At 36.4% G+C, this 1,118,100-nt stretch overlaps 1 protein-coding gene, 1 non-coding gene and 3 pseudogenes across 51 annotated transcripts; 2 read left to right on the forward strand and 3 right to left on the reverse strand.

Annotated features, from left to right (window-relative positions):
- Positions 1-114,642: 114,642 nt before the first annotated feature.
- On the reverse strand, positions 114,643-118,782 carry LOC100451591 (neugrin-like; annotated as a pseudogene).
- Positions 118,783-145,622: 26,840 nt separating this feature from the next.
- Positions 145,623-146,934, forward strand: LOC100449743 (keratin, type I cytoskeletal 19-like; annotated as a pseudogene).
- A 66,024-nt stretch (positions 146,935-212,958) lies between these two features.
- Positions 212,959-213,095, reverse strand: LOC112131725 (U4 spliceosomal RNA). Its single transcript, XR_002913694.1, has one exon. It is a non-coding gene; the product is annotated as a U4 spliceosomal RNA (small nuclear RNA).
- Positions 213,096-456,170: 243,075 nt separating this feature from the next.
- Positions 456,171-969,097, forward strand: RIMS1 (regulating synaptic membrane exocytosis 1). 50 transcript variants are annotated; one of them, XM_054557696.2, is made up of 33 exons: positions 456,171-456,653; positions 538,357-538,437; positions 664,438-664,651; positions 667,461-667,472; positions 742,798-743,138; positions 745,495-746,360; positions 799,427-799,494; positions 801,274-801,384; positions 803,503-803,602; positions 807,990-808,113; positions 811,497-811,543; positions 813,730-813,842; positions 816,025-816,155; positions 816,616-816,787; positions 816,910-817,063; positions 818,462-818,533; positions 825,526-825,682; positions 826,394-826,519; positions 828,113-828,175; positions 832,437-832,514; positions 833,422-833,511; positions 851,163-851,234; positions 857,817-857,999; positions 859,072-859,184; positions 863,053-863,082; positions 875,311-875,423; positions 881,538-881,704; positions 901,377-901,585; positions 956,830-956,968; positions 958,921-959,033; positions 964,520-964,621; positions 965,252-965,391; positions 966,792-969,097. In XM_054557696.2, the coding sequence occupies exons 1-33, from the start codon at positions 456,490-456,492 to the stop codon at positions 967,008-967,010; spliced, it is 4,884 nt and encodes a 1,627-aa protein (XP_054413671.2). In that variant the 5' UTR covers positions 456,171-456,489; the 3' UTR covers positions 967,011-969,097. The 50 variants fall into 50 exon arrangements, with proteins under 50 accessions (XP_054413671.2, XP_054413673.2, XP_054413685.2 ...); XM_054557692.2 differs by having other exon boundaries at positions 456,173-456,653; positions 901,350-901,585; XM_054557693.2 differs by having other exon boundaries at positions 456,173-456,653; positions 825,529-825,682; positions 901,350-901,585.
- LOC103890931 (forkhead box protein H1-like) lies at positions 884,631-885,420 on the reverse strand (annotated as a pseudogene).
- Positions 969,098-1,118,100: the final 149,003 nt, after the last annotated feature.

Here is a 1,118,100-nt window from a genome sequence, read left to right on the forward strand (position 1 = left end):
AGTTCTTAAAATAGAGGTCAGTATATCTGTAGATTCATCTTTACAAATTATAAATTTTAACCAAATATCTGTTTATCCAGCGCTAAGAGAGATGTGTCACAGTCACCCATAAGAAGGTACTTTCCTTTCACATTTCTAACATTTCTAACATCCTTGATTTATGTATGTTGATATTATACTAATCAGCTTATAAAGTTGAATAACTATTATATTTTCCTTGTGAAGCATATTTGTATTAATATGTAATGACCCTCTTGGTTATCATTAATATCTTTTGCCTTTGTGTCTTTTCTGAAATTAGTATTTCCTGTTTTCTTTTGTGAATGTCTGATGTATATTTGCTCATTCTTTTATTTTTAACTTGTGCATATTATTTTGTCTTAGAGTGGCTTTCTAACTATCATGTAGTTCAATGTTTTTTAAACTGGATTTAAAGTATTTTTAATTATTCACAATTGTTACTATAACTAATATATTTACTCATATTTCTTTTCTCTGGGCTTGTGATTTTTCTCATGTTTTCTTAGTTATATTGCCTATGGCTTATAAGCTTTTATACTTTCTAGTATTTAGTTGTATTAAAGATTACCTTTGGGTTTTTCAAAATTGTGCTTTAATTTATATTTTCTAATGATTAGGATTATAAAAGAAAAGAGATTTTGTCTCCTTTCAGACAAAATGAGGAAGTTAGCTGTTTCCTTCTCTGCTTTGTCTTTCTTCACTTATGTGTTTCTCTTAATCTACAATTTTAGACCCAGATAAATGTCATTAAATTATTTTTTACTTTCTCTGTCTCCCTTCTGTTTCATAACCATATTAGCAATAGTTATTGAGATTTACCTTTCTGTTTACTGTTTTTGATGACTTCCTCTGCTTGAAGTCTTCATTAGGATTCATTGCTTCGTTCACAGAAGCACAACTTTAATATTGTCAAAAACCATACTTGGCTAGTTTGTTTTCCAAGCTCTTGCAAACCCAGGGATATAATTCTCTTTCCTTCATACCTGAGGGTCAAATTCTCTGAGAACACAGTTCTTCAGACTTTTATCCTCACAATTTTTTCCCTAAGACATGTTGCTGTGTTGTTTTCTATAATTTTGTTTGTGGAGAATAAAGTCTTATAAATAGCATGTGTTTCAATTTTATCAGAAATTATTATTTTTTCTTTCTTGGATGCTTAAAATAAGTTTTTTAAATAATTAACTTCAAGAGAAGAAGGCGAATCATGGCAGACGGGAGGCAGGACTAGATTGCAGATCCCACTCGGACGGACAGAGCAGCATGTGAAGTCTCTCATTATGAACTCTTTCTCCAGAACGGCTATAGGAATAAATCAAGAAAGCCGAAGGGAACCCACAGACCCTCAGAAGGAAGCAGATTGCTCCTGAAGAACTCAGGAGACACCCCAAATACTGTGCTGGTATCCATTGCTGAGAGACTCACAAGCAGTTCACATCACAGGACTCTGCTCAGAAAACCCCCGGTACCAGCCCAGAGCCAGGTAAACTTGCTGGGTGGCTAGATCCAGAAGAGAGGTAACAATCACTACAGCTCAGCTCTCAGGAAGCCACATTCATAGGAAAAGGAGGAGAGTACTACATCAAGGGAACACCCCGTGGGACAAAAGAATCTGAATAACAGCCTTGAGCCCTAGACCTTCCCTCTGACACAGCCTACCCAAATGAGAAGGAACCAGAAACTAACTCTGGTAGTATAACACAACAAGGTTCCTGAACACCCCTGCAAAATCACACTAGCTCACCAGCAATGGATCCAAGCCAAGAAGAAATCCCTGATTTACCTGTAAAAGAATTTGGGAAGTCAGTTATTAAGCTAATCAAGGAGACACCAGAGAACGGCAAAGCCCAATTTAAGGAAACTTTTAAAATGACACGGGAAATGAGGAGAGAAATTTTCAATGAAATACATAGCATAAATTAAAAAAATCAAAACTTCGGGAAACAATGGACGCACTTAGAGAAATGCAAAATGCTCTGGAAAGTCTCTGCAACAGAATCGAACAAGCAGAAGAAAGAACTTCAGAGCTCGAAGACAAGGTTTTCAAAATAACCCAATCCAAAAAAGACAAAGAAAAAAAGAATAAGAAAATATGAACAAAACCTCCAAGAAGTCTGGGATTATGTCAAATGACCAAACCTAAGAATAATCAGCATTCGTGAGGAAGAAGAGAAATTTAAAAGTTTGGAGAACATTTTTGGGGGAATAATCGAGGAAAACTTCTGTGGGCTTGCTAGACATCCAAATACAAGAAGCTCAAACAACACCTGGAAAATTCATCTCAAAAAGATCATCACCTAGGCACATTGTCATCATGTTATCTAAAGTTAAGATGAAGGAAAGAATCTTAAGAGCTGTGAGGCAAAAGCACCAAATAACCTATAAATGAAAGCCTATTAGATTAACAGCAGATTTCTCAGCAGAAACCTTACAAGCTAGAAGGGACTGGGGCCCTATCTTTAGCCTCCTTAAACAAAACAATTATTAGCCAAGAATTTTGTATCCGGTGAAACTAAGATTCATAAATGAAGGAAAGATACAGTCTTTTTCAGACAAACAAATGCTGAGAGAATTCACCACTACCAAGCCAGGACTACAAGAACTGCTAAAAGGAGCCCTAAATCTTGAAGCAAATCCTAGAAACACATCAAAACAGAACCTCTTTAAAGCATAACTCTTGCAGGACCTATGAAAAAATACAATTAAAAATAAAAACAAAAAACCAAGGCTTACAGGCAACAAATAACACAATGAATGGAAGTGTACCTGACGTCTCAATACTAACGTTGAATGTAAATGGCCTAAAGGCTCCACTTAAAAAATAGGGAATTGCAGAATGGATAATAATTCACCAACCATCTATCTGCTGTCTTCAAGAGACTCACCTAACACATAAGGACTCACATAAACTTAAGGTAAAGGGGTGAAAAAAGACATTCCATGCAAATGGACACAAAAGCGAGTAGGAGTAGCTATTCTTATATCAGATGAAACAAACTTTAAAGCAACAGCAGTTAAAAAGACAAAGAGGGACATTATATAATGATAAAGGGCCTTGTCCAACAGGAAAATATCAAAATCCTAAATATATTATGCACCTAATACTGGAGCTCCCAAACTTATAAAACAATTACTAAGAAATGAGATAGACAGCAACACAATAATACTGGAGGACTTCAGTACTTCACTAACAACATTAGACAGGTCACCAAGACAGAAAATCAACAAAGAAATAATGGATTTAAATTATACCCTGGAACAAATGGACTTAATGGATATTTACAGAACATTCTATCCAACAACCCAGAATATATATTCTATTCATCAGCACATGGAATTTTCTCCAAGATAGATCATATGATAGGCCACAAATAAGCCTCAAAAATTTTAAGAAAATTGAAATTATATCAAGTACATTCTCAGACCACAGTGAAATAAAACTGGAAATCAACTCTAAAAGGAACCTTCAAAACTATGCAAATATATGGAAATTAAATAACCTGCTTCTGAATGATCATTGGGTCAACAATGAAATCAAGTTGAAAATTAAAAAATTCTTCAAACTGAATGACCATAGTGACATAACCTATCAAAACCTCTGGGTTACAGCAAAGACAGTGCTAAGAGGAAAGTTCATAGCCCTAAACGCCTTCATAGAAAAGTCTGAAAGAGTGCAAACAGACAATCTAAGGTCATACCTCAAGGAACTAGGGAAACAAGAACAAACGAAATCCAAATCCAGCAGAATAAAGGAAATAACCAAGATCAGAGCAGAACTAAATGAAATTGAAATGAAAAAATAATATAAAAGATAAGTGAAACCAAAAGGTGGTTCTTTGAAATGATAAATAAAATTGATAGACCATTAGCAAGGTTAACCAAGAAAAGAAGACAGAAAATACAAATAAGCTCAACTAGAAACAAAACAGGAGATACTGCAACTGACACTGCAGAAATACAAAAGATCATTCAAGGTTACTATAAACACCTTTATGTGCCTAAACTAGAAAACCAAGAGGAGATGGATAAATTCCTGGAATGATACAACCCTCCTAGCTTAAGTCAGGAAGAATTAGATATCCTGAACAGACCAATAACAAGTAGTGAGTTTGAAATTGTAATAAAAAAAATTACCCACAAAAAAGTCCAGGGCCAGATGAATTCACAGAAGAATTCTACCAGACATTCAAAGAAGAATTGGTACTAATCTTATTGACACTATTCCACAAGATAGAGAAAGAGGGAATCTTCCTTAATTCATTCTATGAAGCCAGTATTGCCCTAATGCAAAAACCAGGAAAGGACATAATCAAAAAAGAAAACTGCAGACCAATATCCCTGATGAACCTAGGTGCAAAAATCCTTAACAAAATACTAGCTAACTGAATCCAACAACATATCGAAAAGATAATCCATCATGATCAAGCAGGTTTCACACCAGGGATGCAGGGATGGTTTAACATACACAAGTCAATAAATATGATACACCACATAAACAGAATTAAAAACAAAAATCACATGATCATCTCAACAGACTCAGAAAAAACATTTGACAAAATCCAGCATCGCTTTATGATTAAAACTCTCAGAAAAATCAGCATACAAGGGACATACCTCAATGTAATAAAAGCCATCTGTGACAAACCCACAGCCAACATTATACTGAATGGGGAAAAGTTGAAAGCATTCCCTCTGAGAACTGAAATGAGACAAGGATGCCCACACTTATCACTTCTCTTCAACATAGTACTGGAAGTTCCAGCCAAAGCAATTAGACAAGAGAAAGAAATAAAGGGCATCCAAATTGGTAAAGAGGAAGTCAGAATGTCACTGTTTGCTGATGATATGATTGTTTACCTTGAAAACCCTAAGGACTCCTTGAGAAAGCTCCTAGAACTGATAAAAGAATTCAGCAAAGTTTCTGTATACAAGATTAATGTACACAAATGAATAGCTCTCCTATACACCAACAGCAAACAAGCAGAGAATCAAATCAAGAACTCAACCCCTTATACAATAGCTGCAAAAAAATATATAATACTTACGAATATACCTAACCAAGGAAGTGAAATGCCTCTACAAGGAAAACTATAAAACACTGCTGAAAGAAAACATAAATGACACAAATGGAAATGCATCCCATGCTCATGAATGGATAGAATCACTATTGTGAAAATGACCATACTGCTGTGTCCAGAGTTGGTTCCTTCCAGTGGGTTCGTGGTCTCGCTGATGTCAAGAATGAAGCTGCGGACCTTCACAGTGAGTGTTACAGCTCTTAAAGCTGGCACAGACCCAAAGAGTGAGCAGCAGCAAAATTTATTGCAGAGAGCGAAAGAACAAAGCTTCCACAGCATGGAAGGGGACCTGAGCAGAGTGCTGCTGTTGGCTGGGTTGGCCAGCTTTGATTCCCTTATTTGTCCCTGCCCATGTTCTGCTGATTGGTCCATTTTACAGAGTGTTGATTGGTCCATTTTACAGAGTGCTGATTGGTCCATTTTACAGAGTGCTGATTGGTCCATTTTACGGAGTGCTGATTGGTCCATTTTACAAACCTCTAGCTAGCTACAGAGTGCTGATTGGTGCATTTTTACAGAGCACTGATTGGTGCATTTTACAAACCTCTAGCTAGCTACAGAGTGCTGATTGGTGCATTTTACAATCCTCTTGTAAGACAGAAAAGTTCTCCAAGTCCCCACTCAACCCAGGAAGTCCAGCTGGCTTCACCTCTCACTGCCAAAAGCAATCTACACATTTCATGGAATTCCCATCAAAATATCACCATCATTCTTCACAGAACTAGAAAAAACAATTTTAAAATTCATATGGAACCAAAAAAGAGCCTGCGTAGCTGAAGAAAGACTAAGCAAAAAGAACAAATCTGGAGGCATCACATTACCTGATTTCAAACTACACTGTAAGGCCGTAGTCACCCAAACTGCATGGTACTGGTAGAAAAATAGGCACATAGACCATTGGAACAGAATAGAGAATCCAGAAATAAACTCAAATACTTACAGCCAACTGATCTTTGACAAAGCAAACAAAAACATAAAGTGGGGAAAGGAAACCCTATTCAACAATGGTGCTGGGATAATTGGTAAGCCACATGTAGGAGAATGAAACTGTATCCTCATCTCTCACCTTATATAAAAATCAACTCAAGATGGATTAAGGATTTAAATCTAGGACCTGAAACTCTAAAATTTCTAGAAGATAACATCGGAAAAACCCTTCTAGACATTGGCTTAGGCAAGGATTTCATGACCAACAATCCAAAAGCAAATGCAACAAAAACAAAGATAAATAGCTGGGACTGAATTAAACTAAAGAGCTTTTGCACAGCAAAAGGAACAGACAGCAGAGTAAACAGACAACCCACAGAGTGGGAGAAAATCTTCACAATCTATATATCTGATAAAGGATTAATATCCAGAATCTACAACAAACTCAAACAAATCACCAAGAAAAAAACAATATCATCAAAAAGTGGGCTAAGGACATGAATAGACAATTCTCAAAAGAAGATATTCAAATGGCCAACAAACATATGAAAAAATGCTCAACATCACTAATGATCAGGGAAATGCAAATCAAAACCACAATGCAATAGCACCTTACTCCTGCAAGGATGACCATAATCAAAAAATCAAAAAATAATAGATGTTGGCGTGGATGCAGTGAACAGGGAGCACTTCTACACTGCTGATGGGAATGTGAACTAGTACAACCACTATGTAAAACAGTGAAGAAATTCCTTAAAGAACTAAAAGTAGAACTACCCCATTTAATCCAGCAATCCCATTACTGTGTATCTACCCAGAGGAAAAGAAGTGATTATACAAAGAAGATAGTTGCACAATCATGTTTATAGCAGCAAATTCACGATCGCAAAACTGTGGAACCAACCCAAATGCCCATCAATCCACGAATGAATAAACTGTGGTATATAAATATATGATGGAACACTAACTCATCCATAAAAAGGAATGAATTAATGGCATTCGCAGCAACCTGATTGAGATTGGAGAGTATATTTTATATATACATATTTTTTTATTATTTTTATTTTTATTTTTTTTGAGACGGAGTCTCGCTCTGTCACCCAGGCTGGAGTGAAGTGGTGCAATCTCAGCTCACTACAACCTCCACCTCCCTGGTTCAAGCAATTCTCCTGCCTCAGCCTCCTGAGCAGCTGGGATTACAGCTGTATGCCACCAGGCCTGCCTAATTTTTTTTGTATTTTTAGCAGAGATGGGGTTTCACCATGTTGGCCAGGATGGTCTCGAACTCCTGACCTCAGGCAATCTGCTTGCCTCAGCCTCCCAAAGTGCTGGGATTATAGGCGTGCACCACCGTGCCTGGTCTGGAGAGTGTTATTCTAAGTGAAGTAACTCAGGAATGGAAAAACCAAACACTATATGTTCTCACTCGTAAGTGGGAGCTAAGCTATAAGGATGCAAAAGTATAAGAAGGACACAATGGAGTTTGAGGACTCAGGGGGAAAGAGTGGGAAGGGTGTGAGGGATAAAAGACTACACATTGGGTACAGTGTATACCGCTAGCATGATGGGTGCACCAAAATTTCACAAGTCACCACTCGAGAACTTATGTAATGAAACACCAGCTATTCCCCCAATAACTTATGGAAATAAAAAATTTTAAAAAATTAACTTTATTTTTTAACAGAACATAACTCAAGGTAGTTGTATTTTATTTCTTTCCCATTGATTTCTGCCCTTAATATAATGAACATTTTTTACCTTCCTTCTCAGGTCCTTTAATGGTGTTATTTATGTACAGTTTTCTTTTTCCATCTGGGACATTTTTCATTATTGCATCTATTCAAATTGCTTGTGTTTCTTTTTCTTGAGATTATCTGTAACTCTTAGGTTAAACTTTGGTTCTTCATCTTCCGTGACTACCATCTTCTTTCCGAGGATATTTCCATCTTTTTCATTTTAGTCTGCTTTCTGGGGAAACTACTCAGGCATGTCCTTAGAATTCCTGATTTGATTTTCCACAGTGCAAATTCTGGGACATATTGCTTTTCTTATGAATTTAATTCAACTATTGAATATTTTAACTGCTCAAAAATACGCTCATTTATCTAATACTTTATTGATGAACACTGGGGTTGTTGTGAGAGTTTTTGCTATTACAAATTGCTATAAACACACATGTGTAACTCCTGGTGCACTTAAACAAGAGTATCTCTAGGGGTTCTTGTCTGAGTGGAATTTCTGAGTTTTACAAGTGCATTTTTAATGTACTCATATGTCTTTTTTTAAATCACTCACATCTCTTTTACTCTTATCTCACTTTCTTTTCTTTTATTCTCTTTATAAATTTCTGCCCAATTAATACCGTATTTTCTAATTGACAGTTCTGCTGCTTATGATGAAGTTTTCTTCCTAATCGTCAAATCCTGACTTTCTGTCCAGCTGGAAAGTTGTAGTACATGAAAAAGTAAAATTCCTAGCATTTTCCTCTTTCTGCCCAATTGTTTGATATTCCTGGAGGTTTCTCTCAAATCCTGGCACAGGTTTAGCTGACAGTCTTAGTTTCCTTTCCTTGTATTTTCATCTTTTTCTTTAACTTTAAACAAATTTAGGTGAGAAGTTGGGAAAAGCTTCACAGGCACTGCTATTTGGGTTTTTCCTTAAAACCAGACCCTTCGTATATTTCAAAAGCATCCTTTCAAGCCAGAGAGACTTGCTTGTTGCCCTGATACGTGAATTCTGGAGGGCACTTTGGAATTTTGTATCCATATTACTCAATTATACAATCAATGAGGAAAATGAATAATTCAAAGATTTGATCATCACTCACATACTAGTGTTTTTTTTTGTTTTTTTGTTTTTTTCCAGCTTGGTGCTTCCTGCTGACCTACTTCCTTATAAAATAACACAACAATCAGCTGGTCATGCAGATCTTATTGAAACTAACAAAGAGTGCCATCTGTCGTTGTGTATGATATGTTCTTCAGTATCAATCTTAGAATGCATTGTGGTACTCAAAGCATTTCACAGTTTCATTTTATTTTAATATTTTTTAATATCTTAGTGTCACTGTAAAGAAAACTTAAACCATTTCGATCTGAAAGATGATCAACATGAGACAAAAAGCAATGGCATTGTGTTATAATCAAACAGCCACTCCAAAAATCAACACTGTAATCCAAGTCACATGATTTCTAAGCTGATGCTTTTCCCTTTTTCTTAGCATCTGAGCACTATTCCCTTTTATAACCAGTATTTATAACCATTTGTGAAGTGCATCTCTGACCAGTGCAGCTCCCTCTGAGATGTCTGCTCTCTCTGCAAAGCGTACCTTTGCAAGTGTTCCTTGAGAAGTAAGTAGTCAAGGGAAAGAGTTACATATTCAGCCAAGGATGACACTCTCATATTTATTGTTTTAAGAATAATCAATATTATTGATTACATATTTTTATTTGATAAGCGAGCAGGTATTTTAATGATCTTTTAGATATCTTTTTTATTAGAGAAGTATTACTTGTTTTCACGCAGCATAGTCTAGCTTGTCCAGAAAAATAGAAAGAGAGCTTAATGGAGACCTGTCATCTTCGAGAAAAAATATGCAAAAATATTTGACTCTTTATTACATTTCTAAAAGTTTTAGTTTTTTTTTGAGTAATTTATACTCGGGAGAGATACATGAATCTTTAGTAGTTTGTGGCAAGTAGATAGACTTTATTAACAAAAGGGTATTTATTCCTTCCTATTGAGAAATAGAGATCTAGACAAATATGGGGATAACTTTAGCCAACTTATCCTTGGTAGATGAAACAGTTCTGAGTTCATATGAGATAAATTAGCAGACACTTTCTCAAAAGAATGAATACAATAATACTAAGAGAAACAACAAACAACTAACTTTTTTTTTTTTTTTTTTTGAGACGGAGTCTTGCTTTGTCACCCAGGCTGGAGTGCAGTAGTGTGATCTGGGCTGACTGCTACCTCCGCTTCCTGGGTTCATGCAATTCTCCTGCCTCAGCCTTCTGAGTAGTTGGGATTACAGGCGTGCGCCACCATGTCCAGCTAATTTTTGTATTTTTAGTAAAGATGGGGGTTTCACCATGTTGGCCAGGATGGTCTTGATCTCTTTACCTCATGATCCGCCCACCTTAGCCTCCCAAAGTGCTGGGATTACAGGCGTGAGCCACTGCGCATGGCCACAACTCACATTATTTGTGTGCTTACTACATGTCAGGTTCTTTTCTACATAAATTGTAACTTATTTAATCCTCAGTACCCCAAATGAGGTAGCGAACATTATCTTCATTTTACAGATGAGAAAAATGATAAGAAACCTTCCCAAGATCTCACAGCAAGTGTCTTGTGGAGCCAGAAATCACACACAGGCAGTCTAACATCAGGGCCTACACAATACCCATCATGCCATCCTCCCTGCAAACAGTGAGCCAAGAGATTTTTCAATCCTGTTTTGTAAACAAGCTGTTAACTTTAGCCAACTTATCCTTGGTAGATGAAACAGTGCTCATTTCATATGAGAGAAATTAACAGACACTTTCTCAAAAGAAGAAAATACAATGAAAAGGAATAGTGCTAAAGAGGACATGCTTATGAAGATTAACCCAAAAGATGTGTCTCTTTGACACATCTTTCCACATTCTTCCATTTGTTTGACTCCACTGGGATTTGCCCAGTCCCCAGTGTAACTTTTGCTTCTTTGGCTTACTCAGCAGCCTTCAAAATGGGAAACATTATGAAAAGAAGCACAAGTGTCAGAGCAGCCAGCTGGCAGAGGGAAATTCCAGTCATATTGTGCATCCTCTTGTGAGCTTTTTGTTTCAGTTGTTCTTTGGCACACACAAGTCAAAATTTCAGCTGGCTGTCTGCTTCTTGGTGTATGACAACTACACAATATTTGAAATGTCTAAACACAGCTAACCAGATCTGGTCTTTATCTGATCAAGCTCTAGTGTTTGAAAAAATTATATGCCAACGTGTGGGTCATAGGTTGTTGAGAAATAGTTATAAGAGAATAGGAAAGAACAATCTCTTTATTTTGTGGCTTTGGGTTGCCAATAGGTTAAAGGCTGAGAAACAAGCCCCAAACATAGCTCTATTGTATCATAACCATACTCAGAACTTCTCTGTGGCTCTGCAGGGCCTAGAGCATAAAGCCAAGGCATGTCACTTGGCATTTGAGTGTTCGTGGTCTGCTGATAGGCTCCATCTAGTATCATCCCTTGCACATGCTGGGCTTGTATACAGAGGCTACTAACTGTTGCAGCTCTGCTGTTGGCTGCACACACATGCAGTCTCATTCAATGCTTATGCTTTGATAGATGTTAAAACTTTTTGATCTCACTCCTTCTTTGCATATGCTTCATATACCATACTTTTTAGGTGAAATCTTACTCATTTCTTCACTTAGACATTATGCCTTTTAAGATCATTTGTTCTTGTTCATTCCATTTTACATCTATCGCAATGCTTAGTGCTTTCTGGGCCATAGTAAGTACTAAACAAATTTGCAATATGAATGAAAGCATCATAAATGCTTCTTTCTTTCTTTCTCTCTCTGCCTCCCTCCCTCCCTCCCTCTCCCTCTCTCTCCTTCCTTCCTTCCTTCCTTTCTTTCTTTCTCTCTCTCTCTTTCTTTCTTTCTTTCTCTCTCTCTCTCTTTCTCTCTCTTTCTTTCTTTCTTTCTTTCTTTCTTTCTTTCTTTCTTTCTTTCTTTCTTTCTTTCTTTCTTTCTTTCTTTCTTTCTTTCTTTTCTTTCTTTCTTTCTTTCTTCTTTCGACAGAATCTTGCTATGTTGTCCAAGCTGGTCGACTCCTAGGCTCAAGCTTCCCCCTCAGCTTCCTGTGTAGTTGAGACTACAGGTACACAACACCACACTGGCTCTGCTTCTTATCTTTCCCTAAGAAGGGAAAACAACTGTGGATATCTGTTGGGGGAGAAGGGGCAGGGAGGGCAAGGATGGGAATGTTAGCTTGAGAAGGAAGCATGTGTATGTCCCCCAGTCCTGCTGGCACAGAAATTTTCCAAAGCTGTGGAAGTGCAAGGGAAACCGTGAAATGGTTCTGTTTCTTAGTGAGTAGGAAGAAGAGAGATCCTCCTCCAAAACTCAGATAGTTTTTGTGGAAGGGGAAAAAATTAGGCCAGCATACAGGATCCAAGGAAAGAAAAATATGGGGATCTCACCATTGAGAAACATGCAGGAGTTTCACCGTCCAGGAGGATAACATGGGCACTAGAGCTCTAACCCCCATGACAAGCAAACACCTTGTCTGCCCAAGGGTGGTGAAATGAAGATAGCTGGTATTTATTAAATATTTACTAGTACCATCTGAAAATAATATTAAAAGTCAACCTCAGACTTTAATGCCAGGCTGCTTGGATTCAAATTCTGGTTCTGCTACTCACTGGGTGTGCTATCAACCTCATGAGATAGTCAAGAGGATTATAAAATAAACACAAATTTATAGAATGCTGAGAAGACAGGCTAGTATGTAGCAAATAACATATAGGCATGTATTAAATTGAAAATGTGAAGACATTATTTCCCAAGAAACCCTGTTTTATGTAGTAGTTTTGTGTAGTTCATCATAATTTTATAGCAGCTTCAAAACTGATGGTAATAAAAGCTGACCATCTGTATACCCTATGACTCAGCAACTCCTCTTTTAGGTATATACCCAACAGAAATGTGTATGTACAAACACCAAATGCAGGTACTAGAATAGTCATAGCAGTACTCACATAATAGCCCCAAACTGGGAACTACTCAAATGCCCCTAACAATAAAATGAGAGAACAAATTGTATATTCACACCACAGCATACCCTACAGGAATGAAAACAAAAGATCTACCTCTACTTGTGACAATATGGATGAATCTCACAAACATGTGGAGTGTAAAAAAAAAAACCTAGACACACAAAATAATATATACTGTATGATTCCATTTACATAAAGTACAAAAATAAGCAAAACTAATCTCTGCTGTTAGGAATGAGGATAATTATTATCCTTGTGTACAGGGAGGCTATTGGAGTGCTGGTGACCTTTTGCTTTTTGATCTGAGTGTTGGTTACACAGGAGCACTCATTTTGTGAAAATTCATTGAGCTGTGATATGTTTATGTGTACTTTGGGTATGAATGTTCCACTTCAATTACAATTTTTACAAAGTAATGTGACAATGAAAGCAAAGTAAAACCTATTATGATCAAGATTTAGTAAATAATCATAGATCAATATATCAATGAGGAAGGTGATCAGAAAGATAATCAATAAATCTTTGGGGCGTGAAGATGGAGACCTGTTAGAGCTGAGAACCAACCAAAGAAGGATTTGCACTGAACAGCTTAGCAATGAACATTCTTCCAGAGAGGCTATTTGAGAGGTGCTCCCACATTGAGCTGCCTCACAAGAGCAAGACATCAACTGAGAAGACATCCCTAGGGACCATAAAGTTCTCCCTGATCAACAGAGAGGACATTTCCTTGAGACCTGGTAGATGTGACAGAACATCAGTTTGAATAGATCATTAAAACTATTAATGATCATTAAAACTATTAATGCCAACAGGCCGGGCACAGTGGCTCACGCCTGTAATCCCAACACTTTGGGAGGCCAAGGCGGGTGGATCACCTGAGGTCAGGAGTTTGAGACCAACCTGGCCAACATGGTGAAACCCTGTCTCTACTAAAAATACAAAAATTAGCTGAGCATGGTGGTGCACGCCTGGAGTCCCAGATATTCGGGAGGCTGAGGCAGGAGAATTGCTTGAACCTAGGAGGCACAGGTTGTAGTGAGCTGAGATCACACCACTGCACTCCAGCCTGGGAAACAAGAGTGAAACTTGGTCTCAAAAAAATAAAAATAATAAAAAATAAATAAAACTGTCCAACAAAGAAAGTGTATTAGGCCATTCTTACATTGATATAAAGAAATACCTGAGACTGGGTAATTTATAAGAAAAGAGGTTTAATTGGCTCACAGTTCTGCCGGCTATAGAGGAAGCATGACATCAGCATCTGCTTTTGGGGAGGCCTCAGGAAACTTACAATTATAGTGGAAGACAAAGCAGGAGCTTACACAACACATGGTGAAAGCAGGAGGTTGGGTGGGGAAGTGCCACACACTTTTAAATGACCAGATCACATGTGAACTCAGAGTGAGAGCTCAGTTATCACCAAAGGGATGGCCCGAGCACTCATGATGGGTCTGCCCCCAAGATCAAAACATCTCCCACAGGGTTCACTTCCAACACTGGGGATTACATTTCAACATGAGATTTGGGTGGGGACAAATATCCACACTATATCAGAAAGCATCAAAGCAATACAGACAATCTACTCACAAGGAAAATTGTGTTGGTACCACTGGGTTTTGTATCAGAAAACAAAAATGGGAACTCACTAGAAGTACTTTATGGAATTATGACCAAAAATGCTCTGGCTCCATAAAAGCTGGTGAAAGTGATCCTATTCACCAACTTAGACTGTGAACTATATGTGCATATATATGCGTGTGGTGTGCATAGCATATGAATGAACACACATAAATAGATAAAACATTGCCCTGAAACATCTTCTTAAGAGATGTCGTTACAAAAGATGGTATTTGAGGTAGGCTCTATATAGTATCAGTATAGGTCTATTCTATAGTCAGGGACATAATAGGTTAACAAAGTTCAGTAGGTTGGTCTGGGAGCCTAAAGCACCTCCATATCTTTCCATCATTCAAACATATATGCATTTATCAAACTGAAATATGAACATATTATTCTACACCATTGTATCAGTGAACTAATGAACTATAAATTCTAAGTTAGAAATGATGAAATACCAACACATATTTTGGAACTGCTTTTACTACCAATAAAGACACTGGCAAGATGCTAGTTTAGCCATTTGGAGAGAGTTGGTGTCGTGTTATTTCTGTTAGTATTCCAAATATTCATCAGAATGTTTTAGCCCCGTTGTTTTAATCTTTATAACTTTAAAGAATAAAAGGAATTTATGTCATAAGAAAGCCTACCAACTAAGACTTCAATACTTCAATCCTGTCTGTATAGTGGCAACCACTGGTTAATAGGGAATTGATAGAAGCAAGGCTTTTGGCTACTAAATTGTATTAAAACTTATAGGTGAGTTTTATTTCATTCTTTTGTGGCCACCTAAAATTTATATCACTTTTACTACTTTCAAATATTTTAATTTTACTTAAGTTCAGGGGGTTTGATGGTGGCATTGGAGAAGGTGTTATACTAATACAACTTTCCTCCACTTAATTCCATTATCCCTATTTAACCTCTTCACATCCATCTCCCAGTGCTCATAGTTAAATCTGTTCTTTCTGCAACTGCCTTCTCTGACTGTTCTTGCTGCCTTAAGGGCCTTTTAGCATAGCAATCCCTGTGTCCAGTCAATAGCCATTCTATCTTCTCACACTTATTCACAGATAAATACACCTAAGGAGTTATTATTTATTGTCACAAAAGCAACTAAACAAGTTTCATGTGAGAGCATTATTTGTCCTAAAATAAGTTAATATAGTTTCTTTCTTTTCTAAAAATGCCATTGCTAGTGATACAAATAACACAGATGTTCAGAAAATATTGAGTAGGTTGTGAGTTATGTCTGTAATTGTACAGCTTATTAATATGTTCTTTCCCCTGAAGAGTGACTTCAAGAATTCCAAAGTGTTATGTGATTAGATAAAAGGGTGAAAAGGACAGTTTGCTGGTTTTGTATAGAAGAAGCATACCATTCCTCATGGAGGAAATGGTAATTCAGAGGAGAATCCAGTGGAGGAAGGCAGGTGAGTGATGCAAGCCTATGGAGATGGAAGAGCCCTGGCTTTTAAGCTAGTTGTCCAGTGATCAAATATAGTAGTTAGTAATTAAAATCTGGTTGGCTCTTTTTTTTTGAAACAGTCTTGCTCTGTCACCCAGGCTGGAGTGCAGTGGTGTGATCTCCACTCAATGCAACCTCTGCCTCCTCAGCTCAAGTTATCCTCATGCCTCAGCCACCTGAGTAGCTAGGACTGCAGGCATCTGCCACCACGTCCAGCTAATTTTTGTATTATTATTATTTTTTTTGTAGAGACAGTGTTTCACTGTTGCCCAGGCTGTCCAGAGCTCAGGTGATCCCCCCTTGGCCTCCCCAAAATGCTGAGATTACAGGCAGGAGCCACTGTGCCAGGCCAAAATCTGGTTGGCTCTTGATAATTATTTCTTGATTGACTGGATGGAAAAATAATTGAATAAATAAAAGAAGTGGATTTATCTCAAACAAAGGCTTTGATCTGTTGATGAAGAACTTATTTTCTTATCTATTATGTGTGGATCTTAGATTAAATCGTCAGAAAGTTAAGCTCAGAACCTATTATTTGCTGTATTCTAGATTTCCTTTTTTGTTTTGTTTTGTTTTTGTTTTTTGAGACAGAGTTTCAATCTTGTCACCCAGGCTGAAGTGCAATGGCACGATCTTGGCTCACTGCAACCTCCGCCTCCCAGGTTCAAGTGATTCTTCTGCCTCAGCATCCTGAGTAGCTGGGATTTTGGGAGCCTGCCACCACACCCAGATAATTTTTGTATTTTTATTAGAGACTGGGTTTCACCATGTTGGCCAGACTGATCTCGAACTCCTGACCTCAGGTGATCTGCCCGCCTCGGTCTCCCAAAGTTCTGGGATTCCAAGCGTGAGCCACTGCACCCAGCCTAGATTTTCAATCAAGAATATGCTCAATATTTCAAGAGACTCAGAAGATCTTTGTGAAGTACATATATATTTTGTTGATATATACAAATATGTCCAAGTAAAAATTCATATGAACAACATTTAAACCAATTTTATTGCTTCAATAAAGTATAATTTTGATGAGCATAAACTTTAAGTATAATGTGAACAAAATAATTAATTATTTTAAAGGAATTTTATTAAAGAGGTTGGATGTCCATTTGTAGACACATTTCAGTTCTTTCTGATACTAGCATTTCCAAAAAGACTTAAATGACCTGTAAGACTATTGAAAAACTGACAGCTTATTATTAGCTTACCCTACCCAGTAGAGAAGATGATTATTTATTATGTACCATATACTTGACACATTTAAGCAATCCTTACTTCTTATAATTACTCTCTGTTAAGTATTATAATTTCTATTTTACAGATAAGAAATCAAATTCACTAAGTAACTTGTAAAGGATACAATACCTAAGTGGAAGAAACAGGATTCGACCTAGGTCCACCTGCTTCCAAAACCTATTTAGTTTTTATTGCACAATGCTGTCTCTACAGTCAGATGAATGTTAGATGAATGAAGGCACACACATATACACATACGCACACACATAAATAGCAAATTTCCTTACTTCTGTCCTAATCCAAAACTTGTACTGGCAGCAAAAGCATACAGGTGCTGTAATTATGTAGGCAAGAAAATAAAACCTAGAGAAAGCATATTCTGAATAGGAGAGAACATGGTTTATTCTTGTAATCACTTAACTGAATGCAGTCATTCCATTGTGATTCAGATTCTAATTGAAGCACCGTAGAAGTTTAGAAACTGTGTTAATCGTTTTTTTTTCACTTACCTTTTCCTTTGTCAATGTCATAGGGTGCTAGAAATCACTCCACTCCGAAGGATTCCCTTATCTTCATAGCCCAGTTTCTCCGACACCGTGTTTATTCTTATGATGACCATGGAGGTGGGGGGACTTGACAAGACCCCTTTTGCACTTTTATTGTCAATGGAATTTAATAGAACAACTTCTTTGAGGCTCTTCAAACATGAACTCTCCATTTCAAACTGCTTCCGAGTATGTCACTACTAAATAGAAATTTCTAGGGAAAGAAATGAACCATATGCTGCTTTTCCCTTCAGCTTATTTTAACCGTATGGTACTAGAAATGGGAATGTAACAGTGCTATTAATTTAAACTCCCCGTGTTTCCAGCACCACTGTTCCCCAGTTAATTTAAAGAAATCTTTACTACTGGCCTGGAAAAACTGTCTTTGCCAAATAATGAAGAAGCAACGTGAGGCGAGAACATGTAACTGAAAAGTGCACTCAAGTGGGCCTGAACCTGAGAACGCCACTCTAAACCCAGAGTTCACAGAACTCGTATTGAACTATTGCAAGGATTCTGTGTTTGCACTTAATTCTGGCTTGGAACAGAGCTCACAGGTTGTCACTGATATCCTACTCACTGTTTTTAACAAAAGGGCTGAGTCTGGAGCATTATCCTTCATTTGAATTACACATACTGAGTACTTCAAAAGCTACAGAAGTTATTTGAGGTAACTATAAAAATGTTTTTATTTTAGTTTTATTAAAAAGCATAAACATGTTTTCAACACTGGAAGAATGACAACATATCTTCCACATAAATTCAGTAGGATACTAAGTTTTTTTAAAAAATTATAAAATAAAAGTTTGTTCATCTTAGAAATTAGAAAAAACTTAAGAAATTAGTCACACAGAGATGCAATGTCCACTCTTCAAATATAACTGTTGATTTAAATTTTAAAAAGATAAAAGATAATATAAATTAATTTCATGTCAACTAAAAAGTATAACTCAGAGCCTTTGCAAATTTCATATTCGTGTCTGTTCTTTGCTTTTCATTTTGTTCAGGGCGTATTGGGACGCTGAGATTGGTCTATGTCCCCATCCAAATCTCATGTGGAATTGTAATCCCCATGTGTTCAATGTGGGGCCTGGTGGGAGGTGATTGGATCATGGGGGTGGTTTCTAATGGTTTAGCAACACCCCCCTAGTGCTGTCACATGATAGAGTTCTTACAAGAGATCTGGCTGTTTAAATGTGTGCAGCACTTCCCCCTTCTCTCTCTCTCTCTCCTGCCATTTTGTGAGAAGGTGCTTGTTCCCCTTTGCTTTCTGCCATGATTACAAATTTTCTAAGGCCTCCAGTCATGCTTCCTGTTAAGCCTGAGGAACTGTGAGTCAATTAAACTTCTTTTCTTCATGGATGACCTAGTCTCAGGTAGTTCTTTATAGCAGTCTGAGAACAGACTAATACAGACACAAATAAGGTTTTCATTTTTTATTTTAATGTCATGTTTATCAATATTTTTCTTTAAGAGTTTTGGCTTATTAAGCCCCATTTAAGAAATTCTCCCCTACTTTAAACTCATAAACATGTTTAAATTTTTTTTTTCTTCTAAAAGTTTTAGTTTTCACTTGTAGGTATTTAATAAGCCCGAAATTTATTTTCCTGTATAGTAGGGATTTATATCTGATTCCCCCTCACTGCCACGAGAAAAACCAATTGTTGCTGCATCATTTATTGGATAATTCATAATTCCCAACTAATTTGTAATGACAATTCTGTTGCACAACTTTATTTGAGATATGTCTGAATCTATTTCCGATCTCTGTGTTCTGTACTCTTTGTCAATTTGTCTGTCCTTGGCTTAATATATTACCTTTTAAATCATTATAAATATAGAAATTGCTATCTTATAGGACAAATCCCCATTTAATGCTCATCTTCAGAGTTGTCTTGGCTATTCCTGGCCCTTTAGTTTTCCAGATGAATTTTATGATAACAATGTCAAGTTTCTTAAAAATGTGTTAGAGTTTTACTATAATCGTATTGCATTTATAGATAAATTTTGGGGAAATTCTTTTTTAACTTCATATTATTGAGTCTCTCCATCCATATTTTGTTAGAACCCAAGCACCTATAGCATCTATCTTAGTGGTTATTGCTAGTGTATTGAGTTGCTATTTATTTTGTATGCTGATTAGATAAGCAGAAAACTTTCCTGATTTCTCAATATTTAAAATATTTTTTATATTTCTATGGCTTTTCCATGCAATCACATCATCTGCAAATAAAGATAGTCATATCCTTCTTTCTAATACTTGTATCTTTTATTTCTTTTGCTTATCTTATTGCAATGGATAGGACTTTCAATAAAACGTTGAATAAAATGGTGATAGTAGTCTCTTTTATCTTGTTTCTGATTTAAAATAATGCCCGTAAGTTTTACAATTAAGGACAATGTTTGTTTTAGGTTTTTAATAGATTTTTTAAGTTAGGATAAGGAAATAGCCTTCTCTTCTGAGTTTATTAAATTTTTTTATTATAAATGTAATTTTAAAAAATTTGTATATGTTTCCAGCATTTACCTAGATGCTTCTGTAGTTTCTGCCCTTTACTTATTACTCTTGGCACCTAGGGGTGCCAACATGGTTCAGCATCATAAAATATCATGATATATTCATGATATATTTATTTTTAATAGATAGCTTAGTTACATTTGCTTGCATTTTATTTAATATTTTGGAATCTGTATTTATAAGTGAAATACTTATGTACAATTTATAAGTGAAATGCTTTCTTGTGTATTCCTTGCCAGGTATTGATTATTGTTTTGTTGCGATTATTCTTGTGGTTTTCTACAACAGTTTATATAAAACAATAATAATATTTTCCTTGGAGTCAAGATTACTACTAATGCAATTTGGACCTCAGCCCTTTTGTGAGAATATAAAAATAATCTCACTATTAACAATATAATTCCATTAAGGTTTGTTGCTTTATTGTGGTTCTCCTTTTTGTCTTGAGTTTCCATTAGTGATTTATATTTTCCCAAATACTATTCATTCCATCAAAGTTGTACAATTTGCTAAAAACTTTCCCTAGTATATCATATGACTGTTTAAAATCTTTCTAATACCTGCAATTAGTCCTTTTTTAATTTTTAAGATAGTTTATCATATCACCTCTCTGTTTCTTAAATAGTATTTCCGGAGGGTCTAGCTAGTTTTCCTGATTCATTCTATTGTTTCTTAGCTTTTGTATTAGTCCATTTTCACACGGCTATAAAGATACTACCTGCTATAAAGACAGGGTAATTTATAAACAAAAGAGGTTTAATTGACTCACAGTTCTGCATGGCTGGGGAGGCCTCAGAAAACTTACAATCATGGTGGAAGACAAAGGGAAAGGAGGGCATCTTCTTCACAAGGCAGCAGGAGAGAGAGTGAGCCAGGGGAAACTGCACCTTTTAAACCATCAGACCTCATGAGAACTAATTCACTATTATAAGCCCAGCATGGGGGAAACCATCCCCATAATCCAATCATCTCCCACCAGATCCCTCCCTCAACACGTGGGGATTACAATTCTTGATGAGATTTAAGTGGGGATGCAGAGCAAAACCATATCATTTATATATGTATATATGTATATATTATATATATTGTGTATTTTATATATATACACACATATGTACATATATATAACCGATATGGTTTTGCTCTGTGTATACATGTATATATGTATATGTATATTTAATGTATACATATACATATATAATATCTATATATTATATATATTATGTATTATATATATATATACATATATATATATATATATATATTTTTTTTTTCTGAGATGGAGTCTCACTCTGTCACCCAGGCTGGAGTGCAGTGGTGTGATCTTGGCTCACTGCCACCTCTGCCTCCCAGGTTCAAGCAATTCTCCTGCCTCAGCCTCCTGAGTAGCTCGGATTACAGGCATGTGCCACCGCATCCAGCTAATTTTTGTATTTTTAGTAGAGACGGGGTTTACCGTGTTGGCCAGGTTGGTCTCAAACTCCTGACCTTGTGATCCAACTGCCTTGGACTCCCAAAGTGCTGGGGTTACAGGCATGGGCCACCACGCCCAGCTAAGTTTTATATATACATTTTTTGCTTTCATTTTTATTATTTTTTTTTTACTTTCTTTATGTTTACTTTGCTGTTCTTTTTTAGTTTTTTGAATTGAATACACTGGATATTTTGAAATTCTTTTTCATATTGTTTTGTTTTAATACATGCACTTATGTCTATGAATGTACATTGGCTTTATCACACACATTTTTTATATAGTACATAAAAATTCATTCTAAAAATTTTGTAATTTTCATTTCCATTTCCTCTTTGATTCAAGGATTATGTAGGAGTTTTAGTTTCTAATATATATTTTATTATATTTTTATTCATAATTTATAATTGTTATCAAAGAATGTGTTTTGTATAATATAATTTCTTTACAGTGTACTGGAACCTACTTTGTGAACAATATTGTTCCTGTGTACTGAAATTTTCTTTTTCTATTTTCTGGGTTATATGTAGATAATATACATATATCATCAATGTTGTTCATATTGTATGTTTTATATATTTGCTGTTTTTATTTTTTAGATATTTACTAATTTGTTATATACTTAATCCCTCAGTTTCTAGTAAAAGTATGTTAAACTCCTATACTATGATTGTAATTTGCAGAGTTTCTCCTTGTTATTCTTCATGGTCTAATTGTCTTTGATAATTCTTCCTATCAGTTAGGGTGTGATCAGAAAATCAGGAAGACTTTGAGTAATGTTGAGGAAGGGATTAATTATAAGTGTTGGACCATAAACAACTGTGGGCTCTGGCTAAACTGTCTGTGCTGCTGCTTGTCTGGGGCTGCACCTAAAGGCAGCAGGGCCAACAGGAAGGAAAGTGGACATGAAATGGGGAGAGCAAGAATAAAACAGAAGCTGTGAGAAGACAATGAAAACTCAGAGGACACACTGGAAACTGTGTCTGTCTCACTGCCTTCAGGCCTCCACATTTGATGATATTAATCACCTGTAGGGGAAGCTGAAGCCCTTTGCCACAGAGCTGCACATGTTGGTGCAGAAGTCACAGAAGCTGTGGGAAGAGGTCCAGCAAGAGTCAGAGGAGCTCTGGGACCAGCTGCTGCCCCAGGTGCTGCAACAGCTGAGCTGCAGAGCATGAATATGGTTGTTACTTAACTCCTGCCTTCCAAATTTCATGCAAATTTCTATTGAGGCCAGCCCTAATCTGGAAGCATACAGGGATAGGGATTCTGGAAAGTCTAGTTTCAGATTAGCTAAAATGACTGCACAAAGCCAACACAGTTTCCTCACTATTTAGTTTCTTTCTTTATTCTTTTAAATGCTTTTAGCCTTTAACTATTCTGTTTGATATTAATGTTCTTACACTACTTTCTTTTGTTTAGGTTTTGCTTCATAGAAGTTTCTCATCCCTTTATTTAACTTTCTATTTGTATTAGACATGAAAATCTCATATCTCCTGCTCAGGGAGCATAATCAACCAGGTGTCCCAGCTGCTGTTCTTCTGGGTCTGCCACTGTGTTCATGTTAAGGCCACATTTCCCACAGGCTACTCAAGCAGCAACTGAGCATAACAGGAGAACTAATGCAGGTCCGTTTCTGGAACACATGGAACTCCACAACCAAGTGACTTTGTCCTAAGGACTCCCAATTAGAGTGTCAAAAATGCCTTGGAACTGGATTGTGGTTTAAGACTCTTCCTATTCAATCCTACCTTCCCTCTCCCTTTCACAGGGGTCAGACCTGCATGACAGGCTGAAGAGTTCCTTCTCCTCTTCTCCCTTTTACTTGTCCAATAAATTTCTTACACATCTAATTTTGTCTCGGTGTCTACTTCTTGGAGAACCTGAACTAATGCACTGTGTATGTGTCATTTGTAAAGCATGTTTTAAGAGGTCTATGTTTAATTTTATTTTAATCTGACAAATTTTTCTTTTAATGGATAAGTTTAATCTCATCTTATCTACTTGTGGTTTATGATATGTTTAGTTTTACTATTATATTGTTTTCTCTTTGCCAGCCTACTTCTTTACCTTTAGTTTTCCCCTTTCCTGTTTTCAATTTGACTGCTTAAATCCTAACAGGAAAAGCATGGGCTACTAAAATAACAAAGCTTAAACTATCAGTGGCTTCAATTCAAAGTTATTTCTCACCCATTTTGCATGATCATTGTACATTGGCTTATTTAGTCTCTCAGAAACCCAAACCAGTGAAGGCTCCATCTCAACACGCACTTCCCTAAGAAAGGCAAATAAAAGAGAATATGCCAAACACTCACTGGCTCTTCAAGCTTCCATCTAGAAGTGACACAGGGCACTTCCACCCCCATTGACTACAAGTAGTTACTTGGCCACTAAATTCAAGTATTATAGTTACCTGAATACCTAAATTCAAATGGGCAAGGAAATGCAATGCTATCATGTGCCCAGGTAGAAAAGGATATTTGTGTATAGTCCTATTGAATACCTTTATCCCCCTCTGTTGGGTTGAAAACAATACAAGATATTCTTATGCTTTTAATGGTTGTTCTTAAATATGCTTTAAACCTATCTACTTAACTACACAATTGGCCTCCATATCTGTGGGTTCTGCATCTGTGGATTCAACCATGCATGAATTGAAAATATTTGAAAGAAAGACATCTGTACTGAACATGTGCAGAGTTTTTCTTGTCGTTATTCTCCAAAACAATAGAGTAAAACAAGTATTTACGTAACACTTATGTTGTGTGCGATATTTCAAGTTATCTAGAGATGATTTAAAGTATACAGGAGGATGTTCATAGGTTATATATAAATATCACACTGTTTTATGTCAGAGACCTGAACATCAATGGGTTTTGGTATCCACAGGAAATCCTGGCACTAATCCCTCACAAATACTGCAGGATTATTGTATTTCACTTTTTTAAACAAAGTCTAAAGGTATATAATATTTTAATCTTGTATCCAAATTCAAGAAAACATTAATGGGGTTTAACTATCTCTCTTTTTTTCTTTGCTTAAAATAAATAATTTATCAGTTTTCTTCTTGATTGTGTTTTTATATTCATGGGCACATTTTAAATTTCAAGATTCTAATCTTTTTTCATATCTCCAGTTCCTATTACATTTCTGCCTAATTTTGTTTCATAATTTAATGATTCTTTACATTAGGGGTCTACAAACTGTGGCCCATGGTCTATATCTGGGTCACTGCTAGTTTCTGTAAGTAAAGGTTTATTGAAACACACACATGCTTATTCATTTATGTACAGAGTGTCCCCAACTTACTATGGTTCAATTTACAGTTTTTTGACTTTCCAATAGTGCTTCCAGCTATGTATAATATATTAATGGTACTACCCATATAACTCTTCTGTTTTTCACTTTCAGTACAGTATTTAATAAACCACATGAGATATTTAACACTTTATTATAAAATAGGCTTTGTGTTAGATAATTTCCAAATGTAGGCTAATGTTTAAGTGTTCTGGGTATGTTTATGATAGAATAAGCTAAGCTATCATGTCTGGTGGGCTAGGTGTATTAAATCCATTTTTGACTTAAGCTATTTTCAGCCTATGATGGATTTATCAAGACATAACCACATCATAGATTGAGGAGGATCTTTATGTCTATGGTTGCTTTCTTGCTATAATAGCACAGTTGAGTAGTAAAAAAAAAGACTGTGTGGCCAGCAAAGACAAAAAGTATTTACCACCTAGCACCTTACAAAAAAAATTTGCACACCCCTGCTTTAAATGAGTTATGGACTTTCATTTTAAAATTTTGATCACTTTAAACATACTTTAAAACAACTCTTTTTCAGACTGTTGTACAACATTAATTTCATCTGGAGGGCTGTTTTCCCTAGAATTGCATTTCCTCGTGGGTTTTAGAACTTTGAAATATGGGCTCATTTTGAGAAGTGTTTTGTTTGTTAAATATTATTCTTCCCTTTTTCTCTCTTCCAGTGTCTTTCCTCTCTCCTGTCTAGCCGTTTTGTAGTTATCACCACTGGGTCTCAGCACTGCAGTATAGAAACTGGTCCTGCAATGGCAGTTTCGATTGATGAGGTTTTCCTTCTTGATGACTATAGGATTCTTGTGAATCCGGTCATCAAACCAGGAGAGTCGTTTGTGTAGTCAAAAGATTCTTTCCTCCTTCAGCATCCCTATATTCACAGCTTGCTGTAATGCTTAGCCACTGTTAATAATCAGTAGTATGTTCTGAGCCGCTTTTGATCAGAGAAGAGGGCAGACTCACCATAGCCACTAACTTCAATTGATACCTGGTTCAAATCTCTGCTTTGAACCAAGAGAGCAAGCACCTGCTCAGTGTTGCCTGCTTCTAAACTAGGACCCTACCAGATCTGTAACTTATTCTGGTTCATCTATTTTTATTTCTGCTGTTTCTGAGCCACAGAATTGTTTATCGTATTTTTTAATCTTGGACGTAGTGTTTGGCTTTCTTTTAAAAAAATTTCAACATGTTATTGGCACAAATTTGGAGCAGAGGGATGCATCAAAGCATGAACTGATGGCACTACCTTGACTGAAAATCTCCATTACATAGTTGATGTGATGATATAATGGTATCTGTTTATAGTATCTATTTACTGGGTAATTAAAATCATAAGCATTGAGTTTAAATGAAGCTACTTGAGTGACTGATGAAGAAGTAAATTCAGAGTTACTTTTCACAGGGGATACATCACGTTTTGCAAACTGCGGGATTTAAGTAGAAGTATTAAAGTAAATCAAATCTTTAATTCAGCAGAATAGAACTATCTTTATAAAAAGTAATATAAAATTGATTTCAAAAGAAAATCATAGTTCTGCATCTGAGAAGACAAAAGAAAAACAAAATCAGTTAGTAGAGTTTTACGTTTTGTCAAGGCAAAGAGGCAAAAACAATTATATGGACAGAGAGTAAGGTATGATCTAAGCTACTAGCAATATTCACGAGTTGTTTTTTCATTTCATCTGAAGTCTTTCATTTTAGAGCTCTAGTGGTTAATGTTCAGCTGTTAGTTTATTACTTAATGGTTTAAAAGGACAAAAGGAGTAATAACTCATTTTTTTGAGACTGAATTTTATTTTCTTATACAATCTCCTTTGTTTCTGTTTTTGATTTCTGGATTAACCTGGAGAGTCATAGTTGAACCACTGGTGGAAGGAGACTGAGTCCCTCCATCAATGCCTGACTAGAAACATCCAGATTGGACTGTTAGATAAGTGAGAAATAAACTGATGTTTTGCCTAAGATCTGGTGGTGTATTGTTACTGTAACTAGTGTTGCCTTAATTAATGCAATGCTAGATGATACATTTCTATCCTGCACCTGTTCTCTTAGCAGATTTTTAAAAGACTTGGAACCAACCCAAATGTCCAACAATGATAGACTGGATTAAGAAAATGTGGCACATATGCACCATGGAATACTATGCAGCCATAAAAAATGATGAGTTCATGTCCTTTGTAGGGACATGGATGAAGCTGGAAATCATCATTCTCAGCAAACTATCGCAAGGAGAAAAAACCAAACACCGCATGTTCTCATAGGTGGGAAGTGAACAATGAGAACACATGGACACAGGAAGGGGAACATCACACACCGGGGCCTGTTGTGGGGTGGGGGGAGGGGGGATGGATAGTGTTAGGAGATATACCTAATGCTAAATGACGAGTTAATGGGTGCAGCACACCAACATGGCACATGTATACATATGCAACAAACCTGCATGTTGTGCACATGTACCCTAAAACTTAAAGTATAATAATAATAAAAAAAATTAAAAAAAATGTTTTCAGCTTAAATACATGGTTTTCAATAGCTCTAATTTTTGTATGTCAGAGGAAATCAGAAAATTTATCTTATATTTATAAAAGTTATTTCCACATAATCAACCAGTAAGTTTTTAAAACTGAAAATAAGCTTTATTTTGGTCATGAAAGGCTAATTTTAATTTGCTTTCCATTAAAGCAAAACAAAGATGCATTTTAGATGGCTCTTTGGTCATCTGTTTCTATTCAATGGTTGCTTATTACTTAATCTTAGTTTCAAAACTGAAATGGTATTTGAATAAAGTCTATCCAAATTTGAAAGTTGTCATTGGGATGAATATGCTGTGTAGTCGACCAAGAACAGGCTTTGCCTAGTGAAGCTTGAGAAAGATTATTTTAGAACTAATAAAATAAAGGAGTTTCAACAAATCTGAACAATGTGTACCACACTCTCTTGAAACTGCTTATCTACTTCTTCAAACAGATATTTATTGAGCAATTTCCACGTATAAACTACCATGCTGGGCCCTGTAGGCAAAGAAAAAGAAATATGATTCACTCTCTCACAGCCTCCAGGATCTTAAATTGTGGAAACAAGAGATACTCAAATATGTTACATGAGATAGTAAATGTCATACATGAGATAGTATGATAAATGTCAAGAGTGCTAGAGCAATAAGTAATGCAGAAAAATAATCCGGAAAAGGGATATGGAAATTCCAGCTGAGGTAATTAGAGGTTTAGCTTGAAAAAGGGGATGATTGGTACATTTGTAACAGGTTGAACAGCATACCCAAACTCTATGAAACAGGGTGAGATGGTTTGTGGCAAGGGTGTCTTTAGACCCCTTGATTCCAATCATGAGGTTGAGGCATTCTTATCAAATTTTGCAGAGACATGATTCTGTCATTGGATGACAAATCTATTATCCCTAAAAAGTAGACATTTAGGTTTCCTACTACATATTGAGCCTGAAATAAAATTATTTTACACATTATAATGAAGATAATAATAACTCTAGATTTAGAATTGGAAAACTTATGGTCGGGTTTTTACTTCATAGGATAAGCTGAGATAGTCACTTAATGTCTCTGAACCTCAGTTTTTTATGTAAACTGGGGATAAATATTTCTACCCTTTTTATGTGAATAGTAGTTATGAAGAGCAAATGAGAAATGTGTAGGAAAGTGTTTTTTAGACTGTCAAAGGCTATGAAAATGTAAAGGGGGTAATGGATGTGTGGTGGATTAAAGAGGAACACAGATTTCTGTGACACTTATCTCATTAAAAGGCAGAGTCTTTACCCTGTCCCTTGACTTGAGAAAGAGGGGCTGGTGACTGTTTGGAGTAATAGAACACAGTGGAAGTGATGCTGTGGCAGCTTCTTGGGTCATGCTTTAAGAGATTAGCAGGTTCTATGTGCTGTATTATAGGAATTTTTGCTCTTAAAACTGAGCAACCATGCTGTCAGGAAGCCCAAGAAGCCCGTGTGAGAGAAACTGAGGAGTCCCAAACTAACTATCTCAGCTAAGTCCCAGCCAACAGCTATCACCAACTTGCCACTTATGTGACTGAACAGTGAATTATTTAGCCCTACTCTAGCTGCTTTGGCTGACATTCTGTGGAAAACAAATGCACTTCCCCTGTCATGCCCTGTGTAAATTGCAGATTTGTCAGTAAAACAAATGACTGTCGCTGTTTTAAAGCATTAAGTTTTGGGGTAGTTTGACAGTCAGCAATGAATTACTAGAACATGATATTTAGTAAATGAATTACTATATTATTTCAGAGTGTACTATAACTCATCATACATATTTTATTTGCTTCTACTATAATTTTTATGATATAGTTTGGGGTGTCTTCACAACAAATATGCTCCAGAGGGAAGAAAAGAGGCTTTAGCTAGTTCAGGCTTCCTATAAGCACCTCCCTCATTTAACTCTTACAATGGATTGAATAATTCTTAAAATTTTTTATGGAGGAGCAGGATGAGACATGAAGCTTGTGGTAACATCTAACAGAAAAAAAAATCACAACAGAAAGGCTGGAGAAAAGTCATGACCTCTTCATCAGTATACCATTCTTCTTTTCAAAATAGTTCATGGTTTGCTAGAGATACTTTGTAGAAATTGAGCATCTGAATATGAAACACCAGACAACCATATGACCTGAGATGTGTAATGTATGTTTCACTGGATATTGTCTGATATACCCAAAAAACTTCTTTCAACATTTCCTTAAGTGAATGTCTTCTAAAGCCAAATTCTCTCAAGTTGTATCTATCTTAAAATATCTCTATTTCACCTTAATTTTGGAAGAATGTTTTTGTGGGATACAGAATTCTAAATTGATAGTGTAATTCTTTCTTTCAGCATTTTAAAGGTGTCATGCCATTGTCAGTTAACTTCCATTGTTTCTGTTAACAAGTCTGCCATATTCTTCTTTTTCTTTTTCTTCTAAATGTAGTGTGTGTATGCGTGTGTGTGTGTGTGTTATGTGTGCATATGCATGTGTGTGGTGGCTGCTTTTAAGATTTTCTTTTTATCTTAGTTTTCTTGAGGCTTGACTTTGTATTTATACGGTTTGAGGTTCACTACATATTTGGTTTTGGATCTGTGGGTTGATAACTTCCATCAGTTTTGGATGTTTCTTAGCCAATGTCTCTTCAAATTATTTCTTTGGCACCATTTTATTTCTGTTCTACTTTTAGGAATACAATACACATATGTTGACCATTTGATACAGTGCCACAGACTGGGGATTGGTTGCTTTTCTCAGTTCCTAATTTTTTTTTCTTTTTTCATTCTAGTTTAGGTAATTCCAATTCACTTTTCCTTTCTTTTGCTTTTTCTAGGCTGCTGTAAAACAAATCAAATAAATTCTTCATTTATGCTATTGGGTTTCCAAATCCTAGGATTTTTCTTTGTTTTTATGTTCCCAGTACTCTACTAAAATGAAATCTGGCATCTGTTCCCACATGTGAACCATGTTTTCCATTAGTTTTTCTTAAAAAAATTTAACATTTTCATATCAGATCTTTTATTTGCTAATTCTAATATCGTGGTCACATTTGGGTCCACTACTAGTGATTATTTATTGAATTGATTATGGGTCATATTACTCTTTTTGTTTTTATACCACACAATTTTTTATGCCAGAAATTGTGTGTAAAAGTATATATCTATTATTTACTCAAGGAAAAGAAATGTCTGTTCTTGTGACTGGCTGCAAGTGATGAAGCTAAAGCAATCTGATGTATGATTGAGCTGGGTCTGAGGTTTGTTGTAGCTTTTGTTAGATCTGTTAATTCACCATATGTTTCAAATGTTTCACAGGCAGCATTGGAACTAGTTTATCTGGGCACTGTATAATTCTGGAAATGTCTTTATGTTTTACATCCCAGTGACTATATTACCCAGATTTGGGGATTCCTGTGGTGGTCTTTTGTCTCTTTAGCTCTGCTTCTGACTTTCTAAGCCTCACAAAATCTATTCATACTTTGCTGCTTTGCCCTTAGGTTTTGGCATGCTAATATCTTGCACTCAAGTAAGGCTCTGAATGACTTGTGGCTGATATTTCTCAGTTCAACTATTGTGCCTCCAGCTTTTGGTTTCTGTGTAATTGATCCACTTTAGAGGAAATATCTTTCTACCTTCTTTCCCTGTTCCCAGACATTGGAGAAGCACTGTTGTGCACTCATTAAGGGCCTGAGGTGCAGGAAGCTCTCTCTGCCCTCTTGCTGCACTCCTGTTCTTCTGCAAGCTACTGCATGTGTTCAGTGAAGGTATTGTGAAATAAGACTGGCAACTGGGTGTGTAAGTGCACTCTCACAGACCTCCTTGGAATCTCATACATCAGGCTAGCCACACATAGCTATTAAACCTTTATTAAAATTTTGGCTAGCTTCTCCTTACCTCTGTCTATAGCGGGTTTGCTCTTTCTCCTTACATACTCACAGATTTTGGGTTCTTCTCTCATAGAAAGGGCTTTTCTCTTTCTGGAATTTAATTTATTTAGATTTTGTTTTTGTCTTCAGCAATCTAATGCAAAAAAAAAATCATACCTTTATAACTTCTCTGGCTTGTTTCCTTTGTTAGGGTGACAGCAGTGGTCTCTTGACTTTATACATCCTAATCAGAAGCTCTCATATCTTTATAATACATTTCTTTCCTCCTTTAATTTTTCAGGGTTATTTTTGATGTTTGTAAACAATGCCAAATATTGATATTATTCATCATGTGTTAATAAACAAAGATGTAGAACTTAATCACAATCACATAATTGAATTATAAAAATTTTTGGCCAGGCATGGTGGCTCGTGCCTGTAATCCTAGCATTTGGGAGTCTGAGGCAGGTGGATCACGAGGTCAGGAGATCAAGACCATCCTGGCTAACACGGTGAAACCTTGTCTCTACTAAAAATACAAAAACAAAATTAGCCGGGCGTGGTGGCCGGCGCCTGTAGTGCCAGCTACTTGGGAGGCTGAGGCAGGAGAATGGCATGAACCTGGGCGGTGGAGCGTGCAGTGAGCCGAGATTGCACCACTGCACTCCAGCCTGGGCGACAGAGCGAGACTCCATTTCAAAAAAAAAAAAAAATTTAATTTCAGGAAACATTCAAATAATTATTTTAGGCATTACCATAACTAAGCAATATGAGTATGACTGATGCCTCTTCCAGATCTTAAATCTTTTAATTCAAGTAAAATCCATTACTTTTGATTTGTTCTGAAGGAAGTTTTTAAAAAATTACAACTGAAACACCCTTCTTCATAAATACATTCAAATAATCTCTTTATATAGCTTCATACTTAGTAAACTTTTAATTTATTATGTATTAGTATGTATTATATATAATATTTTATATACACACAAATATTTATGCCTTCATTCCTTTTTCTATCTCTCTTCTAGAACTTCTACCATTTCCTAAATCTCTATGACTATAGAAAGACCAAAATAAGGCATTATGTTTAAGAGAGAGAGTGCATGCAAGAGAGAGCACGCACAATATATTTAGTAATTTTATTTTCCTTTGTAAAATTGCTATTTCCTCCAAAGATCAATGAATATGCCACAGAAGAGGTGCCATTACTTTAAGTTACCATGTATTGCTCTTGTGTATAGATACTTAATCCTCTATTGTGTCAGTGGTTCTTGTTTATAAGGTTTGCTGCCCTCACATTAAAGGAAAACGTAAATGTTATCAAAATACTTGTAATCTGTAGAGTAATTTCACTGATTGAAAGTGGCTAATTTGTGGCTGAACAGAAAAATCAACTGTGAACAAATAATATTCATTCTGGTGCCTTTCTTTTTGCAAGAAATACCAATTATTCTGGATTAAGAGTTAGTCATAAAATAGTATTACACAGTGGGTAGAAGAGTCCCATATATATACACACATGTGCATGAACAAGAAACACATGTTCTGTCGGATAGTACAAATAAGGCTGGGCATCTTAGTTGTAATAATGTGACTCCAAATTTTTCTAATCAAAAGTGGAATGGATTGGTTAGTGCTGGTCATGCTGAGATCAATAGGTCTATCTTAGTTGCTTCATATATAAAATCTTATTCAATCATAGGTAAAATGGCAATACAAAATAACACAAGAGCTCTAATAAAGTCTATGCCATTCATTGCTTTTTGATATGAGCTGCTTTATATTCTGATTATGTTGCTGCTATAAAATGAACAAAGAGTAACATGGAATTTGATAAAGACAAGAAAACTTTTATTAAACTTTTACAACAGTGAGATAAATTATTCATGCAATTGCATGAATAATGGTATCCATGCTGATTAAATCAGCTAAGAGGAAGCAAAATATTCACGTGCATGGCATGAGTTCCATTTTCAAATAGTTCTGAAATGAAAGTGCAATATAAAACAACACAGTAGTTGGTCCCCCAAAAATGGAAAGAAAAAAATGTGGAGTACAGTATTAATTCAAAAGGGGAGAGAAAAGTTTAAAGCACTTGCGCTTCTGAAATCCACTAGCCAGAAGGAATGTTCAAAGACAGAAAAAATAATCCACGACTTCAAAGGAATTTAATGAAAGAGAAATAGCAAAGATGACGAGGGTGCAAGAGGGACAGACCTAGGGCTTAGAGGAGGGAGAGAATGAGTATTTATCCAATGAACCATTCATAGCCTATTCTATCTGAGGCTTGAATAAAATAGGATTCTCTCCAAATTAAGCTGTTGGGCACATGCCAGCATTTTGGGATGATCTGAGAAAGAAGCTGCTGCTGGTAACAAATGAGGTGTCTTCTACATCTCCCCTGCCTCATGTTTTGAAATTTGTGACTATCACTTGTCCTTTCATCAAGACGTTCGCAAAAGGAAAGTGTCAGAGTTCATACTTCTCTTTCCACATCACTGAGCACATGAAATGGAGGAGAAAACCCTTGCCACCCACAGAATTCCAAAGAGCTGAGTGCATGCTGCAGAACACACTGGAAAAGTAGGAAGAGAGAAAAAATAGCTCATAAATGAGCCCAGTAGAGAAGGGGGGAGGAAAAAGAGGCAGGCGGGGAAAGAGACTGACCAAAATGGTAAAATTCCTTACCAATGATGATGCACAAATCCACCCTCAGAAGGCAGCGTGCTTTTCACTAGTGAGTGGTCCATCTGATTGGAGTGATTGACATATACATGTAGGGAGGACTGGAGACCCCTCGTGTGAACCTTCAGCCTTACTGGCTGCTTGTGGCCCGTCCATTATGATTGACTGGTTTGGCTGTCCTGATTGGTCAGTGCCTGTGCCCTGTCCATTCTGATTGGCTGGTTCAGCTGTCCTGACTGGTCGGAGCCTGTGCCCTGCTACCTGTTCCTTAGAATAATTATCACCTCTGTTGTTAGTCCAAGCCGCTAAGAGAGCCCCGAAGCATTCTCTCACCACTGAGGGTACCTCTCCAGTTTCTCCCTGTGTTCCTCCTTCTGTGCTGCCATGTCCTCCTCCCTCCTCATTTGCCTTCTCTTCTGACTAGATGTTCATCTTTCTGGAGGCATCTGCCAGTCTCTGGGGCCTCTTAGTCCTCTGGAGTAAAGACAGAAAGGTAACCCAAGAACATGCACTTGAACTTTGTTGCTCCTTAGGAGAGACATAGTGTAATGTATACTTATTTTAGTCTTACCTTAACTTTCTTTTGAAAAAAGCCATCTGTTGTCACCCAAGTGCTTCTCGTTTCTCTGGTTTCCAAGGCTCCCCTTTCTTTTGATAGTAACAGCCAGCTGAGTTCCCAACCTGCCTGACTGTAGGAATTCTAGGGCTGCTCCCCAACATTTCTGGGAATCCCTAGTGAGTGTCTAAATGCTGCATAAAGCTTCTCTGGCTTCCACTTGTCACCTGCTACCAGGGACCACCACTCTAAGGCCACACCCCACCGATTATCTCATTACGCTTTTCTAAGCTGCAGCCACTATTCCTTTATTTCCCAAACACAAAGATATCGTGTTTGACAAAGTAAATGCAGACTTGTAAGATATGATAGGGGATTTATAATGCAGAAGGGAACACCACTTTTAAAAAGTTTGTATAAATTTAAGGGGTGCAAGTGCGATTTTGTTACCTTACTATATTGTGTAGTGGTGAACTCAGGGCTTTTAGTATATCCACCACCAGAATAGTGTGCCTTGTATCCATTAAGTAATTTCTCATCACCCACCCCCCTCTCACCCTCCCCACTCTTCCTAGTCTCCCATGCCTATCATTCCACACTCCATGTCCGTGTGTATACAGTATTTAGCTCCCACTTAGAAGTTAGAACATGCAGTATTTGGCTTTCTGTTTCTGAGCTGGGAAAAAGAGTTTAACCTATCACTGTCAGAGTCTATATTATTTTTCAAAGGACCCCTTTGGTCTCTCCTTCTTGTCCCTGACAGCTGCCACAGTGTGGCGCCCAACCATGGTCCATAGTTTCTTTCTTAGGTCCTCTCCTTCTAAAATATAGAGCCCCAACTCCCTATATCTGGGCCTATAAGAGGAAACATTATTGGATATTATAATGGTCCTAGAAGTGTCCAAGAAGGCAACCATTGCTTGAAAAACAAAACAAAACAAAACCAGAACACAGAATGTATAAATTCCATTCAAAAGTATGGCATTTGAATGTTTCACCAGTCAGAACTTTCTCAAGGACTAAGTAAATTCATTACACGTGCATGACTTAAAAAGGCCCTACAGAATGGTCTCTCTCACACAAAGCAAGACTGCATGAAAGACAAATTTCAGCTCAACCCTTAGAGTCTCAGAAAGTTGGGAAATCTTTAGATCCAGTTTCAAGGACACCACCTCTTACACGTAATGGGTTTTTAAGTGATGCTACTGCTGAAGAGAAGATGAAAATACCTTCGTTAAATAAAAAACTTGTAACATAATGCTGAAACAGAATCATTTAGAGGCTAGTGATCCCTTTCTTCTTCTTCATTTTTATTTTTTGAGTTGGAGTCTCACTCTGTCTCCCAGGCTGGAGTACAGTGGCGCGATCTCAGTTTACTGCACCCTCTGCCTCTCAGGTTCAAATGATTCTCCTGCCTCAGTCCCCTGAATAGCCGCGATTACAGGCGCATACCACCACGCCTGGCTAAGTTTTGTATTTTTAGTAGTGACGGGGTTTTGCCATGTAGGCCAGGCTGGTCTTGAACTCCTGACCTCAAGTGATCTGCCTGCCTCAGCCTCCCAAAGTGCTGGGATTACAGGCATGTATCACTGTGCCCATTCCATTTCTTCTTATACACCAAACTCTACTGCCACTAGTGGTGACTCTGTTATGTAATGGTGCTGCCTCTAAGAAAGAAGAATGACCTTTCTCAAATTACGGAGCTGAAGTAGAATTTCCTTCTCTCATGTTATCATGTTGGATCTAGTGAGTGTGATAAAATTAAATAATTAACAATATTTCTTCAGTCCTACATGTGTCAGGCATTGTGCTGGGAGTTCGGGATAAAAAGATAATAAAAGTGATGTCACTATCTTTAAATTGCTTCCAGTCCAATAGGAGAAACAGACTTAGAGGTATATATTGTCAGTAGTGAAATTGTATATAGGGTACAATGAATGCATTGTCAGTTCTGGGAGGCAGGAACAGAGGAAGAAAGATCTTTATTGAGTAGGTCATGTTTGAGTCCTGTTAATAAATGGTGCTTTCCAGGAGGACAATGTTAGGGGTGTTGGGGGTGCATTTTCAGATGTGTCTGCAGTGAAGTGTGTGACAAAGCATGCATGTGAACCCTTGCCTAATTTTATCGGACAACCTTCAACTTTCTCCACTTACTGGGACTCTCCCATTGTAATTAGATTGGCTAATTATGTCAGTGATAGATCTATATTTACTCAGGAAAGCCATGACTGAACTAAGTTATAAGTCCTGTCTGTCAAACTGCACAATATAGAGTCAAGTTGCTAATTTCAGAATTTATAACATATACTGTTTTTCCATGTGAACTTATTCATAGAAGGGAAAATTTTTAAGATGCTATCCCAGTATAAATTTATACATGCTCCACAGCTTGAAATGTATTTCCACTATGTAAATAAAATTTATGAAGGATGTGATAATTATTATGCACTGCAAGTCTGTATCAAAACATCTCATGTACCCCATAAATGTATATACCTACTATGAACTTATAAAAATTAAAATTAAAAATTAAAAAAATTATGAAGAATAAAAGCTAGGTGAAATGTGTCTAATATATTAAATTTCAAATGTCCCTTGTCCTATGGTAGAGGTCTGTAGAAAATTCTAGAATTTGCATAGGCTGTATCCTTCACTGTATGTAAGTGTGCTAGTTTCTATTATACCTGTGATATTTTAATGAGAGATCCAGGTCTCATCAGTAAAGAAATGGGTTTTGGCTCACACCTTGACTATATATAAAATGAACTTTCTTAGTGTCCGTATCTCTGCAGTAAGTATACTTTTAGGTAGAAATAAACCTGCGTCTAATTGTGATTAAGGTAAAAAGTTGTGGAAAGCAGTGAAGAAAGGGGTTGCTCCCTTTACAATTAACCAGTCACAATATATTCAGCAGCCTTTATATGCTCAGTACTTTGCTAGGCTCTTTAAGAGATGAAAAGAAAAGTTGGTCAAATAGCAGGCCATTCTTTTATCCACATCCCTTTTCTGGGTTCCCATATCTTTCAGTAAAAATCAAATGCTACGGGGCACTGCACAATTTGTGCTCTAACCCCTGTATCTCAATGTGACCTCATTTCTTTCTGCCTTTCCTCTAGCTTAGGGCATTTTGGCCATACTGAACCCCTTGCTTTCCTCGAACATGAGAACATTCTTCTGCTGTGGAGGGCTATGATGCTGGTCTTTCCATCTCCAAGCCCTTTTCCCTGATATCCTCATGGCTTACCTCCTTGGGTCCTACCTCAAATGTCATCTTAGTAAAGGCTCCCCCACACAGTATTTAAAATTTCAACATAGCACCCACCCCCATTATTCTGCACTTCTTTCTTCATCCCCTGCTTCAAATTTCTTCATTGCCCTCATCACTATCTATCATACTAAGTATTTTTTTCTCTTTCGTTTATTGACTCTCCCTAGAATGTAGGACAAAGATCTTTTAACATTTGTTCCCACTGCTGCATGCCCAGAGCCTGGAACAGTATCTGGCACATCATAGGAGCTCAACGAATTGTTAATTCAATGGATAAGTTTAGTTGCTGCTCTCAAGAAGTGTGGTGCAAGGCTTAAAATTGAGGCTCAATATTATGTGCTGCCTTGACCTCTGGTAAAATTGGTAGGATCTCAAATGGTCTAAGCATTGTTCCCATTCTTGTTCCTGTGGATATTGTCCCCCTAGTCAAACAACCCTCCTTATCAAACAGTCTGGATGCATTTCCTGCTTATTTCTGACTAGTGGGTTCCAGTTGTGGAATTGTTCAAACAAATCACTCATATACTCTCATGGGAGTCCGGGGGCACCTCATCCTCTTGATAGTACAAAGCCTGCCTCCCACAGTCCTTGTCATCCACTCTTTTCCTGAGCACAGGCTCCATGTGACCCTGTTGGCATGGTGTCCCTCTCACGTGGTCTGTGAGTACATATGACTAATACACTGCTGTTGATCTCACTTGTCCAGTGTGAAGTATTATGTGTTTGGCCATTCCCATAACACTACAGAGAAATCCTTTCCTCACCAATGGAGTGAATAGGAGGCAATTTTAAAATGAGGAATTGCAACATAGTGTGTGAGGCAAGATATATGCAGGAATCAAGAATAGAATTAGGAGTGTCCAAGCAAGTGGTAAATTATGTGATGCTAACTGAAAGTACCATGGAAATTCAGAAATGTTTGTATACATAAATAATTTTAGTTTGGTAAACAAAATATTTAATGAAAAAAGTTTAAAGACTTTGAAATAGGAATAAAAAAGATTAGCAAGTGTTCTATTTAGTGCATTCTTCTGGGTTATCTCTGCCTTCCACTGTCTTTGGACTACTTTACAACTCAGAAAGTTGTTGAAAACTGGTAAAAATGCATATGACTCTTGCCCATAGAAATAAAAATTAATTATATCTGCTAAAATGCAATAGTCTATTGCCCTATGAACAGACCCACTTTGCATCTGTTTGTTATTTCACTTCAAAGTTCCTTACTGTATATTTATTTGTATGAATGGGTATATATATATATATATATATATATATATATATATATATATCTCCTTGGGATTCTTCTTTGAACCAGTTGTAACATTTTCCTTATTAATTGATGAGGGAAATAAAGTTTGTGACACATGTTCATTTTATACTTTATAAGAGTCATTATTTTATCCTTTAAACAATCATCCTTTAACCATGCCATTTCTACTAAAACATGAAAAATAGTGTTTTTTATCCTTATTCTTGTCATTAGCCAGAGAACACTTAACATTTTGAACAATATGGTAAATTATAACGAAATTAAGCATGGAACATTATGATTATGTCTACCTGAAAGCAAACATCTGGATGAAACGTGAACATTTCAGGCAGCCAAAATTCAGATGGCTGGATCTCAGTAGATGAAACATCTGGATTTTGTGAATTGATTAATTTCCATCCGGCTTTTCTATTTTGGCTTCATTAAGACATAGCTTTTGTCCTGACCCCAAACTTTTTCCTGGCACTATGCAAACAGCATTCTCTGTTGTGTAGAAAGAATTTATATTTATTTTGTTTTCTACCTTTTTTCATGCCTCCACATGGCATACAAGCTAATAGCTTCTATTTTTACTTAATTATTACTTAAAACTATTGTTTGAAGCCATCAATGAGGACAAAGGAAAATAAAGACTAGTTTGTATTTAGTGTACCTGAGAAGTAATTTTATTCTGGTCTTTGGCCATGCAATTATAGGGAGACCATTTCATTTATTTTTGTATAATTGTGTGGGTTCCCCTTACATGAGAACTATTTCTGCTTCATATTCCTCTATATATATACAAACAAAAAATGTATTTGGTATTTAGTGTCACGTTCCTGCAAAGAGAAAAAGAAGGAAAAAATCTGCAAAACATTTAAGACTCATGACCCACTTTAAAAACATACCTGGATACATCACATGAACTCAAGACCATGACTATGGAGGAAGGTAATGACCCGAAAGTATAACTGGACCTGAAAGTACAATGGAGCATCCCTTTTAGTTCCTTGAATATTGATTCTATGTAGTCAAAGCCAAACTGTAAAATCGATGACTTTCATTTTTATTTTCTATTACGGATTTAACACTTGGCAACTCTTACAACAACAACAACAGCAACAGGGAAAAACAACAACAACAACAGCAACAACCAAAGAGTGCAAAAAGAACTAATGCAGTGAGTTGTCCCAGTTTATATTCAGTTCCAGTTTATATTCAGTTTTGTCAGTTTGACCTTCACAGGTCTGTAATTACGGTAATCACAGAGTACTGAACGTGCTAACAATCAAAGCATCCCAATTTGAACAGTTCAACAATAGCCTTTTTAATAGGGGTAAAACCGTGCCAGAAAAACTGCAAGGCTGCTTCAGCCTTTTCTGAAGATGCTGGATAATGGGGAACAGGTATCAAACAACTCACCTCTTAAAAATATGCTGCACAGAGAGATTGACTCCAGCTGTTACTGACAGAACCACTACATGGCTACAAAGGGGGTTGTCTTCATCCCTTTGTGGCTCTGATTCTTCCTAATGTTGCCCAATGATGTGGACAAAGTATTATTTCCTTTAAGACCCTCACTTTGAACACCCAACAGTGCCTATGACATTTTTAAAGGTCCAAAAAAAATCTAGCAAAATAGGTAAGAATAAGTTCAGCTAATATGCATTGCTGGTATTAGGAACTTTTTCTCCCTAAGTTAGAGGGAGAACCTCACTGATTTACAAGCTTCTTAACCTCATGCTTGCTCTCTCTCTCTTTTTTTAAATTTCTTCTCCTAGTTGCCACGGATTTACTCTGAATTATCTATTATATCTTTCTCAATACTCTTTGGACAAAAATAGACATTTTTAAGACTCTGGCTAAGATTAGGAGAATAATCTTTGGTTATGAAACAGTGCTTGTGGTTCATGTTATTGTTGTTTTATATTTGTTAACTGGTTATTATATGAATTACAATCTATATACCTGTTCTTGTAACAATTTTAGAATGTCCAGGTTCAAAAGAAATTAGAAACCATCTAGCCTACACTTTTATTTTTTCCTTTTCGCTCATGGATATTTTTAAACAAATTAAATCAGTGTATAAAAACAGGTAAAATCAAAGCTTCTCTGAGCCCAGATGTCCAGATTCTCATCTGCTAAGAGTCTCTTTTATCAATGGTCCCTATCCCATGACAGGTATAACAGAACTCCAAAGCTCCATGGAACCCAGCTTTAAAGCCTATGAGTTAATCCAGGCTTTCAATGGCTGGAGAGATAAAGTGACTTAGCCAAGGTTACTCCTAACTTCTGGATTCACATTTCTCTAACCTGCTGAGTCAACCTGAAGTGAGCACCAAAAATATTTTAGCAAGCACTTACTTGTCACTCTGTAACATTTTTCCACTGGCTTACCCTGACTGTTCTACTCCTAAAGACAATCAAGTACTTTCTCAGTGCCTTTGGCTACAGTGGCAGCAGGACTAGTCAAATCAACACTGTGGGGTAGTGCCCACCTTCCAGAACCAGCTTTGGTTAGAAAAGGGAGGGGATGATCATAGGATTTATGGCGCTAAAAATGAGAACCACTTTTCACTGAGGGTAAGCCATGCACACACACTGTGGGATGCTTGTCTAGGTTCAGAAATAACCTCCCGAAAGCCTGACCTCTCTCACTGCCAGAGTGCAGTGTGTGGGGGCCAAATAAGAACATTGCAAACTTTGTATCTCCACTGTATTTGTCTGAAGGTGTGGAAAATTACCCTGCTTGCCTGGGCCACTCAGACTGTCTTTGTTAAACGATCTCACAAGCCCTGTAGAAAGTGGTTAGATAGCGAATTCACTGGAGATCCTTATACTTTTATTAAGACTCACCTCTTATTTACTATCAAGGAAGATAATGACTGGGGCCACTTAAATATGAAGGCTGTATGTTGCACTACTTCTGAGTCCAGAAGAGCCATTAAACTAGGAGCAGTTTAGGTTAAATTGACTGTCACAACAAAGTCAATGTCACAACAAAGAGACAGACAGGGGAAAGGAGAACTAATGTTTATTGAGCACCTACTGTGCAACACTCACTCTTCTAATATATTTCCCCTACTAGTTCTGCAATTCCCCAAGTACTCGTGGTCCTGAGTTAAGGCATTAAAAATCACAATTAAATGCAAATGTTATCAAAGCACCTTATTGCATCCAGCCCAGCTTAGTTAAATGGCACCAATATCCACCCAGTTGCTGAAGCCAAAATCTTAGAGTTATCCTTGATTCTCTCCATCCATTCATATAATTTATTATTAAGATGCATCAAATCCACCTTAAAACATCCCAGATCTGCCTTCTTGCCTCCATCATCATGACCTCTCACCTGGGTTGCTACGGTGCCTTTCTACTTAGTCCATTTGCTTTACACACTTTATGAATACTTATAATAACCCAGTATGAGAGCCACTGTTACAGCCCTGTGAAACACAAATATCAGGAGCACAGAGGATCAGGATCACAGACCTATAGCTACCTGGGTATTAGGTCTGTCTGGCAACACTCACTGCAGAGTCACTTAATAGAATTTTGAAAGAAGTTAAGTAATGTTAGTCATTTTGAAATTCACAATTCACAGACTATAAAGAGAAATAAGAGTTCATAAGACTGCCTTGTCTATGTTCCTCAAAACACAACAATTTAATCAAAGGCAAAAAAAAATACCACTTGAAGGTCCCAGCTTGCTAATGTATTGTTAAATAAATTACCACCTTTGAGGACTAAGCCAAATGTGCAATTTGTAAGCCAAATGTAGCACTTTTTTTTTTTTTCCAGGATGAGTGGGTCAAAATACATTGGTAATTAGAACAAAAGAAAACTTCAGTGTTTCTAAAATACAGCTGAATGAATTCCCCCAAATTAAGTTATATTATTTATTTTGAGGAAATAACAAACTTTAGCTAGCTATTGAACAAACTTTTTCTATATGCATCTAGTAGCTAATGTTTCCAAAGGAAGGAAATAGTTATGAATATTGTATGAAATGTTTTGCTCTGACACTCTGATATTCTGAAGTCCTTATACTAATCACTACTTGGTACTGCTCTATTTATGTCTGTTGTCTCAAAGTGGTGGAAAAGTGGCCTGTAGGAATGAGGAAAACTGATGTACAAAGTGAGGAAGGAAATTTTAAATACAAAGCAATTTCACTAATAAAATGCTCAAGCAGTCTAGAGTAATTTGGGTACTTGGTGAATCATTGCTTAGCAATTCATGAATACTGTGGGTGCTTGGAATTCAATTCCATTGTCCTCTATCTGAATTGCTTTGAAAAAGGTCACATGAGAAGGAAAGGAAGTTTTGACTTTCACATGCCTGTTATTGCTAAGGAAACCACTTCCTCAGTATTCACATATTCAGCATGTCTCTAGTTTTGGCTTCCATACAAATTACATCTTGGTATTGCATTAAGAAACAAACAAGGGTGGAGAATATTTTAAAAACTCAACTCAACTATGATATGTTCACAGAACAAAAAGAGGAGGCCTTTCAGACGCCCTTTCTTTTCTGAAGTTCTCTAGGTATGGCTGGATGGAGCCTCTAAGACCTAACAGGATGTCTGAGATTCCAGGGAAGTGGCCTGTGATCTGTCAGTAAACAAATAAGAAGCTAATACAGCTTTGTTTTGTTTTCTGATTGGCATGGTTCTGAACTATCTCCTACTTGTAGTTGCAGACAAAGAAACAGGAGATGAATTACCATGTTCTAGGACTTTGTGTTCCTTTCCAATTCAAACTGCAATAAGAAATAAAAATGGTTAGGCTTCCAGTGTGTAGATTATATAACGTGTCTCCTCTCTTTTGTGGTTTTGTCTTGTTTTGTTTTTTGCCTTTTAAAGAGAAAAATGAATAAAATGAAGGGATATTTTAGAATGATTGGCTCCCTCAATGGGCCTTATTGCAAGTACAGCTGAACTCTGGCTCTTTTGGTTCAAGAATATCTTTACTATTTGACGGTTTCATTGCTTTTATTTGTATTTCTATTTTTGACCCAAACAGAAAGATCTTGTATAAGCTACCTGTTTATCCATTGTAGAAATGCAACTATTTTCAATTCTCCCTGCTGCTGAGAATACTAATGAGGACCCAGAAGATCACAATTCTGAGATATCTGAGATCTATCTGCCTGAATAGCCTGGTTCTCTCTCCCAGCATTAGGATTTATAGTTCATCTTCTGCCTTTTTGTTTTCAAACTTGTTCATGAATCATAGGTTCAGAACAAAACTGTACTGTTATTAAGAGCAATCTGCAAACAACTACTCTATAGTGAACTTATAACAGAAGAGTGCTCATTTGATATTACATGGTGGCAACTATGAAAGAGGCAACTGTTAGTTATAATAAAGCTGGAAGGCATAGGATTAGGTGAGTATTTGGGAAATTTTATACTAACAGAGTTAATATCAAGTGGACACCTAAAACATTTAAAATGCATGGCCTTAGAAATCATGAATTTAATTTTTATTTTTAGTATACAAGAAAGGAATATATTTATCGATTCATAGAGGAAGTACAGAAAGAAACTTAGTTATTAATTTATTCATGATCCTCTATGCATATGTCCCAGATATTGCACCAAAGCACTCTTATTTCTGGGTTGAGTCTATGAAAAATTTGTAACCACGATTGTACATCTTGATTTCAATATGAACTGGGATGATGATAATCATGATGATGATAATGATGATGATGATATTTCTGTAATAATAATAATAGCTAATGTATATTGAGAATTTACTAAGAACTAGTCATTGGGGTAAGCATTTTACATATATCATCTCATTTAATCCTCACAACAACCCTGTGAGATTAGTACTATTATCCCTGATCTTCATTAGAAGAACTGAGGCTCAGAGAGATTAAATAAATGCTGAAGTTCATTCATCTAGTAAGCAACAGGGCTAAGATTTGAAAACTGGTCATCTCTCCCAGTCTGACTTCTTAATCATTAGGTGTCTGTAAAGAGAAAGCCTTTCACATAGACTAATTTGAGATGCCAAAAGCTAAAGGAAGGAAAGGATCCCACCCCTTCCTGCCCCAGCAAGTGCATGTGTATTGCTTGTATGTGATTGCTTTGAACTTAAAGAGGCGGATACCACAGTCCTCTGGATAGGGAAGGGGTTATCCCCAGCATCATTCATCCAAGAAAGGGGAGGCGTTGTGTAAGAGAAAGAGGGAGAATTTGAACACCAGGCTAGATGAAAGGAGAGGTCTTGGACTGAGTGTTTGGACGGTGGATGTGCTAAACAGTGACTCCCAACATCCTACTATCTCCACCTCCTGAGGAAGGATAAGGAATTTAAAAGAGATCTGTAGTGGACAGAAAGTTGGGGAAAAGTTATGTCTTGGTAAACTAAAAAATTAAGTTTCATGGTATGTCTTACATCTGTTTCATATTTAAATGTTCATGCTGTGTCAAAGACATGCTCAAAGATACCAAAGGAAGAGTCATATTTGGATCAAGCATTAAAGGAAAATCAGGATTTCCCCTTCCTTCTTGCTCTTTGGGCCAAAGAGAAGATTTTGCCAAGTGGAGGGGTGAATCTAGCAGGAAAAGGTCATATCACCTCATGCCATTGAGGAGGTCCAGCTTTCATTGCCAAATTCAGAAAATCAGTTTTTCTTTCTTTCTTTTTTTTTTTTAAAGGAAGGAAGCATTCTCTCCACAGCATTTCAAAAGTATTTCCCCTACTATTTCTGCAATCTCCTAAATATTCATGTTCCTGCTAAAGACATTAAAGGCCACAATTAAATGCAAATGTTATCAAAACACCTTAGCTGACATTTAGCCCAGCTTAGTTAAATGGCACCAATCTCCACCCAGTAGCTGAAGCCAACGTCTTAGAGTTATTCTTGATTCCCTCATCTTTTCATGAAATGTATCATTAAGATGTGTCAAACCCACCTTAAAACATCCCAAACCTGCCCTCTTCTCTCCATCATCCCGACCTCTTACCTGGGCTGCTGCAGTGCATTTCTCCTGGGTCCATTTCCTTCCATACTTGTCCCCTCTTAATTCATTCTCCACAGTTCAGTTAGGGTGAACTTTTTACAACTTAATGAAATCACATCCCTCTGGTGCTCCAAATCCTCTAGTGTTTTCCCATTTAGAATAAATCCCAAACTGCTTACCCTAGCTTATAAAGCCTTCTATGATCTGGACCTGCCTATTCTTCAAAAGGCTTCTATTACTTGCCCCTTCAACCACCATACTCTACTGCGGACTATGGGCTGTTCTTCAAATGTGCCAAGCTCATTCCTGTGGTAGGGCACTCTGCACAAGTTGTTTTCCCTCCCTAGATTTTCTTTCTCCCTGTCTTCACATGGCTGGTCCCTTGTTGTTCAGATTTTACTTTTACTGTTAGCTCTTCAGAGAAGACTTCTTCAGCCTCCCCACTAATGTGGCTGAGTCACTCACATCATTGTCTGTTCCTCCTGCTAGAAGGGGCTTTATGAGAGAGGGTGCTACATCTGTCTTGTTCACTGTAGTATACTTGAGGCTGAGAAATGTGCTGCCACGTTGGAAAATTTCTCTGAGTACCGGTGAAAGGAGAAACACACACTTATTATTAGCCATTATGATTCAGATCAATTCACATTATACCCAAGGAGGAATAGGACAGGGAAGTTTTTTATTGGGCGTGAGGAGGATGGAGATGATAATCAAATTGCATTTGTTTCACAGTTAACATAGCTAGCCCTAAAGAATGACAATAAAGATATTGATATTCAGGATTTTAAAGTTACTGTTTCCACCCCAGCAGTGACTACTACATAATCTAAACTACAGGTGCTAATTAATTCACTGTCTACATGTACGACTCAGGATTGGCTAGGATAGCATGGTGGCAACATGTAACCCCCAAACCTCTCAGTGACTTAAACAGTTGAAGTTTATTTCTTGCTAATGATGTATATTCATTACCTCCACATATTGTGGGCCCTCAGTGACCCAATCAGATGGAGGAGCTACCATCCTGAACTTGTGTGTGGTTGTGCCAAAAGGAAAGGGTAAGAGAGTGTGCAGTGAATTACACCCATCTCACCTCTGCTCACATTTTATTTGCCAGAGCAAGTCATGTTACCAGGAAAATTTGGCTGGGTGGGGAAATGCAGAATAGCACTAATGACTACCACTGGACATCTGTCTAGCTAACAAACATAAAGTTTTCTTTTCTTCCTTCATGATATGTACATTTACTGCCTCCCAGAGGCAGAACACGCTAAAGTGCCATTCAGTCACAGCACCATGCAGGTCCAGTGTGGTTCCTTATGACCCAGAGATCTATGAACTATAAGACAAGTTATCTGTCCCCTATACATCTGATATGCAATGGCAAAAACAAGAGCATGATAACTTCATAAATACTCCCATTCAGAAAGGGAAGGAAAGGGAGATACACAGCAATCACTGATCCATAGAAACCAAAAGAACATGCTGGGCAGAAGGGATGGTCCCCAGGTGATGGGAAATATTGCTTGATTAGGCTCCAAGTCTTCAACTCAAGAGAGATGAGCAGCTTTCCTACATTTGGCCTACAGAAGACTGGGGGCTCCAGGACCATCTTAAATCTCACACAGTCACTTTGTCAGTCCAGGCTTGTTTCTTTTTCACCAGTATGTCTTTTTAAAATATTGAATAAGTTTCTGTGTTGGTTATTCTCTGCCCCATTAAATATATTCCCTTCTCTGCCTTATTCTGTGTCCCAGGAGCTGACCTCTATGGACTGCATTATCCAGAATTCCTTATACTCTGGATTTTTGTTGGTTGGGCAAGTGGGAGACAGAGGTAGGAAATTGGAGGGCAGGATTTGAGAGGGAGAGAGGTTGCTGTATTTATCCCTATCCTGACATTCCCTTCCTCAACCCTGTCACAATCCTGGCAGTGGCTGCCTTACTCAGCTGGTCTTAACTCCTGTCTAAAGGCTTTTCTTCCCTGGCTCCAGACCTCACCAGGATCCTTCCCCACAGTGCTGTCCCTTTGTCCTTGAGGTCTAGGGGTGGCAAAGGTTTCCTGTGGTTGCTAATTCCTGAGTACCTCATCATTCCTAATTGGTACCTTACCTCTGATATGTTTCTGTAGACTACCTCTTTATTACATTTCCTTCAGTTACATAATTTGTGTATGCCACCTACTTCCTGCCAAATTGACAAAGCTTCATTTCTATTCGATTCAAACAACTAGATGTGTCAATGGCCACCCAAAGGTCTTCTCTTGACATATTTCTTAGATGTACCATATTTATATTCTTCATTGCTCCTATGCCTCTCTCTTCCTCTTGACTTAATTTTGAAATCTTTGATGTCTGTGATACCTGGTCCAGCTGAACTGAACCCATTTACTGGTTTTTGTGGAAACATCTTATTTCATTCAGTGATGTGATGGACGTTACCTTTTTTATTTTTTGAGACAGTGTCTTGCTCTGTCACCCAGGCTGGAATGCAGTGGAGGTATCTCCACTCATGAAACCTCTGCCTGCTGGGTTCAAGAGATTCTCCTGCTTCAGCCTCCTGAGTAGCTGGGATTACAGGTGTGTGCCACCAGGCCCTCCTAATTTTTGTGTTTTTAGTAGAGATGGCATTTCACCATGTTGGCCAGGCTGGTCTTGAACTCCTAGCCTCAAGTGAGCCACCTGCCTCAGCCTCCCAAAGTGCTGAGATTACAGGTGTGAGCCACCACAACTGGTGGCCATTTCCTTTTATTAGTTGGTTAGGGCTGCTATCACAACATTTTAGACTGAGTGGTGTAAACCACAGAAATGTATATTCTCACAGTTCTGGAAGCTGAAAGTCTAAGATCAAGGTGTTGGCAGTTTGCTTTCTCTTGTGGTCTCTCTCCTGGGCTTGCAGATGCTTGTCTTCTTGCTGTATCCTTACATGGTCTATTCTCTGTGTATGTATTTCTAGTGTATCAGGGTTCTCCAGAGAAACTGAACCCATAGGGAATCTATCTGTCTGTCTGTCTGTCTGTCTATCTATCTATCTATCTATCTATCATACAGGACTGGCTCACATGATTATGGAGACAGAGAAGTCCACAATCTGCCATCTACAAGCTGAAGACTTAGGAAAGTGGGTGATACAATTCAATCTGAGTTCAAAGGCCTGAGAACCTGGGGAGCCAATGATGCAAATCCCAGTCCTAGGGCAGAAGATAAGATGAGATGTCTCAGCTTAAGCAGAGAGTCAGGAAAAATGGGTTGAATTCCCCCTTCCTTTGCCTTTTGTTCTATTCAGGCCCACAACACATAGAATGACATCCAGCCTCATTGGGAGGGCAATCAACTTTGCTGATTCCGCTGATTCCAGTGCTAGTCTCATTGAGAAACACTCTCCCAGACACACTCAGAAACAATGTTTAATATGGGTCACCCAGTGGGCCACTCAAATTGGTACATAGAACAACTCTCACACCCAGTGTTTCTCTCTCCTTATAAGAACTAGATTGGATCAGGGCCCCACCCAAACAGCTTCTTTTAACTTAATCACCCTTTTAAAGGCCATATTTCCAAATAGGGTTACATTCTGAGATGCTAGAGGTTGGAACTTCAACATGTGAATCTTGAAGGGTATACAATTCATCCCATAACATCCTTGATATGATCCTTGACCCAAGGCAGAATTCCAGGTGACCTTTGCTTCAAAGCCTCTAGTTTCGTCTTTTAAGTGTTGAAGAGATAAAATCACCTTCTGCAATCCTGCAGGTTCCCAAATTCCTGGACACTTCCTTTTTTTTTTGAGACAGTCTTTCTCTGTCGCCCAGGTTGTAGTGCAGTGACGCGACCTTGGCTCACTCCAACCTCCCCTCCCGGGTTCAAGCAATTCTAGTGCCTCAGCCTCCCGAGTATCTGGGACTACAGGTGCGCATCACCATGCCCGGCTAATTTTTGTATTTTAGCAGAGATGGGGGGGTGGTTTCACTATGGTGCCCAGGGTGGCCTCAAACTCCTGAGCTCAAGTGATCTGCCTGCCTTGGCCTCCCAAAGTGCTAGGATTACAGGCATGAGCCACTGCGCCCAGTCCCTATTTTCTTTTATTGATGTTTGCAACCTCCCTGATGGTTTTTGAAGTCATCTCTTTTTGTGGTGCCCTGTCAAATACAGTCATGCATCGTTTAATGACAGGGATATGTTCTGAGAAATGCATTGTTTGATGATTTTGTTGTTGTGTGAACATTACGGATGTACTTACACAAACCTAGATGGTAGAGCCTACTACACACCTAGGCTATATGGTATAGGCTATTGCTCCTAGGCTATAAACCTGGACAGCATGTTACTGTACTGAATGCTGTAGGCAATTATAATGCAGTGGTAGGTATTTGTATATTTAAACATATCTAAATATAGAAAATGCACAGTAAAAATACATTACAATCGTATAGGACCACTGTTACATATGTGGTCTATTGTTGACTGAAATACCATTATGCAGTACATGACTGTACAGCCAATTATAATCAATACATACCACTAACACTGTTTTCCTATCTTATTCTCTAGAGCTACATTTTCTATCTTCCATATTATCCCAGGCAACAGTTTTACCAACTGTTTTGCTACTGCATTACAATGATCACTATCATTCTCGTCTCCAGTGGCAGTTTGCTTGCTGTCTACTGCCCAGCTGTTAGTCTCTACCATATATTTTAGGCTTATTTGCTATGGTAGCACTCATGTCTAGGTACTTATTTCTGTATCATTCAAGATAGATGTTTTGCTGCCATAAAAATACACATTCCTTTCTTGCTTTGTTACTTGTCTGTCAGGTCTAAAATGGGTCTCTGGTAGTCACCCAGGGACCCAGACTGATGGAGAACCATATTCCTGAACATGCCCATGTGCCATGCCAGAGGGATAAGAGAGCCACTGCATCTTAAAACCTCTCCTCAGATATAGCACACGTCACCTTTTAAAAATAGCTCTTTCACCAAGTGAGTCACTTGGGTGCTTTTCATTTAAAAGGGGCAGGAAACTACAGCCTTACCATATGCTTGGGAAGAAAACCCCAAATTTTACGTGAACAGCACTAATGATTTCTGCACAGCACCAATGCCCAATACTTGGTATTTACTTCTGGAAATTTAGAAAAAGTAAACATTTAAGATCATCTGTGGCATATATCATAGGTCCATGACAGTATTTTTGTTTTATAGATTCTGGGCCACTATTTCTCCCCTCACACACACAAAAACAATATCCAGTTCCCTAAGGCCACAGAATTACATATTCAGCTCTATGGGTGTCAGCTGCCTATTGTGTGTCATTTGGTAATTTCCATACCTTTTCTTTTTTACAACTAAAGAAGTCCAAAAAGAGGTGTAAAAAGTCAGGTGAAACTCTCTTATGCTTTATTGTTCTTATGATACATATGATATGTGTCTTATTCCTTTCCAAATGCACTTTAAAGTGAAGTCATATTTCAGTTTGTCATTTCCATAAAGCAAGAAAGATAACATTTATTGTCATGCACGGCCAAGCAGACTGGCAGATGCCACTAACAAATGGTAAAAGATTCTTCTACGGCTCATTATTTCTATAAAGACTCTATTTTTTGGTTATTATTTCTGAAAAAGAACATAAACCCAGCTATAAATGACAAAAAAATACAGTGGCCATCAAACCCAATTACAGTGTGTCTTTAGGGAGCTAGTGAATAAGTGAAGTTAATCACAATACCTCATATTCTGAAAAGACCTCATCACCCAGGGTACCGATTAAAGTAGTTTCCAGTCTAAAATAGATGTGTCTGTAACAGGAATCACTAACAATGGGTTAAAAATAGAACCAGGTACAAAACCTACAGTGGAAGAGTATGCATAAAATTAGATTGTTTTGATTAGGTACATCCTTTTCTCAGAAGCTTCTCCAAGAATAAATTACTTTGCTAAAAGTCTTTTCCCTATTATTCCATCCCTGTCTCTGACTCCAAGTGATTTTTCTAAAATACAAATCTGATCTTGTCGTTTCTCTACTTAAAATTAGTCCATACAGAACTAGGTTGCTATCAGGAAAGAGTCCTGACTCCTTAACTCCTCAAGGTTTAATGCCTTAACCTCTGTAGACCAGCCTATTAATGTCTGCTCTGGATTGAATGTTTGTGTCCCCCCACAAATTTATATCCTAACTCCCAAGACGATGCTAGTAGGAGGTTAGGCTTTTGGGAGGTGATAAGGTCATGAGGGCAGGGCCTCATTAATGGGATTAGTGCTCTTTAAAAGAGGGCTCAGAGAGCTTGTTTGTGCCTCTACCATTTGAGGACACAGTGAGAAGGCGCCATCTATGAACCAGAAAGAGGGCCTTCACCAGACACTAACTCTGTCAGCTTCTTGGTCTTGGGCTTCCCAGCCTCCAGAACTGTGAGAAATATATTTCTGTTACTTTGTTTTGGTACTTTGTAACAAAGCAGTCTCAACAGACTAAGACAATGTTCCTCTTCATACACTGGTGTCCAGCCATTGAGCTAATTGCTATGTTTCAGCACTGTTAAATTAAGTTTAGCCTTAAGCTGCCTCCTTATGTATTTTAAGTTGGGTCTAAAGCTTTCTCTGAACATCGTGAACTATAACCTACCAGGAGTTGTTTACAGACTGTAGTCTATGCCTGTGCCAATCACCAAGTTCCTCAAAGGTGGCCAGCTGTTCAAATTGTGTTCAGATAAGGCAAACGTCAAGCTGTAACCAATCCAGCTGTCTCTGTATCTTACTTTCCTTTTCTGTGTGTCATTTTCCTTTTTCTGTCCATAACTCTTCTTCCACCATGTGGCTGTGCTGGAGTCTCTGAGCCAACTCTGGCTCGACAGGCTGCCTGACTTGTGAATCATTCTTTGCTCAATTAAACTCTTTTAAATTTAATTTGGCTATAGTTTTTCTTTTAACAGCTGCATCCTTAACATTTGCTCATCTCTTGAAGCTCTACTTAAATGTTCCCTCTGCTCACACGTCCCCTTTGTTTTTAATTCCTCTAGGCCCTATCATCACCTCTAAGTATTTATTATTCATTATTGAGGTGGGTAATTTACATGTTTCTTCAGTTTTCTAGATTTGGGGCAACTTGGGTACAGCAATTTTGTCTTATAAAATAAATGCATATGTGTTTATAGCCCATCCCATTTTTACAAAGGCTTTAAGGAGAACAGTCTTACTTATGTCTCTTGTTTTTTTCTATCCTAAGAGAAATACTCATTTTTTTTCTCATGTAACTTAGGCTATGGTGTTAAGTCAGATTACAGTAAAACAAATTTCTCACAGGGAGAATTTGTTTTTTTAATATATATAGTTTATAAAGGTTTGCAAAGGTATTCTACTAAGGTCGCATGTCTGAGGTCAAGCCCTTGAAGAAAGAAATGTTTGTGTCTCAGCATGTAGGTTGGCAGTATCTTATTTTCCAAATGAATGTTGGTGTTAACCATCCCATGAAAATACTCTTTCTAAAAACACAACTTGTAGAGTTATATTATATTCTGTCAAAATGTGTCTTAAGTATTATATGGAATGCCCACGAGGTCCCTTGGTTGGGGCCATTGTATGATTCTCTCTCGTATGCACAACATGGGGGAGATGCAGTTGGGGAGGTGTACCATGAAACTATATGTATTTTAAGTTGGGCCTAAAGGTTTCTTTTTACATCATGAACTATAACCTAAATGGAGTTGTATACAGCCTGTAGTTGACAATATCCCCGTGTTGTATGTATATCTGGATATACTCACTGTATTTACTTTAAGTTAATTCACAGTTCTTAGTGGAGCATGACTTTGATTGTCAGTGCCATTCCAAATCCCTTTCCTGATTCGCTCCGCCTACTGCCTACATCCTCCCCTGATTTACAGGTTCCTGACTGCTCTTCTGATGTCTTTTTATAGTTCTCAATCAATTTAATGAAAGAAATTTATGTGACAAAAGTTTTGAAAATCAGCCTTGCCTGACTTTCCCTTGCCTTGTTCTTCTGCATTGGCAACATGGTCATTCTCTGAGTGCTTTTTTTTTCTTTCACATATTTGCCTGGAGCTCTGGCTTTTTTTTTATTTCACATATTTGCCCTGAGCTCTGGCTTTTTTTTTTTCTTTCACATATTTTTTTTCTTTCACATATTTGCTCTGATCAGGGGAAGCTTTGACTGCCCTCGCCTTCCTGACTGTTGACTCACAGGTTTACTCCATCCATAGAACTCTTTGGATTTAAGTGGCCCCCTGCTTTACTGGTACTTCTGGTTTCAGTATGTTTTTGGTCCTACCACCACCAGACACTCCTAATCCCTTCCATATCTTTTCAGAGATCCTTGTCCTGATATATTGATTTATCGTGCAATCCTGGGTAATTTATTTAACCTTTCTGTTTCTTAGTTTTCCTGTTTTATAAAGATGAGCCTTGATAAGCCCCAAACTGCCTTCACATACCTCGTGAGGATCAAGTAAGATAAAGTTTGTGAAAACACTTTGTTGAGTGAAAAGTGCTAAACTAACATAAGATATTATTTTTATTGCAATACTGTTTTCATTGAAACATCATTCATAGATGCCATTGTCTTTATACAGAGCTATATGGTTTTAAAAATATTGATTTCTAGTTGGATAGACTAGGATATATGTAAGAAGGAAAATAGTGGTAACTATTGTTGTTGACCATATACCATTTGCCAAGTACTGTGCTAGGTGTTTTCGGTCTTTTCTATTTTAATCTTTACATCTATTCTGCAAGGTAGGTTTTACAGAGACTCAGAGACATGAAGTATCTTGTCCAAAAGTGTATAGTTTGTAAGTCACAGAACAAAGGAGTGTGTTCACTTCTGTTTTATTGCAGAGCTGTGATGTTCAACATATGCCTTCCTTGAGATGCTGATATATCCCAAATAATTTTTGCATTTTTTTCTGGTAATATCATGAATATGTTTCCATCCTATGTACTCCCTGCTCATGACAATCATGGTGTATTGGGCAGCCTTTTAGGATGCTAACCAACAATCCCCACCTCCTGGTAATAAGATTCTGTAGTCTACTCCCCTTGAGTGTGGGCTGGACTTAGTAACTTGCTTTTAATGAATAGAATACAACAAAGATGATGGGATATCACTTCTGAAATTAGTTTACAAGAGACCGTGACTTCTGTCTTGCTGGCATTCGCTTGCTTCCTCAGTTTAAGGAAACTAACTGCAGTATTCTGAATTACCCTATGGAAAAGCTCATACGGCAGAGAACTGGTGGCAGCCTCTGACAACAGCTGCCAAGGACCTGAATCCTGCTAACAACTGGTGAATGATGTTGGAATCAGATCTTATCCCAGCTGAATCTTGAGATGACTGGAGATACAGCTGACACCTCGATTTTATCCTGTAAGAGACCATGAGCTAGATAGAGGACCCAGCTAAGCCATGCCTAGATTTCTGAACTACATAATTGTGAGATAGTAAATGTTGTTTTATCCAGCTACTACATTTCAGGGTCATTTGATACACAGCAATAGATATCCAATACACATGGTATGTACCAATAAGCATTATTTATGAGACTCTACTGTACAAATTACTGATGAATAAAGAAATTATCTCTGACATGTTCAATTTTCTCACCTAACAAGCAATACCTAATAATAGCTGAAATTGGTACTCATGTCACTCTGAGTCTATGGCATTACTTACTATGCCATGCTGCTGTGCAAGGGCCTTTAGTGGAGGATGAGGGTGGCAAGGCTGCTGTTTTAATGCTCAATGTACAAGTGAAAACAAGTATGAATGTTGTATCTGAAGATAGATTGGTAGCAAATACTTTATAGGCTGTGTGTCTTAGGCGGCTTCTCAAATAATAACAGTTAAGTTAGCTGTTGCTCTGCTTGGATATATAGGTACTATGACCAAAAACAGAGATTAGTTTTTTTTTCTGAAAGGAGTCAGATAGTACATATTTTAGGCATGGCAAGCTACATATGGCCTGTGTTGCATATTATTCTTTCTATTTTTAAAATAAGCCTTTAAATTTTTAAAAGATTTCTCAGCTCAGAGGTCTTATAAAAACAGTCTATAGGTCATATTTGGCACAAGCTGTAGTTTGCCACCCCAGACTAAAGTTAAGGTAACCCTCAAAGACCATGGATTAATTTAAGTATAGTTCTTTATAGGATTCCAAGAGGGAATTAAGCCCCATTGTCCTAAGGCATCTATTGCATGTAATAAATTAACTTACCTTCTGTGGATCTTGAATGGTGTTTGCTATAAAAATACTTGAAAAGATTGAGTAAATAATCACTCAGAATATTTTTGTGCTTTGTGCTTCAGATGACAAGCTCTGGTTAGGAAAAGCTAGTGGCACACATACTCATATGATTATTTATTCAACTATCATTAAATAAGCAGTAACTATATGCTAAGTGTTACATTATGTGCTGTGAAATTATCTCAAAAACATCACCATCACACAGAGTGAACTGCAAGAAATTATGAAAATAACTTAATTTCTGAAGTCATGCTCTAGCAGAAACAATGTGATGAGCCTAATAACTATTTTTCTTTCACTTATGTAATAACCTTGCTACAGGATAAGAGCATTTTTTTTCCTCCATGAGGCTGTGATCTGTGCTGACCTATTGATAGTTGTCTGAGAAATAATAAGACCCCCTAGCAATATATGTCTTTAGTAGACCCAGATTAGACCCAATCTTTACCCTGTCACTATGTTACTTCCAGCAATTACTTAACCTCTCCAAGATACCATCTCACCATCAAATGGAGAAAATAATAATACTTATTTCAGTGGATTGTTGTATGAATTTAAATGAGACAAAACATGTAAAGCACTTGGGCGTAATGCTTCACAAGTAGAAAAAGCTCTGCAGACGTACAGGCATACCTTGTTTTCTTGTGCTTCACAGATACTGTGTTTTTTACAAATTGAAGATTTGTGGTAACTTTTCATTGTTCAAGTCTATTGGTGCTATTTTTCCAACAGCATGTGCTCACTGCATGTCTCTCTGTCACATATTAGTAACTACTGCACTATTTGAATAATATTGAAAATTTTGAAATTATTTATATGAAATAATTTTGAAAAAGTTAACAATAATCTTCAAATAATTATGATTAAATTATTATATAAATAAAAATTATTTCTTAATAATGAAAAAATATTTTTCATTATTATTGTGGTGATCTGTGTTCATTGATCTTTGATATTACCATTGTAATAGTTTTGGGGCACCATGAACTGCCATAATTGATTAACATAATTGATCAATGTTGTGTGTGTTCTGACTGCTCCACTAAATGGCCATTTCCCCATCTCTCTCCCTCTCCTCAGGCCTCTCTGAGACACAACAATATTGATATTGGCCAATTAATAACCACACAATGGCTTCTAAGTGTTTAAGGGAAAGGAAGAGTTGCATGTCTCTTACTTTAAATAAAAAGCTATGTCGAAAGCTAAGATAGGCCAAAAGCTAGGTCCCTTGCACCAGTTAGTCAGGTTGTGAACATAAAGAAAAACTTTCTGAAGGAAATTAAACATGTTACTCCAGTGAATACATGAATGCCAAGAAAGAAAAACAGTCTAATTGCTGATATGGAGAAAGTTTGATGGTCTGGATAGAAGACTGAACCAGCCACAATATTCTGTTAAGCCAAAGCTTAATCCAGATCAAGGTCCCAACTCTTCAGTTCTATGAAGGCTGAGAGAGATGAGGAAGCTGCAGAAGAAAAGTTTGAAGCTAACAGAGGTTGGTTCATGAGGTTTAATAAAAGAAACCATCTTTATAACATAAAAGGGTAGAGCCGAGCTGATGTAGAAACTATAGCAAGTTATTCAGAAGATCTAGCTAAGATAATTTATGAACGTGGCTACACTAAACAACAGATTTCCAAAGAAGACAAAAAAGCCCTCTATTGGAAGAAGATGCCATCTAGGACTCTTATAGGTAGAGAAAATAAGTCAATGCCTGGTTTCAAAGCTCCACAGGATAGGCTGACTCTCTTGTTAGGGGCTAATGCATCTTGGTGACTTCAAGTTGATGCCAGTGCTCATTTGCCATTCCAAAAATCTGAAGGCCCTTAAGAATTATGCCAAATCTATTCTGCCTGTGCTTTATAAGTGGAACAACAAAGCCTAGGTGAAGGAAATCTGTTAACAGCATAGTTTACTGAATATCTTCATCTCACTGTTCAGACACATTGCTCAGAAAAAAAGATTCCTTTCAAAACATTACTGCTCATTGACAATGCACCTGGTCACCTAAGACCTCTGATGGAGATGTATAAGGAGATTAATGTTATTTTCATGCTGCTAACACAATGTCCTTTCTGCAGCCCATGGGTTAAGTAGTAATTTTGGCTTTCAAGTCTTATTTTTTAAGAAATGCATTTCATAAGACTATAGCTGCCATAGATAGTGATTTCTCGATGGATCTGGGCAAATTGAAAACCTTCTGGAAAGGATTTGCCATTCTAGATGTCAGAAAGACCATTTGTAATTTATGGGAGGAGGTCAAAATATCAACATTAACAGGAGTTTGGAAGAAGTTGATTTCAACCTCCATGGATGCTTTTGAGGATTCAAGACTTCAGTGTAGGAAGGAACTGTAGATGTGGTGGAAATAGCAAGAGAACTGATACTATAAGTTCAGCTGAAAGATTGGACTGGATTCCTTCAATCTCATGTTAAAACTTGAATGGATAAGAAGTTGCTTCTTGTGGCTGAGCAAAGAAAGTGGTTTCTTGAGATAGAATCTACTCTTGGTGAAGATACTGTGAACAGTGTTGAAATGACAACAAGGAATTTGGAATACTACATAAACTTAGTTGATTAACCAGTGGCAGGTTTTAAGAGGATTGACTCCAATTTTGAAAGAAGTTCTCTTGTGGGTAAAATGTTATCAAATAGCATCATACACTACAGGGAAATCTTTTGTGAAAGGGAAATTCAATCAATGTGACAAACTTCATTGTTGTCTTGTTTTTAAAAAGTGCTGTAGCCACCCCAACTTTTAGCAACCACCACCCTGATCAGCAGTGGTCGTCGAGGCATGACCCTCCACCAGCAAAATATTAGGACCCATTCAAAGCTCAGATGATCATTAGAATTTTTTAGCAATAAAGTATTCTAAAATTAAGATATGTACATTTTTTAGACATAATGCTATTGCACACTTAATAGATTGCAGTATAGTATAAACATAACTTTTAAATGCACTGGGAAACCAAAAAAAATAGTATGGCTCCTTTTATTGTAATGTGTACTTTATTGCAGTGGTCCAGAACTGAACCCACAATAACTTCAAGTTATGCCTTGTAACTATTATTGTTTTCAGGCTCACTTCCATGATGTCAGGGGCATCAGATACATGCTCTTATGTTTTCTAAAGTCAGATCCAATACTACAGCCAATAATTCTGTAGGAGATGTATTAATAGAAAGGAAAAATCTATAGTTTTCTCTAATTGCATTGGTCTTCTCAGAGAACTGGGCACAGCTATGGGGGGTAAAAAATGCCTAACAGACAATCTCACATCTTGAAAATATTTTGTTTTAGAAGGATAGTTTGATTTTTTTCCTCAATGTAATAAGTTGGCTGCAAAGAATGGGGAAGGAAGGTGGGGGAGGCATCAAATTTCTGATTTTTATTTTTTGTTGTTGTTTATTTTTAGAGCTTCTCTCTTACAGAAAAAAAGTGTTTTCTTTTTTGGATTCTGAAGCAAAAGTAACAGAACCAAGCCTTAGTGAATTCTTACACTGTGCCAGGCTCTGAATGCTTCATGCTCAAACAGCCCTCTGAAATAGGAAAGCTTTTATCCTTCATAGTTTTATAAATATGAAATTTGATTCACAGATTGCCTATGGAACTTACCCAAGGTCATCTGGCCTGTGTATCAGTAGCCCAACTATGAATCCAGGTAGGTTTACTTCAGAGCCCAGCTCTTAATTCCAATACTGTACCACTGTTATATAATAGAAAGATTTTCTGAGTTACAGATGCAATTTTAAATGTTCTTGTAGTCACACTTGAAAAAGGAAAAAAGAAACAGGTGCAATTAATTTTAATAATATATTTTATAGAACCAACTATGTCTAAAATATGACCATTTCAATATGTAATCAATATAAACATTTTAATGAGATATTTTATATTTGTTCATACTTCATTTTTAAATCCAATGTGTACTAAATGCTTCTGCAGATCTCAATTTGGACTTGCCACATTTAAAACCTTCATAGCCACACAGGGCTGGTGGCCGCCCCACAGAAAGCACAGCTTCACCACCTGTGCAGCTAAAGTCAGTTGACATTCTATTTATATCTTCTATGTTTACATAATCTTTATTCTTTTTGTTTTGGTATCTTCAAGAATGTAGAGACCAGAGCACTAAAACTGAAAGTAACTTTGGGGGCCGGCGGGGAAGGAAGAAAACCCGTAGTAATATTGTTATTGTCTAGGGGTTTCTAATAATGCCTGCGGCAACTGATGTTCTTAAGTGCCTTTTCTCAGATTTCTGAAATCTTTTGAGCTCCACTGCATGCCCATTTAAGAACATGAGGCTCATTTACCATATTTCCCCCTTGGCCAAGCAGAAATCTAAAAATAAACTCTTAGTTCTTAGGGTTGACCTAACTCTTTATATAAATATCCGTTTGCAGTTGTTATTTTAGAAAAAAATTCAATCCCCTAAGTCTTTTGGTTGTAAAAACTTTAGGAAACTGACTTCTCTCCTGAACACTTCCTTCCTCTAAACCACATAGTTTGGGATGTGGGGAAAGGAAGCAACAGTCACATTTTATTTTGTTTTTTGATTTTTCCCACAAGAGAACAAAAGAGACAACCCCCACTCCACAAAATTTTTCTGCCATTTCCCTTTTCACCACCAAATTTTAAATGATGATTAGTGTGTGAAAAATTGGTCCCTTGATATAAAGTTGAACTGTAAACTTTGTAGAGCTTTGGTCTAAAAAAGAACATCTTATCAAGTTTGGAAGTGCCCTATGGAAAACTGCCATGTCACATTTTCCCCTATCTGTATCTCTGCCAATGTTTCCCCAACACCTGATGCACAGCAGACAGCAATAGAGAGTGCTTGTTGAAGTAAATTTATTTTAATTAATTGGGGGAAATTCAATACAAGTTTTGGATTCACTATTTTAAAAGAAAGTGGTTTGTTATTTCCAAGTATATTGATGGAAACAGGAGAAATATTTGGATGAGAAAGGAATGATTTGTGAGGAAGAAATGACCTAAAGATGAGTTGGAAACTACTGGAACTTACAAGGCTCATCAGCTTCTAGGAGGTTCCTCCTTGAACCTATCTTTAAATGAAATTTTAATATAAACAAAATAAAAATTAAAAATAAAACAAAATATTTAAAAATACGTGTACAATTTTGGTCAAGAGAGATGTTAAGGTAGGTAGGAAACTTAGCAAGAAAACATGGTTATATTTAACTGGATTAGAATGAAGGAATATATATATGTGTGTGTACGTATATACATATATAATCATGCATTACTTAACAATGGGGATACATTTTGAAAAATAAATCATGAGGTGATTCCACCACTGTGCAAACATCGTAGAGTGCTTACACAAACTTAGATGGTATAGCCTACTACATGCCTATATGGCATAGCCTATTGCTCCTAGGCTGTAAACCTTTATGGCTTGTGTCTTTACTGAATACTGTATGCAATTGTAACAGAGTGGTAAGTTTTTGATATGTAAACATATCTGAATATAAAAAAGGTAGTGCAAACATACAGTATTATAATCTTATAGGACCAATAATCTTACAGGAACACCATCGTATAAGAGGCCCATCATTAACTGAAATGTCATTATGCAGTGCATAACTGTGTGTGTGTGTGTGTGTATTTGTGTGTATTTAAAGACATATCTTATACAAAGCAATGGATTGAGAAAAATATATGCAATCAGAATGCCATCAGAAGGCATGTAAGTTATATCCCTAATGTACAAATGACTTCTAAAAGAAGTTGTAAATAAAGAAAAGAAAATGGGCCACAAACATTTTATTTTCACTAGTGAATCAAGGAAATGAAAAATATAAGAAAATTAGATGGAATATTTCACACACCAGATAAGCAAAAATTTAAAGAAGAAAAGGTAACACTCTCCAACATTAGTGAAGTAGGCCCTCTACCTAGCTGCTGGGAGTGTGAATTGCTCAAACCTTTTTAGAAATCAAACTGGAAATGGCTATTAAAATTTAAAACATCATATACTTTTATTTAGCAATCCCAATTGAGGAATTACCAGTACTTAAACACATGTCTATTAAAGGGTTTATTACTTGTAAAGTAAAAGCTCTGTAATAAACAGATGATTTTTCAGGTGGCAAAAACCTGAAAACAAGTTGAATGTTCATGACCAGGGAAATAGTTGAATAAATTATGATATGGTCATAACATGGGACATTATAGATCTATTAAAAATAATGATGGCCGGGCACAGTGGCTCATGCCTGTGATCTCAGCACTTTGGGAGGCCAAGGCAGGCGGATCACGAGGTCAGGAGTTTGAGATCAGACTGGTCAACATGGTGAAATCCCATCTCTACTAAAAATACAAAAATTAGCTGGGTGTGGTGGCGCGTGCCTGTAATCCCAGCTATTCAGGAGGCTGGGGCAGGAGAATCACTTGAACCCAGGAGGTGGAGGTTGCAGTGAGCCAAGACTGTACCACTGCACTCCAGCCTGGGCAACAGAACAAGACTCCATCTCAAAAAAAAAAAAAAAAATAAAATAAAATAAATAAATAAATAAATAAATAAATAAAATAAAAATAAAAATAATGAGATTTTGATGCATTATATAGGATGGTTAGTTTTGAGTGGCAGGACTCTGAGATTCTCCTGGCTTTCCCCAAATCACAATCTGGAGAAGAAAAGAGGGGCTTCCTCTTCCTGTCTCAAAAGCTATGCCTACCAAGCCTCAGCCTTCCCATCCATACACAAGTTTTTCTCTCAGTATCCAGTGGCCATGATTGGGACATTAAGTCTCTGTTTCAGGCCCAGTGTGGTGACTCACACTTGTAATCCCAGCAGGTGGAATGTGGAAAGCTGAGGCAGGAGGATCACTTGAGCCCAGGAGTTGGAGGCTGCAGTGAGCTATGATCACACCACTCACTCCAGCCTGGGCAACAGAGCCAGACCCTGTCTCTAAAACAAAACAACCAACAAGCCTGAGCTTCAGCAGCATTAGTGGTGGGAAATCAGGCCTTCCATGGCATCTTCCCAGTGGGAGGTAACTTTCACTGTGTGGTTTGAGGGACAAATCAACAGGGCACCCAGGAAGGTCTGTCCCATCCTGGTTTGAGAGGGCCCACTGTGCCCTCATCCAAAAGGAAGATCTAAGTACACACTTGGCTTGGGTTCCCCCCACTCCAATTATCTTCTGGTTTCAGTCAGCCTGAGTGCCTGGCATTGATTAGGCACCCCAAATCTATTGCTTTTTCCTTTCATCTCATGCTTTTTAAAACTATTACAGAACTATATTTTAAAAAAAACTGTTAATGTTAATTGAATATAAAATCCTAATGAGTTTAATTTGGTTATATAGTTATTTTAAGGTAGTGGAAATACAAAATGACACCATAATTTTAAAAACTGGTGGAAGGGTCAATAAGTCATCTGGCCTTATTTGATTAGAATGCTCAGAGAATTTTTACCTGAAAACATAAAGTGTAATTTAAAAAAAAAGCCAAAAAACGATTTTAAGTAAATATAGTAGACTTTGTAGAGATTTCCATGGACCGATAGCTACCAACAACATTAACACTAGCTATTTTTGCTCAAAACATTTTATCAAAGTGTCTTTCATACCTGTGTGTAGGTTGTATAAAACCATAATTACTATTAAGGTCATATCTTCTTATATATATCTTAGAATTTAAAGTGATATTAATAAGCTGGATAATCTCCTTTAGGTAATGAATTCAACTTCAAAGAACATTTGGTGGCTTCAAATAAGAGTCTTCCTTTTAGGACATTGATTTGTCACTGTTCCAAAGTATGTGATGTTGACTTTGAAGGCAATTCCAAAAGAGGAGTTTCCAAAAATATTTGGACAATGATAACATCAATCAAATTAACCCACAGCCTCTCAAGATGACTACTTAGACTGAAACAGCATTTATTTAAATGCAAAACTCTGGCATGTTTGTTAAAAATTAGTAACAATATATAATCAGACTGGAGAGAGAGTGAAAGAAAATAATTGAAAGTGGCTGGGCATTGTGGCTCATACCTGTAATCCTAGCATTTTGGGAGGCTGAGGTGGGAGACCACTTGAGCCTAGGAGTTCAAGGTTGCGGGGAGCTATGATGGCACTCTGCACTCCTGCCAGGGTGAGAGAATGACACCCTGTCTCTAAAACAAACAAACAACAAACAAAAGAAAGAAAGAAGGCAGTTGAAACAATTCAGGAGTGGGGAAGCTTCCACCTTCTTGTGGTGAGGCATCAAAAATTTTAATGGTTTCTGCTGTTAAAATCTCCATTTTCCTGGCCTTGTTCTAAAATACTAGGGACTATGTTTCTATTTTTATTTATTTCTATGCTTACATTTTCAGGCCAGCAGTTAAATTCCTTTATTCATTCATTTTTACATCATTTCAAATAGAGTGTTTTAGGCAAAACTCCTCTCTAATTTTATTCCATAAAGTTGCTCTCTTCTTGAGAGTCCATAATTATAGTTTCAGGGCAGATAATGTTTTCCAATAAAGATTAAAATGAGTATTTTTTTCGGGTTTCCACCCTGGGCTGCTGTGTGTCCTACAACTCCAGGGGTAGGCTTGCCTTGCTCTTTTCAGATGACCCTGCACACACCACTTACTCCCAGTACACACAAATGGTACTCCCTGGGCCTGGCGATGCAGTAGCTTTGTCATACCTAATGTTATTTGTTGTGCTATATGTTTAAATATTTAAAGTCTGAGATCCAAAGGGGAGCTTCCATAGCCATAATTATAATTTTTGTATGGTTCTAAATACTTTGTCCATGATACTTCAAAAGTGATGTTCATGCCTAATGAGATTATTGTAAATAAATTATATTTTATTTTTACAGAAGAGTATGTTATGTATAAAATATTAAGCTAGAAAAAGATGCCACTTATTTTCAAAAAGATGTATCAAAGAGGGCAAACGTGGAGCACAGATGTCAATCATGGAGTCAGGCAACTTCTTCATTGATTGCTTCATGAAAACACATGGTGTTTAGAGGATTTCTGTCCAAGTAAAGCCATTTAATAAATAACTCCTATCCCAGAAATAGTGTTCAGAAATCTCCATTCTGATTTTCAATAGTCCCCAGCTTCTCTTGCAGTTCAGTTGGCCTAGATGAATGCTCCACCAATGACCACAAGCAGAGGAACAAAGCGAGCTTCAGGCCAAGGCTGCTAATGGTCTCAGTAGGTTCCCTCCATGTCTCTTCCCTGCTGTAGCAGCCCAGGAGACTCTATGCTCCAGACTTTGTCGCTCCAAGATAGAGAAAGGCTTCCTGACAGCATCAGACCGTGATGTGAGCTGATCTAGAGGAAAACCTTTGTTGGATTACTCTACTGAGATTTGAGGGTCAATTTGAGACCATTAAGGCCCAGCCCATCCTAAGATAACAAAAGATATGGTATTTGTAGATAGGGTATTTGATCAAATTATTACAAAACAATATGATCTGGGAAAACATGATCATTGTCACCTTTTAATTCTCAGCCTTTAGAGATTGTTGTGTAGTGTGTTTCACTTCAGAGATTTATTAAATAATCTGTGGAATGAGTACGTAACTACAAAATATACTATACATTCTGCCACTTTCAAAGAATCATGGTATAATAAAGTATCCAGCATTTTAAATTATATGGAAGAGAATTCACTTTACCATATATCTTAGATTCTAAGTCACACCTGATTCCACATCTTAACCCTCTAACATTCAGATACATCTTACACACAGTAGCATCTTAGATTTGATGAAAGATTTTATTTTTTAGCACTTGGAAGCATATTTAGATCCTCTATAACCTTCAGTTTATTATTATGTAACTAGATTATCATTAACCTGTAATAATACTTGTCAATAGAGTGTCAGACCATGATCTTTTTATGTTGCAACAGGCACCATAAAGCTGTTTCTTGTACCTGTTCTGAATGTTCCATCCTGACTAACTGTCCACTTTTTGGAGTTCTGATCCTATCACGTGTTTCTTCCATTTTTACCCTTGCTTTTCACATGAGACTTTGCCCTCTGCATTGCTTTTCCAGCTACAACTTTTGTATCTTAACCACATTCTTCTTAAAATGTGGTCTCATAGAAGATTCAGTTTCCTCCTCTTCTTGCTCACCTTGGGCCTTGGACCCAGGGGCCATGCTCCTTTGTGCTCAGTGAGGCCTCTTATTGCTGAGTCTTCTGTGTTTATTCAAGCCCCATGGTTCTTCAACATAAAAACCTCAGTGCAGTTGGGGAGAAGGTAGTAACAGCAATAGATTGCAAAAAACATCATTGCCTTCTTTGCCAAAGTTAGGTTTAATAATCAAACTTCATAACACACTGGAAATTCCAGGAATACTTGAATTATCAAGCAATTCTCACAATTATTGGCCTCTTCAGAGGACCCAGAATCCCCAGGTAAATACAGTCTGAAAACCTTGTTCATAAGTTTATCATTTAACAAATAGGCACCTTTAAACTTACCACACATAGTTTTATAGACTCAGCCTTGAAGCCACTAGCTGATACTCTGAGATCCTGTAGGAAATTATTACTTCATAAAGGTACTTTTTCCCCTAGAGAACTAGGATTAATATTTCAATAATTTTTTTGAAAATACCATAGTAGTAATTTTTTTCCTTAGCGAAAATAAACTGAAGTGGGACCCAAAAAAATCCTAAATGTTTATTAACAAAATAATAATTATGTATGTTATTTTCAAACTTTGTGATCAAATGAAATTATTAAAATAAAAACTAGAAAGCCAATGTTGATACATGAAAGATTACCATGAAATAATGTAAAAGAAAGCAGAGCTAGAGTTTTCTCTACTTTGAGGTTAAAATCACAGCCATAGTTCCAGAGTAAGGACTTTAGCTGTGGGGGCTGCTTTGAATTCAACTTCATCAAAATATTCTCTATTTTTTTAGATGGACTAACTGGGGAATGAGTGCTGTTGGGGATTCTATTTCTATGACAACTTAAATAGTGATTCCAGAGAGGGAATAGTTGAACATATTGGAGTTCGTGACTGGTCCTATCACTGAGACTCAAAAGAAATATGGGCTAGGGAGGATGGAGAGGGTACAAGGGTTGTACACGTTGCTATTGGGAAGTTCACCAAATAAGCCAGAGAGAGCACCATGATTTATAAGCTTGGTGCAGAGACACTGGTAGAGGTTTGGGTGAGAGGGGAAGACAGGAGGCAAGGGTAGAGGCCATTTTGATTGCAATATTTAGTGAATATCCCTTGGATTTTCTTCAAACTCAACCTCTTTCCATAGCCTTTTTTCCCCATTCCCAAGCACTTGTGCCAAGTTTGAAGAGAAGCTAAAAATGGAAAAGAAGTCACATAAATGAGCTGAACAGTGTGTGTGTGTGTTTGTGTGTCTGTGTGTGTATGTGTGTGTGCTACAAAGAAGGTAAGAACTTTCTGTCTTGTATTCTAAAAAGAAGTTTTGATAATGTTAAGAGTAGAACCATTTTTCTATTCAGAGCAGTAAATGCTGGTATAGAAGTGAGGCCAGACTCATTTCTATTACAGAGACTCAAGCTGTGGTCAGAACAGATGCAATTAGACACAAGAGAGGAATGGCATGGCCATTTGGAAACACATGGTTCCTGAATTAAATGGGAGAATACCTATTTTGCCACTGCATTTTTAATGTGTATATTTACTACATACGGTCTAGGGAAACATGAGTTATATCACTACATAAAGATACACATAGCAGAAGACGCCGACTAGGACTATTCTCAAAGTCCTGGAACATGTGAGAGTACTTTGAAGTTGTAGACTGTATACATTAGTTGTTAAAAACTTGGGCTTTAGAACAAGACTACCTGGGTTTGAGTCCTGGTTGCACCACTTCCTGATGTAACCTTCAGCAGATTCCATAAACTTCTTTGTGCTTCAGTTTCTTCATCTTTAAAATGTGGTTGTGTGAGAATTAAATATGCTAATACATATAACACGATAAGAACGGTTTCTGGCACACAAAGTTTAGCTGTGAGGTGGTAATAATGATTGTGATGATGACAATGACTAGGGCTCAAAGCTGATGAAATAAAGGCCAATTCATGACCTGTATTTCAAAGAAAATATCCAACAATTGGATCTAGGCATCTCTATAACTCATTTAGAAGTCTGGCCTTGTAAGCTTCAGTGACTACGTGAAAACTCTTTGCCTTCTCTCACAGACATATTACATACACACACACACACACACACACACACACACATATATATATTTGAGACAGAGTCTTGCTCTGTTGCTCAGGCTGAAGTGCAGTGGCATGATCTTGGCTCACTGCAACCTCTGCCTCCTGAGGTTCAAGCAATTCTCCTGCCTCAGCCTTCCAAGTAGTTGTGATTACAGGTGTCTGCCACCATGCCTAGCTAATTTTTGTATTTTTAGTAGAGACAGGGTTTCACCGTGCTGGCCAGGCTGGTCTTGAACTCCTGACCTTGTGATCTGCCCACCTTGGCCTCCCAAAATGCTGGGATTACAAGCATGAGCCACTGTGCCCGGCCTACGTATATTATTTGGGGGTACTTCTGGGTACTGTTAACAGAATGCAGAACAGTCGTAACACAATAGTGATTTATATTTTGCTCACATAAAATCCATGTGTGTGTTATTGGTCAGCAATGGCTTTTCTCTATGGAGTCAATTAGGAATCAAAGCTTTTTGCATTCTGTGTCTTGACCATCCCCCAGGGCATTAAAGTCCTCTTCATCCAACTGCAGAAGAGAGCAGAGAGAAGTTACCAGCTTCTTAAAGGCTTGGGCCTGGTGCAGATACATCACCTTCATTTGTATTTCATTGGTAAGACCAAGTCTCATGGTCCTACCTACATGACAGGGGGGCTGGGAAACACAGTCTCTGAATGGGTCATGGTCTCTTAGAGACATATATACATCATGAAAGGGGAGCATGCATTTTCATAGGCAGCTGGCTCTCCCTTCAACAAAAGCAAAGAGGGAGAGAGATTTGAAGAGAAATCGTGAATTGCAAGAAGGGGACAACAGGCATCTCATTCTTGACTAAGTGTTTATTGAGCTGCAGAACTGGTAGAGCCACCTGACACATCCCCCAAGACAGAAGGTGAGGGAGATCTCAGGAGATCTTGATGTTTGTTCCCTGGAGTTAGGGGTCCAAATGTGAACATGAAGACTGGTGCTTATTTCTCACCTGGTCATTTCATAAGGCAGAAGCCTCACTGGAGTAGCTGAATCAGTGGAGTCACCAGGGTTGTAGGTTACATGGGAGGAACATGAAGGGAACATGGCCACCTGATGGACTAACTCCTAGTCCATCTGGGGTCCCACACAAGGACCTCAGGAGCTGCCATGGCTCAAGATCCTGTCTCAAAGAAACAACAACAACAAAAGAAGGTGCATAACACTCGAGAAAGAGGCAGCAGAAGATACAGATGATATGGAGCTGTTCGGATGATGCCTTCCCTTGTGGAGGGGTTTGGAGGCATAGGTCCCTGTTGTAGCCAAAAGAGAGATGTGGTTGATCCTCTCTGAAGGGTTATTAAGTAAAGGAGAGATCACAGCAAAGCTGAAGAGTGCCTCTAAAAAATCGTGCATAACAACAATTATGTAGAGAGTCTCACATTGGTGGAGACTTCAAGGAGTAGATTCTAGGGTCACCTTCACTCAGCATCGGGCAGCCAGCTATGTATGACCCCTGCCATTTCTTCTATTTCTCCTTCCCATGTGACAGCTCACTGGAAGAGGGATGGGATGAGTAAAAGAGCAGACCATGTCTCTTAAGAACTACAGATCCCCCAGGTTAAAGACTAAGCCTTAGCTATGGGGAGGAAGAAATACAACAGTAGAATTTGAAATGTGAAGAGTTGAATGAGGCTGTTCTAATATCTAAAAGGGACCAGAAAGCTACAACATCTTCCAGAGATACAATTAGGAGATTAAAAAAAATCTTCAGATTATGGTTAAGTACAGTGATGGGAACAAAACAAAAATCAGACCCCCTACCAACATATCAAGTATGTCCATATCAAGACAAAACTGCTGAGTAAACAAGTTTCCTAAACGCGTAAGTATAAAAGCCGGCATGCGGACTAGAAGACACCGTTTTCTCTCTACTGTCTGAACTGATTGACTCATATGGAGTCCATTGACTCTTATTTGCCAGCATGGGTTTACCGTAGAGAGGAAGGGACTGTGTGCCTGTTAAGCTTTGTAACATATCAGAGACCAGGTGGTATTATTGTGGGGCATTTGTAACTGAGTACATCAAAGTGCAGACAGAGAGAGGAAGAAACTATTTTTCTTTTTCCATATGGCATTGAGAGCCTTGGTGCTCGTAGGATTGACAGAGACCTGTTCTTTGGAGGAGCAGAGACCAGGGAAAATCTTGAGAATTTAAATATTGAAGAGGGATATTTTAGGATCCAGGAACTCCTTCACAAGCAAGTGAGGCCTTAAAGCTAATGAAATTCAGTTTAATGATTTAAATGTTTTCATTTATATCTATAAACTGGTGAGGCATTAGGACATATGGAGTTCAAGGATGAATAATTAAGAGGAATATTTATTCATCATTCATTTTTATCAAAATATTGAATACCTACTATGTGTCACACACAACGTTAGATGTAGGGCATGCAATCGAGGGTAAAAATTTCATGTTCAGCTGGGCTAAATTTGTGAAAACAAGTATAGAGAGCTTTAAATAGGTTACCTGATCTGGCCTGAGGGTGGAAGAGGATGGCTCAAGGAAGTGACACAAATGTTCAGTGTGTTAGGGTAATGGGAAACAGTGTTTTTATGTTTAGAAGTTTCTTTAATGTTTTAATGCTCTTTCATAATAAATAATAATCATAAAATAAAAGAAACGAAAATCTTGACATAGTGAAAGAAATGAAAACTGCTTTAAAAGAACCTCACATTTCTCCTTATAGTCTAAGTAAATTAAAAATTGTTTAACTCTCTGATGAAAGGTCTTCGTCACCTAATTTCTACTTTTACTTCTTAATCCAAAGCATCTTCCACTTGTTCATTTCCCCTTTCTTTTATTCCATTTCATGTTGGGTCCTGCCATATCTTGTTCACTTCCCCCTTGAAACAAATCACCTTAAATATTTCTTCTTGGCCTATTCTGTAATTTCAAAATCCTAAGTAGTTTCAGAGGAAGAATATTAAACAAAGTTGTGGATCTGTCACCTTTTCTTGTTATATCCTGAAAAGTTAAGAAAAAGATGGCTGCTGTGGCTTTTAAGAATAAATCAAATTAGCTGAGGAACTCAACAGGCAGGAGTGCTTTGAAAGCAAATGATGAATCTCTCATGATTCTCAAGTAAAGCCTGAGAAAGTAGATTTAAATGCCCAGGTGTACTATAGAAGAAGCTGAAAAAAACACTGACACAGGCATTCAAACTGAATCAGAGCATCCTCAATTCACACCTATTTTTTAAACCCATGCATGCACGCACACACACACACACACACACACACGTTACATGGAACATTTCCTACTAGCCTATAGACTGAATATAGGCTAAAAAGGTAGAACTATTAATAAATTTAGACCTTAATATTAACTGAAACATTTAGGTGGTGAGTGGTATAAAATTTTCCTCCTGAAAATTAGAGTTTTCTCTTCATTTCAATATAATAGCAATGAGCAGTCCACCTCAATGCTGTATATGTGACTCTTCTAGCTTCATTATATAGATATCAATCTAATTGCAGGAATATTAAAAATATCAAAGACAAATAATAATATTCTCATGGACTCACTTAGGTGCTTGAATTGAGGCAGCCCTCAAAATTTTTCGTAATGCCGTCCAACTTCTATTGACTCAGGACAGAGTTCCTGACAGTGGCTGTCAAGAAAGTAATGGGACCTTTGGCTGGCGTGGTGGCTCATGCCTGTAATCCCAGAACTTTGGGAGGCTGAGGTGAGTGGATCACTTGAGGCCAGGAGTTTGAGACCAGCCTGGGCAGCATGTATAAACCCTGTGTCTACTAAAAATACAAAAATTAGACAAGTGCGGTTGTGGGTGACTGTAATCCCAGCTACTCGGGAGACTGAGGCATGAGAATTTTTTGAACCCAGGATGTGAAGGTTGCAGTGATCCAATACATGCCACTGCACTCCAGTCTGGGCAACAGAGTGAGGCTGTCTCAAAAATAACAATAAAAATAAAGAAATGGGAATTTTGAATATGATTTCAAAGCATAGGAAAAAGTATGGAGTAAAGAAGAAAAAACACAGATAAGGAGGAAACACTAGAAAGTTCATTTCCTCTATATTGACTGGATAAAATAAATAACAGTAATTGTAGATACTGCATTTGCTGATTATAAAACAACTATTTTGCTTTCTACACAAAATAGCTTTTTCTTCTGAGTTGTATGCTAAGCAAGAAGTCTCTGCTTAGGAAACCTATTTGTAAGATGTATTTCAGTAGGGAAAGAACCAACTAAAACATGAAAAAATTATTTTATAAAACTCAATAAAATACTTGTGATTTTGCAAAAAAAGTGGACTTTCATGAATGCTTAATGCAGTATTCAAAATATGGAAAAAATTTTTGTCTCTCTTTTCACTTAATATGGTATCAAGAGCATTTTCTTAAGTCTCAACCTTAACTATGTACCTTCTTAACATGTGTATTTCTTCAAACCCAGTATATAGCTGCAAGTGTGGGCTAGATTTGGGGGATATAAAAAATGTGGAGAAACATTTCTGTTAATTGGTTTGTTGGACACCGTTGGATACTGTAAGATACTGTTACACAGCATAAGATAAAGACTGACAGATGGAAACCCAAAATATTGGGAAAGTTGACGTTTGTTCTTTGTGAGAAAGAAGTATTCTGCTAACTGACCCTCAGAGACTTATCCACTCTATTTATAATGCTGGAGCCTAGTGAGCCTCCTCAGCTTGTGGGGTAGGGGGGCGTTGGCTTGCTAGATAGGATTTAAGAATGAAGGAGCAGAGGGTCTCTTTCTTCCAAAAATGATGGCGGGTGAAACTGAGCTCAGCATGCCAAATTTACCCTTAAATTCCCAGTATGATAGATAACTCTGCTCCCCAGGAGAAAGGGAGTAAAGGAACAGAAAGAGGGCAGAAGTGTTTAGGGAAAATCTCTCCTCATAGAAACCAGAACAGCTGAGAAAATGTGTTTCTCTCTAGCGGAAATGGCTCTTTAATCCCCTTGGATTTTTTCATTCAACACTCTTGGTGGCTTCAGCACATGGTTCAAGGTGGCTTTGAGGGATTAAGCATCAAAAATGTAAGAAGTGTAATGCAGTGTAATTGGTAGCACTGTTTTGTATTGCTTTGAATCCTAATGTTTTCTTTTGGGTCCTATGCCCAGAGCTGTGTTAATATGCTTGAATGTTTTAAGCTTATTATAGCTAGCCACCACTGGTAAGAATGCTGACAAATAAGCCACTAAGATCCACATACTTGACTTCAAATGGTCTAGTTCCACAAACAAATCAATGACACTTTGTCTTGCTTTATAGATGTTTGTTCAAATATATCAGTTACATCACTGTTCAGAATTTTATACCCCAGAGTTTATTCTAAAGACAGATGAAAGATATGTTTCTGAGTTCTTAGAAGTATGGGAAATGTGTTATTCATACAAGATACAAACAATAACATTTCTGTAGACATTTACTTTTCTGTTACTATGTATAATGTGTGTGTATATATATAAAATACAGGTTGCTAAGTGTATTGTCCACTATGAGGACCAAGTGGGTTATGATTGCCAAAGTTGAAGCTGTTTTAGTAAGAAAAACAATTAGTGAGAGATCTCAAAGTTAAACTGTCTCTATGCCAAATAAAAAAAATGTTTTTTGCAAAACCTACTAATCTTAGTTTTCAAATGATATTGAAAAAACAAACATGCCTGAAGTACAAATGTGATAGGTGTTATTGCCTCAATTCTTACTGGCTTCTGATAAACAAGTTTTAAAACAAAAGCAGAGAGAATATTAAATGACATCTTATGATGAAGGAGTCTTACCAAGAGTCTTTTGCATTTAGTGATTTGGTGGCCTTTGAAGATTTCTTACAATTTAGGGAGGGGAATTGTTCTTGGCTGAGGTCCATGAGTACATGCGGAGACTGAGAGAGGCTGACCAGAATTCTAAAATAAGTCTGTGTTTATAGTACTCACAAATCACAGCTGACTTGTGGTTGGGGCTGTTACCCTTCATTTCTAGAAAGGTACAAGGGTGCCCTCTGGGGCCCTGGTGAGAAAGTTTTTCCTCACACTTTCTTGAATTATCTGGGCCATCAAATCAGAAACCTCAGAGACTATTGGCAAGGTTTTAGCCAGCTGAAGTGGAGCCTGTGAGGTGGTAGCAACAGCATGATCAGCTGAAGTCGGGATTGCCAGTAATTGCCAATTCCACCTCCAATTGTCCTCTAGGCCCTTCTAACAATGTGTGGCATTGCCATGCTGGCCTGCCTATCCCTCAATCAGAATGCCAAACTGCTGTTTAATGACAGGTTGACTTGTGTTGTGACTCTTTTGGCAATAATAATAATGTTCTTTGCAAAACCACACAATACTGTTTCTTAAAGTGCCCTCAAATTACATCATTTGTTGCATTAGCCAGAGACTACAGAATCTGAAGAACATTACAGATGATCTAATTTAACCCATTCTGTTAAAAAGGAAATGGAGGGTGAGGACTAATGTGACACAACTTTACTACCACGAGATTTGAATCCAGAATTTGCTATTCTGAATCCAAATTGAGTGAAGTTTCCATTACACAATGTTTACAGCAAATGTGGGAATGAGACAGGATAGATATTATTCCCATTTTATAGATGAAGCTATTGAAGATCATGAAGGTTAAGTGACTTATACATGGGCACATGACCAAGTCAGGACAAAACTAAGAAGGAACTCACTTCCTTTGACTCCCAGTTAGTGTTTTTTACAACACACATATGCATGAACACAAACTCAGAAACTGAGACACAAATCTTCCATTAACCAGCTGGTCGACTATTAATCATTTACTGAGCATCAGATATTTTCCTGGTTAGTAGGGATATTTTTAAACAGGACAGAGTCAGGATTTCCAGGGTGTGTAAGCCAGCATCCAAAGTGCCCCCCAAGTGATTTTTGTCTCTTTATATATATCTCATATGAATATATATTCATATATATTCAATATATATATTCATATATATTGAATATATATTCATATGATATATATATTTTATTTATATATATATATATATATATATTCATGCCCTAGTCTAGTCCTTTCTCACACTGAATAGGGATGACCTGTATAAACTATAGGACAGTGCTGGAACAACCATGTGTTACTTCCAAATCTAGATAAAAAAGCACATTGTGATTTCTGCCTTGCTTTCTCTTGGATCACTTGCTCTTGGAGAATCCAGCTGCCATATTGTGAGGACGCTCCAGCAGCCCGGTGGAGAAATCCATGTGGCAAGGAATTTAGACCTCTGTCTGGTCACCAGCATAAACCTGCCTACCATGTGTGTCAGCCATCTTAAAATCAGATTTTCTAGCCCCAGTCAAGTCTTCAGATGACTGCAGCCCTGGCTGACATCTAACTGCAACCTCGTATGAGACTCTGAGGCAGAACAACCCAACTAAGCCACTCCCAAATTCTTAACTCACAAAAAAGTATGTGAGATAATAAATGATTGTTGTTGTTTCAAGCTGCAAAGTTTTACATAATTATGCAGTGATTGATAACTAATATTGAGGAAGTGATAAACACATAATAAATAAAATAATTTCAGGTGTCAGTAAGTATTATGAAGAAGATAAAGGAGAACAATACGATAGAGGAATGGGGGAAAAGCTGCTTTGCTAAGGCTGGGAACCTCTCTGAGGAAGTAACACTTGAGTTGAGACAAGACTGAGCATAAAGAAGCAATCAGGGCTGGGTGCGGTGGCTCATGCCTGTAATCCTAGCACTTTGGGAGACTGAGGCAGGAGAATTGCTTGAGGCCAGGAGTTCAAGACCTCAAGAACAACTTGGCCAACATAGCGAGACCCTGTCTCTTAAAAAGAAATCAATCATGAAAAGATCTGAAGGAAAAGAAACCCAGAAAGAAGCAGGAGTAAGGACAAAGACCCTGAGTCAGGAAGATTGGCATGTTTGAAGCACAGAAAGCCACCCAATTTGGCTGGAGGATGATGAATTGGGGAGAAAGTTGAGCAAGGTAAAATCAGAGATATAGGCAGGGGCTAATCACAAAAAGCCCTGAAATAATGGGAAGTCATTGGAGGATTTGTGGCTAGAGGAGGCACATGATCTGATTTAAACGCTGGAAAGATCTTTCTGGCTGTGTGTAGGCACTGGATAGTCGGAGGGTGGGAACGCATACAGAAAGAGAAATTAGAGGCTGTTGCAGCTGTTCTGAAGAGTGATAGTTGCCAATTGAACTAGGGTGGCAGCAGTGAAGTGGTAAGAACTGGTTGGACTTGGTATATATTTTGAAGATAGGGCTGACAGGACTTGCTAATGGAATTGGTGTGGGGTATGTGGGAAAGGGAAATTAAGGACAACTCAGCTGTGAGCCACGTGGTTGAGAAACCACTGCTGACTTTAGGTTTTTCATGTGAAAAAAAAAAAAAGGTAATAACTGGACCTATCTTTGTGATATGACATACTTTATGGGACATTTCTTTAAAAAGCATTCAGCATTCAGCAGCTTCAAGAGATTCTTACTGCTCATGACCTCACTCAAGTTTGTTAGAGTTGTTTTGCTTGGGAAAGGCAGCAAATACTGGCAGATACCTGGCTGTGTGAAATGAACTCCTTTCTCTTAAATTTTTATGTCTTATGGACACTTTTATTTAAGACTTTCTGAGTTCTAGTTATAGTTACTTCTTCATGAAGATAACACTAAAAAGCAGCTTATTTCTCTATTGCTACGTTCTTTCTGCATAGAAAATATGGTCCTGATAAATATGAAAATCAAAAGGCAGTTTTCACTGGAATACAATCAAGCCTTGTGAAAAATCTTAGGCATTCAGTACCTATTTTTAATGTCAGCACGTATTTTTAACAATAACACCTCATGATTTGAAAATGATAAGGCACACAACTATGGGTACTGTTTATGTTTGAAAACTAATAGCAAGTTCTCTTATACTTTATCCTACAAGGCAAAGACCAGCATGGGTCACTGTGGCCATATTATGTTACAGCCCCGTAAATCAGCTGTTCCCTCACTCATTCACACACACAGATCCCAGCTACTTAATATACAGTTAAGCACATTCTCTAAAACAAAATTAAAATTCATTCAAATGCCGAACAGATGTGAATAAAAAGAAGAGGGTAGTTTAGAAATATTTCTGTTGCTATCAGCAATTATTTTGTTCCATGAATGGCATTGGCTATTGGTGTGGAATGTGAATAAAGCTGGTTTGGTTACTGTGGGAGTTGGAACAACAGCAAGTTTCCCATTCTCAGTCCATGAGATTGTTTATTGAAAGTTCGTTATGCTTTTCAAGCTATATTTTAAATAAAGCATCAAATTAAAAAATATTTTATATAGATAAGAAAAGGATTTTGTTCTACACATTCATATAGATATGGTCATATACAAAATGCTACAAAAGCTGATTTTTAGAATACATTTTTTGAAATATTCCTAAACCTAAAAATAACTACAGCAATAAAAATTATTGCTATCTTTATTAATACAAAAATATTCCCTTGAACCACATTCAAACAGACAAATTAAATAATTAGAAATTGGTTTGTACTTGTAAGGTACATTTTATTTAAATACTACTATTAGTTTACTGGAAAATTAGAAAACATAAATGTACTCCAGCAAATCAATTATGTATACCAGTGATTTTAAAAATGCAGGGTAATATGAAGAAATCTGGTGGGTGGAAATGAACTTTCTAAGTACAAAATTTTTATTAATAGAGGCATCATTTTATAAGGAGTCCATCCAAATGAAATGTCAACCAACTCATGGGAAAGACCAACACGATGATCAAAGGAGACCAAGGAAGTGAATATTACACTTGAAATTAAAACATGATTCTAATAGAAAAACTGGAATCAGAAAGGCTGACATCTCATATTAACCATGAATGACACTGGGCTACGTATATATCTAACTTACAAGGAAATAAAACATTGTGTAATATAACTATATTAGTCAGAGTTCCCCAGGGAAACGGAACCAATAGGATGTGTATATATATATATAGAGAGAGAGAGAGAGAGAGAGAGAGTGATTTATTTTAAGGAATTGGCTCAGTGTGATTGTGTAGCCTGACGAATCCAAAATCTACAGGATAGGCCAGCAGTCTAGACACCCAGGAAAAAGTTGATATTGCAGTTTGAGGCTGAAGGCAGCCTTTTTGTAGAATTTCCTCTTCCTTAGGAGAGGTCAGTTTTTTTTTTTCTTAAGACTTTTAATGATTGAATGAGGCTCACTCACATTATGGAGGATAATCTGCTTTACTCAAAGCTTACTTACTGATTTAAATGTTAATCTCATGTAGAAAATGCCTTCGCAGCAAAATCCAGATGTGTTTGACCAGACACCTGGGAACTGTGGCCTAGCCAAGTTGACACATAAGATTAACCATTACAAGAATATGATAAATCAGTTCTCTCACACATTGATGGTGAATGTACTAACTCTTCAATAATTCAAACAATTTGAATGTTTTATCAAGTTTCAAGATATTTACAGTTTTTTTAAACCAAATAGTTACATTTCTATTCTATGGAAGTAAACCTAAGTGCATACACAAAGAGCATAAATCATAAAGGAAAAGATTAATAAGTGCAATATATTAAAATTAAAAATTTGTGTGACATTAGACATCATATACAGGTTGAAAGTAAGTAATAAGGCCGGGTGCGGTGGCTCACACCTGTAATCCCAGCACTTTGGGAGGCCGAGGCAGGAGGATCACGTTAGTTCAGGAGTTCGAGACCAGCCTGACTAATATGGTGAAACCGTGTCTCTACTAAAAATACAAAAATTAGCCAGGTGTGGTGGCATGCGCCTGTAGTCCCAGCTGCTCAGGAGGCTGAGACAGGAGAATTGCTTGAACCTGGGAGGCAGAGGTCCCAGTGAACCAAGATTGTGCCACTGCACTCCAGCCTGGGGGACAGACAGAGACGCCGTCTCAAAAAAAAAAAAGAAAAAAAAAAGGAAAGTAAGTAATCAAACAGGAAAGGTATGTGGGACACATACAGCAGACAAAAGATTAGTAACCAGAGTACATACAGAGCTCTTACACTCCTACAGTCAACGAGAAAAAGATTTAAAATCCAATGGAAAATGAGCAAAGGTTAAAGGGTAATTCTTGAAAGAGGACACCTGAGTAACTAGCAATCATTTGAAAGAATATGCAGCCTAAATTGTAATTAGAGAAATACAAATTAAGACAACAGTCAATTTTCAAACTATCAGAAAGACCAAAATTAAAAGTTTAACAATGCCAGCTGTTGGTAAGAATATAAATTGTCATAACCACATTGGAGAATAGTTTACCAATACCTAGGACAACTGAAGATGTGTATACCTTAAAACCTTAAAATTCTCCTCCTAGTTCTATGTAATGTAAGGAAATGTTGGCACATGAACATAGATATGCAGAAAGAATATCTATTATTTGTAGTATTATTTATAAATTCAGAAAAGAGCAAATAATTTATGTATCCATCAGCAGAAAAATACATATAGCTTGATATAGTTAGCAAATAAAATATTGTATGGTAATTTAAATAAACTAGATTCATATATATCAGCATGGGTTTATCATGAAAACATGTCATGTGAAAAAAGCAAGTTACAAAATTATATATATCATATGCTTTCCCTTATCACAACTTTAAACACATTTAGTTGAGAAAGTCGACTAAAAGTTTAAGAAATTATATCACTATATTATAGCATAGTATGCTATACTATACTATACAGGCATATGTAGTAAGATTATTTTTTAAAAGAGAGCAAAACATCCACCAACATTAAAATATTGTTTATCTTTAAAAAGATGGTGAGGGCAATGGGTGGCTGTGTGTGCATGTGGGCACTCATACTGTGTAAAAAGAAGAGAGTGAGGATGTACAGAAGGGCTTTAACTGAATATGTAATGTTTTATTTTTTTAAACAAAAACAAGTTAAGCAAATATGGCAAAGTAATATGTTAAGAATGTACAACACCAAGAGTGAACACTAAGGTAAGCTTCGGGCTCTAGGTGATAACGATGCATCATTCTAAGTTCATGGATGTTTAAACATGTACCACTTTGGTGCCGAATGTTAATAGTAAGGGAGGCATATGCAGGGGCAGAAGGTATATGTGAACTCTGTACTTTCTGTTCAATTTTGCTGTGAAACTAAAACTGCTCTAAAAGTAGTTTACTAATTGAAAATAATGTTAGGTGATGTTTACACTTTAAAAATTATTATTTGGACATAGACAAATATTTGAAAAATTTAATAACAATATTAGTTTTAGGTCACTTCAAAATTTTATTTCAGGTGCATGCATTACTGCTATGTTAAATATAAATAAACTTGAAAATTTACTTCTCAAAAAGCTAAGATTGATATTTCTTGAGGGGAGGTCATTTTAGATGATATACATGTATTTATCATATATATGTAAATATATATATGTGTATATGTATGTGTATGTATATACAGTCATACGTCACTTAATGACAGGGGCAGTTCTGAGAAATGCATCATTAGAAGATTTTGTCTTTGTGCAAACATCACAGAATGGTACGTACACAAACTTAGATGGTATAGCCTACTACACACTGAGGCTCTATAGAATAGCCTAAGCTCCAAACCTGGATAACATGTTACTGTACTGAATATTGTAGGCAAATGTAACACAATGGTAAGTATTCATGCATCTAAACATATTTAAAAATAGAAAAGATACAGTAAAATTACAGAGTTAGGATGAATAATGGTACATCTATTTAGGGCACTTAATAGGAATGAAGCTCTCAGGACTGGAAATTGCTCTGGGTAAGCTGGTGAGTGACTGGAGAGTGAATGGGAAGGCCTAGGATGTTACTGTAGATGATATAAACACTATACATTTAGACCACACTATATTTATAAAAACAGTTTTCCTTCTTCAATAATAAATTAACTTTAGCTTACTGTAGCTTTTTTACTTTGTAAACTTAAATTTTTTTAACTATTAAACTGTCTTGTAAATATTTAGCTTAAAACACAAACACATTGTACTTCTATACAAAAATGTTTCCTTTCTTTATATCCATTTTCTGTAAGTTTTTGGTTTTCAAATTTTATTATTACTTTTTAAAAACTACTTAAGCTTTTTTGTTAAAAACTAAGGCACAAACACACATTAGTGTAGTCCTACACAGAGTCAGGATCATGAATATCACTGTCTTTCACCTCCACATCTTGTCTTACTGGAAGGTCTTCAGGGATAATACCACACGTGGAGCTGTCATCTTCCATGATGATAATGACTTCTGGGATCCTCTCTGAAGGACTTGCCTGAGGTTGCTTTACAGTTAACCTTTTAAAAAAAATAAATAGAAGGAGTATTCTCTAAAATAATGACTAAAAGCATAGCATAGGAAATACATAAACCAGTCACATAATCTTTATTATCAAGTATTCTGTACTGCACATAATTGTATGTGTTATAATTTTATATAACTGGTGGTGCAGTAGGTTTGTTTACTCCTTTATCACCAAACACATATGGGTAATGGGTTATGCTATGATGTTATGACATACCTAGGTAGGAATTTTTCAGCTTCATTATAATCTCATGGGACTGCCATTGTAGATGTGGCCCCTTGATGACCAAACATTGTCATGAGGTATGTGACTATACATACACACACACACACACACACACACACATAAATACATACACATACAAACATATTTTGCATTTTAGTAACATACTTTTCGGTTTTGCAACTTAAAATATTAATGTTTAAACTTTTTAGGTCAAATATGAGTGGTGTATGTATCAAGTATTTGCTTTATCATCTTTGTAAGGAAAAACATGCGATTTCCTCAAAGCTTTTAGTTGACTTTCTCACTCTACAGCTCTCATAGGATTCTATAGTTTATTCCCAAACTTCAGTCACTGTTTCTTGTTGCCAGCTAAATAGGAACCTCAAGATAATGACAAAATTACATATGATTGCTAGAAACAAATAAATCTCTTTATTGTTCATAACAGAAAAGTTACTTAGCTTTTGAACAGAAAAGTTTCAGGATATTCCAGCGCAATAGTTCTATAGCTGCAGTTTTTTAAAATTCTGGTTGGGTGCATTGGCTCACGCCTGTAATCCCGGCACTTTGGGAGGCCGAGGCAGGTGGATCCTGAGGTCAGGTGTTCGAGACCAGCCTGGCCAACATAGTGAAACCCCATCTCTACTAAAAATACAAAATTTAGCTGGGCATGGTGGCGGGCACCTGTAATCCCAGCTACTCGGGAGGCTGTGGCAGGAGAATCGTTTGAACCCGGGAGCCGGAGGTTGCAGTGAGCCGAGATTGTGCCATTGCACTCCAGCCTAGGTGACAGGGCGAGACTCCATCCCCCTCCCCCGCAAAAAATATCCTAATGCCTAGGGACATCTCATACCAGTATATCAATCTCAGAGTAGGATCTGGCATCAGTATTTTTTAAACTTCCTAGGTACGCAACCAAAAATCTTTTGACAATGTGTAATTCAGAACCATAACTTTTCTTCTTCTCTCTTGAAGAAAGATATGTCATATGAGATTTTAAAATTAGATTCCTATAGCAGCCATGATAATGCCTAAAATTGGTATGGTCTTCACAGCTTTGAACCTTATGAACTCTATAAATCTTTGAATTCATAATGGGTCAGGAGCATGACCCCTTATCTTGTTAGATTTATCTTATGAATACTGCTTTACTTATGTATGCTTTTTGTTGCTAATGGCAACAGCATCTAATATTTCAAGTTTTGGCCAAAAATAATATCACAAAAATAGGTTATTTTGAAAAAAGTTACAAATACTTACCCAGAGGGACTTTTAAGAATGATTAGTTCTTAGGTAAAACTGAAAATCTGCAGTTAAGAAACCTCATTTATTTAAATATCTGGATGATATTTATAACATTTTTTTATAAACATAGTGATTAAAATTTTCACTTAAGTTTTCATCATTTCCTGGCAGTTGGGCTTATGTTTACCATTGATTTGTGTTTTTGTTTCATGTATAAAACAATAAAACCAGAAATGGGTGATGGTTTAGATACTTCAAAAGGCAAACTATCCCTGGTGCATAATGTATTTCATGGAAGCTTAGTTACTACTGTTGAACATTGTAATTCAGTTTCAAGAACTGCTGAGAGACAGAATCTTATTCTGGATTTCTGACATGTGGTTATACAGTTGTGTGTCCCTCAGTATGTACACAGGTGTCATGATATGCACTGAAGTATAAAATCTCATTTATGGTATAATGATGTACTTTATATACAGCCTCTCTTATCATTTGAGAAACTGATCTTGTAACTAAATCACCACCAACTTAAAGGTCTCAAAAGGTGGGTCAGACATACGCTGGGGTGAAATATGCAATTACTGATGGAGCATAATTCCAGTGATAATAGAAAGCTATTGTTTCTTCATTCATGTATTCATTTGTTTACTAAAATTAAATTGATTGAGCACCTATTTCGTACCCTATTTTGTATTGCAAATTATTTATTTTGCAACATTATTGCCCCTTAGGAAAAAGGGATTGAATCTCCTTCATTTCAATGAAATGGAAATTTGACATTGACTAGCAGAAAACCTTTGTAATAATTATTTGCCTGTTGGCATAAATTTGCTTCACAGATTAGTTAGCTACTACAGAGGAAAACAAAGTTCAAGGATCTGTGAGGGGAAAGTGAAGCATTCCTCCACAACTATTTCACATATTTAAAGATTTTTCTGTTTTGTGAAAACCCTTCTCCTCTTTTAATATATCCCATAGTCATGTTATAATTTTTTTGCTTCTATTTGCTGTCAACCTTATGAAAGAAGTGTTCTATTATGCTGTTTTCATATCCTCATTAACAATTCACTTTCAAAAATTAATTATTGATTTTGTAAAGATGACAAATGGTTATTATAGAAGGAAATATAAGCAATATTGAAAACTTAGAAAAATAATCTTACCCCTAATTTTCCACCTCCTCAAAATCACAATCATAAACATTTAAGAAGTGTTACTTAGGAAATCTCTCTATGCATAAATCAATAGGGAGATAAATTTTAAAATATTAGAAAAATAGGATTATATTATTTATGGTCTTTTCAAATTCAAGATATTCAATATTTATTTTTCTTATCAACTCAATAAGTGAAATATTTCATATACAATAAACTCCATCCATGTAGGTGCACAGCTTGATAAGTTTTGACAGTTATACACACCCATGAAACTACCATCACAATAAAGACACAGCAAACTTGCATCAATCCCAAAAGATTCCTCACTCCCCATTCCATGTCTCTCTGCTCTCTATCCTAGGCAACAACTGATGTGATTTTTTTGTCACTATAGATTCATTTACATTTTATATAAATGGAATTATAGAGACCGTACTGTTCTTTGTCTTTCATGGAGAAGTTTTCTGAATATAATGTTGCATAAATGTCAATTAGATCCATGTGGTAATGCTTTCTAGTTCTTCTATGTTTCCAATGAATTTTCAGTCTCAATTTTCTATCAATTGTTTAGACAAGAGTGTAACATTCTCCTCTCAAAATTGTGGAAATAGTTATTCCACTAATTCTATTAATTTTTGCTTCATGTGTTTTGAGGCTCTGTCGTTTGGCACATATCCATGTATTATTTTTATGTCCTACTGATGAACTGAATCTTTTTTATTACAAAATGTTTCTCTTTATATTTAGTAGTACTCTTTGTCATGAAGTCTATTTTTGAATTTTTTTCTGGTATCATTTCTCTTTAGCTTGATGAATTCCCTTCAATACAGATCTGGAGGCAATAAGTTCCCTTACAATTTTTATTTGTTTTACAATCTGAAAATATCTTTATTTCACCTTCATTCTTGCTGGATTTAGAATTTTGGATCAACAGTTTATTTTCTTTCAGTACATTAAGAACATTGTTTTATTGGTCTCTGGTTTTTATGGTTTCTGCTGAGAGGCAAGTGACCATTTAAATCATTATTTTCCCATATGTAAAGTGACAATTTTCTGTAGCCATTTTTAAGATATACTTGTTATCTTTGGTTTCCAAAAGTTGGACCATCATGTTCTTAGCCATGGTTTTCTTCTAACTAATCCTGTTTGTAGTTTACTGAGCTTCTTGAATATGTAAATTTATGGTTTTTGCCATTTTTTAATGCTTTCAGGCATTATATCTATAAATATTTTGTATTTGCATTTGAGAACGTCCATCCCCAATCTCTGTCTCCTTTTTGGGACTCTAGCTACCCATATAAAGACCTTCAGAAATTGTGCAGCAGATTACTGAGGCTCTGTTCTTGCTTAGTATAATTTCTCATTCTCTCTTCTTCCTCCTCTTTTTCCTCCTCTTGCTTCCTGTTTTTCTCATTGAATAATTTTTATTGATCCATCTTTAAGTTCACTTACTCTTTCTTGTGTAATTTCCATTCTGCTATTAAGATTTTCAAGTAAATTCTTCTCACTTATGAACATATTTTTCTTTACTTAACTGAACAGAATTATAATAGCTGTTTTGTAGTCCTTACCTGATAATTCCAACATCTGGGTCATCTCAGAGTTGGCATTTGTTGATCGTCTTTTTCCTCAGCAATGGGTCATATTTTCTGGACTTTTGTTGAATAATTTTGGATTGTACCCTGGACATTATAAATATTATGTTTTATAGACTCTAGAATCCATCATATTGCTTTAAAGAGTGTTGAAGTTTTTGTTTTAGTCGCTAGTTGATTTGGTTGGACTCAAACTGTATACTTTCATGTCTGCAGTTGTTGACAGCTCAAATATAAGTTACTTCTTAGCTGCAAATTACTTTCTGCTTGTTTCATAAGTGTTTATTTCAGAGATTATCCAGAGACGAGCTAAATTTAAGCATCAAGTTCGGTTTTTGCTTTTCTGGCTCTCCCCTTTCTCAGGTTTCCTTTTCACTCTCCAGCAGGTTTGGTTGTTTTGGGGTCTTTTCTCTGGGCATAAAAAAGATGAGGAATGTTTCTATAAGAGTTTTAGCCATTTTTTCTAATCATTCAAGTTTGATTATGTAGTCATTGTTGACTCCATCTCTTTTAAAAATCTATTATCACTTGTTTCACAAGTACAAATTGTTGTTTCTTTTCTCCGTCAGCTGACTCCCAATGATGGGTGATCCATTTTACTCTGTGAATTGTAATTTCTGTCATAGATTGTATGAGAAACCTTAGAGCGTAATTAGTGTTTGCTTCTGCAGGGGACTAATGGATTTTCACTGGTTCCAGATCGTTTTTAAGTTAATTTCTCAGAAGGGGGTTTCTGTACCATATGGGTTGCTTTAATACTAACTACACATACATGTGGCACAGGCCTGATTTTCTTATTTCTCACAGTTAATTATTTTTTACCCACGGACCTGGTATTTTGACAAGCTTTCCAATTGCTTTCCAGAGTCTGGTAGGTGCTGGTTTTCTCATATCTGTTTTGCCTATAGGGTGACCCTTCTTGATTCTAGGACTTCAGCTCCAGCTCTCAGTGAGCTTCCTAGGGCAAGTGTTACTATTCACCCTGATTCTCGTGTTAAACCTTCAGATTTAACTCCCTATTACCACTCTGACTTTTAGTTCAGCTCAGCTATGGATTTACTTTTGTGGTTGTGGTATATTTCTCAGTGGTAAAAATGGAAGAGGAGTATTTCACTTGGCATCTTACTCTACTATATTGACTAGAAGCCTCTTTTCTATTCTTCTCTCACTTGTAGTCAATTAATGAAGCCTGGCTTTTATTCCTCTCATAACCTTTCCCATATTTTATGTTTCCTTTTATTTTCACTCTGGTTCTCAAGCCCCAGTCCAGGCTCTTGTCATATCACACTGGACTAGCGCATTCATTTTCTAATTCCTTTTCCTATTGCCATCGTATCTACTGAAATTTATTTCAGATACTGCTATCATAACACTTGTCGTAAAAATTGACTGATCATGTCACTTCTCTCTACACAAGTCTTTAATGGCCCTTCAGTGCCAAGTCCAAACTCTGTTTCCAGCATAACATGACTGAAACCTCTCTTTCTAACCATATCTTTCATTACTCTCAGCACAAACTCTGGGTTTCAGGTGAAGTTTCTCTATTCATTTAGTCCCTTTAGTCTGTTTGGTCATGCAGCTTCCTCACTACTACTTTACTTCTGTTCTTATTGTATCCCAAATGTGGACAAATGTAAAGTTCCTTCCCCCAGTTTCCAAATAATATTGACAAAGTTGAAGTCTCTCTCCTTCTAAGGGTTCTTTTCTGAGAGTCTCCCACGGGTCCATGTAAATTCTACTAGTTGCTTCGCAAGTCTTTTTCAGTGTTTTTTTTTTTCTTCTCTCTCTCTCTGGAAGCTCCTTGACAGCTGGAAGGGAGGTAAGAAACTTTACTGTATGAGGAAAATTTGACTTGTAACATTTATTTTTCATAGTTACAAAGTGTCTTGCACGTAAGTATTTCTTGATATAGAAAGTGAGAAGGTGAACTTTGATATGAGAATAAAGGGTGTAAAAAGGAACAAGAAGTATAATAATAATTGTCACTGAAATCCGGAAGAGACTTGAGACAATGTCTTAAGAATACAAGTGGCTGAAAATCCTAGGCACTTGATTTTCACCTACTTGATTAGCCATTGTGCTTGGGGCAAGCCTCAGAAGCTACATGGAGGCATAGTTACTTCAAAAAAACCAAAAACCAAACAAACAAAAAAGCCACAAAGACGCAAGCACCAAACACACGGCTCAATTCTAGTGGAACTTATTTTTTAAGAAAAACATAAAATTGTAAGTTGCTTTAAATAGTCATTGCTTTTGCTATTCTCATTTTTAACTTTTTTTAAACAAAAGAGAAGCAAACAAACAAGATAACCTACGAGAAAGTGCATCATACAGATACATTTTATCCATCAGTATCTAATCCTTGATAAAAACAATGACTTTTTTGCTTTGTGGCAGAATGTGTAAAAAATAGCTCAGGTTTTGGCTGACCACAGCTCAGTATCAGCATATAAAATAGTGTGGCAAAAGAAAAAATAACTGGACAGCATTGAACAATTCATACTTAGATCTGGGGACATGATCTTACTATACACTATACTCCATGTAGAAATTTCTAGAAGCACAAAAACTTTAACATTACTTAGAAACATAAGCACACAGTTGAATTTGTTTCTTGAAATACAACATCCAGGTAGGTGGAGATACGTGCCCCAGGGCAGTGGTTTGATAAACATGTTGGTAATTTTCTCATGTTAGAGATGGCGAAAGGTATTTAAAGAGAATTAATTTTCTCTTTTGCAGAAGAGGGAATAAGGTGGCAATGTGTTGCTCTAAGGTGCCATACAAGGACCACTGTGAGTTGTTCTAAAGAGGCAGTTTTCAGCTAGGTATGACAAGACTATAGACATCATGATGCTCACTAAATAGTTGCTCCCCTATATTTCCGAGTCCTCCTGAATTTACATAGTGTGTGTGTCTTGTTCTGGATAATGAAATGTGAGCAGAAGAGAGGAGTGTGACCTCTAGCTTAAACAGTAAATGCCATGAGTGATTTTCCAGTCACTCTCCCATCAAGAAATTGTTCCATAATGACACCAACCACAAAATCCTGCAGCCTTGTCAGCTAGAATCTAAGAGTAGCTGTTTGAGCAGACTCCGCCCAAACTGCTACCATCACATCCCTTACACCTCACAAAACACTTATAGCAACATAGGCGTGGTTCTTTTAAGCCACTGGAATTTACTACCTGCAGATTAATAGAAGACAGTGAATCTCAACTATCTTTTATTAAGAAGACTTTAAAGACTTTTTTTCCTAATTGCTGCTCACCCTTACTTCACAATGAAGTTTTTATAATAATAATAATAATAATAATAATAACAATAATAATAATAATAATCAGCCTGTTACCCAGCTGGAGTGCAGTGGTGTGATCATAGCTCACTGTAACCTCAAACTCCTGGGCTTAAGCAGTCCTCCTGCCTCAGCCTCTGGAGTAGCTAGAACTACAGGCATGCACCACCACCCCTGGCTAATTTTTGTTTTTGTTTTTCTTTTTTTTTAGAGACGGAGTTTTGATTTGTTGCCCAGGCTCGTCTTGAGCTCCTGGCTTCAATAGATCCTCCCATTTATGACCTTCTAAAGTGTTGGGATTACAGATGTGAGCCGGTGTTCCTTGCTTGCAGTTAAGTTTTAATAGTACAGATATACTGCAGATGTATATGTTTATGCACATATATTTACACAAAAAGTAAAATTATTTTGGATTAACCCTAAGAACCAATTCTCCCCCTGCTGAGGGCAATATAATCCCAAGAATGCAAGATAACCTATAACAACTAAACTGGTTCAGTAGTGGAGTGCACTATCCTTGAGAAGAGCTTCCCATAACAGGGATTGCTCAGCCAGAGGACATCTGTCGAAGATACTAAGGGCATGCTTCCCATTGCAGCTTCTTGAATTCTTTAAAATTCTTGTAGTATTTGACTTCTTCCTTGTTCCTGGCATATTGTCTTCTGACTTCTGCCATGGTAAACCACATAGCTCTGATGTTTCTATCTTTTATGTCTTCTCTTTCTTTCTGTGCATCTCAACTGCGAGTCTTTTATGAGGCTCAGTCCCTCACAGCTGTTTTTCTCTCTATATATGCATAACTAATTCAGTCTCAAGGTTCATATTCAGCTCTATGTATATAAATTCCCTGACCTCTCATTTGAACTTCAAGTTCGTTTCTCCAATTATTTAAGATGTCTCTACTTAGGTGTCCAGTTTTCATTGCACAAGTCCCCCTGTTTCCAGAAACCCAGCTCTTTCTTCCTACTTATTGAAATTCGCTGAAGCCACAATCCATGTGGACTGGCCTGAGCTTGGGGTCACAGCACTGGAACACATCCAGTGGCAAAAGTATTTTCAAAGTGGTTAAAATTATTTTTTATGGTTGTTAAACATCATGACATAATATGTGTCCACATAAATGCTTCTTAAAATCCTATTTTCCTTTCCTATCTACTTTGCCTGCATACCATGCAGCTATTCCCAAGTATTTCTTTTCCATAAAATTCCTTCAGCCATTCTAGGTCATTTCTCTTTCTCTCCTCTCTTAATTCTGCATCATGAAAGTTTAAATTGCTGTTTGGCACAAAGTTGGGAACATGTGTATGCCAAGTTTGCCATTAATGTTACCTATTTCTATCACCAATTGTTGACAGACACCAGCCATCACTTTTTAGCTATATTTTAAAGCTATATTTGATCAAACCCCTAATCAACACCTGTTGGAGTGTCGGCCCACCATGCAAGCACTCCCTTAGCTGCCTCCCTCCATCATACTGAGGAGCTCTTCGTAGTCACTTTCTACAACATTATCATTTGGGTCTGGTTACAGATAATTAGACCCAGACTCAAAGTGGACCAATCGGAATATGCTTCCAGAGAATTTTCAAAATAGGACCAAGGGATAACTTATCTTGCAAGCTGGATATGTAACTTGTAAGCTCAAGAACTGGCAGAAGTCAAGAGGAAACACTCATGATTTTCAGAGTGGGGCTACCCCTCTTCTGGCCTCCATACGTCTGTTAGAAAGGTTGAAATGACATCCCTTCCACATGAGGGGCGAGTCTGCCCCTCGAAGGCTTTTTGCCCCATTTGCAGAACTTAGCAGTAAACCCAGGTACTCAGTGCAAACCTAACCCTGTATAGAGTCCATTATTCCATCAGCAGGCGTCAAGGGGGAGACCTAACTATCTAGGCTCTCCTTCAAGATCCTTCTCTTTCTTTCTTAATACTCGTAGCTTCGATGGGCCCAACAGGAAAACTCTTACCATTCCTGTTTATGTCAACTACCACTGGAAGCTGCCATGGTGCTATACTTTCCTTTTCTAACTCCACCTTCAACCTTCCCTCAATACCTAAAATCCTTTCACTGTGCCCTCTGGAGCTTTTGCTTAGTCATCAGCATAAATCTTTGTCCCCAGTTTCTTTGCTGATAATATTCCCTTGATGTTGTTGATGTAGCTGATATCTGGTTCTTCCCTGAGGTCATGTTTTCCTTCATACCTTGGTCTTGGGAGGGGGCATAGATATCTTTCTTGCTCTTCATTGCTGCTTCTAGACCTTTGACTCTTTCTCTGTTCTAAAAATCTCTGGGACTGAATTTCCTATCAGATTCTAGTATCTACTCTTTGCATCAGTCATTGACCAGCCTCTGCCTCACTGTCCTTCTTTCTTAAAGACTCCCAGATTACTGCTGGTCTCCAGAACACATTCCCGTCACATTCCTCAATGATTTCAAAACTCCAACTTTCTGGCCTTTCAGGAAACTGACCTCTTCTCCACTCATAAACTTCCTTTTAAATTCTCAGTTTCCTCTTTTCGTAAAATAGATATAATAATGACTTCGTCTTAGAATTATAAGAAGTATTAAGAGATGTTGAAAAAACTAGCTACAAAAGGCTGCCTGAAGTTGAATCTGAATGACTTACCATTTTTAGCTTGGAAAATGTGCCTTAGATAAAATTTCATGCAGAGGGCTAAAGTATATAAAAGTGGAGCTGCTTTTGTCGAAATGAGGGAGGTGATGAGAATGGAGAGTTCTGTGGAGCATGGCCAGTTAAGTATGGAGGCCCTAGAACAGAATTTCTAGAGCTTGGCCCAGAACAGGTTGGAAACCACTGAACTTCAAGCTGTTTAATTCTTGATCTTTTCTGTGTATGACCTACATATCAATTAGAGTCATTTACCTAAAAATATACTTTATTGCTTCATAAACACTTTTTCAGAAAAGAAAGATTGAACTACTAATCTTGGCTATTATGGGTAGTTAATAAATGAAAGTTGGTCCTATGATAAACTTTTTGGTATTTTTGAAAAACTTTTATATATGAAAAACAATAGAGTTAACTTTTTCTTCTTTAAACTTTGAAACAATCAAATTTTGGGGATTGGAGCTTGAAAATGTTTATCTCTTATGTTAAATTACTACACTTCCTTATGTTGGTTGATCATTATATAATGTATTAGAGTTTATTTTTTGCCTTACCTGGAAAAATTTATATAAGGTGTTCTTAGCTTATCTTTTTTTTCAGGTACAATTATCTTAATACCTTTTTAATTGGCTAATGTTGCTTTATCCTGATGATTTTGGTGACATATATTTTATTATGAAAACTTCAAATGTTTTAGCAATAGAAAATATGTAGATTAAAATTAACATGATCTAAATAATAATGTGTAACTAACTGTAGAACAACCATACCTAAATTTTGTTAGTAATTCATATTTTTAAACTATTTACAATACATTTAAACTTTCAGCAGTTGAAAATACCGCACACATTTTCCTTTTACAACTGTTTTGGAAGAAAACACTCATTTATTCAATAGTACGTCCTTAGGAATTCCAGAAATATTAATGTCCTTAGTAAAAATGGCTATACCTAGTCAGTCATTAAAGCCATCTTTTGATCACAGAAAAAAAAATAGAAACATTCTATTCTGTTCGGCTCTGAGTGATAAGAAGTTACTATTTTAGAATACTTGTAAAACAGGTTTTAGTTTTGTAATGTTTAATGTTCCTGTCAAGAAAAAGAGTGTCAGCTTTTTGGACAAAGTGCCAATAAACAACATGAAAAATATGTTGTTTTATTATTACATCATTAAAAAACTATAGTTCTTATAACTGACAACTCACTGTGAACATATATTACATTGTAACATAGATTAATAGTATCCTACAATAGTTTTATAAGAATCTATCTTTTGATAGATGTATTTAAAATGATACATTTAAAAGTTGACATTATGTAACAAATAACATTAATCCAAGTTTGCCATGTAAACACTACTGTAAGCACATATCCCTCTTGAAAAGCATTCATAGAGATAAAAGAATTATAGAGTTTTAAAAAAGACTGGCATTGAACTTTGAATTTTAAGTACAAAAGAACAAATACCAGTTATAATAAGTAGAAATAGGCACAGAGAAGATAATTTCAACACCTAAAAACAGATTAGATCATAAAAACTAACATTAGTTAATGGATTATAACTAAGCAATATTTTGCTTTAAAGGGAAGGCGGGGAGAAAAGTTGACCTTTTGTGTTTGTTTGAGTAAATGTATATTTGGCACATTTCCAAAAAGATTTTGGGTGGAAGAAAATAGCTACAAAGAAGCCTATGTTTAAATATCACAGTTGTGACATAAACTGACAAACACCAGGCCCTTCAGCCTGTCACTCTCCTAGCTGAAGAAGACAAAGCAGGGACCTGAGTGAAGAGTGGCAAGTCCGTCAGGACGCACAATTTTCTGGCTTTTGTCATTATGTCACACATTGTATTTCTTTTAAAATATGCTTTTTTATTTTATACAAACCTTTCACAGATCTGGGGCATGTGACAAGCAGCCTAGAAAATAAAAAAATAAAAACAAAGGCAGTGGTGAAATTTAAAAATATATCCCTTAATCAATCACGTTAGGTGACACAAGACATGTCAGTGTGGGCAGCATGCTAATGCTGCTGTTAGGGAGACAAGGAGAGGAGCAGAAGACTTTAATGACTACACTTTTACGTTTTTGATCTGTCTGAAATCAAGCTATATTTTTGTAGTTTATTTCTATCTCAATATCTCTACCAACATCAGTTGGTGAAAGTAATGAGAAACAATAGGTCACAGATTGCAAAAAAAAATTGCAGCATAAAACACTATGTTTGGCCATTTCACCCAGTGTTTATTCCTAATATTTTAGGAATGATTGCCTGACCCAGAATAGTGTAACTTTGTTACTGAACACCAAAGGGTAGAAGCATCCGCTCTGGTAATGACATCAATCATCCCTGAAACACTTCTTAGATTTGGCAATTCGAATGCCCATTCTCTGGCATAGAGTACTGTATACAAAGTAAGAACCTGACACATACCTGACCAAAATTCACTCTTGGACTTTAACGTAGGAAACAATGAATTACTTAGGTCTTTGATCTAAAGGCCTCAGTTATTCAAATCACTATAATTGCAGCTATCAGGACTGTATTCACAACTGACAGAATAAAACTCAAACTGACTTAGGGCATTTATTGTCTTATGTTTCTGAAAACTTTAGATATCTGCAGCCAGAGGCCAGATCCAAGCCACCAAATGATGTCATCTAGTATCCCTTTTTAAATCTTTTGATTCTGTTTTCCTGTGTTTCCCTCTTTATCACATTGGTTCCTCCCATGCACTGGCAAAAATAGTGACTAGCAGATCCAGGCTCACTTCCTAGCAACTCGGCAACCCCAACCAAAAGAGACCTTTTTTTCCCAAAAATTCCAGCAAAATATATCAGATCACATTCATTAGACAGATTTGTTTTATTTGTTCATCTTGAACTAATCATCATGGTCAGAGGATGAAAGAGCTGATTAGCTGGGCCTGTGTCACATTCCCACCATCTCAATATCTTGGAGGAGCTGGAGGGCCTGGGGAGGGATGAATGTTTGGACTAGGTCAAACTCACACAAACAACAGGTTGAGAGTGGGAGAGCCTGGTTTGCCAATGGAAAATGACTACCAAAATAATCTAACCTTATTATCCCTAGTGTGACTCATCCTTTTTATTTTCAAGATGTCTTTGGACGTCTTTCCTTAAAAGAACCACATCTGATTAGTTAAATAACTCTCAAAATGTTCCAGAGCTTCATTGTACAAATAACCGATTTACAAATTTCTGTATTTTACACAGGCACAAATCAGTACTGTTTGCATGAATCCCATCAATTAAGGATTAGTTTCTACTCTTCATATATTTTACACCCTTGTGAAGAAAACTTAGCAAGCCACACAGCTGTGTGTAACCAGACCAAGTATTCTATTGAATGAATGCAATCTAGTTATTGTTCCTTTTGTATACGTAATACAGTCCTTTACTCATCTTAGCTAAGTGAAAAAAAAGAGGCTGTGTTAGTCTGGATCCAGTCAGGAGAAAGCAACCATGAAGTAAGTTGAACAGGGAAAGTTTCATATAAAGAATTATTAACTAGAACAGGGATTAGAATACAAGGGGTTGGGCAATAAGAACTGGAAAGAATTGGAAAGAATATATGAATAACAGTATAAGGAGAGACTGCTCTCGGGCTGAGAGAGCTCAGGTTGGAGCGCGCCTTCAGGCTGAGAGAGCTCAGGTGCTAGATCCAGACTTGGTTGGGAAGGATCACTTCCCTGGCTCACTGGCTGACAGAGGAGCTGCTGTGGTGTCTTGGCAGAACTTGTTGGCAATCCACCCTCCAGAGAGCCGGAAAAGCTGTTCCTGGGGAGTTAGTTCACAGGAGGAGCTCCATAACAAACCATATAAAGGGACAGTGGGCGAGGAGGCTGAGTGCGCTGACTACCATACCCTGCAGGAACTGCACGCAGGAGATGCCGCACATGCCACAGGAGTTGGAAGCGCTCTGCTACAAATTCACTGCGTGGGAGGGGAGGGTTGCTGGAAAGAGCTACTGGCTGCTGAGTGCTGCTGACTACTGTAGACTGCAGAAACTGGACATTAGTGATGCTGTGAGTACCATAAGCACCCAGTGCTGGAACCTGCCGAGTGAGTACCCTGGAACCAGGAAGCAAAATTCTTTTTCTCCTGCAGTGTCTCTCTAACACCTTCTACTCATAAAGCTTCAGGGCCAGCTGATGTATATATATATTTAAAGGGCCCAAATCCGTTTTTATAGCCGAAAAACCAGGTGAATTTGGACCTGAGAGGCAATAAATAAATAATCAGCACAGAGGTATTGAAAAGCCATATTTTGACACTGGTGCTGTAATACTATCTAAACTATGCATACCTTTTATTTTCCTTATTTTCTTAAGTTTCTCTTCTTATTAAGATAGTGAGAATAAACATATAATTCCATTCCTCAGGCAGTGAGTGCATCGATGATTCTAAACATCACTTGGCCAGCTGTGGAGGAAGAATTCGTGAGAAGCCGTCTGAGTAGCTCTCAGAAGCAAGCATGAAGTTCCAGACAATTTTAATTTTATATAGTAGTTTTCTTAACAACCCATGGGAAGTTATTTACACTTTAAATTTAGAGAAACTGATTCTCAGAAGGTTTTAATAACCTTTACCATATATTCAACTCAGCTTATGGTAGGGCTAATTATTAGTATATATTAAATTTGGGGACGTAAAAACAATGGTTCTTAAACTTCCAAAAATGTTATTTTGATTTTCAAGTATAATATACAAACATATTTTAAGTGCACAACTTGATGAATTTTCAAAAACTGAACCCACTTGTGTGACTAGTACACAGTTTCATAAATGATTAAGGTGCTAGAAGCTCTTTTCAGAATCCAAAGAAAGTTGAAGCCTCTTGTTCTAAAATAGGCACTAACACAAAACAATTAGCTTGAAATTTCAAAATTTTCACAGAACAGCAGGAAAGAATGCCCGTGTTTATTTAATAATAAAATCTAAGTAGATTTTCCCTACGAGAATACAACAGCCTAACTCATTTGGTTTTAGTTTCTTAGTTCAAAGAACAGGAACAAATGATAATACAGTGCTAACCTCATTGATTTTTGATATCACTAAATAATTTATGTTGAGTTTTACATTTTAATTGGTAATACATATTAAATAATAAATTGGTACTAATTATATTGCCTTGATTAAAAAGTAATGGATTTTGTTGCTGTTTTTCATAAAAAATATATTAATATATTTTTAGATGAATACAAATTTTTCTCAGAAGATAGTTGAGAAATTATCTTCATTTTTCTAAACTGGATTTTTGGCTCTTTTTCAATTTCAACTTACAATTAATCATATACACTTTGGAAGAAATTAATCACAGGTAGAAACTGTAACTGTCTATAGATTAAATATATAAGAATTTAGGATTATATTCTAAATTCTTCAATATTTGGACCCAATCGGACATTTTCTTTTTTTTTTTTTTTTCCAATCGGACATTTTCAATTCAAGAAAGCATAGTGTATTAATCATAAACACATTATTGACTGGGAATTATTACTTTGGCCACCAGATGGAGCCAGTATTGTTTCAGAAATGCAATGAATCCTGATATTTTTCACATTTTCCCACTCTAACCCAACCTAAAGGTTTTAAATTTGCTTCTAAATTTGGTCAGGAATTACAGAACTACTATTATTAATAAAATATATTATTATTATTAAAAGCTATAATCATTATTTTCTATAAACAAACACCTAAATTTCCTATGTGTAAAATGAAAGAACTGTTTTTGGTACCTATTAGATCTCTTCCTAATTTAGAATTCTCTAATACATGCTGAGAATATTTTCATAGTAACATTTAAATTCCATTATGCTACCTTGATGGCATTCTTTGATATTTTATTATTCACAATCATGGAAGTCACTACCGATATTATAAATGAGAACTTAAAGCATACATTAGGTAATAAGATGGGGAGAAACAGAGGTGGAATAGAAAAGATTCTTACTGGTATTTATTATGAAAGTCCACTGAATGTCTAAACAAAGTTCAAAATGTAGAGCCACCTGGTCCAAGAGAATGTAAATTTGTGTGTCTATGGTCCCAGTCTGAGGCCTCTGCAAGCTCTGAATAACCCAATGTCAATTCTCATCAGAAAGATCTAGGGAGGTAACACTGAAATGTTAAAGTTATTTGCAAAAGTTGGAATGTTTAAACATTATCCTCTGTTCAAATTGGATTTTTAAAAATTTGATATTCATGAGAACTTATGATATATTGAAGAAAACACATGTTCATATATGCATAAATGCATGTATGTATGTATCTCTCTAATGTTGGTTTCTCCTGTTCCTTTGTTTTCCTTTCCCACGTTTGGTGCATAATAAATACCTATCTTCCAAGCAGTTGATTCACATATGTATATTCTTAATATTTCAACCTAACTCTTTTGGTTTCTCCTGTTCCTTTGTTTTCCTTTCCCACGTTTGGTGCATAATAAATACCTATCTTCCAAGAAGCTGATTCATATATGTATATTCTTAATATTTCAACCTCACTTTTTTTGTCACATACGCTAATGAAATCATCGCTGATACCATATTTGAATATGAAGTTGCTGGTGAAAGGGAAAATTTGAGCTGAGAGAAGAAATACCCTCACAGTAACAGAAAAGAGTTAATACAAAATGAGGCCATGGCAGCATTTTAGGAAGATTGTGTACACATTGGTGGCCAGGTGGTGACAGAGCTCAGCAACCTTTCAAAGCCAGTAACTCAGGGGAGTGGAATTCACACAATTAGTCTAAGCATGTAGTGTGAGAAATGATTTGACAATATGTGAAAGGCAAGAACAGGATGCTGTAATTGATTTCACCGATAAGAGGGCAGAAGGGAAGTTGTAGGTGAACAATAAGAGAAGTTGAGCTTTTGATGTTATATAAACTTAATGGGCATAGTTCAGAAATGGCATGTGGTCTCTAGGTTACTGTCAATTACAATATAAAAATAAGGAATGGTTGCTGTTGCTAGGACTGTACCTAAATAGAATTGTGCTATGATTAGGCTAATGAAATATAAAATCTGTTTTGGGGACTCATTCTCTAAACGTGAAATTAGGGGGTGTGAGAAAGGATGAAAAGGAACAAGGAAGTCGAGCTAATGGCTAAGAATATAGACTCAGAGGTGTTATTGTGAGTTCTAATTCCTGTGCTGCCACTTTCAAGGTGGGTGAATTCAACTTTCTACATCTATGTTTTCTTATCTGGAAAAATGGAATGAAAGTGATATTATTGCAAGCAGTTGTTAAGATTAATTGAGATTATATGAAACAATAGTCCTCAATTTGTGATATATGCTTGGTAATGTAATGATAATGGTAGTGAATAGTATTAATATCTCCAGATTATTTTTTTCCAGGAGATACTTGGATGGCACTGAGCAGCAAAGAACACCTCAGAGGAGGCAGTTTATCCTATTTACTTACTGGAGGAAATAGCAAATGGCTAAGATTTGCCAAAGGACTAAGTGCCTCTTACTATGGCAGGAAAAAGTATTCCATTCAGGTAATGAAGTCCCCTGGGGAAATACTAAGAGGAGAAGAGCTGCTACCATCCAGGATATACATTTTCTAAGTGGCTTGCCTGTGGGCCCACTTTCCTGTTTAGTAGCAGGGATCCTTCAGAAATGTTGCTCAAGGACTAGGAAGATTGGACAAATGTCCCACCTACTGTATCTGTCTAAATCTTTATAGCTTGGGAAAGTGTCTAATTCTTAACAGAGCATTTCATTGATAAGGAAATTTTACTTACAAAGGAAAAAGAAAGACACAAATATAATTATCTACCAGAAATATAGTTCTGCTAAAAGTAGAATTTCTGAAAATTCTTGATTTTTCATGAGGACCTTTGATTGCTCAGAAGGTAGAAGGAGCAATGAAAAGATTAGAAACTTCAGAGTTTGGACAGGTAATGTGCTATGGATAGCAAACAAGTAGATGGCAAAGAATGGGTCAGGGAGGAGTTCTGGCACTTGTGGGACCCCAATTATTCTAGTCATGAAGGAGAAAATGTGAGCCTGATTCATATAGAAGCCCCATAACTACAGTGGGATACAAGCTAATGGAAAATGACTTATCAGGGGTTTATAAATATGGGGTATGTCCATTGGTTTGGAGTCTTGGTCTTTAAAAAACCTAAGGAGCAACAATTTATGATGTCATATTGGAAAAACCAAAGTAAACTTATGAACTTTAAAGGAATATTCTCTCCAGGTCTATATGAAAAGTGGCCAAGAGGAGCAGTGGTGTATTTGCCCACCACTGACATGGGAATCCACATAGCTATGTGCACAGATTTGGTCTCTTATATTGTCTTCACAGAGAAATGCCAGCATTCCTAGGGAAGTAGCTGATTCCATATCTTAGGCAATGGAAAATTCAAAATAAGCAAAGACCATCTTACTATTGCTGGAAAGCAAGAAATCTTTTCAAGGATGTTGGGGGTAGTGCTAAAAAAATAAAAGGGCAGCTTAATGAAGCTCCTTTTGATGAAGTTGTGACAATCCGATTTGAGTTAATGGAAATAAGTGTTTTTTAATTCTTGAAAATTTAAGAAATGTCAATATAAGGGGCACAATAATTCGAAGAGAAAAGAAAATCTGTTTTAATGTTTATTTTTTGTTTTAAGTTCTGGGGTACATGTGCAAGATGTGCAGGTTTCTGACATAGGTAAGCATGCGTCATGGTGGTTTGCTGCACCCATCAACCCATCACCTAGGTATTAAGCCCAGCATGGATTAGCTATTTTTCCTAATGCTCTCCTACCCCCCATGGCACCACCTGACAGGTCCCTGTGTGTGTTGCTCCCTTCCCTGTGTCCATGTGATCTCATTGTTCAGTTCCCACCTATAAGTGAGAAGAAATAAAAATTTAATGGTATTTGTTGTATTGTCTTTAATTAGTAGAGAATATTTATATATGAATATCTTGATTTATTATTAAATTTATATTTATAAAGTATAGATATGCATTTCTTTTATTCTATGTAATTCGGAAGTGAGTGAGTCAAATAGATGTGAGAAATGTAGTAACTGGACCAAGAACTTTTGGTACTACTGAATACATTGAACAACCAGATACAACAGGGTCCCACATTCAGAAGGGTTGGTTCACGCAATAACCAAGTAGAAAGAAATCAGCACTAGGGGTACTAAGACTGCTAATTAACTAACAAGAGATATAGGAATAAACAACTGAGCAAACCCTATGACTTATTTTCTATGAGATGAAACCTCAATGGTGCCTCTAATAATATGCCATAACAAAACATATGTGAGTTTCTGATAATGTTAGCAGTTCAGGTCTATACAAAATGATGAGATGAGTTATAAAACACTGGCCATGCAAGATTGAAAAGGAAATGCAGAAGAGAATGTGAGATGCTAGGTTGCAAAAATCCTAGGTGAAAAAAATGAAGTTAAAAAGACTTAGTGAGCTAAAATATAAGATTTAACTATAAAAAGCAAAACAAACAATTCAGAGAGATGACTAGTAGCTCACATGTGACTCATTTTGGCAGAAGTAGGCAGATTCTTTGCCCAGCCAAAAAGCAATTGGTTGGTTACCCAAATCCTAGAACCTCAGCAAATCTGAGATGTTAACTGGAGGAAGAGGAAGCAGGTTCAGTTTCAAAAACATGCTATCATACAAGAAGGTATAAAAACAAAAATGAGAAAAATATAAAATAATGAAGAAATACTGAGAAAAAATAAACTCAGAGTCCAGCTTTTTACAAAATAGGTGTAAGTGTAGCAATACATTTTATACTCATTGGATTTGTACACATTTTGTCTCTTGTTTTTGGAGTTTAAAAATATTCAAAAGAATTAGTCATAGTAGAATTATAATTATTGTTAAAATAATGGAAGAGATTTTAATTAAGTAAAGCTTTAATCAATGTTTAACTGTTTAAGGAAATTTAATTTTCATAGTTTTGGAAATGAAGTATAAGTTTAATAAATTGGACATTAAATAAAAAAAAAGTGATGGTAAGTGCTCTTTTCAAATAACAAAAAGCCCTCCCAGATATTAACTAAGCTAGTCATTAAGTTAAATTAATAAAATCTTTAATTTAAACCAATAATTTGATTCCAACACTGCAGAAATAGGACTACCAGAAACCAAGTAGTGGGCACTGTCATTAGTAACTGGCCTGGTGTTCACAGTGGGGTGGGAGAGTGGGTCAGATTGGGGGTGGAACAAGGAATGGGACTACAGGTAGAGAAGCTTCGCCCAGTGTTATACTTTCTGCCATTATTGGTAGGAATTGGTGAGAAGTGGTTTGGGAGGGTGGCTTCCTTTTCATAAAAAAAAAATATTTCAAGAATGATTTAGGAAGGATTTCTTTTTTCTCTGTCTTTTGGAATAGTTTCAGCAGGATTTTGAAAAATAAAGATATACAAACAACCAACAAACATGAAAAACATGCTCAAAGTCACTAATCATCAGGGAAATTCAAATTAAAACCACAGTGAGATATTAGGTTGTTGCAAAAGTAATTGTGGTTTTTGCAATTACTTTTAAGGCAAAACTGCAATTACTTTTGCACCAATCTAATACCACCTTACTTCTGCAAGAATGTCCACAATTAAAAAGTCAAAAAACAATAGATGTTGGCATGGATGTGGTGAAAATTGAACACTTTTACACTGCTAGTAGGAATGTAAATTAGTACAACCACTATGAAAAACAGTATGGAGATTTCTTAAAGAAATAAAAGTAGACCAGCCTGACCAACATGAAGAAACCCTGTCTTGACTAAAAATACCAAATTAGCCAGGTGTGGTAGCCGCGCCTGTAATCCCAGCTACTCGGAAGGCTGAGGCAGGAGAATCACTTGAACCCCGGAGGCGGAGGTTGCAGTGAGCTGAGATGGCGCCATTGCACTCCAGCCTGGGCAACAAGAGTGAAACTCCATCTCAAAAAAAAAAAAAAAAAAAAAAAAAAAAAATTAGTAATAGCTAAAAGTAGAACTACCATTTGATCCAGCTACCCCATTACTGGGTATCTATCAAAAAGAAAGGAAGTCATTGTATTAATATAAAAAAGATACATGCACACACGTTTATAACAGCACAATTCACAATTACAAATACATGGAAGCAACTTAAGGGCCAATTAACCAATGAATGGATAAAGAAAATATGGTATACATACACCATGAAATGCTACTCAGCCATAACAAGGAACAAAATAATGTTTTCTGCAGCAACTTGCATGCAGTCGGAGGCCATTATTCTAAGTGAAGTAACTCAGGAATGGAAAATCAAATAGCGTATGTTCTCACTTAAAAGTGGGAGCTAAGCTTGAGGACGCCAAAGTATAAGAATGTTATGATGGACTTTGGGGACTCAGTGGGGAAGGTTGAAAGGGGATGGGGGACAAAATACTACATATTGGGTACAGTGTACACTGCTTGAGTGACAAGAGTGCACTAAAATCTCAGAAATCACCAATAAAGACCCATCTATTTAACCAAAACATACCTGTTCCCCAAAAACAATTGACATAAAAAAATCATTTCAAGCTCTTCCTGAAGATGGGTAATAATAAGGTGAGGGTTGTTCCTTTTTCATGTGTTGGTTCTCATTTATCTGAATGTGAAATATGGTTCTTGTGGGGCTAGAATATACGTAGGTCAGACGGGGTGAGAGGTGAAGAGGCAAATGCCAGGTCCAGCCACTCCCAGACATTATACAAGGACAGATCTGAGTGACAGGATTTTGAGGCATATTCTTGAAGCTGCCCTGTATTCTGCATGAGCAGCTTTTTGATTCAGATTCTAAATTTAATGCTTGATCTGTCATCCCAACAAACAGCATCATTACTCACTTTTCCGCCTTGGATTGCAAAGATTTTCAGCAGTTTGAATTGAGTAACAAGAAGATTCTTACTATTTGCTGCTCAGAACTAGTCTCAGGAATGTCAATCGTTATTTTTCAATATAAGAGGGCTGTGTGGTCAAAAAATTTTGGAAACTACTAGATGAAACATGATTAAAACTATTTTCTTTATGGTAAGACTTTCTTTGGGTGAGGACTCATTTGTAAGGTAGCCACTTGTAAGACCGGGCCTCTGCAGAACATATTTTGGAAATTGCAGCTACTTCCGGTTTCCTTCCCATTCACAGTGCTCTGAAGTCTGGTTGGGGGCAAAGAGTGGATCAGTAAACAAAAAGTAACAAACAAGCAAAAAAGAGCCAAAGGTAAACATGATCTATTATTTGCATGATAGTGAATAACAGACAAAGCAAAATAAAACAAAACAACCTCCTCTCCTCTCCACTGGACAAGCAAACGGAAACAATGAAAACATGATCTAAGGTAGTAGAGACATCTGGCTTCACGAGGGTCTTTGTTGCTTGTGAAACATATGCAGGCACTGGGGTCTAGACCCTGCCTGCCCAGCTAAACTAATAGTGCCTTGAAGGATTATGTTGAGGGCTAAATGAGATTATACAATGTGAAATGTCGAATACAGTGCCTGTTACATGATAGATGATGTTCAAGAGATGGTAGCTATTCTTGTAATTTTCATATAATCACATTACATTAAAATGTTCTTTTTTGATATAATAAATGCCTTTGAAAAAATAAAATTTCTTCAAATATTTACACTATGAGTACAACCAGTGTCTCTAAATCTAGTTTACTGAAATTAAAGTAATACTGTTGATAAATTTCCCAAAATGTCTAGGTAAGTCTCAGTTTTAGATGCGTGCTTTAATTTGATTAAAGAAAAACTCCTAGCAGAGCCAGGATATGTTTAAGAGAGACTGTCCACTAAAAGGGTTCAAATTTCGGGGAAAACTCTGCAGCACAGGCATAGGCTCCACTGGCCCAGACTCTTCCAACTACTAGGGATTGATTGATCTCTCAGGGTTGTACTGAGAATATGGGAGCTCAGAAAGACTCAAGTACAAAACTGGACTAACAATGCATTTACAATAAAAACAATAACTGCTGAATGGACTAGGTTCCTAGATTCTTGTGTTTTCTGGCTGGTGTAGCCTTTCTCTGAAGTCAACATGAGAGAAGGCTAAATTGTTTTCTGAAGTTGGCTTGATAAGTGAATCACAGAAGGGAAGTAGCTTATAATGACAACTTGTTTGGTGTCTACCATGTGCCAGATGCTCTGCAACAGTATCTCATTTAATAGCTTCACAAACATTCTGTGCGTTTGGTACCATTTGAGCCCCATTTTACCATGGAGAAAACTGAGAGATAAAGTAAACTACCAATGAAGACATGGCTAGTAAGGCCTGAAACTTTTCAGGCCAAAAGCTTTGGCGTTGTTCTTGACAGCTGTCTCTCTAACATTCCACATCCAATCTTTCAGGAAATCATATTTTTCTCTCCTTTCGAAATATATCCAGAATGACTTCCTACCACTTTCATTACTTCCATCCCAGACCCTGCCACTGTCATCTCACACTTGAATTACTGCAGGCATCCTTACAATGGCCTACAGTAACCTCTTCTTTTGATTGTATCTCTTGCTACTTTTCCATGTCTTCACTCAACTCCTGTCACCCTGGCCTTCTTGACATTCCTCAAAAGTACCAGCAATGTTCCTATCTTTGAGGCAGTTGCAATAGCTATTCCCTGCATAGAGTGTTATCCTTCAGATAGCCACTTGCAGACTTCCTTGCCACCTTCAGATCATTTCTCAAATATCGCTTTTCAACAAAAACTCCTTGATCATTCAAATTAATTATATCTTGTTTCTTGTTTTCATTTTTGTAGTACTTATTTGGTTTCTGAAATACTATATGATTTACCTGTTATGCTTAATGCTTATTGTCATCTGTTACATAGAGTAGGGGGCTCTCTGTTTTGCTCACTGACACACCCTAAGTGTCTAGAAAAGGTATTTGGCACATAGTAGGTGCTAAGGAAATATTTGTATGGTGGATGAAAGGCTTACCGGATTGCAAAGCCCGTGATCCTTCTGCTGTATGGCCATCATCTCAATGAAAGAGAACCAACCAGTCAGATATTCTGTTCAAAGACCCTCTTATCCAGAGACTTCTTAGATGAATAATACCAAAGTTTTTATTTCTAATTTTGCTTCTATAGCAGATCAGTACTTTTCTGACAAAATTTTCATTTATATAAAGAAAAATTTTTAAATATATAACAGCCAATCCTGGCATACTTGAAGCTAGTATCTTTAAGGTAATTTTGTGTATCTGTGTTTCCTGTTGAGAATCATCTCAGGTCCTAGTTTTTGAGCAGGGGCATGTTGCACAGCACACTGAAACTGCCAATTAAATTGCTGATATCCTAGTACCCATAAGCCATTGAAATGTACCAAATTTACAACGTTGTATTCAAAGTAAAGTTTACCAACACCTAGGAAAAACATTAATTTTTTTTTTGATCAAACCTTTTGTCCAGGTTTTTGGGTTGCTACATTTGGTTATAATGCACATTGGTAACAGTTTTCTTTGCATATTTTGAACAGATGAGAAAATTAAGGCACCATTAAGAAAAGTAAAACTAAGAGGGCAGTGAGAAAGAAAATGATATTTGAATTCCCAGCTCTGGCTGTGGCAAACAAAACAACAACAACAACAACAACAACAACAACAAATTAGCCTCTTTTCGTGGACTTCCCAATTAATTACATGAGCCAAATAAATCCCTCCCCAGCAAACTCCCCCACCATCCCACTGTTTAACAAAACTGGTTTAATTTGGGATTTCTTTCTCTTGCAACTGAAAAGTCCTGACTAATAAAACAAGGTTCCACAGTAGAATCACCTCAATGTCCTGCATCTCATTCAATTACATATAGAATTCATGTATAAAATAATGACCTGATGCTCTGAAATAAAAATCAAAAATCAATATTAATCAATTATGTTTTAGTTTCTTCTTTTGCCCCTTATCTTCTTCCCTCTTCTCTTTGCTTCCCATTTTTCCTACTCTGTTAGCCCATCTTTATTCCAAAAGGTTTTAAACTGGCTGCATCCACTACATAAAAAGGAAGAAAAGTGGATATTACGAGCAGATATTTGTGTCAATGATTATAACAACACATTTTCTGATTATTCTTCAGCTATCAAGAAATTAAATAAACCAGTATTCCCATTCCTCAAATGCCCTGTTATCTGGCTAACAAATTTTCCTAGCAAGTAAGGAGTCATTCCATCATTCCATAAGGTTTTTTGTTTTTTGTTTTTTGTTTGTTGTTTTTGCACTTTGCCACTTACTAGTTGTGTTACCTGTTTAAATTATTTAACCTTCTGAAACTTGGTTTTCTTATCCCTAAATGAGAATTATGAAATCTGCCTGGAACGCTCCCAAAGTGTAATAATGTAATAAGACAGTAGATACTGGTCTGAAGTAGATGCTCAATAAATGGCAGTTATTTTTATATTATCTCTATGACATTACTTTTGCTCACTATTTTTAGAATCAGGAAGGAGAATGACATAAAGGTGTTCTTACTCAGTCTTTAAGAATAGCTAAGGAAAATAGGACATTGCTAAGTAAGCAAGAAAACTCCTGTTCCTGTTTCATGCTTACACTTGCAACAATGTAAAAAAGCTAAAAATTAAGTTTATTTTATGGTAACCTCCCAATTTTCTAGCCCTGTACCAGTGATTTCCTATGTTTCTCTTATTTTAAAGATTCGATCTGAAAGATAAAACCAGTGAGGTGTATCGGCGGAAGCGACAAAGTCCTAAGGGAAAGAATGTTCTTTACTCCCATGCAGATTCAGCATCCCTTTTCTATAACAGAGCAAATCGAGCTTTACTGGGTTAGCTCCACATTTGACTGCAGATACTGTCCCTTAAGCTAGATTTTTACCAACCACAATAATGGCATCTATTTCTCTTGCATCATTTCCATTCAACAAATATACATATTTTCAATGGCCTAAAACTCCAAGTATGCAAAGCATGCAGGCAGGAAGGGTGAAAGAATGCTGAAAGAGGATTGTGAAGCAAACATGGCATGACTTTGTTTTATCGGTTTTTCTTAGTCAGTCTCTTTTGGATGTTTTTTTTTCTTCTTCCAGTGACTGATTAAATGTTCATGTCTATAGCAATGAGGACCCTTAAAATTAACTGAATATCTTAAAGTACAGAGTTTTTCATAACCATGCAATATGTCTTGAATTACTCTTTTATTTTTCTCATAATAGGTATCAGTACAAAAATAATGTTTTACATTTGCACAGTGCTCAGAGATTTACAAAATGCCTTCATGCACTTTATCTCATTTTATCCTTCTAATAAAATAATAATGGAGGTAGAGTTTGCCTGCATCTCTCTCTCTGTTTTAAAGTTGTCAAATTTGAGGTTTAATGTGTGTAAATATTTGGCCAAAGGTCACAAAGTGTGTAAGTGACATATTTGGTATCGATTTCTGGGCCTAAGTGCAGCACCGTTTTTTGCTATAGCATATTTCAAGGGTTTTTTGTTTGTTTGTTTGTTTTTCTCGTTTACCTATTTTATCTATTTTAACACACTAAACTTGAATATCTTCTTTGTGCTAGTAAAGTCTTGTTTTTCAGATGAATTCAGAACTCCTTTGTTTTCATTTGAATGAAGGAGTCCATTTACTTTCCTACCAAATCAAGCTCCTGTAAGATACTGATTTGCCTCATCATCTTTTAGTAAGCTGAAAGTGGTTATTTTGGAAGTATCAATAGCTAGCTTACAGCACACTTACTCCACTTCCTTACCTACTAAAATCTTAATTTAGTTGTATGTAGTGAGGGCATAAGACTATGCAGCAAATTCTGCACATTCTTGGGGCATGTGTTTTAGAGTAGCTGTGAATAAATGGGGAAATCTCATGAAAGTTTTCCTGTCCTAAATTATTGAAGATTGATAAAGTGAGAGAGAGAGAGAGAGAGAGAAGTTCCATGTATGCATTACCTCTTTATCCATGTTTTCTTTTTTCTTCTTTAGTTGGGTAGTGATAAAAACTGGATGATGATATAGTATGCTGAAATAGAATGTCTGGAAAGATTTTTCTGGACTAAGGATGCTGAACCGAAAATAAGAGAAGTGCTAATATTTCTTATAATCCAGGTTTTGCATAATACTCCCCTCTATGCACCTGGTTCCCCTCCTTATTCCCCCACTCTTTTTTTCAATAATGGACCTTCTTTTGATATCCAGATGGTCTCTCTCTCTCTCTTTCTCTCTCTAGCAACAGTATATTATTAGTTGTTACTCAAGAGTAAATTCAGCCTTCTATACTTTCAGACCTAATGGTCCGAGGAGTCAACAAACTCATCTGGAACAAGTGCTGGATATTCCAGTACGTCTCAGCTCAGCTGAGTGTTCTTGCTCTGGCTCTGTTATTGTTAACAGAGTTCGTGTGGAAGTCATAAGTATCAAAAAACAAATGAAAATGCAAGAGCAGCATGAGACTCAGTGAGATGATTAAACTTTTGTATAATTGAAATTTCAGAAATGCGGAAGAGAGAAGACGAGGCAGAAGGAATATCTATAGACATAACTATGTTAAATTCTCCAAAGTAAAGATTCAGGAAGTGCAAGTGCTGCCAAATTTAAGCAAATTCATGTTGTATTAAAATGGCTAAAAATCAAAGACAACGCTAAGGAAAATAAGGCATTAAGGAACCACTGGTAAGAAACAGAACTGACCTCTATCACAGAAAATTCCCCATTCCCAGAGTTGTGGGCATTGACAAGTGCCTGGCAGGATTGCGTAATTGTTATAAATCAGTGACTGCTATGATGCCTCTGTTGCTCTCTCTTTGGAATGTGAGAGTCTGATTGAAGTTATCATCTCTGCATCTCACCAATGTATTTTGGATGTGTGGCATGAAAATAACTACTTAGTTCACCGATCCATGGCTTAAGAAGAGCTTCTCTCAAAATGCTGCCCTTGAGATATTTCACCTAAGAAGACTCGTTTGCATCAGGACCTCATGCAGATGACTATAGCCTGGACTTTAAGCCTGATGCAGTGATTGGATGAGATTTTGGGGGTCTTCAGAGGCAGTGAGTAAATCTGGTGTGTGGAAGAGATGTGAATCCATGGGGCCAACAGAAAGGCTAGGATAGATTTTTACACTAATGCCCCCAGTGAATCAAGCCTCCCAGTATCCAGGTGGCATTAAAAGTAGGTATCTTAGTTAGCTAGGGCTACCATAACAATATATTGTAATGTAGATGCCTTAAACAACATACATTTATTTTCTTACAGTTCTGGAGCCTGGAGATCTGAGACCAGGATGATATAGCATGGTTCTGGTGAAGGCTTGCTTCCTGGCTTGCAGATACCTACTTACTCTCTCTGTCCTCACATGGTAGAGAGATAAAAAGAGAGAGCAAGCTCTCTGGCATCTCTTCTTGTAAGGACACCGATCCCACCATGAGGGCACCACTGCTCTCATGGCCTCATCTGACCCCAACTATCTCCCAAAGGCTCTGTCTCCAAATACCATCCATTAGGGATTAGGACTTCAACACATGAATTTGAGGGAAACAGCACTCAGTCCACAGCAGTGGGGGAAGAACAAAAAACAAGGAATCAACGCAACAAATAGAAAATAGTTATAAAGACAATAGATATTAATCCTCTTATATCAATAATCACTTTAAATGTGAGAGGTCTAAATATATCAACTAAAAGACAAAGATTGTCAGAATGGATTACAAAAAAAGAAAAAAAAAAGACCCAAGTAAATGTTGTCTGCAAGGAATGAATCTATGTTAAATATAAAACTCAGATAAGTTAAAAGTAAAGGAATGGAGGAATAAATACGATCCTGACGCTCATCAAAAGAAAGCTGGAAGAGCCACATTAATATCACACAAAGTGGATTTCAGAACAAGGAAGATTATTAGGGATATTAGAGGAGCATTACATAATGATACAGGAGTCCCTTCTCTAAGAAGATATAACAACGCTAAACTTTCCTGAACCTGGGAACAGACTGACAAAATACATGAGGCAAAAACTAATAAAACTGAAATGAGAAAGAAAATATTCCACCATGACAGTTGGTAATACATTTCTAGAAGTACACATAAACTAACAAAGTGATTTTCAGTTGAGAGAGGAACTGTGAATCTGGGCATAAAGACAGGAGAGTGATTTACTTTTTATTTTATGTCATTTTTTTAACTTTTCACTTCTGTATCCTTTATATCTACTTGTGTTAAAAATGAATACATAAAAAAGAAGGAAAAAGTCTTTGGAATGGGACTTAAATTCAAATAACAATTCTGCCACATAATTAGTGCCTCAGTTTTCTTATCTGTGGAATATGAACTAGAGTATCACTCTTCCAAAATTGCTGTGATGATTGAGGTAGATATGTATGTCAAATGTGGATGACAGTGCCAGACCCTTGATAAGCTCTTGATAACTACTACTTTTATCTTAGGTATGATTCACATAAAATTTAACTGTGGTTGTTTAGCAGCAAAGGTCTCTGCTAATTATTTTTTAGTGGCCTAGGTTCTGTAAATTGTATTGTGTATGTTAATTCTGTAACCTCCTGCTACTCAAGTTGGATGATTCATATGCACAGAACTCAGGAATTTATTCTCATGTCACCAACTGACATCAGTGCATTAGACACCAAAGCACGTATTATTTGCGTCATCTTAATTGTGTCATTTTAATTGACACATAATAATTACACATATTTATGGGGCACAATGTGATGTTTCAATACATGTATACATTGTGTAAATGATCAAATTAGGGTAATTAACATATCCATCATCTCAAACATTTACCATTCTTCTGTGGTGAGAACATTGAAAATCCTCTCTATTCTGTTTCATTGGTTTATGTTTCTGTTTTTATGCCAGTACTATGCATCTTTGGTTACAACAGCTTTGTAGTATATTTTGAAATCAGGTAGTATGATGCCTCCAGTTTTGTTATTTTACTCAAGATGCCTTTGGCTATTTGGGGTCTTTTGTGATTCCATATGAATTTTAGAATTGTTTTTCTATTTCTGTGAAGAATGTCATTGATATTTTGATAGGCATTGCACAGAACCTATAGATTGCTTTAAGTAGTATGACATTTTAAAAACATTAATTTTTCCAATCCATGAACATGGGATATTTTTCTATTTATGTGTCCTCCTAAATTTCTTCCATAAGTGTTTTCTGGTTTTCATTATAAAGATCTTTTACCTTCTTGGTTAAATATATTCCTAGGTTTATTTTTGTAGTTATTGTAAATGAGATTGTTTCTTGATTTCGTTTTCAGATACCTTGCTATTGGTGTATACAAATGCTACTTATTTTTATAGGTTGATTTTGTATTATGCAGTTTTACTGAATTCATGTATTAGTTCTAACAGTTTTTGGTGGAGTTGTTAGAGTTTTCTATATATAAAGTCGTGTAATCTGCAAACAGAGACAATTTGACTTCTTCTTTTCCCATTTGTTTATTTCTCCTGCCTAGTTGCTCTGGCTAAGACTTCCAGTACTGTGTTGAATAGAAGTGGTGAAAGTGGTTGTCCTTGTTTTATTCCAGATCTCAAAGGAAAAGCTCTCAGCTTTTTCTCATTCAGTATGATGTTACCTGTGAGTCTGTCATATATGGCCTTTACTGCATTGGGATACATGCTTTCTATACCTCATTTGTTGAGAGTTTTTTTTTTTTTAATCATGAATGGATGTTGAATTTTGTCAATTTTTTTCACCATCTATGGAAATGATCATAGGGTTTTTGTCCTTCTTTCTGCTAATGTGATGCATCACATTATTGATTTGCATATGTTGAACAAGTCCTGCATCCCTTGGATGAATCCCACTTGATCATAGTGAATGATCTTTTTGATATTCTGTTGAATTCAGTTTGCTAGTATTTTGTTGAGGATTTTTGCTTGTATGTTCATCAGGAAACTCTAGTTTTTTTTTTTTTAATTGTATCCTTGTCTGATTTTGGTATGAGGATAATACTGACCTCACAGAATAAGTTTGGAAGTATTCTCTTCAATTTTCTAGCATAGTTTGAGAATAATTTGTATTAGGTTTTCTTTAAATATTTGGTAGAATTCAGCAGTGAAGCTGTCAGGTCCCAGGCTTTTTGTTGATGAGAGACTTTTTATTACTGCTTCTATTTCCTCATCATTATTGGTCTGTTTAGATTTCCTTCTCTTCATAATCCAATCTAGGTAAATTGTATGTGTCTAGGAATTTATATATTTCTTCTGGTTATTCAGTTTTTTGATGTATAATTATTCAAGTCTGATTTTATTTATTTGTGTCTTTCTTCTTTTTTTTTTTTTTTTTTTTTGGTTTAGCTAATTAGTTGTTCTTTTTTTTTTTTTTTTTTTTTTTGTCATTTTAGATAGAGTCTCACTCTGTCACCCAGGCTGGAGTGCAGTGGCATGATGTCTGCTCACTGCAACCTCTGCTTGCCGGGTTCAAGTGATGCTTGTGCCTCAGACTCCTGAGTAGCTGGGACTGCAGGCGTGCACCACCACGCCCCGCTAATTTTTGTATTTTTAGTAAAGACAGGGTTTCACCACGTTGGCCAGGCTGGTCTCGAACTTCTGACCTCAACTGATCCGCCTGCCTCAGCCTCCCAAAGTGCTGGGATTATAGGCGTGAGCCACCGTAACTGGTCAAGAATTGTTCATTTTGTTTATCTTTTCTAAAAAACGGAGTCTTTGTTAATCTTTTGTATTGTTTTTCTAGTGTCTATTTCATTTATTTCTGCTCTGGTCTTTATTATTTTCTTTCTTCTCCTATTTTTTAGTTTAGTTTGTTCTTATTTTTGTCCAGTTTCTTGAGTTACAACATTAAGTTGTTTATTAGAGATTTTTTTTTTAATGAAGCTGTTTATTGGTGTAAACTCCCTTTTATAACAGTTTCTGCTATATCCCATAGGTTTTAGTATGTTATTTTTTCCATTTTCTTTTTTTGCAAGAAAATATTAAATTCACCTTCTAATTTCTTCTTTGATCCATTGTTTATTTAGGAGCTTGTTTTTAAATTTCCATGTATTTGCAAAGTTTGTGAAGCTCCTCCTGGTATTGTTTCTATTTTCATATCATTGTGGTCAGAAAATATACTTGATATGATCTCTATTTCCTTAAATTTGTTAGACTTGTTTTGTAGCCTAACATATTTATCCTGGAGAATATTCCATTTGCAGTTGAGAAGAATGTGTATTCCACAGTTATTTCATTGAATGTTCTGTAAATGTCTGTTAGGTTCATTTGGTCTGAACAGCAGTCAAAATCCAATGTTTCTATGTTGATTTTCTGCCTGGATGATCTGTCCATTATTGAAAATGGGGTGTTGACATCCCCTATTTTTTTCCCACTTCCTCCCAAACACATGTTGCAAGTATCACAGAAAATTGTAACAACACATGCGACACGGGCTGGTTTTCAACACATAGTGAGCCCAAGCACGAAGGGTGAGTACTGAAGATCTACAGAGGTCAGACTGGGAGCCCTGACACAGGAAGTTTGAATATCTCAAAACAGCTTTTTCCTCCCACAGTCCAGGCTCATCACTTCTTGCTAATCTAAGGTGGTTTATCCACATACAGAAATATAGGCTGCTCCATATATGTTAATAATTGCTCAGCTGTGTTTCACGAGGGATCTCCACAAGCCAAGCCCCAGCTCAAATTCTGTACAGGAAGTTCCTGTTGCTGTCAAAGAACTCTCTCCTCCTTTGCACTACTTTGCTGCTGAAGTGACCTGGCTCCCCTGCTTTCAACTTCTCCAGCTTCTGATCACTTGGCAGCCTACCATCGTCAGTTCTTCTGGTGCTCTCAGAAGCACTGGAGTACTTCTGCAGCTCTCTCTGATGACCTAGGGCTGCAGCAAGAAGCACATAGCTGTCCTTCTCCAGATTCTGGCTTCCTTTATTCCTTTCCTTCCATCTCCTTGGTACATTTGTCCTGTGAGTGTTTGACTCTATCACTTTCAAAGCTATGGTATGATTCGGGTCTTTGGATGAGGCTTCATGCTCTGGCATAAGCAAAGAGCCTGAGACAGAGTGGCCTGCAGGGAGTGGCTTTGAGGTATTTCCAGAGCCCTGGAGCTGCTGGAGCAAGTGGGCAACCCCAGTTTTCTTAAGGACTTTTTGATCCTGCTTCAGTTTGGGTACAAACTTGCTCCAATGTGGGTACAAACTTGCTTTTTAAAACTCTTGAGATCACATCAGTGCTGACATCAAAGCCTTCAGCCAACCTGGGAACTGACCAGGACTCTGCAAATTCCTTATGTAAATACCGGATCTACTCCATGGGTTCCCATGTCAGGGTTCTGGGCAGAGCACCAGGTGTCTCCATTTGCCTCCAAATTTTCTGGAATTGGATTGCTTTTTTCTGTCATTGCAGGGTGCTAGGGTAGAGAGCCAATGGCAGAAGCCATGTGTGGAAGCAGGATGGATGTTTGAAGAGCCTCCAGCTAAATCATGGAGCACCTAGCCCTCTTCTCTTTGATAGCAAGGGCAATTGGGCTGTGTCTGCCAGCTTGGAGCTGCTCTGTAAACCCAGAAACCTAACACCTAGAACAATAACTGCCTGTAAGCATGCTGAACTCTCTAAACTGGTGATGAAATATGTCACTAGTGAAGGGACTAGTGGTCCCAGGGGAGCTGGACACCTGACACTGTGCTCTGGACATTGGGTAAGAAGAAACAAGGGCCCCTGTGCATGTAGCAGCAGGACACCTGGAACCAAGGGGGTGTGGCCTGGGGTGCCAGGGCATGAGGCCCTGCTTCAAGCTGAGGGCCCAGGGAGGAGCCGGTACCTCTCCACCTCCTGTAGCTTCCATTCCTCTGGCTCCTAGTCAGAATTGGGGTCCAGCTCCCAGATGATAGGGCCTGGGCCTGCCACCCCCTAGATCATGAACCCACAGTGAGCAATGGCAACACAGACATTCAAGTCCAGCTAGAGACTCAGAGTAACCACTGTGTCAATGCGTACTAGCCTTCAGCATCCTACAACATGGCAGTAGCCTGACATCTCCTCTTATTGTTGTATTGTAGCCTCTTTAAATCTACTAATATTTGCTTTATATATTTGGGTGCACTGATGTTGGGTGCATAAATATTTATGATTGTTATATCCTCTTGCCGAACCAATTCCTTTATCATTATATAATGATAAATATTTTGTTTCTACAGTTTTGGATTTAAAGTTAATTTTATTTGATATAAATGTAGCTTATATTCATCCCTTCACTTTCAGTCTATGTGTGGTCTTACAGGTGAAGTGAGTTCTTGTAAGCAGCATATAGTTAAGTCTTGATTTTTTAAAGAAACATTTAACCACTATATATCTTTTAATTGAATAATTTAATTCATTTATATTCAAGGTTATTATTGATTGGTAAGGACTTACTCTTGCCATTTTGTTAAGTGTTTTCTGGTTGTTTCGTTCTTTCTTTCTTTCTCTTTCTTTCATTCGTTCGTTCATTCATTCATTAATTCGTTCATTTATCTTTCTGGCTTGCTGGTTTTCTGTAGTGCTAAGCTTTGATTTTTATTCTCTTTCTCACATTTATGGACTTCAGTATGTAAAACATCCTTGTATCACTGGTATAAAACCCACTTGATCATGGTGTATTATCTTTTTGATATGCTGTTGGATGCAGTTAGCTAGTATTTAGTATTTTGCTGAGGATTTTTGCGTCTATGTTCATCAGGGATATTGGTCTGTAGTTTTCCTTTTTTGTCGTCCTTTTCTGATTTTTGTATTAGGGCGGTACTGGCTTCATAGAATGATTTAGGGAGGGCTCTCTATTTCACTATCTTTTGGAATAGTTTCAGAAAGATTGGTACCAATGCTTTGAATAGCTGGTAGAATTCAGTTGTGAACCCATCTGGTCCTGGACTTTTTGTTGTTGTTGGCAATTTTTTTTTTATTACTGATTTAATCTCACCATTTGTTATTGGTCTGGTCAGAGTTTCTATTTCTTTCTGATTTAATTAGAAGGGTTGTATATATTTCCAGGATTTATCTATCTCCTCTAGATTTTCTAGTTTGTGCATGTAAAGGTGTTCATAGTAGCCTTGAATAATTTTTTATATTTCTGTGGTATCAGTTGTAATATATCTCATTTTGTTTCTAATTGAACTTATTTGGATCTTCTCTCTTCTTTTCTTCTTTAGTCTTGCTAGTGGTCTATCAATTTTGTTTATCTTTTCAGAGAACCAGCTTTTTCTTTCATTTATTTTTTATATTTTTTTATTTCAATTTCACTTAGTTCTGCTGTGGTATTTGTTATACCTTTTCTCCTGCTGGGCTTCAGTTTAGCTTGTTCTTATTTCTCTAGTTCCTTGGGGTGTGACCTTAAATGGTCCATTTGTGCTCTTTCAGACTTTGATATAGGCAGTTAATGCTGTGAACTTTCCTCTTAGCAACATTTTTGCTGTATCCCAGAAGTTTTGATGAGTTGTGTCACTCACTATTACTGTTCAGCTCAAAGTGTTTTTAAATTTCTGTCTTGATTTTATTGTTGACTCAAAGATCATTCAAGAGCAGATTATTTAATTTCCAAATATTTGTATAGTTTTGAAGGTTCCTTTTGGAGTTAATTTCCACTTTTATTCCACTGTGGTGTGAGAGGACATGATACAATTTTGATTTTCTTTTTTTTTTTTTAAGACAGAATTTCTGTCTGTCATCCAGGCTGGAGTGCAGTTGTGCGATCTTGGCTCACTGCAACCTCTGCCTCCCGGATTCAAGTGATTCTCCTATCTCAGCCTCCCTGAGTAGCTGTGACTACAGGCGTGTGCCACCACCCCAGCCTAATTTTTTTTTTTTTTTTGTATTTTTAGTAGAGATGAGGTTTTGCCATGTTGGCCAGGCTGGTCTTGAACTCCTGACCTCAGGGGATCCACCCACCTTGGCCTCCCAAAGTGCTGGGATTACAGGTGTGAGCCACCATGCCTGGCCAATTTTGATTTTCTTAAATTTATTGAGACTTGTTTTGTCACCCATCACATGGTGTATCTTGAAGGATGTTTCATATGCTCATGAAAAGAATGTATATTCTGCAGTTGTAGGCTAGAATGTTCTGTAAATATCTGTTAAGTCCATTTGTTCTAGGGTAGTTTAAATTCATTGTTTCTTTGTTTACTTTCTGTCTTGTTGACCTGTCTAGTGCTGTCAGTGGAGTATTGAAGTTCCCCACTATTATTGTGTTGCTGTCTATCTCATTTCTTAGGTATAGTAGTCATTGTTTTATGAATTTGGGAGCTCAAGTGTTTTTTATATATATATAAAATATCACAATCCTAAATAAATATTAAATAAATATATATATTTATTTAGGATTGTGATATTTTCCTGTTGGACTAATCCTTTATCATTATATAATGTCTGGGTTTTTTTTTTTTTTACTCTTTTTGCTTCAAGTTTGTTTTGTCTGATATAAGAATAGCTACTCCTGCTTGCTTTAGGTTTTCATTTAGTGGAGTATTTTTTTCCACCCCTTTACCTTAAGTTTATGTGAGCTTGTATGTGTTAGATAGTTTCTTAGAGACAGAAGATACTTGCTGGGTGGATTTTTATCCTTTCTGCAATTTGGATCTTTTAAGTGGAGTATTTAGGCCATTTACTTCACTCAACATTAGTATTGACATGTAGGGTACTGTTATATTCATCATGTTAGTTGTTGTCTTAGTATCTTGTGTTTTGTGTGTGAGTTATTGTTCTATAGGCCTTGTAAAATTTATGCTTTAAGGAGATAATATGGTTTGGTTCTGTGTACCCACCCAAATCTCACCTTGAATTGTATTAATCCTCATGTTTCAAGGGTGGGAGCAGGTAGTGATAATTGAATCATGGGCACAGTTTCCCCTGTTGGTCTCATGATAGTGAGCGAGTTTTCATGAGATTTGATGGTTTTATAAAGGGCTTCCCCCTTCACTTGGCAGTCATTCTGTCTCCTGCCACCCCATGAAGAGGTGCTTCCGACATTATTGTAAGTTTCCTGAGACCTCCCAAGCCATGCCTAACTGTGAGTCAATTAAACCTCTTTTCTTTATAAATAACCCAGTCTTGGGTATTTCTTCATTGTAGCTTGATAATGGATTAATGCATTAAATTGATACTGCAGAGAGTAGGGTGCTGCTATAAGAATACCCAAAAATGTGGAAGTGACTTTGGAACTGGGAAACAGGCAGAGGTTGAAACAGTTTAGAAGGCTCGAAAGAAGACAGGAAAATGTGGGAAAGCTTGGAACTTCCTAGACACTTGGAGGGCTCAGAAGATAGAAAGATGTAGGAAAGTTTTGAACTTCCTAGACACTTGCTATGTGGCTTTGACCAAAACGCTGATAGTGATGTGGACAATGAAGTCCAGGCTGAGGTAGTCTCAGATGGAGATGAGGAACTTGTTGGGAACTGGAATAATGGTGATTCTTGCTACTCTTTAGCAAAGAGACTGATGGCATTTTGCCCCTGCCCTAGAGTTCTTTGGAACTTTGTCCTTGAGAGAGATCACTTAGTATATCTGGCAGAAGAAATTTCCAAGCAGCAAAGCATTCAAGAAGAAGCAGAGCATAAAAGTTTGGAAAATTTGCACCTTGATGATGCAATAGAAGAGAAAAACCCTTTTTCTTGGGTGAAATTCAAGTCTGCTGCAGAAATTTGCATAAGTAATGAGGAGCCAAATGTTAATCACCAAGACAATGGGGAAAATGTTTCCACGACATATCAGGGACTTTCACGGCAGCCCCTCCCATCACAGGCCAGGATGCCTAGGAAATAAAAATGGTTTCATGGGATGGTCCCACGGTTCCCTGGTGTGTGCAGCCTAGGGACTTCGTGCCCTGTGTCCTAGGTGCTCCAGCCATGGCTAAAAGGGGCCAAGATACAGTTCTGGCCATGGTTTCAGAGAGTGCAAGCCCCAAACCTTGGCAGCTTCCATGTGGTGTTGAGCCTGTGGGCACACAGAAGTCAAGAACTGAGGTTTGGGAATTTCCACCTAGATGTCAGAAGATGTGTGACAATTCCAGGATGTCCAGACAGAAGTTTGCTGCAGGGAAGGAGCCCTCATGGAGAACCTGTGCTAGGGCAGTGCAGAGGAAATGTAGGGTTGAGGCTCCCACACTGAAGCACTGCCTAGTGGAGCTGTGATAAGAGGGCCACCATCCTCCAGACCCTAGAATGGTAGATCCACCGACAGCTTGCACTGTGTGCTGGAAGAGTCACAGACACTCAGTGCCAGCCCATGAAAGCAGCTGGGAGAGGGGCTGTTCCCTGCAAAGCCACAGAGGAGGAGCTTCCCAAGGCCATGGGAGCCAACCTCTTGTATCAGCATTACCTGGATGTGAGACATGGGTCAAAGGAGATCATTTTGGAACTTTAAGGTTAGAAGACTGCCCTACTGGATTTCAGACTTGTATGGGCCTGTAGCCCCTTTGTTTTGGCCTATTTCTCCTTTTTAGAGTGGGCATATTCACCCAATGTCTGTACCCCCATTTTATCAAAGAAGTAAATAACTTGCTTTTGATTTTACAGGCTAATAGACAGAAGGGACTTGCCTTGTCTCAGATGAGACTTTGGAATTGGACTTTTGAATTAAATCTGGAATGAGTTAAGGCTTTGGGGCAATTTGGGGAAAAACATGATTAGTTTTGAAAACTTGCCTTGTCTCAGGTGAGACTTTGGATTATGCACTTTTGAGTTAATGAGTTAAGAATTTGGGGGACTGTTGAAAGGGCATGATTGTGTTTTGAAATGTGAGGACATGAGATTTGGGAGACGACAGGTGTGGAATAATATGGTTTGGCTCTGTGTCCTCACCCAAATTTCACCTTGAATTGTAATAATCCCCATGGGTCAAGGGTGAGACCAGGTGGAGATAATTGAATCATGGACAGTTTTCCCCATGATGTTCTTGTGATAGCGAGTGAGTTCGCATGAGATCTGATGGTTTTATAAGGGGCTTCCCTCTTCTCTCAGCCCTCATTCTCCTGCTCCCCTGTGAAGAGGTGCCTTCCACCATGATTGTAAGTTTCCTGAGGCCTCCCCAGCCACGAAGAAGTGTGAGTCAATTAAATCTGTGTTCTTTATAAATTATCCATTCCCAGGTATTACTCCAGAGAAGCATGAGAATGGACTAATACAGGAAGTTCTATTTTGGTGTACTTCAAGGTTTTGTTCCAAGATTTAGAACTCCTTTTAGCATTTTTTGTAATTCTTGGTTAGTAGTGGTGAATTCTCTCAGCCTTTGTCTGAAAAAGACTTTATCTCTCCTTCATTTATGAAGTTTTTTTCATTTATTAAAATCTTTTTTCTTTGTCTTTGTCTGATTGGGTTAATTCTAAAGACTGCCTTCAAGCTCTGAAGTTTATTCTTCTACTTGTTCTAGTTTAGTGTTGAAACTTTCCAGTGCAGTTTGTATTTCTCTAAGTTTGTCTTTTATTTCCAGAAGTCGTGATTGTTTTTTCTTATAAGATCTATTTTTCTGGAGAATTTTTCATCCATATCTTGTATTGTTTTTTAAATTTCTTTAAGTTGTTTTTCACCCTTCTCTGGTATCCCCTTGAGTAGCTTAATAAACAACCTTCTGAATTATTTATCTGGCAATTCAGAGATATCTTCTTTGTTTGGATCCATTGCTGGGGAGCCTGTATAATTTTTTGTGGGTGTTACAGAGCCCTGTTTTGTCATCTCACCAGAATTACTTTTCTGGTTCCTTCTCATTTGAGTGAACTATTTTATTAGGAAGTCTGGAACTCAAGGCCTGCTGTTCAGATTCTCTTGTCCCACAGGGTGATTCCTTGATATGGTGCTCTCCCCCTTCCCCTGGCGATGGGGCTTCCTAAGAGCCAGACTGCAATGAGTGTTATTGCTCTTCTGGCTCTAGCCACCCAGTGGGGCTACTGGGCTCTGGGCTGGTGCTGGGGAATGTCTGCAAAGAGTACTGTGATGTGATCTGTCTTCAGGTCTCCCAGCCATGGATACCAGCACCTGCTCTAGTGGAGGTGACGTAGACTCTGTGAGAGTCCTTGGTTGTAGATATGTTTAGTGTTCTGGCTTTCTCTAATGCTGGTTATGCTAGCGGTGAATTTGTTGTGTGGACACACTCAACACCTCCAGTTGGCCAGGCATGGTGGCTCACGCCTGTAATCCCAGCACTTTGGGAGGCCGAGGTGGGTGGGTCACCTGAGGTCAGGAGTTTGAGAACCCTGGCCAATGTGGCAAAACCTCGTCTCTACTAAAAATACAAAAAATAGCCAGGTGTGGTGGTGTGTGCCTGTAGTCCCACCTACTGGGGAAGCTGAGGCAGGAGAATCACTTGAACCCAGTAGGTGGAGGTTGCAGTGAGTGGAGATCATGCCACTGCATTCCAGCCTGGACAACAGACAAAGAATCTGTCTCAGAAGAAAAAAAAAAAAAAAAAAAACCTCTGGTTATCCAGGATGTTGCAGGTAGTGGCATTAGTTGTTGTCTTCTTCCTAGGATCAGGGTTATTCTGTCATGAGTTGCTATAATCACCTAAGTTGGTTAGTCTCCAGTCAGGATTTGGCACTTTCAAGAGAGCACCAGCTGCAGCCAGGACTTCTTTGTTATTATAATGTTTCTGTAAGTAGATCCAAGATAAGGGGGCACACCAAGCCATGCAGGACCACATGCAGAAGCACCAGATTGGTCAGAAAGCTGAGGGCACATGATGATTTTTATGTGGACACATCACCCAATTTTATTTGTCCATTTATAGGCTTCTCAGGATCCTGGCATCTTAGCTATGGATATCCCAATACCTGCCAGTCACAGCACCACAGATGTTGGGTGTCTAGGAGCAGAGAACTCAGAGCAGTGATGACAAGATATAACTATTTCTTTTTTCTTTCAGCACTTTGATTATATAGTCCTATTGTCTCCTGGCCTACAAGGTTCTGCTGAGAAATGTACTCATAGTCTAATGGGGATTCCGTTATATCTGACTTGACACTTTTCTCTTGCTAATGTTAGAATTCTGTCTTTGTCTCTGACTTTTGAAGTTTGATCATAATGTCCCTTGGGGATGACCCGTTTGCATTGAATTTGACCATTAAGCTTCCTAGGTCTGATGTCTATATCTTTCAGAAGATTCGGGAAATTTTAAGCTATTATTTTGTTAAATAAGCTTCCTGCGCCTTTCCCTATCTCCTCCTCCTGAAAATTGCATAGTGAATAATTACTTAATGGTGTCTTATAAGATCTGTAGGCATTCTTTATTCTTTTTAATTTTTGTTTTCTCTGAATGGGTTATCTCAAAAGATCTGTCTTTAAATTCAAAAATTCCCTTTTTTTTTTGCTTGATCCAGTCTGCAGTTGTAGGTGGTAGTTGTATTGAGTTGTATTGTTCCTTTCATTTATTGAATTCTTCAGCTCCAAGAATTCTGTTTAGTTCCTTAGAATAATATCTGTCTCTTTGTTGACTTTCTCATTCAGATTATGAATTGTTTTCATCATTTCATTTCACGTATTCTCTTGTGTCTCATTGAGTTTCCTTAAAATTATTATTTTAAACTCCCTTCAGGCATTTCCTAAATTTTCTTTTGCTTTTTGAGGTCAGTTATCAGAGAATTATTGTGCTTCTTTGAGGGTGTTGTTTTCTTGCTTTTTTGCTTCTTGTGTCCCTATCTTGATATCCACACATCTGGTGGGACAGTTGTTTCTTGTATTTTTATGGGGTAGCTTTTTTAGAGAAAGTTTTTTTTTCCTTGAAGATGTTCCTAGGATGTCAGTTGAGTAGTGTGAATTGGCCTTGGTTCTAGGTAGGTGCAAAGTATGCTTATGGGGTTTCTTCAGCTGTAATCAATGCCAGTGATGCCTGTGAGTTTCTCAGTGGCCTCGGCTATAGAAGTTTGTGGTAGCAGTGGTATGGCTTTGCTGGGGCCAGGACAGTGGGCTGCTTCTCAAACAAAGGGGGCTCAGTGGCTTTGCCTTAGCATCCCTGTTGTGCAGAACCACCCGTACACTGGAGAATAGGATACTACATGGGCTTGGGTGCTGGGCTTACAGCTGTTATACTGCCTAGCTTCCAATTATTGATATTGTGGCACTGTAGCCAGGTGTGTGAGCATGGTGGAAAGTCAGTGCAGCCTCAGAAATGGAGAAGCACAGTGGCTACTGTCCCCCTGAGCAGAATGTACTCTAGCAGTGACTTCAGTTTCAGTTTGGCAGTGTGCCATAGCAGCTTGCATCATAGTGGGGTTGATGGGTCCTGGGAGTTTGGGGTGGGTTCCTCCTCTGGAATAATGCAGCCATGTGAACTCCAGGCAGTTCCCTAAACTGGGCTCAGGGCCTTGTATTACTGCGGAATTGTCCAGTAGTAGAGACTTCAGGTATCTACAGTGGTAATGGAGTGGCAAACGGAGGGGGCCTCCTGTTTACCTTTTCACTGAATGGAGAAGTCTTTCTTAGTTTGGAGCTGATCTCAACTAGGGAGATGGGATGGAAGAGGTGTGTCATTTTCTTCCCTTCTCTATGCTGCCAATCTGAGTTTCTGTTCTCCATATCATTTTCTCTACTCTCCTCCACCCCCACCCATACTCCAGTGCTCTCCTTTAGACTCTAGCTGAAATGTAGTTGCTTATTTATTGTTTTGGTCCTTTTTTGAGGTGACAAGCATTAGGCACCTTTAGTCAGCCATCTTGCTGACATTACTCATCATCTTCATTTTTGATTGGGTTTAGTGCCCGGTTCACTAAGACCTTATCACCTCTGCCATCTGTTGGGCAGAGCTCTTAGTAATGAATACCTGCAGATCCTTACATGGTTTTTTTTTTTTTTTATTTGCTCAAGCTTCATAGGGCAAAGTGTAGAGCAAAACGGAGCAAAATCTAAGAGTGCAGGCAGGAAATAAGAGGTAAAATAATTGGACAGATTTTCTGGTTGGCTCAAATTTTTTTTTCGAGATCAATTCCAAAATTATTTGCTTAATGGTTTAGGTATTGCAGGACAATATTTGTTTAGACGTAACATTGTAGTAAATTGAATCAATACATAATCACTCTTAAGTCACTTCCATTTACAATGTATACAAAATGTAAGAAAGGTAGCGTAAGTTGGGCCAGGCATGGTGGCTCACGCCTGTAATTCCAGCACTTTGGGAGGCCAAGGCAGGTGGATCACGAGGTCAGGAGATGGAGACCATCCTGGCTAACATGGTGAAACCCCGTCTCTACTAAAAATACAAAAAATTAGCTGGGTGTGGTGGCCGGCACCTGTAGTCCCAGCTACTCAGGAGGCTGAGGCAGGAGAATGGCGTGAATCCGGGAGGTGGAGCTTGCAGTGAGTCAAGATCGTGCCACTGCACTCCAACCTGGGGACAGAGCAAGACTCCGTCTCAAAAAAAAAAAAAAAAAAAGTAGTGTAAGTTAAAACAGGTGTAATAATCATAGTCACTATTCAAAAGCACAATATAGAATTTGACCATGAAAAGAAATTACATCACTTTGAGTAAACTTTTGAAGCTTTTTGACATTTTGAAGCTAAGAATTTATAAAAGGTTAAAGGATCCAAAATTAATTCTAAATAAAGGTTGGTTCATGCATTTTAAGGCAGGTCAGCCTTATATAAATGTACTGTGACCAGACGATGCTGCTAGTGTTGTGGTATGAAATGTTTAAAAAGGAAAAATCTTTGTGCTTTGTTGATTCAGAACTATTTATAATGTGCTATCTTTTCCTGTTATCCCCTATTACTTGTGTCTTTGTATTGTCCTTGAATTCTCAAAGGTGACAGCTTATTGAGGTTTATCTTTGTATTTGGCAATTTTCTTCTTACTTCTACATGTCTAAAGTAACCATATTTTTAATTTTAAAAAATCATGAGGAAGTTATGCTTTCAATCGAGATGTAATAACAGGAACTGGATTTACAGTCTGGCCAAAACAAAAAAATGTACAAATATGAAACAATGGTTTTCAATATATTGGACATCAGGCAATGCATCATAGTGATTCCTGGGAGAGAGGAAATGAACAAGGTGTACAACATTAGAACCTTGAGAGTGTTTCCAGGTTGTGGTGTAGGGAGGGGAACCCAGTGATCTCCCTGGGTTGAGGAGACAGAGCTAGCAGTCCAAGAGAATATAGTTACTAGAGTTTGCTGGATGAGAGTGCTGGATAAGACAGATCTGTACAGAGAAATAACTCTGAAGATCTGAAGAAGGTATTCTTTGGTATCTTTGGATATTAGCATTGCAGAAGGAAACATAGTGAACTTGAAGTTAAAGTTAAAGAGTCCTGGCCGGGCGTGGTGGCTCACGCCTGTAATCCCAGCAGTTTGGGAGGCTGAGGCAGGTGGATCCCGAGGTCAGGAGATCGAGACCATCCTGGCTAACATGGTGAAACCCCGTCTCTACTAAAAATACAAAAAATTAGCCAGGCGTGGTGGCGGGCGCCTGTAGTCCCAGCTAATCGGGAGGCTGAGGTAGGAGAATGGCGTGAACCCAGGAGGCGGAGCTTGCAGTGAGCCGAGATCGTGCCACTGCACTCCAGCCTGGGCGACAGAGCGAGACTCCGTCTGAAAAAAAAAGAAAAAAAGAGTCCTGATCGGTGTATTCAAGTGAGCAAACTACTCAAGGTCCAGAAAATAACACCTTGAAAGGATTAGAGGGAATAGCACCCAGCAATTACACAGGGCTAAGAATAGTGCCAGTTTCTACCTGCTGGAATAAAAAATCTGTACTTAATAGGGCATTGAGTAAAGTACACAGGGCCTTTCTTCAGTTGTAGGAAATAGCCATAGACTGAGCACGGCTCCAGTCCTGCATAACAAATCTTAAAAGCAGAATCTGACTTACTCAAACTGTTTGCAGAGAATTGTATCCTAGAACAAAAGCTAAGAATATTTATAGCAATACAAAAAATTCAGTACTCGACAAGGTAACACAATGTCTGGCATCCAATAAAAATTATTATGCATGCAAGAAGCAGAAAATCAAGGTCCATAATGAAAAGAATAAGCAATTGAAACTGACCAAGAATTGAAATCGAAAATAGAATAGCAGAAGAGGATATTAAACAATTATTATGGTTGTATATAATATGTTCCAAAAGTTAAGTGAATACATGTAAGATATAAAAAATGCCCAAGTCAAATTTCTAGAGATGAAGACTAAAACGTGTGAGTTGAAAAGTATGATAGATAGGACTGATGACAAATTAGCATTGCAGAAGAAAATATAGTGAACTTGAAGTTAAAGCAATAGAAATAATTTAAAGTAAAACACACAGAGGAAAAAGAATCAAATAACAAAGTACAGGAACTTGATAAGCTGTAGAGAAATATTAAGTGATCTATGTATGCAATTAGAATCCCTGAAGAGAGAGAAAATTTTAAAAAATTTGGAGAAATAATGGTCAAGATTTTTCTAAATTGATAAAAGCCATAAACCCACATATTCAAGAAATTCAATAAATCCCAATCACAAAAATTATGAAGAAAATTGCAAGAAAGCACATTTTTATCAGATTGCTAAAACTACTGGGAAGAGAAAATCTTAAGATCAGCCAGAACAAAAAAGACACATAAGAGAAACAAAGAATGACAGATTTTTATTTTCATCAACAATGCAAGTGAGAAGACAGTGAAGCAACATTTTTATGTGTTATATAAGAAAAAACATTAACCCCAAATTCCATAGTAAAAATATATTTGAAAACTTAAATGAAATAAAAATTTCATAGAATATTTTAAAAAGCTGAAAAAATTCATCATTAGCAGGTCTGCAATACAGGAAGCATCAAAAAAAGTCCTTTAGTGAGAGGGAGAAATATATCAAATGGAAATACAGATTTACACAAAGAAACAGCAAGCACTGAAAATTATAACTGCATGAATAAGTATATGAGATTTTTTTTCCTATCGTAAAAAATCTCTTCAAAAAATAATTGGCTGTTAAAACAAAAACAATAGCAAAGTAGTGTGGAGTTTATAGCATTTGAAAATGTAAAACATATTGTAATAATAACACAAAAGCAAGGATGAGAGTTAGAGTAATGTACCACTGTAACATTCTTATACTATAACAAAGTAGTATAATATAACTTGAAAATATACTGTGATAAGTTAAAGATGTATACTATAAATCCTACAGCCACTACTAAAATAAAAAGTAAAGAGCTAGATCTAATAAGCCAATTGAAGATGTAATTGAATCATTTAAAACGTTAAATTAATTCAGAAAGGGAAGAAAAAGAAAAAAACAGACGGAATAAATATAAAACAAATATCAAAATTATAGGTTTAAATCTGACCATATCAATAATAATATTTAATGTAGATTATCTAAATACTTCAATTAAATCAGCAGTTATCAGACTGGATAACAAACCAAGACCCAGCTCTATGCTGCCTACAAAAAAACACCCTTTAAAAATAAAGATACAAATAGGTAAAAATAAATAAATGAAATAAATGAAAGCATAGAAAACATATATCATATGAACATTAACTAAGAAAACCTGGAATGGATATATTAGTGTCAGAAAAACTCTTGCTCTGAACTCTATGTATAAATATATTTATGGATAAAGAAAGTTATTTCATAATGATAAAGGATCAATTCTTTAGGAAAACTTAGAAATGCAAAATATTTTCATGCATCTAATAACAGCTTCAAAATACATGAAGCAAAACTCATAGATGGAATCTATTAAAAGAAATACCAGGACTAATAAATGCTATTGGCAAGGTTACAGGATACAGGATCACATTTAAAAAAATCAATTGTGTATACTAGCAATAAAAAAATCTGATATTACAATTTAAAATATCATTTAAAATGGCATCAAAATATTTAATACCTGGAAATAAATCTGACAGAAGATGCCCTAAATCCACATACTGAAAATTGCAAAACGTAGCTGAGAGAAATTCAAGAAGCCCTAAGTAAATAGGGAAACATAATATGTCTATGAGTTCAGAGGCTCAATATTGTTAAGATGTTAAATCTCCCAAATCGGTTTACAGAATCAGTTCAATAAAAATGCCAGACGGGTTTTTGTTTTTGTTTTGCAGAAGTTCAGAAACTGGCATTAAAATTCATGTGAAAATGCAGAGGGTTGAGAATAGACCAAACAACCTTGAAAAAGAAGGAAGTTGTAGAATTAAAATTACCCGACTTCAAGAATACTTATAAAGCTACAGTAATGAAGACAGTGTGGTATTGGCATAAAGAGAGGGAAATAGAATAATGGAAAAGAATAGAGAACTCAAAAATAGATTCACACATGTATGAACAAAGGCTATTCAACAAAGGTGAAGCGTAAATTCAGTGGAGAAAGAATATTGTTTGCACTGAATGATACTGAAAAAAGACCATATCCATATGCCCAAAGAAAACTTCTATTTATATCTCATAACAGATATAAAAGTTTACTCAAAATGGATTATAAAACTAAATGTAAAACTCAAACCAGGCAACTTATAGGAGTAAGCATATGAGAAAATATTTGTTACTTTGGGTTAGGCAGAAGTTGCTAAGATAATAAACCAAAACTATAATTAATTTGACTTCATCTAAATTTAAAACTGCTCTTTCAAAGATACTGTTGAGAGAATGGAAAAAGAAAGCCACATATTTTGAGAAAGTATTTTCAAATATAATAAAAGTATTGTTTCCAGATTACACAAAGAACTCTCAAACTCAATGTTAAGAAAATGCTATAGGGTGAATGTTTGTGCACCCACTCCCAACTCATATCTTGAAATCTTAACCCCTATTGTGATGGTTTACCAATAGGTGATAAATGCTCTCATAAAAGACATTTAGGAGGGCTCCCTCACCCTTTCTGCCATGTGAGGATATAGGGAGAAGATGACTGTGAAATAAGCAGCAGGCCCTCACCAGCCACTAAATCTGCTGGTGCCTGGGACTTCCTAGCCTCCAGAATTATGAGAAATAAATTTTTGTTGTTTTTTGCCACCCAGTCTATAATATTTTGTTATAGTATTCCAAATGTGTTAAGACAGAAAACAACCTAAGGTAAAAATTGGAAAAATGCTTGGAGAGACATTTCAGTAATCAAGATATAAGGATGGCAAGAAAGCACACACAAAAAAGATGTTGACCATCAGTGGTCATGAAAGAAATGCAAATAAAAACGACACTATACCATTATAAACCTTTTACAATGGTTAAAATAAAAAAGACAAACTAAACTTACCAAGTGTTGGCATGCATGTGAAAGAACTAGAACTCATGCATTGCTGGTGGGAATGTAAAAAGTTGCAAATACTTTGGAAAACAATTTGGTACTTTCTTTAAAAGTTAAATAGATACAGTACTTCTCTCTTATCTTCAGTCTTGTTTCCCACAGTTCCAGTTGTCTGCAGTTAACTGTGGTCCAAAAATATTAAGTGAAAAACTTTAGAAATAAACAATTCATAAGTTTTAAATCACGAATTGCACACCATTCTGAGTAGCATGATGAAATCTTTACCACTCTGCCCTGTTCTGCCTAAGACATGAATCACCCCTTTGTCCAGTATTTGTGTGCTGTATACACTACATGCCCATCAGTCACTTAGTAGCCTCCGTGGTCCCTAGCTGATGACTGACAGTTGTGGGAGTTAGAAAGTCTTGCCTGCCATTGCAGAGGTCTCTTGCCATACAAGGTTTCATGAAGCAGGACTTTGACTGAAATCCTACACATGTCTGGCTTCTTTCTGTCCTTTTCCTTGATTGCCTCACCCTCTTTCCTATTTTGTTGGGAATGCTTCCTTCAAAAATCGCTCGCACAAGAATCTTCATTTCAGAATCTGATTTTGGGCAGCCAGATTCAGGATAGTCCTCGTAAGTAAATGGGGATGGCAAAACGTACCTTGCAAATTTGTTGCTGGAACCATGATATCAGGTCTAAAGCTGCTGACACACAGGGCCTTCATTAAATAGCAAACATCCTCCACTTGTTACCTAGTGCAAGTTAGCTTAGCCTAAATACAGCATAATAGTACAGAGAAATATTGTCAAATAGGAAAAAATCATGAGCTTTCTAATCAGAGCCTACTTGGGCTCAAATCTCAGCCATGTCATTTGCTAGCTATGTTGCTTCATAAGTTACTTCATTACTTTGTACCCCTTTTTTTTCTGTAAAATGGGGATAATAACACCCAAGGTTGATAGAAGTATGTCCTGTGTTATAACTGAGACTTAGGTCTGGCATGAGTTAAGCAATATTCCCTCTTCCCTAAGTATCTATTTAAATATCCTGCTTTATCTTTGAAATGAGAAAACTTATAGGAAATACAAATATGAAATGCAAAAACAAACAAACAAACAAAAACAATAAACCAAACAAACAAAACCAAAAATCCCTGAACTTTGTTCACAACCAAGATTCAGACACGAAGAATTTTTAGCTGGCTTGGGCAAAGTGTGACAAAAAAGACAATTTTGGTGATGTGATTTTGGAAGCCCTGAGAATTTATAAAGGGGAGAAGTATAATACAATGAATCCACTTTATTCAGCAATGGGAAGTGCCGTGAGAGGACTAGTCATTCTGGACAGAGCTCAGGAAATGATTACAAAAAGTTCTGACTCAAGAGTTTCCTGAGAGTTGAAGGTGCTCTCGCACTTTGTAATACTTTAGGTTCCAACTAACTATTCTGTTCCATTCCCCAGAGCATTCCTCAGTGGAGCTGTGGTGGTTTCCATTTCAGTCCTTTCATGTTACCAAATGACAGGAGCCATCTCAGGAGCAGAGGTGAATTGATAGGATTCTTTTCTTTTTAACCGTGGTAAGAATACTTAGCATAAGACCTGCCCTCTTAACAAATGTTTAAGTGTGCAATACATTGTAATTTATCAGAGGTACATGTTGTACAGGGAATCTTTAGAGCTTATTCATCTTATTTAATGGAAACTTTAATCCTATTGATTAATAACTTCCCATTTCATCCTCCCTTCGGCCCCTGGTAACCAACATTCCACGCTTTGATTCTATGAGTTTGACCACTCTAGATACCCTATATAATTGGAATCTTATGGTATTTATCTTTCTGTGACTGGCTTATTTCACTTAGCATAAAGTCCTCAAGGCTCATCCATGTTGTCCATTTTGTGGAATTTTTTTTTTTTTTTTTTTGAGACGGAGTTTCACTCTTGTTGCCCAGGCTGGAGTACAATGGCGCAATCTCGGCTCACCACAACCTCCGCCTCCTGGGTTCAAGCTATTCTCCTGCCTCAGCCTCCCAAGTAGCTGAGATTACAGGCATGCACCACCACGCTTGGTTAATTTTGTATTTTCAGTAGAGACGGGGTTTCTCCATGTTGGTCAGGCTGGTCTCGAACTCCCGACCTCAGGTGATCCACCCACCTTGGCCTCTCAAAGCACTGGGATTACAGATGTGAGCCACCGCATCCAGCCAGAATTTCATTTTTTTTTTAATGTTGAATAGTATCCCATTATATGTATATGCCACATTTTCTTTATTGATTCATATTTCAATAAACACTTAGGCTGTTTCTACATCTTGATTATTATAAATAGTGCTGCAGTGAATATGGGAGTGCAGGTATCTCATTGGGATCCTGATTTCAGTTCTTTCAGATAAGTACCCAGTCATGGGATTGCTGGATTGGATGGTAGTTACGTTTTTAATATTTTGAGGAACCTCCATACTGTTTTCCATAGTGGCTGCACCATTTTACATTCCTCCCAACAGGGTGCAAGGGTTCCAATTTCTCCACATTCTTACCAACACTTGTTGTCTTTTGTTTTTATGATAATAGCCATCCTTACAGAGGTGAGAGGATATATCATTGTGGTTTTGATTTGCATCTCCCTGATGAATAGTGACATTGAGCATCTTTTTATATATTTGTCGTCCATTTATATATATTTGGAGAAATGTCTATTTAAGTTTTTAGCCCAATTTTAAATCAAGTTATTAGTTCCTTATATATATTTTGGAGATTAATGCCTATCAGATATATAGTCTGCAAATATTTCCTCCTACTCCATAGGTTGCTTTTTTTTTTTTTTTTTTTTTGAGACAGAGTCTTGCTGTGTCATTCAGGCTGGGGTGCAGTGGTACACTCTTGGCTCACTGTAACCTCTGCTTCTTGGGTTCAAGCAATTGCCATGCTTCAGCCTTCCAAGAAGCTGTGTTTACAGGCGTGCACCACCACACCTGGCTAATTTTTGTATTTTTAGTAGAGATGGGGTTTTGCTATGTTGCCCAGGCTAGTCTTGAACTCCTGGCCTCAAGCAATCCACCTGCCTTGGCCTCCCAAAATGCTGAGATTACAGACATGGGCCAAGAGCCCTGCCTAGGTTGCATTTTCATTCTGGGAAGATTTTGCTCTTCGTGGACGCAGAGGTCGGGGAGGCAGAGGCATCTAGGGCAGTGCAGAGGGCAGGCAAAACTGGTGAAAGATGAAGGGAAGAAGCCAATGATAGGTTATCACTCAGTGGGTTCATGAACACATATTGTACATACTATATATTCAGCAATAACATGAATGGAGGTTTTCAAGAGATTAGGAATTCTGTACTGAGCAGGTGGGACACAGAGAAACAAGATTGGATATTAACATTAATATAGCCTCATTCTTATCCATGGGCATTTGACACCTAGGTACATTCATGTTACGTAAGAATCAAGTGAGAAAATAACTATAAAAGGCTTAGTACTAGCCTAACTATACTAGGCACTTATTTTCTTTATTGCTTGCTCTCTTGTATCTTACACATATAAGAGCAAGCTATATATGTATGTGTGTGTGTATATACATATACATACCCACACACACATATATATACACTCATAATATTCTAATTGACATTTTTAGAAGAAATAAAATGGCATGAAAGGTATTAAAGAGGCTAGAAAATAACAGGAAAAAGTACTCACTTCTAAATTAGATGAACATATTTTATCACATAAGCTTCATGAAGAAAAAGCCTGTAATAAGGTTTAATACTTGAACCTAAATTTCTTCAATAATTCATAATAGAAAAGCCTTGCAAAATATGGTATCATGCCCAGATTTATTACTTTAAAATATGAATAAGAATATTCACTTTTTTAACCTCTCCTCCCAAATGAGCCATTTAGAAACAGTGCATCAGTCTAGAACACAACAGTTTGCAGCCTGTATTTCACAGAGCCTTAGGGTTTCCCAAAAAAGGTATGAAAGGTGTGAAATTGTTAAAAGAAAGCATTGGTGAAAGGTGAATGATCCCTTTACACTTTTTCTGTTTTAAGTATTGTGACTCAAGGCAAGATTTCATTTGAAAAAATAATTCTGCTGTTGAAAAATAAAGAGAACAAAAAGAAGAGGAATAAAAGCCTTCGTTATAACAGAGAGATCATTGACTAGGAATCAAGACATGGGATATAATCTAGCCACGTGATTTTAGGTGAATAATTTACATTTTGAATTTTGACCTGCAAAGATTAAGAGCAACATAGCTTCTTTAACACTATTAAAGGCACTAGAATGGATTAACAAGTGATGCTAGTTTCAGCTTAAAAAAATAGTTTGAATTTCAATTTCTTAGATATGTTCAAATGACTATAATTAAAACATCTATACCAAGTATTTGTTTTTAAAATTATGCTAATATTAATACCTTGCCTATCAATAAAAGTTACTATTTATTGAAGTATTATTTCATTTAACTGAATTCTTCCCAGAACCCTATGAGTTGCTATTATCTCCATTTTATTAATAAAGGACAGTGAAGCTCTGAGATATTCAAAGATTTGCCGAAATTAATTGTTCTCCAGGCCTTTATGAGTGATGAGTCTCTCCTTTCTACCCCACAGGCAGCCTTCTTTTAGGATCATTTTGGACCAGCAGTGGAATTTATTTGTGGAATAAATACCTGAGTGTCAAGGATACTTTGGGTTTCTGTAATTTAATGAATCAGTATGTATTGGAATCAGTCTTAGTAAGAACATATACATGATGAACATACGGTCAAGATTTTCTTGAACAGACTCCATTCCAAGTGTTTTCCACCTGCTTTATTAAAGTATAATTGAGAAATAAAAAATGTACGTATTTACAATGTACAATATGATGCTTTGATATCTGTATACGTTTTGAAATTATTAAATCAACCTTATTAGCAACCTTATTAGCAACCTTTATCTCACATACCTATTTTTTTGTGATGAGAACTATTAAAATCTAATTTCTTAGCAATTTCAAGTATACAACACATTATTATGAATTATAGTGACTATACTGTACAATAGATCTTCAGAATGTATTTATCTTAACTGAGACTTTGTACTCTTTAACCAGCATCTCCCCTCTTTCCACGCCCACAACCCTTGGCAACCACCATTCTAGTCTCTGCTTCTGTAAGTTTGACATTTTTAGATTCCATATATAAGTGAGATAATGAATTGCAACTGTTTCTCCCCATTTGTTCACTAAAGGCAGAATTTCATTAAATATAACTTGCTTGGCTAGATAAGTGGGAGAGCAGAGCTGAGATTCAAACCTTCATCAGGTTCAAATAGCTATGCTATTAATATTTGGCTTCCCAATACTTTCTTATCCAGTGAGTTTTAACACAACTTACTATCAACACTTTAATTCCAAAATAGTAATCCAGTTACAAAAATCAAACTAAAAGGATCTTAAGACATTGAGCTTCTTCCTCTCCCTTTCAGACTTGATTTGTTTAAACGCTGCATCATTAATCCTAACAGAGATCTTATGTCTGAGCAAATTCTAAACTATTCAGTAACTATATTAACTCATTCTCTAAATTGTGGTGTCTGGATTAATGAGGTATATTTCTATGTACATAGAGTTATGTAAAGTGCTGTGCATCAATAAAATACATTTATACAATTTATTAGGCTTTCTTATTCTTGGGTTGTTCCTTACTGGATAAATTACATTAAATGATGAATTTACTCTCACTATTTGAGACAATGGGAAGATGAACATCTTTGAAACATAGCTCAAAGTTATAACATTCAGTCAATCACACAGTTTATTGTTACTTTAATTTTGCTTCTGAGATGGTAAGTTATTTTTCCTGATTGTTAATCCAATATTATAGCTGGGTCTAAACTCTCACAGATCCCCTAAGCCTAAATATTTAACGTATTAGGCTGGTTACAATGCAAAATGGCAGAGCTGCAGACTTCCAGCCTAAGGCTGCAGTTTAGATTTTCTTCTTTCTTTTTTTTTTCCTGTATATTAAACATCACAGCAGGGTCCTGTTGACAATTAATGTTTATTGGTTATGGGGTATCTGTTTTACAGTGAGAGAAAAACTCTGCACACCACTAGGTACACAGCAAAAAGACTGCTATAATGAAATATTTTATAATTGGGTTGTATTTTATAATACCCAAAACTGACATAGGAAGAATTAGAGTTCAGACATTTACTCTCAAAATTCAGAATTGGATTAGTTACTAGTGCTACTAACATTCCCTTACCTTATTCATTTCCAAAATGATTATAAATATTTATTATTATGGCAGCTGTCCTCCAAAGAGCCTAAGGCACTTTGCACAGAATAATAATTCTCTCCCTGCCTCTGGGAAAAGGGGAGGAAGCTTACCAGAAACTGCTCTCACCCTAGTTCTTTCTATTCCATAGTCTCAATGACCTAAGTAATATAATGGAAGATCTGGATTTCTAACCCAATAGGCCAATGGTTATGCATTAAATCAAACATATTACAGTACTATATAATTACATGAACCTGATATACTGAAAGGTAAGATATATTTATTAATATTATTAAATGTTTCAGGAAAAGTAGTTTTGCATGAGTGTTTAAAAGCTTGGGTTCTCTTTTCAGACTATCTGAATTTGAATTCAGGGACCAGAACAAATAGTTTTGGTAGATTAATTACAGCGAATGTATATGAGATCATGTCTCTCTCTCTCTCCCCTCATTTTCTCTTCATTATTCCCACTTCTCCCTGTTTCTTTATAAGGAACACTATGAAGAAACACTCTACCGTGAGTCACAGTGGAGTTGGTGCGGCATTCCAGTGAACATAAGGCCACCCAACTTCTAATTACAGCTCTGCATCCCAATCCATTGCATAATTTTGCTTCAGTACAATAAGGGGGTTGGGCTAGGCCACTAAATGTTTGTTTTCTTTCAGACTACATGGGAATAAATTAACATGGTTTTTCTTTGTTCATTCAGAACCTGTGTTACCCACTCAGCTACCTACTTAAACAGGCTCTGGAAATATTACTCACCTGCATTCCCACAGAATCCCCACATTTTTGTCTGGGAATGATTGGCAAAGAAAACACATTATTTTTGTAATTTGTGGGTGAACCAGGCTCCTCCAGTTGTAGAAAATTTTGTAATTTAAATCAAATTAAATTTAATATGCATTAGTTTTTAAATTTAAGGAGTATGCTCCTTCCGGCGGTTAAAAAAAATTGTAACTTAATTAAATACATTCACATTCCCATCCTAGGTCTGAACAAAATTTCTAATTCTGGAACTATCTTTATATATGTATGTATATATTATTAATATCAATAGTGATATCTTTACTCTTGTTTTTTTTCCCAGCTTGTGATTAAGTTTTGCCAAAATCTCTGGCTGTCATACCTACTTCTATTGTTTAGCTGTATCTCTTTCAGTTTTCTTTCCCCTATCTTTTATAAATAAAACATGATCCTTAAGAATGAAATATTATTAATGCTGTGTTATTAGACTGAAGGCAGCTCAATATTTCATACACATGTCTTATAATGAATGAAATACAGCCACACAGAGATGTCCACAAAGCGAGCACATAACATAGAAACATGTATTCATACCGAGGATAGAATGCTGAACAGGAATTCTAGTAGCTATATTTTGTGATTTTGTTTTCCCTTTTGCAACTAACCTGGGATAAATGATTTAATGTTGTGTCTCAATCTTCCATTTGTAGAGGAAAACCAATAGCAAACCTGTTTAAACTGCAAGATGAGAGTTGGTGCTGCACAACTTTGGCACTGGTAAATCATTTTCTTAGTAAACCTGAAAACAGGCTGAATCTTGAAGCAGTTAAACTTGAGGATAATCATTTACCTTATCCAAAAGATATATCATTTATTTGTGGAACTCCACACTATGAATGTCAGTGGACACATGTATGAAGAAATATATTGTGGACAAGTACAGGGGACAAAAGTATAGTAAATATACTATACAACAAAGCAGAAGATGATCTGTGCTTCAACACTAGCATCAAGTTCTACAGAAATTGAAAGGTAGAAGCCTCAAGGAACAATTTTACTATTTCGCTGGCAATGTAACCAGAATAACCTGAATTGGCAAATTAAAGGAGTAAATTACCAAATATCAAATACTGCAAAAAAATTAGGTTATATTGTACTTTCCTGAAGATCCTTCTTGAGATTATATGGGTCACATGTTGGATGGCCATGTACTTTATCTTTCAAAACAGGGACACTTTTGAGAGTGAAAGAAGATATATTAATTACTCTGGATAACAGGTATAAACTAGGACTGTCTTGGGCAATCTGGGATGTAGTGTTAAGTTTGAAACTGAACACAGTTAGAGACATTAACATACTTGCAAGCTAACAAATTAGCCTGCCACCATATGTCTCCATATGTGCATACATGTATGTGTGTACGCACATATTTATGTGTGTGTGCATGCGTTTACACTCTAACAGAAATACAAGACCTCTAGTCAGATCTGAAAATAGATCTCTTATCTCTCTTAATAGAGCACCTTTGGTCAGTTCCCACACCCCAATTCCCCATGTGGCAATTTCGTGAGAGCCAGATATACCTGCACAGGTGGTAGAAGAGAGAACACCACATTGTGAAACTCAGAACTTACATAGGGCAGCTAGCATGCCTGCACATCCTCTTTGCTGGGGAGGGAAAGAAAGAGTTAGAGAGATAGAGATAGAGATAACTTTGCTCTGGAATGTGAACCAATCCTATCTGGGGACAGAAGGGGAAGGTGTCTATTTCATCACCTTCACCACTCTGGAATGTAAGCGAGTGACTCCTAGGAGCTAAATATCTATGGGTCTCTGGAGGCATCTATCTTTAAGATTGCTATCCAGTTATCTGGGTTTTTTTGTTGTTGTTGGTTTTGTTTTTTTGTTGAGATGGAGTTTTGCTTGTCACCCAGGCTGGAGTGCAGTGGTGCAATCTTGGCTCACTACAGCCTCCATCTCCCGGGTTCCAGCGATTCTCCTGCCTCAGCCTCCTGGGTAGCTGGGATTACAGGCACGTGCCACCATGCCTGGCTAATTTTTGTATTTTTAGTAGAGATGGGGTTTTGCCATGTTGGCCAGGCTGGTCTCGAACTCCTGACCTCAAGTGATCTGGCCACCTCAGCCTCCAAAATTGCTAGGATTACAGGCGTGAGCCACCGTGCCTGGCCTCAATTATCTGTTAAGCCAGGTGCCAGTGCTCTTTGCTCAGCAACGTTACAGTATTTATGAAACATTGTCTGCCAATTGTCACCCTAGTTGAATATCACTGGGTGCATGACTATCTTCTCAAAACCAAAGACAGTTACAGTTAATTTCATAATTTTCAGTGAAACCTAATGCTTCGCTAGGTTTCTCAGATAGCTTATTTGGGGCTAATTTATGTATTTATATCTGAATTGCACATCCAGAGTGAATCCAGTTGAATTCCCCACAGATTTCTGAGATGAGAAACATAGGCATTAGGTCTATTTTTGGTAGTAAAGTACAGAAATCTGATTTGAGCTAGCTTAAGACTCCAAAATAGAATTTGTTATAAGGCCATTGGGTGTCAGAAAACCTAAGGGAAAGACGAGCTGAAAGGAAGGATTCTGCTGCTCTGCATCTTTTTTCTGGTGCTTCTGCCTCATTCTTCTCTCTCATTGCAGATCAGCTCCCTTTGTGTCTCTGTCTATATGGCTTAATATGTAAAATAAAGAATACTTTTGTTTCAAAAAGTCCTAACATAGCTTTTAATGCATATTTTACATATCTCTCTGTCTTAGGCTTTGTGGCAAGAAAAAAAGATTCAATCAAATTACTTTGGGCCATTCGTGTAATAACAAGGGAGGCCCTGTGGAGCTTAAAGAAGCAAGACTCATGGGTTTCCAGATAGGCAGAATCTAACACTGAGTCAGAAACTGGAACTGGGTTAACTTTTAGCCCCTAGGAACTTAGATATTGTTCATCTTTTGCGTTTAACATAATTCAGAAACACACTCTGTACTGGTGCTACCCAACAATAGCCACATTACCATGGGGCCATCTTTCTGAACGTTGCCACCTGAGCACCCTGGCCTCCCTTTGTATGTCTCCAGCTTCTGGTAAGAACTACTCAAGTCTCCTTTTAGTGGCATCTTTAGGATTTCTGTATGGCTGAGACTTAAGGGCAGGCATGAGGTTTGAAAAGGGCCTTAAAATGATGTTTTCATTATTAATAAAATTGCCTACTTTAAGGAATTGAGGTGGGGAGTGATAAAGATTATGGAGCAGGAGTGAGTCTCTTTCCCAAGCCAATGTCAGGTCTAAAAATGTACACATTTCTGAAAGAGAAAATCTGATTGGAATAGAAAGTGGCTGTCATCTCTGGGTAGACCTTTTGCACTGCCCTCAAGTCGTATGCTCGCTCCCTGGCCTAATCAGGAGTGTCCAGAAAGGCATGGTCACATGGCATAGTTCAGGATTATTTCCATAGGAGCTGCCTGGACCGTATTACCCAAGTTTCCTGTATCATCGCCACTGGTGTTCCTCTGATTAAAGCAGAGGGAAGCTTATTTGTAAGAGTACCAAGTCATAGACTTGAACCCCAGCTATATGGTTTGAAGGGCTGGTGACTTTAGACAAGTTATTTCCTGTTGGTGAGGCTCCATTTTCTTGTGTTTAAGATGGAGATACTGACCCCAGTTGAGAACAGTAGTGAAGACAAAATGAGACAGTGGATATAAAAGAATTGTGTGGTTGGTAAAGCCTTGTGAAAGTAAAGGGTTAACATTTGCAATGCTGTAAAACTTTCAGAAGACTTGGTTAATATTAATAATTAAATAGCCAACACTTCCTGAATGCTTCTGCTCCAAAAACTGTGTGCATATTATTTTAATTAGTCATCATAATTACTGTATGGGGTACATATTATTATTGTTTTTATTTTCAGATGACAAATCTAATGTACACAGGGGCTAAGTAACTTGCCCAAGGTCACACGGCCAGTAAGTAAAGTTATGATTTAAACCCAGATAGTCTGGCTCCAAAACCAGTACTCTGTTCTACCTAGATCTCTAAGACTCTAATGAAGTTTCATGGTAACAAACAATATAAAAATATAAATTAATCCATAGGTAGAAAAATCAACTTCTGTACTGTCCTAAGGAGCTAGAGCTAACCTTAAGAAACTAAGATTCTTGTATGAGAAGAGCGTCTAATTTATACACAGCGAATCAGGCCACAGTTGTGTCACTTGCTGGTTTAAAAAGATTACTTCCATTTTTTTTTTTGTTCGTTTTCACATTTAGATTAGGAGGCTTTCCTTATTCTGTCAGAAATACTCACAGGTGTTAGTGAACACTGTTGGGTGTGCTTCTGGATTAAAGAAGTGCTAGGCCAGCAAATTAAATCTTTTGATCTTTTGTAAAGAAAATAGCTCTATAATTGTAAACTCTTTCTGTTAAGAAATTCTGTGCCCTTCAACCATAAGCGATCATAGGCCCTTATAAACATTGATTTTTTTGAATTCCACAGTTTGTAATTTCCCGAGTTAATATCTTGATGTATACATATAGAGTTTCTGAAAATAACACAGAAAAATTCTACTGCTCAAAACTGGTTCCATAATAATTATGCAGCTTTTTATAATTGAAAGGTTAGATAGACAGTTTTGTTCTTTTAATTTTCATTTATTTTTGTTTTAAAAAATTAACATATATTTCATATTAATGCATAGTTATTTTTAAGTTAAGGGGTCTAAATACTTTGCATGATTCTCACTGTCCATGAAGATATAGTACAAAAGTAGTAAGAAAACACTAGTGAATAGTAATTCACTAGTATTGTTATTGTTTTAATAGCTAACAATCGTCACAGGTTTACTATGTTTTAGGCACTGTTTTAAATGTTTCTGTATGTAATTATTTTAATCTGCGCAGCTTTAAATCACTGGGGTGACAGAGATTACTAGTTTTCCCTCCAGTTTCTGTTCTCCTCTCTTGCTATAGTGATAAAGTTTTAGCAAGGCATGTGGCATCCCTTGAAACTAGATGTGGCTATTGACTAGGTTCTGGCCAACGGGATTGTGAGTGGGAGTGATGTGGGAACTTCTGGATCATACTCCTAAAGGAAATGAGGACATATTCCCTTTTTTCTTATCCTCTTCTGCTATCTAGAATGCAGATATCCTGGTGGCAGCTGGAATAGCCATCATGGTCCATGAGATGGAAACCACCTTTTGAGAGAACAGAATAAAAAGACACAAGGAGTCAAACTCCACAGAATCATGGTGCCACCGTATCAGCCCTTGACACCTGTATTGAAGAGAAGCAAACTTCTATTTCATTTAAGTGGCTATTACTTTTGTTCTTATTATTATATAGCCAAACCACTACCGTAACTACTGAAGTCGATACCATCATCATTCTCATTTTAAAGCTGGATAAACTGAGACACACAGATCTTAAGTGATGGAGTGGCAGAGCCAGGGTTTGAACCAGAGAATCTGGCTTCAGAGTCTTCCCTCTTAACCACAGCCCTCTACTTTTTTACTTTTTCTGATCAGATACTATGCATATTTGTGTTTAATTAATTTTAACATGTGATTTTCTGCCATTTGTGACTTAGGGATGGGAGGATGAGAAGTGTTTTCTTTTTGGTGTTTTTGTTGTTGTTGTTGTTGTTTTGCCTTTCTGCATTTTCTATCAGTGAAGAGGTCATGTTGAAATCAATCTGGATGTGTCTAGATTCATGCAGGGAAGGATGGTGAGGCTGACAATGGAACCAGAAACAGGGAGGCACAAGCGATGATGTGCAGAAGATAGGGATGGGGAGGTAATGAAATGGAGACGGGAATGTGATTAAAGACAGCCAATTTCTGCACAGCTGATATAGAAAGCAAATAACAAGTGTGTGATAAAGAGGAAGGAGATAAAGTAAGTATTTTCATATCACTGATAGATCTGGCCCCATGTCAGGTGCAGTCAAGGTTGCCTGCATCTTGCAGTTGGTCCTACTAGCTGCAGGTACCCTGGGACAACAATGATCCTGCAGCCTAAAGAAACGCATAATGTTCTCGAAACTTGAGTTTCAGTGTGACCTTCTCCACAGGAATCTTTTCAGCTTTAGGCCTTCTGGGGAGGCCTCAGAGCAGCATTTCCTGAAGCTTCATTTAAAGACACTGTTTCGCTCCCCTGTCTGTCCTGGCTTCTTCTCCTTCTGTCAGCTTTGTGGCAGCAAAGGCAAGATAACGCTTGGTATTAGAAAGGTATGATGCCTAAAATTAGAAGACTCCGAAATAATTTCAAATTGACCCCTCACTTTTCATACAGGTTGACCTAAATTTCATTTCAGAAGAGAGATTCTTCCACTCACCACATAATTTTTTAGCATGTTTCTTCACTTTTCTCTATTTCATTTTCCTTAGGTGTGAACAAAAGACTTGAACTAAGTGAGTGCTGAGGGCATTTACAGGAATAGCCTTCCATGGTTTGCCCTTCTCCATAGCTTTGAATTTCCAAACCACTGAAAAAGAAGTCATAAACCATGCATTTTCTTCAATACTTCCTTACTCTTCACTGCCTCAGTTACTTAGATAATGGGAAGTTGTGTGTGTTCATGCCTTTGTCTAAGAAATCATGAAAGAGGAAGTGTCTCATTAGAAAAGGTGACTTCTATTTACTTACATTGCGACTAAGGCAAAAAGACAATTCCATCTTTAGGAAAGTGGATCTGTTCCAGGGAGAACAATGAGAAGATGTATCTGGACTCCACATTTCTGCCATCTGGGCTTGCTCTCTCATTGAAAGGAGAATTTCCTAACTTCTAACTTCATAAACGTTGCTCTAGGAGAGAAGTAGTAATGACCCTCACTGACAAAGAATGCAATACAATTCAGAATATGCTTGATGCAAATCATCATCAAGTTGACAGTGCTTTATACTTGGCAAAGTGCTCTCACAGTACAAGTCCCCCTGCCCAATGTGGGCAAAACACAATGAATAAAATACGATCCCCGCTCAGAAGGGGCCTATAATCCAGGGTAGAAAATAGACACACATATATAAATAATTCTAACTCAAGACATACCCCATTTCTGCATTATTAGAAGTACAAAGAAAATGCTAGCAGAACAGCAGAGGGAGAGGTTACTCCCCATAGGGCTGTAAATGAAGGTTTCTTGAAAAAGTGAGAACGTGTCAAGGCTATTGCTAATAGCAAACATAACAGGTTACTTTACTTATTTCTTTAATTTCTTTTGATTTTTACAATAACCCAAATGGGGATGTAGAAGATGAAGAAAAAATTGGAAAATGCAGGAAATTTGTTGTCTTATGGTTACAGATAGAAGGGGTTGATGCTGCTATTCACCCCAGAGAAAACCACAGAGTTGCCTGTGTGAGAAGCATCTAGATTTTAGAGCACTTCCTATAATTGGAGAGTGTGCCCGATGACTTTTGACTTGTAGGCACATAAAGTGAATTTTATGCATGCTTCAATCTATATTATAAGTCTGACCATACCTAACTTGCTTATCAACAGTAGTAATTTTAGTATAATGAGAATATGTGATTTTTCCTTTTATTATTTTCCAAATACAATTTAAGGGTAAACCTTTAATCGAGATAGAAAATAAATAAAAAGAAATAAAAAATTAAAAAGGAATAGTGACAGAGTAAAAGCAAGAGAGTGAGACATGAAAATGTTTTTCATATATAGGTTTCTTACATTTCATTATTTTGTGAATGAATATATTGCAGTGCTTATCTTGATTCTTGAGAGTGCATATTGTTATTAGCAGACTGTCAGCTGGTGGAAAGGGTACAGATCCGGAGACTTAGAAAGCTTTGATTTTAATCCTGGCTCTCTTGCAAAAAGGAAAAAGAAAAGAAACAAAAAAAATCTTTTGGTAATATGCAGTTATGTGCGTCCGCCATCTTTCTTCTTCACTATAGTTCTGTGCTTTTTTTTTTTTTTTTTTTTTTTTAGATGGAGTCTCGCTTTGTCGCCAGGCTGGAGTGCAGTGGCAACTGATGTTGGCTCACTGCAACCTCTGCCTCCCGGGTTCAAGCCATTCTCCTGCCTCAGCCTCCTGATTAGCTGGGGTAGCTGGGACTACAGGCGCGCACCACCACGCCCAACTAATTTTTGTGTTTTTAGTAGAGATGGGGTTTCACCATGTTGGCCAGGATGCTCTCGATCTCCTGACCTCGTGATCCGCCCGCCTCGGCCTCCCAAAGTGCTGGGATTACAGGCGTGAGACACCGCTGCCGGCCAGTTCTGTGATCTTAATAAGCCACTTAACCTCCGCCTTAGGTAGCTTATCTGTTGAGCGGTCATTTCCCTCGTCAAGTGCTTGTACAACATTGATAAACATATAATCTGATATTTATGTAAAGTGGCCATTTAAAAAAAAAATGTATGGCTCCTCCCTCGAATCGCAGCCTCTGGGACCAGGGTCGCTCTGTCCGTGCTCCGCCTCGTCATGACTTCCCACAGCTATCGCCAGTCGTCGGCCAAGTAGTCCTGCCGGGGCCTGGGTGGTGGCTCCGTGAGTTTTGCGGCGGAGGTTGCCTTTCGCGCGCTCAGCATGCACTGGGGCTCCAGCGGCTGCGGCGTGTCCGTGTCCTCTGCCCGCCTCGTGTCTGTCCTCGTCCTCCTTGGGGGGCTACGGCGGCGTCTTGGCCGCGTCCCACGGGCTGCTGGCGGGCAACGAGAAGCTCAATATGCAGAACCTCAACGACCCTCTGTTCTCCTACCTGCACAAGGTGCGCGCCCTGGAGGCAGCCAACGGCGAGCTGGAGATGAAGATCCGCGACTGGTACCAGAAGCAGGGGCCCGGGCCCTCCCGTGACTACAGCCACTACTACAAGACCATCCAGGACCTGCGGGGCAAGATTCTTGGTGCCACCATTGAGAACTCCAGGATTGTCCTGGAGATCGACAACGCCCGTCTGGCTGCAGATGACTTCCGAACCAAGATTGAGACGGAGCAGGCTCTGCGCATGAGCGCGGAGGCCGACATCAGCGGCCTGCGCAGGGAGCTGGATGAGCTGACCCTGTGGCCATTACCGACCTGGAGATGCAGATCGAAGGCCTGAAGGAAGAGCTGGCCTACCTGAAGAAGAACCATGAGGAGGAAATCAGTGGGCTGAGGGGCCAAGTGGGAGGCCAGGTCAGTGTGGAGGTGGATTCGGCTCAGGGCACCGATCTCGCCAAGATCCTGAGTGACATGCGAAGCCAATACGAGGTCATGGCGGAGCAGAACTGGAAGGATGCTGAAGGCTGGTTCACCAGCCGGACTGAAGAATTCAACCGGGAGGTCGCTGGCCACACGGATCAGCTCCAGATGAGCCGATCCAAGGTCGCTGACCTGCGGCGCACCCTCCAGGGTCTTGAGCTGCAGTCACGGCTGAGCATGAAAGCCGCCTGGGAAGGCACACTGGCAGAAACGGAGGCGCGCTTTGGAGCCCAGCTGGCGCAGATCCAGCCGCTGATCAACTGTATTGAAGCCCAGCTGGGCGATGTGCGAGCTGATGGTGAGCGGCAGAATCAGGATTACCAGCAGTTCATGGACATCAAGTCGCGGCTGGAGCAGGAGATCTCCTCCTACCGCAGCCTGCTCGAGGGCCAGGAAGATCACTACAACAACCTGTCCGCTTCCAAGGTCCTCTGAGGCAGCAGGCTAAGGGGCTGCTGCTGTCCTTCGGAGGGTGTCTCCTGGGTAGGGGGATGGGAAGGAAGGAACCCTTACCCCCTGCTCTTCGCCTGATCTGCCAATAAAATTTTATGGTCCAAGGGGGAAAATATATATATTTTTATATATATGTGTGTGTGTGTATATATATATATGAAAAAACAATACATGCTCGTTGTAAAAATGTGGAAAACATGGCGAACTAATCAGAAATTCATAAATATCACCCGTGACTTTACCACCCAGGGAGATCCACGTTGCTTGCACTTTGTTGAATCTGCTTCCCATTTGTACTTCTGTTTCTGCATTTCTCCAGGCTAAGAAAGGTGAAAGCAGGGAATCCATCTGCCTTTATCCGACTCAACAATCCTGGTCAGGCAAGGAGGCACTTAAGGTTCTGTTGAGTGGATAGGAAATAAGCATGGTTTCCTTATTCTCTCTCTCTCTCTTTTTTTTTTTTTTTTTTGAGATGGAGTCTTGCTCCAGGCAGTGCAGTGGCATGATCTCGGCTCACTGCAACCTCCGCCTCCTGGGTTCAGGCAATTCTCCTGCCTCAGTCTCCCGAGTAGCTGGGATTACAGGCACATCACCACGCCTGGCTAATTTTTGTATTTTTAGTAGAGACGAGGTTTCACCATGCTGGCTAGGCTGGTCTTGAACTCCTGACCTCAGGGGATCCGCCCGCCTCAGCCTCCCCAAGTGCTGAGATTACAGGCGTGAACAGTTGCACCTGGCCATTTCCTTATTATCTTTTTCAAAACTCTTATTTGTGACTCAGGCTGAATTTATTCCATGCCTTAAATATAGGCCTTTCTCAAAACTTGGTACCTCTTGATTTTTTTCAGGGCCTGGCTCCTGTGTACCATTTAGTCTCCCAGTTATCTTGTGAGGCTTCTAGGACAGACTTCCCCTGCCCTGGTGCATACTTGTAGAATGATAGAGTGGTGGATGTAGACAGGCCCAGGGAATCTTCTGCTCTCTTCTTTAGTTTCCAAGGGGGAAATCCAAGGCATCCAGAGGGAACTAGATCAAAGTTATAGAGAAGGTTCTCTGCGGAGCCTGGACTCACCTTGAAACTCCTATAGCCGCCAACCCAGAACAGAACATCTAGAACCTGATGATAGAGTCGATCTGAGATATTCCTGTCCTTGTGTAGAGAAGTCAACTAGAGTTTAATTTATATCTCTACTCCAACTTATGAAGCATTTCTTTGCTGATACAAGGTCTGATTTAGATTTTTTAGGCTTTTCTCCCCACTAACACTACCAAGAAGAGTCCTTAGGAGTCATCCTCATAGCTGTAACATTGGCCTCTGTTGACCTTAAGTTTTCCTCTCAGAATACCCTGAGCTGCTTCATTTGCATTATTTCAGTCTTATTTTTCTGTTTTTAGTATTACATGTTCTGTCACCTGTACACATTTTTGTGAGCATAGTCTTTAACACAGGAATAACCAGGAAAGATCTGAAGAATCCCAGTCAGCAGCCACGGTATGTAGTAATTCATGTTAGCGCCTGAAATAATTGTGTTCATTTTAACAGAATTGATATAGTTTAGGCATAAATCTGTGTTGTTTTGGTGCTCAGCTCTACAAAAAACGTCCCCCTTACAATTAATTATAAGAAATTTTCAGGTTATAAGAAATAATCCTCTGAAGTGTATTTTCGGTGTGGAAAGGCAGGGAGAGTCCATCTTCCATTCATCCTGAGTCTTCTGTCAATTGCTTCCTATGAAGATGCCAGTCTCTCAGTGATCTTGATTACAGGCTTGATTCTCAAGGCCCAAGAGCGGCTGAGCACATTAAAACACACACTTTGGATGCTAAACAAACCACACAGTAATTCTGGGAGAGTTTTAGAAACATTTCTGCTTTGTAAAGGGCTTCAATCACATAATCTTCCATTTTTGTTTCTTTGTTATACTTTTTTTGTTTCTATTTTAATTTACAAATTAAAACTGTATACATTTATGGTACACAACATAATGTTTTGAAATATGTATATATTGTGAAATGGCTAAATCAAGCTAATTAGTATGCGCATTACCCCGCATACTTATTAATTTGTGGTGAGAATACTTAAAATCCACTCTCAGCAATTTTCAAGTACACAATACATTGTTATTAAGTACAGTCCCCATGTTGTACAATAGCAGCCTCTTCAATAAATGATGTTGGAAAACTGAATAGTACTAGGCCCTTATCTCACACTATATACAAAAATCAACTCAAAAATAGAGACTTAAATGTAAGATCCGAAACTGTAAAGCTACTAGGAAAAAAAATTATGTTTTTAAGAATTTTTGTGCAATTTTTGTGTTATTATTTTTCAATATGGTGCACTTCCATATAATATGTGCAGATCGTTAGTACTGTATTCAAGTGTCAGGAGATTTTAATAAAGTAAGGAGATATATATTAAAGGCCACATATCTTCAAACACATTATGCCCTTCAAATTACTTCCTCTCAATCCTAGCAATGACCGAAATTAATTTTTGGTCATTGGGAAGAATGTGGCGATGCCTCTTTTAGCAGCAGGCACCAGTTGCAACACGACATTGACCATGCAACATCAACTGAAGCAGCCGCCAACTCGCTAGCCAGGGGCGCTGGTGGGTCTCCGGCTCCCCCATTGCACTCCGCGCGCAGCGGCGGCGTTTCAGTAACCCAGGCCGGCCAGTCGCTCCTTCCCTCCCAGTTCATCCAGGACCTTGCGCTCGCGGAGCCAGTCTCCGCGCTGGCGCCGCCCCACTGTAGCTTTCCAGCTGAGCTTTTTAGCCTCTGGTCCCCGCGCAGCGAAATGAGCTTGGGGAAGGGAGCAAGTGGCGGCGGCGGCGGCGGCAGCCTAAGAGGCAGAAGGGAAGAAAGGTGCAAGGCCTGCGAGAGTTCCCCATTGAAGGAATTCCATTTTGTGCCTCTAGACCGTGGGAAGCTGGGGTCTCCCAGGGTGGAACTACGGGGCGCTCTCCTCCCCAAAACGCAGAGGACAGGCAGCACCAGTTGCAGGAAGTAACGCGGACCCATTTCCCACTCGCCACCAGAGTTCAGTTTGGCAGAATTCTAACCCCACTTCCAAGAACCCACCATTGGCCCCTCTGATTGATTATGATGATTCACTAATTTTCTGTTTAAAATCTGCAGCATTTTCCCAATGTCGGCGCTTCTAAATAATTTATCCCCCCTGGACCGTTACGGAACCTCCATGACCGACCTACCTCTCAGCCCCTTATTTATAGCGTCCTCAAGTACAAGGTGTTTTAAAATCCTCAAAAACGTGGCTGGCTCTTTGAATGCATTTGGGGCAGCCGCTTTCTGGTATTGGTGTGTTAGACTTCTGTCAAAAATACAATTACAATGCAGTTTAAAAATATTGGGTTTTAGCCTTTTTTCCTCCCAGTAATGTACAGCATGAATCACTCTAGGAGCATAGTCTGGAATTTTTACCATGTTAATTAACATAATTTCCTCATCACTTCTGTGAGTCACGATCATATGAAAACTGCTGAGAGTTAGAAATAAGGTAAAATGCAACACACCTTTTCTAAATGGAGATCCCAACGTCCTCCTCCCCACCCATTACAATTTATCTGGGGATTAATGGGTAAGAGTTTAAAACCTTGTGACTATTAGCAATGGGAGCAACTCGTGAAAAAAGTTGCTAATTTGATTTGGTTCGGCGCTTTATCAATTCAGCTAATTCGAAAAATAATGTTAAACATAATGCTGAAATGTAAGTAATGCCTTTTGCTGCCAGGGAGCAAAATCCAAGTGGGGTGTGGTTAGAGATGAAAATACAGACAATAGAAGATTGTGGGTCAGGGTAAGATATCGAAAGGACCTGGAGTTTCCAGTTCCCCTCCCTCTCCCGGAAGAGAAGTTCAGCTGAAGGTGTCCCGTTGTCTGCCCATCTTAGCAGGTGACATTTGGGGAAGCCTCCTTCCAGGGGCTGTGAGATTCCAAGGCACCTCCTGCCAGGGTTGCTTCCACCTAACAGTCTTTTCATTGTTCAATGCCCCTTGTTACTTCTCTTGCTGACCATAGGGCTTGGCCCATCTTCTTAGGCTTCCTGGAGCAGAAAAGGCAAGAATGTTCCAGCTTCTCCTGTCCTGTCTCCAAACAACTGTCCCGATCTTTTAAATATTTTGAAGATTTCCAACTCCATCATATAAATATAGAAATTGGAACAATTCTACATCCAACCACATCCTTGGGTTTGAATTCTGGCCCTGTCACTTACAACTGTGAAAGTTTGGACAAGTTATGAAATCATTTCAAGCCTATTTTCTACATTTGTAAAATGGCAATAGTAATAGTGCCTATTTCATAAGGTTGTGGTGAGAATTAAATGAGATATTACATGTAAAGCCCATGCTCATCACATGATGAGCTATCAATAAATATTATTTCTTTTATTTTGTTGTTGGCTTCACTTCTTAAAAGCTGTGTTATTTTGGGCACAGTTCATTCATCAAATGGAAGAGGGCCAGGTAATAGTAAAATCTATTGTTGGTGTTGTTGTGAAGATTACATTAATGAATGAAAAGCATTTAGAACAAGACTGGGCTTATACTAAATGCTAAAGAATGTTAACTAAACTTTATTCCATTCATTGATATTTAGATCTAGACCCTTAATTAATGGTGGACACAGAAGGAACATAGAGTCAGTTCTCTTTTCTGTTCTCTAGGTGTTCAGTGGTGAAGAAAGGAGCACACAGTCTTCCTTCAAGAAGGCCCAGACTGCTGTTCTCCTCAGTGTCCACTATCTACTTCCAACCTGCTTTCCAGGCTCCACCGCTAGGTCTTGCTCTGACCCAAGGGAGGGACTAAATGGAGGTAGAGTTAGTGTTTGTTTTGGCCCTTACTTGAGGACTGGAAGACATGCAGGGGACACCTATTCCGAAGATGTATGGGACATTAGGACATTAGGACACCATCCTAAATGTATGGGATATGGAGTGATCTTGGGCTTTTGGTGTTCTTAAGGGACACTTATGCTTCCCCCTTCAGGCTGACTGGTTGTGGATATCTATTTTCTAGTCTTGATTACTTCACTTTGAGGCTCTAGCACTTGCTAAATCACACAAGCCCTTGGGAGGATGTATGCTGTTAAGTTGTCTTCAGTCAACATTCCTCAATTCCTGCAGCCAGGATTGACTGAGCATCTGGTATGGAAGGTTGGGTATTAGAGGCCAGATATATGGTGAAGAGAGCAGATCTGGTAAGCCCCCTTTACAGACATCAAGGGCATCCTTATGGCCCTTTATTGGCATTTGCTTTGCAGATTATGTAGTGGTGCAGGTACAGTGAACCTAAAGGTGCTGGGTTTTCATGAAGGAGAGAAGGCCGGCCAACCAGATGAGAGGAGTGAAAGAATGGTACCCAAAAGGTCCTTCTTGACATTTTTTTCTAACTGAGTTTTCACAGCTGGCTGCTTAAACACCAGGTAGGGCATGAGAGACAGGTGTCTCTTCTGCCACTTATCTACAGTTTCCTAATTGCACCAAAGCATACTTCATATACACTTTCGAGAGGCAAAGCTCAGCATTTTAGTCTAATGGCCTGAGGAAACAGATACCCCTTGATCTGGAAAACGCTGATTCTTGCTCTTAGGGCTCAATGTCGCTCTCTATAGCTGTTTTGAAAATAGCATCACAATTGCTCACTTGGCATCAGGAATGGGGTGGTGATAGGGTTGATGAGAAAGAATGTGTTTCTACTACAAGTTAAAATATTTTAAAAATATTTGGATGTCAGATCTCCTTGGCTGCCAAATTCTTGGTTCAACTTTCTCTTTATTTTCACTAAAACTGAAGCTTTTCTAAAGACAGAAGGCAGAGTACTTCCTGACATCTAGTACTAGATTTTTGCCTTTCTGGCTAATGCTTTAGGGTTAAAACAGAATATATTTTGGCCATGTGGTTATCTGAGGAAAACTTTTGGTCATGTTTAGTTTGTGGAAAGAAAATTTTTTATCCCTTTTTAAGGATGATGAAGGATGGAAATGAGAACCAACTCCCTAGAAAAATCTGCAAGACGGCCTGTGAGATACAGATACTTGCCTCCTAAATGTAGGCAGACTGCTGAGTGTTTTAGATCCAGTGATTACACAATCTGTTACAACATAAATAGATATCAATTTTAAACTAAAAATGGATTTTGCTAGTGGGTCATGTGTAACAGCTCTCTCCAAATGAAAAAAAATTCTGATTGTAGTTAACTATGAGAATTTTAGCAGACTAGGACTATGAAAAAGATTAAAGAATCTGTTTTCCATACAGTATATCTTTCTAAACCAAAACCAAACAGCTATATGTGCATTAATTTATTGAATAATCCTGGGAAAGGTCTCAGTTATGCTGGTGATTATATCTGTATAGAAATGGTTGAGAACTAAGACACTTTTTTCTTAAAACTATGCTTTTACTTTCATGGAAACTAACCCAGTGCACACTTAATTGGGTTGTTTGGTAGGCAAGATTTTAATCAGCACTATTGTAGGAGAGAGTCAAATTCTTGGCAGGGCCTGGAAAAGAGGGTCTGAGGTCCATGGATACATCCATAAGTATACTTATCAGATTTAATGTATAACACACAATATATGTGGGAATTGCACCGTCTATTTGGAAACAGCAGCATTGCTAATATCCAAAGAAATGAGAGAAAGGCTTTGGCCTAAGTTCCTGGAACATTTGTGTGATTGCTGTTTTGAGTTCCAGGAATAATTTTACAAAAGGTAAACGGCTTCAGAAAGACCACCTATCCCTACCCTACAGTGTTTAGTTAAATAATTCATAACTTTCAGCCACATTTAATTTTCCACCTCATTACTCCTAAAAATGCTATCTCATATGGAATAATGACTTTGTGTTTATTTGCTGAGTAGACAGATTAAGTCAGAATAAAGTCAGAATTAGGGCTCTAAATTTGCAAATGTAGAAAACTGTTATTTAAACAATCTAAAAAGAAAATAAGAGACTTAATTTATTATATAGCATTTAATTATGCTATTTAAGAATGTTCACACAAATTTAAAACAGAATTTCTTAACCTGGGTCTGTGAACTATAGATCAATTGCTAGGCCACACAAGGTCTGTGAATTACTGATATTATAAGCAGAATTTCAAATGTGTGTTCATATGTGCTCTTTATTGGATATAGATTTTCTCACATGAGATTGCCAATGGTGTTCAAGAATTTTAAGAAACCCATTTAAAAACCACCAGTTTAAATGAGCCATGCATGCCAAATTTTAAGTAAAAAAAATATATGTAGATAATTTGTAAAAGTTTCCATAGAATTAATCTTCTTTTAAATGATAATTGAAGGGTATCTGAGAGCATCTCTTCAAATAAATATTTTTCTTAAGTGATTATTACAAGCAAAGAATGCATTATGCTTTCTTGGCATAAGGTACTGGTTCCAACATTTAAGGCATGGACTTTGTCACACTGAGTAGTAACATTCATTTGTAAAATTGATAGCATGAAAAAATAGAACAAACTTGCTATCTCAGGGAACTGAATATTTGGATTATTGAAGAATTATATAATGTGATAAACATGGATAATTTTTTTTAGCAATTTAGTACATATCTCTCACTTTTGATAAGTACTTCAGAGTTTCCCAATCACTTTCATATCCACTATCTTGTTTGAGCTTCACAACTACCTCATCATGCATAGATTGTGGGAATTATAATCCTCTTGTTTTTTGATAAGCAAAGAGAGGTTGTTGCATGAGTTCACCACAGCTAATATTAGCCAGATTTCAATGTAGGTCTCCTGACTTCTAAAATTGTGGATTTTTAAAACGGCAACTTATTCTTTCTCTATGTGTAACAATAGAAGCTATTATTCTTTAATAACTCAGAGTAGAGGGCACTCTCAGGATCACATGTTGATTGTTACTTTGACTGTTGTTATCACTACATAGTTCAAAATAAAACTTCCCATGATTTAAGGCTTCTGATAATTTGGAGTCTAAGCATGGTGATAAACACTATCTCAGGACTGTTTTCTAATAAATGTAATTGTTAACAAAGCTCACTTTGAAAGCGGCAAGTTTCAGACTCATTCATAGTCATATCAGTAAAATCATTAATTTAATCATATAGTTCCTGCCTTACCCACTCTAACACATATCCACATTTTGTTTATATGTAACATATAACAAGAAAAGATATTCATCTCTGCAAAAAACAGCATAAAATAAATATGTTTATGGAATAGGGACATTAGAAAAATTTTCAGGTGATTTACATAGGCATGTTTTGTATTATAAAATTCTAAGTTTGGTTCAAAATTATTGACTGAGTGCTTAAATTATCAGGCACTGTGACAGGCTTTAGGCATACAATGGTGAATATGATGAATCTTGGTACAAGTTCTCAAGGCACTTGTATTTGATGGAGAATTGGGACTCTAAGATCCGGATTGTGTCCACTGATTTTTTTATATACAATATTTGTATAGTGAATATGTGTGAATTTGTAGAAGTCAGGATATCGGGAAATTGGTAGAGACCTCTTTCTACCAATTAGTTTCATGTTGTAGATGGAAGCTACAGAATTCGTGTTTGGTCTTTCTAGATGCCTGTCCTTTGTAAAGAAGAAAACTTTTCCTATTGAGGATAACAAGTTCTCTGGTATGAAGGATCTTTCAGCAGGGATTTGACAAGCTCTTGGAGAGTTGTGGAGGAAAATTCAAGCATAAGTGAGCAGTCATTATAAGGAAAATTACAATTTTCCTCCAATTAGAGATCTCATGACTTCTGACAAACCCTTTGAACTTAACGCAGCCTTAGGTTTCTTCAACTTATGAAATGAATTAAATCTATTTTGTCTATCTACATTATAGGATTGTGATAGCTCTCTAAATAATTTAACAAATATATATTAATGTATAATTGCTGAAGACTAGCAATTTGCCTTGCCCATTTTTTGCTTATAGTTTTGTTTTCTAGAAAAATATCAATAGTTTATATTCTTCCCCAACCAAAAAAAGAGCCCAGATTTTTAATTTCTTGATAAAATCTCATTATTTTGGAAAAAATTATTAAATATAGACTCATTAAATTTACCTTCGTTGTTGGTTTGTTGACAATAATTGGAGGGAAAATAAGTCTTATTAAGTTATAATTTACATGCAATCAAATTCATGCTTTGTAAGTGACAAATGATTTTTAGTACATTTATAGAATTGTGCACCCATCTAGTTTTAGAACCTCCTACCATCCCCAAAATATCCTTCAAACACACTTGTAACCATTCCTTGTTCCTTAGCCCCAGGAAACCACTGATTTGCTTACCGCTTTTATAGACTTGCTGTTACTGGAAATTTCAGATAAGTGAAATTATGCAATCTGTAGTCTTTATAGTATGACTCCCTCTACTTAGCATAATGTTTTTGAGAATCACCCATGTTATAGCATTTATAAGTGTTTCTTTCATTTTAATTCCTGAACGTATTGTGTGGTATCAATATATACATTTTGTTGATACATTCACTACTTTATGGGCATTGAATTGTTTTCAGTTTTTAGCTACTGTGAATAATGATGTTGTGAACATTCACATACAACCGTGTGGACGTAAGTTTTCATTTCTCTTGGGTAGATAGACACTTTGGAGTAGAATTACTGGAATTTACAGTAAGTTCATTTTTAATATTTTTAAAAATTGCCATATTATTTGTTCAAGTAGCTGTATCATTTTACATTTCCACCAGCAATGCATGAGGTTGCCAGTTTTTTCACATCTTTGCCAACACTCAGCATTGTCAGTCTTTTTGATTATAACCATTCTAGTTGATACATAGTGGTATCTTATGTGGTTTTAATTTTCATTTTTCTAATGACTAATGATTTTGAACATCTTTTTACATGCTAATTATCCATTTGTATATATTATTTGGCAAAATGTTGTTTCAAATTTTTTGCCTTTATTTTAATTTGGTTGCTTATCTTATTATTATTGAGTTGTAGAACTTCTTTATGTATTCTGAATACAAGCTCTTTATCAGATATATAATTTAAAATATTTTCTCCTGATCTGTGACTTGTCTTAATTTTCTCAACAGCGCTTTTGGAAGAGGATACTTTAATTATGATGAAGTGCAATTTATTAATTTTGGTTTCAGAGATTTGGCTTTTGGAGTTCAATGTAGTCACTCTTTGCCTAATCCCAGTTATCAAAGATTTTGCATGTTTTCTCTATGAAGTTTTATATTTGTAGGTTTTACATTTACGTCTATGATTCATTTTGAATTGATATTTGAAAATAATGTAAGGTATTTAGAAAATTGGTCAGGAAGACACTTTAGGAGATTGGAAAATAGTGCCTTTAGCGAGTAAAGGTGTAAGAAACAAACTGCCTAAATGAACTCTTATCTTTTCTATTAAAAAATGGGGACATTCTTATTACAAAAGAAGATTGGAAGGGACTTCTGATTTGCAACATTGGAGTAGTAAGGACCAGATTTACCCTCTAACCTGAAACAACAACAACAAAAGGCAAAAATATACAAAACAATGTTTTTTAAGATACTGGACTTCGGGCAACAAAATATAGTGACCATTGAGAGACAGGAAAATGACGTGAACCTTATGATTTCCCCAGTTTACTGCCTTGACAGAAATTCCAGATCTTGGGCAAGGAGGGAGAAACCAAGTGGAGCCCAGCAGATTTTCTCAACTAGGAAGAGCAAAGCAGTTAGAATTCTTAGAAGACACTCCTGGAAAACAGAAAGATACATAGGGAGAGAATTCTAGGTATTTGCAAACAGTCTCCTACAGTTTTCAGCTGAGTACTGTTTAGTGCATGAATGTGAGACAACTATGCTAGGCCAGAAAAAGAACTATCCAAAAGGTTTAGCTATAACAGTTCATGTGGCTCATATCAGACCCTAAATGGTGTTTGTTCACACTAGACAGACTAGACAGTCTCATAATCCACATTGCATTAGAGAATAATTAGCTCTAAACTAAATATAACCCAGTCCCACCTAACAAATATAAAAAGCAAGGCCCAAGAGGATCAAACTGTTTCCAAGTAACTTAACTGCACCACAGGAAAAAAAAACCCTTAAGTACTATTTATAGGAATACAAAAATATCCAGCAACAAACAAGGTAAAATTCATAATTCTTGAGACCTAATAAATAATGACTGATCATGCCAAGAAGGAAGAAAATAGGACGTATGATGAGAAAAAAATTAATCTATCAAAATTGACCCAGAACTGATGTTAAAATTTTCATATGAGAACATTAAAACAGCTATTATAACTTTATTTCATACATCTATAAGTTAAGCAAAAACATAGACAATATAAAGAAAAAGACCCAAATCAAATGTCTAGAGAAGAAAACTACAAAATGGGAGAAAAAAATATACAGTGGGATGGCATTATGGCAGATTAAACATTGTAGAAGAAAAGATTGATGATTTTAAAGATATAGCAATATTAACTAACCAAAATAAAACAGAGACAAAAATAATAATTTTAAAAAAATAATCTGAGCATCAGTGAGTTGTGGGACAACTTCAAACAAAATCCTTGAATGTGAGGAAAACAGAGAGATCGAAAGTATTTGAAGAAAAATGGCCAAAATTTTTCGAAATTTGTTGAAAACCATGCACTGACATATCCAAGAAGTTCAATCAACTTGAAACACAAGAAACGTAGACTACATCAAAGCACATCACAATCAAGTTGCTCAAAGCCAGAGATAAAGAGAAAAATCTTAAAAGCAACCAGAGAATAAACACACACACACACACACACACACACACACACACACACACACACGACACAGAGTAACAAATATAAGTTTGACATCAATATGTCATCAGAAGCAATGGAAGCAAGAAGACAGTAACACGACATGTTAAAAATACTGGAAGACAGAAAACAAAACAACAACAACAATAAAACTCTGGAATTCTATACCTAGAATTCACAATGGAGACAAAATAAAGTCCTCTTCATACCTATGAAAGCTAAAATAATTCATCACCTGCAGACCCTCACTACAAGAAATGTTATATAAACTCCTTCAGGAATAAGGAAGATGGTACAGGTAGAAATATGAGTGGGTGATCTAAACAGAAGAGGAGAACCAGACACAGTAACTGTATTTATGTACATGAACTGTTACCACGAATCCTTTTGGATAGTTATTTTTTTGGTCAAGTGTAGTTTCCTTGCATTCATGCAATGAACATTAGGAGACAGCTGAATACTGGAGGGGACTGTTTGCAAATATGCAGAATTTTTTCTCTGTGTATCTTTCTGCTCTCCAGTACTCTCTTCCAAGAATTCTAACTGCCTTCTTCTCCCCAGTTTAGAGAGAACTCCACTTGGTTTCTCCCTCTCTGCTCCATGATCTGGAATTTATATTAAGGCAATACACTAGGGCAGTCATAAGCCTCACCCCATTCATTTCCTGCCTCTCAGTGGTCACTGTATTTTGTTGCCGAAAAGTCTAGTATCTTGAAAAGCATTGTTTTATACATTTTGCCTTTTTGTTGTTGTTGTTGCTCCAGGTTAGAGGGTAAATCTGGTCCCTACTACTCCAACGTTGCAAATCAGAGGTCCCTCCCAATCTTCTTTGGTGACAGGAATTTTCTCATTTTCCAATAGACAAGGTAAGGGCTTATTTGAGCACATAATGTGTTCCTTATACATTTGCTTGCTAGAGATACAGTTTTCCAAGTTATTCTCCTGAGGAGTTTTCCTGATCAATTTTCTAAACAGTGGCAAAATATCTTTCCTTTGACCCCTATTGATCCTTTTAAGAATACAACAATTTAATTGATAACATTCCTTTTATTATAGAGTTTTCAATTAGTCTTGGCAGCTTTCTTTTTATTGCTTTTCTCCTCTACGACTGGATTGCAGTCCCAGCAGAGGAGCCCCACTCCTTTTGTCAAATATGCTTCTGAAAAAAAGCTTTTTGGGGCTAACTAGCCTATAGATGGTTTCTTCCAGCTGCAATTTAAAGTGTTGATCTGAAAGGAGAGCCTAATTTATTTGATTTCTGATTTCTATGATAGTATAAGTCTCCCTAAGCACTGTAAAGAGTTAAGGTCAGCTGCAGCTAATCATCGCAGGATTTGAATTTCAAAAAAATGGAAATGGAAGGTTTTTATTGAAAGCCCTTAGATCTTTTGCTTCCTTTCCAAGACGTACAAGAACACTTTTTTTTTCATTCTCAGGGCAGAATGAAATAATTATTCAGTCTTGTCCTAAAGGAGTAAGAGTTTAGCTAATATCCATTTAAAAATATTTCCTTTTCTTAGCATTATAGTCCTCATTGAATTTAGCGAGGATTACTGAGCTCTTGTTTTTATTTTTGTTTTTTATTTTTCCTTTTGTAAAATAGGTCAGGCTCCTTAGAGGCAAGTAATTCATTAAAATAGTTGTCTAACATGTGAAGTTTAAAAGACATCTGTTTAAGAGGACTAGACAAGGGGAAAAGGGAGGAAATGACCTATATATATATTAAGGTTTCTGCATACAAATATGCCCACTCATTCTGTGGATGAAGACTTACTGGCAAATCCATTAGAGCTGCAGGGGCAGCCAGGGCTCTGAGCCAGTTTGCCTGGATTCAAGTCCTGGTTCTTGCCCTTATTAGCTGAGCAATCTTGGCCAAGTTACATATTAAATAATTTCTGTGTATTTCCATTTCCCCAGTAGTAGGTGGGGGTAGTAAAATCACCTCTTTCATAGATTTGATATGAGGATAATTCAAGTTAATATTTATAAAGCACTTAGAATAATTCTTTGTACACAAAACATACTGTATAAGTGTCATATAAAATATGCATTTTAAAATATATTTACTGGGAAATATAACCATTTGTTGACCCAAGAATCACCCCATATTTGGAACTGTCATTTATGCAAATGTTATGAAAGTTGAGCTCTAGTAGGAAATTTAATTCAAATATCTGTAAAAGTATTTACATACAAAAGACTATTGTTTCCTACATATAGGAGCTTATAACAAAACATTTTAAAACTCAAAAGTGTATTGAGGGCACTCCAGGTATTAAGCACAATGCAAGGCACTAAGAATTTAAAGATGCATAAGGCCCAACCTTCATTTAAAGAACACTGCAGTTAAACAGACAAATAATTAGATCATTTAAAAATAATATACAGGTGCAGTACCAACAATGTTTCCAAAGAGTACCAGGTAAGAGCACCTAATCGCAGGAGTATGGGGGTGGGGGTATTGGGAAAATAGGCCAAAGAAAGCTAACTGGAATTGTTGAGTGTAAATCAGGCCATGAGGCAGGAAAGGGTATTCTGGGCAGAGGGAGAGAATCGTCGTTGTGATCCAAATAACAAAGTCAGTCATATGTTCAGCATTGCTGCAGCTCCTGATGGGTCACTAGGTTTTGGGACTAGACTCAAGCTCTGAACTTTAAGATACAATTTTATTATTTCTCCCACATGTGAGCTCAGTCTCAGTGTTGACCCATAATAACTAGATTCATAAGAAGCTGATTTTCAGCCATGTATCACATATGACTATACACAGAATTTGAAATCTTGCACAATAGCCAACTGACCATATGTTCACAGAGCCTCCAATTTTTAGCCTGTTTGTTGAACTCATTTAGGAAATCAAATTAGAGATCAGAATGTTGATCACTCAGCATCAAAATGGAACAAAGGTCATAGACATTCTTGGGACACATTTCCAACAACCCAGGTTAGTGGATGCCCTTCACTTTTTCAATTTTCAAATAGCTCAACCTCAATGACACCTATTGCTCCTTGAGGGTTAGAAGAAGCATCCTCTTCTGGAGAGAACTGAATAAAATCTGTTAACTTACTGCTTTATGGCTCTCTACTTTTACAATTTGTGCAGGATTATGGATTTAAGATACCATATTTCAGGCTATTATATTACAATATGATTGACTTGGCAACAGCTTTCTCTAATATCAAATCAATAATTATGTATGTTGTTGTAAAGAAATGCTATGTATTCTCGATTGGATATGGTGGATTCTTTTCTAGACAAAAAAATAAATAAATAAAAAACCTTTCCCATTGTAAGTTAATTCTGCCATGTTGATATTCATCAACTGTTGATTTTTGTTAGATTTCAAAACTCAGAAAATTTTTCTTTATCTTATCTCTCAATTCAGAGGCTTTTAAAATTTTTAATTTACTTTTACTTTTGTAGCTGACTGCTGACTGACTAATGCATTTTTACTTCTAGGGCCAGGCAATGAAAGAACTCTTAAATACGCATCTCTGGTATGCAGAGAGTATTAGAATCAAAGCTGAGAAATGAAAACCAAAACACTATGAGAGAGAAAGTTATTATACTTCATTTTCAAACTTCAGACATAGAAGAGAAACCCCAAATGTAGTATATTTTCATTTCTTGCATCTTTCTTCTTTGGTAGTCACCCAGGCGAAATTCATGCCCTGTCCTCTTCGACACCTTTAAGTCAATTTCTTACCATATAAACTCATTAAAAGTTGTTCATGTTTTTTGAAATTTTGTCTTGCATTTAATAAATCAATAAGTAATGATTTCCTGAGTTGAACTTTGCAATATCTACCAAAGAGGAAAGAATCATCTGTGAAAAACATAGTCATAGTTCTTTGTCATTATGGATCTCAGATTATTATTGGGGAGACAAAATACATATATGAAAAGATATCAAATTTTTTAAAATTAAAAATCAGTATGTAAAAATTGCTTTACTAGAGAATATAATCACCCGCATTTCAAAATTAAAAAAAAAAGAGTTATAACACGGGTTTAGAGTAGTTTGGAAGCTTTAATAATTCAGGTGGGACTGGTGGTGACTCTTAAAGCATGGATAGATTAACCAACAAGTGGCACAGATTTTAGAAAAAGATGAGCATGAGAACAAGCAGAGATAGAAATGAGTGTATGTTTTTGTGTGTGTGTGTCTGTGTTGACGAGCAGGCTATAATAAATATCCCTATTGGGAGAAAGAATGTTCCTGTTCTGAAAGACAGGTAAATATATTTGAATATGTAAAAATAGCTATCATTTATAAAGTGCTTACAATGCTAAGTGTCCTACATAAATGATCTCTCTTCATCTTTAACCAAAAATCTGTGAAGTAGATAGCACCGTTTTCCTCTCCATTTTACTGATGAGGAAGCTGGGGCTTAGTGCCTAAGGTCACACAGCCAAAGAATAGTGGAGCCAAGATTGGTACTTAGAAAGCTTGACTGCTGAGTGTAGGATACTTTTAAAGGAGAATCAGGCCACATATTTAATGACCTTAATTATAAGAAACATGAATTCCAACCTGATATTTTAAAGTAACAGAAGACCATTATAGTTCTGAGTGACATAATGAAACTGACATCTAAAGATGAGTTGTCTATCAGAGGTACAGGGAGTGATTTGGGATGAGCTCATGAAATCAACAGGGAGAAAGGGGTAAAAGTGAGGACAACTCAATAATAAAAATTATCACCACTTCCTTATGTCTCTGCATTGTTTGTAGTACTGACAGATGTTGGGGTATAGTAAAAAGTTGGGCAGCACAGCCTGCACTCCTCCCAGCACTACTCATTCCCCCATTGAGCTCTGTCTGAGGTAGCTGAAGGAGCTAGACTGGGCCCCATGTGTGAGGTAATTTAAGGTTTGAGTAATTTGGCCAGCTGTGGAGATATTATTTTGTGAGCCAGGAAATAAAATGAATAATACTCTAGATATCTGGAGTGGGTGTAATTCATTGCTTAAGCATGCATGATACTCACCTCAAGGCTCATTAGACCTGGCTATAATTCAGGATATGCCCTCATTTTTATTGACAGACACCATGGCCATGAATGTGTTTCCGGTCTGCTAAGCATGGCAGTATGATATGATTTCTGACTTTCTCTTTTCTTCTTCTACTTACTCCTTGGCTTTTAACTAAATTCTACTATACAATAGTCATTTTGACTGATTCGTGCTTTTAATGTTTTCAAAAATTTCAATGTGCTTTGACACTGGTAGTTCTGTAAAACAATGATGTAAGTAGAGAATTAAGTCCAAGCAGCAACACATTTTTTCTTTTGAATTCAGCAGACAGAAATATTTTAACTTCCTAGCCTGTGCAATATAGAAAAATGTTCATGTTTAAAAAAGGAAAAAACAACTGAAGTATACAGGCACTATAGTCCCTGAAATTTTCCGTAACAAAAGCAACAAAATAAGAATGCCTTCATGTTGTAGATAGCCATATTTTAAAACTCAATGAGCAGTATTATTGCCAAGAGTAATTAAGTTATTCAGATTTTGACCATATGGCATATAGCTACAATAACTGTTTTAATGTCCCTTTTTACTAATTCTATCATCTATGCTACTTTGTACTTTGGAAGCTGTTTCTATTGATTATTTTTTCCTTCATTATATGGGTTGTATTTCTCACTTCTTTGTATATCTGTAATTTTTGACTGGATGACAGATGTGAATTTCATGTTGTTCAGTGCTGATATTATTTTTGTTTTCTTTTAAATATTCTTAAGCTTTCTTCTGGGTTGCAGTTAAGTTACTTGGAAACAGTCTGATCCCTAAAGTTGCTCCTTTTAAGCTTTGTTAGGTGAGACCAGAGTATTAAATTTAGGACAAAATATTCCTCACTACTGGGGCAATATTCTTCCAAATACTCTGCCTAATGCCTATTTTATTATGATTTTTCCCCCTATTTTGGCTGGAGGGAATATGAACTATTTCCCACCTTGTGTGAGCTCTGGAGGTTCTCCCGCTTGCTCCTTGCTACTAGTTCTCTCCCTGCTCAGGTGGCTTCCTCACACACAGGTGCTCATCAGTACCCAGCTGAAGCCCTCTACCAATCTCTGGATCTCTCTCTCTCTCGCTCTCTCTTTTTTCTCTCTCTTTCTCTCTCTGTTTTTCTCTTTCTCTTTCTCTCTCACCCTCTCTGTGCAACTCTCTTCGTCATTCTCCCCTCTCTGTGCAACTCTTTCCTATCCAGTATTTTGCTCTGCAAATTCCATCCACCTTTGCCTCTGAATTCTCAACTCTGTCTCCTCAGTGCAGGAAGACCTTCAGACTCCCAGCACGGTGGCCAGGAAACACTCTGCAAGCAGTAAGTGGGGACATCCTGGGGCTCACTTAGTTTGTTTCCCATCTCTCAGAGATCTTTCTCACACTGTCTGTTTTTTGATGTCTAAAATATATTTAGACTAGTTTCTTAGTTGTCTAATGATAGTGAGTATATCTGGTCCCGGTTACCTGTCTTGATTGGGAGTGAAAGTACAGTTATTCAAATCTTTAAATATGTCAAAAAATAAAGTAAAAATTTGAAAACTTTTGGTGCTTACAGTAAATTGTTAGAGACTTACTTGTGCTCAAAATTCAATCTGGACTCACTTAGAAGATATCCTGCAAGCCCTGTGAGCGGAGGATCTCTTCCAGATTCTCGTTATGTCTCTTCACAGTGAAAATTGATGTTAAAATTATATTGTCCTACATATCAAATTTTTGTGAGGAGAAATGAGCCAAAAAAAGAAAAAAAAAGGAATTTCCAGAACAGCAATTGTGGAAGTCTGTTAACCACATTTGGGATCGAAACAGTGGTGATATGTATATTTATATATATACGAAAACCTACATACTTTGTTTGGAGTGGTGTTATAACTGATTACTGACAATAAAATGTTTGAGTGCAGTGGGTGTTATGATTAATTGGGTTTTTGGCTAAATTAATATTAGTTGGATACCTCTTGTTTTATTCCTTGCATTGAAAATTTTTCTAATATTGATTAATTTATATTCCCGGTAACTAGAGAAAATTTGATGTAATTATGCTTTTGTGAACTTAAGTTTATATTTTTCATATATCTATGATTCAAGTAGTGTATCTAGGTCAAAGTGTTGAACATCAGTAATCACTTTGTAGCACTGTAGATGTGGCTAATGTGGTTTCACTGGGGCTCAATTGTCAGTATATTGATTAGATAAAAGATATTCAACATCTAGACAACCAGACACAGATATATTCCCACATCGGGGCTGGCATATAGTCCAGAGGAGGTTCCAGGAGAGCAAACAGGAAAGGTCTTGGCTAGTGGGGAGGTGACAACTAAGAATCCAACAGGAAGTAATTGATGACTTACAGGTGGGAAGGAAGGTCTGGCAGTAAATAGAACACTCCAGATCCAGGAAGACTGTAACTTTTGGAAGACCTGGATGTAGGTAACCTGGGAAAACACATGGAAATTAGAACATTAGTCTCAGAAGAAGATGGAGTACAGAGGGACAGGCAAGGCACTATTCTCCAAGGAACTGGGAGAATGAGAAGAGGGGACTTAGATAAACACAAGAGTAGAAGTACCCAATGGTATTATAAAATGACTTGATTAAAGTCGTATTTGCTACAGGAATGAGAATGTAGTTTCCTCGGCACCTTGCCTATGGCTATGGATCTGATCTGTTAAAGTGGGGTCACACCTAAACATGTAAATGACTGTAGACACCCATGTGAGAGACCTTAAAAAGAATGAGCCAGCCAGTTTGTTATAATGTTGGAGAATGTGCTGCGTGTACCATTCCTAACCCTTTAAATCAACTCCACATAACTCCACAAACATGCTGAGAGGGTGTTAAAAGCTGTCGGGGCTTATCACATGGGGAATCAATCCAAACCTCCTCTCTTTCACCTGCTTGCAATATTCCCTCATAGCAGCTCTCCTTGTGTTTCAGGACTTCAAATCCTCCAACTACATACTCTCAATTTTTCTTTTGACACTCGGCACCTTGCCCTTGATTAAGGTTTTTGTTTGGCCTGGTCTTTCTGAGCATGTTGGGCCTCCCTCCAGGACATTGCTTTGGAAATTCACTCTCTGATCCCTTCCTGTAGACCTTGTATGCCATCAAAGACCCTGTGGCACTGATTGGCGTGTGTCCTTTAACCCCTTGATCAGTGGACAGTCTTGACACTGAGTTATATCCTAGAAATGACTTATTTGAATAAATACCTGAGGTAAATTTGTTCTCTTTGGTTTGGTTCAACACCCTTATATTAAATATCTCTTGTGAGTCAGGGCAGTGACCTAGGTCCTGGAACTGCAAAGATCAGCCTCCACAGCTGAGGAGGTTGCAGTTTAGGGTGAAGAACACACAGGTAGCAGATAATTACATTAGGATGTGACGAGTGCTTTGAAGAAATCCACAGATGCATTTGCTAAGAAGAGGGGGCCGTTTAACTAGGAGGAGAGAGACATTTAACCCAGTATGGAGAAGAAGAGGTGGTTAGAAAATAGGAATGGTTTTCCCATTTGCCTCTTTGTGTTAACAAAAAGAGCATGGGAAAATTCTCATCAAATAGTTTTACCAGATGATCATAAGAAGTCTAATAATGGATTCAAAATACAGAACCATCTACAAAATACTTTGAGTGGACAGTTTTCATCATAGTGCTCTTGGGGTGTGGTTAGAGCCTAGTTTTAGAAATTACCAATCATTTGGGGTGCTGAACATAATTTCCAGCTCTATCATTCCCGGCTGCATTCATGTCTCCAAGCCTTGGTGTGTCCTGTGCGAGTATAGATAATAGTTACTTTGCAAGTGTGTCGGTTATTAATTTATTGCCTTTCATTTCCACATGCACTCTTCAGCATATGTTCTGTGATAACAGGAGTTTTTAAAGCATTTCTAACTTAAATTGAGCACAATGCTAGGTTTTCTTAATAGAGGATGCTGGAAGGACAATGGGAAGGAAGAGGTTTCCTGCAATTTCTGGTGTGGGATGGGGAGATGAGCAGTGTGGGTGCGAGGACATCTGGTAGAGACTGTCCCAGCCACAGGCTCAGGATGCAGTCTCTCTGTGATCTTGCAGCCTAGGCCTGACAATGCCCATTCTGCAGCTCACTTTACATGGAACCTGGAGCACTGTGCAGCTTGTATGCAGCTGCCAGGGCCCAGAGACTCACAAAACAGGTAGTCATTCCTTCTGTGTTCTCTGCCACATTCCCTGCACTCTGAAGGCCTAGCGGGTGCCCAGATTCCCACTGCACATTCATTCCATCAGTTCCTGCTCACGTGCCCACTACTTACACTCTGGAAGGTGGCCTGTCATTTGCCCGGCAACTCTAGACCAATTGTGGCCTGGCTAAATTATCAAATGTATCCACTGTCTAGTGGTTGAACCACCCGTTCTCTAACAAAGTCTTACCCTCTTCCAAATTTCTTTTATTGGTTACTGTCAGTCCTGGAGTACTATATAAAATTTCTTCTTATCTTTTAGTTTCTACTTTCTTATAGTTTAATTATTCTTTATATTCAACTTTCCCTGTTTAACCATTATATGGTTTCTATCTCCTGACTGGACCTGGACTGCAGCAGGATTTATCATGAGGAGTACATGAAGTAACATTTGGCATAATAAATGATGACAATTATAGCTAATCTTGTTATGTCTTCCTTCTCTCCAACAAAATCCTAAAATTCGCTTGCAAAAATATGTGTATGTGTGTTTAAGGACTTGTCTGTGGGTATGACTAAGTTCATTCAATGCTAGTTGTGCTTGTCCTTCAGTGTGCTGCACTGTAACTTATTACCAGAAATGTAGATTTGAGGGCTTTAAAATGTAGATTTTAAAGGAAGCTTTAAGATCATCTAGTTCAACTCCATAGAAAGAAATTGATTAACAGGAAAGCCAAGATTCTTGCTCAACATCACAGTGAATTCTGGGTGTACCTGTAAAAGAAGCCATCTATCTTGACAACCAGTCCAGGGTTTTCTCTATAGCTGGAATTTATTCTCTATATGAGTTTTAAAGACAGAATAATCTAGATGGCTGTATTAGTTTCCTAGGGCTGCCATAACAAATCACTACAAACTGGGTGGTTTAAAAAAATGGAAATTTATTGTCTCACAGTTTTGGAGGCCAGAAGTTGAACACCTGGCAGGGCTGTACTCTCTCAGGGGCTCTTTGCCTCTCCCAGCTTCTGGTGGCTGCCCCTGTTCCTGGGCTTATGGCTGTATCACTGCCTCCATCTTCACATTATCTTCTCCTTTATATACCTGTCTTCTCTGCTTTGTATCATTTATAAGGATGCTTGTCATTGGATTTAGGTTTTATCTGAATAACCCAAAGTGATCTCCTTATCTCAAGATCCTTAACTTAATTACATCTGCAAAGACCCTTTCTCCAAATAAGGCAGCATGCACAAGTTCTGGAGACTAAGATGCACACATACCTTTATTAGGGCCACCATTCAGCCCTGTACAATGTTCTGTGTGTTTTTTTCATTTTTCTTTCTTTTTCTTTTCTTTTTTTTTTTTTTTTTTTTTTTATTGAGACGACGTCTCACTCTGTCGCCCAGGCTGGAGTGCAGTGGCGTGATCTCAGCTTACTGCAACTTCTGCCTCCTGGGTTCGAGCGAGTCTCCTGCCTCAGCCTCCTGAGTAGCTGGGATTACAGGCGCTTGCTACCATGCCTGGCTAATTTTTTTGTATTTTTAGCGGAGGCGGGGTTGCACCATATTAGTCAGGCTGGTGTTGAACTCCTGACCTTGTGATCCACCCGCCTCGGCCTCCCAAAGTGCTGGGATTACAGGCATGAGCCACCGTGCCCATCGTGTTTTCTGTTTTTAAAATAGATTTAGATCCCTAAGGTCCAGGATGCAGTGCTTCATTAACTCAGTTAATAAAATACAGAAATGTTTTTCCAATAGTTATTTATTCCACGGGCATATTATTTACCAAAGTGATTCGCTTAGGTTTTGTAATAGTAGTCATTTTATGTGAACTTAGTGTGGGAAACACTTCGTCATTTTTCTATTATGTATCATAACTAGGTGTTTCACATAGCTGACAGGCTGATCCTAATGCGAACTTATGTATGAGGAGAAGCTGGCCATGACACACCGTTGTGTAATATCTTCCCCACACCATCAGGCAGGGGCTTTTACTAATATCTGAGGTTAAGCTTTAGAGAACATACCTAAATCTCTAAGAACTTACATAAAGCATTAGAAAATCCAAGGAGAATTTTGAGCCAGTGATCACATGGACCAGTCTGTTGGCTACATTTTATAGAGATTTAACTACAAAACTTTCCGTCAGGGGTTCAAATATAACCCATTATTTCTCTCTGTGTTAAGCTGACATGCTGTGGAAGAGTTCCTCTTATATCTTACAACTTTGCCCCTTTTTCTTTCTCTTACATCACTTTATGTTTAATCCCATTTAGGTGGAAGTGTTTTTTTTTTAATATTCATTGAATTAAATGAGGTTAATTTTGGGCATAATAATAGACTCTGCTTGAGCGGAAGGAATAGGTGCTGTGGTTGTGGAAGAGAGAAGAAGACATGTTCTCACATAAGAATGTTGATTAAAAAATATGTATTAGATTCAGGATAATTGCTAGTAATTAATTCTAGAATGTAGACAGCAGGGAATGCAAGCTCACTCACCCTCCTATTACCCAAACTGGATAAGTCTTCATAAAATTATGCTTTGTGATAGGCCATTTATTTCCATTTCTTACTGGTACTGGTGGCAAAAAAAAAAAAAAAAGAAAAAAGAGATATGATTTCTAAAAAATGTACTGGTGACTATCTTTTCTCTCACATATGTTTGTCTTTATTATTTTGGGATATGCTAGGAGTGATGACTTTTTCTAAACTAAGTTTAGGAACTTAAGATACAAATTAAGTTAGATTGGCTGAAAGCTAAATTCAGATGATTATATTTGCCAAACTTAATGTCAAAACACAAGTTGTTTCTTCTTTTCTTGCAGCGGCTAAAAACAAAAACAAAAGCTAAACTCTGCCTTCTAAAAAATGGAATTCCCTACAGAGAAGATTCCCTGTATGTTTTTCTTTCTGACATTTAGATGACATTGAGTATCACTGACTCTTCTTACACGTTTTCTATCAAGAAAAACTCAGAATTTCCTTCATAAAGGACAAAGCCATGAGTATTCTTGATACACAAATGCTTTAGAATCTGCTTGCTTTCTCTTGAAAGTGCTATTTCAAAGCTCTTATAATTCTTATGACTTCAGGTAGAAAATCTCAATCAGGATGTTCTCTTTAACATTTGCAAATATCTTTTCTGCAGGAAGACAATAGCAGTGGCATGGTCAGAGATTGGGGGGTGAACCTCGCAGCATATCAGAGAGTAGCCATTTGTGTTTGGGAACCTGGAAAGCTTTGTCGTGTCACTTTTCACAGTGCAACTGATGAATGGATTAGCAGAATGATAAATTGATGAAATGACAATGGAAGAAAAGAAAGAAATGGGTCTGAAAATAGAGATTCTCTGGTTTGACTGAAAAATACTGTTTATGCTTTCTAATACTGTACTGTCTGCCCTTTGCCTTCTCCTTTCCGTTGCCCACTCTCCTCTCCTCTTCCATCCTGGTCGCAATCTTTCACAGCTCCTCCTCCACTGCATGCTGACAAAGTCTACATATTCATTCAGCCAGCAAATACTTGTTGGGTTTAATCATGTGTTCTGCACTATGTTACATGGTGGCTATAGAGTAATGAATAAACAAGAAGGTGGCTCACATGGAGCTTTTAGTCTAGCAGGGAAGTTAGATCCTGAACTAGCAGTTCTGTGTGACACAAAGTGGAAGAGTTCTTCACCAGAGTTCCAGAGAGCTGTTCCCTGTAAGGGAAGAGCTTCAGCAAGGTAGACCAGATTCTATACACGGGGCTGAGAATAGGACAGAGGTTCCCAAGCCCAGTGGCCAAGTGGAGGGCAGAATGGAAGATGGGCAATAAAGGCTCTGGAAGAAAGTGAAGAGACTTTTTGTAGCCACCTAGATTGAGAAGTTTTAAGAAGACAGACAAACATCTAAACTGTTTTTTTGGAAAGCTCTCTGCATGAAGCACTATGTAAAATCCCTGGGCTTTTAGGGTAATACAAATAAAGATTTAAAAAAATATATTCTGGCTGGGTGTGGTGGCTCATGCCTGTAATCCCAGCACTTTGGGAGGCAGAGGCGGGAGAATCACAAGGTCAGGAGTTTGAGACCAGCGTGGCCAATATGGTGAAACCCCATCTCTACTAAAAGTACAAAAATTAGCCAGGTATGGTGGCACATGCCTGTAACTCCCATCCTCGGGAGGCTGAGGGAGGAAAATTGCTTGAACCCAGGAGGTGGAGGTTGTAGTGAGCCGAGATTGTGCCACTGCACTACAGCCTGGGTGACAGAGCGAGACTCCATCTAAAAAAAAAAAAATTATATATATATGTTCTCCAGGGTTTCCAGAATGGGATTTGCATTTGTTTGTTTCCAGGTAACAACCAGCACTACTGTGCTGAGAGGAGGAAAGGGGGTCGGGCTGGCCTATAGACTGTCATCTCATCAGCACTAGGCTTGCTCATTGACTCTCACTCTGGCTCTCTCTCTCTCTCTCGCTTTCTCTCCCTCTCTCCCTCTCTCCCTCTCCTGCTCTCTCTTCCTCTCTCCCTTTCCTTCTCTCACTCTTCTTCTCTTCTCTTTCCCCTACCTAGTGTTCTTAGCTGGTGCTTATTTGTCAGCTGAGTTTCATCCTAAAGAAATAAACCTCTTTTCCAATAATTCCTGCAAAAGTTCTACTAAAACTTTCAATTAGCCCAGCTGTGCTACACATCCGTCCCAGAAGCAATCACATAGGCAGGGTATGTAAAACTTTGAAGGGCCTCCCTAGAGTTGGGAGTTGCAATTTATTGAATTATGAAACATCCAAATAATTACTTACTAAGTATGCATGAAATGTTTGAAAAATATTTAGGAAAGATGAATGTTAACATAAATGATTAACAATATTTACAGCAGTACACACAATTATATAGGCTGTGTGTCATTCCCAATCTTCTATTTATAAATATTATTGCTACTCAAAGCAGTAAAAGAAAAGGAAATGGAAAAAAACGTTAATCTCTAGAGTAGATGAAATTAAGAGTGTTGTCTTTACATTTTGTTAAATTTTTACATTTAAAAATGATGCAGATTATTTAAATAACAAGAAAAAAGAAATAATAAAAGTTGCAATGACTGTTCAGATTTATAATAGCAACATTGAAGAAAATCTTGTTTTGCCCTAATATAGCATATCCCATGCTAATAAACTATAGTAATTTTTTTTGCTGTTGTTAATAGCTAATTGTCATTCTTCCATTGTTTTCTATTTCTTGTAACATCTTTCTACTATTTATTGATTTAGTGGCCTTGTTCTTGGCATTTCTTTGATAATACATAAAGTATCAATTTTTTTTCTCTTCTTACCTACATATCTTGACTTCTGTTGCTTTTACTTTAAGCCTGTCACTTTCAGACCTGTTATTCACTTTAGAACCTGTTTCTTTCTTCTTTTTAATTTTTTTTCTATTTGGGGGAAAGAACTCTGCCCTCACATAGTAACTCAGAAATCTAAGAATACAGAATATAAACCTCAGTTACTTACTGTGTAGTTTTTTATGTTCTCAAGTAATTCCTTTAAGGTTTATGGCTGGAAGATCCTCTGGAGAGATCATAGTTCAACCCATTTATTCTTTCTTTGTATCTTGCATTAAAAAGGGAATAAACTAAGGTTTAGAGGGGCTAAGCAATGGCTGAAAGTCAGAGTTAGTTAACTGCTGAGCTGTCTAGGACTCCAGATAGCTAACCCAGTATTCTTTCTTTATATGCTGCTCCTGACTTCTTTCCTCTGCAATTTCCTAACCCGTAAAATGGCATTAAGTTTTGTCTCCCTAATAGAAAGCAGGTTATTGTACCATGAACGTCTCTCTGCAGATGAGAGTGTTGTCATTCAATACTGTCATTCAATGTGGATACAAAAGGCAAAATCTGAAGAGACATATGTAATATCAGAACCAAATACTAGAATGTAGGTTATATTTAACGCTGTCAACAAATTTACTTCAAATTATTTTAATGCCAAGTACATTGTGTAAGTGTTCCTACTCTGATTGTGCAAATTTGACTATGACAGAAACTGTACTCATGAGCTTCCTCTACAATCCCCAAAGCTGTACCATCTAGCCTGTTGAATGAGATGAAACCCAGGTGGTTTTACTTTCTCCTCTTTCTCTCTGATGCTTTTTATTCAATCCACTATACTTGATCTATATTAGTTTTAACTTCAAATTGTCTCTTGCAACCATTCACTTTGTTGCCTCCCTCACCCCTGCCCCTTTCTCACCAATCTCAGACCTGTTATCTCTTGTAGAGGCTCCTGCAGAACCCCCTGACGTCCACCTTTCACTCACGGTGGTCTTTGAGAAATGCAAATCTGCTCACTAGATTCTCCTGCTGACAAGTTCAATGTCTTCCTTTGCTCTAATGATAAAGGGAAATACTCAGCATGACCCTCAAGGCCTGCTCTGTTATCTTTAGAATCTAACTCTGCTCTTCCTCTTCCTGGCTTTCAGCCTCTGGTACTTACTGTGCTCTCCCCTCCTTCCCACCCCAAGGTTCGTGCATATGTTGTTTTCTCTACCTAGGCTACGATTCTCTCACTCTTTTCCTCAAAGAACCCCTACTCAGTCTTCAGATATTTGCTCAATCTCTTCTTCCTCCCTCTGGGAAGCCTTCTTAGTCCATCCTGCAATGGGAAAAAAATCACTGTTAGATGCTGTTATGGCTCCTTTGTCTTTTCCTTTCCTTTTCTTTTCCACTACTGTGATTTTCCATTTATTTGTGAGCTAATTTGATTAATGTTTTGTTTCCATTAGACCACTGTTTCTAGTTTTTACTCATAGCATTTAGAGGACACTCAGTAACCAATGATTGAATCAGTGAATGTGTATTTAATATTCTGCAAGTGTTACATTTATATCAGAGCCAGCCAGCCTATACATTTTCCTGCTGCATCTTATTTAGGAAGGGGGCTGGTTTCCATAAAAATCGGAATTTATCTTTTAGCTTTCAAGGAAATGCTGGAGAAAATCATGCAACTCTGTGGGCTGTTGACCCCCAAGATATGTGCTGTCCAAGCTTAACATGGATGCTCCATGACAGTTAGCAATCCTTGGCACATACTTGTTCAGCACACTCTTCCATTCATTCCAACTGTTCTTCCAAATCCAATTGTTCTCTTTAAGTTGCCTACTCTGCCTCCACGGTCTTCATCATTCTTAACTGGAGAGATCTCACCTGAAATTAGTGAATCTATCAAGACTCAAATCTCTTCCTATACACATATCTGCAACTGTGCCTGTCTTTATCCACTTCCCTCCCATCCAAGACTAATCCATGCTCACATGTTCTAAATCCCACGTTTTCTTATTCCCTTTAGAGACTCACTAGACCAATTCACCAGTCTTTCTTCTGTATTTCCAACTTTCTTTCTACTGGCTCTAACCCTCCAACATTTGTCCTTATAATAAAAAATGTTACAAACAAAACATAATCTATAAATATATCATAAGTAAAACCAGAAACCTCTTTGTAAAATGTAAGAAAATTAGATGCACCTTATCCTAAAAAATTGAATGTTTGAATTTGACAAACAATATCTATATCAGTGATGGATAATACTTTCTCTTTCATTCTGTTCTAGCAACACCGGCGTCTTTGCTATTCCTTGAACACCAGAGTACATTCTCAATAGAGGGCCATTCTCCCTTTCCCTGTAACACCTTCCTCCAGATAACTTAATGGTCTCTACCTTTATTCTGGTGTCTTTTCCAATGTCACTTCATCAGTGAGGCTTTCTATGACCAACATATATTAACCAGCCCCTCCCCAAGCCCCCATCCTCCATTTCTACTCCAGGTTCCTGATCTTCCTTATAGTGCTTTATTTTGTGGCCACAATATAGTATTTGTCCCAAGCTCTTCTCCTCTAAGAAGACTTGCTTTTCTAAAAAAAAAGATTCACTTTTATTTGCTAATTGATTAATATCTTCTTATCCTTTAAAACTACTTTATGTCAATCCTAGGATTTGGAAACACCCCTTTCTGCCCACACTCTGCCATCTGTCCACTAAGCATTGTTTTTAGTAGTTCCTCATGGTGGCGTCTCCTATCCCCACACTGCATCTTCCCTCCTGACTGGACATTGCTGCTTGGCTGGCTTCCTTATTTAACACTGCTCTTACATGCACCCCATCCACTCCATTGGTTTCCACAGTTCCATGCTGGTACACGTTGCTGTAGAAAGGCCCAGGAACTGTGTCTGCCAGCTTTTGCACTGCACATCAGTGCTTACCCTAAGGTGGGTGTTAAGACACTGCTCAGGGCTAGTTGATTCATCTCCATAAGTCACTTTTCTTGCAGTGACTCTCCCAACCTCTGCAATCCCCTTGAAGATTCACTTCTGCTCTGTCTCTGAAAAGGCCAATTTCGCTTTTACCTTACCACTGGATAAAGACTACCAATTCCTTGATTTATACCTTCTACACAAAAGATAACATGCACATGCACACAAATTTTTAAAAATGATCCTCTGTATTTGTTCTTCTCTTTGTTGGCTCTTACCTTGGTGGAAGTAGTTCCCTGCCTTGTGATTTGATACAATATCATTTGATCATCTGTTTGTTTTATTCCAGCCTCACTCACTCTCTTATTACAATGATTCCCTTTTGCAACCTCTGAAGGGACATTGTAAAAGATAAATAACCCCCAGCTCCAAACCAAAAACAGAACAAAATTCCATTAATTCTCTCCATTATGGGCAGGGGGATTTTCCCAGACACAATCTGACCACGTGTCTACCTCCTTTCCTGCCCCTCACCTCAGCACATTTGAAGGCTTAGGATACATTTGAAATTCCCTCACATAATCTGTATAGTTACTCTCTCCTCAACTGTTTTAAGCTGTTCACACATTGCTATAACTAAATACCTGAAACTGGGTAATTTATAAAGAAAAAAGGTTTAATTGGATCACAGTTCTGCAAGCTCTACAGGAAGCATGGTGCTGGCATCATTTTGGCTCCTGGGGAGATCTCAGCAAACTTACAATCATGGCAAAAAGACAAAGGGGGAGCAGGCATGACACATGGTGAAACAGGAGCAAGAAGGAGAGCGGGGAGGTGCCATACTTTCAAACAACAAGCTCTCACAAGAACTCACTCACTATTGTGAGAACAGAACCATGTGGAATGGTGCTAAACCATTCATGAGAAATCCACCTCCACGATCCAACCACCTCCCACCAGGCCCCACCTCCAATATTGGGGATTACAATTCAACATGAGATTAGGGCAGGGACACACATCCAAACTATATCACCAACTCTCTTCCTTTGACGGGTATACACACTTTTCTCTTATTTGTGATAGTCTAACTTCCCAAAAGAATAAGCTACATATTCAAAATCACTTCCCAATTCCTCCTTAATGCTTTTTTTCAGCATTCTACTGAGACTGCTCTTGAAAAGGTCACTAGAGATCCAAATAATGAGTCACAGCAAAACTAGTGGCCTGCTCTCTATCCTCATTGTCCATTCAAATGTTTGAAGGTGCTGTCCAACATTTCTTCTTAAATGCCTTCTTTTCTACTGACTTTCAAAGAATAAATTATTTTTTCATTACTTTCCTTCTGTCTCTGAGTTCACTTTTCTTAAGGTGTTCTTTCTGGGTCATCTTTCTTTCTCCACCTCCTACAAATAGTTATTCTTCCAAAGTTATCTTTTCTATGTATTTCCCTCTCTACACACCTGACTGGATGATGACTTTATTGCCTTCCCTGTGTTCCCAGATACCTTCGCATTTGAAAGATTTCACTTAGTCAAATCAAATCTGCCTGGTGCTAGTTCTACATATAGATAGTTCTAGAAATGCATACTATATCCCCCGATATGGTTTAGCTCCATGTCCCCACCCAAATCTCATCTTGTAGCTTCCATAATTCCCATGTATTCTGGGGGGCACCTGGTGGGAGATAACTGGATCATGGGGGCGGGTCTTTCCCATGCTGTTCTCATGATAGTGAATAAATCTCACAAGATCTAATGGTTTTAAAAATGGGAGTTTCTCTGCACAAGCTCTCTCTCTGCCTGCTGCCATCCATGTAAGATGTGATTTACTCCCCCTTGCCTTCTGTCATGATTGTGAGGCCTCCCCAGCCATGTGGAACTGTAAGTCTATTAAAACTCTTTCTTTTGTAAATTGCCCAGTCTTGGGTATGTTTTTATCAGCAGCATGAAAATGGATTAATACACTCCTTTAGTTCATTCCAGGACTCTTTATAGAAGGAACTGAGCTTTAATAACATTTATAGCTTCTTATATGCCCATCAATGTGCATGTATATTCTACATGCTTAGTATTGTTTGAATAAAATTAATGGAGTTTGGGCAAGCCAAGGTCATGCACTAGACAGCATTATCCTATTCCAGGACCACAGCTTAAGTCAGGGGCTTCATAGTTTTGCATTTTCTGCATCAAAGGGTGTAATAATTAACAAATATGGACTAGTAAATAAAATTTAATCACAGATCTTGGCAAAATAAATCAAAATTATGTAGTCTGTAGTCAGCAGTCAAGTTTCATTAGGAATTGAGCTGAAAAAATGCTTATTATTTTTCTAATACACAAAGTAGAATCCATCTATTGTTTGATCAATCAACCAGTCAAGGAAATCACAGAGTTTTTATTTTTTATTTTTTTGCCTTGTTTTGTTTTTCTTTAGTATTATGTTAGCCTCTTGACTGTCTTTTAGTTCTGCCCATCAATCAAGGAGCTGGGAGATATAAAATAATACTATTTTCCCTAGCTACAATAACAATGTGCCAGCTATGAGTGGAATAACTCCATCTAATCCTCACAACGCAGCATGTAAAATGTTATAATCTCCATTTTACAAATGAATAAAATGAGGCTTATGAAGGTAAAATAACTTGCTCAAGGTAAAACAGCTAAGAGGCAAAGCTAGAAAAGAATGAGGTGGTATGTGACTACAATGCCCATGATGTTAAACAGTATGATTTCTAAGTAAGGATAAGAAACCAAGGGCTAGTCCTTCCCTGCAGAGGGGTTCTGTTTGGCTATGGGAGTGTTTACATATATTTCCATTTAATTTGAATGTTTTAGGTTGGGTGTGCCCCAGGCCTAGAATTCCTTCATGAAGATCACCTGGCTGATTTCTACATCCACCTAACACCTTTAGTCATGCGAACTCTCCACCTCCATGATGAGGCATTCTCTCTGCCTTTACTGAGTTTGTATTAGAACCGAGGGGAGAAGGATAGAAATGAAGAAAATATATCAATATAACAGTTCTAGTAGATGTTATGAAATATTTTAAGGTTCCCCATAGGTGAAGGGAATGCATATGGAACTGAAGCTCACATTTATCCAGCCGTGTACTAGAAACAGTGCTGTTTTATAATCATCATTTATACTTCCCAATAATTGTCTGAGGTGGGGCTTTTAAAATCACCTTTTATCAATGAGGTGCCTGGATTCTGGAGAGTTTAGGTCATTTCCCAAGACCACACAGCTGGTAATAGAGGCAAGACTCAAACACAAGCTACCAGACTCTAATCCAAGATGATAAACAGTCTTTCATGCTGCTTCTGATTTGATCCATTATGGCAAAAAATGGGCATATACGGGCACTTCTGGTGGGATTTTGAAAAGTAACATTTTATCAAAGCATAATATATCTGCAGAAAGGTACACCTATCAGAATGTATTCTGCATTAACTTTTTACAAACTGACTATACTCCGACAATGAGGACCAGATGAGCAAATAGAACATTACCCCCAATTATTCCCACTCTCAAGCTGAAGCCCCCAGTTGTTCCCACTCTCAAGGCTAAACACTGTCCTGATATTTAATAGCAGAAACAGTTTTACCTATTTCTCTGATAAACAGACTCACACAGTACATCCTCTTTTGGCTTTTGTTTTTCTCATGTATTGTTTGTGAAGTTTATCCATATTGTTGCATGTATTTATAGATCAGTTCTTTTAATATGGTGAAGTTGATTGGGATTTTATTATTATGTTTTACTTTTGTATTACATAAAGATACCACTGATTGCTTTCTCTCTTGATGCAGAAGAAAATTGATGTTTAACCAGAGATTCTCAAAATACTATTATTTAAGCAGATGCAAAAAGTATTAAAAGGTGAGAGCAGCTTATGCTAGGATATTATCTGCGTGTTTTTGTAAATTTATAGTAGTTTTGATGGAGACTGTCACAGTCTATTTTGGAAGATTATATATTATCACTTAGTTTTTATAACCTCCTATGCATACTTATTTTGTTTAATGGAAATTTTTATTCACTTTTTTTGAAAGAGTCTTCATATTTGAAATGAGTCATATAAAATAAGATGGAAAATACCATAAGCAAAATTAATCATAAATATTTACAAAGTAAAGTAAATCTCACATCTATGTTTTTAAATAGATTCCATAAAAAAATAGGGATGATAAACATAAGAGTGAATAATATGTTTTTACTTACATTCTTTGAATTGTATAATCATTTAAATTATTTTGCCTTTAATCAGCTTATTTTTAATTCAAAAGTTTCTTCAAACAGTCCTTCAACTACTCATATATACACCTGGAGGAAACTAAAGATTTATATTTCATCATCAATAAAATTTTCCTTTCATTAAGATGCTCTCTCCTTTGGGCTTTTCATCCTATCTCTATAGCCCTCTACTCCTCCACCCAGAAGTATATGTTAAACAAAAATAACAAAAACAACAAAAACAGATGATCTTCCAGTTATAGACTTGTTTTTTCAGCAAGACCTAGCAAAGGCACAGAAAATGCATGGCATACAGTAATTATTATTTTATAGTAACGTCTCCACTGATTGCCTTGTTTTACTCTCTGGTGCATGTACACAATCCTACTTTGAATCACTCTCCTGGTTCTGATCCAAACTCTGGTTTGGTTGCCGGTTTCCAGAAAGGCCCCAGGCCAGACTTGCTTCTACTCTGCTTCTAGTCTTGCTTTAATTCTTCTGGGTTAGATCTCCTGCCATCTCCACAGCCTTCTCTGCCAGATCCTGGTGTTTTCAACATGATGTTGAACCTCCTGGCTATGTCAGTCCTCTTCCGGTCCATGGCCTGAAAGCAGCTGATTGGTTATCAGCCTGGGAGTTTGGTTTTCTTCAGAGATGACTTGAGAAAATTATTCTGCTTGCCTGTCACACTACAGCAGTGGTCATAACTCTGGCTAGCGATTATAATTAAGTAGGGTGCTTTAAGAAAGTTCTGAAACCCAGATCCCAACCGCAGAGATTCTGAATTGTTATGGGGTGTGACCTGGATATTGAGATTTTAAAAATGTATGCAGCCAAGTTTGAGAAGCATTTGTGTTCCTCTTTTCTCTGAAGAATAGGGTACTTTAAATATGAGACAGATTTCTGTTTTGACAAGACTTTGGGGGCAGTATTTAGCTGTTTTCTTTTTGCTGGCACCTTCCTCCTGCTATCTAATTTTTTGGCCCAACTCTGATTAAGAATACACTTGTATTCTCATCTGAGTTCTTAATCCTCTTACCTATTTGGACTTTCCTCCAACTGCCTGATTTCTATTTTAGAATCACACTTAATGTGAAATGAAGTGGTATTCTAAAATAGAAATCTATATGAAGTGGTATTCCAGGAGCACCCATTCCCTGCTCTCCCTGTAGACCAAGCCCTGATCCTCTCCCTGTGGTTCCTCTGTGAACCCTTGGACCCAGCGGCCTTCCTGGATCTCCCCTATACCTTGTATTGTTAAGCTCTGTTTGGTTCATTTCACCTCTTGTTGTTTGCCTCTGACACTAAACTTTCTTTATGTTGTGGCATAACTTTGAGGTGCAAAGCTGGGGAGTGTGTACAGTGCATTGCAGGATGTCGAGTGCAGAACTTCCCACTAGGATTTCTCCAGGTCTATTAGTGATTATGTTCTCATCATCTGTTTTTTCTGACATAGACCCTAACATGGATTAAGTTCTTTTTTTGTTTGTTTTGTTTTGTTTTGAGACAGAGTCTCACACTGTCACCCAGGCTGGAGTGCAGTGGCATGATCTCGGCTCACTGCAACCTCCGCCTCCCGGGTTCAAGCAGTTCTCTGCCTCAGCCTCCCAAGTAGCTGGGATTACAGGTGCTCACCACCATGCCTGGCTAAATTTTTTTGTATTTTTAGTAGAGATGGGGTTTCACCATCTTGGCCAGGCTGGTCTTGAACTCCAGACCTTGTGATCCACCTGCCTCAGCCTCCCAGCATGCTGGGATTATAGGCATGAGACACTGAGCCTGGCCTGAAGTTCTTAACAACATGAATTTATTAACTTATTCACAGACATTCATTGAGTATCTTGTGAGTCTATTTTTAGTTTTATAAAGCAATCAAGGGCTGACACATAGAGTCTGTTAGTTATTATTGTATTTTCATCTAGCAGTAAAGATGTCCATAGTGGATAAACATTATCTTAGAGAGTCAATTTGCTGATGACTGCCAATTTAAAGATACAACAGAAGTAGTCATCAATATCTCTGATACTATCAAAACATATTCTAAAATCTAGATTGCTTGAGCAGGGTAATGGGTACTAGTACTACAAAATGAAAGTGACCCTTTTAAAATTAGTGTTTTGATTCATGCAACAAACATTAATTGAGCATTTATTATATGACAGATATTGCTTCTGCCCTTAAAAATATACAGAATGTGATGTACAGACATCTAAAAAAATAGTAACAGAGTATGTATCACATATACACACATGTATGAGAGAGGAGGATAATAGATAATGTGGTAGAAGCACAAAGCCCTCAAGAAAGTAACTGTACTTGGGAAGAGGGGCAGTTGGAAAAGTCTTAACAAGGAGGCACCATTTAAACTATCTCTTGTAAAATTTTAGCAGGTGTGAAGAAGAAAAGCATAGTCATTCCAGACACAGGACACCAAGTGTAAGGGAACAGGGCAGTGGGAAGGCTGCTAGGAGCATGAGTGGCTCAAGAGAAGTATGTACCCAGTACATAGCTCTGAGTAGATACCCTTAGAAGGGTATCAAATGAATGACAGTTAGGAAAGATTCCTGAAGGAATTCACTAGGTGGCACTCTTTCTTCTTTCGCAGTGTCTTCATAATAAGCGGCAGAATATTTGGAATTACTGATGAATTTTTGAGTTTCCTCCAGGTGTGTGGTGTAAATAGATACAACCTGAGACAGTATAGCCTTTCTGTCTCTGTAGATGCTTCAGGGAATGCCAAGAATGAGGATTCTCAAGTGGCATGAAAAACACTAACAGAATCATTGATTAAGATGCTTGCATGTGTGATAATCTGGAATTCTTTTTCCTTGTTAGGTTTTTGTCTGTATTTGCAATTCTTCCATTTCAGTCCTTCATTTAAAGTTTTCCACTCCTGGAGAATGTTTGTAAAAATATTTTTTTCATATATCAACTACTGACTCTATTAGAATCGAAACTTATTTCACTTTTCATTTTGCAAACAAGAATATTAAAACCTAATAAATCTAGTCTATGTTTCAATAATCTCAGTCATAAATAGAAGATTTCATGGAAAAGGATTTTATTAATATATAGCTAATAATTTTTAATTACAATGAACTCAAGGTCTTCTAGAAATAGTTGAAATATATAAAATTCATAAATAAAATTCATACTGGGTCACATGTTAATTTTGAAATATACAGCTTCACAAATCAATTAATTCGATATTATTTTTGCCATTGATTTTGACATCTTTGGAGAGAGACTGGCAGGTATTTGAATAACATGTGCAGTGAAGTGACAATTAAATCTAAAATTCTCTGGAATAATTACACTTCCAATTATCCTTAATAGTGCTGCCGATCACATTTTGTTGTTGTTGCTTCTTAATAAAACAAAAAATATTGTCCTGATGTGTCCTTTCCAGGTTCATCTTCTTAAAATTTTTTTAACTTTTTAGAAAAACTATTAAAAGTAGTTGCAATAGAAATTCACATTATAGCAAGGTAATTTTTTAATGGAATTCTGATAAGAAAGTGGCAACAGTGTTTTCTAAGATTCCCAGTTAAACTTGCCAACATTCTCATTGAGGATTAAATAATAAAGCTAGGAGAGGATAAATAAAGAAAATAAATTTTAAAAATCAAATCTTAAAGAGAAAGTCTTTGTGTAGTATTTCTATGTATTAGATACATGATTATGGAGAGTTTATTTTACATGTAGTAGAATATAATAAGCATTGTGAAAGGAAAAGAAACAAAAGAAAATACACAAAGTTTGTTTTTCCATTTTCTTATTGTTTGCACCTAAAGCAGATCTTAGAGATTGATTGCAAACTTGTCTGGAAATTTCCTTGGGGTGAAATACTGATAACTATTTTGAAAGGCAGCTTTCTTTCACATGTAGGATTACATGGCTGACTCCTTCACTTCCGATTGCAACTCTCCCTGTATCTCCCTTATGATCCACGATCTATGTATGAACAAGCTATGCCCTTGACATAGACTGTTCTTGAGTCCCAGAATGCCATCCCTGATTTCCCAGTGAACTGTTCTTCAAGGCTCAAGTTGAACATCACCTTCTTTTAAAATGTCCTAGAATTCTCCTCTCTGTTCTCCCAGTCTGCTTCCATCCTGCCAAAGATAGTTACTTGTTGTAGAGGTGAATGCTAATGCTTTTTACCTTTGGGCTCATCTTCTTCTTCTTAGGTGCCCATTAAATGATTTCCTAGTTCTTGCAGTTGAGGGGTACCACTTTGATTGTAGCCAATTGAATATGGATGGAAGGGATAAATGCTGCTCTAATATTTCATAAAAGGCTCTCACATGCAAGACTTCACTCTCTTGCCCTTCTGACCCTGAAGACTATTTATTGAAGATGATTGCACCACAAAATGGGAAGAACTTGTGTCCCTGTGTTACTGCTTGGATTTAGTCCACTATGAAGAGAGAATGAAAGTTCAATGTATTAAGCCACACAATATTCTGATCTATTATACAAGCTAGTATGACTGAGGCTCTTTGTCCTCACTCCATTCCTTGTTCCCAGTTCTCCCCTCCTCTCAAACTACTTTCACTAAGATCTTCAATGGCCTATTTATTGCTAAATCCAATGATCACTTTCAGTTGTTGGGCTTTTCATTTTTGGATTACTCCTAAAGCAACATCTAACCCTTACTCCTGAGCTTACATGGTGCATTAAGTACTTGATGTGGTTTGGCTTTGTGTCTCCACCCAAATCTCATCTTGAATTGTAATCCTGTAATTCCCACATGTTGTGGGAAGAATCTGGTGGGAGGTAATTGAATCATGGGGGCAGTTTCCCTCATGCTGTTCACATGATAGTGAGTGAGTTCTCATGAGATCTGATGGTTTTTTAAGGGGCTTTTCCCTCTTTGCTCGACTCTCCTTCTTCCTGCTGCTACGTGAATAAGGATGTGTTTGTTTCCCCATCCACAATGACTGTAAGTTTTCTGAGGCCTCCCCAGCCATACTGAACTTTGAGTCAATTAAACCTCTTTCCTCTATAAATTACCCACTCTCACATATGTCTTCATTAGCAGCATGAGAAAGGACTAACACAGTAAACTGGTATCACAGAGAGTGGGGTACTGCTACAAGGATACCCAAAATTGTGGAAGTAACTTTGGAACTGGGTAACAGGCAGACTTTGGAACAGTTTAGAGGGTTCAGAAGAAGACATAAATATGTAGGAATATTTGGAACTTCCCAGAGGCTTGGAAGGCTCAGAAGACAGCAAGGTGTGGGAAAGTTTGGAACTTCCTAGAGATTGTTGAATGGTTTTGACCAAAATGCTGATAGTGCTATGGACAATGAATTCTAGGCTGAGATGGTCTCAGACAGAGAGGGACTTCTTCGGAACTGGAGCAAAGGTGATTCTGCTATGCTTTTGCAAAGAGACTAGTGGAAGTTTGCCCCATCCTAGAGATCTGTAGAACTTTGAACTTGAGAGAGATGATTTAGGGTAACTGGCAGAAGAAATTCCTAAACAGCAAAGCATTCAAGAGGAAGCAGAGCATAAAAGTTTGGAAAATTTGCAGCCTGATGATGCAATAGAAAATAAAAACCAATCTTTGGGGAGAAATTCAAGCTGGCTGCAGAAATTTGCATAAGTAATGAGGAGATGAATGTTAATCACCAAGACAATGGAGATAATGTCTCAGACCTTCCCAGCAGCCCCTCCCATCACAGGCCTGGAGGCCTATGAGGGAAAAGTGGTTTTCTGGGCCAGACCCAGGGCCTCTCTGCTCTGTGCAGCCTCAGGTCATGGTGGCCTGTGTCCCAGCTGCTTCAGCTCCAGCTGTGACTGAAAAGAGTCAAGGTACAACTCGGGCCATTGCTTCAGAGGGCGCAAGCCCCAAACCTTGGCAGCTTACATGTGGTGTTGAGCCTATGGGTGCACAGAGGTAAAGAATTGAGGTTTGGGAACCTCCGCCTAGATTTCAGAGGAGGTATGGAAACTCCTGGATGTCCAGGTATAAGTTTACTGCAGGGGTGGAGCCCTCATGGAGAACCTCTGCTATGGCAGTGCAGAAGCTAAATGTGGGGTCAAATCCACCACACAGCAGTCCCCCCCTGTGGTACTGCCTAATGTAGCTGTGAGAAGAGGGCCACCATCCTACAGACCCCAAAATGGTATGTCCACTAACAGCTTGCACTGTGTACCTGGAAATGCCACAGGCACCAAATGCCAGCCTGTGAAAGCAGCTGGGAGGGGTGCTGTACCCTGCAAAGCCACAGGAGCAGAGCTGCCCGAGGACATGGGAGCCCACTTCTTGCATCAGAGTGATATGTGGATGTGAGACACAGAGTCAAAGGAAATCATTTTGAAGCTTTAAGGTTTAATGACTGCCCTATTGGATTGTGAGTTGCATGGCGCCTGTAGCCTCTTTGCTTTGGCCAATTTCTCCCACTTTAAATGGGTGTGTTTACCCAATGCCTGTACCCCATTGTATCTAAGAAATAACTAGCTTGATTTGGTTTTACAGGCTCATAGGTGGAAGGGACTTGCCCTTGTCTCAGATGACATTTTAGACTTGGACTTTTGGGTTAATGCTGGAATGAGTTAAGAATTGGGGGAACCGTTGGGAAGGCATGGTTGTGTTTTGAAATGTGAGGACATGAGATTTGGAAGGGACCAGGGACAGAATGATATAGTTTGGCTTTGTGTCCCCAACCAAATTTCATCTTGACTTGTAATCCCATAATTCCCACGTGTTGTAGTATGGACCTGGTGGTAGGTAATTGAATCATGGGATGGTTCCCCCATACTGCTCTCATGATAGTGAGTGAATTACTATGAGATCTGATGGTTTTATAAGGGCCTTTTTCCTCTTTGCTTGGCACTTCTTCCTGCTGCCATGTGAAGAAGGACATGTTTGCTTCCCCTTCCGCCATGATTGTATGTTTCCTAAGGCCTCCTCATCCCTGTGAACTGTGAGTCAATTAAACCTCTTTCCTTTATAAATTACCCAGTCTTGGGTATGTCTTTATTAGCAGTGTGAGAACAGGCTAACATAGTACTTATTTGAAATCTTTTCCTAAATGTCTCTAAAATAGCTTGAATTGAATTCACCATCTTCCTTTCCAAATTGGCTTCTCCTCCAGTGTCCTTATCTCAGTTACTGTTTCCCTCTAATCAATCCAGGAACCCCACCTTCTCTCTATATTGTCTATCCAATGAATTTGAAATACTATTAATTCCATCTTCTAAGCATCTCTACATACATCAGTTTTCTCCCATTTGATGACCATCACCCTAATCTACCATACCAGCTTATCTATTTAGACCAGTGAAGTCACCTAAGCATTGGTTCCCCCAGAGTTTAAAGTAGTCTGTAGTCTGCCCTGAATCAGGATGATGAAATTCCAAAAATTCAAATCTGTCTATTTAAAACTCGTCAGTAATTTCCCCTTGCCTTTATGGTAAAGCCCTTGTTTTTTCCAGCCCTTCCATGTCCTGTGCCTGCATACCTTTCCAGTATATTCCTCTTTCCACTCACTGTATATGTTTCTAAGATAATAAACTTTTCTCAGATGTTACTACATTCAATTCTATCTGGCCTCTAGACCTCCAGACATGCCAATTCTTTTGCCTCAGGTTTGGTAAAATCCTAGTCATTCTTCAGGTAAAAGCTTAAAGATACTTTCTTCAGGGATGCCTGCTGGGTCTCCTAGACTACATCTCTTCCCAGAATGCTCCTTGTATTACATATATATCTTTAGTACTTGTACTTTTCACCACTCTATCATAGTATCTTTGTGCAGTGACTAGCCCAAAGGAGAAAAATAAAGGTTAACTAATTTAATTATTTTACTTATGAGATGGTAACATAAATGGTACTTTCATGTATATTTCTTCCGCTGTATTTTTTTGAAATCTCTGAAGTCAGAGGCCAGAATTTTCATTGTTAGTGTAGTATCTGGCACAGAGATGATATTTAAAAGCATTGAATGAATGAATGATTGAATTAGAAAAAGGGATGCTTGTGTTTGTCCCCTGTACCAAGAGGTAGGCTGTGGCAGTTAAGTGTGATCAGGGTTATGACTGTGGAGGTATAGAGTGCCAAGAGACTATAATCTCTCTGTCAGGGGCAGGCTCAGGAGGAAATGTACATGCTCTTTAGAGCTCTACTCATCATGTGTATAAAACTGGAATATGAACTACAAATGTATGAGTATTTGTGGGCAGGTTTTTTTCTGATCCCTTAATAGAAGATATTGATGGAGCAAATGAGGAGTGAGGGAAAAGCCTTCACTGCTTGGGTAAAAGCTTTTAGTGCAGAGTTGAAAATGAGGTGTGAAGAATGAAGCTTCAGGCCTGGTATGAGAGAAAAGACAAGTGAAGTGCAAGAAGAATGGGGCTGTACAAGGGAATTTTAAGAGCTTGTGGTTTACAAATTTATGTTAATTGAGGAACATAAATAATGATTTTAATGAATAAGTGCTTCAGATATTGGGCTGTTTGAATTAATATAACTCCATACTGAGTGGGGGATCATATAAAACCAAGGGGTTTAGAAAAGAAAAAAAAGAGCACTTTTTTTTTCTTTTTTGAGAGGGAGTCTCACTCTGTCACCAGGCTAGAGTGCAGTGGCATGATCTCAGTTCACTGCAAACTCCTCCTCCCAGGTTCAAGTGATTCTCCTGCCTCAGCCTCCTGAGTAGCTGGGACTACAGACATGTGCCACCATGTCCAGCTTATTTTTGTATTTTTAGTAGAGATTGGGTTTCCCTATGTTGGCCAGGGTGGTCTTGATCTCTTGACCTCGTGATCCACCCGCTTTGGCCTCCCAAAGTGCTGGGATTACAGGCGTGAGCCACTGCGCCCAGTCAAAAAGCACGTCTTAATTGAAATTTTGTTTTTTTAATTGAAAAATAACAATTGTACATATTATGGGGTGCAGTGTGATGTTTTTACATGTCTACAATATATGATGATCAAATTAGGGTAATTAGCATATTTATCAGGTCAAACATTTGTCATTTCTTTGTGGTGAGAACATTCAAAATCTTCTCTCCAAGCTATTTTGATATGTACAGTATATTATTTTAAATTACAGCCACTCTATGTACAATGGAACACTAGAACTTATTTCTTTTATCTAACTATAACATTGTACCCATTGACCAACCTCCCCCCATTACCCCTCCTCCCTGTCCTTGCCAGACTCTGGAAACCACCATTGTAATCTCTACTTCTACCAGATTCACTTCTTTAGATTCTACATATGAATAAGATCATGTAGTATTTGTCTTTCTGTGTCTGGCTTATCCTACCTAACATAACATCCCCCAGGCTCATCCATGTTGCTCTAAACTACAGAATTCCATTCTTTTTTAACGGCTGAATAGTATTCCATTGTGCAAATATATTAGTATCCATTCATCTGTTGATGGACACTTAGGTTGATTACAAATCTTGGCTATTGTGAATAGTGCTGCAATAAACATGATAGTTTAGATGTCTCCTCAATATACTGATTTCATTTCCTTTGAATGTATGCTAAGTGGGATTGCTGGATGATATGGTATTTAATTTTTTGAGGAACCTCCATACTGTTTTCCATAATGGCTGTACTAGTTTACATTCCCACCCACAGTGTCTGAGTTCCCTTTTCTCTAAATCCTCACCAGCATTTGTTCTTTTTTGTCTTTTTATTCCCACACTGTGAATATATTTAGTTTATTTGGCCTTTTATTTCCAGAACAAAGAGAGTAGAGACAAAAATGTATAAGTGAAGAAGGTATTCAGTATTCAGCTCAACTCTTAGTTTTTCTTTTTCCTTTAAAAAATCATTTAGAGGAGAACAGAATAACCTGAGAAATAGGACAGAAAATTATGCAAAAACAAAGAGATTCTCCCCACACACACTATTTAATAAAGATTGGATCAAAATAACCAACCAAGCACACACACCTACACCCTACCAACCACCAAAAATCTTACAAAATGATAAAGGAGATACTTTTAAAAAGTCAAAAATACCCTCGGAAAACAAGAAAAATTGCCGTCAACAAACCAGAAATGTTAAGAAAAGATAGAATGGAGAAAAATTACATCACAGAAAAATAAAATGAAAAGAAAATTCAACTTAAATCATATGGAGGAGGCATCTAAGGCAAACATTGGAGCAGTTGGGGAGAGGGTGTACAAGCTGACAGTTAAGAGATAAAGAAGTGGGGAGAAGAAACTGAGGAATTGGTCAGGGAAAGTAATTGACGAAAGAGATTTGGAGTAGCTAGGCTAGTCAACTCCTTCCTCCTCCCTACCTGGTTCTAAATTGGTGCACAGGAAGCTACAGACTGCCAGGAAGAACAGGCATCTCCCACTTTTTGAAGATGAGCTATTAATACACTCTTGCTTTGATTTTGGAGTTTTTAAAATTAACACATAATTCTACATATTTATGGGATACAGAGTGATATTGTCTTACTTTATATAATGTGTAATGTATAAGGTGTAAATATTCACCTCAAACATTTATTATTTGTGTTAGGAACATTCAAAATCCTCTTTTTGCTATTTGAAACTATATAGTAAATTATCCTCAGCTATAGTCACCCTACAGTATTATAAAACACTAGAACTTATTCCCCTTCTCTAGCTGCAATTTTATATTATTAACCAAACTCTCCCTACCTTGCTTACATCCCAGCCTCTAATAAGCACAGTTGTACTCTCCACTTTTATGAGCTCAACTTTTTTAGCTCCCACATATGACTGAGAAAATGTGGTATTTATCTTTCTGTGCCTGACTTATTTCATTTACCATAATATCCTCTAGGCTCATCCATGTTGCCATGAGTGACAGAATTTTATTCTTTTTTATGGCCAAATAGTATTCCATTGTGTATATACATACTACATTCTCTTTACCCATTCATCTGTTGATGGACACTTAGGTTGCTTCCAAATCTTTGCTATTGTGAATAGTGATGCAATAAACAGGGGTTGTATATATCTCTTTCTTCATAGCTTGTGGTATGGATTTAAGTCTTTAATACACTTTGATTTGATTTTTGTATATGATGAGAGATAGGGGTATAGTCTCATTCTTCTTCACATGGATATTCAGTTTTCCCAGGACAATTTATTGAGGTGTTTGTCCCTTCCTCAGTGTATGCTTTTGGCACTTTTGTCAAAGAATGAGTTTACTGTAGATGTATGGGTTTATTTCTGGGTTCTCTATTCTGTTGCATTGGTCTATCTGTCTTTTTTTTTTTATCCCAGTCCCATGCTGTTTTAGTTACTATAGCCCTGTAGTATAAATGAAAGTCAGGTATTATGCTTCCTCCAGTTGTGTTCTTTTTGCTCAGAATGGCTTTGGCTATTCTTAGTCTTTTATGGTTCTATATAAATATTAGAATTATTTTTTCTATTTCTGTGGAGAATGTCATTGGTATTTTGACAGAAATTGCATTGAATATGTAGATTACTTTGGGTAGTATGGATATTTTAACAATATTGATTCTTTAAGTCCATGAACATGGAATAGCTTTTTTGATTTCAGTTTCAGATAGTTTGGTGTTGGCATATAGAAATGCTACTGATTTTTGTATGTTTATTTTGTATCCTGCAACTTTACTGAATTTATCAGCTCTAATAGTTTTTTGGTAAAGTCTTTAGTTTTTCCCAAATATAAGATCATATCATCTTCAAACAAGGATAGTTTGACTTCTTGCTTTTCAATTTAGATGGCTTTTATGGCTTTCTCATGTATAAATGCAAAATCTTTCCATTAGTTCCCATTTAGTATGATACTAGCTGTGGGTCTGTCATATATGGCTTTTATTGTGTTGAGGTATGTTCCTTCTATGCCCAGTTTTTTGAGGCTTTTTTTTTTTAAATCACGAAGGATGTTGAATTTTATCAAATGCTTTTTCAGCATCAATTGAAATGATTATATGGTTCTTGTCTTTCATTCTGTTGATATGATGTATCACATCGATTGATTTGTATATGTTGAACCATCCTTGCATCCCTGTGATAAACCTCACTTGGTAATGATGAATGATCTTTTAAATGTGTTGTTAAATTTAGTTTGCTGGTGTTTTATTGAGGTTTTTGCACCAATATTTATCAGAGATATTGGCCTGTAATTTTCTTTTTTTGATGTGTTTTAGTCTGGTTTTGGTATCAGGGTGATACTGGCCTCATAGAATGAGTTTGGAAGCATTCCCTCTGCCTCTATTTTTCAGAACAGTTTGAGTAGAATTGGTATTAGTTCTTCTTTAAATGTTTGGTAAAATTCAGCAGTGAAACTGTCATGTCCCAGACTTTTCTTTGCTGGGAGACTTTTTATTATGGCTTTGATCTCATTAATTGTTAATGGCCTATTCAGGTGTTAGGTTTCTCCATGGTTCAGTCTTGGTAGGTTGTATGTGTCTAGGAATTTATCCATTTCTTCTTGATTTTCCAATTTATTGGCAGATTGTTGTTCATAGTAGCCACTAATGATCCTTTTTTCTGCAGTATCCACTGTAAAGTCTCCTTCTTCATCTCTGAATTTATTTATTTGGGTATTCTCTCTCTTTTTCTGAATCTTGCTAAAGTTTTGTGGTTTTGCTTATCTTTTAAAAAATCAACTTTTCATTTTGTTGATCTTTTATATCTTTTGTTTCAATTTCATTTATTTCTGCTCTGATTTCTATTATTTCTTTTCTTCTACTAGTTTTGGGTTTGGCTTGCTCTTGCTTTTCTGATTCTTTAAGATGTATTGTTAGATTGTTTATTTTATGTTTTTCTACTGTTTTGCTATAGGCATTTATAGCTATAAACTTTTCTGTTAATACTGCTTTCACTGTATCCCACAGGTGTTGGTATATTGTATTTCCATTTTCATTTGTTTCAAGGAATTTTTCAATTTCCTTCTCAATGTCTTCATTGACCCACTGGTCATTTGGGAGAATATTGTTTCATTTTCATGTATTGGTATAGTTTCCAAAGTTCCTCTTATTATTGATTACTGGTGTATTCCATTGTGATCAGAAAAAATACTTGATGTGATTTCAATTTTTTGAATTTTTAAGACTTTTTTGTGGCTTAACATATGGTCTATCCTTGAGAATGATCCATGTGCTGAGGAGAAGAATGTGTATTCTGCAGCCATTGGATAAAATGTTCTGTAAATATCTCTTATGTACATTTGATGTATAGTGCTCATTAAGTCTGGTATTTCTTTGCTAATTTTTTGTCTGGATGACCTGTCAATTTCTGAAAATGGGGTGTTGAAGTCTCCAGCTATTATCATATTGGGGTCAATCTCTTTCAAGCTGTAACAATATTTGCTTTATATATCTGGATGATCCACAGTTGGGTGCATATATATTTATAATTGTTATACCCCCTTGCCAAATTGACCTTTTTATTGTTATATAATGACCTTCTTTTTCTCTTTTTATAGTTTTTGTCTTAAAATCTATCTTTTTCTGATTAAAGTATAGCTGCTCTTGCTCTTTTTTGATTTCTATTGGCATGGAATATCTTTTTCCATCCCTTTAGTTTCAGTCTGTGTGTGTGTTTATAGGTGAAGTGTGTATCTTATAAGCAACAGATCAATGGGGCTTATTTTTTAGTCCATTTAGCCATTCTATGTCATTTATTTGGAGCAGTTAGTCTATTTGCATTCAATGTTATTATTGATAAGGTCTTACTACTGCCATTTTGTTATTTGTTTCCTGGTTGTTTTGTAGTCTTCTCTTCATTCCATCTTTCCTTCCTGTCTTTCTTTTTGTGAAGGCGATTTTCTCTGGCAGTGTGTTTTAATTTCCTGCTTTTTTGTGCGTGTGTTTTATGTTTTTTGAGTTGAGATTACCATATGGCTTGCAAATAACGTCTTATAACCCATTATTTTAAACTGATAACAACTTAATGGTGATTTCAAAAAGAAACTAACAAGCAAGCAAAGAGTAAACTAATTAAAATTCTACCCTTTAATTTCAGCACCCCTGCTTTTTTACTTTTTGTTGTTTCTATTTATATTTTATTATACTTTGTATGGGTTGAAAATTTGTGGTTATTAATTTTGATAGATTCTTCTTTAATCTTTCTACTCAAGATATTAGTAATTTACACACCACAATTACAGTGTTATAATATTCTGTGTTTGTCTGCTTACTTCTAATAACCAATGAATTTTGTACCTTCAGATGCTTTTTTTTGCTAATTAGCATCCGTTTCTTTCAGATTGAAGAAATCCCTTTAGCATTTCTTATCAGACAGATGCAGTGTTAATGGAGTTCCTCAGCTTTTGTTTGTCTGAGAAAGTCTTTATTTCTCCTTCATCTTTGCAGAATATGTTCACTAGATATACTATCCCAGGATAAAAGTGAGTGTGTGTGTTTTTTTTTTCCTTTAGCACTTCAAATATGTTATGCCACTCTCCCCTGTCCTGTTAAGTTTCCACTGAAGTTTGCTTCCAGACATGTTGGAACTCCTATGTATATTATTTGTTTCTTTTCCCTTACTGCTTTTAGGATCCTTTCTTTATCCTTGATCTTTGGGAGTGTGACTATTAAATGTCTTCAGGCAGCCTTCCTTGGGTTAAATCTGCTAGGTATTCTATAACTTTCTTGTGTTTGAACATTGATATATATCTCTAGGTTTCAGAAGTTATCTGTCTCTGTCCCTTTAAATAAACTTTCTACCCCTATCTATCTCTCTACCCCCCTTTAAGGCCAATAACTCTTAGATTTGCCCTCTTGAGGCTACTTTCTGAGTTTCATAGGCATGCTTTATTCTTTTTTTCTTTTGTCTCATCTGACTGTATTTTCAAATAGTCTGTATTCAAGCTCACTAATTCTTTCTTCTGTTTGATCAGTTCTGCTGTTCAGAGACTCCAATACATTCTCTAATATGTGAATTGAATTTTTCAGTGCCAGAATTCCTGCTTGATTCTTTTAAATTATTTTAATATCTTTGTTAAATTTATTTGATAGCATTCTGAATTCCTTCTCTGTGTTGTCTTGAATTTCAATGAGCTTCCTTAACACAACTATTTTGAATTCTCTGTATGAAAGATCATATATCTCTTTCACTTTGTGATTGGTTGCTGGTGCCTTATTTAGTTGGTTTGGTGAGATCATGATTTTTCTGTATGGTCTTTATGCTTGTGGATGTTGGTTGGTGTCTGGGCTTCAGTGGCTTGGGTATTTATTATCATTTTTGTGGTCTGGGCTTCTGTATGCTCATCCTTCTTGGGAAGGCTTTCCAGGTATTTGAAGGGACTTGGGTGCTGTGATCTACATCTGTTGTCACTGCAGCTATATCTGCCTTAGGGGGCACCTCAAGCCCATAATTCTGTGGCTCTTGCAGACTCATAGATCTACCATCTTGGAGGCCTTGAGTAGAATCAAGAGCTTCCCCTGGATTACTAGGCAGAGACTCTTGTTCTCATCCCTGACTTTCTCCCCAAAATATGAAGTTTTGCTCTCCATGCTAAGCTGCCTGCAGCCTGGTGGGGGAGGAGTGACACACGACCCCTGTTGCCGCCACCACTGGGGCTGCACTGGGTCAGACCTGAAGTCTACATATCACTGGGTGTCACCCAAGGCCTGCCAGGATCACTTCCTGGTTACCACCAATGTTACTTGAAGGCTCTAGGACTCTACAATCAGCAAGTGATGAATCCAGCCAGGCTTGTGGCCCTACCTTCAGGGCAGCAAGCTCCCTCTTTGTCTAAGGAAGGTCCAGAAATGCTGTCCTGGAGCCATAGCCTGGAGCCAGTAACCTTAGGAATTTACTTGGTGCTCTATTCTACTACAGCTGAGCTGGCACCCAAACCACATGGCAAAGTCCTTCTTACTCTTCCCTCTCCTTTCCATCAGCAGAAGGAGCCTCTTTCTGTGGCCAGCACTGCCCCAGGGCCATAGCAAGTACTACCTGGCTACTGCCAGTTTTCACTCAAGGACAAAGGGCCATTCAGCCAGCTTGTGGTGAATGCTGCTAGGCATGAGTTTCTTACTTCAGGGCAGTGGACTACCCTCTGGCCCAGAGTCAATCAGGAGTCAAGGCCTGGAATTGAGTACCCCAGGAGCCTGCTTGGTGCTCTTCCTCACTGTGGCTGAACTGATAATCAAGCTGCAAGGCCGCAAGGCTGCAAGGCTAAGTTCCCCTAATTCTTCTCTCTCCTTTTCTCAAGCCAAATGAGTCTCTTCTCATGGCCACCACATCTGTGAATGTGCTGGGTAACACAAAAAGTCAGCATAGTGCAGGGTCTCATTCAAGGCCTGCAGTGAGTACTGCCTGGGTAACACTGATGTTTATTCAAGGCCTAAGGCTTTTTAGTCAGCAGGTTATGAATCCTGCCAGGACTCAGTCCTTCCCTTTAAGACAGTGGGTACCCTTCTAGCCTAGGGTGTGTCTAGAAATGTCCAGGAGCTAGGGCTTAGAATGGGGGCCTCAGGAATCTGCCAGGTGCCCTATTCTACAATGGCTGAGCTGGTATCCAACTTGCAAGACAAAATCCTCTTTACTATTCCCCTCCACTCCTCAAGCAGAAGGAAGGTGTCTCTCCTGGAGCTGTGAGCTGTGCTGCCTGAGGCTGGGAGAGGGGCAACACAAGCACTTGCCTGGTTACACTCACCAATGGCTCACTAGCTTGCATGCATCCCAAATTCACTGGCTTTGAGCCTAGCACAGCACCAGGACATGTCTAGGAATTGCAGCTCTTTTCTATACCGCCTTTCAAGTGTATTTAGGATCTCAGAGCACTTTAGCCAGTAGTGTCAGGGCTTTTGGGAACTCACATTCCAACCACTGGGATAGATGATTTCCCTCTGGCTAGGGCTGGTCTAAATGGTCACCAGCCCTGTGGCCTCTGTAGTCACTGGCAATTTCTGCCCTGTGTTGCTTTCCACTCTGATAGGCAGCACTGAGTTCCAATGCAAAGTCCCACAATCACTGTGCTCTCCCTCACTCAAGTGCACAGATTCTCTCTGCACCACACAGCTGCTGCTGCTCCAGGGGGTTGGGGGAAGAGTGGTGTTGGCAATTCAAGTCTGTCTTTTCTTCCCTTTCCAGTGCTTCTTTTATTGATGTAATGTTAAAACCAGGTACTGTGGTCATTCACCTGATTTTTGGTTCTTATAAAAGTGCTTTCTTTTGTAGATGGTTGTTCAATTTGGTGTTCCTGCACAGAGAGGGGCAGCATTTGCTGGAGGCTTCTATTCAGTCATCTTGCTCTGCTTCCCAGTCTTTTTTATTGTTTTGGTAATAGTCCTCTCGATTGGGTTGAGATGAATCTACTTGTGCTTTTAATTTGCATTTCCCTGATGATTAATGGCAGTGAACTTTTTTTTTCATATAGTTGTTGACCATTTGTATGTCATCTTTTGAGAAATGTCTATTCAGATCCTTTGCCCATTTTTAATTGGTTTATTTGTGGGGTTTTCCTCTTTTGCTGTTGAGTTGTTTGATTTCCTTGTATATTCTTAAAAGTAATCCTTGTCAGATACATAGTTTACACAATTGTCTGCCATTCTGTAGCTTGTCTCTTCATTCTGTTGATTATTTCCTTTTCTGTGCAGAAGCTTTGTAATTTGATCTAATCTCATTTGTCTATTTTTGCTTTTGTTTCTTGTGCTTTTGAAGTCTAGTCTAATCTTAAAAATCCTTGCTCAGACCAATATCATAAAGCATTTCTTCTGTGTTTGCTTCTAGTAGTTTCATAGTGTTAGATCTTACATTTAAACCTTATTCCTTATTGAGTTTATTTTTGTGAGTGATGAGAAATAGAGACCTAGTTTCATTCTTCTGCATATGAGTGTTCAATTTTTCACAAATTCTTAACAAAATATTAACAAACTGAATCCAACGGTACCTCAAAAATATTTTTCACCATGATCAAGTGGGATTATTCCAGAGATTGAAGGATGATTCAACATATGCAAATCAATAAACATGATACATCATATTAACAGAATAAAGGACAAAAGCCATATTATTATCTCAACAGATGCAGATAAAGCATTTGATATAATTCAACATTCCTTTATGATAAAAACTCTGCACAAATTAAAAATAGAAGGAACATGTCTCAACACAGTTAAGGTCATACGTGACAAACCCACAGCTAACATATTGAATGGGAAAAGTTGAAAGCTTTTCCTCTAAAATTTGAAATAAGAGAAGAATGCCCATTCTCATCACTCTTATTCAATATAGTACTGGAAGACTTAGCAAGAGCAATTAGGCAAGATTAAGAAATAAAGGGCACCTAAATTGGAAAGGAAGAAGTCAAATTGTCCTCTTTGCAGATTACATGACCTTATGTATAGAAAATCTGACAGACTCCACAAAAAACTCTTAGAAATAACAAGAAAGATCAGTAAATTTGTGGGACACAAAATGAACATCCCCCAAATTAGTACCTTTTCTAAATGCCAATAGCAAACTATTTGAAAAGGAAATCAAGAGAACAATCCCACTGATAATAGCTATAAAAAATACAATACCTAGGAATAAATTTAATCAAGGGGGTAGAAGATCTCTACATTAAAAACTATAAAATATTGATTAAATAAATTAAAGAGGACACAAATAAATGAAAAGATATCTTGCATTCATGGATTGGAAGAATTAATATTTTTTAAATGTCCATATTACCCAAAGTAATCTACAGCTTCAGTGTAATCCCTATGAAAACAACAAAGATTTTCTTCACAGATATAGAAAAACAATCCTAAAATTTATATGGAACCACAAAAGACTCAGAATAGCTAAAGCAATCTTGAACAAAAGAACAAAGCTGGAGGCATCACACTACCTGACTTCAAAATATGCTGCAAAGGAATAGTAACCAAAACTGCATGGTACTGGCATAAAAACAGACATAGAGACCAAAGGTACAGCATAGTGAACCTAGAAATAAATCTGTGCATTTGTAGTCAACTGATTTCTGACAAAGGCTCCAAGGGCACACACTGGGGGAAAGGACAGTGTCATCAAAAACAAAAACAAACAAAAAATAAACACTTCTTACTGATATTCTCACATAGCTGTCTCATTTGATCTGCATTGAAATCTGATGAGTAGTGTGGATTAGTATTATTATATCATTTTATGCACATAAATTAAGACATTGAGGAGTCGGGTGGCCTAATCAAATTCACAGATAGTACATGAAAAATGGGAAGTCAGCCAGGTCTTCCCACGTTAATCCCACACACCACATGTTCTCTAGTGCCCTCTATGCTACCACTGAAAAAAAGAAGACATAATTTTTATTATTTTATGATTAAGCTTTTAAAAATGAAAATGGTCAGAATAAAAAAATTATTACTTAGGAAAAGAATATTTAAAAAGGCACATAGAACTTTATGAAACAAATCTTGCCTTTAAATACTTGGAATACCAAACTCATGGCCTATTTGCTAACAGAGGAACCTATTTCTATTTAAGCATGTTTCTTTCTCTAGGCTACCACATTAACTGAGCTTATGTATTTATACATTAATTATTTCATCTATTCAACAAACATTTATGAGCACCCGTTGATACCAACCAGAAGAATAAAAGATAAATAAGATGGAGTACCTGTTCTCAAGAAGTTTACTAATAGCAGGCAAGAAGATGTATTAATAGACAGTGAAACATAGTAACATCAAATGCATTGATAGAAAATAGACACAGTGCTATAGGAGCACCAACACGAGTCATATAATTCATTCTGGAATTGGGATCATGAAAGATTTTCTTAGAAGTTGACCTGAGCTCATTCATAGGTTAAAGAAGTAAGACAGTAAGACCAACATAAGTGTAGAGTATAGTTAGAGAGGAAAGACACGTGTGTTTGTGAGTATGTGTGTGTGTATTTCAACTATAATCAAGTGTATGTCTTGCAGAAGCATAATTACAAAATAAGGGGTGCGGAAAACATGACCAAAATATGAAAGGTCTTGTATGTCATCCTGCCAAGGAGTTCCAGCTTTATGGTAGAGATTCACAATGGAGGAATCATTAAAGAACATGTCATTAATATATTTGCATTCAGATAGGTGTCCCTGGCTATTGAGTGAAAAAAAAATGGACTTAAATAGCTGGACTGGAAGTATTTTAATTATCTTTAGGACAGGTTATCCTCTGAAGCAAATACTAATCTAATTCATATATTCATGTGAATGAAACAATGGCAAAACAAATGAATAACAACAAACATTACAAGAGTAGAATATAAGTCCATTTTTCTCATATTTTATAGTTTTGTTTACATAAACAGTATCTGAGGATTTCGAGACTTTAGATTCTGTGAATTTCAAGTTCATTGGGTAAGAGTAAATAAGTGATTAAATGATGAAAAACAGGTATTCAACAATAATATAATTAAAAAGAGACCTTAACTGCTCAATACACAAAAGGTAATTTTTAATAAGAAGGTGTTTCTGAAAATAATCTGTAAGGAGGAATTTAAAAGAAGGATGCTGGGAGCCTGTGATATGAGATGGTGAGTGATTAAGGTTGACAGATGAGGGCATACCAAGCTGGTGTAGCACCTGGACATCTGGATCACATGATTGAAGGTTTTTATCTAAATGGATTTCTGCTCGTGAAAGAGCTCTAGTATCTTGAGACAATAGAGGATTAAGAATTCAACCAATGCTTCAAAATGAGAGGACTAGAAGGAGTTAATATAATGGACAAAGTTTTATTTCTCTTATATTTTTCACACATAAAATGATGAATACAGATATACCTTGGATTTAAAATCCCACAAGGAAATTGTATACTATATTTGGGATGACAAATTGTTTTCTATTGATCAGTGTTTCTAGGACCAGAGAAGTAGGCAAGAAGAAAGATCAATCTCAAGCTTTAAAAGCTCAGACTGAGTTTCTGCAGATGGTATTAAGTGTCTTTCTGAATGATAGTAGTTGCTCCAGTATAAAAAATGATATCGTTGAAAATACTCAAAAGACAAAAAAATAGTGAATATTTTATCCAAATTTTGCCCTAAAGATAATTGTAGCTCTGTATTGCTTGACATGCTGTTACAAGCAAAAATAAAATTTTAGGACATAAGAGAGTTTTGAGGGAGTTCCCCTTGGCTCTTTCTATGGATCAAGTGAGGAGTCTCAAGGAGTAACTTGCATTTAAAGTTACTGCTAAAAGGAAAAATATTCCTTTTAAGGAAAAATACCATATTCATCCAAAATTGATCTTTTAAAAATTCTATATCTAGCTGTCCTGACCACTTTAATTGTTCTTAAACTTTGTTGGACATCAGAATCACTTGAACTTGTTGAATAAATATCTCTGAGCTCCACCCAGAAACTAGAGTTGGATATGAGGGAATGTCTCAGAGATAATATATGCTTTGTGAGATATAAAAAGAGCATTTTTTTTACATTGGTGAGTTATGGCATAGTGCAATAAAGTAAGTTTTAAAAACTGATGGCTACTGTCCGTTGCCTTTGGTCCGGTAACACATATATACTTTTTCAATTTTGTTGAAAAGGGAATTTAAAGGAAAGGTTAGTAATAGTTAGTGTAGTCACAGATTATTAATCACGGCAGTTAAAGTTAGTTAAATTTTAGGATTCAGTTGTCCAAAGAGAAAATAATAGTTATGATAACATTTGAACTTTTGCCATGGTTGTTATCTGAGACTTGCTCTTTGTAGAAATATAGGTCTGAAGTGGGAGAAGTGGTCTTAAGTCTGTAGCTTTGGATAGGAACCACAACTAAGAAGAGGATAAATTTAAACAATACATACAATTTGAAATCATTGACACAGACATTTGAAAGCTAGGAGAGGGAAATGTCAAAGATTACTAAGGTTTTTGGTTATGACTGCCCTCTGGAGAAGGGAGCCTGCCTGTATCTCCTGAATACAGCAAACATCAGGGGTCTAGAAATTATCACAGTTGCCTAACACAGTCAAATTTCTGTATTTGATGGAAATTTATTTATCTTGGGGATTGTTATAAAGTTGTTGTAGTTCTTTGTATTTTGTATTCTACAATTGTTACATACAAATTGACTTGAGTACTAGTTTCCTGTTTTTAAAAAATTGTTTATTTCTACTTAGCACTGAAAGGAAGTTAAGTTAAAGATTGTTGATTACGTAGTCATTCTTTGTTAGGATTAATTGTCTTTGGGCATTTGAGCACCTCCCTCAAATAATGACTAAATAGAACTTAAAAATAACTTCAAAAATTCACAAAATTAGGTGTTCTGGACTGCCTTTACTTGCTTTTAGGAGGTGCACACATTGGAACATGGAAATGAATTTTATATAAATATCTGTTCTTTCTCTGTGTGTGTTCTTTGGCCAATATTATATTTGTGTGATATTTATGAGATAGAGGAAATTGATTAACTATCAAAAAAAAGATTAAAAAGGAAATGACACACTTTCTAGAACACTCTGTGATAGCCTGTGAGTTTCAGAACATCAAGCTTGTTTTCACAATGAAAACTTTCATTTCCTGTATTAAAAAATAGACCATAGTACAATGACTCCAGAGAAGAGCTTAAAAAAAGAAGTGCCTTCCTAAGTGATTTTTAGTGATCTTGTAAGAAAATATATTATAAAATAAGAAATAAAACTTTTCATAATCACACATGCATTTTTTATTTCCATATTTTTTTACCAATAAATTACTCCAATCTGCAGGAGTTTAACAGTAATATTTTTGTGTTTCTCCATGTAGGCTACACAGAGGATAAATAAAGAAGTAGGTTGATTATAGAAGTAGGTAACACCAACCTACACAAAAGAGTGTGGTATGACTCACAGTCTCACTGAGTGATTCCGCTTTCTTCATTCCTTAGGTAAGGAACCTGTTTCACCTTTGTGCATTCTAAAATACACTGGTTTGCCCAACTGCCTCCCCTTTGTTTGTCACCCACTTGACTGGCCTAATTGTATGATCAATGATGGCTATGCACGTGTCTCTTGGTATGTATTCTGAGGGGCACAACCTTTGCAGTAGTTCAAGCCTTCTGAAAACACAAACACCAGGATAACAGCATTAACAGCATGGCAAGATATTATGGAAGATGTGGAGAGTCAGAGAAAGGGAAGAAGCATCTAGAATGAAAGAGTAGGTGAGTTCAGAAGATTTTATCAAAGGGACAGCAAATGAAGGGGTAAAAACACACATGGAATGACAAATGCTGAAAAAGGTGAAAGCCTGGAGTCTTCCCTGTCTTTTATCCCCATGAGTCCCAGACAATATATGATACATAGTGTTAACCTGTGCTCAGCAGCATCCTCACTTTTGGTACTTGGTATTCTTTATTGTGTAAAGAAATTATCTGCAGGCACATATCTTTTCTGGAGGAAGTATTCAGGTAAAGGATTCTTCAACTTGACTATTAGCACCAGACTTTTAGCAAACGCCATCATTTTTTGCCTTACGCATTTCCCAGCCAGCTTTCATTTTCAAGGGAAATAGAAGGTTAGGTTCTGCAAATTGAGGTAACATACCTTCTGAGCTTTTGAGGTTTTGAGGGAAATATAGTACAGCATCAACTTAACTCTGAGGTGGGGTGGGGGGCGGTCAAACATTGATTAAATTACTAATGTACTTGTTTATAGAATATATATGTAAGTTTATACTAAATACTAATATACTGATATGGGATAATATGTACATATACATTTTAAGATGAAATAGAAAACTTTAAATAAAGTTTAAACTGAGAGTTTAAAAGATAAAAATTAAAGAAATAGTTGGAAGCAGAATCAGAATAACACCCTACAAAGTACAACAAAGTAGAAGAAAATGAGAAAACAAGAGGGGATAAAAGAATATAAATATATTTTAAAAGCAAGTAAATGGCATTAGTCCTTAGCAGAATTAAACTGTTTTTCTATCTTATTTTTCTTTGTTTCACTGGTATATTAATTCTATTAAAGGTACAATTCTGTACTTTCATTTTTTTCTTTGTATACAGCTTTTGTCGTCAGATCACATTTACCAATTTTACTCAATATCTAATTGTAAGATTTTAGTTTCATCTCTTTTTTCTCTTTTATGAATTAATTTTGTATGTTCACATTATCTTGTTTGTTTAATTTTATTTTCTAAATTTTGCCATACATAGAGATACAAATGATTTTGTATCCAGCCATGTTGCTAAATTCACTTATTAATTATAATGGTTTGTAGATTCTTTTGACTCTTTCTATATATACAAAATTAAGAATAATAAAGACCTTTTTCCAAATTTTTAGGATTTAAACATTTTTGTTCTAACCTTATTTCACTGATTAGGACCTCAAGTATAATATTGAACAAAAATGGCAATAGAAGGCATATTCTATATGATGTCAATTCTTTGATATTTTTGGAAAGTTGTTCTATGGTTCAAACAATCAGTTTGGGTAAATATACCAAACGTGCTTGAGAAAAATGCCAATATCAAGGGCAGTATTGTAGATGTCTCAATTAAGGCAAGTTTATCAAATTTAGGGATGTTCAAGTCATCTGTGTCTTTATTGCTTTTGTATTTACCTCTTCTGTCGGTTACCAAGAGTGATGTGTTAAATCTTCCAACTGTAATTTTGGATTTCCCTATTTTTTTCTTTTTTTATTTCTGATTTTTAAATTCATGTTTTAAAATTTTTATTCTATTTTTGACAAATAATTGTATATATTTATGGGATAAATTATATATATACATAAATATGTATATATTCATGCATCATATGCAATGTGATGTTTTGATATATTCACATTGTAGAATGATTACATAAGCTAATTAAAATATTACCTCACTTATGTTTTTTGGTGTGGTGAGAACATTTATAATCTACTCTTTTAGCAGTTTTGAAACTTACAATACATTATTATCAACTATAGTTATCATTCTGTACAAAAGATCACTAAAATTTATTCCTCCTAAGTGAAACTTTGTAACCTTTGACCAACATCTCTCTTCTCTCCATCTAACTTTCTCCCCAGCACCTGGTAACCACTATTCTATTCTCTACTTCTTTTTTTTTTTTTTCCTGAGATGGAGTCTTGCTCAGTCACCCAGGCTGGAGTGCAGTGGTGGGATCTCGGCTCACCGCAAGCTCCGCCTCCCAGTTCACGCCATTCTCCTTCCTCAGCCTCCCCAGTAGCTGGGACTACAGGCGCCCGCCACCACACCCGGCTAATTTTTTTTTTGTATTTTTAGTAGAGATGGGGTTTCACCATGTTAGCCAGGATGGTCTCCATCTCATGACCTCGTGATCCATCTGCCTCGGCCTCCCAAAGTGCTGGGATTACAGGCGTGAGCCACCACGCTTGGCCTCTATTCTCTACTTCTATGAATTCGGCTTGTTTACGTTCCAAGTATAAGTGAGATTATTTGGTATTTGTCTTTCTGTGCCTGGTTCATTTCACTTAACATAATATTTTCTAGTTTCATCCATGTTGTCACAAATGGCACTATTTCCTTCTTTTCTAAGGCTAATTAATAATCCGTTATGTATATATGCCACATTTTTTCTTTATTCATTCATCTGTTGATGGACACATAGGTTGTATCTCTATTTTGGCTATTGTGAATAATGCTGCAATGAGCATGGGTGTGCAGATATCTGTTTAATATACTGATTTCAATTCTTTAAGGTACTGTCTTCGTCTTTTTAGTGCTGCTATAACAGAATACCACAGACTGAGTAATTTATAACGAATAGAAATTTATTTCTTACAGTTCTGGAGGCTGGAAAGTCTAAGACCAAAGTGCCAGCATCTGATGAGGGCCTTCTTGCTGCATCATCCCATGTGGAAAAGCAAAAAAAAGGAGAGGAAGTGGGAAAGGGAGAGGAGGAAATAGAGAGTGGGAAAGGGTGACGGGGAGAGAGGGAGTGAGAAAGGGAGAAGGGGAGAGAGGGAATGAGAAAGGGAGAGAGGGAGTGAGAAAGGGAGGGGGGAGAGAAGGAACGAGAAAGGGATGGGGAGAGAAGGAGTGAGAAAGGGAGAGAGGGAGTGAGAAAGGGAGTGGGGAGAGAGGGAGCAGGAAAGGGAGAGAGGGAGTAAGAAAGGGAGTGGGGAGAGAGGTAGTAGGAAAGAGAGAGAGGGAGAGAGAGAAGAGAACTGAACTTATTATTCTCACTCCCAATGTGACAGACCCATTACTTAAAAAAAAAAAAAAAAAAAAAAAAAAAAAAAAAAAAAAAAAGCAGCATTAGGCTATTCATCAAGGTTCTATCTTCTAACATCGTCACATTGAGGATCAAGTTTTCCACAGAAAAACTTTGGGGGAACACATTCACATCATATCATCTGCCTCTGGTCCCCCAAATTCATGTCCTTCTCATGTGCAAACTACATTCATTCTATTCCAATAGCCCCCCAAAGTCTTAACTCATTCTAGCATGAACTCAAAAGTCCAAAGTCTCCTTTAAAATCAGATATAAATGAGACTCAAAACATGATTCATTCTGAGACGAGTTCTCCTCCATCTGTGAGACTGAAATAAAAATGTATCCACTTCTAAAATACAATGGAGGGACAGGCTAGACATTTCCATTTCAAAAGGGATAAATAAGTGAAAAGAAAGGGGAAACTGGTTCCAAGTAAGTCCTAATGCCAACATGACAAACAGCATGAAATCTTAAGACTCCAGAATAATCTTTAACTCTTTGTGTTACCTCTGGGCACACTGGAGCAAGGGTTTCGCCCCCAAAGGCTTGGATAGCCCTGCCCCCCATGGCTTTGCTGGGCTCAGCCCATGAGGCAGCTCTTATGGGGAGTCTCATCCCTGCAGCTCTCCCAGACTGGAGTTTCAAGCTTGTAGCTTTACGGCTCTGTGGTTTCAGGGGTGGTCCCATCCCCACCACTTTACTAAGCCTAGTGGGAACTCTGAAGTGGCTTCAACCTTACAGCTCTGCTGGGAATTGCCCTAGTGGGAACTCTGTGGTGGCACCCCTCCTGCAGCAGGATTTTGCCTAAGCCCCCAGGCTGCCTGATACATCCTTTAAAATCCAGGTGGCTGCCATGGCCCAACAGCCCACACAATCTGTGGGCATGTAGAATTAGCACTATGTGGATGCTGCCAAAGTTTATTGCTTGCACTCTCCACAGTAGCAGTCCAAGCTGCACCTAGGCCCAGTTAAGCCATGGCTGGAGTGACTGAGGGGTGCTGTGCCAGAATGTGGGGAGCAGAGATGAGACATGAGGTGGCACAGGGCAACAAACGCTGAGGTCTCAATGGTGCCTCTCTGAAAACCTTGCCCCAAGGCCTTGCTCTGGGCCTGTGATCAGAGGTGCAGCCTCAAAGATCTCTGAAATGCTTCCTGGCTTATTCTCCCATTGTCTTGATGAAAAACAACAGCCTCTCTTTTCTATACCAATTTTTTTCTTAGTCCATTTTGTGTTACTATAACAGAATATCACAGGTTAGGTAATTAATAATAAATAGAAATTTATTTCTCATAGTTCTGGAGGCTGGGAAGTCCAAGATCAAGGTGCCAGTATCTTGAGAGAGACACACACACAGAGAAATAGCAAACTATGCACCCAACAGGGGCTAATATCCAGAATTTACAAAGGATTCAAACAACTAAAAAAATCCATTAAAAATAGGGAAAGGACATGAATAAACATTTTTCAAAAGAAGACATACAAATGACCAATGAGCATATGGAGAATGCTCAACATCACTAATAACCAGAGAAATACAAATTAAAACCACGAGATACTATTTTACATCAGTCAGATTGGCCATTACTAAAAAGTCAAAAAATAACATGCTGGAGAGGATGTGGAGAAAAGAAAGGCTAATACACTGTGGATGGGAATGTGAATTAGTACAACCTCTATGGAAAATAGTATGGAGATTTCTCAAAGAACTAAACGTAGAACTACCAGTTGATCCAGCAATCCCACTATTAGGTATCTATCCCTAAGGGAAATAAATCATTATATCACAAGGATACCTGCACCCATATGTTTATAATGGCACTATTCACCATAGCAAAGATATGGAATCAACCTAAGTGTCCATCAGTGGATGACTAGATAAGAAAAATGTGGTATATACATGCAACGGGATACAATGCAACCATAAAAAATGAAATCATTTCTTTTGCAGCAATGTGGATGGAACTGGAGGTCATTATCTTCAGTGAAACAACTCAGACACAGAAAGACAAACACTGCATATTCTCACTTATAAGTGGGAGCTAAACAATGTGTACACATGGATGCAAGAGTGTGGAATGTTAGACAATGGATACTTCCAAGGTTGCAAGGTATGGGAGGAGGTTGTATGATGAGAAACTACTTAGTTGGTACACTGTACATTATTCAAGCGATGGATATCCTAAAAGCTTTGAGTTCACCACTAACTACACAACCTATCCATGTAACAAAATGACACTTGTAGCCCATAAAATTATACAAATTGAAAAAAAAACCTTTTTAATGATATAGAATTTCAAAGTTATTTTCTTTAATCTCTTTAATAATATAATTTTCTTTTGTTTTATATAATTTCTTCTGAGAAGTTGGTTTTTAGCAGCGTCATTGTTCATTTGAAGGTAATATGCCATTTTCCTTTGACTGCTTTAAATGCTATTGTTTTGTTTTGTTTTTGACTTTCAGAAGTTCAACTATGAGGCACCTCTGTGTGATTTTCTTTTAGTTTAAATTTATTCTTCTACAGATTTGTAGATTTCTGAATCTGTAGCGTGATGTCTTTCATCATTTTGGAAAATGTTTGGTCATTTTATGTATTACTTCTGTCATAATTCTCTATCGCCTGTACTGGGACTACAGTTGCACATATACTAGGACTTTTCACTATGTCTCACATTTTTCTCAAGTTGGTTTTTAAAGTTTTTAAAATATTTTTTAGTTTGGTTTAATCTGGACATTTTCTATTGACTGGTCTTGCAGTTTGCTATCCTTTTCTTCTACTGCAATAAATCTGTAATTTTGTTTCTAAAAATTAGCGTTGCCCTTTGCATTTGATTACATTTTAATAATTTTTTTGTAGATTTGATTTGACTTTTTAGTAGAGTCCAATGTTGTGGTGAAATTTTCCATCTTTTCATTTATTTTCCTGAGCATTTAATTAGTTATTTTAAAGTCCCCTCTGACAACTTCAGTATCTTGATCACCTAATATTGGTGAAAAATAGATCGCCACATATTTTTACTGACTTTTTTTCTCTTGGGTTTGCTAATCCTGTCTTATTTCTTGACATTCCTATGTGTTATAGAAGATTGAATAATAAAAAATATTAGAGATATTTGGAGGCATTGGCTGCTGCTTTACTCTTCCAGAGAGAATTTATTTTGCTTTCTCACAGGCAGTTAAAGTACAGGAAGCTGGACTGGAATTAATTCAGTTTTGTGAGATCCACTCTGTCTCCAACTTATTTTCACTCCTATGATACTGTTTTTTCCAGCATTTGCCTATAAATCTTAGATGTTGATCAGTGCCCCTTCTCCTTAGAGAGCTCTGGACTCTATTTTTTTTTCCTGTCTTTATTATTTTTCCAAGATCTCTGCTCATCTTTCCAGAGAACTAGACACTGTTTTGTACTTGGCATCTCTTCCTCAAGCTTCTATGCTGCACAACAGATAGCACATTCCTTCAAGGGAAACACGAGTCAAGGTATTGGGCTCCCCAACTGTGTTTTGTTTCTCTCTGGATTAATTTTTCTTCAAGTCCAACCTGCATGGATATCCCTGAACTCCAAGTTCTGCCTTCCCAGCCTCCCCAAAATCTCATCTCAGGTTTCTGTTAGCAAGCTCTTTCTGCTTTTCTTTTCTTTTTTTTTCCTTCTGCTTAAAAAATAGCAAATGTCTCAAGTGAAAAAGTGCTACAGAGTATAATGTTCACCTAAATGAGTTTCTTCTCGCTCTGAAGTTCTGTGTCTCATGTCCTGTCTCCTCTGGTCTCTCATTCATTCCTTCCAATAGATGTTTTTGTGCTTAGTCTAAATTTTCTAATGGTTCATTATGGGAGTATTGGTCAGTATCAGCTATTCCACCCATACTGAAAGCAGGAATTTTTGTTGTTGTTGTTTGTATTTTCTGTTCTTAAATTTCCATTTGGTTCTTTTTTATATGTGTGTTTTTTTTTTCTGAGAATGTTTGTGTTTTTTTTTTTATTTCAAGAGGGTTCATAGTTGCTTTTTGAGGTATTTTTAAAAAATTATAGATGCTTTAAAATCTGGTCAGATCATTCCAGTATCTGCGCTGTGTTGATGTTGTGTCTGTTGATTGGTTTTTCTCATTAAACTTGACATTGTTCTGGTTCTTGGCATGACAAGTTACTTTTTATTGTATTTAGATCGTGTTACTCTTTAATACCAGGCTGGCATGGCAGTCAGGCCCCTCTCACACACAAAGCCTCCACAGACACCTACCATCCAAGAGGGAGCACCATGTAGTTGCTACTGGGTTGTGGTGGTAATGTCTGCTGACAGTCCTGGTGTCAGCTGCTGCAAATGACAGGGTGGGGGAGGGCACATTTTTTTTCTCTGGAGTGTTTCTGGTGTCACCCAAGAGGTTATGCCCTGCATAGGCACTCCCTTCCAGGTCCTTTGGCTAAAGAAAATAGGCTTATTTTGTTTTGTTTTGTTGCTTGGTTTTTGTTTTGTTTTGGTTTTTGGGGGTGTACACTTACCATTCTTTCTAGCTTGTGAAATTTTCCATTGTCCAGGCTAGGATATTTAGGAGGCAGAAAACATCCTGCCAGTTTGTTCCTTGAGTATAACATCTATAAGAAGGATGCCTTCTTTTCTTCACATTTCAGAATTTTCTTATGTTTGTTTTACATATTTTTTCCCGGGTTTTTAGGTGTTATTAGGTGAGAGGTATAGGGTGAAATGTATCTACTACCTTTAGATAGGATGACATGGAAATCTTCATTATAATTTTTTAACATTTATTTTCCATTTAAACATTATTTTGTAAACTTTTAGCCCTCTAGCATCATGTAGAATGAAATTTTTACAGTGATCTTGCTCCTGGGTGGAAAGGAGCAGTCAGGACAGAGCATTATACAAATTACTTAGATTCTGGCCCCTCAGCTCGTATGCAGAGGATAGAATCCTGGAGACCAGCATTCTTTTTTTTTCTTTTGTAAAATGAGGCTGACTGTCCTTATTTTTCTCAATATAAAATCTTTTTTTTACTAGAGTAAATTTTTAAAATTCGTATAATTCTAATAAAAGTTTTAAAATTGTTCCAGATTCCCAAATCCAAGCATAAAAAATATATTTTCTCTTGGTATATTTCATTACATTATTTTAAAGTTACTTAATATTTTTTAAATTTTAATTTCTAATCTCTCGAAACTTCTTCATTAGCAATTAAACATGTATACATCTTTTATTAAAATTAAACAATAACAGCGTATTTCCAGACTTTGTTTTCTTCTTTGGCTACCATCTAGTTCCTATTCCACTTGCTAGCCAATTTGTCAAAGTATTTAAGTTTCCACTTCATCTTGTGTCACTTCACAAGCTGTTGCTGTCTGGATGCTCTTCAGACCCCTGAATCTTAGCTCCGCAGGGTCACCAATTACCCCCCTTCTCCTAAATGTGGTGGACACTTTCTAGCCTGTACCTTGCTTGAACTCTGCATTTGATTACTGTTTGACATTTCCTACTCCTTTCAGTTTTTTACTTTAAGTAAAACAAACAACTTTATTTTTTCCAAGATGACTTTTTAATTTTTTTAATCAGAAATACAAATTCATGTAAAACATTTACACGATACTTAAGAGAAACTCAAATCTGCTTTCCCAGTGTACTACTCCAGAGGAGGGCACAATTAGGTTTCTGCTTATAATTTCATTAGATAAAAACTTTATATTTGACATAATACTATTTTGGTACACTTAAAAATGTTCTTCTAACTCATGGTAATTTTTTTTATTGCCCTTTGGCCATCCCCCTTCAAATGATGTGAGCCCATGTCTTCAGAGAATAAAAGAATTTTAAAAATCATTCCTCAGTTTTCTGAGTTTCAAAATAGCTATTGAAACACATGTTAAAATAATAGTTTTAAGAAAAAAGGATTCAAGTTATGAATTTAGTCTATTTGAGTTATGTCCTCAGTGTTTTTTGTCTCACAAAATGATGCTCTCATCTGTACAGTTGTGTAATCCGGAAATCTGGAAGTCATTGAAGCTCCTCACTCACTCTTATCCTCAAGTCCCATTAATTATAGAGTGCTACCAGTAGTATTTTCTAAATATCACTAAATTATTCTAGTTTTCTTTCATCTTTACTGCCATCACCCTAAACTATTAGAATCTACTGTCTGGATTTCATTCTATAGTAGATACTACTCTTGTAAATCTCCATCCAAAGCGTATGTATCTGGCTCACCTCAAAACTATTTCCATATTTGCAGCTAGAATGATGCTTTCAGAGTGCAAATGTTATTGTATTTTAAAACTTTTTAAACTCTTCAGAAATTTTTTTATTGCTTTAAGAATGGAATTTTTTAAATCCCAATCTTGGCTTACAAAGCCCTGCATGTTATGCCCCGATTTTCACTCTCCAGCCTCATTATTCATTCTCTATTACCTTACTCTCAGCTATAGTTGTACTGGTTTCTCACTTCTTCCTGATATGGTCTGGACCTATTCACACACACTGAATTGACTTCCTGCTCTTTCCTCAAAGTGCATTCTTAAATCATTTATCTTTTCTGATTTTTATTACATATTCTAATTTTTCTGGTATATTTTTAAAATTTCCAAATCATTTTATTATCTTGATACTTTCTAGAACTGATTTTCTTCTTTTTTAAACAATCAGTCTCCTTAGAGACTGTCAAAAATTACCAATGTCAACTATATTGCAAGTCATCATGACAGGGTTTTGGGAAAGGTTTTCAATGAGCAATAATTGCATCTCAGACCTCAGTGGCTGTGATACTACCACTGTGCAAAGCTAGAACTGATTTTCTATAATTTTCAAATATAAAATTGTATTATTCTTAAGTAACATTACCTACTTTACAATATTTATTCCATCTGATTTCTTCCTTCTTATTTAATTATATTGTTTAATACTTTCAGAACAATATTCAGTAATAATGGAAAGAGCAGGCATCTCTCCTGATTTTCTAACGTGTATGCAACCATCATACTCTCTGTCTCTCACACACACAAACACACACACACACACACACATAGCGAGAGAGAGAGAGAAGAGTTAACATGGCAAACCTGAGACTGCCATCTGTAGAAAGACTTGCTTGCAAGGTTGGCCCTTGGGTGGCATCTGGATCATGGTAGGATTCCTACCATTTCCTGTTAAGAATACTTTATATGCCTAAACTGTGCAAACAATATGGTTTATGCTGAACATCTTTCCTTCTGAGGTTTTAGAAAATGCTAGGCAGACAGTGTCTGTGTGACCAGCTCCCAATAAAAAACTGGGGCCTTGAGCTTCTAATGAACATCTCTGGTAGACATTTCACTTGTGTTGTTATAACTCATTGCTGGAGGAATTTAGCTCATCCTGTCTGACTCCACTGGGAGAGGACCCTGGATTTCACCCCGTGCCCTTTTTTCCTTTGCTAGTTTCATTTTATATCCTTTCACCATAATAAATCACAGCTGTGAGAATATACAACTATATGCCGAGTCCTGTGAGTTCTCCTAGTAAATTATCAAAACTAGAGTGGTCTTAGAGACTCCCAAAACACACAACACCTGCATATATACACACATATAAATACACATGCATATATACATATGTATGATTATGTTAAAGGAGTACTCGCCATTAAAATATTCATTAGATTCTACCAGTGACTTTTTCTCACCTGTTGATATGATTATATCATTTTTCTCCTTTGACTTATTAGTATATATTTTATAAATTGATTTCTTATCACCAAGTCATTCTTGTTTCCTGATGCTCTCTCTTCTTGACTTCTGTGACAATGCTGTACACTGGATTATTTCCCTCCTTCTTTGAAGGCTATTTCCATCTCCTTCCTGCATGAGTTTCTCTTTCTTTCTTTTTGTGTCCTTTAGGTATGTTTGTGCCTTGCCCTCGGCTCTTTTTTTTTCTTATTTTTTAATTATAAAGACCATAATTAAAAATTATAATTTAATTCTCAGACTCTCTTATGCATATTCATTATTTGAAGTATGGCCCATATGCATATGACATATCAAACTCTGTTTCCAGCAGCTCTGACCCCTTTCTGCATTTCAGATGCATAGATCGAATTTCCTCCTGGGCATCACCCCTAGATATCTCATTCTCACTACAAACTCAATGTATTTAAAATTGAACTCATTATCTTTCCCTCACTTACTTCTCTGTTTTCAATCTCAGTTAATTACACTAAGCTATAAAACTGGGCTTTATCCTTGACTCCTTTCCCTCACTCATCCCACACAAATTATCATTCTCCAAGTTCAGTTGATTCTATACATCTTTCAAGTTCATGTAGTTTGCTCCCCCTCCGCTTGTACTGGCTCTAGTATGGGCTCCTTCAACTTTGCTGCTGTTATTAATAAAGTCTCTCACTGGGCCATCTGACCCCAGGCTGCCCATCAGCCAATACATTATTTACAGGGAATTTATGGATTTTTGTAACTTACAAATTTGATCACCTCTCTCCCCTGCCCAAACTTATCATAGTTCTCCATTGCCACTCATAAGACTAACAGTTTTTACTCTGGCTTATAAAGTTCTTCATATCCCCTAACACATTAAGTTATAACCCCTTAAAAACACACAACTTCAAATAGCCGCACTAAAGTACTTTCTGGAGAAAAATTAACTGGACATGCTTTTCTGATGTTTCTCCAAGTTTGAGTTGGGATCTCTTTCAGGATGCTCTCCTATCATGCACACATGTGTACTGTAGCACCACGAACATGGATTTGAATTGCCTTTATTCTCTAAGCTAGAAGAGCTGTGAGAGCAAGAACTATGCATGCCAATGTTGCCACCTTATGGTGAGTGTTCAATGCATACGTGTTGAGTGAGTCAGTGAATGGTGATACCATAAATGTAGTTTTGATTCCTGCTTTATTTAACATCACCATCAATGTTCCTAGCTCCCCACAGGACTTTCAGAGGGAAACTACTCTTAACCCAAGCTGAAAGGCAATGATAAACAGCCATATCTGGAAACATGTGAGCATGTGTGTTAGCCTTCCTATTGGCAGAAAGAGAATTAATGGGATGGCTTTGGGAGAAAAAGAGATGCAGAGTGGACAGATTAGCAGCTTCTCTCCCAATTCCTGATGGCTTTTTAAATCCTTGCTAGTTTTACTTCACGTGTATCCTTATGAAAAAATTCCCCTTACTTGAGATAACTTGAGTGGAACTCTTTTCCTTGTAATGAGAAAAAGAGAAAACAGTAAGTGTTTTTCTCATGTCATTTAAAGTTCTATAAAACCCCTTTAAGAACTGAATATATTCGAAAGATGGCCGAATAGGAACAGCTCCGGTCTACAGCTCCCAGCGTGAGCGACGCAGAAGACAGGTGATTTCTGCATTTCCATCTGAGGTACCGGGTTCATCTCACTAGGGAGTGCCAGACAGTGGGCGCAGGACAGTGGGTGCAGCGCACCGTGCACAAGCCAAAGCAGGGTGAGGCATTGCCTCACTCGGGAAGTGCAAGGGGTCAGGGAGTTCCGTTTCCTGGTCAAGGAAAGGGGTGACAGACGGCACCTGGAAAATCGGGCCACTACTACCCGAATACTGCGCTTTTCCAATGGGCTTAGGAAACGGGGCACCAGGAGATTATATCCCTCACCTGACTCAGAGGGTCCTACACCCATGGAGTCTCGCTGATTGCTAGCACAGCAGCCTGAGATCAAACTGCAAGGCAGCAGCGAGGCTGGGGGAGGGGTGCCCGCCATTGCCCAGGCTCGCTTAGGTAAACAAAGCAGCCCGGAAGCTTGAACTGGGTGGAGCCCACCACAGCTCAAGGAGGCCTGCCTGCCTTTGTAGGCTCCACCTCTGGGGGCAGGGCACAGACAAACAAAAAGCAATAACCTCTGCAGACTTAAATGTCCCTGTCTGACAGCTTTGAGGAGAGCAGTGGTTCTCCCAGCACACAGCTGGAGATCTGAAAACGGGCAGACTGCCTCCTCAAGTGGGTCCCTGACCCCTCACCCTGGAGCTGCCTAACTGGGAGGCACCCCCCAGTATGGGCAGACTGACCCTCACACAGCTGGGTACTCCTCTGAGACAAAACTTCCAGAGGAACGATCAGACAGCAGCATACGCAGATCACGAAAATCCACTGTTCTGCAGACACCGCTGCTGATACCCAGGCAAACAGGGTCTGGAGTGGACCTCTAGCAAACTCCAACAGACCTGCAGCTGAGGGTCCTGTCTGTTAGAAGGAAAACTAACAAACAGAAAGGACGTCCACAGCAAAAACCCATCTGTACAACACCATCATCAAAGACCAAAAGTAGTTAAAATGACAAAGATGGGGAAAAAACAGAGCAGAAAAACTGGAAACTCTAAAAAGCAGAGCGCCTCTCCTCCTCCAAAGGAACGCAGTTCCTCACCAGCAATGGAACAAAGCTGGATGGAGAATGACTTTGACGAGTTGAGAGAAGAAAGGTTCAGACGATCAAACTACTCTGAGCTACAGGAGAAAATTCAAACCAAAGGCAAAGAAGTTGAAAACTTCGAAAAAACTTTAGAAGAATGTATAACTAGAATAACCAATACAGAGAAGTGCTTAAAGGAGCTGATGGAGCTGAAAGCCAAGGCTTGATAACTATGTGAAGAATGCAGAAGCCTCAGGAGCCGATGCGACCAACTGGAAGAAAGGCTATCAGTGATGGAAGATGAAATGAATGAAATGAAGCGAGAAGGGAAGTTTAGAGAAAAAAGAATAAAAAGAAATGAACAAAGCCTCCAAGAAATATGGGACTATGTGAAAAGACCAAATCTACGTCAGATTGGTGTACCTCAAAGTGACAGGGAGAATGGAACCAAGTTGGAAAACACTGCAAGATATTATCCAGGAGAACTTCCCCAATCTAGCAAGGCAGGCCAACATTCAGATACAGGAAATACAGAGAACACTACAAAGATACTCCTCGAGAAGAGCAACTCCAAGGCACATAATTGTCAGATTCACCAAAGTTGAAATGAAGGAAAAAATGTTAAGGGCAGCCAGAGAGAAAGGTCGGGTTACCCACAAAGGGAAGCCCATCAGACTAACAGCAGATCTCTCGGCAGAAACCCTACAAGCTAGAAGAGAGTGGGGGCCAATAGTCAACATTCTTAAAGAAAAGAATTTTCAACCCAGAATTTCATATCCAGCCAAATTAAGCTTCATAAGTGAAGGAGAAATAAAATCCTTTACAGACAAGCAAATGCTGAGAGATTTTGTCACCACCAGGCCTGCCCTAATAGAGCTCCTGAAGGAAGCATTAAACATGAAAAGGCACAACTGGTACCAGCCACTGCAAAATCATGCCAAAATGTAAAGACCATCAAGACTAGAAAGAAACTGTATCAACTAACGAGCAAAATAACCAGCTAACATCATAATGACAGGATCAAATTCACACATAACAATATTAACTTTAAATGTAAATGGACTAAATGCTCCAATTAAAAGACACAGACTGGCAAATTGGATAAAGAGATAGGACCCATCAGTGTGCTGTATTCAGGAAACCCATCTCACGTGCAGAGACACATATAGGCTCAAAATAAAAGGATGGAGGAAGATCTACCAATAAAATGGAAAACGAAAAAAGGCAGGGGTTGCAATCCTAGTCTCTGATAAAACACACTTTAGACCAACAAAGATCAAAAGAGACAAAGAAGGCCATTACATAATGGTAAAGGGATCAATTCAACAACAAGAGCTAACTATCCTAAATATATATGCACCCAATACAGGAGCACCCAGATTCATAAAGCAAGTCCTGAGTGACCTACAAAGAGACTTAGACTCCCACACAATAATAATGGGAGACTTTAACACCCCACTGTCAACATTAGACAGATCAACGAGACAGAAAGTTCAAAAGGATACCCAGGAATTGAACTCAGCTCTGCACCAAGTGGACCTAATAGACATCTACAGAACTCTCCACCCCAAATCAACAGAATATACATTTTTTTCAGCACCATACCACACCTATTCCAAAATTGACCACATAGTTGGAAGTAAAGCTCTCCTCAGCAAATGTAAAAGAACAGAAATTATAACAAACTGTCTCTCAGACCACAGTGCAATCAAATTAGAACTCAGGATTAAGAAACTCACTCAAAACCGCTCAACTACATGGAAACAGAACAACCTGCTCCTGAATGACTACTGGGTACATAACGAAATGAAAGCAGAAATAAAGATGTTCTTTGAAACCAACGAGAACAAGGACACAACATACCAGACTCTCTGGGACACATTCAAAGCAGTGTGTAGAGGGAAATTTATAGCACTAAATGCCCACAAGAGAAAGCAGGAAAGATCAAAAATTGACACCCTACCATCACAATTAAAAGAACTAGAAAAGCAAGAGCAAACACATTCAAAAGCTAGCAGAAGGCAAGAAATAACTAAAATCAGAGCAGAACTGAAGGAAATAGAGACACAAAAAACCCTTCAAAAAATTAATGAATCCAGGAGCTGGTTTTTTGAAAGGATCAACAAAATTGATGGACCGCTAGCAAGACTAATAAAGAAAAAAAGAGAGAAGAATGAAATAGATGCAATAAAAAATGATAAACGGGATATCACCACCGATCCCACAGAAATACAAACTACCATCAGAGAATACTACAAACACCTCAACGCAAATAAACTAGAAAATCTAGAAGAAATGGATAAATTCCTCGCACATACACTCTCCCAAGACTAAACCAGGAAGAAGTTGAATCTCTGAATAGACCAATAACAGGATCTGAAATTGTGGCAATAATCAATGGCTTACCAACCAAAAAGGGTCCAGGACCAGATGGATTCACAGCCGAATTCTACCAGAGGTACAAGGAGGAACTGGTACCATTCCTTCTGAAACTATTCCAATCAATAGAAGAAGAGGGAATCCTCCCTAACTCATTTTATGAGGCCAGCATCATCCTGATACCAAAGCCGGGCAGAGACACAACCAAAAAAGAGAATTTTAGACCAATATCCTTGATGAACATTGATGCAAAAATCCTCAATAAAATACTGGCAAACCAAATCCAGCAGCACATCAAAAAGCTTATCCACCATGATGAAGTGGGCTTCATCCCTAGGATGAAAGGCTGGTTCAATATACGCAAATCAATAAATGTAATCCAGCATAGAAACAGAACCAAAGACAAAAACTACATGATTATCTCAATAGATGCAGAAAAGACCTTTGACAAAATTCAACAACCTTCATGCTAAAAACTCTCAATAAATTAGGTATTGATGGGACGTATCTCAAAATAATAAGAGCTATCTATGACAAACCCACAGCCAATATCATACTGAATGGGCAAAAACTGGAAGCATTCCCTTTGAAAACTGGCACAAGACAGGGATGCCCTCTCTCACCACTCCTATTCAACATAGTGTTGGAAGTTCTGGCCAGGGCAATTAGGCAGGAGAAGGAAATAAAGTGTATTCAATTAGGAAAAGAGGAAGTCAAATTGTCCCTGTTTGCAGATGACATGATTGTATATCTAGAAAACCCCATTGTCTCAGCCCAAAATCTCCTTAAGCTGATAGGCAACTTCAGCAAAGTCTCAGGATACAAAATCAATGTACAAAAATCACAAGCATTCTTATACACCAATAACAGACAAACAGAGAGCTAAATCATGAGTGAACTCCCATTCACAATTGCTTCAAAGAGAATAAAATACCTAGGAATCCAACTTACAAGGGACGTGAAGGACCTCTTCAAGGAGAACTACAAACCACTGCTCAATGAAATAAAAGAGGATACAAACAAATGGAAGAACATTCCATGCTCATGGGTAGGAAGAATCAATATCATGAAAATGGCCATACTGCCCAAGGTAATTTATAGATTCAATGCCATTCCCACCAAGCTACCAATGACTTTCTTCACAGAATTGGAAACAACTACTTTAAAGTTCACATGGAACCAAAAAAGAGCCCACATCGCCAAGTCAATCCTAAGCCAAAAGAACAAAGCTGGAGGCATCACACTACCTGACTTCAAACTATTTTGCAAGGCTACAGTAACCAAAACAGCATGGTACTGGTACCAAAACAGAGATATAGATCAATGGAACAGAACAGAGCCCTCAGAAATAACACCGCATATCTACAACTATCTGATCTTTGACAAACCTGAGAAAAACAAGCAATGGGGAAAGGATTCCCTATTTAATAAATGGTGCTGCGAAAACTGGCTAGCCATATGTAGAAAGCTGAAACTGGATCCCTTGCTTACACCTTATACAAAAGTTAATTCGAGATGGATTAAAGACTTAAACGTTAGACCTAAAACCATAAAAACCCTAGAAGAAAACCTAGGCATTACCATTCAGGACATAGGCATGGGCAAGGACTTCTTGTTTAAAACACCAAAAGCAATGGCAACAAAAGCCAAAATTGACAAATGGGATCTAATTAAACTAAAGAGCTTCTGTACAGCAAAAGAAACTACCATCAGAGTGAACAGGCAACCTACAAAATGGGGGAAAATTTTCGCAACCTACTCATCTGACAAAGGGCTAATATCCAGAATCTACAATGAACTCAAACAAATTTACAAGAAAAAAACGAACAACCCCATCAAAAAGTGGGCGAAGGATATGAACAGACACTTCTCAAAAGAAGACATTTATGCAGCCAAAAGACACATGAAAAAATGCTCATCATCACTGGCCATCAGAGAAATGCAAATCAAAACCACAATGAGATACCATCTCACACCAGTTAGAATGGCAATCATTAAAAAGTCAGGAAACAACAGGTGCTGGAGAGGATGTGGAGAAATAAGAACACTTTTACACTGTTGGTGGGACTGTAACTAATTCAACCATTGTGGAAGTCAGTGTGGCGATTCCTCAGGGATCTAGAACTAGAAATACCATTTGACCCAGCCATCCCATTACTGGGTATATACCCAAAGGACTATAAATCATGCTGCTATAAAGACACATGCACACGTATGTTTATTGCGGCACTATTCACAATAGCAAAGACTTGGAACTAACCCAAATGTCCAACAATGATAGACTGGATTAAGAAAATGTGGCACATATACACCATGGAATACTATGCAGCCATAAAAATGATGAGTTCATATCCTTTGTAGGGACATGGATGAAATTGGAAATCATCATTCTCAGTAAACTATCGCAAGGACAAAAAACCAAACACTGCATGTTCTTACTCATAGATGGGAATTGAACAATGAGAACACATGGACGCAGGAAGGGGAACATCAGACTCTGGGGACTGTTGTGGGGTGGGGGGAGCGGGGAGGGATAGCATTAGGAGATATAAATAATGCTAAATGGCAAGTTAATGGGTGCAGCACACCAGCATGGCACATGTATACATATATAACTAACCTGCACATTGTGCACATGTAGCCTAAAACTTAAAATATAATAATAATAATAATAATAATAAAAGAACTGAATATATTCAATACAAATTAATGACTATTTTACACTTTATGGATGTTTATTCAATTATTTTTTATTATAAATATCTGTCATATATATTTTTGTACTTAAAAATCTTCGTGTGTATTTAAAACTATTTCTTTAGTGTATAGTCTTAAAAATGGCGTTCTGGATGAAATATGATTTTTGGAAAGCTATTGGTAAATATGGTCAAATTATCTAAATTGCTTTCTGGAAATTTTCTACTAATTAATCTTCCACTAAAAGGGGTTTACTTTTAAAGTTTTTATTGCAATTAAAAGAGTTAAACCCTTTGCGAATAGATAGTCATGGGCTGCAAAGTCAAGCTGGCTATTCAAACTCAGTGACAGGTTTTTATTTTTTTCCTCTCAACCCACTTTCTGCTGCTCTCCCATTTCACATACACAATGTGAGATGCAGGTCAGGTGAGATAAGGGTATTAGGCATGACTTACCAAAGCTATAGGCACAGGATAGCTAGCTGACTTCTAGTATGGTAATAACAATATTGGTGTTACTATTTCTATTCCTACTTGCTTTTGGCACAAATGACAGCCAGTTCTGCAAATGCTAAAGCTGTTTTCCACTGCCAACATGTTCTACTAATGATCACTGCAAAATGCCAGCTGCAGCTATGGAAGGGAGTATTTTTCTGATTTTCCTGACTTTAGGAACAGAAAGAAGAAACAGTACCAAATGAATGTGAATTGGAAGCCAGTTAGGTAGCAGTCTTTCCTTCTCTGGTTCCATACCTTCTACCCAAAGCTGTCACACTGCACTTCTAGGGTTAAAATTCCCCATTTGCCCTCTACCCAGGTTTTTCTGCTTAGACTGAGGATTGCATCCTCATTACATTCAGAAATGGGTGGGTCTGATCATTACATTCCTATGAAAATAGGAGAAAAGTGCCAACTCTCCTTCTCCTACACTACCCTGCTCACTAACATCTTTTGAAATTTCTGAAAGGTTTGGAAGAGGAATTGATGCTTCAGACAGTCTTCATTTGGTTTCCTCTGATCTCTGGAAATGGTACTGATCAGGACCACACTGAGGAAGCACAAATGCTGCTTGGAATTAATAGCCAGAACAAAACTCAACCAGTGACAAGGAAATTACCTCTCTGAGAAGAGTTCTGGGAATGGGAGTGGGCAGGTTAATTGCACTCCACAATCCCAAGGCCACCTGGCCATAGCATTCATATTTATTTCAGCCGTGGCCCTGTCATGTTGATTACATAGTTAAAACCAAGATTGTTTTGCATAGGTTTTCTGGATCAGCTCAGCTGCTTAGCTACTCATAAGCACTAATGACCTGGAATCAGAGTGACAGGAGAGTCTCAGGCCCCGTTCCTCTACTGTGAGCTCCTGCCAATGTCTTTTTTTCTTCAAAAGAGCAACTAGAAAATAGGAAATTTGTCTTAATGTTGTATTTTATGTACATTTTGTCTTTAATAATAAAATGTGTATACTGCTCGAGGGCTTACTCTGTGCTAGAAGCCCTGTGTACATGAGCTTCAATTCTTACAACCCTGCTAGATATTTTGGTTTCCATTTTGAAGGTGAGAAAACCAAATCTCCGAGAGTTTAAGGAATTTCCCAAGGCCACAAAGCTAAAGCTGCTAAAGCCAAGATTTGATTCCAGTCTGCCTGATGACATGAGTTGGGCTTGTCCTCCCTGAAAACACTTCCCACAGTCTCCATTCGCAGCTTCCATGAGAGCAGTGGGTGTATCTTGTCCAGTATTAGTGACCAGCATGATAGAAGGAAGCACAGAGAGCAGTGGTTCAGGCTAAGAATGGCAGCTAAATACATTAGTTGCCATTAGTGTTGGAAAAGAGATATGGTATTTACATTTAGCTAGAGATTTTAACATAAAGGAAGTTCATTATACTTAAAGCTGACTATTAAAACTTCACAGTAAAAATCTAAACTGCTTCACTTTCCCATTGGCCCAGTGGCTCTAACTCCTCTCTTGTTCTCCCAGTCCACACTAGCAAGGATCGAGGGTGCTCCTCAGGCTGTGTAAATCAGATCATGTCACTCCTTCACTTACAACCCTTCAGTGATTTCCCATTACCTTAAAGATTAATTCCAAACTCCATAAAATAGCAAATTAAGTTCTTAACTTTTACTATTCCCTCATTTTCTTCTCCAACTCCTCTTATTCTACCCATATTGAATTACCTGAAGTTCCTTGATCAAACTCTTTGTCTGTGTCTCTGAGTCATTATATATGCAGTTGTTTCTAGCAGTAGTGTCTGCACTCACTCAATTCATCCCTCATCCCATTTCTCTCCTCCAAAACTCAGTCATGTCAGAGTCAACTACTCTCAGAAGCACTCCCTGACTACTTATCCTCAGTTCCTCTCATGAGGCCTGGCTATGCACTCCTTTTCTGTTGCTCTAGCTTTCCATACTGACCGTCATCAGTGCACCTTATAAGATGGCATTGGGCTACTTGACTTCTCTCTGACTAGACTGTAGACTCGGAAATATGTTTTGCTCAGTATCACATATTAAGCAGTAATAATAAATACTAAATTTAAGAATAAGGCTACGTTAGGCTCTCTCCAGCAGTTCCTAAATTCTTACCTTCCTTGGTTCAGAGAGGTAAAAGATTTCTGGATTACCACTTTTCCTGAAAGATATAACTAATGTAGAATCAGTTCAATTTCAAATATTTACTGAATTTTTACAGCAAGCTTCTCTTGGAGTCCTATTTCTCCATGGTAAATAGAAATACTGTTTATCTAAAATATGGGGCTTATAGAATAGGTTACAAGCAACAGTTTTTGAAACAAAAATTTGTTCCAAATAATGTAAACCATATATTATATGCCAAATTGATCACATGCAGCAATATATAACATAAAGACCTGAGTCAGTCTGTGCACTGATATTTGCTTTGATACTAAGTGCAATGAGTGGGTGATAAGATCCTCTGGAGGAGTCAAATAACGGATGTCAAATATCTGCTTAAAATATATCTTCATGTAAGGCAAACATTTGAAAACAATATGAGTTTATTTGGCTTCAGATATATTCTTTCTTTATACTTTTGGTCTATGTAAGTGAGAGAAGGAGTAAAGAATAATATTAGTTTAATAAAAAGTTTTGGTTGAGCTTGAAATGAACATGTAAATAATTCAAATGCCTTATTCATGGGCAATACTTGTGTATTCTGTTTAGCCTAAGTAATTTAAAATGTGGAGCTGCACTGTATTCGTTTATACATAAATATCAATTACAAGTGATTGAACCATGGGATTTGACTTAGAGAGAAAGTCTAGGTTTTCAGTTCACACCCTATCACAGGCAATGTGGTCTGCAAATGGATTTTAGTATAGACCCCCAGAGAAAGAATAATGGTAAAGCATATGAGTTTCTTCCACATTCATGGGGATTCCACTCATTCACATCATCCACAATGTACTTTTCTTAGAAGAGTGCTTTAAGGATCCCTCTTTTAGAATAAAACAGCATAATTCCTTATTGCAGAAAGGAGTGAAGAGTATCATATATGAGTTTTGTCTTCAAAGTAATTTTCAATTGTTAACACATTAAACTAAATGTATGTATGGATTATTTGTACAAGCATTTCACATTTAAGAGTCAAAAACAAACAAAAAGAGTAGAGTTGGTCAATGTGGTCAAAAAGTAAGCAACCTTTACTAGGGTTAAATAACTTGATTCTAGATGGCTTACCCTGCATTTCTCAACCTTTTTAAATGATTGTCCCACTGGACTAAAATGATTGTATAGAGTTTAACTTTTTCTGCTTGCATTATGAGCTTCATATTATTTGTTTCCCACCTGTAACAACATATTACTAGTACAGCACTATGAGCTTCATATTATTTGTTTCTAACTCTTAACATATTACTGGTCCTGTTTTTGCAAACTGTGTAGTACCATCACCCTACTACCTTGAAAATCACACGTCAACTTTTACATGCACAGAAGCTAACCCACCACTCAACCAACCACTAGACATCAAAAGATAAGATTTAGATGGGAAAGTATTTCATGGTGTCAGTTTCCTATCCAAAGTTATTATGTAGTTCTAAGGATATTTCCTTTCTGGTCCAAAAGATTTATTAAGGGAGGGGTATTCAATCCTGTAGGAGGTGAACCCTATCCTGTAGGAGGGGTTCCATGAAGTGACTGACACCTCAAAAAGGTATTCATGGTGTTCACTTCCTTAAAGAGAACAGGGTGCAGATGTAGGAAGATTAGGAAGGCGCCCAGTTATACAATTATATTGTCAGCTTTTCCCTTAAACTTCAAGAACTGATGCTTTGTTTCTATAAATGCTTACTTCAAATCTTGTGGCCACACAAACTTTCACTTTTAAATATCATAAAAATATCTATTGCTATGTTTTTAAAAATAAAATACAAAAAATCTTCATGCCATAAAAGTTGAATTTAGGTACATGATAAGACTTCATTAAGTCCACCCTAGCTAACAATCCTGATTAAAGACTTGAAATTTAAAAGATGAATATTTTAGCCATTTTCCCCCTTGAGAACTTTCAATGTGGTAATCTGTTAACTGTTTCATTAGGTGAGCAATATAATCAGAGACCCATAGTAGCTATAGAAATTAATAAGTTTGATGATTCAGGAATCCCCTTGAAGTAGAAATAATGACTAAACTGAATAATCTACATTGATTAGTTTTGCTTGTATAATAACATCTCTTGGGATCATAATATAAAACTTATCACTCCAGTATTTTTCATTAATTCATTTCTTGTATATTCCAGTACCCAAAAGCAATTCTGCAAATGCAGTTTACCACTTTATTCTTTTTTTTTTTTTTAAAAAAATTGCTTTTGGCTTTGTTCCTCGGGGACTTTTAGATCTTATAATGAAAACTCATTATGTAAATCTCAAAGCAAAATCAAAAGCTGTTTAAAATATGTGGGCCATCTCTCTGATTCTTGAATTACATGATGAAGCACTGTACACATCGTGTGGACTCTGTCAGTGAATCCACAATAGCCACTTCATTAGAAATAAAGCTATTATGCATTGTGAAGAATATGAACATATTAGGCAAAAATTCTGAACTCAGGGAGCTTACAATCTTTGATTTTTAGAAGACAACATATAAAACAATAAGTTTTGAATAATATGTGGAAGATTGGTGTGATTAAAATACAAAACGTAATTTGTGTACTCAAAAGAATATTGTCATTCAAAGGGTCACTTTGGCAAACTAAGTCCATAGGAACTGCCACAGCATAACAAATTTGGAATGCTGTCACATGGATTTGCTTTCAGAGTAAGTTACAAAACCACATGAGACTACCTGTCTCTTATTGACATACTTTTTTAAAACCTGAAGATACTATTGCCCAGTTTCATTGACTTGACTTTTACTGATTTTTCAACTGATTCAAAAATCACATTTTTAATATCCTCATCCTGAGGATTAAGTTAACCTTTATGGTCTTAAAGCTTGAACCTTACATTTGTTTTATCTGAGTTCCTTCCTCAGGAAATGACCTTCAGGCCTCTCAAAAAAGTACCAAAAAACTGAAACTCACCAGTTTGCCACATAAAATGAGATGCTCAACCCCTTATTCATCATGATTGCTTCCTTGCCCTTCCCTAGTGCCTGTTTTCTTACACATTATTACATTTCTTCCCTGCTATATAAACCCCTAGTTTTAGTTGGTCAGGGAGATGGATTTGAGACTGAGCTCCTTTCTCCTTGACTGCAGCACCAGATTAAAGCCTTCTTCCTTGGCAGTACCCATCTTCTCAGTCACTGGCTTTCTGTGCAGTGAGCAGCAGGACCTAGACTGAACCCCTGGTGTTTCAGCAACACAATAAGGATAAGTTTGTGAATTATCTTTGAAAATGTATGATATCTTAAGGTGGCAAATTTGTATTTCTAATATTTGCATAAAATGTATGTATATATTTATATAACACATACATATTTGTATGATAGAGAACAATCTTACAGGATTTTAGATGGATGAGATTTTGATAGCAGACAGAAGGGAGGAGAAGGCATTCCTGATAGAGAAAAAAATTAAAGGAATAGTGGAAGGAATTAAATAATGTTTCTAATCACAGGGAGGACACCAGTGAACATTTCAAAGGTTGATTGAAAAGTGATTTTGACATATTTCATAAAGAGGGTAAAAAAGAAGGGCAAAAAAGATCAAGCAAAGATTTCTAGCTTTGGTTGTTAGTGCCCATTATAGAATGAGAGGTGTTGACTCTAAAGTAAAGATGGTGATTTTGCGTTTAAAAACATGGAATAACCATTACACTTTATAATTTAAAGAGATGAACTTAATTATATGTGAATTATATCTCAATAAAGGTTTCATTAAAATAATAACAATGAGCTTAATCATTTAGTGCTTTTAAAAACTTTAACATTAAAATATTTACCTGAAATTATATATTAATAGGAAGGCTAGCTCTACCTGAATAAACCTAATGTGAACTCCCTGGAGTGTAGTCCCTTTTCCACATCTAATCTCTACACATTAGAGAAAAGGCATGGGCTATTGAAAACCTTAAATTATACAAAAAAAATTAAATAACACAAAAATCCATTTATATTTATGAAACAATTGCTACTGATTTTAATTTCTAATATTTTATAGTAAAGTGAAAGCATTATGAATCTGAAATACTTCTTGTTTATATAAGATCTTCAAATTTTCAAATTAACAGTAAACTAGTTATAAAAATCCTGAACAATATAAATATTTTATATGTTTTTAAAACCAGTAGGAATCTGGTAGGTCAATATGCACTTTCATTATTTCAAATTTTTACTTAAGAACTTTAACTATCCATCTTTGTCAAGGACAGAGTATTTTAAGTTTACCAATACATGAACAATGAACAGATGTTATAGAAAATAGTACATCATTCCCAAATTAGTAAGTAAACAATTCTTGCCTCATGAAAAAGTCTTGTTCTGAAGTGATTCTATTTCTCACGATCATAATCACATTGATGGTTTATAATAACCAAAACAAGCCTATTGTGTTGTTCTTTTTATGTTTATTACAGAAGACCTATAGGTTTTTATTTTTTGCTATTGTTAATTTGTTTCATTATCTATGATATAAAAATAAGGAGGAGCTATGAGACTGCAATAATTGGGTTTAGTCTATAGTTTGCTTTGTTGCCAGGCTTTATATTTGGGATGTCAGGAGACACCATTCTTTGTTGCCTAGTCTTTACTGCCTCCATCTTTATTGGCCTAGTCAGTAACTAGTCTGGTATTTTGTTTATTCATCTTAGTGTTGAAGTCCTCCTTGGACATGAAGACCTGCTCTAAATTGAAGCCAATTTGATAGGGAATTCTCATACTTTGTTTAATTCTTACAAAGTTGTTCTGAGAGGGTGGATCTTTTTGAGACATGGTTTTTTGTTCCACCACTTGCAATGGCAGATTCTACCTTCCAATGGGTTAGTCTACCTGTTAAGATACTGACTTCTGATGCAACATGGATGAACCTCATAAACATATCCTATGTTGTATTAACTAGGGTTCTCCAGAAAAATGACAAAAAAATAGAATATATACGAACAGATAATTGAGAGAGGATTTATTAGGTGAAGTGGCTCACATGATTTTGAAGGCAGAGAAGTCCCATGACATGCCATTTGCAAGCTGAAGAACCAAAGAAGATGGTAGGGTGGCTGAGTCCACTTTTCAAGTCAACCAGGGGAGCTGATGGTGATTCTCAGTTTGAGACCAAAAGCTGGTGGGGAAGGGTAGTGGCTAGTGCGAGTCCCAGAGTCAAAAGGCCAGAGAACCTGAAGTTCTAATGTCCATGTGATATAGTTTGGCTATGTCCCCACCTAAATCTCATCTTGAATTGTAACTCCCATAATTCCCACATGTCATGGGAGGAACCCAGTGGGAGGTAATTGAATCATGAAGGCAGGTGTTTCCCGTGCTGTTCTCGTGATAGTGAATAAGTCTCACAAGATCTGATGGTTTTAAAAATGGGAGTTTCCCTGCATAGGCTCTCTCTCTCTTTGCCTGCCTCCATCCATGTAAGATGTGACTTGCTCTTCCTTGCCCTCTGCCACGATTGTGAGGCTCCCTACTAAGCCATGTGGAACTGTAAGTCCATTATACCTTTTTCTTTTGTGAATTTTGTGTTTTAAAACCATCAGTCTTGGGTATGTCTTTATCAGCAGTGTGAAAACGGACTAATACACTATGGTCAAGAGAAAATGCATGACTCAACCCTCAGCCTATTCAGTGAGGGTGAATCATTTTACTCAATCCATTTATTTATTCTTCTGGAAACACTCTCACAGACATACACAGAAATGATGTTTACCAGCCATTTGGGTATCCCTTAATTCACTCAAGATGACACCTAAAGCTAACCATCACATAAGTGAAAGAATCTTGTCACACAGACCACATAGTATATGATTTTGACACTTAATAGTCACATCTATAGAAACAGAAAGTAGATTGGTGCTTGCTTAAGGCTGTGACAATGGGGACAGAGGAAAGGGTGATGGCTAAAAGATAACGGATTTCTTGGTGAAGTGACAAAAATGATTTAAAGTTGTGATGATAGTTGCATATATCTGTGAATATATTAAAAACATAAAATTGCATATTTTAAATGGGTGAATTGTGTGGTATGTGAGTTATATCTCAATAAAGACATTTACAATTAAGATAAATGAGAACAAGGAAACATGAAAAAAAAGATTGATCTCTGTAGGAACAAAGTCTGAATTTGCCACATTACTGCATGGGATTCCTAGTTACCCCCTGAACCACTGTTTTCCCTTATCCATACCCCTACACACAAACACACACCCCTTGAGCTAGCTGCCTGCATTGGTTTCTCTGCTTTTCCTTATTTTGCTTGGTTCCAGTTTCCTTCCTTTTGTTCAGGTTCACTGCTCCTAGGGCCCCAGTACCTCCAGTGGTTGTGTCCTCTGCGTATTTCTTTGCAATGTCTGCACTCTTCTCACTGCCCCTGTGAATTATCTAAGATGTAGCACAACGTCTAGTCAAGTTTAAGGCTGTAGTAACTATTTTACCTCATGATAGAAGTAATATTTTAGTTGGACCTTGATGGGGTTACTCTGCCCATAGATATGGAGAAGGGTCTATACTCCAGGCAGCAAAAGTCATGATAAGGAAAGGCGTGCTGTATTAAAAAAAAATAAAAAAAAGAAACAAACAAAACCAAGAACCTTGTTAAAGCAAAGTGTAGATGAGATGGATATTAGAAAAAGAGGCACAGCCGCAAGTGTGAGAGGTCTGGTATCTCATGTTGAGAACAGTAGGGAGGTTGTTAACCTTAGTGGAGAATTCCTGAATATCTGATAACTGAGTCAAATACAGGAGAAATGTTTGCCTGTGTATTATGACAGTGCCTCTTCATGGCATCAAATTCTATTCTGTGTTTGCACCATATGGTCACACAAAACTAATCTTCTCTTGAAATGATCATTTTATGTTTTAAAACCATCATTAATTTAATTTTTATTCAACTCTAATGGTTATCATGAGTCACATTCATTATCATCATCATTATTATATAAGTTTTTGTGTTAAATGTATTAACTAGGCTTTTAAATTTCTAGCTAAATATTTTATCCCAGAACCTTAGGTTTCATGCTGGTTATTTTGTAGCCATGACTGAGCACCCTAAAAGCTTCAAAAGTTTTGGCACACCGGTTGCATAAATTAGAGATAAATAGCTTCTTTAAAAATTAAAAAATAATGACAAACTATAAAGTAAAATTGCTAAGCAAAACTAATATAAAACTCTTAGGAATCATATTGATCAGATTGTCAGACTGGTTAATTTGCATATCATAGCCACATCAACAAGGTGTCTTTTAGTTATGGGCTCCCTGTAATGTTTTATCTGATACCATTTTAATAAGATTCTGACAGGATCCAAAGAATCAGTTTTGTTCACTGCCACTCTATTTTCTTTCAACCTATTTAGGTAATTATTAATTTAGCTATGCTAATGATCATTGTTCTATTTACAAGCAGTCTTTAGAACATTCTCAAGTGGAAATGATCACTATCTCCCCTTAAGTCCCAGATGTTTCTGTTGTCACACATTACACCTTTCACATCCTACTTTGTATCTAGTTATTGTGCACCTTATCTCTTCCACTACTGACATGCTGCTTGAGGTCCAGAACCACATTGTTTTTCCATTCTCCATTGTGCCTATCAGAGCACCAGGAAAAAGTAGGCACTGAAGTGTCTTTAAACATGAATGACAAAACAGTATCACTACATTTTCCTCATGATCCTGTTTTAAGCTCCCATCAGCCAAGCATTGAGAGTCCTTTAGAAATTGTTACTATCCCCCACATTTTAATGTGAATTATCAAATGCTATTTTGGAAAAAAACACTATCTTAACAGGGTGAGGAGTAGACACATATATATCCTCTGTATAAACATACCATATATATATTTATATACAGTATGTATTTATATATAATATATATTTGAATTTATATATATCCTTAAGAATACATATGTACTTAAATATTATTAGGGAGTGCTACAGACATGTTTTATATGATTTAGTTACTAATTCTCAAAAGTGAACTAAAAAAAAATTTTCAGAGAAAGACTGGAAATTCATATATTTCAAGCAAACAATTTGGGTTTGTCTGTTGTGACAAGAAGAATGTGTCTGTTTGGGCTGCTTTAAATTTATATTGATAACAGATGAGTTCCTTTAAGTTAAGGTCATGGGTCAAATTTATTAATGTGCTCTTTCCCTAATCAAAATTATGTGTACATTTTGGTTGACAATTTGTGAACTATTTATTTTGACTTATTCAATGATTTGTTAATTCAACTGCTTTAAGCTTTTAAAACTCTCAGTTTCTATATAAAACTATGGCTCATGATCTTGGGATATAGCCATGTGTTGTAATTGTTTTTAGTGCCTCGTTGTCAAGTGACACAAAGAAGAATTTGATGGCAGGCTTTGGAATTCTTTTCCTGTAAGCTGATATGCAACGCATTCCAAAATAGAATGTCTGATATGTCCATAATTGGTAATGAATTTAGGTTACAAAATATTATTGCTATATTTATATGTTAGCCAACAGAAGGAAGCAAATTCTATATCTCTCCAATCTTCATCAAGATTTGATGGGTAATTTGGTTGGCCCTAAGGGTTTCTTGGCTGGTGAACAACCTTGGCTAATGGGAAAAAATTCCTTTGAAATACTGTGGATTTTTTTCATCAATTAGTCAAAGACAATGAATTGAGGATAGAGGATAAATCAGTGAAGAGATGGACCATTGCAAAGGAAGGAGAATCTTGCAGCATAACGACTTTGGGAAATAAGAAACTATAAACCTATGTATTTGAGGATTTGAGGGCTGAAATGAAAATTGAAAGGAAAGGATAGACCTCTATGAATGATTAATCAAAAAACATAAAACTTAGCCAGAAGTAGTAAAGTTCAAAGTCATTATTGAAAGTAAGAATGTATAATTTTTTAAGTTAAAATCTATGGCAAAATATCATAGAACTTGGAAAATAATGTATCATTTTGGTGCTGCTAAGAGGACATTGAACTAGAGAAAAAAAATTTCAGAATTTAATTTTGATGAGTATGTTTCTGTCATTGTAACTTTGCCGATTATTGTGGTTTGATATTTTTATGCAAAAAAATAGGAAAATCAGAGAAATTAGAACACTAATCCCAATAAAATGTTTAAAAAATAGTTTCTAAAATGGCTTCCCAATTTGAATGAAAGTAAAATTCAAACTATTAACTGTGAATGAAAACCCCACCATGATCTGGCTTTGCTTCTTTACCAAGCTTTTTGCCCCGATCTCCTACACCCATCCCTTAGTCCAGCTGCACTGGCCATCTCTGCTATTCCTAGGACATGTCAAGCATATTCCCACCTTAGGGCCTGGCTATGCTTTCCCGGCGGAACACTTTTCTCCATAATTTTGGCATGGCCAGCTCCTTTATTGCCTTCGGATCTCTGCTCCAATGCCACTTTATTGATGCATCTTTCCTGACATGACTAAATAAAATAACACTCTCCTTTCCATTTCTACCCCCTTTACCTTGTTTCTTTTTTTTCATGGCATTCAACGCCCCTGACACATTATTTGCTCATGTAAATATTTATCTCCCACATGTAATGTAAGCTCCATGAGGGCATGAACTTTGATTCATTACTGTCTCCAGTACATGAAACAGCACTTGGCATATAGTAGATCCTCAATAAATATTTGTCAAATAAATGAATGATAAGTAGTAATATATACAACCTATTGTTTTAGAACTCCCTTAAAATAACATTCATAAAGGAACAAATGCTCCTGGTTATTTGTGAGAGCTTGTTGAAGGCAGGAGTAGAGCCATATTTGTCTGCTGATCTCTAGCATCCCACAGTTCTGGAAAAGAAACAGAATGAACCAGCACAGGCAGACAGTTTAAAATGAACATCAGTGAATAGTTGGAAGAAGCAGTGACACAGATAACCTGAAAGAGCGAGCAATCCTAGAATCTTCAGAGTTGTACAAAGATAATCACATGCACACACATACAGAATTGGTGCAAATCTTCCTCTCTGAAAAAAGAATTATTCATAGAGAGAGAGAACCTTCTTTCTCTGCTCATTGTTGCACATCCAGTCTGAACATTTTAATAGGGACTTACAGAGTGGGTAGTGAGATGCAATACTTCTTAATTTACTAAGAATTATCTGTAGAGTAAAATATGCATGTTCATTGATTTACAGCCATGACCCAAGTCTAATTTTTTTATACCTTTTAATCTCGGGTGATTTTCACAGAGTGTTTTACAGACACTAATCACTATGAGATAACCACAAAAAAATGAATTTTTATTCAAATAATGTTAGAAAAGGCTGGGTTAAGCAAAGTTAAACAGGTTTCCATGACAAGAATTCTCAGGATCCTTAAAATATACCTTGTGAATCAGAAAGAAACAGGCATCTAGATTGGCTCTATGCAGCTGTTTCTGACTGAATACCATGTGTTATCTTTCAGTCTCTTTTTCCAGTGTTTATAACATTTGTAATTTAAAAAGTAGAATGTTCTCATTCTATAACCAGCACACAAAGTAGTTGAGCCAGCTCCAGGCAACCTCAACCTTTATTTCGTTTGTTATTTATCTGTCTTAGATAGAACTGGTTTAAAACTTTTAAAAATTTGTTGGAGAAGATTAGTACCGTAATGTAAACTTTTTTTAATTCAAGAAAATATTGTGCATCTTTATTGGTTCTGAGGAGACAAAACTCTGGGAGGAGAGTTTTAAAGTTCAGGGGACTTTGGATTGATTCTTCCAGGCCTGTCAACCAAGTGTTAGTGGTTTTCCTGCTTCCTCCCTAGTTGCGTGACAATAGACAATGTGGATAAGAGGTCTGATGTCAGGGAGTGCTCCTTTTGTACATACTATGTGGGCAATCTTCACCAGACCGACTTGCCTGGTCTCCAACCTCACCCTTTATATACTCTTCCCCATTAAGAAGGTATGTTGTGTCTCTTTGGAGACTCACAAAGGGGTGATAATCTATCGAAATGCCACAGTTTGGGGATTGCATTTCTCTTCTTCCAGACTAGCATGAGGTAAAGATCTAGGCAATTGTATCTGCTCTGGAGACCCATATGTTTCCTCCAGTGACCCATTCCAACATCTTTATAGAAAGTACCAAATTCCTAGTGATAAATGGTAGATATGTTATTCTTCCCAATTTAAAAAAAACAAATAAACTATTTTTTGCACAGGTTTAGAGGTACAGAAAAATTCCAATAGTTCAGATAGTTACCACATACCCCACATCCAGTTTCCCTATTACTAACTTCTTATCATCAGTATGGTACATTTATTCCAATTAAAGAACCAATATTGATATATTATTTTTAAGTAATGCCCATATTGGATTCAGATTTCCTTACTTTTCACCTAAGGTCTTTTTCTGTTCCAGGATCCTATCCAGGATATCACATCACCTTAAGTCATCGTGTCTCCTTAGGCTCCTCTTGGCTGTGACAATTTCTCAGGTGATCCTCGTTCTTGATGACTGAGAGCTCTGAGGAATACCAGTTAGATAAATTGTAAGATGCCCTCCTGTTGGGATGAGCTCAGGTTTTTCTCATGACTAGACTGGGGCAATGTGTTTTGGACAGAAAAACTATAAAAATACCATTCTTATCACATCATATTCAAAGTACTTACTATCAAAATGACTTTTCACTGTTGATGCTGATCTTGATCACCTGGCTGAAGTAATGTTTGTCAAGTTTTTCCACTGAAATGTTACTCTTTTCCCCCCTTTTTATAAGGTATCACAGGCAGCCTCATTGATTGTGCTTCACTTCATTGCAGTCTGTAGATGTCGCATTTTTTATAAAGTAATGGCTTGTGTAAACCCTGCACCAAGCAAGTCTATCAGCTCCACTTTTCTAACAGTATGTGCTCACTTCATGTCTCTGGGTTACATTTTGGTCCTTCTCACAATATTTCAAATTTTCATTATTATTTTATCTGTTATGGTGATCTGTGATCAGTGATTGTTAATTCACCCATCTTTGATATTATTATTGTAATTGTTTTAGGGTACCATGACCCATGCACATATAAGATGATGAACTTAATTGCTAAACGTTGGGAGTGTTCTGACTGCTTCAGTGACTGGCCATTTCCCCATCTCTCTCTCTCTCTTCAGGCATCCCTATTCCCTGAGACACAATAATATTGAAATTAGTCCTATTAACAAAATTCCAGTGGCCTCTCAGTGAAAGGAAGAGTCACATGTCTTTCACTTTATTAAAAGCTAGAAATGATTAAGGTTAGTGAGAAGGCCATGTAGAAAGCCAAGACAGGCTGAAAGCTAGACCTCATGGGCCAAAAGTTAGCCAAGCGGTGAATGCAAAGAAAATGTTTTTTGAAGGAAATTAAAAGTGCTACTCTAGTAAACACACAAATGATAAGAAAGCAAAACAGCCTTATTGCTGATATGGAGAAAGTTCAGGTGGTCTGGATAGAAGATCAAATCAGCCACAATACTCCCTTAAGCCAAAGCCTAAACCAGCATAAGACATTTCAAGTCTATGAAGGTTGAGAAAGGTAAGGAAACTGCAGAAGAAAAGTTTGAAGCTAGCAGAGGTTGGTTCATGAGATTTAAGGAAAGAAGCAGTTTCCATAAAGGTGTAAGGTGAAAGAGCAAGTGCTGATGGAGAAACTGCAATAAGTTATCCAGAATATCTAGCTTAGATAATTGATAAAAGTGGCTACAGTAAACAGCATATTTTTAATCTAAACGAAACAGCCTTCTATTGGATAAAGATATCATCTAGTACTTTCATAGCTAGGAGAAGTCAATGCCTGGTTTCAAATCTTCACAGGACAGTCTGACTCCCTTGTTTGGAGCTAATGAAGCTGGTGACTTTTAAGTTGAAGTCAGTGCTCCTTTATCATTATGAAAATCCTAGGGCCATTAAGAATTACAGTACTTTACCTGTGCTCTATAAAGAGAAAAAAAGAAGCTTGGATGACAGCACATCTGTTTATGCCATGGTTTCCTAAATATTTTAAACCACATTAATTGTTTGGAAGAATTTGATGACTGGGGGAGAGGGGCTCAAAACTTCAATGGAGGAAGTCACTACAGATGTGGGAGAAATAGCAAGGGAATTAGAAGTTGGGCCTGAAGATGTGACTGAATTGCTGCAGTCTCACCATCAAACTTGAATGGATAAAGAGTTGCTTCTTATGGAGGAGCAAATAAAATGGTTTCTTGAGATGGAATCTACCCATACTGAAGATTCTGTGAACATTGTTGAAATGACAACAAAGGATTTACAATATTACAGAAACTTAGCTGGTAAAGCAGTGGCAGGATTTGAGAGGTTTCACTAAAATGTTGACAGTTCTTTCAGGAGTAAAATGCTATCAAACAGCATTGTATGCTATAGAGAAAGGAAGAGTCACTTGCTGTGGTAAACTTCATTGTTGTTTTATTTCAAGAAATTGCCATAGCCACTCAGCCTTCATCATCTGCTACTGTGATCAGTCAGCAGTGATCAATGTCAAGGCAAGACCCTCAAACCGCAAAAACAGTGTGACTCACTGAAGAGTCAGATGATCATTAGCAATTTTGGGGAATAAAGTATTTTTAAATTAAGGTATATACATTTTTTAGACATAATGTTGTTGCACAATTTAAGAGACCATAGTATAATATAAACATAACTTTCACATGCAGTGCAAACCAAAAAATTCCTATGACTCTCTTTATTGTGACATTCTTCCATTGCAGTGATCTGGAACTGAACCTGCAGTATCTCTAAGGTAGGCGTCTGTTTCTAGAGAAGTCATTGTGTACAATTCACATTTAGGGAGTGGCACGACCTCCTTGAGGACTGAGTATATTCTGTTCAATTTTACCACCAGGCCTTATATATGTTTGTTTTTATGCAACATTTTACAAGGGTTGTGCTAAGTTATTGATGACGTTTATGCACTTACAAGACAACTGGCATACTATTGTGACTTGGGTAAAGGTGCAGAACTGGGTAAAGAAAGAAAATGTTCTTTTCATTTACTGGACACTTTGTGGACAGTATGACCTTGGCCACAAACATAATGCTGTGGGTATCAAAGATCTGCTCTCCAGAAGGTTATAGTTAAGTACAATAAACTAACACAGTTTTTTAGATAGAAAATCTGTATGAAGGTATAGGCAAGAAGTTTAAGACATAAATAATTTTTTTTTTTCTGCCTGGAGTCAAATTCCCATAGGGTATTTCCATGTCTCTCAGTCTACTAGGAATTTAGTGTAAATAGACATGAGAAGGTAGGTCTTCCAATTAGCCAGATGTGACCCCGTTGATGTCCTAGAGGAGAGGCATGGTATATAACCCTTAGCTTTTGCTGGTGGGTTCCCAAAGGGCCTGAGGGCAGCATGATCCCTTGAGGCCCCTGTGATATAAGCCACAGAATGACTGGGCCAGTGAAAAAGTATTCTTCCATTTTACCCAAATGACTTTTTCACAAGCTGCCTAAGTTTATTTATATCTTCCATTTGGCCTAAAATAGTAATTTTGCTTCATTTCTTTAGGCTTTACAGCCTCAATTATATATCCTTGACAAGAAGTTCCCAAAGAGTATTTCAGATCACCAGGTCACAGGATGTCAATATAGAGTATACAAAAAAAAAAATGATTTCTGTAAGTAAATAATCTTGAAGTTTCATTAGCCTTAGTGAACTTAAGGTTTATTTTCACTCTTTTCTTTTGCTTAATTAGACCTAAAATAAACACAGCTAGAACCAAAAGTATACTAATTGAATTCCAAATTATTCCTTTTTTTCTTTTCCCACACTGAAAGAAGCTTAGTTCTGTATGGTGTCCAGGTTGGCCCATAATGGCTGCTGAGTAAATTTTGATTGTTATAAACCAACTACAGTGATTCAGCCCCACCAGCCCAGAGTTTGTTTAGGGTAGATTCTGCCACATTTCTGACTGGGACTTAGAGGGAGTAAGCTGAGAAGGCTTTAGTTTCCCAAAGCCTTAAATTAGATGAATAAGGAAGAGATTTTGGATATCATCCTTTATGAATTGGTGCCTGGTCTGCTGTGGCTATTTGTGAGCACAAAGGGCACTTGCTTGGGGGCAGTCAGACACGCTGAAGATGGCAGAACAGAAAGATGAAAAGAACTTTGCTGCTTATAATGTCACTGAATGACCAAACTGACAAATCCTGGAGCCATTTGTGAGATGACAAGTTTTCCTTCTTGTTGTTTTAGCCAGTTGGGTCAATAGCCAGTTATTTTCCATTTGTAGCAAAAGCATGCTACAAGATTCTAGGGTTGTATTCATGTAAACCACACACATGAAGGGATTTAGAGCTATTTAAGATAGTTCAAAGGTAATGTTGTCTCTTAGTTTTGCAATATGTGCAGACTTTAGAACCTCATCTCTGCTAAGAGGAAATGCCACAGAATAGGTTTATTGAAGAGAGTTCTTCTTGGTAGTGTCTATCTTGTTGTCTTAGACATATTTTGGGTTAATGTCCTAACATATGTTTCCTTTGGGAAATTTTTCTCCTGATTATAGTGGTGAGACTCATTGTATCTCAGTAGCCTTAACCCCTAGTTATAGTTTTCTTTGAGATAGAAAGGAAAAAAGTGTTTTTCCTACTCTCAAATTCACCACTTAACACTTTTGACACCGGATATGTGGGAGTTTTTCACCACACACCAAACAATTCTCCAGTGTATACTGACTGGATGTTTTACAATTTAACTTAATTCTGACACTATTCACTTGGAGTTAGAATAAGATCGTACAAGTTAAGGGTTCATTCCCACAAGACTGCCCCCTCTTCACATGCCAGTTGCAAGTAGTAGTAAGTTGTCCCTCATACTTTTGACTGACCAGCTATAAACTGGAGTAACCATTACTCCTTAACTTCAATTAATTTGCTAGGACAACTCACAGAACTCAGGGAAACATTTACTTATGTTTATCAGTTTAATATAAAGAATATTACACAAGATACAGAACAACAGATAAAGAGCTTCATAGGACTAGTTATGTGGGAAGGGGCGTGGAAGCCCTCTGCGTAAGACACCCTTCAGGCACCTTCATGCGTTTAGCTATAGGGAACCTCTCTTTTTACATTTTTATGGAGGCTTCATTATATAAGCATGATTGATTATATCGCTGACCATTGATGATCAACTCAACCTTTAGTACCTCTCCCCTCCCCAGAGGTCTGAGAGTAGGGCTGAGAGTTCCAGCCTTTAATCACATAGTTCATTCTTCTGGCAACCAGCTCCTCCCATCCTATCCGGGAGCCCACCAAGTGTTACCTCATTAGAATAAAAGATACTTATATAATTGAGGAAATTCCAAGGGACCTAGGAGCTCTATGCCAGATACTCCTATCACTCAGAAAATTGCCGAGGAGTTAGGAGCTCTGTGTCAGGAACTAGGTCAGAGACCAAATATTAGAACAAAAGATTCTCCTAACACCCCTATCTGCAACAAAGGGCAAAGACCAAATATATATTTCTTATTATATCACAATATTACAAGTTTAGACTGAGATGCATGCCTGGCCCAAGCTGGGCCACTTAGGCCCAAATACTTCCAAGCATTCTCTTCAGGGCAGTTGGATTTGGGTCTTCGAGGCGTGGGTCAGTTTTTATTAGCTCTTGAACTGAGAAGTGATGCAAATTAAGATCTGGGTCAATCATGCTTGGCCTTGTGCATGTCAAAGTAGAGAAAGCAATTTTTTTAGAAAAAGAGAAAACTAAAGGGAGAAAAGCAGAAATAAGAGACCATGACACTTCAAAAAGACAAAGAGTAATTTTGGGTTCTTTATTATCCAGTTTCTGGATCGATTTGCTTCTGAAGGCTAGCCTTGGGTTCCATGAGATAAATTTATGCTTGCTAATGTTTCACTCTTTTTGTGAAAAATCAGAGGCTTATGTTACTTGCAACCTTTTAATACTTGACCAAAATACTTGTGAGCTGAAAGAGACATAACAGGATTTAATTTTTCCTGTTTCGGTAATGCCTCAGCAATTCACATTCATTTATGGCACTAATTTCAAACTACCTGGTATTAGAGCTACAAGATGATGTTTGTAAACTATTTTGATAGTGTGTGAGTTTAAGAGCAAAGATTTGCCTTATTCATGTTTTTACTCATTAAATCTGGAGGTATTATTCTTTGCCTATAATAAGAATTTAAAATATTTGTTGAAAGGTAACGATAGCCTAAAGAAAGAGAAAATATTTTCACTGATCCAAATTTAGTATTTATTTCAGGTATTTTATGAATAGCTCAACTGCTGAATAAAGACACATCTTAATAGAAATTATTTGCTTATCCAAAGTTATGTAATACAATTAAATCCTTTTTTCAGGATTAATCAACACTGTTACCCAAGGAATATTTCAAAATCATAACGGAAGCCATTGTAAGGTTTTTGCATATTGTTGGAGATTAAATAGTTCTTTTTAAAGCAAACATGTTCCTTTTTAATTAACTTGAGAACAATAAATTCCAAATGAGATTTTACTGACAATGATCTTAGAATATTCTACTAAGAGGAGGCATTGCTGTAGGGGTAGTATTGCTCTAATTACCCTTCCTTTAAGCCGTGCATGAATTATTCTCTTTGAATAGTGAGAGTCAAACCCTGCAAATACTGTGAGCAAGATGGGCTTAGAGTTCCCCTTACCTTGATTAAACATTGGATAATCTTCTTCCCAACTCTAGGCCTCTGATCTCCATTTGCTTAGAGTGTTTACTGTAGAAAACTTGTCATTGCAAATTGTTTCTCTGCCCCTCTGAAAGGTTTATAATGTCCCAGCCTCTTGCCAGTTTTGCAAGTCAGGAATGTCTTTCTGAAGAACCTGTAAGCTATCCCTTTAAAGTGTAATTAAGGAAGGTAGTGCAAGTGGCTATGGCTGGGATATCAGATATCGCCCAGTATTGATGCGAGGGTAGGAGCCTAGCTTCCTTGGGAATTTTATCTTGAAGATAAGAGAAAGTTTACATCTCTTTTAGGTAAGGCCAGTTAGCAAACATAGATATCCTACAATGCCTTTCCTCTCCCCATAGCTCTTAAAAACTCTACAGTGCCCCTTTTTATTTGGCAGAGTTGAATTCAGACTGGATTCTGGTAGTCTTCCTTGTCTTTTTAACTTAGTCCAGTGAAATTTTTGCTTTGACAGTTTGGAGAAAAGAAAACAGTAATTTCCCTCAGCAGTGTTTATAAAATGCTTTTGGGAAATTATCATTATTGAACATTTTCAATTTTGAGATATTTAATTGCCCTGTACAATTTATTTGTGAGGTAGCAATAGATTCCCCTTAAATAAGGATATGCTAATAGGCTGTACATCACTTGCTGTCAGAGAACGCCCTTCCCAGATTTTACTGCTGCCCAGTTGGGTGGGGGGAATGGCTCAGATTCCCTGGTAGTGCTGAGGTGTCTGGAGTTTCTGGAGTCATTTGCTTCCAAGACTCAGGGTGCACTCAAAGAGATCACTTTGTTAATAAGCAAGGATTGTCCTATTGAAATCTACCATTGCATACTTTCTGATTTTTACTGATTGTAATGCTTACCTTCTAAATGCTGCAGGCTTCAATAAGTTTTGATAATGGACATTCCCGTCTGTGTCAAGTATTTTCCCCTGCTTTGATAAGAGCTCCTTTTCATGTGAGCACAGATTTGTTAGGGAACCTGCTGTAAGCAAATGACTACGCTGCTCGCAGGACTCTCACCTTCCAACTTTGTTTACCTACTCAAGTACCTGGCTTTTATGGGTGGCCCCCTTTTCCTGGGATTTCCCATCAGAAAGACTGTCTGAGGGCTGGATTGGAGAACTGCTCACAGATGAGAGGCAGTAGAAGGAAGAAGAGGATTTGCAAAGGAGTGTCAAGGAAAAAAGGGTTGGAGGCTAAATGAGAAGAAAGTTACTACACGACATGGAAGAAAACTAGGGGAGCTGGAAGGGATCTTTGACCACAGAATACTTGAGAAAACAAGAGCTTTTTAAAAGAAAATTTTACAGTAAGGAAAAACACAAAAGATAATAAGACACACATTCTCACCACTCAAGATTATTATCTATGAACATAGGATCACATTTGTTTGCACCTATCACTGCATTCAAGAACACAGTTGAATCTAATGAGTTAACTGATAAACACTTCACCTCTATTCCTGTGATACTACCTATTCTAAAGTGTATTAAAAAAGAATTAAAGAATCATATAAAATTGGACCGTAATAATAGGAGTATTAGAATTAGAAAAATGTTTTTATGTAATAGGCATTCATCACTTTTTGAATCTTTGGAATTTTTCAAAGGTTTATTCTAAATTTTAAGAAGTATTTTTAATTTAGAATATCCAAATACCCGGACTGAAATATTTTCTATTCCCCTTCAAGTTTATTTTGACTAATTGCTACTTAGTGAGAGGTTTTAAACATAATGAGATGATAGTATTTTTAATTACTTAAAAGGTGGCCTGTCTGCTGGATCTGGTCCAAGAGAAACTTATGATGGAAGATGCATGGCAAAGCCTGTGGAAGATGAGGGTGAAGCCCCTGAGCGTGGAAGATTAGAGAGAATGATAGGAATCCTGGACAGTAGTGTGGCAGAAGAGGGATTTGGAGAAGAACACATATGGAATGTAATATTAACTAAGCTGATTTCTTTGGGGTGTGCTTTTAAACCATCCCCCTTAAAATCTTCAGGAGAATCTACTGAAAAAATATATAGGAAATAAAATCTATATTTCTTGCTGCTGCTTTTGATAAGAAAGGATTTTTTTGTAGTGAATAAAGATAAGCTAAAGCTGTCTACAACAGAAGTTACACCTGAGCCAGCTGCATGAGAGTTACCTCTAAAAGACTTTGTGCAGAACTCCTTCACCATGTACAAATGGAAAAGCAAATCAATTGGTCATATTTAATGAGTACCTACACTGCATGAAATTTTTAATGGAATTTTGTATCTGATAAGAACTAACATATGCTGTTGACACTATTTATCTTACACACTGAATAAGATGGTTTGTTCCATCATTTGTATACACTCTGGCTAGACATAAATATATAAGCATGGCTTTCTTATTCTTTGATTATGGAATTACCCATTTGCTCAGCTAACATTTATTAACCATATACTATGCTAGATGTAATAGTGCCAGAGATGGTTTCCTCAAGTTGCTCATGATTGAGGAGTTGGGACAGACATCTAAACAGGTGATTATGGTACAACACAACCTGTGAAATCATAGATGAATTTTTTAAAGTGTTGTATAAGCATGGGAAAAGAGAGTAGTAGTTGGATGTAGAGCAGGTTAAGAAAAATATTAAATATTTTATCTGCATATTCTATTACATTCTAAACCAGAACTTCCCTGCAACTTTCATAAAGCCTTTCCAATTAATATTTAGGGACAAGAACTGTTCTAATAACACAGATATCATTTGTTAGAATGTGACTGTTTTTTGTTTTCTGGTCAGTTAACAAACATTGGCATTCACATACTAGTTGCAGAGCTTGGCACCCAAATTTTGGAATGGAGAGGAGATCAAAGCAATCTGCTCCAAAATGAAGCCAACAAGATATTTCTGCCAAGAGATGATGGCAGTGCTCTAAATGGAATCTTCTTGTGATGGTAGAACTATTTCTCACTTTCCTTTCCTTTATAGCATATCTTGTTTACATTTGGTTAATAAATGCAAATGTAATTACCACCACAGAGCGGGCTGCTTTAAACAAGTCTATTTCCAGAGAATTTCATTTAGGCTCTGTTGACCCACATTTATCTATGGAATGCCATCACTGTGTTATCCACATTTCATGCATCTAGATGTCACCTAGTAACAGGACTACTGAAAACATATTTGGTTTTCATGTGAGGTGTATGTTCATTTAGGCAGGTATTATAATTTCTGTGTTAGCTGTTGAATTCTGTAAATTAATCACGGCCTTGTGTACAAGTTCAAAAACCTGAAGACCAATAACTGATTATCTCTGCTCTCCAAGCTGAGGCAAAAGAAATATTTTTAGATAAGGATAATATGCAGGTATGTAAAGATTTAAAATTAAATAGTAGCAATAAAAATTTTAATTAAAAAAATTAAGGAAAAATTGTGGTATAAGGAGGTTAGAGGATGCAAAGCACAGGATAATACATTGGAATCTTGGATACAAGATCATAAGAGAGAGAAGGAAATGTCCTCTCAGTAGAATACCATCTACAGATGTGGTTGGTTGGTTGTTGCTGCTGTTGGTGGTAGTGGTAATGTTTTCTTTCTGTCAGTATTTTGATTCCTACTTTAGATAATTTAAAGTTTAACTTCTTGATTAGGATCATTTGTCATCCTGATTAATCATACTCTAATATCCCTGAACAAGTACAATTTCCTCAGTACCAGTGGGACCCACACTTTAGTTGGCTCTAGAAATATCTGTGGGTGCTTAACTGAAAATGCAGATTTCCAAGTTTCTTCTTTGAAATTCTGCATCAACATACCAAGAGTGGGGCCTCTGAAGCTGCATCTCTATGAATATCCCTAGGAGATTTTACCTTTATTTATTGTTAATATATTTGGTATACATTTATATATGGCATCTGTATTGCTTCTTTTTTTTTTTTTTTTTTTTTTTTTTTTTTTTTTTGAGATGGAGTTTTGCTGTTGTTGCCCAGGCTGGAGTGCAATGGCATGATCAACTTCCGCCTCCGGGTTCAAGCAATTCTCCTGCTTGAGCCTTCTGAGTAGCTTGGATTATAGGCACCCACCATCACGCCCGGCTAATTTTTTGTATTTTTAGTAGAGACGGGGTTTCACCATGTTGGTCAGGCTTGTCTCGAACTCCTGACCTCAGGTGATCCAACCACCTAGGCCTCCCAAAAAGTGCTGAGATTACAGGCGTGAGCCACTGCACCCAGCCTGCTTCTTTTTGTAGATTACTATTTTGTGTCCTTTGCCAAGTTTTTACTTTCTTTTTACTAATTTATAGAGAATCTTACAAAACATATATCATCTTGATATATATCTATATCTTGATATTGATCTATGGCATATTCCATTATTTAGAGAGAACTAGAGCAATTGGTTTCAGTGGGATTATGTCTTTGAAATATTAGCAAAATTTTAACTAAGTTTCCCCTGGCATTTTCTGTTCCCCTTTGTTCCTCTATCGTCAATTCAAGGTGAGAGGTTATTCTGGATTCATGGCTTTAGATTGCTAAAGAATGTGTTGGCAAAAAGCAGCAGAGGAGGAGCTATTTCTGGCTTTTAAATTTCAAGGGTTCAGGCCCTGCCAGTAATAGAAAGGACTAAGGGTAGCAAACAATAAACTTGAGACAAAAATATGATGCAGTCTTTCTGCATTCGAATTTTAGGGGAAAAAAACTAAGGGGAGAGAAGGAACTCTTAGTTTCCTTCTGACTTGGAAAGGAAACTAAAGGTTCTTGGGGACCAGGAGGCAGCCTGTGAGGAATGGGCCTTGTTCCTTCCCTCCCCAGGAGTGAGTGCAGGAACGGAACCCCTGACAGGCCTGAGAGAAGAGAGAACTTGTGTCCCCTCTTCTTGGCTGATTTGTTAGTTGATCCCTGGGGATGAGACATGTCCCAAGAAATAATTTCGGTGATGTCCCTAGGAACACAAGACCCCAGCTAACCTCATAAAGTTTCTAGTTCTCCATATATGGTGGGAGGACAGAATGAGTTCTTTATTCTTGAGAGCTGAGAAAAAGTAGCAGAGGTTGAAACTGAACTGTGAAGAACTTGTAGATAGGAATAAAAGATGACCTGATAGCTAATTATGTGAAACAACAGTTGAGGATCTCGACCTCTTGTGCTCCCTTCATCCCATATCTTATCAATGTGCAAACTTGATCCTCTGGTTTGATGCAGAGCCAACTTCAGGAAGAATGCAGAGAGAGGATAAAAATATAAATTAAATCAATTTCTGGAAACTAGACAAAGGTGTAATCTGTGTACACCTATTCTGTGTACAGTGCTTAGCCTGGTAAGATGTCATCTTAAAATTGTAATGGAAGGCCAGGCGCGGTGGCTCACGCCTGTAATCCTAGCACTTTGAGAAGCCAAGGAGGGGGGATTACTTGAGGCCAGAAGTTCCAGACCAGCCTGGCCAACATGGCAAAACCCCATCTCTACTAAAAACACAAAATAAAATAAAAATTAGCCAGACATGGTGGCACACGCCTGTAATCCCAGCTACTCAGGAGGCTGAGGCACAAGAATTGCTTGAACCTGGGAGGCAGAGGTTGCAGTGAGCCGAGATCATGCCACTGTACTCCAGCCTGGGCAACAGAGAGAGACTCTGCCTCAAAAGAAAAAAAAAAAGAAAAAAGAACTGCAATGGAAGCCAGGTGCAGATGCAGAGAGGAGGCATGTTAAGAAGCACTCCAGAACCTGGAACACTCGATTCCTTTCTAGATCACCCCTGATTTCAAACAGCTTTGTGTTAGTTGCATTATGAAAGTCCCATCTTTATCCTGGTTACCACTGTGAGAGATGGCAGAGTGAGGTTTTCAAAACAGGTTATTATCACATTTGTGGCAAAGCTTTGTCTGCTCTGTTAGCCCCAGGTCTGACCTTGTGAAATCAGTTGGGTATTTACGGAGTGAGCCACTGAATCTCCTACATCACCTTCTTTTATCTTGTTCTCTTTCTTGATTCTTTTTTATTGGGTCTATAATTCTTTGGTGCAGGTTCAGTTTATAATTCTCTGGTGCAGGTTAGTTACCTGGGCTGATTCACCAGGAGGCCAGCTTCTGTCTCCTAATCTAAGGCTGTATTTCCTGATTTAAGATCAGAGATTGGCAAACATGTTCTTCAAAGACCCAGATAGCAAATATTTTAGGCTTTACAGGTTACATGGTCTCTTTGGCCACTCTTCATCTCTGCTATTGCAGCACAAAAACAGTCATGGACAGTATGTAAATGATAGGTAGGCATGGTTTTGTCCCAATAAAACTCCATTTACAAAGCAAGCAGCTGGCCAGATTTGGCCAGTGAGCTTAGTTTGCCAACTCCTGTCTTAGTAACTCCCTCCATTTTTTTATCTAAGAAGCTGCTTGTTGGAAATCAGGACTTGAACTATGGTAGAGGGAATATTCAAATGTAATCTGTTCACCTTTCCAAACGAGGTACTGGAATGAGCTTGCACAGCACCACACTGACTAGACTATTGGTGTTATTTAAGGTTGACTAACACAAACTTTGAGAAGTGGGTTGAGCTCTGATCCTAACTATAGGAGTCAGACAGTCCACATTAATGGGGATAAGATCCTGGGGTGGTAGCGCACATCTGTAGTCACAGCTACTTGGGAGGCTAAGGTGGGAGGATTGTTTGAGACCAAGAGTTTGAGACTGCAGTGAGCTATGATTGTGCTACTGCACTCTAGCCCAGGTGACAGAGTGAGACCCCATCTCCCCAATCAGCCTAAGGCATGGACAGCATCTTCTCTCCTGAGGTATGAGCATGTGGGGAGTGGGCTTGGGTTACACCTCATTTCTGATATATGGAGAGTCCTGTTGGGAAGGGTTGAGGGCCCCTCACTGTGTGTGATCTTCTTGGGTCCTGGTAGGTCCTTAAGGTGGGGTTTGAGATCCTTTCTGGGCTGCCCTTCCCTTATCCCTGAGTTCTCAGAGAGACATAATAAATGTCATAGTTGTTCTCGGTTGTGCTGGGGCAACAGAGGAGAAAGTGCCTCCTCCATAGACCAGAGGGGCACTTCAGTCATGGTCACTAGTTGTTCTGAAGGACAACCATCTGTAGCCAAGCGAGCGAGTGGCTGTGGGAGCCAGGGGAGATGGAAAGCGGCTGAAAGGCTCTCCTGGAGCATGTGTGGGCTCCTGGAAACTTCCAGAACAGCTGCTAGAAACTCAGAGCAGAGCAAACTTTTGACAAACACACCAGTGGGGACTTGAGTTACAATTGGAATATAAAAAGAAATATAAGCTCATTTCATATTCAGCAGCTGATGAGGGCACTGAAATAGGTTAAAACTGCTTTCTAAAGCCCACGGGTATATTTATCAACATACATATATTGTATTACGAGTTTGGTTTGTTGTGGACACCTGTGGTCCGTTTTATATGGGAATTTTCTCCAAATATTTAGGATTCAAACTTTTCACTGTTATAAACTTTATAACTATCATTGTGAATACCGTGTAGTCTGTTTTTAAAATGAAGTCCTTGAGATACATTCCTAGAAAGAGATCTGCTGAGTTAAATTACATGAACCTTTTTAAGATTCCTGGTATGCAATACCATCTTGTTTCTGACAGAGTGTGAAAGTGCCTGTCTCATTTAGCCTTCACCAACACTGGATATTTGGAGAGGTTTTTGCTAACTCAATAGATATTTTAATTTTATTTATTTGATTACTAATTAAGTTGAATACTTTATGTGTTTTTAACTATGTGTATGTTATTTACTTTTTGAATTGGCACGCATCATTAGCTTTGTTCTCCAGGTGAGGAAGCTAAGGCTGAGAAAGCTTAAGTGACTTGCCTGGGGTCAAACACAGAAAGTTGTAGTCCTGGGATGCCAGTCTAAATTCTGGTTCTTATTCAGTGCTCATTTCATTGTTCAATAATATCCTGAAAGAAGAAGAAATACGGCTTTCTCAATTTTCTGTTTCTGATACTCACAAAGCATTCTTTTTTATTATTATTAATTCCTGGAAATTGCAACTGACACCAAAAATCTCAGGAGAAATTTATTATAAGAGCGTACAAAGCCTCATTCAAAGATGAAGGTCAACAGAGACAAAGTAGATACAATTTCAATCTGTTTTAATGAATCAAGACTGATGGAATGAATTCCCTTTTGTGAAAGAAAAAAAAGACTGTTACTGTGGTTTCCTTTCAAAAGAAGATTTTATTCGGTCTTTGATTAGACTAAAGAGAACATAATATTTCAAGGACAAAATTCACCTTTCTCCAGATGTAGAATCATTTTTTTTCATTTGGAATCCATACTTATTTTCTATTAAAAATTAAATTTGTGGGAAAGTAGAATTGGGGTTATGTCAAAAAACATAGAAGAAAAGACTAAGAAAGTCCTTCAGCAAAAGCCGAAAGAAGTCTTCACTCAAATTGATCCTTTCTGTTGAGTCCTCTCCCTTCTCAACTATAAAGAGCTGTTTGAAGTTCTTGTCCCGAGACTCTTGTTTCTCCTTCTGCCTCATCCTCTGATGTCCCTCCAGTCTGTAACTCTTGCTTCCAACTTTTAATTTCCCTTGTTTTTTAAAATTAAAGTTTTTTTGTGTGTGTATATTTAAGGCATACAATATGCTGTTTGTGGATACACATAGATAGTAAAAATAGTTACCATAGTGAAGCAAATTAACATATCCATGATCTCACATAGTAATCCATTTTATCACATTTTCTCCCCTGGGGAATTCTTCTCAAAAGATTTCTGGACTGGGGCAGCTGCTATGGGTGCTTTCCCAGCCTGCTCACTTGGGATCCCAGACAAACATTCACTTCTAGCAGATGCTGCTGCTGAAAATTCCTACTGCCCCAAGCCTCTGAATTTCCTGGGCACCTTTCCCTCTTCTACTGTGGTGCACATTTCCTTTCCATCATCATCATCTGCTGTGAATCTTTTCATGAGACCTCTCCTTTCAGTTCAGGTATGAAGGCTCAGGGGTGCATGAGTGGAACTTCTCTGTAGAAATGACTTGGGTGTGCAGGACTTTTGGTTCTGGCAAGGGGAAAAAGTAGCATCCAGGAGGAAGGTCAAGGACTTTTCCCAGGTCCATGTCTAGTTTGAGCCTGTGTGAAACAGCCAGAGATCTCGGAGACTCATATGAGGGCTAAGCCTTTTTCAAAAGTGTGAAACCAGATGGAAAGTTGGGGTCAGGCTTAAGTTGGTGAAAAGCAATGACTTGAGAACCTAATGGATGGTGCTCTGGCCGTAACAGGAAGCTGTTGAAGATCCAGAGACTTGGAAAGGTATCTTTCAAGTATCTTTTAAAGGTAAAAAACATTTGCCATAAGCAACTATGTTACTTTGTTGGCCCACTGGTGTTAGGAACACTTTGAAGTGGGTTTAAGGGTATGGCGTGGGTACATGTGTTAAGACCAATTCATATTTTGTGGGACAAATTATTTTCTATTTACTATTGAAGATTATCTTTAAGTACCAAAGCAATGGAAGTTCTTCAAAAGCAATTGTGAATAAAAATTAATTTAAACAAATTATTAACTGGTACCTGCAGTCAACATTTTCATTATTTAATGCTTTCTTGATTTTCAAGAAACTCACAAGTTCTTGTTTGAATTGCCTGACTCTTTTATGCTTTAAAATATTAAACTCCAAGTTCCGGTATGCTTCAATTTGGATTTTTTTGTTTGTCTCTTAACTATTTTTCTTGTCTCACATAGGAAAATTGGTAAATTTACCAATGCACATAGGTAAATTTACCATGCACATAGGTAAATTTTATTTTAAAGCAAAAATTTTAGATGATCTATCTAGAAAGATCAAATTATTTCCTAAATATATTCCTCTTGCCTTAATAGCAGAATTTTAATAGTGCATAAATCAAAGTATATGAAAATAAAGATTACATTAGAATATGAAATAACTGGAGAATTAAGACTTCAGAGTTAAAGTTAAGTATTGGTCTTCTGAACCTCATTTTAGTTATGTAGAAACAACTAATGCGATATTAATTCTGGTTACTATTATTCTTGTGTCAGTTCCAGCAGGAAAAGTACCAATCCCAAAAACTTTTAAAAAGTTTTCTTTTAATTAAAAATCATATTGAAAAAATGTTTTATATGGCATATTGATTTGTGACATCCTAAGATTAAAATGTTTAATCTAATATTAATATATTTAAAAATAATAAATACATAAATTTTAAACATTTGTGGAGATAAATCTAGAACTTTCAATTGCATGTGTTACAAACATCTATAGTTGAAAAGTTATTCCAATGTAAATGTTCTAAAGGAGAGCATGTTGGGAGTATAGGTTTGTCATTGTAGTTAACAAAACTATGTGATTTTGCTTTAATTGAAATTTTATTAACAAAGTTCTCCTGAAATGATGAGCTTTCTTAATTTGGCAACATCCAATATCAATTTAAGAACTTCCAATGACTTCTCACTTATTGGCTCCTTGCCTAGGTCTTTAATTTAATCAACAAATATTGATTTCATAATAAAGGAAAAAAAGTCCTGAATGTTTCAATGGTTAATGAGAAAATAGAAAATAATTTCTTGTCTGTTTAAGAGAATAATGAGGTATTGAGAGGTGACAGCATGCTGGCAGCCCTCACAGCCCTCCGTTGCTATCCGCGCCTCCTCTGCCTGGGCTCCCACTTTGGTGGCACTTGAGGAGCCCTTCAGCCAGCCGCTGCACTGTGGGAGCCCCCTTCTGGGCTGGCCAAGGCTGGAGCCGGCTCCCTCAGCTTGCGGGGAGGTGTGGAGGGAGAGGCGCGAGCGGGAACCGGGGCTGCACGCGGTGCTTGCGGGCCAGCGGGAGTTCAGGGTGGGTGTTGGCTTGGCGGACCCCACACTCGTAGCGGCAGGCCGGCTGGGGCAGTGAGGGGCTTAGCACCTGGGCCAGCAGCTGCTGTACTCAATTTCTTGCCAGGCCTTAGCTGCCTTCCTGCGGGGCAGGGCTCAGGACCTGCAGCCCACCATGCCTGAGCGCCCCTTTCTCCGTGGGCTCCTGTGTGGCCGGAGCCTCCCTGAGCGCTGCCCCCTGCTCCACAGCGCCCAGTCCCATCGACCACCCAAGGACTGAGGAGTGCGAGTGCACTGCGCGGGACTGGCAGGCAGCTCCACCGGCAGCCCTGGTGCAGGATCCACTGGGTGAAGCCAGCTGGGCTCCTGAGTCTGGTGGGGACTTGGAGAACCTTTATGTCTAGCTAAGGGATTGTAAATACACCAAGTGGCAGTCTGTATCTAGCTCAAGGTTTGTAAACACACCAGTCAGCACCCTGTGTCTAGCTCAGGGTTTGTGAATGCACCAGTGGACACTCTGTATCTAGCTACTCTTGTGGGGACTTGGAGAACGTTTGTGTAGACACTCTGTATCTAGCTAATCTGGTGGGAACAGTGGCAAACCTTTGTGTCTAGCTCAGGGATTGCAAAGGCACCAATCAGTGCCCTGGCAAAACAGACCACTCCGCTCTACCAATCAGCAGGATGTGGGTGGGGCCAGATAAGAGAATAAAAGCAGGCTGCCTGAGCCAGCAGTGGCAACCTGGTGGGGTCCCATTCCAGACTGTGGAAGCTTTGTTCTTTTGCTCTTTGCAATAAATCTTGCTGCTGCTCAGTCTTTGGGGCTACACTGCCTTTATGAGCTGTAACACCGCGAAGGTCTACAGCTTCACTCCTGAAGCCAGCGAGACCATGAACCCACCGGGAGGAATGAACAACTCCAGAGGCGCCACCTTAAGAGCTGTAACACTGGCTGTGAGGGTCCCTGGCTTCATTCATTAGCTAGTGAGACCGCGAACCCCACCAGAAGGAAGAAAGTCTGAACACATCCGAACATCAGAAGGAACAAACTCCAGACATGCCGCCTTTAAGAACTGTAACACTCACCGCGAGGGTCCACGGCTTCATTCTTGAAGTCAGTGAGACCAAGAACCCACCAATTCCAGACACGGTATCCTTGCTGCAAGGGACTTTAGAAATAACAGAGAGTTGGAGCAGTGAGGGACATCACAGCTTGAGACTTATGAGTATAAACTTTTGGATAGAACAAAGGCCCATATCCTAATCTGCCACTCATCAGCTGTATCACCTTAGGTGAGACTCAGTTTCACCACCTGTAAAACAGAGATACTAACAGTCTCCTTCTCGAGGGATTTTTGCACGTATCAAATGTGATAATATGTGTAATTGTGCTTGGCCTAAAGTAAGTACTCAATTCATTATAGGTTTTATTATTATCATGAATGAGACTTTCTTCATTTTATTAGATGAGGAAGTTGAGGTCCAGGAAGATAAAAGCTCAAGGTATTTCAGCTTATGTCTTTCATTCTATGTTAGATTTACAGACTCTAACCTGGTTAGCTAATTGAAATAAGAATTACAATCTGAACACTGGGGTCTCCAAACATTCCCTAACATATCTCTCTCTGTCTCTCCACAAATATAAATATAAGGCTATTAAACACTTGAGGAGGGCAAACTCAAATCACATTTCCGCAAAGCAAAGTAGAGCTATACAAACACATACTCACACACATATATTGAGAAAAAAATGCATTATGTACATTTGCTATGTCATTATAGAACAATTATTACCTGATGATGGACAGAATGTTTTGTATATATTTTTATGAATGTTCTGTTCTAGAGACATCTGTAAGATAGCCAAATCTAGCAATTGTCCAAGGCTCGGGACACCTGTATTCTAGCTTTGGTACCCTTTCTAAGCTATGTGACATAAACAAGAAAATTAACCTTCGTTAGTCCTTATGTTCTCATCTATATGGGGGAATGATTATGTTTACCTCCCAGTGCTGTTATAAAGTTCAATGCTTTTAAGGGTATAAATATGGATTTCAAACTCTAAACACTATACAACTGAAAAGGATTAGTGAACAAGCTTTAAACCCCAGTGGGTAGCAGGTAATTATGAAAGTTTATATAAAAACATGTTTCAGTTAACAAGATGAAAGGAAAGCATAGATTTTTGAGCTAAGGGGAAAATATATCAATAGATTTGAAAATTTTATTTTAGCCTGATCTGCCTTGATAGTGTTGTAATTTAAGACTGATTTTTCCCTGTAATTCTATGCTGTTTTATTTGCAGTACAGCCTTCCAAATAATTTTATGTTTTGACTTCAACCCAATGTATAATTTATAGCTAAAAACCAACCCATTTGAAATAAACTTACTTACAAGCAGTTGTTCATAACTCTTATGTGTAAGCTGATAATTTTAGGAAAATTAAAACTTTTACTTTGATTCTGAGGGTACATGTGCAGATTTGTTACATGAATATATTGCATGATGCTGATGCCTGGGGTAAAAATGATCCTGTTACCCAGGTAGGGAGCATAGCACCCCCTAGTAAGTTTTTCAATTCTTCCCCCCTTCTCATCCTCCTCCCTCTAGTAGTCCCCAGTGTCTCTGGTTGTCATCTTTGTGTCCATATGTACCCAGTGTTTAGCTCCCACTTATAATCAAGAATAGCCAGTATTTGGTTTTCTGCAAAGGACATGGTTTAGTTCTTTTTTTGTGTGTGTGGCTGTATTCCATGGTACCTGTATTCCACAATTTCTTTATTGAATCTGCCATTGATGGGCACCTAGGTTGATTCCATGCCTTTGCTATTGTTAATAGTGCTGCAATAATAAGTGCATATGTCTTTCTGGTGGAAATATTTATTTTCTTTTGGATATATATCCAGTAATGGGATTGCTGGGTCAAGTGGTAGTGCTAAGTTCTTTGAGAAATCTCAAAACTGCTTGCCACAATGGTTGAACTAAAATATATTCCCACAAGCAGTGTTCCCTTTTCACATAGCCTCGCAAAAGTCTGTTGTTTTGGGGCTTTTTTTTTTTGTATTTAATGTTACAAAAGGGTTTATTAATGCCTTAAAAACACAAAAGTTCTTGAACATACATTTATTATCTGGAGGAATAAATGCACTCCAAATGCTTATCATCAGAACTCTGGAAAAAGACGTTTAAGTTCTGGACTTTTTGGTAATAGCTGCTCTGATGGGTGTGAGATGCTATCTCATTGTGGTTTTGATTTGCATTTTTTTTGATGATTAGTGATGCTGAGCATTTTTTTAAATATGTGTGCATGTCTTCTTTTGAGATGTGTCCATTCATTTTTTTTGCTCTCTTTTTAATGGGGTTATTTTTTATTGTTGAATTGTTTAAGTTCCTTGTGGATTCTGGATAGCAGACCTTTTTGGACGCACAGTTTGTGAATATTTTCTCCCATTTTCTAGGTTGTCTGTTTACTCTGTTGGTAGTTTCTTTTGTTGTGCTTAAGCTCTTTAGTTTAATTAGATCCCACTTGTCAATTTTTGTTTTTGTTTGTTTTTCCTCAAAAAGCATTTAGGATTTAGTCATAAATTCCTTGCCAAAGCTGATGTCCAAGTTGGCCTTTCATAGGTTTTCTTCTTGGATTCTTATACTTTGAGGTCTTACATCTACATCTTTAATCCATCTTGAGTTAAATTCTGCATATAATGAAAGGTAGGAATCCAGCTTCATTCTTCTGCATATGGCTAGCCGCTATCCCAGCACTATTTATTGAATAGAGAGTCCTTCCTCCATTGTTTATTTTTGTCAACATTGTTGAAGATGTGATGACTGTGTAGCTGTGTGGCTTTATTTCTTAGGTTCTCTATTCTGTTCCACTGGTCTATGTGTCTTTGTATCAGTACTATGCTATTTTGGTGACTACAGCCTTTTATAATACCTTTTGTAATTGCATAGTTTGAAGTAAGGTAATGTGAAGTTTCCACCTTTTTTGTGTGTGTTTGTTTGTTGTATAAGCAGATAATTTTGAAGACAAAGAGGAAAAAAGATAACCAAACTTGCAAGTTTGAGAAGTGTGGAAGAAGAGAATAAGTAGTGTAGATCAGAAAAAGGAGAGTGGAAAAGATTTAAGAGGACAAATGATGTCCTTAATCTTTTCAGTGATGTTGAATTTGACTTTGTCATTAGTCATTGTGATGAAATCAGTTAGATATTGGGACCTAAAATGTTGTGATTATGTAGATGGCAATTTAACAGTTATGAGATGAAATCACCTTAGAACAAAGTAAGGAAAATAACAAAGGCCAGAGACTGAGAAAGGAAACATCATTATATTATTTCTAAGCAGTAATGAAAGATGTGAAAAGACAACCAGCAGAGGATATAATCGCTAAATCCAGGGCAATAGCAAGAATGTGGAAGCTTAAAGGAATGAAAGAAGGGGAATGAGGCCAGGTGCGATAGCTCACGCCTGTAATCCCAGCAGTTTGGGAGGCTGAGGCAGGTGGATCACGAAGTCAGGAGATCGAGACCATCCTGGCTAACACGGTGAAACCCCGTCTCTACTAAAAATACAAAAAATTAGCTGGGCGCGGTGGTGGGCACCTGTAGTCTCAGCTACTCAGGAGGCTGAGGCAGGAGAATGGCGTGAACCCGGGAGGCGGAGGTTGCAGTGAGCTGAGATCGTACCACTGCGCTCCAGCCTGGGGGACAGAGCGAGACTCTGTCTCAAAAAAAATAAAATAAAAAAAAAAGTAGTTACTCAGCAAATAGCCATTCTTTGATTAACTCACTCTCAATACTCTCAATACATATAAAATAAACACCTACTAGTAGCCAGGCACCACTCTGCATCCTGAGTACGGCAGTGAACAACACAGACACAAGATCCTGATCTTGTGTTGCAAGAATTTTGGTGGGAACACACAAACAATAAGCAAACAAATATGTATGTCAGTTAGTTATAAGGGCTGTGGAGAAAAGCAGAATAAAGAGGGATGGGGTGAGAATCAATGTTTAGACAGGTGGTTAGGAAAGACCACTCTAATGGAAGGTATTTGAAGAGAAACATGTAGGAGCAGAGAAATAGCCACGTCGTTATCTAGGAGAAGAATATGCTAGCTAGGAGGAACAAGAGCATGCTTGGAATATTTAGAATTGTGAAGGTGGAGAAACAGGAGATAGGAGAGTATGTAGAGGGCTTTAGAGGTTACTGTAGGACTTACTTGGAAGAAGATCAAAAGCTATTGGAGAGTTTTGAACAGAGGCATGAAATGATCTGATTTATATTTTTAAAAGATTGTTTTAGCTCTTGTGTGGAGAATAGATTGTAGGAGGAAAGGCAGAATTAGGAAGACCAGTTATAGTGATAAACAAATGCTAGACAGGAGTGATTTGGAGCCCAGTGATAGGATAAATGTGATAAGTGGTCATAATCAAGATAGGTTTTGAGCATAGAGCCTACAGGATTTGTCAGTCGACTGACTAAGGAGCAAAATCCAGGAAAATAGCAAGAATATGGATGCTGTTGGATTAAAGGAATAAAAGAAGAGGAATGAAGCAGAGTAAGAGGCAGAGAGAGAAAGATGCACAATATATGGAGGATATGTTCCATAAATAGAAACATAGGCATTTTGTAGAGCTATTTGATTTCATCCAGTTATGATCAAGGAGAAGGTTCAGAAGGAAATCAGATTATTTCACTCCTCTGTTCGAAACTCTCCAATAGCTTCTGATATTTTTCCAAGTAAATACTATAGCAAGGAGGAAGAGAAGAATAAGTCAAGGATGATTTCAAAGTTCAGGGCCTGAGCAACTGGGTGAAGTGTAGAATCAAATACTAATCTAAGGAACACCCAATGCAAGGGTCAAGTTTTGATGATGGGTTTGGGAATGATCAGGAGAATAGGTTTGGGTGTGCTAAGTTGGAGATGCCTATTTGACATACAGGACTCCAGAGTTCAAGTGAAAAGTATTGAGTGGAAATTTAATTTTAGACGTGTTTGGCATTACAGATGATATTTAAAGCAATTGGACTGGATGCACCATCTAGAACATGTGTGTGGCTGAAGAAGAGAAGAAGCTCAAAGGTCTGATTCTTTCAGGATCCTAAGGAGGCTCTCCAGCATCTGAAAGTTGAGAAAGTAAGGAGGATTCAGTAAAGGAGGACTGGCAGAAAACACTAGTGTGTTAGGAGTTGAAGAAACTGTTTGAAGGTGGGCTTGATGACCTGTGTCAGATATTGAGTGACCATTCCATTTAGCAGCATGGATGTGAATGATGATCTTGACAAGAGGAGATTGGTGGAACAATGGTCATGAGTCTTACTGGAGAGTATTCAAGAGAGAACAGCATTAATGGAAGTACAGACAGAGGAGTCACCACTTTCCAGAGTTTTGCTGTATAAGGAGGCAGAGAAAGGAGAATAGTTTTTTAGAGAAGGATTAGAATAAGTTGAGTTTAAGTATCATTTCAAAACATTTTTTATAACTCAGATAATACATATGATTGGGAGTGATAATATAAGAAACCTAGTTATGTTATTTTCAGGTATTCCAGGTGCTTCATTTGCATTTCTGAAAATAAATTTATGTTTTTTATGCACATATTATGCTTAAAATTCACTGTGAAAATTTGCCCAAAGCACTGACAATGCTTCTGTCTTTTTTCATCCAAATCACTTATGATCTTTGTATCTAAATATTACATATACTTTAACTTGCTACAGGTAATTTCATTTGTCTTTGAAAGTACAACCCAGAACATTTTTAAATCATGAAGATTGTGTTAGACATTGTTAGCTGCCTGCCAGCAGCCATATCTCCTTCTTTTTTAATAGAATTCCAGTTTTGTATAGAATGGCAAGCTGTTTAGATCCAAGTAATGAAAATTCCATTCCCCTTTGCCAGATATCATATGTTTGCATTAATAGCTGCAGTAGCCATCTTGTTATCATGAGGGGAAAATCCAATCAGCTGAGGATGGCAGAGGAGAAGGATAGTAAGAGACTTGGTTTTGTGTGATACTGTTGCAGTTCCGTACCAAATCAGTAAACCCTCACCACTAGTCTTACATATATAAGATAATTAAATGTCTTTATTGATTAAGTCATACTTCCTAGGGAAGTAAAAGCTGTCACTTGTAGCTGAGAACATACGTAACTGATACAATTTTGACTTTAATTGGTGGCTAAAAATCAAAGGTGGAAGTAGCTTAGATTTCTTACTGAAAAACATCCTTTATTTCCATTGTGGTGCTTTCATCTAAAGGAGTCTATAAATGCTTTAATAATAATAATAATAATATCAACAGTAATGGTAGCTACAGCTTATATAGTACCTACTTATATGTTCCAAGCACTGTGCTAAGTACCTTAGTTATATCATTTCATTTAACCCAATAAGGCAAATCATATGTTTTCCATTTTACAGATGAGAAGAGAGAGGCACAGAAAAATTAACAACTAACCTTCCCAAGGTTATACAACTAGTTATTAGCAAAGTTGAGATTAGAACCTGTGATGTCTGCCCCTGAAGTGTGTACTCACATGGCCAAGACTCCCAAGGGTTATGAAGAGAATCTCTGCTTGCCCCGTCTTCAACTTTTCCCCCTTACTTTCCCATTGTGTTCCTATATTCAACAAGTTCTAATTGCCAGTTACCCTACCTAATTTTTTCTTTTTCTTATTAACGTATCTTAATCATCTTATTCCTATTGTAGGGTGGAACAAATTCTTTATTTTCCAGGAAGAAGGGGCTTGAATGCAAGTATCCTCTCTTCTTGATACTTTGGGCTAGTCCACACGTTCTTGGACCTTCTTTCCACTTAGCAATTTTGTGTGATTATCAGTGCTGATTATTCTTCCATTTTCTTGGTGAAAGTAGTATGTTTCCTGTTATTATATCAATTTTCTCTGTCAAGCAGCACTGCTAACATAGATTGTAAGGAATACATAGAATATATATGGGCAGCCAAAAAATAGAATGTCTGCATATATCCATAGCAACTGATATACATCATGTACAACCACTAAATAGGATATTTCAATGGACATGTGTATATTCTATAAATTATGTGTTTTAAGGTATAATAATATAAATTAGCTACCTATACACATTATACATACTGGGTATATTGTCAGTTAATTTTTACAAATCCCTATGACATATTTTTAGCCCTCATTATATAGAGGCTCAGAGAGGTTATGTAACTTGTCCAAGATCACACTGTTACTAAACAGCTATATCATCTCACCATAAACTTCTATGACATCTGGTACATCTTCCTAATGGTTATCCTCAATTGTAATGTGTACTTATTTTTATGATTGTTTGATTATTGTTTTACTCATCTATAAGGCAGAGCTTATGTCTTTTTTTGCTTAGCATTTTATTACCATATCCAAAAACAATGACTGATGCATAGTAGCTAGCTGCTCATGAGATATTGAAAAAAATTAAATTGTAAAATTATATTATTGTATTAAAGTAAAATATTTTTATACCTTTTTAAAAGTAAAATATAACATAAATTAAAGTTCCAGAGCCTATATTCAGACAAAATCTGACTCCAAATCCAGTCTTCTCTGGCTAGCTTACCGCTCTTCCTTTCAAAGTATCTTTATTTTAATTAATTAATTAATTAATTTATTTATTTATTTTTTGAGATGGAGTTTTGCTCTTGTTGCCCAGGCTGGAGTGCAATAGCGTGATCTTGGCTCACCGCAACCTCCGCCTCCTGGGTTCAAGCAGTTCTCCTGCCTCAGCCTCCTGAGTAGCTGGGATTACAGGCATGCGCCACCATGCCCAGCTAATTTTTTGTTTTTGTATTTTTAGTAGAGACAGGGTTTCTCTATGTTGGTCAGGTTGGTCTTGAACTCCCAACCTCAGGTGATAAGCCTGCCTCGGCCTCCCAAAGTGCTGGGATTACAAGCGTGAGCCACCGGGCCCGGTCCTTCCTTTCAAAGTATCTAAGAAATCATCTTAGTTACTACAACAGGGGTGCCATCTAAGTTCAAGGCGTCAAGTCAAGCATATACCCTGCCACTCTCTCCATCTGTTCCCATGACATACATTGCTGAACAGTCATCGCCCCCTTTCCCACTGAGCCTAGATTTGTATTCAGAATTCTTCTCCACTCAAGACTTTAGACAATCACTACCTCTCAATTGTTGTTGACTAAGATATAAATCTAGAGGATAACTGAAATAAAAGTTTGTCCAATTAAATTTATAGTTGCTATTCCACAAGCTATTCCAATACTGTGGGGGGTGGGGGTGCAGTCAGAACACTAATATTAGGAACAATTAATTGTATTATATCATCACATTTATTAACAAATTCTGAAAGTGGAAAATATCTATCTATTTACCTATCTATACATATGTGGAGGGTGAGAGAAAGAAAACACATGTTACCCTTCTGACAGAATCCCCCAGAAATCCCTTCTCTCAACACATAGGCCCGAAATGATATGGGCCAGAATAATAGGTGCTCCTTTATCTCAAGTGAGTTATGTTTTTTCATAAAGATGTCTGTACAGGGAAACTGTTGTCTCGATTGGTCTTTGCTTCACATAACGATTTGTCCTTTCAGGAAGACTGCCCATCGATTTTGTCACACACCCATAGTAGGCAAAACCAGCCTCAAAATGGTTGCCATGCTCACAGTTCCCTTCTGAGGAAACTTGCACATTTCCCGATGAGGGAAGTATCCCTAGGTAGTCCCTTAATAAGCTACCTGACTGGTACTGCATGACCTCAGCCTTGATCACAAGTGATGAAATTGGATGTGGATATTGATGTAAGGAAAGTACAGTAATAGGCTGCGAAAATGGCTTTGAGGTCAAGTAACCTGGGGATTATCTCAGAAACTTTAAATGAGAGATACTGAGAAAGTTGAGGGTGTTAGCAGTAGAAGCAGATGCTGAAAAGACACAGAGAGACAAAACAGTAGGCAGAAGTCATGAGGCAATGGGCTTAGCAAGAACGTGTTTTTTAAATTCGTATGTCTGTACAAAAAAATAAAAAAGTCAAGGCATATACGTCTAATTGGTCTAATGTCCTGAGAAGTAATATTCTGTGTTAATGTGCTAAGACATGTTTTACATAAACCGGGACTTTTTTTACAGTATCTTTAACCACGAATTAATTTCAATAATGTTCCTCCAGCAATTTCCAAAATATAAAATTAAAATTTATATTTTTTACAATTTCCAGATTTGGCTGTCTTTACCTTTCTAACAGTTAGTTCCTATTTGATTTGTATTCCTGAGAAAACACTTCATCTGTTTATAAATTCTCAGAACTTTATGTGTGCAGTTCCCAGGGTGTTCTGCAGGTTATAATGCCAAATGTTTGAATTGGTCAGTAATGACAAAGGATGTTGAGTACTTTAGGAAATGGAATTCTAACTTAAGAGACGCAGTACGTCACAGAGGAAGAGAGAAGGAGATGGTCATTGATTAGGTGTTGGATGAGTGTATGGTAATGATTTGGGTAAATGGGATTTGCTAATTTTCTGTCTGAGTAAATACACTAATAAGACTCACTTAGGTGGCTGTTAATCAGCATTTCTGTTAGCAATATGACTGAGAAATATTGATTTGGCTGTGATTGTAGACATCCAATAAATGTTGTGTGGTCTCATGACTGGTTTGTTGCCACAGGGTATATCTGGCATAAATCAGGGTAATCAGGAAGCAATAGAAACACGTTAGACAATTCAACATTATCTGATGTCTTTTGCAATCAGCAATATCATCATTACTTATATTTTTTTTACTAATTAATGTGTCAAGATATTTTGAATTTAATATATTTTTATTTGAGGCTAATCATGACAATTTTCTAGTATTAATTAATTTAATTGATTCAATTTAATTCTCTTTTTCTAATATATATCTCTATTTTATTTGGTTTTCTTGCTAATTTTTGTTTTGTTCTATAGGGGGTAGTAGTTATAACTTTTGTTAATATTTTATAGACACTTTTCGTTATCTTTGATTTTCATTATCTTTGGTTAAATATTTTTTTCTTGATTAAAATGCAACAGATTTTTATTGAAGAAAAGTTAGAAAATGCAGAGAAGTAGGAAATGAAAATAAAAATTCTTGAAGTAATAAAGATGGCCAGTCTTTGTTCTGGAACATAATAAATTATTATAATAGTTGGAAGAAAATAAGATGAATTTGGGTGTTAGAGAGCTAATATTTATTTCACTTTCATATTTAATAGACATAAGTTACAAGGGTAATCATATGTTTTTAAACTATAAGATGCAAAATAATTTGTACCAACCTCTTCTATTCTGAATATTAATTAGCTATTTTTACTGGTAAAAATATGAGCAACAAGATTAACTTCAAGTTTGGAAGAAGGAAAGTTAATAAAAATAAGAGCAGAATTAGAAAATTTATATATAATAGTAAAGATCAATTACAAGGAGTAATTACAAGGAGTAATAATTTTTCCTTAATATCTATTCTATTTTTATTCTTATTAATACAGCATCCAATATTTAGATAGGCATAAGGTGGCCTAGAATAATAAATGCAATTGCAACTAGGTATAGTTATGGGAATACACTTTGGTAATAAATGCAATTGCAACTAGGTATAGTTATGGGAATCGATTCTGGCCAATCATGAGTAAGTGGACATGTTCTGTAGAAGCTTTGGAGAATTTTCCTTCAAAGGGAGCTACTGAATGTCTTTGCTCCTTTCTTACTTCGCTTTTCCTCTCTTTTGGACCATGAGAACAAAGGTAAAATGATGTACTGGAATAAACCTAATACTTAAGGTCTCCATGAATAAAGGCACTAGTCTGATTTAAAGATCCCTCTCTGAACTTTCTGGAAGACAGGGATAAAATTCTACATTTATCAAGCAACTGTTAATTGGAATTTCCTTGTTACTGTCATCTAAGCTAATTCTGCCTCATAAAATCAACAAAGCTAAAGAATGGCTCCTTGAAAAGTAATATATTTGCAAATCTCTAGGTACATTCACCCCCCTTTCCAAAAAAAAGGAAAACAAAAAAATGAGAGAAAGAAAGAAGGCTCAAATCTGCAACATGAGGGAATACAAACGGGTACCTAAGTTCTACTGGCATTAGGAAGATAAAAAGAAGATATAGAAAAAGTTGTATCAGTAAGCTTGAAAATATAGATGAAATTCTAATAATTTTATTATCAAATTGACTTAAGAAAAGATAGAAATCTTGAATAGTCTTATAACCATTAAGGAAATTTAATCAGTATTTTAAAACTTCCCCATAAATAAACCACCGAAACTATTTTATATGTAAGTTCTACAAAATATTTAAGGCATAGAATATTAGTCAATTTTTGCCAGGTTATACTACATACAAGAAATCTTAAAGTAGCAGTGTCTTATGCAGCATGTCATATTTCTTGCTCACATGATAATATTATTTTGCTGCAGCTTTGCTGTAGCTCTTCTCTAGCTGTGCTTTAGAATCATGTCTTCTACATGTGTCTTCTAATTCTGGGACTCAAACTGAGGAAACTTTCTCTATCCTGGATATGCCTTTCTCACCATAGGGGACACAGGAAGAAGAAAGACTGCATATGTATCCAGTTGTATTATGGCTCCTTCTTGGATGTGGCACATATTACATACACTCACATTTCATTAGACTGAGCAAGTCACGTGACCAAGTCCACAGCAGTGGGGTCAGAAAGCATACTGTTTTCAGAAAGTACAGGGCTAGGGAAGAGAGATATTTTTGAAAATAGAACAATGGACTATAATATAGCAAAACCTAATATTTAGATGAACTCAGTGTACAAACAAAAGTAAAAACCCTCCAACTTGCTTTGAGAAGATATTACAAAATTGAAACTGAAAACAAGCAGGAGCAGTATAAGAGAGAAATATGACAGCCAATCTTACTCATTAATACAGATACAAAAATTCCAAACCAGACCACAAACCAATACAGCAATATTTGAAAAGATAATATTTGATGACAAAGTTGTTTTATGCCAAGAGTGCAAGTTTTGATTAACACTAGAAAAGTAAAATAATGTAGTTTACCATATTAACTGATGAAAGAAAAAAATACTACCATCGTGATAGATGCAGGGAAATTATTTGATACAATTCTCTTTTTTCAAAAAAAATTTATTTTTTAACTTTTACATTTAGGGGTACATGTGCAGGTTTGTTACACAGGTAAACTTGTGTCATGGGGGTTTGTTGTAGAGATTATTTCATCACCCAAGTGTTAAGTGTAGTACCCATTAGTTATTTTTCCTGATCCTCTCCCTTCTCCCATCCTCCACCCTCCTATAGAGAGGCCTAGAGAGTGTCGTTCCACTCTATGTGTCCAAGTGTTCTCATCATTTAGCTCCCACTTATAAGTGAGAATATGTGGTATTTGGTTTTCTGTTCCTGCGTTAGTTTGATAATGGCCTCCAGCCCCATCCATGTTCCTGCAAAGGACATGATCTTGTTCTTGTGAATAAAATTCAAAATTGAATATTTCAATTAAAAATATTAGCAAATGAAGAATAAATGAGAACTTCTAAATTTTTAATTAAGAAATTTTTCCTTATGAAAAAAGTTTAAACTTACCAAAAACTTGCAAAAGGATTTCTGTATACACTTTCTCAGCTTATCCAAATGTTAAGATCTTACATAACCAAAGTGCAACTATCAAAACACAGAAGTTAACATCAATACAATACTTATTGAGTAATCTACGGTCCTTATTCAAGTGTCATCAATTATCCCACTAATTTACTTTCTCTGAGACAGAATTTAATCCAGAACCAGAGACTGATTTATTTTTCATCTCTCCTTTGTCACTATTCGTTTCTCAGTTTTTTCTTTGCTTTTATAAACTTGATACTTTTGAAGAATAATGGCCAGTTACAGGCACACCTCGTTTTACTGCATATTGCTTTATTGCGCTTCACAGATAACTGTGTTTTTTACAAACTGAAGTTTTGTGACAACCCTGCATTGAGAAAGTCTATTGGTATAATGTTTATAGTAGCATATGCTCACTTCATGTTTCTGTGTCACATTTTGGTAATTTTTGGAATATTTTATATTTTTTCATTTCATATGCTACAGTGATCTATGATCAATGATCTTTGATGTCACTGTTAATTATTTAGAGGTTCTGTGAGCAATGCCCATATAAAACTGCAAACTTACTAAATATTGTATGTGTTCTGACTACTCCACTGACTGGTTTTCTCTGTCTCTCTCTCTTTTCTTGGGCTTTCTATTCCCTGAGACACAACAGTATGGAAATTAGGCCAGTTATCAACCCTACAATGTCCTCTAAGTGTTCAAGTGAAAGGAAGAGTTTCAGGTCTCTCACTTTAAATCAAAAGCTAAAAATAATTAAACTTAGTGAGAAGGGCATGTAGAAAGTTGAAATGGGCTGAAAGCTAGACCTCTTGCACCAGGTAGCCAAGTTGTGAATGTAAAGGAAAAGTTCATGAAAAAAATTCAAAGTGCTACTTCAGTGAACATGAATGATAAGAAAGTAAGTAGCCTTATTGCTGATATGGAGAAAGTTTAAGTGGTTTGGATAGAAGACCAAACCAGCCATAACATTCCCTTAAGCCAAAGCCTAACCCAGAGAAAGACCTTAAATCTCTTCAATTCTGTGAAGGCTGAGAAAGATGAGGAAGCTGCAGAATAAAAGTTTGAAGCTAGCAGAGATTGGTGTGGGAGGTTTAAAGAAAGAAGCTCTCTACAGAACATGAAAGTGCAAGGTGAAACAGCAAGTGCTGGTAGAGAAGCTGCAGCAAGTTATCTGAAGATCTAGCTAAGACAATTGATAAAGGTGGCTACACTAAACAGATTTTTACTTTAGATAAATTTACCTTTTATTGGAAGGAACTGCCATCCAGGACTTTCATAGCTAGAAAGGAGAAGTCAATGCCTAGCTTCAAATGACAGGTTAACTTTCTTAGTAGGGGCTAATGCAGCTGGCGACTTTAAGTTGAAACCAATTCTCATTTACCATTCTGAGAATCCTAGGGCTTCTTTAAGAATTACTCTAAATCTACTCTGCCTGTGTTCTATAAATGAAACAACTTGACCCAGCATATGTTTACAGCATAGTTACCAAATATTTTAAGCCCACTGTTGAGACCTGCTACTAGGGAAAAAAGATTCCTTTCAAAATATTAATGCTCATTGACAATGCACCTGGTCATCCAAAAGTTGGGATGGAGATGTAGAAGGAATGCACCTGGTCATCCAAAAGCTGTGATGGGGGTGTAGAAGGAAATTAATGTTGCTTTAATGCAACATCCATTCTGTAGCCCATGGACCAAAGAGTAATTTTGACTGTCAAGTCTTATTATTTAAGAAATATTTTTGTAAGGCTATAGCTACCATAGATAATGATTCCTCTGATGGATCTGGGCAAAGTAAATCGAAAACCTCTAAAAATGTCTCACCCTTCTAGACACCAGTAAGAACGTTCATGGTTCATGGGAGGAGGTCAAGTATCAACCTTAACAGGAACTTGGAAGAAGTTGCTTCCAACTCTCATGGATGACTTTGAGGACTTCAAGACTTTGGTGGAGAAAGTCACTGCAAATGTAAATGATTGTTACCAGAGACTTAGAAGGGTAACAGGGAGGTGGGGATAAATTGGAGATAGTTAATGGGTAGAAAAATGCAGTTAGAGAGAATAAATAAGATCTAGTATTTCATAGCACAATAGGGTGACTATAGTTAATAATAATATCATATATTTTAAAATAATTAAGTGTAGAATCAAAATATTTCTAACACAAAGAAATGATAAATGCTTGAAGTGATGAACACTTCAATTATCCTGATTTCTTCATAACACATTATATACCTGTATCAAAACATCACATATAGCCCATGAATATATACAACTATTATGTATTGATAATAATTAAACATAATAAAAAAGAAATAATAGAATTAAAACTGAAGCCTGAACATATGACTGAATTGCTGCAATCTCATGACTCAATGTAACAGATGAGGAGTTTCTTCTTATGGATGAGCAAAGAAAGCGGTTTCTTGAGATAAAGTCAACTCCCAGTGAAGATTCTGTGAGCATTGTTGAAATGACAACAAAGGTTTAAAATATTACATAAATGTAGTTGATAAAGCAGTAGCAAGGTTTGAGAGGATTAACTCCAATTTTGAAAGAAATCTACTTTGAGTAAAATTGTATCAAACAGTATGGGATGCTGCACAGAAATCTTTTGTAAAAGGAGAATCAATCTATGCAGTAAACTTCTTCATTGTTGTTTTATTTTAAGAAATTGCCACAATCACTCAGCCTTCAACAGCTACCATCCTGACAAGTCAGCAGCCAGCATCATGGAAGCAGGACCCTCTACCAGCAAAAAGATTATGACTCACTGCAGGCTGGGATGATTGTTACTGTTTTTTATTTTTTTTTTAGCAATGAAGTAAGTTTTAATTAAAGCATGTATATTGTTCTTGTAGACATAATGCTATTGTACACTTAATAGACTACAATATAGTGTAAACATAACTTTTGTATGCACTAGGAAGCCAAAATATTCTTGTGACTCCCTTTATCATTATATTTACTTTATTGCAGTGATCTGGAACCAAACCCACAATATCCTGAGGTGTGTCTGTATTTTGTACCATGTTCCTTAATTTAGGTTTGAGTTATGACTCCCAATTGTTAAACTCAGGTTTCACATTTTTAGCAAGAACATCACAGAGGCGAGGTACCATCTGTGTACATCCTACTAGGAAACTTACGATATTGATATGTCTCATTAATGAGAATGTTATCTTTATTCAACTCATTAAGGTAGAGTTTGCTGGGGTTTTTTTCATTGTAAAGATACTATCTTCCTCTTTCTAAATAGGTGTCTTGTGGAAATACTTTTTGATTGTGTAAATATTCTGTTTCCCACCACACTTTTGCCCGCAATTTTCAATATCCATTGATGATGCTTGACTGCAAAAAATTATTACTGTGGGATTTGCTAAAATGGTCATCTTTGATTTTCAAGATTATATCTTTGTCTAATAATTGAAATTCAACTGTGAGGAAGAGCTTCTATTCCTCCCCTTTTATTTATTAATTCATGTATTTATATTCAATACAGACGTGAATATTTGTATACTCTCTGGGTTATAATTCATTACTCTCATTATATCTTTTATTCTTCAAATTGTACTAGTTTTGATAATTGGGTGCCACTTCAAGTTCACTCCTATGACCTTTTAAAATATCCTCATCATTTTTTGGAGCACTTTCCTCTTCTCTAGGCTGAAAAGGTGTTCCAGGCTCATCATGTACTTTATGTGTCCAGCCTGAGAATCAGCCATTTCTTCAAGGAACTCTAGTTCTTTTTATTGGAGAATGATAATTAGAATTGAAGATCTGGGTGCAAGATGTACTTGGTGTTACTGGTATTACTGTTTTTAGGCCTCCATCAGCAAAACTGTGCTAGAAAGTATAACTACGAATATATATTAATATTTACACACATGTCTGCTTATAAATATATATTTAAATGTATATTAAAATCATGAGTTCATGCTGATTATTCCAATCCCATCTCTGAATGTATTCTAGCCTCTGCCCTGTCTCCTGAGGATCTGGGTGAGAATTAAATCCTAGTTTCTTCCCATTTCAGGTGGCTGCCCAGCATTGCTAGAGTTCCTTGGCTGTAGCCACATCACTCCAGTCTCTTTTTATGCCTTCCCATCACCTTGTTCTCTGTGTGTCTGAGTGAAACTCCAGGCTGCCTCTTTCTTAGAAGGACCTTTGTGATTACATTTAAGGCCTAATCAGATAATCCAGAATAATCTTCCCACCTAAACATTATAAATAATATTTATAAACCCTTTTCCCAACTAAGGTAATAATCACAGGTTCCGGGGATTAGGGCATGAACAAATCTGTGGGAGCCATTATTAGCCGGCCACAGTAACCAGTCTCACTAATTTCTGGTTTTATCTTTTCTGTTCTTTTTTTTTAGTTTTTCTAGACATGAAAAGATATATAAATTTTCTTTTTCCTCTTTCTTTTAATAGTAAAGGTAGCGTACAATAGATAACCTTTTACATTTTACTTTTTTCATTCAACAATATATCTGATAAATAAGTTCGTATCTATTCATAGAGGTATTTTATTTTTTACAGCTTCATATAACTCCACTTTGTGGATCTACTATGGTTTTTTAATCCATTCTCCTATATAAGGATATTTAGGTTGTTACTAATAATTTACAATTTCAAATAGTGCTGCATATGTATTTTGGTGTTGCTGGAGATGTATCTTCAGGGTGAACTCCTACAAGTAGAATAGCTAGGTCAAAAGATAAGGGTATATATAATATTGCTGGTATTTCCAAATTCCCCTTGAGAAGCATCACACAGGTTTGCATTCTTACCACCAATATACGTCAGTTCCTGTTTCCCCAGTAGCTTCCCCGCAGATTATATTGTCATACTTTTTAATGGTCACAAGCCTGATAAGAAATGTTTTAATTTTCATCTCGTTAGTCATGAGTGAGGTTGAACATCTTTCCATGTATTTAAGGGCAATTTTAATATCTTTTTATTTTTAATTGTCTTTTCATGCATAAGGGAACTTCTGTGGCCAGGTAAACTGTGCCTCTAAATAAATCTGGAGGCACATCAAATTAATAAATAATTGCTTAAAGTATTTCATTTTAGATTAGAAAGAATAAAAGAATGATATTATCACTTTTATTCAACATTGAATTAATTGTCCTGGCTAGCGAGGAAAAGCATGAAAAAAATAAAAGTAAAAGGATTAGGAAGGAAGAAAATAAAACCATCATTATTCATAGGTAACACAGTTGTCTGTATAGACAAACAGAAAACACTCACCGGTAATATATTAGAGCTATTGAGGAGATTTAACAATGTTTCTAGTTATAGAATCTAAGACAATTGCATTTATAAATATAAAAAAATGTAATTTATAAAAACATACAATTAAAACTGAATAAAATGTTAAATGCCTAGAAATAATTCAACTTAAACTTTGAAGGCATTTATTGAGAAAATTATAAATTTCATATTTTATTGAAAGTCATTAAGGAAGATCTGATGAATGGAGACATGTTTATGGCTAGAAGACACATTATATAAAATATAACTATTCTTCTCAGGTTGAGAAGTACTAGATTCTGTTCAAAATCCCAAGCCATTGCAGTGCAACTTGTCTAGCTGAGCCTTACATTTACATGGAAGAGCAAAGACATTCCTGAAGAATTAAGAACCAGATGGAGCACTGGTCCTGTGAGACACCACGACTTCACAGAAGAGGAAACCCAAGTGGTTAATAAGCATGGGAAAAGATGCCCAATTTCACCCATATTCAGGAAAGTGTATATCAAAAATTTTAAGATATCATACCACATTTATCTAGTTAGCACAAATGATAAAGATGAACAACCATAAATAGAAAGCAAGTGGATACTTTATACCTTGCTGGTGACAATGTAAAATTTAAAAAGATAGTCTAAAGTATTTGATTGTATCGAAAGAAGGTAAAAATGGGCATGTATTTTCATTGGAGAAATTCCATTTTGAGACACATACCTAAAATAAATTATTTGATATATATACTCAAAGATAAGTACAGTAATGCTCCTAATAGCAACATTTTTAAGAATAAAACATTGGTTAACAACCCAAATTTTCTTCTGCCAAGGAATAAACTATTGTATCGTCAGACAATAGCAAATTTATATAGTGGTGAAGATAAATGACCTTCAGCTGTAAGTGTCAATGTGGATAAATCTCAAGAACAATACTGAGCAAAAATCAAGCTGCAGAAGAACATATATTCTATAGAGTTCATAAACAGATAAAGATAATGTATTGTTTAAGGATACATTGCTAGGGATATGTGGTAAAACTATTTTTGAAAAGTAAGGATATGATAAACACAAACTTCTTGATAGTGACTACATTCAGATGTTGGGGGAGAGAGTAGGGTGATATCAGGAAAGGTCACACAAAATTTTAAGGTTCTAGAGTGTTTTATTGCTTAAAACGGACATACTCATCACACCTTACATATATGCCACACATACTTTTGTGAATATATAAAACCTGGAAAAAATAAGCATTGAATATGTAAAACCTGGAAAAATACAGATATTAATTGGAAGCATCAACATGACTCATTATTCTTTGAGAAAATGGTTATTTACATGTTTTTTTATGAGAGGGCTGATAGCTCCTCTGTTCCTCCTCCACTTATCATTGGCACATACACTTATTCACCGCTGGCTGATTATGTTGGCCTAGAATATCGTTCTCCACTGAAAAAAAAAATCCAGACTCAGAATCCAATTTTATGTCTTGGGACAAGCAAAGCCCAGATGAACTGTGACATTTTAACAGAAAGCAAGAAACTTTCAGAGAGACAGAGGAAGAGCCTTCAGCAGTGTCAGGAAAGACAAAACAGGAAGTGAATGCTGCTGGTTTCCTAATACTGATAATTTGAATGTCTAAAGGAAAACAATACCATTATTTTGAACCAATCGAGTTTGGAAAAGGTCATGAGTCCATAATAACGCTTAAAAAGAGTAAAATGCTATAAGCTGCTGGAGAAGATCATGTAGGTCAATAGGAGTCAATTTAGTAGGAGCCCAGTTTCTCACAGATGAAAAAATGGGTTAAGTCAAATGATTAAAGGGAAAGTGGACTAAAAGTGGACTACTTTTATTTAATTAGAACAATACTATCCTCTCATTGACTAGTTCAAGTAGTTATTGAAGTGTTAGTAAGAAGCATTTGCTCTACTCTGGCTGAAGTATAAGACGTGTCTTATAATGACAAAGAAAGATGAGCCTGCTGAGTTAATACTGTGAGATATTGATCTGAGACCAGAGGCTGGATTGCAAGTGCAGGCTTTAGGCATGGCAGAAGAGATATACACCTGAGTGCTGAACTTTCGGGAATAAGCTGCAATGTACTTCACCTGGTGAGCAGGCAGGTGTGGAGCCAGTATGCACAACAGTTGAGGCGCTCTCAGGAGCTTCATGGAATGCTCAGTCCCATCAGGTGGAATTCTTGCCCTTTTATATAGCTGTGAAGGTAGCATTGTTGTGTCCCTGTTCTGCAGATGTATCTATTATATACTTTACTTGCATTAAAGTGTATGCATTCTTGGCTTGGGTCTGCTTTTTCATCAATCACTGACATGATTGTGTCAGCTCTGCATGTTCCAAAAACACTAGTTCTAAGGCACTTTGAAAAGTGTTATTAAAAATAAAAAGTATTGTGAGATCAAATAAAACTGGAAAATTCTGTGCCAGTCAGCATTAAACAGGAGTCATTGAGACTTCCTGGAGCCTTTAATAATTATTGTGAATCTCCATAAAAGGAATTGCATGTAGTCAAAATTTTCTACCCTGATTTTACCATTAATTCCATATATCAAGCAGACTTTCTTCTGATTCATGTTCAGAAAAATGTATTACGAAAACTGTAAGACTGTTCACTATATGGATCATTCCTTTCCCTTCACTGTAAATACCATATTTCCCTTCCTGAAGACATACAGCATCCTGTCCGGTTGCATAAACCAAGTGGAAAATTTGTATTTCTGGGAACTTCTCCCTGCATTACACTGGATTCCTAATCATCTCCTTCCTGGGCCACAAGAAAACAATTTTCCATTCCATTAAAGATTAGAATTTTGGATTTGTTGATAAAATTACTGGTAACATTGTTTGGGCACATATGAAAGGATAGAAACCATTAATAATAGATAACTTATTGGGGACATTGGAGCAGGCCCTTGTTATCTTCAGAGAAGACACTTTTCTAATAGAGAATGGGATCCTTGGACTTAGAAATGATAAGCTAAAGTACAAAGCACCAATACATTCATTTATTTGGAGGGCATGATTTTGGGCTATTACATTAGGCTAGGCATTGAGTCTTACCTAGAGATGCAAAGATGTACCCAAGGACCTCACTCACAGACCAGTAGGGCCTGAGGAACCAGCACAATCATCAGGACAGGAGATGCATCCATGACAGGTATGTCAAGGAAGCTACTGGCATACAAGAAGGAAGGCACGCAGACTAGAGGGGAACTGATTGTCATTCTGACCAACTTAGAGATCTTCTTTGACTGACCCCCTGTCATGTTGTCATTAGGTCTAATAGCTCATAAATATGTCTAAAAGGAACTCTGGTCCCTATTTTCCAACCACCTTCTAACCCTATTCCTTTTCTATTCTTTCTTATCTAATGAAGTAAATGCCACTGCCCTCCACCCATAAACTTGAGCCAAAACCCAATGAAACGTCCTTGAAGGTTCTCTTTCTAGGATAAATTTTACTTCACTGTCCCAATATAATGCAAATCTTACTGTTCTGTGATGAATATGTATCTTTAATATGTCAGCCACTCCTAACAGATTAAACACAGGTCATCCTATGTTTAACCTCTGTAATCTTTTCTCAGGAATGCAGAAATAACCTCCTAGTCTCTCTGACTCCACTCTTGTCAACCCATCTCTTCCTTCTACATTCAAATCTATTCCCTCTATCATTTGGTAAAATTGCATATGAAGGCATGTTATCCTTAAATGTTATAGTTTGATGTTTTGTCATTACCTTTAGAGTAAAATCCTCAGTGTTTACTCAAAGCCCTAACACCTTGAGTCTGGCCCCTGCCCCGTTCTTCAGCATCATTTCCTATCACTTTCACCATTGCCTACGAGACTCCTGTTTCTCCAACACATGATCCTCTGTCCTGTCTCTGTTTGTTTACATTTGCTGTTCACTTTCCTGGCTCAGATCTATCTTTTGGGTGGCAGCTGAAATGTCATATCCTAAGCTGCATTCTCCCTGACCATCCCATATCTCCTCTCCACCCTACCCAACTACTCATGGTCACATTACCCTCTTTCTTTCCTTCACTGCACTTGTCACAATCTGAAATAATATTGTTTGTATGTTCCTGTTTTTTCATTTGTATTGTTTTGTTTTTGTCTATTTCCCCTTGATTAGAATGCAAGCTCCACTATGTAAGGCAATTTATCGATGTGGCTGTCTTCTACATCCCCAGCACCTTGCACAAATAGATGCTCAATGAATTCCTGGTGATTGAATGTGGAAGAATTGAGAGACCTGACTGCATCAGTCCATTGGGAAGGCTGGTCAATATAGTAAAGCAGGAGCAACAAAAATATCTACAGTACTCATTATTTATTGAATGTACTTTTATGCAAGTTATGATTATAGCTACTCTAAACACATTATCTGACTTAACTTTTATAACAACACTGTGAATTAGATATTATTATAGATAATGCAGTTGAGGCTCAGAGAGGTTAAGAAATTTGTCTGAAAATAACTTGTAAGTAGAAGAGAAGGGATTGAAACATAAGTCTGACTTTAACATTTGTACTCCTGATCGCTCTTGCATCCAAGTTTCCACAGAGCAACTGGTGGGAGAGATTTGAGGAATCCATCAGTGATGTGATGACCATTCTATTGGAATTCCTGCCATCCAGGTTCCTCCTTGGGAGGTAATCTATTTGTATAATTAAGGCACAATAAACAAGCTTGTTAAACTATTAGCTAAATTAGTTCATTTGTCTGATTTATCACTTTCTCCTTTCATCTGATACAGAATATTGATCCAAGTGAAATGAACATGGTAAGATTGAATTTGATAAGGAAGATTGCTGGTAGGGGGAAATTTAGAAGCTTAATCAAGTAGAAGAAGGAGAGACTGGGAAACTTAATAGGGAAATAGATAAATGAATAAATGTTACCATTTATTCATTTTTGTTAAATTATTCTTCTACTTGATTAAACTTCTGTATTCTCCCAAATATAGACTTGAGTTTCCATATTAAAATAATATTATTACAGATTTTGTAGCAAGAAGGAACCCACATGAAATCATGCTGTCCACTTTTGTACCTTCAGCAAGCTAAGGTATTATTAACTATATTTTGCCTGGCAAAGCCCAGAAAAGTTAAATATTTGCCCACATTTGGCCTGAAGTAAGGGGCATGTCTATAGAGAGGTCTCTGAGTTCTAGGTGAAGCGCTTCTTCTAGAGATCAGGTTCTTTATAAAATATAGATGGCAGAATGTCCTCTTCTTACCCCTTGGATGTCCAAGTCCTAATCCCTAGAACACATCAATATGCTACCCTACGTGACAAAAAGAACTTTGCAGATGTGATTAAAATGAAAGACTCTGAAATGGGAACGTTATTCTGAAGTATGCAGATGGACTCATTTTAACCCATGAATTTTTTTTTTTTTTTTTTTTTTTGAGACAGAGTCTCGCTTTGTCGCCCAGGCTGGAGTGCAGTGGCGTGATCTCCGCTCACTGCAAATTCTGCCTTCTGGGTTCACATCATTCTCCTGCCTCAGCCTCCCAAGTAGCTGGGACTACAGGTGCCCACCACCACACCTGGCTAGTTGTTTTGTATTTTTAGTAGAGACGGGATTTCACTGTGTTGGCCACAATGGTCTCGATCTCCTGACCTCGTGATCCACCCGCCTCGGCCTCCCAAAGTGCTGGGATTACAGGCGTGAGCCACCACGCCCAGCCTAACCCGTGAATTCTTAAAAGCAGAGGACCTCTTCCTTGTGTAGTCAGAGGGAGCCATGACTACATAAGAAGAGTTGGAGAGATACAAACTTGTTGGCTCTGAAGATGGAGAGAGGACCATGGTCTGAGAAATATGAGTAGCTTCTAGAAGCTAGAAAAGGCAAAGACTTCTCCACTAGAACCTCCAAAAAGGAATGAGGGCTGGTGATACCTAGAATTTAGCCCTTGAATTTGGACTTTTTTTTTTTTTTTTTTTTTTTAAGACGGAGTCTTGCTCTGTCGCCCAGGCTGGAGTGCAATGGCGGGATCTCGACTCACTGCAAGCTCTGCCTCCTGGGTTCACGCCATTCTCCTGCCTCAGCCTCCCCAGTAGCTGGGACTACAGGCACCCGCCACCACGCCCGGCTAATTTTTTTTGTATTTTTAGTAGAGGTGGGGTTTCACCGTGTTAGCCAGGATGGTCTTGATCTCCTGACTTCGTGATCCGCCTGCCTCAGCCTCCCAAAGTACTGGGATTACAGGCGTGAGCCACTGCACCCGGCCAGAATTTAGACTTTTAACCTATAGAACCTACATAATTTTTTTTTTTTAATTGGGACAGAGTCTCATTCTGTAGACAGGCTGGAGTGCAGTGGCGTGATCTTGGCTCACTGCAACCTCTGCCTCCTGGGTTCAAGTGATTCTCACCTCACCCTCCTGAGTTGCTGGGATTACAGGCACGTGCCACCACACCCAGCTATTTTTTCATTTTTTATTTTTAGTAGAGACAGGCTTTCACCTTGTTGGCCTGGATGGTCTCGATCTCCTGACCTCATGATCCACCTGCCTCGGCCTCCCAAAGTGCTGGGATTACAGGTGTGAGCCACCACACCTGGCCATAAATGTATGTTTTTAAGCTATGAAGATTGTGGTAATTGTTATGGAAGCAGTAGAAAACTAATATATAGAAAATTAGAATTGTAAACTATTACAAACATTTTACATAGAAGGACTCAAAAGACAGCACATTTCAGTAACTCAGGTTGAAGGCCTGCATGACTTTATTACCCTCAGGATGCTCTCAAGTAAAAACATTCATTCAGTGAACATGGGTTACCTTCTTGCTTGTTGAAGGGGCTCATTCAGCTAGAGTTCAAAGCCTAAATAACACAAATTCCTCTTTCACAAAAGAACACAAACATATTTCTTCCTTTGTCAGATGATGAGAGACAAAATTTCATGAGGGAAACTATGGCTCTGATTCTAGCCAGCAGGCTTTGCTTATTGTTTGTTTTGTTTTGCTTGTAATATGGTTAGTTAATATCTCATCCTTATCATGAATTTGAGTCAGTTAATGAGAATTTAGAATTTTCATACTATTAAAAGATCAAGTGAGAGTTTAAATTCAATCTGTATTTTTACAAACCTACCTGCTTTTGGTTAATTTCCTGTTTATTTTTAAGACTATGTGGGGGTTATTATTGCTTCACCTCATTCATTGTAGAAAGTACAATCTCCTGATTTTTAATTCATATTCTTTTCCTCCTTCCCCCAGAAGAAAACAGAAAACAGCTATACTGAGAATTAGAACTGTTCAGGCTCAAGACATTTAATTAAACAATGCATTTTATTATTTCTAATCACGTTGAATTAATCTTCTTAGTTCTGCCTTTATATTAGTCAGAGAAAGCTGGGCTATGTTATAGTAATAAATAATCAGCGGCTAAATGCAACAAAAGTTATTTATCATTCAAAGTCTACAGTATTCCTAAATCAGGTTCCTGTATGTAGTAAGTTAAAAAAAACCCAGATTTTGTTTTCCAAACTGTGGCTTAACATCTCATTTCAAGACCTCCATGTCTGTCTAGGCAAGAGAAAAGAGAGTGAGATTATTCTGGTGCACCAGCTTTTAAATGCATTGGTCTTGAAGTGGCATGTGTCATGTCTGCCTTGTATATTAATAGCAACCCTAACTTCATAGTAGCTGGGAAATTAAGAGGCGTATATGGGATTCAATGAGAAATATACACCTGCCACAGTCTTTCAAGTCCTAATATTCAGTTTCACAAAAATGTCCCTATTACATGTAAAATTACTATTGGGAATTTAAGAACAAGAAATGTTGTAAGTTGCATGTTGTCATAAGGCACCAGTTTGTCTGTCTTTATCGTAAAAGCTCAAGCACAAGGAAGGAAAGTGAAAAAAAAAACTAATAAATACAAAAGTTAGATCTGAGGCCCCTCAGTTATAAATGAAAGCAGAGCATATGCAATATGTATTAATAGAAAGAGCATTGGTGAGGAGTTGGCTTCTGTTTCTAGCTCTGCACATAATAGTGCTTGGTAAATACTTGAATGAATTAATAAACTGCCATTGTAATCAGGATAAAGCCTCTTGATTCTTGTATTTTTATCTATAAAATGAGGATTCTGGTTGGCCAATATAAACTTTTCCCATGTCTAAAACTCTATTAATTGCAGAATTAGAACAACCCAAACTTCAAAGTGAATAATCCTAATGATTTATTTAAAGCAATCATTTTCAAAGTCTGTGGACCTCTGCGGGTTTCTGAGACATTTTCAGAATTCTATGAAATTAATATCACACATGAGTAAAAGGTCCATTCAAAGTGAAAGGTAGACTGCTCAATTTTAATGTAATAGAGTGTGAAAGTTGATCATAATGATTTTAGATTCCACATTGCAAGTAATCTTTAAGAAATTACTACCTATTAAGTGTTGATGTAGTATTAATGAAGGATATCCATGATTATTTGAAAAGGCTCAAATTCTTTTCCTTTTTTAGACTACATATCTCTGTGAAGTCAGATTTTCTTCATGTACTTTAACCAAAACAACAAGCCACATTAGATTTAATTTAGGATCAGTTATGAGAATCCAGCTGTCTTCTATTAAGCCAGGCATGAAAGAGATTAGCAAAAATGTAAAACAACACCACTCTTCTCACTTGCTTTTTTTGAAAATATAGTTAATTTTCATAAAAATACAAAATTTATGTTAATATGTAATGGGTTTGTTATTATTTTTAAATGAATTAAGAAATCTGTATGTGAAACCACTCACTTTTAATCTCTACTATGGTACCTATTCATGTTTAATCTAATAATCTAATCTCTAAAATGGTACATATATCAAGAAATATAATGTATTTAAACAAAAACTCTTTGGGTGCTTTAACACTGTTAAAAGTGTAAGAAGGTCCCGAAGAGAAAAAATTGGAGAATGACTTGTTTAGAGTGTGAGTATAGCATTTGACATTGAAAACAACATGTCCTCAAATGTGAATTTTTTTCCATTATAATTAGAGGGTTTTCATTTGTTTGTTTTTGAGACAGAGCATTGCTCTGTCACCCAGGCTGAAGTGCAGAGGTGCGATCACGGCTCATGGCAGCCTCTGGACCCACTGAACGAACTCTCACTCAGCCACTTCCGGGCTCAAGCGATTTTCTCACCTCAGCCTCTTGAGTATGTGGCTATAGGTATGTACCACTATGCCTAGCCTACGGATATGTTTTTAAAGGCACATAAAGAAATAATACTGTATTCCAATTGAGGAATGTGGAATAATTTACAGAATGCTTTTATATACTTTTCTCCTCTGATATGCATTTTCTCTTTCTTTACTAAGAAAGCTAAAACCTGGAAATGGGGGAGGTTTCAATCTTATCAGCTATAATGAACTACCCAGACTCCCTTGAAGATAAGTCAGTAGTTACCAGCCAATAAAACAGAATTGATGTAATTGAAAGTTACTGAGTGAGACTTTGGAAGTTTTTAAAGGACAGGGATTTTACTTGTTTTCTTTTTTTACTCTTGTTCCTTTTGCTATTTGCCCTTCTCCTTTTGCAAGGGACTATGATGTATTTGCCGGAACTCAGCATCCATATTACCAGCATGAGGACAAGGTTCATAACATAAGGATGAAAGAATAAAAAAGTAGAAGCAGCTTTAGCCCCTGATAATATCAAACCACCACACAAATCTGGACCAGCCTACTCAGTGTATTTTTGTTCTCAAAGAAAGAAACAAGTTCTTATATTGCTTAAATCATTGGTATTTGTGATTTCTCAACTGAGTTCTTAACTAATGCACAGGTATTATCTCACTTAGTTTCAATAATTCCTGAGGAGATCAATAAGAAAGTTGTTCTAGGGCTGCCATATTAAAGTATTGCAAACTGGTTGGTTTAAACAACAGAAAAACTTACCGTCTTACAGTTCTGGAGTCTGGAAGCCTGAAATTAAGGTCTGTGCAGGGCTGGTTCGCTCTGTGAGCTGTGAGACAGAATCTGTTCTATGCCTATTCCCCAGCTTCTGGCAGTTTGCTAGCAATCTTTGGCATTCTTTGGCTTGTAGATGCTTCAACCCAATCTCAGCTGTAATATTCACGGGTTCTTCCTGTGTGCATGTCTCTGTGTCCAAATTTTCATTTTTTTTTTTTTAAAGAACACTGGTTATACTGGAGGAAGGCCCAAACTAATGACATTATTTTAACTTTAAATTATGGTTAAATAAGGTTAAAACATTATTTTAACCTTAAATAAATGGAATAAAAACTATTACCTCTGTAAAGACCCAGCCTTCAAATAAAGTCACGTTCTGAGTTACTGGGGTTTAGGACATATTTGGGAGGGGGTCACAATTCAAGTGATAATAGTACCCAAAGTCCAAGTCTTTGCTAGTGTGAATAGTGCCGCAATAAACATACGTGTGCATGTGTCTTTATAGCAGCATGATTTATAATCCTTTGGGTATATAACCAGTAATGGGATGGCTGGGTCAAATGGTATTTCTAGTTCTAGATCCCTGAGGAATCACCACACTGACTTCCACAATGGTTGAACTAGTTTACAGTCCCACCAACAGTGTAAAAGTGTTCCTATTTCTCCACATCCTCTCCAGCACCTGTTGTTTCCTGACTTTTTAATGATTGCCATTATAACTGGTGTGAGATGGTATCTCATTGTGGTTTTGATTTGCATTTCTTTGATGGCCAGTGATGATGAGCATTTTTTCATGTGTTTTTGGAACCAACCCAAATGTCCAACAATGATAGACTGGATTAAGAAAATGTGGCACGTATACACCATGGAATACTATGCAGCCATAAAAATGGTGAGTTCATGTCCTTTGTAGGGACATGGATGAAACTGGAAACCATCATTCTCAGCAAACTATCGCAAAGACAAAAAACCAAACACTGCATGTTCTCACTCATAGGCAGGAATTGAACAATGAGAACACATGGACACAGGAAGGGGAACATCACACTCTGGGGACTGTTGTGGGGTGGGGGGAGGGGGAAGGGATAGCATTAGGAGGTATACCTAATGTTAAATGACGAGTTAATGGGTGCAGCACACCAACATGGCACATGTATACATATGTAACAAACCTGCACATTGTGTACATGTACCCTAAAACTTAAAGTGTAATAATAATAAAATTTAAAAAAAAAAGAAAAAAAAATTGTACCCAAAGTCACATAGCTATTAATTGGCAGGATACTGTAATCTTCTAACTTTAAGTCCAATGCATTTTCTTCTAAAATGATGTTTTTTAAAGTATGAATCACCTTTGCTGGAACTACTTGAACATGCACCTGTGCTTATGGTGTTAAAATTCAGATTCCTAAGCTCTGCTTCAGGCCTACTGAGTCAAATACTTTGAGTGTGAAAGCCTTGAACTTTATTTGTTAATATGTAGTAACATTGATTTTGGGGGGTATGAAGTTCTAAGAGGCTTAATACATGTACAGATTCATGGAACCACCACCATAATCAGGATGCAGAACTGTTTCCTCATTCCCCAAAAGGTCCCTATATTATTCCTTTGTGATTACATCCCTATAACTAACCCCTACAACCACTGCTCTGTTCTCCATTACTATGGTTTTTGTCAAGAATATAAATAAATGGAAATATATAACATCTTACATTTGGGAACTGGCTCCATCTCCTCGTGATGCCTTTGAGATTTATCCAAGCCGTTGCATGTATCCATGGTGCCTCCCCCTTGGTTGCTGAGGAGCACTCCACTGTGGTGATGGAGGAGGGTTGGTTGATCCATTCATCCATTACAGCACATTTGCTTTGTTCCTAGGTTTGGACAATTATGAATAAAGCTGCTATATACATTTATGTACAGGTTTTTTTGAGAATATAAATTTTCATTTCTCCAGGGTAAATAACCACGAGTGGGTTTGCTGGGTCATACAAAAAGTTTATGTCTAACTTTATGAGAAGCTGCCAAGTTGTTTTCCAAGGTGGCTATACCATTTTGCTCTTGAATCAGATTTTTAAAAATAGCATTTTAGGTGATTCTTAGGAATAGGGCAGTTTAAAAATTCCTCACAAATGCCTCTAGTGGCTCATCCAGAGAGGAAATCTATTAGTTAATAAGATTATGGTAAAATAGGATTTGTTTTTTCCTAAAGGAGTGTGAACTTTCTGTATCAAGAAAATTATAATCTATGTACAGAATTCTGTACTTTTCACTAATCTCCATTTCACTAATTTTCACTAATCTCCAAAGGCAAGAATAAAAATACTCACAGACAATATGCCTTCACATCTAATAATAACTTGTTCTTTATTATGAAAATGCTTATTAGAGCAGTTTCAAAATGAACTATCTTAAAATACACAGAGAGTGCAGGTTATGTATAAATATTGTGCTGAATAATTAACCCAGAATTTTCTCAAGAAGTATATATTATTTATAAAAACTGTCTCAGGTATGTTTTTAATTTTTAGGATTTCCTTAAATAAATGGAATAAAAACTGATTTGAGACCTACAACAATAAAGATGTAAACTCTTACTAATTCTTGGTTTTTAAAATCTCCTACAGACTGAAATTTGTCTATTCTGTGGGATACTGTTAATCACTACTTCATACACACAATAGAATTTGCCAGGTATAAACATAATAAACATCTTTGGACCTTATACCTAGTAGTAGAGTAACATTGATCTAAATCAGTATCTCATACAAAATGCAAGTGGGCCAGCAAAAAATCATTAAGGGCTAGCTAAGATTGTTTAAAGAAAATAACCTAGACTCCTGGGTACACTCTTTGGGTAACATTGAGTCCTACCTCTATTATTGTAATCAATTTGGTATCATACATATTCTGTAGAATAGTTAATTTTTTGAGGGCATGAAGTTGACTGAAATTTTCATATATTTTGTTGTAACTGAGAAATGTAACATGCAAAATAACTTCTGGTAGAAATATATTCTGCAATGTGCCATATGGGAGACTAACATGGAAGAAAAATTGATAATAATAAGAGACTGTTCTCCTTTCAGGTGTGTATTTTGTGGCTCTCATTAGTCCTTGCATTAGCCAAATTACCTTCATCTATGCTTCTTTTCCCTATATTTGGAACCAACTAACATTATTGAAAATTGCCCAAACCATCTCTCTTGTTGGGTTTTTGGGGGAATTATTAATGAATGTAAAGTGCTTTGTAAATTTAATATACTATTTAAGTACTAAAAATGTCTTTTGTTGCTCAATGAAAAGATCTAATCATTACAGAAAATTAAATTTTGTTTTCATTTATTAGATTATATTTTTGCAAAAGCATCATATGGTTAAATGTTGACGGTGTATTTTTTCATAAAGGTTTCAACTTTTATACACTTTTGTCATGAATGCTTGAAGAACAACCCTTCAATAGCTACTAGATTTCATCAGAAGAGTTTCTAAATGTGTTTGATGGCAAGCATTAACACTATGGAAAAGAATATACCCTCTTGGACATTATAAAAGCATCCGAACTACTGTATGATTTATTTGCTTATATGCTAAGTTACCTTAATGTTTTTGGTGAATAAGTAGCATGTCAACATATGGCCTATGGCCTGGTTTATGATTTTTTTTTTTTTTTTGAGACAGAGTCTCACTCTGTCCCCCAGGCTGGAGTGCAGTGGCACAATCTTGGCTCACTGCAACCTCCACCTCCTGGGTTCAAGGGATTCTCCTCCCTCAGCCTCCTGAGTATCTAGGACTACATGTACATGCCATCACACCTGGCTAATTTTTTTAGTTTAGTAGAGACGGGGTTTCACTATGTTGGCCCAGCTAGTCTTGAACTCCTGACCTCAGGTGATCCGCCCACCTCAGCCTCCCAAAATGAGGGTTTTATTAGTGTACCAGTGCTGGACATATTGATTACTGGTTTGTCGCTAAGTCATACTTAATATCTCTGAGCCTCAATTTCCTATATATGATGTGAAGATTGATATTTTACTTCATAGACTTACTGACAAGGCCAACTGTTATTGCAGAATTCAGTTTACTTGATCTTGGAAAACTTTCTGCTTGGAAGCTATTTAAGAAAGATTAAAATTAGCTATTCAAAAATTTACCCATTTGATATTTTCTACAATTTTCAGAGAGAACATATTTAAAATATTTTGTGCTTGTTATGAAGTGTCATTAAATAAATATTCCTCAGACAATCTCTAAATACTAGTGAAGTTTATATTTGCTGCTTAAAGGGCAAACACAGAAACCTAGGAGCATAGAACTGGACATATAAATGGTGCTCAATAACTGTATTAATAAATGAAAAAAGGGATTTAAAATAATTGAGTTCAGCTATCAAGCCAAGTATAATGATACGTCTTCACATTTGTAAGTGATATGAAATAAAATCCTGTAATAAGCAAATTGAAACCCCTGTATCCACACTGAAATTACTAAAATGGAAGAGACTAGAATTATAAAATATGGCCTACTTATTATTGTTCCAATCATATACAGTTTGCCTGTCAATGGATGGCCTTAAATGGATGCCAGTAGGAAGATAAGAGCACCTAAATCTCAGAATTAGCCAACAGGGTAAGGCAATGACCATTGCTGATATTCTTATGCCTGAACATAAATTCTTTGTTTCAGTAGATCAATGTACATGTGTTCAAATGATCAACAGAGAGAAAAAGCAACATGTCTACAGTAAATCAAAAAGATCAAACAAAAACAATCTCTGAAGAAAATGTTCTCTATAAAATGTCAAAGCTTGACAGGGCAAGGGTGCTAAGAATTGAATACACTATCCTAGAAAAGTATTTCTTATTGTTTAGCAATTTCTAAGTTTCATTGAATCTAAGATGCCATTTATTGAAAGGCACACTATTATTTTACATGTGACTAAGGAACAAAAAGTCACTACCAATTGTAATTATAGGATGTTATTAGTTATATAAATTTCAGACATAAAAAATGTGTATCATAGAATGAACAAAATACAGTATGCAAAGCACTAATTGGAGATAAAGAAATACTGATCAGGAAAAAAAAAAATAACAACAATGGTCAAAGCCAGAACACTTTGAGCAACAAAGTAATGTATTATGTTGGTGCAAAAGCTATTGCGGTTTTTGCCATTACTTTCAATGGCAAAAACAATAACATTTGCACCAACCTAATAATACTATATAATGGCCCAAAGTATAAAATAAATATCCGTAAGTCCATACTTATATAAATAATTGAATAAATAAATTGGGGAGAATAGAGAAATATGCCTTGCAGGAAAATTCCAAGTAATTTATGTAGGTACACTGCCATCAAGGAGGTAGCACATAACTCTCTACTGTTTTTGGTTTGTTTGTTTCTTTTAGACCGAGTGTCACGTTGTCATCCAGGCTGCTTGAGTGCAGTGGCACGATCTCAGCTCACTGCAGCCTCTGCCTCCTGGGTTCAAATGATTCTCCTGCCTCGGCCTCCCAAGTAGCTGGAATTACAGGTGTGCAGCACCACACCCGGCTAATTTGTGTATTTTTAGTAGAGACAGGGTTTCACCGCATTGGCCAGGCTGGTCTTGAACTCCTGGCCGCAAGTGATCCACCCGCTTCAGCCTCTCTCTACTTCTTAAGTGTGAGAGAAGTCCCTATGCACAGTGCATAGGGACTTCCTTCAAAGAAGTACTGCATGGAAAGGAGTAAAAAACTTTGTAGTAGAGAAACTTGACAAACACTACCTCAGCCAGGTAATCGAAGTCAGCATCAACAGTGATATGTCATGTTGATAGTGCATACCCTTAATATGATGTGATGAAAATGACAGTTTACCTCTGTGGTCTTCCTTCCCCAAAGCCATAACTTCAGTTTCATTAAGAAAACAGCAGCAAACCCCAGTAGAAGGGCATCTTACGATATACCTGACCCATACTCCTCAAAACTCTCAAAGACAAGGAAAGCTTGAGAAACTAACAGTCAAGAAGAGCCTAAGGATACAGGATCACTAAATGTAATATGGTATGCTGTATGGGATTCTGGAGGAGAAAAATCACATTAGGTGAATGGTGAGGAAATCTGAATAAAGTATGAATTTTAGTTAATAATGTATCATTGTTAATAATTAATTGTAACAAATGTACCACACTAATGTAAGCTGTTAATAATAGGTAAAATGGGGTTTGGGGGAGATGGGAACTCTGCACTATCTTTGCAATTTTTCTGCAAATCTAAAACTGTTCTAAAATAAAAAGGGTGCTTCAAAATATGCATTGCAGAATCAAGAAAATGCAGTGTATAAAGCACTCATTGGGGATAACAAATACTGCCCTCCCATCTTCTGTCAGAAGAAAAACACTGGGAATGTGATATTGATTGGTGTATTTGCACCTAACGGATCCTTAATGAATTTGCCAAGGATAATTAATAAATATGCTAGTTCATGTTGTGAGCGTAAGTGAAAAATATAGTTCTTATATTCCTCGAGCAAATTCATTTTTCAAAGCATCATGCTAGGCACTTAATTATTTAATGATCACATCAAACCCATGGGGATTATGCCTTTAAAAAATAAAAAAAACTAGGATCTAAGCTGTTAAGAAATGTGTTTGCTAGGGCTGCCATAAAAAAGTACCACAGACTGGGTGGGTTATTTTCTCACAGTTCTAAAGTTCAGAAGTCTGAGATCAAGGTGTTGGCAGGGTTTATTTCTTCTGGGGCCTTCCTCGGGTTTTCAGTTGGCTGTCCTAATTTCCTCTTCTTGAAAGGACACTAGTCATATTAGATTAGGGCCCACATGAATAATTTCATTTTAACTTAATTACCTTTTTAAAGATTGTATCTCCACAGTCACATTCTGAAGTATTAAGAGTTAGGATGTCAAGTTATGCATTTTGTTGGGGGACACAATTTAGCCCATAACAATGTCCACACTGATCTCTTTGACTACTACCCTCACCCAGTGATGGAGGTGTGATTCTAATCGAGATCTTTAGTACTCCAAAGCTGGTGCTCATTTCTTTATAGTATCATAGTGGTCACCAGCCATGGTTTATTTATATCTCCTAGAATACTTCAGCCACAGGAGAAGCTAAATTCGTCCAGCTTTGTTTTATCTTTTTTTTTTTTTTACATGATTATCCACAGTAAACATTTTACTTAAAAGTGGGAACTAGTGCTATAGTGATATAGTAGATTCCAAGACAGACCTACATTTAGATACTGTTCTGCTACTCTATACTGTGCTCTGTTTCTCCCAAGATTTTTAGTGAGCATTAAATGAGATACAGATAAACACTTGGCTTGAAACAAAAGATGATCAGCATTTCCGTTATTAAGAGAAAATAGTATTATAGAAAATCTACCTCTCAAGTCAGTACAGTAAATACATGAGGAGTTCAGTGAAATGTTCTTTAAGAATTTGGTAGTGAAAGAAATATGATTGCCTTTTGAGAGTTAAACTTTAAAATCATCACATAATGGATAAAAACAGTCTCTTCTAGCAGCAGGAGTTGACGTAATACGACTGGAGCTATTAATACAGCTAACGGAAGGATGTGTCACTCCAAGGTAGGGGGTTGGACAGCCCATGGGAGCTTAGGAAAAGGAGTCACAGAGACAAATATTAGCAGAACCCATCTGGGTACTTTCGGGAAAAAGGAAATTTGAGCCAGTAGATTTTTAAAAATATTAAATTCCCATTGCCAAGTTTCCAACTGTGGGATTAATACTTTAGCCCATTTTAGTCTTAAACTATAAAACATTCACACATTCCAAAGAGCTTCTTGTGCTTGAAAACCAATTTTACCTGATCTCAGTATGATATAGATGTGCTTACAGAGATTGTGTGGGTCTATCATGCTAACCTGGGTAGTTAACAACCTGTTGTTTTTTTTACTGTAATTAAATAGACCTTTACGTATTTGGTTAGTGTGACTGAGCAATGGATCCATTATTTGTGTACTTAGAAAGTCTGGTTTCTGTCTCTGAATGAATATGAACCCAATTCTTCCATATTTTGAGTTTAACCTATAAGGGCTAAGATTTAGGGTTATTAGATTTAGCGAAAAGAATATAGAATACCCAGTTACATTTGAGTTTCAGATAAACAATGGATTTTTTTTTCAGTATAAGTATGTTTCAGACAAAATTTGGGATATGCTTAATGTGAAAAGTATTGAATGTTCATTTGAAATTGAAATCTAACTGGCCATTCTGTACTTTACCTGACAACTCTAGAGAGACCTCTTTTAATACAGCTCCTAGTATTAATATACTTAAAGCCCTTAGCACAGACTCACACATAAACACTATAAATGGTAACACATTTCGTGTCTTATGTAAACAAAGTTATAGTATATGAAAAGTAATTACCTTTGTTGATACCTATTAACTAAATAGAAGGCCCATAAACCTGTGCCCTTTTACTCTTCACAATGGAGACCTCAAAGGTCGGTTATTGACCCTTCTGTTTAAGCAAGATCATCTTGCTTGTATTTTGCCCATGAAGTTTCCAAATAATAAAATATTTATGAAATGGCCAAAAACTTTTGCTTCCTCTCTAAACCTGAGTGATTATAAAATAGTCTAAACTCTTCCTTTCAACATTCCTTCCTGCTGGCTGGGACGGACTTATGGTGCACCTTAACCCAAGAGTCCCAGGGTTTAAAAAGTGCTTCTTTTCAACCGAGCCATACTACTTCTAATCACTTTCTATTAGCACAGGGGGCGTGGCATGAACGTGTAACTGACATGAACTGCTCTAAAACTTGTGTAGGCAATTTTCCTTCAAGGTAAATGAATGTCGGTGTAGGAGAGGATTAACATTTTTCCTTCATCTATCCTAGGTTCATAGCTGAGGCCCCTATAACAAAAGACAGATTGGCAAAAGAATAGCATACCGATTTATTTAATTTGTATATAATACACAAATTTGTATGTGATACAGGAGACTTCATAAGGAAATAAAGACTCAAAGCACAGTTAAACATGACTGTATTTTATTGAAGATTTGAAGAGTGGACCACCGTGGAGAAATACGATGGAATAAAGCGGATATAATCTAATGGAAACTAGGGGAGATTTAGAAAAGCCTGTTCAGATTCCTCTCTGTGTCCTTTCATCTTCAAAGATAAGGATGGTCCTTTCCTCTGGATATAGGGAGAGCATTTCTCACAAGAGGGTCTTATGACTTGCTTTAGGGGAAGGTCAGAAAAACCTTCCTAGGTGTTATGACCTGTTTTACAAGAAGACGGTAGAGGAAGATGAGAATGAACTTCCTACCTTGTGGTTTTCTCAAATTCCTCAGCTTCAGCTATTTTAGGGTAGCATGCCCTGGACCTCATCATTGGAAGAGTGAGTAAGGCTTGGCACAAAGAAGCAGCTATAATCTAGGCTTTCCAAAGCCCTAAGAGACTTCTGAAATAAAATAAGAAAATCTTGATGAGTAATTCAATATTCCTTTCTTTCCACATTTGTCTGCTACACCAGAAATTTTCGTAAGATTAAAAGCTGTTAACTGATCTTTTCAATTACTTGGTTTATTAAGCTATCCAGGCAGCAACTTTCTCTAGATAATTTGTGTCAAACTAATCAATACATTCTTCCATTTGTTTTTCCTTCTTTTGCATTGTTCTTTAAGGAAACCTCTAATGTCATAAAATACACCAATGGGTCCACTCTCTGCTAGATGGAATCTACTTAAAATGGGCCACATGGAGCAAAAATCTGCCATTCTAAAGCAACGCTCTATGTAGTTCCTGGCTTGGACACATATGACCATGTGAAAATGACCAGCAAAAATATATGGTTAAGTTAGAGTTGGGGAAGCACTGTTTTTTTTCCTAACTATAGTTTTTAATATCTTTTTTCCTCTTTTATGAAAAGATAATGACGTTATCAAAAAGTAAATGCACAAAACATGAGGAGAGGAGCAGAAAAGATATCTATTGGGTACTGAGCTTAATACCTGGGTGATGAAATAATATGTACAACAAACCCCCAGGACACACGTTTACCTCCGTAACAAACCTTCATGTGTACCCCCAAACCTAAAATAAAAATTTAAGAAAGAATGTGTGCTTTATATTATCACTCAGCACTCTACATCCATGTATGCATCTATTTTAACCTAACAATAATTTGAAAGGAAAAATAATGTATCGTAAAGCAAATTTTCATTGATGGGAATTATATGTAGAAACTCTGGCCTTTCTTTTCTAGCCTGCTTTAAAGGCTAGCTTTCCTCCTGTTACTTAATTCAACAAATAAGATAAAATGGTGGTTTAAATTATGTGTCTTGTGGAGTGATTTCGTTGGCAAAGTCAGAGTGTGTGCATTCCTTAGGAAATAATTACCCTGACAACAACAAGCACTTACTCGGCTTCTTTTACAGAGACTCACAAGATGCTTTACAATTAAAACACAGCAAACCGACCTACTTTCTTAAGGGTGTTCAGGAATAGGGATGAACAGATATGTCTTTAGTTTTAAGTCCAGATAGAAGAGTACTATGAATAGAATCTGCAAAGAAATTTTAGGACTCCAAGAGCCTGGAGCTCATGAGTGGGATAAAGCAAATAGCCTGCTGACTCTGACCTTAATGATCAACCAGGCACATATGGTCATCACAGAAGATCTAACAAATTTCCTGGGACTCATTCATTAGCCAAGTCATCAGTGACTGATACACCATTTAAGTTGGTATTGGGTTTTATGGGGATTTAATTCTGGAATGTATAACTGGAGGGCTCAGCCACCTGAGCCAGGCAGCCAAAACCACCGACTGAGGACTACTCCATCTTAAGCTCCAGGTCACAATAGATTCTTTTATCACTGATGATGGAGGCCAACTTGTACTCTGAAGTAGAGTGTGTAGGGGGTAGGAGAGAGATGTCTACAAGATAACAGCCCGAGCTGAGGTCAGAGCACTTACGGAGTAGAACACCCTGGAGCCAGCAGTATATTAAATAGCACCCTGGAGAGGCTTTTGTCACCAACAGTTCCAAAGGCTTTATCTATCTGACTTTTTATGCCAAAGCAGCTTTAGCCAAGTTGATCAGGCATCCACTTTGAATGTTGAGGGCATTTATCATCTCTGGCTGGCCTTCCTTACCATTAGGATTCTCTTACTGAGAGAAGGAAGAACCTGAACATTTCTTAGGGGTTTGGGCTCAGCCTTCTGGTATTCCTTGCAGAGGCTCCAGGCCCCTAAAGGCGTAGTCATCCTCAGATACGTGCAGACGGTCAGCCTGTACTATTTTAGTATGGAAATTACGGTTGATAAAAATCAAGTGTTACTCCTAAATTTATGTTTTAATAACAAACATAAAAAATATTTCGACATCAGGGTAGATCAGTAGTTTTCAACCAAGGGAAATTTTGTCTTTTCAATTACTTGGTTTTTGATTTACAGGGGATATTCAGCAATGTCTGGAGACATTTTTCATTGTCACTACTCAGAGTGCTACTGGCTTCCAGTTGGTGTAGGCCAAGAATGCTCCTAAATATCCTACAATGCACAGGACAGGCCCCCACAACAAAGAATTATCTGGCCTGAAATGCTGATAGTGTTCCAGTAGAGAGAACCTAGATTAGATTATGTTGCATTCAAATTATTTTGATCTAGTTGGGGATACACATAAATTGAGAAAGTTTCAAGATAGTGAAATTATGACATAAATTAGAACATGGGGCATATGCTGCAGGATTTGATAGAAGAGTCCAACCAGGATTTTATAAAATGTGTAGAGAAGCTTTCAGGGAGGAGATAAGATTTCAGCTGGACTTCAACAATTGTAATACATAAGCAGCAAGGAGCCAAGAAGAAACAGCATATCACCCCCAGAGAGAAGCAGTCAAAAGTGCAGCATAATGATACCATTTTTCCAGTTCCATGTGAATACACAGAGTATTAGGGAGCCTCCAGGAATTTTCCTGTGATTGAGTGCCTCACTTCCCTTTTCTGTCCCTTCCATATCCCAGGAAGTACACCTAATGGAGAGATAAGGCAGAGAGCAGGTACTGGGTGGGGATTGTGGAATAACTTGCCAATAGCATGATGGTGCCAAGAGTGCTGCCAGTAAGGTGACCATGCCAACAGCCATGCAGGCTTTTTGATCTTCAAGAAGACTTAACTGCCAGTACATTTGTGCTTCAGTCAGTATGGGCTACTATAACAGAACTTCATAAACTGTGTGGCTTGTAAACAATGAACATTTATTTTGCACAGTTCTGGAGGCTGGGAAGTTCAAGATCAAGGCAATGGCAGATTTGGTGTCTGGTGAGGGCCTGCTTCTAGGTTCATAAATAGCATCTTCTTCCTGTGTCTTCACATGGTAGTAGAGGTAAGGGAGCTCTCTGGGTACTTTTTTTCTTTTTTTAATCAGGAGCACTAATCCCATTCATGAAGTCTCCACCCTCATGATCTAATCATCTCTTAAAGGCTCCACATCCAAACACTATCACATTGGGGATTAGGCGTCAATGTGTGAATTTGGGTAGGACATAAATATTCAGTCTATAGCAATTTGGTAGTTTACTAATTAATGTGCATCTCAATTTTTTCAGGCCTTTTACGTTTCCTATAGTTGAGGATATGGGGCTCTGCCTCACTCACATGGGTTTATTAACAGCATCTGTCATGTATTTCTTTGTCCTGTTTAGTAGCAAAAGTCATAGGGGTCTCAACCATTCTGATATTTCAATTGGTCTGAAGAAAGAAGACTTTCTTTCATCCTTCATAATCAATACATGTAGACACAGCAAAGTGGGGACAAGGTCAGGAAAACGTGACTTTGAAACTGGAGATAATAATGAATGAAGTTATCCTTTTGCAGATGGAATTTATCCTACTCTAGTGTAGGTGGTAACATATTCCAAGTCTCTATTTAATAGATCAGAATATATGTCCAGGTAGAAGGGTTTCACTTCAACAAATACATCAAAACTGTTTTCTACAAGATACTGTGTTGGGCTACATGACTAGAATTAAGTATGTGATAAGTAGTGCTAGTAGTAACTGGTAGTAAGTGGATCTTAGGTAATAAAAATCAGAGGATCTGACTGGCAATTTGCTACCAGGAGGTTAGTGGTCTATATGAAGTGCACAGAAAAGAAAGCCAAAGGACAAGTATTTGGTAGTTCATATTCACTAGTGTTCAGAAACGGAATACTTTAATTCTAGAAACTCATTACCTATTCTCGAGTTAATTAGAAACACTCCTCCTAAGTAAGATGGGTCATTTCAAGTACTTTGTGACCATCTTTCCCCAATTTGTTTTGATGCTGTTTTGTTTAGCGATCCTCTGACCTTGAATTTGTTTCTTTCAACAGCCTTGCCTAGTAGAGGGAAATGCCCTGAATAGTAACAGGCTTCAGCTCTCAAGTTAAAAACCTCTACCAAGACTTTCCACTTACAAAATACTTGAACTTTTGCATGAGCTTATTGTACATGGTTGCAAATCTGGTGAGGCTGAGTGAACAGTGATTTTTATCAATGCATTCTATGGAAAAGGAAAGTGAGAAGGCAGATTGGTTTCTTGAAGTTAGTCAGTTAATCTGCACCAGAGTTGAAACTGAAAAGCAAGTCTACCTACTCTTTCCATGATACTAAGAACCTAAGAGAATTGATAACAGAAAGATCAAGAGGTGAAAGAATGAGCCCTAGAGACAAAAAATGTGACGGCTTCCCTCTGACACTTCTCTCAACCTATACTCCTGGCAGTTTTGCTGCCCTGTCTCCTTGTGGTTTCTAGGACTTTGGTTTCTATTCAGGAGCCTGTTGGGTGATTCACATTTCTCTCTTGCACCCTGGAGTCATTGGGGATGGCATCAGAGATGAGGGGAAGAGAAACTGTGGCATCTCTAGAGACATGCTTAGAAAAAGGAAGATTCTTCCACGTGGCCTGTAAGAGGAAGTAACACTCAAAGAGGTGAATGCCAGAGTGGCCTGGGGAGGCAGATATTTTGAATCTTAAGCTTATTATGTCTTTCTGAATTTTTACGTTTGGACAAATTGCTGTGTCTCTCTGCCTTGGTATTGTTGTTTGTAATTCTAGAATGAGAATGCAAAAGTGCTAAAAGGAATACTAGATGCTTTACTTTTAAAAATCCTGAGCTAACAAGTAAATTTGCTGGAAGGAATTGGATTTCTCAGATCGTTTTGAGATTTGGCCAATCATTCATTTCATATACTCACCACATTTAATTAACCAGATATAGTAATCATTGTAAGCCCTAGAAAAACATTTTCTGCCTTCTTTTTTTCTTAATAGTTAATTGATCCAATTCCTTTGGGAGAGTGACATACATGAGACTCTTTTTGGGACTTAGCTTTCTTTCCAAATTTTAAATATCACATATTATTGTCAAATATGCTATAATAAGAAATTCTGAAAAATAAATCTTTAAAGAAAATTCTGTAATAGAAGGATTGTGGATAAATTCATCGTACTTAAGACAGTAACTTAATTTTCAAAACAATTCAGTAACATGTTTCGGGGGAATTTTACATTAACTTTCGTAGTGATATATAAAAAGTAGAGTAGGAGTTTGAGAAGTGGAATTATTATTTTTATTATTACTTTTGAGGCAGAGTTTCACTCTTGTGGCCCAGGCTGGAGTGCAATAACACTATCTCAGCTCACCACACCTCCGCCTCCCAGGTTCAAGCTATTCTCTTGCCTCAGCCTCCCTAGTAGCTGGGACTACAGGCACATGCCACCATTCCTGGCTAATTTTTGTATTTTTAGAAGAGACAGGCTTGTCTCTTCTAAAAGGATACCATGTTGGCCAGGCTTGTCTCAAACTCCTAAGCTCAGGTGATTCACCTGCCTCGCCTCCCAAAGTGTTGGGATTACAGGCGTGAGCCACCACTCCTGGCCAATAAATACCTGCTCCTTACTCTTATTAGTTGTAATATTTGGTCTGAGAAGTGGAATTATTAAAGTGCCACAAAGTCTTAGGCAAAGAGATAAAAAACCTCAGGAAAGTGAATCCCTGCCAGTAACAAGTCAATTATTCTTTTTTGCTTTAAACTGGCAGTTATTAGATTCCAAATTTACGTAATAGCTTTAGGGAAAACCACATTTGTTTATACTTATGTATCTTAGATGCAAAGGTTTGTCACCTGGTTTCAGCTTGAAGCGATTCCTTTGAGCTTTGAGCTTTTCTCCTTAAAGCAGCAACAATGTGGAATGTCAAAACTTAATTTTTTGTGTGAAGTACCACGTGCCTCTGGAGCTGCCTAGGTTCCATGACTATGTACTTCATGTTCTGCCAATTTTGATTCATTTTTATTCCTTATGAAATCTCTGTACCAGAAGATTTAGGAATAAAAAGACTTGCAACAATAACTTGTTACTGCACAAGAAGCAGAAACTGCTGCTGCCTTACTGTTTTTTTCTTCCCTAATTCAAGAAAGAAAAATGTTCTGAAATTGTATACCATAAAGCCTCCAAAGAACTTTTGCCTGTATCAAGACCCAAATTCAAAAGCCACAAACTGGAAAATTAAAACTTTAAAATACCCTTGACTAGTGTTTGTTGTCTAAATTTAACTGCAGTACATGGACAGGTTTTTAATTAGGAAAGTGTGAAAACATAGAATCTTAAGCAAATTTCTTATTTTGGACTATTGTTGTGACGCTGAGGATGAAAGTTCGCAAGAACGTGCCTTAGTTTTGTAAAACTTTTTCTGAGAGAAAAGAATTGGGGTGTGATACATTTCTATTCATTTCAATATTGTATGCGTGTTTTTAATACCACATGGCAGGCTCATCAATTGCTTGCTGGAAAGCAGATTCTTCTTGCTGTGAATCTGATTCCCGAGACTCTCTTGATTCATTTAATGGTTTATGCTAGGTAAATATTTCTTGAAATTTTCCTTTTCTTTGAGTGTGGTCAACAGCAGGCAAGCAACAACACAGTATTATCGTCTAAAAATTTCAGACAGGTAGATGTGATCATATTCAGGTACCATATACTTTTAGAAAATAATTTATTTGGATGTTTTAGAATAAGGGATGTTCCATTAATATGATACAATAAAGAGGAAAGATAAGAAACTATTGATCATATTTCAGTGGCTAGAACCTCAAAATCTTGGAAATGGTAAGAGATGCTCCTACTAATCTGCTATTCCATTCTGAGAAATGTCTTTCTTGGCACAGTCACACTTGGGAGCACTCAAATGAATTCAACAGAATTGAATTTAAAGTACTTTAGTAAGTATAGTGGAGGACACAAAAGTTAAGACAATGTACTTACTGTATTCTCCCATAGTGTGCTTTGAATGACACTGACTTAAGAATTCAATAAAAGCACTTATATTTATTATTTTTGGACTGCTTTTTCCTTCCTAATAAACTGCAAGTGCTTTGCACAGGAAAGCAGGATCTTGCATATCTCTGTCACCAACAGGTAGTACAGTGGTAGACTCATAGTAGACACTTGAGTGTTTGTAGAGTAAATGCCAAATTTTGTTTTGTAATAGGAAGATAACTGTTCTTATGTTAATACATTTAAATGTAGTTTCTTCTATTAACCAACCTTGCTAGGCCTGCTAGATTAAAATAATAATAAAGAAAAAGAATTCCAGCTCTCCCCTCATTAAACCAAGATATACCATGTTTACTAGGGGGTAATATCTAAAAGCAATTATTAATATTTCTCTTTTACTGTGCTTTCATGACTATGAATGTCACCCTAATTGCCCAGAGCCATCTTTTGGAAGAAAAACTTAGGGTAGGTGCTTAGGGTGGTTTGCTACATCGATGGATATAATGACTGCTTTCAATTCATTTTTGATATCCATAATAATAATGACTTTTAATCAAAGATGTAAATTCCTAATTAGAAATTCTTGTTCCATTATTTCCTATGCAGCAATAGAAATAACAATTTACTGTATATTAAATTTAATTTACACATATAATCTTTTACAATCTCCCAATCACTCTGAGGATAGAAATTATTATCCCAATGTTTGCAACAAACTGACTTTCCAAGATTTCAGGTAAATTGCCAAATATTACAACTAGTAAGAGTAAGGAGCAGGTATTTATTGGCCAGGAGTGGTGGCTCACGCCTGTAATCCCAGCATTTTGGGAGGCCGAGGTGGGCAGATCACTTGAGGTCAGGAGTTCAAGACCAGCCTGGCCAACATGACGAAACCTTGTCTCTACTAAAAATATAAAAATTATCCAGGTGTGGTGGCGGGTGCCTGTAATCCCAGCTACTAGGGAAGATGAGGCAGGAGAATCACTTGAACCTCGGAGGCGGAGGTTGCAGTGAGCCAAGATTGCACCACTGCACTCCAGCCTGGGGGACAAGAGCAAGACTCCGTCTCAAAAAAAAAAAAAAAGGGGGGGCAAGTATTGATTAAATAAATCGTAATCATAAGTCAAGAACTTCCATAAGTGATTTGAATTAACCTTCAAGACAACCCTATCAAGTGAATATTCATATGTCTATTTTATAGAGAAGAAAAAATAAGTAATTTGCTTTAAGAATGCATAGCAAGATTAGAACCCAGGTCTGATTTAATTTAAAAGCTGCTGTTCTTTCCACTTTCTATTTTGCCTTATAATTGTGTCTGTGTGAAGATCAATTTTACCACTGTTTAATGTATAATGTATTAGAAAGCCTCATATATTATTGGAAGGATGAAACAGCAAATTAAAACAACAAATTGCAACACAGTCTAAACTTACTGAGTTCTTATTATTCCATGTTTAATTCTCCTATCTTGTAGGAATGAAATGAGCTAATATATTAAAAGTGAAAAAATAGGCCTGACACATAGTACATGTTTAAATCATTTCACTTTTCTCTTCCTCTATAAACTTAGAATATAGAGAGATAAATGGACAGACAGGTATGCACACATAAACACATACTCCTCTATATATCTCTATATTATATATACCTTTATATAGCATATAATACATATAATTTAAAAACCATGAAATAGTATTATAAAATTATAAAGGCTAAAAATAAAATATTTGAACTACTTACATTTTCATTTTTTAATGTAATGCAAAATACTTTGTATATAAGTGAAAAATAATTTAAAATGAAATTCTTACAAAGAATACTTAACGACCACGTAAATAAAAAGAAATATCACAGTTTGATCAAGCCTAAAACCATTCAATTAAGTTATTAAAATTACAAAGCTTTATTTTAGTGTTATTTGACTATATATTATTATTGTTGATGTAAAATAAATGGTATTGGCTATAGTCAGGAAAAAGAGCTTAATGTTATTTGAAAATCAAAATGTTAGTTCTCACTCCTAAGTGGGAGTTGAACAATGAGAACACAGGGACACAGGGAGGGGAACATCACTCACTGGGGCCTGTCAGGGGGTCGGGGCCAAGGGGAGGGAGAGCATTAGGACAAATACCTAATGCTTGCGGGGCTTAAAACCTAGATAATGGGTTGATGGGTGCAGCAAACCACCAAGGCACATGTATAACTATGTAACAAATCTTCATGTTCTGCACATGTATCCCATAACTTAAAGTAAGATAAAAAAAATCAAAATGTTTTAAAACATACCAAATTATGAGTTTGAAAAAACCTATAATTGGAGAAAATATACTCTGATAAATGCCCACAGCAAAAACACTCTGAAATGCTGGACAATGGGATGTCTGGATGGCCCTCTTGCTCCCTGGGACTTCAGCCAGTCCATATGGTCATCTAATAGGAAGCCTGAAGACTGTGGGTGATCTTGCAGACCATATGTGCTGCAATACCTAGGAAAAACTGGGGCTTGGCTAATGACGTGGCAAAAACCTAAATTTAGATTTAACTTGTTTTTATTGAGCAGAACCCAAACCTCATTGGTATTTTTGCACATTGCTTGCTTTGTTTATCAATAAATTTGAAATGAGGCTGCAAAAATATAGCCCTTTCAACTATAGACATGCTTCAAATGACCTATTTTGGAATGAAATGCCTTTCATTCTACAGAAATATTTTAAAAGCCAAAAGAAATAATGTTGTTGCAATTCTCCTTGTGCTGAGAACTATTAAGACTGGAGCCCACCAGTGGGTTGGCATTATAATTGCATCTGTAAATGATCCAGGGTACCTGTCTAAACCAAGATTGTCCTCTAATCTTAGAGCTGACATTAAAGAAAAGAAAACAAAAACCACGAATGTGTAGTTGCTAGGATTCTAGAAGTCCCTGGGGAGTGCTTAAACTCAGGAATGGGCAAGAAGAAGGTCAAAATAGTTGGAAAATAAAGATCTGATGAGATGATCATCAAAATCATGAGATACAGCATTCTCCCTAAATCTTCACTCTGTTGTCTATCCTTAGATAAGCATCCTGTTTAGTGAGAGTCAATTTCATTTGAATACTTCACCTTCTTTATGTCGTTTTAGCACCACTTACAAATACAGCAAAATTTATTACCAGGAAATACAGTAAGGGAGACAGGGACAAGTAAGATGGAATTTAGGGGGTGTGATATTCTGAGCTGTGTTCTCTGTTTAAACTCACCAATTAATTTTTTGCTTAACCTCCAATTTTATGTTGATTAATACACATCAATGAAGTACCAATATTAAGAAGCTTACTTTCAACTCAAGATTAATGCAAGATACATTACAAAATGGAGGAAAATTCCTCTACACAAAAGATAAGCAAGGAAATACTTTAAGATGACAGATGCACTTATTTTGAAGAAATTCTACACCTCCAACAAGAGAGATGGGTGTTTTCCATCAACAGAACTACTTTTCTAGCTCAGTATCTTTGTGAACAATTTGCACTGGATTAAGAGGTATTAATTCTGATCCTCCTTCTTAGGTTTCACATGTCAAAGACTACATCTGATGTTTAGAAGGAAATTGAAATTCCAATTAAGTTTATGTAAATGTCAACATCTATTTAATTTATTTTTACAGGTTAGAAATCAAACGGGTGTGGGGCTTTCAGTTGGTATTGTGTTGCTTTAAATTTCTGTTTGTTCCAGATTATGATTTCAAAACTGATAAATATGCCAAGGAGATGCCACATTTAATTCAGCACTGTGTTGTCAGATTGTTAGGAAGCAATTTTTATTTTCTTGAACAGAAGTGAGATCACTTGAGTAATATTAACTTTAATGTTCAAAATTGGCCTGGGTTACCCTCAACATCACACCTGATGCAAGATTACAAAATGGGAGAACTAATGCTTAGGTGTTTAGAGGGTTCTGAACATGTCAAGCACTAAATTCTCTGTTAATTTATCAGCAGGCTATTTGATTATCACCAAGTAACAAATTTTTTTCTATATTTGTGGAAACTAATATAGAGAATGATACTGAGACCACAAATTGCTTCTCCATGTAGCAATGGTGTCATAAAGATGAGAAATATATTTCTGTTACTGGTTTTAAACCTTGAAGGCTGAATTTCACACTGAACAGAAACTCGTATATAGTTTAGATGAGCCACTATAGTTAAGAGGACAAAATAATACTTTAATTCAATATAGAGACAATAAAAAAGAACAATGAGCAATTAGAACCATGAAATCATGGTCATTGAGCTACATATAAAAATGAAATTAATATTCCAGATGATAGGAATTTCTGTAACAAAAGTCCTGTGGGTATTCTCCCTGAAAATGTTGTGGAAGGGTCCCAATAGGAATAGATTTACTGATCCATTAGCAAATATTTATTTTATTTATCGACCAAAGACAATTCAAGAGACAAAAACCGCATCAGTTATGTAAACAGAGAGAATTTTATATAAAGAATGATTAATTAAGTATCCAGTTTTTAACTAGATACCTAGTTCATGTCACAATTATTGTAATGAGCACCAAGGACAAAGTGGCACTCGAGAGAGCCTGACTTACAGAAAGCTATGATGATGTTTAATAAAACAGGATAATCCCAGAGGCAAGATAGATGGGAACCAAATGAGGGTTTTGTTTAATCTATACAACCCAAAGAAATCAAGGTGGATGTTTAAGGGGCTGAGGCAGTACCCAATAAACTATTACAGTTCCCTTGATCAGTTTATATACTTGGGCTAGTTTTCAGACTCAGAAGCCACAACTGAAGGAGAGGCTGAGTTTCTAGGAGGAAGAATTCTGCAACACTATGACAATTGCATGTAGAGTAATTATCCCTGCTTTCCTCTCCCAAAAGGACCTTCCAGCATTTACTCAGGTTATCATACATTGGTTAAAAGACAGTGTTAACAGCTTTGAGAACTATTCAACACTATATTTGAGTTGACACTTATTCCTGGAAACCCACCAAAATTTTGTCATCTTGTTCCTTCTCTTAGAGTAGAAGGTACATGGGCAACAGGTAATGAATGGAGTTTTGGCTCAGGTCCACACAGCTCACAGTGGGCTGTCTATATCCACCCACCCACTCAGGGATCATTTTCCTGGTTTGTCAATGTATTTTACAGTGGACATATTTTGTAGTTACAGAAACTCACACTGGTTCTTTGACCTGTGGAGTAGGAACTATCACAGGAGCCAGGTAGAAACTTTTTTTTTTTTTTTTGAGACAGAGTTCCACTCTTGTCACTCAGGCTGGAGTGCAATGGCACGATCTCAGCTCACTGAAACTTCCGCTTCCTGGGTTCAAACAATTCTCCTGTCTTAGCCTCCCGAGTAGCTGGGATTACAGGCGCCCACCATCATGCCAAGCTAATTTTTGTATTTTTAGTAGAGACAGGGTTTCACCATGTTGGCCAGGCTAGTCTTGAACTCCTGACCTCAGGTGATCTTCCCGCCTCAGCCTCCCAAAGTGCTGCCCCATCCCCACTTCCCAAATCAAGATAGTAAATCAAAAACAATGTTGCAACCTGAGGAGACATCAGGGATTAGTGCCTCCCATAAGGACCTTAATATACAAGGAAGGGATTTGCCATCATATCTTCACTAATTCACCACCTGTCCCCTGTGTAAATGGCATGGATACTAGAGGGTAGCAGTGGAATACTAGAAACTTAGCCAAACAAATAGTATCATTTATACCTGCTGTGCTAGATATGATAGCTTTGCTAGAACAGATTAATACAAATTAGATATACCAAATACAAATTTGCTAGAACAAATTAACACAAATTCAGGATCATACTACATCTCTCAGTTCTCACAGCTAAGAAGGTAGCATAATGCCCTAGAAGCTTCCTTGGCTTCTCAAGTTCTGGAGGGGGCATATTACTCACGTAGGAGTAGTGCTTAGACCCATTTACTGAGTGACATAGAGGGCTAGCTTTGAGAAAGGCTCATAAGAGAAAAGGGATCTAGGAGTTAATGGTTGTAGTCCAGATGCTCCTGTCACATAGACCTTGTGACCTAGCAGATCTCATCCCTTAGAGGCAACCATGATGGGAAAAGTTGCCACCGTGGAGTTCATGGCAAGCCCAGATATTAGAATCACAAGATAGAACTCAAGAGTTTTGGAGCAAAACCCTGTCATCTGCAGCAGAAAATTTGAAACTATTCAAAAATCAGCTCCCAGCATGCTATTGCATCCTGATGGAAACAGAGTCCCTGGCCATGGAATAAGTAACCATGTGTCCTTAACTGTTCATTATGAGCTAGATTCTACAGGGTTGCATGGGCCTTGTAGCAATCTTTTATAGCACAGAAGTATTGTATCTACTACTGGGCACAAACAAGGCAAGAGGCACAGAGTGTGAAGATCTTTGCATTATATATTAACAAACACCAGAGACACATTATCTCCAAAAGTGTGTAATGAGTCAGCTAGTTGTCATACAATCTCTGTTACAGCTACCCCAGTGTTGGCCCCATGGGAGCATAAAGAGAGTATTGCGGTGCAGGGATAAAGGCTATCCAATTGTACTACTCTGTTATTGTATAAATGATAGTGTGTCCTCCAAGATTCATGTTGAAACTTAATTCTCAATGCAAAGTATTAAGAGGTATGGCCTTTGGAAGGTGCTTAAGTCACCTCCATCCTGAATGGAACCTATTATCATGAATGGGATTAGCATCCTTATAAAAGGGCTCAATGTCGAAAGGAGTATTTTCTTGCCCTTCTGCTGTCTGCCATGTGAGGACACAGCAACAAGGTGCCATCTTGCAAGCAGTAGCAGCCCTAACCAGGCACTGAATTTGCTGGTATTTTGACCTTAAACTTCTCAGCCTCCAGAACCGTAAGAAATAAATTTCGGTTTTTTATAAATTATCCAGTCTAAGGTATTTTGTTATAGCAGAAAAAATAGACTAAGACAAACTCTCATACACTTAAGCTGACAACGCTGCTGCTGTCAAGTGTTCAGTTTGCCAAGCAACACTGAACATCCCAAGCTCCTGATATGGCACCATCCTTTGAGAACACCAGCCAGCCACTTAGTAGAAAGTTGATGTTATTGAACCCCTTCTACTCTCCTACAGACAGCAATTCATCTTGACTAAAATTAATGAATATATCAGCAATCTGTTTGGCTTTCCTGCCTTTAGGATTCAAACACCAGTACTATTTAAGCTTACAGAGTGTTCAATTCAAAAATATAGGAAACTGCCTAACATTGCACAAAACCACAGGACCTATAGGACCACTACAGGACCATGAGATCCACTGTTTCTATCACATACTGCACCATGTAGAAGCTGCTGGCCTGATAGAGTGATGGCCTCTAGAAGTGCTGGTAGGTGATTGGTAAAGAAGCCAACAACAAAACCTCCAAAACCTGTATGGTTAACTAATTTGGGTAAACTCAACATTCTCTTTCTCTTGTATTTGTAGAATACAGAGGTTCTCAGATTTGGCTGCACATTTAAGTCATGTAGAAAAGCTTAAAAAATCTGGATGTTCATGCTATACATCATACCAATTAAGTCAGAACTTCTGGGGGTCAGACCAAGGCATCAGAATTTTTAAAAACTAAAAAAAAAAAAAAATCCCCAGGTGATTTTAATGTGTAGCAAACACTGATAACTGCTGCATGAGAGATTCTTGAGGCACACTTGTGATTAAAGAGCCTGAGGCGTAGTGCAGTAAAATATCTGTTTTCTTTGTTTAACCCAGTTTGCAAAATAAAGTTGTTCATTCTTTGTGTATCATTTATAATGTCTCAAGTAATCCTCGTATCGCATTGATATATTCTGAGAATACTTCTTCAAATAATTTAAACATAACCTGCACCTTCCAAGTATGTATATCTGAAGGGTTAAACATCGCATCTCATTGTTTTATTCCGTTTGCATTTCCTTGTTTATTAGTGAGGGGAACATCTGTTCAAATGCTTCTTTAAAGGTCAGAAAGCTTTCAGTGTTGCTGCTTGTGGTTATGGATAATTCAAACAAGGGATTAGGGGAAGAAGGTTCAGAACATAGAGGAGAGGAAAGCCGGTGATCTGGGGAAATCAGTCATTTGGACTCAAAGCCCTGGGTTTTTCACTGGTATCAGTGTGGCAGCGTGCTTTGCCCATGAAAATTTAGAAAGGCGGTGACGTTAAAGAGCTTGGTCTCACATTCATCTGTACAGCCAGAAATATTAGCACAGTGCATGTCGGGTTCTCCAAAAACATTGGTGAACGAACTTGTGAATGCAGTCTACTGCCATGGCATTCCTGGACCTCAGTAGGGGTTCGTGGACACTGCATTAGTTTTCCAAGGCTGCCATAACACAGTACCACTGCCTGGGTGGCTTAAACAACAGAAATTCATTTTCTCACCATTTTGGAGTCCAGAAGCTCAAGATCAAAGTGTTGCTAGATTGGTTTTTTCTGAGACTTTTCCTCTTGGCTTATAGATGGCCACCTTCTTCCTGTGTCTTCCCATGTTCTTTTCTCTGAGTGTATCTGTGTCCTCATTTCCTCTACTTATAAGAATAACAGTCATATTGAATGAGCTCACCCCAGTGACCTCCTTTTAGTTTAATTGCCTCTTTAAATACTCTTTAAAGATCCCAAATACAGTCACCTGCTGAGATGCTGGGGGTTAGGGCTTCCACAGTCTACTTAGGAATTTTGTATGAAACACAATTCAGGCTGTGACAGACACTCTGCAGGCAATCATATTTCCAAGTGGTCTAAAGAGGTGGCTTTGGAGTTGTATACAAATTACCTTGAGTCATGTATCTAGCCTGAACTTTTGTGGATCTAGAAAACTTTTTTCTTCCTCCGTATCAGTCGTATGTGTGTGTGTGTGTGTATGTGTGTGTGTGTGTGTGTCCCACAGAAAGAGAAACTGTTAGAAAGGAGTCCTCTAAATAAATTAGATTATTGGAATATTTTAACAGGACCCTGGTCTGCACAGGCATTAATAAGGGTGAGAGACTGGTCATATTTCTCCTCTCCTGTCTAATTCCCATGGAGAATTACATCTTTGCCTGACAGTTTAGAACCTCTGAAAAGATTCTGGGAGATGCCTGGCAAATGTAGCATTGATGATTGTCTAGCCTCAAGGCTGACTACAGATATAATTCGTTCTTAATATTGCTTCTTTATGCCATTGTAAAGAGATAGAATTTAAGGCGAGAAGGGCTTTCAAATACTGTGATACATTTCTTACAAAGTAGAGATTATCTTTAAGACTCCACTTATATCTAGAGCTATTCTTTGCTCACTGAAGAATTCCAGCAGTGTTTTCTCCCATCTTGGGGTCTCTAATCATTTCCATTTCCCTTGTATTACTGGGTTATTTTTACCTCAGTTTAAATGACGTAATTAAAAACAAAATACAAGAGAAGTCTGGTAGAATAATATGTGGAACCACTCTTTTTCTTATTGAGTTTTCTGTCCATTGGGAAGACATTGAATTGCTAATGTTTTCTTCTCATTTAGATTAAGAGATTTAGGACCTGTCGATATTTTCAGGTATTTTGTATATTTCTTTGCAATTCTCAGTCACTTGAAGAAAATACTTATATTTTCATTTTCATTAAAGAGGAACAGAAGAGGCAGCAAATCAATCCAGACCCCTCAACCCCATCATGCGGGGCTAAATTTCATACTACAATAAAGAGATAACAATTGCAATACTTCATTAAATTTGATATAGCATAATTACTGAATTTATTTACAAGAAACTTAAAACTGTCATACTTATGAAAATTTAGTTGCCTATATATTTCATGAATTTTTAGATGACAAAAGAAACAAAAATATCTATAAGCTAAAGATTGAATAAAACATCATACTTAGGGAAATTGATTGGAGAAGAAATCTATGTGTGATCTTGCTTTTCTCACTAAATCTAATGCTTATAAGTGCAATTAACATGTCTCTATAGTAAGGACAATTTCACTTCTGTAGTAATATTTTTCTAATAATAAATGTAGGTACTATGAAGACATACAATATCCCAGTTGTATCATTTATCTATACATTTATCTATTTACAGTAGTTCAGTGAATTCTACTCCACCTCAGCTACCTTAGCTATTTTAATGTGTGATTAGAAGCTACAGTGCATATTTTGGGGAGGTTAGGGTGGGCTCTTTAGAAAAGTTTTACTTCTGGATCAACTTCTTAAGGTGAGTGTGCTTAATGAAATAATTCAAGCTATAAAATGGGTGTAATAATTGCATATTGAAATTGTGGTAACAAGTAATTGTATTAATATAGTAATAAAATATATAGGCACAGCACACTAAGGGATTGGCAATTGATGTAACCAAGGTTGTAGATTGTAACCAAGATTGTTTCAAGGACTTTTGCATGATAGCTGGAACAAGGAAGTAGAACATAACTGGTATAATGAGGAGCTTTGACTTATTGAGGTATGAAAAAGAAACAGTTTGATCATCCCAGTAACTATACTATCTGTGTGCTGCAGAATTCCTGTTTTACTCTGGAGGATGGCTCTCTTAACAACAATCCCAATCAATCCTATGATTTTCAGTCACTTTAGATTTTGTTAATGCTGAAGACTCAGTTACATTTATTCAGACTAGTGGTTAGTCATAATCTTTGTGCTGGCTCATTGTTGATAGCCCTACAGTAGCACATTTGACACCCGGGGAAGATAGTTTTATTTGTTTGTTTGCTTTATCAGCTCTCTCTCCCATACAGCAAAACTATGTTCAGTAATAATCATAAAATAAAATAAACAATATTAATGGCCAGAAAATAAGTAAGATTTTCTATTTAACTTCATATATATAATCATGCCAGTAAAATTTTTAACTACAAAAACTATAAAAGTACAAAAAGGAAAAAACTAATGGTTTGATACTGTTCAATTACACTAATAAATCTTTTGAAAAAGGAGAAAAAACTTGTACCTAAATATTGGGTAGTCACAGCAAAGAATAATAAAATTACAGTTGCTGTTTCAAGACAGTTTTATAAATTTGTCAATGATTTTGTGACAATTGCTGTCTTTATTGTGCACTTACATGTTCAATAGACAGTATATATAGATTCAATCCATCTTATACTTCATTAATTAACACTTATTAATTTTAATTTTTAAAAAGTTTCATTTTCATTAAGCAACAGATATTCCAATTATTAGGAAAAGTTTTAAACATAAGGATACATCTGACAGAGATTTGTAAAAATTTCATTCATAAAAAATTCTTGAAATTTCAACATGTATTTCCCCCCAGGATTAATTGTATTAACTTTCAAATGTATTTGCAATGGAAAAAAAATTAGACACAGTTAAAATCCTCCAAACAGTCACACAGCATGGCAGAAGTGAATTAACTCAAGTTGTATCTCTTTGTCTTTATGATCCTTGTGCTTTTAAATGTTGTAACTCTGAAATGCGTTGTCCTTCATGGGTTGGACTTACAAACTACACCCAAAGTGAGCTTGAATTATGCTGAATTATTTGCATCCTTTTGCAAACTTACTCTATAAAGGAACATATGTGACAGTCTTGTGTGTTGGAACACTTACTGTATAACTGAAAGTTTCCCCAAATTAACTCTGATGTACATGTTATTTTTATTTAAGGATAAATATAAAATATTCTAATTTGAATATTACTCATATATTATTCAACTCACCTGTAATTGAAACAAATGTAAAATTAGAGCAAAAAAATTTGTTTTGTTGTATTTTGTTTTCAGGAAAGTGCATTGATCACTGATATTATTGAAGATGCTGAATATCTATCTTGCCTGCACCCAGGGCAGCCCTCTTCCATGTGTTCTACTCTTAGCCCTACTGTTAGCAAACAATATTTCATGGGTCTTTCATATTTCTGATTGCTTATAAGTGGCAGCACTAACCGCCTTTGTCCTAGACTGTCTTTCCACAAATGTTTGTACTGAGAACAGTCTTGAAAGATAGAGATAGTGTCTTCCTCCAGATTAAAGGGCACATGTGCTTACTGTCCAGTGTATTAAATATAGCCTCTTCCTCCACAGCAAAGGACAAGCATAATGTCAATTGAAAAAAAAAATTGAAGTTCCCTAACTTTGGGGTTCTCTTCTGTAACATAACCCTCTGCATGGACAAGCATCACCCAGTCTTCTTCACATGACCCTGTGGAAACTGGGGCTCAGGAAACTGACATAGATGCTGACATTTTGGCTACTGCTATTGCTAAGAGTAATAAAGTTCTTTATTTCTGACCCAGGAGTCTCATGTCTTTTACCAGCATCCATGAAACTGTACCAGGCTAACTTGCTACCTTGCAAATAGGGTAAAATCTCACTTCCCATATAACATGATTCTATTATAAATATTTTGAAGACAAATTAACCTGTTAAAAGTGCAAAGGAATGTAGATGACCTTTAAAAAATGAATAAGAGGCTTTCTTGATTTCTTAGATGGATTATATATAAAATGTATTCATCTTTAAATGTTACCTGCATGATGATTGGGTCATCCGTGTGTTGACACAGGACAAAACCCAGAGACATTCAAGAGTCATGCAAGAAACAAAGAGTGAGCAAGTGTTAGATATGTTCCACAGAAGGTAGTGGTTTACTGGAAGGGATGCAGCTATGGTTTAATGTGAATGGTTAAACAGGAAATGCCATAAGGGAGCTGAGTGAGAGGTAAAGGACAAAAGTCAGAAACGAATGATGCCAAAAGAAGGTAAAGTAGCTGAAGGCTGGCTTAGAGGAAGCAGTGCTAGTGCAACCTGATAACCTTTGTCAGGTCCCCAGTCTTTTAATCCTGCTAAAAATACACACGGGCAACTCCACATCTTAACCTGCCATCTCAGATCTGAAATCTGCAGGCATAGTATATATCTGACTTGCTTTCTATTTCCTTTCTTTATGTATTTTTTTTCATTTTGGATTACTCCCTTTCAAATTTGAACATTTAAAGAGGAAAATCAATTAAAATCAGTTCATTGCACTTTCCCACCTTTGGAGGTTGTTGTGGAAGGGTTTCGTTTGTTTGCTTTCCTTTATTTTAATTTACTGTTCATGATCTTCATTACAACCCATTTAGAGACTCCTTTTCCCCGGTTACTAATCCCTTTAGAACTGATGGCTATTTCACAAGTACTAATATCATCATTATTATGCACTGGCATGTTCTTAGGGAGACAGAGTAAGAAACAGAAACTATCTACATCTTTTCCCTGGAGGAAACTCTAAATGGACCATGATAGGGGCTAAAGAGACCATATTAATGTCACAGACTGTAGGGAATATATTATCTGCAGACTTTTATAGTCATATAGATAGTACATTACATTAAAGTTTAAAAATTGTATTTCAGACTAGAATTCTACTATAACTATTAAAGATGTAAAAATTTACATGAGACCAGTTGAAAATGATTCCTTATTCCCTGGTTTTTAGAGTTAACTTAAAGCTGTAAGGGAAAGCTCTAGATTGAGAGACTAAGACTATCTGGGCATGCAGTTCCATGTTTATTGAGCACCTACTAGGTTCTGCATTGGGAGTCAGTGCTATGGATCAGAGACCTAGTAAGCAGCAGGACCTGCTCTTTAAAAACTATAATATTAATTTAAGAAACTGAGCATGAATATGAATTTCTTGAAGAATATTTCCAACATTTTAGGAAGGAAAAAAACTTTAAATATTAATTCTAAATAAAAAATGTAAGTAATGCTATCTCCTTTTAAAATATGGATATATTTTTGTTCATTATTGGCAACAGAAATGTTGGTTTTAACCAGGCAAGCCTCTTGAATAAAACAATTTGCTTTAGTTATTTTGTGCAATAAGCAACATTTTAGAGGCAACTTACAGAAATGACCAATGTTTATCAGTACACACTCTGAAAAAAGCTCAGGATGAGGAATCTCATTAAAGAGGTAACTCAGTGTCTTGAGACTGCACCTAATCACATCCTATCAGTCACGGTTTCAGTTATGAAACTAGAGCATGTGAGTGCGAGTGAAATGAAACTTCCCTCCTTTGTGAGCAAGCGTCAGCACAAGTGAGTGAAGCCAAATGCTTCTCAGGAGGCTCAGGCCAGGCCCACGCAGTGAGAGGCTCTGTATCCTCCTGCTTTTATCTCCACTCCACCCCCACCCCCAACGTTTTTTCAACCACCTTACACTATTTTCAGATATTTGCTTGCATTTTCTCCACCACAGTTTATCAAGTTTATCAAAAAGGGGAAGATCAGTACTTTGTTATTATGGGAAAAGGAAAAATGATTGGATACGATGAAAATCTAAAAATTAATTCAATTTTTAAAATCATCAGATAAAAAATTATTGAAAAAATTATGGAGGCCAAAAATAAAACAAATTTTAAAAAGAATATGTGAAGAATATTTACCACCCGTAACTTCTCTCTTTATTCAAAGTACTCAACTTTTACCAGTTGATATTTATGATGGATAGATTTGTAATTATCAAATGTGGAGCTATTTGCGCCATTTCCAAAGGAGTTAACATTGCTGTAGATACCTTGATCATGTTCATTTGCTGGTTATGTGCTAACCAAGGACAGAGGCTATGTTCTACTTCTAGTGACTATCAAAGAGGTAATGCAACAGAGTCTCCCGTAGACTCTCAAAAGTGCTTGCTGAATGAACTCATTTGCATGTAAAGAAATGGGAAGGGAAGTTTATGAAGAATTCTACAAAAAGGTTTCTAAATGCATCATTTTTTTAAGGTGATCTTATACGTGTTATATAATAATAATATACTTATATTTTTTCTTTAACTACTGGACCTAGAAATCTTTTCAGGACAGCAACTACACTTTTTTTTCATTTTTGGTAATCCTCCAAGCCAGCACAGTGCTAGAAACATCACAGATGCTCAACAAGTGTTTATTGTTTTATCTAATTACTTGTGGCTATTAATTCTTGCTGTGAGCAACAAGAGACCCTGCTCTCATGCCAAGTTAAAGAAAAAACATGAAGTCTTTACCAAACGACATTTAAAAAGAAAAAAAAAACTAAAAACTTGAATATATGAAAGACATTATGTTCCTGAATTGAAGAGATTGAATATCTTAATATTCAAACCGATTTTAATGTTGAATGCAATTCAATAAGAATGTCAATGAGAAAATAGATGGATAGATACCTGATAGAGATATCAATACATTTTGGAAAGTTATAAGTGATTTCAAGTTTATTCTTATAAAAATAGCCATTTCGGGGAAAAAATTGTCACGAGTGGGAAATGTACTACCAGATATAAAAATAAACAACCTCATTAATTAGAAACATGTCGTTCTGAGAGAAGATGTACAAGCTCAAAGAGATCAGACTAGATAACTCAGAAATAGATAAGGCATATATAGAAAATTAGTGTGTGATAAACATGGTATCATAAAATATTTGGGAGAAGAATTAATAAACTATGCTGAATATGTATATAGTTAAATGTTCTCTCATCAGTGATGCTGCTTTATCAAAATGGATTATAGAGATATTAAAAAGTTAAATGGAAGACATAAATCTATTAGGAAAAAGAAAGACAATATGAAAGTTTCTTTTACTGATCTTGTGATGGAAAATTAAATTCTACGTATAAGAGGAATGCAAGAACACTCAAAGGAAATAATTTATATTTTTATTACAAGAAGTAAAGAATTCTGTGTTATTATTCCAATTCAAAGAAAAAGCAGGGTAAATCAGAAAACATATTTGTAACATATACAGCAATTTTTTATCATTTTATGTAAAGATTTCATGGAGAAAACTCACTAAATCTACCCATTAAGGTGAACAAAGGGCATCATGGCAGAGAGTGCCAGTTGGCCAACAAAATTTCCCTCTTTTCAGTAGTGACAGAAATGTAGTCTGGCACATGGCTAGACTCATTCCCAGCCTACCTCATGGCCACATATCTAAGTCATCTCCAGTAGAAGAGAAACAGAAATGATGTGCCACTTCAAGGCCAGGGCTTTTCAGAAGGTCTGCATACTGCACTTTCCCCTTTCTCCGCCTTTCCTATTCTGCCTGTGTGGTATGACCCAGTCTCAATAATAAAGCTTTAGGGGGTGGCAGAGCCTGGGTCTCTCAAACAGCTTGTGTCCACCTGCCAACTTAACACCTACTGGACAGGGTGATAAATAAACCTCTGTTTATTTCAGACTTTACTTGATATTAGCTCACCTTAATACACAATGCTTAAAAAAATGCAAATGACTAAAATACATTTATTTTCATTAAAAACCAAGAAAAATTAAAACACACACACTTTTTGTTTACCAAATAATTATTGCAAATATGGAAACAACAAATGCAAAAAAAGTTTATTTTTAGTAAAGGTTCAGGGAAACTACAATTCTCATATAATTATTGAGAATGCATGCTGGTCCCAATTCTTCCAAAATTATATATATATGTAGTGTCTTGAACAAATTACGTATTTTAAATTAACAACTCGTCTTTGATAAATTTATTCTAAGTAAACAGTACTAATGAAGATATATGTGCAAAGATGTTCACTGCAATATTCCTTATAATGACACATTTGGAAGCAAGTTAATACAAATAAGATGAATAACAGTAATTTAGTGTATTGATATGGATTCTTTAGACCCATTCAAATAATTGTGTTTAGGAAATTTTATTTTATTTTTTTTGTGTGTGTGAGCAACAAGGCTATTTATTTCACTTGGGTGCAGGTGGGCTGAGTCCGAGGAGACAGTCAGCGAAGGGAGATGGGGGTGGGGCCGTTTTATAAGATTTGGGTAAGTTAAGGAAAAAGGGGAGTTGTTGTCTGGTGGGCAGGAGTGGGGGGTCACAGGGTGCTCAGTGGGGGAGCTTTTTGAGCCTGGATGAGCCAGGAGAAGGAATTTCACAAGGTAATGTCATCAGTTAAGGCAAGGACCAGCCATTTTCACTTCTTTTGTGGTGGAATGTCATCAGTTAAGGCAGGAACAGGCCATTTAAATATCACTTCTTTTGTGATTCTTCAGTTACTTCAGGCCATCTGGATGTATACGTGCAGGTCACAGGGAATATGATGGCTTAGCTTGGGTTCAGAGGCCTGACATTCCTGTCTTCTTATATTAATAAGAAAAATTTAAAACATAATAGTGTTGAAGCGTTGGGGCAGTGAAAATTTTTGGGGGTGGTATGGAGAGGTAATGGGCGATGTTTCTCAGGGCTGCTTCGAGCGGGATTAGGGGCGGTGTGGGAACCTAGAGTGGGAGAGATTAAGCTGAAGGAAGATTTTGTGGTAAGGGGTGATATTGTGGGGTTATTAGAAGAAACATTTGTTGTATAGAATTATTGGTGATGGCCTGGATACGGTTTTGTATGAATTGAAAAAAGAATGGAATAAGACAAGGAGAAAAACAGGTATTAAAGGACTGAGAATTGGAAGGACCCAGGACATCTAACTAGAGAGTGCCTAAGGAGGTTCAGCATAGCCCTGCCAGCAAAGATTATTTATTTACTTTAAGAGGGAGTTAAGAGTGGCGGTTTGGGGATAGCACCAGGAGATATCAGCTGTGATGGCTTGGAGAAACAGTGTAAACCGGCAGTGTAAACAAGAGCAGGCCATTTATGAGTAGTCGAGAATGGTGAATAGGAGTATGACTAGACAGAAGATAGTAGGGATGACAATTTTTTTTTTTTTTTTTTTTTTTTGGTCAGGGGGCGCAGTCCAAGTTGGTCTGGTGTCTGGAATGAGACTGGGGCCTAATAAAAAGAAGCATCTATACAGGAGTTCAAATGGGCTGTACCCTATAGCATTCCGAGGATAGGCCCGAATTCTGAGAAGGGCAAGTGGTAAAAGTATTGTCCAGTCCTTTTTAAGTTGGTGGCTGAGCTTGGTGAGGTGTGTTTTTAAAAGACCATTAGTTCACTGAATACTAAGAGCCTGAGAAACTGCTTGGGTGATTTGACTAATAAAGGCCAGTCCGTTATAGGACTGTATAGAGGTGGGAAGGCCAAACCAAGGAATTATGTCTGACAGAAGGGAAGAAATGACCGTGGTGGTCTTCTCAGACCCTGTGGGAAAGGCCTCTACCTATCCAGTGAAAGTGTTTACCCAGACCAAGAGGTATTTTAGTTTCCTGACTCAGGGCATGTTGAGTAAAGCCAATTTGCCAGTCCTGGGCATGGGCAAATCCCTGAGCTTAATGTGTAGGGAAGGGAGGGGGCCTGAATAATCCCTGAGGAGTAGTAGAATAGCAGATGGAACACTGAGAAGTTATTTCCTTGAGGATAGATTTCCACAATGGAATGGAAATGAGAGGTTCTAAAAGGCAGGCTAGTGGCTTGTACTGTAGCATAGCCTGCCTTTGCTGGTGTGTGGCGATTAGGCCTGGTGGAACTGCCATCAATAAACAAAGTGTGATCAGGGTGAGGAACAGGAAAGAAGGAAATATGGGGAAATGGGGTGAATGTCAGGTGGATCAGAGAGATGCAGTCATGGGGGTCAGGTGTGGCATCAGGAATAATGTGGGAGGCAGGATTGAAGTCCGGGCCAGGAACAATGGTAACTGTGGGAGACTCAACAAAGAGTGAGTACAGCTGAAGGAGCTGGGGAGCAGAAGGTATATGTGTCAGGTGTGAGGAAGGAAATAGATTTTGAAAGTTATGAGAACTGTAGACAGTGAGTTGAGCATAGTTTGTGATTTTAAGGGCCTCTAAAAGTAACAGGGTGGCAGCGGCCGCTGCACGCAGACTTGAGGGCTAGGCAAAACAGTAAGGTCAAGTTGTTTGGATAAAAAGGCTACAGGGCGCGGTCCCGGTTCTTGTGTAAGAATTCTGACTGCACAGCCCTGCACTTCGACTGTCGGTAATGAAAAGGGTTGGGATGAGTCAGGGAGAGCTAGGGTGGGGGCGGTCTCTAAAGCTGTCTTCAAGGAAAGGAAAGAGGAGTGGGAAAAGGATTTAGGATCTATGGGGTCAGCTAGGTTTCCTTTTGTGAGTTTATATAATGGTTTTTTAGTATGGCAAAACCAGGTATCTAAAATCGAAAGTATCCAACCATGCCTATGAAGGAAAGGAATTGTTGTTTTGTAGAAGGTGTTGGGGTTTGATAGATCAGTCAGACACTATTGGCAGGGAAAGCATGTGTGTTTTTATGACAATTACGCCAAGATAGGTAAAAGATGAGGAAGAAATTTGGGCTTGACTGAAGTAATGGGGGCTGTCTGTGAAGGCTTGCGGCAGTACAGCCCAGGTAATTTGCTGAGCCTGATGGGTGTCAGGGTCAGTCCAAGTGAAAGCAAAGAGAGGCTGGGATGAGGGGTGCAAATGAATAGTAAAGAAAGCATATTTGAAATCCAGAACAGAATAATGGGTTGTGGAGGGAGGTATTGAGGATAGGAGAGTATATGTGTTTGGCACCATGGGGTGGATAGGCAAAACAATTTGATTGATAAGGCACAGATCCTGAACTAACCTGTAAGTCTTGTCTGGTTTTAGGACAGGTAAAATGGGGGAATTGTAAGGAGAGTTTATAGGCTTTAAAAGGCCATGCTGTAACAGACAAGTGATAACAGGGTTTAACCCTTTTAAAGTGTGCTATGGGATGGGATATTGGCATTGAGTGGGGTAAGGGTGATTAGGTTTTAATGGGATGGTAAGGGGTGCATGATCAGTCACCAAGGAGGGAGTAGAGGTGTCCTATACTTGTGGGTTAAGGTGGGGGGATACGAGAGGAGGATGCGAAGGAGGCTTTGAAGTGAGGAAAGGGACAGCAGTGAGGTGTGGCTATAGTCCAGGAACAGTCAGGGAAGCAGAAAATTTAGTTAAAATGTCTTGGCCTAATAAGGGAACTGGGCAGGTGGGGATAACTAAAAAAGAGTGCATAAAAGAATGTTGTCTAAGTTGGCACCACAGTTGGGGAGTTTTAAGAGGTTTAGAAGCCTGGCCATCAATACCCACAACAGTTATGGAGGCACAGGAAACAGGCCCTTGAAAAGAAGGTAATGTGGAGTGGGTAGCCTCTGTATTGATTAAGAAGGGGATGGACTTACCCTCCACTGTGAGAGTTATGCAGAGCGTCTGTGATGGTCCTGTAGGCTTCCGAGGTGATTGGGCAGTGTCAGTCTTCAGCTGCTAAGCCGAGAAGATCTGGGAAGGAGTCAGTCAGAGAGCCTTGGACCAGAGTTCCAGGGGCTCTGGAAGTGGCTGCCAGGTGAGTTGAACAGTCCGATTTCCAGTGGGGTCCTGCACAGATAGGACACGGCTTAGGAGGAATCCCAGGCTGTGGACATTCCTTGGCCCATTGGTCAGATTTCTGGCACTTGTAGCAAGCTCCTGGGGGAGGAAGTTCTGGAGGAACCCCTGGCAGCGGCAGTTCAGGTGTTTTGAAGTTCTTGTGTGCTAGAGATGTGGCTAGGGTTTCTCTCACAGTGGAGGCAAGGAATTGCAACTCCGAAATACGTTGCTACTTGGCTGCCTTTACTCTATTATTGTACACCTTGAAGGCGAGGTTAATTAAGTCCTGTTGTGGGGTTTGAGGGCTGGAATTTAATTTTTGGAGTTTTATTTAGTGTCAGGAGCAGATTGGGTAATAAAATGTATGTTGAGAATAAGACGGCCTTTTGACCTTTTAGGGTCTAGGATTGTCTCAGGGTTGCTGCCGAACGAGCCATGAACTGGGCTGGGTTTTTCATATTTGATGAAAAATGGCCTAAACGCTAACTGATTTTGGGAGAGGTTGGATAAAGAAAAAGGAGCATTAACCTTGACTATGCCTTTAGCTCCAGCCATCTTTTTAAGAGGAAATTGCTGGGCAGGTGCGGGAGGGCTAGTCGTGGAACAAAACTGTAAGCCAGACAGGGTGTGAGGAGGTGAGGTAATAAAAGGATTATAGGGTGGGGGAGCAGAGGCTGAGGAATAGTTGGGACCTGGCTCGGCCTGGCGAGGGGCAGCCTGGGGAGGAGGGGAGAAGTCAGATGGGTCTGTAGGAAAGGAAGATTAGAAAGACTCAGTGACGCTTGGGGTTGGGACTGAGAAGACAGGCGGGAGGGAAAGAAGGAGGATTTGGGACGAGTCACATTGGGAACAGAGACAGGGAACAATGTGTAAAAGAATGCCTGGACGTCAGGCACCTCAGAGCATTTGCCTATTTTACGATAAGAATTATCTAGATCTTGTAGGATGGAAAAATCGAAAGTGCTGTTTTCTGGCTATTTGGAACCACTGTTGTGTTTGTATTGGGGTCAAGCAGCATTGTAGAAGAAAATAAGGCGTTTAGGTTTAGGTCAGGTTTGAGGTGAAGAGGTTTTAAGTTATTGAGAACACAGGCTAAAGGAGAAGAAGGAGGAATGGAGAGTGGAAGGCTGCCCATAATGAAGGAGGCAAGCCCAGAGAAAAAAGAGAGTAGAGACACGGACAAAAGGGGTGGGGGGTACTTTCCCCCCCAGGAAAGTGGAGAAGGGATAGGGACATGGAGAGAAGGGGTCGGGGGGTTCTTGCCACCCAGAAAAGCGGTACTTGCCACTAAGGGTGAAGGACCAAGGCAGGCATCCCCACGTGGTCAGACATCTCTGAAATGTGGGTGAATAATCAGGCAGGTGTCCCCGTGTGATTAAATACCAAGGGAAGACTGTCTTCCCAAGTCTATGACCGGCGCTGAAGTTTTGGGTCCACGGATAAAACACGTCTCCTGTCTCTACAAGAAAAGGAAAGGAACTGAAATTAAGAGAAGGGACAGATTGAAGTGTGATGCCAAGATTGAAAGGAAAGGTGGAGGGCAGCCAAGATGGCTGAATAGGAACAGCTCCCAGCATGAGCGACGCATAAGATGGGTGATTTCTGCATTTCCATCTGAGGTACCGGGTTCATCTCCCTAGGGAGTGCCAGACAGTGGGCGCAGGACAGTGGGTGCAGCACACCGTGTGCGAGCCGAAGCAGGGCAAGGCATTGCCTCACTCAGGAAGTGCAAGGGGTCAGGGAGTTCCCTTCCCTAGTCAAAGAAAGGGATGACAGACGGCACCTGGAAAATCGGGTCACTCTCATCCTAATACTGTGCTTTTCCGATGGGCTTAAAAAACGGTGCACCAGGAGATTATATCCCACACCTGGCTCGGAGGGTCGTACACCCACGGAGTCTCGCTGATTGCTAGCACAGCAGTCTGAGATCAAACTGCAAGGCAGCAGCGAGGCTGAGGGAGGGGCGCCCACCATTGCCCAGGCCTGCTTAGGTAAACAAAGCAGCCAGGAAGCTCCAACTGGGTGGAGCCCACCACAGCTAAAGGAGGCCTGCCTGCCTCTGTAGGCTCCACCTCTGGGGGCAGGGCACAGACAAACAAAAAGACAGCAGTAACCTCTGCAGACTTAAATGTCCCTATCTGAGAGCTTTGAAGAGAGCAGTGGTTCTCCCAGCATGCAGCTTGGAGACCTGAGAATGGGCAGACGGCCTCCTCAAGTGGGTCCCTGACCCCTGACCTCCGAGCAGCCTAACTGGGAGGCACCCCCCAGTATGGGCAGACTGACAGCTCACATGGTCGGGTACTCCTCTGAGACAAAACTTCCAGAGGAACGATCAGACAGCAGCATTCATGGTTCACAGAAATCTGCTGTTCTGCAGCCACCGCTGCTGTTACCCAGGGAAACAAGGTCTGGAGTGGACCTCTAGCAAACTCCAACAGACCTGCAGCTGAGGGTCCTGTCTGTTAGAAGGAAAACTAACAAACAGAAAGGACATCCACACCAAAAACCCATCTGTACATCACCATCATCAAAGATGAAAAGTAGATAAAACCACAAAGATGGGGAAAAAACAGAGCAGAAAAACTGGAAACTCTAAAAAGCAGAGCGCCTCTCCTCCTCCAAAGGAACGCAGTCCCTCACCAGCAACAGAACAAAGCTGGATGGAGAATGACTTTGACAAGTTGAGAGAAGAAAGCTTCAGACGATCAAACTACTCTGAGCTACAGGAGGAAATTCAAACCAAAGGCAAAGAAGTTAAAAACTTTGAAAAAAATTTAGATGAATGTATAACTAGAATAACCAACACAGAGAAGTGCTTAAAGGAGCTGATGGAGCTGAAAGCCAAGGCTTGAGAACTATGTGAAGAATGCAGAAGCCTCAGGAGCCAATGCGATCAACTGGAAGAAAGGGTATCAGTGATGGAAGATGAAATGAATGAAATGAAGTGAGAAGGGAAGTTTAGAGAAAAAAGAATAAAAAGAAATGAACAAAGCCTCCAAGAAATATGGGACTATGTGAAAAGACCAAATCTACATCTGATTGGTGTACCTGAAAGTGACGGGGAGAATGGAACCAAGTTGAAAAACACTCTGCAGGATATTATCCAGGAGAACTTCCCCAATCTAGCAAGGCAGGCCAACATTCAAATTCAGGAAATACAGAGAACACCACAAAGATACTCCTTGAGAAGGCGAATCCAAGACACATAATTGTCAGATTCACCAAAGTTGAAACGAAGGAAAAAATATTAAGGGCAGCCAGAGAGAAAGGTCGGGTTACCCACAAAGGGAAGCCCATCAGACTAACAGCAGATCTCTCGGCAGAAACTCTACAAGCTAGAAGAGAGTGGGGGCCAATATTCAACATTCTTAAAGAAAAGAATTTTCAACCCAGAATTTCATATCCAGCCAAACTAAGCTTCATAAGTGAAGGAGAAATAAAATACTTTACAGACAAGCAAATGCTGAGAGATTTTGTCACCACCAGGCCTGCCCTAAAAGAGCTCCTGAAGGAAACACTAAACACGGAAAGGAAAAACCGGTACCAGCCATTGCAAAATCATGCCAAATTGTAAAGACCATTGAGGCTAGGAAGTAACTGCATCAACTAATGAGCAAAATAACCAGCTAACATCATAATGACAGGATCAAATTCACACATAACAATATTAATTTTGAATGTAAATGGACTAAATGCTCCAATTAAAAGACATAGACTGGCAAATTGGATAAAGAGATAGGACCCATCAGTGTGCTGTATTCAGGAAACCCATCTCATGTGCAGAGACACATATAGGCTCAAAATAAAAGGATGGAGGAAGATCTACCAAGCAAATGGAAAACAAAAAAAGGCAGAGGTTGGAATCCTAGTCTCTGATAAAACAGACTTTAAACCAACAAAGATCAAAAGAGACAAAGAAGGCCATTACATAATGCTAAAGGGATCAATTCAACAAGAAGAGCTAACTATCCCAAATATATATGCACCAAATACAGGAGCACCCAGGTTCATAAAGCAAGTCCTGAGTGACCTACACAGAGACTTACACTCCCACACAATAATAATGGGCGACTTTAACACTCCACTGTCAACATTAGACAGATCAACGAGACAGAAAGTTCACAGGGATACCCAGGAATTAAACTCAGCTCTGCACCAAGCAGACATAGTAGACATCTACAGAACTCTCCACCTCAAATCAAGAGAATATACATTTTTTTCAGCACCACACCACAACTATTCCAAAATTGACCACATAGTTGGAAGTAAAGCTCTCCTCAGCAAATGTAAAAGAACAGAAATTATAACAAACTGTCTCTCAGACCACAGTGCAATCAAACTAGAACTAAGGATTAAGAAACTCACTCAAAACCGCTCAACTACATGGAAACTGAACAACCTGCTCCTGAATGACTACTGGGTACATAACAAAATGAAGGCAGAAATAAAGATGTTCTTTGAAACCAATGAGAACAAAGACACAACATACCAGAATCTCTGGGACACATTCAAAGCAGTGTGTAGAGGGAAATTTATAGCACTAAATGCCCACAAGAGAAAGCAGGAAAGATCCAAAATTGACACCCTAATATCACAATTAAAAGAACTAGAAAAGCAAGAGCAAACACATTCAAAAGCTAGCAGAAGGCAAGAAATAACTAAAATCAGAGCAGAACTGAAGGAAATAGAGACACAAAACACCCTTCAAAAAATTAATGAGTCCAGGAGCTGCTTTTTTGAAAGGATCGACAAAATTGATAGACCACTAGCAAGACTAATAAAGAAGAAAAGAGAGAAGAATCAAATAGATGCAATAAAAAATGGCAAAGGGGATATCACCACGGATCCCACAGAAATACAAACTACCATCAGAGAATACTACAAACACCTCTACGCAAATAAACTAGAAAATCTAGAAGAAATGGATAAATTCCACACATACACCCTCCCAAGACTAAACCAGGAAGAAGTTGAATCTCTGAATAGACCAATAACAGGCTCTGAAATTGTGGCAATAATCAGTTGCTTACCAACCAAAAAGAGTCCAGGACCAGATGGATTCACAGCCGAATTCTACCAGAGGTACAAGGAGGAACTGGTACTATTCCTTCTGAAACTATTCCAATCAATAGAAAAAGAGGGAATCCTCCCTAACTCATTTTATGAGGCCAGCGTCATCCTGATACCAAAGCCGGACAGAGACACAACCAAAAAAGATAATTTTAGACCAATATCCTTGTTGAACATTGATGCAAAAATCCTCAGTAAAATACTGGCAAACCAAACCCAGCAGCACATCAAAAAGCTTATCCACCATGATCAAGTGGGCTTCATCCCTGGGATGCAAGGCTGGTTCAATATACGCAAATCAATAAATGTAATCCAGCATAGAAACAGAACCAAAGACAAAAACTACATGATTATCTCAATAGACGCAGAAAAGGCCTTTGACAAAATTCAACAACCCTTCATGCTAAAAACTCTCAATAAATTAGGTATTGATGGGATGTAAGTCAAAATAATAAGAGCTATCTATGACAAACCCACAGCCAATATCATACTGAATGGGCAAAAACTGGAAGCATCCCCTTTGAAAACTGGCACAAGACAGGGATGCCCTCTCTCACCACTCCTATTCAACATAGTGTTGGAAGTTCTGGCCAGGGCAATCAGGCAGGAGAAGGAAATAAAGTGTATTCAATTAGGAAAAGAGGAAGTCAAATTGTCCCTGTTTGCAGATGACATGATTGTATATCTAGAAAACCCCATTGTCTCAGCCCAAAATCTCCTTAAGCTGATAAGCAACTTCAGCAAAGTCTCAGGATACAAAATCAATGTACAAAAATCACAAGCATTCTTATACACCAATAACAGACAAACAGAGAGCTAAATCATGAGTGAATTCCCATTCACAATTGCTTCAAAGAGAATGAAATACCTAGGAATCCAACTTACAAGGGATGTGAAGGACCTCTTCAAGGAGAGCTACAAACCACTGCTCAATGAAATAAAAGAGGATACAAACAAATGGAGGAACATTCCATGCTCATGGATAGGAAGAATCAATATCGTGAAAATGGCCATACTGCCCAAGGTAATTTACAGATTCAATGCCATCCCCATCAAGCTACCAACGACTTTCTTCACAGAATTGGAAAAAACTACTTTAAAGTTCATATGGAACCAAAAAAGAGCCCGCATCATCAAGTCAATCCTAAGCCAAAAGAACAAAGCTGGAGGCATCACACTACCTGACTTCAAACTATACTACAAGGCTACAGTAACCAAAACAGCATGGTACTGGTACCAAAACAGAGATATAGATCAATGGAACAGAACAGAGCCCTCAGAAATAACGCCACATATCTACAACTATCTGATCTTTGACAAACCTGAGAAAAACAAGCAATGGGGAAAAGATTCCTTATTTAATAAATGGTGCTGGGAAAACTGGCTAACCATATGTAGAAAGCTGAAACTGGATCCCTTCCTTACACCTTATGCAAAAGTTAATTCAAGACAGATTAAAGACTTAAACGTTAGACCTAAAACCATAAGAACCCTAGAAGAAAACCTAGGCGTTACCATTCAGGACATAGGCATGGGCAAGGACTTCATGTCTAAAACACCAAAAGCAATGGCAACAAAAGCCAAAATTGACAAATGGGATCTAATTAAACTAAAGAGCTTCTGCACAGCAAAAGAAACTGCCATCAGAGTGAACAGGCAACCTACAAAATGAGAGAAAATTTTTGCAACCTACTCATCTGACAAAGGGCTAACATCCAGAATCTACAATGAACTCAAACAAATTTATAAGACAAAAACAAACAACCCCATCCAAAAGTGGGCAAAGGACATGAACATACACTTCTCAAAAGAAGACATTTATGCAGCCAAAAAACACATGAAAAAATGCTCATCATCACTGGCCATCAGAGAAATGCAAATCGAAACTACAATGAGATACCATCTCACACCAGTTAGAATGGCAATCATTAAAAAGTCAGGAAACAACAGGTGCTGGAGAGGATGTGGAGAAATAGGAACACTTTTACACTGTTGATGGGACTGTAAACTAGTTCAACCATTGTGGAAGTCAGTGTGGTGATTCCTCAGGGATCTAGAATTAGAAATACCATTTGACCCAGCCATCCCCTTACTGGGTATGTACCCAAAGGACTATAAATCATGCTGCTATAAAGACACATGCACACGTATGTTTATTGTGGCACTATTCACAATAGCAAAGACTGGGAACCAACCCAAATGTCCAAGAATGATAGACTGGATTAAGAAAATGTGGCACATATACACCATGGAATACTATGCAGCCATAAAAAATGATGAGTTCATGTCCTTTGTAGGGACATGGATGAAATTGGAAATCATCATTCTCAGTAAACTATCGCAAGGACAAAAAACCAAACACCACATGTTCTCACTCATAGGTGGGAACTGAACAATGAGAACACATGGATACAGGAAGGGGAACATCACACTCTGGGGACTGTTGTGGGGCAGGGGAAAGGGAGAGGGATAGCATTAGGAGATATACCTAATGCTAAATGACGAGTTAATGGGTGCAGCACACCAACATGGCACATGTATACATAGGTAACTAACCTGCATATTGTGCCCATGTACCCTAAAACTTAAAGTATAATAATAAAAAAAAAAAGACTGAAAGGAGAAAGAGGTTGAGGGATAGTGAGGGAGGTTGGAGAAGAGAGTAAAAAGAGGCCACTTACCTGTTTTAAAATTGGTGTGATGTTCCTTGGGCTGGTCGGTCTGAGGACCTGAGGTCGTAGGTGGATCTTTCTCACGGAGCAAAGAGCAGGAGGACAAGGGATTGACCTCCCTTGGGAGGCCCCTGATCTGAGTCATGGCACCAAAATTTCACTCGCGTCCTTGTGAAGAGACCACCAAACAGGCTTTGTGTGAGCAACAAGGCTGTTTATATCACCTGGGTGCAGGCAGGCTGAGTCCAAAAAGAGAGTCAGCCAGGAAAATTTTTAAATTACATTTAAATGCTCATATCGTAATGGTTAGTATAAAAAAGCAGCACATAAAATGAAATGTATAATATGTTATCTAATATATAGAGGGAACACCAGAACTGTATATATTTATAAATATAGACAATTTAATTACACACACTCTTATATATTTGAAAGGATATATGACAAAATATTGTGTTTAAAACAAGTGATTTCTATAATCTTCCCTTTACCTTTCCATAATCCTTTCTTGAATTCTCCACAATAAATATGTGTTAGTTTATAGTTAGAAAAGAAGCAATTTTGAAAAGAGAAAATGGGCTGTCAAAAAACTAAAGTAGATTCGTGAAATTGTATTTGTCAATATAGCAATCATTGTAGCAATTGATTTAAAACTGCTGCTTTTTAGAGGACTATGTTAGCTTTATTTAGTTTTGTTCTCTGTTTACAAAACATTTTATAGTTTTAGAGTTTCCAAGATGTAGCATTTTCTATGGAGTAGTATGAAGCTGACACTTCAGATATCAAATACTTAAAAAAGCTTTTTATTAACATATACATACAGAAAAATGCACATATTTAAAATGTATAGTTTTATGAGTTTTCACAATTGAGAGGACCCGTGTAACCCATACCTAGAAACATCATCAGCACCCAGCATACTAATGTTCCCTTCTAATCACTTACACCCAAGGTAACTGTCTAGACTAATTTTGTATATATATTGAAGGGAATGAAATCACATAGTATGTTTTCTATTGTGTTTTGCTTCCATCACTCAACCTTACAGGTATGCAATTTATCCATTTTGTAGCATATATATATATATTTTGTTTTGTTTTGTTTTTTGAGATGGAGTCTCGCTCTGTCGCCAGGCTGGAGTGCAGTGGTGCAATCTCAGGTCACTGCAACCTCCGCCTCCCTGGTTCAAGCGATCGTCCTGCCCAGCCTCCTGACTAGGTGGGACTACAGGCATGTGCCACCCCGCCCAGCTAATTTTTTTGTATTTTTAGTAGAGACAGGGTTTCACCATGTTGGCCAGGATCTTGACCTTGTGATCCGCCCATCTCTTGACCTTGTGATCCGCCCATCTCTTGACCTTGTGATCCGCCCACCTCAGCCTCCCAAAGTGCTGGGATTACAAGCGTGAGACACTGCACCTGGCTAACATATATTTTTAGATTATCCATTTTCGTTGCTGTGTGGGATTCCATTGTGGAAGTACATTCCAATTTATTTGTATATTCTACTCTTGATAGGCATGTGAATACTTCTGATTTTCAGCTGTTATGAATAGAGCCTATGACATTACTATATGTGTCTTCTAGTGAACATATGTATGCAATTTAGTTAAACGTGTATCTAGATATTATTGCTAGATAATAGGGCATGTATATGATCAGCTTTAGTAGATATTGCCAAACATTTTTCCAAAGTCGTTTAATCGTTTATATTCTCATCAGCAGTGCATGAGTTTTAATTGCTCTACATGCTCACTAACACTTAGAAGTATCTTTTTTTTTTCTATTTTTTTAGTCTTTCTGGTGGTGGTGATTGACCTCTTAACAATATTAAGTCTTCCATTCAATTAATATGGAATATTTCTCAATTTATTCATATCTTCTTTAAATTTTTCTCAATAATATGTAAGTTTAGAGTGAATACATATTAGTTTACAGAAGTACACTAAATTCTTCTTTAGATGTATTCCTAATCATTTGATGTTATTTGACAGCACTGTAGATGGCATGTATTATTTTGTCTGTTTAAAGTGCTCTCTGGTGCTCTATCCTAAGAATTCTAGCTGCCTTGCTTTCCCCAGACTTTCATCTCTGTCTTCCCAACCCAGGCAGTTCTCCCTGCATATCCTGCTTCTTCCTCCTTGGGTTACGGCCTAGACACTCTCTCAAAAACTACGCTGGGACAAGTTTATGTCTTGCCTCCTTCAATTCCTGTTCCTCACAGATCATAGTCCTTCATTTCCTGACATCCAGTTTCTTGAAAACCATTTTTTTTTTCATATATTTTATCGTGTGTGTTGGGAGGGCAGAGTGTGATTGTTTCAGGCAGGAGTACAAATCTTGTTCTTGTTACTTCATCCTGGCCAAAAAAACCCCAGAAGAAATAAAGTCCATAAGCATTTATTTTATTATCATTTTTAAAACAATATGGATATATTTTAGTACTTTCTATATGCATGTCAAGTTTTACATACATACAAGTTTAATGAAATTCTTAGGAGCTATGGAGTCCCTATTTTGAAAAGTTAACACAGTTTGAAAATAGGTTAGCATATTATAAGATGTTTTTCAATGCTCTCTTTTGAAACATTAGCAGAGGAAGCAATAGGGGAACCATATAGAGATTGTGGAATAACAACCGGGGTTTCTGTCACTGGTAAATAGAGGTAGTAAATGGACTGCTATTTGTTGCTTCAATGATGATTAGGTTATACGGGAAGCCTGTAGAAGCAGAAAGGTGACGGAGTTGTAGAGTTAGAAATGTAAGACCTAAAAGAGCCGTGGTCAATTTAAAAATATACAACAGAACAAGACCATTCTTTCCAAGTTTAAGGGAAAAAGCCTCACTAATTTAATGAAGCAAAACTTGATGACCGTTTGGACATTTCAATGGCACTAATTCCCACTTAGGGTTTTGTACTCTTTTAGGATCCTTCCCTAAATTATGTGTTTTTCAAAACACATCTACTTTGCTATTTTCTTGGGCTTACATCAGTCACAGAAGACTCCAGCTTCAATCTGTTCTGCAGGGAAGTTAATTTGGAAGCCACAATTATAAACTCTCCAGTCCACCCTATCCCCACCACTTACTGTTACTTGACATTGTGTCAGTTTCATTTTCTTACTCAGTCTCTTGAAGCATCTGAATTTGTGGCTCCTTTTACTTGTACCCAGCTGTATGTAAAGGGCTTTCACATGTGACGTTTAAGACAAAAATCCTAAAAGGCAGGAAAGTGAAGTTTAAAATTGTACATTATACAGTCAAATGAAGATTTGAACATCAATCTCTCCTTATTTTAGCATCTAATCCCTTTTCACGTAGTCATTTGATTCTCTCCTGTCCTGATGGTGATGGTGAGGACAGGACACAAAAGGAGAGTCAGCCATCCGCACCCACCTATATGAGGTGACAACTGCCTTTCATCTGAAGTCGAACACCTGCAATCCGGAAGAAGAGAGAGGCAAAGCAATTCTAACTGGTCTTGCAGACTCAAACCTAAAAGTGAAAGCAAAGTCATCATAACAAATTTAGGTATCAACCCTAAGTCAAAACATTGAAGAAAGGAGTATGTGTTTTATTCAGGCAATCCTGAGTTCTAGTCAGTCATATCTCTTGCACTTACTAGTGGTTCAGCCTTGGGCAGGTAAGTGCAATTTCTGAGCCCCAGTCTCCTACTCTGTAAGATGCAGGTAATAATACTCACACCAGTGGTGTGCTGGTAAATAATTAACAATTGACTCTTTCTGGAAAGTGTTTCCATATTTATACCTATTTAACTTTATTATAAATTTTTGATATAGACACTACAAATAATGAGATATGCAATATTATTTTTTGCAAAGTGCACCTAACCATAGTAATTTCCATGTGATTTGCCATTTCTTTATAAATCCACTATCATTTTTATAATCCAACAACAGCATCACAATATCAGACTATGAATAAATCCTTGATTACTATCCAATTCAGCAAAGAAACTCTTCATGTCATTGACAAGTGAATGTAGTTCTGATGTGAATATTGGTTGATAATTTTATTTATGTTAATGAGTAAGACAAAAATGAAACAGTGAAGACATGCTAGAATTTCACTCATTCATCAATGATGTGAATGAATTCTTTGTTGAATCTAATAATAGTTATCAAATACTGAAAGAATGTTTTCTAAATTTTTTGTCCTATTCATGGTGTAATAGCTACTGACACATAGAAGCAAGAAATGGTCAGCTGTTTCCTGTTTTAATGAAAAGTAGGCTAAGGTATATCAAGCTCTTTTTAGTGTGGTTGATTTCTATGATATGAAGACTCTCACCATGGCCAATTTGAAGCTCCCTATGTGATGTCACTAAACATGGAGTTGGGAAGAGAAGTGCAGTAGCACACCATTGTATGTTTCCACTACATGTATACAAAAAGTACAAGGAAACTCAAGAGCATAATTTATATAAAATATCCTAAAATAATTAGGAAGTATTTTTTAAAAATTTAATACCTGTGTTCTTAATGCAATTTATTTTTAATGTGAGTTTATATAATTTAATTTTTAATACGGATAATGTTTACTATCTCAAAAAGTTCTGAAATATAACAATCAACTCTCACTAGCTGGTGTGAGCTGGCTCCATCACACTCTTGCTTCACTACAGGACAGTTGAGATGCTCAGAAATTGTATAGCTAACGTTCCTGATATATAGAACCTGCTAAATATGCAGCTATAAGCTACGCAATCCCCCCACCCCCTACTAAGGAAGATAGGCTCACTAGAAATATTTTTACTTTGTTGTTTTAAAAAAGGCATCATATTGTGGAAAGATCTCTAGGGTCAGGATTCAGTATTTACTATTACTAAGTTTTACTATTCTAAGCCTGCCTCTTCATCAGTAAGTAAGGATAAGTATTATGTATGCATCATAAGGCTGTTGTACATATTAAATAAAATAATGTCACAAAGTCCCTATAACAGCACCTCATAAGTATAAAGTGCTAAGTTAAAAAGTTATGGGGCAGCAAGTTTATATCTAATCTTGAAAGAGTTCCCATGATTTGACAAAAGTCTTATTGATCCTTTCTGGCTCTATCTGTACTCACTCTGTTGTCACTCATCTTCACAGTACTAAAACCATCTTCCAGACCCCTTCCTGCAACATTTGAATGTGCTCATCACACATTGTGAGCTTTTTTGTTAAAGTGGAAGAAACAACAATATGAGCAAGTCAGTATCCACCCTTGGGTCATTACACCCCCCAAACTGTATGGATAGTGTATTACCCTCATTATAATGCTGTAAAGCATAGGTTTGTTATTTAAAGTGACTTAAAGTTTGATTTGGCTTAGAGAATTTTTGAGAATTACATGATACTCCTTGAGATAATTGAAAACACTCCAGGTGTCACAAAATAGGAAAGGGAATTACTAACAGGAGCTTAGGCAAAGTGCTAATAAGCAGGGAAGAGAAAATGGGCTGAGTGCTTAGCAGCAGCTGCCTGATGGGGTGAGCCTGGCAATGAACCTAAGCCCCTAAAGAAGTTTGTACTGAAGAAAACAGATCGCAAAGGGAACCTGCAGTGACTCTCTTCCCTACATGGGGCTAAATGTGGGGTGGATTGGGAAAGGAGGACACTGTAGAAAGAGGAAGGGAAGAGAAAGGAATGCAGTGTTCTTTTCCCTCCCCAAAGGCCATTTTGCATGGGATCTGGAGTTTTCAGAATAATTAAGGAGGTGAGAATAGAGCTAGAAGACTGTAGAGTTGTATATTTTCCAAAGCTGATTGTAAGAGCTCTGTAAGTTCTTCATTCAAATAAAAAAAAAAATAAGAGGTTTTGTTGGTGGAGCAGAGATCAAGAAACTTGAAGCAGGAAGATCTTGCGTGTCTGCAAGCATTATGAATAAAGTCAAAGATGTATAATTGTCTTAAGGGATCAAACAAGGCTTATCAGTCTCCTACATCATTCTTTGATAGACTAGTTTAGTTTATGGGTGGGATTATACTGTAACCAGTTTTGTTGATGGGCTGAGCTCAGCAGTGCACACTTTATTTTTCTCATTCATTGCTTTGAAATAGGTTCCATAAGATCTGTCCGCACTTGGCTAATGTCATAATTTTAGATCACTTTTAGGTGTAAAAAACATATTCATTATCAGTAAAATCTTAGGCTACTTTAAATACATTCTAAGATTATTCCCTTTGTAGAGCCCAGGTTTGATCCAGAGAATGGAGAACAGCAGAAAAAATAAGGATGGGTTGTAATTTTGACTTTCATCTTTCTCCTGTTTCTCTCCCATGTACTATGCTATTCCTCTGGCTTCTCCAAGTTTGAGGGAGGAGAGGCAGAAAAGAAGAGAAAGAAGAAGGAAAAGAGTAGTGTCTTTTTATTTAGCCAATGTGGCTTGCGATTCCTTCTTGGGGACTGGCATGTCATGGTAGGTAGACAAATACCCGGTTTTCCATACAGCATCTCTCTAAAGATCCCCTTCTGAGAACCTGCATACTGCACTCTTCCCCAATATGGGTGTTATTCTCTCTGGCTGATTTCCTGATCTCTTGCTTCCTGTAACACATCTTTACCTTTTCTCCTGGAGTCCCCTCTCCCCCCACAAAATGCTTTCTAGGTGGAGTCATTCCAAATGACTTGAGTCAAGCTAAGTGCTGTGGCATCCCCTTGACTCCCCAGGTGAAAAGCAGATGAAAGTTTTGAAATGCACATGTAGTTTTAATATTCCTGGGTGCGTATCTCAAGTTCTCTCAATATCCCTTGTGCTCTATTCGGAATAGTTGAGGAGAATATCAAAATTCCTACAGCTCAGTAGCCATTTAACTAGGGCAGTGGCAATAGGGGATGTCTCCCTGGGTGCAGATAATAAGGAGAAGCCTTTGGTGTAAAAATTTTAAAACAGTAATAAAACTCACCAAAAGTCAGTTTCTAAAATTATTACTAGGCACTTGACAATTCTAAACAGTATCAGTGATAACATATTCCTTGTGAAAAAATATTTTGTTATTCTAAGTTCTTTTTGAGTATTAATAATACATAATAGCCTTCAAATTAGCATATTGTTATTACTTATCCTTCAGCAAGGGACTCCATAAGGACATTAATTTGGAGAATCCTTACTTATACAGTTGCCCCCTGACAGACAAAGTCTTGGCTTCAGGGATTCATATTTGAGAGTAACTTCCTAATAGTGTGTAATGGTTGACACTTCAAGTGTGGTTTGTGTCTCCACCCCCTGTGATGCTACATATTCCTGCATTTAAATGGTAGATTACAAATAAATAGTGACCGCACAGTGATCATAGCGGCAAAGGAACAGAACACAAGTTACTTCATTCCTGTCATTCATTGTGACCTCTTGGAGTTTGTATTTGTGTTTAAAATTTAAAACAGTGAAACAGGTGCAAACTGCGAGGGGCAATATTTTTGTTTGGTAAATATAAATATTGGTTTACTCATAAAACACTTTATTAACTTTAAGGCCGGACACAGTGGCTCACGCCTGTAATCCGAGCACTTTGGGAGCCCACGGTGGGCAGATCACTTGAGGTCAGGAGCTCGAGACAAACCTGGCCAACATGCTGAAACCCCATCTCTACTAAAACCACAAAAATTAGCCAAGTGTGGTGGCGCATGCCTGCAGTCCCAACTACTCAGGAGGCTGAGGCACAAGAATTGTTTCAACCCAGGAGGCAGAGGTTGCAGTGGGTTTAGATCACACCACTGCACTCCAGCCTGAGCAACAGAGAGTGACTCTGTCTCAAAAACAAAACAAGACAAAAAACACTTTATTAACTTCGAATAATATTTTTAAAATGGAAACATTCCTTTAAAAAATGTCTTGTGCTCTTATTTTTTATTTAATTGTGCTAAATTGTAATGTTATTCATTACTGTGACAAATCAATATATAGATAGAATTTTACAATGTATATATTAATGTAATTAAAATGTTCATTTGTTGTATATTTCTTTTTTTGTACTATAATATTAATTTTGGCCATGCGCGGTGGCTCATGCCTGTAATCCCAGCACTTTGGGAGGCCCAGGCGGGCAGATCACCTGAGGTCAGGAGTTTGAGACCAGCTTGGCCAACATGGGGAAACCCCGTCTCTACTAAAAATGCAAAAATTTACCCAGGTGTAGTGGTATGCACCTGTAGTCCCAGCTACTCAGGAGGCTGAGGCAGGATAATTGCTTGAACCTGGGAAGCAGAAGTTGCAGTGAGCTGAGCTCGCGCCACTGAACTCCAGCCTGAACAACAGACCGAGACTCCATCTCAAAATGTAATAATAAATAAAAATTTTATTGTTACTTTACTTTTTACTGACATGTTTATGTATATGAAGCTCAATAAAGATTTTTCACAGTCTGCATTTATTTTCTGGCTAATATTATTATTTGTTTCATTTTAGGGCTATTACTGACGAGATGTTTAAAAACTACCCATAATCAACTGTAAAGGTTACCATTGAGCTGGGGCTAAGGTACCAATCTCCCCACTTAGTAAACACCTTTCCTGGTCTCTCTAAAAAGTTCTCTTCAGGCTTCTCCCTTGGCTCACCATTATTCCAAATTGTTTAGAATTTGAAATTTAAGAGAAAGTTCACAGTAGCTAGAACTTTTACCTCATATTTATTTGTATTAAATTCCTTTCTAAAATTCCTCTACTCCTTCAGTAATATATCTGTATGTGCTTGTGCAGGCTGGAGTATTAATCTAATGGAGATCAAAGGAATATGGTGGCAAGAAGGGGGTTCTTTCTGACCCATTCCTTTCTGAGCTTGTGTTCATAGAGGGCAAGTTGGGGTAGTGGATTAGCAAGGGCACTATGGCTTTACATAAGGGTTGATAGGTCATCCTAGAGAGCACCTGCACAGGAGTCAGCACACCAGGAAGACTTACCTGGTACAAAGATGTACCAGAAAGTTTCTAGGCTGAAGACTGAGACCAAACTCCTGATTTCCTTGTCAGTTAGGAAAGTCTGCACATTTGAAAAGGGAGCAAGCAATCACAAGGGAGCTCCTGGGTTACAATTCTATTCTACAAGTGTTTGCAATTTATGGTGTGCCAGAAAAGGACAGGACTGGGTTCAGTGTAATAGATACTCCCTTGTGTACTATATACCCCACAAAGCAGGCCATTCATTCTCATTGCTTTGTGTCCGCAAGAGTCAGCACAGAGGTGACATTCAATTCTGACATATTTCTTACTACAGCCCCCAAAGCCCTCTGCCCAGTTCCAATTAGCCCCTCACTGAATGCATGATGCATGATGTATTTCAACATCTTCACACTTTGTTGTTAAATGATTTTCATTCTCTAAGTTTGAACTCAAATGCCACTTCTTTGCTTAAATACACCATAAAACCCTAAATTAACTATGTTTTCATCTGTCTACTCATGATATTCTGATTTCACTTCTTTTATCATTTTTTATTTAATTTTCGATTGTACTTGATTTCACAGCTGTTACCCTTGACATACTTTAAATGCTTTGAAGTTAGAGTTCATATTCTGTGTACTTTCAAACCTATATCTACCTTTCTCTTTAGGGTTTAATGAAACACATGAAACTAACACATTTAGTTAAATGCTAAAATAATGACCATGTTGATTAGAGTGGTTGCTGCATAGTAATCAAAAACAAGTTTCTAAAAAGTCTAACCAGTTTCCAGTTTTTATTGAATACCTGTTATACTCTATATCATATTAGTAACACAGTAAATATTTCAACTAATGAAAAAAATGTGAAAAGCTTTGCCCAAATGCTTTGAGGATTCAAAATATAATTGTCAGATGAATTGGAACAATTAGGGAAAGAGAGTGTCTTAGTTCATTTTGGGCTGCTATAACAGGATACCTGAGACTAGGTAACTTACAAAGAACAGAAATTTTTTTTCTCATAGTTCTAGAGGCTCAGAAGTCCAAAATCAAGGTGCAGGCATCTGGTGAGGACCTTCTTGTTGTATTATATCATGGCAAATGTATCACATGGGAGAAACGGAACACCTGCTTCCAAGAATATGAACCCATGGCAGCAGTAATGGCATGAATCCATTCAAGCGTATGGTCCCCCCTTGACTCAAGCACATTCTATTTGGCCCACCTCCCAACAACATTGCATTGGGGATCAAGTTTCCAACAAATAAATTGTTGGGGACACACATCATAGCAGAGAGGTACCTTTCTTTGCTATGAGATTTCTGTTATTAATCTCACTGGGATTGATTTAATGAGTCTAGGCACAAGCCAAAGTCAAGACTCCTGAAATGAGATTGTCATACAAAGGATGCAACTAGGAGTTAGAATAAAGTTACCTGCCCAAGTTTAGGGACATCAAGAGAGGGAGATCTGAGAGTGAAGAAACAAACAAAAACCATAAACTAGCATAAGCCTGAAATCAGAGTGAGGCGGTAGGTGGAGGTAATTTGGTTCAGCCCTTACTGAAACAAAATGGGCCAGAGAGTCAGATCATCATCAGGAAAGAAACTTTTAGGGGCTTTAAAGTTAGTAGAATCTATCAATGTCTTCTTTTTACTTTTTACTCCCTTTTATTTCTCTTTTGCAGGCTGTATTCCATGTGTCTGGAATAGCTTCCATTAAGGATCCTGATTAGTTTATGATTTTAATACAAAATAAGCATGTAAATAGATAAATAAATCTCAACTAATTACATGGAAGCCACTTACAAGTTGGTGTATAGTTTTGACACAGAAAAAAAATCTGCTTCACTGTCTTATTTCTCATCTAAATGTTCTCTTTATATTCAAAGTCTCAAATAATACAGATGTGACCCCACTTTCTTAAGAGGAATCAGCATGCAAGGATTCATATTGTTATGATAGAATACCCTTATTTCATTTATCAAAGATGTGTTTAAAATATTGATATTGCAAATAACATATTTTTTGATTCCACTAAAGGTAGGTTTTTGTCCAGTTTTTTTGTTTGTTTGTTTTTATACAATTCTGGTTTACAGAGCTTGACCTGGGGAAAGGGACAAAAAATTTAATGTAACAGGTCGGAAATATAAGCAATTAAACATTCTTCAAATGCCAACTGAAATTTTACTTCCTGAGTGAAGGCTTCCCAAGTTTCCTAGTCAGAATCTCTCAAGTGAAAAATCAGGAAGGAAACTGAATCACTAAAATCATTTATAGAAGAATATTCCCTAATACAACAGAAAATCAATTATACAGAACTTCAGAAACTAAAATATTGCATAAAATTGTATGTTGATGTGCCGTCTGCCAAGTCATGAAATACACTGTGTTATTCAGTATGACATATAGAAAACCTACAAATGCTGGTACTTTTGATCCCCCAATTTAAATCTTACGTTTATAGCCACCATTGCAGAAGCAAGCAAGACTAAAGAATGCACTTCGTTGTATTAGATAGTTCTCTATAGGTGTGCTATTCACCTACTCTTATTAGAAAAAATAATTAGTTATGGTTTAGTGAGAAAACATTGGCTTGAAAAAAGATCTGGTTTTGAAAATGGACTTCTCCATTTTTGGGGTGGGCGAATTTGAGGAAGTCTCTCTACCATTCTGAGATTTAGTTTACTTGTCTATAAAAAAACATAATGAACCTACTTCACACGACTGTTGTGAAAATTTATTGTGATCATATCTGCAAATCATATTTTATACAATAGATAATCATATTTGTAATTTATGATTTCAATAAGTTGCATAGGTCATTACCACTGTGTAGAAGGTCAGTACACCTTGCTTATTTGGTTTTCACTTTTAACAGCATGCTGATACATTGTCTGCTCTTTTGTTTATCTGTTACTTTCAAAAGAAAAAGATGGGAGACACTAAAGGATGATATGGGATAATATAAACTGGAGAGAGGTGTGTGTTGTAGTATAGCTTCGTGGAATTTTTCATAACTGGAAAGAGCCATACGTGTAGATACTGAAGGTACCATGGAAAATCAAGGGGAGGTTCCATAGCTTCAGGAATAAGTATGGCTGGTGGATATATTATTTGTTCACTGGGTGATGGGGACTGGTTGAAGAGCAGCCAGCACACAGGTACATTGTTGATATTGGTGTTGCTTTAATTTGAATTAAGTTTCCTAGATTGAGCACTTCTCCTAATTTTCATTTATGCCCCTTATAGTACACAATGTGGAAGTTGCTGTACCTTAACCCTTACAGCACATGAATTTAGTCTCCTCCATCCCTTGGTTTACAGTTAGGTATCTAAGAAAGGTAACTGACTGATCCAGGGCAATGGAGTTCTTCATGGACAGAACCACCCAATTGAGTGGGAGGGTGCTAGCTCCATCTTCCCCACTTCAATCTCTCAGAATTTTGTTTCCCTGTTTGTAAAATGTGGGATTTGGCTAGCACCAGATGGTCTCTGAGATCTTCCCTAATTTTAAGCCTCTGAATTCAAGTTTTAGGAAGCTGAATCAAATGCTGTTTTCTCTACAATCACAATTTCTCCATTCTCTCCTTTGAGGGAATAGGACTTATATACTTAGGAGCCAATATAAATCTTACTTCAAAAAAGTCCCTATGTATGTATTTCATAGATTCAATTTTGCATATCACAAATAATATACTGCCAACGTATGAACTGCTAAAATTGTTGATATGTAAAAGGAAAGCAAAAGGCCAAATAATTTGATTTTTTTCTGATGCAACAAAGAATAAAAGTAATTTGCCTCTACTATTATGGTTATTGCTGACAATTTGTTATATCAGAAAAAAAATGGGTCAGGTTTAAATACTCTGCTGCTTATAAAAATATCTGATACTATAAAACAGTCTTTGTATGTCTTTTATTTGAAAGGGTGGATATTTTAAATGACCTGGCTGGCTTTGTGGATCAAGTCTTTGTTTCCATGACACTGCAACTAGCAGAGGGCAAAATCTGGTTGATTCACTGGCTTTTTCTAAGAGGCAGAGCTGACTGCAGCAAGTTTCCTAATACCTACAGGTACTAAGAGCTTGTTGTATTTACTTGAGAAAGGATAATAGGAATTATAATTTCTTTTAGTTAATTTTTACCCAATTTTTAACTTCAATTCAAGAGACGATTAGAGAAATTCCCCGAGACAAGGTTATACATTACACATTATACTCTATACTGATTTGTGGTCTTCATTTTATGATCCTCGTCATCAAATCCCATAGCACACGTAATAAAGAAGATTTTGTCTCAGTGCCACTCGGTAGGATGATCAAATCACTTATTTTTATTGCATTTTCATCCATGTACAATGACAAGATCTATTTTGTTTTTATCTCATGCTGAAGAATAAAATTTCTGGAGTCTGTCATGTGTTCTTTTGTTTTGGGGCAATTGCCATAATCTATTTGCAAGATTTGCAAGATTATATATCTATATAAATAGCATAAAGCTATCAACCTGACACTTAACTAAAAATGTACTTAACTTTGTTGTTTTTTAAATTCATCTCTCTCATTTTGATTTCCACCCCTAAGAAGGTCATAGGGCCACTTAGTTAAGGGGTAGAAGGGGATCAGGAATAACTTATTGCTGCCTATAAATTGAATGAGTGAGGCAGAGAGTGACGAGAGAAGGAGATCTGAAGTTACATAGACCTTGAAGAGGCCACTTGGGGCTGCTTTTGCTGCCAAATCATCAGTATTTATGACATCTTCTTTGAGGTTGTAAAACGCTGGCCCTGGGTATTATATGGCAGTTATATTACAAGGGTCACCTATCCTGCTTCTGAATTTTTGCTCAAAATATTCCCTATGTCTAGACTTGTCCCTCCCTGCTCCCCATTAAGTGTGACTCTTGTACCTAAACTTAAATCTAAACTCTAAACTTGATTCTTCAACAAATCTTATCTGAGTTGATGCAAAAAAGGCATACCATCCTACCCCTCTAAGCATTCTTTTTAACTTTCAAAGATAATTATTTCTATGAAGTTTAAATTTGAAAAGTATTCTAAATACCTACTATAAGACAAGCACCATAATAGTTAATTTTGTAACCACCTTTGTGTGCATTGTCAGAATTTGCAAATATAAAATCTCAGATGTGATGAGAACTGGCTAGGACCTTCTGACCCAAGACAACCTCCCATAAATCAGGGCAGGAAATCCAATATGCCTTGGCCTTCTCTCTGGTCCTAAATTAAACACTCAACCCATGAGTGAAGTGACAGCAAAATTTGTCATTAACACTTAGATGTGATAAGTTTACCCTTCAATATTAAGGGTCTAGAGAACTCTTATAAGGAAGAGAATGTGCTATAACTGTAGGGCAGTGGTGACCATCTGAATCAAGCCCACAGCTTCCACATGCATCTTGAGCCATGCAAATCAGCTTTCCAGTGACCTTCTAGGAATTACTAGGAGCTGTCTCTGGTAGTCTTCTCTCTAAGGCCTTCTCTTCAGACAGCCAACTTTAAAAGAGAGAGACGTGTATTGCACGTTCAAAAGTATTCTCTTTTTCAAAGAAAATCAAAGAGCTCAAAATAGTTCATTCCCATCTCTAAAGGAATACTGTTACGACATGAGTTTTCCTGAAGCAGAAGCTCCTGACTGTGCCCTTGCTCTCATGACCTGTTTTGCTGTTACTTCTTGTAATGATAAAAAAGGTCTTTCTGGTATTCCTCTATCTCCATTAAGGTTGCTTATAAAGCAAAATCATTTGTAGCAAACCCAATCTCTCCATTTACACACATTTAGAAGTAGGACATGGGTTTCAGTGAGGTGCCAATGAATCCCAGTCTCTGGAAGCCCTTCCCCCGACCTTATTGCTCAGGTTGCTTGTAAGATTCCATTATGTGCAGCAGAAAAACACTACACACAGCTCTGTTCTTATTTACTCAGGCAAAAAATCTCCAGAACTTGTTTGGAATGTCTTTGTGGAGGGTGTAACTTACTGGGCTCTTTGCCTTATCAATTGTAATACATTAAAAATCTGTATCAAATATCACTGCATACCCATGAAGGAAACTCTCAGTATCCCTGAAGGCCCTGTAGTAAATGTTTGAAATGAAAAAAGAAGTAATTAAGTACAGTTAAAAGAGGTGGCTTATCTGAGAATAGAAATCTGACCTAGATAAATTGGCTCTTCCTTCCTTTCCTTTCTTTCCCCTTCCTCTCTCATATGCACAACTCCCACTCAAAGGGCTGATCTCACCTAGTGTGATCTTTTTCCAGCAGGTGACAATGAAGTGTGATGGCTGGGAGGTCTAACCTATTGAATGAAAACTTTTTAATTCAATTTCTCATTTCTTTGAGCTACCAGCCTTCCTGTGTCCCTGATTTGTTCTCGGAGGTCCCTAATTCCCTTTTTCCTCTTAGAATCTGGACTGCCCTTGCCACATATGCCTCTGACCTTGGTGAGGTGTTCAACATGTCACAGAGCTCAGCAAAGACCCCATTCAAAACAAAACATTAAGATCATCAAAGCAAATGAAAAATCCCAGCAGAAATTCCCCCTTACAAAGGGTTTGAGTAATTCAGTTGTGGATGTAAGTGCTGCTGTAACAAAGAATTCATTATTATTTCTACTGTTACTTCTGAGTACCACATTTCCCCCTTTATTTTTTTAAAATAACTTCCAAAATATTTTTAAATGATTCAAAAATTGTTTGCCAAGCTAATACTTGCACACAGCTTAAAAAGTCAGTGTGTTCTAAATGGCAGGCTTTTACTGTGCCCTTGCCCTATCCCCTAGTTTTGATTCTTAGAAACAATCATATTTAACTCTTTTACCTGTCTCTCTGGCATCTGCTTTCATATTTCTAGCTAGTATTCTTATTCTGCTTTTATTTATTAGTAAGGTTTGGCCATTACCTTTTTATTTGAAGACAGACAATTTAACTTGAAATCCAGTCTCTTCCTTGCACTGCCTCTTTCCCATAAAGGGTAAATCAAATATTCTGTGTTTAAATTACTATGATTATGTGAATGTTGTTCTTACTCTGCCAAATACTGAACAATAATTTCTTTTCTTGTACAAATTTTTGATAATCCTGAAGTTAATAATTAGCTTGTTTTGTCATTTGATGAGTTTTATTTGTAAAGATTACTAACTCTTTCCACAACTTCCTTACAACTTCTTAGTGCAATTTGCCATATAGTCTTATGTTTCATTTTTAGATTTCTTCTAGAGACTTTCCTCCCAGAGCTCTGATTCCTCCAGTTCAGTCCAGATTGGTGGCTCTCGAGGCCTGCTTGCAGATGCCATCCTGGAACTTCCCTGCACCAGCATCCAGAGACTTCCCTTTGCCTCTTTTCTGTGTGGAGTCTCCTGATAGCAGGACCCCCATGCCTTCCCCTTTCTTGGTTAACTTCTTTGTTTTGTAGCTCATACCCTTGTTTTACTTTCTAGGAAAGGATGCCTAGGAGGTAAAATTTTGAGATCTTTTAAATCTGCATATTTTAATTCTACTTCCTCATTATTTAACCAACAGTCTATAAATCTAGTGTAAAAATTATTTCACCCAGAATTTTGCAATTTTGCTTCTCAAAGTGATGTTGAAAAACTGATGTCATTCTAATTTGTATTCCATTTTTATGTAATCTATGTTGTTCCACTCTGGAAAATTTTAAAGATTGCCTCTTTATCCTAGGTATTGTGAAATTCATAATGCTGTGTCTTAGTGTGTCTTTTTCTTTTTTCATGTATTCTGCTTAACTTCAGTAGACCATTTTAATTCATTGATGTATGGCTTTTGGTTTTAGTAAATGTTTTGTATTATTACTATTATTTTTGAACATATCTGTTTCTGTTACTTGGGTGTTTTAGTTGGACACTGAAACCTTTAGAATTATCCTGATATTTCCTTATATTTTCTCATATTTTCTCTTCTACTTTTCGTCCCTTTGCCCTTTTGTTCTACTTTCTGGGAGTTGTCTCAATTTGATATCTGGGGTAGATATTACTGGTGCTTATCAACATATATGGCTCTCCTCTCTTTCCTGAACATGTGAAATGATTACAATTCCTTGTGTCCTTATACTTCAAAGAAGCTATGTGACTTGGTTTAGTGAATGAAATGCAGGGACTTAGGGTAAAACCATTTAAGAGCTGCTGTGTGATTGTCCATGTTCTCTTTCCCTTCCATGGTGAACCCAGAAGCATCATATTTAAATAGAAACTTCACAAGTTTGGAGCAGCCTAGTGGAGAAGCTAAGACTCCATAGAGAGAATAACGATGTTGGAGAATCACCCAGGTTAACAACAGATGGTACAAACAATAAATAAATTTTCATCGTGTTAAATTCTTGAGTTTTTTTATGTTGTTACCACAGCAAAATTTTGTAGATCCTAAATGATTACATTTCCAAGATACTTTCTTGTGATTTTATTGGTCTTTTTTTGTGGCAACTCTTACTTGTTTCATGGATGTAATAGTGTTTCATAACCTAAAAATGATAAGAATATCATGTTACCTTCCTTTGCTTCTGTATGATCTGAGTACATTGTGATTTCCTAGTCTGCATTTCTTGACTTCTGGCTTTCCTCAACTTTCAGGGGATTCTTAGCTCTCAGTTCCTTTCAGAGTGAGGCACTAAGAAGCTGATTGGAAGCACTATTTGCATGACATGGCTTGTTGGTTGTTGGACTTCACTGTAGCATAGTCAGCATAGTCAAATGGAAGCCTGAGAAGTGTTTCTCTCTCCTGCCACTATTTTGCACTTCACAATATAAGCCTAGTTGCAAGTGTTGGGGGAGATAAGTAGATGAAGGGAAGTAGGAGAAGATTTCACCTCCCAGTATGACTATTTTAAATTAACTTCTCTATTTCTTAATCCATACCCACTTATGTGCTCTTCTACTGTCCCTGAGTCCCCTTCTCTGGTTCCAATTTTCCAGACAAAAATAAATAAATCTCCATGCTCATGTAGGGCTGGGGCAGAAATTGGACCGTTTAGGGGCAGTGCTGAGGACCTGAAGACCTAACTGTTCCTTGGGCAGGACTATAACCAATCCTTTTTTTTCTGGCTTCATTGTCATCCTTGTCTTTCACAGTAATCACACCTACAGAAATTCTGAGGCAAGCTGCAGTTCTATGAGCAGTTCTGCTTTCTTCTTATTGTATCCCTTCTGCCTGCATTTAAGTTCAAGTTTCTCTGCTCTTCCATGTCACTCATCTCTCCTCTGCCTGCTGTTTATATTCTAACAATGGGTTGAAGTCTCTCATCTGCTGATGCTCTCATTTTCTGTACCTTTCAGTTTTATACCTCATTTATTCCTCTACTGACATTTTGGAAGAGATTTATTTTTGAACAGAGATAAAGAGATATACGAAATCTGCCTGGTTTATCTAGAATTGTCTCTGAAAAAAAAAAACTCATATTATGAGTTAAGATGGTCAACATTAAGATACTGATTCATTCTATGAAATGTAATGTGTGCCTTTATGCCCTACGATGTACCAAGTCCTACATGAGAGGCCGTAAAGAATAAGTTGGAAACAAGGTAAAGTGAGAATGAGGTGTGCAAAGACACAAGATGAAGAGTCAGTAATTGAAAGAAGGTCAGCTAGTTGGAGCACAGTACAGAGAAAGATAATGTTGGAGAGAACTGTAGGAGAAGTCCTGAATAGCCATGTTAAGAATTTGGAATTTTAATTGAAAGGCAACAAAGAGCCACCATTGCCTTTTTAGGAAGACAAAAAGTGACAGATCAAATTTGCATTATGGAAAAATAATTCTGGCTGGAGTATGGAAAGACTAGAGGCAAGAAGACCAATTAAAAAGTTATCAGAAATGGTAATAAAATGATGGATGTTAACAAATAAGTGGGTATGGAGAACATGATGTGATATTTAGGGATACTGAGTTTGTCAATGGTAATCCAATATGACCAGTAGACAGTGGGAATCTGAAACTCAAAAAGTCAGTATGACTTTTAAATGTATATTTGGTAGCATAAATTGTATTAGAGTACATGGGGGTTAGTGAATAGCCAGAGTGTGTGTAAAAATGAGAAGAACAGCTGGCTTAGGAATCAACATTTGAGAAATGGATAGGAAAATTATTATCAAAAAGAGTCTGAGGAGTGATCAGGTGGAAAAACACTAAAACCACTAAAGTACTAGGCTACAGAGACCAAAGAAAAATTGCCTTTGAAGAGAATGATCCATAGCATCCACAGCTGAAAAGATACCAATCAATTTGAAAACGGAACAGGACGCAATTGAAGGATATTTAGGAGGTATAACTGACAGGAATTCTAGATTGGTTGACTGCAGTGTGAGGAAAAAAATCTCCCATGTTTCAGGGTTGGTTCCCCAGATGAACAGTGGTACTATATCCTGAGATTAAAACTCCAGGAGAATGGTAAAGTTTCAGGCTTGGACAAGCAAAGTTCTAAGAGTTTGAAGTACCTCTCAAACATCCAAGTCAAAATGTTCTGTGTGGGTGTATTTTTTGTTGTTGTTGTTTGTTGTTTGTTTTGTTTTCTTTTGAGATGGAGTCTTGCTTTGTTGCCCAGGCTGAAGTGCAGTGGCGCAATCTCTGTGCACTGCAACCTCCACCTCCTGGATTCAAGTGATTCTCCTGCCTCAGCCTCCTGAGTAGCTGGGATTACAGGAGTGTGCCACCACGTCTGGCTAATTTTTGTATTTTTAGTAGAGATGGGGTTTTGCCATGTTGGCCAGGCTGGTCTCGAACTCCTGACCTCAGGTAATCACCCGCCTCGGCCTCCCAAATTGCTGGGATTACAGGTGTGAGCCACCATGCCAGGCCCAACACAAAATATACTTAATGAAATTTTATATGTGGGTCTCAGGCTTGGGATAGGGATCTGGTTTTCCTGATGTCAGGGAAGATAAGGACTAAGAAGATGAGGGTTTATTCAATAATGAGGGCATTGTTTACCTTGGTGAAGCAGATGCTTGGTGCAAGAGAAAAGTCATATTACAGTGACTCTGGGAGAAAATGAGAGGGGATGAAGTAGACTCAACCAGTGTATGGGTCCACCACCAACTGCATGAAACTTTTCCCTAAAACTTAGTTCAATACTCATATCCACTCTCTATCTCACCCCCTTTCCCCTTCTGCTTCTCCAGACTTTCCATAACTTTCTGGTGTCATCCCCATATTCATAAAAAATTGGCAATTCTACTGTACTTACCCTGCCAATCCTTAAGACTAAATTAATACAACCTCTGGCTTTTCTGCTCTATACCCAAGCTGTTAAATAATTTAATTAAATGCACACAACTGTATGGTTTGTTTCCAAAAAAAAAAAAAAAAAGTATGGTCACAAACCCTACTGCAGCATGGAAATCTTAAATAACTATTTGCTTTCTCATAATTCTTCAGAATTATTTCAAACCTCCAAAATTGTTTTTGAAACTGAATGCTAACAACTTGCTCCCACTGGAAAAGCTCTGAATCCAGTGAGCAAGAGGAAGTCCTTCACATTTGTACCTGCAAGAATATGCATCTCTTCTTCTTTCCTTCTTCTTGTAAAGGATGGTTTAGCATAATTATCACCTACTTCCCACCATGGAGGAGACCACAGGCAATCTATAAAGTACTCTTATAGATAGGCCTAGAAGACATAGTTCCACTTGTCCAAACAACCCATCTCAAGCCTGGATCCATCTTTTTAAAATGCAAATGTAACTATGTCACTGCCCACCTTGACTTGCTTCAAAACTTCCTATTGCCTTCAGATTGAATCCAAATTACTTGGCATCCCTAAAGTGCTGTATGCAAATGCATAGAATTATGAACAAGTATGGTCCTTTAGGAGAACTGAAGTAGTTTGGAGGTTGATAAAATATGGCTTGGTGTAAGACTGAAGAGGTAGGTGAGGAACGGAACATGAAAGACATTGTATCACAATAATAAGTTGTTCTGTTAGTGCCCAGAAAGAATGAAAAGAACAAAACCACAGCTGAGATGTCAAGGTGCAAATGTTGGTCTCTGTTGTGACCAGATAGAGGCCATATGGAAAGACAATTTAATATTTTATATGATGATCTTTTGGTCTTAGGGTGAGTTCCTTCCTATTTCATTATCACTTGGAAGAATGTGGCCATTGCTAAACTAGGCTTGTGGGTAGGGTGGCAAGGCTGTGTTCGCAGCCTCAAGTAACAGTATTCATTTTCAATTCATATAATTATTTTCCTCCTATTGAAGTTCCTGGTCAGGTCTGCCTTGCTTGCCTCTTTCTGCCTGTACCTTGTGTACAACCAATTGTAAATCTGAAATCTGAGTTAACCTTATATATTGGCAATCAGAAAGTACATGTCTGGTCATTATTAATGTGCTCCACCTGTCCCAGACAACTATTGATTTGCTTTGCATCAGGTTAGTTTATATTTCCTAGAGTTTTATATAAAGGAAATTACGCAATATGTACTTTTTGGCCTGGCTTCTTGCCCTGAACATAATTACAATGAGATTTATTCATGTTATTGCATGTATCAGTAGTTTATTGTTTTCCCTTGATGAATAGTAGTTCATTGTACAGAAACCAAAATTTTATTTATCCATTCACCTGTTGATGGATAATTAAGTTGTTTTCAATTGCTGGCTATTACAAGTAAATCTGCTATAAACATTGGCGTACAACTCCAAGTTCTTAAATAAACATATGCTTCTATTTCTCTTGAATAAATACCTAGAATTGGAATGGCCTGATAAACATGTATGGGTATATTTAATTTTTAAGAAACTGCCAAACTATTTTCTAAAGTAGTTTGCCATTTTTATAATTCCATCTGTGGTGTAGCCAGTTGCCCCACATGGTCATCAACCCATAGTATGGTCCATTCTTTTTTAAAATTTTTGACATTCTAATAGGTATGTAGTGGTATCTCATTGTGCATTTGGTTTGTATTTTCCTAAACATTATGATGTTGAATATTTTTTTCATATGCTCGTTTACCATATGTATATGTTCCCTGGGACAGTGTTCAAGTTTTTTGCCCATGTATATGGGTTTCTTATTGCTGAGTTTTGAGAGTTCATTATAGATTTTGGATAAAAGTTCAGTATTATACATATTCTTTGCAATTATTTTCTCTCAGCCTGTGGCTTGTCTTTTTATATTCTTTCAAAAATGTTTTCAAAGGGCAATGTTTAAAAATTTGATGAAGTTTAACTTATCAATATTTTCTTTAATAGATCAAAAGTTTAGTGCTTTATCCAAGGTAATTTTGCCAAACTTAAAGTCATAGTGGTTTCTTTTATGTTTTCTCACAGAAATGTTAAAAGTTTTAGAATTTAGTTTTGTTCTATGGCCAAGTTGAGTAGTTTTGGTATTTGGAATGAGTATAGACTAAGTGAAGATTTTTTGGCATAGGGATATCTGGTTGTTTCAGTTCCATTCATTGAAAAGCCTATCATTGATCTACTGAGTCAATTTTGCTTCTCTGGAAAAAATCAAATATATATGTCTATCTCTGAGCTCTCTATTCTGTTCCATTAATATATATGTCTAAGTTTAATACCACCCTGACGTTGTTACTATAGCTTTGTAATAGTTTTTTAAATCAAATAATGTTTTTCTTCCTACTTTATTTTTTCAAAATTTTTTAGGCTATTCTATGTCTTTGCAGATCCATATGAATTTTAGATCTCCATCTCATTTTCTAAAAACAAACACAACCCTGAGATTTTGATTGAGACCATGGTTAGTCTATAGATCCTTTTGGTGAAAACTGTCTTCTTCACAATATTGAGCCTTCCAACCTAGGAGAAAACATATCTTTCCATTTATTTAGATCTTCTTTAATTTCTGTCTGCAATGTTACACAGATTTCACTGTACAAGTCTAATCTATGTTTTGTCATATACAAATGTATTCCTATTTTTGATGCTGTTGCAAACTATATTGTTTTTGAATCTCAATTTCTAAGTGTTTGTTGCTAGTATATAGAACTATGATTGCTTTTTTGTATTTCTCTTGTATCCTGAGACATTATAAAACTCATTAGTTTAGGTAGCTTATTTGTAGATTCTATTGATTTTTCTACATGAACAAACATATTAACTGTACACAAAGACAGTTTTACTTCTTCCTTTATCAGGCTGTACAGCATTATTTTCTTTCTTGCTTTATTCCACTCTCTAGAACCACTAGTGCAATATTAAATAGAGTTAAAAATAGACATTCTTCTTTTGATTCTGAACTTAGGGGTAAAGCATCTGGTCTTCCATGAATAAATATGATGTTAACCATAATTTTCTCAACAATAATGTTTGTCAGGTTAAGAAAGTTTCCTTTCATTCAAAGTTCTCTGAGAGTTTTCATCTGGAGTGGATGTTTGGCTTTGTCAAATGTTTTTCTTTATCAATACGATCAGCTGTTTGCTTTTTAAACATGTTTTAATGTGATGTATTATACTGATTTATTTTGAATGTTAAACCAAGCCTGCATTGGTTTTGAATTGATATCATTTTGTTAAAAAATTGCACATCTCTGTTCGTGATGTGTATTGGTTTGCAGTTTTATTTTCTTGTATTGTCTTTGTGTATTTTCATAATCAGCGAAATGCTGGCCTCAAGGAATGAGAGATAACTTCTTTACATTTTTCTGAATAAATTGGGGTATAATTCGTATGACTTCATTTTTAAATGCTTGGTAGAATTTTCTAATGAAATCATCTGAGCCTAGAGTTTTCTTTGTGAAAAGTTTTAAATTATAAATTCAATTTATGTTGACCATTTCTTTTTCAATGGACTTTGGTACTTTGTGTTATTTGCTGCATAAACCTTTAGGATTGTTATATCCTTTTGACACATCGATGCTTTTGTCATTATGAAATTATATTTTGTATCCCTGGCAATATCCTTTGCTCAGAAACCTGCCTTGTCTGATACTAATATAGACACTGAAGCTTTATTTTTGTATTATTAGCATGGTATATTTTTTCAATCTTGTATTTTTGACTTACATTTGTCTTAGTATTTAAAATACATTTATTCTATGCAATATATTGTTGGGTCTTGTGTTTTTTTAAAAAATCAATACAACAATCTTTATCTTTTACTTAGGTTGTTTAGGCCATTTATATTTAAAGCGATTATTGATTTGATTAATTGTTCATCTATTATCCTGCTATTTGTTTTCTACTTTTCCCCTTGGTTATTTATTTTTCTTCTTTTTCTGTCTTCCTTTGTGTTTTAAAAAATTATTTTATTGTATTTCTTTTATTGGCATATTAGTTAATAACTAGTTTTGTCATTTCAGTTGTTGCTTTAGGGTTCATAATATACATCTTTAACTTATCACAGCCTACCTTCAAACAATATTTTAGCACTTAATATATAGTATAAAGACAATACTTTCATGTCTTCCCTTCCATAAATAGCCTTTACGATATTGTTGTCATATGTTATAAACACTACAATACATTGTTGTTATTTTTGCTAAAGTGTCAGATATTTTAACAGAGGTTTAAATAATAAGAAAAATATTGTATCTATTTACTCACATAGTTATCATTTCTAGTGGTGCTTGTTCTTTGTATAGATCCAGATTTTCATGTAGCATCATTTTCCTTCTGCCTGAAGTACTTCCTGTAACAGTTCTTTTAGTGATAGTTTTCTGGTGATGAATTCTTTCAGTTTTTATATATCCTCGCCTTTGATTTTAAATATATTTCTGATGTCTAATGAATTTTATACTGAGTTTTCTTTCAGTGTTTTTTGTGTTGTTCCACTATCTTACCAGCTTGAAATTTTTACAATAAGAAATCTGCTGTCATCCTCATCTTTATTTCTTTTTACACGGTGTGTCTTTTTTATCTCACTACCTTTAGGATTTTTCTTGTTATCAGTGATTTTGAACAATTTGATTAGATGTGTATTAGTATAATCTTTATCTTTCTTGTGCTTAGGATTTGTTCAGCATCTTGTATTTGTGTATCTATAATTTCATAAACTTTGGAAATATTTTGGTCATTATTTTTTCAAATTTTTTTTCTGTTCTTTCTCCTTTCTATCCTTTGGAGACACCATTTACACTTATATGAATACATTTGATATTGTCCTAGCTCAATGATGCTCCTTTTATTTTGATTCTTTTTTCTCTTTCAAGGTTTTTTTCAAGTAGTTTCTATTGTTATATCTTTAAGTTTACTAATTATTTATTTTTCAATGGCTGACATTAATCTGACATTGATTCAATTCTGTGTATTTTTCATCTCAGACATTACAATTTTCATCACTAGGAGCTTGATTTGTATTTTTACATTATTCATGTCTCTACTTAACTTCTCAAATATATGGAAGATGTTTTAATGTTTTTTAATGATCTTGTCTGCTAATTCTAATATCAATATCACTTCTGAGTCAGTTTCAATTAGGTGCGATTCCCCATTATGGGTTATATTTTCCTGTTTCTGTGTAAGCCCTTTGATTGGGTATCAGATATTGTGAATTCTGCCTTGTTGAGTGCTGGAAATTTTTGTATACATATAAATACTCCTAAGTTGTGTTCTGAGATATAGCTAAGTTATTGCAAACAGCTGGATTCTTTCATGTTGTGTTTATAGTATTTTTAGATGTGATCATTTCAGTGGTTAGTCTAGGGCTAATTGTTCTTCATTACTATTCAAGACCAGTCTGAGTACTTTACTCAATGGCTGAGAATTATGAGGTTTTTTTCAGTCTGCTGGGGAGTATGGGTACTATTTTAAGCCCTGCATGACCACCAGGTACTGTTCCAATTCTTTTTCAAACATTAGGTAGTGTTCTTACATACATGTGTTAGTCAGTACTCAGCTAAGTATTTGAAGGGACCCTCTGCAGATCTTCAGAGTTGTCCCCGTGTGCAGTTCTCTCCTTTCCATTACTTGTACACACTCTAGCTGTGTCTCTCTGGATACTCAGTTCCATCTCATCAACTCTGAAATTCTGCTAGGGTCCACTTGGGTTAAATCCTCCCTTCACTGCATCCTAGATATTCACTCAAGGAAATGACCTGAGGGAATTGTAGGGATCCCCTCACTTGTATGCCATTTCTCAGAGATTATTGGTTTTTATTACCTGATGGGTGGTATCCTGAAAACTGTTCTGCAGATATCTTGTCTGGTCTTGTGACAATTTCAGATGCCAGAGCAAATCCAGTCCTTTTTAATCTACCTTGACTGGAAGTGAAAATCCCAACTCATTTATTTTTAAAGTTTGCTTTTAAATGATAGGAAGATTGGTCTCTAGTATATCATTTTAGCTCACAGTATATTTTTATGGTAGATAATAGTAGCTTCAATTTATGCCTCATAAATCATTGATGTAATTTTTCTGTCTGGTTACTTTCCTTATCCTTGTATTTAGGGATTCCCATCGGATAGCTTTTGATTCACAGAAAAGTGTTTGTTTAGATCATAATTTTTGCATTAAAATCTCCTTAAAAGTCTCTATTTTTACTAATTCTTTTACATATTTTCTCAATTTTATAGTATCCTATTATTAATTTTTACCTTTCTTTAGACCTATATAACTACAATTAAAAAGATGCTGAACACTAGTCAAAAACAGCAGTGGCCATTATTTCCACATGTGATGTAAGTTTTTTATGTTACAATTTTTTAATAAGTTGTAACAAAGTCAATTTTCTCACAAATACATTCATTTTATAGCAGGTGCACAGATTTTTAAAATGTAACTTAGTATTTATATACTCCAATCCAAGGCACATTTTGCCCTATATTATATATTTATGAAAATCATTATTTAAATAAAATGTTTTGCTTTGCTGGGGCAAGTATGACTCAGGAAAGATCTTCCCTGAAGCAATCTGACTATTAATATACTTCTTGGCAAGAGTCAAGGTCATATTTATAAGGGGGCATGTGATAGGTCAGTTCAATTTTTATCACAGGTATATCTTCTCTTTTCATTGAAGTTTAATGTTGAGAAGACTTAGTAATACTTTTTAACCTTTATTCTACTTTTTTTTTTTGCCACAGAACCATTGTTTAAGACCCAAACTCTTACTTGAACACTCAGTATGAAAAACATGAAAGCAGGTTGTGCACTGTTGGATTACTGACATCATGGAAGCACTGAACCAGGAGGTATTTATCCCTTTTGTACTATTTCATTGGTGTCTTTTGATGTTACCAAAGTGTAGGCAGAGCACACCATATTTTCTTAGAAAGCCAGTAGGCAACATGTGATCCCAATCCGGAGTTGATGTGGATGAGCAGTTAGAATTATAAAGATTAAAACGTTGTTTCCTGTCTCTTCCAAATTGTGTGATAGAATATGGAAGCTCTGGCCCAGGTTGCTCATGCCTGTAATTCTAGCACTTTGGGAGGCCAAGGCAGGAGGATTGCTTGAGCTCAGGAATTCGAGACCAGCCTGGGCAACAAAGTGAAACCCAATCTCTACCAAAAATACAAAAAATTAGCTGGGCATCATGGCATGCACCTGTGGTACCAGCTAATTGGGAGGCTGATGTGGGAGGATGGTTTGAGCCTGGGAGGTGGAAGTTGCAGTGAGCCAAGATTGCACCACTGCACTCCAGCCAGGGCAACAGAGCCAGACCCTGTCTCAAAAATAATAATAATAAATGAAATTTAAAATATGAAAGTTCTGATGGATGGGGGTATCTTAAACAACCATATTTATGGCTTTTACATTGCTGTGTTCATTCAATCAACTATTTTTGAGTATTATAAGTTGAATATTATAAAGAATATTATGGGAAGGGAGGCAGGCAAGTGGCTCACACCTGTAATTCTAACAATTTGGGAGGCTGAGGCAAATGGATTGCTTGAGCTAGGAGTTTGAGACCAGCCTAGGCAACATGGCAAAACCCCATTTCTACAAAAATACAAAAATTAGCCAGGCAGGGTAGCACATGCCTGTGGCTCCAGCTACTCAGCAGGCTGAAGTAGGAGGATCAATTGAGCTCAGGAGGTCAAGGCTGCAGTGAGCCAAGATCATGTCACTGGACCCTAGCCTTGGTGACAAAGTAAGATGCTATCTTAAAACAAACAAACAAACAAACGAATATAATGGGGGACTAAGAGAAATCGAATTTATGGCTCCTGGCGATAACTTTGAGTTCATCTTAAGCTCTAATGTCCTCATTCTTTATGAAATGAGAGTATGAAACTGCATGTCAGCATTCAGTATGACAGGAGAATTGGAGCAGATTTGAAAAGGTGAGTTTCAATGTTTATAACTGCTTAGGGCATAAAACTGCCCAAATAGGTAGATCATCTAGTGATGCTTATATGATATAATTTGTGAGCCAAAGATACCATAATTCCTCTGGGATAAAACATGTTTTCTCTCTGCTGAACATACAGAGATTTTAAATCACTATTGCATAAAATTAATTCCAACTTTTCTAAATTGGATCCACTCTCAATAAAACACTGGACTGCTATTTTCAGGGCAAATCTTTTGTTTATTTATTTATTCGTTCATTCATTTGTTTGTTTATTTATAATTTGGGTAAAATATACATATATAATTTAAATCTTTACCATTTTTAAGTGTACAGTTCAGTGGTAATAAGTATATTTATTTTTTTCCGTCTTTATGCCTCTCTCCTTGCTACCCTTTCTGACCTCGGCTAACCACCATCCTAATGTCTGTCTTCATGAGATTCACTTTTTAACCTCCCACGTGTGAGTGAGAACATGTGATATTTGTTTCTCTGGGTTTGGGTTATTTTACTTATAATGGCCTCCAGTTCCACGTATGTTGCTGCAAATGATATGATTTCCTTCTTCTTATGACTAATATTCCCTTGTGTATATGTATCACATTTTCTCCATCCATTCACATGTTGATGGGCACTTACATTGATTTCATATTTTGGTTGTTGTAAATATTGCTGCAATAAACATGGGAGTACTTTGAGCCTGGAATTTCATTTCCTTTGGATATATACCCAGTAGTATAATTGCTGGATCTTACGGTAGTTCTAGTTTTAGTTTTCTTGAGAAACTTCTAGACCATTATCCATAGTGGCTGTACTAATTCACATTCCCACCAACAGTATACTAGGGTTTCCCCTTCTCCATATCCTCACAGCATCTATTATTGCCTGTCTTTTTGATACAAGCCATTTTAACTGAGGTAAAATAATATCTCATTCTGACAGTGATTTGCATTTTTCTGATGGTTAGAGCTGTTGAGCAGTTTTTCATATACCTGTTGGCCATTCATATGTCTTCTTTTGAGAAGTATTTTTTCAGATATTTTGCCCATTTTTATTGGATTATTTGTTTTTCTTAATAATTTCAACTTTTATGTTAGATTCACAGAGTACATGTGCAGTTTAGTTACATGGGTATGTTGTGTGACACTGAGGTTCGGGGTAAGAATGATCCCAACACCCAGGTAGTGAGCACTATGTCCAATAGGTAGTTCATCCCTTACTCCCCTTTCCAATCCTCTCTAGTAGTCCCCATTATCTATTGTTTATTTTCTGTATTTGTCTATTCTCACACTGCTAGAAAGAAATACCTGAGACTGGATAATTTACAAAGAAAAGAGGTTTAATTGGCTCCTGTTTCTGCAGGTCCTATAGGCTTCTGCTTCTGGCGAGGCCTTGGGAAACTTAGATTCATGGCAGAAGGTGAAGGGGAAGCAGGCATGTCTTACAAGGCAAGAGAAGGAGGAAGAGCAGGATGAGGGAGGTGCTATACACTTTTAAACAACCACATCTCATGATAATTTGCTCATTATCACAAGAACAGCGTGAGGAAATTCTACCCCCATGGTTCAATTACCTCCTATCAGGCACCTCCTCCAACACTGGAGATTATAATCTGATATGTGATTTGAGTGGGGACACAAATCCAAACCATGTTTTTCCACCCTGACCCCTCCCAAACCTCATGTTCTTCTCACATTGCAAAATACAATCATCCTTTCTTAACAGTCCCCCGAGTTCTTAACTCAAAAGTCCACAGTCCAAAGTCTCATCTAAGACAAGACAAGTCCCTTCTGCCTATGAGCCTGTTAAATAAAAAACAAGTTAGTTACTTTCAAGGTACAATGGGGATACAGGCATTGGGTAAATACTCCAATTCTGAAAGGCAGAAATCAGCCAAAAGAAAGGGGCTACAGGCCTCAGGCAAGTCCAAAACCTAGGAGGACAGTCATTAAATCTTAAAACTCCAAAACAATCTCCTTTGACTGCATGCTTTACATCCAGGGCACACTGTGCAAGGGGTGGGCATCCAAGACCTTGGGCTCCTCTGCCCCTGAGACTTTGCAGGGAAAGCACCCATGGCTGCTTTCACAGGCTTCTGTTGAGTGCCTGTGGCTTTTCTAAGTGTATGGTGCAAACTGTCAGGAGACTGCACACTGCAGCACATCCCTGGGTCTGGCCTATGAAATTATTCTTCCCTCCTAGATCTCCAGGCCTGTGATTGGAGGGGCTGCTGCAGAGGTCTCTGAAGTATCTTCAGGGCCTTTTTCCCATTGTCTTGGCTATTGCTCCTTGCCTTCCTTTTAGTTATGCCAATTTCTGCAGCCTGCTTCAATTCTTTCCCTGAAAATGGGGTTTTCTTTTCTAACATATGTCCAAGCTATGAATTTTCCAAACTTTTACACTCTGCTTCCCTTTTAAATATAAGCTTCAGTTTCAGGTCATTTCTTTGTTTCTACATGTGTGAATAGGCTTTTAGAAGCAACCAGGCCACATCTTGAACACTATACTGCTTAGAAATTTCTTCCACCAGATACCCTAAATCATCACTTTCAAGTTCAAAGTCCCACAGATCCCTACAGCCAGGGCACAATGCCACTGGGTTATTTGCTAGTGCATAACAAATGTGACCTTAGCTCCATTTCCCAATAATTTGCTCATCTCCATCTGAAACCTCATCAACCTGGCCATCTCTGTACAGATCACTATCAGCATTTTGGTCATTCAAGAAGACACTAGGAAGTTCCAAACTTTTCTTCATTTTCCTGTCTTCTTCTGAGCCCTCCAAACCATTCCAGCCTCTGCCCATTACTCAGTTCCAAAGCTATTTCCACATTTTCAAGTATCTTTATAGCAATGCCCCACTCCTGGTACCAATTTTCTGTATTAGTTTGTTCTTGCACTGCTATAAAGAACTACCTGAGACTGGGTAATTTATAAAGAAGAAAGGTTTAGTTGGCTCAAATTTCCATAGGCTGTATAAGAAACATGAATTGGAAGGCCTTGGGAAACTTTTAAGCATGGCAAGCCTCACAAATTGCTGTTTCCAAAATGGCAGCATAGAAGCAAACTGGCTTTTCTCCCCCACATCCCCTCAACACAGAAAACCAAAAACAAACATATAACACTGAGATTTCTTTTTTTTTTTTTTTGAGATGGAGTCTCACTCTGTTACCCAGGCTGTAGTGCAGTGGCACAATCTCAGCTCACTGCAACCTCTGCCTCCCAGGTTCAAACAATTTTCCTGCCTCAGCCTCCCAAGTAGCTGGGATTACAGGCACATGCCACCATGCCTAGCAAATTTTTTGTATTTTTAGTAGAGATGGGGTTTCACTGTGTTAGCCGGGATGGTCTCAATCTCCTGACATCATGATCTGCCTGCCTCAACCTCCCAAAGTGCTGGGATTATGGGCGTGAGTCACCACGCCCAGCCAACACTGAGATTTTTACCAGCAACGTACCATAACTCAAGTATAAGAATGAAATAGTTCCCACAGCCACAGAGAGGTGAAAAAATTTCAAGCAGATGGTAAGAGAATCAGACTTCTACATACACAATGCCCGGTCTCCCATTCTGCTTGGTACCAAACACTTGGAAAGTCTCCTCCAACTCATAGTTTCTAAACTGGAAAAAGTCAGATTGAGGCTGTTAGCCATCTTACGCCATCTTCAGTGCCTTTTCAGCAGACTCACCTTTGCTTTAAGCCAAGAATTATGGAAGCATTATAAGTACCTGAAGAGAGAAAAATCCCTGAGGACAGCCAGAGACGAAGGATAGAACTACTGAGAGGTGAAGCCAGCTGGGCTTCCAGGTGGGGTGGGAACTTGGAGAACTTTTCTGTCTAGCTAAAGGATTGTAAACACACCAATCGGCACTCTGTGTCTAGCTAAAGGTTTGTAAACACACCAATCGGCACTCTGTGTCTAGCTAAAGGTTTGTAAACACACCAATCAGCACTCTGTAAAAATGGACCAATCAGCGCTCTGTAAAATGGACCAATCAGCGCTCTGTAAAATGGACCAATCAGCAGGTGTGGGTGGGGCCAAATAGGGAATAAAAGCTGGTCACCCAAGCCAGCAGTGGCAATCTGTGGGGGTCTCCTTCCATGCTGTGGAAGCTTTGTTCTTTTGCTCTTCACAATAAATCTTGCTGCTGCTCACTCTTTGGGTCCACACTACCTTTAAGAGCTGTAACACTCACCATGAAGGTCTGCATCTTCACTCCTGAAGTCAGTGAGAACATGAACCCACTGGGAGGAATGAACAACTCCAGATGTGCCACCTTTAAGAGCTGTAACACTCAGGCAAAGGTCTGCAGCTTCAGTCCTGAAGTCAGCGAGACCACAAACCTACCAGAAGGAAGAAACTCCAGACACATCTGAACATCTGAAGGAACAAACTCAGGACATGCCATCTTTAAGAACTGTAACACTCACTGTGAGGGTCTGCAACTTCATTCCTGAAGTCAGTGAGATCAAGAATCCACCAATTCTGGACACATTTTGGTGACCACGAAGGGATAATCACCAAGTAGTGAGTACCATCAGACCCCTTTCACTTGCTATTCTGTCCTATCTTTCCTTAGAATTCGGGGGCTGAATACTGGGCACCTGCCAGCCAGTTAAAAGTGATTAGCGCAGCAACCAGACTAAACACAAGGGTGTCAGCCTTTCTGGGAAAGGGCTCTCTAACAACCCCCGACTCTTTGGAGTTGGGAGTGTTTGTTTGCCTAGAACCAGCTTCTGCTTTTCCTGTACTTCTGGGCTGAGCTGAGGGTCGACAGAGAGGAAAGCCATTCAGCTCCAGGGTCCCGACAACAAGTTGGTTGACCCTGCGGCCATGAGCAGAACTCTCAAAGTCATGTCACCAAAGTGAGAGTCTCCCCTCTATCCTATCTATCCTGACCCTGGCCTCCTGGGTCCTAATGCTTGTCAGACAAACTTTCTCTCACCTCTCTTCTCTAAGGCTAGTCCTGCTTCTAGAAACCACTCCCTGTCTCTGGTGCTTTTCTAGTTTCTCTTATAAGAATGATTTCTAGTATAAACTTCAGGACTCTGTTACCTTCTTTAGGCACTCAGGCTCACCAATCAGAAAGACATAATTTTTGCCCAAAGCTCCATCGTAGGGGGACTATGTGGAATTTTAGGATCCCTCCTCAGACAAGCAGGCCTAACAAAAGCTATTCCTGAAGCTAGGATATGGGGAGCCTCAGAAATTCTATCTTTCCTATTCATATAAGTGAGGACAAAAGGCATCACCCTTCCAACACTGGAAATCCCTTCCCTCCCTCAGGGCATGGCCCTCTACTTCATTTTTGGGGCATGACATCTTTATAGGACATGAGTAAAGTCCCAATACTAAAAGGAGAACACTTAGGACTCTAACTCTAACAGGTTTTCGAGAATGTGTAGGTAAGGGCCACTAAATCTGACCTTCCCCAGTCCTCCTTGTGATCTAGGAGGAAAACCATTGTTTCTGCTGCTGCATCAGTGAATGCAACTATTCCATTCAGCAGGGTCCAGAGACCATTGCAGATTCTTGGGCAAGAGGTGTTTCTGCTGCCGCATTAGTGAGTGCAACTATTCCAATCAGCAGGGTCCAGGGACAATTGCGAGTTCTTGGGCAGGGGAGAAACAAACAAACAAACAAATCAAAACTGCGGACAGTTTTGTCCTTCAGATGGGAAACACTCAGGCATCAACAGGCTCACACTTGAAATGCATCCTAAGCCATTGGGACCAATTTGACCCACAAACCCTGAAAAAGAGGTGGCTCATTTTTTTCTGCACTACAGCTTGGCCGCAATATTCTCTCTCTGATAGGGAAAAATGGCCACCTGAGGGAAGTATAAATTACAATACTATACTGCAGGTTGACCTTTTCTGTAAGAGGGAAGGCAAATTGAGTGAAATACCTTATGTCCAAGCTTTCTTTTCATTGAAGGAGAATGCATGCAAAGCTTGCAATTTATATCCCACAGGAGGACCTCTCAGCTTACCTCCATATCCTAGCCTCCCTATAGTTCCCTTTCTGTTAATGATAAGCCTCCTGTAATCTCCCCTTCCCAGAAGGAAATAAGCAAAGAAATCTCCAAAGGACCACAAAACCCCCTGGGGTATCGGTTATGTCCCCTTCAAGCTGTAGGGGGAGGGGAATTTGGCCCAACCCGGGTACATGTCTCCTTCTCCCTCTTTGATTTAAAGCAGATCAAGGCAGACCTGGGGAATTTTTCAGATGATCCTGATAGGTATATAGATGTCCTACAGGGTCTAGGGCAAACCTTCGGTCTCACTTGGAGAGATGTCATGCTATTGTTAGATCAAACCCTGGCCTTCAATGAAAAGAATGTGCTTTAGCTGCCACCCGAGAGTTTGGAAATACCTGGTATCTTAGTCAAACAAATGATAGAATGACAGCTGAAGAAAGGGACAAATTCCCTACCAGTCAGCAAGCTGTCCCCACTATGAATCCCCGCTGGGATCTAGACTCAGATCATGGGGACTGGAGTTGTAAACATCTGCTGACCTGTGTTCTAGAAGGACTAAGGAGAATTATGAAAAAGCCCATGAGTTATTCAATGTTGTCCACCATAACTCTGGGAAAGGAAGAAAATCCTTTGGCCTTCCTCGAGTGGCTACAGGAGGCCTTAAGGAAATATACTCCCCTGTCACCCAACTCACTAGAGGGCCAATTGATCCTAAAAGGTAAGTTTATTACCCAATCAGCCACAGATATCAGGAGAAAGCTCCAAAAGTGAGACCTGGGCCCTGAACAAAATCTAGAGTCATTATTAAACCTGGCAACCTTGGTGTTCTATAATAGGGACCAAGAGGAACAGGCCCAAAAGTAAAAGCGATATTAGAGAAAGGCCACAGCCTTAGTCATGGCCCTCAGACAAACAAACCTTTGTGGTTCAAAGAGTACAGAAAATGGAGAAGGCCAATCACCTGGTAGGGCTTGTTATCAGTGTGGTTTACAAGGACACTTTAAAAAAGATTGTCCAATGAGAAACAATTCTAGTCCATGTCTGCTATGCTGAGGCAATCACTGGAAGGTGCACTGCCTTAGAGGACAAAGATTCTCTGGGTAAGAAGCCCCCAACCAGATGATCCAACAACAGGACTGAGGGTGCCCAGGGCAAGCGCCAGCTCATGTCATCACCCTCACTGAGTCCCGGGTATGTTTAACCATTGAGGGCCAGGAAATTGACTTCCTCCTGGACACTGGTGCAGCCTTCTCGGTGTTAATCTTATGTCCCGGACAACTGTCCTCAAGGTCCGTTACCATTCAAGGAATCCTGGGACAGCCTGTAACCAGGTATTTATCCCACCTCCTCGGTTGTAATTGGGAGACTTTGCTCTTTTCACATGCCTTTCTTGTTATGCTTGAAAGTCCCACACCCTTACTGGGGGGTATATATTAGCTGAACCTGGAGCTATTATCTACATGAATATGGGAAACAAATTACCCATTTGTTCTCCCCTACTTGAGGAAGGAATCAACCCTGAAGTCTGGGCATTGGAAGGAACAAACTCAAGCCCTGGCCTTAAGCCTTCCCACAGGAGAAAACTTCTCTTCACAGGGAGAGCAGGAATAACTCTTGGAGTCCTTACTCAGACTCGTGGGACAACCCCACATCAGTGGCATACCTAAGTAAGGAAGTTGATGTAGTAGCAAAAGCCTGGCCTCACTGTTTAAGAGTAGTTGCAGCAGTGGCTGTCTTAGTGTCAGAGGCTATCAAAATCATACAAGGAAAGGATCTCACTGTCTGGACTACTCATGATGTAAATGGCATACTAGGTGCCAAAGGAAGTTTATGGCTATCAGACAACTGCCTACTTAGATACCAGGCACTACTCCTTGAGGGACTGGTGCTTCAAATATGCATATGTGCAGCCCTCAACCCTGCCACTTTTCTCCCAGAGGATGGGGAACCAATCAAGCATGACTGCCAACAACTTATAGTCTAGACTTATGCCGCCCAAGATGATCTCTTAGAAGTCCCCTTAGCTAATCCTGACCTTAACCTATATACTGATGGAAGTGCGTTTGTGAAGAATGGGATACGAAGGGCAGGTTATGCCATAGTTAGTGATGTAACCATACTTGAAAGTAAGCCTCTTCTCCCAGGGACCAGCACCCAGTTAGGAGAACTAGTGGCACTTACCCAAGCCTTAGAACCAGAAAGGGAAGAAGAATAAATGTGTATACAGATAGTATGCTTATCTAAGCCTACATGCCCATGCTGCAATATGGAAAGAAAGGGAGTTCCTAACCTCTGGGGGAACCCCCATTAAATGCCACAAGGAAATCATGGAGTTATTGCACTCGTGCAAAAACCCAAGGAGGTGGAAGTCTTACACAGCTGAAGCCATCAGAAAGGGGAAGGAGAGGGGAGAACAGCACCATAAGCAGCTGGCAGAGGCAAGGAAAGACCAGTAGAGAGAAAGACAGAGACAAAGTCAAAAACAGAAGGAAAGAGAGAAAGAGACAGAAAGAGCCAGAGAGAAAGAGAGAGGAAGAGACAGAAAGAGCCAGAGAGAAAGAGAGAGGAAGAGAGAGAGACAAAGAGATAGAGAGAGAAAGAGAAACATAGGAAGTCAAAGAGAAGGAGACAGAGAGGAAGAGACAGAGAGACAGAAAGTCAAAGAGAGAGACATAGGAAGAGACAGAAGAAGTCAAAGAGAAAGAGAGATATAAGTAGTCAAGAAAAAACAGTGTACCCTATTCCTTTAAAAGCCAGGGTAAATTTAAAACCTATAATTGATAATGAAGGTCTTCTCTGTAACTCTATAACACTCCAATACCACCTCGTTGTCAGTATAAACAAGGGCATAGCCCAAAAGCACTGAGGCCACTGACAACCTGTAGGCTTCCTATCAAAAATCCTTAACCCAGCAGGTTTCTTAACAGGGGATCTAAATCTTAATTAATTGCCATACAAAAGTCTGACCAGATCTAAGAGGAACTCCCTTCAGGACAGGATGATAGATGGTTCCTCCCCGGCAATTAAGGAAAAAAGACACAATGGGTATTCAGTAAATGATGAGGAAACTCTTGTAGAAACAGAGTTAGGAAAATTGCCTAATAATTGGTCTGCTCAAATGTGCGAGCTGTTTGCACTCAGCCAAACCTTAAAGTACTTATGGAATCAGGAAGGAGCCATCTATACCAATTTTAAGTTAACATGGACTGAATGAGGTCTTATTAATAGCAAAGAATAATTGGAATCCCAAACTTACAAGGTTTTCAACAAAAGTAAAGTTTGCTAAAAGTTAACAGTGTAAACATATATTATCCTAATTTCTAATCTTGTGGAAAGGAGACCCTATCAGTAACCCTCAAGGCTCAAGTCCATCAGCACAGAGCCATACAACTAATACTCCTACTTATAAGGTTAGAAGTGGCTACTGCTACAGGAACTGGAATAGCCAGTTTATCTACTTCGTTATCCTACTACCTCACACTCTCAACGAATTTCTCAGACAGTTTGCAAGAAATAACAAAATCTATCCTTACTCTACGATCCCAAAGAGACTCTTTGGCAGCAGTGACTCTCCAAAACCACTGAGGCCTAGACTTCCTCACTGCTGAGAGAGGAGGACTCTACACTTTCTTAGGGAAAGAGTGTTGTTTTTACACTAACCAGTCAGGGATAGTAAGAGATGCCACCTGGTGTTTACAGGAAAAGGCTTCTGAAATCAGAAAATGCCTTTCAAACTCTTATACCAACTTCTGGAGTTGGGCAACATGGCTTCTCCCCTTTCTAGGTCCCGTGGCAGTGATCTTGCTATTACTTGCCTTCAGGCCCTGTATTTTTAACCTCCTTGTCAAATTTGTTTCCTGTAGAATTGAGGCCATCAAGCTACAGATGGTCTTACAAATGGAACCCCCAGTGAGCTCAGCTAACAACTTCTACCAAGGACCCCTGGACCAACCCACTGTCCCTTTCACTGCCCTAAAGAATTCCCCTCTGGAGGACACTACAAATGCAGGGTCTCTTCTTTGCCCCTATCCAGCAGGAAGTAGCTAGAGCCGTCATTGGCCAATTCCCAACAGCATTTGGGGTGTCCTATTTAGAGGGTTGATTGAGAGGTGAAGCCAGCTGGGTTTCTGGGTTGGGTGGGGACTGGGAGAACTTTTCTGTCTAGCTAAAGGATTGTAAACACACCAATCAGTGCTCTGTGTCTAGCTAAAGTTTGTAAATGCACCAATAAGCACTCTGTAAAAACAGACCAATCAGCACTCTGTAAAATAGATCAATCGGCGATCTGTAAAATGGACCAATCAGCAGGATGTGGATGGGGCCAAATAAGGGAATAAAAGCTGGCCACCCGAGCCAGCAGTGGCAACCCTCGCTGGGGTCCTCTTCCATGCTGTGGAAGCTTTATTCTTTCGCTCTTCACAATAAATCTTGCTGCTGCTCACTCTTTGGGTCTGCACTACCTTTATGAGCTGTAACACTCACTGCAAAGGTCTGCAGCTTCACTCCTGAAGCCAGTGAGACCATGAACCCACTGGGAGAAATGAACAACTCTGGACATGCCACCTTTAAGAGCTGTAACACTCACTGTGAAGGTCTGCGGCTTCACTCCTGAAGTCAACGAGACCACGAACCCACCAGAAGGAAGAAACTCTGGACACCTCTGAACATCTGAAGGAACAAACTCTGGACACACCACCTTTAAGAACCATAAGACTCACCGTGAGGGTCCACGGCTTCATTCTTGAAGTCAGCGAGACCAAGAACCCACCAAATCCAGACACACTACCATCCCCAGCCCTGGAAACTCTGCTCTGCTACTCAGCTAAGGGAGATGCTAAATCAGAGTGGCTCTTCAGCATCATCATTGGGTAGGAGATTCCCTGGTTCAATATGCATAAATTCCCTGGTTCATAAATCCCTAGTTCCCTGGGTATAAACCCCTAGAAAGCCTTGACACATTCCTGGGATAAATCTTTTGGAACCTCCCCATTTCAGGACAGGCTGCACTCCAATCATTTACCTGAACTAAAGCAAACTTGGGCTTAAGATGCCAACTAGAGCTGGAAAGGAGGCAGTGATCTAGTGGTAAAGATTAAGCAAATATATTCAATAAAAACCAAACAGGCCATACATAGAAAACTGGAGTAAATAACAAATCCTTCAATGAAAGACATAAATATATACTCCCCAAAAGGATGAATCTAACATCCATTGACTGACCCTAATGAGATGGCAATGTGTAAGCTCTCTGACCAAGAATTGAGTGCAAATCCTGAACAAAATTTCATAAATGATAAGATGTTCTTGGTGTTTCAGAATCCTAATTTTGAAATTTTTCCCCTTAAACTATATTCTCCAATATAGTGATTTCTATGTTTTCATGTTGACCTGTGTCAGCATTAAAAAAATTCCAAGACTGTTGTTTGGGAGATATGCGTGCTAACCTTGTTTTTTCCACTAAGTAGCAGTTTCCTCATCTGCAAAATGTGGAACTTTACAGGCATAATCTCTAAAGTTATTTAAAGTTACCAAATTCTGAAATATTTAAGCTTTCCATCAAGGGGGAAAGGACTTAATATTTCCATGTAAAATGCTGGTAACATTTGTCACAAATAAAATGCATCTAAAAGAGAGATACAGTTAAAATGGATATACCAAGTGTTGACAACTTTGGAATTAGAGCTTCATTATTTCTGCTAACACCTTCATTCTGAGCCACTCAAACACACTTTTCTTTCCGTTTGGATATGCTTTTTATTCACGTATGTACTTCATGAATACTAACCTAATAAATATTTACTGAGTGTATTTTGTGTAGTTCTAGGTGCTGTTGCAAATACTTCTAATTTCAGAATTTTTTTCTACATGCTAATATAAAATGTAGAAAATTGTAGCATCTGAAGCAAGTACTCTATAAAATTATGACACTGAAATGTATGTAAGAGGATGATCTGTCCACCAGCTGCCTCTCTCCCTGTTCCTATGCCCACCTGTGGCAACGGTCCTCTCACGGGGGCAGCAGCTGTGAGGGGTGTATCCCTTGCAGACCCCTGACCCAAGGACGGATGAATGAAGTACACTGACACACAGATATTCCACTTTACTAGTCCAGCTGAGGGTGTCCAAGCCTCTTACAGACTCCCTGCTGAGGGCCGTAAACAGCTGTGACTATGGCGCTGATCAACTAGTGAGACTTGCATTTATTCAGTAAGATTAATTAACAAAGGCTTGAGTCAACACAGTTAGAGGGTAATTGACATTGTGGACTTCCCAAGTAAAAAGCACTTAAGCACCTGCCATACCTCAAAGGTTAGTCTTAAGATCATATGAGTAAACAAGCTAGCTAGGTAAACTACTCTGCCTTCCTTTATTACTACTTTAATTTGTTTAACTAATGGTAAAGGGACCAGGCTGACTTCAGCCAGATCTATTACCAAAGTTATGCAAACTTCTCGGCCTTTCGAGGAGATTTGTGTCTATCTCTGTAAATATCTCTAATATTTTTCCCACCAGCCTGACTGAACCCCAACACCCATCCACATCCTGGCCAGTCCTTTAAAGTTTCTTCCCAAATATTTTGGATGAAAGGGAGGAGATAATGTTGATGTATGGGGCAGAAATTATAGAAGGCATTATTTGTGTAAAATACTGAGGTGGGCACTCTATTTATCCAAAGGATGGAGGAAAATATAGCCAGATGAGATGGAGGAGTCTAAGAGTAAAAGTGCATACATACATATATATATATATGTGTGTGTGTGTGTGTGTGTGTGTGTGTGTGTGTGTGTATTTTTTTTACCAGCAATGTACCATAGGCTTGTCTTTATGCATCACAGAAATAGATTTTGTTTTTTATAAAGGTGCAGCCTGAATATGTGTGCATGTGTGTGTGTGTGTGTGTGTGTGTGCGCATGCACACACATTTGTGTTTTCCCCCCACATAGAATATATGTTTTAAACGGCTTAAGGTTTTTCCTTTGTGTTTTTTACGTGCAGACATTCAAATATCCCATTTATTTTATCATACTTATGATAAGTCTGCACTTTAAAGGAAGTCCAGATAGGCAAAACTATAATTTAAGAAGACACTTGCATTAGAAATCAATGCCTTAAAGTAACGCATGCTTCTATGAGCTCACAACTGAATCCTTCATGTCTAAACTATAGCATCCATTTTTTAAGATTTCTCCAACTCTCAGACTGTACATTTGTCATCATCATTTCATTGTTTACATGTTTATTTTGGGAATGCAACATTTAGAAAACTGGAATCTACTTCAAGAAATGTGAAGTGAGAATTTCATCACAAAGTAAATACTGAAATCAACTGGCATTTATTTTCACACATCTTTTATTGAATTTTATATTTTTGGATATCACCTTTTAGCAAGCTTGCAATGAACAGGATATAAGACACACACCAACTGTCAACTGAAATTCATATGTTAAATTCTGTTAAAAGTTGGAAAATTGGAATTGATTATAAGGCAGTCTTTTTTCCTTTTGACTTTAGAAAACTGAAAACCTAATTGTTGAGAAACTGAGCAATTTTTTAAATTCAAATTGCAAGCTAAATATCCTATAATATCAGTACTGAAAGGCTTCAGAATGTTTTCTGAAGCCATGATTTATTTAACAGATGCATATTGAAAACCTGAGATGTGTAAAACATGGTGATAGTCATCAAACAGGAAAAGAAACAATTACAGAAAAGTATAAGGCAGGGGACTAAACCAAAAAAGTTTACAATAGAAAAAAACAAGAATTACCTCTGCAACTCTAGTAATTGACTTGTTGATAAAATATATGTCAGACACTTATAACATTTTTATATCTTTGGACAAACTAGAAATCATTTGCCTCATGGCTTCTAATATTATAATACTAAGCAAAACTGATCTAAAGTGAAGCTCTTAAAATTCAATAAGAAAAGTTCATCACAAAAGGGAATCTCCATCTTAGAAAGAGATCACTATTCTTGTCATTCATTCAACACCAGCTCAGACAGATCACAAAATAATAAGGTTCACTCAGTATCCTGAGGAAATCACGATGGCTCCTCCATACTACCAGCATGACATACCTGGCATTTCATGTTTTCTAGAGGTAAATTAGTATGTTGCAAGCTGCCTTTGGGGTGACCATCAACATCATCACCTTCAGTTCCACTGACCGTCTATGTTCACAATTTATAATGTAGGGGTTTTCCAGAAGCAAAACAAGAAAATATGTAGGAATTGAAAGAATGACAATCCATTCTGTAGATGAGCTCTCTGTAGTCAGCTGCCACAAAGGATGGTAACTCTGCACCAGGTTGCCAAGAGAAATTATTCCACAAATTTAAACATGGATCCAACTCAATTTGTCTTAAAGATTATCTTATCTGTGTCTGCATTACCCAACTTAAAGTCCTGACACTAATTTATCACTACCCTAGACATTAAGACTAGACTTATTTAGAACCCCTAAATCAAAACAATGTAGGTTTGGATTGCAATGATTCCCAGTTTTAGGGTATCTGAATGTAGTCTCTGGAATAAATATTCTAAATGGATAACTGAAAATATTAAAAGGAACACTTAAAGATAAAGTGAGGACTGAGAACCAGATATATAGAAAATTAGTTTCTAACATTGGAAAATACACATTTTAAAACAGTAGTCGTAGTCTTGGCAAATGAAAGAATTTACAGAAAGTTAATAAATCTAAGTGGTAAATACAGAGAAACTGTCAAAAGAGGCAGAATCCTCAAACTTTGAAAAGTAGATTTGGGATGTTAGAAGCTATAGGAGTGTAAGTCCAGGAATAAAGTGGAGTCACTGGTTATCAGGGAAGATAGGAAGTTTTTTGACCTCTACTCATATCACTCCATAGGGAGAGTTACATAAGTTTGGTGATTTTATTGTTTGTTTCCTTGCAAAATACTTATTTTATAGCCCTAAGATCTAATTGATGCCAACTAAATCAACTCCTTAATTTTGTGAACCAAGAAATAAAATTAGATGTAGTCTAAAATACATCATAATTTTTAAAGTTTTATTTTATTTTTAATTGACAAGAATTACACATATTTAGGGCAATATGTGTACACCTTGTGTAATGATCAAGTCAGGATAATTAGCATATCCATCATCTCAAAAATGTATCTTTTTTGTGATGAGAACAATTAATATCTTCTCTTCTCACTATTTTGTAATATACAATACAGTATTGTTAACTACGTTCACCCTCCTGCACAAACAGAACACCAGAATTTATCCTATCTTTGTGTACTACTTTTAAGTCCAGTTACATGAGATGCTAATGGCTTCAGTTATTAAAATATGACATATGTCTGTGCAGGAAAGAGGAGAGCCAGAGAACTTCTCATGTGATAGTAAGATGTAGCATAGAGTGGGAATCTGGCCCCGTGTTACATATGTGTGTGATCCAATTGAGAAATCTTCACCTCATGGACTAGGCATGACTGAAAAAACACTAGATGGCACAGCCATATTTTCAAATCCAATGTTCTTATCTTTGCTAATTGCTTGCTAGAATCTTAGCTCCTGGAGAGCAGGGGCTTGGCCTATTTGATTCATTACTATATCTCTATAGGACAGAACTCAGTAGTCATTAAATAAATATTTGTTGAAAGAATTTACAAGTGGATAAATGTGTCTACTAGATATACTTTGTCTATTATTTTTAAGTTTCAATCAGATTGTTTAAAAGTTTCCATGTAAATAAATTTTTAAATAAACAATATCTTAAATGCAATGGGGAAAACTTTATTGAGTTCTCTGATACTTTTGAGATGTGAAATACCTTCAGTATTTAAAATTTTAGCTTTGTGTATTGGTATATACATACATTTTCAACATATTCCACTACATTTTATAAATTGGGTGTCTATTAGAAAGATATTTGTATATAATAATATTTATGTAATAATATTTATAAATTATGATACATAATATTTAATGATGTGTGTGACACTATTTTATTTTATTTTATTATTTTATTTTATTTTTCCATAGGTTATTGGGGTACAGGTGTTGTTTGGTTGTATGAGTAAGTTCTTTTGTGGTGATTTATGAGATTTTGGTGCACTCATCATCCGAACAATATAGAATACTCCCCATTTGTAGTCTTTTATGCCTCACCCCTCTCCCACCCGTCTCCCCAAATCCCCAAAGTCCATTGTATCATTCTTATGCCTTTGCATCCTCATAGCTTAACTCCCACATTTCAGTGAGAACATACGATGTTTGGTTTTCCATTCCTGAGTTACTTCACTTAGAATAATAGTCTCTAATCTCATCCAGGTCACTGTGAATGCCGTTAATTCATTCCTTTTTATAGCTGAGTAGTAGTCCATCAAACCCAGCTGAGTGGGTTTCTTTACCTGCTAATTGATTGATGGGCATTTGGGTTGGTTCCACAGTTTTGCAATTGTGAATTGCACTGCTATAAATATGCCTGTGCAAATATCTTTTTCGTATAATGACTTCTTTTCATCTCAGTAGATACCCAGCAGTGGGATTGCTGGATCAAATGGTACTTCTACTTTTAGTTCTTTAAGGAATTGCCACATGGTTTTCCGTAGTGGTTGTACTAGTTTACATTCTCACCAGCACTGTAGAAGTGTTCCCTGATCACCACATCTATGCCAACATCTACTGTGTTTTGATTTTTTGATTATGGCTGTTCTTGCAGGACTAAGGTGGTATTGCATTGTGGTTTTGATTTGCATTTCCCTGATCATTAGTGATGTTGAGCATTTTTTCATGTTTGTGGTCATTTGTATATCTTCTTCTAAGAAATGTCTATTCATGTCTTTAGCCCACTTTTTGATGGAATTGTTTGTATTTTTTCTTGCTGATTTGTTTGAGTTTGTGTAGATTCTAGATATTAGTCCTTTGTGAGATGTATAGATTGTGAAGATTTTCTCCACTGTAGATTGTCTGTTTACTCTGCTTGACTGTTCCTTTTGCCATGCAAAATCTCTTTCGTTTAATTAAGTCCCAACAATTTATCATTTTCATTGCATTTGCTTGTGGGTTCTTGGTCATGAAATCCTTGCATAAGCCAAGGTCTAGAAGGGGTTTTCCAATGTTATCTTCTAGAATTTTAAGAGTTTCAGCTCTTAGATTTAAGACCTTAATCCATCCTGAGTTTATTTTTGCATAAGGTGAGAGATGAGGATCCAGTTTTATTCTTCTACATGTTGACTAGCACCATTTGTTGAAAAGGGTGTCCTTTCCCCATTTTATGTTTTTGTTTGCTTTGTTGAAGATCAGTTGGCTGTAAGTATTTGGTTTATTTCTGGGTTCTCTATTCTGTTTCATTTGTCTATGTGCCTATTTTTGTATCAGTACCAAGCTGTTTTGGAGACTATGGCCCTATAGTATAGTTTGAAATCAGGCGATGCCTCCAGATTTGTTCTTTTTGTTTAGTCTTGCTTTGGCTATGTGGGCTCTTTTTGGGTTCCTATGAATTTTAGAGTTGTTTTTTCTAATTCTTTGATGAATGATGGTGGTTTTTGATGGGGATTGTATTCAATTTGTAGATTGCTTTTACAGTATGGTCATTTTCACAATACTGATTCTACCCATCCATGAGCATGGAATGTGTTTCCACTTGTTTGTGTCATCTATGATCTTTCAACAGTGTTTTGTAGTTTTCCTCATAGAGGTCTTTCACTACCTTGGTTAGGTGTATTCCTAAGTGTGTGTGTGTGTGTGTGTGCATGTGTGTATATATATATACATATATTTGGTCCTATTGTAAAATGGGTTGAGTTCTTGATTTGATTCTCCACTTGATTGCTGTTGGTGTATTGAAGAGCTACTCATTTGTGTACATTAATCTTGTATCCAGAAACTTTGCTGAATTCTTTTATCAGTTCTAGGAGCTTTCTGGAGGAGTTGTTAGGGTTTTTGAGGTAAATGATCATATCATCAGCAAACAGTGACAGTTTAATTTCCTCTTTACCAATTTTGAAGCCCTTTATTTCTTTCTCTTGTCTGATTGCTCTGCCTAGGACTTCCAGTACTACGTTTAAGAGGAATGGTGAGAGTGGGCATCCTTTTCTTGTTACAGTTCTCAGAGGGAATGCTTTCAACTTTCTCATTTCAGTATGATGGCTGTGGGTTTGTCATAGATGGATTTTATTACAATGAAGTATGTCACTTGTATGCCAAGTTTGCTGAGAATTTTAATCATACAGCAATGCTGGATTTTGTCAAATGATTTTTCTGAATCTATTGAGATGATCATGCAATTTTTGTTTAATTCTGTTTATGTGGTGTATTACATTTATTGACTTGCAGATGTTAAACCATCCCTGCATCCCTGGTATGAAGCCCACTTGATCATGGTGGATTATCCTTTTCTAATGTTGCTGGATTTGGTTAGCTAGTATTTTGTTAAGGATTTTAGCATCTATATTCATCAGGGATATCCATCTGTAGTTTTCTTTTTTGGTTATGTCCTTTCATGGTTTTGGTACTAGGGTGATGCTGGCTTCACAGAATGAATTAGGGAGGCTTCCCTCTTTCTCTATCTTGTGGAATAGTGTCAATAGGATTGGTACCAATTCTTCTTTGAATGTTTGGTAGAATTCTGCTGTGAATCCATCTAGTCCTGGACTTTTTTTTTGTTGGTGATTTTCAAATTATCATTTCAATCTCACTGCTTGTTATTGGTCTGTTCACGGTATCTACTTCTCCCTGATTTAAGCTAAGGGAGTTGTATTTTTTTCAGGAGTTTATCCATCTCTTCTAGGTTTTCTAGTTTATGTTCATAAAGGTGTTTATAGTAGCCTTGAATGGCTTTTTGTATTTCAGTGGTGTCAGTTGTAATATCTCCCATTTCATTTCTTACTGAGATTATTTGGATTTTCTCTCTTCTTGTCTTGGTTAATCTTGTTAATGATCTATAAATTTTATGTATCTTTTCAAAAACCAGCTTTTTGTTTCATTTATATTTGTATTTTTTTTGTTTCAGTTTCATTTAGTTCTGCTCTGATCTTGGTTATTTCCTTTCTTCTGCTGGGTTTGGGTTTGGTTTCTCTAGTTCCTTGAGTTGTGAAGTAAGAGTGTCAGTTTGCGCTTTTTCCATTTTTTTGATGTAGGAATTTAGGGCTATGAACTTTACTCTTGGCACTGCCTTTTCTGTATTCCAGAGATTTTGATTGGTTGTGTAATGATTATCATTTGGTTCGAAGAATTTTTTAATTTCCAACTTGATTTTGTTTTTGACCTAATTCTCCTAATTCAGGAGCAGGGTATTTAATTTCCATGTATTTGCATGGTTTTGAAGGTTCCTTTTGGAGTTGATTTCCAGTTTTATTGCACTGTGGTCTGAGAGAGTGCTTGATATAATTTCAATTTTCTTAAAATTATTGAGAATTTTATGGCCATCATATGGTCTATCTTGGAGAAAGTTCCATGTGCTATGGAATAGAATGTGTATTCTGTGGTTATTGGATAGAATGTTCTGTACATATCTGTTAAGTCCATTTGTTCCAAGGTATAATTTAAATCCATTGTATCTTTCTTGACTTTCTGTCTTGATGACCTCTCTAGTGCTGTCACTGGAGTATTGAAGGCCCCCACTATTATGATGTTGCTGTCTATTTCATTTCTTAGGTCTATTAGTAATTGTTTCATAAATTTGGGAGCACCAGTGTTAGGTGCATATATGTTTAGGATTGTGATATTTTCCTGATGGACAAGGCCTTTTACCATTATATAATGTTCCTCTTTGTTATTTTTCACTGCTGTTGTTTTAAAGTTTGTCTGATGTAATAGCTACCTCCACATGCTTTTGTGTCCATTTGCATGAAGTGCCTTTTCCCACCCCTTTACTTTAAGATTATGTGAGTCTTTATGTGTTAGGTGAGTCTCTTGAAGGCAGCAGATTTTTGGTTGGAGAATTCTTATTTATTCAGTAGTTATCTTTTAAGTGGCATTTTAAGTAGTTATCTTTTAAGTAGTTATTTTTACTGTATCTTTTTTGGAGCATTTAGGCCATTTACATTCAATGTTAGTATTGAGATGTGAGGTACCACTTCACTTGTTGTGCTATTTGTTGCCTGGGTACCTTGGTTTTTTGGTTTTTGTTTTTGCTTTTTTAATTGGATTTTCGCTTTATAGGTCCTGTGAAATTTATGCTTTAAAGAGGTTCTGTTTTGATATGTTTCCAGGATTTGTTTCAAGATTTAGAGCTCCTTTTAGCAGTTCTCATAGTGGTGGCCTGGTAGTGGCAAATTCTCTCAGCATTTGTTTGTATGAAGAAGAGTGAATCTTTCCCTTATATATGATGCTTAGTTTCACTGCACACAAAATTCTTGGCTGATAATTGTTTTGTTTAGGAGCCTAAAGATAGGGCCTTAATGCCTGCTAGCTTGTAAGGTTTCTGTTGTTAATCTGATAGATTTTCCTTTATAGGTTACCTGGTGTTTTTGTCTCACAGCTCTTAAGATTTTTTCCTTCATCTTAACTTTAGGTAACCTGATGATAATATGCCTAGGCAATGATATTTTTGCAATGAACTTCCCAGGTGTTCTTTGTGCTTCTTGTATTTGGATGTCTAGGTTTCTAGCAAGACTAGGGAAGTTTTCCTCAATTATTCCTTCAAATATGTTTTCCAAACTTTTAGGTTCCTCTTTTTCCTCTGGCACACCAATTATTCTTAGGTTTGGTCATTTTACATAATCCCAGACCTCATTGAAGCTTTGCTCATATATTCTTATTCCTTTTTCTTTGTCTTTGTTGGATTGGGTCAATTCAAAGACCTTGTCTTCAAGCTCCGAATTTCTTTCTTCTACTTGTTCAATTCTATTGCTGAGACTTTCCAGAGAATTTTGCATATCTATAAATGTGTCCAATATTTCCTGAAGTTTTGATTGTTGTTTCTTTTTGCTATCTATTTCCTTGAATATTTCTCCCTTCACTTCTTGTATCATTTTTTGGATTTCCTTGCATTGGGCTTCGCGTTTCTCTGTTGCCTCCCTGATTAGCTTAATAACGAACCTCCTGAATTCTTTTTCAGGTAGATCAGGGATTTCTTCTTGGTTTAGATCCATTGCTGGTGAGCTAGTGTGATTTTTTTGGGGTGTTAAAGAGCCTTGTTTTGTCATACTACCAGGGTTGGTTTTCTGGTTCCTTCTCATTTGGGTGGGCTGTGTCAGAGGGAAGGTCTAGGGCTGAAGGCTGTTGTTCGGATTCTTTTATCCCTTGTTGTGTTTCCTTGATGTAGTACTCTCCCCCTTTTCCTATGGATGTGGCTTCCTGAGAGCCAAGCTATAGAGATTGTTATCTCTCTTCTGGATCTAGCCACCCATCAAGTCTACCAAGGTCCGGGCTGGTACTGGGGGTTGTCTGCATAGAGTTCCATGATGTGAACTGTCTGTGGTTCTCTCAGCTGTGGATACCATCACCTGTTCTGGTGGAGGTGGTAGGAGGGTGAAATGGACTGTGATGGTTCTTACTTGTGGTGGCTTAATGCTCTATTTTTGTGCTGGTTGACCTCCTGCCAGGAGGTGGGGCTTTCCAGAGAGCATTAGCTGTGGTAGTATGGAGATAATCAATGGTGGGTGGGGCCCTAGAACTCCCAATAATATATGTCCTTTGTCTCCAGCTACAAGGGTGGGTAGGGAAGGACCATCAGGTGGCAGCAGGGCTATGCATGTGTGAGCTCAGACTCTCCTTGGGTGGGTCTTGCTTCAGCCACTGTTGGGGATGGGGATAAGGTTCCCAGGTCAATGGAATTCTGTACCTAGGATTACTAAGCCTCTGCTTAGTAATGCAGGTTGTCAGGGAAGTGGGGGAAAGCTGGCAGTCATAGGCCTCACCTAGCTCCCTCACAATCTGAAGGGCTGGTCTCACTCCCACCATGCCCCCCGACTAACAGCACCAAGTCTGATTCCAGGCAGTGGGAAAGTAGGGCTGACAACTTGCCCCAGGCTACCTAGCTCCCAGCTGCAAAAGAAAAGGGCTTTATTTCTTCCCCTGCCTATTGAGTCTGCATACCAGATTCACACCCTCCCCAAAGTTCTGGCCAGGAGGCTTCTCAACTGGTTCAAATTGTTACAAAGTTTAGCTGGAGACTTCCTTCTCCCTGTGACATTTTGCTCACACCTCTGGCCACCCACCTGAATGATCTGTGTGATGCCAGGCAGGAATGGCCTCCTCAGAGACCCAGCGAGCTCCCAGGCCCTTTCCGCCTCCTTCATCTAGCCCTATATTTCAGTCAGTTCTCTAAATTGACTCAGTTGCAGGTAAGGTCAGAGTCTTCTCCCACAAACTAGACCTTCAGTTTCCCCCATGGGGATCTGTGTTTGGGGCTGGAGGATCTCCCTTTGCCACTTCTGCAGTTTGGGGACTCACAGTATTTGGGGTGTCTCCTGAGTCCTGGGGGAGCAGTCCTCCTCCTTTAGAGGGTCTGTGGGTCCTCTCAGGATTCCTGATTTATTCCTGCAGTTGTTCTGGAGGAAAAATTCACAATGCAAGCCTCTGCACCCTGCTCTGTCCATCTGAGTTGGAAATTTAATCTAATCCTGCCTCCCATCTGCCATGATGATCCACAATCTCTATTTAAAAGAGAATTTCTTTTAACTAAGAACAGTCAAATTAACAGAAAAAAATCACTAAAACCTAAAAGCTTATTCACAATTTATAAAATTAATTTTAGCTTATTCATTTAACAAACTATTTTATAGACAAGACACTTTATCATACAGATGTAATCATGATCTTAAGTAATGAACTTTACTGATAGTGTTTCTTCATTGGGCATACATAGCTGAGGGATGTGTGCAAAATCCTCTGTACATTGAAGAAGTATCTCATCAGAGTGCTTGGACAAAGCCAATAAGATCATTAGGAAGGAGGCCTTGCTCCTTTTCTCTCTTATACTTTATAGCTTTATCTCTTCTTTGGATCCTCAATCTCAGTATATAAATGTTTGTCTCCCCACATTCCTTTCATAAACTTAAGGATCCTTTAGGTACCACTATCTTTTCCTTTCATTCTCTAAAAAGCCACTAAAAAGGTAACTAAGAAAGAAAAGCAATAGGATAACATCTGCCTTTTCCATTGCCATCTACTTCACCCCATCCTTCTCTAACTCATTGATATGGTTTGGCTGTGTCCCCACCCAAATCTCATTTTGAATTGTAGCTCCTATAATTCCCACATGTCATGACAGGGACTTGGTAATAGGTAATTGAATCATGGGGCCGGGTCTTTCCCATGCTGTTGTCATGATAGTGAACAAATCTCATGAGTTCTCATTGTTTTATAAAAGGCCATTCCCCTGCCCACACTCTCTTGCCTGCCACCATGTAAGACGTGTCTTTGCTCCTCCTTCACCTTTCACCATGATTGTGAGGTCTCTCCAGCCATGTGTCCGTTAAACCTCTTTTTCTTTATAAATTACCCAGTCTTAGGTATGTCTTTATTAGGAGCATGAGAACGGACTAATACACTCATGATTAGGCAGCACATAGCATAGTAGTTTGGAATGTGGGCTCTGAAGCCATACAACATAGGTTCTACTCTTGATCTTACACCTCCTGACTTTGTGACATTGGTTAAATATTTTTAATTTTTATATGCTACAATAACTTCATTTGTAAAATGAACATTATGATTGTACCTACATCTTAGAATTGCTGTGAAAATTAAATGAGATACTTTTAACTACTTAAAAATGATAATACACAGTACTTAGTGTGTGCTGGAAATTGTCATTGTTGTTAGCCCATACTTCTAAACCCATCATCTAAATCTTTTACTGGCACAGATCATGAATGTCTCAAGTGACTATATTTCAAGAATTCCAGGGACAGTCCCAGTGTACACCTGTTGTCTCAGCATAATCATTGGTAGCATTCTGTTTTAATCTCAAAACTCTCTCAGTTTGGAAATAAATTACATGGTCATCCTAACATTGACTTGTAATTGAAAAAGCCAGTAGGCCCATTTTTGTACCTTCCCAGCATTATTTTAAACTATAGTGCATACTCTTATTTCTAAAATTCTTATTCTCAGGCTTCTGTAATTGGAAGAATCATGCCCATATCCACTGTACATTCCCATGAGGGTCACAAGCACTAGTGGGTGGCAAGCTCTCACACAGCTTTTCACCGTGCAGTCCAGGACTTCCAAGGGAATGCTTGCTCATGGATTTGACCAGGTCCACAAAGATTCTACCTCTTTTGCAATAGTCCTGTGATTATTATGTTCATATGTATTTATATTGAATATCACCTATACAACATTTAGAAAACAACTATGTCCCATTCCTAGATTTTGCTAAATCCTTTCAGTAGCTGGATTTCCATTTCTTCTCCATGTTTTTAATTTAATGGCTTTAAAGATTAAGGATTCTTGCTTTAAGTTCAACCCATGACCTCTTTAATGAGTTAAAACCATCAAGATACAAGATAGCAGATTTCATCATTGAAAAAAAAATCACCCATCTAATTCAGAAAGTCTGTTTCTCTCGGGAAAAAAAAAAATGTTCGCTTTGCAAAAACATGTGAAACCCTTGTTGAATCTCAATCCTGTGCATTCACTTTATGCCCCCAGGATGCGTTTGGAATAATGGAGCATCAGGTTAACTATAGCTGAACCAATGACCAGAAAATATCTTCTACCAGCATCATACTTTTTAGATCTTGACCTTATTTAAGAGAAGGGATGAGAGATGCCCAAGTAACAGCTGAAACTAAGCCACTCCCCTTCATTTGAGAACAGATAATGTAACACCATTGATTCTTCTTCATCCCAACCAAGTCATCCTTTTAATCAATTAAAGGCAGGGACTAATGCACCAAGGTGAAACTCTTACCTGTGTGTAGTAACAGTATTGCAACACTCCCTGATTATTGTCAGGCCATAAGACTCAGATTCTGCTCTGATTCCTTAATTGACCATCTTTCCAATTAATCCAAAATCTTTATGGGCTTGGATCAACTTTAAATTTGCAGTTCATTTAGCAGAGACCAATATATTTTTCCTTACACTTTTCAGTCTCATTCTAGAAGCTATTTTACCCTATCCATACTTCCTTGCCTGGATCTTAGCTATACGGAAAGAGAGCTCAGAATCATTGTTGCTGTAGATCTGACTCTTAAATATTACCTATTAACCACATTCATTGCTTCCCACCTAACTGGATGTTCTAATAATAATCACTTGCAGAATTTGTTAGGTGGCAGTAGAGTATTCTTATTGGTTAGTTCTCCAGTTCCTCCCTTTGCCCCAGGCCTGGGGTATGCCTCTATTATAATATTCTACCATGCTTTTGGGCTTCCAGAGTGCCCAAGTCTGAATATATCCAAGCAAAAATAGTATTCTTTTGCTGCTACTTATTAGCTGTGAGACCTTGAGATATTTACATATTACTCCCGTGACTCAGTTTTCCAATTTGTACAAAAGAGGATAATAATACTTTATCTGCCTGTTCAACAGATTTTCTATGGATGAAACAAGACTGTGATGTTATACATGAAATGCTTTTTAATTATAAAGTAATATACAAGTTAAAGTATATTATCATGATGCTACTGATTCACAGATGGATATGTATATAACTCTACATATAATGCACTTTATTAGAAATAGAATCTTTGGTGTGTCAACTTAAATGTTAAATTTTAGCATTTCTTAATGTCTCAGGCAAAACAAGGACTAGCTAATGCATTATTTACAATGGGGAAAACAGCAGAGAAAAATATCTTGTGACTATTATTTCTATTTTTTGTGTACCTTGTAGCATTTTATATAAGCCTGATTCACTTTTCATTTTCAACATGTAGGTGACTGTGGTGACAGGATAGTCAGCTTTGTAAAAAATGCATTCAAACCTATTGCTCTGGACAAAGGCCTTCAACATACATTTAAATCATAAAAAGTGGATAGGATGCTGGACAGTCCAAAGACTTGTCACCTTATGTGAGCATAATACTGGAAGGGCCCTAAAGCTGCAAGATGTTATCTTTTGAGACATGCTTTTTTTGGATGATTAATTTTCTTATTATTTTGCCATTCTGTTTCTGTCTTGCTTTTACTCACTGACCTTGGTCACTTTTACTAATAACATTGTTTTTGTATCTAATTTATTTTGCCTATACCTTTCAACAGTAGATATTTTTAAAATATGTGTAAATTTATTTGTAATAGCATAGCACCATAATTTTATACAAAGTAACTAGGTAGGATTATTTGGCAAAAACATATATTTGAAAAAAAATTTCTGAATACTACTGAAGTAATATAAAATTACAGTGGTTGATGAATTTCCAATGCTAGGTTTACAGTACTGAATATATTCCTGAAAAGCATGAATTTGTATTGCTAAACCTTCCTTACCAAGACTTTTCAGATATACTAACAATAGAACCTGTATTTATTGAGCTTACTCATTTTAATTAAAACAAGTATTGAATACTGACAGATTAAATATCCAGTTACAAATAATCATTCACTTGCTGAACCCTTACTTTAAAAAGGAAAACTTTAGAAAAAAACAGTGAAACTTAAAACATGTTGTAAGAGAGAAAAGAAAGGAAGCTCGTATTTATCAAGAGGCATTGTATTAGTCCATTTTCACACTGCTGATAAAGACATACCTGAGACTGGGCAATTTAAAGAAAGAGAGAGGTTTATTGGACTTATAGTTCCACATGGCTGGGGAGGCCTCAAAATCATGGCAGATGATGAAAGGCACATCTCACATGGTGGCAGACAAGAGAAGAGAGCTTGTACAGGGAAAGTCTCCTTTTTAAAAATCATCAGATCTCATATGACTCATTCACTATCATGAGAACAGCATGGGAAAGACCCACCCCCATAATTCAGTCACCTCCCTCGACATGTGGGAATTGTGGCAGTTACAATTCAAGATGAGATTTGGGTGGGGACATGGCCAAACCATATCAGGCATATTCATAAATGGGGAAATAAAAGAGATTAAATTTAAGATTTGATTGTTATGGCCTATGGGGCACAGCAGGGTCAGGAGACAAAACTCAGAGGTAGAACAATGGGGAAAGTATCATTGGAAACATCTTCACAAAAGTCTGGGACTCCAAAGGGCTCCTATGTAAGAGTATAGTAAAAATAACACCTGTTATAAACTACAAGAAGAAAAAATTACACGTCTCAAGTCTTGGCATTGAATTGAGTGAAAAACTCTCCCTTGGCTTATAACCATGAACTGTTCTTTATTTAAGTTTGAGGAAACTCACATTTCTTTCATAGGTTAAAAATAAAGTAAAGTGGGAAGCCATGTTCAAGTTGACATAGTGGTTGCAGCCACTCAGCACACTGATCAGCCTGGCACCTCACCCCCAGGGAAGCCACACTTGAGTCAGCAAAGAAGCTGTGCCCCCTCAGTGCCTGAACTGACATGGCACAATCTACATTGCACCACAAATGCCACAAAGCCCTGCAGCCTAGGCTGCTGAGGCACCTGCAGCTACTGTTGACACATATTACAGATGAAGAAGCTGCACACATGATACACTACTACACCCACCCAGAACCAGAGCCAACCTACCCTACTCAAATGATATCCTAAGACACATCTGCAGATGATAGTGTTTCCTTACAAAACACACTTTATGAAATTGGAAGAGGGGTCTTTTACCCTGTCTGCATGGATATCAATGCTAGGACACAAGAAACATGAAAAAGCAAGAAAATTTGTCACCACAAAGGAATATAATGTTTTTCCAGTAACTGACCCCAAAGAAATGGAAATTTATAAATTGTCTGAAAATCCAAAATAATGGTCTTAAGAATCTACAACAAGATATGGGAAAATACAGATAGATAATTCAAGGAAATTGGAAAAACAATTCATGGTCTAAATGAGAAATTCAACACAAAAATAAATGTAATGAAAAAGAACGAAGCAGAAATTTTGGAACTGAAGAATTCAATGAATGAAATAAAAAATTCAGCTAAGAACTTCAACATCAGACTAGATCAAGCAGAAGAAAGACTCTCTGAATTTGAATATGTCTTTTTTAAAATTTTATTATTATTATACTTTAAGTTTTAGGGTACATGTGCACAACATGCAGGTTTGTTACAGATGTATACATGTGCCATGTTGGTGTGCTGCACCCATTAACTCGTCATTTAGCATTAGGTATATCTCCTAATGCTATCCCTCCCCCCTCCCCACACCCCATGACAGGCCCCAGTGTGTGATGTTCCCCTTCCTGTGTCCATGTGTTCTCATTGTTCGATTCCCCCCTATGAGTGAGAACATGTTGTGTTTGGTTTTTTGTCCTTGCGATAGTTTGCTGAGAATGATGGTTTCCAGCTTCATCCATGTCCCTACAAAGGGCATGAACTCATCATTTTTTATGGCTGCATAGTATTCCATGGTGTATATGTGCCACATTTTCTTAATCCAGTCTATCATTGTTGGACATTTGGGTTGGTTCCCAGTCTTTGCTATTGTGAATAGTGCCGCTATAAACATACGTGTGCATGTGTCTTTATAGCAGCATGATTTATAATCCTTTGGGTATATACCCAGTAATGGGATGGCTGGGTCAAATGGTATTTCTAGTTCTAGATCCCTGAGGAATCGCCACACTGACTTCCACAATGGTTGAACTAGTTTACAGTCCCACCAACAGTGTAAAAGTGTTCTTATTTCTCCACATCCTCTCCAGCACCTGTTGTTTCCTGACTTTTTAATGATCGCCATTCTAAAGCAATGGCAACAAAAGCCAAAATTGACAAATGGGATCTAATTAAACTAAAGAGCTTCTGCACAGCAAAAGAAACTAGCATCAGAGTGAACAGGCAACCTACAGAATGGGAGAAAATTTTTGCAATCTGCTCATCTGACAAAGGGCTAATATCCAGAATCTACAATGAAAGCAACCCCATCAAAAAGTAGGCAAAGGATATGAACAGACACTTCTCAAAAGAAGACATTTATGCAGCCAGAAAACACATGAAAAAATGCTCATCATCACTGGCCATCAGAGAAATGCACATCAAAACATGAGATACCATCTCACAATGAGACCCCATCTCACACCAGTTAGAATGAATACATGTCTTTTAAAATAACCCAGGAGAATAAAAAAGAAAAAGAATGAAAAAGAGCAAAGTAAGTCTATTGGACTTATGGGACACAATTAAGTGAATAAATTTTGGCATCATGGGAGTCACAGAGGAAAAAGAAATGAAGAATGGCACAAAAGTCTTATTTAAGGAAATAATTGCTGAAAACTTCCCCAAGTCTTGGGAGAGATATAGACATCCAGATCCGCTGAAGCTCAAAAGTACTCAAATAGATACACCCCAAAAGGGTTCTCTCCTAGGAACATTATTTCAAACTGTCAAAACTCAAAGACAAGGAAAGAATTCTAAAAGCAGCAATAGAAAATCATCAAATTTCATACAGGGGAATTGCATTAGACTATCACTGAGTTTCTCAGCAGAAAATTTGCAGGCTAGCAGAGAATGAGATGATATATTTATACTGCTGAAAGAAAAAGACATCTTCTAGACAAGAATACTATACCCAGAAATGCTACCTTTCAGTTATGAAAGAGATATAAAGTCTTTCTTAAACAAGCAAAAGCTGAGGGAATTTATAACTACTAGACTGACATTAAGAAATTCTTAAAAGAATGCTTCTACTGGAAGAGAAGGAACAATAATTACAAGCACAAAAACATATAAAAGCATAAAACTCACTCATTGAGGTAAATTCATAATCAAATTCATGACACTCCATTATTGTGATGGTGATGTATAAATATTTGAAATATCTAGTATACAGGTAAAAAAACAAACGGCCCAAAATAACTGTAATAGCTACAATAAGTAATAAAGGAATACACAGGCCAGGCATGGTGGCTCACACCTGTAATCCCAGCACTTTAAGAGGCCAAGGTGGATGGATCATAAGGTCAGGAGATCGAGACCATCCTGGCTAACATGGTGAAACCCTGACTCTACTAAAAAATACAAAAACTTAGCTGGGCATGGTGGCACACATCTGTAGTCCAAGCAACTCGGGAGGCTGAGACAGGAGAATCGCTTGAACCCAGGAGGTGGAGGTTGCAGTGAGCTGAGATCATGCCACTGCACTCCAGCCTGGGCCACAGAGTGAGACTCCATCTCAAATAAATAAATAAATAAATAAATAAATAAATAAATAAATACACAATATTAAAAAATGTAAATTTTTGCAAGAAAAATATAAACTGTGTGTGTCTAGAGGGTAAAATTCTAGAATACATGTATGTTACCTAAATTAAATTATGTTACCTAAATTAAATTGCTATCCGCATAAGATAATCTATTTTAATGATGAGACATTCAATGTAAGTCTCAGAAAACAAAAAGTAAGAGACGACATTGCATACACAAACAAGAAAGAGAAAGGAATCAAAACAGCACTACAGAAAAATTACCAAATCACAAATGTATGCATGAAGAGGGGAAAAAAGGAACACAGGATCTACAAAACAACCAGAAAATAATTAACAAATTGGTAAGATTAAGTTTTTACCTATCAAAAATAACTTTGAATGTAAGTAAATTAAATTTTCCAACCAAAAGATGCAGTGACTAAATGAATTTAAAAAATGAGATATAACTATATGCTGCCTACAAGAGTCATTTTTAGCTTTAAGGACACACATAGGCTGAAAATAAAGGGATTAAAGAAAATATTTCATGCAAGCAGTTACAAATATAAAGCAGGTGTGGTTATACTTATATGAGATAAAAAAGACTGTAAGTCAAAAACTATTATAAGAGTCAAAGATAGTCATTATTTAATGATAATGACTCAATTTATCAAGGGAACATAAATATAAATATATATGCTCCCACCATTGGGACATCTAAATATATAAAGCAAATATTAATGGACATAAAGGAAAAAACAGATAGCAATACAATAATAGTATGAGACTTAAATATCCCTCTTTCAACAATGGACAGATCAATCAGACAACATTAACAAGGAAATGCTGGGCTTGAACTGTACTTTAGGCCAAATGGGCCTGACAGACACACATAGAACTTTTTATACAACAGCAACCGACTGTACACCCTTATCTAGTGTACATGGAACAGTCTCCAGAATAGAACATATGTTAGGCCACAAAACAAGTTTTAACAAATTCAAGAAGATTCAAATTGTATCTATATTGTTTTTGACAACTGTATGTAACTAGAAATCAATAACCAGAAGATTCTTAGAAATTTTCCAAATATGTGGGAATTAAGCAACATGTTCCAATAAGCCAAAAAAATACCAAAAGGAAATTTTAAAATACTTTCAGATATAAATGCCTACATTAAAAAAAGAAGATAGATTTCAAATAAATAGCCTTGAATTATAATTCAAGAAGCAAGAGAAATAATAAAATACCAAGCCCAAAGTTAGCAGAGAGGAAGAAATAATAAAGAATAGAACAGAAATAAATCAAATAGAGAGCAGAAAAATGGTATAAAAATTAGTATAACAAATAGTTGGTTCTTAGAAAAAATAAACAAAATTGTCAAACTTCTAGCTATACTAAGAAAGAAAAAGAAAGAAGGCTCATATAAACAAAATCAGAAAAAGAAGTAGAGATCTTACAACAGATGCCTCAGAAATAAGAATTATAAGGGACTGTTATGAATAGTTATGTCCCAACAAATTGAATAACCTAGAGAAAAAGGATAAATTTGTAGAAAAATATAACCTACCAAGATTGAATCTGGAAGAAATAGAAAGCTTGAGAAGACCAATAACAAATAAAGAGATTGAATAAGTAGTTAAAAACCTTCCAATAAAGAAAAACCCAGGACCAGATGGCTTCATGGCTGAACTCTACCAAACATTCACAGAATAATTATGACTAAGACTTCTTCAATTCTTCCAAAAAAATGGAGCAGAGGAAATGCTTCCAAGGACAGTTCATGAGGCCAGCATCATCTTGATACCTAAGCAAGGCAAATACACCCCACAAGCCAATATCTTTTCTAAAAAAAAAAAACCCACAAGCCAATATCTCTTCTAAATATCAATACGAAAATACTCAATAAATATTAGCAAACCAAATTTAACAACACATCACAAAGATTACATCCTAAACAAGTAAGATTCATCTTGGGCATGCAAGGCTGGTTTAATATTCACAGATCAAACAATATGATACATCAAATTAACAAAATAAAAGATAAAAACCGCATGATCATTTAAAGCATTCAACAAACTTCAGCATTCTTTCATGATAAAAGCTTTTAACACTTAGAGTAGAGAAGGAAAGTTCCTCAACACAATAAAAGCTGTTTATGAAAACCCTACAGCTAATTTCATAATCAACAGAGAATAACTGAAAGCTTTTCCACTAAGATTCAGAACAAGGCAAGGATGCCCACTCCTTTCACTTCTATTCAACATAGTAATGGAAGTACTAGCAAGAGCAATCAGAAAAGAAAAATGAAATAGAAGGCATTTAAATCAGAAATGAAGAAGTGCAGTTTTCACTATTAACCAATGGTATAGTTTTATATGTAGAAAACCCCAAAAACTTCACACACACACACACACACACACTGTTAGAACTAGAAAATGAATTAAAGTTGAAGAACACAGAAATCTACATACAAAAATTAGTAGCAATTCCAAACAAATAACAACCTAGCTGAAAAAAAATCAAGGAAACAATCCCACTTACAATAGCATTTTTTAAAAGTACCTAGGAATAAATTTAACCAAGGAGGTGAAATATTTATACACTGAAGACAATAAAATATTAATGAAAGAATTTGAAGCAGATACAAATAAATGAAAAGGTACCCTATATTCATGGATGGAAAAAAATATGCTTAAAATGTCCATACTGTCCAAAACAATATATAGATTTAATGCAATCTCTATAAGAACTCCAATGGTATTCTTCACAGAAATAGAAAAAACAATCCTAAAATTTGTATAGAACCACAAAAATACCCTGAATAGCTAGAGCAATCTTGAGAAAGTAAAACAAAGTTGGAGGCATTACATTTTATTATTTAAAATTATATTACAAAGCTATGGTAATCAATACAATATGGTGCTGGCATAAAAACAGACCATAGGTTAATGAAACAGAAGACAGTTCCCAGAAATAAATCCAAAAATGTATGGCCAAATAATTTTTGACAAGGGCACCAGGAGGGAACAATGGGGAATGGATAACCTATCCAATAAATTTTTCTGGGAAAACTAGTTTTCCACCTGCAAAAACATGAAACTGAAAACTTATCTTACACCATACACAAAAATCAATTTAAAATAGGTAAAAAACCTAAAACCACAAAACTCTAAGAAAATAACATAGAATATAATCTCTACTTTGGCCTTAGGAATAATTTTTTTGAGTCTGACAACTAAAGCTCAAGCTTCAAAAACAAAAATAAATAAATTGACTACATAAATCAAAAAGCCTCTGTACAGAAAAGGAAGTAATCAACAATATAAAATGGCAACTTTTGGACTGGGAAAAAATGCAAGCCTCATATCTAATAAGAGTTTAATATATAAAATTTATTATAGAACACTTACAACTCAATAGCAGAAAACCCAATAACCCAATTAAAAAAGAGCAAAGGATCTGAACAGACATTAATCCAAAGAAGACATAAAAATGGCCAATAGATATATGAAAAGTGCTGAATATCACTAATCATAAGCTAAATGTAAATTAAAACCACTATAAGGTATTACCTCTTACCTATAAGTATGACTATTATCAAAAAGACAAGAGATAACAAATTTTGGTGTGGGTGTGGAGAAAAAGGAACCCTTGTTCACTATTGTTAAAAATGTAGATTGGTACAGCCAGTATGGGACAGATTATGGAGGTTCCTAAAGAAATTAAAAATAGAACTAGCATATGACCCAGTGATCCCACTTCTGTGTATATATCCAAAGAAGATGATATCACTACCTCATAAAGATATCTGCACATTTATGTTCATTGCAGCATTATTCATAATAGCCAAGAAATGGAAACAACCTAAATGCACATTGACAGATGTATGGATAAAGAAAATGTGGTATATACACACAATGGAATATTATTTAACCTTTAAAAAGAGGGAAATTCTGCTTTTACCACAACATAGATGGATCTAGAGGACATTATGCTAAATGAAATAAGCCAGACAGAGAAAGAAGAAAAATCTTGCATAATCTCACTTATATATGAAATTTTTTTTTAAAAAAGTCAAACTCACAGAGGTAGAGAATGAAGCAGTGATTACCACAGGCTTGGGGAGGGGAGGAAATGGGGAGATATAGGTCAAAAGATACAAAAATGCAAAAATTTAGGATGAACCAGTCTAGAGATCCAATAAACAACATGAGGACTAAAGTTAATAAAATTATGTTGAATTAAATATATTTGTTAAATAAGCAGATTCTAGCTGTTCTTGTCACAAAAAGTAACTATGTGAGATGATAGGTATGTTAACATACTTCACTATAGTAACTATTTTACTGTCTATATGTATCTTATAATGTCATGTTGTAAACTTCAAATATACACAATAAAATTTATTTCAAAAAACTGAAGCCAATAATTTAGTTTAAAACCACTATTGTTTTATAGTAGATTTAAGCAATTGGCAGAAGTGAATGCTGAGTCTCTCTGGAGCAAGTCACTTACAAGAAGACTGTTAAGTATTCTCTCAGATAAAGACCTAAAAAGGATGAGCTTGCAATAAAAATTAAAAAAGAAAATATGAGGAAGTGCAAAGAGGAAAACTGACAGCAGTACAAAACCTGCACATTTTTAATCTTTTGAAGTTGCTAGACCAAAATATAGGAAGTATGTATGATATGTTTAAGTAAATAAAGGGAACAACTGAAAATATTTGCAAGGACAGACTATTAAAGTGTCTGAACACATTTCAATAAAGACTTGAATGAAACCTCTAGCTGTGGAAAGTATGAACATTGAGATAAAAATTCAATAGATATGTTTTATTGGGCTAAAGAGAGAATTAACAAACTTAAATAGAAATCACAAGCCTTGTCTAAATGTTGTCCAAAGGGAAAAAGTGATGGGAAATGTGGAAAAGTGTTAAAGGTATAATGGATACATGAAGATCTAATTTATATCTTACCTAAACCAGAAATGAAGAGAGGTTATATCATTTAGGAACAATACATAAGGAATAGTGAAAATTGACAAAAAAAAATACCAAGCTACAGATTCATGAAGCCCAGAAGCAGGCTAACTGAAAAACAAACAAACAAACAAACAAACCCAATAAACAAAAATCAAAATCTAAAATTATTTTTTAACCAAGTGAAATTGAAAACTAAAAATGCCAAACCCAAAATACTTTCTAGTCAATAGGAAAAGTCTGCTTATCATTCTTTAAAGACATTTAGAGTGTCATCTGACTTCTCAATAGCAGCACTGAGAGTTGAAAGGCAATGCCATAATGTGTTGAAAGAACATGATAACTAAACCAGATTTATAAACTCAGCAAGAATATTTTAAGGAATAAGAGTTATACTTAAATATTTCCAGACAAAATAAAACAGAAATTTGCACCAAGAGATACTCTTTAAAGTCAATTATTATTTTTCACTGTGGTAAGAATACTTAACATGAGGTTTATCCTCTTAACAATTTTTTAAGTGTACCAAATGGTATTTTTAATTAAAGATACAAAGTTGTACAGCAGCTGTCTAGAACTTACTCCGTTTGCATAACTACAACTTTATACCCATTGAGCAGCAACCCCCTGTTTTCCCTTCCCCCTTCTTACAGCCATCATTCTACTCTCTGTTTCTCTGAGTTTTACAATTTTAGATACTTCATGTAAGTGGAAGCATGCAGTATTTGTTCTTCTGTAACTAGTTTATTTCACTTCCTCAAAAAATTAAAAAACAGAACTACCATATGATGCAACAATCGCACCTCTAAGTATATATTTTAAAAACCGAAATAAGGATCTCAAGGAGATATCCGCACTCTCATGTTCATTGCAGCATTATTCACAATAGCCAAAATATTATAAAGAAGGCATTTGTGTGAGAAAAAGATTCCAGAGAGTAAGTCTGAGATGCAAAAAGTAACAATGAGCAAATACTATGGTAATATGTGATTAATCTAACTAAACATTGATTACATAAACCACAATTAAAATAATGCATTGCGTGATAAAAAAAGAACAAAATATTTGACAATATCCAATAGATTAGAAAATGGTCATTGTATTTTAAGTATATGGAAGCTAAGTGGATTTCTTGGAGAATAATAAGTATATTACCAAATGTTAGAATTTAAGAAATACAAATCTTCAAAACTTCTTGGATTACCATGTAAAAAAGTAAAATAAATTGTGCAATAGTAGTAGCAAAGAAATAGAATGAGAAAAAGTAATATATGTTAAAATGACCAACTATTAAAAGACAGAATGCAGAAATGATGGGTCACATAAAAAATACAAAATGACAAGGTATAAATGCTTTGTTTAAAAAAACTGAGTAAATTAAAAACAAATTCAGCTATATATTATTTGCAATACTTATGTCTGTATATATGTATAGAGAAAGGTTGAAAATGAAAAGGATAAAAAGAAAATACCAAAATAAATACAATTTATCTATATTAAGATCAGAAAAAAAGCTTTAAAGCAAAAATATTAATTTCCACTGCTAAAGAAGATTATTTATAATAATAAAAACTTCCATTTTTCTAGGAAGATATAACAAATTTCCATGCACCTAATAACATATCATCAAAATGTATAAGGCAAACCACTGAAAACCAAGAATAGTCAAATCCACAAATCACAATGGAAATTTTGATGTAACTTTCTCAGAAATTGATAGATTAAGTAAATAAAAATTAAGCATGGATTTGAATATCAGAATAACATAATTTAAAGTTTTTGCAAATAGAGAGATAGATTAAGAGTGTCTTAGATTCTATCAAGTGCATAATACATACCTCATTTGAACATACACAGAATATTTAGAAAAACTTTCTACTTAGTGAGTTCCACAGCAAGTCACAAAAAATTTCAGAAATGACCTCTTACAGACCATGTTCTCTGACCATAACTAATAATTATGATTGTAGTAAATAATATAACTTCTTAAACTTCATCTGTATGATATCAAGAAACATGCTTTTAAATAACTCATAAATCAAAATTAAATACTAATTAAAATTTTAAAAATTAGATTAAATGATAAAACTATACCATAGTCAAATTTGTGGTATCTGGCTAAATAGTATTTAAAGAGACATTTATAGTGCATACATTAGGAATATAGAAATTGTGTAGATGAATTTACTAAACATCTAACATAGAAAGTTAGTAAAGAACAATATAGTATACCCAAAGGAAGTAGAAGGAAGAAGATAATACAGATCAGAGAAGAAGCTAATGTAATAGGAAATAGACATAAAATAGAATCTATAAAGTAAAAAATGAAAAAAAGTTACCTGAAAATATTAAGTATTGAAGTGAATATAGTGCTATGATAAGAGTACTCATGTACTGCAGGTGCAAATGTAACTTGGTACAACCACTTTGGAATACAATTAGGTGTAATGTACTATAGTTGAAGATGAACATACTGTACAACCCAAGAGTTCTAGTACTAGTTTTTTGTATAATACAGAAACTATGGAGACTCTGCACCTGGAAATAGATGCAGAAATCTTCATAGATGTACTCTCTGAAATAAAAATGTATTATTTTTTTTAAAAGGTATGCATAACACAAATGACATTAAAAGTAAAATGGCCAAATTATGGTATATTCATACAATGAAGTCCTAAAAAGTAATAAAAATTAAATTATAGCTATATGCAGTAATACTGACAAATCTTAGGAAAATAATATTGATATAAAAGAGAAACTCAGAAAATAATAAGAGCTATATTTTTTAAAATTTAAAAAACATGCAGAAATAAATAATATACTATTCTAGATAAATAGGTATATGGTAAAAGTATAAAGCGAAGCAAATAAATAAAATACAACATCAGGATAGTTTTTTTTTTCAGAGAGAAAGAGAAAAAATAAATTTTTTTCTGATGGAATCAGAAAGAGGCATGCATGCATCAAAGAAAATAATTTTCTCTTCTGATATTGGGTTGTGAGTATAGGAATGTCCATAACATTAGTACATTTGTATCTTACAGATTATTTATTTATTTATTTATTATCATACTTTAAGTTCAGGGTACATGTGCACGACGTGCAGGTTTGTTACATATGTATACATGCGCCATGTTGGTGTGCTGCACCCATTAACTCGTCATTTACAACAGGTATATCTCCTAATGCTCTCCTTCCCTCCTCCCCCCCACCCCATGACAGGCCCTGGTGTGTGATGTTCCCCTTCCTGTGTCCAAGCGTTCTCATTGTTCAATTCCCACCTATGTGTAAGAACATGCAGTGTTTGGTTTTATTGTCCTTGCGATAGTTTGCTGAGAATGATGGTTTCCAGCTTCATCCATGTCCCTACAAAGGACATGAACTCATCCTTTTTTATGGCTGCATAGTATTCCATGGTGTATATGTGCCACATTTTCTTAATCCAGTCTATCATTGATGGACATTTGAGTTGGTTCCAAGTCTTTGCTATTGTGATTAGTGCCACAATAAACATACATGTACATGTGTCTTTATAGCAGCATGATTTATAATCCTTTAGGTATGTACCCAGTAATGGGATGGCTGGGTCAAATGGTATTTCTAGTTCTACATCCCTGAGGAATCGCTACACTGTCTTCCACAATGGTTGAACTAGTTTACAGTCCCACCAACAGTGTAAAAGTGTTCTTATTTCTCCACATCCTCTCCAGCACCTGTTGTTTCCTGACTTTTTAATGATTGCCATTCTAACTGGTGTGAGATGGTATCTCATTGTGGTTTTGATTTGCATTTCTCTGATGGCCAGTGATGATGAGCATTGTTTCATGTGTCTTTTGGCTGCATAAACATCTTCTTTTGAGAAGTGTCTGTTCATATCCTTCACTCACTTTTTGATGGGGTTGTTTGTTTGTTTCTTGTAAATTTGTCTGAGTTCATTGTAGATTCTGGATATTAGCCTTTTGTCAGATAAGTAGATTGCAAAAATTTTCTCCCATTCTGTAGGTTGCCTGTTCACTCTGATGGTAGTTTCTTTTGCTGTGCAGAAGCTCTTTAGTTTAATTAGATCCCATTTGTCAATTTTGGCTTTTGTTGCCATTGCTTTTGTTGTTTTAGACATGAAGTCCTTGCCCATGCCTATGTCCTGAATGGTATTGCCTAGGTTTTCTTCTAGGGTTTTTATGGTTTTAGGTCCAACATTTAAGTCTTTAATCCATCTTGAATTAATTTTTGTATAAGGTGTAAGGAAGGGATCCAGTTTCAGCTTTCTACATATGGCTAGCCAGTTTTCCCAGCACCATTTATTAAATAGGGAATCCTTTCCCCATTTCTTGTTTTTTTCAGGTTTGTCAAAGATTAGATGGTTGTAGATGTGTGGTATTATTTCTGAGGGCTCTGTTCTGTTCCATTGGTCTATATCTCTGTTTTGGTACCAGTACCATGCTGTTTTGGTTACCATAGCCTGGTAGTATAGTTCAAAGTCAGGTAGTGTGATGCCTCCAGCTTTGTTCTTTTGGCTTAGGATTGTCTTGGCAATGCGGGCTCTTTTTTGGTTCCATATGAACTTTAAAGTAGTTTTTTCCAATTCTGTGAAGAAAGTCATTGGTAGCTTGATGGGGGTGGCATTGAATCTATAAATTACCTTGGGCAGTATGGCCATTTTCACGATATTGATTCTTCCTATCCATGAGCATGGAATGTTCCTCCATTTGTTTGTATCCTCTTTTATTTCATTGAGCAGTGGTTTGTAGTTCTCCTTGAAGAGGTCCTTCACATCCCTTGTAAGTTGGATTCCTAGGTATTTTATTCTCTTTGAAGCAGTTGTGAATGGGAATTCACTCATGATTTGGCTCTCTGTCTGTTATTGGTGTATAAGAATGATTGTGATTTTTGCACATTGATTTTGTATCCTGAGACTTTGCTGAAGTTGCTTATCAGGTTAAAGAGATTTTGGGCTAAGACGACAGGGTTTTCTAAATATACCATCATGTCATCTGCAAACAGGGACAATTTGACTTCCTGTTTTTCTAATTGAATACCCTTTATTTCTTTCTTCTGCCTGATTGCCCTGGCCAGAACTTCCAACACTATGTTGAATAGGAGTGGTGAGAGAGGGCATCCCTGTCTTGTGTCAGTTTTCAAAGGGAATGCTTCCAGTTTTTGCCCATTCAGTATGATATTGGCTGTGGGTTTGTCATAAATAGCTCTTAGTATTTTGAGATACGTCCCATCAATACCTAATTTATTGAGAGTTTTTAGCATGAAGGGCGGTGGAATTTTGTCAAAGGACTTTCCTGCATCTATTGAGATAGTCATGTGGTTTCCAGATAATTTATAAATATTAGTTTGTTTCTACTTAATACTTAATAAAAAATATTTTTTTAAATGAGCCCTACAGTTGGAAGATGAGATCTAAGGAGAAAAGATCCCCTCACTAGGGTAACTTGGACTGGGTACGTGGGCAAGCTGTGGGTAGGCTAGACAACCTGACCTACAAAACCTGTTCACAAATAAGAAATTCAGAAAATTTTTAAAATGTGCTTTTCGAAATAGAAATGTCCTCTATAAGAATCAAGCTCATAAAACCTTTACACGCCTCTGAGCATTGCTTCAACCAGCCATTCCTTTCGTCTACTCAGTTCTCTCCATGTCTGCACTGCAATTAGTCCAAGTTGCCATTCTTTCTTCTTTGGACCACTACAGTCATCTCTGAACGAGCTGCCCCACATTTGCCCAGGCTGCCTACGATCCATTTGTACTGCATGGTCAGAGAACTTTTTCCTCCAAAAAAAAAAAAAAAAATCCTATTACCTTCAACTCTTCCCTAAACTCCTACTCAAATTGTGCTTTCAATGACTTGTCATTGCTTTCATCACAAACACGAATGCCTTAGCTACATCTGCAAGGCTTGGCATGGTCTGGCCCAAGCTTCTGCCTCTTTCTTTTGCACTTCCCTCTGCTTGCTCTCTAAAATGTATCCATACTAGCTGTTTGGTTCCTGACAAATATCTGTGCTCATTCTCAGTTTAGGGCCCATGTAAATACAGTTTCCTCTAAGAAATATTCTTTATACTCCCCAATTTCTGCTGCTTTACATTTCTCAATGATTTCTGTTTTCATCTTTATTACCCAATCAAAAGTGGAGATGTAAAAGGAGAGAATAAACAAGCATGTGAAAGAAGGCTCAACATCACTAATCATTAGAGAAATTAAATAGAAAATTTATGATGAAATCCTCAAAATCAACTGCACCAAGAGCAAAAATTGGTAAGTGAGACTGAGTTAAACTTAAGTACTTCTGTCCAGCAAAAGGAACTATCAACAGAGTAAAAAGACAACCTACAGAAGGGGGGGAAATATTCACAAATTTTGCATTCAACAAACATCTAGTATCCAGAATTTATAAGGAATTCAAGTTCAACAAGCAAAAAACAAATAACCCCATTAAAAAGTGGGCAAAATACGTGAACAGACACTTCTTAAAAGACATACAAGCAGCCACAAACATGAAAAAGTGTTCAACATCACTAATCATCAGAGAAATGCAAATTGAAACCACAATGAGATACCTTCTCACATCAGTCAGAATAGCTATTATTAAAAAGTCAAAAAACAACACATGCAGGTGAAGCTCCAGAGAAAAGGGAATGCTTATGCTCTGCTGGTGGGAATGTAAATTAGTTCAGCTACTGTGGAAGGCAGTTAGGATATTTCTCAAAGAACTTAAAACAGAATTACCATTCAACCCAGCAATCCTTGCTGGGTGTATACCCAAATGAAAATAAATTATTCTACCAAAGACACATGTGCTATATTCATTGCAGCACCATTCACAATAGCAAAGACATGGAAACAACATAGATGCCCATCAACAATGGATTGGCTAAAGAAACTGTGGTATATATACATCATGGAATACTATGCAGCCAAAAGAAAGAATGAATTCATGTCCTTTGCAGCAACATGGATAAAGCTGGATGTCATTATCCTAAGTGAACTAATGCAGGAACAGAAATCAGAATACCACATGTTCTAACTTATGAGTGGGAGCTAAATATTGAGTACAGCAGGACAACAATGGACACTGAGGCCTACTGAAGGGAGAAGGCTGGGAGGAGAGTGAAGGTTGGAAAAAAAGACAAAAAAAAAAAAAAAAGGTGAGAATAGGAAGAATTAATTTAAACTAGAGGGTTAAAGAGGAAAGACTAACTACTATAAATCTTATACCATCAGGGGACATGATGTGAAGTGGTATGACAAAGAAAGAATAATTCTTGAGTTAACAGTGGAAAACAAAAATAGAGTTAAATCTTGCGTTATGATGAACTTGGAGAATCAAGTATTAATAGAAGAGGACCAGTAAAGAAATTAACAGGAATCTAAAGCCTGTCGTATTCTGTGCCCATTCTGGCATCTCTGTTTTCTGAAATAAACCCTTCTCTACATCCAGGTTATTTAGTGTGCACCAATTGGGATTTGCTGGTTTCTCTCTTTGCCTTTGTTCCTGTTGCAACTTTCTCCCAGAATGCTGTGCTATTCTCTCCTTCATTCATATCATGTATTTTATTCAAGACAGAGCTGAAGTTTCACCTCTCATAAGACGCCCTCACTAATCATTTCCTACTCTAAAGTACTGTATACGTCCTAGTACTTAAGATTCCATTTAGCACTTAATTACTTGAGGTGATGTACCCAATTACCTAGGAGTCAGACATCTTCAATTTCAACCATCCAGAGTAAAACAAGGAATTGGAAGCAATTTTTTCAAAAAAACAAAAAACAAAAAAACCAGATGACTTGTAGAAAAAAAATAGCACTCTTTTAATCCATGTACACATGAGTCAGTGTCACTTAAGAGTCTAAATGTACTGAGGAGCCTTCTGGTTTCCCCAGAACACACATATGGTTCACAAACTCTACCCTACTCTCTCAATTCCCATTACAAGGACAATCAAAATTCTGTTTTGTTTTCACTGTCTGACAGCCTAACTACCTAGCCCACTGTATTGGTCTGTTTTCACACTGCTGTAAAGGACTGCCTGAGACTGGGTAATTTACAAAGAAAAGAAGTTTAATTGACTCACAGTTCCACATGGCCGGGGAGGCCTCAGGAAATTTGCAATCATGGTGGAAGCGAAAGCAGGCATGTCTTACATAGCAGCAGGTAAGAGAGAGAAGAGCACAGCAGGGAACTGCTAAACACTTTTTAAAATCATCAGATCTCCTGAGAACTCATTCATTATCAGGAGAACAGCCTAGGGGGAAACTGCCCCCATGATCCAATCGTCTCCCACCAGGTTCCTCCCTCAACATGTGGGGATTATAGGGATTACAATTAGAGATGAGATCTGGGTGGGGACATAGAGCCAGACTATCAACCACTGAAAATCAACTTTGAATCAACTCCTATGTAAAGGCTGTGATATCAGGAAGCAATTAGTAATAAGATCCACAATACCAATGTTATTTTTGAGAGGGAGACTTAGATGAGAGACTGTGTTAACTATATTTAGGATAATTTTTACTTGGGTAATTTTGAATGGAATTCCACTCATATTCTAGGCATTATTTGAATCTGCCTAGAAAATAAGTGGAGTTGGAAGAACACTGAATCTTTAAGGAAATGGAGTATCTATGCAATATTATAGAACTAACATTAGCAGAACTTCATGACCCTCATGTTCAAACTTTACAGCTTACACCCTGCTGTTAGATAAAGTTTTATTTTTCTAACTTAGTTGCCCAAACCTTCATAGTTCAAGAGGACTAGGGGCTTGTTTAGTGAGTTTTGGAAAAATTGTCCCAGGCCCTAGTGGAATAGGAAACATCTGATAAGTCAAAAGACAAGCCCTATCTGCTGATTACTTCTGAGCTTTTTGTTGAGTAGTTGCCTCAAGGCTGTATTTCTCAAACCATTTATTATTATTAATTATTTTTATTACTGCCCCTTTAAGGAGCCTTTAAAAATATTTTTCCTGATCACTCACCCATCAAATTTTAATATCACAGGTGTAGTCTATATCTGTTTATATACTCTATGTATATAATATATATATCTGTGTTTTATTTGCAAAAAGAATAAGTATAATTATTTTAATTCAGTATAAGACTAAGTACAAATTTTAAACTAAAAGCTAAATTAAAAATCACAAAGCTATTAACATTAACTTTTTAACTGTATTTGTTGACTAACTTATTTACTTACATAACTTATAATGTTTCAAATTACACATTTAAGGTATCAATTTATGTAAAAATTTTTTTTTCTCTCTCTCTCTTTCTCTGTGACTGGAGGCAAGTTTCCTAGCTGAGTTGCAAAGCCCTGAACTAAGTCACTGACTGGTGTCCACCTGGGAAGTTGCCAGCAGTAGCAAGGCAGGCTGCTGACTGGGGAGGAAAACATTGGGCACCAGGAGAAAACAGGGGCAGAGGGGAAACTCTGCCTCTTGTTCTCTGCAGCTCACAGTGGTACCCCGTCTGTTGTGCTATAGGTCTAGATTTGGCCTGTAGGTCACACTTTGCAATCCAGTAACCTAAATTATTAACTTGTAAGGCAGTAAATAGATTTAGCAGGCTAACGTGTTATGTGAAATTTTTCCATTGCCCAAAATGTTACATCAATGAGTAATATTATTATGCTGTCCTATATTTCTTTTTGTTTCCAATTAGCAGGGACATTTTTATTGTATCTGTTGATGGAAGTGTTTCTTTAGAAACAAAGTCCTCTAAGCCAACAGAGACCAAGAATACAAAAATAGGAGGCAACTTTAGCAGGTATATTATTATTAGGAGTGATGATGTATCTACTCATGATTCCCAGATGTGTTTATTTTGACTATACCCTGTTCTATGGCAGAACACACCAATTCTGCAAGGTGTAATTTTGCAGATGGCAGTATAATTGAATCTTCCATGAGCCATTTTATCATTCTGCTGAGCCAGCAATTTCTGAGAAATGGAGTAAGTTGTAAGATTACTGCAATTCAGAAACATTGTCACAGTTGTTATGTTTCTTTTGTGGTGAAATGAGTCACTTAAGTGGAAACAATGTTATGTGGACTGAAAACAGTCACTATGGCAATTTGAAAGTTCGTAGATAATGGTGCTAGCAAAAGCCTGCGACAGCCATGGAAGACAAATCTATATCTGGAACATGTGTCTTTTGCTCTGAGGATATATCTTCACCTCTACTATGATGAAGCAGATCTGATGTAATTTATGGGTTAAAGTAGGGGGACCAAGGAACAGCTGGTCCCCCCAGGGCATGCTGGGGGCATGATGATTATTGACAATTAAACATTGGCTCCTAATGTTGGTAGGTTGGGCATTTAGCAGTGGTGGTAGTTGTCTCACACTTGGTGAGGTAGATGCCCTGCTGTTAAGTCCCTGCATAAGCCTCTATCACCGCCTTCATGGTCACTTTGTACATGGGTCCATTTGGCAAGTAGCAGGTGGCTGAGTAAAGAGAATGACTGACATTCGCAAGATTGTTCATTTAATCCACCTAATTATTAATAGCCTCTCAAAATTATAAAATACATGTTAATATTTATGTACCAAACATCATGGTGGTTTAATAAACAAAATAAATTCTTCAATGAAGAGCTAAAAATTTGTGCACAAAATTATGGTGTTAGATTTTAATACATTTTTTCAGAACTGAAACATCAGTAGATAAAAGAAATCAAAACGGTATTTGAAGATTGACTAAATGAGCTCAGTTTTTATTCATATAAATATACATATAGGTATATATGTGTTTGTATCTATACTCAAGATATTTTTCTATTAGGTCCATAAAACACCAAACTAATCATATATTAGACTGAATCACATAAAATAGCCATTTTTATAGATCAAAGCAGTAAAATATTGATAATTTCATACAATTTGATCTAATAATTATAAAAAAATTTAAAGAAATGTAATAAACTCTATAGATAGTAATCTATGAGACAAGCAAACAATAAAACCTCTCCTGCAAAAAAACAAAGATTTTAAGAAACTAATAATCAAAACTAAAATTACAAGTTCATTAAAAAATTCAAGAAAGGAGGGGACAACATAAAAATCTATGGCATCTACATAAACTAAACTCAGAATAAATTGTATTCTTAAAATGTACAACAGCAAGTTTTAAAATCAATATATGAAATGTTAAAATTAAGAAACTGGAAAAGTAGTAAATAACTTTAAAAAATAGAAGAAAGGAATTATTCAAGATAAAATTTTAAATTTGATCTTAAAATCTTAAGATTAAAAAAACAAAAATAGGGTAGTAGGGAAAGACAGAAGCAAACACCATATATATATATATATATATGTTTCTATATGTGTGTGTGTGTATATATATATAGAGAGAGAGAGAGAAGCAAACACCGTATATATACATATTTACATATAGAAATCATATTGATTGGGCCTGGTGTGGTGGCTCACACCAGCACTTTGGGAGGCCAAGGCAGGTGGATCACAAGGTCAGGAGATTGAGACCATCCTGGTTAACATGGTGAAACCCCATCTCTACTAAAACTACAAAAAAATTAGCCGGACATGGTGGCGGGTGCCTGTAGTCCCAGCTACTCGGAAGGCTGAGGCAGGAGAATGGTGTGAACCCGGGAGGCGGAGCTTGCAGTGAGCCAAGATTGCACCATTGCACCTCCAGCCTGGGGGACAGAGCGAGACTCCGCCTCAAAAAAAAAATTGATTCTGGCATTGTGACCTTGAAATCTGTAACCTTGGTGAAGTTATTTAGTTATGATAACTTTTTACAGGTTATTTAGTATCTTATATATATTTCTTCCTTTCCCATCTGTATTCCCTTCCTTCTTTTTTCCTGTTACACTAACTAGGACCTCTAGTGAAATGTTGAATTTAAAAAGTGAAAGTACTTAGTAACCTATTCCCCACAGGCTGTAGGTTGTAGGTTTCCTATTCTAATTCTTTAATCACGTTTAGCAAATTGTCTTCATTACTGATTTGTTAATAGTTTTCATCATGAATTAATATTGAACTTTGCCAAATGCTTTCTCTGGACTGTTGAGATATGTTTTGTTTTATTCTTTTTAGTTTGTTAATGTGGTGAATTATTTTGATTGATTTTAGATGTTGAACCTATCTTGTGTTTCTGGGATAAATATAACTTAGCAATTATATATTATTTTTTAAATATATTATTGGAATCACTTTGTTAGTATTTTGTTAAAGATGCTTACATCTACATTCATGAGAATGACTCTTTGTCACTGTTTTGTGTATAGGGCATCTCTCTTGTTTTTGTATCAGAGTAATACAGGCATCAAAAAATGTGTTGGGATACATTCCATCTCTTCTACTTTCTGGAAGAGTTTGTGTGGGGCTGGTATTATATCCTCTCTATGTGTTTGTAGAGTTCTCTGGTGAAGCCATCTGGACCTGAATTTTCCTTGGAGGAAGGTTGTTAACCATGAATTCCATTTCCTTAATAAACACAGAGTTTTCAAGTAATCTATTTCTTCCTGTGTGAGTTTTGGGAATATATGTACTGTAAAGAATTAGTTTGTTTCACTTAATTTATTGAATTTATTGGCATACAGTTGCATAATATTCTCTTACCATCTTTCTATTGTCTACTGGATGTGCTCTGATATTCATTTTGATTTATGATATTGTTTGTTAATTGGTGCTTTCTTTGTTTCTTGATAATTCTAGCTTGAGCCTTATCATTTTGTTGATATTAAAAACTACTTGTTGTTACACTGATTTTGTCCATTATTTTCTATTTTCTGTTTCATTGATCTCTGCTGTTGTCTTCACCATTTCCTTCCTTATGTTTAACTTCCAGTTTAGTATCCTCATTTTTTCTCTTTCTAATTTAAGATGGAAGATCATAGTATTTATCTGAGACATATTTCCCTTTCTGATATGTGCATTTAATGCTTTAAATTTCTCTATTAGCATTTAGCTACACTACACAAATTTTGATATGTTGTGTGTTCATGTTCATTCATTACAGAATATTTTTATTCTCTGACTAATTTGAATTTTGGGTCCATTTTCTATTTATAAGTATGTATTTGTGTATTTTCTAGACATATTTCTAGTTTAATTCCAGTGTGCTCAGAGAATATGTGTTGCATAATTTTATTTCTTAATTAGTGATTGAGATTTCTTTGATGGCCCAGAAAATAGTCTATCTCAGTGACTATTATCATGAATACTTCAAAAGAATGTGCATTCCACTGTTGTTGGATAGAAAGTCTTATAAATGAGCCAGGCACAGTGGCTTACTCCTGTAATCCCAGCACTTTGGGAAGCCAATGCAGGTAGATCACGAGATCAGGAGATCGAGACCATCCTGGCTAACACAGTGAAACCCTGTGTCTACTAAAAATACAAAAACAATTAGCCAGACATGGTCGTGGGCACCTGTAGTTCCAGCTACTTGGGAGGCTGAGGCAAGAGAATGGTGTGAACCTGGGAGGCAGAGCTTGCAGTGAGCAGAGATCGCACCATGCACTCCAGACTGGGTGACAGAGGGAGACTCTGTCTCAAAAAAAAAAAAAAAAGTCTTATAAATGTAAATTAAATGTAAATTCATTCATGTCGGTTAATAGTATTATTCAAATTTTCTATATTCTTTTTTTTACTTATATCGATTACCAAATGAGTTATGTTTAAATCCCCAGGTATAATTGTGGATGTGTCCATATCTCCTTTCATTTCTAGAAGTTTTTGTTTTATCTATTTTGAAGTATTGTTATTAAATGTGTGCACATTTAGAATTTTTTTTCATTCTTGGCTTGACCCTCTTTTCATCATGTAACATCCCTGTTTAATCCTGCTTCTACTCTTTGTTCTAAAGTCTTCTTCTTCTGATATTAATAAAGCCACTCCAGATTTCTTCTGATCAGGCTTGGATGGTATATCTTTTTTGAATTCTTTTACTTTCACACTACGTATATGTTTATATTAGGGTAGGTTTATTGTAGACCATTAGTAAGTGGGACTTACATATTTATCAAGTCTGGCAATCTCTGCCTTTTAATAGACATGATGAGATCATTTACATTTAATGTAAATTTTATAGAATTGGGTTTAAACCTATTGTTAGGCTATCATTTGTGAATTTGATCTAATTTTCTTTGTCCTTTTCTCTTTTTCTGCTTCCTTTTTGGATTATGTTTATGATTCCCTTTTATTTACTTTATAGACTAGTTATACTTCGTTTTATATTTTTAATGGTTGCTTCAGAATTAAAATATACTTTTATTTTCTTTTACATATTATGGTCTACCTGCAAATAATACTGTGTCAGTTTACATATAGCATAAAGACCTTTTAATTACATTAAGTTTCCTCTCTCTCTTTCTTTGTACAATGTTTATCATATATTTTACTAGTAAAAATTTTGTAAATCCATAATACATTGTTAATATTTTTGTTTTAATACGTCAATTATCTTTCAAAGGGATTAAAAAGATCCAAAAGCATTGTAAAATTTATTATCAATTTTATAATTTTGTTTTTTTATTCCTTTGTATAGATTCAAATTTCCATATATAATCATTTTCTTTAGTTTTGAAACATTTCTCTTGAAAACAGTCCTTGTCTATTGGCAATAAATTCTGTTTTTGCTTTTCTAAATAATTCTTTATTTCACTTAAGTTTTGAAGTTTATTTTTGTTGGATCTAGAATTTTAAGTTGACAAATTTTATTTTCTTCTGTCAGTAATTTACAATGTTGCACCACTGTGTGTTGGGCCTTATATAAGTTTCTGAATACAAGTCTTCTGTCATTCTCTGTTCTACTATACAAAATATCTATTTTTTTCTGGATGCCTTCAATATTTTATTTTTATCTTTGGATTTCAGCAGTTTGGCTATGATATGTCTGCATGAGTTTCTATTTATATTTACTTCATTTAGAATTTTCTGAGCTTTTTCAATTTGTGGTTTGTTGTATTTTATTACTTTGGCAAAATTCTCATCTATTATTCATTAGATATTTCTTCCATCATTTTTTCTCCTTCTCTCTCCTTTTGGGACTCCATTTAAAAGTATGCTAGTTTGATATTGACCCATAGCTCCAACATGCTTTGTTCTTTTTGTCCCATTCTAATTTTAAATATTTTTCTGTTTGAGTAAATTTTATTGACTTATAATCAAGCTCACTGTTTCTCTATTGTAATCAGGTTGTAAATAAGCCCCTCAAAAGACTCCTCTGTTATCATGATTTTCCTTTCTAGAGGTTTCATTTGATTCTTAAAACTCCTTTTCTGTTCATTTAGGTATTTTACCTTTTCCACTAGATTCTTTAGCATATTCATCATAGTTACTTTGAAGTCCATTTTAGATAGTTCCAATGTCTGGCCTATCTCTGGGTCTGATTCTGTTGACTGTTTTATGTATTGAAAAATGGGCCCTTCCTTCTTATTTTTATATCTGTGTTATGGTGTCTGATTGAGTGACAGATGTTATGTGTAACAAAACAGTCAAAATGAGAAAATTGTATATATGTCCCAAATGGGTATGCCTCTTCAACTGTTAGGCCTTTAATGTGGGGGTTGAGTAGATTCAGTCAGTAGTTTTAAACCAGGGTTGAGTTTTCTTGTTGCCGTAATTACATTCAGTGTTTCATAGGCTTCAAATTCCCCCAGTGGTAAATTGCTGATATCTTATGACTTGACTGAGATCAGGATGACCAGAGAATGGTTTTCATTGTTCCTCCTCCATCTTCTGTGCCACTGAAGCAGATCTCTCCCAAGCTATCTCCATCCCTCTGCAATAGATTGCTATTTCTTGTTATTCAGGACAATACTTTGTCTGTGAGCACAGAGTAGAGTTCTTGATTCTTCTGCTCCAGTGTCAGCATTTGGCAGAAACTGTGCATCTAAATTTCATGGGCAGGGCAGTCTCAGTGTGCCAGGCTGTCCTTTTTTTTTTTTTTTTTGACTGGGACTCTCTCTGTCTTCTATCACCCAGGCTGGTGTGACCACAGCTCACTGCAGCCTCGACTTCCCAGACTCAAGAGATCTTCCCACTTCAACTTGATGAGTAGTTGGGACTACAGACATGTGCCACCATGGGCAGCTAATTTCTTTTTCTTTGCTCTTCTTTCTTTTTTTTCTTTTTTGTAGAGATGAGGTCTTGCCATGTTGCCCAGGCTGGTCTTGAACTCCTGGGCTCAAATGATCTGCCAAAGTGCTGGGACTACAGGTGTGAGCCACAGCACCTTGCCCCCCTTTCTTAATGCAGGGTTTAGGTGCATTTGGTTTCCTGCTTTCACATTTTCCCATGGCAACCAAATTCTGCCTTATATCATGTGGAGTCTTTAGTGTGAACAAACATTTGAAAAGCTCATCTGATATGATATATTTACAATACCTAGTGTGAATGTATAGTGTGACATATTTATAATACCTATAGTAAATGAAAAAAAAAAGAAAGAAAATGTGAGATCCCATCTCAAAGAGTATAGATTTAAAACCTCGTATCTTGGTCTTAATACTATAAATCCTTGAGACTATGCCGATTAAGGTTAGTCTAAATGTTTGAAGTTTTCATGTTTCTATATTGGACACTTGCTTGAACCACAATCTGTCAGGAGACAGATCAGGAACTTCAGATGCTCATGGTAGCTCAGAAGCACAGAGACTGATGTTTAGGGAGGTAATGCATGTCAACATTTTGAGCTTAAAACTTACCAGGAGTTTTCGCATTGTGAGATTCTAAGAGATCACCACAGAGTCTCTAGAGATGAAGCAGAGATTCTTCTACCCTATGTTCCCCATGACAAAGTCCAGTTTTTAATAAAATTAGATGCCAATTCTACTAAAATGAGTTTTTCTCTATGGATTCTATAACATACTTGATATGGCGTGTGGAAGGAAAAATGTTAAACTTTAAAAATTTCAGAGATTCTAACCTTTTAAATTTTGAGATTACTCTGATAAATGGAGGAGGCAGTTTTCCAGAGATTGGAAAAGGAAAAGGCAAGCTGATGAGAGACCCAGACAAAACATTGAGAATTACAGGCAGATTTGGAAGAATTCGGGGCAGTATCAGCTGCTTTTTATTGAAAGCAAAAACATACCTAGCTGCTTTAAATGAGTTCAAGTTTCCAGGCATTGATGAATTTCATTTCAAAGTACAGAAAATACTTGCAGATATGATTATATAATCAATGCTAGTCAATATATGGAGTTGTAGATCAAGAAAGAGGATTAAGAATATGAGAGATGAATGAGCTTTTAATTTTCAAAGTTCAAGAAAGCAGTAAATTCTGACTGGAAATAACATGGGTTTAACATAAATTCTCAGTAAAATTTTACAACTATTTATTAGGCATATGGCTAGTGACAACTGATAAAAGGAGTTCACTGAAAACATGAATTTTCTAAGAACATGTCTTATCAGCCAATTTAATTTTATTTCCTTTTAAACATAATGAAAATACAGTGTATTCTGAGGCATTAGACAAAGTCTCTCATGAATATATTGTAGACATATGGAAATAAATTGTGAAGTTGATTTATGGTCTTGATTACAGGGTTCAGGTAGCTCTGTCTTCAGCTCTGCCCTGTTTAATATTTCATCAACAACTTAATTGAAGATAAACATGTCATCCTTAGCACATCTGGAGGCCGCAGAATTAGGAGAGTGTTTAACATGTTAAGTGGCAAAATCAGAAATCTAGAAGAACACAATAGCTAGAAATAACAAATTGAGATGGTATCTAAACAAAGTAACATAAAATCCTTCATTAAAATTTTAAAAAGTAAATCATATAGCCATAGACAAATTAACTTTGAGCCTAAAAACTATTTATTTACTTCTTTTTGTTTAGCATAAGCTTATACTGACACGTAGGCTGGGAGCATTGCTTTTTTTTCTTTTCATTTTGCTTATTCCTCTAGTAAGTCTGCCTATATTAAGGCATTGCTCTTTGGAAGGGAACAATGCTTGTGACAACGCACATTGGTGCTGGCTTGGCAGGAATCAGCGAGCCTGGTTTAGGTCAATTCAGTGACCCAGACTGTGGTTGGTCTTTTGATAAAGGATTTACAAAACAAGGAAATTTTTCCAAGTCCTGAGGTTCAATATTTTGAGCAAGGGTAGGCATAATCAGGGCCTCAGACCAAATCCAGCCTACCTATTTTTATATGACTGGTAAGCCAAGAATAGCTTTTATGTGTTTAAATGACTGAAAAAGAAGATCAAAATAATAATAATATTTTATGACATTTGAAAATATTTGAAATTAAAATTTAAGTGACTATAAATAAAGTTTTATTGGAATATAACCACCATATTTTGCCATTAATACATTAGGTCTTCTACTTCATTCTTAACGACCCTAGAGCATCCTTTTTTGGTGCTGAAAATATATGACGAATCTCTTAGAGTACCTTTATACTTTTTGAAAATATTTTTGGAAATGCTTTTATAACCAGTGTCACTTGCAACAAACTTCGCATGTTCATCAAAGTAACCAGGTACAGAGAGAAACTTCCTGAGCCCTATTTCTTACAAACTTTAAAGCTTTATTGGGTATAATTAAACTAATTTCTATGTTTATACTTGGCTAACTCTTTCACCTTCTTCTTAAGAGGTCTTCCTTTGCCAACCTATTAAAATTACAATCTACCCAAACATCCATTCTTGAATTCTATAGCACTTATTACATTCTAATGTACTCTATTTTTTGTTATTTATTACACTTATTGTTTATTATGTTTCCCCTTCCACTTTGGTGAGATATTTGTCTGTTTTATTTATCAGGTATCATAAAACCTGAAACAATGCTTGTTACACAGCAGTATTGAATAATTATCTGCTGAGTGAATAAAGAGAGCAAAATAGTTTATTGCTAGAAATCCTCCGTTTTCCTGAAGTAAAATGTAATTGTGACATCATGATTATGAAATCTATTTCCACCTTAAAACCAGGCAGAAAATTTCTGATTATTCCTGCCACATGCTCCATATTTCCTTAGAAAAGATTATTGTGTGCATTCCCAGGTTTTAATTTATTGGAGTCGCCACCAAAGCAATTATGCAGCTTTGTAATTAAGTAGGGTATGTATATGCTTGCTTTTGTGGCGAGTATAAATCACAGTCTACCAACTTACCTGTGCAAGTCTCTTTTCATGTTTTATAACTCAAATTAGTATCTAACCTCAAGCTACTATTTTACTGATCTAGTAGAAAACTGAACGTCTGTCCTTTTAGAGACACAACCAAGACATTGGTAGAGAGTGAGCTGAGGGACATTAGTTCTCCATCATAGATCTAGCAGATGCTATAGAGACCAACATCACCCATATCCGCCTTTCCTTTTCAGGTTCAGTGGTTGTGCACTGGGACCTATGGCTCTATTGCAAGAATGTCTGTGACCAAAAGTACTGCTTAGGAAGGAAGATATAGCTTCTCTTTTATCTTCAGAACCATCAGAACCATAGTCCTCTCTCTTGGTTCTACCTAACCAGCTGTGAAAATCTCTTTTTAATCTTGGGTCTTTGGTTTTTCTAGACATTCTATGTCTTCAAATTCCTTTCTCCCTTTTAAATCATCTTTAAATGTTCTAAGTTCTCCTAAGAGCCTAGGCTTTCAGAAAGCAAAAACCAGAGAGACTTCCATGTTATTTTGATTTTGACTCTGTCATACAGTTTCTCATGGGCATAAACAGCTAGTGGCTTCTTTACAGAAAAAGGGAGAAAAATGGGGGAAAATAAAAACAATGATATCTCAAATATACAAAACTTATTTTTAAAACTACCTTTACTCAGGTGAAAATCCAGTGCCTCAGTGAGGTTATTAAACTCTTCTCTTCCAAGCTTTGCTAAGTGATTTTTGTGTTGAACAGGTAAACTCTCAGATAAATTGGGTAGGCATTAAAAGATAATTTTGAACATTTCACTATTTTTTCAATCAAATAATTTTCAAAAATAGCTTCTTGCATGGTATTGATTATAGGGCCTTATTGATATACACAATCCGAGCCATATTAAGAAGAAACAAAGCTTTATATAATTTAAGAGTAGCTTTAGTCTTAGGTGTTTTATGAAGAAGGAAAGGCAATTTAAAGTGAAAACTACTTTAGGCTTTAGGAAATTTTTCTGTGATGGAAATTACTCCTTTGCCTAATTGTTATTTAAAACATCTTTTAAGCATATATATGTATATATATGTGTGTGTGTGTATATATGTATATATATATACATATGTATGTATATATATATACATATGTATGTATATATATATGCATGCTTAAAATACATATATATGCTTAAAATACATACACATGTATATATGTATTTCTCAGAAAACTTTCCTTTGAGCCATTTCTTGCTAAGGATTCACTTCCTTCAAATAAAGTTACATAACCTTTTCAGGAAAGGGAAAAAAGCAACTTCCCCCCTTCTCTAATGCTCATATCTAGCAATTCCTTTTTTAAAACATTTTTATTGTGGTAAAAATATATATATTACATAAAATTTGTGATTTTAACCATTTTAAGTATACAATTCAGTGGTTCTAAGTACATTCACAATATTGTACAACCTTCATCATTATCTATTTCCAAAACTTTTTCTATCATCCCAAACAGAAACACTGTGACTATTAAAAAACAACTCCTGCCAGCCCCTGGTAACTTCTTATTTGTTTTCTGTCTCTATGAATTTGCCTATTTTAGATATTTCATGTAAATTGAATCATACAATATTTTGTCCTATTGGGACTGACCCATTTCACTTAGCATAATGTTTCCAAAGTTCATTTACGTTGGAGCATGTATCAGAACTTCTATCCTTTTCATAGCTGAATAATATTCCACTGTACATATATAACACATTTTGTTTATTTACTCATGTGTTAATGGACCCTTGGGTTATTTACATCTTTTGGCTAATTCGAATAGTGCTGCAATGAACACTGACGTACAAATATCTGTTTGAGTCCCTGCTTTCAATTATTTGAGGTATATACCTAGAAGTGGAATTGTCTGATCATATGTAATTCTGTTTAACTTTTTGGTGAATTGCCAAACTGTTTTCCACAGTGGCTGCACTATTTTACATTTTCACCAGTAATGTATGAGAGTAGCAATTTCTTCATGTTCCTGCTAACACTTGTTGTTTTCTTTTTTATTATTTTTATTACAGCCATCCCAGTAGGTGTAAAGCGAGATCTCATTGCGGTTTTGATTTGCATTTCCCCAGTGACTAATGATGTTAAGTATCTTTCCATGTGCTTATTGGCTATTTGCATATCTTCTTTGGAGAATTGTCTATTCAAGTACGTTGCCCATTTAAAAAAAAAAAGACTTTATTATTTAGAGCAGTTTTAGGTTCACAGCAAAATTGAAGGATGGTACAGAGATTTCACACATACCCCTTCCCCCACATAAACATAGCATCTCCCAGTATCAAAATTCTGTACCAGAATGGAGCATTTCTTATAATTTATGAACCTATGTTGACACAAAATTATCACCCAAATTCCATAGTTTACATTAGGATTTTCTCTTGGTATCGTACATTCTATGGACTTTAACAAATGTGTAATGACATATACTCACCAATATAGTGTCATGCAGAATAACTTAAGCACTAAAAATAGATCTGTCCCTCCACCCAACAACCACTGATACTTTTACTCTCTCCATTGATTTGCCTTTTCCAAAATGTCATATAGTTGAAATCATGCAATATGTAGCCTTTTTAGATTGGCCTTTTTGACTTTGTAATATGCATCTAAGTTTCCTGCATTTTGTTTCGTTACTTGATAAATCACTTCTTTTTTAATGCTGAATATTCCTTTGTCTTAATGTCACAAAGTTTATTTATTCATTCACCTGCTACGGAACATCTTGGTTGCTTCCAAGGTTTGGCAATTATAAATAAGCCTCCTATAAACATTCATGTGATAGTTTTTTGCAGACATAAGTTTTCAATTAATCTGGATAAATACCAAGCAAGGCAATTTATGGATCATATGGAAAGAGTGTGTTTAGTTTCTTTAAAACTAAATTGCCAAACTGTCTTCCAACATAGCTGTACTATTTTGCATTCCCACTAGCAATGAAATAGAGTCCTTGTGGCTCCATATTCTTGCCAGTATTTGGGGGTGTTATTGTTTTGGATTTTGGCCATTCTGATAGATGTGTAGTGGTATCTCGTAGTTTGCAATTCCCTAGTAACATATGTTGCTAAGTATCTTTTCTTATGTTTATTTGCCATCAATATAACTTCTTTGATGAAGTGCTTGTTCAGGTCTTTTTCCCCCTTTTAAGATGTGTTGTTTGTTTTTTTATTGTTGAGTTTTAAGAATTATTTGTATATTTTGGATACGGTTTCACATATGCGGTTTGCAAATGTTTTCTTCCAGTCTGCAGCTTGTATTCTCATTCTCTTGACAGTGTCTTTCACAGAACAGAAGTTTGTTAATTTTAATAAAGTCCAGCTAATCAATTATTTATTTGATGGTTTGTGCCTTTGGTGTCATTGCTACACCCAAGGTCATTGAGGTTTTCTCCTGTGTTATCTTCTAGGAGTTTTACAGTTTTGCATTTTACATTTAGGTCTGTGATCCATGTTGAGTTAATTTTTGGGAAAGGTGTAAGGTGTCTAGATCAATTTTTCTTGCATGTGGATATTCAGTTGTTCTAGGTTCATGTTTTGAAAAGACTATCTTTGCTCTGTTATATTGCCTTCGCTCCTTTGCTGAACATCAGACATTTATCTAGGTCTATTTCTTGGCTCTCCATTCTGTTCTATTGATGTATTTGTTCTTCCACCAGTACCACACTATTGTGATTACTGCAGCTTTATAGTAAGTATTGAAGTCATATAGTGTTAGTCCTTCAACTTCTCCTTCAAATGGTGGCTGCCCTAGGTCTTTTGCCTCTCCATATACTTTCGAAACAGGTTATCAATAAACACAAAATAACTTGCTGGAATTTTGACTGGGATTCCATTGTACCTATAGATCAAGTCGAGAAGAACTGACATTTTGATGATACTGAGTCTTCTTATCTATAAACATGGGCTATCTCTTCATTTATTTATTACTTCTTTGATCTGTTTTAATAGAGTTTTGTAGTTTTCCTCACATAGATCTTTTGCATATTAGATTTATACCTAAGTATTTCACTTTGTAGGGTACTAATGTAAATTGTATTTTGTTTTCAGTTTCAAATTTCACTTGTTCATTGCTGGTATATAGGAAATTGATTAACTTTCATATATTCACTTTGTATCTTGCAACCTCAGCGTAATTGCTTATAAGTTCCAAGCGTTGTTTGTGTGTGTGTGTCAATTCTTTTCAACTTTGTACACAATCATGTTTTCTGTGAACAAAGACAGTTTTGTTTCTTCCTTTCCAATCAGTATATCTTTTATTTCCCTTCTTGTTTTATTGCATCAGTTCAGATTTTCAGTGTGATGTTGTAAGGACGTTGTGAGAGAAGACATTCTTTATCTTGTTCCTGGCCTTAGAGGGAAAGCCTCTAGTTTCTCAGCATTAAGTATAACATTAGCTGTAGGTTTTTTGCAGTGTTCTTTATGAAGTTTAGGAAATTCCCCTCTATTCCCAGCTTGCTGGGAATTTTTTTTTTTAATTGTGAATAGATGGTAGATTTTGTCAAATGCTTTTTCTACATCCATTGATATGATAATGTGATTTTCTTCTTTAGCTTGCTGATGTGATGAATTACATTTTTGAATTTAGAACCAGCCTTGCATACCTAAGATAGATCCCACTTGGTCATGGTGTTTAGTTCTTTTTATACATTATTAGATTTGATTTACTGAGACTGTTGAAGATTTTGACACTGGTATTTATGAGAGATATTAGTCTGTAGTGGGTTTTGTTGTTTGTTTGTTTGGTTGGTTTCGTTTTTGTCTTTTAATGCCGTTGTCTGATTTTGGTCTGATTTAAATGCCTTAGTCTGATCAGTCTCACATAATGAATTAGAAAGAATTTCCTCTGCATTTTGAAGAGAAAAGATTACAGAGAATTTATATAATTTTTTCCTTAACAATTTGGTAGAATTTGCCAGTAAGCCCATTGGGGCTTGGTTCTTTCTGCTTTGGAGGGTTTTTAACTATAGATTCAATTTAAAAAATAGATATGGAGCTATTCAAATTGTCTATTTCTTCTTGTGTGAGTTTTGTCCAATCATATTTTTCAAGAAATTGGTACATTTCATCTAGGTTATCAAATTTGTGGACATAGAGTTGTTCATAATATTTATTATCCATTTAATGTTCATAAGATCTGTAGTGATATCCTCTTTCACTTCTGATATTAATAATTTGTATGTTCTTTCTTTTTTTCTTAGTTACCCTGGCTAGAGGTTTATGCATTTTATTGAACTTTCCACAAAACCAGTTTTCAATTTTGTTGATCTTCTCTATTGATTTCCTATTTTCAATTTCATTGATTTCTGCTGTAACTTTTATTATTTATTTTCTTCTGCCTAATTTGGATTTTATTTTCTCCTCTTTTTCTGGTTTCCTAAAGTAGAACTTAAATGATTAATTTTAGATATTTATTCTATTCTAATATATGTATTGGATGCTATAAATTTCCCTCTAAGCACTGCTCTCACTGCAACCCACACATTTTGATAAGTTTGATTTTCATTTTCATTTAATTCAAAATACTTTTAAATTTTTCTTGATATTTCTTCTTTGTCCCAAGTGTTATTTGAAAGTGTGCTATTTGATCTCCAAGCAATTGGGAATTTCTCAAATATCTTTCTATTGTTGACTTGTAGTTTAATTCCATTGTTCTTTGAGAACAGATATTGTATCATCTCTATTTTTAATTTGTTAAGGTGCGTTTATGCATCAGAATGTGCTCTCTCTTGGTAAATACTCTGAGTGAGTTTTAGAAGAATGCGTAATCAGCTGTTGTTGAATAGTCAGTTTATTGGTGTTGCTATTTAGTTCAACTATGTCATTATGGATTTTTTGCCTGCTGGATCTGTCCATTTCTAATAGAAGTGTGTTGAAGTCTTCAACAATAATTGTGGATTCATCTACCTCTCCTTGAAACCCTATTAGTTTTTGCCTCCGATATTTTAATGCTCTGTAGTTAGGTGCATACCCATTAAGAATTTTTATGTTTTCTTAAAGAATTGATCCCTTTATCATTATGTAATGCCCTTCTTTATCTCTGATAAATGCTCTTGCTCTGAGCCTTTGCCTCTAGACTACAAACTTCACAAGTGCTTCTCAGTTTTTCCCTCCTTAAGGTGGGCTGGGATTAGTAGAAATGGCTGGAGTTGGATATTTCCATTCTCCTACATGAGAGGCTGGAGAGGGCTCTAGTTGGGTATTTTTCTTGCCCCAGGTTGGTTAGGTACTGAGAAAAACCTGACAGTTTATGCTTTGGTAAATAGTTTCTCTTGAGGGCAGGCCTTAAAAATAACATAAGGCTCTTGTGTATTTCAAAATGGTTAATTTCTCCTCCCTAGGCCAGTAGTATGAGGGAATTTTTCTTCAATCTTTCCTTTGAGAATCTGATTGATCTCCTAGAGGTAAAAGTCACAAATGTGTGTGGCCCCCCCTTATAATTGGGTCTTCCTGGAGTTTTTAACTCTCTGACTTGTCCACATTTACCTCGAAGCAATTCATTAATTGCAGTTTAGGTTTTCCTGCTACTGTGGTAATGGGCCCCTCAGAGGTTTCTACTTGTGCTCTGGTAACTTGGTGATTCTTTGTATTCACCTGTCAATTCATCCAATTTGTGGGGCAGCAGTTTGCCCTGTGACTTCACTTCTCTGACAGATCTATGAAGAGTTGTTGATATTTCATTTTGTTTAGCTTTACTTTTTGTTGAGATGAAAGGAAGACTTCCAAGCTTCTTTCATGCTGAACGAGAAACCAAAGTCTCTCCTTTGTTTATCTTTAAATTTGGTTTTCTACAAGATTTCCTGTTTCACCTAGGGTCAGTTTAGGTAATTTGTTTGTTTCTAGGAGTAACAATACCTTTTTAAAAGGATTTGTGTTTCTTGTGTAAGGCAGAGAACTGAAGCTTACGTCACTTTATTTCAGCTCATAAACTTTCACCCTGTACCTGAAAATCATCCTACAGCTCTTCTTAAAACTGAAATGTTTAACTTTCTCATTAGTTATCTGAAATTATTCATCTCAATCTTTAAAATAAATTCAATACGCCTCTTACACAATCATCTATATACTATGACTAATTTTGCCTCATCAGTAGTGTTACAAAGGGCTGTGATGTGTGGTTAGCTGTTAAAGAACCAAATTTCTACCATCCTACCCCATCTGTCTCCTTTTTCCTCACTGTTCAATGGAAGCATATCAAGGTTTCTCTTGCAATAAGTCTATTCTAACTGTGTAGGTGCTTATAACTGACTCACCCCTCAACTACCTGAGAATGGTCACACTAATACATTTTTTAACAGTATTCCACTTCTTAAAGGTGATAAGCTTCCAATATGCTAAAACAATTATCCTTTACAAATATCACTCCATGTATACAGCAATGTTTTACCAATATTAGCAGTGATACAGTAATAGGAAAATAAGCAAAATGTAGATGTCAGATCAATAGTCCCAGCTCAGAATTTCAAGAGGTGCTTTATAATACTTGGTCATATTCCTGTACGATGATCTCATGATATAAGTGTTTTTTTCCAACCAGAATGACTATATTGTGTATATCACTATATACAATAGATAAATGGCTAACATACAAAAGAGAGGAAACATAGCTGTCATGTAAAAAATGGTTTTAGTTTCTCTTTATCTCTTTTCTCTTTTTAAATAATGACAATGGTTTCACAGATGTAATTTGTGAGGAAAAAATTATAATTGAGATTAAAAGTTCAGTAAGTGAAAGAAATATGAGAATTATGTTAGCACATTAAATTCTATGATAACACAATTTATGGTAAATAATTAGGCATCAGGGCAATTATGAGCAGATGTCTTAGAACAACTAACCTTTCAACTAGCCTTTGGTCATGTGTTTAGACATTTGACTGTTGGTACTGGTTCTTCTGAGAATATTGTCTCTGGAAGCCTTCCCCAAGGAATTTCTTTCCACCTTCATCTTTTCCTAAGCTAGTGATGGCTATAGTCCCAGTGGGCTTCTGTTTTGCTTCCAGGGCTCTGTGACTATCACTGCCTCTAGTAGGAGACTCCCCAAGGAGCTCACAGCTACCTCCAACACCAGGCTCTCCAGAACTGAAGCTGTGCCATCTTCATTAAAGAATAAGCTCCTGTCTTGCCTTGAAATTTGGTTACTCATGCTGTGACTATAAAATATCCTAGAATAAATCAAGACAAATCATGCTAATAAACACAAAATTTTTTAAAAACTGTAACTATTACTGAACTGCTGTCTAAGTTATTCCCACACCAAATACAAAAGCTACTACAATTAACTCTAAGGCATAAAAATTTCTACTTTCTTCTGAAAAGGAGCATATCCATGCCGTCATCACAGGCTAAGGACCATTTCCCTAAAAATTGGAGGAATGTTGTGCTGTCTATCGGTAATTATGCTGCTTTCACAAAACATTTCTTCGAAGATCCAAGAAGTAGTATTCCATCTGGAAAACTAGCAATTTCAAATTCAGTATTTTTGCTAATTATTATGGTATAGGGCTTCCAGGTATAATTTTAGGGATTCCAAAAAGCATTTTGCTAATGATAAATTAACTATGAACATTTTGGTTCAATATATGTACAGAATCATGCCATCTTTATCTTTCACTCTTATAATTACTTAGAGAAAAATACATTACTTAAAATATAGTTCTTAATTTAAGTAAGCAACATAAAAGTAAATATTTATGCAACAATAGATTAGAGCATGACTACTTATTTTACAGAAAAGAAACAAAACCTTAGTTTATATCCAGGGCTGGTAAACTATCATCTGCAGACCACTTGTTTCTACAAATAAAACTATATTGGAACACAGTCATGTCCACTCATTTACGTTTTTCCTATGACTACTTTTCTGATACGAAGGCAGAGTTGAGTAGTTACAACAAAGATCATATGGCATGCAAAGCCTAATATATTTACTATGTGGAACTTACCAAAAAAAGTTTGCCAATACCTGGCTTAGATTTTCACACAGGAGTGTTTTCAATGGTGGGCATCTCTGATGAATTTGGGGGTTTTCTTAATAAAACTTTAGCTTACTCATGACTTTTTGTGAGTGCATCTTCTATTTGTTGGAGATCCACCCATACTTATAATGACTTTGAAAAACCCCATAATTTCCTTTTAATGCAGAAGGTCATTGGTTAATGTTCTATTAAAGGAAGAGAGGTGATGCATAATTCTATCCTTTTTATATTAAGGACAGAATTGGTTGTCTATTAGCAGCAACCTATGTTTATATTAAGTGGCCAACCATGTTCATATTTTGTACCAATGGGTGGGGTATGGTGGGGAATGGGAACAAAGACTAAATTGGCCTTATGGTTTTTAATACTTGTTTGTCAATATCTGCAACTTTTTTGCTGCTTAGCTACAGAAAAAAATACACTACACTCACATAGTGCAATCCTCTATCTTTTCTGCAGTTGTACCCAGGTTGCTTAGTACTATTGGAGAAAATGTGCACACAACTGCAAATTGGAGATGCCAGATACCTATGATCTAACCTCAGTCAAGCTTTCCTAAAATTCTTGTTTATATGGTCATCTCCATTTCCCGTTCCCAAATATTTATTATATAACTTCATCATGATTCTTTCCTCATGAATTACTCTCAAAAGATTACCTTTACCTCTTCTTTTATCAAACAGCAACTTCCTCTATGTCCATCTCTTTCCCTCCAACATGCATTAAATCTCTATATTCAGACTAATTATCTGCTTTTCTTTCATTTCAAGATAACACAGAGCACTATAAAATCAAACTCATGTGAACCAGGGCTCTTATCCCTAGAAAGCTTGCTAATAATTTCAAAGATACAAGCAATCAAGAGGAAGTGATGAAGCAGAAAGGGGTCCAAGACCTCTAGTGCAGCCTCCACACCCAGTACTTCATTCCTGAAACACCTGTCCTAGCCCTTGTTCCTGATCCCACCCCAACTTTTCTTACTAACCGCTCTCCGCCAGTGCAGATGATGCCTTTTCATTTGTTGCAACTCAATTTAGTTGCTGCTCCTTTCAGTAATCCTTCTCTGAATCCCTGTCTGGGCAGAGATGCTCAACCCATATGATTGCAGACACCCCATGCTTGACTACATCATGGTACTCTCCTCACTATATTGTATTTGTTTTTCTATCTCCTCCCTGGATGGTAAGCAACTTGTATGTAGAATTTTTTTTTCTGTATCTCTAGCTATTAGCCTGGTGCCTGCACCAAATTAGGTGTTTAATAAATGCTTGTTAAAGAATAAAAAATATTAAGGATCTCTGCCCTCTGGTACACTATAGGTTAGAATGGGAAAAGCCACATGGGGAGAAGTGATATAAATACAGTGTAACAAGGGCTTTAATAGATGAAAAAACTATACGAAGATCGGGGGGACCACTAACTCTGTCCCAGGTAGTCAAGGGGAATTTCATAAAGGCAGAGAAAAAATAAAGCTGCATTTTGAAGAGAGAATAGATTTTTTTTCAGGCAGAGAGAAGAAGAAAGGATGTGTGGGGTAGAGAGAACGCTACATCTGAAGTCATTATTATCATTCTGCAAAACTCAAATATAATGATGAAAATTAGGTAACTCATATGATAAACTATTAAAGTGTTATGCTTTTGTTTAGTTATAGAAGGCATCTGGTATTTCAGTATTTACAAAGGAAGTGAATTTAGCCTAACATTTGTATTATTGGATGATAGAAGTATTTTTAAAATTAGTGTATAACTTGAAGACACACTTTTTGGTGGCTCATCATGCAATGATTATTACAGATGTACTGTGAATTATTGATTTAGAAAGCAATTGAGTTTTAAAACTGCTAAAACTAAACTAATAAGCATTTCTTTTTTTATGATTTATGCAACCGAGTACACAAGCCAATTATTTATATTTGTTAATTAAACAATTATTGTTATTAATTGAATGATCAAATAACAAGTGGAAGTTCTCCATCATTTGCCCTAACATTCATGATGAACTTTAAGGTAATATTGAAACCTTAAGGTACTATTTTCATTGTGAAAATGCATAGGAAATATACTTTTGTAAAATAAACCAATGACACATAAGCTGGTTTTAAAGGTTAGTGCAATGTACAACAGCTGATAAACATATCAAAATCTTTAAAAATTACATGTAGTGAATTGTAATTTGCAACAAGAACTTCATTTATCACTAGTTGTTGGTATTCTCATTGTGATTTAATACTCATTACAGACCAAGTTTAGAGAATGAATGGGCTGGGAGAAGGTATAGCAGATACATAGAGATTATGAAAGTTTCCTGTACTTTGAGTATTTACCCAGACAATTGTTTGTGGGTTCCTAGATCTCCAGAGGAAAAAAGGATGCGGTCCACAAGGACATTTACATACTAGGGAAACCAGGCCCTGCCCACAGAGGATTACACATTCTACATCCCTGGAGAAACTAAAGAGAAACGATATAAAATGGAAATAGTGCAGAAGAGACAGAGAAGGAAGCTCTAGAAGAGTGATTCTTAACCTGTGCTGATTGTGTCCTTCTCCTACCCCCAGGAGGGGATATTTGGCAATGTATGGGGACATTTTAATTGTCACAAGCAGAGGTTGCTACTGGCATTTAGTGGGCAGTGGCCAGGGATACTACTAAACATCTTATAATGCACAGGATCATCTTCACAACAAAGAATTATCTAGCCCAAAATGTCAAAGTAGTGCCAAGGTTAAGATACTGCACCATTACTGGCTGCAGTTGTTTTTATGTGAGGAAACAAAATAAGTATGGATAAGAAATTAATGGCATTCACTTTTAGGTTGTAAATGAAAAATATAGTTTTATATGGTATGTGAAATGAAAAATTTATTTGGCATATACAAAACAATATAAAGAAAAAATAAAAAAGTCTTGTCGTCCCACCATCCAGAGGAAACCATTATTACATTTTTAAACTAACTTCTAGAAGTTTTTGTGCAAATAGGTTAGAAGGACACTATTAATCAGATGGTAAAACTGCTGCATTGGAAAAGGGTATGCTATCAAGGTAAATTGGTAGAAATAACATGAGAGAAATTAGTAAAATTAAAGAAGAAATGTACAGGTTAATGAGAACTTGTGAAGAGACAAACAAGGAGAGAATCCCAGGAATCTATTTTGAATGAATTGAGTAGAGTTAAGTGTTTGCAGTGACACACACACCCCACTTCCTATGATTCTAGCAATGGGGCTAGTATCTTCTAATAATGTTGAATTAGAAAATAAAAACAAAATACTTGCAAATGAAATAAATAGTAGAAGCAGACACCTTGATTGGCAGGGACGAGTATGTGTACTACAGTCAGAATATGATATCTTTGGGGAAAATTTTGCATTATGTATAAATTAGACCTGCATGAAAGAGAACTTTTGTATATGATGCGCATTTGTTTCTTCCAGTGGTTTGTCTCAACCAGTGCCAATCACCGTAGCAATTAAAAATGCACACATCTTCATCTGTTCTCTATTTACTGACATTGTTGCACAGAAAACTTTATATTAGGCAATGACAAAACATTTTTTCTTGACAGCCTATGTCAGTGGGTTTAGAATTAGAACAATTGTTAGTCACCCCAACAGATCCCTCCTGTTGACTAAATCAATGAGAGGAACAACAGGAATAGTACAAGGGGTTAACAACATGCACTATGTGAACACGTGTGTTATAATTATGTTAGTAAAAACTTGGGGTCATAAAGCATAGAGATTTAGTAGTCTGTTTTTTCATTTGGCATATGACATGAACATCTTATTTTATTAGTCTTCTAGACACAACTTTATCTTCTACACACAGAGAATTCATCACATGGCTCTACCATAATTTACTAAACTAATCCTATTGTTGAACATATAAGCTACTTATAACTCTTCTCTGTTTTAAAATACCTCACATCAAGCATCATTATACAATAGTTTTTAAAATGAAATATATTTAGAAATAAATGTTGGGTGTATAATCAATTCACTGGACTTTTTGCTATTAACAGCTTTATTGAAGTATAATTTACATATCATACAATTTACCCATTTTATACATATAATTCAATGATTACAGAATCATTGAATTGTGCAACCACCACTAATTCAATGACTACAGAATCATTGAATTGTGCAACCACCACTATAATCTAATTTTAGAATATTTTCATCACTCCAAAAAAAAAGTCTTGTGCCCATTTACAATCACTCCCTTTCCCTAAGCAAACACTGATTTACTTTCTGTCTCTATATATTTGCCTTTTTTGGACTTTTCATATAAATGGAATTATGGAGTATATGTTCTTTAGTGTTTGGCTTCTTTCACCAAGCATAATGCATCTGAGGTTTATCCATGTTGTGACGTGCATCAGTACTTCATTCCACATTGGGCTTTTAAAGCTATCAGTCACCTATCATGAGCATGCATGCTTTAGGTAATTTGACTTAGAAATTTCTTTTTTTTCTTCCAACTTTTAGGTTCAATGGGGACGTGTGCAGGTTTGTTACATGGGTAAATTGCGTGTTGCAGGAGTTTGATGCACAGATAATTTTTTCACCCAGATAACTGGCATAATACCCATTAGGTAGCTTTTCAATCTTCACCCTCTTCCCACCTTCAGACTCAAGTAGGCCCTGGTGTCTATTGCTCCCTTCGTTGTGTCCTTGTGTTCTCAATGTTTAGCTTCCACATATAACTTCTGATGCGTCTCACTATCTGGTGAGTAGGGTTGATGGCAGATCTTGGCTGAGTATCCACACGCCTCTTACACACCAGGATGTGAAGTTAATGACCTTTATTTTAATATTTGGATGCAGTTTAGGGCCTAAGAATTTCCCTGTTCTTCTCAGTTGGAAAACACATGATTTCTTCTTGCATTCCTTTTTTTCTAGACGAGTATTTCAGTCATAAGATTATCCTCTTAGCTCTGATAATGATTGATCAAAAGACAAAATATATATGTTTGACTTGAAATTTTAACCTAACTAATGATACTTTGCTGGTGATTAGCCATGGATTTGATTTATCATGGTAAGATATCGAGAGACACAAATATATTTTTTAAAAAGGAAGTCATGTTTTAAAAATCCATCAATCCAGAGTACTTAAACTTAGTAGAGGACAGTTTACTAAAACCTCATAAACAAGAGTAGGGAAAGAGCAGAATGGCCCAGAATATATTCTAAAATATCTGAGGGGAAGGGATGTTTTTGGAAATACTATTAAATGTCAAATTGTTCCAAAAATAAAAGCTAAGAATATAGATAGTTAAGGTAGAGTGTGGTAAGCAGCATGATGACCCCCAAATGTGTGCACATACTGATCCAAAATGAACTTGGCAGATGTGATTAAGGATCTCGAGATGGAGAGATTATCCTGGGCTGTCTAGGTAAACTCATATAATCACAGATGTCCTTACAAGGGAAAGAACAAGATATGAGAGTAAGAAAAGGAGAAGTGACAATGGAGGCAGACATCAGAGTCATTCAGAACCGTGGGCCAAAGAGTGCAGGAGGACACTTGGACTCCTGTAGCTAGAAAAGGCAAGGAATGGATTATTCCCTGGAGCCTCTAGAAGAAACACAGGCTTGATTACTCCCTAATTCTGGCCAAGTTCAACCGCTTTGGATTTCTGACCTTCAGAACTATAAAAGCATATATTTATTTTATTTTAAGCCACTAAGTTTTTGGTAATTTGTTATAACAGCAATAGGAAACTAATATATAGAGACCTATGATAAGGAGAGAGGGAGAGGACTCTGACCAACATTCAGGGGGAAATGTGAGGGAGAGGAATGCCAGGAAATCCTGAGCAAGCCCAGCTTCTGGAAGACATGCTGGGAGCAGGCCTCCAGCAGCAGTATCTGGGCTGGGCCCTGGCTTGTCCTCAAAAAGCTCTGAAATTCAAGCATCACATATCTTTCTGCTCTCCCGTCCCGCAACACACAAATGACTCCAAAATGACTAATTCCAGTTTACCTTCAAGATGGGGCTTAACTAAAACATAACTTAAGTGCCCCTTTGTCTTATGTTTTTACTTTGCTTTTGTATATGAGATTGAAATTGATATTATTAGGCAGATCTAGTTTTGCACATTGCTTTTCCTACTTTCTAGCCATGCCGTGGTAAGCAAGTGACATAACATATTTACAATTTAATGCCCTCATCTGAAAAATGAGGAAATATTCTTATCTACCTCGTGGAGTTGCTAAGGAGATCAAATGAAGCAAAATGTTGGTGTTTAGACAGACATTGGAAACAGTAGCCATTATTTTTGTCACCATCACCCCCATTATTATCGTTTAAAATCCCTTAGTACCTGACACATAGTAAATGCTGTATGTGTTGCCAATATAAATAAAAACAAATTAGGGGTCAGGTAGGGCCTGGAAATTGATGACCCTGAAAACAAACTCTGTGGATGTCACAGAACTGCTGATGGTTGGCTCCACTTATTTGCAGATTTGCTGTGAAAATAAAGCTACACACAGAGGTATTTCATCCTGCTCAGCAGGGCAGCCTCTTACTTTACCAGCGTTAAATAAAGTGGGATTACTTCAAATATACTTCTAGAGCTTACTTAATGAAATTAACAATAATTTGCTATTTTTCCCTTTCTGTATGATCATATAGTTGTGATTACAGGAAAATTTTAAGAAAAACCCTTGATTTGTTCCATAAACAAAAATTATATCTGTGAATAGCCTTGTTTTCCCACTAAAATATCCCTGCATTTTCCCATGTTACTTATTATGTTTTATTTTTTACTACATGTAGTCTTATAACGTATCATGTGTTAAGACTTTATTTAACTCATTTGCCACAATGGGATGTATCTTCAGTGTCAAGTGTGCAATTAAAAATATTTTTTTCACAATGACTATGTACAAAAAACATGGACAGTGTCAGTACATTTTCCAGAGTAAATGTATTGCTCTAATCACTTGACTTGATGAAAAGAGCCAGCGTCTGCTTCCTCAGGAAAGTTCATAATGCGTCCCTCATGTTTGATTATCTGTGTGGCTCCCTCCCATTCCTTCTTCAGATTGCTTTCAAATATTATCTTCTCAGGAGGCCTTATTATCCAACAACCACTTTATTTAACTATCGACTGTTCCTTTTTCAGCATTTGTTCTCTTTACTCTTCATTGTATTGTATCTTTCTCAGAAACACAATCTCCGACACAATATATATTTTATTTGTTTTCTGTCTTGTCTCTATATATTTCATGAGGGCATGATTTTTGCATATTTTGTTTACTTCTGTGTCACCAGCTCTTACGACAGTGCTGGCAAATTGCAGGCATTCAACAAATATTTATCGAGTTAATTAATTAGCTGTGCTTTGTGTCTTGCTTCTCCAGTTCTCTAGTCCCAACAGGTTGAAGTAAAACTGCAAAATAGTCAAAATTTCATTTAATGTATTTACTGCAATTTGTGGTAGGGTATAAGAGATAGCTTGGTGGCTGTTGTCAGGACATACCCCTTGTCCTCACAGAAATGTTGACAGATTGCTAGGCTTCAATTAGGGAATTAAGGTATGATGATTATTTCTGGGCTCAGAAACTCGGGTGTAAGAGAATTTGAAATGAATTAGATTTGTATAAACCATCATGTATAGATTTGTATAAACCCCTTAGACCATTAGGCCTCATAGATTATTAATTAGACCATTATCCCCATAGATCATTCTGTCAGATCTATGTGGCAGGCAGAGGAGGAGCCCAGGTGATAAAGCAGCCAGGCATGGAGACCAGTGCCTTCCTCATGGGTACACGGAGGATTTGGCTACCTAATGAGGAGTTGCTTTCTTTCTTACCACCACTGCATGGAAATGGACTAGTGACAACTTACTTAATTTTGAAGTGGCTTGAGCAATGGTGGCTACTACAGTAGGGAGAGTGATAGACCTGACCTGTCAGAATGCAAAAGACATTTGGTGCTTATACAACCTGAATGAGAACATGTCTAATGACTCACGGTGCCCTGGCTCCAATTCCAAGCGGCAATGCCCCTATTTTAGGAAGATTTCCCTTGCTGGAGTAGAGCCCTCTTCTGGTTCTTATCCGATTACCCTGGATTGAGAATTAACAAGGCATTATTTCCTAATTTGTTAGGGCTTAAACTCTTAGAGTGACCTTTTACTCTGTTTCAATTAGGATTGTAGAAGAAATCCAACCACACTGGTTTAACTAAATATTTTATTTTCCTGTCATGTAAAATGAAGTTCAGAGATAGCTGTACAATGTTATCAAGATTCTGTCTCTTTCTACCTTCCCCTGTATGTGGCATTCATCCCCTTGTTTACAAGATGATTGCTACAACTCTAGACATCATGTCTTTGTCCGTTTCCGATGTTAAAGGAAGTGGGTGGGGGGAAAAGACAAAAGGGAGATGCTAGCAGATACTGTCTTCTTTTAATCAGGAAAATAACCATTTCCCATTAGATTTCTGCTTACATCTCATTGGACAAACTGGACCACATGGCACCCCTACAGGCAAGGGAATATGAAAAGTATTTTTGACTGAAATCACTGTGACCCGCAACAGAATCAGAATGTTCAGTTAGCATAGAAGAAGAAAGATAATCAATATTAGTTAAGCATTTAATATTAGTTAAGCAATATTCGTTAAGTTAATGTTAGTTAAGCAGAGTGTGCCATAAACTATTACCGCTTTCTTGCCTCCACACCTGCTTGCTTTTTCTTCCTCTCAGCCACCTTCCTCCAGTTTCCATCCCACTGTGCCATCCCTATTCACATCCTTGCCATGTCCAGCATATATAGAACAGAAGGCACATCGCCACATAGTGATCCCTGCTCTGCTTTCACACTGCCAACCCCAGATTCCTCTTTCTAAAGTAACACTCTGCATCCTTCCCTCACTCAGAAGCTTTCATTTATAAAACTTAGCTCTGGCCGGGCGCGGTGGCTCATGCCTGTAATCCCAACACTTTGGGAAGCCAAGGCGGATGGATCACGAGGTCAGTAGATGGAGACCATCCTGGCTAACATGGTGAAACTCCCTCTCTACTAAAAATACAAAAAATTAGCCGGGAGTGGTGGCGGGGCCTGTAGTCCCAGCTACTTGGGAGGCTGAGGCAGGAGAATGGCGTGAACCCGGGAGGCGGAGGTTGCGGTGAGCCGAGATCACGCCCCTGCCCTCCAGCCTGGGCGACAAGAGTGAAACTCCGTCTCAAAAACAAAGAAACAAACAAACAAAAACAACTCATTGGGTTTTCCACACTTACAGAGTGGGGAATTATGCTCCCTTCTTTTTTTTTTTTTTTTTTTTTTTTGAGATGGAGTCTCGGTCTGTCGCCCGGGCTGGAGTGCGGTGGCGCAATCTCGGCTCACTGTAAGCTCCGCCTCCCGGGCTCACGCCATTCTCCTGCCTCAGCCTCTGGAGTAGCTGGGACTGCAGGCGCCACCACACCCTGCTAATTTTTTTTTTTTTTTTTTTTTTTTGTATTTTTTAGTAGAGACGGGGTTTCACCGTGTTAGCCAGAATGGTCTCGATCTCTTGACCTCGTGATCCATCTGCCTCAGCCTCCCAAAGTGCTGGGATTACAGGCATGAGCCACTGCGCCTGGCCTATGCTCCCCTCTTGAGGGTGAAGTACCCACATAAATTATTTGGAATTCTTCTGCATAAGATGTTTGTTTTACTCCCCCATTTATTTATTCAATCATTTATTTTATCAATATGAAATCATGGCTATTTTATTTTATACTTTGGGTTTTAATTCTGTAACGCACTGAATGTTTTTGTCTCCCCAGAATTCTTTTGTTGAAGTCCTAACCCCAATGTGGTGGTGTTTGGAGGTGGGGCCTTTGGGAGTAATTGGGTTTGGATGAGGTTATGAGGTGGGGTTCCAGGATGGGGTTAGCATCCTTATAAGAAGAGGAAGAGACAGCAGAGCTCCCTCTCTCTCCACCAAGTGAGGACACAGTGAGAAGCCAGGGCATCTGGTAAGATGGCTCTTCCCACAGGGATTATTCAAGTCTCCTTTCCTTGTTTATCTATAAGCTCTTGCTCTGGCAGGGAGAAACATGGTTCCCATATACTGCCATCTCGTGACATAATTGTTCAATTCCATTATCAGAACTGTTAACCTGTACTCCCACAGGTAGTAACTTTGTCAACTAAGAATAATGTTTCTTCTTACATTTTGAAAGTTACTTACACCAGTACCTTTTACACTACTGTCTTCAGTGAAGTTGTTTCATACATGGGTAATATGCTTAGATTTTCTTATCACAATCTTTATTCTTTCCTGTGACTTTCTGTCAACCTTCTAAATATATTTTTAATTAGCATGCATTAAGATTCACTCTGTATTGTACAGCTCTATGGGTTATGGCAAATGTATTATGCCATGTTTTCACCATTACAGAACATTCAGAATAGTTTCACTACATTAAAAATGTTCCTATGTTTCATCTATTCAATCCTCCTTCCCACTGCCAATCACTGGTCTTGTACTCTCTATAGCTTTGCCTTTTACAGAATGTCATAATTATAATCATATAACATGTAGCCTTTTTAGACCTGCTTTTTTCCTTAGTAATGTGTGTTTAAAGTTCATCCATGTGTTTGTGGCTTGATAGCTCACTCCATTTTATTGCTGAATAGTATTTCATTGCACGAATGTACTGATGTTTGATTATCCATTCACCTATTAAAGGATATTTGATGGTTTCTAGTTTTTGGTGATTATGTGTAAAGCTGTGTATTTGCATGCAGATTTTTATGTGGTTACGTTTTCAACTGAATTGGTTAAATACCTAGAAAAGCAATTGCTGGATTGTATGTTTGGCTTTGTAGGAAACTGTCAAAACTGTCTTCTAAAGTGGTTGCACCATTTTGTATTTCCACTAGCAATGAAGGAGAATTCCTGTTGCTCAGCATTCTTGACTGCATTTTCAGTTTGTTTGTTTGTTTGTTTTCTCATTTTAGCCTTCCTAATAGCTGTATAGTGTATCCCATTGTTTTAATACACAATTCCGTAATAGTAAGTTGTTTGTCATACTTTTTTTTTGTCATCAGTAGATCTTTTTTAGTGAGATGTCTGTTCAAATCAAATATTTTGCCCATTTTCATTTGGGTTGATTTTGTTCTTGTTGTTTGAGTTTTAAGAGGTTTTTTTGCATGCTTTGGATACAAGTCCAATATGATTAGATATGTATTTTGCAAATATGTGGATATAAATCTAACATTCGATATGTGTATTTGTAAATATTTTCTTCCAGACTGCGGCTTGTCTTTTCATTCTCTTAGTAGTATTTTTTCACAAAGAAGTTTTTTATTCAAAAATGCGTTAACATCATTCTTTCTTTAATCATCGTGCTTTTGATGTTATCCAAAAACTCATCATTAAGCCTAAAGTCACTAAGATCTTTCGAATGTGTTATTCTATAAGTTGCATAGTTTTGCACTGTACATGTAGATCTATGATTTACCTTTAGTTAATATCTGTAAAAAGTGTAAAATTGATGTCTAGATTCATCATTTTTGCATATGAATGCCCAATTGTTCTGCAGTATCTGTTTAAAGAACTACTTTGTCTCCATTGAATTGTCTTTGCTTGTTTGTCAAAGATTAGTTGACTGTAATTGTGTGGGTCTGTTTGTGGGCTCTGTATTCTGTTCCTTTGAACTATGTTTCTATGATTTCGCTAATAACACACTGTCTTGATTACTGGAACTTTGTTGTAAGTCTTGCAGTCTGGCTGTGGGGTCCTACAACTCTGTTCTTCTTGACTTTTACTATTATTATTCTTATTTTTAATTATACTTTAAGTTCTAGGGTACATGTGCACAACGTGCATGTTCAGAGTGAACAGGCAACATACAGAATGGGAGAAAATTTTTGCAATCTATCCATCTGACAAAGGGCTAATATCCAGAATCTACAAAGAACTTAAACAAATTTACAAGAAAAAAACAACCCCATTAAAAAGTGGGCAAAGGATATGAAGAGACTCTTCTCAAAAGAAGACATTTATGCAGCCAACAGACATATGAAAAAATGCTCATTATCACTGGTCATCAGAGAAATGCAAATCAAAACCACATTGAGATACTATCTCACACCAATTAGAATGGTGATCATTAAAAAGTCAGGAAACAACAGATGCTGGAGAGGATGTGGAGAAATAGGAACGCTTTTACACTGTTGGTGGGAGTGTAAATTAGTTCAACCATTGTGGAAGACAGTGTGGCGATTTCTCAAGGATCCAGAACTAGAAATACCATTTGACCCAGCAATCCCATTTACTGGGTATATACCTAAAGGATTATAAATCATGCTACTATAAAGACACATGAACATGTATGTTTATTGTGACACTATTCACAATAGCTAAGACTTGGTACCAACCCAAATGTCCATCAATAATAGACTGCATAAAGAAAATGTGGCACATATACACCATGGAATACAATGCAGCCATAAAAAAGGATGAGTTCAAGTCCTTTTCAGGGACAAGAATGAAGCTGGAAACCATCATTCTTGGCTTTTTTTTTTTAAACTATTTTTGGCTTTTGCCTTTCCATATTAACTTTAGAATCCGTTTGTAGGTATTTACATAATAGCTTGTGGAATATTGATTAAAATTGAGGTAAACCTACAGATAAATTTGGGAAGAATCAACATCTTAATAGTCCTGAGCCTTCCTGCCAATGAATATGAACTATGTCTCTGTTTATTAATATTTAGATCATATTTGCTTTATGTCATTGGTGTTTTGTAGTTTTCTGTATACAGATCCTATACATATTTTATTACATTTATACCTAAGCACTTCTCTTTTTGGGAGTGCTATTTTAATTTTTAAAATCTCAAATTTCAATCTTTTTTGCTAATGTGTAAGAAAGTAATTCAATTCTGCAAACTTACTATAATCTGTAGTTAATTCTAAGAGTTTTTTTGTCTTCTTCTTTGAGGTTCTCTATTTATATAATCATCTGTAAAGAAGGAAAGTTTTATTTCTTACTCTCAACTGTATTTACATTTTATAACCCATTTCACTGGCTAGGACTTCCAGTATGATCTGGAATAGAAATAGTAAGAGGGGATATCCTTGCCTTATTCCTCATCATAGGGAGAAGGAAAATGCCCTGCTTCCCCCAATTAAGTATCATGTTAACTGTAGATTTTTTATAGATGTTTTTTAATCAAGTTGGCGAAGTTTTCCTATGTTCCTAGTTTCCTGAGAGTTTTTAATCATGACAATTTTAAAAGCCTGACTTACCAATACTATTTTCATGAAACATGCTTTGATATTATCAAACATGTAAAATATTTTTTCTACATCTATTGATATGTTTGTGTTATTTTTCTTCTTTACTCTGTTGATATGGCAGATTCTATTATCTGATTTTTGAATATCAATTCAGCTTACACACCACTTGGTATAATTATTTTGTATATTATTGGATTTGATTTACTATGATTTTCCTGAGGATATTTGCATCTGTGTACAAAAGAGACAGTGGTGTGTAGTTTCTTTTCTTTTTTTTTTTTTTTTTAATAATGTCTGTATCTGGTTTTGGTATTAAGGTAATGATAGCTTAGTTAAGTAAGTTTAGAACTATTCCCTTGGCTTCTATTTTCTAGATACATGATGAAGAATTGATATCATATCTTCTTTAAGTGAAGTAGAATTCAACAGTGAAACTATTTAGGTCTATTGCTTTCTTTTTTAGACTATTAATTATGTATTAAATTTATGTAATAGATATAGGCCAATTTATATGATCTACTTTTCCTTATGTAAGTTTTGGCAGTTTATGACTTTCAAATAATTGGTCCATTTCCTTTAAATCATCAAATGTGTGAGCATAGGTTTGTTTATGTTTATTCATTATCCTTTTAATGTTCATGGGTTCAGTAGTGATGACTGCTTTTTCATTTCTGATATTAGCAATTTCTCTCTCTCACTAATTTTTGAATAGCCTGGATAGCAGTTTATCCATTTTATCAATCTTTTCAAAAACACTAGTTTTTGAGCTCATTGATTTTCTCTACTGTTTTCCATATCATGATTTTTGCTTTATTTTTTATTTATTTTGTTCTGCTTGCTTTAAGTTTAAATTATGCTTCCTCCTCTGATTTAATAAACTGAAACCTTAGATTATTATTTTAGCTATTTATTTTTTCCTAATATATGCACTTAATGATAAAAATTTTCCTCTAAACACATCTTTGCTGTATCGCTCAATTTCTAATATGCTGTATTTTCATTTGGTTTAAAATAATTCTTAATTTATCTTGAGAGTTCTTAGACTCCTGTGTTATTTAGAAATATGTTATTCAATCTCCAAATATCTGAGTATTTTCCAGCTGTCTGTTATTGATTTCTTATTTACTTCTATCATCTTCTGAGAACATTTTTCATATTATTTCTATTCACTTAAAATTTTTAAGGTGTGTTTTATGCCCCAGAATATGATTCATCTTAATCTGTCTTCTGCATGAGCTTGAGGAGAATTTGTATTCTGCTGTTGTTGGAAGGGGTCATCTATAAATGCCAATTTGATCAAGTAGATTGATAAGTACTCTTAAGGTCAACTATATCCTTACTGGCATTCTGACTCCTTGATCTATCAATTACTGAAGGAAGGGCATTGAAGCCTCCAACTATAGTAGTGCATAGGTCTATTTCTCCTTGAAATTCTATCAGTTTTTGTCTCATGTATTTTGATATTCTGATGTTAGGTTCATACAGGCTAAAAAATGTTATGTCTTCTTGGACACCTGATCTCTTTATCATTATGTTACGCTATCTTTTTCCCTGATAATTTTTCTTGTTCTGAAGTATACTTTGAAATTGATATAGCTACTCCCACTTTCTTTTGATTAGTAATAGCATGGTATATCTTTCTGAGTAAAGAATATCATTGGTAGTTTTTTATTTGGTAGATAAAATTGCATGTATTTATTGCGTACAACATGAGATTTTGAAGTATATTTATATTGTGAAATAGTTAAATCTAGCTAATTAACAAATGCATTACCTTACACAGTTTTTTTTTTTTTTTTTGGTGAGAACACATAATATCTACTCTCTTTGCATTTTTCAAGAATACAATATATCATCATTTCCTGAAGTCACCATGCTATATAATAGAACTCTTGAACTTATTCCTCATACCCAAATGTAATTATATATTCTTTGAACAACATCTTCCCATCTTCCCCTCCTCTCTAACTATCCCAGCCTCTAATATCCCCACCCCAATCTCATCTCGAATGAGATCTTGAATTGTAATCCTCATGCGTGGAGGGAGATAAACAGTAGGAGCTGATTGGATCATGGGAGTGATTTCCCAATGCTGTTCTTGTGATAGGGAGGGAGTTCTTGTGAGATGTGATAGTTTAAAAAGTGGCAGTTTCCCTTGCTGTCTCTCTCTCTCTCCTGCCACCATATAAGAAGTACCTTGCATCCCCTTCACCTTCCACCATGATTGTTAATTTCCTGAGGCCTCTCTAGTCATGTGGAACTGTGAGTCAATTAAACTTCATTTCTTTATAAATTATTCAGTATCAGATAGTATCTTTATAGCCATGTGAAAATGGACGAATTCACCACCATCCTACTCTCTACTTTTATGAGATGAAATATTTTAGACTCCACATGAGTGAGACCATGCATTATTTGTCTTTTTGTGCCTGGCCTATTTCACTTAACATAATATCCTCTGGGTTTATCCATGTTATCACAAATGACAAGATTTTGTTCTTTTTTATGGCTGAATTATATTCCATTGTGCAAATATACCATGCAATTTTTATCCAACATTGAAGTGTTCATTCAATGATGGGCACTTGAGTTTATCTCCTGTCTTTTGTGAATAGCATTGGAATAATCATGAGAGTGCCATATCTTTTTGACAAACTGATTTCATATCCTATGGATATTTACTCAGTAATGGGATTGCTGGATCATGTGGAGTATTATTTTTAATATTTTGAGAAAACTCCATACTTTTTTCTATAATGGTAATAATCACATGCATTCCTGCCAACAGTGTGCAACGGTTCCCATTTCTCCATATCCTTGCCAACACTCATTATCTTTTGTATTTTTGATAACAGCCACTATAACAGAAGTGAGGTGATATTTCATTGTAATTTTGATTTGCATTTCCCTGATGATTACCGATAAACAGGTTTTCATATACCTGTTGGCCATTTGTATATCTTCTTTTGAAAAATGTTTATTCAGATTTTTACTCATTTTTACATTGGATTATTTATTTTCTTGCTATTGAGTTGAGTTCCTTACACAGCAATACATAGCTAAAATATGATGATATGTTTTGAGGAATACGTTATGTAATTTTTGTCATGTGAACATCATAGAGTGTACTTACACAAATATAGATGGTATATCCTATTGCTCCTAGGTTACAAACCTGTACGGCATGTTATTGTACTGAATACTATGGGCAATTGTAGTACAATGGTAAGTATTTGTGTAAAAGAACAGTAAAAATATGGTATTATAATCTTATGGGACAATGGTTTGTTGCTGACAGAAACATTTTTATGTAGTACATGACTGATATTTTGTATATTAATTCCTCATCAGATGTACAGTTTGCAAATATTTTCTTCTATTCTATAGGTTGTCTCTTCACTCTGTTGATTGTTTCCTTTGTTGTACAGAAGCTTTTTAGTTTGATGTAGTCCCATTTGTCTATTTTTACTTTTGTTGTTTGTTCTTGTGAGGTCATATCTAAAAAACCACTGTCCAGACTAATGTCATATAACTTCTCACCTACAATTTCTTCCAGTAGTTTCATAGTTTTGGGTTTTACATTTAAATTTTTAATCCACTTGAGTCAATTTTTATATGTGGTAAGATATAAGGATCTGATTTCAGTTTTTTTTTGTTTTGTTTTGTTTCATTTTTTTTGCAAAAGGATACCCAGTTTTCTCAAAACCATTTATTGAAGAGATTTTCCTTTGATCATTATGTATTTTTAGCATCTTTGCAAAAATCAGTTGGTTGTTAATGCCTGGATTTATTTCTGGGGCTCTTTATTCTGTTCCATTGGGTGATATGTCTGTTTTAATGCTAGTACAATGATATCTTGTTTAATATAATTGTGTAGTATATTTTGAAATCAGGTAGTGTCATGCTTCCAGCTGTGCTTTTTTTGTGCAAGATTACTTTGGCTATTCATAGTCTGTTGTGGATCCATACAAATGTTAGAATTATTTTTTCCATTTCTGTGAAGAATGTCATTGGTATTTTGATAGGAATTGCACTGAATCTGTATGTCATTTTGGATAATATGAGCATTTTTACAATATTTATTCTTTCAATCCATAAAGATGGGAAAACTTTTCATTTGTGTTTCCTTAATTTTTTTGATAAATGTTTTATAGTTTTCAGGGCAGAGATTTTTCACCTCCTTGGTTAAATGTATTCCGTGTGTTCCTATTTTTTGTATCTTATTGCAAATGGGTCAATTTATTTTGTTTTACCCCGCATGACTCTGTATTTAAAGTGAGATTTTATAGACAGCATATAGTTGGGTGCTTTTGAAAAAATCTACTCTGACAATTTCTGTCCTTTAATTGGTGTTTTTAGACCATTCATACTTAAAATGATTATTGATACAGTTAGATTCATATCTACTATGCTTGTAACTGTTCACTATTTCTTTCTCTTGTTTTTGTTGCTTCCTTCTACTCTGTCTGACTTCTCTGGTTGTATAATAATTAAGCATTTTATATAATTCCATTTTGGTTCTTTCTAAGAATATTAATTAGTTTTTTTTCCTTTTTTTCAGTTTTAAGTTGTTGCCCCAGAGCTCACAGTATACATTCACCATTAATCCAAGCACATGTTTAAATAACATTCTACCACTTCATGTGCATTGAAGGTACCTCTTAATAGAGTATTCCCAATTTCTTTTTCCCATTTTTATAATTTATTTCACTTATCTATAAGCTATAATATCTATAAGCTATAATATTTATAATATCTATAAGCTATAATATCTATAAGCTATAATGTCTATAAGCTATAATAACACAAACCATGGCTATTATTGTTTTTTTAAACTGTTATCATTTAGGTCAACTAAAAATAATAAAAATAAAATATTTTATTTTACCTTTGTTTATTCCTTGTCTTATCTTCTTTTTAAATGCAGATCCAAGTTTCTGACTTAGATGAATTTCCTTCTTCTTGAAGAATATTCTTTTTAACATATCTTACAGAACATGCCTATGGAAATGAATTCCTTCAATGTTTTTTTGAGAGAGTCTTAATTTCTCCTTCACTTTTGAAGGATAGTTTTGCTAGATATAGAATCCTATGTTGGTAGCATTTTTTCTTTTAACACTTTAAGAATTTCATTACACTCTCTTCTTGCTTACATGTTTTCTGAGGAGAAGTTCGCTGTAATTCTCATCCTTATGTGTTTTTGGTTGTCTATAGTTTGAATATGATAAACCAAAGAATAGTTTTTTTAATCATTATTTACTCTTCTTGGCGTTCTCTGAGCCTCCTGGATCTGTGGTTTGATGTTTGTCATTACTTTTGTGAAGTTCTCAGCCATTTTTCCTTAAATATGTCTTCTGCTCTGCTCGTTTTTCTCCTTCTAATATTTATGCACATATTACAAGTTTTGAAATTGTTTCACAGTGCTTAGATATTCTGATTATCATTACTGTTACAGTGTCTTTGATATATATCATTTTTTATTTTTTATTAGAAGTTTCATCTCTGTGCTTATGCTACCCACTTGTTCTTGCATGTTGTCTACTTTTTCCATTAGACCCCTTAACATATAAATCGTAGGTATTTTCAGTTTCCTACTGATAATTCCAAAGTCTGTGTTTATATCTAGGTCTGGTTCTACTGCTGGCTTTGTCTCTTCTTAATATGCTCTTTCTTGCCTTTTGGCACACTTTGTAACTTCTTATTAAAAGAATAGCTTCTTATTCTCTTCAATACGAATTAAAGAGAAAGGCCTGTAGTGTGAGGTTTTGGTTGATATGGCTAGGAGTTGGCTGTGTTTACTGTTTGCTGTGGCTGTAGTTGCCAGAGGCTTTAAGTTCCCCTAGGATTTTCATTTTTATTTTCCTGTGGGTTTCCCTCGAACACCTCCTTAAATAGTTTTTGTGCTTTGCAGCATTTGCAGCTATAATCCAGTCTTATTTGTTGGAACTCTGTTGCTTTGGTGATAAATTATGGAGGAAGGAGAGAGTACTTCATAATCTTTTGATTAAATCTCAGTTTTTCATTAGGCCTTTCTCCCTAAAATGTGACCTTCACAGTGTTTCCTAACTTTCCTCCTCCCTGTAGAAAAGAGATTGCAAGACTAAAGTTTTCTAAAGTTGAATAAATACCCTTCTCCTTAGGTGTAATAAGGCTATGGTAAAGTCTTTTCCCTAGAGAGTAGCTCTTTGCAATGAAGAAAACTCTGGGTGTATTGCAAAAAAATTAATTTCCCTCTCCTTATTAGAGCCACAAGAGTGTTTTTGTTTTGTTTTGTTTTTTGGCTCTGAGAACCTGGTGGGGTTCCTCAAGGTAAAATAGATGAAATGTGGGGCTCCTCCTAAGACAGCAGCCCCCAGGAGTTCCCCATTCTCACACTAGTCCACACTCAGCCCCCAGCAATTAGTCAAAATTACCATTAAAGTTTTCCTACCAGTTACTGGCCCCAGTGGTTCTGCTCCCAGTAGGCTCATCTCAGCTGTGATTTTCTGTGTTCACTTGTATCTTGAGATTTCAGGGTAGTAGTTTGCCCTGCAACCTCAGTTCTCTAATGGATCTAAGAAAAGTCATTAATTTTCTGTTTGTTCTCTTTGGTTCTTATTGTGAGGATGGCAGTGACAGCTTCCAAGCTCTTTTCATGTCAAACTGAATCTAGAAACCCCCATATAGTTTTTCATCTTTCCATTGATTGCCACCATGCATTATCTGCCCAGTGACATCATAGGCTCTCAATATATATTGATCAAATCTAGCCAGGCACTATTGATTACTGTAGCATGTAAAGTCTAAGCAGCGCCATGATGTAATATCTTAGTTTCTCCTCCTGAACAAGTGGGGTCAGGATAGGGCATTGTTTTTATTTTCATTGGATCAGGTCAACTTGGCCTTTGTCAAAATTATCACACTTATTAACATTTGATATTCAACATATGATTCTGCTTGATTGAGTTCTATGTGAGAATGATCAAGGAGAAAAGGGAAAAATGATCTCTACTTGGTATTAAAATATGAATTTCCTTAAAGTTCCTAGAAAATGTTTGGATCACAACAGGGAAGATTTACTTCCTTGTCTGGGAAAAACAAGACTATTCTATTATTACAAATATAAGAAAGAAAAAAAAAACTGTAAGGCAGTTCCTTTCTGGGAAACATTGATATTTGAGTAAATTATACTATACTTTTCACTTGCTGAGTCCAAAAACATTATCAGAAAAATGATATTTAGGCTTTTGTAGTCCGGGCACATAGTTAGAGAATTTTCTTGATACAAGTAAATATTCCACAAATATATTTTTATAAATTAAGTATGATACGGGTTGAGGGGATACATTTATCCTAAAAATATCAATGATAGATTCTAATATTCCAGTAGTTAAGTGTTAGAAAATAGTAGTATTACTTGTAATTAAAGTTAATAAGTAGAAAAATACTCAAATTTGAGGCACAGAGTGAGAATTAAAGGAAGAGGAAGGAAGGGAATAAAATAGGGAGAGAGAGAGAGATCACATATGGAAGTAAAAAGAAGAGAAGCTCTTATAGTTTGAATGGGTTTTGGAAAATGGTGGATCATAGAGTAAAGGTTCAAAAATATAAGCTTTCAAAAATAGGAGCTTTAGTCTGGAACATATGAGTATGCTAAGGTCACCTGGACCTGGACACAGGATTCACTTGGAGACTGGAGGCCAATACCAGATTATGTCTCATGACTCAGGGAGTAAGTAGAAGTCAAAGGCTTAGGAGGGGCTCTAAGCTAAGCCTGACAAATGGGACTGCTGAGGCAAGTATAGGAGGCCAGGGCTGGGGATGGTGGCTCATGCCTGTAATCCCAGCACTTTGGGAAGCCAAAGCAGAAGGATCACTTGAGGCCAGGAATTCAAGACCAACCTGAGCAATATAGTGAGATCTCATATCTATAAAAACATAAAGAATTAGCCCCCCACACATGCCTATAGTTCCAGCTACTCAGAAGGCTGAGGCAGGAGGATGCCTTGAGCCCAGGAGTTCGAGACTGCAGTGAGACACACCCATGCCACTGCATTCCAGACTGGGCAATACAGCAAGACCCCATCCCAAGAAGGGGCAGGGGGAAGTACAGGAAGCCCTGGAACAGAAGAAGCCATAACTAAACTCAAGTTTGCCTCTGAAATATTGTTTTCCTTCCTTTTCCTGAGTGTGGCCAGCCAGCTTGGGAAGGCTAGCCAACCTCATCTGCCATTGCAAAAACTCAAGAGATTGGTGCCAAGCCTCACAAACAAAAAAAGGGAAATGAATGGCTATGAAAATAATGTAAGGGACATAGTAAAATCTGATGAGTCTCAATCATAGGAATTGTGAATCAAAGAGAAGTATAGTAATCTCTGACTTCAGAAATTGTCAATTCAGCCAAAGAGAGCAGCAACTATGAATGAAAAACTGATATATTATCCAAATATAGTCCATTCTTTGATAAATGTATAAGCCCGTGTTGCTGCTTGTTGTCTCAATTTACTTCACTAAACATATGACACGATTTATAAATATATATATTGGTCCACACACTTCTGCTGCTCAAACTACTGGTTGTCAGGGATAAAGCAATCTGTTCAATGCAATTGGAAAATGTCAGCCCTGCCTTTAACCCTTCTGTGACTTCCCTCCCCCTTCTTATTAGGGCCAGAATTCATTGTTACCTACAAGCTTTTACATGACCTGGCATTAACTACCCTGTAGTCTGATCATACAGTCATGATTCTTTATGGAAGCAATATTCATAGAACTCTCTGCAATTATGGTAATGTTCAATACCTTTAATATCCAACACAGTAACCAATTGTCACATGTGACTATTTTAGTTAAAATTTAAAATTTAGTTGCTCAGTTGCAATAACCAGATTTCAAGCACTCAATAACCCTATGTACTAGTGGCTATTGTGTTAGACGTTGCATAGAGCTTGCATCAATGCAGAATGTTCTATTTGACAGTGATCCTTTAGATAGATTAACCTTGCTTCAGTTATTCAAATACCCTAAAATTCTTCTCACATAAAAGCTTTTCCAGATGCCCTCTCTCTCCCTACCTCTTTGCCTAGCTATTTCCTATTCATTTGGGCAGAGGTTTTAGAACCCAAATGTTATATTCCTGTGGATTACCTCCCCTTCACATTACTTTTAATAATTTTAATTAATTATTGATTGATTCTCACTGCATTGTAATCTTTATTATGGCAGAGACTATGTCTGTACACCCATTTATAGCACATCTGACAATTAGTGAATGGTCATTAAGGGTTTATTTCATAAAAGAATAAATAAATGGGTAGAAAATAGATGACCATATGAGATTGAGGATATTTTTCTTAAGAAAATGTTTAAATAAGAGAGTCGGGAAAAAATTAGTTTTGGTAAGAAGCTTAATATTAGTTTATTATTAGACATTTTATCTTTGAGGTGATGGTGGGCCTGCCTATTTAGCCATTGGAAATGTGGAAGTGAATGCTGGGAGAGAAAATTGGGCCGGAAATGTAAAAGTCACTTGCCTAAATACAAGAGTTGCAGGCCTGGGACTGAGTGAGATCTATGTAATAGCATAGTTGAGACCAGGTGACAAAATGTGTGCCACCCACCAGATGGGGAGAGAGAAGAGAGGAATCATTAAATAAACCAAGGAAGGGTCACTCGGGGAAACTAAAGTGCTCCCAAACTATCTAACATCATGGAAGCCAAGGAAGGAGAATGTCACCAACAGGGTCATGTGATAGGCCCCGTCCAATCAGAAAAATTTGTCATTTAATATCCTGCAAGAGAAAAAAAAGGTTAACCAGGGTTGGACATAGGTGCAGTCAACATTGTGGAAGAAAAAAAAAAGAGTGCTTTGGTTTGAATGTGGTTTTCTCTCCAAAATTCATGTTGAAACCTAATCACCAAGATGATGGTATTGGAAGATGGTTGAGTCATGAGGGAACCTCCCTCATGAATTGATTAAGGCCTTATAAAAAGGGCTTGCAGGAATGGGTTCACTCTCTTCCATTCTTCTGCTATGTGAGAACAGAGTTCACCCCATCTTTCTCTTCCACCTTCTCCCATGTGAGGATGCAGCAAGAAGGCCCTTACCAGACACCTTGGCCTTTGACTTCCCAGCCTCCAGAACTGTGAGAAATAAATTTATAATGTTTATGAATTACCCAGTCTGTGGTATTTTGTTACAGCAGCTCAAACAGACTAAGACAGGGAGCAAAGTAGCTTATGAATGAAGGCTTAATCTAAGCGGGAGATCCTGGAGCCCAGGTTGGTTAGCTGTCATTCTATTCACACAGGCAGGAGTAGATGGGCTTCCTGGGATGGAGGATTTAGTGATCACAGATGGTGACTTGAATAAATGTGCATAAGGCATTGAGAAGTGCGATGTATGTTTTACAGGTCAGGTTCTCCAAGAAACAGACTGTAAGACTCTGGTATTTGTGCATAGGAAGTATTTATTATAAAGTGTTCTTGGGATCAACACCGGGGAGGAAACAAGAGAAGTAGGACTGACCAAAGCAAAAGGCTGGACTGTGATGAAGGGAAGTATAACAGTAACTTCAGCCAATCCTATAAGGAGCTCTGAAACTGAGATGGCCCTAGAAATGTCACTATCCTTTCTTTAAATTATATAGATGGGGCAAATCCTTATTTTGTAGATTTGTGGAGATAGAGCAATTAGCCATTTCTGCAACTGCCACCCCTTCAACCTTCTTGCTTATTATAAGTGTATCCGTCTGACCTCTATAATTTTGGCATCCTGTCATCCTCACTTCTGTCAGGGAGCCTAGTCCTGTAACAGCATCTCTTAATATCACTTCTGGCATAGAGAGGGCAGCCACAATTGAGGTTTTAAAGGTGCTGGTGCCTGTTCCACAAGCTTATTTCTTATTGTTTTGGTAAATGGAGTGTACTCCAGGCTCTTGTTCAGAAGATATTTGGCTGTTGGTTTTTTTGGCCTTCTATCGTAAATCCACTCTAGCATGCTCCTTTCTCTGATTTTTTTGATCCCGTCTCCCGCTGTCTGCCCCAGAAGTTCTGGCATTTCTAATTCACTTATTGTGGTCTGACACTTTTCTCCACATTTCCAAGAGTAATCCCAGGAATGTGTCAGCACTGTCTCCCAGAATCCTTGTGAGGATGTGCATCCTGTATCTCGAGGAAGTGCTTCTATATCCACATTGATAAACATTCCACTATGTAACTTTATTTCCAGTCTCTCTTGATCTAGTACATTCAGGATCCAGGACTGTAAGTACTTCTCAACTCCTACTGATACCTGTTGGCAAGGTCCTAGCATTCCTTCAGAGTATAGTCCCTGTTCTCTGTAAACAGGCTCAGCACTACTCTGGCTGGGTTATATTATGGCTTAACCATAGTTACCATTGGTCAGGTGGTCAGAAAGTAGGGTGAGGTAATATCTTATGAGAATACTGTATCTGTCTTCAGATGAGGACCCCTAGCCTTTAACACAAAGGAATGAGCTATTTTGGCTCAGAGAGTTCAAGGTAATCTGGGTATTTAACCTTTCTGAATGCATAGACTTACATATTCTTATCCCATGTCTCAAGGTTCTGAGCCTTGAGCTCAGAACAACTCAAGCTCTGATCTTGGTGGAGCAGGGTTACTGAAGTTGAGAATTAAATCAACTAAAATGTTTTATTGCTATTAGAATTAATACCTGGGTCTGAATTTCATCTTTTTTTCTGTTTTCCAGCTGCAGGAGATGAGGCTCTTTTTCACATGCTGCTATCTTCATCTGTTTTGTGCTGCTATAACAAAATAACTGAGACTGGATAACTTATAAAGAACAGAAACATATTTTCTCATAGTTCTGGAGGGTTGGAACTCCAAGATCAAGGTGCTTATAGGTTTGGTTGTCTGGTGAGGGCTGGTTTCTGCTTTTAAGATGGTGCTTTATTGCTGCATCCTACAGAGGAGAGGAATGTTGTGTCTTTACAGGGCAAAAGGTGGAAGGGGAAGGACAAGCTAACTAAATGTTAGGTGTAGCTTCTTTTCTATGAACTTTGATCCCATTAACGAGGACAAAATCCTCATGGCTAATCACCTCGTAAAGGCCCACCTCTTAATACTGTCACACTGGCAACACCTGAATTTTGGAAAGAACACATTCAAACTATATCAGCCACCAAGGAGGTCCTTTGACTTTTACACCTAGACATTATTGGTGATTAATCACCTTAAGGCACTCAATATCTTTTTCCAATGCATCAGTGAAACCTAACAGAAACCATCCGATTCCATAGTCTTCATAGTTATACTTCTCCCATGCCTCTCAAATGCCTGGGATATTGCACTCATAAGTGAAGTCCTGTCTGTTGGTGTCCCATCCCAGCTCACTATCAATACAAATTCTAACAATTGCATTATTGCTAAATGGCAGGGGCTATACATATTCTACCTACAATTAGTGATAAGTTCTTCATTGTGAGCTGGCCAGCAGGTGATTCAGCTCCACAATTACATTTCTGAGTCTACTTTATTGAACCATTTATGGTAGAAACTGTTGAAGTTCAGGTTCCCAGGGAAACATATTCTGAAACTCTATGATTAGCATGCAGGAGGTTTACTGTGGTATACTTTAGAGAACACCTGTGATGGAGAAAGAAAGTATGAATTGGGCAGGAAGAAAATTTAGCTGCCACACAGCTGCAACTGTAAACTCCACCAATTGCACAGGGACCTCTAAGGTTAAGATGCCCTCCTCCTTATGCCAAATGAAAAGGCTGATTATTTGTAATTTTGCAATATTAGCCAGTCATTGAACAAGAACGCTTCTTCTCAGAAGGGTATGTAAGGCAAGAGTGCTTTCTTAGTCTCAGGACACAGCTGTGATTTGTGATCAGCTAAACTAGTGGCCTCAGCAGTGATATGTACTTCAGTTCTGAAGGGGGATCTCAGTGAAATATGACAACATCCACTACAGTATAGATTCCATTGGAAAAATCAGAAGGTACTGCATGTAAGATTTCTGAAGTACAGTTGACTGAAAAATATAAGGTTAAGTTTATGGATTGAGGAAAACATGCAGAAAGTTAAGTCTAGAAGGAAATGGAGATAATATGTTGCCATGGATATCAGAATTCCCAAAGACTTCATAAGACTAGTGATTTCATGACTATGATTTTGTAATTCTATTATGCTCATCTATATCTTGCAGTAGGATCATTATTGTTATACTATACTCACTGCATATTTTGTACTATAACAGAGAAGGGATAAAATATATAACTTAAACATTACATGGATGAAATGTATTTTGATGTAGAATGAAATGATGTGTTATTTTCAACATCAACTGCATAGAATGTGCCTACCTATCAACAGCCACAGGCCAACTTTTGAATCAGTACCTGTGACCAAGGTAATACTATACACTATGGTGAGAAAAAGACAGTTCACAGCATGGCTTAGGCAACTAAGTCCCAATTCTGAAACTGGGGTCAACCCCCAAAACCACACATTTATAGGGGTAAAATAGATGTAGATATGAGCACTATTCGATGTAAATATGAAATAAGATAAATGACAACTTTTTAAGCTTTTATTTTGAAATATTTATAGACCCACAGAAGACTGCAAAAATAGTAGAGTCCAATGTACCATCACTCAGTTTCCCTCAATGGTGACATTTTATATAACTGTAGTAGAATATTAAAACCTGGAGGGAATTAACTTTGGTACAATTCTGTTAACCAGACCCATTCCATTTTATTTATTTATTTATTTATTTATTTATTTATTTATTTAGAGATAGAGTCTCACTCTGTCTCCCAGGCTGGAGTGCAGTGGTGTGATCTTGGCTCACTGCAACCTCCGCCTCCCAGGTTCAAGCGATTCTCCTACCTCAGCCTCCTGAGTAGCTGGGATTACAGGTGCCTGACACCACACTCAGCTATTTTTTGTATTGTAGTAGAGACAGGGTTTTGCCATGTTGTCCTGGCTGGTCTCGAACTCCTGACCTCAGGTGATCCACCCACCTCAGCCTCCCAAAGTGCTGGGATTACAGGTGTGAGCCATGGTGCTCAGCCCCATTTGCATTATTTTTTAAACATAGATTCGTGTATGTATGAGGGTGAGGTGAAAGGGTGTAGTTCTAGCAATTATATCGCATGTATAGATTCAGGTAATCACTACCTGCTGTTTTATCAGCATAAAGAAACCACCTCATGTTCATGCTATACATTTATATTCACATCCATTATATTATCTCATCCCTATCCCCTAGCAACCACTAATCTATTCTCCACCTCTATAATTGTATCAATTAGAGAATGTTATATAAGTGAAAATATACAGCATGTGACTTTTTGCTCTCATCTTTTTTCACTCCACATAATTCTCTTAAGATCCATCTGAGTTGTTGCATGTATTAACAGTTCATTACTTTTTTATTGCTTAGTAACATTCCACAGGTATGCCAATTCCAGGATTTCTTTAACCATTTACCCACAGAAGGACATTTGGTTTGTTTCCATTTATTTGCTATTACTAATACATCTGCTACAACAGATATATTTGTAGCTTTTTGTGTGAACATATGTTTTCATTTCTCTGGGAGTAGTGCTCACTAATGTGACTGCTGGGTCATATAGTAAGTGCAAGTTTAATTCTATAAGAAACAACTAGACAGTTTTCTAAAGTGGCTATAACATTTTACATTTCCACCAGCAATATATGTGAGAATGATTTTCTCTGCATCCTTGCCAGTATTTGCTACTGTCACTATTTAAATTTTAGTTCTAATAGGTATGTAGTGATATCTCATTGTGGATTTAATTTTCATTTCTCTAATGACTAATGATTTCGAAAAATAATTAGGTTTTTTTCTTCTTTTTCTTTTTTTCTTTTCTCAAGCTTATGGTCAACCAGGAGATAAATGATCAGCTTTGATTCAAATAAATTGGCTAGGTTAATATTTCTGGTTTTCCTTAACATACCTTTTCATTATATGATACTCTTATTTCATAAAAGAATTCTTAAACTCTGTTAAATACTGACTGCCATATATTGTTTACTACCTTTTTGTACTTTAGAATGTTGGAGATTTCTAGATCCTTAAACACTACTGGTGAAATCTGTAATTTTACATAGTAGGAAACTGAGGCCTAGGAATATTAAGTAATTTGTTCAAGATCACACCATCAGAGCTGGAACCAGAATCCAGACAACCAGTCTCCTGGTTCAGTACCCTTTTTCATACCACTGTGTCTTGTGAAACTGTATGTGTGGTTGATGAATGGTTTTAGGTTTAATACTTTTTTAGCACCTTAGCCTTCCAGTACCATTAATTGAAAGAATAATAAAACATCACATATCATTATTTAAACTTACACAACATTGCAAGTTCTATCTAGCTGGATCCCTGGGAACATACAAAGCTAAGGGAGTGGGGATAGGGTGACCAGGGATAAATAAGGGTAGATGTAAAATTCGGTCAGTAGAAAGGTGAGTGGAGCTTTGAACTGCTCAGTTTTGAAGATGGAGAGAAATAGAGAGAAGTAAATCTAGGGAAAAGAGAATACCTTTAGAAATCGATACTCCCATGAGGTAATAAACTGGGAAAAACTTAACTGCTTGATAGCTTTTCCTTGAACTAAAATAAGGTCACATATAGCATTCAATTTAAATTCCTTCCCTTATATTTTGCAGTTTGCTTTGGTTCCTACTATATTTTTGATAAAGTCTGATCTATTCACTGCTATGGTCCAGATGTTTGTGTGCCCCCAAAACGTATATGTTGAAACCCAGTCCCCGATGTGATCATGTGAAGAGGTGAAGTCTTCAGGAGGTATGCCATGAAGACAGAGCCCTCGTGAATGGGCTTGGTGCCCTTAAAAAGAAGCATGAGGGAGCTTGTTTGCTCCTTCTGTCATGTGGGAATGCAATAAGATGAGACCTTCAATGAACCAGAAGATGATTCTCACCGGACAACAATTCTCCTGTCACCTTGATCTTGGACTTCTCAGTCTTCGGAACTCTCAGAAATGAATTTATGTTGTTTATAAGCTAACCAGTCTATAATATTTTGTTATTGCAGCCCAAATGGACTAAGACACTCACCTTGATAAAGTCTGAGATACCCTCCTAAATCTGTGGAGATGGTAGATGGAAATAAGAGTCAAGACCAGGTGAAAATGGCCTTATCTTTCTTACCCCTTCACTATAATGGTTCTGAAGCACCATCAACCAGGATGCTGAGGGTCTGTAATCTCCAAGTTCCAGTTGACCTTGAGGAAATTGTGCAGTTGGCCATGGCAGAGAGAAGATAAAGATGGCCAGAGAAGTAGCAGGAAGCAGGCAGTCCAACTGAGAGAATACATGAGACAGCACACTCTGCTTGCTTCCCTCTTCAAAAATACTAGAGGGAGATAACCACATGAATGAGGAGAAATCGGATTTTATATCACTAAAGAAGGAATTATGTAATATCAGCTGAATATGAAGGTAAGTAAAATTCAAATCAGACTAAAACAGAAAAAATAAGGTATCAGTGGATTTTAGGTATCCAGTTTATCAAAGAGCTGTAGAAAGTAATGGTACTTGTAGTCAATAAAGGGAGATTTGAATTGGGGACTTTTGGAAATGATACAGTTTATACCAGAGTCTAGGGAATGGCCATGAAAATGGATGCTGAATGGAGTAGATTTGAGAAAATTGAGATATGCAGTGATCAAGGTATGAGATGGATCATCTATGGGGATGTTGAATATATTTCCCATGAGAGCAGATCTTGGGGTGAAAAGGAAGACTGTGAACCAAAGTCTTTGGTAAATGAGATCAGGGCGTGGTAGAACAATTCTGAAAAGGAGAAAGGGGTGTACGCAACAGAGTAGAACACATTGTACAAATTGGAAGGAGAATAATAATCTGAAAGCTGCACTACTTGAGGGACCAAGGAAAATACTTGGTCTATCTCCTGGTGCTGTGAAACAGAAAATGAAGGACAATGATCTATACCAGTCATGCTAATATAATAGAACCCCAAAGGATATTAATAATGCATAACCATTGTTAGAAGAAAAAATATGATAATGCATCTAGAACATTTAACACAGGCCAGGAACATTTAATAGGCTCAGTACGTGTTATTACTTTTATGCAAAAGCTGGGTATATTTAAAGGAAATATAACTGTTTCCATCTTACAGCTAAGAAAATTCAAACTCAGGGAGATTAAGTGACTTGCTCAAGTCTGTAGGCCTGATTAGTGCCTGAATAAGGAGCCAAATCCCTATATTACTCTATCAGATTTCCTCTTTGCCTGCAAGGGTTGTGCCACTATGGATAGAAAGGAGTTTTGTCTAGGGCTTCTTTGTGTGGGGTTGGATCGCCCATCTCAAAGTAGACAGTGGAAAAGAGGAAAATAGTCAAAAAATCTTCCCAGGAAACAGTCTCAGGATTTCAAATTAGAGCATTCTAGGACGGAGTGTTTATTTAAATCTGATTTTTAAGTATCTCTGTTTAAATCAAATATTATTTTAATAAAAATATAATTAATAAAGATTAAATCTAGTAATTGTGTTTTCCAACTTACTAAAAAACTAGTGCTTATGAAATAATCTAGCCTTAGAAATTATTACCTAAATCCATTTCCACTTAGGAAAGTGAATGTTTTTAGCTTTTTAGATGGTAAAGGTAACATTTCTTTTAAAGTCAATTTAATATGTCATACGCTCAAGCAGAGATCCATCATAACTGGAGAAGAATCTTACTTAAAAGCTGGACTGGAGAGAATGAGCTCAAGACTTTGGCACTTCAGCTGGGCTCAGTGGCTCACCCTGTAATCCCAGTACTTTGAGAGGCCAAGGTGGAAGGATCCCCTGAGGTCAGGAGTTCGAGACTAGCCTCTGCAACATAGCAAGACCCCATCTCAATACATACATACATACATACATACATACATACATACATGCATAAAAAGTCTTTGGCACTTCAGTTCATCCAGCATTAACTTGCAGAAGACACTCTCAGAAGAGTAAAGCCAATAAATTGTTAACGTATCTAAAATGAAGACTCTTCACATCAGATAAAATCAAAATTAAATAACTCTCAAGAAATTAATGAATACAAAAAAAAGGAAATTGGAAGAGCCTAGAATGTGGAGAAATTATTCTAAAGCATTGCCAATTAAACATGGTAAGTTTGACTAATATGGAAGGTGATCAGCCTCAAAAGAATGCACAGAGGCTGTGAACTCTGATTTTGAATCAGGAGACAAGTATTGAAGAAAAATACCTCAAACTAAAAATAGCTAAGAATGTTAATCCTTGGAGGAAGTATATCCATGGCTGGTATGACCAACCAGAAAAGAACAGAATTATGTCCCTTCTTCTAGGTCCAAGGACAAAAACATTCCCACTCATTGAATTCCTCATGAAATAAATGACAATAGTGGAAACTTACCAAAAATCAGATTAAAATAGGTATTCGGCTGAATTTGAGCCAAAATATGATCTCTAGTTTCAGCCAAATACATTCAGTGAAATCTCTTGAGAGCCAAATGTTCTTTGAAGCCAAAAGACTGTATTTTTGCAAATTACTATAACTGTGTATAAATAGGGTGGCAATATAATCTATCATACAAACTAGGATACTTTTAAGTGAAAGGAGATGCTGCTGATAATTAATGTCAGTACAACAGGGGCAAACTCAGATGGTCCTGGACAAATCAAGACATATGATTACCTTATATGTGAAGCATTTTATTGTGTAATATATTATGGTGTTGCTCACAAAAGAGTGCTGAAAAATCATAGCTGGACGTGATGATAACTTAAGTCAAAACTCTAGGATTTGAGTTCATTGGTTAGCCAAGATTCCATCTCATTAGGTATTGAAGACATTCCAAAATAATTTATTTCAAAACTTTCTAGAAATTAAAAACAATTATAGCTTGTGTGTACAAAATCTTGAAACCACAAATCTGTTATTGGCTTATTTTTTGGAGTAGAAATTAATTAGTACCTTGTTCTTAGTTCTTATGTGAACGTGCATGTGTGCACAAATTTCTACTGATTAGACATAATGGAATCTTCACTTTTCCCATCATCAAGAGAGCTGCAAAGCCCCTTTCAGTCTTCAGGCCAATCTTTGATAGAATTTTCAAAAGAAAAAGAAACATTGCTTTTTTAAATTTTCGGGGAAAAAATTGGCCAGAGAAATCAATTAACAAATTAAATTCAAATATATTTCTCCTTTTGAAAGTTTTGCTGCTGCTGATGACAGTAATGATGATGAAAGGCTCTTGATATCCCTAACTCACCACCTGTTCCTTCTCTCAGCACACACCCAAATTCCCCATCTCACTATATGGAACCACCACCAACTGACTTACTGCTCGGACCAAACAAGGAATCATAATTGATCTTCTCTTCATACACTCCATGCCTCATCACTCAACAGATCTCCAGGCTCTATTTGCAAAGCACATCTTGCATGTGTCCACTTTTCTCCATTCATATCACACTACCCCAGCCCAAGCCACTTTAATTTCTCCTAACCAGAGTTCCTGTTTCTGCACTCCTTTGCTGCCACAGTTTTCTCGCCACCCACAGAAGGAATAATCTTTTCCAAAATGCAAAGCGTATTGTTTACCTTCTTACTTAAGCTCTTCAGTGGCTTTCCATTGTACAAGAATAAAATTTCACTCCTTGACCTGGCTGACCAGGCCCTCTGTGAGCTCATCTCCTACCATTTTCTCCTCCCTTCGCAGTGGTCCTGCCTCATTGGCCTACTTTCTGTTCCTCAAGAACACTGCTCTTTCCTGACTCAGGGCTTTGTCTTTAGCTTTCCTCTGCTTGTAACACTCCGTGTTGAGCTCTTCTTAGGCTAGTTCCTTTTTATCCTTCAAAACTCTGCCCTACAGGACCCCTTCTTAAGATTTCCATGGCTACCTATTTTCCCAACAGTTAGGCTTTATTATATCTGGCAAGTTTTTTCTAGAGTAATTATTATACACTAATTGTTCTTGTGTGTTTATTTATTTATGCCTATTTTCTCCAATTTTATTGTCAGCATCTAGAGCAAGGGTCAACAAACTTTTTTCTATAAAGAGGCAGATTGTAAATATTTTAGGCTTTGTGAGATATATGGCTTCTGTTGCATCTGCTCAACCCTACCCCTATAGCATGAAAGCAGCTATCCACAATACATAAAACAATTGGTGTGGCTGTGCTCCAATAAAACATTATTTACAAAAAAAAAAAAAACCCACAGTCATTTGGCTAAATTTGGCTCGTGGGCCATAGTTTTGTGAATCCTCTGTAGGGCCCTTATATGCTTTTTTCCCTACCATATCCTCAGCACCTCACACAAAGCAGGTGTTTGGGAAATACCGAAAGAATGAACGAATGGAGTTCCTTCTATTTTCCAAGCACTATATACATATTCACAACCTTTCATCCCTACTAAATCCCTGGAAGCTAATCATTTTTATTTCCATGTCATAGAAGAGTAAAATAAGGCTCAGAAAAGTTTATGAATTCATCAAAACTTACATAGCTATTGCATTAGTTTCCTAGGGCTGCCATAGCAAAGTACCCCACACTGTGTGGCTTAAAACAACAGAAATGTATCCTCTCACAGTTGTTGAGGATAGGAGTCCAAAATCAAGATGTCAGCAGGATCATGCTCTCTCCAAAGTCTCCAGGGGAGAATGATTCCTTGCCCCTTCTAGCTTCTGGTGGCTCCTGCCATTCCTAGGCTTGTGACAACATAACTCCATTTTCTGCCTGTGTCTCCACATGGCCCTCTTTCCTCAGTGTCTCTCTGTGTCTTCATATGTGGCCTTCCCTGTGTGTCTGTGTTCTTTCCACTTATAAAATGCCAGTCATTGGGTTCAGCACCCATCCTAATCCAATATGAGTGCATTTTAACTATTTTCAATCTGTATGGTCACTTTCTGTGTTTCTGGATGAACATGATTTTGTAGGAGAGATAGTATTCACTCTGCTACAGCTATAAAATGGTAGTGTGAGGATTTGAACCTAACACCATGTCAATAATTTTTCATTCTGAAGTTATAACCTCAGCTATTAAGTTAAATTAACAGTTAACAGTAGTGTCAAACTTTAGAGTTATTTTGAGAAAAGATGATGTGACAGTATCAATGGAAAGGAGAGCGAAATACCTACCTTTTAGGAGCTTTGTGTATGTCATAGTTTCTGACTAATATCCTAAAAATAATGTTACTGTTGAATTTAAGGGCATTTGATACATATTTTATGACTAGAGATTTAAGATGTGTTTCTATAGATATCATTGGTTGAACAAGGATAATCACATCCAAAGTTTCCTGTTTCTTTGATTAACATCTTTGCATACCAGGCCTGTAACTCAAGGTTTTTCCCAAAGCTTGTCTAAAGCATGTTTCCTCCATCAGGGAAGAACATAATTCTATGGTCTAATCCATTTGGGAAATGCCAAACCAAACCAGGTAAGACAGATTCTTTATTGCAGTAGATACTTGCTTGTTAGCATTGTTTTTATTTATTAAGGTGTAAAAGAGAGGTATTATGAACATTTTTCCACACTGATTGAGCATTTTCAGAAACTAATCTGTGCTACACACTTTGGCACACCTACTTCGGGTATTTGCTCACTTATCTAAGTGCAGATGAGTTCTCTTTTTCTGGAGGTAAATCTGTGAAGACACTTCTCTTGGGTTTTAGAAACTGGTTCTGAACCCCTCTGTAATGGATGAGATTCCTGATAGAAGAGGAGACATTTATGGGCTGCATCAAGGCTCTTCTAATTTACTCATTTATGCACTCATTTATTTCACAAAGACACATGGAGCCCAGGGAAATAACTATAAAGATGATTGAGAAATAGATTTCTCTTCATTAAGTTATCCAGATAATACACATCAATCATCATTTCTTACAGTAATTTTAATGAATGGAAACCACATATTATGGACTGAATTGTATCCCTCTCAAATTCGTATGTCTGAGTCCTATCCTCCAGTACCTTAGCATGTGACTGCATTTGGAGATAGGGTCCACATTAAAGAGATAATTAAGGTTAAATAAAGGAGGGTCCCTAATCCAATGAAACTAGTGCCCTTATAAGTAGAGGGAGAGACACCAGGGATGCATGTGCACAGATAAAAGGCCATGTGAGGACACAGCAAGAAGGTGGCCAAAACAAGCCTAAGTAAGAGAGAGAGGCCTCGGGAGAAATCAAACCTGTTGACACCTAGATCTTGGATTTCTAGCCTCCAGAACTGGGAGAGAATAATAATTTCTGTTATTTAAGCCACCCAGTCTGTGGTATTTTGTAATGACAACTGGAGCAAATTAAAGCACTGCTGTTACTTGTTCATTAGGTCCTTGACTTCAAGAGCTTTCCTCAGCTAGTTCTAATGTCTACTGAAGCTTTATAATTCCTTTATTTGTATTTTAGAAGAATTTTATTAGAACCAACTAGATTGTAAACCTCTTGAGAACAAGGAATTTGTCCATTGTATCGCTGCATTTCCTCACTGACTGACAGAGAGAAAAGCATCTGGTAGAATAAATATATCATCTACATTTCTACTTCTTTCTGTACATTAATAATTGAGGGATGACCTAATACATCTCTTGGAAAGAGAAAGAAATAAGAAAAAGAGAACTACAAAGTGTTAAGCCCATAGTTACATGCTTCACATGTATTCTTATTTAATACTTTTCTTCTATTGTAAGGTAAATATCTTTATCCCCATTTTGCAGATGAAGAAACAGAGTTCAGAGGGGTTAAGTGATTTGCCCAAGATCATAAAATCATAAAATGTCAACAATTGCTTAATTATAGGAAAGGGGAAATCTGGCTGTACAGCAGAACTTATGAAAAATAACTGAAACTTTTAGTAGACTACATGTTTATTTCAGTGACATTCTTATAAGTGATACGGCCATCAAAAAGTTAGAGCAATGTTAAGTTATGCAAATAAAAATAATGACTATACTGTGTTATTAGGCATTCACTAAGTGTCAGGCACTGTTCTTGGTTACACATTTTCTTGATACATATTCTGGAAGGCTAGTGAAAAAAATTTAAGTGTGTTCCAAGGCAGATGACCAAATGATCAGTCTTTAAAATGAGGCTATACTGGTTGGATAAACTGTGAAGATTTACTCTGGAGAAGATTGAAGAGGACATGATACCTGTGTCAAATATTTCAAAGGTTTTCAGTAAGAAGAGAGAGTTAGATGTAGCAATGGAATTCAGAGGAAGTGAACTTTCCACTACTGAAAGTATTCAAATAGATGTGTCCATGTAGAAGCAACTCCTGCATTTTATGGGAAATCAACTAAAGTCTTAAGTTCCTTAAACTTGAAGATTTTAAGATTAATAAATATCATCATCCTGGTCATTTTCTTCTCCATTAACAAAGTTAGGCTTGGAGGAAAAAAAATGAGTGCTGACTTCCTTCTGGAGCTATTCTGAACAGCAAAATAAACTATCATCAAGGTGAACAGACAACCTACAGAATGAGAGAAAATTTTTGCAATCCATCCTCCTGACAAAGGTCTAACTTCCAGAATCTACAAGGAACTTAAATAAATTTACAAGAAAAATAACAAACAATCCCATTAAAAAGCGGGCAAAGGACATGAATAGACACTTCTCAAAAGAAGACATTTATGCAGGCAACAAACATATGAAAAAAAGTTCAACATCACTTATCATTAAAGAAATGCAAATCAAAATCACAATGAGATACCATCTCATGCCAGTCAGAATGGCTATCATTAAAAGTCAAGATACAACAAATGCTGGTGAGGCTGTGGAGAAATAGGAACACTTTTACACTGTTGGTGGGAATGTAAATTAGTTCAGTCATTGTGGAAGACAGTGTGGCGAGTCCTCAAAGACCTAGAACCAGAAATACCATTTAACCCAGCAATCCCATCACTGGGTATATGCTCAAAGGACTATAAATCGTTATATTATAAAGATACATGCACATGTATGTTCATTGCAGCACTATTCACAATAGCAAAGGCATGGAATCAACCCAAATGCTTGTCAACGATGACTGGATAAAGAAAACGTAGTACATATACACCATGGAACACTATTCAGCCATAAAAAAGAATGAGATCATGTCCTTTGAAGGGACGTGGTTGGAGCTGGAAGCCATTATTCTCAGCAAACTAACACAGGAACAGAAAATCAAACACCATGTTCCCACTTATAAATGGGAGTTCAACAATGAGAACACCCTGACACAGGGAAAGGAACAACACACACTGGGGCCTGTGGTGGGGCACAGGGAGAGCATCAGGGCAAATAGCTAATGTATATGGGGCTTAATACCTAGGTGATGGGTTGATAGGTGCAGCAAACCACCATGACACATGTTACCTTTGTAACAAACCTCCACATCCAGCACATGTACTCCAGAACTTTAAATTAAATTAAGTTAAAAAAATAGCCTAGGAGAGAAACGTATCAATTCTCTCATCATCATTGCTAAGGAGTCTTGACTAGGAAATTGTTGTTCAATTTAAACCCTCTTCTATATTGATTCTTTTATAATTATATCAAGAAAATTCAGTCTCCAGGTTTCAAAGCTGATAACATTACCTATTTTGAAAGGATTGCCTATTTATTTCTGCCTTTATCAGCAAGAGAAGCTCATCCTTAATGCCTATCATTGGGCTAGGCATTAGCAGAAGCTTCTTAAATACAATAGGATATGGTTGAGTGTTTTTCTTATCTGGGATCAGTGTTTCTTGAGAAGTACCTACAGAGATACTCTGAACTACATGTGAGTGAGTATGATGATAGCGAGCATCATTAGAGGAATTAGAGTAGATGACTCATGTGCAAGCACCAGAGAGCAGTTATGTGATGTGATGGGGCTACCTAGAGCCAAAAAACACAAATTAAAGATTTACCGTGTTGTGGGGCTTCTTGATACACTGCAGAACAGTCCTAGCGAGGACGGGTCAAGAAAGACACTGCATTGATGAGTACAATGTACCCAGAAAATCTAGGCTGTTGGAGGATGTGTGTGTCTCTGTGTGTGTGTGTGTGTGTGTGTGTATCAAAAGCATCCAAAAAATCACATTGTTGTGGCTGTGAACACTTAACTAGTAAATAAGAAAGACACGGTGGCAGGGAGGAAAAAGAAAATGTATCCACAGGGTGTTCCATTCTGCTGTTCAGAACATTGTGGTTGCTCAAATATTATTAATGCTCTACGATGAAGATGGTAGCGAGGATGATGATGATTAATGCAACCCATGCAAAATAGGGCTGGGGAGGATGACATGGGCGAGGGACCAGAAGAGGGAGGATGACTCATGGGTGAGGGGTACCTGGGGATAGAGCGAGGTGCTGTGCACGTTGGCGAGTGTGGGGGGAGCGGCCGGGGCACGCGTGGCTCGGACCCGGGGAGTGGGCGGGTGGGTGCCCGTGGGCGGAGCGGCGCCGGGACTGAGTGGCTGGCAGCTATGTCTCCGAGAGCAGCGGCATCACCCTGGATGGAAGCCTCTGAGACTCCGCCTAACTGACACCCAAACTCTCCCTCTCCCTCCCGCAGCCCCAAATTGGAGGCAGTAGAGCCTGGGAGCAGCCTCCACGGCGGCAGCGGCCGCCCCAGCCCCAGCCCCAGCCCCAGCCCCAGCCCCGCCCCCGCCCCGCGCCCCGCCGGAGACGCCCGGATCGGCGGAGCCTGGCGCGAGCCCTCGCCCCCTCGCCTCGCCTACCGCGCCTCCGCCTGCCCGCCCCCGCCGGCCAAGGCTGGGCTGCGGGAGGCGGCCGGGCGGCCCCGAGCTTCGCTAGGGCGACCAAAACAAAGGCAGCATCCGGGGCTGGGTGGATGCAAACAACCATGAAAGACTGGGTTCTCGCTCTCCCCGGCTCTGCTGCTGCTGCTGCTGCTGCCGCCGCCGCCGCTGCTCCTCCTCCTCCTGCCGCCGCCGCGAGGGCTCCGCTGTGAGGGGGAAGCAGGGGCGCAGCTGCTGGGCGTGCATCCGAAAGGTGAGAGCCAGAGAGCGAGCGGAGGGGGCGGGCAGGCCACGAAAATGTCCTCGGCCGTGGGGCCCCGCGGTCCTCGCCCACCCACGGTGCCTCCCCCCATGCAAGAGCTGCCCGACCTGAGCCACCTGACCGAAGAGGAGAGGAACATTATCATGGCAGTGATGGACCGGCAGAAAGAAGAGGAGGAAAAAGAAGAAGCCATGCTCAAGTAAGCCAGCCCCAGCCGCGCCATCCGTGCCTCCGTGCCTCCATCCCTCCATTCACCACTCACTCCCCTAGTCCTCGCGGCTGAGTGTGGGGAAGGGGCGGCCAGGGTGCTGGATGCGACGGAGGCGCCCGCCTTGGGCCAGGGGCGCGGGGCTTGAGCAGGGAAGAGGTCAGGGGACCGGAGGAGGGAGGGGATATGCCACAGATCCAGGAACCCAAAGGCCCGGGGAGGATGGCTTGAGACTGGGGTGCAGAGGAGGGATGGGTGGACTGGGGCCCCGCTCGTGGTGGGAAGTGCAGAAGCTGAGAGGTGCTGATCCCACCCAAGTGGAAGGTCCCTGGGCTGGGAGCAGGTTAGGGAGCAGGGGATGAGTAGAAACAAGGGGAGGCAGGATGAAGAGGTGCTGAGGACAGCTCCTCTTCTCTTCTTGGAGTTGTTTAGCTGGTCGGGGTTACCCCAGTGAAGGGTGCCTATATTTATATAATAAAAATGCTTATTTTTAGTGTTCATTTTAGTAATCATTCATCTCACAGATCAAGGTTGGGTCTTTTTTTGGGCAGTTGCCATCTTTGGTAACCTGCCTCCCCAGCTTCTCTTTAACCTTTTATTCAGAGTCTTCTACACAAGCATACCTGTGTGAAGACAGATTACAGATTCTCTTCTCCATATGTAATGCCACTGGCAATACAAAGTTTTTAATCATGGGAGAGGCTGACAGGGACTCTGGCCTGAATAACATAGAGGTTCCTCTTTACTGGTTTCCAAGAGACCTCTGGGGCCCGTTCAGTTCCTGGAGGAAACAGTCCAATAAGGGATTGGGAATTTGCACTCCTCCTCACTTCTTTAGAGCGCATCAACCCTTCAAGGGATTTCTGTCTGATGCCCCATTTTCCTGGGGATAGGGAGAAGATGGGGCTACTTGCTGGTGGTGCAGGAGTGTGTGACACTGTCTGTGCTGCTGCTTGCCTCAGACAAAACTGCTTACAAGGGACTGGGAGAGAGACGGGGCTTTCCTTGCTTAGCATCACCCATAAAGTAGAGCCGAAGGAGGCTTCAACCCTGCCTTTTCTTGGGAAGTCTTCATGTATTCAGGAAAGTTTTCACTCTGAAGCAGGGGAATTTAGGGGCCCTGACTGCGACTGACTCCTTGGTGTCCCCTGCTTAGGCTGGAAGGTGTATCTGGGGCTAGGGGATTGGCATGAAGAGCCAAAGGGAACCTGTTGCATCTGGAGTTAGCTGATAGCAAAAGAGGGGTGGGGAGGGAGCAGGGGTGAAACCCAGACACAGAGCACATTCTGCATGGCCTCTCTCCCACCCCCTAGAAGTGCCTCCTCGAGAGAAGATGCTGCCGAGGAAGATTTCTTCTGCTTCCCCTCAGTGCAGCAGTGCCTCATAGGAGAGGAATGGAGGGAGGCTGCATTCACAGACTGATGGTTCCCCAACCAGGGCAACTGACACTCAGATAGGGGAGGGGGATATTGAGGGAGAGATGTGGCTGTTAGGTCACAGCAAAATAGTAGAAATCCAGTCATTCCTGTCTTTTCATTGTAGATTCAGAAAAGGGCCATTAACTCCGAAGGCCAGAGCTGGCCTGGTTCTATAAAGAGCAGCAGGTTTCTGAATTCCCTGCTCCTTCTCATCCAAAAATCAAATACTTTAAGCCTGCTGGCTTGAGGGAGGCAGAACCCTCGTTAATCTGCTGCCTGTCCCTAGTGGAAGAATGACGTCCCTGGTGCTGCAGGCTTCCCCTCTTCTGAGACTGGAAGTAATGGATGGTGTCTGATAGTGCTGCTGTCTGTCTGTCTGGTTGTCAGTCCGTCTGTCCTCACTGGTTGCAGCCCCTGCCACCTGTCCTGAACACCTTTTCTGCTTGTCAGGATTTACAGGTTTGCTGCTGTTCCTTTTGCTGTTTGCTGCAGACAGCAGGTGGATGGAGGCCTCCAGTAGCTAGTGGAAAATATAGGCTGCTGCTTGCCAGAGTCCGGATAGGAAGGGGAAGGCACAGTGCAAGTAGTGGCCATCATGCTTCTTCATTGGCTGTCTCAAGCATGGTGGAGAGTGAGGGATTTTAAGTGGGAGTGGGTGAGTTTTAGGACAGAACTCCAAACCTGCTAACTGCCGAAGGACAGCAATTATAAGATTGTATGGGCTTATGTGGGCAAATAAAAATTAGGAGCACTGTCCAACTTCTCATGTCTAACACATCTTTTCCACTGCTTTTCCTGTGACTGCTTTCTACTGGCTTGCATATATTGTTCCTTTGTTGCACGGATTCACAAAATATCACAGTATATGATGCTGTTATACAACAGCTCCCTATAATCCTGGACCTCTGTATTAACTTTATCAATCAGCCTCCTCTGCTAATGTCTTGGCCTTTTGTTCAGTGATAGATTGGTGAGTGTTTTGGAATCCCAGTTTGCTGCCATGTAAGCATGTCGTATTGTCTGCAATTAGTGGAAAAGTGCTGTACTTTTTTTTTTTTTATAGGGGACACTTTATGTCTTAAAAACTGGGGATAATGGGAACTGTTCAGATGACACATATATATGAGGACATAATGACACATAGTCATAGATGGTGGCCTTTTAAAAACTTTGCGTTAAAATAGATTGGAAAACAGGGTTCTTTTAACAGGGCTTTAAAATATTGTTACATCAGAGAAAAGTTTTTGTGGTAATTATTGGTGATCATAATCACACATGTGAGAAATTACTTTCACAAAAGGCCCTACAAAGCTTAAGTTCTGGCAATACGGCAATTAGACTTAAAATTCACTTGTGTTATTGGTGCAGAACTATCTCCTTAAGCTACCTACTGTGCATGCTGTCTCTTTTCACAATGTAGAAAAATAGGCACAGAGAGAAAATAGAAAATGATGGATGAATATGTGAAACCAACATTATAAAATATCAATTAAAATGTATTTGTAAGTTTCATCAGCCTTGATTGTAAATTACTAGTTGAATTTGGTTTTGAGAATGTCTTTAAATACGTATAAATGGAAAAAAATCAAGCTACTTTCAAATCAAGATTTTAGAAGAATTTTATTTGAAATTGAAAGTACTTTATCATAAAAAGAATTCATTTTGTTGGCAAAGTACACTAATTTTAAGTTCCATGGCCATATAACTGGAAACAGTTGGCTCCCACAAATTATGTTTAATGATTGACTTAATTATCTGCAAATTAGAAGTCTTTTCTTAATAGTGTTTTGGATGTGAGTGTGTGTGTGTGCATGCGTGTGCACACACACATGTGTGTTCTGAAGGCTTTCTGAAACCTAACTTTCTCGATGAATACTCCTTCAAGTAACTGTTACTAGACATCTGGAGCCAATATATTACATAGGCTGAAAACTGCATTATCTGGGACCATCAGAGAAGATCTCATTAGATCTAGAATCTTACTCCTTTTTGTAAAACAAAAACAAAAACAAAAAAACAAAAAAAACACTTCATAGAGAAAGCACCTACCGAATAGTAAGAGAAGAGAAAAAAATGTAGAGAGTTAAGGCGATGGTTTGAGGATGAGAATTGAGTACCATATTGGAATATAATGTAAATAGCTATTAACCTCACACTAGCTCTTATTCTAAGTTATTTAATCTAATGCCAAATAGTTAAACTGTGCTCAAGTTTATTATAAGTATAAATATTTGGATTCTCACAATAGCCTGTGCGGAAAGTAAACCAAATAATATAATTCTCACATCCTCACACTACACTCAGAGAATTTCAGTAATATCCTAAACTGACTCACATAACATGGTCCAATCAGGATTCAAAATCAGACCTTTTAGTCTAAATCCAAGTATTTTCCCGTACACTACACTGTCTTCCTACCAAGAAGCAGCTTCTATTTCATTTATATTTTCTTTAAATGAATTTATAGTCTTTTCTCAGTTGCAGAGAAGTGGCTTGGCAAAAAATTAGGCTGATTCAGATCAGCTGCTGATCACAGCAGAGCTTGGAGCTTCACCTATACTCTTTCATAGAGTGTTAGAAGATAATAAAAAGCATCACAGTATAGTGGAAAGACCATTAAGTTTGTATCCAAGTGTTTTTAGGTCCTAGTTCTAGTTCTGCCACTTACTGTGCAAACATGGGCAAGAAAATTAAATTGAGACTGTATGAAGTTTCATTTTTTCCTACAAATCCTTCAGTCCATGGTATGAATCGATTTATAAAGAGTATTGACTTTGGGCTTCTCCTTCTCTTCTTAACAGGTAACCTAGCATTTGCTTTCTAATCATCCGTAATTACTACTTTTTTCCTGGAAAGGAGACAGAAAGTAGAATGAGAAGAATTCCTGTAACTTCAGCTTTCCTCCTCCTTTTACTTACTTTACACAAATATAATATTGTGGCCTGAAATATATCCACAAGGTTCATTATGAGAGATCCCAGTTACCAACTGGGAAAAGAGGAAAAGTGGAAAGGAAATCTGAGTAACCTTGGTGGGGATGAGGATAGAGTTCTTATGTATGCAGGTATCATACTTTCATTAGGGTTTGCAAAGATTTTAATATCTTACACCCCAAAATATGACAAAGGCATTATTTAAGTAAATAGATTACTAAATTGGAAGGAGAATATGGAAACCAGTGTGGGCTGGATGTGCTACTGCTGACTTGACTAATAGAAGCATAATGTCTTGGGAATGTTATTTGCTCAACTTTTTAAATGAGGAGAACAATTTATGTAAACTTGTGCAGTGAGCTTCCTGGAAAGATATCAAATATGAATTCCTAAAATCATATTATTATCCTCCCATACCTGTAATAAGCAGATGGATGAGGTTGCAGTACCATGGCTTATAAAGTCAATTGTACTGCATTTCATTTGTCCTCATGGGCTGTTTTCTACTTTTATATGTTTGGTCTGTGAGTTCGGTATTTTAGAGTTGGTCCTGAGAGTCAAAGTAAATTTGCCCGAGGCACATGACAGCTAGCATAATGAATCCAGAACCCATGTACACTGACCTTAAATCATTATTGTTCTTTTAAGTCTTTAAAAAAGTGCATTGAGTGCTGGCTATTATGATTTGTTTCCCTCATCTATTGGAAAGGAAACTAACATTTATTGTGTACCTTCTACGTGTTATGCATTTGACTGGATGCTTTACAAATTTTACTCACCCAGGCTCACCTCTTGAAGAGAATTCTAGCCTGTGAGTATTTATTAGTTTTCCAATGTTAGTGAAATTCCCAGAACTAGCTTGGTACCTTCCTGACCCTTTGCTCATGACATTTGATTCTGGAATCCAGAGAACAAAACTTAAAGGAGTGAGAGAGGAGCTTCATGTGGCTAGTAACATGTTCCACCCTTTTCTGAGGGTGGGCTCTCCAGAACTGTCTGGCTTCCCCAATTCTGGCCCCAGGTGACTCTCTAACCCCATTTGTACCTGGAGTTTTCCTTATCTGCTTGCTGTTTTGCCCACAGGGTTCTCTAATACCATAGCATTTTCCCACCATTCCATCTAACCATGAGTTATCTTTGTTTGCCACTATTGTTCTGAATTTTATTTATTAAATAGGCTATTTCTAACAAAGTGTCATATGATATTTAATTCAACAAGACCATTGTTTCAGGTATTAGAATTAGGTCAGGCATTAGGCTCTTGGGGTAGAATAAAGGCGAATCCTCTGCTTATAGCCCAATGTTGGCTGAGTTCCTATCATTTTAAAACTGCCGTAGTCAGAAAAAGAGGTGAGTCTTGGATAGTTGGATAGAACACTGGACTAGATTCTGGTCTTAACATTATGACTTTTTATAGGTGTGAACATTGTCAAGATAATCCATCCAAGCATCAGATTTTATATGTAAAGTGGAATTTATAATGGCAGTCCTTCTAATCTGTGAAGCTTTAAAATGATAGTGGAGGCATTGTGTCCTCCAAATTGCTGTTTCCAAGAAAGGTGCCATTATTATGCTTATTCGTTAGAACTGTAGAAGAATACCAAGATTATATTTTCCAGTAGTCTTTGGAGGTACTAGGGGGCTTGGGAAGATGAGCTCTTGGAGAAGAGCCCATCTATCCTTTCATGCTAGCAATGCAGTGTTGCCAGGGTTGCAGCTCCCAGCGTGAGAATTTGACAAGGAGTTAAAAGGTAAAATGAGTTCAGGGCTTGGTCTGAGACTATATTTACCTTCTTTCTTTTCTTTTTTTTTCCCCTCTCCTTAAATAGCTTGTATATGTTTTTAGCACAAAAAGCAATGTGGGCAAAGTGATAAAGTTTGAAAGATCTAAAAGGCAATCCTAATTCAAAAATGAGAAGAGAAATTAGCTTGGGGTAATTTCCTCATCTTTCACAGAAAAAAATTTGGAGAAATACAATAATTTTAGTGTCACTGGGTTTAACAAATTCTTCATTTTCAGAATTAGCTGAATAAGGGGTCATGTATATTTGTCAGGTAATTTTCTTTCATGTCAGTTTACCATTGAGTGATGTAATAAATTGCATGTGTTTAAGAACTTTTTAAGATTCTTTATTGGATGCCTTAGGTTTTCTGTATTTATATTCTTACATTCTTACATCAAGTTTATATACACTTATTTCGACTAGGTTACTTTTCTGTGGACAGCAAGAGGGGGATATTCTGCAGAATTGATTTTAGATGTTTCTGCTTCTGTTGCAATATTGTGAAAACTTCCTGTTCATACGAATGCTTACTTAAAGGCAAAATAGAGCTATTTAAAAGGAAGGTGACTGTACATGTTGATTTTCCTTTATCTGTTTATACCAATTTCCTGCTGTTATTATGTATGGTAACCCCTTCTCTCAATTTTGAGTTTCAGCCTGGATGACAAATTATATTGTCTTCCTCTTTTTAAATCTTGCTTTCTCTTCCCCAAATTCTTCATTTATAACTTCAGAAAATCAAGCAATTAACAGTCTTAAAATATATCTCATCAATAAGTAATGCAAGCAAGTGGTAGATATAAAATCTTGATCATTGTTTGGTAAATGGGGAACACCTTTTCTGAGAATGAGGTATTATCAGCCGGGCGTGGTGGCTCACTCCTGTAATCCCAACACTTTGGGAGGCCAAAGCAGGTGGATCACTTGAGCTCAGGAGTTCGAGACCAGCCTGACCAACATGGTAAAACCCCGTCTCTACTAAAAATACAAAAAATTAGCCTGGTATGGTGGAGTGCACCTGTAATCCCAGGTACTCAGGAGGCTGAATCAGAAGAATCGCTTGAAACCAGGAGGCAGAGGCTGCAATGAGCTGAGATCCTGCCACTGCAGTCCAGCCTGGGCAACAGAGTGAGACTCTGTCTAAAAAAAAAAAAAAGGAAATAAGGTATTCTCTTTTATGGAATCTCAACAGAATGATACTTTTTATGGCAAAGCTGAATTTAAAATTTCAAAACATTTTTCAAATAATAGTAGTTATGAATTGCGACTTCATACAGGACTGTCTTTATGAGAATTCTCCTTTGAGCCTTGCAAAGAGCAGCCTGCAGTTTAACAAAGACATCTTTAATGTGTGAGAATTTATTTAAATAGATTTTGGGATGTAATATTTTGATATTCCTCTGAGTTTAGATGGCAAAATGAGGTAATGTTACAGAAAGTAATTTTATGTTATTTGTAATATTTTGATAATTCCTCTGATGTTTAGGTAGTAAAATAAGGTAATGTTATAGAAAGTAATTTCATGCAATTTGTAAGTAATCAATGCACTTAATTATAATATTAGCTATTTTAAAGAAGCATAATGAATGAAAGACATTTTACGTAATATAGAAAATAATACCATGCTAATGATTTATACATTATTTAGTATTTGTTTGTATTACCCATCATTATGCCAGGTAATTTAATTATCATCTGGAAGATGCTAGTATATTTACATAGAGAAGGTATGTAAATTGAAAACCAATTAAGATATCTGTACTGTCATATAAAAGTCTTACACTACTTAGCTTCTTTTAATGGACTCTCATGCATAATATACACACTCACAAGTGGAAACTAATGTAGTAATCCTGATGGAGTTTTCTTGCTGTATTTGCTAGACTTTACATTGTCTATTTGATTAGTTCACAACTTACATACCTACATATGGCTTTCTGTAATTAAAGCAGTATTGCTTAATATTTGAAGACTATTCTTAATCTCAGGAATATATTTTAAAGTTGTAAGTTATTGGTGCACAAGCATTGTGTGCCATATTATTGTTTTTGTTGTTTAAACACAGCTTTTAACCAATGTAACAAGAAACTCTTTGAGGCCGGGTGCGGTGGCTCACGCCTGTAATCCCAGCAATTTGGGAGGCTGAGGAGGGCGGATCACCTGAGGTCAGGAGTTTGAGACAAGACTGGCCAACATGGCGAAACCCGTCTCTACTAAAAATAAAAAAATTAGCCGGCATGGTAATGCATGCTTGTAATCCCAGCTACTTGGGAGGCTGAGGCAGGAGAATTTCTTGAACCCGGGAGGCGGAGGTTGCAGTAAGCTGAGATTGCGCCTCTGCACTCCAGCCTGGGCGATAGAGCGAGACTCCCTCTCAAAAAAAAAAAAAAAAAAAAAAAGAAGAAAGAAAGAAAGAAACTCTTTGATAGGATGTCTAGCTGTTTTGTTTTCAATTTATGTGGTTTTTATTCTGGAAAAAATAGGCAGATTGTATATGAAGTACCTAGGGTATGTAAAAATCAATGTATTGGGTTTCTTTAACTATATGGTAGTATATATTCACATTTAGAGGTTCTATCCAGGTCAGAAAGATTACTTAGTGTATTGGTAGAAAGAGATGAAAACAAAAGTAAAGTAACCAAATGGCTTTTCCTTTTATATTTCACACAGCTTAGCAGATTTATCTTCCTTGGCTATCTCTGTATTGCAATATATTGGAGCTTAAGCCTTCTTTCCTAACCCCTTTGTTTCTGGGAAAAAATGAAGACATTTTACATCCTAGTATCTGAAATAAAGGGATATTGAAATGAACAGCCTCATTTATTTTAGATATTGAAATTTTAGTAAGATCCAAAATCCTAAAGAGATTCTACTTTTATATTATTCATGATTGTGACAGTTTTCATAAAAATGTAATTTTGAAAAATAAAATACAGTAAAATCTTCTTATATTGAGAATGGATATTTCAATTTACAGCTGTCTACGTACCCTAGGTCAAATCTAGCCACCTAATATATAGCAACCTGGAGTAAAAACTTGATGCTAGTCTGAAAAAGATATTATGGTCTAAGTATCTTGCCAGACACAAGCATTAGAAAGGGATTTTATGGTATTTAGAGCTCCAAAAACCTAAGCTTTAACAGTCACTATTGGGTACAACTATGATGGATAATCAGTCCAGGGGCTATCTAGTCCCTAACTTCCATAAATGCAGCATAGTTGAAGGCTGTAGCAGGTCCACATGCAATAGAAGAGAAATAAACATGGTACCAGGCCACAAGAAGCAGATACTTTTGCTAGTAAGGTTGTGCAAATTTAAAAAAAAACGACATATGCACTTTGGGAAAAGACCAAATACTCAAGAACACAAAATAGTGCAAATTGAGTGGTGGTTATGATAAGAGGTGAAGAACCTTTTGAAGCTCCCTCTTGCCCTTGCTTCTATAATTCCACATCCTTTTGATTTGCCTTCAATGTTTCTAAATGCTTCTATATTATCTTCTCTCAAATCTCAAATGTTGGCATTCTCATGGGGTCCTATTCTTCATATTCTCCCATTTTATATGCAGTTCCTTGTGAATCTCCGACAATGGCTCCAACTATATATATGTCAATGATCCCTAGATCTATATTACTGCATTAGAATTTTCTACTAAATTCTGGATTCATGTCCTTAACCACCTGTTAGATTTCTCTACCTGAGTGTCCTATAGGCAGTTCAACTTTATTGTGTCCTGTTATGAATTCCTTGACTTTCTGCCTAAACGCAGTGTCTCTGTATTTCTTGTCTGTGTGGGTAGCATCACCACTGCAACTCCTCATTTCACCCATCATCAAATCCTACAGATTTAATCTTTTGGAATCTTTTAAATGTCTGTCTTATTTTCCAATCCCATTGTCATTGCCTTAATGTAGGCTCTCTTCAGTACTTATCTGGATGCCTGAAGGAACCTCCTGATTCATTTTTCTGCCACTAATCAAAATTCCTCCCATCTGATCTGATCTCCACATTGCTGCCAGAGGAATCTTTCTAAAATTCGTCTGATCATATCTCTCCCATAAAACCCGCTTGCTTTCAGAGTAAAGTTTAAACTTTGTAATCTGGATCCTACTTGCTATTTCTGTTCTCTGGTCCGTGAATACATTCCTGCCATAATCTTGCTGAACTAGTTTTCAAGGGTAATTGCTATTTCACAACATGGTAACCGAACTCATACTTTTCTCTCCATCAGAAATATCCTTTTAAATCTGACTAAGTTTTACCTAGCCTTTTAAATTAGCTCAAGTGACACCCTATCTGGTATATCTTCCCAGACTTCTCAAATAGATTTTGGTATTTGTCTTAACCTCTTTTGATTGTTTTATTTGATTTTTCTATAACCTCTTTCTCTTAACAGTCTCCTCTCAGTACAGCATAAATTCTGGAAAGGAGGATCATTCTTATTTGAGTCCCTCATATAAGCATATTGCCTGGCATAGAATAGGTGCCCATTTTTTAAAACTGTATATGGATGAATGAATGAATGAATGAATGAATTAGATTCAGGGAATGTGGACTGGAGGAGTCACCCAGGGCTGCTAAGGGTATAAGTAGGAGGATAGAGTGGGACGGTTATTCTAACCACGGGAATTCAGTCAGCAAATTTTGAAAACAAGCAGTGAATTGAGTGCTTTTAGTTATCGAGAGAACCAGGTTGACTAGAACTTATGAGGAAAATATATTGGATACTAGACATTATAAGGTAAAATTAACGTATAATTTTTGATGGCCTGTTGTATCTTGATTTATCATTCTTAGGTTTTTGAAAGACAGCATTCTTGAAGTATTTGAATATAAGTGAGGATGTAAATAATATATTTTAAAAAGTAATCCTCTGGACAGACATGCTTAATGGAAGCATTTTCTTTGAAATAAAACATCACTAACTTCCATGACAGTTTATAGCATAGTACTGTTAGTTTTCTGATTTGATATTTATAATTAGATCAGTAGTGTATTGCCAGAAAGCATTCTACTGATTATATTTTTTAATAAAAAAGGATACCTCAGTTAAGTCATCTTCTAGACTTAAAATCCTTGAAGGAAGGTATCTTATATTAATCATCTTTTCATTTTCATTGCCCAATTCTGTAACCCATACATAATAGGCCTCCAGCAAGTGCTGTTGAACTAAATTGTATAGCCTGTGTGCCCAGGACACAATAGCACTGACTTTTGCATTTCAGAATTAGGATGAGTTGAGGTGTGAGTGGGAACTCCGTGACTATGTCGTCCAACACTGGTAAATTCTCAGCTCACCTGCAAATACCTGTACCTAAAGCAGCATCACTAATACATGTCAGATGCCTCAGAACCTTTCTGAACATAGTGCTCCAGGCGATCAACTGATAAGAGTTGGCAGGAAAGATGGCAATAAACATTCTAGCCACTGAGGATTTATTTTTACTCTAAGAAGAGAAAACTGAGGCCAGAGACTCAGGATTTCATTTTTCATTACTGAGAGAGCTAGGGATAAGACTCCAGGTCTTCTGTGTCCTAGTACAGTGGTTTTTTTCCACCATCACCCTTTTTACACTTGGTAAAACCAACACATTCAAACATTTAATTTTTTTTCATTTCTGTTTTTATTTGCTTTCTCTTTGAGATACTATTTGTTATAGAAAACTCCATGAGAACTTATAATTACTTTGTTCATTTTGAATTTGGTTTTATTAAGTAAATAATATATAAGTAAATTATTGCCAGATTATTTAAGTACATTATTGCCAGGGACTGAGAAATATTTTATTTAAAGATTCCCTTTGGAATCATATTTGTTGAAATTTTATTTAAGCTGTATCAACATTTCTTAATTGTGATAATTTTATTTTTAATTTTAAATTTTTCCCTGAAAGGTCCATTTTTACTAGCAGTAATTTATTTATGATTCCAAATAACTTTTCCTATTATGCTTTTGAATTATGTATATATTAAAATAATGTTTTGGTTTTTTTACTCTTAAAAGCCAGTTGATCTTTGCTAACAAAGAAGAAGAACTTTCTTTGGTTCCTCTTCACCTGGAGGTTTGACTTCAATTAGACTGTGGGTCAGTAATTCAAGGAAAGTTAGTGGGATGAGGTATGAATGAGTACTCACATATATATCTAAGAACTTGTATTTGTATACACACACACACACACACATATATATGTGCCTCCTCATCTCATCTGTGCCTCCATACATATAATCTCACATACCCACATCCCTGAAGACTTGAAACATTCTTCTATAAAGTCTTAAGGAACTTAATTCTATCTAATTTACCAGAATTTGTATATTTGTATGATCTAGACATGACTTGCATTACCTTTTGCACCCACAGCCCTTTCTGTGGATTTTATCCCAGTGGCCATTCTGGAAGAAGCAGCCCTACATCCACATGATCCCAACATGGCTGTAGCTAACTGGACTAATGGTGGACAGTTGGCCCAAGGCCAGGTGATTTATTGACTGGCCAAATACTAATGAGAGTGTCTTTCAAATTTTTAAATAGAAAATCATCAAAGGGCCAAAGAAAATGAATGATCCACATTCATTTGTTCTTGAAGCAAAAATGGATTGAGCACTACGCATGATATGCTAGGTGTGGTACTAGAATTAATAGCCTTTTGTAGAAGGAAGTAAATTTTCTTGAATAATCACCCATGTAAAATTAAGATCTATGATAAAGGCAGCACAGAACATTGTATAATATTTTGATAAAATAATACTTATCAGGAGTTTTGACTAAGATCAGGTCATCCAGGTGTGCTTCCCATGGAAATGACAGTAGGGACTGAGCTAAGATCTGAGAATGAACAGAAGTTAAGCAGGCAAATAGGGGTGAAGTACCCTCTAGAAGGAAAGAATGAGAGCCACTGATGGAAGGGGGAGTGGTGAGCCTGAAGCACTGGAAGGAAGCCAGTCTTGTGGAAGAGGAAAAAGTCTGCAAAAGGCAGGAGTGTGGTTTGAGAAGAATTTGGAGAGGTAGGCAGAAACTAGACATGGTAGGGCCCACCAGGTCATGTTATAGAGTTTTTTCTTTATTTTAAGAGCCAAAGGGTTTTGAAGAGAGATATGATATAATCTTATTAGTATTTTTAAAAGATCATTCTGGCTGAAGTATCAAGAGCAGACTAGATGAAGTCCTAGGGCATGTATGTGTAGAGACCAGCTGGGAGGCTACTGTAGAAATCCAGGTGGCAGATGTTAGAAGCAGAAACTTTGGTGGTGATGGCAAAATGTTAAAATTTGAGAGAGATTTGGGAAGCAAAAGCCATAACTGTTATTGTTGTTTTAATTGATTGAATATGGGTTGATGTCAGACTTGCGCCACCAAGTTTTGGGAGTATCTGGAGTGATGGAAGAGAGATCCCAAATTTAGTCCTGGTTATTTGGCTTTGTGGTAACTTTGAGAAATCCAAGAGAGACATTAAGCAGGTTAAAGGTCAGAAACTCAGAAGAGAATATGGGTTAGAAACGTAAATTTATGAGTCATGTGTACACAGATGGCCATGAAGCTGTGGGTGAGGCTGAGTGATTAAATTCAGACAACAAGAAAGCCTAGGAGTAAGCTTTAATGAAGTTTCACTTTTAAAAATTGATAGAGGACAATAGCCCTGCAAAAGCATTAAAGAAGAAATGGCCAGAGATATAGGATAAAAACGGGGAGAGCCTTGTTTCACCAAATCAAAGGGAAGAGAGTATTTTGAGGAGGCTAAGGCACACTGACTATGACAGCTAAAATTAGATGAACAAACAAAGAAGACTGGAATCACCTAATATTGATAAAGATAATGAGCAACTAAAAGTCTTATATATTGATTGTGGGCATGATAGAGCCACTTTAGAAAACTGTGGCAATTTCTTAAAGAGTTTAGCGTGCATCTACACTATGACACAGGAATTCTATTCCTAGATATTTATATAAGAAAAATGAGAACATACACTCACAAAAAGACTTATTTAAGGATCTTCATAGCAACCTTATTGTTAATGACCCTAAAATTGAGATAGCTCAGATGTCCATCAGTAGAATCAATTTAAAAGCTGTGAAATACTCACATAATGAAAAAATTACTATTCCACAATAAACAGGAATAAAACATTGATACATAAACAACATGGATGAATCTCAAAAACATTATGGTAGATAGGAAGAGCCAGACACAAATCAGGCAGACTGCATGATTGATTCCATTCATATGAAGCTCCAGAATAGGGAAAGCTAATCTATGGTGGTGGATATCAGATTGGTAGGCTCCTCTGTGGTGGCAAGGGTGAAGGACTGGCTGCAAAGGGGCAGGAGGTGACTTTCTGGAGGGATGTAAATATCTTAAATATTGATAGAGGTATCTATTATACATATGTATGCATTTGTCAAAACTGATCAAACTGTTTACTTACTATGTGTGCATTTTACTGTATTTAAATTTTACCTGAATCAATTTTTTTAAAAGGAATTCTTCAGAGACATCAAATAGGATGAGAACTAAGGAAAAGCTTTTTCTACAAATTTATGGGGCCAGAGCTAGATTGGAATGGGTAGAATGGGAGAAAGATGAATAAAAACATATAGTTGTTATATGTAGATCTTTCAAGGAGCTTGGCTAAGAAGGGGAAAGAAGCATGAAAAGATAGCTAGAGGAGAATGAGGAGTTCAATTTGGGTTTCTTTAAGATAGAATTTAAATGGATAAAGTTAAGAATGTTTAGAAATCAAAGAAGGAGAGAATACAGTGGAGGAGGTGGTTTGAATAAAAGAGAGAGTGTATTTTGTGACTGGAAAGAAAAGATGAGGGACCTTCTGTCTGTTTCTATTTTTTCTGTAAGTAGGAGTTGGCTCATCTTTTGAGAGTGAGGGGAGTTTGAGATTTGAGGATAAAGAAAAAAGTCTGAAATAGTTGAGTTGGGGAACAAGAGTGTGGGTTTATCAGCAAGACAATTGATTACTGATCTACAGATGAAGCTGTGCTGGGTCATGTATAAGATGAGTCAACAGAAAGGGAGAGACTGACAAAAGCATGCAAATAAGAGAGGCTTTTTGGCCCATGAGACACAAAGAGAAGAGTCTTCGATTTGACCTCTCAAGCTGAATCATTGTGAAGCCTGGGTCAACAATTTCCTATGTATATGATCTTTCTTTTTTTCTTCAACTGTTATTTTAAGTTCTGGAGTACATGTGCAGGATGTGCAGATTTGTTGTAGGTAATTGGTGGTTTGCTGCACTCAGATCAACCCACCTCCTAGATATTAAGCTCAGCATACTTTAGCTATTCTTCCTGATGCTCTCCCTCCCCTGCCCCCCTGACAGGCCCCAGTGTGTATTGTTTCTCTCCATGTGTCCATGTGTTCTCATTGTTCAGCTCCCACTTATAAGTGAAAACATGTGGTATTCGGTTTTCTGTTCCTGTGTTAGTTTGCTGAGGATAATGGCTTCCAGCTCCATCGATGTCCCTACAAAGGACAGGATTTCATTCCTTTTTATGACTGCATAGTATTCTGTGGCGTATATGTTTCACACTTTCTTTATCCAGTCTATCACTGGTGGCCATTTGGGTTAATTCCATGTCTTTGCTATTGTGAATAGTGAAGCAATGAACATACATGTGCATGTGTCTTTATAATATGATGATTTATATTCCTTTGGGCGTATACCCAGTGATGGGATTGCTGGGTCAAATGCTATTTCTGAGTCTATGTCTTTGAGGAATTGCCACACTGTCTTCCACAATGGTTGAACTAATTTACATTCCCACCAACAGTGTAGAAGCATTCCTTTTTCTCTGCAACCCCACCAGCATCTGTTGTTTCTTGACTTTTCAATAATCGCCATTCTGACTGGCGTGAGGTGGTATCTTATTGTGGTTTTGATTTGTGTTTTTCTAATGATTGGTGATGTTGAGCTTTTTTATTATATGTTGATTGGCCGCATGAATGTCTTCTTTAAAAGTGTCTGTTCATGTCCTTTGCCCACTTTTTAATGGAGTTGTGTAAAACTCAAAACTATAAAAACCCTAGAAGAAAATCTAGGCAATACCATACAGGATACAGGCATAGGAAAAGATTTCATGACCAAAACGTCAAAAGCAATTGCAACAAAAGCAAAAATTGACAAGTGGGATCTAATTAAACTGAGGAACTTCTGCATAGCAAAAGAAACTATGATCAGAGTGAACAGACAGACTACAGAATGGGAGGAATTTTTTGCAATCTATCAATCTGACAAGGATCTAATACCCAGAGTCTACAAGGAATGTAAACAAATTTACAGGAAAAAAACAATCCCTATGTAATCTTAAACTGACTTCGTTTGAGTAGGTTTCTGTTTCTCCCAACCAAAAGAGCCCTGATAAGGATTAGTAGTGTGTGTGTGTGTGTGTGTGTGTGTGTGTGTGTGTGTTTTTCCCTACACGGAATTTGACTAAGTCTGCATTTATATTAAGTCTGCACTAGAAATAGACTAAGTTTTGAGTTTCCATGTTGAGACAAAAAAAAGGATATTTCCATTTCAAAAATTAATACATCCGTTTTTATACATGTATGTATATATGCATGTACATATACACAAATGCATATGCAATCTCCATAAATTGGCATTCTGCCAACAAGATAAATTGTCCTTCCTCTTTTTCACATGTATCTTTCATCTAGTCAGTTTATGTTTTTGTCCTTTCACCTAGGATGACCTTGTTTATTTTAATTTGAAAGGTTTGGAGGATACAGAATAAAGAATGGCATTATTTCCTTCAGATCTTTTACCATGAGGGACAGTCTGATACCCACAGTGTGACAGGGAAAGCTCTGACCACACTAGTTTGACTTGTTTCCCATGTCATGGTTGCAGAGTAATTTGGATTTGTTTTAGGCCAGGCCCCTCAGAAGCAGACTCTGAGATGGAGATTATTGTGCAAGACCCTTATTAGGGAGTACTTTCAGGATCAACACCTGTGTGGGAAGGGAAGTCAACAGATTGGAAAGTAGGAGAAAGTGGGCTATCATACAAATACAGTAAGGCCTCAATGAGTCCCTTGGGAGTTCTGAGACTAGCTGGAATACCTTGCTTTGACCAGTCACTGGATTCAGGTTGACTGGGGAAGAGGATCTAGCCTTAAGAGAGGTGGCTGGCTTCAGCAGAGGGCAATTTCAAAGGGAAGTCTGACAGCTAATAGCATCCTGACATCTGGAGGAGTAAGACCCCAGCCTTGCAATGGACATCTGGGCTTTGTGCGGCATCCACTCACTGATTTTAGCTGAAAATTAAAATAACAAGTTTGGGAAAGCTAATATTTCTTAACTACCTAAACATTAAAAGAATTCACAGGTTAAATATCAACTCAACTAATAGGATGATGAGAAACCTAAGATTTATTGACAAAATGGAATATATAAGTCAACTGGTAAGACTGTCCAGATTGTGGGCCTCTTTTGGGGATTTACAACATCATCCAAATCTTAAATTACAAGTCTATCTATAGAACACTTGCAAATGCCTGTGAGGCAATGAATAAGAGTTGTGGAGGGTAGTGACTTCACTGAGGACATTTAATTTGAAAGGTTTGGTTTCATGAAATCTTTAGCTCTATAAGATTTCATTTCACTAATTTTTTGTAAATAAGACAATATAGCAGGAATCTTATACAGTATTGAAGATATGCAATAATGGGATTTTACTTCAGTGACCTAAGTTATAGGGCAACTATGGCATATGGTCTTTGGAAAATTCCCTCCTCCCATTTAAGCCATTGTTCCAAAAACAGTCCTTACCTCTTCCTTTGGTGTGGGTGCCTTCTGTTAGCACTAAACTCTGAGGACTTTTTTTTTTTTTATATGGGAAAATAGAGCAGTACATTTTAGAAGATCTATTCCGTAATTTAGTCCAAATATCTCCACTAAATTAGCAGTGTGTTTTTGTTAGAAAAATTAACAGAAACAACTTTCACATCTCAGTAACCTAGCATGATACAACTTTCTCACTAGCATGGTTCAGTGTGGATCAGGTGGCCCTCTTCTATCTTGAAGCAGTGATCCCTGAAACACATGGCCACAGCTGGGGAAGAGAGGGAAAGCGCAGGTAGAATTAACGTACATTATTATTGCCATTGGCCAGGACCAGGCAACTGCAGGAGATGATAGGAAATGTAGGAGAGCACATGGGATATTTGCTGAGCACTAATTTCAGAAATTTAAGTTAGAATAATTTAATAAATTAATATTTTATCAATTAAACTACCTTTTTCCAAAAATGTACCTAGTTTACTTTCCTTGATTTAAAAAAAAATTAACTTGTTGAAGACAGAAAAAAACTGGGATGCCTGGGATTTGAGTGAGAAGAGCGTTAGCAGCCAGATCAGTGATTTCCGAACTGTGTCTGGTGCAGTTATCCCAGAGTGTTGGGGAATAATGTCGAATGGACAAGAAGGCAACAGGGCAGGCTCCAGGTGTCTTGGCTCTACACACTACTGCTTGATTCCCAGCTCTCTGTCTTTATCTGTTTTGTATTTTGTGGGGAAAATGAGTTCTGCTGCAAAAAGAAATATCTGATAACTACTCATCTACTCTATCACCCTCCTTTTAAAGCTATGGAGTTTTACACAACCATCTAACCAATATTTTGGGGCTATAGGGACAAAGTCCCTGTCCTCCTTATGCCTGTACTCCAGTGTGTCCCAGAAAGCACCAGTGATTTCCCAACATCAGAATAAGATCTAGAACCCATTTTTCTAATTTTCAGTCTGGCCTGAAGTGACAGTGAGATTGTCAACTGAGAATATTCTGAAAATTTTGGCATGGAAATGACTATCTAGGGAGTGTCTTAAACAATGGCTTCTATCTTGGAGAAGGGACACAAGAACCTCCTAACAGTTATTTTAAGTCTAATATGTGGGCCTTGTTTGGACTTCACTTCTTTCTCACTTATAATATTTAGTGTTGAGCAAATTCTCCTCTCAGAGTACAGTATGTTTGTTTTATAGCACAGTGTCATAATCAACAAATAACATTACACCAACAGCAAAAAGTGCTCATATGTGCACTCCTTGTTATTCTTACTCTGACTCCGTGCAGTTGGTGTGACAGTTATGGATACTATCCCTACTTTACAGAAAAGAAAACAGAGAAAAAATAGTTTAAATGAAGTTTACACAGCACAAGTAGTAAATGTTCCACAGAACTGGGAAACAAAGTTAACTATTATTACAACTGGATATTAAAATGCAGGTAATAAATGAGAATTTCTCTAATGTAAACTCTTACCACTAGTAGTAGTAATAATTATTATGGGATGCATGGAGGGGAGTGCCTGAGTGTGTGGATTTCTAAATCAATGAGGCCTGGGTTCGAATCCTGAGATCCACCACTTTTACTATATGATCCTGATAGGTCATTTAAACCCCTCCCAATTGTCTTATTTGTGAAATGGGGATGGGTGGAAGGAGCAAATAGGATAACAATGGTAATATATTAAGAAAACACTTAGCACAGCTTCTCACATATGGACAACATTAACAACTTTTGGCTATAATAATGATTATTTTATAACAATGTGAATTCAAATAGTACTACACACTCAGTATTCACATCTCTTTGAGTATAAAGACAGGTGCATCTACACCGTGTGAGCACTGTTTAAAGGAATTTTGAATCACAATTGGAGCTTTGGTTCTTACATTGTGCTAAGCCAGAAGACTCTTATTCATTGTAGTAATTTTAGCACAATGCAGTTACCTGAGCTTTGGGAATACACAGAAGTTGGGTGCTTTCTTTTGAACTAGGGTAGTAAACCTTCTTTTAGCAGCACTTTGGAATAGATTTACCCTGCATTATGCTTACAGATTTAATTCTTCACATTTGTTGTTTTACTAAGGAAGCATTTTGGCTTACCCCTTCAGTTTATAATCTCATATGAATGCATGGGGATTTGTATACATTATTCATATGATCTGTCTTCAATGGAAAAAAATACCCTATCTATCTTGAGTTTTTAGCATGGAGGAATACCTCCAACTAGGAAAACTCACTGTATAAGAATACCTTACTTAAACAATTAACATATTTTTCACCCTTAATCAATGGCATTCCTGAGTAAATATTTAAAATAAATGCTGTAAAAATATTAAAAATGCTCTTTAAAGTGTTGCTTGAATGTAGGTCTAATGTGGACTTACAGCACAGAAGAGCTGACATAATGCTCACATTTTCACACAAAATTTGAAGTGATAGAAAGTTAAAAAATTTTCTAATTTTTAAAAATACAGACATCACAGCTCTACACCTTTGCTGAGATCAAAGGTGTAATAAAAATACTCAAAAAAATAATACAATGTGTAATAAAAATTTCTAACTATCAATACCAAGTTCTAGCTCACAGCGTGTATACATACTTCCATAATACCACTTATATGTCAAATTATCTACATTTAACTCAGAGAAAATCAAGTGCATGGAACAAAGACCTGTGTTTTGTTGGTGAAACTCTAGTAAGTTGGATATATTTTCCATAGCATTTAATGAAAATTTTCTAAAAGGTAAAATCCTTCCAGAATTTTATTTATACTTAAGCTGGAAATGACTTAAAAAGGATTTGTGTAACCCTGAGAATTAGTCCTTTATTGTTTTTCCTTCAAATTTGAAAGTAAGAGGCTTTTGCCTTTATTACAGCAGGCATTGCTAAACCTTTCACACCACATGGCATGAAAAGCGGGCAGTGTGTTTCTATTTACCTTTTTGGACTCTTGGTTCAAGACCAAGCCTGGTCCTGGGCCCCTGCCTCTACCCTGACCCCAAAGAGGCAACTCCTTGGCTTTTAGTTTCTGTTTTTATTTCTTTAGGGAAGAATTGATGGCTAACTTAGGAGAAATTTAGTCACTTTATCTTCTTTCTTCCTTTCTTTGCTCTCTCCTCCTTCTCATTACAGGAGACAGAAATATGAGAGCCCCAGTGGGGAATTTTCCCAGAAGAGAGAAATGAGGCATCCGTTGGTCTATAATGCCAGTCATTTCCAGAGAGGAGTGATTTTTCTTGTCTGGCCCTTAGGGCTCTCTCCTGCTGGATGAACCCAGCCCTTTGTGCCATCTGCCTCAGGGATACTGGGAGGGAGACCTGGAGAGGAGTGGTACAGATAGGAGGTGGACACTGCTTCATATGAGCCTCCTCTACATGACTGCTCCTTCTTAGAGAGCCTTCCTGTCAGGGTGCAGTCAACTTCTCTAACTTTAAATGGGTGGCCACATGTAAGTATCTAATTTACTCATAGGCTCTGAGGTGTTACAGACTAAACAGTAACCCTGGGTGAGGCAGAAAGCACATTTAGAAAGGAAGAGGATGCTGTGTTGGCAGCACAGTCATTGGTAAAGTTTGAGCACCCCCTGTTATTTTCCCTTCAGCATGATGTTACACTATGTTTTGTTCAAGCCTAAATGAACCTTTTCATCTGGTAATTAACATTTTTACAGTGTTTCTCCTACCACCATATATTTTTGTTTAGAAAATTAAGACCCAGAGCCAAAGTCAATGAGTAAAAGTGTTTGTTTTGCAAAGAGTATGTATTTAAACCTGTAAGAGATGATTAGAGAAAATTAACAATAATTTAATCTCAACTTTCTTGATTTCCTCATATATCAATATTTAGATTCTACTGTATTTTTATTTTATTTTATTTTGAGGCAGAGTCTTGCTTTGTTGCTCAGGCTGGAGTGCAGTGGCACAATCTTGACTCACTGCAAACTCTGCCTTCTGGGTTGAAGGGATACTTCTGCCTCAGCCTCTGGAGCAGCTGGGACTACAGGCACCCACCACCATGCCCAGTTAATTTTCTTTTTTTGTATTTTTAGTAGAGATGGGGTTTCACCAGTTTGGCCAGGCTGGTCTCGAACTCTTGACCTCAAGTAATCCACCTGCCTTGGCCTTCCAAAGTGCTGGGAAGTGCTCAGCCCTTCCAAAGTGCCCAGCCTGCTGTTTATTTCATACTTAAAGTTTTAAATATATTGATTAAATAGTCTTTTTCTAACATTAAGTGATAGATACCATGGAGTGTGTTTAGTGGCATACCTTTCATGACATGCATTTTGACATATATGAAGAGTTGACTCTGAATTCTGTGGGGCAAATTGACATCCAAATCACAAGTTAGCTGAGGAATTCCTTGATTCTAATCTTGATTCCGCTGTCTCTAATCTAACCCTCTAGGGTCTCTGAGTTTTCAAGAATGTTTCATTCATTTTAATTAATTAATTACTTAATTAAAATAATGTTTTGGCTCTGGCTTGCATTAGAAAATACAGAGGTGCACTAAAATTAACAATAATTATGTGATTCTGTAACTTACTGCCAAGCCTATTAAACTCTCAGGAAACTCTATTTTTTATGTATATGTCAGAGCTAGTTTTTAATTTATCTGAAGTGGTTTGTAATTATTGATAATGCTGATAATAAAATTTATATTGTTTGGATCAGAAAAAAAATTTAAAGTAGACTCTGCCTTTTATTAAATACAGTTTGGATTCTAAAATGTGCTTGCTTGCACAACAATCTGCGTATTGTTGGTGTGATCCTGTCTGCCCTCCTCTCATAGAACACAAAAAAGCAGCCCGGATGAGGAGTCAACTCACCTCTTTCTAAACACTAATTTTTTGCTGTAAGTTAAATGGTCAGAGGATGTCAGGGTGACTATCTAGGTCTTTGTTTAAAGATCTAAAAGGTAGCAGGGAAAAGTTAACTTAGGTATGGCAAATAGCTTTTCAGTAGTAAGAACCTCTGGAAGGCTGTGAAAATCAGAAAGAGAGAGGTCGGTCCTTATCTGCACACAATTTTCTCCTGGTCAAGAGAAAATTAAAAATGACTACCCATTTAACATAATGTCTATTAGATAAGCTGACAACCTTAGGTTTAAGTAGAAATACAAAAACTCTGCATTTTAAAAATATATTATTTTAGGGGGAAAGAACACAAAGTAAAACGAAGGTTGCAGTGTATTTGTCTGACTCTGGAAGCTTTGGAACACTGCAAAATATTGTGCATTCTTGGACTGGACATATTTTAGTCAATATGCTGACGATGGGATCCCTGGGCTGAAAAGAGGATCTGGCCCAGGCAGTGGTAGCCAGTTGGTATACAATGTCCAGTCCATGCATACACACTAGGCCACATTATGAATACTGTCCAAATTTTATGACTTGAACATACTCATTCCTGCTCACTCTCTAGGTCTTATCAAAGCACCTACTCCCTTCACTCTGTTCTGTATCCCTCATTATCCAGGATTGATTTTAGAGATACTTCATATATGTTTTTTGGTGATGTGTAGCACACATAATGTTCTTTGTGGAGAACCTTTGCATACATACTGTGTGCCTCTGGCAGAGTGCACACACAGGGAGCAAAGGAAGCTGGTTGGGGTAATTTCTAAGTGAGTTTGAATATTCCAAGGAAAGCATGTAAAAGGTGCCCTCTGATAATTTGAGCATTTACCGTGAGCCAAAGTTTAATTAATTTTTCACTATCTTTTGGCCTAGTAAACAGTGGAGAAGAACTTGGGGAGAGTTGGCAGCTCTGGAGGATGAGATGATCAATCTGGCTCCAATAGGAAGATTAGATTGAAGGAAGATAAAGGGATATCAGAGTGATTAAAGCTGTGCCAGGGTGAAGGTTATAGAGGAGTCAAATCTAATTTAGGTGTTAGGTTCTAAAGGTAGAACAGTATAGAAGGTGCTGCTTGAGTATTGTTGAAAACCTCTTTGGAAGAAGCCATATTGAAGACAAACATCACAGTTACGTCCCACACAGGCAGTTTGCCCTTCGACATTGAATGATGCAGTTCTGTTGAGCTCCAGATTCCATTGTTGGCTTATGTTTTAAGGGCCATGTTGCATTAAAAAATATGTCCATGTGTCACTGAACTCATTGAATACCATAGTCTTACTCAACTTGGAGAGGTCATCTGTGGATGAGAGCCACACAGGAACTGAGTTTGCCCCTTGGGTAGAAGATCTTTAGGCTCATTTAGGGTAAATACTTATGGAGAGAATTAGAATGGTAAATGGACTTCTGCCCACTATTTAAAACAATTTTCTTATATATCTCTCTGTCTCATGTATATGGTTAAATTCTTATAAGTTAGATGCTTGTATGATGCAGATGGATTGTCCCTGTGGTCACTTGGCAATAGTAAAGGAAAGAAGCTTCCCTTAGATCCCCATACTCTGGCCCTTGGTGGATTTAGCGCTGGAAATATAAACATTCATTTAAATAAAGTATTTCTCTTTTCTGCATGGATCACCTCTATGGAAATAGGCTACTGTTGTTCTCAAAAAATCGCACTCACCAAAGCTTTGAACATGCAAAAGTTTTGAGATCTTTGCTTCTTTAACATGTATGAGTCTAAAGGTGAAGTACTGAAGGGTGTTTATTTGTTAAAATCTGTTGGTACTTTCAAATTATAAGGCATTGGTCCTGATGAGTCAGTATATAGCAAGAAACACATATTTCAGGTCTTGAAGGGATTTCCATTTTTGGCCTTGCTATTTTTTACATTTGATATTTCTTAAATTTGACCTCCCTTTACCTTGGTTTAAGACCCCTGGGAGTGAACTCCTATCAATGGTACTTTTGCTGAAAGGAGAAAATGCTTTCCCCTCACCAATGTCAAAACTTTTGTATTCAGCATCAAAAACAATGTTCTGAAATTTTTACTGCTCTTCTGTGGATATAAGATTTTTATTAAATCGTCAGGTTCATATCTTGAACCTAGTCAGTTGAGTCAGGAGAAGAATTTGGAATTAGGTATAGAAGAAAACTAAAGATGAAGAAGTTAGCTTAAAATATGGGACTTAACCCTACCTCTTCTGTGGTCTATAAACCTACATCAGAAGGAAATACACGTTTCAAAGAGGCAAAGACAATTCTCTTGTTTTAGATAACACATTTTTCAGTTAGTCATAATTTGTTTTGTTACTGAAACATTTGAAAACAAATCTCTGATACCCATATTAATTATTTCTCACCATTCCTCCCTTCCCCGGGCTATTTATTTCTTGCTTTGTTGTGTCTTCAATAAAGCAAACATAAAATACAGTTGTAAAATGCTACAGTAGAATTTATATAACCTACCTTGTTATTGCTGTTATTATAACTGCTATTAAATTGTAATAGTTTATAAAGCCTGAGTGTCTTTAATGACTTTTTTCATATGATTACATATTTATTTAAGATGTCATAGCGTTGTTCTTAAGGATAGTTCCATAAGCTTCTCAGAGCAGTGACTCGTTGCAATGACCAGGAACATCTTAAATGGTAAAGAAGGTGTTCAAGAGGTCCCGATGAAACATTTGGCAAATATTAGACCTTAGAAATGAACACAAGCTTAAACATTTAATTTAATTGAACAAATATTTATTAAGTATTATGTGTCAGGTACTGAATCATATTGCCCAATAGAAAAATCTATTAGCAAAATAAATATAATTTAAAGGAGAAAAGTATTTGCTGTCTACTGTGAACCCAGTGGCATGGGAAAGAAGTATTTGATGTTTCAGTATTATTTTGCAAACAAAAGACGAATACCTTTATTTCAAAATTCTAAGTAAAAACAAATGTGAAAAATGAGCTTCATAGAAGCTTCTTAAATTTCACACACCATCCTTTGTTCTCATAACAATTGAATGTAATCAGGTATGGTTTGAACTTTTTAAAGCAAATGGACTCAGACTGTCTTTTTCTTTATTCAACCAAAAGCTCCTTTGATTGAATTACTAAATCTATGTATGTGCTAATGCCTTAATATAGCCCAAAGTTTCTATATTGTCTGTTTTTATTAAAAGATGTCTATTTATTTGAAATATGTGAAATATTTTATCATTAAAAATTAGTAATATAATTGTATGTTGTAAAACATTTAAATGTGGGTCTTATTAAAAAATTTTCCAGGGAGATAATTAGGCTTGGCACCTCAATCCATAGACAAATAGATTAATTGACATGATGCAAAAAGGAGGGGCTTGAAGGGACGGTTACTTGGTAGAGCACCAAATGTATTTTGACAGACACTAAATGCTTTTTATAGACAATAATGTTGTTTTGGGAAAATCAGTTTATCTTTTTATAAGTTTTGCAATCTACTTGAATGTGCTTAAAGAATATATTTTATATTTCTCCTGCCCCCGCCCCGTCTCTTTGTCTATACTGGGAATTCCATAATGTAACACCCTTAAATAGAAAACAGTTACAGCTAATCCTATTTAAAATGGTTGCTAAGGGACTATTCATAGGAGCTTAGAAATGACTCAAGATCTCCCTTTAAGGAGTAAAGGAGGAAAAGTAAAGAAAAGAACACTTCTAGGAAGAATTTTAACATATGGGTGTGTGTCATGTGGTTTCTGGTATGTAGGATGTAGGAATCATTTCCCAATCTGTGAGTTCCAGGCCTTCCATTGAGCCCTGAACCTAATGCCAGCACACCTCTCTCCTCAACTCCTGAGGACACCCCTGGGCAAATGGGGTTACACAGCTGGGGTTAGAGTAAGAGGGACACTTCCTTTCTCTACAACTCAGGTATGGTAGAAAGTGACCTTATGATAGCTAAAAGAGTATCTATAGCACTACTAACCAACTCCTTCAGAAGAAGAGCCAAAGTAGTCATTGGGGTGTGGTGGGGAATAAGGATAGCTGACCAGCTGTACTCCACTCTTTACTGCCCATTTTAGGAAAGGCAGAGTCCTATTTCATTGTGCTCTGAATGTATGACTTCTGCTTTTCCTGTTTCAGGATGAATGTGCAATATATAGTTTTCCCTTCATCTATGAGAGTAACTTGTATATTTCTTTGTGAATAGGAAAATATGATCCCAGGGTTTGCCATGTACCAGGCAGATTATGCTTCTACTATAAACAATGTTTTCTCTCTTTTTTGGGGGACAGTTGCAAATATTCATAAGCTTATAAGAGAAAACTTAGAATATCAAACCAGATATTCCTTCTGACAAACAGGAAGTTAGAGATTTCTTTTTTCCACAAAAAATTTAAGAGTGGATACAAGGACTTCTTTAAAAATTAAAACTTGGCCACAGAGTTTAGAACAAATAACACAGTCAGAAATTTCTAATTCTAACTAACAAAAAGGTTAGGTTGAATTAGTCCTCAAAACTAAAAGTAGAATTAGGGTGTGATTAAATATCTAATTTTAATGATAAATGCCTCAAGTTATTCTTAGATGTTTATGTTAAGAGTAATTTAGATATTTTAGAATTTATGTTTAGAGTAATTCAGATATGTTTATATACCTATGTTAGCTAATACTTACTGATTACAAAACACAGACTTCTTATTCTATAAAACCACTGAATTGAGAAATCATTGTAGTCTCCATCTCACTTTGCCAAAAGGCTTTGAGATCTAGCTGAGGCACCATAATTTTATTTGTTCTTTACAGGGCAAAGTTAACTCTTTAGGGATAAATGGCCTCTGATTACAAGCTTCTCAGATCCAAACAAATCAAATGTTAAGAAACAAAACATGCTACAAATTTAGGGCCTCTTTTGCTGGCTTTAGGTTGCATGAGGGTGACAGTTATCCTAAGTTAACAAGCTTTGTGCTGCCTACATCACTATCAGAGTACCTTAAATACAGTGGACACTCAGCAAATATTTGAATAAGTTTAAGTATATAAGCAAATGTACTATTTTGATTTAATCCTATTTGAGGAGCTTGTTTTTTTATAATGATGACATCAGTTTCCACATGGCAAAAGTATCCCTAAATTTTGCATACAAACCCAAGGCCTTCTATTCTTATTTGTGGGTATTGTTCAATGTTTTCCTATCTGTCTAAATCCTGTCCCCCTATATATTGACAACTTTTCCATTTACAGTTATACTGACTAATGATATGTATGTATACATTTTCTTTCTTTTCCATATATTACTTTTTATCCTTCCCCAATTCTGTCACATATACTTTTCACTTTTATCTCCACTTTCCAACTATGGTCAGGCTGATCCAGAAGAAATCAGTCTAGTGACATATAAGATAACCTGCCTTTCTTTAAATAATAGTTCTGAATGTAAAAGGACAGCATCATGGAATGTGTTTGCTCTGTGTAGGTGGTCCAAGCAATTTTCCGATTGTTCACATGCCTTCTTTCCACGCACCTGTGAATCTTTTTCACTTGAGAACACCTAGTATCCCTTGCTCCACAAACTCTGTTTCTTGTCCCTCACATATAACAAATATGGCTACTAAGAATGTCAGGGAGATAGCAGAGCTTAGGCAAGTCACTTAGCTTCTCTGTGACTCAGTTTCCTCTTCACACAGGATTGTTTGGAGGATTACATGAGTTAGTATTTATAAAGCATTTAAAACAGTGACAGACACATAGTGAGCACTTGTATTAGTCTGTTCTCACACCTCCAATAAAGACATACCTGAGACCGGGTAATTTATAAAGGAAAGAGGTTTGATGGACTCACAATTCCCGTGGCTGGGAAGGCCTCACAATCATGGCAGAAGGCAAAGGAGGGGCAAAGTCATGTCTTATATGGCAGCAGTCAAGAGAGTGTGTGCAGGGGGACTCCCCTTTATAAAACCATCAGATCTCATGAGACTTATTCATTATCATGAGACAAGCCAGGGAAAGACCCTCCCCCATGATTCAATTACCTCCTGCCGGGTCCATCCCGGCACATCTTGAATTGTGGGAGCTACAATTCAAGATGAGATTTGGGTGGGGACACAGCCAAACCATATCAGCACTCTCAAATTCTTTGATAAATAAAATGGGTATGGAGGAAAATTAGTGGTGAGAAAAATGGTAATATTTAGAAAGCAGAATAGGAATTTCTTACTTCCAATGTGAAGAGTTTAAGTTTTGTGGGTTAATGCTTGGAAAAGCTGGAATGAGCTCCCAGGGTAGGTTTTCACTCAATAGTCAAGTTGTTTCTAGCAAAAGCCAACTAGAGTAACTAGCATTCAAAAATATCATTTCATTGATTAGAGTGTTTGTAGGCTGTTTCCAATGTTACAGAGCATTTTCTCACAGACTCCATAGCTGAAACCATTGTCCTACTAAACGGTAATAAAATTTTACTTTTCTCTATCTCTTCTAAAAATGTACTGCCTGCTCTCCTTCCAGTGCTTAATGAGTCACCTGAACCAACTGGTATTTGTATTCTAAGAATTCACTCTAGCTTTGAGTAATTCTAAGCTGATTTTAAAATTACCCTTATAAAATTATTATTGCTCAGGATTTCTGAGTATATAATTAATTTTGTAATCTGGAGATCATTCCTTTCTAGAATTATAGTGAACCAGGAATACTTTTTTGAAAGATGCCTTGAGAATTCAAAAGGGATATTGCTCAGTTAGTAAATTTTATGTTAAAGACTTGATTCATAGGCAGACTTGCAGGCTCACACTGAGCTCGTTTATTCTAACTTGTCTAGGTTGTGATGTAATTAAGTAAGTTAGTTAATTAGCTAGTTATTGCCAGTTAGGATGGGAAGTGGAACAACCAGAGGCTTTATTTCTTCATTTAATATTTATTAACTGAGTGCCTGTGGTTCAGAAGATATTACAGTAATGACAGCCAATGTCCCTACCCTTACAGAGCTTGCATTCTAGGAAGTAAATGTAGTATTGTGGAATTGGAGGTGTTTATATTCCAGTGTTTGAGAAAAGACTAACATTACCATTCTGCTGCCTACTGTGTGACCATGACAGATTTCTGACCTCTCTGTGCTTGTTTCTGTATATGTAAATTGGTAATAATAAAATTACTTACTTTGTAGGGTTGTTTTAAGATTAAATGAGTTAAATACACATAAAGGGCTTAAAACAGTGCCTGTCACGTAAGGACTATGTAAACACTGGCTATTACCATTAATTACTTATATAACATTATATGAGGTAAGTGTATAAAGGGGGGCAGAATAAAGGGATAGAGAAAAATAGGAGCTGCCGTTTCAGGTAGGATTGTCAGGAAAGCCTTCCCTGAGAACGGGATAATTTGAGCCAAAACCTGAATGAAACAGAGAAATGAACAGTGCTAACATCTAGTGAGGAAGAATTCCAGGCTCAGGGAACAAGTAGTGAAAATGGCATGAGGTAGCAGAGTGCTTACATGTTGAGAGTAGCTGGTAAGTCTGGGTGATGGAATTCTGTGAGCCAGGGAGAAAGGATTAAGCTAAGAGACTAAAGAAGAGGGAAGAAGGTCACCTAGGGCTTGGTTGGACAAAATTTTCAGCAAGGAATTATAAATTCTAAATAATGAAAAGCCAGCAGAGGCTGAATCAAGGGAGTGACAGGATTCTGTTTGAAGAATATACTGTGAGGAGACCAGTGTGGACCTTAGGAGACCATTCAGTAGTTTATTGCAGATATTCAAGTGAGAGACGGTTATAGCTTGAACCAACCAAAGCAGTAATGAGGATGGGTTGGTGTTTGAGTGATTGACTACAAAACATATTTCAAAAGTGAAGTGAAAAGATTTTCTTATAGGTTTGATTGAGTGTTAGTAGAACAAGGGAGTCTATGATGTTTCCACTTTGGGGCCTGGGCATCTGGATGACTAAGGTACCATTTGCTATGATGGTGTTCACTTGGAGAGGAGGTCCAATTGATGGGTGGCATTTTGGGACATGAAAACTTGGAGATGATGATTAGATATGCAGTTGGAGATACTAAGTAGGTAGTCGAATATTCAAGTTGGGGAGTTCAGGGAAGTATTTGGGGCTGGGGATATAAATTTGGAGTGGTCAGATTGTAGATGTTTCAGGAAGTCACGGAACTTGAATTAGATCACCAAGACTAAAGGAGATGAAGAAGAGAGGAGAGGTGAAGATTAGCTGTGGGAGTGCTAATTATTAAATGGAGAGAAGAGGATGCAGAGCCAGTAGAGGAGATAGAGGGAGGTGATCAATGAGATAGAAGATGACCAGGAAAGTGTAGAGTTCTGGTAGCCAAATGGAGAATCATTTTTAAGAAGGGTAGAATGAACTAATCCTGCCAGATCCTTCTGAGGAAGGGAGTAAAGGTGAAGGTTGACAGTTGCCTGCTGAATTAGACACTGTGGAGGTCACTAGTACCCTTGTCAAGAGCAAGACCCTTGCAATGGTGAAGACAAAAACATAATTGGAGTGGATTCAAGAAAGAATGTGAAGTTGCAAAGATGGACAATACTTTTAAAGAGTTTTGATATAGAAGGGACAGAAGTATGGGGGTAATTTGACAGGGTCATGAGGTTAAGTTTTTCTTTTAAAGGAGAAATATCACAGTGCATGTGCTGTTGAGAACAGGCCAATTAAGAGTTTAAAAGAAAAATCTTGATGGTGTACAGAAGAAAGGGCATAATAATGGGATCAAAGTCCTTGCATAAGCCACTGGGGATGAGCTTGAGCAGAAAAGAGGAAGAATAGACCACAGAGCCAGGACAGTTCATGCATTGAAACTGATAAGAGGTAAATTAAATGGGTACAGACCAGGAGGGTAGTAGATGTTAGAGTGAAAGGCATTTGCTTGGCATTAGCATCCTTCTATCTGACTAGGGCCAGAGAGAAGGCTGGGTAAGAAAGAGAGAAGGCCCTAGTCAGATAGAAGGACACTAATGCCAAGCAAACACCTTTCACTCTTAGGCAGCAAAGATTAAAGCAAGTCTTAAAGGCATACCTTAAGTTTTTTAACAAAAGAACAACCTAGTTAGATGTGGGTTTCAGGAATATAAATTATGCATCCCAGTGTCCATTATTGGAGGAGGAAGAGTTTGGGGAAAAGAGTCAAGTTAGGAGGTATTAAAATAGCACAGGCAAAGGGCACTTTATATTTGTTTTATAACTTATAAGTGCCCACTATGGTTGGTGCTACTAGTGATAGTGTCAGTGGGGAGAGATAGGTGGGAAAAATTAATGAAACTAATAGAGATTCAGTCAATAAATGTGGACAACTGGTTAGATTTGGTATTGAGGAAAAGATAAATGGGGGTCAGGAAAATGGCAAAATTTTGACCGTGGCTAACCTGGGAGAGCATGGTATCAAAAATATAAACAGAGGACACAGGAAGGAAAAAAAAAAACAATTATGGGCGGGAAGATTATCAGTTAGGTTTTGGCATATTGAGTTTGAAATGCCAGCTAGCATCTAGGTAAAGTTGTCTAGTAGGCAATTTAAAATTTAAGACTGGTACTTGGGAGTCATCAGGATACTGCTTATGGTGAAAGTCATGAGACTGGATAAGCAAGCCATGGCAAGGGTGAGTAGAAGAGAGAAGTAAATCATGTCAGTGATGCAACTTCATAGCCTATTTACATTATGGAAGGAGAATGACGAGGAGTAGCCAGAGATTGAGGTAGATACGGGGTGGTTAGAGCCAGCTAAAGAGTAAGCCCAGAAGACTGTAATGTTACTGAATCCAAGAGAAAAATAAGAATGTTTTAAAGAATGAAAGGGCTGTTCACTGGTATCAGAAAATCCAAAGAGGTTAAGAACAAGAACTCAAAATATGTTGCCGGATTTTGATCCTTTGCAATTGATGGATGATAGCCAAACAACATAAGTAACAACAAGCACCACAACTCTGACTTCAACTCCAAGCTTCAACTCTGACTATGATGACCAACAAAACAACAATATTTTGCCACCAGGGGAAGAAACAGACAATAAAAACACCATAAACATGAGAATATACTCAAATTTACAGCTGTCTGGGGCCAGTTAATATAAGATTCAAAGAGTGCAACTCATTTCAACAAACCCTAAAGGAATCAGTAAATTATGGTTTAGTATAATTGATGCTTATAAAGTTGAAACATGAGTCTTTAAGAGAAGATTAATTCACATTAGAAATTCTTGGTTTAAAAATCAGTTGCACTAAAATGCAATGTAGTATCCTGAATTGGATTCTGGAACTGTGAAAGGACATTAGTAGAAAAACTGGTGAAATCCAAATAAAGTCTGTAGTTTAGTTAATAGTCATATACCACGGTTGATTTCATAGTACAATATGTCTGGTAATATATAACATTAAGGGACACAGAGTGAAGAGTTATGGGAACTCTCTTTACTATCTTTATAACTTTTTCATAAACCTAAAATTATTACAAAATAAAAGGTTTAATTTTTAAAAATGACCCAAAAAAATCCAGTGACACATGTAATTTAGAAAGATTTTCTACCCAAATAATTAAATGAATAAACTCTTGGTGCTTATGTAGGTAAAATTTAATTAATGGGTACTCTGTTTATGAGAATTAACTCATTCCATCAATGTTTTTATACAAATGAAGTATTATGTTCTGAGACTAAATAGCAATATCAATAAATTTTCCTATAAGTCACCTGCTTTCTCCAGTCGACTTTTAGATCTATAGCTTAACTAGCCAGCATTAAACGAGCCTATTTACACAACGAAATGAACTGCAGTTCTGCTTTTGTATTTGGTCTTTCCTTACAATAAACAGTCAATCATATTCCTTGCTAAGAACGAGAAAGAGAAAGGTACCCACTGTTTATTAAACGAACCAACAAATAAGGTGTTGTAATATTTTTTAAAAGTACTTATTACTTATTTGCCCTTCCTGAGACACATATCAGATACTTTTAATGGGTAATTATTTGCACATGTAATTCATATTAACAATAAGCAAAGCCATTCTTCTAGAAGTCCTGGATAGGAGGACATCTGTCCAGTGGAGGCAGACATGCCTCTCCCTGGTCTAATTGATGTCAGTGAGGTTGTTAACTAAAACTCTGGTCTTCAGTACAAGCCATTATTTTGTTTTATTTTATTTTTTGAGACAGAGTCTTGTTCTGTTGCCCAGGCTGGAGTGCAGTCTCAGCTCACTGCAACCTCCACCTCCCGGGTTCAAGCAATTCTCCTGCCTCAGCCTCCTGAGTAGCTGGGATTACAGGTGCCCGCCACCATGGCCAACTAATTTTTGTATTTTTAATAGAGACGGCGTTTCACCATGTTGGTCAGGCTGGTCTCGAACCCCTGACCTTGTGATCCACCCGCCTTGGCTTCCCAAAGTGCTGGGATTACAGGCATGAGCCACCGCGCCCACAAGCCATTATTTAGCTTCTTTCTTGTCAAAGGGAAGCTAAAGTTCCAAACTCCCATTTTCCAATGCAAGTATTAAACTTTATAGACAATTGTTCTGAGCATAGTGATTCACAAACACAGACTTGATTTGGCCTCTTGCACAATCATACTTACTGAATTGCATTTTGGCCTTACAGGAAGTTTGCCTACTGAATTAGCAAGCATTAAAACAAATTTGCTTATGAAAAAGAGATGACAAGTTTTTGAAGGCTTTTTTCATAAGTAGTGAATCATTCAAAATCTAAACTTTGTATATATAGCATACTTCCTCCAGTGGGAACCATAAGTGTAAAAAAAAATAGTCATTTAATACAGATAGCAACCATAAAGAAACCTATTTTTGTCTTTATTACGCAAATGCAGTTGAGGAAACTGGCCACCACATCTTGAGGTATTTCCTTTATGGGATTTTCTGATGACATTTCTCTCTGGTTTCTTTACCAGCACTTATCTCAAGCAATTGTTCTGGTTGTCATTTTGTGGATATTGTAAATTTTTGTTTTGGTTGCCAAGAAAACCAGAACTAAATTTGCATCTTACCTTTAACCACTATATAGGATCCAGCGGCATACCTATGTATACTCACCCAGCTTCGGTCTATTTTCCTATTCTTATTTCCACATAGTTCCACTTCTCACATATACATAATGCTGTTTATACATTTCTTAGTTTTTCCTCAAGTCATTTTTCATTGTGCTAATATATATATATATAACATAATACTTATCATTTTAAGCATTTGTAAAGTGTACAATTCAATGGCATTAATACATTCACAATGTTATGTGATCATCATCAGTATCTATACTCAACTATATCTTGATCCTCAAGAAAAACCCAGTACCCAATAAACAATAACTTGCTCTTCCCCCCTCCTCTCATCTCCTGGTAACTCTATTATACTTTCTGTCTCTATGAATTTGCCTATTTTAGGTACCTTATATAAATGCACTCTTGCAATATTTGTCTTTCTGTGTGTGGCTTATTTTTGAGGCAGGTGGATTGATTGAGCCTTGGAGGTTTAGGCTGCAGTAAGACATGACCCCATCACTGCACTGCAGCCTGTACAATAGAGCGAGATCCTGTCTCAAAGACAAAACAAAACAAAAACCAGAATGTTTTCAAGGTCCATCTATTTTCTAGCATATGTCAAAGTTTCATTCCTTTTTATGGCTGAATAATATTCTCCCCAAATCCTTTTTTGGATTAATTAAGGTATAAAAAAGGAGGAGGAAGAAGAGGAAGAGAAGAAAAAGGAGGAGAAGGAAAGCTGGTATAGTTTATTCCTATGAGAGGAGTATTTAGGTTATGTGTTAGCAGAAATGGAGTAGGATGTTAGTAGATGTTAGCAGAAATGGATATTGCTGCCTGCTAATTATGACCTTGGAAAAGTCATCTTATTTTCTCAGCAGTAATTTCTTGTGTTCAATAGGAGCAGTGACCAGACTCCGTGGAGGAATAAATAAAATAAAATATGGGAATATGCCTAAGATGTACATGCTCAATAAAAACAATAGCTTAAAAAAAAGGTGTTTAATTGGCTGGCACCCAAGATCTGCCTGTGGGCTAACTTGTGAGATAAGTGAAATTGATATTTAGGACTTTTCTCCTGTCCACTGTCAGGGCCTCTCTCTCCTCCCTCAACTTCCATCCTGCTCTTCCCGATCTCAAGGCACTCATGTTCCATTTGTAATGTTCTACAGTTTCCACAGATAGGTTTCCATATTTAAAACAGTTTCTAAACAGTTCACAACTTCTTTAGAGTTCAATTCCTAATTAACCTTAATAGGCTAGCATGTGATAGATTCATGAGGGGCATTAATATTTAATAACAAGCAAAAAATCGTGCAGTGCTCTTTGTTTGATTGAAAGGCGTTAGAATTCTCATTTAGAATTCTGATCCTACAACCGTCTTATGTGGTGAGGATTTTCTTCAGGATACAAGGTGGTTAGATGGGGGCACTGTCTTTCTCAGTCTCCTTAAGCCATATTAAATGGAAAGGGGCATGCGTCACTGTCATCTCCACCCTGTGGTAAGGACACGCCTGTTGACAATGGTTGCAGGGCAAGTTCCACACCTCAGCATGCTGCCTAATACTATACCTCTTTTTGTGACTTTTTTTTTTTTTTTTTTTTGTTTGAGACAGAGTTTCGCTCTTGTTGCCCAGCTGGAGTGCAATGGCGTGATCTTGGCTCACCGCAACCACAGCCTCCCAAGTTCAAACGATTCTCCTGCCTCAGCCTCCCGAGTAGCTGGGATTACTCATGTGCCACCATGCCCGGCTAATTTTGTATTTTTAGTAGAGACAGGGTTTCTCCATGCTGATCAGGCTGGTCTCGAACTGCTGACCTCAGGCGATCCGCCCACCTCAGCCTCCCAAAGTGCTGGGATTACAGGTGTGAGCCACTGCGCCTGGCCTTTGTGACTTCTTAAAATGTCATTTGAGGAATCACACTACCTAGCTATATTTTGATGTTTTTTCTGCTTAGAAAAGAGGTACTGATTCTACTCTTGTTTTGGTAATTAGCTAATCATGTGTATACATTTTCCCTGAAAGAGCTTACTAAACTATCTTTCCTCACCATTGTATTCTTTTTTCCCTCACTTTCTGCTAAATTGTTTGTTTGATTGTAGTTTTGTCTTATTAGGCACTTGCATGTTTCATACTTGAAGTAGTTTTATTTTGCTATTGGATAAATTCTACCATCAAAATATCTGGTAATGGGGACCTAGGTTAGAGTTTATAATATGAGGAAGAATACAAAACACATATAATGTCCTCAGCTCTCTACAAAACATTTGGTAGACATGCTGAAAGAAGATTCACTATTTAAAAAAGAACAAGTTTCTATTTTTGCCTCTAAGGGAAATGAGCTTTGCCCACCCAGTAACCAGCTTGGTAATATCATCTGCAGGGACTTATCCTCAGGTTAGTTCCAGTAAAGGAATTTAGGGACGTAAAGATTGTGAACTAATAATTTATCACAAGTCAATAAAGATTTGTTCCTGTCTCTGCATTTTTATCTTTCTTTATTTATTTAAAACATCAGAAAATAGACTGGGCGTGGTGGCTCACGCCTGTAATCCCAGCATTTTGGGAGGCAAAGACCGGCGGATTGCTTAAGTCCAGGAGTTTGAGACCAGACTGGCCAACACGGCAAAACCCCATCTCTGCAAAAAAAAAAAAAAATGCAGAAAATTAGCCGAGTGTGGTGGTGTGTGCCTATAGTCCCAGCTACTCGGGAGGCTCAGGTTGGAGGATGGTTTTAGCCCAGGAGGAGGAGGTTGCAGTGAGCCGAGATCGTGCCACCACACTGCAGCCTGAGCAACAGAGCAAGACCCTGTCTCCAAAAAAAAAAAAAGTTTTAAGTGTAAGAAAATATTGCCAAAAAATCTCTTTGAGGGTGTTGCCTTCACCAATAGCACGCTACTTCGAATATTAAAATGTTACATTTCTTCCTTTACAAGAATGTTCTGTAACAGAGTCTGGGTTCCTCAGTGGTAGGGATTGTGCAGTGCTGTCTTGGCTTGTGAATTGCCTGGTACCTAGTAGGTGGTTAATGAGCACTCAAGTGCATACATCAATGTTTAAATAACTACTTATTGGGAATTGGTATATATAATATTTTCCTTTCAATGATAATGGGTTAATGAGGAATAATTTGGAAAGAATACTAATTTCACTTTTGAGGTTTTCTGCCCTCTTTTATTTTGGTATTACTACACCTTTCGAACAATTGGATTTGTCAGTTTGGACAATTAAATATGACTCTGTCTGACCTTATCCATCCGTTGCCTGCCCTCCCTCCCTAGCTGCAATATAGTGAAATCAGTGTGATAAAGGCTATGACAGAGCTCCATTTATTATTTGCAAAATGATGGAGTTAATGAGACTTCATAGAGGTCTCATGAGAAAAGAAATCAGGAAATGGTCAGGCATACGTTAAGTTAAATGTTATTTTCCTTTTTTGTTTGAAACAGGAATTATGGAGGTAAGGCTGATGGGAAAAATAATTGCTAAAGAGCAGGTAATTAGGTATAAATGCAATTGAGAACAATGATTTAATAGACAATTGGTGTTCTACTAAGTTGGAATATCTATTTGATATGGTATATAAAATTTGACTGGTTAGATGAAATTTTTAACCACAATGTTGGTTGATATTACAAATTATAATGTCATAGAGCAGAATTTGTGGGAAATGCAAAGGTGCAAAATGGTCCAGCTGTTTAAGTTAGTGACTAGATTACTGCAGAATCTAATTTGAATAAATAAAGAAAAATTTAGATATTAAAATAGGACTTTGTAAAAACTTTCAAAACTAAGGATTGGCTTTAGTCTGAGTGATTATGTCTTTGGACAACCATATTGTTGTCTTACCAATTACATTATTTTACAGGTATTATCCCTGTGGATTTTTTTACAAGAAATGTTTTTACTGAAATATACATGAAGAAAAGTTAACATATCATAAATAGACAACTTGATACATTTTCATAAAGTGAATACATCCTTGTAACCACCCAGCATATCAAAGAACATTTCTGCTCGCTCCCCATATCAACCGTTACTCTCAAAAGTCAATACACTCTTTTTGTTGTTGTTGAGACTGAGTCTCACTCTGTCACCAGGCTGGAGTGCAGGGGTTTCACCATGTCGGCCAGGATGGTCTCGATCTCTTGACCTTGTGATCCGCCTGCCTCGGCCTTCCAAAGTGCTGGGATTATAGGTGTGAGCCACTGCGCCCAGCCCTTCTGGTGCTTTTTAAAATATCAATCAAAGATTCTATTATATGTTTAACCTATTAGATAGAGAATTGGTAAAGTGCCCAATTAATTCAGTAACTTTAGAAATGAACTTTGAATTGCTGAACTAAAAATATTTTTCTCCTCTAGAAAACTTTCCTATGTTTAGCTGTACAAAAGTCTTCCATCTCAGGTCACATTAATAATGACACAGATTTAAAGACCCAATATTTTCAAGTATGAAAGAATATAACACACATTAAAATACTGCTATAAAGTCATCTATATAAAGCTGATTTAATTTTTAAGTGTCCACATAGATCTCTGCTCAGCATTGTACAAACAAACCCAAACCTGTCTCTCATTTCTTCAATATAATCGAAGACCAAATATTGCTATTACTTACTTTGGGGATATGGTTGATACCCGTCAATTAAGTTAATGAATAAACCTATTATAGAATTCAAGATATAACAGTGGCCCAAACACTTCTAAGTGTTTAACTTCTATGTTAACACCAGCCTAGTAACTTTCATATTAGTCATGATGTGAATTTTAACTACATAGGTACGTTTCATGATATCATTTTACAAAATCAGGATATAATATTTGTTAAATACCACCTAGACCAGCAGAGATAATAGGCATTGTGCTGGGTGTAGAATAGAAGGATGAATAGGTGTTATTAAATTCTTTTCAAATATTAGAAAACAGAGTGAAGCTTATACACCCAATAAATGGCAAACCAAGCTATATCCTGAGTCTGGATCCAAAGTCAGTGTTCTTTTCACTTTGCCATATTGCCATTCCAAAGTACTGCCATTCCAAAGTGAACTTTATCTGAACTGATTAGAGGTACAGAAAGAAGGCAGAAAAAATTTTAGAAGAAATGAATGGCAATTAATAATTTATCCACATATGTATTCACTCTAAGATAGGAAAATGGAGAGAATACAAGAATCTTTCTCAATACCTGTGTACCACTCTACTCTCTTCAGCAACCTTCTATTTTAAATTAACAGAACATGGCTACTTAAATATAAACTTAACAGAGTTACTCTGAAGGATAAAGACATTTGGACTGATTCACAATTTTCTTGCTTGTTACTGCACAATTTTGTGCAACGGTTTGTAAAATTATTACAGTTAACTGCATAACATAATAAACTCAAACAATGTTGAATATGTATAAGTGTATCCTGTGATGAATAAAAAAAAAGTCACAGTGAGTTAGAATTAAAAGGCTAGTCTTGGGTGAATAAAGGCAGATGTTATTAATTGACTGATTAGACAACATTCATTGAAATTCTCAAGGGCATACAGTATGAAATACATGACTGTGAACTTGACTGTGTGAAAATATGTTAGGATTATTTTTGATTACATAGTAGGGAAATATATTATTGAATGATACTGAAGATTATTGTTTAATTTCTAGGGAAATCTATACTCCTTACTATTTTGGCCACATACCAAGTAATGGTTAGCTCTTCTTTTTTGAACTTTATCATTACTTTGAAAAAGGAGGAATGTATTAGCATCAGTATCCTAAAACCACATATGTTAAAATAAAAAATTTAAGACCAATTTATAATATTTGAAAAATAAGATTAAACTGCCAGGTAGGCAGAAAGCATTTACAAATTTCTACTTGCCAATTTTATTTTTGAAACTACACAATCTTTTACAGAATTCTACAGTCATTTTATGGTTGAAATCATGGAAGAGTCTTCATACTTTTCATAAGCTAGAAAGTTAGTATGCTCTGCAGAAATTGCAGAAATCAGAATCTTACATTTTTCAAATAATAGAATGCATATGCATTTTTTTAACAGCTGAGCAATATGTTAGTGTACGAATGAAAAGACAAACTCTTTGCCCTGCCCCAATCACATTCTGCAGAAAAGTATGTGATGATTTCAGACATTATTCTTTGCATATATAAACAAATTTATAAGTATTTATACGTACATCTTTGTATACACATATAGGTACAACAGATAAATAATTTCATTAAACTCTTGAAATCTGATTTTTAAAAGATTTAACAGTATACCCTGATCATCCTTTTATTCAGAATGTGTAGAATGACATTATTATTTTAAATGTTACTGTATTCGTATAACAATGTTTATTTAACCAATTCCTTATTGATAGTTTTTCCTTGTCATTATTTGAAATAATGCTCAAAGTCCATCTTTATACATATATCCTGTAAATTGATTAAATTTGAATTTATTTTTGCCATCTTTTATCTGATTATCCTATGGAGGGTATATTAAAATCAATATTAATTACTGAGTTATAGAAAATTTTAGTTTATACCTGTTCTTATAGAAAAGAACATGTACAAACTAAAATTTCACTCAAATAACATTTATATCTATATATTCTTTACTAATCTATCATTTTGACTAAAAATTAGCTAATACTTTTTTTCTTCATCAAGTCCTTGAATTTCTAGAGAGCACTGCATACAGCTGTGTTTCTCAATCTTGACTGCACATTAGATTTTAAAAGTCTTGATTCCCAGGCTGCATCAATTGAATTTGAATCTACAGGGGTAGAACCTGGGCTTAGTAAAGTCATACAGATGATTTTAACATGCAGCCAGTGTCGAAAATCATTGACACAGAGTAGCTTATTTTGAATGAGATGTTTCCTGGGGAAAAATAGAGAGGAAGCAAGAAAAAGTTTAATAAATCTCAAAAGAAAAATTTCGCCAAGTTAATGTGTCATTAAGAATTTACTATATGTGAAAAACATGCTCACATAGTGCTATTTTTTGGTAAGAGACGGAAAGTCTTCATTTTCAGGCTGAATTTGGTTAGTGAAAGCAAAGAGAGAAATTGCAGCATCTTGCACCTCTCCTTAGCACTTGTCTGGGTTGCATGGTCTATTTTCTGTTTTTTTACATCATTATTTAACTCATGTTTCTCTTCCCTGGTAGAGGGTACTCTCCATGAGAGCAGAGCTTCAGGCTATTTCAATTCATGCTGTGTTCCTAGGGTCAGATATAGAGCTGACACAGTTGGTGATTGGTCAGTATTGGCTCCATGAGTTAATGACTAACACTTTGGTAATTCAAAAGAAGGTAGAAGGTAATTAGAGAATAGAGGTGACAGCATGGGAGCAGATAGCTTTTATTTTGCATTTTTTAAAACTCATATGCCACATTTAGAACAAAGTACATTTTATTTGGAGAAGTCAAATGGGGGAAAGTGTGAGAAAATGATAATAAAGAAAATTATTGGAGAGAAAAAAGACTATTTAACAAGTTAGTGAGCACATATTTTAGTAAGGGAGAAAACCAATATATGCTATTCTGAAAAGCCTGTCTTGTATTTAGGCAGGAAATTATTCAAAGAGGACTTGGTTCCCATAAAGTCCATTTTAATCAGAAGGGAGAAGATTTGGAATGGAATGAAGATACAGTATAAAAGATCTGGGTCAGTTCAGCACTAGAGGGAGGTTTTGAAAACCCTAAATTATAAAAAAAAAAGTTTTCTAAAAGTTCAGTTGAGGCCGCGAAAGATATGAAAGTTATCATGTTTAACATCTAATATTAAAATTAATGGGACTGGCATCACGTGAGAAAGAATAAGAATGATTCTAATGTGCTCCAGGACTCTGTAAAACTTGGTGTGAAATGTCTATTCCAATTGCCGAGAAAAAAAACCCAGAATATTTCAGTCTAGTTTTGAAAACTTTTATTTGTATATTTGAGGAAATAATGAGTAATATTTTAATGGTCAATGACATTATGTAGATGATGACAAATATTGTCAGATTAAGATAGACTTGGTTTTATTGTGTAAATCCTGAAAGTCCCAAGTGAATGGGAATAAAGGTGTGAATACATGAAAATATGTATGTGTAAAAGAGAAAATAAACTAGGTGGCCTATTGAAATGTTTATAGTTCATTATGTTGTTGTATTCTCATTTCTACCAATACTATTTCTCACTCTGTGCCTACTGAGAAAAGGACAGAAGAGTATTGTAATAATGCCAAATGGTGGCATTAAGAAAAGCTCTAATTAACATTTAGAGACATATTTCAAGACTATTTAAATATGATATCTTCCATCTTAATTTATTTTAGAATATTTTTTAAATCAACATAACAGACATGATAAACAATAAGGTTATTATAATAAAACCTGAAATTCAATAAAACTTGGTATCATTTTTGTTATGCTAGTCTTTCAGATTTTAGAAGGTCTGAACATTTCATAGAATCAGAATTCTATTGCTGATGGAAAGACCCTAGAGATTAGTCAGTCTATTACCTTGTTTTATAGATGAAAACTGAAGCCCAACAGGTAGTTACTTTGAAGGCTATGAGCCATGATCAGAATCCAGGCTCCTTTAATTTCTTTTCTGCTGCTCTTCTGTATAATATTTTACTGATTTTTGAGTGAATCAGGTCCAAGTGTGTGTCCCCTATGATTTCCCTTGTCTTTGACAAACTCAAAATTCCTTTTCAAAATCAAAACTATCTTCTCTCTATGCTCTGAAGCTTGCCTGAAGATTTACAAATGGAAATAATGTTAGCACAGCCCAAATCTGAAGATATCTGGTATAAGTGTTTAGATTTTTTAAGGTAAAGGTCAGGACTGGAAAAGTCAGAATGGATTAAAAGCAGAACCAGTGCCAGTGTAAGCACAAAGACCAGCATCCACTCAATATGCAAAGCAGAGAGTAGCCTCATATTGACCCTTTTATATTATGAAGCCACTAAAATTAGAAATAAATCCTGATATAACTAAATGCATATTATTGACACTAGTGTTTTTGACACTTGGAATAGATTTTTGTATTCATAGTTTCATGTATTCCTGTATAACTGCTATTTAAAACACCAAATTCAAATACATTGACCCTTAAGGAACTTAATGCTTTCCAGTTCAAAAATAGTAAGCCCTAAATAATTTCATCAAATTATTTTGCATTTAAAGCAGTCATGTAAGACCTCAGGAGAAATACTTGCTTAATGTCATATATTTAAATATAGGGCATTTACATCCAAACTCTAATTTACATATGCTTATGAAATATAAAAGAGAACAGCAAGAAAATCTGACAGTAATGTAAGATTTGACCCAAAGAAACACAATCTTATTTTCAGTGAGTAAGCTCTACCATGTATAGAGGAATATAAAAATAGCCATTTGCAGATATATTGAATTATCTGTCCTCTAATAATAATAATAACAACAAATTCATCATTAGTGACGACTAGTGAGTGTCATTCAAGGAAACATAGCTTGACATTCAAATGTTCTACAACATGCCACGAATTTTTTCTTTTAAGAGACAAGGTCTTTTGAAAAGTGTCTGTTCGTGTCCTTTGCCCACTTTTTAATAGCGTTCTTTTTTTTTATTGTTAATTTGTTTAAGTTCCTTATAGACCCTGGATATTAGACCCTTGTTCAATGCATAGTTTGCAGAAATTTTCTCCCATTCTGTAGTTTGTCTGTTTACTCTATTGATAGTTTCTTTTGCTGTGAAGAAGCTCTTTCTTTAGTTTTATTAGATCCCATTTGTCAATTTTTGCTTTTGTTGTAAATGCTTTTGGCATCTTTGTCATGAAATATTTTCCTGTGCCTATGTCCTGGAATGGTATACATGCAGCCAGCAATCGTATAAAAAAAAGCTTTAACATCACTGATCATTAGAGAAATGCAAAAATCAAAACCACAATGAGATACCATCTTACACCAGTCAGAATGGCTATTATTAGGAAGTCCAAAAAATAGCAGATGCAGGCAAGGTTGTGGATAAAAAGGAATGCTTATACACTGTTGGTGGAAGTGTAAGTTAGTTCAACCATTGTGGAAGACAGAGTGGCAATTCCTCAAAGACCTAAAGACAGAAATACCATTTGACTCAGCAACCCCATTACTGTGTATATACCCAAAGGAATATAAATCATTCTATTATAAAGACACATGCACACGTATGTTCATTGCAGCACTCTTCACAATAGCAAAGACATATAATCAACTTAAATGCCTATCAGTGATAGACTGGCTAAAGAAAATGTGATGCATATAACCACGGAATACTATTCAGCCATAAAAAAGAATGAGATTGTGTTGTTTGCAGGGAGATGGATGGAGCTGGAGGCCATTATTCTTAGCATACTAAGGCATGAACAGAAAACTAAATACTGCATGTTCTCACTTATAAGTAGGAGCTAAATGATGAGACTACATGAACACATAGAGGGGAACAGCACACAATGGGGCTTTTCAGAGGGTAGAGGGTGGGAGGACGGAGAAGATCAGGAAAAACAACTAATGGATGCTAGACCTAAAATCCGGGTGATAAAATAATCTGTAAAACAAACCCCTGCGACACAAGTTTACCTGTGTAACAAACCTACACTTGCACCCCTGAACTTCAAATAAAAAATCATAATAAAAAAAAGAGATGGGGTTTTACTGTGCACTATGTTGCTCAGGCTAGTCTCTAACTCCTGGGCTTAAGCAATCCTCCTTTAGCCTCTGGAGCAGCTGGAACTACAGGCATTTATTGTCATGATCCCATGGTAAAATTTTGTGGAGTGAGATTGGGAAGTAAGTTAATTTGAGAAAAGAAACTTCATAAAAGTGACATGTTTGGAAAAAAATTATAAAAAAGATAGAGGAGCAAAAGGAACATAAATTTAAAATTCTTCGTTGGGCTCCTAATATTCCTTTTTGAAATACATTTTACCGAGCACATACTTTTATGTGGAAGGTGCTGTTCTAGGCATTAAAGGATATAATAGCGACCCAAATTGACAATAATCCATCCCCTCAAGAAATTTGCATTCTAGTGATTTGTACTTTTTATTATCAAAGGCATATCATCAGTGCTTCAGATATGTATAAAGAATGGGAGAGTGGGGAGTAAGGTGGAAGATAAAGAGAAAGAGGATAGAACAGGAAGCAGTGAAGGGCGGAAAAATTGTGAAACAGAAGTAGATTAATTTCTGGGGCTATGTCTATTGTGTAACCTCCTCTGACTCCACTTCTACCTGAGGTATCCTCTCGTGTACCCTAGTAGGTTTGTCTGTTTTCACCTCGGCATTCATCATCCCACTCTTTTCCCCGTGTGTTTTCTTGTCTTTCTCCCCAGTTGACTCTGATGTGCTGAGTCATTGATCTTTGTATCACAGAGTCAATCATGGTGCCTGGCACACAGTAGATGCTTTAATCTATATTATTTGTTCAACAAATAGTAATTGCAATTATCTGACAAAGTATTCAGTTATTATGGAGAAACATGCATGTATTTGACCATCTGCATTACACTGGAAATGGAAATGGACTTTTTTATTGATACATAATTTCCCTTTGAATTTTTTAAGACCAGAATACCAGTGGCAGAGAGAAGAGATGCTGTGAGGGAGAGGATTTTAGCTGCCCTACTTCCCTCACATAAATGTCTATCAGCTTTTCCTCAATCACACACACACACACACACACACAGATTGTATTAAAATACAATATGAAATTAGCTTCAAAAGAGTTTCATAGGACTTTCTCCCAATCAGATTTCCATTCTATCACAGTCATTCCAGAGCTGATACCATCCAATTACTATCCATTTGAAATAATTTGAAATCTTAGGAACACTTTAATATATCTTTTAATTATTTAATAATTTTATAAAAACACAATATGCAAAACAAAAGTCCAACCTGAACCTCTTACTTTGTGGGCCTTACTGGACTAAGGGAAATCCATAACTTTGATGATTGCAGGTAAAAGTATACTTGCGTTAGTGTCTGGAGAACTCTCCCACCTCCTCAAGTTTCCATGGCAGTACAGTTTTAAGTTCTCTCTCAACCCTGTGCAGAAGATCTGGGATATGGGAGTAAAAGGGTGAGCATCAGTGTGTGCTTAGTTCAGTTAAAATTAAATTCCAAGAGTTCCCTAGAGCACTTTTATATCAGCTTGACCCAACATTACCTCTGGTATTTGCTTCAGCAAATCATTTAAAACACATAACTGTTGTCTTTGTTTTCAAGTTTATAGTCAGGGTGGTTTGAAAACTCTTGGCGCCTAACATAAAAGCCAGAAATAAATATGGAACATATTAACACTGAATATAGGTTGTGATGAATCACAATTTGTCAGCTTTCAAGTATTACAATTATCTACCTAAAAATACCCTACTGTACTCAGTCACCCTCCCTAGCTGTTTACCCTGCTCGTCACTGTAACTTCTAATGCTGTTACACGTTTGTTTTTAGGTTGTAATGTTAGTAGCCCTCAATATTTTATACTTAACAGTTATCTTTTAATTACCATATGTTATCTTTTGAGATAAATACAGTAGTTCACTAATCACACTAATTGTAGGTGGGCATTGCAAGCATTACTGAGATTTATAGATTAGTCATTGTGGGAAGGAAGGGGAATCAATATTAGCGGGATTATATTAGTGCTGGCTAATTGAAGAGGAAAGAAGGTTAATGCAGACTTTGATCTTGGACTCAGTCTCCTAAGAATAACTCTCAAATGACAACAAATTCCTGCTGTTTAATATTAAATATCTGAAGCACACCTGTGTGTTTTATTAGCACACCTGTGCGATTATTGGAGCACTCTGCCATTATTATGTTTATTTATAAATGCCCCTGAATTGTATTTGTTGAAAAACCACCTTTTCTTCTAGAATTAATGTGTATTTGTGTTCATGTGTGCATGTATGTTCGCCTGTAACAATAGAGGTGAGATAAAATTCAGAATTAAAACCCTAAAATTGAGCTATTTTTAACATTGAGACCAGTGATAAAGTAAGCAAGTTGAATAAAAAGACAAATTAAGTAAGTGCAGTTTGAGTGGGAAAAAAAGGGTATACAGAGAGAAAACATCATCCTAAGGTAGCCAGATGGATTGGTTTCCTTGGAGCTTTTCTTGCAGTTCTGAGTGAGACAAAAATTGACCTAAAGAATTAACCCTTTCCTCTCACTTCTCAGATACTAAGTTAGGTGTTATATTGAAAACTCTTGAATTCAAACAGAGATGAAGAGTCAATTTTTTATCAAGTCATATGGATTGATGAGGCAAAAGGATTTCCTTTCCATCCCATATCTTATTCTGTAAGCAAGACAAGATAATTTATGTATCAATTAATAGTATGTCAGACACAATCTTACCTGATTTAAGTGTTATGAATAATTTTTCTGATGCTGTATATTTTCACATGTGTTGTTTTCATTTTGATAAGAAAAAAATGAAAAGTTTATAATCACATAATTAATATCTGTTAAAAAATGTTTTAAAAAGCATAGGGTTTTCTTAAGCAAATATGGTTTGGTGTAGATGTGGTAGCTGGGCAAATTAAAGGAACAAAATAGCTTGTTCTTGCTTTTATAAATATTTTCCCTCTGGCCCATTTGCTGTTTGCCTCTCTTCCTATTTATTGCTCTGTCTATCCTGTCTGGACTCAGACCCATCCTGATATGCTCTTAAAAATGTGTACAAATACGAGTTGTAACTGAGGGCTGTAGGAACTGGCTGGACTTTCTGCTGTCCTGTCAAAGCCATGACTAAAAGTTTAAAGTAGATTCTGTGAACACAATTTCAAAATCTCCCTCTCATGATTTCTGCTGTTCTCTCTAAAATATTATGGACATAGAAATTTTCCTGAAGTAATCTTTCACTGGAAGCACCAAAGAATCACAACTGAAAGTATGAAGTATTGAAAAATTAATCATGGCTGTTTATGCTGGAAGCTGACCAGGTAACTTGTCCAGTTCATATCTCAGAAAGAAAATACTGAGAAATCTCAGTGACTGTCCTTTGGGCGCTGATAGAACACAGTTTTAAGCTTGAAGTAAAGGAAGTTGTGAGGGATGATTATAAGGGACTGATGACTGTAAAGTACGAGTAAAAGGGTTCTGCACCTGTGGATTAGTTAACCAGCTGCCTGCCTACACCACCTAAAGCAAAACTAATCAACAAAAAGCCAATAAAATGCCCACACAAAGCAGAATGTTTAGTTCAGTTCTTCCCTTTGGAAATAGTAATTTAGAACAATGAACAGTATTATCTTGAGAAAGAAAATAGAGCTTCTTCTATGGAACCTGCCCTAGATTTTTGTGTTTTTATGTTGGAATTAAGCCACAAATAGCTGAGTTTAGAGAATGATCTGGTAGATGAGAGAAGTTTTAGAAGATTGTTTTTGGCTTTGGGGAATAAAATGCCTTCTGGTGACTACTCTTCTATCCAGTGCCACATCCATTTTGTAAAACTGATTCTGAATAGGAAGCTCTGTAAAGCCCACTTTTGCTAAAGAGGGTTGTGTGTACAGTAGAATGAGAAGTCACTCCCCAAGTCCTTTTACAGTTCTCTTAACCATCAGCTGAACAGTGGTGTAGTCAAATGGCTCACAGTCAGGAAAGACTAAAGTATTAGCTTTCCATCACTGTCCAGTTCTGCTGTAAAACTCTGGGAATCTGGAGGAGCTTGAGAAGAGGCATCACTCTCTGGCTTACCTCTTTGGTCTCACCAAAGAGGTTGGTGCTTTCCTGTTAGTCAGTGTAACTATTGGCTTTTCTGCCTCAGCTTACCTGTGTAGGCTTAACAGAGGCAAGCACTTTTCTGAGTCAAGCTAATGGGGACCAGTGTCTTAGTCCATTTTCTGCTGTTATGCTAGATTGCCACAGAATTGGTAATTTATAAAGAATAGAAATGTATTTGGCTCATAGTTCTGTAGATGGAAATTTTTTTTAATTTAATTAATTAATTTTTTGAGGTAGAGTCTTACTGTGTCACCCAGGCTAGAGTGCACTGATGCAATCACAGCTCACTGTGGCCTCAACCTCCCAGGCTCAAGCGATTCTCCCACCTTAGAATCCTGAGTAACTGAAACCACAGGTGCACGCCCAGCTAACTTTTGTATTTTTTATAGAGACAGGGTTTTGCAATGTTTCCCAGGCTGGTTTCAAACTCCTGGGCTCAAGCAGTCTGCCTTCCTCGGCCTCCCAAAATGCTGGGGTTACAGTGATGAGCCACCACACCTGGCCAGAGGTGGGAATTTTAAGATTAAGGGCCACAGCTGGTGAGGGCCTTTTTGCTGCATCATAACATGACAGAAGGCATCACATGGTGAGAGAGGGTGAGAGTACATGAGACAGAGAGGGAAAATGGGGGCTGAACTCCTGTGATAATGGCATCAGTCCATTCACGAGGACAGAGCCTGATGACCTAATCACCTCTTAAAGGTCCCACCTCTTAATATTGTTTCAATGTCAGTTATATTTCAACATAAATTATGAAGAGGACATTTAAACCATAGAATTCTACCCTGGGTCCCCAAAACTCATGTCATTCTCACATACAAAATATATTCATTCCATTCCATTAGCCTCTAGAATCTTAACTCATTCCTGCTTCAACTTTAAAGTCCAAAATCCAGAGTCTCATCTGAATAAAATAGGGGTGAGACTCAAGGCATGATTCGTCCTGAGGCAAATTCCCTCTAGTTGTGAAATCAGACATGTTGTCTACTTCCAAAATACAATGGTGAGACAGCCACAGGATAAACATTCTCATTCCAAAAGGGAGATACAGGCAAGAATAAAGGAGTAACTGGTCCTAAATAAGTCCAAAACCCAAAAGTGTAAACAAAATTTAGTCTTAAAGCTGGAGAATAATCTCCTTTGACTCCATGTCCCACATCCAGGTGACACTGAGGGGGTAGGTTGCCTGCAGCCTTCCCATGCTAGAGTTGCACCTGCAGCCTTCCCATGCTAGAGTTGCACCTGCAGCCTTCCCATGCTAGAGTTGCACCTGCAGCCTTCCCATGCTACAGTTGCACCTGCAGCCTTCCCATGCTAGAGTTGCACCTGCAGCCTTCCCATGCTAGAGTTGCACCTGCAGCCTTCCCATGCTAGAGTTGCATGCTGGTGGTGGATGTACTGTTCTAGGGTCTCTGAGGTGGCCTTGCTTTCATGCCTCCACTAAACATTGCCCTTGTGAGGACTCTGTGGCAGCTCTGACTTCACATGTCCACTTGGCATTGCCCTAGCAGGGGCTCTCTGTCATGGCCTCACCGCACAATAGTTTCTGTCCATGACATTCTTTGACGTCTATGTAGAGAACACTATGCCTACACAACTGTTGCATTCTGCATGCCTGAAAAATTAGCACCACATGGATTCCATTCATGTTTATGGCTTGTATCTTCCAGAGTGGCAGGTCAAGCCACACCTGGACATGCATGAGCTGTGGCTGGAGTGGCCGCAGAGCACTGTGCCAGAAGTCAGGGAGCAGAAACCTGAGGTGGCTCTGGGGAGTGAACATGGTGGGTACGCTGGGCCCACCCCCTAAAACATTTCTGCCTTCCTACAGCTCTGGACCTGTGATGGGAGGGGCAACCTTGAATGTCTCTGAAATGCTTTTAGGGTCTTTCTCCTATTGTCTTTTGAAGACATAGTACCTGGCTTCCTTTTATCTATATTTATCTCTATATCAAACAGTCCTTTGATCACACCCTTGGTTTGCTCTCCTAAAAAACATCTTTTCACTCTTTACATGGTCAGGCTGTGAATTTTCCAAATCTTTTCATTCTACTTCCTTTTAAGTTATAAATTCTGTCTTTAAGTCATTTCTTTCCTCTCACATCTCACTGTATGCAGTTAAAAGAAGCCACCCAGCAGCCTGAATGCTGAATGTTTTGCTGTTTAGGTATTTCTTCTACCAGATACCCTAATTTATCTCTCTTAAATTATACACTCCATAAATTCCTAGGATGTGGACACAGTTATGCCAAAATTCTTTGCAACTATATAACAAAGATGGCCTTTACTCCAGTTTCCAATATCTTGTTCCTTAGTACCATCTGAGATGACATAAGAATGGCCTTTACTTTCCATATTTCTATCAACATTCTGATCACTCAAGTAATCTTTAAGAAGTTCTAGACTTTTCCTACAACTCTCCTCTTCTGAGCTCTAACCAGGATCAATCTTTATGCTCTACTCCTGGCAATACAGGCTTTTGGTAGCCCTCTTCTCCAGTTTCCTCCAATCTGTATACATGACCCTGTTCCAAAGCTGCTTCCACATTTTCAGATATTTGTTATAGCAACAAGCCCACTTCCAGTACCGATTTTCTCTTTTACTCTGTTTTCTGCAGCTATTAGAGAATATCACAGACTAGATAATTTATAAAAAATAGAGGTATATTTGCCTCACAATTCTGGAGGCTGGGAATTTCAAGATGGAGGGGCTGCATCTGGTTAAGGGCCTTCCTGCTGCATCATAACACTGTGGAAGGCAACAAATGGTAGAGAAAGTGAGAGTGCAAGAGACAAAAGGGATAAAGGGGACCAAACTCCATTATAATTGATCTAATTTATTCATGAGGGCAGAGCTTTCATGACCTAATAACCACTTAAAGTTTCCACCTCTTAATACTGTTACAATGGCAGTTAAGTTACAATATGAGTTTTGGAGGAGACATTCCAACAGTGGTTAATATTACTAACTCTAATTTGGCCTCCTGAGATAAATAACTCGATTTGAAATAACCATATAGTGGTAAATGGAGCTACTGGGCCTGAAGTTAAATACCTGCTCTGTTACTAAGTATCTGTGTGAACTTAGGCAAGTTAATAAAGTTCTCTGATTTTTAATTTCCTTATCTGAATGATGGTAATCACCATATTCACCTCACTGTGTTGCTATGAACATTAAGTGAGACCATTGTCATGAAGGATGGTGTCTGTTCCTTAATAACTACTCAAGTTATAATGATCATTCTTACTAGGAATTACAGTGGTGTTTGGGGCTATGGGATGGCATTATAACTGAGATTCTGGAATTCTTTCTTCCAATCACATCCATATTTCTGTTCTTGAGCCTTTCACAAGCATTACTATAGTAGCATATATCCAAAGATGAAACAAAATATTACTGTACTATCGGCTGGCAGAATTTTTCAAAATCACACTGGAAATTCTGGTAAACACAGGGTTCACACATGGAGTCCAGCAAAAATCTAAACTCTCTGCAAAAATTTAAACCTTAGGATATTACTATATCAATATGGTTGCATGGATGGAAGAAGGAAGAAGAATGCTGAACTACCAATCTCATGGAATGGGTCAAAGAGAGTGCTTTTAAAAGCACAATAAACTTGCCCACAAGTAAAGTGTGGCCTGTCAAAGAAAAATGTACCGTGCAGAGTTAAATGGGCAAGACTATTGCAATAAGGGTTAAAACTATTACAATAGGGGAGAGAGATTGAACTGAATTCTGCTAAAACAAAATGCAGAAGGATTTTCAAGTGCTAGGATGAGCTCATGGAAAAGTAATGGAAGATTTGGCTAGGCAAGTTGGCCAATGGGATTAGGCCATCTGTGTTTGTTAATTGGCACTTAATGGAAGTTAGGTTTTCCCATTCCACAGAGAAGGGAGTTAGGGGCACTATCTTCTGTTAAGATTATATTTCAAAGGGATGGCTGTCAGGTCCTTGAAAAAAGACATTTTAGGGTTGTGAAACTGACAAGAGGCTCAGAAGATTTATGTCTCAAAAGGGCTGAGAAAAGTTTATAATTGCAAGGTTTTTTTTTTAAGTAAATGCTTTGAGAAATGGGAAGTCAGGGTCTTATAGTCAGCAAGAAACTTGTCGAAAATTTAGTCAAGTTGAGGAGAACTTTAAGGCTGGCTTGTTCGGGTCTATGATTTTGATAAATATAATTCCTTTTTCCTTATATCATGATGTGTCAATGTAGTTTTTTTTCACCAGGGCATATTTAGTTCAGTACTCACCGAATAAACCTATGTAATTGTCTATTTATCCTTTTTATGAATAAATATGTTTTTCTAATTATAAAAATAATTTTTATTGTATAAAAGTATTGTACCTAAACTAAGAGAGAGAAAATAAAATTTACCCACTACTTAAAGATAATTACTGTTTGCATTCTGTTGAATTTATCTATCCCATCTTTTGCTAGTTATACACATTTGTTTTACAAAAGTGGCAATCATAATTGTAATATCCATTATCACCTGCTTTTTTACATAGAAGTGTGTTATAAATATTGTTCTGTTATTGTTTCACATTCCATGTTTTATTTACATTTCTTTACTTGTCCCTCATTTTTGATGATTGATGTAGCAATTTGATTTTATTTTTTGCTGTGGTCTAATATGCAGGATTTTCTTCCCCCTCGTATGCTATCTTCTGAGTTCCCTCATCCTTTCTTCTGTTTCTTGCTGCACAGAAGTCAGCCCTTTCCTCCACAATATCTCCAGCTGGTGGAGCTAGCCTTTTGCTCCATATTATGTCTGCTTTGAATCTACTTGTCACATTCCTACTTACTGCTTCTCTGCCCAGATTCTTCTGAGTAAAACTTGGCTTGAATTGTCTGCTTGGTTTTCGTGGGACATTATCTTTCAGAACTCATACATTACAGCTTTTGACTGGGTGTTACACCAATCCAGGGCAAGCCTAGGCTTCCTGATCTGGAATAGGGGGTCCAGGTCCATACAGGAAATTAACAGTCACTTCCCATCAGTACTCTTCTAATTTGATGCCAGTTTTACAAGACTGTCTTTTCTGCCAGTTGACAGCTTGCCTTTGAAAGAACAAATCCTTGGTAGATGTATGTGTAGGCACTGATTGGTCAAGTTATCTTCTTTCCCTTTCTTTCTGGGTTTTCTAGTACTATGCTTTAGAATGTTGAGGAGTGACAGTATGCATCACCATGGTGCCAGAGTGGAGACTGAGAGCACTTTCTTTTATTCTGCGGATCTTCATGGAATTCCTTGTAATGGCCTTAAACATAGCATATGGCAATCATTGACTCTGTGTGTAAGGCCAGTATAGGTAACTCCATAACTGCTGAAACTGAGTCAGGCAACTAATTCTATGTTCATTGCTGTGCCATTAATATAAGAATTAAAAATTAACTGCTTAAATCCTACCTTGACTAGACTCCATAGAGAGGAATCATTTAGGTTGTAAATGACACCCAAAATTGATCACTCCAAATTTAGTTAAATATTTTTAGTGGAGGTCATTTTCCTTGGTTTATATAGATATTATACATATATTCTGGCAATTGGAATTTTTTATTTGGATGTCAAAATATTCAAACATGTATAGTAAAATACTTTCTTATTTTTCTGCAGCATATTTTATGTATGTTATATATTATGGTTATAGTTTTATGCTACATTTAATCGTAATATTTGGTAAGCAACACAGAGATACAGGCAGCTCTTTTAGATTCCTGGAGGGTTTTTTGTTTGTTTTTTAAAAATGTATAATCTGTTACTATATTATCAGAAGTTACCTGGTATTTTGTAAAGAGATATCAAAAGTGACAAAAAATTAGCTTTGAATCAAGAATAAAAAAAGAATATCACATATAAAAATTAGATGCTTATAAATTATAATTTTTTCTGAATCTCTGAATATTTATGTTTATCCATGGACAATTTATCTAAACATGCACTAATTTTGAGCACTACTTTTAAGTGAAAAATATGTACAAATATTAAATGTAAATTTGTATAAACATTAAAACTAACCGTAAGTATTTAACGACTTGTGCTTTAAAAAGGGAAAATGAGTACTAAAAGGGAAAGACATGTATTAAGATAACATGTAAGTCAAAATATATTATAACTAGTATTTTAAAGAGTCAAGATACCGTGCCGTTTATTTGAATATGTTCTCACATACCACGGTTACTACTAAAATAGTACTGGCATATCTTTATGAAAAGAAAGAAAAAATATTTTTGCGTACCACTGAGTTGTAAATAATTAATTTTCATTTGTAGCTTGAACTATTTTTAGGTGACATTGTACCCTCAAATTTTAACTATAATTTTCTAATTTGGTTACCATAATTTCTGACTATGCTTAGCTATTTGAAACCCATTATATTGGTGACCAATCAGAACAAGATTCCTTTGGGAACAATTTGTTGATTTCTGTTAATTTTAAGGTTGTCTAGGAGGGATGACTTTATATATAATTTCCCACTGGATTATCCCAAACACTTTTTGCCCAAAGACTCATCATTCTGAGAGGGGTTAGAGTTTGCGATTTCTGTGAAAAAATGTTTAACATGGATGAGGAACCAGTCAGTCTTTGAGAAGGACAAACTTTCCTCTTTAATTTGTTGAATTTTTACCTGTGCTTAAATTTAGCACTGCTTTGATAATCAGTAATTCTAATGATGCAGTGATTCTGTACACATCAAAGGACCGGCTGTTAGTGTGAATGCAGCATAATGCAAGCTGGTTACTTAAGGGCAGTTAATATATAATAATATAGGCAATAAGCATTTTTTTCCTTTCAAAAGCAGCAGTTAATTATTATAAATGTCAAAATTGTAGCTGTCATAGTTATTTTGCTTCCAAATCATTTCAGCATATCAGCTTTCCGATGGCGTATTTGAACACTAAAGTTATAATCCATTCTTTGAATGGAAGCCCTCACATGTAAAATTGCCAATCCAAAGTCTTTATTGGCTTCAGTCTATTAAGTGATAGGAACTTACAAACTGATAAACTTAAGTTGTTTTAATATTATTCAACAGATACAAATTGTTTATTTAGAAATTTTAACGTGTAATATAGGAAATCAAATTCCTTTAAAACTTTTTAATTAATCATTTTTACTTAATTTTCTTGAAACATATCATGCCTACATAAAATACAATGCCTAAAATAGATGATGCCTGTCAAACTCTTTAAACATTACATCTATTACTTGGTAAAATACTATTATGGTTAATATAAAATCTAAGATGAATTAGGTATTATTTTCATCTTCATAATGTGTCTTATTACAAAAATTAACTAGTGAAATGTTTAGTATTTAAAAATAGGCTACGTACATGTATGTGATTCTGTATTGCTTAAGACTTGTAAGTGAATGCTGTGTGCATACTTTTGAGAAGATTGCTAGAAAATAGATGTATAAGCATAGAATTGTGTAGAGAAGAAGAGGCACCCCTTCCTCTTGTGGTTGTAGCCTCCTACCTGGGGCACAGTGTTGGGAGTAGAGGACAAGCCGACACTTGTCAGGGCATAACGTGCTACCATTCTGGGAAGCTTTGCTTAACTCTGATGTGAGAGAGGGATTGAAGGATATGTTGAGAAAGATGGAGTAATATTAGAAAATGTGCAGTTGGTGTGAAGTGGGTGTTAGAGAGAAGAGAAAGGGAAGTTACCATCCTGGTGTGAGGCAGAAAAGTAGTGAGACCATTGAGAAGTGAGAGAAAATAATGGGAAATAAGGCTGGAGAATTTTTATGAAAAACAGGCTAAAGATTTCATAACATTATCAATAAAATCCATTTGTAACATTGGTGTGTGGACTTTATCTCGTGATCTACATAGAAATCATGTGAGATGTCGGCCTAAGAATACTCAACTAAAATATTACAATGTATGCACTGGCATTCAGATCATACATTGATCTTTATCTAGAGTATAGAAAAAGCTCTTTTTTGACAATGCGTCACTGACTTTCAATTAATTATTTAGACACTGTGTTGTTATCTTAAAGGTAGTAACAGGGGTCTAGGTAGTAACAGAGGTGGTAAAGGGAAGGGCCCTGCAGATTTGGCCCCATACGGAAAAGTATAACATCTATGTTTTCCTGAGTATACTATGTGCAAACTTTCAAGACCTCTATCTAAATTATCTCCTGTACTAGTAGGGTTCTAGTAGGAAAGAGATGGCATGGCAAAAGTGGTAATTTGGACAGAGTTTAATAAAAAGACTAACTACAAAAATGTGGGCAGCACTTACGACAAGCAGCAAAAGATGGTGAAGTAATTCAGAGCCAGTAACAGCAGAGGACTGCCTCCCCAGTCCTGAAAGAATAAGGAGAAAGAATACTGAAAGACAGAAAGACAGCTATGGGGAAAAAAAGAAATATTGAGGGTTGCAGCTCTCAGTAAAGGGACACAGCCCTGGAGGGACATACACATGGATATGATCTAAAAGGCAGGGTGCTGTGGAGATAAATACCTCATCCAGCTCACTCTTCACCTTCTCGTTTGCCTGTGTGTCCCTTTCATTGGCAAGACCAATCCAGAGCTAGAGGGAAGAAATTCTATTGACACAGTACAAATAAGTAAGCCTCCCAGGCCTCAGAGTAGTGAATACATGAACACAATAAAGATCATGTATGACAAGCCCATAGCTAACATCATACTCACCAGTGAAAAGTTGAAACCTTTTCTCCTAACATCAGAAACAAGACAAGGATGCCCACTCACACCACTTCTATTCAACATAATACTGGATGCCCTAGCCAGAGCAATTAAGCAAAAGAAAGAAAGAAAAGGTATCCAAATTGGAAAGGAAGAAGTTAAATAAGTTAAATTGTCTCTGTTTGCAGATGATGTAATCTTTTTTTTTTTTTTTTTTTTTTTTTGGAGATGGAGTTTCACTCTTTTCTCCCAGGCTGGAGTGCAGTGGCATGATCTCGGCTCACTGCAACCTCCGCTTCCTGGGTTCAAGCGATTCTCCTGCCTCAGCCTCCCAAGTAGCTGGGATTACAGGTACCTGCCACTACGCTCAGCTAATTTTTGTATTTTTTAGTAGAGACGGGGTTTCAGAAAACCTTAAATATTCCACCAAAAAACTGTTTGAACTGATGAGTGAATTGAGTAAAGTTACCTGATACAAAAGCAAAATCCAAAAGAGAAATCAAAAAAATAATCCGATCTACACTTGCTTCAAAAAATAAAATAAAATACTATGGAATAAATTTAACCAAGAAGGTGAAAGATCTATACACTTAAAATTATAAAGCATTAATCTATGAAATTGAAGAAGACACAAATAAATGGAAAGATACCTGTGTTCATGGATTGGAATGATTTACAGATTCAATGCAATCCCTATCAAAATTTCAATGACATTTTTTAAGTAAATAGAAAAATACAATTCTAAAATCCATATGAAAGCACAAAAGACCCTGACTAGCCAAAGCAATCTTGAACAAGAAGAACAAAGCCAGGGCCATCACACTATCTAATTTGAAAATTTACCACAAAACTGTAGTAGTCAAAACAGCGTAGTGCTGGCATAAAAACAAACATGTAGACCAATGGAACAGAATAAAGTGCATGGAAATAAATTCATGCATTTATGGTCAATTTGTCTTTGACAAAGATGCCAAGAACACACAATGGGGAAAAGACAGTTTCTTCAATAAATGGTGCTGGGAAACCTAGATATCCACTTGAAGAAGAAGAAATTAAACCCTCATTTCACACCATATACAAACATCAACTCAAAATGAATTAAACACTTAAATGTAAGACCGGAAACTCTAAAACTATTACAAGAAAACTTAGAGGAAAAGCTCTGTGACATTGGCCTGGGAAAATAATTTTGGGGTATGACCCCAAAAGTGTAGGCAACGAAAGCAAAAAAATAGACAAGTGGGATGATATCAAGCTAAAAAGCTTCTGCACAGCCAAGAGAACAATCAACAGAATGAAGAGACAACCTAGGGTTTTAGAGAATATATTTGTGAAATGTACATGTGATAAGAGGTTAGTATCCAAAATACAAAAGGAACTCAGACAACTCAGTAGCAAAAAGATAAATAACCTAATTAAAAAATGGACAGAAGACCTAAACAAACATTTCTCAAAAGAAGACATACCACTGGCCATCAGATATGTGAAAAAGTGCTCAACATCACTAATTCTCAGAGAAATGCAAATTAAAACCACAATGAGATATCACTTTACACCATTAAAATGGCTAATATAAAAAAGATAAATAGTAACAAGTGTTGGCAAGGATATAGAGAAAAGGGAACCCTTTTCTCTCCAGCAATGCCACCATTGGATATATATATCCAAAAAATGTGAAATCAGTTTGGTGAAGATATATCTGTACTCCCATGTTCATTGAAGCATTATTCACAGTAGCCAAGATATAGAATCAACCTCTGTCCGTGAACAGATCAATGGATAAAGAAAAGGTGGTATATATACATAATGGAATACTGTTCACCCTTATAAAAGAAAATCCTGTCATTTTTGACAACATAGTTCAACCTAAAGAACATTATGCTAATTGAAATAAGCCAGGTACAAAAAGACAAATACCACATGATTTCACTTATATGTGGAGTGTAAAAGTCAAACTCAGAAACAAAGAATAAAATGGTGGTTATCAGAGGTTGGGGTGAGTGAGAGGATTGGGGAAATGTTGGTCAAATGACATAACATTTCATTTAGATAGGAGCAATAAGTTTAAGAGATTTATATTACATCATGATGGCTGCTGTTAATAACAATATATTGTATAATTTAATATTGCTAAAAGTAGATTTTAAATGTTCTTGCCACAAGAAAACAATAAGTATTTTAGGAAAGGCATATAGTTTAGCCATTGCATAGTGTATACATAGATCAAATATGTTACAAACCATAAACATGTACAATTTATACTTGTCAGTTAAAAATAAAATTAACAAAATACAAACATATACATACACATATATATTATATGTGAATGTACTGTATATCATAGTAGATATGTTTGTACAGGCACTCTAAATTTCTTAGCAGACAGGCATTATATTTCATAACTAGTTTTAGCTTAAGTACCTAGCACACTAATCTCTCATCAAATTCTTATTAAATAATTATAGGTGAATATATTCAAGGTGGATAAATGAATGTGTTCAAGATACTGAAGTAATGGGATTAATTTCATAAGACATCAATTGAAATCAATATTATTAGCAAAGAGTCACAGGTTGTGTATCTTATACACCATACAGTGAAAATATTCATTTAGTTCATTTCTCCAGCATCCATCAAATAGGCCTCATACATATTACTAAATGCTGAGGATATCAAATGAGTTGTTTTGATCATTAGTGTTGTTCATCAGATATTTTTGGTTTTCTTTCTTCTGTGCACTTGCTAGGGTTATGCTTCTCCAGTCTCTTAAATTAGGCATGGTCATGCAACTTACTTTGACCAACAAAATATAAAAATAAGTAACACTGAATATTTCTTAATAGAAGCACTTAAGAGGCAGTGTTCAGTTTGCCACCTTTCTCTCCCTTTTGCCCTGGCAATTTATGATGACACTAATCGTAAAGCCTTCCTGAATGTGAACAATATAGAACAGAGCCCCTGCCTACCTGACATGGCACATGCTACATGGCTTTCTGATGATACACAATTTCTCCTCTGTAAATTAGAGACAATAAGACCAACCTCATAAAGATGATGTGAAGATTTAATGCTCTTAACAAAGTGACTGGCACATAATGAGTGTGAAAAACATGATTTTTATAATTATTACTAGTAATACTACATAGGCCATAATAATTTAATTGACGGAGAGGATAATAGATTGGGCAGTGGGGATGGGCATAGCTAACCTGGAGGATAAGGCAGGAAAGAACACTACAGGCTGAAGTGACCTGCGAACTCCTCTGGGCTGTCAGAACAGGGATGCCCTGGGGAAGTGTAAAGATTCTGTAATGCTGACCTTTCCAATTCATATCCCCTTATGTTTTCAGTCTTTAAAGATTAAGGAGAGTCTAAGTTTACTCATCAAACCTATAAATAGAGTGAGGGCATAAGCTAATTCAGGCCTGCAAAGCAGAGGCAAGGGACAATTAGCAGGGCTTCAAGTACAACCATCATATGTAAAGGCTGCCTTGTCCCTGGTGATTAAAGTACATTTCAAACTCTGCTGAATACCTTTTTGTAGTATGAGAATTTGTCCATCTAAGTGCTTATGGGTGTATTTTTATGCCTTTCGATGCAATATCCTAGTGCAGATTCAGGATATATTGGAATAGGAATGAAAGAATGAACATGACTTGCAACTCTGATCTCAGTACCCTATATTAGGATGTATAATTTTTGGGGACATCACCTCCTAAATTCCTGGTTCTGGGCATAGCAAGTTAACAAGAAAAGTCCTCTAAATTATATGATTATCTTTTTCTCTTCTTTCTCCAAGGATGGGGAGAAAAAAGAGTGAGAGAGAACAACTGCTCTATTCTCCATGCATCATTAAATACATTTTTTGCAAGCAACCACCAATTGTCTTTTACACACTGAAGTAGGCTATGACTGAGGCTATAGACTGCCTCAGATAATGTTTCAAATTTGTCACTTGTTTTGTGGACAAAGTTGCCCCTCTAAACTTCAGTTTTCTCATCTGAAAATGAAGAATAATAAGTATACCTTCTTCACAGACTTATAGGAAAAATGAAATGAGCTGGCCAGGCTGATAATCTCCATAAATGTTAAACTTACTTAACTCAAATGGCTATGAGTTGTCAAGTCATCATGTGGTATTACATACAGTGTTTAATTATAAGACTTCCATTTAACAGTCGAGGACAGAGTAACTGGAATTCTTTTACACTGCTGGCAAAAATCTAAAATGGTATAGCCATTTTGGAGAACAGTTTGACAGTTTCTTATAAATTAACATACACTTGCCATATGACCCAATAGTTCCACTCCTGGGTATTTACTAGGGAGAAATGAAAATATATGCCTTCACAAAGACATGGCTTCAGTATTCATAACAGGTTTATTCATAATAGACAAAAGCTAGACACAATAAAATGGCCATCACCTGGTAAATGAATAAACAAGTCATGGTAAATCCATAAGGTAGAGCACTACTCACAAAGAAAAAGGAACCAACTACTGATACATGCAAATGCAAATAAATCTCAAAAAATTATGCTAAGTGAAAGAAGTCAGACAAAAAAACTACATATTAGATTATTTCATTTACTTGACATTCTAGAAAGGGCAACATTATAGAGATAAAACAGACATCATTGATTATCATGGGGTCTAATGAGGAAAGGGGAAGGAGGTTGACTACAAGAGATAGTAGAGGACTCTTGGGTGATACAAGTGTTCTTATTTTTACTATGGTGATGGCTACAGGACTGTATATATTTGCTAAAGCATCTCTAACTGTACACTTAAAATGGGTGAATTTTATTGTATGTAGATTATACCTTAATCTGAAAAAAAAAAGCAGTTATAACGGAAACCTCTAGGTAGTAAGAACGCCAGAAAGTAGTCAAGAATTGCAACCCAGAAAATACTTCCAGAAAGGAGAAAACCAGAACTTGGATATTGAGTGTTTAGCCTCCCTGTTCACAGTAGTAGACACTGGACATTTGAGCCCATCATTAGGATTTGGTGATAGCAAACTAAGTCAAGATGTGAATTAAAAGAACAACCTTTAGGAAACCTTCAGTTGCAAAGTTATTAGAATAATTTTGGAAGTTTCTTCTCTAATTTCTGTATGTGTGTCTGAGAACTAAGATTTGTCCAAACATTTCAAGATTTATTTTTAAAATAGCTTGTTTCCCTCCAGAAACATTTTTTTCCTATTGAGACAGCCTCTACCTTTACAGCTACTTTTTAAGTATTATAGTCTGATGCATTTTTTTCCAAAGTGATGAAATAACATGACTTTCTTTTCAAATAAAAAAAGGAAAACAAAAGGAAGAATGCCTGAAGCATGGCTTTTGTGCATGCTTGTTTTTCTTATTTACATATTTTATTGGGCTGCCTTGACAAAGAAAGCCAGCATTTTAAGATGTTGTAACATTTTAAATGAGAAGACATATACTGTTAAATAGCTGTAAATCTTGGCATTTAAATTCTTTCTTAAAATCACCATGCAAAAATCAAATACGCTAATGGTCAGTCCACAGTTGTAAGACTGGAAGACATGATAAATCAAAATAAGCACATATGAAGGTTAAGATGCTGTTTTTATACTTTTTTCCCTTTTCTTATCTATGATGGACTGTTCAGATTATGTTACCTTTAGTGGATGGATAACATGGTGAATGAAGACTTGTTTTCTTTAATTATTTTTCTACCTAAAGCTTGTATCAACTTCACTTTGGTTAGCTCTTTATTGCGGGAGGTTTTGTTTTGTTTTTTCTTGTTTTCAGAATCATGCTGACAACATTGCCATCACTGTATTAATAATGACGACATTCACTAAACTACATTCTTACATTCAACCAAAAATTTTGGAGTGCCTTTCTAATGTAACATTTCAAGTAGAGTAAAAGACCATTTTTTCCACTTTTCTTTTTCTTTTTTTTTTTTTTTTTTTTTGTGACAGAGTCTCCACTCTGTCACCCAGGCAGGAGTGCAGTGATGCAGTCATGGCTCACTGCAGCCTTGACCTTCTGTGCTCAAAGGATCCTCCTGCCTCAGCCTCCTAAGTAGCTAGGACCACAGTTGTGCACCATCACACTTAGCTAATTTTTTTTTTTTTTTAATAGCGACAGGGTCTTTCTGTGTTGCTCAAGCTGGTCTCGAATTGTTGGGCTCAATCCATCCCCTGCCTCAAATCCCAGCACTCTCCCAAAGTGCTGGGATTATAGGCGTGAGCCACCATGCTTGGCCTGTTTACCTAAAATTTTCTACTCAGTCATGTGGTAAACCAAGCCTCGAACTCAAGTCTTTTGACTCCTTGCCCTGTTGCCCTAACAGTTGCCTTTCTTTATAAGACAACATCCCTGGACAACTGAATGTGGATGTGAGGTTGTCATGCTTTCTCCACCCAGGTCTCATGGAATGAGTCAGATGGAGTGTTAAAAGACAGTCCAGATTGGTGGCCCTATGACAGTTGCATCATGGGCAGACCTGACCCTGACTTACAATGTCTAATGTACAGTGTTATGTACTCTTATGTGGAGTTGTTGGGAAACCTACATGGGATTATTTATGGAACCCTAGGAAAAGCCTTGTGAATCTCCAATTTACCTCCCACTGCCCCCACTTCCCACCATCACTCTATGCCAAAATTCTCTAGTAACTCTGTCATTTGGGTGAATGTATCAAAGTGCCCCGCTAAATATAGTCATTATCTATATTGAAAAAAAAGTTCCAGTATGTTTATTCAGTTGTTTAGCAAATATATATTGAGCACCTATTATGTGCCAGACAATTTTCTAGGAACTGGAGATATAGTAATGAATAAAACAAAGTCCTGTCTATCACAGAGACTCTAATCATTCTCATTGATACTACTACAAATTCACTTCTGAAATTGGGAAATTTGTGAGGCCCTTGGGAATCCATATTGAATGTGGTAAGTAGTTGATGGAGGAAGGTGGTGTCCCCTCAGAGAGCAGCCCTAGGGCAGGTTTCTACTACGAAACACCAGGAAAACTGGAACTTGGGCATCATGAGAATATGCTAGGAAGTTTGGACCTGCTGCAACGGGAGGAAACGTCTTTTTTGAAATCATACAGCTGGATATCCCCACAGGGCTAAGTAATGATTCTGGAGTAGAGAGCAGAAATATGAATCTCAGGGCACAGCATTTATTTCTCGGGTGGTCTGTGGGACAGCTGGAGGGTCCCTGCTGATCTCAGCTGGGCTTACTCATGCTTCCTCAGGTTGGCTGGGTGGAAGTCACCTATGCTAGGCTTGGCAAGTCCTGGCCTTCAAGCTGCAGATTGGGCTCAGATTTGTTCCATGTGTTTCAGGTTTGTCTCACAGTAATGGCAGTCAAGAAGGCAAGCTCCAATGCAGAAGCACATCTTATTTATTTATTTTTTTTCATTTTATTTTTTGAGACAGAGTCTCACTTTGTCACCCAGGCTGGACTGCATTGGTGCGATCTCGGCTCACTTCAACCTCTGCCTCCTGGGTTCAAGCGATTATCCTTCCTCAGCCTCCCAAGGAGCTGGAATTAACAGGTGCACGCCACCACACCCATCTAATGTTTTGTATTTGTAGTAGAGACTGGTTTTCCCTATGTTAGCCAGGCTGGTCTTGAACTCCTGACCTCAAGCCATCCACCCGCGTTAACATCCCAAAGTTCTGGAATTACAGGTGTGAGCCATCTCGCCCAGTCAAGGAGCACATCTTAAGCCCTTTCTTGTGTTATTTGCTAACATCCCATTGTCCAAGGCAAGTCACGTGGCAAGGCCCAGTTCACATGGCGGGAAATAAATAACACCTTGGCTACTGTGAGTTTAAAGCAAATGGCATAGCTAAACTTGGTAACAAAGAAGTGGGACAGTGGGGTGGAGGTAAAAATGAGTGAATATTTTTGAACAATACTTTAAACAGAGGGGGAAAAAGCATTAAGTCTGGAGAAGTAGATCCATTGATGTAAATTGTTTTTGAAAGCATGTTAACATTCTGACTTATTTCTCATTATTTTTCCATTATTTCATATCCTCCCATTACCACTGTACTTTTCCCTTTCAGAATTAGTTTCTTTCCTAAATATAAAAACATACTTACCTATTAGAATAACAGTACATTGAAACAGCTTAATTTAGTGACTTCCAGCTGACTCTCCAGGATTCTCAAACCACTTAGGGCTGAGTTTTCAATGAGGAAGAAAGCCAAAGCAAATGCACCTGCTCTTCTGTTGAGACCACTGAGTTGCAGCAGCTCTAATAAGGATGCGAGAATTACAGCTCTGAGACTATTTTCTTGCTTCTCCCCAGCCAAACAGACTGAATTAAAGGACTGTTGCTTTTTACCTTTAGGGTCTTAAACTATCTATGCCTTTCGAACAGTTAAACAGGGTTAGAACATATTGATGGACAACTTCCACTTATTTATCTAATTTTTAAAGTAATAGGAGTAGATGAGACTTTCATGATTTTTTTTGCCTTTTTAGGTATATTTCTAATTAAAATAATTTTTAAAGCCTTTGGTATGAGATGTTGCTGTTAGAAACTGCAGCTAATGCCCATGATTTGTTAGAAAATAAATGTCCTTCTCCTTATCATAAGATATATAATATAAGACATATTTTGGTTCTACATAGAATGTAGATAAAGCCTTTCAAAATATCAATTTTAGGATTTTCCCAGCAATAAGTGTTAGTATAATCTTAAGTAATATTTTCTGAGAAATACCGAATGCAAATTTACCTTTCAAATAATCTACATAACAGGTAATGCTTTTTAACATACAGTAGCATGGTTTGGACTTTTCCTGAACTCTGCTTTAAAGCTCCTTTAAGATTTTCATGTATATGAAACAATTCATCTTGATGCAAAATTTTCCTACATAAACCTATTTCTTAGCTTTAACTGTATTTACATTTATCCTTCTGATTCCAACATGGTATAAAGAAGTAAATTATTTTCTTTGAAAAAGTGTATTAATTATTTGACTTCCATAGTTGTTTATTGGTGATTGCTTTCCAAAGCACATTAAATTATATTCTACTGGCATGAAGGATGACATATTCTTAAATTAGTAGAATTTTGACTTTTTTTAGTCTATTCGTAATTTTTCTTTTTTTTAACTTTTTTATTGAGATATAACTTACATAAAATAAAATCTACAGATCTGAAGTTCTTAGTCTGATGAGTGTTCACGGTTGCATGAGCTGTGCTACCACAACTCAAACCAAGCTATAAAACATCACAATACCACCCCTCAGCACACACACACACTCCACACACACACACACACACACACCTAGAGGTGACTATTTTCTGATTCTTGTCATCATTGATTACTTTTTGCCTATTCTTAGGCTTTATAAAATTTGAATTATATGGTAAGAACTCTTGCGTCTGGCTTCTTTGCTCTAAAAATATTTGAAATACATCCATATCATTGCATGTGTTAAAAATATATTTTATTCTATGAATATGCCATGATTTTTTTCAGTTAGTTATTCTATTGATGGACACGTGGATTATCACTAATTTTAAGCTGTTATGAATAAGACTACTATGAATATTCTATGGACATTCTTTTTTTGTGTGAGACAGAGTCTTGCTCTGTCATCCAGGCTGGAGTGCAGTGGCGTGATCTCAGCTCACTGCAACCTCTGCCTCCCAGGTTCAAGCTATTCTCCTGCCTCAGCCTCCTGGGTAGCTGAGATTACAGGTGCCAGCCACCATGCTTGGCTAACTTTTGTATTTTTAGTGGAAACGGGGTTTCACCATGTTGGCCAGGCTGGTCTCGAACTCCTGACCTCAGGTGATCCTCCCATCTCAGCCTCCCAAAGTGCTGGGATTACAGGCATGAACCACTGCACCTGACCTATGACCATTCTGGTACAAATCATTTTGTAGACCTATATTTTTATTTCTCTTGGGTAAATATTGAGAAATCAATTCCTAAGTCATAGGATAGGTTACTTTGTTATTGATTTGTAGTAATTCTGTATGTATTCTGGATTCAAGTCCTATCTGTGTACATATATGTAATGTATATGTATATGTACATATGCACCTAATTATATGTAATGTATATTTAAGATATGTAATGCAAATATTTCCTCTGAGTCTAGGAGTGCATATTTATAATTTTAATAGTGTCTTTTGGAGAAAATTGTTATGATTTTGATAAAGTTTAGTATTTAAATTTTTATTGTTAGGGAAAGATCAGTAATTCTTAACTACTTAGTGTCAAAACTAAAAGATTACTTCTAAAGTAAGGGGGTTATTTTGAGTTACATAGCAACAAACTATGGGTGATTTGAATTGATAAAGACAGTGTCACATTTACTGTTTCTTGCCAATGTTTTAATTGGCTAATTTACTACTTAATGTTATATATAAGAGGAAAAGGTAGAAAAGTTTTTCAGTGAGGTAATTATGTAGTTTTAGAGACAATGTCTCACAAAATTTCTCTATAGGTAAAAGAAGATATAGTTATTTGCCTAAAAAATATATATATATATATGAAATGTATGTATGAACAGTAGAAATGTTTAATCCGTAATATTTCCACTCTACTGTTAGCATGACATATGTAGTCTTCTTACTGCAAGGATTAAATGTTCCCACATATCTAATTTAGGAAATACAGAAGTACTTTAGGATTTTAAGATTGTTGTATTGTTAGGTTTTAATGTTTCTCTTTCTTTCCACAATTCTATTTTGCTTCTCTCGACAGGATTTCACATAAAGCATTAATATAATATAAATTGAAACTTACAACCAAGAAAAAATTGATATTATTAACATGTTTACTATGTAAACAGAGTTATTATAGTAAACTTTAAGTTTTGCTCTGAGCTTCCTTTGATCCCTGACCAAAACAAATCATGATAAACATTTGTAATATAAGAGGAATATCATTTTTCTTCGTGTTAGATTTTGAAAAAATTAATGTGGAGTTTATTAGAATGGAATCAAACTGATGCAATAGTCAGTGACTTCACCGCTATTTTACAGTAAAGACAGAAACCGACTTCATACAGCTGTTTCTTGTATCGACCTCTCATAAAAGCTGAGGGTATAACATTAAAATGCAGTTCAGGGAAAGCTCTTTTATGACGGACTATGATAACGTGGTCCAAGTTATGGAGTCCTCTTGTGGTTTAGCTTCCTCTAAGGAAAGGACTCATTTCATCTAGTTGCGTGAATGAATGGCTCATTCTTCAACAGCAGTTCCCAAACACCTGCCTGAACACATTAGAGTCACCCAGTAGAGCTAATAATATGAAAATTTCTGAGCCCAAATCCCAGCTCTGTAGGTCTGAGCTGGCAACCAAAGAAGTCTTCCCTTTAAAAGCTTCTTTAGATATTTCTGATATATAGCCATGTTTGGAAGCCATTCATAGATAATTTGCCCTGAATTTCATTTCTGTCAGTTGGCCTTTATATATGGCCTGGTTATTAGAGAAGGTTGTAAAATCTGCATTTGTATTGGACCTAGAATAAAAATATTGCACAACAAAGGGAGTCAACTTTTAAGGAAGTTATTAACCAAAAACTTCTCTAGAGTAGTTAGGTCTCTGGAATATATGCCTAGTGAGAGATAGTTGATGGACTGGTGAAAAACAGAAGTGAAGAGAGGATAAAGGGGAAACAGGACCACTGAATTTAAATTTATGCAGAGATGGTCTTTTAGAAAAGCAGCAAACTTACTCTATGCAGCTTTTCAAGAGCAAAGTTATAGGAGTGATGTATGAAAGTTACATAAAGGCAGATTTCAGTAAACATTTTTAAAATGATATTCCAATAGTAAGGAATTTTTAACAATAGAGTTAGCTATGCCAAGGCTGATGAATTCTCTGTAGTTTCAGGTTTGCCTGCAGTAGAAGCATGAATGCTAATGAGCAAGTTCATGGCTTTGACAAAAGTAACAAATTTCAGTCTTAAGAGTTTGAAACCCTCTGATGTTTTTCTATATACATGAATCTATAAATAAGTACATGCAAAGTAAATACCAGGGTTAATTAGAACTCTTCAAGTGACGCTGAAGAGCAAGGTGAATATTAGTTATACGTGATAATATAATTGAAATTATTTTACAACCCTCAAGAACACTAAATGGCATGACAGTGTATAGACATATTAAAAGTATAATAAACTAAATTTTTATTCTATAAAATAAATATATTTTAATTTAACATTTTAGGGGAAAAAGAGTCAACCTTTATTATATTATTAATTCAAGATTCCTATGCTTGATCTTGTTGTTTTTATCTGTATTTGGATATAATTAAATTTTAATTAAAAATTAATTTAAGCAACTTCAAGGAAATAAAATGGTTTAGTAATAAAATAAGAGTTGAGCTTGTGAATCTAATGCTGTGGCAACTTATACAGGGCAGACCTGTGTAAAGGCTTTATCAAGATGTTGTTATTTAACCTTCTTACCACATAGAGTTGCTTTGAGGATCAAACGAGTTAATGCATATAAAGAGCTTAAACGAGTCCCTATCATAAGTGCTTAATAAATGTAAGTTATTATTATTGCTACTATTATTGATGAATAGAGTGACTTGTTTTTGGTTGGTGATCATAACATTTGTCATGGTACGTGGCACAGAGCAGGTTTCCTGTATTTGTTCATTGATTACATCCAATCACTATGTAAAGATTCAATGTCATAATCATCAGGGTTTCCCAGTGAAGCTGTGGAACACACTACCATTTCATATATTTCCGATGTAGACATTTCTTGAACTTTTTCCCAGTATTTGGACTGTTGCTATTAAACAAATTCTCTTATGCCTATATAAGAACGTGTGCTTCCTGAAGAAGTTGGTGGTGGATAAATGAGAGTACTTAGTCTGAAATTGTTTCTGGAGTGCATTACATTTGAGTTTTGAAAGGACTAAAAATTAAAGGAATGGGAGAAGGGGTCAGGTAATTTGAGGTAAGAAAAGTAGGATATGGAATGGAGATCAAAGTGACAAAATGATGTTCTAAAAATGTGACGTAGATTTACCTGACTTAGGAAATAAGGTATATTAGGAATTATGAATTTTTGGTAGTTACAGATTTAATACATGACAGGTAATGGGAGGTGAAGTCCTGAAGTGACAGTTCAGGAATAATTAACTCAGGTGAGGCCACAAAAATGACAGCCCTATCAGGTCAAGGGGGAAGCAGATGTCTTAGAGCCTGTTCATCTTTGTCAGTGAGGAGTAAGAAATCCTATTTGCTAGATTATCTTTTCAAATGTCATACTATTCATCCATATTTCCCTAAATGTTTGTTCATATTTCCATCAGTTTGGATGAAGGGGATGAAAAAGTTATTTACCAGATTTATTTGCTTTTCTCATTCTACATGCAAAAGATAGACAAAGAAGCAATCATATTCCAGAATTAAAGTTGCCATGTAAGTGTCAAATTGATTTGATTTCCTTTTTTTGGTCATATTTTAGGAAAAAGAGGCCTGTGACCTCCTGACAAAATAAAGAAATATTCATTCACAATAGAAAATGAAAGGTGTATATTTCTCATATGGCACTTTAATATTTTTACAAAAGTAAAAGCCCATGTAATAACACATTTTCATATCTCATTGGCTCCAGTTTTTCTCTAACTTTCTAGGCAGGTGAATCAGTTGAAAAAATGGTTACAAGTAATTGAAAGTAGTGCCTGAAATGGTTCATTAATGCTTTTCCAAGTTCCATTTTCCCATTTTATTTTAGCTATTTAAAATCCACTTAAATCCCACCAAGGAACCATTGTGGGACCTCTCCGTAGATATTTATTCAGCCCAAGGCTCCCAGATGAGGGAGGAAAATGAATGCTTTGTGGGGAAAAGACATACTTACATACATAGAAGTACCTAAAAACATTATTCAAAGAGCTGTGGTTTTGTGATACAAATAGAAAACAGAAAACTCGTAGTTGTAAAATAGCTCTGGCAATTATCCTTACAAATGGCATCAATCTACCCCTCTGCTACCAAATTTCATTTTTTTATCCTGAACATTTAAAGTGTGGACAACCATTATCTGATAACTATCTCTTACTCTTTTACAACGTTGCAATATGGGAAGGGGATGTGAATTAAAGACTAATGCTTACAACTCAAAATATTCTATTGTAATTTTGTGGCTCCTGCTACATCTTGAGTGATAATGAAATAATTTATTTGCTCAAGACAAAATACTTCACAGATATCAGGTAATTTTGAAATGATGAACTGTGCTTCTAAGAAGAAACTATGGTTTTTCACAAATAAATTTTGTAATTTGGGTGACGTCCTTTTTTAAACTCACAAAGCACCAGTCATAATATATGATACGTGACTATGTGACATGACCAGAAGCATGTGGGATTCGGAGCATGGTTCCAGGCCCACTGTAGGTGCCAGAAATCTTAGCTGGTATTATTAACTGTTGTTTTCCTGTTTTCTTGTTGATTGCTTTTCGTATCTAAATAGGTTTACATTTCTTGACATTCATCTTGTTTTGCTGAATTGGTTTTTCAAGTTAATCAAGACCATTTTTAGTTGTTTGCCTCTCTTTGAGAGAGTTAATATACCTGTTTAAGTTGATGTTATTGCCTACTAAACAATCTCTCACCTCTCTCTCAATGAAGTCGGTGATTGTTTCTTATAACGGAGAGACTACACACAGCCTGGCTTGGGACAAAGCCAGCAGGTGAGACTAGTGGTTTTCAATGGGGCTGTAAGGCACATAAGTTAGCTGTGAGGGGTGCTGGAATTCTTTACTAGTAGAAATGGAAATACTAAAAGCTATAAACAATTTTGTCTTTAAGATAACCTATGTTAGTTCCAAGATTATTCCTGTAATACTGTCATTCTCACTTTTTGATCAATATGCTTTCTTTAGTGGAAAATAAAATGACTGGGATTTTTATTTATACAACTGAAGCCCGTGATGATGTTTCACATAGAAGCACCTTCTGTCATGGGTCATGGAACAAAACAGGCTGAATCTATGGATCCAGACTATGTTTCCTACCTTGCTGGAAATATTAGATGTCCTTGTAGTTTTTCTCATGTCCTCTCTAATTACTGTAGATTGTCATTCCCAAATTAGTTTTCTTTTTTAAAAAAAACTCACTCTAAATCTAAAAGACTAATCCTTCTAAGCAGGCTTCAGATGTGTTTACCTAAATATTCAAGTAGACATGGGTTAGTGAGAAAGAAAGAGAGTTAGCTAGAGTTAGAAGCCTGGCAGAGTCTGCCCTACCCAGGCCTGCCCAAGAGCGCTTCCTGTAGAGAAGCTGGGTACTCAAGAAGAAGTGAAAAAAAAATTTTTTTTTTTCACCCAACAAGCCAAAGAGGAAACTGCCAATTTCTTCCTGCAGAAGACATAGTGACCCCACTAAATAGTGAAAACATAACTATTAGTGAATGATAGGTGGAAAGAGAGAGCCTTCTCAGATGTCTCCCCTCTTCCCCACCTCTGGCACAAGTACAGGTGGGAAAGAAGTACCGAGCCAAAGTTTCTGCCTCTAGGAACTGAGTTAGAAATACGTGAAAAGGTAGAGAAATAATTTTCCTTCTCTAAACCTTTCCAAAGTGAATCTAATGTAGCATTGTCCTGCATGGATCTTTCTGGAAGAAAATGGAGATGGCCATTATGGTAAAATGAAAGGTGACATTTTGAGAAATAATCCCCTATGTGTTTATTTCATGTAATCCCTCTTTACCTCCTCAGCAACTTTGTTTCGTCACTAAACTCTTCTCCTCTTCTCTCCCTCTTCCTCTTCCTCACCCTACTGCTTGCTTCCACTTCCCCTTCTCTCCTCTCTTTCTGTATCTTTAACTTCTCCCTTTCCCATGGGTAATTACTCACCTAGATTTGTACCCATAAGTAAAAAAGACCATCTTCTCTTCATTATACCCTCTTTTCTCGGTACAGCTTTCACCTATGTTTGTAGCAATTATCTTCATTCTCTCTTTATTTTCACATCACCCTCTTTCTCCTCAGCCCACTGCAGTTCCACTTGAGCTTTACCTCTTTCTCCTTCTGGAGAGTTCAAAGCATGATTTCAGACCTCATCTTATTTGATACCTCCCTCTGATACACTGACTATTGCTTCCTCTTCTGGAAATTCCTTACTTCTCAGTGGATAGGTTTTGTTTTGTTTTGTTTTGTTATCATATGGAATGAACAGGTTTTCCTTTGCAGGTTTAGTGGCAGAAAATTTCTGGCATTCTAAGTTTTTTAAAAGTTGTGTTGGATTTGCAGGCAGCACATGGTTTTTGGAGAATGAATGTAGGTTAGTAAGTAGAAAATAAAAGCAAATAGGAGAATGAATATGTAGTGAATGATGGCAGATAGAAATCCATAAGTAAGTAAAGTAAGTATTACATTTTAAGAATTGCTGAATGGAGAAATAAACTGATTGTGTTAACAGAAAATAATAGCTTGAGTAAAAAGAGGTTAATTGGACATGTTGCCAAAATCTTGGAGACAATATGAGAAACTTATAGAATCAAGCCTGTTTGTATTCTAGAGATCTAAAGGATGATAAATGGGGTAGATTTCAATGATTAAGAAGACCAGAGACTTGACTTTTTACCTATTATTTTCTTTTCTTATCAGTCTTTGAAAAAATTGATTTCCAAAACTTAAAATCTCTTATTAATCTTTGTAGTGAATCTTTAGTTTATTATCACCTTTATTTTAGAATCCTAGACTTTTCATATTGTTTTGTGAATAATTTCCTGGCCTCTTTAGGGGAAGGTCAACATTTCTCATCACTCACTGTTAAAAATGGCCAGCTGGTTTCCCTTGCCTTATAATTAGGAACCTACTGCACCTATCTTCCATGCCTTTTGAAAGTAAAAATTACTCTGATAAACTCCTGAAGCTTCCCTGAATGCACACTGGTGGTGTAACAGAACCTGATGGTTTGTGATTAGTACATCTGGCTTTTTGAAATGTCAACATTCACTTTTCCCTTATGGTGTAGAATTTTCACTGTTCCATCTTCATCTTATGAGTAACAGTCATCACGTTCATTTGTTCACTGATAATTGACATGAATATACAAATTTTTATATAAAATGAGTTTTAAAATAATATTCTTCAGCTTTTCCTCATTTAGAATTTGTGAATGGAAATGAGGTCGCTTTTAAAGACCTCCTTTAAAATATATATTTGAAGATATTTTTATCAATTGCATTCTACTTGTCTTGCAAATGAATCTTTTGTCTTTTCACCTTTCTTTATTTTCTTGTATTATAGAAACGCTTTCTCTACGTACCAGATAATTTGTCTTGCATTTCACATTTCGTAGTATTCCAGTATTGCCATTGGTCTTAAGGTCACTTTACACTTCTAGTTTAGCCAGCTCAATATTCTGATGTCACCATTGTTCTGCTTTTATGTAATATTTCGTGAATATTGTCTGGTAATACTAGAATAATGTTTAAAGAACACTGAATTATGTAGGATGATTTGAATACTTTCATCAATATACCTACATCAGGAAATCAACGATATTGAAACATGTCTGAGGTTGCTGGACTCTGTAACTTCACAGTTGATGTTTATCAGTTTCCATTCATCTTTTAAGTATTAAAGACAGAGGGCTGCCTGGAATGGTGGAAAGGACATTAGTTTTAATACCAAACCAACCTTGATTAAAATCCTGACTTCTTAAGGTATGAACATTTGCCATTTATCATTGGAAAAATAATTTAACCTCTTAGATCCATAGTTTCTTCATCGGCCAAGTAGGAGAATCGTATGCCCTGGCAGGGTGGTATGAAGAATACGTGAGATATGCTGTGAGTATTTTGGTACATGACAGGTATTAAAGAAGTAGAAGTTCTTCTTATTTTCCTACTCTCTTTAGAAAAAATCAGAAAAAAAGGACTAATTTTCTGTTTACTATTAAGAAATTTCCCCATATATAATTACTTTAATGTCTTATTTGATAAAATATTGATACACCAGATGTTAAATAGTATTTCACTGGTTCAAAGCAGTAATTGGATATTAAAGAGTCCTTTCAACTAAATAGGTCATGTTCTGTGAAATACTCTTTTTCTTGTTCAGAAAGAGAGTGAACCTTACTCAAACCATATGAACACAAATTTAGTGAAGTTGATCAAATCATAAAACTTTTTGGTTATTTATTTATATTTTATAAATATTTTATAGAAACTTGCTAGAATATGACAAAAACTATTACCTAGAATCTGTTTTAAATCACTGTGTTTTACCATGTTAAATTAGTTACTCAAGCTTGAAATCTATAGATTTTCATTCTTTTTATCTTCTTTATTCATTTAACAAATATGTGGTGAGTTGCTATTACATGTAAGACACTGTTCTAGGCTCTTAGCATATGTCAGTGATCCAAACAGACAAAGATCTCTGATCTTGAGAAGTTCATATTTCAGCAGTAGGAGACAGTACATCTCAGAAAATAGTAGAGAAACGTGAAGGGTGCGTGGAAATATTTGGATGTGGTGAGGGGAGCAGATTGTAGTAGTAAGTAGGATAATTAGGGTAGGAACCATCAAAAACTCGACAATTGAGCAAAGACTTTAAAGAAGTAAGGGGTTTAGTCATACCAGTATTGGGAAGAGCATTCCAGACAGCAGGAAAGGTTGGTGCAGAGATTTCAAGGCAGGAAGGTAGATGGAGGGATTAGTGATGGGAGTCCTGATGCTATCCTAAGCACTCTGGCACTTCCTTGTGAGTAAAGTAGGCAACTATTGGGTAAGGGTGGCAGGACCTGATTTATCTTTCAAAAGAGTCACTCTGGCTGTTGTGTTGAGAATAGACTCCAGGAGGAGAACAATAGTAAATGCTGGGTGACCAGTTAAAAATCTATGGTGAGAATTCAAATGAAAGACAATATTGGCTCAGGACAGGGTGGCAATAGTGGAGGGGTTGATAAGTGGTCAAATTCTACACAAATTTAGAAAGTATGTCCAGTCTGGTATTAGGACACAGGATGTGAGAGAAAACAAGGAGTCAAGTCTAAAGTTTTTCACTTGAACAGCTGGAGAAATGTAGTTATGACCAGTCAAGGTGGAGATGGTTGCTGGAGGATCAGGTTTGGGGGAAAAAAGATGAAAAGTTCTATTTTGGAAATGCTGATTTTGAGAGGTCTGTTAAATACCCAAGTAAAAATGTTGAGGAGGCAGTTAGATGTCTGACTAGAGTTAAGAAGAAAGAATCAGGCAGGAAATAGGAATGTTGCCTGTATTTGGGGTACTTTATGGTTAATGTCATGTTGAAGAATGAAGCACTGAATGGGTGGTGTAGAAGGAAAGGTGGCCAGCTACAGAGCCCCTGAAGTTTCTTCTTGTCTGTTTCTGGTTACTTTTAATCAGTGATCAGCAAATCAGAAAATTGTATATTTGAAAAACATTTCATTTTGTCAACCTTATATTATCTTAACTGCTCCTAAGGTCTCTTAGGACCAATGTGGACCCTACAATAACACTTGGGAGGTAGACACAAACACATGTATTTCCCCAACACTGTATGGAGATAATTGTCTCCATTTATGATAGGAAAATTCAAAAACTGTAACATTAAGAACAGAAATGTAAACGTCCTATAGTCTACTATTTGGCTGCTTCCTGCCCAGTAACTAGTTTCCTGACATTAGTCATGAAAGATAAAACCATTTAAAGTTCAAATTCAGATAAAGTTTCACATAAAATAGTGGTGGTTTTTTTTGGGAGGGAGGGTAGAGGGTAGTGATTGCAGGCACCAAAATGGAAAGTCAAAAGAGAGAAACTAATTATGTAAATTGTGTTTCTTGAAGGCATTTAGAATTTTTAATTCACATACTCTAAGTATCTGAAAGCACATTTAGTTCCTGTTTGGAGAGATGAAAGCCTTGCCATAGCTTCATCTGCAGGCTTGTGGCAATGTTAGCTTCTCCCGTGTGTACGTGTACTGAAGAGTGGAAGTGGCTGAGTGGGCAGTTGGCAACCATTCATCGCATTGATTGCAGTCATTCATAAAACCCAGCAGCGCTGAGGGCGGAGTCAGGAGGAGCATTCCCCTGAGGCGGTTGCAGAATGTCTTATTTGCATAAATCTTCAGTGATGCTTCAGTGATGAGGGAATGCTCACATGCAGTTAGAAGACTGTCGAAGAGCCCCAATCTGATAAATCTGAGTAATTAAAGACTGCAAAAAATAAGAGGTCAAACTCTTTGAATTCCTAGTCCTTCAATCTGTGGTAATTCTGGGAAGTCATCATTGTGGCAGCTTTTGTGGTCTCCTTATGTCGGGCTGAAGGAGTGAATTACACACAGAGACAGACCCCTTAAAAGCTGCAACATACTGAAATATCATTGTTGTGTCTCTTAAAGTATGAGGGGTTTATGTTATTATACCAAGTCTAATGCATAGGAGATAGTGGAAATTGCTGAGGTTACACAGTTTCCATATGTTAAAACGGTCAAAACTATTAAGGTTTTATCCCTCCAAACTATGATCCAATTCAATTATAATTTTAAAGAAATGGTAATCCACACAAGCAAACAAAAATCTTGTGAGTATACTTCTGATGTGTCTTACTCTGAATGTAGGGTACTTTCTTCCTTTTCTTTCTTGTATCTAGAAAAAATGTTAGCTTAAAAAGAAGTCAAATTAGAAAATGCAGGAATATTTATTGCTATGATTTAGAACCCCCGAAATTGAGTAAATAATTAGCAACCTGAAACAATTAGTTTCCTCCCTTCAAAACGCAGATTCAATAGCTAGCTACATGGCTCTAGTCTTGAATATTTGCCCTGTGGCCAGGATATATCTTATTATGGAAAATGTGTTGTTTTCCTGTTATATTCAGATTAATTCTAAATATATTGCTTTTGAATATTAATGTGTTTATTTTTATTATTCAATAAAACTTTAAAATTCAAAAAATTGAATGAAGTTTTTATCAGAAAGATTCTATAACGTACATAGACAGAAACAGTATATTAACTTGTAATTTTAAACCAAAACCACTGGGACTTGCGATTAGACAAGAATTTTCTTACAAAGATAGGGCCCTTTTTAAATTGTTGTTTTGTTTTATTTTTTTATTTGAGATGGAGTTTCGCTCTGTCGCCCAGGCTGGAGTGCAGTGGCACGATCTCAGCTCATTGCAGCCTCTGTCTCCAGGGTTCAGGCAGTTCTCCTGCCTCAGCCTTCTGAGTAGCTGGGACTACAGGCATACCCCACACACCCGGCTAAATTTTGTATTTTTTTAGTAGAGATGGGGTTTCACCATGTTGGCCAGCCTGGTCTCAAACTCTTGACCTCAACTGATCCACTGGCCTTGGCCTTCCAAAGTGCTGGATTACAGGCATGAGCCACCACGCCCAGCAGATAGGGCCTTTTAGTCAGAAAAAAAAATGTTTGCTTACAAACCTACCTTTAGTGTTGCTTAATACCTTATATTTGTTAGGAAATAGTTACTTCAGCACATATTTTTAAAAACTCTTAAGAAGTAGATTTGTTTTATTTGAAAGCTTTGTATGAATACCTAAGACTTGAGGGGAAAAAAAAGAGATGAATGAAGATTTCTCATAGATTTAATTCTTTAGAATTTTTCCAAGTTGGTGATATTTCAGATATTTTCACAAATCAGTGCATGTAGATTAAAAATGCTGCGGCCGGGCGCAGTGGCTCATGCCTGTAATCTCAGCACTTTGGGAGGCCGAGGCGGGTGGATCACGAGGTCAGGAGATCGAGACCATCCTGGCTAACACGGTGAAAACCCGTCTCTACTAAAAATACAAAAAATTAACCAGGCGTGGTGGTGGGCGCCTGTACTCCCAGCTACTCAGGAGGCTGAGGCAGGAGAATGATGTGAACCCAGAAGGTGGAGCTTGCAGTGAATGGAGGTTGCACCACTGCACTCCATCCTGGGCAACAGAGCGAGACTCCATCTCAAAAAAAGAAAAAAAAAATGCTGCATATGCTATTTTTAGTTAAGTGAGAATTGCTAAAGATTTTCGAATGCTATGAAGTTTAACTTGCTGGACATTTTAGCTTGTGTAAGTTATATTAAAATTTCAGAGCTCAGAAATCCTAGGACATTACACTTCCCTAGCAACTGCCTTCCTGAATGTTTTCAAGGCTGATGCACGATTGGCCTTCTCCCACCACACTAGGGAAAGAACACAAGGCTTTGTGGTTCCTGTGGATGTTGTTGACTCACATCTCTTGACCAATTCATTGAAAGTTTAGCATCAACTCTTGATGAACACCACGTTTTAAAACTTTTATGCCAAAGGGAAGGTGTGTTGAGGTTTTGAAATGGCATCGTTTTCTTTTCTTGTCATGTTACATATTGATTTCGGAGTCTTACTGACCTTGTTTGGAATGAGCAGTGTGTGTGTGCACGTTTCTGTGCGTTGTGTGCATGTTTTCCTGTATTATTTCTTTCAGAAGTGGAGAAATTTGCCATGCAGCCTTAAGCTCTGGGAAAACAGTTTATCTACCACTGCCTCACCAGTAATCCACTTCTGGAATAACATGACTGGCCTTAAATATGAGCAGGGTAGTCAAATCTCCAAGAAGCCTCCATGAAAGCTCTTAAGAACCAGATTCATATTTGAAGCCTTCTGGATCCTAAGGGGCATTCTGTTTAGTAAAGACTAAGATGTGAGGTCTAAGTTTTATAACCAAGCCATCTCTATTCAAAGCCATGTTTATTTTAAAGCTTTTGAGGAGAAGGAATATCTGAGCCATCCATGTTCATCCTCAGGTGGAGGTGTTTTCTGATTTCTGCCAGTAAATGTCACCAGTGCTCTATAAGCCCTGTTTTCATGAAAGTAGGAATATCTCCTCCTGCTGCCCTTTGGAGCTTTGTTATATTGTCTACCATTTGCATTTATTTTGTGATGGATGACTTAAGGCACAAAGACATTTAATTACTTTTTTTCCACATTTTGGAGGTATCTTTTCTTCTTTTACACACACACACACACACACACACACACTCTCTCTCTCTTTATATATGAACATTTCTTTGATCTCTTCCTCCCCTCCTAGCATGGGGAAATTTTGAACAAGGGGGATGCCTTGAGGCCTCTCAGATCTTTTTGCACAAACAGAAAGACCTGTGTGGTGATTGATGGTGTGAAAGAAAAGTCTGTATTTTTTAGTAAAATAGCAAAAGTCACAGAATATCCTGCTCAAAATTTAACATATCAACGCAACAGCTGTTCATATTTTTAAGCTTTCAGGCGTCTTCATATGGTCACGCCAAAGCTTTCAGTAGCTTTTCTGCTATGGGAAAAGCTGCTGACAATCATGTTATTGATGCTAAAAGGAAAGTCAAATACAGAGGCTAGCACAGATTTTATTCGGGTATAATTGAGCTTTTGGAAGCCTGAGTCAAAGATTTCCAACTCCAAGGGCTTTGCTGGGGCCCCAAGGTTAATATTGAAGGGGCTTGCAAAGACTTTCCCTTAGATTGTTTTTCAGTACCGTGTTTAATTTCTAGATGTGTTCTACCCTTTTTATAATTAATAGTGCGTTGTGCTGTCTATCATGCGCCCCAGGTGTGTTGTCAGGGACATGGCGAAGCCTGCTGCCTGCAAAACACCAAGAAATGCTGAAAACCAGCCCCACCAACCTTCACCGTGAGTATGGCATTGGTTTTATTGACTGAAAATGTCGTCTCTTACACAGATCATGGTTACAGATTTATTCACATTGCATGTGAGAGTAGATACTCTGGCTGCTCTTGTATATGTAACAAAAAGGCTACTATTGAATTAGATAAAATTAGCTGAGCTCTGGATTTAATATTTTTGTTAAGTGATGTTTCTAATACCATATTGAAAGGATTAAACTAGTTGGAGAAAAGGGACAGTTTTCTTAGGGCTCTAAAATGACAGCAATTCTTTTTTGTTTGTTTGATTGTTTTAGAATTGGAATGTGTATGAGCTGGAATATAACAACTCAGGGAAGTACGGAGGCAAGATACAGACAGGGTGCTGAGTGGGGGCCAGTGTGTTTAAGGGAAATGCATAGGTAATCCACTATCTAACCTTCAACATATATTATTTAAAGGTAACTGACAATTTTTAAAAGTTGATTGTCAGCTGGGCACGGTGGCTCATGCCTGTAATCCCAGCACTTTTGGAGGCCGAGGTGGGTGGATCACCTGAGGTATGGAGTTTGGGACCAGCCTGGCCAACATGGTGAAACCCCGTCTCTACTAAAAATACAAAAATTAGCTGGGCGTGGTAGTGGGCATCTGTAATCCCAGCTACTTGGGAGGCTGAGGCAGGAAAATCACCTGAACCTGTGAGGCAGAGGTTGCAGTAAGCCAAGATCATGCCCCTGTACTCCAGCCTGGGCAACAGAGTGAGACCCTGTCTCAAAACAAAAACAAAAACAAAAGTGGATTGTCCATCTAGTTTCATTTTTATTATTGAATTCTTAAATGTAGATTCTAATGATTAATTAAATGACCAACAGAAAGAGTCTCATTCACATTTGAAACTCAGAGTTGACTGATTTGATTTCTTCTCTACCCCCTGCTTTACCCTTCATTTGGTCATTGAAATGCTTATATTTTGTATATTACATACAGTAATGTATCATTTAAAATTATTTATGTTTTAGGATATGAAATGTGGTAAATTTCAGGAGGCTTAATAGGTATTATAGGTTTTACCCCAATAAGTATACTTGTATATCATCTTCTACATTTAATCAGTATTTTCCAAGAAATAAAAATAGTTTTGAATTAGCAATAGTAAAAATGATTGATAATCACATTTTAAAAAGTACAAACTTGGAATAAGTACTTTAAATGATGTTGTCATTTTTCTTTTTCCTGTAGATATTCTGACTGTATGTAAAGCCATTTTTGTATGATGGAACTTTTTGGATAATTCATAGAAAACTTACATCCCCAGTTTTCATCTTATATTCTAGGAATTAGAAAACATTTTATTTATTTTAGAATTCAAATTCTTTGAGGAATTAACATTGATTTTAAAATCTCTTTATATTCCACATATCAAGGTTACATTTTAATTGGTCTCACCTATCCCAAAGTTCATTTTAAATTAGACATTATTAGATATGAACTAGCATTTGCCATCCTCCAAAACAAGACATTAGATAATTTTTCTCTTACTTTGTTTTCACTTTCACAGTTGTAGAAATCTGTTGTCACTTTAACTGCACCTAGTGGAAACTTCCCTGTGGCTCTTTGAGTTTAGTGGCCGAGAAGAAGCAACTATAGATTCTTTGGATCCTGCTTTTTGACAGTCTCTTTGCTCACTCAATTCTTTTCTGTTTAAAATAATGAACTTCTCTGTCGGTGACTTGAAGAATTTAAAGTTTGCTTTCATTCATTATGATAGCTGATTCTCTGTAGAGAGTAATGTTTGTGAATGGAACTCTCCATAGCCACATAAATCCCTTTTTAGGTTAACATGGAAAGGACAAAAATAAATTGGGAGGGGGTAATTGAGGACAGGCTTTAGCTTATAGATCAGTATTTTTAAATTTGTAATTTATGATTTTCAGTGGGTCTGAAAATCAATAGAGGCCAGTGACCAGACCTCTTTTAATATTTTTTTAAAAAATAAAAGACAATAGAAAATATGAGTGCCTCCCAGGTTAGTATTTTAGGACAGAACTTAGATTTCTCTATATGGTAACTGTGTCAAAGTATAAAATTTAATAAACATTGCAGTTATGAGGATTGCATTAATGGGTTTTAATTAGAGGAATGGCATAATCAGATTTGCTTTATCAGTGGATGTGTGTGTGTATAGATAATATGTATTATTTGCTTTGGGAGAAGTAGGGAAAATGGACTATGAATGTGAAGTGGGCAAAACTAGAGACAAGTAAATCAATTAACAAACTATTGCAATAGGCCAGGCAGAGATAATAAGGTCTTAACTTAGAGGAAGGAGTAATAGAGGTTATGAGAAGGAGACATTTCAAGAGCTAAGTGAGAAGTAAAATGGGCAATGCTTGATTGCCAGTTGAATATGGGTTGTAAGGAAAGAGTTTAGGGGCATTACCATATTAATGGCTTGGGTGACTAAGAGCCACTACCAAGAAGTTGAATTAAAGCTGTAAACCAAATCTAGGCATAGATGGTGTATTAGCCTGTTTTCATGCTGCTGATAAAGACATACCTGAGACTGGGCATTTTACAAAATAAAGAGGTTTATTGGACTTACAGTTCCACATGGCTGGGGAGGTCTCACAATCATGCTGGAAGGTGAAAGGCACATCTCACATGGCAGCAGACAAGAGAAGAGCTTGTGCAGGGAAACTCCCCCTTATATTATCATCAGATCTCATGAAACTTATTCACTATCATAAGAACAGCATGGGAAAGACCTGCCCTCATGATTCAATTACCTCCCACTGGGTCCCTCCCCCAATACATGCGAATTCAGGATGAGATTTGGGTTGGGAACACACCCAAACCATATCAGATGGACAGTGGTGAGTTCAGATTTTCATATAGTGATTTTGTAATACCTGTAAGTTATCCAAGCATATGTATCTAACAAGATGTTGGCTCTGTTAACCTTTAGCACTCAGTTAACTGGGGGAATAGATGACGTCACCAAAGGATACATAGAAAAAAAATAAGAGCGAGCCCTAGGTAAAAGCAACGTTTAAGGAATGGGTAAAGTATGAGGGCCCCCAACTCAGCCAAGAAGTAGTAGGTAAAGAACCAGAAGCCAAGGTAGCAGAGGGATTCAAGGGGACTGCCCAACAGTGTTAAATGCAGCAGAAAATCAAGAAATAAGGGATGAAAAGTGTGCTTTGGTTTTGGCCACATAGAGGCCATTGGTGGCATTTACCATAGCATTTTCAATATATAAATGGGTGGAAATGCTGTATTTCTGTAGGCTTGAGGAGGAAATGAGAAGTCAGGAAAAGGAGAGGGTAAATGTACGTGACTTTCTCTAAAAGCTCAACCGAGTAGGGAAAAAGAAAAAGAGTGGTTGGTAGAGAGACAGGAAGCAGGGTGATAGTACTCATATCACTTGGTATATTCTATTATGCAAGTCTAGATTGATGGATACACATGTCAATATACTTTATATTTTCGATAACTATGTATATAAACTATCCAAGTGTTCCTTTTAAGTAATCGTTAAAATGTCACTCAGTCATATTTTAAGCATGCTGCCTGAGTTGTCATCACTTAATCAAAGTAATAAATATATTAAGATATTACTGGAGTTCAATGAATTGAGTCATATGCCTGCTATTCCTTGGGTATAAGATAGAAAAATGAGGTATATAAATGAGATAGAATCTTTTTCTTAAGAGTTTCTTCTCAAGTTGGTAGAGGAGAGCATAGTTAGATAATCAAATAAATTACAATACTGAATAATAAATACAATACTAAAATGTGTTTAAAAAGAGAAAATTATTCTGTTTGGGCTTGATGTGGTCAGGGAAAGATTTACAGAGCTGCAACAGTAATACGGATTTTTTGTTTGTTTGTTTTTTGAGACAGAGTCTCGCTCTGCCACCCAGGCTGGAGTGCAGTGGCATAATCTCAGCTCACTGCAACCTCTGCCTCCTGGGTTCAAGCAATTCTTCTGCCTCCCAAGTAGCTGGGATTACAGGCATGTGCCACCACACTCAGCTACTTTTTGTATTTTTAGTAGAAACGGGGTTTCACCATGTTGGTCAGGCTGGTCTCAAACTCCTGACTTCGTGATCTGCCCACCTTGGCCTCCCAAAGCTGGGATTACAGGTGTGAGCCACTGCGCCCGGCCAGTAATACGGATTTTAAAGACTGAATAGTTTAGTAGGTACTCAAATTTAGGTACCATCTTCCAGAAGCAGAAAACAATTACCCTGAGACCCAGAACATCAGGTTGTGCTGGGGTAATTTAAACCATATACTGACTACTGGAATCTGTATGCATTGTATTTTTCTCTTATTTGGTCTTGAGGTCTCTCTCAAGAGTGGCTATACACTCTAGCCCTGTGTCAGTGGGGCTCCAGGGGCATGGTCATGGATGTTTACAGTGTGCCTTTCATGGAATAGTTCTTCATCTTTGTGAAGGGCCTAATGCTAAAGTGACTGACCTGTGACCAAATGCCCCTCTCAAAGGAAACTTGTTCATAATGGCAGATACCCCTGTGGCTCTTAACTGACCTGTGTCCAGTTTATTCCTACCAAGATGTCGGGAGAGTTGTCCAGGAGAGCCCTGGCTAGGAGGAGAGTTAGGTTCAGGTGTGTCAGTCAAGTGAGACACAGAGGAGGCAACACAATAAAACACATGAAATAACAGAAGCAGTGTGTCACTGACAGATCCTAGCCAGAAGGGGCCAGCATGCCTCCAAGGGCCAATAGGAAGCTGGGAGCTGTCTTAGAAATACACGTGCAACTAGCTAGTGGAGAGCAAGAGAGAGAGAGAGTGAGGGACTCACAGGCCAGAGCCTTTTCTGGTGTCCAGGCTGTTACCCACGCAGGTTTTCCTCATGGAGTTCTAATTGGTCAGTGTAGAGCAAGGGGGCGCTAGCTCAGTGGAGTCATGCTGTACTGAGAGGTGGTCCCTGTGGCATATCTGGGGAAGTGTTGGGGGTCAGTGGGCAAATCACATAGCTTTTAACTAGTTGTCCCATGGGAGTTGTTTCACCAGGAGGCAGTTGTATGAGGTAGATCTGGATTGATCACCTTAGGGAACAGGGAGGAGGCAGAGAACTGGCAGCTGTGCCAATGGTGGCTAAGCTCTGCTTCTGGTATGAGAACGTTCAATTTATATTTAAAATGGATGCCAAGGTAACATAAAATTATAGGAATTCACTGCAGTGTGTGTGTATGTGTGTATGTGGTTTCGTGGGTGGGTGGGAATTTGTGTGTGTGGGTGCATATGGGTGTAAGTGTGTTAAAGAGAGAGAAAGATCAGAGGCAGGAAGTGCTGCATCAGAAGAATAGGACAGTTATCTAATTTGGAGAAAATAAGCAACTCGTACCTTGGCTTTGGTTTTACTTTTAATACTGCGTTTTATTTTGAAATTTGATTTAAAATAATGTTTTTTGTGTGTTTTTCAGAGTTATCATGGATTTAAAAAGTCCGAGAAAGACTTGGCTACTCTTCAGTCTCAGGCACATATGTTAGGGGGACTAGGTAGGAGAGGCAGGAGGTAGAGAAGATTTGAGAAAATTTCACGTGTGGTACAATTAGAGTATAGTGATTCATTAGATGTGATAAGAAAGCAAAGGAGGCAAGATAACTCATTTTAGCTCAAGTGATTAAATGGATATGGTAAAATCAAGAAGAGAGCTAATTTAGGCACTAAGGCAGGTTTACACACAGCATTAGATTCGAGTATTAGTAGCCAAGGAAATCTCCAATTGCAACACTCAGAAAACAGTTGGCTATTCTATTTCAAACTCAGGAGAGACTTAGAAAAGATACACTAATTTGTAAGCAATTACCTTATAACATAAATCATTAAAACAAGTGAAATAGCATTGGAAGGAGGTGTAGAGATAAAAGGAAGGAATATAAACGGGTGATGGGTGCACCAGGTTCTCACAAATCTCCACCTAAAGAACTTACTCACGTAACCCAAATACCACCTGTACCCCAATAACTTATGGAAAAATAAAATTTTTTAAAAAGCCGGACACCAGTGATATCGAGACATAAGTGTTATGTCATTGTTTAGCATAGAGTAGGTGATAAACATATGTTATTAAAAATTCTGTCAATATATAAACATTTCATATATGCACAAAATAAACAGTCTATAGTGGGTATAACCAGTAGTTAAATGAGGATTGGAGGACTTAAGAAAATTATGCAATGTCATGCAAAAACAAACTTGTCCTGGTTTTTCTGGAACTTTCCGTATTTTAGCACTAAAACTCCCATGTCCCGAGAACTTCTGTTAGACCTGGGCAGACTGAATGGTTGGTCACCCTAGAACTAATAAAGTTAGAATTTGAAGGTGAAAATCCAGAAAGAGAATATGATAGCCAAGGAAAAACTATGCTTAGCCAAATTATGTTTGCTTTTCTGTGGAAGGTGACATTATCAGGAGTGAATTGAATCATGGTACATGAATGAGTAAATTCTGATTTTTTGTTTTGTTTTTAGTTTTTGCTGGCGATTACCTGTTTTTAAAAAATTGAGATACAACACACATACCATACAATTCACCTTTTTAAAGAGTACAATTTAGTGGTTTTCAAAAAGCTGTGCAGCCGTCATCATTATGTAATTCAGGAATGTTTTCATCACCCTGAAAAAGAAATTTCATACCTTTTAGCTTTCATTACCCCATTCTCCTCAAAATACAGCATGTGAAACCATTACTTTCTATATTTATGAGTGTGCCTATTCTGAACATTTCCTATAAATGGAATCATATTGTATGTGTCTGTTTATATCTGGCTTTTTTCATTTAGCATAATGTTTTCTAGACTCAGGGCATGTATCTGTACTTTATCCCTTTTATTGCCCAGTGATTGTATCGACGTATCAGGTTTTGTTTATTCATCCATCAGTTAATGGACATTTGGATTGTTTCTACTTTTTGACTATATTATTAATAATATTGCTATTGGCATTTAGGTACAAGTTTTTGGGGATATGGATGTTCTCAATTCTCTTGAGTATATACCTAGGAATAAAATTGCTGGGTCATATGGTAACTGTATGTTTAACTTTTTGAGGACCTGCTAAGCTGTATTTCAAAGTAGCTGCATTATTTTACATTTCTATCAATAAGAGAATTCCAATTTCCCTAAATTCTTGTTAACACTTGTTATTGTCTGTCTTTTATATTATGGACATCCCAGTGGGTATAAGGTAGTGTCTTACTGTGGTTTTCATTTGTGTTTCCCCAGTGAATAATGATATTGATGAACTTTTCATGGGCTTATTGGCTATTTCTATATTGTCTTTGGAGAAATATCTATCAAAATATTTTCTTCAGTTTTAAGAATAAAATTGAGTTTTCTCTAAAGATGATCTGTCTTTCAAAATATGAGTTATTTGTCTTCTTTATTTTTGAGTTATAAGTGTTCTTTACATGTAATGGATAGAAGATCTTTGTCACATAAATGATTTGCAATATTGTCTCCCATTTAGTGAATAGTCTTTTCATTTTCTTGATAGTACTTTTGAAGCACAAGTTTTTAATTTTGATGAAGTCTAATTGATCTGTTTTTTCTTTGGTTATTTGTGGTTTTGGTCTTGTATCCAGGAAATCATTCTCGTATCAAATGCCATTAAGATTTACCCCTGTGTTTCCTTCTGAGAGTTTTATACTTTTAGATCTTACATTTAGGTCTTTGATTCATTTTGAGATAGTTTTTATATATGATGTGTGTTTTTATACGTGTGTTTGTGTGTATACTTTTCCCATAGCAGATTAGGAAATATATATTTTTATGCTTGAAAATATGATTTCTCATTTATAATCACATATCTCATATTACATTTATTTCTTACATCAATTAAAAGATTAAACAAAAGTGTGAATGGGTCTTTGATTTGTGAATAGTTGGATAAAAGCTCTTGTCATTATTTCTCTATGACTTTAAGCTCTGCATACTAGACATGATCTTCAGACTGCGTGGTCTAATGTTCACAACTCTGTGTCCTACAATAGCGGATGGCAGAAATGTCAGGGACAACATAAAAGAATGGATAATCCACTTGTAGACTGTTACCACCTCAGACACATCCCCATCATGAATATAATTTCTCTCAATGTCTGGGAAAGACCCTACAAACATTGGAAACTGGCCCACCTTTCTCTGTTTTGGGAGCTCTTACCCCTTTGCTGCTGCTGAGCCATGTGGTCTTTCCTTCACTGTTAAAACAGCTTTGGCTGAGAAAGTAGCGTTAAAAGGAAGAGAAATGAATTTCTTCAACTGGTGGAAGAGTACGCAGTAGAGGAAACAATTCACTGCTTTTATGCAATGAATTGGCCTATTTATTCTCTCTTCAACAAACATTTAGTTTGTACTGTGTGCATAACATATTGCCAGGGACTGGATATTATCATGAACAAAGCAGAGTCTTTGTCCTTGTAAAGCTTGGGGTATGGGAGGAGACAATCTAAACAACAACAAAAAATAGATGATAAAACCCTTCACTTTTAACAAAGGCCTAACCTGAACGCAATGAAAGAGAACTACACTGGGAAAACTATTTAGAAAGAATGCTCAAGGAAGGCTCTAAGAGGAGGTGACATTTAAAAAGAGACTTGAAAGATGAGAAATCAGCCCTGTAAAGAGCCAGGAAAAGGTAATTCCAGGCAGAAAGGATGATGGTATGTGAAGTGGTCCTTATGTGGAAAACAGAGTATCATGTTTAGGGAAGTAAAGAAGGCCAGAGAAAGCAAGTGGGGAGAAAGAGGGCAATGGCTGAGACAAGCGAGGGTTCCATCCTAGAGCTCTTGCGGGTCTTTGGATTTCATCTAAGACTTATATTGAGAAACCCATAAAGCACTTTAAAGAAGGGGGAATCATGTTCCAGTGTTGTGTAGCAAACGGGTTGTAAGGAAATAAGAGAACTTTTAGGAGATGGTTGTGGCAGTTGGGGCAAAATATAATGGTGGTCTGGACTCTACTGGTGGCAGCTGAGATGAAGCATGTGGAATTTGGCCACATGCCAAAAGTCATGAAGTTTTGAAAGCAATGAGGGAGAATAGAGAAGAGGAACTTCTGTGCACTAAGGGGAGGAGGCTCTAATCGTGTGTCTAATCTCTAATATGCTTAAGAGGGTCAGTGTTCTTTGAATGCGGAATGCATATGTACATATTTTCTCATGAAATCCTAAGCATCCTACTATGGATGCAATTGTATCTTAAATGGTATCTGTTGTTGAATACTTTAGAAATCTCACTTGTATTACTTTAGGTATACTTATATAGCACTTCGAATATTGAAGGCAAAAATTATGAAGACTAAAATTGAATAAAAATTGAAAGATTGCTAGATTTTTCCACTTATTTAAACTTATTTAAAGTTTTTTATTGTGATTTTTTTTTACTCTGATATTCTGTTGGGACAGAAGATTTAATAATTTTCTAGGTGTTTGGATACCTGTGAAGAAACTGATTTTTAAAATATATGCTAGATACAAATATTGTACCTTTTAAAAATATATCTCATTTACTGAGTAAAATTCAGTCAAGAAGAAAAAAAATATGTCATATGCAAAGGATCTTTTAGTCATATATTTTATCATAAATGAAGTTATTTTTCTGAGATAGGCCTTCTCTGTACTATATTTAGCCATGTTTATAACAAAATTGCATTGAGTTTTAATTTCTTGCTTCATTAAAAGTTGTTTTCACATAAAATAAGAGATGTTTAATGTCACAGGCTATAGTTGTATTACCACCTGCAGTAGGGATCAATATCAATTTTCTATTGATATTAGAAAAAATGTCCAACTAGGAAAAAAAATGTTTTCACCTTTTAGAATAAAGTCAGTAGAGCCAGCAATTTGAAAATAGAGAATTCTAGGAACACTGACATTTCCAATTCATGGTTATAATTAGGAAGTGACAGAATTTTAAAAAATTGTGTGGCTTTTATAGTCTTCATTCTTTTTATATGATCTGCTGGCTTATGCAAATCGTTCTATGCCAATTCACAAACTCTTACAAAGCCCCTTGTTCTGCCATAACTATTTTAATGATAATATTGTGTTTTTCTCTTTCTGAATGCTCAGAGAAGATGGTGCCCTCTTCAATTTCTTGACTATTAAAAGCGTTTAGTTCTGGAAGAGTAGAACTTAAGTAGTTCTACTATGTATGTGTGTGTGTGTATGTGTGTGTAACTAAGGTCATGCAAGCCCAAGCAGACTTTTGATTGAGTGTATTTAATGGCAGCTTTACATTAAGCCACATGATGTGGCAACAACTGAGATTTGATGATGCTTGTACTTAGCTGGCATATGAAAGACAAAACATGACCTATGTTAGTGGCTTGCCCCAGGGTCACCCAGCAGGACAGGGGAAGATAACTGGATTCTAGACCTGAAAATCCGTGAAATTTTAGACATATACATGACAGCATTGTGTATTCCATAAAGTACTATATAAATATTGTTCATATATTCTACTCAAGTAGCAGTGAAAAATCTCTACATTATTCATTTATTTCGTTAATTTAACAAATATTTACCATGATCTTACAGTGTACTTGACACAATTTGAGAATAATTTTTTTGGTCAATCTTCTCAAAACATAGGCTGTATCTTTATCTCTGTATGTTTCTTATTCAGAGGAATGATGTAAAAATGCATAGAATCACTTTTTAGAAGGTTATATTCCATGACACACTACACCATTATGTATCAAATGCTCCTTACTATGCATGAGTAGGGTAGCCAGGAAATGTGTATTTGGAAAATTTTCCTAAGTGATTTTGGCATATTCTCTTGATTTAGAATCACTGATATGTACCACTAATATGCTCAGTAAAAGTGAAGATTAGATGGGATAGGTGATAATTTTATAAGTCAAAATTAATGTGAATGTCACTGAATTGGACCTCTGTTTCAAAACTCATGTACAGATGTTGCAAGGATAAATAAATATTGGCAATATTATTATTAGAAAGTTGCTGTGCTTCAGGGCTCAGCCTGGTTACTCTGTGAATCACTGCTATTTCCTCTGCTCTTCTACAGAGTCATTTGTCCAGGATGAGAACAGTCTGCCTGTGCCAAGAAAATAGTTGGTTGTTGTGAAAAAACAGGAAGCTTATAGCCAAAGGAGGCAAAATATAATGGTGGTGTGGACTCTACTGGTGGCAACTGAGATCGGCACCCACTGGCTACTGCACTAGTGTTAGAAGGAAGATATTAAATAAAAGAAAAAGATAATGCCTAGGACCTTGGGCAAAGCATGCAGTGAATTAATGTGTATTTAGTGAAAAATGATAATGGTGAATAAATGAATGCACTCATGTATTATACGTATAACAAATCTTAAACATTATTAATGTGGGTAAAAGTTCAGGAGTCAGAATGAAGCAGTCAGGCAAGGGGGACATTGAATATATAGTCTGATTTGAAAAGCATATTTGGCCAATGAGTTGGAGGAATACAAACCTGTGAAAGGCAGTTGAGGCCAGTTTATGAATGTCCTTGAAGTCCAGCTTTGATAAATGGATTTTACTCTGAAGGGAGTCACCAAAGTATCTGAACATGGAGCTATCCAGTTGAAAGGAAAGTTTCAGGATAATGAATTTGTCAGGAATATGCATGATGGATGAGCGTACAGCATTCCTGGAGAAAAAGGGACCAATTAGTAGATGATTAAAATAGATGAGACATGGCTAATAATAGTAAGAATAATGGCAATGACTCCAGAAAAAATGGATGAGAGAGATATTTGAAAGAAGAAACTGGTACGCCTTAATGACAAGTGGATGTAGTTATGAAAGGGACAAGGAAGAGATAAGTCAAAAATTTTCTGAGATTTTGGGACTGGGAATTACCAAAGGAAAGTTAATAAAAAAAATAAGGATAGAAAAGGCAAGTACTTCTAGGGAATTACATTCCTAAAGTATGCATTTCTTCTCTGATTTCCTGAGAGAAATCCACAGAAAAGAAGATTCTGTGGCACAATGGAGAGAATCATTCCATATGGGAACATCAAAAAGAAAAAGAGCACACATCTAAATTTTCAAAACTTCTCACCAGTCTAAGTTCTGCATAAGATTAAAGCAGAAGAGTGTCTAATTTTAGCTTTTTGCTGATTTTCTATCAACTCTGGTAACAATAACTGCAATTATATGCTATTGTGTTTTAGGCACTTTATATGCATTTAACCCTCATGAAACTTTATAAAGTATTGTTACTGTCTCCATTTTACATATGAGGAAACTGAGGCACATAAAATAAAATTATTTGCTCATGTGCATTTACCCACTAATAATCACGTTCATTTACCCACTAACTTCTGGTTATTCATTTTAACTATTCAGGTCAGGATTCATTGGCAGCATTCTTCTTGCTCAATCTTGGGCTAGGCTCTAGTGGGGCTAGAAGACAAGAATACCATAGGATTCTTAATTCAAATAATTCATTCTAGTATGGTAGGCATAGTATATAATCAGTGAGTAGGTCACACTCTTTGTGGTATTCACCCCACATTAGAAAAAAATCATAGAAAAGATGAAGGTTGACAGAGAATGTACAAAATTGCCATTGGTAATGTTTTCATCTAAGTTTCCTTATTTATAAACCATGAAGGCTCTTCTTTATTTTGCTTGCAGAAAGGGGGTTTAATCTCTAATCCGGCAATACTTTTAAAGAGCACTAGTCATTTGGCAGTAAGTCGTGTGCTGTCTTGGGATATGTTTTCTCTGATTGCCTTAGTTTATTTTTTTTTTAATCATTCACTTTTTCATTTCTTTTGCCTTGTCTCCCCACCTGCAGTGTTCACCTCTTGAAGAAAGAGACTGTATTGTGGGGAAGTGATTGGTGTACTATAATGCATACTACTAAGCTATGCCATTGGAACTTGATATAAATTGCTTTTTTTTTTTGGTTTGAACTATGATTTGATTTGATTTGAATACTGAATGCCAATTGACAAATGATTTCAAGATGGATTATATTATCTCCCTTATTGATAATGGCAAACCAAGCCGCTAAACATTATGGAGTAGAGGATATGGAGGATCAGGGAGGAGAATAAAGGCATCTTTCATTTTATCACTTTGATTTTTCTAACTCTGTATTTCCATGCAATTCCAGGAAGCCATTTCCACCTTCTATTATCCTTTGAAGCATTAAAAGTGTTAAAATACTTGGACTGTTTCTCTGCAGTCTTATTTTACTATGAGACCTTGTTACTTAGTATGATACCTCAGCTGGTAGTCTTGGGCCACATTTATGAGAAATGTTCAGGCTTGGAAAACGTGTGACTTTGAATTCTATTTCGGGTGTGTGTGACTGTAGGTATTAACACAAAATTTAAAGTTCTTGCCTCTCTACAGTGCATGCTACTTTACACATAAGGGTGCTCAAATATTATGTTGTTTGTTCCAAGTTAAAATGGAACTGAGCTCAGTATTTCCTTCCACATCACACCCCAACAAACCCAAGCACAATCACACTCATGCATCCTTCTTCACCTTCTCTCATCTATTTATGACATTTCCATTCTCACAGTCACGCAGATGGGAAACCCCTGAGTCATCTTCAGCTCCCCACTTCCTTGTGTGCTCCCTAAGTGTAATCAGTCACTATGTCCTGTCAGGTCTAATTCTGAATCTCTGAATCGTCCCACATCTGTTCCTTCTGTCAGTTCTCACTCCCATCCTCATATTTCAGGCTTTCCTTTTTGCATGGAGTTGGATACCCCTTGGACTTTCCTCTTCTATTCCTTTGCTAGTCTAATTCATCCCACCCAGCTTTGCTCAGAGCAGCTGCCCTCTCTGAAGGCCTTTAGGTCCAATAGCCCATGTATAAATTAAGTTCTGCCTGCACAGTGCCTGATTGTCTTCTCTTCAACACTAACTTCTCTTGTCTAAATGTTTTACAAAACCACATTATTCCCTACTCATTGAAGATGTCCTTCCCTTCTATTTCCACCCTGAGCTTTTGCCACTGCTTGTTTTAGTATCTCACCCACTCCTCCTTTTCCACCAATGATAATCCTGCCTGTGACTCAAGTCTCTGCTCCAAAACGATTTCCTCCAAAACGTACTTGACCACCCCCTTCACCAAAATTTTTTCTTCCTGAGCTTTGGTTATACCTGTCTTACCTAGAGCACACATTATGTTCTACCTCTTATTTGTGTGTTTCTTGGATCTGCTGTAAGTTTATGAGCTCTATTTTAGTTCTCTATTATTTTCCTAATTGTTGTAAAAAAGGGTCAATAGGTTCTTAAGTGGGATTGGATACCAGAATGAAACCACCAAGAGCGTGCTCATGCTCTCACTCTCACACTTGGTCTCTCTTTCTATTTCTCATTTAAATATTAAGTTTAGAGTTTAAGTTATACAGGGAAAGGCCCAGTCAGTATTGTATAATCAGAACAAAAGGGCTTTTTTTATTATTGACATAAACTTGATTTTTTTTCTTTTCTTTCAACATTGGCATAGGGACTGTGACTTTTTTCTTTTGAGAAAATTTGAGATTGTACAGCCAGCCTAAGTAAATTCTCAGTTAAAAGTAAATAAGTCATCAGATGTGGTTACCAGAAGAGGGATGTTGCAGAATACACAACAAGAGAAATGACTACTTGCCATCTTCTTTGTGTTTTCCTTCCAGACTGTCCTGAATACTCAGATGTGGAGCACAGGGACTGATTTATGTTTTTTCTGCACAGATTTTATGTCTACTAATTACACAAAACTTGGGGGAAATAAATCATGGATAAATTTTAAGTACAGATATGAAGAAGCTACTTACATAGCAAACCATCTTGTATATTTAAAAGATGTTTTTTCTTAAATTCTATTTTTATCATATTACTGTCTGATTAAAAAATGTATTTTGGTTTGCTGTTGCCTATCATGTGAAGCCTAAATTCCAATGTCTGGATTTCATGGCATTTCTCTTATCTTTGCTAATTTCTATTATGTGTTTATCATAGGTTTCCACATGCTTTCAGTAACATTCTGTAACTTATGAAATATGTTAATTTTTACTTACTGATTGATTTGTGTATAATCAATTGTAAGTATAGTTAGTTATTTCAATAGCTATAACCAGAATGTATGAGAGACAAGGAAGCTGTATTTTTAATTGAACATTGGATTTCTCTAATATGTTTATATCAGCCTGAGAAGAATGCAAAAAGTCTTAAAAAACATCTCTCTATTCTGAAATGCTAAATAATTCTTAGATGAAATAGAAGGAGGCACAGAAAGGGAAATGGGAAGTAAAGGTTGTGGACATGCCTAGAGGGACTCAAAGCTAATGTTAAGCGGATGGTCTTTGAAGGAAAAGAAAAAAAAAACTGTACTGCTGGAGCTACACTGACAAATAGGGCTGTGTCTCTACCTTTTACAGAAGCAGCTCTACCTTTTACAGAAGCAGCAAATGCACAATCTTATGAAAAAAATGTAGAAACCACAGTGATACTGAAATTTTTTATCTGGCAATTTATAATTTACAAGCCCTCAACACGTTCAACCTTAGTTAATTTTTTTCCCAGAGAAGAAGGCATTATTATATTATACTTTGTGCTTTGAGAAAATTAATGCTCAAACTGGTTACCAGTACTTGATGGAGCTATTACTCAGATGTCTGTTTCCAGGTGCTCTTTTTATTTCATTGCATAGAAACAAGCAGAACACTGTAAGTTGAGTCCTGTAAGTTGAGACTGTAAACCTTCATATCTATGTATCCATCTATGTGTGTATGTATGTACATATCTATCTATCTATCTATCTATCTATCTATCTATCTATCTATTATGTTTGTATCTATCATCGTTATTGCCTATCCATCTATCTATAAGCTGATGAGGGTGGTATAAAAGGAAGGTCCAACATCCTCCCCTTCCCTATTCCTTAGCACTCCTACACTCTCCCTCATTCACACAAGCACTTTGTACTCCACTAATACAGATTGCAGTTCACCAGCACACAGCAATGTACATGAGACAGCCCATACTAGCTTGGGAGAGTCAACTGTTAGATATTCAAAAAGTTTGCAATCTAGTTTAAATAGGGCTAATATTAAAACTGAATTATGACTGGGCGTGATGGCTCATGCTTGTAATCCCAACTCTTCGGAAGACCATGGCAAGAGAATTGCTTGAGCCCAGAAATTTGAGACTAGCCTGGGCAACATAGTGAGACCTCTGTCTCCAAAAAATTAAAAAATAAAACATTAGCCAAGCATGGTGGTGTGTGCCTGTAGTCCCAGCTACTCGGGAGGCTGCGGTGGGAGGATCACTTGAGCCCAGGAGTTCGAGGTTATAGTGGGCTGTGATTATACCACTGCACTGCAGCCTGGGTAACACAGTGACACCCTGTCTAAAATAAAATAAAATAATAAAATAAAATAGATAAATTATATTAAAATAAAGGTAAATGCTCAACTTACCAACTTCCTAATTATTTTAATACACGTCACTGTCTATGCTCTTGAGTTATGCACATCCATTATATATTATATCTTCATGGTGGAAATACTGTACTACACATCTTTTACCAATTCCATGTTAAAGTGACATCCTATTTAAGGTTTGAAATATGTCTTGGGTGGGAGTATTTACACCATGGAAATTGACAAACACTATAATTCAGTAATTGGTACTTTCTTTTTTCTTTTCTGTTTTTATTTATTTAGTTTTTGAGAAACAATCGTTAAACATTTATCAGCACACCACTGCAAACACACTCTGTTGAGTCTCTCCTTCTTGCCTTTGTAAATGTTCTTTCCTCTGCCTGGAGTGCCCCTTGCTATGTCTGAGACGTACATGTATATGTATGGACACACACACACACACACCAGTAAACTTCTTTTAATCACTTTAATTAGTGTGATTTCTTTCCAAAAGCTGCTTATGCTTCCCAGGCAGGGTTAGTCTCTCTACTTTGTAATAGTTCTATACTTTGAATATCTTTACTTTAACATATGTCATGATTTATTACACTTACAATTGCTAGATTTAGCAAATAAAAATACCAAGCCCTCATGAAACTTAAGTTTCAGATACAGTTAATATTTTTTTCATAAGAGTATGTCTTATTCAATACTTGGGCATACGTATACTGAAAAATTGTTTGTTGTACCTCAGAAATTCCAACTTAACTGGATGTCGAGAAACCGTAACAACTTTGGGTTTTGTTTTGTTTTGTTTTTTTAATGTTTCACCCTCTTAGTAGAGAGATACTAGGTCTTTTCTCATGGTGTCCATAATGTCTAGCACAAAGAATGGCTCCTAATAGGAAGCTTATTTGTTTGTTTCAATAATATCCATACCGTGATTTTTCTTATTCCTCGTCTGGCTGAATCATTTCTAAATGTTTCTGGTAGACAAAATCAGGCAAATGGAGATGGTGGAATTAGGACAACCAGATAGAAGGCTAAGGCAATAGGCCAGATGAGTGATGGCAATGTGTGATCAAGAAACTGATGATGCCTTGGGCCGGGAAGGAGAGCATGGATTATAAGTAAGAATCTAGTGCAGAAACAACTAGACATCATGACTGGATATAGATGTTGAATGAGGAGAAAATAGAAATGACTCTGAAGTTTCTTATTTGGGCAGTGGAGTTGATGGCACCATTAACTGAGAGAGAAACAAAAGATGTGTAGTTGATAAGAAGCAGTAGAAATAATTGAGGGATTCCATTTGGGATATTCTAAATTGGATGTGTTGTGACCAGGCATGATATGAAAAATATTTATCCACCAGTTCAGTGTGGGCATTGCCAATTAGAATGAATATCAATCAATTGGAATGGGCAATAGCCCAAGGGTGCTGCTGTGTGAGAGTGCTTTTGACTCAGTAAAAATGTCCAGTAGGGAATCATAACTAAGGGTCTGAAACTCTGGGCAGAATTTGTGTCTGAAAATTTTGGGGCTCCTGACTTAAGGTGACACTGATGCTCAGGGTATAGATGGTAGCGTTTACAGAGTATTTGGAGAAGAGGATAAATGATGGAGCCATAGAGAATATTTATATTTACATGATGTACAGAAGAACTAAAAATAGTCAAAGAGAAATATGCAGAGTGGTTAGATTTTGTATATGGTGGAGGTGATGGATTATCTTGCTTTCATGTCAAGCTCCTCCACATTTTTTTGGTAGAGCAATTGTTATGTTATAAATGATACTGTATAAACCTAGGGGCTTCTGTAAAATGTCATCTTAGTTCCAGGCTGCTATTAAAAAATGCTTTTGACTAGGTAGCTTTAAAAGCAGGCATTTATTTCTCATAGTTCTGGAGGTGAAAGTCTGAGATCAGAGTGCCAGAATTGATCAAGTTCTGTTGAGGACCCTCTTCTTGGTTTACAGATGGCTATCTTCATATGGTGTCCTCACAGGCAGAGAGCAGAGATAGAAGAAGCAAATTCTCTTGTGTCTCCTCTTATACAGGGCACTAATCCCATTTATGAGGGCTCTGCCTCATGACTTAACTCTCAAAGGTCCCACTTCCCAATACCATCCCATTGGGGATTAGACTACAACATATGAATTTGGGGACGGTACAAACATTCAGTTCACAACAAATACCAAACACCACAGATACCTAGGGGCTTGACCTTTTGTGCTATAATAAGACTACACTTGGCTGGATCTAGTGGTTGATGAGAGATACACAATATCATTATCACTCCAGAAGGATCGGCTACAATAGAAAACAAAGATATGTAGACTGGGAGGAAGGTGGACTTATTAGTCAAGGGTTTGAGGTTGATTGGCTGAGTAGCCTTTCTGGTTTCATTTTGTGAAAAGAGTAGAAAGGGCTGGGAATAGAGAGTTGCCTGTGGTCTGTCGTTGATTGTGTCCTTAGAGGGCTTTTGCTGTTGTCATATTTCTCAAACTTGATAATAGGAGCAATTTTGAGTTGATGAGAAAGCATTTGCATTTGAACAGTGAGTGTTGTTTTAGTTCTGTTACTCAAGGAGTTTCTAAGGAAAGTAAGACTGCCAAAGTCCATATGGTCTGGAAAAGAACACCATGCTCAAATATGTGTGGGTCAGCAGACTGCTGGAGTTGTTTTTTTTTTTTCTTCCAATTCTGAAAGGATGCTTAATCATTTGTCCCATTATTGAAAATGTCACAATAATAATTATAAATGGTTCTTTGCTTCCTATAGCAGCAAATCTATATTCAGTTGACCTCAAGATTCATGCTAGCCTGCTTTCAGTAACCAATTTTTCATATCTAATTGCCCCAAAATTATACCACCAGCTTTACTGAGTCTGAATCTTGATTGCCACATGGGCTCATCTTGTTGTTTCCTATTGCCATTTCCTTGTGTATCTTATTCTTTTCATTCAAAATTCCATCCAGTTTCTGCTTTGCCTATCCAAGTTATTTGGGGTCCATGAGAACTAAATTCAAAATCCGAAATTCTTTACTTAGGAATTAAAAAAAAAAAACCTGTGTATACTCATTGAGCTAGTAATCCCATTTCTGGGAATATTTCAGGCAGAAATCAGATGTCAGTATGTAATAATATATATACAAAAAGTGTTTACTGTGATAAATTGGAAAAACATGAATGTCTACCCATAGGAAAATGATTGAATAAATTATGGTATTGCCCTGCTGTGAAATTCTTGTTATTCTTTGGAGAGTTGTTGGAATAATTAACTAAACTATACAATTGTGACTGGCCCATAGCAAACTGTAGTACAGAGTAACCATTATTACAGCTATTGGTAACTTTTTTTTATTAGAAAACATAGGAACAGGATATTTTTATGTGAATAAAGTAATTTGTATGTTACCATCTACATGTGGGAGCCATTTGTTAATACGACAGCATCATATATACATGCCTAGGTGGGACTGATTCAGATTATTAAACAATTATTAAACAACTTGTAAGGAAAAGGCACAGCATAATAAAAGGTACCCTAACTCTGAGCAGCTGGATTGCCAACACCAGTTTGTAGCTAGCTCTTTAAAAATCCAACACCAAAGACTATTGTATAAACAATGGAAGAAGTATGGAAATATATGCATACCATTGTCAATAGTGGTGCATTATACACATGGGAAGGGAGAGGAGGAGATCATTCTACTAGAACACTGCTCTTGCCTGAATTGCTACAATAAGCATATATTACTTTCTAATTAAACTGACTCAAATTAAAAATAGTGCTTCTTTAGTACAGTGACTAGCACATAACAGGTGCTCAATATTTGCTAACTGTTATTTTCATTATAGGCAGTCATTATTACTGCCTCAAGTTCCATAAACTCCAGAAATCTTCACTAACAACATCTCCCCTATCCTTTGGAATGAAACACTGATATGTGCAGCTTATTTACAAAGCGCTTAATTTCATGGGTGAAGCTTCACTCACCAGGGGGTAGCCTGCATTGAAGTTTTGTTTTCCTCTAAGGGCGTAATTTTATTTAAGATGAATTCACATTTTATACTTAATTTGTCTCATCTCAAAGCATGAGAAAAATTACAATTACAATTAATTACAAACAAAATATTGGCAAACAGTTGCAATCAATTTATTCCAAATGGATAAGAATGTAGGTGCTACAGGTTCTTGATTACATTTGGTGGTAAGCATTGATTGATTCATTAATTCAATAGATATATGTTGAGCATCTGCTACATACCAGGTACCATGCTAGGAACCAGGAATAGAACAGTGAGTTAGAAAGATAAGGCCCTTCCTATCATGGAATTGGAGCTATTCCACTGTCAAACTCGAAATAAGACGCACAGTCTTTGCTGTGTCCTGCATGACCTGGCCTGAGCCTGCTCCTCCAACCCCACCTCAGGCCACACTAACCCTCACTCAAAGTGTTCCAGGGACACATTGCTTCTGATCTCAGAGCATGCTGTCCATCGTGTCACGGACACCCACGTCCCAGCTTTTCCCAGACTGTGTCTCCTCACTTTTCAGCCCCCAGGTCTCTCATGGAAGCCATCTCTGATTTCTGTATTAAAGTAGGCCCCTCTGCTATTCTCTACCATTGCCCCTATTCATTTAATTCCTACCTCCTATCACAGCCTCTATTTATTTTATGTATTTATTTATATATTTACAAATATATATTTACACAGTTTTATTTGAATGTCACCCAGAATGACATAAACTCCACAAACTCCAGAAATGTTCCATAAGCTCCAGAAATCTTCAGTAACAACATCGCCCCTGTCCTTTGGAACGAAACACTGATACGTGCAGCTTATTTACAATGCACTTAATAGCACAGTGAGGCTTCACTCACTACAGGGTTACAGGCATTGAAGTTTTGTTTTGCTCCAAGGGCATAATTTTATTTAACATAAAGTCACATTTTATACTTAATTTGTTTCATTAAACAAATTGAATTAAAGGTAATTAAATAAATACATTTAATGAAGCCTTGTAAGACTGTGGTCAGCTATTATTAATAGGTGATATTATTTGAGAATGCCACTATCAAACTTGAAACCTGCAGTCTCTGTGTGCCCTGCATGACCTGGCCTAAGCCTGCTCCTCCAGCCTGCAGAGGCCCAGAGGGGCCTAATTTAATAAAGAAATCAGAGATGGCTTCCATGAGAGACCTGGGGGCTGAAAAGTGAAGAGAAGCAGTCTGGGAAAAGCTGGGATGTGGGTGTCCCTGACAGGATGGGCAGTAAGCTCCGAGATCAGAAGGAACGTGTCCCTGGAACACTCTGAGTGACAGTTAGTGTGGCCTGGGGTGAGGCTGGAAGAGCAGACTTAGGCCAGGTCATGCAGGGCATGGTAGAGACAGTGGGTTTCATTTCGAGTTTGATAGTGGTATTCTCAAATAATATCATCTGTTGATAATAGCAGACCAGTCTTATAAGGCTTCATAAAATATATTTTAAAACAATTAAGATAACAGAATGCTGTCACATCTAAGAAGGCATATCTAACAATGCTCTAAAATATGTTGATGTACGTTAGATTTTGGTCTCAAACTATATTTGAGGAAACAAAATGAATACAGAAAGATCAATGGTTTTTTTATAAGGTCAAAATTACCAGCCTCAGCTATATTCTATTTATTTTATCTAGGACTTGCTTCACTAAGCCATACTGAAAGGAATATAGTAACCACTTTATTTTTATAAATGCTTTCCTTTAAATTGCAGACTTTATTTTTGAAATTGCCTCTGGACTATATGAATCACTTGTCTTTTTAATTAAAAAAAAAAAAAAAACTTTTGTTTTTTAACAGCATTTTATGTCGATTTCCCCAGAACGTCTGAACATGTCTTTTAAAAATGCCTAATTCTATGCTGTTTACTTTATCATTTACTTGGCCATATTCTTTTTTAGTAGCACATCCTAAAACCCAGATTCTTTCTGTATTTTTAGGTCATACAAATGACTGTGTTCAACGAATATTCCCCAAATTGAGTGTAGTTTATTTAGTATTCATTTAGTTATTGAACACAAGCACATGCTGTGTACAAATCACTAGGTTAAATATTATGAAATATATCAGACCGGATTCCTGCCTTCAAGGATATTCGATTTCATAGCAGAGTTTCAGTCTAGTGTGCAAATGAAATGCAGAGTCCTTTATATGTTACATTAACAAGGGAGAAATAAAGTACTGTAGTTTAGAGACTTCAAATATCTAGTGGGAGGTACAAATGTATTGTTACGGGAACTTACTTATTTAAAAACTTACTTGTATGTTAACCCTTAAAATTATATAAAATAGGCCGGGCCCAGTGGCTCATGCCTGCAATCCCAACACTTTGGGAGGCCGAGGCGGGTGGATCACCTGAGATCAGGAGTTTGAGACCAGCCTGGCTAACATGGTGAAACCCTGTCTCTAATAAAAATACAAAAAATTAGCCAGGCGTGGTGGCAGGTGCCTATAATCCCAGCTACTTGGGAGGCTGAGGCAGGAGAATCGCTTTAATAGGGAGGCAAAGGTTGCAGTGAGCTGAGACCACGCCACTGCACTCCAGCTTTGGCAACAAGAGTGAAACTCCTTCTCAAAAAATAAAATAAAAAAAAAAGAAATTATATGAAATAGAGAAGTCAGGATTTTAGAGCTAAAAGAGGTTGAAAGGATTATCTAATCCAACTCCCTTGCATGACATGTAAGGCCGCTGAAGTTCAGAGACGTCAGATTAGAATATCCTGCCCAGTGGTACACAGGGAGTTTGGGTGGGGTTTTCCTGACTGTCAGAGGTACTTGCCTCCACTGCAGTGGAGTCATTGGTGCCAGTTTGCACCAGGAATGTTATGCATGACAGCCAAGGCCTATCTGGAGAATATAGTTTAATCTTTTTTCCTTTTTCTTTCTTTGCTTGCTTGCTTTTCTTTCTTTCTTTCCTTCTCTTTCTTTCTTTCTTTCTTTCTCTTTCTTTCTTTCCTTTTCTTTCTTTCTTTCTCCTTTCTTCCTTTCTTCCTTCCTTTCTTTTTCTTCTTCTTCTCCTCCTCCTCCTCCTTCTTCTTCTTCTTCCTCTCCCTCTTCCTCTTCCTCTTCTTCTTCTTCTTCCTCTTCTTCCTCTTCCTCTTCTTTTTTATTTTTATTTTTTGAGTTTTACTCTGTTGCCCAGTAGGGAGTGCAGTAGCGTGATCACAGCTCATGGCTCACTGCAGCCTCAACCTCCTGGGCTCAGGTGATCCTCCCATCTCAGTGTCCCAGGTAGCTGGGACTACAGCTGCACACCACCACACCAGGCTAAGTTTTTGTATCTTTTGTAGAGATGGGGTTTCGCCATGTTTCCTAGATTTATCTGGAACTCCTAGGCTCCAGCGATCCACCAGTCTTGGCCTTCCAAAGTGCAGGGATTACAGATGTGAGCCACCATGTCTGGCCTGTGTCTTTTTAAATTTTCAAATAATCACATTTCACTTTCAGAGGACTGCTAATTGGAATTTAAATGAGCAAGTGCACTTCAATCAGGTTCTTTTTATCTAAACACACACAAGATTGTTAAGGAGAAACTGGATTTAATAACATCAGTTGAGATGTCGATTAGTTATAGGTAAAGCTGCTTCTTGGTGTTCAGGTAGTTATAACACCAGAATGATCTGTTAAGAGAGGTTTTTAAGACTCAGTCCCCATCATTTTAAAAGAGAGAAAAGAAGACTGTTTTGCCTACAGGTCCCAGACAGTAACTGGCCACAAAGTCTCTTAAGGCCCTTCTGTTCTGTGACTTTATTTAAATTTTCTTTTGTTTTGTTTTCAACACTATGTAGAGAGGGAAAGCTTCAGGTGGAATCTATGCTCATTTCTGTTTGTTCCCATGCCCAAAGTTCATGACGTGCAAAGCAGAAACATAAACAGGAACATTGCTATTTTGGTGTGATTGGCATTTTGACTTGGCATATTTTTGGTGTGATTGGCATCTTAAATTGGCCTATTTTTTAAATGGGAAGACTTCCCTGGTGGAAATTAACCATGGAGTGAAAGGTCTCTGTTTCTTCTTTCTGTCTTTGGTACATAAGGACAAAACAACCAGAAACCTGAGGACAAAGCAACAACAATCCAGGTGAACATGTCCACTCACAGCATACAGACAGTGACAGCTCTGTGTGAGTTTCAAGTTGAACCTACATCAACCGTTTTTATTCTTTTCTAGGTTTCCAATTATTTTCAAATTGCAAAGTTTATAGAGTTTGGTGTATAGGGGATTCTATCTAGATTTCATATAGTGGTAGGGGGCTATTTCATTACGATTTTAAAAACTGGAGTTCTTTCAGAAATTATGGCTCAGATATGCACACAATATATTTTTATTTCTATTAAATGGTCACAAATTGAAGATTCCTTATACTATTGTTGGTTAAATGAACAATGTTTAAGCAATTTCGATAGTCAATATTCTCACTGTGATTTTTTGAAATGCTTTATTTTCTAAAAATGTATCTTTGTGTGACTACAATTCAAGAGCATTGTACTCTTAAGTCAGTGAGAGTGGAGAATGGTCAGTGATGATTATAGTTTGTTTTATCAAGACAGCTCGTGGGAGATGGTAATGGGAATTCCCCTAGCTACTTTTGTTTATTTTTATCTCCCTTGTCATTTTCAATATGGAGGATTTATGTGGGGAATTTAGTATTATTACTTTAAAATTGATCTTCAGAAAGATAAAGCAAAAATCATTTGGGGTTTGGCAAAACATTTTATTAGAAAAGAAGAGAAAATATTTCCAGCAAATACGTGTAGTAGAAACCCTCTTGGCTTCTTTACCTTACCATATGTTGATAGGCCAGCTGTTGTTCAAATAATGGCATGAAACTACTAGATAATTGTCATTGGAAGGATAAATGTGCCAATAGAAAGTACGTGCCCTCAAGAAGCATAAAACATAAGACACAGCATGGTATTGGTATAAGGCATTTTAAGAGCACTCTTTAGACAAGTCATTTTGATCATATAATGGGGACATTTTGTCATGTCTTAAATATAGTTTTTTAATTGCCCAAGGAGTCTCAATCTATTCCTGAGCCTTATCCAAATGGTATTTTTCTCCTTAGCTGCCTCAGAATGCTTCACCTTGTCATCATAACTACCCAAAAGAATGTGTCAATCTCACCAGCTATTCTTTTGAACAAAGGAAAATAAACTGAAGTGGCAGTCCAGTTTTGCTAGTGGAATGAAGATTGTATTTTATACATATTAAAAAGATGAGTTATAATTTCTCCTTTAAATTATGTTTGTTGCCTTGCATCCTTCTTTCTCTAAAGCTGAACCATGATACTAAGTGCCTGGGGAAGGGAAGGGCGGGTATACTGCCCAGAACACAAAGGCCGTTGTTTTGCTTTTGCATCTCAAAGCCAACTCTTTTGTTCTAGTCTTCAGCAAAGAAATTATTTTGAAATATTGCCTTTGTTAGAAAGAAATAGATGTTCTGAATTATGTGAGATCTATTAACATATCAAGAAGTAAGCTAGCATCACAGAATTCTTCATAGTATAGATCTAACACTCTATCATGAAGGGTGAGCCATGTTTCTCTGGGAAGAAAAGACATGTGATGTAGGGGAGGTCCATTGAGCCACTCCTCAGGAATTATTTATAAAAAACAGAGAGAAGTTGAAGCAGAACTTTAAAAGCTGAGCTTATGTCTGAAATGCACTGTTCAAAACTAAAAGGAAATTAATTTAGAAATGACTGTTTCCAAATTGAATTTCCAAACGTTAAGCTAGTTCCTCAACCATTTCTGCCTCAGACTATATTTTCTTTGTACTCTTGAGGATAAGTAAATTGTAAATCACTATCCGCTTTTACAGTGATGCAGTATGAACTGAGGCAAGCTGTTCTGTCTCTGGTTTCTGATTATTTTAATCTGTAATATGATGTGTGTGTGTGTGTGTATGTTTGTGTCTGGGTCTGTCTGCTTGTTTGTGTTTGTGTGTGTTTACTGGATGTGTTCTAGATGATCTTTTTTGTATTAGTTTTCTTGGGCTGCCATAACAAAAGCTCATAGACTCAGTGGCTTAAACAACATAAATATGCTTTCTCACAGTTCTGGAGGCTGGAAGTCCAACATCAGTTTCTTCTGGGTTTTCTGGTAAGAGCTCTGTTACTGGCTTATAAATGGCTGCCATCTTATGTCCTCACATGGCCTTCCCTTGGTGCCTTACTGCACGCAAAAGAAGAGAGCTTGAGCTCTCTGGTGTCTATCTATTCACATATTTTTTTTTAGACAGTCTTGCTTTGTCACTCAGGCTGGAGTGCAGTGGCGTGATCTTGGCACACTGCACCCTCTGCCTTCCCAGTTCAAGCGATTCTCCTTCCTCAGCCTCCAGAGTAACTGGGAGTACAGGTGAGTGCCACCATGCCTAGCTAATTTTTGTTATTTTAATAGAGACGGAACCCATGTTGGCCAGGCTGGTCTCAAACTCCTGACCTCAGTGATCCGCCCACCTCCCAAAGTGTTGAGATTACAGGCATGAGCCACCACTCCCAGACATCTATTCTTTTAAGGACACCAATCCTATCAGACCAAGGCATCATTTAACCTTAATTTAACCATCTCTTCCTTAGAGGTGCCATCTCCCAAGTATAGCCACACAAGAGGTTCGGACTTCAACATACAAAATTTGGAGAGCCTCAAACATTTTGTCTATAACACCTTCAAACCTAAAATTTTGTATTCAACATATACTATGACGTTAAGTCAATCCCATTTTTATATAATCAAATTGGCTATAAATAGCATCTATGTCTAAGTTCAAAACCTTATTACAACCTTGCCTCCCTACTAATGCTAAGTGCTTGTGTTTTATACCTTTACACTCTATACTTTCACATTATGTTTTTCAAATTTATAACTAGCAGAATCAAACGTACAATGGCTAAAGGAAAGAGAATTTAATGGAGAGATTCGGGGGTACAAGACCTAAAGCTCTCTTTCCTAATTTGTACTTTATTCATTTCTCTTTGAACGGATATTTTCTCTGCACTATTTATAAAGATGGCAGAAAATGACAAGCTCATCCATGAGCCTACATTACCTCCCAGTCTTAGTGCCTGTGATCACTTCACTGATGTCTACTGTCTTTGTACAGGACTGTGAAGGTACACACCAGGGGTTCTTCCTGGCACAACCTCTGCATAGATACAGGTGACAAAAACAAGGCAACGCAACCTTGGAGATCCATTATGCTGCTGGAGGAGCATTTCTTGGGGAAAAAAAAAGGAGTCTTAACTGCAAAGATACTTTATACTCTGCCCATTAAAATTGCACTGGATTTTATTAATGATACAAGTTTCAAATTAATAACGAAATTAATTTGTAGATTTTATAGTTGATAGGTAATAACTAATCAGATGTAGTAACTGCTCTATAATCATAAAGTGTGCATATAGAATGACAGATCAATTTTCATCAGTGTGGTCTTACTGAAATTTTAAATTTATTTTGATAAATCACGTTTTCCTTAAAGCAATAAAAACATCTTTTCTGAAACATTTCTTAATGACTACTCTGCACAGAATGTATAATATGAAGTAAATTAATTACTTTTGAAGAAAGGCAAAATTCACTTTCATGTAATTTTAGAATAGAGATAAAATAAACTTTTTCATATTAATGAAGAACTCTATTACCTGCCCCTAAAATGATTAAACCTTGACATAAGTTTTCAAATTTAGCTTCATTTTAGAATAATAAGAACTAGAAATAAATATATTTATAAACTAGATGATACCTATATGCAGCAAGGTTTCTTTGAATACAGTATCAAAATTCCTGGTTATAGAAAGCAAGCCAGCTAAAATTCAAAAGGAATGCAAAATCCATAAAATAAAATAGCCATTTAAAATATTTAATAAAGTGTGAACAAAGCTCATGTGCTTTAAATTGTTGTCCCTTTCATTAATTTCTTCTCTAAAGCCTAAACAATTAGGCTGAAATGTTAGAAATCATCACAAAATTTAAATAGCACTTTGGGGAATGAGGTGTTTTGAAGGAGGTGTTATTGCATAAGAACTGCAAACATGAAAATAATTTTATCTCATCACGGCAAGTTAGATGTGTGTTCTATATAGAATGGTAAAAAGAGAAAAAGGAAATGTTAATGCAGTTATAGGCAACAGGAACCATTACAAATATGCGTGTTCTTATAAGAGAAGCTGGCTAATACAGGCTCCTATTTTAGAATCTCAAGAGTTTTTAAAATGCTAAATGCAGTTGATAGGAAAACAAAATAGGTACAACATATCCAGGTGAGTTTTTTAAACCTATCTCTGTGGTTACTACTGTGCCACTCTATTCTAGAGAAAAACAAGTAAATTAGCTTGCTCTTCTTAAAAACTTTTAATGGTGGAATAATATAAAAATGTATAAGAATTGAAGGAAGTTGTCCAACATGAACAAATGCTGGATATTTGTTCATGTCCAGCATTACCAGTAAAAAATATTGGCATCTAAAATGTTTAATGATTACTGGCAAAGATTAGAGAAGCTTCTCTCAGGATGGGATCTGTGGGTCTTCTGCCACCACCTTCTCCCTTTCAATATGGTATTATGCTCAGAATGTTTCTCAGCACTTTATTGTTTAGGAACACTTACCTACTTTATGTGGATTTTCAATATTTTTATTTATAAAATTTAGAATATTATTGTAATTGGCCTCAGTGGTCGACTCACTTATTTACTGCTCTCCTGGACATGTGCATGGGTGGCTGTCCCCTCCACTCTTCAGTTTCCTGTTTCCTTTGTTCAGAAGGATCTTTCCTGGTGCCTTCATCTAGAGCAGCGCTAGAGCAGCACTGGTTCTCGTGCCTCTTCCCTGTGCTGTGCTATTATTCCTTACGTTGCTCATCACTACTTTAACTGAGTTGTGAATCTGTTTATTTATGGCATGTCTCCTCCATTAGGATGTAAACTCCAAGAAAGCAGGGAACTTTAATCTCTTTCCCACTCCCTGTTCAATATTTAGAATAATGCCTAGTAAGTGGTCGTTGCTCAATAAATCTTTGCTGAATAAAAGGCTAAATAAGTAAATCCATATAATCGATTTGAAACTGCACATTTGTCATATGTCTGTCTGTATGTCGATAGTTTTTAGAGTCTCTTTTTCTTTCAGATCTATTTTTGAATACTATATTGTGTTCATTAGTATTGCTTTAAAATACACTTTCATACTTAAAAAAACAAAGAGCAAAGAGCTCCTCATTTCCTTGCCATTTCAAATACATTCTGACTACTCTATATTTATTTTTCCAGGATGAGCTTTAGAATAAATCTGTCAGATTCCAACGAACCTCTCATTCATTAGACTAAATTTATAAATGAATTTGCCTCTTTCAATATTGTCTTCTAATTCCAGATCAAGATTAGCATTACCCTTTTTCTCATTTATTTTTATGTTTATTAGATTAGTTCTGTAGTTTTCTATGTAGGTCTTTTGCAATTCAAGTTAGGATATTGTTATGATGTTTTTTCTACTTTTTAATATGATCCCTTTTACAATATTTTTCCCTGACTATAGAAATATCTTTATTTTAAGATAGATTATAACTGATCACCTAATCAAAATCTAATTTAAATACATAATTTTATTTGTTTGTTATTCTTTCAAGATTGACTATCATACCAAATGTTGGTAACCTTGCTTTCTCTTTTCTGATTTTTAGATTTTTAATTTTATGTCCATATTGAAATACATTGGAAAGGACTCCCAGAACAATACTAAATACTAATGATGATGACGATGATCCTTGTTTTGTTCCTGACTTGAATGAGAATGCTACTAGTGTTACCAATACACATAGCATACATAGTCCTGGCTATTAGTTGGTGGGATGAACAAAAAAATACACAAAGATTCAGTCAAAGATAAGGATATGAAATGATTATCTTTTGTTCTACGAATTATGTATTCTGTGCTATCTTTATTAAGTTTTCCTTTCAGAATTCTGTTGATTCTGCAAAATAAATTGGCAAGAATCCTAACCGTGGATGGTTTTAATAGTATATAAACATTGACAGCTTGAAATTTGGTCTCAATCTGGCATTTTGAGGTAAGGTGTAATTCTTTGATAATTAAAATTGTCCACCTTTAATAATATTTAATGCACACCTCTTTTAAATTAAACATTGATGTTTACTAGTGTGGCATTAAGCAGGCAGGACAATTACCTGAATTTTCTAATTACTTTTTGTTAGTTGTGGGGTAAGATGTCTTTAGTGAAGTATTTTCATCTTTTGTAGTCAGCACATATTTCCAGCCTATCGCTCTCATAATTGGTTGTTGATTTTTTTTCATAATTTCTTCCAGTTCCTGTGTCATTTTACTGTTCTGAAGAAGGATAGTTGAATGTCAGATTCCACCATCTTATTACACTTTAGATTGAAATACTCTCTAACAGATAGTTCTCAAAATTTAAGATATTAATCTGTTGTTCATTATTTTTAGCATTGATGAACTTTTCTTCTCTAATTTGTTCTTTTTATTCATTTTAATCAGTTTCTGAGAATGGATCAAATGAGGGAAAAAAACAGTGTAAGCTTTCAATTTGCCCTGTCCTTCTTGGATATCAGTATATGATATATTAATAACATAAATCTTATATGATATTAATAAATCTTATAAATCAAGTGGAAAAACATATCCTGATTCACAAGTATGCAAAAAGTTCTTGGGATATAGTATAAAATAACAACCCAAATTTTCTCCTGTAGGTAATTTATTTTTCATCAACTGAGTTGAAGATATGACAAAATTTCAAGTTACATAAATGTATTCCTCAAGCATATCTAGCAGATTTATAACACTGTTTTTGGAAAATAAATGACTAATAAGTTTATCACCTCTGAGACTTAGTGTAATGATTGCTACTACATTCTTTAATTTTCTGTTTGTCTTCTCTACAATCTTTTCTACAACCCATAATCACACTTAAATAATCTTACCATTTGCAAATAAACAAGTGGATGAGCCTTTCCCTAATGCATCTACCCCACTTCTACTGCTGTTCTATCTTCCTTCTCTTTTCTACCTCATCAAAGGGAGGGCTGCTTCTAAAGCCTTAAAGTTTGACTGCTGCTCTTGCCATTGCATTCAAGGCTGCCCCCTCTAGCCACAAATACATTTCCAGTTACCAACTCTGTTTTATGTTTATTGTCATCAGACTTCCTCAGCTTTGGACATTTGCCATTGTTTATAGTCCTATCTTTTATGAAATTCTCTCTTCTCATTACTTTTACAGCTATTAACCTTCACACATCCTCCTCAATAATCCTTCCCTCAAAGTCTTTTTCTGTCAAACCTCTTCTGCCCACTTCTCAAATGTTTTTTTTTTTTTCACTACTATTATGTTGCACATACAGAGATACATTATGTTGTACATTCTGTCAACTAAATATTGCTGTCTTTGTAGTCTGTGGTCATCCTAAATTTAAAACACCTGTAAAAAAATTCATATTCTCTGCTTCTAGTCACTGTTTCTCAGTTCAATTAAGGTCATCAGTTTCACTCATTATCTGAAGCTGAAAATATCAGAATTACCTAAAGGAGGAAACTTGATCTCCTTAGTATACTATATATGACCCTTTAGAGCCTGACCACACACTACATTTCCAGGCATCCTGTCACCCCAGCCTCACTGCACATTCTTATCATGCTCTTCCAGTCTTCATCCTCATGCATTCTTACACATCGAAATATTTTACTTTTTCTTCTCTTGTCCTGAAATGAATTTTCCATTCTTCCATATATGAAAAAACATTACTCAAACATTAGATTGCAGTTCACATATAATCTCATCCTCATAATTGGCATTTTGTTCTCTATGATCCACCGTTCTTGGACATGTTACCATTTTAGAACTAATTATATTAGTATTTATTGTTTCTGATGCCTTTTTCTGTCTTCTCCCTACTCACCCCCTGCCCCATATACACCTGAATGTGCTCTTTGTTAGGGAAGGAATAATATCTAATGTGATCGTATTATATAAAGAACAAAGTTTTGCTAAATAATAAGCATAAAGAAGGATGGGGGAAAGGCAAGCATTTATTCCTATAGGTTACTATATACTAAAACTTTGACAAATCTAATACTGATTTTGATTGTATATTGTATCAAACACCACATATTATGGTTGTCTGCAGCAGTATAAATAGTTTTCTAGGGCTAAGTTTTAGTGAATTTATATTCTTTAAGGTTTCGTGACTATCAGTAACAAGGGACATCCCTGTGATATTTTGGATAGTAGAAGGATCTTATTCTGCTTAAAATGTGATACAGAACATTCCACAAAATAAATAAGTAAATGAATGAATGATGAGGATGAGGATATGGAAGTCCTCAAAAGAGCTTAAAATGTTCATTTTATCTTCATATCTCTATAACGTAAGCTGTTCAAATGACTTTACAAAGTCATTGAGTTAAAACTAAGGACATGGTAGGGGAGAAGTTTGTTAAAGTTTGCCACTGTGTTGGTAAGAAAGCCAAAGATGAGATCTCACACTCCATTTTCTGGCTTGCATCAGTCCGTCTTGCTGCTAAATGCATGCTGAGTTATTACTTATAAAAAAGTTACAAATGGCAGTAGGTTAAGAACATAAAGGAAAAAAATGTCAAAAAATAGGAAGTATCAGAATGTTTTTAAAAGTTGCCTGAACTCTGTCCTGGGAGCAGCTGTCACTAAGGCTCCAACAGGAGGAAAAGATGTTATTAGCAAAAAAAAAAAAAAAAAATTACAAAGTTCTGAAATGTATAGAATGTGAAAGGTGATGTAGCAGCCGTAGCACCATTATTGTCAGACTTGGCAACAATACCCCAGAAGTCTGGAAAAGGGAAAAAAAAGTTCAAAATAGCATCCTAAAGATAAAATGTTTAAAAATACCTTAGTGGGACTGGAGAGAACAAAAGACTAAAGTTGCACGGGGTAGGAGTGCGCAGACGCTGCCACAGCGCTCCTATAAGCACATCATCCCAGTCAGGGAAGCACGCGTGACAGCCTGAGGAGGTGGCAGTGACAAAGTTGGATTTCACTGAGCAAAGGCAAAAAGCTTGAGCATTCAGAAACAAGATCACTAGTGATGCCTGTGGAACCCGCAGAGCTGTGTGAACAGGGAACTCAGGGCAGGATCAGGCAGGATGTAACAAAAATAGGATTGGGTAGGATGAGTGATGAGTAGATGAAGTTGAAAGTCAGAAGTACAGGAAAAAAATAGAACTCACCTGGAGTGTTGTTTACCCTTTCATCCAATGAAAGAAAATGGCTAAATCCCATATCAGAAATCCCATAAAGGAATAAAGACTCAGTGGAGTAATTGTCCTTTTACATAGCAGAATCTGTGTGTCTGAGGCTGCTAGTCTCCTTACTTCTGTCTCTATCTCCTGCGCCAGTGGGGTCACAGGTATGCTTTCTAGCCACTAATGAAACATCCATTTTTATCTTTGCTCCACAGCAGTCAGCTTACAGGGTGGCCAGATTATAAGAGAATTACCAGAACTCAGTGGCTGAAGTAGTGGGAGAGATGAGGGAGTACTCAAAATAACTCTTAGGGTGATTACGGGGGTGACTGTGATAGGTTGGGTATAAAGGGAATGATCTCATCGACACCCTGATGTGCTTAGAGATCTCTTCATTGTCAGATCTTATGGCTCTTTTCTTGCCTTAGTTCTCCTTAATATTTCTGTAGCACTGGACACCCTTACCTAAACTTTTCCTTCCTGAAATGCTCTCCTTTTCTATATTTCTTGGTATCGGATTTTAAGTTCCATAGGGCAGTGATTATGGCTGTCTTACTCCCCACAGTACTTCACAGAATGCCTTCCTGCATGCCTGAGTGGATGAATACATGAATGAATGAATTAATGAATGACAGTTGAGCCATCTTCCTCACTATTCCTTTCTATTTTCTCTGACACCTAATTTTCAGCTTACTAAAGTTAACAGATTTAGCTAGCAATGGGTTTCTGGAAAAGAAAAAATAATAAAGTTATCAGATATACAATTTTGCTTGCAGATGTGTGTGTGTGTGTGTGTGTCTGTGTGTCTGTGTGTCCGCGCGTGTGATAAGAATTTACGTAGACTCTCTACCTAAAGTATCCCTGCTATATGACTGTGTCCAAAATGTATGTCTCCAACAAAAGTGGTCAAGTCACCTACTGAATATAGCTATGTACTTTTAATTAACTGTTCACAATGGTGGTTCTTTTTCTTCAATTCGATTTTAAACAATTTGAGGAATGAGGCTAAAGATCATCTTTCTTTTCTTTACCCTTTAGGAACTAATACAGAGCTGATCAGTAAGTATTTGCTGATTAACCAATTGCTGGGAAACAGGTTACTTATTTTAGCTTAAAAATTATTTACTGTTTGAGAAAATTGTACTTGCTTTCCCTTAAATTCAGGCAAGTAAGTAGACTAAAACCATAATCAGGTACCAGGAAAGACACTGACTTGCCTCTATTACAGTACTTCTGGAATTCAAAGGCCTGTTGTGCTGGTAAAGAAGGCTGTTTTAAACAATATTTGCTTATTCAACTAAAAAACATGCTGGATGGCTATTCTGAGCTTCATACTAGAGATAAAGTAAGGAATTTGATAGTTTGATCTCTCCTGACATGGGACATGTAGATTAGTGGGAGGCAAAATATGGTACAGAAACCAAGTAAATGAGATATTTATTAAATTGGAGTTCTATCAATGTAACACAACATATAGTAAATGGAAAGACTGATGTCCTAGTCAATTCAGGTTGCTATGGCAAATTATGATAGAATGGTTGGCTACTAAACTACAGAAATTTATTTTTCACAGTTTTGGAGGCTGGAAGTCCAAGATAATGGTGACAGCATGGTTGGGTTCTGGAAGTGAGGGCTTACTTCCTGGTTTACAGATGTCCTTCTTGCTTTGCTCTCAAGTGGTGGAGAGCAGAGAGGGGAAGCAAGCTCTTGTGTCCATTCTTATCACAGCACCAATTCCATTCATAAGGGCTCCGCCCTCATGATCTAATTACCTCCCAGGGGATCCACCTCATAATACCATTCTATTGGGGATTAGTATTTTGACATATGAATGTTGCAGGGGACACAAACATTCATTCCATTGCAACTTAGTTAGGGTTTTCAAGAAGCACCTATTTAGGAAGATAACATTAAAGTTGAGACTTGGAGGGCGGTTCCAAGATGGCCAAATAGGAACAGCTCCAGTCTGCAGCTCCCAGCTTGAGCAATGCAGAAGACGAATGATTTCTGCATTTCCAACTGAGGAACCTGGTTCATCTCACTGGGGAGTGTTGAAAAGTGGGTGCAGGACAGTGGGTGCAGCACACCGAGTGTGAGCTGAAGCAGGGCGAGGCATCGCCTCACCTGGGAAGCGCAAGGGGCAAGGGAATTCCCTTTCCTAGCCAAGGAAAGGGGTGACAGACGGCACCTGGAAAATCGGGTTACTCCCACCCTAATACTTCGCTTTTCCAACAGTCTTAGCAAATGGCACACGAGGAGATTATATCCCACGCCTGGCTCAGAGGGTCCTATGCCCGTGGAGCCTCACTCATTGCTAGCACAGCAGTCTGAGATCAAACTGCAAGGCAGCAGCAAGGCTGGGGGAGGGGCACCTGCCATTGCTGAGGCTTGAGTAGGTAAACAAATTGAGGCTTGAGTAGGTAAACAAAGGAAGCTCGAACTGGGTGGAGCCCACCACAGCTCAAGGAGACCTGCCTGCCTCTGTAGATTCCACTGCTGGGGGCAGGGCATAGCCAAACAAAAGGCAGCAGAAACCTCTGCAGATTTAAATGTCCCTGTCTGACAGCTTGGAAGACAGTAGTGGTTCTCCCAGCATGCAGCTTGAGATCTGAGAACAGACAGACTGCCTCCTCAAGTGGGTCCCTGACCCCCGAGTAGCCTAACTGGGAGGCACCCCACAGTAGGGGCAGACTGACACCTCACACGGCCGGGTACTCCTCTGAGACAAAACTTCCAGAGGAACCATCAGGCAGCAACATTTGCTGTTCACCGATATTCGCTGTTCTGCAGCCTCTGCTACTGATACCCAGGCAAACAGGGTCTGGAGTGAACCTCCAGCAAACTCTAACAGACCTGCAGCTGAGGGTCCTGACTGTTAGAAGGAAAACTAACAAACAGAAAGGACATCCGCACCAAAACCCCATCTGTACATCACCATCATCAAAGACCAAAGTTAGATAAAACCACAAAGGTGGGGAAAAAACAGAGCAGAAAAACTGAAAATTCTAAACCTCAGAGTGTCTCTCCTCCAAAGGAACGCAGCTCCTCACCAGCAATGGAACAAAGCTGGATGGAGAATGACTTTGACAAGTTGAGAGAAGGCTTCAGATGATCAAACTTCTCCAAGCTAAAGGAGGAAGTTCGAACCCATGGAAAAGAAGTTAAAAACCTTGAAAAAAGATTAGACAAATGGCTAACTAGAATAACCAATATAGAGAAGTCCTTAAAGGACCTGATGGAGCTGAAAAACCGTGGCATGAGAACTACATGATGGATGCACAAGCTTCAGTAGCTGATTCGATCAACTGGAAGAAAGGATATCAGTGATGGAAGATCAAATGAACGAAATGAAGTGAGAAGAGAAGTTTAGAGAAAAAGAATAAAAAGAAATGAACAAAGCCTCCAAGAAATATGGGACTATGTGAAAAGACCAAATCTACATCTGATTGGTGTACCTGAAAGTGACAGGGAGAATGGAACGAAGTTGGAAAACACTCTTCAGGATATTTTCCAGGAGAATTCCCCAACTGAGCAAGGCAGGCCAACACTCAAATTCAGGAAATACAGAGAACGCCACAAAGATACTCCTCCAGAAGAGCAACTCCAAGACACATAATTGTCAGATTCACCAAAGTTGAAATGAAGGAAAAAATGTTAAGGGTTGCCAGAGAGAAATGTCGGGTTACCCACAAAGGGAAGCCCATCAGACTAACAGCTGATCTGTCAGCAGAAACTCTACAAGCCAGAAGAGAGTGGGGGCCAATATTCAACATTCTTAAAGGAAAGAATTTTTAACCTGGAATTTCATATCCAGCCAAACTAAGCTTCGTAAGTGAAGGAGAAATAAAATCCTTTACAGACAAGCAAATGCTGAGAGATTTTGTCACCACCAGGCCTGCCCTAAAAGAGCTCCTGAAGGAAGCAGTAAACATGGAAAGGAACAACCAGTAGCAGCCACTGCAAAATCATGCCAGATTGTAAAGACCATCAAGGCTAGGAAGAAACTGCAGCAACTAACGAGCAAAATAACCAGCTAACATCATAATGACAGGATCAAATTCACACATAACAATATTAACCTTAAATGTGAATGGGCTAAATGCTCCAATTAAAAGACACAGACTGGCAAATTGGATAAAGAGTCAAGACCCATCAGTGTGCTGTATTCGGGAGACCCATCTCACATACAGAGACACACATAGGCTCAAAATAAAGGGATGGAGGAAGATCTACCAAGAAAATAGAAAACAAAAAAAGGCAGGGGTTGCAATCCTAGTCTCAGATAAAACAGACTTTAAACCAACAAAGATCAAAAGAGACAAAGAAGGCCATTACATAGTGGTAAAGGGATGAATTCAACAAGAAGAGCTAACTATTCTAAATATATATGCACCCAATACAGGAGCACCCAAATTCATAAAGCAAGTCCTTAGAGACCTACAAAGAGACTTAGACTCCCACACAATAATAATGGGAGACTTTAACATCCCACTGTCAACATTAGACAGATCAACGAGACAGAAAGTTAACAAGGATATCCAGGAATTGAACTCAGCTATGCACCAAGTGGACCTAATAGACATCTACAGAACTCTCCACCCCAAATCAACAAAATATACATTCTTCTCAGCACCACACCACACTCATTCCAAAACTGACCACATAGTTGGAAGTAAAGCACTCCTCAGCAAATGTAAAATAACACAAATTATAACAAACTGTCTCTCAGACCACAGTGCAATCAAACTAGAACTCAGAATTAAGAAACTCACTCAAAACCGCTCAACAACATGGAAACTGAACAACCTGCTCCTGAATGACTACTGGGTACATAACCAAATGAAGGCAGAAATAAAGATGTTCTTTGAAACCAACGAGAACCAAGACACAACATACCAGAATCTCTGGGACACATTTAAAGCAGTGTGTGGAGGGAAATTTATAGCACTAAATGCCCACAAGAGAAAGTAGGAAAGATCTAAAATTGACACCCTAACATCACAATTAAAAGAGCTAGAAAAGCAAGAGCAAACACACTCAAAAGCTATCAGAAGGCAAGAAATAACTAAGATCAGAGCAGAATTGAAGGAGATAGAGACACAAAAAACCCGTCAAAAAATCAACAAATCCAGGAGCTGGTTTTTTGAAAAGATCAACAAAATTTATAGACTGCTAGCAAGACTAATAAAGAAGAAAAGAGAGAAGAATCAAGTAGACTCAATAAAAAATGAGAAAGGGGATATCACCACGGATCCTACAGAAATACAAACTACCATCAGAGAATACTATAAACACCTCTATGCAAATAAACTAGAAAATCTAGAAGAAATGGATAAATTCCTCGACACATACACCCTCCCAAGACTAAACCAGGAAGAAGTTGAATCTCTGAATAGACCAATAACAGGCTCTGAAATTGAGGCAATAATTAATAGCTTACCAACCAAAAAAAGTCCAGGACCAGGCAGATTCACAGCCGAATTTTACCAGAGGTACAGGGAGGAGCTGGTACCATTCCTTCTGAAAGTATTCCAATCAATAGAAAAAGAGAGAATCCTCCCTAACTCATTTTATGAGGCCAGAATCATCCTGATACCAAAGCCTGGCAGAGATATAACAAAAAAAAAAGAGAATTTTAGACCAATATCCCTGATGAACAACGATGCAAAAATTCTCAATAAAATACTGGCAAACCGAATCCAGCAACACATCAAAAAGCTTATCCACCCTGATCAAGTGGGCTTCATCCTGGGTTGCAAGGCTGGTTCAACATATGCCAATCAATAAACATAATCCAGCATGTAAACAGAAGCAAAGACAAAAATGACATGATTATCTCAATAGATGCAGAAAAGGCCTTTGACAAAATTTAACAACCCTTCATGCTAAAAACTCTCAATAAATTAGGTATTGATGGGACGTACCTCAAAATAATAAGAGCTATCTATGACAAACCCACAGCCAATATCATACTGAATGGGCAAAAACTGGAAGCATTCACTTTGAAAACTGGCACAAGACAGGGATGCCCTCTCTCACCACTCCTATTCAACATAGTGTTGGAAGTTCTGGCCAGGGCAATCAGGCAGGAGAAGGAAATAAAGGGCATTCAATTAGGAAAAGAGGAAGTCAAATTGTCCCTGTTGGCAGATGACATGATTGTATATCTAGAATACCCCATCGTCTTAGCCCCAAATCTCCTTAAGCTGATAAGCAACTTCAGCAAAGTCGCAGGATACAAAATCAATGTACAAAAATCACAAGCATTCTTATACACCAATAACAGACAAACAGAAAGCCAAATCATGAGTGAACTCCCATTCACAATTGCTTCAAAGAGAATAAAATACCCAGGAACCCAGGAATCCAACTTACAAGGGATGTGAAGGACCTCTTCAAGGAGAACTACAAACCACTGCTCAATGAAATAAAAGAGGATACAAACAAATGGAAGAACATTCCATATTCATGGGTAGGAAGAATCAATATCATGAAAATGGCCATACTGCCCAAGGTAATTTTTAGATTCAATGCCATCCCCATCAAGCTACCAATGACTTTCTTCACAGAATTGGAAAAAAACTACTTTAAAGTTCATATGGAACCAAAAAAGACCCCTCATTGCCAAGTCAATCCTAAGCCAAAAGAACAAAGCTGGAGGCATCACACTACCTGACTTCAAACTATACTTCAAGGCTACAGTAACTAAAAGAGCATGGTACTGGTACCAAAACAGAGATATAGACCAATGGAATAGAACAGAGCCCTCAGGAATAATGCCACACATCTACAACTCTCTGATCTTTGACAGTCCTGACAAAAACAAGCAATGGGGAAAGGATTCCCTATTTAATAAATGGTGCTGGGAAAACTGGCTAGCCATATGTAGAAAGCTGAAACTGGATCCCTTCCTTACACCTTATACAAAAATCAATTCAAGATGGATTAAAGACTTAAACATTGGACCTAAAACCATAAAAACCCTAGAAGAAAACCTAGGCAATACCATTCAGGACATAGGCATGGGCAAGGACTTCATGTCTAAAACACCAAAAGCAATGGCAACAAAAGCCAAAATTGACAAATGGGATCTAATTAAACTAAAGAGCTTCTGCACAGCAAAAGAAACTACCATCAGAATGAACAGGCAACCTATAGAATGGGAGAAAATTTTTGCAACCTACTCATCTGACAAAGGGCTGATATCCAGAATCTACAAAGAACTCAAACAAATTTACAAGAAAAAAACAAACAACCCCATCAACAAGTGGGCAAAGGATATGAACAGACACTTCTCAAAATAAGACATTTATGCAGTCAAAAGACACATGAAAAAATGCTCATCATCACTGGCCATCAGAGAAATGCAAATCAAAACCACAATGAGATATCATCTCACACCAGTTAGAATGGCGATCATTAAAAAGTCAGGAAACAACAGGTGCTGGAGAGGATGTGGAGAAATAGGAACACTTTTACACTGTTGGTGGGACTGTAAACTAGTTCAACCATTGTGGAAGTCAGTGTGGCGATTCCTCAGGGATCTAGAACTAGAAATACCATTTGACCCAGCCATCGCATTACTGGGTATATACCCAAAGGACTATAAATCATGCTGCTGTAAAGACATACGCACACGTATGTTTATTGCAGCACTATTCACAATAGCAAAGACTTGGAACCAACCGAAATGTCCAACAAGATAGACTGGATTAAAAAAATGTGGCACATATACACCATGGAATACTATGCAGCCATTAAAAACGATGAGTTTGTGTCCTTTGTAGGGACATGGATGAAGCTGGAAACCATCATTCTGAGTAAACTATCACAAGGACAAAAAACCAAACACCACATGTTCTCACTCATAGGTGGGAATTGAACAATGAGAACACATGGACACAGGAAGGGGAACATCACACACCGGGCCCTGTTGTGGGGTGGCAGGGGGTGGTGGGATAGCATTAGGAGATATACCTAATGCTAAATGATGAGTTAATGGGTGCAGCACACCAGTCGGCACAGGTATACATATGTAACAAACCTGCACATTGTGCACATGTACTCTAAAACTTAAAGTATAATAAAAAAAAACTGAAAAAAAGTAAAGTTGAAACTTGAAGGATTAATAACTAGTCATTAAAAACAAATAACAGAATTGGAGTTTGTGGGAAAAAAAAGCAACCTGGGTATATGTTTTGAGGCATAGAAAAGAACTTGACGTATGCTGGGACCTGAGAGGACCTGAGAATGCTCAAGAGGAATGGTGCCACAAAGTAAGGGTGGAGAGATGTACACAGCAAGGTTATAATACAGCTGCTTCGCATTGGTAAAGAATCTAGATTGGATTTGGAATGTGATGTGAAGCCTTTGCAGACATTTAAGCTAGAGAATCACATGACTTAAATTACATCTTAGAAAAGACCACTCTGTTGTATTTCTGGTATTATGGGCTCAGGCGATAAATTAGAGGTGTTTGGGTTAAACTGTATGTTGAGAGCATTCATTTTGTGAAAGCATGCATTCCAGGGTTATTTGGTCTTAGAGCATGTTTTGCAAAGGCATCACTGCATTTGGAATCAAGAAACCTGTGTTTAAATTATGCCCCTCTCTCTATGTCTATGTAGGTGATGCTGTGCAAACCACTACTTTAGTTTTTGGTTTGTTAAACACTGCTAGGGTGGATTTTATCCCAATGACTCTTAAAGTCCCTTCAAGCTCTATAACTATATAAACCTATTCACATATTTGTGTGCCAATCACACATATATCATGCCAAGTAGACCTGTTTAGAGAATGCCCAGAAAATAACCCCAATATTGCCTACGCCTGTCTGGAGACAGCTAACAAATCTCTGAACATTGGTCTTTGCCCATGAAGAAAACAGCAATATAATTTATAAATATTAAGTCATAATAAGTACAGGATTTATAATTAAGAATTTTTTACTCTAGTTCTGATTATTCTGACCTTTTATTCACCACCATCTTTTGAATGTCCAGTGTATATGTTAACTGTGCTAAATGCCATGGCTATGTAGGTAGTATAAGACAAAATATGTGACCCTTACAAGTAACTAGAGAAATGAAAAAGACTGACCTGGGAACATATGATGACAATATACTGTGATTGTTATGTGAAAATATGGACTAAGTGTCCTGAAAATCCAGAAGAGAGGCAAGCAGTTTGCCTAAGAAGACAGCAATGACATTTATAAGGCTAGGTCTGTCATTTTACTTCTTGGCTCAATTTCTCCTTCATTTCAAATGCTAGATTTAGGAAAGTTTAAACTCAGTAGTCTTCTTTTAAAATAACATCTTTAATGATATATTATCTACATACTATAAAATTTGCTGTATTAAAGTGTGCAATTCACTGGTTTTTAGTTTATTCACAAAGTTGTGCAACCTTCACCACTATGTAATTGCAGTACATTTTCATCACCCCAAAAAGAAAACCCATACTTATTAGCAATTGTTCCCCATGTATTTTACACCTAATCCTTGGTAACCACTAATCTACTTTCTGTCTCTATGGATTTGCTGAACCTAGACATGCCACATAAATGGAATCACACAATATATGGTCTTTTATGACTGACTTGTTTTCACTTAGTGTATTAGTCCATTCTCACACTGCTAATAAGGACATACTCGAGACTGGGTAATTTATAAAGCAAAGAGGTTTAATTGACTTACAGTTCAGCATGGCTGGGGAGGCCTCAGGAAACTTATAATCATGGTGGAAAGGGAAGCAAACATGTCCTTCACATGACAGGAAGAGAAGTGAGTGGCAAGCAAAGGGGGAAGTCCCTTATAAAACCATTAGATCTTGTGAGAACTCACTCACTATTAGAAGAACAGCATGGCAGAAACCACCCCCATGGTTCAGTTATCTCCATCTGTCCCTCCTACGACATGTGGGGATTATGGAAACTACAATTCAAGATGAGATTTGGGTGGGACACAGCCAAACCATATCATTTAGCATAATCTTTCAAGGTTCATCCTTGTTGTTGCATGGAGCATATATAAATATTTCATTCTTTTTTATTGCTGGATAATATTCCATTATATGGATATACCACTTTTATTTATCTGGTCATCAGTTGTTGGACATTTGGGTTATTTCTATTTCTTGGCTATCATAAATAATGTTGCTATGAACATTCATGTATATGTTTTTGTGTAGGCATTTGTTTTCAGTTTTTTTTTTTTTTTGACGTATAAATAGTCATGTGGTAACTCTGTGTTTAACATTTTGTGGAACTGACAAACCGTTTTCCAAAGTGGCTGCATTTTATAATCCCACAGGCTATGAATGAGTTTTCTAATTTTTCCACATCCTTGCCTTGTCATTATCAGTCATCTTGATTTTAGCTATCTTAGTGGGTATGAAGTGACATCTCATTGTGGTTTTTATTTGCAAATCCCTAATGAATAATAAGGTCAAGCATCCTTTCATGATATATCTTCTTTGGAGAAATATCTAATCAAATTCTCTGCCTATTTCTTTTCTGGCTCAGATTTTTTATTAAGTTGTTTCTCTTTTTATTATTGTATTATATTGTTAACTGCTAGAGTATAGAAATAAAAGCTGAATATCCCTTATCCAAAATACTTGGGACCAGAAGGGTTTTGCATTTTGCATTTTTTTTTATTTTGGAATATTTGCATATAAACAATGAGATACCTTGGGGATGGGATGAAAGTCTAAACATGAAATTCTTTATATTTCATATACACATTATGCATATAGCCTGAAGGTAATTTTATACAATATTTGAAATAATTTTTTGCATGAAACAAAGTTTGCCTGCGTTTTGACTGCAACACATCACATGAGGTCAGGTGTGCAATTTTCCAATGTGGTATTATGTTGGTGCTCAAAAAGTTTTTGATTTTTGAGCATTTTGAATCTTGAATTTTTGGATCAGGGATGTTCAAACTATATAACTGATTTTTTTGTATATTGATCTTATATTCATCACCCTTGCTGAGCTTGTTTATTAATCCTGACAAGTTATTTGTGGCCTGCTTAGAATTTTCTATATAGAAGATCATGTTATCTGCAAATAGGAATAGTATTCTTTGTTGCTTTCCATCTTTTCCGGATATCTTTTATTTATTTTTCTTGCCTAACTTTCCAGGCTACATTCTTTAGTACAATTTTTTAACAGAAGTGGTAAGAGCAGACAATCTGGTCTTGTTAATGTCATAGGGGAAATAACTTAATATGTCTCTGCTGGCTGGGCACGGTGGCTCACGCCTGTAATCCCAGCACTTTGGGAGGCCAAGGCAGGCAGGTCACGAGGTCAGGAGATCGAGACCATCCTGGCTAACATGGTGAAACCCTGTCTCTACTAAAAATACAAAAAATTAGCTGGGCATGGTGGCGGGCACCTGTAGTCCCAGCTTACTTGGGAGGCTGAGGCAGGAGAATGGCATGAACCCGGGAGGCAGAGGTTGCAGTGAGCCGAGATCACACCATTGTACTCCAGGCTGGGTGACAGAGCGAGACTCCGTCTCAAAAAAAAAAAAAAAAGTATTATATTAGGTGCTTTTTGTAGAGGACATTTATCAGATTGAGAAAGTTCTCTTCTATTTTAGTTTTGGGGTTGTTTCAAATGCTTTATCTGCATCTTTTGGATGACCATATGGTTTTTATCTTTTATTCTATGAATATGATATATTAATTAACTTTCAGATGTTAAACCAACCTTGCATTCCTTTGATAAGTTATATTTGGTCATGGTGTACATAATCTTTTTTATGTGTGGCTGGATTTAGTTTGCTGGTAATTTGTTGATGATTTTTTTATAAGGGGTATTGGTCTGCAGTTTCCTTTTTGGATCATATGTTTGTCTTTTGATGTCAGGGTAGTATTGTTTTTCTACTCTCCATTTCATTTATTTCTGCTCATGTCTTTATTATTGTCTTCCTTCCATTTGCTTTTGGTTTGGTTTGCTCTTCTTTTTTGAATTCCTTCTACAAGCTACATTCTAGGCTTTTAGTATTTAGAGATACTTTGTTTCTGGGGCAGCTGGTTTTGAAGGCTATTGTAGAGAAGAAGAAAGGAATGGAATAAGTGAAAGTGAAAATAGCATAAAAAATACTGTTCTTTCCATCTTATTCAGTATCTTTTCTTGAATAATTGCTCCTTGGATTGTTGGAAGCTTGTGGTTAATTTCAAAAGTTCTCAAAAAATTGATTTTGACAAATTTTGCCAGTGTTCTTATTGCTTTTATGGAGGATATAATTTTTTAAGGCCCTTATTTTTTATTCTAGAAGTGCTTTTTTCTGTAGTTTTCTTTTAACTGTATTTGACAGAAAGAGAATGATCTGCAATATTTTGAGGAGACAGTTGTACATTTATGTGAACACAAAGTAGGTGATGATGATATGATGTAGATGAGAATTAAAATTCCTTTCAATGCCTATAATAGGGAGAATAAAACATTCTGGATGGTCAGTTTGTGAGTATGTACCATTGATAGTTTGTGAGTATGGTTCATAAGAATGGACCCTGGCAATTCTTATACAGTTGGAATCCTGATTATCTTTGCTCTGGTGAGGAAATGGTAATGTGTTAATGGACATAACTAAAATATTTGATATTATTAGCTGAGTTCAGTCCATTAAATCTTTAAAAGATTGCCTCTTGAGAAAAGCGCGTTATGCCAACACACCCTGTAGGGTCTACTCATGATGGCCCCTGGTATAGACCTAGGCAGAGACATGTGTTCACTACAACTGATGTAACAGAACATGCTTCCATCTCTTTCTATTAGTGTTTATTCCCTATTTTTATCCCTGCTCTATCTTAATATTTACATATTTTGATTCAGTTATTAATACTTAAATTTCATTTTAATGGGAGCACATTAAGGCTAAAATATATTGCCAGTGAAAACAGTGGTAATAATAATTTGCTTTTTTGTAAATAACACAAATGACATTATGGTAGCTTGATAAAAACTATACTTTGCTTCTTGAGATGGTATACAGTGCCTCTGTAGATGTAATTCTTTCCATTTTACCAATTGGATGTGAAAGAGCCAAATTTCTTTATTTTAAATAAGAAATAATGCACACAATAGAAAACTGATATTAAAAATAAAGTAAGATAAAAACATTAGCATGGTGGATGTACACAGTGCATCACAATGGTGGCATTTATTTATTTAAAAATATTTCAGAGCATTTATTATGTATCAGAAACTGTTCTCGATTCTAGAGATACAGTAGTAAATAAGAAAGATAAATTCTGTTATGGAAGAGTCATGATAAATAGATGCAGTTTAATTTTCAAAAACACTTAAGGAGAAAATTTTCAAAATAAAGAGAATAGGGGCAGGGAGTATTGCTGCAACATATTGCAATAATATGTAGCTACCCAAGAAAGGGCTTAACTAAGAAAGTTACATTTCAGTAACAACCTGAAAGAATTGTGTGTGAGCCATTCTGGGCAGAAGGACATGCAAGTGCAATATCCACAAAATGGAACTGTGCCTGGGTCACTGGGGAGGCATGTGTGCTCGCAGCAGAATCAAGGCCAAAGAGGTTTCAAAATGGCAGATCTTTATTAGCCAATGGAGGCACTTTGGGTTCTGCTTTGTGTGAAGTAGGGAGACACTTGAAGAGTTTGGCCTGAGAAGTGATATGATCTGAGGTACATTTGAACCATATCACTGTAGCTGCTGGGCTAAACATAACCCATAAGAGTGCAGGCTAGAAACAAGGATATTACTTGAGAGCTATTGAAGTAATATAGATAAGAGGCAAGGACTTTGCTAAGGGTAGTAGCAGCCTAGGTTTTAAGTATTAGTTGAATTCTAGATATATTTTGGAAGTAGAATTGAAAGGATTTCCTGACAGATAAAATATGGAGTGTACGAAAAAAAAGTCAAGAATAATTAAGTATTTTTGGTCTCAACAAACATAAAAATGGAATTTCCATTTACTGAGACGGGGAAGACTTTTAAAGAAATGGATTTATGTGTTTGTGTGTGTGTGTTGGTAGGGGTGGAGGTTGAAATATCAATAGCTTGATTTTAGACTAGATAAATCTGAGGTGCCTATTAGACATCATAGATGGAGATGTAGAATAGGCATTTATATACACAAATCTAGAGTTTAGGAAGATGTCTGAGCTGGATAAATATACTGGGAGTTATCAGGATACAGATGTCATTTAAAGCCATGGGCTGGGAAGATTACCAAGGATGAGAGTACTGGGAGAAAATAGCAATGATCCCAGGTGTGAACCATGGGACATTTATCCATTTAGAGGCTGGAGAGAAAAACAGGAAACCCAGAGAGTGTAGTAACCTGGAAGCCAGTGAAGAGTGTCTCAAGGAAGACAGTGAGCAGATTAGGATTGAGACTTGGCCATTTGGTTCAGCAATATAGAAATCATTGTTTGATTGAGCAGATATTCTCCCCAAGAATGTAAAATTTATAATTTCAAGGAATTATGTGCCATATCTTAGACCATAGTGCTCAACATTTTAATAGATGTTAGAAAAGATGCTGAGTTGGAATGCACAATCATAGCCATTAGGGAAGAAGGCCTCCACTGGCTTTTTAGATGACCTGCTTGATTAGATAAGAAATTGACTAAGAGGCGGCAGTGTGATTCCTGCCCTGTGTTGATGTACCATGGAGTTCTTGTAAGAGAAGTGCAAACCTTATGGCTCTTACTATATTTTCATACTAAAAAATCCTTATGTGGTATTACTTCATGTTTGAGGTATGATAACTCCAAACCCATAGGATGAAAATATTTATATAAATTTTGAATGAAATCAGATTTGTAGGTGTTTGTACATGTATACACATGCTGTCAGTATAGTGTAATTGGCTTTCAATTTAGAAGTTTATTTAGGCATTAAGCTGTTGTTATATCTGAGATCCCTTTATAGATTGCAGTCAACACAAAACTTGGTCAGCAAATGAGGTCACTAATATTTACTGTGTTCACTTGCCAGTGCTCAAGTATCAGATAAGAAAATTAAAAGGAGAAAATCATGTGACATTGTCATGTTAAGAATAACATGTGACAATCTTTTCTTATATATAAAAACCTTTGCAGGTGTTACAGCGATCACTATAGTAAAACCCTTTTACGTTTTCTATTTGAGGGAATTTGTGATAGAGATAATGCAAAACATAGACTAATCAAATGTGAATTTATATTTTGGATTTTTGTAATGTAATTTGAATGGCTGTAGACTTAACATTCTGGAAAATTATTTCACCTTGATAATCTGACTAAAGGAACTAGGAAATTATTTAAATATATTTTCCCTTTCCTGTTCTTCTTGGTTTTTGTGCTGAATCTTGGCTCTGTGGGAATGTGGATCCTATGTCTTTGGAGGGGGATGAGAGTGATGGCATTTTATCAGTTTAGTTTTTGAAGTCTGGTTAATTGTAGTTTTTTTCCCACATAGGCATGTGAATTTACATATATTGTCCAGATACTTGGTCCTAATGTGGTATTCACCATTGTCTTGTAAGATCCTTGAGGATTGAGGGCATGTATCTTTTTGCCAAGCTATACCAGATGTTCTATAACTCTGAGAACTGATATAACAACATCCCAAAGAGCTTAGGCTTCAGAGGCAGAAAACTGGGGTTCAAATCCTGCTCTATCTCTTCCACAACAAGTCACTCAACTTCTCAGAGTCTGTTTTCTTATTTGAAAATAACAGTAATTACACTTATTTGGAATAACATATCAAAGTTAGTTCTACATATAGTCAGTTCTTACTCTTTTTAATATAGCAGTCAATTAGTATTAATTAATAATTGCTACTAATACTATAATGATAACATTCTATGATGCAAGTTTGTCCTACCTTCTTTAGAGGTACTGGAGATAATAAAGTGTCTGCATTGCAAAATCCTTTTCAAATAGTCTGCACAATAGCCAAAGTAAACCCTTAAAATCACATAGTTTTTCCTGCTTAAAAGCTATTGGTGTTATCTTTGTAAAAACATCTTCAATTGTTTGGAAAGACGTGTTCTAAACCCAAGCCCTTGGCCCACTCAGCCTCTTTGCACCATGTACCAGCAGCCCTTGCCTTCCTTCTGCTGCTTTCTTGTGCCAAAGTCCTTTGTGCCTCAGGGTCACTACCTCATAGAGGTCTTCTCACTCTCCTTCCTTTGCTACATCTATTGGTCAATTCCTGCTCTCCTTTTATTTCTCCATTTGCAGTGCACTTGATATTTCAATGGTATTTGATGGTTTGTGGCTGGAGAAGTCAGCAATGTTGGACTACTCTTCCCATGAAATTCTCAAAGAACAATAACATATGGCAAAGAACTACTGTCTCTTTAGTGGGATAGTGCTGGGAAAGTACTCTTCGCAAAGAGTACTTTGGTGAAGCAAGTTGGAGAACATGGCTTAGACTGGATAAAAGAGTGCAAGTAAGATGCCCAGACTCCAACAAGGAATCTGACTCAATTTACCCACATTTTAAATGTGAGCATTCTTTTCTGAAACTAAAACCTGTTAGAATACTAGCCACTCTTTTAATATGTTATCACTGAGTACCTGCCATATGTGATACTGTACTGATTACTGTATCTGTTTTCTTTTAATTCCAAGATATTCCAGATTCATTTTCTAGCTAAAGTTGTAGTGAATGTGATAGAATAGATGATTCAGTCACTCTAATTTGGCTACATTCATAAGAACATGCCCATAGATGGATAAAAGTTAATGATCTTGCCCCATATTTCATCATAAAGAGTTGGCTCACTTTAGATTGAAATTGTCTCTTACTTCTCCCTCCAAGAAGGCATTCTATGTGAGACCATAATTTTTTTAAACAGTAATCTTAATAAATGTGTTTCCTTCTGTTGAAATTAAAGAATTTACATGTTTGTATTGAAAGAAATTGTTTAATGCAAATATACTAGAAGCTTTCAAAATGTGATTATAGGGGCTTTGGGTATTGAAGCTGACAGATGTTGATGAACAGTTTTTGCCAGTGATATACTCAATTTGGTATACAACAACTCTTTTTAAACATTTATCAGATCTATACTATTTTCCATATGCTTGGAGTATACAAAGGTAAATATGATGCAATCTCTGTCCTTGAGGTCCTTATCTAGATGAACAGATAATAGCAGCGGCATGTAGTAAGTTATGTGTAAAACTTAAGCCCAGTATACCTGGTGCACAAAGAAAGAACACAGTGTCAGTTGGGGTTATATTTGTCTGGGAGTAGTAATAACAACAGAATACCTCAAATAACAACATCAAAATTTATTTTTCTCTCAGGTCTAACAAGGGTATAGTAGGAAGTATGTGGTGCCTCACCAGGTCCAGAGCTCAGGCTTCTCTCCTGTCCTGTTACTCACCTGTTTGTGGCTTTCATTCCCAAGCTCTCTCATGGTCCCAAGTGGCTGCTGGTGTACAGTTAGGTCTGCATGGAGCCATCAGAAAGCAGGAAGGGGAGAATGCAGAACTCACCCTCACCTTTGAGGAGTAAGTCTCAGAAGTTGTACCTAGTACATTGGCACGTATCCCATTGACTAAAAAGTGGCCCCATGGCCATCCATACCTGCATATACTGAGAGTTTGAAAATACAGTTTTTCTTCCAAGCAGTTTTATCCTCAAGTAGAATGATAGGTTATCTTGTTATGAAAGAGAGAAAGAATGGATATTAGGGGACAATTAAGTATAATAAAATTCCACCCAGCTAGGCGTGAAAGTGAAAAGAACTATCAAGTGTTAATAATAAAATAATATTAGTGTGATGTTTTAACTTTAAGCTATATTGTTTTTCAAAAATATTTACAGAAAATTTGTAGCTTAATTGAAAACTCACCATAACAAACTTGCAGCCATTGACAGCAAAACGTTTAAGTTGTTTACACATAAAGGTGGAGCGTGCTGCAGGGGTATCTTAGCAGTTCTCCCAACAAGATGGAGTCCCCTGTTCCCCTTGTTCAAACTTGAAGATTATCATTATTATCTTCCCCAAATTATTACATGTAAATGCTTATGTGAAAGTGAAAAACTTATAAGGAGAGTAGGTGATCCACCTTTCTAACATATTCTAATACATTAGGTATATTTATATTACATATTTGTTGTAGTATAGAAGAAAAAGTATTCAATACCTTAGTGTATTGTTGTTAACCCCAGACAAAATATGTAAGCTCATTAAGCATTAAATAATTAGGCAATTAGTGTCCTAAATGCTTTACATTATGCAGAAAACCTTGGTGAATTGTTAAGTATGTTTAAGAAGATTTTAGTCGTGTTCGATGAAATTGGTTCGAGATTTTTGGATAAGCTTTAAATTCTTTATTATTTTTTTCCCATTTAAAATATTGAAACAAAGACTCTCACTTTCTGAAAATTTACTATCAAACCCATTTTCTGGAACATATTAGGTGCAAATAAAGAGGAATGCCTCTAATGAATGAATCCTAAAGCAGGAGGACACAGTGGGGAGGAGACTGACTAGAAAGGCAGAGGCTTTTTTCATAATGTATTCTTAATGTAATATGAATATTGAAAGATGATTTTTATAAAGGACATTAAACACACACATCCAGATACACATAAATGTACAGATTTTAGTCTTTTCATTCCCTTACCTTTGACTGCTTACTTGTGCATGAGTTCTCCATCTGTGGAAACAGTTGAGAATTGCAGGCTGTTTCTATTTGGAGTGATTTTTGAATTATTTTGCTTTCTACAGAGAAATTCAACAAAGGAAAAAAAATAGTCATTTAATCTTAACTGGGAAGCTTTTCAATGTGATTTAAATTACCCAAATCATGCAAAAGACTCATTTACACTCTGAAAGAGCAAGAAAAATATTGTTAAAGGTTTGATTTGATAGCTAACATATACATTTTAGGTCTAATTTATGATATGGAACAGTGTCATACTTACGTGTTTTAAATAAATAGCACAGTAGCTTTCTAATGTAATTGAAGTTTTTAACACACTTGATAGTTTTAAATAATTCATATGTAATTCCAATAACTTAAATTGTTACAATATTTTGTAGTTGTAGGGTTTTTTTGTTATTATTTTAAAGTATCTAAAATTCACTCTCAAGAAATCTAGATTTACATTATATTTCCTGTAGGAAAATGTGACCTTATTTGATAAAACTTTTTTTCTAGTCAATGTTTTAAAAAATAGGGAAAGAGAAAAACTTTCAGTAATTATTACGTTATTTGAGATATGGGAGACATAGCTTTGTGATCTTTTTTAATTTGTAAGTTTTTTTCATTCCTACGCTATTTGTAGCTAAGTCAAGAATTTCATTGATTTGCATTAGACAGAATTGTTATATAGTATTGTTGTACCATGCAGGTATCTTGTTTGTGTAAAATATTGAAACCAAATTTATTTCATGCTGAATTTATAGAGATATTTACTTCATAGAGATATTAACTCATAGACTTATTTAAATAAATACACTTTAAATGTACTAAATAGTATTTAATAAGAATCAAGTGTTAAGCACATAATATGTTTCAGACACTATACTGAAAATTTTATTTAAGCTAACATATGAAAGTTTGACTCCTTCAAAGATGATGTCCATCTAGGAGATGAGAAGACTGTGTCTTAATGAGGTGAAACTACAAAGCTTTAGTGTCTCAATAACTTATCACAAAAATCAGCCTATAAAACATGATTTTAATGTACTAATTAGCTTTAAAGGAAATCTACAGGTGAACTTACGAAGCAAAGTTCCTTTACTTGCCTCTCAAGCATTTCTCTTACTACATCTCTCTTTCTGCCTGCTGGTTTTCTATTTTATTTTCTTAACTCTTTCTTCCTTCTTGGCTTCTTTGTTCCTCATTGTGATGTATGCCCATCTTCTGTTCCTAGGATTTCTCTACAAATTCTCACTTTTACTCTTATTGTAGTTTTTGCTAGCAAGATGCACTCCTACTTCTGAATCTAATAGACTTTGACTTTATCAAAATTTACACATCATCTCTTAGTCTTAGTATCTTCATTTGTGAAATGGAGATGCCAATCCTGACCTCATAAGGTTATTATGAAGATTAAATGAAATAATGAATGTAAAATGTTTGACATATACAAGGCACTCAAATAATATTTGTTATTTGTATTAAAATTTAGCTCCCAGGATTTCACCTAATATCGTTGTCAATATATTTAGTCAGCAATGGGTTCTTTAAATTTTCTCAGTTTTCAGGGGTCTGCAGATCATCTCCACTTGATGATCACTAGGCTACAAATAATATCTCCACCAGCTTTCAAGTTAATAAAACCAAAATAACTTAAAGTCAAATGAAATACTTACAAAGCCTACTCTATAACAAGCAAATATTGGGCACTGTCCCATATATTATCAATTTAAGTCTCATAGTACTTTCCTATTTTTTCTGAATAGAATGGTAATTGAAATTTAGAACAACTGACTTGTCCAATGTCACATAAATAATATATTAAATAATATATAGTAGAGCAGAGATTTGAACTCAGGTTTCTTAAAATCTGTGGGGTATTTTTTGTTTTTGTTTTTGTTTTTGAGGCAGAGTCTCTTTGTTGCCCAGCCTGGCGTGCAATGGCACTATCTCGGCTCACAGCAACCTCCGCCTCCTGGGTTCAAACGATTCTCCAGCCTCAGCCTCCTGAGTAGCTGGGACTACAGGCTTCTGCCACCATACCCGGCTAATTTTTGTATTTTTAGCAGAGACAGGGTTTCACCATGTTGGCCAGGCTGGTCTCAAACTCCTGACCTCAAGTGATCTGCCCGTCTTGGCTTCCCAAGTGCTGGGATTACAGACACGAGAGCCACTGCACCTGGCCAAAGTCTGCGTTCCTTTTTTGCCACTTGCTCCTTATATTTGTTTTAGACTTTTACAGACATTTGTTTCTTTGAGTTTGGTTTTTCCCCAGGGATCCTTCTTTGTGATGGTAAGTAGGGCAGCTTCACACTCACACGTAGTGTGAAGAAGTGAAGGGATTTACTCACATAGGTGGAAGAGCTGAAATTTAAAAACAGGTTAATCTACTTCAGTGTCCTGCCTCTGCTGCTTCTCTAAAATGAAGCTAGTAGTTTTCAAAATATTTATATATTGCTAGATAATACTCTTAACTGTAATGTGATGTAAGTAATATACCACACATCATTATTCTACCTGTAATGGAATGTGTGTCCATACTGCACACGTAGTGCACACAGTTGCGCTAATTTTCCAAAATAATATTTTGTCTAGTAGAACTCCCAGTTGAGTTGATGGCTAGAACCTTTTTGTACTAGTTATCTATTGCTTCACTCGCGTAAATTACCCCTAAATGTAGTGTCTCCCAACAACTATAATCGTCTCTTTTATCTCATGGCTTCTATAGGTCAGGAATTTGAGAAAAATTTCTATGAGTGGTTCAGGCTTGGATTCTTTCATGAGGTTATAGCCAGATGTCAGCTGATGCTATATTCAACTAAAGACTTGATTAGTGCGGGAAGATTTGCTTCCAAAGTGATTCACTGATATGACTGGCAACTTGGTGCTAGAAAATGTCATCCTTCTGCAGATGGATCTCTCCATGGAGCCACTTGTGTATCCTCCCAAGATGGCAACTAACCTCCTCTAGAGCAAGAAACCCAAGAAATCAAGGCAGAAGCTGCAATGTCTTTATGACCCAGACTTAGAAATTGCATACTGTCACTTCCTTCATATTTTATTAGCCTTACAGACCAGCCCTGCTTCAATGCGGAGAAGGCCTAGATAGAGCCCGAATTTTACAGGTGTGGATTTTCAGTGGCTGTCTTGGAGGCTGGCTACCACATTTCAAGAAAAACAGCAATATTTTATTATTTGTTCAGCATACAGAGGCAGTGTATTGGGTCTGAAAGAGCACAGATGTTGAATCTGATGGCTGTACTTTCCACCTCAGATTTATCACATACCAGCTGGTGGCCTATAGCATATTATATCTAAATTCCCTTTTACAAAACTTTTGTGATTCTTTATTGTCAATTGAACAATGTATAAACACCATAGCCTGGCATTGTAGACTCAAAAATTCTGTCCCTAATGTATTCTTGTCCCCCCGCACCCCCCCCCCAACTTTTTTTTTTCAAACTATTCTTTTTGACTAGGGAAGAATCTACCAATGTGGAGTCCATTTGGGTTTTTGGAACTCTTCAAACCTCACAAATTATGTAAAATAACGTATATAGGAACATGTCCTTTGTTTCTAGAGAAATTTGCCCAGATTTTCTACCATTCCTTTCTTCTAGGAACAACTTAAATGAAAACTTATACATGAAAACCTTATCTAATCAACAGATAGATCATTTCCACCATCACCTCACACAACCCCTCAAAAAATTAAATAGTATTTTGTTTTCACTATGTAGTGGCACTTTTTGTATACTGCCTTGTATCACCATTTTATAAGTTCATTTCATATCTCTTCAAAAAACTTTTAAAGCCCTTGAGGTCAAAAGTCATTTCTAAATTACTTTTGATTCTCCCAAGACTTTTGATCTTCTAATTCAAATAAAATGTGTTCATATTAGAAAATTTGGAATGTATAGAAAATCAGATGGGAAGATCATTTTCTTTTTTTTTTCTTTTTTTCTTTTTTTTATTGTTATTATACTTTAAGTTTTAGGGTACATCATTTTCATCCATCATCTGCAGTTTAAGCTCTAAATTCAATGAGAAAAATGAAAGACAATACATTAATGAATTTTAATCGTGTGTGCATATAAATATGAATGATTTAAAATGTACTGATATATTAATATTGGCAAAATTATTTGGACAGGCAAGATTTTTTTTATTGTGTAATGTGACTCCTTAATTTTCTATGCATTCTAAAACCAAATTGGCATTCTTCTGGTTTATTGGCTGCTACGCAAACTCTATCTTACATCAGAAATAGATGAACCCAGAACCTGAGCCCAGGAGGCCTTGTGGTTCATTAGCCTGGAAGACTTGAATTGCCAAATAGGTCATGTGGCCCTGTGGCTGGGGCAAACAATTTTTGCCTCTCTGAAGGGGCAACCACAAGAATGAGCTATACAAAATGATCAATTTGACCACATCTCTACCACCAAAACTCTTAAAAATTAATATGACATATATAACAGGTACTTCTTGGGAATGCCCTCAGAGAATGTAAATAATATATATCAAAGCAGGTTTATTATTTGCTGATAACAATCTAATATAAATATTCCCTTTTTACACGACCTGTAGTTCTATCTCCCTATCAAGTTCTTGGAAATGAACTAAAGGAATACTCTACACTTAGAAATGTACACTTGCCTCTGTCTTCATTTAAAAAAAAGTCCGAAGAAATTTCCTTGGTCTCAGCCTCTTTCATAGATAGCTTCTTACTGTCATAAAGTTATCACCTGAGACTATATCCCATGCCTTAATTAATCCAATAACAACAGTTTCAATTTTTATGGGGATTTTTTTATGGGAGTATGGGAGAAATTAGAAACTCAAGGATTATCAGATTTACTCTGCATGATTTAGATTTTGGATACTTATCTAATAGATTTTCATGGTAGCATCAATAATAATAGTCTTGATTGTAGTCTTTTGCTATGCTGTTGAGGCATTAAGTATATTGGAGACATCTGTTTTCATTTCCATGTATATTTGTTTTTGCTCAGTAAGAACAGTGTGCAAAATTACTTATCTTTAGAATTCAGATTAAAAAAAAAGCCTAATCAAACTGATATATACCAGGTTGTATAGGCTATCAAATTATTATTAAATGGAGGGAAACATATTCTGAATTCTGACTGGATGTGTTAAGTACAATGATTATTTGATTTAGCCAAGCAGTCAACAATAACTGGTCTTATCTAGTCATGCAATATTAATTTAGTAAAAAGAATCATGTAGCCCAGTGCAATTCTTAACCTTTTGGTCATAATATTTCTAATGTAACATTTCTAAAAGAATATCTCATAAGAAATAAATATTTAGTTATGTTTGTTAAACTAGTAAATATATTGACCTAAGAAGTCTATGTAATTATTTGGTTACTATAACTTAACTATGTCAATATTTCTTGTAAATATTTAATTTTTAATATCTGTAACAACCTAAAAATTTGAAAATATATTTTGCAGAGTGAAATTTCATATGTAATTTGGAAATCTACAATCTGCCAGAGAGGCCAACAATGGAAGCTGAGTAATGTTTGACAGTCTTGTCCTAAATCAATACCATTTTCAACATGATGGAAAATGAAATGCTTCCTTTTTCAGCTTCTGCATTATCACATTGATGATGAGTCAACACACCTTTCTACCAAACTCCCTGCTAAAAAGACAAACGAAAGCATGGATGTCTTTCAGTTATTTTAGTTGAATTCCCTTAGATTAAAATAGGATATTTCTTAAAATATTTTAGAGACTAAAAGTACTCAGAAGTATTCAGAATACATATTTATTTTACCAAACATACAGACTCTTAAAATCATCTGGATGCTGAAAGAAAAGTCTGTGTAAAGATGGAGATTCAATAAACATACATGTATTGTGCACCTTCTGTGTGCTCATCTTTCCTTTATATTCTGCAGAACCAGTTGGACACTAGCTTTACTTATAGTCAGAAATGTGCCATAGTGGTACTGAAGAAAATGGATAATCAAGTTGTTAGACTTTTGTCTTCTCATATCTGACATTAAAGTTTTTACTGAAGCTTAAAGAGTTTGCTTGGTAATCACAGTTCATGTAAAAAGGGAATATGGAAAAGAGTTTTGCTTGGAAACTCTTTAAGCTTCAGTAAACAAACTCCAAGAGGAATTTTTGCTTTATTATTTTATATGATGTGGCTTGATCCTGTCACCTCTCTTTCTGCATTTTACATACAAAAGTCTCAATAAAACTGTTGAGGGTTTTGGTCAAATGCAGCAAACATTTGGATCAAATGCAGAAAAAATACTTTGTGATTTTTATAAGTTAGATAAGTAGCTCTCCATATAATTTTCATGTTAAGTTATAAATAGTAGTTTCTACATACTGTAGTCTAAATGTGTCTTCTCACAGATTTATATGTTGAAACTTCATTGCCAATGTAAGAGGTTGGGCCTTTAGGAGGTGATTAAGTCATGAGGAATTAGGGCCATTACAAACGAGGTTGAATGGAGGTGCCTTGCCCCTCTGCCATGTGAGGATACAGCAAGAAGGTGACATCCAGAAGGAACAGGGCCCTCACCAGACACTGAATTTGTTGGCATCATGATATTGGACTTCCCAGCCTCTAGAACTGTGAGAAATAAATTTCTGCTGTTTATAAATTATCCAGTATAGAATATTTTGTTATGGAAGTCTGAACAGGCTAAGACTTTCTGCAAGGTAGCACCAAAATCTTTGAAGTAGTGAGATGAAGGTGGGAGATGGAGGAATACCAAAACATCTGTCCCATATGCTCAAACACTCTAGCTCCTGACATTTTATTTTCTCCAAAATTAAGATATTAAGAAATTCCAAAGATGTAGCTAATGTAAGTTACTGCTGTTATATTTGTTGAGTGATGTCATACTTAGGCAAAGCAGGTAGATACATCAATTAACATTGTCACATAAAAAGAGAACATGTGAGCGAATGGGAACTAGAAATGGTATATTTCAAAGAAGGGACAAGATGCTTGTAGAGAACAATCTAGATACGATTTGGCCTCGAGAAATCACATGCAAGTAAGGAGCCGAGATGCCAAAGGAAGACTAAAGGAAATCAATGTCAAAAGTTTATTCAGGGCCAGACCATGTCATAGATATGAATGTTCTTTAATTTCAAGATACGGACCAGTGCTTTTCAATCTTTAATGAACATACAAATCACCTTAGGGTTTTAGCTAAAATGCAGATTTTGATTCATTAGCATGTGGTGGTGCCCAAGATTCTGCATGTCTAACAAGCTTCAGGTAATGTGATGCTGTGGGTCTTTGGACTACATTTTGTTGTGGCTGTTGGTTGCTAAAATTATTTTACTTGATTCAGAGAGACTTTTCCCTCTATTAGTTAATAAAGAGACTTTATCTATAATTTTAGCAGAATATACTTTTGACCTTTTATTTTTACTTAAGCTGTTGTAGTGTTAGGAATATCATAATGGATGTTTGAAAGTAATGTATTAAAACATAATGGAATCTAGATGTGTTATGTTAAAATTTATAATTGCAATGACATTTTTCCATAGTTTTTTGCGTTAATTTGCCATGTCATAGGCCATCATTTATTTCTATGATTATAAAATAATACGAATTTTAAAAGATACACTACACAATTACATTTTAATTATTATAATAAATTTGAGATTTAGTTTTTAAATGGGATTTTTGATGTTATATTCACTTTTCTAAAATTTTAAATGATGTAAAGATATCTTTGAATTCAAAATCCATGTGATCTTTTTAAACAACACAATTATGCCATATAAATAGAAAGGCAAAATTTAAGAAACATTACTTTCAATTGCTAACTTTTATTTCCATTCTATTTTCACCAAAATAGATCACAGATCAAAGAAAGATTTAGTTCAAACTCTCTTTGTCTTACTGTTCTATTGTTAGGAAAGACGGCACACAAAGTAAAGAGCACAGAAGCAATTGAAACATACTTTCTATGGATTTTTAACTTTGGTTCTATTATTTGTCTACCATCCCTTTCTAACAAATCTCATGTGAAGGCTTTGAGGTCTTCTTGTTAGAATAAAAACAAATAAGTAAAATAAATACAACACATGGCATGACAATTTTTAACATTATATCTTGTAATTATGAAACTTTCTTTTGCAAACCTTTAGTTTACCTGTGATCACTCCCATGTGACCAAAGATTACACAGATGGTCATAAATAGCAATAAGAACAAACTATAAGATGACAGCTTGAAGCTACATTAAAAGAAGTGCTAAAAGAAGAGATATCACCTCTGATTTTCTGTCTGAGGGAAGTGTGGGGATTTTAGTTCCACCACTTCCTGTATATATTTAGCAGTATATAAATGATTAAACAATACTTCTGTCAGAGCCCCTACCCCATTCTTTATATCTCAATTCATCCACCCAAGAAAGCATTTTCATTTATAGCTTAGAATAGCAGTTTATACTTGAGTATAATTTGCTAGTGATTCCAAATAAGGAAGTGTTATTCTTACAACTGGGATTAAAAATATAGAAAATGTTTCTCAATATAGGAAAGTAATTATAGAACTCAGATTCTCTTGAATTGATGTAAACTAAAATCTGGGGGAAATAGTTGGATAGGAAAAAATTTCATATGAGTAAACACTCAGAAAGCAATAAAAACAAACCTACGGCATTATGGTCCAGCTTCTGAAGTATGTGGTTGTTAATGCCAGGCAGAGGTAAAAGCTCCTCTGAATGTCAGTATGATTCATTTGTGGTGAAATCCTGAAATCCTTACATTTCAACATCTATTTATTTCTATTTAGTTCTTTATTTATTTATTACTCAAATATCTATTACTTGAACATTTATTAGATGCACAGCAATATACTCTGTGTTATTAAGGGTGAGAAAAAGCAGATTAGAAGAGAAAGGCTTTGCCTTTGAAGCTGTAATAATAGAGATGGAAATAATAAGCATACATCAAATAATTAGAATGCATAAGCAAAGTTTTATAATATAATGTAAAGTATTGGCTTTAAGAGAAAACAATAAGGAATATATTCAAGGAAGTCTTCTTGTAGAGGGTCTTACTGGAGACTAATGATGCATGTATGTCAGAGAAAAGGAAGGAATGTAGGGTCTAAAGAACATAAGCAAAGCTGTATAGGAGAGAGTCAGAGGTGTGTATGTGTAGGGGTGTGTCTTTGTGGGGAGGTATGTATGCATGGAAATGTGTGCATGTGTGAGGGTATTTCCGTGTGGCCTTAGAAACAATGAATCACCCTTAATTAAATAGAAAGAATGGAATGTATGAGAGGACTAAAAATACGACAAGAACCGATTCGTTGTCAGTTAAAAGTACTGTCTTCCTCAGTTGTTTCATGTGTGAATTTCCAGACTCCTCAAATAGACTTTAGCTTCCTGGAGCTCTCTCTGCAGTACTCACATTATACTGATATATATGGGTTTAAGTTTGGCTTGTCCTAGAGTACTGGGCTCTTTCATTTTAGCTGGAAATGAATGGTATCTGGGAGAGAAGACAGGATACCCCTGGCACATCATGGATTTATATTTATTCATGAGGGTTTGTTTAAGAGGAGTTCTGTCTGTATAAATCCTCTGTAAATAAAAATGCTCTATTGCATTTCAATCAGATTTCACCCCCACTCCTTAAGAAGAAATGTAGAATTTTAAAAAATAAAATGTGTCAAATAAATTCACAATGGGAAGCAGACCATGAAAGAGTGGTATCTGAATAAAAGATCTTGTATGTAAAATTCTATGATCTATATGTCTGATTATTTCTATCCTCTATCTCACATGACCACTTACGCATTTATTCAGAAGGATCTATGTTCCCTTATGAGTGGCACAACTCCTATTCTCAAATAGCATTTGCCTTGTAGGGGAAAACAGACATGTGGACACCTAACTCAATCTAATAAGACACTGGCTATGTGGGAGCACTGAAGGGTATATAAAAAGTACCAGGGAGTTCTAAAGAAGAGATAACTAGCCAGGCCTCCAGGGATTTATGCAGATGGGATGACAAAAGACTGAGAAAGATTTGCAGAGGAGGGACACTGGAATTGGGTCCTAAAAGATAAGTAGACATTTTTCAGGAAGTGAAGAAGAAAATGAACATTCCAGGCTTGCCTGACCCTCCCATTTCTTTGTAACTGGCTGTTGCATTTTCCAGAATTCATCTTTGTATTTCTTTGTTCACCTGAGATCTACAGTTTAAAAAACAAAATCACGGCTGCCTAGTTACCTTCTGTTCACCAACCATCCAAATTAAAGCCCTCTTAACAAGTTGCATGTTACAGTATGCTAACCTCAGTGGCAGTGTGGGGTTATGCGTGGGCATCTTGCCCTTATTCCACCAAATAAGCTCCTGCCTATTGCTTGCCCTACCCTGGGCATGTAATTGTTTTATGTTGATTACCTAATAAACAATCATTTACATCTATACTTATCACATCGTGTGCCTCTTTTCAAAAGCAAATTTCAGTGGTCATCTCTTCCAAAATTGCCAATTTTTTTTTCTTTTTAGACCAAGTTTTGCTCTTGTTGCCCAGGTTGGAGTAGTGCAAAGGTGTGATCTCGGCTCACTGCTACCTCCGCCTCCCAGGTTCAAGCGATTCTCCTTCCTCAGCCTCCCGAGTAGCTGGAATTACAGGCAGGCGCCACTATGCCCGGCTAATTTTTGTATTTTTAGTAGAGACGGGGTTTCACCACGTTGGCCAGACTGGTTTCGAACTCCTGACCTCAGGTGATCCACCCGCCTCAGCCTCCCAAAGTGCTGGGATTACAGGTGTGAGCTACCGTGCCCGATCATGTTCTTTATTTTGTTGTTTGGCGTGAACATTCCTTTCTTTTTTTTTTTTTTTTTAAAGTACCAGTCTCTCATTCCTTTCTACTAGTGTAACAGTAACTAAAGAAAAACCATTAGGAAATCAAAGAACAACAACTCTGAGAGGGTTGGTTTATAGAAATTTTTAAAAAAAATATTTTACTGCCCATAGCTTGTTTGAATAGTAACTAGTATTATAATTTAGTCTTTTTCTATATAAATGATAATTTGGTGTTGGATAGGCACAGATGTCTACACAATGAGGAAAATTAAATGATACCTTAGACTAGCATTTCTCAGTGGTTCATAAGTTCTAATTATTTTATTTTGGTTTTGTGTTTTCACTTCAAATGAGTGATTCATTTACTAGTAAAATTGCCAGAAAAAATTACAATTACCCAGTAAAATTTAAATTTCTGATAAACAATGAATGATTTTTATTATGTCCCTAAAACTTTTAGTATGGGACATACTTATCCCTTATATAGGGATGTCCCTCAGTAGGACATACTAAAAAGTTTTTGTTTGTTTATCCAAAATTCAAATTTAACTGCTGTCCTCTATACTTATTTGCTAAATCTGTCAATCCCGCTTATTAATAATAAAAAGCAAATTTCTGTTTTGTAAGGATGATTCACAAATAAAAGATATTTCCACGGTACAAGACCTGAGTTTTTTGAATCAGTTATTTCTCAGACTGGGCAACTATGGAAATGTGTTTTGCAGCTCTCAGGAATTATGTTTTCCTGGAACAGGTGTGGTGCTCCATATGCTGGCTTTTAAAACTCTCTTTTTAAAGTGGTAAACTGTAAAATTATGGAATTGCTTCCTCATTATCTGAGTTATTATCAAGCAGATAGAACAAATATCAAGAGACAACAGAATTCTAGGAATTTGGAGTTGCAAGAAATATTAAATGTGACTTTGTCTAAGTTATTTTTATTATCGCTAAGAAATTGAGCCACAGCTTCTGATGTTAAGTGACTTATTAACGAGTTAGGTTAATAAACTGAGACGGATCCCAAGTCTTCCAGCTTTCAGTCTGATGTTATACAGGTATGTAAATAAGAAAACGTGTGCTCATATTTACATATGAGCTTAATTGCATAATTAAGATGCATAATTGTTTGGTTATTTAAATGAGCAAATTAATTGAATACAAGAACTTTGAAATGCTTCTGTTTGAACATTATAAACCATAATAACAATCTCCAATAGTACTAATTGTTTACTATACTCAACTAGTTATCCATTGCCAGTTGCTGACAGCCGGGAGCCATACTGGTTGGTTTAAATCCTTGCTGCACCACCAACTTGCTGTGTTACTTTGGGCAAGTAACTTTTTTGTTCCTCAATGTCTTTATCTGTAAAAAGGAATTATGGTAATGATAGCTACATCAAAGGCTGTAGTAAGAATTTATGAAGATCTCTGTAAAGAATTTCTAACAATGCCTCAAATTGGTAAGGGTCTAATAAGAATTACCTATTGTTACCTTGTTATTCTTCTTGGTGTTGTTAATATATCAGATACCTACAAATGGTGAGGGCTGAGGGCCAATTATTTCCCAACCTTTATCAGACTATATGTGATTAAGAATGTGATAAAAAGCTGTAATTTAGATGTAGATTTTTAGTAATTTTATGGAAGACTCAAAGGCAAAACATTCAACGCTTTGTAAGGTTGGTGCTTTAATGTTTTTAAAGGGCATTAGACCCCCTCCTTTAATTTAGCAACAAAGACAAATATCCAAGTTTCTGTCCTACTGCCTTCAGTGATACCATGTCTGAGATTCAGCCCCCATTTCTTCTCTCATCTTTTTAAGATTACTTAGAAAAATGTGCCCACAGTAGAAAATTATTATTTGAATTTGTGTGTTTATGCAATCCTTTCAGTGACTCAAGAAAACCAGTCCTGTTAAGCCTCAGGTTGCCTTAGTGACTTCCCAAGAGGCTCAATTATTCACTCATGGGAAGAAGAGAAAGAGTAGCTTTCCACTTCAGTTCTGGTAATTCCAGGTAGGGGTTTATACCAGCAAAGTTTGGGATATGTTTCCAAATTTAGTGGCTGTAGTGTGTTAAATTCTGGAAAAGCCACAGGGGAAACTGATGTATTTATCTCAGTAATACTTTTGGACAGAAAAGACCAAGTAATACTTTTGGATAGAAAGGTCCTTTTAAAAAATAATAATAATAAAGTAATACTTTACCTGCTTTAAATTTAACTAAACAAGTAGGTAGCTGTTGTATTGTTATTTGGTGGATTCAAATCCATTATAAAAACTCTAAGGCACAGAAAAGCTGCATATTTTTCCCTGAAATACTCAAATTCATAAAATTCTGCTAACAGTTTATGGCAACATGATCCAGATCAATTTCCTTTATGTTAGTCTCTTAGCATGACTATGGTAAAGAGTGAATCATTGTGTGTTCCTAGTCCTCTGTGAGACCTAGGGAGACCTATTACTTGTTGTTCTTTTAAGAGCTGGAATTTAGTTAAGGAGTTTCTTAATTTTCCAAAAGCTGTAGATAAGGAGAAGTGAAATGTAATACAGAAAGGCAAGACTCTCCTGGTTTGCAGTAATGTCGGGAATATCTACTGTGGAAAATCGTACCCATTCATTTCTTCACAGAACTGTTTGTATGTTTATTCATGCATCCCTGCACTTATCTATTCATTCATTCATGCCCAAGGACTATGCAAGGCATAGGAGATACAAAGACAAGTAAGTATAGTTCCTGTACCCAAAGCTGCTGTTTGAAACTTATACCAAAGCCTACAAAGTAAACAGATCTACTTCCAGCCTCAGCTCTGTAAGTCTGGCTCTGAAATAAATCTAATAAAATATTGGAAAATATTGTCACTTAATAACTGAGCTTCGAAGCAAATTACAATCTCCATATTAGCAGCAACCACATATTTAACACTATATCCTCACTGTGCATGACATATAGTAGGTAAATAGTTGTTTAAAGAATGGAGTAATAACTAGATATATTCTTCAAAAAGCTTTGTGCTTTTTAGGTTCAAACAAACTGAAGCCATCTAAAGTGCAGAGCTGTTAAAGTTGTCATGCATATAGAGTTGTTCTCAAGCTAGAAATGAAAGGGGGCAACATGGGAATTTTTAATGCTATAGTGGGAGGTATAACCTCCACTTTGCTTTCAGATCAATCAGTAAATCTTAGCCTGAACTTTCTCGTAGCAACCAGAATCTCTGAGTAAGTATCACATTCATACCAGAAACAACAGCTGTGATTTGTACATATTAAAATGATGAAGTTCTTTCCAGCTATCAGGCCCAGAACCCTTTGCCATCACCCTTTGCCATTATAAAATCCTTAGTGAACTGAGTTATGTATATTTACTTCCTTATAGCAAAGGCGGTTTGGAGGTTGGGGGTGGGGGTGGCAGGCAGCATTCTATTTTGGCATGTGGCTGAGGTGACGGGAGGATTTTAGCAGCTCGTGGGTGGGTGTTCAGGGAGCAGGTGGCACTGGGAGAAGGAAGTGACTGTCAGGATTTAGTGGCATTTGGGGGCGTGTATAGGCAGGCATTAAAAAAAAAGAGTTGGATATTCTAAAAACACTTTGGTATTCTCATAATGAGAAATGTAATCCAGGGCTTTTGCTGTTCTAAGGCACAGCATTTTAGTTTGTCACCCTGTGCAGTTTTAGGAAAAGAGCCCAAAGGGTTAAAGTTAAATAAGAGCAGTAACCAATACAAAGAGTGTATTAACAAAATACGAATCATCCCTTGAGGTTTCAGTTTTTTTTTTAACAGCTTTATTGAGGTGTAATAGAGATATCAAAAAAAACTACATATATTTAATATATACAATTTGATGAGTTTGGACATATGTGTAGACCATGAAACCATCATTACAATCAAGGTAGTAAACATATCCATCACCTTCAAAAGTTTTCTTGTGCCCCTTTGGGTTTTTTGTTCTTTCTTTTGGTGTGTGTTTGTTTCTTTGTTTTAAGGCAGTGCTTTTGCTGGTCAATAGTGGGCTTTTTTATGTTCTTACTTTATCAGACAGCAAACAGTTTTCACCTCACCGTTTCTATTTTTGCTTGATTTGAGAGACATCAATTGCCTCAAATGAAATGAAGCTGTTTCTGTGTATCAATTAGAACCACATCAACAACTGATTACCCTTAACATTTGGTATTATATGGCATATATGTCTTGAACTGCACCTCGAATTGCTCATCTCTTAAGAAATCTGGGCACTCTGATGTGTACAATGAAAGCGTTTCTTCATTTATTGATCTAACCTATGATCCCAGCCTCTTTGGAGATATGGGGAGAATCAGTTTTGATTCAGTTCTCTGTTGAACAAACAAGCAAAACATATATATATATATATAATGTGTGTATAACTTCCCCACCCCCAGTTTTCCAAGGACACTATTGAAGTCTTCAGTAAAAAAGGTTTACAACAGAGATATGAAAAACCCAGATATATTAACCACAATGACATTACAAAGATATTTCTAGAAATGAATAGCAAGTGTCTTTTTTAAGTAGGCTTTTGATAATCTGTGGTAATTTGTAAACACTGTCATATCAGAGCCATAAAAAAGATAGTATTCAAAATCTTTGGGAAAACAGTTTTCATAATTCAGTGTAATGTTTAAAGATAAGAATGCCCTTCAAATGTTCACGTCACTTTAAAGACGTGTTAGGGCTTAAACACCTTAAATGTAGAAATTCAAATAGAAACTGATATATTGGGCCTTAACCACTGAACATTTATAAGCTCATATTGAAATGAGAAATAGGGAGTTTTAAAACAAGTATTTACTTAACCATTTATTAGGGGTTATGAAGGGGAAAGAATCAAGGTCAGTTATGCGGCAAATCAATGGTTGTGTGCTGAAAGTAGTGTCAGTAACAGATAGCCCTAACTGCATACTTTGTTCCTCAAAGGAAGCGTGTTCAGGCTGCAGGTACATCAGAAATAACAAGGATATGTCTTGCTGTTCTGCACTTTGCAAGAACCTGCTGGGAATGAAGTATCCAAGGCTCTTATGTGGTTTGTGTTGGGATTTCTTCAGGTTACCATAATGAGGTGTTTTCCTACTGCCCTGAACTGGCTGGGCTATAAGAGACTTCTTGTACAATGATTGTTTTAAAGTATCTCCCTCTTAGGTGTCTCCTGATATATCTATGGTTTGTAACTTGAAAAATTATTTCTTTTAATTAGCAGTGATAATCTGAAAAAATTAAAATAGGATTTCACTGAGAATTCAATATTGAAAATGACCTTATTTGACTTTTCCTAACAGTTTTCAAGTGGTTTTTGAATGCTCTTTTGTTTGTATTCATTTCTTCTCCAGAAACTACCATTCATTAAGGGCTTTCCAAAAGAAGAAGTACCAGTATTTTTCATAAGTACAGGTGTGAATTAGCAACATATCTGTTTCAAATAATGTTGATTGAAACATTATAGCATATTGTCATCATTGATGTCAAATATAGAAACCAATTTAATGATTCTTATATATTTTTGGCAATGAAAAGCAAAAAATATGAGGCATATTTCTCTTAATCTTACAAATACAGAGAGAAAATGTTAATTTTTTTCTGAAGCAGATCTTCCTTTGTACCTGACATTCATTTTGACAGTATGAAGAATCTGTAAATGGATTGATCAAAGTGTGTTGACATTTTAGTGGGTTTTAAATGATTCTTGGTATTCAGGCAAGGCTGATGGCTTCATCTGCAGGTGAGCCATATTGTTAAAATATTGAAACACTTCCTTACTGCTCAGAAAAAAGGTGCCCTTCATTAAATGCTTCCAAAGTACCTCTGCCTCCCAAGCACAAAGACCCTCGGTGATCCAACATCCAGGGAAGTTTTGGGATAAAATATTTTTGTATTGGATATTCTATCTGCTTCTGTGATTTGGGTGGAGTTATTAGTTTGCATTTTAAAATGTACATTCAGAAATATTAATGGGTTATTATTATTTTTAATACCCCAAAGGAAGTTTTATCCCAATGTGTATTGTATCAGAGACACTTATCTAATACAGGTACAGTGATTCAAAGCATTCACTGTACTTAAAAAAAAACTGGTATAATTAATATGGCATTCTTTGGTGGGCAGGCTTAATAAGGAAGGAGAAAGAAATACTGGATCATACAAATTATTACAATATTTGTCTTAACATTGTTTTCACTTTTTTTGCATAACTAAAGGCTATAAGCCAGAACTGGTAACTTCAACTCACAGAGACTGCAAATTAGCATTGTTTACAGCACATAGGTTTAGCTACTAACACAAAAAAAATTTTAAAATAATTATGTTGCTACTGTTAGGCTCTATGATACTGGATAGAAGGTACTTAGTACCTAGGGACCTTAACTTTCTCATCTGCAAAATGAAGAATAGAACTATGTTCTTTCTCCAGTTCTATAATTTGTATTCTTATGTCCCATTTTCCCTTATGCCTGATAATTCCACTGGAAGACTAGTGAAGATAGACCCTGGTGTCCAGTTACAGTTTCCAGCCATCTGTTATTTGGAGCTAAAGTGAGAGCAATAGCAGGACTTAATGAATAGTAGTCACAGACTTTCCTAGGCAGCATGACGATAATGTGATGTTTGGAAATGCCTGTCTAGATTTTGAATTCTAGCATTTAGGACAATACTTTTATTGTACAGATGAGAAACACTATGCCCTGAGAGTTAAGCCTGAAGTCAAGTTAGACAATTTCTTGATCTGAAATTTAGGATTTGGGCTAGCATATTTGGGAGACATAGGTAACAACCTGAAAATTAGACCTGTATTCTTTCATATATTATGATTACTATTATATAAAATATGTAAGTAGTTTTAGGATGAGATGTCTCAGCAAGCTCCAGAATCTACAATTAAAAGAATATTAGTACCATACACTAGCACCTAATGACTAAACAAACTTGGAAAGCTAAAATAAATCTAATAAATAGTAGATTGTTAGGTAAAAGACCATTTTATTGTTTCACTTTACTTTTGTTTACTCATAATTTTTCTAGTATTCATTTAAATTTGGACTTTAATTTTATAAATTCCTTTCAGATGTTCAAATATATAATTTAATTTATTAATAATAATATGGTTTAAAAAATATTTGGTGTGTCCCTACAACCCTACAACTCCCCAAAAGCCTATTTGTTATCTGGCAATCATTTCAGATGTTTTCTTTTTAAATTGTCCTGCTCACCTTATAGACAATACAAATTGACCTTTAATATTTGTTTTTAGAATATAATGACTGACTTCATGCTTACATATGTTTGTGTGCTTATATGTGTATGTGTGTATGCACATGGGAATACACATTAAGTAGCTCCAGATGGGCTTTATGCACATAATTATTCAATTTTGAAAAAATAAAAAAACTAAAGTTCTTTCTGTCTATCTGTCCATCTGATTGGAATCACACTTATTGAGAAGACAGAGCATTGCATTCTGGCCATGGAGAAAAACCTGAATACCTGGCTATACCTGCTAAAGTCAGCCAATGCCAACAAATTTTGTAGATTTTTATTCATTTTTAGATAACAAAGAGAGGTTTTGAAAAGGCTTTATAAGAAAGTTGTACATTGTGAAATCCTAAAAAGCTGTCTGGATATGGTATCAAAAGTTATAATCTTGATGACTTAAGGTGAAGGGAGGATGCTTATCTATTAAAAAGCAGAGAAATGAGATCAAACTCTTTTCTTAAGTTATATCTCAACTTTAGGGCTTTATGAAACTTTATATGTGTATGAAATTTGTTTTACTGATACATTTTAAATTATACTGCTGCTATTACTCTCTCTTGTCTAATAAGACGTGGCCTCACTCCATCTTCCCTGCAAGTGAGGTCTCCTTCCACACATCTAAGCCTTCACTGAACAAAAAATAACTATAGCATATGCATGAGTTATCAGGGAGTATGGACCCCTAGCATTGATGTATATTTATTACTGAGCACATGCTCAATGCTGTGCAGACACAAAACACATATCTTCCTTGTGTTTCATCGTTGAATCTTCACAATAACCCTATAGGAGAGATACTTTTCTTATTTTATTTAACAGTTAAGGAAACAGAGACTTAATAAGGTAATTTGCCTATGTAAACACGACTGATAAATGGCAGAGCAAGGATTCACACCAAGACTGACCTAACCGCAGACTTCAACTCTAAACCATTATGTTAGCCTACTTCTCCCCATGATAGGAAAATTTTACCTACAACATTTGTATCTGAGAAGCCCAAGTCTTGCTTTATAATATATTTTTGTCTTCTTATAGTTAAATATTTCTTGGTATCACAAAAACGTTTTTTCTAAATGAGCATATTTTAAAATAACACACAATATTGCTATTAGTTTCATCACAAATTTACTAAACTTTCAACCCAGATCAGACACTATAGAAAGCTAAAGTGTCTTGTATTAGTAGTAGAAAGAGGTCTCTGCTGCACACTCACTACCGTTGAGAGAAGAAGCCCTGCTGATCAGGAACTGCCCTCTTATGGAGAAAGGCTATGGCAACATACTTTTACGGAAGTATTATTCCAATAGCTGTGCCTTAAGATCTCACAAGTTTCTACTGTTAGTTACAAAGATTTTTTAAGACACTGGATAAATAAAAAAAAGTTATAAAAATTACTCCCAATTTTATTTCCATGTTTAATCAGGTCTTAAATTATATATAACATTGTATATCAATGAGTGTTCTTGAACCACATTATATTTAATAATTGGAGAATATTTCCCTGTATACATGTGCCATAATTTATTTTTAAAATTCTTTACCCACATACCACATAGGGTGTCTCCAATTTTTCCAAATTACTAACAGTGCTGTATAACACTTGTACTTTCTCTGCACGCTGCATTTCTTTTCTAAATTTTTCCTCTGTTGAGGTTAGCATATTGTGCTTAGGATTTACAAATAAATAACAATCTGTTCTATCTTTAGGAGTATTGCTAATGGAGTTGCCTTTCCCTTTCACATTATAAATGCTCTTAACATGCAGACCATGATAAAAACTTAAAAATGGGTCCCCAGATTTTCCCCAAATGATGTTTGAATAAGATGTAAAATGACCACCCACAATACTTGGCCAAATAAGTATTCAGTGGAAAAAGCAATATCCTTTTACTACTCAAAATGCTCAAAAGAAATATAATTTTAACAATCAGAAGTCACCCAAGAGCTAGCTTCAGACACTTGAATTGGATATGAAAATGAATTCCGACTTCTACTTTGCTTTTTTAGCTCTTACACTACACCCACTTGGTACTAATTATAATTTTTGCCATGTTTCAATTTATCTTAGACTCTGTGCTGTATAATGCTATAGTCATAGAACTTGCACACACACACACACACACACACACACGCCTGCAAGATCACTTACATCACTGACACTGTGAATGCAAATAAGAAATTCCTGAAAAGGCAAGTTCCTCCCTGCCAAAACTATCATTCTTATGAAATAAGAAAGAGAAAAGGTATGATAAAGAAAGAGAAATGTTTATAGTTGTCATTTTTATCTTTCTACTTTAAAATCTAGGAAGAAAATCTTTTAAAAGAAAATCAAACAATTATTCTTTATGTTTTGTATGAACTGTATGATACTAGTGGAAAGTTCCTGATGACCTGTGAGTGTGAGGATGGAGGTCAAAACTAGAACAACATTAAAATTGGATGTTATGGCACAATGAAATTTTATGGCCAAATCATTCATTGACTTTTTATCTTCTTAAGGATATGTTCTGTTGAGAACATTTGGTTTAACTTTAAAATTCTGAGTCTGTACCTTTGAGAATATTAATTTCACAGTAAAATTGTCAAATATAATCTGATGTTGCTTTTAGTAAATGCTAATGTACTATTAACTAGACTTTTTTTCCCCTTTTCTGCCTGAGTACAACCTTACTTTATTTACTGATGTAATTATTAATTCTACTCATAGCTTAAATAAAAAGGTAGCTCTGAAGAAGCATTGAATCAAAAATTTTAATGAATAAAATTTCAAATTGTTTATTATAATTTATATATACATTAATGAAGAAAAATTTAATGAAATACATAAAAGAAAAGTAAAATTACCCATGACTAACCCAACAACCCCTGTGTGTATATTTTGGTACACATAGTCCAGATATGTACACACTGTTTTGCTTTGCCAGCTTTTTCTTTTTAATGATGTAATTAACATTTTAATATATTATTAATGATTTAGTAAAGGATTTATTAAAAGCTGGTGTGTATTTTTGTGAGAAATCAGTAAATGTTTAAAAATAAATAGGTTTTGGCCGGGCGCGGTGGCTCACGCCTGTAATCCGAGCACTTTGGGAGGCCGAGGTGGGCGGATCACGAAGTCAGGAGATCGAGACCATCCTGGCTAACATGGTGAAACCCCGTCTCTACTAAAAATACAAAAAATTAGCCGGGTGTGGTGGCAGACTCCTGTAGTCCCAGCTACTCGGGAGGCTGAGGCAGGAGAATGGCGTGAACCCGGGAGGCGGAGCTTGCAGTGAGCCGAGATCACGCCACTGCACTCCAACCTGGCCGACAGAGCAAGACTCCGTCTCAAAAAAAAAAAAAATAAAATAAAATAAAATTAATAGGTTTTTTAATTAAGTGTGGAGAACTTTTCAAATATGCTTAAGTAATTCAATAGACATTGCTGAAACAACTGGATATCCATCTACAAAAGAAAACAAAAAAAATTAGAACTTTACCTCACACCGTATATAAAAATTAACTCAAAATGGATTATAAACCTAAGTATCAGAGCTAAAACTAGAAAACTGTTAAAATAAAACATCAGAGAAAATATTTTTATCTTTTAATTGGGTAAACATTTCTTGGAATGGCCACAAAAGCATAAAACATAAAAGGAAAAAATTGATAAGTTGTATTTCATCAAAATTAAAACTTCCGTTCCTTGAAAGACACTGTTCAGAAAATGACTGAAAACCAGATTTAAAGAAAAAGTTTATAAAGCACATTTTTAATAAAAGACATATACCAAAAATAACTAAATAATAAGACAGCAAACGACCCTCTGATAATGGGCAAAATATTTGAACAAACCCTTCACCAAAGATGATCATGATCATGGCAAATTAGCATATGAAAACAACTTTAGTCACCAGAGAAATACAAATTAAAACCACAGCAACATACCCTTCATACCCACTAGAGTGGCTAAAATTAAAAACACGAACATTAACAAGTGTGGACAAAATCTTGGTGTAGTTGAGATTATCATAGGTTGATGTTGGGAACATAAAATGGAAAGCTACTTTGGAAAGCAGTTTGGCAATTCCTTAAGTTAAATATATGTTTAATATATTTCCCAGCAATCAAACTCTTAGATATTTAGCCAAGAGGAAGAAAAACTCACATCTGCACACAGATATATATGCCAATGTTCATAACAGTTTTATTCGTAATAGCCACAATCTGTAAACAACTCAAATGTCTTGGCTGGTGAATGAATAAACAAATTATGGTATATCTATACTACTACTAGTAAGCAATAAAAAGGAACGAACCATTGATACATACAACAACACTGATGAATATCAAAAACATCATGCTAAGTAAAAGAAGTCAGACTCAAAAGGCTACATTCTGTAGGATTCTATTCATATAAAATGCTAAGAAAAGCAAAAATGATAAGGTCAGAAAACAGTGACTCGGGGAGAGAGTGGGAATTGACTGCAAAGGGATATAAGGGTACTTGTAAAGATGATAATATTTTGTATCTTTATTGTCAAAATACATCAAACTGTACACTAAAATATGATGAGTCATATTATATTGCATTATATTTTATTTAATTAACCTGACTTATAAAAAATAAAAGACAGAGGAACACTAGATCCCTCTTAGAGATTCACCAAACATATTCATTATCTTAAAAACTCTAAGACCTGAAGAAAACAATTTTTATTTCACTTTAGTAGGCTGGGAAATCCATAGTATTTAATCTCATGGAAAAAATATATTCTAAGTTATTTAAAATGCTTTCAGCATTTTGTAATTATTAAAAAAGCTACAATGCTATTTTATTAAAATTAATTAGAATAAATTATAAAAGTTTAATGCTTTTGTTATATTGACAAATGTCTTCCTGAAGGGGTGTGCCAATTTTCATGACAGTGACTATTTCCACAGATGCATAGGACATTGTATGTTTTAAAATCTTTTCCAGGTTTATAGGTAATAAGTGGTTCTTTTTTATTATTTTCATTTGTATTTTTTTACTACTAATAGTAAATGTAAATATTTTCCAGATGTTTATTGGCCATTTATAATGTTTTCATTTTGAATTTTTTATATACATTCTTTATTCTTTCCTCTCCCTCAATTTTGGTCTTTGTATTATTTATTGGTGTTAAGTTTTTTTTTAAATTGAAACCCTTTAATTTAAGATGTTATGCTAAATTTCAGTATTGTTATTTTTGAAATACATTTATTTTTAATGTTTTGATAATAGAAATTTTCCCTTATAGTATGTGTGTCCCCTTATAGTATGTGTGTCTTTGGAATAATGTCAAAGACATAATTTTCTTTTAAAAAATTAACACTGCTAATGTAAAAGCAAAGTATAATATTTTGCTTCACAGATAAGCGGTTTAATAATTGGACTGATAGTGACTGATTCAGCACTCATGTGTCTCTTTTGAACTCTCAGGAAGCTGTTGAACTCCTGGGACCAGCCTGTGATGATATTAACTTTAGTATCAGGTTGTCTATTTACGTAACCCTCTGTTACGTCGGTTCAGAAAGTGCTGCCTGGTGCTGTTCTCATATCCATCATTGTGTGTGTGTGAAAAAGGGTTGGGAGGGAAGTGAGATAGGGTTGGGATTTTATTGTTGGGGGGAAGGTGTTGACATGGAAAAACTTTGACCATGTTTAGATGCTGGAGTCAATAACTCCCAAAAAGTTTGAAAATAGTATTCCTGAGAATATTGCAAGAGTCCACATCCAAACACATTTAGAGGGATTAGCCTTGATTAGAAGAAAACTATTGCCTACTAGGCCACACAGAAGGATGGGAGCAGGGAAAGGTATATTTGCAAACAAGATGTGGGAGGACTTTGAGGTGAATCTTACCCAATTACCCATATCATTTCTATGGAACAGGGCAAGGTTGTTTGCTATAAATTGGGGGTTCAGGACAGGTGCCAGTTATTCATTTGAAAATTCATACTGAGAATTGGAATTTTAAAATTCATTTTTGAAAACAAGGAATTCCAGAAGAATATTTCTTACTTTTGTAAGAAATATTTGCCTTAAATATTTGTTTCAGGCCAATAGATCATATAAAATAGATGTCTGCGACTATTTTAACAACTTCTGCTCCCATATTTATACTTCTCTGTTCTTTAACTATAAGCTATAGTGTTATATAAAAAACTACAATAATACAAATAAATTACCCCAAAGAATGCTTTTTGTTTTGTATTAAGGAAATAAAATTTGAAGTCATATGACTCAGGAAAGTAAATATTTATTAAATAAATTACTCAAATACCTTTTTCACTGTAGGAAGATTATGATATACGTTTGACCAAAAAAAGTCTGTTTTACTGTTATATAGCCTAAAATGAAATGTTTTTAATTTACACTGTCCTGTGTAAAGAAACAATAGATATTTTTTAAAGCAACTTCAGGTTTCTAGTTTTAGCTCCTCATTGCTTTTTTGTGACCCTCCAACTTGCAGATTGATTTTCTATTTGTGCTTGTGTTGCAGTTTTGAGATTCTTTGAATAAGCTCATCAGACATAACGACTTAGTAGAGCTTTATTTCTGAGAAGCACCATTGTGACACTAAACAATTCCAAGTTAATTCCCAATGCAAACCATGGAATTTTCGGCTTCTCCATTTCTTTGAAGGCCTGATAAATACTGCAGAGGAGGGATTCTGGGCTGGAGTAATTCTAGAAATGATCACATTAGACATTGCTGAGCTACCTTATTTTAATTTTCACCAGCCTTAAGCAGTTTGTTAATCTGCCTGAACTAAACACCTTGTAATCTCAAAGCTAAAGATTTAAGCATAATATATGAAAGAAAGAAGTTTAATGGAACAGAGAAACAGCTTTTAAAACATGTAGCTACTAGATCTATAAACTGTGGGGGCTAGTTTGCAGCTATTTTGGCCTCATTGGCAATCTGGAATGGAATAAATTAGAGGACATACAAATAATCTAAATTCCCTGCTTTGATAAAATTTACACTAGGCCACTAAAACAAGCAAGAAGTTAGTATCAATTGCATGATTGAATTAGGTTACTTTTAACATCGTCTTCCCAATCAGAAAGTCTTTGTTAATTCTATTCTCTTTGTGTGGTTTGTGACTGAATAAGTCAGTTGGATACTGCTTGGGACTATTCACCAAAATCTTTGGGTTTATTGGGCAGTTTGTCTTTATTTGCTTTCTACTTCTATTATTCCCGTTAGTAAGCAAGTAGTAATGGATTCAAACCCATCACTACTACTAGCAAAACAACTTATACATTCAAAAATTATTTGCTGAGCGCTTGGCACTTTTCTATGTATTTGGAACACAAACTGAACAAAGCAAACAAAAATCCCATGCTCATGAAGCTACATTTTATTGGAGAGAGACAGAAAATAAACAAAATACAATGTTTTCAAGTACGAATGGTGGACAATGGAGCACAAAGTAAGTATTTAAAAAATCTTCATGTGGCAAATATAACAAGAGCTATTTTGACTCATAGTCCAGAACTCTAGCCCTGAACCAGCGCTCCTGCATCCAAAGCAGAAGGATTTCCCACTAAAACATTTAAAAATTATCAGCTTCATGGGTGTCTGAGTGCTTGCTTTCTTCCAACCAAGTTCCTTTGCTGGGGCTTAGCCAAGATGGCCTGTGTCCTTTTTGGCTAACACTGTAGCCTTCTCCTGAGTCCTAAGCCCACAGCACAGTATTCTTTAAAGCTGACAATAATATGTTTTCATTCATCAGTGACTTTCAGAAAAATGTGGACTAAAAGTTGCCTTCTCAAGAGTTGTGTGATAACATCTATAGGATGTAGAAAACAAAATAAAATAGAAAAAAAGTTTGAGAAAAGACAAACCTGAATCTGCAGCAGTGGGTGATTCTACCATAATGAAGGATCTGGACCTGGTGGATGAGGTGTTCCATCAAGAGCCTGCTGGGAAACAGGTTAAATGTAAAAATGTTAATGAAAAACGGTATCCTCCTGTCGAAGTTATTTTCTTACCTTTAAAACTTTAATCATGAAAATAGGTTGAGACCGGAGAGTAAATTCATTTCTTACATCTGAGATTAAACTCGAATTCCCACTGGAGTTAAAATATTTGAGGAAGGGGCTGACTGCAGTGTATATAAGCCCTACCATGTGTTGGCTTTTTGCCCCTGACCTGCTGTCCCTATCCTTCCCTCATGGTGGGCATGATCCAGGGCTTTGGCAGGTGAGACAGGGAAGAAAAGGTAAGGATGCAGGCAAAGATTGCACAAAGCTGGGAGGCTGGACATAGGGGAGAAGGTGGAGTGCTGCTGATGCAGAGGACTCAGAGTGTGGCTAAAAAGCAGGACCACCAGAGGCTGAGCTCAGAGCAGACCAAGCTTGCGCTGATTCAGGAGGGCACAGGGCCAGAGACCAAGATCAGAAGCCAAGTTCAGGGGATCCAAAATCAAAATAAGAGGTTGAGGAAACAAAAGTGTCTGAATCCTGGCAGCCTGGGCCCCATAAAGGACATAAGAACCGGGAAAATACTGCCTTGCCCTGTTATGGGGAAACAATTTTTTTTTCCTTATGTGTTCACTGACTGGGTTGGGATTAGCTTCCAGAGTTCAGAGCCTGTATTTGGGAACTCACCCCCTCTTACGGTTTAGCATGAGGACAGAGATGACTGAGAACTTCTTATTACAGAAGCATCCATCACAAGTTGCAACATCTGATTATACTTTATTTCAGATATGGTCAAATTCAACAGCAGTAAGATAGTGAGCATTCTAATAACAGCAATTGTAGTATCAGGAAGTGACAAAGTGGGAGGATTAAGTGTCATTGCTTAACTTAAGCAACAGAGAAAGAAGTTTCCCAAATTGCTTAGGTTTGCATAATACTGAAGTACAAGGTAAGGTCAGCAAACAACATAAAAGAAAATAAGTTCTTACTTCACTCCCAACCCTTAAAAAGACTTTGGGTATAATTTTTGCTTTGTAGACATATGGCTTTCGTTTGGGGAAAAATATTAAGGATAACGTTGAAAAAAATATTAAAGGATAATTAAGGAAGAAGAAGTACAGTAATATTTCTTAGTGCTTCCATTATTGATCCTTGCTATCTATTTTTAGCATTTTCTAATATTTTCACAGTTTTTTCAGAAAAAGCACTTATTTTATGTCATAAGCTCCACATTGAGTGAGTAAGTATATATTACTCTTGTGAAAATTCTCTTTTTAAGTGTAAAATTGAAGAAACCATGATGAAGGCATGGTCAGAAAAATTAAAGAGAATAGGATGACTCTGCTTCCCAAAACTTAGAGAATTACTTAGGGAAAAGGAAAAATGATTTTTAAGAGGCTAAAATGTTAATGAGTGATAAAGAGTTTGCACCTGACCCCCACCCCTTCACACATAACGCACAAACCCCACCACCATTGGTTCTGCTGAGGGATGGATCTGGGCTGAGCGGAGGATGATCCTGAGCACAGATTTGTGTAGTGTTCTTGACCATGGCAGAGACTGTCATATCTATTTTTTAAGAAAATGTTTTGATTGAGAACTCTCAACTCACAAGGACTAGACATCCAATTATTTCTGTTTTTTTCCAGTGAAAACTGCCTCCTGAGGATTCTCCTGCTGTTATTCTCCTACTATGAATTCATCTCTCTTAAAGCCTTCTCCATCCAATTCTGTCACTTCTCAGTCACTTTCATTTAGTAAAAATAAACTGGTATCAAGAGTGAGTTATCCATCCTCTTTAATATTTCAGACTCATATTTAATCCCAAGTTCCTCCCTTCCACACCTTGCTCTCTCCCCTATCTCCTCAGTATATGTCACTGTGGCCCAGACCTGCGGTGGAGGGTGTAGGCTTTGGGGTGTGAGTGTGTCTTCTCTCCTCAGACACTTGACTCCCTCCTCCCTGCCTTGTCCTTCTAGTACTGGGGCTTGGAGCTGGGAGGGGAGAAGACAGTCCTCCTGTGGGCCAGGGTGTGTCTGGCCTCCCTTGGGGAGTCATCACTGCTTCTCTGACTCACACTGACGAGCCCTCTGTGGGGTGTATATCCAAATGTCTGTCTTTTCGTTAGGTTTGTATGGTAGACTTTTAGAAGGCTCTGTGGGAACCTGCACAGTGCTCCAGTGTGGGACATCCAGGAATGACTCTATTTTATCATCTTTCTATCTTTCCTTGCCAAATGGTGGGAATGCAGTCTGCTAGCACTCTTCATATTGCCCCTTTCTCCAGTTCCAATGACATCAGATATACCTTTGAGACAAGAAGCAATCACCAGTTCCCAAGTCAGTGGACAGAATTATCAGTGTGAATCCAGTGTGAATTATCAAATTTCACACTTGAAAAAAGGAAGTGTGAAACTGAAGGGAGAGTGAAGAGAGTCGCCACTATGTCAATTCAGTACCTCTTCCAAAAGATTTCTTTTTTCCTCCTACCCTTTTCGTTATCTCACTCTGACAAAGGCCAGAGACTGCTTTGTCTTCTTTTGCCTTTGAGGGTATGAAGAATAGGACCCACTTTGAAATTGGCCCTGGAAATTTTAGGGTTTTCTTCCTCAACTTTTTTTTTATCAAGGCACCATCTTTGCAATAATCTCATTCTGTTTTGTGAAGGGTAGGGAGAGAAGGAAGGACTTTACGTTATCCTTCTAGTAATAGTGAACATTTACTATGTGTTTAGAGGTATTACCTAACTCATTTAAAACTGAGGCCCAGAAAAGTTTGTCTTGTCTGTCCAAGGTCACATGCTAGTAAGTGGTAGAGCCAGAATTTAAATCTGGGTAGTCTAGAGAGAGAGGCTGAGTTCTAACTACTTCCTCTTGAGGCTTGTTAGATGTAATGGCTAGTCGTGGCTTGTGAAAGCCTAATCCTAAAACAGTAGGGTGTGGCTCTTAGAGGACACACCTGAGAATATTCCTCTTACAAGTGAGAATTCCAAGTCATAATGCTGTGAAGCCTCATTAAAGCTTGGTATCAACTACAAGACAGTAAATCACTGACTCCAGAGATGGTAAGATCCTAGTAAATTTACTTTCTGTCTAAATAAAAAGCTTATTAAAACAAATGATAATTATCTTAGTGTACTCTCCTTCTGTTGTCTAATTAACCACAAAAGTGGTTAATCTTGCAAAGTATTGTATAATTTACTGCCCATTTAGCTGTTTTTTTTAATTTAGTACACCCAAACATAATCAGTAGTAGATTTATTAGATGACCAAAGAAGTTTTAAAAAATGATGCTCACAGATGAGTGGTGGATTCAAACAAGGTGGAAACAAATGAATAATTTTATGCACTCTTCATGATATATTATGCTTTGCAAAAATTTCACAATCAATGGTAAATTGCAGAATTCTAAAGCTATTTATTGTAAAGATAGTGGTGTACATAGTTTAGTTTCAAGTGGTTAAAACTGTGTTGAGTCCTCTGGAATACAGTTGCACTTTCTCAAATGAAATGTTGATTTTGTCTCCCATCAAGATGAGAGTGTAGTCCTCACAACATTAGAGGGATCTGAAGCTCCTCCACCTTGCTTGGTTACCAGTTAAAGACCTGCTGCCTCTGTAGCACATGTATTTAGTAGGATATTTTCCATTGTAAGTCAGGAAACTCCACCTAGGTTGCTTAAGGGATACTGTAGTATCTTGCGGAATTCCAGGAGGAATGATGTAGAAGGAACAGAGTAATAGTGAGAAATAGGGACAAGAGTATTTAGAGGAACTCTGGAAACTTTCACTTCCACTTTTTTATGTCTGCAGGTGTACTTCCTTGGTTGACCACTCATTGACCTGCTTTCACTCTTTTTCATCTATTAAAATTAGAAAATATTCATCATCTACATTTCTTTGGAATGTAAGCATGGTGGACTGTAAATATCATGGACTTTGAAATTGGACTGACCTAGATTTTGTATTTCAGTTTTGCCACTTGCATACATTGGGCAAATCATTTAATCTCAATTTCCTTATGTGTAAAAATAATATGAGATTTACTGAGGTTTAATGAGAGCTAAATGAGATGCTATAGGTAAAGCATCTGTATTTTTTGCCTATGTGTTATTCTCTTCCTTGTTGATTTAGTTGTTGCTTGACTAATAATATAGCACAAACATAATTATACCATATAAGACACTTTATTTGATCTGTTGTTTGTCAATTTACACTTTTAGTATGAAAAGGGAAAGCACAAAAGTTGTATTCACAAGCTGGTGGGGCATTTGCTTCTGAGTGAGAGGATCCCTGCACTTACACTAGTTCTGTTATGTTGGACCAGAGGGTTAATCTTATTTAACCCATTTATTGGCTGGAGAGACAGGAAGAGCTGAACGATAGCCTCATACTTCCTGAAGTGAACCTTCCAAGTTTAATTACATCCCAGAATCTGGGCTGTTTCTATAAGCATTTCTCTCAGGATCTATCCTGAAGTCTAACCAACCTTGGCATATGTCTGACTTCTCTCTCTAAAGTGTCCTCAGTCCCTATGTTCCTCACCATGACCGACTCTGAACTGTGTTTCTTTCCTCCCCATGGCTCATATATACATTCTGGTAAGTGTAGCTCATGTAGAAATGTTTGCACCATAGTCTCCTTCAATCTGATTTTTTAGATGGCATATTTATGTTGCCTATTTAATTTCTTTTTGTGTTTCTCAAATTTCTGGGAAAGAAAACAGAGAATCAGTAGACCCTTGGCTTTGGTGGAGAAATACCTTACTCTTTATGAGTGACCCAATCAGCCCCATTCCTATAGTGGTTTGTTACTTTGCAGACACAGATTTGGATTGTTTTGACCATGAGATAAGATAGACAGGAGTAAAGATTACACAGGATACTTGCCATCTACCTAGAGTGTTTTCGGCATCTGCTTGAAAATTCATGGACTATACACATAAAGATATATGCAGTTATTCTCCCCAAGTGAAGTGCATTTCATTCCTTTGTGAAGAATGGTCTTGGAAATGAAGCCTATTTTAATGGCTGGTATTGGAATAGAAAAGAACACAAAGAAGTCTAAGGAAATAATGCTTTTGAATCAGGAAATAAACTCAGGTTTACAAAACTTAAGAGTAGAATATCAGATTTGGCAGTAATTAATATATGTGACACGAATAAGTTTACAATACTCTGTAAATGCAATCAAGCAATAATGATTCATGAAACTGTTTCACAGAGTATTGAAACCAGTCCCCAAATTTCATTTTATTATTTTTATTTTTATTTTTTAATTTTACTTTAAGTTCCAGGATACAAATGCAGAATGTGTAGTTTGTTACATAAATATACGTGTGCCATGGTGGTTTGCTGGACTTATCAACTTTTCATCGAGGTTTTAAGCCCCGCATGCATTAGCTATTTGTCCTAATGCTCTCCCTCCCCTCGCCCACCACCCCCAAACTGGCCCTGGTGTGTGTTGTTCCCCTCCCTTTGTCCATTTGTTCTCATTGTTCAACTCCTACTTATGAGTGAGAAAATGTGGTGTTTGGTTTTCTGTTCCTGTGTTAGTTTGCTAAGGTGGATGGCTTCCTGTTTCATCCATGTCCCTGCAAATGACATTATCTCATTCATTTTTATGGCTGCATAGTATTCCATGGTATATATGTACCACATTTTCTTTATCCAGTCTATCATTGGTGGGCATTTGGGTTGGTTCCATGTCTTTGCTATTGTAAATAGTGCTGCAATAAACATATGTGTGCATGTGTCTTTATAGTAGAATGATTTATATTCCTTTGGGTATATACTCAGTAATGGGATTGCTGGCTCAAATGGTATTTCTGGTTCTTGATCCTTGAGGAATCACAACACTGTCTTCCACAATGGTTGAACTAATTTGCGTTCCCACCAACAGCGTAAAAGCATTCCTATTTCTCCACAGCCTCGCCAACATCTATTGTTTCTTGACTTTTTAATAATTGCCATTCTGACTGGCATGAGATAGTATCTCATTGTGGTTTTGATTTGCATTTCTCTAGAGATCAGTGATAATGAGCTTTTTTTCATGTTTGTTGGCTGCATAAATGTCTTCTTTTGAGAAGTGTCTGTTCATATCCTTTGCCCACTCTTTGATGGGTTATTTGATTTTTTTCTTGTAAATTTGTTTAAGTTCCTTATAGATTCTGGATATTAGACCTTTTTCAGATGAGTAGATTGCAAAAATGTTCTCCCATTCTGTAGGTTGCCTATTCACTCTGATGGTAGTTCTTTTGCTGTGCAGAAGCTGTTTAGTTTAATTAGATCCCATTTGCCAACTTTGGCTTTTGTTGCAATTGCTTTTGGCATTTCATCATGAAGTCTTTGCCCATGCCTATGTCCTGAATGGTATTGCCTAGGTTTTCTTCTAAGGTTTTTATGGTTTTGAGTTTTACATTTAAGTCTTTAATCCATCTTGAGTTAATTTTTGTGTGAGGTGTAATGTCCCTCTATTATTTCATTATTTTCATCGTGAAATAATAGAGGGACATTTGAGAATTGGGGAGTTCACAGAGGTCTTGGGATGTAAACTTTGCGACTGTCAAGAAATTGCTTTCTATTTCTTTTTAAAATAGAAAAACAGTGGCATTTCATGAGCACCTGATACATTGAGGGCACACTCCTGGGTGTTCCTTATATATTATTATATTTATTTCTCACAAGTATATGAGGGAGATCTTAATCTTCCTTTAAAGATAAAGAAACTGATTCGAAGATGTGGATTTTCTTGTCAAAAGTCACACAGTTTGTATTTCCACGAGTAACCCAAAGACATTTTCAAAAATACTGTAAACAGGTATAGTTTGACTTCTTCTCTTCCTATTTAGATGCCTTTTATATTTTTCTCTTGCCTTATTGCTCTGGCTAGGATTTCCAGCACTGTGTTGAATAGGAGTGGTGAGAGTGGGCATCCTTGTCTTGTCCTGGTGTTCAATGGGATTGCCTCCAGCTTTTGTCCATTCAGTATGATGTTGGCCATGGGTTTTTCGTAGATGACTCTTATTATTTTTACATCACTAATTATTAGAGAAATCAAAATCAAAATCATAATAAGATATCATCTCACTTCAGTCGAATGGCTATTATTAAACATCAAAAAATAACAGATGCTGGTAAGGTTGTGGACAAAATGGAATGTTTATGAACCACTGGTGGAAATGTAAATTAGTTTATCCATTGTGAAAAGCAGTTTGGTTATTTCCCAAAGAACTTAAAACAGAATTAACATTTGACCCAGGAATCCCATTATTGAGTATACACCCAAAGGAATAAAAGTTGTTCTACCATAAAGACACATGCATGCATATGTTCATTGCAGCAGTATTCACGAAAGCAAAGATATGAAATCAACCTAAATGCCCATCAATAGTAGACTGGATAAAGAAAATATGGTACATATTCACCATGGAATACTTATGCAGCCATAAAAAAGAATGAGATCATGCCCTTTGCAGCAACAAGGATGGAGCTGGAGGCCATTATCCTAAGCAAACTAACACACGAACAGAAAACTAAATACCATATTTTCTCCCTTACAAGTGGGAGTTAAACACTGAGTACATATGTACACAAAGAAGAGAATGACAGACACCAGGGCCTACTTGAGGATGGAGGGTGGGAGGCAGTGAGGATCAAAAAAAGCTACTTATCAGGTACTATGCTTATTACCTGGGTGATGAAATAATCTGTATACCAAACACCCATGACATGCGGTTTACATGTCTAACAAACCTGTACATGTACCCCTGAACCTAAAATAAAAGTTAAAACATAAATTTAAAAATGTAAATTATAGAAGTGTAAAACATACTATAAAAGAATCCCTTATGCATTATTATGCATAACTGAAATTGTTGCTCTGATTTTTCTCCTCCAAACTGGAAAGACAGTAGACTTTTTACTTTCATATTTTCATATTTTGACTTCAGTATATGAATGACTGTCTTGCCTAAAAGCTTAATTCTACCATGCCAGCCCTTTGAGTGCTGCATTTGACCTCTAATGACAAATATGACCATTATCTTTTAAATGGGTAGTTGTCTTAGAATATTTGTTTCAATTCTTAATTTCAGTATTCATTTAGCACTTTTACTTCTACAAAGGAAGTTGAAGTTGCTTGTAGTTAAACATAATAGAAAATAAGAAAATTAAGGTTAAATGAGTAAATAGATTACCTAAACTATATACAGTAGATATTAAAGGATATCTAAGAAAAGCTAATTTGCAACCTAGATTTTAAAATTATTCTCAGTTTCATGACAGCTGAAACAAGGAAAATACATATTATAATCTACATTACTTTTCTAACACAAAGTAATCTGCAGATATTTTTCTGAAGCTATGCTTAAGAAGAGCCTATCAGATGGTGGACGGTGGGAGGAGGGAGAGGAAAAATAACTAATGGGTACTTGGTTAAATACCTGGGTGATTAAATAATCTGTACAACAAACCCCCATGACACAAGTTTACCTATGTAACAAACCTGCATTTGTACCCCAAACTTAAAGTAAAAGTTAAAAAAAGTTCAAACTCACATATTCAGTTGTGGCTCTCCAAACTGGTGGATTTCATTTGGTGCTGAGATAACATTGTCTGAATTCACTACTTTCTGGACCTCCAACCATATAACCAATACATACGACAAATACAGGAGAATGGATACTACCATGCCAACAAAATTGTGGCATATATTATCTAACTAAAAGAGAATCATTAGCAGTGTTTGGATGCAGCACATTCAGGCTCGGATTCTTTGACATGGCTGTATGGGGATAACCTTCTCTACTAGTTAAAGGTTCTGTTGTTATATAATTATTGTCCAAACCAGTACACCTTTTTTTTCTTTTTTTGAGACAGAGTCTCGCTCTGTCGCCCAGGCTGGAGTGCAGTGGCACCATCTCGGCTCACTGCAAGCTCCGCCTCCCGGGTTTATGCCATTCTTCTGCCTCAGCCTCCCGAGTAGCTGGGACTACAGGCGTCCGCCACCACGCCTAGCTAATTTTTTGTATTTTTAGTAGAGACAGGGTTTCACCGTGTTGACCAGGATGGTCTCGATCTCCTGACCTCGTGATCTGCCCGTCTTGGCCTCCCAAAGTGTTGGGATTACAGGCGTGAGACACCACGCCCAGCCCCAAACCAGTACACTTTTGACAAAAATATCTCAACAGAAACTGTCCCAGGCAAACTGGGATGAAGGTAACCCTAGTAAAAGTGATCATTTGTTTAGACACCAGCCAGAATAACAATTGTTAAGGCTGTTGGAGAACATATTTACATATTCACCCATGTAGAGGCTTCCCTACTTAATATAGGTGCAGTTGCATAGTTGCTTAGAAATCAGTATTGCTTTACAAAATATTTCCAACAATCTCATGAATTTATAAAGTACTTACTTGATTCCCCTGAAGGTGGATATAAAGTTGTTAGGGAAACCAACTGGTCCTCTTAAAGCAAAATAATCAAACCTTGATCTTGTAAAATTTATATAGAGAAAAGACTTCACAGCATGACTTTCTGACCTTGACCTTTATTCCCAGAACTTACCTTACTTTTTGGATTTCTCGCTCATCACCATTGAAACTCTCAGACTAGCCTCAGAGAGGTTCTGTAAAGACAAATTTTCTGTGTGATTCTTCTTTCCGGAGATGACACACATCTTTATCATTTAAACAAAATTTTACAAAAGGCTCCAAGATTATAGATAGAAATACCCAGAAACTGATAAGCATCTTGATTACGTGGTTTGATTACAAAATGGTCTACCCATCTTCATTTTGGAAGCCCCTCTGGGGTTGCACTGCCTGCCAGGTTCTCAGTGTATCTCCACCTGACTGAGTCTGTCTTTTGTCTCCCATCCCTTGTAGAAACGCTTTCATATGTGTTTGTGCTCCTAGAGGTTCATGTAGGGGAGAGGGTAGCCCAGAAATTGGTGTTTTCTCTCTTCCTGCTTTGGGTTCTCTCCGAGGTTCTGGTTCCTCCCCAAAGACCTTTTTCTTGAATTATTGACGGCAGGTCTGTGGACCCTTTCAGAGGAGTCCTCCTTCCTCTTATTTCTTGCCGAGGACATCCCAAATTCTATGAACACACCTTACAAAAAAGCTTAACATGAACATGAGAAACACAGAGTTTCAGGAAAAATGTTTTGCTTCACATAATTCACAGAAACAGTGCACTTGGTCTGAAAATATTTATTAAAGTAGTACCAGATGACCTCTTTATCTGTATAATAAATATTGAAAATATTTGCATTATTAAAACTAGCTGTGGAAGAAAACAGCCTCCTGACTGGGTGTTTAAAGTACTACAACAGAGCTATTAATTTACTCTTTTAAACATACTAACAGTGATAGTAAAAGGAACCTCCATTCAGAACTATGTATCTACTACCTGTACTGTCTTCTTATTTCTAACTTTAAATTCATGATTATCACTGGGAACAACTATATGGTATATACAGAGAATATAACAATGACATGGTTCTATTAGATTTTTCATACAAAATATATATGTTTCATGAGTTCATATAACTATGACAGGTTTCTGCTAGGCATTTTGTTTTATTTTTAATTTTTTTGAGACAAGCTCTCGCTCTGTTGCCCACGCTGCAGTACAGTGCTACAATCACAGCTCACTGCAGCCTTGACCTCTTGGGCTCAAGCAATCCTCCCTCCTCTGCCTCCTGAGTAGCTTGAAACCACAGGTTTCTGCTACCACGCCCTGCTAATTTTTTAAACTTTTTGTTGAGATGGGGTTTTGCCATGTTGCCTAGGCTGGTCTTGAACTCCTGGGCTCAAGCTATCCGCCCCCCTCGGCCTCCCAAAGTGCTGGAATTACAGGTGTGAGCCACCATATCTGGCCCTCTACCAGGTATTTTAAATACCTTCTAAATCATATTGGTTTAGACTTGTTAACTACTATGTATTAAAATTCAGTTTATTGATTGATTAAGCTGTAAGAAGGAACAGTTAAACATAATGCCACTATACAATTCGATGCCTTATTAATTTCTGCTAAAATCATTCTAATGTACTTATTAGTGGTGGTCCTGTTAAAAACTGACAGCCCATGAACTGAATTCGTCTTTCAGTCATCAGTCAATGAATCAATCAATTAAATGTGAATTATTTTAAATTTATGAATTAGAAAATTTCATATCAAAATCTGGATTTGCAGTTTTTCTGGAATAACTGAAATATTTGGCAGAATTGGATATGCCAAATTTCATATGAGCTAGAACTGAGTAGGTCCTCAATGAAGCTGCTTTTTATTTTTATTTTTATTTTTTGAGACGGAGTTTTGCTCTTCTTGCCCAGGCTGGAGTGCAATGGCACGATCTGAGCTCACCACAAGCTCCGCCTCCTGCATTCAAGTGATTCTCCTGCCTCAGCCTCCCAAGTAGCTAGGATTACAGGGATGCGCCACCACGGCCAGCTAATTTTGATGATGATGATGATGATGATGATGATGATGATTATTATTATTTTAAGTAGAGACGGGGTTTCTCCATGTTGGTCAGGCTGGTCTCAAACTCCCGACCTCAGGTGATCCACCCGTCTCAGACTCCCAAAGTGCTGGGATTACAGGCATGAACCACCGCACCCGGCCTGAAGCTGCTTTTTACAGAACCTTCCTGACCTTGATAAGCACTTGAATTTGCAGCCCCGATCTAAACACTTACTATTTCAGTGCATCCTACACTCTGCCTCCAGATTAAACTTCCATCTGCATTACAGTAAGTGTGCCACTCTCCCACTTCTAATAACCTTCCTCAGCTCCTCATTGACTCTGTGATCTGACCTCCAAGGCCTTCCTGTTCTGGCCTCTACCTGTTTTTGTTCTGCCTTATTTTCTGCTCTCCACCACTAGGTACTTGTTCTGATCAAGTAGGGCTACTTGTTACCAGATCACAGCTTGTGCATTTATACCTCTTCTCTTTCTTATGCATTTTCTTCTCCCTCAAATTCCTTCCCATCTGTAGTTGGATACAAATACCAAAGCCATTTTTTTAGGTCCTCTAAGCCTGGTTCAGCATCTCAGTTATATCTTCCCTGAACAGCGAAGATGGTAGTAGTTCTTCCCTCTTTTAGACTCATAACACTGATTTTTCTGACTTTCAAATTACTGAATGTATAATCTTTTATACTGAAATTATGTGTGACCAAGGCTTTTTTCAACTACCGGATAGGGTCTAAATCTTGTTCACTTTGAATTCTACATGTACTTAACACGTTTCCTTATATTTATTTGCCACTCAAAAATTATTTGTTGAATGAGAAAATTTTCTTCTTTTTTTCCAGTATACTTTATGTAAGTAACATCTTCTGAGATGCAGATATTGATATTGATATTTGCATTTCAATTAGGTAAATGATAGATGTGTGTATTTAAAATATTGATTTTTGTGAGGTATGTGATTATTTGGAACTCTAGAGCCTTGTATATAATCAAATATTTGACCTTCTTATTTAATCTTTTTTTTCCGTAATTACCATGAAGCTTGGTTCTTAATAGCTCAGACCTACTAAAATAATTCAGAAGGAGTTATGAAATACCTGCACTATATCTTTGTTGACATTGTAATACTATCATATACAAACTATAAGAAAAACTGTTAATTCAAAATTATAATGTGGTATTAAAGATTAGGTTAACAGGATTAAATGTGAAGCTTAACTGGAAATATTGCAGCATGACACCAAAAAATTTAATATCCTTTTAGTTACACAGTTAGGCTAGTCATTGCTCAATGTTACTAACTCAAAAGCATGTGCTTACATTTAGATTATGTTGAATAGTAACTATGACAGTCTGTTTGTTTCCAGGGATGGACTGGTCTGCTTTGCACTCACTCAGCTGCTGTGCATTACCCGCTTTCTGACTTCTGATCCTCTTCTGGCTTTTCTTCTGTTTCTTGTCAAAGTGTGGGTATAGATAAGGTGGTGGTGGTAGATGGAGAGGCCTGGAGTTCACCCTTTGTTCCCGGACCCTCCTCTAGTTTTCCGCTAAGCTTGTTTCAGCATCTCTGAGAAAATAGCTGATTATAAAATCAAAAGAGCCGCCAAAGTTGGTCAATGTATTACATGCATAAAGTTCAAGTAAAAGTATTTTTTTAAATATGTGAAATATGTTACCAGTAATTCTAGAAAAGATTTATAACACAATAACATTTTTATTTTTCCCCTAGGGGGAATCTTTAATTGTTTTTAAAGACAGAAACAATTGCATTCTCATAAATATATTCATGGCAGTGTTCATAAATATAATTATTCAGCACAGCTATGTCAGCAAGAACTACGGGGATAACTGGTGCTTGACCTTTACTCACAGTAGAAAAGAAACCATTTTATGTTGGCACTTTAAATCTCTCAGGGGACTATTGGGACAGAGGAATATAGCCTGCAATGAATAGCATTTAAACTTATGTAGTATCTATCTAACATGGAACTTTGAAAATGTTTTCAAATTCATTATTAGATTTAGGGGTTTTTTTCCTATTTATTTCTTAATATTTTATATTTTATTTAAAAGGAGTAATGAGGCAACTGAGTATGACAATTCTGTCCTTGTGACACAACCATAAACTGGCCATTTCCAAATAGTAGTTCAACTTATTTGGTCTGTATTATTTTTTTCAATTATTTATGCTTATGTGCACAAACAACTTGGATCCTATGGCTTTTTTTATACCACTTTCTCCCTTCTTCCCTCCTTCTTTCCATCCCTGTCTCACTTCCTTTCCAAACCTTTGTTAAGTACTGACTATATGGAGAATAGTTTGCTAGTTATCAGAAGGGTTAACAACAGCAGAAAGCTCGTTTTTTCTAAAGAATCTCAAAACCTAATTGGAAAAATACATTTTAGTTAAGCAGACTCTGAGATAATAGTTCAAGTTCAAGTAGTTTATTTGGGAGGTAAAGGAGCTATCTGTAGGAGAATGGTAAAGTGAGAAGACAGGTATAATGATTTCCTAGGGCTGCCTTAACAAAGTACCAAAAACTGGGGCGCTTATAGCAACAGAAATGTATTGCCGCACAGTGCTGGAAGCCAGACATCAGAATTTGGGGATTAGCAGGGCCATGCTCCCTTTGGAGGCACTAGGGACAGAATGGTTCCATGCCACTTCCGTAGCTCCTGGTAGTGTCAGGTGTCCCTTGGCTTGTAGAGGCATCACTACAACCTCCATCTTCACAACGCACATCATCTTTCCTCTGTACTTGTCTGTCTCTGTGACCAAATTTCCCCTTTTCATAAGCCCTAATGGATTAGGGCTCTCTCTAATAATCTTGTTTTAACTTAATTACTTTATAAGGACTCTGTTTTTCAAATAGTCACATTCAGAGGTACTTGGGATTAGGACTCTAGGACTCCAACATATCTTTTTTTGGGAGGTCATAATTCAACCCATAACAACAGATACGATAAGGAAGATGAAGAATGAACTTAATTCCAGGAAAACAACACTTAGGAACAGGTTGAAAATACAACCCTCAGAGTTATCACACTAAAAGGGACAAAGGAGCAGGAGTATATATTTACAAACCCCTATCAGTCACGGGAGAGGAAGTATTCATTCCCCCTTACCTTATTTCTGCTCTGCACTTTAGGCAAAGCAGGCTCCAGTGGTCAGAGAAAGCCCTCAGGCACAGAAATGGAAGTGATGGGAGCTGGGGGAATGTGACTCCCCAGTGAAGTAGAGGAAGGGAACGTGGGAGGGACACCAACAGCATCTGTGACAATACCTGAAACAATAAGTGTAAAAGCACACAACCCAAACTGTACTAGGGAAATACAAAGCAAGTTAAAATCTGGAGTAGCAGATGTTAACCAGAGCAGGACTTTGGGCATACCTTCAAACCCTGAAGGAACTGGTGAATGTTGTCCACTAGTGGGAGACCGACCAAGGAAGCCACAACACTCAAGGACTGGATAAAGTAGGAAGCAATCCGTGTGGAATAGATCAGAGGAGGGACCCTCCAACTACAGTGGTGTCTCATTCTAGGCAGATGATTCACATTTACTTCTAGGTGAAATTTCACATTTTTAAACGTGGTTCTTAATGATGTGGCCACTGCATGTTTCTTAAATCTCATATCTGTTTTAGTTTGTATTCGTTTTATCTGTAAAAACTAAAGTTGCCAGGGCTGCTGTAACAAAGTACCACAGACTGGATGGCTTCTGGAAGCAAGAAGTCTGGGATTGAAGTGTGGCTGTGTGGTTCCTTCTGAGGCCTCATTGGCTTGTAGATCACTGTCTTTTCCCTGTGTTCTCACATCGTCTTCCCTCTTTACCTCTTTACTTGTCTGTCCTAACCTCCTTTTATAAGGAGTCCAGTCATATTAAATTAGTCTAATGAAATTACTTGGCTGGATGTGGGCTCACATCTGTAATTCCAGTACTTTGGGAGGTCGAGGTGGGTGGATCACCTGAGGTCAGGAGTTCGAGACCAGCCTGGCCAACATGGTGAAACTCCGTCTCTACTAAAAACACAAAAATTAGCCGGGCATAGTGGCAGGTGCCTGTAATCCCAGCAACTTGGGAGGCTGCGGCAGAAGAGTTGCTTGAACCCAGGAGGTGGAGGTTGCAGTGAGCTGAGATCGTGCCATTGCACTCCAGCCTGGGCAACCAGAGCAAAACTCCATAGAAAGAAAAAAAGAAAGAGAGAGGGAGGGAGGGAGGGAGGGAGGGAAGGAAGGAAGGAAGGAAGGAAGGAAGGAAGGAAGGAATTACATTTTGAGGTACTGGGGGTTAGGACTTCAGCATATGAATTGTTGAGGGGACATGACTTATCTCATAACACTCTGTCCTCTGGGAGGGAGGGAGGGAGGGAAGGAAGGAAGAAATGCATAAAGGGAAGAAGATCAGCCCACTTGACAGGAAGCTGTGAATGCAAGGCTGTGACAATGTGGTTCCAGCACAGCTGAGTGCGTCATCTTGATCAAGCAATTTAACCTCACTGGACTTCATCTGGCAAATAAAAGAGCTAGACTTTGTTTTTCATTTCTGTGATGATGAAGTTTGAAAAAAATGTTTTTCGGCAACTGAGAGTAGATTTAAGATGTGCTCAGGGCAGGCTGGGCTCTGAAGGACCACCCTAGGAGTCTCTTGTATAAATACAGGTGCGGGGTTCTGTTTGAAAGAAAGTTAAAATGATGAATTTTGTTTGGGGTTACGGTTTGGACATTCAACGCCTGCATTTTGTTCCTGTTTTTTCTAGTGTATGCCTTTTGCAGGCATGTGTTTGCTGTAACATAGGCGTGGTGTATAATACAGTCACCTCTTTAAAATATTGTTATTCATTTTCAGTATATAATAGAGAGCAATAGTATGAAGGTTATTTATTTGAAGTCCTGTTTAAAATATCTGTTTATGTTGTTAATCTAAATTATGGTGATATGATTAGTTATTAATTATCTGTGATTAGAGAACATGTCCTGGTGAAAGGTGCAGGGAAGTCTTCCTGGATTAACATGGAGCAAAAAGAGAGCCATTTGGAGCTGAACAGGTCTTAGGCCAAACCCAAGCCTGAGAGTGATTTTGTGGTGCCTAATGGATACCAAATTCTTGTCAAGGTGCCTGTCTCATCTGCACTTGTATTACCAGTAACTTGACAGAAGAAGGAATTATTTTTATGAGAAGTTGAATCACAATATCCCATCGATATCTACTGAAGACATGTATGAAAGAATAATAACACTGCCTAATTTTACTAATAGAAATTGCAAAAGGTTTGTCAAAAACCTTTTGTCCTTTTAAATGTTAACAATTTTTTAATTATTAAGGTTGTTAATTTTACTTTTTATAATTTTTATCTTTTTGTTAGTTGTTTATTCCTCTCCTAGGAAAAAAGAGACAAAGGACACTTGGAATTCTAAGTACATGTAAAAATAATAGAAATAATAGAATAACAACAATAATAATGTTAAACTTTTATTGATCTCTTACTCCATGCCAGGTACTTTATCAAAGGTTTTGCCTTTATTTATCTCAATTGATACTCATATGAGGAAGATTCAATTATCATGTCCATTTTACAGGTGAAAGTTTCCGTAACGCACAGAAAGTTTCTGTGACTTGCCTTTGACCACATAATGGTAAATGATGGAGCTGAGATTCACATTCAGGCTAGCTGAGTCAAGAAGTCATGCTTTTAACCAGATATGCTATATTTATAAAAGTTGATAAATAATCGCTTGCAGAATAGGAATCAGAAATAATGTTGAGAGAGAAACAGAAGCCGAAAAAAAAAAAAGGAATGTTGGATATGGATATTCCAACTGAATTTATATTGTTTTGGGAATACTCCAAGATTAAGTACAGGAACACATGCCTTTTCCATTCCATTGAACTTTTTCTCAGGGGTAGTTGTATATACGCAGGTGAAGACCATGGAGGAACTCAGATTAAACTAGGTATGTGGACAACCTCCTTTCTTGAGATATTTAAGTACATTTGAGATACACACAAGTTGGTAAATGATTCATTATCTTCTTACATATCTACAGATTTCAATATTAGCTGAGAAAAAAATTAAGTTTTCAGTTTTCTTCGTTGCTTTCCAGGTACATCCTTGGCAGATTGGACTTATTATGTACCTGTGACTTGATAAAATATTTCCTTGCATTTCACTGACTGTAAAACTGGAATCTTCTTTATGAGGTCATTCAGTATTATAATAAATGCTATTATTTAATCTCAGTCAATATCCAAGTTTGTTTTGTCATCATACATTTTCGGATTTTTGCTACTGACTGCCGATGGATTTATCTCCTCAGCCAAGCCAAATATTAGTCCACCTATTTATAAAGAAACTGGATCCTTTTCCTCTTTTGTTTTCTTTATAACCCTTCCCTGTGCTCAAAAGCAAATTATTTCATTTATTCAAGCCTGTTTTCTCTTCTGTAAAATTGAGATAATAATAGTTCTTACATCTTAGAATAATATGAGCATTAAGCAAGACTTACATGTGTATCTCTACCCCAAACCACTTTCCCGAGGGCCCCATACTTGTAAATAACTGCTTATTCAACATCTTCATTCACATATCTAGTAGGCATCTCAAACCTAACTTAATCTAGATGCTACTCCTGAATTTTCTTCCTCAAATAAACTCCTCCCCTGGCTTTCTAATCTTCATAATTTACCTAATTGCTGGAGTCAAAAACTTAGGAGTCACCCTTAAAATTTCTCTTTCATTCATATCTTCTAGCTGATACGTTAGTAAATTCTGTGAGCTCTACCTTCAAAATAAGACCTGAATCTGGCCATTTTCAATACCTCCCTTGCCATCACCCTAGACCATCCTCCACTTCATACTACAGATACGAATTGCTTTGGTGAACCCCATCTTCTTCACCAGAGCAATTCATATCTGCTCTTTCTGCCCCCTACTCTTGACTATGGATTCCTCCTGCCCGCAGAAAAAGCCAGAGTGATCCTGTACATCTTTCAATGAGATCGTGTCTCTCCCCTGATTAAAATACTACAGTCAGGTCTCATCCCACTAAGCATAAAATGTATGCAATTTGTCATTGATGATATGACCCTCGAGCATCTGCCCCCGGCCATGTATTCAGTTTCTCCTACATTGCTCATGCTGAGGCTGCTCCACTCACCTTCCTGCTGTTACTTAGTTACTTCAAGCTTGTTCCTCCCTCAGTGCCTTTGTACTTGCTATTCCCTCTACCTAGAATATTCTCCCTTAGATATTTGCATGACCTGTTGCCTCACCTTATTTGCATCTCTACTCAAATTCACTTGCTCATAGAGGGGCTGGTCAGGCCTTTTTAGGATAATTTATCTAAAACTGCCCTCCCACATGCCTAGTTACTCTCCAGCCTCTTACTCAGTGATCATAGCATCTATTATTTGTTGTGTGATGTCTTTATTTGTTTATGTGCTCTCTCCCCATCTAGAACATATACCCCTTGAGTTCATGGTCTTTGTCTTACTCAACATGATATCCCCAGTGCCTACAATAGCGCCTGGCACGTGGCAGATTTGCAATATAGATTTGTCAAAATAAGAATAAATGGATAAAATCACTTAACGTGTATTGCCTGGAGTGTACTGAGTACTATACTCTTTTCCAGTGATACACATTAGAAAATCAGAGCCTGTTATATTCTTCATTAATGTGAGTCAAGTACTTTTAAAAATCTATTTATATATTCCTCATAAATTATGTGAGGGCAATGTTTCCATTTTACAAATGGAATAACTGAGAGCTTAGAAAGATGGATAACTTGCCCAGAATCACATTACCATTAGAAGTTCATGCTTGACCCAAACTGTTCAGGAATCATACAATAGAAGGTGATTTAAATGAAAGGATGTCACTCTTTTGATCACAAGATTTGGCTGATGTCACTGGTGGGCCAGTGACTCTTCTTTTTCATGCCTGGAAGAAGATAAAAACATCCCACAGGGCAGGGGACCAATTTTTTTGGTCCATGGTAACGAGTATACTAGAAAATGTTCTAATATCCGGTAATATTCTACCATGTTCCATCTGCCTCACAAACCTCTGCCATGAAACCAGCCTCAATTCTTTTTTCTGTCAACCTTTGTAGCTTTTTTTATTGATTTTCAGTTTACATGGTATGGGTAATTATTATGCAAAGCAATTTGAAACCATTTTTTGGCCACAAAAAATCATTGTGCTTAAGCACTGATAGATAAAATATTTTCTTTACTCTTACACACTAATTGCAGGTCTGCTCAGTCGTCCTCTAAGGCAGAAAAGAGGTGAGGAAGAGAAAGCAGATAGCAATAAAGCTGGGAGAAGTGGAGGAGTAGGGGGAGTAAATGAAAGAGAAACAGTTCAAAGCTATGAGAAGATTGAAAGGAGATGGCCAGAATTGCAACAGTATCATCAGTGATAAACAAGAAATGGCAATGCCTGATAAGAATTTATGAGGTGCCGGCCGGGCGCGGTGGCTCACACCTGTAATCCCAGCACTTTGGGAGGCTGAGGCGGGCGGATCACGAGGTCAGGAGATCGAGACCACGGTGAAACCCCGTCTCTACTAAAAATACATGAAATTAGCTGGGCGTGGTGGTGGGCGCCTGTAGTCCCAGCTACTCGGGAGGCTGAGGCAGGAGAATGGCGTGAACCCGGGAGGCGGAGCTTGCAGTGAGCCGAGATGGCGCCACTGCACTCCAGCCTGGGTGACAGAGTGAGACTCCGTCTCAAAAAAAAAGAATTTATGAGGTGCAATGAGCCGATGGGACTGCTGAAAGGAATTGAACTGAAGCAAGCAGAGGAAGAGGAAAGCTCCAGAAATAACAAACAGAGGGAGTAATCTATAGTAGATGGTGAGGTGTTTGGGAGTAATACAATTAAAGTACACTGGATGTACAGTGGAGGCTAACAATGGTTGTAACAGCTAAGGAAGTGAATGTAATATTGTCATATGGTGGGAGCATGACTTTAATGCTCTACTGAGTTGGGGGAAAAATGGGAAGCTGGACCTAATTTTCCCTGCTACTGATTTTACTGCTGTAGGAGATGCCAGTGGCACCTAGGTGCTTTGCTGCTGTTAACGCTGCTATAGTATTAGAATAGCAGCAGCTTCTGTTGTGGCAGTGCAAAGGGGAAAGGTAGCTGAAGGCCCTGAACAGTCAGGGAGCTAACAAACTGTAGCTCACTGTCCAGCTTCTCTAATAGAAGTCTCTGGTGGTTTGTTGAGCCTGTAAGGGCAAATTCAACAATGCTTGTGATAAATATCAGATTGAAATTATTTGAGGAAGCTTTAGTTGTGCAAGTTAGTGTTGTGGCAAAGGTAAATGAAAAATATATGTCTCAGGGTTTTAAAAAATGATGCATTTGTTTCTATTTCTTTTGAATATAAAGTCAATGCTTTGTTTCCTGAGCACCTGCATTAATATTACTCACCCTATGATCTATATGTTGCTGCTCAAAACCTTTATTCTTGATGCTCCTGAGAGATGAAGCTCTCTCTTTTGTTCTTACAGTATCTTTGAGGATAGGCCAATTATATGATTTTCGTTTTTTACTAGTAAATTGAGGCTTCAGATTGAAAAGTTCATCTTAGATCATCACTACAGCAGTCAAGACCACTCCTATCCATGCAAGCATTCTTGATTTTGTTTTCTGGTCCATGCTTAACTTAATTTGATTTATTTGTATGTGTTGGGATGAGGTAGAGGTGCAGATACAGTGCTCAGAATAACTATATGAATTGTTGCTCCCAGGAAAACATGTATGACACTTAAATTATGTTATCAATAGTTTCAGCATACATTTTAATTTGACATACTTGTTTTGCTTATCATACCTTCCCAATTTTTCCATTAATACCTTTCATATTATTCTCTTATATTAATGTATTTAATTAACATAGTTGAATAACAAATATTCTATATGCTAGGCAAGATTCTAGGGACTAATAATACAATGATGAGCAAGATAGTGTGTCAAAATTAGCACATAGACAATTCTTGGATCATTTAATAAAAGAGGTAGTTTGAAATCTGTCATTTAAAAATATGTAAAATGGAAAATCATATGAATTATTTTTATTCATATTTCATTTTATTCATATAATCATATGAAATATTATTACATTGATGAACACATATTGATTTCTGACTATGAATAATACAATGGTATTAGCCCTAAGGAGCTTATGGTCAACTGGAGGAAAGGCATTATAATAAATGATTTCAACAAAATATCATTATATGATGAAGTCTGTTAGAGCAAGTACTGTTTGCCTGTGTTGCTCACCATTATATTCTCAGTACTTAGTCATAAAAACAATAAAGACATTCTTCAAAAGAAATTCAAAATTTTGAATTTCTTATTCTTAACAACAACTTTAAAATCAAGTTTTAAAACCTGTGCTGTACCTAAGAGACGTCCAGGGAGTGTTTTCAAAATACACATTCCTGAGCAGCTCTCCTGAACCACTGAACAAGATTTTTGGGGGGTAGAGCCTCAACTTTACATTTTAAAATTTCTTTGGCCAATTTTATTGCTAAGCCCTCGTTATGAAGGAATAACCTGGAGGGAGGTTTTTGTGCATGGCAAGGAGCTTTGACAAAGGCCCTCACGTTCACATCGCTTTTAGATTAGGAGTCAGCAAACCATAGGTTGGCCTGTGGGCCAAATCCTTCCTCCCACCTGTTTTTGTATAGCCTGTGAGGTATGAATGACTTCTACATTTTTAAATGGTTGAAGGAAATCGAAAGAATAATACTTTGTAACATGAAAATTACATGAAATTTAAATTTCAGTGGGTACAAATAAGTTTTATTAGAACACAGATGTCCTCAGGAAAAAGTTTGCCTATGGTGATGAGAACAGAATATACATTACATTTCACAAGATATAAATCTAGGAGAAATAGGCTCAGCACAGTGGCTCATGCCTGTAATCACAGCACTTTGGGAGGTGAGGCAGAAGAATCACGTGAGGCCAGAAGTTCGAGATCAGCCTGGGCAACATGGTGAGACTCCCCAGTCTCTACAGAAAAACTTAACAAATTAACCAGGTGTGGTCATTCATGCCTGTAGTCCCAGCTGCTTGGGAGGCTGAGGTGGGAGGATAACTTGAGCCCGGGAATTCAGGCAGCAGTGAGCCCTGATCACAGGCACCACTACACTTCAGCCTGGATGACAGAGTGAGATATTATCTTTAAAAAACAAACAAACAAAGAAAACTTGGAGAAACAGTAAGTTAGATAAGATAGTCACAATCTAAAAGTATTTTGTCCTTATGGAGGTATGGGTTAGATCTAGCAAGATAAAATTCAACAGGTGAGACAGTAAGGTCCTATATGTTGGCCTAAATAAAACAACCACACAATTAGAGCAATTTAGCTTTTGGAAGTGTAAAAATGATGTTGGAGCTTTAGTTGACATTAAGTTCAAATATGTGTCAGTTGTGTGATTATGACCAAGAAAAGTCTAATGTGATATGGACCTATAAATAGAAGTATAGAATATAAAATAAGGAATAGAAAGACTACACCTAAATAATTGATTCCAGTTTGAGATGTCCTACTTTCATAATGGAATAGATATCTGAAGCATTTTCATGGGGGAACTATTAAGGTGGTGAAGGGCTAAAAAATCGTTCCAAATAGTAAATGACTTAGCCTGAGGAAAAGAAGACTCAGGGAAGGACATAACAGATAGCAGTCTTCAAATATTTGGATTAATGTCATGTGGGAAAAGGGTTAGGTTTATTCTGAATAAGCAAAAAGGGTAATGCCAGTTAGGAGATAGTGCAGACATGTTAAGCTCAATATAAAACATATACTAATTATTGTAAATGTGGAATTATATGCCTCACAAGGTGATTCCCTTATCTCCCTTGAAGGTGTGGGCAGAGTCTGGAAGAACTCTGGGTCAGGATGATGTTGAAGGGATTTGAGGATCAGAAGGAAATTTAGATTAAATTACACCTAAAATCTCTCTCTACATGAAGTGTTTCAGAGAATAATTTTGTTGTATTATGCACATATTTTAATGTTCATTGAGCATTCACTATTTGCAGAATATTTTTTAAATAATTGTGAAGGATACAAAGGGAATGCAAGATATGGCTTCCAGGAGACAAAGGAATTTTGCAAACAAGACAGAGCCACATAAAACATCAGGAGGAATGGTACATAAACTGAAATTCTATAGTCATTCAAAGAAAGTGGGATCAGTGAAGACCTCCAGAAGGAAGTGAGCTCCGAAAGGAGCTTTGAAGATTGGTTTGAATTTGGATAAGTGGTGGTAAGGCACAGAGGTTCTAGGTAATGAAACAAGCAGGAACAAGTATCAGGAAAGTAGATATGTATGGCGGGGAAGAAAAATGCTTGCTAGAACAACATCCATTTGTTATTCATTCAACACTTAAGGAGCACCTTGGGAAACCACAATGCAAAGCAAGGTGTGAAGGGGGTTACAAAGATGAACAAAAAAAGATTCCTTCCCTCAAGCAGCTCCCAGCCCAGTAAAATGAAAACCAATGTCAACACCACTCCTCTATAGTAAATTAACTCTTGGGTGATTCAGCCATAAGTTACTGGAAATTTCTTGGACTATATTCCTCCAGCTTAAAAAACTCATCAACATTTCATTCAACAAATATTTATTGAACTTCTGAATTGTTCTGTCTCCTTGGGATGTATCAGTGAGCAAAATAGACAGAGCCCTCATGCCGAGCAGAATGTAAGCCAAACATATTTTTTTGTTATCCCCTGGTTCTCCAAGAAAAATAAAACAATATTTAATGTTTTACAAATTTTGAGAGAGCAAAATCAATAGAGAAATACCTCTTGGGGCTTTCAGAAGGGTATTTCGAGCCCTGACTGTGGAGCAAATGGCGTGAGATACTCAGCAGTATCTCTTTAAACCTGTGCTCCTTTCTTGAGCAGCATTTGTATTTTTGTCATCCATGCCATTTTTAGGGGGTTTTGTTTCTGTGTTTTAGCACCTGCAAAATTTAAACTGGAAATTTCATCCTTTGTGTCTTAGCTCTTGTCACTCTAAACATCTCGTTGTATGAATCCGTATTGGCTCTTCATACAAATAAAATGCAAATCATATCCTTGCCAGAGCTAAACACTTATCTCAACAAAATCAGAACAAATACTTGAAGGTTAAAACTGAGACTCATTGCTAGCAGAATAAAGAGAAAAACACTGAATGCAACATGAATTTTCCACTGAGATGAATTCAAAATGTGAGCCAAATATTCAGTAAAGATAAAAATACTTCTCATGCCAAATGATGGGTTTCGCTCTTGATAGATATCAGACTTCTATCTCCACCATTTTTCTTTCACATGAAACTTAACACTGAGCATCTGATTGCTTCTCACTATTGAAAAATGCCATATTAAATTTCACAAAGGGAAGCATGTTAACTTTGGTGTCCAGGTCAAATGACTATTCAAAAGGAGTGGCTTTTCTGGTCAATCAAACACAACCAAGTATTCTACTCACTGATGAGTGAGTGGCCTGGATTTTGTTCAGTTCTGCCTTTATCTATGTAATTACTTCTCTGGTCCATGGTTTCCTCATTTGTCAACTCTGTGATGTGAGGCTATGAATATCACTATAGCTAGGTCATTGCTTTGCCCCCTTAAGTACACATCGTTTATTATATTCCATTTTTTAAAGTATTCTCCTTAATGTGTCCAAGAACTTAAAATGACCGTATGTATGCCTACATTAAAATTTTGTTTATTTAATATTTTGATAGCATTTTAAACATAATTGGTTGCCTTTATTATTCTATGTATATTATGATATATGCTTAAAAATATTAATCTGAGAAGGGATCCATAAACTGCCGAAGGAGTCCATAACACAAAAATGGTCTGGAACCTTTAAGTCTCATATATTTCTGGTAAGGGAGTAGGGCACATTCTCTGACCCACTCTCCATTTGCCCGTTGCTACCTTAAGAGAGGTAGTATTCTAACTAGATATGCTAAAGGGATTCATGAAATAAGATACCCACAAAGCAACATTCATAATGGATTGCATTACATAGGTGGTATTCATAGTTATTTTTTGTGTTCTTGGTATATTTTTCTTTTGTTTGAAATCTAGGCAAAAGCAGAAATACTAAAATTTAGATTTGACTTATTGAAAATCATATTAGAGGCTGAGTACAGTGGCTCATGCCTGTAATCCCAGCACTTAGGAAGTCTGAGGTGGGTGGATCACTTGAGTACAGGAGTTCGAGACCAGCCTGGGCAATATGGCAAAACCCCGTCTCTACAAAATATACAAAAAATTAGCCGGACATGGTGGCCCACACCTGTAGTCCCACCTACTCAGGAGGCTGAGGTGGGAGAATTATCTGAGCCTGGGAAGTCAAAGCTGCAGTGAGCCGTGATTGTGCCGCTGCATTCCAGCCTGGGCATGGGAGTGAGATCCTGCCTCCAAAGGGGAAAAAATATATCATATTAGAGTGAAACATTGTGTCCGTTAGCAGGGCAGCATCTTGAAGATGATTGAGCTAAGGTAATTAAAGTATGTGTATTGTTTCTTCAGTTTAGATAGCTGCTGCTGTAAACAGTAAGTACTTTCCAAGGGTGTAAGCTGATTTCTGGATGTAATTAGCATAAGCAAATATCCATCACTGAATTCGTAGACATGAAGTCTATGGATTAATTAGTGGAAGCTGTGCAATTGTAGTTAACCTTTTAAGTATTTTCTTTTTTTTTCTTTTTAATTAAAAAAATTAAGAAATCAAGTCTCACAGTATTACCAAGGCTGATCTCAAATTCTTGAGTTCAAGGCATAGTCCTGCTCATCCGTCAAGTAGCTGGGAAGACAGATAGGAGCCACTGTGCCTGGCTTCAGTCTTTTATTTTGAGACAGGGTCTTGTTCTGTCACCCAGGATGGAGTGCAGTGGTGCAATCACAGCTCACTGCAGCCTCGACCTTCTGGGCTCAAGCACTCTTCCCACCTCAGACTCCCAAGTAGCGAGGACCACAGGTATATACCAGCACACCTAGCTAATTAAAAAAAACAAAACAAACAAACAAACAAAAAAACAAAAAATAAAACGTGTAGAGATAGTGTCTTACTAGTTTTTCCAGGCTGGTTTTGAACTCCTGGGCTCAAACGATCCTCCTGCCTCAACCTCCTAAATTGCTGAGATCACAAGCATGAGCCACTGTACTTGGCCTCTTTAAGTATTTTCAGACAGGAAAAGGGGGAGATATCCTTCTAATGATAAAGTCCATTATTCAGAAATCATCTTAAGAAACCTATAATAATCATTTGGAAGAGGTGTTACTTTACATCATATTCTGGTTGTGGTAAACTTAATTTTTCACTTCTACATGGACTATCATGTGAAGAGCTTTAATCCTGGCATCCGTGCTTAATGAAGTTAAAAAAATTATTTAACTAAGATAAGAAAGATGAAAACAGAATGCTCACCAGCCCATCTATAATTCTCATCAGTTCACTAGAAATCCCTTCTGTGGGTCTCTAAATAACACAAAAGTTCAAAAATTCTGGGGGGAACACAGATATTCAGTCCATAACACTGAGGGTTAAAGGAGGTAGAGTAATTTGCTTAGTGTTACAGAGCTATCTGTCTTATAGCTCTGAATAAGTTTTTTAAAATTAAATAGTAAGAATTGTTTTTATAGAATTCTTCCATGAAGGCTGTTCTTTTAGACTAGACCTTTAACATATTCATTCAGCTAGGGGAAAAAAGAAACAAAAATCTTCTCTATGAGTAAATATGCGAGTATGTGACCTGTTTGTTCATGTGTAATTATATGTGAACTACATTTATTGTAAATATTCACTGGCAAGCTTTAAGACTTTTAAAATTACTATTCCTAGGAATTTACCCTTATTAATCATTATGACTTGAGAGGATTTTAAATTACATTAATTGTGGCTGCTATTTATCCAGACACTGTGCTAAGTGCTTTACTTATCTTATTTCATTGAGATCTCACAACAATACTATGGAATAAACAATATTATTATCCCCATTTTATCGATGAGGAAACTCAGTATATTAGCTTAGGCTTCCATAACAAAATACCATTGGCTGGGTGGCTTAAAGTCCATGAATAAAGGTGCCCATCAATTTTGTCTGAATAAAGGTGCCCATCAATTTTGTTCCCTGCCAAGGGCCATCTTTCTGGCTTGCAGATGGCCCCGTTCTCACTGTGCTTTCACATGGTGGAGAGAGGGAGAGGGTTCTGGTTTCTCTTCCAATTATAGGGACACTCATCCCACCTTGAGAGCCCCACCCATATGGCCTCATCTCCACCTAATTACCTTTCAAATGCCCCACCTCCAAATATGACCCCTCCACTGAGGGGTAGGGTTTTAACATGTGAATTCTGGGGGAACACAGATATTCAGTCCATAACACTGAGGGTTAAAGGAGGTAGAGTAATTTGCTTAGTGTTACAGAGCTAGTAAGTGGTTAAAAATAAAGTGTGCTCCAGAGACTTCCAGGGATGATGCTATCCTGGGAAATAATTTTCTGCGCTGAAATAAAATTTTACATTGGTGTGAGGGCTTAAAAAAATCCTCAGCTTGACTTTTCCTTACTACCTACAGCATAAGCACTCTTTCAAAGAACCATGTGGCTTGCCTCTCTCCTGGACTGCGTTACTTATGGTCTGGTTTCCCTGGGAAAAACAAAGGGATTCTTTCAATTCTCTGTCTCATCATATAAATTTGTCAATAAAAATCCTTCAGTGACTTCCCATTCCGCTTAGAAGAAAATAAAAAATTCCCTCCATGGTTCTCAAGGCCTTCCTGACTTCATGTAACTGACCTTATCTCCAATCTCCACTCCACTCTGCCTTGTCTGCCCTGACCCAAGCTCTTTCCTGTCAGCCTTTGCACTGGCTGCTCCGTCTGCCTGGAATCCTCTTCCCCACACTGGCGGAAGGCGTGTTTCTCCTCATCCTTCAGGATCCCACTCCTCACTCAGGCTTCCCTGACAATCCTGTCTATGTAGCCATGTCCTACCCCTAGCCAGGGGCGTGTCTGTATGTTTCTCTCTTTTATTTGTCTTCTAGCTATTAAAGCTACCTGCTATTTCTCTATGTTCTTTTGTTAATGTGATTTAACACCTGCCTCTCTTAGTTACATACAAGTTTTCTGTGAACAAGGACTTAGTTTTGTTCATGTTTATATCACCAGTGCCTCAAAAGCACCTGGTATGCAGTAGATGCTCAATTATTATGTGTTGAATTTATGAATGTATCACTCTTAAGAGAGAGAAAAAATCCCAGTTTAGAAGTGCTAAGGGGCTATGTCCAAAGTTGTCCAGGATGTAAGAGAGAAAACCACAACTCACACTTAGGTCTTCTTACTTTATTGGTCTTTCCATTCCTCTCTCCTACCCTTTTCTGTAGAAACAGAATAAGGAGCAAACCACACTCCTCTGAAAGTTGAAAGTGGTGAAAGAGAACTGAGATCTATTAAGCATTAAAGCTGTGTCAGATATTACACCAACATTCTCTGAAGTCCTAAGAGGTACAGTTACTACCCTCAATTTACAGATGAGGGAAATAAAGCTTAGATGGACTAATTCACTTATTCATGATCACTCAGCAAATCACTGGCAGAGCCTTTGTTCCAACCCTGGCTTGTATCTGGTAATAATGCCCTTATTTAGGGGATGCTGACCATGGACATTCGATGAAACCCTTTTCTGGGCTTTCATTAACCTAGGAGTAAAAGAAAGGGGATGGCTTCACCTTAGATGATAGTGAAGTTTTCTAAAATTTATAGCACAATCCCCCCTTGCCTCATGCCTCTACGCTTTTGTTTACTATGATGGTATTTAAAGCTAAAACAAAACCCAGAAATCTGGGTTTTGAAAGCAATCTGTTAAAAACTATAATAATCCATGTATCCTTAGACTTGAGAGCATTTCTAAATGAAGCTTGCAATCTGATCATTTGGTGATGTTTGGATTATGTGGTTATAGTAGGATTTAAAATGCCTTTTCACACAGATACTATAGAAAGGTGAGCAGCAGGTTGCACACAGTGACAAATTAGTGGTGCTCTTAGCCAGGCTGTTTAAATTATTTTTAGGCGGGAGACATACTGTACACACCAAGTTTTAGATGCAAGTAATTAATATGAAATGTTACCTCACTCTTTGCCTGTAGTTAATCTGAACTCTCCCTATTTCTCTCTCTTTCCTTCCAGTTCTGTTCCCTAGTACTTCATGTATTATCTTCCTTGCAAGTTCCCTTTTTCTGTGAAATTTTTTCTTGTTATATTGGCAAGGATACTTATCCTTACAAAACTGGTGGTGGCTGCAGCAGCCATGCCCAGAGCTTACTATGCAGAGACTAGTGCCTATATCGGAAGTTGAGACAGGTTGCTCTAGCAAACCTATCTTTAGTTCACTACCTGTTTGCTCCATTAGGTAGAAGCTTTCTCCTAGACTTAGGAGAAGCAAAAACAAACACAAACAAACAAACAAAAACAATGCTCCTTTATTTAAAGGAGCATTTTCTCAGCATCTGAACCAATTATACATGCCTACTTTCCATATCTAAATTTATAGCATTGCACAATGAGAACTCATATTAAATGGAAGACCTTGAGTCGCTGCAGTATCCTGGATCATCTAACAAAGTTTTTTTTATGTATTTATATGTGTATATATATCTATGCCACATACACACAGATGCACCCAAACGCTATACATACTGAGCATTTAACATATTTGAGGAAGTTAACTTTATCACAACACAGTTCACGTTTGTATAACTTCCTAAGAAAAGGTGGAATCTATTACAAAACAAACAGAAAAAGATGATTTAAAAAGCCCTTAAGAGTTGGAGCTGTTTTTTTTTCCTTCATAGAGCCTGCATTCTAATAACCTAGGATTTAATAATTTAATATAACCTCTACCTTGATTTGTAGATGGACTAAAAAGGTATGACCACTGGGGCTTGTCACTGAAGCAAGAAGAAACAAAAAGAGGTTGAAGGAACACTACTTACATAAGATTTCCAGATGTGGGATTACTGTGTATTCAGATTCCTTACACAATATTAATAGCACATATAAAATAATTAAAATTTCTGGGAACTTTTAAGCTGTTTGATGTATCAAGCAGGGTCTACCTTCATGCTGCAGTGATTGCCAGGTTTCAGATGCTGGGTAGGTGTCAGGTGGATACTTCATTCATGATGCCAATAGAGTGTCAAATAAACATGGATTTTTTAACTATGAGATAATATATTATCATACTTCTGCATCCTCTTCCAATTATGAGACACAGTTTTCTTTGATGTCACTCAGGCTCAGAAAGTTGAACACCCTTCACTTGGTGTGATTTGGCAATAATTGTCTTTGATGCTGAGAAAACATGCACAGTATGAAATAGAAAAATGCAGCTGGGTGAGGTGGCTCATGCCTGTAATCCCAGCATTTTAGGAGGCCAAGGCAGGAGGGTCCGTTGAACTCAGGAGTTGGAGACCAGCCTGGATAACATAGTGAGACCCTGTCTCTACAAAAAAATTTAAAAATTAGCCAGGCACGGTGGGGCGTGCTTGTAGTCCCAGCTACTTGGGAGGCTGACATGGGAGGATTGCCTGAGCCAGGCGATTGAGGCTACACTGAGCTGTGATTGTGTCACTGCACTCCAGCCTGGGTGACAGACAGAGACTCTGTCTCAAAATTCAATCAATCAATAAAATAAAATATAAAAATGCAACCTGACACTCGTTTTTTAAAAAACAAAACAGGGGCTGGGCATGGATGGTGGCTCATTCCTGTAATGCCAACACTTTGGGAGGCTGAGGCAGGTGGATCACTTGAGGTCAGGAGTTCAAGACCAGCCTGGCCAACATGGTGAAACTGTGTCTCTACTAAAAAAAAAAAAAAAAAAAAAAAAGTACAGAAATTAGCCAGGCATGGTGGCAGATGCCTGTAATCCCAGCTACTTGGGAGGCTGAGGCAGGAGAATCGCTGGAACCTGGGAGGCAGAGGTTGCAGTGAGCCAAGATCACGCCACTGCACTCCAGCCTGGGCGACACAACGTGACTCCACCTCAAAAATAAAATAAAATACAAAGCAAAATATATAACAGTCATGAACATAAAATATGCCTACCTGCACAGACTCTGGGAGAGTTAAAGCAAGGTAGAAGGAAGATGTATCTGAACACTCCCCACCTCCACTATCGGAGCTATGGTCCAGACTTCCATTGTCTGTAAGCTGGATTATTGCCAGGCCTCCTGACTGGAGTCTCAGCTTGCCTCCTGACTGGAGTCTCAGCTTTCCTCCTTGCTGTCTTCTATTACAAACATAGGAGCCAGAGGGAGCATATGAAAATGTAAGTCCAGTTATCTGATTCCTCTGCTCAGACTCTTCCAGTGGCTTCCCATTCACCCAGAGTAAAAGCCAAATTCCGATGATGATGAAGAAAGCTCACATAACCTGTGTACCCTCCTCCTCCTCTGCCCTTGGTCAGTCCTTTTCCACCACAGGGGCCCACCCGCTTTGCCTCAGCCTCACCAGGTGGGCTCCCACCTCAGGCCTTTCACACTTACTGCATCATCTGCCAAGCCCTGCTCTGTAACTTGCTCCCTCACCTCCTTCAGGTCTTTGCTCAAATTTCACCTTTTGGTGAAGCCTTCTCAAACTACCTTACTTACACTTTAAAAAACAGGGAAATCAGTAGCAACAAAACATTACTTAGCATTCAAAGTCCTCAGATGATAATATAATATGAATTTCACTCTGCGTAGCTACAATGTTTTCAATATGCTAAGTTTAACCCTAAGAAGGGCAAAGGGCAATAAAACTTAAAGAGTCAGAGGACAAGTAGATTTCTCCTTAGAATCACACACAGTGTTTCTTTCCTGGGCTACTCCACTGAATAGCTTTCAGTTCAATTGAACTCTAAATATTTACCAATTGCCTCTTCTAAGGGACTTGATGCTGGGGTTACTGAATTGGGTAAGAAAGGATGAGACCCAGAATTTAAGGTTAAGATGTTTTATCAGAGGGGATTACTCAAATACTCAAAAGAAATGACCAAAAATAGATAAAATAAGGTGTTGCTCATAAGTGAAGTATAGCAAAGTGTTTTCATTTTGACCGATTGCTACAAAATCAGTAGAACTGTTGAGTTGGAATTAGATCGTGGTTAATTTGATTGGATCATGACAGTGACAAAAACTGCAAGATTTTCTGTCCAGGGTTCTGACACAGTCTATTGAAGTAAATGCGGTTCAAATTCAAAGTACCGTGATATTATTCAAAGTTTTTCATAGATGGTGCAATATTATGAAAGGTAAAATGACTGCTCCTAGCTTTGTTGTGTGCACTGTGATTAGTGAAAGCATTATGACACTTTTTTTTAGTATCTAAATATACCATACCATAAAATGGTAAGTTTTAAAAATAGACTTGATTATTACCAAGCAGTGGCTGGTGAGGGTAGAAGAGGTTGTCTGGAGTTGATTAAACAGTGGTAGGGGTTCTGGGTTACATGGGACAGATATAGAATACATCTACATTTGTATAAATTAAAAATCCTTCTGATATTCTCTGGAACTTTATATTCTACATTAGCAATAATATTTGAATTATTGGCTTTATGATCTCTCTTTCGTGGATATGAAAGAACTTAAGTTATTTATAACACCTGTTATATTATTTAGATGATAGTTAGGCTTTATATGCATATTAATAATGTATTTTAATTAAATGATGTAAACATATGTCATCATTAGCAAATGTAATGGGGAGAAAATTACATCTTGTCACTTGCCTTGAAATGCACTCCAGAATGCATTAGAAAATACTGTACCTAATGATGGCTGACTAATTCAGTATACTGTGCAAGTAAAATTCAGGAAGCTTGTGTTCTGCTTTTAAAACTGAAAAAGAGGAAGCCTTTTTGGAATAAATTTTTTATTACTCAGCTATTCAACTTAAGCTTTACAAATAGAATATTTGATGGCACTGCTTTCAAGAATCTGGACTCAATCTATGTATTTTATTTCATAGTTCTAGATCCTATTTATGTATTTCAATCCATTGAATAATGTTACACTTCATAGGACCATAATAGATGTTTTATCTGATTTTTGTTCACTATTTCCTCTATACATTATAAAATAGCTAATATTTTACTGAGTACTTACTATTGTCTCACACCTCCCTAAGTGCTTTGCACATATGTATTTGCCATTTTAATCCTCACAACAACCCCACAGTAGGTAGGCATTATTATCCTCATTTTACAGAGGAAGAGGTGGAGTCTTCGCATGTTAAATAACTTGCCAGATCAGAAGCTAATAAGAGGAAGAGCCCAAGAAAGTTTTGAACCCAGGAAATATGGCCCTAGAACCACTGGGCTCTGCTCTTTTCTCAAATATTGGCACACATGGAGATTAAATCTAAAACCAAGAAATATGCTTGTGCACTCACTTCTTGGGGTCAAGAAGCAAGTAATATACTTTCCTTCTACACTTAGAGTAGGAGTGGCGTATCTTCATTATACCCTCACTAGGGATAAGTGGGTGTTCAGAACCTCTGAACAGACAAGACAGGAATGTCACAGGTGGCCACATAGAGACCCTGGTAACCAGAATGGGTGAGCACAAACTTTACCAACAGAAGAATTTGTCCAGGGAGATGAAGCCATTAGATGTTCTGGAAATTAGGGGACATTGCACTTCTCATTTATTCCCTTGTGGCTCTGTGATTTCTGAGAAACAAAGCAGCTTGAAGAGCTTTATAGGACCATTGATGTTTTAAAGGAATTATTCTGATCAAATATTAAAAATGTAAGGTAATGATACTTTGTCAAAGTAACGTTGAAAGCCCCCTCCCTTAGGTAACACATGCCTGAACATAGTTTATCATCTAAAAGAAGAAAAGGCAACAAAATTTGGTTAACTCACTAATAAGAAGGATATTCGATGTATGTAAATTTATCAGGTATTAAACATGAAAAGGAAAACAAGTCTTTCACGTTAAAATTTTTCTGTATATCATTCATTCACGAAGTATTTCAGAGCATTGGGAATATTTGTGATTCACCCAATTTACATTTATCAGTGCAGTGATAATGCTAATGATAATACTCTTTTTATAAATATCAGATTTTTAGAATCTCCTTTCTTTTTTTTTGTTTGTTGTGAATCAGCAATGACCATAAAAATGCCGAAAAAATTTTCAGACAAAATTACACGTGTTCCACCAGTGGTTGTATTTTCTGGAGTTTCCACAAAACAAATTTTACTTGTGGGTTCATTTTTCACTCTGACTTCCATCTCACAAGATGACCTTTTTCCCCTCACTAGTGGTCTATTGATAGATCATCCAAGCCACTCATACTGATCCCCATCTGCCAGGAAATCCTGCCAGTCATCACTGCCTCCCAAAGTTATCAGCTAAGTGTACTCAGAAACTTAAAAGCGAAGTACTCTGTTTCCCTCATGTATTATCTATGTCTACGTATAATAATAATAGCTAATATTTATTGAGCTTTTACCATAGGCTAGACGTGGTGCTAAGCACTTTACATTGATTATCTCAATTAACCCTCCCAATAATCTTACAAAGTTGCTATTATTATCACCAGTTCATAAATGAGGAGACTGAGGAACAGAGTTTAAATAACTTCCTCATGGTCATGAAGCTGAGGAATAGAACTAGATTTGATCCTGACCAGGCCAGACTCACACTTATGCCTGAACTATTACATTTAATTCCTTCCAAAAAGTGTCCAGTTGTATAATGTAGTTGGGTTGGTTTTTTTCCCTCCTTATAGTAACATAACAAAGCAATTTGGTGAAGATAGTCAACAATAGAGCAATGTTTACAGTGTGTTGTGCATTTCAGAAGATGCAAGCATGAATTGGTTACTTAACACTTTGGCTTGCTCATATGTGTAGACACCACTGTCTTCTAAATTGCCAACACATGGAGTTTGCTCTTTATGCATTAGGTAGGTTGGCGTGATCACGTGACACGTTCTGGAAAAGTTTACATGGAGTATGATTAGACCTATTTAATATCAGTTGATTACATATCTGTTATATAGATGATCCCAATATTACCTATTAAGATTATTTTCTTAAAACTTACTTCATTCCTTTTAAAAATTATATTCCTAATTCATATCCTACTTTATGATTTCTCATAATTTTACTTGATTTTCTTCTCTTGAGTTGTACTGTGAATGAGATATCTTGTTTGTCAAAATATTAAAATGACCCTTTCTTGAACCAGGTTTTCAGTTTCAGACCTCTGGTATATCTCCAATATTGGAAAGCAGTAATATTGTTCCATAATCTGGAAACAGTATTTCTAGGACCCAACACATGAGCCTTCTATACATGTAGCACCTCACAGCATTCAGGAACACAGTGAAGGTATTTATTGGGAGATGGAGTGCAGCAGAAAACTTAAATCTATGCTAGTTGGCCTCCATGTCCTCAGATGTCTTCATTTAATGCTTACTCAGGAGTGGCCTCCTATGGTAAATTGAAAATGGAATTAAAAATAAATGCTTGACTGAAGCAATAGACTATAAAACACTAATAGCTAATCATCGGTTATGCTCTTATTTTTCGTGAGTGTCATCTCTCAGTGCTTTCAGAACACTGTGGGATGCTGATTGAATGAACTTCATTTTTAACAATGCTAAATGGGGGAACAGAAAAACTACCAACAATAGAAAAATATACAAAAACCCTTAATATATAATTTTTTTAAAAGGGTATGTAGAATGATAGTCATCTGCAAAAGAGCAGAAATTGCAACATTTTATAAATTTTTCTTTTGTTCTTTTTCAGCCACCTCTGAAAACACATTTTCCTAATAAGTCAAATCTCCTGCTGATTGTACTACATTTTTTTTAACACATAAGATGTTTTAAAGAAAAGTAATTTAAATAACCACGACAGAATTGAATGAAAAAATAAAAAGCTTTAGTGCCATCTGCTGGACATTTGCAATAAGAAAAAAGTAGACTCATTTTAAACTAAAGACCAAATACGTTTTTAGATACAAACTGATAATTTGTAGAACTGTAGTAATTTTCAAAAATTACTCAATAACATCTGGGGTAAATTTCTGAATTACTGAGATATTTAGAATATTGCCTCTGAAGCAACCTATGTTTAAGCCTGTGTACAAAACACTGTGATGCTTTTTAAAACTCACATATACAAATGTGCACATTTCTGTGATTCATAAAATTGTAAGTTTTAAACAGTGATGGACATCAGGTTAAATATGTGTATATAACATAATATTAAATTATTCAGCATATTTTCAGAGGGGTAGTGCCCCAGATTTTGCATTTATGCTTAAAGTTTCATTGGGATGATTATTTTTATGAAATGAGATGACAGATCTGTGAAAAAATTGCCTTCATTTTCAAGTTTATTCTTAATGTTTGCAGTCTCTGCCACATGGTGGTCTCTGGATAATTTGCACCAGAACTACTAAAAAAGCTCCTTCCTAGAATTTATCCCAAACCTACTGAATCAGAAGCTCTGTAGGTTTGTCCAAAAATTTGCATTTTAACAAGCCCCTTAGATAATTCTGATTCATATTAAGTTTGAGGATACCAAGGAAACACCTCTTACAAAGCAATAACTTTCCGTTCCTTTAGCCATAATTAAAATTAGCATTCTGAAAATAGAATGGTGTAGTGGAAAGTTTGAAATAGAAGACCTAATTATCACCACCCATTTTACCAGCCTTATGTAAGGCACATAAAGAGTGTCCCTAAATTTTCCCATTTATAAAATGAGGAAATTGTACCCACTAATCTTCGGAGTTTCTCCTGTGTCTATATTTTCCCAAATATTTTCATTTTGTGCTGGGTTTTGGAATCCTTCCTTCATCTTGTCTCACTCTAAGAAAAGTGCTTAAACGATGCCATAGTGATGAACCCCAAGTCCTGGCAAAGAAGAAAACCTTGGTTTTAAGCTTGTACAACTAGATTTCTTAAATTTCAGAAGTGATTCACAAAAAGTGTTGAAGCAGACAACAAAGGCAAGTGGTAGAATAATTCATACTTCTTCCAAAGGAGAGCCTGTATGCTCATATCTAGAATAGCATATTATACTCCTACAGCTGGTGTTAGGTGAAAAATTCACCTAAGTAAATTTAGATTAGTAAAGTATTGATAATTTTTAATGACACTTGGTAAGAGTTCAAGCTATGAAAGGAAGGTCAAGGCTGTAGGAAAAATACACTGCTGTAAAAGTGATTTCGTCTGAGTTACATACGTTTGCAATTGCAATTGCTTCTTTTTGCAGGATACTATGCATATGCCTGACACCTGTAAACAACTTGTATTTATAATATTAGGTAATAAAATAACTGAAACTCAAGACCTTCTTATGCTACTTTCTTTGTACTCCCAGAGCCTTAAGGAGTGTGGATTGTGCAACAGACCTCAATAGATGTTTGTTGAATTGATGTTTGGAAGATTCTACTGTGTTTGACAAATAGCTGGAAAGTTTAATTTGATTGTAGTATAAGATGTATGAGAAAATGTATGTGAGAGATGCTAATAGATAAGTAAGTGGGGACCTTGTACCACAGGATGAGAAACTGAACTACCTCAGAGTTGATATTTAATCAGTATATTGACATGATTGGTTCAGTTTATTAGGAAGATCATTCAGGCGGTATGAAAGATGCACTAGAATGATGGAAACCATTGGCAGGAAGCCTAGTTAGAAAGCTAATGAAATAATCCGAGCTAAGAATAATGAGGGCCTTCATTCACAGGTGATAGATTTGTGCTGTGCATTAAATCACTACAGAGAGAAGGAGGTTCTTTGTGTGTTTGTTTGATTGTATATGTACCTTGTATCTCAGTCTAAGTTTTACGTTGATTTGCTGTCCCTGCAGCTTCTTAACCAGACAAAATGAGCTAGACAGACACAACTACATATATCCACAAAGCTTGCAGAAAAAAATGAGATTAAAAATAACAAATTACAAACTTTATTTCTCAACATAAGATCCATGAAGTTCAAGATGCTTTTATAACCCATGATACCAGCCATTTAGTTTATCCCTAAAGAACTGAGAGTCCTGGGGATTTTACCATGCCAATGCAGTATTTTTTACAACTTTAACTGAAGAAAAATTAGTGCCCTTCACAGACATTTTAAGATTAGGAAACAAAAGGAAGTTAGAGGAATTCAATTTAGGACGGTAAGGTAGATGCCTAATGATTGCCTATCAAAACTCTGGCAGAATTGCCCTTGTTTGATGAGAGGAATGAGCAAGAACATTGTCATGGTGGAGAAGGACTCTCAGATGGCATTTCCCTGGGACTTTTTCTACTAAAAATAGACTAACTTTATTGAAACACTCTCATAATAAGCAGATGTCATCATTCCTTGGCCCCCCAGAAAGTGAGCAAGCAAAATGGCTTGAGCATCCCAAGAAACTGTTGCCGTGACATTTGCTTTTGACTGGTCTGCTTTTACTTTGATTGGACCACTTCCACCTCTTGAAGGCCATTCTTTTGATTGTGCTTTGTTTTCAGGATCATACTCATAAAGCCATGTTTCATCTACTATTAACAATTCTTCAAATAAATACTTTAGCATATTTATCCCACTTTAAAATTTCCATTGAAAACTCTGCTCTTCTCTGCAGCTGATCTGAGTGCAATGGTTTTGGCACCCATCAAATGGAAAGTTTGGTCAACTTTAATTTTCTAGTCAGAATTGTGTAAGCTGAACCAATTGAGATGTCTATCGTGCTGGCTACTGTTTCTGCTGTTAATTGTCAGTACCCTTCAATTAGGATATGAGCAAAATGATTTTTTCCCTCACAAATTGATGTATGTGGTCTGCTACTACAGGCTTCATCTTCAACATCATCTCATTCCTTCTAAAAATGAGTCATCCACTTGTAAACTGCTGATTTATTTGGAACATTGTTCCATTAATTTTTCATAAAGCGTCAGTGATTTCACCATTCTTCCGCTCAAACTTCACTTGAATTAATTTTTATTTTATTTATTTACTTTATTTATTTATTTATTTATTTTGAGATGGAGTCTCGCTCTTGTCACCCAGGCTGGAGTGCAATGGCGCGATCTCGGCTCACTGCAACCTTTGCCTCCCAGGTTCAAGCGATTCTCCTGCCTCAGCCTTCCAAGTAGCTAGGATTACAGGTGCCTGCCACCACACCTGGGTAATTTTTTGTAATTTTTAGTAGAGATGGGGGTTTCACCATGTTGGCCAGGCTCCCGGCTGGTCTCGAACTCCTGACCCCAGGTGATCCACCTGCCTCAGCCTCCCAAAGTGCTGGGATTGCAGACGTGAGCCACCGTGCCCGGTCACGTGAAATTTCATGTTTGTTCTTGCTTCAGTTTTAGAGGAATTCATGTCGCTCTCACAGGAGCTCTTTTCAAACTTGTGTTTTATCCTTCTTAGTGCCTCAAACTATTAGTAGGTGCTTTTCAGACATGTTGTAACAAGTTATTACAAGTTCATTTTGGTGCAAGAAAGTTTTGAAAATGCATAGTTTTTTAGTAATACTAATTTTCTATGAACTTTTTGAAGACCCCTCATATAAGTAATTTGCTTGGGGAACTGAATCTATTTTTTAAATTTCCTGGTGGGGGCAAAATGCTTTCCACAGTAATGTGGGCTTAGTGTATGATGAAGAAAAAGAGAGGGAGGGAGAGGAGAGAAGAGAAGAGAGGGAAGGAGAGGTGAGGGGAGGGGAAGGAAAGGAGGGGGAAGAGAGGGAGGGGAGAGAGATAAAATGGAAAATGAATGGGAAAGGGAGATCTTAAACTCAGATATTGTTCACCCATGGTACACTGGAAGGAATTAAGCAATTTGACATAGATTAGAGGATTGTAGCTGAAGTGGAAGACTGACCCTCACAATATACATTTCAAAATCATTTATGAAGTCTTAAGAAAAAGCTAGAAATCTGAAAACGGAATTTCATAGACTCTCCTGCAGCTAGAATTCCTGATGTAATTTAGGTTCCATCAGTCAAATGTGCTTGCATGAGATTTGAATTGAAACTGAGTTAGATGCAGAGCCACAACAACATACTGGGCATCATTTTCCTGGGATCTCCTGCTGTGGCTCTTGTGGTGGCTTCTAGATCAGAATACCTTAGCTGAGGTGGTAGGACACTAACACTAGCCATTTGGACAGTGGCTTTCTGATTTCTGCGGCTTCCTGATTGAGGAACTTTGGTATTTTTGTTTTGTTTTGTTTTTTGTATTAGACAAGGTCTCACCCTGTCACCCAGGCTGGAGTGCAGTGGCATGATCATGGCTCACTGTAGCCTTGATCTCTGAGGCTCAAACAATCCTACCATGTCAGCCTCCTGAGTAGCTGGGTCTACAGACATGCACCACCATGCCTGGCTAATATATTTTTAAAATTTTTTATAGAGATGGGGTCTAGCTTTGTTGTCCAGGCATTTCTCAAATTCCTAGGCTCAAGTGATTCGCCCACCTTGGTCTCTCAAAGTGCTGGAATTACAGGCATGTGCCACTGTGCCTGGCCTGATGGTGGAACTTTGAGTCGTTAGCTTGTGATTTTGTTTTGAGGGGCATTCCAAGAGATCAATCCAAGACCCCACAACCATCCCTCTTCCAACTATTTTGTAGCAGAAAACTCCATTATTTAACCTTTTTGTCTAAAAGACTGTGCTGTTTGTTATTTTCTACTCAACTCTGACACAAGAAGCCATGATGTACAAACATCATTAAAAAAAATAATAGTGACCCTTGAAATTTTGTGAAATTTTACAGCTCCTCTATTATAGAGTGGAATCAAAAAGGCAATTTCACTAAAAGAGGGACAATTGTGTTGTGGGGACAACAAAGAGTTTTTTAACTGTACAACTATATGACTTACTGTCCTTCTTTGACACTGGTACATGCTGTCATGAACTGCTAATTTATATTTGTGTATAACTTACTTTCTAAATTGATTGTACATTCATTGAAGTCAAGAACTGTGAATTTATGTTCAACAGTATAGTGTGATGTCAAAATGTGTATAAACAAGCCTCCAACCTACTAGACTAGCAAAACATTGAATTTCAGTCATTATTAGGGCTCCCTCTTGGACAACCCCCATGTTTTTTGGAAGCTCTTAATCAGTCCATCATTCTCAGAACAACTCTCCTGGCTTTAATATCCATGCCACTAACTTCATAAGGACTTGGTGGTGCCCATGTGCTAAGGTTGACGAGGGAACGCATGATGGTACTGATCTGTTTTCTGTGCCAAAGGCGACAAGGGAAACAGAGGCCATGCTTATTGTTTTCAGCACCTATGCCCTTCCACCATTGTACATACATCCTAAAGCAATCCTCCATTTGGGAGTACTGCATGCAAACTATCCTGGCCTCTGCCCTGCTTTTATCTCAGAGAAAGCCCTCACCTGCTCTCAGAAGCTGCCACTTGCAGTTTTAAAACTTTGAAACAATAGCTTCCATCCTTTCCTCCTCTGGAAAAATCCAGTTCTATTTGCCTAGACTTCATAAAGGAAATCCAGGAAGAAAGGTAGAATTTTCTCCTAGATTCTCATTTCTTTGGGAAAGGGAGAAGAAAAAATACAAAATAGAAAAATGTGAATTGCTGCGCTAATTAGAAGGATTTCTCTACATTCCACTATTACGATCTACTTGTTCAACAAATACATATTGATTTGTACAAATGTCATCAATAATTGCTTGTTAAAATTATTTATTTTGCATTCATAGCATGATATTTAGATTTTCAGACATTTACAGAATAATATTTTTTCAGGCATTCATCTTTGTTTCTTTCGAAATATATACTATTAATCACCCAAACAACTTTTTTACAAATTGAATTTTAGAGTTTCTTGAATTGAATGTACAGTTATTAAAATAATGCAACAATTATTATATAGTGAAACAATGAGAAAAAACAGAACCTCATATCCTGGGAGAAAGTTTCAATATCAATGCTTTTCTTTTGATAGCATTGTATATTTTATAATACTCTCCATTTTCCATGTGGATAATTTAAATCTGTGATTTGTGATCATATATTTTGTCAACCTCACTAGTCAATAAGAATATATTGTTAATTCTAAAATCGAAGTGTACAAATAAATTTCACAAAAAGGTTTTACATTTGCAGTCCCACGTTTACTGTAAGACCATTTAATAAAATATGTATTTCCATTTATTATTCATAATAGAACACTGTCACAAATTTGATATAGATTAAAGCATTAAAACATCAGATACAAAAAATAAATGTGCTGTTTATGGTTTCACTACCAGTATCTTGCTTCCAAAGGCACATTTTATTATGAGGACAGCATCTTGACAACATGAGATATCAGAGTAATGTAAGGGGAATATGAATTGAGAAAAGGGCATTAAGGTTGTATTTTAAGAGAACAATTTAATAGAACAGTGCAGGTTATGGAATAGGTAGATTTTAAGGACGTAGGAGTGAGGAATGCCCTCTCTCCCTTCCTTCCTTCCTTCCTTCCTTCCTTCCTTCCTTCCTTCCTTCCTTCTTTCCATAATATTGGCTGGTAAAATAAGGAGCATTGCAGGAAATAAGTTGGAGAAGTTGACAGGGACCTGAGTTGGACTTTTTCTTCCAGAGCAGAATAAGAGAATATTATCTGTAAGTAAAGGAAGAGACCCAGAAATAAAAAATATTTGAAAATTAAGAGAGTTATAGGCTGAGAAAAAGCAAGCTCTTTCTTCTCTCATTATACTCCCTACTGGGATGTCTATACCAGTAGTTTAAACAAGACCTGCTGCTGAAACAAAAAAGGAATTTCTAAAGCACATGAGAGGAGGGCATAGATGGGTACAGGTCACCAAGGGCCAGCATTCAGAAGGATGTGATTCCCTGTAGAGTTTGGAGTGATGGCTGTGTGAATGGCCTCATGAGCTTTGGGATGAAGCACTTGGTGAAAAGCTGCCCCAGGCCACTTAGGTATGTCCCTCTGGGAGAAGAACACGGTGCCCTGGTGGCTGTCTTCCTTAGGACCTACTCCAAGATCCTCCATGGAGAAAGTGAGAAGCTAGCGATCTCGCCGTCATAGCTCAGTGGAGAAGTCTCATCCAACCAGCTCACTTGCCATGACCAACTAGAAAAGGAACAATTGCTGCCTGCCCACCTGTCACAGACAGGAAACCTTCAATTCTATGTAGCCCTGATTTGTTATTCAATGCTATTTGATGAGATAGCACTGAATCTTTTTCTTTCTAATATGAAATCATTCATACATACAAAACAGTATTATAAAACATATATGCAAGGTGTAAAGAAAAAATAAACTACATCATGTAACCCTTCCGCCACCAGCTTAAGAAATAAAATGATTTTAGTAATTTTGAGGCCTAGAGTTTGGGAAAAGTTTAGATATGTATTAAGCATATGTATGTGTGTGTATATATATATATATATATATATAAGCATGTGTGTATATATGTGTATATATACACACACACACACACACACACAGAGAACTCAACAAGATTAACTAGTAAGTTTAATCTACTGGATAGATAATACATATGTTATATGCAATTAAGTTTATAATTGTCATGTGCAAAATAAAATGAATACTTTTTAATAGTAGTTTACACTCTGTAGTAATGCTTTTAAATTTAAGTTCTATACCAGTTTTTGTTTGTTTGCTTGTCTGTCTGTTTTTCTTAATAATTCCCTGAGATCTCTTTTTTCTGTCCTTTTATTTCAAACATTCTGTGCCTTTATATTTTGGGCATATCTCTTCAAAACTTCATTTAGCTGGATTTTTAAAATCTAATGTAATGATCTTTGTCTTTTGATGATGCTTCTTGTAAAGTATAACACTTGTGATTCCTCATGTGTTAGTTTTTTTACCATGTCATACTGTAATATTTAATTGTTCTGCTTTGTCTGTGTTTATGTATTTATTTATTTTAACTCTTATCTTCTTTTGGATTGACTTTTTTCTCATTCCATATTTTTTCCGCTACTGGTTTGGATATCATACAACTCTATTTCAATTATTTTTGGTGAATACCTAACTAAAATTTTATTTTCAATCACTTGTACAAGAGTTAAAACTGAAGTTCTTGGTCACAGAACCTCAGTGCATGTTTCTTGGCATCTGCTTCAGAGACATGTTACTTTTCTGAATTACTTTTTCTCTTTAATTTTTATCCTTTGAGAATTTGCATACTTTCCAGCTCAAACGTACATTAAAAGTTATCTTTTTAAATATTACACCCAGAATTTTTAGTGTTTTGTGAAGTAGGGTGTATTAGGATATGTTGTCCTCAATATGAACTTGTTTGTAAGTTGTATGGATTTTTTTCTCGAAACAGACTAAGTAAAATAATACCTATATGTATAAATTTTCCATTCAGCAAATATGTGTGTGTATTGGCTGCTACTAAGGAACCATATGCCTGAACTATTTGCTAAACTGCATTTCCAATATTGTTTACTGTTTGGTAGAAGAGAGCTGTTATGTGCAGTAATAAAACATAGTAAAAATATTAAATGGTCTAAGAGTGACCCAAATGAAATGCTATGAAATTGCGATAGAGTAAGGTTTTATCTCAGTAGTCAGTGCCCTGCATGTATACATTGTACAAAGATTTCCTGAAACAGGTTCCCTTTTGATTGCACCATATAAAATTCCTGTATGTTTGAATTTAAAAACACACAGAGGCTTTGGTTTTCAAGCCATTATATCTTAGCATAAAGCACATACTAATCAGGAGTTGACAAACTGCTGTATGGGCAAAATCTGGACTACCATCTATTTTTGTAAATAAAGTTTCGTTGGAGCATATTTACATTCATTCATTTACATACTATCTGTGGCTACTTTCCTACTACAGCAGAAATGAGCAGTTGCAAAAGAAACTACATGACCCTCAAAGTCTAAAATATTTACAATCTGGCTTTATTCCAAAAAGTTTGCCAACACTCATACTACATCATGTTCTATATTTTAGAATAAGTTTATGGGGAAACTTTTTCCTTAGCCTAGTTTTCTGCTTCTCATTTATGTTTACTTCAATAGATTTGATTCGGTGGTTCTCACAATAAATATTTATTTATGTACTCTATGCTTAGAGTTTCCTTGGTTAGATATATTTACTTGCTCTTATTCCTTATTATTATTATTATTTTATTTATTTATTTATTTTGATGGAGCCTCTTTCTGTCACCCAGGCTGGAGTGCAGTGGTGTGATCTCAGCTCACTGCAAGCTCCGCCTCCCGGGTTCACGCCATTCTCCTGCCTCAGCCTCCCGGGTAGCTGGGACTACAGCCCCCGCCACCACGCCTTACTATTTTTTTGTGTGTGTGTGTGTTTTTAGTAGAGGAGGGGTTTCACTGTGTTAGCCAGGATTGTCTCCATCTCCTGACTCATGATCCGCCCGCTTCAGCTTCCCAAAGTGCTGGGATTACAGGCATGAGCCACCGTGCCCTGCCCTTCCTTAAAATAATTTTCTTTAGTGGAAGAAGTAAGATTGCCAGTGCCATTTTGCATGATAACTTTTGAAATAACAAGTGCCCACAGTTGTTTTCTACTAGCTTGACCCTAGATTAATTACACTTAAAGTATAAAAAGTTCAATGTATCAAATAACTCTTCAATAAATTGACCAGATATTCTTGCATTCATTAAATGAAGTATCACATATATTCCTTTATGAAGTGATATTAGCTGGCCTTTAAATTGGGAAATATTTCAGATCCTAAACTACACTGTTATGTGCTGGTGCTTGGATGTTTGCTTTAATTATTGGAATTAAATAGAAAAGGTGTCAACTGGCAAAGCAGCAAAGGGATTTGAGAATTTTTAAAGTAATCACAGAAGTTCTGCTTAAGAGCTATTAAGGTTAAAAAGAAAATATAATGAAGTCTCAATACCTCAAACACTGCAGTACCTGGACTTAACTTATTTGATTCTATTTCCAGGGAGTATCAGTTCTTCACAGTTATCTTAGACTGAGAACATCAAACTAACGCCTGAATTAACAAAAGCATCTGTGTACTCTGTGTCCTAGGGAATACTCAAATCCAGAAAACTAGCTCAGATACCCAGATGAATTTGAGCAGGAGTCCCTCTTTTGGCAAAATAGCCAATGACTATTGGCTAGGCTCAGGACATCTCTCAGTTCTCATTTTCAAAACCAAGACATCCTTCCACTGGGGCATTCACTGGATGTTCTTGTGTTCTATTCAGAACAGCAAACAGTTCTGTTTATAGAGATTTAAGATTGGGATTTGAACTGATGTCGATGGGAGGAGACTTTAATCATATTAAATGTGAACATTCTAGTGGGAGGTTTCCCTAGACAACTTTAGTTGTCACCACAGTCAGTAGTTAATCAGGAGTGGTTGCTGGCAAGCTTCATACATATTACCTGGTTAAAATAATGAAAAATTGGACTATGTAAAAATCTGCATATCTACAAGGTAAGATTTAGAACTTTTGATGTGAACTGGAAGAACTAGGAGCTCAAATATAATGTAAAAGCTAACATTCTGTGTACTGTATTAAATTAGATACTTGATGCCAAATAGATAAGTAGCCTCCAGGAATGGGGGCAAAGGAATCTATTTTGTAGAAGACAGATTGCCCAGCAACATAGTCTAAAACAATATTTTTCAAAGTATGCATCATGCTCAAATACTGGGTCATGGAATCAATTTAGTGTGACAAACTTATTTTTGAGTTATATTCAGTGTTAAAGTTAGAATAGGATAGAATATAGTAGAGTACATCATATGTATTTAGGCTAAATATTTTGTGTAATTTTTGTTTCAGTTATATGCACACATGACTGTAGTTGTAAAGTGTTGAGCTCTCAGTTGAAATATTTTGAAACATCTAAAAGAAACAGAGGCATGGAATAGATACTCAAATTTCCTTGCTGGCGACAAACAGTGCTTATGTAGCTTCTACATACACATAGTTCAGTGCTAATAAGCAAAACTGGGATTATGGAATCATGCTAATACATACCCTACCTTTGAAGGTAAGGTTAGTGGGGAAAATAGCTTTGTATGTTTTGCTTTAGTTCAAATAGCTATGCTTCCTTTTTGTTAGGAAATATTTCTTATTTTGTTTGTTCTTGGTTTTGTCTTCCACTATTTACTTAGTTTGCTACCATTTTCTCTTTTGCCTAGGAGATTGCATCAACAGTTTGAAAGCTATAAGGAACAAGTGAGAAAAATAGGGGAAGAAGCACGGCGTTACCAGGGCGAGCACAAAGACGATGCTCCGACTTGTGGAATCTGTCATAAAACAAAGTTTGCTGATGGGTGCGGTCATCTCTGCTCCTATTGTCGCACTAAGTTCTGTGCGCGCTGCGGAGGCCGCGTGTCTCTACGGTCAAACAACGTGAGTATCCCATGAACATAAGGGGCGTTGTGAATGTGGATAAAAACTATTATGCCTTCCAAACATGAGAACACGTGCATCTTAGAAAGCAGACATGTGCATAAACATACACATTAAAATGAACCTCCCTCATTTTGTTCATGTCCTTAATAAGGTAGTGGAATACTGATGAAAATAATTCCTAAAAAGAACTTACTTTATCTTTGTTTCTTAATAAATGATTCCAATTCAAAACCAACAGATTACCTGTGAGAATTCATTTAGTTTTTGAAAAATGCAGCTAATGTAGATTTAATATTATCATCAATTATAAAACTCTTGAAAGTTATGACCAATTCTTTTACAAAAGTTAACTACTTTTGATTTCTGTAACATTAGTATTCACAATGAATGCATGTAAAATGCAAAATAATTGAATGTCATATATTAAGCAATGATTAGCCTCTATGAGAGTAAATTCAGATTTACTGACATGTTAAAGAAATATAGTGGCAAGCTTATCTCATGGAAATTATTTAGATATTTAAAGTCTATTGAGATTTGCACTTCTCATTTTCTTCTCTATAAGATATATTCTCACCTGATGATGTTTCCTTATTTGGCTTAAATAAGAGCTACTCCTGTTATGCCAGTACTTTAAATAAATGCAATTTTTGAAGCATTAAGATGCTAATATGATAGGAACCAATATTATTATTTACGAAATACTAGAGTGATTCTAATAAATATTTAGTTTAGAATACATTTTAATGTTATACTTTATCATATTCTCTAAAATAGTGCAGTATAATTATTTATAGGGAAATCTGAGTTTTCCTTGATAGAGATCTGAAGCTTAATGTAGAACAGTTACAAGTATGTAGCTAAAGAATTCTCAGTGTTCCTGTAAAGAATTTGTCATATTATCTAATCATTAATATATTATAATACAAAGTCATGTTTAAAACTAACACGAAATCTTTAAGCCCTCTTGATATTTCTCTAATTTGCACATTACAGTTAAATTTAAAACAAACCTCCCAATCAACATTATATTCTTTAGTAGTCTAGTTGAGTTATAAGTCAGATATTCTAAAATTTATTCCAGTGGACTTAAGACACTGAGTATGATCAATATATCTTTTTTTTTTCTTGAGACAGAGTCTCACTCTGTCACCCAGGCTGGAGTGCAGTGGCATTTGGCTCACTGCCATCTCCACCTCCTGGATTCAAGTGCTTCTCCCACCTCGGCCTCCCGAGTAGCTGGGATTACAGGTGCCTGCCACCATGCCTGGCTAATTTTTGTATTTTTAGTGGAGACGGGGTTTCACCATGTTGACCAGGCTGATCTCGAACTCCTGACCTCAGGTGATCCGCCCATCTCGGCCTCCCAAAGGGCTGGGATTACAGAAAGGGCTGGGATTACAGGTGTGAGCCGCTGCGCCTGGCCGATCAATATATCTTACACTTTAAGGTGAGACTGTTACTGCCTCTGTGGCTTTAGGAAAATAACTTCTCTGAACAGTTTCTTTACCTATGAAGACTGGATAGTAATATTTACCTTGTGTGGGTGTTATGAAAATTAAATAAAAATAATTAAAATCTAGGTCTTTATGATATGTATATTTAATCTTTCTTTAGGGTCCCATTCTTATGACTGTGTAAGCTTTCTTTTCCTCTCCTAATAGTGATTTGTTATGGGCAATCATCGTATGCCACCTTATAGGCTTTCTAAAATAAACTTGGATATTAAGGTTGTATCTGGCACATAGAAAGTGCATAAGATCTATTTGTTAACTTTCCCTTCTATAGTGCTCTTTAATACACTATTTTGGAAGAAATTCTTACAGGTAAAACTTGGAGACAACATCAAAATACTAAACAACCCATGTGGTAAGGACACTGTTCAGTCTGAAAAGATGCTGGCAGTGAACAATGAGGCGCAGATCAGCTGAGTGCTAGTGCTGGCTAAGCACCCACAACTGTTAAATGCTTTTAACTTCCCATTATAGGTTTGAGACATGCCAATAGCAATACAGTTAATGATTGATATATTAAAGTCATCAGGTCTTAAAAAGGAGAGGGTGTTTAAAGAAAATTGAGCTAGGAGTTACTTACGCTTTGGAGAGGATACTCAGGCCTAGTGTAGTTCATCTTTACTAAACCCATCCAACCTTGGAAAAAATATTTAAAGGAACAAAATAAAAGAAAGCACACATCTTAAGATATTTCATTTGAAGCACAAGACAAAAACATTGTATAAAGTTGTTTTTTTCTATGACATAAACATTGAAATGTGTATCACAAATAAATATTGCCTGTGGAATAATTTATAGCCAAAATAATTAACATATTTCTCTTCCCATTTTTATTTATTACAAACATTTCTCATTCTTTACATTTTCTCAAACTATGACTATCAATATTTTAACAATAATTTGACAAAATTATTCATACAATTTTATGCATTTTAATAAAATATTTTTCAATAATAGGTAGACTACATGTGGTAGTGAATTAACCTTCTTTATGAAGAATATTTTAAATCTAGATTTACTAATCCAAGTTTTAAAATATTAGGAAATTATTGTGCCTAACTCTTGTATCTAACATATAGCAGGACCCATAATGTTTGCATTTTCAATGAAGGATTGAACAATTACTATTTTTTAGGAAAAGTAAACATTTACTTTTCAAAATAGTTGTGCTTTAATACTTTGAAGAAACATAATTGTTTTCTTAAAACCAGTTTATTAATACATGGCTCAATTTTGTTTTTCTTTTCTTTTTCTTCTTTCTCTACTCTGCTTCCTTGGATGCTTTCCCAAAGGAGGACAAAGTGGTTAGAATCCATACTTTCTTTTCTATCATTTGTTATTGTATTGTTGTGAACTTTATTAAGTGAATGTTGCACCTAGTGTTGTTAATAACTATATTTCACAAGAAATTATATACTAGGAAGAGCTTATTTCCAGTTCTCATGAAAAAAAAATGAACATTTAGGAGCATTACAGAGTTTGATATTAATAGATAAAGTCTGGATAGTTTGAGTTCATGATGACAGTGAAATTTTAATATAATTTATGTCATTGCAAGCTCATTTATCTGCTTGACTCTGAGTTTTGATGATTATTCCAACTACTTTCAGAAACAATAAATTCTGATGGGCTCTACTTTTTTCAGCATGCAAAGGCAGGTGATTTGAAACTTTATTGCGGAAGGAATGGAAAACACTTAATAGAGGGAATGGATCAAATTCAAGTAAAGAGGCCAAAGTATAATTATTTTTCTATAGAACACTAGTAGCAGAGTTGTCATATTGAACCACATTTTGCCTTTTTCTTCTCTCCTATGAATATGAATAACTTGTTAGGAGAATAGAAGGTCACTTTTAACTCTTATCAGCTGTAGAAACCACAGAGGCTCTTTGTGCCTGGGAAGATAGGCTCCAAGTAGAATGTTCAGTCAGCCTTTCCTTTGTATACACACTATACACCTTCATTTGGTGTAAATTACTATACACCTTCATTTGGTGTAAATTGTGTACATACTATACACCTTCATTTGGTATAAATTACACCTTCATTTGGTGTAAATTGTATACATACTATACACCTTCATTTGGTGTAAACTTCCTCACAGCTCATTAATCTACCAATATGAGAATGAGACAACGAGTATTTCAGGTTCAATATATCAACTGAGCTGCCTTTGTTCAAAAATTTTAAAGCTTATATGATACACTGCAGTGCATAATTAGCAAGTATACCATTAAATTGAACATTAATCTGTGTTTCTAAATTTATGCTAGGATACGCTCATCGATTTTTTCTATGAAAAAGAAATAGAGTTGAAAAATTATATAGGATAATCTATTTTTGCTATTTGTTTTTGTCTGTACCATTGATTGTATGTGGGATAATTTTAGGGGATATTATTATAATGCCAGTTTCATCAATATTATTACTTTGGATGAGTTCACAGTCAAAACATGGGTAAAGTTCCTTTAAAGAGTAAAAGTGTAAGTAAATAATGCTGGTGTTTAGGCAGATTTGGTGATAAAATTTAGACTGCTCTCCTGTAGGGCTGGCCAAACTCACTATCCCTTTGACAGCATTTCACATAATGGTAGGTTATTTGTGCTTATGATTATAGTGTGATGAGAATACAGGTGGGTTTTGTGGACTTAGACTAAAAATAGAGTGGAAAGACCTGTAAAATATAATCACTTTCAATTATTTTCTTCACTTTGGTTAGAATGTATGTATCTATCACTTTATTTTTAAGTACTCTGTCATAATTTCTTTAAACACCATTTTAGCCTATTGAAGGAGTTCAATGAATGGCCTTTCTAGCCAAGGGAAACTGAAGCCACATTTTGTCTTAGCCATGTTAAAGAGAATAACTGACTATTAAATGCAATACTTTATTGCCAGTTCTTTCCTTATTCCTCTGATCTATTTTATTTTTAGTAGAGAAATTATAATTTACATATGTGTGGTGTTGGTATGGGTGGAAAGGGAAGAGAGATAAGGGTGAATAAAACTTTTCTAAAAGTAATCTTCATCTTGATCAATATAATAATAATAAATTCTACTTGATCTGTTAAATTGGTGAAGAACTGTGATTAAAATAAAGGAGTATGTGATATGAAGTCCTAATAATAGCTAATTTATAAATGTTTCCTTTGTTAAGCCCAGCAAAAATATTTTCATATTTTCCATATCAGCAATATTTTATTTTTAAAACTTCATCCTCAGCCTAAATCATATCTAATAATAACTTGGAAGATTTTGTATTTACTTATAAAGAAAATTGCTGTCATAAAGAATGACTTTGTAATGGGCATATGTAATGGTTGATAAAAGAAAATTATGCTGTCAAGTGCACACTCTCATTGGCAAAATTATGATTATATTTTTTACTTCATTAAAAGCCCTCCTTGAAACCTAAATATATAGCAATACTGTAAAATTTCCCATAGCCAGTTTAAATTACTTTTGTTTTACTATTTGGTGGTAGAGGATTGAATTTAGATAGCTCTCTTGATAATATTTAACACTTTGCTGCTGCTAAGCCAACTGAATTGAATCCTGCAAGTTTAATTCCTTTGGGATTTCCCATAAATTTTCATCACTATTTTTTAGTAGGGACGATTGGTTGATGAATATAGCAACTAAAATGAACTTGCTATGTTTCTAGTTCATCTATATTTTCACAAAGAAAGTGTCAGGTTTTATAAGTTAAGATTATTCTACAATAAATGTTAGCATTACTCTGAAAAACAGAACCTTACTATTTTCTTACTCTTTCAACATATGAAAGCTGCATATACCTACCTTTTAAGTATCACATATAAAAAATAATTTTTTTATCAAAGTAATAACAAGACACTAAATTGACAAAGTTACAATTTTTCAACTAGTTTTTCGTAACTCTCTATTGATGTTTAAGACATCATACTAAATAATATGTTAGTAAATAAATATGCTTTTATAGAAAGACTTATAAAAGGTGGGAACTGGCTTGGATGGGACAGGATGTTGGCTTGAATAGTACAGTGCCAGCTGAATTTGAACCTGGCTGTATTATAAGGTGTTGTCTGTGGGATGGTTGATTCTTAACGGCTTAAAAAACATTACTCTCAAAAGACTCAACTCTTAAATACCAAAGTGATGATTTGTTTCTTTCTCTGGCTAGCATTAAAGGCAACCAAGAAAAATAACCATTTTAAAAATGATTTGCATGATTGCATTAAATATTTATTCTTATTATGAAAAGTCTTCTCAGAGTTATCCATATTTAGCTCATGGCATGATGAAGCATATGATCCTAATTTGCAACCTTCAATCTTTTGAAAAAGTGATTATAAGAGTTTGCCTGGACCCACTTTTATGTTTTCTTCTTTTCATCTGGATGTTTTGATAGGTTTCTCTGACAAAAGTTCTCTTTGAAATTCTTCCCAGAAAAATAACATAGGTCTATACAGAAAGTTTATAAATATAGATAAATATATCAATAAGAAAAGTTTAGAATGTATCAAGAGAACTTTCATTTGGCAATTTGGCTGATTAGATTTCACAAGGTGTCTGGTTTTGCTGAGCTTATCCTAGAGAGGAATAAAACATCAAATTGCAGAAACTTTTATGGAGATAATTCAGAAAGCTGTGAATTTTTTATGATAAATCTATTTTTGAAATTTGCTGGCCTGTTTTTGAGATTTGCTAGCCTGTTTTAACCTCTTGCATTCAGCCTTACTATTCTTTAAACTTCATATGATTATTGCATATTGCATATTATTGCATATCATCAAAGTTCTGGTTAGTCTTGGTTTTGTACCTTCCCGCATCATCTTTTAGTACAGTTATAAAATCTGTTTCAAGAAATTATAATTTTTCGAATCAGTATTAAATAAGGATTCATAGTAGGACTATGGGAGCTGCTCAAGGGTATAGAAAATTAGCCTTTTCTAGTATAAGGAAAGGGCTATGGTAGAAAGAGCTTCCAAAAAGTTAAGGACTATGGACAAAATTCTTGATATTTTTGTGAAGATACGTTGTCAAATCTTACGTTTATGTATCTAGGAGTGGAATTACTGGGTCACATGAAAACTATTTATCCTTTTGAGGAACTGCCAAACTTTCCCCAAGCAGCTGCATAGCAATAAATGGGGGTTTCAATTTCTCCACATTTTTGTCAATGTTTGTTATTGTCTTTTCGATTAGGAGCCATCATATTGCAAGGGAATGAAGTAGTATCTCATTGTGGTTATCATAAAACTTTTTTTAGCCAAAATTATCAAACTTGTTTGATATCTCCGATGATTCAGTTTGTGTGAACTTTTATTCATACATAAAAATGCTTCTAGGTTAGTAATTCCTTGAGAATGAATTTTTTAAGACATATTCAAAGTTTTAGAAGTTCAATTTTTTTCTTCTCTGGGGATTCTTTATTTCTCTAAATTAGAATTATATAGGTACTTATTAATCTGTATAAGTCAATCCAAACAGGAACTCTGAAATTTAAGATTACTTGGAATTTAATATCTGTCTGTCTGGACTAACTATCCCTAGGATGCAAAGTATGAGATTTTTATGACCAGTTGAAAAGACTGCTTTTTAAGCTCACAAAGAGAACTAGCAGTTTCAGTTTTACCTCTCAGCCATAGGTCCAAGATTAACAGAGAAACTTAAGTGCCTACTTTAAAAGGCTATTCTTTCATGGTGCGTAATATATTTTCTCTAGTGAGATTTCAGTAGCATTCAAACAGATGCACATAAATACTGACAACCAAATTTTCTGTCATCTGCCACCCAACTTTCAATATATGCCTCATACCTGCCATCCAACAGATTTCATGGACAGGGAGCTCCTGACCACTCAACAGCAGTTACCTATAATGGAGCTTCTGCACCATGGAGCTGGAAGTGGGGATAAGAAATGTTGGTAGCCGTTCCCTCTGGGACTGATACTGCAGTCTTTGAGAACTAGGGAGAGAGAGAGCCCATTCACTTGGCTGTACCTACCAAGAATAGAATTTTCATCTTGCTGAGCATGGAGCAGAGAAGAAAGGAAGTTGGTTGTGGCTCAAGTCTCTTGCTGTTCTTATAAAAATTTAGTAGAGTTTCTCTAATGGATGTTTCTACATTTGCTGTATACACTTCAGACAATTTTCAGATACTTTAAATGGCTATTTTTTTAAAAAATAATTTTTATTAGTTATAGTTGTTTTGCTGGGGAGAAGGATCTGCAGAGGTCCTCACATTACCAGTCTGGAGCTACTCAAATAGACTCTTCATAGTTTTGTGTTAATTCATCCATTCACTTATTATTTATTGAGTTATTTATTTTTGAGACAGAGTCTCTATCACTCAGACTGGAGTGCAGTGGTGCAATCACAGCTCATGGCAACCTAAACCTCCCAGGCTCAAACCATCTTTCCACCTCAGTCTCCTGAGCAGCTAGGACCACAGGTGTGCCTAGCTAATTAAAAAAAATTTTTTTTTTAATTTTTGTAGTTATAGGGCCTTCCTATGTTGCCCATGCTGGTCTCGAACTCCTGGGCTTAAGTGATCCTCCTGCTTCGGCCTCCCAAAGTACTGGAATTACAAGTGTGAGCCACCACAGCAGCCTTTTTATTCATTTTTTATTCATTTATTTATTCATTTGTTGGCTTACTGTCATCAGTAGTCTCTTTTATAATTATTTTTATTTCAAAATTACTATCTCATTCTTTTCAATAAATGCATTTTACATAGTAATTCATGCCAGGATGCTCTCTTCCTGTTCATTTTAATATAAAAGTTATTTGTATTCAAGAAAATTCAGTTGCATTTCATCACTAAGCTTACTTTTGTTTAACCAAGCAGCCACTAAAATTAATTATTATAATTAAGAGTAAATTCTATTCCTTGGGTTACATGAACTCATTCATTTATTCATTTATTCAGGGACTTTTAATTTAATTTTATTATGACTACATTAGGTTAAATAGTTAATATGCAATGCAGATAATAAACACTTTCTTTTGCAAGTTTATTATTTAATAAATTCAGCTTAAAATGTGTATCTATATGCATATGTATACGTATAGTATAACTATAATGCTATGTTGATGCATAATAATTTTATGAATGTTATATTAAAGAATAAATAGAATTCCCTCAGATTTCCCCTTAGTGTACAGGATGACAACTGTCTAGTAATTCAGCCAACACCCCACCAAACCTTTTAGTGCCAAAAGCATCTTGTGCCGATTTTCTTATAAGCCTCAAGTCTACTAGACCATGACTATTCCTCATATTCTATTTATTAAAGCAGTTTTGAAGATATTTTTTAAATTTTGGAAAATATGTTCTAAATTTATTAGTTTTGCAGTTACTTTAAAAACTTTAAAAATATGTTCTAAAGCTTGTAACCATAACTTGAAATTAGGTATGTAGATCTTAAAAAGTCCTTGTTTTTATATATGGCCTTACTAAGGCATTTAACAAATACATTTATTCATTGGCCAATTTATTTTGTTTTTCTATGTATATATGCAATTGTTTTTTCATACGTAAGCTTCAACAGCAAATATTTTGTTTTCAGAAAGTAATCCTTTTGAATCACTTTATAATGGTGGCAAAATAATTTTGTGCATTTAATTTATGAACATCTTTGTTATAAAAGACTTAATTTTTATAAAAATCAATCAAGTTGTTTTTATTGACCAATAAAGTGCTGTTACAGCAAATTACATGGGAAAGAGTAGAAAACTAAATCTTTCAGGGAGAAAATAATATGCCTTGTGACTCTTCAACTACTTCTACGGAATTTGAAAATGTCTGTGTCTTTTAAACTACATAGAAACACAGAAAACCAACGATGTCAGTCACTGAGCCAATGTGCAATTATAATGTTTTTCAGTACAAGCTAAACCAGGAATGACAATCACAAGGAGAAGATGCACTTGACGGACAGTATCACAGAAGTTTCTAGGTAGGGCAGTAAGTCAAGCCTCAGATCAGTAGTTGGGATTTTTCTTGTTTTGTTTGTTGCTGTTTTTGTTAGTTTGTTTGTTTTGTTTTACTTTTAGACATGGTTAAAACTTGTATTACTTTTTACAATTATTTTTTTAAATTATGTGTCAGACTAGTGTATGATTGTTCCCCATAAAAAATATATCTTCTGAAATCTATGTATTTTAGCTCTCTTTAAAATTTACTATTGCTAGAGATGCTTAAATTGTTATTAGATATGAAAGGACCATTTGGGAGGACTCTTGTATATGAGATTTACGCATCAAATGTTGATTAACTTCACTTACCAGCTATCAATAACTACTAACTTCTCTTAGTATATCTTTCTCTTATATACTTTCATACCTATTTTCAGTTTCTCTCTTTGTTGAAGTACTTTTTGTCAAACTTTTTCCAATTGATGAAGAGCTGTCTATCAAAGGGTCAGAGCAACTCAAATGCCATCCACCATGCAGAGTGCTCCCTGAGTGTCCCAGCCAGAATTAGCTCTTTCTGCATCATTTACACTTCATCATTATCACAGATTCCATTTTGATGTGTGAGTTTCGGGCAGGTAAGGAAAGAATATATACACCCTTGAATACTCTGATGAGCACCTGGCTTGAAGAACAAATAAGAGAACATAAAATCCTGGGGGATAATAGAAATGAAACCCATCCAGGTGCGGTAGCTCACGCCTATAATCCCAGCACTTTGGGAGGCCACGGGGAGTGGATCACCTGAGGTCAGGAGTTCAAGACCAGCCTGGCCAACATGGCAAAACCCTGTTTCTACTAAAAATACAAAAATTAACCAGGCGTGGTGGCAGGTGCCTGTACTACCAGCTACTTGGGAGGCTGAGGTGGGAGGATTGCTTGAATCCAAGAGGTGGAGGTTGCAGTGAGCCAAGATCGCATCACTGTACTCTAGCCTGGGCAACAGAGTTAAGACTCCATCTCAAAAGAAAAAAAAAGAAAGAAAGAAAGAAAGAGAGAGAGAGAGGGGAGAGAGAGAGAGAGAGAGAGAGAAAGAGAGAAAGAAAGAAAAGAAGGAAAGAAAGAAAGAAAGAAAGAAAAAGAAAGAAAGAAAGAAAAGAAAGAAAGAAAGGAAGGAAGGAAATACTAAGTTAGGTGACAGTACTGTTTTGCTTCTTAAAATAGTTCAGTGGTGATGATGTGGTCAAAGGACAATTAAAAACAATGGAACTGGGTAGGGGCCAGTTAAGGGGTTATGAGAAGATATTTATACAAAATATACCAAATAAATTTCATATTTGTTGGGAAAATGCTAATTAAATGAGAAGAAATAAGTTCGTTTCAATTCTGACATATTATATGTGTATTAAATATTAATAGTGGTAGCTGCAGTAAATCATTCTTAGAAACTAATGTTTATTAGGCATGTCTTTCTCAAACACTAGATTGATCACAAGGCCTAATTCCTGTGACGTTTATATCAGAGATTCCACAGCAGCCTTAGCATTTGCTGGTATCAGCCCAATTCCATTGTTTTTTGTTTGTTTGTTTGTTCTGTTTTGTTTTGTTTTATTGTGTTTTGTTTTTGAGACAGGGTCTCACTCTGTTGCCCAGGCTCTAGTGCAGTGCCATGATCAGGGCTCACTGCAGCCTTGACTTCCCTGGGCTCAGGCCATCATCCTACCTCACCCTTCTGTAACTGGGACTGAAGTGAAATCTCCTGTAGCTGGGACTGAGGTGGCTGAGGCCATCTTCTCTTCCTGCAGCTGGGACTACAGGTGCCTGCCACCATGCTTGGATAATTTTGTGTGCGTGTGTATGGAGACTGGGGTTTTACCATGTTTCCCAGGCTGGTTTGGAACTTGTGGGCTCAAGTGATCCTCCTGCCTCTGCCTCCCAAAGTAATAGGATTACAGTTGTGAGCCACTGGGCCCTGCCCAGTTCTATTGTTTTTAATTGTTACTCTTTGACTACATCATCACTATTTTAAGAAACAAAACATTTCTTTTTAAGAAACAAAACAATACTATCACCTAACTTACTATTTCATTTCTATTATCTACCAGGATCATATGTTCCCTTATTTTTTATTTAAAGCTCTCTCTTTTCATGGAGATTGAGGAAACAAAAGACTATCCTCCTGCCCTCACTGTGGGTTAACTACAAGTACATGTATCTCTTTTTTCCCAATCTATATTTGATTCTATTTTTCCTCTAACTTTGAAACTTTAAAACTAAAGTTTCAGTTTTTAGTGAAGAGTAAAAGTTGTGATCCTAAGATGAATTAGTGGATATGGTGTATAAAAGGTAATAGGGAGTGTCTAAAATAAATTAAGAAATTGTATATTAGCACTTGTTGTGTTTCCACCTCAAAACTATTCTTTAAAAAGCAAAGTAATTTTGATGAGTCTGTTTTGGATGTCTTTAACGTTTCCTTGTATTCAAGATAAAAGAAAAAATTGTATAAAAACATGGATAATTGGCAGTGTCTTATTAAAGTTGCTTAGTTCTTTGTGTGCTCTTTTGATCTGCAGGCATGTCTTTCTTTAGCCTTGACCATTGTTTCTCACCTACCTACTTTGACCTCTCCTTTCTATTACCCAATGTATGTTGAATTTTCTGTACCTACCTTCTCATACTTTTTCTCATCATCTTCACCACCTTCCATTAGTAATATTTTTCAAAATCTCAAAGCTACTCTTATATGATTATTCATCCGGGTAAATTTGAATAATCTGAAAACAAAATTTTGTGATAGCAGGTTGTCCTCTTTTCATGGAAGAAATGTCTTCTCATAACCCCTTAAGAATATGAATTGCAGTTTTCTTTTTAATGTAATTTCCCCAAATTCTTGTAATACTGTATAATATGGCTGTCTCTTAGAGAAACATTTGCTCTGATTCCTCAGTAAAGTTCCACTTTTTCAAGTTTTCATCCATTGGTTTGTTTTTGGAATTTTATATTGATCTTCTTCTAAATTTTAGTTTTAGATAAAGAGGAGAGTTTTACTTTTCTATGAGTCCCATCTGTCCATTTCTTAAAAAGTCTGTGAAAGATGCAACGAGTAGGATGCCAGGCAGCAGGGAGTTCAGGGCAGGGTTTCTGGGAGAGGTCTCTCTCTGGGCCACTCCCACTCTAGCATTCCTAGTCTGCATTCCTTTGGTAGTGTCCTCAGTACTGTTCAGGGGATTCAGATTTCTTTCCCCACAATTGTCCCATGGATCATACTTGTCTCCAGCCTCTGGAGGTGCCTCTGAACTTCCAAGTATCTATAACAGAGTTCTAATTGTCCTAGTAAACAGTGAGGAGACCACCAAAGAGGCTTCAGCCTGGTAGTCAAATATATTAGCAGATGTTTAATAAGCATCTCAAATTTAACGTGTAAAAACCAATCCCTGCTTTAGCTCTCCAAACCAGCTTATTCCAGCCTTCTTCACTGCAGTAAATGACTAATACATTATTAAAGTTAACAAAACTAAAAACCTTGAAATCCTCCTGGCCTTTCCTCTCCCTGCATCCAGTTCATCAGGAATTTGGCTCTGTCTTCAAAATATATCCACAATGCAACCTCTTCTTACCACCTCCACTTTCGCCAAACTGGTCCAAGACACCATCTAGTCTGGTTTATTGCATTGAACCCCTAATTGGCCTTTCCTCTTCAACACCTCATCCCCCACCCGACTCCCAAAGACAAATCTGAGCAAGAATAATTGTTTGAATGTGTAAACCAGACCATGCCATGTACATCTCTGCTCAGAACCCTCCAATAGCTTCCCATCTTATCCAAAATGAAAGCAAAGACCCTACAATTGTACTCAACACCCTGCATCATCTGTACTCCACGCATACACACATCCTTTCCTGTCACTGTCCTACCTGCCTGCTACCTTCTGCTCACTGTATTCTTCCTGGCCCCAGTGCATACTAAACAAAGCCCTGCCTCAGGCTCCTAGCATAACTCTCTTTTCCTGGAACATTGTTTCCACTCCTCACTCCCAAACTCTCTTCAGGTCTGTGCTCAAACATTACCTTATCAAAGAGGCCCACTGTAATTACTCCATATAAAATCGTAGCCACAGCCCAACCATAGAACATCCTTTCTTTTTACCATGTTTGATTTTTCTCCACTGTACTTCACCCTGTGAAATATATATCTATCTCTTTCTTTGTTCACTGCCAGCTCTGTAGAAAAGGGGGACTTCAACTTTGCAGTATTCTCAGTGCCAACAAACTTGCCTGGCACAGGTAGCCACTCTAAATATGTGATGAATGTTGAGAAGTAAGTGTTTGACTTCTGAGTTTGTGGAGTCAGCTTCATGTTACCAGGGCAAAGTATCACTTCTAAATTGGCACAATCCCTCTACCTTGAGAATCCCAACAGGCAAAGCCCTGCTGTACCTGGTATGCTATATTTGCCATGGAAAGGTAATGAAATAAATGAAATTTGCAGCCACAGGGCAGTGTGCAGAGTCATGGTATAGTTATTAAAGGCTTTTTCTGCCCTCACCCACTTCACCCCCCATCTATCCTTGCTCTAGGATCCTTGCTCTAGGATCCTTGCTCTAGGATCCTTGCTGTAGTTTAGGGTTCTCTGGGGAAAATCTGTTTACTTCAAAGGCTTCCCTTTATCTGTCTTGGATCATGGATTGACCATTGTTTTACTAGGCTTGATTCTCATCTGTATGACTTCCAAAATTTTCTCAAGGTTTCTACTTTATTAATGATTTCCATCCTTGTGTCATGGAATATGTCTATATTTTATTCTTATTTTTATGCTTTTATAGCATTTGAAAGATTAGGAAATTGTGTTTTTGAACTGAAACTTTGTTGAGTAATTTTGATAACGTTGAACTTTTGGAAAAATAATGAAAGGCCTTGAATAGAATAGTAGCCCTCTGCCAGTTGAATAACTTTTAGCTTTTATGTTGACATTCTACACGATTAATTTTTTAACTTTCTTTTGAATTCTAGAATAAGCAGCAAAAAAGAATTAAAAATTACTTTTTTGGTAAATATATTCAAATATTACTTTAGTACTTTTATTTTCTTTCTTATAAACCCCAAGTGTTTTTTCCTCTTTAATTCTTAATATTTGCAACTCTAACTGGGCTGATCACCCATCAGTGAAATTCAATGAGTTTGTATCCTAGTGACTGCAATGGGAAAATACACAGCAAAAATGCAAATGATATTGAAATATCAAAGAAAAACATAGGATTCTCAATTAGTGGTTAGTCCTATGCAATAAATGCTGTATGCAAGACACTTTTTAATCATTTCACTCCTTGCCCTAAAATACATAAAAAGACACCAATAATGTAACCTGTAGTATATTCATTTTTTAATAATGAGACTGTTTTATGAACTATAATTATGTCAAATATCGAATGAACATTAAGTAATTATTCTTTAATGCATCTCAAAATTATTTTAAAGAGAAAAAAGTTTCAAATGTAGAAACTCATTTTTGAACTGTAGCTACTTTGTCATTGGTGAAGTAAGATATTGTGGTGATTAGAGAAAATGAAGAAATTAGAATTTGACTTGACACAATGTAGTAAATGTAAGTAAGTCAAAAATATACTTTTATAATTTGTTTTTAAATTTGTGTATTATTTTAAATGTGTACAGAGTAGTTTCTAATATGCATTATTTCATGGAATTGTATTCACACTGGAGTCGTATTAGTTATTACAAGCAAAATTCTTTATAGGTATATAAGAAAAGTGAGGCCAGAGAAGTTTAGTGATTTTCTATACATCATAAAGTTGACAGCATGTGGTTGAAAATCCAGGGCATGTACCTCAGAGCTCCTGACTTTTAAAATAATATCATTTGATTAATTTATGTCAAGATAAATTATTGTTATAAAAATTTTATGCTGCTTATAACAGATTTTACAGGAAATATCAAATTTTTTTTGTTAATTCCTTTACTTTGCTGTTTGCTTGGGTGATATGAGCCATGCTTAATTTTCATGGTGCTTTTGCTCAGCCTTTATCGTACTGAAAGTATAGTAAGCACTCAGTGAACTTTGAATGAATGAGTGAATGAATGAATGGCACTTCTCTGTACCTTTTTTTCCTTAAGTTGTTTTGAAACTCCAGTGTTTAAAACTATAAAACATAATTTTGTATTTTAGGATATGTTTCCTAAAATAAAATCATTAGAACTGTACTTAGCTATTGTTGTGGAGCTGTCTTATCAAACCTATGATCTCTGGCTTTGCATTCTCTACTCTATTCAGATTTTATGGTATGAGAGGGATGTTTGGTCTTCTTCCTCACACAAAGTTCTAGAAGATACTTGAGCAGAATAAAAAGAGGCTCCCACCAGCTCTTTTGTTTATCCACGTCCAAATATAAATTACCTACTGAAGGCTGCATATATGATAAGTGGAAACAGATAAATTTTATTGTTTTGGACCATTCACTCAAATCTTTTAAGTAATCCAATTTCTGTTTCATGAATGTTCCTAATCTTAACACTTCTTGGTCAGTGATTTATTATTAATTGGAATATATTACTTAAATTCATACCTTTGATTGACATATGAGTAAGATTACAGACATTGAATTTTCTTAGACATACCTAAAATAGCACATTTTTAACAAAGAATAGTATTATTAGAAACTGATTTTATCCATTATTTTAATTCACTTTTTTATTAGAAAGAGCATCTATTGAGAATTCTGTGACCTAAATACATAATGTATATAGTATTTTTGCTATCCTTCGTATGTCAATCAAATGTACAGTGTCAAGTTGATGAATTTACAAAGCGATTAAATTTGTTACCTATATTTGAGATTGCCTTTATCTAGGTTTGTCAATGCTCTGTAAGAATTTCTTCCCACTTAGACTTTTGGTTAATGCATTAGAAAGTATTTGAGTAAATATAATTTTCTAAAATAATATTATTCCATAATAAGTTACTCTATGTTTTTGTGATTTTTAAGGGCTTTTGCTGGTGTTATTTTTGCTTTTTAATTTCAGGAAGCTAAAACTTTGTAACAAATTGTACTATGTGAATTGGATATAGCAAATAACTAATTTCCTACATCTCTCTCAACTGTAGGGTTAATATTATTTAATGTATGGTATGTATGCAAAAATCACAGCTCGAGGTTCATTCATATCCTTTATTTCTTTTTTCATATCTTTTGTTTCTTATATTAAGATGCTTTCATTTGAACCCAACTTTTTTTTGTTTGCATTCACAGAAACCTTCAAAAATATCTTTAAAATATTTCATTCTAAATTGTGTTACAGATATAATTGCACATGTTTAAACATTTTAGAACTAGAGACTATGGCTAGCAGAAATAATTCTTACCGACAGAATATAAATATGTAATTACTATATATTTTTGTTTAGGAATAGTGTACATCTTTTCTATTCCTACTTAATGTATTTCTTGTGACATTGCTGAGATGACTACTGAGGCAGTCTGGACTAGAGTGAGAAGCACTGCAGTGAATGCTAGAGAATCTGAGTTTAGTCACAATCTAAACTGTCTTCTAAGGATACTGACTTGAAGTATCTCTGCCTCAACTTTTATACAGAAAAATAGGCAGTACCCAACACCAGTTCTCTTACTGTTTGGCTTAGACCATGGTGATCTTTATTAGGCTGGCAACAAGAGTCATCAAGATATGTAAGTACAGATGTTGGGGGAAGGGATGTTGTCACATCAGAAACTAATTCTGAGTGGGGGTCAAGGTGTACAAAAAGGAGATGAAAGAAAACTAGCCCAGAGACCATTGTCAGAATCCAATAAAAGTGGAAGTAGTCTGAAGACAGTTGTACTGTGTAGTGTTTCATATAAATGTAACACAGGATGCAGTTCCACAAATTTATACTCACGTGATTTACTCTTTCAAATCCCCACTTACTTAAATTTAGGCAACTATTTAATCTTCTTAATTTCCCTACTTTATAGAGGTCTGCAAACTTTTTCTGTAAAGGATGAGAGAGTAAATATCTTAGGCTTTGGGAGCTTTACAGTCTCAGTTACAACTACTCACATTTGTGTTTATGCCTATATATAGCCATAGATAATACAAATAGATGTGGCCATGATCCAATAAATTTACATATGGAAACTGAAATTTTATGTGTCATAAAATATTAATTTTTAAATTTCTTCTCTCACCATTAAAATATAATAGCTATTAATTTGCAAAACATTACCATTGAAAATATCACCAATTGTGGAGGCAGACATTTTTGGACTAATATTTATTGAGCACATAATATTGTTACAGTGCTGTCAGTTGTAAGTGTGTGTGTATATCATAAATTCATGTGTTTTTATTTAATCATCATGACAACCTTATTAATATCTCCATGTGACAGATGAGAAAATTGAGTCACAGCACAATTGCTCCAGGTCATGTTTGATTTGCTCTATGCTTGTCTTGGAGAATTCTGTTCCTCATGTCTGGTCACTTTAAACTCTAAGCAAGTGCATACAAATCTTCTGAGGGGCTTGTTTAAAGGCAGATTTGTTGGTGTCACTCCCAGAAATTTTAATTCAGTAGTTGGAATGGGGCTAAAAATTCTGCATTTCTAATAATCTTTCTCTTAGTTCCTGGGCCATAGAAAATGGATGGCAGGCAGGATTTGGCCTGTTGGTCATAAGTTTCTGACCCCTCTTTAGTACAATAGCCCTCTCTTCTGATCAATACTGCCAATCAGTCCTAAGTGGAACAGAAGAAGCAGTAAGAATGTTCTGTAAGTATCTGTTAAGTCCATTTGTTCTCTGGTATAGTTTAAGTCTATTGTTTCTTTGTTGACTTTCTCTCTTGATGATCTGTCTAGTCCTGTCAGTGAAATATCAAAGCCTCTCACTATTATGGTTCTCATCAGCACATGTAACATTCTCCAAGATAGACCAAAACAAGCCTAAATAAATTTAAGAAAATTGAAATCATATCAAGTATCTTCTCAGACCACAGTGGAATAAAACTGGAAATCAACTATAAAAGGAACCCTCAAAACTATAGAAATACATGGAAATTAAATAATATACTCTTGAAAATTATTTTTAGGTTAACAATGAAATGAAGATGGAATTAAAAAATTCTTTGTAATGAATGGTAGTAGTAACACAACTTATCAAAACCTCTGGGATATGGCAAAAGCAATGTTAAGAGGAAAGTTTATAGCGTTAAATGCCTACATCAAAAAGTCTGAAATACCACAAATAGACAATCTAATGTCACATCTCAAGGAACTAGAGAAACAAGAATAAACTCAACCCAAACCTAACAGAAGAAAATAAATAACAAAGATCAGAGCAAAACTAAATGAAATTGAAGTAAAATAATACAAAAGAGAAATGAAACTAAAAATCAGTTATTTAAAAAGATATACAAAATCAATAGACCATTGGTGAGATTAACCAACAAAAGAAGAAATAAGATTCAAATATGCCCAATTACAAACAAAACTGGAGATATTATGACTGATACCGCAGAAATACGAAAGATCATTCAAAGCTACTATAAAAACCATTATGCACACAAACTAGAAAATCTAGAGGAGATGGATACATTCCTGGAAATATACAATACTTCTAGATTAAATCAGGAAGACATAGAAACCCAGAACAGATCAATAACAAGCAGTGGTATTTGCCATTATAGGAGGCTTTTTCCACTGATTCCCCCTATTTTATTATTTTTTTATTTTTCAGTAATTAAAAAAAAATTACCAGTAAGTAAAAGTCCAGGGCCAGATAGAATCACAGCTGAATTCTATCAGGCACTCAAAGAATTGGTACCAATATTACTGAAACTATTCCAAAAGATATAGAAAGATGGAATCCTCCCTAATGAAGCCAGTATTACCCTAATACCAAAAGCAGGAAAGGACATAACAAAGAAAGAAAACTACGGACTGATATTCCTGATGAACATAGATGCAAAAATCTTCAGCAAAATACCAGCTAACTAAATCCAACAGCATATCAAAAAGATAATACATCATGATTAAGTGGGTTTCATACCAGGTATGCAGGGATGTTTTAACATAAGCAAGTCAATAATGTGATACACCACATATACAGAAGTAAAACAAAAATCATATGATTACCTCAATAGATGTAGAAAAAGCATTTCACAAAATCCAGCGTTCCTTTACAATAAAAACCCTCAACAACGTAGTCATAAAAGGGACCTACTTCAAAGTAATAAAAGCCCTGTATGATAGACCCACAATGAACATTATACTGAGTGGGGAAAAGTTGAAAGCGTTTCCACTGAGAACTGAAACAAGACAAGGATACCCACTTTCACCACTTCCATTCAGCATCGTACTGGAAGTCCTGGCCAGACCAATCAGACAAGAGAAAGAAATAAAGGACATCCAAATTGGAAAAGAGGAAGTCAAACAGTTGCTGTTCACCAATGATATGATTGTATACCTAAAAAACCTTAAAGACTCATACAAAAAGCTCCTAGAGCTTATAAACGCATTCAGTAAAGTCTCAGGATACAAAATCAATGTACACAAATCAGTAAACCTGCTACACACCAACAATGACTGAGCTGAGAATCAAATCAAGACCTCAATCCCTTTCACAACAGCTGCAAAAAATTTATAAAATACTTAACCAAGCAGGTAAAAGACCTGTACAAGGAAAAGTGCAAAATGCTGCTAAAAAATAATAGATGACACACAAAAAATGAAAACACATCCCATGCTCATAGATGAGTAGAATCCATATTGTGAAAATGACCATAATACCCAAAGCAGTCTACAGATTTAGGGCAATTCCCATCATCATTCTTCACAGAACTAGAAAATACAATTCTAAAATTTATATGGAACCAAAAAAGAGCCTACATAGCCAAAGCAACACATAGAAAAGAGAACAAATCTGGAAGCATCACATTACCCAACTTCAAATTATCCTACAAGGCTATAGTTACCAAAACAGCATGGTACTGGTATAAAAATAGACCAGTGGAACACAATAGAGAATCAAGACATAAAGCCAAATACTTACAGCCAACTGATCTTTTTTTTTTTTAATACTTTTAAGTTCTAGGGTACATGTGCACAATGTGCAGGTTTGTTACATATGTATACATGTACCACGTCGGTGTGCTGCACCCATTAACTCGTCATTTACATTAGGTATTTCTCTTAATGCTATCCATCCCCCCTCCCCCAACCCCACAACAGGCCCCTGTGTGTGATGTTCCCCCTCCTGTGTCCAAGTATTCTCATTGTTCAATTCCCACCTATGAATGAGAACATGCGGTGTTTGGCTTTCTGTCCTTGTGATAGTTTGCTCAGAATGATGGTTTCCAGCTTCATCCATGTCCCTACAAAGGACATGAACTCATCATTTTTATGGCTGCATAGTATTCCATGATGTATATGTGCCACATTTTCTTAATCCATTCTATCATTGATGGACATATGGGTTGGTTCCAAGTCTTTACTATTGTGAACAGTGTCACAATAAACATATTTGTGCATGTGTCTTTGTAGTAGCATGATTTATAGTCCTTTGGGTATATACACAGTAATGGGATGGCTGGGTCAAATGGTATTTCTAGTTCTACATCCCTGAGGAATCACCACACTGTCTTCCACAATGGTTGAACTAGTTTACAGTCCCACCAACAGTGTAAAAGTGTTCCTATTTCTCCATATCCTCTCCAGCAACTGTTGTTTCTTGACTTTTTAATGATCGCCATTCTAACTGGTGTGAGATGGTATCTCATTGTGGTTTTGATTTGCATTTCTCTGATAGCCAGTAATGATGAGCATTTTTTCATGTGTCTTTTGACTGCATAAATGTCTTATTTTGAGAAGTGTCTGTTCCTATCCTTTGCCCACCTTTGGATGGGGTTGTTTGATTTTTTCTTGTAAATTTGTTTGAGTTCATTGTAGATTCTGGATATTAGCCCTTTGACAGATGGGTAGATTGCAAAAATTTTCTCCCATTCTGTAGGTTGCCTGTTCACTCTGATGGTAGTTTCTTTAGCTGTGCAGAAGCTCTTTAGTTTAATTAGATCCCATTTGTCAATTTTGGCTTTTGTTGCCATTGCTTTTGGTGTTTTAGTCATGAAGTCCTTGCCCATGCCTATGTCCTGAATGGTATTGCCTAGGTTTCCTTCTAGGGTTTTTATGGTTTTAGATCTAATATTTAAGTCTTTAATCCATCATGAATTAATTTTTGTATAAGGTGTAAGGAAGGGATACAGTTACAGCTTTCTATATATGGCTAGCCAGTTTTCCCAGCATCATTTATTAAATAAGGAATTATTTCCCCATTTCTTCTTTTTGTTAGGTTTGTCAAAGACTAGATGGTTGTAGACATGTGGTGTTATTTCTGAGGCCTCTGTTCTGTTCCATTGGTCTATATGTCTGTTTTTGTACCAGTACCATGCTGTTTTTGTTACTGTAGCCTTGTAGTATAGTTTGAAGTCAGGTAGTGTGATGCCACCAGCTTTGTTCTTTTTGCTTAGGATTGCCCTGGCAACGTGGGCTCTTTTTCAGTTCCATAAGAACTTCAAAGTAGTTTTTTCCAATTCTGTGAAGAAAATCATTGTTAGCTTGTTGGGGATGGCATTGAATCTATAATTATTTTGGGCAGTATGGCCATTTTCGTGATATTGATTCTTCCTGTCCATGAACATAGAATGTTATTCCATTTGTTTGTGTCCTCTTTTATTTCATTGAGCAGTGGTTTGTAGTTCTCCTTGAAGACCTCCTTGACATCCCTTGTAAGTTGGATTCCTAGGTATTTTATTCTCTTTGAAACAATTGTGAATGGGAGTTCAGTCATGATTTGGCTCTCTGTTTGTCTGTTGTTGGTGTATAGGAATGCTTGTGATTTTTGAACGTTGATTTTGCATCCTGAGACTTTGGTGAAGTTACTTATCAGCTTAAGGAGATTTGGGGCTGTGACAGTGGGGTTTTCTGAGTACACAATCATGTCATCTGCAAACAGGGACAATTTGACTTCCTCTTTTCCTAATTGAATACCCTTTATTTCTTTCTGTTGTCTGATTGCCCTGGTCAGAACTTCCAACACTATGTTGAATAGGATTAGTGGGAGAGGGCATCCCTGTCATGTACTAGTTTTCAAAGAGAATGCTTCCAGTTTTTGCCCATTCAGTATGATATTGGCTGTGGGTTTGTCATAAGTAGTTCTTATTATTTTGAGATACGTCCTATCAATACCTAGTTTATTGAGAGCTTTTAGGATAAAGGGCTGTTGAATTTTGTCGAAGGCCTTTTCTGCATCTATTGAGATAATCATGTGGTTTTTGTCTTTGGTTCTGTTTATGTGATGGATTATGTTTATTCATTTGCATATGTGGAACCAGCCTTGCATCCCAGGCATGAAGCCAACTTGATCGTGGTGGATAAGCTTTTTGATGTGCTGCTGGAGTTGGTTTGCCAGTATTTTACTGAGGAATTTTCGTATAGATGTTCATCAGGGATATTTGTCTAAAATTCTCTTTTTTTTGTTGTGTCTCTACCAGGCTTTGGTATCAGGATGATGCTGGCCTCATAAAATGAGTTAGGGAGGACTCCCTGTTTTTCTTTTCTCTTTGTTTTTGTTTTTGTTTTTGTTTTTTTTTTTTTTTGAGACGGAGTCTCACTCTTTCATCCAGGCTGGACTGCAGTGGCGCTATCTTGGCTCACTGCAAGCTCCAACTCCCAGGTTCACGCCATTCTCCTGCCTCAGCCTCCCAAGTAGCTGAGACTACAGGCGCCTGCCACTGCATCCGGCTAATTTTTTTTTGTATTTTTAATAGAGACGGGGTTTCACCGTGTTAGCCAGGATGGTCTTGATCTCCTGACCTCATGATCCGCCTACCTCGGCCTCCCAAAGTGCTGGGATTACAGGCCTGAGCCACCCCGCTAGCCGGATTCCCTCTTTTTCTATTAATTGGAATAGTTTCAGAAGGAATGGTACCAGCTCCTCTTTGTGCGTCTGGTGGAATTCAGCTGTGAATTTGTCTGGTCCTGGACTTTTTTTGGTTGTTAGGCTATTATTGCCTCAATTTCAGAGCCTGTTATTGGTGTATTCAGGGATTCAACTTCTTTCTGGTTTAGTCTTCGGAAGGTGTATGTGTCCAGGAATTTACCCATTTCTTCTAGATTTTCTAGTTTATTTGTGCAGAGGTGTTCATAGTATTCTCTGATGGTAGTTTGTATTTCTGTGGGATCAGTGGTGATATCCCCTTTATCATTTTTTATTGCATCTATTTGATTTTTCTCTCTTTTCTTCTTTGTTAGTCTTGCTAGCGGTCTATTTTGTTGATCTTTTCGAAAAACCAGCTCCTTGATTCATTGAGTTTTTGAATTTTTTTTGTGTCTCTATCTCCTTTAGTTCTGCTCTGATCTTAGTTGTTTCTTGTCTTCTGCTAGCTTTTGAATTTGGTTGCTCTTGCTTCTCTAGTTCTTTCAATGTGATGTTAGGATGTCAATTGTAGATCTTTCCTCTTTCTCTTATGGGCATTTAGTGCTATAGATTTCCCTCTACACACTGCTTTAAATGTATACCAGAGATTATGGTATGTTGTGTCTTTGTTTTCATTGGTTTCAAAGAACATCTTTATTTCTGCCTTCATTTCGTTATTTTCCCAGTAATCATTCAGGAGCAGGTTGTTCAGTTTCCATGTAGTTGTGCGGTTTTGAGTGAGTTTCTTAATCCTGAGTTCTAGTTTGATTGCACTGCGGTCTGAGAGACAGTTTGTTTTGATTTCTGTTCTTTTACATTTGCTGAGGAGTGCTTTACTTCCCACCATGTGGTCAGTTTTGGAATAAGTGCGATGTGGTGCTGAAAAGAATGTATATTCTGTTGATTTGGGATGGAGAGTTCTGTAGATGTCTATTAGGTCCTCTTGGTGTAGATCTGGATATCCTTGTTAACTTTCTGTCTCGTTGATCTGTCTAATATTGACAGTGGGGTGTTAAAGTCTCCCATTATTATTGTGTGGGAGTCTAAGTCTCTTTGTAGGTCTCTAAGGACTTGCCTTATGAATCTGGGTGCTCCTGTATTGGGTGCATATATATTTAGGACAGTTAGCTCTTCTTGTTGAATTGATCCCTTTACCATTATGTAATGGCCTTCTTTGTCTCTTTTGATCTTTGTTGGTTTAAAGTCTGTTTTATCAGAGACTAGGATTGCAACCCCTGCTTTTTTTTGTTTTCCATTTGCTTGGTAGATCTTCCTCCATCCCTTCATTTTGAGCCTATGTGTGCCTCTGCACGTGGGATGGATCTCCTGAATACAGCACACTGATGGGTCTTGACTATCCAATTTGCCAGTCTGTGTCTTTTAATTGGAGCATTTAGCCCACTTACATTTAAGGTTAATATTGTTATGTGTGAATTTGATGCTGTCATTATGAAGTTAGCTGGTTAATTTGCTTGTTAGTTGATGCAGTTTCTTCCTAGCATCGAAGGTGTTTACAATTTGGCATGTTTTTGCAGTGGCTGGTACCAGTTGTTCCTTTCCATGTTTAGTGCTTCCTTCAGGAGCTCTTGTAAGGCAGGCCTGGTGGTGACAAAATCTCTCAGAATTCACTTGTCTGTAAAGGATTTTATTTCTCCTTCACTTATGAAACTTAGTTTGGCTGGATATGAAATTCTGGGTTGAAAATTCTTTTCTTTAAGAATGTTGAATATTGGCCCCTACTCTCTTCTGGCTTGTGGAGTTTCTGCTGAGAGATCAGCTGTTAGTCTGATGGGCTTCCCTTTGTGGGTAACCCGACCTTTCTCTCAGGCTGCCCTCAAGGATTTTTCCTTCATTTCAACCTTGGTGAATCTGACAATTATGTGTCTTGGGGTTGCTCTTCTCAAAGAGTATCTTTGTGGTGTTCTCTGTATTTCCTGAAGTTGAATGTTGGCCTGCCTTGCTAGGTTGGGGAAGTTCTCCTGGATAATATCCTGAAGAGTGGTTTCCAACTTGGTTCCATTCTCCCCATCACTTTCAGGCACACCAATCAAACGAAGATTTCGTCTTTTCACATAGTCCCGTATTTCTTGGAGGCTTTGTTTGTTTCTTTTTACTCTTTTTTCTCTAAACTTCTTTTCTCACTTCATTTCATTCATTTGATCTCCAATTTCTGATACCCTTTCTTCCACTTGATCGAATCGGCTACTGAAGCTTGTGCATGCATCACATAGTTCTCGTGCCACGGTTTTCAGCTCCATCAGGTCATTTAAGGTCTTCTCTATGCTGTTTATTCTAGTTAGCCATTCATGTAATCTTTTTTCAACATTTTTAGCTTCCTTGCAATGGGTTCAAACATCCTCCTTTAGCTCAGAGAAGTTTGTTATTATCGACCTTCTGAAGCCTACTTCTGTCAACTCATCAAAGTCATTCTCTGTCCAGCTTTGTTCCATTGTTGACAAGGAGCTGCGATCCTTTGGAGGAGAAGAGGCACTCTGGATTTTAGAATTTTCAGCTTTTCTGCTCTGGTTTCTCCCCATCTTTGTGGTTTTATATAACTTTGGTCTTTGATGATGGTGACATATAGATGGGGTTTTGGTGTAGATGACCTTTTTGTTGATGTTTATGCTATTCCTTTCTTTTTGTTAGTTTTCCTTCTAACAGTTAGGACCCTCAGCTACAGGTCTCTTGGAGTTTGCTGGCAGTCCATTCCAGACCCTGTTTGCCTGGGTATCACCAGCGGAGGCTGCAGAACAGCCAATATTGCTGCCTGATCCTTCCTCTGGAAGCTTCGTCTCAGAGGGGCACCCGGCTGTATGAGGTGTCAGTCGGCCTGTACTGGCAGGTGTCTCCCAGTTAGGCTACACAGGGGTCAGGGACCCACTTGAAGAGGCAGTCTGTCCATTCTCAGATCTCAAACTCAATGCTAGGAGATCCACTGCTCTCTTCAGAGCTGTCAGACAGGGACGTTTAAGTCTGCAGAAGTTTCTGCTACCTTTTGTTCAGCTATACCCTACCCCCAGAGGCAGAGTCTACAGAGGCAGGCAGGCCTCCATGAGCTGAAGTGGGGTCCACCCAGTTCGAGCTTCCTGGCTGCTTTGTTTAACTACTCAAGCCTCAGCAGTGGCGGACACCCCTCTCCCAGCCCAGGCTGCCACCTCGCAGTTGGATCTCAGACTGCTGTGCTAGCAGTGAGCAAGGCTCTGTGGACGTGGGACCCACCGAGCCAGGTGTGGGATATAATCTCCTGGTGTGCTGTTTGCTAAGACCGTTGGAAAAGTGCAGTATTAGGGAGGGAGAGTCCCGATTTTCCAGGTACCATCTGTCACGGCTTCCTTTGGCTAGGAAAGGGAAATCCCCTGACCCCTTGTGCTTCCTGGGTGAGGCGACCCCCCGCCCTGCTTTGGCTCATCCTCCGTGGGCTGCACCCACTGTCCAACCATTCCCAGGGAGATGAACCAGTTATCTCGGTTGGAAATGTGAAATTACCCATCTTATGTGTCGATCTCACTGGGAGCTGCAGACCAGAGTTGTTCCTATTCGGCCATCTTGGAACTCCTCAGCCAACTGATCTTTAACAAAGCATACAAGAACAAAAATTGGAGAAAGGGCACCCTGTTCAATAAATGGTACTGGGAAAACTGACAAGCCACATGTAGAAGAATGAAACTGGATCCTCACCTCTTACTTTAAACAAAAATCAGCTCAAGATGAATCAAAGACTTAAATCTAAGACCTGAAACCATAAGTATTCTGGAAGATAACATTGGAAAAACTCTTCTAGACATTAGTTTGGCAAAAAGTTCATGACTAAGACTCCAGAAGCAAATGCAACAAAAACAGTAATAAATAAATGGGACATAATTAAACTGAAAAGCTTCTGCACAGCAAAAGAAATAATCAGCAAAGCAAGCCGACAACCCACAAAATGGGGGAAGAGCTTCACAAACTATGCATTCAACAAAGGACTAATATCCTAAATCTACAAGGAACTCAAACAAATCAACAAGAAAAACAAAACAAAATAATTCCATCAAAAAGTGGGCAAAGAATATGAATAGACAGCTCTCAAAAGAAGATATACAAGTGGCAAACAAATATATGAAAAAATGTTCAACATCACTGATTATCAGGAAAATCTAAATTAAAACCACAATGAGATACCACCTGCAAGAATGGCTGTAATTAAAAAGTAAAAAAAAAAAAAAAAAAAAAAAAAAAAAGATGGTGATCTGGATGTGGTGAACAGGGAACACTGCTACACTGCTGGTAGGAAGGTAAACTAGTACAACAACTATAGAAAACAGTTTGGAGATTCCTTAAACAACTAAAAGTTGAAGTGCCATATGATTCAGCAATCCCACTACTGGGTATCTACCAAAGGAAAGAAGTCATTATGTGAAAAAGATACATGCACATGCATAATTTTGAGAATGAACATCCAGTTTGCATAATTTTGAGAATGAAGATCCAAAGTTCCTTCTCAAAGCTTCTCTATATTCATGTTTTATAAATTTGCTTATATCAGAGAAGAAACACCCATCCCAATGAATATTTCCCCATTACCAGAGTATTTTTCCATATATTTTGGTGTGTAGTGATGGTATTATTGATGTTAATATTTTATATTTGTCTCTTTTCAGCAAAAGGAAAATATCAGGTAGTTTTTAATTTGTGAGCTTCAATTTACTTCACCAACTATATCTGCGTTCTTCTTTCTCATAGGCTAATACCAGTACATGCTGTGATGGTTTCTTTTTTTCCTCTTTGTGTGTTTTGTGTCATTTGTGTATATTCCGCTGAGATGTATTCTGTTTTTCAACTTTTAGGGATATAAACTGTGCAGTGTACATAAAGTTATTTAAATTATCTTAATTGATTTTCATTAACTTAATTATGTCTTGAGAATTTATTTTGTGAAGCCAGCAAGGAATTCAGTCTCAGTAATCATTGAAATTTAGTCCTCCAATTCTCCCAGGACCTCAGAGACGTGCCTTATATAGACACTATCAAAGCATTATAAAGGCCCCTCCAGTCATCAAGTGTACACTGGCTAGTACAGACACTCTCCAGAGGTTCTATGCCCTACTTGAAGCATGGCTATCTTTGATGAAGCTGAGGCCCTGTTCCTCTGGTCCAGCTTTTGAGGGAAATATAATTAAAAATAAAATCTTCTTCCAACCCAGAAATCTTCTCCATGAAGGTAGTAGAGAAAGAGAACACTTTTTTGTTGAATAAGCATTAAGCCAATATGTGATGCCTATCACAGGCAATCTGCTGAGATTGCAGAGGCAGAAATAAATCTTACCCTTACATACAACCAAGTAGATATAACCCACTCCATACATGTTCTCAAGATTAAAAATAACTAATCCTCTAGTAAGAAGACTTGGCAGCAGCAGTTAGCGCACATAGTTTGCCCTAAATTGGTAATTTGGGTAAATTGATAGCTAATCTATGTTAGGGAATTGGCTTTGTCCAAAGGGAAAATAAGCTTCTCCTATCCTTATGACAAGAGGTTATTTGGCCATGTGGAGCAAGGTGCCGGCTGAAGTTAGACTACTCTTTCTCACAAACCTAGAGAGGGGCGCTATCTTCCTGGATGATTGCATTTCAAACAGATGGCTCCAGGTCCTTAAAAAAGACAATACTGGGTGTTAAAGCTGGCAAAAGTCTTATTTAACCTTAAAAAAGATGTACATACATTTCAAAGGGCAGAGAAAATTTAAATTAAATGCTCCAAGAAAACCAGAGAAGGAGGGAGTCCTTTCACTTACTTTTAAGAAGGAAAACTGTCTCCTCCTCTCCTCTCCACTTCCTTCCCCTCCCCTCCCCGCTTCTTGTCCTTTTTTTAAAAAAACTGTATTTGCCCCCTTTAAAAAAAAATGTATTTGCCCTTACAGAGCTTCCCTATACCCAGAACACAGCCATCCTCTTAAAAGTGTTACCACATTCCCAGGACATGACCAGCTAACCATGAGTGAGTCTCTGCTGTTCCCCAGGCTGCCAGCCTCCAGTTTCTTCAAGAATGGGGAATCTTCCAGGATTCCTCTCTTAAAATTCACAATGTGTTTTCTATTGTACAGAAAAAATAAGACGTCCCTGAGACAAAGAAAATCAAGAATATTTTGTCTGATTTGAATGTGACTTTAAAAATCCAGGAACAACAAACACAGATTAATATCTTAAATTACTTTCCACCACACCACTATCATTACTTTTACTCCTTAAATATGTTTGAAATAAACCAAACTGACCAGATACAGCAATTTTTTTATGGAAATATTTCTTCCTTCTGTAGCTTTACTACCATATACATCATTGAGGTGTTCATTTCCTTTGTGAGAATAATATTCATCTTTAATATTCCCACATTGCATACAGTAATTCCAGATCATTTTATGACATTAAATCAACTTATTAGAATCTGTAACATAGCATAATTATTGTTCCCATTTCATTACTGCCTTTAACAAATTTTACGGATGTTTCCTCCACATCTGAAACTGTTTCTTTCAAAATTGATTTCAATATTCTCTGTTAGCTCTTCTGGACTCCAGGAAGCCTGTGTCTTTTTATCTGTCTTGCCCTAAAATTATCTTTGAAAAGTTAAACTGGTGGCAAGTTTACGTATGGTTAAAGAACCATTTATATTGATCTATCCTTATGAAATATTATCTGTGAAGCATCATAATATTCCATAATTACCTCAGCAGCATGTGAATCTGTGTGTCAAATGGCATATACATTTCACTATATAGAGAATTAATAATTTTCACTAGGTGTAAGAGGTAGCCATGTTTAGGATGATGAGATTAAGTGACACACTAGAATTTGGATCATTTTGGTCTGAGTTGCAGTCCTTTCACCTGAAAAAAGAAAAATCACAGCTTCCCTAGATTTTTTTGCTTACTTGTAAAAATGAGAACATTATTACCCAATACATACTTCTCAGAGCTATTGAGCAGATAAAAATAGTACAAAATTTCAAATATCAGATTATATTTTATAAGTATAAGGGTTTTCTAGTTTATGTTTTCTTGCATATGATTTGGATTCTAAGTAGAACAGAAAGATCTAGATGACACTTAATCAATACTGCTCATTTAATACAGATGGGACCCTATGTAATTTGCTTTTCTTAAAATGTATTAAACCAGAGAAAACTGCTAAAAAAAAATTGGACAGTTCAGCTTTGTTGGCTTGTAATCTTTGTGGTAAAATGGTAACTGCATTCAACCAGTACTTTAGGGCTGCCTGACCAAACAGCCTCGAGAAACATACATGAATTTTAATAAACAAAACATGGCCTAGTAGGTCACAGTGCAAAACTAGATCATTTGTTACTTATGATTTCTGTTCAATTATTGTGATGTATGACTTTTCTATGATTCCTTCTTTACAAGTTTTCTTTTCAACCTACATTATTTCAGGATAATATCACTTTCAGTCTTGTAAAATAAGTAGAATTAAAACCAGTTTAATAAGTTGATTTTAGTTAGAAGTCTCAACTGATTTTGTTTCACTTACTCTGGAAAAATATATTTGTTTATTTATTTACTTTATCTTGCTGGCTATTTTGAAGTTGAAATTATTGTTTTCTTTGAATGCACCAATTATTTGTGTGAGCCCAAACTCTCTGACTAAATGATTATTTCAGAAACCTTATTATTTAATATGTTGAATGACATTTACTTTTATGTGGTGTAAGCCATTCCCAGCTATTTTTTTCTGAATGTATTATTTTGTATACTCGCCTTATTTTTCAGAGAAAATCATTTTTTAGCTTATTCATATATTCATTTCTTTTCTGTGAAGCTTGAATATTTTTAGGTCAAAATTTAGCAGTGCTACTGCTGTGCCATTAAGCATAAACTTTGTATATTCTGCTTCTGTTTTTAAAGTATAATATCAAGGTAGGAACCGATTATGAAAGTAGGTCATAATGATGGATAATCTCCTTAGAGACATGTGTTTTGGGGATATTGTGCTGCTTGATCCACTAAATTCTATTATGGTAGCAGCAAGATGATAGTGTTATTGTAAATTTTTTAGTTTAGTCCTTTTATTGTTTTAGTTATTATCTTTTCTTCCACCAACACCACATTGTTGTTAAATATATTTTGGAATACATATATGATAGACATTTATGTTGCAGGAAAATATTATGTCCCACAACTATTTGGGGAGTTCATAAAAGGTAAAAATATTGACATTTTGATATGCCTTGAGTAAAATGCACTAAGGCACTGAAAAATAATATTTATAAGCCCATAGTAAGAGATACAAAGGCCAGGCATTTCTTTGTGAAAATAAAGAAATTGGCAAAGTATTTATCAAAAAGCCTTGAGAGACTCCCCAAAACAGGAAATACTCTATCTTGTTATTTCAAAGAAATTCAACAGTTCAGAAAGCGCAAAGTTAAAAATGAGAGGGGAAGAAGGAAATAGAAATTGATCAATTTGGTCTCCCAGGCATTGATTAATTTCCTATGGTGTTCTTAATATATCTTTTTGACTTGGTTCCTTCCTTTCTAATGGAGAAAGTACCATCTCCTACATCTGTTGATATTTCAAATTGTGATTGGAAAGGAGAAATTCATTAATCTTCATTCTTCAACATTAAGAGAGTTAGAATTCTTCTATACTGAGCATAGTGGAAAGCGGAACTGTTTCTCTCTAAAGATAAAGTAGGAGTACGATAACCTAACAACTGTGACTAAATTAGCGTTATTGACAATTAGTGTCAATAATATCATAGAGTTAATATCAGGGAAACCTGCCCCGACAGTCACGTAGGTTCTTTTCTATTTTTGCTAAGCATCGGCCGGTTTGAGAAATAAAGGGACAGAGTACAAAAGAGAGAAATTTTAAAGCTGGGTGTCAGGGGGAGACATCACATGTCGGTAGGTTCCGTGATGTCCCACAAGCCGTAAAATCAGCAAGTTTTTATTAGGGACTTTCAAAAGGGGAGGGAGTGTACGAATAGGGTGTGGGTCACAAAGATCACCTGCTTCACAAGGTAATAGAATATCACAAGGCAAATGGAGGCAGGGCGAGATCACAGGACCACAGGACTGGGGCAAAATTAGAATTGCTAATGAAGTTTTGGGCACCATTGTCATTGATAACATCTTATCAGGAGACAGGGCTTTGAGAGCAACTGGTCTGACCAAAATTTATTAGGCGGGAATTTCCTCTTCCTAATAAGCCTGGGAGAACTATGGGAGACTGGGGTTTATTTCACCCCTACAGTCTCGACCATAGAAAATGACCACACCCAAGGGGGCCATGTATAGACCCACCCCCAGGAGCATATTCTCTTTCCCAGGGATGTTCCTTGCTGAGAAAAAGAATTCAGTGATATTTCTCCCATTTGCTTTTGAAAGAAGAGAAATATGGCTCTGTTCCTCCCAGCTCACCAGCGGTCAGAGTTTAAGGTTATCTCTCTTGTTCCCTAAACATTGCTGTTATCCTGTTCTTTTTTCAAGGTGCCCAGATTTCATATTGTTTAAACACACATGCTCTACAATTTGTGCAGATAACGCAATTATCGCAGGGTCCTGAGGCGACATACATGCTCCTCGGTTTAGGAGATGACAGGATTAAGAGATTAAAGTAAAGACAGGCATAGGAAATCACAAGGGTATTGATTGGGGAAGTGATGAGTGTCCATGAAATCTTCACAATTTATGTTTAGAGATTGCAGTAAAGACAGGCATAAGAAATTATAAAAGTATTAATTTCGGGAACTAACAAATGTCATGAAATCTTCACAATCCACGTTCTTCTGCCATGGCTTCAGTCGGTCCCTCTGTTTGGGGTCCCTGACTTCCCACAACAAGTTAATTCATAAAACATATATTACTTGAAAATATCACCAATTGTTGAGGCAGACATTTTTGGACTAATATTTATTGAATACATAATATTATTGTAGTGTTCTTAGTTGCATATCCATATATTTTTATTTAGTTGTTAAGGTAACCTTATTACTATCTCCATGTGATACATGAGAAAATTGAGTCATAGCACAATTGCTCCAGGTCATGCTTGACTTGCTACATACTTCAGTTGGAGAATGGTGTTACTCAAATATGGTCACTTTAAACTCTAGGCCAGTGCAGACAAATCCCTTAAGAGACTCATTTAAATGTAAATTTCTTGGGCCCGCCCCACCCATCTTATACTATCATATATGTTCTAAACATAGAATGTGGTTTAGTAATGAAGTAATATCTCATTTATCCAAAACTCAGCTCTCTATCAACTTCACCTTTCTTGTCTGAAAAACAGACATTTTTGGACTAATATTTATTGAGCACATAATATTAATACAGTGTTATTTGTTGTATATGTGTGTAAAATATCCATGTTTTTTATTAATTGTCAAGACAACCCTATTACTATCTCCTCATGACAAATGAGAAAATTGAGTCACAGCACAATTGCTCCAGGCCATGCTTGACCTGCTCCATGCATCATTTTGAGAATGCTGTCTGAATAACAGACAGGCAACAGGAAATAAGCAAAAAGATAATGTGGAATTTCACAAATAATTTGATCATGTCAAATCCATGCCATTAATTCATAAGAGAACTTAGTGTACTCATAGTTTATTCATAGCTCTCTCTCTTTTTTTCTTTTCTTTCTTTCTTTTTTTTTTTTTTTTCCTGAGACAGAGTCTCACTCTGTTCCCCAGGCCAGAATGCAGTGGCTCAGTCATAGCTCTTAAAATCTAGGTTTTGTTGCTAGCCTTCAAGTTTGTAGAATGCATTAGAAAAAAAGAAAGGCTGCTCCAAGTTAGCAGATATGCTGGGTGACAAGAATCTTACAACTTCAGAGGATATTCAAAACTAGAAAGACAGGCACAAGAAGTCAAAAACTTGCAGTCTGGATCTGACATTCACAGTGCAGCTGGCTTGTGCATATCAGTTGGACTTCACTATTTACAGTTCTCCCTTGCTGCAGCATGAGCAAATAAATCCACTTCTTCCAGTGATGGCTATAGAGAGAGAAAAGAGTATGTAATTTAGAGTCAAATTATTCCATTTGGAGTAGTTTCAAATCTCAGCTCATCTACTCACTGACTGTGGATGACACTAAGTTTTCTGCAACTAGTTTTTTGTTTGTTTTTGGTCTACGAGGCAGTCATAGCAACAACCTCCCTAGATAGAATAAATAATGCAGGTGGGAAAATTCCCTATCAGGATACCTAGCACATAATAGAAATCCAAAATCTTTCCTTTGTCATCTTCCAAAAGCATGAAAGCTAGTTACAGAGGGTGGGATATGGTGTTAGGCAGCTGAGGACTCAGATCCTGGCTGCATACTTATTAGCTGGATAACTTTAGGAAAACTATTTCAACTCTCAATGCCTCAGTTTTTTCATTTGCAAAGTGGAGTTAGTAATGCCTATTTTTCTAGGTTAATATAAGAGTGATCAATAATATACATACAGCACCTTTAATATATTAGGCCTTCAATAAATGATGATAGTAATGATTATATTTCTAATTTTCAGTGTCTTCTTTTAAAGACAATACTGCAGATGTGTTATACATTTTGGAAAGATTTGTATCCTAAATCATAAACCATTAGTATTTCAATATAATTTATTCATCAGGTTCCTGGTTGTTTACAGGGTAATGTTTAAGCCTTAATCTTCATACAGAAAAAATACATACTTTATTATTATGAATTTTTATTGTGATATATATTTATACTTATAAAAATATGTATATATGTGGATTTTCATTTTTCCTTCATTCTCAGCATTACACACAGCTTTATGTCTTTATTCTTACAACATTAGCTTGTGTAGATTTATTTTGAGATGAGAATTTCAGATTTTAATACACTTTAATATTGATATTATTACTGTTCAGGAAAATAACAGAAAAACATAGTGAGGATTCTGAACTTAGAAGTGTAAAAGAATTAAAACCTGGCTTCTCTACTCGTGAGTTTGGTAACTTAGGATGATCTATGTAACTACACTGAGTCTCAGTTTCTTATTCACAGAGGCAATAATATTCTCTACTTAGTATTTGGGGATTATTACTAGCATTTATAATGTGCTTAACATGATACACATTATAAATTCCTAAAATGAGATAGTCTAGTCTATTTTTCATTTGACTGTCACATTTGATAGTGATAGTAATAAAATTTGATCACTTAGTTTTCAATAATTCAGTTCTAAAAAAGAAATAAAAATACATTCTCCCTAGTCTCAAGGACAACACACTTAATGGATAGACAAACATAAACAAATACTCATAAGGGTCACAGATGTTTTAGATGTTTTGGGTAAGTTAAATGGGAGAAAGAAAGGGAGTGATTATTCAACCTGGAGAGACAAAGGCTTTCCAGAATGTGACATTCAGTTTGAGTACATTTAGTTCAAGCACAAAATTTTCGTTAAATGATAATAAATATACAATGCAGAAGACTGGATCAAAATGCTGCATAGAACACATATATAAACACCTCACCACCCACCCAAAATTCCTTTAAATAACAAGGAGAATTCAGAACAAAGTTAAATGTAAGAAAAGGTGTTATTAGCAGACCATAACTTTTTAGATACTCCTCAAAGACAGAAAGCCCAAAAGAGTTAATTAATAAAGGCAAACCACATGCCAGCTCAAAACACAAGCAACAGAAAATTATTACAAAGATAAAAGCTGGAGAGTTTCTTATGTTTAATGATACTCAGTATAAATATTAAAAGAAGAGGAAACTGTCAGTGCAATTATCATGCATAATGTCACCTCACTGTCAAAAATATCATGCACACTGTCAAGGACATTTGAGTTCACCTCACCTCCCAACGCTACTCCTTACATGGCCACTTAAAGAAAAAATGCAGCAGCTAACTCTCTAACACTTGAGAACTTGTAGACAGTACTCTAACGAAATTTAGCTACTTACGTGAGGAAGATGCTTAGTATGGACATCGGTGTCTGAGAATGAATGTTTAGTGTGGGTGTCAGGGTATGAGGGAATAGGAGAGCCTGAAGTAACTTGATATCCAAAACTGATGTGGAAAGGAGAAGAAAAGAAGTTAAAGCAGCTACATCACAGGGAAATTCACTAGGATATTCTACAATCAGAGAACAGCCAACTTTGTTTCAATAAGTGAAAAATTGAGAAATGTTTTTGTGGGTTTGGGTAGCAGTGGGTGGTCACTGCTATTCTGCACATGTGTAAGATGCCTAAGTGATAAAACAAAGCCAGTCAGTCAAGGTACCTACCCATTTACACCAAACCCACGGTGACCCCACCTGTTTAGAAGATGGGGACCTTTAGAAAATAACCCTATTACCTGCACAATGGCAGAAGAAATTCATTCCGGAATGAACAAAGATGATTCCATGAAATTTAAAATAACAAAGATTTGCCTACACCAAATAAAAACAGTCTGCTGAGGAAAGGGGCAATGAGAGGATACGAATGAGTTAGGAATTAAAATAGATTTGCAAAAATTGTCTTTAAAAGTCAGTAGAACTGGTAAATAGCAGACAGAGTTGAGGATGGAATCAGTAATCTATAAGATAAATATATGATATTTTCACTGGTTTAAGAAAAACAAATAGAATGTTAGAAGAGTTAGTCATAGATACTTAATCAAGGAAGTCTAACTTCAAGTAATATGAGTTCCAGAAGATGAAAAAAGAAAATAATCGAGAACATAAATACAAAAATGGAGGAAAATATTCCCAAATTGTAAAGCATGATTGTTGAAAAAATACTTACACAAATATGCATCTTGGTGGAATTTTATCACTCTTAGTATAAACAGAAGAATCCTAAAATATTTCAAGAAAAAAAGGAAAAGGTTTACTTACAAAGAAAAGAGAAGCATTGCATTCTGATATATCTTCAACAAAATGTTAGAAGTTAATTAAGCAATATATTCACTGTTCTGAAACAAACATAAATTTTTGAAATCTAGAATTCTGTATCTAACTAGTTGTGAGGGCAAAGTTAACAAATTTTTGGACACTAAAACATTCAGAAAGTTTACCTTTTACATGGTCTTTCTAAAATAATCACTCCAAAATTTAGTGCAAAAAATGATCAAATAATGTTTACTTTAGGAAGATAAGGATGGCTTAACACCAAAAAAATCTAACAATATAACTCAGTGTATCAAACAAGTAAAGTATAAAATTATATGATTAAATCAATAAATGCTTGAAAAATGTTTGGTAAAATTGACAGCCATTTCTAATGAAACACTAGCTTTAAATATAATAAAGCCTCCTAAATATGAATAGGAACATTTACCAAAAATTAACAACAGTTATTATTTTTACAGGTGAAACACTAAAACTACATTAATAAAAATCAAGACATGGGACACTAACTGATTATCATTTAACATAGTCTTGGATGTTTTAGTTAATATAATAAGGCAATAAAATAAAATAACTAGAATAAAAGTGGAGAGAAAGAAGTAAAGATGTATCTTTTTGTTGACTATAAAATTGTATACCATAAGGAAAATTAATGAGAAATTTAGTGAGGTGGCTAAATATAAAATAAATTTGAAAAATCCCATATGTATATCCCATAATTTATTCATCATTCTTGTTGTTTCAAGGGTTTTTAAGAACAACACCATAGTTTTCCTTGTGCATATATTCTTAGTAGCATTTTATAAGAATAAATTCCAGAAAAAAGATTATTTTCAAACTGCTTTCCAAAAATGTTTTAGCAATTCAGCAATGTTTGAAAGTATACATTTCTCACATAGCACCAATAATAAATGTTAATACTTTTCTTGGAATCTTGTGAACATGATACATATAAGTTAACATTTTATTATTAATTTAATTATTTGCATTTATTTGATTTGTTAAGCTTATGCATTATTTAATGTGTTTTGAGACATTTAATTTTTATTTTTCTGAGAATTATTTGCTCATAACCTTTGCTTATTTTTCTATTGAGTTGTATTTTTCTTGTCCATTTGTAAGCATTCTTTGTATATTAAGTATATTAGCATTTTATATATTACATGCGTTTTAAATATATATATATTCCAATCTGATATTGTTTGTTTACTTTATAGCTTTCTTGTTTTGTTCTTCTGTCCTAAAATTAAGATGCAAAGTTGTCTGCAAAAATTAAGTCTATACAATCTTTTTTTTTTTTTTTTTTTTGAGACGATGTCTTGCTCTGTCGCCCAGGCTGGAGGGCAGTGGCGCGATCTCGGCTCACTGCAAGCTCCGCCTCCCGGGTTTACGCCATTCTCCTGCCTCACCCTCCTGAGTAACTGGGACTACAGGTGCCCACCACCACGCCTGGCTAATTTTTTGTATTTTTAGTAGAGACGGGGTTTCACCGTGTTAGCCAGGATGGTCTCGATCTTCTGACCTCGTGATCCACCCACCTCGGCCTCCCAAAGTGCTGGGATTACAGGCATGAGCCACCGTGCCCGGCCAAGTCTATACAATCTTAATGCAAAGATCGTATGTGAGTCTGTGTGTGTGTGTGTATGTATATGTGTATAGACGGTTCAAAAAGGTAGGTAGACTTTCCTCCTTTTAACTTGTAGGGATATCTATGATACATTTTTATCTAAAAAAGCAAGTTGCTAGAAATGTGTATACATCTTTTTCTTTAAACAAGTTAATTGATATATACAAATGAAACTTATTAATTTCAAATGTACAATTTAATGTTCCTTAGTACCTTTCAGTGTTTCTTGGTAACGTTACAGAGTAATGCAATCATCACTGCAAATCAGTTTTAGAACATTTTAATCTCCCCAATAAAATCCCTTAAGCCCATTTGCAATTAATCCTCATTCCTGTCCCCAGCTTCAGGCAAAAACTAATCTACTTTTTATCTCTATAAATCTGCTTTTTCTGGATTTTTCAAATAAATGAAAATCGAATAATTTTATATATGTGTAAAAATGTTTGTATACATTTGCATGAACAGGAGAAAGCTGAGAAGGCATAAACATCTGGCTGTTGACATTGTTTAAAATCAGAGAAGTGGGATGAGAACAAGGGAGGCAAAACAAAAACAACTAAATAGACACTCTTAAATAAAAAATAATTCAACAAAAAATATAAAAATAAGTTTGTATAAGGCACATTACAAAAAAAATGAAGAAATATATTTTAAAAAATCAACTCTAATGAGCAATGAAAAATCATTTTCCCTATCAGATTGACAAAAATTCAGAAGACTAGTAACACCTAGTGTTGTTGGGGGTTTTGAGAAGTGGTCACTATCATATGTTGCTGGTGGAAGTGTAAGTTACTACTGCTTGTTGTGAAGGACAATTTGTTAGCCTCCATGAACATTTAAAAGGAGTTTACCATGAACAATTCTACTTTTATATTTTTAAATTCTGGGGAAATTACAGATGAGCAGTGCTGTATTTTATAATAACAATTAAAATTCCTATAAACACAAACATAAATGCATATAAATGTTTAAATGTATATATATGTAGATATACACACATAAGTATACATAAAGATACATGCCTGTCTCTGTGTGTCTGTGTGTGTGTATGTGTGCATATAGTGTTGGAAGGATACATATGAAAAGAGTCTGGCCTTTTCTAGGACTAAAAAGTCCTATTAGAGCTGTAGGGCTCCTCGTCTTCACCACACCTCTCCCAACTTGATCTCATCCTCTCATATAATCCCCTCCACACACACTGGTTACTTTTCTGTTCATGAGCACACCAAGTAAGGCTTTGACATTTTCAGTTTCCTATACCTAGAATGACTTCCTTTATGAGTCTGGCCCAAGGTTTGTGCCTCTGGTCACTTGGCATCTCATCAGAGAGGCCCTTTCTAAAAACTCCTTCTTAAAAAGCACTGCCCACCCACCTCTCCTACCCTGCACTGGCCCTTTGTGCTAATTTACATTTCATATAGCACTACCTAACATGGTATATATTGTCAGTGTATCTGCTTGTTCCCACTAGATTATAAGCTTTGTGATCATGGAGACTTGTTTCCCTAGGGTCTGGTTAGTACCTGGCACATAATAGACACTAAATAATATATATTAAATGTTATGTGGATGGACTAAATTATAATAGATTTGGTAGAAGGGAAAGTTTCAGATTTCAGTTCTTAATCTATGTAGTTCTTTATTTTTAATATTTTTTTCGAAAGAATACATTTCCCTAATATGTACATTGTTGTTTTATTAAATTATTTAAAAATCACAGGCCAAATGCAAATCAGTCTCTCACCTTTCCAAATTAATCCAGGAAGCATGTTTTTAGTTACATTCTTCCAAATCACCTAAACAAATTCTAGCTTAAAATTAATTAAAGGCCTTAATTTTACATAAGAGGCTTGAAGATTGATTTAAGATATTACATGAACAGTTATGAAGGAAACAGCAAGTTAATTTCTTTGTATTTAACTTTGTGGGATAAATGTAGCATTGGTCCAGACAGGGAACACCTTACCTTATTTCTACTACTCTAAAAGAAAAATGTTCCTCATTCTTGTGGACATCTGAGCTCTGACTAAGTGGAGCCATCTTGGTTTAGAAAACTGTTCTGATCAATAATCTATAAAAGACTGATTTATTTTATTGTGACCTTTTTTATTTAAAAAAAATCACTTGAACTGCCACCTTTCTAAAGAATATTGTCTTCACTTTAATGCTTTTAAATGTTTAATTATCAGCAAGGAACACTATTATTTTAGTTTCTGTATAATCCTATCTGCCAAGTAGTAACAGAATTAAAAATCGGAAATTATGTTGGTAACATAGTTAAACAAAGGCTACAGTCTATAAGGAGGTTATCTAGATATCGAATCATTCCAAGGTATTTCAGTACATTTAGAATTTTAAAAATTCTTTAATATTTTCCCTGGTAGAATTTACAAAGCATTGGGAAGAGAAAATGTCCCTATCATACATTGTGATAGATAATGGTTAAATATTTCCACTTCGCATGATTACTATATTTAAAACTTAACACCTTGCACCCTTTATGATAGTTATTTGTATTTTGTCTGAGTGTATGAGAAAAAGCACTTTGATTTCTCCAACAAGAAAGCAGAGCCCTGTTATGTGTGTTAGTGCTGTAAGACCTCTAACTTCCCAGAGTTTCTGAGATCAGAGAAGAAGACATTTGGATTGCATTTCCCATCTTCAGATTATCAAGGATTACAGACCATTTTAGTTCATATTCGTATTTCTGTCCTTAAGAGACATCAACATTATATAATTGTTTTCCTATTGTCATATAGAGGTAAAGATACTTTTTAGCAAAAGTACATAGTTTTCTTAAGGGTTTGGCGTTGAGAAAAGTAAGTTGGGAACAAGTCTTCAAGGAGGGAGGAATTTATTTCTTAAGATGGTGATGTTCTCTATCCTTCCGCAGGATGGCAGGAAAAACTTGGTAATTTACCCAATTGATGAGTAGTAGGTTATACATATCTGTATTTTAAGGTGGGTATGAATTCCAATATTTCCAACAATATTTTGATAGACATTTCTGCATATCTTCTAGGAGTAGATGTTTTCACTGATAGTTTAACAAACTATTTGAAGCAAATCTGTAAAGTTAGCCATCTAATAACACAGTTGTGGAGTTTAGATAAAGATTCATTGAGAAACTGTATGGTCTATGAATATATGGGAGGGATAATAAAAGCATCAGTGACATAGTGCCAGACAGTTGAGCATGAAGGCCATCAGCATGCTGTTACTAGAAAATAACTCCAATGGAACTTTTAATGCTATTAAATTTCCAAATTCCCTCCTCCCCCTCAAAAAAAGTTTAAATGTACTTTCAGGTTTTGGGTATTTAAGTCAAATGACTAGTAAATCTGATAATCTATTATTGTGACAATTGGTAAATTAGAGGCTGCAATTTGAGGCAAAGCTCTCATTAATAAGTTACATTTTCCCTAAGAATAATAGTGTTGAATAGTGTCCAGCATGCTTAGTACTCAAAAGAATAAAACTTGCCTTCAAATGAAAGAAAATAAGGAGGGTCCTAATTAATTTTCCTCACATTTTGACATTTTATAAATTTATTTAAATTTTACCACACAATTTAAATAACCCATGATAGAGTAAGTACTAAAGTTTTAAAGTTTTAAATAAGTGTTTAAGCATAGTGAAAAAAATCTTTGGTGTTATATTTTTAAAATGTGTTTTTCAGAATTTCAGGATAAGTCACTAGACTTGGATTAAAGTGGTTGGTTCTCATCTCAGCTGAGCTGTTAGTAAAATGTATCACTGTGGACAAGTTATCTAAATGCAGTTTCCTTTCCTAGAAAGTGATAGGTATTGAATTAGGTGGCCTAATAGCTTCCTTCAAGTTCTAACATTTTTATAATAAAAGCATTTATACTTTGTGTACTTTGATAAAATATTTTATATTATGCTTTTAAAACATCTATTAAAAGTGACATACTGCATTTGTCTTAGTTGCTAGTGGGTCTTTTAAATTTTGTATGATGTCCTATAAGAGATCACTGTTTTTAAATTTGTACACTAAGTATGTGACTGGAAATTAATTTAATCTGGCCCCTCTAAATATCAAGCCATTTAATATTTTGTCTCTTCTGGCAGAAAAAAAAAATCAATGGGTTAAACATTATTGTCCTCCCTTTATAGGAGAAAAGTAAATTGACCTACTATATTTACAAAGCAGGTATGCCTGACTCCAAAGACGGTGATTCCCCCCTACAGTGCCATTTTAAATGAAAACACATGATTTATTCCTTGGAACAAAATATGTGGTGTTTTGTTATTATTTTAAAGTGATATTCTGACAGAAACTAGTAGAACATCGTTTTATGTATTTTAACAGGTTAGATGGTAAATTCCTTGTCTGTGATATGACCTCTTTCTATTTCCTGAAAAAAGTAGACAATTATTCATATATTGTTTTTAAAATCTATCAGAGCTACCCCAGATCATCAATAAAAGAAAGCTCTTTTATGAGTGGTCATAGACTGATCTCAGTGTGAAATCACTGTCAAATAACATTTTCCATTATGTGTATAGAAATGAGGTTACCGCCAGCTTAAAATTAAGCAGGAATCATCTTGCAATGACAGTTGTTTCTGCTTTGTTATAATATCATTTCCATGGTAACTAAACAGAGCACCATAAAGGAAGGATTATGCTAGCAGGTGTGAAATAAACAGCAGGAGGACACTAACAAAAACTTTATAAAAGCTTGAAGATAGATGACATTTTTAATAAACATTGCAACCAGCAATAATACATATGGACTTAGGAAGGGAAAAACAATTTTACCTAGTATATGAAGTACATGGTGAAAACTCTTCTAATACTAATTTATTAGAAGTAGAGAAATTTATGCAAACAGCTTTCTCCATAGGACAGTTTTATTAAGCAGGCTATTTTTCCAAATTCTTTGATCACCATGGTAATTGTGATCAAAGAATTGTGATGTTGTGATGTATTGGTATGTAGTGGATAAAATTATGTCCAGAACATAGTGTTCATTGTGGTTGGTGTGCCTGTTTTCCTTTATTTTTAATTGAAAGCTGTTTCCATTTGTTTCTAACATATAGGCTAGTGATAAAATTCTCTTAAATGTGATATTTATCTCAAGACTATGAGCAGAAAGATATATTATTTCTTTTTAAATATATACATAGTTGTGGTTTCTGAGAGAAAGAAATACATTTTAGATGACTGGGATATGGATTTAGCCTTGTTTCTATTTCAATTTAAGGCATATCAAAATAGGATATTGTTTAAGTGCCATAGTTTTGGAGAAAAGACAGTCAGCTTAAATTACTTAATGAGAGCTAGGCATCATAAAGAGAGTCCAAAGCAAAATACTGGGTTCACAATGTCTCAATGCCTTGGTATTTGGGAAAAATGGTCAATTCCAGAAAGTAGATCTTGGTGGAGGTCAGGATGAAGTCAAGAGGCTGTCAGCAATGGAATGTGGAAATGTGTGCAGTATTTCACAGCTTCTGTGATTATGGGCTATGGCACTGAAGGCAGAGAGAGGAAGGTTCTACCTTGAAACCTTGGTGATGAACCAGCCTTCCATCATGCTGTGTTGGTGTTTAGTTGATGTTTAGCACTGCCTGTGAAGATCAAACTCCAGTTTGAGCAGAGGATGGCTCCAGACAATGCCAAAGAGGATACAATTAATTCCTAAACATACGTAATACTTTCTACATTATCGTATTTTTACATCTTTTCTGCTAGAAGCATTGCACTTCAACAAATGACACATTACTGGATAAAGCCCCATTTCTTGAATGAAAACTCTGAGCCATCTATAGTTTTTAGAAATTAAAGGATAGCATATGTATCCTGGAATTGGTGAGTAAAAGGACAGGGAAAAGTAAAGAAAGGTGAGGATGGCAATAATAGCAAGTAAACATGTCCTGGACCACAGTATTTTGGGTGGATAAAATTATTGCATGAAATTCATGGCTTCCAGTTCTTCCACTATAGCAGCGAATGCAGGCCAGTATTACTACAGCAGCATATCATTATTTAACCAATTTAAGATACAGTCACAACAAAAATGACAACTATTCATTATTCATCTATTAAGTGTTATTCAAGCAGTTGGCCATTAACAAAATAGTGTACTTTAAGGCCGTATTCATTTTTACTCAAGATTGCTTCTTGCCAATGCATCAGTTGTTCTGAATTTCAGAAAAGCAGCTAATATGCACTCTGTTAGAGAATAAATAAGGAGTAACATCTACTTAACTTCCTGAGTAGGGCAGGAGTTTGAGATGGAAGCTCTAAAGAATGTGTCTCCTGTCTTCATGAAATATCAGTGATGCAGTATTTTTCTTGGACACTTTGTCCGCTGGGGACCTCCATGAAGAGACATGTATCAAGACGTAGACATTTATCAAAATGGAAGTAGAGGATAAAGACAGCTTAAAAGTCCTAAGGCTGCTGACATGACCAGATAATTGGTGGCTACAGTTGTGCCTGCTAAGATTTGGGTGCATGGGGCTTGGCTCTGGTTAGCTCCCATGGTCTTCTTTTCCCAAAAAAAGAAGCCTCCAGGTTAAAGACACCCCATTTACTCCCAGCACCTGGCAGGATTTGCAGGATAATTGCCCAGAATTAGAATATTGATCCGGTTTTTTACATTACCCATCCCTTTTATTTCTTTTGAGCTACTGCTGGAGATCACTGGTTGGTTCACGGGAATGAGGGTTAGTCTAAAATGCAGACAAAAACTTAAAAACAACTAATGAGACTAGAATGTAATGACAAGTGTATGATAAGGTTTTTTCTTTCTTTCTTTTTTCTTTTTTTTTTTGAGATGGAGTTTCGCTCTTATCACACAAGCTGGAGTGCAGTGGCGTGATCTTGGCTCATGGCAACCTCTGCCTCCCGTGTTCAAGTGATTCTCCTGCCTCAGCCTCCTAAGTAGCATAATTTTTCTCTCTCCAGTTCTTTTGTTAAAAACAAATCATAATAGAACTGGGTTGTTTGTAAAATAAACTTTAGTCTTATACTTGGCCTAATTATTTGCATAAAGTGCAGCAAAAATAATTACGTTTCCCATAGGCTTTTTAAAATTGGCTTTGATGGAATTCTGTTTCATAAGGAATCTCAGATAAGACCTTTTAAAGCCAAGCCCAGCCATGGGTTTGCACCTTCAAATACCTATGAATTGGGTAAATTCCTCTCTTCTTGATGTCCCCAAGATAACTTGGGTTCCTGGGCCTATTAGAAAGTGACATTTTTGGCCAGGTGTGTCGGCTCACGCCTATAATCCCAGCACTTTGGGAGGCTGAGGCAGGCGGTCCACAAGGCCAACAGATTGAGTCCACCTGGCCAACATGGTGAAACCCTGTCTTTACTAAAAATATAAAAATAGGCTGGGCGTGGTGGCATGTCCCTGTAGTCCCAGCTACTCAGGAGGCTGAGGCAGGAGAATCACTTGAACCTGGGAGGCAGAGGTTGCACTGAGCCCAGATCATGCCACTGAACCCCAGCCTCGTGACAGAGTGAGACTCCATCTCAAAAAAAAAAGAAAAGAAAGAAAGTTACATTCTTTACTGACCACAGGTTAGGAACCCTGTATAAAGACTATGTAGACAAGTTATGAGGCCAGTGTTCCCAAGGGGCTTTTATTGGCTCTGCAAGTCAAGCTTGATTCCTTAAAGGGAAGCACACCCTTCCAGTCAAAGCCTTGGCAAAAACAAACAAACAACAACAAACAAAAAACAGTTTCTCCAATTGCATCCTGTTGCAAGGGAAAACGGATTCTTATTGCACTTATGCAAATAGCTATATTGTCATAAGTTAAGAATACTCACAAATCGTTTCCAAATTGTGGAGAAACCAGGCAGAGAGAAACAAATATGCTGGAAATTTTGTTCACAGAAGTATACCTTACTCAATTGTTAAAAACTGTAAATAGCTCAAAATAAAAATTTTCTTTACTCTGAGAAACAAAGGATTGACAATATTTTAAGCAAAAAGTAAAAAATGATTACTTCAGTCCTTTATTAGTTTAGTTCATTTAGTTAATTCTTGTTCTGCTTGACATTCATGAGTCCTGAACATTTTTCCTCTATTCTAATGTCACAATCTCTACAGCAATTGCAAACCTGCATTGATTCAAATATTTTTAAAAAGGCAAAATCTTTACTCATCAAGAGGGAAGACTTAGCTTTCCAAACAATCTGTCACGTGTCTTTCCCTTCTTTCTTCAGTAGTTTATTTGCAAGGCAAACAAAAATCTTTCATTATCCTTTTATGTTATATGAAAACCTTGTTCAAGAGGTAGAAAGCTTAATTTTATCCTTGCATTACTCTACTATTAAGGTCAAGCCCATTTTTTAAATAAAACCTTAAGGATAAATCTTAACCAGTTTGACCATGAGGTGAAATTCTTATAAATCTTTTATAAACCTTTAAAATTTTTGTTAAAGAGCAGGTTAGTGCCTTAAGAAAACCCTGTTGTGCTTTTATTTCAGTGTTCAATTTACCAAATTGAAAAACCAAATAATAACCTTTTGAATTTAGTCAATATGTTCATACACAGAATTTCTTTTACAAGATTAATTTTTACAAGCCTGCCACACCTTGTTAAACCTTTAGATTTATTTAATTTAAAACAATCCTTTAACCCTCTAACCTAGACAGAAATTTATATTCCCATGCCTTCTTATAATCTTTTACTAAAAACACATTTTACTTTCCTTACATACCTGTCATGTAAATCTATTTTAAGTAGTCTCAATTACACGTTATAATGGTAATTCTTAGCAATTTTAAATTTTGATGTAAAACCTAGTAAGTTATTTTAATTATGTACTAGGTGTAGATAAGGTCTGACTCTTTCCAGCATAATCAGCAGTGTGGTTAACTCCATATGTCCCCAGACTTACCAACTGTAAAGCAGGCAAGTCAAACAATTTTCAAAAGCCAAAGAAGCAGTTTATGACCTTAAAGCATTTAGGAAACCTAATATCTGACCTGCATAATTTAGACTGCATGTCTACATTTTGAAGACATTTTTACTTTACCAATAATCTTTAAAGCTGTTTTTATTTCTCAAAGATTAAAGTCATGTGAATTAAGAGGCATTACAGCTTTAATTTTTCCTTCAAAAATATTTGATCTATGCATTTATTTTTCTTTAGCCAATTAATTAGAGCTCTTTTACATAAACATCACATACATAACACACACATAACTACACAGAGGGACAGAAGATTGAGTAGTTGTAAGATTTTTCATTGGGCAGTTTCTTAATTGGATTACTGGCCTCAGGGTGGAGCCCTTGAAGAAACAGGGCTAGGAAAGCATGTGGTTTCTAGGGCCTAATAAGCAGGCATATCTGAAAGACATAAACAAATTTTGAGAGGGCTCTATCCTGGGGGTTCCATGAGGAAAACAGGAATTTTTTCCAACACAGGGTCAGTGGCACCTCTGTTTCCCAAGGAGTCCCAGGCTATCAAAAGCTATTCTAGGGCCTCTCATGTGTGTGTGCATTAAGAGGGAAGAAAAATAATTCCATTGACTAAGAAGAAAAGAATCTTTTTCTGGCAAAACAAGATCCACAAAGAGAAAAGACACAAAAGCCTTTTAAATATACCTATAGCTTGGATATCCACTTTTAATTAAGCTGACTTTTAACTATAATGCTCTGTTTTTAAAAAAAGTCCTTTTGAATCTTTTATTACCTGACCTTAGCCATGGTATATGGCCAATACTTCTGGCTTTTGAACTCATAGAGGGACAGAAAATACAGTGATTTTTACCATTCCTGCAACTATTTTGCACAGAGAGTGGCCAGAAGTCCAACTGGCAAGAAATTTTATGTTTTTGCCAGCATCTCAGGCTTCTGGGTTCCATTCCCCTACACTGCAGAGCCCTATTGACCCTGAAGTCCTGTGATGGGGAAACAGACAAAGAGGTTATCTTCATATTGTAAAAGTTAGCCCCTCCTCAAGAGATTGCTCAGCTAAATTTGTAATTTCTTCCCAGCTTATTTTTAAGCCAAACAGTTTAAGGCTTCAGGAAATTAAGCTTTTTCCAGTTTGGGGGATGCATCTGAGGGGTGTGTCCTGTGGTACAGGGACACAATTAACCATCTAGGAAGAGAGGATAAAGGAGAAAAAGGAAAAAGAAAGCATTTCTTTTCCAAAGAGTCCCAATGATTCAAGATGCACTCAAGAGAAGTACAGACTGAAGATATTTGGTTAACCATCTGGAAAAAGGGGGAAAAGGCATCCCTTTGTTCTTTTCTCTTTCTAGAAAAACCCGGGGTACAAGAGGGGGAGAAAAAAAGATGTCCCCATTTTTTCTTCTATCCTTATATCCTCGAGTCCTGGTGACCTTGGCAGTGCCACCCACGGGTGCCAGTGTGACCTTCACCATGTAGCAGGAAGGCCTAGAGGGTAGGATTATTTTCACTCACCTAACACACTGGCCTATACTCCCTGCTGTCAGTAACCTTGAGTTCCCTATACCTCATCTATGCCATGGATACGAGCATGACCTCCTTCCATGAAGTGGGGAGGCTAGTCAGCAGGAATTAGTCATGCTCAACTATGCTCTGCCTCTAGACTTGTGCTGTCACTAACCTTTGGGCTTTCTGAGACCTGCGTTTTTTTTTCTAGGGCTTCAATCCGAAGCTCGGGATTGAGTTTGGGACAAAAGGTGCCTCAGTAGGGTACATGGACTCATTAAATTAAGTCCAAGGTGACCCTCATGTTTGCAGTCAGTGACTGGTGGGGGTAGTTGGGGCCACTTCTCTGTTGCTTCCCTATCATAAGCGGAATGCTAAGGTGAAGTTGTGGAACCAGGGCCTCCTCAAATAAGGGAGAGAAAAGGAGTCCCAGAAATTGGGAACCTGCCCTAGTAAGATGCCTCCCCAAAGAAAAAAAAAATCTGCCACATAGAAAAGCTCCCCTTTATTCACAGGACTTTGTGAACTCCTGACATGGTGGAGGAAAGAAAAAAACAGCTTAAGTGCCTGTGGGAAAAAGCCTCTTGTTCTATGCAAATGGATTCCTTCAACAGGGGGAAAAAAACTTTAATTGCTGCATCCTCCCTGTTTCTAAGAATAGACAGAAACTGCATTTCTTATGACTGGGCCAAGTGCCCATTCTACCCAGTAATATCTGTGTAGTTTGCAACAGCACCTTTAACATTATAAAAGAAGAGACAGCAGCCATCACAATCCATGAAAGAAAAAAAAAGTACCATTGAAAAGTCTGGGCATCTTGGCTAACACCCTAACACCCCCTCCAGTTGCAGACTGGAGCCGGTCTAGGTGCCTTAGGACAACAATGGGGTGTTGCCTTGGCCAGATGCCTTCGGTTTCCTGAGGACCTTATTCTGATCCCACGTGAACAGCTAGACCTCCGTGAAGGGAAACAAAGTGAAGATTCCTTACTCATGAGAATGATGGGGGTGAGGGGTGGTGGCAGAGCCCTCCCCACATCCTGTCCTCTGTAGCCATGCCATTCACTCTTAACTGGCTAATTGGAGGTACAGTGCTTATCTGCCTTCAGAAAAAAGTCTGAGGACAAAAAGTCTTGGGAAAAAAGTGAAGAATTATATGCCCACATTCACTCACCCTCTGACAATCCTGGATGAGCCCCTAGAAATGATGCAGGATTTTTCTTGTTCAGTTTGCTAGCTGGGGGCTTCCACAGCCAGCGACATCCTTGCTTGAGTCTTGCTTGGCCCTAGGCCTGCTGCAGGATGTGTCTCATTCACTGAGCCCACTGGGCCACATCTGGCTTGCACACCAGCCTGGATTCTGTGCTCACCAGGGGATCCGTGCTCAGCCTGTGGCTGGGCATGCCCTAGCCTGCCTGTTTTACAGCTCATACTCATGTTCAGTGGCTCCCGAGTTCTTTTTCTGCCTCCAAGAAGAATGAGATTACACTGACAATCAAAAGGTGAGGGGGGTGGAGAGGAATTTTATTTCATGACAGAACAGCTCTCAGCAGAGAGGGGATGTGAGGGTGGTCTCCCATCTGAAGTCAAGTGGTTTCTCTCAGCGTGGCTGGGCTTGGGGCTTTTATGGGCTCAGAATGGGGAGGGCATGCTGATTGGTTTGTGATTATGCAAAAAAAAGGCTAAAAAAGGCCAGTCAAAGGTGGGCATGACAGTGTAAAAAAAAAAAATTATGGAAGGGTAGGTATATGTAAAATATGTGAAGGATGAGGATCAATTAGAAGAAAGCACCAAATGGGAAGAGAGGTTCTCAATTTGGTCTGTGGATTTGACTTGTATTTTGGCTTTCAGACTTTAAACTGTCTTTTGGCTTGAAGGTGGGATTTCACCAGGGACCCACCCCTATCTGTTTAGGATTTGTCTGCCTCCTGCCACTATTATCAGGACATGAGACATTGAAGACATTGAAATATGGGTTGTGAAGACTTTTTCTCATTTTTGTGAGGAAAAATATTCAAGAATATTTGACCCCGTTGTCCTCATTAATCATAGACACAGGTTATTGTGCAGAAATCTCTCAAGCTAGTGTAGCCAGAAATGGGTCACCTTACATGTGATCTAATGTCACAAACTAGTTTTGTAGGAATTGAAGTAAATGAATATGCAATAGTAATTGCCTGTTCATTTTGTTTGTTCATTACTATTCACATGTCTCATTCCCCTAAGTCTGACTTTTTGTTTTCCTTTCCATTCTACTTTTCAGGGTTCCCCTCATGCTCTTTTCCTCAAATTAAGGACATCTGCTCTAAGGTGAAGGGCCACAGGTTCCAGATTATATTGTGCCATTTGATGTCTTTTTCTGCTTTTTAACCTTGAGGAATGTAATAATTGCTGACAGAATTATTGTTATATTTGGTTTAGATGGACCATGGTGACAGTCATAAATGCATTTGAAATCATTTTTGTTTAGGGTTTCTGAAAGCAATTAACATAAAGTTGGAAAGACATATATTCTATTTTTTTTTTTTTTTTGAGACGGAGTCTCACTCTGTCACCCAGGCTGGAGTGCAGTGGCGCAATCTCGGCTCACTGTAAGCTCCGCCTCCCAGGTTCAAGCCATTCTCCTGCCTCAGCCTCCCAAGTAGCTGGGACTACAGGCACCCGCCACCACGCCCAGCTAATTTTTTGTATTTTTAGTAGAGATGGGGTTTCACCATGTTAGCCAGGATGGTCTCAATCTCCTGACCTGGTGATCTGCCCACCTCTGCCTCCCAAAGTGCTGGGATTACAGGCGTGAGCCACCACACCCAGCACATATATTCTAATGGAAAATGTAACCAGCTGAATCAGGATTAAAGTCTAAAGATGTGATATCTGAGTCTTAAAATTATAAAGAAGAAATCTTGAGAGGGTTTCTGATTTTTCTATAGCTTCCTCATTACAACCTACTCATATTAGTGAACTAAAAATACTCTGATAGGGAAGAAAAACTTGCAGTCCCTATTTTCTGAGCTGTATTTGGCATCTTGTATTGTCAATAAGTTCTTCCTTATATCAGATGCTAATCCTTGCCAATACGATATGGGCTCTTGTCACTAATTCTTTGTTTTTCTGTAACCAAGAAAAGGAGTATCATATATCTCTATCTGTCTCTCTAACTGTCTCTCTCTTTTCCTGAAATATGTCATTGCGTATAGGGCAGGACATTTTACTTTAAGAAAGGATAGCGTGATGTGTTAGTTTTTGTGTTGCTATAATGAAATACCTGAGGCTAGGTCATTTGTTAGGAAAAAGTTTAACTGGCTCACAGTTCTGCAGGATGTACAGGAAATGTGGTGTCAGTATCCATTTCTGGTGAGGGCCTCAGGAAGTTCCAAACATGTTGGGAGACAAAGGAGGAATCAGTGTAGCACATGGCCAGATGGAGAACAAAGAGAGATGGGGGAGGTGCCACACTCTTTTAAAAGAGCTCTCCCATGAACTCATAAGGAGGACTCGCTGATTACCACGAGAATGGCACCAAGCATTACTGAGAGATTCTCCCCCACGATGCAAACACTATCAGGCCCCAACTCAAATATTAGGGATTACATTTCACCATGAGATTTGGAGGGAACAAACATCCAAACCCATATCACATGGGTTGGATGCAAAATGCTCATTTTTAAATGTCATATTTCATTTTCTTAAGCAACGTTTTTATAGCACTTACTATGTGCTAGGCATTATTCCAAGCACTTCGCAAATGCTAATTTAACTCTTACAACACACCTATGGGAGAGGTACTATCACTATGCCTATTGTACAGACAAGAAAACTGAAGCAGAGAACAGTTGGGTAGCTTGTCTAGGATCACAATTGGTTAAGTGACAGAGGTGACTCTTAGCCACTATGCTATGCAGCTCTTTGTGAAATCATCTGCATGCTTTTCTGACATCTTTAAGGCATTTTTTATGGTTCTGTTCTCCAACTATATCAACAACTTTGGATTTATACTACAGATTTTCCCAGTGTTCTTGTGCAGTGTTTATCTACAATGTATGTGCATGTGCTTGTAAATATGTGCTTGCATGTGTTTGATATTATCACAGCACTCATGGAGATTCTGGCACAAGTGGAACCTTACATTAGGAGGAAAGACATATATATTCCACAGAGATACATATGGAATATATGTGTATATATGTGTGTGTATATATATATGGGATATATGTATATATATGTATATATAAGGAATATATGTATATATATGTATATATATGGAATATATGTATATATGTATATATATGGAATATATGTGTATATATGTATGTGTGTGTGTGTATATATATGTATATATTCCCTATGTATATATATGGAATATATGTATATATTCCCCTTATGTCCTCCAATAAACCTCATAACGAATTGCATGTGAGACCATGGACAATTTATGACGCTTCTGAATCAATTTACTTATATTCAAAATAAGAGAGTTGGACTAGTTGATTTTTTTTCATCTTCAAATTCCAGAACTGAATCAGGAACTTCTAAAGCAACCAGTAAGGAGATTTTTTTTTCAGTATAGAGCAAACCCTTGACATTTGAAAGAACTACATCCTATTTTCGTCAAATATTTTGAACCTTAAACAATCCTAAGACTTTTAAAAATCTCTAAGTTTGTAAGAACCACAATAACGTATCATTTTCTAGTATAAAATAAATTAAATGTTTACATGGCCATGTTCTAATCTCTATTAGCTCTAAAAATACTGAAGTAAATAATCTATAGATTTTTTACAATAAATTATGCAATGAAATCAAAATGGACATTACTGCATTATATAATAATCAGATAAAACTACCCCCAATATACTTGCAGTCAAACAAGACTTGTGTACTTACTGCGCCAAGGGAGAATATTCCAGAGGAACTTTAGAAAACATTCAGAGGAGGGGCTATGGAAAAAGACCTAATTTGATTGGGTCTGCCTGTTTATACTGGTATCTTCTTAAATATTTTGAGAAATCTGATGAATATAACAAACAGCTGAATTCATTTGTTTGTACAGGTGGTTGTAGTCCTATATAAACTTTTTTATAGTTTAAAATTTTAAAAACGTACAAAATATTGAAATGCATAAGGCACGAAAAAATAGAACTTCTTTGCATGCTAGCTAGGTATAAAAATGCAGGAGGACATACTATTGAGAACATAACTCTTACCTAATGAAGGAACATAATTAATATCTTGAATATGCAAGTAATTATACTACTTCATAATATCTCTGCTAGCAGAGTGCTTGATTCCTGGAAAGAAAAAAAAAATACACACATGCACGCACACACACAGACAAGATATAAGGAATAGCTGTATATGAAATAGCTACAAATTTGCATGCTAGGAGAATAATTACTTGTGGAAAAAGTTATATGTTTTACACACAGCAAAATCTTTCCATTTTATCTTTTGCTTGAGGTTTTTGGCTCCTTTTATGAAGGACTGTGTTGCTATGCTTGCAGACAACTGATGGATAGATGTAAGTATTGATTGTATAATTATAAAATACATGGCATTAGTTATGCCTAGGACATATGATGTTTGATAAAAGAAAAGGAAAAAAAATTCACCTGTCAAGGAATTGCAGTTTATTAGAGATGAAAACAATGACCAAAATAGCAAAAAATCTAAAGACTAATGTAAAGGCAAAAATATGTCAAAACATAATATGAGAAGTTAACAAATGAGAACAACCTGGTGAATTGAATGAGTAATACCAGCAAGATGAGAGACTAGACTCTTTCTATCATCATGCCCTTGTGCAAGTATCAACTTTGACAACTACCCACAGATAAGAGTACATTTGTGAGAATCTAGGAGTTCACTGAAGTTCCAGCACATCATCAAAGCAAGAAATTTAAGAATAGAAACATCAAAGAGGATAAAAAGAACAGTTTCACTTCTTGTATCCCTCTTTCCTCAAGGTGGTGTAGCTCAGTGCTAAGAGAGACTTTTAGCCCACTATTTATCCCATGGGGAAAAATGAGAACATAGTGTTTGAACCCCTGGCTCCTTCTGGTGTGCAAGAGGCTGCCCTAGAGGCCCACTTCTTTCTTGCTTCACCCAGATTACTGAGATAATCATCATAGCCGAATGGTTGAGAGAGGCTGGGAGCAGGAAGAGAGGCTGTGGGCTCTACTTACCACTCCATGGATTCTATCAGGAAGCCTGACAATGAACTGCTCTCATGTTGACACCCCTTAACCCTCTCATGGGCACCCCAAATGTGTCCCCAAGAATCTTGCTGCTGACATTAAAAATAAGCATCTTGCATAGAGAGCTGGCTGGCCAGGAAACCATTTTCTCCTAGGCCTCCAGGCCTGTGATGAGAGGAGCTGCCGTGAAGGCCTCTAACATGCCTTGGAAACATTTTTCTCTTGTCTTGGGATTAATCCTTTTCTATCACATTGTCAGGCTGCAAATTTGTCAAACTTTTATGCTCTGCTTCCCTTATAAAATTGAACGTCTTTAACAGCACCCAAGTTACCTCTTGAATGCTTTGCTGCTTAGAAATTTCTTCCTCCAGATACCCTAAATCATCTCTCTGAGCCCTCTAAACTGTTCCAACCTCTGCCTGTTACCCAGTTCCAAAGTTGCTTCCACATTTTCAGGTATCTTTTCAGCAACACTCCATTCTCGGTACCAATATACTGTATTAGTCCATTTTCACGCTGCTGATAAAAACATACCCAAGACTGGGCAATTTACAAAAGAAGGAGGTTTAATTGGACTTACAGTTCCACATGGCTGGGGAAGCCCCACAATCATGGTGGAAGGCAAGGAGCAGCAAATCATTTCTTCTTTGGATGGCAGCAGGCAAAGAGAACACTTGTGCAGGCAAATTCCCATTTTTTAAAACCATCAGATCTAGTGAGACTCATTCACTGTCACGAGAACAGTTCAGGAAAGACCTGCCCCCATAATTCAATCACCTCCCACCAGGTTACTCCCATGACACGTGGGAATTATGGGAGTTACAACTCAAGATGAGATTTGGGTGGGGACACAGAGCCAAACCATATCACTGGCCCGTAGGTATATCAGTAGGGGCTCAACATCACTAATCATCAGAGAAATGGAAACCACAACCACCATGAGATATCACCTCACACCTATTATCAAAATGTTAGAAGATAACAAGTGTTGGTGAGGATATGGAGAAAAAAATAACACTTATACCCTGTTGGTAGGAATGTAAATTGACATAGCCACTATGGAAAACAGTATGGAGTTCCCTCAGAAAATTATAAATAGAACTACTATATGATCCAGCAATCTCACTTCTGGGTATACATCAAGAGCAAATGAAATCAATATTTTGAAGAGATATCTGCACTTCCATGTTCATTGTGGTGTTATTCACAATAACCAAGAAGTGGCAACAACCTAAATGTCCACTTACAGATGAATGAAGAAAATGTGATAAAAACATACAATGTAATATTATTCGGCCTTAAAAAAGAAGGAATTCCTATTATTTGTGACAACCTGGATGAACCTGGAGGATATCACGTTAAGTGAAATAAGCTAGGCACAGAAAGAAAAATACCACTTATCACTTGTATATGGAATCTGAAAAAGTTGAACTCATAGAGACCAGAAGAATGATTACTAGGCAGGGCCTGGGGGATGAAGGAAATGGGGAGAAGTAGGTAAAAGGGTACTATCTTTGAGTTATGATCAATAGGTCTGGATGCCTAAAATACAGCAAGTTGACTGTACTGAATAATAGTGGATTGTATACTTGAAATCTGGTAAGAGAATAGATCTTAAGTGTTCTACCTCCCCACACAGGTGGAGAAAAGATAACCACTACTACTTAAGGTAATGGATATGTTGATACCTTGATTGTGGTAATCATTTTACAATGTTTATGTACAAAAAACATCACTTGGTATATCTCAAATATATATAATTTTATTTGTCAATTACAATTAAATAAAGCTGAGAAAAATGCAAATGGATTAATGTGAAAATTCTTACAAATGCGAAAGCATTTATCCACATGTAATTAAACATTTTATTAATTGACATTTACGGAAATAATTCAATTACATGAATACAAGACTACCAGATAATCCAAGATGTAATCATGTATAGGTATCTTATACTAATTTCTTTTAGAGCAGATAATAATCATCTGCCTAAATATAGAAATAACTGTGCAATTGGTCTAGTAGCACTGATGCCTAAAAAAGCAATCTGTCTGTACTTAGGAATGCTGGAATATAAAACAGTATAAGTCTCTGAAATTTTTCTCTTTCAAGATTGTTGTGGTTCTTCTTTGTCTTCAGAATGTCCATGATAATTTTAGACTCTCTTTATACAATTCTGGAAAACCTTTTCGGGATTTATGTGTCAGGCATGTGGGGGGAAGACTGCATCAAATATATAGAGCATTTGTAGAACAACATATTTATACTTGTTATTCTGTAGTTAACAAGCACAGCTCTTTTTATATGTGTCAGTGAGATCAAATTTTGTCCAAATTTGATATACTTACTGTTTTTATTCTGTATGTTCTGTCAGTTACAGATGTGTTTCTGTCTCCCACTGTATTTGTGATTTGCCTATTTTTTAATTTAAGTTTATATAGGTTGAGACTATGTTGTTACTGCATATGAAATTAGAGTTGTGTGTATTTTGGGTGAATTAATTTTTCATCATAATTAAATGCTCCTTTTCATCTCTAGTAAGGTTTACTGCATCAAGTCTACTTTGTGTGATGGCTGTACTATCGTTATTATAACCATACTAGCTTTCTTCTGTTTAGTGTTTGTATAATATTTCTTTTACTCTATCTTTCTGTATCCTTATGTTCTAGTAGTCTTTCTTCTGATTAGCAAATCATTGGCTTAGGTTTTTTTACAAAGTCCATTGTGATGATTATTTAAATGGGAAGATTTAATTTTCTTACATACTGTAGGTGGCACTATATTTGTATTGAAATTTGTCATCTTTATATTTCCTATTTCTCATTTTATTACCTTCTTTTCTATTAGTTATATTAGCATTCTATCTTTTCATTATCTTGCCAGTAATACACTATTTTGCTATTTTGTTATTCATAAAATCTTATATTATTAATGCTTAGTATATACTAACATATTTACCACAATATCAGAACCTCATTCCAAATTCACATAGCTTATCCCCACAAATATTTTATGTTATTATTGTGTGATTTTTTATAATGACAAATATGTTAAATTATGCTTGTTTGTCATCAATATTCATTTATATTTACCAACTGTTGCTGTTTATTCTTTCCTGTATTTTTATTTCCATTTAGCTTCATTTTCCTTCAGCTAAAAACACTCTTTAGTATTTATTTTCCTGTCATTATTCTGGTAACACTTTCACTTTTTGTTTGAATCAAAATGCCTTTATTTTTAAAAACATGTTTTCCTGTTACAGAATTCCATTTGACATTTATTTTCCTTCATCACCAAAGTATAATTGAGTTGTCTTTTCTTCTCTTATGTTGAGAAGTTAGTTATCAGTATTATGGTTACTCCTTTGAAAATAATGCGTCTTTTATCTCTGGTTGTTTAAAAAAGTTTGTATTTTTTTTATTATACTTTCAGTTTTAGGGTACATGTGCACAACATGCAGGTTTGTTACATATGTATACATGTGCCATGTTGGTGTGCTGCACCCATTAACTCGTCATTTAACGTTAGGTATATCTGCTAATGCATACCTCCCCCAACCCCACAACAGGCCCTGGTGTGTGATGTTCCCCTTCCTGTGTCCATGTGTTCTCATTGTTCAATTCCCACCTATGAGTGAGAACATGCGATGTTTGGTTTTTTGTCCTTCCCATAGTTTGCTGAGAATGATGGTTTCCAGCTTCATCCATGTCCCTACAAAGGACATGAACTCATCATTTTTATGGCTGCATAGTATTCCATGATGTATATGTGCCACATTTTCTTAATTCAGTCTATCATTGTTGGACATTTGGGTTGGTTCCAAGTCTTTGCTATTGTGAATGGTGCTGCAATAAACATATGTGTGCATGTGTCTTTATAGCAGGGTGATTTATAAACCTTTGGGTATATACACAGTAATGGGATGGCTGGGTCAAATGGTATTTCTAGTTCTAGATCCCTGAGGAATCGCCACACTGACTTCCACAATGGTTGAACTAGTTTACAGTCCCACCAACAGTGTAAAAGTGTTCCTATTTTTCCACATCCTCTCCAGCACCTGTTTCCTGACTTTCTAATTATCGCCATTCTAACTGGTGTGAGATGGTATCTCACTGTGGTTTTGATTTGCATTTCTCTGATGGCCAGTGATGATGAGCATTTTTTCTTGTGTCTTTTGGCTACATAAATGTTTTCTTTTGAGAAGTGTCTGTTCATATCCTTTGCCCACTTGTTTATGGGGTTGTTTGTTTTTTTCTTGTAAATTTCAGTTCATTGTAGATTCTGGATATTAGCCCTTTGTCAGATAAGTAGATTGCAAAAATTTTTTCCCATTCTGTAGGTTGCCTGTTCACTCTGATGGCAGTTTCTTTTGCTGTGCATAAGCTCTTTACTTTAGTTAGATCCCATTTGTCAATTTTGGCTTTTGTTGCTGTTGCTTTTGGTGTTTTAGACATGAAGTCCTTGCCCATGCCTATGTCCTGAATGGTAATGCCTAGGTTTTCTTCTAGGGTTTTTATGGTTTTAGGTCTAACATTTAAGTCTTTAATCCATCTTGAATTAATTTTTGTATAAGGTGTAAGGAAGGGATCCAGTTTCAGCTTTCTACATATGGCTAGCCAGTTTTCCCAGCACCATTTATTAAGTAGGGAATCCTTTCCCCATTGCTTGTTTTTGTCAGGTTTGTCAAAGATCAGATAGTTGTAGATGTGTGGCATTATTCCTGAGGGCTCTGTTCTGTTCCATTGGTCTATATCTCTGTTTTGGTACCAGTACCATGCTCTTTTAGTTACTGTAGCCTTGAAGTATAGTTTGAAGTCAGGTAGTGTGATGCCTCCAGCTTTGTTCTTTTGGCTTAGGATTGACTTGGCAATGTGGGCTCTTTTTTGGTTCCATATGAACTTTAAAGTAGGTTTTTCCAATTCTGTGAAGAAAGTCATTGGTAGCTTGAGGGGGATGGCATTGAATCTATAAATTACCTTGGATAGTGTGGCCATTTTCATGATATTGATTCTTCCTACCCATGAACATGGAATGTTCTTCCATTTGTTTGTATCCTCTTTTATTTCATTGAGCAGTGGTTTGTAGTTCTCCTTAAAGAGGTCCTTCACGTCCCTTGTAAGTTGGATTCCTAGGTATTTTATTCTCTTTGAAGCAATTGTGAATGGGAGTTCACTCATGATTTGGCTCTCTGTTTGTCTGTTATTGGTGTATAAGAATGCTTGTGATTTTTGCACATTGAGTTTGTATCCTGAGACTTTGCTGAAGTTGCCTATCAGCTTAAGGAGATTTTGGGCTGAGACAATAGGGTTTTCTAGATATACAATCATGTCATCTGCAAACAGGGAGAATTTGACTTCCTCTTTTCCTAATTGAATACCCTTTATTTCCTTCTCCTGCCTGATTGCCCTGGCCAGAACTTCCAACACTATGTTGAATAGGAGTGGTGAGAGAGGGCATCCCTGTCTTGTGCCAGTTTTCAAAGGGAATGCTTCCAGTTTTTGCCCATTCAGTATGATATTGGCTGTGGGTTTGCCATAAGTAGCTCTTATTATTTTGAGATACATCCCATCAATACCGAATTTATTGAGAGTTTTTAGCATGAAGGGTTGTTGAATTTTGTCAAAGGCCTTTTCTGCATCTATTGAGATAATCTTGTGGGTTTTGTCGTTGGTTCTGTTTACATGCTGGATTACATTTATTGATTTTCGTATGTTGAACCAGCCTTGCATCCCAAGGATGAAGCCCACTTGATCATGGTGGATAAGCTTTTTGATGTGCTGCTGGATTTGGTTTGCCAGTATTTTATTGAGGATTTTTGCATGATGTGCATCAGGGATATTGGTCTGAAATTCTCTTTTTTTGCTGTGTCTCAGCCAGGCTTTGGTATCAGGATGATGCTGGCCTCATAAAATGAGTTAGGGAGGATTCCCTCTTTTTCTATTGATTGGAATAGTTTCAGAAGGAATGGTACCAGCTCCTCCTTGTATCTCTGGTAGAATTTGGCTGTGAATCCATCTGGTCCTGGATTTTTTTTGGTTGGTAAGCTATTAATTATTGCCTCAATTTCAGAGCCTGTTATTGGTCTATTCAGAGATTCCACTTCTTCCTGGTTTAGTTTTGGGAGGGTGTATGTGTCAAGGAATTTATCCATTTCTTCTAGATTTTTCTAGTTTATTTGCGTAAAGGTGTTTATGGTATTCTCTGATGGTAGTTTGTATTTGTGTGGGATCAGTGGTGATACCCCTTTATCATTTTTTATTGTGTCTATTTGATTCTTCTCTCTTTTGTTCTTTATTAGTCTTGCTAGCAGTCTATCAATTTTGTTGATCTTTTTAAAAAATGAGCTCCTAGATTCATTGATTTTTAGAAGGGCTTTTTGTGTCTCTATTTCCTTCAGTTCTGCTCTGATCTTAGTTATTTCTTGCCTTCTGCTAGCTTTTGAATGTGTTTGCTCTTGCTTCTCTAGTTCTTTTAATTGTGATGTTAGGATGTCAATTTTAGATCTTTCCTGCTTTCTCTTGTGGGCATTTAGTGCTATAAATTTCCCTCTACACACTGCTTTGAATGTGTCCCAGAGATTCTGGTATGTTCTGTCTTTGTTCTTGTTGGTTTCAAAGAACATCTTTATTTCTGCCTTCATTTCGTTATGTACCCAGCAGTCATTCAGGAGCAGGTTGTTCAGTTTCCATGTAGTTGAACGGTTGTGAGTGCGTTTCTTAATCCTGAGTTCTAGTTTGATTGCACTGTGGTCTGAGAGACAGTTTGTTTTGATTTCTGTTCTTTTACATTTGCTGAGGAGTGCTTTACTTCCAACTATGTGGTCAATTTTGGAATAAGTGTGATGTGGTGCTGAAAAGAATGTATATTCTGTTGATTTGGGATGGAGAGTTCTGTAGATGTCTATTAGGTGCACTTGGTGCAGAGCTGAGTTCAATTCCTGGATATCCTCGTTAACTTTCTGTCTTGTTGATCTGTCTAATGTTGACAGTGGGGTGTTAAATCTCCCATTATTATTGTGTGGGAGTCTAAGTCTCTTTGTAGGTCTCTAAGGACTTGCTTTATGAATCTGGGTGCTCCTGTATTGGGTGCATATATATTTAGGATAGTTAGCTCTTCTTGTTGAATTGATCCCTTTACCATTATGTAATGACCTTCTTTGTGTCTTTTGATCTTTGTTGGTGGAAAGTCTGTTTTATCAGAGACCAGGATTGCAACCCCTGCCTTTTTTTGTTTTCCATTTGCTTGGTAGATCTTCCTCCATCCCTTTATTTTGAGCCTATGTGTGTCTCTGTATGTGAGAAGGGTCTCCCGAATACAGCACACTGATGGGTCTTGACTCTTTATCCAATTTGCCAGTCTGTGTCTTTTAATTGGAGCATTTATCGCATTCACGTTTAAGGTTAACATTGTTATGTGTGAATTTGATCCTGTCATTATGATGTTAGCTGGTTATTTTGCTCGTTAGTTGATGCAGTTTCTTCCTAGCCTTGATGGTCTTTACAATTTGGCATGTTTTTGCAGTGGCTGTTTCCCTCTCTCTCTCTCTGTCTTCCTCTCTTTATGCCTTTATATCTATCTGTGTATGTCTCTCTCTTTTCATGTGGTATTGCCTATGTAGGGATGCATTATATTTTTCTTGAAAAATTATAGATATAATTTGAGGTTTATATCCTGTTATCCACTGAGACAATGTACTTTTGCTCCTTGCAGGCAGTAAGAGAAGAGGCAGATTATTTTAATTCAATCAGAGATTGAACAGATGTGAAGCTGGAACCCATGAATATACCTAGATCTAATGAGTAAGGAGAAAAAATGCTGCTAGTAGGGCCGTAAGAGAATAATGAATGAGGAGGCCACCCAAAAGGAACCATGATGGGATGAAGTAATGGTCAAAACTACCAGTAATACAAAGGGAAAAATATCTAAACTTTTCTCTCCTGACCTCTGGTATCCTACTGGTATCTATTATTTGGGAGAATTGGCATCTTAACAATGCTGTTTTTCAGTCATTAAATATGGTATATGTCTGCATTTATTTTGCTCTTTGTATTAATATGTTTGGGTTTCCATAACAAAATACCATAAGCTGGGTAGCTTAAATAACATAAAATTATTTTCTCACAGTTCTGGAGGCTGAGAAGTCCAATAACAAGGTGCCAACAGGGTTAGTTTCTGTTGAAAGCTCTCTTACTGGCTTGTAGTTGGCTACCTTCTCACCGTGTCCTCAGAGGACCTTCCTCTGGGCTTGTGTGAAAAGAGAGCTAGAGAGAGAAATACACAAACACACACACATGTGCACACATACACAGCAAGAGAGAGAGAGAGAGCGAGAGAGAGAAAGACAGACAGAGAGAAAGAGAGACAGACGAACTCCTTGGTGTCTGTTTTTTTTTTTTTTTTGAGAACACTAATCCTATTGAGCTAGGCCTACACCTTTATGACCTAATTTTATTTAAACTTAATTACCTGTTTGTAGTCCCTTCCTCATAATACAGCCGTATTCAGAATTAGAGCTTCAACATACAAATTTTGTAGGGATACTTTTCTCAGCAATATTTTATAAATTTTAGTGTAAATCTCTTGGACATATTTTGTTAAATTTATCCTTACGAATTTTGGTTTTTTGGGTATTTACAAATAAACTGTATTTTAAAAAATTATCTTGCTAGGTAGAACACAGTGGCTCACACCTGTAATCCCAGAGATTTGGGAGTGCAAGGCGGGAGGATCACTTGAGCCCAGGAGTTTGAGACCAGCTTAAGCAGCATAATGAGAGCCCATCTCTATTTAAAAAAAAAAAAAAGTAACTCTCTAATTGTTTGCTTCTGGTGTATGGAAATAAAATTGCTTATGTTTATTGACTTAGTATCTTGCTAATTGCTAAACTAATTTATTAGTCCCAATAGTGTTTTGTAGATTTTTTTAGGATTTCCTACATATACTATCATAACTTCTGCAAAGATGGATTTACTTTTTCCTTTTTAATCTTTATTTATTTTTATTGCTTGATTATATTTGTTATGATTGCTATTACACTGGCGTATGGAGGTTTAAAAAGTATATATATTTGCCTTGTTCCTGATCTTAAGTAGAGAACATTTGCCTTCTATCCTTAAATGTACTGTTAGTGGTAGTTTTTTTTGATGATTACTTTATCATATTGAGGAATTATTCTGAAATCTTTTTTATGTCTAGTTTGTTAAGCATTTTTTCTCATTAAAAGTGTTGGATTTTGTCAATACTTTTTCTTAAATATATATTTATCACACATACACATATATTTTGTATATAAAATATATGTTTATTTTGCATATATATGTGTATATATATTTTGCATTGCTAGGATAAATCTCACTTTGTAATAATGTTTTTATATGGTTATATAGTACTGTATTAAGTTTGGTAATTTTTTTCTTAAATGTTTTTGCTTCCCTGTTTGAGAGACAGTTTTTAATTTTATTTTTAATCATTTTCAAAAATTTGTTGTGTCAGGACTTTAGTATTAGGGCTAAGCTGATCTGATAAAGTGAGTTCAGAAGTGAACGTGGTTCTCCTCCCTCTTTTTAAATAGTAAACTTCAAGTAAGATTGATATCATTTGCTCTTTAAATATGTTTTAAGGAATTTGCCAATGAAGATATTTGGTTCTGGCATTTTCATTATAAATTGGCTTTCAATTATTAATTCAACTTCTTTAATAGCTAAAGGAGTATTCGGGTTTTCAGTTTCTTTTTTGTGTCAGTTTTGATAGTTCAAGTTTTTGAGAAATTATTCATGTTACTGAATTTATTGACATACAGTTGTTCATAATATTCTCTTATTTGTATTTTTAATAATTCTAGGCTCTGTAGTGCTGTCCTTTCTTTGAGTAATTATATTTTCTGTTATTTTTCTTGACCAGTGCTGTGGGATTTTATCAATTTTATTAATCCCTTCAATAAGCAAATTTCTGGGTCCATTGATTTTTTTCTAGGTTTTATTGGTTTTTTTTAGTTTACATTTCATTTATTTTCACTCTAATATTTATTATTTTCTTCTTTATGTAATTTTTGGCAATTTAAAATTTTGAAAGATCTGGAAATGGTATGGATAATTTATTGCAGGAGCAATAAAAGAGGCAAGAACATCAATTAGGATATTGCTATTAGAGATGATGGCCCAAATAAGGCAGTACAATGGGGATAGACATGAGGGAATAAATTTGAGTCATTATGTTCCAGAATCAGAATTAAGAAGATTTGATGAAAGATTGGGGAAAGGGTGTTAGCAGCGGCAAATCCTTATGGGTGTGCAGCAACCTCAATTCTTGCCTTCTTAGATGAAATAATTTGACTGAGGGGCATAAGGCAGATGAAGAGACTAAGGCAAGTTTTATAGCAAGAGTGAAAGTTTATTTAAAAGCTTTAGAGCAGAAATGAAAGGAAATAAAGTATACTTGGAAGAGGACTAAGCAAAGTGACTTGTGAGATCAAATCACAAGTCCCTTTTGGCGTTTGGACTGGGGTTTTATATGTTGGCATACTTCTAAGGTCTTGTGTCAAGTGACTTGTGAGATCAAATCACAAGTCACTTTTGACATTTGGACTGGGGTTTTATATGTTGGCATACTTCTAACGTCTTGTGTCCCTTCTTTCCTGATTATTCGTTTGGGGTGGGCTGTCTGCATGTGCAGTGGTGTGCTAGCGCTTGGGAGGGGAACATGCACAGTGTGTTTACTGGAATTATACGCAATGCTCACTTGAGTTGTTCTTCCTTTACCAGTCTAGCATTCCTAGAGGAAGGCCATATACCGGTTAAACTCTGTCGTTTTGTCTCATAGTGCACATGCTTGAGCACACTCACCCAGCTCCTGAGATCTTAGTTGGAAGCTGCTGATCACTAGTTTCAGGGTTGTTTTTTTTTTTTTTTTTCTAGTGGGAGACTGCCTTTTCCTGGCGCTGGCTGAGATCAATTATTATTTTAGAGAGACAGTTAACAACTTTGCCTGACCATCACCTGATAGTCGCCTGACATTCCTGGTGGTGGTGGGGAGCCCTCTCCTGCCCTGCTTGTGTCTGTCTACTGTAACAAGGGTAGGCTAAGATCAAGTTTTGATCAATATATTGGGTTACTCTGCAGATGGTGGTACTGTTAACTAAAACAAGAAGTACTGGACAAGAAAGTTTTTGAGAAGTGTGATCATTTCTGTTTTGTATATTTTAAGTTTGAGGCTCCTGTGTAACATTTAAGTGGCCATATATAGAAATAAGAAGATAAATGGATTTGGATATTTGTAAAGGTGTCTGAGCTAGAAATTATGATCTTAGAGTCAGCAGTTTATAGTGCAAGGTATTCTTTTTGGGTACAAAATAAAATTGAAATTCTATTTATATTTTTATCTTATTTTAATTTCTACTTCTGCATGTTTTACAATGCAAATACTGTGTTATTCTAATAGGCATGCATAATGCATTACACAAATATTTATTATATAAGCCTTCTCAAAAATATTTTTTCAGAGGGCTTGAGATCAAAAAGTTTGGAAAACTTTACATCCTTCATGAAGCCCATTTAAGTAACAAATGTAGAAGAGCAAGAATTGCGTCCTGTGTAACATCAACATTTAATAAAAGAGTAAAGAAGGAAGATTTTAGCCAGAAATATGAGAAGAGGTGATACAAATAGGAAGAAGGCCAGAAAAGAAAATCGTCACTGAATTTTAGAAACCAAAAATGAGGGATGGTTAGGAATTCCAAATACTCAAAAGAACTTATTAAGATGAGAGTTAAAAAGTTGCACTAAGTAGAATTGGCACTATGGAAGGAATCACTAATGTCCTTGGAAGAAAAGTGTAATTGTAGGGATGAGTCAGATTTCAAAATGGTGGGAAGAAATGAGGTGTGAGAAAGTTGAGAGGCTATGAATTTAGGTTACTTTAACAAGTGGCTTGGTTTTAAGGAGGGTAATGAAAAAAGTGACGAGAAAGAGGAGGTTCAAATTGTTATTACTGGAAGAAAAGTCTTGATTATTTTGTGTACTTTTGTGGTTATATGCCAAGAGGAAAAGAGTAGTAGAGAAGATGAGATTGAAGACTCAGGAAAATAAAGGAGTCAATGATAAGCGAGGTCCTCAATCGGCAGAAAGTATGAAATACAGTGCATGAGTCTATGCATTTACTTTCGATGAATGGAGGACCTGAGATAAGACAGAGAAATAAGGAATGCTGCATATTCAGGTGCTATCATAACACAAAAATTATCAATTGGATCCAAAATACATTTCAGTCGTGTGCTGTCTATCAGAGGTAACACCTCCAACAAAGTAACACAAAAAGATAAACTAAAGGAATGAGAGAACACATTTTGTAAAGATGAGCTAAAAGAGAGCAAAAATTGCAGTAATAGAATTCAAGTCACAAATATTTCACAATTGATTCCCTATATTTTATTCTCAATCAACAACCAAAAGGATCCTATTAAAACCCAAGTTATATCTGGGCATGGTGGCACATACCTGTAATTGCAGCACTTTCAGAGGCCAAGGCGAGCAGATTGCTTGAGCTCCGGAGTTCAAGACCAGCCTGGGCAACATGGCGAAAGCCTGTCTCTACCAAAAAAACACAAAAAAACAAAAATTAGCTGAACGTGGTGCCTGCCTGTGGTCCCAGCTACTTGGGAGGAAGAGGTGGGTGGATCACCTAAGCCAAGGAGGTTGAGGCTACAGTGAGCTGTGATGGTGCCACTGCACTCCAGCCTAGGTGACAGAGTGAGTCCCTGTCTCAAAAACAAAAGATATATGAGATGACTTCTCTCCTCAGAATCTTCCAATGGCTCATCATTACTCATCATAAAAGTCAAAGTCATTGCTATAGTCCCCAAAGACCTACTGGGTCTGACTCATTACTTTACTGAACACATCTTATACGACCTGAACCATCACTTACTCGGCTCCACCTGTGCCTTGAAACCACCAGGTATAAGCTCCACAAAGTCCTTGCCATTTGCTGTTTTTACATTGAGATGCTTTCCTCCAGATACCTGCATAGCTTACTCTTACTCAAATATCACTTTCTCAATGAAGTTTTCTTTGACTAGCCAATTTTATACTGTACTCTACCACCACTCGGAATGTCCAATGCCTTTTTCTTTTGCATTTATTCCTCAGTACTTATCACCATCTATAATACCACATATGTTTACTATTATGGGTTTTTTTCTTTTTTTTTCTTTTTTTGAGTCAGAGTCTTGCACTGTTGCCCAGGCTGGCATGCAAGGGTGCGATCTCTGCTCACTGCAACCTCCGCCTCCCAGGTTCAAGTGATGCCCCTGCCTCAGCCTCCTGAGTAGCTGGGATTACAGGTGCCCACCACCACGCCTGGCTAATTTTTTGTATTTTTAGTAGAGATAGGGTTTCACTATGTTGGCCAGGCTTGTCTCAAACTCCTGACCTTGTGATCCACCCGCCTCAGCCTCCCAAAGTGCTGGGATGAGCCACCACACTCAGCCTACCATTATGTTTTGTTTCTGTCTTTTTTCACTAGAACATAAACTCCGTGGGGAGAAATTTTGTCTATTTTTTTCAGTGCTGCATCCCTAGCACCTAAAACCATGCCTAACACATAACAAGCACCTAAAATATTTGTGGAAATCAAAAATATGTACTGAGTGTATCACTTTATATTGCAAAATAAAATAATATTTATTTACCTTTGGTTTGAAGACACATCAGCAATAAATGTTGTATAATGCTAATAAAAATATTATTGAATGTTTACTATGTGTCAAACACAGTTTTGTATAACTCAGTCCTAACATAGAGTCTGTGAAATCATTATTATTATTTTCCCTATTTTATAAATGAGGATACTGAAGCACAGAGAGAAGATATAAGCTGTCCTAGGTGGGATAATGAGAACGTCAGCAAATAAGGATTCAGGCCCATATATTCTACCTCCAAGGGCTGCTCCTTAACCATGATTCAGTATTCATTGCTGCCTCTTACCTGCCATTACCTACACGGAATCAAGATAATACAAATTTTAGTCATTTACAGAAACAAGAAAAGTGAGTGACAGACCATTAGATAGTGTGTAAAGTCAACTTTGAAATGTAGAAACTTTAAATAATGTAATATAATTCATATTGAATTTATATATATAATACATATATTTATATATAATACATATACATACATATAATATATAATAAATATATATTACATATATGTGTATATCTATACATATATACACATGTATATATGTACACATATATACACACATATATGTACACATATATACACTATATATGTGTGTACCCCAAATGAATACATATATATGTGTACATATATGTACATATATACACATATATGTATATATACATGTATACATACATATGTGTGTATATATACATATATACATACATATGTGTGTGTGTATATATACATATATACATGTATTATATAATACAAATAAATACATATATAATATATAATAAATTTATATTACATATATGTGTGTGTATATATATATACACACACACACACACACCTCCATGGGAAAAAATAATTTTCTTACTGATATTGTATGAATCTGATAGCCCCCCCGAACCTTTCTGATAATGATAAAATAACCATTATAATGCTGATAATGCTTACTTACTATATTTCAGGCACTATGCTAAGCAATTTAGATGTATTATTTCATTTAATTCTCAAAACAACTCAGTGAGATAGGAACTATTATTACCCCCTGTCTATAGATGATGACAATGAGTCTGGGAGGCTTTGCAAGTTGGCCTGAGTGAATTGCAAGCAGGTGGATTGACAGATGGACGTGAGATGAGAACCTAGGCAGTTTAACTCTAGAGATCACTCTTCTTTGCAGGTTGATAGTGAAATGAAATATCCTTCAGTAAACATGTTGAGACGGTTATCTTTGAAAAGAAATCAGTGTAGTTCCCTAACTCTTGTTATACCTCAAAATAGATTCTGAGAGACCAAGAAAGACAATGTAAAATGTTCAACCATATAAATAGTCAATGAAAATGAAAGTGAATATTTATAAAAGCACTTTCTGAGCTTAAGTACAACAGAAGGATTGCAAAGGAAGAGAATAATAGAATAGATGATATAAAATGAAAACCATCTTTATGATAACAGAAAAAAACCAATATGGCAAGCAAAAAAATTTAAAAAAAACTATATCAAGGAGTTAATAAATCAATTAAAATGGTAAGAAATACTATGAATTTAATTGATAAGTACACAAAAATCTGATTAGTTTACATGCTAACAAAAATGGAAAACATTCGAAACAAAGTGTTTACCTTAATGGTACAACTTAAATGAATAAAAAATGATAAAATCATCAGTAAATGGTAAATGATCCAAAAAAATTATTTTTAATCATGTTATGAATATGTTAAAAGATAAATGTATACCATATGTAATACTGCATATAACTATGTAACTGTGTATATGTGGATAAAAGATGAAATAGAAGGCTTATAATAAAGAGCAAAAGTATTTTGACTATTCTTCCCCAGCTTTGTCTATTCATGAGAGACAAGGCACTACTAAGCATTTATATTTGGGCTAATAAACTCTTCACAGCTCATACAGTATTGCAATGACATATAAAAATAAAGGAAGATACTAAAGCACAGAGATGTCATTTGGACACTCCTCTGTCCTTCCACCCAGAATCTCTATTTTGTTTCTTCTATGGTTCACTTCTGCAGCTTAACAGTTATTAACCATAGAGCCAAGCAGTGAATTTAGATTATGCTTCATATTCTACAAATCGGATACCATGACCACTGTCCTACTTGATGGGAAATGTTCTTAGCTTCAAATACAAATGGGTCCTCCCTTTAGCTAAATCCCTTTATCCTATGACATTTTTGTTTCATTTGTTTGTGTTCAAAATCGCACTATGCATTTGATCAATTTGCCTTTTGTGTTGTTGCTGTTGTCTTCTGGTTTATTTAATTTTTGCTCCCAGAATCCTCATTCTAGAGTCTCCATCCTCCTGCTCGAAATTTCTCTCTAGGGTTTCAAAGAGGGCTCTTCATCTTGGGACTTCCCTTAACACTTGCTCTTCTGTGAAAACCATTTGCTTCCTGGATTTCCTCTTTCTTGATAGATTTTGTTTTGCTAACAAGGATATGTGAGTGGTAAATTTTCCAGGTTCTTCCAAATTCTGAAAATTTCTTAAACTGCCTTATATTTGATTGATGGTTTACCTATATATAAAATTTCAGGACCCGTATCATTTTCCCGAAGACTATTGATAGTATTTCTCCCTTGTCTTCAAACATCCAGTATTGCTGATGGGAATTCTCATACCATTCTATTTCCTATTCCTTTCTCTAGGACCCAACATTTTCTTTCTGGAAACTTTCAGGATCTTTTCTTTAGCTTTGTTATATTGAAATTTCATAATGATTTTTATCTTGGTGGTTTCTTTTTCCATTCATTGTATTAATATGCAATGACTTCTCCATTCTGGGAATTTGTTTTCTATTATTTTTGCAACTTTATTCCCCTCCATATTTTGTCCTTTTTTTCTAGAACTTTTATCTCATATTTTTTATTTCATGTGTTTTATCTAACATTTTATGTGTTTTCTTATCTCTTGTTTTTTCGTACATCCTTTCTTTTAAATTCTTTTATTGAGACAATTTTACCATTAATTTTAAAAGCTCTTTTAAGGTTGACATCTGAACACTAATTAAAGGTTATTTTAAGATTTCTTTAAGATATTTCCTGGAATTATCTCTTACTCTTCCAACATTAATTCTTCTCTATGTTGATTTTAGCCTTTCTCTTTAATTTTATAGTTTTTATTTTAATAGTTTAGTGTTCCTTGATTAGCCATATATAGGGGAATAAACAAAAATAAGGCATGAGAATGGATGATTGGGGTGTGTGTTTGTGTGTGCATATGTGGGAGGTGTTTTTGAATGAACAACTGGAGAACCAGCCATTAGGATGGAGAAAACCTACCTGCCAGAATGAGAAAGGCTCTTTGCAGGTCAACAACACCTGTCTGTTTCAGATTTGTGGGAAAGTGGTCATTCTGCATATGGAAAATAAACTTAAAAAAAAAAGACAAGTAGTCATCTGTTTTAATTCTATTTCTCACTTCTCTCCTGCCATAGTATCTGCCATCTAACCTAGATCTTCTCATGGGTTCTGCAGAGAAGATCAGCTCCGTTGTTGGTTACGGCCCTCCTCCATCTGTGATTTGAGCTACAGCTTCCTCCATTTTGTTTCACTTACCACCCTTTTACATACATACACTTAGCAGAAATTCATTGTTATCTCCCTTCCTTGAGATTCCTCTTTTGCTGTGGGGTTTATGGTTCTATTATCTAAATGAATCTCACTGTATTATTTCAAATTTGAAACATTTGTAAGAGTATAGGGTTTGGGGGCATTATTAAGTCATTAGATTTTAAAGCACAGAATTGATATTGTCACTTTTGGGTAACAATTTAGCACCTCTTTTGGGAAGCTATTTTGCAAATTATACAGAGAGCCCCAACTGTTACCACATAGTGATTATATGAGAGGAGCTTTAAATGTGTTCTAAAATTTTACCAAATAATTTGATTTTTCCTAATGTATCCTAAAAAAAGACCATAAATATGAAAAAAAGTTTGATCAACACACTTTTCACTGCAGAGTTCTGTGTTAATGTGAAAAGTTATAAGCAGTTTAAGGGCTAGGTAAGTGATATTCCATCTCTATAGAATATTTTGTAGATATTAAAATGCTTTAGAAACATTTAGAATCATGTAGAAACACTTGTGCTATAATATTAAATATATAAATAGGATATAGAGTTACAGTGGAATCTCAGTTATTTTAAATTTGCACAGAAAATTGTATTAAAATGCTAATAGTAAGACAGTGGAATTGGAAGTGATTTACCCATTAAAAAGAAACATTCTATATCATATTTTTGTCTTTAATAAAACCACATATTTTATAAACTTCCAAAGGGAAATAAATTTATGAAATAGCAATAACAACAATAAGAGACTAAGAGAAACATATCCACATACACCCACCCATTCCCACCCACATACACATTCACACTACAAGCACCAAAGAGAGCTCATTTGTTCTGACATTTACTGTTTTCTACCCTCTCATCTACTTTTGTCAACAAAGTTGAAATATTACCTTGATAATTTTGTCCCCAGTTTCTGCTAGAGTGAGTGCTTACTGAATAGAGAAAGGAAAATGAGCAACTGTAATTGACTATCTCATCTTCTTTTTCATGTTTTTCAAAATGGTACCATAATAATTTTTAAAAACATCCTATATTCATTGAAAATCGATCTTAAAATTTATCTGTAAAAATATCAAATGAAAATTGAATCACAATGTCTTTTTTTAAACCTTCATGCTTATATTTATTCTTTATGTTATAATACTAAATACCTCAGATAGACTCTTATAAGGAAGACATTTGCGTTAATATAAGAATTCTGAGTTGGGTGCAGTGGCTCACGCCTGTTATCCCAGCACTTTGGGAGGCTGAGGAGGGTGGATCACCTGAGGTCAGGAGTTTGAGACCAGCCTGTCCAACATGGTGAAACACTGTCTCTACTAAAAATACAAAAATTAGCTGGGTGTGGTGGCGGGCGCCTGTAATTTCAGCTACTTGGGAGGCTGGGGCAGGAGAATTGCTTGAACCCAAGAGGCAGAGGTTGCAGTGAGCCGAGATCGTGACACTGCACTCCAGCCTGGGCAACAGGAGCGAAACTCCATCCCCCAAAAAAAAAAAAATTATTCTGGACCTCGTCATGAATCACCTTAGTAATATCATCAAGAATAAATCAGGGGCACATTTCTTTTGTTCTGTGTGTCCGGGTCTGTATTTTAATATTTCTTCCACTCGAATACCTTTTTAGTTTTTCTGCCAAACTTGTGGTTTTATCTATGGAATTTTCTGTGTATGTATGGTAGAAAGTGTTGCAATTTTTATTTCTCTGGGTAAAAAATCCCTATGGGTTTTATAAAATAGTTTATTGTACTTCTTAAGAATTAAGAGGAAAATACAATTAAAAATGCAGTTACAGCAAAAGGTCAGAATACAATTTTCAATCCTGCATATTTTCTGATATGTGGCACGGTGTTTCAAAAGTCATGTAACTTCACGATAGTATTTGAATTAAGTTTGTGTGTGATTGCTTAACATCTGTAAATTGTTAAGATAAGTTATTGCACAGGCCTACTTTAGTTTAGATTAGTTTGGAACACATCCCAGGGTATTTAATCAGGGTATAATCCTGCATAGTGCAATTTCTAAAAGGTGTGTTTGTGTGCTTTAAATAAATAGCATTTTTTTGTAGGCAAAGTTACATCTTATCCTCTTTTTTAAAAAAAATCTGTTAAAAATGACTCCCTACCGCACTCTTTTATTATCTATAGCTTCAGGCAAATATAATACTTAATACTGACTTCAAAAAATGTACTGTAGAGGTCTGCAATGTTTGGTATTAACTGTGTTGAAACGTATGACAATATTCTATTGTAATCATATATTTTTCTTTATAACTCATATGAGCAATTTATTTTTTATTTGTAAAATCTGTGGTATGGTTAATTTGTAGAACTGAAAATAGAGACTGGGAGGTGATATTTTGATAAAAATAAATATTTTAACATTGTCACGGTTAATTTTACTTTCAGTTTGGAGGATGGATTGACTACACTTATAGTTAATCTAAAAATACAAATTTAAAAATGTTGTGGTGTACAAGGTAATAAGACATAGGAAAAGTTTGGAATTATACAATATTTTACTAAATGTTAAAAACAGAAAAAAATTAACGAAGCATCACACTTAAATGAATACACAGTATTTTAAGAATAGAATTTAAAATACCTGTGCTGTTTTGACATAGTCACTAATTGTAACCTTTTGAATAAATTGGAAATGAAATTAAATTGTAAAATTCAACTTATTTAATAATAATAAATTGTGTTTCTTTTAATTGATCTGGTAGCAGTTCTGCACATACTCAAAATTTGGAACATGCCCAAATCTGGCAGTTAGTTCTCATTGACCCATTTTTTGTAACGTTTAAAAATGTGAAGCAATCAAAATAAGATTGTGATAATGATTTTTAGAGAATATTCAAATGTAAAATGAAGAGTATCCTTTACCCTTCTATCAGTATTATTGTGCTCCTTTCTGCTTCTTTATTTAGCTTTATTCAATTTTAGAAACTTTGTAATTGTAAATTTGTGTTTTCTGGTTTTTTAAAAACTGCATATTTATCCTAAGTATACCTTGATATTTCTGTAGAAAAGAACCTACTTTATTTTATTTTATTTCTTATTATTTATTTTGAGATGGAGTCTCGCTCTATCATCCAGGCTGGAGAACAGTGGCGGGATCTCAGCTCACTGCAACCTCTGCCTTCCGGGTTCAAGTGATTCTTCTTCCTCAGCCTCCCAAGTAGCTGGGATTACAGGCGTGCACCACCATGCCCGGCTAATTTTTGTATTTTTGGTAGAGACGAGATTTCACCATGTTGGCCTGGCTGGTCTCGAACTCCTGACTTCAGGTGATCTGCTCCCCTCAGCCTCCCAAAGTGCTGGGATTACAGGCGTCAGCCACCACACCTGGCTGAAAAGAACCTACTTTAAATGATGAGTAATAAGTTGCTTATTATTAGTCTAAGAAATACAAATTTAATGTCTTCTTATTTGATGTAAAATAGTCAAAATTTCATACCAATCTTCTTGAATTACATGATTTCAAACTTTCTTATTACGGTCTGTCAGCTAAAGAGACAAAAAACAAACAAACAAAACAAAACCTTCCCACCACACACACGTCCCCTGTCCCCACTCAGGGTTCTGGGCAGAAGAGACTCTGTCACTGACTGTTCATGAAGGTCCTGGCCCTGGAGTATTGCACCTTTTAATGTTACCCTTAATATGTCCATGTTCAAACAATCAGGACTTCTGAGGGACCTACTCAGTAACAGATTTTGTAAAATATACCCTTATTTGGCTAGCACTTAAATTGAAGTTACTTTCCATAAAATCCTTATTTTGATATAGGTTTATGCAATGAATTGTTCGTCTTGTTTGACATCTTAGTAGATGAGAATTCCATAATATTGGTTATAATACTTTGTGTAGATGTTATACCTAACTGCTTTTTTGAACCTAGTACTCTTCATTTGATGACTGGGAAAGTCTAAATAAATCAACTAATCTTCATGAATTTTAAATTTTTTATAGCAAGTATTTCTCTTCGGTCTTAATTTTTCCTATATTATAATTCATTTGAGTTTTCTTGCCTGGAAAGCAGTTTTTAATTCATCTGCAGTATTTTCCTTTTAAAAAAATGTATTACTTTTTTCCTGTCTTTTTCTTATTCTTATTTTAGCTTCATCTTATTCTATGGCTATAGTTACAGTTTTTCCCCATTTATCTGAATATTTTCAGTAGTTCATTTTCTTCATTTGACCTACTAAACAATGCTTCTTGTACTGTTTTCTATTACTTATTAATTAATGTATCTATGATTTATTCATCCTGATACAATATTTTTGAGTACTTGTTGATTGAGTCAGTATTTGTGAAAAGGAAGCCTAGAGTTTGGTAATTAGCTTTTCCTGTGGAGGTAGTTGCTGAAGTAGAAACAAACACAAAACACCTGAAGTGCCTTTGGAGGCATGTAACTGAGGCAGCGATGTAAAGTTACAGTACAAAGAAACAGAGGTACTGAGGATATTTGAAAAGACGGCTTATGGAGCTGTTAGCACCCATCTTTGCCCTGTGACAGCTAGTCATTGCTGCTATTATTATCTTTTATTATGATAATCGTCCTCATTATTACATTCATTTTAAAGGTCATCAAATGGAGAACAGATACATAGGGTTATTTTAAGTGGTGCTACATCTTATAATTTATCAGTGGATATGTTGCTAAATGATGGTTCCCCAATAGCTCTCCTTGGGGAACATTACATTGGAGTGGTCATATATGAATAAACTCAGGATCACATTTATTGCTTTAGTAAATATGTGCATGGAAAATTATATTTTATAGCATAAATAAGCTTAAGGTTAGTTTATTACTAAGATACTAGAGAAAATATACAGATTGACCTTTTTTGTGTGCTTACTTTTTATGTTTGTTTCTTCTATATGAATATTTTTAATATTGCCTTTAATTGTGGATGATTTTTGAAAAGACAGACTTTTAAAAAATATTTGCAAGTACTGAGGTTTATGTATTTACATATTGATTCTGTAGTTCCTGGTAACATTTTTCTTTTTTTTTTTTTTCCTCGTAACGTTTTTCTCATCAGTTAACTACCTTGCTTAGAACATTTTTGCTAACACTCCAGAGTCAATTATAAAAAATATGACAGATATATGGTAAAAGGAAACTCAGAATCATCAAATTAGAAATGCTGAGAAAAAAACTCTACTCTGGCTGCCGAGAGGCTCTCTAGTCTCAGACAAGTCCCTGTCTAGGCATTCATATATTTGACTGTGACTTGTGGGAGGACCATTTTCACAAGAAATTTGCAAGGATAAATATGAAAATGAATACTGTTCTTTTTTTCTTAAATATATTTTAAGATACTGAAAAATTATTTCCAAGAGGGCATAAAAATTTATATTGTTCTTTCTTCTTCAAATAGGTTATGTGGGTATGCAATTTATGTCGAAAGCAACAAGAAATCTTAACCAAATCTGGGGCATGGTTCTTTGGAAGTGGCCCTCAGCAGACAAGTCAGGATGGAACCCTGAGTGATACAGCTACAGGTGCTGGCTCTGAGGTACCAAGAGAAAAGAAAGCACGACTCCAAGAGCGATCCCGGTCTCAGACACCCCTGAGCACAGCAGCTGCCTCCTCCCAGGATGCTGCTCCTCCCAGCGCACCACCAGACAGGAGCAAAGGGGCTGATCCCTCGCAGCAAGCCTTGGGGCCTGAACAGAAGCAGGCTTCATCCAGGTCTAGAAGTGAACCTCCTAGAGAGAGGTAATAGTTCTTTCACCCTGTAAGCAAAAGGCAAGATTTTGCTAGGAGAGCAAAGCCGTTTTCAAGAATTTAACTTCTCTTACGAGGAATATGTGGAAGTAGTACTTCTCAGGCCCCACATGGAAAAACAACAGGCCTGAGGGGCGTTGTCTATCTCTAGAATGTATTCCTTAGGAGACCTTTATTGAAAGCATTTCTTTCATATCACGCACAGATGTAAACATGAACTAAGTCACCCAGCTGAGCTACCAACTTCCAATGATGAACTCAGAAAAGCTCTTAGATCATGTTTCACTTATAAACCTAGCCCTTTAATTACAAGTGTGCTCTGAGGGATGTGACGGGGGAATCTGACCTATCAGAAAGTATGTGGACACATCAGAGAAGTCTTCTTTAAGGATATTTCTTTTATGCTGAGCTCTAAAGAGTGACTTTGGAATTAACCAGAAGGGTAGGATGGATGCTCCAGGTACCTGCATAGGCCATGGCCTGAAGGAACAAGCCCAACATGAGGGCCTCCTAAAGGATAGCTGCTGGCTACAGTGCAAGTAGCAGAGGGAATGTGGGGGAGAAAAGGCTGGTGAGGTAGTGAAGGGACAGGTGACATTTTATAGCTTTTATTGTAGACGAAAGGGAAGCCACTGAATATTTAAACAGGGACGAATATAATCAGATTATTTACTTTGATTAATTCATTCAAAAATGTATTCATGGGCAAACATGAAGCTATGCACTGGGAAAAAGTGTTGACAAAGAAGACAGAGCCCTTATCTTCATGAGGCTTATGATTTTGGGGCCAGGACTTTTGTTAGCACCTAGACTGGGCTTATTGTTTTTGTATGTGTAACCATTACTTGGAGAAAGGAGGCTCCAAGGAAAGCTTTTGAACCTTTTCAAGCAAAGTCCATACAGTAAAAGATCAAGGACTTCAAAGTTAAATAGGTCTGGATTCTAGTCCTGGCTCTGCCACGATAGGCAGTAAAAACTCACTTGCAGGGTTGTGGCAGGTATTAAAAGAGAACATGTGTTCCCAAGCTGGCACATGGTAGGTTTTCAGTGAATGTAGCTATTATTCAAGCCAGTAGTCATGTGTATTTACTACAGATAAACACTGTGCCAGGAACCAGAGGGTATAAAGATGATTAGAACATACATGGTCCCTTTTCTGACAAATCCTAGGGAAGAGACCACACACTATCCTAGGGAAGACAGACACCTAGGCAATTAACCAGGATGCTAATTTGATCAAAACTAGGCAATATGTTTAGTATTTTGAGAGCCCTAGGAAAGAGGAAGTGACTTCTGAATTAAGCTTTATAAGATACTCAGGAGTTGTAGGGGAGCTACACAGCATATAAGAGGGCAGTACCAGAGAATGAGTGTAACTAAGCTATTTGGAGAAAGGATAGAAAGGACACTAGAGATATCTCAGGCCAGGTAGAATTAATAGCATTTGGTGACAAATTGTTGTGGGAGAAGAAAAGACAAAAATACAGAAGCTGCAGTTTGGAACTGGTTGGAAGATGATATCTTTAAATAAGATAGAGAATTTGGAGCTGTAAAGTTTCTAAAGAGAAAAGAGTTCTGTTTTTGACATATAGTGAAAAACTACAAAAATTTCAAGAACGAGGGCTGAATAGATACTTTTTGTTCTGACTTTTTAGTTAAAATTTGAAGAAGATTGATAGGGACAAATACCTTTACTAATGATATAAATTCATAGGAAAGCAATGAGGAATTGGGAGGTACAGGAGCAGGAAGAGAGGTGGCCGGTGTAAAGAGCTGGGCAACTTCAGGGAGAAGCAAGATTGAAAGAGACACTGTTTATTTCTTTTAAATTACTGAAGAATTCTTGACCATATTTTGTACTGTCAAGGAGTTAGAAACAGAAAATTAAAGGTAGAGATGAGAAAAAGTATAATTAGTAGAGCAAAGAATCAGAGACACTGGAGAACTCCTTCCATTTGCATGACACTCTACCCTTTCATAAAACATCTTCACAGATGGTGTCTCTAATCCTCACATGAACCTTGCAAGGTAAGTATTTTTCAGCATTTCAAGAAAAGTAAATTGATTCAATGTAAACTTCTAACAAGAGCAACTATGCTTCAGTGAGCTGCTAAATGTAGTACAAGCATCACACTCTTATGAAAACTATATTTGGTAATAATATGTGTTCCCATTAGATCCCTTACCTTGTAAAATTCCAACATCCTTACAGTTCCACCTTCAGATCCAAATCCCTATAACTAATTATTGTAACTGAAATGATTTAAGACTGGAATGAGAAGAAAACATGTTTTTTATGTCTAGTCTTTATAAATTGCTCTCCTTGACGTTCCTTTGTATATCATAGAAAGAAGACCCCAGGGCTTTCCGAGCAGAATGGCAAAGGAGCACTGAAGAGCGAGCGGAAACGCGTTCCAAAGACCTCAGCGCAGCCCGTGGAGGGGGCCGTCGAAGAACGGGAGCGCAAAGAAAGGCGGGAAAGCCGAAGGCTTGAGAAAGGGCTATCACAGGATTACCCAGACACGCCGGAAAAACGGGATGAGGGCAAAGCGGCGGATGAGGAAAAGCAAAGAAAAGAGGAGGACTATCAGACCAGGTACCGCAGCGACCCGAACCTGGCTCGGTACCCGGTGAAACCGCCGCCTGAGGAGCAGCAGATGCGCATGCACGCCCGGGTGTCCCGCGCCAGGCACGAGCGGCGCCACAGCGACGTGGCGCTCCCGCGCACCGAGGCGGGCGCGGCGCTGGCGGAGGGCAAGGTCGGCAAACGCGCGCCGGCGGCGGCCAGGGCCTCGCCGCCGGACTCGCCGCGGGCTTACTCGGCTGAGAGGACTGCGGAGACCAGGGCGCCCGGCGCCAAGCAGCTAACGAACCACAGCCCGCCGGCGCCCAGACATGGGCCGGTTCCCGCAGAAGCCCCGGAGCTCAAAGCCCAGGAGCCCCTCAGGAAGCAGAGCCGCCTGGACCCCAGCTCGGCAGTCCTCATGCGGAAGGCCAAGCGCGAGAAGGTGGAGACCATGCTGCGGAACGACTCTCTGAGCTCAGACCAGTCCGAGTCGGTGCGGCCGTCCCCGCCCAAGCCGCACCGGTCCAAGAGGGGCGGCAAGAAGCGGCAGATGTCGGTGAGCAGCTCTGAGGAGGAGGGCGTGTCGACGCCCGAGTACACCAGCTGCGAAGACGTGGAGCTGGAGAGCGAGAGCGTCAGCGAGAAAGGTAAGGGGGCGGCGCCGGCCGTTCGGGGACTTCAGCCAGGTGCAGAGGCGCGGGCAGAGGTGCAGGTGCTAGGTGAGTTGCTGGGTTCAGCATTGAGGCTGGGAATGCTCACAGATAAGATAGCGTTACCGCCAGTGGAAGGTCTTATTTTTATTAATTTAATTTTATTGATTGATTTGTGGGATTTTAAAACACAACAAGCTCCAAATTTAGGCTACAAAAGTTCTTGGTGATTTTGCGTCCTGTCATTCTGGTAAATTTGGTATGCGGTCTAATATTTTTAAGATATTATTTTAGAGTGGATTTATTATTCTGTGAAAAACAATTTGTTTGCTAGAAAATGAAAATTATGCCTTATAAAGGAAGTAGACATTAAAAAAAACCACATCAGTTATGTAATATTCCAGTTGCAAAGGTAGTTTTGTTTTTCAAACTTCAAATTAATCTTTCTCACAATTTGTGAACAGATTACAGTTTATTCTTGAACAATACGGATTTGAACTGCATGGGTCCACTTATATGTGGATGTTTTTTCAATAAATATACTGGATTTTTTTTTTTTTTTTTGAGAATTGCAGCAATTTTAAAAACTTGTGGACGAACCGGGTAGCCTGGAACTATTTTAAGAAAATAAGAAAAAGTTAGGTATGTCATGAATGCATACAATGTATATAGATACTAGTCTGTTTCATCATTTGCTACCATAAAATGTACATGAATCTATTATAAAAAGTTAAAAATAAAACCTTAAACACACACTTATAGACTGTACATGGCGTCATTTGCAGTGGGAAGAAATGTAAATATGTAAACATGCGGTATTAAATCATAGCTGCATGAAATTAACTAGTGCATACTGTATTACTATAATAATTTCCTTAGCCTCTTCCAGTGATTTTAGTGTTGCGAGCACCACTTTAAAATGCCCTGTGATGCTTATCATCTCCCTTTGAGCAGCTTCTTTCTCCAGTAAATTGCGTGGTATCTTGTGGTTCTCACTTATTTTTTGTGATGTTTAGTGTGATACCATTAACTTTGAATAATACCATGAGACCCATACAGAGTGTCATTAGTGACACTAGAAGCGCTCCCAAGAAGCAACGTCATGACATTATAAGAAAAAGTTGAATTGCTTGATGTGTACCGCAGATTGAGGTTTGCAGCTGCAGTTGCCCACCATTTCAAGATAAATTCAACCAGTGTAAGGACTATTGTTGAAAAAGAAATTTGTGACGCTGTTGCTGCAGCTACGTCAGCAAGAGCAAAACCCTTGTACTTTTTGTGAAAAACTTTTATCTTGCCTTAAAAATGCAGCTTTTATGTGGCTGCAGGATTGCTATAAAAATGTGTATCTATAGACTGTAATGTTAAGAAAAAGCAGAGTCATTATGTAACAAAGCAGAAGGATAGTCAAAGACCTAAAGCTAGAGAATTTAATGCCGGAAAAGGATGGCTTGATCATTTAAGGAAGAGGTTTGGCTTTTAAAAAATGTCAAAAGTAGAAGCAGCTTCTGTGGACCAGCAGAGATGAGTTCTAGATGCCATTAAGAAAATTTTTGAGGAGAAAGGGTATGTGCCTGAACAGGTTTTTAATGCAAGGTGCTTTATTCTGGAAAAAAAAAAAAAAAGTGCCAAAAAGGACATTTAGTAGTAAGGAAGAGAAGCAAGCACTAGTATTTAAGGCAGGAAGGGTTAGGCTAGCTCTACTGTTTTGTGCAAATGCAGTAAGGCCTGCCTCTATGTATAAAGCTGTTAACCCCCTGAGTGTTGAAGGGAAAAAATAAACAATAACTGCCAGCCTTTTGGTTGTACAAGAAGGCCTAGACAAGAGTTATTTACCTGGACTAGATACATGGATGTTTTGTCCCTGAAGTCAGGAAGTACATTGCTAGTAAGGGACTGTCTTTTAAAGTTCTTTTTATATTGAACAATGCCCCTAGCTACCCAGAACCGCATGAGTTCAACACGAAAGGTGTTGAAGTGGTCTACTTGCCTTCAAACACAAAGATTCCAGTTTGGCTTCTGGACCTTAAAGGCTCATTTCACATAGTACTGTATGGACAAGATTGTAACGCTGTGGAAGAGAACCCCGATAAATAGAATATCATGAAAATCTGGAAGGATTACACCACTGAAGATGCCATCGTTGTTATAAAAAAAAAAAAACATGAAAGCCATCAGACCCAAAAGAATTCATTCCTTCTAGAGAAAACTGTATCAGATGTTGTGCATGACTTCACAGGCAAATCAAGGAAATCATGAAAGAGATTGTGGATATGATGGAAAAAAAAAGGTGTGGGGTGAAAGGTTTCTAAATATAGATTCCAGAGTTAATAGACACCACACCAGAGGGATTAACAGAAGATAACTTGATGGATGAGTGCTTTTTAAGCAATGACAGACACTAAGGAAGAAGATGTAAAAGAAGCAGTGCCAGAAGACAGATTGACATTAGACAGTCTGGTAGAGAGTTCCTGTTGTTCAGGACTCCTTTTGACTTCTTTTACCACATTGATCCTTCTATGATAGAGACAATGACACTAAAGCAAATGGTGGAAAAAGGATTGGTACCATACAGAAACATTTTTAGAGAAACAAAAAAGCAAAAATGTCGGACAGAAATTACTATGCATTACCATAAAGTTACACCAGGTGTGCCTGCCTCTTGTGCTTCCCCTCCTATCTCCTCCACCTCTTTTGCCTCTGACATCCAGAGACAGCAAGGCTCTTTTTCCTTCTCCTCCTCAATGTGAAGACGATGAAGATGAAGACCTTTAGGATGAAGACATTTTTGGTGATCCACTTTTACTTAATGACTAGTAAATATATTTTCTCTTCTTTATGGTTTCCTTAATAACTTTTCTTTTCTATTGCTTACTTTATTTTGAGAATAGAGTATATGATACATATAACATACAACATTTGTGTTAATTGACTGTTTATGCTATCAGTAAACAGTAGGTTCCTGTCAACAGTAGGCTATTAGTAGTTAAGGTTTTCTGAAGTCAAAAGTTATACTCAGATTTCTGACTACTTGGGGGTCAACCCCTAACCCCTGTGTTATTCAGGCATCAACTGTACTTCACAAGTATTGTATCAAGCAAGGTGTTATCTATGGTGTTTTGGGTAGTAACTTTGAGGTAAAAATTTCATACTCCAAAAGTTGTGGGAATATTGTGTGATGGTCTGAATTTTCACTATATAATACTGTAGCCTCATGTAGCTATTTAAATTAAATAAATGAACTTAAAACTCCCCTTCTTCTGAAGAACTAGCCAAAAAGCCTGGTGCTCGAGAATCATTATCACAAAAAGTTCCATTAGATAGTGCTTATATAGAAAATGTTTCAATGTAATATTAAAATTATGTGCTTATTTTGAAGATTCTCCTCATTTTGCTTCTGTTCACTCAGATTTAAAGTGGCCACAGTCCTTAATTTAATGGTGCTGGTCGTCATCCTTGTGAAAGTGTTGGAGTCCTTTAGTGTTTCTTAATGTTTTTGTATTTAGCGGGACTGTTTGCAGTTTTTGGCTTTGTTTGTAATTGCCAAATTGCATAATAAATTATATACAAAATATTATAATTTAAGAATTACTTCACTTCCTCATTCTATGTCCGAAATGCATGTATATATGTACTTCCCATATATATGTGTCCGAACAATCTCATACTATATATAGGAACAATTAAGAAAGCTCATTCTGGCCGGGCGCAGTGGCTCTCACCTGTAATTCCAGCACTTTGGGAGGCTAAGGTGGGCGGATTGCCCGAGCTCAGGAGTTCGAGACCAGCCTGGGCAACATGGTAAAACCCCATCTCTACTAAAATACAAAAAATTAGCCAGGTGTGGTGGCGTGCACCTGTAGGCTACTGGAGAGGCTGACACAGGAGAATTGCTTGAACCTGTGAGGTGGAAGTTGCGGTGAGCCGAGATTGTGCCACTGCACTCCAGCCTGGGCGATAGAGCGAGACTCCGTCAAGAAGGAAAGAGAGAAAGAGAGGAAGAGAGGAAGGAAGGAAGAGAGGAATGAAGGAAGGAAGGAAGGGAGGGCTCATTCTGTTATTATTGCTGCAACCCAACTTAAAATAGTATCTTTGGAATGTAATATATGTATATGGGATCAGTCAGCTCACCTTCCAATGACTTCTCTTTATAAGTTGCATATTATTTATGGGCTTGTAAAAAGTCAAATGGCGGGTAGACTCTCTTGACTGCCTTTTGTGCCTTAATATTGTTGTATGAACACATATTTTTCCCTGAAGTAATAAAGTAGGTATTAAATAGAAATGTAGATATACTTAATTTGTGTACAGGTATCCTCTTTTTTTTTTTTTTTTTTTTTTGAGACAGAGTCTCGGTCTGTCGCCAGGCTGGAGTGCAGTGATGTGATCTTGGCTCACTGCAACCTCTGCCTCCCTGCAACCTCTGCTTCCTGAGTTCAAGTGATTCTACTGCCTCTGTCTCCCGAGTAGCTGGGACTATAGGTGTGCACCACCATACCCAGCTAATTTATGTATTTTTAGTAGAGACAGGGTTTCACCATGTTGGTCAGGATGGTCTTGATCTCCTGACCTCGTGATCCGCCCACCTCGGCCTCCCAAAGTGCTAGGATTACAGGTGGGAGCCATTGCGCCCGGCCCAGAAATCTCTTGATGGAGATTGATATGTGTATTAGGGTTCTCTAGAGGGACAGAGCTACAGGATAGATGTATATATAAAGGGGAGTTTATTAAGGAGTATTGACTCACACGGTCACAAGGTGAGATCCCATCATAGGCTGTCTGCTAGCTGAAGAGCAAGGAAGCCAGTCTGAGTCCCAAAGCTGAAGAACTTGGAGTCTGATGTTGGAGGGCAGGAAACATCCCACACAGGTGGAAGGCTGAAAGACTAAGCTAGTCTAGCCTTTTCATGTTCTTCTGCCTGCTTTTATTCTGGCCGTGCTGGGAACTAATGAGATTGTTCCTGTGCAGATTGAGTGTGGGTCGGCCTTTCCCAGTCCACTGACTCAAATGTTAATCTTCCTTGGCAACACCCTCACAGACAACCCAGGAACAATACTTCGCATCCTTCAATCCAGTCAAGTTGACACTCGATATTAACCATCACAAGTCTACCCTTGTCAACTTGAACCCATACACATCTCCTGAAATCATATGTAATCTTCAAATAAAGACAATAATAAGGTCATAATTATGCCGAACATAATACAACTATCCTTTGTACAACCAGAAAGTACCAATCCCCAACCCAAATGCTGTTACATAAAGTTAACAACACTGAAATGCTGATATGAAGTCAATAAATCTTATGTCACATGATAAAGGAAAAAGGAAATGAGATGAAGATACTTTCTTAGTACAAGTGTATACATGCACAAATATGTTCTTCACAAAATAAGAAATACTCATGACAATTACAGTTCTCATTTCTGCACCTGGTAACATGGCCGTAGCTGGAATTGATGACTACCTTCTTCTACTACCCATTCTTTATTTCCTTTGCCTTCTGCAAGCACCTCAGCAGTTTGTGGTTTTTTACCTGGTAGAGGCACCCAAACCTTCATTCCTGAGGGTCTGGGCCATTTGTAATCCTGCCTGGATCGGGCTGTTGTAGTTTTCCATTTACCTCAATCACAGGGCATGGTAATACTAAGAGACGCCCTAAGGGATCTCCTGTATTCCATGCGTATTCTTCCTTACCTCCATTGTGGAGTAGTAGACTGATTTCATCTTGATAGTCCAGGTCATTCACCCAAGCCAACACTGCAATTCCCTCCTTGGCCTGTTGACTTAAAGGTAGGAGTGGCCAGGTGGCCATATTAACTTACAGTTTAATGGAATCATTGTGTCTCCTGGTGACAGGTTCCTTCCTCTGGAACTAAGACCTTTAGACCAGCAGAACATAATGTGGGAACAGGAAGCAAAAATTTTGTTAGTGGGTCTCTAGGGATGATGGTGAGTGGTGCCACTTCCACTTCTACCTCTTGATTCCTGGACCTGTGAATCCTGGCTAAGGGATAAACAGTACCTTGTATTGGACGCTGATTCAGAGCATACACAGCCCTCTGGAGAACTTTGCCCCAGCGCTGCAAAGTATTATCACCTAGTTGGTGTTGTCATTGCGACTTCAAAAGGCCATTCCACTGTTCTATCAATCCAGCTGCTTCAGGATGATGGGGAACATGGTAAGACCAGTGAATTTCATGAGCATGAGCCCACTGCTGCAGTTCTTTAGCCGTAAAGTGAGTACCTTCATCAGAGGCAATGTTGTGTGGAATACCATGACGTTAGATAAGGCATTCCATGAGTCCATGAATGGTAGTCTTGGCAGAAGCATTGCATGCAGGATAGGCAAACCCATATCTGGAGTAAGTGTCTGTTCCAGTGAGGACAAACCACTGCCCTTTCCATGATGGAAGAGGTCGAGTATAATCAACCTGCCACCAAGTAGCTGGCTGATCACCCCAAGGAATGGTGCCATATTAAGGGCTCAGTGTTGGTCTCTGCTGCTGGCAAATTGGGCACTCAGCAGTGGCCATAGCCAGGTCAGCCTTGGTGAGTGGAAGTCCATGTTGCTGAGCCCATGCATAACCTCCATTCCTGCCACCATGGCCACTGTGTTCATGGGCCCATTGGGCGATGACAGAGGTGGCTGGGGAAAGAGGCTGAGTGTTGTCCACAGAACGAGTCATCCTATCCACTTGATTATTAAAATCCTTCTCTGTGGAGGTCACCTGTTGGTGAACACTCATATGAGATACAAATATCTTCAGTTTTTGACCACTCAGAGAGGTCCATCCACATACCTCTTCCCCAAATTTCTTTGTCACCAATTTTCCAGTCATGTTTCTTCCAAGTCTCTGGCCATCCAGCCAAACCATTGGCCATAGCCTATGAATCAGTATGTAATCACACATCTGGCCATTTCTCCTTCATGCAAAGTGTACAACCAGGTACACTGGTCGAAGTTCTGCCCACTGGGAAGATTTCCCTTCACTGCTGTCCTTCAGGGATGTCCTAGAAAGGGGGTGTAGTGGGCTAGGGATGCTGGCTCATGCCTGTAATCCCAGCACTTTGGGAGGCCGAGGTGGGCGGATCACCTGAGGTCAAGAATTCGAGACCAGCCTGACCAACATGGAGAAACCCCATCTCTACTAAAAATACAAAATTAGCCGGGCATATTGTTGCATGCCTATAATCCCAGCTACTCGGGAGGCTGAGACAGGAGAATCATTTGAACCCGGGAGGCAGAGGTTGCCGTGAGCTGAGATCGCGCCTTTGCACTCCAGCCTTGGCAACAAGAGTAAAAGTCTGTCTCAAAAAAAAAAAAAAAAAAAAAAAAAAAAGAAAGGAAGAAAGGGGCTGTAGGGGCTGTAGTGCTGGAGCTGTCCGCCTTCAGGTGGTGCCTGCATATGGTGCAGAACCATCTGTGAATCAGGCTCTAGTCTCCTCTTCCTCTGTCAACTGATTGTAGGAAACTACCAATGAGACCATAGGTGCACGCTGTGGTCTTCAATCACAGAGAAGGCAGGGTGGCAGGAGTGGAGATGATGGGCATTTGAGCCACTTCCTCATGTAATTTACTTGTGCCTCAGGACCTGCTTGAGCCTGATCACATATATACCACTTCCATTTGATGATGGAATGCTGCTGTGCATGCCCCATTTTATGGCTAGATGGGTCAGAAAGTACCCATTTCATGATAGGCAGTTCAGGTTGTGTGGTGACTTGACCCATGGTCAAACATTCAGTTTCCAGTAAAGCCCAGGAACAGGCCAAAAGGCTGTCTCTCAAAAGGAGCGTAGTTATCTGCAGAAGACAGCAGGGCCTTGCTCCAAAATCCTAGAAGCTTCTGCTGTGATTCACCTATGGGTGCCTGCCAAAGGCTCCAAACAGCATCTCTATCTGCCACTGACACCTCAGACACCATTGGATCTGCTGGGTCGTATGAACCAAGTGACAGAGCAGCTTGCACAGCAGCCTGGACCTGTTGTAGAGTCTTCTCCTATTCTGGACCCAACTCAAAACTAGCAGTCTTTTGGGTCAACTGATAGATGGGCCAGAGTAACACACCCAAATGAGGAATGTGTTGCCTCCAAAATCCAAATAGGTCCACTAGGTGTTATGCTTCTTTCTTGGTTGTAGAAGGTTGCCAAATGCAGCAACTTATCATTTACCTTCCTTAGAGGGAATATCTTGACAAGCCCCACACCACAGGACCCCTAGAAATTTTACTGAGGTAGAAGGTCCCTGAATTTTAGTCGAATTTATTTCCCATCATCTGGCATACAAATGTTTCATCTGTAAGTCCAGTGTGTTTGCTACTTCATGCTCACAGGATCCAATCAGTATAATGTCATCAATGTAATGGACCAGTGTGATACCTTATAGAAGGGAAAAGCAATCAAGCTCTCTCAGAACAAGATTATGACACAAAGCCAGAGAGTTGATATACCCCTGAGGTAGAACAGTAAAGGTATATTGCTGGCCTTGCCAGCTGAAGGCAAATTGCTTTTGATGGGCCTTATGGACAAGAATGGAGAAAAAGGCATTTGCCAAATCAGTGGCCGCATACAAAGTACCAGGAGATGTGTTAATTTGCTCAAGTAATGAAACCACATCTGGTATAGCAGCTGCAATTGGAGTCACCACAACTTGGTTAAGCTTATGATAATTCACTGTCATTCTCCAAGATCCATCTGTCTTCTGCACAGGCCAAATAGGAGAGTTGAACGGGGATGTGGTGGGCATCACCACCCCTGGGTCTTTCAAGTACTCGATGATGGCACTAATCTCTTCAGTCACTCCAGGGATGCAATACTGTTTTTGATTTACTGTTTTTCTAGGTAGAGGCAGCTCTACTGGCTTCCATTTGGCCTTTCCCATCATAATAGCCCTCACCCTACCAGTCAGGGAGCCAACGTGGGGCTTCTGCCAGCTGCTAAGTACGTCTGTGCCAATTATGCATTCTGGTACTGGGGAAATGGCCACAGGATGTGTCCGGGGACCCACTTGACCCACTGTAAGTTGGACCTGAGTTAAAACTCCATTAATTACCTGACCTCCATGAGCCCCTACTTAAACTGGAGGACCACAGTGATGTGCTGTGTTCCCTGGAATCAATGTCAGCTCAGAGCCAGTGTCTAGTAGTTCCTGAAATGTCTGATCATTTGTTCCTTCCTCCAGTGCACAGTTACCCTGGTGAAAGGCTGAAGGTCTCCTTGGGGAAGGATGGGAGAAAGAGTAACAGCATAAATTGTCAGTAGTGTAGTGGGGTCCTTTCTCAAGAGCACCCAGGTTTTCCTTCATTCAATGGGTGCTGGGTCTGTAAACTGTCTCAGGTCTGGAAATTGATTGAGGGGCCGTGATTGTCTGTTTCAGTAATTCAAATTAGTCTTTTGTCCACTCAACCTGGAAGTTTTCTGCTTATATAAATTAAGAATGCAGTAGGTGTCCTATCAATTTCACTTCTAGGAACACTGTGATTAATTAGCCAATGCCAGAGCTCTACGTGAGTCAGGCTATTCCAATTGCTGCTTTGCCTCTGCTGTCCATTATGGTAGCTATGCCCACCTTGCCTTTGACGGTTGAGTGCTGCCCTTGGCTCCTGCCACCTTAGTATCTAATTATTCCAGTTGCACAGATGGAGGACTGAAAGCCTAAGCCAGTCTAGTCTTTTCATGTTCTTCTACCTGCTTTTATTCTGGCTGTGCTGGCAGCTTATGAGATTGTGGCCACTCAGATTGAGGGTGGTCTGCCTTTCCCAGTCCACTGACTCAAATGTTAATCTCCTTTGGCAGTACCCTCACGGACACACCCAGAATAGTGCTTTGCATCCTTCAATCCAATAAAGTTAACACTCAGTATTAACCATCACGATATGTATATTTTCCCATTCCTTAAAGGGCTCTTCACTAGTTTTTATTGGATATGTGTTATAAATCACAGTGAGCATGGAATCAGACATAATTAAATTCTAAAATTATTTACAATAACAGCAGATGATGAAAGAAACCTGAATGGTTGCATGGGTAGTTGGAGGGATGGAGCTTGTCTGATGTGAAGAACTTATTGTCTCACCATGCTGTTTCCCCTCCTTGGGAATTTATCACTCTGGAGACTTTGGTTACCATTTGGGTTGTACACATCTCTGAAGTTAGTGTTAAACCTGTGCATCTGGGAACACAAGGATACCAGATGCTCATTTATCTGATAAAGATAACTGGTTCCTCTTAACATAAATGATCTCATTCTCAAATAAATTGTGTGAATATACCTTAAAGTGGTCATCCTACTCTAATATTTTAACCAATCTCAACCTTTACAAAATGAAACATAAAGAGAAACACCTTTTATCACTGTAGCATGGACATTTGCTTATTTCAAACTTAATTAGAAATGCCACCTGTAATAGCTATTAATAACTTTATTAGCAAATCCTACCACTGCCTACTAAGGGTGATTTTGGGAACCAGCCATGATAATCTCCAGCACCTTGTGACACTGCACAAGTTACTTAACTTCCATAAATCTCAATTTTCTTATTAGCACAATTGAAATAAAAGTATCTACCTCATAAGGTTGTTGAGTGGTTTGGATGAGATAATGCATCTATAATAGGATGCTAAATTGACATTCTTCATATCTTTATTTTGCCTGTGGTACTAATACCATATATGTTTATTATCATAATTGTGAGATAATTATCAATATCTATAATATACAAAGAAAAGGGAAAAGAAACAGTTTTGTATGTTATGAGCCCCAATAGAGTGAGAAGGCAAAGGATGATCTGGGAAGAAATTTTTTTTTTAGACTAATTCAAGTTTTCTTGATATTTAGTTTAAATGACAATTGAAAATCTAACACTTTGTGGAAGATGTGTTCTATAGGAATACATTTAACCAAGGAGGTGAAAGATCTCTGCAAGGAGAACTACAAAACACTGATGAAATAAATAGATGACACAAACAAATGGAGAAATATGTCATGCTCGTGTAGTGGAAGGATCAGTATGGTTAAAATGACCATAGCCATCCAAAGCAATCTACAAATTCAATGCAATTCCTATGAAATTACCAATGTCATTCTTCACAGAATTAGATTTGTTAAAAAGAATAGTATGTCATTTTTGAATTTCAGGTGGTGGAAGATTATCCTCATGGAATAAAATTTAAAAGGACAGTTTATCAGTTACACATATAAGTTAAACATTCAACACAGTACCTGGCATATGGTAACTACTTAATATATGTGTGCTATTATTGTCATAGATATTTACTGTTATTTGTATTTTATGCTGAGTTGGTTCTTATGTTTGTTAAAAAAGATATTTCATATTTTCTATGTATTTACTGAGGTTAAAAAAAGATAAATATGCTCCCTAGTCTAATGGAGTTTATATTCTATTGGGAAAAATAAACAATAAGGAATAATTACACAATAAAATACTACTTGATAAATGCCTCAAAGGGACATTTCTCCTTGATGTATTGATATAATTTTCCTATGTGTTCTGCTGTCTCACAAAACCAAAAGATAACCTGGTCAAAATGGCATCTGCAAGATAACACAGCCTTTATAGTCAATATAATCTTTTAAATATTGTTTAATTCCTTTGAATACACATGCACAGCACACACACACACTGATTAACAATGGGCTCTATCTGGTGGGATTATCTAAAAATTGAGATTAACAACCACGTTTTACAAGTGATTGCCATTTATACTGCTGTTGCCAGATGAGAAAAATTGGGCATCTCTTGTCTTTTAGCTTATAAATACTAACTAATATAAATCTCTCTAAATGGAAGAAAAAGTGAACTAAATCCTACTTATACAATAACAGTTAAATTTAAATGAAATATGTAATATAATTCATTGAAAGAAGGTCTACTGAAGATTCATACTGAAGATTCGTGCCTGTGAGGAATTGAGTAAAGGGGCCTAAGAATAAACAATGAAATTAAGGTGCTGTCTTGATCCAAGGGAAAGCCACTTATACTTAAGGAACTTAATATATAAATCCTAAGGCAAGGAGTTGGAAGAAGAGCCTGGCACAGGATGACAGGATTTCCTTCCTTCTTTATCTTCTCCTTGCTGACTTTCAGTAAACTGAGAAAGTACAACACAAATTAATTATGTCTTTGAATTTCTACAGTGCTTTGTGAATGGCTTCAGATGTCAACCTGTATAACAAGGGGCAATTGGTTGGTTTATAACTGTTACTGCTAGGCAGTGTTTAGCAGTCTTTTGAGGATCATAAGGTTTCTGGATTAGTCTAAGAAATGATACGTGCAAGAATATCAAACGATGAGTAGCTGAATAAGACTGAGGACCCTTAATAAAAGATGTGACTTTTACCCCTAAATATAGAGATAGTGTTAGGGTACCAAGTGTAGATTGTGGCAATATGAATAATTGCCTGTTAAGTTTGGGTACCTGACAATCATTGGGGAATCAGGAACTCTTATAAGATGATACATCCTTTAATTGTAACTTATGCAATGCTTTATATGATCACTTGGTTCTTAAACTAAACGTACTGGGAGTATCCTCTTTGGGCTTCAGCAGTACAATGCGTACTGCTCACATAGTGCTTATAATTTTGACTAGAAGTGTATTAGTCCATTCTCATACTGCTGTAAAGAACTGCCTAAGACTGGGTAATTTATAAAGAGGTTTAATTGACTCATAGTTCTGCATGGCTGAGGAGGCCTCAAGAAACTTAGAATCATGATGGAAGGGGAAGAGGCATGTCTTACATGACAGCAGGTGAGAGAGAGCGAGAGTGTGAAGGAGGAACTGTCAGATACTTATAAAACCATCAGATCTTGTGAGAAGTCACTATCATGAGAACAGCATGGGGGACACCACCCCCATGATTCATCACCTCCCACCGGGTCTCTGTTGATACATGTGGATCATGGGGATTACAATTCAAGATGAGATTTGGGTGGGGACACAAAGCCTAACCATATCAAGAAGTTATTGGTTTATGTACATTTCCTGGGAGCAAAGAATTCATTTTGTGTTCTTCTCATAGTCCTAGTATTTTTTCTTGTAACATTAAGAGGGTTTGGAATTCAAAAATTTGGCTATTATTTATTCATGTATTAATTTGTTTAATAAATGTCTAAAACTTACTGCGTTATGAGTGCACTCTTCTAGCTAGTCAATTGAAAATGCCATGAATGCAAGGACCATAGCTATTTCATCTATCTATCTATCTATCTATCTATCTATTTATCTATCTATCTATCTATCTATCTATCTATCTATCTATCTATCTATCTAACTGGGGACTTTATAGAGAGACAGGATGCTTCAAAACAAAATCAGGCTCTGTGGTAAGAATTTAGCTACATATAATTTTAAAAATTGTAACCTTAAAACAATTACAACTTAACCCATTTCCCGTTTGCCCTAAAAGTACTGTGCTGGCAGCCAGCTGCACTTTTTTTTTCCCTAAACGAGAAATGGGTTAAAAGGAGCTTTCTCTTCAAATGGCTGTCAAATCTCAGCATTTGTTTTTCTTACTCCATGAGACTCCCATAAAATACTCATAAAAGTGATGAGAAAAGGTGAACTATGAGTAGGTGAGATGTTTATAGCAGATGGAAAGGCAAATATAGCCTGCTTTTCCACATAAGAGCTTGCCAAGTAGGCATGAGGGTGTGGTGGTGGAGTAGAGAACTATTTGCCATAAAGCATCTTGTGAAGACTTCAGGCTCAGAGACATCAGATTCAATGGAGCTGAAGTGAGGGGGGGAGCTTCAGGTTGGCATGTTCATTCAGTGTTTGTTGACACACACTTTTACATCACTCTTCTTACCGTTCCCCCTTCCTCTTTATTGCCTTGTACACACTAAAGGCCCAAGATTTAAATCCTAGGTAAATATCAAGAAGCAATTCAGCACACTGCTTGAGCAAAATTCAGATACTAGGAGTAGGTGCCTCCCCACTGTGGAACCCCCATCCATACCGTCCTAAAGTTGAGCTTCACACCTCGTTCATCCTAAAGTGAAAGCTATCCATTCACATACCCTATTCACAAATGTCAAAGATACACTTAGTATCTACCAGAGCAGCCCATCTAAAATGATCTACGTGGAAACACTCACCAGCCACACAGGGAAATCCACTGATTGGTTGCTCATTTTAAATGTGAATGAACAACAAAACCCAAAAGATAGGAAGAACCAAGATAAACCAAGACACATTGACCCTGGAAATAATAGATCATTCAAGAGCAGAAGAATGCTTAAAAAACAAACAGAACAAAATGCCACACATCTTGGTCAAGTTTAGTATAATACTTCCTGAAATGTCTAACCCAAAGGGAAATTTGTTCACCCAAACACACAAATATTCTGTGTAAAATACTTTTTTAAGTATTAAAGTTATTAACAGAGCTCAAGATAAAGAGAAAGCTGTGGGTACCAAAATTTATAGCATTGAAGTGCTTGGACAAAGGTGACTAGACAAAATACAAGATTATATGACCAAACTCAGTATCACACACTTGCCTACAGGTATGGTATCTGGGCAATTCTCCAAGCCAGGAAATAAAATAACCTGATCTTAGGCATTAAAAACAAAAGCTGAAGTAAAAATGATGAATTTTGAAACTACAAAGAGGCAACCATTAAACTTACCTATGAGGAAGCCCATACAGCCATGGGGATGCCCAAAGATGAGTACAAAGATTATAATTGTGAAACATAAGAGGAACTCCAACACCATTAAAGATGCCAAGGAAAAGGGGAAAAATGTATAAGCTTTTGGAGGTTAAAAAATAAACCAGGTCATATACAAAAAAGAGTTAACTGGCTTTATAGTTCTCATCAGCAATGATGAACTACAGACTGAACATAAACTACAGTTGATGAATGCCTTCAAAATTTTGAGATTTCTCTACAAACAAAATAGAACAACCATATAATCCAGTAGTCCCACTACTGGTATTTATCCAAAGGAAAGGAAATCAGAATATCAAAGGGATACCTGAACACACATGTTTATTGAAGCACTATTCACAATAGCAAAGATACTGAATCAAACTTAAGTGTCCATCAGTGCATGAATGGGTAAAGAAAATGTGCATATACACAGTGAAATACGATTCGCCCATATGAAAGAATGAAATCCTCTTATTTGCAGTAACATGGATGGAACTGGAGGTTATTATGAAATTATCATCATCATCATCATCTGCAGTAACATGGATGGAACTGGAGGTTAAAGTGAAATAAGTCAGGCAAAGAAAGCAAACATCATATACTCTCACTCATATGTGGGAGCTAATAGAATTGATTTCATGGAGGTAGAGAGTAGAGTGATAATTACCAGACATGGGGAAGGGTGTGTTGAGGGGAGAGGGATGGAAGAGAAAGGCTGGTCAATGGGTACAAACATACAGTTAGATAGAAGGAATAAGACCTAATGTTTGATAGTAGAGTAAGTATACTATAGTTAACAACAATATATTTCATATTTCAAAATAGCTAGAAGAGAGGACTTAAAATGTTCCCAACATATCGAAACAATAAATACGTGAGATAATGGATATCTTAAATACCCTGACTTGGTCATTACATATGCTATGCGTGTAACAAAATATTACGTGTACCCCGTAATTATGTACAAATATTATGTGTTAATAAAAATAAAATATACAGAATCAATTATGAGCAAAGTAATTTTGAAACCGCAATTCTGTATTCATCTAAACTATCAACTTCAAAGTTCTCAGAAAACCTACATTTTATTCTCGTTCTGAGAATGTTATTTAAGGATATATGCACCCAAGAAAACTGAATGATAATCATGTAGTCAAGACAAATAATAAACAAGAAATAGTAGAACTAACCCAGAAATTCAATGCAAGGAAGTCCCTAAATGACATGTGCAAAAAGAAGTTTGTTCAAATTAAAACTGGAGGTCATTTCCAGGAGGCTCCAATAAGAATGTCTGTATTAAGAAGAATGTCATGGATTCCAAAAAATATCCAATGACTAATGAATGAGTTACATGGCATTATAGACTTGTTAAAGAAAGGCTGTGTCTTCTTTCAACAATAAAAATGGGTAATTAAAAATTGATAAAAAATAAACTTAAAAAAATCCTTGTCCAAATGTGAAGCAAGAAAAAATATGTAATTTAAGTAACTGATACAGCCAGTTGGGCTATAAACTTAACTACATTTTTCTCTGAGTGCCTGACAGTGCATCTATAGAAAAGGAAATGTAACCCTTGCACATTATTGCCATTTTCTTGGTTCTAGGGTATTTAGATGTAATGATATTGTAAAAGCTACTTATTGGTTTTCAATTTTTAGAATAAACCCTTTTCTACATTTAATACTTAAAAATGTCTACACAATTGAATATGAATATTGTGTCTGCATCGAAATAAAGGTAAAACTGACAGATATGGGAGCTGAAGTGCTCTGGAGAGGGCAGAGGTGGAGGGATAGGCAGGAATATGAATAGTCTTATGTAAAATATTCAAGAGTTAAAAGATTGTGTTCACATTTTAGGACAAGAAATAGAGGATTAAGTATGTTTAAATATAGAATTGTAGAAAGATAAAACTATTGGCTTCTGAATCCAAAATGATGTAAATAAAGTGAGCATCTCGTCTTTAATCAGTTTTAACAATAGGTAATATTTTAAAATTAGAAACCAGTAGATAATATTACAAATAAAGCAGTCAACATATAGAGACAAATTACTTTAAAATTAGGATGTTTTCCATTAGAACGACTAAGAAAATATCTAAAAATATGGTTGGGAAGTAGAATTGATACTGTGGGAAGAAGGGATATGAGGAGAAACCAATTACTATAGCTATGCATGGGAAACCCTTATTTATTTTAATTTTTATCATATGCATGAATTAATTTGATATCCTTTAAAATAAGAAAATAAAAAATTCTATTTAATATTCCTTTTATTAAATTGCAAGTAACCAATTTTGGTGTCTTCTAGGGCCTTCCATAATTGGTATTTTTGCAATCAGAACATCAAAAAGCAGTGGGTTCATATGGAGCTGTAAAAGCCTTGACTTCTCTTTTTATACTAGTTTCTCTTTCCTTTCTCTTCATATATTAATTTTTCATTGAGCTTCCACTATATGACAGGCACTTACCAGGTTTGGGGAGTATATTGCTTAGAGCGTAGTTCCTGACCTCAATGGCCCTCTCAAAAGAGTCCACCTGATTTCTTTTGTGCTTTTCCCTTTTATCTACATTTGCCCTGGGCCCTTTCCCACACAAGGTGAGGAACACACTTTCAGAGACCTCTGCCTCTACTTCTTAACCTTCAGTGAAATGCTTTCTGTAGTTTCTTCTTTAATTACTCCAAAAGAGGAAAGAAATTGCCATAGGGAAACATTTGGACAGTTGGACAGGTTGACATTTAGCACTAATGCTCAACAGTTTTTCCTGGCCTGACTTTTTCTGGTCTTATGAAGGATAGAGATGAGAATAGGCATAAAACAGAAGAGAGACTGCTGTCTGCCATTGATGAGGGAAGGATAAACAATCCTCCCTCTTAACTACTGAAAAAGGAGACATATGACTTGGGGCATTAGATGCTTCAGTTTAATGCCTTAGAGAAAGAAAGTCTGAGAACTAATTTCTTCTTACTGTCGATATGGAGTGGACATTAGCTGTTTTAATCATCTGTGCGATTTAAATCTTGAGAAGAGATTAAAAGGACTCAATTGTGTGTGTGTGTGTGTGTGGTCTGAGCTAACATGCTAATTTCTAATTTCTAAGAATATGCATTAAGAAAAATTTGGAAATCATGGTGAGAGGCTGGATTTTCAGTTTCAATTTCTGCCTAATATATAAACGACCAAAAAAAGTCTCCTTGATTCTAAAACAGGAGTTATGACTAAACATAAGTTCTATAAAAAGGAAGAAATTAAGTTGGTAAATCTAACATGATTATACCCAATAATATTTCTTCCAAATTAGTCCATGGCTAGAAATATTAGTCATTTAGTTGCATTTGACAGAAATTTCTATTCTTGAATCAGGAGAAACTAAATTAACATCAGGGCTACATTTTCAAAAATAATCATACAAATTTTACATGTAATATATGCTTACAACTTTAATATAGAACTTTTAAAAAGATGTGTAACTAAAGGTCATTTTAAGGGGAAACATTTATGCTTCAAAGTTCATTTAGAAAAAGATTTGATATTGAAGATTTCAATATCACCTGTTTTATCTCAGTAAGTTGTTCTTTGGTATCCTTTTAAAATGCAGAATCATACTGCAGTGTTTTTGACCCATTTTATCCAGTGAATGAAAAGGTTGTCCTTACTTTTGGTTCAATTTAACAGAATAACAGAAATCTCAGACCTGGAAGAGGGTTCAGAAGCAAACAGTCTCTCCTTTCACGCACTGTTGATCAGAGAAGGAAATGTGTATTGAGATCTGCCAGATTTCTTGCCTTTGAAGCCCTTTATTCTTTGCAGATGGAAGAGCTTGAAACTCATCTTGTGCCCTCTGAGGACGAGCATTTATTCGTCCTTCTACTTGTTCTGTCTGCAGTCTGGGCTCAACCCTAACAATCTAACTTTTAACGTATTCCTGAGACCAGGTTCCAGAGTTGTGCCTTATTTTGGTTATTAGATCCATTTCCCTAGATCTTGTGACTGAATCTGATTCTGTTGCCCAAGTCTTTAGAACTGAAGCTTTTGCTTGCTCTCACTACTCCCTGTCCAGGAGTTAGATAGAAGCTGGATCTCTAGATACTGACTGATATCAACTGCTGTATTGGAAATCCAGATACTACCTTCCATATCATTCTTATTCATACCTCATGGGGCATTTCTGATTCTTACTGCTATTCTAGGTTTATTGTATTTAGCCATCTTCTTTGTATGTCTTGTTTTAACTACTGAGCTAAACTTGTGCAATTAAATCTTTTTTAAAAGCACATGTTTCATCCCAAAGGGCAGATCTAATTTTAATTCCAGTAAACCCTACTGAGGCTGCTGTGTACCACATGAGAATAATTGTATTAGTTTCCAAGGGTTACCATAACAGGATACTGCAGACTGGGTGTCCTAAACAACAGGAATTTATTTTCTCATAGTTCTGGAGGCTGGAAGTCTGAGATCAGGGTGTTGGCAGGGTTGGTTCCTTTGGAGGAACCTCGGGAAGGATCCGTTCCAGGCCTTTCTCCCTGGTTTATAGATGACTGACTTTTCCCTGTATCTTCTCATGATCTTCCGTCTGTGCATGTTGTGTCCAGATTTCCTCTTCTTGTAAGGACACCAGTCATATTGGATTAGGAACCTCCCTAACGGCCTCATTTTGGTTTAATTGCGTCTTTAAAGACTCTGTCTCCAAATATAGTTACAATCTGAGGTAATAGGGGTTAGGACATTAACAGATGAGTTCGGAGGGGGACATTATTCAACTCAACAATAATATTCATAGGAGGAAAGAGACCAAGGCCTGTAGATGTTTGTGTACATACATGATAAATACTGATTTTGGCATTTGTCTCCATTGTTGTCTATGAAAAACATATGATCATGAAGAACCTTATTGAGCAGTTACTTTATGAAGAGGGTTTAATATCCCAGATCATGAGGACATAAATAAGTTTTAGGCATAGCCAGAGACTGATAACCCAGGACATGTTACTTAACCCCTCTCTAAGCCTCAAGTTCAATCATTTTAGAACCTGGAAATAATAATTGCACATACCGCATGGAGTAGTTGTAAAGATTAAATGAGATTATGCATGGCTCTGTGTGCCTTGTACCTGATACATAGCAAGTACTCCATAAATATTCTTTCTTTCTTTTTTTATTTTTTATTTTTTGAGACGGAGTCTCACTCTGTCGCCAGGCCGGAGTGCAGTGGTGTGATCTCGACTCACTGCAAGCTCCGTCTCCTAGGTTCACGCCATTCTCTTGCCTCAGCCTTCCGAGTAGCTGGGACTACAGGCGCCTGACACCACACTTGGCTAATTTTTTGTATTTTTAGTAGAGGCGGGGTTTCACCGTGTTAGCCAGGATGGTCTCAATCTCCTGACCCTGTGATCCGCCCACCTTGGCCTCCCAAAGTGCTGGGATCACAGGCGTGAGCCACCACACCTGGCCCCATAAATATTATTTCTATGGCACCAAATAGGATGCATAGATAATATATTTTACAGTAGTGAGGAAGGAAGCTTGAATGCCAACGTTTAATATTAGAGCTGGGGTAGATTTTGGGCAGAAAGAACCAATGTGTCATTCTAGTGAGGGAGACTGGCATAAACAAAGAAAGACAAGCATACACACTGTTCTAGGAAGAATAAGCTTATAGACCTGTAGAGAGAAAAGAGCCCAGAGGTTACAGGTTGAGGGAACAGGTAATCCTAGTTCTGTCAAGAACTGGGTTACCTTGGACAACAGAAGGAGAGGGTTGGATTAGATCGGTGATCCTAAAATTTTTATGTATTTTTAAAATTATCTGAGGAGCATTTAAAATATGTGCTGGGGCAGCACCAAAAACTAATCTAGTTTAGTCAATGTGGAGCAGTGCCCCAAATTTATTTTAATGTGTAGTTGAATAAGTTCAGTGCACATTGCAATCACTTGAGGGAGGATATTTTTGAAAAACCTGCTAGTATTCAGGTCCCCAGCCCAGAGATTTTGATTTTAGTGTTCTGGGTTGGGGCCTGAGTATTGTTATTGGCAAATCTCAGACCTGACCCTTCATAAATTATGAAGTGCTAGTCCTCCCATGAGAATTTTTTTTTGTATCATAAGATGAGCTTCCAATAAAAAGTTGCATATTAATTTGAAGACACATTTGACTGGAAAAGTATCCAAAATGATTTAACTTATGTTTGGAGAATAAAATACAGAGTTATGTGAATCCAGGTATATTTTGGAACTCTAACCCAGGAATTCACTTTCTGACTGACTAGCAGGTGTGAATTCTGCCTGGGATAGCTCTGTAGTGCTTGGGAGCACATAAATGAGGGAGGGATTGAGGAACAGAAGAGTGACTTTGCATATATTTGGAACAGAAACTGAAAGTCCTGTCTACTTTGAGATAGTAAATGGGAAAGTACTGCTCAGAGTCTTGAGGATCATCCTAACACTTTGTCATTCCAATCGGTGTGGTGGTGAAACTCCTATAGATTAGGTTATCATTATATACAGAATGAAATCCAAAAAAACTTCAGCCATGCCCTTCAATCTTCACAGCATCTTGTGTCTTGATACAATCACCTCTAGAGCTCTGTTCTTCCTGACCGATTAGCGTTTATTTCCTGTATTTCACACTTACCATACACTTTTCCATCTCCATTATTTGGCAGTGTTCTGCCTTTTTAAAATGTCCTCTATCTCTAGCTGTGATTTAAAACTAAAATCAAATTTCACCTTCTCCTCGATCGTTCTCTTTGAATACCCAATTTTATTCTTAATGTTTGCATGTGCTTTCCTAAGGGAAATTAATTATAAGCATAAATGGAGAAATCATCTTTCTATATTCTATATTGTTTTATGGTTACTAAAGTGATAGTTTATAGTTACATACATGGAATTATAGTTGTTGGATTAAGTTGTACATTGTTGAATGTTTCTTTTTTAATTTGTAGAAGTAATTAGAAAGTAAGAAACTAATAAATTTTATAATTTCATAGGGAGAAAAGATGTATATAAAAGTACTGCTGAGGATGATTGGGTTTGAAAAAGGGTAATTTTTCTTGTCTTCTAATTCTTGGCATATCTATTAAGTTTATTGATATAATGGCTGTGCATTTGGGAAAAATTACTTACGTCAATAAGTACCTTTTCATTGGATGACAAGACATTATTTACTTTGTTTCTTGTGTAATTACGGAAACTTCTCCTAATTACAGAGAAGTAATTACTTCCGTGTTCTCAGGATTCTGTTTCTTTAATTATTTTAGTAATTTGGACATTAATTTTTGAACTACAAAGAGGTAACTGTAATATTCCTACCATTAGACATTAATTTAATGTGTATTTTAATGAAAGAGAAAAAAATTATGCACAGAAAAAACTACCTGAGTTATTAAGAGAGAATTGCCATTAGATTTAAGAAAGAAATAAAGCAACATCAATAACATCAATAATAATAGTGAAACACAAAACGGGTTAGGAAGCTCAGACTGACAGCTAAGTGATCAGAAGGAAAGAAGCTGAAATTTTAATTGGCATATTCCCCAGAAAGAATAAGAGCTCTAAATTAGGTGTAGGGGCTGCCAGGACAGCTCTTTCTTTGGGAAACCATGAGTTAGGTTAGAAATTAGGGACTTTTGGGAAACTGAGTTGAATTGAGCATGAGATTGTGTATTTCACAATTAATGGGGGAACTAGAATAGTGATTGGAGTAGTTCAAACTCAACCGAGCCTGGTGTTTGGAACTGAAATCATGTAAGAACTTTTCTGTAACCCAAATAATGAGTCAACCTGTCAAATTTATTTAATAGCTGCAATCATTACCTCTAACTGACTTATTTATATTTAGTTTATAAAATGTGATTGCATCACAAAGAGTATCTTGGCATAATAAATACTTTAAGATAGATATGGGCAAGTATTTTTTATGATAACAAACTCTATAATATAAACATTGGAAGTCAGCTTAGTTTCCAACAATAAGATACCAGTTAAAAAGCACTGATTATAGGAATATTGTGTAGCCATGAAAATCTTGTTATATATTGTTATATTTAATGACATAAAAATATATTTGTGATACTTGAGGGAAAGGGATTGCTAATTATATGTATACTATATGGTATGTTTTTGAAAAAATGATTACATATGTGCACAGAGAACCAACAGGATATATACCAAAATGAGTATACTTATATTTTTTTCTGTTGTCTTTTTGTGTGTGTGTTTTTAAACCCCTACCATAGTTATATTCTCTTGTATTTGTATTTGCTCAGGTTTTCTATTTACCATTCATTCCTTGGCTTTGCTTTTTTACCTTTCATGCGTTCTTAAAGACCGATCAAGTTGTTTTCCATGTCTCTTCATTTCTTTTAGAGCTCAAGGCATTATGCATTTCATTTCTATCCTTTAACGCAAACCTTCACTTTTCAATGAAGTACTTAATTTTAGAACTTTTTAGTAAAATCTAAAATTAAATCATATGTCTATGAAAGAAGACTTTAGCATGCTTTCACTTTTCTCAAAAATTTACTGTCTTTATTCTATCTTCTATGATATGATTTGGAATTTAAGTTCAACTTGTGTTTCAATATTCGCATAAATAGATATCAGTGTTATTATTATAGTTAATACTTAATTGCCAACATGTTTAAATGATTTCATTTTTCTTGGTTACTTCTCATTTTCCCTTTCTGCTTTATTTTTCTTCTTGTCAGGGCATGTCCTTTGTTAATTTTTTCAGTGATCGTCGGGGGTAGTAAGAAGCCATTAGTTTGTTATCATTTCTTGAATGATATTCTAGTTGGGTATATAGCATAGACTTTTTTCTTCCATAGTTTCCAGTACCTTGATCCCAAGTCACAGAGTATATAGCACATTGCAAGTGACAAGCCTGGGAGAGATTGACTGGGGTTACTTTTAGCCTAATTAATGGAGGAGCTTTAGGCCTGGACTGACTTCTCTACTGGCAGGACAGGACATTGCAGCAACAGTAGCCTCTACCCACCTGCACTACCTTTCAGTGGGCTGGGTGGCTTCAGCCACTTTCACCACTTTGCTTTTTAAAGATTCCAGCTCTACATTTATCTTATTTATGTTTTGTAGTATAACTATTTTTTTTTGAAATAAATATTGTTTTAGAGGTAGAAGACTATATGTGTATTTATATCTTGACACAAAGTTCATAAATATTTTTAAGAAAAATTTTTGAAAATTATTTGAGAGAGAAATAAATAAGCAAGAAGTAGTTTGGTCCTATAGGCAAGGTATAACCCAGAGAAAGTACTGGCCTTTATGTGATTTGGTTAGAAATTCAGCTGAGATAGAATTTAGGGAGCCTTCTATTCTGGAAAACCACTGATTTTGGTTTGTTTTGTTTAATTCCTAATAGATTTTCAAAATATTTCTCACATAGAGAGGACAGCAGGTGGATACATATAAATAGAAAAGTAGAATGATGTGTAGAAATAATAGAGTGAGACATACGCTTCTGTGTAGCATTTAATTACTTAGCTTGTACATGATGTAAATGATCTTGACTCTACTTGACTACGTGCTTTCTTTAATAACTTGGTATTTTAAGTCTCATCATATTTTTCCTAACATTTCTACTTAGCTTCTTTAATTTGTTGATTTTTTTTTTTTTTTTTTTGTGGAGAAATAGCTGATGTCCATGACTATACCTAGGAAGCAACTAGGTGTGTGGGCAATAGGATGATAAAGAAGGCACTGTTACTTCAGATAGCATTACTTGAATTGTAGTTCTGTGAGGAGAAATAAATATATGCATTTAATGGCATTTGAACTGACAAATCAGATTTAAAACTGTCAGCATATCAAAGGGAAAAAGCTAAGTAGGACACCACTTGAAATTACTTCCAGTTTACAGTAACATGGCTGCCGAGCCTGAGGAAATTAAAAGTAGGCAAAACAAACAAACAAACAAAGAAATTCTCCCCAAACCCCCCAAATTCCACTGAGAAAACCTATACATGATGCATAAAGATAACATTTTTTAAGGCATAGCTGAGTTTGTGTGAAAGAGGAATTCCAATCTCCAAGTGCGAGAAATGAAATGAGAAAATTAGATCTATAAGTATGTGAGGTGATACTTCAGCAATATGCCTGGATAAATCAAGACTTATTTGCATTTCTCTGATGGCCAGTAATGATGAGCATTTTTTCATGTGTCTTTTGGCTGCATAAATGTCTTCTTTTGAGAAGTGTCTGTTCATATCCTTTGCCCACTTTTGGATGGGATTGTTTGTTTTTTTCTTGTAAATGTGTTTGAGTTCATTGTAGATTCTGGATATTAGCCCTTTGTCAGATGAGTAGGTTGCAAAATTTTTCTCCCATTGTGTAGGTTGCCTGTTCACTCTGATGGTAGTTTCTTTTGCAGTGCAGAAGCTCTTTAGTTTAATTAGATCCCATTTGTCAATTTTGGCTTTTGTTGCCATTGCTTTTGGTGTTTTAGACATGAAGTCCTTGCCCATGCCTATGTCCTGAATGGTAATGCCTAGGTTTTCTTCTAGGGTTTTTATGGTTTTAGGTTTAACGTTTAAGTCTTTAATTCATCTTGAATTGATATTTGTGTAAGGTATAAGGAAGGGATCCAGTTTCAGCTTTCTACATATGGCTAGCCAGTTTTCCCAGCACCATTTATTAAACAGGGAATCCTTTCCCCATTTCTTGTTTTTGTCAGGTTTGTCAAAGATCAGATAGTTGTAGATATGTGGCGTTATTTCTGAGGGCTCTGTTCTGTTCCATTGATCTATATCTCTGTTTTGGTACCAGTACCATGCTGTTTTGGTAACTGTAGCCTTGTAGTATAGTTTGAAGTCAGGTAGTGTGATGCCTCCAGCTTTGTTCTTTTGGCTTAGGATCAACTTGGCAGTGTGGGCTCTTTTTTGGTTCCATATGAACTTTAAAGTAGTTTTTTCCAATTCTGTGAAGAAAGTCATTGGTAGCTTGATGGGGATGGCATTGAATCTATAAATTAACTTGGGCAGTATGGCTATTTTCATGATATTGATTCTTCCTACCCATGAGCATGGAATGTTCTTCCATTTGTTTGTGTCCTCTTTTATTTCATTGAGCAGTGGTTTGTACTTCTCCTTGAAGAGGTCCTTCACGTCCCTTGTAAGTTGGATTCCTAGGTATTTTATTCTCTTTGAAGCAATTGTGAATGGGAGTTCACTCATGATTTGGCTCTCTGTTTGTCTGTTATTGGTGTATAAGAATGCTTGTGATTTTTGCGCATTGATTTTGTATCCTGAGACTTTGCTGAAGTTGCTTATCAGCTTAAGGAGATTTGGGGCTGAGACAGTGGGGTTTTCTAGATATACAATCATGTCGTCTGCAAACAGGGACAATTTGACTTCCTCTTTTCCTAATTGAATACCCTTTATTTCCTTTTCCTGCCTAATTGCCCTGGCCAGAATTTCCAACACTATGTTGAATAGGAGTGGTGAGAGAGGGTATCCCTGTTTTGTGCCAGTTTTCAAAGGGAATGCTTCCAGTTTTTGCCCATTCAGTATATTGGCTGTGGGTTTGTCATAGGTAGCTCTTATTATTTTGAGATATGTCCCATCAATACCGAATTTATTGAGAGTTTTTAGCATGAAGGGTTGTTGAATTTTGTCAAAGGCCTTTTGTGCATCTATTGAGATAATCATGTAGTTTTTGTCTTTGGTTCTGTTTATATGCTGGATTACATTTATTGATTTGTGTATATTGAACCAGCCTTGCATCCCAGGGATGAAGCCCACTTGATCATGGTGGATAAGCTTTTTGATGTGCTGCTGGACTCGGTTTGCCAGTATTTTATTGAGGATTTTTGCATCAATGTTCATCAAGGATATTGGTCTAAAATTCTCTTTTTTGGTTGTGTCTCTGAATGACAATCATTAAAAAGTCAGGAAACAACAGGTGCTGGAGAGGATGTGGACAAATAGGAACACTTTTACACTGTTGGTGGGACTGTAAACTAGTTCAACCATTGTGGAAGTCAGTGTGGCGATTCCTCAGGGATCTAGAACTAGAAATACCATTTGACCCAGCCATCCCATTACTGGGTATATACCCAAAGGACTATAAATCATGCCGCTATAAAGACACATGCACACGTATGTTTATTGCGGCACTATTCACAATAGCAAAGACTTGGAACCAACCCAAATGTCCAACAATGATAGACTGGATTAAGAAAATGTGGCACATATACACCATGGAATACTATGCAGCCATAAAAAATGATGAGTTCATGTCCTTTGTAGGGACATGGAAAAAATTGGAAATCATCATTCTCAGTAAACTATCGCAAGGACAAAAAAACCAAACACCGCATGTTCTCACTCATAGATGGGAATTGAACAATGAGAACACATGGACACAGGAAGGGGAACATCACACTCTGGGGACTGTTGTGGGGTGGGGGGGGGGGGGAGGGATAGCATTAGGAGATATACCTAATGCTAAATGACGAGTTAATGGGTGCAGCACACCAGCATGGCACATGTATACATATGTAACTAACCTGCACATTGTGCACATGTACCCTAAAACTTAAAGTATAATAATAATTAAAAAAAAAAAAGAGAGAGCTCATCCCTCCAAAAAAAAAAAAAAGTACTTATAATGGTTGGGGACTTGCATTTTTAAACCACACAGGGCCATGAGAATGTTTCCCTCCTAAGAAGCAGGAAATGGCAATTTTTTAACCTCTTTTTTAACCTTGCATCTTTATACAAGACCAGGACACTCAGAGTTCTTTCTCCATAATGAAAGAAGGATGAATATAAACCTTGACACAGCTTAGGTAAATGAGTAATCTTATTTCTGTCTGAACCGTGGGTGAAAACAAAAACAAGCAATAAGTCTGTTGTAATAAATTGAAATCTCATTCTGCTCATCTGTTCATTAAGTGGATTTTATAGACTGAATTTATATTGCCTACATTGTAATGTAGTCCCACATCAAGAAAATAACGTTAAATTTGGTCCTTGGTCAGTGATACCTCATTCTATAATACCTTTCCCATCCAGTTTTAAGCTCAAAGCTTCTTCCATTTCCGTAAGATCAATTATTAAAGTTACAAAGAACAGGCAGATGCTAAGAAATGGTGCTCAGAGAGCTAAAATGTTGGCTTTGTAAATTGGAATCCTTTTTCTTCTGACATGTTTTTTGTCTTTTACAGAGAAATATAGTAATGACTAAAACATTTGTGCCAAGCTTGAGGCTGAAATTGTCAACTTCTGATTATCCTTTCAATATCTAATTACCATGAAAAGCACTCAAAAGGTCTCCCGTAGGTAACGTGTAGGATCAGTCAGAAGGTAAAAATTGGAGGAGAGACATTCCATGGTAGTAGGTGAATCAGGTTTATTAATTAGGCACATTACAAACTTACCTTTTGTATCTTTCTTGATCTTCCTTTCCTACCCAAACATTGTCTCTCCAAATATCTTAAAAAATTATCTCTGAAAAATTCCCTACTCAACCCTGGGTCACATCCTGGCACTGTCTGACATTTTGACATGTTTGCTATTCTGATCCCCTTTATTCCATATCCAGTAATTGCCTCAGTTACTCCATATGGTTGGGTCAGAGTCTGGAAGCTTTAGGGCTCCTTAGCTTAGAAGACATCACAAATCAAAGCAAATGATACAGACCAGTTCTCATTGAAGATCTCTTTTAAACATGCTTGTCCTTTAACACACTGTAAAACAAAGAATAGAATTCATTGGATACTCATATTCATTTATATTATAAATGGCATCATTACTACACTTTGAAAACTATAATTTACATACCTGTAACTTAATTTGAATTTGAATTTCAGAGCAATTTGGGATCCAGAGCCCCCTTGATAGCGTCAGATACTTTGAGTCTTTTTTAACCTTTTAAATTTTTCCAGTTAGGCATTTTATAACTGGAGTTGCTTCTAATGTCCAAATCACCCTTGTGGGAAGCCTGTAAATAGTGATATAAGAGGCATTGAAGCCTTATAACTCAGGAAATTATAATTATGAGAGAGGTTCTCAATCCTGAAAGAAATTGAACTAAATATATTAATTTCCCAGATCCTAGTATTTTGAGAATTCTTATGTCTTCGAAACTAATTTTGCCTTCTATCCTGTTATTGTTACTCCACAAATTGTATCTTGAATATTGATTTATTCTGTGTTTAGCTATATGCAATTGGAATTTACTGAGCTATGTCAGTTGGACTTTGTCTTGAAATATTTTAAGTTTCAGCAAAAGAAATAAACATAGGCCGGGCATGGTGGCTCATGCCTGTAATCCCAGCACTTTGGAAGGCCAAGGCGGGTGGATCACGAGGTCAGGAGATCGAGACCATCCTGGCTAATACGATGAAACCCCGTCTCTACTAAAAATACAAAAAATTAGCTGGATGTGGTGGCAGGCGCCTGTAGTCCCAGCTACTCGGGAGGCTGAGGCAGGAGAATGAACTCGGAAGGCAGAGCTTGCGGTGAGCTGAGATCGCGCCACTGCACTACAGTCTGGGCGACAGAGTGAGACTCTGTCTCAAAAAAAAAAAAAAAAAAAAAAAAAGAGAAACAAACATAAAACAAAAAACGTTTGCCTCCATTTGATTATGTAGAGTTGAATAAATGGAACTTTGGTACAGAAGCTGTCCATCTGGGTCAGGAAAAGGAGAGCTGAGCTGATAATTTGTGGTAGCCGAATCACAGATATCCCAGTGACAGAACAAGACATGAGTCCCTTTTATTACAGAAACTACCCAAAGGAACAACATGGTCCTGAACATCAACTCTTAATCTATGAAATGGGATCCAATACTTCTTTCTCTTTCTTGTTCCTTAGGATAGCTTAACAAAAATCAGAATACACAGTATTAATAATGCCAGCATTTTTCCAACTATTTCTGCAATATAACAGGCTTAGTAAATGTTTCCGAAAATATAGTTTATGCTCAAGTAAGTTTAGCCAGTGCTAACTTTAGCTAAAAGTGTCCTCAATGCAGGACTTCTGACCCCTTTTCTGGTAACGTGCCTTGTTATTTTTCTAGAAAAGAATAGAATGTGCAGTGTGTCCTGAATACATGTGATTGGGGCCCTTTTATTTTAAACCATCTGCTAACATCTCTGTAAACTGGTGTTGTGGGATCAAAGCATGGCAGAGCTATACTATATTCTCATGGAGGATCTTAGCCAACAGCGTAATGTGTGTTTTACTTAGTGCAGATTTATTTGCCTCAATCACAAACTGCCAAGAACACAGCCTTGAACCAGATATTAAGTGAGAGTCCCCAAATTTAAGGAAGTGGTAATCTAAAGCGATATTATCTTTGATTATTATTGCTTTTGTTGAATTCAAATTCTGGTGTTGCCACTGACTTGATATGTCATTTATCATACCTAAGCCTCTGTTTCCTCATCTGTAACATGGGAATAATAATAGCATTTAAACCTTTGAGGCACAGACCTGTTCTATGTATTTTTTCTTTTACTCCAGTGCTTAGTATAGTTGATACTCAGAATTTTTGTTTGATGAAAGAAGTTCTGAATGCATGCATGCAGGGATCAGTGAAAATTGGAAGAAATAACAGAATGAAATATTACGTAAGGCTGACTGTCCCTTGAAGACCTAAAGGGAAGTGCTAAACAATAAAAAGATTAATGTGCATTGGGTTTAGTCAATGAAAACCTCTCAGAGGAGGTATCGTGAACCTGAACATGTTTTTATGCCATAACCTTTCATAAATATTATATTCTACTACTGGTTGTAAAGATTAAGAATCTTGGTATTACTAAAAGGATCTGGAGTTTCCACATGTACAGATTAAAAGACAATATATTTGTCCTCTTCTGTCCAGAGTTTGTCCTGCTATTGATTCTTAAGTGCCAATACATTAATACAATATAGCAGGGCTCACGCAGCAGATTTAGCCAGTCAACTCAGTAGTAATGTGTTAGTTCTACCTGGGCAGTCTTCATTCTGTAGTCCCACAAAGAATGAGATGCTAGATTTACATCCTATCAACAGTAAATTATGTAGACATTCCCATTATTTAAAATGATTAGCATATTTGTTTATATAGAAGTATACATTTTTTACAAGATATAATTGTGAGCAACAGAGGATATTACATAAGTGAGTCAGCTATAGATTAGTAGAGATGTTTTTCAGCTTTTGAAAGTACTTGGGAAGAATTTGGAAATAATATATACATTTTTCATATAGTACTTCAGTACTGTCCTTAATACGCTGGTGGTGTACGGAACTTAGAAAATCAATACATTATTATTACTTCAAAGGATACTTGTAGGAGATTTATGATTTGAAAATCAGATTTATTTTGCATATGGAATTAATAGGACTATGGAGGAATAAAAAGAAATTTCTAAGATATTATATGTGGTTAATATTTCAACATTAAAAATATTGGCATTTGATTGTAATAGGTTTTTATCTGTACTTTCTGGCTGTCTTATTAGTACCAAAGTTTAATTTGAAAATGAAAGTTTGGTGAAGTAGAAGCCTTAGGTTAGTGACTTAGGAATTTCATTTCCAGGATAAACCAGTCTTGGTAATACTCCATGTCTGTTTCTCTACATGGTTGATTCCCTTGTTAATGCTATCCATCTTTGTTACCTCTCGGATTCATTTTGAAGCATATGAATATTATTTAGTAAGTATGAAATATATGCAAATGCAAGGTGATTGTGTTATTTTTGCTATTTACAACATTTTCTGTATTGAAATCCAAAAAAATAATAATTACCTGCAGGAAAATGTGCTTAAATTAAAATTACATGTGAAATTTTTAGTTTGTTTGTTTTAGTGAAAAGACTACAGTTAAGGTAGATAAAAATATGTAATTTTTTTCATAAATTAGGAGTATGCATCTCATCAGAAGGTACAGCTCTTCATATTTCAGAAATGTGTATTAGTTTTGTAGCATGTCACATATAATAGGAATCTATATACAATATATAATATATTCACATACGTATGTATGTGCATCTGATAGAAAAATAATAGGAAGAGGGAAGCTACCTTAAAAAGTTTATGTAATAAGAGGTAAGTATTATTTAAAGAATATGTAACAGTTAAAAATACAGCCTAAGTTCAAATATTTCAAGAAGAAACAAAAAAAGTGTTTTTCTTCATAAATCAAAGATATAATAATAAGTGCTCCCATTTAATTAATTTTAATGGTACTGAACAAAAGCAGAAGAGTTAGGTTAAGAAATCATTCTATGGGCCAATGGCCATTTCATTGTCATAAAAATCCTTTATTTAGCCTTCTCCACAAATAAGCTCACAGCACGACAAAGGACACTAGTTAGAGTAATTTGGGCGATAAGTAAACAGAAGGAATGGCTAGGAGCATAGTGTCATCTGGCAGAGAGCTTATTTCCTGAATCCTGTGGATCTGGTTAAAACCCAACAGAGATGCCAATATGCTTCTCCTCAGTAAATGCTACCAGTCCCCACACCACCAGGTCCACCGAAGCTTGTCTACAGTATTTTATCCAAGCAGTCCTTTGGGTAACTGCACAGTGCCTGCAGTGACCTGAGTCAGTCATGCAAGGAGACTTTCTTGTTCTCACACCAATGTTTTATTTCAGCTTCCATTTTCTGCTGGTCCCGTTGTTCAATGCTATAAGCAGAGTGATGAAGGAGGCGCTTCACACTCTTCTTAGATAAGATCTTGAGCAGCAGAGAGTGGTTTAAACAGCAAGGCTTAAATCTCTCAAGCTGGATTTATTTGCAAGTTTGCTGTCATGTGTGCACCTGGGATTCATGTCTCTTCAGAAGGGTGGGAAGAAGTGAGGTCTGTTGATTCCGAAGAGGGAACAATTGAAGCTCGACGAGCAGTTGCTGGTAAGCAATAGATAATGGTAATCCCACTTCATTTTGTCCCAATTGTACCCAAATCTATATTTAACACTCCCTCTGTATCTATTTTCCAGTCGAAATATTTCTATTCTCTGTGTGTCAGGTGCACAGTGTTCTTAATTGAATAAAGTTTCCAGTTACCAACTTTATCTTTAATCTGTTTCTCTGAAATGAGATTGTAGGGTTTATAATATAGCCCTAAACATTTTAAGATGATTAATTATGTTTATGATTAATTCCTGTGTAATAGCCACATCAAGGAAGATTTGAAGATTAGAAAATCAATGTTCTGTGAAAATAATAAAAAAAATAGCAGGCTACTTAATTGTGCATGGGTTTTCTTTTCTGTCAATGTGTTCCATGCTTTACTATCTCATACAAAGAATGAGAAATACATGACAAATTGCAGTAATCATTGGTGGAATGTCAATGCAAAAATAGGAAGTTTGTGTCACTTTTTAAAAATAATGGTTCCTGGGTTTTTGTGAAAGTACCAAAACCTTTTCACAAATGCAGGCCTTGACCTAAACTACAATAGCACAAGGTCAAATGGAATATATGAAGCAAGCTCAAAATTGCATTTGATGTTAGGTTTTATGTGTTCTCTCCCAAGGGAAATCAGTTTTCTGGTTTTTGATATACTGTGGAATCACAACTAAGTATGAGGCTGTGAAATATATAACCCAGAAGAAGGATGTATATGGCTCAAGATGGAAGAATTGTAGAAATATTTTAAATGAGTAAATATTGTTAACATAAATTTTGGAATTTAAAAAATGAAAATAGAAGGATTTTTTTCTAATTTTACCTTGACAGTAGGAATAACACTTCCTACTATGCGTGAAAGCTCATAGTATGTGGTACCCAGAAATGAGTAAGGATATTTTAGAGTGAGGTCAACATTAATCTCTTCTAATATTGATTCTCTGCTTTGATTCTGTAATTTTGAAATCCATGAATGCCATTTTGATTAATAAACCCTGTTTGGTTTATTAAATTGCATTTCTAACAGAAAATACTTAATAAACCAAACAGGGTTTGGTAACAAATTGCATTTCTAACAGAAAATACTTAATCCAAACAGGGTTTGGTAAAAAATTGCTTTTCTAACAGAAAATACTTGATAAACCTTGTTTGGATTTATCAAGTATTTTCTGTTAGAAATGCAATTTGTTACTGTTTGATAAATTTTCGTATATCAAGGCACTTTGGGGAACTCAAGGTAATTATACTAAATTAATATAAATTCATGAGATGGAATGAGGGACAAATATTAGATTAATGACATTCAAAATGACTTTATAATTTGAAGTAAGCCCATACTGGATAATAAACAAGAGAAATGAAATAGGAATAGAGAAATAAATATTTTTTTTAAATCTCAAAACTCAAGCACAACAATAGACACATGCAGTGTATTAAAATGTTTTATTTCAGTTGACTTGAGCCTACATAGGCTTATATGATTCATGCATTCTTTTTTTTTGGGAGATGGAATCTTGCTCTGTCACCCAGGCTGGCGTGCAATGGCGGGATCTTGGCTCACTGCAACCTCTGTTTCCTGGGTTCAAGCAATTCTCCTGCCTCAGCCTCCCGAGTAGCTGGGATTACAGGCACCCACCACCACACCCAGCTAATTTTTTGTGTTTTTAGTAGAGATGGGGTTTCACCATGTTGGCCAGGCTGGTTTCAAACTCCTGACCTCTGGTGATCCACCTGCCTCGGCCTCCCAAAGTATTGGTATTATAGGCGTGAGCCACTGTGCCCAGCCTGATTCATGCATTCTTAAATTCTAGTCAAAGAACATTATATGGTAGCTATTTCAACCAGACAAAATGAGTATATTGGTTGTTGAAAGTTTTGACTCCCTTTTTATTGGTTCTTTTCTGTATACTTGCTGGACCGGCAGGTCTATCTCTAGACCATGCCATCTATGTCTTCTTAATGACCATAATGGAAGCAACTTAAGTTCAGCAAGTATAAGACTTCAGCCCCAATAGCTGCTCCGGAAAATCCTCACCACCTCGAAACATGGGAAATAGAAGTGTATCATTATAGGCCCCCGCTGCATCGCCAACAAGTCACGAGTACTTTCACAAAGACTGATATAACTTTGAAGTAATTCAACAAAATAATTGCAGTAACTCCTTACTACTATGGTGTAGTGAAAAGCTCATACATGGCTTTCAAAAGAGACAAAGCCAAGTTCAAATCCCAACTCTGCTACTTATAAATCATGTGACTTCGGGCAAGTTAATTAGCTTTTCTAAACCCCATCTCTAATATGGGATAAGTGTTGTTGATTTTTCCATATGCCTATGAGAAATAAATTAACTAAATAAAATTAATAGACAGTGTAATATTTGGCACTTAATAAGCATTCAATTAATGTTTATTTCCCTTTTGCTTTTCCCAGCAATAACTTGGTCAGGTTTTGACTACAGCCAGCTTTAAGCATAGGCAGAAATTTGGGAAAAGAAAAAAAGGCAAACAGATTCTGAATGAGACCGTAAAAATGTTCTTTTAAGAGAGAAAAAATGTTCAAATTAGTCATTTCATTTAAGGCTGATATTTTGCAGTTGTTTTGGTAATGAGATGATCCATGGCTCAGTTTTAATTTTTTTCTCATGAGATAATTATTTTTGACAAGTACATGTAATTTAAGTAAACACAGCGCCATTTGTTTTAAATAAATGAAAGATGTTCCTAATTTTCTCTCCAGCATCATTTGGTCATTTCATTTTCTAAAACAAAGTAGAAGCAGTCCACCTTGATTTTTCAGTAAATAATCCCTAGATGATTAGAGAAGTGTATCATTATTCATTGCTGTTTCTGGAATCTGAATGTTGTACTACAATAAAAATGTAATTGAGATAGTAACATAATTTCAAATCAACTAATTTTGTTGTTACCGTTGCTGTTGTTCTGTAACACAAAATATGGGTGGATGAAGTAAAATGTAGGTGACCCAGTGAGAGGATAATTATTCTGTGTCTCAGTGAGAAAAAAAAAAATCTATTGTATTATGCATTATGCATCTACAGTCCTCAAAAATATGCATCTTTAAAAATATCAGAAATACGAGCCACCTTCTCCTGTCCCCAGCTCTCTGGCAAAACCTATTTGAGGTTGTCCTTTTGCCCTCTGGAGATGAGCCACCATTAGCACTAGGCTGGCCGTACCAGAACAGCCTGAAGAAGCACTTTTGCCGTGTTCCCAACAATCAATTGTGTATACTCTTGGTTTATGCTTTCTGGTGCCAGTTGTCATTGAGCTGAGTAAGATTCCTCAGTTAGGGAAACTGCAGAGGAAATGATCTGTTACACAGGGCTTGGCAGGACCATTGCCAGTGATTGATAATGGGACCAAATCATTTCAGGTGAGTTTTCTGTGGTCTGACAGTCAGGCATCTGCTCAACCTTGTCATCTTAACCCATGGGTATCGCAGTGACTGTCAGTGGGTGCAAGATGAGCTCCTGAACATTTGCCTGAGTCTTTTCTTCTGTGTTAGCTTTAAGGACCACAACGTTTCATCTCTCTGGCTTCAGGAAGGTAGCAGCTTCTGTGCATTGTTTTAGGAAATGGTTAATTGAGGAGCTAAAAGAGCTTTAGTGTATGCTACACTGGGAGCCACTTTAGTACGGCACAGAGCACTATAGATTAATGCTGTAATCAATGAGAATCTGTTCACTGCAGAGATCTGTTTTGATGACAGCAGCACTTATGGCCTTGTTTAGTGTCACTGTTGTATAATGTTGGACACTGCAGGCTTTTTTGGCTTTGATTTAGAATGCAAGGACCACAAGGAATTTTATTTAAAATGTTGTATTTTGGTGGATTTTTTAATTGTGTTGTACATTTGCTGCCATTGCTAGCTGAAATTTAATGATTTGATGCCAGTGGCATTTAGTTAACCACTCCGATGCTGCTGTTATGTTTGCTGGGTTTCTGCAGTTTCTACTACTTCATACGTTGCACTCAGGAACAGGTAAACTAAATTATATTAATCTATGGATAAATGTAAAGTTAATGTAATTTATTGTTTAATTATCCAAAAGAGTAAGATACTAAAATGTTTCATTTAGATTCTATCAGTAGAGAATAAGGATGTTTTGCTTTATATAAATATGTTATTTTAGGATGCAATAATGATTACTTGTATTAAAGTTATTTTTATGTTTTAAATGTTTATCTGAAGTACACATTAAATTATATACATTTTAGTATTACATTTAAGTCTTAACTTGAGATATATAGATAATATACAATTAATTCCGAAAGATACATTTTTCTTCTCTGATGGATCAAAGAGTTTGCTTTCCCTATTTAGTGACTTTCACTAAAATTAGAAAATGTCAGAGCTTAATCTTCTTGAAAATACAAAGATTTAAGTATATATAGATTGTTCTTTTCAGGTGTTTAGAAAAAAGGCTGACCAGGTTTGGTTTCTCCTAATTGACAGTCCTGATTATAGAACACATTCATGGAAATTCCTGTGTTTTTGGTGACGTTAAGCTGTGGACTAAAGGGAAAACTGTTCAGATGAGGGGAACAGAGAGCCCAAGACACAAAGAAGGAAAGAGAAGTGTAATCTTTTGCATCAGAGATTTAGGTGTGTGACCTTGGGTTAAAAGAGTAACTAGTGACTAACCCCTTCTGGCCCTTGTTTCCCTTCTGCCAGTTTGGAAAAAGACTCTCCTGTTATTCTCTGTAGGCGTGGCAAAACATTTTTTCAGATGCTCAAGATCATCTATTGATGATTTTCATGTAGAAAAAAGACACAATTATTAAATGTTTAAAGGTATGCAGTCTTCCTAATACAAGAGGTAAATACAGCTGTTTTTTTGCTGCTTTTTTTTTTAATTGGCTTCATTGTAACTATGTTGCCAAATAGGCATTGAGTAAGTGTGAGGTGTCCCGAGGGCACCTGCTATTAAGACTGCACGCCTTGGGAGAGGAAAGAGGCATCACAGTTGTGCTGCAGCCTGATGAGGACCTGGATGCAGAGAGGCACTGGGGCTTTCTGAAAGTCGGCCAGGGACAAGGGCTCTCCTCACTGCTCCCTTGCTCCCCCTCAGGTTCAGTGTGTATTGCTGAGGGCAGCTGAAGAGAGCTCCTGCCTTCTTCTCTCAGCAAATGTTTTTCAAGAGGTCTACTTTCTGCTGAAGGCAAGCTCAAAATCCAAAGGGTCAGAGGCAACTGGAAAAGTAGCCACCTTCCACTGGCAAAAATATGAATCAGATTGCTGCCTACCAAATACTAGTTAATGTTTGTGAGTCTAGCCTAATTAAATATATTCTTTAGTGAGGATGGAAGGATTTTATTGTAAATTGAACAATGTGCTTACAGAGTAGCTAATAATTGCCAGTTTATAATGATCATGAATCTTCTGTTCATGTTTATACTTGCTGTTTCTTCTTAATAATAGACACCCACCATTATGAGAGGAAGGCTGAGGCAATGATGGTTCATGCTCCCACATATATGTACATGAGAGACGAAAGAAAAAGAGAAACAATGTGATTGATTTCTCTGTCTAGTTCTGAGGAACCAGTCTGAATTATAGTCTCTACACATATATTTATGAGGGCAATAACTTTATTAGTAAAGTGATTATGAATTCCATAGAAGTTTGTCTGCTCAAGTCTCTTCCAACTTTCTGATTTTATGGGGTGCTGCTGTTTATTAGTGCATAGTTAGGAAGATCTTCAAGGAGAATAGATATTTTCATTTTGAAGTATTACCTGTGAATGTTCCTGCCAAGGAGGGTTCTGTTAGAGAAATGAGGAAGTCATTTGGAAAACAAAAACAAAAATTAATCTCAATGAACAGCAAATATATATTCTCCCCTGTCCTTCCCCAGGTCATCTGTAAACACTTTTAATAAGTAAAACAAATGCTTGCCATTCTCAGTGTTCTAAGACTAGGGAGATTGGGAAGAAGCACGTCAATTTATCAAAGAAGATAAATTAATGAAAGAATTTGTAATTATTTGATACTATGATAATAGTCAAGAAAACTTTTAAATACTTATCATCATGCCTGTAAGTTGTAGGCTAATGAAATGGTTTTAGATTTTATATAACCTGCTTCAAGTAGGCCAATCTTTTGTCTTTAAGAAGGGAATCATCATAATTATATTATGAGTGGGTCAATTACTTGCAGAAATGTAACCAAAAATCTTGATTGCATAGTTAATTTAAATAAGTTTTAGAGAAGGTTTTATGTGACTTCTATGAGTCTTGAATATCTGGGAAATAAATTCTTATGATGAACTGTAAACATTGAACAAATTTCAAAACTGACTTCAGAAAGGGGGGCATATTGATATAATGACTGGTGAGTTTTAACAAACATATTTCAATACTATAATATCTGTCTTATATTTTAGGCTTATAAATAGCTTTGAGGGTTTTTGTTTTTGTTACAAGAGGCTGTTAGCCCTGCATTGTTTGTTGTTTTTCTCTTTAGAGAATGCTTAGCCCTTGAAACTTGTTCTTCTGAGTGGGTTCAAATTGCAACAATTTTTTATCCACTTAAATTTTTTTTTTTACTTTTATTTCAGGATTATCTTCTGTAATCACTTATTTAGATTATATAAACTTTATTATATTTTCTATATTTTCCTATTTAGCATATATCTGAAATTGTCTAAGGTATTCATCAGAGAAGAGATGTTAGTACATTTGTGTGTAATATTTCTCTTGCCTATTCTATATTGAAGGCTTTTGAAAAATATAATTCATTGGATTGTTGATAGGTCATGAAAGTGCTTTTTGAGGTTAATTCCCTTGCTCTCTATATGTACTCACAAAGCTCATTTTCTCTGAGTATGGTTTTTTGATTTCCTAAGTGCCTGGCTTAAATAGTGATCTCAATGAAAGCATACTGCTGAGGCTGAGGACCTGCAAGAGAGGATAATTCTGGGAGCTAAAGGTAAAGCAACAAGTCCATATCATAATACCCTACTCAGAGTCACTGATTCCTTTAGTCCCTTTAACCATTTGTTCTTAATTTGGAGAGAGATCAGAGGCCTTTGAGAAATAAAGGAAGCAATGGACTTTTGAGGGAAAAAATACTTTTGCACACAAAATTTTACTTACAATTTAAAAGAGTGTGTGGATCCCCTAAATGTAATTATGGACCGTGTAAAAGGACTTGCATAACTCAGATTTATAATCCTTTCCTTAAAAGTCACAACAAAAAAGTATTTGACATTCAGTGGTAGAAAAAATCCTGCCTACACAAAGGTACACCACTTCTCATCTATGGTTAGTGAATAAACTCAAGACCAGCTTCAAATTGCTCTTGCTAAAAAAAAACAAAAACAAAAAACAAAAAAAAAAACCTCAGTTACTATTTGGTGTTTTCATGGGCTCTGCCATTTTATATCATAAACAAATACACCCAAAGCTTAAATCTCCAAAAGATAAATATGTGATGATTAGACAGATCATTGGCATAAGCAAAGATATTAGGAATGACTGCAAATTCATTGAGCTTATTTCTGTTTAGAATGGCTTGACAGAGACTAGGTTTCTCTTGACAATAGGCTTCTTTGACAAATATGTTGTGATTTCCTGATTTCAGAGGCTAGTTTTGTTTTAGGCAGACATTTAATTATAGAGATCTCTATGTAAGGTTTGTTATTATGAGATTTTACTGTAATCAGAGCTATTCAATTAAGGCATAAAAGTGATGGAAAAATTAAGCACAGAATAAGGGGCTCTAAAATATCTATTTAATCTGAAAGACCCTTTGACTATTGGTAACAAACATGTGGTTTGTAACAAGAATAGTCTTTCCGAAGTTTTTGCTTGAAGCTGTCCCCTTTGAGTTTGCTATATAGAGTCTTTAAACGTAGTATCTTTATTCTCCACAGATTTCCTGGACGGTTTAACAAAGCTAAATTGCAACGGATACAGTTTGCATACTTGTGAACTAAGTACACATCCATATGTGTGATCTAAAATGTGATACAGTGATAATTATGTCAGAGATTATGGTAGGCCCAAAGATCTGGGGTGAGTGTGTGTGTGTGTGTGTGTGTGTGTGTGTGTGTGTGTGTGATTTTTTTTCTCATTAAAACTATTAGTACATCACTTTGAGAAACAAATAGAACCATAGAGCTTCTTGGTAATAATGGAAATTATAAAGGCAAATAAGATGTTGTTTTTCAGTGTTTTTAGTCCCTTTCAACTGTAAATAATGCAAAATGGCTAGCCTAGGGTAGTAATGAGTTTCTCATTTGAAAACTAAGCCATTAGAATACAGTTGCAACAATTATCACAAATTCTTTACAAATATATTTCAAACGTGAATAATAAACATTTTATTTATAAGGTAAATGCTACTTATGGTCTTCCCAGTTAAAAAGAAACTGAGGTTGAGTTTAGGAGTTGCTATTGACTGGCTCTTTTATTTTGAAATGGAGATCAGCCTTTAATTTTATTTATAGTATACCTGTATATAACATAATGTCTTGTTTTATAAAAGATAAAATTAAGCTATGATATTTTTTCTTAATACTAAGATTATTACAATTACTATAATTTGGTATTTCTCATGGATTCTATATTTCTCCAGCTCAATCCTGCTATGATCAGTAAGATATTTTAGCTAGCATTTGGGTTGGTTTGTATAGAAATTAGGCAAAATAGAATGATTTTATATTGTTAAGATTGGTGACATTATTAGGTCGATCTTCAATGTGCACATTTTTATTGAGAGAACTGAGTTAAACATATTTACTGTCTTTTTGAGTGATATCACCTTATGTCTCAATTGGGAATGTTTTGTTATGGATTTATAAAAAATTATAAAATATGAAAAATTGACTTTTTGACATTACTAAAATAATATTTAATTTAATTTTTTATAAATGTAATCTTTCAAATGGTAATTTTAATTTTCAGATTTAGTGTTATCGAATAGTTTATCAGTGCTAATGGTTTGCAATTTTATTTTTTTGACCTAATATCTCTTAATTTCACAATTTAATTTAGTTACATAATTCTCTAAAAAGATAGTTTTGTTCACTTGGTTTGCTGTTACTTAAAAGACATTGATTTAAGAATCTTTAAAAGACAATTCAGCTACTCTGTGTGGGGAGTATTATGCAAAGAGCACTTGATCCTTTCCATTTTTTTGTACTGCATTCAAAAAATATCAGGAAATAGAACATGCAAAGGGATAAGATAAGAGTTATTATTTACAGTGCATTTAATCTTTAAATTCATGATTAATCTGAAGCAATATTTAATAAACAGTTGCTGTATCTTTCTGCTTTTTGTTCCGTTGATGAATAATGACTTCATTGTGAAAACTTAGCTTCAGATCCCTTCTTATTTACAGCTGAGTTTTTTGATGTGCCAGATATTTGCCAACCAGCTTATTGTTATGATTATTGTTATTTGTTTACATTGTTTTAATTAAAATTTATCTCATCAGAATTATAATTTACCAACCTTTGTTTTTAATTAGGAGGGCTATAAAGGGATTTCATCCTTGTTTTTATAAAAATTTACATGCTATAATATTTTTAGTTGTTGCCTAATGGATATTGTTTTAACATCAGTGTTTTGCCCTTTAATCCAGTTGTTTTCATATATAACTGTTCATGCACTCTTTAACACAGTTATGTTCGTAGAGCTACACACAGTATCACAGTGTTAAGGGCACAAAGACTCTTAGCTGATTTGTTTTTGTGTATTTGTTTGTTTAGTTTTCCCCGCCCCCTTTCTTGTTAATAATTATTACTGTCAATGTGCTTGTTTGAACAAACCATTTTCCCATTTACAGTGTGCATCTTTAATGGTTTTGTGGGGTTGAATACCAAAGAAACTCTTGTATTATTGTGGCTATAAAGTTATGAGTGAGGGGTAGTGTGTTTTTCTAGGAATAAAGTCTAGGAGCTCAGATTTTGTTCTATTGCTTTTTGCCAGATGAGAAGACCTTTTCACTTACTTCCCATCCTTTGGCAAGACTCTCAAATAAATTAAGATAACTTGCTATTTACTGTAAAGTAATATCTGCACATCAGTTCCATTTTGTTGTTTTCTGTTGAATCAAAGTTATTTTGAGTTTGAAGGACGGAAAACTGCATTTTAATGAAAATAGAGTTACAATAAATATAGTAAATTATATTGTGTACATATCATTTAATCTGATTTTAATTGCTATGTTAATATCATTTTAAAGCCTATTTTAATATCAAAAGTGATTTACAATAGCTGTGAAAATGTAAAAATGTAGCCAAGTGAAATAAATTTAAAATACATGGAAAAGATCAGTAAGGGAAAATAAGGGTAGAAAATTAGGCTGCATATTTAATCACAAATATCCCAACACAAAAAAGTGTCATCCATTACAAATGCACAACATCTTTAACACAAAATAAACCAGTTGCGGGCCAGGCACAGTGGCTCACACCTGTAATTGCAGCACTTTGGGAAGCTGAGGCGGGCGGATCACGAGGTCAGGAAATGAGACCATCCTGGCTAACACGGTGAAACTCTGTCTATACTAAAAATACAAAAAATTAGCCAGGCGTGGTGGTGGGCGCCTGTAGTCCCAGCTGCTCAGGAGGCTGAGGCAGGTGAATGGCGTAAACCCAGGAGGTGGAGTTTGCAGTGAGCCAAGATCGCGCCACTGCACTCCAGCCTGGACGACAGAGTGAGACTCCGTCTCAAAAAAAAAAAAAGCCAGTTGCATAAGTGCACACTTATTATTCCTGATACCAACACCAAAAGAAAGTTTCTTTTCTGTCATTTCATAGAGGAGATTATCAGCAGGAGCAGAAGCAGCATGATCCATATGAGAATCATCATCACCATGATCCATGTAGTAAACACCCTGATATAGTAATGATAAAGGACAATACAATAAAAGGAACTGTAGGGGCAGTGAGGGGAGAGGGACTGTCTAGAAATATAGTGTGTTCCAGGTGCGTGGTTGTTTGATGGTGTGAATTAATTCATAGTTTTGTTTTAGAAAATATAAATTGATTTACCACATAGCCCTCACAAAGACTTCTGTATATATTGTTGCTTTGTGTTAAACATTTCAAAAATTTGTTGGGCAGTATCTTCAAGGATAAACTCTTTAAAGTGTACTTGCGGGTAGTTCCATGCAGCTAGTTATTGTGAAGTCATGTATTTAAACAGCCAGTAAAGCTGGGAATTGGATTCTCTTGCATCTGTGACAAAGCCAAGAAACCAATGTTGAACAATTTTAGTCTAGGTCAGTGAGGCTTACTTATTTTTTAAAGTAACAGTTCCAACATGAAGATATTTTTAAATAATTATATTGGAAATATAGATTTAAAACTGTTTATTCAGTCAAATATTTAGGACCCCTGGAAGATAATTCCTTTCTTGAGTCCATAAGTTAGTCTTTGACCAACATTAACGTAGTTTGCTTTTTAATAAAAAATGTATATACAATCTATATGGATTTGTTGATATTGCCTCTTTATCCTCATTTTTTGTGGTTTATCTTATTTAAATTATTTACTTCTGTCACATGGAGTTGGAGTACAGTTGAAAGAATGTGACTTTATAAAGCTTGACCACTTTTTCATTGAGTCAGAGATTTAGACCAGTGACTGCAATGTTTTGCAACCTCATTTCCTATAGCTGTAATTTTGGAGTTTTATTAATATGGCTATCTAGAAGTTTTCTCAAAAACAATGCCGAGGCATAAAATAAAATGTTCTCCAAACTTCTGCGCCTGGTGATTTTCCACTGCCAGTCAAAGAATTTCCAACTTAAAAATAAAGTCCTTTAATGTAGCTATAAATTATTTGTTTACATACCCAAAATAAAAACAAAGACAAACAAACCAAATAATAAGCAGAATAAAATAGAAAAGAAAGGCAAAAACAAACTATTCATAGTCACTTGAGGGATTTCTGGTGTCAAAACTTGTTTATATTACCCACTATTTGCTACAGTATAAACTTTTCTACTTTTTTGTAGATTAATAGTATATTTTAAAATGAGAAGTATCAGTCCCACATAAGTACTTCTGCTTTGTTCTGTACACCCTTAAAATTCATCTTTATTATCATTTTACTATTTTCATTTATATCACTAAAAGCATGTATCCATCTTTACATTTTTTATTTCCTTGTCTTTGGGATATAGAGGCAGGTGAAAATTGATTTGACATTCAGAATATTATTTCAACTTAATGCTGTTTTGCTAGTGTTGCCTGGGTCTGGATAAGGACTAACATTTTCCTTTATCAAAGATATTTATATGTAGAGTTTGTTCTTGTAATGTCTTTGCTGTGAACTTGCCCAGCACAACAATTTCTTAAACCTATGGTTAACATCCAGTCCCCAAACAATGAAAACAAATAAACCCCAATTTTTTCCACAGGGTTTCCTGGCTGGTTATTCCGAGACTTTGCACTTGACAACCTGTTCTCCCACGTGAATGGAATACTCAGTGTCAATGTGGAAGCCTGGTCAGTTGGAAAGTTGCAGTAAAATATTTCCTTCTGCTGTACAGCACTTCCCAAATTCTTATTTATGAAGAGTCACTGTGTTGAAAAAAAACAAGTATCCCTAAGATTGTCAATTTTGTGATTTGTTATCCAGGTTACCTTACTATTCTGCATTTAGATTCTGGGAGAGAAATTTCTCAGTTATTAGGCCTTAGGTCATATTTACACATGAAATTTATTCTTCTCCAAACTGTTATGTGTGGAAAGCATTTTGGCCATTATCAATGACCTTGGAGACTTTTCTTCAGATACATTTTCATTGTCATTTAATACAGATAATACAGTATGGTCTAGATTTCTTGAAGACCATGACCACATCCTTATTTTATAATCCTAAGGCACAAAGTTGTGTGCGCATGCATGTGTGTGTATGTGTTTGTGTGTTTGTTGTTCAAGTTTTCTGGAATTTTAATTTATAAAATTTATCTAAGGCCTTATAGCACCAATATAGGCCAATGTAGAGGTAAGAAAGATGGCATTGAACATCATGGTGTTTTGGGAATGTTTGTGGACCCCAAAGCTTCATGTGGTCTCAAAATCTAAATTTATATAAATGTACATAACTTTTAAAACTAGGAAGAATTAATCCGATGACTGATATTTACTGTCTTCAATTTCTTTTAATTTCTCAGTATCGATTACCCTTTTCAAAGCAAACCCACAATATTTTCTGTTTTCTCAAAGCCCTATTATCTACGGTGACCCTATTTCATGTTTAAACTTACAATAGTTATTTTCTTACTGCTATCAATCCTGTTATTGTTTAGATAATTTTTAAAGGAATATAAACTAAAAAAATGAATTACAGGAAGTTAGGAAGCTTACAACCTATTAGAAAATAAATATTAAGATATATTTTACATCTAATGTCTACTAAATAATTTTTAATGTATAGTATAAGCTGGCTTCAAGAAAACATTGTTAGGGATATCTTGAATAATCTGGCCAATTAATAATTTTTACAAACAACAGGACTTCAGCATTTTTCTAAGCCCATTTCAAAGCATATTTTGCAAAGATTACAGATATTACATATATTTTGGTTACGATCACTAATTAACTGTAAGTCTGATCTCTAACACCATGATTTCATATTCTTCATCTCAAGTGTGTAATGAGACATTAAGCTCTATTTCTAAACTCCTTTACAATTCACAATACTGACATCTCTCAGTTAATCCTCATGAAGTGTTTGTGAGGAAAGGCACTATTCTTATTTTGTAAAAGAGGACAAGGTTAATAGAGATGAGGAGATATTATCAAGAGAATGCACCTAATATGGCAGATTTAGGATTAGTCACAAGTCTCCAACTCGGAGTACAAAGTTCTTTTTACTGCATAATCGCTGATTTTATAAGTGTTATATGAATATGATTATAAATATTAGCATATAGTGTTGATGGAGAAATTAAAACATAATGAAGTTTTGTGATTACTCAAGATTTCAAATAAGTAAACTGCTGGGTAGAAAAATATATTTTTCTTTGTTTGTACATGTTATTAGAATTGACAGAAATGCTTATAATTATATAAGAATGCAAAACATTTTTAGTATACATTTTTATACTCTGACAGTGTGGATTTCTGTGGTGCTCTATAGTTATAAAGCAGTTTCATGCACATGATCTCATTCTACCCTCAGAAGAAAGAGGGGTTCTATGAAAGTTGTCTTCTGAGTTGAATGACTGAGCTCATGATTCAGCCAGAAATTTTGATTCTGAGTTCCATATAACTGCTTTGTAGAGTTGTGTCATGGTGGTGTTTGCATCCCAAAAATTTGCTCTCAAATTCAACAAACAATGCATACAACCAGAAAAAGTACTGCCTCTACCAAATATGTTAATAAAGTTTCCCTTTCCTGGACCAGCTACTGAGTTTCCTTGCCTGTGTCCTAAAATTATAAAACATAAGGATGGCACCACAGGGCTTCAAGCAAATATTTAATCACTCTCTGGGGTAGTTCAACTCCGGAGGTTTCATTGAGTATGAATATTTTCTGAATACAAATATCTTTGTCACACCAATAACTTAATAAATAATAATTGATACATTTACATGAATCAACTTAATAATACTTCAGTTTACCTGAATTATCAAAGTTAAATATCAGAGAGAAAGACACAGGGGATGTTCTTGGTTTTAGGATGGAAGCAGAGCGCAATTATGAACAAAGGGGAACTTTTAAAAGGGAAATATTTTTCTTTTTTTAAAAACCACTTCATTGAGGTATATTTGACATAGAAAAAGCTGTGCATATTTATTTTATACAACTTAATGAGTTTGGAGAGAAATATCCACTCATAAAACTAGCACCACATTTTGTGCCACAAACATATCCGTCACCTCCAAAACTTCCATCCTGTTTATTATTTTCTTTTTTGTAATAAGAACACTTAAAGTTAAGAGTTACCCTCTTAGCAAATTTTTAAGTATGACACACAATATTGTTAACTCTAGACACAATTCTATACAGTAAATCTCTAGGGTTTATTCATCTTGTATTACTGAAACTTTGTACCTTTTGACTTATACCTCCCCGTTTCCCCTGTTCCCCATCTGCTAGCAACCGCCTCTATTCTGTTTCCATGAATTTGACTACTTTAGATTCCTCATATAATACTACTTATACTCATTATATTCCTCATATAATATTTTCCTTCTTATCTGGCTTATTTCACTTAGCACAATGTTCTCAAGTTTCATCCATGTTGTCAAAAATGGCAGGATTTCCTTCTTTTTCAAGGCTTAGTAATACTATGTTGTATGTTTATACCATGTTTTCTTTATTCATTTGTCAGTGAACGTTGTTTCAACCTCTTGGCTATAGTGAATAGTGCTGCAGTGAACGTGGGAATGCAGACATATCTTTGAGATTCTGACCTCAATTCCTTTGGATAAAAAGTGGTATTGCTAGACCATATGGTAGTTCTATTTTTAGTTTTTTGAGGAACATTTATACTGTTTTCCATAGTGACTGTACTGATTACATTCCCATCAGCCATGTAGAAAGGTTCCAAAATTTCTCCACATTCTCATCAACACTGATTTCTTTTTAAATTTTTATAATAGGCCATCCTAACAGGTATGAGGTGCTATCTCATTGTGGTTTTGATTTGTATTTCTTTGATTGTTATTTATGTTGAGTATCTTTGGTGGTAAACATAGCTGCCATCCAAAGTGAAATTTCTAACATGCATTTAGAAAACAATAGCGCTAACAGACTCCTAATGGCTAGAGATAATATGCAACTCTCCCAAGGATTTATACCTTTTTTTGGGTCCTGGAACCAAAACCAGAAATTTGATTTTAAGTTACTTAAAATTGTTAAAGAAGTTCTTGCTGAAGCCCAGTGGTCTGAAGAGGCCTCTAGCCCTGCTTTAGGCCTTGAGCTCAAGAGACAAAAATCTCTATTACCTAATTTTATGCAGTGTTTGCCTTCAGATATGTTTAGGGAGTGAATATTGGCCTGAATTTAGAATAAAATTAACAATAAGTATTTGAGGACCAGTATTTTCACTATACTAGGAACTTTGACAATAATTCAATCATGAATGACAGTAATTCAGTTGTGAAAGATAATTTATGTAAATTTTGCAACAGTACACATAGATTTATTTATAAAATACACTTTAATATTTTATAGATTGTATGATTAATGATTAAATTTAACAAGTGTATCTTCTCATTTTATTGTAATGCCTAGATAATAAGCCCTATTAAATAATATTTATTTCTTATCCCTGACCTGTGGTTAGGTGAAATTAGACTTTCTAGGACTTTGCTGTGTAGCAAATTATTGCTTATTTATTCCAAAGTTAGCTCCTCTATTGTGTATAATTTAGGGGAAGTGGAAGCACACTTTTCCATTGCAGGCATGGAAACATCTTAAATAGACTTCTAAAATATGAAGAAACATTTCAAAATGTATTTTCAGTATATTAATCCAGAGTTGAGTTTATCTTAGTTCTTAGACTTCAGATTTTAACTCTTGTCTATGAGAAGACTGTTTCCCAAATGAATATCCCTGTAAAATATTAAAATGTTTATATTTTTAATATCACAGTGTAACTAAAACAGTATTTAACTCATGTATGCTGACCACGGTATGTGTCCATGTGTCAATATCTTACCTTGTCTCAACTTAAAAACCTGTTCCTAGAACTCAGTTGGCTTTTTGTGTATGCAGTGCATAAAAACATTCAAATAAACATATTTTGTTCAATGTTTCATTTAGTTCCAACTCACATCCTACTATAGAGGACTCAAAAAAGTAAAAGAGGAAAATACTTTAAGAGGCTCAGGAAATACCTGGGAAGGATAATTCTTCTGATTTTTGGTCTGTGAAATTTGTATTTTTTTGAATGAAAATCTATTCTATTAATATCTAGAAAGAACAGTCTCTTTTTGAAGGTGACCACAGATATGTATTTGAAATTGCTATTCGTTGCTGTGAGTTGCTGTGAGCCAATCTTAGAGTTGGTTTGAATTCCATCTTTTATTATTATTCATTATAATGGTGTTAAAAGTACGCTGCATATTACTTCTAGAGATAGTCAAGAAGTTCAAATTTTCTAATACTTCAAGGCTTTGGGACAGATAAGCTTTCCTTTACTACCTGCACATTAGGTACACATTCCACTTGGTCAAGTAGAGCTGTCATGTAAATTGCTAAATAGATATTTAGTATTTGAAATTAGAGGAATTTTTAAAAATATTTTTAACATACACATGCTTAATTGTGCCTGTATATTATTTCGAAGGGATTTTTGTTTAATTGGAATTTATTGATCTTATTGAAATCCATTGTGCTTTAACGCTAGACATCATAAGATACACAATTGTAAATTATAGAGATAGAGATACATGTTTATGCCTTGTTACATACTCTAATCATAATGACCTGGGTTTAGAAAACACTGGTTCTCTTTACGGAAAATTCATGTGTAATGTAGCTGACTTTATTTCTGCATTGATAGTTGTGTGTTTATTAAGTTTAATAACCTACTTTATCACAAGGGATAGTATAAAAATTTTAAAATCCCTCACAAAAAATAATGCTCAAAATTATAACACTTCATTGAACTTGGCTAGTTATGAACTTGAGACATTTCCATAGACACAAGCAGCTGACATATTTCCTGATTCTAAATTAATGGTAATAGTGAATTAGTTCCTCGGACGTTTTATTGACTATGAGGACCAAGGTGCTTTTGTATTGACTCCATAAGCAAATACCATGAATTTATCATTTTGCAGCTATGCCACCTGGCAGTCAATATCTTTAATCAACTATTACAAAAGTAATCAAGGAAAATGTTTTGTGTTAATGAAATATTAGACTCAATATTTTAGGAGCATGTTTTGTTGAGTGTTGCTTATTCCATTAATAATAGTGAAATCTTAGTTATAAAGACAAATTAAGAGTGCTTAAAAGTTCAGTAATATAAACAAATATAGTTTACAACGAAGTATTTAGATTGTAGATTTTATTTTTTGTAAGTCTTTAAGCAAAAGTGTTATATTTTAATGGGTAATGATGAAATTAGTGATAAGAAAACTATTAGAAGCCATTCAGAATATTAAGGAAGTATAATTGTATACTAAAATATATACAAATATTGCATGCTAAAATAATGAATGTGTTTTTTACATTTACATTTGTTAGCAATATTTAGTAAATACAATATTTAGTAGATACAAAACTACGTATGGCCAAAGTTGGAAAAAACAAAATTTGTTTAAGCTGCAATATCTGTAGCATCCATTTTATTACGGGATACTGTATGAGTCCTGGCTCCTCACTGGAATCATCTGACAGACTATGTGTAATATTTATCCAGTACCAAACCAATTAAATTAGATTCTCCATTTAACATCATTATTCTACAAAGCTTATATATCATAGAATAGCACTGCTTGATAGCACTGTTTTTATAATAAAGTGTGTTGAGTATCACCATTGAATTTTACCCAGAAACATCAGCTTTTGGTCCTTTGCCTATAAGAACAGTTTTTTGCAGATCGAATATTCATGAATATATGTCTCTCATATGGTGGTTCAACTCCATGTTTCACTCATATTTGATTTATAATATTAATAGATTTACTTAGGATAATATGAGCAAAACAAGGGGTTGAACCACCATATGAGAAATTGGGGCATGAACCAGAGAAGAATCCTGAGGAGTAGTTTTCAAGACCTAAGTCAGGTTATTGAGGGATACAATAAACTTTTGTTTTCTTGAAGTGCTTAAAGTAGAATGAATTTTTGTCATTTTTTTAAACTTCAAAGACTTTTTCAAGTAGCTTTTGATTTAATGATCAATTTTTCTTTTTTGGGGAAATATAATTTTCTTTCTCTTCAAATATCTAAGTATTTCTATTAATTTTCACAGAATTTCAAAATGAATCAGCATTCAGGAAGTCATTAGGCATTTTTACTAAGTATACGAAATTATACGATAGAGTTTTACAAATTGCAATAATTACCTTTTGAATTATAACATTTGTGTTAGTAGTAATTTCAATTTTATTAATACAGTTTTTCTTTCAGAACAAGCTGTAATAATACTAAAGAGAGAGCTACTTTAAGAATAGTCATGTGAACTTTTACAAACAATAAATATAAAAGAGAAAAAAAGTTCTTTTCTGACTTCCTAATATTCCATTAACTGAGGTGGCCCAGTAGGAGTATAGAGATTTATCCTTTTTGGCATCAAACCATGTATACATTTTTAAAGTATGTGATTTGGAGAGAGATACGGAATCTATGTGAAGTAAATTTTAACAGAATATAGTTTTTTCTAATGAAATTTCTAATATTAACCCCTCCATAGAATATAATACTGTAATCTACATGAATATTTGAAAAATGTTTATTGTAGTACCTGTATAAATAACGTTTAAGGAAAAGGGAAGCAGTTCCTAAAAAATTGAAGTGTATGGATTTTTATGCCTGAATATTTTCAATATTATTAAAAATTATTTCATGTAGCATTTTGTTTATAGTGCCTGTGTCTGCAATGCCTGTCATGTACATACAATTCTTTACCTATGATCTTTACAGGCATCAACCAAGCATATTTTCCCAACAGTTAAATAGCTCATTATTAACTAGCATGCTTTACTCACTTTATGTTTTTCTCTTTCAAGATCTATGCAGAGAAAAATTGTATTGAGTTAATCTGATGTTGAAAATTTAAAAGGGAATTATTCCCCTGCTTTCCCTAATATCTCTTCTCATGTAGGTTACCCAATTTTTCTCTGGCCTTTCATCCTATACAAATACTGAAAGCACTGATACTTTCCATTGAAGTTTTTTCAGTTTTTCTCAGATACCTTCTTTAGCATTATATTGTTAAGCCGAAAGATCAAAAATAAAGGTTCATAAACACATATTTACAAAGTTAGAGCTTTTGAGTACTCTGTCATTTGTAGCCAGTCTTTTGGAAAAAGTTATTTTTCATATTTATTTACTCATCATTATGTCCTAAAAAATGTGTGTTATGTTTTTTAGTTGATGAGAGAAGATAAAGATCAGATAATAATTTTGAAAGATATTATTTAGTTCAGAAAGTATAAAGAGAGACACTATATTTTAGTACTTACCTCATTTCAATGAATAAAATTTTAGCCAGCATCACTAGATAGCAGGTTGTGGCTGGGTATGGACAGTCCTTTAAGGCTAGGAGGGGTAGATTAACCCTGTTTTTTTGTGTGTTTTTTTTTTTCTGTACATTCATATGTGTTTCCAGACTGATTTATGACAGAATAAGGTAGTCATTCATTGTATGAAGTGCATTTGTAGCATACATTCATTCCAGTGATTCAAGTCACAACCTTTGCAACACACGTGTGCATCATTCTGCGACGTACACGCTCAAGCTTATGATACTAAAACCCTTTCCTTTATAGATTGAAGAAGTAAAGCTTAAAGTGATACACTCTTCTCTTTAATACCATTACACTTTTCATTCTTTTTGTATTGAACAGGTGATTTGGATTATTACTGGTTGGATCCTGCCACGTGGCATAGCCGGGAGACATCACCTATTAGTTCGGTAAGTTTTCTGGAAAGTGTGTTCGGAGTTTAGGGAATATGTGTGCTCGTTAATTGTCCTTTGTCTGATATGTGATATCTGCTCTATTATTCATTTGGTAAGGGCAAATATTGATTTCATTTAAGATAGTACAATTTTGAAGAAAAAAGCAGTTATTACTGAATAATTATAACAAATTTTAAATTAAGTAAAAAACGATTATTAAATAATGACTATAAGTAAGATTGAGATGTTTGGTTATGGATATTGACATTAACAAGTCAACATACGGAATCAGTTTTTTTATGTAAGCAGATATGTTTTTAAATTTCAATTAATTCCATTTTAGAACCATTTAAAAATGTATACTTATTTGCCAACCACTGTAAGAAACTTTTAATATAAATTTCTGCTACAAATGAAATACAGTTCTAAATGAAAATTGTTATAAGCCAAGGATGGAGTCCACTGAAATAATTTCCTCTAGAGTGTCTGTTAACTGAGGAAATTGCATCATGCTACAACCAATAACTTGTGTCTATAGGAAAGAAAGCAAGTTGTTTACTTTTTAAAAATTTAATAGGCCTTTTTCGAGCAGTTTTAAGTTTACAGAAAAATTGAGGAGAAAGTACAGAATTCCCATACACTTCCTTACTCCACCCCTTTCCACCTGTTTACCTTGTTATGAACATCTTGCATTAGTGTGGTCCATTTGTTACAACTGATGAGCCAATACTGATGTATTATTATTATTGACTAAAGTCCATAGTGTACATTAGGGTACATTCTTCATGTTATACATTCTGTGGGTTTTAACACATTTATAATGTCATGTGTCCACCATTACAGTATCACACAGAATAGTTTCACTGCTCTAAAAATCCCTGGCACCACTTATTCGTCCCTCTCTCCTTTCTTCCCCACTGAGTCCCTGACAGCCACTGATCGTTTAGTTTCTATAGTTTTTCCTTTTCCAGAATGTCACGTGGTTAGAATCATACGATTTATAGCTTGTTGAGATTTGCTTCTTACACTTAGCAATATGCATTTAAGGTTCTTCCCTGTCTTTTTATGTCTTGATAATGCTTTTTTGTTCGTTTCTTTTTACCACTGAATAATATTTTTGTCTGGATATGTCCAGTTTATTTATCAATTCTTTAGGATTTTAAAATATTTTTAGGTTGATATTATAAATGAAAATATTTTTCAATAATGATTTCTAAGTTACTCTGCCAATTGTTCCTATTCTCTTTTATTTTTTAATTGACACATAATAATTGTACATATTTATGCAGTACATAGCGATGTGTCAGTTCCTATAATGTATAGTGATCAGATCAGGGTAATTAGCATATCCATCTTCTCAAACGTTTATCATTTCTTTGTATTGGGAACATTCAATGTCCTCCTTCTAGCTTTTGGAAACTATATATTATTAACTATAGTCATCCTATAGTGCTATAGAACACCAGAACTTATTCCTCCTATATAGCTGTAATTGTATATTCTTTAACAAATCTCTCCCTACCCTTCCCTTCTCCCTACCTTCCCAGCCTCTATTATCCCCTATTTTACTTTGTACTACTACGACATCAACATTTTTTTAGCTTCCACATGTGAGTGAGAACATGCAGTGTTTAACTTTCATGTGGGAACTAACATGTTCCTGGCTTATTTCACTTAACATAATGTTCTGCAGTTCTATCCATGTTACCTCTAATGACAAGACTTCACTCTTTTTATAGCTGAATGCATTCCATTCTGTATATGTTATTTTTAAACTCATTCATGTTTTAACAGCATCCTGTAACGTGGCAGCCATCTAAAGAGGGGGACCGATTAATTGGACGTGTTATTCTTAACAAGAGAACAACCATGCCCAAAGACTCAGGTGCATTGCTGGGTCTGAAAGTAAGTATGCGGGTTTAAAATGTTTCTTAAAGGGTGAATTACAGTATGGTCTGCATTCATCAGAGTTTCTGGCAATGATTTTTAAGTGTCATTTAAATATTTTATATAATTTTATTGATATAGCATATAGATGTGTTAGGAAAATTGAATGAAGTTTAGGGAAACTAATGTATTTTCTTCTGACTATAAAGTTCAGGGTGATTTTTTGCATTAGAAAGATTTAAATGGAAAGTAGCATAGATAATGTGGACTTTTATTGTAACTTAAGCAGCAACATAAACATCATTAAAGGGATCACTTTCTAATTACAATAGTTTTGTAAGAATTTTTTTAAAATTAATGTACTTAATAGTGCTGTCTTATTGATTATTACCGTTAATTACTCCTGCTATGAAATAATTCTGATTACCTCCACTAATGGGTATGCCACTAAGAATTGTGGCTGAATCTCAACTTTTGGTGATATTCTCTTCACTTTAAATTATATATATTTGAGGCCCTGCATTGGAAGAACTTAAACATAGATTTTAAAATATTCTATAATAAAACTCAGACTTTGATAGTCTTATGGGCATAGATACATGTTTCAGATGAGATGGTCAACTGCAGAGATGCATTTAGGCTATTAAGCTTTGCACAATGGTAAATTGCTTCCCAAAGGTGTCATTTTCTTGGCTTGAATCTACAGTCTTTATAGTCATAGACCTACATTTTACTACACATATACAAAAGAGATCAAGATCTGATCAAGATCTGATCTTGACAATGGGATATTATCTTCATGTAGAAATAATAATTCAAATGGTACACATGAATTTGGATGATAAAGAAAAATGAATTTTAATGTAAACAGTGTCAAACACTTGCTGTTTGATACTAAGTAGGGAAGACCTGGCACTTGTCTTCTATGTATATGCATTATTTATGGTGCCCTTTTATTGTTAGGTCACTTTAAGACAGGGCTATTTAATCTTTCAGCTTCCCTGAGCAACACTGGAAGAAGAAAAATTGTCTTGGGTCACACATAAAGTACATCAACACTAACAATAGCTGATGAGCTAAAAAAAAAAAAAAAAAAAAAACAATGTTTTAAGGAAGTTTACAAATTTCTATTGGGCTGCATTCAAAGCCATCCTGGGCCACTTGTGGCCCACTGACAGCGGGTTGGACAAGCTTGCTTTTAAGAAATCAGTACAGCCTGGGTGCAGTGGCTCATGCCTTTAATCTCAACACTTTGGAAGGCAAAGGTGAGAGGGTCGCTTGAACCCAGGAGTTAGGGACCAGCCTGGTCAACATAGCGAGACCCCTTCTCTACAAAATTAAATTAAAAAATTAGCTGACTGTAGTGCCTGCACATGCCTGTAGTCCCAGCTATTTGGGAGCCTGAGGTGGGAGCAACACTTGAGCCTGGGAGTCCACGGCTGCAGCTGTCTATGATCACGTCAACGCACTCCTCTGTGGGTGACAGAGTTAGGCTTTGTCTCATAAAAAGAAAGAAAAAGAGAGAGAGAAAAAAAGGAAGGAAGGGAGGGAGGGAGGAAGGGAAAGAAAGAAAAGAGAAAGAAAGAAATCAGTACATGAAAAGAAAGAAAGAAATCAGTACACAAACTTCCTTAGGACACATAGTCATCTCAAATATGAGATGTTTTGTTTTCAAAACTGTGCTCCCAGCTACTTTAATCAAAAATGTAGGTGAAGCGCTGGTGGCTCACACCTGTAATCTCAACACTTTGGGAGGCCGAGGCAGGAGGACTGCTTGAGCCCGGGAGTTCAAGATCAGTCTGGGCAACATAGCAAGACCTTGTCTCTACAAATAATTTTAAAAATTAGCTGGGCGTGGTGGTGTATGCCTGTGGTCTAGGCTACTTGGTAGGCCGAAGTTAAAGGATCACTTGAGCCTGGGAGGTCAAGGCTGCAGTGAGCTGTGATCATGCCACTGCATTCCATCCTGGGTGACAGAGCAAGATCTCATCTCCATAAAAAAAAGTGTTTCAATTCATTAATGTTTCTACATGCAATTTCAAGTAAATCATAAAAGAATGTAGGATTAATTCCTCAAACTAATAAGCTTATGTTTTAGTATGAGTCTTGGAAACTTATAAATTTGTAATTATCCAGGTTGTTGGAGGAAAAATGACTGACTTAGGACGACTTGGTGCTTTCATCACCAAAGTAAAGAAGGGTAGCCTAGCAGATGTAGTTGGACACCTAAGAGCAGGTAAAGTTTCTTTTTTTAATATTTAAACAGTGTGTTCTCCATGCATGAACATGAATTGGTGGTTTTCAATTTGGGGTTAGTTTTATATATACATACATACATACATACATACATGTATGTATGTATATATCAATTAAGTCACTAAATTTTAATGCATGAATAAAGACTTTTTTTCCTGATATAAATATTTACCAATTGCGATAATAAGTAACTCTACATCAGCAGCAATCTGGAGAGTAAGGGTAGGAATCTTCTTTTTTATAAAAATAAATAGATGTAAAATATAGAAGAATTACTCATCTTTGTAGATGATGTCATAATATTGCTACAAAACTTGAAATCTAAAACAATTTATCTTTGAGAAAAAAATTTTATATCACTCTTTAGTTATTTAGTTTATATTTTAAGCTACAGTAATTACCAAATTTTTTTCAGAGTGGTCCTAAAACACTTACTCAGGAGCAGTGTTTTTTATAAAGCATAATCATAATCACATTTCTTATACAGATTGTATAATAAAATGTTAGTAAATTTAAAAGTGACTCATGTAGATGTGCTACCTCTTGGTATTTAGAAATTTATTTTTGTTGTCCTATAACTGAACATGACACAAAGAAATTATTTAATATATGTAAATGTATCATATATTAAATAGTAACACATTTTAAAATCTATTTTTGGTAAATTGTTTGCTTTTCATTTTTGTTAAAATATTTCTTCCAGTTGACTTGACTGCAGAGCTTAGTAGAAATCTTTTGGTTAGATGGCTGTTTATGTATTTGCCAGACAACTATAAAGGAAACAGAGTTGGCTGAGCTGTAGAATTAAAGATTAATAACCCATAACACAAAAAGTACATTTCCAGGTGATATTCTTAACTTTTAAACCTTAAGTTTGTGATTCTTGAAAACTTTGGCAAAATATTCTAGGACTCTTAAAGACTTTTCAGTGTATTTGTTTACCAGGATATCAGTTCAAAATCATTTTCATTTTTTTTTTTAATTTGACAAGGACTTGCTGTGCAGGTGTATAGGAAGAAAACTCTAATCGGATTTTTCTCCATTTGCTATACAACTTTGAATATGTATAGAGATATGTTACACTGTTATTTCTTATGAAGGACCAGTTATGATTCAGTAGGAAAATAACTCAATCAGGGTTGACTCTGTCAATAAACTGAGTGTGTGTTTGTCTAATGACTCAAAAATAAGCCTCAGAAAGTCTGAGACTCTCTTGTTGGCTAATGTAAGATAACTTTAACTACAGAAACCTGAGTTTGCGGACCACATTATAAACATTGTATACCCATTATAAACACATTATTATGTTTTAATAGGAAGTTACTTAGGAGGTAAAAGAAGAGGGGTGTTCTATATAAAATATCTTTAATGATTCATTTCATTTAACACCCTTACGAGCCAAGAGCCTGAGAAACTTAAATCTGAAATGTTAAAAGCTCAACTTAAAGAACTATAATACAGACAAGCGTACTTTTCATTCTAAGCAATTTATGTATTTGAAGAAAGTAAAGTGATTTTGCAGACTCAGTCATATATCCTATTTGATTTACATTATAATTTAAGAACTGACTAAATATTTGCATTTATGCAAATAGAATTATTTGCATATAAACATCCTTAGCCTATAAAACTACGGTGCGATCAATGTGACTTTTATTTAACGTTTGCAATCTTGCTTTAATCTTGCAATATCTTTATCCAGTCCTGCCCCCCTTTAAGTCTGTGCACTGTACTGCTACTTCATTTAACCTTCTAAAACACAAAACTGACACTGACACTCTATTTATTATGAAGATCCTTTGGTGTTTCCTAGTTACCATTTGTTCAAGTCAAAGCTCTGTAGCCTTGTCCTCTACTAACACTTTCAGCTCTCCAGGATGTTGGTACACCTGTAGGTTCCTGTCAGGCTGTTTCCCACCTAGAAGATGTGGTCAATGCCTCTTGTCTACCTAGTTTTCTACTCCTCGTGTTGAAGGCCTTTCCATCCTTCACAATTCATCTGAAGTTGCCTTAATTCTAAAGTGGTTCCTAATATATCTCACCTGGAACAATAACTAATTACTATGTCCCTGGCACCACTTGACTCTATTTCTGGTCCTCAAATGAACTTCTATTGTTGCATATAAAGTATTTTATTAGAGTTGTTTCTTTATCATTTCTTCATGACCAAATTTAAAGACAGATAAAATGTCATTTTCATCTTTTTACCCTCATTGTCTACATCCCTGCTTGATTATCCATACATAAATAATGTAAAAAAAAAACCATTATGGTTTAGGAATTATTAATCTGTAAATAAGCATATGTATTAACTTAATTTGATATTAAAAGTTATGCGGCCAGGTTGCCGCTTATAAAAAGGGGAGTTTTAAAATGCAGTGCTTTTGCAAACTGCTGGTTGCAACTCATTATTGGGTAGTAAAATCAATTTAATTGTTTGCATCTACCACTTTAAAAAATTGAAGTAGAACATAATAGAATAGAAAAATCAGGGTAAGTATTGTTTTATAAATGTTTTTTAGTGTATATATATGTATGTACTCATAATATGAATATATATACACACACATACATATATACATGTTCATATTATATGTGTACAGGATCATGATGTCAACTTTGCTTCTTGGTCAAAAAATTTTGAAAGCACTCAATATATTATAAATTTGTAATTATTATTTTTCTTTTTTTTTTTTTTTTTTACAGTGAAGTATATTCATTGCCTGTTTGAAAAGCTTTTCTAGGTAACAGCTTAGGGCAGTCTATTAGAATTGGTGGCCGGGCACGGTGACTCACACCTGTAATCCCAGCACTTTGGGAGGCTGAGGCGGGTGCATCACCTGAGTTCAGGAGTTCAGGAGACCTGGCCAGCCTGGCCAACATGGTGAAACCCCGTCTCTACTAAAAATGCAAAAATTAGCTGGGCGTGGTGGTGTATGCTTGTAATCCTAGCTACTCAGGAGGCTGAGGCAGGAGGATCGCTTGAACCTGGAAGGCGGAGATTGCAGTGAGCCAAGATCGCGCCACTGCACTCCAGCCTGGGCAACAAGAGTGAAACTCCATCTCAAAAAAAAGAATTGGTGATTACCATAGTATTTTACCAAACCAAAGCAGCATCATGTACTTTTCTCATATTTACTTTTTACTCTTCAGTGAGCAAACAACTGGAAAAAATAATTACTTTAAAGTAATACTAGCAAAGCAATTTTCCTTTTATTTAAAAAATTCTAGCTACACATTGAAAAGATTTTATGCTTATACTTGACTATAAAATGTATACTGATGATATTGATCCAGTATTTCAACACAAATTTACTTTGCTCATAAAATGTTCTAGACACTGAGAACAACAAAATAAGCATGAGCATCAACAAATTAAGACACCTCAGTGCATCATTGAGGTTCGAATATTTCAGCTGAGATTACCATTTTGAATTGAAGGGTCTAAGGCAGAGAACCATTTGGTACCTACAACTTCTTAAATATTTATGAAAATAAATACTTTTTTCACATGACCTATGGTGTGAAAACCCTAGTTAAAATAACAACTGTAAGTTGTTAGCCTGTATTTTTTTAATGCAACATCTTTTAACTCCCCTTGATTAATCTTAGGATATTTAACAAACTACTATGTACTGTATTAATGTTTTGTTATTTTAAAGTGTTTTCTACTTGTACTTTAATGTTCACAATATAGATTATGTATAGTACATATGTGTTTTGAACATCTGGAAGTGGGTTAACTGTCATGCAACAGTTTTACATCTGCTTGCTTTGTAATTTTGCCATAGCTACCTGCGTTAACTGATGGGTGTGAATTCAAATCCTTTCATGCATTTTTATTCTGTTGTGCATCTGGTGAAGACACTGAAGCATGACTTGTAATTGGGAAATTCATGCTAACAAATATTAATTGCTCTTTCTTCCAAAAATAAAACAGGATTTATGCACAGTTTAATAAGAATCTTTAAAAAATAGAGCCGCCTACATTTATTATATGGAGGGCATGCTGCTAATTATTATTTTTTAATGTTTCCAAATAGGCTATGCTAATTCCATCCCATAGCATGAGATTATTTTTATATGATTTCTGGTATATCTCAAAAGATAAAGGTAGTTTTGTATTGTACTGTTTCCAGTCACCAGTAATATTCTGGGGTAAAAAAGAAAAACAAAGAAAAGAAAAGAAAAAGTGTTTAGAAGAACCATTTAGCTGACATTATATGGCAATCAATTTGCTTTTGAAAGCAGAGCCTAGACAATTAAACTATTTGTATATGTTTTGCATTTCTTTGTTAAAAAAGAGAAAAGATACGAAAAATAAACAATATATAAGGTAAAAAAATACCCTTTTTTTTAAATTCAAGGGGATGAAGTTCTAGAATGGAATGGTAAACCCCTGCCGGGAGCTACAAATGAAGAAGTTTACAACATTATTTTAGAATCAAAATCAGAACCTCAAGTTGAAATTATTGTTTCAAGGCCTATTGGGTAAGGCTAAAAAAACTTACTTCTTAAGTTTAGTAAATTACATGTATTAGTAGGGTTTTAAAAAGAATTTTATACATTCATACAGTACATGTTAACATGGATAGTTTTTGTATCAGTTATGGGCATACATTTTTAGATTATTAAAAATTTCTTAATTTTTTAACTGGAATACTGAGTTTACTTCACTACATTTTAGAAGCTCCACACTTTAACAATTGTAATATCAAAAAATATCAATATGTACTTTTTACAAGTGAAATATAAAGTAAAATATTTTCTTTTAATGGCAGATACAGTTAAGTAATTCTAATTTAAGAAGTAGTATTTCCTTTAAGAGAGGCACTAACAAACTCCTCTTCTTGTGATATTTAAAATATTAATGATTTCTTATATCTACATGAACTTTTTATTATTCTACTAAAGAATAGAATATTTTTTCTGTCTCTTTAACCATGAGTAATTTCAACTTTTATTTAAAATCAAGCAAGAAGTGTTAAATATTTTAACATTTTAATTGGTCATAATGATATTTTTAAAACCTCAATTTTCAGTACAATTTAATTATCTATAGCCAGTGGGATATTTTCTATGTATGTATATAGATTTCCCCATATTGTTACCTTTTTCTGGCAAACCCACATGGTCCAAAATAAATATTCATTTTGCCAGTCTGTAATTTTTAAAGGCAGTTTGAACTGTTTTATTATACTTGGCTTAATGTTTGAATGTGTTCTTGGAAATGATTCTTTTTTTCCCTATTCTCCAAAATTTAATACAGCCATTATTTCAAGGCTTTTTATGTTGAAAAAATGCTAACCTTTAATTTGTATTGGCTTCATGAACATATGTCAATGCAAAACATACAAGAAGATATAATTATCATAATTCTCAAAGAATGAAAATGTATGATCACATATCAAATAATATTAATATATAAAACTCTAAAATAAAGGCAAGCTTTTAACCAATTTTAACTGGTTATTATTAAGAGTGAACACTGAAGACATTTGCAAAAGTGTCGTACATTTCCATGTCGATTTTAAAAATAACAATACTACAATTTATGCTAGTTTTACATGATATATGTTCTAGTGCTGAGGTAAATATAAGGCTGGAAAAGAGGTAAGTAAATTGGAAAATGAATCAAAAGTATGAAAGCTAAAGTTTAGAATCAAGCATTGTGCACTTGCCAAATACTTTCAAATATATAGTGGTTTAAAAGTAAACAGCTAAAACAGAATTGATTCATGGTGACTTAAAAAAGTAACAGACAATTAAAGTAGACTGGAATAACATTATTTTTACTTTTTATGAAAATTAATTAAGAAGTAATCATCTGCACAGCCAAATTCTAAACTGTTATAGATTATAGAATTGAAAGGAACGTGGAATACAAAAATTATAATTTAAAGATTATGGAATTCAAAGGACATGAAATACAAAGATTATAATTGAATCAGAATCAAAGGTGGTATCAACTTTCTAGTGAATACATTATTGGAATCCTAGAAAAATAATTTTAGCTACTTTTTTTTTTTTTTTTAAAGACATGGTCTTGCTCTGTTACCCAGGCTGGAAAGCTGTTTTAATAATAATATTTAATGTAGTCCTGTTTAGCAACTATAATTAAAGGAAAAAGAAAATATTTATTCATAATGTAGTGGCATAGTGATTTCAGGAATCATTCTAAATATAACTTACAAGCACATTGATCAGTACACACCAAGAGGCATCAGCCATCTTGAGGTATTGACTTTTTTTGTGAACCCACCAAATACAATATCCTTGACCTTTATGCTTTTAATTGTTTTTAAAACTACTCTACTACCTAACTGGTAAATAGAACTAATAAAGAATTCCACTGGATATGTAAACATCCAGTGGAAATGTATGCCTGAAAATATTGCTGAAGCAATTAACATAAATAAATTTTAACTAAAAGTCACTTTAACATATTTTCAACAACTTTGCCACCATTCTTTTTTCACAGGCACGTAAATTCCAAAGTTTGTACCTGGCTTTAGAACTTCAAATTCTGATTTCATAATGGACTATGAGGCTGATTTTTTAAGAAGTCATACTATCTAAAAATTGATTATTCCTGGATTTCTTTACAATTTACTTTTATTTGCTTGCATTAATTTAGAAGAAAGTAGCAGAATATATAGTTTTTTCTGTGTTTTAGGTATTGTAAATTAGTCTCTTAATTCATTCGAATGATTTTATATAAATGTATAGTCATACAAAAATATATAATAAAATTTATAAAATACACAGCATAGGCCAGATTGTCATTTTTAAGAAGTATAAATTATAGTTGGTTATGAGAATTACTTTGCACAAAATAGTCAAAATGACAACTGCAGAGAACAAACAGGGAAAACTCTTTTTGTTTTCATTCCCCCCAAAAGTGAAAAGAAAAAGTGAGGTTAGCGCATAAGGTAGGTGGTTAGAAATTCTTAAAAAATATGCTTATAATTTTGTTGGGACTAGCTAACTCCAGTCTGCTTTAATATGTCATGTTAATATTTGCATATTGTTAATCTTCTTAAATTGCTATTAAAACATCTTTGGAAAATGAGAAGTAAAATAGTCCTATGCAATATAATACCTAAACCAAGGTGATCTAGGGTTCTTAAGGTCATAGTGGGTAATGGATTAAGTTGAGATTATAGTACATATATTTCTTCAGAATAATTTGTCAGTGTGGCAGGAATGGGTGGTCTCACAAGTCACTTTCTAGCCATATAGTAAATAGTCATATATTTAGCTAACTTCAGTATAGAGATATGAATCTCTATAAAGGGTATATTTGTGTATATATATTATATATTCACATATATAAAATAATTTGGCTTTTTTGTTGCAAGCTTGAACCATTTTTGCTTTCCAAAGCAACTCATCCTTTTCATTTAACTTTGCCCATGATATTCACCACATCATTTTATTATTGAGATGTTCCCATCCCTTTCACTCAGTAAACTCTTTCAGATGTGTTTGTAAAGCATATTACTGATTTGTAAAATTTGTGTCATTTTGATTTCCTAGAATTGAAGGAAAGTATTACCTTTAACATTTTTTATTTCCAAAACCTGCTGTTTTGGTAGTAAAAATATTGTGGTGATTTTAACCACAATATTAGTCTGATTGTTGTCATGTTAAAGTGTTTTACTCTTAAATATGTAAAAACTTTTTTATTGCAGTTTTTTTTGTGTGGTGTTTGACATTCATGCACATTAATACTTGCCTTAATAGTAACTCCTATTCATTTCCACACCTGTAAAGACCCAGCAGGATTTTTCACATCACGTATAATGGGCTATGATTGCCTCAGGCAGGGTCATTTAACTAATGGGATTTTCACCATATCCTGTTTCTTTTAGTGACATTCCCCGGATTCCTGAGAGCTCCCACCCTCCACTGGAGTCCAGTGAGTATAAGATTTCTTTGTTATTATAAAAGTATTGAACTAATTGAAAGTAAAGATTTCTGATTTTCTTTAGTTATTTGATACAGTGAATTGGGGTTACTATACTAAAGATGTCTCCATTGGTACTAGATGTTGGCAATGATGGCAATAACTGGAAATCCAAAGAAGTTCTACTTCAAGATTTTTCTTCCTCTACTTTTTTATGTGATAAAAAAAAATCTTTACTGGGAATACTCTTCAGCATCATAACAGTCAGGACCCTTACAGAGCTTAATATATCAGCAATAGTTCTATTTACATAAACATGTATTATGATACTGGATTACTCAGTTTGATTGCTGAGCAGCTCAGTCTCAAGAGCAGACTAGTGAAGAAAGTAGGTAGGCACTTTAACAAATAATTGTATTACTGAATAACAAAGTGTGTGGATTGATTTTGGAAGTGAATGGGTGGAGTCAACTTCACTAAACATGATAGGTCAAGGGATTGTGAAACCAGAGGGTTGAAAGAATTATCTATATGGGAATTAAAGTCATTTCTATATGACAGAAGATGATATTGTGTGCAATAAAATATAGACAATTAAGTTTTCAATGATAATGCAGAAGTGACCCAAATATTTACTTTGCAATGGATGGGAATTAAGTTAATACTTGGGCTTGATTCCCCAGGTGTTCTTACAGAACCCAGGTTAAAGAAATAGAAAATAAAAGGTGATTTAGGGGAAAACCAGTGATAGTGATTAGAAGGGAGAAGAAAATATGAAAGTAGGATAAACAAGGAAACAGACACTAGGTTATCATATAAAATGCATACCATCATGTTCTGCTACAGCTGGACCCAGTTTTGGCTTTGAGCTTTCTGGTGACCAATACAAAGAGGGAAGTGGGACTAATTGCATAATTTATATTATTGATATGATTAAAAAATACACTGATTGCCATAATATTACAAACAAGCATTATTAGAAATAACAGCATTCCTGTTCTGAGACTTAAGGAAAATGTATTTTAAATATACCTGGGAAAAGACACATAGTAACAATTTTATATAGCTGTTTTTTATCACTAAAAGTTTTTGGAGGGCACAAAAGGATGACATGAGAATTAATTTGTAGTTATAGAAAAAAATGTGTGGATTGCACATACTCAGGCAATGCTTCATAAACAGTATTTCTCAATGAAGCATTGGCTAAGTTTGAATGGTGGTGAGTTCAAGGTTATACTTGCTGGATCAATAGCCTTCTATAAACACTCTATATTGCTGTATCTGTCAGGGTATACTTGGAACAGTGAAGAACTCCACCAAGTGGCTGAGAGGAGACCCAGCCTCCTCCGTGTGAAGTTGAAACAAATCACTAGTGGTGAATTACTTGAAGCAGCATTTTCAGAGGTTCAAGATACTCATTTATAAGATCAAAACTAAGATAGATGGGGAGGCCGAGGCGGGCGGATCACCTGAGGTCAGGAGTTTGAGACCAGCCTCAACATGGAGAAACCCATCGCTACTAAAAATGCAAAATTAGCCGGACATGGTGGTGCATGCCTGTAATCCCAGCTACTCAGGAGGCTGAGGCAGAAGAATTGCTTGAACCTGGGAGGTGGAGGTTGCGGTGAGCCGAGATCGCGCTATTGCACTCCAGCCTGGGCAACAAGAGCGAAACTCCGTCTCAAAAAAAAAAAAAAAAAACCAACAAAAAACCAAACAACAACAACAACAACAAAAAACCTAAGATAGATGATATATCTGATTTTAAAACAATGGCGAAGTCTTGGTTTAGATGTGGCTTATAAATTATATTATGTATGCATTCATTTTAATTTCTCAGTAAGGACAGTTTATAATAGATGATCCATTAGCCAAGATAATTAGTGTTAACAGGCACTATCTTCCTTATCTCTGAAGCAGACCTTTACCCATATGTGACATCATACAAGAGCCTGTGCAATACCATGCACTCCAGAAATGTAGATCAATGCTTTCCAATTGAAATAAGCACAATACTTCGTTATATAATTCTTAATATTTTTTAAATAGACAACTAAAGACAATCTATCCCATTAAAAGTAGGTTCTGTTATCAGTGGTAGTAATTATGGTTTTATACAAATAAAGGATGCATTTAACATTTTATTAAAAATATTTCCTACACTTACAAATATTACTTACTTTTTTTTCTTATTTTAGGTTCAAGTTCCTTTGAATCTCAGAAGATGGAAAGGCCTTCCATTTCTGTTATTTCTCCAACAAGTCCTGGAGCTCTAAAAGATGCCCCACAAGTCTTACCAGGGCAACTTTCTGTATGTATTTTTTGTACATGTTGGAGGCTGTTAGTATTTGCATACACTGTCTGAGTCTGTCTTTAAATATGTTCGCCTTTCCTTGAAGCCTGCAATAAATACATAGTCATTTAACACCATAATCTACTTCATTAGTTTTTCATGCATTTTTTATTATTCCTTTATTCACATATTTATTCAGAAATACTTACTGAGTGCTTGCAGTGTGCCAGATACTCTGAACATTAATTGATGAATGGTAACATAAGTAAATAAAGAATTCATATTTTTGGTGTGCTATGTAAAAGTTTCTAAGGTAAATAATTGTTTACACATAATATTAGGAGTTCATACCCCATTTATGTAATAACCTTATGAGCCTAGAGCCTGAAGAGCCTAAATTTGGAATATTCTTTTTAACTTCCTAAGGCATTTGGCAAAACTCTTTGTTGCCACTGAAAGCTCTCTGAAAAAGCTACCGTTTTCTCACTATTGCCTTATTATGTGATCTGGGGAAACCTGGAGTGAAGAAACTAGGGTTAAGTATAATGAAGAGCTGTATATTTGTAGATTATGATGGAAAGTGTGATGTTGATATTATAATTTAAGGACTTCAAACTATTTGTTTCAAATTGTTACACAAATAATGACTTTTTGCTCCTCTGATAATGTGTGGATTTCTGTGGTCTGCCTTTGTGGTTTTCTCTTGATTTTAATGAGATAGAGAAGATATATGTAAGCTTATTGCTCAGGGGCTTTTATGGTTTTAACTTTTATTTTTAGTATATTGAATATCTTTGTAATACCCTTTGGGTTTATCTGCCGGCCATCTTTTTCTTCAGTGTATGTGTAAATCTCTCATATTCTCCACATATTTTAAAAGAGGATGGAAACCCATTCTGGTTCTGTGAAAACCACATCTTAGGTATCAATTGGGAATCAGAGAGATGGATTTATACAGATCCAGGTTTGAATTCTTAATCTATTCCTTACCATGAAAAGCTAATCCTATGTTAAATTAGTTTATTTTGTTACAATGACTCTCAAATATGTTCTAACATATACCTATTAACAGCATATGCTTACTTAAACATAAAATGAAAAGTAACTTCTAAATTAAAGGAAAAAAATTAAAGTTAACATTAACAATGTCATCACCACTGCCAGGGCAGATACTGTAATGACTGATAAAATTCCAATTCCTTTGAGTTTGACAATAGGATTTTAGTATGTTACTGCCCCATTATTCTTTTGTCTACTGTCATGAAATCTTGGTTAATAGAAATATCATTTGGCCTTCTTGTAGCTGGAAGATGTCATTTGTGTATTGTATCCTTAGTTTTTTCCTCCTTCTCTCATGAAAAATAACCTGTAATAGTTTAATTCTAAAAATTAAATGAGGGCTTGGTGCAGTGGGTCACACCTTTAATCCCAGCACTTTGAGAGACTGAAGAGTTCAAGATCAGCAAGACCCCCGATTCCACAAAAATTTAAAAAACTGGCCAGACATGATGGTGTACACCTGTAGTTCCATCTACTTGGGAGGCTGAACTGGGAGAATTGCTGGTTCCAGCAGTTTGAGGCTGCAGTGAGCTATGATCATGCCACTGCATTCCAGCCTGTGACAGAATGAGACCATGTCTCTAAAAAATAAAAAAAAAGTGAGAAAAAAATACCAGGAAATACTTAACGGTGGCTGTATAAAATAGGCCCACAGTAAATATGTTTTATGATCTCTTCTAATTCTTTCTATTTCTTATTCCTAATATCCAAACTCTTATTTTTTTTTTATTTTAACTACCTGTGACACCAGAGAAAGCATTTTGTCATGCTATAATAATTTAGACACATACAATCTTCAAACTCTTATTTTTAACATTTAAGAACAATAATAATGACTTTATATCTCTCTCTTCCCTTAGTTTTTTGGAAAAATTATTAGTTTTATTTTATAAAATGATATGTGAGAGTATACAGTAACACTGAAGGCCTGCCATTTGTAGGTTGTGTTTAAAGTACTCAAAGAGAAAAGTAAAGTTCCGTGTGTTTATGCTTTCAAATTGGTGTGTTTTTAGAAATATCTATAATTGCATTATATTGTAATTCAAAATTTCCTCATTTAAATATAACTTTAATTTTGTTTTATGTAAAATTGTAATGCCTCATGATTTTTACAAATAATTCCTTTCCTCATTTCTCCTAGGTGAAGTTGTGGTATGATAAAGTGGGACACCAGCTGATTGTAAATGTTCTGCAAGCAACAGATCTACCTGCTAGAGTAGATGGGCGTCCTCGAAATCCCTATGTAAAAATGTATTTTCTTCCAGATAGAAGGTAGTGAATAATTTTAGAAAAAAAGAATCTTGAAATCTGTACTAATAGAAAAGGTAGAATTTTCTCTTTTGGGATGTTTTTAAAAAATAGATAATTCTTTCTGAGAAGATAAAAGTACATTATCTCTGAAAAAAGAAGTCCCTCAAGTGTTGGAAATTGTGTTGGAAATATTTGAAAATAATCTGTCAATTAAAAAAATCTATTACCTTGTTTATAGGTATGTTAGTGTTTGATAGCGACACATCATTTAGAATGTACCTTTGTATGTGTCCCTATAATTACAACTACTGCTTATATTGTAATTGAAGTTAGTATATTATTAAACTCTATTATCTTTTTATAGACTTTCAATGAGTTATTAGTTAAAATAATATAAATATCAATGGCAGTTTTACATGTAACTACAGTAGATGGCAGCATATACTTGCTTTTTCATTTACAAAACATACTTATTTTTCAGTGATAAAAGTAAAAGGAGGACCAAAACAGTAAAGAAAATACTAGAACCAAAATGGAATCAAACTTTTGTCTATTCACATGTACATCGTAGAGATTTTAGAGAACGAATGTTAGAAATAACTGTGTGGGACCAACCAAGAGTGCAAGAAGAAGAAAGTGAATTTCTTGGAGAGGTGATGTATATTTTAAAAACTTAAGTCAAATAGTTAATAAAGTTTTGTGATATTTATTATGATTGCTATTACATTATGTTTTGATAAAGGTACTTGATTTAATTTGAGAATTACCCTCTCAGATCCTCATAGAATTGGAGACAGCGCTTTTAGATGATGAACCGCATTGGTATAAACTTCAGACACATGATGAGTCTTCACTACCTCTGCCTCAGCCATCACCTTTCATGCCAAGGCGACATATTCATGGAGAAAGCTCTAGCAAAAAGCTACAAAGTAGGTTAAGGTCCTTTTAGTTGCCACAAAGTAATTATGCTATAATTATCTAATTGGTGATTAATAATTCAAGATTTTTTTTCAAATGTTTTATTAGAGATCAAAATATTGGAAAATTGTTCATCTTTATGAAGAAGCTTGGCAAAACTATTTCTACATTTTCACAATGAAAATAATGTAGATTAGCATAGCAGAGTAATTGCAGAGCTGAAAGCCAAAAACCTCTGAATTAAAATTCTTGCACAGGGCCAATTGAGCTGTTGATTATTGACCGATGGAATAATTTCTGTCATCATTGGTGGGTTGCTACCTGTGAGGTCTTAATAACTTTATAGTTCATAGATTCCCCCCCCACCCCCACCCCCGAGAGAGAGTCTCACTCTGTTGCCCAGGCTGGAGTGCGTTGGCGTGATCTCAGCTCACTGCAACCTCCACCTCCCGGGTTTAAGCAATTCTCCTGCCTCAGCCACCGGAGTAGCTAGGATTACAGAAGTGCGCCACCACGCCCGGCTAATTTATTTTTGTATATTTAATAGAGACGGGGTTTCACCATTTTGGCAGGCCTGGTCTTGAACTCCTGACCTCGTGATCCATCCGGCTCGGCCTCCCAGAGTGCTGGGATTATAGGCGTGAGCCACCATGCCCAGCCAGTTCATAGATATTTTAATAGTTATTCATAAGAAATATTGTTTAAAATATTAGAAGGTATGTTTATTGCTATTCATCTAGTGATTGGGAAAAGCTATTTTTTCCTGTACTTATTGAGTAATTTTTGTGTCATAACTACATTTCTAAGTTAACAACTGAAAGAAGCCTCATTTTGGTAATCTGGAACTAAATTATTTTTCTCACATAATTAAATATTTCATGTTGATGCTTCCCTGATCAGTAATTTCCTCAAAGTTAATGTTTAATGAAGTATAATGACTAATTTGGGGAGCTAAACATAAATATTTTATAAAGGGCCCTGACGTTTTTTTCATTAATATAGGCTGAATAGAGCTCCAGCCAAGAAATGTTTCTGAACCTTTCCACTCAGCCCTGTTCTCTCTGAACTGCAGAGAAAAGCACTTAATTGTGTAGAAAACAATGTACTGTATATACTGTGCTAAAGTCTTTTAGTATAATATTTTAATTAAAGAATTAATCTGAAAATCTTATTCTGTGAAGTCCCCTTGTTTCTATATGTCTTTGGTGTAATGAGGAAAAAAATACTGATAAACTGTTATCCTTAGAGAACAAACATTTCTTTTAAAATTAGCTCAGTGTTTACTGAATTAGTCTTCATAAGTTTTCAGTAATAATGCAATTCACTTTTTAAAAAAAGTTTGACAGTGTCCTTTACGTTTCATAAACCAACCAGACACAGAAGTATCTCTTTGCCTTACTGTTGTGCAGGATCTCAGCGAATCAGTGATAGTGACATCTCAGATTATGAGGTTGATGATGGTATTGGCGTAGTTCCTCCAGGTGCGTGGGTGAAGAGCATGGCCCCGCTTCACTGTGCTGCTTTGCTTGTTTTCTCTGTCAGCTTCCAGACCTCTTTAGGATACTAAACTGAAGATTTATAACACAGAGAAATCAGTATTATATTATTCCATGGTGACTTACATTTCAAATTATTAAGAAAGTTTTAAATGGACTAGTCCCTACTAATTAGCATTCCCATAGTGAGGTTCTTCCATAGAAACATGTCTGACTAGTGAAACAAACCATTATTTCACAATGCTCTGAGCGTAAGTGAAAATATGAATTTTATTTTGAAAAGATGGGGTTATTAAATAAAAATTCCATTATTCTGTGTTTTATATTTGCATTTCTATGATTTTCCTTCCACCATTTCGAAAATAATGTAGCCCTCCATGGAATATACTGAAAAGGGTGCATGGCGGGGTTTAAAATTGCATGTGGCATGGCTATAACTTTTAAAGCTTTTGTGATGTGTTCCCACTGATTATACCTAGAATGTGTGTATATGTTTTAAAACAATATGTTTAAGAAAGATTAAGTATTAATTTGAAGTGAACATCTCTTTGTCATTGTGTAAGTTAGTAAAACTTTTGTGATGTTGTAGGGTTTAAATGTTTCTCATCTGACTTTTGTCAGAGAAGTATGTAAAATCAAGTGGTAAAGACTTCACTTTCTTGGCACTAATTCTATACTTTTTAAAAATTTACTAATGAGAGGAGAAGTAAATATGCAAATAAGAAGAAATGAAAGAGACAGTCTTAAAATGTATAAATATGAATTTTAAAGGCAGTTTTTAAAGACAGTATTGGTATATATGCCCTTCATTTACATAATTTCTCAGATGGGAGTGTACTTAATTTGAGGGCAATGGTTTTGCTCAAATTGGTAGATTCTACGATACTAACTTCACAGTTTGGAGAGATGTATGCAACTATTAAAACTGGGAGAAAATTATGGAGAGTTCTCTAAAATCAGGTTTCATTTGTTCACTATAATTCAGAGAAAATATGGTATTTATTTATTTATTAGTTTGAGATGGAGTCTCACTCTGTCACTAGGCTGGAGTACAGTGGCACAATCTTGGCTCACTGCAACCTCCACCTCCCAGGTTCAAGTGATTCTCCTGCCTCAGCCTCCCGAGTAGCTGGGACTACAGATGTGCACCACCATATCCAACTAATTTGTATATTTTTAGTAGAGACTGGTTTTCACCATGTTGGCCAGGGTGGTCTTGTTCTCTTGACCTCGTGATCCGCCCACCTCAGCCTCCCAAAGTGCTGGGATTACAGGTGTGAGCCACCATGCCTGGCCAAAAATGTGGTATTTAGTTACTGTGTGAAAGTAGAAAATATTGTTAAAATAATAAATCTAGTGCTGTGAAAATCTATATACTTATATATTAACCTTTGATGTCAGTGTGTCAGTGAGAGATTTAGATCATACTGGAGAGAATTTCATTTTTGCTTTCTGTTTTTATTTCTTAGAAGGCCATAATAATTACACACATTCTCAACAGAAAGATTCACACAAAATGTAACATCATATTAGTTTATCATGAAATTGAAAGAGTAAAGTGATTATACATTTAAATTCATTTGGGATAGTCAAATAGGAATTAGATTATACCTGGTAGAAAAATCATCACCTCTAACAAGAATCTTAACTATTAATCAGCCTTAATGTTGTCATTACCAATTTATCTAAATAGAATTTGCTTTGGTGAGTGGTTCCCAAATTTTATTCACCTGAAATTTCATATTTTTAGTTATGAGACAGAGCAGTAAATGATGAATAAATAAATGGCCAATTAAATAAATGCTTGCACAAATGATGAGTTTCTTCCTCTTTCTCTGAGAGAGCAACATGGATAACGTCTTGTGAGAAGTCAACGTGAGTTATGGAATCCACTAGAGATGGGATTAGTGCTTGAGTACCACCAAGGAACACTGAATTATAAATATACTTATATTCCATACTGAAATATACCGTGTCCCTCAAAGTGTTTGCAAACATGCATAATCTCTGTTATCATACAAAGCAGTATTTTTTCAAATAATATTGTTCATTTTTATTTAGCATTTAAAAATGTAATGAGTCAAACTTTAATAGAATATGACTAGTAACTTATAAAACTGATAAGTAATATTTTATGTTTCAAAGATTTCCTCATAAATTAAAGGAGATCATGGAATTCATTAATATTTTCAGATATACTCTTCATTGATCCATTGTGATTGTGTGGTATATTTACCATACAGATACTATGGTAAATATAACTAGTCACATAGTAACATGCAATACATTTTAAATGAAGAGGAAAGATGAGTCAGTAAAATAAGGGCAAGAAGCTAAAATAAGGTGAGGTGATAAGTTAGCACAGTGCATTCCTATGTACTTTTAGATGTTGGTTACAAATTTCCTTCTACGTTTCCTACCATCCAATATGAAGAAAAAATTTGTTGATTCTGGATATTAGCCCTTTGTCAGATGAGTAGGTTGCGAAAATTTTCTCCCATTTTGTAGGTTGCCTGTTCACTCTGATGGTAGTTTCCTTTGCTGTGCAGAAGCTCTTTAGTTTAATTAGATCCCATTTGTCAATTTTGGCTTTTGTTGCCATTGCTTTTGGTGTTTTAGACATGAAGTCCTTGCCCATGCCTATGTCCTGAATGGTAATGCCTAGGTTTTCTTCTAGGGTTTTTATGGTTTTAGGTCTAACATTTAAGTCTTTAATCCATCTTGAATTGATTTTTGTATAAGGTGTAAGGAAGGGATCCAGTTTCAGCTTTCTACATATGGCTAGCCAGTTTTCCCAGCACCATTTATTAAATAGGGAATCCTTTCCCCATTTCTTGTTTTTGTCAGGTTTGTCAAAGATCAGATAGTTGTAGATATGTGGCATTATTTCTGACGGCTCTGTTCTGTTCCATTGATCTATATCTCTGTTTTGGTACCAGTACCATGCTGTTGTGGTTACTGTAGCCTTGTAGTATAGTTTGAAGTCAGGTAGTGTGATGCCTCTGTAGCCTTGTAGTATAGTTTGAAGTCAGGTAGTGTGATGCCTCCAGCTTTGTTCTTTTGGCTTAGGATTGACTTGGTGATGCGGGCTCTTTTTTGGTTCCATATGAACTTTAAAGTAGTTTTTTCCAATTCTGTGAAGAAAGTCATTGGTAGCTTGATGGGGATGGCATTGAATCTGTAAATTACCTTGGGAAGGATGGCCATTTTCATGATATTGATTCTTCCTACCCATGAGCATGGAATGTTCTTCCATTTGTTTGAATTTACAAGAAAAAAACAAACAACCCCATCAAAAAGTGGGCAAAGGACATGAACAGACACTTCTCAAAAGAAGACATTTATGCAGCCAAAAACCACATGAAAAAATGCTCACCATCACTGGCCATCAGAGAAATGCAAATCAAAACCACAATGAGATACCATCTCACACCAGTTAGAATTGCAATCATTAAAAAGTCAGGAAACAACAGGTGCTGGAGAGGATGTGGAGAAATAGGAACACTTTTACACTGTTGGTGGGACTGTAAACTAGTTCAACCATTGTGGAAGTCAGTGTGGCGATTCCTCAGGGATCTAGAACTAGAAATTCCATTCGACCCAGCCATCCCATTACTGGGTATATACCCAAAGGACTATAAATCATGCTGCTATAAAGACACATGCACACGTATGTTTATTGCAGCATTATTCACAATAGCAAAGACTTGGAACCAACCCAAATGTCCAACAATGATAGACTGGATTAAGAAAATGTGGCACATATACACCATGGAATACTATGCAGCCATAAAAAATGATGAGTTCATGTCCTTTGTAGGGACATGGATGAAATTGGAAATCATCATTCTCAGTAAACTATCACAAGAACAAAAAACCAAACACCGCATATTCTCACTCATAGGTGGGAATTGAACAATGAGAACACATGGACACAGGAAGGGGAACATCACACTTTGGGGACTGTTGTGGGGTGGGGGGAGGGGGGTGGGATAGCATTGGGAGATATACCTAATGCTAGATGACGAGTTAGTGGGTGCAGCACACCAGCATGGCACATGTATACATATGTAACTTACCTGCACATTGCGCACATGTACCATAAAACCTAAAGTATAATAATAATAATAAGAAGAAGAAGAAGAAGAAGAAGAAGAAGAAGAAAAAAAAGAAAGCTAAAAAAAAAGAAAAAATTTGTTTAGATATGGAAGTCGTCTTCTATATATGTTTAATGTACTCAAGGAAGTTCCTGGTTGTTTATTATCTAGAGAAGCTCAAAAGCTTTGTACAAAATATTCTACTACAGCCAAAACTTAAACTTCCTAATGTCTTGGCTTTTCTAGAACACGAAATTCTCTGTTTTTATTTGATGTGTTTACTATCTTTTTCCAGTTAAGGAAAGATAGCAGGTTTTCAGCAGTTGAGACTGCCAGAGCCACATTTTATTAACTTTGTAGTTATAGCCTTATTGTTATTTAAAGTAAATAATTTTAGCTAGTTAAGAAGAATAAAAATAACCATATACAGAATGCCCTCATCTGAGGTGAGGAATCTAGCAACTTCAACCAGAAAATGAGAAAAAAAATCTCTAATCTCTAACCCTCAGTCAACTAAAACACTGGGATTACCATAAAATAGTTTCATCCCAGCCGGGCACGGTGGCTCATGCCTGTAATCCCAGCACTTTGGAAGGCCAAGGTGGGCAGATCACAAGGTCAGGGGTTTGAGACCAGCCTGGCCAATGTGGTGAGACGCCCATCTCTGCTAAAAATACAAAAATTAGCTGGGCCTGGTGGCGCACGCCTGTAATCCCATCTATTCAGGAGGCTGAGGCAGGAGAATCACTTGAACACGGGAGGCAGAGGTTGCAGTGAGCCAAGATCATCCAGCCTGGGTGACAGAGCGATACTCCATCTGAAAAGAAAAAAAAAAAAATTAATCCCAGTCATGGTTCTGAAGATAGAGTTCATGTTGTCAACAATAACTTAAACATAATGTGAAGAAAATCAAATTTTTTGTAAAAAGCATCTATAAATGTAAAAAGCAAAGAACTTTTTCTTTGTAAAATGCAAAGAACTATAAATGTTAAAACTTTGAATATTATAGCATGTGTTATATTCAAAATGACTTTGAGTCACCAAAATAGTACACATTGCCTTCAGTATACTTTATGAATTCAGAACTTTCTAAGTTACATTAAAAGTTGTTAATATGTTAAAAGTTTCAAAATTTCACTCGTTTCCTTAAAGTCCCTTCTTAAAAGGATAAAAGAGGCATTAATTTCTATATAAATACAAAGAATCCAAGAAACAATTTTATACCTTTTACAGCAAGATGCCAAAATTCTCTAAAATTCATTCTGTAATAATTAATTATACAAAATCTATTTATATACTTTGAATACTCACTTAAATCTCGAAATAGGGCTCATAAGTCAATATTGGCCTTCCATAATTATTGTGTAATTGATACCAAATAGCAATTAAAAATGTTTAAGTAATTCAGACTATGGATTAATTGTCTTTAAAAACAGTCACCATTTTTTTTTACAATGAGCTGCGTATTAATAGTGTATTCACTACATGTTAACCTAGTTGGTCTCTTTCTAGGCTTAATATTATAATTTCTAGTCTTGAAATTACAATATAATATTACATCTGAATAACAGACTTTTTATACAAAACTCAATAGCTTAGTTGATATTTTGATAAGATAAAAAATTAAAGTATTTGAAATTATAAATTATACCATTTATGAATATTAAACATATGTTTTTACAGAGTGACAAAATGTTTGTATTTCTTTGGTCTGAATATTGTCAAAGTACACTTAATGAAATGTTTGAAGTCCCTTAAAATTCAGCATAAGATCATGGATTCACAATATATAAATTGCTAGGGTCTATTAGCCTGCCTTTAATCATGATGTTTCATAACATATTTTTGAGATAGTGTGAGAGTTGTCAAGTAAAAAATGAACAACAGTTTTAGCTTCCCAGTTAAATTTAACGTATTTATGGTTTATGTATGTTTTATGTAGTTGTAAATATAGTTTTTTTTTTACTTTGGCCACATAATTTTTTTATTTTCCTTATAATAATAAAAAACAGTGACCCTTGTGAAAAAATTTTAAACTCTAAACTCTTATTTTGGTTTTGAGATTACTGTTTTATCTTAACTAAATCAGAGACAATATAAACCTTTTTACTTCAGAGAAAAAGTGGCTGTTATAATTTATTTTAAATTGCAATATGTTAACTATATTATCTTAATTATGCTAATTAAAATAATTATGGAGTAGTTTCAGATTTGTAAGGCAGATTTGGCGATTGGTTCTTTAGAAGGGTTCATTTTCTCTACATTATTGTGATAGTCATCTTCAGTCATATACTACATTTGAAAATTGCAGTATTATTTGTGGTTTGCAAAATTTACAATCAGTATAATGGTGAAGATCTGCTACTCTTCTTTGTTAATTAAAACTGGAACAATATATTTGTTTTCTTATTAAAGAGGCCATCTGCAATCCAAGTAAAATGATTTATTCTCTAGAATAAAAATTGAAATGAAGAATTTATTTAAATTTAAAGAGACACCAAACTTCTAAGCATTGACTTGTATATTAACTATAGTTTCATGTCAAGCACTTCATTTGTGTTGCTAAGTCACAAACTCATTCATTATTTAAATTGAAACAGTATCCCAACTCATCGTAATGTCTGAGGCATCAACTGTCATATTCATATTAGTATCTCCATGGTTCCTTTGAGCAAAACTGTAACCTGTTTCAGTGCATGTATATGTTACACTCTGTGTAGGTATACTTAATATTTTTGAAGATAAGGCTATTAATACTGATTGCATGACATTTATTCTTCATAGATCAATGGCTGCTTTAGAATAATTTTATATTTCTGTGTTAATGTTTGCATTATAGAAGAATACTGACTAAATTTTTTCTGTGTGTACTTTTGCCAGTAGGCTATAGGTCTAGTGCTAGAGAAAGTAAAACTACAACATTAACTGTGCCAGAACAGCAAAGAACAACTCATCACCGCTCACGTTCAGTATCTCCTCATCGCGGCAATGATCAGGGAAAGCCGCGTTCACGTTTACCAAATGTGCCATTACAGAGGTAGGCTTTGAAATGGGCTCAGTGTCCCTGACAGTACATTTTTATTATAGTGCAGTGTAAATTGCTGCAAAACTAACTGAAATGAAAAAATAGTTTGGTCAAATTATTTTTTTCAGAATTAATTGTAGGCAAAATGTTTTTTTATTCTTTATCCAACCTATGTGGCAGTCTGTTGTTTAATCTGAAGAAATTTCCCAGGGAGTAGAAGTTGTTTATGTCCCAGGAATAGTTTTTGAATAATTGTCTTGTATTCTCTTTGCTAGTTTTCTGTCTTGTTAGAAAAAAATTGTAAGAAATCAGAATTGTGGAGAGAAGTGGCGAAGAGGATAAGGTTAAGAGACAGAATGGACTTTGAAGAGATTTAGGATTGTCTCTTTGAAGCACTTTAAATGCTTGGAAACATAAATAAAACATATAATATAGTGCTCTACTTCATTTTACTCTGATATACACTCCTGAAATTGTAATTAATTATGCAGATGAAAATTGATTTTGATAGAAGTGTGAAAGAAGGTTGGAGAAATGCAGCCACAAGCAAAAACTCATAGAAAACAAGTACTCTTAACTCATTGATAAAATAGGTTTTGATTATGACGCAAATACTTTTCAGTGTTTTTTTGCATATTACTGCCAGTTCCTTCACTTTAGTCTGTCTGCCTTTTTTGGGAAGATGATACAATTTGACACATAAGAATTTTGTAATCATTTTAGGAGTTTAGATGAAATTCATCCAACAAGAAGGTCACGTTCTCCAACCAGACACCATGATGCCTCCCGAAGTCCAGTTGATCATAGAACCAGAGATGTGGATAGTCAGTATTTATCAGAACAAGACAGGTATTTGTCAAAATTATGATCTCAACGTTATGAATTTTTTGTTCTGTTTTAATATATACAGATATTGTGGCATAGCACATTAGAGAGTAAAAGTATTTATCACTCAAAAATGAGCTTCTCTCAAGCAACAGCTGTTAAAATATTGTAATAGAAACGCAACACTAGGAAATATTTGTCTAATATTATATTATTATAATTATCCAATTTCTTTTACAAAATCAGAATTTATGCTTAGACAGCGTTAAAGGTACAGCTTGTTGACTTAGATATTGACCTAAATTATAGAAGGGAGTCTGCATAAGGAGTTTTCAAATATTTTATTTATTGTGGGTCACAATATTTGAGGTATTAAGTAGTCATAAAAATTATGTTATTTATATAATTTAAAACATTGTGGATACAGGTCATTTGAAAGTTAATTGCAGAGTTTCTATGAGAACTTCAATAATAATGTTTCCGTTATATGCCTCTTTTCATAAAATCTGTTTCTAGAAAATGTCTGTAGAATACAAATTATTGAGATGGGTTCTTATGGGGATATGTGCTTAGATTTAATTCTGCATTTGTGAACTAATATTTCACGGAAATAATTACTATAAGTCTACATTATAATCTGTTGCTCTGCATGCCCACAGACTTTCTTCTTGAAGTAACCATATACCTGTACAATTAGCCTGATTATAAGCTCACGATCTGATTTAAGGTTTTATAATACCCACCTTGTTGAATATTCTCTTCTGGCTTTTTAAAATGGAGAAACTTTCAGTGAGGAGAAGGGTCATGATAGTGGTGCTAAATAATTTTTCTCCATGGAGTCAAGGACACAAAGTAGAACTTCTTAACCTACCTAATTGCCATCCTACTGTGGAAAGTAGCGTTGTGACCTTCAAGAATGGAGTCACAACAGGTACTAGGATGAAGAGCTGCTCTGAGGAATAGGATTCCAGACATCTCAGCTTGAGTTGAATGAGGGCTATTTTATCAACATTCGTTTAAGCCACCATGAATTTAGGTGAGGAGGGAAAACACAGGGCTACTTGACCAGGGCAGTCAATATAGTGAAATTAATTTGGATATAGATAAAGTATTAATTGTAAAATAAAAATTCTAATCAATTACATTGTTAGTTGGTTAATAAGAAACATAATATGGTATTGCATTTTCAGTGGCTATAAAAGCCAAGAAAACTATTACGCTTTAATCTGTTATAAAGATATAAAAATGTTCAGAGTTCCCATTAGTATCAGGCCAAATTTATAGTATTAAAAAAATACTCAGTTGTCTATAATTGGAAACAGATTCCTATATCTTATTTGAGGAATATTTAATTTTGTTTTGTTTTAATATTCTATAAAATCATTTTGAAATACAATGGCAAATCAGCAACAGCTAGGACTTCAACCATAATATTTGTACTTTATTGTTTGAATTTTTAAAATGCTTTCATGTTTATTTTTGTTTAACCTCTCAAGCAAATATGCTAGTGCAGACAATCTGGTTTCTTCCCTTTTCATGTTTTCATTGGCATACCATTGGCATAACCCATGTCTCATAATTTATCTGTTTCACTCACCACCCATCCTGTCTGTGCAGTGAGCTTCTTATGCTGCCCAGAGCAAAACGAGGACGAAGTGCAGAATGCCTACATACTACCAGGTAAATACAGGGATTTGGTAATGGTGACTGTGTGTGATGACTCTCTTTCCATTCTATTATTCTTCCGTCTCTCCCTTAGTGGTATTATTACAAGCAGGTCAAATAAATTTCCCAAGTATTTGAAATTTGTTTTGTTTTATATTGAGGTTATGGAAAAGGTTCCAAATATATTTCAGTTCTGATTCAGGCAGACTACTTTGCCAACTGTAGATTCAAAAATCCAGAGACCAGTGGGCCTCTCTGGGACTGTTTGCATTCCTAAAACTGAGGAACCAGTTTCTGCAATTAAAATTCTAAATGCTCACTGTGAGTGCCCCCAAGCTTCCCACACATATTCCTGTCTAGTCACAAGAGGTCTAATCTGTGTATGGCAGTGTCATTGTTTCATAATTGTAAGTTTGCTCTGTTTTAGCCTTTTTTATTTCCTTTTAGAATTTATTGTAGTTTATATTCTGTTTGCTTTTGATAAAATCTTTAACAGTTCACTTTTAATGGCTGAGCTTCAGCTTCTTTCTTGATGAAAAGTGAAGATGTTCAACCTGATCTTAACTATCCTAACCCATCAGTTGTCAGAAATGCTGCAGTACAAACTTTCCCACAAAGGCATGTAACAATATGAATGCCTCTTTAGAAGCGACAAAAGATATAATTTTTGCTTCTAAATTGGAGCTTAGAGCCTGATGCTTTATGTTAATCTCATTACATCTTTAATTTCATATCCAAAGTAAAACTTCTTACAGATTACTCATGGAACATATTCTATAAATATTTAATGTATATTTGAAATGAATATAGAAGTTAAGGAAGTAGTAAGTCAGTGAAACAAACTAACACATAATAATTGAACTCAAATATTTTAGCCAATAAAAAGTAAGACGAAAGAGAAGGAAAGAGGTATTACCGCAGTACTTGGGATGCAAAGACAAATTCATGATTTATTATGTCTATGTGTAATATGTAGTTCTGCCCAATAATGCAAACAAAATTGGGCTAATAAAAATTGTTTGACCTTTTTACAGTCTGAAGTTACACTACTCATAACTACTGCCATGTTTGCTTGGAGTGCCACAGGAAAAAATCGAGGAAATATTAGTTCTGCTTGCTGAGAAAAAAATGTAAAATCACACATATTGTAAAAACCTACTGAAAGTCAAAGCATGAACTATCCAGGTTTATTATTACTTGTTCTTCTTGACAAACAGTTTCTTAAAAGAATGGTTTATTTACTAATTCTGAAAGTTTTCTCACACTCCTCTTGATGTGACTAAAGCTTCAAAAGAAATAAAAAACATGCACACAAAACAAACACAAAAAAAATCCTTATATTTTAAGCTACTTAGTGTGTGCCTGGCACTCAGTGTGTGAATATTTCTAGGATACTCACACCAGTGGTCTAAATATAATAACTAAAAATATTTTTTCTTCCCCTTATTTTGTACTTGTAAAATATTATATACTTATATAATATTATATAATAGTTGCATCATTTTATATAATCTTATCCTTAAGATTGGTGCTTTGCTAATAATTGTGAGCTCCACAAGTCCTATTTAATAGTCTCTGTATGTTGACTTTGCATTTCCTGATTTAAGCAAATAATCATATTTGTATGTATACAATTTAAAAATAGATGAGTATTCAGCGAGGCAGATAACGTCCTGTGGACAAGTACTACGACAATAAGATAGGGAATGGAAGCTGAGCTAGCCAAATGTGTCAGTGCGAAACATATGTCAACAGTGTCTTTTCTCCTTCCTGTCTTTCATTCTCTAATGTGTAATGCTAAAAGTATGGAGATAGAGATAACATGAGTTCAAAAATATGTGCGTGTATGTATATATAATCTCTTCTGTGTTTATATTCATGTATTTATAAAAACATTAATTTATATCTGAATAAAAATGAATTTCAAAATGTGTACATATAAATAACCACAACTTTATATGGATATATCAATAATATAGTTTGGTTTCATATAAACTATGGACACTTATTATTTATATAACTATCCATGGCTAAAATCTAAAGCTTTCAAAATACATCATACCATGTTCACTTAGGACTTTTAAAAATAAAATCTGAGGATTTACTAGTCTCTAGTAAACATAAGGAAAATAACATTTATTTAATAACAAGCACAGTGTTAAATATTTAATGTACTTTGTCAATTTCCTGACAGTAATTATATGTTATGAATATTATTAACCTGATTTTAGAGATGAGGAAAAAAGCTAAGAAAGTTTATTTGATGACTAATAAAGTAAGGATTCAAAATCAGGTCTATTTGATATCTTCTGCTTAACTAGTTTTTCCAAAAATATGAAAACTTGTCCTATGAGATATTTCACCAATAAGAGTTTTTGTGAGTCAAATACATTTTGGAAACTTTGCAACTGAAAGTTTCTACCTTGAAATTTAATACACACAGCATATTAAAGTCATGTTCTAAAGAAATCTGTATGTTTAGTTTCTTTTCTCCCAAATTATTTAATTTCCCAACCTTTTTTTAGTAAAACGTGTCTCGAGGAAGTGGTAGTATAGAGAAAATGCTATAGTTGCCTTACTGTATCCTACTGTGTCCTAAATATTGTGTACATGTTACCACACACCCCTGTTAAGTGGAAGTTATTTCCCACATTTTGTGGATGTAGAAACAGGCTTGGAGACTTAATCGAATTATCCAGGTCACACGCAATAAGTGGCAAAGCCAAGGCAGGAACTTGAACATTCAGACTATAAATTTTGTGCTATTTTCTGGCTCTTTCCCATTCTATGTTGATCCCATTCTTGAAAAAAAAAATCACTTTTGAAGCAATGCTTAGAAAAGTTTTATAGCAACCTATTACTAAAGATATTTGCCTGAGGTTAGGAGTTGAAGACTCGACTGTCTAGAAAGGAGGCTAAATCCTTAGTTTCAGTAAAATTTGTCCTCAACTTGTACTTAATAAGGAGGAAGCTGAAGCGGGCAGATCACTTGAGGTCAGGAGTTAAGAGACCAGTGTGGCCAATATGGTGAAACCCCGTCTCTACTAAAAACACACACACACACACACACACACACACACACACACACACACACACACACACACACACACACACACACACACACACACACACACACACACAAATTAGGTGGGCATGGTGGCAGGTGCTTGTAATCCCAGCTACTTGGGAGGCTGAGAGAGGAGATTTGCTTGAACACAGGAGGCAGAGGTTGCAGTGAGCCAAGATCACACCATAGCACTCCAGCCTAGACAACAAGAGTGAGACTCTGTCTCAAAAAAGAAAAGAAAAGAAAATGGCATTTTAGTTCATTTTTTAACTGAAGCTTTAAGGGATTTCCTTTGATTTGATCATTAATATAAACGAGATTAAACCAGTGAGGTGTTTGATGTTTAGGAAGTCTTTGATAAATGTATATTCCCTTCCCTCTTGATTATGCTTTACTGCTAGCTGAGGTAGATGGTGGATTTTCATAATTAGTAATTAAATTTATAGAACATTATTAAATTATCAAAAAAAATATATGGCTGGACCTAGTTTGTCCTTCATGGCATAGACAGTCCAGAAACCCTCACAGATTTTGAAGGAATCAGGTGCCGTTGGGCCAATTTTCTACCAATTCAAAATCCATATTCTGATTGGCATCTAATGCCTATCTTACCCTACTTCCAAAGGAAAATTTCCTGTGGTTGGGTCTGGATCCAGACAGAAGCTGATAAGTAGGAAGAGCTTGCTCCTCTGCAATCACTTCTTGGCCTTTTGCTGTTTCCTTTTTTTTGCTGCAGTCTGGTACTATGACCAGCTTTGTCCCTGGAATGCTAGTCAACACTTCGTTTTGTTTTAGAACATTAACTCTTTTAGTCATATTGTAACTCCAAAATTATATAAATTAGTTGATTTTTACTTTTAGCTATGAGTTGTTTACTTTCATAGAAGTAGGCATAATATTAAATCAGAGATTAAGTAGCACATTTACATATTGATCAATGATAATTCATAGAGTTTGGTTAGCAGGTATTTTTCTAATTCAGATAATTAAATAATAATTGTGAGTATTTTATGAAGTCAAGTGTCTATGATTTCATATTTTAATAATTGTAGTCTTCCCTTCAAATAGTTATTGTGGCTCTTTTGAGAAAAAAATGACAAAAGATTTATCTATATAGCTTTATAGGCCTCCTACTTTCTGAATATCTTAATAAAATTGGTTTCATATATATTTTTCTGTTTCCTGCATGTTTGTGTTGCTACGTTCCAGACATCTTGTTAGGCACTATAAAACATTACCTCCCAAGATGCCTTTATTACAGAGCAGTTCTCACTGGAATATTTACAGGTAAGAGCCGTAACAGTGAGTCCCACCCAGTTATAAAGTAATTCTTAATCCCTTGCCTACTAAAAATAGAAAATTCACATTCTAATAAAACATTAAATAGAAAATTTATATTCTAATAAAATATTCTTTTGAAATAATTATACAGTGAGAAACATTAAATTAATGATATCTAAAATCGTTTTAACTATAAAACTTAGTACTAGAATAATTCTCTGAATGAAATCTACTCACTCAAATGTCAGAAGTCTAGTTGCTTTGTCATTTGTATATTGTTGTACTTGTTGATTTTAATTATAATTTATTTTATTTTATTTTTGTGTAATTTTAATTTGTGAAGCTCAGTTCTGCCTGCACATACTAAGACCAAATCAGTGACTAGACAGGACATTTCCCTTCATCATGAATGCTTTAACTCAAGAGTATTGAGATTTACTGATGAAATACTGGTTAGGTAAGAATATGTGGAAATGATAACTTCCATTTCCCTTGTTTATTGTTGTGAACCAAAAAAGTTGAGTTGTAAAATTATTTCTCCTCTGATGTCCTTCATTTTGTTTTGGTGTGGCATCTGTTCCTGGTAATGAAATTTTAGGCATTTTGTTTTAGTGCTTTCTGTATCCAGTTTTTTTCATAAGTAGGTGTGATTTAGTCTCATTTTTCAGTCTGAGACACTTTTAAAAATTATGCAAAGCAATTTAAGCATAATCTTTGTTTAGCTTCATTTTCTAAACAAAATTTTACACTGTCATTCTGTCAACTCTCTCACACCCTTATGAACTGAATCCCAGTGATTCTACATTTTGTGTAAAGGGGACATTATTTTATGCTTTACTCTCTAACATGGTCTTCCTTTCTTTGTTTTCTCTGTCTTTCTCTTCTACCACTGGATGCAATGCACTGGCACTAGTGAACTGCAGCCCTTTCTTGACAGGGCTAGGAGTGCTAGTACCAACTGCTTGAGACCAGATACTAGTTTGCATTCACCAGAACGAGAAAGGTATAAAATAAAGACTTTCTTAATTTCTTATCATTTGTACTAGTGATTTTTTTCAGTCACTTTGTTTTGTTTCATGACAGCCTCACAGGTTTATTCATTCATGTACACTTTGCTAACTGTCTACATTTCCCCTTCCCTTATTATACATGTCTATTTAGAGATATGCGTATGTGGATAAACCCAAGGGTACACATACACATATTTCTATGAATGTTGTTGCAAATAGTGTGATGTAATTTGTAACTGCTTCTGGCTGCTGCTTTTCCCCTTTTGTTGCTGTTCAGTCATTTTATTGACTATTCAGGAAACCTTCAGTATGCTGATAATGTTATAAGGTCCAGTGAATTATCCAAAGGGGAGGATCACTTTCCTCTTAATACCACTGATAAATAGTATTTATAGGTTTAACAACAATCTTCTATAAACTCATAACAGGAAGTCTTTTTAAATAGAATACTTCCTTTGTATATCTACATTCATTTTTAATCAATCTACTCTGATATAATGTTTTACATTAAATTATACTTTGACAACAAAAAATGATGTTATTCATAGATTTCCTGATGCCTAACAAAAAGAAATACATATATATGTACGCAGACAATTTTGCTTAAAACTTTAATTAATAAATTCTGATTTCAATTCAAATATATTCATTGATGATGTGTTACACTGTCTCCTAGCTGTAAGCATTTAATTTTTCCATTGTGATGGAACTCTTTTAATAGACTTAGTTATAATTTTAATAGACTTAGTTATAATTGATAGTCTTGTTTATAATTGCTATCTCTTTTTAATTAGAAGTCATTCAGAAGACATTTGCATACTACCTCTTTACAAGTCCTGAAGAAAAATATTTAGTTGTACTAATGTAACCCACTTCTCCTTCTTAGTAGGCTACTTAAAGCTTTTCTGTAGGTAACTTTCTAATCTGAGTCTATTCATTTATTTATGAGATATTTCTGGAATTGAACAATAGGTACACGTGTGTATATGCCTTGTTTTAGCGCCTTAAGAATTTACTTTTAAATTGTGTGTTCTTTTATATTTGTAAAATGTGTAATAGGAAAAAGTGAAATTTAATTTCTGTCTTGTATCCCTTTACTTTTGTCATATAAATTTTAGTTGAAATGACTATAGAGTCTTCTAAAATCGTAATTGGAATAGGTTTATCATTCTCTTTAGTCAAATATAACCCCTTCCCCAAATAATTTCAAGAGTAGCAAGAAAATTTTAAAATATGTTTAGTTATTATTTTCTTACATGTTTCTGGTTAGTAGTAAAACAAGGATAGAAATTCTCAAGTCAGTGGAATCTTCTGACCATAGCAGCCTGATATTTTTAATATTATCCATATCAGTGCCATCTGATAGAAACATAATGCAAGCTGATACTTTAATATTTCATAGTAGCCATACTAAAAGGATTAAGTTAATTTTAATTTTTAACCCTGTATATTCAAAATATAATTTTCACGTCATTATTATACAAACTATTAGATATTTTGCACTCCCTTTTTTACAGCATAATAAGCCATAGATACTAAAGATAGTTTGTACTTGCACCACTCCTACTTTGGACTAACCACATTATGGTGCTCAGTGGCTTCATGTGGCTTGTGGCTCCTGTACTGGACAGTGCAGGTCTATTCTTATGGTGAGCCTATCTAGCATATGTTCCCCTGTGACACTGAAGCCACAGAGTTTATAAATCTCCATGTTGGCAAATTTAATCTGTCAGATAATACCCTTAAAGCAGGTCAACCAGCAGACAAATAATCTAGGGACAGTTATTCTACAGATTGTTGTAAAGTCCAAATCAATGTATTTACCTTGAATAAAAGAAGAAAAAATATTGAAAACATATATTCACTCTACATAGTGAATAAAAAGGAATTTTTCATTTAAAAACTCAATGAAACAAGTCTTGGTATTATCAATGATCCTAAGTTTATTGGGATCACTTTGTTGCCAAGAAGAACAGCAATTATTTTATGTAATGTAAAATAAACAACAATTATTTTATGTAATGTAAAATAAAACTTAGATAAGGTTTCATCAAGTAATTACAGAAGCTGTAGATGCTTATTCATTTGGAGGATAGAGACTACAAGTACCCTTTGTGAACAAGCCTGTGAAGCAGCTTTGAAGCAGAATATAACAATATCAAAAATGGTGACTTTGTTATCTTTGGAGAATGCATCTAAAGCCCCCAGACAGTATGCGGAGAGTAGGAGAAGGGAGGCTTAGAGGGTTTTCGAGGCTACTTAATTTCTCTAATTTACCACAGGGATTATTGTATTAATGCCTAATATATACATAGTAGATAAAATGTTAGAGCAAATGTTTTAAAACTTAATTTTGTATTCTTAAGAGATGAACATTATTTCTACAAATTTGTCAACTATGTATGGTCAAACGATTTTGATTAACTTTTACATGCCTTTATACCAACTTAACTCCTAACCTTTAACACAAGTTTTCTGTTAAGATAAAGGGTGAAATTGTCAAAGCACACTCAGTACTCAATATAATACTTTTCTAATGATTCAGAAGATAAAAGAGCAGCATTCTTTTCCTGAAGAAGTTGAAAACCAGCAGATACACCTATCGTTTCTCCCTTGTTACATGGTTTGGCCTACTTTAACAGATGAGTTTTGAATAATGCATGTAAAAAGCAGTTTGGAAAGGAAACCGTTTTAGTTTAGGAGCACCTCCATTTCATGTTCTGTTGATTACACAAATGGAAAACATGCTTATGGGTTACCATAATTCAGTGAATTATTCCAATTCAGTTATGCTTCTTAAATCAATGTATTTGAGGTTTATTTGTAATAAGAAATAATTTATCATTTATATCTTCCCATTTCCCTTGCTTCCCTGATTGACAAGGAGTGAGTTACAGGCCTGCTATTAACCTTTGCTTTTCTAGGTTTTCAAACAAATTATTACTTACATGTTCAGAAGCAATGATTTTTAGAGCCACTAGAGAAAACTTACTTTTCTTGGATAGTTTACCTTCTTCCTTCGCCTTTCAGAGCAATCATATCCTTGATGAAGGCTTATGAAAGGGTAGTTTATACTTACCGCCTGCATTTTTTACCTTCCAGTAATTCCTGCAATCTGACATCTACTCATTCCTAGTGCTCTGTAGCTGTACTGAAATTCTTCTGTGGTTTACATTGGCTCCCTAGTTGTTCAGCAACATCTTGCAACATTTTACATTACCCACCCTGTCACTTGAATCTCTCCTCCATTAAGTACCTGTACAGATTTTCTTAAACCTCTGTTATGATGTCTCCTTTGAAGGCTTGTCTTACTCCCCTGCCCTATAAAGATAGGTATTTCCCCAGCTCCACCTCCAGTTTTCCTCTTTTGCCCCACCCATACTGTCCTGTTCCTTAAATTTTATTTCTGTAAAAGGTTCCCACTCCAATACATATGAAGACAACCCTCCACTGTGATTGACCAGACCCTACCAGGCCTAAATTTATAAATGGTGATGTCTAAATCAACTTCATTATCCCCCCTTCAGTCCCTTTACAGCAAAATCCTTCCTCTTTCTAAATTTTTCTCTCATTTTATGGTTTTGACATATAACCAGCCACATAATCTGGAACTACTTCTCTTCCTGCTCCATCACAAATTCAGTCACAATAAATTCAATCAATTCCTTCGGAACAGGTCCCTCACCTTGAATATATTAATAGCCCTTCTCCAGTTCCAGTGACACTCCTGCTCGCATTAATTTTCTTAAGTTCTAATAGTCTTTATTAACTTATATCTCATTTTCTTTCTATTGAAATTAAAATATTCTTCTTCCTTTGTTGTCTGATTAAAAATTCTGCTCACTGTTCAAAAATATAGGTTAAATACCATATCTTTGTAAAACCCTTCTTAACCTCCTCCCCTGTCCTCAGTCCCGCCACCAACACGCGCACATACTTCCTTTTCTTTTGCCAGTCAGAATTATTTACTGTCTTTTCTGGGCCCACCTAATTTTATATACTTCTATTAAAATACATTGTATTTTACTTAGTACTGTAGTATGTTTGTGTCTTCCACTGTATTGTGATATTCTTCCATGATATCACTATATAGTGGAAGAAACACACACACTAGCCTTAAGGGAAAGGAAGTTCTTCGCTAAAAATCAACAGCTATAAATTGAATTGAAATAGATATCATAGGTCTTGTTTCAGAGTATAACTGTCTGTATTAATTAAAATAAGTTAAATTTAGTTTAAAACAATATTGGGGGAAAATATTTAAGGACTAAAATGAATAATTAGAACAGACAATAAAAATACATATGTGTGTAATCAGTTATCTCATTTTGTTTGTTTTTTAATGTTATAATTTCTAATTGAGGGCAGGAATAATATCCTATTTCTCTTTTCCATCTATAGTGACAACATGATGTATTTTTTACTTGGTAAATGGTTCATTTGGGGAGTTTAGGGCCTTAAAAAACACCTTCTACTTTTCACTTCAAAGTTGGATTGAGCTGTGAGTTAGACCCAGGTACTATAAAGATGGGAGATTTAATTTTCAATATAAGTACTTTGAACAGATATGAAAGCTGTGGCTTTGAGTCTGCAAGATGGCTAATAACTAATCCCAGAATCAGCCAGATTCACTGAGCCACACAAACTTCTGCTACAGGGTCAGGCCTCAGATCTCATCACTCCTTTACAAGTTTGTTTGTTGTGCTGTTTGCAGGCATCATAATTTGGAAAAAGGAATCCAGAAAGGGCTAAGTTTCCTGTGCCCAATTCTTTACCATGGTCACCTATCATATAAGCCACTCTTTCTTCCTTGGGGTGCAATGAGGAAAGGCTTACTTGAATGAATTTCCCTCAAAATGGAAACATGAGACTTAAGGGAAAGGAGGTTCCTACCTAAAAATCAATAGTTATATATTGAATTGAAATATATATCATAGATCTTGTTTCAAAGTATAAGTACTGGATGGGCGTGGTGGCTCATGCCTGTAATCTCAGCACTTTGGGAGGCTGAGGCAGGCAGATCACTAGGTCAGGAGTTTGAGACCAGCCTGACCAACATGGTGAAACCCCGTCTCTATGAAAAATACAAAAAGTAGCCGGGCATGGCGGTGTGCACCTGTAGTTCCAGCTACTAGGGAGGCTGAGGCAGGAGAATCGCTTGAACCCGGGGAGCAGAGGTTGCAGTGAGCCAAGATGGTGCCATGCACTCCAGCCTGGGTGACAGAGCAAGACTCCGTCTCAAGAAAAAAAAAAAATATATATATATATATATTAATTAAAATAAGCGAAATTTAGTTTAAAATAATAGGGAAAAAATTTTAAGGACTAAATTTATTAATTGAAAACAATAAAAATATATATGTGTATAATCAGTTATCTCATTTGGTTTCTAATGTTGTAATACCTCATTTTAAATTTGTGCTATTTATGGAATTAATGATTTACATTTTTATATAATGCCTTTTTTAGATAATTAAGCTTCTTAGCCATGTTCTGCCAAGAGATATGCACCATTAGATGATGTGTGTATACGCAAGTACACGTATTAATAACACATTTAAACACACGTATGCATTTGTTTTAAAGTTTATCAATGCCTGGGGGAGAGGGAAGAGCTACAACATAAGTATCATTTAATTGCTTTCTGAGGCCTATCAATTCTCAATCCCCTTATGTCAATAGCACTGTTTATTTCTTGGTTAAGGTTCTCATTATTCCTTATCCCCAAAGCCAATAGCCTTATGTCATTATTTATTTAAACATTCACAAATATTTGTTTATTCTGTGCTATGCATAATGGATGCAATTATTAAAAAAAAAAAAAACCTCACTGTATTTTCTTCTGCAGGGAGTTCACAGCCTGTTTATTCAATCCTACAGCCTTCAGAGTGATCTTTTTTCTTTTCTTCTGATCACAGTGAAAGGAGTGGGCTCCCAAGAAATAGATGTTCCTCAATTAATGAATTTAGAATACCTGATACTAAAGTATGAATAATTTACTAAGTAACTAAGCAATGAACTTTTAGGTAGGCTGGTTTGGAAATACAAATCAAGAAAGGACTGGTTTAGTTCAACTTTATGATTAAAATCTCCAACGTAGCCTGCCATATTAGCTTGTAAAATGAAAATAGAAATGAAAGTTGAAGCTATGTATATTTCTCAATAACCAGAGTTGGGAAGAGAGATAAAGATTCTAATTTTGGTCATTCCTTGTAATAGAAAAAAAAACAGAAGTAGCACCTATTATAGAAAGCATATAAAATATGCTAGTATATTTAAAACTTACAAAGATGTGTTATTAAAACTTAAGTGACATCTATTCTTAGGACAAAAACTTGGACATAAATTGATCCTGCTCTCGTTGTATCCACTGTATGTGGGAAAAAGCGAACAGATTTATTATATTGGTACTACATATCAGCATATTCAGAAGGACTTTAAGTGTACAAATATACATGTATTAAACCAAATATTTGTTTAAAATAATCTTTTAATCACTTGCATTCACAATTGCTTGTTTCTAAATGTACATCTTTCTCCTTCACAGCTTTCTCACTGCATGTTTCATAATTATGCCATTTTTACTTGCTTTTTCTTTACTTTTATGTTTAAATAAGCACAAGGACTGGAATTTTGCCCTAGGAAGCAAGGTTATTCAAAATTGTGTCCAGTTAATATTATTACTTCACAGAAAAATACTAAGTCTATGTTTGTGTTTCCAAATAACACCAAAAGTTTTAACATAACTGAGTATATACCTTAATGTAGAAAATGCTGTCGTCGTAATTGTTTTCCAATTATTTTACAAATATTTCTTCATTTTATCTATAAACAAAAGCCAGTACAGTGAAAAGAAACTTTTTAAAACATTCAGATTGGATTGACCAATCCTTTAAATAATTTTTAAAAATTAAATAAAATTAATGCAAAATTTTATTTTATAAACATTTATCACCTTTAAGAGTATGTTCCACACATTTTTATCTTCTGCTCAAAGTCTGCTATTCAATATTTTCACTTGCTTCATGGCTTCTTCAAGGCCTGACTTGAATCATGCCAAGTTTGCTATTTAGATAGATTAAACAAAGGCTTCCAGAGAATTTCAGAATTGAGTATCTGATGACCTCGCATATCCTGAGTGACAGAAGCCCTTTGCTATGTTTGCCCAGATGGTCTAAAATATTCAGTAAACCAAGTTATATCTGGCAAGTTTTCAAAAAGAAAACTTTCTTTTTGAAATGTTAGGACTAGACTCCTTTGGATAATTATAAAATCTTATACCTAAATGAGTCCTTTAAGACTATCCAATTATTCCTTCTTTCATACAAGAAAGGCAATATCTAGAGAAAAATATCCTGTTAGAATTTTCGTATATAATAAATAAAAAATTTTAATTCTGACCCATTCAGTGTCTTATTTCCTCAGTTTAAACTAGATGTTTGAAATTTGTGGCGGTGCACAGACAGAATCTAAAGGTAGCTTAACAAAGGAATGAAACAGTTTTCTAACTTGTGTTTACTGTTAATCGCAAGAAAAGTATTATTGTAAATGCTGAGCTAAAAAGCATCCATTTAATTCACATACTTTTGCAAATAAAAACCAGTGAAACTAAAAAAAATTAATGCTAATTTATCATTTCATGTATCTACGTTCTTTGCTTTTATTTATCAGTATCGTTTACTTACAGCTTTTAAAGTTCAGTAATTAGCTCTGTGGTTTTTGACAAGAAAACTTAAGAATTCACTGGTAACTTTCCCATGAATTATTTCTTCATGTCACTGTTTCAACACTAAAGAACATTTTTATTTCTTCTACTTAACTGTGCTCCTACTTTGTATTAAATTCACACATCCCCACCTTTGCAGCTCTACCCAGTAATTTCAAGGCCCGGTATCACAAAATCATTGGTAGCTTATTAAACCTATTTATTCAAACATAAGCCATATTCCTAAAGATGCATCTTTAAGAACTTAAAGTTACATTAATGTTTATATATTTATAGATTAAATATGCACATAGAAGCACATTTTGGAAGAACAAAACTACACTTACTAGGTGGATTCCAAACATCTTCCCGAATAAATTGTTTCCTTATTCACTTGTAAGATTACAAGTTCTATGTTCTTAAAGTATTGTAACTTATCTTTCCAAGGCTTATAACAGTGAAGATTTTAAATTATGGAGCAAAGAATCTACACTTTGCCTTTATGGGGTGCTTTTCCAGTCCTCTTGTTCCATGTATTCTTTTATTTTAGGAGTTACTAAATGTCCTGTTTTTTCCTGTCTTGTTCACTGGGCAAACAGGGGTAGATGGTCCCCCTCCCTAGATAGGAGACGACCTCCTAGTCCCAGGATTCAAATCCAGCATGCGTCTCCGGAGAATGACAGGTACTAGTCAACTCCTCCTCACAGACAAGTGGCTTCTAGAAGCTTATAGGCCACCAACTGAAGGATAACCAAGAGAAATGTTGAATATGATGTACTTTATTCCAGGAGCCAGAGCCAGATATGTTGGATGTAGCCAACTCTAGTAAAGCACCTCAGAATATTTGCTGAAATGAGGATAGCATACAAATGGCAGAGTTTAAACACTGTGAAGTCAGGATCCATTGAAAGGATGTTCTGTTTTGAAGAGCATTTGATTGTGTTTTGAATTTCTGGAAACAAATTTAAATACTGTTTTTGTTGACAAGTAAATAAATAAAAATTCTCAGGTGCTTTAGAGTATATTAAAATCTGTCACAGAGCCTATTGTTTGTTATATTGGTTGATGGTTTTATCTCAGTTGTCTTGTTTTGCTGCTGTGTACACTTGTTAACAATGAAGCTTAGGCTTTGATTATATTAAGAAATGTCTGTCCTATAAAGTAAAATACCTGGTTTTTATATATTTTATAAATATTGAATTGTTAAACACAATATTGTCCAGGGCTAAGGGGTCAGTCCACAAGGTAGGTTTTTAAAAACAGCATCAGTGCCTTGAATCCACTTTATGCTGATGTGTCAGAAGTGCCCAACATATATTTTCCATTACTTTGTTATTCTTCTCAGTTTGAAGTTGACCCAGTTTTCCTATTTTATGGTGTACATATATATAGGCTTTATCTTTAAATGTGTTTTCCTGACTGGTCACAAAGGTTTTTGGGTGTTTGAGATGCTTCTCTTCTGGTTCAAGCAGAAATTCAGCCAACACATTGGTGATATTTACTCAGCAGATAAGTAGATGTGATATCTCAGAAGCAGCATAATTAGTCATGTAAATGTACAGATTTTTTTTAGTATGTGTGCATATGGCAGAGTAATTTAAGCCCTAGTTAACTGTGACACAATTTATTTTCTGTATTTGTAAACAATCAAGATATCCTCAGGATTTTAGCTTGAAAGAAAAAGGAAACATTGTAACCAAGAAAAAAATTAAGGTTGTTTTACAAATATTGGAAAAGACTACAAACTGATATTTTATGAAGGTTTCAGGAACATTTTAGCATCTTTTAATCTCTAAGATACTTGCCTTGATATGGTTTATATTTACATATTTGGAAATTAAATGTAATTCTTTCTGCTACTGTCTGATTTCTAGGATAGAAATTCTGGGACTAGAAAAACTAGTAACCAATCTAAAAAGTATTGCAAATGTAGAGTCTTCTCAAAAAAGAATATAAAATAATTGTGTAAATTCAATAAAAAATTAAATCTATATTGCTACTCATTTATTCAATAAAAACTTATTGTACCCCTACTATGCACCCTATTCTAATGGCTAGGTCACAACAGTGATTAAGACAGACAAAGTCCTGGCCATCAAGGAACTTAGAATTTTCTTTTAGAAAAGATAATTCTGTGCCAGGCATGGTAGCTCACACTTGCAATCCCAGCACTTTGAGATGCCAAAGCCAAGTGGGGAGGATTACTTGAGCCCAGGAGTTTGAGATCAGCCTGGGCACCACAGTGAGACTGCATCTCTGCAAACAGTTTCAAAATTAGCTGGGTGTGGTGGCATCTGCCTGTAGTCCCAGCTACTCAGAAGGGTGAGGTACGCACACAGTCTGTGAGCCCAGGAGGTCAGGGTTGTAGTGAGCCATGGTCATACTACTGCATTCCAGCCTAGGCAACAGAGAGAGACCCTGCCCGCCTCCCATCCCCAAGAAAAGAAAAAAAGAAAAGATAATTCTAGAAAACCTTTGTATATATTCCAAAACAAATAAAATAGTAGATTTCATCTTCTGTATTGATTGAGTATAGGAAAATTAAACATGATGATCTTTGTAATGAATATAAATGTAAGTTTATCTGGGCATTGATTAAGCAAAATGGAAATTCAAATAATACTTTCAGTTCTTACATACACAAGATGTTATTAGCTTAATTTAGTGGTATATGAATTATTCCATTTGATTGTCTAGATAGTATATATAACTATAAGAATAGATTTTGGGACCAGAAATGATCCTTTTAGATAAGATTATTAAAATAAATTATTATTAAATACATAATTTTGAATACATATTTTGCTTTTTTATGATAACATAGATAAGTCCTATGTTCGACCAAAATAAATACACTTTACATCTCTTGATACTATTATTTATTAGTATAGAGAATAGAAAATTATTTACAATACAATTTTATTAAAATATAAGACAAATATGTACTTATAAAATGAGAGATAAATTATGTCAACTAATGCTACATTCATAGGTTACCATGTCAACCACTTGGCAAATCATAATGAACACTGGCATTTCATTTCTCATCAGCTTTATTTACTCATTCAGAAGTTTCTACCAATTTCTAAATGAAGTAAATATGGCATCAGATTTGGATATAGTGAATGTTCATAAGAATTTCAGCATTAGGTGACTTTTATCGTCGGACACTGGTAGCCAGGAAAATATTCTAAAGTTAATGACAATTTATACAATTCAACTTTGGATATTTTCTATCAGGGCCATAGTTGATTATTTTGAAAATAACATTGTAATGCAGAACGTAAATTATTCCTTAAGAGAATTATCCAGTACATTCCAATAAATTGAAAAGCATTTAGTTGCCCTCTTGTTTCCCACAGCATGTATGTGTACACAGACACATAATTTTTAGTGAACCATTTCTCCATAATTTAATTTTAACAGTAAGCATTCTCAGTTTTTCTCAAGTGATACCATAGATTTATTTGGAATTAACATGAAGGTAGTTTTATCTAAGAATATTTTCTAGAAATTGAGGAAATTTAAAACATTGATGAAGAAAAAATACATAAATTTGGAATTCCAGGGTATGTTTCCGATTTTAAAATTGTAGTGAAAATTTCCTTGTAGTTTTATTTCTAAAAATGTTGACCCTTAAAAAATCGTCATTCCAATAACAAAGCATCTCTTTATAAATAACATTATTTTAATACATGAAAATGCTAATGGACCTATATATACATAATTATATGAGTTTTAATTAAATGTAGATTGAGTTGTAGCTTGAAATTAACCAAAATTTGTAAGTAGCCTTTTAGAAAAAATATATTTTAATATGGCCCTGAAGCATCAGAGTTCTGAGTTTAGTGCTTACAGTTTAATCAATCGTCTTTAAGAATGAAAGGCTAGTGTAAGTTATTATTGAATAAAACTTTAAACTATTTTGGTAAATGTTTTATTCAAGAAAATGCAATATTTTCATTGGGTACATTTTGAGGTATATTTTAACATGTCACTGGCTTTACAAATCACTGCAGTTACTATCTTCAATATTTTGATTGAGAATAGTTTTTAATCTGTCTATCTATCTATCTATCTATCTATATATATATATATGATTTTTAAGGGTACAATTTAGTAGTGCATGACTCAAATACCAAAAATATTTAGTAAAATAATCTTATTTCCAGAACTTTAAATTTTTCAATTAAGTAAAGCATCACACTATATGTAATTCCTGAGTTGTTCTGCTAAAGTGGCTCTAATTTCTTTTGCAGATAACCAAATTTGTGTAGTTACCTATACCTATTAGTTGGTAGCAGCTACTTGTCTGTAAGAAACCTCAACCAAGAGTATTAAGTGGTTTCTTTTGATTTAAAGTGAATTAATCTTATTTCTCCTTTGAAAATATTCTGGGACAAACAAATCACAAACTTTTTTACTTCCAGAATTCATGGCAGTTGCCACATATTTTCAAAGTTAGTGTAGAACCACTTATAAATAAATACAGTACATTACTTATTATTTCTTTTTGCTCTATAATATCCTTTATTATCTGTGCTTTTCAAAAATACTCTTTCTTTGAATGAACAAAATGTATCCATGAACTAAAATATGGTGAGTCTATTTAAAAGCTACAGTCCTATACATAAATATCAATAATATACAGGAAGGTAAATGTATCTTAATTGCATGCATCCATCTTCACTGCATAGGAACATCTCTTATTTAGGATGATTCTATTCAAATTTAATTTTTCTTCCCAAACTTAATGAGTAAATAGGGTGATAGAGATTTGCTTTGCACATTAAGACAGTATAAGCCATGTAAGTAGTCAGCCAAAATATAGACAGATATATTCTTATGATATCAGTGTTAGCTCTAATTAAGTGAAAACATTATGTAGTAGACTTTTGTTACAGTATTTCCAAGGCAGAACAGACTATGTTTTCATTGTTATAAAATAGTCTTAAATATTATGATTTTATTAATTTTGTCCTTTAATAAAATTTTAGTATTAATTTTATCCTTTAATAAAATTTTAATGCCTTCAGAAAAGCTTTATTTACCAGTCTTTAGAGAGTTACTCTAACTGAAATTAGTTATTGAAAAGGAAAAGAAAACACATAGATTTTAACAATTACCTCTGTTTTTCATCAGTTCATTTTATAAATCTTCACACTAAATTAATAGGAAGGAAATAATCACAGAAAATAGAACTTCAAAAGAATTGGGGTTTAAGTAGAAACATCCCATTTTCTGATTTTTACTCTTGCTTTGATTTAATAATAAAAGAATTGCTTTTATACCTTACAGTTGAATGTACTTTTATAGCTTTAAAAGAATTTCTTTAGTACGCTGTGAACTAGAAAGCATAAAGCCAAAAATCACACAACTATTAAGTTGTGAATAAAGGGAGAAAAACTCAAGATTTCTGATTCTTGCATGTTTAAAACCAACTAAATATTCTTTATGAATAATATTGTAAAGATAAAAAATTTATGCCAGAACAAAAAAGCATATTTAAACTTAAAATAAGACATAATGAAAACACTGAAACAGTCTTGTCTTGTTCACTCGTGCCCAGGGATCTCTCAAATAAACATCTAATCATTCAAAATGAACATGTGGCAGAGTCAGCAGAGAACTTGAGCACATAGGGGTGTGACGGTGTTATCCTCATCAACTTAAGGTCTATCATAGCTTGGATAAGACGCTTAAACTTTTGTGGACTAAGTTTCCTCATCTCTAAACTTAACTGGTTATACATGGGATAGCTGAATTTTAATGTCCTGTAGTCTCTAAAGTTGAGTCTATACTGCCTCGTGCATTATGTTAAAACATACAGTAGGCCCTCGCTAATGATTGACAGTTCATTATGTATTATTCGGTAAACCAAAGGTCATGTTGTATTTAAGTATTTTATATTTTGCTGAAGCCCAGAAAATTATGCAGTTTTATTTTTAAATTTATTTCATTTGAGGCAAACTAGATTTTATAGCCCTAGTTAGTTCCTTTTTATTGTAATTTTTGGGCTTTCAAATTTAATGATAATACTCAAAATATTACCTTTTAAACTATCCATTCAACAAATAATTATTGAGCAACTACCATATGCTAGGTGTTGATATTACACTGACAATCCAAACAGACACAATTCCTGACCACAGGGAACTTAAAGTGGTATAAGGTAGAAAGTAATTCATTTTACTGTGATCTATTTTGTGATTACACAATTAATAGTTTCAGTAGTATGGTATATGAATATAGATGGATTGTTCTAATCTTTCCTATTTTACATATCTCAATCCAATTTATTCTAAGAAATGGCTGTGTTAAAATATACAATATTTTGGCTATAATTTGGATTCCAAATAGAAAATAACATAAGAATTTTCTATTTTATTCTCTGCTCCTTTACAGAAAATTATTGCAATTAAGTGCATATCATTTTAACTTAATTTACGTACTCTTTTAAGGGGTTAGAAGACATATCCTTTGTAGTTATCTTTAGAAGAATCTTTAATGGAGGTAAATTTCATTGATATTTGAAGAGAAAAAAGGGACATCCTCAATAAGAGGGTTAAAAATGAAAACAAAAATTAAAAGGTTAGATTATGACCCTTTGCATGAATATTTGTTATCCAGTTATAGAGCACTGGCTCTGAGTTTTATATTTTTATAGATGAATGAGAAAAGTCTTTGCCTTCAAGAAACAAATATTTAAAGCAATATTTTAATAGTACCACTTGCTAATTCCAAGTAATGCAAAAAACATAGTCAGTTCTAGTTCTGTGTAATACTACAAATACTACAATACTGAGTACTACTGAAATATTTAAAATTAGCAAAACCTGTGTGTGTGTGCAGTGGTAGTGGTATTATTGCCACTTTTTAGGTAAAAGAAAACTGAAGCACAGAGACATTAAGTAATTTCACCAAAATTGCCTGGCTAGCCAAAAACAGAGCTGAGATTACACCCAGTTTGACTGTAGAATTCATTATTTTAGCCATTTATGCCAGAGATACAACATGATTACTGCTGTTCAGATTATGCACTCTCAGTTCACCTCCTGGCTAGATGTTGAATGACCATGTAAGCTAGAAAAAAGTATTCTCTAACTCTCAATTTTCTTATTCTTAAAAAGGATAAAAGAGTAGTACCTACCTCTGGATTGGAAAGAAGATTATATGAGATAATGCAGATAAAGTGAACATGCTATCACAGAGAAAGCTCTCAGTAAATGTTATATATTATTAATATCATAATCACTGTTATAATGATCATTGATTACTGTGATAATCTAATATATGAATCCATTACATTTTAGGAGATGAAAAGAGGAGGAAGAGTTTGAAAGTTTCACAGAGGAAATGAAATATCAATTGGGTCTAGAAATTAATAGAAGTTGCCAGGAATCAGAAGAGAAGCAGGCTATTTCAAAAAGATGCCTGTAGCCCTTTGATTGTGCAGAAGTTTTATTCAAGGGTCCACCAGATTCTACACAATTTCTCTGCCTTCTCCTGCAAAATTTTTCATCTGAATCACCTCTCGACCCCTGCCCCCTTATTATTTCTTATTATTTCTTCCCTTTTCCTGAGATACTTTTTCTCTAACAATATACGTGGCTATCTCCTTCACTTTACGTCTTTGCTAAAATGTCACCATTTCAGTAAGTCCTTTCCAACCACCCTACTTAAAGTTGCAATATGCTCCTGCCCCTAAACTCCCACCTTCTTACCCTGGTTTACTTTTGTTGTTGACATGTATCGCCTTTTCCCATACTATATAATGTACTTGTTTGAGCTACTTTTTGTTGTTTATTTTTGTCTTGTATCAACAAAGTGTACATTTCTTGAAAGTAGAGATAATTGTGGTTTTTTTTCCACAGACATATTCCAACCACCTAGAACAGTGCCTAGTATACACAAGTATTTGTTGGATGAATGAATGAATGAGTGGAAATTTTAATGACAGTGAGTTTTGTGGGTCTTCCTGAATCTCTCCACTCTCATCTGCTCTATTTGTGCTGAAGATGAGAAAAGGAGCATTTGATCTTCCAGTCAGTTGCCTTGAGCACTGTGGGGACCAAGCATAAATTTCCCATAACTATATTTTTATTTTGAGCTCCAGTACCTCCTGAGCCTGCAGATCTAATTACCAATCCTCTCTTCTCCCCTTACTTCTCGTCCTCCCACTGTGCTTATGCCTTCTTCCCTGTGCGTCAGGAACAAGATTCCATTCCCAACAACCATGTCCCATTGATTTCAGCCATGAAATCAATCATGAAGTCTCTGCCCCCCTATCACCCATGATCCCCTCTCCTGACCATAGAAGCAATAAAGTAAATAAGAACCTTAATGTCAGAGAGAGTCATCTATTAGTGATATCCCAGCACCTGATTTCATGGTTTCATTTCTTCCTTCCAGAACAAAGATACACACATAAGGCATGTGCCAGAATCTATCTCTTCCACTCTCTTTGCTGTATAGTATATAATGGAAACAGCTTAGGAGCCAGATAGACTTAGATTTTAATCCTAGCTTTGCCACTTTCTAACTGAGTAGCCTTTCCCTGAGCCTGTTTCTTCATCTATAAAATGGAAATGACACATTCTTAAAGGATTTTCATGGAGTTTAAATAAGTTCATGTCCCCCTCAGTGCCTGACATAGTTATCTCTCAATATATTGAGTATGCTCTTTTCCAACTGGTAAGGGAATATGATGTCTCACTCCTCTGTTTCTTCCTTTTTTATCTTAAAAGTGGGATGTCAGATTAACATGAGTCTGAAAACACACAGCTGAAACCCTGAATTGAAGGGGCAAGAGAGTCAGAACACAATTTCTGGCGAAAGCGGAAGAGATTGGGAGAGATGAGCAGTCCCAGAACTCTGTAACAGCCTGTGAAGGCTTGTACCTTGATATGTGTTCCTAGTGCCTAGCAGAACTTGGTATATACTAGATACTTAATTAGGATGTCACACATTAATAAGTAAAGACAGATATTTTTCTCAACATTGTTGGGAGGAAGGGATATCAGTAAAGAAAAATAAGCTTAATTTGTAGATAATAATTAATATTAAATACGCATTCTTAGGGTTTCTCTTTTTTTTATAGTAAGTGTGAGCTTCTTGACCACAATATTTTATATTACTTATTTCAAATATATGGTACTTCAGACATTTTAGGCTAATTAGACATATGTAAGCTGCTGTGGGGAAGCAAACTTTTTATAGAAAAATTATTTCTGTAGGAAAAATGCATTTCAAGTGTTCAGTGCACATATGTACTTTTAAAAAGTAGAATAAACTGGGGACTATGATTTGTAATGTGATTGAAATGCTATATGCTTTTAAAAATGCTACATAATTTATAAAAGCATCTTTATGAAAAATTTTAAAATGATTTTAATAGTTTATATAAATACTTTCATTTATATAAAACATCTTTAACTGTAGCATTTTTCTTCTCTTTTCTTCACAATTTGTGGGGGACAAAACAAAAAAATCTGTAGCACCAAGTTTCAACTTGTAAAAGTAGGGGGCATTTCACCCCTTTGAAGCCTTTCAGCACCTAAACTATTACCATCATCACATTTATCATTATTACATTTCACCATTGCATTGGTTTGCTCTCATCAGCAGAGGCCGAGTTGCTCAGTAGGGGTTCATATTAGATCATTGTTGTAGACATACTTGTCTAGACTAATGAAATGTCAGCTTCTCGTGTCTTCTATTGGGCAACTTGTGTCTTCCACTTGGCACCAATTCTGGTTTTCATTTTATTCATTCATTCATTCATTCATTTATTTGTTTACTTAGTTTTGAAAAGTACTGACTGACAAAATCATTTAGGTAATATAGTTGCCATTTTTCATGTCTATTGTGTTTATCATTGTATGATGTTAATGTAGCTTTATTCATCATATATTTTGTGTTTAACATTTCATTCCACAGGCACTCCAGAAAGTCTGAAAGATCTAGCATCCAAAAACAGACTAGGAAAGGCACTGCCTCTGATGCAGAAAGGTAGGCTTGGTGTTGTGGTGTGCTGACATCTTCCATTTTATGAATATATTTAGGGGTGCTGTCACTCATTTTACATGATCAGTTCTTAAACACAAATTGTGATGTTTAAAGGCATTCATGTAACTAAACCTACCCCTAAATGGAAAGGATCTCATTGAAGAAGTAAGAGAAGGATAATTTCAAGGCGGTTCTTAAATCTTAGGGTTTAAAAAATAATTATATATTTCTCTTAGTGATCATTCTGATTACTAATAAGGATTAAATCCATACTCTTTCCTATATACATATTAGGACATTAATATTTTGTTTCTGATGTCATTTTAAATGTTACCAATGAATGTAGTGCCTGGAATATGCAAATTATTGACTGTCTTATTTATCTAAATAATGCCATCTTTTAAAAAAATCACTTTTCTACAAATGTATATTCTAATATTCTACTGGTATATTATAACCAAGGATATACATTGAGTTAGTGTAAAATTATAAGGGATTGCTAACCTTTTGTTTGCAATTTGTCCAATTCCACAAAGGTTTTAAATATTTTTAGGTACAACATATTGACACTTTTTTTTAACATAGTGTTAAAAGACCTAAGAATTGCAACTAACATATATTCATTCACCCATTCATGTATCCAACAATGATTGAGAGCATGTAAAGGGACACAGATGTAAATGAATGAGTGTATTCAAGTATCATAGCTTTCATTATAGAGGCATGCACAGGTACAGTATGAACACAAGGAAAGTTGTGCAGTAAGGATGAAATTAGGAAATGCTTCATAAACAGATGTCCCTTGAGCTAAATCCAGATACATAAAAGTATGTGTGAAGAGTGGAGTATTCTAAGAGGGGGCAATGTGAGAAAACACTGAGATTGGAAGTATTATCTTGAGTTTGGGGAAATGATACCAGTTTTGGGATGGAGAACAGAATTCAGTGGATAGAAAAGAGGCCTGAAAATAAAATTGGAGAAATTCTGAGAGGTTAAATGAATGACATCACTATGCCATGTTAATACCATGCTAAAGAATTTCAACTTCTTTATTGATCTGTGAGCCACAGATGTGCGTTAAACATGGGAGGCAGAGGATCAGTTTTGAGTCCCAAAATTATAGATCACTTTGACTGATTTTTGGAAGGTGGATCAAAGGATCTAGGGGTAGATGCAAGGCATCAGCCAGGCTATCTCAATAGGCCTAGTAGAGATAGAATTTGTACAATTCAGTGATTCATTCAGTTAACAGATATGTACCAACTATGTGCTAAGTTCAAGTAATAAAATAGGAAGTAGCAAAAAAGAAAAGCTTTCCAGAGGATGTTCACACTGAGTTGAGATCTGAAAAATGAGTAGCTGTGAGACATATCAAGGGATGTGGTAGGTAAAAGGGAGATGAAATTTATTTCTGGACAGTGGTCCATGGAGATATTGACTATTTAGGGAACTTGATTCACAATGGAATAAGGATACAGAGGACTCATGAAAAGTGTTGAGTAGTAAAAGGAGTTGGACTTTGAGGAAGGAAATTGATCAATCGATAGATAGATAGCCTTTGATGAAACAATGTTTGTATTTTCACATTCTTTAATCCCAGCTCAGTTAACTGCAATTTCTTTACCATCATTGTAAATAACTATAATTTCTTAGATAAATTTTCAATCTTCAACCATCATTTTCAGCCCCCTCTACACAATTTCAATTATTTTGACATGATTAAACCTTTTCCTTGAAGTTGTATTCTTTTAATTCTATTCAGTATTCTTTCATTCATTGTTTAAAAATACTAGTTGAGGCTGGTCATGGTGGTTTACACCTGTAATCCCAGCACTTTGGGAGGCCAAGGCGGGCAGATCACCTGAGGTCGGCAGTTTGAGACTAACCTGACCAACATGGAGAAACTCCATCTCTACTAAAAATACAAAAGTAGCTGGGACTGGTGGCGCATGCCTGTAATCCCAGCTACTCGGGAGGCTGAGGCAGGAGAATCGCTTGAACCTGGGAGGCGGAGGTTGCGGTGAGCCGAGATTGCGCCATTGCACTCCAGCCTGGGCAACAAGAGCAAAACTCCATCTCAAAAAAAAAAAAATGCTAGTTGAGTGACTACTGTGTGTAGTTATATATTAAGGATATATCAGTGAACAAGTTTTTTTGGCAATAAGATACTATTTTAGAAAATGATAGATGATGCCAGTGTCAGCTGGAGGTGCTTAACTCCAGATTAGTGATATTGAGGCATCTGCCTTTGCAACTCTGAAATGTAATCTGTGGATAAACACAAATCCTCCAATCAGAATAGCAAGGATTTGATTGACTTTCATTTTCAAATGTATGACACTTACGAATCATATTCACAGTACTCTTGCCTTTACTTTACTTATAGTTTAAAATAGAAAGCTGTAACCTTTTAGATGTGTTTGATTATAATTAAAGCTTTTCATTGATTTCTATTAGAGTGTAAACTACATGCCTAGTTTCTTTGTGAATTGTTGAGTAGCAGGTTACAAAAGAAGAACTGGCTTGGGTTTTCTAATTTATGTTAGCTCTGAATAAGAGCTATCAAGAAGATACCTTGAATTTACATCTAGCTACACATGAACCGAAGACACAGTATAAATGCTTTGGACACTGACTCCTGGCCTTTGAGAGTTGATAACTTCCCAAAAGGAGTCATACTACACAGTTTTGCACTGGTTTCTGGCGAAATTTGCTGTTTAATGATCATAATTTTAAAGGCTTTTTATTGCCCTCAACAAATGTAACCTCATGACAGATAGCCTTGTAAGAATATATTTTGAAAGTGATGATGACCAGTTGTCGTTAGGAGACAAGTAGAACTGATTTATATCTTTTGTGTCAAGCCACTTAAAGAAATGCATCATATTTTCTTGGGAAGCTTCTTGATAAGATAAAAGTCTAGCTTTTCATCTTCATGTGAATTCATCCGTGAGAACTGCTGCCCATCATTTCTGCATTCCATTCTAGTGACTTTTCTTCCTGTAGAAACTACACTCTACATTCTAACTTGAGGATGCTTCATTTCTGTATTTGGACTGCTATTTAGAATTGCTTACATATGCATTTTATGGTGTGTTCTTGCAAAAGAGCCTGTGTGGGCCTGTAAGGGACCAGCACAGTAGGAACCACTTTGAAAATTTGACCTTAAATACCACATACATGTCCATCCTTTAACAAGTTGTTTAAAAACAAAAACAAATAACAGGACTACATTGTTTTTAGGCTTTGGTAGAAGCAATTTACTGCAAGTCCATTTGCAGCAACAAAAATGTCTGACTAAAGACTCATTTTTATTGAGAAGTATGTTTTACTTAAGTATAAATCAAAACTCTAGTCTTAGATGAAGGAGAGTAGGCATGGATTGAACTTAGTGGTAAATGTTTAGATACATACTTGAAGATGGTGAACTAGAGTCAGGCATACATAAGTTTGAATTAAACTTTTGCTCTGCAAACCTTTTTTTTTTTTTTTTTTTTTGGAGACGGAGTCTTGCTCTGTCGCCCAGGCTGGAGTGCAGTCACACGATATTGGCTCACTGCAGCCACTGCCTCCCGGGTTCAAGTGATTCTCATGCCTCAGCCTCCTGAGTAGCTGGATTACAAGTGTACGCTACACGCCCAGCTAATTTTTGTATTTTTAGTAGAGACGGGGTTTCACCATGTTGGTCAGGCTGCTCTTGAACTCCTGACCTTGTGATCCACCCGCCTCAGCCTCCCATAGTGGCATGAGCCACCACGCGTGGCCGCAAACCTCATTTTTTAAAAATGAGGAGATGTAAATATACATAATAGAGTAGGTATTTGTTAAATACCATTGTCCATATATTTTGATTCCACAGACTCTCAAACACAGTTCTGTTAAGTCCTGCCAAATAATTTGATACTTGGACATATGGTTTGTGTTAAAGATTCATGGTAAATCCTGAGATGTGAAATTACCATTTTTTTCTCATGATACACAAACAATCCTATCTCACTAGACAGAAAAGAGAGCAAGCATTGGAGCTGAACAGACCTGTGTGGATCCTGCCTCTACCACATCTTAGCTGTTTATCTTTCTCCAGGTCACTCTATGACCCTCAATCATAAAATAAAATAAAATAAAATAAAATAAAATAAAATAAAATAAATAAAATAAATAAAATAGTAATAACGCTTCTTAGTGTGTGAGAATCCAAAAAGGTACATATGTATATACTTGTGTGTATAAACATATAGATACATATATGCATGAATACATGCATGCCTGCATATGCGCACAAACACTTTTTCAGTTCCTGGCATGAATACATGACCCTATATTGATGCTCAGTAAGAAATAGCTGTTACTGTTATGTTATTTATCCATCCTACACTCCCTGTTTCATTCTCTAACAGGTTGTTCTAAATCTCTATCATTCTTCTTACATCCTTACATTCTTAGCACATCCCATTTCATTGAAAAGATCAGGGCACAACAGCCTGGATTCTTTCAACTTTACGCTCTGTACCTCAGAATTTCTTGATTAATCGTCCTTTCCTCTTGCCTAAAAACAAACTATACTTGGTTCTATTATCTCTCCTCTGCAAAACCTTGCTCTTCTCTCTCTAACCTCTGCATTTTTCCTCTACCCAGCTTCCCCTTCATAATTCAGCATTGCTACCACATTCCTTTCTTCCTCTGGCAAAGTGGCTTTCTGTGCTTCTCCTTTGGTCTGTGATCTCATGCTTGTTACAGAGTGGCTGGGGGCAGGAACTCTTTCATTATTGAGGGACTTTTCATGTCAAGGAAAAAAACATATCTTGTGCTAAGCGATTAACCTCAAACATTACAGGCTGTTTTCAGACACTGCAAGCCTTGTGGCTCAGGAGATGGAACACTATATGTGGTTGAGCTGTGAATATTCACCCAGGAAGCCATTTATTTGCTCCTGAAATTGCTTTTTATACTTTTGCCATTTAGTTTGGTGCCACAGAAAGTTCACCTAAATTATTTACATTTCAAGTCACATTTGAGTTTTTCTTTTAGTGCTTGTGAATTGCTTTAAGGAATGGAGCAAGATTTAAGTGAAATTGTAATATCCATGAAATTTCTCAGTACTAAGGTGAAAACTGTATAATTCCATTTGCAAGCCATGTTTAGAAAGAGTATCTTGAAGAAAGATTGAAGTTTATTGTCATGATAATGACTTTTAAGGAGTGATAGATAAAACTCTCATCACTGGAAAGGACTTGGTCATGTACTCTATCCCATAGAAATTAATTCTATGTAGTTGAGTTAATGTGAAAAGCCAATTTGGAATAAACAGTTTTAATATATAGAACACTGTGAGTTACTTTTTATTTTAATTTGGAAATTGAGGTAACAGCCCAGGATTCAGCGTTTGAATTACGATGTGATAAAGCATTAATTTATGGCTTAAGAAAGTAAAATACACCTTTATTAAAGACCTAAGCTGAACATCTTTTTGTTATCTTCAACTTGATATTTTCCTGTTTTGTTGTTCTTAAATGAATAAGATACTCAGAATCAAAATCATTATAGCTATAAAAATCATTTTACTTAAAAGAAAAATTGCCAATCTGAATAGAAGTTGAATGACACTCCTTTGTGTGCTTTTGCTGATAAATATGTATTCTTTATTCTCACACATTTTTAGTCACTCAGTGAATTTTACAGTATTGCTTTAAAAGGGATGAGGTATCATTTTATTCTTTCATCAAAATAATACCTGCTAGATATTTTAATCATGCATTTTATTTAAAATATATACCAAAATCAATGAAAAAGGCAAAACCATGCATTAAAAAAAAAAAGTACATCTATATAAACATCAGTTGTTTATTTTTAATTCATTAATTGGCTTTATAATAATTTTAAACACCATAGTAATATAGTTGTCAAAATATGGACACATACATTTTCAGGTATTGTTATATCTGAGAGAACATGTTTTTATCCATATTTAAGCCATTTATATTTAATCAGATGTATAATTAATGGAGCATTCTCCACCTTATATTGTTTTAATTTTTGTCTACTTAGATTAACCTCAAAAGGCAGGCTTCTTTTGTTGTTTTTGGCGTAGTCTTGCTTATTACAGAGTAAAATTATGAACATTGTAAAAATATAGAGGCCTACAGTATTTCTTCTTGAAGACAAGCACTTGAAGCTTTCCTGTATTCATCATCCTAATTACAGTCACTCATTCAAGCAACATACCTTTATTGAGCTCTTGCTATCTGTGCAGCTGTGTTGTAGGCACTCGAGATACAGCTCTATAAAACAAAACAAAACAAACAAAAAAAAAAACAGAGACAGGAGTCTCTGCCCTTGGTGGAACATACAAGAGGTTTATTACATTAGAGCAATACCAATTAGTCTTTAAAAACCACATGGCGTTCACATTTGCAATAATAACTTGTCAGTTTGATTTGAATTCCATTTCAATAATTGCGTGATGGGTTTTCTTCTTTGAAATTACTGTCATGTACGAGTAACCAGGTTTTCCTTGGACAAATGTGTTGGTATCAAAGTTAATGTGAACCTGCTGACTGAAGATCTTTTTTGGCCCTAATGTTTTAGGGTTCTCCCAACATGTCTTTCTAGAAGGGGACACGCAGCCCCAAGAGCAACTGATCAGCCAGTCATTAGGGGAAAACATCCTGCTCGCTCAAGGTCGAGTGAGCACTCTAGTATCAGAACACTGTGTTCTATGCACCACCTTGTCCCTGGAGGGTCGGCGCCACCTTCTCCGCTTCTGACAAGGTCGCTATTCAGTGTCCCCCTCAGCATTCATGTCCTGCCTCCGGGTGTTGGTGTGGTGTTGTACCTTCCTGAGCCCTCGAAGCTTTCACTCATTTTGACACCATAACTTTTAATCCTTTCTTTGTGACACTTAAATCTCTCCCACATCCTCTATTACTTGCATCTATCTTCACTGTGCTGGTGGTATTCTATAGTTTCTGCCAATTAGCTCTCATTGAAAATTAAATTTGGCTGTGTTATGTCCTTTCATGTGTTTGTGGCATATTCATATATAATTTTTTTAATTATGTGAAATTTTTATGATAAATTACCTGGAGTTAAATGTGTGCTTACTTTAAAAAGCATAAGAGGAAATTTTAAAAATCTTTTATATGTGTTCAGTAAAGTGTTAGAGTGTTTTAAAGTTCTTTAGTTTGAAAAGTGTTTAAATGCCAACAGATGGAAGTCCGCTTAATCCTGGGCAGTAGTAATATATCGGCACACTTCTCAAACTTTTATTTGTAATTTTAATGCTAGCACCAGTGTATTTCATAACATATGTCCAGGATTATTTTAAATATCTTTCAAATTTGTTCCTATTTAGAAATAAAGTACAAGTGAGTGGTAATTTATAAAAGTCTGCAGCTAGAATTCTTATCAGTTATAAATAATTCTATAGTCAATATCAATTTAAGAGTAGCAGTTTAGGCAACAGCCTTTCTTACCTCATTTATCCATATTGTTAAGATCCAGAGGCTGTAATTAGATATATTTGGTTCAGTACTGCCAAAACTGAATAACTTGCCCAGGTAGAACAACTTACTAGAAAGTTAATGAAAAGGAGTGAATTGGATTCTACTCAGTTTAAGAATTCATTATGTAGAACTGTGTGTGGTGCACATTGCCCTATCTCATTTAACCCCTTTTTGTAATATTCCATTTACACATATCATAAAAAGTGTTTGATTCTGCTCCCATTGGCCCAGTGAGGGGGTTTATGTCTATTTTAATCGTAACAGAAAGGAGGAAAAGATTTTTGTCAGACCACATTGGAATTTCATTGTTTCATGCCCACTTTGCTTTTTGCCTGCAGAATGCACCGACAGAGAAGTCCAACACAATCTCCTCCAGCAGACACATCGTTCAGCAGTCGCAGGGGAAGACAGCTCCCACAAGTGCCAGTGAGAAGCAGCAGTATAGAACAAGGTATCCGATAAAGAGAGATCATTGTCCAAAAATCTTGGATTTGAGAACCTCCTCTATTTATACCCCTTTTATTAAATGAATAGTATTTTGATTATATATAGTTTGCTGCATCCTAAAAATTTAATTTTCTTACAGTTTTATCCCCAACACCTAGTGACAGTGGTTCATGGCATGCACTCAGTTTTTGCTGAGTGAGTTTTGCTGGATGATTGAATTTTAGATGGTCATTTAACAGAAGGGATGTAGGCCTAGAAACATCTTATTCCAAAGTGACAAAGGAAGAAAATAAAATTTAAAAATCTCATTGCAATATGGCATTTTATGTGTTAAAAGAATATTTTACCTTTTATAAGATTTTTTAAAAATTAAACACTTAAATCATACTGAATCCTTTACTAATTTTTTAATTTAACTTGATTAGCAGTAGCCTATATTTTAAGTTTGATGATGGAAAAAAATGACAGAACACATGTTTTAGTGTCTTCAGCAGTTCATATTGTTTAAAGATTTCCTTATTTTATGCATATATTATTGTTTCATTTTCTGAGCAACAAAGAGAGAAAATGTATATGGTCTGATTTTAGTAGAAACTAAATTCTCTAAACTACCTGAGCTAGATGATTTAGACACTATGTTAAAATAGTATTCTTCATATGACCCAAAGTGCTATCACATATCTTAGTAGGTGAAATGACTTATCGTTATTTTTTATCACATATTTTTAATCAGGGATTTGGTAAGCAATTTACTAAAATAATTTCTACTTTGGGATTGTAATATAAATGTAGTAGAATTACTTTTAAGATATTTATTAAAAACCTTTATCCCTATGAAACAACTGAAAGGTTAACACTTTGAATATTTTTTTTCAGCAGTGTTATTGTTGCCGATGGAAAACTTGCATTTCATTTTATATTGAGGGTATGGGGGTACATGTTTTTCTCACTTAATTGAAGTGATTTACTGAATGTATCACAGATATGTCAAAGATCTCAGAAGGTAAATGCATTGTTTCAAAGACTGATGTGGCATAGATTGTCATGCAGAATACTTGATTATGGAAAACTTAGTGTAGATTTTTAAACGTATCAACTTATTAATAGAGTAACACTGGTGTGATAAACTGAGTTTATATTTTTAAAAATACATTCTATTGATACTCCATGCTTTAGTTTTCAGGGTTGCTAAAAGGGTATTCATTTAGTGAATCATGAAAATATGATGCATTGTGAAACTCTGACTTTCTTTTTTAAAATCGCAGTTAATTCATTGGAATTATTCATTGACATGTTTAACTTTTTCCTCTCCTCTCTGGGAACATTTTTAAATTATTCCTAATTAATCTGGCAATAACCCAGATGAAATTGTTTTAAAATTTATTTTTTAAAACAAAAGTTGGTGTTTATTTAAATTATCTATTCGTGAGCTCCTGTTGCACAACTGAAAGAACTACAAATGTTGGTGTTTAGTTACAAACTCGGTCTTACCGATCATATTTTGCTAAAGATTGATATTCTAAAAGTCATGTGCTCCTAAAATTCTTTGCATTTCCTCCAGTTGCAAATAAAACATTTTATGGGTTCAAAAGCATATAAGGGTACTGCATATAACTCTCCTATAGTGAGATTCTGGTTACATTATTTCTGTAGAAATAAGAATTGCTTCCACAAAATAAGTTGTATTATATGTTGGATTTTGGTTTTTTAAAAAAGCTTATGTTCTATTGTTAATATCAATGTTACTGTTTATGATATTCATATTCACAGCTGTCTTTCAGAGAAATCATCAATTTGTAAGGATTGAATTGAGGTGGGAAGAAGGGAATGACTACATTGGTGGAGTTATTTTGATATTTAATATGACAAATACACTAGTAAACATTTTGGTTATTTGAGTTTCCCGAAATATATGATCTTTAGAGTTATATACCTACAGCTTTTTAAAAAATGTGACAACAAGCATATATTTTATATATCTATATATCTAAATGTTCTATAAATAAAAGAGACCTGGTGTTTTTTATGATATAAATATGTGCTTTGGGACTTTTGGTAAATGATTATACTGTCTGCCATCATCTTTTTATGGTTCTATTTCAAAATGAACAGTCCACATGACAGCTTTGTTTGTCCTAAAATATGTTTAAAAAAGTAAATTTTAATTTGATTTATGAGTTAGATAGGATTTAGCATGTTCTATTTAAGATTGATTTCATTGTTGTTCTTAAGGCTATAGAATTGTCATTTTATTATTTTGAAATTATTTGTTAAACTTTAGTTCCATCTCCCATGAAGATTAATGCTGACCACAGTCTATTACAATTGGTTAAGCCCCTACTGCACTTGACTTCCTTCCCATTTTTTAAAAATTTTTAACAAAGGGTGATTTTCTGTTTAGAAATAATTTGATAAACAGCTGATTGGTAAGAACAAATATTTCAAATGGTTTAGATTGCTAGATGCTGATACACCTTCTTGAGGCACTTATAAAATAATTTTATTCATATACCATTTCTGGGTACGGTTATCTACATTACTGATTTTGGAATGTATGCCAGGACAATTTGACTGTTTCACTGGAAGTATTTTTTTCTTGTAAATCAAATATACTACTCTCTATTTATACCATAAAGGCAGTATCTCTTAAAGGCTAACATATCATTTGGAAACACATGTTTAATCAATTTTTGAAAAGGTGTTTTAAAGTTTATTTTAAAAATGGAGAACGCTAGCCTATTTGCTACATAGAGCCAGATTATGTTAAAGTAGATTTAGGGGAAAAACAAAGAGGTGATCACAATACAGATTTTTGAGGTAGAATACTTGAAAAAGTAGCCTTATAATTTAAGTAACTGTAATGGTATGTGATAAGTGAAAGCAAAGACTTCCACAAAATTTTTCTGGTTATATTTCAACACAATATCCCAGCATATCCCTTATGTAGGGTAAGGCTGAAGACAACTTAATTGGTTGTATAAAAATGGATTTCTGAAGCCAACCAGTAACTTTTTTGTGCTCAACTGGATCTTTTAAAGGGTTTAGAGATGATTCACAAACTAACAGTAAATGATGTGTTAATTATGTTTTATATCTTCCATTATTATATCACCTACCTAAAACTCCAATGATATTCCTCTTCAGAAATATAGAAACAGGCCATTAGTCCTCTGTAAATAATAAAAAACAAAGAGGTGGATATAAAGCCTTATAAAATGTCTAAGAAGTATAGGCTCTACAAAACAACTAATTTTACTTTGGAGTATTTTAATCTAATTAATTTGAGAAGAAAAAACATTACTTAAATTAGAATTTTCTTTCATGTGGAAAATGTTACAGAATAGTTTCCATGGTGCAAACAAAGTGTAAAAATGGAATTTATTTTTTGCTTATCAGATAAAAAAATAAATTTCATTTTATCATATGAGCCTTTATCATATGAACTTTCATTTTTGAAATGATAAAAATCTTTGTTATGAAAATTAAGTATGCTTTTAAATGCTTTTCCAAAAAAAATCACAATGGATTCAAGTTAAGATGTTTTAATAAAATTGGTACTGAAATTTTATACAGCTCTTAAAAGGAAAGAAAAAATAATACAGAATATATTTTTCAAATGCCAAACATACTAATTTCCCAATGTTTTTGTTTCATTTTAAATCTTTAAATTGCTGTATTCATTCTTTCTTTGATTAATTTTAGTACCATATTTGGGAACTCATGGTTTTTCATTGCAATTTATCATGTCACATTATATGTTATGCATTTTAATTATTCATGCCATTGTGTTAATTCACATTTCCATGTCTAACTATAAATTTGCTGATTTCTTTCTTTTGTTTCCATCATTATGTGCATTTAATTCATTGAAGAACAAGAAAAATATAACTCTTCCACAAAAGGTAAATATTAACATAACTTTTTAACCATTTAATATTGTTACTTTTAAAAATATAATATACAAGAGTTATATAACTGTATTTATTGAAATAATGAGCAAAATTAACAGGTAGCTATTTTCCTGAAATGATTTTGTAGTGTATTTGATATTAACTATTTCATATTCTATGTTCACATCAAAGAGGAGATTACTTTAAAATTAATGTTTTTAAAAAATTTTATTTAAAATTAATGTTTTTTTAAAAATTTGTTTATCTACACTGACAACTAGAAAACAATTCTCCTAGGAAAATGACATTTCCTTTGTTTCTGTTTGTTTGCATTCCCCTGCTCTCATAGATAAAAGATTTAATTCTTCTATTCAGGGTAATACCTGGTAAAAGTAGAAAGACTCTGGATTTTACTTTCCGGATAGCGGTAACCTTAGTGAATGTTCTGGCCCTGGCTGCAGTCATACATCTGAGAAGCTGCTGCCTAAATGTTACTTCTGTTTGCCTCAATACTGTTCAAATACCCATTAATTTTATCTTTCTGAGAGTCATAGGAGAAGAAAACCATTCAGCATATTTGGTCTTTGCACTTGAATTTCAAATAGGTTGCAGGCTTCCCCCCACAGTCATATGCTGCCCACACCATTTTCTGTTCAGAGTTGCTGTTGGCCTGATAATTAACTATTTGAACATGAGTTTTCAGCTTAATGTGATAAGGTTAATTATATTTAATAATTATATAATTCTGTATAATTTAATAAAAGTACATTTTCTCAATATTTGAAAGTGGACTGATTGAATTAATTTGTTGCCCATAGTAACAACAAATTAACTCAAAGCTAGTTCTGAAAGTAACATCATTCCTATTTTATGAATAAGGACACAAGTTCAGAGAGATTATGACATTTGCCCAAACTGCTTGTCAGTAGTAGACTACAAACCCAGATCTTTTTACTTTCGACCTTTTCCACTACATGTTGGTGTATCCTATTTTAGTAAGTACAAATCCCAAATATATTATTTCTCATTCTTAACATATTTAGTTATGCATTATGTATCTCGGTATTACAAAGAGAACATTTTCAATTACATATTTAATCTGTATTTATAAAAATGTATTTAACAATGTTTATATTCAGGCACTATACATATATATATTATTCTGGCATAGTGTCTGATATATTAGGCAATACATATATTAATTAAAAAATCAAAAAATTCAGTGAGATCAAGATGTTTTGGCCATAGACTTTGCATAGATTTCTAGCCATCCTGCTGCATTTTTACGTCAGATATCGAAAACACAACATTAGATTCAGTAGTACAAGAATGACCAATGTTCTTTTACTTAGGTGCAGAAGAATGTAGTTGGATTTGCAAGATAAATTTTAGTGTGCTAAAAGTATTAGATTCATATTAGAAATGGGCCATGATCTAATTCCTTTATCCAAAAGAAAGAAAAATATAATAATATAATAATTCTTCATTTAGAGCTCTTTCCATATATATTACTAGGCAAAAGCTGTACCTAGCTAAATAAAACAAAACAAAATCCGTAAGTATAACCTAAAGTCTGCATGAAATATGCACATTTAGGGCCTCTGTGCAGAGCATGTCAGTTTATGTTTTTATACAGTCAGTGTGTCCTGGCTGAGAGGTGTCATCACCCCTCCAAGCGTTCCTTGGAAACAGGATGTAGAAATGCCTCACAGAATAGACCACATTTTTAGAAATAACCAAAGAAGCACATCCCAAAATGCAGCCAGGAAGGTATAGGTCAGAAAAAGAATGCTGCGCCTCTCCTTAGGGATTTAAGATAACACAGTTTAGCCACTGAACGTGGCTCTCAAAACTTTGAAAAAATAGAAGCAAGGTCAAGAAATTTCATTAAAATCGTATTTTAAGCTCACATAACCCAAAAGAAAGGAAAAGTTCACAGCATAGAAATCTTACTTCTGTGAGCTGAAGTTTGTCTTTGCTGGGATCTATCTTATTAGAGAATTCAGGTTATTGTGAGTACATCCCAGATAAATGAAGACCAGTACACAAGCTAAGGGGTTCATTAGGGTTTATTTTTGATTAACTGTAGATGAACTTGTAGGACAACCAGTGGTTCCAGTTTGTCAGGGACTGAGAGATTTCCCAAGATGCAAGACTTTCAGTGCTAAAACTGGGACAGTTCTAAGCAAACGAGGGTGGTTGGTTACGGTTACCCTATAGGGAACCAGTCTATTAATTTTACAGCATATGTTTGTAAAGTCACATAAAGAGAAGTGTAAAATACTCAAAGCATTACTAATGGTAGATAGGCTATATTGAGCACTTACTATATGTCAGTGACTCTACTGAAAGTGTTACATATTTATCTCATTATATTTTCACAACAACCTGAGACCTAACTATTAGTATCTTTATTTTCCCGCCAAAAAGCTAAAAGTTAGATTAAAAACTTGGCCCCTTATCAGTCAGTATTTCATTTTGTAAATGATAGAATAGGAAACGAGACACAGATCCCTCTCCAGGGAACTTGTTCTCATCCACTTTGCTCTGTAGGCTCTTCAACATTCAGACAGCATTTACTGAGTAACTGCTTTGCATGCATCACCACATAATTATAGTAACACATTTACAACTGCAAGGAAGGTTTTTTTCACCCCTGTTTTATTGAAATAGAGTGAAAGAGGTTAAGTTGAATGCCAAAGGTAAAAAAGCTGCTGTGAGGCAGAACCAGATTTTGAATCCACAGCCCATGTTCTGTGCTCCACACCATGTTCCTGTAACAATCACCACACAACACTGAGATTTTGAAGAAGCCCACTTAGTTTTTCCTCCCTTTCCCTATTGACCCAATTTTGCAGCATTCAGTTAAACCTTCTACATCTGGCCTGCTCCTCCAATTGCCATACAGATAACAAATCCTTTGGCTTGAAAGTTAACAAAGCTAACAAAGATAACACATCCTTTGGCTTGAAAAGTTAACCAAGGGACTATAAATGTTCATAGTACTTTGTTTACATTTTAACTCTCTCTTTTATGTTGAAAGCTGGAAGACCATATCATTTTAGTCTTCACAAACTGCTTTATAGGCCTATTTTAAATTATTCTTTCTAAAAGTAAGCCAATTTTTCCCTCTCTGCTACATTTCTTGGACAGTTTTAAAGAGCCCATGAATGTAGTTTGGGGGCATCGAAATAATGATATAAGAAGATCAAAACTGAACCAGAAATTAAATGACTTCAAGGTGAGAAAAATGTTATTGTCATAATAAATTTATGATTTATATGCCTTTAGATAGTATTTTTTAAGTGCATTAAGTTTTTGGCTCTTGGAAGCAATTTTGAATCATAACAAAACACATCATATTATCTCTTCTACAAATATGAATTTCCTTTATCATAATAGTGTGTAATTTATACACATGGAGAATGAAAGGCAATTAAAGTAAGTAAATTATTATTTATAGGAACAAAGTAAATAGCATTTTGGTGCTTTTTGCTTTTCTGTTTCACTAATAAAATATGTAATAATTATTGTAACTAGATCATAGAGATTGTAACTAGATCATTAGGATTGTCTCTAGTCAACTATATTTTTAAGTACCAGGTTTCTTTAATAAGTTCTCAAATAAGTTAACTGTGTTTTCCTTCTTTAAATGTCAGCAAGAACAGTTTGAATGCTAAGTTATGCAGACTATATTTTCCATGAAACTTATGAGCATTAACTCTAATTTAGTGGAATTCAAGTAAAGCAGTGAAAAACATTAATTTTAGCATTTTTTGTACAGTTGTATAAATAAAAATTAAGCACATTTCAATAGCGTACTGTGGTTGTGAAACACTGTAAGAACAAATTATGTACCCTTTTTAAAATAAGTAAACCAATTTTTGTGTTTTTCTGAATCAGCATTCTTTTAACTGTCATTAAGTAGCAAAGGTCTCAGTTTTACTTACATTTTTATTAGTAGTAGTAGATGCATATTAGGCCAGGTGAATCATTTTCTGTTACTGTGTGTTAAGATTTCGAAAATACAAGTTTCTTAATATTCCTGGGCATTACTTCTCCTGAACACTTATTATGAATCTTAATGAATATTTACTCATAAATATTCAGAGCTCTATTAGGAAAAGTAATTTATCCATCTCTTTTTTTGGCACAATCTCATAAATATATTGTCATTGTAGCCTTCTCTTTAAACTTCAAGATCCCAGAGGGTTAAGCAGATTGATTAGAAAAATTCAGAAGTAATGCTTTTGACCCTGTTTTCTCATTTGGTGATTCAGATGTGTTTATTTATATTATCATAGGCTTTTTTTTTATTATACTTTAAGTTTTAGGGTACATGTGCACAATGTGCAGGTTAATTACATATGTATACATGTGCCATGCTGGTGTGCTGCACCCATTAACTCGTCATTTAGCATTAGGTATATCTCCTAAAGCTATCCCTCCCCCCTCCCCCCACCCCACAACAGTCCCCAGAGTGTGATGTTCCCCTTCCTGTGTCCATGTGTTCTCATTTTTCAATTCCCACCTATGAGTGAGAATATGCGGTGTTTGGTTTTTTGTTCTTGTGATAGTTTACTGAGAATGATGATTTCCAGTTTCATCCATGTCCCTACAAAGGACATGAACTCATCATTTTTTATGGCTGCATAGTATTCCATGGTGTATATGTGCCACATTTTCTTAATCCAGTCTATCATTGTTGGACACTTGGGTTGGTTCCAAGTCTTTGCTATTGTGAATAGTGCCGCAATAAACATACGTGTGCATGTGTCTTTATAGCAGCATGATTTATAATCCTTTGGGTATATACCCAGTAATGGGATGACTGGGTCAAATGATATTTCTAGTTCTAGATACCTGAGGAATCGCCACACTGACTTCCACAATGGTTGAACTAGTTTACGGTCCCACCAACAGTGTAAAAGTGTTCCTATTTCTCCACATCCTCTCCAGCACCTGTTGTTTCCTGACTTTTTAATGATTGCCATTCTAACTGGTGTGAGATGGTATCTCATTGTGGTTTTGATTTGCATTTCTCTGATGGCCAGTGATGGTGAGCATTTTTTCATGTGTTTTTTGGCTGCATAAATGTCTTTTGAGAATTGTCTGTTCATGTCCTTTGCCCACTTTTTGAGGGGGTTGTTTGTTTTTTTCTTGTAGATTTGTTTGAGTTCATTGTAGATTCTGGATATTAACCCTTTGTCAGATGAGTAGGTTGCGAAAATTTTCTCCCGTATCATAGGCTTTTGAAGCTTCAAAGGATTTAACACACATTAACCAAGACACAACTTGCAAGAGAGACCTAATTGAGGAAAACAGATGTCTAACCATGGACAGGCTCTTTGATGTATTTTCTCTAAAGTTGTATATGTTCCCCAAATGTTGTAAAACACAGGAAAAGACTTTCAAAAATCAAATTTAAATTTAGCAGAATTGTGCCAATCAAGTCTTTCAGGATAGATTCTGTATCCATTAGTATTATTGGAGTAATGAGAAATTATGGCTAAACATTTTAGAGATCACTTGGTATAAATAACATGGCTTCCTCAGTGATTGGTTTTGTTATCCGCCAAAGAAGGCTTAATTACACAGGTTGCTTTTTATAAAAATTGTATTTGAAGTGCATCTTATGGGAGATAGTGTTCCCTCTCAAAACCTAAACATGCTTTTAAAAGCTGTTTAACTTTGTGTAACCCTAAAGGACAAGATATATAACAAATTCTTTTATAAGAGCCTGACTTTCTTACTTGTCAATGACTAGTATTTTCAGTGACACTCTGAGAATTGGCAGTTTTACATTGAGAAATTATGTCTGGAGTTGGACATCCTGAGCTTCGTTTCAGATAGTTCAATGGGAATAAGTATGCTAAAACAGGAGATGGTCTTGTGGTTTTGGCTGCAGTGAGACTTAAGTGATTATATATGCAAATTGCCTCTTTCACCTATGCCAATGTTCAATTTCACTTATCTAAACATAGATACTTTGCTTTAAAAGTCCGTAAGGCAATGTGGTATTTTCACTTATGTGTTACTCACTTATTGCATTTTCTGTTTCTCATGCTGGTTGATGTATGTTTTATTGGTAGATGATGGGTAAATGTTTATTTTATTGGTAGATGCTGGATAGATGTTCTTTTATTGTTTATATTATTGTAGCATAATCCTTAACATCCAAGAGAATTATATAAGGGAAAATGGGAAACTACTTGGAACATTTTTACACTTACAAGTTGAAAGGGGTCATTTTATTCCAAGAAAATGTGCCAGAACTAGGGCATTTCTATGTAGTCAAAATATTTTAAACATTTAATCTTTATATATAGTATATATGTGTGTGAAGATGTAGAAGTTGGATATGCACTACATCAAAGTCTCTCACTATGTTTGCATGACGCCAAAAATAAGGATCAACATGAAAATAAAACATTGCAGTTGGCCCACAGCATCCATGAGTTCCACAATGGTAGCTTTAACCAACCGTGGATCAAAAATGTTTGGGGGAAAAATGATTGGTAGCATCCGTACTGAATATGTACAGACTTTTTTTTCTTGTCATTGTTCCATAAACAGTACAGTATAACAGATTTTTGAGTTTTTTTAAGTTGTAAGCCATTTAATAATATGAAAGGGATAGATTTAGAAAAATGCATATAGGCACTATTTACATGACATTTTCCTTGTATTAGCTCTTATAAGTAACCAAGAGATGAAAGTATATGAGATGAGGTGCTTGGGTTATATACAAATACTATGCCATTTTATATAAGAAACTTGAGCATCCGTGAATCTTGGTACATGTGGTGGGTGGGTTCCTGGAATCAATCCTGAACAGATATTTTTTAAATTGGGAAAATAACATGATAGAAAATAGTGGTGTAAAATACAACTGGTGAATTTTTTTCCTTGTGACACCTATAGTCAATTGGAAAATTTTAAAATCTGGAAATTAGGTAGTAAAGCAAGAGACAAAGTCATTGAGATTCCTATTTTTGCAAATATAAAAAAAAAGTATTTTAACAATACCCTATTGAAATACTATAGAATCATAGACTACAACTGCTGGAAGGCTCTCTGAGCAGTCTCTTCTTTTTACAGATAAAAACTCTGTAATGGAGGGATATATCAGGAATTGATCAAAGGAACATTGAGGAACTGATGAATGGTGATGGATCTAGGACTGTAATCTATGCCTAGTAATTCCCATTCCTAGGTTCTTACTATTTTGCCACATTGATTCCAGGTATATGTAGAATGCTTATCCATATAAACAATTCCTATTTCTCTAATGTCTAAAAAACTGTGGGCAGAGACTAGTATTGTATTTTTGAATTTTCAAATAAACCATCTTTCTTGATATATTTTAAGATATAGTTTATACATTAAATATTTCAGATCTGATCTTCCTATTCAGTCTTGGTATAGTCTGTACTGATTCAATTAGCTAAACCTTTTTCATCTTTTCTTGTTAATCTCAGCTTTTTTTTTCACTTCAGTCAATAACTGAGGCATAGGAGGTGTGTCATTTATATTCTTCTGTCTACCTGACAACTTCCAAATAAGCGGTCATTTATCACCGCTCTTCCTGAGAGATGTACTGGAACAAGAATGGGACTGCACTATCATGGAACTCTCATTGTGTTGCTATACAGCAAGGAAGCAGAGATGCTAATTTTTTCATTCACAAAATGTGATAGCACATCATAGTTAACTAGACAGGCTTAAATATCCTGTCCAGATGTTATTGTGTGTCAACTTTGATACATATATGAGCTGAACTTGTTACAAAATAATTTTTACATTAATATATTTAATAATATAAAAGTTCTACTTATTTCTGTCCTTTTACAGTCATATTTCATCTAATGCTTGAAAATATTAGGAGGTTTAACAATATATTAATATAAATTATTTTTTGCCTACAAACACAAACATCTGAAATTTCAAATTCATTTTAATTTCAAGGTGCATAGAGAGAAATGTGAAACATTTAAGGAATTTTGAGATCCAAACAAATTTATTTTTATATAAATTAAATTTATGAATAATATTTTAAATATATTAATGCAAGTTTAAATTATAAGCGTCCTAAATTATATATAACTATGATGTTTACAATATTTTAAAGCAAATTACAAATATGTGATAAGTCAAAGAGGTTTCCTAGAAAATTACGTTATCTCTTTGAAGGAGGTTATATTATAGAAAATTTTAAATGATGGATTAGGGAAGATTTATTAAGTATTTTTGAGGGTATTTTCAAAGTCGTAGGCCTTTTAATAATACTAAAGGGATAGATCTAGAAAAATGCATATAGGACAAACAAGATTATAAAATGATTTTAGTTTCTTCATAGATTTGTTAAAGATCATTGATAACATTAAATTAGGAATCCTTAGCAAAGAATGTGAAAAGAGTAGTTATTTTAATATCTTTATTTTTAATACTAATACTTTACATTGGAAAATTGTAATAATTACAGTACTTTGTAAATTATATTTATTTTTCTTATCTTGCATACTCCAGTCAGATTCTTTCTTGTTGAGCTTTAGAAGACAAGAAATTATTTCACAAATATGGCTTTAATTTAACTCTTAAAAATAAGTTTCAGATTTATACTTTCTTAATTTTAACATTGAATTGATTTGTGACATACATAGATTAATATTTAAAAAGCCATAGTTTGGAAAGAACAATGTATATAAAGTTGGAATAAATAAAATGGATCTTGTTCAATAAATACATTTTTGTAAACTAATAAGTGCTTTTTGAAAGTACCATTTTTTAAAACATAAGACACATAATTCAGTTTGTACCTTATAGTGAAATATTTCAACCCTTCAACCCCATTTTTATAAAATTGTAATATTACATCTGAGGAACTAGGATACATACATTTTTGATATATAATCACAAAATCTATAATTAATGCTGAAATATAGTCTGTAGTAAATATCCTTATCTTTTGACTTTATTATACATAAGCTAAATTTTCATTAAAGGCTAAATGAAATTGCATGATAATTACATTTCTTGTAAAAAATGAGAGTTATTATTTAGCTCTTGATTATGTGGCATTTATGAAATTTTTAAAAATAACCACATAGCCTCCCAGTTTTAAATTTTCTATAAAGAAATAGCAACTGGCATTTTAATGATTTAGTTAGTTTACAATACTACTAACATTCAGAATGTTCCTAAAATGTGAATGTAATGCTAGGATTTGTGGGGTAATTGGAAAATACTTTATTTACTATTTTAGTTTTGCTCTTGGGTTTAAAATTGTTAAAATAATATAAAAATTTTAAATAACAGTAATCCTTTTTTAAAGGAAGATATTTGAGCTGAGTTACAGTTAATTTTACTTGTACTAAGATACTAGAGAGACAGTCACATTTCAAGAATTCAATTAACTTTTAATCATTACTACTATTCTCCATATAAATCATATAACTTATTGGAATCGTGCCTTCTGGTTCAAATTTATGGTAATTATCTTATTTTATAAATTTGTCTTAATATTTGGCTTGACACATCTGTAATACAGAAATAATGTCATTTTATTCTAGATATATAGTTGAAAAATAAACATGGAAATCATGTAAAATCTTTAGCAAAGTTAAAGAATTTCCACATTTACACTGAAGGTTTTTCAGTGATTATGAAAAAACTTTTACTGAAGCACAATAACTTGTATAAACAGTTATTTCAGAATATGCACTAAGGCACGTGTCATTGGGAAATAATGAAAAGTACTAAAAAAAGTGTGTGATATTATGTAATTATCTGGCTTTTTGCTACGAGTAAATAATGATAAGCTATTAGCATTTTGGTTTTGTTGTTGGAATCTGAGAGCAAGCAGTGAGGAGAGCATAGCAACTACATCTTTGATTGAGAGTCAAGGGAGTCTACTCATTATTTTGAATCATAATGTTAATTTGGAGATTTTTTTTTACTTTCACAGATTAAATAAGGTCAGTTTTAACTTCATTGGGAGTAAATATAGTATAGTAATGATTTGAAGGAGGTAAAATGAAATCATTTAGAACCATTTTTAGATTCATTTTAGTTATATTACCAGTCTTTTTATGATTTAGTTTTACAGTTTTCAAATAAAGATTTAAATGCAGCTATAGCATAAGCTAAGTAATCCTATTAATGTTTAGAGAAATGAAGTGTTGTCCTAGCAAGGTTCAGTCCCTAGATCTGTGTCAGACTGCTTCTGGCCAGTAGCTATTGAGATATAATTATCCGTGTCTAAGTAACCATCTACCCTGAAAATTACATGACACTAAAATTAAAGGTTGCAAAGCTGTGGGCTAATCAATGTCAACATATTTTTAAATAAAGTTAATATCATTTTATGAGAATAGTTAAGCTAACACCATTTAAGTCTGTTTTTATTACAAATTGAGATTGTTTTGAGTTGCTTTGAGCTTTAATTGTAGAGCAGAACTAAATTTGCAGTCCATTTGACTTACTCAAAACTCAAAGCAAATGATTGAGCATATACCCAGAAGTACTCACACCATAGGCAAAAGACAGAGAGCAGATATTTTCACATTTTCTATATTGCATATGTCTTTTGTAAATATAACTCACATTTTTCAATAACTGTCTCAGTTTCTAATTACTCTTACATAGCATTTTACTGTGTAATACTCCTTTTAACTCCTTATATGTTGCCAAGTAATGAATTTCTGAACCACATTTCTCAAGCTCTCCATTGAACTATCCTGTAATGGTAACAATAGTCACCATTTATTATCTCTGAAGTCAACATTATTAAAGCAGGAGTGTATCATTGCTTAGTTTGCATAACTAAGGGTTGTTAGGGATTTGAGATTGGTTATCTAATTTAAACAAAGTGAAACATTTTATAATTTAGTGATAAAAGTATGATTAAAACACTTAGCCACAAATTCCGAATTTTATTATCTCTTGGGCTATTGGTCTGCACTTGAACACAATAAAAGTTACAGATTGATTTCTTTTTTTAAAGTGTGTGTTGGCGTTTTATAATCAAGGATGATAGGCCACATTTAGTCATTGCAATGGAAAAAAATTGTCAGCAAATGTCTTTATGAACTCCTTGTAAGAGATAAAATCAGCAGCCAAGTCAATCAGACATATCAACATTTCCATTAACTTGTAAACCATTAGTCTCTTGGCAGAAGTTCCCAGTACATCAGTGACCAATAAGTAATTTTCCATACACACACATGCGCACGCTCACACACACACACACAGCCCTACAACTTAAAAATCTGAATACTTGTTGCAGAGGTTGAGTTGTCTGGGAAGTTGGCAAATGTTGTATAAAGTAAACATAGGTCTCATACAACATAGGTATAAGCTTTTGAATCGTTTACCCTACACAGGACTGTACCTTAGCTGTTTCTTTCTCCTTCATTTGTAAAAATGCAAAATTTAAAGGCAGGGTTTTGAAGTGATGCTGCTGATGGTGGATTCTAACTTAGAATAATTCATACTTTATCAAAGGCTGCAATTCTTGCCCTCCTCTGCTACTTAGGAGATTAATAAAAGCTTAAAAGCATTCTTTACATATTATAAATTAAAGGGCTAAAAGTCATGTATTCATTTTCAAACTTACGAATTTCATTTATGTGGTCCAGATATAGCCATAAGGAATAGTGAGCTAATCTTTTAGTAAGTCAGTTTTAAGGACTGGGAAGTAGTCATGAGAAGCCACGGACAGAAATTAAAGATTTATAAGAATGCCTCAATAAAGTAGATACTTATTAATTAAAACAATTTTTAGGTGATTACTGTTAGCCGAGGGTGTTAAGTGGGTGTGTGCATGCATGTAAGCATGTGCATATATGTGCGATGTGTTAAGTATGCATACTTGTTTTCTCTATATATGTACATGCAACAAACAGTTGTTTAAATTGAAAACATATTTTACAATTAAATTTGGTTTCACATAATCATTTATGAAGGAAATTGAAAATATTTCATATAAAATCAAGAAATAGAGTATATTTTGTTACTAACATTTACGTTCCCCATTCTGTGTAATTTGAATCATGTTCATCTTTAGATTAACAGTTGCTAGTACTGTATATTCTGCATTTTTGTTTAATTTATTAATCATGTGTTATTTCTAAATTTTATTTAATTGAAGTCATTTCAAAAGCATTGAAATCTTAAACCATTCAGTTCCTGAAAGGTTCTTCATGTGTTTTAATAGGCTTCCATTATGTGTTTTTGCAGCAAGCTTAGTAGTGGAGGAGCGAACAAGACAGATGAAAATGAAAGTGCATCGATTTAAGCAGACAACAGGGTCTGGTTCTAGTCAAGAACTTGATCGCGAGCAATATTCCAAGGTAAAATTAGTAGTATCCAACAAATAGTTTCCCTTTTAAAAATGTGTATTATGTGTACCAGGCAGGATTAGAAAGCACCGAATTATATAAGAGAAGTTATCATTTGGGCCGGGCACGGTAGCTCACGCCTGTAATCCCAGCAGTTTGGGAGGCCAAGGCGGGCACATCACCTAAGGTCAGAAGTTCAAGACCAGCCAACATGGTTAAACCCCGTCTCTACTTAAAAATACAAAAATTAGCCGGGCGTGGTGGTGTGTGCCTGTAATCCCAGCTACTTGGGAGGCTGAGGCAGGAGAATCCCTTGAACCTGGGAGGCGGAAGTTGTAGTGAGCCGAGATTGCACCACTGCACGCCAGCCTGGGTGACAGAGCGAGACTCCATCTAAAGAAACAAAAAAAGAAAAGATATCATTATATGATAGTCCTGCATCATAATTTCTACCAAAGCCGGAAAAAAAAAAAACTCTTTCCTCTTGATATTTTTGTGTGATATAACTTCATTGAAATATTAACTTGGATTTGATTTTTTTCTAAAAATATGTAAATATTTGTATTAAAATCACTTAATGATTGATTAGCATTAGTCAAATTCACATAAATAAGCAAGATATATGAAGCCATTTTGTTGCTTGGACATCATTTAAATATTCCATTTAAGATATTAAGGTATATATTTATAGTCTTAAATACAACTTTGAATTGATATTTGACTACTGATATTTGTGAATGATAAAAATTATGTGATATGAGATTTCTTATTGCTCTGTCTTTTGTAAGAAAAGTAACTGATTTCAAACTTCTAAAAGCTGAAATTTATACAATTTCAAGTGCCAATAAGCATTTAATTTTTATTTCAATAATATTTTCCAAGGAAACACTAAGGAGTTTATAAACTGCTAATATCTGATAATTTTAAATAAAATAGCATAGATTTTTGTTCTCCATGAAGTAATTTTAAATATATTATCTGGTTTATTTAAAAGCCTTTTTTCTTTATAGAATACTACAAAAGTAGCAGCAGCCAGTATAGGTTGACCTTTGTTGTAATTTAATACCAACAAACTCTTTTGGAAGTAATAAGCTATTAGAAATCAAAAGTAAATAAAACTACACTAAATTAATATTATTAGCTTGAAATATGGACCTAGAAAAACCTACTTATTTTTAAGCAGTGTAAGTGGTTCATTATCTTTCCAGATATTCTGTGACTAATAAAAAAAATAAAAATAAAAAGAGGTGGCTACAAAATACAATTTATCACCAAGACTACCATAGAGTCATGTGTTTGATACAGTCTATCACTTTACATGTTAGGTTAGATGCAGAAGGGCTTCCAAATGAGACAGTGTGGAGGGTCACTGTGATTCAGTGATGCCCAACTCCCTAAGAGTCTTACCAAAAAATGGTAAGCAAAATAACTTGATGTCCCATAGTATTGCCTATTTTAGCTCCGTACAGGTTTATCTTGTCTGCAACTTGTTATTTATGGTATTATCACCTAATCAGCCTACTTATCTGTCTTCACAGATATCATCATCGTTTTTGTTTTCTTACTACAAATGCAGTAAGAATTAGAAGGCAGGGTAATTTGGGGTTTTGTTTTCCCTCTACAGTTGGATGCAGTTATTTGAAAGTTTCTTTAAACTGGAAATGCTCCTTTCAAGCTGGAAATTTTTATGTTTCTTAGCTTTATTTCAAAAGATGAGGTCAAATAGAACAGCAAGGAGAGGTAGAGCCAGTATAGGAAACAAGAAAGAGGCAAATAAATAATCAGGGTAAAATACTGAAAGCCTTTCTGGATCATCCTGAGCTGGGACTCTAATCATTAATTAGTCGATCCAAAAAATCGACAAAATGAAGTACTCAGAAGTCTAAACCACCACTAATAGTCATAGTAAACCAAAAGTAGGTGTGCAGACTCCAAATTCTCTGACTTATAACATTAAAAAGTTGAAAATACCTCAAAATCTTCTACTCCAGCTCACTTATTTACCAAATTTATGAAAACTGGGGCTCAGAATCAAAGAGGTAATTAATTAACATTTGTATTAAAATTAGTAGAGCCTCTCTGTATAGTGAAGAGGCCTAGAACAATGGATTTGGGACTTAGGGTATGATTTTGTTCTACTTATAGCATTGAAATGAACACATTACTCTAGATTGATTCAGACGTCTCCATGTGGCTTTCAATTTACATAAAAATTAAATTAGCATATTCTATCTTTCCTCCCTCCTTTGCATAGGAACCCTTTTTCTTTTCCTCTCTCTCATTGCATTTGACTATTTTAAAACCTATTACTTTCAGATATAGTACTATGGCTCTTACTGAATAGATACTACTATGTTAAATAAAATTATAATAACTAAATATGAGATCAAAGATATGGTAGCTTTAAAAACTTGTAAGAATATAGGATAGGAAATTATATAAGATAAAACAAATGATTAGCCTTTTCTTATATGTCAAGTAGAAGATAAAATACTCTCCACATCTCTAATATTTGTATTATATACTAACACATACAGTAGAATTTTTTGTTTTCAGTAGCCGTTTTTGTTAATTCAAGCCTTTTGCATATACTTGAGAAATTATCTTTTTCATTTTTATTCTTCTACATCAAATATTTTATAACTATTTTACAAAGATCTATTTTTATGGCTATAATTAAGAGCCAGTATTGGCACAAATTTTATACTGATTAAATTTTGAACTTTATTCTCTTACTGACTCTTTTTTAGTATCTTAATCCATTTGACATTTTGGACGAAGCAACAAACCTTAGTTGAAATTTATGCCAAGCCAAAGTTAGTTAACTATTCTCAAATACTTTTAACCAACCACTAGTAGAACTGGACTTTTTTTCAGGGCAAAACATTGTCAGACAACTATAATTCCTGAGATGCTTCTTGAAACCTAGTACGTCTTTTAGAAGACTAAATGACCCTAACATCCATCCTGAGTAAGGAATTAGGACTAACTTTGCTTTTGAAAAAGCACAATGCTGCTTAGGTATCCTTGAAATGTGTCACCATTCTATTTTTTTTTTTATTGGTGGTATACAGAGTTGCATGCCTTAATGATGAAGTGAAATTCATAATTAGAGGTGAATTCACATTTAGGTACTCACAATTTAAAGAATGTTTATGTTTCTGTAACCCAGGAACAGCAACCAAGAGTGATGTGATGGGTTTTGTAGGTAGCTGGAGAGTGTTTATTATTACTTACTTCTAAAAATAATAGTATTTAATTATTTCTCTCACATCAATGACTTATTTCCCCTCTGTAGGATCGGTAGAAATTCCTTCTGAGGAATATATTTTATGTACTTCCACTAAAATATTAAATTGTTACATTCAAAATTTAACAGATCATGCCTGATGAAATTCAAAGTGATTAAAACGTTAACATATTAGTTAAAAGTGAATATAAAAGTATTTCACTTTCTTCAAATACTCAGTGTGAATACAACTGTGATATCACATCAGAATGATAGATTGTTCTTTATCTCAATATAAAAAATGTATTATGACATAATTTTTGAAATCCCTTTTTTTCTACTTTCTGGAATAACAAAGGTCTGTATACAAAAAGGTTGAAGAAAAGATGGCTTAAATAAAGCCATCTTTTGGCTTATTTCCAACTGAAAATATTTTAGTTGGAAAAATATTTTCATATACATTCACATACCTTTATGCTTTGGTGTACACTGCTTAATATTGTCAAATATCAAATAAGGGGAGCATTTGCTCTGGGTATCAGCACAATGCTAACAACCAAAACAGGGATTATTTTATATTCTGTCATGGGCAAAGTATCATTCCAATACATTTGGAGACAATAATTACATAGCATCTCTCTTTTAGCACAGTGTTTCAAAAAACCAATAATATAGGAATTGTGTTTGTAATGCAGCAACAGTGTTAAATTCAGGTTCTACTCTGTGAACATAATTGAGTTTTTAGCACATATACTCTGTAAATTGAAAACAGATCTGATTAAAATGAATTGTGTTAGTCAGAATCATGTTATTAAATATAACTGAGTTTGCTGGTAAACCATATTGTCACATTGCTTTCAATACATTATCTTAAATCACATTAATTTTAGATCAAACATGAAATCATATAAATATTAATAGCTCAGTTTAGATATAATAACATATATGAATTTCCTTTGAATTCTAATTTGGCATATGACTTTGAGAGATAAATCACACAATTATGAAAAATCCTTGGGAAAAATAATTGTATATATATCCTATATATTGGGAATTATTTTCATGCCTGATATGAAATTATTTTACCAACACATACACATGAGAGGTAAAGAAATAAAGCTCACATTTAGGGAGGCCGAGGTGGGTGGATTGTCTGAGGTCAGGAGTTTAAGACCAGCCTGGGTAACACAGTGAAACCCCGTCTCTACTAAAATACAAAAAACTAGCCAGGCGCGGCAGCGTGCGCCTGTAGTCCCAGCTACTTGGGAGGCTGAGGCAGGAGAATTGCTTAAATCTGGGAGGCAGAGGTTGGAGTGAGCCAGGATCGCACCACTGCACTCCAGCCTGGGCAACAGAGGGAGAATCTGTCTCCAAAAACAAAAACAAAACTCACATTTAATGTTTCAGTCCTAAACTACTCTCATGTAAGAAATTATTAAATAAACATGAGACCTTTTTCTAGGGTAATTTTTAAGTGTTATTGTCTAATCTTCTTTTTAGTGCATATAAATCCAGGTTGTAACATCAGTTAATTTAGTATGTTTTAGCAAGACAGTTGAAATTCATTAAAATTCCTCTGACATGGAACATCACAAAGGATAGATGACTTTTTCTACAGGTTTAATAAACATTTGATATTTCATACTTTGTTTCTCATAAATTTAAATTAAATTGCCTGCTAAGAAACAAACACCTATATGTTATTTTGTTTTACAGAAGAAGTTATAGTATCTTACCTTGCAGTATCTAAGAAAACTACTTACATTTTAGGTATCTTTCAGTTATTTATAGTTATGTAACCTATTTATTACAATTATAACATATAAAAATAATAATGTAATACATAAGCTATTCACTGTGTGGTTCATCACAATAAGACAGTGAAGTAGAAATAAGAGTAGATTAACTGCTTTGACAGCTTTGCATATTTTAATCTTTTATTTGATGATTCCTAAAATTTTAGGAAATGAATATCAGAGACAAATTTAAAGGCATCTTTGAATATAAGATATAATGTACAATGAAATTTTAATAAGGATCCAGTATTCTACTTTTGATACTAAGTTAATAGGTTAAATCTGAAACTAATGAGACCGTATTAGAAAGGTAAAGACCAGTCACTGCCTCTTTGCTCAGTTTATATCAGCCCTTGTTTTTGAAAAGTTATATATTTTTAAGAAATGTTAGAGACACTATAATGTCTTAGAAAGTATTTAACTAAATAACTAGTTTTCAAAAGTATCAAAAAGTATATACAGGTGGAATCAGTCTATACAGGTCAAGTATCCCTTACCCAAAATGCTTGGGACCAGAGGTGTTTCATATTTTTGATTTTTTCATATTTTGGTATATTTGTTCTATATACATTATATATTTTCCAGTTGAGCATCCTAATCTGAAAATCCAAAATGTTCCACTGAGCATTCCTTTTGCGCATCATGTCAGTGCTCAAAAAGTTTTGGATTTTGGAGCACTTCAGATTTTGAATTTTTTGATTAGGAATGCTCAGCCTATACTTTGACTAGAGTAGAAGGTGAATAAAATGGACAAGAATGAAAATGAAAACAAAAAAGAGAAGCGTATGTACTAGAAAAAAATGAGTAATACACTTTTGAGGTTCTAAATATGTACAAATAATTTAATGGCTTTTCCAATCAAGCATTTAATGATTGTGTTTAATTTATATTTCAGTCTTCATAAGCCATCTGTTACCACTCAAGGAATAATTTTTTATATTAGAAATCATATGGTAGCATTTGGATTATTTTATATACTACAGCTACTTTTATGAAGGTACACCTTTATTTGGTGCGGGCTAAGTAGTCATTCATCTCACCATCTATGTCTTTTCCGTTATCTAATGATGGAGCTCACACTTTCTTGTTTTTAATCTTTAGTATAACATACATAAAGATCAGTACAGAAGCTGTGATAACGTCTCTGCCAAATCATCAGATAGTGATGTCAGTGATGTTTCCGCCATTTCCCGAACCAGCAGTGCCTCACGCCTCAGCAGCACAAGCTTTATGTCAGAGCAATCTGAGCGCCCCAGGGGTAGAATCAGGTGAGTTGGCAATACTGTTTATATAAACTGGATCTTTATCTGTGATATAAAAATACAACTAGCTTCCTGAATATTTTTTCTATAATACAGTTTAGGTCACAGTGGGTTAAGTATTTATCAACTACTATGTAGTATTGCCAACAGAATGTTTAGTATCGACTGCTATCAGATAAAGCTTATAACCCTAATCACAATTTTAGAGATCACTCTTAGTCACATTTGTAGTAGTTTCCTCTAATATGATTAAATTCCCTTCCTTTAGTCCAACATCAGAAAGTGTATTCTGTAAAGGGACAGATAGTAAATATTTCAGGCTTTGCAGAACAGTCTTTGTTGCAACTAGTCAACAATGTCATTATAGTGTGACAGCTATACAAATAAATCAACATGGGTGTGTGAGTGTATGTGGGTGTAGTGGATGTGGTAACAAAATAGACATCCCTAGTTACGTTATATGAGTTGAAAGGCATTTGCATCAATTTTGTTTAAGTCACTAGTAGTGCTTTTGTGTTCTTAAAAGACAAATACCCTGCTGAAAGGGAAAAGACCCCAGACATCCAAGTGCTATCTAAACTAAAGCAGATTGATTATGGACAAAGCATATTTTGTATTAGTTCTTTACTAGTTTTCAGAAGTCAAAGTTTCAGATAGTTATAGTTATGTAACCTAAATATTTATTACAATTGAAGGAATTGTGGTGTTGATGAGAGGTCCAATAAATATAAGTGTTAAAAATATGAACAAACACTTTTCCAATACTCTGAAAGTCTGATGTTAGTGCACATTTTGATGATGTACAATGAATTGTATTTTGAAGATTCTCTCTTGTTTGTTGAAGCAAATTAAAAGTAATCATCCTGCTGTTATTTAACAATTTCATACTCTGATAATCTAACATGAGCAATTTCAGCTGATAAAGATATTAGTAGAAAATGTTTTATCTTTACTTTTGGTGTTCTCAGCATCTGACTCTAAAAGAATATAAAGTTCTTTAAAATTTAAGGAAGAATTATAAGAGCTCAAGAATATAGCCATATAAAGCTGTTTAAGATCAAGGGGTAAGAAATATTCTTATAGATTCCTTTTTATTGAATTCTTAATAAGATAGAATGTTTTTAAAACTGTTGAATTACCAAAGAATGTAATAAATAGGACATAACCAAGGACTTTTTTTTACCTTATTCACTGAAAACAATTTGAAGTAATTTTTGTTTATATTCACTGTAGAGCCAAGTACCTTGAGCCCTATGCTTTAAAGTATTACTAGTGAATAGAATTTGTATTACTAACCAATTGCATAGAATAGCTTGTGCGTTCATTTTCATTCTCCTAAAATTTCAGAAGTAGGATTCTTCAAAAATTTATCTTCCTATAAAATTTGGCTATGTGATTTCTTTTAGAAAGAATAGGAAAACAATGACAAGAGACTATGATTTTATACAAGGAGAATGGGGAAAACTACATGTTAGTAGTGTATTGGAACCAGTGTTACTTTGTGGAGAACATGGCAACTCAACAAATCAGCATGGACCATAACTATATCATGACAAGAAGCAAAAGATAGAGGATTTTTTTCCTTCGTTGCTTCATATGAATTTTCATATTTAGTGAAGATGGTGGGAAGAAGTGTGGACCTAAAAACAGTACAAATAAACTTCTTAGTGATAAATCTATTTTCTCTAAGCACTTTTTTGTTTTCAGCTTCCTTTCCCTTCTTTGTATTTTAAAACCCACATAAACTGAGAGTTTATTTTATGTAAGTGGATTGTGTAAATTTAAGCACTACAGCTAATGGTTAAACAAATTTCCCCTTAGGCTAACATAAAGAGCTACTTTTCTTGTAATCTCATACTGTATGTCAGTGATTTGTCATATGCGGTACATATTTGATCTTAGAATAATTAGGAAGAATAGAGAGAAAAAATAAGATGTGACACGTCTTCTCTTCTGACATTCGTAGACTAGTTATCCCTTCATATGCATTCTTCTGTCTACATATTCTCATAGACACACATGCAGCAGTACACACACACACACACACACACACACACACACGGAGTTATTTTGCTTCCATCATCAATCCTGTGGTAAAAACCTGAGAGAGGATAGTTTGGAATGATGAAGAATAAAATGATATCAGCATAAAAGCATCAAAGTCCTGTGAACAAGCATTGCAGGCTCTTCAGATGTAAATGTTCCCTGCCCTTATAGGTAACACTGTGAGGAATAATTTTTCTTAATGTATTACTGTTTCTTATTTCTTTATTTTTTAGCAACTAACATCTGCATAATTTTATAGTTCTGTTTACTCAGCTAATTAATTATAATGATAGAATATATTTACATATAAGTTGTAATAATAAGCAGCAAAGTTTTTAGTTCCTATCATGCGTAAGGACTTTATTATCTTCTTTTTAAAACAAACAAAACAAAAAAACCATTGTAAATTCCTGTTATCTTCCCCACCACCAAGACCATGTAGGGTCCAGTCTACTCCCTAACCTTTTTCCCGAAAAAGGTGCTACCTCCTTCCTAGACAGATGAGAGAGGGCAGGACTTCAGGCTGGATCTACCGTTAGGCTCTCCCTCCCCCAGCTTGGAGCACGGGAGGGGAGGTGACACCTGGTGACAGATGGATGCGTGGTGGACAGAGAAGAGACAAGGAAGGGCTATTCCAGGCTCAGCCCTGCTCCTCCAGCCTTGCCTCTGGGTGTAGGGGAAACAGAGGCATGACCAGGATCAGGGTCATGCCCAGCTGGCCACAACCACACGTGGGGTAGTCCAATAAATACCGTGGATGCTCAGCAAGGCTGCTGCCTGGTGTTTTGAGGCTGCCGTGGTTGCAGACACCCTCCCAGCCTTGGCTCCCTATCAACAAGGTGGGGATGGGAGGTGGAGGGAGGAGGAGCCCCTGCCTTAAGGAGCCTCATGGGCTGCACCAAGAGAGCAACCAGCCTGGAGCAGGAGCCACCAGGTCCCAAGGGTGGCTGACCCAAATGTCATAGATGCTTTTGTTGGGTGGCACCTCCTGGAAGAGGGTGTCTAGATCCCAGAGCAGTCCTGGGGGCCTTCAGGTTTCAGAGACCACTCCCTAGTAGGCAGGGCCGGTTGACAGTAGACACTGGGGACAGTAAGTGGGTGGTGGTGCCAAGGGCATTACCACATTGGGAGTGTAGATAGGCAAGTAGGAGGTGGGCAGCTGCCCTGAGGGGGAGGCCCTGTGTCCCCCACTGGACAGCCACCCAAGAACTGAGGTGTCCTGCAGTAAGTGGAGAGACCAGGCCCTAGGCTCTGTGGAGAATGGAGGAGCCTCCCCCTCCATTCTTACGGGGCTGGGAAGGGGGCAGAGGGGCCACAGAGGCCTCTCAGAGGAGGGCAAGGGACTGGGCACATCTCCCCGTGCCTGAAGGAGCTGGGCTGCTCTGTGGCACCAGCCCCGACCAGGGTGCCCCCTTCCCAGAGTCCCCTAGCAGGGACTTGATGCTGAAGCCCTCACTGGGTGGCAGCAGGGGACTGGGCACATCTCGCAGCAAGTAGGGCCCCAGGTCCTTGGCAAAGGCTCCGCATGCACCCTAGTTCTGCCAGCACCTGCACAGGGCTGGGTTCTGCCACCATAGCGACTCTGCTGCGATCAGGCTTATGTCAACTGCCCAGAAGTTGCCCTTGGCCTGGGGCTTTGCAGGGTCCACAACTATACATTTAGTAAAATTTGGCATTTGATATCAGTAGGAATAATAATCAGTAAGCATATACTGAAAGGAATGTTCTTCTATTTATTTGAGGATTTTAAAACAATATAGATTATTTTATATTTTAAGTTGTGATAACAAATATAGAAGTTAATATCTTCTGGAATGTCAATCTTGATATTACAGTTATGTTTGAAAAGTGTTATAGAAAATAATTTCAAATGCCCCTTATTTCACAATAGTTCTTCAATTCAGCGAGGGAATACAGGATAAAATTCAAAAGTAATCCTTGGATTTTTGTGATAGCATATGAAAATCTTCAGTTAGAGTTATCTATATATCCAATACATGAAGTTTATTATCCACACTGTTCAGAACTTCAATTGCTTTACTACTCTTTTGCCTATTTGATTTGGTATTTACTGAAAATGCTCAGTTAAAATCTATGAAGAGGATTTGTCAACTTCTTTATTATTTTGTCCATTTTTTCTTATATGAGATTACTTAATTAGATTCAAGTTCAGAATTCTTTTGTCTGTCTGGTGATTTAACCTTTTATCATTATCTAATAAATCTCTTTATTCCTTATATTATTTTGTTTTAAAGTCAGTTTTTCTTACATGATAACACAAGCTATTTTCAGTTAGTGTTCAACCTTACTATTCACTGTTCACATCTTTTTGTGTCAACTTTTCTATGACCAATGTGTTATACTCGCGTAAACAGCAAATAGCTAGATTTAATTTTTTTCTGACCACACAATCTCTATCATTTAATTGGGTAGCTTATCAATTTGCATTTATTTTGATAGACTTGGAATTACTTCTATGTTGGTGTATGCTTTTAATTTTTCTTATTCTATTTTTTCTCTTTCCTGATTGTTTTTTAATTGAATCATTTTTCTTTCATTTCCCCCCTCCATTACACTGGAAATTATGCAGTTTCTGTGATTTTTACTGACTAGTTTCTCAAGTATATAAATTTTGTTAAGCAGTCAATTTAAAGTTATAATTACCTCTACTTTCTCCTAGAAAAAAAAAAATGACTGTCATATGCTTCGCTATGCTACTGTCCCTCCATTTGCATATTCTTGTACAATGTTTTAATTATAGATTGGTTCATTTTCCCCTTATTGCATGTTTTTTTTAAATGCCTTATATTAAACCATATGTATTCTAGTTTCTTTGCTAACCATTTTTCATGCATCTTTGACCTTCATTCTGGATCATTCTCCTCTCTGAGAAAAGTACATTAGAAAGCCACCAGTGAGGGTCTATGAGAGCATAGACTGAGACATACGTTTTTCCTTGTTGTTCTTTAAGGGTCTTGACTCATGAGGATTTCAGTTCTAACTCCTCACTAGACCTGAAAGGTTTCCAAAGATTCATCATTCACTTACCGACCTGTTTTAGTTCTCGTTTCGTCTTTGGCTAAGGACATATGCCTTTCTTTCTTGTGACCTCAAGTTGGTATTTTAACAGGCATTTGTTGTAATTTTCCCATCATAATTACTAGTCATGTGGAAGTGAAAGGATTTTTTAGAATCAGAATATATCATCTGCCATACTGCCAGAAATAGTTCATATTTGATGTGTTACCATTTATTTTTTATTTTTTTTAAATTTGCTCACTTGAAAAGGATAATATTTAAAAATAATAAATAAGAAAAAACATGTAGGTGTGAAAAGTAAGAAGGATCATGGCCCTGGAGACTTTATCCCAAGTTAGAGGGCAAATGCCAAGGCAGAGCAAACAGAGTTGGATGTTGAACTGGAAGTAATATCTAAGGGGCTTAAGAAAAATAACAATCAGGAACATAGAAGGAGATAGTGAAGGGAGCCAAGAACTGGAAAACTTTCGGGAAAGAAGAGAGCGCCAGCAGAGACGGGACCGTTTCAGTCATGAGGTGTAATGGAAGCAGGAGAATGAAGAACTAATGTGGGAGGTAAAGGTAGATACAGCTCAAACTGAGAAAGAGATTCTGAAGTCTCAGAGGATATTGAATATAAGGGAGAAGAATGAAGTAAGCCTGAAGTTAAGGGAGTGGTTAGTGATTGTTGAATAAACAGCATCTTGTGATCAGAGTTCCTATGCCAGGACAATGTGAAGACTACCAGCCTGCCCTTAAAGACTGCTTTTGACTCAGATGTGAATCTTTGGTTCTGTCAGCTATGGCTCAGTACTTTTACTAACCAATATTGAGAGCTTCATTCAACAAGTATGCAACTTCTTTAGACCTTGATTTTTTTTTCACTTAGTCATACATTTATTCATTTACTTATTCACCAGTCATTTATTGGGTACGTCTTATATGCCGGTGCTGTACACTATCTAGTATAAAACAAAACACATGATTCCTAGATCTGTGTTTTTAGTGGATTTTCATACAAGTGTAATAATAATATTAAATGTATATTCATCTGAAAAATGTGGATCATACCTGCCACTCCTACCTTACCAGACTGTTTGAGAATAAAATGAAATAGTGTATCTCAGAATACTTTGAAAATATAGCATTGTGCTTTATAACTCAGTTACTGCGTACATGGTATGAAGTATTAGATAAGTTACTTTATACTTTTAAGTCATCCTTGAATGTCTTATGAGAGATGGCTAACACATAATATAGTGCAACAGCATTTAAAATTCGAATTTTGATTACTAATATTTAACTTATCCACTTCACAGTGCTTCATGGTGAGTCGGATGAATTTAACAGTTGGATTTGACACTTGAAGAGTTCAGTTTTATTAGAGTGGTTTTCAAAGTTATGCCCATGGACTGTTGGTGTTCTAATGAACCTTATTGTCTCCAAGAATTGCCTCATAGACAGGAGAAAATTGTCCAAGGAGCAGGAGAAAAACTAAACGGGGAGGAGAATTCCTAGACTGCAGGACTTCAGCAACTTCAACTAAAGCAGTTCTACTAGTATTTGTTTAGTACAACAGAAGTCTGTGAAGTAGTTTATTTTTAAAAAGGAACCTAGGCACTGCTGCTTTAAAAACATATTGTAAACCAAAATATATGGCACAGTAATTTCTAGTGCTATTACTTCCAAGGAGAAAATTAAAATATGAGATGTGGTTCTACTTCTCTAGTTATTACCTGTTTTTAAAATTCAGATAGTACCATAATTTGGCTGAAGGATTATGCAATGTATAGTGAGACTTCAGTATAATACACTGAGAAAAAACAAATTTCAAAGAAAAAGAAAACTAGTAGAATGTTCTTTATTGGTCTTAGTTGGTCTGTTTTTCTACTATATATTATGTTTATTATACACTTGGTATATGAGATAAATACTTATTGCTTTTTAGCATTTTAGCTTTAAATAGCATTATATAGATTGTCCATGGAAATATATATTATTTCCAAGCTCATTACTTCAGCTTGTACAGTTAATAGAATTTATACTATACTTTTTTATACTACTCTTGATATATGTTCAATTTAAAGCAATATAGTAAAAATTTTAAAGTATATTTTTACTTTATCTTTTTTATTCATTTAGAAAATCATCATTTAAAGCTTTGTTTCTTTACTCATTTTAACATATGATTACCTTGATTTCAGCTAGACTATCTTAAAGCATAGACATGATAACCAAGTATGGATTGATTGATATTTGCTAACTGTATACATACTACTTATGCAGCATAATGAATAAAGAAAGCATAGACCTTGATGTAGCCTCAAGATGACATACATGCTATTTTTTTTTATAATTAGTGGAAATATTTTCAAAGCTTTCTGAATCACTAATACAACAAATTAGTTGTATTATTTGTTACTTTGTAAACTACAACAGATATATCAAGGCAGCATTTGTGTGTATTAATCTTTAATTTTATGACTTTATTATTTGTGACTCATTTATATAGTTTTATGGTCCATACATGATGTAAGTAATTGTTTTCTTATGTTTTGGTATTCACTGAGTATGTGTATCAGCTTTTGTTTAAGTATGCGTTTGTTTTTGTATGTGTTGCATTTACAATAGATTAGAAATACATGAGCAAATGTATTTTTAACTGGTTACTTGTAAAACAACATTTCTTAGAACAAGTATGAAAACATTATCGGCTTGTTTAGTATTTTAACAGAATAATTATATGCTTTTTACACCATTATCCACCCAGTTCCCAAATCGAAAAACTGGAAGCCACCCAGATTTTTACCTCTCACCAGTCCTCTTCCTAATTCAGTGTTTCTCAATCTTTTGTTATTATCACTCCCCTAAGGGATCTTTTAGGTGTTATTTTCCTAATTGCCCTCCCCACATGAAATTTTAATACTGGAGACATACTATTTATATACTGCAGGCCTTTGGAGGACCACTAACCATTGTATTATCTAAGATTTTTTTGTTCCCTCTACCTTCACCAAGAATCAGTTATCCCTTTCTGGGGACAGTGTCACTCCCAATGGGAATGCATGTTCAAATGAGTCATCAAGGCCTACTCATTTTACTTCTCAAAGAGATCTCATGATCACAGATTTAAAGTTACAGAGAACAGATGTGTTTACTCACCTCAATTTTATAAGAAGACTAAAAAGACTAAAAACTCCATCTAACATGAAACTAGGATTTAACCACATCTGTAAATAATAAGCTAAAGAAAGCAATTTTCAAATTCAGTGAAATCTGAACCAAAATGAGAGGAAATGCCAAAAATAGATGCTTACTTATTCAGCTATTGAACAGAATATAAAGCTCTCTAAAATAAATGTCACAGCCTTAAAAAGCCCAACGAAAAATTCCCTTCTAGAATATGTAAGAGCTAGGGGAAGTTTTAGCCCTGGAGCACCTTGAAACAGTATTTTATACCTCATAGTAGCAGACTACATGGACTCAGAAGAGGACCACTCAGGTCTGCCATTCTGTGGCAGAAGCAGGGTATTGATTCCTATGTGGCAAAAGCTATCCAGTGTAATTTACAGATAAACTGGTATAGCATGATTTTAACATCTGTCTTCATTATGAAACCCTATGAAAATTTTGATAACAACATAACTGGTCTAATTCTACCCTTATTCAAAAATAAGCAATAATATTACATGGGCACAGTTCCCCAGGCATGACAGTATAGTTTATATCAGACTAACTTCTCCACATATAAAACTATAAAAGCTGAACAAGAACAAATAATGAACAACAACAGCAAAAACTATTGGAAGGCCTTTGAGAGCAACAAAGCATGCAGAAATTTGAGTAGTTTCAATTTTTGAAAGGAAGGGAAAACACGAGGTAAGTGGTAAGTTCATCCTAGTTTCCTCTGAAGTTACTTTCCAATTTGGTGACATAGGATAATAGAGCCTTAAGCAGAGAGCAGTGTTCTTACTTACTAGGCTGAGAAAATAAATTTTACAATTCAGGAACTGACAGAGAAACTGGAAATTGTGAGGGTGGAAAGCTTCAAATTTTGCTATAGATTTCCCTCATACGTTGACCAGTGAGCTGTCTATGCACAGGGAAGGTTCCAGGAAAGCAAACAAAAAGCAGCAGCTGGAAGGCCAAAGAGCCAAGCACAAATTCCAGCAGCTGCCAGTACTGGGGAGATGGATTGGACTTCAAGTTCCCATAGTTAGAGGGGTATGACAAACACTTTTGGTTTCTTTTAAATATCTCAGAAGGGCCAAACTCTAGAAATAAGCATTACACTCTGTGAGTAATAGCAAATCTTTAAACCCAAACTCTGTACAAGAACAAGACGAAAACTTTCTGTCAATCAAATGAGAATTTTACCTATTTTGGAGGAAAATAATGTCATCCAGAGCCTCCACAGGGTTTCATCCACACAGTTTTACATCTGATTAAAATTTATGAGTCATGTTTAACAATGAAAAAAAGGACTACCTGGCTAAACACTAACAAGAGTTATCAAATAGAGAGAGACTTTAAAATATCTATGATTAATATGTTAAATAAATCAAAGGAGGATGGATTATTTAACAGAGACCTGGAATCCATTTTAAAAAATTAAATTATAATTTAAAAATTTTAAAAAGTAATAGTTTAACGACATATGAGAAACAGTAAAACCAAGGATTAGTGAACTAGTCAGTAGAAAGTATATGAGTTGACGTACAGAGAGAAGAGACAGAAATTGGAGGAGAACATAAACAAGTGGAACATGATGAAAAATTCTAATGTATATAGAGTCCCAGAAGGAGAGGAAATGACAGAAGCAACACTTGAATACTGAAATACAGACTGACAATTTTCCAGGACTGATAAAAGACATCAAATTACAAATCTGAAATCTTTACGTACCCAATAATATATGTAAGAGAGAAAAAAATCAGCATTATTGTAATCAAAGTACAGAAAACGAAAGAAAAACATTTCTTAAAAGAATCTCAGGGGAAAAAAGAGATAGTATCTTTGGAGAAGCAAAGATATGACTAGCTGAAATTTCAGCACATATTATGAGACCCTAAATTTGGTGGAATGGCCAAAAGAAAGAATTCTGAAAGGAAAAAACAAAAATGTCCAACTTACAATTTTATGCTTAGTAAATATTACCCAGAAATGTCTTTCAGGAAATAAATAAATGAGTGCATGCATGCATAGATAGATAGATAGATAGATAGATAGATAGATAGATAGATAGATAGAGAACAAAGAGAATTCATCACGAGGTGACCAGCACTACAAAAAATACTAATGGGAGTTCATGTTGAAGAAAAGTATCTCCAGTTGGAAGCACTAGCCTTGAGGAAGAATGAAGAACATTGGAAAGAGTTAATAATGATAAAAACAACATCTTGTGGTAGTTAAAACATATGTAGAAGTGAAAAATATATAAAATACCTGAGTGAAAGGTGGGAGGGGAGTAAATGGAAGTAAGTTATTGTACAGATCTTGCATTATTTTGAAATTGGTTAAAATGTCTAACTTAAGAAGGATTTAAGTAAGTCAAAGTGCATATTTTAATCTTTAGGGTAGTCACTAATAGCATAATAGAAGAATGAACAACTCAGTTGCTAATAATTGAGAAAATGTGGAATAATAAAAATACCTAATTAGGCAAAAGGAGAAGTAAAACAACAAACAGATGGGATGACTACAAATAAACAGAAAGTGGTGGACGGAACTACATCTGTATCAATAATTGCATCAAAAATAAATGTACTCAATAAAAATTACCAATATCATAGAATGAAAAGGGAAAATAATATATATTATAGATATATAAATGATATCGTAAACAACTTATGCTGGTAGGTTTTTCAATTCAGATCACAGTGAGCAAACTATGGCCAGCAGGCTAAATCTGGCCCGCTGCCTATTATTGTGAATAAAGGTTTACTGGAACACATCTATGCCCATTTCCTAATATATTGTCCATGGCTGTTTTCCCGCCACAACAATTGAGTGGTTGCAACAGAGTCGAGTAGTTGCAACAGAGTCAGTATGAAATATTTACTATCTGGCCCTTTACAAAATAAATTTTCCTAACCCTGACTTACATGAGATATACAAATTTTCTGAAAAGTACAACTTACTAAAAATGACATAAGAATAAACTAAAAAGCTGAAGAGTTTTATATTTAGTTTCTTAAATGATTCTGTAATTGTTTTCAACCTTTTCACCAAGAAATATCCTGACCCAGGTAGATCCTGATAATTACAAATATTTAAAGAATAAATACTCTTATCTTACACAATTTTTTCCTAAGGAACATTTTGAAACTCGGTGATGGCAGCCTTTCCTTGATACATTTGGTAAGGACATTACAAGATAGAAAAAATAGGACAAAATCTCTCATTAAAGTAGAGAGACCCCAAACAAAATTTTAGCAAATTGAATCCAGATAGAGGGAGGGATGATAAATGATGGATGAATTCATAGATCATTATTTACAGTTTATGTGATTATGCATATGGGAAATATATAAAATATTTCCTTTCATGACAAACTTAGCTTAAAAACAATTACAGTCCATTTACATATATTCAATCCACTAAAAGAACCTAGAAGTCTATATAAAAATATATATATATAAAATAACTATTAGAATTAACGAATTTAGCAAAGTCACTGGATATAAGGTTAACATATAAAAAGGAATTTTATTTTTATGTACTAGCAACAAACAAACCTTAGGAAATGAAATTTACAAAATGCCATCAATGTAATATAGTCAGAAATATAAAATACCTAGAAATAAATCTAAGACCTAGGAATAAACTAACAAAATGTGCATAAGCCCTCAACACTGAAGACTACTTGTAGCTTCACATAAAACTCAACACGTGTATGTGTGTGGGAGTGAGATTTAATAAAAATTACAGAGATCATCACTTCTTAAGGTCCAGCTTACTTGAAGAGATTGAATATAAATAGTGATCTAACTTGAGTTCATTTTTTAGTTCTGATTCTTATTATCAAAATAGGTCCACCAGACACCTTTAGGAGGTATTTAATGCCACCTTGATTATTAATCACCAGTCCCTGTGTTATGACCACTGAAAATTATAGGATGGATGCCTGGAGATGGCTTCTTAATATTGATCAACAATATTGATCTGCTGTTTGTGGTTAGTAACTTGTGTATTGATCCAGATGTAAGTGTAGGGCTCATATAATTTTTGTTATTTAACTTTTAAAATTTTTGTAAACAGCATTGTGAACTTATATACATAATTATTCTTTATACTACTTGTTCCTTCTTAAGGCTTACAATAGAATTATGGTAGACTTCTAGGTTCTTTTAGTGGATTGAATATATGTAAATTGATTGTAATTGTTTTTAAGCTAAGTTTGTCATGAAAGTGGGAACTATCCTGACATAGCCCCTCGTGTCTTCTGAAAACATTCTTGCTTTCTGAAAGAAGGTATTTTAGGACTTCTATTTTTTATCCTCTTCCAAAACGTTGTGTCAGCCTCCTTACATTGTAATAATGAGCCAAAGTCTGGCAAATGAAGGTGCAGGTTTGATTGTCTTACATCACCCATCACTTCTGTATCTATAAGTAACAGTCTATGTTTGGGAAAGTAAGCTTCTGACGTTTTAATGTTATTTTATTATTTTTAAAAATTCTTGTTTAAATTAGTTTCTTGTTTGTCTGTTACCATAATTTAATTGATTTTATCCACATTACTTGTTTGTGTTTTACTATTGATACAATCAGTACATATTCTACAATTGATGGCATGTCATCGCTTAATTAGCATTTTTGTTTCTTAGGAGAGAGACTCCATACCCCCATTCCAGAGTTACTTGGTCTGATAGGCAGAACAATGTGCCCCCAACAAAGGGTTCCTATATCATAATCCTCAGAAAAATGGGGAATTGGGGTGTCAGATGGAATTAAGGTTGCTATCATCTGACTTTAAAGTAGGGAGCTTGTACAAGGTTATCCAGTGGGCCCAGTGTAGTAACAGGAGTGCTTATAAGTGAAAAAAGGAGGGAGCAGAGTCCGTCAAAGACAGAGATATGACAATAGAAGCAGAGGTCACAGTGATTCCACATGTATGCAACCAGCCATTGTTCCCTTTGACGACAGAGGAAGGGGCCATCAGATAAGGAATTTGGGCAGCCTACATAAACTAGAAAAGGCAAAGAGACAGATTCTCCCCTAAAGCCTCCAGATGGAACATAGCCCAGCTGACACCTTGATTTTAGGGCTTCTGACCTCCACAACTGAAAGATAATAAATTTGTGTTGTTTTAAGCCACCAAAAAAAAATACATAAAATAATGATGTGTCTTAATACTGATGGCATCTTTGATTTGGCTGAATGTGTATAGACACTTTATCACCTTTTCCATTTAATGCTTAATTATTTCATACCAAATCATATGTGTAATTTATAATGTGGACCAAAGTGTTATTACCACCAGATCTCATTTTCCATACCTATCAGTATGAGGTCCCCAAAATTCATTTCTTTTTATGGTTGATAATGTTTCATTGTATGGATTTAACACATTTTGTTTCTCTATTCATCAGTTGATGGGCATTTGTTTTGTTTCCACTTTTTGACTTTTGCGAATAATTTTGATATGAATAGTTCATATATGTTTGTGTGGATATATATTTTCGATTCTCTTGTGTATATACTTAGGAATGGAATTGCTGGATCATATGGTAACTCTAGTTTACCAGTATTTAAAGTGCCATCATATTTTCTAAAGCAGCTGCATCACTTTACATCCCCATCAGCAATGTTGACGGCTCCAGTTTCTCCTAATTCTAGTCAACCTTTGTTATTGTCTATTTCTTATTATAGCCATCCTAGTACATTTAAAGTAGAATATCATTGGGGTTTTCATAAATCTGCTGTTAAGCCAAAATTATCAAACTACTTTGCTATCTTCAAGAATTCACTTTGATTCTGCTGAGTTAGCAATTTTTTGAAAAGGGAATTTTCTTAAAAGGATAGCATTTTTAAAGTATTAGAAGTTCAGTTTCTTTCTTCTCTGGGATTCTTTAATTCTCTATGCTAGAATTATGTAAGTACTTACCTGTACAGATCAATCAGAACAGAAGTTCTATTAAATGTAAAATACCATTCTACTATAAAGACACATGCACAAGTATGTTTATTACAGCAATATTCACAATAGCAAAGACTTGGAACCAACCCAAATGCCGATCAGTAATAGATTGGATAAAGAATATGTGGCACATATGCACCATGGAATACTATACAGCCATAAAAAGGGTGAATTCATGTCCTTTGCAGGGACATGGATGAAGCTGGAAATCATCATTCTCAGCAAACTAACGCAGGAACAGAAAATCAAACACCACATGTTCTCACTCATAAGTGGGAGTTGAACAATGAGAACACAGGGAGGGGAACATCGCACACCAAGGCCTGTCAGGGGGTGGGGGGCTAGGGGAGGGATAGCATTAGGAGAAATACCTAATGTAGATGATGGGTTTGATGGGTGCAGCAAACCATCATGGCACGTATATACCTATGTAACAAACCTTCATGTTCTGCACATGTATCTCAGAACCTAAAGTGTAATAAAAAAAAGAACTCCCCCCAAAAAATCTTATGTACCCCATAAATATATATAGCTACTATGTACCCATGAAATTGAAAATTAAAACTTATTTTTAAAACAAAAGTATAAAAATAAAATACCTTGGGATCTAATATTTGCTACTTGGACAACTATCCCTATGGTATACACAAAGTAAGAATTTTTTTGTCACCAATTAAGAAGATTATTTTTTAGCAAACAGAACAGGTTCAGTGTTACCACTCAGCTATAGGGTTAAAATTAACATAGTAATCTAAGCCTATATTTTAAAGAGTTTTTCTTCTTTCAGTGTGCACAATATATTTCTTGAGTGATGTGAGTTTTTAGTAGCATTCAAAAAAAAAATACTTGCAAAAATTCTACCAAACTAGATTTTCTGTCATCTGCCACCCAGCTTTCAATGTATTCCTGACACTGAAATCTGTTGGCCAACCATCTGACAGATTTCACCCATAGGTAGATTCCCTATTGTTACTGCCACTAGTTGGGAAAGTATTATTAGTCATAAGCAATGCAGAATCAGAGCCAGTCTTGCCAAGAACTGGAACCAGAAAGAAACAAAACAAAACAAAACAAAACAAAAACATGCATAGAAAACCAGGGTCAGAAAACAGAAAGAAGACTGTGCTGTTGCCTCTTGAGGTTAAATCTAGAAGCCAGGAAAAGGCATCCTTGGGCTTATAGAGCCCATGAAATGCCCTGCTTGGACAACACAGCTAATTGGCTTAAGTAGGGAGTTCATTTAAGTGTCTTTGGTGTCTTCCAGTACTATCAGGACATAATTCTCCAAATTAAAACAATAATCACCAGAAAAATAGCAAATGTTGGAGTTTTAATTAATTAGTGAGAAAACCGACAGTATAACAAGCTGTTTCCAAAGATGATCCAAGAAACCCTTGTAATTTTGTACACGTACATATAGTTACTGGGGAAAAATGGAATACTAAAATTAGATTACTAAGTTAGATTCAAAACTAGATAATGTATTCTAAGTCAATGAAACTGTGACTTACCGGTTATCCGCTCTAGAGCCGGATAGTAATCATTTGCCCTTTATTAGTTTTTTTTTTTTTCAAATTAACATCTAACTTTACTAAGAATATAAAATGTTTGGACTACAATTATAAGAGTAAATACTAAGTGAAAATTTTACACTTCTGTAGAGAGTCAAATGACCCTTAGGTGCTCTTGTTAGCCAATGCACAGCATGTTAGGGAATGCTCAAGAAAAGTGGCCAGAAAACCAATTTGTTTGGTTGGTTGGGTTTGTCTTACTTCCAAGATTGGATATTTTGTTCTTACTCTGAGCAGTTGGGTAGATGGGTGCCTACAATGTGATATGGAAGATTGGAGAGGGAGCAGGTTTTTTGAGGAGTTGAACACTTTATATTTGAGAGCCTTATTAGATATATCCAAGCAGATATGTCAGTTGACAGCTAAATATATAAATCTGGAGTCCAGGGCTAAGTACCAGGTGCAGGAAAACAATTGGGATCTGCAGCATATAGATACTACATAAAGCTTGGAACCAGGCGAGACATCTATGGAGTTCAGTTCATGTAGAAGAATATAGGCCAAAGAGCTGGGCATTGAGGAGCTCCTACATTTAGTGATAAAAGAGGATCAAGGTCCTGCCAGTGAGGCACAAGTTTGGAAAATTGATTAGAATAAAGTATTTCAAGACAAGGGAATCAAATTCTTTGACAAATGCATGACATTGAGAGGTCAAAAGGATAAAGACTGGTAAGTGACAGGATTTTGCTGTGTGGAGTTATTAACGACTGATAAAGATGGTTTTAGTGAAATGTTAGGGACAAAGCTTGATTCAAATTACTTCAGAAAAAAGTAGGAGGAGAGGATATATAAATAACTACTTGAGATTTTTCAGCACTTGGAGTTATTAGCGACTGATAAAAGACAGTAGGTTTAGTGAAATGTTAGGGACAAAGCCTGATTCAAATTAGTTCAGAAAAAATAGGAGGAGAGGATATATAAATAACTACTTGAGATTTTTCAGCAAAAAGTCTACAAGAAGGGGGGGATCAAAAGGAAAGGGATTTTGTTTGACTTTTAAAGATGGGTTATAGCATAGTATATTTCTATACTGATCACTTTTTTTCACTTCCTACTCATAAATCAATTCATTCAGCAATGGGAAGGGGGCTGTAGCAGTTTTAGTGGTGCATAAAGTACATGCTGTTATGAAATATCAGAATCCCAATATAACCAGTACAATATGTAAAACAAAGGACCAGGAGACAACAGTCATGAAGCTAGAGACTGAATAGCTTTATAAAGCAGAAAACCTGAAGATGTGTCTTAAAAGATTCAGATATGTATAAGTGATAGGAATAGTTTTTCACGAAACAGAAGCAGAACAAATGAAAGTTAAGAAATGGGGCAGTAGAAAGCATATTTGTGCTGTAATCTTCAGATTGATTAGATTAATCTGACTGATTAGATTCTATGAACTGCCTCCTCAGTTAGAAATGAAAATACCTTAAATGTTTTTCATTGAATATTATAATATTATAGACTGTTTAGGAAGCTATACAGGTCCTCATAAAAGAATGCTTTTAAGCATCTAGACATATATTTTTTGAGAAAAAAACCTCATATTTTATTCAGCCAATCATTTTTCATATAACTTAACCTCCTCCCAATGATACCACTTGTTATACATATTTTTCAATTTTTTTCCAGAACTTTTATTTGTCAAAATTGTAGAATATTTCACTGCTAAAATTGGATATCCGTGAAATAAACTTTTGAATCTTCCCAGTTCATCTTAAATTTTAATAATAAAATATGATAGTAGACATTTCCCTATACTCTTAAACTTCTTTATAAACTAAAGAACATTGCCCAGAATTTCACAATGGTATTTTTTTGTGACTCATATTAGAGATGGAAATTTCAAGCTGTAATAGAATTCCGTCTTTATGGAAATAATGGGAAGAGAAAAGGGTACATGTTAATTAATTCATACTTTCCTTTAAAGGTTAAAAAATCATCAGAAGAGAAGTTTTCAATAACCACTGTGGAGAGTGGGCTAAAATAATTGATGAGAGATGAGAAACCACTGCTTTCTCTGTTGTAGGCATTTGATTGAGCATGGACATTGTAACTATGAAATTGACCAAATCTTGACATTTCTGTAGATTCTCCAGCAGAATTCTGCAAGTAAAATAGTAAAGAAAAGCAGATAGAGTAGCTTTAAGGATGGGTGGCATATTTAGATAATGCATTCAAATATGTTGGTGAAGACACAGAAGAAATTGACCATAATACTTATCAGGAAAGAAAGTCTCCTGGAGTTGGGAATATAAATCCCACAGGAAACAGTTTGGGACTGATCATATATAATAATACTCCCATTTGTGTCTCAAAAAATGTACATAAAATGCGTAGCAAAATTATCAGATTTGCAAATGACTTTTAAAATTTTGAGTTAATGAAAAACTGACTGGAATAAGTTGAAAGAATAAGAATCATTTATTATTATCAGAATTTTGATGTGGACAAGTTCAAGTAATGCAGCTAAGTATTAAAAATTACAAATTGTCCTCATCAAGTAGCGGTCTCAATTTTCAATTCACAATCCGTGAAGGATCCTAAGGACCAGTCTTACCTCTTTTCCATAGCTTATAAACTCTCCTTCCTGATCTTGCTCTCCTACCTTTCTGAACTCACCTCATACCAATTTCTCTCTCATTATATATATGACAACAAACTTGTTACATAATCCCAAGACTTTCTGTTTTATAATTTATAATCATATTAGGATTTATTCTGACTCACATATTAAATGTCCTCACTGTTAAAGATGCTATATCAGCTAGTGTGTATTTTGTAGTTCAAAACAAGAAGTAGAAAATGAAGAAGATCAAAATGGTAATAAGGGTCATATAATTAGTTTTTGCAAATATTTTGAGGAAACATAAAATTAAGAGGGTCATTTTAGGTGTATCAAACCAGGTTTTTATTAGACAGAAGTGTACTGGTCTAGATGGATAATAAAGCTGCATATGCATTGTAATTTAAAAGGTTGTAAGAATCCTAACATCCATGCTCCTTGCTTGCTTGCCCTACCTCTCCTCAACTCTCAGACATAGTTTACTTTGGCTAGTAGAAAGGAGTTTTTCCCAGCTAACTTTCTATGCTGCATAAAATAATTAACAATAATATATTCTTTGGGGAGAGAAGGAATCTATTCAGATAAACTGGTACAAGCTGGTAACAGACAAGTTTTGATAGGAAAGAAAAAAATAAAAAGAAATCAGCCTACATCATGCGAGTGTGAGGCATTGAAAGAAGGAAATGAGATGAAGAAGTTTGTGTGGAGGACGTGGAGCATGAGGGGACAAGGAAGGAAGAGGGAAAACTTAATCCAAAAGCATTTTGTTGTTGTTTTTGTTTTAGTTTTTGCTTTCTTTGCTGTCTTGGACTCATTAAGCAAGACGTGTTAGTTAGAATCCCAAAGGGAAATTAGAACAAATACTGTTTTCATTTCTTAAGCCTTGTTATGTGGCACATTTAAAGAATGTAAGTTTTTAAAAATATTTTTCTCTCTGGAATATATATGGACTTTTCTTAATAACTGAAATATTTTAGTTTTTCTCTGGTAACATAGTAACTATACTGTTTACAAAATTGGTCAGTAACATTCATCTCCCCATACATGGCATTTGTTGCACTTATTTTTACAATCTTTAAAAAGTTTATAAATTATTCCATGTTGAAATGGCGTTGTTTTAAGCCATGTCTAGTAATAAATACTTTGCAGGTGGTGGTGTGATACTAAAGTATTTGTAGGTATAGAACCACTACTCAACTGCATTTTCCCCCTAAAAATGTGTCTGGATTATTTCAAAATAAATTAGATTTAGAATTTCAGTGACGCTGACCTGTAATTTATGGATGCATATATGTTTTTACTTTGTAAATATAGTTCATTTACCCCCAAAATGCAAGGCAGACGGATGGGGACTTCAGGAAGATCAATCATGAAGAGCACCAGTGTGAGTGGAGAGATGTACACACTGGAGCATAATGATGGCAGCCAGTCAGACACAGCTGTGGGTACAGTTGGAGCAGGTGGAAAGAAACGGAGATCCAGCCTTAGTGCCAAAGTTGTTGCCATAGTGTCTCGAAGGAGTAGAAGCACATCCCAGCTTAGTCAAACAGGTGAGTGATGTGAATTCAACCTAAACAACTCAATTCTTTTATGGAGAGAAAAACTTGATCTTCATGCTATGGCTTGTGATGGAATTGTGGCATATTTGGTTCTTCTTTGAAAAGAAAATTTATTTTTCTGTCTCTGAAAATCTGCTAAATTTATGGGTTTATTTTTTCTGTACAGCTGTCTTCACAAGGTATCACTTTTAAATCTGTAAAGTGGACAGATTTTTCAATTAAAAAAATTAAGGTCATATTTGCAAATATGCAAGGAAATGCAAAGAAGTATAAACATCCAAATTTATTTACATCCAACAAAAGCAACAGGGTTCTCTTTTTCAAAATGTTTCATAATTCAATTACTTACTTTTGGCTATGTCTATACTTTTTATAGAAAAGAAGGTCAGTTGTGCAACGTGACATATACTCTTCAAGGTACTGTATAAATATAATAATTGAACTGTACTTACTATAGTTTCAATGTAGGTAAAAACCCAGCAGTGATTTTTACTTTAGAAAAATGGGTCAGTGGTTTTATGCAAAGAGTGATGTTTTAATACGAATATGTGTTTCAGATATTTTCTGCTGCTTATAAATTTAAAAGCTTAATGTCCTAAAGGTATATATTTAAAAAGCAAATACAAAAGGGAGAGTGGCTATTTTTGTATTGTAAAATATAACAAAACACTGCTTAAAATTGTATAAAATTGGCCAGACAGATAGATTATTCATTACTATGCTCAATACTACGTAAAATCAAAGGTAAGTGAAATATTGAAGTGATTTAAATAGTCAGCAACTGTTTTTTCTCTTAAAACCAACATTGGTTCCATTTTCTGTTCCTTAGTAGCAAGAGCCTTATCACAAAATTTACTTATACCAAAAAGCTTTCACAAAATCCTTTTTATGTCTCACTCAGCATTCTGGAAAGTACCTATTTTAAATTATTCATTCTACTGGATATATTCACAAATAAATTAGAAGTAGGAAATTTGAGTCACATCTTAAAATTACAGGATTAGAATGAACTTAGAATAGCTAGCATCCCTGTGATAGATCTGCATCTTTGCCCTTCCAATCAGATGAGCTATTCTATTTGTTATGAAGGAGAATTATTTGTCTTCTTTAGAGTCAAGTTCCTTTACAGTAAGTATAAGAGGCATTTTTCATTTGTGTTGTTTCTTTTGTTTAATTTTTTATAGTGGTGCTTCCTGGTTTTTGGTGTTTTGTTTATTTGTTTGTTTTTTAAATTATACTTCAAGCTCTGGGATACATGTGCAGAAAGTCCAGGTTTGTTACATAGGTATACACGTGCCATGATAGTTTGCTGCACCCATCAACCCGCATCTACATTATATATTTCTCCTAGGCCTCCTAGGAGATATTTCTGCTATCCCTCCCCTAGGCCCCCACCTGCTGACAGGCCCCAGTGTGTGATGTTCCCTTCCCTGTGTCCATGTGTTCTCATTATTTAACTCCCACTTATGAGTGAGAACATTTAGTGTTTGGTTTTCTGTTCTTGTGTTAGTTTGCTGAGAATGGTGGTTTGCAGCTTCATCCATGTCCCTGCAGAGGACATGAACTCATCCTTTTTTATGGCTACATAGTATTCCATGGTGTATGTGTGCCATATTTTCTTTACCTAGTCTCATTGATGGGCATTTAGGTTGGTTCCAAGTCTTTGCTATTGTGAACAGTGTTGGAATAAACATATGTGTTCATGTGTCTTTATAGTAGAATGATTTATAATCCTTTGGATATATACCCAGTAATGGGATTGCTGGGTCAAATGGTATTTCTGGTTCTAGATGCTTGAGGAATCGCCACACTGTCTTCCACAATGGTTGAACTAATTTACATTTCCACCAACAGTGTAAAAGTGTTCCCATTTCTACACATCCTCTCAAGAATCTGTTGTTTCCTGACTTTATAATGATTGCCATTCTAACTTGCTTGAGATGGTATCTCATTGTGGTTTTGATTTGCATTTGTCTAATGACCAGTAATGATGAGCTTTTTTTCAAATGTTTGTTGGCCACATAAATGTCTTCTCTTCAGAAGTGTCTGTTCATATTCTTTGCCCATTTTTTGATGGGGTTGTTCTTCTCTTGTAAATTTGTTTAAGTTCTTTGCAGATTCTGAATATTAGCCCTTTGTCAGATGGATAGATTTTATTGGTATTGAAGTAATTCTTTACAGCATGAGGTGGTGGAGAAGATTTTGACCACCAGACTTCAAAATACTTAAATGAAATGGAAACATTATTTGATGTCCTTGAAGGAAACCAGTGTTTCCTATGTGAGAGATTGTAAGTTTAAGAGTTGGTTTTACTTCTTCCCTCAACTTTCCAGTCTGTGTTTTTCTCTCTCTTCTCCCTCTTTACCCTCTTTTCCCCTCTAGCTAGTTAGTACCCTATCATTTATTACTTGAGCATAGTTTTCTTATAAAACACAGCAGTAATTTTGCATAAAAACTATACTTGCGGCTCATCTTTGTATTAATAAGTAATGGGTTCAAATTATGGTCGTCAAAACACTTAGCCTCTTTGCTTTTTTCATTTATGTTTTATCTCAGTTATGGTCAGATGTTGACTTCAAATAATATCTTCCTTCCCAGAAGATATATTGCTAGTAACTTCATGGAATATCCTCTTTTTAGAGACTGGATTCCAGCGTACAGGTGCAAAAAGAAAATGGGATTATGAAGCCAAGATACCAAAATATGTAGTTCTGTTCCAAAGTGACTCAATGAATGAACTTTGACTTCTCTCTACAACTCAGTTTTCTTATATAATGGTGGGTTGAATGGGATGTGTAAAATTTTATGAACTTTCTATATGTAAAATTTTATGCTTCTCTTTCTACATAATAATTTTACATTTCATTTGATAGCCTATCCTTAGATTTCAATCTTCTTGATCTTTCTAAAGCAAGTGACAAATGTTGATAACCCTCAATTATCACTCCTCTTTGTTTTAGTGCATAGCCTGATATTTCTCTTTCTTAGGACTTCCACTAGTGATTTTCCCCATTAATTTAATTATCTTTCATCCCTCCTACAGATATTTAACAAAATTCAGAATTATTCTAAGAAATGTTACTTTTTGTTGCTTCAGATTCTGCATTGACGATGAGATGTATATTTTTGGATTCCTCTTCCCCCATGAAATATTACTTAATTTTAATCTCCCATAAGAAAGCCCCTCTTAGATGTCTGTCTTAAAATAACTTCAGATTCTCTTAATTTTCAGCCCTTACTTTCAATATAGATAGAAAGGGTATGAAGTAGTAAAGAATGGTACATTTTAAGAAAATGGCCCCGAGCCAGAAATATTTTGGAATTGAATGAACCTCTAGGTAAGCTGCAGGTTGGGTTTTAAAATGTAAAGTTTTTAATCTCTGTGGATTTTAGTGGCCCAACCTGTGTAATCTAAGGAATTGTCTCCCCTCACTCAATACTAACTGTATAATATTCCATATAATATCCTATATCTTCTCCTCACTTGAAAATGAAGGCATTATTGGGAAGGTTCTACAAATCTGTGCAAAGTCATTTCTAAATACACTTTTGAAATTATGCTAATCAGTATCATAAGAATGATAAATATTCATGTATCTAAGTAGATAAAAATAATATATCTACATTTCTATAGCTTTTTCCATGCTCTCAAGTTATGTTTGTGTGAGTGTATACAATTTCACTCCTTCATTGGTCACAAGAAACTTATGAAATGTTATTATTCCCATTTTTTTCTTTTTTTATTTCTTTTTTTTATTATACTTTAAGTTTTAGGGTACATGTGCACAACGTGCAGGTTTGTTACATATGTATACATGTGCCATGTTGGCGTGCTGCACCCATTAACTTGTCATTTAACATTAGGTATATCTCCTATTGCTATTCCTCCCCCACCCACCCCACAACAGGCCCTGGTGTGTGATGTTCCCCTTCCTTTGTCCGTGTTTTCTCATTGTTCAATCACCAGCTATGAGTGAGAACATGCGGTGTTTGGTTTTTTGTCCTTGTGATAGTTTGCTCAGAATGATGGTTTCCAGCTTCATCCATGTCCCTACAAAGGATGTGAACTCATCATTTTTTATGGCTGCATAGTATTCCATGGTGTATATGTGCCACATTTTCTTAATCCAGTCTATCATTGTTGGACACTTGGGTTGGTTCCAAGTCTTTGCTATTGTGAATAGTGCCGCAATAAACATACGTGTGCATGTGTCTTTATAGCAGCATGATTTATAATCCTTTGGGTATATACCCAGTAATGGGATAGCTGGGTCAAATGGTATTTCTAGTTCTAGATCCCTGAGGAATCACCACACTGACTTCCACAATGGTTGAACTAGCTTACAGTCTCACCAACAGTGTAAAAGTGTTCCTATTTCTCCACATCCTCTCCAGCACCTGTTGTTTCCTGACTTTTTAATGATCGCCATTCTAACTGGTGTGAGATGGTATCTCATTGTGGTTTTGATTTGCATTTCTGTGATGGCCAGTGATGATGAGCATTTTTTCATGTGTTTTTTGGCTGCATAAATGTCTTCTTTTGAGAAGTGTCTGTTCATATCCTTTGCCCACTTTTGGATGGGGTTGTTTGTTTTTTTCTTGTAGATTTGTTTGAGTTCATTGTAGATTCTGGATATTAGCCCTTTGTCAAATGAGTAGGTTGCAAAAATTTTCTCCCATTCTGTAGGTTGCCTGTTCACTCTGATGGTAGTTTCTTTTGCTGTGCAGAAGCTCTTTAGTTTAATTAGATCCCATTTGTCAATTTTGGCTTTTGTTGCCATTGCTTTTGGTGTTTTAGACATGAAGTCCTTGCCCATGCCTATGTCCTGAATGGTATTGCCTAGGTTTTCTTCTAGGGCTTTTATGGTTTTAGGTCCAATGTTTAAGTCTTTAATCCATCTTGAATTAATTTTTGTATAAGGTGTGAGGAAGGGATCCAGTTTCAGCTTTCTACATATGGCTAGCCATTTTTCCCAGCACCATTTATTAAATAGGGAATCCTTTCCCCATTTCTTGTTTTTGTCAGGTTTGTCAAAGATCAGATAGTTGTAGATATGCGGCATTATTTCTGAGGGCTCTGTTCTGTTCCATTGATCTATATCTCTGTTTTGGTACCAGTACCATGCTGTTTTCGTTATTGTAGCCTTGTAGTATAGTTTGAAGTCAGGTAGTGTGATGCCTCCAGCTTTGTTCTTTTGGCTTAGGATTGACTTGGCGACGCGGGCTCTTTTTTGGTTCCATATGAACTTTAAAGTAGTTTTTTCCAATTCTGTGAAGAAAGTCATTGGTAGCTTGATGGGGATGGCATTGAATCTATAAATTACCTTGGGCAGTATGGCCATTTTCACGATATTGATTCTTCCTATCCATGAGCATGGAATGTTCTTCCATTTGTTTGTATCCTCTTTTATTTCATTGAGCAGTGGTTTGTAGTTCTCCTTGAAGAGGTCCTTCACATCCCTTGTAAGTTGGATTCCTAGGTATTTTATTCTCTTTGAAGCAATTGTGAATGGGAGTTCAGTCATGATTTGGCTCTCTGTTTGTCTGTTATTGGTGTATAAGAATGCTTGTGATTTTTGCACATTGATTTTGTATCCTGAGACTTTGCTGAAGTTGTTTATCAGCTTAAGGAGATTTTGGGCTGAGACGATGGGGTTTTCTAGATATACAATCATGTCATCTGCAAACAGGGACAATTTGACTTCCTCTTTTCCTAATTGAATTCCCTTTATTCCCTTCTCCTGCCTGATTGCCCTGGCCATTGATTAAATGTTGAAAATGGTGCTTAGTTTCCTGGGATATGGGAAAGAAATCTGTGTGGAATCTAAAACTATATGAAATATTTCTCTAATTCCCATGGATACCTCATCTCAGGACAGATCTCAAATCAAATAAGCTCCGTACAACTGAGACTATGATTTCTAATAGAACTTTTAAATTTTATGAAGAAGACATCTATAAATGTAAAATATCAGCTTTATAAACTAGAAATTACTCAATTTACTTTAACTTGTACTATTGGGTAACTGTATCTGCAGTACTATCCCAGGCACAGTGGGTGTTTCAAAAATAAAAGTATCATTTACAGTGGAAGGAAATCATTCACACCTGAAATACACATGAACCAAGGAACAAAGTGAAAAAACATAAAGTAAAATGCCTGAAATAATAAAATCTAGTTCTATTTATGTATGTTATCAAAGGTAGTGGGGAGACAAATTGGTCAAGGATCTAAGTCCCTAGGATGAGGGCACATACAGAATTAGTAGATGATTTGTTCTAACCATTTAGTAAAATTATTTATTACATCATTAACAGCTGAGAATACTTTGTTAGCATAATATCTTTTATCCAAATACTGACAAGATGTTGATGTTTATATTCTAATTATGGAAAATATTGCAGGACTCTTTCACAATTTTCAAACAGTTGTCAATATTGATATGCTATGAATGTGTTAAAAATCACTTCTATGCTTCTTTAGTAATAGGTATTCTGTACCTTTCCAATATTTTTCCACTATCAAAGTTTATTTCTCCCCTGTGCAGATCCTTTCCTTCAAGACCCTGTTCAAGACCCTCTAACTCTATATGTTGTCCCCAATTATTTGAACAGTTTGTTTTTCTGAATTCCTAAATAGAGGTCTCTGACTTCACTGTCAACTTGCTGCCCATTGCACTCTCCATTTTGTCATTCATTTCAGCTCCCTCTCTCTAACCATCTCATTCATCTCTATCTTAATTCCCCTCCACAATTAGATTTAGCACGCAGTTCTTGTCATGGGTGGGAAAGGCTAGAACAGGATATACTCTGGGTGGGAGCCCAAGGGGATAGGGCTAGAAGGTCTACAGTGGGTTAGAGTGAGGCTGCCTTCACCATCCCTAAAATCTGTTCACATGCATGGTGCTGGGGCTGGCAAGATGGATAAATGGAGGTAACTCTTATGAACTTTTCTTCAGGGAGCTTAGCATTAGGAAGGAAAGAGATCAAATGTAGCAGTCCTTTTTTCTTTGATTCTACCAACATTTATTAGCACTTTTCTTGTACCAGACTCTGTAATTGAGGGAGTAGTAGGAGTAAGAGGGGGGTGTGTGTGTGTGTGTGTGTGTGTGTGTGCGTGCACGCATGTTTCAGAACAAAGGAATCTGATCATTTTTCCAGGTGAAGAGTGGATATAACACCTCTAGATGGAGAGATTGAAAGATGATACAAATAATTTTAATTGTGCAAAGTTCCAGAGAACAGAGGCGATAATTCAAGAACACAAGTTTATTCTTGGAGACAGAGAAGGTTGATTTTTTTCCCTGAGTATGACAGAAAAGAGGAAATGGCTGAAATACAAAGGAATATTGCAGTGGGGATATTGAAAGCTGAAGGAGCTTGAGTCAGAGGCTCCTTAATCTTCTCAGTGCAAATGAGGTATTAACAAATGGAGAGAGTGAGGATATAGGGTGAGCAGTGTTGTAAGAAATTAATTGGTATGAATAAAATCCTGCTGAGCAGCACTTATCCAGCTAAGTTTGGATAATGCAAGTCATGTGGAAAGTAACTTTAAAAAAACATTTATCAGGGATCAAGGCCTCCCTTGCAGGTATCTCGTTCACATTAGCTGTTCTTTTGTCTTTCAAGATTGACATCCCCTGCCTTTGTGCATCTCCAGTGTCATTGCCAAGGTGTCTGAAATGACCATAAGATTCTTTGAGAATATATTGCCACATTCTTTAAGACTTTGAGAAAATATCTGGTTAAGTTTAGATTCTTAAGCCCATTTAATGATTCACCTGTCTTGGGCTGCTATTTAATGTTTAGTTTGACTCTTTCTAGCATGCATATTATTATTATTATTGGAGAAAATTGAAGCTCTGCTCTTTCATTCTTATCTATTAATATTGTGTCTTCTCAAGGAAATGAGAAAATCTTACTCTTTTCTTTCTTCTTCTTTTTTTTTTTTTTTTTTTTTTTGTGTGTGTGTGTGTGTGTGTGGTCTTGAACTCCTGGCCTCAAATGATCTTCCTGCCTCAGCCTCCCAAAGTCCTGGGATTACTGGCATGAGTCACCACACCTGACTCATTCTTTTTCTTAATATGGCTCTAAATGGCTTTTTATTTTTTTTGCTTTGGCAGTTTATTTCTAGGAAATTAATTCTTTCATTATAATCAAGGGAATGAAAGACTTCAGGAGATCCATAGTGGAGTTCAAAACCATATGGAGTTCACTATTCTACAAGATTATACAGGCAATAATATAAGTACTCTAAGGTGTTTTAGGTAGATTTACAGATGTTAGATTTCAAAATGGCTTAATAAGTGTTTATGAATTTCCAAGGTGTATCACTAACTTCTCAAGATGAAATCATACATAGAAACTATCAAAATTTTCCTTGTTCTACTGTCAAGAAATGAATAATATACACTGATATAACTGTAACTCACATCTAAAGGGATAGTGCTTGAATAAGCTACTTTACAATGAGTTCAAGGTATTATTTTAAAATTCTTATTGTCCTTAGACAATAATTATGCCAATAAATGTGAAAAATATTAAATCTCCTTCTGTTAATTTTTTCCAGTTTTATTACCCAAAAGTCACACAGGTAATGCAAGTCATGAAATAAATCAAATGAGCACCTTCCTGGAGAGCCTACTTTATTTACCTTGGGAAAATGGATGACATTTGCCCTAGGACTTATTTTTCTCCTTCTAACCAATACAGTTTACCAAAATATTCTCTGTATTTTAAGTCTGGTATGGCTTTGTGAAGACTCTCTGCCTTTTCTCTTAGAAAAATAATGTTATAGCTGCAGGGAAGGAAGGCTAAGTTAGTGTCTTTGAACATTCTAAGAAATGTTTTCTTGGCTCTGTTGATTATTAACAATATAAGCCAAAAATTCTTACAAAGTATGTAGGCCCTTCCAAAGCTTCAGAAACTGAAAGCTACTGTGGATCAAAATATTGCTGAAATCTAAATTCCTTATTTGTGCCTTATTGCCTCATTTGCTTGATTCATTTAATGGCACAAGAAAAATATTCTGAAGAATGTAATGTTTCATGTTCTTTGTTTCCCGAACACAAAATCATGGTGCCAGAAATGTTTCTCAAGTCGGCAAAACCATCAAATGAATGTAAGCATGGGTTCTTTTATTTACTGTTGCTGTCTGCCTTAGGAATTCACTACTGTTAATAGAGATTCAATTCAGCTAAAGTAACTCATCTTCTGAAGAGATGCCCTAATAAGGATTAGTATTTTCAAACATACTCCAGCTGGTCTATGTTTGTTCTTTTCCTTGCTCTGAAATATAAATTTTACGTTTGGCTAAGATATAGATATACTTTTAGGTTGGCTTGGCAGAAAAAATTATTGATTTCAGTGGAATTAATTTTTATAATTAATTTGTATTTCAGGGTTTGGAGGAGGAAAGGAAACTAAATTTATTAAGTGCCTCCAAAGCACAACACTTAGCACTAAAATAATTACACATGGTGATATTTTTAACTATACTAAGATAATTGTTAAGCATGAGATCAGTTTCAAAATAGATGTCACAAAACATTTCAGGCAGCTAAAGACGTAACAAGAAATATGTCTGATTATTTTTAAGATGACCAATTTTAATACATCCTTATTTAATTCAGAGTTTTTTTAATAGAGATTTTTGTTGATTGATTTTCACATTTTAAGTACAGAAAGGCAAAAAGAAGATATATAAAACTCCTGTGGTATCACCACTAATTGCAAAGTCAGTGTGAAAATGATAGTTTATTATTGGATAATCTTTCTATGCATTTGTATTATTAATATTGATAAAACCATTAGCAATAATAGTTGTGATTTAGTGAGCAATTACTACATGCCAACCAGTGTTTTAATTTTTTACATGTGTTAATTCCTTCAATTCACAAAAAACAGCCATGAAATACTCTTATTATTTGCATTTTACAGGTTCCATGACTTGTCTGAGGTATCACAACTCTTAAAAGTTGAAGTAGAGCTTATGTTCTTAACCACTTTACTATAATTCCTTTCCAACTGTATGTTCACACAGAGAGATACCTTTTTGATATAGATTTTTTAAACAAGCATAGCTTTATAATATTTAATTTTGTTTTATAATCTTGCCTTTTTTCACTTTAAAAAATGTGTATTTAAGACCACTTAGTACACCATCACGGGATGCTTGTACTAGGGTGGAACTGGAAGGAGCTTAGAATTATGTCTTAGAATAAACAGTCTTTTGTATCTGACCATTTGGGCAATAGGGAGAAGAGGAATATTAGAGATAAGGATACGTGATGTTGCCATTTACTAAGAGGGTGGTTGCTGGGAAAGGACCACATTTGCCAATTCTGGCAATGTTGAACTTGGGACCATCATAGGAAATGTGTTTTAGGCAATTTGAGGATCAACAACATAGAACTGGCAATTGAAATCAAGGAAGTTACTTGGGAAAGAAGTATAAAATACAAGTAAAGAGGATCTAGAAGAGACTCCTGCAGAAAACAAAAAGTTAAAGGTGCTTGTTGAGCCTCCATTTTCACAACTATAATATGGAACCATAAATGGTACCTACCTCAGAAGACTGTTGTGGAGATTAAATAAATGTTTTAAACAATTTAGCAAAGTACCTGACAAGGGATCAGTAATAATAATTAGAAGTTTTAATAATTCTGGGGAACCAAATACAAGAGTAAGTAGATAAAGAAAAGGTTTCAGTGACATCGTTCGTGAATGGCAGTCAGAGGCAGATTAATCCAGCTAATATTTTTATCTGTTCATTACATGTAGTTAATAGAATACAAGAATAGAATCTTAAGATCTAACGCTTGAGTTCTTCTAAGTCAGTATTTCTCAAAGTTCCTCCAGTCAAGTCCACTTTTGAGGATCTAGTGAAATCTGTTAGTCCTAGCCTCAGTAAATTGCACTTGTTCACATACGCCACTGTGTAAACAAACATGAAAGATGTTTATGAACTCCCAGAAGTATGTTCATCCCAAATTAGGCATAATCTGCCAGACAGAAATCCAAGTTTTCTTTTTGCCAGTTCCCTCCCTTCTGCTCTGTTACTCAGCCTTCACTCTATTAGGTTAGAGGTCACCAAAGTCTGGCTTAGAGACTGGTTTTTAGGGCCCATGAGAGAATAAATATTTTTATGTTTTTTTAAATGGTTTAAAAAAATAAAAATGAGAATAATATTTTGTGATATGTGAAAATTCTGAGAAATCAAATTTTTATGTTCATAAACATAGTTTTATTGAAATACAGTCATCTTCATTCATTTACATGTTGTCTATGGCTACTTGCGTGCTACAAAGTCAGAGACCGCTTAATTCACAAAGTTATAAATATTTACTGTCTACTCCTTTAAGGATAACATTCCTTAAGGTCTGCTGTAGGCCAACAACTTAGTGCCTGCAATGCAGAAGAAGGTATTAGTAAACAATAATCATTTCTATCATTGTTCTCTGCTTCTCAGAGTCAGAAGTTAATTTACCCTACTTCCATGACTTAATTTTTTTTCCGTATACCTGTCATGTTTACATTTATACCATACGTCTATTGGTATCTCCTGTTAGACACAGTGATTCTCAGAATGAAGACTTATGCCCCCATAGATAAGACTCTTTATATCTTCAACTTTGCCCTAAAATTGATACCTGGCTCAGCTGTTTACATAAAGTAGTAAAAGCACGTCACTCAACCCTAATTTTCCCAGTTGGGGACTCAAGGACCAAGTCTGTGATTTCAGTAATTGTATCCCAGTGTGTAGCACAAAGCCTGTACCACATATAGAAAAGTTTTCTGGAATGAAAGAAACTTTTGGAAGAGTTTTCTATATTCCCTTTCTTTCTGAGGCCACTCAGTCCCCCTCACTGCAATCTGAATTCTCTATTCGATTTCCCCAAACTGTTCTTAGTAGATCACAGAAAGTTTATAGATATGAACTTATTTTAATAATTTAACTTACGGTGTAGGCCACAGGTATTGTGCACATGTGAAACCAATGTGATGTATGTAACAGAAAAATAGTAGTAAAAAATGTCCACTTTTATTTGACATGAGCAAATGATTCTTATTTATGTTCCATCTCTCAAATGTGTAACTTCATTTCTTTCTATGCATCAGACCTATCTTCCTGGGGTTCACAGAACACAACTTAAAGCTTCTTTCTTTGTACCTCTCTACAGGTGCTCTACCCAGAAAATTCTTAATCTGTCAGTTTGTCTGTCAAAATCTTTCTCTTCATTCAAGCCCTACCCAAATATCAACTTCCTACCAGGACCAAAAGTAATTTTCTTAAGTCCTATAAGACTTTTAGGGAGTTCTCATGTGGTGCTGTTTACATCTGTAGAATTCATGTCACAAGATGAACTCCGAAGTAAATCAAGGGTAATGACCATGCAACAGGTTTTTCCTGGTCTTTCACAACAGTGCATTTAATGCAGAAGAATCTTGATAAACATCTGTTAGGTGAATATGATGTTTGCTCAGTCAAAACATAATGCTCAAATGGTAATTAATTGATCAAATCATGGTATAATATTTCATTTAACATTGTGACAAGCAAGCTCTTCTTAGTGGGTAAATTTTTCTTCTATGTTTGGTTTGTTATTCCTAGGAAATAAAAACATCTTTTTTAAGTTGTAACAAGTACAGTTGACTCTTAAACAATGCAGTTTGAGGTTCGCAGGCCCGCTTATACACAAATTTTCTTGTCAAACAAATGCAAATCCAAAATAAGTATTCATGGGAAATATTATAGAAACCTGCATATGCGGAGGGATAGCTTTGATTTTGGTATACATGGTGGTCCTCCTGGAGTCAATCCCCAACGTTTACTGTCGGACGACTGTAGAAGTGATTTGTCTATTACTTTGCAACCTCCCTTTTCCTTTCTTTCTCTTCTTTGCTTATATATCACTTCAAAAGCACCTGAACATTGCTCTCGATAGATTTAACCAGTTAATTCTACCTTATTGCTTTTAAATATTAACTCTTTTATAAGCAAGAATAAATAATTATCATTTTAAGATTTTGATTTTTTAATAGATTCAGAGGGTACATTTGCAGGTTTGTTACATGGATAAATTGCATAATGGTGAGGTTTGGGCTTCTAGTATACTCATCACCCAAATAGTAAACACTGTACCCGATAGGTACATTTTTTCAGCACTCACTCCCTTTACTGCCCTCTCCCCTTTGTGGAACCTCCAGAATTGGTGCTGATTTAACTACTTTACCATTACAGTAAATGTAAAATAAAGTAATATTTTATTAGAAAATTATTGAAAGATAAATGTGTACATTTATGAGAAATAATAGATGATTGATAAAGATATTAATTTATAACATCTTTTCATATCATTTATAAAAGGTTTATTAACCTTATGAAAATACTTAAGTATTTAAGCAAAAATGCCCAGATTTTTTGGGAATCTTTCTTTTGTTGGGCATAGGGCCAGAGGAGATTTGTGAATAAAGGATCTACTGTAACTGCTTTTCAAGTAAGCTAGTGAATTCTTACTTGGGAAACAAACCTCTGATATTGAGGCAGTACATTGTGATAGTCATTACAAAATCATTTATACTGTAAAGATTATTTTCTTACAACCGAAAAATGTGGTACACACAATGATTAGTCATAGTTTTAGTGACGCTTAACAGACTTTATGTTCTAGGTCTACAAGGAGGTAAAAAACATTCTGTATTCCAGATTCAAAGTCAGTGCCATAGGATGTTTTTGTAAATGGAAATACCATACTTATTTTTCTCTTAATTTGAAACTATGAAGATTCTGACAAGTAATCAAATAGTAAATAATTATACTACACTTAGGAAAGTTTCAACTGAAAAAGATTAAAACTTATTTGTAATAAGTAAAGTTACATTTATAAATAGGCATATAGTTGCACTGAAACACTGCTATATCTAGTGATGTAATGATGTAAAAGTATATTAGTTGGGAAATATAAAAAATTAATTAACATATATATTAATATTTTTATCACTCTGAATTTGAAATTGTAAGAATGAATATTTGACCTGTCTACCTGCATTATGGAAGCTGAAAATGGATGTAAATGCTCTAATGAGGAAGGATTCTTTAAAGGAAAGGATATTGATTAGAAACTTACCAGAAAGGGTTGATTAGAAACCCACAGGAAAAATAAAGCCAAAACAAAGTTAATCATCTTAGGTAATTTAACCTGCTGCTGCAAATGCTAGTTCCTGTTTATAGTTTCTACCTTAGGAAATACACTCAACCTATTATTCAATTGTTTTTAAAAAGGAAAAAAAACAGAAGAGTCATTTAAAGAAAGTATTACATAAAATTTATGGAGATTTATAACTAGTGTAGGATTCTGTGATCTTCAGCTAATCAAAGAAGAAAACATACTAATTGTCACAGGTATTGGAGACTTATTGAGAAGATTGTTGTGAATAGCAAGGAAAATAGTAGGAAAAATTTACCTTTGAAGTAAAAATTTACTCTCAATTCAGTTCTTTGGCTTTCTATAATGCTTAATAATTCTGTCTTCTCATGGATCATTGTTTATTCTCTTTCAAAGCACAGTTTGAAAAGTATATTTTTGTGGGAAAAATATTTAATAAATCACATAATTAATTTTAAAAATCTAACTTTTGTACACAGAAAAAATGAAGGAAAAAAGACTAAATTCAGATATTTTGATGTTGCAGTAAATGTGTTGACCATGATAATAAAGCATATTTTTTCCAGAGCTGCTTGAATTTGCTCTCAGTGCAATCGCAAGTATTGACTTTAATTTCTAAGAGGTTTGTGGCTTCAATGATGAGTCCCTTGGTGCCTAAATCAAAGTGGCTCTGTAATAAGTGAGCTCTGTTGGCTCCTTTCTGCTGATGGCACTGGAGGCAACAGCATGTCTTCTAGAGGCCTCTGCCTGTGCTTTTCTTTTCATATTCAGCATGTCCTAGATTCACTGGCCCAGATAGCACAATACAGCAGGCAGCTTTTTCCTCTGTAAATGGCTTGGTGACATTATTTAAAGTAATGCCAGTTGTCTATTCTTTTGTTCTGCTTTTATATTTTCATAGTTGTCACCCATTGCATACCCTTTGGCTGAAGCGTTTGAAAATAGCCTATGCCCTTTAGAACTTGGCACTGAGCACTCTTTATGGTACATAAGAAGTAAAAGCATTTATCTTGCCCTGGAGTTATTTACAAGCTCATTTACTAAGTAGTATATCAACAGGCAAAGAGAGATTCTTTCTTTATAGAACTTTAGCTTTTACAAAGCCCTTTCATGCTCACCAGCTCAGAGTGCAAAATTATTGAAAGCTTTTAAAATAAAAGGCTGATCAGATTGGGAAAGATTAGGAATGCATTAACTAAGGAAGGCTTCTGGAAGAAAGTGACTTTTAAGGTAAAATATAAATATCTGCTTTTTATTCCTCAAAGTTTCCGTAAATTTTAATATATTCTTAATAATTCACTTTCTTCTCATCTAAAAAATAATTGTGAGAATTAAATACAATTTTAAAGGAGCATAAATATTTCATATTTATATACATGGTATATGAAATGTAATTTTTTAGAGAATTTGTTTTTAGTAACATATCATATTGCATTTATCTTATTTATTCTTAGTTGTATCCTACTCACCTCCCCAAGATGTAAAAAAAAAAAATGCCATTAGTTCTGTTTTAAGCTTCACCTTTGTTCCCACCATTAAATTTTTAGGTCAGCACTGCCTGAAACCAGCAATCATTTTCCACTGACCTTAAATGGCTACTGTTTTTATTTTCACTCATCACTGACAGTCATGTTTAGGTGATGTCAAACATTTATTTCATTCATTCCACAGATATTGATCAAGTGGCTAATAATTACTAATAAGAATGGCTAAGAGTTGTTCAGCCCATATTATGTAACTGGTCCTTTGTAAGGCTTATAATGTGTATTGTCACATTTAACCCTGTCAGCAACCCTATGACATTGATACAAGAGACTGTGATACAGGACTCTGACAATTGGCTGGATTCTTCAAGGAAAACACAGAAGCTGAGAGAAGTTAAGTCACTTAACCATTGTCACACAGCTAGTAAGTGGCAAAGAAATAATTAGAATTTTAGTCTGTGCCTATAGCCTCAGTCCTTAACCACTATAGCACATGGCTTCAGTATGTTTAAAGTGCTATTACATACTAGTTAAATGTATAATTGCCTGTAAATATCCAGAATCTTCAGTGTCGATGGTGAGCATTTTGTCATTTATAACCAGATAAATATTTAATTTGGACTTCATTTTTTTACAAGGAGAAAATTATAACATGTATATCTGTATAACTGTATACCCTAAGACTAAGCTGAAGCACACCACTATTTTTCATCTTCAGTGATATGCCTCACTTTATTAGTCCCATTTACTTATGAGGAAACTGAAACACAGAGAGGTATGTAACATGCCTGAGTTCACATAGTAAGGGCAGAGCTGGAATTTGAATCCAGCAGTTGGGCTACAGAGTCTGTGCTCTAAATGGGCATGTCATTGAAGTTGGCCGAGGAGGTGGTACTGTCAGTGAACCTTCTGACTCTGCAACCATTTTACTGTACAACCATGCCAGCTTCTTGGTAGACTATCTTAAACTGTTCAGAATGCTTCTGTATACTTACAAGAAAACTGGATTCATTTGTTCTGCTTATTTAGCTAATTTACTCATCCACAGGGATAGCCTAATTGTAGATATTAATAAAGACTGGGTTTATCAGGTACATACAATGAGTCATACTGGCACAATTCTAGCACTTTAAAACAGGTACCATTATTATCATCATTTTATTTAGATAAGGAAACTAAAACTCAGAAAGATTAATTTGCCCAGGATCACATAGCTAATAACTGGTAGGCACAGTATTTGTGTGGTAGAATTTATTCTTAGCCATCATACTATTATATCATCCTCAAGTAATTTGATATATTAGCTAACATAATTCTAGTTTTTATAAAAATTTACCCTAAAAGTATAAAGGCTCACATTTAGTAAAATTCTATTTATTGTTAATTTAATAATTTGAGGCAGATGCTCGTGGCAGGCAGTCAACTCTCCTCTGTGCAGTGGTTCAGGTGCCCAGGTTCTTTACATGTTATGCATTTTTGTCACTCGAATCCATATCGCAAAAGTATAAAAGGGAAATGGAGAACATATATCTGACTCCTAAAAGCCTTGTTGTAGAAGCATCACACATCATTCCTATTAATGCTCTATTAATGACAGTTAATCACATGGCCAAGCCTAGATGCTAGGGATGGGAGCCAAGAAATACAATCCCTGACTTAGCAACCACTTACTATGAATTCTGTACCTGGAAAGGGGAGAAACCACTAACTGACTGTCACACACACAACTTGAAAAGGCTTTCATTATAAATAATTAAGTCGTTTGAGAGTTTACATTCTTTTTTTTTTTTTTTTTTTTTTTGAGATGGAGTTTCAATCTTGTTGCCCAGGCTGGAGTGCAATGGCGAGATCTCGGCTCACTGCAACATCCGCCGCTCGGGTTCAAGTGATTCTCCTGCCTCCTGAGTAGCTGGGATTACAGGCACCCACCACCACGCCCAGCTAGTTTTTTTATTTGTAGTAGAGATGGGGTTTCACCATGTTGGTCGGGCTGGTCTCGAACTCCTGACCTCGGGTGATCCACCAGCCTCAGTCTCCCAAAGTGCTGGGATTACAGGCATGAGCCATCAGGCCCGGCTGTGTTTAAATTCTGTTCTAAAGTAGAGTCTGAAAATACTGGTGCTTTCTTATGTTACTGTAAAATTTGTGCACTGACAATGTAATTTGAGCGCCCCTTTATCTGAGTTTCAAAGCCTGTCAGAATCCAAAACTGAGCACACAATTTCTATTCATTCGTCAGTTTTAAAATTTCCTGGCCTCTTTTGACTCTTAGAGTCCAAGTTCCCCTGTTCAATACAACATAGACTACATAAAGCTTAGCCATTTCCTTGCTTTATAAAACAAAACGGAACAAAAACCTTTGTTCATGTCCAGGCTTTATGAGTTTAATAGACTTTGATGAAGAAACTGTTAGTCATGGGGGGATTGGAGGGAAGGTGATTGGGAAGTGGTCATGTCACAAAGCACACATTATTTTGCTCTTTTTCTCTCTCTTCTCTCTCACCTCTGATACTCAGTTACTACTCCTGGCTTGTTTATGTCTACAAATAACAGGCATGTACATTTATATATCATTTACTCTTCCAGGTTGTTTTATCAACACTATTTAATCTTTAAAACAGGCCAATGGAATAGGTTCTGCTAACATTTTTCTTGTATACAGTAAGGAAATTAAGGTATAAAGATTAAGTAACTGGGGGTTGGCAGAGCTAGTATTAAAACCCAGGCTTTGGCCGGGCACGGTGGCTCACGCCTGTAATCCCAGCAATTTGGGAGGCCGAGGAGGGCGAATCACCTGAGGTGAGGAGTTAGAGACCATCCTGGCCAACATGGCAAAACCCCATCTCTACTGAAAATACAAAAATTAGCCGGGCATGGTGGCACGTGCCTGCAGTCCCAGCTACTAGGGAGACTGAGGCAGGAGGATCACTTGAACCTGGGAGGCAGAAGTTGCAGTGAACTGAGATCATGCCACTCCACTCCAGCCTGGGCAACAGAGTGAGACTCCGTCTCAATAAATAAATAAACAAACAAATAAATAAAACCCAGGCTTTGTGCCTACATATTCTGTCTTCTTAGCTACTCCATGGGGACAGTTTTCTCACTATGGAAAATTCTAGCTCTTAAGCCAGAACTCTATTTTATTAAATTTACTTCTAACACTAAGCTAAATTTTTTTTAATTTTTGTATGTATATAAAAGGTATATATATTTATGGGATATATCAGATACCAATTTTTAACCTACTCATGTATTTGCTGTAGTTAAAATAATTGTCATGATTACACAGCACATCTTTAACAAAAGTAAAATGTGTAATATGTAAAATTTGGAATTGCATACATTTTGTTTCTTAGATGCTCTGTATGCTATGCTCAGTGTTACTTTTTAAGTGAGAGAGTTGCTGTTGATTAACTATAGGAGACTTGATTTATTTCTGATTTTTCCTAGTACTCTTTTGCTATGTAGAATATAAAGATTTTGATGGATATATTCAGTTTTATTCACTTTGCATTTGTAAACCCATAGAACATCTACCCACATCTAAGTGTAGTTGGAAAACCTCTTTAGTGCTTTAGACCTTTTGGGGGCTTGTTAACATAAGTCTAGGCCAAGAAGTAAGTCTAAACATCACCTGAGGTCTGCCCTGTTGCTACTTTATACATAAAACCCGACTGCCAATGTTAGATTTTACTTTTTTAATTCTTTTTTTGTGCTCAGTGGCATGTTTCAATATTAAACGTGAGGAATGTTCACAGACCTATATAACCAAATCGGTGTGGGGAGAACTATTATGTGTTGTAATAGTGCACCAAAAATGCTATCAACCAATAAGGTAGACAATATCTTAGAAAGGAGAATGAATACTTTCATTTTGTATACTTAACTAAAGTTTTATTTTCTGTTTTTAAACAACAGTTGTGTCACTTAATAATTTTTGACAAAATGAAAATATGGGTTAAAGGGACATACAACTATCTTCTGGTCAATCCATAGTTGATTTTACATTGTCTCTAAACTTCATCTTTCAGTACTTACATAAAAATCCCTGTAAGTATTACAATTTATCATACCCTTTAAAAAATAGTTTATTTAGAGGATTTACTTGTATTAAAACTAAATCTTAACTTCTCAAAACAAGAAAATATATGTATTTACATACTGTTGTTAGAGCAAAAATAACCTGGAAAATAATAGCATTACAATATATTTGGGGTTGTAAAGATTCTTAAATTATTAAAATTATTGTTCCTTGATTGTTCCTTTTTTCTTTATATCCAAAAGGCTAATTGTGTTATTATTCCTCTTTTGTATGCATAAAGACGGGTGAAAACGCCTTTATAACAAGCAGCTGATTTTTTACACTGAAATATTGTGCAGCAGTTATGTTATCAGGTTAGAGACTGCCAGTTCGAGATGTTGGATATTTCCACCTCCTATTCTGCATGATATTTTAATAAACATACATGTCTCCCATCTAGTTTCCCAGTGGTTTATTGCTTGGTTAAATGAATCATTGAGCTCTCTATGAAGTCTTCTGACATGTCTAATTCTATACCCGTCATTTATAACCATCTTTCCTTCCTCCCCCAACAATAACAAAAATATCACAATGAGCATAATAATCAGATTTGCTGATAAAATACACTTTTGACATTTCTGTGATTACACATAACGACTCCCACTGTTGATTCTCAGAAGATTCTGTTGTTGCGTTCTAGATACTTATTTGGCTTAGACATCTCAAAAAGTACAAAGAATATTGTATATCATCATTGACGTAATTCTTCCACATAATCTGGAAGGTGATTCCAGTCTATTGTATTAAGCTTTCCTGTGATACCCCAAACACAAGTTAACATTATATATCCAGTCAGTTGACACAACAATCTCTAAATTATGTCCACTTTGTGCTGACAACTGACCTTAACGGTATCTTTAGAACATAATTATTTCCTATCTTTGGAATGTATGAACTAAAAACTACTTTAACTCCAAATCACTAAGCTTCAAGAAGACTTGAAATTCTATGGCTTGCTTTTTGGAATTTGGAAATGTACTGCCAAGGTAAGTTTAAAAAAAAAAAAATGATGTTCTGTGTTTCTTAAACTCTTCCACTGAAAGGCCTCTAATGGCAAAGGAAAGTAGTGCATATCTCCAGAAAGACAGGGCATAGCCTCAAACAGCAGCTAAAAGAGGAATATTCTTTTAAGTCTTCAATTTTATCTAAAAAATCGTGAGATGTGGCCAGGCACGGTGGCTTACACCTGTAATACCTGCACTTTGGGAGTCCGAGGCAGGTGGATCACCTGAGGTCAGGAGTTCGAGACCAGTCTGGCTAACAGATTTTTAACATCTCTACTAAAAATACAAAAAATTAGCCGGGTGTGGTGGCGGGTACCTGTAATCCCAGCTACTCAGGAGGCTGAGGCAGGAGAATCGCTTGAACCCCAGAGGCAGAGGTTGCAGTGAGCCAAGATCGCGCCACTATACTCCAGCCTGGGTGACGAGCAAAACTCCGTCTCAAAAAATAATAATAATAATAAATAAAATAAAATAAAATGAGACTTTAGCCTTCTGCTTATCATATACTAATGTTTACTATAAAAAATTTTCCAAAATTTTTTAGTATAAAAGAGCATTCTTCTCTAAATTCTACATTTATCTTTGAGCTTCAAATAGCCTCTGAAACACTGCTTAATTCCTCCTATGAATATAATTTAAAATTTTAAAGCCAGACATACATATCTGTGGGTGAACAGCAAAGATTTTTTATTGCAGCTGTAGGATCTGTGACTACAGGATAAAGCACAGCTAAATACCACAGATATCAAACTTCTTTTTACCTGGCACCAAAATTTGTCTAAGCTATTCGGTAATTTGTATTGAGTTCAGTTTAGCCTGTGGGCCAAAGAATAAAGATTCTTTTCCATGGAGTCTCTATAGAAAAGATTTCCCATTAACCTTGCAGGTTTGGGGTTGCTTTGATGTTTAATTCTCAACCAGGTTCAGTTGGAGGGTGAGTGGGACCAGCACTTTGGGCTGAAATGTTCTCATAGCAGCCCAAGGGCATCCTGCAATCACCCATCTCTTTACTCAGATGAAGGATCAGTTCTGCTGCTGAGTGGTGCACATACATGAACTGCACCAGCCTCTCGTCCTGGGATAGGAGTATTTTATGGGTAGAATATTCTAAGGTATAACCAATAGACTTAGGGGATTGTTCTGTATTTATGTTTACTTGTATTAGAATATGTACCATACTGAGGGTGAACAGACCTGGATTTCAGGGGCCTCTCTGCCAGAGGCTAGCTGTATGACTTTGGCAATTTTCTTTTCACCTTTTCAGCCAGTTTTCTTTGCAGCAGGATCATGGGATTGGATTCTACAGGGTCTCTAATACTTCCAAGCTTTACAGTCTATGGTTCTGTAACTTGTTTTTCACAACAGTGACTTTAATCAAATCCTTCTTTACTTGATTTTTACGTATATATGATATTCAACATTTAGCACTTCTGTAAGCTTGGAACCAAACTTGCTCATAAGCGTATCTCAGTCATAATTCCACTCTGAAATTTTCTGAAATTTGCGTTATTGGTAATTGACAATGCTAAAAGTATCACCTAACTTTTTAATTTTTTCTAAAAATAAACATATATTAGGTCTGGTTATTCATAGAGATTGAGACATCAAAAAATAGCAGTTTCTGAGTGATGCTCAACATCTTTACATTTCATTTTATGCAATTATAACTTTCACACATTATACATTGATTTCAAACACAGCTGGTGCCTGTTAGGAAACAGTTCATTTTAAACAGTATCACCACCTTGTCTGTACAGCAGAGTAGAGTCCCAAAACGATTACTGGATTTATATATGAAATTATTTTTTCCCTTTTGCTGCTCATAGAAGTGAGTAAAGAACAGAAAGAAAAAAAAGGTGCTGATAGATTAGAAGCATAGGTACTGTAAAATATAATCCAACAAAATATAATTAAAGACTATGGCCAAGAGTCAAGGTAGATAATGAAAGTGACAGAGAAATCTTTACAATTCTGTTTTTAGGATCATTATTTCTGAAACATTTCAATGAGTATTTTTCTCTTTTTTTTAGTGAGTACTTTTCTCTTTTTTTTAGTGAGTATTTTTCTAATACAAAGTAAAGTTCTCATTTGTATGAGAACTGGAACAAATATTTTGAAGTGGCTGCTGAGATTCCAGAATTACTGGTTAGCAAAGACTGCTTTGATAAATTCAAGAGAATTTGTGTTTGCAAAATATTATACTTTCCAGAGATTACGTGGGGACAGAGAAAGAAGACATTTGTTTAAAAATTGTTCTCTGAGATGTGAACAAAGAAGGGGAGGCAATTAAGTTTGTCAAGGAAGAGCATGGGTTTTGAAATACTTATATTCTATTGAAAGGAAGATTTTAAGATAAAAAGATGAGAGAATTAATCAATAGAGCCTTGTCTATTGATTGAAGGCAGGAGGGATCACATCCAGCAAGAGGAAAGACACGTTTTGCATTGTTACAGGAGAGAAAGAGGGAAACAATAGATGTGGGAAGTTTAGTGGTGCAGTGATCTGACACATCAGGCTCCAGCTAACTACCTAGGTGCTACCTAAGTCCATAGGTAGGTCTTCAGATAATACACTGACTGCCCTCAAGGGGCATAACAGAGCCTTAGCCATAAATATCAGATCAGATGAGACATCTTAAACCTCAAAGAGGCCACCTAAGGGTCATTCTTTAATCTCCTATTTATTGTGTTCTCTAGGCTTCATCTTCACTTTTAACTTACATCATTAGAAAGCAATGTTCTGTGGTGAGCAAGTATATTTAAACCTACCACCAAAGGCCAACAGAGCTGAGAGGCCGAAGAAAGAGGCTAACAAATACAGTTTATCAGAAAGAATTATTAACTAGGGACTTACAAACAGAAGTGATGTCTCAGGTGGCTGCAAGATGGTGGATCCTTGCACCAACCTCCAGAAAGAATTCTTTATATAGCAAGCTTTTAATGTGCTGGTCACGTCTTTAGACTTTCTTACCAAATGACCACTGGGAAGATTAGATAAACATCTTTATGATTATGCTGCAGGCATTGTTTAACAAGATGTTACTGAGAACACCTTTACATGTGGGGGTCAAACATCGGTTATTAGGGTGGCTTCACTTCAAGATAGAATCACTCTTGCCATGCATCAGGCTGTTTCCCTACAAGCAATTTGCTTTTTTTTTTTTTTTTCTTTAATCCAGACACTGACCTTTCCAAATATCACAAATCCAGTTAGGCACGTCTTCAATGACCTGCCTTAATATTGAGCATTTCACACTATAATATAAATAGCAAAGCTCATTAAATTAACATATAGCACCCATAGAGTCATCAAAACCTCCCTAGTACAAGAAAATTAATTGACTACTCTATTTTGATGTGAATTTCTTTTAACTAAATGTGTAAAGTAGCAAGGGTTCCTTTCCAGTTGAAAATTTCCCTTCAAGGGTCGTGTGAGAGAAATAACACAACGCATAAATCACAAAGTGCATCCCAAGGTTGAGTTTCAAAATACGTTATTATGTTTTAAAGTGATTTCTTCCCATGAGCAGATATCTAAAGAATTATTGTCCAAAATCATGACAACAACCCACCATATAAAATACTTGTTTTACCCAACTTTCTGACAGCATCGTGTACTCTTTTAACTACAGAGACCTTAACATAGAGACTTAATATGCAATAGTTTTCATAGATTTCTAACACAAGTTGTATAAAATTTATCAGATAAGTCTATTTGCCTTAATTGGAGTGATTGGGCTAAAACAGAAAAATTTACAAGTCAGAGTTTTGTTCATCCTCTAAATTCAAATTTTATAGCCATCTCAAACTGCCAAGCAGAGACTAGTTTCTGCTTACTCACTGAGTGACTCCTACATTTCATCCCTTCCTCACCATACCTTGAAAAGCAGGAAGTAGCATCTAGCTTTTGTAGTATTTTGATTTGTATCAAATAATAGACTATAAACACCCTCTGAATAATCATAGTTAATGCTAATTACAAGTTTCTATTTTCATAAGATTAATCTGTTCTATTTATCACATACCTTCTGACCAGAGCACTGTGTCTTTCTGTACAATAGTCTTTCTGTTAGCATCTGCTTTCAAACATATATGGAAATGTTAATACTTGGAATCTGTATTTGTGAGAAAATGCCAAAGGGTCTACAGTACACTGTTATTCAATGGATAAATCTATCATTTCCATTCCTCCCAGCAAACTGAGCAATTTCCACTTTACTTAAAAAGAAACTTAAATAACTTACCAAAAGTCATATCAGTGCTAGCATTTGGATTTAAATCTAGATTTGCAAAGAGTCTTAATAAAAGGGAAATACATATCTACATGTATATGTGTGTATATGCATACTATATTTATATATTTAATATATTCTATACTGTATATATGTATACTGTATTTTTTTTACTGTATATATAAAACCGTGGATACAGTCCAGCTATCTAAACGAGATAGGAAAAAAGACAGCGTTTTATTTTTTGTGCATAGTTCTTTAATACTTAATAAATATTTGACTAAATGTGTTCTAATTACAAACAACTCTATTTTCCATAGGTGAGAACATAATAATGGGTATAGTGGATATGTTTCCTAGCCTTAGAAATCCTCTGTTTTAGTGGTAGGTTTTTTTTTTTTTTTAAAGTTATTTGGAAACCTTCATATTATTCTCAGGATTTGGATCATGAGATCTTCTTATAAATAAAAGAGAAATTTAGGGAGGTTCCTTTTGTAAAGTGATAACTTTTTGAGTAATCTTCTGTAGGAACTGGGTCTTTCTTTCTTTCTTTCTTTCTTTCTTTTTTTTTTTTTTTGAGACAGAGTCTCACTCTGTTGCCCAGGCTGGAGTACAGTGGCACGACTCAGGTCACTGCAACCTCCATCTCCAGTTCAAGCAATACTCCTGCCTCAGCCTCCCAAGTAGCTGGGATTACAGGCACGTGCCGCCACGCCCTGCTATTTTTTGTATTTTTAGTAGAGACGGGGTTTCACCATGTTGGCCAGGCTGGTCTCGAACTCCTGACTTCAAGTGATCCGCCCGCCTCGGCCTCCCAAAATGCTGGGATTACAGGTGTGAGCCACTGCACCCGGCTGCTATTACTTTCTTATTGCTGCTATAATAAATTAACAAAAATCACAAATTTTATATCTTATTCCAGAGGTCAGAAGTCTAAAATGGGTCAAAGTATTTTCAAGTATTTCAAGTATTTTCAAAGTATTTCAATAACACAGTCAAGGCTGTGTTATGAGCTTGGTGCAAAAGTAAGTGTGTTTTTTGCAATTATCACCCTTAATTAATTAAGAGCAATGATAAATACCACAATTGCTTTTGCACCAAATTATTACTTCTGGAGGCTCTAAGAGAGAACTTATTTTCTTGCCTTCCTAGCCTCTAGTGGCTGCCCACATTCCTTGACTTCTTTTATCATCAAAGCCAGCAAGGGCTAATGAAGTCTTTCTCACATCACTTCTGCCTCCCTCTTCCTCTTACAAAGACTCTTGTGATTATACTGCCTTCACTCAGATAATCCAGGATAACTTTAACTGTTTGGCAAGCTTAATTCCATCTGCCAGCACAATTCCCCATTGCCATGTAACATAGCATAACATGTTCATAGGTTGTAAACATTAGGACATGAACATCTTTGGAGGACCATTATTGTATTGTATTGCATTGTATTGTATTGTATTTTTGGCCCAAATTAATGGTTTTATTTCCATCTTTAATGCTAGCAGAGGATTCCAAAGCAGACTGATATCCATGGATATAGTTTAAATGTAACAAAGAGTTGTACTATATACACTGAGAAAGGGAAAGGGATTTTTTTTCATACCAATCTTTCCCTAGGTCGCAGTTTCTGAATAGTAGAAACTAAACATATTGTTTTCTTACCAATTTAATTTAGGATGAAGTAGTACAAGTTTGCTAATCAACCACTTAAGTTTTCTTTAAGGATAAAATATAAAGAAATTTTAAAATGAGTATTACCATATTTATTAGTGGACTGGCTCCATAGTTCCCTTGCTCCAAGTCTGGACATCATGATATGGAGGAGATTATTTTACTTACCAGAGACAGATTTAGGTTTTACAGGGTCTGAATTTTGTGGAAAGCCCTCTTTAAGAAAATGAAGAAACAAAATTATGAATACAAAATTAGACACTAGAATGTATACTTATGTATAATGAGGGGGGAAGACAACAAAATACAAATTTAAAAAAAAGCAAACTGCATCTCACTTAATCCCAACTAATTTTATTCCATGTTGTTTAATATACCCATGTAGTAGATAAAACAACTGCATGATAAAATGCTTCATTCAAAACTTCTATATCTTTTGACTAAATTAAAAATAAATAGGTAGAACTCTTGTCAAAATTTTGTCTTCAAAGTTTGATTTCTAACCATCTCTTCATCTTTATTCATTTATTTATGTCATTTTCACTATTAGTTCAGTTGTTCAATTCCATGTGTTCTGGGAGATGTGGCATAAAGAATATGGAATTTGGGACCAGAAGACCTTGGATCAAGTCCCTCCTCATTTGTTCATTCAAAATATATTTATTAAAAATCTGGTACATGCCAGGCACTATGCTGGGCTTAAAGAAAACAGTAATAAGCAGGACAGACATGGTCCTTACCCTCATGGATCTTATAATGTAACAAGAAGACAGAAACAGAATGGTCATCTCAAGTGCATTAAATGTTATGAAGAGGTATAGGGCCCTGTGAGTGTCCTACATGGGGACTTAGCCTAGACTGGTGGCAATGAAGTCTGCTACTCCAGGACCTGAGGGATGAGGAAGGGTGGGCAAGGCAGAAGGGAGTAGTGCAAGGGAAAGAAGAGGACCTCATACAAAAGGAATATTACAGATAATGACCTATGATGGAAAAGGTGAAACTAATTTTAAGGAAGTAAAAAAAAGGTCAAAACAGTAGAGTATAGGGAGAAAGGGAAAAAGTGGCACAAAAACATTCTTAAGAGCAAGTTAGGGCCAGCTCCAGTAAGGCTTTGTGACCATGTTTGCAATTTTGGTTTCATGTAAAGTGTAGTAGAATGCCATTGAAGGGTTTTGAGCAAAGATAGTGCATAATTTGATTTGCAGATTTAAAGCTTTTCCTGTTTGCTTTGGAGAATGGGGCTTGGGCAAGAGGAAATGGCAAGAGTGGATTTAAGAAAATGAGTTAGCATGAAGAGAAATATTTGGAGTTGAAGTATATAAAGACAAGTTAATTAGCTTCTAAAAAGGATTCTGATATGCACGCCTTTTCATTGACAATGACTCTTTTTTAAAAAATATTATTTATTAAGCACTACTGAAAACATACAAAAAACATTGAAAGCATACCTCATTGACTGCTTTTGTGCTGAGATTCATTTGGCCTGTTTCTTTAACCAGGGGTTTGCATTTTATTTCAAATTGTATAATAAAAACAGTTTCCCTAAATACAGGCATTTCAGGCATCAACCAACTGGTTAAAGGAATAATTCGGGTATTAAAAAGCTCCTTCTCAAATCACACCAAGCTTTCTTTAACCGATTTTAAAGGTTATTTGATTTAGTACTTGGTGGTAGTGTGGGGGAGGAAACGCAACCTCATCCCACACAGCTTCCCATTACTGTGGGCTTAAACACTCCAAGACTGCTGATCCTAGAGGCACCATGCCTTCCTCACCAGATTCCATGGAACATGAAGTGTCTTGAGATGAGTCGCCTGGCATCAACTCCTCCACTCTGGGCCTTTCCTTTTGCCTTTTCAAGCCTGACAATAGGCCAAGCCCTCTCTTCTACTTCTATTAAAATAACTCTATTCTGGCTTGCCTATTTTTCTGCCCTAATATTGCCAGCGACATCACTTGTTTTCTTTGTGGTTTTTGCTTATCTTTATCCAGCTTTTTACACTGTTTTGTAAAAGCTTACTCCCCTTCTGATACATTATAATGAGGAAATGTATCACTGGGATACATTTCTCTGTTGATCAAGATCTAATTACACCTTTAAAAATAGTCAAGATGGATAGCCATATAAAAATTATTCCATAGAGCATGAGTATCTGAAGGAGGCTGTACTCTATGTGCAGTCCCCACATGCTACCTATGAAATGTGAGTCGTTTATAGTCTGTGGCAGATAAAAGTTATATGATTCTAATCTTTATAAAATACTAATCAATTGACTAATTAATGAAAAATTCTCTTATCTTTCTCAAATATTGGCTAAACCACATAGTCCTCCAGCCTTACGAAGTATAGTAAGCTTCTTTTTGGCAACTGTGTTGGTCAGACTCCCCTAAAAACAGACCCTGAAACAAAGATTTGAGTGCAAGTAGTTTATTTGAGAGGTGATCCCAGGGAAGCACGAGTATTGATTGTGGGGAAATGAGACAGGGAAAGGAAGTCAAAATACGGTGTTTAATTATCAGATTTCTGCTGTAGGTAATTGGGGTTCTATGGGAGACTATGAGAAGTGTTTCCTCTGAGCATGAGGAAACTAGGATTTATCCAACATCTCTCATTTGTCCTTGGCTATGGGACTGCTTGCAGAGTCATTGACTTCTTCAGGCCTGCTTTCCTTATGCTCACAGCTGACTACACAATTGGAAGGAACCCTCAGCAGAGGGTTGGTGGTGCTTCCAGTAAGACAGCATCCTTGCATACAGGAACAGTCAATGTCAAGGGGGCATAGCCAGGATACCAACAGCATCTGCTCCTGTAGCTTTCTACCCAGAGTCTCCACCTAATTGTGTGGTTTGGTCTTTGCACAGAGGTGCCCAGCCAGTGAGGGGCTCTAAGGCACAGAAGTGCTCTTTGCCCAACCACAAGTTCTATGAGGTTATTTCCATTTCTGATTTGTTCAAATTTGCAGTATGTTCTTGAGGAGGCCATTCTTTTACCTTCTTTCTCTGTGCCTTCTCTTCCCTGCTGGGGTCCTCTGGCAAGATTTTAACACTGTTTATATTCCACCTTTATTCAGGGCACCCAACCATGGCATTCCACATGGATATGGCAGCCTTCTATAAACCCAGATAAATACTCCAAGTTCTGAGAGGCAGATACATTGTTTACCAAGGTACTGGTAGGCTAAACTTTTGAATTACATAGACTTCATCCCTTGCCATTTCAATTTTAATAACAGTCCTGTCAAAATTCCAAAATATCACTTGCAGTTTTGAGGCAGGTTTAGTTTAACTTGTATTGCTCTATCACTTATATGTCTATTGACTATATAATTTAGCATCCAAACTGGAATATCTTTGTGAGTAAAAGAGGGTCACCATTAGTAATATGCTAGAACAGGCATAAACCAGGATTATCCTTGTCAACCATGAAAAATGATCACTCTTGCTGACTTTTACTCCTTCATGCTGTTGACACAGCCCTGGAGGGAAAAAGAGGAAAAGCAGAACACTCTAGACTCTAATGTTTTTAATTCCTTAGTGCCATTATGGAGGTGAGGAGGAGCCACACGGAAATATGCTCTTATGGTAAAATGATCCTGTTGTTTCCATATTGTTTCCATGAACATGATGTTATAAAAAGAGCTTAAAGAGCTTACACACGTTTGAAGAAGACAGGCCTTAGAATTTGCTTGTGTTTTGGAGGGTTTTGTTTTCACTTGTGGTGGTAGCTTTTCCACTTAATACTTCTTAACTCTCTGAACCTCTCATGCATGTAAAACATAGCAATACCAATACCAGAGAATTATGATGAGGGTTAATGGAAATGTGTGTAAAGCTCTAAGCATAAGGCATGGTATGTAAAAAGTGCTCAAAAAAAGTTGGAACCTTTTATTTCTAAGCTTTTCCATTTCCAGTGTTCTAGTTTTTTTCTCCTGGCAGGAGGGTGGGATGTGAAATGACACAGGGAAAGCAGCTGAAACCTATCAGTGTTTAATAAGTACATATTGAAAGTGATAATTTTGACAGCTTAAGTGTATTAAATGTGTATTACAAGTGCCAAGTGAGTACAACACAAGAGATCGATACGGAACCTTCCCCTTAATTGTGTAAAAACCTTTTAAACAAACTTATCCTGGAAATCACGTATTAGCTCTGAGCTTTACTTCTCTGAGATTTCTTACCTAATTGGAGAAGCTATATTGTATTTAATAAAGTAAGCAACATATTTTCATTTTATTTGATTTAAATGTCTTTGTTACATAGTTTGTTTAAAATGTTGTGACTGTGGCAGTTTTCAAATTGTGGCCCTTTAGCAGTTTTCAAATTTATGACACATGGCAAATTTGCTTAGTGATGTTACACTTCATGGTCTTACAATAAGCTATAGAAAAGAAGCACTCTTGACAGAAGCAATTTAATTATATTATGTATATGCATGAGAAGGAGAGAGAGTCGGAGGGTGAGGGAGGAGGAGAGAGAATGGGAGAGAGACAGAGAAGACAGTTCACAGACAGCTCAGACAGATATTCCAGCCAGACACCGCACAAGTTATTTAAACCAGGTCAAAGCTTCTTTGGCATTCAGTTTTCCCCAGAGAACAATTTAATGCTGATACCTAATTTTTTCAAGATAAACAAGGTAAGTCTATGTTCCATATATGTATTTACTAAGTTATAAGGGAAGTTTGTTAGTTTATAACTTTTCATAAAACCTAGCCAAAAGCCAAATTTCTGTATTTGTCTGAAGCTTTCAGTGTTAACAGTTTTCAAAGGTAGTGTTATACTTCAGATTGCAAATAATTAAATGAAAATGAAAAAACATAAAAATTATGCAGTGGATAAAATAATTAAAAAATGATATTGCAACAGTAAATTTATTTATAGCATTTTCATATCCAAATATGATTAACTTTAAAGCCATACTTACAGGATTTTAAAGCTGGATTTGAAGTTGAGCAGTCCTTAAACTCATTACTACCAAAACATAAATCTTAATGGTATCATAAAGTTATGTTTTCCTTTAAAGCAACTTTATTCTTGTTTAAAATTTCTCAACTATACTGTATACAATATAGCCCTTCTAGGTACAATTCAGTGCAAATATATGAGCATTTCTTTTGGAAATTCAGAAGTATATTTACTTTGCATTTTGAAATTATCAGTCACATTTTCTATTTAGGCTTCCAAAATTTTGCCTTTTATTTTGTTATTTTCAGGCAAGGACCAGGGAAATGTCAGCTTTTAGATCCAAAGAAAACATATGTGTTAATAATTTGATGAAATTTCAAAAATGGATTTATTTTCTGCTTTCAGAAAAAGTGTGGGTAGAAGTATAACCTCATAATTTATTTCTAGAATCATTTTCTTATTCACTGATACTCTGATGTCACAGACAGCCTGGCTGAAATTGAAAGTGTATACTTGTCACCACTAGAGTTTGAAAAGGACAGTCTTACATACATATATATATTCAAAAACAGTGCTGTTCTCCAAAGACTAAATATATAATCTGTGCAGTAATATCCATATTTATCAGTAACTTCCTTTCTTCTTTCTAAAAGAACTGTCAATCAAAATATGATGGAGAATACTTTTGCAAATGAAAGGTTTCATATATTATCCAAGAAGAGTCATCTACATGTTGCTTGTGTTTTATTTATATATTTTTATTTTATATTCTGAGTAATACTTGTATTAAATTAATTCCTAATTTCAATTTTATTTAATAATCACCTTCAGAAGCAGGGCTTATCCATGGAATAAAGGTATAAATATACTTAGGATGGCTTTAATACATTTGTAATTTATATTTTTCCCTCCCATAATTCCAATTTAGTTTCATTCATTTGTCTTAAAAGGAATCTTAACATCTATTTGGTTTTATGCCATCATCGTGCTTAACCAACTGCGTAAAATGTCCTCTTATTTCTTATCTGTGCTTGTTATAATATTATAATATTTATAGGCAGCAAGAAATTATTTTTCTACCCAAGTAAAAAAGTTTCTTTTTTCCCTTTATGCTATAAACTTGGTGTAAGACCAACAATACAGAATCAGTGTTGTCTGATTTTTTTTTTTTTTTTTTTTTTTTGAGACAGAGTCTCGCTGTGTCACCCAGGCTGGATGCAGTGGCGCAATCTCGGCTCACTGCAAGCTCCACCTCCCAGGTTCATGCCATTCTCCTGCCTCAGCCTCCCGAGTAGCTGGGACTACAGGTGCCCGCCACCACGCCCAGATAATTTTTTTTTTTTTTGTATTTTTAGTAGAGAAGAGATTTCACCATGTTAGCCAGGATGGTCTCGATCTCCTGACCTCGTGATCCGCCCGCCTCGGCCTCCACTTTGGTCTTCTTTGAAGATACATACACAGTTAATGTTATAAGTTTTAGTTACTAAAATTCAGTCACCAGCTCACTCAGTGAAGATGTGGTAAGCACCAGTCTTCACAAAGCACTCTGGCAGGAGTGTGTTGAGGGGAGAGATTTAGAAGCATATATATTCAGATGACAAGTTAGATAAAAGGGAAAGATTTTATTTAAAGTTTATTGCATTAATCTGTTTTCATAGAGTAGTTCATGGTCAATTACTTATTTATTTACAGGGAAAATAATATAGGAGTTTAGAGAGCAGTATCACTACAGCTTAGGGTGGTCACACTTGGTTGTTGGGAGAGATGTTTTGAGGCAATCTTAAAGGATTGGTAGCGGAAACACAGGAAGGGACATCCCAAGTAAATGGGATAAGGAAAAGCTTGGAGGCAGAACATGTCAGCTTATGCAGAGGAAACAGGATGTAACCAGCTTGGTTGGAGCAGAGGATTGCTGTCAGGGAGTTGGAAGAGGTAAATATGGCAAAGGTGGTGTGAATCTAGTATGGGAGCACAGTAAATGTTATGCTAGACTAGGTGAGAACCAGTAAAATTTGAAGAAGAGATCAATATGCAATCTCTATGAAAATTAAGCTGTTATGGTTGTACCAAGCCAATTGAAATGATAAGGATCTCAATATGGGAAGACCAATTGAAATAAGAAGGGAGGAACAGGTAGAGGAAATAAGGCAGTTAAGATTAACAGTCATGTTTTGATAGTGAGAGGATAGTGAGTGATAGAGAGCAGTGCCTTTACCAGAAATGGGAAGTTCATAAGAGGCTGGTTTGGGTCTGTATATCTCCATCAGATTCTAACCAGTGAAGCAGAATCTGTAGGAGATGTATATTAAACGATGTGTTACAAGAAACCGCCTTATATGACTGTGAGAAGTGGCTAGGCAGGTCTCTAGGGCAGGTCATGAGAGAGGGTACATTAGAGCTCTCAGGCACCGGCTGAAGCTGCAGTCCGCAGGTAGATTTTCTTCTGTCAGGGAAGCCTCGACTCTGCTCTTAAGGGCTTTCTACTGATTGAATTAGGCACACTCAAATTGTCTGAAATAATCTCCCTTACTTAAAGTCAAGTGATTCTAGACTGTATTCACAGATACAAAATACCTTCACAGCAACACCCAAATTTGCATTTGATTGAAACCCCAGATTAACTGGCAACAGTAGCCTAGCCAAGTTGACACATCAGAAAACCCCAAAGTATTGTAAACACTAAGATGCTGGTAGGATTTGTAGGTGAAAGCAGCCAGAAGTCTATTGGAAATTAAGATTTGCAACTCATGAAAGTTACAGAGATTAGAGATACCACCCTGGGAGTTAGCCACATGAAGAGTTAAGAAGATCTTCAGAGAGTTAAAGAGATCCTCAGAGAAGGCTGTAGAACTTCTGCATCAAAGATTAATTCTTGGCAGAAACCATTTTTACGGGGCAGAAGAAAGAAGAATTAAAGATAAAGGGAAAAAGATTAAAGAGCTAAGAAAAGAACTAAAATAGCATATAGTCATAGTTGTTCCTCTGTTTGCTACACTTTCTCCCTGGTTTTCCAAGATTTCCAGTGGGGCAGGGAACACAGCATTGGTTCGCCTGTTTTCCACCTGTATTTGGGGGTCCTTGCTACCAAAGTTTCAGACAGAATTTGCCCTGAGAAGAGGCTAGTGGGTTTTATTGTGAACTTTGAAAGTACGATTTAAGTAAGATTGTTAAAAGGGTTTCCAAATCTCAGGTATTTCAAGACACAGTAGATAATAATGAATTAGAGTACAACTGTTGCGATTACTTAGTGAAAAGACCTCTCGGGACCCTTGCCCCCACAGTCATGAATGCCCTTTGCCTTTCTCATCTGTCTAGCAAGTTATATTTAACTTTCAAATTATAGTTCAAGTATCTCCTCCTCAGCGGGAAGTTCTTTAACTTACCCCAGGAGAGATGCTAACTTGATCCCCTGTCTCATCTCTCCCTTAGGAATATTTTTTACTTCTGATTCTACTGAAATAGAATTGCTTATGTGGTTTCCTTCCTCCCCCACCAGGTTGTAAGCATCTTTTAATTTTTAATCTGCAGTGCTTATAACAATACCATTTAAGTGCTGCATATATATTTGGGGAGTGAAGGTATGAATATTTGTACATGTATGGATAGCATTTAGAAAGCAGACATAAATATTTATAAGCAGCTTGTGAAAAAAGAAATTTGGAGAGTACTGGGGCTTAAAGAGTACAAATAAAGAGAATAAAGTAGAGAAGAAAAGGAAGGAAGGGAACTATATGATAGGAATGCTGCGGAGGAAGAGGAGGGATACCTTCTCCCAGTACAGAAAAGGAGAGGTTTGATGTAGAGAAGGATGTAGTTGGGAGGAAGTATGGGAGAAATTTGTCTTCCCATGAAAGTTAAAGACAAACGGATATGAGAAAATCTGCCTTCTCCTAAAAATATGAGTTTTTTATATGAAAAACTTGAAATTTTAAAATTACATTTGTCAACTCTGATCAAAGCATTTAAAGTATTTAAAACAATGAAAGCTATTCGTTTTTTCTCATATCTCTGTGTGTCTGTGTCTGTATGTGTATGTATGTGTGTGTGTGCTGTGTGTGCACATGTGTGGTCTGCAGGGTCTGTTATGGGTGGTTCTTATGCAAATTTATTTAATTGATATTTCACCTATGTGTGACATCCCCCCAGCCATATGCTATCATGGGATTAATTACAAGCGCTAGTAAGTCAAAATATGTGTCTTTGAAAAAAACTCGTGGATTATTACTCTGGTAAAATAACAGTACTCTCCTGGAGAAACATGATTTCTGCAGATGCTAAGATGTGTAAGCAAACTGTCATCCTGTTTTTCTTTCTAGTAGAGCACTATTATGACAACTTTAATTAAGACTTGAAACTTTGTCCATATTTGAATTTTACAGTTTTATGTTTATTTGCATATGTAGTTGACGTGTAAAGTATACCCTGAAAAGTTGACTAACTTCTCTCCCAAGGACACCAGAAAGGTGGAAGGAATCAGGAATCAGTTGAAGGCCAGAGTTAGGAAGACAGAAATGTAGTTTGTTAGGTCACGTCCTGAAGTGCTGGCCAGCATTCAAGAGGAAGTTAAGAGGCAATGGGCAGGACCCAACCAGTCCCTGTGTAGGTAGACGAGCCCCTTAGCCATAGTTCACCTGGTGCCTTTTAAGGGGCAAAGCTTTTGGTAACTTGGAGCTAGAACCCCTGAATTTGAGTTCTAATTCTGCCATTTACTGGCTATGATCTCAGCAAAATAATTTAACCTCTCTCGTCCTTGGTTTCCTCATCAAAAAAACTGAAAATATTTATCAAAGGGTGGAATTCTTTATGAATGTAATTATTCTACTCTGGGTTGCAGTCTAACCAGGAGACAGTCTAGATCATCTTGGGCTCACAGCAAGTCAGAATGTGGAGTATTAGAATAAAGGCAGCAATCTTAACAGCTGTTTCAAAACAAGAATCTAAAATACCTGGGCCAAGGATTCTGGGCCTGTGGTTCTAGAAGCCTGTTTGAAATTTCTGGATCAGAATCAGACCTCATAATCTGTGTTGGACAGGCCATAAACGTGTGTTGGTGAGAATCATGACTTTTCATGTCAATATTATATTGTGTGTGGTTTCTTGAGAGGAAAATAAAAGGTAAAAGTATCTCATTCAACAATTGAGATTGAGGATATATATTTCCATGGTATTTAACCTTTACAAAATCACCCACCATTTCTCATCAAAATTGTTAATGTACTCCTGAGATAATTATTTTTGCCATGCTTTCTAGGGTTCCATCTTTTTAATGTTTTAAAGGTTTTTTTTATGTGTTTAACTTAGCAAATGGTAGGTGAAACATTAAAATCTACAAAAATGCTCTTTTTTCCTGAGATTGATTTAGAACTTGACTGCTTATTTTCTTTCCAAAAAATGTGAACTTATTGTATAGAGAAATACAGCCAAAATCAATTTACCAAGAATTTAGAGTAAACAGGGACATATAGTACTTTTCTCCCTTTTGTACCTTTGTAGGGGCAATTTGAAGGAGCATACTTAGGAATTAGGTTTGCAAACAAAATCTCCCTGTTTCTAAGAACATCAGAAAGAACTAAAAGTGGTCTCTCTGGACTGTGTCTAATCTTCAGTGATTGGTTTGCTATTCATTGTTGGGAAACTATATATGGCTGCCGCCAGGTTGCATGACCTGTTACATAACAATTTATTGAAGCAGGGAGATGCTAAAGTCACTGGAGGTTGGACTTGGCCTATTAAGAGTGTGAACAAATGGAGTGTAACAATGTGTGTTATTTCTGAAACAAACAATCCTGGGAATAAAGGACACAGTCCACCGCTTTCATAATAAGACAATTCTTTTTTAAACAAAATTAAAATTAAAGTTTTATCTACAGTAAAGGTCAAAGACTTAGAAGTGGAAAGATTAAGGCTCTAATTTTCATTGTGTTGGTAAGGAGCTAAGTAACCACAGGCTAAGGGTTTAACCTTACTGCACCTTGGATTCTTTGAGCAGACTTTGGATCCCGTCATTTATTTTTAAGGTTTCAGTGCTAAGTTTCTGATCTGTTCTATTCTAAAATGGATCAATTTAACCCACCTATAATTTGAATTTCAGGGTTTTCAGCTCAGTGCTTATTTTTAGTACTGCTTTAGTATTGCATAAGCCAGTATTTAATATTCTTATAAATACACTCCTGCTCTAATGAAAAAGTGTCAGGTTTGTTTTTACCTTGTGAATTACAGTGTTTTCCTTCTCAGGAAGAGTTATCAATTCCACATTCATGGCCATGTTCATTCATTCCCACTTATTGAAGTGTGGCTGAACCAGAATCAAACATTTTTGTGTGTGATTAACACTGAACACACCTCCTACTCCTCAAATTATCAGGATTGTCATTGTTTGTAGTCAATTTAGGACAATGCCTTGAGAGTAATAAGCAAACTGGAAAGAAGAGAGGCAGAAAGTAATTGATTCTGCTAAGGATGTCAAATTAAATTAGAGTCAGTAATATGTTATCATTCTTATCTTACATTTTGTTAACATTTTCATTCATTAAAGCTTAGACATCTGCTTAGGCACATTTTTTTTTTCTCCCACAGAATCATTAAATACTGTACTTGAAGTAATTTAGTCAATTCCTTAAGATACAGTAATGTGGGGGGAGGGGGGAGAGATAGCTTTAGGAGATATACCTAAGGCTAAATGACGAGTTAATGGGTGCAGCACACCAGCATGGCACATGTATACATATGTAACTAACCTGCACATTGTGCACATGTACCCTAAAACTTAAAGTATAATAATAATAAAATTAAATTAAAAAAAGAAAAAAAAAGATACAGTAATGCAGTTCTGAAGATTGGTAAACCTTAATCCACCAGATTTTTTCTTCACCAGTATACTTTTTATTGTATTGCATATTTCAAGTTCATGTTCATCTAATTTTTAAAAGATGAGCAGTGAGATGAAAACTAAAGACCTAATTTTATTATTTATTTATTTATTTATTTTTTGAGTTGAAGTCTCACTTTGTCGCCAGGCTGGATTGCAGTGGTGGGATCTCGGCTCACTGCAACCTCCGCCTCCCAGGTTCAAGCGATTCTTCTGCCTCAGCCTCCCAGGTAGCTGTGACTACAAGTATGCGCCACCACACCCAGCTAATTTTGTATTTTTAGTAGACGTGGGGTTTCAGCGTGTTGGCCAGGATGGTCTCGATCTCTTGACCTTGTGATCTGCCCACCTCGGCCTCCCATAGTGCTGGGATTACAGGCGTGAGCCACCGCGCCCGGCCCTAAAGACCTAATGTTTTTAATACTTCATTGTACCAATTCTTACCACCAAACCATTTCTTTTTATTTCCTAAGAGTTTTCTTTTGGTCTTCAGATACGCAACTATGTTTTGTTATTTAGTACCTATTCTAACCACAGTCAGTGGAAAAGCAACCAGTCAGCAGTTTCCCAAAACCCTTAGGGCACACAGGCTCTAATTAAGTTTTTATGCATAAGTTATATTCTTCCCAGTCATGGAATGATTCTTCATTGGTGTCACACAACCTGCCCTCAAATTACTACCAAGGCCTGTGGGCCCAAGCCTCAAATTAGCACAATTTACATTATTTGCCTATTTTCCCTCTTGTCATATCCATACTTTGAGCTAGAGTAGATCTCAGTGCCAGTCTGAAATGAAGTGGTCAGAGTATTTTGCGTTAAAACAGCAGTCAGCAACCTTTTTGGCACCAGGGACCAGTTTTGTGGAAGACAATTTTTCCATGGACCGGGGGTAAAGGGGGAGGATGATTTCAGGATGATTAAAGTGCGATACTTTTATTATGCCCTTTATTTCTATTATTATTACGTTGCAATATATAATGAAATAATTATACAACTCACCATAATATGGAATCAGTGGGAGCCCTGAGCTTGTTTTCCTACAACTAGACAGTCCCATCTAGGGGTGATGGGAGACAGTGACAGATCAGGTATTAGATTCTCAAAAAGAATGCACAGCCTAGATCCCTCAGATGCACAGTTCACAATAGGGTTCATTCTCTTATGAGAATCTAATGCTGCCTCTGAGCTGTCAGGAGGCCGAGCTCAGGCAGTAATGCAAACAATGGGGAGCAGCTGTAAATACAGATGAAGCTTTGCCCACCACTCACCTCCTGTTGTGCAGCCTGGTTCCCAACAGGCCGCAGACTGGTACCAGTCCATGACCCAGAGGTTGGGGACCCCTGCTTTAAAAGGAGTAGCCAGTCAGAATCACATTGTGCTGATGGCCACCCTCACTCTCATGAGCTCTTTGCCTCATCAAGTTTAGCGTTTCTGATTTTCTTTTGGCCTCTCTCTCTAATTAATTGATTTTTATCTCTCTTCTTACATTTTACAAAATTTCTCCTGTATTTACTAATAACTTGTTCTATACCTACTAAATAATCTTGATACTTTTTTCTCCTCTAAAAGCATAGATTATCTTTCTGATCACTCAGTAAATATATAACTTTATTTTTAAGTTTTCATTACATTTCCTCTAGAATAGGTATGTCAGCTGGATGTTAGAAATTACACTGATGAACTAACTTGTACCAGCCACATGTAGTTAGTTATCATAAATCCAAATAAGCCTCTAATTATGATATAACTAAACAGAGTGAAACATTTCTAGATGATAGTATTTTGGGAGAGTGCAGCTACCTTGAGTAGTTATTGCTTTTCACAGTTGAATTTGCTTTTTCTACAATGACAAAATCTCCTAGAGTTGTATGCAGGTACTTCTGGAGGAGTGGGCAAGGTTTGGGTACACAAGGGACCCAAACCTGGATTGGATTTGGATTGCTTTGTAACTAAGATATGGCCTGTAGGGGATCTCTGCAGTTTTTGCTGGCTTGCTCCTTGGAAGCTTACTAGTGAAAATGTTTGTAATCTTTGCCTATTGAATTATCTGCCAATAAAATTCCAAATTTCCCTTTTAATAAAATGGAAATGGAATATTTTTAAGTTAGCAGTGGTAAATATCTCTGACCACATTCTTGCCTCTTGGTTTTATAAAAGCAAGAGAAAAGAGACGGTTTCTGGTGCATCTGAATTTGCTTTTTCCTGAAAATTCTGAAGTTAGAAAAAAGACTATATGATTTCCAATAAGTTTTGGAGGGACTGACCCAAGCACCCCAATTTTCTTTTAATATCTTCTTAAATCAAATCTTTGTAAATAATGCTTTCACATTCTATTAAGAATGTATAGAGAAATATTCACCCAATTATGTGAGGATCTTAAACCAGTCATTACAATATGTGCTAGCATATCCTTGTTTTAGTCTGTGAAGTGTAAGTTTTGCTACCCTAAAGCTCTGACTACCCTGCTGTCATCCTGCCTCACTTCCATGAGGAATATTTTGTCTGGGTCTATAGATTTCCCAGTCCCCGGTGTCTTAATGTGAGAATTGAGTCTCCAGTAGAGCTGTTACTCTTCCACATCTGCTCCTTTCCTTATAGGCCCCCAAGTCTTCTGAACTAAGGAGAGAAAAAAACTCTATAAAAAAGAAGAAGGACTGGGCTCCGTGGCTCATTCCTGTAATCCTAGCACTTTGGGAGGCCGAGGCAGGCAGATATCGGGAGCTCAAAACCAGCCTGGGCAACATGATTAAACCCTGTCTCTACAAAAACATACAAAAATTAGCTGGGCGTAGTGGTGCATCCCTGTAGTCCCAGCTACTTGGGAGACCAAGGTGGAAGGATGACTAGAGCCCAGGAGGCAGAGGTTGCAGTGAGCCAAAATCGCACCATTGCACTCCAGCCTGGGTGACAGAGAGAGACCCTGTCTCAAAAAAAAAAAAAAAAAAAAAAAAGAGAGAGAGAGAGAGAGAATCAGATTTTGCTACTCATGTAAGATTTCCCTGGGTTTTTAATCATAAAAATTTATCACAGGTTTTTCAGAGTCTGATCAAAACTCCAAATAAAATTACCCAACAGACTTGTTCTAATGATAGTTCCTTCAAATGGATCAAAATAAAGGATTCATTGTTTATGAAGCATGGGACAGTTTTATGCTTGAGAGATTCTAGGCTTACTGGAGGCCCTGAGCAGTAAATGGAAGTACACATACATATATGCCATTTAAAAGTTATAAACCAAACTAACAAAACGCTAAATAAAAGGTCTTTTAGTCTCCTTCCTTGACAAAAATATCTTTTTAATGACCAAGGAGGTCACATTTCAATTTAGAATTCTCAGGCTCTCCAGAGTTCTGTGCTTGGGCTTGGCTTACCCCACCTCCTGCTGAAACCTGTCATCCACCTTCTTGTGTTCCCAAACCTTGGTTCCGTCCTGTACCTTGAGTGTCCTTGCACATGTGTTCAAGCTCTGTCCACTCCCACTTGGACTTTAGGGTGTGTACACTGCTGATACTATCCATCCTCAGGAGAGTAAACCCTAGAAAGACATCTGGGCTAGCTCTGGGATTGGATGCAGGGCCATTTAGGCAGGAAATTCTAGGATCCCATGGATCTGAAGGTTAGTTCAGAAGGGAACATGGGCTCTGAGTGGGCTTGGACTCTGGGTGGGCACATCCTCTTGGCCCCCTCTTGGTCTATGGGACAGGGAAGGCTATATGCTATGTGAAGAAGTAAGATAAGAAGAGGGCAGAGCAAGACCCTTTAAAGCAAGAACACAGTAGGGCCCCAAGCAGAAGTTTGAAGGCCAAGCTGATACTATCTTTTCATAGTGTCTTGAATATAATATATTCTTATAAACTGCCTGTATTGATTAACTAACTCACTGATTTCATCTTTGTGAATTTTTATTTTATATACAGACCTATATTCATCTTGTTTCTTAGGAAATCATGGCCAATCCTGATATGATCAATGTATACAACTAAAAGATGTAAAGGAATCAAAATTCCTCTTTACACAAACTTTGCCTTTAGGAGATCATCAAACATATTTTATTCTTTCCTTGTAACATTTAACTACTTCATATGAACAAATTAATGTTGACTTCTCAGTAATGGTCGTGTAAGTTGTTCTAAGTGTTTACCTCACCCATCCTTACAAAAGTGTACTTACACATGCTGTCTGCCTCTCCATTGTGGATTGGGAAAATCATAGGCACTCAAGAATAAATAAATACCTGCTCTGCTGTTGTTTCAAGGTACATTGAGTCCCCCAACAGGAAACTGCCCAATTATCCTTTATCACCCTACCATTTAGAATACCTGATGCTGTGATTTTGAGTTTCAGTGTGGGGGCTTCTTTAGTGATAACTAATTACATATGCCACATCTCTCCTAGATCAGGTTTTCTGTTTCAGGTTTTCTCAAGAATTGCTGCCTATCTCTTTAAGTTATCCTGCTGGGTCTCCCAACAGGAATTTCACATATACTGCATAGCTTGTATTCTAAATCAAACCACCCCAATTTTGGTGAAAATCCATCTAATTCATTTTATGGAATGTGGTAAGAAGTACAGAGAATCTATTCCATTTTACAGAATATAGAAAACACTTTTTCTTAATTTTCTTTGTGATCTAATAAAACCCTCTCTTCTATCTATAACTTGTGCAGTACAGTCATTGCCACACAATAATTAAGAACTTCATACATGTGTGTTTGTTTCAGAATATTAAACTATTAGAAAAGGACACCTCTGGGCAGGTGTGGTGGCTTATGCCTGTAATCCCAGCACTTTGGGAGGCCAAGGTGGGTGGATCACCTGAGGTCAGGAGTTCACGACCAGCCTGGCCAACATGGCAAAATTCTGTCTCTACTAAAATAATAATAATAATAATAATAATAATAATAATAATTAGCCAGGCGTGGTGGCAGGTGCCTATAATCCCAGCTACTCAGGAGGCTGAGGCAGGAGAACTGCTTAAACCTGGGGGATGGAGGTTGCAGTGAGCCGAGATCATGCCACTTCACTCCAGCCTGGGCGACAGAGTGAGATGCCATCTCAAAAGACAAGAAAAAGAAAAGGACACCTCTGTTTATTGTACCCTGTGGGGTGCCATGAGGGTATTTAATAAACGGTGTTTATTGCTAGAATCCTCCCCTCTAACCCAACATTCTCTGAGACTTTGTGGGGAAGAAAAATTTCCATTAACTCTCTTATTAGAAGAGGAGCCTTATTCTTCCAAACATGAAACTGTAGAGGACTAAAATGTTCTATCTGAAGCTGCAGAACTGAGAGTACTCTTTATTATTCCTAAAACCACTTTTATTATTTCAAAAATCCACACTGGGTTTGATTTAGAATATTATCTTCTGTGGTACACGATAGGGTGCTGTAACAAGGCACCCACAGATAGTGTTTAATCAAGACTCTTACATAATAGTCCCAATGGTCATCCCAGTCTGAGCTGTTATGGCGACTCCTTTATGTCAGAGGACTAGGCTTTGCCTGCTTCATCAAATTCTCCTATCCTAGACCCAAAGTAGCTGCTCTAGCTCCCACCATCATGTCCCCATGCCTTCAAGAGCAGAGGAGGGAAGGGAAATGTGGTCAGTCCTTAACTTAGAGGATGGGAAGTTTACCAGTAAAACAAATGGTGAGAATGAATAGATATTGGGGGCACATGTAATTATCTGTGACATGTTGCAGCTTAATTTTACTGCATTCTAAATAGCATTTGGAGTTAAATGTGAGGCCCAGAAAGAACATGTGCTTTGAATGGAACAAGGAGAATTGGCATTATTCTACTTGAAGACATAATCTGTGCAGAATACTTTGAGATCTTATTCTGTAACAATAGATAACTTTAAATAGGTACCAGGCACTTTCCTGAGTGCTTTATATGAATTATCTCATTTAATACTCAACCCTATGAGCTAGGTATTTTGATTCCCCCATTTCATAGATGAGGAAACTAAGGTGTAAAAGGCTCAGTAGGCTGCCCGCAGGCACAGAACTAGTAAGTGGTAGAGCTGGTACTTGAATCCAGGCATTCTGAGTCCAGAGTTGCCCCTCAAACCACTTCTGGTCCAGGCTCCACTTGGAGTATTAGTCTGCCTGTTGAGATTGGATAGGAGGAAAGATTCCCCAAAACCTTGAGTTTAAATAAAAGTTTTTAAAAATATATATTCACAATAGCAAAGACTTGGAACCAACCCAAATGCCCATCAATGATAGACTGGATTAAGAAAATATGGCACATATACACCATGGAATACTTGCAGCCGTAAAAAAGGATGAGTTCATGTCCTTTGTAGGGACATGGATGAAGCTGGAAACCATCATTCTAAGCAAACTATCGCAAGGATAGAAAACCAAACACCGCATGTTCTCACTCATAGGTGGGAATTGAACAATGGGAACACTTGGACACAGGGTGGGGAACATCACACACCGGGGTTTGTCGTGGGGTGGGAGGAGGGGGGAGGGATAGCATTAGGAGGAATACCTAATGTAAATGATGAGTTAATGGGTGCAGCACACCAACATGGCACATGTATACGTATGTAACAAACCTGCATGTTGTATACATGTACCCTAGAACTTAAAGTATAATATATATATATATGAAACAATGCAATAAAGCATTTGCTTGTTTCTGGGCTTCAACCTGAAGTATTACTTTATTATTATAGCCAGGGTGGTAGACAGTAAGGAGATATTCTAGGTTTATGCTTAGTAAATGAAATCCAGCTTCATCTGAGGTATTAACTTAGACCAAAGAAGAGTAAAGAAAACAAATGTGAAGTAAATGTGCTATTTTTACTACTACTGAGCAAATAAAATCTGAGCCTTTATCTTCCTGTTGTCAAGAGTTGTTAATAAATGATTTCAGTATACCCGTGTAATACTTCAGATTACTTTTTTTTTTAATTGAGATAGGGTCTCGCTGTGTTGCCCAGACTGGTCTTGAACTCCTAGACTCAAGCAATCCTCCCACGTCGGCCTTCCAAAGTGCTGGGATTACAGGCATAAGCCACCATGCCTGGCCTTCAGACCACTTCTTATTTAAGGCAACCTGAAAAACAAGTCCATTCCAGTATTTGGGGCTTAATCTCATCCTCAGACAATTTAGGTGATTATTTATCCCCACATGCTTAAAGTATCTAAATCATCACAATTATTAAATAACACAATAAAATAATAAAATCTACTCCCTAAATGTGTTTATTTACTAGGGCTGCTATAACAAAATGCCATAGACTGGATGGCTTAAAGAGCAGATATTTATTTTCTTAACATTCGAGAGGCCAAAAGTTCATGATTGATGTGTCAGCAGGTTTGGTTTCTTCTGAGGCTCTCTCCTTGGCTTGCTGTTGGCCACCATTTTGTTGCGTCTTCCTAGGGTGGTCCCTCTTGTGCCGGTGGCCCATGGTGTCTCTGTGAGGCCTGATCTCCAGCTCTTTATAAGAACACCAGTCAAATTGGATTAGGGTCAACTTTAATGACCTCGTTCTAACTTAATCATTTCTTTAAAAGGCCTTTTCTACAACTACAGTCACATTCTGAGGTACAGTGGTTAGGGCTTCAACATGTGTTTTAGAGGGACATAATTTAGCTCCTAACACTAGAAATACTTTGGAAACATTGAAGCTGTGAAATCAAACAATTTACACGAGTGAGAAGTTCAGCATTTGGATGTTTCCCGCTCTTTTATTTGGCTTTAGCCAAAATAGGAGGTAGTACAGATGGTATGTTTCAGTGTATACAAATCTCTTTACTTAATATTTTTGGGCAGCCTTATTAAGTTTAATATGAAGATTATTTAAAACATATGAAAAGCCATGTTGAACTTGCTATTGTTTATACTTTCAATAGCTCAGCGAATTGAAAAATCAAAGTTATGTTAGCTAACGTTTTGCTGAAAATGTAAGTGTAATTGAGTGATCTAAGCAGATCTGACAGGCAAGGCTTTATAGTCAATCATAGCAATACCAGGTTTTTAATGAAAGAATAGCTATTAGCCACAGAAGAGCTGAAAATAAAAATAAAGTTCAGTGTTCGAACAGATGAATCCTTTTCTGAAGTAGTATCTGTAAATAACTTAAAGTACATGGTAACAAAAGAAAACATTTTATATCTTTTGGGTTAGGGAAATGGAATAAAAGTGGATAAGTACATCACTAGGAAAGATTTGAAATATTCTCTTGAAGGAAAATATCATCAAAAGAATGATTCCATCTATCTCACAAAAATACTCAGAATGATACTGTTTTTGGTTTCTTGACCACTGTATTCTTTCATTAGAAATATCTTTGGAAAATGGGAAAATGGAAGGAAAATAGTAGAGTTTATGACTGATAGGATTAACCTGGAGAATAAGTGAGAGAAAATGAGGAAAACAATGAAAGCCAAAGAACTCTTGTGCCATTTTCTAAAAATAATCCTCCAACCTATGAAATTTTTACAAGTTGTACTTATCTGGCTTAAGATAAAAACCTTGGCACGACACAAAAGGAACATTTGTGTTTATTTGCTTAAATACTAAAGAAAATGATAGCACTAGGGAAGACTAATAAAAAATTCCAACTGTATGGTTACCACGCATTGGAAGCATCTGACATCAACAAAGGAGAGCTGCTGCATATTTTCTTTTAAAGAATAATTGTTGGAGATAGATGACAATATTACTATATTATATTGCATGTAATACAAACTACACACAATTGTATATGGGTAAAATTGTATAAGGAAGACCAGGACCCTGAGATTATTAAGGATAGCATTAGTAACAATACAACATCAGCTCAAATGATATGTCACTGTGCACCCTGAGGGCCTTAGATAAAAGACCCTCCGGTGTTTACTTCTCTGGCTTCACACCTCACTATCTTCACTCACCATTAAATTAACTCTGGTGATTCAGGAAATGTAGTTATCTCGAGGGACCATACTCTTTCTCTTCAGGACCTTTACGTATGCTGCTCTCCTGGCTTGAAATACAACTATACAATTCCCTTCCACCCTGCCTCCATCCGTCCTCTACCTCTACACAGAGTTAAAATTTCCTGTGAAAATCTCTTGAATAGCAATCTACAGTCTCTCAATAAGTCCAATACTGTCTGCTTTTACACAGTTTGACTACATTGGTGCTGTTTTGTTTGAATCCAGATAAAGCCATTGGCTTGCTTTTAGGCAGCCTTTTTTTAGAAATCTTCATAAACACCAGAATTATCTTGAGGAACTGAAACAAAGAAGAAGATTTGCATTTCTCAGCTCATGATCTCGCCAGTTTACATGCTCATTAAGTGGCATTGCAAGCTGCGACTCACACTCACTGCTTGAATTATTCTCTCCCCTTCTCTTCTTCTCTTCATATCATTGAATTTACATAACATAAATACATAAAGTTAAATACATATAAAATAAACTCACTGCACAGCACTTATACCACATCACAATGAGACTTTTACTTGTCTATGTCTCCTTCTAGACTATGAAATGGTTGATGGGTTTCTTTCCTTTTCACACTTACATATACAGTATTGGGGCACAAAGCACTAAGGAAATAGTTTGTTGAATGACTAAAGGACAAAATGAACAAGTATAATATACTAACCACAACAATTTTTTTTTAAACTGAATTTTCAAGTTCTCACAGGTTCCACAAAAAGAAAGAAAAAAAACAACTGAATTTTGGCCAGGCACAGTGGCTCATGCCTGTAATCCCAGCACTTTGGGAAGCTGAGATGGGAGGATCACTTGAGGCCAGGAGTTGAAGACCAGCCTGGGCTACATAGCAAGACCCCATCTCTAAAAAAAAAAAAAAAAAAAAAAAAAAACTGAAAGAATTAGTCAGGTGTGGTGGCATGTGCCTGTAGTCCTGGCTGTTCAGAAGGCTGAGAGGGGAGGATCACTTGAGCCCAGGAGTTTAAGGTAACAGTAAGCTGTGATCACACCACTGCACTCCAGCCTAGTGATGGCATAATCTTAGCTTACTGTGATCTTGTTACTGAGACCTAGCAAGACCCTGTCTCTTAAAAAAAATAATTAATTTTTACAAAATAACTGAATTTGTCACCTCAAAAACAAAAAAAATATTATTTCAGAATAACCAAAAAGGTTATACTTACTTGATACTTTGTTTTTGTGAGTTAACAAACCATTATTGCATTTATTTTGGACCTAAATTTCTTAATCAGGTGATACTCTTTTATTGGTTTTTCCAATTAATTGATGGAGTTGGATGGTGTATCCAGTTCCATCAGAGACTGCTTTGGCCTCAGAGACTTCTTTGATTGGAAGATGATTTATCTGATGTTATCTATCTTTATACATCTCTCCAACAGATAATATTAAGCCTAACAATGTGTTTTTCCCTGTTCATGTAATTATTCCAATCTACATAGAAACAAGCTCTACTACCACGCATCTTAAAGAAAAGGACAACCTCCCCTAATACTGTGTGACTTTCCAAATACTACCTCTCAATCACAACAAACCTTTACAAAATAGTCATAGGAGCTGTCTCTATTTACTCACCTCTCATTCCCTCTTCTGACTGGGCACTCCTTTCAGGCACCTAACCCTACTGCTTCACTGAATCTACTCCTCTCAGTCAGTTATCTCCATGAAGCCAAGCACTGTGGTCACGTCTGTATTTTTTTCTTACTAAACCTTTTAAGTGGTAATCAACAACATTATTTTTTTACTTCTTGACACACTTTCTTCTTCTGATTTCTGTACCACTGCACTTACTGCTTTTCCCCCACCTTAAAAGGTCCTCCTTTTCAGCCTCCTTGACAGTCCTGATTTTCTTCTGTACCTCTAACTGTGGGAATATTCCAAGCTCTGTTCTCTTTACTCTTTATGTGTATTTCCTCCCTAAGTTCTTATATTTAGCACCATAGATTTTAATTGTACCTGCGTGTCAATATATTCTATCTCCTTGTCTATCTTTCTAGCCTTGACCTGTTTCTCCTGGTCCTAACTTAAAAATACATGTTTATTGTATTCCCTATTCTATCTTATTACTGTTGTATCTGAAGCACCTAGAACAATGCCTATATCATAGGTTCTTGGTGTTTAATGAGTATTTATAGAATGAATTAATAAGTCAGTGGGTGTTTCTAAATATAACACATATCTCTAAATAAGCAAAGAGAGAAAGAGTTCACCTGTAAATATGACACCTTTTGCAATACTCTTTGAGAAAAAGTTTGCCCTTCCGGAACATGGGTGAAATATTGCCCCCAGACATTTTGGATTTTAGTAATTTTTCATGTGACTAGAGAATATTAAAATGCACTACTTTTCTAATCTTTTTTATTCTTAATAGAATACTTCAGATGGTGTTCACAAATCAAAGGTTTCATGTCATAATTTGTAGTAGACTTTACGTCTTTATAAGGTTAATGATTCTTCAATGGATACAAATAATTAATAATGATGGCATTCCTAAAAGCATAAAAGCATTTTCTAATATTGTATATATTTTAATGGACTATACTGACATTAAACATATTACATAGATGTAACACATATTTGTTATAATTACAGTATATATACATAGATGCAGATAATTATACATTTGTGCTTGTATAGAATATATGTGCTTTTTAACAAACTTTTACAAATTAACTTGTAAAGCTATATGTGAATGTATACATAAAAATACCTGTGTAGATAACCATTGTTCTATTTGCAAAATAAATAAGACCAGACTTTACATTTTCCTAAAATGTTGTATAATGGAATGATTGCAAGACTAAGATTTAGAAAGACAGGTTTCTAATTCAGCTTTTGCTGCTAACTAATGTGATGTTAAGCAAGTCATTATATCCACTAGAATGTAAGCTCCATCGGGGCAGGGATTTTGTCTGTTGTGCTCATTGCTGTATTAGCAGCATCTGGAAAAGACTGGACCCAGAGTAAGGGCTGAACGAATTTGTTGCATGAATTCTGTTTCTCCAGATTTACAGTTTTCACATCTATAAAACAATGTTTCTTCTAATCCTCACATTCCAAATTAATATTGGGGCCCTTATGAATTTAAATAAGGCAAATTTAAAACTAGAATTGTTTATTGAGCTTCTGCCTAGACCTTTATATTGCTTAGTCAATTGAAGCTCTTTTCATGAATATTTATTAATATGAATAAGACAACAGTTAGATGTCAGTTCATCTGCCATCTTCATTCAGCAGGACTAAAACAAAAACTTTAATATTAAAAATATTCAAATTCACAAAATCAAGTAAATATAAAAGAAAATTCAATAACTAGCCCCTCAAATGATGTTTTTCGAGCATTTGTGTCCTTTACACCGTGGAAGCTATTAAAGTTTAAAACTGCTGTAAGCATTTTGAGACACCCTGTAGATATACCCTTCTTTAAGAAAACTTGATATCCCAACTAAAATGTACAAATGAATAAAGATTATTCACTTTTAAAGTTTTTCTTTTCAGTTTTCATTTTCATTTGTCACCAAATATGTAATGAACAATGATCATGTGAAACCTGTGTTAGATAATGCAAGAGAAATCAGTTATTGACAGTCTGCACTTCACCGTCATCTGGACTGCCAGCAACGCACAGAGCCCGACATCACTGGTGACAGAGCCTCTGGGTTGGAGTCAACATCGACATTACAAAGACTGGAGAGGAAGCCTGGGGACCTGTGCACTACTTGCAAGACTGCAGCCCTCCCCTTCCCCTCTGCCACAGCCACCATTACTCACAGCCTCCCATCACCAGGACTGATCCCCGCAGTGTACTGCTTCCCTCTTTCCTCATGGCTTGTGTCCTCACTTCCCCCTGCCCTGCTTAATCAGACCCTGGCTCCTTTACAAACAAAACAATTCCCGCTCTACCTCATCACTCTCTACCCCTCTCATCCTGCCTAATTTTTTCCCTATCAGCGATATTGTATGTTCTTTGTTTCACTGTCTTTCTTTTTTTTTTTTTTTTTTTGAGGCGGAGTCTTGATCAGTCGCCCAGGATGGAGTGCAATGGCACAAATCTCCGCTACTGCAAGCTCCACCTCCCGGGTTCGCCATTCTCCTGCCTCAGCCTCCCGAGTAGCTGGGACCACAGGTGCCCACCACCACACCCGGCTATTTTTTTTTGTATTTTTAGTAGAGACAGGGTTTCACCATGTTAGCCAGGATGGTCTCGATCTCCTGACCTCGTGATCCACCCGCCTCGGCCTCCCAAAGTGCTGGGATTACAGGCGTGAGCCACCGCGCTCGGCCTATTCACTTTCTTTCTTGTATACACACGCAAACTAGAATCTACGCTCCTTTAAAGCAGGGAATTTCTCATCCATCCATGTATCTCCAGCACCTCAAGCAGTGTATGACACATAATAGATGCTCCATAAATATTTGTAGGATAGATGAACGAACAAAAAACAGAATGAACTAACACTCTAACCTGAACCCGCCGTATTGTTGATCCTCTTAACTGTTTCTCCTCCAGTTTTCAGCAGCACCTCACCGTTTAGATTTAAAGTTCCTGCAATTTCTCTAGCCATGATCCTCATGATTTTCAATAACTGGTGTTCTACCCAGATTTTATTATCTCATGCTGTCTTGGATAAACACTTGTAATTCATCTTGGCTCAATACTTTGGTAATATACCCCTGGGGCTTACCCCTGTCCTTCAAGTGAGATCTGGCCAGTATGTGGCCATGAGTGGCCACTGCTGTACCATAGTGACTTCACAAATGAATTACCTCTAGAAAGGAATCAACATATAAATGAATAAATGCCAAAACTAAACTAAACAGCATTTACAATGGCCATAGATGAAGTCCCTGCCTTCGGTAAGTGTGCACATTCCACAATGACAAGTGAAGTGGACAAGACAGAGTCCAAAAAGGGGAAAGGTAGAGAATTCTTGAGCCATAGGTAGGTAAGTGGGAACATCCATGTGACTCTTGGTAGGAGTATAAATCACTACAGTGTTTCTAAAGGGGAATTTAGAAATAGCTATTTAAATTAAACAGATTCCTACCCTTTCAGTAGCATTTCAGCTTCTAGTAATCATTCTGTAGAAGCTCTCCTATAACAACTGGAAATATCCAATAGCCCATCAATAAAGGGATGGTTTAATGATGAACCACATAGTCATAAAATGGAATAGTGCAATCTTTAAAAAGAATAAATATATACCTGTTTGTGTTACATTATATTAAATGGAATGTGAAAATTGCACATTAGTATATGTGGTGTGATTTCACTATCAACAGTTTATACCCCTGTTCTAGTATAACAGTGAACAATACCCCTGTTCTAGGAATAACAGTGAACAATACTCACAATGACCCTGCTCTCATAGAAATTAAATTCTAATTGGAAAACAGACCACAAACAGATAAAGGTTTAATGGCAGATGAAGCAGTGCTGTGAAGAAAAATAAAGCACAGCAAAGGGATACTATACAAAGCCTCTCTGAGGAGACAGCCTCTCTTGAAGCAGAAATCTGAATAAGGAGCAAGGCAAGAAAGTCAGAAGAGACAAACAGAAGTAAAAAAGACCCAGAAGCAGCATGCTTGCAGGCTTGAGGAAATGCAGGGAAGACAGTGTGACTGGAGAGCATTGATCATATGGAATGAGGGACAGAAGATGAGATGTGAGGTGTCCAAGGACCAGATGATATGGCATTTCCTGGGCCACGATAACAATTTTGGATTTTCATTTTACTTTGGTGATTAATCATTATAAGATCTTGAGCAGGGGAATGATATATTCAGATTTACATTTTTAAAGACTCACCATGGCTGTTATGTCAAGAATATTCTGAGGAGGAAAGGAATAGAAGCAGTGAGACCAGCTGTATGGGTATGGCACTGCTCTTTTGAGTGATGATAGTGTCTGGATGTAGGGTTGGAGCTGTGGAGAGGAAGAAGAATGACCAGATTTGTGATGCATCGTGAAGGCAAAGCCAAGAGGATTCGCTGATGGATTGGGTGTGGGGTGTGTTAGAGGAATCAAAGATGATTACAAGGATTTAGGCCTGATCACCCAAGTGAATTGCAGTACCATTTACTGCGGGAGGAGGATTTAGTAGTAGGAGGTGGTAGTGTGGTGGAGGTGGGGAAGAGTTCTGTCTTGGATATGTTAATGTTGAAGTGCCTATTAGATCTGTAAATGGAGCTACTAGGCAATTGGATTAATGACTTCAGCATTTATGAGAAAGGTTAAGACCTTGATGTATATTTGGGAGGCACAAGGGCATAGGTGGCTTTGTTAGCTATGTTAAAGCTATGTTAGAGATCACCTGGGAAGTAAGTGTAGAAGAAAGCAAAAGGTCTGAGGCCTGAGGTCTAGGGATTGTCTATTTCTAAAAATCTCAAAGAGGAAAAATCCAGCAGAAGATACTGGGAAGTAACAACCAATGTCAAAGAAGGAAAAACGGAGAGTGTGGATCACAGTAGCCAAGTGAAGGAGCTTGTATAGGTATAAAGAAAAAATAGTTCCCAAATTACTAACCATTGTCTTCCTTGAGTGGTGAAATTATAGGGGGCATTCAATGTTGGCAATTTCTGTAACATTTAAATATTTTGTAATATACATATATTGTCTTTGTAAGCAAAAATAGCAATAAAAAGGTTAAGAACAATAAAAAATAAAAATTTTAATGAACATACTAAATGTGTAGGAAGCATCAGCATTAAGTGCATATAACATAACCTATTATATCTTTGATTAGACAATTTACAAAAGGAATCCAGTGACCAAAAATGAGAGGGAAAAAATGCAGTGTTTCAAATGGCTTATCTAAGAGTGTATTTAGGTACCTGCTTTGTAAAGGTTTTATGTGGATTGAAAAGTTAATGTGTTTATATAGTAGTTATGTATGTAATTATGTATATAGAGCATTTTTCATATATTATTAATGGGTATTAAATGATACTATACAGAAACTAAAGCGAAAACCAGAAATGTATACACGACGTATAGATGGAATAAAGTCTAACAGTTTTCCTAACCTATTGATACTGCTTATACATGTAAGCAAGTAAATATTTTAGAATTTATTTCCATGCTATGAATAGAATGCTGGTTAGTGCATTTCAAAGTGGCTCAAGAGAATTCCTCTGAACTTATCAAGAACTGAAATGCAAATGTATGTAATTCCCAGTGCAAATGGAGGTGTACACCCCAAAACTGCCAGTCAGAACTCATGCAGCTGAGTCAAAAGGCCATGAGATAGCTATGTAGTCTTTGAATTAAGATAAAACCTGTTACACCTAACTCCATAATCTATATGGAGTATAAATAAGTATAAATATTATATAGTGTATGTTAAAGTGTTGCAAAAATCATCAATTAAAATACTAGTTTCTCTTTATGAGGACTGCTGATACATGACAGTAAAACTGTGGTATTTTCCGTACTGGGTTCCAAATGCACCTTCTCCTTAAAAGAACACGACCTGTCCTTTGGGACTATTCATACACATTTAGTGAATTCCGTGTTAGGAGAAACCTATTAGATTGTTCACCATTATCTTTCCACATAACAGTTGGGTGCCAAACTCAGATTTTCATTGAAGTTGTCACCATCAATAATACAATGATTTCATTTTGGCTGATTGAGATTTAGGCAGTCACTGAAACTGTGGCCATGGCATAGCATCCAGTGGTACTCCCCTTAGCCAAGCACACTTTGGCAAGGAGCCTGAATCAAACAAAGTACTCCCTTAGGTTACTATTTTTCTGATTAAATTTGTAATTATGTGTAAAATTAACTATTGTATTTGCAGGATCAATTGATATTCAGGGGAAAACTGTCTAAATAAAACTTAGAGTTTCTTTTACTCTCTCCTGTCAGAGTCGGGCCACAAAAAGTTAAAAAGTACCATTCAGAGAAGCACAGAAACAGGCATGGCAGCTGAAATGAGAAAGATGGTAAGGCAGCCGAGCCGAGAGTCTACTGATGGCAGCATCAACAGTTACAGCTCTGAGGGCAAGTAAGTGCTGTCAGCACGTCTGCATGGCTGTGGAACCAGGAATTGTGTACTAATCAGTAAGATAACAAAGCCACTGAGTGTTACTGTGCAGCTTCTCTATTTAACCAGAAGTTCAACCATCCATTTTAAACCACCCTGATGGCTTATAAGTAAGTACACATGGACACACCTCTACACCTGGTCATTCATACCTTTCAAAGGGTGAAGAAATTCTGAGTCCACATGAACAAATTGATTTCCTCCATCTAGGAAAGCCCAGACTAGTTCCTTACTGAATGTTTAGTGTAGAAATGCCACAGGTAATGGACTCTTTCATATGGGAAACTCATAGTCTGTCCCTGTCACCAAAGTCCAAATTAAAATTTATAAGTAAGGACTGATTTCCCATTTTCTTAATTTTCTCCAAGCTATTTTGGACCCTAAGCTTTTCTAAGTCTAACACTGTCATATATGTAAGTAAGTTACATTTTCTTGTTTTTAAAACATTGCTGACTCATTTTTACCTTAAGAAATAATCCAGGGTCTATCAGCTTCATTATTTTTCTGACTAAAATGTTTTAGTTAATTCTGAAAAAATAGAATACGATTTTTAAAAATTTACTCTGTTTGATTTTTTTTTTTTTCCATTTCATATGGATCCTGCACAAAACCTGCTTCTTCCTATGCTTGAGAATATTTCTGGTAAAACTGAATTTTTATTGAGGTAGTGGATCTTACAAATAAGTAATTAATGTGTTGTTTTGGATTACATGGAGATTCACCACATATAAATTTTCCATAATTATTTGTTCATTACCATTCACATTACTCATATACCAATTTGATATTTCTAATTTCTTGTCTTTACTGGAATTTTTCTATATTGTTTAGAAAATTTAACAGAATTATGCCAAGTTACTGTTTGTGATATTCTTTCCCATTCCTGAAACTAGTTGGTCTCTGTTTAGTTGGTCAAATGATTGACTTGTTATGCATGTTTCCAGTAAGGAATATAAGAACAAAAATCAGCAGGTATGAAAGTTATGGAGATAAACTTACTGACAAAATACCAATATTTGATGAAGTAGCATAAAGTAATATACAAATGAGACTTGAACACATCATTTTCTGATATAAAAAAGTAACAAATAAAATTTGCCTCCATCATAAACCACTTAATCTCTTGGATTTATTTTCATGGTCTCTGGATGGGAATATAATCAGTGTCCCATTTAATTCCCTTGGTTAAGAGAAATAATAGATGTGAAAGCACAATGGAAAGAGTAAGTCTCTATAGAAATATGCTCATTCAAAAAATGCTTATTGAATGCCTATCACATAATGAGCGTAGTTCTCATTACCCAGTGATAACTACATCAGTCAACAAGAAGAGAACAGGCACTGCCCTTGTGCAGCTTACATCCTGGGGCTATCAGGAAGTCATATTATAGGGAGAAATACAGATTTTTTTAACCAATTAATTTCCATTGGAACCAAATAAAAGTCTCAAATAATTCATCTTTGAATCAATTAAATGTTTATAAATAAGAACTTGAACTATGTTATAACATTTATTTGAGAAATTATTGGCCACTTTAAAAATTTAGCATGAATGTTACCTAATGTTCATGAGCAAGTATCTGTGTGAAGTTTATGATATAAAAATTTGCATCTTATGTTTTTTTGTCAGCAACACATTTATATAAGGATTTGGAACTTGGTATATTAAAAACTATAACTGAGCCCTCTTGAATAGACCATTAGGTGTTAAATTGAGAGTTTACACCTTTCCTCAGTCAATGTTAAGCCTCATATGCTTGGCTCAAAGGCAGTGCAAATAATCAATTAAAAAAACAGATTGTCTAAGTAATATTTATGTTTCATGATCATAATTAGTCAAATGGAAACTAGTGAAAAGAATTCTAGAAGATTTCATGGGTTTTTTCCTTTGGTTTTTATCCTTTTGCTGATAGTTTAATATTTCCTGGAGTGCGACTGGGAGCTGACAGTCAATTCAGTGATTTTCTTGATGGATTGGGACCAGCCCAGCTTGTTGGCCGCCAAACCCTTGCCACCCCTGCAATGGGTAAGAATCATTATTTTTTTCTACAGGAAAATTGATGTTTTGTGTTTGACAAAGTCATTTAAAATATTTAAAATTGTGTAATAGCAATACAAGTGAGAAGCAACATTTTAGCTGGGAGTTACTGTTTGCAAACAGCTATTCTAATTTCAAGTGCATTTTTCTAATTTGAGATATTATGAAAAAGGAAGTAAAATTAGCCATAAATATTTGAATTACCAGAAACCCTGATATAATAGATGTAAATGTAGGACAAGGGTGGCATTTCACAGCATGGAAAAAAAAAAAAAAAGACTGTTCAGTAAAGTATAGTAACATAACTATTTACCTGTGTGAAAAAATTGATGGAATTCCCTCACCCCTACACAACTTACCAAAAAAGTTAATATTTTAGACTCAACTATAAAAAAGAAAAGGGAAGGTGGAGAAAAGCACTAAAAAATACTGGAGAACACTTAAGTTAATCTGTCTGTAATCTTGCAGTGGGAAAGAACTTCAGCAAAATGCATGAAAATAGATCAGCTTGAAGACACGACATAGTGGAATTTCACAATACGGAGGCTTGATAGAAAATCATGCAAGCTTCCTAAGAGGAAAAATGATTTTACAAAAAAACTATCAAAAATCAGATTCTCGCCAGGCGCTGTGGCTCACGCCTGTAATCCCAGCACTTTGGGAGGCCAAGACAGGCGGATCACGAGGTCAGGAGATCGAGACCATCCTGGCTAACACGGTGAAACCCCCATCTCTACTAAAAATACAAAAAAAATTAGCCGGGCATAGTGGTGGGCCCCTGTAGTCCCAGCTACTCAGGAGGCTGAGGCAGGAGAATGGTGTGAACTCGGGAGGCAGAGCTTGCAGTGAGCCGAGATCAGGTCACTGCACTCCAGCCTGGGCGACAGAGCGAGGCTCCATCTCCAAGAAAAAAAAAAATCAGATTCTCATTGGGCTCTTCATATTTTCATTGGATTCTTCAGTATACTGGAAGCCAGAAGACTATTAGCATTATCTTCAGAATTCGGAGTAACAAGAGATTTCCAACCTAGAATACAAAAGCCAGCCAAACTATCAAGTAATTTTGAGGCTAGAGTAGGTACATACTTGGCCCCAGAGTAGGTACATACTCGGCCCCAAGCAAGGCCTCAAATCATTTTCCTCATTTCTAACATTTCTCAGAAAGCTACTAGAAGATTTATTTTGACCAAATGAACTAAATGAATTTTCAAAATTATGAACTAAAAAAAAAAAAAAAAAAAAGATGGAACCAAAAAATAAATGCTTCCTCACAAGGTAAAGATGATTGGGATACCCAGGATGATAGCAAAGGAAGAACTAAAGATAGCTGCAGCTAGGTTTCAAAGCAGCGTTCAAATTGCATCATGTCAGACTTCATGAGATAAAATCTATAGAATATCTAATGGGTTTGATTTTTATGGAAGAGATAAACAACCAGGAGAAACTAAGATTTGAACTAGTGAGGTCTACATAAAAATGTAAGCAAATACTTTTTTAAAAGATACTAATTAAGTGTAGGGAAAAGGAAGATCTGTCTAAGAAATGAGAAGTAGTTATAATATTCTAGTTCACACAGTTATGCATAAGGTTACATAGTCAAAATAATATAAATATTAATATTAGGAGAATGGGATGACAGAAATTGTCAAGTATGTAGTAGGGGTAGGAAGGCAGTGAAAGAGATCAAAATTGAAAGTCAATAATAATATCTAAAACTGCAAAAAGGAAAATATAAGTATAGTGCTTAGAAATAAGGAGGCAAATTCCGGAAAGTAAATCAGATAAAAATATTGAAAATTTTGGAAGCAATAATTTTTGGAAGACAAGAAGTTGAGAGACAGTAGAAGTTAGTTATACATAAACATAACAGTTTTTATAGAACAGTTGAGGATGTGTGTGATTTAAAAAGAAATCTTTAAGAAACATTAAAAGGACAAAAAGAGAACAAAAGACTTCTAGGAACTGAAGTCTAAAACAGAATTATAAAACTAGTGACTGTCTAGAACAACAAAGCTGATCAACTGACCAGGCAAATAAAGAGAATCCATGCCTGAGAAAATGGAAATGATTCAACTAAGTAAAAATAACTTAGAAATTTTCAGAGATAAAGTATCATATAATCCACAGAGAAAAACACCAAGAGATTATTAAACAAAAAAGAAGTATATATTTTTAAGAAAGAAAGTTAGAGAATGGAAAATATAGTGACTTAAAATTTAAAACTCAGTGGATGAGCTAAATAGTATACTGAACAAAGCTTAAGATATAATTAACTACAAGAACTATAGAATACCATCAATATCATGGCTTATTTAAATTAAAAAAAAAAATCTTTTGTAAGAGAGGAGAATTCAGGATGTAGGAAGAATAAACCAAAAAGCTCAAACTTACTCTAATAGGAGCCTAAAAAGAGAATAGAGAGACAGTTTTTGGAGAAAAATAATGATGCCTGAACTGTTTTAAGAAAAACATAAAACCTGAGAGATTGAAAGAGCACACTGAGTGGTGAACTGAACAATCTGTACAAAACAAACAAACAAGGAAAAGCTTCTTAATGCAATTTCAGGACATTATCTCAAGTCATGAAGAAGAAAACGAAGATTACCTAAAATAAAAAACATGGAGAATTTCATCAGAAAACTCAAATCTTTAAGAGTCCAATAGAAATTATAGAATTGAAAAATAAACTAAACTGAAGAATTCAATGGATGAGTTACCAGCAGTTTAGACAGAGTTGAGGAGAAAATTGGTTAATGGTTAATTGGAGGACAGAGCCATAAGAAAGTATCCAGAATTAATCGGACACATAAAATAATAGAAAATATGAATAAGAAGTTATAAGACCGAGCAGAAAAGTGAGGTCTAATATATGTCTAATTAGTCCCAGAATAGGGAAAGAAGGAGTATAGGCCAGAAGCCATTGAAAATATAATGGTTGAGTGAGAATTATTCACGTTTCTAGCATAAAAGAAAAAACAAATATTTAAGGTAATGATATCCCAATTACACTGATTTGATCATAACAAAGTATATGAATGTATTAAATTATCACACATACCTCAAAAATATGTACATATATTATGTACATATTATGTATCAATAAGTAAAAAGTAAAATGGAAAATAAAGACAATAAAAGTAACAATAAAAATTATATATATAATTGAAAAATTTTCAGAACTGAAAATAAATATAGTCATACTTTCCAGAGACCCTTATGAACCCCAAGAAAAGCAAATTCAGCAATGCTAAAAATAATATTATCACAACCAAATGGGATTTTTTTTTCATGAACACATGGTTGGTTTAATATTTGAAAACTAATATAGTTGATCACATTGCTGTAATAAAAAAGAAAAAATGACCATCTTAAGTATGCAAAAAAAGTTTGATAAAATTCAGTTTTAATTTATGATAAAAAATTATCAAACTGAAAATAGAGTGGAGTTTACTGATCTGTTAACGTTTCTACAAAACACACGTGTGTATGTGTGTGTGTGTATTTGTGTATTTGCACATCAGATTATCCAAATTGTTTAAATCTTTCAATATAAGTAGCAAAGACATTCAGAAATATGCATTCTGGTACACTACTATTAGAAGTGTAATTTGGTGCAGTCACCAATTGGAATAATATGGCAGCATCTAGTAAAAATAAAAATGTAGATATGCTGTGACCCAGCAATACAACTTCTAATTTACATATCCTCAAGAAACTCTTTTCAGCATTTTTTTGTAGCAGCACCAAATAGGAAAACCAAGACTCCTAACTGGAGAGTAGATAAATAAATATGACATTCATGTAACAGAATACTATAGAGAAATTAAAGGGAATGTTCTAGATCTCAACACATCAACTTGGATGGATATCTAAGAAAATGTTACTAAGTGAAGAAGGAAAATTGCTGAATGATACCACTTATACAAATGCTTAGGCTGGACACGGCGGCTCACACCTGTAATCCCAGCACCTTGGGAGGCCAAGGCAGGCAGATCATCTGAGGTCAGGAGTTTGAGACCAGCCTGACCAACATGGCAAAACCCTGTCTCCACTAAAAATACAAAATATAGCCAGGCATGGTGGCACATGCCTGTAGTCCCAGCTACTCAGGAGACTGAGGCAGGAGAATCACTTGAGCCCAGGAGATGGAGGTTACAGTGAGCCGAGATCACACCACTGCACTCCAACCTGGACGACAAAGCAGGCCTCTGTCTCAAAAAAATAACTAAATAAATAAATAAATAAATAAATAAAGCTTAAAATTTTGAAATTTATTTAAGATGGACAGTTGTTAAAAAATATAACCTACCACAAAGAATTTAAGAGTAAATAGAAAGCTGAAAACCTGAGTAGAACTGTAACTACCAGTATTTAACATTCTACTTACCAAAAATGGGGAGAATACACCCAGATGTTTTCACAGATGAGTTCTAATAAATATGAACTCAAGAGACATGAAAATTATGAAACAAATATTTTCATGAAATAAAAAGGAAGGGACTCATTCTAGTTGCTAATCTAATTTTGTATCAAACTATACATGGACTATATAATGCTCCTTAATAATCAAAGAAATGCAAATTAAAATATCATTTTAACCAGATTGGCAAAAATTAAGCATATTTTTGATACAGATATTAGACATACTGCTAATACCAATATTAGTGAGTGTGGGAAGCAGGAAGAGCGATATTTCTGGTGATAGTGCAAACTGGTACAACCTTTCTGGAGGAGTTGGCAGTATGCATGGAATTTTTGGATGTCCATACTATTAGATATGAAAATTTAAAATCTTGGAATTTTATGTTCAAAAAATAACTGATACAAGAATGTGTACAAGAATTCTTATAAAACTGTTCATTATAACCCTATTTACATATACTGCACTATAAAATAGTTTATGTAAATAACCTTTATTTCCATCAATAGGAGTCTGATTTAATAGGTAATGACGTGTCCATGCAGTAGTCCATACAGTCAATAAAATGATGGTGTGTGATCATCATTGCTGATAGATAGATAGATAGATAGATAGTTAGACAGACAGACAGGCAGAGAGATTGATAGAAGTATAAGAATGCTAGGATATTCACCAAATATTAATGGTGGCTTTCTCTGGATAATGAAAATACATATGATTACAATTTTTTATTATATACTGGATGAAATAAGAGTAAGAAATCTTATTAAGTACAAGAATTATAGAAATACTTCAGTGTTGTTATAGTAATTTATTAACTAATTTGCAAATCTCATAAGAGGTATTAATACCAGAAAAAATAAGAGAATGGTTTCCAAATTTGATTTGGAAACTGAGAAAGAAAAGTGGATTGTGGAGTGAGGGATCTAAATATTAGTTTCTTATCAAAATCATGAAGATAAAAATCTGTAGTCTGTTACGGGCTCTCCTTTTTGTTTTAACTGCACATAACTGCAAAGAAGCTTAAACACATCTTGCTCCCTTCCATTTGCAGGTGATATACAAATTGGAATGGAGGACAAAAAGGGCCAATTAGAAGTGGAAGTCATTAGAGCACGAAGCCTCACACAAAAGCCTGGTTCCAAATCTACACCTGGTAAGGAGAAGTATTCCTGAATTTGGTGAAGGGACTATTTAATAGGCAAACAAATAAAAACATTTGCTGCATCTGAATTTCATATGCTCTGTTTTGCATCATCTGATTGATTAAAAAAGCAGTGTTTCTGTGTTCTTTGATGTTATTGAACTGGATTTGGGTTTTCCTTGCACAGTTATTCTTTCAGAAAGTGTTAGGAAGTATGTTATAATATTTTTTTAAAGTTTAGTTATGGTCGTTTCTTAGCTTGTGTCAATTATTTTCTTTTTGCACACTTAGAAAGGCAAAAGAAAAAAAGAATATAGTTCTAATCATAAAAAGAGAACAATGAGCTTTAAGATATAAACCTGCATTGTAATCCAAGTAAGTCAAAGTCTTCAAATAACTTTGTATATACATTGAGTCAAAATGAGGAAAATGGCAGTAATGGTAACGTATAGATTTAAGGAACAGAATTTATGGAGCAATGGAAATTTTAAGTAATTTAAACAGTCAATGGGAAACTTTTAGTAAGCATCTCTAATTCTCTAATAGGGAATTCTCTAATTAAAAAAATAGTTGAATTTAAGGAATAATTTCTGATATGTTAATATACCTTTGTTTAGCTCATGTTAATATACCTTTGTTTAGCTCCATATGTCAAAGTATATCTTTTGGAAAATGGGGCCTGTATAGCCAAGAAGAAGACAAGAATTGCACGAAAAACCCTTGATCCTTTGTATCAGCAGTCTCTGGTTTTTGATGAAAGTCCACAGGGTAAAGTTCTTCAGGTCAGTAATAGTTTGTTTGGCTTTTTACATTGACATGTCTGTTTTATCCATACATCGAAGAGATGGTCAATCACAAAAAGAATAAAATTTGGTAAAGATAAATGTAGGATAACATTATTCTTGAGTAGACAAAATTCAAATGGTTAGTTTATAATATAAATAATGTATAATATTAAAAATATTTGGTGGATCTAATAGAGAACAATTTTATTTTATCTCTCTCTCTTCTTGTCTTTTCTCTCTCTATCCTCTCCTTCTAGCTTTGTCCTGTTCCCGCCCCTCCTCACTCCTCACTAGATAGATAGATGATAAATAGATAGATAGAGATATATCCTCACTAGACAGATAGATGATAGATAGATATAGATATATCAAACAAAACAATGTTAATAATACTTGGTTGAGCATTGCTATATACCAAACATTGAGTACAAAGAGGAAGAGGGAGAGGAAAAGAGAAGTGTGCAGACACCAGCAAATATTGAGTCCTGGTGGAGTGCCACATGCATTTCTAGGTGCTTATATACATTATTTAAATTTTGTAACTAACATGTGCAATAAGTATCATTATCCCCATTTTAAAGATTATGTCTGAGATTCAAGAGGTAAAGTAATTTCACAAAGTTACTCAGTAAATTTTAAAGGCGTGATTCACCACCAACTCTGCTTGTGTAAAACAGGTGAATGAGTTCAGTTGAGAACCTTTACAGATGACTGAAGTATTAGAAGATAGAACCTGGGAGTATGTGAAATGGAAGGCTTGTCTGACACTAGTAGCCAATAGAAGTTGACCTAGATTGTGGTAATTTTTAATGATCTAATTGAAATATTAATCATCTAAATCAAAATTGGCAGGCAAGTCCTCAAAAGGTACCAGCTCACAATTATTTTTGACCTACCCCTTCACTAAAAAGACCATAATACGAAAGAAATCATATGAATACTCTCATTCTTTGTACATTCTGGTACATACATTCCATGGTATACTGAGTTGGATTGCTCACCTTGCCCTCCTAAATTGCACAAATTTTAATTTTTATATTTTTATGGTCCTGCACATCACTAATTAGACAGTAGTTACACAAGAAAGGTGTTGCATTCATATAAAAATAATCTTGTGTATTTATTTCTTTAACATGGCTTATGTAGATAATACTCCTCATTGACTAGGAACATGCAATCCTTCATTCCATCAGACTAAAAATTATTGTGAAGTGTCTATGAGCACCTTAAGGTTAGTGTATCTTCTTATCTGTGCCTTCTCCTTGGTGATAGTTGTATTCATTATTCTTTTCCTCTGCTTCACTGACTGGCCCACTTTTACAGCATAGTTGCTTTGAGCCCTTCGAATGTGAAGCAGAGAGAAGTCCAGGTAATGTTGCATTTCTCTATCTCTGCAGGTGATTGTCTGGGGAGACTATGGCAGAATGGACCACAAATGCTTTATGGGTGTGGCTCAGATCTTGTTGGAAGAACTCGACCTGTCCAGCATGGTGATTGGATGGTACAAATTGTTCCCACCGTCCTCACTGGTGGATCCCACACTCACTCCCCTCACCCGCCGGGCTTCCCAGTCATCTCTGGAAAGTTCAACTGGGCCTCCCTGTATTCGATCATAGTGAACTCATACCAGAGTCATTCCAATAAAACTCTACTTTTCAGGATAATAATCTGAACCAGATATTTCATGATCAAAAGCATTGTTGGAGACAGACAATCAACTTGTGTTTTGCCTGTAGTAGTTTTTCAATAATATGTCCCAATTGTTATTTAAAACATGGCTTCATATGACAGAACAAGGCAATCTATCAAATTTACAGGAAGAATCAACATGCTGGTGAGAGTCACTGATGCTTCTAACAAATAGAAAAAGAGGAAACTAAATCCACGCATACACTTAACACACACACATGCGCACACACACACACACACCAAATTGAACAAACTGGAAACTCTCACTCTGTGAAAAGTTGTATTCTACACGTTTCTGCACAGACCACAAGCAGTGTTATTTCCCTGATGTTTGAATTGTTTTGTTCTTTTGTGTGTTTTGTTTATTTGTATGTTGTTTGTTGGTTTTCGTTTCTTCAGTTTTTGTTTTGTTTTCACCACATCTGTTATTTCCACTAGTTTTTTTGGCTGTGTCATGACAGGCCTCATGATGCTAACAGAGATTCTTCCCTTCTTTTTTCCAAAAGCACCAAAAAAAAGGGCTGAAGTGGTCTCTGTAGTATCTCCCCAAAGTGTTAAACAGCTACATGAGGTGAAGCCAAGGAAGGGTTTCACTAGCTTTCATTTTATAGTTATTTAAAGTCTTATGTGTGGAAACCCAAGAGACAAAAAGTTATCTTCCAAAATAAATAATCACAGAAGTACTTTTTTAATGAAGAGCCTATCTGTTTGCATTCTAGAAAATTAATTTATGGTTTCCATTGTTTTGCATGGAAGACTTTTAAAGAAGTCAATCTGCAACTAATGCTGGGGACTAAAACTAACTGCATAATTGTACTTTGAAAACACTCCTTATAATGCCTTTTTCTTCCTGATATAAAAAAATGCTCATGTGTATAAACCATACTTTGACTTCCCAAAAATGGTGACTAGGAATGGATTTGAGCCTAAGACACTTTGAGCTACGCCCAGGCTTCTCAGCCATGCCTCAGTGTAGACACACCCATCTGCCCTGGAAAGAGCATGGTATGAGCTGTTCAATATTCCACTGGAAATTCCAGTTGAAATATTCTGCACTAAACTATTGTTTTTATTGAATTTTAGTTTACATTTCCTTGAGATTGATGCAAGCACAAAGCTTGATTTTTTAATGCAAAGTATCTTACTTTTTGGGGGGAAAATAAACAAAATGAACTTTCAATTTGCATTTTCATTTAGTTTTTCTTGGCCTTGAATTTCCCTTGTGACATTCTGTATATGTGCTACAAACTGCAGTCTCTGCAGGTGCATTGATATGTTCTCCCTCCTTTTATGAGTCACTCCACTTTTGTGATTACACAAATAGAGCAGCATGACTTGGAACTGTTCAAAGCTGCATGCACATTTTGTAAAAAAAAATTTTAAAAAGAAAAGAAACAAGGTTATTTAATAATGTATGTTAGTTCCACATAGGCCAGCTTGTATGTTGCATGTACTTGTACAGTTTGCTTGTTAATTACTATACCGAAATAACCAAGAAATCTAAGCCATCCATTTTTGTTATAGACATTTTGCAGGTTTTAGCCAGACTCAGTCTCTGGGTCTATGGTGAAATGTCTATAGATGGACTTTATTTTTTACCCTCCGGAAAACGTGATGTAGTACGGACCAAATTCCTTCTAATAAATATTTTGGTGTAGATTCCTACTGTGGGGCTGTAACACATGTAGACACTGTGTACACACTAGGTTTTAATTCATAGACATACTGCCTGCACCAAGTGAATTATTTATTATTATTTACACATGCCAGAATTATCTGCCCATCATTCCACAGGGCACAGATTGACCACTGCTCACCATGCTGAGCAGGAGGAACTGAAGCATTGGTGCACTTCTACTAGATTCCGTTCTGTCTTAGTGGCCAACAATCAACTGATTATAATTGGGTAGTATCTTTCTATTTTGACCACTTGTCTTAACACTCCCCTGTGCTTTTAAATGAAATTCCAACTCATGTATGTAAACATGTTTAATAAAATTTACTTTTCATGTGAGTCAGTAGCCATCTGTGTTCTATGTCTTGCCAGATTTCCATTGTGGGTTCTATGGTGAAAAATGGGAGCCAGGCCATGGGAAAGGGAGGCTGGGGTTTGTTGTCTGCTGCGGGCATTTGACTTGATTTGTCACTGCACTATATTATGTCTTAATCGATGGCCCAAAGGTTACTTTGCATCACATACAAGTTTTCACTTCGTCAGCCTGTCTAAGTGAGCACATGACTATACTTCTGAAAAGTGGCATTATTAAAAATAATAAATCTCAGTAAGAATCAAATGGAAGGTTGTTTTCTGCTGTTTGAATGTGCTAATAAAAGAGACAACTCTATTGTCCAATTGCCAAATTATTTCAAGTTACGTGACATATCAAAAAATTGATTCCTGCGTCTCTCGTCATAGTATATTTCCTCTTTCCATCTTTTTCTTCTGAACCCATGACTAATTTGTATAACTTTGGTTTAGAGGAGACCAATTTAACAAAAAATAAGCAATACATTTACACTGAATCATCTTTAATAGAATCTTAGGTAATAAAAGTATCTTCAAATATAGATAGATATCCAAAATAATATATTCAAAGAGACATTATTAACTTTTTAGGTTATTTTATTATCTTTTCTTACCTGAAAGTGTGCTCATATGTTTAATAATCATCGCCTCTCATGAAACACTTGGTAAGCACTACTTTCATCTTGCATTGTAGTAAAATAACTTCTGTGATCTAGTCTTGTCTTTCTAAGAGCTCTTAACTTTTTATAGACCACGCTGGCTTTAACTTGTAAAGCAAAGTAAACACACTTACATCAACATCAAATTTGAGGCAATAAAGAGATTGGAGACATGAATGCATCAGTTATTTATAGTTTTTAAACAGTTGACTGAATTTTACCCTATTAAATCATCCATTTGTTTGGTCTACAAGACACAAAATTATCTGTTGGGCTGGGTCAGTAAGAGGCAAAAACAACTGGTCAGTTCAGTTTAAAACAGAGTAAAGCTGTTTGATGCGTGTGCATTAAGAAAGCTCAGAGCTGGGTGAGGCCAGGAGAAAAGTCTGCCACTGAAACAGGTGACGAGAGTGGGCTTCAGAATTATTGTCTAGACAGAAGGAGAAGAGCAGTAATCTCGCTTCAAGCCATATAAAGCTACCCAGTGTTGGGATTTCAGAGCCTACAGTGATGGGAGGAAGGAACCTGAGGAAAGGCAATTTTGCTAAGTCTTCATGGTTTCTTGCTGACTCTGACAACTTATTTCTTGAAATCCCAGCCCCATATGTATCCCAGATAATATATTATCTGATTATACTTAACCAACATTATTAAGGATTTTGTTAAGTACTAGGTATTAAGTACTTAGAATATAAAGTAGCCCTGTATTAAAGTAGCTCCCTGTGTATTGAAAGAGATCATTACATATATATATATAAAGAAATAATTATGATAGCATACAGTAAATCCTCAATGTCATTAAGTTCTGAGAAACTGTGACTTTAAGTAAAATGACATATTAAAAAAACTTTTTTTTTTCCTCTGTCGATGTTATCGAGGACCTGCTGTACATTGTTTCACTTAAAATCACAGTTTCCAAGAACAGGTGGTTAAGTTAGTCCAAGTTAGGACTTACTGTATTTGATTATTTGATTTGTATACAAAGGCTATGGGATTATATTTACTCCCTCACAGCAGTACTATGAGGTAAGTATAGGACCCCTATTTCTCATAGAAGGCTCTGCAGCTTAGACAAGTGAAGCAACAAGCTAAGGTCACATATGCTGGGATATGAACCAAAGTCTGACCAACTCGGGATCCTGGCATGCTAAGCGCTCTTTGTCCTCTACTAACTGCTGACAGTTAAGCTAGATATTAAAGAATGAAGAGTTCACGAGGTGAGAAAAAATCCCAAACTATTTCTCTGCGACAAGGCAGCTCCTGTCCAGCTTGGTCTCCCACAAGTTGCCTGAGCCGCTCTGCCTTACGTTGGGGGTGGGGGATAGGATAAAGGAGGCAGGTGGGCTCTTCTCCATTCCCTGAAACCTCTTTCTAAGCCTTTCTCTCTCTCTCTCCTCTTTCTTTCTTTCTCTCTCTCTCTCTCCCTCCCTCTCCCTGCTGTCTCTCCGCCCTCCCCTGACCACTCACCATTTATCAAACTTCATGAATACATAATACACAGCCTTGCACTATCAAACTTCATGAATGCATAATACACAGCCTTGCACTATCAAACTTCATGAATGCATAATACACAGCCTTGCACTATCAAACTTCATGAATGCATAATACACAGCCTTGCACTATCAAACTTCATGAATGCATAATACACAGCCTTCAGGAACAGTTTGAGTAAGGGAGATAGAACAAAGAAAGAATTATTCTTTAACTTTCCAAAAGTAGTTTTGTCTACCCTGCCTCCACTTACCCTGCCTGCTGCTCATTAATAACCTCAGTCTAGGTTGTCAGACCCAATAAAACAGGGGTCCCCAATCCCTGGGCCATGGACTGGTACTGGTCTATGGCCTGTTAGGAACTGGGCCACACAGCCAGAGGTGAGCCAGGCAAGTGAGCTCTGCCTCCTGTCAGATTGGCAGCAGCAATAGATTCTCATAGGTGCGTGAACCCTATTATGAACTGTACACGGGAGGGGTCTAGGTTGCGTGCTCCTTATGAGATTCTAATGCCTCATGATCTGTCACTGTCTCCCATCACCCCTAGATGGGACCATCTAGTTGCAGGAAAACAAGCTCAGGGCTTCACTGATGCTACATTATGGTGAGTTATTTCATTATATATTATAATGTAATAATAGAAATAAAGTGCACAATAAATGTAACGCACTTGAATCATCCTGAAGCCATTCTCCCCCCAGGTCTGTGGAAAAAACTGTCTTCCACAGAACCAGCCCCTGGTACCAAAAAGGTTGGTGACTGCTGCTCTATAGCTCTTACCACAGAACTCCTTTAATTAAAAGTATATACCTATCTTATCACATACTTGGTGGTCAATTGGTTTTTGTAAATGTAAATGTATTAGTTGGATTAAAAAAACCCACAATTGCCCCATCATCCCAGCAAAATCTCCTTTGGATCATCTTGATCCATGCCTAATGCTGAACAAATATCTCTGACCAGAAAAATGAAATACATTGATAGACAGGCTTGTGTCAAAGAGTCCAGCCCTGGATCTAGGGAATCCAGGCAGTTGCACCCAAACCACATAGAAAAGTTAGGGTAGTTCTCCCAAGGCAATACGGATGCTAGTAGAAGAAAGAGAATGCTGCTGCCTTAGAGAAGGACATGATGGGAAAGTTGTGTCTGCTCTAGATCCATTTTTTTTCTCTTCTCTCAAGACCTAGGAAAGGTGGGACAAAAATTCTCAAGATTGGCCACACCCAACAACACTCACTCTGATGACACTCATCTCCTCTCTTCCAAATTATGGAGCCACTCATCTGGTGCCTTAAATATTTCTAAGACTCCAGACTGATATTTTGAGGAATATGGCATTATAATTATATCTATAGCACGCAGGAAGACATAAAGCTAACATAAAATACACTACAACATATCTGTTAAATGGAATAATAATAACACCTACCTCATACAGTTATTTTGAGGATTAAAGTAAATAGTAAATATTACATTTTTAGGACAAAACCTGAATTTATAGTAAGTGGCTTAATAAATGTTAGCACCTATAACCATTATGCATAAACCTAACTTTGTGAAGTCTAAGTTAACCTTGTGAAGACTTCATATGAACACAAAACTCTTGGGCAAATCTGGCCTTCATTTCCTGCTCATTTATCTGGTCCACCACCACTGACAGAATGTCCCTTTCCAGCACTAGCAGATAAAAACAAAGGAAGATTTGTCCTCTGTTCAGGTGATAGGATTGCTAATTTCAATAGCCCATACCACATAACGCTGTCTTCAGGCCATTCTGTGCATCTTTAGTAGGGCTGATTGTTCCTTCCTTTTCTAGACCAATCTTTGCATTTAGTGAGCACCATCTCTTAGAAGCAGACAGAGAACACCCTCTCTGACCCAGCCCAATAGAACGAGTCTAGCTTTAGAAAATGGTGCTTTCTAACCACCATTTTCAATGCCATTTCCTGGATGATTTCGTTAGCAAGCCTCACAATTTTTCTGTTCCAGAAATTCTAGCCTCTCAAGGTTCTCTAACTGCCTTCTGCAATGAGAGGTTCCCAGCCTATTCTCTACCTGCAAATCTGCTCCCATATCACTGGATTCTCCCCAATTTCTCCAGGAGCAGAGGAACTGAGTCGTTTCACTGAAATTACCAACTTTTTCTTTCTCCTTTTCTGTATACCCAGTCTAGGTCCTCTATTCAGATGCTGGATCATCTCTTTCATCCTCCTTTGCATGTACTTTCATTCTATCACTCCTTTCCCTATTTATGTCCTGCAACGTACGACTGTGGCTTTTCTGATTATATGTGTTATCTTATCTATTCATTCCTCTACATTTTCCAAGTTCTATCAATACATACAATCATCAGAAACCACACGCCTACATCACTCTAGCTTGTTCCTGCCATTATGTTCACTCCACCCTAAATTCATGTTTTTTCCTAATGTTTTGCCTTTGGTTTTCATTGAGTGTTTATTAAAGATGCTTCTTGCATTGGCTATGCATTTCTGTCAACTATTTTTTCCAGTATGTCACTGAATACTTTTTGCAAATATTTTTGTATGTTTGTTTTACATTTTATTATTTAGTGTCTGAAAAAAGAATTTTTTCCTACTGAGTGGTTGTGCTTTCTTCTACTATAGAGTTCTTTTTTAAGACAAAATATACTATTCTTTATTTTTATCATAGAACAGGCATTTTCAGCCTATTAAAAAGTATGGAATGGGATCAAGTGTAATTTTAGAGGCTTCTCATGTTTCTTTTTTATTCCAACTTTTATTATAAGTTAAAGGGTACATGTGCAGGTTTATTACATGGATAAACTGCATGACACTGAGGCTTGGGGTGTCAGCAATCTCGTTACCCAGGCTGTAAACATAGCACCCAACAAATGGCTTTTCAGCCCATGGCCCCTCCTTCCCCTCACTAGTGATCCCAGTGTCTATTGTTCCCATCTTTATGTTCATGTGTATTCAGTGTTTAGTTCCCACTTATAAGCGAGAACATGCAGTATTTGGTTTTCTGTTCTTGCCTTAGGTCACTTAGGATAATGGCTTCCAGCTCCATCCATATTGCTGCAAAGAGCATGATTTCATTCTGTTTTATGGCAGCACAGTATTCCATGGTGTATATGTACCACGTTTTCTTTACCCAATCCACTGCTGATGGGCACTTAGGTTGATTCCATTGTCCTTGCTATTGTGAATAGTGCTGCAATGAACATATGGGTGGATGTGTCTGTTTTGATAGAATGAATTCTTTTCCTTTGGGTATATACCGAGGAGTGGGATTGCTTCTACCACACGGCACTTAACTTTTCATATGCTTTGGTTCCCTTTGGTGCCTGGTGATACCTATAGACTCCTTCTCAGAATAATGAAGTTAAACTCCTTTAAAAAGTACATAGGAGGAAAATGAAGCCAATTATATTGAAAGAGTTAAAAACATTTTAACAACAAATTTGTGGTCTGGCGTGGTGGCTCACACCTGTAATCCCAACACTTAGGGAGGCTGAAGCAGGCGGATACTTGAGCCCAGAAGTTTTGAGACCAGCCTGGGCAATATGGCAAAAACCCATCTCTACAAAAAGAAAAAAAAAAAAAAAAAAAGCCAGGCACGATGGCACACACCTGTAGTCCTAGCTACTTGAGAGGCTGAGGCTTGCAGATTGATTGAGCCTGGGAGGGAGAGGCTGCAGTGAGCCTTTATCACACCACTGCACTCCAGTCTGAGTGACAGTGAGACCCTGTCTCAAAAAACAAAATAAAACAAAAATTTGTCATCTAGCAATACATATGACTTCTTTACTGAGGTATTAAAAGAAATCTAGTGACAGGTCCAATAACTACAGTGTTTTTGAAGCTGTGATGAGCATAAATACTAGTTGATATTATGAATATGTGTGATTCTGTATTGACAGCAAGGTCACAGGTACTACTATGCTATTGTGTTTTCTTACCTACAGTGATAACTGAAAGAAATTTTAAATTACAATTAAGAGATTAGAAAAAAGTAAAGACGCATTTTTTTCTCTTTTAGTTCACAGACTTCCTGAACTCCTGCCTGGGACTATTGCAGGAATAGTATAATAACCCATTATATGAGCTTAATTTACCCTGTCTCTCCAGGACTTTGTAAAACAATCATACTCTCACATCAATCATAAAAGAACTCACAGCTAGTATATATTTTTTCTTTTTATGATTTATTCCAGTAATGTTATTATGAAATGGCTTCTTGAAACTCTTTGTAAATCCCTTTGAAATAATTCAAGTTAAAAATAATGACATAAACAAGGAGTTCAGTATACGGCACAGAGACTGTCCACAAACACAAGATGATAGAATGAATGCACAACACAGAAACTGAGGACTCCACATTCTTCTGGATCACTGCTTCTCAGTCTATAAAAACTCAATCTCCTTTTCATAAATCCCAAAGTTTCACCTCCAACTCCCAAAACAGCTACAGTTATAATGCTAAAGGGATCCATAGCTATTTCTTCAGTTGAGAATCAAAATAAAGTCTATGTTTTTTGTTGCCCCTAGCCAGGATTTTCTTGCATGCTAGCTTGTATTCTAAAAACAACACTTTTGTTTTGTGTGGCTTCTGCCTTTCTTTGGTCTAATTTCACCATCTGACATAGTTTCGACGTCCCCTCCAAATCTCATGTTGAGATGTAATCCCCAGCGTAGGAGGTGGGGCCTGTGGGGAGCTGCTTGGGTCACGGGGATGGATCCCTCCTGGCTTAGTGCCATCCCCACCACAAAGAGTGAGTTCTCAGGAGATCTGGTCCTTGAAAAGTGTGGGGCACCTCCCCCTGCCCTTGCTCCTGTTTTCCCCATACGAAGTACCAGCTCCCACTTTGCCTCCCACCATGAGTAAAAGCTCCCTGAGGCCTCCCAAGAAGCAAGCAGATGCCTGCACCATGCTGCCTGTACAGTCTGCCGAACTGTGAGCCAATTAATTGTCTTTTCTTTATAAATTACCCAGTCTCAGGTATTTCCTTATAGGAATGCAAGAATGACCTAACACAGTATTATATCAAATATGTTGTTTGATTTCTCAACCATGTATACTAAGGTGGAGATTTCTACACTGGAAGTATAATAATTGGGCTCAATAAAATTGCAAGTAACCCATATAAGTGCTCTATGACACACAAATTAAAAAAAAAATTCCTATTTGAAGGTTTTTTTTTCTAAATCATTTCAACAGTAAATTTTAAAATTACAAATTAATTTTGACTTTATAAATCCACCATCTTTATTTCTGGCAGTTAAACTATTGGAGTCCCCTTTTCCTTGGGATTTTCTTACCCTTCTGAAAGCAGCTACAGGCTGAAGTAAAAGTATTTTCCAAGCTGTTCTTTTGTAAATGTGTAACCCCCCCGATGACATAAAGTAAAGTGTGCATGTTGAGGTTGGAAGGGTTGGAGATTTGAGAGCTAGAAGGGTAACAGAGGGGAAAATGTCTAGAAACAGTGGAGGGATAAAGGGCAACTTGGATCAGTGGGGAATCCTGTCTCATTCCACAGTAGAGCAATAGCTCAACAATGGTCAGGCTATATCCTAAAGCCAGAGAAACAGTGGTCAGTCATGGTTCAATTTCACTTTTGTGCTCCAATGTTAGAACTAAGTTTTTCAAAAATTTATGACAGGTCACCAAGTTATAAAGAAAATGGTTTATGAGAGCTGGTTCCTGTGTTGTAAAACAATTTCCACTTACTCTCCTCTCTCTCCCTGAATTTCATCATCTCCCAAGTGCCCCCACCCCCAGGCTCTCTGCTTTTTGATTCTTCCATTCTGAAGAGGAGAAGGCAGACTTCCCCTGCATTCTCTGCCCAGGACTCACCCGCTGCTCACTCTTCTGTGTTCTGCCACCACAACTTCATAGGCAGCTAAGATCAGTGCTCAGATTTTAACGTTGCAACCATTTACCTTGGGATCCTGTTAAAATACACATTCAATTTTAGAAGCCCAAGAGGAGGCCTCAGATAATCCATCTCTAACACACTCCGAGGCAGGACCTATTATGTCATTTAGGAGATCTAGTACAAAATAAAAATGTGAGGCCCCATGTTAAAAAATTCTTAAGATTTTCAAGATAGCAACAGCAGAGCATGAAGCCAAGAGCAGGCCCCCTGAGTACGAGGCCTGGTGTGACTGCCCAGGACCCGGGCCTATGAAGCCGGTCCCACCTCCAAGTGATGCGGGGATTGGAGGAGCTCAGTTTGCACAGATAGAGTGAATGCCCAGGCCTAGAAAGCAAAGCCTTGTGACTGGCCACACTTTCCACTGGCCTTTCTATCTACTAAGTAAAACCAGCAAAACCACTCATGATTTTTCAGTCTAGATCTCCGATTCATCGATTAAAATTGATAAGTTGGTACCCCTAGAGTAATGCTCCAGAAATGCACTTCTTTTTCTTTAAAACACTCTTGATGAAAGCTTTCCAATGATAAAGAATTAAGAAACATTCTTTGAGCCTTTCTTTAGACAATGATGGAAGAGGTAGGAGGCTGAACAAATGGGAAGGTCCCAGAACCTTCACTCTTGCTCTGAGCTTTGCTCTGTTTGACGATTTTATTGGGGGTAGGAGAAGGGGGATGTTGATGCGGGTCAGTCAGGCAAATTTCACTTTTGTGAAAAGATAGATGGAGACTAAGAAAGATAGATTCTCTCTCTCTCTCTTTTTTTTTTTTTTTTTTTTTGAGACAATATCTCGCTCCGTCACCCAAGCTAGAATGCAGTGGTGCAGTCATGGCTTACTGAAGCCCCAAACTTCTGGGCTCAGCCTCAGCCTCCTCAGTAGCCGGGACAAAAGGCATGCACCATCACACCTGGCTAATTTTTAAATTATTTTTAGAGGTGGGGGTCGGACTATGTGGCCCAGCCTGGTCTCAAACTCCTGGCCTCAAGCAGTCTTCCTGCCTTGCCCTCCCAAAGGGCTGGGATTACAGGTGTGAGGCACCACACCAGGCCTGATTCTTTTACTCTAATAGCAACCACAAACCAAATACAACTCTAAGCTACATAAATCCTCTTTCCTAGGAAATTAGGCTGTCAGAACCCTAGTTGTTGGAGAGTTAAACAAAGTTCCACCACTTTAGGGTTGGATTGCCTCTCAGTTCCAAAGGTAACAGGAAGCCCAGTGTCAGGGTATCACCTGGCCTCCTGCAATCCCAACCCTCCTCACTTTCCCACTCTGGACTCCTGCCTATTAGCTACCATTAGGGCATCAGATGGATAGGAACTAGGAAAACAGGAAATTCAAAACAGTGTATCTAGTGGCATGTTCTCACCTCCTAGGAGGCTGTGAAATATTTGTGAATTTCCACTGCTTTATTAACAGGCAAACAGCAGTTGTATTACCTGGTTCTTCTCAAAATTTAGTTTAAAAAGAAATCTCACTATGCCACACTAGCATTTGGCTCAAAATTATGAACAAGGGTTTCAGTCTGTAGGCAGGGGCCTCAACCCTGCCCTCTGTTGGTGAGAGCTAGAACCTCATAAAATAAGCGGGTGTGGTGGCGCATCTCAGCCACAAGATGGCAGCAGTGTTTCGCGCAGTTCCGAGAAGACGCTGAACGCAGAGGGATCGTTTGAGAGTCAATGCTGATGCGCTAGCCTTCAGTAGGGAAACTTAACTAGGACTAACTAAACCTTAAGGTTAAGGACAAATCTTGTGGGGCAACTGCCTTTTATATGGTGTAAAAATATCTGCTTGAGAATACAGTATAAGTATTTTATAATTATAGGCATACTCAAATCTTTTTCATCTTTATCTCCATCAAGAATTAATCAAGAGGTTTTGTTTTGGTGAATGAATTCCGAGTTTTGACTCACCTCCCTTGAGATTATAGGTTCATTTTCAGTCCCCAGGTGTGTGTGGCCAGAGAATCTCTGTCGTTTCCACCTATGGAATAAAGTTGCCCTATCCCTGGGACCAATGCCACCATGCTCAAGCACAGCCACGTGCGGACGTGCCACGCCAAGGCCAAGTACCCGGGACAGGGGGGCGGAGAGGAGGCGTGAGCAGCAGGGAGAGAACTTCTCAAAGCTGGACCATGAGCCACCACTGGAAGGTGCCTAAGGGGCTATGCACTCTTTCCCGGGGCTGCCACAACAAAGTACCACGAAGCTTGTGGCTTAAAATGACAAGAACTTCTTTTTAAAACGACAAGAACTTATTTTACCATTCTGGAGGCCAGACATCTGAAATCAAGGTGCCAGCAGACCCACACTCCCTCCAAAGGCCTCAGGGGAGAATGGTTCCTGCCCACTCCCAGCTCCTGGGGCCTACTGGCACTCCTTGACTTGTGGCAGTAGAACTCCAGTCTCTACCTCCATCCTCACATGGCCTTCCCGGTACCCGTCTCTCTTCTTTTTTTTTTTATCTCTTATGAGGACGTTTGTCATTGGACTTGGGGCCCACCCTAAGTCAACGCCTTCTCCTCGCAAGATCCTTACCTTAATTATATCTGCAAAGACCTTTCTTCCAAATAAGATCACATTCAGATGTTCTGAGTGGACTTTCATTTTGGGATGGGGGTCATCATTCAACCCACTACAGGTGGGAGGCAGGTGATTCCTTGACACCGCTCTAATTATTCTCACCATGATTATGGAATTTCAATCAATGTGGAGAAAAGCTAGTAAACATCAGGACAAAGCAACAAAGTTCACTTGACTATGAATGTGGGAGTTTCTAGAGATGCATCACTGGCAAAGGCACCCTCTCTCCCCAGAGATGTCTCTTTGAATCCCTCTGTGGAATCTGTGAAATAACTCCCTAGTAACTTGAACCCACTAGGATTTACAGCATTTCAAAGTGTGTGTGATTAATAACAATCTAATAATGACACTCTAATTTGTGTACAAATACCATAATATTAACAAAAATACTATAATACAAACATTCTAATTCAATTAGTCTTTTGTGGTGAACAGTTATGAACAATTGGATCTATAACCTCATAGTTAATGAGATTATATAACCATATACCACTGGGCAGAAAAAATTATGATAATCCTACCTACCCTGCTTGCCTAAGAGAAATGTCTATCAAAGTGTTTTTAAATATATAAAACCGTCTAAGAATGAAAGGTGTGCTTTTCTTTCTCGTCCACTTCTGCAGCATGTACAGGCATGTGTGAGTATGTGTAAACAACAAACACTGAACCTGATCCCATGTGACTCAAAGTCCAGTCCTCTGACCAGTAGCACCAGCAACAGCTGGGAGCTTGTCGGAAATACAGACCCGCAGGTCCCGCCCCGAACTGACTGAATCAGACTCTGCTTTTAACAAAATCCCCGAGTGATTCATAGAGATACTAAAGTTTGAGAAGCCCAGCTCTAAATAATCTCGTTTGGTAAGTTTTATTCACTAAAATGGGAGTCCTAAATGTTTTTCTCATAATTAGGCTCCATAGGAACCATCAGGTGTGAGCAGTGGTTGGCACAGGGAGAGAAAGAAGGCACTTTTACCCCGTATGTGGTCCTCCTTTGCTGACAATCCACCCTCCTTCCCCAGCAAGCCAGATTAGGAACCTCAGGAGCAGTGCCTGACTTAGACATCAGTTGGGTTCAGCTTTTATGACTATGAAAGATCAATGGGGCTTCCCTGATTGAGGAAGAGTAAGTACTGTGATCTTGACTCTGGCCTTTTAATGTGGCATTTTCCAAGACAACTGAAAGAGTAACTGTAAGGGCGTGCCAGAAACATTGGTTTAAAAAAAAAAAAAGGAAATGGAAAATATTAAAAGATAAGAAAAACAAAAGAGCCCTTTGGAGAATCCTTTGATTTTTCTCACTCCTGATTCCTTATAGGAACAATGTGAATAATGATAACATTCATCTCAATCAGGTAAGACCCCTGTTGTGAAAGCATTCCGCTTTGAGGTGCCCAGATGGAAGGTGCTTTACAAATAGAGAATGATGGCAGCTGGGTTGGCATTTGTGTGGTCGCTTACTATTTAAAAGCAGAGAGTGCCTGACAGTGCTGCATGGTTTCACTTGGTCCCACTGTGGGTTGGCGAGCTCTCTGGCTGGGTCCTGGTTGCCAAGGAAACTGCTGCAGAAGAGATTGAGACTGTCTGGGTTCTTGGTTGATTGGTGGAGCTGAGAGCAGAATTTTATATAAAGAAATACGTATTTTCAGTGACGAGAGCAAAAGTAAATAATGGCCACTAGAAGGAATCACATCCATCTTCTCCAACAGAGTTCATTGGATAGAAACTCTTAGCAATGAAGAAGTAGCCTTCTCAGGAGCAATAAATAGGACTTAGAAATCTCCAGCTCAAACTTATGTGCTCTATGGGGAGCCATTGCCTTAGCTGGGCACAGGAGTTTTATCATCCTCTTTTAGGCAAACCTGGGAATGCAATGACTAGGTCAGCCTCAGATCACATCCTTGCCATATGTTGGCATACCACTGCTTAAGGACAGCAGAGAAATGCTGTCTTGCCATCTTCTCTTAGATGGGAGATAGGATTTGTATGTGGCATTTGTTGATCTTGTTCACTGCACATCTGTGAACTTTTCTTGACTGCCTCCCAGGTAGCATCATCTGTTCCTATGTGTTCCCGTAGTACAATATTCAAGTCTTTATTATCACATTCTACTACAATTTGTCGGGGGGTGGAGAGGGATCTACTCCTTTTACCAGTCAAGTAATTTGCTTAAAGTCAAAGATTATGTTTATTTCTCTATTACAAGTGCCTGGCACAGTATCTAACATAGCAGGTCCTCAATAATTATTTGAGTGAATTGCCCGCCCTTAGTGTAGGCTGAGTGAAGGTTAAGCAGACACAACAATGACTTTTTCAGAAAACCTCAATGAAGCAGAAATAACACAGTCATTATATAGAAGACTTACTAATTGCCAGTAGTTTACATAGTTATTGCATCTAATTTTCATATTCCTGCCAATGCTATAAGGTGGGTAGCATTGCCCACACTTACAGGAAAAGAGAGTGAACCCCAGAAAGGTTAAGTAAGTGACTTTGCAGGTATCACAACTAGTCAGTTACTGAGCCAGTATTTGCATCCAGGTCTATCTGAAAGCAAAGCAGTGTTCTTAGCCATCATGCCAGGCTATCTCAGAGCCTTCTAGTGAATCACGTAGAGCTCTGCATATGGTGTTCCCCAGAGTTGAAGGACACAAACCTTTTGCAATGATAGAACTGTCCTTGGTGAAAAGTCATAAGGTAAGATAACAGGTTGGATGGGATTCACCTGGGACCTAAGATGTGTGCATAATGATAACAGCACAATAACAGAGAAAAGGTACACTGGGGGTCAAATCCAATCTCTAGAAATTACTAGCTTTGTAGCCTTTTGCAAGGAATGAAAATACTTTGTTCTTCAGATCCCTCATCTCCAAGTTGAGGCAAGTTAATATTTTCTTAGAAGGAAAAATTGTAAGAATTTTAAAACAATATTTGCAAATGTGCATAGTACAGCTCCCAACACATAATGCCTAATGAATTATCACCATCATCTTTACTATCAATACTATCATGCTCATTATAGGTGTTATTTTCGTTAAAGTGTTTCACTTAAAAGCCTAAGGAGCTGCCCAAATTTAAGCATAATTTGAATATCATTGCAAAACCACCTCCTTTAAAAGGTTAAAGAAGCTGGGAAGATGTTACCCAAGAGAAGAAAGAATTCTGTCTGGTCAGTTGACATTCTCATCACAACCTGCCAACAATCCATTGTGAGGTTTGCATAAGTCATTTGACATCATTGCCACGACTGTTAAAGAAGGTAGTAAAAGTGAAGGATAGTTTGAAAACTACAAAGAACCATACAGAGGTTCTTACTCTCTGCTTGTCAACTAAAATTCACAAAAACATTTCAGTTTTTCTTCCCTATTTAAGACAGGTTGGGATGCCTTTGGGTCTCCTTACCTAACCACACTCTCCCCACCCCTCCACTGCCCATGGCCACTAGCTCATCAGGGATAAAGAGAGGAGAGAAACGTGTATTCTTTCCATTAAACTCATGATTAAATAACAACATTTTAAGGATGAGGTCTGCACTTTCTATTTCTCAGTGGCTTTTCTAATTCTGTAAACATGCTAACATGTCTTTATAGGTAGAAGACTCTCTATGGCCTGGAGAAGCTATCCGCAAGTCATTTGACAGCCCAGGAGGCATATGTTGTAGTTACTTCACAACCACCAGTTGCTGGAGACCACAGTTAGAGCTAATCAGCAGGTGCTCTCAGGGGCGGGAGCCTCCTGATTGCCAATTTGTAGTATTTGCTGCCAAGGCTCTGTGTCCTCGTCGGATGAGCTTTCCCAGACCTTATTGTTTAACAGGCATATGTGGCAGTAACAGTTCTCCAGTTGTTTTTCAGCTGTCGTAAGACCATGGTCTTGTGGATGCTCCGTCAATGTTCATTTTAATTGGACATCTTGATAACATCCACAGAACACAATTTATCCAGTCCAGGGATGACCTACTTCCTCCTAATAGCTTCTTGAAAGCCACAGTTCCATGAAAGCTGTGAGATACTAAATTTGTGTTGTTTTCAGCCTCTAAATTTTTGGTAGTTTTATGCAGCAATAGAAAATAATATAATTACTGGCGCGCACTCTCCAAAACTTTCAAGGTCAGGAAAGATTGAAGGCCTGTCACAGATTAAAAGAGAACAAAGAGAAGTGACAACTAAAGGCAATGTGAGATCCTGAGTTGCACCCAGGGACAGAAAACTACATTAGTTGTATAACTGGTGAAATGTAAATACAGTGTGTAGTTTAATTAAAAAAAAAGAAAAAAGAAAAAGAAAAAAGAAAAAGAAAGCCACAGTTCCAGAGCCTGTTAACTTTTATTCTATGGTGTTTATCCAGCTGAATTTCCTTTCCTCCTAAATGTTCTGTAGCTGATGGGATCTGTGTAAATAGAGATACTTCAGCTCAAATATTCATTCATTTTACTCGGTTAATGAAACCTCTACCTTTGCAGTTATCCAGTTATTAAGACGACAGCCCTGCTTGAGATTCTTGCTGCTTTCCATAGACAATTCCAGAAAGGCTGCAATTATAAGCAGTACAGTCTGAACGTGCTCAGCACACTCGGGCTGTCTAGCTTTGAACCAAACAGGCTTATCTTGGCTTAGAAAAAGAAGCCATAAACAGAGACAGAAATGCAGTTAAAGCATTATATTTAGCATTGCATATGCTTAGGTCAAAATCAACCTTCCAAAATAGTAGTGCCAGAAATTCAGTTTAACTCCCGAAATGTGAGTGAATCCTAAAATGTTAAAGCTGGAAGGAACTACTCATTTTATAGAGGAAGTAACTAGGTCTAGACTGGTAAAATAACCTTTTAAGCTCCTCATTGGTAACAGAGCCAGCACTAGAACCCATTTATCGTGAAGCCCAGTACCACCCCCACTAGTGTCTTAGAGACTCGTTTTTGTTTGCCCATTAGAGTTAATAAATGGTTCAAACTGTTCACAGACATTATCTCATTTGATTGGCACACATGTTGTATTGATTTCTGTATAAGGACCTAGTAAGTGAAATAGAAGAATCCTGAACTGTTTTACAATTCCCTCTTCTCCACCTCTGGAGCTCACTCCTCAACTGGAAAGATCTCAATTTGAATCCATTTGTGTAATGTCAAAACGCCAAAGCCACATATCCATGTGCACAGAGGTAGCTTTGCTCTCTTGTTTTTCCTTGATACAGGCACAGGGATTCAGTGTAATCTGAGCAGGCTCAGGAGAATTATTCAGTGACAGATCCACAAAGGAAGCAAGGCAAAAAAGAGAGCACATGGGAGAGATTAGTTTGGAAGTGACTCTGTTGCTTATTCCTGGCTTTTGCTGACATTCAGAGGGATTAAGACAGCATGAAGGAAGAATGACTAACACAGCCGCCTGCTCGCCTCAGAGGGTGCAGCTCCTGTGGGTCTCTGCATTGCAAGAGGAATGGAAGGCGGGTGTTCAGGGCAGCAGGATCCCTGGGGAGGAGCCGAGTCCACAGAACTGCCCATGCCTGGGCTGAGGGTGGTCAGGAGGCCTGGATCCCTATCTGGGCCCTGCCACAAGCTTGGCCAAGTCATTTACCCACTCAGAACAGCTCTCCTCACCTAGGACGTGGGAGAGTTGAACCTTATCAGAGTATTAAACATCATGATTACTAATATTACTACTATCATTATTATTATTATTTGCAAATAAGAAGATGAACATGAAAAAGAGATTTTTTAAATACATGGACTGACATTGGCGATTGAGTGGGTGAAAACACTCCAACTGCAGGCCCTCCCCTGCCTGGGTCCCTGGAGCAGCCCCTGCACGCTCTGATAAGCAGAGTCTGAAAGCAAACAGCTGGTCTTTAAGGGTCTCTCATTTCTCACCCTATATTTTCGCTTCCATGTAAATCCATCCTTTGTGCCAAGTACCTTCTAACACATCACCAAGAGGGCGAACGGAATGCAGACGCTTCACCTCATCCTGTGATCTCCAGAGTCAACTGAACATCCCCATCCAGATGGCACTGAAAAGAACCTCTGCCAACCCTACAGCCAAGTGGTTTTAGACTCATGGCTGAAAGGTAGAACTTAAGAAGGAATATAAATATATATATACACACATACACACCTATAAAATGAAATTTCTAAACAACCATTTTATAAAATGCTATTTATCTTAATCAATACAAGATAGGAGCTACATGTAAACTGATGTAAAAGCCTTTTAAAATAAGAATGACATCAAGTGGGTCCATTTCTCAGTTTCATCTCTTGTCACTAAGCAACCCCAGGCCTTTCCCTGGTTCTGCATTTTCTGTTTGGACATTGTTAAGTGCTATGCACTGGCATCTTCCCCTCTAATCGTTTTCTCTCTGGCCTCAATTTCTGTGTCTGGTATGAAAAACAGTGTGCTCTGTATCACGATTCAACAAACACAGATTTTTCTAGGTAATTTAGGTGGAGTAGTAACAGGTCACCTTTTCCCCAACTCCCATTCATTTCTTTGGCCCTTGGTCTTTAAAATCACTTGAGTCTAGTAATTTTTAGATGCAAATTATGAGCCTTTTCCCATAATATTCCATGTCAATCATTGCTGGGTACCTATCATGTTTGTTGTTTATCACCCAAAATATATTTTTATTGCCTCCTAAGAGGTTTTACATAACAACCAACAACACTTTGTAATATATTTGCATTTTTTCCTGAAATGTCACGAGTAACATTGCCTTAAAATGATTCCAAATGCAAGAAGAGCTAAGTGTGAATTCCCTGTTGTTTTAGAATTTTGGCAGAGGCTCCAAAGCTGATAAGGAAGGGTGTTAATTATCTGCACATTCTAAAAAGAGATGCCAGAGCAGCTAGGAAAACCTTGCTGAGGGATAAGCCAAAACACAGTTTGGTCACCTTTAAACCAACACTCTTCATCTAGGGTATTTACAAACAGAGGAAATTGGCTGCGGGAAGATTGAGAGTTGAGATTTTTCTCTGGGGAGATTTCCAGAGTATAGAGTATCACCCTTTGAGGTAACAAAAGAGGGCTGCCCCCCATTGCCCCCTCAACAAGCTTAGTAAGAAAATCACCTCAGGAGCCCCTTCTGAGGTGAGCAGCCACTTGCCAAGACTGGGGAGACTGACTACCCGTTCCCTAGGGATTTTTGCAAGCTGCAGCAACCTGAAGGCCCCATGGCCTCCCAGTTCTTACTGATCACATCACTGCTGGGTGTGGGCACAGAAGGTCTAGAATCTGACTCTCCCCTGATTAAGCGGGAAGGATGGAGGTAGACCACAGATTACCTCAAGGCAGAGAAAATAAAGAGTGCTCACAGTATGAGGAAACATCACTCCCATTATGGGTATCCCTTGAGCTGATGTATGCATTCAAAATCACTGGTCTTGAATTACATTGATATAGCTCTGCTCTAGAGGGCTTCCTTCCATGAGTGAGGCATCTTTGGTGGAAAGATAATAGAGGTATCCAGTTAGAGGAAATGAAGGTGGGCAGGGGGTGGTTACACATGGCCGATCAGAGATTGAATTACTTCACATAAGAATTAGGGCTGCAGCAAGTCTTGAGTGGAAGGATTCAGAAAGTCAGTATGAAACCATAAAAGTAAACACTCCCAAACTCATTATTTCAGTACCTCTCACAAACATGAGGGCAACCACTGCTAGATAACAACTTTCTCATTTCCTTCCTTCTCTCCCCAGCTTTCAACACAACCCTGGAGCATTCAGACACAACATAGAGATAAGAGGAATTGAGAAATTTGTGAAAATGGAAAAGAAACTGATCATCTGATCATGTGTCCAATCTCTACTACAGGTTTTGAGCTTGAATTAGGCTCATATTGGCAAAAAGAGAGAAGCTCCACTTGTATGAGAAATTGAAGTTTTTATATTAGATTTATCTTCATCCTTTTTATGTTGCTATAACAGAATACCTGAGACTTGGGAGTTTACAAGAAAAGAGATTTCTTTAGCTCGTGATTCTGGCAACTGGAAAGTTCAAGATCAGGCAGCTGCATCTGGTGAGGGCCTCATGCTGTTTAAACTCATGGCAGAAAGTGGAAGGGGAGCTGGCATGTGCAAAGAGATGACATGGTGGGAGGAAGGAAAAGATTGGAACTGAGGAAGCCAGACTCTTTTTAACAAACTGCTCTCAGGAAATAATCCATTCCTGCAAGAGGAAGAACTCACTTGCCCCCACAGGAGGCCATTAATCTACTCATAAAAGATCTGCTCAATAACCCAAATACCTCCCACTAGGCCCCACTTCCCAACACTTCCACATTGGAGATCAAATTTCAGCATGATCTTTGGCAGAAACAAACCAAATCATAGCAAGACTGGACTTGGGTTTTTAAAAACTTATAGAAATTTTCAAACATACGAAAATAGAATAGTATAATGAACTTCCATGTCCTCATCATGCAGCACACTACCCTGATATTCTACATATTAAAAATTTGGAGCACAAGTGTACTTGACTATTTTAATACCTAAATGTGATGACTTCATTTTGGTGTTTAATCACTGGCAGCTTTCAGACCCCACGCTTCTTCCTTCCCCTTTTACCTCACCCAGAAGCCAATAAGAAAGCCTAGGATTCTCCCTCATGTGATTGTACAAATTCCATAGGTTTTCTGGTCTCTTTTAGATGACATAAACAGTCTTATTTTTAGTGTTCTGTGGGTGCCCTCTTAGGGAAGGGTCAATTCCCCACTCAATATCAGTTTGGGTATCAGGACTGATGGGGTTATACATGCACCCAGAAGGTACGAATATTACTTATATAATGAAACTCTAGGGAGAATATGGCAGGTATTCAAGCTCTTCTGGAATGGCTTGAGTCAAGACAGGAGCAAGTACTTTGGATTTTTATTATAGTTAGGGGATGGGGCCTGGGTGAGTTTCACGTAGCTCAGGGATTACCTCCCCTACCCACAGGCATCACCTCAGGGTATCCATGCTTCTTGTGCCTACACGCTCTCCTGGCTGGCTGAGTGTTCCGGCAATCTAAGCGCAGAGAGATGAAAGTTTCTGCAGAGAGCAGTTTCTTCCAGCAGAACAGGGCTGTGCCAGAACACCGAGGCCAGCAGTGGCATGGCACTTTTCCCAGGATCAGCTCTCACTGGGAACACTGAATATACATTATAAATTACAGCTTTTCATAGATGAATTTCTAGGAAAATTTTATTCCCTATTTTCATGACTTGCTCCTCCCTAACAATAGATGCTAAAGGCTCTAATTGTCCCGTTGGAGAATTAATTCAGCAAATTATCCAGCACCAGTGTCAAAGGTCTATCTCTCCCTTCTGGATATTCAGTTAGATAAACTTATCGCTTTCAACTTGAAAACTTTGGAATCAGCTCATAGCCTGAGAAACTATTCAGGCCCTCCTGGGTTTTTAATGGAATACCATAAAATCTACCAGGGAGAATTGCTTCATTTCTCTAGATTTTTTTTAGGAATGAGCTCAATGAACAAAAAATAGCATAGATTCCAAATCTCTCAACCCTCAAAACAGTTTTCTTCTGGAATTTATCACTTTTTCAACTACTAAGTGAATGCTCCATTGTGGCAGGTTATAAACAGTGTGACATGCTGAAGCCAGTTTATAAGAGCTATTGGTGTACGTCTCTTCCTGTGAGGCTTACATAGAACATTTATAGTTATATCAGGTTATCTTTATGGTTATAACAGGTTATTTTAAGCTAATAAAAACAATTATGATCACACACAAAACCTTTACATTTTTGCTCCCCCTGCATATTTTATGTTTTTATGTCATAATTCACATCTTTTTATATTGTTCCCCTAACAAATTATTGTGGTTATGATTACTTTTAATAGTTTTGTCTTTTGACCTTTATGTTAGAAATATGTGATTTACACACTACCATTACAGTATTAGAGCATTCTGATTTTGACCATATATTTACATTTACCATTGGGTTTTTAAATTTCATGTCTTCATGTTGTTAATTAGCATGCTTTCATTTCAACATGAAGAACAACCTTTATCATTTCTTCTAAGGTATGTCCAGTGGTAATGACCTCCTCAACATTTGTCTGCCTGGGCATGTCTTTAGCTCTTCATTTCTGAGTACAGCTTTGCCAGGCATAGTCTTGTTGATTGGCATTACTTTTCTTCTGCCCTTTGAACATATCATCCCTACTCTCTCCTGGCTAGCAAGGTTTCTGTTGAAACATTTCTGATAGGCTTATAAGGGTTTCCTTACATGTGACAAGTCTCTTGTCTATTGCTGTTTTCAAGAGTCTCTCTTTGTCTTTGACTTGTGACTAATTGATTATAATGTGCCTTGGAGTATTCCTTCTTTGTATTGTTCTTGCTTGGGCTTCCTTAATCGTTCATTAATCTTGTGTTGATCTTTTCGGCTTCGTTAATCTGAATATCCATATCCCTCCCAACTCACATTGATAGCATGAAATCACCCATGGTGTGATTACCTACACCACAGAAACTGGCAAATGTTATAGATCAGGGATTTTTATTCCAAAAAATAGTTGTTAAAAACTTACCAGCACATCATGAGTTAAGGTAGAATGAGAAAAAAACAAGTAAACAAAACAAATGAATCTCTGAAAATTTTATCTAAATATGGCAAAAAGGTATAATTTGTAAAGAGGAATGACTTCATTCTCATTTCTCTTTGCCTAGCTCTCACTTATGTTCCTGCTCTTCCCATATATAAAAACAAACTTATGCACTGCAATTTATCTTCATAATTCCAGGTTTGATGCATTATATGAGGCAATATGGCATCTGATTTAAGAGCTTGGGCTCTGGATTCAGAATTCTGGCTCTGCCACTTTCTAATTATTTTACCATGAGTAATTTCATCAAGCTTGAAAATCTCAGTTTTCTTATCAGAAAATGTGCATAAGAATAGCTCTTATTTTGTGGAGTTATCATGAGAAAGAAATAAAATAATTCCTGGCATATGGTGGGCACCCATCAAATATTTGTTATGTAAATGTATGAATGCTGGTAAAAGCACTTTGTCAATGTCTGGCATAAACCAAGTGCTTAATACATGTTAAATAACATAAAATTAATTTTGATAGCCTAGAATTGCCATCAGTATTAGTTTATTTACTTCTTTAAACCTTTCCACATATATACCAGTCTCTCAAAATGGTATAAGTCAGGATCTGTTTTTTGAAAATGTAACTAGTTACTCTCCGATGAAATAATACACATTTGTTTCTTCTCAAACAAAAGTCCATTCACTGCTCAAACAAGCTGGAGGAGAAGAAACTAGCTTGAGGATGGCAGACAAAAGTCGGTGTATCCACATGTGACAGCTTGCATATTGTGGGCATGCTATGACATATTCCCAAATAATATTCATCAGCCATTTCTTCCAGGCCTACTGCTTTATATATATGGACCATATTATTTCTGAATATGCTTATTGTAACATCCATTTATATGTTTGAATTTTTAAATTTATCTGAATAATGTAACTACTTTAGCCCTTACGACATTCAGTTATCTTAGAGATTTAAATAATAAATACGAAAAAAAGATTTAACTAAAGAATATAGCTCAGCTTAACATTGCATTATTTTTTGTTTAAGTATCTGTATATTTCTTTGAGTGCCCTTCTTATCTGGCATTAGGGGTAGATTTATGCCTCTCTGTTAAACTCATTGGAGAGATTAATGGTAGCAATAACAGTTACAGGAAATAGAGACAATAACAGCTATTTGCTTCAGCCAAAAAGGAGGAAAAATAGAAACATATTGCAAATTTAATGCACTGGTAGTCAGCTGTCAGAAGAAGCTATGCTTTCATATACCAGTGAGTACCTAGCGGCTTATAAATCTTATTTAGGGACAGGCAGAACTTTCATAAGGAAAAGTAACCAGAATTAATGGAAGTCCACACAGAATTCTTTTCTGCTGATTCTCCACCACTACCTCTACTTACCATTTCTCCTTAATTCCCTGAAAATTCCTATGAATTCAAGTGTTGACAAATGAATTGCATGAGCAATTAACAGCCCATTCTGCAGGGAGATTTCAATTAGTAAGTCCAGGTCATCTCCTCAGTATGTTCTTCTCTCCTCTTTAGCAAGCCTGTGGGAAACCGTGACTTAAGTAATAAGAATGTGCTGAATATATGCTCAGAATTTTCTTGGAGTGGGCACTACAAAGGTATGAAACATGATGCCTGCTCCCCAAAGTTCACAACCTACATAGAGAATAAAGAGGTAGACACATGCCACAGTACTAAGCAATGGTGCATTGTATATCCTTAAGAGCTAGTTACACACAATTCACCAATTAGTGAAGTAATCCAGATGGGAGGGAAATCATCCAGAGGCTAGTCCATCACAATTGAGACAGGACTGCATTGGACTGTGGGGAAAAGCCAGTATTTCGATATTCCAGGGAAATGGAGGACTTAGGAATTGGGATGGAGGCAAAAGTGCCTGCCGATGGGAAGGCCAGCAGGGCTTCTGGAAGGCACTAACGACAAGTTATTGGATCTAAATCTAGTCCCGATTAGGGTGAGCATGTTCTGCAGAATAGTCCGTGTCTTTGTGGAGTTCATGCTTCATTTCCTCAGTAGGTACCTGATCTCTGTTGCTATTGAAATCCCAAAGTGTTGGCTTTTTTTATGACTTCTATGTACTTCCTTCAATTTGGTTATGATGCATTTAAATCGTTTTAACTTCTACTAGGTACAGGTTTCCAATAGACAAAGAATGAGCTAGAAATCTGATCTAGTAAACTTGCTATATTAAAATGCACCAATATTTTTCTTTTTTATTATTATTATACTTTAAGTTCTAGGGTACATGTGCACAATGTGAAGGCTTGTTACATGTGTATACATGTGCCATGTTGGTGCGCTGCACCCATTAACTCGTCATTTACATTAGGTATATCTCCTAATGCTATCCCTCCCCTCTCCCCCCACCCCATGACAGGCCCTTGTGTGTGATGTTCCCCTTCCTGCGTCCATGTGTTCTCATTGTTCAATTCCCACCTATGAGTGAGAACATGCGGTGTTTGGTTTTCTGTCCTTGCGATAGTTTGCTGAGAATGATAGTTTCCAGCTTCATCCATGTCCCTACAAAGGACATGAACTCATCATTTTTTATGGCTGCATAGTATTCCATGGTGTATATGTGCCACATTTTCTTAATCCAGTCTATCATTGATGGACATTTGGGTTGGTTCCAAGTCTCTGCTGTTGTGAATAGTGCTGCAATGAACATATGTGTGCATGTGTCTTTATAGCAGCATGATTTATAATCCTTTGGGTATATACCCAGTAATGGGATGGCTGGGTCAAATGGTATTTCTAGTTCTAGATCCCTGAGGAATCGCCACACTGACTTCCACAATGGTTGAACTAGTTTACAGTCCCATCAACAGTGTAAAAGTGTTCCTATTTCTCCACATCCTCTCCAGCACCTGTTTCCTGACTTTTTTGTTTTGTTTTGTTTTGTTTTTGTTTTTTGTTTTTTTAATTATACTTTAAGTTTTAAGGTACATGTGCACAACATGCAGGTTTGTTAGATATGTATACATGTGCCATGTTGGTGTGCTGCACCCATTAACTCGTCATTTAACATTAGGTATATCTCCTAATGCTATCCCTCTCCCCTCCCCCCACCCCACAACAGGCCCCAGTGTGTGCTGTTCCCCTTCCTGTGTCCATGTGTTCTCATTGATCAATTCCCACCTATGAGTGAGAACATGCGGTGTTTGGTTTTTTGTCCTTGCGATAGTTTACTGAGAATGATGGTTTCCAGCTTCATCCATGTCCTACAAAGGATATGAACTCATCATTTTTTATGGCTGCATAGTATTCCATGGTGTATATGTGCCACAATTTTCTTAAACCAGTCTATCATTGGTGGACATTTGGGTTGGTTCCAAGTCTTTGCTATTGTGAATAGTGCCACAATAAACATACGTGTACATGTCTCTTTATAGCAGCATGATTTAATGATCGCCATTCTAACTGGTGTGAGATGGTATCTCATTATGGTTTTGATTTGCATTTCTCTGAAGGCCAGTGATGATGAGCATTTTTTTTCGTGTGTCTTTTGGCTGCATAAATGTCTTCTTTTGAGAAATGTCTGTTCATATCCTTCACCCACTTTGTGATGGGGTTGTTTGTATTTTTCTTGTAAATTTGTTTGAGTTCTTTGTAGATTCTGGATATTAGCCCTTTGTCAGATGAGTAGATTGCACAAATTTTCTCCCATTCTGTCAGTTGCCTGTTCACTCTGATGGTAGTTTCTTTTGCTGTGCAGAAGTTCTTTAGTTTAATTAGATCCCATTTGTCAATTTTGGCTTTTGTTGCCATTGCTTTTGGTGTTTTAGACATGAAGTCCTTGCCCATGCCTATATCCTGAATGGTATTGCCTAGGTTTTCTTCTAGGGTTTTTATGATTTCAGGTCTACCATGTAAGTCTTTAATCCATCTTGAATTAATTTTTGTATAAGGTGTAAGGAAAGGATCCAGGTTCAGCTTTCTACATATGGCTATCCAGTTTTCCCAGCACCATTTATTAAATAGGGAATCCTTTCCCCATTTCTTGTTTTTGTTGGGTTTGTCAAAGATCAGATGGTTGTAGATGTGTGGTATTATTTCTGAGGGCTCTGTTCTGTTCCATTGGTCTTTATCTCTGTTTTGGTACCAGTACCATGCTGTTTTGGTTACTGTAGCCTTGTAGTATAGTTTGGAGTCAGGTAGCATGATGCCTCCAGCTTTGTTCTTTTGGCTTAGGATTGTCTTGGCAATGCAGGCTCTTTTTTTGGTTCCATATGAACTTTAAAGTAGTTTTTTCCAATTCTGTGAAGAAAGTCATTGGTAGCTTGATGGGAATGGCATTGAATCTATAAATTACCTTGGGCAGTATGGCCATTTTCATGATATTGATTCTTCTTATCCATGAGCATGGAATGTTCTTCCATTTGTTTGTGTCCTCTTTCATTTCGTTGAGCAGTGGTTTGTAGTTCTCCTTGAAGAGGTCCTTCACTTCCCTTGTAAGTTGGATTCCTAGGTATTTTATTCTCTTTGAAGCAATTGTGAATGGGAGTTCACTCATGATTTGGCTCTCTGTTTGTCTGTTATTGGTGCATAAGAATGCTTGTGATTTTTGCACATTGATTTTGTATCCTGAAACTTTGCTGAAGTTGCTTATCACCTTAAGGAGATTTTGGGCTGAGACGAAGGGGTTTTCTAAATACACAATCATGTCATCTGGAAACAGGGACAATTTGACTTCCTCTTTTCCTAATTGAATACCCTTTATTTCTTTCTCCTGTCTGATTGCCTTGGCCAGAACTTCAAACACTATGTTGAATAGGAGTGGTGAGAGAGGGCATCCCTGTCTTGTGCCCGTTTTCAAAGGGAGTGCTTCCAGCTTTTGCCCATGCAGTATGATATTGGCTGTGGGTTTGTCATAAATAGCTCTTATTATTTTGAGATGTGTCCCATCAATACCGAATTTATTTAGAGTTTTTAACATGAAGGGCTGTTGAATTTTGTCAAATGCCTTTTCTGCATCTATTGAGATAATCATAAGGTTTTTGTCTTTGGTTCTGTTTATATGCTGGATTATGTTTATTGATTTGCATATGTTGAACCAGCTTGCATCCCAGGGATGAAGCCCACTTGATCATGGTGGATAAGCTTTTTGATGTGCTGCTGGATTCGGTTTGCCAGTATTTTATTGAGGATTTTTGCATCAATGTTCATCAGGGATATTGGTCTAAAATTCTCTTTTTTGTTGTGTCTCTGCCAGTCCCAGTCTTTGGTATCAGGATGATGCTGGCCTTATAAAATGAGTTAGGGAGGATTCCCTCTTTTTCCATTGATTGGAATAGTTTCAGAAGGAATGGTACCAGTTCCTCCTTGTACCTCTTGTAGAATTCGGCTGTGAATCCGTCTGGTCCTGGACTTTTTTTGGTTGGTAGGCTATTAATTATTGCCTCAATTTCAGAGCCTGTTATTGGTCTATTCAGGGATTCAACTTCTTCCTGGTTTCGTCTTGGGAGGGTGTATGTGTTGAGGAATTTATCCATTTCTTCTAGATTTTCTAGTTTATTTGCGTAGAGGTGTTTACAGTATTCTCTGATGGTAGTTTGTATTTCTGTGGGATCGGTGGTGATATCCCCTTTATTATTTTTTTTGTGTCCTTTTGATTCTTCTCTCTTTTCTTCTTTATTAGTCTTCCTAGCGGTCTATCAATTTTGTTGATCTTTTCAGAAAACCAGCTCCTGGATTTATTGATTTTTTGAGGGGCTTTTTGTGTCTCTGTTTCCTTCAGTTCTGCTCTGATTTTAGTTATTTCTTGCCTTCTGCTAGCTTTTGAATGTGTTTGCTCTTGCTTCTCTAGTTCTTTTAATTGTGATGTTAGGGTGTCAATTTTAGATCTTTCCTGCTTTCCCTTGTGGGCATTTAGTGCTATAAATTTCCCTCTACACACTGCTTTAAATGTGTCCCAGAGATTCTGGTATGTTGTGTCTTTGTTCTCATTGGTTTCAAAGAACATCTTTATTTCTGCCTTCATTTCGTTATGTACCCAGTAGTCATTCAGGAGCAGGTTGTTCAGTTTCCATGTAGTTGAGCGGTTTTGAGTGAGTTTCTTAATCCTGAGTTCTAGTTTGATTGCACTGTGGTCTGAGAGACAGTTTGTTATAATTTCTGTTCTTTTACATTTGCTGAGGAGTGCTTTACTTCCAACTATATGGTCAATTTTGGAATAAATGCGAAGTAGAAAATGCACCAATATTTTTCTATTTACTATCCAGATTGTAGGAATATAAATGATCAGAAATCAAATTTTACCTGTTATGTAATAGAGTAATGGTAAACATTATGATTGTTTAATTTTAATGTATTCATTTTTGATAAATGTAATCATGGAGAAAATAACGCCAATCATATAACCACCAGCCCCTGCTGAAATGTTCCTAAAGGTGACGGTGTGTTCTGCCAAAACCAAATTCACAGTTAGTAAGCATTAAGATGCTAAATAACGGGAGTGCATCTATACTGGACTCATAAAAGCACTTTTCCTTTTCATCAATAAATCTAGCACATGATTTTCACAAGATAAAAGTGTCATGGGGTTTTCATTTGCAATATCACAGGAACATTAAAATGGTTGTTATAATAGCTATATTAAAGCAGAAAACACTGGCCTAAGCCAAAAAAGCAAAGATAGTTGGCCAGGACAGAAAAATACCTGGGAAATTAAAAAATAAATAAAAACAAAGTAAAATTTCATAGTTAAGTGAGTTTTTCAAACAGATTTAATACCTAAAGCTTTGGCAAAACTTTATTTTATTTCATCATCACTGTTTACTTAACAGATAGTAATTTTTTTAAAAAAGTAGAGGCTAGGTGGGCATGGTGGCTCACACCTGTAATCCCAACACTTTGGGAGGCCAAGACAGGAAGACTGCTTGTGCCCAAGAATTTGAGACCAGCCTGGGCAACATAGTGAGATCCCATCTCTAGAAAAACTAAAAAAGAAAAAAAAAATTAGCTGGGCATGGTGGCACACACTGTAGTCCCAATTACTGGCGTAGCTGAGGTGGGAGGATCAGTTGAGCCCAGGAGGTCAAGGCTGCAGTGAGCTATGATTGCACCACTGCATTCCAGCCTGGGAGACAGTCGGACCCTGTACAAAAAAAGAAAGAAAGAAAGAAAGAAAGATGTAGAAACGTAGAAACCTAAGGGCATATTAAAGTGACGACATTTTAAAAGTTTTAAGGCTGTCCAAAATTTTGACAATTGCCAGGTTTACGTTTTCATCCACCTCTGTTGAGTGTATTCTGTTCCTTGACTCTTTAGTCACATGCTCACACTCACATGTACTCAGACCACCTCACCCAACTCATCTGTTCAATATCCTTGACCAACCTCTTGCAACATTTACACAACAGAAGTCAAGTCCAAACAACTATTACCATTGTTTTCAAATCGTCTGTGGGATATTTGGATCTTACCCTTAGCCAATTCAGCAATGGTTATGAACAAGGCCCAGTAACAGTGAAGACCTTCTGGTGTCTAGTTGCTAAATCAGTGGGACTTGGCCATTGTTATTCAGACATTGCTGTTAGGTCTTCCATGTGTCCCTAAGCTGCCATCCCAGTCTTCCTCACATCCCCCATCCTAATGCCACAGGTTCTTGCATTTTTGCTGTCCCCATGCTGACATGGACAGAGGTTTTCTGCTGTTTTGTCAGTCTTGTACCTCTAAATGAGAAAGGTCCCACTTTCAGTTTTAATTCAAACATCTCCGTCCTTTTATTTTATTTCCCTTCATGAGGTCATGATATATGCTTCTCTCAGGGTGTACCTCATTATGGAAGCTGTCTGAGAGGCTGAAAAAAACACTATGCTTCCTCAATTTTCTAATGGTCCCCTACATTCTGTCATTCTCCCTCCCATGATGGTGCTTCCAGAAGTACCTGGTCTTCTTGGCCAGACATGCCCCAAGAGTCTTCATCATCAAGGAGCTTCAGGTTTAATAGGAAAATAGGCTTATAAGCCAGTATTTACACTGCAGCATTGTAAACACTTGCAGAAGTAAATAGGAGGTACCATAGGAGCAGAGTAGAAGAGGATGTCGACTGTGCCTATGGGTGTCAGAAGAGCTGAGTGAGGGGATGCATCACAAAGGAAAGGAGGCACACGAAACTAAGCCAAGAGTGAGGCACGGGCGAGGCTCAACCGCCTGAAGCACACCAAAGATCCCATAATTATAAGCAATGGGACCGGAATTCCTACTACACACAGGGAAGTATTGTAAGATTACACTAGGAAGGAAGAACCCAGATTGTGAAGGTCCTTTTACGCTTAGCTATGGAAATTGGGTTTATACACTAGGCAATTGAGTCTTTCTTAAATAATTTAAGAAAGGAAATAAAATCCACCTTTTATTTCAGAAAGATAACCCAATGGCAGTGTTAGAAAACTTCGGGTATAGTTCAGGATGTTTTCATTTCAAGCAGCAGGAACAAATGGACGAAATTTAACAAAGAAAAGGAATTTGTTGCAAAGTGTTGAGTTATCTCATTTAGCTGAATAAATTATTAAATAACTAAGACTACAGACAGAACCGTGGGAGCTACAGAAGTCATGGACAGTCTACCTAAAAAAATGTCATTAATGTACCTCAGTTCTACCAACTCTTGTCCCTCTATTCCAAGAATTAATAACTCCCATCTCCAGGAAAAAGAATTTGCTTTTCCAAGCTTGGATCAATCATTCATGTTTAGGTGATAGGCTGCTAACCAAGACATGGCCATTAAGAGTTCTGTCTATTGGAGTTGTTAATGACTTCTGTGAATCGAGCAGCCACTTACCAAAGAGAGTTGGAAAGCAATTGTTCTGCGTCAATATGGAACAGTCAAGATTTAGGGGAACTGGTATAGAAAATATGCTACATATATTTGTCAGTCAGAAGCAACATAATGTGGTCAATAATTGGACATGGGAAGCAAATTACGTAAACTAGAATGACTCTTGTAGCTTGGAGAATAGGGTAATGCCAATACGAGTCATCAAGGTAGAAAACAAAGAAGAAAGAGAAGGTTTGGAGGGGGCAGAGATTAGTTCTATTCCGGACCTTTTGTATTTGAGATGCCTGATGCCTGCACAATACACCCCGGAGGAGATACTAAATGGAGACTTGAGATCTGATATGGGAGTTCAAGAGAGACACCATCCCTGGATGTCATTAGTGTGACTGCATCCCTGAAAGCCATGGATGTGGATGCTATCACCCAGGGAGGCCATTTAGAGTAAGAGAAGAAGCAAACCCTGGAACTGTAAGCAGTGACTCATGACATGAGGAGGACAAGTAAGAAAAAGGAGAAGGAGGTGTTATTATATCTGTTATTTAGAAAATTATTGGTGACTATGTGAGCAATGGGCTGGCATCATGTGACAGAGAGCTAGTAGGATGGGACTGAAAAAATCAGAGGTGAGAAAATAGAAATAGTGAGTACAGAATAGCATTATTCTTTCAAGAAGTTTGTCCAGAGAGAGAGAGTACATTATATTACATTGTTTTGTTTTGTATCTGGTAACAAAAGCAATATATAGTAAGTCTGGAAAAAATAGAAAATCAGAAAAAGCATAAATTATAGACTTTAATAACAGCACAGAAGAAATTGACATGATTATATTTACTAGTGGGGGAAGACACATTTATTTAAGAAGTGAAAAGATAAAAGAATTGATGACAAATCTTTAGAGAAACCAGGAGTGTTTTAAAAGGATTAGTTTTAGAAAGAAAACACCTGTTCTTGTGAAGGGGTAAATAAGGAAGAAGGAAGATGAGGGAGCTTGTTAGTTTCTTTTCACTGGGAGGTAGGAGACAAGGCCATCTGCCAAGAAGGATGGGGTAAGGGACTTGAGTTGAAGTAGGTGTTGAGTTGAAAAGAGTGGTGGGATGTGGGAAAGTAATCTTTCCAAGAACAAGGAATTGAAAGGCTCAGCTGACGTTGGAAAGCATACATTTGTACAAATTCCAATCTGAAAAGTTTTGAGACTTCTATTTAATCTTTAGCAGGCTTCCCAACTCTTCATGCAGGAAGAGAAAAGGTAGATGATTAATGCAGAAGTGTGGCTTCACATATCAGACAGGACAGAAACCCAAGTAGATAAGAGTTTGAGTCATTACAAAAGACTAGTAGAAATGGTTTGACCATAGTATTTAAGCCGTTAAGGGAAGAAGAAAAGCCAGTAGAGAATTTATCAATTGGAATTAAAGAGAGCAACCAAAGACCTAGAGATCTCAGCTAATTAAAAATTTAATGGAAGTAATTGACCGAGTAGAGGAAGAGAAGGGTGTGATTGTAGAGGAGAATAACAAAGTTATCATTTCTAACTTAACAGAGAAATATTGATTGAAAACAAGATAAAGATAATTTGGTTTAAAATGATCATGAAACTGAGCTTCATCTACAGATGGGATGGTTTATTTCCTTTGGAAATTAAATTTCTCCAAGGTTATGGCAGGAGTTGGAAGACAGATGATAACGGAGCCAGTTATTAAAATTGTCAAAGAGTGCACATCAGTGACAGGAAGAACTGTGCATAATTACACTCTTTATGACCAGCAGGTGGTAGAGCTATATGATATAATTCCAGAAATAATTCTTTGATTTTTAAAGAAATGTGGGAAATCAACAATCCTAAATGGCAGTTGAGAATAATATGAATGTAATTCAGAATGCTTTTAATTTTTTAGGAGTGGGGTAAGAAGAATACTGTTTAATTGAAGTGCCCTATTAATAAATATTATACACTAATTTTTATAACTCATATGTTTGATTGTTAAAGTTATGTTCAATATGTGGACAATAGTACAATAAGTAAATAAAATAAATTTTTAAATTTAAATATAAATCTAATGGAAGGCCTACTATTTTGTGAGGAACAGACCTATTTGGTGTTAGAACAGGGAGTCATCTTATTTGTCAACAGAAAAATTATCTGCTAATTTAGTGCTAATATTTTATGTTCGTGATAAAAACAAATCCTTAAAACCCCCAAAAAGTTGCTACCTAAGAATATTGTACTTTTTCAAATGACCTGGGGTAAGAGGTGAAGGAGAAAGAATGAATGAAAGAAAAAGAAGCAAGCAAGGAAGAAAGGAAAGGAAAGCAGGAAGGAAGGAAGGTAGGAAGAGAGGGAAGGGAGAGAAGGGAGGGAAGGGAGGGAAGAGATAACCTCTAGAAACTATTCGTAAGAGCAGGTGGATTTTACATCCACCAAGTCACTATTTCAGTTATGTGTCCCTTTTAAGTGTTAAAAGGGACACTAGCCTATTAAGGGTCACAACGCTTAAGCACCCACAGCAAAACAAACAAACAAAACACTTTGCTGGCGTGTTTGCAGTCAGAAAAGGTTAACTACTGTTTATATTTACACATGATTATACTTTATAACAAAATGTTCAAAATATTAAAGAATCTACTGATAAATTATCAAAACATTAGAGTCACTTTTCAGGAAAAAAATTAGTGGAAAATAACACACCAAAATATCAAAAGAATATCTCTCTGTGATGGGATTACAGGTGTTCTTTTCAATAGCTTCCAAATTCTCTATAATGAACATCTATAAATAGTTTCTGGAGGCCATTCCTTTACTTCTTTTGATTATTAACAACCTGTGATGCTAAATGTTCAATATTCCCTTTATAATTGGAATACAGAAATAAATACTACTAAAATAAATATAAAAATAAAAGATGAATTATAATTGTAAAAAAACTGCTCCTGGGTCAGTTTAATTGATAGATTGATTCTGAAATAGCAGCCAGAGTCTACCTTAATCTTAAAGTGTCCATAATACATTTATGGGAAAGAAAAACACATAGTTCAACAAGAAATATCTATGAAATGATATGACTTTATTGTAAATATATGCGACTGTAAGTTTTATTTAAGCTTTAATTTTTCAATCCTTATTAAAATCTCTATGAACACTAATAAACATAAAATTTGCATGACCTGATAATTGTAAATTATCTTGATAAATCTAGTAAATAGATCTATTATCTATTAAATAGAGCTAGAAATTGCAGTCTTGATTTCTTTCAATACAATTTATCAGTTAGCTGCCAAAATAGGCATTAAGAGGAAAAATCTTTCATTCATTGGGCTGTTAGTGCTAGGATTTTAGATGAATAGAATCTTCCTCCTCCTCTTCCTGCTCTTATCTTCCTCCTTGCCTAATGTGTACTGAGGATGGTCTTTAGGTCAGACACTTCTCCAAGTATTTTAGATGTATTAATTTATTTATCACCCACAATAACCCCAGGAGGGAAGTACTGTTAGTACCCACAGCTGATAGAAAAACTGAGCCAAAAAGAAGACTGGCAACTTGCCTGAGGTGTAACAGCCTGAATAGTGGACCAGGATTTGAATACAGGCAACCTGGCTACAGAGCCTAGCTTCAGCTCTCAATCACTATGTTGTTTTAAGTATAATTTAGATTTTATTCTCCCATTGTAAGATAAATTATATACCAGTTATAGAAGATTCAGAAAAATGCAGAAAAGAGAAACTGTTTTTTTTTTTCTTTTTTGAGACAGAGTCTAGCTCTGTCGCCCAGGCTGGAGTGCAGTGGCATGATCTCGGCTTACTGCAACCCCTGCCTGCCAGGTTCAAGTGATTCTCCTGCCTCAGCCTCCTGAGTAGCTGGGATTACAGGCATCTGCCACCACGCTCAACTAATTTTTGTATTTTTAGTAGAGACGGGATTTCACTGTGTTGGCCAGGCTGGTCTCGAACTCCTCCTAACCTCGTGATCTACCCACCTCGGCCTCCCAAAGTTCTGGGATTACAAGTGTAAGCCACTGCGCCCGGCCCATTTTTAATATTTGCATACTTTTATTCAAATTTTAAAAATTGAAAGTATGTAAAAAAGAGATTATGATTAGGTCTTTAGTTCTTCTCCATGTCTCATTCAAGGCCTGATTTGTCTCCAGAACTAACACAACTTGCTTTTATCTCCCAGATACCTGAACTCCTACAGTACTAAATGTATCACTTAATTTAGCACTTTAAAATTTTGTGATTTTAATAATAAGGGTAAGCAGGCTAGGCACAGTGGCTCACACCTGTAATCCCAACACTTTGGGAGGCCGAAGCAGGTGAATCACCTGAGGTCAGGAGTTTAAGACCAGACTGGCCAACATGGTGAAACCCCGTCTCTACTAAAAATACAAAAAATAGCCGGGTGCAGTGATGCACGCCTGTAATTCTAGCTACTGGGGAGACTGAGGCAGGAGACTCACTCAAGCCCGGGTAACAGAGATTACAGTGAGCCTAGATTGCACATTTGCACTCTAGCCTGGGCAACAAAAGCAAAACTCCATCCAAAAAAAAGGGTAAGCAAAGCTGTACTTTACAAAATATACACACACATAAACTCATGACACGGGCACACAAACATACACACACACAAATAGTAGCAAGGCACTCTGTTCTTCTCACCAGTTGGCGAGACAGAATGCCTCCCATCATAGGCTTTCAGCCCTTGGTTCTTCCATTGTCTCTAAAATCCTAGCCAGTCTAGGACTTCCTCTGAGTTGAAAAGGGCCTAGGTCCTCCAGAGGCTCAACTGAACACCTGCTCCTGAATTGCTAATCACCCACAGGATTAACTCATGAAAGAATTAACAAGATTATCCTTTTTGAGAGAAGCCTGGACATGCCTTCCTTTCTGTCTAGAAATTAGTTACATCAAGACATCAAGAAAGAAAGAAACTCTACAGCTTTGACAGTCAGTACCAATGAGAACTTCAAGAACCTATTCATAGAATGGAATCACTCTTTCTAGGCGATTTGCTAAAATGCATTTTTCTGCTCTGGGCCACCAAAATATTAATTCTGTGTAGACATACTTTTAACAATTTGACATGAGAATTAATTGACATTTTCTCTTCAAAAAGAACAGAGTGCAGGGTGCCTTGTCACTGTGAGCATGTACATGTGATTTTGTGAAGGAAAGTATGGATTTGCTAAGCTTTTATCTTTAAAATAACTTTCAAAAGTAGCAAATTCTCATTGCCTGGCACGTGACAGTTTTGTTTGTCCATGTAATGGATAGAAAGGAAAACTGAAAAATGCTTTGAAAGCTAGACCAATCTAGATTAGAATGGAAGAACAGCATTTGATAGACAGCTTAAAAGATCAAGAAAGATGGTAGGAGGTACTCATCCTAACATGGACTGGGTTTATAGAATTTTGGAGGATAGAGAAGAGAAATTTCCCAACAGCTTGTATGCCTGAATAAAGAGTCAGAGAGATAGGGGAAAAGAGGTTTTAAAGTTATTTTCTCAGTGATATGACTGTAAACCCTTTTTGACACTGGTGTGAGCCATTGTAGAAGAGATTTAAATGGCTTTTTAATTTTCCTAGATTTCAGATTTGTGTCTCTTTGCCTGCAACAGCATGTTGAAATTGGCTAAAAGGCTGTCTGGCTTTGGGTAGGTGATAGCAAACTATCAACTGGGAAAGCTCTTCCACTAATCTAAAACACTAAACAGTAGAGAAGGTGCCATCCTACAGATAATGGCTATGATTGCATTTCTACTGAGAAGCAACTTACCAAACAGGAGTTTCACCAATTGTAGGAAGATACAATGGTGGAAAGGTCTTAAGCAGACAACAAATGTAACAGACAACACAGAGGTGTTATCCTGCCAGAAGAAAACAGAGTGCTTCAGCCCAGCTTCATCTGCAAATGAGTATTACACTGAAGCTGAAAAATTACATTTAAAGAAGAAGACCAATGGATGGAAAACTAAAAGTCTGGGCAGGCTTTCTAGGAAGTGAGCAGGTTCTGTTTTGGTACAGTAAGTTCCACTCCTTAATTGTATTTAATTAATCGTGAGTCTCTCCTGCTGTCCTGTTGGCATTTTCAATACTAATAGGTAGTTTAAAAGTTTATGGAAAACAAATATATATTTTGAAAAAATGCATGGATTTTAAATTTTTTGCACCAAAATATACTTGTACTAACTTTTTATAACATGCCTCAACAGCATCTAGTTTGAGCCACTAAGAAGAATAAGATATGAGTTTCAGAAGAGCCCCAATCAGAGCAACGTGAACTCTGCTAAAATTAAAGCAAGAATTAACATCAATTTATGGTAAAACTTGGGTGGAAGAATGATGAAATAAATAATGCTTTATGAAAGTTTATGGGGAAAATGTCCCAAATAAATCAGCAGTTTACAAGTGAATAACTCATTTCAAGAGGGAATGAGATAATGTTGAAGATGAAGCTCACAGTGCCATACCATCCACATACACTTGCAAGGAAAAATTCATCTTGTTTGTGTCCCAATTGAAAAGGACCAGCAATTAACAGCAGAAACAGTAGCCCAACACCATAGGCATCTTAACTTATTCAGCTTGCACAATTCTGAACTAAAAATTAAAGCAGAGCAAACTTTCCACTTGGTAAGTGCCAAAAATGTTGTGCCCACTTGAGCTACAGACAAGAGCAGAGTTTTCAATTGAAATTTTAAACAAGTAGGATCAAGATCCTGAAGGATTTCTTTGAAGAATTGTAACAGGAGATAGACATGGCTTTACTAGTATGATCCCGAAGACAAGCACAATCAAAGCAATGGCTACCAAGAGGTGGAAGAGTTCCAGTCAAAGCAAAAGTGGATTAATCAAGAACAAAGATCATGGCAGTTTTGGGGATGCTCAAGGCATTTTGTGTGTTGACTTTCCAGGAGCGGGGGGTGGGGCGCAAAAACAATAACATCTGCTTATTATGAGTGTGTTTTAAGGAATTTAGCCAAAGTTTTAGAAGAAAAACACCTGGGAAATCTTCACCAGAGAGTCTGCCTCCTCCATGACAATGCTCTTGCTCATTCCTTTCATCAAACAAGGACAATTTTGTGAAAGTTTTGATGGAAAATCATTAGGCTTTCACCTTACAGTCTTGATTTAAATTCTGCTAACTTCTTTTGTTTCCTAATATTTAACTAATCTTTAAAGGGCACCATTTTTCTTCAGTTACTAATGTAAAAAAAGATGGCATTGACATGGCTACATTCCCAACTCTCATTTCTTTAAGGATGGACAAAATGACTGGTATCATAGCTTTCAGAAGTGTCCTGAACTTGATGGGGCTTATGTTGAAAAATAAAGTTGGCAATTTTTGTCTTTCAATTCCATTTTTCCATGTATTTTTTGAAGTCCCCTTGTATTTGGGTTGCTCCTTGTAAGAAGTAGTGAGCCATTTTCTCTCATCTTTCTCACTGCTGAACGTCTCAGGTCACAAATGACTTTATCAAGTGCCTTTCTTCCATGGCCCTGAGGTTTGCAGTCAGTAACTCCCCAGTAAGTGACGTGTGTATTCTCCCATCCTTAACCCCTAACTCACCTCTGTGCTTGCCCATTTTCCCCATCACAAAACCCCTGCCTAAAAGAAATCTGTGAATTTTCCCCATGAGGAAACTAATGAAGTCCTAACCCCAAATGAAGAGTGGGTTCTTTCCTTCCTCCAAACAAGTTATATAAAATGCTTTTCTAAGCTTCACCAGTAGGGTATACTTCTGTGTTTTTTTTTTTTGTCTGTTTGTTTGTTTTTTGTTTTTTTTTTCAGAAGATATATTATTCTGCTAAGAATCCTAGTGGAATCATCAAAGGTCACTACTACTAAGAAGAGCATTTTGACAAAAGACCCTTCCTCAAGGACCTCTGCACTTTTTGACAGAGTGAAAATTTAAAAAAAAAAATTCTCTAAAAAGGAGAAAATCAAATGAAAGTCATTCCAAAAGAGCACCATATGGCCCACAAGATGTGTGGGTATGGAGGACTCATGCGATGAGGGAAACACACAGATTCTGGAAATCAAAAATGAGCCCCCCCTACCCCCCACAAAGTAGGTCATCCCTCATAGCCAAATTCTGAGACCAAATTTCTCATCGCATACTTCTAATTTAGTTTACCTCTGTTGGCATAAGTGTGTTCATTTAAAAGTGAATTTCCTTCTCACCTCAGCATGGCTCATATTTGTGGTATAGCTAAATGGCTTCATCTTGAGGGTGATGTTGTGCAGCATATGTTACTAAAGTATAGCATCATCTTCTGATTTGAAAAAAAAGAAATGTACATTTGAACTCACTTTGGAAGCATATGTATACAAAATTGTTCTCCTTTACAATAGCTAGCATTGTCATAAAAATTGAAAGTAGGTTCAGAAGTAGGAAAGAACTCTCATGGCTTCCTTCAGGACAGGGTTTCTCAACCTTGGTACTATTGACATTTGGGGTTAGATAATTTTTAATAGATTTCACTTTTTAAAGCAGTATAAAATTCAAGCAGAAGGTACAGAGGAGTCTCATCTACCACTGTACCCAATAATTCCAATAATTTTTTTGTAGGGAGATGTCTTGTGCATTTTAAGATGTTAAGCAGCATCCCTGGCCTCTTCCACTAGATGCCAATAGCATCTTGCTGTTGTGAGTACCAAAAGTATCACCAGACATTGTCAAATGTCTCCTGGTTAAAATCACCAGGCAAAATCACCACTAGTTAAACATTACTCTTTCAGAGCTGGGCCTTACCCCTACAGGAAAGATAGAAGGTAGATTCTGTCTTTGAATTTATTAAGGAGCATCATTTTTTAACCCTACTCTATAAAATAGTAAAACATGGGTAGATGTTTTATGAGTATTGATTTCTTCAGATAAAGCCACTACAAATTCGTTATAAGCATTTGAGAAAGATGAGACAGTTGGAAGTGGGGTAGAAAAGATGTCAGCAGGAGGCCAGGAATGCTCCATAAGAAAGACACACAGTGGTAATCCAAGGTCTATCTCCAACCCTGCATGTTCACAAGCTCAATATAGCTCAAGAATTATTAGCTAATTGATCAGACTCAGAGTTTCAATTCACAGGAAAAAAGCTAATGAGACATTACTAAATGGAACAACCATTGATAATTTGTAAATTTGCAATGAAAACATCATAAAAAGGATGGTAAAAAGGATCAAAATCCATATGAGCTTTACCTGCACAATTTCCTCCAGTAGGTTGAGCTGCATGGAAACTAAATCATCAGAGAGTATGCTGTAAATATGAAATCAAAACAGGGAAAGTAGGACTTGTGATCTGATGGTTTAAAGGGCATCAGGGTTTACTCAGTCTGACATGCTCATCTCCACAGTGAGGCCCTTCCCCCTGCAGCTCTGGGGAAAGTCACATCCGAATTAATATTTCCACAAGTTAATGGGCTGAAAAAAGATCCAAGAAGCTTGCTAAAATTCAAATTTGTGGACTCTATTCCCAGAGATTCTGATTTACTAGGATGGAGGTGGGGCCGGTCATCAACATTTCTAACAAACATCCCAGGTGCTTGTGAAACACAGACCTGCGATCTCCTTTGTATCTGCCTTTTTCCCTTTGCTTCTGTAAGGTTCTGCTTGCTCTGGTCCACACAGTCTTTCTCTTGACATGTTAACACCTTCAGAGGTTGCAGTAAAGCCTGCCAGCCTGGAAAACTCTCCGTCTCTGTAGGTAATGCTGGAAATATAGGTATTGATTTCCACTCTATCAAAATGTCAGCATATCTCCTTTATCTCCTTACTGGGAATGAAGGAAGGCAAAAGGTAGAGACACCACAATGTTAGTCCCACGTGACACCTACAGGTAGTAAAAAGATGATTTTCTTAAATTATTGTTGAAGTAGCAAACTTAAGGAAAGGTTGTTCCTCTCTTTGAAGCAGGCTACGACTTTTTGTTGTTGATTTTAGGTTATTGATTTTAGTGAAATTACCAAACCGGAGAGCAGAATATTACATACTGAGTAATAGGCACCCCGACTTGTCTCCAACTCCCCCAATTAACTAAACTGAATGTCCTGTTCTTCATATTATAAGCCCATCTGTCCATCCATTCTGTAAACATTTGCTGAGTATTATTGGGATAATTGTTATTTTTCAGGTTTTGAGATGTAAATTCTCCACTCTAGGGTGCATAGTTGTAGGATGGGGACTAGAGAGGGAGCAGAGAAATAAATAAAGGAAGCTCTGGGTGGAAGAAAAGAGAAATAACCTAACTCTAACAGGGTAAGTGTGGTCTGGGAGTGGAAGGGAGGCAGCAAGGCTTCTTGGAGTAGGTTACACGTGGACCTTATAGAGCGGGTGAGGAGGAGCCCATCACACACAGGAAGGAAGAGATGACATTCAAAAATGATGAAATGTGAAGTGCAAAGACAGAGTACGGTGAGAGAGACTAGTGCTTCCTGAGATCTCTCAGTGACTTGTTTGGCTGAAATAGGAGGTGCATATGGAGATGTATCATGTCAGGAGGTAAGTAGGAGACACTCCATGAAGGGCCTTGTACAAAATGCTGAGGACTTTTGACTTGGTGAATTAGTGTAGAAATGAGTTCTTAGTTATTTTAAGCCAAAGAAAGGATATGAGTGGGTTTATGTTTAAGAGAGATCACCCTGTAACAAAGTGGTGGTTTCCTAGAGTCAGAGATTCAAGAGGAGGCTAAAAGTTTGGCTTGAGAAAAGATCATGAATAAGGATAAGGCACAGGGTCATCTTGTTGAACATAAAATATGAAAGTTTTAAAACCTTCATCCTCTGAACAATCCATTTGCTTTAAGAATATTTTCTGGCAGTGCTCAGAGTCTGTTGTATAGCAAAGAAAGATGATGATTGAATCCACTCACTGTTGTCATGTATAATTTTTAGACCATGGAAGTGACAATTTGTAGGTTTGAACAAGAGGTGTGGTAGAAGAAAATAATGAAGAGGGAGGAAGGAGAAGTGTAAAGTAATATATGAAGAGCATATATTACATTTGAAGAGCATATTTATAGTGGTAGTTAGGAAGTGAAAAAAGCTAGGGAGATGGGCTGTGATAGGATGAAATACTGAAGATTACCATATAAGCACCAGTGAAGGGTTGGGGGAAGGTGGGGATGGTTAATGGGCACAAAAATAGAAATAATGAATAAGACTATTTGATAGCACAACAGAGTGATCATAGTAAATAATAATGTAATTACTTATTTTAAAATAATCTAAAGGATGTAATTGGATTGTTTGTAACTCAAAGGATAAAATGCTTGAGGGAATAGATACTCCATTCTTCATGATGTGCTTATTTCACATTGCATGCCTGTATCAAAACATCTCGTATACCCCATAAATACATACACTTACTATGTACCCACAAAAAATTTAAATAATTTAAAAAATTTAAAAATATATATACGAGGCAGAGCAATTCTAGGTGATGAGTCAATATTATGTACAACTATTGCAAGAAATCCCTGCAATAGATGGCCTTTCAAGTATATTTGTAATCCACCACTCACGCTCTTTCTCTTACTCCTGAAGCCACAGTGGGCAGGGTGACAGACTCTATGTCTGTGTTCATGATACTGTGTGTTACCATAGACCAATTGGACCAATGAGTTTCTCACTTTAGGAATCTGACCTAAAAATATCAACCATTCTGTTTTGCTTGAACTCTGGTGCTGTGGAGCATCATCATCTCTGGCATGTCCCTGTTCAGCAGAAGGGAAAAAAAGAGAGAGAGAGAGAGAGAAAACATGCAAATATGCAGAGAGAAACAAAAATGAGAACATTTATGTCCCAATGGCTTTTCAGTTCTCTGTTCACTTTCTTGGGTGTTCTGCCTGTAATTTGTTTACCTGAGCTGGACTTCTGTGACATAATTATTTAGGGAAGAAAGCTCACCCACACTCATAAATTAAACACTGCAAATTTAAGTAACTTTATTCACTTATCAGCTTGGCTAAAGTGTTACCATTAAATAATAGCTTCCATGTGGAGGTAGATAAAAGGTCTTCTTATATTCATTTGGAAAGGAATATATATATAGGCACCACCATTTTGAAGGGAAATTTGGCAACATCTGTAAACATTTCATATGTACATTCCTTTTGACATAGAGATTCCATGTTACATACTCTCAAAAGTAAACAATTTTCTCTATGTATAATTCTATTCATTGCAATATTGTTTGTAATATTAAAAAACTAGAAACATGGTATACATCCACAAACAGAGACTGGCTAGTTACTTACATTATGATACATATACACAATGCAATACCTATACCACACAGTCCTCAAATAGAATGAAATACGTCTATATTTGCTAATATATAAATATTTCTAAGACATATTATTGAATGAAAAAGCAAGGAACCAAACAGTGTGCATACTGTAATTCTGTTTGTGTACATTTTATAAGTGTATACTTATATATGCAGTTATACCCATAATATTTTCTGGATACACAACAAATTTGTTACAGTGATTAATTTGGGGAGGAGAACTGGAGTGGCCTGTGAGATAGAGGAGAAAGGAAGCTTTTTTCTTTCTTCTTCTCAACTTTTCTTTTAGATTCAGTGGGTACATTGGCAAGGCTGTATTGCATATGCTGAGGTTTGGGGTATAATTGAACCCAACATCCATAGTGAGCACTACCCAATGGTAGTTTCTCAACGCTTAACTTCCCTTTCCTCTCACCACCCTCTTATGGTCCCCAGTGTCTATTGTTCCCATCTTTATGTCTGTGTGTACTCAGTGTTTAACTCCCCCTTATAAGTGAGAACATGCAGTATTTGGTGTTCTGTTCCTAAGTTCACTTAGGATAATGTCCTCCAGCTGCATTCATGTTGCTGCAAATGACATAATTTCATTCTTTTTATGGCTATGTAGCATTCCATGATATATGTACCACATTTTCTTTATCTAGTCCACCATCAATGGACACCTAGGTTGATTCTATGTTTTTGCTATTGTGAATAGTGCTACAGTGGACATGCAGGTGCATGTGTCTTTTCAGTAGAATGATTTGTTTTCCTTGGATATATACCCAGTAATGAAATTGCTGGGTCAAATGGTAGTTCTATTCTTAGTTCTTTGAGAAATCTCCAAACTACTTTCCACAGTGGCAGAACTAATTTACGTTTCCACCAACAGTGTATGAGTGTTCTGAGAAAAGAAACTTTTTTCTTTTCAGTCTATGCGTTCTTTATATGCTATTCATTTTTTTAGTATGTCCATATGTTACGTTGGTTTAAAGAATAAAATAAACTTGCTTTCAATAGCAGTTCTAATATGGGTCATTTATAGCAAGGCTACTCAAAGTACTAGTCTATGATAAACTCAGGTGTGTATGTCAGCATGTAAATCAACACACTGTTTCCTTCAGCAAATAGACTTCCTATTAAAAAAAAAATGTCAGCTGAACTAAACAGTGTGCTTAGTGATACAGTTGATTTACATTCCAGGGCAACCTCCTTATCCCTCACTGGCCAGCATCAAACAGTCCTCATGTGATTTTCAGACCAAACTTTGAATAACAGTGATTTTATACTTTAATACAATTTTAGAAAAAATTCTCACTTTCCCAAGTTTACTTGTATGTTAAGACTCATTCTTAGCTTTAGAAGATAATAAATTTTGAAAATATGGTAAAGTTATTTTCTTGAGCAAAATTCTTTTCTTAATGCCCCTGGTCCATGTAGGTACTCAGGGGACCAGGCTGACAGTGGCTCTGTCATCTTTAACAAGTGGCTTTAAGAGTAGCACTGTGTTTCAGCAGTGGCAAGAACTAGGATACAGTCTCACCTAGATGCAAGGCTCCTGGGATAGTCAGTCCCTTGCTGGACAGCTCCTTCCTAGAAACAATTTCACACTCTGGAAGGGAAATCATCCTTTGGCTAGCCCTGTCACAGCAGTCGATTATCTGTTCCAGTACTGAAATGCAAAACCATAGAAATCAGATGCACTATTCCCAGATAAGCATTTATATAGGTGTTATAATTCTGACCATTAACTTTAAATATACCTTTTTTATATACATGGGTGAAATAGCTTCCTTAACAAACTATGAATGACAATCAATATAACATTTTCTAAAGTGTAGTTAACTTGAGAAAACAAGGCATCATGGTAACTAGCTGATGACATAATGTGATGCAGTAACCTAATCTACTCTGGGGTCTACATATTTTTGATGGCCTCCCCAGCCTACTGCGAATAGCTCACCCACCCTAGCCAAACAACCCTGAAAATTTTGTCTAAATTTCATAACCCAAACTTTTGCCCATTGCCCCTAAATATCTGGGCCAATTAGGGAGGCAAAAACCAGTTAGGGGTGGCAAGGGTGGCCACTTTGGCCATGTGCACGTGGAGAATAAAGGTCAATCAGTAAAGATAAGATAATAAAGGTGACCCACAAAGAGAAGTGGAAATGAGTAACCATGTGGCCCAGAAGCAAGATTTACTGATAAAGTGGGATCTGCCTCCTGAAGGCTTTTCTGCTCTTGGTTCTAGTTCGCCAAGGTCTCGTTGTGTTCCTTATATCCTGATGACTAATTACCTCTTCTTTTTTTGTTTAATAACTTCGAGTATGTTTCTGTTATTCACAAATAGCCATAGGACAACTGTTTATCGTTCATTCCTTCCAAATTTCTTGCTCATAGAAATCAGGTGGTGAAGGACAATCTTCATTAGGCCCATAGAATTCAGATATCTAAAATTTCTTTAAATTAGGGCCTCTAAATCTATTTTTTGAGCAATTAATGCAGACAGGGTCTGCTCCCATCTTTTACTCATGCAGATTTATCTCTTGCAAGAATAGGTAAGAGGCGTAGAATAGTCGGCAATTTCGCTTTTAAAAATGTTTTCTGCTTTCTTATGTTTTCACCTCACATACTACTCGTAGTCTCAGTTTGCACTTGCACCCCAACTTTGTACAAGACAAAATGGACTCTAAAATGTATGAACTTACCTAACCTGCACTAAATTTCTCATCCTGTGGTTCTTCCTTGATTGTAGATTCACAATAAAAAGTCCTCCAAGTTTTTGTTTGAATGACAACCAAACTTGAATTGCTGATTTTGACCCTGCAGTTGTAACACTAAACATGTTTCTTTCTTAGGCCCACATTTATAAGGAAATAAAATTGTTGCAAGAGCAATAACTTTACCTAGTCATTGTCAATAATCTATTCTTTTATACTAAAGTGCTGAGAATATTTTTCTTTAACCTACTTGCCTCACCAGATGAATATTTTTGTTCTAAGTGGATTTATCAGAATATATATATATATTCATTCCAAAGATGTATACAGTGATCATAAAGAACATCGGTCTCATGACTTTATAATATACACAAACTCCCTGATATGGTCTGACTCTGTGTCCCCACCCAAATCTCACCTTGAATTGTAGTAATCCCCACGAGTCATGGGAGGGACCAAGTGGGAGGTAATTGAATCATGTGGGTGGGTCTTGCCCATGCTGTTCTGGTGATAGTGAATAAGTCTCATGAGATCTGATGGTTTGATAAATGGGAGTTCCTCTGCACATGCTTTCTTGTCTGCCACCATATAAGATGTGCCTTTGCTTTTCCTTCGCCTTCTGCCATGATTGTGTGGCCTCCCCAACCACGTGGAACTGTGAGTTCATTAAATTTCTTTCCTTTATAAATTACCCAGTCTCAGGTATGTCTTTATTAGCAGCACAAGAACAGACTAATACACACCCTCTGTAAAAAATATTTTCCCCTGATTTCACTCAGCAAAGCTCTTTGCTCCTTTCGTACTCTGAATTTCCAATGACCCCTCCTTCTGGTATGAGGGACTGTAAGTAGGGAATTGTAAGCTGTGGGGCCAGGCCGAGCTCAGATTCTCAGGTAAGGTACCATTCCTTAGGTACATTTTCTCAGGTAAGTCTGAGGAAAGGGCAATATCAGGACATTTGGTCAACCTTTCTGCTTGTTGCCACCCTGAGATTAAGGCATTAATGTGTGAGTTTGGGAATGAGACTCATCAGAAAAGGAGTTTTAAATCAGCAGTGTAAAAAGATTTACTCAGCTTGTATTAATCTCAGATTCTTCCATTTCTCCCCACTTATAAAAATTACGGTGTTTAAATGTTTTTTTCAAGGAGAATTACAGTGTTTGTTAAAAACTGAAGAAAATCAAAGGCTTCTGGGTAAGACAAGATCCAGGAGAAATCAATCTTATTTCAGCCAATAGCTCTTTCATTTTCATGAGGCAGTAAGGTCTTGGTTGTTCAGTGTTCTTATATTAGGTGACTTGTTTTTTTTTTTTTCTTTTTTTTTTTTGGTTTTGTTTCATTTTTTAATTGCATGAAATACCAGCCAAAGAGGATAGCATCCTTATTTTCTCAATGGACCTTTATTTAAATCAATAAAATCTAACCCATTTCTGTAGTCTCCATCTTGCTACCATCTCTTGTTCTCCCTCTAATTCTGGCTCTTGACTTTCTCTCCCTTGCTTGCATTACTTGAAAACAATTAGTGCAATTATCCTTATTCAGTCCCTTCTGACACTCCCTCTCTCTTATACTGGCAGATTTGCAGCCACATGGTGATAGTTATGTGAATATCAAATTCGATTATTCTAATGAAGGCTTTAATTGGAGACTGTCATTTGCTCTCAATCTCATTCTAAGTGATGCTTACTCTCTATTTGTAACTTTCTCCTCCCACGAAGGTGGTCTCCTCAGATCTCTAGTCCTTATATGTTATTGCTCTGTGTAATGGCCTGTTTCAAGAATTTCACATTTTGATAGCAAATATCTTATTGACCACTTAAATGTGGTGGTAATGTGCTTAATAATTAATTGCTTTCTATTTTATATACATATATTTTTAAAAACCAACATACTATTTTTTCAGATGTATTCTCACTCTGTCACCCAAGATAAAATACAGTGGCATGATCATAGCTTACTGCAGCCTCTGACGTCTGGACTCAAGCAATCTTCTTGCCTCAGCCTCCCAAGAAGCAGGGACTACAGGTGCTTTGCAACCATGCCTGGGTAATTTTTTTTTTTTTTTTTTTTTTTTTTTTTTGTAGAGATTGTGTCTCACTTTGTTGCCCAGGCTGGTATAAAACTCCTGGCTTCAAGCAATCCTCCCACCTCAGCCTCCCAAAGTGCTGGGATTACAGGCATGAGCCAACATGCCCAGCACTAACCATTTTGATTGGGTACATTTAGAGGATTTTAGGGGTATGTCAAGAGAGATTTGTGTTTGGAGTTCAGTCTCCCAGAATTGTGCTAAATGGAAAAGCCCTTTTCACAATTCTATTACTCTTCTTACCTCTTCTATTAGCTTCTGGTCTTTTCTTGTTGTTTCAACTTCTATGGGTCTCAGTTTCTTCATCTGGGGAATCAAGGATATTTGACTATCTAGTTCATAAAGTCACTCCAAAATTCTTGTTACCTTATTAGCAAATCGGTGTTTTCTCCTTGTTACAAACATCTTTAGAAATCCCCCACAGAGAAGTAACCAAGAATAGGTGCAAATATTTTGATTCATTATTAATTAATTTCTCTAAGAACCAGTTTTCACATGGATAGAATGAGGTTTTTTTAGACCCAGTTAGGATCTATGATGCCACTATACATGATAGATTCTTGCTACCACTTCAATTTAGGAATTATTTTTTGCTACAAATAAATTTGTATGTTTTCTGTTGTCAGAAACCAAAAACTCTAGAACCCCACTGTCACTCTTAGCTATAAGAAAGCTTAGAGCCGGCCGGGCGCAGTAGCTCAAGCCTGTAACTCCAGCACTTTGGGAGGCCGAGGCGGATGGATCACGAAGTAAAGAGATCAAGACCATCCTGGCCAACATGGTGAAACCCGGTCTCTAATAAAAATACAAAAAATTAGCCGGGCGTGGTGGCGGGCACATGTAATCCCAGCTACCTGGGAGGCTGAGGCATGAACCCGGGAGGTGGAGGTTGCCGTCAGCCGAGATTGCGCCGCTGCACTCCAGCCTGGCGAGAGAATGAGACTCCGTCTCAAACAAACAAACAAACAAACAAAAACAAAAAAAACAAAAAAATCTTAGAACCAAATCCGTTGTCCAAATATTGTAATATGTCTAATGCTATGGCTGAGGAAAACATCTCTTTCCTTTCAGTTGGATTTTGTTCTCTATTATCCTCAAATGCCTTAATTGAAGAGTTTTAATTTGTAGGTATGAGCAAAATGCAAGACTTCAATTAACAGTACAATCTTGAATTCCATGCTGATACATTTCCAGGTTCTTGGTTACATATTAATTGAAGAACTTGCAATTGTTCATCTCCCAGTACGTTGGCAGAGGCCATGAGTAAAGATTTATTCTCTCCACAGACATCTCTTTCCAAAGACTAAGGAGCTGTTCTGAGGTATTGGAGTATGAGAAGATGGTCCCATAGAACCCATCCATAGGGAGCCAAAGTGGAAAAGCCACCGAGACTGTAGCAGTTTATGCAAAAACCACCTGCTCATGTGTGCTCAAATGGAACTGCTTTGCATAAGCAGATCCTTTCAGTTCCCCAGGCCTGCATAGTCTCCATTATTCTTATATCCCAGGGAACATCCTCAATGCTGAGAAATATGTTCTTATACTGAGAGCTGTAGCTATTTGGTTCCTTTCTTTCTCAATGTCCTTCTTTTTTTCTTTCTTGGCCCAATGATTATAGTATTTTCTCATCAAGTCAAAGCAGGTATGTACAAGGTTAATAGTGCCCAACAGATGTACAGTGTACAGTCTGTACAACTCTCAGCTTCCCAATAGAACGCTTCCCATAATCTAGTTCAGAAGAGCCTTTTTGGTTTCCATTTGTAGCTTTGATCAGTTCCACCACTACTTAGTCTCGAATGTTTAGGAAATTTAATTTAACTAAAGAAACTCCTGATGTCTTTCAAAATCACACAACACATAATATTCACTAAGAATAGTAACCATTTCTCTTTTGCACTATCACTCTCCTATATCCAGTATGAACTCAGCAGCTAAGGAGGACAAAACAAAATGTGATGGCAATTTTTGAGAGGCAACTAAAAAAATAGAGATTAGTCGGTTTAATAAATTCAAGAATGTATTCAATTACTGAAATTATTTCTTTATGGTTGTATAAGGTAAGTCTTCATTAAGTACTAAAGAAGTAGAAATGTGATTTAATTTCATCTAAAGGAATTTAGTTTAGCTTAGACTTCCAGTTAAGCTATAGAAGTATCCAACAAAGATGTCAAGATATTAATCTGAATATTTGTTAAAAAGGAAATGAAATCTAAAAAATTTTTAAACATGTATGTGCATTACCTCTAGACCCCACACGTTAGCCTCAACTTTGGAACTACAAATAATCTTTACTCAATCAGATTTTGAAAATACTTATATTCATTTTCTTGTCTAGTTTTATTTGCTGTATTCCAGTTTTAGGAGAAAGAGGCACATTTAAAAAAGATCATCTTGACATATTTCAGAGGAAATTCTGAACCTGGTACATATTCAGCTTACTGCACTATCACATCAAAAGATAATTGAATGCTATTTAAAACAATGGTGTGGTTCCAGCTCAAGATGGCTGACTAGAAGCAGACAGTATGCACTTCTCCCACGTAGAGGAAATAAAGTAGCAAGTAAGTACTAATATTAATTGGATTGTTTAAGAGATCATGCTGGGATTCATCAGGGAAGCAATGGGACCCATGGAGAGCAGAGAGGAGAGAAACTGGGTACCTTCTTGAGTCATTGATGTACAGTGCACAATCTGTACAACTCTCAGCTTCCCAATAGAATGCTTCCCATAATCTAGTTCAGAAGAGCCTTTTTGGTTTCCATTTGTAGCTTTGATCAGTCCCAGTCCCACTCAGTCTCAAATGTTTAGAAAATTTTGTTTAACTAAAGAAACTCCTAATGTCTTTCAAAGTCACACAACAGATAATATTCACTACAAATTATAACTACTTTCTTTTGCATTATCACTCTCCTATATCCAGATGAACTCAGTAGGACAAAACAAAATGAGATGGCAATTTTTGAGAGGCAACTAAGGAACTAGGTCAATTCTACTTTCATTCTATGAATCTAGTATCACCTTCATACCAAAATCAGGCAAGAACACAACAAAAAAAAGAAAACTACAGGACAATATCCCTGGTTAATATAGATGAAAAAATTCTCAAAAAAAAATACTAGCAAACTGACTCCAATAGTGCATCAAAAGGTAATTCACCATAAGCAAGCGGGCTTTATTCCAGGGATGCAAGGATTGTTCAACATATGCAAATCAATAAATCTGATTCACCACATAAACAGAATTAAGAACAAAAACTATATGATCATCTCAATTGATGTAGAAAAATGCCTGTATGAAATTCAACATCCCTTTATTAAAAAATCCTCAACAATCTAGGTATCAAAGGAACATACCTGAAAATTAGAAAAGTCATCTATGACAAACACACATCCAACATTATACTGAATGGGAAAAAGTTGAAAGCATTTCTGCTAAGAACTGGAACAAGAAAAGGATGTCCGCTCTCACCGTTCCAATTCAGCATAGTACTGGAAGTCCTATCCAGAGCAGCCAGACAAGAGAAAGAAATAAAAAGCATCCAAATTGGAAAAGAAGAAGTCAAACTATCTCTGTTTACTAACAACATGACCATATACCTAGAAAATCCTAAAGACTCTTCTAGAAGACTCCCAGAATTGATAAGCAACTTTAGTAAAGTCTCAGGATACAAAAACAATGTACAAAAATCAGTAGCATTTCTATACGTGAATAATGTTCAAGCTGAGAACAAAGTTAATAACTCAATTACATTTACAATAGCTACAGTAAGATACCTAGGAATACATTTAACCAAGAAGGAGAAAGATCTCTACAAGGAGAACTATACACTGTTGGTGGGGATGTAAATTATTTCAGCAATTGTAGAAAACGGTTTGGAAATTTCTCAAACAACTTAAAACACAGCTACCATTTGACACAGCAATTGCATTACTGGATATCTCCCCAAAGGAAAATAAATAGTTTTATGAAAAAGACACATGAACTCACATGCTTATTGGAGCACTATGCACAATAGCGAAGTCATGGAACAAAACTAAGTGTCCACCAGCAGTTGACTGAATAAAGAAAATATGATATATATATATATATATATATATATACACACACACACACACACACACACGCTGTGGAATATTATGCAACCATAAAAAAGAATGAAATTATGTTCTTTGCAGCAACATGGAAGGAGCTGGAGGACATTAGCCTATGTGAGCTAAGTCAGAAGCAGAAAATCAAATATTATATGTTCTCACTTACAAGTGGGAGGTAAACAACATGTACACTTGGACATAAAAATGGAGAGAATATTTGATCAACATGGGGATTGGGGGAAAATGGAGATAATAGACTATGGGGGGCTCCAAAAGGGAGGAGATCTGCTGAGATAAGGATGAGAGTTGAAAAATTACAACTATCTGATCTTTGACAAACCTGAGAAAAACAAGCAATGGGGAAAGGATTCCCTATTTAATAAATGGTGCTGGGAAAACTGGCTAGCCATATGTAGAAAGCTGAACCTGGATCCCTTCCTTACACCTTATACAAAAATTAATTCAAGATGGATTAAAGACTTACATGGTAGACCTAAAATCATAAAAACCCTACAAGAAAACCTAGGCATTACCATTCAGGACATAGGCATGGGCAAGGACTTCATGTCTAAAACACCAAAAGCAATGGCAACAAAAGCCAAAATTGACAAATGGGATCTAATTAAGCTAAAGAGCTTCTGCACAGCAAAAGAAACTACCATCAGAGTGAACAGGAAACCTACAAAATGGGAGAAAATTTTCGCAACCTACTCATCTGACAAAGGGCTGATATCCAGAATCTACAATGAACTCAAACAAATTTACAAGAAAAAAACAAACAACCCCATCCAAAAGTGGGCAAAGGATATGAACAGACACTTCTCAAAAGAAGACATTTATGCAGCCAAAAGACACATGAAAAAATGCTCATCATTACTGGCCATCAGAGAAATGCAAATCAAAACCACAATGAGATACCATCTCACACCAGTTAGAATGGCGATCATTAAAAAGTCAGGAAACAACAGGTGCTGGAGAGGATGTGGAGAAATAGGAACACTTTTACACTGTTGGTGGGACTGTAACTAGTTCAACCCTTGTGGAAGTCAGTGTGGCGATTCCTCAGGGATCTAGAACTAGAAATACTATCTGACCCAGCCATCCCATTACTGGGTATATACCCAAAGGACTATAAATCATGCTGCTATAAAGACACATACACATGTATGTTTATTGTGACACTATTCACAATAGCAAAGACTTGGAACCAACCCAAATGTCCACCAATGATAGACTGGATTAAGAAAATGTGGCACATATACACCATGGAATACTATGCAGCCATAAAAAATGATGAGTTCATGTCCTTTGTAGGGACATGGATGAAATTGGAAATCATCATTCTCAGTAAACTATCGCAAGGACAAAAAACCAAACACCGCATATTCTCACTCATACATGGGAATTGAACAATGAGAACACATGGACACAGGAAGGGGAACATCACACTCTGGGGACTGTTGTGGGGTGGGGGGAGTGGGGAGGGATAGCATTAGAAGATATACCTAATGCTAAATGGCGAGTTAATGGGTGCAGCACACCATCATGACACATGTATATATATGTAACTAACCTGCACATTGTGCACATGAACTCTAAAACTTAAAGTATAATAACAAAAAAAAAATAAAAATTATCTATGGGGTACAATGTTCAATATTCAGGTGATGGGTACTCTAGAACCCCAACTCCCTCTCTTTCACATGTAATATCCATGTAACAAATAAGCACATGTATTCCCAAATTCTAAAATTAAAAAAATAAAATGAAAAATCATGTTACATCATATGAGGATCTCAAACCCCTACAAAACATGTAATTATCTCAGTTTATTGTTCTTTTTCAGTCAGGAATAAGAAAAATACATTATTTGGAAATAATCTCAACAGTAAGTGTTAGGACAAAAAAGTTTTTAGTTCACTTCTGAGTTATATACTACTTCTAAGCTACTTTCTTTGGCAAATAAAAAGCTCATGACTTTATGTGAATATATAAATGAGACCCACAACCTCTGATTTGAAACTAGTTTATGGAAAGTCTAAATTGAAAATGGGAGTGTGAATTACTTCATTACATCTTCAGGTTTATTTGAGACTCTAATAGAAATGTTCCGCATAAGCAGATTTTGTACTGCCCCAAACCTGAATAGCGCCCACTCTTCCATACTCCAAAGGACTTCCTCAGCATTGGGAAATTCATTTGCTTTCTCAGGAATTTCCTCCACCCACCCAGCAAACCAACAAACTGACTGCACGAAGACCAGCATTCAGCAGTCCATCTTACCTGAATTTGCATCCTCACTCTGAGTTTGCCCCTCCATACTGCTTTGTCCTCGTAGTACTTATTATTGCCTGACATGATTTTAGTTATTTGTTGATTACCTCTTTTCCAAAGAAGAATGCAAACTCCAGGAGTGACTAGGTTTTTGATTGTTTTATCCATAGCTCTAACCACAGCACTTAGAACAGTACAGAATACATAGAATTCACTCAATAAATAATTTTTGAATATATAAATTGATAAATAAACATTGGCAAATTCCACTAGTGAATTGTTCTTCATTCTGCTTTATTATATATCTAGGAAGAATAAGAATGCTAGCTGAGTGATAGAATAGCTAGAAGCATGGTGGCTCACGCCTGTGGTCCCAGCACTTTGGGAGGCCGAGGCAGGTGGATCACGAGGTCAGGAGTTCAAGGCCAGCCTAGCCAAGATGGTGAAACCCTGTCTCTACGAAAAATACAAAAATTAGCCAGGCATGATGGTGGGTGCCTGTAATCCCAGCTACTCGGGAGGCTGAGGCAGAGAATTGCTTGAACCTGGGAGGTGGAGGATGCAGTGAGCCGAGATTGCACCACCGCACTCCAGCCTGGGGACAGAGTGAGACTCCGTCTCAAAAAAAAAAATAAAATAAATAAAATAAAATAAAAGAATGCTAGCTGAAGTGATTCACTTTTTATGGCACTATGAGTTATTAAGTGAATGCCAATGAACCTGTTTTCTTAAGTATTTGATAGTGCATCTCTTTTTGTTGTTTTTTTTTTTTCTGATCATTTGTCTAGGCACTAACTGAAAAATCTAAGTTCTTAACATTAAAATTTAAGTTCATCTGAATAAAATATTTTATTTCACTTATCTGACCAAACCAGAGACATTCAGCAAAGCTATACTGTGAGTGCCAAATGAATTTTTTTTTTCCCATAGGACACTAAATAGCATTTTTATAAATTGCAAAGTTCTATTAAAAATTGGCAAAGTAAGGCCAGGTGTGGTGGCTCACCCCTGTAATCCCAGCACTTTGGAAGGCTGAGGCGGGCAGATCACGAGGTCAGGAGTTCGAGACCAGCCCAGCCAACGTGGGGAAGCTCCATCTCTACTAAAAATACAAAAATTAGCTGGGCGTGATGGCGGGCACCTGTAAGCCTGGCTACTTGGGAGGCTGAGGCAGGAGAATCACTTGAACCCAGGATGCGGAGTTTTCAGTGAGCCAAGATCACGCCACTGCACTCCAGGCTGGGCGACAGAGCGAGATTCTATCTCAAAAAAAAAAAAATAGAATCAATGGTTCTTATTTTAACTTCAGACTTTTAAAGTTTAATTTTATTTTTAATTTACACCTAATAATTGTACATATAGAGTACAGTATGATGTTTCAATACATGTATACATAGTAAATAACCAGATCAGGATAATTTACTTGTCCATCACTTCAAGCATTTATCATTTCTTTGTTTTGGGAACAATGAAAATTCTCTCTTTTAGTTATTTTGAAATATGCAATACAATATTGTTGACTATAATCACCTTACTGTTCAATTGAAAACCAGAACTTATTCCTTCTATCTGTAATTTTGTCTCTGTTGGCCATTTTTCTTCCCAGCCTTTGGTAATCAATATTCTACTCCATGCTTCTATAAGATCAGCTTTTCTAAATTTTGCAAATGAGTGAGATCATGCTGTGTTTGTCTTCCTGTGCCTGGCTTATTTCACTTAATATAATGTCCTCTGGGTTCATTCATGCTGCCACAAATGACAAGATTTAATCCTTTTTTATGGCTAATTATTATGTTATCTATTCATCTGTTGATTGACACTTAGGTTGATTCCATATCTTGGCTATTAATGAAGAGTGCTGCAATAAACATGGGAGTCAAGTTATCTCTTTGACATACTGATTTCATTTCCTTTGGATATATGCTCAGTTGTAGGATTGCTGGATCATACAGTAATTCTATTTTTAATATTTTGAGGAACCCCCATAGTGTTTTTAATAATGGCTGTACTAATTTACATTCCCAACAACGTATGTGTTCCCATTTTTCCACATCCATGCCAGCATTTAATTTTGTTTTTGTAATAATAGCCATTCTGTTAGGTGTGAGATGATAGCTCAATGTGGTTTTAAGTTGCATTTCCCTGATGAGTGATGTTGAACATTTTTTCATATATCTATTGTCTATTTAAGTATTTTGCCGATTTTCAGTGGGCTTATTTGTTTTTTTGCTAGTAAGTTATTTGAGTTCCTTTTACATTCTGGATGTTAACCATTTGTCAGATGCATAGTTTGCAAATATTTTCTCCCATGCTATATATTGTTTCTTCACTCTGTTGATCATTTCCTTTGCTGTGCAAAAGTTTGTAGTTTGTGATTCTCATTTTAACAGGTATAATGAACATTCTTTCCTTAACTGATATTTATTTGAGGTAAAGTTTAATTTTATTCCATTTCATTCATCATGAATAAAACAATTTTATAGTGTAATGAATAAATATGCCTAAATAATTTCTAAAATGTAAATAAATTATCAGCTTATTTAATGACAAAGCCAAAAAAAAAAAACTCTGTAAACTCCTCTCAGATCAAAAAATATATTACCAGTATCTCAGAAATTCCTGTTTCTTCCCTGTCCTTCCCACCCTCAGTGGGATCCACCATTCTGAATTTTATTATAATCACTTTATTGATTTTTCTCTGAAGTATTACTATCACATTATAATCCTAACAAATGTTGTTTGATGTTGTCTATTTTCAAATTTTTATAAATGGAATCGTGCATTCTGTTATCTCCTTTCCTCAATATTATACCACTAAAATTCATTAATGCTGTTGTGTGAATATGCAATTCATTCTGTTATTTATACAATGAAAAATATACTGTTTTTCTACTGTTCTACTGTTGATGGTTATTGAGATTATTTCCAGGGTTGGTCTATTACCAACAGTGCTGCTATGAATATTCTTGAATAGGTATGTCACACATAAGCATGCATTTCTGTAGAATTTATGTCTGAGACTAAAATTGCTGATCATGAATTTCTAGCAATATAATTAGCTCTTAAACATTGTTCAAAATTGTTTTACCAATTCACACTTCCACCAACAATGGACATATACTCCCATTACATCTCACCAACCCCTAGGATTATGAGACTTCTTAAAGTTTGCCAATATACTAGGTGCATAGTGGTACCTCATTATGGAATTTTTTTACACTTGTCTGATGGCTAATAAGATTGGGACATTTATTGGTCATTTGAGTTTCATCTTTTGTGACTTCTGTCCAGGTTTTTTTCTTTGTTTTTAACTGATTTTGAGTCAATGTATTCTAGGTATACTGAAAGTCAATTACATGTGTTGTATATATATTTTATCTCTCTAGGTTGCCTTTCAATTGTGTCTTGATGATCAGATATTCTTAAATTTAATGAGGTTAAATTTATTAATCTTTTATTTAAGGTCAGTGGTGTTTGTGTCCTATTTTAAAAATTACTCCCTACTCTTACGTCATGAAGATATCATCCTATATTATTTTGTAAAATCTCTATAGTTTCAATTTTTACACATAGATTTATGACATATTTACAATTTATTTTTAGGAATGATACAAAGTAGTAAGTCCAATTTTTTCACCACAAAATATGCTAAATGTGTGAGATAATGCATATTTTAATTAGCTTGATTTGGTCATTCCATAATATTTACATATTTCAAAACATCATGCTATACATGATAAGAATATATAACAACAAAATGTTTTAATACCCTCTAGATGATTTAGCAGCACATTATAAGTTATGAAATGTATTATTTTCATTATCATTCAATTTGAAATATTGTGTAATCCATTATGATTTTCTCTTTGAGCCATGTGCTATAATAGATGATTATTTCTTAATTTTCAAATATATTGCTATTTCCTAGTTTTATGGTTGTTTTCCATTCCTAATATAATTGCTTTGTGGTCAGAAAACAGAGCTTGTAATACTTTAATTCTTTAAATATATTGAGCCATGCTTTATGGCCAATGTATGGGCAATTTTTATGAATATCAGTATGTACATGAAAAGACTGAATTCTGCAGTTAGTTATATAAGTAAAAAAGACTTAAATAACAAATATATCCTGATGCCATATAATACTATCAAAGCAAAAAAACTGAGTTACCTAAATAATTGGAACTCTCCCTTATTCTTCCTATGCTGTATGTACTTCTAGAGTCTTTAAAGCAGTTGTTGGCGATGTGGAAAAGAAGGAGTCAATTGTGTCTGCACATAATTTTTTCAACTTAGTCAACTGAGCCACTCAGTTGAGAGGGTCACAGCTATATGGTTATGTCCATTTTTTCCCCATGAACCAAGAGACAGCACATTTTTAAAATTTCAAATGTCAATAAAAAGCATCAAAGGGTAATATATAAGATCACCATTTTTTTTAACTTTGGAATGGATTTATAGTTTAACACTATTGCAAATAGAGCCAGTTTCACTTTTCACCTTACAGCCTAAGAATCTTTCACAGGAAAAATTATTTCATTTTGTATTAATAACATACCTATTATACAGTGGCATCAAAACAATGGGAGTGCTGCGTTAACGAAAAGAAAATGGGACTCCCGCCCTCAAGACTGAATTTTCAGTGAATTTACTATATAACTAAAAATGCATAAGACCATTTCACACAACACTCATCAATACCCAGGCAGCACAAAAGGTAGTGATATAACAAGTCCTTTGAATCTTGTTTTATGTTGCCCAAGTTTAGGTTGGACTCCCTGAAATCTGTGGTTCCTTTTTTTATTAAATTTTGTATTAGTTTAAATGAAAGGGCTTGAAAAATATCCAGTGAAGCTGGTGATAATAATAGAGATAATAATATTCTTATTCCTTCCCTTTACAGCTGTGTGACTTTGAACGAGGGACTTAACCCCTGTAGCTCTGTTTCTTCTTCTGTGAGATTGGAAAAATCATACCAACATTGCAAGGTTGCTGTTGAGAGTTACATGTCAGTATTCTTGTATGTGACTGTACAATATGCTTGGCACATTGTGTGCATACAATGCTTGAAGACTTTATATTTCTATGATTATCAGAATAGTATTAGCTTCTGGAGGAAGCCAAACCTGTTACACAAGGGAGGGACCCACTGATAATAGGAGACAAATGGATTGAGGCTTTTAAACATAGCCAAGTCTCTCCTTATGGCTGCTTCCCAAAAGCAACAACTTCCATTTAAATCTTTGAAAATACAACAAGATGAAGTGCTTTTCAGATGACAGTGTCCACTCCAAGACACAAGTGGCTTTTACATGGAAAATAACTGGGTAATCAAAACAATATCTAAAGCCTCCTGTCAGACATTATCCTTTTCTGCTGTGATTCATTTTACTTCAGGTACAAACATCTCGGTATCATTGTATGGTCTGGTTCCTTTTAGATGTCCTTTCAGATGAAAGCAAAATGTATTTTTCAGGCTTTCTCAGACAGGAAAAGCAAAATGCTACTAATATATTTATGATTCTGTTTTGTTCAACTCAGTAAGAGTATTTTTTAAGCATCGTTCCAGAAAAGTAAAAATATGGCTCTCTTTACCAAAAGAGTTTGAGAAGGGAGCACTTTCTGAATGCCATCAAATAATTCACTATGTTACTTAGTATCAGCCATTTATGTTTTCTACCATAGAAAAATTGATAGTAATAGTTTCTTCCTTAGGCAAAAAGACACAGAAAATACAAAGTTAATATAGTAATAATAATAGCCTATATCTATTTATCACCACCTAGGGGTTATATGCTAATCTAAGCACTTCATATGTAATTAATAACGTTTAATCCTCCTAATAACCCTATATGGAAGCTTCTAGAATTATCTCATTTTCAGATAAGGAAATGGAGGAACAGAGACGTTAAATAGCTTGCCTAAAGTCATGGGACTAGTAAGTGGTAGATTCAAACCCAAGCAGTCTATCTCAAATCTTTACAAATATACATTGCTGCATTTCCAGTGAAATGACAGATATAGATTCTTATCCCCCATAACAGACATTTAATGAATCAACCAAGATGCAAAAAAATTAATGTAGGAATTATCCTACCAAAGGTTTTTCTTGTTTATTTTTTAAAGTAAGGTGTGTTCCTCATGTCTAAGGTAAATATAGGTATATGGTTGCCTTTCTCTTCTGACAAGAAAGCCTGGTTCTTGGTACTCATCATGATGTAAAGAGGGTATACTCCTTATAGTTGTGCTGCAGTAGCTCCAGTGTAGTTCATCCTTTGAGTTCTAAGGCTATATTTCATATGCCTTCTCATGAGATTTTTCTAGAAGTCCTGGTTCAAAATGATTTGCCTACACGTCAGCATTCCCCAGCCACATTGGGTAACCACAAAGCCAGCTCCAGCTGTGCATCCTAACATTCTTGCAGCAGCCCCACTCTCCCCTCCACAACACTCATCTTGCTTTGAGGTTGTTTTTCTCGGCTAAGCACAAAGTGCAAACATTTGCAACAAGCCTGCCAAGGCAGGAGAGAACTGAAATTGATGCTACCTCACTTAGTTTCTCTTTCTGATCCATATCACATTCTGCTGTCAGAGTAATCTCTCTTGAGTATCAGGCAGTTTTATTGATTTCCATTTTTCTACCATAGAAAATGAACGCATTACCTTCCTTCCAGGCCTCCTTTATCTGGTTTTTCCTTGACATTAAACCTTGCCTTCACTTCTCTAGCCAGGCTGGACTACTCCCTAACACAGTTTTAAGTCCCCTTTTCAGAAGTTTTGCCTTACTTGCTTAATTTTTCAATAAATATTTCTAAAGCACCTACTATGTACCAGGTATAAAGCATGGCAGTTGTCAAGAATGACTTCCTCTCTCAGTCTGTCATTTCTCACCCAAATTTCAAATTTCCTATCCAGTGCATTCTTTCCATTAACTTGGTGTAGACTTTTCCAGCACTCATTATTCTTTATTAATTTAATTCTGTCTCCTTAATGAGGTAGAAGTTGCTTATAGGCTTTAGACCTCTGTATACTTTGCCGCACTGAGTAGATGCTAAGCTAGCCAAAAATGGTTACTAGTAGAGGAACATCAATGAAATCCTAAATCTTATTAGAACTGCAGTCCAACTAAGGTCTCCAACCTTTACTTAGAAAGCGAGGATAAATTGTTAGGAAACTGATGAATAATTGTTGCCATTTGTGCAGATGTAAGTGAGGAACATGGAGTCACTTTTGCTCTTTAAAAACGTATGGTGTTGATATGTGTCTGAGGACAGCGGGGGTGGGATGCACGCAGAGGAAAGGAATGTACTTTTATCTTACACAACCTGGTTGAAATCCCTTGGTTTTCTACCTTAGTATCCTCCTATTAGTACAAAACTTTTTTGACATATTGTGTTCCCATTTTTTCTGCATTTTCTAGGCACAATTTTGAGCATTCTTTCTGTTAAAGCGCAGAAATTAACCCAGCTCTCTGACCCTTGCCTTATGCTTTGAGATGGTGCTTTCCTGGCACTATACTCATAGTGTTTTCTTCATTTATTCTGCAATATCTCTAGCCGTTTCCAACATATTATCATACTGTAAATACTTTGGTGCACTCATTTAATCAAAAACCCACTTTGTTCATTTTACTTTGTAATTCAATTCCCAGTGCGTCTTTTTCAGCACAATTGTTATGAATTTTCAATTTATTTTTATGTCTATTTTTATAGCTGCCACTTCTACAGTGCGGCAAGCTTTTTTCCTTAACTTTAAAAACATCATTTCTGAAAGAAAGCTGTTCTGAAATCTGGCTTTTTCAGCAAACTGAACACCCACGCGATGAAGATAGAATGGTGGAAGTTAGAGGTGGAAAAGATGCATAAGGTCATCTTGCTTATTTTTTTAAGCAAATAGAAATATGTATGTACAATAATGTTGAGTTTACATAATTTCCCGTTTCAAGCTTAGAAAATCTTGTTGACCCCGCGCCCCCACTCCATTATATGTTCTCTTATCTATGAGTTTTGCTAGAGCCTTATGAGCTTTGATAATAGTTCACATTTTCTTTGAAATCAATTTGTTTCGTACTGTAGAATGTGAGTCTGATTGATTCCAAATTAATTTTTGTCTTTTAAAGAATAATAATAACTTGCTTTTACCTACCTTTCTTCTTTCCTGTTTATAGGAGTAGTATTCTCCTTACCTATTGCTTTCTAACAAACCAACTCAAAACCTTAATAATTAAAATAACCTCAGTCATGTGTTATTATTTCTCATTGTTTGGCAGGGAAATGCGGCTTGTCTAGGCAATTCTTGTCCAGGGTCACGTGAGCAGCTGCACTCAGATGATAGTGGCTGCTAGAGTTATTTACATGATTTTTAACACACACAGCCGTTTGATGGCACCTCAGCTGGAGTTTCCAGCTAGAACACCTGTCAGTGGCATCTCTAGGTGTCCTGGGCTTCCCTTGCAGCATAGTGACTGGATCCCAAAGGCAAGCATCCCAAAATAGAGGTGAAATCAGTATCGCCCTATGTGACCCTAGCCTCCAAAGTTATACATCATTTTTACCCAGGAGTCACAAAGGACCACCCAAGTGTAGGCAGGGCAGGGACAGCGGTTGAGGGTGAGGAGTAGAGGAGGTAGGAAAATAGACTCTACCTCTGGATGAGGGGAGTGGTAAGGTCACATTGTAAACCATGGGATGAGAGATATTGTTACTCCCAACTTTGGAAAATACAATCTTCCACAGTGGTTACATAATCAACTACTTATTATTTGCAATGGATAGAGAAAGATTTCCATTTAGATACGAGTTTCAACCTCTTTTCACACCAAACTGTACATAAGTGCCACAAATAGACTAAGCAACATGCACAGCTTTTCACTTTACTCATTTTGTCTTAATGCTTCGTGATCATTCCCTTTACATCAGACACAATCAATGAAAATGAACAGGAGAAAAAGACTTGCTAATTCATAATCTGTGTACAATGGGCTCTAAACATATCCTTCAACAAGTCTGGGCTGTTTCTCTGCTAGCTATGTGAACCGAAGTGTCAGTTGACTTCCCTGGACTTCAGTGTGGTTAAATTATCCCAAAGTTCTCTAGCTCTTATGTTCTAGAATTCTAACTCATATTTGTAGGTCTAAAATTCTATTTCCATCTGCTAAATAAAGATCATTAACAGTACCACCAGATAATTATTCTAATGAATGTGCATATGTTTATTTTTCTATTTTGAACCCCATGGAAAACCATGAAATCAATTCCCATCACATGCTCCTCATCACAAATAAGATAAAATAATTATGCTTCTGCTTGGAGTTGAGTGTATCCAAATTACACATTATTTTTCCTCTCCCTTTTATCCTAGAATAGTCCATCAAGCCTCAGAAGTTTTACCATGAAAACAATAATACTGTTCAGACAATGTGTTCTCAATAGGCTTATTGGTAACTTCTTTATTGATCAAACCTGAATCTCTGGTAACACGAAGAAATGAAAACATCTGGATTCTGTCAGGAGCATGGAACTCACTTGGGAAACTGGCTGCTAGTGTATTGGACATTCACAGCACAGCACTACTCCTGTGGTTTTATAAATAAACATGAAACTCAAATCTCCAAAACAACCACTAAGGCCTCTAAACCAAACCACCTCTGCCTGGGCAGAGGTGGCAAAGCAGTGGTTAACATACGTCCCTAATGTCATTCATTAGTAATATTTAATTATTTGTTTCAGTCACTCTGAATAAAATATTTTGTTAATTATAAATAAAATCTCCTCTTTCTCTATCAATTTTTATTTTGAGAGTTTAATTCATACTTCCCAGCATCTCCTAAGAGCTTTTCTCTATCGTCCCAATCAAGTGATCTCTCCTATCTTGCTGTAATCAACAAGATGATTTTTCTCCACTTCCACAATTTTCTGTCTCTCGTTTATGACTTTGAAATCAGTATGTCTTTCCCCGATCTTTGCTACAATAAACAAGCCTCTCTAACAAGTTTTTCTGGTCTTACTCCTATTTCTAAATCCAAATTACAATCTTAGGTCGAATCCTCTGGGAATGCCTCTGCTTTATAGGAATGGCTCTACTTAAAAAGTACATGGTACTGACACGTACTAGACATTGGGGGGAAACTGCTTATTTTCTCCATCTTAATTCATTCTCTTATAGTAGTGCTAGCATTAGTCTTCACTATGCCTTCAAACTGACTTATGGGAACCAAGCTAGGAAGCACTGAGGAGTTATTTAGCCCCAGGTCTCCAGAAGCTGCTAGTCAAGGCCAAGGGCACTGCTGGAGTGCCACAGGAGCACCACAAGAATGCAGGCTCTCCTCCATTGAACCACCATGACTCATGCACCTGAGGGAGCAAGCCAAAGGATTTGCTGGCATATCTCTCCATCCCCCATGTGTCAGCACTCCTCATAAGCACAACATTTCTAACGGCAGCTTGAGTCTTAGGGGACAAAAGTGACCCACACTGAAAATGCCACTGTTTGTCACAACTTGTCATCCAAATTAGCATTTGGAAAGTGGTTGGATCTAAAACTCTATCAGTGAATCTACTTACTTAATGACCTCATCAAGAAATATCTGGCCAAGGAGAGAAGAAGGAATGTGGCTGCTCTAACTCCAGCAATAAGCCACCTACTATAGAGGAAGGCCACCCACCAGAGCAGCCAAACGCTGCACAGCCTCCTTGCTGCAGAAGGCAATTTAGACATCCTTACACACCAGTAAAGCCCTAAAGCTGCTTTTTCCTTTACTAGAAAACAAAATACTTATTAACCAACCCATTTGGGAAAACACAGACTTTCTTCTCTTCTTACCTATCCCTTAAAGCAAAACTGGTATTTTCAACAAACAGAAAACAAGAGATCGAAAAATCATAAAAATCAGCATTGTTCTTATGCTTCTCTTCTTCCATCCCCCAGAACCACCCTTTTAAAAAATAACCAATGAGACTACAACAGAGGTAACTGGATAAAAAATTTGTTCTCAAAATGATCCTGCCCCTGCACTCCAGCCTAGGTGACAGAGCAAGAGACTGTCTATTTAAAAAAAAATGTGAAGAGAATATTCATAGTGTGTAAATATCCTGCCAAAAAGAAACATATATGGTTTCCCTAAGATGAATGGTTGAAATAAAAACAAGGGAAGAAGATTAGAGGGAAGACACACACACAGCCTAAACTGATTCTAATTAAAACTAAAATTAAAGGCATAGTGGGATAGATGAATAGGTCTGGTTGACAGATTTCTTTATCTTCTTATTAGGTGCCTAGTCGCAGAAAAAAAAAGGAAATAAAAATGCATTTAGGAGCCTTGAAAATTAGTGACATTTTAGGTAATTGTCTCTTCTGATATAAAACAAAACACTGCATGACCAGTAAGTTTGTCTTGGTTTGTGTGCGTGTGTGTATATGAGTAGGGAGAGTGAGTAGAGGGTTAGAATTTTTAAATAATTAAAATTGAATTGAAATTCGAATGCATCTGATGGGACCAAAATTTCAAAAAACAAATATGGTGTTGCAGGTGGGGAACTAGGCCCGTGGCATCATCTCCTTGGCAGCTTCTGTGGTGGAAGGATATACTGTGCAGCCCACACTATGTCACCTATGTTGGGAACTAAACAGATGCTTGTTCCTCAAAAGTACAGGTCTAAACTTGAGGTAGCAGATGAGGGCTGGCTGTACTGATGACCAAACACACACTAGCTCACTCACAGACTCACTCACAGACTCACTCACAAACCTTTATGTTTGCAGGTGGTATGAAGGTAGAGTATAAATGCACATATCAATAAATACACATATCACAAGTAGTCATTATGACACTTGCCTTTCTAGTACTAAGAACAGTTTGTGCAAACTTTAAGATTAAGTAGAGTGTAATGTTTACTTCTTAAATGTCAAAATTGCCAAAGTTGGTATTCTTGGATGGTTGGTGTATTTGTTTTTAAGCTTAAAACTAATAGATGTGTCAATAGTCTGTTTGACTGTGGTAGATGGAAAGTTTCTTATATGAGGCAATTACACTGAAATAAGAATTCTGGTCCTTCAAAATTCAAATTAGATTTGGCAAAATTTTATTAACTAAAACTTATTAAATAACTGTATGTTGTGGCATACATCTACAAAATAATTTCACATCAGTTTTTAAGACCCAAGTGTCATTTTTCCTGATAGCACAATGTCAGCCTCTTCAGAGCATCTAATAGCTAAGGGTTAGAGTCTCCAAAAGGAAGCTGGGCATAAAACCAAAACTAGTCTGGCAGCTTGCCGTCCATATTCAGTGCCTTCCATCTTGCTTTTCAGCTCCAGCTCCTATTGTCCATTCTCTTTGGCTATAAATCTGCTTGCAGATCCACAGACATTGTTGACTGACCATTGTGAGAACACCATTGTAAACATCAAAATAGTGTGTCTCGGAGTTTCCAAAGCTGCCAGTCTTTGTATTGTCAGAGTAATCTGGGTTATCTGAACAGGTGTGAAGAATGGTGTGCTCTCCCACACTGTTTATCTTTCTCATCAGCTCAGATTAAGCTCCCTTGAAAATTGTTTCTCCCTAATGTGATTCATTTTTCTCCAATGAAAATGTTTTTCTCCTCATAGCCAGAAAGTCACTGCAATCTCCATTTCAGCAGAGGGCTTGCCCTCACCTATGCCTAACCAAAATAAAGTGACTCAACCTCCCCAAACCCTGCACACATAAAAGATTGCAATATTTTACCAAAAATAAAAAAACATCTGAAGCAAAGAGATGTTCAGTCTTTAGCTCTTATACATAGAAAATAGCTGGAAGTTTTATAATTACAGGAGTTTTCTGCCAAGTTTCTACCCCACTGCCTCATAAAGTTTCTTGATTTAATTAAAACCACTTCAAGGTACCATGTACTTCTCTTCAGCAGTCTCTGATAACACATGATCTTGAATGAGGGCCTGACTTCTTTAAGGATGACAGTGGATTCTGAAATGATGGTTCCTTCCACACTTAGAAATCATGACCCCTTGTTCTCATATAATTTTCCATTGTCTTAGAGCCTAGAAGAAAATGGAGACATATATAAATGATGCCTTCAATTCCAAGGCAATCTGTAAATAACCATGGTTATCTGAGGGAATAAAAGCGTAAAGAAAACTTTGAGTTTTTAGGAAGAATTATTGGAAGAGTTGAGCTTTGACTTGGGCCTTGAAAGATGAATAGCATGTGGACAGGCAGCTATGAAAGGCAAGGGTATTGCAAGTAGCCCTAATGTAACCAAGTGGATCAAAGACATGGAGGCAATGGGATGGAGGGTTAGTTTGTGGAAGAGTGACTTAATAATTGTGAAAGAATGGTAAGTAAACACTACTGCAAAAATTAAAGGTGGTTAATTGGAAAAGTCAAATTATTGAGACACTTGAACAAGTGGCTAAGATGTTTGAACTTTATTTAAGTGATTGGATGTTGAATTTTTTGAGCAAAGGAATAATATGATCATACTTGAGTTTTAAGGAAAATATGAAAGCTATGAGCTTAAGAAATAATTAAAGCCTTAAAGTAGAGAAAAGAGAGTGAAGAAATTGATAATCATTTATTCCAATGTTGAAAGCAAGTGCAGATAGACACACAGTTTGTCTGCAATTGCCTCATGACACCCAATGATAATGACTACCAATGGGCCATGAATACTCAGGAAATGTATATGCCTGCTTAGCTCCAATTTCTTTGCTTATTGGGAATAGAGCAAAGATGAATGTTGTGTTGTATGAATTACATAAGGTTAAATAAACCCTGTCTAGAAACAAACTGTCTTGGTTTAAGGAGTCTGTTTTCTCCAAATGGTTTTATTGTTTATATAACCATCATGAATTGTGCTTGTATGATTCAGTATGGCCTTATTTTTAGGTACTATTATCTTGAACTATATTGTGGCAGTTTTCAAAATCGTTATCCCTTGTAATCTAGAAATATGTCTGTTGGCCATGAACTGTGATCCCAGCTGAAAAATTGCAAATGAAATGCGTATTATTAGTCACAGGAACAATTAGGCTAATCATGCTGTAATCAAGCTATCAATCTTATATTGAGCTGTTCTGTCTCCCTTATGGATTCATGATATAGCTAAGTCAGAAGAGAGATGCCATCATTAAAATAAAGAATCTCTTCCCTTAAAACCAAAGTTTTGGAAGTGGGGATGCAGGAAGGTAGAAGTAGTTGATTTATTGACAAAGTTTTCCCTTCTTAATGAATTATCAGAATTTTACATAAATTCAGAAGTTTAATTCCAAAACCTCTGCACCACAATAAAGTTACTGGTTATAATCCATAAAAGTTCACTGATGATTAATTCAAGCAATTGCATAGAACATTTATATAGCGCAAGAGGTTGAAACTATTAAAAGTAGTTTCTTGATATTCTGCTGTTAATCCTCAGAGATTTATTGGTGATCTTCCAGCTTTTTCATAGCAAATGAATATTCTTTCCATGTAGCTACAGTGTTGCACCACTAGTGTCATTGTGTATCATAGCTTTTGTTTAGTTAAAAAAACTTAAATGTATAACAAGGGTCAACAAACGATAGCCCATGGTCCAAATTTGTTCTGCCGCCTATTTGTGTGAGGCCTACAAGCTATGAATAATTTTTACATCTTTAAATGGTTGGGAAAATAGCACAAAGAAGAATAATATGTTGTCATAAGTGAAAACAATATGAAATTCAAATTTCAGTTTCCATAAATAAAGTATTATTGGAACATAGTCATGCTCATTCATTTATGTAGCTGCCTTTGAGTACAACACCAGAGTTGAGTAACTGGAACAGAGACCATATGATCCACAAAGGTGAAAATATTCACTATCTGGCCCTTTACAGAAAATGTTTGGTGAACCCTGACTTACAGCATTCCTGGAACATGAAATCAAGAGTCACTTTTTTAAAGCCAAACAGTTTTTTAAAATTATATTTATCTAACAGAGAGCAAAATTTTCCTTTAACAAGGTTTTGGTTTGTGACAGTAATGCCAGAATTCTCACACGGGTACCTGAAAGTATGTGATTTTGAATTATGCAGAAAAATATGGGTGAGTAAGTGAAATAATACATGAAAGAACACAGTGTGGGCCTGAAACCCCTGCAAGGCTTGAGAAAATATACTGAGTTACAGAATGTGTGCCTGTTTGCGTTTCATTCTGGCAGGCGTGTAAAACCGAACTATTTATAGTGATTCAGGCAATGGATAAATGCATGTTAGCTAAAGAATTACCTTAGAAAATAACGGGAACTGTTCTTTGCAGGAGAAAGGGGCAGAGAAAAGGCTACCTTAAATGAACCAGAATAGGAAAAATTTCAGAGAAAAAGAATACAATACATATTTGAAACATGGGAGAGTATGGCTAATACCTCAGCCTGAAAATGCCTTGCTTTAACCATGACTGATGACCTTAATGTCCCTCCCAGAGAATAAGGGGCACTACCACAGTATGTTTACTGTGTTAGTCCTCCAATCTGGTACCTCACATCCATTCCAACACGCATGACTAGTGTTTCCAGTGCCCCTTTCAAGGCATTCCTTTGACAAATCCATGATATTTCCATTCAGACAGCGACTAATTAACAATCATAGCTCAATATACAGCCCCCCTGTGGTAATAAGCAGAAGAGGAGGAAGAAGTATCTGATTTTATTTGCGATTCCCTACAGACCAAGAAAATAGAACCAATCTAAATGGTTTTAGGCTTCCATGGCAGCTTGAGATATTTACTGGCATCACAGTACAAATCAAATGAGCAAATAAAACTGCCACTGCTGTGAAAGGAGACGCAGAGCTCTGAGGGAGTCATCTGCAGTCCTCCGACATGTCGCAGAGCCCCACTTCAGCTCCCAGAGCCCAGCAGACCTACCGATTTGAGTATATTTTAATATACATCAATAGGATTCATATTTTCCCTTTTAAGTCAAAGGACTGGTTCTTTACATCAGGACTCAGCCCCCCAGATGTCTGTACAATGTCTCTGTGCAATACAGCTGGCATTACATAATCAGAACATACAGCTTTCAGGGACAACTGTGGCTTTGGGGCCAGTGTCATATTATTGCTTGGCTTCCTTGGCATAGTCCTTGGCTGTTTCACTACCTCAGCCTTGTGGCTCTATCAGTTTTGATTTGATCGCTTAATTTATTCCTTCAGTTCATTGAATTGGAGCAGCTGCACCAAGACTCACTCCGACTTTTCTAGCTATCTTGCATCTTTGCATACAGCTTATTTCCTGAGTATTGAAAAAAAAGTATTTTCCTTTTGATAAAACAAGTATATTGTTTTTAATGAACTGGATAGGTTTAATCTGATGACATGATTTTCACATTTACACTTCCCCAGTGTTGATTCTAACATTATTGTGAGGGCTTACTCTAGTTTTCACAGTAGCTTCCAGTAATTGAACAACCAACATACTATAATTTAGTAATTCACTTTTAGTTGTTGGTTAACTTTTCTTCAAGTGTAACACCTCAGAGTCTTAATTTTCTACTCACATGCTCAGTTAGATCTTTCACTTAAAGCTGTTGCTTCATTGTGTGAACGACTAACGGTTTTAGCAATGTTAGAAAATTGACAATCACCACCTAAAATGTAATGAAGATGAGAAAGAAAGCAATAATAGGAGATGAAGTAAGTGCTAGAAGTTGGCAATCGATGAAAAGTACTGAGTTCATCATTTGTGTCTAACACAAAAGTAAAGTATTAACAGTAAGTTCAGTGACTAGTGAAGAAGATTCTGTACCTAATGGGAGCATTATAAGAAATGTAAAAGTACAGAGTATTAGAAGGTATATCAATTTAATTTTAGAAACTTAACATAGAGATTTTTAAAAGTTAACCCTCATTCTATTGCATTATAAACTCTAAATACAACTTAGCTAGAATCTACCATGTTAGCAAAATGTTCAATACTGTGTTGACGGCCAAGAATTAAAGTATCTCTCTGGAAATAGGAAATAAAAATATTGAAAGAGAGTCATAACAAAATCTCTTCAACTAATCAATTGAAAAGTAGCAGATGGCGCAAATGGGTAACTGTTTTGACAACTGTTATGCAATGTATAATGCATGCTAAGCAGGTATTTAAAAACTATCAGCTAACTTGGAAGCAACATCACACAGGATTTGGAATAAAGGGGCCCATGTGGTTTTGGACAAGTTACTTAAATGCTTCAAATCTTGGTTTTCTTAGTTTTAAAAGCAGGGATTGAAATACTGGTCCCCACAGAGTTTAAGGAAATGAGATAATTATATGTAAGATATTTACATGCGATCAGTTTGTAAATTGGGAGGCAACTTATGAAATCTTACAAATTACACATGCAAGTGATTTTGGCTAGACAGGCTCTTTGTGCCTGATGCCAATGCTACTGATGTTAGTGATAATTCTTTTTTCTTGAGCATCTGCTATATACCAGGCCCTCTGCTAAGAGCTTGTAGTACATTTTCTCTAATCTTTATGACAACTCTTAAAAGTTAGATATTGTTATTACTACTCTGTCTACAGAATACTCAGCTTCTATTTGTTAAACATGCACAGCTTCTTTACCCACTGGGTTGTAGATGAAGGCCTAAGTCCTAGAGTATCTTCCATTCATTCTTCAAAAACTGGCTTGAATGTCACTTGTAATCCCTAGACTGGGCTTTTCCACAACCCCAGGCTAGGCCTAGGACTCATTCTCTTGGCTTCTTTAGTGACATTCCTTATATTCTGTGAGAGTTCAGATAATAGCACAAATAAACAAGGTAAGATACATAAGGGCTTGCAGAGGGAAGAAGAAAGAGAAATATCTGATTTTACAGATATGACAGAATATAACTGCTTTAAGAGAAGGGAATTAAATATGAAATTAAAACCGCGGCCCTGGAGCTGAAAGATGTTAATGATGCTTGCTCATTAAGAGGAAAGCATTGTCCTTTTAGAAATTTATCTCTTCCCTTTTGTATTTGGTACCTGATTTAGAATAAAGTGCTTCGCTTGATGCTTAGCAGACTTAATTTTATCATTTTCTCGGGGAAAGAGACATGTTGATGAATGACAGCGGAGGGATATAGTGCCTCAAACAAACTAGTAGTGAGATTTCCCTCCTGCTGTGGTGCAGAAGCAGGAATGAGGCGCGGAAGCCGGAATGAGGCGCGGAAGCCGGAATGAGGCGCGGAAGCCGGAATGAGGCCACAGCTCCAGACCTTGCTTTGCTCTCATGTGCTGATTTTGTACCACAATGAAGCAGAAGAATGTTGTGCTTGAGATTAGAACCCTCATTTTTTATGAAGAATAATAAATTGTCAGTCTTCAAAGAGACACAATGAGATGTGTGGAAAAAGTACTAAATTTGTGAATGGGAAAATGCTCTTATTCTCACGTAGATAAACTATAGGGAAATTTCTCAGGCACAGTTCTGTGAAGGCTAAATATTGCCACAACTGTTGTCAAGCCACCATTTCAGTAAGCAAGGCCCACGATAACATTCATAGACCTTAGCTTCACTTGCCTTTCTGTGCCCTTTTTTCCCACTTCAAAAAATAAAAATTATATTTTATAACTGTGTTGGTAGACAGATGTCTATGTTGATATTATATATTGCCTTGAGTCCGGGAGTTTGAGGTTACAGTGAACTGTGATGGCTCCATTGCACTCCAACTTGGGCAACTAGTGAGAATCAGTCTCTTAAAATATATATATGTATATAAATATATATACACATACAAATATATACGTATAAAATATATACATATAAATATATACATATAACTATATACATATAAAATATATATAAAAATATATATGTATATGTGTGTATATATTCTCTTCTTAAAAATATATATTTAAACTGTCAGTCTCTTAAATGTATATATATTAAATCTCTTCTTAAATACATACATTAAAAAATCTCTTAGTCTCTTAAAAAATATATATATATACACACACAGACATATATATGTGTGTGTGTGTGTATACATACACACACTACAATGTAGCAACCAAAAAAGCATGTACAAGCATAAAAACAGATACACAGACCAGTTGTACAGAATAGAGAACCCAGAAATAAATCTATGCATTTACAGCAAACTCATTTTCTCCTAAGGTGCTAAGAATAAAATTGGAGAAGGGACAGTCTCTTCAATAAACAGCTGGGAAAATTGGATATGCAGAAGAATAGAACTAGACCCCTACCTTCTACCACATACAAAAATCAACTAAAAATAGGCTGGGTGGGGTGGCTCACACCTGTAAGGCCAGCGCTTTGGGAGGCTGAGGCAGACAGATCACTTGAGGTCAGGAGTTCAAGATCAGCCACGCCAACATGGCAAACCCCCATCTCTACTAAAAAATACAAAAATTAGCTGGGCATGGTGGCACACGCCTATAATCCTAGCTCCTTTGCAGGCTGAAGCACAAGAATCACTTGAAACTGGGAGGAGGCCAAGATCATGCCACTGCACTCCAGCCTGGGTGACAGAGTGAGACTCTGTCTAAACTAAAAAAGAAAAAGAAAAATTAAAAAATTGACTAAAAATAGACTAAAGACTTGAGTGAATACCCAAAACTATAAACTACTAGAAGAAAACGTGGGAAATGCTTCAGGACAAGTGTCTAGGCAAAGATTTATTGAAGAAGACCTCAAAGCATAGGCAACACTAACAAAAATTGAAATGGGATTACATCAAGCTAAAAAGTTTGTGCACAGCAAAGGAAACAATCAACAAAGTCAAGAGACAACCTGCACAATGGGAGAAAATATTTGCAAAGTATTTATCCAACAAGGGATTAATAACCAGAATACCTAAGGAACTCAAAAACCTCACCAGCAAAAAAACAAATAATTCAATTTTTAAAATGAGCAAAATATTTAAATGGACATACCTCAAAAGAAGACATACAAATGGCCAACAAGTATATTAAAAAATGCATATCACTAATAATCAGGGAAATGAAAATCAAAACCACAGTGAGATATTATGTTACCCTAGCTAAAATAGTTATTTTCAAAAAGACAAACTGGCAGAGATGCAGGGATGTGAGAAAAGAGAATGCTTGTACACTGTTGGTGGGAATGCAAATTAGTACAACCACTATGGAGAACAGTATGGACATTTCTTTAAAAAGTGAAAATGGAACTACCACATAATCCAGCAATCCCATTGCTAGCTATATATTCAAAAGAAATTAAATCCTTATATAGAAGGAATGTCTGCACTCTCATCTTTATTGCAGTACTATTCACAATAGCCAAGATATGAAATCAACCTAAGTGTCCATCAATGGATGAATGGGTAAAGAAAATGCAGTATATATACCAAATAGAATATTATTCAGCCATCTAAAAGAATAAAATCCTGTTATTTGCAGCAACAGTAATTAAACTGGGAGACATTTGTTAAGTGAAATAAATCAGGGACAGAAAGATAAATATTACATGTTCTTACTCACATGTGGGAGCTAAAAATGTTGATTTCAAGGAGATAGCGAGTAGATTGATGGCTAGTTACCAGAGGCTGGGGAGAGTAGTTGGGAGGGAGGTATGAAGAGAAACTGGTTACTGGCTACAAAAATATAGTTAGATAGAAGAAATAATTTCTAGTGTTTGATAGCACTATAGGGCAACTAGAGTCAACAATAATTTATTTTACACTTTAAAGTATCTAGAAGATGTTTGAAAGTTCTCAACATAAAGAAAGGATAAATGTTTGAGGTGATGGATATACCAGTTATCAAAATTTCATCATTACACATTGTGCTATTGGATCAAAATATCACATGCACCACATAAATATATATAACTATTTTGTATTCATAAAAACTAAAAAAACAAAAGTAATGAACAATAAAGTCTTAACTGTGCTTTTAGTATAATCACAAAATTATGCAACCATCACTACCATATAATTCCAGAACATTTTCAGAACCCCACAATAAACCATTTATCCATTAGTAGTCACTCCCTATTCCCCCTTCACTCCAAGGCCCTGGCAACCACTAAGTCCACTTTCTGTCTCTAAGGGTTGCCCATTAAACAGTTATCCCTAAGGCAATATAAATTTGTCATTGTCTCCTGCCTTCACCTGGAATATGTTACCTCTTCTCTCGTACATTCTCTTTGGGACAAAATCATATTTATCCTTAAAGATTCATATCAGATTGTATCAATATTTTCCCTCTCCTGGGAAAAATTAGTGGCTGCTCTATCCTTGCATGCCTGACACATTTTAGGCATATCCCCTGTGACATCTGTAACACTATGTTGTCACCATCTGTTGGCCCATATTCAATGGTGAGTTCTTTGATACAGATTTAAAATGTGGGGATAATTTGTTAAATTTTGTGTTTTTATGTTCTCAGTATCCACTCCCACATTTAAAAATGTGATCTTTCAACTCCTTTGGAAAACTGTCTCTACCACTCAAATTATTTGCCTCTCACAGACCTGGTCATCTAGGTATTTACCGCTCACTCATGTTAGAGATGCAAAAATCATAATATCCTATTATTCTGACTTCTGTTATTAATATCCTACTCTCCTGACTTCTGTTATTTGTGTGAACTTTGGCCATGTGATCCAATCAGAGCCAATCATAACAAATTGCTGGGACTTCTATATATGATTTTGGTAAAAAAAAAAAAAAGAATTTATTTCTTACCTTTTAGGTCAGATATTATAAGGATGTGACTTAATGGTCTCTGTTTACAGAAAAGTCTGAGATAATGAGGCAAGGTTGCAAAGAGAAGCTGAAATTATAGATGGAGAGAAAAAAGAAAGAATTCTGAAAGTATTACCTGAGTCCCAGAGAGAGAAATGTCTAAAGCCAGCTCCCCCTCTTTTTTTACATCACAGGAGCCTTTAGGTTCCTTGAGTTGAATGCACTACCATGCTAGTTAAATACACTATTTTCTTATTCATCTTTCCATTACAAGTACTTATAATGCCTGGCTTACACATAACAGATACTCAATAGGTGTATGGGTAAAATAATAGGTGTAATTACTTTAATTTTAATTTTTGTGGGTACATCAACAGGTGAATGGATAAAGAAAATGTGGTATTCATACACAGTGGAGTACTATTCAGCCACAAAAGATTGAGATCCTCTCATTTGCAACAACATGGATGAAACTGGAGGTCATTATGTGAAGTGAAATTAGCCAGGCACAGAAAGAGAAACATCGCATGTTCTCACTTATTTGTGGGATCTAAAAATCAAAACGATTGAACAAATGGAGATAGAGAATAAAGGATGGTTATCACCTGCTGGGAAGGGTAGAGGGGATTGGGGAGAATGTTAGGGTGGTTAATAGGTTCAATAGGTGTGTTAATACAGCAGTTGTTGTTAGTCTTATGTCTTCTACTTGGTGGTTACATATGTCTTTCCAATCTCAAACCTCCAGCACCCAACAATTGATCCATTTCATTCATTTTCTTTATATCCCCAAACTACAAGTATTTGGAGTCACCCCTGAAAGTGTAACTAAAGATGGCGATTCTCCTAATAAGTTTACTATTATAAAAATCTTACAGGGATAAAAGTAGGGGAAAATTATGTGACTAGAGCCACTTCAATAGTTGCAACCTATCTCATGTCTGATATCAATTTTATTCTTCTTTTTATCCATTCCTTGCACAATCCCCAACTTGAAAAGAAGTGTTCAGATATAAAGAGCAATCTTTGAAAAGACTTTCCGTGGCATAATTCCCACCATGGGCTTTGGATGCTGTTGGAAGCCTGTTAGGCCCCAAGTATAATCCTGACTCTTCTACCAACTTACTGTGTGACTTGCACAGTTCATTTTGCTTTTGGGAGTTTCAGCTTACTCACTTGAAAAACTAAGGTTTTGGTCAGATGATTTCTAAGATTTCTTCAATGTCTGGCATGTTATGATTTTGTGGGTCTTTGCAATCGAAGGTGTTTCATCAAGTTGAATTTCATTGTATGACAATTATAGGACCACAGTATTCCTTATAGTTTCAAATATGACTCAATATTGATGTTTAATTTTAAAATATTTAGTACATGCTCTGTTAACATAAACCTCTAAAGGAGGATTACAGTTAGTATATCTTAACTAAAATACATTTACTGATATAAATGTATATATCTATGTGTAGGTCAAACACTTCCTTTGTGATCTACCTTTCATTTTTGTGATTGAATTTAAAATATTGCTCAAATGGCTAAGGATATTTATTTTGTACATTGTAGTAAATGAATGTTGACTAGAAATCTCCTTTTTCCTCAGAGGAAAATATCACTCAATACATTGACAAGAATTTTTTTCTTGCAAATAAGGGGTTAAAATGATACAGGCACACATGAGACTAGAAATCATAATATTAATATTTTCATTGTGCTCTGTAGATTTCAAGTTCCTCTCTCCACTAATAGGACAATTGTGCCCTGAGAATTTCTCTCATTTCTGGAACCAGAACAATTTTCCCCTTCTTTTGATTGTAATTGAAGAGTGATTTATGAAGATAGATATAAAAATAAGAAAATACTTGTGCATGTGTAACGTCTCAAGCATTCTCTTATCAATCATTTATTTAATTTTCACACAATTCCTCTATACTGAAGCTCAGGAAAGCTAACAGGCTAATAAATGTAGAGCAAGATAAGAACTCCAAGTTTGTCTGATTTAATTGTAGGTAACATAAAATAAGATTCTAGAAGGAAATGTTAAAAGTTTATTTCCTTATAATTGGGAAAGGTGAACAGTATTTTTTACATACTTTACAGAACATTTAAGAACAAATACCAGTTTCAGAATTGATTACAAATTGATTTTTCTTTTCATAATTTTTTTGCTCACAGTAATAGCAGATACCATTTATCCAGTACTTACTGAGAGCCAAGCATTGTATAAATTATTGTATTATATATCATCTAATTGAATTCTTATATAATCCTTATGTAATAAGAATTATTATTATCTTCATTTTAAGACTTGGAGGTTAAGTAACTTAATTTGCCCAAGGTGCATAATTAGTAAGCGGAAAAGCTAGAATCTGAACTCAGGTCTCTCTGACTCAACCACTCAAGCTTAACCACTCCACTACAATGCCAGGCACTAGATTAAAAGGAGAGCTGAGTTTGATGCTGGACTTCCACTACTCGCTGAAGTTACTTTTATAGCTGATTTAATTTCTCTTAGCCTCAATTTTCTCCTCTGTAAAATTAGGAGGTGGAACTAGAGCACTTCACAAATTTCTTTCTTTTTAAAATGTACTATGAGTTTTCATGGCCTGAGGTAATTCTCAAATGTGCAAGAATCAAACTCTTAGACTTCTTCCACCCTGACTTTATTTTTCATTAAAAAGAGAAAGACATGGCTAGAAATCTCTGAACTTGAGCCTCATGTTGAGTTTTGATTTGGGAAGTACCATTGGTTTCACACAGCCTGTGAGATAAACATTGATAGAGTTTCAGCCTCACTCCGTACAAGTTGCCCTCCTGTGCACATTTAGGAATTAGTATGAGACAGTATAATGGTTTCTGGGAAAGGGAACTTTTAAAATGTCTAAAAAGCAGACTCAAAACAGCAGAACCTATGTTAAACCCACAAAATCCTTCCCCATATATAAAAATTTGGATGGGAAGTAGAAGAGTCCCTATCTATTTTCAAAGTTATTGGTTGGTGGAGGTATCACAAACTGTACTGTTGTGTGGCCTCTTACAATTTCTTTTTGAAAATTATGAATTATACGCACAGGAGTATTGTACGTACATGAACAATGTGTACACATCATTCATCTTAAGATGTAGAATATTAGCAGCATCTTTGAATTCCCTTGTGTGCCTTTCTCAGATCACATCCCCCTACCATCCTCCTGGGTTGACCTCTAATATGACTTTTGTATTAATTATTCTGTCACTTTTCTGTATAGTTTTGCCATTCATATATATACCAACAATGTAGTGTTTAGTTTTGCCTGTCTTCAAGCTGTATATAAATGGAATAATCATACTATATTAATTCTTCTATGATTTCCTGTTTTTTTTTTTTTCTTTTTAGACGGAGTCTTGCTCTGTCACCCAGGCTGGAGTGCAGTGGCGCGATCTCGGCTCACTCACTGCAAGCTCCGCCTCCCGGGTTCACGCCATTCTCATGCCTCAGCCTCCTGAGTAGCTGGGACTACAGGCGCCCGCCACCATGCCCGGCTAATTTTTTGTATTTTTAGTAGAGATGGGGTTTCACCGTGTTAGCCAGGATGGTCTCAATCTCCTGACCTCGTGATCCGCCCGCCTCGGCCTCCCAAAGTGCTGGGATTACAGGCATGAGCCAGATTTCCTGTTTTTATTCTCTGCTATTCCTTTAAGATTTATCCATGTAGAGTGTGTAACTGTTTGTATTGTGTCACTGATGAATAGTATGCCATGGTATCAATATACCATAGTTTATTTATCCATTCTAATGTTAATGCACTTGCAGATTATTTCTGGGTTTTTTTGTGTGTGTACCAATTATGAACATTCATTTGCCTCTTCCTGGTTACATACATGCAATAATTTCTCTAGCATTTATACATAGGAGAGGGATTGCTGGATCTTAGTTAACATAGGCACTTGTCAATTCTAGTAAGCCAGATTGGTTTATCAGTAGATTTTCAAAATTGTAACTTATCTATTAAAAACAGAGCATGAAAGAAGGCATAATCCTATTGCATTGTGAAACCTGGATTCCTGACTAAAATTAAGCATAATAAAGAATGCTGTGCTCAGTTTGTACCAAATGACTTGGTATCAAGATATCAGTAAAGCTCCCTGGAAGAACAGAGCATTAGGCTGTGTTGTACGACTGAATTAAGGAGAAATGGTTAGTTCATAAGAACTATAGGAAAATCAGCATAGAGATGGATACATAAAGCAGAAGGTAGAAACAGAAGGTCACTCTGTTCCTAGAAAAATAATTAGATGAGAAGGTCCTATTTTTTTCTGTTAATAACTAGATATTTATGTTATTTCAGCCTCTAGAAGATGACCAGCACCCTGTGAACGCTGTATCAATGAATGCAAGCTTACAAACCAGGAACACCAAAGAATCTGTATTGACTTTGCCTCACCTATCCTTCTCCCCATGCCTCAACCTTACTTCTCCCCATTTCACCCCAGCATTTCTATCTGTTCCAATTCAGCCATTATGAACTCCAAGAATAACTCCCTACTCATGGTTTTGATGAAATGGCATGGGAGTCATGGTGCAGAAGGAAAAACATCTCAATTTTTTACAGTAATTGACATTCTGAGGAATATATTCTTAGAAATATAAAAGACAATACAGGGTTCTCATTTGTTTTAAGAGTTTATACTTTTTTACATTATGAAATCTCTTGGGAGTCATTACAAATGGCCCTCAAAAAAATTGCTTGACTAACCCTGCTCAATAGTTGTTTCCAAACTGTAGGCCATGGACCTCAGTGGGCATTGACAACTATCTCAATTAGACAGTGACTCCATGTGTACAAATAACATTTTCAGTGAGCTAAGTAAATGGCACAGTGCATTTCACACACCTAACAGACAATAGCTATTTATATGTATTTAGATTATGTTGTGAAAAGTAAAGGATAAAGGTATTTGACACATAGGTCAATACTATGTAGCTTTTTTCATTTCTTTTTTTTTATTATTATTATACTTTAAGTTTTAGGGTACATGTGCACAATGTGCAGGTTAGTTACATATGTATACATGTGCCATGCTGGTGTGCTGCACCCATTAACTCACCATTTAGCATTAGGTATATCTCCTAATGCTATCCCTCGCCCCTCCCCCCCACCCCACAACAGTCCCCAGAGTGTGATGTTCCCCTTCCTGTGTCCATGTGTTCTGTTGGTGGGACTGTAAACTAGTTCAACCATTGTGGAAGTCAGTGTGGTGATTCCTCAGGGATCTAGAACTAGAAATACCATTTGACCCAGCCATGTCACTTCTTAATATATAGATTTCAGCTATCAAGGAGGTAGCGGAGAGGAAATATTTATATTAACAGGGTTGGAACTTAAAAGTTTGGGAGCAACTACTGAATAACATACATCTGTACCTCAAACTATATATATATATATAAAATGTTTTATATGTATAGATATATATTTATATATAGGTATGTGTATATGCATGTGTGTATACACACACACACACACACACTTTATAAATATCCATACCATCAGAAGGATATGAAGCATTAGGAAAAATAATTTTCTGCAGAGATGCACCTTCCAGCTATATCTGAAAGAGCATTTTAAATTATTAAACAGAATACTTAACATTTGTACTTGAACTTCTTATTTGTAAACAAATAAATTAGAACACACCGTTATTCAACAGGATTTCTCAGACTACAAAAAGAACATAGGGTCCCTTTCAGTTACATCTTTGTAAACATTGTAAATCACTAAATTCTTAATAGGGAGAAGATCAGAAAGCTTAGTTGAGTATATATGAATCAGAAAATAAAATAAAGCAAAAATTTAATACTAACAAGTATCTCTTCTTATTTATCATCCAGGTTTTGAAACATTACATTTAAAAAACTTTCCAATTTAGTTTTGTTATTCATACCCACAATTTCTTCCAGACTAGAAAGTAATTATTAGCAGCCCTGAATATACATGTGAGTGCATTTATTTTCTCTTCACTTAAGTAAAATTTCCTTGAGTGGAAGAGACTGATGTTTTATAAATAGCATCAAGATGACACCTTCTCCATACAACTCAATTTTATAATTAAATACTTCAAATGAAAATAAAAATAACCAGAATGATTCCTCATATGGCTAAAACTCAGCGTAAGAATTTCTTTTGCTAACCCACCTCAAATAACTGTTATGGAAAATAACTGGCTTCTGACAAAGTTGTCATATATAAAACAAAATATAAATGACAGTGTTTTCATTATTGTAACTAATGAAAATATTGGTGTCTAAATATTTATGCTCTGGAAAAACATGAAATGAGAGCTTGACTGAATTTTTTAAAGTAGGGGACAAAAAATAAAACATGCTAATCACTGAAATCTATTTCTTTAGTTACGAAACAACTAACACCTAATGTTCTATGTAGGGTTTCATCTCCTCCCCTAGTGATGCTTAAGGGAGAAAGTTAAATTAGGGAAAAAAGTGAAGTAAATACACCAAAGAGAATAATATATTTAATACAATTTCTTAATTACGTGATCTGTGATTTCCCTACTTGCCCCTCCACCCCTGTTTCGTGTCAGTAATGTCTTGGGCACCAGGAAAAGGTAAGATTAGAAATAACTCCCGGAATAGGTCCTGGCTGCCTCACTGAACTGAACAGTTCTTTGGTGTGAGTTGATGCTCAAGATATTCTGTGCAGGACAGTTTATCCTTTGTATCTGTTTATTGGTGTGAAAATACAGGTTCTGTAGTATACAGACAGATGAGCAACTGTTTGAGAACACTTACCTTTGTTACTCTTGTAACACAACTTTCCTGTTTTTGCCCTTGAGTGGAAACTTTTCTCTTCCCTTATGGAAATTAAATGCTGCAATGCAAGACAGGCTAATGAGAGTTAGTGTTTGCCTCTTGCTGTTTGGAGAATGAGGGTGTTCTCAATGGAAGGGTTTTAAGTCCCTGCAAACCCTATCTACTAATAAACAGGGAACATTTACAAGGTCAGACTCCTTGTAGAAAGCTGGACCTTAATCTTAGTAGTAATTACCCTAGAGGAGTTCATCTGTTCGGGAAGATAATTTCCTTCAGAGCAGACAGTTTCCAGTTAGTAATCATTTCTCATTTTAAAAAGGCAATTGAAATCCATCTTTCCCTCCTAACACTTCCACATTGCTTCCACGTTGCAACCAGATCCCCTTAGCTCCAGATATCTAGCTAGATTAAATTGAATTGTAGTCTTTCATCTTCTAGATTAAATTCATTTTCCCCCACCCAAAGCAAGGGAGTGTATCTTCTTACATGTTTAAATTTTGCTTATACTTTAAAAATATATCTTCAACTTACTCATTGTAAATTTGATTAGGCATAATGTATACCAAGACTGGCAATGCTTTACGTCGATATTCTGAACGTGCATAAACAAGCATACATCAAACTATTCCTAATTCTCCTTGGTATCTGAGGTATTTAGGTTGCAGTTCTGATGCCCTAAAGCAACCATGTAGATTCACAGTAATTCATAATTTGTTTAAATACAATGATGAACTGTGGATTCTTCAAGGCTAATAATATGTGAGAATAAATTATTTGGTCCAGTTGAATGCATTGAAGTGGACAATTCTCTAATTAAAATTGACTCATATTGTACACACCTGTAACTCCAGTGAGGTGAAAAAAAACCCATTGTTTCTTGGGAAAATGATTTCCAAAGAAGTCATTCTTAAAATTAAAGAAATCTTCCAAACTGAGAATGAAGAAGGTGTAAGGAGCATCTTACAATATTAAAGGTCTACTGAATTGATGAATATTTTCATGTCTGCATGGTATAAATTTAGTTCCATCTAGAAACTCTCAAATGCACCTACATTAGCACTGTGAGTTGTGTGTAATAAAGAATCAATTCAAATAGAATCACTCAAAAAACAAAATAATTAAAAGAAATATGGTTCATATGACTGAGAAAGTTGAGAGTGTGGATATAATTACAGATGTGGATTGGTGCAGAGGGCAGTAGACATTGTTAAGATTTTTCCTCTGAGTTGGTGCCTTATGTGAGTTTTCTTTCATGAAGCAATATGTCTGTAGCACCTGCAGCCTCATATCCCTCCAATCTCAAGTCTAATAGAAAGAGGTCCTACCTCTGCCTCAATGTTCCCATCTGAAACTTTCATTATGTCTGATTCGCTCTGATTGTGTCATTGTCAGTCCTCAATCAATTACTGTGGCCAGGTGACTACAAGACTACAATGCACTCTTAGACTTGGGCCTTAGTTGCATATTTCACACTTAATTCTTGGGATGCAGGCCCACCCAGACTAAAGGGAAAAAGAATGGGGAAGAATGGAACCATAAACTAAAACTGACACCTTTTGCCAATTTTTGAGGACAGAAACCACAACATTCACTACTTTACCCTCCTGGAACCCATTACAACCAGCTCATCAGACACAGCTTCATGCAGTATTATGCTTTACATGTCAAAGATGTTTAAAAAGTTATAGCTATAGGTACACCTTTATAGATCTAATAAGCAATACTAATATAATAAATTATTAATAAAATGATTGACTGTATTGAATTCAGCATTAACCACTCCTTAAGTGGGTTCTTCATATTGCAATGCACAATCACTTGCAACTTTAATTCAGAATTCAAAATTTATTTTATTCAGCTTGAGTCAAAAATATTAATATAATTTATAAGTGTATTTATGCAAGCAAAGTCATTAAACTCTTTTCTCCCTACCATGAAGGCATTATATGGTACTGCATTTAATTTCTTCTATTAAAGACACAAAAAATAGTTTTTTCCAATTCTGTGAAGAAAGTCATTGGTAGCTTGATGGGGATAGCATTGAATCTATAAATTACCTTGGGCAGCATGGCCATTTTCACGATATTGATTCTTCCTACCCATGAGCATGGAATGTTCTTCCATTTGTTTGTATCCTCTTTTATTTCATTGAGCAGTGGTTTGTAGTTCTCCTTGAAGAGGTCCTTCACATCCCTTGTAAGTTGGATTCCTAGGTATTTTATTCTCTTTGTAGCAATTGTGAATGGGAGTTCACTCATGATTTGGCTCTCCATTTGTCTGTTATTGGTATATAAGAATGCTTGTGATTTTTGCACATTGATTTTGTATCCTGAGATTTTGCTGAAGTTGCCTATTAGCTTAAGGAGATTTTGGGCTGAGACAATGGGGTTTTCTAGATATCAATCATGTCATCTGCAAATAGGGACAATTTGACTTCTTTTTTTCCTAATTGAATACGCTTTATTTCCTTCTCCTGCCTGATTGCCCTGGCCAGAACTTCCAACACTATGTTGAATAGGAGTGGTGAGCGAGGGCATCCCTGTCTTGTGCCTGTTTTCAAAGGGAATGCTTCCAGCTTTTGCCCATTCAGTATGATATTGGCTGTGGGTTTGTCATAAATAGCTCTTATTATTTTGAGATACGTCCCATCAATACCTAATTTATTGAGAGTTTTTAGCGTGAAGTGTTGTTGAATTTTGTCAAAGGCCTTTTCTGCATCTATTGAGATAATCATATGGTTTTTGTCTTTGGTTCTGTTTATATGCTGGATTACATTTATTGATTTGCGTATGTTGAACCAGCTTTGCATCCCAGGGATGAAGCCCATTTGATCATGGTGGATAAGCTTTTTGATGTGCTGCTGGATTCATTTTGCCAGTATTTTATTGAGGATTTTTGCATCGATGTTCATCAGGGATATTGGTCTAAAATTCTCTTTTTTTGTTGTGTCTCTGCCAGGCTTTGGTATCAGGATGATGCTGGCCTCATAAAATGAGTTAGGGAGGATTCCCCCTTTTTCTATTGATTGGAATAGTTTCAGAAGGAATGGTACCAGCTCCTCCTTTTACCTCTGGTAGAATTCGGCTGTGAATCCATCTGGTCTTGGACTTTTTTTGGTTGGTAAGCTATTAATTATTGCCTCAATTTCAGAGCCTGTTATTGGTCTATTCAGAGATTCAACTTCTTCCTTGTTTAATCTTGGGAGGGTGTATGTGTCGAGGAATTGATCCATTTCTTCTAAATTTTCTACTTTATTTGTGTAGAAGTGTTTATAGTATTCTCTGATGGTAGTTTGTATTTCTGTGGGATCAGTGAAGTTCATATGGAACCAAAAAAGAGCCTGCATTGCCAAGTCAATCCTAAGACAAAAGAAAAAAAGCTGGAGGCATCACTCTATTTGACTTCAAACTATACTACAAGGCTACAGTAACCAAAACAGCATGGTACTGGTACCAAAACAGAGATATAGAACAATGGAACAGAACAGAGCCCTCAGAAATAATGCCATATATCTACAACTATCTGATCTTTGACAAACCTGACAAAAACAAGAAATGGGGAAAGGATTCCCTATTTAATAAACAGTGCTGGGAAAACTGGATAGCCATATGTAGAAAGCTGAAACTGGATCCCTTCCTCACACCTTACACAAAAATTAATTCAAGATGGATTAAAGGCTTACATGTTAGACCTGAAACCATAAAAACCCTAGAAGAAAACCTAGGCAATACCATTCAGGACATAGGCATGGGCAAGGACTTCATGTCTAAAACACCAAAAGCAATGGCAACAAAAGCCAAAATTGACAAATGGGATCTAATTAAACTAAAGAGCTTCTGCACAGCAAAAGAAACTACCATCAGAGTGAACAGGCAACCTACAGAATGGGAGAACATTTTTGCAACCTACTCATCTGACAAAGGGCTGATATCCAGAATCTACAATGAACTCAAACAAATTTACAAGAAAAAAACAAATAACCCCATCAAAAAGTGGGTGAAGGATATGAACAGACACTTCTCAAAAGAAGACATTTATGCAGCCAAAAGACACATGAAAAAATGCTCATTATCACTGGCCATCAGAGAAATGCAAATGAAAACCATAATGAGATACCATCTCACACCAGTTAGAATGGCGATCATTACAAAGTCAGGAAACAACAGGTGCTGGAGAGGATGTGGAGAAACAGGAACACTTTTACACTGTTGGTGGGACTGTAAACTAGTTCAACCATTGTGGAAGTCGGTGTGGCGATTCCTCAGGGATCTAGAACTAGAAATACCATTAGACCCAGCCATCCCATTACTGGATATATACCCAAAGGATTATAAATCATGCTGCTATAAAGACACATGCACACGTATGTTTATTATGTCACTATTCACAATAGCAAAGACTTAGAACCAACCCAAATGTCCAAAAATGATAGACTGGATTAAGAAAATGTGGCACATATACACCATGGAATACTATGCAGCCATAAAAAATGGTGAGTTCATGTCCTTTGTAGGGACATGGATGAAACTGGAAACCATCATTCTCAGCAAACTATCACAAGGACAAAAAACCAAACACTGCATGTTCTCACTTATAGCTGGGAATTGAACAATGGGAACACATGGACACAGGAAGGGGAACATCACACACCGGGGACTGTTGTGGGGTTGGGGGAGCAGGGAGGGATAGCATTAGGAGATATACCTAATGCTAAATGACGAGTTAATGGGTGCAGCACACCAACATGGCACATGTATACATATGTAACAAACCTGCACTTTGTACACATGTACCCTAAAACTTAAAGTATAATAATAAAGAAATTAAGTATTATAAATTGCTTCTGTAACAAGGCACTGTGCTAAATTATCCTATTTTTAAATTATATATGTTTTCTATATAATTAAACCTATTATTTATAATATTAAAAAAAGCCCCATTAAAAAATGGGCAAAGGACATGAACAGACACTTCCCAAAAGGAGGCGTATAAGGTGTGGAGAAAAGGGAACTCTTATACACTTTTGGTTGGAATCTAAAATAGTTCAGCCACTGTGGAAAGCAGTTTGGAGATTTCTCAAAGAACATAAAACAGAGCTACCATTCAACCCAGCAATCCTACTACTAGGTATATACCCAAAAGAAAATCAATCACTATACCAAAAAGACATATGCATTTGTATGTTCATTGTCACTCTATTCACAATAGCAAAGAGATGGAATCAACCTAGATGCCCATCATGGTGGACTGGATAAAGAAAATGTGATACATATACACCATGCAATAATATACAGCCATCAAGAAGAAATAAAATTATGTTATTTGCAGCAACATGGATGCTGCTTGATGCCATAGTCCTAAGTGAATTAACACGGGAACAGAAAACCAAATACCATATGTTCTGAATTATAAGTGGAAGCTAAACCCTGAGCACACATGGTCGTATACATGGAAATAATAGAGATTTGGGACTACTAGAAGGGGGGAAGGAGAAAGAGGGAAATGGATTGAAAAACTATATGTTGAGTACTATGCTCAGTACTTGGGTGATAGGATCCATACCCAAAAACCTCAGCATCACACCCATGTAAAAAACCTGCATATGTGTCTCCTGTATCTAAAATAAAAGTTGAAAAAAAAATGCCCTACAAAGAGTAGAGGATAAAGGGGGGAAAGCATATTACTAGATAGAAACACTTCAAGTAGTGTATAACAATACGTTCATATTTAATATTATATTAAGTACTAATTTTATGGCTGAAAAGGACTATAGAGATTTATAATCCTAAAACTGTCTAGTAAAGATTTTTTCTTGGTATGCTGTTCATCACCATTTCCTCCATAAAACAGGACAGCCAGAAAGACATATTCACATTACTGTATCTCTGTGAAATAGATTAATTTAGGCCTCATTCTGTAAAGAATTCTCTGCTTGTTCAAGCAGACCCAACTGCATCTCAACTTCACTGATTCCTTCACAAGCCCTTCATTCATTCCAAGTGTCATTGACCACTCACCTGCTTATTCCTAGCATTGTGCTAGCTGTTGGGATACGGGGATGACCACATGCTTTTTCCAGTCCAGTGAAGCCAACATACATTAATCATGTTGTTACACAAATACATTCATCAGTACCAAATACTCTTTGTTTTATAAAGGAAGTTTTCAGTGTCCCTGTTCCATTGTCTCAGAGCCTGTCTGGCTCAACTGGAGGCTTAGGGAAATTGCCTTTGAGCTGAGCATAAGAGAAGGATGAAAGTCTGGGCTACACCCATACACTGAAGGCTTTGATAGTCTCCCACATGGAACCATGGAACAGAGAGCAAAATGAGGGAATTATGAGGGGGCCAGGCCATGCAGGCTTGTAGACTGTAGGAATTTCAGTCTTCATCCTAAAGTCTATCTTAAAATCTAAATTAAAATATCCTTTAGCAAAAGGTGGCATAATCAGGTATACATTTTAAAAAATCACTCTGGCCAATCTAGTGGAGATCTAGTGTAAAACTGATGTGAGAACAGTTAGGAAGCTACTAGTTGATTGAGGTGAGAGAGGATGATATGATAATGGCTTGCTCTAGAGTGGCACTATTGGAGAGGAAATATTTAACAGATTGGACAGATTAAAATTTAAAAGACATATTAGTTCTCACCAAGTTTTGAGAGTCATAAATGCCAGCAAGTTTGTTCTTTTTCCAGTGTACTTTCTGAGAGGCCCCATAATCTGCTTCAGTCTTCCCAATGAGACTCAATAAATACCACCATTCTTTGACAGCCACATTCCTTTATTTATAATGATAAATAAATACCTAAGGAACAATAGTGCTTATACCCTATAGCTTTCTGGTTATTGCAAATGTCTGTTGGCTGTTAACCTAAATTTTCAGTCCTGTAAATTCAAGTCTCTTTGTTCTTGACTGAACTCATAGATACTTTCAAAATGTAAAAAGATGCAACAATTTAGGGTCCCTCTGTGTTTGTAATTTTTCTGAATCATATCATAGTTTATAGATATCCACTTACAAAATCCTCACATTGACATGATTTGGAGTAGTTTACAAGTCAGTAAAGTTAGCTGATCTGACATAACGTGCTATGTGGATATTTTTTCTTAAGAAAATGCTATGTCCTGAATTAAAAATTTAAATGTAGACTAAAATAATGTTGGACTGATTACGTGCTTTGAAAATTTTTATTTCTGCCTCTACTTTTATTCCCTACTTCCTTCAGTACTGGTGTTCCCTACTCCCATTGTAGGTGATTTTCTCTTATTCCAAATCGGTGAAGCCCAAATCACTGATGCCACTTCTGAGCCTTGACATTCCCATCCAACTGTTCATATATTCATTAACAAATATTTTTGACAGTCTAATTCTATCTGAGCCCCTATGAAATATCTCCATGGAGGGTCCTCCAATGACACAAATCTACATATCTGAAAATAAGTTAGCAATCTGACTTCCCCAAATCTATTTCTTACTTCCATTCACTATTTTGGTCAAGGTTAACCTTGAAAATGTACTTATTTAGCTGAACAATTCATCGTTTTACTCTATGCCTACATTGATGTCTTCCTGCTCTTACAACCCCATCACAAATCCTACTCTTCTTCCTTTTATGACTCTTGCAAATGTATCCTTCTTCTGCCTTCACTTTTAGGGGTTTTTTTTCCCCACCTTCACTGTTAGGGTTTTAATTCACACTGTTGTTATCTCTAAGTTCACACTGGGTTTCCCTTCCTCTAATTGGGAGCCACTTGCCAATCCATCCTTCCAATCGAAGCCATCTTATTAGGAAGACTGATCAAATCATGATGCTGCTGTACCTGAAAATCTCAAGGAGGATGATTCCCCATTGCTTTCAGGATAAAAGCATAGCACATCAGTATAGCAAACAGGACTCTTAGGAATACGCTTTTTAACCATTCAGCTATACCATACCACCCCCAACCCTCCACCCTCCGACTTTAGTTGCCAGTCACCTCTTGTCTGCAGTTACATAAAGTGTTCACTCCTATGCATTTGTTCTTCTTTCTGCCTCCCTCTACTGTGACTCTCCTCCTTCAAGATTCAGCTCTAATGTTATTTCTCTGCATAGGATTTTAAGCGTCAAGCCCACATGTACTCCTGCCATTACTCTTTGTTGATCTATGCCTAGGGACACTCAGATCAGCTTCCTGCAATCATTTGTTAATTTCTCATTATCCCGCTCAAGTAAACTTTCTGGAGCACAGATTATCTTTTTATCCCTGGAATCTACCACAGAACATGATATATAATAAGTATTCCACAAACATAATTATGATACTTAAAAATGATTAATATTTAGTATGTGCTGTTTTATCAAGTGTAGAAGAAATACGCAATGGCATACACACTCACACACTAAGAAGACCAAATTAAAGCTTGAGTTTAGAATATTAGTAGGTCAGTGAAAAAAAAAAACTCTTTATGGGACTCCTCAAACAGAATAATTTTCAAGTATTTTTTTACACAACCAAAATAGTAAAAATACATTTTATGCCATAATTCTCCACCATCCAATCATGTATAATAATGGAAATACATAAAGATTTTACAAAAACAATCCTCATCCTTCCTGCATATGATGCCTTCTGATATTTTTCTACAAATATTTTATTTTTTAGATGTTGGTTGAAACCACAAAAAATATTTTATGACTCATTTTGGGAAACACTGCTTTAGTATCTCTACCATATTTGTTTTTCATTCACACAATTTCTGTAAATAATTAAGCCTGTACGTGAAAATTAAATAAGCAATTTTGCTAATTTTTAGGGCTACTCAAAACTCAACAATTTCCTAAATATGCTATTATCACTGCTAACTCCACCATTATTTTCTTAATAATAATTTATTTCTTGTGACTATTTTTGACATATTTCACACACATTGAAATCACTGGAAGCAGGCTGAGTGACTCTGAAGCAAGATTTGCAATCGTTGAATTGACCAATTCCCATTTGCAGTCTTTTACGTCGAGTTTAGACATTGAATCCGTATTTCCTATCATGAAAGAGTTAAAACTCTCCAATAGCGCCCCATTTCTATTAGGTGTGCTTTCTTTATTTCTTTTTAAATAAAATAGCATAAAACATGATTACAGGATTTTTTTGGAATAAATTCAATAGATATATAGAGATATATAAATAGATATATAAAGAATCAGTCCAGAATATTATTTCTTTTTTTTTTTCCTATTTCTGGACAACTCTATCACTGAATAAATCACACGTAATTCTCCTACAACCATGGTGTTTGGCAAAGAAACTTGCCATGATTCTTCCTTAATTTCAAGGAACACAAATCTGCCAACTTTTATGTTGCCTCATGGAAAGTAACAAATATTACATGTTATATGTCAGCATTTCAGTGCCCAATAATGAAGAAACTCTCCATTGTTTCTCTAAATGAAAGAGCAAAAAATTCAGAAAGATAAAAAGATTCTGCCAATGTTTTGCTATAAAAACATTTATCTCTTAAAAAAATTGGTTACAGGAACTATACCAAAAATAAGGATATTTATCATGATATATGCCTTCACAACTAAAGTTGTGAATATTTTAAGTTGAGATTTTGAAAAGCACACTTATATAAATAAGTGTTTTGTTTTTAAATAATTCATTTTTCAAAACAAGACTTAAGCTGTGATGAGAAATTTGTCAAAATTAAATTTCTATCCCTGCCCTCCTTCTAAGTATAGTAGCACAGCTGTCATGAATCCTAAATTTGAATACACAACTTGTATAAGTGGGACATAGAATGCCATTTCTCAAGTAGAATATGGGGTCCTCTTGACGTGTTTCAAGGCCATGAGTTTCCTTCCTACATTTAGTGGTGACACTAAAACTGAAAGCCTGGGAATAGTACATAGGAGAGGGAGGCTGTTAAATATACTTATTTATATAGGTACTTTTCTAAATGTATTTGATGAATTAGAGAATTGTTTAAACAAGGAAATGTCCAAAGTATTTGCTGTAAATTTTCCATACTGTTTGATGGAGTAAAAAACAAACAAGCAAACAAAGAGATGAGGAGGTTTTGCATAGAAGGACAGCCCCACACAGAACACATGGACATAGGAAGGGGAATATCACACTCTGGGGACTGTTGTGGGGTGGGGGGAGGGGGGAGGGATAGCTTTAGGAGATATACCTAATGCTAAATGACAAGTTAATGGGTGCAGCACACCAGCATGGCACATGTATACATATGTAACTAACCTGCACATTGTGCATATGTACCCTGAAACTTAAAGTATAATAATAACAAAATTAAAAAAAAAAAAAAAGAATGGGGAAAACAAGCCAGGTAAGCAGTGTCCACATGGTCAGGGCTGCGGGGTGTATGGAGAACTGCAGTGGCAGCTGTCCAGTGCAGGATGTTGGTGCCTAAAGTGAGGGTGATGCAGTAAGTGGTAGCTACAGTGGGGGACATAGGGGACTGCTCAGGGGACAGTGGTGATGATGGCCTGGCAAGTGGTGTCAGACCCCAGCAGAGCAAGAAGGATGTCGGTGCAGTGAGACAAAGGTGACAGCAGAGATCAACGCTCAGTTACATACAGGGGGTCTGATCAAGTAAGAAAATAGATAACAAGAAAATAGGGGCGGGGCACAGTGTCTCATGTCTGTTATCTCAGCACTCTGGGAGGCCGAGGCGGGCAGATTACCTGAGGTCAGGAGTTCGAGACCAGCCTGGCCAACATGGTGAAACCCCGTTTCTACTAAAAAATACAAAAATTATCTGGGTGTGGTGGCAGGTGCCTGTATTCTCAGCTGCTCAGGAGGCTGAGGCTGGAGAATCGCTTGAACCTGGGAGACGAAGTTTGCTGCGAGCTGAGATTGCGTCACTACAATCCAGTCTAAGCAACAGAGCGAGACTCTGTCTAAAAGAAAGAAAGAAAGAAGGAAGGAAGGAAGGAAGGAAGGAAGGAAGGAAGGAAGGAAAGAAAGAAAGACAGAAAGAAAGAAAGAAAGAAAGAAAGAAAGAAAGAAAGAAAGAAAGAAAGAAAGAAAGAAAGAAGGAAGGAAGGAAGGAAAGAAAGAAAGAAAGAAAAAGAAAATAAGAGTCAGGTTTTTCATGGTCAGAGAAGGGAGGTACAAACAGGGAATGGAAAAAAAAAACTAGGGTGAATCTGTGGTACTGCATTGAAATTGGAAATGTAGTGTGAACTCATGTTTTTCAACATATTTAGATAGATATAGAAATAACTCTAGAGTAGAATATGTGTGTGTGTATAGTAGTCAGGGTTCTCCAGAGAAACAGAAGCAGTAAGATTTATCAGTAAGAATTGGTTCATGTGATTATGGAGGATAACAAGTCCCAAGATCTGCGATCAGAAAGACGGAGATTCAGGAAAACCAATGGTGCCACCCCAGTCCAAAGGCCAGCGGGCTTGAAATCCAAGAAGAGTTGATGTTTCACTTAGAGATTGAAGGCAGGAAAAAACCCCAGCTTGTTAGCCATCAGGCAGGAAAACTTTCCCTTTACTTGTGGGAGGGTCAGCCTTTTGGTTCTATTCAGGCCTTCAACTGATTAGATGAGGCCCACTCACAGTGGGGGCAGGGGACAATCTGCTTTACTCAGTCTATAGATACAAATGTTACTGTCATCCAGAAACAGCCTCATGGACATGCCCAGAATAATGTCTGACCAAATATCTGGGTACCTCCTGTCCTAGTCAAGTTGACACCAAAAACGAACTATCACAGTGTGTGCTTGTGTGTCTATGTTTAAAATACCTAGCACCCAGATCTTGGTCACTAAATGCTATTCTCTCTTGAAAAAAATTAGGACTTCTTGTTGAAATAGCTGAATTCAAGGCTGGGCAGGGAAAGTACAAGATGAGTCTGGAACATTTTGTTATGCCATAAAGAGTGCTGACAGAATAACGAGGACATGTCTAAAAGCATAGGAACCAGCTTAAAGAAGATCCCACCGGCCAAATCCAGGACAACTTGAACATCAAAATAAATTATAACAACAACATCAATAAATTATAACATCAAATAAAATAAGAATCCATCAGCCCATACTCATGGGCTGAGTATAAGTTTGTTAATTAATATGTTAATTAATTATAAGTTAATATGTTAGCTGTTAATTAATATAAGTTAGTATATTATATAAATTAATATAAGCTAATTAATTGAAAGTTCAATGAGAGATGGGACATTTACATAATCTCAGACTACATCCCCACTATTCTTTCATTCCAAAGGGAAAAGTAGTAGCTTTCCAGTGGAGAATCCTGGCAGGCACTACTTTAAACAAGTAATCAACATTAATATTACCAGTAATAGGACAATTCAAATCAGGTACTGGGTGATAAATGCAATGAGGAAAATGCAATATAACTTTTATGGTACTCCTGCAAGAAATAAAATGCATATATGGAATTTAATTATGAGGAAACACACAAAAAAAACTAAAACTGAGGGACATTCTACAAAATAGCTGACCTTTTTATCTTCAAAATTGTCGAGATCATGAAGTCAAGGAAAGATTGAGGATCTGTTCCAAACTGAAGGAGAATAAAGAGACATGACAACTAAATGCAACATTTGATTCTGAACTGGATCCTTTTGCTATAAAGAATGTTATTTGAATAATTGATAAAATGTAAATGGAGTCTGAGGTTACGTGAGAGTCATATATTTATATGAATTTACTGATATTGATGGTTTATAGTAATGTAAGATAAAGTCTTCAGTTATAAGAAATACTCATTAGTACGGGCGTGGTGGCTCATGCCTGTAATCCCAGCACTTTGGGAGGTTGAGGGTGGCAGATCACTTGAGGTCAGGAATTTGAGACCAGCCTGGCCAACATGGTGAAACCCTGTCTCAACTAAAAATACAAATTAGCCAGGCATGCTGCATGCCTGTAGTCTCAATTACTCTGGAGGCCTGAGACATGAGAATCGCTTGAACCCAGGAGGCAGAGGTTGCAGTGAGCCAAGACAGTGTGTGCTACTGCACTCCAGCCTGGGCGACAGAGTAAAACTCCATCTCAAAAAAAAAAAAAAAAAAAAAAAAAAAGAAAGAAAGAAAAGAAAAGAATACTCATTAAAGTATTCTGGGTTGATGCAGCATCACATAATCCTCTTACTCAAACTCAGAGGAAAAAGTTCTTCATTCCCTTTTTGCAACTTTTCTCCATGCTTTAAATTGTTTCATAAATGTATTTATATAAATATTTTATTACATTAGCAATCACGAATATCCCTTGTTTCATTTAGAATACAGCTCTTTCACAATATTTCCTTAACTTTTATGTCTGTTTACTTTAGGGTGAAGTGACAGTAATAATTATAAACTTCATATTATAAATTTCTATTATATTTTTTAATTAAGAAAAAAATCTCAGGTTTGAATTTTTATTATGTAAAAACCTTATCAAGTAGCAGTACTTGAATATACCTAGTCATAGGGAGAACATTCCTGTATTTCCTTCTTGGATAACTCTCTTTTCAGAAATTTTCCCTATATGATAAACACTCCCTTACACTTAGATAAAACTGCTTTAACCATTACTACCACTCATCTCTTTTTGGTATTTCACTGTGAGGACACTTATTAGTTCTTTCTTGCTGTTTCATTAGATATTCTTAGCCTTCGTCTCCTGGAAACTCTTATTTCACTTGACTCTGTGACAAGTTTTTGTTACCTTCCTTTTACCTCTTTAGGAATCACTTCTTAGTAGTGTTCATAAATGCTTTTCCCTCTGATCGTCCCTAAAATATTGATGCTCCCCTGGGTTCTGTTCTCATGTCCCATCTCATCCTCCATTACACAGTCTTCCTGAATCACCTTTTCAAAGTCTTGATCATCACCCATGTCCTGATGGTCTCAAATCTCTGTTGGATCCAGATATCACTCCCAAGCACAGACACATATATACTTGTATCCCTTGAGTATATCAAAATGAGTAAGTACAAAACCAAACTCATCACCAAATCCCATCCTCTCTCAAGTTCCTTCTACCAGGCTTGGTGCTCTCTCTTATTCCTCCCTCAGTGAAGTGCATCACCATCAATCTAGAGGTGAAGCAGCAAACAAGATCTTTTTAAACTTCCTTATTATTTATCAAATCCATATATATATATGGATTAGGTTAAACACACTGCATGATTGACTTATTGAAACAGTTCAAGCTGAAACCTTCAAGTCTTTCACAAGAGTTACCTTTCAACTGCATCTCTCTCATTCTGTGTTTATTTAGTTGGAACTTTGACCAAAGTACAGACATTTATCCCTGTTAAGTTTCATCTTACTATATTTGGCCCATCATTGCAGCCTGTCAAGATCTTTTAAAATCTTGATTCTGGCATGAAATCTATTCACTATCCCTGCCAACTTCATGTCAAATGCAACTTGCTTGAGTATGTTCTCTATCCTTGCATAAGCCACCAAAAATGGCTAATAGGCATGTGCAGTTTTGTTACAGGATTCCAAGAACTAAAAAGAAGATAAAATCACCAAACTAGACGTCTAAGGACAAATCTCTTTAGATTGAGAGTGAAGGTCTCATGTTCAGGCAGGTGTCCCTCATTTCTCTTGGTAACTCTTTTACTACTTATTTTGAGGGATGGGTTGAGGTGGTGAGGGAATGAGGCTTGAAATGGGTAGAGTGTCCAAAAAAGATTTTAATATGGTAGGGCCAGAGCTAGGTTAAGGCTAGTGAGAGGCCAAATACAGAAAATTTAAGGAGTCACTCACTCTCAGGGTCTTGCAAGAGAGTAGGATGGCATTTGCAGACTCTGAGAGTGAGTGCCACCTTAAATTCTGTACTAAATGCTTCTCGCTGTTCTCATGCTAGCCCATATCCCATAATGTAGAGAAATGTTTAACTTATAGAAGCTGTCCTTGTCAGAGTTTATTCCTTCAACCTTAGCTTGAGCTATCATATTACCACCTTTCTCATTGCTAGTGAAAATCTGTAGTTAATATTTCTAGCAATCTTTGAGCCATGCTTGAATTTATCCTCACTTCATTTCTCTAGCTATCCGAGATCAAAATTACTAAGAAAAGTTCCAGGCATCAGAAATAATAAGAAATAGGTGAAACCCCCTTTTAAATTAAGAACATAGTCCAAAGATGCCATTTCTGTTATTCAACACAATTTGCAACCCTCTATGCTAGCCACTGTACTATTTTCTTTGCTCTGCCTTCTCCAATTCCTTGCAGCTTGGTCCACCAATACCATCACCTCCAGGAAAGACAAGTTTAAAATAAATTCTGGCTTAGTTAAGAAGTGTTATTTGGATCCTTGTGGCAACCCTATGTTGGTCCATGCAATTAACTTGCTCTTGTCCAGACATGCTGAGCCACAGTTTCTGGTAGCCTATATGTCTACCCTGCATCTGAACCTCTGTTCCCCAGGACTGATGCCTCAGTTAGCATGTGGCCCAAACCACAATACTTCTCAATTTCTCTTTCCTCATGCCCATTGCTGTTATACCAGCTGCTAGGTGCCTGAGGAGGTTGTATTCTTTGTTACAAAATTATGTGTTGCTTTGCCTTCACTGTTTTTATATAGCTGTTTACCTGGTTGAATACACTCAAATCCTACCTCATTTGCTTTTTAAATGGTAGGCATTTCATAGTTATTTGATGAATGGATGAGTGAACTAATGAGAATGAGCAGTAGGAACTAGGTATCCAACACTCCAGAAGCCGTGATTTAATTAACTGAACTGCTAATCTATCTTACCTTGTGTAAACACTTGGGATCCAGGCAGATGGTAACTGTGATATCTGTGTGATATACAGTTACTCCTCATCAACCATAAGCATTGCCTTACTTAAGTGCTTCAGTTGGCAAAATTGTAATTAACAAGTCCGAAGACTAACAAATACAGGGGACTCAGAGAAAATTAATAAAAGTGATATCATGCATGCATGCATGTGTATATGTGTGTGTGCACCCACATACACACAGTAAATATACATTTTAAAGGGCAGATCGTCAGAGAACAAGCCATATTATTTACCACTTTTTCTTGCTCCAATATCACTGCATTGTTCAAAAACAGGTAGCTAAGGTAGATTATCAATAAACAAAAATAAATTATGTTAATTTTATGTAAGATTGTATCTCTTCTTAATATTTTAAAATTTAATCCACCTAGATTAAAATTTAAAGGCTTTCTTTTTGTTTTTGTTTTATTCCCTTGTGATGTTCTCACAAGTCCTAATTGCTCTTTCAGCAACTACATTACTAGACTTTACTAGACATTACGATAGGCATTAGGGATACAGCAGTGAAAACGTTCACATCCCCACCTTTATGGAGTTCATAAACTAGAGGGACAGAATTAACCTGTACTTAAGAAAACATTTGATTAGAAACACATTATACTACATCGTCAATCAAAGATCCCCATTAACATTTTATGAACCCACTCTATTAGTCCATTCTCACACTGCTATAAAGAAATACCTGAGACTAGGTAATTTATAAAGGAAAGAGGTTAACGTATTTATTTATTTATTTATTTACAGATGGCATCTCGCTCTGTCACCCAGGCTGGAGTACAGTGGGACAATCTCGGCTCACTGCAACCTCTGTCTCCTGGGTTTAAGCAATTCTCCTGCTTCAGCCTCCTGAGTAGCTGGGACTACAGGTGTATGCCACCACACCCAGATAATTTTTTTCTTTTGGTATTTTTGGTAGAGACAGGGTTTCATCATATTTGCCAGGCTAGTCTTGAACTCCTGGCCTCAGATGATCTGCCTGCCTCAGCCTCCCAAACTGCTGGGATTACAGGTGTGAGCCACCGTGCCCAGCCAGAAAGAGGTTTGTTGACTCAAAGTTCCACATTGTTGGGGAAGCCTCAGGAAACTTACAATCATGGCAGAAGGTGAAGGGGAAGCAAACACATCCTTCTTCACATGGTGGCAGGAGAGAGAAGTGCAAGCAGGGAAAATGCCAGATGCTTATAAAACCATCAGATCTTGTGAGAACTCACTCACTATCATGAGAACAGCATGGAGGAAACTGCCCCCATGATCCAATCACCCTCCACCAGGTCCCGCCCTTAATACATGGGGATTATGGGGATCACAATTTGAGATTACACTTGGGTGGGGACATAGAGACAAACCGTATCACCCACTGTTTAGAAAAATAAAAGGAGATGGGTCATCAACAGATTAGAGATTTTAGCAAATTTATGAAACACATAAAAGAGGTTGAAAGTGATAAATTGTGAATAAGGTCAGAGGAAACCTCCAGCTTAGTGTATAGAAAGGCTTATACTTTAAATTCACCTGTAGTGACAATTGTAGGCAATACTTGAGACTGAAATATGCTAGATTCAATTGAGGGCAAAGTTAGACATGGGACTGAAAACAGGAGGGATAATAGAGTGTCTGTATTTGTAATAGTTGACTAACCCCCACACATAGATCTTTCCAACCTCCAAGAAAAGCACACTGGAAAGCAGGCTTCTGTACACCAAGCAAGAGGGAACTTTTCTAAAGAAGTTTAAGAGCCCTAAAGAAAAGAACTTATTTAAAGTTTCCCCAGAGTAAGAAACTTGAATGTAGAGTTCCCTTGGTTTCTTCCCACTCATTAATCTAAAGAAACGCTTGCCTATCAATTAGCACAGTCTACATATTTAGAAATACCAAGATTTTTTTTGCCAACTTTTTTTGTAAAAAAAAATCAAGATGTACTAAAAATCTTCAGAAATCCTTCAATATAACAAAGTGATCAAAGTAAACTAACATAAAAACTATTTAAAAAAAAGAAAATGGCTGGGCGTGGTGGCTCATGCCTGTAATCCCAGCACTTTGGGAGGCCCAGGCGAGTGTATTATTTGAGGTCAGGAGTTCGAGACCAGCCTGGCCAACATGGTGAAACCCAGTCTCTACTAAAAATACAAAATAAAAAAAAAAAATCGCTGGGTGTGGTGGCACATGCCTGTAATCCCAGCTACTCAGGAGGCTGAGGCGTGAGAATTGCTTAAACCTGGGAGGAGGAGGTTGCCATGAGCTGAGATCGTGCCACTGCACTCTAGCCTAGGCAAGAGAGGGAGACTCTATCTCAAAAAAAGAAAACAACAAAATATATCTAATTGTCATCTTCAGAGACCCATGAAGAAAATGTATCCACAAAACAAAAATAGGAAGCTACAAAAGGAACAACCAGAGAATTCAAAGGAGCTTTTGCATATGAAATGTATTGCTACCAAAAAATACAGAAAAAAAACCCACAAGGGAACTGAAGATAGAATAGAAAATATTAGAAGAATAGAGAAACAATTCAAGAGGTTCAAATGTCTAACTAACAGAATAGAATTTCTAAAGATCAAGTATGTAAAAATAGATGAGAGAAATTATCAAATAACTAATTGAAGGTAAATCTCCAGGGTTAAAAGATTTGACTCTTTAAATTGAAAGAGGCTACTGAATATCAAGAACAATTAATTAAAATAGGTCACATCTGGATTCCTCAATTCTGAAATTTTGGAGCACAAATACGTAAATAAGGGTTTTAAATCTTTTGAAAAGTAAAAGTCATGATATGTACAAAAGAGAGAATTCTAGGCATGAGCTTTTCCTATTTGTTTGTTTGTTTTATCTGCAACAGTGGATACTGGAAGATAATGAATTTCATAGGAGTTGTGAGAGAGCATCATTTTTGGCTTACAGCTCTGTATGCAAAAGTTCTACCAAATGAGTCAATAGGATTAAAAGTAAATCAGACAAATAAAGAATCAGGAAAAAAATCTTCCCAAACTGGTAGGTGAAGAAAAATCTCCAGATAGCAGCTGTGCCTCAGGTTTTAAGAAGAACAAGACAGATAAGAGCAGAAGGACAGAGGATGAGCATGTAGTTCTGTATGAGGTAATTAATATGTCCAATCATATGTAATGGTTAAATAAATCAAGGCCCATCCACAGAGCCTGATAAATGTCTCACAAGACTATTTGTTGACACGTCCATAGTATCTTAAGTAATAAAAGCAGTTTACAAGATAACAATTTGCCAGTAAGTATACTGAGTGTGTGTGTATGTCTATATGTGTGCATGTATACTATATATCTCTCTATATATATCGATATCTTTTAATGCATAGAAAAATTCTAGAGGATTGTATACTACAACTTAAATATTATTCATATTTTTTCTCTGGAATTACAAGTGCTTTTTTAACACCTGAATTCCCCCTCCCCATGAACATATATTATTTTTATGATAAAGATACAAAGACATATCTGGTGATGGTGTTTCAGTTTGCTTTTAAGTAGCCTGCACATGCTGCCTCCACTTGCTCACTTTTTAAAATTTACTCCTAAACCCTCTGCAATCTATTTCTATCCCCAAGTCTTCATAAAAATTACTCTCCACTGAGGTCACAAATGGTTTCCTAGTAGCAAAAGCCATTGGATACCCTTCTGTCTTTATTATTCAACCTTCCCATGCTATTTGATCTTCTTAATTATTCTCCTCTTCTTAAATTCTCTCTTCTTTTGGCTTCCTTCACAGCAAACACTCTAGCTTCCTTCCCATCACTCTGTATCCCTCCTCTTTTCTGGGCTTCCCTCCTTTGTCCCACCTTTCAGTTGTTGGTGTTGCCAGCACTCTGCCCTTGGCCTTTGGCTATTCACGCCACTCTTTTCCTGAGTAACCCCATGCATTCCTATGAGCTGAACTACGATGTGTATTCTTTTGACTCTGTCATCTGTATTTCTGGTTCAGATATGTGGTCTCAAAGCCCAATGTCAAATCCCAACCATATATGTTCACTTGATTGTGTGAAACTGGATTTATTACATTCCTCCTTGCCTCCGCCCTGACCTGACTCTTCTATATTTTCTGTCTCAGTTTTTCATACCGTTTCCCAAACAAAAACTCTCCATCTGAATTTCTCCCACTGATTCATTCTACAAGAGGCCAGTATAATAATGTCACCCTTATTTCCCTTGCATTGGCTCCTTCTAACCATTTCTAATGCTATTGCTTTTCTGTACTCTTGCCTACAGTGACGCACTGACTTCTGAGTGCAGAAGTTATTCTGCACTCCACTGGCTCCCATCCTAACTCCTGTATACCTCCCCCAACACCCCAACACACATACGGCTGCTAGAGTGACCTTCTTAAAATGCAAATATTCCCTAATGTTTCTCAATTGCCATAAAAAAATCTCATCACATAAAAGACTTTGTGGTTTGATCCTTCTCTTCAGTCAAGACTCATAATTTTTGTCATCTAGAGTCTGAATTTCTCTGTGAACACTTTGCTTCTAATAGAAAAGACCTTCTTTCCTATAGGTCTTCTCCACTTGGTTCCTCTTACATCTCTCCAGAATCAGCATGAACACTTCCTCAGGACATCTTTCAGAATCTCTCCAAGTTATCATTTTGTTTATTTGTAAGTTTCTTCTATCAGATTGTGAAGTTTTCACGGAAGAACCTACATTTTTATTTCTGTTAGATTGAATAGTATAACATTATTCTTTTTAGGCTTAAAAATGGTCAGGTCATATAATAACAATTTCATGTAATACAACTTGATGTGTTCCAGCACTTAACATAATACCTGGCACTTAATAAATGTTGGATAATGTGTTGTTGAAAGAGCAAATAGAATTTACCAAAAAAGGCAGGATCAGGAGAGGAATTACTCTTGACACCTGGGTTTGAGATTTATCCACCCAATTTCAGAATAAAAAAATAAAGGCTTCATTATTATAAGATTTAAAAATTAGTATTTTAAGATCAGAAATGAAATTGTTGGTATTTAAGTCAGTGAAGTATATTAAATTAATGATTCCAGCTATATAATTGCTTTTGAAGCTCAATCACAAAATCACTCTAATCCAAGAAAGGAATCATTAGTTGGAAAATTGGACTCATTACAAATCAAACAAAAAATGTGCTTAAGCTCTTAATATCTAAATTACAGAGAGCTTTCTTTTTTTATGTGATCCATATGAAGAGACCTATTTTATATGGAAAAGAGAAATAATTTGCTATTGAATATTCTGTCTTCTGCCTCTCTGTGGTTAATTTTCAGCTAACAGTATGTGGTAAAATCAAATGCTTTTTTAGTCATTCTTGGTTTATATGGATGTTTAAAAGAAGACTGCCTGCTGAATTGGGTATTAAAAAACATTGATTGAACTTAGTGAAATCGATTGGAACTTTTAGTGCTTTGCATGTGTTTGTTTCCTGCTAACTTTCGAATGTCTGTACTGATTTTGATGAAATTTCCTACACTACAGTTTTACATATCAAGATTAAGGCCAATGTTGAGAGAAATTTTAGGTATGCAAGATTTGTCTTCAGAAAAGTCCTACCCTTCAGGTGAGACTAGAACATTTATTGTCTAGGTCACAAAGTGGATCTAGTATGTCCTAGATAGCCCTATACCCTTATCTTCTCCCTTTTCCTTCTGTAGGGTGTCCCTTTTCCTTCCATCATGGAATCAGATGCATTTCTAATAAGAAATTGAAAGATCTTACTTCTGATATAGGAAACATCAGCATCAATGATAAGAGAAAGATATATTTATAGAAGCAGGCAGGCGTTCCCACTATCCCAGAAAGCACTTCAATTTCCATCTTATCCTGTAAAATACAGCACGGTATTATTTGTGAAAATATAGGAAGCTAATTTAACCTCCTTTGAGCTTCTATTTTATCATCTGAGAATGTATTAAAATCCTATCTACCTTGAAAATTTTGGTATTGTGTAAGAAACTACATGTATATCTCATAACACAGTGCCTGACCTATAGTTAGTGCTTGATAACTGTTTCCTATTGATATTATATATCCCCCAAACAGATGATGTCTAGCAAGCAGAGCTTCCACATTCTATCTACCAAAGTCTTTTTAAAAAAATTATTTTCAAATACTGGATACACAGGATGTCACCAAAAATTATGTAGGTTTGTCCTGTGTACTCTTCACGCAAATTGCCCCAGTGGTTACATCTTGCAAAACTCTAGCATAATATCAAATCTAGAAAACTGACATTGGTCCAATCTATAAAGTATATTTAGTTTTGGCCAGGTTTGCATGCCTGTGTGTATGTGTATGTGCATGTGTGTATAGTTCTATAGAATTTTATCACATGTGTAGATTTGTGTAATCATCATGACAGTCAAGACACAGACTGTTCCACTACGAAGGAAGCTCCGTCATGCAGCCTCTCTCTAGCCATATCCACCTTCTTCATCCCTCCGTGACTACCCCCTCAACGCACTCAAGCATGAATTTATACTCCATCTCTATTCAATGATGTTATATAAATAAAATCACTCAGGCCGGGCGCGGTGGCTCATGCCTGTAATCCCAGCACTTTGGGAGGCCGAGGTGGGCAAATTACGAGGTCAGGAGATGGAGACCATCCTGGCTAACATGGTGAAACCCCGTCTCCACTAAAAATAGAAAAACTGGCTGGGTGTGGTGGCACGCGCCTGTAGTCCCAGCTACTCAGGAGGCTGAGGCAGGAGAATTGCTTGAACCCGGGAGGATGAAGTTGCAGTGAGCTGAGATTGTGCCACTGCCCTCCAGCCTGGCGACAAAGCAAGACGCTGTCTCAAAAAACAAAACAAAACAAAAAAAGAAAAGAAAAGAAAAGAAAGAAGAAAATCAGTCAGATTGGGTTTTTATACACAGCACGATTCCCTTGAGATATATCCAACTTGTGTATAACAACACACGCGTTTGTAACAGGGAGGTGACACCATTATTTTAACCATTTGTTAAGACAGTTGAGTTGTTTCAAGTTTTCAGCTATTACAAACAAATGAAACTGCTATGAACATTAGTTTACAGGTCTTGTGGCAACATAATTTTTTTTTTTTTTTTTTTTTTTTGAGACGGAGTCTTGCTCTGTCGCCCAGGCTGGAGTGCAGTGGCATGATCTCGGCCCACTGAAAGCTCCGCCTCCCGGGTTCACGCCATTCTCCTGCCTCAGCCTCGAGAGTAGCTGGGATTACAGGCACCTGCCACCACGCCCGGCTAATTTTCTTGTATTTTTAGTAGAGACGGAGTTTCACCGTGTTAGCCAAGATGGTCTCTGTCTCCTGACCTCATGATACACCCGCCTTGGCCCCCCAAAGTGCTGAGATTACAGGCGTGAGCCACCGCGCCCGGCCATACTTTTTGTTTCTCTGATATAAATGTTCAAGAGTGCAATGATTACATTATAACACATATGCCTGTTTAGTTTTGTAAGGAACTGCCAAACTATTTTCCAAAGTAGCTGTGCCATTTTCCTTTCCTACCAGCGATATATGAGCGATCAGTTTCTCTGCATCCTTGGCAAGATTTGGTATTATCTCTATATTTCATTTTAGCCTTTCTGATAGGTATGGAGTGAGATCTCATTGTGGTTTTATACACTTCAGTGTCTTCAGGGTCTGAAGTGATATTCCCTATTTTACTCATGATATTGGTAACTTGTGTCTTGATTCTATTTTTATTTGTCTATGTCGCTAGAGGCTTGTTAATTGTATTATTCTTTTCAAAGAATTGATTTTCTGTTTTGTTGATTTATTCAATTGTTTTCTGCTTTTAATTTCTTGGAATTTTGCTCTAGTTTTATTATTTCCTTCTTATGCTTGCTCTTAGTTTATTTTGTCCTTTTTCTAGTTTCTAAATATGAGATGATTGATTTGAGACTTTTTTTCTAATATAAGCATTTAGTAGTAGAAATTTTCTTCTCAGTGTTGCTTTAGTTACATCCCACAAATTTTGATATGTTGTTTTTTCATTTTCATTCAATTTAATGTATTTTGTTTTCTTTGGGACTTCCATTTTTTTGAGATGGAGTTTCACTTTTTCACCCAGGCTGGAGTGCCGTGGCCCCATCTTGGCTCACTACAACCTCCACCTCCCGGGTTCAAGGGACTCTCCTGCCTCAGCCTCCTGAGTAGCTGGGATTACAGGTGCACGCCACCTCGCCCGGCTAATTTTTGCATTTTTAGTAGAGACAGGGTTTTGCCATGTTGGCCAGGCTGGTCTCAAACTCCTGACCTCAGGTGATCCACCTGCCTCGGCCTCCCAAAGTGCTGTGATAACAGGCATGAGCCACCGCGCCCGGCCGGGACTTCCTTTTTGACCCACTAATTATTTAGAAATGCATTGCTTAGTTTCCAAGAGTCTAGAATTTTTTCTGTTATATTTATGTTATGCATTGCTGTTTTGATTCTATTATGACCAGAGAACACATTCTGTATGATTTCAATTCTTTTAAATTAGGTGAAATTTGTTTTACAGATGCCAAATATATGATGTTTTGTGATGAATGTTCTATGAATTCTGGAAGTGATGTGAACTCTGCTGTTGTTGAATGGAGTGTCCTATAAATGCCAATTATATTCTATTATTTGATGGTGTTGTTGACTTTCTATGATTACTAATTTTCTCTGTATTTGTTCTATCAACAGTCGAAAAAAGGGTTGAAGTCTCTAATCATAATTGTGAATTTGTCTATTTTTCCTTTCAGTTCTATCATTTTTTGCTTCACATATTTTACAGCTCTGTTGTATGGTGCATCCACATTTAAAATTGTTATGTCTTTTTGGTAGATTGATTCCTTTATCACTAATGATTGTCTCTGGCCCTGGTAAACATTTTGTTATGAAGTATACTTTATATGATTTTAATACAGCCATTTCTGCTTTATTTTAATTGATGTTTGCATGATATATTTTTCTGTCCTTTTACTTTCAGTTTATCTATATTGTTATATTTGAAGTTATTTTCTTGTAGACAACACATAGTTATGGTTTTTAATCCATTCTGCCAATCTCCATCTTTTAATTGCTATACGTATATCATTTACATTTAATGTGATGATTAAATTTTCAGTGCTTAAGCCTGACATTTTGGTTTTTGTGTTCTTGTTGTTATTTTTCTGTTTCTCTTTTTTCTTGACTTCTTGAGGGTTACTTTGAATATTTTTTAGAATTCCATTTTGATTTATCTTGAGGTTGAGTTTTTTTTAGTGTATTTATTTGTATAGTTTTTTAGTGGTTCTTGTAGGTAGTAGATTATGCGTATATTGTGCGTCAGTCTATTGGTTTTATCATTTTACCAGTTCAAGTAAAGAACAGAAACTTCATCTCCCTTTATTGTACTCCATTTATAATACATTTGTCTTAAATATTTTCTCTATGTACTTTATAAATGTACAACACTACCGTTTTTCTTCAACCATCAAATACAATTTCCAAAAATTAAGAGGGAAAAGAAAGTATATTTGATTTTGCACTTTCTATTTTTCTTTGTTCTAAAACCTTTTTTTTTCAATCATCTCTTCCTGTTTAGGAAAATAAATAATTTATCTTCCTGTTTAGGAAATAAATCATCCTTTAAAATTAGGTCTGCTGGTGATAAATTCTCTTAGTTTTTTTTCATCATAAAATTCCTGATTTCCCCTTCACTCTCAAAGGTTTTTTTCACTGACTATAGAAATCTGGGCTAATAATTTTTTCTTTTGGCAATGGAAAAATATTGTTCCACTTTTTTCCAGCCTCGTGGTTTCTGATGAGAATTTCACTGTCATCTCAATTGTTTTCCCCTTGTTGATAAGATTTTTTTCTCTCTCCTGGTGTTTTCTAAGATTTTTCTCTTTGTCTTTAGTTTCCAGAAATATCATTATGATGTGTCTTGCCATACAGTCCTTTGATTTTTTCCTGCTTGACATTTTCTCAGCTTCTCGAGCCTATAGGTTTATGTCCTTTGCCAAATTTGGGGAAATTTTACACATTATTTGAATACTTTTTCAACCACACCTCTCTTTCTTCTCTCCTTCTGGGACTCTGTTAGCATAAATCTTGCATTAGAGTTTCCACAGATCCCTAAGACTTTGTTTATTTTTTTCAGTCTATTTTCTCTGTTTTTCAAGTTGAGTAATCTCCATTGTTTTATTACCATTGACCAAGTTTAAGTTCAAGTTCTTTCCTCTGTCATCTTCTTTATACTGATAAGCCTATCCATTGACTTTCTAAATTTCAGTTCTTATATTTTTCAGGTCTAAAATTTCTAGTTCATTCCTTTATATATATATTTTTTCTTTTCATTAATTCTTTCTTTTTGCAGAGTCTTTCTATTGATTTGCTGGTACTTTCCATTTTCTTCAAATGCTTCAAACTTATTGAAACATTTTTATAATGGCTGCTTTAAAATATTTGTCATATAATTCCCACATCTATTTAATCTTGGCATTATTATCTGTGATTGTCTTTTCTCATTCAACGCAAAATTTTTCTGTCTTTGTATGATAAGTAATTTAATATTATATCTGGACATTTTGGCTATTATGTTATGAGACTCTGGATCTTATTTAAATTATTTGCCTTAGCAGGCCTCCTCTGACATTGTGCCAGTAGGAAAAGAGGACACTACCTTATTACTGCTATGTGGCAGTGAAAGTACAGGTCGTGCACTTAGCTGCAGTTGACGCCCCAGGAGAGGGTCTTTTCCTAAGCGAATGTGGGAGTTCGGGCTCCACTCTCTTCCTCTACTGACACGATTCTGACTTGGAGTGGGGATAATGTCTCAATTTTGCTTTGGACATAACCTCCACTGACACTGTCAGGATGAGGTTGGGTCTTAGGGAGGGAATAAAAGTTCTCACTTCCCACTCTATCTTCATTGATTCAACCACAGTGATGAAGGGGGCAATATGTTGCAGCTTCACAGGCATGGAAGTTTTGTCTCCCCAGTCTTTCTTTGCTATTGGGGGTGTGGAGATAGTCACAATTTTGTCCAGTGTTTTGCTAGTATAGGGAGAAATGTTATTGTCTAAAAGATTTTTTTCTCTTACTAAGCTGACCCTTTTCTTGTTATTTGACTTGAGAGATAAGGCCTTTCTTAGGGGTTTTTACTTATTTATTTGGTCCAGACCCATTGGAGTTTCCAGGTTCCTGATTCTCCACCACACATTAAGGGATATGAAGCAAAAAGAAAATCCAGGGAAGTCACCACCGTGTCATTCCTCAGGTCCCAAGGTGTCTACTAGTTTGCCTTCCTTCCTCCACTTTTCAAATTCTTCCAATGTTTGTTCAATATATAATGTCTGAGGTATTAAGTTTCCCTAGCAGAGGCAATAGAGAGAAGTGCATCTACTCCATCTAATTCCCAGGATAGAGTGAATTTCTCTTGTTATGGTTTTAAATTGCATTTTCCTAATTGCTAGTGATGTAACACATCTTTTTATGTACTTATTTGCCATCTGTATATCCTCTTTGGTGAAACACCTCATCAGGTTGTTTGCCAGTTTTCTCTTTTTTTTTTTTTTTTGAGTTAGGATCTCATTCTGTCATACAGGCTGGAGTGCAGTAGCATGATCATAGCTGACTGCAGCTTTGAACTCCTCAGCTCAAGCAATTCTCTCCCCTCAGCCTCCCAAGTAGCTGGGACTAGAGGCACATGCCAACATGCCTGGCTAATTTTTTTTTTTTTTGTACACAGGATATTGCAATGTTGTGCAGACTGATCTTGAACTCATAGCCTCAGGTGATCTTCCTACCTCGGCCTCCCAAAGTGATGGGATTACAAGCATGAGCCATTCCACCCACCCTGATTTTCTAATCGTTTATTTGGTGTTTTCTTTTTCTTTTACTGTTGAGTTCAGATGATCCTTTGTATTTTCTGGACACAAGTCTTTTGTCAGGTATATGGTTTGCAAATGTTTTCTTTTAGTCTGTGGCTTGACTTTTCATTCTCTTAATAGAGCCTCAAGAGAAAAAGTTTTAAATTTTGATGAAGGTAATTTCTTAACAGCTTTGAATACTCAGACTATTAAAAATTTCTCCTACAAAAGTGCCTTAATTGAACACATGGCAGAAAGAATTGTTAGAGATGTTTATGATGCCCTGAGAAGGCTCTGGATCATAAAATAGTCATTAAGTGACCATTCCCCTAAAAGAGAGCACGGGCTCTGAGATACGTTTTCTGAGATATCTATTACTTGCTAGCTGTGTGACCTTAACAAATTACTTAACTTATTTGGATCTCAATTTTTTCATCTCTGAAAAAGGAATGATAATTGTAACAACTATATCATTATTATGTTAGAATTGTAAAACATGTATTAATTTTTCCAGAGAACATTAAAATTGTTTTTCAGAATTGAAAACACAGCTGATTGAAATTTGGAATATAAATGTTTTTAAAATTTAAATTAATTCCGTAATTTTTCACTTTAAAGATATTCCAATTCCCCTCAGATTTGGGTATGCCACTCCATTGATTCAAGTTTTCTTTCACATTTTTTAGTAAATCATTATACTTTTTGTAATACATGTTCCATGTATTTTCATTGAATTTGATTTTAGGGATTTTATATTCTTTAGGTTTTCTCATAAATGAGACCTGTCTCAAAAAGCTGATCATTTGTTCCAGTGAAAATGTAATATTGCCCTATGAAATAAGCCTCCATAAGACATAATTCCCTAAGAGGAAGATGATTACTGGTTGTCTCCATTCTGTGTACTAGGATCTTAACTATAATAATGAGAAAAGATGTACCATTTCAGGTAGCTACATGCAATATACACAGAAGTACTGTTTAACTCAAAAATACATGAAGCCAATTAATGCCTTTGGACTATTTGAACTCTCTACTGTAAGGATTACTATATGCAATGTGTTCTATATATGTACATGTAATAATCTTTTTTTGAATATATATTGGTTTGAGCTATCTGTCTCTAAATCTTCCTCACTGAGAAACTAGTGATGACACTTAGTGTGGCTAAGAGGTTAATCTCTCTGCTTGTCCTGACTATATTCTCTATTTTGTGTGTGGTAGGCTGTTCATTTCTAGGTGTACATTACAGTTTTAATCTTTGCACGTGCATTTGGCTCTATGTAAAGAATTGACTACATTATACAGCAATTATGACTACCTTGACAATCTGCCTTCTGCTTTTCTGCTTCTAATCTGCCTGGATTCTTTTGGTGTGGCTTCCCCCTTTTCCTTCTTGCAGTTGCTGCTCCAGGATGCTATAACATTTTGGAGGACTGTTAGCACCAGCTTGAGGGTCAACCAGGTACCTCCACTTTTGTGATGCCATAAATCTTTCTCTGTGTTCCATTGAACATCCTCCCTTGACATAGTTGTTCATATAAATGTTTAATTATTTTGTGTTCAAGATAGTGAGAGTGGGACTACACTGGCATTATTTACTGAAAAATCTATTAGAGAGTAATTACTGAAAAATTATTAAACTAGTTAATAATCATTGAATGAGCTTTCTTTTCTCTACTGAAATAATAAGTAAATAATAAATACCATCTACTAACAAATAATAGGATTTCATTGGGGGTTGATATGTATAATTGTGAATTTTCTAGTAATCCATTTAAAAAGTAAAAAGAAACAGGAAAAAATAATTTTTGACATATGTTTTACTTACCCATTTTAGATTCCCAAGAAAGATGATAAAATTGGTCTCATTTGACCCCATTTGAGTAGAATGTTTCATGCCAGGCCATTTAGCAAACAACTGCTTGTATACAAAAAATTTATCTCTGGGTCAGCTGCTACCATTCCAGTCCAGTATATACTATTTCTTCGGTTCTACCAGTCACTGGGGAGGAAATTTTATTTCATATTGCAGGATGCATGAATCAGTACTTGTTCTTTTTTATATCTAATGATATTTTGCATTAAAATGGAGTTAAGCTCAGATGAAAGAGAAATAAATCCATGTGAATAACTGTGATTGGTCCATTACCTGGATTTCAGCGTTCCATTTTCCATCCTTAGATAAAGAAAGAAATTGTTGGGGATAACTGTGATATCCACCCTGGCAATTGCTTTCCTTTATTGCATCAGAATGCTCCCAATGCATGGAGAAAGAAGGTACTGATAGATTTGAGAATCTAATTGATTTGGATCTTTAGTTTCTACCAGAAACGTATTTTTCACTATTTATTGCTTTTCATGATAACTCAAAGAAGGGATTTCTCAGCACCAACACTCATGCTGTCATTATCCTAGAACTCTTTTGTTTTGCTGACTTGCTGGTAAATCCAGCTTCTCTCTGTATTTCAAAGGTGAACAACAACAAAAACAGTATGCAGAATTCTCGAGAAGTAAATTTGCCTTACCAATCCAAGAGCAAAGTAGCACATGGGAGTCACTATAAAACACTTTTTTTTTTTTTTTTTTTTTTTTTTGAGACAGAGTCTTGCTCTGTTACCCAGGCTGGAGTGCAGTAGTGCGACCTCGGCTAACTGCAACCTCTGCCTCCTGGGTTCAAGCGATTCTTGTGTCTCAGCCTCCTCGGTAGCTGGGATTACAGACGTGCGCCACCACGCCAGGCTAATTTTTTTGTATTTTTATTTAAAATGGGGGTTTTACCGTGTTGGTCAGGCTGGTCTCGAACTCCTGACCTCAAGTGATCCACCTGCCTCGGCCTCCCAAAGTCTTGAGATACAGGCGTGAGCCATGGCACCAGGCAGAAAACATCAATTGTATTTCAAAAATTAAATTAGGACAAAAACCTAATGTGTGCTATCAGATTAAACAGGTTTATTTTGATGGAAGTGTTGTATATGTTGTATATTTTATTTTAGTTTAATTTATCCACAATAAAGAATTTGATCAAGAAATATCAAGCACAGCAACGCGTCTGATAATTTGTACTGCCATTGCTTGCCGGGCTTACTATTCATGTTGGGTTGTTTTCCATCACAAGGTCCACAGAAAAGGAGGGTCCAGGTAAGTAACTATCATGCTTAAATATCAGTCATTTAAAAATAATAATCAGATTAAGGTAATTGTAAAGGGATATGACTACCAAATTATGAATTTTAAATTTCTTAAAAATACTTGGCTATTTAAAATTAACTTATTTTAAAATAACGTTATATTTTAGAGAACAATAAAATAAATTAAAAGTATCCAAGAATATGATCTTATAACTGGCAAGATAAGTAGAATCATCCATCAGTATCTGTTGGGGATTCAGTTCAGGACGCCCATAGATACCAAAATCTGAGGATGTTCAAGTTCCTTAAATGAAATGTCATGCCCAGTCCCCTTCCTCTGCGTGCTTCTCAGATCCCCAGAGGATGTGTGCCAATATTATATCCCTCAGTCAAGAGAGTGAGCAATCCTCAGGAGAAGCTAAACTACCCTAGAGAAAAGACCAACAAATCCAAACATTTCAGAATCCCCATTATAACGTTTACTGGTCTATGATCCCATCCTTAAACAAAAACCTTGTAATTAGCTCTCTTATATACAGTCAAACATCTCAGTATCACCAGACACTTCTTCAGTTGATAAACACACACACATGTGAACACACACACACACACAAACACACGTATATATATGTCCAAACTGTTGGAGAGTAACTCAGCTAACACTGCCCCACAGATATGATTCCCATTCTCTGATTCCCCTTCCTAACATCCTCAAGTTACCCATGATTTCACTACTTAGGTTTTGGATTTTTGGCTTTCTCTGGAATTTGTCAGTGTTTCTGAATATAAAACCACTACTCACCCCAATGCTTGTGAAGATACATGCCTTTAGACCATGCATAAAACTCAACCCAGAATCACCTGTCTTTATCAGTGGAGGTAACAGCAACAAAGAGAGGTAAGGGGTGCCCCTTTAGTCATCCAGGGGCTCCTGAAGATAGGTTATTATTGCACAATAATACAGACAATGGTGTTGGGGCCAGAATTAAGTCATCAGGAACATTCTCTAGTCTCTCTATAATCTATTGTAGGTTATAATACATTCTCTCTATAATCTATTTTAGATCATAGTAGATTCTCTCCATAAGCTATTCCCAAGGATATTTGGGCATAAAATACAGATAAAAAGAGAGCCTGGAACCTGGAAGAACTTAGACAGAACACCATCTACAACTCACCAAAAGGCATACGGATCAAAAGAAACATGGAATTAGGCTCTGTTTTTAATTAGAAACATCTTTAATCTGAATATGAACATTCTTCCAGTCAGTAGCTGAGGTGGCAAATGGCAAAAGTGATTTCGGCCTGCAGTCTGCACACTGCTGCTGTTGTCCTCTCCCTACAGAAGACTGGGCCTGTTTGGGACATTACCTTTTTCTAACCCAAACGTTAAGGTTGTCTTTTTCATTGTAGTTTCTGGAAAAAGTTATCTCAAACCTTCCTGGGTTGAGACCATCTCTGTGGATGTTTGGAAAGAAATCTGAGAAAACTTTGATTTGAGGGTACTGATTAAAGCTTATCCATCTCACCGGTGGTCAGAGAAACTTGATTTATTTTCCTGTATTGAATGCACTTCATGTGTAAGACAACTTTCTGGAAAGTGAAATTTGTTACATTTTGGCTTTTGACAGGTGAAACACAAATAAATCTCATAATGAATTTAAAAAAACAAAACAAACATTACTACCAACAGCTAACAGGCCCAAGTGGAACTGACTGAGAAGATGAGAAAACAGTGTCATGGGGGTGCACCCAGCCTGAGCCACAAAGTCCCCTAGGTGATCATCACCATTTCTGCCAAAAGCTGGCTGCCTGCCAGAAGTATGAGGATCTGCACTTAAGTGCTTCTTGGGGCCATAGCTGCCAAGCCAATCCTGCACATCTGGAAGCCCATCCTGGGTGAGGGAGGGCTGTCCTGAGGCCGTGCTGCTGTGTACGGAATGCAAACGCTACAATTTGGTTCTGACAAGCAAGGTGGCGACCTCCAGCTCCAGCGTCACCAACCAGCACAAATGAGGCAAGGGCTGCAGTGATCAGCCACCAGAGAGCCAGGTGGATGTTCTGCTTACCCCAGAAGTTGGAACTGTATCAGAGGCAGGTGTCCCACCTGAATGCCCGGAAGGAGTGTTTCTCACACTTCTGGGCCTGATGCCAGCACTGCCAGGGGAGGCTGCACACACTAGAAGGTAATCGATGCCAGCCATGACTGCTGTATCTTTTCCATGAGCAAGAAGATGAGGCCCTTCTGGAGCACCAGGGCAGCTTCTGAGATGTTCAGAGGCCTAGTGACTCCTGCCAGCATCCCAGCAAGGGCATGGGGAGGGTTAGGAGAAGAATTAATAAACTTCAAGCCTTTAAAAAAAAAAAATAGTTACTCCTTCTCTCCATATCCCATCTGGTGGAGGAGAGTAAAGAGGGCCGTTGTCATCAGTTAGCATTTTTAAATCGATCCTCCTTCTTCTTGCACAAGAAATGTACTCAGTATTAAGAAGCCAGTATCTTCCCACCTCTTTGATAGCTCCAAAACAAATGTACACCAACTCAATTGCCTCCTTGCCGAATTTGGCAGGAAGCCCAGTATCTTTCCAATCTAAGCTAATGGCCTCTACTCCCTGAAATGTCCCAAAATCCAAGATCTTATGCAGACCCAAAAAGAAATCTGTCCAATGACCATTTCTAATTCTCACTTGCATTTGGGCTCTCCAGAGGGACAGAACCAATAACATATATGTATATGTATATGTAAAAGAGAGTTTACTAGGGAAAACTGGTTTACACAGTCACATGGCGAAGTCCCACAATAGGCCATCTGCAAGCTGGGGAAAGAGAGAAGCCTATAGCGCAGGTCACTCCAAGTCCAAAAGCCTCAAAACTAGGAAAGCTGACAGTGCAGCCCTCAGTCTGAGACCAAGGCCCGAGAGCCTACAGGAGGCCACTGGTGAAGTCCCAGAGTCCAAAGACCAAAGAACCTGGAGTCTGATGTCCAAGGGCAGGAAGAGAGGAAGCAAGAGTCCCGCTCGTAAAGAGGGAGACAGAGCAAGAAGTCTCAGCAACGTGCTTATCCTCTCTTCTTTCACCTGCTCTGTTCTAGTGGCCCTGGCAGCTATTGGTCCCACCCACACTGAGGGTGAATCTTCCTCTCCCAGTCTGCTGACTCAAATGTCAGTCTCCTCTGGCAACACCCTCACAGACACACCCAGAAACAATGCTTCACCAACCATCTAGGCATCCCTCAATTCAGTCGACACCTGATATTAATCATCACATCGCCTAAGAGGATAAAGAGCCCAGAGAGCTTTTAGGTGGCTGCCACTCATCCGCTCCTGCTGGCACAGCAGATGTCAAACCCCTAAAGCCCAGAAGATGCATTCTCTTCATCACTGAGCTTTAGTGTCTCCAAGGAGACATAGTCACCTACCTGAGTTAACAAAGGAAGACCTTTGATACCTAAGTGATCGTTCTAAGAAAGCCACTAGTCTCAAGGGACTTACCAGTTCAAAGTCGAGCACAGTGATTCATGTTAAAGCAGTGAAAAAAACAAAACAAAACAAAACAAAACAAAAAAAACACCCATGTTCAATCTTCCCAGGTAATAAGTTACTTTTATCTTTGGCTGCACTGCCTACTAAACACATTTTTCCCAATGAACTCAATCAAAGACTTTATTCTGAGGCAAAACTGAATGTGAACAAGCTGTCCTGGCTTTGATCTTCCTAAGAGTTGGTCACCAAAGACATGTTGAGAGTGTCCATGTATGCTAACTGAACTAGGTGCTGTGTGATTGGAAGGTTGTGACTATATTAATAGCCACTAGAAAACATTTATAAAAGAGAATCTAGAGTTCCCATATACAGCATTTTTCTTTGCACTCTCTTTAGCCTCTTGAGAAAGTTATACTGACAATTACGAAGAGGAAGCTGTCAGCAACCAGGAAACCAGGATATTTGAGAGAAGAACATTGTGAAATATGATTTCTTAGAGGAATTGATTACTAATAGCCTTTAAGTTAGAGTGACATTTAGTACATTTCAGATAAGACTCCTAAAACCAAAGCTTTTCTTCCACTTTACATAGAGATCTTATGATCACTTTGCTCAACTAAGCAATCATATTGCATAAGAACCAGACAATCTTTGGACTCAAAATATATCCCTCTTGGAAGAGAACGTTGAAAACTACAATGAGAAAGTACTATCTCCTGGCTTAAGTGTTTTTCAGGCTCTGGAATTATTTCCTCTTATTTCACTTTGTGCCTCACTGAGTATTTCTCACTTATTCGGTTCTCTTAATTTCCGAGAAGCATTTTTTGTCTTCATCTTTTGGTTTTTATTCCCTTGTCAGAAAGAAATATCACTCCCACAGTTTTTCCTTGTTTTCTCCAAGGATAGAGAGTTCTAAAATTGTTTCATCGTGCCAGATGGTGAGGCCTTTCAACCTCTAATGAAATTCTGTTCATAGAAATTAAGCCATTGTCACAAAATGTATACTATGCAGATTCTTTTTCTCATTTGTAAAGTAACTTTATTCTTTTGATGCATCTTTCAAAACTTTGTTCCAGGTTGAGGATAGCTACAAAGAGTCAAATAACTTTTAGATGGTATGGGAAGAGCCCAATACTCTGGTACAGAAAACTGCAGGAGTTTTTCCAGATGCTAAAATGGCTCTTTATATTTAGAGAATTATAATCGTGCATTGCAAATGTCAAAGAAAATCATGTTTACACAAGGGATTATTGTTACTAAGTAGATCAAAATTGGGAGAAGAATGATCATACGAACACATTACATGAAAGGAATATTTATTCTTTCCATTTAAAAAGAATCTAACAATTACCTGTTTTTCCGACTTTCCCCTTGATGAACTTCACAGAAATTCAGGGTGGGAGGGCTGAAACAACTCCTAGATATAACCACACTCCTGAAAACTGATCTTCCAGCCAATTCCTCAGCACCTCTAGCAATGGAAAACACTATTTCCAGACTGCCTTTTGCCTTGGGTGTCTGGCTTTCCTGTAATAACTCAGTGCCTTTAAATACAACCACAAGGAACTGTTGCCCTGACCAGGATGCTGCCCCCTCATTATCTGCAATCATTCCTCAGAATAAGCCGATGTCTTCCTCCTTAACGTTGGACCCATTGGTTCTAGCTTTGCTTTCCTAAGTCACACAGAAGAAATTGAATCCATCTTCTGTGTAAACCCACATACTAAAAGACCACCCATCATGTACCCCCTTCAAATCTACATTCTATAAGTTAAACATCCCATTTCTCCAACCATGTGATATGGTTTCTAGACAGCTAGCTATTCCAAACATCTCCCTCTGGACATCCTTTAGGAATCTCAACTATCATTGAACAGATGCTTCCTGGTAATGTCTAATCAACACAAAATCCAGCAAGACCACTTAGACACTTTCTATAAACCCAGGCTAAACCACAGGAGCTTTCTTGGCAGACACATCTGCTTTTTATTCATTGAGCTCACAATCAGCTAAGCCAAATATTCTGTACCCTGGAATTGTACAATTTAACTTCTGAACCAGAACATTTAACTTTACATTTAGATCTCTTACAAGTCTTTATGTTACAGTTATCCCAGCATCGAATGCTCTTTACTGTCATTCTCAATTTATGTTTCTTTATCCATAGTATTAATTATTGTTCCCTAATTTTTAATCTCTGAACTTGACTGATATGTCTTTGACATATTTTTCTAAGCCCACTTATTTATACTATTGAATAGAACAGAATGAAAGACAGGTTTTTTGATATGTCTCTATAAAAATCCACTCAGATTGCCATAAATCCAGTGATATTTCCCATTCTCTTCTGGGCAGGGCCACTCTGGCCCATCTACTCCAGCCTGATTTTCATAAATAACTATCCCTCCCTGCTATTTTCTGTAACTTGGGAAGAAATAGAAAAATCTATCAGCAGTTTACCAACGTTTTACAGAAACACCATTTCCCCCATGTATTCAAGGACATACTGACCTATACAATGGTGGATACAATTAAGATAGTTACTATTTATGAGTTGTAGGGTGGATACATTTAAGGATTCTTGTTTGTTCCAAGGCCCTTTGCATAGTATATCCTGCACATATATCATCTCAGCTACCCCATACTCTGTAAAAGAAAAGAAATGCTAGGTGTGTTCAACCCCAAACCAAATTTTGTGTGGCCTGAAAGGGTAAAGTTAGAATTGATGGTCCAAGATTTAGAGAGAATGATGTTGATTCATTATGAGGACTGTCTATAAATAACATGGAAGCAGCACCCTGAGTGGAGAAAGCATTCATGCAATGTGTTTATACTTAAAGGCACTGACTTATTCCAGGCAAAGGAGATAAAGTGTAGTCTCAAGACATTTAAACTCTGTATTGTATCTCTGCTAACATCTACCCCATGTGCAAGAAAGTGAATGGGTATCCTCGTCTCAACCATCATCTTTCTACCATGGTGTTCAACCCAAGTCCTTCAACACCAGGCACTATCTCAAACTCCAGACCTTTCTTTATCCCACACACATCCAAACCAAGAACATACAGCCCATGTTTAATGTCCTTTTAAAAGGTAAGTATTTTACTAAGCCAACATTGTAATTAATATATCAACACATCAAATAATATTCACATTTTAGCAAAGGCTGTCAATGTCCTAAACCAATGAAGTAGATATTGAATCTTTTACATCATGTTAAGCAAATCACCATATTTCTCCACTGATATGCAAAGCCAGCTGTGAAACCATAACCACCTCTGTGAAGCTGGAAAACCTGACCTGTGTGTAGATGACTTGCCCAAAGTAGAATTGATTACTATCTTTATTTTTATTTTATGTATGAGTGATCAGCCCTGTTTACCTTGCCTAGTTAGAATTAAATACATAATTTTATCTACTTAATAGATTATACATGTATGACCAGCTCTGTTCTCTTCCTGGTTAATGAAGAGCTTTTATCCCAAACTTTAGTTTTCACATACATTTAAACATCCTATTGAGAACAAAATGTCATAAAACATTCAAAAGCAATACTCAAAAAGTAATTATCCACAAAAACAATAGTGATAGCATCAATATAACAAAGACATTGTAACAACCAGCCCTGAATGTCAACTTTCACTACAGAAGATCTCAGGCACTGCAACTGAAGCTACATCCCAGCCTCACATTGAAATGTAATCAACTTTTTAAAACTGTCATAACAACATCTGTTCCCAAATAACAATTTGCTAAATTTTGAATGTTTTCACCCAATTTAAGTTAAAGTAGTTCATATATATGTAAACATATATGCACATTTTTTGATTGCTCACAAGAAATTTCCGGAAAAACTTTATTAGTCTCCAAAACTTTTATGGCAGTCCTAGCAAGTTTAACAATGAAAGGTCTTATTTTCGAGGGTTAGCATCAAGTAGTTTGTTAAAGAAAAATTATTATTAAAAATGTATACTATCACAGTGTAATCAGGATTTAGAAGGGACTTTGAGGCCAGGCAAGGTGGCTCACGCCTGTAATCCCAACAGTTTGGGAGGCCAAGGTGGGCAAATCACTTGAGGTCAGGAGTTCCAAACCAACCTGGCCAACATGGTGAAACCCCATCCCTACTAAAAATACAAAAATTAGCTGGGCATCATGGCACATGCCTATAATCCCTGACACCTGAGAGGCTGAGGTGGGTAGGATCACTTGAATCTGGGAGGTGGAGGTTGCAGTTAGCCAAGACTGCATGACTGCATTCCAGCCTGGGTCACAGAGCGAGATTCTGCCTCAAAAAAAAAAAAAAAAAAAAAGAAGAAGGGACTTTGAAAAGTCATCTTAAACTTGTAACTTTATAGGCTTAAGCCAAAGCTAAACTCTGAGAGATGTGTAGCCACTCTTTTGTATGAGGATTTGCAGAAAAGATTTCATGACCAAGAGCTTCCATGGTATGCCATTATCCCTGTTTTTGTTTTTGTTTTAAGAAAAAACCTAGTCACTGATCAGGAGTGTGACAACCCTTGTCTTCTAAAACTCTTCTTTATGGTTGTTCTAGTATTGGTAGAGAGAGAGCACATCTTCGCCTCTATCCTAGTGTGTAATATACTTGGAAGTTCTTCTTAGGTTATCATGAACTATCTTTTCTTCAAATTCAAATTTAGTAGGGATTCCAAAGAGAAGTAGGGAAAAGATTTTCACAACTTTTATTACCCTAAAATGTTGTTTGTGGAGGCTAAGTTAGGTTTGTTTTTGGAGGCTCAGTGAGTCTCAAATTAACCATTAGATGTGTTTGACAGTAACACTGCAGATTTTCACATTCACAGCCACTCCAAGTTGATTATTCTCCTCATTTTGCCGGAAGGCAACAGTTAATAGCAAAGATTCTAGAATAAGATGATACGGCTTCAAATTACTAACTATTTATAATACTAGTTAATTTGGTAAGTCATGTAAATATTTTACATTTCAATTTTCTCATTCATAAAATGGGATTGTTACTATGTTGATGTGAAGAATTAGCAAGATGTATGAGACTTAGACAGTCCTGAATGTGTGTAAGCACTTCAGAAAGGTTAGTTTATTCTTCATCATCCTCATTCTCGTTATCTTCATCATTTAGTTAAAGCTAGACCCTCTGACTCTAAACCCCAGGGCTTTCCTCATACCTCCTCATACCGTACTGCCTCCATTACATATAATCTTGAACTACATAAGGAAAGAACAGAAGATAAAATAAGTCAAGCATCACCGAGGAAACCTTAAGCCAGTAAGTAAAAGCACCACTGAACAAGAACCAGCATGGTCTAGTTAAGTGATTCTAGGGCAATGCTGCCAATCCATCATTCAATCAACCACATGGGAAGACAAATTAACATCTCCAGTAATGTGATTTTCTGTCTGACCTTCACGAAAACTTGTGCATCAGACAGGACTGGAAACAATAGCCCCCAACATAAGTTCAGGGAAGTTAAATGTTTGCCCACATCACTGAACTGATAAATATGAGACTTGACCTAGGGTCTCTAGTTGAAGTCTCCAAACTTAGATCTCCAGCTTCAAAGCTTAGAACTTTTACAACCAACAACTATTGTCATTTCTCACCATAAATCATTTTCCTCAAGACGGATGTTACATTTATTGCGTCCACAGTGTTCTGCGTATAGTGGTTTGATATTGTTCAGTGAAATGAGTTCATTAAGTTTCTCAGAGGAAGTCAGCATCTATCTGGAAGATTATTGGTTGAAAATCATTTCCCTATTTCAAATGAAGGAAAAGTTTTCGGTTTTTATGCTACCCATCAGTTTTTAGCAGGTCTAAGTGGACTCTAATAAAATCGGCCTTACTCTTGATCACAATGGATTTGGCTGATTATTTGCCAGATATGCAGGCCCAGCATTATATTAGTCAGCATTCCACAGAACTGCAGTCTTGGCCTGGATTATAAATTTCCTAAATAGCCATTATTTGGCTATATGCCTTTCAGTATAGTTGGTTGAATCTAAACCATGCCAATCAATCATTTTGCTTTGCCACCTTTAGCAATCTGTGTTTCTAGTTCTATGCCACCTTCAGGAATTCTTGATTACAAAAGATTTGCCTATGTAAAGATTCTGTAAACCTAGTAAAGATAAATTTTTGTAAAAGGTCAGATTATCTTAGAGACATATGTAAGAACCTTCACAAGTGCATTTATTAATATTTGGTGCACTTAAAAACCAGAAGGAAAGGGAAAGCATCTGTGGTGAGATGCACATATGTAGCAAGTTTGTTCATTGCTTGTTTGAGACTGTTGATCTGTCAATATACATACTGGGTAATTACTCAACTTTTAAGTGTCAAATCTGAGGGATCTGCTAAGAGAAGAAGCACAGCAAGTCAGAGTTAAGTTAGTATGCAATAATAGAGACTGTTAAAATATATGAAAAAAGATGTTCTCAAGGAAGTTTATAGTTATCCTTGTTCAATCATAGAAGAAATCATAGATATACTTTGTTTTAGTCAACACTTAAGAATCTTCAACAGGACATGAAGGCTAGATGATGTTATCACTTGTTCTGACAAGTCTTCCTTATAAATTTTGATGCTAGTCTTCAAATATTCCATACACTGTGATCAATTTTGCAAAGAAACAGAAAAATTCACAAGAGTGCATTCTGAGCAGAATGAACAAGATATGGAAGCCAATGTTGAATAATCATTGGTGCTTTTGTTAGGACAGGGAAAGTAAATGTGTGTTTATTTAATATCACTTTTATTTAACAAAATGCTGATATTGTAACTGGCATAAAGAATGTTCCTTCCTTGAAAGTCTGCATTCTGACTATAAGCTGCCCAAAAGTTTGGTTTTAAAAATCTAAACACGAACATACACCAATAACTCTAACTCCCAAAAGCATTATTATATAAAATTTGACCTTATGTCTAGGTATTTTTAGAGAAACTTTATTCTTTGGTAGTACTGTATGGGATGATTCTTTAGTTGATTTTAAGCTTTATATATTCACCCAAAATGTTACTCTTGTGCAAATGTATCATTATAATTTTTCTAATAGAACATGTGGCTACTTTTCAAGATGCTCTATTAAATCAATTACTCATTAAAACTTTTATTGGCTCTTTCCTCTTCACAAGTGGGAGGCATTTGGAGTCTATCACTACCAGATGGAATGGGGAATATATGCCCAGGCTGGGTAATGCTTCTCTGACATCAAGGGTAGAAGAGTTTCCAGAAGACTCTCTAAAAGTGGAGGACAGTGCTCACTCTCCAATTACTACTGCGTTTTTTCTTTTTGATATGAATTTTATAGAGGGCAGAATATGTAAGCAATGATCCCCAGATTGCCATCCCTAAGCAAGGGGTGGCAGTAATGCCACATCAATGGCATAAATCAATGTCATGTCATCCCTCCCTCACTTGTAGAGTGACTCACACATGGTGGCTCACAAAGGTACCCCATCTTCCTGTTGACCCTGCTAACCTCTTTTGCCAAAACCATAATTTAGGAAAGGTCCCCACCTTTGCTTCTAGCCTTGCGGCTTCTTTCCTCTCTATCAGTGCTATTTCTGCCTTTCACAGTGGCCAAGGTGGGCAATACAGAGAGACCCATTCTGAGTCCCTAAAACAGGACCCTGCTACTCCCTGTGGCTCCCTCATCTCTATATGCTACACTGCTAACACATGGCCACATGAATGTGAGACTCTCTTCCACGAATTATGGTCAGCTTGTTCTTGTCTCACTGTCTGGGTCACTGATCTTGGGTAGGACTTGGACTTTGCCCTGAGGCTGCCTCATCAAAGGGCTGCTTCTTCTTGGCATTGCTCTGGGGTGAATTTGGACCCCTCAGAGATTCATCCATCATTCCTCCCTTCACATTTTAGGGGTTGTGCCTCCTCTCTATTGAAGGGAGCTAAGAATAACTCTTCTTCAGAATTGACCTAAAAATTTGAAATGGCTGGTTCTCCTCATGCTTCTATCTAGAGATTATTTTTTATTTCTTTATGCAGCTCATCAACATCATAATCATAATTGTTTTTCATTCTTTTTAATTCATTTCTTTCATTAGAAACCTAAATTAGGGGAATGAAAAATTGAAGTTGATTCAGCCACCCAGGGATATAATATTACCATATAAGTGGAAAGAAGTGAGAAATGGAGCTGGGCACAGTGGCTCTCACCTGTAATCGCAGCACTTTGGAAGGCTGAGGCGGGTGGATCACCTGAGGTCAGGAGTTCAAGACCAGCCTGGCCAACATGGTGACGCCTCATCTCTACTAAAATTACAAAAATTAGCCAGGAGTGGTGGTGGACGCCTGTAGTCCCAGCTACTCAGGGGGCTGAGGTAGGAGAATCACTTGAACCCTGGAGGCGGAGGTTGCAGTGAATCAAGATCACGCCATTGCACTCCAGCGTGGGTGACAGAGCAAGACTCCATCTCGAAAGAAAGAAAGAGAGAAAGAGAGAGAAAGAGAAAGAGAAAGAGAAAGAGAAAGAAAGAGAAAGAAGGAAGGAAGGAAGGAAGGGAGGGAGGGAGGGAGGGAGGAAGGAAGGAAGGAAGGAAAGAAGGAAGGAAGGGACGGAGGGAGGGAAACAAGGAGAAAAAGAAAGAAAGAAAGAAAGAAAGAAAGAAAGAAAGAAAGAGAAAGAAAGAAAGAGAAAAAGCGGAAAGAGGCAGCAGCACAGTGACACCTTCTTTACACTTAACAATGAAGTTCCACAGCCAGCATAGAAGTGCTGGCTTATGTTATGTCTGTATGGGCCTCAGAAACCACATCCCCGTCTACCCCAGTGTTCTACTGTGTGACTCAAATTTCCTCTAGAAGCTGTGTGGCAGAACCTTTCCTTCTGTATTTTAAGTGTGAAGTAACAACATCTCTTAATCTTTCAGAAGTCTCCAATTGGCATCCTTTGAGTTATTCCTGGTCTGCAAATATGTTTACTTTGCCCCCACAGTGTTGCTTAATAATATGAGCTTTAATACCTTTAGAGAGAGGAGGTATTGTCAGGTTTAATAAGTCTTCACCATTCCCTATTGTAGTACACTTTGCTGGCTTCACTTATTTGCGTGATCTGGTTTTAGGTCCTTCTAGACAATGTGTGTCCCAAAAAAATCACAATTGCCCTTTTCACTGCCGAACCACTAATATGCTAGGATAGTGCCTGCACATAAGAGATATTTAATAAATATTGAATGGAAAAAATTTTTTATTTAAATAAATATGGGAGGGGGTGAAGAGAGAGATACAGAAATGTAATATAAAATTGACTGCAATGATAAACTATGCTAAGATCTGACTAGTCAGTAATATACACAGCAGACACCTCAGATTATCATACTATCCCCAGCACCAATACATTCCTAAGCTGCGCTTCATTCCTGAAATTTAGTATTTTCCTGAATATTATCACACTCCCCCATCCTGACTCAGTTAGATGTCTCTTATTGTGATCCCTCAGTACCCTGTTCTTAAGGTTTACAGTACGTGGTACATACTATAATAGCTTATTTACTTGAATCCTTCACTAGCTGTATACTTCTTGAGAACAGAGGCTATATCCTATTCATAGCTGTATTTGCAGTACCCAGCAAAACACTCAATTACCTAACACCTAATAGACTCTCAGTTAATGTTTGCTGAGTGATAAAACAAATAATAGATGAACTCAAAGCCTTTCAGGGTTTTTCCTCATTTTATTTTCTTGCCTTTTTTATTTTATATTGAGAGTGATCCATCATAATCAAATCCAAATAAAATATTTGAGAAAGAAGCTCTTTTTCTAATAGTTTGGAAATCTCTGTATTACCTCTAAAACCTTGAAAAGTGAGGCTAAGAAGCTGTTTTTGTGTATGGAAACAAAGGAGGAGGCAGGAAAGAGAACTTGTCTGAGCAGAGGAATTGAACTTGTGCTTCCTAGACTGTAGTTTTTCTCAGGCTTAACATCTCAGCTTCTGCTCCATGAGATGTGAAGTTCTGTCAAGTGAAAGATAAAAGAGAGAACCTCCTTCTTTAATGACAGCCTGCACTATTTCTCAAAAAGCATCACCAGGGACAAGACCTAGATAGGATGACTCCTATACTCTGGGTATTTCTTTGCAGCTTTTAGCTATACATGTTCTGGCAGAAGCAACTTCTTACTGCTTACTGAAATTATCAAAGCAATAGTTCAATAGGAATGGATTTTTTAACTCCAACTTTTTTTCTACAACCTAAAGACCATCCTTGGAAAAAGGCTGTATTCCATGTTAAAAGCCCTAAATACTCTGCTGCTCAAAGTTCAGCCAAATCAGTCTAAAGTTTCTTCCAAGAGAGCTATCAGGGCAGACAAAAAGGCATCTCAGGGGATCTGCTGAAATGGTGTTGTCATCTTATCTTTAGTTCTACTGAGATGCTAAGTAAGAAAATCTGAACATTAAATTTCAAAACCTCCAATAAGACCAAAGATGAATTTCACAAAAAGACAGAGGAAGAATTTGTGTAATAATCTGACTGAAATAAAGACAGCGACATAAAGAAACATAGAGGTTATGAAAATGGAGAGCCATTACTGAAAAGACATTTGGATATGAGACTAAATTGCTTTCACTGACTACTAACAAAATTCACATCTCCTATCTGATTCCTGTCTGCCAGCTTATAAACACCAGGATCCATATGGCTCAATCTCAAACAATGTTTTGATCAAAGGAAACTCAAAACAGTAAGCAAGATTTCTTTAATTTTTATTTTTATGCAAGGTTTTTACTCAGGTTTCTCTAAAACAGTGAAGAGAAGGCCAATATGTAGAGTTTAAGTAGTTTATTTAGATCCCACAGCTCTCCTGCTCCTTCCCTCACACGTTGCTGCACTACTCCAATCTCTCTCTCCAAATTCCTTGAATTCTTTTCCTGCACCTCTCTTTTCGCAGTTCTGGCCTGACTCTTGATCTTAGCGACCATCTACTTTTCTTCTTATCTCTCCAGCTCTATCTTCCTCTGTATTCTCTTTGTTTTGATTCCAGAAAGAGGGCTGGGCATCTTCAGATTCTTTCTCAGAGAGTAGAGGAAAAAAAATAAGTGCTGGGCAAAACCAAAACCCCCTTGTGTAAGTAAACTGAAAAAACAAAACTGAATTCAGAATTTTTTTCCAAACAAAAGCTCCAATATCTCTGCCTTCAGCGTCCTCAAGATTAGGTGGTGTAGAGTGGGAAAAAATGGTAAACGAGGGCATAAAATGAGGCACACTAGTGTGACTGAGCAGATAATGCTACTAAGCGATCAAAATATGGCCCATAATTCTCTAGTTTCCACCTGGGAGTGTAAGCAAGAAGGTCTCTGAATACTTGGTCTCAGCCCTTGACAAAGAACTACTGGGACCCACCACAGTTCTCCATGAGTATGAGCTTGCATACTGTCTTTAGTAACAATTATGTTTGTCTCACTGTGGCTATATAGACTTTCTTCACATGGTTTTCAACATTGTTAAATAAGATAACTGTAGATACTCTGAATCCAGCATTGGATTTGCACTGCTTGGGTTGATGGTAAGAGTGCAGATGGGTGCCTGATCTTAGGCATCTTTCTGTTCTGTTTCTGCCCTGACTTGAATCTGCATAGTGGTAGAATTATCTATACCTTTGATTGTTCGTTTTGTGTATTGCTGTGTGCCTAATCTTTTTTACAAATCTTTTATGCCTGGAGGGTTTGTGATGATCACAGAGTACTTCTGAGTTTATCACTTCTCCTTTGAGACCAACACATTTGAACATCAGTCAGTAGGACCAAGCATTGTTCTTCAGTATGGCAGATGTGAAGTCTTTTGATACCTCTTCATCTCATCTAATGCCAAATATGCAGATGTCTATAGAGTACATTCTCTCTACTCCTGAAAATGTTATTAAGTTTTCCAAAGGCTGCGGAAAGTTTCTGTATAACCACCATAGCTTTTCATGAAAATCTTGGTATGTTTGTTAATTGGACACTAATTGTTCCTATGATTTTTATATTTTTAAAACTGTATCTCCTCTTCTACAAGGAAAACATTTTCTCTTTATGATGGTGTCTAAAATTTATGCTGTCTTCAATTTGCCAATTTCAGGCCTAGATGTCAGAGTTCATTTTGGGATAATTATCACTTCTGACTTTGCATCCTATCTTTTTCACACAAGTCTCTCAGTTAATCACAAATCTGTCTAGGCTTCCACTTGTGTCTTATTTGTAATAAACTTACCTTAAATCAAATTTTGGACATTCATTGATTTCATAAAAGCAAATGCTACTAAATTATATTTGTCTATAATTTTGGAGTAACACATATTTAATTGCAGAAAACACGAAGCCAAAAAAACACATTAGAAAAAAATTATCCTTAATAACACCAATTGTTTAAATGATTACTTATTATGTACTAGAGATGTTTCTGGTGCTGTACATTTAGTAACTTGACCTTTACAAAACCCCTAAGAAATAGATAGAGGAATGTTGCTATAATACAATATATGTTCTGAAAAAAAACTCATGCTTTGCAGAATTGCACACTGAAAATCGTAATGTTTGTTGGAAAAATAGAGTTAGGACAGTAAAAACCTATGTATTACAGAATTATGTATCATAACACTAAGAGAAACAGTAATTGGTACCTTAACAGACAATTTTGACAGCCTAGAAAGGCAGTTCAGAGTGGTTGGAGGCCCTCTCAGGGTTGGGGAATGCTGGCTTGTAGGCACTGGCAATGAAAATGGGCATGAAGAGCTTAGATGGTAGGGTAGCATTTAAGGTAGGCAGAGGTGGAAATGTAACCTGCTAAGGGACAAAATCATCCAAGACTGAAGGTATGCCAATAAAGTCAGCTGGACCCGGGGTTTTCTTTGTGAGAAGCATGTTTATTACTAATTCAATATTTTTCACTTGTTACAGTTTATTCAGATTTCCTATTTCTTTTGATAGTTTGTGGAAATTTGCTCATTTCATTGAGTGTATCTAATTTGCTGGCATATAATTGTTCATAGCATAATATTCACTTATCCCTTTTATTTCTGGAAGATTGTTAGTAATATCCCTGATTTTATTTTTGATTTTATAATTTATTCTTCTCCCTTTTTTGTTATCCTAGCTAAAGGTGTGTTACTTTTGTTGATCTTTTCAAATAAACAAGTTTTGGTTTCATTGATTTTTAAAAACATAAGGAACAGAAATTTATTTCTCATAGTTCTGGAGGCTAGGAAGTCCAAAATCAATGTATCAGCAAGTTTGATATCCGGCGAGAAACCCAGACTCTCCTTCCAAGATAGTGCCTTCTTGCTGCATCCTCTGAAGAGGCCAAACGCTGTGTGCTCATATGGTGGAAGAAACAGAAGGACAAAAAAGGGCCTACGCTAGTTTCCTCCAGCCCCTTTATAAGGCACTAATTCATTCATGAGGGTAGATCCCTTATGATTTAATCTCTTCTCAAAAGACCCCATCTCTTTGTACAACCACAGTGGAGATTATAGTTTAAACATGAATTTTGGAGGGGACACACTTTCAAACCTTAGCACGTACGTTTAACTTTGTAAGATACTGCCATACAAAGTTTTACAAAGTAGTTATATCATTTTGCATGCCCAACAGCAGTGAATGAGAATTTGAGCTCCTCCATATCATCACCACCAATTAGAAATGTCAGTCTTTTTAACTTTAGTTATTCTAGTGGTTGTAGAGTGATATCTCAATTTAACTTTAATTTACATTTCCCTAGTTATTAGTGATGCCGAGCATCTTTTCATGTGCTTATTGGGCCACATACATATCTTCTTTGGTGAAGTGTCTTTATCTTTTTCTGTTTTTTTTTTTTGCTTTCATTATTATTTTTAATTGACACATAAGAATTGCAAATATCTATAAAGTACAGTATGATATTTCAGTACATGAATTAAATGTATAATAATCAAATCAGAGTAACTAGCTTATTCACCACCTAAAACATTTATCATTCCTTTGTGTTCACGATACTCCAAATCTGCTTTTCTATTTGAAAATAAAATATTGTTGACTATAATCACCTTATAGTGCTATAGAGCCTTAGAAATTTTTCCTCTGATCTAGCTATAATTTTGTGTCCATTATTTAATATTTGGTTATTCCCTCTATACCCCATAGCTGTCCATGCCTCTAGCAATCACTATTGTATTAGGTTGGTATAAAAGTAATTGCGGATTTTGCCATTGAAAGCAATGGCAAAAACCGCAATTACTTTTGCCCCAACCTAATACTTTCTACATCTAGGAGAACAACCATTTTAGCTTCCACATATGAGTGACAAGGTGAAGTATTTATCTTTCTGTGCCTGGTTTATTTCAGCTAAACAATGTCCTCCAAGCTCATGATGCTTTGATGACAAAATTCCAGGTTTTTATGGCTAAAGAGTATTCTATTGGTTATATATAATACATTTTCTTTATCCATTATCTATTGATAGACACTTAGGTCAATTCCGTATCTTGGCTATTTTGTTTTTGTTTTTGTTTTCTTTGAGACAATCTCACTCTGTTGCTCAGGCTGGAGTGCAGTGGTGTGATCTTGGCTCACTGCAACCTCTGCCTCCCAGGTTCAAGCGATTCTTGTGCCTCAGCCTCCTGAGTAGCTGGTATTACAGGTGTGTGCCATCACACCCAGCTAATTTTTGTATTTTTAGCACAGACAGTGTTTCTCCATGTTGGCCAGGCTGGTCTCAAACTCCCGACCTCAGGTGATCCACCCACCTTGACCTGCCAAAGTGCTGGAATTACAGGCATAAGCCACCATGCCCAGCCCATATCTTGGCTGTTTTGAATAGTGCTGCAAATAAATATGGATTAGAGATATTTCTTCACATACAGATTTCCTTTCCTCTGAATATATATCCAGTAGTGGAATTGAAGGGTCATACGTTACTTCTGTTTTTAGTTTTGTACAAACATTCCATATTGTTTTCCATAATGGCTGTACTAATTTACATTCCCACCAAAAATGTATGCATTCCTCTTTCTCTGCATCCTTGCCTGCATTTGTTATTTTTTGTCTTTTCATAGTAGCCATCCTGAGATGAGATGATATCTCATTTTGGTTTTGATTTGTATCCCTCATCCTTACTGATGTTGAACATTTTTTCATATACCTGTTGGCCATCTGTATCTCTTTTTTAAAAAGATATCTATTAAACTCATTTGCTCATTTTTAAATTGGATTATTTGTATTTTTGCTGTTGAGCTGTTTGAGTACTTTGTATGTTCTGGATATTAATTCCTTGTCAGATAAATAGTTGAAAATATTTTCTTCCATTTTTCATGTTGTCTCTTCACTCCATTGATTATTTCCTGTATTGTACAGCAGCTTTTCAGTTTGCTGTAATCTCATTTGTCAATCTTAGCATTTGTTTTCAGTGTTTTTGAGGTCTTCTTCATGAAATCATTCTCCAGACCAATGTCCTGATGCATAGAAAGACAATTTCACTTATGTGTGGTTTTCTCATTATAAGGTTTGATCTTTTATTTTTATCCTTTGTGTATGAGCTCTGACAATGAGTATTAAACATTTGTGAGTTTTCATGATAGTGATTATTATCTCTTTGCTTCCAGATGTAGGGCTTCCTTGAACATTTCTTCTAGGAGCTGTATAGTGTTGCTAAACTTCCTCAGTTTTTGCTTGACTGTGAAAGACTCTGATTCTCCCTCATTTCTGGAAGATAGATTTGCTTGGTATGGTATTCTTTGTCGGCAATTATTTTTCTTTCAGTGCTTTGAATGTTTCTATTCTCTGTTAATCTAAAAGATTACTATGGAGAAATCTGCTTTTAGTCTAATTGGGATTACCTTGTAGTGATTTGATACTTTTGCTGTATTTAGAATTCTGTTTTCTGCCTTTGTCTTTGACTTTTGACAATTTACTATAATGTACTCTGGAGGAGGATTTTTTAGGTTGAATTTATTTGGGGACCTTTGATCTTCCTGGATCTGGATGTCCACATTCCACCTCCCTGCCCTGCACCCCCACCCCCACAAGACTTGAAAAGTCTTCAGCTATCATTTTATTAAATAGGTATTCTATACTTCCTCTCTTGTTTTTCCCTTCTGGAATTCCCATAATATGAATACTTGTTACTTTAATAATGTCTCATAAGTCTTGTAGGCTTTCCTTACTTTTTTCCATTTTTATTTCTTTTTTCTTCTGTATCAGTAATTACAAACAATCTATCAGCAATTCCAATGATTCTTTGTTGTTTGATAAAGTCTGCTGTTGCTGCTTTCTATTGTATTTTCTCTTTCATTCATTGAATTCTTTTTTTTAAATAATTTCAACTTTTATTTTAGACTCAGAGGATACATATGCAGGCTTGTTACATGGGCATATTGCATGATGCTGAGGTTTGGTATATGATTGAACATGTAACCCGGAAGTGAGCATAGTATCCAACAGTTAGTTTTTCAACCCTTGCCCCCTTTCACCCTGCCTCTGTTAGTTCCAAGTGTCTATTGTTGCTGCCTTTATGTAAATGAGTACCCAATGTTTAGCTCCCACTTATAAGTGAGAACAAGTGGTATTTGGTTTTCTGTTCCTACATTAATTCACTTAGGATAATGGCCTCCAGTTGCATCCATGTTGCTGCAAAAGACATGATTCCATGTTTTATTGCTCTGTAGTATTCCATGGTGTATAGGTATCACATTTTCTTTACCTTTAATGACTGATGGGCACTTATGTTGATTCATGTCTTTGCTATTGTGAATAGTGCTGCTAAATGTACAAGTGCATATGTTTCTTTGGTAGAACAATTTGTTTTCTTTTGTATATATACCCTGTAATGAGATTGCTGGGTCAAATGGTAGCTCTGTTTGAAGTTCTTTGAAAAAGCTTCAAACTGCTTTTTACAGTTAGTGCAATTACATTTCCACTAAGAGTGCATGTGTTTCATTTCCTCTGCAGCCTTGACCACATATGTTGTTTTTGACTTTTTAATAGTTATCCTGACTACTATGGAGTGGTATCTCACTGTGGTTCTGATTGGTACCTCAATGATGATTAGTAATGATGATTAGTGATGGTGATTAGTGATGATTTTCATGTCTGCCAGCTGCCTATATATGTTATTTTGAAAAGTGTCCATTCATGTCTTTTGCCCACTTTTTACTTGGGCTATTTGTTTTTTGCTTGTTGATTTGTTTAAATTCCTTATAGATTCTGGATATTAGACCTTTATTAGATTGATAGTTTGTAAATATTTTCTCCCATTTTGTAGGTTGTCTGTTTACTCTGTTGATAGTTTGTTTTGCTGTGTAGAAGTTCTTTTGCTATGCAGAAGTTCTTTAGTTTAAGCTGCAGGATTTCAGTTTGATTCTTTTTTAATGGTTTCTGTCTCTTTGTTTTATTTATCATTCATATTGTGAATTATTTCCTGGTTTTGCTAAATTGTCTATCTGTTCTGTTGTATCTCATTGAGTTTCCTTAAAAATCAATTACTTTGAAGTCCTTTTCTGGTAATTTACTGATTTCAATTTCATTGATATCTCTTACTAGAGAATTATGTTTCTTTGGTGGTGTCACATTTTATTTGGTTTTTGCAGTATTTGTGTGCCTGCATTGACGTCTGTGTATCTGGTGGGGCAATTACCTCTTCCATTGTTTCTAGAGTGGCTTTCATAGAGAAAGAATTTCACCTCCAGTTGGGTTTTAGTGTGCCAGTTGAGAAGGATGCAGAGACTGTGTTTCTGGATAAGTGCAGTGTTACAGTCTCCATGTAGCTTCTTCAGCTGTGTTCAACATCAGCAATAAATTGTGAATGTCTCAGTAGTCTAGGCTGTAGAGTTCAGGTGTTTGAAGCAACTGTGGGGTCAAGGTCCTAGTCTCAGAATCTCACAAACCTATTATGACACCTTGGTCTTAGGGTATAGGTTTATGTTCTGTGGCACGGTTGAATGTAGGTTGCCTACAGAGCCAGGATCTGTGATTCTGAGATATTTCCTAGCAGCTTGGGCCAAGGGACCAGGCTGTAGCTATGATTCTATCCATGAAAGTCAGGGCACAGCATCGGCCCTACTCTAGGGGAAAAGAAGTGCTCTGGAGGATTGGGCCTAGAGGGTAGGGTAAAGTTGCAATTCAGAAACTTGAGCCAATACATCTTCATGGCAATTCAGATCCCAAGAGATGAGACATTGTGCAGGAGTGACCCTTGACCCTGTGATGGTGGGGCTTGGCAGCATCCCAGACTTTGTGAATCCAGACACAGTGGTAGCAAGTACTCCAGACTGGCAGAGCACAGATGTTGTTTGGGCCCTGGTGGAGAAGGACAGAAAACAGTATAGCAATAACCCCACTCCCCAAGAATGCGATATTTCAGCAGCAAAAACTCTAGAGGGCTAGTCCAGCTCAAGGGAAGCAGAATACTAGAGTTTAGTAGTTTGGCCTGTAGGGTGGGTTCTCTCAAATCAACCAGTGCTCTGTTCTCCTGGAATGCAGTGTACTATGTCAGCTCATCCCTGGAATAAGCGGCAGCCCAGCTGGGCCAGAGCACAAATTCCCCAGCGGGGCAATGTGCTACTTTAACTCAAAGCTGGAAGTATGATTTTTTTCTGAGCAACCCAGGTACCATTTATCTGAGTTGCAGGGCACTGCTTCAATGTAGATACTGGAATGTGTGACTGCTCTAGGTAGACAAGGCATCATTTTTTGAAATGCAGGGTGCTACTTCAACTTGGGCATTAGGGAGGCATGACTGTTCTTAGTGGCCAAAGTACTGTTTTTCAAGGTGCAGGGTATTGCTTCAGCTCTGGTTTGAGGTGGGAGGGGAATGGGTAGGTGGAGCAGCTCCACCTCCATTTGGTCCTATGGGTAAGGTTGTAACAGCTGCTCATAGCTCTTCTTGGGGATGTTGAGTCACAGTTGATGGTGGTTCAGTGATGGCTTAGCCTCAGGGATGAAGGGTACCTGTGGCTACTTGCTCCTGGAGCAAGACACATGCCAAGCATAGTTCCAGTTCAAGATGATGTAATACAGTAGCAATATGTGGCACAGAGGATAGGGCAGAATGTTAATTCCTTCTCTGAGCAGAGCACAACTTTGTGAACTCCAGGCAGCTCCCTCAAATAGGCTTAGTCCCCATGAGAATTGCAGGGGACCCCAGTGGTGAAGTCTGTAGGTGTCCAGGGTGTTGATGGGAGATGCTGAGATCTTCTTGCTTATCTCCTTACCTGAGGGACAAGTTTCTCCTGTATCCCAGTTGTGGGATGAAGTAGTGTAGCTTTGGCCTTTCCTTCCATTCTTTATATGGCCATCCTGAATAGCTTTGCACACCAAGGTTTCTATCACTTGTCTGATTAACTCTGACACTCCGCCTTCATTATTTTTGTTAAAATGTAGTTGTTTATTTGTTTTTCTGGCTATCTTTGTGAAGGGAAAATGTGCTAGGAACTTCTAGTCAACCGTCTTGTGATGTCCCTCCTCTCTTGATTTTATTGACTTTTCTATTGTTTTTCTATTCACAATTTTATTTATTTTCATTACAATTTTTATTATGTCTTTCCTTCGACTTGCTTTGATTAATTTGCTCTTCTTTTCATAGTTTTACAGAGAAAGTCAAATTGCTGATTTCTTTTTTTCTTTTAATATTGACATTTACAACTATAAATTTACTATTCATATTGCTTTTGCCACATCTCATAAGTTTTGGTATGATGTATTTTCATTTTCATTCATCTCAAACTATTTTCCAATTTCCCTTCTGATTTCTTAGTTGACCTATTGGTTATTTAGGAATGTGTTGTTTGATTTCTACATCTTTGTTCACTTCTAAAATTTTCTTCTGTTAATGATTTCTAATTTTATTCTATGGTAGTCAGAGAATATACTTTGCATGACTTTCATTCTTTTAAATTTATCAAAAGTCATAGCCAAACTTATAATTAATCTTACAGAATGTTCCATGTGCACTTCAGAAAAATGTGTATTCTGCTGTTTTTGAGTGTAGTGTTCTGTATCTGTCTGGTTGGTATTTAATGTTGTCCAAGCCTTCTATTTTCTTGATGGTGTAACAAGGCCCTAACTCTCTTCTATTCTATGAAGGCCAAGAGAGATGAGAAAAACTAGAGAAGAAAAGTTGGAAGCTGGCAGAGACTGGTTCATGAGGTTGAAGAAGAAGCCATCTCCATAACCTAAAATTGCAAAGCGAAACAGTAAGTGCTCATGTACAAGTTGCAGCAAGTTATCCAGAAGATCCAGCTAAGATAATTAATGAAAGTGGCTACACTAAACAATAGATTTTCAAGGTAGAAAAAATAGTCTTTTGTTGGAAGAAAGTGCCATGTAGGATTTCCATAACTGGAGAAGAAAGTCAATGCTTTGTTTCAAAGCTTCAAGGGAAAGGCTGATTCTCTTGTTAGGGGCTCATACAGTTAGTGACTCTAAATCGAAGCCAATGTTCATTTACCATTCTGAAAATTTTAAGACTTTTTAAAATTATGCTAAATCTATTCTTCTGGTGCTCTATAAATTGAACATAGCCTGGATGATGGCACAGCATGGTTTCCTGTATATTTTAAACCCATTGTTGAGATCTACTTCTCAGAAGAAAAGATTTCTTTCAACATATTACTGCTCATTGACAATGCGCCTGGTTACTCAAGAGCTCTGATAAAGATATACAAGGAGATAAATGTTATTTTAATGCCTTCTAACACAATATTCATTCTACAGCCCATGGATCCAGTAGCAATTTCTACATTTAAGTCTTATTACTTCAGAAATATATTTTGTAAGGCTATAGTTACCATAGGTAGTTATTCCTCTCATGGATCTGGGCAAAATAAATTTTAAACCTTCTGGAAAGAATTTATCATTATAAATGCTTTAGAATATTAGTGATTCATGAGAGGAGGTCAAAATACCATTAATAATAGGAGTTTGGAAGAAGTTAACTCTTCTTATCCAAAGTTATCCAAGTTAACACTCATGGATAACTTTGAGGAGTTGGAGACTTCAGTAGAGAAAGTAACTACAGATCTGGTGGAAATAGCAAAAGAATTAGAATTAGAAATGGAGCCTAAAGATGTGACTGAATAGCTGCAATCCCCTGATAAAACTTGAACAGATGAGGAGTTGCTTATCATGGATGAGCAAAAAAAGTAGTTTCTTGAGATGGAATCTACTACTGGTAAAGATACTGTCAGCATTGTTAAATGGCAACACAAGATTTAGAAAAGTATGTAAACTTAGTTGATAAAGCAGTGGCAGGGTTTGAGAGGACTGACTTCAATTTTGAAAGAAGTTCTACTATGGGCAAAATGCTATCAAATAGCATCACGTACTACAGATAATATTTTTGTAAAAGAAAGAGTCAATTGATGAGACAAGCTTCATTGTCTTATTTTAAGAAATTGCCATAGCCACCCCAACCTTCAGCAGCCACCTTGATCAGTCAGTAGCCATCATCACTGAGGCAAAACCCTCCACCAGCAAAAAGATTATGACTCATTGAAGGCTCAAGCAATCATTAACATTTTTTAGCAATAAAGTATTTTTAAATTATAGTATGTATATTTTTAACATAATGCTATTGCATACCAAATAGACTAAATAGTGTAAATATAGTTGTATATGCATTAGGAAACCCAAACATTTGTATGACTTACTTTATAGAGATATTTGCTTTGTTAAGGTGGTCTGGAATCAAATCCACAACATCTCCAAAGTATGCCTGTAGTTCTAACAAAGCTGAAAATATTTACATTTGGCCCTTTATGTTTTAGCCTCTGGAACTAAGGTGTTGATACTGAATTTTAAGAGAAAATAAAGAACAGAGCCCCTAATCCATGCAAGAATGTGTACAAATTATGTTTACATTGCATTTTAAATACATAGAAAGGGAAGAATAAATTATTAAAGAACACTTATTTGATCAATAAAATTTCTTAATATGAAAGAGAATACCCTAAAGGAAATATTGGCAAATCTAATGTCCAATTGGCTTTTTCCACAACTCAACCTTTGTGTATGGGTGTGAGATTTTTAATAGAATTTGCATATCACTGTATTATTAAACTTTCCATCAATTTTGTATGGAAAATTATAACTTGATATTAGGCAATGGCATGGCTCTAAACTTACGCAGTATCAGAGAAGATGTATTCCAAATTTATAGGATAGTCTTAATCTAAAGTGAAGAGAATGTATATGTATTAAATAATGATATTTTGCAGTTTCACAAATATTATTTTAAAAGCATAGCCACTTGAAAGCAGAATAGACATTGACCAATGGACTCAATCTTAAGCCTACCTAGAGAGACAAGAAAACTGGTTAGGATCTTACTGACCTCAGGTAAACAGAGAATTTCATGCTTATTTGTCACTAACTCAATGTACTGCAGGTAGTACATACATAGTTTTGCTTATCAAAAAGAAAATATCAATATTAGAGTGGTACTGATGCAAAAGTACTTCTTTGCACCTAAGAAACTGAGAAAATTAGCGCTATAAAAATCATTTTAGCTGCAACTCTCCTCAACACACCTTAATCACAGTATTTTTCACCATCTGAGCACAGAGATTAGAGATAAACATCATTCCTTAGCACCCTAGAGAACTAAGACCAGCACTAGTTCTCTAGAAAGTACTTGAACTTGCTTGCCTAAAATCTGAAAGAAATTACCATAAAGATATCTGAGCTATGTAGTGCCACAAACCTCTAGGAGCATTACTGGCTCGTAAAAAGTCATAAACTAATATGCTTTGTATTGTCTGTTTTAACCCTAAAGGGATTGTTGATTTAATTAAAACAACACTAGTTTAGAGTAAGACTCATATAGCAATATATTTCACAACCTCAGCCTCTAAGGACGCCATGCTAACTTTGTCTTTTGACAAACCAAAAGATCATCAATTAGTATCAAATTAAATCCAAGATGGACACATTAAATTCTCTGTAGCTTAAAACATTTCATGGATGTTTTTGAGTGTGTTCCCTCTGGAGATTTTTCTGGTAATAATTAAAGAATGTTTGTGCCTCTGAAGTTGAAGCTTTTCCTCACATATCTATACCACTTTCCAATCATCTAAATGTGATGAAATTTTAACTGGAAATCACTGGTGATAAAACTGGCAGAGAAACTGGCTGAAGCAAATGAGATATGCATACCTGTAAAACTAGGAACAAGATATCTTATCCAACCAGCAACTGACAGTGAATGTAGCAACTACATATGAATGTTATTTTTATTACAAAATATTATTCAGACCTACTTTGGAAACCTCCGATTAATTGGCAATTCCACTGCTCAATATTGCTAATAATGACTAATTATAAAGGGGTTACAAATGCTCCAAAGATAACTTACACTGGACTCTGAAGTCATAAATGTATATGTCTTCAGGAAGGTTATTTTTGTTCACTTTCGCATTGGTCCTACGCCTTTGAAGACAATATCAAACTCTTGTGCATTGTTCTCCTGTGTTCACCTCTCTGCATCAATCCTTCGCTTCAGTCTGCCTGACCTCTCTTCTTCATCAGGCTTCATTTGATGTGAAAAGTAACAGCAAATCTGGCTAAGGAGGGACACTTGAAGGATTTAAGAAAATAACAACAACAACTAAATACTAATGCTATAGATGTAGGGCCGGGATACAGAGCTTATAAATGTACACTGGTGCCCAGATAATAAGCCAATTGTCTATTTGATAGAGAAGAAAAACTAACTGATTAAATTCACCTTCACATAAATGTAGAAAACACAAACTTAGAACACTAGTTATTGATGATTTAGTAAGGGTGGCAGTGAATTTGAGAAAAAAAAAAGAGAGTGAGATATCAGGGAAAGGTGTATAGAAGCTAATCTTAATTTGTGGCTCTGAAATAAGAGGTTGTGGAATGTCATATACAAGTTATCAGCATTGTTCACCAAATTTGGTGTGATTAGGGGATTACAATGATACCCAGAACAAATGTAGGAGTATGAATCTATTAAGATTACCTCCAAGTGAATTGGACAAAACTCTTAAGGAATAATCTTGAGATGCTATGAAAGACTAATATTACTGGATCTTCCCTCCTGCTGTGTGGGAACCAGGAATAAGTTGAATCTACTTTGAGCAAAGGGGTATGTATCCAGCTTTTGCAAAAAATATTGGGTTGCATAAACAAAAGCTATAACTAAAAACAGCAGGATCATGTGGTGGTGGTGGCAGAAATCCTTCAATATATTCATCTTTTCAATTTCATTAGCAATGAAAATAACAGAGATTATTTCTTTTAATTGCTAATAACAATTTTATTAGCAATAAAAATAATAGAAATTGATAACTGGACAAAAGCTTTGTAATGGATATGGTTTGGCTGTACGTCCCCACCCAAATTTCATGTCGAATTGTAATTCCCAGTGTTGGAGGAAGGGCCCGGTGGGAGGCGATTGAATCATGGGGGCAGACTTCCCCCTTCCCTCCTTGTTCTCCTGATTGAATTCTCAAGAGATCTGGTTGTTTGAAAGTGTGTAGCACCTCCCCCTTCACTCTATCTCCTCCTGGCCATGAGAAGACCATACCTGCTTCCCCTTCACCTTCCACCATAATTGTAAGTTTCCTAAGGTCTCCCCAGCCATGTTTCCTGCACAGCGTATGGAACTGTGGGTCAATTAAACCTCTTTTCTTCATAAATTACCCAGTCTCAGGTATGTCTTCATAGCAGTGTAAGAATGAAACATTGCAGATAGCATTTCAAATTATCACACTCCTTGTTGCAGATGAGGAAACTGAGATGCAAAGTGGCTTGTGAACATTTTTAACTAAACATATATATATAATATATATGTATATATGTATTATATATGTATATATATACACACAACAAATATATGCACACACATGTGTACACACACACATGCACATACACTTTGCCCCTGAAATGACTCATCAGATGCTACCTGTGTAGCTTTCTTCACTTTGATGATTAAGCCAAATGCAAAAGGTCATTCATAAGCAGCATTGTTTTCACAAACACAGCAGGCTGAACTTGTTATCAGATATGAAATACAGCAAAAATTCAAATCTCTGTGCAGAAATACATTAAAAATTATCTGAACACACGCAAAGCCAGTAACAGTACTAACCTCCAAGGAGGAGGTGAAGAAAGAAGAATTAGAGTGGTGGGCAAAGGCAATTTTAGTCTCATTTATAATATTTTGATTTTGTACAAGGAGAATACCTTCATATACTAGCTGTGTAAATAAAAATTAGTTTAAAAATAGTATTTGAATAGGTGTAAGTTACTGTTAGCATATTTGTACACCCTTTTTTTCTTTCTCAGGTTTATATTTTTTAAATGCTTAAACAACACAATATTATCATTTCTTCAATTCTAGTTGTATTATCTCAAGACCTAATATGATAATTTTTATTTTTTGAGAAGTTACTCTGTTGCCCAGGCTGGAATACAGTGGTGCGATCTCAGCTCACTGCAGCCTCTACCTCCCAGGGTCAAGTGATTCTCCTACCTCAGTCTCTTGAGTAGCTGGGATTACCAGTGTCCGCCACCATGCCAAGCTAACTTTTATAGTTTTAGTAGAGACAGGGTTTCACCATGTTGGCCAGGCTGGTCTCAAACTCCTGACCTCAAGTGATCCACCTGCCTCAGCCTCCCAAAGTGCTGGGATTACAGGCATGAGCCAATGTATTCAGCATGATTACTTTTTTTGATTACACATAGTAAGGATCAATTCTTTTCCTCTCAATTTTTACCATAATCTTACAAGTATTTTTTCCATCTAATTTATATATTACTGTATCACAAACCTTACCAAAGACAGATTTTCTTTCTATTGCAGCTATTTACCAAACCAGGCACATGTAATAGAATATTTACTATCAATTAAAATTATTTCTGGATTTTTACAAACTACCAGAAAACTAAAATCTTCACAGGAAAGACAGCAGCAGAATTCCAGACATACAAATATTTCATTAACATATGCTAGAAATAAACAAATCTAGGATATTAAATCAGTGCTTCATCTAATTTAAACAAATCTGTAATAATTTGATGGCAATCAATCTCATCTATTGCAACCAGCTTCTGATGCTGTCGTGTTTAGCAAATTTGGGGCCAGTATCCACTTTTACAGTTGGACTATTTTGATATTTTGGACATATTGTAAATAACTTTTCAATGTGAAAAAGAACAGAAAATGCGACTAACATAATTCACTAGTTTTATTTCTTCATATGGTATATTCTATTGTCATTATTCCTTGATATCACAGTCTAATTTAATGTGCATAGACATGAAATAGAAGTAGAGTGTTAGATCTAGAAAAAATCTTGGAAATCTTCTAATTCAGCTTCTGCAGATGAGAAATTGACAAGCAAAAGATACAGATACTGACTTTAAGTCACTCAGCAAAGTAGTAATGAGTTTAACTGGGACAAATGTACTGATCAACACAAGCAGTGTAAAAGTGTTTTCTTTTCTTTTCTTTCTTTAATTTTAATTTTAATTTTAATTTTTATTTTTTTTGAGACAGAGTCTGACTCTATCGCCCAGGCTGAAGTGCAGTGGCATGATCTCGGCTCACTGCAAGCTCCGCCTCCCGGGTTCACGCCATTCTCCTGCCTCAGCCTCCCGAGTAGCTAAGACTACAGGCGCCTGCCACCACGCCTGGCTAATTTTTTGTATTTTTAATAGAGACGGGGTTTCACTGTGTTCTGCCTGCCTCGGCCTCCCAAAGTGCTGGGATTACAGGCGTGAGCCATCGCGCCAGGCCAAAAGTGTCTTCTTACACAATGAAATTAGAAGAGTAAATGGGTGTGAGAAGGATAGCCATCACAACAGTTTGTTAAATATTTCAGAATATCCCCTAAGAAAAAATTTGCCTCTAATATAGAATTGTTTTGTATTTTATTTTTTGGTTTAAAAAACCTTGCTTTCTCTTAGTTAATATCTGCCATCACTCAATGCTTCCTAATTACAATTAAATTCCTAACACTATCCTTACAGATAGAGCAGTATCAGAACAAGTGGACTCTTGCCAATTCCCCAATCACTCATTTTTGTAAACTTTCTATATTTGCCCTCATCTTGTGACTAACTCAAACCTATAAAGTTCTACTGTGTAATTCCCCTTTATCTTGTATTGAAAAGTCATCTTCCCCCTGCAACCTGAGATACGATTGGAAAATTCAAGCTGTTAGTAAACAGCATGCATTCCTAGGTTGGAAAGCAGACCATCTGTGTACACAAAACACCTGGGTATAAAGACTGAAGCCTCCTATTATTGATTCAAAACATGAATATCAATGGCAGAATTCTGGAATATTATCAGATAATATTCTCAAAGGTGCTAATAAACTAAAACCTTCACACGGTGCCCTGTAGATGTTGCTTCAATTTCTCTTCAGGTTTTCTTCTTTTCATTCCTTTATATGCAAAGTTGCTGGATTTAGCAAATAAAAGAGCAAGATGCCCATTAAATTTGAATTTCAGATAAATGACAAAGAATTTTTTATATAAGTATGTCCCATGTAATATGTGGGACACAGTTATACTAGAAAATTCTTTGTCATTTATCTGAATTTTAATTATAACTGGCCATTCTGTGTTTTGTGCTTTTTGTTTGTTTGTTTTTTATTTTTCTGAGACCTAGTTTTGCTGTTGTTGCCTAGGCTGGAGTGCAATGGCACGATCTTGGCTCACAGCAACCTCTGCCTCCTGGGTTCATGCAATTCTCCTGCCTTAGCCTCCTGAGTAGCTGGGACTATAGGCATGTGCCACCACACCTGGCTAATTTGGTTTTGTTTTTTTGTTTTTTTTTAGTAGAGACAGGGCTTCTCCATGTTGGTCAAGCTGGTCTTGAACTCCCGACCTCAGGTGATCCGATCTGCCAGCCTTGGCCTCCCAAAGTGCTGGGATTACAGGTGTGGGCCACCGAGCCCGGACTTTCTTTTTCCTTTTCGAGGCGGAGTCTTGCTCTGTTGCCCAAACTGGAGTGAAGAGGCATGATCTTGGCTCACCGCAGCCTCTGCCTCTCAGGTTCATGCTTCAGCCTCCCGAGCAGCTAGGACTACAGGTGTGCGCCACCATGCCCGCCTAAATTTTTGTATTTTTAGTAGAAAAAGGGTTTCACCATGTTGCCCAGGCTGGTCTCGAACTTCTGAGCTCAGGTAGTCTGCCCTCCTTGGCCTCCTGAAGTGCTAGGATTACAGGCGTAAGCCACCACACCTGGCCGGGCACTCTGTATTTTACCTGGCAACTCTAGTTATATGCAAATACCTTTGACTATCTAAAGATAATCTGGTCTTTGTATGAGTTAGCAGATGATTTTTATATATTTGGAGGGGAGAGATATTCAGTTAGTAACCATTCTATAAACTTTACCTCAAGACCTGACATGGAAATTTACCAGACTTGGTTTACCGGGTGGTCCACTGCTAGGAAAACATTTTCTTAAATGCCCAGAAAGCAAATATTTTAGGTTTTTTAGGTCATGTAGTCTCTGTCACAACTATTCAACTCTTCCTTTGTCATGTGAAAGCAGCCACAGATAGTGTATACATAGGTGGGTGTGGCTATGTTGCAATGAAAGCTTATTTACAAAAACAGCTGTCAGGTTGGATTTGGCACACAGTTTTCCAACCCGTGTCACAATTGAACTGGCACATAGATGACATTCCAGTGTCATTTCATGTAACTTATTGGAAAATCAGTCCGACATATTGGATATAACTGGACTCTTCAAAATTATAAAAATAGCAAGGTCATGAAGAGAAATGGAATAAAGCTTTTGCACAAATGCTTTGCTGTATCCTTCTGCCACTGTAAGTAGATGAGAATGAACATAGGCTTATTTGGGTTTGAAACATTAATTGGAACTAATTAAATTTTGCACATTGTACTATTGCATAGTTGACAATACAAAGAGACACTGTTATTCAGCCAAATTATAACTTTTTTGAAAAATTAATGAAAATATTTAAAATTTAAAATGGTGTTGGGGGCTGGCAACTCAGAGATGGAAAATTTAAACAAGATGAATAACACTGAAGAAGGCAAGTAAAAAGGCATCTCGTTACACAAGGGCAGCTGAAAGGCAGACAAATAACAGGATACGGCTGGTAGGATAAATAGAAGGAGACAAGTCTTGAGTAGTTTCCATGACTCATTGCTGAGCCACAGTAACCAGAGAGGCACAGAGACTGATTCAAAATGCATACAGGAAAAGTGAACATGGCATGCAGAAAGAGGAATAAAAAGAGCCAAGAACCAAGAAAAGATGAAATGGAATGATGTCTTAGAGAGATAACTTCCCTGGAGAGACTTCTGGAAAATAGAGACACAGAAATTGGTTTTGTTTATGATCTCTTGCCAGCGACTACTTGTTTACAATACAAGGGTTAAGTCAAAGATGACAGGTGTACCTGACAATGACAGGAAAGCATTTTTACAGCAAGAGTGTTTTGCTGTCCTAAGGGTTTAGTCTAATAGAAAGAACTCAGGCATATATTTAAAATCAATCATGTGTCTGACAGCCAACGATGCATTTCAGATAATCCATTGGGACAAATGTTTCACTTGCCAAATTTGAGACACAGATAAGAGATGCAAAAGCAAATTGAGCAGAAAAAAAAATCACTTTATTTAATAAGTTTCTTTTTCCCTTTCCATTCATCATCAAAGCCAGAATAAACCTGACACAACAGTAACTGCGGAAATGACTAAAATGAAGTACAGAGGTAATTGTCATTGAATAGTCATCCCCATGGCAATAGGAATAGACTGTGAACACCAAAGAATGAAAGGAATGAATGAATAATGAATGAATAAACACAATATGTATTCTGAGAACTCGGAATCAATCTGATGGTTTTGGGATGTGCCAGAAAAGATACACAAGAGTCATGATATCAGAAATGACCAACATTCTAGCTTTGCTAGAATTTGCTAATTTGTGAGATAAAATTCTTCCCATGTTAGAAGGCAAATTTAGAGGAAATAGCCCAAGATAGCTTTAGCGTTAGCTGCTGCTTTGTTATTATCACGAAAATGGTAGCTGAACTACTCTTAAGATGAGAATTTATACACTGTGATCAAAATAACTTTAAAAAATATCTCCAGCTCCTGTGTGATTCTTTTTGCATATGTCACACTAAAATATATAAGAAAGTCTTTATTCTGATGAAGTCACTAGATATCATCAAAGGAAAAATTTATCTTGCTGGAGGCATAATAACAACCTTTATTGAGCACTTTCTAAGTGTCAGGCATGGTGGTGAGTGCTTTGATAGTAATTTCACAACAACCCTGGGAGGAAGATATTATTAATATCTCTATTTTTATATGGAAAAAACTGAAGCCCAGAAAGGTTAAGTAACTTGCTAAGGAACACAGCTGAGAATTGGCAGTGCAGGGATTCTACTGCAGGCTGCCTCACCCCAAAGTCTAGGTCTGGATCACAACTCCACATTGTAAGGTTTTCTGCATGCCTGGACTGAAATATTTGGTAATTCACTACCCAAGACAACAGTCCCCCTAGACCTCTTTAATTGGTTTTGGTTGTGCCAGGGTCCTTTAAAAGAACTTTCCCATTCTGGGTTATAAACACTGCCTACCTCTTAACTCATGGTGCTGGTTTGTGGCCAGAAAGGTGATTTTAGTGGGTCATCTACCACTACACTGATTTCTAGAGGTGATTCTGTTGGTTTTACTGGCTAGGCAGGTGTGTCCTTTCTCCCTCTCTTCAGTCTGTGAGCAGCCCTCCAGAGGCCCATTCTTTGGTCATTGATATTCATAGAAGGCATTCAAGTTTCCTGATTGAATTAATCATAATGTGATTGGCACTCAGGGCGGTTCTCTCCAATGTATGGTCCTGAAAACAGCAAAGTAGCAACACCTGAGAGCTTGCTGGAAAGACAGCTTCTCTGGCCCCACCCGAGATGTACAATATCAGTGTCTTTGGAGTGGGGGGGCCCAGAAATCTGCATTTTATCAAAATCTCAAAGCAAGTTGCAAATACATTAAAGTTTGAGAGGCATCAACTTAGGGGACTCCCTATGACTATCACTTTTCCTCATGTTTAGAAGATTCATAGCTCTGTATATGGGGAGCCTTTCGGACCCATAATCAGTTCCCTGGGGAGACCAGGGCAGCTACTCCCAGTCTCAGCTGACTAGAGATTCCCTGGCTAGAGATAGTAGATGTTGAATGTAGCCACATGTGAAAATCCTTCTTAAATTTGTTTTCATAGAATTGCAAATTGTATGTTTTTATGGAGCCCTAGTTCTCCTCAAATTCCCAAAGAAATCAATGACACCAAAAGCTTTCCCTGGGATGCTCCTCGTTACACCTTATCTTTGGTATACTTCACTGAGTAAAAGAGCTCAAAGCTGAGACAAAAAAAAAAAAAAAAAGTCTACATAGAATTCTGTTCAATTTAAGATGATGGCAATCATGGCAGCTGAAAGTGAAAGTTAAGTAATAAATTTGTGATAGAGAAACACCACTCCTGCACTTTATTCCTGGCTGCCTCGGCAATCACCTTTTCCTGAATGTTTATTTAATATTTAAGAGATTAATTTTGATGAACTACTTAGTGCCAGAGTCCTATCCTGCCAAACAAGAGTTTTGTAGTCTACTTGAAGGGCTGCCATGAGTGCATAAATTATACAAAACTAATAAAAACAAAATAAGAAGTTGCAAACAAAATCACCACTTATTTACATTACAAGCTGGACAAAACTCTATATAAATAGAACCTGGCAATCTTATTCATGAGCAAGCCACAACAAACAATCTATGTTTTTTTTTTCAAAAAAACAAACTAAACTTGAGTTTCAATCATCCAGAACCAGAGGGCCTCAGTGCAGATTGCAAGCAAATCAAATGGCTGAAATTTCTTTTGTGAAAGTGGTTAGTATAGATTTCCTTTAAATTTAAAATTAATTTTCTTCCCATTTCTTAATCTTGTAATAAAGATTTACCCCCACCTGTTTCCACATCTCACTTCCTCCTTGTCTATCTCTGTATCTGTCACCCTATCCTTGAAGTTTTTGCATCTCTCTCCTTGTGATCACACAACTTATTTTAGATCTGGCCAGAGTTTCTTCATAAGCCTTCAATCTGGACTCCTAACACCCAGAATTTAAATTCATTTTGCATCCTGGACAAAGTAGGAATGAGAGACTTGTAAAGACAGACATAACATGAAGGCAGATGCCAAACAATAGTGGCTTAAGGAAAGACAGATGTCAAGAAAGTAGGAGAGAAATGAATCAATAAATACATGAGCAGAAAGCTAGACAATCAAGGAGAATAAAGATCATATAGAAAGGGAGACAGGACTTTGCAAGATCTAAACAAAAGGACCTCAACTAATCATGGTCTGGGTGTCTGAAATTTAGCACTTACACTTTAGTTAACTTAATCACTTATAAATAAATAGTGTAATTATTCTTCAACCCTGAGTGTACATGTCTATACCATCAGGTAGAATGGTCAAAATCATGGTTATATCAAAATTTAAGTTAAATATTCTTTAATTTTTTAATATGCTATTAATATCAGCTTAATTATTACATAGACTGCATGTAACTTTTCATAAAGAAAAAGTAAAGAAGTACTTTGGCAAGTGGGTAGTATAGGAAAAATGGTCCTTAATATAGTTTTCAAAAGCATCTCTGAATCCAATGGTTGATCCAAACAGAAGCAGATTGTCAAGTGTGCCGCCAGTTGGTCTTCTAAGAGGAACCAAGCACATAAATCTCCATTTTGGCTCTTATGGGGTTCTACTATCATTTGAGCACTAGGTAAGCATTTCTGATGTCTACCTTGTGTTTGAAAAATGAATTATACCAACAAACACACTAAATATATTGCTTAGGGATACTCACATATGTTACAACAGTCTTTTTATTAAAGGAAGGAAAAGCTGAACACAAAATTTAGGATAGAAGTTACCTCCC

Source organism: Pongo abelii, chromosome 5 (genome assembly GCF_028885655.2).
Source record: "Pongo abelii isolate AG06213 chromosome 5, NHGRI_mPonAbe1-v2.0_pri, whole genome shotgun sequence".
Taxonomy (NCBI): Eukaryota; Metazoa; Chordata; class Mammalia; order Primates; family Hominidae; genus Pongo; species Pongo abelii.

What these genes read in the sequence shown, in the direction of transcription:
- RIMS1 (XM_054557692.2), top strand. Translation starts at nt 456,490, where the DNA reads ATGTCCTCGGCCGTGGGGCCCCGCGGTCCTCGCCCACCCACGGTGCCT. An exon ending in AAAGTGAATTTCTTGGAGAG is followed by an intron (nt 816,788 to 816,909) that starts GTGATGTATATT and finishes TTACCCTCTCAG; the next exon opens with ATCCTCATAGAATTGGAGAC. An exon ending in CTCTAGCAAAAAGCTACAAA is followed by an intron (nt 817,064 to 818,461) that starts GTAGGTTAAGGT and finishes ACTGTTGTGCAG; the next exon opens with GATCTCAGCGAATCAGTGAT.